General features: G+C 35.0%; 8 protein-coding genes and 1 long non-coding RNA gene across 19 annotated transcripts; 7 read left to right on the top strand and 2 right to left on the bottom strand.

Annotated features, from left to right (window-relative positions):
• Positions 1-100,820: 100,820 nt before the first annotated feature.
• Positions 100,821-165,383, top strand: AQP (aquaporin). 5 transcript variants are annotated; one of them, XM_081736907.1, is made up of 6 exons: positions 100,821-100,942; positions 148,334-148,541; positions 155,351-155,543; positions 157,665-157,749; positions 159,582-159,720; positions 160,618-165,383. In XM_081736907.1, the coding sequence occupies exons 2-6, from the start codon at positions 148,358-148,360 to the stop codon at positions 160,818-160,820; spliced, it is 804 nt and encodes a 267-aa protein (XP_081593033.1). In that variant the 5' UTR covers positions 100,821-100,942; positions 148,334-148,357; the 3' UTR covers positions 160,821-165,383. The 5 variants fall into 5 exon arrangements, with proteins under 5 accessions (XP_081593033.1, XP_081593031.1, XP_081593034.1 ...); XM_081736905.1 differs by lacking the exon at positions 100,821-100,942 and adding an exon at positions 117,425-117,662; XM_081736908.1 differs by lacking the exon at positions 100,821-100,942 and adding an exon at positions 137,142-137,267.
• A 3,754-nt stretch (positions 165,384-169,137) lies between these two features.
• LOC145668758 (aladin-like) lies at positions 169,138-207,571 on the bottom strand. The gene is made up of 11 exons (XM_081736904.1): positions 207,396-207,571; positions 206,159-206,319; positions 202,724-202,848; positions 198,405-198,552; positions 194,235-194,440; positions 188,307-188,466; positions 184,148-184,314; positions 179,464-179,709; positions 177,167-177,295; positions 173,267-173,369; positions 169,138-169,430 (listed from the first exon to the last, which is right to left on the bottom strand). The coding sequence occupies exons 2-11, from the start codon at positions 206,291-206,293 to the stop codon at positions 169,284-169,286; spliced, it is 1,566 nt and encodes a 521-aa protein (XP_081593030.1). The 5' UTR covers positions 206,294-206,319; positions 207,396-207,571; the 3' UTR covers positions 169,138-169,283.
• Positions 207,572-237,098: 29,527 nt separating this feature from the next.
• On the top strand, positions 237,099-250,345 carry LOC145669330 (arylamine N-acetyltransferase 1-like). Its single transcript, XM_081737636.1, has 3 exons — positions 237,099-237,296; positions 247,010-247,417; positions 249,861-250,345. Exons 1-3 carry the CDS (start codon positions 237,156-237,158, stop codon positions 250,221-250,223), a joined length of 912 nt encoding a protein of 303 aa, XP_081593762.1. The 5' UTR covers positions 237,099-237,155; the 3' UTR covers positions 250,224-250,345.
• Positions 250,346-257,772: 7,427 nt separating this feature from the next.
• Positions 257,773-262,813, top strand: LOC145667852 (uncharacterized). The gene is made up of 3 exons (XM_081735283.1): positions 257,773-257,787; positions 259,289-259,696; positions 262,421-262,813. Exons 1-3 carry the CDS (start codon positions 257,773-257,775, stop codon positions 262,667-262,669), a joined length of 672 nt encoding a protein of 223 aa, XP_081591409.1. The 3' UTR covers positions 262,670-262,813.
• Positions 262,814-274,076: 11,263 nt separating this feature from the next.
• On the top strand, positions 274,077-279,177 carry LOC145667851 (uncharacterized). The gene is made up of 3 exons (XM_081735282.1): positions 274,077-274,091; positions 275,592-275,999; positions 278,717-279,177. The coding sequence occupies exons 1-3, from the start codon at positions 274,077-274,079 to the stop codon at positions 279,077-279,079; spliced, it is 786 nt and encodes a 261-aa protein (XP_081591408.1). The 3' UTR covers positions 279,080-279,177.
• A 13,073-nt stretch (positions 279,178-292,250) lies between these two features.
• On the top strand, positions 292,251-324,319 carry LOC145668756 (arylamine N-acetyltransferase, pineal gland isozyme NAT-3-like). Of its 3 annotated transcripts, none has more exons than XM_081736903.1 (4): positions 292,251-292,265; positions 301,371-301,542; positions 308,849-309,247; positions 322,309-324,317. In XM_081736903.1, exons 2-4 carry the CDS (start codon positions 301,402-301,404, stop codon positions 322,654-322,656), a joined length of 888 nt encoding a protein of 295 aa, XP_081593029.1. In that variant the 5' UTR covers positions 292,251-292,265; positions 301,371-301,401; the 3' UTR covers positions 322,657-324,317. The 3 variants fall into 3 exon arrangements, with proteins under 3 accessions (XP_081593029.1, XP_081593028.1, XP_081593027.1); XM_081736902.1 differs by lacking the exon at positions 292,251-292,265 and adding an exon at positions 292,272-292,426 and having other exon boundaries at positions 322,309-324,316; XM_081736901.1 differs by lacking the exon at positions 292,251-292,265 and adding an exon at positions 299,844-300,061 and having other exon boundaries at positions 322,309-324,319.
• Positions 324,320-333,460: 9,141 nt separating this feature from the next.
• LOC145669329 (arylamine N-acetyltransferase, liver isozyme-like) lies at positions 333,461-349,056 on the top strand. The gene is made up of 3 exons (XM_081737635.1): positions 333,461-336,146; positions 343,231-343,629; positions 348,066-349,056. The coding sequence occupies exons 1-3, from the start codon at positions 336,006-336,008 to the stop codon at positions 348,414-348,416; spliced, it is 891 nt and encodes a 296-aa protein (XP_081593761.1). The 5' UTR covers positions 333,461-336,005; the 3' UTR covers positions 348,417-349,056.
• Positions 349,057-352,036: 2,980 nt separating this feature from the next.
• On the bottom strand, positions 352,037-842,063 carry f (espin protein forked). 5 transcript variants are annotated; one of them, XM_081736896.1, is made up of 14 exons: positions 841,578-842,063; positions 623,387-623,542; positions 540,666-540,849; positions 529,056-529,238; positions 491,074-491,181; positions 480,671-481,088; positions 471,893-472,294; positions 458,685-458,811; positions 454,215-454,498; positions 396,792-397,400; positions 389,824-389,904; positions 378,114-378,295; positions 357,791-357,981; positions 352,037-354,500 (listed from the first exon to the last, which is right to left on the bottom strand). In XM_081736896.1, exons 1-14 carry the CDS (start codon positions 841,949-841,951, stop codon positions 354,263-354,265), a joined length of 3,537 nt encoding a protein of 1,178 aa, XP_081593022.1. In that variant the 5' UTR covers positions 841,952-842,063; the 3' UTR covers positions 352,037-354,262. The 5 variants fall into 5 exon arrangements, with proteins under 5 accessions (XP_081593022.1, XP_081593025.1, XP_081593024.1 ...); XM_081736899.1 differs by lacking the exon at positions 841,578-842,063 and adding an exon at positions 781,399-781,846; XM_081736898.1 differs by lacking the exon at positions 841,578-842,063 and adding an exon at positions 724,266-725,646.
• LOC145668755 (uncharacterized) lies at positions 633,006-756,199 on the top strand. Its single transcript, XR_014128090.1, has 3 exons — positions 633,006-636,879; positions 735,096-735,409; positions 756,029-756,199. It is a non-coding gene; the product is annotated as an uncharacterized LOC145668755 (long non-coding RNA).
• Positions 842,064-1,013,131: the final 171,068 nt, after the last annotated feature.

Raw genomic sequence — 1,013,131 nt, 5'->3', positions numbered from 1 at the left:
GTCGTGTTTCATGGCCACGTGTGTTACACCACTGCTTGTAGACACGTTGAATGGGTCCGCCGCGAAACACCAACAAATCAGGCAACTTCCATCACTGTGTGGCCATGGGCACGGCCAAACACGATTGCCCCTTTTTGCCACTCCGTCACGTCCGCGTTCTTCCCCCTTGCCGCACACACACCGCTTCGATCGATTCTGTGTCACTGCACAGTAATGCCCTCTGATCACCTCAAGGCACTGTAGGCACGTTTGGCCATGTGATTCGATCAATACGCCATCTGTACCTGTTTGCCGACGCAGCCTTGCTCTCGCGCGGGGGTGACTAATTTCTTTTGTCCGGGGTGCTTATTTTCCTGGATGTTTATTAAAAACACTGAGATTTTTATAGAACACTGTGTCTGTTTTAGCAGAGATAAGAGACCTATTCTTATAGTTTGTAAGAAGGAGAATCACTCGGCACAATAATACACAACCAGGGGCCCCATTTAGGAGGCAGGAGGGGTTCAATCCCCCCCCCAAGAGTTTGAGGAATACATATATTTTAATCGATTGTCTACTAATATACTACTACAAAATGTGAAAGTCTTATGTGGTACTCTTGTCCCCCCTCAAGCGAAGTCTGAAATCACGCCCCTCTACACAACATTACTAATATTTATTGATTGTCCACCCTATCTCCCTATATATATATATATATATATATATATATATATATATATATATATATATATATATATATATATATATATATATATATATATATATATATATATATATATGTAGAGCTCTTGTATGTTAGGGAATAGTATTGTATTTCCAATTTTGCATGAGAACATTTGTTTATTAATATTCGTAACCATTGTCGACTATGGAAAATTGGAACATTATTATGTTATTTGAGTAAGGAGGTTATGGAATAATGAAGGATGCTTTTTTTTATTTCTTTTAATGAAGCTAAAAACTTGATATCTCACCTGAATCTTTGGTATACAGTATCATTTCCCCTAATTAGATCCTGTTCCTCTAGCAACAGTGTTTCTACTCAAAAAACAGTGCAAAATTGTTTTAAAAAGGGAATTTTATAGAGAAATTCGACAAAAATTCTCTCCGTTACTTCCCTTTTATGTGCAGTATTTGGACAGTCTGTAGTCTGTATACTACCTGCAAGCCTGTTTCATTAGCTTCAAACGAGGTATAATATGTAACATAACCCAACTAATCTCTTTCCAGCCTTAGAAAAAAGTGGATGTAAACAAACCCACCTGACTACCAGTGGGTCGATGACCATGATTGGTTGTTGGTCTCACTGCACTAATATCCTACCGCAATATAATCCCTACTAAAATAATAATTTCAAATGAAAATATCCGAATTTATCCTGTATTTTGTGATAATAAACGCAATATATATATAATATTTAACAACAGATGTAGCTTTATTTCAACCTCACCTGTCGTTGGACATATATATATATATATATATATATATATATATATATATATATATATATATATATATATATATTATATATATATATATATATATATATATATGTGTGTGTGTGTGTGTGTGTGTGTGTGTGTGTGTGTGTGTGGCTGTTTTTACAATCTGCTTAGCACATTTTAAATCAATGAAAATTTTGTCGAGAATCCAACTATACTGTAAGATCATCTTTTAAAAACAGCAGGCATCGTTAAACGTTGTATCTCATCATAGTTCCAATGTGTGAACAATTACATTGTTCGCAGCCTCCACATAAGTAATCAGAAACCATGCGTCGCCGTAAATTTTCACAAGGGAGAACTCTGAAAATTGGAAAGCAACGGAAACAAGAAATAGCCACGGCAGACATTGTACGTACGTAGGATGAGGCAGTCGGTTGTAATTTAGTTTCGCTTCTGCCCTGTAATAGAATCTCGTCGCTCTCGAATGGAGGAAAAGAAACCGAGATCTGAAATTAAATCCTATTCGAGGCTGTGAAACAATCATTGTTCAAATTTAGGGCGTTAGGTTGAAAGATGGATTTTGTGTTGCACTCTGAAATGGCTACTAAGCATATAGCACACACCAATGGACAGCAATTAAATAGTGCGTATAAAGTGATGACGTGATATAAAGGTAGAAAATAATATAATTTTGCATGGTGATTTCCAGTCTGTAGCGAGGATAGTTTTTGATATCTATGTAGTTACATCGTATTAGTAAAGATAGGAAATGCAGGTTAGAAAAAAAAAGTGGATTTAGAAGATTCACAGTGTGAAATTATTTGTCTGCACTGTGCGAATTTAATACTAAAACCGGAAGTGAAGTTTTGTAATTTCCGGTTTAAAAGAGAAATAAGGTCAAAGATGGAATCAGTTCTTCGGACGCTGAATCAATATCAGAAACAGTTTCTCGCTACAAGGAATTGTATCATGAGGGACATGCTAGAAGGTATAGTGACAGGAAAGAGAGGGAAAGGGCGAAGGAGACTACAATTAATGGACAATATCAAAACAGAAAAATCGTACGTGAAAACAAAGAGATTAGCGGGAGAACGTGGAGTATGGCAGCTTCTCAGTTGCGTCAAGGCATCTGCCAGTAATGGCAGACTACCTATAATGATGATGATGATAGTAGAATCAATATTGAAACCGGAAGTGGTGTGAGACTTAACTATTTCCGGTTTCAGGAGAAGAATAAGAGCGAAGACGAAATATTTTCTTGGGGTCGTGAATCCATATTAAAAAGAAATTTGTACAGCCCTGTTATTGTTTACGCTCCATGAAAATCAATTTAGAAACAAGGGTTGGTAATAGATTTCTACCAATTTCGGCTCAAGTGTAGGAATGAAGCCTACAAAAACCTTGATTTTGCTGTACTGAATCCATATGAAAAACCACTTATCGCTATCTATCACCGGTTTTTCTCATTACAGTGCTTAAGGTTGAAACCAAAACCCGCAAATATTTACCACTTTCGGTTTGAATGGAAGAATAAAAGTCAAGATGAAACTCATTGTTGACACGCTGAATCCAAATTAAAAAATAATTTTATCTCTATATCTTATCCTTTCTACTTTACGGAGATCCATACTGAAACCAGAAGTCGTAATCTCCTTTAGCCTAACCGGCATAACCGTGGGACGTAAAACTCAAACTTAGAAGTCATAGTGGATTTCTACCACTTCCAGTTTTAGTAGAGAGATACTGTTGCAGATGGAATCTATTCTTGGGATGCTGAATCGATTAAAAAACACACTTCTCACTATCTATGAGGGCCTATCGTTTTCGCTCTATGGTGATCAACGTTGAAGTCGGAAGTAGATGATTTATACTATTTCCGGTTTGAGTATGGGGTTATAAGAGAAGAGGAAGGTATTCTTGAAACTCTGAACTGCTTCTCTCTATCTCTTACCGTTTTAGCTCTATTACTTGTAGTCAAACAAATAGACAGATAGCCGTACACACACACACACACACACACACACACACACACACACACACACACACACACACACACACACACACACACACACAGTAGTTCTATAACGCTACCCTCAGTTATGGATAGCATATTTTAGAAGTATAAAATTGCGAAACGAGAGCAGAAGAAAAGTGTTTTAACAATTCATTGACCTCGGTGAATATAAAGAAACAAATGCTCTAAACGAAATTTTACCAGAGAACGATTTTGAAGTTTTCAATAAAAGATGTCTTTTTTTTTTTTTTTTTTAATCAGTTGCGTATTACATAGACGCGCACCTTTCGTTTAACGAATCAGAACACTTATCGCCACCTATAGTTTATAACGTAACTCGTTATACATAGGTCCTCAGTCGTAATTATAACTAGATTATATTACGAAAATCACTTAAAACAGTCTAGATTACATTTAGCTTTCCGTGCTTTTATTGTGGCACACAATTATAGAAATAAATACACACCTTTATGATTATGTATACGTCCATTTATATGATGCTTCCTGAATTATATCGTTTTATTGACAAAATCGTTGTTATGACAACCTAAAGAGAAAAACTGATCAACTCATCATATTTACAAGATGTCAATAATAATCTTAGAATCGATTTTTAATTCTATTTCTTTTTCATATTTTCTTCTTCTTCAAACTGGTTAGTGCACATTTTAAAATCACACATTGTCCGGAAATATAAGGAAAGATATTTAAAATATATCGTTATAAGTTCTGTCCGGGTTTCCCGTCAGCTAAGGGTCAGACACTTACAAGGGAAGTTCGGAGAAAGCACTCGCCTGCAGAGAAACTAAGCTGCAGTTTGAAAGACCAATTCATGCTGATTACAACAAACTAATAAAATTCCTGTATCGTTAAGAACTGTTCAAGAGATTCAACTTAGAAGTTGATATGTAAAAAAGAGGATATACTCATTTAAACGCGTTAAATAACATTATTAGCAATGAATATTGACGTACGAATTGAAATCTGTCGGGGGTAACAAAAAAAAAAAAACTGTTTTGCAACAAGGGGGCCGCGGTGGCTCAGTGGTAGAGCGCTCGCCTTTGGCGCTTGGGGTTCTGGGTTCGATCCCAGCCCCCCGCCAAGTGAACCTTGTGGTGGACAAACACTGTGTGCGTGGATTTTCTCGGGGTTCTCCCGTTTCCTCCCACTTTCTTCATTCCACCATTTCATTCATTTCTCATAATCACCGTCTCCTTTAGCCTAACCGGCATAAACGTGGGACGTAAAAGTCAAAGATTTCATTTTGTTTTGCAACAACTAACGGGTTCGTTAGTTAAAATTAGTCATTATACTATTCACAATAATAATAGGTTAGAGATGGAAATTGATCACTGTTTTTCTTCTGTTCTATGAAGAAATGACGCAGGCGAAATACCTCTTTGCACCAGGAACATTTTATATGTAGAATTGCGTTGCATCCGTCAAGGGAACAGTTTGCATAACCAAAGCGATAAGCAAACTCGACAGGTGATCAAAAAGGTATATCATTTGTACTGTAATCTGCCTTGTGGAACACAAACTGAAACAATCCAAAGGTACATTTCGCCAGCCCCCCCCCCCCACCTTGAAATTTTGAAACTAAACCTATGCCAATCGTTTGTACTACGTTTGTACCGGAATTCCACTTTCGGAAGTGGTACAAACGAATTTTTTGCGGCACATTCCGGTACAAACATGGTAAAAACGATTGGAATACGTTTTATTTCGAAACTTTAAGGGTGGGCGTTTCGACAGCCACCCAAATTATAGCTCTTATATCCTTTTTACCAGAATTGGTACAAACGAAAATTTTTGCGGTACATTCCGGTATAAGCGTAGTACAAACGATTAACATACGTTTTATCTCGAAATTTCAAGGTGGGGGGGCTGTGGAAACGGCAGCCTCCCAGTTTAAAAACTCTTATATCTTTGTATGTTTTTTTTTTTTCGAAACTCCAAGGTTGGGGCTGCCTTTTCCACAACCCCCACTTTAAAACTGCTATATATTTTTAACAGAAGTGGTACAAACGAAACCTTTTGAGGGCAAATTTCGGTACAAACGTAGTACAAACGATTGAGATACTTTTCATTTCGAAATTACAAGGTAGGGGCTGCCGTTTCCACAGCCCCCTATTGTACTGAAAGTGGTGCAAACGAAAATTTTTGTGGTACATTCCGGTACAAACGTAGTACAAACGATTGGCATAGGTTTTGTTTCGAAAATCCAAGGTGGGGTGGGGGTGGGGGGCTGGCGAAATGTACCTACAATCCAATGTATCGCGGTGATCGGAATTGATTCATTAGCATGGACACGAACTTTGATTGTTTCTTTGGCACAATACATCATAATGTCCGGATGCAGAAGTTTCATACTATGTACACATCTCCTGGCATAATCTTTGATTGATCGGAATCCAAACACATCAAATGGTTGTACAAATCGTGTGGAATTCTTTGGTATATTCTCAACCATTACGTCTTTGCCGTCCGTCATCCAACTTGCAATGGACAATTTGTCTCTGAATGGACCCCAGTGATCAAGCAGTAGGAAAGTCAAACCATCAAAACTTCATAATAACGGTGGGTTGCTAGGAGGCGCAATCGTGCATTTAATGTTGAATGTCTCTAAAAGCTCTCAACCGTACAAGAATTTTGTTAGCTTCTTGTAATCAGCATGAATTGGTCTTTCAAATGGCATGCTTAGTTTCTCTGAAGACGAGTACTTCTCTTGTTAACCATATAGAAGCCCTCAATGAAGAAAGTGAAAAAGTTCAAAATTTTGAACAAGCACTTATATTTTTGTTTAGAAATGGTAAGAAGGATTATTGTTGTACGTGGAATTTCGGGGGGGGGGGGAGGATTGAGGCTGATAGCCACCTCTCCTAAATACGTCATTGGCTGTACTCTCTCAGCAAAGACGAAAATGTTAATCATGTGAAAACGTCCGATCTCACGACTTTTGAATATTGAAGTATTCTCGTTTCTGGTGCACGTGATCTGGGTTCGTTTCAATGTTAAAATTCATAAGGTTCAAATCTTCATTCTTGAAGTTTTCTACGAGAGAAGAGTCGAAGCTGCCTCGTCGCACTCGAAAAAGTATCATGTAAGTAATATCTTGTCTCAAAAAGTGTATCTGTTTCTGTTGGAGGATCTCTGTCTCGTTGGAGTATCTTATCACATGAGGGACTGGTGACTCAGTGGTAGAGCTCTTACCTCTGATCCGTGGGGTCCTTGGTTCGATCCCTGGTCAAGTAAGTTTGTGGTGGACAGCATCGTGTTTGTGGGTTTTCTCGTTCCCTCCAACATACTTATTCCACCAATTCTTTCAAAATTATTCACTTCCCTTAATCTAGTCCTTTTTTGAGTGACAAAAATAATTGAAACTAATACTTGTAGCTGTATTTTTGAAAGTTTATAGTAAACTTATGATATACCTATCATAGTCTGGGTTCTCATTGACCCCCGCACCCCAGTGTTTATCTTCTAGATCCACCTCTGAATCCGTCTCCCTTGACCTAAAGGGCATCATAATCATGGGACGTTAAAGTTAAAGATTTCAGTTCATTTTCAGTTTCGTATCTCGTCTCGTATCCTGAATAATCTTACTTATTCTACAGTAAGTCCATAAGTTTGATAAGCCTCGTTGCTGAAACGAAACGCTAAGCTGAACTACAAATAAGCAAATATACAACGTATTTGTTCTATACAAGATCAACGTTTAAGACTCACTTTGTATTCTTTATTCAATTTCGAGTTCAAAATATTTTCACCGGATACCATGAAAGATTTTTTAAATATAAAGTAATATTTTAATAAAAAGAAAAAAAAACATGTGCCAAGTTATAATGCTTATTTATAAGTAGAGTGCATCCAGGGAAAAGCACACATACCGGTACATACCATGATACCGTAAATAACGCGATTGAATTCAAACTACATTTACTCAGTCACTGAACTGTTCCGTAAGTGGAATGCTGTTGCACATCATGAGCAAACATAGAAAGAACCAAACTCATCGGGAAATCCTATTGAAAATGTAATAAGCAAGATGTCTGTAACGACATATACCTAGGTAAAAAAGCAGTCTTTAGAACTGGAAAAGAAAAAGAGTGCCTCTTGCACGTCTATTAATACGGTATTATTTACAACGTGGATTGGAAGAGCCCATGTTCTTTTGGGGGGAGGAGGGAGGCAGGGAGTGCTGTACATAAATAATTCTACAATGTTAGTAGTGTTTAATGGTGAAACATTTGCTCAAAGATGAGACATACATCTCACTGAGTAAAACAGAATGATATATTCTACGTTAAAATGTAAAAAGTCATACGTGGTTTTCGAGAAAATTAACGAACACGAATTATTTTGCAAACCTAAAACTTGATTCTGAACGACAATTACGTCAGCTATATTAAAGGTGAGTCTGATACTGAACTATATCTTCGTTAAGCTCTTTATATTATGCTATCAGTAATATGGCAATACATAATATGGTTAATGAGATATAACAAAAATATTATAATTAACTTTTAAACTTTATTTTTGCGTTTAACTAAAATACAGGGTGGCCCAAAAGTAGGTATACAACCCAGCATTGATCAAGTACAAGTTTATGAGTTTATTTGCTTCGGCTATTCCGAGCTTAAGATATATGTAAAACTCATAAAGAACAAATAATAAACTAAGTCTACCTGATGGGTAATAATAAGAAACAATATAAAATGCAGTACGGTACTGTATGCCTACTTTTGGGCCACCCTGTATTGTCCAAAAATAAGATGTAAGTTGATAGATCAAGGGCAAAGGCTCATCTAGAATTTTTTGTTGGGTGGTGTCCAAGCATTGGGGATGCAGTCCAATACTACAAGCCGCTACGTCTATGACTATTGAAGGGGCATTATTCTACACCCGAAAAGACGATAACGAATTGTAAAATACTTTTCTACCTATATTTTCAGAAGAAAAAAAAAAACATTGGTAGAACTAGATTGTTTTGTTTTTATAAGAGAAAGAGTACAGATGAGGTATAAGATCAAATTTTGATCCTATATCAATTATTTCTCTGTTAAACAAGTATAGTTTTATTGAAAAAGTGTACAAATATATGTTTAGATAGGAACTTTTCGGAGAGGGGGGATCCGAACCCGATGGACCACCCTGGTGGGTACGCCTCTGCTTAAGAGTAAATTCTAGTACATAGTTTTTGAGAAAATTGACAATAAAATTCTTTTGATGCTAAAAAAAAAAAAAAAATATTTTGTTCATTGTCAATAATAATATTATTAAGATTCTTAATTATTTACGTATAATAAATAATTGATATATAAATTCTGATATATAAAAGAAAAAGAAAAGAAAAAAGGAAAACAAAAAAAAACGAGTAGAGACACGCACAACCGTAATAGTTAGAATTTATACTCTAACTAAAAAGATGGAAAAGCAGAGGCGGATCTAGCCCCTGGGCCTACGTTTGCTGTACGTTAAGTTCAAAAACGACAGGATTTACAAATATAACATACGATTTTACGTACCCCACATACAATTATTTTTTCTCAGTGTACCTATCATAGCCCGAGTTCTGGCTTCCCCCCCTAGTTTTTACCTTCTACACCCGCCACTGGAAGAATGAAACAAATACGGAAGAAATTCTATAGGTATCATTGTCTTTGCACCTTGTTCCAGGAATCCTTCTGCTCAGAAAAGGAAGGGGCAGGGGCTATAAAGAAAAATAAAAAAGAGAGGATTGGGATAACGCCAACGAAAGCGGAGTAAAAATCATTTCCATCATTTGAGAGAACCTCACGCGAATCATGAACACACTTCGATCAGCGTCCTTTTCGCGAGACGAGAAAGACGACGATCTCTCTCAGTGCACTCTTTTTCTTCATCTTTATACGTAGATATTTACTATGCAACTCTCGACTCCATCTGGAAGACCGCCAAAATAGGAGAAAAGAACGGCCTTCAATGGCGTAAGCGGCAGAATAAGAGAAAAAGCCGCACGTTAAGTCGACGAGTCCAAAAGAATTTCATTACCTCAAACGGTCTCTTACGATCGGAGAGTATTTTAGTTCGTCTGCTAATTCGCAACGTGAGTGACTTGCAAACAACTGAAAAAAAAACTTCATGTACATTCATAAAGAAAAGTAATTGAATCAGTTGTATCACTTTACAGACAAGTTATATATATAGAGCTTGTATTCTACTCTTTCTACCCATACTTATAGAAAGGATTAGTTATATGAATCGTACAAAAAACCAACGAGTGCGAAGGTAACCTAAATCTACTTTTAGGAAATTTATTATTATTATTATTATTATTATTATTATTATTATTATTATTATTATTATTATTATTATTATTATTATTATTATTATTATTATTATTATTATTATTATTTGCAGCAAGTAATTTGTCTGCTCTTAGTGATGCATTTCGAGTCTCCAAATTACGTAGAATACAGTGATATTTTTGATTAATGTAATTTTGTGTTTTCATACATGCTTTAACCCTAGTGTACATAAATGTGTACGTCTCATAATTATGTAAATATTACAACCGCAATCAAAATGGCGATTGCATTTCATTTGTTAAGTCAAAAAGTATAATAGTGCAAAACAAAAATAAAAATCGATGAGTAAAAAAAAAAATCCAGGGTTGAAATTGTTAAGCAGTAGAAGTTGATTGCAAATGGCCGGTTGAAGCCGGTAGTGTTTTTGTTCTGAAATATATTCAGCGATTTTGCTAACCTAATCAGAAATAAGATATGTATGGCAACTGAAGTATAGTTAATAATACTCAGAAAAAAGTATTGAATTAAATTTGTTGTAGACAGTGGCGTATTTAGGGGGGGACTTCCAGGCTTAAGCCCCCCGAAATCTTACTTACTGTAGTAAAGTATATGAAATATCTTGCAGAATTTTCACATTTTCAGGCAAAGCTCCTCCCGAAAGTTAGCAAAGCCCTCCCCGAAACAAAATCGTAAATACGCCACTGGTTGTAGAAGATCTTCAAGTGATTCAACTTGTTTAATCTGCTTGTTGAATAGTAAATCTTGAGCATTAACATAAGCTGAAACCTTATTTTGGTCTAGAGGTTTGGAAGTTTTAAATTTACACTTCAAATTACTTTTACTGACAGAGAAAGTTAAAATTTTGAAAACATGGCAAAGGCAACTAACATGATTGGTGGCTAGTTTCGTTTTAGTCCCTCTCTCCACAGAGTAAAATGAATGTATTTTCGAGAACTGGACAAAAATATCTTACTACATATTGAAATTATTAATATTTTAGCAGAATGAAATAGTCTTAAGGAATAAAAATGTAATTTATTTTCCAATTCATTAACTTAAAATTATAGTATTCATAAAATTCTTCAAACCAGTTTTATTCCGTAGAATCTTACGTGTTATTGAACATATAGTGACAACAAATTGACATTAATGGAACAAGTAGAGTTTAATGGATATTTTTATTTAAAATGATTCTTTGCTGGTATTTACAAAACAAATGATCACAAATATTTATAGCTGATTAGATTCCTATTTTGATTCTGGTACACATGGCTGCTCAGTAATCCACAAAAGAAGATTAAATTGTGTTTTGATAATATTTTAGTTTTATTATAAGTAATGAAATGTGAATTATAGAATACGAATAATACGTAGTTTCTATTTTTGCAGGGGCCAGTATCAGAGTATGTTAGTATTCTAAATTATAAAATGCGTAGAAGGCATGCAATTCTATTTTCATATTTTGGATTCGATATGTATCTTGATATTACATGTATGGGAAATAAAGATTTAGTATTTCAAAAAACTATGTATGTAAACACCTAAACACGAACTTGTAGGAAAAATGTGAAAAATATATTGTTTAAAATTTAAGATTTCGTATAGTGCTGCCAAAATGCCTTGAGCCGTGGCAAAAATGCGAACTAAGGCTCGCACCCTCGACACACCCACTCGTTGAGCCAATAAGAGTTCAGCTGTTGCTAAACGGCAGAGCCTTAGCGAAAGGGAGTGGAATTCCTTCAGATGATAGCAGCGCTTCAAAGAGAAGATTAGGTGTAGGTGTCAAGTCAACGTGATGTAACTATATTTATTGAAAATTGTTTACAGCGATGATTATTAAGGAAATTGTAAATTAACTCAGTCAGCTGTTACGAGATATTCATGATAGATTTTGTCCCATTTTAAAATATTCAAATGCAATTTGCTGTGAATAAAGATTAATCTAATCAATACACAATCTTATTTCAGTAGTCAGCCAAATAATTTCTTTGCATTTTGAAAGTTATTTGGTAAGAATTCGTCAGTGTACGTCCAATTATGAGACATTATGTTTTTTAATTAGCAATAGCAAGAGTTTTCAAGCATTCAAAGATGAGTGTGATATATATATCTTCTAAATTATAATTTTGACAGGTTTCTGCAGTGCCAGATTTACGTATAAGCTATAGTTTAGCTATAGTTTAGGACCGACCAAAATGATGTTTGTCTTTGACCAATGAGCTTGCGATGCACTGTTGCGAAACCACCAGTGAGAAATTCGCTTTCAGTGGACGAATATTGCGACATATTCGTAAGGTGTTCGTCTTACTGAGGACATAGCCTACAGCATGTCTGCCGAATCAGATTCCCACATCTCATCATTGGCAACGTCGCTTTAATCGGATTAGTGAATGTGAATCAATGAGCTCTCGACAAGGTGTTGCCAAACCTCCAGTGAGGAATTTGCTTAGTGGATACATATTGCGACATGTTAAAAAGATTCTCGCCTCAATGAAAACACATAGTATGCCGCCCGAATTAGATTTCCACATCACATTTTTCAAAACATTGAATTAGACTGGATTAGCGCACGTGACTACTCTTCTCAAGGTCAAACATTAATTCGGTTGCCACACACTATAATATTACGCATGGTATCATCAAGAAGGGTGATATTTTCCCTTTCCTACGCAACTGTGAACAAGTAGTCCGGCTCTTTTAAAGGAAGTGTTCTGAAACACAGTTAGTTATAGCTACTGTATTTGGAAAAAATGAAATGAAATTTTTGAGTTTTACGTCCCACGATTATGCCGGTGAGGCTAAAGGAAACGGTGATGATGAGAATGAATGAAGGGGTGGAGTGAAGAAAGTAAAAAGAAATGGAAGAACCCCGAGAAAATCCACGCACACGGTGTTTGTCCACCACAAAGCTAATTTAATGTGAGCTGGGATTAAACCAAGGACTCCACGCACCAGAGGTGGGAGCTCTATCACTGAGCCATCGCGGACTGTTGAAACAGGAACAAAATACAACGTTCTGATTTAACAAGTAAGTCATTTTCGGAAGATTTAGTACACAGTTTGAAATCAGTACACATTTTTAAAAAACGTGGTAGTAACGCTACTAGTATAATAAGGCTGTGTAATAATAAGTTATATATATATATATATATATATATATATATATATATATATATATATATATATATATATATATATATATATATATATATATATCGACGTACCGGCACCTTTGAGGGATAAAAGAATATTTCCTCTTTAAGTCTTAAAAAAGAGGTTGATGAGAAACTTCGAAATACCAAATAGTAAATATATAGTTTTATTGAAAATCAGAGTTTTTTTTATTGTTTTGATTTTTCTTTTTTTTTCTAGAGAAAGAGTTACGAATCTTTCTTTGTTCCTTTTTGATGTCAGTTAATTGTATTAAGGGACTAGAAATATTTGAGCCCTTCTGTCTCTCTCACTTATTGGCTCTCCTAACGCCTCCCTTTTTCATTCCTTGTTCGTACGGTAATATAAACCATAAAAAAAAAACTCTGAACCGACCAGATTTTTTTTTTCCTGAGAAGACTGACAACGAAATAATCCCAGCAAATCTGTCTGTTAGTGAAGTTCGACTAAATTGAAAGCCCGTACAAAAACTTTGTTAAGACTTCACCTTTGTACTTTTGTCCTCAGAGGAGCCTTCGCTCAGTTCATACTTTAATATATCCAATAAATTGTTTTTATTCATTATTATGAAGAGGATTAAGTAAAAACATAACCTAGATTTTTTTTCGCAAAATTTTTCCATTAGTTTAGTAGAGATTTGTAGAACATTTTGGTAGCATGATTGGTATTCTGAAGAACATTATGTGAACAATTAACTGTATGAGTATTCTTATTGAAATTGTAATATTTGTGGAACTCTTGATGCCTTTTGAAAACAAACAATAGTAGCTTACTTTCGCCCGTTTACAAAAAGAGAGAAAAAAAAACAAGAAACAAATCACTAAGACAAAATAATTATCATTACGTTTATTGTATTATAAAATTAAGATATAAGAATCAGACATCTTAAAGCATCTTTATTTATATGTACGTAAGAGTTTTTAGTTTCAAGACTGCAGTGATAATATAATCCTGAAAGGTATGAAACTTTTTAACAATTATGAATTTGAGGTCCAGCGTACCGGCACCTTTATTTTTAAAAATAAAACTCTGTATATATATATATATAGTTGATTTACACTAACCTATACTGTAATAGCACAAAATCTATAAAATTGTGTCACCTTGATCTCGGCCCAGTCCAACTCGAATAACCGTGGGACCACTGTATATACAAGTCGCTTTGTATATACAATACAAATATTTGTTATTGGTTTGGTATCTACCATTCGGTGATTTTGTTTGACGACGTGATATATATATACACACAGTATTGTTAAAAAGAAAAACATACAAACTATACACTTAGATCTCTGATTAATTAATTGATAACAAGATGTAATTGTTTGGTTGATTAAATTGGACACGATTTAACTTCTTGCTAGGATGAATCAGAACAGCTGAATGCGTGGGACTGTACAAACAAAACGCAAACAGTGCAAACAGATGGTCATGGTTCACTATTGTAATTCGATAGAAACAATCTGGATATAAATCATGTATGTAAGAATTTCAATTTTTATTCTTGTTGTTATTTTCACTAAACTTATTTTCTACTGACCTAATATGCAAATTAATTCCTTATACTTCGAAGAAAATTTTCAAATATAGCGTCAATTACTCGCTTCGTTGGATTAAAATAAGGAAAAGTAATAATTGTTCCGTTAATCAGTCACTTTTTACTATGAAGCGCTCTCTGATATCGGTCATTTTCGATCATTTTTATATATCTTCCCCCTAACTCAAGTTGCGGGACTGAATTTGGATTTAAACGGCGTCGGAAGTGTCACTGTTCATCTCAGCGACACCGAAAATTATAAATTCGACATTAATATTGTTCCCCTCCCCATAACTAAGTTGCGCCGTTAAAACTAAATGTTGAAAAACCATTCTAGGCCCGAACCTCATCTATTCGGTGCGAGTAGTCCCGGGTTCAATTCCCGGTGGGGGCACTCGGTCGAAAAAGTGTATAAAGCATTTTCAGGGCAGCCACCTTGAATGAGGTTTTCCTGAGTTTTCCTCATAAAATAGATTGACTAAATTCACTGCTGAACGCAAAGAACTCTCAATGCATAAAAAAATACAGCGATACCTTGGAATGCGAACTTAACCCGTCAGGCAACTCTGTTCGATTCCAAATCGTTCAAGCTACAGGAAAAAATACCGGTAATAGAAAAATCGCTTTAAAATAATAGAAACTGGATGAGTATTCCTGGGTCCCACGAACTCAAATGATTTTAACAGTTAACAGTTACATTTTAAAGTAAAATAAACAAATAATAACAATATTTGAATAAAAATGAACTTTTAAAGGACCATTGTGAATACACTTTACAAAAAATGACACAACACAGGTACAGTTCGCAGCATAGAAAATGTTACAAAAAGTTCTAGTCCAAATTACTACCAAACTCTTGCGTCGTGTGCTTATGCATTCAGAAACACACGTTTCGATAAACTAAGTGTTCCTGTTATTTAATCCAAGTCCAAAGCAGTCTCTATGACAAAATATATTCTTTCCACTCAGACAAAAAAAGAATCCGTGTTTACCAGCTTTATAGCTCTAAAATCGCCTATTTCATTCTTTGTTCTGAAATGCCTTTGTAGAGTCTGAATTAAAAAAAAAAAAGAATTGATCTCGTCTTCAGGGTGAAGTTCGACGTAGAATGCCCTGAAAACGAGAACAATGTTGTCGATTCTCGAAACGTTGGACGATGTAGAATACAGCTGGCAGATTTTCCCAGAACATCTATATTCATCACGACGCCAGGAAATCTTGAATTCTTATCTTAAAGGAATATTTTGGGAATTTGGACTGGGAATCAAACTTCCCCTGTATAAAGGATTACGGGAAATAATATACACCATCAGTGATGTATACACTTCATTCCCAGAAAGAAACTGTGCTATTATTGCTTTTGACTGCAATTTCTTCCATAAATTGGACCATTTTAGGGAGCCATGAGCCATCTTGAGTTTTTGAACACTTTCGGTGTCAAAATCAGAATTTAAGTATCAGCAATGAGATCCTTGACGCTGAAAACATAAGGAACGATGTCTCAGACTCTAATATACAGTACTTTTTTATTTCTCGTCAAATTTGGTCGTCATCTTGGCTTTCATTGTGGTTTGAACTTCTTCAGATGATCGAATTATAATTTAGAGGTTACAAATGGATTTATTGACTTCGAAAATCTAGGGTCACAAGGCAATATTTGTAGCTATTTTCAAGAATAATTTTTTTTCACCATCAATTTTGGCAGCCATCTTGGATTTAGGCCATAAGAAAGGGAAATTCGACTTGGAAATATTCAGATTCATTTTCAACAGGATGTCATTCTCCCTGAAAGTGCACATTGGCCAAGTGTCGCAAGAAATTCCGTTAAAATAGTTTTAGAGAGCGTTTATCTGAAATATTTATCAGAATATCATCCATTTCCAATTTTTCGCCACTATAACTTCTTAACATTGATGTTATAAACAAAAGTTACTGATTTTTTAAACTTAATTCAAGATACTTCATATTGTATGTTGAACATCACAATATCATGATTCTGGTAATTAAGCTATGATCATTTAAAATGGACCTATGTCTCTTGAGGAAGTGATCATTTTGATGATGCCATCATAGGGGTTTATTAGCTCTGATCAAGTGTCTCTCTCTCCCGTGTAACGTGGGTTCCTGTCACCACGGCATGGCGCGTCCTCAGGTTGCGGATCGAGGAGAAGGCCTCTAGATATAGAGGTTAGCTGCGAATATACTGAATAAGCAGTCGCGGACAGCCGACTAGGTGTGGTACTCCAGCTTGGGGGTTTGGGTAGGGCTAACAACCTCATCCTGTAAAAAAAAAGCACTTGTTCAGAAATATTCACAAAAGCCTCGAACAAGGACTGATAACTTGGCACGACCTCAGCAAAAGAAAATGGACATGAGATTTGGAACATGGAATATTAGGAGTCTTTATAGGGCAGGCGCGTTAAAATCCGTAACGAGGGAGTTAGAAAAATACAGGATGGACGTAGTAGGAGTTCAGGAAGTTAGGTGGGAAGGAAATGGATCTGAGAATTCCGGAAATTTTACGTTCTTTTACGGGGAAGGAAATAAAAATCACCAGTTAGGAACAGGGTTTTTCGTTCATAAACGTATATTACCAGCAATTAAACGGGTTGAATTTGTTACTGACAGACTTTCTTTTATTACTCTTAAGGGGCGGTGGTGTGATATTGTTTTGAATGTACATGCCCCAACGGAAGATAAGGATGACGATATAAAAGACAGTTTTTACGAAGAAGTGGAACGGATATTTGACCAACTCCCGCGATACCATATGAAAATTCTATTAGGGGATTTCAATGCGAAGGTAGGACGAGAGGATATTTTCAAACCGATTATAGGGAACGAAAGTCTGCGTAAGGAAAGTAATGACAACGGTGTTAGACTCGTGAACTTTGCAGCATCCAAAAACCTAATCGTGAAGAGTACAAAATTCCCACATCGCGACGTTCATAAATACACTTGGATATCACCAGACGGGAAAACACATAATCAAATTGATCACGTTTTAGTAGATAGAAGAAGGCAATCTAACATAATTGATGTCCGGTCGTTTAGAGGGGCTGATTGTGACACTGACCACTACCTGGTAGCAGCGATAATACGAGAGAGGTTATCGTTGAATTAGGGTAATATTCATTGTCCGATAACGGAGAGATTCAATTTAAAGAAATTAGAAGAGAGCCAGGTAAGAGAGGAATACCAGATTGAAGTTTCGAATAGATTTTCGTCTTTAGAAGATTCGGAGTGCACTAGTGTTGAGGATACCTGGATTGAAATTAGAGATAGCATTAAAATTTCAGCAAAAGAAAAATTGGGACACGCGGAAATACGTAAGAACAAACCATGGTTCGACCAGGAATGCATAAAACTAGCAGAGAAGAGAAAACAGGCAAAATTACGCTGGCTACAAAATCCGAATGAAATGACTACACAAAATTTCGCAGATATCAGGCGGGAACTTCCAAAACTTTTAGAACAAAGAAACGCGATTTCTGAAAGCTAAAATTAAGGAACTTGAAGATAATAGTAAAAATAAAAACATCCGGGACATGTATAAGGGAATCAACGAATTTAAGAAAGGCTATCAACCTCGTGCTTATATATTAAAGAAATCTGACGGTACGGTTCTCACTGACACGGATAGCATCTTAAATAGATGGAAAGATTTCTTTGACGATTTGCTTAACACGCAACCAAAAACTAGTGTTCGTGGAGAAAAGGAGACACACACCGCAGAACCGTATATTCCAGAACCCAACCGAATAGAAGTAGAAACCGCTATAAAGAAATTAAAGAAACACAAATCTCCGGGTGTAGATGAAATTCCGGCTGAGTTAATTTTAGCTGGAGGCAAAAAATTGTGGAACAAGATACACAAACTCATTCTCCTTATCTGGAACAAGGAAGAATTGCCACAAGAGTGGAAAGAATCAATCATTGTTCCAATCCACAAGAAAGGCGACAAAACTGACTGTAATAATTATCGAGGCATTTCTCTTCTGTCAACATCCTATAAAATCCTTTCAAATATTCTGTTAGCAAGACTGACCCCATACGCAGATGAAATTATTGGAGATTATCAGTGCGGATTTAGACGAAATCGATCAACTATCGACCAAATATTTACCATTCGCCAAATACTCGAAAAAAAGTGGGAATACAATACCCCGGTACATCAATTATTTATTGATTTTAGAAAGGCCTACGACTCGGTTAGAAGAGAAACATTATACAACGTTCTTACAGAACTTGGAATACCGAGAAAGCTAATTAGATTAATTAAGATATGTTTAAATGAATCCCAAAGTAAAGTCCGGGTAGGAAAATTTTTGTCCACTAGCTTTCACATCGAAAATGGCCTGAAACAAGGAGATGCGTTGTCGCCATTATTATTTAACTTCGTTTTGGAATACGCTATAAGGAAAATCAAAGATAGCAACCAGGGCTTACAGTTGAACGGTATTCACCAGGTTATGGCATATGCTGATGATGTAAATTTAATAGGAGATGATAGGGGAACAATAGAAAGAAATGCAGAGATCCTATTAAACGCTTGCAGGGACATGGGTTTAGAAGTAAATGCAGAGAAAACTAAATACATGGAAGTGCGTCGGGACCGGAATACAGCAAATTATGGATGCGTTAAAATACTAAATAATACTTTTGATAAAGTGGATACTTTCAAATATCTAGGATCAATATTAACAGAGGAAAATCATATTCAGGGAGAAATTAAATGTCGACTAAAAGCAGGGAATTCGTGTTACTATTCGGTTCAAAATCTCTTGTCGTCGCGAGTTCTGTCGAGGAATTTGAAACTTAAAATATACAAAACGATAATCATGCCTGTAGTTCTGTATGGCTGCGAAACATGGTCACTTACTCTGAGGGAAGAACATAGACTGAAAGTATTTGAGAACAAGATCCTGAGACGAATATTCGGACCCAAGAGGAACGGGAATGGGGAATGGCGGAAGCTTCATAACGAGGAACTACATAATTTATATGGTTTACCCAACATTGTTAGGGTCGTCAAGTCTAGGAGGCTTAGATGGGCGGGTCATGTAGTTAGAATGGAAGAAAGTAGAGACGCTTTCAAAGTCTTGACTGGAAGACCAATCGGAAAACGACCATTAGGAAGACCTAGGCGCAGATGGGAGGACAATATTAAGATGGGTCTCGCAGAGATTGGAATACAGAGTAGAAACTGGATGCAGTTAGCTAAGGATAGAAGTCAGTGGAGAGCTTTTGTGAACGCGGCATTGAACCTCCGGGTTCCATAGGCCATAGAGTTAGTTAGTTAGTTAGATCAAGTGTCTCTCGGTGCGTTTTATTCTTCCATATACAACACACATAACCACTGTCCAAAATGGCATACTGGGGTCCGGATGTAAAACATTTTGGTGATATTTGCATTAACTCCACCAACTAAATAGATTATGTTGGAGTTGCTGCAATAAATTATTGGTAAGATATTCGGTAAGCTATTGTAAAGTTGTGCACTATAATTTTTCTACCCACCCGCTTTTCTTTCTATTTAAACACCAAGTATTTTTTCCCGTGAAAAGCTCTGTTTTTTATTAGCTTCTTTTTTAATTGCAGTAGAATCCAGAGTATCAGGCCTAATGTAGCGGAAGTGCAGGGCTCATAACAAAAAAGCTGGATAGACCGAAGTTCTATGAATTCATTTCTTTATGAACATTAAGCATACCCCAAGAATAATTTACGAATACAGTACTGTACGTACTGTACAGTCATAATCAGGAACAGCGGTAAGAGTACTATATTGAGGTCCGTTACACACTAACGAAACAATGAATAAGAAATAGAACGCTGCTCTTTTCCTGTCACAACTTGTATTTTGCACACGACACGTAGAAGAATCGTAAGAGACACCCGCTTTCAATGCCTTGGCAATGTAACGCCTTGCCTGCTTCATTTAATTACGATAAAAGAAAACTGGACCGGATAGTACCGAGGCCGGATAGTCGCCACCCGGATACTTGGAAGTCTACTGTATTTTTGTACTTTACTGGCGTTTATTTTTAAATAATATTTACACCAATGTTAAGTTAGCAGAGAGAAAACCGTACTTTCGCTACTGCTAACTCTGTTATATGTAACGCAATACCACAATAATGGAACGGGTAGTATAGTGGGATTATAGTTATAGTGTATTGCCTGTCACATGGAGACTATTACCCAAATGATCCATGACATTTCATTCAGATGTGACAGATAGTAAAATAAAAGAGATTGAATAAAATATATAAGAAGAATGCATAATGTAATTAATTAATATTTAGAATAAAAGAAACAATTACATATAAGTCAAATGCACAAATATATTACGGTACTAAAAGAAAGAAGCATACAATAACTACAAAACATGTAAATTGCTAATAAATATTTTTTGACTTGTCATACTATACCATACTTTAGTTATACTTTCTTTTTGAGTTTATACTTAATGTCTTGACGACAGCTACTCAGAGACTTCATGTTGAAGCTCTGAATGGAACGAAGTGAATCCGAAATAGTGGAAGCCGAATGAATGATCGTAGAAATGATCCCAAAAGAATGTATTTTTGGTTTATAAAATCTGTTTTTTTATACTTGTAAATGTTTTTGTTTGTTACAACTAGTTGGCACTATATTTTTGAATTTTAAACCAGTCAAAAAATAGTTTCCTAATAAATATTATTGTTATGTATACAAATATAAAGGTTATTTTTGTTTTTCCGTTCAGTTTTGGAAAATTCGTGTATTTGTCCACCAGAACATCACCAGATATTGTGTTTTTAACTTTTCCTGCAAACAATTGTGAGATCACCGATGCACCTATCGAGGTCAGCTAGGTGTTACGCTATAGCTTGTTATGGGAAAGTTTATTTTCCAGTTTACACAACCTTGGCCTCAGGTTATTCTTATTTTTGGATGCTTTGACTATTTGCACTGAAAAATATTATTTTAATTGTCCATTTTGTTTTATATTAATAAAAAAAACTTTATGCACTAGTAAGTGATAATTCACTTATTATATGACATATGTCACTCATTATACTGTTTGCTCTGTGTCGAGAAGTTTATATTATATTACTTTTTCAACTTTATTTACCTGCAACAAACATAATTCAACAACGCGAAAATTAAATTTTAAAAACTTTGTCTTCACGGAGAGGTTCTACTTATTTATTAGTTCGCAGAACAGTAACTAAGTCTAATGCCACAACCTTAGCAAACAAACAAACAAACGAATAAAAAGTTTTTATTTTATGAAAGTTATTTTTATTTTTCAATTGAAAATCACATTCACACTCACAGACTCTACGAGAACTCAAGCGAATACTGAAGAGATCTTTCCTAAAGCAAACGAAGAGTAAAGCCTATTCCATGTTAACTTTTCACTCAACATCGCACTGGTTATATACAAGTGCTATATAGAAGTGGGTGTATTTCATTAAAGTTACACATTTTCAGGTTGCTGAAAATTGGATGAGTTAAGTCTAACTCTAAAGCACTTTTGCTCAGTATGAAGAACAAATAAAAGAAGATAAAGAGGAAAAAACAGTCAGTGTAGCCATACACTAACATAAGATTATTCCAAACACCGGATTTTTTTGAAGGGTTATATATTTACAGTTTATATTAGTGGTATTTTAATTCTAATCTCATCTCACTAATTATTCTCATCTCTCTCTTCTTCTCTTCTTCTTAGACAACTATCAATAAACGAGGAAACACGTATTTAATTATTTTAAATGAAAGGTAAAAAAAAAAAAAAAAAAGTCATGTCTTGAATCATAAGAGATTCTGGTAAATGCAAATCTTATTGTAATAATTGCAGACACATCTCTTTTACCTTCCCACCCATTTTCATCCCTTCTAGGTCCAATATTAAAAAAAAACTCGGAAACTCCTATCTTTATTACTTTAAATGAAAACTCCATACACTAAACTTCATGTCTCTATTCAAGAATTTGGAGATACGGATATTTTAATATAATAATTGCTACCCCCATTTTCTCCTTTCCTCGTCGAATTTCCAAAAATCTTTCCTTAGTGGTACTTTACGTCAGAAACCTATGCCCTGTCCAAAGTTTGAGTTTCTACCTTAAGGGGTTTGGATTGGGTGTTGTCAATGAGTTAGTCAGGACATGTATGTAGAGATTATATATTGAGAGACACATGGTAAACACAGCAGAATTAAGATGAAAGAAGCAATATAAAGAAAAGAGTAAATGGAATGAGGAAAACCTTAAAAAAAAAAAAACGGACACAATGTTGTTTAGCACAAATTGACAAGCCCTAATATCAGGAAATGATGGAACGAGTAGTAAATTCCCTACCACTGATGTTCCGTACATACTTTGATTATTTGCAACTAAATATTCTTACATTTTTATCTGAGATTCGAAACTACATGAGCACCTACCATCTCTAACCCAGTGTTCAGTGCAAATGATACCTTATTAGCCGCAGATGACCCGAAGTGGACCGGAGTTATAGCAAGTTTATTTACATTACTGCATACAAGATTACCAAACATTTGTGAACTTAGGAAGCTTCTTAAAAATCAAATAATGGTGAAAACATATAAAGTTGGAAACAAAAAAAATCATTATCTCTGTAATAGTTAAACAACTGAGAGGCATCCTGTTAGAAAGAGAATGTTGCATTTATTTTAGAATTGTATAGGAACATGTGTTAATAATGCTTCTGTAGAATAATTTGTCTGTTTGTTATTCCGTTTAGATTACTTACTCAAACACACGCATTCTTTTTTTTTTTAAATAAAAAAGTTTTGCTCTTAAATTCTTGGGGGACGCTTATAATTGCATAGTTGCTGTTTAATTGTTGTATTTTTCTTAGTCTCGTTTTATTCTTGCTGTTTTTAGCTTATTTTCGCAAGCGGATCAGTGTTGAGACCTACCTTAACACCACCCAATCAGCAGAGACAACTTGTAAACTGCTTGCTGTAAGCTTGAATTCCAAGTCGGCCAAGCTTGCATCCAGCTTGATTGGAAAACGTGCAAGCATGCCGCAAGCTGGATTCCAGTAACGAAGTTACATGGGGGCAACCTTGCATTCAGTGTTTCATTCAAGATTGACGCAAGCGTTTAGCAAGTCAAGTCAAGTGAATAGCCAATGAACGGCCATTAATGCTGTGACGCTCTGCGAAGGGTCTAAATTATCGTTTGCAAGTACAACAAAAGGCAGATTGTATGAACGCGTGCGTTTCAAGTGCAAGGGTAGAAAGCCAAAAGCCATGCACGCGCCAACTGGCCGAGAGCTTTCTTGCTAGTAGGGCATTGTCAATTACAAAACAGTCATTTACAATATTTTCTGTCAGAATATCCTAACAATGGAGCATGAAAGCGGGTTGAAAATGTTGACAACATAAAGTTCTAATTTTTCAGTTCTTAACACTGCATTATTTTAAGTTTAAGCTTGTATTTTTTTTTCATAATGGCTAAAGATACTACCTAACTCTCCCTAGAATCATACAGGGGTACTTATACCCGCATTTTAAACGGACTATCAAAATACTGTACACCTTACATTTTTAGGAGAGCACTTATACTCAAGTAAATACGGCTTATGTAAGCGTTTTTAAAATCGGTATCGCTTTACATTTTGCTACAGTACTACACAAAACAATACCTGAGATCCAAATAGAAAATTGAACAGCGAAATGTGGTTTATGTACGATCATAATTTATTGTTCTTTGCTACGTCGGAAACCGGATGTTCTAAATAACATAAATCAATCCACTACGGACCACACACCATATGGTTGCACTGAAATTGCGAAAACATTCACTCTCTTATCTGTTGACACAGACGAAGCCTCAATTAGCAGGCAACAAAATTGGAAATTGCGCAAGAAATGTAGTGTAACTTGCCATCACTACCATAAGCATTTCGATTAATAAAATGTCATCAAACCGCAAGTCGTCTTAAGGAAAAAATACAAAGTAATTTATAACAATATCATTTTCAGTCAATCGCTATTATAGGTGTGCATGGGCTTCGTGGAGAAGGGGACGGGGGAACATGTCCCAGTCAATAATTATTGTATCTTGTTCTAATTGTAACATTACCTGTAAGATTAAAACTGTAAGATAATAGTTATTGGAAGCAAATAGTTGCTGGAAAACTGTAAGGAAGAAAAATTTATATAAAATAAGTAAAAAAATATAAATATTTCTAGAAGTTCCTAATGTTCATACGGTAATTTCTATTTTGCTACAGGTGAAACGGAAACTGCCATGAAAATGACGTCGATAGTGAAAGGAATTTCAAGGACCAGCAGAAGTCAAAACGGGCGAGTTCGTCGTGAGGAAATACACTGAGTTTAGGAATTCACAGATAAACCATGTGAAGGCACCACATATAACATTTTTAAAAGTTGTAAGATTTAAATTCTAAGTATTCAAATCGTAAATGTTAAATGTTCTGTAAATATATAGTTTGCTTTGTAAGTGCTAGAATGCAATGCAAGTATATCTCACAAAGGAATGGCGTTTATACGTTTTATTTCGGTGCAAAATTTCACACAATTTCCTGATCACGTTGTTGGCAATGTTGCGGTGGAAATTTTCGCAATTTCAGGGCTTTCTGCTCCTCGTTAATAAGTCATATATTACAGAGATTATCAACGATCTAATACTTAGAAAAATTTGCACAATGTCGTTGCACTGCACCATATTACTGGAGACTAGCCGGAGGATTGGCGATAAAGACACTAGGTGTATTTTAACATTTGTTTGCATCTGGAAACAAAAAGATCTTTCGAGATGCAAGACCACAACTTACTTTTCTGAAAATATATCACTAGTAAAACCAGCATTTCTACATGTGAACACTTGTTTCAAGTTATGATAGGTAACGCATTCAGATGCAACACATCTAGAATGTTGGATAAACGAACTCGATACGCGTAGTATTTGATCGCAATATGCGTTAGGAAATGAATAGTTATGTTATATGTTGACCCTTTAGAGACAGGAGTGGCATATAAACACACATTCTAACATTCCGTTCAAGACGGTTGTGGCATATAAACACAGTATCTAACCGGAGGCTTGGATGGTTTTAGGGCGTCCATTTATTTCTCTCTTTGAAAGAAGGCTGCTATCATCCCTTAAGAGTTTCATTATTGTGTTTGTGTGTGTATTTTAAATCTTGAAAATGAAGATTCAATTCTTGAACTGCAAACTTTCAGTTTCTTGTTGCTTAACGGGATTACAAATTCAGTACAATAATTGAATCCTTTAGTGGACTTTTTTCTAAGTCCCACGATTACACTCCGAGGCTGTGTCACAAACCCTCCAGGAAGAAAGAAAAACAAAAAAGTAGTTTGTTGTTAAAGCGATAACAAGATAATTTTTTCTGGTAGCAGGTATTGTGCTAATTATCTATATTTGGTAATTAATCATTTAAATAAAATTTGAAACTGAAGATAAATTTATGATAAACTTTTTTAAAATAAATAATATGGGTGGAAGCAGCGAGGGACATAGATTTTCCTACACCTCCTCTACACCCCAACACCCCCTAGATCATGAGAAACATCTCTCAGATTATTTCAGTTAACACCCACCAAACTATCAAAGAGAAACTACTACGTGTGCCAGGTGACACATACTAGAAGTGTATAGTAACTTACGTGAAGTAAAAGATCGTTTATTTTAATCTTAAATTATGGTATGATTGAACTGCAAGCGAACAGTGATGATTAGTGGTTGGATTGCTAGCTGCCTTTTACGAATAAAATCAACTTCTTGTATATTTTGTATTAATCTGTGTTTTATGGACTTATGTGTGCATATGAGGGGAGGTTGAAAATCTAATTCTTTTTCCAGAAGTCGTAAGTGCTAGTTTTTTTTTTTTTTTTTTTTTAATAGTTGCAATCGTTTAAAGTTAACTGTATTAATGTGACTCGAGAAGTAGGTTACGTAAGTAGCAAGCAGATTTTAGATTACATTCATTTAAAATATTAGTTCTTTAATACATTTTAACATTAAATACGTACAAACATTAAGTGTGTATTTGGTAAAAGATGTATAATAGACGCTTAATATACAGAAGTCGGGACACCCCCAGGAAAAATTTACACCCCTGAAATCAAAATCCTGGCGGGATCATTCATCATCCTCAATCATCTTGCTCTACATCAAATCCGAACATACTCTGGAACTATAACAGCAGTTCTCCAAAGGAATAATGTAGATGGGATCCACACGATCTTCTATCTTTTCCACGGTCTTCACTTGACATGTGGGTAAGGTAGCGAAATTTTTATCCCGTGAGAGGATAATTTATACTAGGGATGGCCACAAAGTTCCGGTTCTTGGAGATCCGGTTTTCAGAACCAGTTCTGGAACCGGTTCCGGACCTGGATCCGAAAACCCGGTTCCAGAACCGGATCTTAGGAACCGGTTCCAGATCTGAATCTGAAAACCCGGTTCCAGAACCGGATCTTAGGAACCGGTTCCAGATCTGGATCTGAAAACCCGGTTCCAGAACCGGATCTTAGGAACCGGTTCCAGACCTGGATCCGAAAGCCCCCAAAGACCCGTAAATGAGGCATAAAGATCACCTTCAAAAATAATGCAAAGAGGACCATGCGCTTGTGCCTTCCTCTCCCAGACACGCTTGTGCCCCCAGAAAAAAATTTTGGTCCACCAGTGGGTGTTTAGCCAAATGAGTTGGCCAGTTTGCCTGTTTAGCCAATGAGTTTGCTAGTTACCCAGTTTATTTAGCCAAATGGGACAAGCTGCCGCCGCCTGGGCGCCTGTCTGTCGCTTCCACCATTTCATCTAGCATACTGTTCACAGCTTGCCAGCAGCTCGGGTTTAGCGTAGGGATGGTCACAAAGTTTCGGTACCAGCGGAACCGGTTCCGCGAGGAACCGGTTCTGTTTCAGAACCGGTTCCAGACCTGGATCCGAAGAACCGGTTCTAGACCTGGATCCGAAGAACCGGTTCTAGACCTGGATCCGAAAAACCGGTTCTAGACCTGGATCCGAAAAACCGGTTCCAGACCTGGATCCGAAAAACCGGATCTTCTAGAACCGGATCCGTTCAGACCCGAAAACCGGTTCCACTAGGAACCGGTTCTGGCCATCCCTAATTTATACCACTATACAACTTGCAGCTTCTTTGTAACCTAGAAATCTGTTAACTGTTAATGACTCTTTATGTTCAAATTGAACAAACAGATCTAATTTTGTAATTCAATAGGAGCCTTCTTTTAGCCCTTTTCTTAAAATTTAAAGATACAAAAACATTTAAAGAACCAAAACATGAGGAAGATGGTGACAATGAAAGGATGATAATGGTGCATTCACGAAAGTGACAGGAAACGGAAGAACCCTGAGAAAACCCACACACATGGTGTTTGTCTAGCACAAAACCCACTTGGCGGGGGCTGGGATCGAACCATTGACCCAATGTGCCAGAAGTTGAGTACTCAACCGCTGAATCATCATGGCCACATGCACTCTTTCAAAAGCAGTTACTAGCTTTGGCAATCGGAACAATCTGTAGAAATACAAATTTATAAGTATTTTTAAAGAAGTATCTATTGCCATTATTTTTATTTCTTCTTTCCATCTCGTTATTATACACGTATTGATATACGAAAATTGTTTACAGTCCACATGAAACAGTAAAATAAATAAATATTTTTAACTGGCTGTCGATACTAAAGTTATAAAGTGCTATGCAAATTTACATTTATTTAGCAGTTTGCTATTCATACTTATAAAGAAAAATCATTTTAAAAACTGATATATGCATAAAGAATATGCGGTAATAGGTCAAATGTCATGTTTTCAGGAGAAAAAAAATCTTTGTGTAACCAATCCGAATCCCTTGATATTAGCTATGTTGCCAGTGTGGAAATAACTGAACATTGGTGCTACATCCTTTAGGAAGCTCCTGCCAGCAATTTTGATTACAAAAATGATGAAAAACTGGACATTGCCGTTTTTTAAATTTATGTAAAGCATATTGCAGTGTCATTTACTGACCAGTCATAATATTATGACCACCTGTTACTTTTTGTACGAAATCGTTGGGATTACGTAAGAGGCATGAGGCACTGTAGAATCGTTCGCCACACGGTGACCATATCTCTCTCTATCAGTTAATATGATGATTGTATGTAGAATGGAGAAAGCAGGAAATTTATCAGAATTTGATAGGGGCAGATTGTCATGGCCAGACTGGTCAGAACGGTCATCTCAAAAATAACGTGACTTGTCAGGTGTTTCGAGCTGCTGTGGTTGGTGTTTCCCTAAGGTGGAAAAAGGACGATGAAAAAGCACCAAACCACGAGACATAAGGCAGTCACGCCTCATTAAAGATGTCGGACGTTATAGACTATCGAGGTTGGTACAACAGGATAGGACGCGAACTGTAACACAATTAACAGCAGGCTTTAACAGTGGACAAAGTACGAGTGTGATTGAATACTTAGTTCATACACTATAAGATATGGGCCTCCACAGCTAACGTCATACACGCAGGGGTAAAAGTGAGGGGGAACGCGGGAGGAGGTCATTACCTCACTTCCAAAAAATATCTATGGCGTCCCTCCACTTGCTAAAAAAATACAATGGGCAAAGATAGGCACAGGGGATGGCGTGACGTCATCCGTCCCCCTATCTTTTCAGATCCACTTTTAGCCCTGTCCACACGTGTACCAATGTTAACCGCACGCATAATCGATAATGACTGGAGTGCACAGTGCCCATCGTCATTGGATCGCAGAGCAATGGCACAACGTTGCGTCGACCAATAAAACACAACATTGACTTTATCACACCGATGGTCAGATAAGAATCCGTTGTCTTCCAGGGAACAGCTGCTTGGGACATGGCGGTACTGGTTCCAATATAATTTGGGGATCCTTCATATGGTCATCCATGGATTCAGTAGTGCGTATGGAAGGCCCCTAGCTTATTAGAAGGCCATCACGTACACACCAGCTGGAATGACATCTTTGATCAGAACAACGCACCTTGCCACAAGGCCAACGTTGTACTGTAATGATTTGAATTTCAATTGCTGCAGTGACCCCCAAACTCATCTGACTTTAACCTGATTGAACACCTTTGTGATGTCAATGAACATCAAATCCGAGCTCACTGCCTCACTTCGTGGAATTTACAGGAATTAAGTGACTTGTCTGTATAGATGTGGTGCGTCATGACTCTAGCTACCTACCAAAGTCTCTTTGCTTACATCCCGAAGCTTGTTGCTGCTGTCCTGCGAGCCGAAGGTGGACGTACCAGATATTAGGTAGGTAGCTATCGTCGCCTGAGATTCAATACCGCGTAAGTAACATTTCATTAATTTTACAAGAGAGACAAAAAAACTGTTTAAAAACTAGCTTCAGCCTCATTATATGCGGTATTACTTTAAGGGAATATGTTGTGATATAGGTCTACTACTTAGCCAGATCATACACCATCTTATACTGATTCTAACGGTATTAAAATCTCAAATTCGCAAAAATTGGAGATAGGCGGTGTTGAATCTCAGACGAAGAATATTGTTCTAGCTTGTCAGTGTATATAGAGGGAGCGAATCAGGCGTGAAACCAGACATTTATTTTGTGGGGGTCCAAAGTTTGGGAAAGGGTTTAAATATTGCGAGACACTACTACTATTGAACCAGGTTATTCTACACCCGAAAAGAGAATAAAGAATTTAAGTACTGCATTGAAAACATTAATAGATAGCGGAAAGTTGTTTCCTGCAAAGTGATTAAGCATTCCAAAAATACACTTCATATTCATACTTAACTCTCTCTCTCTTTCTCTGAATTTTGATCCATACAAGGCAAAAACGTTAAGAGACAGTGTGGGAAGTGTATTTTTACGTTCTAAGAATAAATACTATCTTCTTTCTTAATCCTCTATTCAAACTGGAAATGGCAGAAATCAACTACTTGCGATTTTAGCGTTTGTCGCTATAAAGTGAGAACTGTAATAGATAGCGAGAATATCTTTTCTGCTATCAATTAAGCATCCCAAGAATATTCTATTTCCACCTTAATCTACCTATATACTAAAACCGCAAGTAGTAGAAACAGAAAACTTCCGACAGTAGTATTGAAAACTTCCGGTTTCAATAATGATTGAGAAAATGTCACATCGTACAAACCAAACTGTTACACGTGACACTAGTACTTGTTTAAAGTAATACATTCATTCACGGAATTGACTGATATCTGCTTAAATTACATTTTATAAACTTACGCAAACGCGTATCTAGTAATAAAGTTATTCTACGAATAGCATTATAACACTAGGTATGGCATCACTGGCCGAACTCAAGATAAAGAGAAGCAACTTTCAACTCAGGTGACCAACGACGCAGCTAATCTGTTCATGTTCATGGGCCGGGAACAGTTGAGAGAAATTTTCTCCTCACCATGGTTTCATTGGTTGTCTGCAAACACTTTTAACTTACCTCAACAAGCAGTCTATCCACCCTTTGAGAATTCTGGTCTCGCTATTTACAAAAAAAAAAAAAAGAAAAAAAGAAAAAAGAAAAGAAAGAAAAAGAAAAAAGAAAAAAAAGAAAAAATAAACTATCCTAGCCAAAGATAGGAAAAGCAGGAACTTTCGCAATTCTAAGAATATCAGATAAAGTAAGTAATTACTAATATGAGTACTCACTGGCGACTGAAATGACATCTAGTGGTCGTGCCAAAAAGTTTTTTTAGAAAGTGAAGAGGGGAAACATTTGATGAACAAGAAACTTTTCTATTTTCGCTTTATCTTTTCTATCTATCTATCTATCCTTTCTCTTTCCCTTCTCTAGCCCATCGTTTTCACTTAAAAGCAAATTAGTACAGAGAGTCTCCGAGAGTTTTGGTAATGCATTTAAGACATCCACCGAACTTGATCCAATTAACTTAATTAAGTGTATAGCTTGACACAAAAGTCCCACAGGAATGTGATAAAACCGCCTGTGTGTAAACTTAAATTAACTTATCTGTATGAGAACGAGATATCCTATTGGTTCTCGTTTCTGTATAAACTTTTTTTTACAGAATAATTCATCCTTTTTTTTTTTGTCTGGGACCATAACTGTGTTATTATTAGTTGTTATGTTTGACAATATAACCTAACCTCATAACTTACTGTTATTTACAGTTGGTGTTTGCTCGTGTAGAACAACTAATGCTTTGTGTAAACCTTTCATTAAGTAAAAAAAAAAAAAAAAAATCAAAACAGAAGTCTTGATTAATAAACCAACCTAATTGAGTTAAATTAAACTGATTTTATACTTTTAGTTTTTCAGCTTCATCTTATTTAATTGAGTTACTGTGTCAATTTTAAAGGTTTCTTGGTTATGAGTGCTATTCTTTACTAGTGGATAGGTACGTCACGGTTAGGGTTGTCTGTGTCACTGTTAGGGATGCGCACGAGACAAGATTTGAGGCTGTCTCTTCTCGAAAAGGCTCGTTTCGAAAACTGTGTTTCCATTGGAAGAGTTCTGTCTCGTCTCGTCTCGTGCGCATCTCTAGTCACTGTTATGAGTATACATGTCTCTGTTAGGAGTATCAGTGTCACTGTTAAGAGAATGTGTCGCTGTTACGAGTATCTGTGTCACGATTAGGAGTATGTATGTCACTGTTAGAAGTATCTGTGTCACTATTAGGAGTATCTGTGTCACTGTTAGGTGCAATTGAGTCTCTGCTAAGAATATATGTGTCACTATTAGGAGTATCTGTATCACTGTTAGGTGTAATTTTGTCACTGTTAAGAGTATAAGTGTCACTGTTAGGAGTGTCTGTGTCACTGTTAGGAGTATCAGTCTCACTGTTAGGTTAATTGTGTCACTATGAACAGTATATGTGTCACTGTTAGAATATATATGTCACTGTTAGGAGTATGTGTCACTCTTACGAGTATCTGTGTCACTGTTAAGAGTATGTGTCACTGTAACGAGTATCTGTGTCACGATTAGAAGTATCTGTGTCACGATTAAGAGTATATATGTCACTGTTAGGAGTATCTGTGTCACTATTAGGTGTAATTGTGTCACTGCTAAGAATATATGTGTCACTATTAGGAGTATCTGTATCACTGTTAGGTGTAATTGTGTCACTGTTATTAGTATATGTGTCACTGTTAAGAGTATATGTCACTCTTACGACTATCTGTGTCACTATTAACAGCATATGTGTCACTGTTAGAAATATCTGTGTCACTGTTAGGTGTAATTGTGTCACTGTTAGCAGTATATGTGTCACTCTTACGAGTATCTGTGTCACTATTAGGAATATCTGTGTTACTGTTAAAAGTATCTATGTCACTGTTAAAAGTATCTGAGTCACTGTTAGGTGTAATTGTGTCACTGCTAAGAATATATTTGTCACTATTAGGAGTATCTGTATCACTGTTAGGTGTAATTTTGTCACTGTTAAGAGTATAAGTGTTACTGTTAGGAGTGTCTGTGTCACTGTTAGGTTAATTGTATCACTATTAACAGTATATGTGTCACTGTTAGAATATATATGTCACTGTTAGGAGTATGTATCACTCTTACGAGTATCTGTGTCACGATTAGGAATATATATGTCACTATTAGGAGTATCTGTGTCACTGTTAGGTGTAATTGTGTCACTGCTAAGAATATATGTCACTATTAGGAGTATCTGTATAACTGTTAGGTGTAATTGTGTCACTGTTAGGAGTATGTGTGTCACTGTTAAGAGTATGTGTCACTCTTACGACTATCTGTGTCACTGTTAGATTAATTGTGTCATTATTAACAGCATATGTGTCACTGTTAGAAGTATCTATGTCACTGTTAGGTGTAATTGTGTCACTGTTAGAAGTATCTATGTCACTGTTAGAAGTATCTGTGTCACTGTTAGGTGTAATTGTGTCACTGTTAAGAGTTTATATATCACTGTTAGCAGTATCTTTTTCACTGTTAGGAGCAATAAAACACCAATAGATAGTCTGCTTTGTAGTAAATGTGAGTGATAAATGAATCAATATCAATGGTTGTTATTGTGATTTAAGCTAATGAAAAAATATCAAGTTTATAAATTGAAGAAAAGCACAAATTCATGGCTTCCCTAAATAAATAAATAAAGATTTTATTCTAACAGTTGGAAGTTGCCACATAATTTATACGGTTTACCCAACATTGTAAGGGTCATCAAGTCTAGGAGGCTTAGGTGGGTAAATCATGTAGTTAGAATGGAAGAAAATAGAAACGCTTTCGAAGTCTTGACTGGAAGACCAATCGGAAAACGACCATTGGGAAGACGTATGCGCAGATGGGAGGACAATATTAAGATGGATCTCGCAGAGATAGGAATACAAAGAAGAAACTGGATCCAATTGTCTAAGGATAGAAGTCAGTGAAGAGCTTTTGTGAACGCAGCATTGAACCTCCGAGTTCCATAGGCCATAGAGTTAGTTAGTTAGTTTAGTTTAGTTAGTTGGAAGTTATCAAGAATGAGCTTCGTTCTACTTTGCAGCGTCATTTCAAATTTTCCTTTTGAGGGGGGGGGGGGAATGAACCACTGATATATATAACATTACTTTTTCATTAGGATATTACTATAGGGACAATTGCCCCCTGTCCTCTCCAAATGACACCCCTTTTCTTCATTCGTAGTTTTTTCTATTTGTTCATCATTTCTAGGTGGTATTTTCATCTGATTTCGTACCTGCCTATGTTCATCGTTGTCTTTAGTTGGGTCGTCAGTCGGTAAGAGCTTTGTCATTAAATAATTTACTGTATTTTCCCAACCCTTGGTATGTTCTCCATTGTCCATTTTGAGGGTAGAAAGTATTGTTGGCTTGTTTACTTTGTTACTAATTATTTTATATGGTTCGTCCCATATGTCTAGATTTATGTTTTCCCTTAAAAATGCTTTCCAACTTTTTAATTTTGTTTCTTTCAATTTATCTTGATATTTGCTTTTAATTTTTCTATATTTTTCTACATATAAAAATGCTGAAAAACAAGAAAGCCGCACGACCGGATAATATAAAATCAGAAATATACAAGGATGAAGTGCAGAAATGGGCACCATACTTATCAAGACTGTACAACTTGTGTCTAAAACAGAGAAGGGTACCTAAAAACTGGAAGAAAGCCAATTTAGTCATAATCAAAAAGAATGACGACTAAATGAACGACAATCCAAAAGCTTACAGACCAATATGTCTCCTAAATAGAATTGGCAAACTCTTCGAAAGAGTTATCGTAAAAAGATTAAACAAATACAGAAATATAGAAAATGATAGGCTACAACATGGTGTTCGGAAAGGAAGAAGTACGGAGACTGCAATAAGGAGACTTTTGGAATTAATTGAAAAGGGCAAGACGGAGAAATATCAGGTAGTAATATACGTAGATATAAGTGGGGCCTTTGATATAAGTGAAGCCTATGGTGGCCATCACTATTTAAGCAATTTAAAGAAATGGGGGTACCAAAGTCTCTGTATGAATTGATGATAGATTACTGTACCGATAGGAACACAACATACATAGCACCAAATAAAAATATAACTACATATAGTACAAAAGGATGCCCACAAGGATCCATATCTGGCCCTACATTGTGGGATATTGTAATAGATCCATGTTTGAAATGTCTTAATCGACTTGAAGAAACAGAAGGAGTAGTTGGTCATGCTGATGACATAGCGATAGTGTTGTCGGCATCTTCAAGACACAAAGTAGAAAGAAAGGGAAACATAATACTAGAAAAGCTACAAAAATGGTGTTCAACAAATAATTTAACACTTTCCGGAACAAAAACAAAGTATACAATTTTTGGACAGAAAATTCAAAGAGGTCCTATTCTAAAGATATCCAACAAAAAGATAGACAGAGTTAAAGAGTTTAAGTACCTGGGAGTATGGATAGATGAAAAATTAAATTACGGAAAACATATAGAGGAGATTACGAATAAGAGCAAAAAAGTAGCACACAAATTACTAACAATAGCAAGAAGAGACTACCAAATCCCTAAGAGGATATTGCAAACTTACAACAAAACAGTGATCATGCCAGTACTTAGCTATTGTGCCAGTGTGTGGTGCCACAGACTTTTTATGAACATAAAACTAAGACAAACAATAAATCGGGCACAAAGAGGGGTACTTATAAGAACCCTAAATGTAATAAAAACCATGTCAACGGAGGCTCTACAGGTACTGGCTCAGGAAGAACCAATACATTTCCAGGTACTAAGACAGGCCTATAAAATGTGGACGAAAAATAATGAAAATGCAAAAATTTTTGAAATACTAGGACAAATTCCAAATAACGAAGCAGAGTTAGATAAAATTATTGAAAGGAAATGGCAACGGGAATGGGAAAACTCAAGTAAAGAACAGAAACTAAAAGAATACATACCGACGATACAAATAAGGAAAGAGATGCCAAACCTAAATAAGGAGACCATGGAGACACTTTCTGGCCATGGACCATTTAAGTCACATTTATACAGGATCACAATAGAAGAAAATCAGACATGTATCTGCGGAATGGCCCAGACACCCGAACATGTAACATGGACTTGTGCACACTTTATAACTAGAGAAGATATAATAAATATTAGGGACGAACTCAAAAATGAAACATGGGAAAACATCAGACAGGATAAAATAAAGCTACAGAAGTTCCAAGAATTGACAAAACACGTAGTGGGAAACATGTGGAACAGAAGAATTGAAAACAGAAGAAGGAGAGAACGGAACACAAACTAGTTTTAGAGAAAATATAACATACAGAATTCTGCTTACAAATAATAAATGCATTTTATAAAATTCCTGGAATGAAAACCGGAATAGGAAGACGCTACTCTTGTTTTGTGTTTAGTGTTTAGTGTCAGTGCTAGTGTCATATTGTTAATTGTGTGTCCTATATGTGAATGTTTGGTGCGATCTCAAGAAATAAACAAATAATAACATAAAAAGAAGTAATAAAAGACAGGAAAAACTCTGAAGAAATTTGTACAAACCAATATTTGTTTCGCACTGTGTCTCTTGTTGTTATATTGTTATTAATGTATATTCTTTTTAATTTACTTTCAGGTGGCGGTAGAGGAAGCAGCCCAAAATAGTGCAAAAAAAATTGTTTTTAATGAATGACAAATGATAAAAAAAAAGAAAATTTATCTTTTATATATTTGTAATATTCTTTTACAGGTTTGTCCGTTTTTTGTAAAAAGGGAAAATAATAATAATAAAAATGAAATAAAAAAATAAAAAAGGTACATTAAAGGGCATGGTTTAAAGTATTAGATGCCATGCTAGTAAAATATGCCTCACCTCAACCTGCTGAGGAATAATAGCCGAAAAAAAGAGAGGGATACACGAAAATAAAAGTAAAGAGAGAAAATAAAGGCAGAGGCAAAGTTGCGACTGCCCTATAATAAGTCCAAAAGTAATTGGCAACGGCAGGGGAATGTGGAGGCCTTAAAACAAACAAAAAAAAAAAACCTTTTCTTGCTCGTGTACATTGCATCAATAGTTTGGATTAATCTTTTTATGTTGTTCAGTCGTGGACATAACATTATCGCCAGTAGTTCAACAATAGCACTAATCAAAAGTATCTTGTTATGTAAGGTCCAACGTATAATGTTCATATAATTACTAATCAACAAGCGATTCCAAGGTAAATAACCACTAAAATACAAAATATCTTGTATTTTCAGAGTTTATTACTAAGATTGCTGAAAAGGTATCATACAAACATATCCTCCAGATTTTCCATTTGATAACCCCTGTGACATCCATAATCCTGTTTTCGGACCCACAAAAAATTACATTCGGTATAGATTGTCCAGTCAGTGAATGTATTATTAAAGCATTTCCTGTCTATATACAATATATTCTGAAAGTGGGCTTTGTGGTGGGTTTGTGCGTGGATTGTCTCGGAAGCATCTCGTTTCCTCTCACTTTCTTTATTCCACCGTTTCAATCATTTTCATCCTTACAGTCTTCTTTAACATCGGGCCATAATCTTCAGTCGTTTAACTAGAAATTTCATTTTCAACAACTAGGAATAGAAGATAAACAAAGTTGTTTTTCTGTAAATGGTTGATGAAAATACTGTATATATGAAGAATTGGGTAAATAAAGAAGGTTACACAAGAAAGGACTTGATATTATTGGTCACTGAATTTCATACGGATAATAAGATCGACCGGACACACGTCATTCTCATAAGAAGTACGCTTGGAATGTGAGGAGTAGTAACTGAGAAAACAGTTGAAAAAATACATTTCTGTGAGCCGAAGAAAATTTTGGGAGTGTATTATAAATCTGGGTTTTAGGGAGGTAAGTACGATCCTGACTGGATTAGCTTGGCGCAGAATAGTAGGTAAAGTTTTATCCCTGTGTCGATGGATTTCAACTTTCCTCAGTTATGGAATGAGTTAATTGATTATTTTAAACATTCCCACTTTTTACATTGTTCTCTAATTCATTGGAGAATTGAACAAGTAGGAGTACATCACGTGAAGGAAATTGGTTTGTATGGTAACAATTTCTCAACTAATGTTGGAACCGGAAGTGATAGCAGATTTCTACCACTTTCGGTTTTAGTAAAGAGATTGGAGTGAAGAAGAAATATATTCTTGGAACACTTACTTGGTTGTAGGAAACAGCTTTCCGCTGTTTATTACCGTTTTTACTCTATAACGATTAACATTAAAACCGGAAGCAGTTGATTTCTGCCACTTCCAGGTTAAATAGAAAATCAAGAGAGAATATGTATATATTCTTTGAATGTTAAATCGACTCAAAAAAAAAAAAAAAAAACGGTCTTCGCTATTTCTTAGGTCTATTCTTTGTGCTGGATGTAAATCAACATTGAACCACTGGACTTCTATCATTTTTTTTTGTTTTAAGTATGGATATGAAATATATTACTAGGACATTTAATTGATTACAAGAAAACTGCTTCTCGCTATCTATGACCGTTTTTCGCTTTAGAATTACTAAGTTAAAATCGGAAATGAATTATTTCCTACGTTTTCGGTGAATGGATCACCTTCATCAACGAACTCAAATTTTGACTTTTAACCCTCTACATCAGCGTTTCCCAACCGGTGTGCCGTGAATGGGCCGCTGGTGTGCCGCGAGAAATAGAAACAAAATTATTAATTTTATAGCAATCAAATTACAAAACGTAGGGAAAAATGTATATTTGTGTTTCCCATTACTATGAAACTCTACTATGAATCTACAATTTTAAGTTTCATACCGGGTTACTATTCTGTATATTTCGAATGTTGAAAAAAAGTATTTGTTATTGTTATGACCATTATTACTTCTTTATTGTGGCAGACTATTTCGTAACTTGAAAATTTAAAATATCATTCAATCTTTTCGACAAATTACCTAGATTTGTGTTTTAAAAATGAGAGAGATTTGTTTGTTCGTTCGTTATTTAGTGATCTTCCTTCTTAGTAGAAGGTTAGATCCAGTTTTTAAAAAGAAAGCGTATTTTTAAAAACCTGAGTCCAATATTTCATTGCAATTGTTTTCTACTTTTAAATCAGAATGACAAATAAGCATAACGATTTACCACGGAGAAAAAAACAGTGATCGACCTTTCTTCTCTGTGAGAAGGAAATCAATAATCACATAAAAAATACCACTGTGTTTTATATTTACAAATAATAATATCAATAAGTGTGCCGCGAGAATCCAAGTAACACCCGTAGTGTGCCGCAAGTTACAAAAGGTTCGGAAACGCTCTCTACATCCTGGTCAAAATTTATGGTCATCCATTAACAAGTTTTTGAATTTTTTTTAAGGGACACATCCACATACAGGTTAAATATATAAAGAAGTTTTGGTAAACCAAACTCCTTAAAATATGTATTCATAAGCGACCGTAGGGTTTGGGGGGCTTAGGACGAGAGATCCTGCGGGGCCTATGTCAGTTCCAAGGCACTATATCAGGAGTAAAAATGTCGACGGTAGAATATCGCCTATCAAAATATCGTTAAGAAAATATAGGACTAGAATTATTCTCGACTTCAGCGGTGACTGTTTACAAATAGCCCGGACTGACCCGATATGACCCGGAGACGATAAAACATTGTCATTCACATGCGGAATATGTGTGAAGTTGCTAATTTAATCCCAATACATACGATTTCCTCCCCTTTTCGTGCCTTCTCACTAAATTTATAATCTTTTTTTTTTACATGGTGTTTGTGCATCGGTGTGTCAAAGCATTGAACTAAAAGATAACTACGAGATTCATCAAAATGTAGACGCGTGAAAATCATTAAAAGGATAAAGAACATGTCTTTTTAATGAGAGATGGTCAACGTTTAATCGAACAAACCTGTAAAATCATTTATAATATAGAAGTTGCGCAGAAAGTGTGTTTCTTTTTAATCTTTCTTTGTACAGTCTACGTTCAAAAACCACTGTAGTAACTTTCAATATGGAAATACGAATAAACATGACACCATATTTGAAATATTCAGTACATGATATCTTTATTAAGAAATGTCACACAGGGAATTAAACAAGTCAATGTTCGATCTCGAGTAATGAACACCATTAACCAACTATAATATTCTGATGTAACATTGCATAGATACTTCTGCTGATTTCGGATCAATGGGTCTGTTTGGTTTAGCAGACTAGTCCAGGTCACCGGGTCTGATAACCGAGATCGAGACCTGATGACCCGAATAATTTTTCGTGATCCAAGGGGCCCGGTCACAAATGGCACATTCCATCACATAACCAAATTACTATTAGACTATGTTAGACAGGAACCTACAATTTAATGTGAAATGAGAATTACTTGAACCAGAGGCGGATCTAGGCCAGTGGCCAGGAGGACTAGTCCCCCAAACAATTTAGCTACAAAGAGGTTTACTTTCAGTTTTACCTTTAGAAGAAGTGGAAGGAAAAAGGATCACGTATATCTTCTGTGTTTAACGTATTTGACGCATTTAACGATAGTCTGCACCATCCTCTTATAAGTTAGAGGAAGAAAAATAGTAGTTTGACACCAATAGAAGGCGTTTATTTCAAATTGACGTAGAGAAAACCATTTCAAAGAAAGAAAAGAAAGCAACAAGAATGAAGAAACGAAAAACAGGAATAAATAAAAAGGAAAAGTCACGAGAATTCGAACTGGTAGTTGGCGAGAAGGAAAGAAAAGAAGAAGTATAAAACGCTAGAGAAAAGAAATGCAATCGCTGGTTGGTTTGCTGGACGCGTAGATGCCACCCAACATCAACAATTTGGAGCAAAATATCGAGAAAGAAGCGGGAAAGAGGGCCACAGCTTGTGGTCTACAGCAAGGAAATCTTGTGGTGACTTTTTTTTAAGTGTGAGATTTTTCTGTTATGTTCTTTCGTTTTATTATTCGAATTCGACGAGATCGCCTTTCCCTCTTTCTTTTAACATGGAAACTTTCTTTTTTTTTCGTTTGCTCTTTGTATACGGGGAAGCGGGAAAAGACGACGGTGGTCCTTTGAGGTTGAAGCAGAAATCGATTCAGAAACCAATTTCTGGTTGCATTGGTGGCAGTTGGCCAACAGGCCTCCACAAGCTACAACACAAGAAACTGACTTCTCAGAATCACTAACGTCACAAACTCTTTCCTTTGCCAGTAAATATACAAGTTAGCGATAAAGCAGTAACCAAGGATACCTCCCTCTTTATATAAAAGAAAATATTTGATTTTATAAAGTTAAATTCATTTAATTGCATTTAATAACTGTTGCTAGAACACTGAAGCGAAAGTACTCCTTATGTTAGAGGAACTGACCTATTAGAATATGGAGGTTTATAACCAGAAGAGTAGAGATGCAAGAGCTAAAAAAAAAAAAAAAATTGCTTTTTTAAAAAAAATCGAAATTTTACCAAATCTTATAAACTGGAGAAACTGGAGAAACATTAGTGAATCTTTCAGGATGGAGTTTATATTGACGAAAACAGAGAAAGGTGTACCTTGTGTATTAATTGGAGGCCCTTGCATTAATTTAAGTATCGTTTCTTTGGGAACCGTTCAAAACCCCCACAGCCAAAACACCCACACTCAAGAAATGTCAAAACGCCCACACAAACGGTCATAACCCCCACACAAATGGACAATCACCCAAATACACGAACGGTCATAACCCCCACAGCCAAAACCCCCACACTCAAGAAATGTCAAAACGCCCACACGATCGATCATAACCCCCACACAAATGGACAAATCTCCCAAATACACGAACGGTCATAACCCCCACAGCCAAAACCCCCACACTGGTAATCGGTCATAACCTCCAATGGTCATAACTCCCACACAAATGGACAAAACAGCCACACATAGCAACGGTCGCAATCCCCACATAAATGGACAAAACCCCCCACTCAAATGGACAAAACTCCCACATGCTGAAATTGTCACAACTGCCACACAAATGGACAAAACCCCCACACAATTGGACAAATCTCCCACACTCTGAAATGATCCTGGTTGCATGTCTTGCCCTTGTACTTTTTAATAACATTTTTTATTCCACTTAAACTGATGTTGCAACTATTCTTCTTGCACTGTTTTCAAATGACAGAAACATTAAAGTGGGCGTCATAAAGAGCCGCAACAAAGACGTGCAATCACGATCATTTCAGAGTTTGGGGTTTTGTCCGATTGTGTGGGGGTTTTGTCCATTTGTGTGGCAGTTGTGACAATTTCTGCGTGTGGGAGTTTTGACCGATTTTGTGGGCGTTTTGACATTTCTTGAGTGTGGGGGTTTTGACCGTTCGTGCGTTTGGGAGATTTGTCCATTTGTGTGGGAGTTATGACCGATCGTGTGGGCATTTTGACATTTTTTGAGTGTGGGGGTTTTGGTTGTGGGGGTTTTGGCTGTGGGGGTTTTGGCTGTGGGGGTTATGACCGTTCGTGTATTTGGGAGATTTGTCCATTTGTGTGGGAGTTATGACCGATCGTGTGGGCGTTTTGACATTTCTTGAGTGTAGGTGTTTTGGCTGTGGGGGTTTTGACCTAGACCCGTTTCTTTCGTTTAGGAAGAAAGGCTCGAATTAGTGGTAATTTAATGTAGTACATAATTTTTGTGTGTATGTAGGCCTATACCTTGCTAAGTGATGCAAAGCCTACATAAGTATTTTTAGTAGTCAACTTGACCTATAGTTTAGTAAGAAATGTAAGCCTATATTAGTATTTATACTAGTCAACAGGATTTACAGTATACTTTGTTTAAAGATATAAGGCTCAATTAATATTTATGCCATTCACTTGCTTCTATACTTCGTTAAGTAATGTAAGGATATACACCTATAGTATCTGTGACAGTCAGTTGGGCCTATACTTTGTTAAAATATATGTCTAGACCCTATTTCAATATTTATTATAAGTATATCTTACAAAAGAATGGCGTTAATACATTTTATTTTGGTGCAAAATTTCACATAATTTCCTGAATCCTGTTATTGGCAACCTCGGGGGTGGAAATTTGCGCAATTTCAGAACTTTCTGCTCCTAGTTAATAAGTCGTAGATTACAGAGCTTATCAACGATCTAATTCTTAGAAAAAATTGCGCAATGTCGTTGCACAGTAACGTATTGATGGAGAAATCTTCTGAAAATTCTTCCGATAGAACATCTCAAAACAATTTGAAACAATTTGAATTTCTCACATCAGGAAATTACTAAATCCATCCTTTCTTCAAGAATGCAAAGAATTTGTCAAGTCAGTAAGGACAGCAACTTCCACAATAGCGGAGTGGTCGAGTTAAACAATAATAATAATAACTTGAAGCGTTGAAAAATTATCGAAATAAATGTGAAGAACTGAAGAAGGAGGCAAACACAAAAACAAATAGCTGCTCCATTCCACCTGAATTTCTTCATATTTGGCGTCTCTGCAACGAAAGGGCGTGGGTGGATAAGTATAGTGGAATGGCCCCAGATGAATCTTGGGACGACAAGTGGGTTGTATGTAGGTACTCAAGATACATTCATCCCTCACGTTTCAAAACTCAACTCTCATTGGTTCATGAAAAATGGCGCAAAATCGGAAAAGTGGGATTAATTTATTTCTCAAGAATGGCTCGATCGATTTTGTTCAAACTTAGATGTATGTATAGGTGTATCTACAAGGGCTTTGTCTGAAAAAATTAACAGCTCCTCCCGACCATTTCTCCCATCAAAATATTCGATTCAATATTTTGAGCTCCTTTTGACCTACGATGGTCTCCGTGCACAATTATGAAAAAAATTAATTTTAGATGTCGTTTTAACCCTACCATCACATATATTTTTTCCAAAATTGTATCACGGGTACGCCATGGTCAAACCAGCCATACCATACCTTAATGGGGTAATTGCAAAAAGAGCAGTTATTGATGTAGCTTTAGCTACGTAGCTAATGTAGCTACGTGAATGAATGAGAAATCACACCTAAGAAACGCCTTGATGGCCTGTGGCATTCCCATCCCCATTTTGAGCCAAAGTGAAACTGTTGATAGTGATGTTTATTTAATATGAATAAATCAGTCTGAACATGGATATGAGGAATAATAAACACTTCTGACCAGAGTATTATTTATTAAAAACTAAATTACAATGGAACGGTTTCGACAACTTAACGTTGTCTTCATCAGATACTAATTCTGTGTCTGATGAAGACAACGTTAAGTTGTCGAAACCGTTACACTGTAATTTAGTTTTTGTTAACTAAGTGTATATACTCTGGTCAGAAGTGTTTATTATTCCTTTAGTAAGTTCTAGAGTCGTGATGATACATTTGCATGGATATGAAGTTAAAATTGCCATTAGACCCCCTTAAGTATCCCATTTGAGGATGCCAGAAGTTTCAGTGTAAGTGATCATATAAAAAATCAATATTACCTATACCAACAGTGTCAAATCAAAGTGAAAAAAAAACCAGCTGGGAAGAGAATAACCATCAGCAACACCATAATGTAATGCAACCTTTGTTGTAGTGTCTCCCACAGGTCCTGAGAGAGGGGATGAGGATAAGAAGTAGAGTAGTGGAAAACTGAAACATTTGAATGAAAAGTACATTTCAAGGAAAATAAATTACATGTAAGAAGCACCAGTACTTCAACGTGTGAAACAAATAAAGATGAAAGGAACATTGTAGTACGTACTTTAGTCCTTTTCGCTGTTTTCATTTATGACCACACAAATGTTGTTGTGATCAAATATTTTGCTCAATATTTATGCTAGTTTTGGGATCCTCGACAAATATCTTCCATAACTTAGGTAATAACTAATAGGTGGAAGCAAGAGCCAATTGTTCGCAATCCATTTGCATAATCGCAACGATACGTAATGTCACTTTTGTAAGCAACCTTCTGTATTTGGTTTTAGATGAAGCATTTGCATGTCTTGCTTTGCGTATGTCTTGAATGCACTGTCGTTTTCAATATCTTATCGTTATCTTTAACATACTGCTACCTCTTTCTTCCAACATTCCAGCCAAATAACATATTACCTGTTTATATTGGAACTATCAACAAAACAATCTTTTCAAATATTATTTGGTCATTCGAGGAAAATCCTGAAGATCCTGTGAAGAAATAAATGTAAACGGAATTTCTCTTGTTCGCAATTTCTTCTGTTCAATAAAGGCTGCAAAAATGTTTTCGTTTCCTGAAGTTTTGTAGATTTCATGATTGCCGTGATTACGGAGTGGTTTTCTTCTGGTGTCACTCGTATAGAGAATTTATTGTGTAAAGAACTAGCAATTCTATGATACGAGCCGACACTAGCTATCATTTCATTGTTAAATATTTCATCCAACAAACGAACTTTCCTTTCTGCATTCCATGTGTAGCTTCAACTGCCCAACGAATTCTTGTAATAATCGTGGTATCATTGCTTCTGCAGTGGATAATTGTGATTTTTTTTAAAATTTAAATGCAGGCATATTAACTTCGTAACCTTTGTTCTCAATATAAGTTTTACAAGATCTATATTTTAATCCATCCACTACTAATTTACGAATTAGTGCAGTAACTGAAGCTCAAATTACAATGAAGAAAGGAACAAATTAGTAACAAGCTGAAAATTGGTACAGATGTTGGGAATGAAGTTCTAAACAGCATACTAAAAGTCCCCTGAAATCCCAGGTGACCTTCATCGCCATATTGAAAAATGGCGGCCGGAAGTGTGAAATGAACAATACCCAGATAAAAATAGCAATATCTTCGTTATGGTCGAACATAAAGAGATAAACTTAGTGTCGTTTTATAGAATATAGATAACACAATATTTTTAAAAGAGAAACAATTTTTCATAAAGCGCATACTTTTAGAAATATTTAGCTCCAAATTCTAAAATTCTGAAAACTACTGTCAAACTGATTTAAAATGTTATTGAACTTAGGATGTAATTATTAACAAGTTAAAATTTGACATAGATGTTGATAAAGATTATTTAAATGACATACTAAAATCCCACAACTTCTTCGTTCGCCATATTGGAAAATGTACAAATGTCCGAAGTAATTGAAAGATAATATTTTGTTATGTGAAATACAAAATCTGGACCGGGCTAAATATTTGAGAAATTGTAAATGCAGTCGATCCGAAGCCAATTGAGATCAATGGTGGTGCAAGGGGGAAACATTATGACGTGTTAAAGGTTGTCCTCTGACATCTTGGTGACCGCCATCTTGAATCTACTTGTTTATTTTAAATGGCAACATGGTCATGTGACATTAAACAACATTCTCGTTCAAAGAAAAACCCAATGGTAAGGTTATTTTTCCAAAACCTACAACTGTTTTGAAGTCGTGAATATATTTGGGATATGTTATACGTGAAATGCTGTGAAATGTGCTGTTCGAAGTTTCGTATTGAAGGATAAAGATAAAGTAAAAAGCAAGCTTTTTAATATCTCACATTACGTATTCTTTAATAACCAGGAAAAGAGCAAGCTAACATAGATGAGACAATTACAATCACATGACATGTTCAGCATGCCCACATGTACCGTTCTATGCATATCTTTAACCGTGTGACCCTGTGCTTAGCTTCTGCGAAGCATAGTTGATGATATTTGTTCACAGACAGTAATAATTCTCCTTTTCAGGTAGCCAATGTCAATAATTTTACACGGGTAGACAATAGCTTTAAAGTGCCCCCAAAGATAGAAATCCAACAGAGTGAGGTCGGGGGACCTTGCTGGCTACTCAACTGGTCCATGCCAACCTACCCAACAACTGGCAAAGTGTTCATTGAACCATAGATTACATTAAGACTATAATGGCGCGGTGCCCCATCTTGTTGCCAATATTGATGAAATCACCCATCTTCGTTCAAGCGTCTCTGATGCATCTATCCAATTAAGATTTGTATTATCCCAGTACCGGATATTTTGGTTGTTAATCTCAGCTGTTACATAGAAATTTGCCTCATCACTAGAAAGAATGTTATTAGAAAACACTCGGTTACGAGCTATCTGGGCTAACGCCTACTCACAAAGCTCCATTGGTCTATCTAAATCATTCTCTTGCAGTTTTTGTTTCAACTTTAATTTTTAAGGGTGCCACTTTTTCCTTTTTAACATTCTTTGAACACTTTTGACACTAACATTATGTTAACTTGATAGACGTCGCACACTCTCCATAGGACTTTTCACCAATACACCCAACACAGCTGCTGATGTGTCTGGATCAGTTGCATTTCGTGGTTGTCCTGATCAAGGTAAATCATCATTTCCCTTTGCCATGAATTTGCGGATTAGTTTTCGTACAGCACTGTCTATCACCTGCTCGCGACTAGGATGACGCTCTAAAGACGGATGTTATTGCTGAACTGCGTTCTCCAGTCAAAAGAAAGATTTCGATTCTTTCCTCTCGAGTTAGCATCCTGTCCTACCTACAAGAGAAAATGATAAAGAGTCAGTCGGTTCCCGTCTAAACAATGTTCCACACATAACAACATTTAAGTCTAAATAATAACATACTCTAGAATAAATCCATTCACAACTTCAAAACCGTCGCAGATTTTGAAAAAAGCTTTACCGTAGGATTTCTCGGTATTGGGCAAAATGTTCGGTACAGGGCTAATACAAATCTTAATTAGATAGATGGTTCAAAGATGCAAGGTGCAGTAAGGTAATGGTGTGGTGTATAATATAGGGCGAAAAACTTATTGGACCTGTTTTCATTGATGGGACCTATTGGATCTATTTTCATTGATGGAACCTTGGATGATGCTTGAAAACACTTTATGCCACTTTTGTTGGAAGAGGAAAGGTGATTTAATCAATATTGGCAACTACATGGGGCACGCATTATGGTCGTAATGTAACCGATGGCTCAATGAACACTTTCTCGGTTGTTGGATAGGTCTGCATGGACCAGTTGAGTAGCCAGCAAGGTCTCCGAGCTAACTCTGTTGGAGTTCTATCTTTGGGGACACTTTAAAGCTATTGTCTACCAGTGTAAAATTATTGACATTGGCTACCTGAAAAGGAGAATTATTACTGTCTGTGAACAAATATCACAAATTATGCTTCGCAGAAGCTAAGCACAGGGTCACACGGTTAAGAATGTGCTTAGAACGGAACATGTGGGCATGCTGAACATGTCATGTGATTGTAATTGTCTCATCTGTGTTAGCTTGCTCTTTTCCTGGTTATTAAAGAATACGTAATGTGAGATATTAAAAAGCTTGCTTTTTACTTTATCTTTATCCTTCAATTCGAAACTTTGAACAGCACACTTCACAGCATTTCACGTATAACATATCCCAAATATATTCACGACTTTAAAACAGTTGTAGGTTTTGGAAAAATAACCTTACCATTGGGTTTTTCTTTGAACTAGAATGTTGTTTAATGTCACATGACCATGTTGCCATTTAAAATAAACAAGTAGATTCAAGATGGCGGTCACCAAGATGTCAGAGGACAACCTTTAACACGTCATAATGTTTCCCCCTTGCACCACCATTGATCTCAATTGGCTTCGGATCGACTGCATTTACAATTTCTCAAATATTTAGCCCGGTCCAGATTTTGTATTTCACATAACAAAATATTATCTTTCAATTACTTCGGACATTTGTACATTTTCCAATATGGCGAACGAAGAAGTTGTGGGATTTTAGTATGTCATTTAAATAATCTTTATCAACATCTATGTCAAATTTTAACTTGTTAATAATTACATCCTAAGTTCAATAACATCGCGGTGGCTCAGTGGCAGAGCGTTCACCTCCGGTGCTTGGGGTCTCAGGTTCGATCCCAGCTCGCGCCGTGTGGACTTTGTGGTGGACAAACACAGTGCTCGTGGGTTTTCTCGGGGTTATCCCGTTTCCTCCCACTTTCATCATTTCACTCATCATCACCGTCTCCTTTAGCCTAACTGGCATAACCGTGGAACGTAAAACTCAAAGATTTCATTTCATTTTTAATTCTGTAGTAATTTTATATCCTACTCTGTTATACAACCAAAAATGCTGTGCAGTTGGCATGTACAGTATAATATCCAGGAGACTGAGTGATTTAGTTTTGTTTCATGAATCAACTACACAATTCAAGAACAAATTGAATGAGAAAACATAATAAAAAGTAATAATAATAATAATAATAATAATAATAATAATAATAATAATAATAATAATAATAATAATAATAATAATAATAATAATAATGTCTGTTTAAAATCTTACAGGCAATGCTTTTTAAAAATACTCAAAAAATAAGTTTATTATAATGCGATAAATTGAAGAAATGGGACAAAACTATAAAAGCTTTGGGTGCAATTGATTATAATGGATCATAGCGAACTTATAGCACCCAAAGCTTTTGTAGTACGTACAAAACTGTGTTAGTGCCATTAACTCATTTTACTCCATAAAAAAGTGCATTTTTAAAAAAAGAGCATTCTTTTTCTTATTTGACGGTTATTTTTTTAAAATGATTTCTTATACCAGTAAAATGGACAAATTTGAGTACTTTCAGTTACTTATAGAGTTATTAACTTTTGTCTTCTTTGTGTAAATGAAACCTTAGTCAAATTTGCCAATTCGTGTGGAAGTTATTGCGAGAGCAGATGGGGTGATGAAAAAAAAAGAAATATGCACTTATGTTGGCGTTTGCTGAAGAAAAGAACTTATGGCACCATGTAGCGTAGTCACTAACGTTCTCGCTTTTGGTGTGAGCGCTCCTGGGTTCGGTTTCCGGTGCGGACGCTCGATCGAAAAGGTGCAACAGTTTTTTCAGGCCAGTCATCCTGCGTGAGGTTTCTCCTGGTTTTTTCTCATTCACACCAGGCAAATGTCGGAATGGTACCTAGAATAATGTTCTCAGACCGCTTCCTTCCTTCTCCATTTCTTTTTTTTCCTCTCTAATTTGATGAACAGTGTGATCGTGGAGAGACATCATCCCTCATACATATATGTGACGGACTAACATAGCCGTAGATGCCGAAAGCCCAGACATCTAATCCCTAAAAAAAGAACTTAGTCATGTTCCTAAAGTAACAATGAAATAACTGTGCTCCTATCAAACCCAGGTCTACTCTCGCTAGAAATGTTTAACAGTATATTTTTAATGTATATATCTTAAGTGACTTGACATAAAATATTACCCAGGGCAGGAGATCCCATAAAAGTGTGTCCTGATGCAAAATGCGTCATTGAAATTTTAGTAGGGGTAAAAAAAGTTATTTAAATTAGCTAGCCACTAAAAAGTTACTTTAAAAATAAATATTTTATACAAAAAGAACACTTTCAACTAAGATTGCATCACCATGAGGGGAGTGGAAAAAATAAAATAATTTTTTTGAGTTTTACGTCCCACGGTTATGCCGGTTAGGCTAAAAGAGACGGTGATGATGAGAGATGAATGAAATGGTGGAATGAAGAAAATGGGAGGTAACGGGAGAACCCTGAGAAAACCCACGCACACGGTGTTTGTCCACCACAAAGTTCACTTGGCGGGAGCAGGGTTTCAACCCGAGACCCCAAGCCCCAAAGATGAACGCTCTACCACTGAGCCACCGCGGCCCTGAGGGGAGTGGAGTTATTGAATATCAGATATATTGAAAATTTCTAAAAGTGGATTTTATTTTTGTGCGGAGAAACTTAGGGACATGTCATGTCATGGACCTTTGGCAATATGAACATTTCTGATCCACAAACTAGGGGAAAAAATAAGAATGAACGAACATAATTGAAAATAAACGAAATCAAGTCCTTTAACGGTCTCGTGAGAACCAACGAAAGATTTCTCGCAAAAAGGAAAAGAAAGTTATGTCGCTATTTTTTTTTTACTCGAATAATAGTTAAGTTGGTATCCTGAAAGACCGTACGGACGCAATACGTTGAAGCAAGATTTGTGGAGTCCATGTAGAGCCAACGGCGCGGTAAATGTGACAAAGTGAACGTCGTAACACGAGGCTTGACGACGCTTTCAATCTCATCCAATAGGACGCAAGAGTTCGTAAAATTAGTTCCGCCTTCTTTCTGTCACGGTACATTAGGTAGAAACAGGACAATAGATTTTATGGTTTCCCCCTTATATACCTCTTTTTATATACTTACCCTCATTCACGAGGACAACACGTATAGGTGCTGAGGGAATCTTCAGCACAAAGTAAAATAGTGTCATCCATTGAGAATCTCCCATTTTTTCCATTTACTTGCTTCTTTATTTTATTCTTTCGCGTTTTTACAGGTTATTTGCTTCAGGAACTTATGGTTGCGTACTCGATTCTGACTTAAAAAAAAAAAAGTAGCAATTCATCAATCAATCAGGTACTTCATGATAATAAATTTCCTTTTCTTTTATCAGCACTAGTTGTTGGGTTGCTCCCAAGTCTTCTGTTCGCTGTACAATATAGGTTAAAACAGGGATGCAAATAAGGAACATAATTCTACTAGCCCAAGAAAAAAGCTACTATCCTACATCTCACAATAGAAATGATTTACTTACCTTCGGTGTGATATTAAATACTCGCCCGCACCGATGAACCACTCCCCCCGGGCGAGTGCTTATTTGTATCCCTCGGTTAAAATCATGCTTAAGAGGCCTAATCACTGCAAAATTAAAATACCGCTAATTTTACATATTTTATATAATTTTATTGAATACATAATAAAAAACTAAATTATTGTAATTATTTTAATTTTACTAACATCAAGAACGCTTAAACTCTTCTCTGTCTCTTTACTTTCTTATTCGCCTGTTCTACGTGTCTCTTGTTTCGCTTTGCTGGCCTCAGAAAGCTTCCTAACATACATGACTCCTCGAATTGCTACTCGTTCAGCATGATCTGAGATATTTTCCAAGAAACCACAGCTCGCATGCACACTTTTGTTCCCTTACTGTTTGGCAGGTAATACTAAATCTTCTGCTTTCAATGGCTCCAACAGGTCATGTTATGTCACTATCTTGACGTACGGTACAGCATTCTGCCGTAATTTTTTTTATATAAACTTATGGACTGTGAGCTGTCTCTCCTTACTCCTTGCTCGGTTGTTACATAAATTGTTGCACCAATGATTTCTTTTTACTTAAAACCTCCCTGCTCTGCAATCACAGAAGAAAGACCTCTTCTAGCTCTTTACCGGTGGGTAACGTTCCCATAATAGCCGACACGTTTCCACGTTGAATGGCTATGCTAATCAGGAAAGATTTTGCTCGAGTATCTCTTGATTTAATTGTTAGACGGTGGCCGATTTTATTTATAAATTTGAGGCCGTCTTCTTCCCAAGAACCGCTAGACTCAATTGCTATTGCAACAAAGCAATAATTATCGAGTATATTACTATATTTCTTCCTTTTTTTCTTTTACTGTTCGAGCAGCTAAGAGTCCAGCTTGTACTGAGGAATGTTGAAGGTTGGAGAGGGCATAAGTATCTGAACATGTGAAATCCCAAATCAATGCCTTTTCTTTCTTCAATGGTACTAATCTCATACCATCAAGTCTTTTTCCGTCTGAACAGCTACATCTATTCGGTTCGCTCACTGCTAGGAGCCCCGCAGATATTAAAGCTCTTAATAATATATCATTCACACTTGAGCGACGTGGATGTCTGCCGGCGCTGCTTTTACACGACAAACCGTGTAATCCTTTTTTATCTACTAAGGTGTTGCAATTGGGGCAGTGGTGTGGTTCACATATATCTGCTCCCAACCGTAGAGCGACGGGTACTCGGAAGCTGTCATTGGATAGATGTAGGCCCAGAGAAGGTGTTGGTAGAGCTTGAAGTAATTATGTGATATCTTCAAATATATAAAAGATAATCGAAATGTGGAACAAGAGCGCGCTAGACAAGTCACCTAGTACCTTTCCGTTTCCAGCCATTTACAAACGCGAAAATAAATGTCAATTTTCTAAATGTCCGGAAATCTAAAACAGATAAGTGAGTCGTGACAACGGTATCTCATGTAAAATAATAATATTGTCTAGCGAGCTCTTGTTCCACATTTCGATTTTTTTTTTTTTTTTTACCTTTTTGAAGATATCACAATATTACTATAAAATTAGCGGTATTTTAATTTCGCTGTGATGGAGCATCTTGATAAAAAAAATAACTATTTTTAATACATTTGATAATTTATTGGTTTAATTTGCCGACCAACTACTCCAAACTCCATAGTATATTTAGGGGCACGGTGGCTCAGTGGTAGACTGCTTATCTCTGCTGCGTCAGGTCCCTGGTTCCATTCCCGACCAAGTCAGTTTGTGGTGGACAACATCGTGTCAGTGGGTTTTCACGCTGTACTCCCGTATTCTACCGCTTTCTCATTCCACCAATTCTTCAATCATTCACTTATATTAATCATCCGTTTCTCTTAGCCTAAAAGGCATAATCGTGGCACGTTAAACTGAAATATTTAATTTTTCCATAGCATATTTTTATGCAGTTATTCAAGGAGTTCCTTATACACAACAATAATCCCGCAGGTAGTGACATCTATTAGCGTCAAGCAGGCAAGTATTAGCACACGTAGTGATTTCTACTTGCGTGACTCTTTACAATTAGAAATTACCATGACACACTAAAATATTTGCTGTATAATATAAGCATTCTCATCATGCCCCTTATCTTCCTACAACCAACATTATAAATATCTTAAGCCGGGTTATATAATATTCCAGGATAACGAAACGGAGGGACTGACATGTTTGCCTTTTGTAATTAGGATTAGTATTCTAGAGCCAGCCTCACCAACTGAGCACTCAATTGTTGGAGAGCAAGTTGGCACTCTAAGAGCATATTGCGAACATGATGACATGGTCATTTTGCAATTGTGCTCACTGGGGCTCGCGCGAGCTCAGTCTCACTATCTTCATTGAGGATCTTGCTCACTAGTCTCAATCAGGGTTACGATACTTCAAGCAGTGATGAAAATTTTCTGGAAAATTTTCCGATTAATAAAAACATACATCACTTATTCCTACATTGTTGTTTAACCGTAAAATTTATTTGTAATAAATATTGTATGAAAAAGTTTCATGAAGTGAAAATCTAACGATTCTTCATTTCTGCAAAAATGTTTCAAAAACTTCGATGTATTCTTCCATCAAAATTCACCTTTACTTTCACAAAATCATATTTCGTCAGTTTAATGCGCGTAAGACGAAGTTTTCTCATAGCTTTACTACTTTTCTGGATTTACATACTTGCAACGTATATAAATAAGTACAGATAATATAATAGTAACTAACTACTGTAAGTTTTTGACTACCTAAAATTCCAGTTTAAGCAACTCATGAAAACAAATACTAAACATTTCTTGGAAATAAAAATTTATTTATTCATATATTCATTCAGAAGAGAAATTAAAATGTAACTAATAAGTACCGGTAAGCTGACTTGTGTAGTTGTTCTTCCAATAAAATAATAAAAGAAACGTAAAAAGCTGAGCTATTAGTGCTGCGTTCTAAAAGCAACAAGTAATTTCATTTTAGTTTGCAAAATAAAAAAAAAATATTTATTTTTCTTTTCGCTTTCTTATTACATTTTATTATTTTGTAGGATGGGATATTTGTAGCCTAGGAGCTTGATTTATGTTCGTTGCACTTTTCACACACACACACACACACAGAGAGAGAGAGAGAGAGAGAGAGAGGGAGGGAGAAACACTATGTAAATTTTTACTTGCCAACTCCAAATATTAGAAAATTTGCCGGTTCCCAAAATCTAATTGTAAAATTATAATTTATTGCTGTTTAATTTTCCTCTACAGGAATTCAATTTTATAGATCAATGTGCAGTTAAATATAGTGGGAAATTTTCCACCTAACATCACTATACATAATATTCAAAATTGTCTGGTTTATGAAAAGTTTTTCTACTTGTTTCTACATCGTAATGAAAAATTTTCCGATTCATGAAAATTCCTTTCGTTTGTTTCTACGGTGCAATGAAACTTTCCGATCCATAAAAAAAAAAAAAAAAAAAAAAAAAAATTGTTACTTTTGGCTTCAAAATGATGAAAATTCTGAATGAATTCAATCAATTTTATGGTTAATGAGGAATTGTTACTTGATCACTGACATTTGTTTAGAACGGGAAATTTTCCATAAAAATATAATGGAAAATTTTCCAGCTCACATCACTAACTTCAGGCTCGCTATGTTCAATAAAACTCGATGTCAAGTTTATTAATCTCATTGGTCTCGGCTCAGGTTTGCCGTGTTCAACGTAGCTTGCACGCACGAGTAATTGCACTCACTAATCATATCGAGGCTCGAATTTTGGGTTGTGTGATATCCAGATTTGGATATCGATAATCGATATCGAGAAAATATGGAAACTTGATCGATATATCGAAACATTAAATAATGAAATATTGATACATCGATCAGAAAAATTCGATATAATGTTTTGATATTTGAAAATATCGATTAATCGATCGATATATCGAAATATCGCAAGTCTTACTTGAGCTCTCTTGAGTTTGAACATCTCCATGTGACAGCTGAATTCATATACGACTGTGTTAGTATTCTCATCGTTGTTTTAGTGTTCTGTCGAAGATGAGGATTGCTACGACCCAGCATCACTTTTTTTATATACAATTATTTAGACTCATACTGCTGGTTTTTGCATATATTCCCGTTTTGAGAGTCTTAAGCCAGGCATCGAACATAATGCAAATAGCTGTTTCATATGTTCTTTCAGTTCGAAAATATGTAAAACTGTAACATTTGACGATTTGCCCTGAATTTATATTCTAAAATATAAATATCGATTTATCAACGATCTTCCAGATCATATACCCAATAGTGAAAAATTATTGTTCGTTGATGATCTCAAAATACGCCAAGATAAAATCTGTGCATGATTGTCTTGATTTACAACACGTCTCTTACAGAGTATTGCGAACTGGTGTTCAGTAAATAAACTTGGAATAAACATACACAAAATGTAACGTATTATCATTCACCAGAAATAAGAGTACCCTTAAATATGATTATAAACTTAGTAATATTTCTGTAAGTAGAACTAATACAGTTAAAGATCTAGATGTTACATTTGACCCAAAATTAACATTTATTAAACACATCGAAAATGTTACTCATGATGTGTTTAAATTATTAGGATTTTTAATTAGAAGTGGTAAAAACTTCAGAAATATTGCAACACACTTGAAAATGTATTACTCATATGTAAGCACGAAGTTGAATAGGATGTTGTGATTTGGAACCTCTCCAAAAAAAAAAAAAAAAAAAAAAAAAAAGTATCAACAAATTGAAAAAGTACAATCAAAGTTTCTTACGTATTTGATAGACAAAGTAACTTGAATTTATTCCTCAACTTGAAAACCATAATACACTGGTAGATAATTTTAATAGGAATATTTGCTCATTAGGACAAAGGCGTAATATTGCCGATCTCGTATTCCCCCCAAAAATAATTCAAAATAAATTCGATTGTTCAAACTTTATATCTTCATTATGCTTCCATGTTCCCTCAGTTAGAACTAGAAACAATAATGCAGATCTCTTTCATTGCAAAAAATCTAGGACCAACATAATGCTAAAGTCACCAGCCTGGAGAATATGTTCTTTCTATAACAAATTATTTCAAAAGCATGATTTAATTGATACGTGTATATCCTGTAAAGCACTTTAAAAAAAAGTAAAAAAGAATTATGTAATATTTCAGCTCTTTAATTGGGCTTACGCCTGTTGGGTTGATAAATAAATAAATAAATAAATAAAGAGTATTTATCGGCGAATAAACAAGAAATTGATGAAAATAAACCAAGATAAAAGTTAGATATTGCGGTGGGATGATGACAATTCAAAACTTTGAAGGATAAACCATAAAAGAGGAAGAGAAGGCACCGACAAAGTTTGCAAGAAGACAAAGTTAGTTCTTCATCCAGATTCAATATGAACATCACCAATCATGAGTGAAGTAATATGCCTCCGTATTTCCTCCCAGCACACCAAGTGAAAGAATTAAATCCAGGTTTTCTGTACGCAATCTCATTTCGTTTGTCGCATCACAACTACCAAAATGGTTCAAGAAGTTACTTTGCCACTACTTGGAAGAAAGAGTGGGGAGAGAGAAAAATAGGAAGAAAATGAAAAAGAAGAAATGAAATCTAGCGGATTCCAGTGACAAGGGTATTTCCTTGAAAACTTGGCAAATGCTTATCTCTCTTCGTATTTTCTTCTCCAAAAGTTCATGAATTAGCTACGGTTATTTCTCCTGAGACAGAGAAAATGAGTTGTTTCGAAAACTTTGTGTTGCAATAGTTAACATTGTTTGCAAACACTTTCTTTGCGCGGAGGTTGCTTGAAACAAGGAAAGAAAATGCTATATAATTTGATTGGGAAGAATGAGGAAAAAATCGCAGATAATTTTAATTTTTCGGCACAAATTAAGGAACATCACTGCTGATCTGCAGAAAATAAATACCGGAATTTCTCACATAATTCATGCACACTTTTCAACTATTTTGGGCAACTGAAAAGTCGGAATGCGTAAAATATGTGCATTAAAAAAAAATAATAAAGCTCTTGATCTTCGTTTCAAAATGAAAATGAAAAAATGAAATCTTATACGTCCCACGATTATGCCAGCCCGGCTAAAGGAGACGGTAATGATGAGAAAGGAATGGACTGATGGAATGAAGATGTGGGAGGAAACAGCAGAATCCCGAGAAAACCCACGCACACGGTGTTTGTCCACCATAAAGTTTGTCAAACCAGGAACCCACGCACCAGAGCTGAACGCTTTAGTACTGAGTCTCCACTGCCCTATTTTCGTTTGGGTATCCTAGTATACGGATATTAAAAATACAGTCATTGTTCTATTCTAATTTTATTACATAGATATAATCTTCATTTATCAGTAATTAAATTTACAACATAGTGATCGCAAACTTGGTATACCATGCGGCCGCCCAAAGGTAAAAGGAAGTATCAACATTTTCCTTGTTTTGAGAAAAACAGCACAAAAACGGTCATGTTTGATCATTAACATTAGACCTACTGTTAGAAACTTTGTTTTATTTTCTATTACCTTTTTGATAAACATAATAGGACAGACACAAGCTTAAAATAATACATGTAGTACAGAAATACGAAAATGGCGCGAAACGCAGTTACTTCCCTTTACCTTTGGGCGGCCGCATGTATAAAATTGCCCTTCTCTATTAGTAGTCGTTAATTAATAGGGTCATTACATGATTGATTAATAAATTGTTGATTGATGCATCCTTGATGTATCTTTAGTATTGTTGTGAAACGAAACCAGACAAGAAATTAGGTTTCTCGTCTCGACTTGTAACTTTTGTAGAAATTTTAGTCTCGTCTAGATTCTGGAAGAATCTTTTCTCGCCGCAGTCTCGGACTGGAGGGTATAGGGGCCCGGCAAGAGCCTCACTTGGAAGAAGCCACATTATTATTATTATTATTATTATTATTATTATTATTATTATTATTATTATTAGTAGTAGTAGTAGTAGTAGTAGTAGTAGTAGTAGTAGTAGTAGTAGTAGTAGTAGTAGTAGTAGTAGTAGTAGTAATAGGTGGCAACTTCATTTACGCGTGGTAATGGGGCCCCAGGGTAGGGACCTGTTCTCTTGCTTTATGGTGTTGCAATAACTTGTCCACCGACTAACAAAGGACCCTAACAGGATTTTATATAAATCAGTCTCATTTCATCATTCCTGGGGCTCCAATACAGATTTAGTCAATATGATGCTACAGCCTCATTCTTCATATTGTTGAAATATATCCTTACTAGACCACAAACAAAGGGCCCCAAACAGGAATTTACAGTACTGTTAGTTTCATCCCAGTAATGAAATCCCAAGACCATTCAAAACGTGCCACCGAACTCTGGGAACGGAACAAACTACAACGAGTAATTACGAGTATGCTCCAACACAGCAGACATGTTTTGTCTTACTTTCCATATTATTCAGTATTCATTATTGTATATAAGAGAGAGGGGGGCACCGACAAGGATCCCAGCCCTGGCCAGTCAGAGCCTGTTTCCTCGTCTCATTCTGTAAATTTATGTATACTGTACAAAATTTATGGCCTGGCTTTTCCTTTTAATTTCATCTAGATTTTATCAGAATTTTCAGTATCACGAAAGGTTCACAAAGGAATTGACGCAATATTTAAACCATATTAATTATTAAAATGAATTATGTAATGACTTGCGTATCTTCAAACGTTGATAAATAGTCTTTATTGTATTCGTACAGTCACTTTTAGTTTATAGTTTTTATGCTATGAATCATCTTATCACTAAAACAATGTAAGTGGTCTTGAATTAAGTAGTTTTATCGACGAAACTCATGGAATTTCTAGTCTTGTCTCAAACTTTTAACAAGTATTTCTCGTCTCGTCTCGATTTTTTAAAAAAATCGTCTCGTCTCATTTTATAAAAAAGTACTTCTCGTCTTGTCTCAAAATTTTTAAAAGAACTTCTAGTCTCGTTTCGAATTTTTTAAAAGTACCTCTCATCTCATATCAAAATTTTAAAAAGGTACTTCTAGTCTTCTCTTGAATTTTTAAAAATTACTTCTTGTCTCGTCTCAATTTTTTAAAAAGTACTTCTCGTCTCGTCCCATTTAAAAAAATACTTCTCGTCTCGTCTCGAATTAAATAAGCTTCTGAGCTTCTTTGCACTTTCTTATCACACTCCTTTTCTTCCTTTCAAGCTCAGTGGATAAAGAAATATGGGAAGGAGAAGTTGATGAATTGTTCTAGTGGACCAGTAATACATGAATTATGGGAAAAGATGATAGACAAAATAGAAAGAAAGAATTAAAAGAATCAGCATGAGCTGTTGGAGCAGGTGTACTATGGAGAACAGCAGATGAGCAATAGCGAATAGAAAGTGTGACAAATACCTAATTAAGAGTTTCATAACAGGTGCGCAAAAAGAGAAAGTGACTACAGCAATTAAAAATTTAGTTTTTGAGCCAATTAAAAGTTTACGTTTTCTAAAGAGAAAGTGGGCCTGTGTTGCATTCACATTGTATATAAGCTGTCAAAATTGGATATTTCTTTCATAATGTGTCTGAGGAAGGCTATGCTACCTAGCCGAAACTGTAACACAAATACATAATATTAAAATATATATACTGGTTTGGTCAGTTGGAGTTTTATTAGTAATCTTGAATTTTCCAAAGCTACAATGAATAATTTACAAAATAAAAATGTTTATTGAAGTTTAAAATTCTGTGGGGTTCAAATTTTGTGTTACGTATTTTTCTAGGGGCCAAATTTCATACTTTTCTTCGTTGGCGGAAATATTGATACATGCCCTGCAAAGGAAAGTTTCAGTTTACAGCGCTGGATATAGTCCAGTTTACCTGGTACAATTTTAGACCAAACCTTGATATAATTGTTGAATTTCTGAATTTTCCGTACGGAGTCTCTAAGGAAAATGTAATAGGTATTAAAAACTCACAGTTGCTTCATCCAATATGAAGGTCAATCCAACATGAGCTGTCAGCCACACTTGCAGACAATATAACTTGATGTTTTTTTTTTTTTTTAATTCATGTTGCTTTTACGGCAAAAGTATGTCTTAATAACTAGAAGCATCCAAAAGTGTAACAGTTAATATTTTAATGTAATCCATAAGTACATTTACATGAGAATATTACTTTATTACCTTAGAAAACAAGAATGGGAAGGTAGTAAGCGAGAGAAATGAAGTCTGAGGAAGATAGAAAGAATATGTTGAGGACTTATATGAGAGTAGGAATAGGCAATGTGGCCTAGATGCTGAAATAGAAAATTAAATTGGAGAGGATCATAAAGAGTTTATATTCTTCGGGATGAGTTTGAAAAAGCTATACCGAAATTAGGAATGGAAAGTCAACCGGAATAAATAATATACCAATCGAATTCATTAAGAATATAGGAGACAAGATCAAGATTTGTTGCGACTGTGCAATGAAATATATGAAACAGGAGAGTGGCCAAAAAATTTCGTGAAGATGATCATGATACCGATGGCTAAGAAATCAAACCCAAAGGGATATGAGAACTATAGAACTACTTGTCTCATATCTCGTGTAGCAAAAAATTTGTTTCGAATTCTGAACAGAAAATTGTATGGAAGAACTAATGAAAAAGTTGAGAAGGAACAATTCGGGTTCAGTAGAGGTAAGGGCACAAGAGGTGCAATTGGATTATTAAGGTTGATCGGTGAAAGATTTATAGAGAAAGGGAAAGAGGTGTAGGTGGTATTTATTAATCTAGAAAAGATCGCTTGAATTGGGAATTGTTGTTGGAAGTTTTGAAGAAGCTTGGGTTGGGATGGAAAGATCGAAGATTCATAAGAAACTTATACATGAACCAACAATTAAGTGCTAGAATAGTGGAGGAAATAGCAGAAAAGAGTACAATTGGAAGGAGAGTTCTTCAGCGATGCTGTCTCTCGCCAACAATATTTAATACCCATCTAGAAGAGACAATGAAAAAGGGCCTACATAATGAAGAAGTCATTTTAGTAGGAGGTAGAATGATTAGGTGTATACGGTTCGCGAATGATATGGTGCTTGTTACGGAATTTGAAGAGAAAATCAATAAGATAATAGAAAACTTGAGGAAAGGCTGTGAAAAATATGGGATGAAAATAAATGATAGAAAGACATAAGCCATGGTGATTGGAACAAAACGGTCAGTAGCAAATATAGAAGTAGGAGGGGAGAAAGTAGAACAGGTTACTAATTTTCGATATATGTGTAGTATTATTGGTGACGATATGAAGTGTGAACGTGAAATAAAAGCAATGATAGGAATGGCGAAAGAAACCTTTAGGAGGAAAAATATACTATTTTATGGGACCTTGAATAGAGAGTTGAGTAAAAGACACATAATATGCTTTGTGTGGAATATTGTATTGTATGGGTAAAAAATATGGATATTACGCAAGAACGATTAAAAACGGCTGGAAGGTTTCGAAATGTGAGGTGGAGAAGAATGGAGAAAATCAGCTGTGTTGAGGGGAAAACGAGTGAGAGGATGTTAGACACGGTGAAGGGGAAAAGAACAATTTTAGACATTATTAAGAAGAGGAAAAGAGACTGGTTGAGACATTGGCTAAGTAGGAACTGTATCGTGAGGGACGTGCTAGAAGGTATGGTAGCAGGAAAGAGACGAAGAGGGCGAAGGAGACTACAATTAGCGGATGATATAAAAGAAATGTACGAGAAGAGGAAGAGGTTAGCGGAATATCGTCAAGTATGGAAGCTTCTCAGCTGCGACAAGTGATCTGCCAACAATGACATTACCTATGATGACGATGATCCACGTGTCACCGTGAACAATAATTTTCTTGTTTTCTTCTCCCTGAGTTCCATTCTCCATTGTCTTCGATATTGAATACAACTGAATAATATAAACAAAATTTCATGGTTCTGCACTCAATAATTTTGAAGATCTAGTGAAAAAAAAAAAAAACTTCCAATCTCATCTTACAGTTCCATTTTCAAAATCCCGTCTAACATGGAGCCTAGAATCCTAGGAGAACACTTATAAACATTTTCAGGGTTTTACACCTGACAGTTTAGTAGATGCGGTGAACAGCTAAAAATCTTTCAAGCTCCCTTACACCCCCTAGAAGTCGCATTAAAAAAAAAAAAAAAAGGATGTCGTAACTACAGCCTAAGTGAAAGAAGAAAATTTACACAAAATTTCAAGCTTCACGCACATGCTCATTTTTTTTTTTTTTTTGGTATTTTTTTTAAATAAATCGGGAACGATGAACGAACGATGTACATGGTTTATTTTCGATTTCCGAAAATTTTTAAGGTACGTGAAGTGTGCACCACCCATGTCGTTTTTGGTATAAATTGTTTACAAATCGTGAACAAACGAAAATTTTATATGAACAACCGTGAACAAACGATGAAAAAACGATCTGCATAGTTGATTTTGGATTTCCGAAATTTTCCAGGAAGGTCAAGTTGGCACCGCCCGTTTTTTTTTTTTTTTCTATAAACTGTTTACAAATCGTGAACAACAAAAACTTTATGTGAGTAAGCGATCTGCGTGGTTTATTTTCGATTTCCGAAAATGGATTCTGCCAGGTTCACGCACGTGCCCAGTTTTTTTTTTTTTTTTTTTTGTATAATTTGTTTATAAATCGTAAACAAATGAGAATTTTATGTAAACGATCATGAACAAAACGATCCATATGGTTTATTTTCGATTTCCAAAATTTTTTTTTCCAGGTACGTGAAGTTGGTACCGCCCATTTTGCTTTTGGTATAATTTGTTTACAAATCGTGAACAAACGAAGATTTTATGTGAATAATCATGAACAAACGATCTACTTGGTTTATTTTCAATTTTCAAAAATTTGCCAGGTATGTCAAGTAGACATCTCCCATTTTATTTTCCTAAATTGTTTACAAATTGTGAACAAACGAAAATTTTATGTAAACAATCGTGAAAAATGGTCTGCAAGGTTTATTGTCGATTTCCGAAATTGGGTTCTGCCATGTTTACGCACATGGTCTAAGCTGTATAATGTTCATATTCATTTTTTTTCAATTGATGATAAATATTTACATTACATTATTATTATCTGGATATGTTCTGTGTTATACGTATCTACATGAAAAGCCAGTAACAAGGACTACAAATTTGGAACACAGAGCTCATGCTAGACTAAATGGATATTTAAAATCCTTATTCCATGTGTGGTAATGGGACGATTTTTATATTTTATTTCCAGCAAATAAACTCTAAAAAAAATCACATCCTCACGGGGAAAGCATTATTGCATTAATGAAGTAGTAATTACTATATACTAGAAACCAAACTCCTGGCGCAACAGTCCTTATGGAGCCAGGCCTTCCCAGTTGGCTTGTCCTGAGGTCTTTGGGGAGCCGGCTCCTTTTGTCGTTAATGCTGGGTTCCAGGCTGGGATTTGATAGTTTCCTCTTAAGTATAGCTCACCAATTATCCTCACGACGCTGAATGGACGTCGTAATGCAAACACCATCTGATGAGTACAAAGGGTTATTCATGTTCCCTCGGACCAGACCTGGTACTGCCTGACTTGGCTGATGTCACGAGAAGCGCTATCCCAATATGGCTACGGCGATGGTAACAAGTATTATATAAGGTGACCCAAAAGTAGGTATACACTCCTGCATCGATCAAGTATGACGCTCTAGTTTATGGGTTTATTTGCTTCCGCTGTTCCGAGCTTAAGGTATAAGTAAAAAGACATTAAGAACAAATAATAAAGAAGCTAGGTCTACCTGTTTGATAACAATAAGAAATGATATAAAAATCAATGAGGTGATCAGTACGAGACTGTATACCTTCTTTTGGGCCACTCTCTATACACAAATGCATAATTTGATTGTACTCGCAATTGTAATAAAGAGCTATTCAGTGGCGGATATAACCCGGGGCCAGAGGCCTAGGCTCTTCCAGCTTTTTGAATGATAAAAATAATTTAAGATATTATTTGTATATTTTTGGAAGTTTATAGTAAACTCATGATATTCCTATCATAGTCTGAGTTCTGGCTGACCCCCCAGTTTTTACTTTCTAGATCCGCCACTGGAACTATTTCATATGAAACGACATCGGTGTATAAATTGTTTGTTTTGTATGTGTGTGTTAGAATAAAAATAGAAAAAAGACTGTTCTCTATTTCTAATGTGTTTTACTTCTAAACTTTAGGAGTGTATTTACTAACTTTTTCATTAGGTGCAAATTAATGTTTTCTTTCTTCTTAAAAAAGTCAACTAAAATAAACGTATTTGAAATTAGATTAGTGTTTTTTGTTTTTTTTTAAATGGAAAGGATTTCGCTGCGGGGAGGAAGTGGCAACATCTGTTATGGCTTGCATCGTTTACTAAGAAATGTATATACATTATTTATACTGTGATAATTTTCATACAGTAAAGAGGGCTATTTATTCAAATAGAGATTTATATATATGTGTGCTTTTGCTTTAACTTTGTGTGTAATTAATTTTAATTTTTATTCTTTAATTATTACCATACTTTAACATAGGTAAACATTATCTCTTTACAAGTCGTGCCAACAGATTAATTCAAAATATAAATTTCATAATGTTAAATAAAACTACAAAATTATTAAATTCATAAAATTCTTACTTTAAAAAGTACAAAAAATTAAAAAATAACAATGTTAAAAATCAGATAAATAAATTCGAAAAAAAGTATACCAAACATGTATTGTTTGTGTCTCAAACTTTTCAACCAGCTTTAAAATGTATTCTATTTAGAGACTAGAAATAAATAAATAAAAATGTGTGGCGTTTCGTTCTAATTTTCAAGTACAATGAAATGCAGGGAACTAACCTGTGTCTATATAGCAACAAATTCTCCCTCTTTGTTGATACACGTTTACCATCGTCCGTTTTGTGTAGCATGTGGCATAGTCATCTTTTGGGGCTATGTTTCAGATACTGGAAAATAGCACTTCCCAGGAATGATCAACTGTCAACATTACAAGGCGTCCATGAAGAAAATCCTTGAGGTTTGGGAACAGCCAGAAGTCAATCGGGGCTAAATCTCGTGAGTACGGTGGGAGTGGCAGTTCAATACCATGATCAGTCAAGAATGAGGTATGGCAAGGTATGGCGGCGCATTGAATGTATATGTGGAGAAGGAAATCGCCATTTGCCATTTGTGGTCGTTTCTCAGTCAATTTTGGCAAAAATTCTGTATCCAAAAGTGTTCGAAAATACTCGCCTGTAATTTTACGAGCTTTCAGAACAAGGGGGACAATATCTCGTTAAGAATCCCAGAAGATAGCGTACAGTACCTTCACATTGAATGCCATCTGACGATTTGTGTGTGTGTGTGTGTGTGTGTGTGTGTGTGTGTGGGAGAGAGGTGTTTTCACTGCATAGACTGCCTTTCTGTTCCTAATAATAAAGAAATTGGGTCCCTGAAACGTGTCAAGATTGCAACCTTGCCTCTTTTTGGTCATTAAATATTCGTGGAACCCAGTGAAAAGAAATTTTCCTTAGGCTCAGTTCTTTGGTACTTATTCGTTCTACTATTTCCACTGTTAACCTCAGTGTATCACAAATCTCCTGATGGTGACATGCCTATCTTACATCATGTAAATCATCTTTTCCTCCTCTTTTGTTTCCTGGTTGTTGCATACACGACTCATCGTAAGGATTGCCTTTTGCCACACTAACTGTCTTCTTGGTGTTCTTTTTCGCTTCCTTGTAATTCTTCAGATTTTGTTAGTGGTGGTAGCAAATAAAATGAAATCTTTCAGTTTTACGTCCCACGATTACACTCTGTAGGCAATGGAATGTAAGAGAAAACAGGAGAATCTGGAGAAAACCCACGGACATGATTTCGTTTACCTCAAACTCACTTGGCATGGGACCTGATCTTGGACTCCTTGCAAGAGAGGTGAGCGCTCTACCATTGAACCAAGCTTCCTCGTAGCTATATGGATTAACGTATGTACACCAAAGGTGCCCGAACTTATGAAGTGGGCACTCATGATTTCGGAACTCGCGCTTACTCCACCTCACCCTCACGAGGTGAGCGTGACGTCCAAAGGATGTTGTGAGCGTGAGGTCGAGTGAGCGTGAAGTTGAGTGAGCATGATGGCCAAAGGATGTTGTGATCGTGATGTCGAAATGATGATGTGAGCGTGATGTCAAAATGATGAAGTGAGCGTAAGGTGGAGTGAGCGTGATGGCTAAAGGATGCTGTGAGCGTGAGGTCGAAATGATGATATGAGCGTGAGATTGAGTGAGCGTGATGGCCAAAAAATGTGATCGTGGTGTCGAAATGATGATGTGAGCGTGAGGTGAGTGAGCATGATGTCAAAATGATGATGTGAGCGTAAGGTAGAGTGAGCGTGATGGCTAAAGGATGTTGTGAGAGTGATGTCGAAATGATGATATGAGCGTGAGGTTGAGTGACCGTGATGGCCAAAGGATGTTGTGATCGTGATGTCGAAATGATGATGTGAGCGTGAGGTGAGTGAGCGTGATGTCAAAATGATGATGTGAGAATAAGGTAGAGTGAGCATGATGGCTAAAGGATGTTGTGAGCGCGAGGTCGAAATGATGATATGAGCGTGAGGTTGAGTGAGCGTGATGGCCAAAGGATGTAGTGAGCGTGAGGTCGAGTGAACGTGATGTCAAAATGATGATGTGAGCGTGATGCCGTAAGATGTTGTGAGCTTGAGGTTCAGTGAGTGTGATATCGAAAAGGCGTTAAAAGCGTGAGTTCGAGTGAGCGTGATGTCGAAATGCTGTTGTGAGTGTGAGTTTGATTGAGATTAGTCCAAAGTGGGCACCTTTCCTCGGCACACCTGGGTTCAATTCCCAATGTGAGCTCATGAGATTTGGATCCCACGTCAACTTGTAGCTTCACGTCTCATGTAGCCTCGGTGGTGAAAAGGACTCTAAACTGCAATTCAACCAATCTCTTCTCCTAATAGTCCTAAAGTACTTAGTACTGAGGTGGTAGTAGCAGTAGTATAAATTCTTAACTCTGCTTTTCTTCTTAACCTAGATTATAAAAATTATTGTAAACTTAAAATCCTTTGGACATTTGTTCTACGGTTAACAGTAGTTTTAATCGGTGTTTTATTATTTAGTACTGAGAATTCCACAACAATCTAAATTCTTAAATAAGTAAAAAATTGCTGAGCAAACCGCTTCCATATTTAACAATCATATCTTCACATATAATTCTTCTTAACCGAAAGAACAGAAAAAAGGATTTATATTTAACGCCTTCGAATGCGGTGCTAAATACACACTATCTGCGCGGTAATCGCTTTGGATTTACGAGTAGCGTTTGTCGTGTGCAATGCATTGTACACATAATATTTTCTACTTTTGTCGCTCGTCTTTTTTTTCTTTCCTTTTCGAAAAATAAAAAGAAAGAGGATTTTTTATCCTATTATATTGTGTTTAATGTGGTATCACTTTTTTTTTTCTTTCTGTGAGACGTCTTTTGAACGAAAAATATAGCAGGATAAATTCTCACTTTTTTTTTTCTTTCTTTTTAACACGAAGTTCTAGCAGTACTCAGCGCACGAAGCATTGCTGCTTTCGCCATTTTGGTAGCGTATGGGTCGCCAAGTCATCTGTTCTTTAATCAAGAGTCCATTGTGTGTGTGTTGGAGGCACTTGCTTTTTCTTTTCGCTGCAACGACCCCACATGAATCTCTTTTAAAGGCTTATATCTCTTTTGATTCTCTGTTAACATAAATCTTGTACTTATGGCTATACTGTATATTCTCATCACCAAGGATTTTGTTCTATATACACATAGACTATACAGGGTAGGCCAAAGGTCCTTTGTAATAGACACCAATACTAAATATCCATTAAGAGGGTTTAAATAATGTGCTAATCATTTAATGTTATCGATGGAGGGAACGGCTCTCGACCAAATATTTTAACGAGAGAGATTATATTATGAGGTCTTCATTATCCCAGTAATTGATCTTAATAAATTAAACATTAAACAAATACACTGTACGTATGGAACGTACCGAATGGAGTAAACGAAAGTAAGCAACCACGACAACAAAAATACATCTCATAGATGAAGAAAACAGTTAAAAGTGTTACAGTACCACAAAATAATTATCTTTATATACGAGGACTATTCAGAAAGTGTTCCGAGAGTGCCCTAAGATGGCACGAGTGGTCAGAGTAGGACGCGCTTGCGCAAGAATGGAGGAAGAACATGTAGACATAACCTGGCTCGAGCGCATTTGTGTGGAGTCGTTGCTACGGTAAGCATGGCTGCGTGCATACAATTTTCTGCCGAATGCGAGGTTTCTCAGTGATAAGAAGTTGTCGCTGTCAGAGATCCACCGGCAGTATGAACTAGATGTCATGAGTGAAGGTATGGTCAGAAGGGGGTGCAGACAATTCACAGCACAACGCTCAATGTGCACGGCCATCTTAATGGCCGGCTGGTTGGGATATCTTAAGCTATCCTCCCTACACCCCGACCTCGCACTCAGCGACTTTCACAGTTCCTCTACCTGAAGCGATTTCTGGCCAGATAACATTTCGACCGTACAGCTGAGTTGCAAATGATTGTGGCATCCTAGTTGCAGTCCTTGGCGGCAGAATTGTTTGACAAAACCATACAAAAGTTGATGTTACTTTACAACAAATGCTTCAACAAAGATGGTGGATAGGTTGGAAAGTAGGTTATTTACTACTAACTCCACATAAATAAAATTATATTCTTCTGGCGTTCATCTTTAAATAAAGTCCACTAGAAGTTACTTAAATAAAGTCCACTAGAAGTTACTTCTTGGTAGCGCCTCGTATAAATATTTGAGAAAAATGTATTTAACGAAATTTCGAGTGAGCGAAAGAGAGAGTTTACCATCTTTTACTTTCTAATAATTATCTTTATATTTGATTTTGTTTCTTAGAACCCACCAGCTAAGTACGAAAAAAGAAAAAAAAAAGGGAAAGCCATTGCTAACATTCTAAACATTACGTATAGTGAGGGGTTGCAACCGTCCTGTGCCTTCCCAGCTGTGATGTCCCTGTTCTGTGCTGTTTGCTCTTGGCTCCAATGTGCTAAAGTAACGTTTTTAAGAAGTTCAACAATCCTCACCTTAAAAGCCATATTGATGAAATACAAATGATATACGGAGTATGTGAACGAAGAATGATTTAAGATTCAATTAAAGTACTTTATATTATTATTATTATTATTATTATTATTATTATTATTAGTAGTAGTAGTAGTAGTAGTAGTAGTAGTAGTAGTAGTAGTAGTAGTAGTAGTAGCAGTAGAGCTGCAGGGTCTAAGTTATTGGGTCAGTATTATCTTACGTATGTATTCATGGAAATATACAGTGATATGAGTGGGTACCAACGAATTCTTTCATCTTCACGAAATATCGAGAGCTCTATTAACTATAGCATTTCCTTCGTTAGCAATTCAATCTACATTTCGAATGTGCTCTGTGACGTTACATTTTGCTAAGCGAATTATCAGTAAGGCCGACCACACATTGGCTAGAGGTAAAACAGCCAAGCCCACACAAAGAGAGACAAGAGTCCATTGATTCTGTGCCGTAATCACAATGTTGTAAAGGATTTTTATAGCACCTGCTAGAGAGTTCGAGTGAATATTATACACGAGACTTTGTTGCATTGTTTACAGTACTGCATCTCGCCTCGGTTGCCCTGTCCTCTGATCAAGATGCGGCTGAGTTAAGCCCCTTACACAGAGCGAGGAGAAGGTAGCAAACATATTGTGACACTCAAACAAGACATCAACGCCTTTGCAGTTACACTGTTCTTGGATTCATGGCTAATTGAACATTGCCAACCTTGTTTTACTTCATTCCACCTTTCACGTTAACTTCCTTATATTCCTCAGCCTGTTCTCTTCCTCCTGCCTCTGACCATAAAAGCCAGCTTCTACGCCATATATTCATACATTTGGGAGTTGGAAATGACTAGTAAGTCTTTTTTTTTTTTTTTTTTTTTGTCCCACGGAGTACGACAGTCCACACGAAACACTATACATACAGAATCTTTTTCTTATTTTTTTTATACAAAGAAATACGCTTTTTATTTTCCTAAACCCTTCCTTTTCCTAAACCCTAAACCATTCCTATTGTTGCTTTTATTTTATATTTTCACTTCTGTATCTTCACTAATAGTTCTACCTACGAACTGTAACCGCTCACCTGTTATTCTTTATTCCCTTCTTCTTCTATATTTATTAATAAAGAGTGTTTCATTTCAATTAGCATTTCTTTTGTCTTTCTAGCTTTTATTTTCTTCACCAGCTTTTCTAATATGATATTAATTTCATGTTCATCTACTCATATGTTTGTAAATTTTTTATTCTCTCATAGAACCTGAAAGGACTGATATTGGGTTGATTAGACTGAAAAATCGGCTGATGTGTGTCTCTTTCAAGGGGCCAAAGAAATGAAAACCAAAATACAAGTTTATCAAAGCAGACTCTTGCTGAAGCCACATGCGTTTCTCATTGCTCATCCAACGATTGGATTCCATGTCGAAACAAGTCTGATATTTACGTTGTGAAGGAAACCACAATGGAAGGGTCTGCACAATTCTTTGAGCGATGTGTGGGCAGTGTAGGCTCACGTCTCATATATACTCGAATAAAAAGAGCTAAACAAACAGACAGGAACGACCAATAACTACTTTCTGCCGAATGTAATTTGTAGAATTACATTGCTCAAACTCCTAGTATTAGAGAACTAGTGGTAACGCTAGACGGGGTCAAGGGAGGCCCGTATTTAGGTAAGTGCTATTCTGTGCTCGAGCACAGGATGGCAGAATTTAGGGGGCGGCAAAATTTTGGAATTCTTTTTAAGATTCACAAAAAAGTAATATTCAAAACTTTCAACCCGTAAACGCGAGAAAATATGTTAATGTGTTTAATTTCCTCTAATTACAGTAGTTACTAATTGGCTAGCTTATCTGATTATTATTTTTAAGAAGAGTCATCTTTTCCCACCCCACCCCAAGGAGTGAGGATGGACTTGAACATCGTGAAAACTGATAACGTTAAACTTAGCGACCTCGAAATCTATAAATTCAACATTAATATCTGTTGTTTTCGATTATTTTTAAAATCTCACCCTCTCCCTGTGGAGTGGAGTATGATCTTGAAGTTGAATTAAAACTTCACTATTCATCTCAGCGACCCCAAAAACTATGAATTCAACTCTAATATTGGTCGTCTTCGGGGGGCGGCAAATTATTAAGAGCAGAGGGGCGCACGATATATAAATACGGGCCTGGGTCAAGGGGATGAGGTCCCCTCGATGGGTTCTTCTGTTGTATTGTAAAGTATGTTCAGTAACATAAAACTATTATTTTCGATATACAAAAAAATAGCTGCCCCCAAGAAATTGAAGCTTAAGTCGTCACTGTAGGCCAGTGTTCCTCAAGCTTTGGGAGCTTAGCTACCCTTTGACTGAATGTGGTTGTTCTGAGTGCCCCCTGTCATGTTAACCCAGTACACCCGTTCTAATGCAGAACGTAAAACTTGGATGAAACAAATTAAGAATCTACAGAAAAAGACATCAATTCGTAAAATCAGCCTTGAAGAATATAAATTATGATATGTAAGAAAAGAAAAAGTCTAAACTTTTAATAATTTGTAAAATGCATAATGGCTTTCATCCAATAATAAAATAAAAAGCCTAACAGGGCATGAAATCTCAAAGACCTCCTAAATAGTATATTATTTCTCCAATCGTCCCATTTTGTTCCAGCCCTCCCTTAGGGAACGAGAACATCCACATTGAGAACCATCCCAATTACCTCATACGGATTGATCTTAAAATGGCTCACCCTGTATATATGTAAGCCACGATAATATGTCTTCGTGTATACCACTGAAAGAAAGAAAAAGAAACGGTCTTTCCCAAACTGTAAAGCCTATTGACTAGGTAGTGCGGTGAAGTGATGGTATGAGCTGAGCTACAAAGGGGAATTTACGGTAAGTGGACTCCGGAGATATTTTCGCTCTATCTTTCAAATACACCTGGATCCTCCGATCGTTTTTCTTCGCTTCACTAGTCTTCATGGAGATTTTTATACGGTGACGCCTCAGGATTGCCACAAGATGCAAGAAAAACATAATGGTGAGATTTCAAGAATATTGAGAAACTTAAGTATAAGTCTGACATGTTTTTTCCTCCGTCCATGCTTATATCTAGATTCACGAGGTCTAGACACCAATTCTTTCCATATATTTTTTTTCATCATATAATATAATGTAATTTACTCATTTTGATATAGTGTATACATACACATGTATTTGTTCTGAAATGCAATTTTCGTTGGTACCATCACCATAACACACTTGAAATAATATATAATGTTGGTCTGGCTCATGGGTCCTAGAAGTAAGGCAGTAGGAGCAAAAGATAATTAACTGAGTTAAAAATAAAACCCAGCTGCGTAGAAATCATAATATTTCCTAAAGCGTATTCAACAAATACTTTGCATAAATTATTTATTAAATGGTTTATTCCTTTATTTCTCTGTTGCAATGGTGCCTGGGGTCCTTGGTTCGATTCCAGCTCGCGCCAAATGAACTTTGTGGTGGACAGACCCATGTGCGTGGGTTTTCTTGGGGTTCTCCCGTTTCCTCTCACTTTCTTCATTTCTCCATTTCATTCATTTCTCATCACACCATCTCCTTTAGCCTAACCGGCTTAACCGTAAGGCGTAAAACTTAAAAATTTCATTTATTTTTTTTTTTCTGTTAGACATTTATGTGTAACAGAAAACCTACATAAGGTTTTCTGTAGGCTACCTTATAAGAAAACCTACGTAATTTACTTGTAGTTAAGTTGATTTTGTGTTTAACGTCCCGTTCAGTAGCGAGACTATATGAGAGATGGACCTACTGATTAAAGTGAAATCCAAACCATACGGGCTCCTATCGGGAATCGAACCCGGGTCTCTCATGCCAGCCATGAAGGAGCTCTATATTTACTTGGAATCCTCGCCGAAATCTTTCTGTTGATATTTTACACCAAATGTTTCTTATACATCTGATTTTCATGCTTTATAAATATGAAGTTCGCCAACAGCCATTTTGGATTATATGTGACGTCATACACCTACTGCCCATGTGTTCGTTCGGGAGACAAGAAACTCAAGAATTACTTGATAAATTACCACCAAATTTGGTCAGAATGTAGAGGATCTACAGTTAGTTATCAAGTTCGATCATGGAGGCTATATACAAACCGGAAATGGTAGAAATAAACCATTTCGGGTTTTATGTTCCTCACTATGTAGCAACAATGGTAATAGATAGTAAGAAGCTGTTTTCTGCAGTCGATTAAACATCCCAAGATTACGTTTTATCTCCAAACTTAACTCTCTACTGAAACCGGAAGTGATAGAAGTTGACTACAACTTCCGGTTTCAATATGGATCTCCATAGAACAAAAATGTTAGGATATAGCGAGATGCGGTTTTATAAATAGATTTAGCGTTCTAAGATTCAGTATCATTTTCCTTTACTCCTTTATTCAAACTGGAAGTGGTAGAAATCGACCACTTCCGGTTTTAACATTAATCACAATTAGTGTTACCCACGAGATGGGATCTGCAGCTTCAAATTCGAGATGAGACGAGAAACGTGAAAATTTTCGTCTCGTCTCGATTCTAAAAACAAATCATTTTTTAAAATAAAAAATTGCTCTGTATACTAGATATAATACAAAAATGATACTTTGTATTTCGAAGCTCGTCGAATATCCAAAGAACAGAAGAGAAAAATGTAATTGTTTTGCTTGTTGGGTACGTACACTGAGTTTCTTTGTCCTCACTAGTATGATTGGTTATACTATTTAATCTGCCGTTTCTTCAGTTTATATGTCGTTTCTTCAGTTCTGCTTTGCGACTGCAGCGTTACAGTGTAATGCTCCACTTTGTGATCAATTACAAGACTGTATTTATAGTTATTTTCTTTACTGTTTTTATAGTTCTGGCCAAGGATCTTATAAAATAGAGGATCTGCCCTTACAACAAAATTTTGAAGCCATACGTCACAGTATCGCCACCCCTACTCTGCCCACTCCGCCCAATACGATCGCAATGTTTTGAGCCAACAATCATGGCGGAAACAAAAGTAGCCAGTCAGACGATGGCGAAAACGAGTGTAGCCAATCAGACTTGCCGATGCTCTGTTGTTTCTTGGCTTCAATAATTTAATAGGATGAAGATACATATAGGCAGATCCTCTATTTTATAACAACCTTGGTTCTGGGGTTCTAAAATTTCTTATTTATGATGTTCAGTTGTTTATTCATTTAGTAAGTTATTTCATATTGTTACAATTGATTGTATCTTAAAATTTACGCAGGCAGTAGGCAACTTGGATTTTAGTCTGTACCATATATCTACGATGTTATCTGAAAGAAAAAAACGAAAAATTGTACTATATATGAAGACAAGAAATAGTAGTGATCAATAATTCAGAGGTAACTAGAAAAGGATGAAAAAATGGCGTCAAGTGCTCAGAGAGTGGGTAAATGGCTGCCTTAAAAAAGTAAAATCAAGTACAAAAACGAGTGCATTTTATAATAACAGCTTAATTTCTGTGTAACATATTGTCTACAATTTGTGTTATTGGAAAAACATTTCGAATAACTGCATAAACAATTATAGAGTGCAGTTAGTTTGATGAACATTTCTGGAACATTCCAGATTCTCTTCTTGGTAAGATCATTCCTTTATCTCTACATGAAATAGTGTTATACTTAGTGTTTTGACTGTGATAGTTCTTTCATTCTAATTTGTGTGTTGTGTTTTTCATATTTTCTATGGTTTATCATGCTCTTGTTATGCATAACTGGACTAATACAATATGATCAATGAAGTAGAAATTGAATATACAGAATCGAATGTTCTAGACGATCATGATTCCATGATTACATCGCAAACGAATGACCAGGTATAGAACACAAATAGAACTCAACCAAATCAAATAAGTTTTTCTTCCGTAGACGGTATCTAGAATAAAAAAGGATCTACTATTACAACTTTTAAAGATATTAATAATGCCACTTCCATAGGTATAACTAAATATGGATCGCATTATCTTGCACCATATTATGTCTTCGTCAAATCTAATTCGGGAGAATTAGGCAAAAAGCACATTATGGCACTTAGCAGAAAATTATACCTAGCAGACATTTCAGGTATTCAAAGTGTGGACAAAATTGGCCGGAACTTACTGAAAATAAAATTTCGCTCGGGCGAGGAAGCCAATTCATTTTTAGATCATGAAATTCTGTTTCAAAATAACTGGATATCATTTATCCCGAATCATCTCATCTACACAATGGGAGTGATACATGGCATAGAAACAAATATAGAAATGTCGGATTTATTAAATGATATTAAATGTGACTTTACAGTTACGTCAGCTAGACGTATATTCAAAAGAACTTCAACGGGTGAACTACAACCCACCTCCACAGTAATTTTGACATTTGATTCTCAGCAACTCCCTAATGATATTAAATTATATTATATTAAACGCTTGGTTCATACATATATACCGGCTATCAGACAGTGTATCTCAGGTTGCAATAAATTTGGGCATCGTAAGAATAATTGTAGATCAAATAGAATATTATGTGTAAAATGTGGAGATCCGCATCCGTCTATCACATGTAACAACCCTCCTCATTGTATCAATTGTAGTGGAAATCATCCGGCTGATTTTCAAGAATGTCCGGAGAGAATTAGACAAGGTAAACTCATGGAACTAATGGCGAAAGAAAAAAATATATTTTAATGAAGCGAATGCGATTTTTTAAAAAAGAATTCAATCAACATTAACTCAAATTCTAATCAAGATCACGCTATCGTTAACCTTCGATCAACAGAAGGGTATAATTCAAATATGAGTCATACATCATATGCATCTTTGTTCAATATAGAACATATATGCCTCCTTTAGTAACTCCCGCTCTGAAACAAATTTCCTCAGGAACTCATGTCTCAAGGGACCTTCCTAGCTCTCCACCGGAGAAGAGACGCAAGAGTCAAGTGGAATTGTTTTCATGGAACTCTCCTCAATCATCTTCACAATTAGTTAAGGGGAAATATCATAACAAAAATATAAGATTTAACTCAGTCCCTACAACAAAGGATGAGTTTAACAAGACAAAAATATCTTCAAATGATAATGACAATACATATAAAAAAAGCCGATAACTTCCTCCTACATAAAGATAATTCAAACATGTTACGAAGAAAAGTGACTTCTCTGGTACCGGAATGTTCTGGAAACCATAACTTCGCCCTTGAAGATTCGAAGGGAATGAATAAAAAGAATCCTCATAAATTAGAGCATCCGGAAACAGCTCTAATACAATTCTTCGGAAAAGATAAAGAATCTATGACATCAATAATTACTCCACAACCTCAACAAAAGTTAAAAGAAGAAATTAGAAAGATAATTCAATCAGCAATGATATCAAACGAGGGAGTTAGTACACAAACTACATCTGATATTATCTTCAACAACCTATGTTCTTTATTACAGCTATATAAATACCCTGCAATATAAATTACCTAAAGAAATCTCTATTTTCGAAGGTGAAGCATTTGCCATTAGACAGGCGTTAATATACATTTAAAAAAAAAAAACATGAAATCAAAAAATCTGTGATATGTATAGACTCCTTGAGTGTGCTTATGAAGTTTCAATCGACTAATTGGGATAAAACATCAACAACGTCACTCATAAACATTAAACATTTATATCAAAGAATGACTGAAAACAAATATCAAATTAATTTTTCTTTTATAAAAGCACATGTAAACATAGAAGAAAGCAGCAATATTATTGACAATTTGGCTAAGCAGTCATGTATAACAGGAACTCCAACAAACATTAAAATGTCACCCCGGAATATTTATCACAAAGTAAAAGAGTTTCATAATGATGAACTACTTAAATGGTATGACGTGGATAATACCTTACCGGGAAAATTTTATTGGTCTATATCTTCATCGTTAAAAGATCAACGTAAGTTTCACTCAAAATATTGGACTCGACAAGATATTATAATTTACTATCGTCTACGCTTTGGAACAGCATTAATTCCATTAAAATTATTCCAAATTAAGAAAAAACCCACATATCATTGCTGGTGTGATAGAGGCATTGGGACCATGAATCATATTATCTTCGAATGTGAACTCTTTGAATCATTTAGATCTCTATTTCTAAATTAACTTTATATTCATTTAGGAAGTGCTTATTTCTCATATAAATACATTTTAGCAACAAATCAACAAATGCCAATCAAGGCATTAATACAATTCCTTAAAAAAAACGGAATTACATTGTAAAAAAAGAGGTATACCAACTATTATCGATCTCCACAGTTCTTACTGAAGAAATTTTTCAACTCACAACTATATTCTTTACAGCATTTATGGCACAAACTGGTTATTTCCTGGTGCCCTTCTTTCAAAAACTTTTAAGAGTGAAGAAGACAAGACAAGGCAATAATTGAGAATTAGTTAGTTAATTCTAATTTTGTTTATATAAAAAGAAGCAAACAAGTTCTGAAATAGAAATATAGCCTTTAATAAAACCCATATTCTTTATTATTAACAAATTGTGCTAAATCTACCATATAAAATTAATTTAGATTTAACTGAAGTGTTTACAAATCTTGAGATTTCAAGCTATGGCTATAAAATCAAATCGAATGCAATTATAAAAGTCTTGGACCCACAAGGTCTTCATAATGCTTTCTCCTATCAGATTTTCCTGATATCTATTGTATAGCTTCACTTTAACCACCAAAAGTTTACTTAATTCCATAAAGTTTGCTAGGGATTCCATGTCAGAAGGGCCCGGACAAAAGGGCAGGCACAGAAAGGCCCAAGTCAAAACGACCCGCGTCAAAAGGGCACGGTAAAAATTGACCCTCGTCAAAAGGGCCCCGTGACAAAAGAGCCCGAGCCAAAGGGCACTGCGTCAAAAGAGTCCAAGTCAAAAGGGCCCGCGAAAAAAGAACCTTAGTAGAAATGGTCTCACGACCAGAAAGTCTGAAATCAAAACAGGAGTGGAAATCAAAGATGCAAGAAGGAATAGTGTCCCCTTAGTAAGTAGAAGTGTTTGTCAAACAGAAGGAAAAATATCAGTAGCTATTAGAAACAAAAAGGAAACTTGAATGGTGACCTTAATTTTGTTTGGTAACTGTTTGTTCTGCAACAATCACCAAATTTTTACTTAATTCCACCAAGTTTGATAGGGATTCCATGTCAGAAGAGCCCGTACAAAAGGGCGAGGACAAAAAGGCCCGAGTCAAAACGGCTCGGATCAAAAGGACCCCGCGATAAAAGGGCCTCGCGTTCAAAGCGCCCGCGACAAAAAGGCTCAAGTAAAAATGCTCTAACGGCAAGAAAGCCTGAAATCAAAACAGGAGTGGAAATCAAAGATACACAAGGGAATACTGTCCCCTTAGTAAGTAAAAGTGTTTGTCCGACAGAACGACAAATATCAGTGGTTATTAAAAACAAAAAGGAAACTTGAATAGTGATCTTAATTTTGTTTGGTTGTTGTTTGTTCTGCAACAATCGCTATCGCTTAAGACGGTTCTTGATGAAAGTTTGCTTTCATCCTTGTCTCTCTGAATTTGTATTATCGAGACATACTCCAATCAGACTTTATCTATTAATGACTGTTATAAAATTCCACTTCTGCCGTGAATCAAAGTACAAAAACACATATTATATGAATAATATTCTCTTCAAAACGTTTCTTTAATTTTGCTGTAAGAACATATCATCTTTAAATTATTTTTGCCCCTCTAAAAACACGCTGAAGAGAATTTTCAAACTGACACAAAACCAGTGAAATTTTTGCTATTATAATTACCGAATTAAATTCAACTTTGCGAATACTACCCATTTAAGTGTAAAATTATACGTTTCTTTGCTTGATGCACCAAACATCTTCAACTGCCTTTACCCATTTCAAAAATTTGAAACCATGCCATGTTATTGCAACCACGACAAGCATCCAAGAGTATCAAGTGCACTTACAAACAACAGTATCATAATCCACAGCGTTAGTTGTGAATATAAATAAACTAATATGTCTCTTATTTTGGAAGGTAGAAAATTGAGTACAAACGTTTGATAAAACACATACTTCTATTTTGTATTGATATAATCTAAAGTTGCCGTAGTTGTAATGTTTTTAAAATATATACTTCAATTTTAATTAATATGAAACAAAGTACCTCGCAAAGAACTCGTATTAAGCACACAAAAATGAAACAAAAAATACGTTCGATTATACATATATAATAATATTCTCTTTTAAGTTTTTCTATTGATAAATGCAAGTGCTTTGGTCTCAGTTTTTTTTATCTCATCATTCTTAGGAGTTAATACAAACAAAAAGCTGCAGTGAAGGCTTACAAGAAATTAATAATTTGTAAAACAATACTACAAAATAGCCCTTACCGTTGGTCTAGTGAATAGAGCGCACGTGTTTGAATGTGATCTCGGGGTTTGATACCCGTGGAATTCTTGAATTCGAGAGCAATGTGGTGGCTCGTATTATACTTTAAACTGCAAGCTTCGCGTTTTTTATAGCCTCGGTACTGAAAAAAGATGCTAAATTTTAACAAACAAACAAACAAGTTGGCCTTCTACAAAATGAGAATGTGAAGGAAAATAGGTTTTCTTTTATTTAGATAGAAACATAAATCAATTCTAATGAACATGCTACATGATGCCATCTATCTATTAAAATGCTACAACAGCAGTTAAAAGCGCTTTTTTTACATTGCTAGCTAAGACTAGCTACCTCTGAGAGGGTTACGCCCTCTTTTAGGGAAGTGATTTGAAAGGATTGTTGGTTTTTAGGGCGGTGGTTGGTCTAAGTGCTTTATTATTTATTTCATAGCAGTAATGGTCATAAGGAACTTTGCGTTCCTTAACATTAGGTGTAGAGATAAACATAAATACATATATTTAACATAAAACATACATACATAGCTGGTATGAAAGTAGGTGAACAATGATTTACAAAATATTAAATGAGGAACACTAAATATACAATAAACACGATAAGGAGATTAACAGATAAGTGATAGTAATGTAATATTATAGTTATATAATTGATGAGGATGAAGGATGAGATGAGGTGCAATCACAGGACAACACATAGGAAAATGTTAGCGGACGAATGCAGTTATCTTCTTGCCTAGGGGGACTCTAGGCTATAATGAGAGACATGATGAACCCAAGTTAGTATGAGAATATTACTGTGCATGGAATGATGGAAAAATGAGAGGTAAATGAGCATGAGTGACGTAATAGTTCAGAAGCAAGAGTGAGGGATCATCAGGAGGAAGAGTGTAATGGTATAACGTAAACAAAAGAGATAATGGAGTGTGAAGATAACGGGTAGGTGTAGGATGTAGTGCTAAATAGTGCATTGTGTCGAAAAGTAGTGGATGGTGGATTTGAAATCAGCGGCGTATGTATGAGAGTCGAAGGGATTCGAGATGGTACTGCAGGGCGGGAAAAGTAATGCGCTGATATAATTCTCGTGTGGGGCTAGGTAATGTGATGCGATAAGCAATTCGGAAGGCATGGCGTTCGAGAATAAGAAGTTTGTGGTAGAATTTTTCTGATGCGGCAATCCAAGCTGTGAAGCCATAGGTGAGAGTAGGGCGAAGAAAGACTTTGTAGGTGTTCAAGACTGTGTGTGATTTGAGACCCCAGGTGGTTCCTGCGAGACGTTTAAGCAGGTTGAGACGATTGTAAGCTTTTGTTGAAATTGTTTTAAGGTGTTGCATCCAGGTGATGTGTGTCTCAAACGTGATGCCTAAGTATGTGACTGCTTTTGTAGTTTGCAGAGGAACCTGGTCTACGTGGAGAGAGAGGCAACGTCGATTTCTGCGGACTTTGCTTGTTTTCTTTGGTGGAATGAAGATGATAGCCTGCGTTTTTGTAGCATTGATGGTGAGTTTCCAGTGACGGCACCAAAGGCAGAAGTCAGAGATGGCTGTTTGTAAGATCTTATTTATATGCTGGATGGATGTTCCTAGAGCGAGAAAAGCAGTATCATCTGCATACTGGAAAGAATGAATGTTGTCAGGAAGGTGTGGCATGTCAGCAACAAACAGAATGTATAACAAAGGTGAAAGGGCAGAACCCTGTGGAACTCCTGACAGTAAGAAGATAGGATGAGACAAATGTTCGTTAATGGCAACATAGGTGATACGACCTGAGAGGAAGTTGAAGATAAGTCGTATGTATGCTGGAGGAAGTTTATAAATAAGACCGAGATGCCACACTTTATCGAAAGCTTTCTCGAGATCGAATAAGACTAAACATGATGGTTTCACTCTATTATAATGCGTAGTGATAAGGCTTGTGAGACGTAAGAGTTGATCGTTTATGGAGAAACAAGGACGGAAGCCTGCTTGAGTGAGAGGAATAATATTTCTGGTGTTGAGGTAAGTATGAAGCCGTTGAACGAGAATGCGTTCGAGAATTTTGCTAAATGTGCTTGTGAGCTGGATTGGCCTGTAAGAGGAGATCTCATGAGGAGGCTTATGTGGCTTTGGAAACATAAGAGTTTTAGATGTTTTCCAGGGTAGAGGAAAGTAACCTGTACGCAGTACGAAGGTAAAGAGATTAGCAATGAGGATGAGTAATGTAGGTGGACACTCTCTGATCTGGCGAAAGCCAGGCGCTGTGTTTCGTTTATATTTGATAGTATCTGTGACCTCTTCAACAGTGATAGATGAAGTAATAGCTTGGTTTACACTGAGTTCATGCATGGTGTTGGGTTGCAAGAATGCAGAGGTGTCAGCACTGTCTGCAACATGGGGTGTAGTTCCAGGGGGCGGTGGAGTGAAGATGTTCTGCAGATGGTCTGCGAAAGCATTTGCCTTCTCCGTATCTGTTTGAGCAGCAGAATTGCCGATCAGAATTGGGTATGGTGTTTTTGAGAACTTGCCGCACAAAGCGTTAAACTTTTTCCAGAATTTGGTAGGATGACTGGTGGTAGACAGGGTATTGCAGGTTTTAACCCAACAACGAAGTTTATATGCCTGGATGTAGTTGCGCACAGTTCTTTGCAATTGGTGATGATGGAGTAGGGCTTCAGGATTTCTGGTGTGAATGTAATCTCGATAGAGTTGACGAGAGCGTGAGATCATAGTCAGATAATGTGGGGGCAGTCGAGGTTGATATGGGATATTTTTGCTAGTGGGAATGAAGAGAGTGCTAGCTTCCTGTATGGTTTGAGTAAGTGTATCAACTGTGGTGTATAGATCGTCTTCTGTAGTGGGGGATGACAGGTGTTCGGTGCGTTGAGCGAGGTAAGAGCGATAGCTGATCCAGTTGGCTTTATCAAATCGAAAACAGGTACGGGTAGGCAGTTGCGAGCGAGATGTTGCAGAAGAATGGAGGTTTATGGTGAGTTTAACAGGAGCGTGATCACTACCTGTATCAAGTACTGCAATGCTGCTATGGGTTAGGAGATTGCTAGATGTTATAACGATGTCAGGTGTGGTATTTGACTCTGGGCGAGTAGGTTTGGGCAACTGATGAATAGTTCCAGTAGTGTGTGTGGTGATAAAAGCTGCAAAATTGGTACGATCGAGATCGGAGCGACTATGCATATTGAAATCTGCCATGATGATGTAATGGCAATAGGAGTTTGAAATGTGCTGTACAAATTGTAGTGGAAGAGGATGCCCAGGCCGGATGTAGATAGTAGCAACAGTAATGATAATAGATTTGAAATACACAGTGGTAATGATGTATTCGGGTAACGGAGTAAGAGCACAGTAGAACTGGCGATAAGGCAAATGAGGAGAAAATCCAATCGCTACACCCCCATTAGCTCGCTGTGCAGGCAGGAGATTGTCAGCGCGTAGAATTGTATATCCCGGTAGGCGACATGAAGTTGATTTGGTTAAAAATGTTTCATTGAGGAGAAAAACTGTGATATGTTCCTCTAGCAACAGAGTTTCAAACAGTTGTTTGTTCTTTGAAAAGGATCTGATGTTCAAATATAGAAAGTTAAGTGCCATGATGAAAATTTAACTGGTTGGAGTTGTTGGAGATGCATGAAAATGTACTGAAGTCCCAGAATATGTTGCGGTGAAGTAAATGTGAAATGTTGCCTTGGCTGCAAGTGTGATTTGCTGTAAAATGTGTGGACGGATGAAAGGGTGGATATTCTGTAGTGCAAGAGTGAGAAAGGTGAGAAGTTGATTTACGGTAACTGGAGTATCTACTGTAGGCGTAGTGGGGTGAGTAATGGACGTTACACGTAATGGGACAACCAATTCAGGATGTTGCGGCGTTGGTTCCGGTTTCGCTTTACATTTGTAACTATATGTAGGGTGGTTGTCTGGACATGTAGCGCATTTCGTCGGCTGATGCAAATTAGTACATAGGCGTGTAGAATGTGGTCCTGCACAGTAGCCACATTTGAAATCATTCTTACATTCAGCTGTACTATGGGTGTTATATGCCTGACAACGTTCGCAACGTACTGGTAATGGTGCCATTGAACGTGATGGTTCGACTCTATGTTTCCGATTGTATATGTAAGCTCCATGAGCAAGCAGGTCGTCTATTGTCTCCTGATGGGGGGTAAGAATGCGAACCATGAAAGTTGGCCCACGGTCATTGCGGATTCTAAGAACTTTGGAAATGGTGAAACCATCCAGTTTGAGTTCATCGTGAACTTCCTCGTCCGTGTAAGACGGGTCGACTCCGCGGATGACAACGGAAAGTTGGGACGGCCTCCTAGGTGGAGGGGGCTGCTTTCGAGTCGAAGTGTTAAGATGAGTGATTTCGGCTTGTGCCCCGAAGGTATCGATAGGAACTTTGTTCCGGATCGTGTTGTATAGATCAGGATCAGATGTTTTAAGGATGTAGCCGTTTCTGGTGTGCACGATTTCCTTGATGGAAGCACGTGGAAGGTATTTCCTGAGCTGAAGAGCAACAAATTTCTCATTTGAGAACTTGGGATCATAATTACGAAGAAGGATGGAAAATGTTGTTGGAACAGCTGGAAGAGTAGAAGCTGCTGGTGCGTTTCCTGTATCCATGGTGTCGTCATCAGAGTATTCCGTGTGATGCTTTTTCTTTGGAGGAGAGTCTTGGACTCGGGCGGCATAACTACTCTTGGATTGAGGTGACCTGGATCGAACTGAAGCAGAAGATGCAACGGATGTGCCGGAAGTTTGAGAGTCTCTCCGTTGGCGAGAGCCTGAAGTGCTTTGTTGTGATTTTGACGGCCCCTTCCGTGGCCCCACCTTCGTGGGACAAACGGATGGTCCATCAACAACAGAAGGTAAATTTTGATGTCGACCGTTTGTTCGTTTGCCAGGTTTCGTGAAAGAGTCCGCCATAGTGAGATCTATCCAGTGGGCTAATGCCCAGAAAACAAAGATAATACGATAGTGTGAATATGATGATATGTAATGTAATGTAATGATCTGATAGCAAGGTTGGACTACCCGTTTGGATAGTAGTCCAGGTAAGACAGTTCTCCTATTATTGCAGTGACACTGTACACCCTTGGCTGAGATAAGTCTGATGAACAGTGTCCTGAAAAAACGCGGAGAAAAGCCCAGGAAGAGGAGTAGGAAGGTTTTTTCAAAAAATCGTCACCGTTCTAAGTAGTTGGCGCTTCAGAGGCAAACCTCTGGAAAAGTATGTTAAAAGCGCCTGAGCTACAACCTATAACTTTGGCTTTAAAATCTTTCATTTACGGTTATGTGTGATTTCACGTTTAACAGATACAAACATTTTGAGTATTTGTACTTTAAATAGTCTAAATTAGTTAACTATATCTTTTTCATAAAGTTTATGATATAAAATTATTGTTCAAAGCCTTTGTATTTTAATAAGCCTTCTCTAAAATCAATGCATGTGAATTGTGCTTCCATCTTCCGAGTTCTTTTAAACTATGTTTATATGTTTGTGGTCAATCATTTCGACAATGAGATCTCGGAAACCACAGGCTCTAGAAAGATGACGTTTTCACTGATCGATTGGAAATTTTGCGTAGATTGTACAGTTCTAATTGAATATTAAAAAAAGAACATGGCCATTATTTCTTTATTACTTTTTTTAGGGTACACTGGAAGCGTTGAAATTAAAAAGAAACGAACTAAAGTATCATATTCTATGCGTTATGCATTCCAACACCACAATGTTGTATATTGAGATTGTATATGTCTCAGGTGTTTGTTCCATGGCCAAATAATAGTGAAAAAGGAAGGATAATCATTTCTCGAGTCTAAGATAAATCTTTACTTTTTGAGTGTTTTACCCAATGAACACCATATATAACTGACATTATAATTAATTGTATATGAAATGTATTTGCTTATTACATACTGCATGCAAGAAGAAAGAAAACACTGGTCATACATGAATTAGAAACTCCAACCAGAAGTAGGCTCAAATCTTGCAAACGGTGCGAGATATTGAGAAAAATAATCAAAAAAATCTCCCCTTTATGATACCCCTTGCCGACTTTTTTTAAAAATCAAGACTTTTTCACTTGTGTCTGTAAAGGGACATGTATATTCCTTAAGAGATCCGGTGTTTTTGGGCTATTTTTTTAGACTTTCAGTCAAGCAGCTACTGCATCGTTACTATTTATCCTAGGATCATGGTTTATACCTCATTCTCTTCAGAATGGAGCTGTCTTTCAAATGATATCACTTGCATGCTCATACCATATACCAGGAGCGGGAAAAATGATGTCAAAGGGAAAATTTTGGAGGAAAAATTTTTTCTCGCACTTTGGGCCCCCCTGGAGCGACCCTGTGTGAACATAGCCATCTAAAAAAAATCTAATAAATAGTACTTGGTGTACTGAATGTGTGTACCAAATTTCAAGTTTCTATCTTGAATACCAAGGGCGGAAGAAATTTTATCAGGAATTCCCACCATGCCCCAAATTACCGTAAAACACCATGATCTCAGGTAAAAAATTTCCTGAGGCATCCCTAATTACCCTAGGGTCACGTTTTGCCCATCATTCTCTTCAGAATAGAACTGTCTTTCAGGCGGTATGACTCGCGTGTCTCCATCATGTATCTAAGGCGGGAAAATGAGGAAAAACGGGATTTTTTGGGTCTAAATATCCTTTTTTTCAAATTTTAGCCCCCTGGACCCCTCCTGTTTTAACGCAGAGATCTGAAAAAAATCTGGTAAATACTACTTGCTGGGCTGAATGTTTATGCACAATTCCAATTTTCCAGGTGCAAAAGTAAGCCCGCCAAAAAAAATATACCGACAATGTCCCATATTCCCGTATACAGAGGAAAATTTTTAAACATTTCCTGAGACATCCCTAATTATCTGAGGGCCATGTGTCGCACATCATTCTTTTCAGAATAGAACTGCCTTTCAGGCGGTACCATTCACTTGTCTCCATCATGTATCTAAGGCGGGAAAATGAGGAAAAACGGGATTTTTGGGTAAAAATATCCCTTTTTTCAACTTTTTGACCCTCTGGATCCCTCCCTGTTTTAACGCAGAAATCTGAAGAAAATGTCTGGTAAATACTACTCGGTGGACTGCATGTTTATGCAAAGTTTCAATCTTCTACGTGCAAAAATAAGCTCGCCAAAAATACTTTACATAACCCCCCCCCCAAAAAGTATTACACGAAAATATAAATTTTAGACTTATGACATCATCACCTCCTATGTCTCGACACAGGAAGGTGTGAAACCATCCGTAATGTCTTCTGCAATGCCTCTGGGCTTGAAAAACAAAAAAACCGGACGAAAAGCTCAAATAGGATAGTTATAACGCAATGTACCATGAAACACCCCGTATGGTACAAATTGTACCATGGGATCCCTAAAGGGATATATGTTGTGAGGAATGAGAAGGAGATTTATGCTCATATGCGAATGATGCGCCGTGTAGAGAGCGCAGGTTCAGCTAGTTATACAATAAATTTAATTGGAGTGTTTTGTTGTGACAAAAAAGTCTATGTCAAAATATTCTGTATATAATATTTTGTTTTCTGTAAATGGAACAATCCTGATTAAAGGGACGTGTGCTCACTCTAACATTCAGTTAATTAGGTTTTGTTTAGTGTAAATAAGTATGCAATTTTATGGTGTTGTGTCATGTCTTAATCATTGCCCCCTCAGTATTCACTTCTGGCCCCCTAAGAAATCAGGCTGGCTACGGGCCTGTTTCGGGTGCTTTTGGGTCGTCGCATCTTTTCGTGTCACTTGAGGCTGTCTGGGTTTCGGGCTCTGTCCGGATCACTGGGTTTGACTAAGTCCCGGGTTCGTTGGGTTCTGTTCGGTTATATCCGGGTCACTGGGTCTGTTCGGGTTACCCGGTCTGACTGGGTCCACGGGTCAGACTGTTACCAAGTCTTACTGGATCACTGCGTCTGTCCAGGTGTGACTGGGTCTGCGGGTATTTTCGGGTCACCGGGTCTGTCTAGGTATCAGGTTTGACTGGGTCTCCGAGTATTTTCGGGTCACCGGCTCTGACTGGGTCTCCAGGTATGTCCGGGTCTCCGGGTGTGAGAAGCAAGACATAGATACAAATAACCTGGACAAAAGTCGTGACCTAAGTGAGCCAGCGATTTATGACCTGTTCCATCTCTGTTCGGTAGAAGTGGGCAAAATATTTATCACAAAATCTGAAGGAAATAGGGTTGGAAGCTATGTGTGAAATATGTATTATAAAATGTTGTAAAAATGGTAGAAGTCAGTGAAAAAATATTACATAATTATGTCCCAAACAAACACCATCGAAGCTAATATGAATAAAATGTTGTAATACATAGATGTGACAATAACTTCGTATAGGCCATTGACACATTTGGATGAGCTTCAAAAATACTTATTTCACGACGTCCAACTCCATTTCCTGTTTCCCGCTCCTAGAATAGCCTCATCAGCGTCTTTTAAGATTCCACTTTCTTGGCTCTTTTGTCAAACCGTCTTCTGACGGTTCTTAACTCCACACACTAAACTCTCTCACTGGCATCTTCCAACTTAGAAACTTGATTGACGAGACGGCCTGTCCTCTAGCGCGACGCAAATGAATACGTAACAATCTGCATTACTCTCACTCACAAGTGTATAAGGGTAATTGCAGAATCCACGCTTTTGTTCCTAATTAAAACGCAAGGGGGGGTCTCGACATTTGAATTAATTTCCAAGAATGAAACTTCTCTAGTTACTCACTTGGTTATCTAATGTACTTTTGTGTATGTGTATATGTGAGACGCTTTCAGTATTACAGACGTCTACATGTATTTGTGAACTGTGCTTATACAAATTGAGTTTGTTAGGCTAAACTTCCGTCCAATTACTGAAAGTAATGTACGAGGACAGAAACTGTAGTTAACACTTCTATAATGAAACGTTACGACCACTTGGAGACCCAAAGAAAGAAAGAAAGATAAACAATTGCTTCATTTAATTTCTTTTTTTGTTTTTCTACTTCCTCTCTACTTTCTATTGAATTAGCAGCAGAAGCATGGTGAATTCAACTTTGGAAGGTAGTAAGTTTGATTTAGACCACAATTCATTATATTCTTAAGATCTATTATACGTTTATTGGGAGTCATGCTAGTGCCCCTACAGGGGCGTATCCACGGGGTGTCTATCGGGTCCGGACCCCCAAAAAACTTCCTAACTCAACATAAATGTGTACACTTTGTCAATAAAACTACAATTGTTTAACAGAGAAATGATTGATGTAACTTAAAATTTTGATCTTACACTTCATCTGTACTCTTTCTCTTATAAAAACATTGTAGTTCTACTTTTTTGAAAAATGAAAATAATGGTGGAAGTATTATATAATTACTTATCGTCTTTTCGGGTACAGAATAATACCCATTAAATACAATATAGACGTAGTGGCTTGTAGTAATGCCCCCCCCCCCCAAAAAAAAACTTGTCTCCAACAAAAATTCGTGGGTGCGTGCTTGCGAAGGACGATCCTGACCATAAAGCAGTTCTGTGAGTGGACGCTAACATGAACCAGAAAATCCCTGGAAAGTCTATTCTATTTTTAGATTAGGCAAATTTTTATGTCACTGATGGATTGAATAGGCAAAATATCAGGTACTGGACGGATAGCAATTCACATTGGATGTCGGAATGCAAAATGCAAGACGCGGGGAACTCATGGTGTGGTACGGGATTTGCGGTAACAGGATTGTTGGTCCTTTTTCCACCGAGAGAAAACTCAACGCTATGCGTTATCTGGACATGTTGAAAAATGACATGTTCATGTCAATCTTCACCGAAAGTGGGAACTTCCCTGGATTCTTCCAGTAAGACGGAGCACCAGCGCATTACGGCATTGAAGCGTCCCAATGGTTGGACCAGCAGTTTCCTGAGCATTGGATCGGTCCGGTGGAGTATCCATCCAAGTCATCAGATCTCATTCTCATAGGTATTTACTTTCCGGGACACCTGAAATCGATTGCGTACCAGAAGATCCGTAATGGTGACAATATTAAAGGAGAATCACACGAACTTGCAATCAAGTAACATTAAAAAAAAAAAGTCACGTGTTCGCTAAAATTTGACTAGACCCCTATCGTTGTGTTTGGACACTAAACGGACTCATGTGGAACATATTCTTTAACTGCAGTATAATATAATCCCATCTGTACACAGAAAATACACATTTGTCATCGTTTATACCATTTATAGAGACACTTACGAGTCACGTGTAACATTCTGAGAAAATTACTCCTTTGTATTTTCGTCGCATCATTTTAGGAGAAAATTTTAACATCTGTAACTAGAATTTGTCTGAATTCGAAGATGCAGGGCACTTAATAATGTTTAAAAAATCATTTCCGGTAACAAAATCATTTTACCACCTTGTCTAGCTTAAAAAGAAATAGGACCTCCCTCACGATAATAATTTTGATAAGTACTTGTACATTTAATCCGTGCACAATTTCTCTTTCGCGCAGCGTGACATCTATTGGTGATAAAATTTCTACAATCAGGACTGGAAATCACAGTGGCATCTAGTAGCAAAAGTTAAAAATACGAGATCGTGAGAAGCTATACATTGAACTGAATGCAGTATCCAGTAGTCTTGTCTAGGATTGTACACCACAATAGATTTTATTGCCCCCTTAATTGCTTTTATGACAGTGTACATTTGATGTCAATATGGCCGTGTTGGCCTTGGGGAGGTTTTAGGGGGAGGTGGTTTTATTACCCTGTTTGTTAGGTGGTTAGACGGGTTCCTGGAAAAGGTTGAGTGTTAGGAGGGATGGAGTAGTTTCTAGAAAAGAGGTTGAAGGACATGATTTTGATAGGGTTGTTTCTAACAGCTATACTATGATCAAATTAATTATTCTTTTATTTTATAGGAAACTTATTCTTATTTGTATTTTCTAATAAATTACTCGGAGCAAATTGTATTGGATCGCGTGCTGAGCAATCTCCTTATTTATTGGATCTTTTTCATTCTTTCGCTTCATTAGAAGCTCATTCTTATTTGCATTCTCTTAATAAATTAATTGGAGCATCTTATTTTACGGATTGCTTGCTCTGCAAGCTCCTTATTATTATTTTTCCCAAATCGTATGCTAAAGCATACACGTTGTTAAATTTGATTATATTAATTAATTTGACCATTTGCATAGCAACTTGTATTTTTTTGTTCTTTCGTATTATTTATAATAATACTCGTTGTTATAAATTGGAGGGAATAATCTTTATTCATGCGGGACTTCTTAATTTGACGGATTGTATCTTTATTTTCTCGAACACTGTGTGAGCATACTAGAAATTTCGTGTATAGAATATGTATACTGCGGTATGATAGGCATTGCTGGTACATATACAGAGCGTGGTGCTTGTATGTCTTTCGCTGGTGAACTTAAGACACGAACTGAACTTTTCGCGCGCTTTTTGGAAACTCGTTGGGCAAGAGGGAAAGATGGCGTTGTTGGGTAACAGGTACGTGTTAAAACATGAAGACAAATACAAAGGAAAACCGACGACACGTTTAGTATACATCACAGAGTGCCGACAGCGTAATAAAAACAAGTTTGGCGCCAGGGTAGTTGAACACAAGACATTGTCGGCGAAGAATACAAAGAAGATTGAGGTTGTGGCAGGTAAACATGTTGAATCATGCCTCTATGCTAATTGGTGATAAAAAGAAGTTTTGCGCGGCGAATGATGAACACGTGATTACCTTGTGGCTATGAAAATACTTTAAATACGGGCTATAGCGGAAAATATATATAGAGACACCATGCATCTCTTTGAGAAAGAAGAACGCTACGAGGTTAACACTGAAGCAATATCCGATGCTGAAACAGAAATATACGAATCATCGTCAGATGAAGAATATGATTTTGATGCAATAGATTCACCAGTGCTAACAACAGTTTCACCAACGCCACCGTCATCACCAGCAGTATTATCAAGAACATCACGATTTTGGGGTTTAGATTGCTGTTGTAATAGTCAAAAGGTGGACCGTGAATGTATAAAGAAGGCTATTGAAAAATGGGATTTCAACGATACATTAATATGCGATGGATGTAGAGAAGGATCCCCTCATGATTTTGCGCATGATTGTATGAATGTACACCCAGAGTCATTGGAAACCCGTGCATGGAGTATTATTGCAAGTCCTAGTGTTGAAGAAGATGTGTTTTACTTGTATGCAAACACCCATATTATTGGAATATTAACAAGAGAAAAATTCTATGAAACGTATGTGGAATTATTAAGTGATACAGACTATCTTCCGGAATTACTGGACATTTTCATAAGAAAAGACAAACGGAAAGCGAATATTTCAGATTGAAAAAATGTATTCGAATAGAGTTAGTGTTTCATGTGTGTTATGCAGTGATGAAAACATTAATGTGAACTGTGTATTAAAAACTATAAAAGTATACTTACGTAACACCAATCCAATTGAATGCATGGAATGCAAGTTAAATCTTCCTCATGATTGTACTCATCTTCATAATACTGGAACATTTGCAACGAAGTACTTATCTCTTGATAAAACTCTTAGTGAACTTTTTGAAGTTTTTGAACAAGAACATAGTGAAATCTCATTTATATGGTTTATGCGTAAAATTTGTGATCTTTTAAAAAATACAGAATTTGTTGGACAGATTATTCCGTTTTTCATTTATCACACAAATGAAATTTCACCATGTGTAAATCAATATATTATCGATATTCAAGGTTTTAAAATGTCTGATAATGAATTTATCATTCGTGAGTTTTGTTTAACTGCATGCGATGATACAGTAAATTTCCATTGCTTGGTAAAATCACCAATAGATTATAATTTATTATCATTAGGATGTCAAAAACAAATTGATTGGTTAACTTTAAATTTACATGGTTTGAAATGGAATAGCAAAACTGGATATACTGTATCATGCATACGAAACCTTGTATATCAATTATGTTCAAAGAATTCATCCTTTTATTGTAAAGGTTTAGAGAAATCTCTTTGGATTAAAAGAATATTTGCATTAGATAATGTCATTGATTTAGAAACAAAACATTGTCCACCATTAAGTGAATTATGTGCAAACACATTTAATGATTATTGTAATTTTCACACAAATATTGTAAAGAAATCAGGATGTGCATATCGTAATACACAACAGTTGAATTATTGGTGGAAATATGAAAGATCAACAGCATTAACTAATGCATTATCAAGATTGTAATGTTTTTCTTAGGAATTGTAAATAAAATGCAGGGATGTAAGTTTAAAAAAAATTTATTGAAAATTTAAGAAAAAAATTGTATATATGATAAAAAAATAAAAAAAATTGTAAACATTTAATAAGAAAAAATAAAAAAATAAAAAAAAATTATTTCTGTTTTCTTTTTTTTAAAAATTTGTTCACATGTTTATATGAGGGTTGTTGTACACTTCTCGGCGTATCAAGATAACGAAGATGACTTTATTGTAAAAGAATTAGCCATTGTAAATCCTGACGTTCCCTTTTTCCAAAATTGGATTTTTAAACCACCATTTCCTTTAAATAAGTTAGCTGAGCCGATCGTAAGTACAAACAAATATCTAGGTGAGAATGTGTATGGCATTACCTGGCACGAAGGCGATGTAGAATATTCCCATCTTAAGGAAATACTTCAATCATATTGTTCAAATACTACAACAATATACACCTACGGAATAAATAGAAAGTGTTTTCTTCAAGAAATTCTTCAAAGAGAAGTTACAAATTTAGAAGAAATAAACTGTCCAAAGTATACTGCATTAAGTTTTCACGTTCATCGGTGTGCACATAATAAGCATCGTTTCGGACAATATAGGTGCAGTGTTCATGAAGCATTACTGTATAGTGAATATGTAAAAGTGTATGACTATGTCTTACATGTGAATAACAGTGATAGTTACATACCTACTACAATTAAAAATAATAATCTTCATCATGTATAGTGACGAGTTGTTAAAAGTGTTACTAAGTGATAAAGTGACTGGTGCAAGTGTTACTGGAATTTACCCTATTGACAGACTACCTGTAACGGTAGAACCTCCTGCTGCACTTGTGATTAATCTTGATACATCTGATTCTGCTGGTTCCCACTGGGTCGCAGTGTACATCAATAAGAAAAAACATGGGTACTACTTTGACAGTCTTGCTATGGACATTCCCAAAGAAATAAAAAACTTTTTGTCGAAAAATACTAAAATGTACTTTACGAATAATCATCAATATCAACATGATAATTCTGTGTTGTGCGGGTATTTTGTGTTGTTCTTTTTGCATCATATTATCCGCACTCAATCATTTCAAAAGTGTTTAAAAATGTTTAACAAGAAAAATTTGAAAAAGAATGATGATATCGTTTATAAACATGTGAACAAATTTTTAAAAAAAAGAAAACAGAAATAATTTTTTTTTTATTTTTTTATTTTTTCTTATTATATGTTTACAATTTTTTTTATTTTTTTATCATATATACAATTTTTTTTCTTAAATTTTCAATAAATTTTTTTTTAAACTTACATCCCTGCATTTTATTTACAATTCCTAAGAAAAACATTACAATCTTGATAATGCATTAGTTAATGCTGTTGATCTTTCATATTTCCACCAATAATTCAACTGTTGTGTATTACGATATGCACATCCTGATTTCTTTACAATATTTGTGTGAAAATTACAATAATCATTAAATGTGTTTTCACATAATTCACTTAATGGTGGACAATGTTTTGTTTCTAAATCAATGACATTATCTAATGCAAATATTCTTTTAATCCAAAGAGATTTCTCTAAACCTTTACAATAAAAGGATGAATTCTTTGAACATAATTGATATACAAGGTTTCGTATGCATGATACAGTATATCCAGTTTTGCTATTCCATTTCAAACCATGTAAATTTAAAGTTAACCAATCAATTTGTTTTTGACATCCTAATGATAATAAATTATAATCTATTGGTGATTTTACCAAGCAATGGAAATTTACTGTATCATCGCATGCAGTTAAACAAAACTCACGAATGATAAATTCATTATCAGACATTTTAAAACCTTGAATATCGATAATATATTGATTTACACATGGTGAAATTTCATTTGTGTGATAAATGAAAAACGGAATAATCTGTCCAACAAATTCTGTATTTTTTAAAAGATCACAAATTTTACGCATAAACCATATAAATGAGATTTCACTATGTTCTTGTTCAAAAACTTCAAAAAGTTCACTAAGAGTTTTATCAAGAGATAAGTACTTCGTTGCAAATGTTCCAGTATTATGAAGATGAGTACAATCATGAGGAAGATTTAACTTGCATTCCATGCATTCAATTGGATTGGTGTTACGTAAGTATACTTTTATAGTTTTTAATACACAGTTCACATTAATGTTTTCATCACTGCATAACACACATGAAACACTAACTCTATTCGAATACATTTTTTCAATCTGAAATATTCGCTTTCCGTTTGTCTTTTCTTATGAAAATGTCCAGTAATTCCGGAAGATAGTCTGTATCACTTAATAATTCCACATACGTTTCATAGAATTTTTCTCTTGTTAATATTCCAATAATATGGGTGTTTGCATACAAGTAAAACACATCTTCTTCAACACTAGGACTTGCAATAATACTCCATGCACGGGTTTCCAATGACTCTGGGTGTACATTCATACAATCATGCGCAAAATCATGAGGGGATCCTTCTCTACATCCATCGCATATTAATGTATCGTTGAAATCCCATTTTTCAATAGCCTTCTTTATACATTCACGGTCCACCTTTTGACTATTACAACAGCAATCTAAACCCCAAAATCGTGATGTTCTTGATAATACTGCTGGTGATGACGGTGGCGTTGGTGAAACTGTTGTTAGCACTGGTGAATCTATTGCATCAAAATCATATTCTTCATCTGACGATGATTCGTATATTTCTGTTTCAGCATCGGATATTGCTTCAGTGTTAACCTCGTAGCGTTCTTCTTTCTCAAAGAGATGCATGGTGTCTCTATATATATTTTCCGCTATAGCCCGTATTTAAAGTATTTTCATAGCCACAAGGTAATCACGTGTTCATCATTCGCCGCGCAAAACTTCTTTTTATCACCAATTAGCATAGAGGCATGATTCAACATGTTTACCTGCCACAACCTCAATCTTCTTTGTATTCTTCGCCGACAATGTCTTGTGTTCAACTACCCTGGCGCCAAACTTGTTTTTATTACGCTGTCGGCACTCTGTGATGTATACTAAACGTGTCGTCGGTTTTCCTTTGTATTTGTCTTCATGTTTTAACACGTACCTGTTACCCAACAACGCCATCTTTCCCTCTTGCCCAACGAGTTTCCAAAAAGCGCGCGAAAAGTTCAGTTCGTGTCTTAAGTTCACCAGCGAAAGACATACAAGCACCACGCTCTGTATATGTACCAGCAATGCCTATCATACCGCAGTATACATATTCTATACACGAAATTTCTAGTATGCTCACACAGTGTTCGAGAAAATAAAGATACAATCCGTCAAATTAAGAAGTCCCGCATGAATAAAGATTATTCCCTCCAATTTATAACAACGAGTATTATTATAAATAATACGAAAGAACAAAAAAATACAAGTTGCTATGCAAATGGTCAAATTAATTAATATAATCAAATTTAACAACGTGTATGCTTTAGCATACGATTTGGGAAAAATAATAATAAGGAGCTTGCAGAGCAAGCAATCCGTAAAATAAGATGCTCCAATTAATTTATTAAGAGAATGCAAATAAGAATGAGCTTCTAATGAAGCGAAAGAATGAAAAAGATCCAATAAATAAGGAGATTGCTCAGCACGCGATCCAATACAATTTGCTCCGAGTAATTTATTAGAAAATACAAATAAGAATAAGTTTCCTATAAAATAAAAGAATAATTAATTTGATCATAGCATAGCTGTTAGAAACAACCCTATCAAAATCATGTCCTTCAACCTCTTTTCTAGAAACTACTCCATCCCTCCTAACACTCAACCTTTTCCAGGAACCCGTCTAACCACCTAACAAACAGGGTAATAAAACCACCTCCCCCTAAAACCTCCCCAAGGCCAACACGGCCATATTGACATCAAATGTACACTGTCATAAAAGCAATTAAGGGGGCAATAAAATCTATTGTGGTGTACAATCCTAGACAAGACTACTGTATCCAATCAATAGTTTCTTTTAATCTGTTCTACATTTTATTACGATGAAGATTAAGTTTGAAGCTGTATTAAAAAGAAAAGAAAAAAAATATTTCCAGGTAGGACAAGAACAACTTTGAATTAACTGAAATGCAAAAGTTACCAGAGCAAAATATACAGAAATGTAATGAAACTTTGTAGAACACGGGAAACGGAAATGAAAACTTTCTCCCGAAGTTTTGACCTCGTTTTTGGAATCTGCAGAGAAGAGTATGCAGATATTATTATAAAGAGAGGAGAAAATTAGCGTATGAACTTCTTTTCAAAAGAAGTGGAAAGAGAGAGAACGTATGTAATAAAGGGCCTCACATAAGAGAGAAGAAAATCATAAGTGTACCATGTAATAGTTTGAGCCAAGTTAGCAATTACTGCTGCGAACTATCCTGTAAGTTCTTACTGAAGTCATATCCTAAAATACATATGTATATAACGTTACGCATACCATTAAGGATAAATGCTTGGGAAAATGTCAAAACATTCAGACCCTAATACAAATACCGTAGTAAATCCCACCTTGTCTAGCTTTTGCTTGTATATACATATTTAGGAGGGCTATCGGACTCAACCTCTCCCTCCCCGAAATACATTTGTTAGTTTTTTTTTCTGCATTCCACGTACAACAATAATCCTTCTTATCACTTCGAGAATTTTATTGACTTTCCATTTTCTTATGCTCTTTGTTTAGAAATAATACTGGATTTGTCAAATTTCATTCCATGCAAGAACTGCGGTCTTTTTTTTCTTTCTTTCGTCCATTCTACTCTTCTGTTTCTTTTTCTTTATTACTTTCTTTTGTTTCTCCTATCATAGTTTCGATTGTTATTAGTTGTGATTCAAGTCGAGGATCTGATAAGCGAAACTAGTGTTCCACACCAACTACAACTGCAATCAGTATATTTCAGTTTCAACTTGCCTCAACATTTTCTTTCAGGTAAAAACGTACACAGATAAAACTGAATATTTCCACTTTTATCTAAAATGAAATCAGCTAAGATTAAATTAGATTACAGATTTTCGACGTGTGTTTGCAGGAGTGCCATTTCAGATTTGCCTGGGGGGTAAGATGTCCTCCACCGACATATTATTTTCACGTCTTTTCCTTAGTATATTAGTGACATTCGATTAAAATATATTTAATTCTCAAACTCAGGTGGGCAATTGCCCTCCACTGCTTCCCCGTATTGTGCATAGTCCCCCCGAAAGAAGAACCTAAATACGCCACTGTATACATATATATTACTAACAAGGAAACATCTTATATTCATAGCATTGCCCAATCAAACAACGTGCAATCGATAGAGGAGTGAAGAAAAGTGAGAAATCCAAAGTTTTACGGGCCGACACCCAAAAACAGGAGATACAGAGGAAAGAAGGACCTAGAATAATGTGAAGATAGCAATGCAAAAGATACACTGACACAGAAAGAACTTCAAAATGATTAAAGTAGTCAAAATGACATTTACACAACAGTATTGTAAGCAAACATTGTACCCAGAGACATGCTCAATAACATCATATATAATGCAGTGTAACCCTGTACTAACAAAACACGTGAAACTCTAAGTCAATGAACAATCTTGCAACATCTTGGAAAAATCTGAAATGCTGCTACTGCATAATTTGCCCACAAAAGAAAGAAAAAAAATTACTGTACACACAGTTATCTTTTGCAGGAGAAAATAAACCAGACATACAATATCCCCGATTATCGTCTCTAGGACGGGTTGTCTTCATAAAAACTATTCAACGAGTAAATAATAAAGTAAAAACGATAGCTCGGAAAAAGCACGCAAAATATTATGACAAGAATGTGAAAGTACGCACCGTGTTACAGGAAGATAAATTATAATTTTTTTTTTTTTTTAAGAATAGATTAAACTAGACAATTTCTATTTAGTTGGTATTTGTAAACTAGGTGGAAAGTCAGTGAAGAATTATCTAACGAAGGATAGAGAAAGTTATAAATGCAAAAGAAAGTCATATGTGACATTGTGTTGTGGATAAAGATTAAGAAAGTAACATAGTAAAGGAATATGGTTATTCGGGGAAAAAATTGGAGGAACAATTTGAATATCTATTGCTGACAGAAATACATGATGATCTGGAACACATAATTCAACCAACATAAAAGAAGAATTGCTGCAAGTCATGGAGACTGACAGAGAGATAAGAAATAAATCATGTAATGATACAGGAAGAATTTCTGAATAATTTAAGAAATAGAAATTTTTTCCTAGGCCCAATATTTATTTCCTCCGATTACAACCTTTCTGAGGTTGTTCACGACTAGAGAAGACAAAGAGAGAGTATTCTTGTAACGAAATACGAGACGAGACCGAGTTTTTCCCATAGAAACAAATGCATTTCCGACACAAGATACCACTCTTTCATGACTCATTTTTTTTGAGACGAGACAATCTCAATTCATGTCCCGTGGATAGTCCTAATCACCCAACTGAGAAATGTAATTTAGGAGAAAAGATGCTAAAACAAGAAGTTAGATATTGAAGATTTCAAAGCTATTGAAATGAGAGATTCTCTGAAAGAAAAATTAAAAAAGTTCTAAAATAAATCGAGAGGAAATAGAAAATAAAAAAAAAGAAATGAAATCTTTCAGTTTAACGTCCCACGTTTATGCCTGTTACGTTAAGGGGACGGATTTTTAAGGCAAATGAATAAATGATGATGAAAGAATTGGTGGAATGTAAATGTAAGAGGAAACGGAAGTACCTCAAACAAACTCAAGGACACGACGTTGTCAACCACAAACTTACTTGGCTGAGGATAGAACTCGGGATCCCACGCAGAGACAGGGGCGGATCCAGGACGTACTTCTGGGGGGGGGGCAGTCGCTACTTAGAGCTACTTTTTAAGAGCTCCAAACTTTTTATGGATGGGTTTATTTATATATAAAATAAGAAAGTTTCCTCTTCTGGGGGGGCGATTACCCCTGTATCCGCCCCTGCGCAGAGGTAAACGCTCTACCACTGAGCCACCGTTCCCCCTTCCTCCTATAAAAGAGATGCTCAAAGAAATGCTTATTGGTACTTTTCATTTGGAAAGTGAGGAAAGCAAGCGTATTTTTTTAAAAAATTAATGTAAAAAATGCGTTTTGCGGTGGGGGGATATAAGGGAAAAGCTAGCTAGCTAATCTAGGACAAATTATGGAAACATTTCTTTTTTTACTTTATGTATATTCTTGAACTTTGATTTTGAGAATTGAAGCTTTTGTTTTCTTATTGTTTCATTCAAGTCTTAAGTTATATCTTGTGCATAGGTGGATTGGGTTAAGAGGGTGGGGGAAGGCGTTACAGGACAATCGCATTCATCCAAGGGAGAACTAAACTCGAAAAGATTGAGAACCGTTCTTTTAACATATGGTCAAAATAAAATATAATTGAATTAAATAAATCGTCCCCTTCTTTCCCTCCTATACTTCCCACATGAATACCCTGATAACCCCTGACAGACCCAGAGTTGCTCTATTTTCCTGTGACAAAAAAAAAAAAAAGTGATTTTTTTCATTCTGTTTTTTTCTCGTAGATCTGTAATATACGGGTGGGTGGTGGTGCCACATTGTGTCAGGCAGCAAAACTAAAGCTACTGCAGCATTCCTGACTCCATCTAGTGACTGCAAGTGGAAGACAAAATGAAGTCCAGGGAAACATGACAAGACAGAAGGTGGCGAAATGGTTGTGTGTATTCGGTAGGTAAGTAGGATAAGGTTTTTATAGCACGTGGGTCTGTCACCGCTTTTGCGCATGATCTATGATCTCATCTCGAGCACGCATTTCATTCAATAAATAGAATGTTGCTTTTACTCTTGGTTAGGTTAGAATGACCGAGCAAAGCATGAGAATATAGCAAACAGCTCGCACGAAATAGATTCAGCATTTTCGTCTTCCGCACAGACAGTGATAGAGCAATATATTTAAAACGAGTTGGATACTGTGGAAATATACATAAATGAAAACAGAATTTATTGATTTAAAATTTCACTTTTCAACATTCGAAAAGAAAACGAACGTAATTTTACAAAATTCGAAATATTGCTAGTTACTAAAACAACATATCTTCCAATCAATGGCGTACACAAAGTTTGAAGGAGGGGGTTTCAGCTTCGTAGTTCATATCGTTTCAGGACTTCTGTATTGATATCTTTACATGGTACTTTCTTTGTCATAACATATTGTTGAAGGCGGGTGTAAAACTCGGAAACCCCCCTTTGCGTACGCCACTTCTTCCAATTAATAATTACATCAAAAATTTAGCTACAACAAGGGGAATACTACAAATCATTGGGCATTTCTAGTTTATAAAATTTCATAAGTTTACAAACAAATAATAGGCCTACTATGCCTTTAAGTTTTGCTCTATTTTTAGACTTCCAAACTATGTTATGTATAATCAAAGCAAGTCTCATAGAACGGAAGTCCAATCTGTCGACATGAATCAGACCAAATACGGTTAGAATAGTAATTAATGTTTTAAAATGAATTCAATCCCCCAAGAATAGATTCCATTTCATTCTTAACCCAATGTTCAAACCGGAAATTTCTGGTTTCAACATTATTCCCCATAAAGCTAACACGGGGAATAATGTACTATGGTAAAGTTGTATGGTACAGTACAGTTCAAACAATCTTCATCCTCAACCAATAATTCTCGGTATACACCAAGGCACAAGACAGTACACACAAGATAAGAAACTCTCCCCATTGGTCTGGTGGCTACTCATGCGCACCTTTGGTGCACTGGGTCCTAGGTTCAATTTCCGGTGGAAGAGCATAAACGCATTACGGCGGTACGGATTCCATCCCAAATGTAGGCCTATGCTTCATGTATCCTCGGTGCTGAAAAAGGACCCTAAATTTCAACCATTAATAACAAAACAAGAAAGAAATAGTTGTAATTAGCATATTTCCATTTAGGAGCAGCGATGTGGAAAGGATTGGTTTTGTACAGATTTTTTTTTTTTTTTTTAACAAATCGAATCAGTGAAATTGTTTTATTTACCAACGTTAAGCTAAGAACCAAAGATGAAAGTAGCAGAGCCGTGCCGTGGGGGGCGATCGGGGCGACGGCCCCGGGCGCCGAAGTAAGAGGGGCGTAAAATTCGGAAGAAAAAAGGAAAAAGATAGGAAAAATTGATTGGAATATATGTATGGGGGCGCCGTCGTATACTCTCGCCCCGGGCGCTGATTTTTCACGCCACGGCCCTGGAAAGTAGTACCTATAAAATCTACTACTGAGTTCTCTTCTGTAAGAAGATAAAATGACATTTTTTAAAATTCTATTAATTTTCCCTTTCTCATTAATAATAATAATATTTTTTTTTAGAAGATTTAGCTCCTAAATGAACCCTAATGAATGATGTTAATAGGTATGTGACTTACAGAGGGGTAGAATGATATTTGGTCCCTTCTCTAGCTTGCATATGATATCCAGATTTTATATTATGCCAAAGCCTGGTTTCAGCACTTAATTCAATTCCATCATTGATGCAAGGTGGCACGGTGGCTCAGTGGTAGAGCGCTTGTGTCTGGTGCGGGGGGTCCTACTTCGATCCCCGGTCAAGTACTTGTGATAGACAACATCGTGTCCGTCGGTTTCCCACATTCTCATTCCACCAATTCTTCTATCATTTACTTGCCTTAAGGGTCTTCACTACAGCGAAATTAAACTAATGCTAATTTTAAGTTTTTCTGTAATATCTTCAAAACAAATAAAAATATTCGAAAAGCAGAAAATTAGTGAACTAGACAATACGACTTTGCATGTGATACCGTTATCACAATTCACCTATCTGTTTTTAGTATGCTGCTATTTACAGAAACCGCAAAAAAATGCTAAATCTATCTACAGTTGTAAATCGAAACTAGATAGATGAGTTTTGATAACGATATCACATGCAAAATCATATTGTCTAGTTCAAACTACGTTTCTGCTTTTCGAATATTTTTTTATTTGTTTTGAATGTATTACAGAAAAACTCTAAAATTAGCGGTAGTTTAATTTCGCTGTAGTGAAGACTTTTAATTATCGTCTCCCTTATCCTAAAGGACATAGAGTGGGACGTTAAACTGAAAGATTTCATCATTGGTGATTGTTAAATCACTGGACCTCCGAAAAATATATCTCTTAAGTCTTCCCTGGATCTTAAAAGACGGGAACAAAAAACATACGGACCCTTTTCCGATCTTGTGCTAGATCAGTGGTTTCCAACCTGTGGGGCGTGAAGAGCAACCAAAGGAAATGCAAGTCATTAATAGAAATAAACTTCATTCCTAATTACAAATACTCATATTACGAATGTTGTAACAATTAAACCTTAAATTAAATATCGTACGAATACAAAATAATCATTGAATTGTGGTTCCATTAAGAATAAATTTGGTATAAAAATAATAATGTACTACAATGGCATCCAGGAGTTAAGCTGGAAGTACTGTAAGTTCAAATTAGTAAGAATTATTATTATTATTATTATTATTATTATTATTATTATTATTATTATTATTATTATTATTATTATTATTATTATTATTATTATTATTATTATTATTATTATTAAAGAATTGAGAATTCAATGCTGCATCTGAAATCGCAAAAAAAATCAGAAAAACGAGCTGCAAGGAGCGAGTGAAGTATAGGGGGCGCCAGGTAAACAAGGTTGGAAACCACTTTGCTAGATACACGAAACAACATTTGCGCTTCTCTCCTTGATTTTGACAAATGGGAGATCTTCTTAATTAAGACTTTCTCCATTTTTTGTGTATGTGTGCTTCCATGTGGTGCTTATTTACGTTGGATTTATTTATTTTTCAAACGTCTATTTACAGACTGCGAGACTAATTTCTATTGAAATAAATGAAAACAATAACAATGCGAAAAGAAGGTCCTGGGGTCTATATTTAAAGGCATTATCCGGGCATTTGTTTGCTGGAGCTATAGAAACCACAGTTAGGACGGCTGGTTACCGGATATGAAGCCGCACCATCCCGATTCCCAAGCAAGAACGTTAACCATTAGCGTATTTATACTTTTCGTATGCTCTATTTATATACTATGGATGCTGTACTGTACAATCCAAGTCAAGTATTGGTAACGTTAAGAATTGTAGCCAATATTCAAATACACCTTGGGATAAACGAATGAAAATTCCTTATGTATGTACTTTACAACATTGGGGTGAGAAACTAAAATAAATTTATTCATAATGTATAATTTCGTGAAAGAAAATTGACCCAAAGTTATGACTTTCAAATGAGAAAATAAAGAGAACAAGGTCGTACAATAGTATCGGTTTTAATATCAGTTTTGTAATAGAAAAATTCAGTATATATATGACTTTCACCTTATAAATTATAATTTTTCCTAGCTTTACTAAGTTTGCATAAATAAGCAGTGTTTCATCATGTATTATTTATTGATACAAAATCTATTCACGACATTTGAAAAGTCACGCTAGTTACTGTTATGTAATTCTTCATAAGAAGAAAATAATCATAATTTATCATATGAATTCACTAAAAAAAATCTCCTGTATGTGAAGAAAATCACTTAAAGAATCATCTTCATTTGTAGTTGGTAAACGAACATAATTCTAGGAAGCGAAAACAATTTTTGATTGCATCTTTATTTCTGGGCACAAGTGCGACAAAAATAATAAACTTCCCAGTAAACGGAAAATGTTACGTCAAAGTATTTTCCTTTAATTTGGTGAGGAAGAAACAATCTTCCCTTCACTAGTTAGGAAACTAGAAATACTCCAAATAAACAATAGTCAAAAGTACTGTAAGAAACTTGAGTTTCAACCAACATGGCATTTGGATTCAGACTCCGTTTCCAGAATAATAGCAGAGAGATGGAAACAATACTGACTGTGAGCAGAGACTGGTAAAGTGAAAATTTCAAGATTCGAAGATAGTCCTATAACCAAATAGCTGAAATTGTAGGGTAAATGACGCATTAAAAAATATTCACATATCTATTTGTGTTCCTAATATGCAACCACCCTTGAAACTGTCATATATACCTTGAGCCCCAATATATTCACTAACTTCAACCCAACACATTTACTAGTGATCATAGTTCAACTCCCAATAACTAATTGTAATTTCATTATTTAGTGTATTAATCATAATACAAAGCTGTAGCTATTACTCAAGCAGTAATCGAATCTGTCAATGTTAAAGTTATTTTGCAACATTGATATTTGTTTCGCAGTAAAGTTTATTTTCTGCCTTTTGTAGAATACAACATTAAGGATTTGATATTGAATACAATTCTTATTTTCTTTGCTCCTGATTAAATATACTACCGATTTAACTTGATGTATTATCTGATCCACTTGAATAGCCTACATAAATAAATATTGTCATTTATGACGAATTGAGATCCATACCAATTTGCATTAATTTAGTAAATAATTATCCATTTCTTACACAAATTACTTCTTTATATTGATTTAAATATTCGTATAACTTTATTACATTTGCCTATTTATATAAATCTTTTCTGTTAACACGACATGGCTCCCCGACAGACAATCGAAATTAAGAAACGTCTCATCATTTATTATTCATTAATAGAAAATTTTTACATTTGAAGATTCTTATGACATATTGTGTCCGATTGTCTCAATTATATCTCAATAAATATAGAATATTGATTCAATGTATGCATCCATAAAATGGCTATTAATTCACTATTTGCACTTTTTTTTACGCTGGATTAAAATAACTTAAACTAGAAATACAAATTGCTGAACAAAGCAGATTTTATTTTAAAATAATAACTGTATAACAGTTTCGCTAACTAACTGAATATATTTGCTTCATCAGACAGCCACAAGGGATTATCACAAGAGAGAGGGGAAGAGAATGAAAAAAAAAAATGGAAAGAATATGTGACCTGTGTTCTGTGTCTCTGTTCAACTTTCTGTTGTTTTGGTCACTGAAAATCACTAGGAAAGCTTTTTAACTGTGATATTTGTATTTTCACCCTACTCCAAGAGCTCACCCACGGGGGGTCTACCGGGTCCGGACCTCCCAAAATGTCCTAACTCAGTATACATTTGTACGCATAAAACTATACTTTTTTAACAGGGAAGTGATGTATAACATAAAAAATTGATCTTACACTTCATCTGTACTCTTTTTGTTATAAAAACGATCTAGTTGTATATTTTTTTTCTGAAAACATAAGTGAAAATACTTTACACTTACTTATCGTCTTTTCAGGTTCGGAATAATACCCGTTCAATACTACTTAGGGGTAGTGGTGTCTTGTGGTATTGGACCTCCCCCCCCAAAAAAAATAAAGCTTGAACTACTCCCAACAAAAATGTCTAGTGTGTGCCTGCCACTACTCCACATCAGAATTTTCTTAATTTCTTCTGGTGCATTGAGGGCGATTTTCTCTATTCCTTGTTGCAGTGAGTTGGTTTCTTCTGCGTACCCATACCCATTTATGTTATTAATGAAGTATTTTATCTCCGGGGTATTATCAAGAAAATAGCATAAAATACTTTTAGACTATAAAATAGTACCACAGTCTCTATATTTTAATGGAATTAATAATACATACGTTTCACACCTTATTATTTTTTAAACTTGATTCTCTATTGCCATGTGCCAATCATAGTGGTTCGCGAAACAGCGTATCGTCGCTGCGCCTAGGGATGTAAAATACCTGGGTATTTATTTCAGCGGGTAAATACCCAGGGTAAATACCCGGGTATTTACCCAAAATGGGTATTTTAGTGGGTATTTTATGTTTCAATTACCAATAAATGAATTTTATCGTTGTCAGTGAAAAATATGGTCATTTGTATCACCTGCAACAGGAGCATTAAATAACCACTAAACTAATCATTTTTCTAGCAAATAAAGAATGAATTTGATATTTATTAAGTAACACAGTACGGATTTCCTAGCTACTTCCCATTATTTTTCTTTCTACTTCCACTAAATTTCCTTCTATTATCCTTGGCAGAAAATAATTGTCGATCTACCCCGTAAATTCTTACCTTAGTGTGCTCCTGAGGCGTCCAATCAGTTGCACAGTATAGAATTCGATAGTGGACCAAACCAACATGAAAATATAAAATTTATGACAGAACATGACGATGACCAAAGAAAGTGAAGTCAGTTGTCACCAAACTAACTATACACTATTATTAAGTATTCTGTCTGTCAGCAGCTCCTGGTATTAATGACACGAAATTTAAGTTCTTCCTTAGGTTCGCGTTTGATGAAATTGCTTTCTCCATTTTTCTCGATCTCTTGATTTCTGAAGGTAATGACAATTCCTCACTCACAGCGAGCGTCTGAAGTCTAGTGTTATTGACAAGCAAACTTTGGAGGCAGTGTAAATGGCTTCCTCATCTTGTTTTTCCAAGCAACTTTAACGAAATTGTAATCCTTTTTTCCTTTGATATTTGTGTAAATAGTGCTTGCAAGTGATGTCTATGTTTGTATTAACAACATCAGTTACGCTTCCCAGTAATGTCTTTACCGATGGACACCCGAGGATGTCAGAACAAAGCAAATGGAGATGAGCAAGACAACCCAAAGATACTATATTACAATACTTCTGTTTTACTAATATAAAAGCTGCTCTCATGTCTCCTATGATTACTAAAAATTTTTCAGGGTTTTATTGTTTACAGAACATTCATGATCTCTTCAGACAAGTAATTTGCATCTTTTGACAACGCGAAATCAACAAAAAAAGGTCCAGACTTTGAAATGACGAAATAAATGCTAGATTTATTTCTCAAGTTACTCCAACCGTCACACTGTAAATGTAGCTTTGAATTTCTCTAACTTCATTTAAACTTCCCCTTGCATTTCACTGTATTGAGCATCCAAGTAACTTGTAACCAGGCGATACCTTGATGGGGAGCATACGAAGGACGAATTTTCTTTAAAAAATTCAATCCACAAAGAGTGACCAAGAAGTGACACGGGACACTCACTAATGTGATCGCTTTGGCAAGGCTTTCGTTCAACATTTCCTGTAATATACTTCCTGTAAGACTTCGTTACCCTTCTATACGTCGGTATTTGTTTTACGAAACGTCAATATTGAGATTCTATCAAAAATCCTAAATAGTAACATTGATCCTAAGAAGCAATAAAAAGTTAAGGAAAGCCTGTACATTTGATGGAAATTGATGTAATGTTTTTTACTTCAGCATATTTTCATATAATACCTGTAAGTGCGACTACATCAAATATATCGAACTCATTTTCTCCTTTCATGACAAAACTACTCTAAAATGTCCTTTTAAGTTCGAAACTAGTAGACATAGGGCACACTTTTTCATGATTAACTTGAAGTCCATAATATTCAACTCGGAAAGATTTTGATAATTTTGGTTGTCTTTATTCAACTAGTTATAGCCTCTGATATGTAATGCTTTAGATACATGATCCAGCTTTCGTTTATTTTTTATTTATGTGTCGGGTGTCTGACAAGTAAACCTTACGTTTGGGTGAATCGAGTAGCTGACTGAGACACATATGAGAAAGTAGTATTAAATGTGGTCAGTATTTCAGTGAAGTTGTAGGTGCGAAGCTCCAGGGGTTTAGGAGATACAGCTACCAGAACATCACATGGAAGTACAGAATAGTCTTCATACAGTTAGAGGTAAAAGCTCTGTAAGACCTCTTGTATCGACAAAAGGTGAATAACAAATATATGGGTACATATTAGGACTAGGAAGAAGTCATATAGTAAGGGTATACCTGACGGCGGACATCTTGAAATCCGCCATTTTTAATAAAGTTAAGTTTTTAAAATAGGAATAGGGTCATGTGATACATGATTTAAGGCGCAAATTTAACCAGAAGAACAATGGTGACGTTAATTTTTATTTACGCGCAATTGGTAAAAAGTTACAGGGAAATTAAATATTGTTGCAGCATATGTATTAGTCCTTTACCCCACATTGTAAATTTTGTGTTAATGATAATAATTAAATAAAAAGCAGGTGGATAAATATTAGGTCTATGGTAAGAGTTGCCTTGATGGCGGCCATGTTCAAATCCGCCATTTTGAATCAGACAAAAGTTTTAAACAAAACGCATAACAGTGACACCTTATTAATAGCAAATTATACCATAAATCCAATGTTATAACCATTTTTGCTTTATCATTAACCAGCATTTGTTACGCCACCATTGTATTTCTGATTAACTTCTAGCCCAAGTCATCTATTGCATTACTCTATTCCCATTTAATTTTTTGCTGGTTAATGATAAAGCAAAAATGGTTATAGCGTTGGATTTATGGTAAAATTTGCTATTAATAAGGTGTCACTGTTTTGCGTTTCGTTTAAAACTTTTGTCTGATTCAAAATGGCGGATTTGAACATGGCCGCCATCAAGGCAACTCTTACCATAGACCTAATATTTATCTACCTGCTTTTTATTTAATTATTATCATTAACACAAAATTTACAAGGTGGGGTAAAGAACTAATACATATGCTGCAACAATATTTAATTTCCCTGTAACTTTTTACCAATTGCGTGTAAATAAAAATTAATGTCACCATTGTTCTTCTTGTTAAATTTGCGCCTTAAATCATGTATCACATGACCCTATACCTATTTTAAAAACTTAACCTTAATTCAAAATGGCGGATTTCAAGATGTCCGCCGTCAGGTATACCCTTACTATATGACTTCTTCCTAGTCCTAATATGTACCCATATATTTGTTATTCATCTTTTGTCGTTACAAGAGGTCTTACAGAGCTTTTACCTCCAACTGTATGAAGACTATTCTGCAGTTCCATGTAATGTTCTGGTAGCTGTATCTCCTAAACCCCTGGAGCTTCGCACCTACAACTTCACTGAAATACTGACCACATTTAATACTACTTTCTCATATGTGTCTCAGTCAGCAACTCGATTCACCCAAACGTAAGGTTTACTTGTGAGTTGTTTTCTGTGAAACTTTCCTGAGAGTTTTAAAATTTCAAAATTTCACGTTTCAGGAAAATTGTTGGATTGAAGGACTCTCAAAATATCTGTTCTCAAATGAAAATACACAATAACTTGATAGGGTTCTTGAAAATTGATGGCGTTTTGCAGACTTTACATTTAAAACTGGGTCTGTCTCCCAAACATTCAACACAGGGGGTTTATGTACGATTTCTATGTTTGGACAACCTAAGGCTTAAAGTCATACTACGATTTGTTATTTTTTTTTTTTAAGTCTTGGTGTAAAACTAATCCAAGTTTAAAAGCCGTTCGTACCTTGGTGAAGAAAGGGCATAGACGGATAAGTAGACCTATAGTAAAATAGCCCCAGATCAATCTTGAGACGACAAGTGGGTGGTAATGTAGGTACCCCGAGGAGATATTAATCCCTCAAGTTTCAACTCTGATTCTGATTCTCTATCTAATTTGTTCGTGAGCGATGACGTAAAATGTGGTGTGAATTATTTCTCAAGATTGGCTTGTTCAACGTTGATCAAACTTTGATGTACGTGTAGGTATACACGAAGGCTTCGTCTGAAAAATGTAACAACTCACCCCCACCATTTCCCCCTTTCAAAACATTCGACTCAATATTTTGATCTCTTTACCTATGAAGTCCTTCGAGAAAAAATATTTAAAAAAATAGGTTTTAGATATCGCTTTAACCTAGAATAACATATAATGTCCAAAATTGTACCGCTGGTGCGCCATGGTTAAAATTGCCTGCAAACCCGCACCGCACCTGAACGGGGACAATTGGTTATTATTTTGTATATTTATAGTGAATGAATGAGACATCACGCTCGAGAGACCCCAAAATACAGAAAAACGTCACCGGTGCAGTTAACAATTCTTAAAACATCATAATAATTGAACTTTCGTAAAATACCCATTTTTTGGGTAGGTAAATTCAAAAGGGGTAAATACCCGGGTAAATACCCATTTTTTATTTACCTACCCACTGGGTATTTACCCGACCCACATCTCTAGCTGCGCCTCGAAGAACCGCTATGTGTTAAAACCACAACTTTTCAGGAGAAGCAAAAAACATTCCAAAACTTAAAATTTTGTCAAATATACACGGAAACACTTGAAATTATAAGATTGGTTCTGCGTATATTATACACTGGACATTGTTGTAGCTTGCTTCAGCATAGCACATGTCGGCTTATCTCTTGCGCCTTTATAATCACATAGAGGATCAATACTTACATGATGAGAACCTGAAGCCTTTCATTTCAATCTATTATTTTTATTCGTTGTTGTGGCAAAAGAATTGAGTATTCACTGTTCACATTATAAGTGACGCTGCCTGACAGCTTTCAGGTTTATTTGCATGCATATCTCATTTTCGACAAAAATGTCACATAGTGGTTCTTCGAGGCGCAGCGACGATACACTCTGTGAAAATTTTAGGACTACAGCACTGTTGATACGATTTAGTCCCTTCGCCCAACAATAGGTGTCACTACTTTGTCATTATCCTTCTATTCCAACCGGAAGTTGTAGTTCTTTATACTATTTCCGGTTTCAGTATTAATCGCGAAAGAATAAAACGCGTTAATAGACAGCAATAAGCTGTCTCTTGATATGGATTTAGCACTCAACAATAGACCCAGACTCTGCCCTTGTCATTATGCTAAAGTCGAAGATGACTAGAAGCCACTGCAACTTCCGGCTTCAATATTGATCTTCACAGAGCTAAACTGGTAATAAATAATAAGAAACGGTTTCTTTGATATGAACTTTTTCCAAGAGTCCCAAGAATAAGTTCCGCTCCGTGTTCTCTATCTGTATTCTAACTGGAAGTAGTAGAAATTATCATTTCTGGTTTCAATATTAATCGCAATAGAGTAGAAACAGTAATATATACAGGGTGTTTTAAAAGAACGTTTGGGAGGTGATTCCTGATACCAAGATAAGACGAAAAGTATAGACCAACCTGGGTGCACAAATGCTTCCTTTCGAAGTTATAGGCTGCAGAAAACACGAAAAAATAAATTTAAAGGTCCATAGCTAAAAAAATACGAGACCTACCACAGTCGGGTCAAGACTTCACTTGGGAACTAGTATGTGCCCTATCCAAATATCCGTTTCAAATTCCTGCGATATTTCCGCAACAATTTGTATACAGGTGGTTGGTGACTATTTTAAATTATACGCCCGTAGCCAAACTCTCTCTATAAAAATTGATGCGTGAGTACCTTAGGATTCTGAAATATGTACCGGTATTTTGAATAGCACACATATTAGCACATATTAATTCCTAAGTGAAGTCTTGACCTGATTACGGTAGGTCCCATAATATTGGAGCTATAGACCTTTATACTGCATTTTTTCATGTTTCCGACATCCTATAACTCCCAAAGGAAGCATTTTGTGCACCTAGGTTGGTCTATACTTTTTGTCTTATCTTGGTGTCAGAAATCACCTCCGAAACGTTGTCGGTGTTTTGAAACAGCCTGTATATATAACGACAAACAATTTCTTTGATTTGAATTTACCCAAGAATAAGTTCAACTTTGTTTCAGTCTCTCTATTGAAGCCAGAAGTTGTAGAAATAGGTCGCTTCCTGTTTTCATATTAAATTTGGACAGTGCAAAGACAGTAAGAGATAGTGATAAATCTTTTTTTGATGTCGATGCACCATCTCAACTGTATGTTCCCATCTTTGTCCTTTTTCTTCCTATTGAAACCGGAACTGATAAAGCTACCATTTATGGTTAGAATAATATACTCTACTATTGTGCGGATATAGAAAGTTGGCATCTGACAGTTAAAGAGAACAAGTGGTGAGTGGGAGTCGTTGTTGCCAACGGATCTGCAACTATAGAGACAGGAGCGATGGCGACAAACTTAGAACAAGTCACAATTCTATAATTGAATAATCGTAATAGTATGACAGTGGAATTACTAACGTATGATTTCCAAATTACAAAAATTGGAATATTTGATAAAAGGTACAATTTCAACTTGGCAACAGCGCAGTGGGTGACATTGGTTGCCTAGAAACAGCGTGAATGAATATTGCAGTGATTGGCGAACAACTCTCTCCATACTTTTGTTTACAGCTATCTGTCAGACGACAGCTTTCCTTAACCACGCTTTACAAATCTACTGTAGTTTTACAAAGTGAATGAAAATTCATTCTTTCAAATATTTAGGATCAATATTAACAGACGAAAATCATATTCACGAAGAAATTAAATGTCGACTAAAAGCAGGGAATTCGTGTTACTATTCGGTTCAAAATCTCTTGTCGTCGCGAATTCTGTCGAGGAATTTGAAGCTTAAAATATATAAAACGATAATCATGCCTGTTGTTTTGTATGGTTGCGAAACATGGTCGCTTACTCTGAGGGAAGAACATAGACTGAAAGTATTTGAGAACAGGATCCTGAGAAGAATATTCGGACCCAAGAGGAACGAGAATGGGGAATGGCGGAAGCTTCATAACGAGGAACTACATAGTTTATACGGTTTACCCAACATTGTTAGGGTCGTCAAGTCTAGGAGGCTTAGGTGGGCAGGTCATGTAGCTAGAATGGAAGAAAGTAGAAACGCTTTCAAAGTCTTGAATGGTAGACCCATAGGAAAACGACCATTAGGAAGACCTAGGCGCAGATGGGAGGATAATATTAAGATGGATCTCTCAGAGATAGGAATACAAAGTAGAAACTGGATCCAATTAGCTAAGGATAGAAGTCAGTGGAGAGCTTTTGTGAACGCGGCATTGAACCTCCGGGTTCCATAGACCATTGAGTTAGTTAGTTAGTTAGAATGAAAATTCATTTGTATACTTTTTCTTTCTGAAAATATGATATATTACATTTAAAAAAGTTAAAATTAAAACATTTTTATCCAGATTTCTTGTGAATAAAGAGAATCTTATTTCTAGTAGTAGTAGTAAAGTGTTCATTCCTGCCGCAAAGAATTTGTGGTTCGATCCCAGACCATGATGAACAACATCGTGCTCGTATATTTTCTCTTGGCTTTCGTATTTCCTCCCATTTTCTCATGCGACCATCTTTCTTCATTCATTTTCAACTGTTATTAGTCTCCTTTAGCCTGTAGACGTAGACAATAATCGTAGCAGTGTAAACTAACCATTTCATTTATTTTTCAATTTAAAAGTTTTAGTTAAAAAAAAAAAAAAAAAAACTTTTCTTGACCCACAATGAGAATTTACGTGTATTTAGTATACACGTTAGAGTTTCTAGCCCATGAAAGGAACACGTCGAATAAGTGTAGGATACTAGGTCAACAAAGCCTTCTCTTAAGGTATAGTAAGGTAAGGTGCGCGTGCTAGGAGGCTCCAATACTCTAGGGCCCCAATATTAATCTTATACAATCATCAGTGAACAAACTTTGCTTGTGCTTATAAATATCAATAATTTATACTATACAATCTCCGTAAATACGATAGACATACAAATAGTTATCAAAATAGAAGAAACACTTGTAGTTTGCAACCAGAGGCGCAAATCTGTTTTCAGCATTGGGGCGGACAGGTAAGACCGTTCCCATATTTTTTTTCTTCTTACCGATGTTCAAAACATTTATGAAGTTGAAAAACAATGCTGTGGAGGATCAGGGGAGCAGAGTTGTCTTCAACATTGGGAGGCGGGCAGATTTGAGGCTTGTTCTGGGAGACCTCAATTTCATCTCACTTTCCTTTGTGGTAATGGGACACAAATCATTACATTTCTTCCTTTCCCCCAAAAAATTTCAAATCGAGTTATTGGGGGGACAGTGTCCCCAGTTCAAAGGTTGGAGGGGACATGTCCTCCTCATTCCCCCGGGATTTGCTCCAGTGTTTGCAACACGTGAGATGTTTGATGTGATAACACAGAGGATGCGTAAGTAACTGCTGACGGTTGATAGTGCTGTGTTAAGAGTCTGTAGTAGATCAGGCGGGGTAGAATAGAGGCATATGATCAAGCGGGTATATGGTAGTAATGAAAACTGGGGTTCTTTTCGACTTCCACGATTCAAGATAGCTTTCATGGCGGTCATATGCCTTGTTAGGTACAGCCCCACACTTAATCCTCATAGCACAGATTTTATTACAATTCCTGCAGTAATTTCCAATTTATAAGGGTGTTGCTCCACCTGTTCACCGCCATTCTGAACATACTTCGACAAATATTCCATCATACTTATTATTTGAATTCCTTTCAACATGTGAGCAATCCAAATGTGCCGCTACAATGGCTATCCCACTTCGAGGATGATCAGTATCCCAGAATTTCATAGCACACATACCTAAGCTAAGATGAAGTCAATGGGATTGAGATCAGATGATTGTGGCGTCCAGACCAGAGGACCTCTTTCCCAATTCACCGTATTCGTCCAATAAAACTAGATTGCCCCTATTAGATTTAGATAGCATTGAGATGCTAGTGCATCAGCCCATCTCCTCCTAATCCAAGGCATCTAAGCTTCTGAGCCCAGCTATTAGGCTCTAGCTCAATAATGGAGAGCGAGCTGGTACGAGCACGAGTGGTATAAATGGATAGTAGAATTGTTCGTGGGTTGAGACAAGACATATATTTTGTAACGAGGTACGAAAGGAGATAAAGCTCTTCTAATGTAAGCAGATACACTTTCCGAGACGAGTCATCGCTTTTGCGACAACTTTACAATAATAGCCAGATTGAATTCTGGTCTCGGAGGCGACCCGAATGGAAAGTTTACCCGGACTCTGAATTCGAGCGAACCCCAATGATGTTAGTGAGCGAGAACCTCATTGAAGATAGTAGGCACGAGCTCCATTAAGGATAGCAAACCCGAGCCCTTAACAAGTGCGAGTAGTCCGAATAAGAGATGGTGTGAACCTTATTTGCCGGTAGTGAACCTGAACTGAGGACTCACAAACAACCTAGTCGAGTTTTATTTTCATGCTTTTGGTAGAACTTCTACCCCAATTCCCTCACCACCCTTTATGATCGAGGATTTATTACTTCGTAAGTGAACTTAGAAGTATCGATACAATAAGTACCGTATCACTTTAGTATATTCAAGAATAAACCCAAATGAAACCTACATAGCCTTCGTTGCACGTATTAATTATGTCAGAATAAGAACTGCTACACCGTTGCCATACTTTACAGGTACAATGTTACTGTTTCATTATGCTGCTTTTTAGGGGGATGGGGGGCACTTAATTCCGTGAGTGTTCCAAATACCTATTGAGTTTTAAATTTCATCTAATATGTATTCAATTTACGACACTAATTAACAATTTCACAAAGAGCGTACTTACCTTCTTGCAGTGTTTCATTGACATTGTAGGAAGTCAGAGTGTTTTATGTTAGACACGCGTAAAAGTAACAACATGTGAAATGAAACCATAATTACAGTTGGTACATCTAATCCTAACTCTCAACTTACCTCTCCAAACTTACCATTGCTGTACTGGCTCAGTGGCCTCGTCTAGCTATGTTAGCCAATGGTGATTTCAGAAAATTTCCTCGGAGGGGGGATTTCCAATACACGGGGTGTATGAAAATAGTACCGCGGAAGTAAGCTGCTGGCAACTCACGTTGAGCAGGATCGGAGCTAGAGGGCACCTAGAATTTTTTTTGTTGGGAAGGGTCTGAATTTTTTTCTGGGAGGTCCAATAGTCTATGTAGTATCAAACATGTGTTATTCTACACCTGAAAAGACGATAAATAATTGCTGCCACCTATAGTCTCATTAAATCTGATAGAACTAAATTATTTTTATAAGGAAAGGAACAGTACAAATGAGGTGTAAAATCAAATCTTTAGGTTACATCAATCATTTTTCCGTTAAACCCCGTCGGTACGTCCCTGGATCGGAGATATGCTTTGAGCGGAGAATTTTTCAGCAGGATGACCCCCTATGAAATCATTACTAATGTTATAGTAAGTGGACTAGAGCCGCCTACTGGTCAGAACACTCAAGATACAGGAAGGAAATAAAGAAATAGAATTTTTAATATATATGAGAAAAAGCTGCAGTGTTTTAAAATAAATTAGTTGCAAAAATTGTTTTCTGTTGGCAGGTAGAAATTTAGGGAAAAGTCGTAAAAGTGGCAAAGACACTGAACAAAGACAAGTTAATCCAACTGTGTATCAGATTGTGTGTGTGTGTTTATATATATACACACTGTATGTTTGTCTCTTGTGTTTTCTTGCTTACGAGCGTGAGTGTGTGTGTTTTTGTCCTCGCGTCCGTCTGACTCGGCCTGTATGTGCAAGTGTGTGTCGTTTGAGAAGACCCCAGGAGAACACCTATTATTAGACAGTAGTATGTGGTGGAGACTTCTTTTCTCTCCTACAAAGATTTTTAGTTACTCGGACACGAACCCGAAGTGGTGGAGGAATTTTTGATTGTTTTTTTATGTTGTGATATTATTTACATTTTTTGAAAAAACATTCAAACTGTGTGAGTCATAGTTTCAATTATGTAAGTATATAAAAGACATATGCCTTTCTTTTCTGCATGTGTGTGTAGTTTTGTGCTTATATTTCAATGACTTCTACCACACCAAGCAGATGTTTGTTTGTTTTGTAGTATGAATGTCAATGAGATGACAGTCTATATTTACCCAGTTCAACATCCTGCCACGGATAGTAGAGAGGCGTTGTAGTAGTGATTCTTTCTGAATTTATAGCAATATATATATATACCATTGTGGTATAGTAGGGTGGTGGATGAAACGTGTGAGTAATGGATGTCCCCTACAAATATACAGACCATGTGATATGTGAAATACTATACAATTGTTGACATTCACACTCGTGTACGATGTTTTCGCATGTGTGTGTGTGTTTTTTTTTTTAATATGTCAGCGTCTGTTTGTGTGTTTTATTTCTCATTTGACCAGAAAAAGAACTTAATTTGCATGATAAGAGGTATGTACACATCTTCCGTTTATTTTTTGTATCGATGGCATTAACTTGTATTTCCCCTTTTTGTTTTTAATATTCACAATTCATGTTAACATTCACAAATACCGGTACTACTGCACAATTTTCAATCATTATTGGTTGACATTGAATTTGGGTACATTAAATTGAACATTGAAAGCATATCAAATAACTAATTGAAAACTAGGTAGATTTTCCAAGTACCATTTTAAAAAACATTGATTAAGAAGTCGTATACTGATTGGCTGTTCATGCAGAGCGAGTCTTATCAAAAAATCGCCATTATCAAATTGAATGTTGTTTGAGTTGGAAACTGTTATCAGTAACTGACATACAATGTTTATTTTTCATTTAAATACAAGAATAAGGTACAAGAAGAAATTACCATTTCAACTCGAGAATTGTTCTTGTTGCGGAAACTTCACTACATTCCTTCGAAGTGAAAGGGACAATGCCCAGAGAGAGAGAGAGAGATGTTGACTAACTTTACTACCATTTGGATCTGAGTCAAAAGCAGGAGACAATAGAAACTGGCAAGAATGAGGACAAACAAAATAGCAACGATGTCGCGTGTCTGAAACACAAAAATAGTTGCTTCCTTGTTTTGATCATTGCTAACACACGAATATAAAGTGGAAACTAGCAAAATAGATTAAACACGTTAAACATGGTTAGATAATTCGAGCATTTTGCGTATTAAGACTATTATACGTACTTTTTTATTCAAAATATATTTGGAAATAAAATATATCTGAGGGGGAGGGGGCACGGTGACTCAGTGGTTCTTACTTCTGGTGCGTTAGGTCGCCGGTTCGATCTCCAGCCAAATAAGTTTGTGGTGGACAACATCGTGCTCGTGGGTTTTCTAAGGGTACTCCCGTTCTCCTACACTTTTTCATTCCACTAATTCTTTCATCATCATTCACTTGCTTTAATCATCGTCTCCCTTAGCCCAACACGCATAAACGTGGGACGTTAAGCTCAAAGATTTCATTTTAAAATATATGTGAACAAAATACGTAAAGTGATATTTATGATAAACATTACACACTGCCAAAACTATAATCTCAAGCCAATATCCAATGGTGGTGTCTACACGCTGTCCCAAACGCGATTTTACAACTAATTTCTGCCAGTCACAAGAACTCGCTGATTGGTTGATTGCTTGCTTTCTATATTAACACTAGCTGAAACTGCGCTGTCTACATATCATTCTAATTATGTTCACGGATCTCCTTCCCACTTCTCATCATATCTGTAAACGTTCCTTTACATACACAAATGAAGGACGGAAGGACTCACAAAGGAAGTGGATTGGTATAGACGAGCATATAAACGTGATATTTTAATTCTATATAGATGTTATGGGGGGTGAGTCCATATCCTAGTATGCCTCAATTAAGGCTCTACAGCCCTTTGAAGTTGTCAGTATGCAGTAAGTTTAGCCACTCAGATGAAGTACCAGCAACGTCCGTCAACCCGCTATACGTAGCTCTTGCACTGGTTGCCTATCACAAGGATATCAACCTTACCAATGCCTGCACCCTAGCGACAATGTTAATCATAGGCTCAAAATGATCCCTAAAACGTTGAATAGGAAAATAATGGCACGATAAAAAGAAAAATAGTGAGAACTGACAAATGTACGCAAAATTTGGAATCGACCGGTGAAATTCGTTTCTATACCTTATAGTTTCCGAGATCTCATTGTCAACAGAATTTGTCACAAACATAAAATAGCATATGGCATTTTAACAGATTAGTAATTTGACTCTTCAAGCTACGGTTGAATGATGCATTTCTTTCGCTAAGTTTTTGAAGATTGTTTCATTAAGGTTTAAGCCCTTTTCAGCAACAGGGCCATGTTAATTTCAGTTTTGTGCTATATTGTATTGAGTAACGCCCGAAAATATCTTTAAAATAAAATAAATTATCAAAGGATTTTTTCCAGTTTTGTTTGATATCAGTGTACTGCAAAAGAAAAAAAATATACAGTGTAATGAGAAAGGTGGTTACTTGTAGGGAGTCGAAAACCTTGCCACGTTTTGAGCCTTCTCTGATACACTTGTCAACAGAAATGCGTATATACATGCATCCAGTGACGTAGGCAGGATTTCGTCAAGCAGGAAGATTCAACCACTCAATTTCATTTCTCCGAACGGTCCCGGGTTCAATTCCCGGTGGGGACACTCGGTCGAAAAGTGTAAAAGCATTCTCAGGCCAGCCATCCTGAATCAGGTTTTCCTCATTCACACAGGCAAATGACGGGATAGTACGTAACATACAGGTCCCAGGCCACTTTCTTCCTTCCCTTTCCTCGGATAGTGTGATCACCGAGGGACGTCATCCCTCATATGTGACGGGCTAACATGGCCATAAATGTCGAAAGACCAGAGATCTAATCCTAATATCAATTTCATTTCTTTTCAGAACAAGGATAATTCTTACACACACACACACACACACACACACACACATATATATATATATATATATATATATATATATATATATATATATATATATATATATATATAGGGTGGGTGTTGTATATATATACCTGTGCGCCCACCACAAAGCCCATGCTGTGAGGTATGGGTTTTGTGGTGGGCGGGCAAGTTCTACTGGCCACACAGGTCCAGGAAACACGTCATAAAGATATTTGTGTATTATAATGTCGTAATGGGCAGGTGCCTCATCTTGATGAAACCAACATGTTTTTTTTTTTTTTTTTTTTTTTAATTCCGTGTTCTTTCAAGAGTAGAACAAACCAGTTCCGCAACATATCCAGATACCGATGTTTATTCATAACACCGTTAAAGAAGAACAACCCAAACAAGTGTCTGCTGTCCGTGTCTGCTTATATCATCACATGTGGAGGACCAAGAAAACATTTCGTATTCGAGAACTCCGATAGATTGCATATTTATCTGATAAGATTACTTTACCTCGCTTTGTTGTTGTGTAGAGTGCCTCAAGGAAAGCCGTACATGCTTCTTTTCTCCGATCTATGACATTATTGATAATTCTTGAAAAAATAAAGGGTGATATGCACGCATATGCTAGCTTTGGTTCATATGTTTCTGCATTGTCGACCGGGGTATACCCAGTTTCGCAGATTGTTTATGTCAGTTTTATTAACCATTCCTCCAAGGACTTCTGCACGAGACTTCATGTTTTATCTCTAGTGGAAGGTTTGCCAGTTCTTTTCTTATGATTGGCATCACGTGTGGGCAAAAGTTTATGCTGCTATTTCAAAATGATTTGCTTCTTAGGAAGATCCCACCACTGCGTCACAAAGCCAGAACTCACTTCTGCCATAGTTTTCCTTCTTTCATTCCTCTCATGCACCCAACAACTCGCAATAATGCATTATTCGATAGGGTGAGTCTCTATATCAGGCAATGTTGTCTTCATAGAACCTGAAATATAAACATAAAGATACGTTGTTGTGCAGTGCAAGCATTGTTGAATAGTGTAAGATACATATTTTACTCAAAATATCAAATTAAACGTGTGTATTTCACTCCTATGCACTGCTGTTATAATTGATTCCATGTTTTCCGTAGTAAATCCATAACAACTTCTCCAAACTGACCGATTTTATAAAAGACCTGGAAGCGCGAAATAATTCCTTAGAACTTTCACGTTTTTTGATATCATAGAAGAAATTCAGAGACTCATGGTGTTGCTCAAATTGCGTTCGACCAGCTCAGTCACGTATAACTAAAAAAAAAAAAAAATCCTGGTTACAAACCACTGTGTAAAATTTCTAGACAGTTTACCGGTGAAGACACAGATATTAAAGAGCAATTGACCAAAAAAGACTACATTGCTTTTCAGATGCCCTTTTGACATTGGTCGACATAGAGAAAACATTTTCAATGTGTAGTTCATTTTTCAGTGACTGAATCACATGTTACGGAAGCTTCACCCAAGAAAATCTCCAGATCATCTTCCTTATATAATGTAACACCTCGAATAAAGTTAGAATTTCACCAAAACAAATATTTCATTTGATTTTCGTGTATTTGTTTTTGTTTATATTGATGCCTATGTTTTCAAATTATCATGCATATTTTCATGATTATTTTATTGTTTGATTGTGCTTATAAATCCGGGTTCTAATTACGACATTACTGGTTTTCTGTTACTAATTATAGGGTTATCCAAAAAGAGCGCCGGTTTTGGATTGTCTGCCAATTTTTTTTTTCTCGGTCGCCGACATTGTTTTGTATTTTTTCTCTACCTACGACCATTCCGATCATCACCTTAGTCTGAATTTCTAGCAATTCTTCAGTCTGTGTCTAGCCATGGAGCAGTTTACTATAGCGCAATGTGTGCTAACTGTAAAAACTTTTTATCAGAACGGAGAAAGTTATGCAGGAACTGTCAGGCGACTTCGCGCAGTTCTAGGGCGAAATGAAGCACCGAATGAATCAACAGTTCTCAGGCTTATGAAAAAAATTATTGAAATGGGTTCAACAGTGAACATTAAAAGTCCTGGGCGTCGTCGTAGTAGTCGTTCTGAGCAAAACATTGCGATGGTTCGTGATAGTGTGGCTGTTAGTCCAATGAGATCGGTTCCTCGCCATTCCCAAGAATTGGGTATAGGATGTTCTTCAGTACAGAGAATTATCCACTATGATTTCCATTACCTAAAATTGGAATGTGTGATGAACATTTTATGAATTTTGTTAGTGTGTTTTGAAAAAAATTAAGTTCGTAATTTGATGTAACAAAACCGGCGTGCTTTTTGAATAACCCTATATCTACAATATTGCAAGGATCCGTACACGCACACGTACTATAAGCCACATGTTTTTACTATAAACACATGTTTTCACGATTTGTAAACAAATAGTGGCAGACGACAGAAGGAAATTGCAGTTTCAGGAAAAGACGAAGAGGACACGGAGAACCACGAAGAAATCCGATAACCCCTCCACAGGTTCTCCCTTCAAAGGACGGCTATAAAAGAGGACGCTAAGAAATTATTAGTGTATTGTATTGATCATTAACCTACAATACCTACTCCCGAGGCCACCATGGGTTACGGAGTATAAACCTATAATACCTTCTCTCGAGGTCGCTATGGACTACGGACACACCTATTCCGTCTGAGGTTGTTTTGGGCTAAGATAACATCCTATCTACCCGAGGGCAACATCGTATGACGAAGGGAATTATCCTACACTGAATACATTTATTTATAGTATTTATAAACTCAGAGAAAGACATAGAATATTATAATAAAAGGGTGAAGGGTTAAAATTTCTGTGCACGTTATCGACTCTACCTACAGAATATTACAGTATTGTTCTTTTCTCCTTTACTATCTTTCTAATACTTCCTAATTGGCTTAACGTTCGGTCTACCTAATTTTCTCAATTTTTCTCTAAACTCCTATTTCAAATACTTGTTGTTACTCGTCGCGTTTATGTAACTGCTGCTAACTTAAAAAAAAAAAAAGAAAAAAACGAATCGACAATCTGATAACTATAAATATATCCATCATGTGTATTTACTCATATTCAATAGATCTAGTACTTATGTTGTGATTAAAGGTGAAATCATTGGGATTTGAGTTCTGAGGTATTAACCGTAAAATATATACTTTGCTTCCGTGGACAATTAATGCAACTGAAGAGAATCTATCTTCACTAATAACAAAGTTACAAACAGAAGCAGAACACAGAGGACACTAAGTGAAATTTGATATTACACAAGGGTGCATCAACCGATAGACTATATAATCTGTATAATAGGTCTGTGAACTTCTAACAAGGGAGTCTTTGGTGGGGGGCATAGGAAGCAATTGTTCCCATAAGTTGAGGAAATATATATTTGTCCCCATGATTTGGGAGAATATATATATATATATATATATATATATATATATATATATATATATATGGTGTTAACAAGCGATACTGACAAATTGAAGGGGTAGATTCTTCATTTGAAAATAAGAAAAAATCATGTGGACTTGCGGGGGTTAGGGAGAAAAGTGCATAGTGTTAGAGTTAGGGTTGTCCAAAATAACGGAAAAGCTACATTATTTCGAATTCGAGAAACCGTGGAATGGCAGTCTATGCTAGTGTAAAGGAAGCCATATGTACGTCGTCCAACAATGCATATTTCAGCAATGTGCAATAGGTGTGCAAGGAATTTCCTGCAGACTATAATTCCTAAGCATCCTCTCAAGAAAATTCTTGGATATGCTCTGACTTCAAAATGACTCTAAAGTAGGCAAAAGAATAGTCTTGTTAACAGTGAACACAGAATATTTCAGCGGGAAGTCGGAATGTTAGAGACTGCCAGTGTGACTGTTCCTTGTATTCGCAATAGCACGTGCTGCGACGTATTCTGTGGTGAAATATTGCGCATTTCCTCACGTATAAGCGTGAAAATAAAATCTGCTATTGATCCTGGCTTCTAAACCTCTACCACTGCTTATTTACACACACACACACACACATATATATATATATATATACCTATCTATCTATCTATCTATCTATCTATCTATCTATCTATCTATCTATCTATCTATATATATATATATATATATATATATATATATATATATATATATATATATATATATACCTATATATATATACCTATCTATCTTTATATCCGACCATTTCCGATTCGGTGCTGCCACCTGGAGTATAATGTTGGAACTATGGGTTTGCTGCCGGGTGCAGTGTTATGTCTGGCTTTGTGGGTGCGTGTGTGTTATCAAATGGCAACGAAAATCAACCGGTATTGGGAGGGTTTTGTAATGTCCCGTTTCCATGCTAGGTTTTCGTTCGTACGCATTGTGAAACAGTGTCGGAAGAATACTTTAACACTCGGGGTGATGACTATTGTGGCCCGTTACACACAGCAGACTCCTTGCGAAACATTCGCCCACGAAACCCACTAGGAGAAGGGCTGCAAGCAAAGTGACACTCATAGTGCTAAAGGGAATCAGAAAATTCTCCGACGCAACGTGATATAAGCTACAGATTCCACCTCCCACTGTCAACTTTGAACAAAACAATTTGCAATCTTCTCAGGTTGAAGTGTGTGCAAAAGGCCCGTTTACACCACCTGCTACCGCATTACATTGGCGAACGTAAGACGAACTGGAGGAAATTGTATATAAAAAAGGACCTGGCGGGTTCCAAATGGAAGAAAGTTGTCACAATTGATGAATCATATGTCCATCTCACTGCTGGTGGTCACATTCGGGCAATTACATACTGTGACATTGACGCAAAGAGGGGCAGCAACTTTGTTCGTCAATGCAGGGAAAGTTTCTTTCGTGGCTTTGTGGTTGTTACGGGTTTCGGATATGAGATTTAAGTTCCTGATACGCAAGGTGGACCAAACATGAAGGTGAAAGCAAGAATCTATTCTGACATCTACCTATAGGAGAGACATCCCACACTTGCATGGAATGGACTCGAACCAGGTGGTGATCTATATGAACAAGGTTTCGAACAGAATATCACTAAGTTTCTCTTTGTCAGGAAATGGCAGAGGAATTAGGAATTCGTGTCATTCCGTTTGAAGACATTCCTGTGAAAAGTCCAGACGCCAGTCTAATGGATTTTTGCGCATTTGGACTGTTCAAACGACGTCCTTAACATCGCCGTTCGCTCATCCTGGATGGTCTATGGAGAGCGTGCAGGGAGGAGTGAGACAGAATTACCATGCTTGTCCCGCGCCGTGGCTTGTTGCAGTGGAAAATGCGATGCCATGTGATAGTCCATAATGCTGGGGGTCTAATAAAACATTATCGGTGATAGCTGTGTAGTATCTCTTAAAGTGAGTACCCGTCAAAAATGGTCGGATATAAAGCGAACAACCTTCGGTATATATACACAGAGTGTTCATTTATTATCTAGCCAAAATTCACTGGTGAAATCCTCACACTTGGACAATAAAAAAATCCAATATATACGGTGTATATCTTTTTCATTATCAGAAGATTTTCTTCACCCTTATTTTGCTTAGAAGTAAAGGTAAAATGAAACCTTCTACGTCCAGAGGCTTTCCCTGTAAATTGAAGAAAGCAAGTGAACAGTGGTGGACGCAAAGGAGGGAGATGTTTACCAGCTTTTATCCCTCTGTTCTCCAAGAAAATATGAAAACCTATAACTTTACGATATTAAGAAATGAATAGAATCGAGTGGCACTAAAACAATATGAGTTTCGATGCTTGTACCCCTCCTCCTTAACGACATTCTGTGTACACCACTCCAAGTTAGAGTTCCTTCGTGGCTAAGCGGTTAGCGTACGCGCTTTTAGAGTGGGAGACCCACGTTCGATTCCCGGCGGGAGCTGATGTGATTCGGATTCCACGTTAATCAGTAGGTCCACCTCCCATATAGCGTCTCTGCTGAAAGGGACGTTGAACTCAAAATGAACTTAACTCAGCCTCTCCAAGTTACTTATGAAAAGATTTGTGAGAAAAAAAATTAGTAGGAGAAAACAGAAAGCCAAAGAACTATTAGAAAACTCATAGACACGATATCATTCACCACAATTATATTATATGGGATCCATGGGCGCTCGAAGGGTAAGGCAGGGTGGGAGCCGGGACCCCCTCTGGCTCACGAAAATGTATATATAATATAGCAAAGCACGTATATTAAATACCAGATATACCAGACGTAATATAGCAACCATAAAGATGGGCCCCCCTCTAGAAAATTTTCTTCGGGCGTCCCTGATGGGATCGGAGAGATATTTCCCGCCAGAAGTAAGCATTCTACTACTGATCCATCACGCCTATCTTGGCTGTATGTTGTTTCACCTTAACATGAAGTAACTTCTTTCGCATGTAAGAATTTAATATTAATTTTAAGGCCTAACTTATGAGACTGTAATCGTCCTTATTAACATTCATAGAGCTAAATGGGCGGGCTACTGTTAGAAAGCTAACTTATGCAATCAAGTTTAACATATCCGTGTCTCTCGTATTATCTAGAACACTTAGAGACACTATTGTTAATGCAGATGACAAGCAGGACTCTCATATCCTTGTTACGTGAGAGCTATTGAGACCAAGTGCAACGACGGAAGAGATTCCCCTGTGCTGTGCGACACGAGTAATTGATTCTCTCCGGCTTCCAATGTTGGCTGGAGCAATGCCAGTTCGTACTACGGCTCACAAGTGTTTCAAGAGAACAACGAACACACACATTTGCATGTCACCTGCAACTACTATTACTTCTCACACTGGAATTATGATGAGTTTGTGACAGTTATGTAATACAGCACAAAATAGTAGAAATATAAATGGATTATGCGTAGTAGCCTATCTTTTGTGGAGTGTAGTAATAAAAAAGTAAACAGGAAATGCTTTCTGCTAACAGTGCTCAACTTTAAAATAAATCTTATTTAATTGGTTCAAAAGATTCACATAAGAAAATTACGAGAAGTAACGGTTAGTTCTTTAAAGTGTTTAGAATACTAACCAATATTCCTTTATATATTCACCCTGTCTGTCCGTGTGTTCATCCGGGAGTCAAAACGAAAATCTCAAAAACTACTTAATGGATCACCATTAATTTTGGGCAGGATGTAGAAAGTCCAAAGTAAGGAGCAGATCATTGATGGAGCAGATACACGCACTGAATGTGGTAGAAATAATCCATTTCCGATTTTAACTTTGATCAGTATAGAGCAAAAACGGTAATAGATACTGAGAAGTGGTTTCGTGCAACAACCGCTTAAGCGTCCCAAGAATACATTTCATCTCCATCCTTAACTTTCTACTAAAACTAGATATGATGGAAATCCACCACAACTTCCGGTTTCAACATTGATCTACGAAGAACAAAAACGATAATAGATAGCGAAAAGTGTTCTTTTTTCGGAATCAATCTAGAGTTCTAAGAATAGGTACCATACTCTATCTTTTACTCTTTATTGTTAGTTTATTTGTTAATGTCAGTTTCCAAAACCGACCACACTACTACTGACATTAGCACTTTCACTTATTTCGGGAACGACTGTCAAATCAGTTGACGAAGCAGACAAAACACTGCTTAAATTAACACTTCCAGCGTATTTAAGGGAGGCCTCCAGGTTTAAACCCCTTTCCCGAAATTTTATTAACTATTTTAAAGTAAATTAAATATCTTACAGAATTTTCACATTCCTATGAATAAACTGAGCAAAGTCCCTCCCCCTGAAACAAAATCGTATATACGCCACTGGGCAGGCCCGTATCCACGGGGGGCTAGGGGGCCGGTCCCCCCTAAACTTTGGCTGGCCCCCTAAAAGTTTCACGGTAGGCTTGCAAATGAATTATAATATGGTGATTAAGTATAATGTGATTGGGTCGGGTCCCCCTAACTTCTACCGGGCCCACCCCTAAATTTTTGGGCTGGCTACGGGCCTGTCACTGGGTATAACTGTCATATCGCATACCGATGTTTCATGTTTTACTTCCTTACCTATCTGTCTACTTGCTCTCGATGTAGAATTGCCAACCTTCAACATTACACTTTTCTTGTCACCTTCATTTTTCAAAAAAGGAAGAACAATGGCTTTCTTGAAAATGGAATCGATTTTTACTAACTTCTTTTCTGAATCTTCTTTGTTATCTTTTATTTTTCTTTTGTAAGCGTATGAATATCTTTCAAAGAATGTTGCCATGCATACTTTCGGACATCTAATTACTTAAAAAAAAAAAAAAAAAAAAAAAACTTTATAATGTCAGTAATATTAATAATGTTACTTCCAGTGATGCTGGTATCTACTAAATACTTTATTAAAAACTTACAGACCTTAATTCACTTTTTACGATTTGGGGACCTCCTAATGGCTTATTTACAAGGGCGCCGATCCTGGGGAGCCGCCCCCCCCAAACTCATGTGGGCCCCCCTATTGTATTTATGAATATACAATATTAGGCATAATTTGAATGCAATTTGTCTTAAAATTCTTACATATATACCTTCTGCATCTGAATGGGCCCCCTAAATTTACAAGGAAATCGGCGCCCTTGCTTATTTATTCCCTCTGCAGAATCGTTGCTTACCCCTGGACAAAGATAATGTTAGCAAATACCATACAGAGCGTCATGACAAATTCCTTCTTTGAAACACGTAAGATTTGTTTCTTAATTAAAATTAATAAATATTGTAAAATTCTGCTTGTGCAGGAGCAGGTAGAACAAATTACAGTGTCCGGAATCATTTCCCACTCCCGGTTTTTATTATAAAATCCTCTATAAACTGTTTTTTGCTCAAATACTACAATAATGCAAATTCTCTTTCTAACATAAGGTAGAGAGAGACGACCCAAGGTCCAGGCTAGAGCGGGATTTCCACAGAACTCCGAGCAAGCTAGGTGGAATAGATTAGGAATCCCCAATGCTCGGAAGCAAGTAGTGAGGGGGTTAAGAATCACAGAGCTACGAAGCAAGCTAGGTATCTCCTAGAGCTCCAGAGCAAGCTAAAGGAGGGGTGACTAGTCGCAGACTAATGATTTTCTATCGGTTATATAGGTTCTCCAGGTGAGACGGTGGCGCTGCTGTTCCCTCGTCGACATGTGATTAGTGGTGTCACTGTTTTCTCCGTCGTCTGCTGCTGTAGTAATCCATAGTAAAACGCACATGGACATGGTTGGTATTTGATAGAAGTACATGTAGATGTTTGTAAACACAACCACGCAGGGTATTACAATACGAGATATGACAAAAAAAAAAAAAAAAAAAAAAAAAGCGAGACTGGTCCAATAAATCATTGTATTTACAGAAAAGTTCTCCATGACATTATCACCTTCAAAGTAGTCCCCTAAAGCACTCACAGACTTCTGCATTCGGTGCTGGGATTGCTGGTAACAGTTCTGAAACGAGGTTTTTTGTAAGGCCCTTCAGGAGATTCTCAGTTTTTGCCTGAACCTCTTCAATTGAGGTAAAATGGGTTCCCTTTAAACAAGATTTAACTTTGAGAAATAAAAAAGAAGCCGCATGCATCTAAATCAGGTGAATAAGGAGGATTCCACAGCACAGTAATGTTTTTCGGGTCAGAAACTGCTTGACAGATAGAGCCGGGTGGACGGGTGCATTGTCCTGGTGCAATACACATCCATCACTCCACAACTGGGGCCTATTTTTCTATTTTTTCACGAAGTCTTATTAGTACTTCAATGTAGTAGTGTTGATTAACAATCTGACCACTGGGAACCGAATGTTGATTCGCTGTTCGGTTTTTACATTAGACATTTTTCCGGCACAATGCAGTTGCACGTGTTCACTCAATGACACAGTACTCCCAACTGGCGTGATCGGTTATACGGTTAAGTCGAAACTGGCCACATGGATAAAGGAGGTGTGTGGCATGACGTCACCAAAACAGTTGTTGCCAACTCCACTCTTTTTTCAAGCTACACACTTAGTCTCGGTTTTTGTGTGTCACACCTCGTATGTAGAGAATGGTCTGGTTATATTCGAAACTAAAACACACACACATCGCAGTTATATTCGAAAGAGTATCAAAGACACTTTCACCATTGAGAATCGTATCTCGCACTGCGCATTTCGATCAGAGATTAGGAATCTCGTCTTCCCCGTATTCTCGTACGATATGTGCTCTATTGAAGTTAGTACTAAGGCTGTTAAAATTTGAATATTTCATTTTTCGAATAATGAATCCTTTGACTAATCGTTATTCGAATATTCGAACAAAATTCTTAATTCGAATAACTGTTCGAATAATTATTTGGATAACGAACAGTTATTCCAACAATTGTTCGAATACCGAATATTCGTTCGAATATTGGAAACGAATCTTAAGATATTTGAATAACAAAAGAAAAAATATTCAAATAATTATTTTAAGAGTACTAGTTAGTACTTGACCGATATTAACTGGATAGGACTCACGGCCAACATTTGAAAAAAAACAGCGTTTTGATTGTCATTAATTTTAATTATAAAATATACATTATTATTATTATTATTATTATTATTATTATTATTATTATTATTATTATTATTATTATTATTATTATTATTATTATTATTATTATTATTATAACATACAACGTATTTATGTACTCCACTTCCGGTCCCATAGAGAAGGTGAGACAATTAAAAATTTTAGATTAAGGAAAACAGAATCGCAAAACGCTATTTATCTTCAGTTATATACGAGCTGGTTCTAACACAATTGATTGAGGGAACGGTGGCTCAGTGGTAGAGCGTTTACCTGCTCTGGTACGCGGGATCTCTGGTTCGATCCCAGCTCAAACCAAATGGGCCTTGTGATGGACAAACAAAGTGTTCATGGGTTTTCTTGAGGTTTTTCCATTTCCTCCTACTTTAAACATTCCACCATTTAATTCAATCATTTCTCGTCATCACCGTCTCCTTTAGCCTAGTAGGCATAATCGTGGGACGTAAAACTGATATATTTCATTTTTCTAACAGAAATTGGTCTGTTGACCAACTGCCGTACCATTTGTCTACTATGCTGCGCTCTCAACTATGAAAAGTAAATAAACACCCTGTATGATAAATCTACGTCACGTAGTTGGCCAAAATAACATGAAAACTCGTCATAATTCTGTTCAGATTCAACTTTAATCTTTTCATTTATTTTCCTGGATTTATACAAATATCTTGATTGAATGATTCGAAAGGAGTTTAGCGTCCCTTTCTGTACCGATGCCATAATCTACAGTTTAACATGGGGTCCAAACCACATGAGCTCTCACTGGGGATCGAAATCCGAATAGCAAAGATGTACGCTAACCATAGCGAATAGCCACGAGGGAGTTTATTTTGTAAATAACGTAATAACAATGGAGAATAGAAATTTTAAAAATAAACCGATTGACATTTATAAGTGTTATTAAATGATTCAATAGACCTAGACGCCTGCGACTGAACTTAGAATGTGATTTATTACTAAACACTAATTCTGAGATGTTCGACTTGTAAACTAAATATTTATGGGGAATCTTTACCCTTAACTGCATGATTTTGAAATTGAATGAACTAATACATAACCTTATGAGTTGTGAATCAAATATTAACGATTTACTATACGTTTTCATTTTCAAATACATATAATTATCAAAATAATGAAAACACTCATGTACTGCAGTACATAATCTTTGTCATTTAGTAACGTATTGCAGCTGGTTTGTATTAGCCCTGGTTGGATAATGGTGAATAGTACACGAGGTAATGAAGTACGGGTTCATGTGTGCTATTTGGGTCAGACGATGAAGTGTAAAATGAAATATCTCTTTGATTTTCATGGAGCAAACAGGTACGTGGTTAGCTGGGGCAAATTTATCCAAAACTATCAGTGCATTAGATGTATCGAAAGCAATTATGACAAATCCTTTGAGAAGAGGGGTAGTGGACGAAAACCAGAAATTGGTAGGAGATATCGCCGAATTTTGCAAAGAATTGTTAAAAAGAACCATACAGCTAATGGCACAACTGACTGAAAAATTCCCTCAGAATCTGAAAAGATCTGTTACTTCAGCCACAGTTCAAAAGAACTGCATAATCTTAACGTCTGCTCCCGGGTTGCGACCCCGAAATCTCTGACCACTGCCGCCACGTGGGGGCCAGAGAAATTTGATACCAGGAACATAAAATATGAACTGCCGAGCATTGGAAGAGAGTAATATTACGGTCCAATGAGACATCTTTCTCTTTGCTTTCAATAACAGAACGGGTTTATATATGACATGTGCCCAAATGGGTGTATGCTCCGAATCGCCTACTGCATATTATTACACATTGTAGCAGCTCTGTGGTCGTTTGAACTGCAATGTCATGGTATTCCGTCGGTCCAATTTTAGTTCTCAAAGGGCGAATCAATGCCTGTGATTACGTGTCCACTTGGTGATCAGGTGCATCCGATAGTACAGTCTTCGAAGATACACCATACGAGGGGCGTTTAAATTCTAAGATATCTTTTTTTTTTTTTAAGGAACTTGGTTGATCAAAACTCCTTTATATATTTACCCTGTTTTTGTGTTCGTTCAGGACATAAGAACTACTTGACGAATCACCACCAAATTTGGTCAGGATGTAGATAGTACTCAAAATTAGGAATTAAGTTCGTTAATAAAGGCTTAATTCAGAAATCGGAATTGGTAGAAATTAACAATGAATATCTATGTATTCACACTTCGCAGGTGGACAAAATGGATGATCTTACACTATTCATACACAATGAACGTTGTAACTTATAATCGAAAACGCTGCTCACACTAGCAGCGGCTATAAGAACTATTTATGACCGCTAAACGGTGCTGAGTTCTGTATCATAAATTCACAAAGAGTCGTCGCATAATTTAAGATGAACTGCATCTTTCCATCTGCTTACAGTACTTGAAAAAATAGGATACTTTAGAACTTGAACGCACAACTTACACATAATCGACTTGTTGCGACGTGGTTTAAGAAATAGCAAGGTCTGTTCTAGTCTTTTGATTCAACCGACTTAAACAGTATTGGACTTTAATGGTCAGTTTTAAAGCAACGAGTTTGTAGATTTCCCCCATAATCACCGACGTAATTGCGTGCTACACTGTATGAAGAATGGTTCACTATTCCTCTGGAAAGGATTCACGAATTATATGCTATAATTCCGCGGTGAATTCAAGCTATACTGACAGTCAAACGATAGTCCAATGCCATATTAAACAAATAAGTTGCATTTTGATAAGGCATTTTCATTATTTTGATAACTATATGTATATGTATAAATTTCACTTGCACTGTAAAGTAGCTTGCCTCCTCAAATAACTGGAGCTGAGACGTGTAACAGTGCTACATTGAAACGCTGATGACAGACGAATCTTATGTGTAATACATACAGATTTGAGAAAAACCTGCGACAAGGAAAGTATACCGGTACCCAAACTTAGTGGCTAGTCTGCCCTACTGAAGTCATATTGTAATATTGCATGTTTCTGATTTTATGGTGGTATTCAGTAATCGTGTGATCAGAATCCATCAAGGAGATCTGATTGTAGTTCATGAAATTGAAATCGTTTTTACTTTTATATGACATATGAGTAATCCAAGAAAGCCAAAAATGACAGCGAAATAACATGTAACCGTGAAGGCTGAAAAAAAAACTCATGAATAATGTTAAATTTCTAACTCTGGGATAAAAAAAAATTGCTTTTCATTGATATTTGCGAATAGTTATGGGTATCTTTGTTAGGAGAAGCCAAACAACAATTTATTTTGTTATATGGTTTGCTGTGTCTCTACTTTGTATTGGGTAGACCCATAAGTTCTGGCCATTATTATTATTATTATTATTATTATTATTATTATTATTATTATTATTATTATTATTATTATTATTATTATTATTATTATTATTATTATTATTATTATTATTAAAGTTTAGATTTTCACAAAAATAAACAAGAAATGAAGAGAACAAATCAATCCATAATGTATTCTCCGTTGTTATTTACAACTTCTTCACAATGTTCAACAAGCTGTTTTGTGCGCGGCGTCGCCCATTTGTCGGAGCTAAGCCATTCTTTGTGCTGCTTTATATTGATGTACGGGTATCATTTTTCGTCGCCAGTTACAATTCGGTAGAGGAATCGCTGCTTCTGTCTATGAGAGATTGTGTCTCGTTGATTTTTTTTTTTTTTTTTTTTCAAATCATAAGGAATCCATGCGCTTAACTTTTGAATCTTTCCCATCCCGAGTGAAGGTGATGTTCTATGGTCCTGGGGGAGCATTCCATTATCTCTGCCTATTCCCTCGTCGTTTGACATGGATCGTCGTGAATAAGCTGATTTAATCACTGCTCATCGAACTGAATGGAGCGTCCGGTGCAATACATGTTTTTAAGAGCGAAATTTCTTGTCTTTGGATCGCTTAAACCAATTTTGAGCCGTCCGAAAAGACACTGCTTTTCCACATGCACTTGCACAAATCTCTCGAGCAGTTTCTGTGGTTTTGGCACCTCGATTAAACGCAAAAAGCAGAAGTTGTCGAAAATGCTTTTCTTGTCGATTTGGCACTCCATTTTAGTGACCTGAAAAGAAAAAAGTATATCAGCATAAAAAAAGAGACTAAAAGTCAAGATACAGGATTTATGCAAGTTGTCAAAAACAAATACCTCGATGATCATTTGGTACCTTATATAGTCTTCCACAAATCTAATATAAAAGAAATAGAAAGGAAACATATTATAACAATAAGTCGTAAATTATTCCTTGCTGATATTTTCGAGAATTGACACTTTATCTTCTTTATCTAGAAACCTATTTAAAATCAAACTTCGTTCAGAGGCGAGAGCTAACAATTTTATAGGTCATAATATACTTCAGCATGATTCGGAAGGTTTTATCATTTATTATATAGCATGGAGTAGTCAAAGGCATCGATACAGATATTACTATCGATTACATTCTAAACGATATCAAATACGATGTGCGAGTCACATCAGCAAGAATAATATTTAGAAAAGATCTAAATTCGGAACTAAAACTAACAAAAACATTCATCCTTAGCTTCGACTGGCAGTCATTACCCAATGATATTAAAATCTATTATTCCAGTCAAAATGTATATCCCAGCCACTATACAATGGGGTCAATCCATCTGAAGTGATCCAAAAATGGTGAAAGTGGTTGCTTGATCATCTCCGAAAATTATAAAAATTTGAGTATGATGAACCTTGTGTATGAGAAGGTCAATAACACTATGCACGTTGTCGTATGCAGAAGTGTTCCTGAATGGCTTCCATCTTTATTGTCAGTGGAGTGCCAATTTGTACATTTGCAAGCGTGTTCGTAAACTACAATTGCTCAGGACGTACGAATCAGACGAACACCAAACAAAAACAAATGTTTAGAGGAGAGACTGAGGTACACGGAGAATATATATTCTTTCTTCTATATAAGTATGCAGGGTTGCAAACCAATACATGAAATCACACACAAGGTTCGTCAAACTTAAATTTTTATAATTTTCGGAGATGGTCGAGCAACCTGCAAATATGGTCATATGCTTCGGAACTGTAGACTTTAAAAAGATATTATATAGACATTGTGGCAATGTGCATTCTTATAAAAGCTGTCCCAACACTACCAAATGTATTAATTGTAGATTAGAACACCAAGCTGATTTCAAAGATTGTCCAGAACGAGCTAATGGCAATGAAGAAAATAATGGAGTTAATGGCAATTAACAGGCTTTCACTTAATGAAGCCCATAAAATAATCTCTCATAGAAATAACCCCCTCCAATCAATGGAATAGAATAGAATATTTTTATTGTCGTTAACTAGGCAATAGATAACGTCAATTGAAAGTTACATATGTGGTTTACATGGATGTGAAAGAAAACTAGAGTGAGTCTGGGTCGATTTCACTAGAGGACTCATTTCGTTAACATATTAACGGATAATAACAACTTTAATGGTGGCTATTTAGGTATATGCCATACATGTCACACATTAATAAGCTCTATTTTCTGCAATAGAGTGATTATCACAACTGAGTTCGTTAATAGAGTCAATCCGTTAACATATTAACGGATAACGGCGATTTTAACGGTGGCAATCTGTAGCCCATATCCAATACATGTAAGTGATTTTTAAGATGCTGTTTCTTGCGACAGATAATTACAGTAATTGGCTCGACGAAGTTCGTTATTGGAATCAATCCGTTAAAATGTTAACGGATAAGGGATACTTTAACGGTGGTTATCCATAGCCCATTAATGGGCAAGAGCAGTTTTAATGGTCGCTATCAATATGACATACATGTATTTCGCGTTTTTCACTGCTGTTTTTACCAGAGATTATTATTATTATTATTATTATTATTATTATTATTATTATTATTATTATTATTATTATTATTATTATTATTATTATTATTATTATTATTATTATTATGGGACTTGAAATATTTCTATGCAAATATTTTATAACAAAAAAGAGATATTTTAGCTTCATAGCAGATGTGTTGTATTTTTAGTGGCTAATGACCCAGGGAAGAAAGAACGACACGTTCCAACCGTTAGATGGAATGTCATGATAAAGAGTTATAGCTGGAAAAGTTTGGATAGTGAAAACTTAGTGTCTTGTGATATATTGTCTTTGTAATCATTCTGTAGTTCTGTGTGAGTGTTGTATTAGTATCGTAATTTGTTATAATGTAGTGTAGTGAAGTTAATGGAAATATTTCTAGTGAATTCTAGTGAGAATAACGAAATCTATAGTCTACTTTCTCCGTTTTCATAAGTATATGAAAGGTACGCATTTCACCCTGTAACCTTTTGCCTTTGGCTCTAGGAAATCACTATGAGTAGTACTATAATGATGAATTTGTAACTTACTTACTTGCAATATACATGTGATAATAATAACAGACGTGTAACGAGTTATGTAAATTGAGTATTTAATATAGGGCCACCATTTTAGCAGTTGTTAGGAAATATCTCTTGATAAATGCTAAAAACAAAATTCTACTTAAAATAAAAATAAGTATTTACTATTCTTTCGCAACTGCAAATCTGCATCTGCAACCCTATCAACTCTTAATTCAGAAGATATGTTCTACGTCTTTGTACACTTGAGAACCCTATTGCTGTTACTAGTTTTTTTAAAAATTAATTTCTCATAATTGAAAATACACTGAAAAGTTCTCATGAAATAATTTCTAAAATGAAAGGAAATTATCTAGTTAAACATGGAAATAAAATTGAGTAAATTAGGCTAATCTTTATTCACAGCAATATAGACCCTATATACACGTATATGGGCATTTTTAAAGAAAACGAAAAAAATTGCAATGAACTATGACAATTGATCTAGATTAATTTACGATTTTGTTAATAGTTGTCGCTGTAATTGATTTTCAATAATTATGTAATTCTCAAATTTTAAATAAAATAAATTTCACATCTATCTATCTATATATATAAAAGAGAACGTACAAAATCCTTTGTCCGCTCATCACGCTAATACGGCTGAACCAATTTCTTTCATTTTTGGGGGGTTATTAGGATTTGGACCCTAGATGGTTTTTATCATATCACTTTAATTTTCAATTACCAGTGTCTTGAGATAATTGACCATTCAGGTGTCCACAAATCCTTTGTTAGTTCATCATAGGTAAAAATAAACGTATTTATATGCAACCCGCATGACCGTGTCACTCGGCGGGTTAACATAAATGACAGGCGATATACAGCGGAAAATAGCTTGAATCTTCTGTTTAAAATTTTTTAATTGATTTGCTTATTTTTACAGACACTTTTACAATATGCCAGCACCGGGATGACCGCAGCGAAGCGGGGCGGGTTAACATAAATGACAGGCGATATATCACTTGAAAGCGAAAAAGTAAAAATTATCTAAGTAACAAAGTTTATTGCGTTCCGGGGTGACCGCAGCGAAGCGGGGTGAACGCTGCTAGTTTTCATATAAGAATGTGCTTAGGTGTTTACATGCATATTTTATGAAATATTAAATTGTTATTTTAATATTTCAATGTCAATATATATACCAAATCAAAAATAGAGTAATAGCGCACACTTTCTACACATAATATGCATCATTATTTTATTATTAGCCGTACTTAAATAGACATTTCTTGTAGTATTTATATTCTATAATTCACTTTTCACATATATTATCAAACCACAATCTAACCTTCTCTTCTGGGCCATTAAGCATGTATCTGTACCAGAATCAAAATAGGAAAGTAATCAAAACTAAATATTTGTGAATTAGTTTTGTAAACACCAGTAAAGAATAATTCCAAATAAGATAAAAAGTATCCATTAAACTGGATTTGTTCCTTTGATATTCATCTACTATAAATATATATGCAATGCAATAATAAGTAAGTATTATTATAAAGAAATAAAACTGGTTCCAAAATTATTAATAATTTAGATATGTAGTAAAATATTGTGCAATGCTCGGAAATACAGCCATTGTACTCTGTGGAAGGAGGAACTAAAATAAAACCAGCCACATATAATGTTAATTGCTTTTTACATGCTCTTAAAATTCTATACCTGCCTAGTGCAAGTAATTTGAACTGCACTATTAAAACCTCCAAAATGTTATATCTAGTTTCATGTTAATTTCGAAGAATCCATCAACCAAAATAATTTTCTGCTTACGATACTGCCCAAGATTTACTAATCAGCAAGCAAATGAAACGAGTTATGTCTGATTTTTTTCAATTGTTTTATTTAGTGAATTTGCTTCCAATTTCATTTCAATATTTTCTTTTGGACTTCACTAATTTTGCCACAGATGTACAACATACTTCACTTCTGCTAAAAACAGCCAGGGGTGCCCACAAGGGGGGGCTATGACGCAAACTGCGTCATTGAAATATTTGGGGGGGGTTGAAAATCTATATAAATATGTTTGAGGAAGTATAAAAATTAATCGAAAACATTTTTTTTCATGGAAGAACACCTACGGATAGACAATTGAGGGGGGGTGCGTCATGGACATGAGGGGGGTGGGCACCACTGAAAACAGCGAAATTTTAACATGTATACGGGAGCAGATATTCCGTACCACTGACTCCATTTAAAAATTACCATTGATGCAAGGTATATAAAATTACCATTGATGTACTAGTCTAAACCCCAGACGTTCATAAAATCAGGGGTTCACTTAAATCGGGAATGCGGTGTAGGATCCAAACTGCGTAGGAACAAAAAATTCAGTTCAAAATTTGTTTGGATTCTACGCAGCTTTGGTCCTACGCCGTTGCCCTGAAATAACTTAAGTTTTAATAAAGGGCTCAATATATATATATATATATATATATTAGCGCATTATTATCTCTTTAATTTGTTTAACCTGTGCAGCTATCAATTAGGGTTATATTCATGGACTCCGTATGACCAAACTGCGTAGGATCCACACTGCATACGATGAGGGGCGTCACTAAGGGGGGAAAGGGGGAGTCTCCCCTCCCAAAGTTACCGACTTCTGATCGAGTTGGCATTTTCTTAGTTACCCAGTTGTTGTGAATTATCAATTCTTTTACCCAGCCCTCCTGAATAAGTCATAGTCCCCCAAGAAAAACTTCCTGGGTACACCCCTGTATGATTGTTTAATTATATTTGTCAGTTTCGTTTCTATGCAGTTTGGATCCTACGCAGTGTGGATCCTATGCAGTGTGGATTCTATGCAGTTTGGATCCTATGCACTTTTGATCCTATGCAGTTTTGACGCTACACAGTTTTGGTCCTACACAGTTTCGGTCGTATAGTTTTGATCCTACGCCGGTTTATCCCTGTATAACTTTAAAAATATTATTACTTAATATTCTGTGATTATAAAATAATTGTTTTTTATTGTTCGATCACATGACCATACCTGTTTTGGAGCCTACGCCGGTTTCAGTTTCGATCGTACGCAGTTTGGATCGTATGCAGTTTGGACCCTACGCAGTTTGGATGCTACAAAGTGTTGATCCTACGCATGTAACCCGTTAAATCACGACATGACTAACTAGTTGATGTAAACGAAAACTTGAAAATATTAAATAAATAATATTGATATTCGAAATTGGTAGCAAAATGTGTTAATATTATAAAAAAAATAACACTATAGGAAAAAATTATCCTTCAAGTCATAAGTTTTTCAATATTCTGGTACACAATATACGTATATTTATTATAGTACAATGAAAACAGGCTAACATTCAAAGTATGGTCCATCATGTTGGACTGTCTGCAGATACCTTCTGAAACTTTCTTGATTCCATGTCCATACCACTCCTTGTCATTAGAGGCCAGGGACGTACGCGGGGGAGGTCACGGGGGTCCGGACCCCCCCCCCCCCGAAATTTCGACTTCTTTAAAATTTAGCCTAATTTTAGGGGCAATTTTAGGAATTTTAATATAAAATACCTTCATATTTAGTTTGGACCCCCCCCCGAAATAAATTCCTGGGTACGCTACTGTTAGAGGCAAAGAAGTTAGTCACTGCTGCTGTTTTCACCTCCTGCTTATTGGTTAACCATTGTAATTTCAGAAAGTGGGCTATGGACCAAAACAAGTAGTAATTCGAAGGGGCAAGGTTAGAACTATGTGCTCGGTGTGGGATCAGTTTGATGTCATCGAGTTCTTTTTTTTTTTTTTTTTCCTTTTTCGAGCCGAATGTGGTTTTGCGTTATCCTCGTGCAGCAGAGCACACTTTCGGTTCACCAATGCAGTTCCACCATAGACAGAACATGACTTTTATGCTCGAAACAGCCCTGTTTGACGACCGTTTCTGGAAGCTGGATCTTGCTCATCCACCGTTTATACACTCAGATTTTGAAAAAACATCCACTTTTCGTCGAATGTGTTAATCCGTTTCAAGAAATGCACATCACGCGGATTTTGCAGATCGATACATATCCACTCTCCTTTGAGCCCGAGCTGTGATTGACTCATGTAGCACAATGACGCAGCAGATCCTGATGTTTTTCTTCAGTTCGTGAAGGTACCTGGGATATGCTGAGTTGATTTGCTAGTGGATGGATTTTCCTCAATCACGTGCCACATAACCTCAGAACCAGTTAACCCGGGACAGCCGACCCTTGGCTAATCTTCGACATGTTTACAACCTGCACGAAATTTCTGGAACCAACGAGTTGCTATACTGTAGTTCACTTTTAATGTATCAGACATTGTTGAGCACTCATCATCATTGCCACTAAAAACAAACTGTTAAATGGTCTGCTTGCCCCACTACGTCTTGGTCCAGATTGACCTTGCACTTTCGGATCAATCCGGACCGAGGCTGGCATAATTTTATATTCATATTAATATAAAATTATAAGCGTAAATAAATATAAGCAACCGCTAGCCTTGTACTGAATTTATATGAAAGTTAAGGGCAAGATTCTTGCGGAAATTATCGAGTGATGCTATTTGATACTTTATTTCTTCTGCACCAGAAAAAATAACTCACTTGGCAATGAGTTCTGCATCTTAATATAAAAACATGGAATGGAGCAGTAAAATGCAAGATTTCATAATGCTTGGAGTTTCATTCAGCCGTCTTTTATCATCATCGATCATTTTCGTCAATATTTACATGGAAGTTTCTATGATGTAATATGAGTGACACTAATGGTATAGATAGCCAGAACCTAGGTCTGCATATAAAGACATAACATCTTAATTGATGTTATGAAAAATATTATTTATTTTCCTGTGATATAAAGGTAAAACAATGGAACTATTAATGCCAAGTATCCACTGAGGTGTTTAGTGAAGCTTTTTATAACAATTCAAGATATCAAGATGGCGTCTGGTTTGTTAAGTATTGGAGCGTTATGCTCTTTAATTATTTCAATTTTAATTTCGAAAACAATTTTACTTTTAGACATATTTTAGTTTATTACAATCTTTACATTATATACATAATTTTTATATGTTCGGCGCCTCTACCCCCGTTTGTTTTACAAAATAGTGTAAAACAAATATACCTAGAACAGGTCAATTCGTCCATGTTGGAATGGACCATCTTTACATATATAATTTTATCAAACCAGTTAAAACGAAACTAGTGGAGCAGTCAACTGGGCCTTACGGTTGTGACTTTCTTTATAAAATCACCCGTAAGGAGATAAGTGCAGATTTTTTATAACAATTCAACAGCTTAAACATTCACTTTAATACAGGCAATCTCGGACCCATGTTAGTGCCAGTTTGGTTGCAATATGTGCTGTAACTATTTAAATAATTTCAACAATTTAATATAATTAATTTTGATACAATTAAATTTTAATACAGGCTGCTTGGACTTATGTCTGCAGTCATATAGATACACCCCAGGGTATAGCAAACGAAATAAAGATATTTAGTAAATGGTAGGAGTTTCTGCACATGAATGTGTTTTTTATTCATAAAGTATTGATTCAACAAATATAGCCCTATATTTTCGCTTTTTGCGTTTAAAGGTTATATTTACGACAATGTTTAGCAGAAGGGGCCCAGCTATTTTTTCTTTTAAAAAATGGTACAATTTTCGGTAGTTTCTGCTCACATTAGGTGAGTTTAGCTTAGTTAGGTTAGTTTATGTTAGATTATGTTAGTGCAGGGTCCAGCATAATTTTCGAAAAAAATGGTAGAGTTTCGTTTATTTCTATTAGTATTAGGTTAGTTTGAGTAGTTTAGGTTAGGTTAGATTTGGTTAGGTTATGTTAGGTCTTAAATACGTGCATCTTCCATTCCTTCTGTAAATTTTGTATTTTTTTTACGTACTTCTGGATCCTTTCTACTAAACATTTACCATTATTTGTACTATGGTGAAAATTTTACGAGTTTTTGATAATGATGCCAGAATGAAATTACGATTCACCAAATAGTATTTTAGTAATTTTAAAGAAATGAACTATCCACAATGAAAGCAAGACATGTATTTGTAAGAATTGTGTGTGAAATGTTGAATACTTACAGTCAGATTTAGACTCTTGGATATTGGGTATAAGGAAGTTATGTTTAGTAATTTAACTATTGGAGCATATTCTACTTTTTAGAGCAAAATTTACATAAAAATTAAAGGATGCCCATGTGGGGTTTCCCGGTTGCATGGAGTAACAGAACTAATGATTAATATTTTTAATCTATTCTTATTCAGTTGGATAACTCCCTGAAAACATCTTTACAAACAATAATAAATCAAGTTTTAAATGAAAGTCAATGGGCTCAGGCAAGTTTACCAATACGATTCGGTGGTTTAAATATTCGAAGAGCATCCGATTTGAGCCTTCCTGCGTTTCTGTCTTCTTGCTGTGGGGTGTTGTCACTAGTCTCCAACATTTTGAAAATTTCAGTTGACGAAGTGAAAATCCCTCATCTGTCAGAAGCATTGGAATTATGGAAAGGCATCTATAACAATACCATTCCGGAGGTCAAGGAATCACAAAGAAAATGGGATGAAATCCTACTAAACGAGATAGCTGGGAAGGAGGTAATTTCACAAAATAGTTTTGACGTTGCTCGCCTAAAAGCACTTCAGAAAAAAGAGTCTGGCGCCTGGTTAGAAGCTACACCTTCAAAAAACATCGGAACTTTTTTAGACGACAATATTTTCAAAATATGTGTAGCATTACGCTTGGGACTAAATGTTTGCCACCCATTTACATGTGCGTGTCAAGATCGAGTGGACGAGAAAGGTTTACATGCTTTGAGCTGCATTAGAAGTGGTGGTAGAATTACACGACACACGGAATTAAACCAAATAATCAAACGAGCACTCGCCAGCATCGATGTTCCTAGCATCATTGAGCCACAAGGATTGTATCGAAATGATGGTAAAAGACCGGACGGAGTAACTTTAATCCCTTGGAAAATGGGCCAGAGTCTTGTATGGGATGTAACATGTGTTGATACTTTCGCTCCTTCATACATAACACTAACATGTGAGGAAGCAGGAAATGCAGCAGAAGCAGCGGTTAAACGTAAACATACAAAGTACTCCAGACTGAAAGAAGACCATCTTTTTGTTGCCTTTGCTACAGAAACGATGGGAGTTTTTAGCAAAGAAGCCAGTGAATTTTTGAATGAGTTAGGAACAACTTTAATTAAGAAGTCAGGCGACCCAAGAAGCAAACACTATTTAATACAACGAATAAGCCTAGCAATACAGAGAGGAAATGCAGTCAGCATTTTAAAATCCTTCCCATCAGCACAAGAGCTGGATGAAATTTTTTACTTAAAATAAGCAGTATAAACATGGTGATGGACAGCGATTTGCTTTCTAAGTTTATTTAGTAAATCCGTTCTATTTCCCTTTATATTTCTTCGCTGGGATGATATTCTTATTTCAATTTTTTATAACTAATTCCGAAAAGATTTGCCTAGACGGACTTCTTTCTTTTTTAAAAAAAATTATAGTGCTAAACTGTGGTCTCCAGTTCCTGTTCTGTGTTCTGGTAACATTGAATGTGTTTGTCATTGTCGAAAATGGAGTGCTAGGTGTAGAAGTGTGTGATGAAATGGGTTTTTTTACGTTTAAAAATAAATTATTTACTTTAGTAAAAAAAAAAAAAATAAAAAAAATAAAAAAAATCTATTCTTATTATGTTTAATACAACAAGTAAAATCAATTCAATTAATGAAAGCTCAACTTTTTCGTTTCGTAACTTTCGTCATTGAGTGAATGAGAATGCCAATTCGTGTTTGACTTATTTGTTTGCATACTGATTCGTTTTTGAAGAAAGGAAAAAAAAAAACTGTTTCGAGCGTGAAGAGATATCTAGAGAAGACGCATCGCTCATTAAGCAGCAGAGGTTAAAAGGAATGTTCCGATATACAGATCAACAAAACATGCACTTCACAGATTTCAGAGAACTTTCACAGATAGTACTGTACTTATCCTTTTTCTTCAGAGAAGATATTGCTCCATGGAAATATTCGAAACTACTGTAATGCAGTGGCGTCGGTGGATTGTAGTTTCGGGTGTTGCAGTATGAACGATAAGAGACAGAAGATATAAAGTGGACTCATAGACTAATCAGCATACCTTTAGATACAAATGCTATGTGACATGTATTATACATACACATGACATTATACATACAAATGCTATGTGACATGCATTATAGATACAAATGAATGTTATATTAAATAAAATTCTGTTTTTAAAACATTAAAAAAATGCAGAACATTTTATCCGATTAATCACCTTAATTAATTAGTAAGTTCATTCTCCTCTCTTTGATTGGAGCAAATCTGTCTAATACATGCTGGTTGAACTCTGGTATTCTTATTGTCAGGTCTTTTTCTATGGAAAGCATAACCAATGGTGATAACCTTTCTTGGGATATTCAATTCCTTGAAAGTGTCAATTCTTTCTCATGTGGGAAAAAACTTTTCGTCTTTCACTGACGCCTTAGGTACAGTTAATATTAATTTCAGAAGCTTTGTAGATTCACTAAATATTTTTTCTAGATTAATGTGAACGATTCATTCTAGCAAACTTAGTCCCTGACAGTGATCCGAATTCCTCTTCAGCGTTGACTGAAGAGAGTTCGTAGCAGAGATTAGTGTTATAAAAAATGTACATTGAACACACTTTATTCACAGTTTATTCAGGAAAATTTAAAATAATTGAGAAAATGTATCTAGTGCAAACAACATTACTGCCATAAGATATCCTGTAAATTTAAACTGGATTTTTTTCCCGAACACCCTTCTGAATTGCCCTTTGCTTGTTTTGTCTAAACCTTAATTCCAAGTTTTCCCTCAGTTGAAAGCTGGTCAATGTTTTTTGTAAGTTATTTACAGAAGTCATGGTATACAATTCATTCAGAATTTGTAGGTTATTTACAGAATTAAAGCACACACAATAAAATTAAATCTAATAATTAAAAACCAAAACAGCTGATACAAAAGAGGTACTGGTATATGAATTCCGAATGTCACATATTCATACATCAACACACACACATGTGCGTAAAAGAAAAAAACTACATTCCAAATCATCCGGCTTGGTTGTTACGCAATGCACGATGAACACAATATACTTCCACACGAGGCAAAACAATGCTTATCAATATCATGTTCTGGAAAGGAAACCTCGAAACCCGCCAGATGTAGGATCAGAATGTAACAGAAGCCAAAAATCAAAGAGCACCAAAACAAACAGCATTGCTAGTTCTACGCCCAGAAATGTTAGCTGGGAGGGGTCCAAAGTATTTGAGGGAGGTCCAATACGTCTACGTAATATGGAACCTGTCTTATACTGCACCCGAAAACACACTAAGTAATTCTTAATTACTGTCACCTATATTTTTAGAAAAAATGATAGAACGATTATTTTTAAGAAAAGAAAGAGTACATGATGAGGCGTAAAATAAAATATTTAGCCTACATCAATCATTGCTTTGTTAAACAAGTATAGTTCGTTAGAAAAGCTTACAAATGTTAGTCAAGTTTCGAAATTTTTCGGAGGTCCGGACCCGATGGACCCCCTCTTGGTTACGCCCCTGAGCATAGCTAACTAATCCCAAATTCAATGTGGCGTTCCCCATCATACAGTTTTATGTGGAAATTATGAAGAGTATAAAATATACTTATTTTATAAAAGAAATATGTATATACTAAAATACTATCCACAGAGGGGGGAGGACGATTCTACATACTGACTTATTAATATTTGACTCACAAATTACTGTAGAAGAAGCCTTCATTATCAATATACGCTAAGAATTAACTTGTAAATGCGGGTCTACTTTCATTTGTTTTCTTCTCTACTAGATATTTTCTTTCTTATTTTGTAATTCTGCGATCACTTTTTTTAATCGTCATTATATTGATTTGCTTCAGTATGGTCCCGTAATTTAAAAATATGAATGCATAAAAACAAATTTCATTTGTTAATTGCTAGTGAAAGAAAATTCAGAAATTTTACTTAGCACGAAAAACATTCTCGTTCACTGGAAACCGTGCTGTGTTGCAGAAGCACTGCAACGACCAGACCCTTTAACTTCTGAGATAGGGGAAAGGAGACTTAACATTTGCTCCAATTGCCGCGCTGAAGGAATCTGGTCATTGTATGCTCGCTGCAACACAATATAAATTAGAGACTCTGTGACAGATTATTTTTCGCTTTTTAAAACGGATTAACGGAACGGACAGTTACAGAAGTAAAAAATATAAGTGTATATATGCGAGTATTAAAAAAGTATTTTTTCTGTTCTTTACTACTATTGATAATAATATTTTTTCTTGAAATACTTTGGTCGTTGTGCAACGCTGCAACACTAACATTAGCCGCCACTGCTGTAATGTAAACAAAAACGAACAGAGCTACTTTTGTACTTCATTCGGGTGCGACTGTTAGACAAGAGTAAAATATTGTGTGATTGGTGGGTGACCCTTTCAAAAGACGTTTACACAGTAGTTGAGTGGCTGGCCGCGATTCGCTCAATCATTGCTCGAGCTGTGAAAACACAAAATACAACTATATTCGTTAGCACCTTAGCTAAAGTCTCCTTATTTACTTTGACAGCGAATATGGATAATTTTACTCGAGACGTAACAACTTATTTTCAAAACTAACCACTGCCTTACAATGATGGATATTCTCTTCCCTTTGTTAAGTCGATAAGCTATACTTTTGTAGAACAGTTAATATAGCTGATACTAGACTAAATTCTTCTCGATGATATTTCTGAAGTATTTATATATGTATATATATTATTTTTCAGAACCAGTGCTAGAGGCGGGATAGCATGTTTTGGCCCGTGCCGCCTTTGGCAGTGTCTATATCCTATATTCTGTTGACGTCACTACTTGCCTATGCCTCCAGAAAAGTCGCCAATATCATCTCCACACCAGGCTCTCTGCCACATATACTCATCTCAGAAGCGATAGCGTCAGCCGAACTCTGTGGATGTTGTTTCGAACTCATTATAAGTAAGCAACTTTAAGAAAAATCACTTCTATCTTATCCAATTTGTTCCGTATTTGTTTATGTCATTCTTATGCTCGCATTTATTTGTTTAGCATTCTGTAGTATATTTTGCAAGAGTTTTGTTGAACATGTACATGAAATCCTCTTAAGCATCCACATATAATATGGGTATATTTATACATTGATATTACTTTTTCTTTTCAAAACTTTTACATACGTAACGTACTGTTTTAACATAAACTGAGGTATATTTTTAAGAATTCATTTGCACTGTAGGAACAAACTGATACAAAATGTTTTTCCCAATAGGACAGTTCTGATTAAAATAGTATAAAAGAATATCTTTTATACTTTCTCTAAAAATATTATAGTATTATGTATTAGTATTATAAAATTTATCGCATTTCATAGATGTTTATATTTATATGTCAAGTGCCATTTTTACTGCTTTTTTGCTAACTAATTCAATTATTTCTATCTAAAAGTTCGGCAGTGGCAATAAAGAATTACACGATTCACGTAGTTTTGCTTCTGCTTATGATTTTTTTAAAAATATATACTTTATTTATTTTTAAGATTTTAGTAAGGTGTCCCAAAACTATGAAACAATATCATTTGTGATTAGAATTGGTGCAGCAATTTTGTTGTGCTTAATTTACTATTACTTTTATTGCTTAATAAACTTTGTAATCTACTAAATGTTTTATATATTGATTAATTTTATTTTTTTATTGTATGTTCCGTAGCTATAATGTTCCTTGATATGCTAAAGTTTATGGGTCTTGTTTTGCCAAGATTTAATTTTATTACGCATATGGTCACTTAGTGATTGAAATTTTGTATGAAATGATTTTTAAGTTTTCCTGATATTTTAATTTGTATCAATCAGCGAACAGTATAAAAAATAAAGATCATCAGCGAACAGTATTATGACTTATCGAGACAGAAGCCTTAGGAAAAAGTCAAAATAAATCTCTTTCCTCTATATAAACATGTAGTAGCAATTTAAAACAGCGACATCTAAATCCACATTGATACATAAAGAGAACATTATGGTTGCTTAGAAAGCCATTCCTTGTATTTAATATCACATTTTAAAGAATTCTCTAGCATATTGGTGAGATCGAAAGCAGGTGGGTAAAGAACAGTTTTTCTTTCACTTATGATAGATACGAAAAGTAAAAGTTTTCATAAAAACCAATATAACGTATGAAAATGAAGTTCAAGCATTGAACGTTACATCTCTGTAAGATGCATATAAAAAAAATGTAGTAATTCACATAAAGAACTCCGTAAACAAAGCATGCTTGTTGATATTCAGCCAGTTAAGACTTTTTTTTTTTCGAACTTGCAACAATAATTTGAGTATGAAGAGCTTCATGAACCACACTACATGAATGCTTCTTGGATAAGCTTATTAACTATAATCTTCACGAAAATAAGAAGTGAAGTGCCTCACACTGAAATTGTTGTTAAAAGATCGAAAAAAAAAATGTATAAACTGGAAAAATATCAACTATAATTTGTTTGCGGGGTTCTTTACGAGACTTGCTACAATACAAGATACTATGTACGTACATCTTACATAGATCTAACGTTTATGCCTGACCTTCGTATTGTAAAGTTCTGTCTTTTTAGAGTAGAGCTAGAACAGGGTGTTTACAAGTTTTGAGAATCCAAATTTCTTGACCTTTTTTTTTTTTTTTTTTTTTTTTTTTTACTCTTCTTGACGATTTTATAAATTTTCTTGACCAAGTACTACAGTATTTTAGGATATTCTTTTTTAATCCTCTACCAATTTTCGGTTAAGATGAAAGCTAAAGGTATTTTATAGTTTTGATCCTTAGCCACTTGTAATTAATACATATCTAAATTACCTAATTTTATCATCTCAGTGTTACCTCTTAAAGTACACTTTAACTTTCATCCTGGATTGAGTATAGCTTTATTTATTGTTGTCATGATAATTCTTTCTCTGTGAATATACTATTACTAAATGACAGAGATTACAGTGATTTATAACATTCTAATTTGTACAAATAGCCACTACCGTGACAAAAAAAAAAAAAAAAAAAAAATCCAGTCACCACAACACATATGTTAACCTGCACATTTCTACTTGCATAAAACATTTATCTTCACTCATCTCATAAATAGCTTTTTATGTACTGAAAAGTACACGTTACTAAGCAAAAATGTAAGCAGTAAGAAATACTTCTTAACAGAACATCTATGTTAGACTAAACACATTTACATACTCATTTTCTTTTTTAGATTTGTAATTTCTCTGTCCAAAGAATCAATGTCATGTGTTTGCTGCATAAGTCTCTTCTTCTTTATCCACAACGAACTTAATTCTCGTGCAGCCTTTCTCTTATTGTTAGCCACTTCCTTCTTTTTGCTCTTCTTATTCTTTATAGCTTCCTGTCTTCTAGATGATTAATTTCTTACTGGCTAGATCATTGCTTTAGATATCTCAATGTTAGAAATCATTCGTGAAGCTCTAACTGCTCGTTTAGCAACAAGCGACTCTTCTGTCAAGTTTTCTATCGAACACTCTTTATTAACTGAAAAACCTCTTTCCATAGCAGCATTGCTATGAAACAAGGTCAGAATTGGTGAAAAAACTTAGTTGTCAAGACACTATTTACACCTATGAAATTTGGAGAACGTTAGAAAGAAACACATCCAGTTTATCTATCTTCCAATCAAACGATTCACTGCTTCCTTAAAACACGGGAAATCGTAAACTTGAAGGTAGTCTCATTTCACACAATCGGTTATCGATGGAGATAAATGCTTCTTAGACTCAAACTATTCAAAGGGCAAGGGTTACACGAGATACTCGTAATGAGCAATTCGCTATTGCACCTGGTAAAAGACAAGAGCCCCTTTAACAATTCTGCAGGCCAATGGATACTTTCTAACCAATTTCTTGAAAACAGTGGTCAATTTGCGAATGAATCTGGTTGCAATACTGTACAGCAGACTGTAGTTCCCTGTACATGGATGGCAGAAGTGAATTATTACACTGAAATGTGGCAAGAAAAGGCTCCAAGTGAAGTGGAACTGACTGAAGAAACTCAAGCTTTGCAACAAGAAGTTGATCCCGCAGAAATTCTTGTACTCTTTAAAGGGATATAAAACACAAATTCTTGACCTACTGTGCCATTTCTTGACATTCTTGACCTAGTGTTCGATTTCTTGACTTTTCCTTGACTTTCTTGACCTGTAGACATCCTGTAAAAGCAGTACACGGGAATTTTGGTGCATCTCTAATCATCTTTTATTATAAAAATTCTTCTCATAAACAATAGTAATAATAATTACAGTTCAACTAGAAGCTTCTCTTGAATATTTGGTAGTTTACCGATGAGATTGTAGGAGCCCAGAGACTATGCGTCTTAGAGTGACAGGATCCAAGGCACTTTGTGGCCAAGGAGTGTATATAGGTACCTCTCTGAGACCAGGCGTCCTAGAGACTGGTGAGGTGTTTTGCAGAGCCCAGGAACGTCCTAGCAAAAGGAACTCGCAGATTCCTAGAGTGTGGTAAGGATAAAGGAGCTCTGAGACCAGGTGTCCTAGAGTCTAGTGAGGTGTTTTGCAGAGCCCAGGCGTGTCCTAGCAAAAGGAACCTTCAGACTCCTAGAGTGTGGTAAGGATAAAGGAGCTCTGAAACCAGGCGTCCTAGAGACTGGTGAGGTGTTTTGCAGAGCCCAGACGCGTCCTAGCAAAAGGAACTCTTGGAGACCAAGCGTCATAGAGAGTGGAAATGATGATCAGTTGATGGAGATTGATGCCTTTTGTGATGCGTTGGCTCCTTTTATCCAGAAATGTTGCTGACTTCATTCGTCTTCGTTACTTGACAATCGTTGACGATGTCCTCTTCGTAATTGTCGTATGAAGTTTGTTTACAGCCAGTAGACATCTAGTAGTACTTGTAGTTGGGAGCACATGTAGAACCTTGCAATATTGATACGATATAATGGCATTTATGAACACTTTTATTTTTTATGATTATCATAGGCGGAAAAAGACCAATCTTTACCAACTCCTTTTGTCTCTGTAGTTATCAGAACTTGATTTTTCTCCCATCTTGTGTATAGCAATTACTTTTGAGTTGCACCAGGGCCTAAAGTTGAATGGGGTTCACCAGGTTATGGCATATGATAATGATGTAAATTTAATAGAGAATGATGGGAAAACAATAGAAAGAAATGCAGAGGTCTTATTAAACGCTTGCAGGGACATGGGTTTAGAAGTAAATGCAGAGAAAACTAAATACATGGAAGTTTGTCGGGATCATAATACGGCAAATTACGGATGCTTTAAAATATTGAATAATACTTTTGATTAAGTGGATATTTTCAAATATCTAGGATCAATATTAACAGACGAAAATCATACTCACGAAGAAATTAAATATCGACTATATTTATTCAAAATCTCTTGTCGTCGCGAATTCTGTCGAGGAATTTGAAAAAGCTTAAAATATATAAAACGATAATCATGCCTGTTGTTCTGTATGTATGAAAGTATTTGAGAACAAGATCCTGAGACGAATACTCGGACCCAAGAGAACCGAGAATGGGGAATGGCGGAAACTTCATAACGAGGAAGTACATAATTTATACGGTTTACCAAACATTGTTAAGGTCATCAAGTCTAGGAGGCTCAAGTGGGCAGGTCATGTAGCGAGAATGGAAGAAATTAGGAACGCTTTGAAAGTCTTAACTCGAAGACAAACCGAAAAACGACCATTAGGAAGATCTAGGCGCTGATGGGAGGACAATATTAAGATGGATCTCGCAGAAATAGAAACTGGATTCGGTTGGCTAAGGATAGAAGTCAGTGGAGAGCTTTTGTGAACGCGGCATTGAACCTCCGGTTTCCATAGGCCATGAGTTATTTAGTGTGTGTGTCTATCAACGACTGGATAAGATATTCTGTCACATTCTTTATTTGGTTATTTGGACTGGATTTTAGTGTCCCTTTCAGCAACAAGGCTATATATGAGATGTGTACCTATAGCTAAACGCGCAATCCGAACCACACAAGCTCCCGAGAGAATCGAACTAGGATTTCTCGTGCTGAAATGTTTTTACTGAAGGTTTAATTTTTTTACAATAATCTGCCGACTTTTTTGGCTGTGATCGAAATATATATTTTCTTCCAGTAGTAGAAATTGAAGATATTACATTTGTTTTCGTACGACATTTATTGATGTAATTATGAATATGTAAAGATAAATATATTTCTGCTATATTACCAAGTAATGTTTCAGCTCCTTAACTACATATTTTTTTTTTCAATTTTTAATATCTTCCGTTGTACATGTATTTCTTTAGATTTTTTTTTTATTATTGATTGTTTCTAAAAAAAAAAAGAACTTTTATTCATCGTTCTTTGGACATTTGCAATTCTTTTTTAGTTTTATAGCCCGTCTTAATAGTTTTAGTACGCTTTATATTGATTGCTTAGTGTAAAATTATTATTGTTTTTGGTGAATAGTATAGGAGTCCTTTATGATAGTAAGTTTTATTATTTCTTTATGCTCACGAAGAGACCAAATAATTATTAGTTTACTTTTCTTAATCAGTCTTTGCGGAAAAGTTAGATCAAAATAATTAGAGAATGAGTAAACTATATCTTCCACTTTCTTATTCATATTAGTCTATATGTTTCATTAATAAGTGAGCAAAACAATTGACATTCTTATAAGTCACAATACTAACCTGTAAGTAATTCCTGTGAAACAAAAATTATCTTCAAATGATCATCTGTATTTCGAGTACTATCTTGAGTGTTCATCATTGGATGGTTCAAGGCTTAACTCATGCTACATTGATAGTAAATCACATGTTCTGGTGTGGTGTGACATGTGCTCAAAACATAAGAGGATTATTTGAAGATGATTTTAGTCTCATAGGAATACTTGCAGGTTAGTATTGTGTCTTATATTACTATGTGATCTTTATATTCAATTAGCAATTACTGTTCTAGTGACAAAAGTTTTTTTTTCTTTTTTTAAAAATGTATTTTCGTGTTACTTTTATGTAATTTGTTCCATGTATTAATAGGTTTAAAATATAAATAGATTTAACTTTTATGATACATTTCTATAAATATATTTATTCACTGTATTATTAGTACATTATATCTTCATAGTTTGTACTATGTTACCCTTTGTATCAATATAGTCTACTTCAGTATTCACAAGTTATATTTTTATCAACATTTTGGTTTCATTCTTTTTATTTATTTTACATTTGACTTCTATATTTTATCCATTATTTTCGTATTTTCTTTTAACAAGTTTTCTATATTTTTAATTACTTTTGTAACATTTTGAGTTTTTTTTCTCATTTTTCAAACAGATTATACTCATTTAAAGTTGTTATTTTGCGTATATATGGAGATTTTTTTTATTTCTTTTTGTCACATTTGGACAAGGGTTAGTTAGTGAAGAACTTGCTTGGCTGAATAAACACATTTCAGTTCCAGTAACATCACGATCTGAGAGCGAAGCTTGAAATTTGTATGCTTGCAGAAAATGTAAGTCCACCCTTATAATTATTTGATCCGATTCAAACACGTCTTCAGAAGAAAAATAATTATCTCTAGGTGTGCAAATTATTATTTGGTTTAGCAATAGTAGTTTTTCCTCTTCCTATTACTTATACTACACATTGCACTAGAATTTAATCATAATAAGTATGTTATGAATAAAGAAGACCCTGTTTCCTTTCAAACAAAATTTTGCACTTATTTTATTCATCGTAATTTACACAGATATGCTTTTTTTTTTCAGTTGCTGATAATTATGGAGTGTTTATGTACGCCATATTTCTGTTCTCATTAACAATTTGGTGGTCTAGGAACTGGGGCGATGCAACAGCTTGTGCCTATACACATATTGAAGATCTCATCCAAGGCAACACAACCATTGATGTTGTTCTCCTAAAGATATGGGCAGAACTCACAGGAGGAGTTTTAATATTCAAGTAAGCATATTTAAATAGACATACTTTGTAATTAAATATTTTACTTGTTTTCCAATGTTATGCTCAGCCTAGTGATCTATTCTTAGGTCAAGACACTATTTCATCCCAGAGAGGAGTACAACAAGGCGATCCCCTGGACCCAGCACTTTTTGCTATAACCATTCATTCCTTAGTGAAATCAATCAACACTGAATTAAACATTTGGTGTTTGGATGATGGAACTATCGCTGATGAACCTGAAGTAGTTCTTTCAACTCTAGCACAAATAAATGAGAAGGCATCTGCACTTAGCCTATATTTAAATTTTTCAAAGTGTGAAGTTGGTTTTCTTGGGTCAGACGAAGCCAAGTTCGACCTATTGTTTAAAAAATTTGACGAAACTGCCCCAGGAATACGTCTCCTAACTAACCAGGATGCTTGTCCACATGGAAAAGAACTAGATGAGGTATTTCTTCTCTAACACAAAGGACAACACTGAACATTTATACAACTGGACGACATACTATACAAATAAGGTGTAATATCATTGAATGGCGTAGAAAAGCAGACAGTAACACTAGATATGATGCCGTTGATAGGTGGTTTTCTACCCCTTCCTTTGGTTCGACTATCGATATATATTTTCTGTTGACAATTATTTTTTCTTAATTGTTTCGTAAATTTATTTAATGCAATTGTTACAATTTTACTCAAATTATTATATTTTTCTGTTATTCTGTTAGCAATTATTGTTCCATTCCTCATTTATGCCTGTTATTTTAGTTGAATAATTTTGAATTTTAGTGAGAACTGTCATAGTGTATGGCAGCATAAACGTGACGATATGGAATGTGTTTGTTCTTTGAATCATGAACAAATCGAAGTAGAATAAACGCAAGCTTCCTTGAAAGAATGTATAAATTTGGAATAACGATTATGCTAATGATGAATAAATAAATAATAACAAGCACAGAAATGCTGTATCATTGAATGATATAGATTACTGTTAATTTAACTGAAGACTTTAAATACTTATAATAAATTAAAGCTTTGCAACAAGCTGCAGATAAAATTTGTCCTTCTGAGAATTTATCGTCCCTACTAAACGAATTCACTCTGGTCAATTTCGCTACCTTCATGTACTTCAATATTACAGAATAGAAACAAATCTTAAAGGTCTTGATTATTAAATGGTAAATCGAAAGTATTAAATATATTTTTGTTTATGTAATGTACTATAATGTAATGTTTATGTATGTAATTTATGTAATGTTTATGTATATTTTTGTTTATGTAAGTAAAACAAATGAATAACTAAACCAATTATGGTGAATGACTGTCAACAAAAATTTTTGTGAACATATTTGGGGATTACATGAAAATTAAAACTCGAACTTGTCACAAAAATAAACAAATAAATAAAAATACAAGAATTATAGAAAATACATGATAAAAAAATGGATCAAAATATTGCGATCTTGGCCAATAATTTTAGCAATGATAAGAAAGATGCATCAAAATATTGCGATCTTAGATCAGGGACCACAAAATTTTTGAACAGCCCTTAAATCGAGTTTTCGTATTTTCTATGGAATAAGCACATCATTCTGAGTTAAGTGATACTTTGGGTTTGACTACACTACACTACAATTCATTTTTTCATGTTTTCGGCAGTCTATAACTCCGAAAGGAAGCATTTGTGCACCCATTTTGTCTTAGGCGTAAAGAAAATTTTTGATTGAAATGTATTAGATCTTGGACCAGGAGCCATAAAATTTTTGAACGGTCCCTAAATCGAGTTTTCGTATTTTCTACGGAATAAGCACATTATACAGAGTTAAGCGATAGTTTGGGTTTGGCTACACTATATATAGTTCTCCAGATATAAGGCTACAAGAAAATTTTTGATTAAAATATGTTGGATCTTTTGATTCAAAATTAAAATAAATAAAATAAATAATGACTGCCAAGATAAGTGAAAAGAATACGATTTCAAAAATCAGTTTGCACTGAACAAATTGGTATGCTACAAAATTACTAAAATTAATCACCAATAAATGCAAATATGCTCTACGAAACAGCAAATATTACACGGATTTTTATTCGTGCTATTTTTTTTAATGAATTCTTCTCGTTTTACAGGCCTTATATACGAAGACTTTGGTGGATGGAATTGGCTAAAACACATAAAGGGAGAGCATTTGCAAAATGTGGTGCAGATTTGCAAGTAAGTAAAAACATAGCAGGAAAATTGCAAAGGCATGCATTCTTTTTTATGACACGAGAAAGACAATTAGGAACCGCAGAAATATTAAAACATATGCATTAATTACATAGATATTAAAACTGCATGGTTCACAAGCATATATCCAGTCACTTTATTCGTAACTTTCAACGAATCTCTATTCTATAGAGTTGCTCTACAGTCTTATGAACAGGTCTAAGTTCTATAGTTCAAGGAAAATCTAGAGCAGAGCAGAGGAAAATAATGGTCAAGCTGCTTTTCATCCTTCTTTGGAGGTTACTGCAGTCTTGCTACAGAATGGTTGATAGATTCGAAAGAGATAATGGGATATGGAAAGCAAGGAGAAAACAACAACCTATATACAACCTAGAATATATATATATATATCTATATATATAAAAGAGAACGTACAAAATCCTTTGTCCGCTCATCACGCTAATACGGCTGAACCAATTTCTTTCATTTTTGGGGGGTTATTAGGATTTGGACCCTAGATGGTTTTTATCATATCACTTTAATTTTTAATTACCAGTGTCTTGAGATAATTGACCATTCAAGTGTCCATAACGTACAAATCCTTTGTTATTAGTTCATCATAGGTAAAAATAAACGTATTTATATGCAACCCGCATGACCGTGTCACTCGGCGGGTTAACATAAATGACAGGCGATATACAGCGGAAAATAGCTTGAATCTTCTGTTTAAAATTTTTTAATTGATTTGCTTATTTTTACAGACACTTTTACAATATGCCAGCACCGGGATGACCGCAGCGAAGCGGGGCGGGTTAACATAAATGACAGGCGATATAATGTTAAGATTTACTGCAATCTTCTATGGTTTTTATCATATCACTTGAAAGCGAAAAAGTAAAAATTATCTAAGTAACAAAGTTTATTGCGTTCCGGGGTGACCGCAGCGAAGCGGGGTGAACGCTGCTAGTATATATATATATATATATATATATATATATATATATATATATATATATATATCGTTTCAAAACAACACCGACAACGTATGGGAGGAGATTCCTGATCCAAGATAAGACAAAAAGTATAGACCAACCTGGGTGCACAAATGCTTCCTTTCGGAGTTATAGGCTGCCGAAAACATAAAGAAATGAACTTTTAAGGTCTATAGCTCCAAAACTATGAGACCTAAAGTAGTCGGGTCAAGACTTCATTTAGGAACTAGTACGTGCCCTATCCAAATATCCATGTTTCAGAATCCTGCGATACTTCCGAAACATTTTTTATAGAGATAGTTGGTGACTACTTCAAATTATACGCTCGTAACCAAACTCAGTCTATAAAAATTGTTTCGAAAGTATCGCAGGATTCTGAAACATGGATTTTTGGATGGGTCACATACTAATTCCTAAGTGAAGGTTTAACCCGACTACGGTAGATCCCATAGTTTTGGAGCTATGGATATTTAAAGTTCATTTTTTCATGTTTTCGGCAGCCTATAACTCCGAAAGGAAGCATTTGTGCACCCAGGTTGGTCTATACTTTTTGTCTTATCTTGGTGTCAGGAATAACCTCCTAAACGTTGTCGGTGTTGTTTTGAAACACCCTGTATATTAAATCCCTAGAGCCATTGTAATATAATTTTTACTATGCTTTTGACATTGTACAATGATGCAGAAACCAAGAAGCAGCATGGGCAATTGCCCTTCTTTACTATTTGGAGAAAGTGTTGTGTGGCCATTTTCCTTACCTAGAAAGTAAAATCATTATTATATATAATGCGTTGTATATAAAATATGTTTCTATAATTAGATTTTTGAATTTTTCTTCTTGTTTTTTAGGTATATTTTCTGTACGGTGCATTAATTGAATGTGTCGCTACTTGCTTATGCCGCATGTCATCAAAAGCGTTGGGTGATATTCAACCAAGATTTGCCAGTGTGATTGATTCGTTTATCGGAACCTCACTTGTAGTTGCTGGTATGTTCTCTTTTTTTATTTATTTATTTATTTTTTTTTTTACAAATAGTATATTTTAAAAGTATTATTATTATGTAGGACGAAGTTACACGAAACTGTCCATCAGAAATTAAGAAAAAAGCATCAATAATATTAACAGGTGGTTAGTAAATTTATGGAAGAAAAAATAATACTACCACCCAGATGTACGAGGGCAATTAGAAAGAAATGCCGATTGGTTATCAATGACATAAAGTCACAGATACAGAACTTTTATTATACACATTAGAAAAGTACAACATAACATTACTTTTCAACATATTCACCATTCAAATTGAGGCACTTTCATAACGTTTTACAAGATCCCTTCTGAAAAAAAAATCCCCTTAAAAAATCCCCCTGGACATGAAGCCACCCGCTAACAACATTGTGAACCACATTGTCATTGTCGAAGCCGTGCGACGCAAACCAATGTTTCATATGCCTGAAGGTTCAGATATCGTGAACCGACAGACTTCACGGACAGTTTTGTCAATTTACTGCACTTCCCGCTAGTCCTGAGCGAATTATGTACACTTTCCGAATGTCAATTCATATTTGGTCATTGGAAAAATCTATCGTATTATATATATTGTTTGTGTAAATTGCCAATAAATGGTTGGTTTGCAAGAGTCAAATGAATAAAGTACCAAAACAGAAGAGTTGATTGAGTTGCTGTGAATCTCCACCGGCTCAGCAGAAGTTTTTTCATCATTGTTATGTACCTTCAATTTCTTAAAGCCACATTTTAAAAATAGAACAGTTATCTTTATTTGAAGAAGTATGTATTTTAGCAACCTGTCTTCTTACTCTTATCTCAATTGCACGACTTGACACATAAAATTAACTTAAATAAATATAATTTCTTATTCTTTGCAGCATTTAACTATTCCGGGGGATACTTCAATCCAATACTTGCAACATCACTTAAATATGGATGCAAAGGCCACACAGCATTGGAACATATATTTGTTTATTGGGTCGGCGCTACACTAGGAGCTGTAGCGTCAGTTTATCTATATCGTTTACCGAAAGTACAGAAGATAATAGAACGAAGGAAGCCCAGGCCCAAACAAGAGTAAACAACGAAAATAATGTTTGTTGTATGTCTTCCAGTACAGGTGCAGGAAGCGAAATTGTTCAATCAAATTGTGTTAACGTGTTGTTCATAATTTATAAGAGTGAGATTTATATTGTTATATTGTTGAACTGTAAGTTTTAGGAAGGAGTTAACACGCGGTATGTTTTTTAGTATTAAGAACAGTTCAGATGACACTCAATAATAAATAAATTAGTTAAGGTAGAAAATTCAAACATTTTATTTTTATATCTATTTATTGTTGTTGTATAACAGCTCCTGGTGAGCACGCCATAGCAATACAAACCACATATAGTCTACAAACATCGTATTAAGATATAACTAAAATTGCCTTAGTATGTGTTTCGTAACTTTTGTTTGACGAAGACAATAGGCTAGTGCCTTTTAGAGCTATCTATTTTGCGCTTTTATTCAATATAAGCATTTTACAACTATTTCAAATGGTAAATCTTTATTTTTCCTCTCGTTTTAGTACGGTATAGCAAAGTTAATGTATTTTTAACTTCCAACATTTGTAGAAAGAGTAATGTAAAATGTTTACCATGTATATATATATCGGGCGCCTCAACAGTCAGTGTTTACTTTGTGACTTCTTAAGTAACTGCATGAATGATTAAGAAAAGATCCGTACCCTTTGGAAAAGTATTAGGAATCAAACGTTACTTAAGCAGTATTGTTCCGTAATCATAAATATTTGGATGTTTATCGTAATTAATTTGTGCGTCTATTGCAAGTGTAGAAATCAAAGATGAGATATTTATCCCAGTAGCATCACTTCAGCTTTTACCAGGAGTGGAGGGACAAGATGCAGACTTTCATGTACTATGTTAGTATACAATTCATTAAAAAGTATGGACTTCTCAAACTCAGAGGGGAACAACTGTACTAGTCCTGCCCTCCGCAAGTAACGTCCCTGATTTATCCTTACATTCCCTTGATAACTGTATAAATTCAATACTTCTTTTCGTTATTGTTGAAATTTGTATATCTTTTCTGGAGGACGAGGGCTCATTTCGTACATTTGCTTTTGCTTATTGAAAATTTTAAAGAAAATTCTATGTAATGTATTGGATATCAAATGGACTTTCTAACGAGATAAAACCACTCATTTAAAAATTTTAAGGTTAGCATTTCCACCCCGAATTTAAATGAGATAACATTATAGTAGGACGTGTCTCTGATGTATCATAATGCTTTGAAGATAACTTTTCTTCTAGTCATTCTGACAGTTAAACCAAAAGACACAAGACTGAACACTAGCTTGTGAGACACCTGATCTAATTAATGACAATAATTGTACAATTATTTGTGTATATATATATATATATATATATACAAAAAATGTTAAATACGAACTATGCATATTAGCTTTAAGAATCCAGTTTTAATATTGAAAATTATGAGTTAGTTCGTAATACTTGCAATCTAATACGGTTCATCTTGATACTACTTAAAAGTACTTTGAACATCACTAAAATATTCATAAAGTATTATTTTAGCTCTTTGTACTAGGGTTAGAAAGAGATAGTATACTGATGATCAGAAGTATATGGGTGATTAATTTTGTAATTAAATATGCTTGAATAAATTTCAGAATTATCAGATTGTTCACACGAAACTCCGAAAAGAGGAAAAAGAAACAATTATTACACATAAAATTTACATATACACAAAGTAAGAAAAATGTTAATATATACTTCTAGGTACATACATATATAAATTTTAGCTACCCGTTTCTTCGGACACGTGTTCTTATTTCACCTTATAGAGTTAACATTAATATCATTATAAGCAGGTATACTTAGTTCAAACGAAAATACTGATGCATTTCATAGAAACTTTGTGTAAAGATGTAGGAAAGGATATGTCGTATGATGATGAAGTCTGTATTTAACTAAAGCTAGTTATCATACTATAATAACAACTTAGATTTGTGGAATATCAGCAGTAATGAAGGCATACAACGTAATTCAATCAGAAATAATATGTATATACATATATGTAACAAAACTGTAATTCCATTCTTCATTAAGACATAATAAGATCATAATAACTTTCCTATCTAAGAACTTAAACCGTATATGCATCTAATGTTAATCGTTTGTTATTTACTGTTTCTCTAGATTTTGGTCTACCAGTGGATTAGCCAACATTTTCCCTGACTTTCCAGATTTCAAAATAAGCTCTTTCACATGTTTACATTAAACTTCTATATCAATTTTGTTTGCTTGGTATTACTGCAACACAATTTAAAAATTTAATTGGATTTTGTTTTGTTTAATTTTTACATCTTTTGGGACCAATATTGTAAGCTTCTCTCACAACAAGAATATGTTATTTTTCAGGGAAATAGACCACCTGAAAATTTGAATAAATTTAACATTGTTACAGGCAAATTGTAGTGGATTGTTCTAGTTATTTATTTAACAGTCATTTTTTTCCATGTTTCCTCTTAACATAACTCAATGCCGTAGAACAGGATTTTCTTTAAAAGTTATTTGTGGAATGTATATCACTGTAAAACGTGAATTTTCTTTTTCCTAAAGCACCTGAAAGGTTCATTGAAACACTATTAATAGGAAAACTATAAAAGGAATGCATTTTTGATCGTGATTGCACATTTTCCTGAACTTGTGCTTGCTTTTTTAGTAATTTTTGGCCTATCTATCACGTATTACTAGTCAAGATTAAAAGCCTAACCAATAAGACAGCAAAACTATTCAACGTAAAGAAAACATCAAATGTAGTTACTATTATAACAAGCTATACTGACTCGCCTGCGCCTTCTGTAAAAGTATAATTAAATCAAGGTTTACAGGTACATTCCGTAGCAAAAAGCTTGCAACATGAGCACGTAAGTTTATTGCGAAACGACGAAGTCTTTTGCTCCAAAATAAGTGTGCAAGGGAGGACGCCGAGGTTTCTCCTGGCGTGATTCGTGCCACTTAGACATTATGTTGATTCTCTGCGCTGTTAGGTGTAGTTTCACAATAAACTTACATGCTCATGTTGCAGTTTTTTTGCTGCGGACTGTACAATCAAAAGGCATATATTTATTATTATGTTTTGGTATCAGGACAGTTACTTCCTCAGACTGTTCTTCCACAGAAGGTAAGATATCTGAGTTCTTGCTGTTGTGCCGGAACGTAATATGGAATGTATTAAAAAGCATATTTTCTTTTTAATTGCACCTTTAATCTTTGATTCAATTGAACTTGAATTTTAATATTACACATATGTTAAATAATAGACATAACCATTGTTAAACAATTTTGTAGAATCGCTCTTACTTGTAATTTTCTGATATTAACCATTGTAAGACTAAGGTAAAAGGGACTTAACCATGCTTATCTCCTAATCTTCACTTTCGGTAACAAATTTTCACTTTCTTTCAAAGAACTTTTATCTACACATTTTCATTACTAGAAGAAAATTATTCAAAAAAGGAACACAAATTTATTATTTAAATGTGTCCATCATTAATTCAAAAATCTCCTTGATTGCACTTACAAAATAATTGTAAAACTATTTTGACATTTTTTAAATGTCACCGAGCAGTATTTGCTTAAATTTGGTAAATCAAAATATATAGAGATAAGAACTGTTGAATATGATCTTCATTCTAATAATTATTTTATGTTGTGCGATTTTTTAAAAATAAATTTAGTTAGTATTAAGAGCTTTGTTCTTGCCTCACAATTGCTTCACTTAGGCGGATACATATAGTATACTATGTGCATTTTGTTTCTGCATTATCCTATTACTTATTATCAATTGTGATATTTGATGTTTCGTGTAATTTTGTTTTTTTACATTATGAAAGAATCACTGCCAGTAATTTGACGTTCATTTACATGAGTGTAATGTATAACTTGTATTTTATTAGAGGAAAATTTTATTAGAGAAGAAAACCAGTTCAAGGCAGATTATTTCTGCATTATTATTATTATTTTAAAGTTGCAGCATCTGCTGGAGCTTCTTGTATTAGAAAATACCAAAATTCAATTTCGGCTACAGACCAGAGTTTTAGTTTGTTTCAGTTTCAGATACTAGTTTCAAGTCAAATAAATAAATAAATAAAAAGCGAAGGAAACTGACATGCTTAGCACATGGCACTCAACTAAAACCAGTTTTGGTTAAAATTTTATACTTAAAAGACAATATCACCAATAAAATTTGAACGTTTAATTTTGAAATAATAAGCCTTGTAGTTCGTAATAATGAACAAAGCACATCTTTACGTGCTTTGTGGGATTCTTCTTCAGTTATTATGTTTTCACATCATATATTCGTAAAAAATATGAAAAACTAATGTTTCACACACGCACACATAAAGAGATATACAATTTTTAAACTTTTTTTCTCTTTAAAATGTAAACCAACTATTGTTTGAGAAATGCTATGTTGGAATAACACAGCAAGTTGTGTTTACCGTAATATGATTATTTGTAAACATAAACTGTTATTAATTGCTCAACTGTACCTTGTGATATGAGTTACTGGACTGTTCAATTTCTACTACATAAAATAAAGTTTTTGAATCTAGTCCGGCTTCCTTTTCTTTCTACTTCGCTACAAACGAAATCCGAGACTTTCATGAGGATCTAATAACACACACGTTGTTCAACTTCTCCAGTGTTAAATTATCGAGTATATACAGATAGTTATCATAATAATGGAAACACGAATTGCACCACGTAATCTTGGAGTTAATAACATTGAACATTCGTGCATCTGCGACTATCTTGTGTTAATGCTGTTTAGCTCTTATTAGTGGGTAGTACACGAAGTGAAATAGTAGAGATTCTCATGTACAATAGTCCAGATACTCGTAGCAGTGGTGCAAAATGGGAGAGAAAACTTGTGAGTCCGCGGTTAATTGAAGCAAGTGTATCAAGAATATCAGTGAGTTTGGTGTATTGAGAACAACAGTATTCAAGGTGAGACAACATACAGAACTCAGGGCAATACATCATCAGAGAAAAGAAATAGTGGATAGAAACTAAAACTAGGTAAGAGGGATCGCCGAAGATTGAAGAGGGTGGTCATAAAGAACCGTACACTATATTGTCACCCGAATTGGCGTATGGCATCAGCCAATAAGCTTGCAGTGCGCTGTTACTAAATCTTCAGGGAGGAATCTAATCATTTATAATTGATTTTGTTCGTATTTGTAACAAATTATGAATGATTGGATTCATCATCGAAAGTTTGGTAACAGTGCACCGCGAGCTTATTGGCTGACGTCATATGCCAATTCCGGTAACATGGTGTATAATGGGACATCACTAATGGATCCAGAAGGCTCGTTTGGAGGGAGTGGGTTGTTTCCTGGATGATTTAAAATACAGTTTTACATCAAATCAGAATAAGGTAATGCAATATTTTATATATCGACGTACAGGAAGGTAATGTTTTGAAGGAAGAGGGTGGTTGCCCCCGCCGCTCTCCCTGTGGATCCGCCAGTAAACATAACTGACTGTAGAACTCAACCAGGATCTAGAATGATTCTGTTTCTATAATCACAGTCCGATGAGAGCTGCAGAATCTCAACATCCGTGATTGGATTGCGATTTTGAAATCTCTTGTCGATCTAGAAACCACATTTTGCTCAAAGGACGGTACAGATTCTCCACGAAGTGCAATACGAAATCCTTTCCTGACATCTATCCTACTGTTATCACTCACCGCTTGATCACTTCTTGGCAAAGAAGGACTTCCCTAATGATCAGGTGGAGCAATGTACAGCTGAGGACTTGTTCGCATCACAGGCGTCTTTTGTAATTGGTATCCAATCCTTGGCTCAGCGATGGCAAAACCGTGTAGGTTGGAGGCGGAGACAACTTTAACTAACATAATATTGTAGTTTTTGTTTTTAGGCATTTGAAAGTAACACACGTCAGTCGCACATTACAATTACACCTACCTATTATTACACCACAATTATTACATGTTCAATCGCTTCATCCGTGGTTCATGTGGGTCAGACCAAGTTATCAACAGACAACATTGTAGCTAGCAGTTCACAACTAATTGAGTACTTGTATCTCTAGATGACAGTGACAACTTTAGAAGATTCTTTGTGATATGTCTTAACGTTCAGAACACTAAGAAATCCAAGTAGTTTAACAATATTTATCAGTTTCTTCATATAGGAATTAGTATGAGGAAATGTAGCAGTAGCTACAGAATAATATATCGACAGTTCCCAAGTTATGTGAACTCATACTGGCGTAAGAAATTTCTGGCATAAGAAGACTTGTTGAACTGTTATTAATTAGTTATTTTTCACCATCGATGTTGTAAAAATACAAGGTACTATATCCTATTTATAAAGCATATATAATATAACCATCATGTTATGATCTGTTTCATCTCTGCAGAACTTCCTGAATGGTGTTAAGTTGATTTCAAAAGAGGAATGTAAAAAAACTTTTTTTTTTCTTTTCTTTTTAACGAGAAACCACAGAAATTCTATAGCAACGGAATTACGGTGTTGCCACAAAAACTGCAGCAGATCACAGAACAAAATGGTACGTATGTGGTTTCATATTATTATTTTCAAATAAGAATAAATGTATTCTCAATTTTGATCTCCAAAGGCTCAATACTTTTTAGACAACCTGCTATATAATTGTTCTTCTCAATTTGTAAATACTCATACATAAGAACAAAGTCGTAACCATTGCAATTCGGCGTCTATCGAACTCTGATATATCACCGACCTTCCTCATTCTATAAACAAGCATCACACTGATTGATCGAGTGAGAAGCCTCTCACCGTCTGGAGAGCGGTTCTGTTGTGCCTCTTGCGTCAGCCCAACGATTTCTTTTAACCTCCTCAGACCTGAAGGCGAGTTTAGGTAGCTGGAGCTACCGTTGGATATGAATTCATTGCTCAACACTGATGCTGAGAAGCCTCCCTAAGTCCGAATGGCATCTCACCCGGATGTCACTTACTTCTAGCAACCATCTAATAAATGTTGGTAATACTTTGTCTTTCAAAAGAAACAAACAAACATATCTATAATTGACAACTTACCTCGACTTGCACGAGCACGTTTCTCAAGCTGGTGTTCTGCCATCTCGATAACGTGCTGCCACCTACAAATATTTTGTTGAAATTTTTCTTCAAGTTGCCTACGATTCGTTCAAGGTTAGGTGAGATGCCATTCGGGCCTGGGGAGGTTTAGTGTTGAGCAATGAATTAATAGCCAACGGTAACTCCAGCTACCAAAATTCGCCTTCAGGTCTGAGGTGGTTAAAAAGTCGTGAATGGTCATAGTGTTCTGGCTGGTCAGTGCAAATAGTCATAACAATTCGACTACTGAAATGCTTTTTTTTTTTTTTCTTTCTTTTGAAATTTTTTCCAGTATTGATGAATACGAGGGCTGTCCAGAAAGTTCTTGACGTTTTGGCCTACCGTGGCAGTGAACGAGACTAGAGTCGCCATCTTGGTGTCAGAACGTTGCAACGTTCAGTGCGCATCCAGCTGTGACGCCCTTACTGTGCTTTCTGTGACATGTTACAATGTGTGCTGCAATAGAAAATCCCGACTCTTCTAAGATGCGTTCTGTGATTAGGTTTTTGTTAGCAAAAAACCAGAAGCCAATTGAAATCTATCGCCGGGGAACACTTAGCGCGAAGGTGTTGTTTTATTAAGACAATGCATGTCCACACACGGCCAAGCGTACCCGAGAGCTCTTGGATGGTTTTGGATGGGAGATGTTCACCTACCATACAAATACCCGATTTGGCGCTAAACGACTACCACCTCTTCCCAGCGATGAAGACATGGCTCGCTACACAACGCTTTGATACTGACGTCGAACTGCATGTTGGTGTAAGCCAGTGCTTGAAATCGCAGACGGTAATTTCTACCATGACGGTATTGAAAATCTTGTGCCACGCTATGATAAGTGCCTTAATTTGCATGTCGATTATGTGGAAAAATAACAAGAGTGTACCTTTCAAATGTATATAATACAGTTTGGTTTGTTCATTCTGTTACTTTTTTATTTCAAAACGTCTGTTACATTCTGGACAGCCCGTGTATTTATGCATGGTTAAACCACTATTTGCCGCTTTGTCTATACCACTGATAAAACATCAAAAATATTTATGAACATAATGGCTTCTTTATTTCCAATTGACTAAGTCACACAGACACCGAATCAAGTGAACCAACAACATTGCTTCTTGGAAGACTGTACTTTATTGTTGTATAACTGTTCCTGAGATACAACTTATATTAACACTACATCACTGGGTATAAAAATTAGCAACAATAATGCAAATAATTTAGTGAAAGAACTTATTATTTCCATATAACTCATTAAAAATAACAATTTATAGTTTTTTGGAAAATTCCTCAGTTCATTTTAAAAATCGTAGGAAGTTATAAGGGTAATTACATTCGAATGAACACCAATAACAATTAACATTTTTACACACATCTGAAACTTAAACCACGGGTAACACCTCCGATGGAATCTTCAATTGGAAGGGAATAATTTACTGCTGGAGCTATCTGTGGGATTTCCATTGCTTCATAAATGAAAGGGAAATATTGCAAACGACCAGAAGACCACGCCTGAAAAAGACAAGAAAAATAATTGTCATAACTAATAATAATAATAATAATAATAATAATAATAATAATAATAATAATAATAATAATAATGAAAACTATCAACTCAAAAGGTCTTTACTGTAAATTCGGAGGTTTATTTTTCATTTTTATGTATTAGGATCACGCAGGTGGGACTTATAATATTGTATTGTTAGTATGTCCGTTACACTACACAATAACTCTTGAACGGAAGGAATTTTTGAACTTTTTTTTCCCAATATAGTTACAATGATTATTTCGGCCGAGTTCGTTAATTGAATCAATCCATTAATATCTTAATGGGTAATGGTGACTTATGTCCGTCCGTTAGTCCACATGTTAACTCTTGAACAAAAACGATTTTTTTAATTACTTTTTTTTTCAATGCATAGCTAGAACAATTACGAGGGAGGAATCAGAAACTAAAGCCGATATTTCTGGAGTTTCGTTTGTTATAGAGAAAGAGAAATGTACGTTAATTGTAGTACATGGAGTTGGCAACTGCAGGGTTTCAGCCACATGTTACCTATGGTGCTAGTTACGAATGGCGGCTCGTTTGGAAAACTGGTCTCGTGAAGATGTCCGCTCAGTTATTCAAATTCTGTGAGCGAAACATGTAACCGCGGCTGAAATTCACCGGTAGCTGGTAGAAGTTTACGGAGAGAGAGTGATGCCTCATCAGCATGTCGCAAAATGGTGTCGAAAGTTTGCGGCTAGTAAAGAAAACCGCAGCCGACGTAAAGCGCAGTGGCTCACCACCATGCTGTTGAAGCAGAGTTTCGCTAGGACATCATCGACCACCCTCCCTACAGCGCGGGCTTCCCTTCAAGCGACTTTCACCTGTTTCCGCACTTGAAAGAACTCTTTGGAGGCCGTCGCTTCGCTTCAGACGAGGACGTGAAACACTTCATGACAAAATGGCTGAATACGCAAAGACAGGATTTTTACCACGACGGAATCTTCAAACTCATCCCACGATGCGACAAGTGCCTCAACCATTATGGAGACTATGTCGAAAAATAACCTAATGTATGTACTATCTGTTGATTGTATTAGTTGTATGAAATAATATATAGACTTCTCACTGCAGGCTTTTTAACTTTACTTTCTGATTACCCTTCGTATCTCGGGTTAGTTCATTCATGGAGTAATCCGTTAATATCTTAACGGGTAACGGTGACTTTAACGGTGGATATTTATATCTTATTTCGTACTACTGAAACAAAAGTAGTAGAAGTTACCCATCTGGCTGCTAAATGGCAGCAAATATCCTCCAGTGGTTGATATCTACGCTGGAAATTGAAATTTCTAGTGCGTGATCCTATTTACTGTCTACCAGAGTTTATTTACTAGTAGTATGCGCGTCACCGTTAGAAGTACGTGTCACTGTTAAAAGAAGACAAACAATGGATATTGTATCATAATTAAGTGTATTTTGAACGAACTTAAAAAGTTCGTTACTGAATTCTCTATGTCTGTGTGTGTGTGTGTGTGTATGTGTCTGCTATATACGTATTTTTCAATTTAGAGCCTTCCACTCGATAGAGCATCAAATACTATCTGAGAAAATGATGGAATTTTTCACGTTATTTTTACAATTCCCGAGATATTGGCCCAAAAAGTACCGATTTCAGGAGATTTAAGAGCCATATCTCGGGAACCGTAAGCCATAGAGAGATCACATTGGTGTTGAACAATACCTAAGAGGATCGTGAACATTTTGGTAACAAATAGTAACAGGTGGCCACTGGCCAATTGGCCACCGATCCCTAGATATTGGCCAAAAAAGTTCCGATTTCAAGAGATTTAAGTAGCCATATCTCGGAAACCGTAAGTCATGGAGAGATGATATTTTACGAATTTTTCCAATTTTTACAATTTGATCATATGCCTTCGTTAAACAATATACCGTCGAACGTTTTAACAGAACTTCTAAACAAAACATGTGTAAAAAAAAAATTTAGTACTCAAGGAAATTATAAACGGATAAATATATTACAAGGATTTTTAATAAGTACAATAATAAAGTGCATAGAACAATTGATATAAAGCCTGTAAAAGTTAATAAGAAAAATTAATTGTTTATAAGTTCATTTTGGCAATGCTCTTCGAGCATTCTCAACTGCTTACATATACAATATATAAATAGATTAATAATTTGTTTCAGCAGAATAGAATTTACCTTCAAGCATTTGATTTTGTTCAGCTCGATGACATGTATCGATTGATATATCTATTACTTAAACAAACAAACAAAAAAAGCCCAACTTATGTTTGTTCAAGGTATCTACCAAAATTCCAAAATGAGATTTCGTGACCTTTTCTTTTCCAAACCATAAAATTTAGTAACATTCTCAACAGCGAATTTGGGTCCGAATTGGGCCAAATTTTTGTGCATGCGATAGGTGTGTGTTTTGCTTCCGATTTGGTAGCCCCTAAAGCCGAAAATAGACATTTTTGGTGGTGAATTTTGACGTTTTATAGAACAAAATTTTCCAGTTTATACCATATTTCTCCAGATAAAAAAAAAACATCATGACCTAAAAGCTAAATTTCTTAACTTTCATGACCGTTTTCTGATTTCGTGATTTTTTTCATGACTTTCGTGACCGATAGACACACTGTTGTTACACAAACATTAATGCTCAAATCTAAAGATGGTTATTAGCCTGTTAACGGTAGTGTGCTCCATGTTAATCGGAGGTAAAGCTTGTTAAAGCATTGCACTTTTCTAAAGGTAAACGCTAACAACTGTCTTTAGTTTATACATTGAGTACATGTTGCTTAGTTACTAAATTATAATGTGTTTCACACGGAATATATGTTTGTGAATTTTATATAAGAAATTACAACCTAATTTATATTTAATATGATCTTTGTCTTAACAATAAATACCAAAGCATGTTCTTCTTCTTCATCATCATCATCATCATCATCATCACCACCACCACCACCACCACCACCACCACCACCACCACCACCACCATCATCATCATCATCATCATCATCATCATCATCATCATCATCATCATCATCATCATCATCATCATCATCATCATCATCATCATCATCATCATCATCATCATCATCATCATCATCATCATCATCATCATCATCATCATCATCATCATCATCATCATCATCATCATCATCATCATCATCATCATCATCATCATCATCATCATCATCATCATCATCATCATCATCATCATCATCATCATCATCATCATCATCATCATCATCATCATCATCAATGTTCATTTTCAAATAAAGGCAGGGAGCGAAGGAAACAGAGAAGCGATTGTTTACTATTAGGAATTAGCGTCAATCACAGATTCAAATGATTTTGTATTATAGCAGAGCTTTGCAAAAAAAGTCAATCTACTGAAGCTTGCCCTATAGTATCTTTAAGAATATAGAAAAAAAAGTATTCTTTACGTTTCGTGTCCTTAAGGGCTCGGCTGATGAAAACAGTAGTTTTCGAAATACTAGCACTGAAGAATTTCTGAACATTAAAGTAATTACCAAGATATCTTTATACTACGACAGATTTCAAAAAAAATATTTAATTATTCTCATCACCAAATCATATTTGATAATGTATCTGATCAGATACATTTTATTTTGTATCTTTGAAAATAAATATCAACGCACATTGTCAATATTACTAAATATTAATATATTAATATATATTTTTAAATATTACTAATACATGTGCAACAAATATTGAAAAGAAAGAAACAACAGAAAAAAAATTATCGTTAACAAAGCGGAATAATTAGATACCAAACTCTCGTTTCCTATATACACATACTTACTATAGTAAGAAGAGAACCCTCGTTGAAGCATTGTTGTACGCTCAAGCTTGGTTGAAAACTAATTGCATTTGGCACTTCTCCCGGATAGCCTCTCAACAAAGCACTGAAAAAACAAATAAAAAAAAATAACAATATTAATTATGATTTTATTCATCAACAACATTATAGGTAAACATCACTAATGGTGTTCACATGAACACATTCCAAATTGAAGCCACGGGAGACAGTATCTCTAAAAGTCATTCACTCGTAACCACAAACTAGGCCATCTGCCTAATTCGACCTCATCTAGTTTGTGTAACCTGCAATTTCCCTCGAAATGCATTACGACTTTTGCGTTAATCAGTACTAGTAACTTCAAAACAACTGGAAAAATTGAGTAAATGCGGAAAGAACTCGTCTTTAGGATTTCGATTTCTGGGCTTTCGGCATGTATAGTCATTTAGCCCATCACGTATGAGGGATGACGTCCCTTGGCGAGTACACAATCCGGGGAAAGGGAAGGAAGGAAGAGGCCTGGGACCTATAAGTTAGGTACCATCACGTCATTTGCCTGGTGGGAATGAGGAAAACCCAGGAAAATCTCATTCAGGATGGCTGGCCTGATAAAGTTTTTTATGCTTTTACGACCGAATGCTCCCACCGAGAATCAAACCCGAGACCGCTCGCACCGAAGGCAAAAGCGTTAGCGACAAGACTACGCGGGGCCACAGAACTCGTCTTTGGGACAATATGAATTCAAATTTACTTGAGTTCTATTCCAACATTTTATTGCGTATAATTTTGGTGATTATTTACTTTGATATCTTCACCAGAGTACCTAGGATACAAAGTTTTGAGATATTATAGGAAATAACTGAAAAAGAAATGCACAAAAGTTGGTTGCTCATAATGTCACAGTTTGGTAACTCAAACAATTAACGTTATACTGATAAAGCAGCATAAAGGACGCAGGAAGAAACATGGACGCATAGAAATAACGAACTTTCTAGTTCAAGGTTCGGGCAGAACACTTTCGTTTCGCATTAATTTACCTCAAATTTGTTAATGCATCTTTTCTAATTACCCTGTTGAAGATGGAAGAGTAAATGAAGTCATCACTGAAATTATACGTAAATAAAATGAGACGGAATTTTTCAGTTTAAAGTCAAAGGATTTTGTTCTTTAGGCTAAGGGAGACGGATGATTAAAGCAAGTGAATGATGACGGAATAATTGAACTGAGAAGGAAACGGACGTACACCAAGAAAACCCATGGACACGATATACAAACTTACTTGGCCGGGAATCGAACTAAGGACCACAAGCACCAGAGATAAATACTCTACCATTAAGCCACCGTGCCCCCTTAAATACGCAACAAAATAAGATACGTTCAAATCAACTTGAGTTTTTATTGACTTATTAACGTATACGATACATAATCATTTACGTTTCTGAAAGGTACACTCAAAATACGTATACCATTTCGTTGCGAAGTTGTTCATGAAAGAGCAAATGTAAGGAAGAGAAGAGCCATAGATTCCATCGGCCCCTAGAAAAAATTTCTGTGAGGACCCCTAAACTTCAGTAAGAATCTCTTCTAGTCGTCAGTATTGTTGCCAACTCTGTTTATATGAAAATAGCTAAGTAATAATTCAAAAATCACTATATTCCTGTATTATCAATAGACTAGACTTTATTCTTGTCACCAAAGGGTGTTTAGGAAAGTTGCTAAATCCAAAACTTCTAAGTCAAATTTTATTTAATGTAATCTTTAGAAAAATATGATTATTTTGTCGCTGTCGGGAATTTCAAATTTGAAAGAAGAAAAATAATTGAATGAAGAACTTTTCACAAGCCCTCCAAATCCCCCCCCCCCTTTTCCACACACACTTGTCAAGGTTGTCCTTATGGGCGGAATGAGCTAGATAGATACGTTTTCATGTGACTACATGTTTACATGTTTGGGAAGTTGTCCTTTTAAGGATATCTGAAGGAGTATATTACTAAAATAACTACCGTGTTACTTTAACTTTATGGTATCTTCTATCTTCCTGGCCTACACAAAGGTACTGTATTCCACTATATCAAAGTTACATGGTTATGCAACATATTACTAACTCACCTTATTATACGTTAAAATATTCAAATTATTGTAACGTTTCCATGATAGCTTCCACTATTTTCAACTGTTCTCTTCAGGACATCAACTGCTTCTCTTTATCACATCTCTTGGTGTCAGCCATCATTTCTAAAAATTTTACCTGTATGGTTCATTTCTAAGAATTTTTTTCTGTATGGTTCATTTCTAAGAATTAAAATGTATACCCTATACTTATTCTGTATTTTCAGTGTTACACTTCAGCCCACCGTCCGAATAATTATAATCTAGTCTACTACTTTTTACTAAAATCCACTTAAACACTCCATCTTGATATTACTTTTTTTTATTATTATTATTATAGTACGTAAAGAATTAAACATTTCACCTTTTAAATATTGTACATGTTGATTCTACAAAATGGATCTTCTTCGTTTCTATGACAACCAATAACACATATCATCAGATTATCATGTCGACAAGATATCAATAATAATATCAGAAATAAAATTAATTTAATTTCTTTTCATATTTTCTTCTTCTTCTTCTTTTAACTAGCTTGTGCATATTTCAATAGCACCTATTGCCCGTAAATACAAGAAATGATATTTAAAATTACATGTAGAATACACAATATCGTTAAAATTACATGTAGAATACACAATATCGTTATAGAATTTTACCTGTATGGTTCATTTCTAAGAATTTTACCTGTATGGTTCAGTTGCACTAGACAATACAACTGATAATTTTCTAAATGAAACAAAAGATACAAATACGTCAAGCTGTCGACGCCAAGAAATGTGAAGAGAAGTAGTTGATGTTCTGAAGAAAGCATTTGAAGCCGACTGTAGCTACCATCGAAAACATTCTGTAATTTTCTTCTCGACGTATACTAAGGTGAGTTACAGTTAATATTTTTAACCATGCATCAGTTTGTTTCCTAAAGTAATCATACCATAAATAATCGGAAAAATATTATTAGTTTAATAACATCATTCTGCTTCAGACACTGTTAACACTACAATAATTTGTGAAATTGCCTAGTACCCGCTTAAACCACAGTGTTCATACAGAAAGATTTCGTTGAGCATTGCAAGATTAATTGATTAAATCATTCAATCACATCTAAATCCTATTAAAATTTTCCTCTTTAAATGTTTATAAAGTCTCATTTTCAGCAAATCGAAATTCCCGGGCTCTTGGCAGAATTTCCTGACGTTTCCATGATTTCTCGAATTCCCTGGGAAACCCTGGTTTTTCCGGTCTGACGCCAGCCTGTTATCGATGACCTCTAAATTTCAGCATACTCTTAAGAAAGGATTACTGAATTAAATATGTACATACGTATTCAACTTTTAAAATCCATAACGGCGTCACTGAAGCTATTTTGGTGGAAAAGAATTCTCCCTTTCTTCTATTTTTAAGCAAATTGATGATAAACACTTTTTTTTTTTTTTTTTTTAAAAAAAAAGCTTGTTTCCAACCTTCATCGATTAAAAGTTTTATCTAATATTAAATTCTTTTAATCTTTATGGATTTCGACTTTTTTAAATTTAAAGAACAATGTCAAGATGATTTTAAAAAGTGAAAGATAAAAGGTAGCTCATACCATTGTTACATATACCTACACGTACAAGCTCCTAATAGCAGAGCATACATTTGAAAACAAGTGATTTGTGTTTTCTTCACTCTCTCCTTCTTACCTTTATTTCCTCTCATAGTATAGAGCGTTGTTTGTTATTTAGAGTAAAACTATATATAATGACTATTATAATGGTAGTATACTTAATTAAATTGCAGCAACGATTATATTACCATGGTGTAATCCGTAAAGCAGGAACTATCAAAGTCTTAAAAACTGCTACGAATTCACTATCTTGAAAAATAATTGCCAAATAGTAGCCATCTGGACTCCAAGCCATTCCTATCACTCTGCCCCCAACTCTGAAATAAATATTACATACATATTAGTTTTCATGGTTTTCTGTAAAAGAGAGAGAGAGTGAGAGAGAAAGCATGGCACTTTTTCACATCCATTAGATAGAATAGGGAATATTAAAAACAAAATAGCAGAGACTCGTACATGAAGAATACGAATTCAGCGCACTTACTTTTGTCATTCAACTATGATTCGTTAACAGATTAAAATCAATATCTTGACAAAAATAAAATTTAAAAAGCTAATAAGTTAATTTAACTGAATTTGAGTTTAACGTCCTTTTCAGCAAGGGAGCCATATGAAACGTAGACCTACAGCTTAAAGTGGGATCCAAACCACGAGCTCCCGCTGGGAATCGAACCAAGATCTCCCGCGCCAAAAATGCATACACTATTCATATAGCTAAGAGGAAACTCGCTAGTAGATACGAATTTTCATGCCTGTATAATACGCACTTATATGTATATAAGTAAATTACGGTAACATACTATAATTACATGGGCGCATGAATTTTTTCATTCTGCTCTATTCATCTCAGGATCTTTTTTGTACGTTACTTTTATATAGTGGTATGTATTCCTGGTTTTACTCCTTTTTTCTCCTTTCCGTATTAATCCTTTTTACCTTGCCACTGAGGAAGGAACCAGGTGAGAGTTTCGAAACGTCAAAACCTTTAAATTTTTCAAGGGAGGATTCATTGGTAAGTAGCCAATTTTTTGTTAATACGGTAACATACCTTTGCGTATTGCAGTTTCATTAAATAGCAATCATTCAGATGTCTTATTAAATTCCTGACATGTTCATTTGAGCCAACAGTTGGTACCTAGAAGCTTCTAACTGAGTTGCTTGATTTTTTATATATTTATTCTTCTAATTTCTTCACCAGAGGAATTATTAGATTCTAAGAGGCACTAATAAACTTAACTCTTCTCAAGAAAGCTGAAAATTACTAAAAACTTCCAGGAACTATCCAATCATTGATAGAACAGTTGACGAGAAAAATACATAACTAAGTGTTAACTTATAAATAACTTTATTCTTCAAAACCTAGTTTCTATAATGATTCAGTTGCCAATCACTATATCTGTTATTTTCTTAAGTATGAAAAATTGCTCATTTTATATATATATATATATATATATATATATATATATATATATATATATATATACTTTTTAATTTTCTGCTTAACGTTCTACAGTTATGCACTCTTTAGGCTAAACGAGAAAGGCGATTAATGAATAGAACTGAATGATTGTGAAATTAACTTTTTGTACTCTCCTACCGGAAATCCAGGACCACTGCAACCAACTGAAACATTGTTAGCCATTAGGCCAGCGAGGAGAACTGAAAATATTCTTATATATATAAAGAGGAATTAAGTTTATTAATTTGGTAAATAAATTAGAAGAATATATGTAATAAAATTCTGGACAAAAATATCAGAAGATTAGCAAGATATCAAAATGACTGCCATTTAATAAAACTCCAATACACAAAAGTATGTAACTTTGCGTTGCTACGTATGTTTAAATTCTCTTATTATTTTATTATTGGTTTCAGAAATATGAACGAATTCATTAGTTACTGTTACGAAAACTCACCACTTTCTACTAAAACAAACAACAAATACATAAAAATAAAAATAAAAACAGACGAATTACCCTAAGGTTGAAATCTGATGTTGATCTATTGAACACTGTGTCTAAGTCTTTACAGACAGACGACCAGTTTTTCTGTTTTTTAATTCTCTTTCATAATTCAGAGATAACTGAATTTGTCAAGTTATCAAAAGCTCGATTGTTTACTGTTACAAGATCATCTTAAGTTCTAAACTATTCGAACGCTTTCTTGTGTGATCTGTGAGGGAGCACGGTGGTTCAGTAGTAGAATGCTGACTTCTGGTGGGAGGGGTCCCTGGTTCGATCCTTGACCACATGAATTTGTGGTGGACAACACCGGGTCCGTGGATTTCAACAGGATTCCCATTTCCTCCACATTCTCATCCTACCAAATACTTCATAATCATTCTCTCTTATTAACCATCCGTCTCTTTTAGCCTAAACGCCATAACAGCAAGATCTAACACTAGAAATTTGATTTCGTTTGCATTTCGGGAATATAGAAACCAAAGGGAATTAATATGGATAAAAAAAATGTATTATATACAAACCTAGAATTGTCTTCTCCGGGTACATCAATAGTAGTTAGATCTAAGACTGGAGAAGCACATTCTGGAACATTCTTCGAATCAGCAGTCATCCCAGGGAGTGCCATCCTACACACTAACGAGTACACTAAAAGATCCTCGGATGTTGTGAACAAGAGAATTGTTCCACAAGGACTCCAACAAGCTGTATGAACGTGACCAGCTGCCACGGTCCAGCGCTCTGGAGTCCAACTGGAAGTTTCCCACACTCTGAAACGAAATTAAAAAAGATAAATAAATACTACAATAGAGATGAATAGTTTACTTAATAAACTGTAGAACTTAAAGGGGAGGGGGGGGAGTAGATAAAGTAGGTATCGATTAAGAGATTCGATTTAACATGAAAGATTAATTCTTTCTATTAATATCACGAGTAGGATATTTTTTATAGCACAAGTATTCAATGTAAACGACAGACATGTTAATGCAATTGTATCGATGGAAGCTACGTGGGCATATTAAAGTTTCGATTAGTCCACATGAAAATCGATTATTAACAAAACAAACAACAAATTTAATAAGCCCATGAAGCTTCCACCGGCACAGATGTATTAATACACGTATCAAATTTCTTCACGGATATGATTTTGGTCTGTTAATGTTGATCCCAGACATCTGAAAGTGTCAACTTCGTCGAAAGTATTACTTGATATTTTAACGTAGACATAGTTTACAAAATTCCGATCACGTCGAATTACGAACTTCCATGTATTTATTTTTTGTACATTTACCTCTAAACCCATTTCCTTCATGTGTTTAATAAAACCTCTGCCTTTGATATTTCCTCACATCATCATCTATCACACTGATATCACCAGCTTCAGACCCTGGTTGCTAACTAACTACCTCTATGGCCTATGAAACCAGGGGTTAATGCCGCGTTCACAAAAACTTTCTATTGACTTGTCCTTAGCTAACCGGATCCAGTTTCCACTTTGTATTGCGAGATCCATCTTAATATTGTTCTGCCATCTGCGCCTATGTCTTCCTAATGGTCATTTTTATATTGGATTTCCAGTTAAAATTTTTACTATCTTCCTACTTTCTTCCGTGCTGGAAATCCAATCGGAAAATGATCATTAAGGATGGTTTAAAGGGACAAGTTTTGCGGATAGATGTCACTACAGGCTTCGTATCTTTCTCATGTATTTTTTGACTTTCACGAAAATTCACAATTTCTCTTACAGATTTCAACCTGGAGACCCCAAATTTTTAGAGAAGGAACTTCATAACCTATCGAAGGCAAGAATCCATGCCGATTTTTTATTTAGAATTTTCTTCATTCTTGGAACAGTTATATTGTTAAAAGTTTGGATATTCATGTCAACAATCAAGCCATTTCAACAATGAAGAAAATTCTAAATAAAAATTCGGCACGGATTCTTGCCTTCGATATATTATGAAGTTCCTTCTCTAAAAATTTGAAGTTTCTAAACTGAAATTTGTAAGAGAAATTGTGAGTTTTCGTGAAAGGTAAAAAATACATGAGAGAGAGAGACGAAGACTGTAGTGACATCTATCGACAAAACTTGTCCCTTTACACCAACCTTAAGAAGATCTGAGCGTTCTGAGTCTGAGCTTCCTAGACTTGATGTCTCTAATGGTGTATGTAAACGGTTCCTCGTTATGAAGTTTCTGCCATTTTCCATTCCCGTGCCTCTTGAGTCTGAATACTTTCAGTCTGTGTTCGTCCTTCAGAACGTGCGACTATGTTTCGCAACCATACAGCACAACAGGCATGATTATCGTTACATATATATATATATAACGATAATCATGCCTGTTGTGCTGTATTACGATCTCGGCGAAGTTCCATGTATTTATTTTTCTAGGCCCTGACTGCTAACTTTGGCGTATTCCAGAACAAAACTGAATAATAATGGTAACAATGCATCTCCTTGTTTCAGGCCATTCTCGATCTGAAAGTTTGTGCCCAAGTGTTTCCCTTCTCAGACTTTACTCTGGGTTCCATTTAAAACTTTAAAAAGAAAGTACGAATGTTGTATAATGTATCCATCCTAGCCAAGCTGTAGGTCTTTTTGAAATTAATATATGTATCGAGTGTTGTATCCCTATTTCTTTTCGAGTATTGGCGAATGGTAAAACTCTGAACGACAGTTGATCGATTTCGCCTAAACCCGCAACGCACTGTTTTATCTAATAATTTCATCCACGTATAAGAGCAACCTTGCTAACAGAATGGTTGAGAGGTTTCTATAATATTGACAAAAGAGAGTTGCCTCGAAAATTATTAAATCAATTTTGTGGCCTTTCTTGGGAATTAGAACAATGAATGATTCTTTCCACTCTTGTGGTAACTCCTTATTAGCCATTAAAATTAAATATTTCAAAGACCAGTACTGCACCCTCTTAATACATAGCAAAGGTGCACAAACCTCATATCACTCCGCGACTCCTCAACCTCTTTGACCCTGTAAATTACGTTTGATAAGGATAAGGGTTGAATCTTTCGAGGGTTTTTATTTTGAAGCAGAGTATTGTTCTTTTGTGAAGCCTACTTTAGTCAAAATTTTCACCATAACATACATGTTAACGTGAATTTTTCCTATCGACATGATTTTAATAAGTCTTCTCGGGCTATCAGCCAGGTTAAGATATTGACATCCGACGTTTCAAATGCAGACATTGCATTCATCTTCAGGGATTGTCATGAAGAGACCGGAGACGTAAGCACACACACACACGTAGTGATTACTTAGGGCCAGAACTACGAATGGCGGCTTGTGATTTGCTGAAGGATGCTGACTCCTCAGCCAATAAGAAGCCAGCATTTCCCTCAGCCAATCACAAGCCCCCATTCATAGCTCTACTCCTAATTAGTCACTATATACACATGCTCACATCACCGGTCTCTTCATTACAATCCCTGAAGATGAATGCGATGTCTGCATTCGAAACATCGGATGTCAGTATCTTCACCTGGCTGAGAGCCCGAGAAGACTTATTAAAATACATGTTAACATCATTATTCTACTGCATGACGGAGCAAATGATGGTGTAGCACTTTGCATGCCATAACTTAAGTTATATAGTTTTCAACAACAGAAAACTTTATGGTTCCTAATTTAAAACTGTTAATTGCGAGATGATATAATGTGGAAAGAAAATCGAATGAACAAAATTAATGAAACAAACACTCTATGATTAAATAAATTTTAGAAATATCCGAACACTTACAACTGTGTGTCTTCCTTGCATAACTGACTACATTTTGAGTTTATTGCTGTACATCCTTAAGTTTTTAAAGGAATACAAGAACAGAAGAAAATAAGGGGAGGGGGGATAATACACCCTCCATGTAGATAGTTTCTAAACGTCATTTACTCATTTAGTTTTCGACATACTTCTGCGACTTTTTTTTTATGACCATGTTACATATATGTAACGGCCAAAACTTCACATTTGTGCACTGAACCTTGATACTGGTAACATTAATAGAACGTGGGTATCTACCTTTGATGCCTTTTTTGAATCTGGCAATAGTGACGTAACAGGCACCGCGCTTCCTTTGATTCAGTCCACTCCTTTTGCACTTCGCTCTGTTCTTTCATCTCAAGATCTATTCTTTACGCTACATTTATTTATTTAGTGGTATGTACTCCTTATTTTACACCTTTCATCTCTTATCCATTTTAATCCCTTTCACCCTGCCACTGAGAAAAGAACCAGCTGCGAGTTCCGAAACGTCTAAAAAGTGTTTAGGCTTTCCAAGAAAGGATTCTTTGGTAAGTAGCCAATTTTTTGTTACTTCACGTTTGTGCTTCTATTATGGATATGCTTTTACATATAGTATTTTAAATAAAAATCGAAAACACATAAGCCAGAACTTTTTCTCTAATGACCGATTTGAAATGGATTGTCCCATATATAGTAACACACCTTCTACATTCAGAAAAAAGAAAGTACAATACTATCTGCCATGCACCTTTGTCAATTTTTCCCCTATCACATTTTTACTACACCATAACTCACCTAAACTTTAGTTTCGTTAATTCGTATGAATTATTGTACTTTAAATATTCTAATACTGGGTGTTCATTTTCTGTACTCATAATGTTTTCGAAATCTGATTGTTAAATATTTGTTGTTGCTCCTATTTTTCTTTTTTTCCTTTCCTTCTTGGAAGTAAATTGTCCATAAAGTAACTTTTTACATTCAGTCACATGTTTCTCTAAATTTTCACGGCCATGTAGAATGGTTTCAGATGGCCAGATTCCGAACTGCAATCCAGATCAATGAATCAATTCAGGTTTCCTTTTTAATTTTATATTATTCTCTCCTTTCATTCTTTAATAAACTTGACGCAGATTGGGTGTCATCATAGCGTCCCTTCGCGAGCTTCTCCGTGATTGATCATTTCTAACATTACTTTCCTTTTTACTTCTTTCCTTCCTGTCTGATAAACCATTCAGCGAAAGCTTTTTTTTTTTTTAAAGTGTATGAGATTACATTTTCTGGTGAGTAACTAATTTTCATTCCCGTTTCGGAATTCCTTTGTTTCTATAAAGTTGCTCCTGACGAAAAGAAGTATAACTGATATTATGATTAGCATTTTTCGTAATAATAGCTACTTTGTTACTAACTTCAACCACCTTTCAAAAATAAATAAATAAAGCTAAAAGCTTACCTAAAAACAACACCAGAAGTAGCCGCAAGCACTTTGGAACCATTTGGTGACCACGATACAAGAGACACTCCACCGACTTTTTTCAAAGGCACGCTCTCTCTCAGTTCCACATTCCACACGTACATAGTCCGATCAGCAGCCGATGCTGATATCAGCAAATCTCCATGCTGTAATTATTTAGAAATAAATTTACTTTTATTAAATATAAATGACAATAAAAAACAGAACGAAAAAGTGCGTGACTGAACCGAGATTCGAACCTGGGATCTTCGGCGTACCATGTCGATATTTTAACCACTACGCTAGCCAGTCCGCCATACACACTCTTACTCATGAAGTCGATGTCCTTTCATTCAGATCACACGGCTTGTACCACAATCTCCTGTTATGCTTAGACAACACAGTGTCCATATTCAGAACACCTTTGACGGTTGTATTATCATTATATTAACAAAGGAGGAAACAACCGATTTTTAACACATCAAAACTTCTGTAGGTGCGACTCCAATAATACACAATGAAAAAAAACATGTATGATTGGATCGGGACTCGAACAAGAGATCTTCGGCGTACTGTGCCGATGTATTAACCACTACGCAACTCAGTCCGCTCCCAGACCAGCCATACACTCTCTCATTGAGAAACAACCAAGTTAGCCAACTCCGGACTGAAAATAGAACTTACAAGTAGTGAATTTTGGGAAGACACAGTTTTAATTGTAGAATCCACTGCAGAAAAATAAAGAAAATATTTGAATAAGAAATTCACTAAAATCCGCAAAAGCGGAAATTTCCATTCTTTTAAACAAAAATTCAAGCTTTTAATGGAAAACGCTTCATCCCAAAGAAGCCGTTTTATTATTATTATTATTATTATTATTATTATTAATATCTCTAGTCAAAGACACCTCCAAAGCACTGGTCACAATGTTAAGGAAGTTCATATTCTACACAGAAGCCTTCTCCTGCTGAGAGAACGATGTTCGAGTCTTTTCTTATACTCTGTAAGAACAACAATTCGAATTCATCACCATCTACAAGGGTACAAATGGTGACGACTAAGGTGTAGGTTGCAGACCACCATCTTGCAATATTTCCATAACCAAAGCAGCAGGAATGTTTATACGCCGTTTATAAGTACAAGATCAAACTCCTGAACTTTTGGAAGTGATGACAAGTGCTCAACAATGTCTGATACGTGAACTTTTACTGTTTGAATTAGAGATTGGAGATAACGCTGTGGTAGCAATCCAAAACATTGGTCCTGCGAAAGGGAAAGGTGCAGTAAAGCATAGCACAAGGAACTCGTTGGTTCCAGAAATTTAGTGGAGGTTGTAAAAATGTCAAAGGTCAGCAAAAGTACGGCCACCTCTGGTAACAGACTCTGAGGTCATGCAACACATGCCATTGAGGGAATCCATCCACCAGCATATGACGATTGTCACACGAACTCGTCGTGCCCAAATCCACTGTGGTGCGTCACCTTCACGAGCTCGGGAAAACCATCCACATGAGTTGACCCTAGCTTAGGCCCAGAAGAGAGTAGATGTGTGCCGACAACTGCCGCAAAATCTGCACAATGTGCACATACGACGAAAAGTAGATGTCTTTCCGAAATTCAAATGTGCAAAAATAGTGGTTGGGCAAAAGCCAACTTACAGAAGCGGTTGTCAAACAGGGTCATTTTGAGCTGTCATGCTCTGTGTGTGGTAGAACTACGAGGGGGTAATTCACTTACAGATACTACTTTTATATAATTACATGGTTTTGGGGATCAAAATCCGAATTAAAGACATTCAACGAAGACATACAGTACGAAATTTAGGACAAATCAAAGGGCGAAGGGAACCAAGTATTTCAAACAAATTATAAGTAAAAGTTAAAATTACAGAAGTGTTCAGTGTTTCATAAAAGAGTGAAGTGTTTCAATTAGGCTGGAGCATAGATGAGTTCATTTTGATTATGGCAGTAGTGAGGGGTAGTGATTTGTGGAATTAGTGAAAAACAACAAAGTCTGTTTTTCCAATATCGTGCCCTGGCAATTCCTAAACTGTGATACAACATTGGGAATGGTTTTAGAAACGCAGACTTTTGTCTATAGATTGAAAACATAACAAGGAGAGTATGGAAATAAATCTGTAGTAGATTTTACAAATATTGATTTCACCATATTACATCGTCTGCAAATCTTTTTTCCGAAGTTAAATAATTTCTACTAAAGAAAAATAAAACACGGAATAAAACACTAATTACCAATCAGTGGAGACTTGAATATCCTAACATTTTTTAAATGAAGTTGTAGAGTGAAATTAATTTAGTTCAGTTAAGTGATTCGGTTAAATCAATAGAGGTTGAAACATATTGGTGAAAAATAACACCAATGTTTATAAACACTGTGATGGGTTATTGATGTGGGTTTGAAAAACGTTGGTAATTCTGAGTAGTGTAAGTATAAAATTCTCACCATTAATCCTGTACAGTGAAGCAGTTTGAAATCTACTCGAATTAAGAGGTGTCAAACTCCAATCTAGAAAGCCAGAAATAATAACAATGGAGGCCAGTGTATTGATCATACGTCATCTAAATAGAAAGACGTCATCTAAATACGTCATCTAAATAGAAAGACGTCTAATAGGACACTCACGTGCTGCAGGACCAGGAAAATTAATTCTTTTTCAACATTTTCTAGCTTGGTGTTAGCAGTATACAGAAGGTTGAACTGCTTATAACCGATCGATTTGTCAACACTGCTGTCATTTGCGTAGCTGCGCCAGAAACATAATCCCGGCATCGTTATCAATGTGATATCTGCTTGCTGGTGCCAGTGTCGTGTTGGTACTAGTGAAATGTCGCCGAAAAAATTAATATATTTGAGTTTTACGTTCCACGCTTATGCCGGGTAAGCTCAAGGAGACGGTGATGATGAGAAATGAATGAAATACTGGAATAAAGAAAGTGGAAGGAAACGGGAGAACTTCGAGGAAATTCACCCACACGGTATTTGTCACCACAAAGTTCACTTGGCGTGAACTGGGATCGAACCAGGGCCCAATGCATCAGAGGTGAACGCTCTAGCGACCCCTGAAATATTGCCGAAAGTGAATTGTTATTGGAAAGGGGTCTTTACACGCACTATTTTACGCCGAAGAGTAAAATAGTTCAACCATCGAGTGATCTAAAATTATTGTGGATAGACAAATATAAATGGAACATGTGCAGAAACATTCGACAACAAAAGGAGCCCTTTCGAGGTTACTAGCGTAAGTGTTGCCGGAGGCGTTTTCTGGAATTCATCAAGTGGTAGGTCACGAGAATCCACCACCCCCAACGTGACATGAGCCAGAGATTAAATCTAGTGCAGTCCACTGTCAACCAAGAAATTTGTCGCCGTTTAGACCAGCGATGAGTACATATGAGCCGAGTTCCAAACTTCATTCCACACCACATTGTTCAACGTAAGACAAACTAAGCTAACTGCACGAAAGACATTCGGTGGAGTCAATCAGAAATACGGCTACCACACTAGATGAGACATATATATATATCTCACACGTATTAATAACATTCGGCAAGCATATATCGTATTTGATAAGGGACGTAATGAGTTTTACAGCCAGTGTCAAGAAAGTTCCCAACAGAGAATAATGATTGTCGTCGGACACGGTTACAAAAGGAAGCTGGTAATACGTAAGGTGGACAAAATGTGGAAGTAAATGTTGCCTACTTCTAGGAATCCATTAAGACTCCAATCTATTTGAAAGAAATATCTCATATGTACGGATCCACAAAAATCAGTTGTAAATCCAGATGGACAAAGAACTCGGCTATACTGCCAGACCACATCTCCGGTTTTATCATAACTTAAGCGGAAAACGGCAATCCGTCCTATTAAAATGCCTTTTCAAAGGGTAAGTACAAGACTTTTCATAAAGTACAAGTAAATACACTTTGAAACTCGGTCGGATATAATCCGATCAGCCTTCGATTTATTATTATGCGTACGTGTTTATTATTTATACGCCTTTTGGAGAGTTTTCATTCTCTCTTTCTCTCTCACTCTCCATAACACCTGTTCAACTATATATTTAAATTTTTGGAAAACTGAATACAATGTACTATAAAACTGATTTTGCGCATTATTACTATAAATGCACACATACCTGAGGATTCCACGCTACACTGGTAACTGGAGAATGCCCAGACCTTTTCAACATTACAGCAAGATTCGGAGACGGCCTTGTGCTTACAGAGTTAGGATCAATTGTCCACACGAGAACACCTTCTTCACAACCAACAGCGAGTTCCGATGATGAGAAGGGCCTTAAAAATAAAGTTTTTTTTTAATAATTTTTTTTCAAGCTCACAACAGTACACACTAATAAATGTTTAAAAGCGATTTGACACTGTTACAGAAAGAGTGCTGAATGTTTAAAAGATCTAATATGTGTTATGATGAACATAATATGACAATAGTACTTGAAACAATACGCATGGAATATATTTTGTAAGTACAAAATATACATACTTGTTACGTTCCAAAAGTGTGATCAAGAATTATTATCTATCGATACTTTGAAACCGATTTAGATTGCTTTCTCTAATAGAGATAAGCGGTTTAACATACGGTTTTCCGACATTTATTTTATTCCTCAAGAATATATTAAAATAAATAAGTTACAGGTATTCATCTCCATTGATATTACGCAGCAGGTGTCGGTGACGTGGCTCAATAATTTAGCTCCCTTAGGTGGGGAGGAGCGAATGTGATTGATAACAGCCTATACTGTAAGGATTGATCTTGGATGGTAGTCTGTGCACCCGCCAATTGCACCGGATTCAAGCTTCACTCGTGATTCGGAGCCAGGTTAATAGTAACTCCCACCCTTCATAACCTCACTGTTAAATAAGGACGCAAACCACAAACACTAGAACTCAAATTTCATTGATGTTCCCCAAAAGAGTACTCGAATCGATTCCGAAAATATCAACAAAGATTAATTCATCATCTAAATTTTAGAAAAGTAATAAGTAAATATATTTTGCAATGACAATGACATATGCAATGGGACTAAGATAACTCGAAGCTGAACGGAATAGACAAAAATTCAAGTTATCCAGTTTTTCGAGTTATATATATATAACCTCTATAAGTCGAAGTTTTATCCATTCAACCTCTATAACTTGAAGTTGTTAAAGTGCCTCAAATTAAATAAGATGGCCAGTAAAAAATAAAACGCTAGACATGAGTAAAACACAATTACAGTATACATTAGTAACAATGACAGGACTAGCAACAATGACAATTATGTAAAAGCATAGAGCTATAGCTTCGAGTTATTGAGGTGACATCAAGAGAAATTCGGCTTATAGAGGTAATCTCCGACTTGTAGAGGTTCTAAGATACGAAAGGCTACTGAGGTTTTTAATATGATAATGAAACCTTTAAAATTCGATTTATCGAGGTTGTTAGACTTACAGAGGTTATTTTGACATTGAGTGTTCTGGAGAGTTCAAGAAAATCTGAAAAAATTCGAGATATCAAGGAATTCGAGTTATCGAGGTCCAACTGTATCCAAAACTTTTACAAAGTTCCCAGTATATTTTATATTTCTATAATATTGCGTTCTGTAACTTCCCATTTCGTTTTATAGTTTATGATATTTTGAGGAAAGAAATATGGCGTGAAATTTATTTGCATAGGTTCCCAAATATTGTTTATCTTTATTGGCACCCAAATAGTAACATCTCAGAATGATATATTTGATCAATATGGAGTAACTCCTCGACTCACGCAGTACGCGACTTATGTCATTCGCAGTAATGTAATAAATCTCGAAAATTACAACCAAGGTGGATTGATTTAAATCAGTCTGATTTAAATCACGATTTTAATCAAGATTTAAATCACTTGATTTTTTAAATAAAAATCGTTGATTTAAATCAAATTCCGAAATAAATTAATTTAAAGTGAAAATAAGTAAAATCCCGTTTCTGTTCTGTTATTTCGACTATGGAAGATAATAATCATAGTACAATGAGACTCAAATATATGTACAGCACAGTATGAAAGCGAGTATCATGCAGAGGATGATTAGGGAAAATCCCACTTTGAACGGGTAACGGGAGAATCCTGCTTTCTTCTCTTCGTAACATAGGGTTTTTAAATCGTTAACTATTCGAACGGAGAAATCACCATGGACATTTAAGACAAAAATTATTTTGTGTCCACGTCTGTTTGTTTGTTTCTAAATAGGGGCGTATTTAGAGGGGTCCGATCCCCTTCGTAAATAAAAACTTTAGGCGAAATTTATGTACTAAATACATAGAAGTTCCTCGGGATCGTAATACTGCAAATTTTGGATGCGTTAAAATATCGAATAATACTTTTGATAAAGTGGATTCTTTCAAATATCTAGGATTAATATTAACAGACGAAAACGGTATTTACGAAGAAATAAAATGTCGACTAAAAGCAAGGAATTCTTGTTATTATTCAGTTCAAAATCTCTTGTCACGAATTCTTTCCAGGAATTTGAAGATTAAAATATATATGACTGTTGTTCTCAGGGTGTCCACCAAGCAAGCATAATTAAATTCCTTGACTTTCCCTGGCAAAATTATAATTTTCCCTGACTCTGTCATTCTTTTTTTAATTAGTGTAACTCACGAAAAGTAACTTATATTTAAATCATGAAAATGAAATCTTTCAGTTTTACGTCCCACGGTTATGCCGGTTAGGCTAAAGGAGACGGTGATGATGAGAGATGAATGAAATGAAAAAAGTGGGAGGAAACGGGAGAACCCCGAGAAAACTCACGAGCACGGTGTTTGTCCACCACAAAGTCCACACGGCGCGAGCTGGGATCGAACCAGGGACCCCAAGCACCGGAGGAGAACGCTCTACCAGTGAGCCAGCGCGCCCCCAACTTGTATTTATTACCTGTAATTTATGACTATTTTAGTGATTCCTTCATCCCTCACAGCCTGGGAAAGATTTTTCCCTGAAACAATGAAATTCCCTGACTTTCCCTGACCCTGCAAATTCCCTGACTTTGCCTGACTGGTAGATACCCTGGTTCTGTATAGTTGCGAAGCATGGTCGCTTACTATGATGGAAGAACGTAGACTGAAAGTATTTGAGAACAAGATCCTGAGACGAATATTCGGACCCAAGAGGAACGGGAATGGCGGAAACTTCATAACGAGGAACTACATAATAATAAAATAGGAACATTTTCAAATTCTTAACTGGAAGACCAATCGGCAAACGACTATTAGGAAGACCTAGGCGTAGGTGGGAGGACAATATTAAGATGGATCTCGCAGAGATTGGAATACAAAGTAGAAACTGGATCCAGTTGGCTAAGGATAGAAGTCAGTGGAGAGTTTTCGTGAACGGCATTGAACCTCCGGGTTCCATAGGCCGTAGAGTTAATTAGTTAATTTTAGGCGAAATTTATGTACTTGACATGTATTTCGTGCCGCTGGCTATTTCCGATTTCCTAAAAATATACCCCTGCCAAATATCAGTAACTTTCGTGAAAAGAAAAGTTTCGTGTTGATAAACCTTGCTGTACGTTTTTTCCTTAATGCTTAAGAAACATGGTTTGGGATGGAAATAGGTTTACGATTGGGGATTAATTCAAAATTAAACCAAAATACTTTCACTTAAATGGCATAATTGTCATTTAATATTAATTCCTAATGTATTTTCTCCAGTTCGCGACTTGCATTATACGAGGAGAAAGATTTGATTTAAATCAAAAAATCGATTTAAATCAAAAAAATCAACAAAAATGATTTTTATTTAAAAAATCATGATTTTTTCCCACCCTGATTACAACTACTAGTGCATATGAATATATGTGCGGGTTTTACTTCTTTGACATCCATTACAATATGCAACGACACACGTAATACATATTTTTCTATATAAAAGAATATATACGTAAGGAACTCCCCTTACATCCGGTGCTCTTGCATCCCTGTTAAAACTTCATACTTCTATATTTCGGTGTGCGATGGCGCCACGGTCGCGAACACTCCTACCTCAAACTGAAAGAAATCACTGAGACTTAAGGGTAACTTTTATTCTTAGAATAACGAAACACTAAGTATTCAAGAGGCACTAAAATACTGGGGGTGAAAGAAAATATCAGGGATGCAAGATGACAGGAACCTCCCATGTCAGGACTTTCAAAGCACTTGCAAGGATTAGGACACAACATCAACATAATGAAAGTACTACACTCGTACTCGAAAAACATTGAAATTTATTTGAATAGTTTTTCATTGGCACAAGAAATCCTAAACTTAATACAGGCGGGGGTAAATTTGGATCACTGATGGAATTGCATAATTAAGAACTAAAATAAAAGTCTTATTAAGAACAAAATATAATTTTATTCTTTATTCTGTACATATGTAAATAGAGTTTTATTTAAATTGTAAAAGGTCACAAATCACCATCTTCTGGCAACAGCGTTTTCTCTCAACAAGCGCCTGTAGTTACACTGTAATAACTAAAACAAATTTTGTACATACGTGAACAGACAGAACTGGGTTACTCCAAAGCAATACTGCACACCGTGTAACATGCTAGTGAGAAGTGGCAATATCTTCAAAATAAGACAAGTCTTCCTAAGAATACATTTTACACCTTAAAAATAAAGGCCACAGTTACTGGTTAAATATTTTAGTGCTTCTTAAACACTTGGAATATTACGTTATTACAAACTGAAAACCACATTATGTCTCAGTAATTTCTTCCAGCTTGCGGAAGGAGTGTTCGCGACCATGGTCCCTGCGTAGGTCGAAATAAAAACGTACGAAGTTTTAACAGGGATATGAAAGTTTCAGATGCAAGGTAAATTCCTTTTATACGTTAAATATACATTCTAGAACATCTACAAGTTATTAAACCTCGTCTATAGCATGTACAGGGTTTTTATAAAGTCTGGACGGATTTAATTTGCTTATAATTTTCATAAAAATGCTCATAATGAAATCAAATAAAGTGCAAACGGTAGCGGAAGGATTAAATTTTTAGTTGGCAACACTGTTAGATAAGCGGCAACTCTGAGAGAGATACCCCTAAAGTGAACGTTTGGTGCGCTGTGTCCTATGAGCATTTGATTGAACCGTTCTTTTTTTTGAAGAGGAGACCGTGAATGGAGATTCGTACCTGGATATGTTGCAGAAATACCTCATTCCGGAACTGGAGGCACGTGGAATCCAGAACGACATCGTGTTCCAACAGGACGGGGCACCCCCTCACTATGCAATCAAGGTGAGACAGTTCCTTGACGAGATATTCCCTAACCGATGGATTGGGAATGGCGCCCAGTTGGAGGTGTGGCGGTGAATGAACTGAGCTGGTGCAAATTACAGGTAAAAATTTAATCCTTCCGCTACCGTTTGCACTTTATTTGATTTCAATATGAGCATTTTTATGTAAATTATAAGCGAATTAAATCCGTCCATACTTTATGAAAACCCTGTATAATTTTCATATAGTTAATATCTGAGTAAATCTTGCTGCATGATGTTTCATTTATATAATAATAATAAATATTGCAGTTTTTTTTACGAAGTTCCACTTAAGCAATTCATATATTCGAGTTACGGAACACATTACTTACGTAAGTCTGGAGGCTGCTGTACAATCAGTGTTACTTTTTTTCTTTCTTTTTTCAGATGTAGTACGCAGAACAGAAAGATATCTAACTAAGATATCTATATAGTAATTCGGAGTTATTCCTTGTTGTACTGGATATTCCTTTTGAACATAAACGCCAAAATCTTTGTATTTATTCCGAAGTTTTGCGTATTCGAGACAGAAATTTACGGTCGAAGCACATAATGTAAGAATACGTTTAGAAATTAGTATCTACTCAGATAAGCTTTCCTTATTCAGTAACTTCTGAATAAATTATATAATTGGTATGCAATTTCTTTTAAATTTTAAGAAATATAGAATACTCCCTCTTAGTCACAAATATTGACAGAAAAGTTACTGTAATAGGAAATGCACTTTTTAAGTGCGAAAGTACACACAACATAAAGTAAAATAATATTCGTTTTCATACCTCCACGCCATACATGATACGTGTCGTTGTGTTTTTGATTTCAAGATTGGAACAATACCCGCAGATTCACTGTATATGCGTACAGAATCTTCCCATGCTGCAACTGCTATTTTCACACAATGTGGATGCCACGCAATACATCGTATAGGGCTATGAGACCAGTCTCTGGTCTGCGATACAGCTGCTACAAGTTGCTCTCCAGACATCTGAAAATAAATTTAGAAACTAAGGTTAAAGAAAGAAAACAAAATAGAGAGTATATTAAAACAAGGAAATTAGTTTTCTGTCATCAAACGCTATATCATTTCTAACTAGTAAACTATTCATGAATTACTACTACTCCTAAATTATTTGACGAAGTGTTTAGTAAATCTGTATAGTGCAGTCATTTTAGTGTGTGTTATTGCAGAGGGCATGTTTATTTTAGTTTGAAGGTCCCAGCACACAGGCCATTATAGACGGCAGATTGATCGTAGTGTCTGTAGAAGGCATGCTGCTAACAGCTTGAAGATCGTTGAACACGAAGGTAGTTTAGAGTGACCAGATCTACAAAAATAAAAATTAGTAAAAATAAAAATGTAAAAAAATAAATAAGCAGGACATTTATCAAATCGGCAAAATTTGACAATCCACTTAGCGATTTAGGTATAATCATTGTTATGTTGTTCACGCCAGAAAGAAAGAGGTAACTTTCAATTATCTACCAAAATTATAATACGTAACTACAAGCCAAAAACGGGACGCTTAAAAAAAAGGCTGCATCCCGATTTCATTTTTTCAGGACACCAGAGGCTTTCTGAAAAAAGGGACAACCCCATTAAAAATGGGACATCTAGTCACCCGAGGAAGTTGTATGTGTAAATCCATTGAGTGCTCCCCGGCTCAATTTCCGGTGGGGACACTCGGTCAGAAAAATGTAAAATGCTTTTTCAGGCCAGCCATCCTGTGTGAGGTTTCCCTGAGTTTTCCTCCTTTACACCAGGTAAATGCCGGGATGGTACCTAACATATAGGTCCCAGGGTGCTTCCTTTCCTTTCCTCGGATAGTGTGATCGCTGTGACGTCATCCCTTATACGTGACGGACTAACATGGCCATAGATGCCGCAAGCCCAGCTATCTAAATCTTAAGCAGATTCATTGAGTGTGACTCAATCTGTGTGCAATGTCTGGACGATGTCAGTGAACGTCCCTTGTGGATCTGTCTGAATGGCTTAGAGTGGGCTATACAGTGAGGCTGTAGAAGGCAAGCAGATTGTTCCGCAGAACTGCTTTTCGCGTGGTTCAGAACGGGTTAGTGGTCTATTGGGGGTGTACATAATGAGAGGCAGAGAGTTCCTACAGTATATGTGTTCCCTCCCTGTGGTCCTAGAACGCACCATGGCATGTCTGGACAAAACGATCGTTCGCGCCACCCCCACTGATACACAGCGGCCGCCAATGAGTTCCGACCCTGTAGCCCCGCATGTGAGTGTATGCACACAATAATCGATTAATGAAGAAAAATCTATACTTATGCGTTCCTCTCGCGCTATTATTCCTGGTTTCAATTATTTGAAGGGAGAAAATGGAGACGTCGACGGCAAGGCCATTTTTTCCCGTCAAGAGAGAGACTGACGAAATACTACGGGCTGTCAAGAATTATATTTAAAAAAACGGTGCAAGACACAAAATAAAACGATAAAACAAAGTGAACAAAAATAAAGAGAATGAAATAAGCAAAGCATAAAAGAATAAAACAGGTAACTAAAGCAATATAATGAAAAAGCAACAAAACGAAATAAGAAAAACACAACAATGCGTAGCGGAAACACAAAGACTAAAAGAGCTCAGAGAACATTACCCAAGTCAGCACAAGAACAAAATAAAAAACACGAGCAACACTGCGTAAATCATTCCCCCAAATTCGGCAGGCCAATACGTTCTCGAAGATCTGAGTATTCAGGACATTCGACAAGAATGTGCCAAATACTCATAGTGACATTCACTTCCTCATAGCATGGACGGTCAATAGTAGCACGCAATGAATAGGAATGTTTCAGATGAGAGTGTTCGATATGCAAACGCGCCAAGATCACTTCATCACGGGGGCGAGCACACAACGTGTCTACCAAGATCCCAAGATCCTGGTTTCAATTTGCTTGCCAGTAGGAGCGTATTACTGCCGGGGCATTTTCGATGGCAAGGTAAATGAAGTGTACGTAGTGTTATTCAGCGATTAGAACCCTCTCTGTTTCAGACACAGCGACAGCTACACATCCCGCTCGCCTCTAGTTTTCATTTAGGTAGCATGACTAGTGCATCGTACATTCATGGCGTCATCAATTCTGTCTTCCATCTTTATCTGAACACTTTGCGGGAATTCAGCTTTCAATAGGATATCTTGCGTTCCTATACCTCCAGAGCAACCCAATGTGCTCTACTCGGTACTAGGTATATTCATAACAAGGACGAATAGCCTTGTTGCTGACGTCTCCATTAAACCCGAGTAAACCAATCAATCAAACGGTACTAGGTATAGGCCTCTTACCCTATCCTGCTACGTCTCCTGACCTAAGGTATATCATGGACATATAAGACGGCGACTGACCACCAAACTGTTCTGAAAATTACGAAGTGTTCAAGGCAATTTTAGAGGAAATTTTCAAAATTACAAAGTACTTTACGGTAATTTTACTGGAAGTTCTGAAAATAACGTGTTTTACGATAATTTTATAAAAAGTTTTGAAAATTACTGAGTATTTTAAGCTAATTTTAGGGGAAGTTTTGAAAATCACTAAGTATTTTAAGGTCAATCTCATCCCTATAGTACATCCTGAAACTTGGTTAGAAGAGTGAAACTTATTCCAGTTCCCTTAACATTACCCAAAGTCCACATATTTCATTTCACTAGGACGTTTTAAGTGCCAAAAGTGCGGCTCGCACAATATGAACCTGATAGCCATTTTTACCAAGGAAGAAATAGGAATCAAATAATTATGATTTTGAACTTCTAACGTGAAGTAGGCTAAATAGAATAAATAAATAAAGCAATTTGAAGATAATCAAGCAATCAATGCTAAATCATTCAAATGGTTTGATAAGTTTATGTATTTTGGAGTGAACCAATCCAAGATTCTCAGGATTTGAAGCCAACTTTCGCTTATTTATTTATTTATTTATTTATTTATTTATTTATTTTTTATTACTTTCAAAGTATTCCTTAACATGGGTCTTCTTTAACTATTCTGGAAGGCTTTCTTTTTTTGTTTCATTACCAGTACATCGATGGCGAGAGGCATACAGGTCGAAAAGTTCAGGTGAAATACTAATATCTTTAAGGAACAAAACAAATTAATGTAATTATTTAATGTTCTAGTTTTGTGATGTCCCTCATTAAACTAATTCATTCTCCTTTCTAACACTATTATACTACCAGAAGCTTACGCATAGTAATAAAAAAGATCGTCCTTCATTTGACTTTTATTTTAGATAAAATGAACCAAAGGTCTGCATACCATAATATTTCACAAGCTTGTATAGTAAGTGAAGGTCTAGAACTAATGCCAAGTTTGACCCAGATCTAATGAATTCATACGATCGATATATATATATTGTGTCCTTGTAACTGATATTACAGGTAAAAATCAAACGAAGAACGAAAGGTAACTAGAAAAGAATAAACGAGAGGAATATATGAGTTTGTACGATTCGATTCGACTTTGAACTTAGCGTCCCTTTCAGCAAGAAGGCTATATGAGACGGGACCTACAGCTTAACGTGGAATCTAACTACATGAACTCCCGCAAGGTATATGAGTTTGTTGTAAATAACATTATCTCCTTGTGTTTTATCAGCTTGGATGGTTGGAGGTTAGCGTCTCTTCTCAACACCGAGGCTATGACACGCGGATCTAGTTTAAGGTGGAATTCAAACTACCATATAATGCATCAAAATTTCAGGACTTCTACTGAGAATCAAAACCTGGGACCTCGTGGACTAAAGGTGCGCACGCTAGCAACTCGACCAGCGGGTAGGGCGCGTTCTGCTGTTTCCTCTCACTATGTTCACTAACTTTTTTTCACCTCCATTCACTGACATTATCATCCATTCCTTAAATATTTAAAGAGTATATCCAGTAAGTACGACCGTTAAACTACAAATATCGTTTGGCTTCGAGAAGCATATACTTACAGTTAGTTGAGGATAAAGAGAATTCTTAATTCTTGACAAGCAACTTAAAAATTGCAAAGCGCTTTTACTGAAGTAGCGAACCCAAATTGGAGCTCTATTCTCTTCTCTTGAAGCAACTTCTAAAGCTTCCAGTGTACCATTCTCGTACCTTAAATAAATAAATAAAAAAAATACAAGTATTACGCAATTAACACTTCATGAAACTGTATTAAAATTTTATTTTCAATCAATTATACTATCCATATTTACTGAATGAAATATTTACTTGCTTGAGAACACAACAAAGCGGAAGCTTATTCCTTATGCGTGTGTGTTTGATTTAAAACTTCTGTATAATTACAGTATGCATATGACCATGTTTCTCGAGTAAACGTGTTTCCCATGCACAATCGCACTCCACCGATATCGAAATTTAATATACTTACAACTCCCATCAATATCCATTTTATTATCCGCTGGAAAGTACTTGAGTAAATCTTGTGCTATGATAATGCCTTTATTATGGTTTATCTACTTTTTTTTTCGGTCAATGACATCTGCGGATATATTTCAAAATGAAGATAATGTGAAAAAACCTCTTTCATCTCCTCTGTAAATGATCACGTTGCTTTCCGACGTGCTGTGTTGCCAAGTGCGTAATATTTAATGTAAGTTTGGTTGCCACTATTTTGTAGGTTTAGCACCGTTTGTAGCAAAGAGCTGAATTTTCACTTTGCGCTGTTAGGACTTAGAAAAAAAATGAAATTTTTTAGTTTTACGTTTTACGGCTAGGCTAAAGGTGACAATGATGATGACAAATAAATGGATAAAGTGGCAGGAAATGGGAGAACCCCGAGAAAACCCACGAACCAGTGTTTGTCCACCACAAAGCCCACTTGGCGAGAACGGATTTAGAATTATGCTATCCGAGATACTTGCAAATAAAAGGAAAATATAGACAACGAAAAGTATGCAACAATTGACCAATATCCATGTTGCATAACACAATAGTCTAGCTATAAATAACTATTAAGGAACGTCATAGTACCGAAAATTTAGTAAAATTTATTGAAGAGCTCCTATTTACTAGTCTTCAGATAGCCTAGAAGACAAAGACAAGGCTAGACTAATCGTAGCATCATCCATATAAGCAGCAGCTTGGCTTAAAGCTTTCCCTTCGTCCCTCTAGACTAGCGTTTCCCAACCTTTTTCAACTTGCGACATACTACGGGTGTTACTTGCATTCTCGCGGCACACTTATATATATTATTATTATTTGTAAATATTAAACACAGTGTGTGTGTGTGTGGTTTTTTTTTATTTTTTTAATTGATCTCCTTCTCACAGAGAAGAAAGCTCTATCACTGGGTTTTCCCCGTGGTAAATCATTATGCTTATTTTTCATTATAATTTAAAAATAGACAACAATTGCAATGAAACATTGGACTTAGGTTTTTAAAAATAAGCTTTCTTTTTAAAAACTGTATCCAACCTTTTAATTAAGAAGGAAGATCACTAAATAACGAATGAACAAACAAATCTCTTTTACTTTTGAAACACAAATGTAGGTAATTTGTCGAAAGGATTGAATGATATTTTAAATTTTCAAGTTACGAAATAGTCTGCAACAATAAAGAAGCAATAATGGTCATAACAGTGATAACAAATACTTTTTTCAACATTAGAAATGTACAGAACAGTAACCCGGAATGAAACTTAAAATTGTACATTCATAGTAGAGGTTCAAAGTAATGTGAAATACAAATATACATTTTTCCTACATTTTGCAATTAGATTGCTATAAAATTAATAATTTTGTTTCGATTCCTCGCGGCATACCAGCGGCCCATTCACGGCACACCGGTTGGAAAACGCTGCTCTAGGCCTTCAACCCATGTAATGAGGGTTTTCGAATAGCAGTTGCGTTACGGTTGGGAGCAAATATTTGTGAAACTACAATAAAGCAGGCAAGTAAAACTACAGTAAATGAAAAGAGCTCTTTCATGGCTAAGCGGTTAGCATACGCGCCTTTGGTATGGGAGACCGGGGTTCGATTTCGGCGGGAGCTCATGTGGTTCGGATTCCACGTTAATCAGTAGGTCCCGTCTTATATAGCCTCGCTGCTGAAAGGGATGTTAAAATCAATTCAATTCAACTCAACAATAAATGAAAAGACTGCACGGATTCTCTTGTACAGAAAGTACAGGTAAACATAACCAGCACTCAAGTGTCAATGACATTATAATGAAAGCACTCATTTCAGCAGGTATATCGGCAATAAAGGAGTCATATGGATCTAGTAGAACAGATGGGATGATCTTGATGCCTTGAAAGAGAGGCAAATCATTAATTTGGGATTTTACATGCACAAACACTTTCTCCCCTTTCAACCGTCCTTTCTCTTCACTCCAAGCGGGGAATGTACCCAGTCGAATCACATGCAGCAGATAGTACCCAGCGCCTTCCCCATCGCTGGCAACAAACCGTCGATGAACTTCGAGACTACTTAGAAGGCTGCTAAATACCGTGCATAACCAGAGAGACATACTGTGGTGGATTTACAACTCAGTGTAAGCTGGTTTTTTTTTTTTTAACTTTTGCTCATACAACAATAAAACAATGTTGCCCAGTTGTTTGTGTTTTGCTTCTTCCCTACGAGGGTCACCTACATCTAGCCTTCCTTTGGTGACATCACTCGGGTAGTACACCCCACACATTTTCCAACGTCCATCGTTGCTTTTGTGTGTTATACCCCATTCGCGAGAAAAAAATGCCACAACGTATGACTTATCCTTTGTATTTAAGTAATATTATAATATTTATGAAGGTTATTGTGGTCCAAACTCAAAGAAATTTTAGTCAAAATGAAAAATGATTACGAAAACTCATTTTTCAGCTTGAGTTTTAGAATTGTAAAGAATTTGTATATCCTCATGAGGCTTCACAGACTTTCTTTTGTCAGTGTAGTAATTTTTGTAATCGGAAAACTTTCCAATTTCATGGGAGAAATCAAAATAAGAATAGAATACTATACATTTATCTTCTATATTTAAGTATTTGTGACTGGAAAAATGTGGAATGCTTATTTTATTAAGATTCGTTTAGTTACTGCTGATTCCATTAGAACTATCGTATTGCGTAATAAATTGTTGCTCGCTCCACTACGCTGTACGTAATGAACTCTCTACTGCCTCTGATTTGTTTAAATTAAACCTGTACCGCAACAGTAATACAAATATACCTTATCCGTTGCCTTTGCTTTATTATTCTTAAGTGGCGATATAATATACTTAATAAATAATACGGTCACCACGGATACTTCGACCTGCACGTGTCACAGTTTCAACAATCAATTAACATTCAGTTCCAATATAATTGATGATACCAGCTTCTGTACTTTCTAAATAATATCTTTAACCTGTGGGACGGATCTTTATATCCGTTCGCTGTAACTACAATAATTCAAGTATTCCAATTCTGAACCTCTTAAGGATTTCATTTAACATTAGCTATTTTAACAAACAAACAAACAAAAAACTCTTGAACTAACTTAACGTTCCTTTTCTTCCTCTACCCGATATCTACAATATTTGCGCCACACTTATCTCAACTTAAAAGCTTTGGTCTTTTTTTTTTTTTTTTTTTTTTTTTTTTTTTTTTTTTTTTTTTTAATGAGAACAACAAAAACATCAAAGGAAGAACAGGAATGAACTCATTGGTCAAAAATAGTATACCAAAACCTTTTCTACGTTGCTGTTGAAGTTTACTAGTCAAGGCTGGAGTGCCTCACTGTGAAACTGGATGAAGAGACTTTATGCGCTAATATTCAATGCATGTATTTTTATTCATTGTCTTTTATCTATTATTTAAGTATACGATTAAGTTGTTGAGTTGAGTTGAGTTTAACGTCCCGTTCAGCAGCGAGGCTATATGAGACGTGGACCTACTGATTAACGTGGACTCCGAACCACATGAGCTCCCGCCGGGAATCGAACCCGGGTCTCCCACGCCAAAGGCGCGTACGCTAACCGTTTAGCCACGGAGGAGCTCAAGTATACGATTAAATAACAAATAGGAAACAGTGATTAAAAAAATACAACCTACACTTGCCAAATGGAAAAACTCCCTTGTGGCTAAATGGTTAACACTCTTCTGATGTGTAGGAAACCTGGGTTCAATTATCGGTGGAAGCTCAAGTACTTTGAATTCCATGTAAAGCAGTAAAATCTACGTTTTAGATAGCCTCGGTGCTAAAAAGGAACGTTAAACTCTAAATTAAATAAACAAGAAGAACTCTACATCATCAATATTTTCAAAATATTATAACATTAATTACTTACCACGTATTTATGAATTTCTTCAGGAAAGTATCCTCAACAACTAAAAATGGCTGTCTACAGTCATCCCGAGCCACCACTCTGTGAAGTATATCAGTCGTGATGGTAATCCTTGGATAATTTTCAAGCTGATTTAGAAAAAGGAGAAAACAAATACAATAAATATTACATTTTTAATGCCTACCAACAGGACAGAAATCCAAAAGTAAATACGAATTATACCTAAGCATGATTCGCTGTCAGCTACTCTAATACTGACAATGCTCAATAATCACACCCAAACAGATTCTTGGACAGAATATATATCTTTTTTCTCCCAACGGTTCCTTTGCACTACTTCTGCTGTAGTTTTTTCCTTGTACTATCAATAATAAAACACGCGCAATTCGCCAACTTAATAACTCTCAATTTGAAATCTTTAACAGTGACAAAATTTACTCTCTATTAGCTCTGGCAGATTAGAAATTTATCCACAAATTAATCAACAGTCAATTACGCTGTAATGAAAATTTTAAAGACTTTTCGCTCCTTAGTACTGCTCGTACCGTACGTACGCAATAAACACCGCAAGCTTAATTCCCTGGACATCTTAAAACTGGCCTTTGTTAAAAGTTCTGTGGGTTTAATTTCATAAACTTGTTTCTGATTTAGACATTCCTGATAAAGAAAATTTCTTTGTTCGTAGACACCAATGTAAATTTAGAGGTTGATACAACTGATGCAGTGTTAAATTTTATTTTTTTAAAAAAATAAGTACATTCCCCTTCTTAAAACTCATTTAACTTGCTGAATGATCAATCTAAAATGCCTTTTCTAGCTGTGCTCATTCTTTGTAAATAAAATCGACAATATAATTAGCGTTTAACAGAAAAAAAAAAATGTTCAAATATGAGAATACACTAATTGATAGATATTAGGCTGAACAAAAAGATGTGGTTAAATGGAAAAGATGATCCGTAGTTTCCGAGAAAGTTAAGAAAAACGAAATTGTTTAAAAACCTAACAACTAATGCTGTACGAGAATCACGCTATCTATTAAGGTCAGTACAACTGACGGTGAATTATACTTTGAGCAAGTTCTTCATTATGATTCTAACAAAATGACCATGCATAGTATGATTAATGAGATATAGCCCAAAAATTTTAATTAACTCTTCTTCAAACTGTAGTTTCTATTTAATTAAAATAACGTCTAAAATTGATAAATATATATCAGACGATAGAAGACATCAAGCTGAAAAAAATGACATGATTTTTTGAGAAATCAAGAAAAACAAATTTTTATGGTGCTAAAATTATGTCGTTTGTTGCCAATTTTAACTGAGAATTTTTATTACGCTAGAAAATGTTATTTACTTAATTATATAGTGGATATGTTTACAAAATGTACAGTTAAACAGCACATTGTATATGAAGTTATTTCTGTTCTCCTAACGATGACACTCACACATGCGTAAGAACTTCGAATGTGGTACTTGTAATAATAATAATAATAATAATAATAATAATAATAATAATAATAATAATAATAATAATAATAATAATAAAGAAATGAAATCTCTAACTTTTACGTCCCACGATTATGCCAGCCAGGCTAAGGGAGACGGCGATGATGAGAAATGAATGAAATGATGGAATGAAAGAAGTGAGAGGAAATAGGAGAACCCCGAGAAACCCACGCACACGGTGTTTGTGCACCACAAAGCTCACTTGGCGCGAGCTGGCATCGAACCAGGGACCCGATGTACCAGAGGTTGTAAAAAAAAAAAAAAAAAAAACCTCTTACATTGGTCGTACATGAGTAGAATCTTTGGGTGTTCTAAAACTGGCGCTCACGAACCACAAGTCAAAATTAAGTTTATATATATATATATACCTACCTTTTGGGTCCTTGTCTGCAGATGCGAACTGCACAATGTGGCAACGTCGCAGATAAAGAACCTCACAAAAGATCTACCAATCCATCAAATAGTTTCAGCGATTTTTTCCAGATGACAGTTAAAGTCGATTCGATAGACGTTGACAATAGCACCCATTATTATTATTAGCGTAACAATCGCTGTAACTCCTTGATGGATACGAGGAGCAATGCTAATGGTTCTAAATTAATCTACTACATTGTCACATAGTGAAATTTTGATCCCCAATAGCGACTGAAGGAGACCTCGGAGGTATACCATTACAAACCGTTTTCGCTTTATTTTGACCTGAGTAATGGCGCTCTGTTGTCCATGGGCGCCATTTTTAAAACACCCGATGTAAATTTTTAATGTCATCTCTTCTCCAACATTTGAGACTCTTTTTCGCAGCAGATCAGAATGAAGTTCTCCATTTTTACCTATTAGCGATCCATACAAGATATTGTTTAAAAAAAAAAAAAAAAAAAAAAAAAAAAAAAAAAAAAAAACTTGCCAGAACATGTGAAATTATGAAACACTAGTAATATAATAAAAATAATATTCCAATGCAAAAAATAGTAAAAATGATGGTGGTGAATTCAAATGAACACATACACATTTTATGTATTACATGTGAGAGAAATTAATACTCTACCCGTCTGTATCAGGCATTTATGCTATTTTACAAACATACCTTTATATGATTAAGTCAATATTGACGCAAAGTATGTGTCATAAAAAAAAACATACATCTAATACGGACTAATTTGCTATTTTCATATCAAGAAATAGATCGTGAACAGTGCAAGAAATACAAAATTAAGAATGACTTATTTCAAATGTAAAATATATGAAGATTCATGAAAGGCTGAAAAAAAAAATATATGCCTGGATGTGAAGCAAATAATGTATCTTGAATGAATACATAAAGTGTACTTATGGGTACAAGATTTGTTAAACGTGATAAAAATGTCATCAAGTGTAAAGTGTTCGAATATTCATTGTTATTTGATATGAGAATTTATGACATTGCCAATAAGAATCAAACTATATCTTAGACACAAAATCTTACCTTGTATTTCCAGCTGTTGATTGTCTTTAGGACCCACTTTACAGAATTTCAATTCTCTCTTAAACCGTGTTCACGCGGAGATCTGACATAAGCCGGAATCTCTTTATGATTTCATTAGGTATATAATTTCGTAATCTGCAAAAGAAAAACGACCCTAAATATTCCGTAATGAACTCTGTCAATTCTGCTCAACACTTGTAAGTTTTGAGTTCAAACTTTCATGTGTACTTACTTTAGTGTCTATATCTTGGGCTATATATTCATGTTGTACGGAATTATATATTTAATGTAATTACAAACAGATTCCGGCCTATGTCATATCTGCGTGTTAACACGGTTTCAGAGAGAACTGAAATACTATGAAATGAGACAATGTCCTACAGAAAATTAGAAGCTGGGGATACAAAATAAGATTTTGAGTTTTGAACTATGTACCCAAGAGCATATTACTATACCACAGACACTTACTGCATTTGTAAAAACAGAAACATTTGCATCTTCGATTTCCGCTACCTCCATGCGATCGTACTTTTCACAAACATATATGCTTCCCATAGGAGGTGGGGGAGGAAATCCATCAAGTGTCTGAATATTTATACTCATTTTCTCACTGTTTCAGACGCTATCACCTGCAATAAAAGAAGAAAAACAATTAAATCGAAACATCACTGTTTTGAAGATTTTATAACATTGCCAAATTAAAGAAACTATCGGACTAGAAAAATATGTGTAAAGTGGGTCCGGTGTGTATGCAACAAGACACCTACATGGAAACTAAACCTGGACTTATCGCCGAAATGTAATTTTCCGCGACATGGATCATACTCTACATAACTACTGCCCAGTTGGTATTAGCATCGCAGTTATTGTGGAGCACATAGAACAATATTTATTAGAGTACTAAAGTTTTGTACCACGAAGTTAAATGGAAGTAATCGCAGTGAATGTGTCAAGAAATCAACTTACTTAAGACAGCCTAGTGTTTTTAGCAACATACTTGTTTACGCGCGTACTCTCCATCGCTGACGCGTCTGCTCCATATAGACACACTCTTTCGCTACACTTGGTTCCCCTACTGCGCTCCTGCCCTAACTTGGTTAAATATCATTCGTGCTTTTTAGTGGCCACCTAATACAGATTAGTTTTGTTTTTTTTTACTAGTTTTGGTAATAGTTAAGAACAGCTACTTCTCATCTCCCGTGCACGAGGATACATCTTACTGTTGCACTACCTAAACACCCTAAGTACAAGGGCAAGAACTCAGTCTATTACCTACTTTTTAACATCCTAGATAGTCATTGAATAATTTCTGAAAGTATGGCGTTTCTCGTCCTTTCCTAAATGGGAAGTACGGCTCCTTAACTATAACCCTAGTTTTTATGATATACTTCCTAACTTAGCATTTACATGCCACATGGTAAAATCTTCTTAAAGTGAATGTGCACCGAGGAATCTTTTTAAAACATACACAGATACTTTGTAAGGTAGTGACAATAAATTTCCTGATAAATGACAAAATGTTCATGTTTTTATGCCTGAAAATACTGGAGCTACTCTGCGACACAAAAGCCTTGTAAAGTTTACCCACCCAGAGTTTTTGTGACTCTCCTAAACTTCACCTGGACCACAAGAGTGCAATCTCAATTTCGAACATTGCAAATCTTTACACGAAAGATTGTTCATGTTTATGTATCTGTAAACTTACGCTATACTCAACACTTTTCCACTGAAATACTGACGAGTATTATATAAATGATGACTGTTATTTCACTTTACTTAAGAATAAGCAATTTGACAATAACCGTATCGACGAACGAGAAACGACTATTTACAATCATACTACCCGCCGATAAACAAGATTACAACAGTGGACAGTATGGTGTGGTAAAATTAAATCTAGACGGTGACAGTGAAATATTTCCTTTATCTTTTGCTTCTCATCCGGAGATCTCTTTACAACATACACAATGGTATTGCTCACCGGTAAGAGCACGGAGGACGTACGCAAATGAACAGAGAACTCTATGCCTGTCAATCTTTGATCCCTATTAATGCTTCCATTCTTTATCATCCCTTATTTACTCCCCATTTCTTCATTTTACATTTTTAGTGCAGTTTTACTATACGGATCCACAGATTAATTTGCCCATTTTATGTCGAGAACAAAACCCAACAAACCCTGCGGGGCTTCTAACCCGTTCCTACTCCTACTTCCACTCCTCCAACTACTACTACTAATACTATGGATCCATATAGTAAAACTGCAGGCATTTTAATTTACTTACCTTGATTTTCGCTTATGGAAGAAAGTAAAAACGCTTTCAAAGTCTTAACTTGAAGACCAATCGGAAAACGACCATTAGGAAGACCTAGGCGAAGATGGGATAATAATATTATGATGGATCTTGCAGAAATAGGAATACAAAGTAGAAACTGGATCCAGTTGGCTAAGGGTAGAAGTCGGTAGAGAGCTTTTGTGAATGAAGCATTGAACCTTCGAGTTCCATAGACCAGTGTTTCTCAAAGTGTGGGTCGCGACCCATTGGTGGGTCGCGGGCCGTTTCTTTGGTGGGTCGCGGAAAGTTTTTACTTTCAATTGTGAAAATTTTATTTTGAAGAAGAAACATATATTGTAAAGTATCATAAGTCAATTCAGAAAACGAATATTGAAAGCGTTTATTAATGATGTAAAGAGTGAGTGGTTACTCAGAGCCCTGTCATGTTGTACAGTCAGTACAGATGCTGGGTTAGGATGGAAAGAGAATGGATGAGTCAAAATCTGTTATGAGGTAGGGCATGCATTAGCTCTGTGTTACCTTTATATGAAAAAATTAGAAATATTATTTACAAAATTTAATTGGTTTGAAATACCACCATTTCGTAGAATGACAATATCTATTTGAATAAAAGTAGGTAAGCCACAAAGTACTTTTTAATATTTAATGTAGGTCGCGGTAACAACAAGTTTGAGAACCACTGCCATAGACCATAGAGTCAGGTATCAATTCAGCGGTAGCCCGGAAGGAATCTCCTCAAGAAGAAAATTCATTCCCCCCGGGGAAACTCAAAATTACAATCACAGAAGGTAGAAATTGCTTCACCCAATTATTTGCTTTTCTTTCGATGCACGTGCAGACGAAGTCCGATCTCTCAATATACATATAAATGACGCAGACCCATTCTATATAAATATTAAGCATGTAACATATAAGATAAATACCAAATAGTTAATAGAGCCTGTGTTTCTATACGCTATGTGCGAGTTAGAACATGAAATTGTCAACTGTTGATGAAAGTTTTGTATTTTAATAGGTACTATACTCTCGCCCTATACTATATTAGTAGATAGTACTAGCACAGATTGAGATAGGAAAGGAAAGATAGGGAAGATCCTTCGATCACTGCATATGATCTCTGATGTCTGCAGACTTCAGTTCTTGAAAGCTAATAGTTCTTGTATTATTTGAAATAGAGCGAACTAAATCCCATTTTTCGCATCGGAAGTAACAGACATAAGCTAAGTGTGTTTTAAGATTGTTAAAGTAAACACACTTATCTTTAACTAAATTGAAATCAGAGGGTGAGATTCAGAGGAATCAGGGAGGAACGCTTATGCCCCGTGGTTCGAAATTTATATGGATTTTATCAATAAAATAGTAGTATATCAGTGAAAGATAGCTATTGAACGTGACGAAGATCCTACTGAAGATTTCGTGAGCAAAGTTATTGATGTGTATGCAGCGAAGAAGCCAAGGCCAATATGTTTTATTTAGAATGAGAACTTTTTGTTAAACGTTTCTGTGTGTGTTTGTTTTAGGAAAATTAAAATATTTGAGTTATTTTAAATCTTCTTTTACCAAATTTCTACATTAATAACAAATACTAACTACTGTACATAAGAAATAAAAATAACTACTTTAAATAGCAAGTAATGTTTGGTCTAAAAGTATTTTTTCCAGTCTTTATAATTATTTAATGTATTAGGTAAAATTAAACGATTGTTTTTTTAAAATTATAATCTTACATTGAATATTTACCCACAATTAGTCTCAAAATTAGGTAAGATGTGCATGCAAATGGAATTGTTAAATATGCTGCTTTCTTGCAAAAGTACAGAAAAACACCCCCTCCCCCCGAAGAGTTCACATTACCTCCCTTGTGAAAATGTCTGAATTTAACACTGCATAGAGTGAGTGAGTTATTAGCTTGAAGATCTTGCATAAAATACGGGTAGTGTTTTGGTGACCAAATTTAGAAAAAATGAAATATTTCAGCTCAACGTCCCATGATTATGCCCAGAGCCGGATTAAGGGGGGCTGTAGCTCTGGACCTCTAGGTGGACGGGGGCCTCCACTCTGACCAAAATATCTCATCTGGCATGTCTAACAAGGAGAAGGCAGACTTTGGTAAGTGAACTTCGGGGCCATTTTTTGCGAGGAGGTAATGCACATTTAAAGAGTTAATATTACAAACTGGGAGAGCGCAATGGGCACACATAAGGGAGAAAAACCGTCTTCAAAAGTTTTCTACTCGTTATATAATACTGTTCGACGCGCAAGTTTATCAACTGATGGCGTGGCAGACTGAGTAAAGTTTGCAACTCATATGCACAGGATCCCGGGTTCGAATCCCGTTTGAGTCTTTCCTTGTTTTGTTTTTGACCCGAACGAACCCGGGACCCTTTGCACTTGAGTCGCTGATTCTTACGATATATGCGTCGAGTAGAAAACTTTAAGAAGTTTTTCTTCGTCATTTTTGCCCATTGTGCTCTCCCAGTTTGTAATATTAACTCTTTAAATGTGCACTACCACCTCGCAAAAAATAGTTCTGAAGTTCACTTACTAAAGTGTGCCTTCTCCTTGTAAGACTATTTACACAAGATACAATCATCATCATAAGATAAAATATGACCAGAAATATGAAATATATTCAATTAACTTTCCTAATGTGCTTTCACAGAAATGTATTACGTGAAAGCAGGGGCCATATATTTTTTCAACCCCCGGGTCTTCAGATGAGTTAATGGGGCCCTGGTTATGCCTGTTAACCAAAGGGAGATGGATGATTAAGGCAAATGAATGATTATGGAAAATCGGGGGAATGAGAATGTGGGAGAAATGGGAGAACCCGAGAAAACCCACGAACACGATGCTATCCACCACATAGAATATTAAAAAAAGGAAAAGAGACATTAAACTAACTGGTATGATATAAATTTTCAATGTTTTTTTATTAATTTTAATACTTCCAAAGAACAGCGTGCGGAATATAAATATATTTATTTCTTTTATGCATGCAATATTAACTAAATAAAAGGAATTTGAAGCCCTTTAAGCTCTACCCACTAAAAACGACCACACGCTATTTTTCTGTGGAAATGTAAGTGGTGCCCTAATATGTATTGGAAGTCTTAGGGGTTATCTGGGTATAAGCAAATACAGAGGGTTTTTTTTTTTTTTTTTTAGAAGACATATTGTAAAACTGAAAGTACAATAATTTGCTTTCTACAACCTACGTTAAAGCAAAGTCATTTTTGCCACAAAAATTTTAATTGTCACCCGTGACTGAATCGGGTGACAACATATTCTTTTCATTTTTCGATTATAAAAACAGGCTTAGATCATGTTACTATACTTGTTATTGAAGCTTCTTACTGTACGTAATATTTAATTATTCCAGGTACAAAAAGTAAACGTGCTTAATCAAATTATTACGAACTATTTTTTTAAGAAATTAACTTTGCACCACCACAGCCAATATATATTTTCTTCCACTTTAAATTTCTATTTCGTGAAATATAATTTAAATAATAAAGATCACAATTATTCAGTGACGTCACTAGAGGGAGCAAACGGGGCTTGTGTCCTAGGCGCCAGATTGGGAGGGCGAAAAATTGGGCAAATATTTAGGGGAGTGAGCGTTTTGATTTGATTGGTCAGGGAAGCGCTAAGGCGAGTTCTTGCCCCAGGCGACAACTAGCATATTTATGTCGCTGCAATTACTCAGGTTACACTATGCATAAAGTGTACAGGACAAATGTACTATTCACTTTCACCTACCCACATATTTTAAGCTTGAAATATATATGTAAATTTTATATCGTAAATTCTCGCGAAATTAACCTAATTCACAAATCAAAGAAAAATTGATTTGCCCTTAAATGCCTATTTCTACTTTCAAGATATTAAAAAAAATTAAACTAAATTAAATCTTTCAGTTTTATGTTCCAAAGTTTTGCCGTACAAGTTAAAAGAAATGGTGATGACGAGAATGAATGGAACGAGAGAACCTTACCCCGAGAAAACCCACGCATATGGAGTTTGTCCACGACAAAGCACACTTGGCGTGAGCTGGGATCGAACCAGGGACCCCATGTAACAGAGGTGAATGCTCTACCACTGTGCCACCGCGGCCCTCTACACAGACTCGAAATAAACAAGATCGATAATCAAATGTAACTAATAACATGTATTTGAGGTTGTCTTTAAACAAATTCTACTCATAGAAAGCTAGTTCACTTACTTCTTCAAACAATGTGAAATTGGATTAACATACCACGATTATGCTCTTTGGACTAAAGAAGAAGGATAGTTACTGAAAGTGAATAATGATGAAATTAAGTTTTTGTGCTCTCCTATTGAGAATCGGACCGGGAACCAAAGGCACCCGAGTAGCCACTAGACAGAAGAGAAAGCTTAACTCTTCGTCTTTCAGTTCAGTTCATCCCTTTTCATTATGAGAGGTTCTTCGTGTGGGCAGGACATCCAATACACCTGCTTTAGAAATCTTCGTACGTTTTTCTTGTATTTAAGCTCCGCAGTAATTGATATTGCGATGGATCCGTTTTCAAAAATCCTTTTTTCCTAACTATATAGATATTTGTTGTCTGCAGTGTTGTTTACAAATAAGTAAATATTAATACTTATGAGGAAAGAAACATTTACAAAACAGTGCAAGATATAGTATTAATCGTCCTTATATACAAATACAGATAATTGAAGAATGAATATAATGAGGTATATCATAAGAAGATGACATTAAATTCATTGACATCACAATTACATTGGATACAATAGTTGAGTCACACGCACAGCCGAATCCAGAGACGCTTTCACGTGTGATTAGCGTCGTACTAATAGTTTGACCAATGTTAACTTCGATATTTAGGGCTGTATTCATGGATGATACGCTTGAGATCTTGTCTTGAATAAAACGTAATCTTTGATAAAATTTTCGTCTTGAGACAATTTTTATTCATACACATGTTTTGAGAATTTCTTAGCGAAAATGGATCTTGCTCAAGACTGCTATTCCTGTCTTGTAGAAAATATTGAACCATTCCTGCTGTCAACTTTAATGGCAATGAGTTAGCAAGATCGAAAACTTGTCTGAAAGTCTCAAAATCTTTTCTGATCACATCTCAAGAAAAATCTTAAGAAACATTTTTATTACGACAGATCTATTTATACTTCCGATAGAAAAACATTGCTTATAATATCCACGATTTATATCGAAAAAGGCTATCCAACCACAATTTTCCTCAAGGTTGTCGAAACATATTAGGAGAAATCGAGCTAAAACGATGTTACCGTGACATCCCTATGGAAAATCGTGGCTGGCCTTTTTCGATATAAATCATGGATAAAATGAGCAATGTGTTTCTAAATAGAGAAGTTAGTCTTACTCTTAGTACGACACAAACCACATGTTAAAACATCTTTTAATAAGGCTAATAACGATTAAATCTTCTGCCTATCTTTTTTAAAGCCTGCACATTGCCTTGAAATATATAATAAATTTCTAAGTAACTGACATACAGAATTTCTATTACACTAACTATGAGCAAAGCTTTATGCGCTATATTTGACAATTACACTAAATAATGAACAACGCACTATATTGGCTGAACTTCCACGACTATAGTTTCTGTGAGGTATGAATTTTCTGACAAAATTTATATTAGTAGAAGTACTGCCATCCGTTTTCGATTTTTGTAAAAGTAGTATTTTGGCTTCTGTACCAAAAAAAAAAAAAACTCGAATAAAGTGTTATTAAAATCATTTTATTCTCCAGGTAAGCAGGGGAGGTAGCTGGTTTAACCAATACCGTTTTAACAATTTACTTCAGAGTAGAGATGGCCAATTCCAGAATCCGGAAAGTAAAATCAGAAAAATTCCGGAATTTTTCTGAATTCCAGATTTTTCCGAAATCCGGATAGTGAAATTTCCGATAACAGAAAATATTGGCCATCCCTACTTCAGAGTTGAAGTATCACCAAATATGTGTCAACTTTTAACTCAACTTAAATAATACAGAGCTATTGTGTTATATTACCACAGCTATTTTTACTGTATATTAGTCTATGTAATGTAAACTCACTGCTATCCGCCTTCCGCTGTTGTGAAGTTCCGTCTTATTTTCAAGGCTCTGTATAATAATGTGGAAACTTAATTAAAATTATAGTGATACTATGGAGACCACCGTAGCTCAGTAGTAGAATGTTCACCTTTTGCCAAGTAGGTTTTGTGGTGAATAACCATTGTGTACATGGGTTCTCTCAGAGTAGTCCTGTTTCCTCCTACTTTCTTCATTCCATCATTTCTTTCATTCTCATTATCACCACGGCACAATCGCGGGACGTAAAACTTACAGATAATACTACTAATAATAATAGTTACCAACTCCATCAATTAACATAGAACTTGAACATTTTAAAGTACCGAAATCGAGATTGTCTCGACAAAATCGAAACAGGTGGCAACCCCATAAACAAGGTATCCCTTCATAGAACTAACTTCTACAACCTGTAAAAGCAAGCTTTTGTTCATATAATATCTAATGCGATCAAAAGCTTGCACTACTGGAAAATAAAATTGCAACACCACGAAATTGTTTTCCAATCTGAAGCACATTTATTCCACATACTGTACATGGTACGAATATGAGATGATTACAATATTAACTCCTTCTGTACATTGTTTTGTGAACGGCACGTCTATCATCACACTATCACCACCACTTTAGTCAGGGGTGCCCACAAGGGGGGCTATGACGCAAACTGCGTCATTGAAATATTTGGGGGGGTTAAAAATCTATATAAATATGTTTGATGGGAGGGGTAAAATTAATCGAAAAGAAGATTTTTTCATGGAAGAACACCTACGGATAGACAATTGGGGGGGTGCGTCATGGACATAAGGGGGGGTGGGCACCACTGCTTTAGTACCGTGTATACTCCCACGAGGCACGCAATACAGGCACGGATTCTTGCATGCATTCGATCATAGGGATGACGGATACAGTCTTGCGGTACATTCTGCCATGCCTGCTGGATCTGGTCGCGCAAATCAGCAACAGTTGTAGGTAGACGTGGAGCAGTTGTCAGTTGTCGACCCATAATGTCCCATACATGTTCGATAGGATACAAATCTGGGGACCATGCTGGCCAGGGAAGTCGGGACACACATTGCAGAACACGTTCTGTTGCACGGGCAGTATGTGGCCGGGCATTGTCTTGCTAAAAGAGTACAGCACTTTCCTGTCTCAAGAAAGGCAGTAAAACCAGTTCTACCACTTGCTGCACGTAAGAGGTGCTTGTCAATGTCCCATTCACAAAGTCTAAAGTTGAGCGAGAGTTGTAGCTGATCGCGCCCCACACTATAACAACTGGGGTGGGACCACTGCGTCTTGCACGCACGCATTGTGGGAGCAGACGGTCTCCAGGTCGACATCGCACTCGCATTCTACTATTACTTGCATAGAGAGAGAATCGGCTTTCATTGCTGAACACAACGGAACGCCATTCCTTTCTCCAGCTACTCCTTTGCTGACACCAGGCCAACCGTGTACGGTAATGATATGGCATCAGTGGCAGACGGGCAACTGCTGTGTATGTCCGAAGTACCGCCGCTAGTAATCTGTTCCCAATAGTGCGTGTGGAAACTTCAGGGGCCACATTTGCTCGAATGTTGGACGTGGTAGTTGTGCGGTCTGCTAATGCCGCCCTTACAATACGCCGGTATTGGCACACATCTGTGCTACGAGGACGTCCAGAACCTTCTCTGCGGGTGTGGGAATGGGTTGTTATCCATCGCTGCCAACACCGCTGCACCGCAGATGCATCACGGCCAACGTGGTTGCCGATTCGACGAAAGGATCAACCAGCATCTCTAAAGCCCACAATAGACCACGTTCGAACTCACTTATTTGACTGTATGGAACATGATTCCGTCGTCGTGGTATGTTGTCTTGCTTGTGTTTACTGTGTGAGTCACTTTCATACACCTGCTGATCCAAATACTTTTTTTTTTTTTTTGCTACCCTCCTACCTACCTCTTTCCTTTTCCTTCACCCACGGTTGTCAGGTGGAGTATATGACAGTACTCAATAGGCGACACAAACTATCATACCTCTGGTGTTAATGACCTAATAATATTTTGCTCTATACTGATATGCATATACGTACTTTCTTGTGTTTTCATCCTAGGTCTAGCTGTCCAAATACTTTTTTTACCCATTGTATATTCAGCATGTTCTGCAAAATTCCAAATTCAAATATACTAAAGCAACTTAAGACATTATGGAATAGTTTGGTTTAAATGAGATACCTGTGTATTTAATTTGTTTGCTGCTGGCTCCAAATGGATAGCAATATATATATATATATATATATATATATATATAATATATATATATATATATATATATATATATATATATATATATATATATATATATTTCTGTAAGTAATATACCCAGAGTGCTCCAAGGCTACTGCTGGTGAGTTCAAATCAAAAACTGAATTTGCCAACATGCGCCAAGCAAGGGCGCCGATTTCTCTGTAATTATGGTGAGGGGACAATTAGATGTGTATTTGGTTGCAGACAAGGGTCTAAGAACCAGGGGCGGATCCAGGACGGACTTCTGGGCGGGGGGGCGGTGGGTTGTAATACTGGTACTTAGAGCTACTTTTAAGAGCGTCAAACTTGGGGATGGATTTTATTTATATATATATAAAATAAAAAAGTTTCCTCTTCTGGGGGGCGATCGCCCCTATCGCCCCCTTCCTGGATCCGCCCCTGCTAAGAACGCATATTATGAGAATTTTAAGACAACTTGAACTCAAATTATGCCAAATATTGTATATTCACAAAAAATACATATAACCAGTGGCGGCTAATGTTAGTGTTGCAGCGTTGCGCAACGACCAAAGTATTTCAAGAAAAAATATTATCAATAGTAGTAAAGAACAGAAAAAATACTTTTTAATACTCGCATAACACTTTAAATAACATATTTTTTACTTCTGTAACTGTCCGTTCCGTTAATCCGTTTTAAAAAGCGAAAAATAATCCGTCACAGAGTCTCTAATTCATATTGTGTTGCAGCGAGCTGTAACGACCAGATTCCTTCAGCGCGGCAATTGGAGCAAATGTTAAGTCTCCTTTCCCCTATCTCGGAAGTTAAAGGGACTGGTCGTTGCAGTGCTTGTGCAACACAGCACGGTTTCCAGTGAACGAGAAGGTTTTTCGCGCTAAATAAGATTTCTGAATTTTCTTTCACTAGCAACAAACAAATGGAATTTGTTTTTATGCATTCATATTTTTAAATTACAGGGCCATACTGAAGAAAATCAATATAATGACAATTAAAAAAAAAAAGTGATTGCAGAATTACAAAATAAGTAAGAAAATATCTAGTAGAGGAGAAAACAAATGAAAGTAGACCCGCATTTATAAGTTAATTCTTAGCTTATATTGATAATGAAGGCTTCTTCTACAGTAATTTGTGAATCAAATATTAATAAGTCAGTATGTAGAATCGCCCCCCCCCCCTCTGGGGACAGTATTTTAGTATATACATATTTCTTTTATAAAATAAGTGTATTTTAAATCTTGATAACTTTCCATATAAAACTGTTTGATTCGAAACGTCAGATTGAATTTGGGACTAGTTAGCAATGCTCAGGGGCGTAGTCACGAGGGGGATCCACCGGGTCCGGAAATCCCAAAAATTTCGAAACTCAACTAACATTTGTAGACTTTCCTAACGAACTATACTTGTTTAATAGAGAAATGATTGATGTACGCTAAATATTTTATTTTACGCCTCATCATGTACTCTTTCTTTTCTTATAAAAATAATAATTCTATCATTTTTTCTAAAAATATAGGTAACAGTAAGTAAGAATTACTTATCAACTTTTCGGGTGCAATATAAGACAGGTTCCATATTATATAGACGTATTGGACCTCCCTCAAATACATTGGACCCCTCCCAGTTAACATTTCTGGGTGTAAAAATGAAATGAAATCTTTAAGTTTTACGTCCCACGGTTATGCCAGTTAGGCTAAAAAAGACGGTGATGATGAGTAATAAATGAAATGGTGGGATGAAGAAAGTGGGAGAACCCCGAGAAAACCCACGCACACGGTGTTTGTCCACCACAAAGTTCACTTGGCGGGGGCTGGGATCGAATCCGGGACCCCAAGCACCAGAGGTGAACGCTCTACCACTAAACCATCGCGGCCCATTTCTGGGTGTAGAACTGGCAGTGCTATTCGTTTTGATGTTCTTTGATTTTTTGGCTTCTGTTACATGCTGATCCTTCATCTGGCGGGTTTCGAGGTTTCTTTTCCAGTAGGGATGCGCTCGAGTCGAGACATGTCTCGAATCTCGACTCGACTCGACTCGAATTCGAGTCGAGATTCGAGTCGAGACACACTTTATAAAATTCGAGACGAGTCGAGACAAACGTATTTCTCTACTCGATTTATCGAGTCGAGACACGAGTCGAGTCGAGACTGCTCGTGGAAATCTCGACTCGACTCGAATGTCTCGAAAATCTTTCTATAATTTTTGATATTATTTTGAAGAAAGTATTCACTCAGAAACAGCCTTGAAACCAATTGCAGCATTTAGAAATATTACTTTAGAAAATTATAGAACGCATAAACTTAATAGTTAATCTTTCGAGATCAAGATTTAATTTTCAGCTCAATTCAGTTAATTAAAACTAATGTCGTGATAATAATAATAATAATAATAATAATAATAATAATAATCGATTATCTACTTTGTATAAAACTATTATGCGTAGCCTATATGTAGTTTGTATAAAACTATTGCGATAAACTGAACTTCATAAATTCTCTGAATGAACAATTGGCAGTCTATAGTAATTTAGCATAATTATAATTATTGTGTTTTCGTTCCCATGAACGCAATAGGACTACATAACTTCTGGATTATTCGCTTTCCTATTTTGGGGCTTTAATGTGTTGCAGCATATCACGATTTACGAATATTATTATTATTATTATTATTATTATTATTATTATTATTATTATTATTATTATTATTATTATTATTATTATTATTATTATTAGGTATTCTGCCTTTCGGCAGTTCCTGGAACTAATGAGGATTTTTTTATTCAATTTTAGGTTTTGGCCTGGAAATGTTTCTTCCACTTTTGTCGATCTTCAGCTTCCTCTTTTAACTCCCAATATTTTCTCCTATCTTTCAAATCTTGGATCAACTGTGTTCTTCTTCTTCCTATTCCTCGCTTCCTTTTCATCTTTCTTTCTATGGAGGTGTTAAGAAGACAATTTTTATCAAGATGTGTCCAATCCAATTGGCCCTTCTACGAAGAATGGTGGCTAAAAGTTACCTCTTCTCTCCTATTTATTTTAAAACATCTCTGTTTGTTGCTCTCTCTGTCCATTTTATCTTCTCCATCTTCCTCCAACACCACATTTCGAAGCTCTCCAAATATTTCTTCTCTAATTTCCGTAATGTCCATAATATATAATATAACATTTGTTGTACATCACATATTATAATACGAGAGTATTTTACATGGTATATTACAATGAATGGACTACTTCGATGCCAAAAACTAGTAGAGATAGGTATATTCATGTCCAAAATGATTGTCGCATATCTATAACTGTCTTCTTGTAAGAATATAATTTGACAATGATTTTACAAAGTACTTTTAATACTGATACTATGTGTATAATAGGGAAATGTATATTTGTGGTAAATTTCGTAGGAAAAGAATTATAAATACAAAAATTAGAATGACTTAAACAAAATATTGCTAAATGGACAAGAAAATTTTATTTTAGTTACATTGTTTTTATTTACTGCTCTTTTGACATGAAATTTGCCACATACATGTTTTTGCTGACTATACACATACTAACATTGTAAGAAATACCAGGCGAATTCGTTATCAATTTATATTCCTACAACAACATATTCATAGACATGCGACAATAATTTTGGATATGAGTGTACCTTTCACTTCTGTAGATAGGTATTTTTTAAAAGGATTTTTGTAAACACTAAATCATAAAACAATAAACTACGTACAGTTGTTACGGTTTTGGTTCCCAACATAAAAGAAACATGGATTGTCCATGAAATATTGAACTTCAACTTTCACTCCTGGAAAATTTCAATTTTGGAGTTAGGCCACTTGGCATCAAAGCAGTTCACTGTAAGATAAATACACTTCTCATTTTACTCTAGTAACAAAGTTGTTCAGGAGCCTGGGATTTCTATTCTCTAAAATGACAGCTGAACGATTGCTTGATACATAGGAGTAATAGTGTATTAAGTTTTCGAGCTTTGGTGCGTCTCCGTATTTACACACTGTTATAACTTTTAATATGAATTTATTTAGCTTTCTTTTGTTATTGACTTCACACCGACTTCTCCCTTTATCATGGAGGTGTTCATTCGCTAGACATTGATTCTGCGCACTGCTGAAGGAGAAATGGGTTTATAATTTTTCTTTTCCGAAATTCAAGTCTGAAATGTATTTCACTTACTTACTAATCTTTTTGCAACGCTATTTGCTTTTTCTTTCTTTCTTTTCATGACAATTCCAAATAGTTTTGTTTGGTGTTGGGAGTATATTTTATATTCACCTAATAAAATTACGGGTTCATGTTGTAATCAGTTTTAAATTTACAGAAACTATTAAGTTCACAATCAAATCGCACTAATTATTTAATGCATTTCGAAGGCTTTTGTTTTTATGCAGCTCATTAAGGAAAATCTATTTCATAATCGTAACATTTATGTAGTAAGATACTATAAAGGTAAAGTGGACTCGACCTAGCCGCGGGGCCGCTGTGACTCAGTGGCACAGCTTTCACCCTTGGTGTGTGAAGATTCTGATTCGATCCCAGCTGGTGCCAAGTGGGCTTTGTGGCATAGAAACACCGTGTGTGTGGACTTGCTTGTGGTTCTTTAGTTTCCTTCCACTTACTTAATTACACCATTTCATTCATTCTCAACAGCACCGTTTTCTTTAGCTCAAAAGACAGTTTACTTGCCCACTAGTTTTATTATTGTGAACTGAAACTCAAGTGCGCAGTTATCTTGGATACTTCTGTCCCTTTTTACTTTACAACTTGAGGTGGGATGAGGGTCAGGATAGATCTAGTGATATACCGCTAAAAGAAATGCTTCAGTACAGTGTCGGAAGCGGTATGTATTGTTTATGTTACTTACAATATTACTCTCCTATAAAATATAAATTCACCCTTTCTCCCCTTCCCTTATTCGAATACAATGAACCGACTCTTTTTCTGAAGAAAGATGTTAAGAGACAATTGAACTATCTGTGTCTTAAAACTTGCTTTGAAGTGCAGTCTTTTGTATTTATAAGGTTTTGCGAGTATGTTTTCACATCAATATGAAAAGATAGCAAGCCAAATGTTTAACCATGGACTCCTGCTGCGAACTGACCGTGTCTAAACACCTGATCTCACTCTGCTCATTTTCTCTCGCACACATGAAATGGATTTGTTGTTCCCAAAACAAATGGAAAGACAGTTATCTGGTGCTTTTGGGTATTTTCCCCGCACACAGGTATCATTGCTATATTTTAATGATCAGAAGAAATATCAAAACCATCCGATACGCATGATACGAAAGAGCGAACAGAGGGAGACAAATATTATAATAGACCAAGTTTTCCGCGTGGTACCCCGTGGTACCGCGTGGTAACAATACTTCATACTTCTATCATTTGGTGCACATCTCTATGAAGTTGTTTTCCACATAAGTATAGCTTACTTCTTTTCGAAATAGCTCCTTCGTGTCACAGTTGTGTTTAGTTTTGTTTCGTGCTAGGATGAAAGGCAGAAATGCAACATTTGCTTCTCGGTGAACTTTTATATATATATATATATATATATATATATATATATATATATATATATATATATTAAGATGAGCGATAATAAGCGAGGTTTAACAAAGGGTGGCTTTCGGATCTACAATTTAACGTGTAGTTGCAGTCCGTGTTGAGAATCGAACCAAATCTATGTAAGACCTGTTAACATTGAGCTCTTTTGTGGTAAAAGTGAACTTCAGAAACACACAAAAGACTTGAAACATCAAGCTATGTAAAGGAATTGCAAAATGTACTGCATCTTTTCTGTGGCAATGAACATGTGGTGCACAGCAACACAAGAATCGTGTTAAGGTCAATATTTTTTTTCTTTTTGCCGAACTTAATATCCCCTTCCACACCATGACAGAAAATGTAATATTTGTTAAAAGAAAGTGCACCTAATATTTTTAAATTTTGTTTGTGATCTTGTCATGCAGAATTATATATAATGCCTTTCATACACCGAGAATGAATTCAACTGTACGTCATAGCCCCTCTAAAGCGATATTTTTTCAAACTTACTTATTGCTAGATATTGTAAATTTACGGTATCTATCTTAGTGCGTGGGAAATTTTACGTCTAATCGAAAAATTTCATGACTTCGGACAGGAATTCGCAGTTAAGAAATTTGCATCACTGTCTTCTGAAAGGATGTCTAGAAAAAATACTACTGGAAAATAACTGAAAACACAAGATGGATTTGATAGCCAAATTTACGTCATCTTGTTGCGTCATCATTTTTCTTTAAATACTTGTATTTAGTATTCGATTAGAGCTTAGTATACGTTTTAACATCGAGGCTATATGAGACGTGAACTTACAAATTAACGTGGGATCAGAACCATAGGGGTTCCCACCGGAAATCAAACCTGGGTCTCCCGCAACAAAGACGCGTACGCTAACCATATGGACACAAGGGGCTTCAATATTTGGTAATGTGTACATGAAGTTGTGGAATTGCGCTTGTATAATGGTAGTTCTACCTAGGTACTAACATAAATTTTCACAATACTCAGCTTAATAAAGTATCTTTAAAAAGAAAATGTTACTCTTTATGTTTCAGTTCCTGGTTCGACTGAAGAATGATACAAATTCCAATTACCTTTTTTGGGATCCTACTTTGAGCGTATCCATCATAAACTGGGTTTTTGATACGGATATAAACTAAAAACTTACAAATATAAATTTAAGTCACATTCAAATATCTTTAAACTAAATTTGAATGTATACATATGATGTGCCATTTACTAATTCATTTTTATCGTTTGTGTAAGAGTCAAGTTAGTTTTTAAATACAAGTACATGAATACAGTTAGCTCCTCTTAATGAAAATAAGTGGTGGCTGGTCTTTAAAATTAGTGTGGAAAGATAAGTAAAGAATCTGGCATAATTTAGAAAAATCTATCGTAATTCAGGCCCGTGTTTGGCATCATTGATTGTCTCAAGCGTAGGAATTCTGGCTTAAAGGTTTTGCTTCGAGAAAGATGGATTTTCTGTTATATATCATATATATAGTCTCAAGTTGGAGCAGTATTCTCTATGACAAGCTTTAAAGCAGTCAGTTTATCTGTTGAAATAAGTTATTTCTGAGTGTACGACTGGAATTAAGAACTATTTTGAGTCAGTTCGACTTGTTTCTAGTTAAGATTAGGTAAATCAATCCCCAGATAGAGAAATAGATTACTCTTATGTTATTTCTTAGCAGGGAACATCTAACATTTTCACGGGAGACAGTGTCTGTTTATGGATATTGACATTTTCACGTTTATTTAAGATTGCTAGCAATACCTGGTTTCCATAGTAATGGAGCAAGTCGTAGGGATTTTAGAGTAAGAGCCTTATTTGAAACGTGAGCAAGGAGGGTCTTTGTTTACGAGGTTCAAATACTTTTTTTTTTAACCGCAGTCTGACTGCATTCAACTGAGTGCGAACTTAAAGAATACTGGACTCAGTTTTCGGCGCGAGAACTTGACGACTGTTTTTGTAGAAACTTAACCTCAAACGAAGATTCTGCTGAAGGCGCTTCACTTCTCTGGTGAGAGGAATTTTCTTATATTCAACCAATTCAATCCTATAAGTAATAGAATTAGCCTTTTTGATGGAGAGTCTGTTTATAGACCATTCCATGTTTAGGACTACACCTTTCTGATTAATGAAATTGTCTTTAAGATGTTGAGGGAGTATGATGTAAGAAAACACATGTTCTGCTCTCTCATGATTAAAGCACAACTTAGCTGCGTTAAAGAAAATCAGTTTCAAGTTCGGGTTTTATGAAAGCTTAAGTAGGCGACTTCACTCCGGACTGAAAAGTTGGTCTGTTATTTCATGACAGTTAACTTAAAGAAACTCTTCTCAAATCAGAGTACCATTCTTAAGCACCAAAATATCCTGTATGGACTGTAGAAATGCTTTATTTATCAAAGTTTCCCTAAACGCGTGTTGTGTACTGCGCTGTGCTTGTTAATTACCCTACACAAACTTACTGAACCGTTCAAATTTTTACAGGTAAAGAAGTACAATCAAATATCATTGGGCGCCCCCACCTTATTACAGATGTCGGACGTTGTAGGCTGGGCAGACTGGTAAAACAGGAGAGGCAGCGAACTGATGCGGAACAAACATCAGACTTTAATGCTGGGCAAAGTACAAGTGTGTCTGAACACACAGTGCACCGAACACTCCCAACGATGGACCTCCGCAACCGACGACCCATCCATGTGCGAATGTTCACAAAACGACATCGGCAACTACGACTGAAACGAACACGTGACCATTGCCACTGGTCCTTGGCGCAGTGGCAGAGCGTTGCATTGTCTGATGAAACAGGATACCTTCTTCATCATGATGATGGGAGGGTGCGAATCCGTCGTGTTGCAAGGGAATAACTCCTTAACACCTGTACTGCGGGACGGAGACAAGCTGGCGGTGGCTTAATTAAACTCTGGGGAACATTCACGTGAGCATCCATGTGTCTAGTGGAACTTGAGCAAGGCACCATGACGCCAAGGTGTGTCGCACACTGCTTCCAGACTACGTACAGCCCTTAATGACGACAATGTTTCCCAACGGTAATGGAATTTTTTGACAAGATAATGCACCATGTCACAAGGCCAGGAGTGTAATGGAGTGATTCGAGGAGCATAGGTGCGAGTTCCAAGTGATGTGCTGGTCCTCCAACTCGCCGGATCTGAACCCAATCTAACGCATCTGGGATGTGATTGCACGTGACGTTAGAGCGCATCATCCCCTCCCCGGAATTTACGGTAATTAGGTGACCTGTGTGTGCACATTTGGTCCAACTCTCTCCAGCGACCTACCAAGGATCATTGCATGCATGCCAAGACGAGTCGCCGTTGTTATCCGTGCCAAAGGTGGACATACTGACAATTAGGTAGATAGTCATAATGTTCTGGCTGATGAGTGCGTATATTTTAACTCGTGTATTTTGGCTCGACTCGAATTTCGAGACGTCTCGACTCGAATTCGAGTCGAGTCGAGACAGAACATGTCGAGTCGAGACTCGAGTCGAGACGGAAACATATTTTCGAGTCGAGATACGAGTCGAGACAACATTTTCTCGAGACGAGTCGAGACAGGCTTAAATCTCGACTCGTGCGCATCCCTATTTTCCAGAACATATCACATTGGTAAGCATTGTTTCGTCTCATGTGGAAGTATATTGTGTTCATCGTGCATTGCGTAACAACCAAGACGGATGATTTGGAGTGTAGTTTTTCTTTTATGCACATGTGTGTGTGTTGATGTATGAATATGTGACATTCGAAATTCATATACCCAGTGGCGTAGCAGCTGCCCCCGCAACCCCCGCCGTGCGGGGGGGCCCGATGTATAGGGGCCCCGAAGTCTTGCGATGAATAAAGTTTTAAAGAAGTAGAACTTCCACCTTACTTGTGTCGGCTTTACAAGTGGGGCCCCTTCTCTATACTTTGCGGGGGGGCCCGCAAAAGTGTGCTACGCCACTGCCAGTACCTCTTTTGTATCAGCTGTTTTGGTTTTTAATTATTAGGTTTAATTTTAATGTGTGTGCTTTAATTCTGTAATTAACCTACAAATTCTGAATGAATTGTATACCATAACTTCTGTAAATAACTTACAAAAAACATTGACCAGCTTTCAACTGAGGAAAAATTTGCAATTAAGGCTTAGACAAAACAAGCAAAGGGCAATTCAGGAGAGTGTTCAAAAACAAAAAATCCAGTTTAAATTTACAGGATATCTTATGGCAGTAGTGTTGTTTGCACCAGATACATTTCCTCAATTTATTTTAAATTTTCCTGGATAAACTGTGAATAAAGTGTGTTCAATTTACATTTTTTATATAACACTAATCTCTCCTACGAACTCTCTTCAGTGAACGCTGAAGAGGAATTCGGATCACTGTCGGGGACTGAGTTTGCTAGAATGAATCGTTCGCAATAATCTAGAAAAAAATATTTAATGAATATACAAAGCTTCTGAAATTAATATTAACTGTACCTATGGCGTCAGCAAAAGACGAAAAGTTTTTTTCCACACGAGAAAGAATTGACACTTTCAAGGAATTGAATGTCCCACGAAAGGTTATTACCATTGGTTATGCTTTCCATCGAAAAAGACCTGACAATAAGAATACCAGAGTTCAACCAGCATGTACTGGGGAGATTTACTCAAATCAAAGAGAGGAGAATGAACTTACTAATTAATTAAGGTGATTAATCGGATAAAATGTTGTGCATTTTTTATTTTTTTAAAAAAGATTTTTTTAAAATTTAACATGTCAGATAGCATTTGGACCTAAAGTTATGCTGATTAGACAATGAGTCAACTTTGTTTCTTCTGTCTCTTATCGTTTGTACTGCAACACCCGAAACCACAATCCACCGTCCGCCACTGCATATAACAATAAAAATACATATAAAAATATATATTCATTATTGACAGTTGATTGTTAGCTTTTCTCCCTGATTTATTTATTTATTTATTTTTGATTGCTTGAAAGAATTTACACTTTCTTGATGCGGGTGTAGAGTGCAATGGATCAGAAAGTGAGAAAACTGCCAGCAGCAGCGAAAGAGTTATTATGAAATTTAAAATGACTTGTGTTAAAATATTGGACGCTTATTTTCCTTCTTTATATTCTCTTGCACAGTTTCTAAGACTTTTCTTTTTATGTAATTTACTGTGAAGTGCTCACTTCAGAAAATATTTTCCAGTTCGTATATTCATATTTCAACAGAATGAATACACTATTCGGGATTTCAAAATGACTTATTTTTAAAGCACTATTACCGCATTATTGGACATAGGCTTAAAAATTACAATAGGCAATATCATCCATTAACAACAGCCATTAAAATTTTATTTTAAAAAGTTCAATTTTTACGAATATATTGAAAATAAATGGTAAGTTAAGGGGTTAAAAACCCGAACCTTGGTTATTACATTTCTTTTTCGCTGTGATTGTTTTATAAAAGTGGAATAGTCTGGTTTACAGTATTATCACTTTAGAACAGGAAACTATAGAAATGTAATTAATCGTGGATCATACATGTGCATATTCAACCTGAAAAAGAAATGACTTTGATAATATTATTTTGCATGTTGTATAAGCACGAAATGTATTACAAACAATTTGTAAATTGGTATTACAAGAAAAAGAAAAAAGAGAAGGAAAAAAGAAATGCTGGAAAATTGCCAACTTGCTGGAAGGAGTTGGCAACACTTGCAAGAAAGTGAAAATGTAATGAGTACAGCCTGTGTTGCCAACCGTACTGATTTCTTTGTATATCACTGAATTTTCAACTGATCTACTGATGGATTAAAGAAACTATTAAATCGTCTGCAGGGATTCCGCCAGACCCCCCCCTTCCATAAACTTTCTGTAACAACCCTCCAAACTTCTGCTTTCATTCGAGCCTGAACAGGGAATTTTTCACGTATTTCATGTTTTGTGCGAAGAAGTCCAATTTGAATATAGAACTCTCAAACGATTGAAAGAACTTTCTTCAACGGATTTCTTATTGAAACTTTCCTGTAACGAAAATAAATACATTATGTTTACTAATTTGTCAGTTCTGGAAACAAAACTGCTTCTTCCAATCGGTACCACTTCAGTGGAGAGATCATTTTCAACAATGAATAGAATTTTAACTTTCGAATAGTGCCGGCTCACTCCAGAATGCGTTAATGATTTGATGGTGACCTTGGAGAGACCTTGTTTAGCTGATGTTCCAAATGAAAATAAAAGGTTGAGGGTGATTTTGAAAATTTTATAAGTTGTGCATACGAGGAATGTTTGAGAAGTCCTATACGAGTGGCATCGGTGCAGTTGCGGCACGGGTGAATCAAAATAAATGAATTAGCATTTCAAAGAACATTAAGGAACTTGGAACAGTAATTTTCATTTTTTCAAGACTGTGCCGTTGTTCATAAACATGATTGTAGATATATTTCGAATATTTGTTTTTCATTAGGAAGAAAAGAAGTATTTAACTTGACTATTAAACGAACCCGCATAAGGCATGTATAGGTTATAAAGTGAGGTTACAATGTGTGAAAATGTGAAGAAGTCTAATAACGGTTCAGAGGAGAGATTGTCAAACTATGCATAATCATCAAGGCTATTAATACATTCGTGGATATGAGCTCCTTCTTGGCTGAGCGGTTAGCGTACTCGCCTTTAGTGTGGGAGGCGGGTTTGATTCCCGGTGGAAGCTCATGTGGTTCCGATTCCACGTTAATCAGTAGGTCCGTCTCATATAGCCTCGCTGCTGAGAGGGACGTTAAACTCAAAATCAACTCAACTCAACTCATTCGTGGATATACGAGTCAGATTGGTAACTACAAAATTACATTTGAATTGGCTATAAATCTTAACGAATTAAGTTACCCCTACAATATTGCGATAATTGTGCAATATCTGCAATTAACGATAAATGTTCTAGTATATCATGTTTTAGCACTTCAGATATCAGATCGGGTTAATCTAACCAAACCTTAACCACTGACTAATCTCAATCGTGAAGAATGAAGATTTTTCATTTTAGACAGGTCAAATAGAAATCAAAGAATGACAAGAGAAATTATAAATTTAGGAGAATATCCGACTTTTATTTCTCCATGCATAGATTATTCACAAAAAGTACGACGAATTTTAGTTCAATATCAGGCAAATGAATTAGATGGTTAACATTATAACTTACCTTGATTGTAATGGCTATTCACGCAAAATAGAAAAAACAAGAAACGAAAAGGCCAATTCAACATTTTCTACTTTGTTGAAGTTAGGGTTGCAGTGGAAAGGTGTCATTTTTCTTGTTACTGCGGAATTTTAAGGTAATACGAGAAAGATAAAAATAATAATAGCTATAAGTTTTCTGAAAGTCAAGCACCTACACATCCCTTAAATATTTGACCCCCCCCCTCCGATTTTGAATCCTTCGTCTGGTACTGACGCTAGCCCCAAAGTAGAGCAATTACTATTTTCATTTATACTATAATTAGTATGCAATGTTACATAATAGTTATTTGATGGCTCCACTTTATAGAGATGTGGTGGTAAATCCAGGGACATAATTTCAAACAATCCATTAAAGTATATGTATTTCTCAAACTCTTGGGGAGCAATTGCCCCCTCACGCCCCCTAAATGACGCTCCTGGGCAAACCTGTTCTATGCATTTCTAGTACATAAACATATTACTTGGACAGTTGAGTAGTGATGGTTAATTTGGTTCTTTTTGCGGTATCATTCCTTTGAACCCATTCTTTGAGAACCATTCTAAATTGTTACGTAAAATTTGAGCATTTACAGAGTGCAGGAGTCGGTCGGCAGGGTGGTCTTATTCAAACCCTAATGTCTTCTTGCCTCTAGAACAAATGTATTTTGGTACGAGAGTAGAAGCCTCCCTAGACCCTACCGTTAATAAACTTTCCCATATAAGATATAAATATTTTTAAAACAAGGTGTTTATACTTTTACATAGAGTTTAACAAACATATTCTTTAGAGATTTAATTTTGAAGATATGATGAGAAATGTTGAAATATTAGATCCCACAATAATACAGTAATTTAAATCCATTATTTTTCTTGTAAATCTTTTCCAAATATTTGACATCTGAAGAGGGGCACATCCGGGAGTTTTTGTTGCGGGGTGCTTCAAAGTCGAAAGATTGGAGGGGCCAGATCGCGTAGATCTTCCGTGAGTGCATTCCTGGTGCAAAAGAAAAACACACAAGTATATTATTTAAAAAGATTTACGAAGTTTGGGTGAGTTTAGACCTGATCCCATCTCCCTCCTTCGTTGGTGCTCCCGTGCATCTGAATAATTTCAACATATTGACACTGAATGGCGATTGTAACGAAACAGTAACATTTCACTTGATACTAGCACTACACAGAACTTTTGGAATAGTGTTAGAAACAAAAATTACGGGGAACTACGTACTTTTAAAAAAATCTAAAATACTTTCGTACATCAAGTGCAGCGGTAGAGCCAGTGGCAGATCTAGAAGGTAAAAACTGAAGGGGAGGGGGCGCAACCAGAACCCAGACTATGATATATATCATGAGTTTATTATAAACTTCAAAAAATATGTGAATAATAGCTTAAATTATTTTTGTCATTCAAAAACCTGGGGGGCTAGCCCCCCGGCCCGGGCTAGATCCGCCACTAGGTAGAGCGTACATTTTCTGTAATCAGCTTGCTGAAAACAAACACATGTAAAAAATAAGCACTACACACCGAAACTGTTTTCAATTTTAAACTGTAGTGATTTCCAGTTATCTACAAGTTCAAAGAAAAAATGAGCTCCTCCGTGGCTAAGCGGTTAGCATACACAGTGATTTATTTGTGGATTTTGTAGAAGGGGGGAATATTTATACAAGATTGTGTTCCGTATAATAGAACAACTTTAAAGTGGGGTTGGATAACATTACAGTATTTTTAAACCTATCCTGTTTGAAATTATGGTACTAGTTTGATAGGAGACTCCCAAGTTCATCATTTTTTAAACTTTTTTTAAAAACAATTTTATGATAAATACGGATAGGTACGTTAGATAAGATTTGGTTAGATAGATTAGATTGCATGCGTTAGTTACCTTACTACTTTTTGTCCTACTGCTGAGGATAAGTGTAGAGCATCCAAAATGAAAATGAAATGAAATTTTGAGTTTTACGTCCCACGGTTATGCCGGTTAGGCTAAAGGAGACGGTGATAATGAGTAATGAATGAAATACTGGAATAAAGAAAGTGGGAGGAAACGGGAGAATCCCGAGAAAACCCACGCACACGGTGTTTGTCCACCACAAGTAGAGCATCCAGTAAAAGCCCTATAGTTGCATTGCAATTTGCACATCTTGTCATAACAAGTGTCACACTCCTACGTAAAACGGTTTTCCTATGACAAGTAATTCTTTAGTCTGTTCTAATTTGGTCCTTAAAGACCAAATTCCCCGCCCGAACAATAAATACAACAAAAGGTAAGAGTTTACTTTTGGCAGAACAGTGATAGGTGCACATATACTTGCGCCTAATTTTATTAAGTAGAAGGGGAAAGACGCTACTAAATGTCATTCCTTATTATCATAAGTGAGTTTTCGTACCATTTTGCTCCTTGTACTTAATAAAATTAGATTCAGGGGTGTGTGCACCTATCAATGTTCTGCTAAAAGTGAACTTTTGGCCAACAAAAAATACTGGCATTAAAATGAATCCAGAATTGAACAAAGACAGGGTTAAGCTGAAGCATGATTTACGGCATGTTATCTAACACTGTCTTTAGAAATTAACAATACTTTCACATCGTACCTCACTTTAGAATAGTGTAGCAATACGAGGTTCTTTTACATCGGATACCGTCTTTTTACCAGTTAGTTTGTTGGTAGTAGCATGATGTAATGATGTCCATTTCTTATCCAGCTGATTGCATACTTTTCTGCATTGAGCTAGGTAATATCTGGTCCATTAACGTTTATAAAAAGAATAAATTCGAGGGGTTTTACAGATAAATGGTTTCTAGTATCAGTATGCCGGAAGTTTAAGCTGAAAATGCCTCTCTCACACTCTGCAGAAGAAACTGGAAGAACACTGATTTCCATGTTAAGATTTTGTAGATTTGGGCCAATATTAGGTTTCATCTTATGCTCTCGAAATTCCTGCAGAATTTTAGCTGAATCCAGTGGCGACCGGTGGTTTGTGGTTTCGGATGTTGCAGTACGAACGATCGGAGACAGAAGATATAAAGTGAACTCATTGACTAATCAGCATAAATTTAGATGCAAATGCTATGTGACATGTTAAATTAAATAAAAATCTGTTTTAAAAAAATAAATAATGCAGAACATTTAATCCGATTAATCACCTTATTTAATTAGTAAGTTCATTCTTCTTTCTTTGATTGGAACAAATCTGCCTAATACATGCTGGTTGAACTTTAGTATTCTTATTGTCACGTCTTTTTTGATGGAAAGCATAACCAATGGTGATAACCTTTCTTTTGACATTCAATTTCTTGAAAGTGTCAATTCTTTTTGATGTGAAAAATAACTTTTCTTCTTTTACTGACGCCATAGGTACAGTTAATATTAATTGCAGAAGCTTTGTAGATTCACTAAATATTTTTTCTAGATTTTTGTGAACAATTCATTCTAGCAAACTCAGTCCCTGACAGTGATCCGAATTCCTCTTCAGTGTAGACTGAAGAGAGTTCGTAGCAGAGATTAATGTTATTAAAACAATGTACATTGAACACGCTTTATTCACAATTTATCCAGGAAAATTTCAAATAAGTTGTGGAAATGTACCTAGTGCACACAACATTACTGCCATAAGGTGTCCTGTAAACTTAAACCGTTTTTTTTTTTTCGAACACTCTCCTGAATTGCACTTTGCTTGTTTTGTCTAAGCCTTAATTATAAGTTTTTCCTCAGTTGAAAGCTGGGCATTTTTTTTTTTTTTGTAAGTTATTTACAGAAGTCATGATATGCAATTCATTTAGAATTTGTAGGTTATGTACAGAATTAAAGCACACACAATAAAATTAAATCTAATAACGAATAACCAAAACAGCTGATACAAAAGAGATACTAGTATATGAATTGCGAATGCCACATATTCATACATAGGGCTGTAAACTGGCCGGCTTTTCATTGGCCTGGCCAGAAAAATTGCTGTTATTTTGATTAAAGCCGGTGACGGGTACAAACTTCTCACCATCCCCTTTATAACCTTTTTTTTTTTTTTAAATTTGTATCTAGTTCGAAGTATAGATATTGAAAAGTAGCTGTCATTCTGTAAACTCAAAACTGTTACCTTTCACCATGTATCAACGATTAATATATTTTGTTCATCTGTTTAGAAAATTTTAGAGAGATGACAGGGGCTGTATCAGGGAAATTTTGAAATTTACTTTCAAGGAATTTTATACATTTATTAAGAGTGGAAAAGGACTTCTTAAAGCAATTTCCTATAGTTGAAGTAGAGTCTAAATGTTTAAAGAGTGAATTTCATTTTCCAAATCCAAATTTGTCACGTAAAGATTATTATACTTTTGTTCATCTGTTTCGATAATTTTAAAGAAATGGTACTTACTGGTAAATACAATAAACTGATCAATGCCGATTGATCAATTTCAGTTTCGCATTTATAGCACAATGTATCTATTAAGCTTATTAGTGAATGTTCTAAGGACATACAGAATATATGTGTTGATGCACTTTCGTTCACGATAGTACATTTCCTTTCCATGGATAGGTCCGAACAGAGATACTTCACGCTGAGACCTAAATCACAGAGAATTTTGAGGAAGTGTCGTTTTTTTTTATTTTACAGAGTTGGCAACCCTATTCATATATCAACACACACACACACACACACACTTGTGCGTGAAAGAAAAAAATAACTACATTCCAAATCATCCGTCTTGGTTGTTACGCAATGCACGATGAACACAATATACTTCCACATGAGGCAAAACAATGTTTATCAACGTTCTGGAAAGCAACCTTGAAACCCGCCAGATATAGGAATAACATGTTAGCTGGGAGGGGTCCAAAGTATTTGAGGAAGGTCCAATACGTCTACGTAATAACGAACCTGTCTTTTACTGTACCCGAAAAGATAAGTAATTCTTAATTACTGTCACCTATATTTTTAGAAAAAATGATAGAACGATTATTTCTATAAGAAAAGAAAGAGTACATGATGAGGCGTAAAATAAAATACTTAGCTTACATCAATCATTTCTCTGTTAAACAAGTATAGTTCGTTAAGAAAGTCTCCAAATGCTAGTCGAGTTTCGAAATTTTGGGGAGGTCCGGACCCGGTGGACCCCCCTCGTGGCTACGCCTCTGAGCATTGCTAACTAGTCCCAAATTCAATGTGGCGTTCCCCACCATACAGTTCTATCAAGAGTATAAAATATAGCTATTTTATAAAAGAAATATGTATATACTAAAATACTATCCACAGGAGGGGGGGGATTCTGTTGACTTATTAATATTCGGTTCACAAATTACTGTAGAAGAAATTTTCATTATCTATATAAGCTACGAATTAACTTGTAAATGCGGATCTACTTTCATTTGATTTCTGCTCTACTAATATAGACTATATATTTTCTTTTTTATTTTGTAATTCTGCTATCACTTTTATTAATTGTCATTATATTGATTTGCTTCAGTATAAGTACCGTAATATAAAAATATGAATGCATAAATACAAATTCCATTTGTTAATTGCTTGTGAAATAAAATTCAGAAACCTTATTTAGCGCGAAGAATCTTCTCATTCACTGGAAACCGTGTTGTGTTGCAGAAGCACTGCAACGACCAGTCCCTTTAATTTCTGAGATAGGGGAAAGGAGACTTAACATTTTCTCCAATTTCCGCGCTGAAGGAACCTGGTCGTTGCATGCTCGCTGCAACACAATATAAATGAGAGACTCTGTGACGGATTATTTTTCGCTTTTTAAAAGGGATTAACGAAACGGATAGTTAGAGAAGTAAAAAAATATGTAATTTAAAGTATATATGGGAGTATTAGAAAATATTTTTTCTGTTCTTACTACTATTGCTAATAATATTTTTTTCTTGATATACTTTGGTAGTTGCACAACGCTGCAACACTAACATTAGCCGCCACTGGCTGAATCATCAGAGGAAAATTTTAATTCTTTTATTTTTTTATTTTATTTTATTTTTGAGATTTGCATTACTTCTTTGTCGCCGTTTAACATTCTTGCAGACAATTATTCTCGCCAATTGGCTTGTAGCAAAACCTTTTGGAAAGATTCATACTTTCACATATTTTAACTATGGAATCACAAACCTCTCTACCTATTGTTAACTATCTATATATATAAAAGAGAACGCACAAATCCTTTGTGAACTCATCACGCTAATACGGCTGAACCAATTTCTTTCATTTTTGGGGGGTTGTTAGGATTTGGACCCTAGATGGTTTTTATCATATCACTTTAATTTTTAATTACCAGTGTCTTGAGATAATTGACCATTCAAGTGTCCATACGTACAAATCCTTTGTTATTAGTTCATCATAGGTAAAAATAAACGTATTTATATGCAACCCGCATGACCATGTGACTCGGCGGGTTAACATAAATGACAGGCGCTATAATTTTAACATTTACTGCAATTTGAAAGCGAAAAAGTAAAAATTATCTAAGTAACAAAGTTTATTGCGTTCCGGGGTGACCGCAGCGAAGCGGGGTGAACGCTGCTAGTATCTTAAATAAACCTAAAAATATATTGCTACGCACCTGATTAACTACAGTACGGATATACACCATGAGAACAGATTTATGAGATACAGTGGAGGATTCGTCCATCATTAGCGCGAAGGGTTGATCGGAATTCGCAAGATACTGGGTCATTTTTCGTTCATTTCTGTAGCTACAAAATCAATAATATTTGAACACGTAACATTAGAGTAGAGAACTTGCTCGAGGTTCATTCCATTTATTTCTTACTATTTAATAAGATGCACGGTAAACGACAGACGATTTTGGGCAATAATATAGGCAGTTCTAAATATCACAGTTGTCTTTTCAACACGATTTCATTCACAATTAACACAAAAGCCTCTTTCTTACTTTGTGTACCGGAATTACTTGCCTTTTAATCGTCAGAAGCTTTTCCTTTATTAAAATATAGTCTAATTTCAGTTCTTTATGTTCTTCTTAAGGAGCTTCTCAACGAAGAAACTACCAATTCTCAACTGTAGTGACTGCTCACTAATAACTAAAAATTATTATTATTATTATTATTATTATTATTATTATTATTATTATTATTATTATTATTATTATTATGATTATTATTATTATTATTATTATTATTATTATGAAGTATGATAATCAGTGGTATCAGCTGCAAGATTTTTCTTCGGGAAACAATTCTATAAACAAGACCAGCATAGCTCGTAACAATAAACATACTAAAAAAGTAAAGAATTGTTACTAAAATCTGGAGTTGAATTATTGTACTTTAAAATCGATTGTATAGCCTAAGAAAGGTGGAAAATATCTTCCCAGGCTGAGAAGATAGAATTAAATCTAGAGACAGGGAAACCAAAACTTAGAAGGGGGGAAATTCCCAGGCTTCCCTGGCTACAAATAATAAGCATACATGCCTTTGGCATGGAAAACCCGGGTTCGATTCTCGGTGGGAGCTCATGTTCGAATTCCACTTAATCAGTAGGTCCCGTCTCACATAGCCTCGCTGCTGAAAGGAGTGTTAAACTCAAAATCAACTCAAATTAAATCAAATTCAATGAAAAAATAGTAATAGTTGATATGCACGACTGTGTGGAAGAAGAAAGAGGAGAAGAATTGAACAATTTGCAGCAACAAAGAAGAATTAGTGCGAAAGAAATGTGATGGGAATAACAGGTAAATTAGATGACCAATATGCTTAAAACTTTATCCTAAAATCTTAATTATTTACTAATGAAATTGGTATGTGGCTTAGAATAAAATATACAAGTGGGTGCAGTGGATTTAAACATTATCATGGAAACTTCCTATTACATAGCTCAGAGATTACATTAACATGGTTATAGATGAGTTGTTCAATGTTTCACTAATTTTAAAGATAGCTGCTGAAATCTAATAAAATTTTCTGGAGTTTGCTACTGACGTTTTTGACACTTGAGTTGGCAACGTTGCGTACAGCTGATTGTGAGAGCGAATGTTGTTTTCTGTGCTGTCGCGTGATTACTTAATCGCTTGAAAGAACGTGAATTAAAATGACTAAGGAGCTTGATAAAGAAACTGCTCTTAAATTTATATCAACAAAACTGAAAGTAAATCCACAGGGAAGAGACATTGTCAGTCATGAATTTCTGGACGATATCATCAAAGCTTTCCATAGTGAAATCCCCTTTCAGGTAAGTGACTTTATAATTTCGGTAAAAGTATGTTGTTAATGTTTATTCTCGTTTGTTTCGTTCTTGCTTGACATTAGAGGCACAATTTCGTAACTGTTTTTGTCAACGCAGCGCAAAATCTGCGCTTTAGTTTGCGAAGAGAGGTGCAGTTAAAATGGACACTTCCTCTTTTTGTATTGTGTTACGCTCCGCAATTTTTGTAAAAGCTGGTACGGGATGATGCCCTATAAGAACTCAATAATGTCTTGTGTGCTTTAGTTAGAAGAAATGTTAGTATGTGTAAATGAATATCTTAGTACCTAAGCTCATTAGCATGCCGCCTTCTGACCCGATAGCGGGCCGAATATATTATTGCAGGCAAATTGTGGTCCGACAATGACTCGACTTATTAGGTGGCTAATTGTTAATTGTGTTGCTATTATTACTATCAGCTCTTGTGTAGGTTGATAGCCTTGATCCTTATTCTCTGTCTATCGCTTCATTCCAGCTCCCTAATTTCGAGTTTTCCGTACAGCAATGGCGTAGCCAGGGAGTGAGGGATGACCCGACTCAAGGTCCTCCTTAGTGCAGTGATATTAAGAGTGAATTATACTTACAAACAGTATGTTCCATTCGTAATCCCTAAGTTATATATATATATATATATATATATATATATATATAAGGTCCCAGCGTAAACATAAATGAGCTTATAGTTTTACTCCAGAAATATGTGTATGTGTATGTGCGCGTTTGTGTGTATTGTATTTTAATTCTCTGTAATACTTGTCGAATTTAAACCAAATTTAGTGGGTTGCATTGTGTATTGGACACCCTGTATTTGTTAACTTGAAAATCATCCGTTGTCTTTATGTTATTGTAAACCAGGGGTGCAAATAAGCAACCAAATTTTACTAGCTCAAGAAAATAAACTTTATTTTGGTATAACCATTATCTGTGTATCGCTTCAGGTTCAAAAGTTCTACTATCCCAAACTCTGGGTTGCATTGTATATTGGACACAGTGGCGTATTTACGATTTTGTTTCGGGAGGGGCTTTGCTAACTTTCGGGGGGGGGTTGCCTGAAAATATGAATATTCTGCAAGATATTTCATACGACAGTAAGATTTCGGGGGGGCTTAAGCCCGGAAGCCCTCCCCCTAAATTCGCCACTGATTGGACACCCTGTATTATAAATATTTTATACATTCACTAAGGAATTTTAAAAAAATCATCACGCTAATAGTTGTTTCGTATCACTATAAATTTGCGTCATTATTTGAATCACTGATTGGAAAAAGGGAATAAGTGCATCAGACCTAAGTTTTCAATAACGCTAAAAAAACTTCTAAAGGCGTTGTTTGTATTTGTTGCAAAAAGTGTATAATTGATTACTTGTAGCAAAACAACTAACAAACACTAAGACAACAAGAAGAATCTTGTATTGCAGCCCTGGAATTGGTTAGAAAAGCTTAAAAATGGAAAAAATATTCCCTTTTTCCAATCAATTAAAGTTGGGTGCAATTGTAATTGTGTGTAGGGTATGTAATGTGCAGTTTGATAGAAAGCTATGAAAATGTACATGTTGAATGCAATGTTGTGTGTTAATCTTGGATATATGTATTCGAACCATCACGCATATTAGGCTTCTAACACTTTTATTGTCACCGTTTGTTTTTCTGTACAGCACATGTTATTCGTACAGCAAGAAAAGTACTACAATAGACAACTGAACAAAATAGTACCAAAATACGTTCTTACAGTAGAATGAGTTTACATAGGATCCTATCCGTCTGCATCTTCGTCTTCTACAGTTTCTTGGTCAGTGGTTTTCCATGAACAAATCATCCTATAAAACTGTTTGTATTGGTCAGGTATGTATTTGATGATTTGTGAAGAATCGTTGATCTTTTTTCTGATTGATCGAGATATGCCAATCGTATGCCTTTGACGTTGACAGTGGAACGTTTGTGACATTACTTTTGAGTAATCGAAAAATATCAGTTCTTAGTCCATTGATAAACTTATGAGCTTGGTCATAACCTGGAGATTCTGCTTTGTAAACAGTGTCTCTATTTACTTACTTGGAATTTCACTGTTTTGTCCACAATGCTACCTGAAGATTTCTAAAGCGGTTACCACCAATGTTTAAAATCTAAGATTTCTTCATTGTCAACTTCGTAAACCTGAAATGGAGGATCAGTATTTGTTGCATTCGTAATCATGTGGTTATACTGTGCTGGTAAATAAATGCGATTGTGTCGTTTGAGTTCTGGTTTGATTACAGCAAAATTTCGGTCACATGGTAAAAACTGTGACCTCTGACAGGCAAATATTGGTGTATAGTGGGAACCGTTATGATACGGTCAGGCTGAAAAGCATTCATGTCATTGAATGATTGCAGTTTTGACCACCACTTGTATCACTGAAAACATGTAAATCTGTAACTGATTGGAGCAAAAAGTTCTCCATAGATTGTGCAATGCAAAAAGAAGGCGAAGTATCGTAACGAAAGCAGAGGGCTCTGGTGGTTGTCTACTTACACACAGTCTCACAGTTGTGGTCGTGTCCTGTAGTGACTGTAAGAAGGAAATAAGAAACGTAGTTATTCCCTTTTTCTAATCAGCAAGAGATTTTGCCTTCTACATTGGTCACATAGAGTTGCCCAAACATTCCAATTTTCTACTGAACGATGCAACTATCTTAAAGGAACACATCTGCTATCTCAGGTTAAAATCGCAAAAAATTGTACTTATTCCCTTTTTCCAATCAGTGGTTCATTTCGAGACGATACACATAATTATATCTGGTTATCATTTAGTGAGAAAGGTATTTCGCAACCAGTAGCTAAAAAGTTGCAAAAAGGACACAATATATCCCACAATCTATTGCGTTATATTGCCATCTGTTTGTATACAACCTCACTGAGTTGAGGGTCATTTATTCCAGGTCTTGCTCTGTGATATATAATTTTGAATTAGTTGCTTCAATATTTTGATGCGTGTATTATTTGCCATAACATACGAGTCAATTATTTTAAGTGTATCATGTCGTTGATCCCAAAAATCTAAATAAGAGTGTCCATCATCTGCATAAGGGAAGAAGATCAAATGTGACTCTCCTTGAGCATCCTTTCATCACAATATTGATGTATGTCACCGTACTCAAGAATGTCGAAGGATTGTACAGCTTGATCAGCAAAACTTCGTCCAAGACAGAACAAATATTATAGGGTAGAGTGAAAACGGCCGGCCAATTATTCGAATGTAAGTTATCGTTAATGTATCCGTTCAACATATAAAAATTAATATCCATCACAGAAGTTGACACTTCCCGGATCGGATCCAGGAAAGGTAAAACTTCTGAAATTGAAGGAGCCACTCGTACGTCATCATAAAAGTTAACTGGCAGATTCAATTGCTGTGAGGATTGAGTCGTATTGAGCAGTTGTCCGGCGTGTTGTGAAGATGCTGGCTTTTTCTAGATAAAGAGTAGACATCTTGTACTAATTTATGTTTCGGGGTTCCATTTCTCATAGATCAACTAATAGTCTATATTTTCTTCAATTAGTTTAACTCTTTTGTGAGTCGTAGTGCATGTTTCATTTGTATTTTTCTTGGTTTTGAGGGTGCTTGTCTCGATGTTTGTGCCAGAACTCATATCTATCAGTCGGATATCAGGGAGTAAAAATCCTAAATTTTCTTCACATTAGGGACCTCGCCATCCTCGTTTCACGAGCGCCTAGTTGTAGACACAATTTTATTATTTTCCGGCTTGTCTACAAGACTTGATAAGTTAATAATAATAATAATAATAATAATAATAATAATAATAATAATAATAATAATAATAATAATAATAATAATAATAAAGAAGCAAATTCATGTGAGAGAAATACATCGTCAAACGAAACTAAGGAGTCATTTTAGCCATCCTCAACACACACACACACACACACAATGATTGTACGAAATATGTTCTACAGTAGCTTTCGTAAAATAAAATCACTCGATTTTGGCATAATATGGTGAAACTTTTTCTGAGTCCTAATCATCTTTACTGCTTGGATTTGAAATGGGTCAATAATTATGAAGTGTATATCCCCCCCGTACCGCACCCCATCCCTGGTTGAAAACAAAATATTTCCTTGAAAAATTACTTAAAAAATACTCCAATTTTATAAAACATAATGTATGTTTTGATCGAGATTAGAGACTTACTTTATGCCTATACTTTGGAGTATAAATTAAAGACAAGGTCGCTTGATTCTACAATTTATAACAACATTAGTTATTGAAGCGAGTTTAGCGAGCTTCGAACATTTGACACTATCGCCATTTGTGTGTCTGACTTTGTTTTACGATAAATGCTTCTAAACTTTACCTGATTTTAAGGATGTTTTTATTGGACAATATTCTCAAAAAACGTCTCAGGCGATATTGTTCATATTTCATAAATACATATTTTATTAATAACCTGAGAATATGTCATGATTCATTAGTGTTGAAAAATGTACTATAAGTAATTTATTCTTGGGGTAAGTCTTTTATTTCGGAGGATTTTCTTAAAAAACAACTTTCGTTTATATTTCAAAAATAAATATTTCATTAGTATTCCAATAATGTCGCATAAATAGCTTCCATGAGAATATCCGTAAGGAGTATTTACTTTTGAATTTTTTTGACAGTTTTGTAAAATACAACTTCTACAGTTTTTTCTTACATTCAAGTATTTCATTAATAACTCAAACATATGGCATTAGTCATTTCCTTATGGAAAAACCTACAAGGGGTAGTTTGCTTGCGGGGGTTAATTTTCTTTGAGATAAATTTTCCGAAAATGCCTTATAATTTTGTTCATGTTTAACAAGAAAAATGTTTCGTCAATAACTGCAGCACATGATTTAATTTAAGAAAGTGGAGGGAGAAAATTTAGTGTGGTGACGCGTATCTTTTATTTTCCCATTTTTTGAATTTTAACGAATAACTTTAAAGAAGACAATGAAAAATATAAAAAATGTAGAAAGTGAGCCAGATGGTATCTACAAAACCATATTATATAAACTAGTAATCATTTTTAATATCCCCCTGTATAGTGCATAAGTTTGGGTGTTCATCAACGTTATTAACTGGGCACACAAATTTCTAATCTATACAAAGAGCTCTGTAAACGGTTATTAGTTTATTTATAAAATGTTGTAGATACTATCTGGCTCACTTCCTACATTTTTAAAAGTATTCTTCATTGTCTTGAAATTATAATAACTCACTAATATTCAAAAAATAAAATGAAATCTTTGAGTTTTACGTCCCACAGTTATGCCGGTTAGGCTAAAGGAGACGGTGATAATGAATAATGAATGAAATGATGGAATGAATAAAGTGGAAGGAAACGGGAGAACCCGAGAAAACCCACGCACACGGTGTTTGTCCACCACAAAGTCCACTTGGCGGGGGCTGGGATCGAACACGAGACCTCAAGCACCAGAGGTGAATGCTCTACCACTGAGCCACCGCGGGCCCTCACTAAAATTCAAAAATAGTAGGAGTGACCATAACGAGGACGAGGAAGATGTATGATGTTTTAAGAAAAATCCTTACTTCTAATCTTGCTGATGAATTAATTAGTATATATGTTAGGGGTGAACACAGCGAGTAACTAACTCTACGGCCTATGGAACCCGGAGGTTCAATGCTGCGTCCACAAAAGCTCTCCATTAACCTCTATCTTTAGCCAAATGGATTCAGTTTCTACTTTGTATTCCTATCTCTGCGAGATCAAGGGATGCGCACGAGACTAGATTTGAGACTGTCTCGTCTCGAAAATGTGCTGTAAAAGTGATGTCTCGACTCGAAAAACGTATGTTGTTCTATTGGAAGAGCTGTGTCTCGACTCGAATTTTCTCAGGAAAATTCTGTCTCGACTCGACTCGTGCGCCCGAGATTCATCTTAATATTGTCCTTCCATCTGCTCCTAGGTCTTCCTAATGGTCGTTTTCCGATTGGTCTTCCAATTAAGACTTTGAAAGTGTTCCTGCTTTCTTCCATCCTGGCTACATGACCTGCCCATCTGAGCCTCCTAGACTTGATGACCCTAACAATGTTTGGTAAACGGCATAAATTGTTAAGTTCCTCGTTATGAAGTTTCCGCCATTCCCCATTCCCTTTCCTCTTTGGTCCGAATATTCATCTCAGGATTTTATTCTTTCAGTCTACGTTGTTCCCTGAGAGTACGCGACCATGTTTCACAACCATACAAAACAACAGCCATGATTATCGTTTTATATATTTTATGCTTCAAATTCCTCGACAGAAGATTTTGAACTAAGTATTAACACGAATTCCCTGCCTTAACAATAACACAACTTCACGAGTTTATTTCGAATATTTATTACAAAATAAAAGAAAAAAAAGTTTGAAATGTCCATTAATCTGATCTTACATTATTAATGTCGTCTTTCGCAAACGATAGCCTTAACAAATTCTTATTGCATATACAAGGGAAACGTTTTCGAAATGCATGCTTGCTATGCATGGCTTCCGTTCCGTGACCGACGTTTTTATTCTTTCACTAAATATACTAATAATAGTAGTAGTTTAGCTTCAATGCACAATGCCCTATGGCAGAAAAAATAAGAAAAGATTAACAACTTTTCTCCCTGTATTTTTTTTTTTTTTTTTTTTTTTTTTGAGATTGCTATACAATATTTCCTTAATGTTATTTTCTTGATTCGTACCCAGTTTCAGATCTTAGCATTTCTTTGACTACGGAATGACATGTTTGTGAACTCAATGGAGGTGTACGGCTAGGTCTTTGTTTTAGTTATGCTTCCATAGACTAATGCAGTAGGAGCTCTTTGTTTACTTCAAAGGATAACAATTTCGTTGGATTAGGTAAAGGTATTGCAAAATTTCAGCTGCCCGACCTTTTCTTCCTTTTCTTTTTTTCTACTTTTATTTATTTATTTTTAGCGAACATGAAAGAAAAAGTTAATTTTACTAAAACTACTATTCGCAGAACAGCGAAACTTTCCCTTCATTTTCAACAAAAAGGTGGAAATAGAACGAACATTATTATTATTATTATTATTATTATTATTATTATTATTATTATTATTATTATTATTATTATTAGTAGTAGTAGTAGTAGTAGTAGTAGTAGTAGTAGTAGTAGTAGTAGTAGTAGTAGTAGTAGAAGTAAACCACGATCTTTACAAATCAACAAAGTTATATCAGTAAGATAGCTTTAAGTTGAGCGGTAAGTAGGTCTACATCAAAATCCACTGCTGTATTTCTATCTTTCTAGGCCGGAATTCTTTATCTCTTAATTAAAGCAACTTCTCAGTTGATTCTTACAATGCTAAGTTAGCTAAAAACTATCCTGCACCGCAAATCGAAACCGCGAAAGACTATCCAATCGCCAACCATCCGATTCCAGGGGAGTACGGACCTGGTACTACCACTACTACTACTACTTATAATAATAATAATAATGGCTCAGATCCCAAATTTTTTCCAGATTAAACTTTTCAAACGCCTATTTACAAATATTTACAAATATTTAACAAATCACCAATAACCACAAGAGAAAGAAACGTTTGAATATAAATATTTCGTGTGCAAGAGAAAGAGAGTAAGAAACGTTTAAAAGTTTAATCGAATTAGCAAATATAATTTTGTATAGGCTAAAGATGTACAATTTATTCAAGATCAACACATTTTAATTAAAATTGAACCTAGCGAATGGGGTAATGTGTTTAGACATTTTGCGGCCCTAAGGAATTCACAGCCGGAGGATCTTCACCCGCAAGACACCATTCCTTGATAACCTGTCCACTAATAAAATCGTCCAGTATATCTGATAGTTTTACTTGAGTTGATAGTGTATATCTATATATCTATCTATCTATATATATATATATATATATATACTATCTATCTATCTATCTATATATATGTAGATATTAGTAGTAGATAGTATATAAAGGTATCTTTGTTGGTTTATATAGTTCATTTACCCCTATAATAATAGCCTAATATTTCTATGCTCATGCATTGAGTAGTATTGAGTGTGAACTATGAAATCATTTTGTCATAAAATTTAGGTTTATTTTTTTAGAGTAATAATGAAAGATACAAAAACTTATAAAACGTAAAACGATACAATAATAATAATTTATAAAAAGTATTGTTCCGAATGTTTTTATTTTATTATATTATATTATATATTTTTTTTTATTTTGCAACCCCTTTGAAAATGCAGTCATACTCAGTTTACCAAGTTTGCCTAGTCGGAAATTCGACACTTGAATGGGGTGAGCCTAAAGATCATGTGTACTCCCTAAATAAACATCATTTCAGTAAACACCCCAAAACTCTCTACACAGTAAAAAAGTGGTTGTGTCAATTCAACACAATGACTGAAAACTGTGTTAAATTTTGACACAAACCTGGTGCTACTTCAACTCCATCGCACTTTAGACTAAGTGTTAAAATAGCAGTCGTTATATCAACCAGCTGACATGATGAGTCATTTTAGTAACACACCATTGGTGCTGTTTCATATACAGTTACCAAATAACTACTTTTGTACATGGAATAAGCCTATTGTTTAACGTTAATTTGAGCAGCGCAGTGAAGCATGGATTCACATGTTTTAACTTGTGACGAACAGTTTTGTTTTCATTAATTGCGTGAAACAAGAAGCAAAACTGTGTTCTGCTTCTTATTAACTTATCCAGAGATCCTTTGTTGTCAGTAAGATACAATATTATTTCGGTATGCTGATCTTTGTAGAGAGATTTCCACAAGATTCAATATCTCAACTTCCAGCAAATAGAATACTGAATAAATAATAATTTATTTTATTTTATTTTATCAGATTAATGTATCATCATGCAGAAAATTGTATCCTGCGATCTGAATCGTCTTAGCTGTTGCACCAGCCTTTATGTACTTACACAACTTACCTTGGTGCGTAGAACACTACTAGTACTTACACCGCTCTCACGTGACCCTTGTCTTGAGATTGTTGTAGTGAACGTTGAAATAGTTGTAGCACCGCAACTGAGGATTCAGCACTTGTAACCGTACAATGTCGCCCTGATCAGCCTTTCTACAAATCATGCACTGTTCCATGAATCTTGTATTTGTCTCGTAGACGTGTAATTGTTACCGTTGAAGATGGATCAATCCCATACTCACATCTTCACTGTCTCCGAACCGCAGCAACATTCTTAAATTTCCAGTACACTTAATAATCTGCTTCCGACCTTCAAAGCTCCAACATCCGTCTACAACGTTAACGTTACACTCTTGTCACTAACTGGGTTGCTAGATCGATTATTTTCCTAACATCTGTTGAGGAAACATAACATTACTTTTCCCCCCAGAAATTTAACCTTGTAGGTTTGAAAATAAATTTTCTATGACAGTTCAAAGGTGTATATATTTTTGACGCAACCGGTATTAGTGGTTCGAATCTCATTTCAAGTGGTAGGTCCTGTATTCCCTCAGTACTTCTTCCTGACCAAATAGATAACGCGTGTAAGCCCGGATTCGATCCACATTGGAGTAACTGGAATAGTGAATTGGTGGCTTCCGCTCCAGAATGAGAACTACGATATTTTCAGCTGCCTTTTGTAGGCCTATTCACTAACAACCATAAATTAACATGTTTAATTTATTGTTTTTAAGTATGTGACATTCATGAGTTTTTAAAAAAATATTTTTCAGAATATCACTTTAAATTCTGTACCGGTGGAACAACGGCTACCTACTTTGGAAGTCATTCTGGAAGCTGGGTTGTCAGGAAAAGGTGGCGTCTGCATCCACAACAACTATTTCATGCACTTACTTCTGAAAGCTCTTGGGTATGATACGTTCGTAGTGGCTGGCTTATACAGCGACGCAGCCGTACCGGATAACCATGTGATAGCCATGGTGAAGAATTTGGACAAATCTGGGGATCTGCATTTAGTAGATGTCGGGTGCGCTGCTCCAACACTTCGAGCTATTCCAATGGATCAGCTGCCTTATACTTTCCGAGATGCAGGATTGGAAGTCAAGTATATGAAGGATGATGGTGATAATGATCTGTATGTGAGGATGCATCGGAAAGGAGAGCCATTACCAGATCCTAGGGTAAGTAATCCTAATAAGCTGAATCAGATTTATCTTTAACCTTGAAACTACACACTTATTTTTTTTTGGTACACAAACTACATACTGGGTTCAGGTAGACTCTAAACAACTTGACGATTTTACTTAAGACTTTGCAAGTAATTAATAAAACAGTGTGACTTGGATATGTTTTGTAACGTATGAACATAATAAGTTGATAATTCTTTCCAAGAATAGTCATTAGAATTTTTAGCGTAGAGGATCGCAAAATAGGCCTATCAATTGGTCTTCGATTTCAAATAAACCTAACTGTACTTCATAAGGTTTATGGACTGTTTGGATGTTAAGAAGTTCAAAAACTAGAAAAATGGATTAATGCCTTGATTCGCTTTTATATATGGGTACTTTTTTTTTTTTTTTTAAAAAAAAGATTTTTGTAGACATTTAATTATTAAGAGCCTGACATATTAAAAATACAAAATTTACCATTTTTCTTTTGCTTGTTTTTCATAAGTGAAAGAAGATGATGAAGTGCAACTTACCACAATCATAGATAATGTTATTCTACAACGAAGAATATGAACCTGAAGAATTTTCAGTGTTGCCATCCATAGAAATTTCAGTGTTGCTATCCATAGAAATTACAGTGTTGCCAGAATAACGTTTCCCCAAAAATATAAGTTAAGGCAGCGACTAGAGGAACGAACTCAACTGCATTTAATTACATATCATGTTTTTTGGAATCTTGTGAACTACTTCTTAAATAACATTTACATGCTACTTGTTATTATTTAAATTTAATAACTGTACGTTAAAACTATTTTGTTTATTACAAACTAAATACAACTATTATATTATTTTTAGTATGTCTGGCTGCTAAGACCATAAACTGCATACTTATTGATTTGGTTTGCCAACATAACAAAAATATAAATTATTCATGAGGTGTTGAATTTCAAATTTCTCTCCTGCAAAATGTCAGTTTCGGACTTAGGCGTCCAAACGGACCTACTCTTCTTTACATTAGTCAAAGTAGGAATCATGTCGATGGCGGTATGTGCAGAACCTATCAACAGACCGCTTCGGGCCAAGACTTCACTTTGGAACCAGTATGTGCCCTATCCAAATTTCAATGTTTCAGAATCCTGCGGTACTTCTGCAACAAATTTTATAGAGGTAGTTGATGAGTACTTCAAATTATATGACCGTAGCCAAACACCCTGTATAAAAATTGTGTGAGTACCTTAGGATTCTGAAACATGGACTTTTGAATAGCGCACATTTTAGTTCCTAAGTGAAGTCTTGGACCGACTACGGTAGATCGCATAGTTTTGGAGCTATGGACATTTAAAGTTCATTTTTTCATGATTTCGGCAGCCTATAACTCCGAAAGGAAGCATTTGTACAACCAGGTTGGTCTATACTTTTTTTCTTATCTTGCTGTCAGGAATCATCTCACAAACGTTGTCGGAGTTGTTTTGAAACACCCTGTATACCACCTTTCTGGTTGAGCTTAGCAGCTATTTTCCTGGTACACAAGTCTCACATTTAATAATAGTGCTCTTATTGAAGTTTGCAAGATCTGTACTTAGTCATTTGCGCTGTGAATGGCCTGTTGTTGTTTCACTGTAAATTGACTGATGGTGTAACATCCTACAAATAGAACTATTCTCTGGAACTGACCATCCTATCTCGTAGGGAGTACAATATTCCTTTATGGTAATTAGATAAGCGTTAATCGAAAATTATGACTTTTCTTAAAGCATTTCTATCGGTTTTGTTCTCGTATTTCATATAGCAATGCCTTTAATAATTTCCTTAGGGTAATTCAGAAACATTGTAATAGTTCTGTTAGGGTTTGTAAAAGTTCGGACAAAGTGTTAATTAAGAATAATCGGACAAAGTGTTGAGAGATTGAGTGACAAGTGAATAGCGTTGCTATGTTATGTTTATTGTAATGTATGAAGTTGAAGATTGTGAAACTTGAGTGAATGTCAGAATTTGAGCCATAAGTGGCTTATGTGTTTAAAGGGAATAAGAGCCAAAAGTGGCTAAAGTTAAAATGATAATTACGGTGTTAAATGTAGTTGATATTGGAGGTGATAGATTTATGTGATACAAAAAATGAATATGTAGGAGAATATATGTTACAGAACCTTTGGGTTGAGATGTGGTACAGGTAGATATGTGAAGTATTGAATATTAAACGTATTTAGAAAGAGGATAAAGGTTTTTTCATTCAATGGTAGTCGCTTGTTTAAGTAAATCAGTTTATTAAGTAATACTCGGCAGTTGAAGAATTACAACCCAACAAATTCATTAATAAATGAACATTTTTTTGTACAGAGATCTCCATTATTTTCACAAAGCACTATATAATCGATATGCAATATACTCTTGCATTATTATTTCTTTTGTTTGATACGTAGACTATATGTTCTTTCTTTCATCCTTTATGTTGCAGAATCCTTTGGCTGAGGGTGGCTGGAAGAAATTGTTTCTGTTCACACTTACACCGCGAGAGCTGTCTCATTTTGAAGCACCAATGAAGGAAATGTTCTGTGACGATCCAAGTAGTCATTTCCAGTCTCACCTACGTATCTACCGTTGTCCAACGCCTGGAGACCACGCAGTGGCTATCTTTGATAGGCTTCTACTTCGATTCCAAGAAAATGGAAAACCACAGCGGGAAGAAATTCCAGATGATCAATTAGAAGATGTGATCCTTCAACATTTCCCCATGCTTAGCCGCGATGAAGTAATTAAAGCTTTGCCTGTCTTTCGTCGAAGGGCTGACTGGTTAGATCCTATGGAGGAAACTAGATGACTTTCGTTTTGATGCATAAAATAATACAGGGGCTAGATAAAAAGTTATGGCAACACTGCTATAATACGCACCTGACTTTACCGGAAGAAGAACACCTAGGGGTGTCCACAAGGGGGGCTATGACGCAAACTGCGTCATTGAAATATTTGGGGGGGTTAAAAATCGATATAAATATGTTTGAGGGAATGTAAAAATTAATCGAAAAGATTTTTTTTCATGGAAGAACACCTACGGATAGACAATTGAGGGGGGTACGTCATTGACATGAGGGGGGGGCACCACTGGAACACCTGTTGTTATATTTCTTTAACGTAATCATCTTCCACTACATGGATGGATGGTGTCGTGCACCGACAACGCGTCAATCTTTGTCGATGTCCCACAAAACCACCATATGACACGGATGATAGCCTCTCTTGTGTCGTAATACTTCGCGCAAAGTGGTTCCTTCATTTTGGCGCAAAGGTCGTTACGAAATCCCTGAAAATATTGTTGTACGCTTCACCCACGTACCGCTTCAATCTTAATTCACGCATATTGTTCGTGTTACCTAACAATATTATTATGACACTTGTACTTTCTTGCTCTACCTTATGGCACAGCTGCATTTAACTGAATAACACCGGATTGTAACTACTCGCCACACTTCATCGCCTCACATCATCTTATCAGGTGCAAAATTCTTGTAGTGATGAGACACAGCCTACTGACATGAAAACAGTGTTGCCAGTACTTTTTATCCTATAAATATAGAATTTTAAAAAAGCTATGTATTATGGGTAAACGAATTAACAATAAACTTCGTTAATGAATATTAATAAGGCAATACATTTACACGAGTAATTATGTAATTTTGTAACGCTTTGAATGAATTTAGCAAAATCTAACTAACGCATGCTACAAATATGAAAAAAAAATCTTGCATGATTTCGTAATAGACTGTTCTTTTGAGTGTTCTTTCAGAGCCAGCACAAACTTTAGCTAAGGAGGAATACGAAATTTAGAAAGAACAAACACAATCTTTTGGACTATTATTTGACATAATTCACAAAAGGCAAAGAGGCACATTCACATTTGGTTCCTTCACGTAAGCTCTCAAACAGTTCATGTATTTAAGTTCTCAAAGTTGAAATATTGATTTAAAAGTACTTACATGTTTGAAGATATTAAAATAATTATTCTGTAAATAGTTTGATCATTGTTAGATGTTAGTAATGTTTAATTCAAATTACAAGTAGTCTGTGTCTAAAGGAGCATATATGTGTCACAGTTAGAATAAACAACGTTGGATACAGTATGTTAATTAACAGTGTATTTTGTTGCATATACGCTTATGAAATAAATGATTTCGTTCAGCAAAATAAAATCTGTCAATTATTATTAGTGCCACGTTTTAGTTCTCTATAAATATTTGTTTCTATATATTTCTCGAAAATTACGCATAAGAATTGACATTCAAACATGTCATTTAGTTCAGTTCGAATATGATCTATCTACTGATGCATGCCTTACCTTTCGACAATATTTAAATTTTAAATTAAAAAAAAAAATAAATGGAAAAAGTTATTGATAATATTAGGATCTACCTCATTACCTGTACAATGTGCTTTTGTCATTCTAATGTCGTAATGATGAGTTTACTGAAGATATATATTTTTCCTCAGTATCAGTTTCATCTCAATAAACGGCATGGTTCTCGTACGGCATCAATTTTCTGATTTACGATTAAATTCGTTTTTTCATAATTTTCTCGAAAACTACACATGAGGTTTCACTCTCACTCACACATCTCATTTTGTTCAGCTTAATTTGATCTATCAATTGAAGTATATTTCACATCTTTGGACATTTTTTTTCGTTAAACGCTTCTCATATTGTATATTTTGCAAAATATACCTTTGTATATTTGGATCAAAAGATCCAATATATTTCAGGCAAAAATTTTCTTGTAGGCATTATATCTCTAGAACTACATATAGTGTAGCTAAACTCAAACTATCACTTAACTCAGTATGATGTGCTTATTCCGTAGAAAATAGGAAAACTCGATTTAGGGGCCGTTCAAAAAATTTGTGACCCCTGATCCATGATTAATCAATATATTTCAATCAAAAATTTTCTTGTACGCCTTGTATCTGGAGAACTACATATAGTGTAGCCAAACCCAAACTATCATTAACTCAGTATGATGTGCTTATTCCATCAAAATTACCAAAACCCGCTTAGGAGCCGTTCCAAACTTTTATGGCCCCTGATCCAAAAACTAATTATTGGCCAAGATCGCAATTTTTTGATGCATTTTTTGGATCATTCCTAAAATTCTTGTTTACTTATTGAATGGTTATATCATTTTTTTGGCAATAAATTTTATTTAATACGTAAAATACAAGATTTTCCTTTTCTTTACTGGTGACCAGTTTTTAGTGATGTATGTATTTCGATGTCTTAAGAAAATATTTCCCTAAAAGGAAAGGAAATATTTTAGAATTTCTTGTCAAATGAAAATTTTTGTTTTTATGTCCTACGATTGTGCCCGGAGATGGAGTGAGTCGTGGGTCAAGTGGGTCGAGATTTGTGAGTGGGTCAACAGGACGTGACTCACCACCCAGCGTGTCCCACTCGGAACCACCGACTCACCATGACCCACTTTGACCCACTGAGCCACTTTACTCAGTGCATTGTAGACAGCATCATCTGAACACTGGTGAATTTGTCTACGATTTATATTCAAGGCCTTCATTTTTCTTCCTTTTTTATTTGTTTTTATTTACTACCTGAGATGCTGAGATGAGTATTTCTGTTAAAAAAAAAAAACAAAAAAAAACAGGCATTTTGGATATTGATATTCGTAATTGTAATAGTACCAATAGGACTTACTACTTGGCTTTCGCGACAAGTCGGATTTTACACTGTTTTTTTCTTCTTCTTCTTTACGTTAGTCTACTTTACCTTGAATTGAGACTTTCAAGTTTTATGCTATTTTCCACTGAAAAGTATCTGTAATTCAAACAAGGAAATAATTCTAGACTGATATGGCAAAAGTTGATATGTCCTTTAACCGCCATTTGAAACGATTATGCCAACCTACGACTCAAATCAAGATGTGCCGTGACAGACAACATTCAAAGGAAGCAACTGGAGGTATTTCACAAAAATGCATGAAAAAATCTATTTTTTAGAGGACACGAAAATATTGAAACGCGTTTTCTGAGAAAGTACAAAAATGGACATATCAACTTTTGCCATATCAGTCGAGAATTATAGGCCTATATAATGATTAAACTGAAATTCATCGTAATTTGGCCCTTGACAAACACTTTACCAATTTATATCTTAAAGGTCAGATCCATCGGTTTTGTAACAGCGGTTGACCATTGAAATCCAAACTTCGATTAGTGATAATTTTCCAGCATTGTTTTATTACAAGTGTAAACTCTATTTAGTTGAAAGGAGGACATGGATCATGGATCAGAGATGATGACGATGGGTTTTGGTAGGTGATGGGTCAATGTGAGTCATGGGTCACTGTGGATGGTGGATCATGGTTAAGTTTTCATTGGCTCACGCCATCTCTGGTGGTGCCCTTTAGGATAAGGCAGCTAGATGATTAATGAAGGAAAATGATCATAGAATAACTAGTGGAATGAGAAAATGATCATAGAATAACTAGTGGGAAGAAATTTGAGGAAATTCAGGTTCACGACTTTGTCTACTAGAAACTTGCGTGCCTGGAGATCGAACAAGAAGCTCATCACACCAAAGGTGAGCGTTCTACTACTCAGCCATTGTGCCCTCCCCAAATTTTTACATTGATGCAATACAGAATTAAAGAATTATAAGAATTAAATATTTCCCTATTATATTTTAATTTGTATTCTATTATCGTTCTTTTCTATCCGTATAAAATGAAGTTTTGATATCTCCAGCAGTTTTACTGAAAGTACCTTTAGTTAATTTATTTCCAGTTGCAAATTTATATTCAGGGTGTTTCAAAACAATACCGACAACGTTTGGAAGGTGATTCCTGACACCAAGATAAGACGAAAAGTATAGACCAACCTGGGGGGAGGGGTGCACAAATGATTCCTTTAGGAGTTACAGACTGCCGAAAATATGAAAACATGAAATTTAAAGGTACAAAAGTATGGAACCTACCGTAGTCGGGTCAAGACTTCACTTAGGCACTAATAAGTCCACTATCCAAAAATACATGTTTCAGAACCCTGCAGTATTTACGCAACAATTTTTATAGGAGTTTAGCTACAGGCACATAATTTGAAGTACTCACCAATTACTTCAATAAAAATTTGTTGCGGAATTATCGCAGGATTCTGAAAATTGGATATTTGGATAGAGCACGTACTATTCTAAGTGAAGTTTTGACCTGACTAAGGTAGGTCCAATAGTTTTGAAGCTGTGAGCCTTTAAAGTTAACTTTTTCATGTTTTCGGGAGCCTGTAACTCCGAAAAAAAGCATTTGTGCACCGAGGTTGGTCTATACTTCTTGTCTTACCTTGGTGTCAGGAACAGTTGTTCTTCCAGAAAAAAATTTGCGGGGGTGGGGGGGCACTACTGGTTCTATTCTATTTATTTTTATATTATAGACGTATATTTTGGTCTCCATCGGGGGACACTCTCCGAGCTCCGGGAGGCAGTGCCCCCAAAAAACATATATGGAAGAAACATTGGTCAGGAATCGCCTCATAAACGTTGTCGGTGTTGTTTTGAAACACTATATATATATATATATATATATATATATATATATATATATATATATATATATATATATATATATATATATGTATGTATGTATGTATATATATACGTGCTGTCTATGCTTTTAAAAGTACAACATTCATTAAAATCATCTTGGCAGAACTTTAATATCACCTACAAACTTCAAAACAGTCCATTAAATTAATTGGAACTTCGGCTTCTTACACCCCCGTGTCACTTCAACGTCCAACCCTCTAGTTCAAGTGTTTCAGAAAGCAAAAGATAAAGAATTTGAGTTTTTTTTTTTCGGACTCTAAATAGGTGAGTACCTTGTTACTTGTAATAGACTCTATCATCATGTGTTTGCTTATTATTTTCTTGTTTACTGACAAATCTAGCTACTTACGATTCCATTTTATGACAAACTAACTATTTTCTTGTATCTATCTAGAGACTGCACGAAAGCGACTAACGACTTTATTAAGCGACTTTCGAAATGTCTTGTCGACAAAACTCTTTCGCAATTCTTTTAGTACTTTTTTTTTTTTTTTTTTAATGATATTACTTATTGAGCGATTGTCAAGAGATTGGTGAGTGAAACGAGGGGGAATCATTATGAGAATGCCACTGGGCATGATTCGGGGATTCCACTATAGGTTATTACAACTAACGACATAGCCACTTGCCAACAGGAATTCTGTTGCTTGTTACTACGGTCGTTCCAATCTCTTGGCAACCTCTTAGTGCGCCAGGTCAATGGACAGGGCGAGGAAAAAATTATTTGCGGTCGATTACGTTCGTTTTCCTAACAGAAGAATGAACTAGGGCAGTGACGGTTAAAAAAAAAAAAAAAAAAAAAAAAAAAAAGACAAAGAGAAAAGAAAAAGTCTTAGGCAGGACAATATAATTCATTAAGAATAGCGGATTTGACATAATACTTGTAATACTAAGTCCTATTAGTGATAGAAGAATTCATTGTCTGGTTCGAAGTGGACTGTCTCATTCGTTCTCGTTCTCGGACTTCGTTCTCAGAAGTGAAGTTAAATGCTTATGTGTCGGTATATTGCTAATATAACTCTTAAAAAAAAAAACGCATCTGGTCCGCGGGCCATAGTTTTCCCATTAATGAACTAGGGCATTTCGAATAAATTTTTGACTACCGGTATATCTAATTGCACTGTGGACTATGTGTATGTAAAGTGAATAGTACTGTATAATTGAGAAATCGAAGTGACTAAAGTGTGCGATCTGTGCGTTTTTTTTTTTTTTTAATTTCCCCCTTAAAAGTGCCATGCTTGTTCAGCGTGGCTAAACTCCAAGAAGGAGGAGACAATGTTTCTTTGTGAACAATGAAATCATTAGATGTGATTTCTGTTCTTTATTAATTATGTTTACGCATACATGTTTACTTAAAATAAAAGGAAACAGGGAAGAGAAGAAGAAACATCTTTTTATGCTTAAATTCGGTAAATAACTGTTTTAGCGACTTTCGGAGCTGAATTTAGCATAATTTTGTCAATAATAGTTGGCAACAGTGCACTGCGTAGGAAAGGGAAAGTCTCACGTGCTATTATGCATTAAAAAAATAAAAACGTCATGCAGAAGCAATACACATCAAAAAAACACCTCCAGCATTCCACGAAGCCCTCGCGCGACTTTACACTGCCACAATACGTACAGGATACGTCCCACAAGCCTGGAAAACTGCTCACCTAATACTTATCCCCAAGCCTGGCAAAGATGCGAAGAAGTCTGAAAATTACAGGCCAATTTCATTAACAAACACCTTCTCCAAAATAATAGAAAAAATACTAGTTAACAGACTTCATCGCTATCTACAGCAAAGCCACCAACTGTCAAACCAGCAGGCAGGTTTCCGACCAGGGCATTCCACAGTGGACCAACTGGTCAGACTCAAAAACGACATAAATCGTGGGACGTTAAACTTAAAGATTTCATTTTTTTTCAATAAACACATTATTTTTTATATTAAATATTTATTAACATAGAAGTTTACTAAAAAAAAATTTTACTAATTAATGATTCCCCAAAACTCTCTACACAGTAAAAAAGTAGTTGTGTCAATTCAACACAATGACTGCAAGCTGTGTTAAATTTTGACACAAATCTGGTGCTACTTCAACTCCATCGCATTTTAGACTAAGTGTTAAAATAGCAGTCGTTATATCAACCAGCTGACATGATGAGGAGTCATTTTAGTAACACACCATTGGTACTGTTTCATATACAGTTACCAAATAACTACTTTTATAAACAAACTCGAAATATCATTTAGATCAAAAGTACATGGAATAAGCCTATTGTTTAACGTTAATTTGAGCAGCGCAGTGAAGCATGGATTCACATGTTTTAACTTGTGACGAACAGTTTTGTTTTCATTAATTGCGTGAAACAAGAAGCAAAACTGTGTTCTGCTTCTTATTAACTTATCCAGAGATCCTTTACTGTTGTCAGTAAGATACAATATTGTTTCGGTAAGCGGATCTTTGTAGAGAGATTTCCACAAGATTCAATATCTCAACTTCCAGCAAATAGAATACTGAATAAATAATATTTTATTTTATTTTATTTTATCAGATTAATGTGTCATCATGCAGAAAATTGTATCCTGCGATCTGAATCGTCTTCACTTAGCTGTTGCACCAGCCTTTATGTACTTACACAACTTACCTTGGTTAGTATGCGTAGAACACTACTAGTCAGTGTTGCCACAGTCCTAGGTCTGGAGTGGGCTGAAAAATAGTACCAAATTGAAACAAAAAGGGCTGAATTCATTATTTTATACCAGTGTAATACATGGCTCAATAACATGAAGCTAAAAGAGGTAAACATGATTCTCCCCCTCCCCCTCTTCCAAGAGTCCAATCCAAATAGGACGACCCCGAACAACCGTGGAAGTAGATGATTTTTTTTTCGCACGTAGGAAGTATAACAAAGGCCGCAAATTAAAAGCGAAAACAGTTATCATCTTCGGTATGTATTGTAGGGAAACCAAACGCGCCTCTATTTTAAAGTGACCAATAAACTAAAACAGTATTATGGTCATATAAGAAAAAAATAAATAAAACAAGCAATAAATCAATCATCTCCGAGTTGGTGTGTAAACAATACGTTATAATAAAACATTAAAATGTAGATTATTGCACCGTATTCTCGCTTATTTCACGTCCGAAGGAAGATGATAGACTGTAAGAAGAATATAAGGTAAGTAAACTGATATTTTTTTTTTAAAGAAATGCAAAACCGGTCCAGCGTCCTAGTGCCTTCCCTGAAAGACATCACAACAAATTGTTTTATGTCACTGTGGTATCTATGGTGCTGAATTGGGCAGAATTGTACCAACTTTTTCACAAAAGGGGCTGAAAATGCCAGCGTGGTACCAACGGGCCGATGAATGACAAAAAGGGCTGAATTTGGTACAATTGTACCAAGTGTGGCAACAGTGCTACTAGTACTTACACCGCTGTCACGTGACCGTTGCATTGAGATTGTTGTAGTGAACGTTGAAATAGTTGTAGCACCGGTCCAGCGTCCTAGTGCCTTCCCTGAAAGACATCACAACAAATTGTTTTATGTCACTGTGGTATCTATGGTGCTGAATTGGGCAGAATTGTACCAACTTTTTCACAAAAGGGGCTGAAAATGCCAGCGTGGTACCAGAGGATTCAGCACCTGTAACCGTGCAATGTCGCCCTGATCGATCTTTCTACAAATCATGCACTGTTCCATGAATCTTGTATTTGTCTCGTAGGCGTATAATTGTTACCGTTGAAGGTGGATCAATCCCATACTCACATCTTCACTGTCTCCGAACCGCAGCAACATTCTTAAACTTCCAGTACACTTAATAATCTGCTTCCGACCTTCAAAGCTCCAACATCCGTCCACCACGTTAACGTTACACTCTTGCCACTAACTGGGTTGCTAGATCGATTATTTTACTAACATCTGTTGAGGAAACATAACGTTACTTTTCCCCCCAGAAATTTAACCTTGTAGGGTTTTTTTTTTAAATAAATTTTCTATGACAGGTGCATATATTTTTGACGCACCTGGTATTAGTGGTTCGAATCTCATTTCAAGTGGTAGGTCCTGTATTCCCGTAGTACTTCTTCCTGACCAAATAGATAACGCGTGTAAGCCCAGATTCGATCCACATTGGAGTAACTGGAATAGTGATTTGGTGGCCTCCGCTCTAGAATGAGAACTACGATATTTTCAGCTGCCTCTTGTAGGCCTATTCATTAACAACCATAAATTAACATGTTTAATTTATTGTTTTTAAATATGTGACATTCATGAGTTTTTTTAAAAATATTTTTCAGAATATCACTTTAAATTCTGTACCGGTGGAACAACGACTACCTACTTTGGAAGTCATTCTGGAAGCTGGGTTGTCAGGAAAAGGTGGCGTCTGCATCCACAACAACTATTTCATGCACTTACTTCTGAAAGCTCTTGGGTATGATACATTTGTAGTGGCTGGCTTATACAGCGACGCAGCCGTACCAGACAACCATGTGATAGCCATGGTGAAGAATTTGGACAAATCTGGGGATCTGCATTTAGTAGATGTCGGGTGCGCTGCTCCAACACTTCGAGCTATTCCAATGGATCAGCTGCCTTATACTTTCCGAGATGCAGGATTGGAAGTTAAGTATATGAAGGATGATGGTGATAATGATCTGTATGTGAGAATGCATCGGAAAGGAGAGCCATTACCAGATCCTAGGGTAAGTAATCCCAATAAACTGAATCAGATTTACCTTTAACCTTGAAACTACACACTTATTTTTTTGTACACAAACTACATACTGGATTCAGGTAGACTCTGAACAACTTGACGATTTTACTTAAGACTTTGCAAGTAATTAATAAAACAGTGTGACTGGGATATGTCTTGTAACGTATGAATATAATAAGTTGATAATTCTTTCCAAGAATAGTCATTAGAATTTTTAGCGTAGAGGATCGCAAAATAGGCCTATCAATTGGTCATCGATTTCAAATAAACCTAACTGTACTTCATAAGGTTTATGGACTGTTTGGATGTCAAATAACTTAAGTTCAAAAACTAGAAAAATGGATTAACGCCTTCATTCACTTTTATACATGGGTACGTTTTTTTAAAAAAGATTTTTGTAGACATTTAATTATTAAAAACCTGACATACTAAAAATACAAAATTTACCATTTTTCTTTTGCTTGTTTTTCATAAGTGAAAGGAGATGATGAAGTGCAACTTACCACAATCATAGATAATGTTATTCTACAACGGCGAATATGAACCTGAAGAATTTTCAGTGTTGCCATCTATAGAAATTACAGTGTTGGCAGAATAACATTTCCCCCAAAATATAAGTTAAGGCAGCGACTAGAGGAACGAACTCAACTGCATTTGATTATGTATCTTTTGTTATTGTTGCTGTTGTTGGAATCCTGTGAAGTACTTAAATAACACTTACATGCTACTTTTTATTATTTAATTTTAATAACTGTACGTTAAAACTATTTTGTTTATTACAAACTAAATACAACTATTATATTATTTTTAGTATGTCAGCCTGTTAAGACCATAAACTGCATACTTATTGTTTTGGTTTGCAAAATAACAAAAATATGAATTATTTCTGAGGTACTGAATTTCAAATTTCTCTCCTGCAGTTTCAGACTTAGGCGTCCAAACGGACTTACTCTTCTTTACATTAGTCAAATTAGGAATCATGTCGAGGGCGGTATGTGCAGAATCTATCAACAGACCGCTTCTGGCCTGCGGGCTGTAGTTTGTCTATCACTGCCATAAAACGTCTAAGTACCTTTATATCGGAGAAATATTGGTTAATTGACGAGTGCAAATCAGTGGCTGTGCAATGACGTGACATTTACTGAGTTCTTGTAGACATATGTAATTCCCAATCTAGCTTTCGGTCTAAATCCCCATTTTGCCAATGTTTCAAATATATATTTCTTATCAAAAGTATAAAGGAGCTGGCTACCCTGTTCCTACTTTAATAATTCTGTAACACAACCTAAGTATGTTAGAGAAGTTGGATAGAACCTGTCTTCAGGTAGAATACTCAACACTTTCTACATCTCAGCTCATATTATGGCCCCTTTGCTTTAGAAAAGTTTCTCCTTCTCGGAGTTTCAAATGCTTTGCACCAAAATAATAATAATAATAATAATAATAATAATAATAAAAGAATCTGAATTTATAATCGTTGTTCTATTTAGTGTAAATTATACACTAGTCACTAACAAGTAATTGGACACTCACTGGTATCTTCGAAGGTCCCACTATCACTTTGTGAGGTAACTTTTCACAAGTTCAAAAGAGTTGGAGGTTCTATACAGGGTGTTTCAAATCAACACCGACAACGTTTGGGAGGTGATTCCTGATACCAAGATAAGACAAAAAGTATAGACCAACCTGGGTGCACAAATGCTTCCTTTCGGAGTTATAGGCTGCTGAAAACAAAAAAAAAAAAAAAAAAAACTTTAAAGGTCCATAGCTCCAAAACTATGGGACCTACCGTAATCGGGCCAAGACTTCACTTACGAACTAGTATGTGCCCTATACAAATTTCAATGTTTCAGAATCCTGCGGTACTTCTGCAACATTTTTTTTTATAGAAGTAGTTGATGAGTACTTCAAATTATATGACCGTAGCCAAACACCATGTATAAAAATTGTGTGAGTACCTTAGGATTCTGAAACATGTAATTTTGGATAGCGCACATACTAGTTCCTAAGTAAAGTCTTGACCCGACTCCGGTTGATCCCATAGTTTTGGAGCTATGGACATTTAAAGTTCATTTTTTAATGTTTCCGGCAGCCTATAACTCCCAAAGGAAGCATTTGTGCACCCAGGTTTGTCAATACTTTTTTTCTTATCTTGCTGTCAGGAATCATCTCACAAACGTTGTCGGAGTTGTTTTGAAACACCCTGTATACCACCTTTCTGGTTGAGCTTAGCAGCTATTTTCCTGCTACACAAGTCCCACATTTAATAATAGTGCTCTTATTGAAGTTTGCACGATCTGCACTTAGTCATTTGCGCTGTGAATGGCCTGTTGTTGTTTCACTGTAAATTGCATGATGGTGTAACATCCTACAAATTGAACTATGTCTCTGGAAGTGATCATCCTATCTCGTAGGGAGTACAATATTCCTTTATGGTAATTAGTTTTGGTAAGCGATAATCGAAAATTATGACTTTTCTGAAAGCATTTCTATCGGTTTTGTTCTCGTATTTCATATAGCAATATCTTTAATAATTTCCTTAGGATAATTCAGAAAAATTTTAATAGTTCATTAATAATTGAACATTTTTTGTACAGAGATCTCCATTATTTTCACAAAATACTATATAATCGACATGCAATATACTCTTGCATAATTTCTTTTGTTTGATATGTAGACTATATGTTCTTTCTTTCATCCTTTTATGTTGCAGAATCCTTTGGCTGAGGGTGGCTGGAAGAAATTGTTTCTGTTCACACTTACACCGCGAGAGCTGTCTCATTTTGAAGCACCAATGAAGAAATGTTCTGTGACGATCCAAATAGTCATTTCCAGTCTCACCTACGTATCTACCGTTGTCCAACGCCTGGAGACCACGCAGTGGCTATCTTTGATAGGCTTCTACTTCGATTCCAAGAAAATGGAAAACCACAGCGGGAAGAAATTCCAGATGATCAATTAGAAGATGTGATCCTTCAACATTTCCCCATGGTTAGCCGCGATGAAGTAATTAAAGCTTTGCCTGTCTTTCGTCGAAGGGCTGACTGGTTAGATCCTATGGAGGAAACTAGATGACTGGTTTTGATGCAGAAAATAATACAGGGGCTAGATAAAAAGTTATGGCAACACTGCTATAATACGCACCTGACTTTACCGGAAGAAGAACACCTAGGGGTGTCCACAAGGGGGGCTATGACGCAAACTGCGTCATTGAAATATTTGGGGGGGGGTTAAAAATCGATATAAATATGTTTGAGGGAATGTAAAAATTAATCGAAAAGATTTTTTTTTTCATGGAAGAACACCTACGGATAGACAATTGAGGGGGGTTACAACGACTCACCAAAGGTAGTCGTCAACCTGGTTCGGCTAATGATATATATAAATCTTGAGTGGTAGTAATTGTTTACACATAAAAATATCTTCAATAATTATATACACTATTATTCTCACCTTTTCTATCGAAATTACAAGTCGATGATCGATATTAAATGGTTTATTAGTTGATACTCTTTTAACGTATTTTCAGTCAAACTGTCTTGCAAACATACATGTTGATTAGGTATCCATAAACAACTACATAGCAACTAATTATATTATAATGTATGTTTTTTTACATATATTAAAAACATTCTTCTTTTGTTATTTTTAAATTAACATTATATCTGGTATAGTGCTTATGTAGAAGCACTTTCTGCCCAAAAATACAGATAATTATCAATTTATACAAGTATCTCGTTGTATAAAAATGTCGCCCGACGATGGGACTGAATATAAAAGTTACAAGGGAGCTTGGTTTTTATATTTAAGAACCACTGGTCCGTTTACAAGAACAATATTCCATTAATTATGTCCTATACATTTTGATCGACCCTCGTATGTATATATAACATTATTTAGTTTCTTTTACATGAATACATTTATACTAAATCTTTTATTCCATTAATACTTATTTTTGACAATAAAGTTTCAACACAAATTAATATAATGTAAACAATTTTTGTATTTAATCAATCATGAATTAAATTATAATCCTTCACATTAATAAGAAAGAATTAAAATCATTGGAAAATTATCGTTGATTAATGAAAATCAAAGAAAATTAAATTGAATAAAAATAAAAAATTAAACGCAACCTACGTTCGAGCGAACAAAAGGAAGAAAATAAATCTATTTCTACACAAACAGAAGACACCCTTTTATTTTATTTTATTTTATTTTTCATTCAGTTCCTTTATTACTAGAATAGGGATTGATATTTCAAAATCTTGAATGGCTATTGTCACACGAGTAATTCCAGCTACTCTCTTTTTATGTTTACCGGTAAAATCAACTATAATAAGATTCTCAGCCTTTTGTAACTTAGGATTCGAATAATTACTAGTAATTGCTTTCCATAGCGAATATGATAATAAAGAGGCATTTGCTCCTGTGTCAAGTAAAGCTTCTGTGCTTAACCCATTGATTTTGACAGGTATTTTAGCTGTACTGTATGATTTTAAAAATACAAAATTTTCTTCAACATCAAAACCATCATTGACAGTATCATCTTTGGACCAACAACGATTTACTACAGGCATAAATTGGTACTGACATCTATTAACTGTTATTTCCGAATAATTATTTACAGATACGTCATGTAAAAGGTCATTTTCATCATTAACATGAACATGTAAGTTGGAAGATAAATATTCATAAGAATCAATAGCTGACGTGAGTTTGACGTTATCACATAAATTTGAAGATAAATGTTCATGAGAATCTATAGCTGATATGGGTTTAACCCCTACCACATCAGCTGCAATTAGTTTAAATTCATACTCGTGTATGGTTCCAATAAAGTACATTGTACAGCACAATCATGATTATGTCCCGTATTACTGTTCTGTACAGGAATTGCATCAATATCTGGATTTTGATGCGAAGTGCCATCTCTTAACCCCCGATTACGTCTATCCACGTAGTTTACTGTATTCCTGGAATTTCGCCATGTATTTCGTCTATTTTTGAACCTGTTTTGTGTATATGGTCTGACATAAGGATTGCCACGATTAATTAGGTTAGGTGTATTCCCAACATATCTTTGCCTATTTTGCTCGTTCTGATTGCTTGAATTTACTCGGTTTAGATTGTGTTCCGTATCGTTCACACTACGGATATTTAGATTCCGAACAGGTACAAAATGATCTGAATTATTTTTACTTTTACCTATTCCTGCTTGTTGATTCAGAGCATGGTATTGAGTTTCATAACATTGAACAAGCATTAATAAATGGTTAAAACTCATACACTGTGTAGAAAACAGAATCTGTTGTAACTTAAACGGTAGCAAATTTCGAATTGATGCTATGATTCTAGATTCCGATTGCAATGGATTTATGACTTTTAATTCGTTGTATGTATTTACAACAAACTCGACAACAGATTTGTGCAAACGAGGATTGAAATGTTGGTTTCTAATCGTGGCATCTCTATTTGCAAGCAAAAAGTCATTTTCGTAATTTGCGATTAGCGCTGCTTTAAACTCCTCATACGTACTAACGTGATCTCGTACTGCTTTAAACCATAAAGAACATGGTGGGAGTAATAAATGAGGGATTAGTTTCATATATTGTGATCTATCTATACACATTATATTGCACTCGTCCTGAAATTTTTCTAGGAAAGAAGTAGCATTCTCATTACATTTACCACTGAACTTACTCATAACACGTATTTCACTCATCTTTACGCTTAACTTTACCTTCCTTTTATCATTCCGTGTTCTTGTTGAGTGACAATTCCTACCTATGGCGTGATGTGTAGTTGCACCATCTCTTTTCCGCCCATCTGTACTCCTCGGATGAATTTCTTCCAAAATAATGTCCTCATCAGTTACGGGTGAAGGCGAAGTCATCTCTTGTGAACAAGGGAATTCTACACGATCATTATCCATGTTGTTGTGGTATGTGTTGTCCTTGATCTGTAGTGTCCTGATTTTCTCTTGTAAGGTAGCTATCAACTGTGTATTTACACGTATCTGGTTGGAGTTATCCGTGACCTGAATCTTTTGTTGCTGTACAGAAGATTCTATTACTTCCAAATCCCTTTTTACACCACTGACTTCTAGGATTAGATGGTTTTGATTATCCTGGCAATCCTCAGATATTCTTTTTAACTTTTCATCAAACTGCGAAGTGATGTCATTCATTGCCTGGATAATAAATTGTTTCGTCTCATCTGACTTCTGCTCCAATCGTCTGTTGGATTCCTCGGACTTCTGCTCCATCGTCTGCTTTAATTCTTCATATCGTCTGTTGGATTCCTCGGACTTCTGCTCTATCATCTGTTTTAATCCTTCATATTGTCTGTTGGATTCTTGCTTCATGGCTTCCATATCGTCTTTTCGGCTTTGTTCTTGCTGCTGTAAGACTAATAAAATTCGGTCTTCTAATGTCATTCCTGGTGCTGCATTTTGTTCACCGTTATCACTATCACTGGTTTCTTTCTGCATTGTTTCACCGTTCATTTTTCTTGTGATTATTCTACCACTTCTAAGTCTTGTCAAGTTCGTAGTCATTAACCTTATTACAGAAGTAAATTCACCCTTACTTTACTTCGGGATATGAATTTACAAGAGTCCCGGGTGAGGTAAACCAAAATTTTTACAACGACTCACCAAAGGTAGTCGTCAACCTGGTTCGGCTAATGATATATATAAATCTTGAGTGGTAGTAATTGTTTACACATAAAAATATCTTCAATAATTATAAATATATACACTATTATTCTCACCTTTTCTATCGAAATTACAAGTCGATGATCGATATTAAATGGTTTATTAGTTGATACTCTTTTAACGTATTTTCACTCAAACTGTCTTGCAAACATACATGTTGATTAGGTATCCATAAACAACTACATAGCAACTAATTATATTATAATGTATGTTTTTTTTTACATATATTAAAAACATTCTTCCTTTGTTATTTTTAAATTATCATTATATCTGGTATAGTGCTTATGTAGAAGCACTTTCTGCCCAAAAATACAGATAATTATCAATTTATACAAGTATCTCGTTGTAGGGTACGTCATTGACATGAGGGGGGGGGGCACCACTGGAACACCTGTTGTTACATTTCTTTAACGTAATCATCTTCCACTACATGGATGGATGGTGTCGTGCACCGACAACGCGTCAATCTTTATCGATGTCCCACAAAACCACCATATGACACGGATGATAGCCTCTCTTGTGTCGTAATACTTCGCGCAAAGTGTTTCCTTCATTTTGGCGCAAAGGTCGTTACGAAATCCCTGAAAATATTGTTGTACGCTTCACCCACGTACCGCTTCAATCTTAATTCACGCATATTGTTCGTGTTACCTAACAATATTATTATGACACTTGTACTTTCTTGCTCTACCTTATGGCACAGCTGCATTTAACTGAATAACACCGGATTGTAACTACTCGCCACACTTCATCGCCTCACATCATCTTATCAGGTGCAAAATTCTTGTAGTGATGAGACACAGCCTACTGACATGAGAACAGTGTTGCCAGTACTTTTTATCCTATAAATATAGAATTTTAAAAAAGCTATGTATTATGGGTAAACGTAATTAACAATAAACTTCGTTAATGAATATTAATAAGGCAATACATTTACACGAGTAATTATGTAATTTTGTAACGCTTTGAATGAATTTAGCAAAATCTAACTAACGCATGCTACAAAATATGAAAAAAAAATCTTGCATGATTTCGTAATAGACTGTTCTTTTGAGTGTTCTTTCAGAGCCAGCACAAACTTTAGCTAAGGAGGAATACGAAATTTAGAAAGAACAAACACATAATCTTTTGGACTATTATTTGACATAATTCACAAAAGGCAAAGAGGCACATTCACATTTGGTTCCTTCACGTAAGCTCTCAAACAGTTCATGTATTTAAGTTCTCAAAGTTGAAATATTGATTTAAAAGTACTTACATGTTTGAAGATATTAAAATAATTATTCTGTAAATAGTTTGATCATTGTTAGATGTTAGTAATGTTTAATTCAAATTACAAGTAGTCTGTGTCTAAAGGAGCATATATGTGTCACAGTTAGAATAAACAACGTTGGATACAGTATGTTAATTAACAGTGTATTTTGTTGCATATACGCTTATGAAATAAATGATTTCGTTCAGCAAAATAAAATCTGTCAATTATTATTAGTGCCACGTTTTAGTTCTCTATAAATATTTGTTTCTATATATTTCTCGAAAATTACGCATAAGAATTGACATTCAAACATGTCATTTAGTTCAGTTCGAATATGATCTATCTACTGATGCATGCCTTACCTTTCGACAATATTTAAATTTTAAATTAAAAAAAAAATAAATGGAAAAAGTTATTGATAATATTAGGATCTACCTCATTACCTGTACAATGTGCTTTTGTCATTCTAATGTCGTAATGATGAGTTTACTGAAGATATATATTTTTCCTCAGTATCAGTTTCATCTCAATAAACGGCATGGTTCTCGTACGGCATCAATTTTCTGATTTACGATTAAATTCGTTTTTTCATAATTTTCTCGAAAACTACACATGAGGTTTCACTCTCACTCACACATCTCATTTTGTTCAGCTTAATTTGATCTATCAATTGAAGTATATTTCACATCTTTGGACATTTTTTTTCGTTAAACGCTTCTCATATTGTATATTTTGCAAAATATACCTTTGTATATTTGGATCAAAAGATCCAATATATTTCAGGCAAAAATTTTCTTGTAGGCATTATATCTCGAGAACTACATATAGTGTAGCTAAACTCAAACTATCACTTAACTCAGTATGATGTGCTTATTCCGTAGAAAATAGGAAAACTCGATTTAGGGGCCGTTCAAAAAATTTGTGACCCCTGATCCAAGATTAATCAATATATTTCAATCAAAAATTTTCTTGTACGCCTTGTATCTGGAGAACTACATATAGTGTAGCCAAACCCAAACTATCATTAACTCAGTATGATGTGCTTATTCCATCAAAATTACCAAAACCCGCTTAGGAGCCGTTCCAAACTTTTATGGTCCCTGATCCAAAAACTAATTATTGGCCAAGATCGCAATTTTTTGATGCATTTTTTTGGATCATTCCTAAAATTCTTGTTTACTTATTGAATGGTTATATAATTTTTTTGGCAATAAATTTTATTTAATACGTAAAATACAAGATTTTCCTTTTCTTTACTGGTGACCAGTTTTTAGTGATGTATGTATTTCGATGTCTTAAGAAAATATTTCCCTAAAAGGAAAGGAAATATTTTAGAATTTCTTGTCAAATGAAAATTTTTGTTTTTATGTTCTACGATTGTGCCCGGAGATGGAGTGAGTCGTGGGTCAAGTGGGTCGAGATTTGTGAGTGGGTCAACAGGACGTGACTCACTACCCAGCGTGTCCCACTCGGAACCACCGACTCACCATGACCCACTTTGACCCACTGAGCCACTTTACTCAGTGCATTGTAGACAGCATCATCTGAACACTGGTGAATTTGTCTACGATTTATATTCAAGGCCTTCATTTTTCTTCCTTTTTTATTTGTTTTTATTTACTACCTGAGATGCTGAGATGAGCATTTCTGTTAAAAAAAAAAAAAACTTCAGGCATTTTGGATATTGATATTCGTAATTGTAATAGTACCAATAGGACTTACTACTTGGCTTTCGCGACAAGTCGGATTTTACACTGTTTTTTTCTTCTTCTTCTTTACGTTAATCTACTTTACCTTGAATTGAGACTTTCAAGTTTTATGCTATTTTCCACTGAAAAGTATATGTAATTCAAACAAGGAAATAATTCTAGACTGATATGGCAAAAGTTGATATGTCCTTTAACCGCCATTTGAAACGATTATGCCAACCTACGACTCAAATCAAGATGTGCCGTGACAGACAACATTCAAAGGAAGCAGCTGGAGGTATTTCACAAAAATGCATGAAAAAAATCGATTTTTTAGAGGACACGAAAATATTGAAACGCGTTTTCTGAGAAAGTACAAAAATGGACATATCAACTTTTGCCATATCAGTCGAGAATTATAGGCCTATAATATAGAAGGAACTGAAATTCATCGTAATTTGGCCCTTGACAAACACTTTACCAATTTATATCGTAAAGGTCAGATCCATCGGTATTTAACAAGAGCGGTTGACCGTTGAAATTCAAACTTCGATTAGTGATAATTTTCCAGCATTGTTTTATTACAAGTGCAAACTCTATTTAGTTGAAAGGAGGACATGGATCATGGATCAGAGATGATGACGATGGGTTTTGGTAGGTGATGGGTCAATGTGAGTCATGGGTCACTGTGGATGGTGGATCATGGTTAAGTTTTCATTGGCTCACGCCATCTCTGGTGGTGCCCTTTAGGATAAGGCAGCTAGATGATTAATGAAGGAAAATGATCATAGAATAACTAGTGGAATGAGAAAATGATCATAGAATAACTAGTGGGAAGAAATTTGAGGAAATTCAGGTTCACGACTTTGTCTACTAGAAACTTGCGTGCCTGGAGATCGAACAAGAAGCTCATCACACCAAAGGTGAGCGTTCTACTACTCAGCCATTGTGCCCTCCCCAAATTTTTACATTGATGCAATACAGAATTAAAGAATTATAAGAATTAAATATTTCCCTATTATATTTTAATTTGTATTCTATTATCGTTCTTTTCTATCCGTATAAAATGAAGCTTTGATATCTCCAGCAGTTTTACTGAAAGTACCTTTAGTTAATTTATTTCCAGTTGCAAATTTATATTCAGGGTGTTTCAAAACAATACCGACAACGTTTGGAAGGTGATTCCTGACACCAAGATAAGACGAAAAGTATAGACCAACCTGGGGGGAGGGGTGCACAAATGATTCCTTTAGGAGTTACAGACTGCCGAAAATATGAAAACATGAAATTTAAAGGTACAAAAGTGTGGAACCTACCGTAGTCGGGTCAAGACTTCACTTAGGCACTAATAAGTCCACTATCCAAAAATACATGTTTCAGAACCCTGCAGTATTTACGCAACAATTTTTATAGGAGTTTAGCTACAGGCACATAATTTGAAGTACTCACCAATTACTTCAATAAAAATTTGTTGCGGAAGTATCGCAGGATTCTAAAACTTGGATATTTGGATAGAGCACGTACTATTCTAAGTGAAGTTTTGACCTGACTAAGGTAGGTCCAATAGTTTTGAAGCTGTGAGCCTTTAAAGTTAACTTTTTCATGTTTTCGGGAGCCTGTAACTCCGAAAAAAAGCATTTGTGCACCGAGGTTGGTCTATACTTCTTGTCTTACCTTGGTGTCAGGAACAGTTGTTCTTCCAGAAAAAAAATATGCGGGGGTGGGGGGGCACTACTGGTTCTATTCTATTTATTTTTATATTATAGACGTATATTTTGGTCTCAATCGGGGGACACTCTCCGAGCTCTGGGAGGCAGTGCCCCCAAAAAACATATATGGAAGAAACATTGGTCAGGAATCGCCTCCCAAACGTTGTCGGTGTTGTTTTGAAACACTATATATATATATATATATATATATATATATATATATATATATATATATATATATATATATATATATATGTATGTATATATGTACATATATATACGTGCTGTCTATGCTTTTAAAAGTACAACATTCATTAAAATCATCTTGGCAGAACTTTAATATCACCTACAAACTTCAAAAGAGTCCATTAAATTAATTGGAACTTCGGCTTCTTACACCCCCGTGTCACTTCAACATCCAACCCTCTAGTTCAAGTGTTTCAGAGAGCAAAAGATAAAGAATTTGAGTTTTTTTTTTCTGACTCTAAATAGGTGAGTACCTTGTTACTTGTAATAGACCCTATCATCATGTGTTTGCTTATTATTTTCTTGTTTACTGACAAATCTAGCTACTTACGATTCCATTTTATGACAAACTAACTATTTTCTTGTATCTATCTAGAGACTGCACGAAAGCGACTAACGACTTTATTAAGCGACTTTCGAAATGTCTTGTCGACAAAACTCTTTCGCAATTCTTTTAGTACTTTTTTTTTTTTTTTTTTAATGATATTACTTATTGAGCGATTGTCAAGAGATTGGTGAGTGAAACGAGGGGGAATCATTATGAGAATGCCACTGGGCATGATTCGGGGATTCCACTATAGGTTATTACAACTAACGACATAGCCACTTGCCAACAGGAATTCTGTTGCTTGTTACTACGGTCGTTCCAATCTCTTGGCAACCTCTTAGTGCGCCAGGTCAATGGACAGGGCGAGGAAAAAATTATTTGCGGTCGATTACGTTCGTTTTCCTAACAGAAGAATGAACTAGGGCAGTGACGGTTAAAAAAAAAAAAAAAAAAAAAAAGAGGACAAAGAGGAAAGAAAAAGCCTTAGGCAGGACAATATAATTCATTAAGGATAGCGGATTTGACATAATACTTGTAATACTAAGTCCTATTAGTGATAGAAGAAATCATTGTCTGGTTCGAAGTGGACTGTCTCATTCGTTCTCGTTCTCGGACTTCGTTCTCAGAAGTGAAGTTAAATGCTTATGTGTCGGTATATTGCTAATATAACTCTTAAAAAAAAAAAACGCATCTGGTCCGCGGGCCATAGTTTTCCCATTAATGAACTAGGGCATTTCGAATAAATTTTTGACTACCGGTATATCTAATTGCACTGTGGACTATGTGTATGTAAAGTGAATAGTACTGTATAATTGAGAAATCGAAGTGACTAAAGTGTGCGATCTGTGCGTTTTTTTTTTTTTTTAATTTCCCCCTTAAAAGTGCCATGCTTGTTCAGCGTGGCTAAACTCCAAGAAGGAGGAGACAATGTTTCTTTGTGAACAATGAAATCATTAGATGTGATTTCTGTTCTTTATTAATTATGTTTACGCATACATGTTTACTTAAAATAAAAGGAAACAGGGAAGAGAAGAAGAAACATCTTTTTATGCTTAAATTCGGTAAATAACTGTTTTAGCGACTTTCGGAGCTGAATTTAGCATAATTTTGTCAATAATAGTTGGCAACAGTGCACTGCGTAGGAAAGGGAAAGTCTCACGTGCTATTATGCATTAAAAAAATAAAAACGTCATGCAGAAGCAATACACATCAAAAAAACACCTCCAGCATTCCACGAAGCCCTCGCGCGACTTTACACTGCCACAATACGTACAGGATACGTCCCACAAGCCTGGAAAACTGCTCACCTAATACTTATCCCCAAGCCTGGCAAAGATGCGAAGAAGTCTGAAAATTACAGGCCAATTTCATTAACAAACACCTTCTCCAAAATAATAGAAAAAATACTAGTTAACAGACTTCATCGCTATCTACAGCAAAGCCACCAACTGTCAAACCAGCAGGCAGGTTTCCGACCAGGGCATTCCACAGTGGACCAACTGGTCAGACTCAAAAACGACATAAATCGTGGGACGTTAAACTTAAAGATTTCATTTTTTTTCAATAAACACATTATTTTTTATATTAAATATTTATTAACATAGAAGTTTACTAAAAAAAAATTTTACTAATTAATGATTCCCCAAAACTCTCTACACAGTAAAAAAGTAGTTGTGTCAATTCAACACAATGACTGCAAGCTGTGTTAAATTTTGACACAAATCTGGTGCTACTTCAACTCCATCGCATTTTAGACTAAGTGTTAAAATAGCAGTCGTTATATCAACCAGCTGACATGATGAGGAGTCATTTTAGTAACACACCATTGGTACTGTTTCATATACAGTTACCAAATAACTACTTTTATAAACAAACTCGAAATATCATTTAGATCAAAAGTACATGGAATAAGCCTATTGTTTAACGTTAATTTGAGCAGCGCAGTGAAGCATGGATTCACATGTTTTAACTTGTGACGAACAGTTTTGTTTTCATTAATTGCGTGAAACAAGAAGCAAAACTGTGTTCTGCTTCTTATTAACTTATCCAGAGATCCTTTACTGTTGTCAGTAAGATACAATATTGTTTCGGTAAGCGGATCTTTGTAGAGAGATTTCCACAAGATTCAATATCTCAACTTCCAGCAAATAGAATACTGAATAAATAATATTTTATTTTATTTTATTTTATCAGATTAATGTGTCATCATGCAGAAAATTGTATCCTGCGATCTGAATCGTCTTCACTTAGCTGTTGCACCAGCCTTTATGTACTTACACAACTTACCTTGGTTAGTATGCGTAGAACACTACTAGTCAGTGTTGCCACAGTCCTAGGTCTGGAGTGGGCTGAAAAATAGTACCAAATTGAAACAAAAAGGGCTGAATTCATTATTTTATACCAGTGTAATACATGGCTCAATAACATGAAGCTAAAAGAGGTAAACATGATTCTCCCCCTCCCCCTCTTCCAAGAGTCCAATCCAAATAGGACGACCCCGAACAACCGTGGAAGTAGATGATTTTTTTTTCGCACGTAGGAAGTATAACAAAGGCCGCAAATTAAAAGCGAAAACAGTTATCATCTTCGGTATGTATTGTAGGGAAACCAAACGCGCCTCTATTTTAAAGTGACCAATAAACTAAAACAGTATTATGGTCATATAAGAAAAAAATAAATAAAACAAGCAATAAATCAATCATCTCCGAGTTGGTGTGTAAACAATACGTTATAATAAAACATTAAAATGTAGATTATTGCACCGTATTCTCGCTTATTTCACGTCCGAAGGAAGATGATAGACTGTAAGAAGAATATAAGGTAAGTAAACTGATATTTTTTTTTTAAAGAAATGCAAAACCGGTCCAGCGTCCTAGTGCCTTCCCTGAAAGACATCACAACAAATTGTTTTATGTCACTGTGGTATCTATGGTGCTGAATTGGGCAGAATTGTACCAACTTTTTCACAAAAGGGGCTGAAAATGCCAGCGTGGTACCAACGGGCCGATGAATGACAAAAAGGGCTGAATTTGGTACAATTGTACCAAGTGTGGCAACAGTGCTACTAGTACTTACACCGCTGTCACGTGACCGTTGCATTGAGATTGTTGTAGTGAACGTTGAAATAGTTGTAGCACCGGTCCAGCGTCCTAGTGCCTTCCCTGAAAGACATCACAACAAATTGTTTTATGTCACTGTGGTATCTATGGTGCTGAATTGGGCAGAATTGTACCAACTTTTTCACAAAAGGGGCTGAAAATGCCAGCGTGGTACCAGAGGATTCAGCACCTGTAACCGTGCAATGTCGCCCTGATCGATCTTTCTACAAATCATGCACTGTTCCATGAATATTGTATTTGTCTCGTAGGCGTATAATTGTTACCGTTGAAGGTGGATCAATCCCATACTCACATCTTCACTGTCTCCGAACCGCAGCAACATTCTTAAACTTCCAGTACACTTAATAATCTGCTTCCGACCTTCAAAGCTCCAACATCCGTCCACCACGTTAACGTTACACTCTTGCCACTAACTGGGTTGCTAGATCGATTATTTTACTAACATCTGTTGAGGAAACATAACGTTACTTTTCCCCCCAGAAATTTAACCTTGTAGGGTTTTTTTTTAAATAAATTTTCTATGACAGGTGCATATATTTTTGACGCACCTGGTATTAGTGGTTCGAATCTCATTTCAAGTGGTAGGTCCTGTATTCCCGTAGTACTTCTTCCTGACCAAATAGATAACGCGTGTAAGCCCGGATTCGATCCACATTGGAGTAACTGGAATAGTGATTTGGTGGCCTCCGCTCTAGAATGAGAACTACGATATTTTCAGCTGCCTCTTGTAGGCCTATTCATTAACAACCATAAATTAACATGTTTAATTTATTGTTTTTAAATATGTGACATTCATGAGTTTTTTTAAAAATATTTTTCAGAATATCACTTTAAATTCTGTACCGGTGGAACAACGACTACCTACTTTGGAAGTCATTCTGGAAGCTGGGTTGTCAGGAAAAGGTGGCGTCTGCATCCACAACAACTATTTCATGCACTTACTTCTGAAAGCTCTTGGGTATGATACATTTGTAGTGGCTGGCTTATACAGCGACGCAGCCGTACCAGACAACCATGTGATAGCCATGGTGAAGAATTTGGACAAATCTGGGGATCTGCATTTAGTAGATGTCGGGTGCGCTGCTCCAACACTTCGAGCTATTCCAATGGATCAGCTGCCTTATACTTTCCGAGATGCAGGATTGGAAGTTAAGTATATGAAGGATGATGGTGATAATGATCTGTATGTGAGAATGCATCGGAAAGGAGAGCCATTACCAGATCCTAGGGTAAGTAATCCCAATAAACTGAATCAGATTTACCTTTAACCTTGAAACTACACACTTATTTTTTTGTACACAAACTACATACTGGATTCAGGTAGACTCTGAACAACTTGACGATTTTACTTAAGACTTTGCAAGTAATTAATAAAACAGTGTGACTGGGATATGTCTTGTAACGTATGAATATAATAAGTTGATAATTCTTTCCAAGAATAGTCATTAGAATTTTTAGCGTAGAGGATCGCAAAATAGGCCTATCAATTGGTCATCGATTTCAAATAAACCTAACTGTACTTCATAAGGTTTATGGACTGTTTGGATGTCAAATAACTTAAGTTCAAAAACTAGAAAAATGGATTAACGCCTTCATTCACTTTTATACATGGGTACGTTTTTTTAAAAAAGATTTTTGTAGACATTTAATTATTAAAAACCTGACATACTAAAAATACAAAATTTACCATTTTTCTTTTGCTTGTTTTTCATAAGTGAAAGGAGATGATGAAGTGCAACTTACCACAATCATAGATAATGTTATTCTACAACGGCGAATATGAACCTGAAGAATTTTCAGTGTTGCCATCTATAGAAATTACAGTGTTGGCAGAATAACATTTCCCCCAAAATATAAGTTAAGGCAGCGACTAGAGGAACGAACTCAACTGCATTTGATTATGTATCTTTTGTTATTGTTGCTGTTGTTGGAATCCTGTGAAGTACTTAAATAACACTTACATGCTACTTTTTATTATTTAATTTTAATAACTGTACGTTAAAACTATTTTGTTTATTACAAACTAAATACAACTATTATATTATTTTTAGTATGTCAGCCTGTTAAGACCATAAACTGCATACTTATTGTTTTGGTTTGCAAAATAACAAAAATATGAATTATTTCTGAGGTACTGAATTTCAAATTTCTCTCCTGCAGTTTCAGACTTAGGCGTCCAAACGGACTTACTCTTCTTTACATTAGTCAAATTAGGAATCATGTCGAGGGCGGTATGTGCAGAATCTATCAACAGACCGCTTCTGGCCTGCGGGCTGTAGTTTGTCTATCACTGCCATAAAACGTCTAAGTACCTTTATATCGGAGAAATATTGGTTAATTGACGAGTGCAAATCAGTGGCTGTGCAATGACGTGACATTTACTGAGTTCTTGTAGACATATGTAATTCCCAATCTAGCTTTCGGTCTAAATCCCCATTTTGCCAATGTTTCAAATATATATTTCTTATCAAAAGTATAAAGGAGCTGGCTACCCTGTTCCTACTTTAATAATTCTGTAACACAACCTAAGTATGTTAGAGAAGTTGGATAGAACCTGTCTTCAGGTAGAATACTCAACACTTTCTACATCTCAGCTCATATTATGGCCCCTTTGCTTTAGAAAAGTTTCTCCTTCTCGGAGTTTCAAATGCTTTGCACCAAAATAATAATAATAATAATAATAATAATAATAAAAGAATCTGAATTTATAATCGTTGTTCTATTTAGTGTAAATTATACACTAGTCACTAACAAGTAATTGGACACTCACTGGTATCTTCGAAGGTCCCACTATCACTTTGTGAGGTAACTTTTCACAAGTTCAAAAGAGTTGGAGGTTCTATACAGGGTGTTTCAAATCAACACCGACAACGTTTGGGAGGTGATTCCTGATACCAAGATAAGACAAAAAGTATAGACCAACCTGGGTGCACAAATGCTTCCTTTCGGAGTTATAGGCTGCTGAAAAAAAAAAAAAAAAAAAAACTTTAAAGGTCCATAGCTCCAAAACTATGGGACCTACCGTAATCGGGCCAAGACTTCACTTACGAACTAGTATGTGCCCTATACAAATTTCAATGTTTCAGAATCCTGCGGTACTTCTGCAACATTTTTTTTTATAGAAGTAGTTGATGAGTACTTCAAATTATATGACCGTAGCCAAACACCATGTATAAAAATTGTGTGAGTACCTTAGGATTCTGAAACATGTAATTTTGGATAGCGCACATACTAGTTCCTAAGTAAAGTCTTGACCCGACTCCGGTTGATCCCATAGTTTTGGAGCTATGGACATTTAAAGTTCATTTTTTAATGTTTCCGGCAGCCTATAACTCCCAAAGGAAGCATTTGTGCACCCAGGTTTGTCAATACTTTTTTTCTTATCTTGCTGTCAGGAATCATCTCACAAACGTTGTCGGAGTTGTTTTGAAACACCCTGTATACCACCTTTCTGGTTGAGCTTAGCAGCTATTTTCCTGCTACACAAGTCCCACATTTAATAATAGTGCTCTTATTGAAGTTTGCACGATCTGCACTTAGTCATTTGCGCTGTGAATGGCCTGTTGTTGTTTCACTGTAAATTGCATGATGGTGTAACATCCTACAAATTGAACTATGTCTCTGGAAGTGATCATCCTATCTCGTAGGGAGTACAATATTCCTTTATGGTAATTAGTTTTGGTAAGCGATAATCGAAAATTATGACTTTTCTGAAAGCATTTCTATCGGTTTTGTTCTCGTATTTCATATAGCAATATCTTTAATAATTTCCTTAGGATAATTCAGAAAAATTTTAATAGTTCATTAATAATTGAACATTTTTTGTACAGAGATCTCCATTATTTTCACAAAATACTATATAATCGACATGCAATATACTCTTGCATAATTTCTTTTGTTTGATATGTAGACTATATGTTCTTTCTTTCATCCTTTTATGTTGCAGAATCCTTTGGCTGAGGGTGGCTGGAAGAAATTGTTTCTGTTCACACTTACACCGCGAGAGCTGTCTCATTTTGAAGCACCAATGAAGGAAATGTTCTGTGACGATCCAAATAGTCATTTCCAGTCTCACCTACGTATCTACCGTTGTCCAACGCCTGGAGACCACGCAGTGGCTATCTTTGATAGGCTTCTACTTCGATTCCAAGAAAATGGAAAACCACAGCGGGAAGAAATTCCAGATGATCAATTAGAAGATGTGATCCTTCAACATTTCCCCATGGTTAGCCGCGATGAAGTAATTAAAGCTTTGCCTGTCTTTCGTCGAAGGGCTGACTGGTTAGATCCTATGGAGGAAACTAGATGACTGGTTTTGATGCAGAAAATAATACAGGGGCTAGATAAAAAGTTATGGCAACACTGCTATAATACGCACCTGACTTTACCGGAAGAAGAACACCTAGGGGTGTCCACAAGGGGGGCTATGACGCAAACTGCGTCATTGAAATATTTGGGGGGGGTTAAAAATCGATATAAATATGTTTGAGGGAATGTAAAAATTAATCGAAAAGATTTTTTTTTTTCATGGAAGAACACCTACGGATAGACAATTGAGGGGGGTTACAACGACTCACCAAAGGTAGTCGTCAACCTGGTTCGGCTAATGATATATATAAATCTTGAGTGGTAGTAATTGTTTACACATAAAAATATCTTCAATAATTATATACACTATTATTGTCACCTTTTCTATCGAAATTACAAGTCGATGATCGATATTAAATGGTTTATTAGTTGATACTCTTTTAACGTATTTTCAGTCAAACTGTCTTGCAAACATACATGTTGATTAGGTATCCATAAACAACTACATAGCAACTAATTATATTATAATGTATGTTTTTTTACATATATTAAAAACATTCTTCTTTTGTTATTTTTAAATTAACATTATATCTGGTATAGTGCTTATGTAGAAGCACTTTCTGCCCAAAAATACAGATAATTATCAATTTATACAAGTATCTCGTTGTATAAAAATGTCGCCCGACGATGGGACTGAATATAAAAGTTACAAGGGAGCTTGGTTTTTATATTTAAGAACCACTGGTCCGTTTACAAGAACAATATTCCATTAATTATGTCCTATACATTTTGATCGACCCTCGTATGTATATATAACATTATTTAGTTTCTTTTACATGAATACATTTATACTAAATCTTTTATTCCATTAATACTTATTTTTGACAATAAAGTTTCAACACAAATTAATATAATGTAAACAATTTTTGTATTTAATCAATCATGAATTAAATTATAATCCTTCACATTAATAAGAAAGAATTAAAATCATTGGAAAATTATCGTTGATTAATGAAAATCAAAGAAAATTAAATTGAATAAAAATAAAAAATTAAACGCAACCTACGTTCGAGCGAACAAAAGGAAGAAAATAAATCTATTTCTACACAAACAGAAGACACCCTTTTATTTTATTTTATTTTATTTTTCATTCAGTTCCTTTATTACTAGAATAGGGATTGATATTTCAAAATCTTGAATGGCTATTGTCACACGAGTAATTCCAGCTACTCTCTTTTTATGTTTACCGGTAAAATCAACTATAATAAGATTCTCAGCCTTTTGTAACTTAGGATTCGAATAATTACTAGTAATTGCTTTCCATAGCGAATATGATAATAAAGAGGCATTTGCTCCTGTGTCAAGTAAAGCTTCTGTGCTTAACCCATTGATTTTGACAGGTATTTTAGCTGTACTGTATGATTTTAAAAATACAAAATTTTCTTCAACATCAAAACCATCATTGACAGTATCATCTTTGGACCAACAACGATTTACTACAGGCATAAATTGGTACTGACATCTATTAACTGTTATTTCCGAATAATTATTTACAGATACGTCATGTAAAAGGTCATTTTCATCATTAACATGAACATGTAAGTTGGAAGATAAATATTCATAAGAATCAATAGCTGACGTGAGTTTGACGTTATCACATAAATTTGAAGATAAATGTTCATGAGAATCTATAGCTGATATGGGTTTAACCCCTACCACATCAGCTGCAATTAGTTTAAATTCATACTCGTGTATGGTTCCAATAAAGTACATTGTACAGCACAATCATGATTATGTCCCGTATTACTGTTCTGTACAGGAATTGCATCAATATCTGGATTTTGATGCGAAGTGCCATCTCTTAACCCCCGATTACGTCTATCCACGTAGTTTACTGTATTCCTGGAATTTCGCCATGTATTTCGTCTATTTTTGAACCTGTTTTGTGTATATGGTCTGACATAAGGATTGCCACGATTAATTAGGTTAGGTGTATTCCCAACATATCTTTGCCTATTTTGCTCGTTCTGATTGCTTGAATTTACTCGGTTTAGATTGTGTTCCGTATCGTTCACACTACGGATATTTAGATTCCGAACAGGTACAAAATGATCTGAATTATTTTTACTTTTACCTATTCCTGCTTGTTGATTCAGAGCATGGTATTGAGTTTCATAACATTGAACAAGCATTAATAAATGGTTAAAACTCATACACTGTGTAGAAAACAGAATCTGTTGTAACTTAAACGGTAGCAAATTTCGAATTGATGCTATGATTCTAGATTCCGATTGCAATGGATTTATGACTTTTAATTCGTTGTATGTATTTACAACAAACTCGACAACAGATTTGTGCAAACGAGGATTGAAATGTTGGTTTCTAATCGTGGCATCTCTATTTGCAAGCAAAAAGTCATTTTCGTAATTTGCGATTAGCGCTGCTTTAAACTCCTCATACGTACTAACGTGATCTCGTACTGCTTTAAACCATAAAGAACATGGTGGGAGTAATAAATGAGGGATTAGTTTCATATATTGTGATCTATCTATACACATTATATTGCACTCGTCCTGAAATTTTTCTAGGAAAGAAGTAGCATTCTCATTACATTTACCACTGAACTTACTCATAACACGTATTTCACTCATCTTTACGCTTAACTTTACCTTCCTTTTATCATTCCGTGTTCTTGTTGAGTGACAATTCCTACCTATGGCGTGATGTGTAGTTGCACCATCTCTTTTCCGCCCATCTGTACTCCTCGGATGAATTTCTTCCAAAATAATGTCCTCATCAGTTACGGGTGAAGGCGAAGTCATCTCTTGTGAACAAGGGAATTCTACACGATCATTATCCATGTTGTTGTGGTATGTGTTGTCCTTGATCTGTAGTGTCCTGATTTTCTCTTGTAAGGTAGCTATCAACTGTGTATTTACACGTATCTGGTTGGAGTTATCCGTGACCTGAATCTTTTGTTGCTGTACAGAAGATTCTATTACTTCCAAATCCCTTTTTACACCACTGACTTCTAGGATTAGATGGTTTTGATTATCCTGGCAATCCTCAGATATTCTTTTTAACTTTTCATCAAACTGCGAAGTGATGTCATTCATTGCCTGGATAATAAATTGTTTCGTCTCATCTGACTTCTGCTCCAATCGTCTGTTGGATTCCTCGGACTTCTGCTCCATCGTCTGCTTTAATTCTTCATATCGTCTGTTGGATTCCTCGGACTTCTGCTCTATCATCTGTTTTAATCCTTCATATTGTCTGTTGGATTCTTGCTTCATGGCTTCCATATCGTCTTTTCGGCTTTGTTCTTGCTGCTGTAAGACTAATAAAATTCGGTCTTCTAATGTCATTCCTGGTGCTGCATTTTGTTCACCGTTATCACTATCACTGGTTTCTTTCTGCATTGTTTCACCGTTCATTTTTCTTGTGATTATTCTACCACTTCTAAGTCTTGTCAAGTTCGTAGTCATTAACCTTATTACAGAAGTAAATTCACCCTTACTTTACTTCGGGATATGAATTTACAAGAGTCCCGGGTGAGGTAAACCAAAATTTTTACAACGACTCACCAAAGGTAGTCGTCAACCTGGTTCGGCTAATGATATATATAAATCTTGAGTGGTAGTAATTGTTTACACATAAAAATATCTTCAATAATTATAAATATATACACTATTATTCTCACCTTTTCTATCGAAATTACAAGTCGATGATCGATATTAAATGGTTTATTAGTTGATACTCTTTTAACGTATTTTCACTCAAACTGTCTTGCAAACATACATGTTGATTAGGTATCCATAAACAACTACATAGCAACTAATTATATTATAATGTATGTTTTTTTTACATATATTAAAAACATTCTTCCTTTGTTATTTTTAAATTATCATTATATCTGGTATAGTGCTTATGTAGAAGCACTTTCTGCCCAAAAATACAGATAATTATCAATTTATACAAGTATCTCGTTGTAGGGTACGTCATTGACATGAGGGGGGGGGGCACCACTGGAACACCTGTTGTTACATTTCTTTAACGTAATCATCTTCCACTACATGGATGGATGGTGTCGTGCACCGACAACGCGTCAATCTTTATCGATGTCCCACAAAACCACCATATGACACGGATGATAGCCTCTCTTGTGTCGTAATACTTCGCGCAAAGTGTTTCCTTCATTTTGGCGCAAAGGTCGTTACGAAATCCCTGAAAATATTGTTGTACGCTTCACCCACGTACCGCTTCAATCTTAATTCACGCATATTGTTCGTGTTACCTAACAATATTATTATGACACTTGTACTTTCTTGCTCTACCTTATGGCACAGCTGCATTTAACTGAATAACACCGGATTGTAACTACTCGCCACACTTCATCGCCTCACATCATCTTATCAGGTGCAAAATTCTTGTAGTGATGAGACACAGCCTACTGACATGAGAACAGTGTTGCCAGTACTTTTTATCCTATAAATATAGAATTTTAAAAAAGCTATGTATTATGGGTAAACGTAATTAACAATAAACTTCGTTAATGAATATTAATAAGGCAATACATTTACACGAGTAATTATGTAATTTTGTAACGCTTTGAATGAATTTAGCAAAATCTAACTAACGCATGCTACAAAATATGAAAAAAAAATCTTGCATGATTTCGTAATAGACTGTTCTTTTGAGTGTTCTTTCAGAGCCAGCACAAACTTTAGCTAAGGAGGAATACGAAATTTAGAAAGAACAAACACATAATCTTTTGGACTATTATTTGACATAATTCACAAAAGGCAAAGAGGCACATTCACATTTGGTTCCTTCACGTAAGCTCTCAAACAGTTCATGTATTTAAGTTCTCAAAGTTGAAATATTGATTTAAAAGTACTTACATGTTTGAAGATATTAAAATAATTATTCTGTAAATAGTTTGATCATTGTTAGATGTTAGTAATGTTTAATTCAAATTACAAGTAGTCTGTGTCTAAAGGAGCATATATGTGTCACAGTTAGAATAAACAACGTTGGATACAGTATGTTAATTAACAGTGTATTTTGTTGCATATACGCTTATGAAATAAATGATTTCGTTCAGCAAAATAAAATCTGTCAATTATTATTAGTGCCACGTTTTAGTTCTCTATAAATATTTGTTTCTATATATTTCTCGAAAATTACGCATAAGAATTGACATTCAAACATGTCATTTAGTTCAGTTCGAATATGATCTATCTACTGATGCATGCCTTACCTTTCGACAATATTTAAATTTTAAATTAAAAAAAAATAAATGGAAAAAGTTATTGATAATATTAGGATCTACCTCATTACCTGTACAATGTGCTTTTGTCATTCTAATGTCGTAATGATGAGTTTACTGAAGATATATATTTTTCCTCAGTATCAGTTTCATCTCAATAAACGGCATGGTTCTCGTACGGCATCAATTTTCTGATTTACGATTAAATTCGTTTTTTCATAATTTTCTCGAAAACTACACATGAGGTTTCACTCTCACTCACACATCTCATTTTGTTCAGCTTAATTTGATCTATCAATTGAAGTATATTTCACATGTTTGGACATTTTTTTTCGTTAAACGCTTCTCATATTGTATATTTTGCAAAATATACCTTTGTATATTTGGATCAAAAGATCCAATATATTTCAGGCAAAAATTTTCTTGTAGGCATTATATCTCGAGAACTACATATAGTGTAGCTAAACTCAAACTATCACTTAACTCAGTATGATGTGCTTATTCCGTAGAAAATAGGAAAACTCGATTTAGGGGCCGTTCAAAAAATTTGTGACCCCTGATCCAAGATTAATCAATATATTTCAATCAAAAATTTTCTTGTACGCCTTGTATCTGGAGAACTACATATAGTGTAGCCAAACCCAAACTATCATTAACTCAGTATGATGTGCTTATTCCATCAAAATTACCAAAACCCGCTTAGGAGCCGTTCCAAACTTTTATGGTCCCTGATCCAAAAACTAATTATTGGCCAAGATCGCAATTTTTTGATGCATTTTTTTGGATCATTCCTAAAATTCTTGTTTACTTATTGAATGGTTATATAATTTTTTTGGCAATAAATTTTATTTAATACGTAAAATACAAGATTTTCCTTTTCTTTACTGGTGACCAGTTTTTAGTGATGTATGTATTTCGATGTCTTAAGAAAATATTTCCCTAAAAGGAAAGGAAATATTTTAGAATTTCTTGTCAAATGAAAATTTTTGTTTTTATGTTCTACGATTGTGCCCGGAGATGGAGTGAGTCGTGGGTCAAGTGGGTCGAGATTTGTGAGTGGGTCAACAGGACGTGACTCACTACCCAGCGTGTCCCACTCGGAACCACCGACTCACCATGACCCACTTTGACCCACTGAGCCACTTTACTCAGTGCATTGTAGACAGCATCATCTGAACACTGGTGAATTTGTCTACGATTTATATTCAAGGCCTTCATTTTTCTTCCTTTTTTATTTGTTTTTATTTACTACCTGAGATGCTGAGATGAGCATTTCTGTTAAAAAAAAAAAACTTCAGGCATTTTGGATATTGATATTCGTAATTGTAATAGTACCAATAGGACTTACTACTTGGCTTTCGCGACAAGTCGGATTTTACACTGTTTTTTTCTTCTTCTTCTTTACGTTAATCTACTTTACCTTGAATTGAGACTTTCAAGTTTTATGCTATTTTCCACTGAAAAGTATCTGTAATTCAAACAAGGAAATAATTCTAGACTGATATGGCAAAAGTTGATATGTCCTTTAACCGCCATTTGAAACGATTATGCCAACCTACGACTCAAATCAAGATGTGCCGTGACAGACAACATTCAAAGGAAGCAGCTGGAGGTATTTCACAAAAATGCATGAAAAAAATCGATTTTTTAGAGGACACGAAAATATTGAAACGCGTTTTCTGAGAAAGTACAAAAATGGACATATCAACTTTTGCCATATCAGTCGAGAATTATAGGCCTATAATATAGAAGGAACTGAAATTCATCGTAATTTGGCCCTTGACAAACACTTTACCAATTTATATCGTAAAGGTCAGATCCATCGGTATTTAACAAGAGCGGTTGACCGTTGAAATTCAAACTTCGATTAGTGATAATTTTCCAGCATTGTTTTATTACAAGTGCAAACTCTATTTAGTTGAAAGGAGGACATGGATCATGGATCAGAGATGATGACGATGGGTTTTGGTAGGTGATGGGTCAATGTGAGTCATGGGTCACTGTGGATGGTGGATCATGGTTAAGTTTTCATTGGCTCACGCCATCTCTGGTGGTGCCCTTTAGGATAAGGCAGCTAGATGATTAATGAAGGAAAATGATCATAGAATAACTAGTGGAATGAGAAAATGATCATAGAATAACCAGTGGGAAGAAATTTGAGGAAATTCAGGTTCACGACTTTGTCTACTAGAAACTTGCGTGCCTGGAGATCGAACAAGAAGCTCATCACACCAAAGGTGAGCGTTCTACTACTCAGCCATTGTGCCCTCCCCAAATTTTTACATTGATGCAATACAGAATTAAAGAATTATAAGAATTAAATATTTCCCTATTATATTTTAATTTGTATTCTATTATCGTTCTTTTCTATCCGTATAAAATGAAGCTTTGATATCTCCAGCAGTTTTACTGAAAGTACCTTTAGTTAATTTATTTCCAGTTGCAAATTTATATTCAGGGTGTTTCAAAACAATACCGACAACGTTTGGAAGGTGATTCCTGACACCAAGATAAGACGAAAAGTATAGACCAACCTGGGGGGAGGGGTGCACAAATGATTCCTTTAGGAGTTACAGACTGCCGAAAATATGAAAACATGAAATTTAAAGGTACAAAAGTGTGGAACCTACCGTAGTCGGGTCAAGACTTCACTTAGGCACTAATAAGTCCACTATCCAAAAATACATGTTTCAGAACCCTGCAGTATTTACGCAACAATTTTTATAGGAGTTTAGCTACAGGCACATAATTTGAAGTACTCACCAATTACTTCAATAAAAATTTGTTGCGGAAGTATCGCAGGATTCTAAAACTTGGATATTTGGATAGAGCACGTACTATTCTAAGTGAAGTTTTGACCTGACTAAGGTAGGTCCAATAGTTTTGAAGCTGTGAGCCTTTAAAGTTAACTTTTTCATGTTTTCGGGAGCCTGTAACTCCGAAAAAAAGCATTTGTGCACCGAGGTTGGTCTATACTTCTTGTCTTACCTTGGTGTCAGGAACAGTTGTTCTTCCAGAAAAAAAATATGCGGGGGTGGGGGGGCACTACTGGTTCTATTCTATTTATTTTTATATTATAGACGTATATTTTGGTCTCAATCGGGGGACACTCTCCGAGCTCTGGGAGGCAGTGCCCCCAAAAAACATATATGGAAGAAACATTGGTCAGGAATCGCCTCCCAAACGTTGTCGGTGTTGTTTTGAAACACTATATATATATATATATATATATATATATATATATATATATTATATATATATATATATATATATATATATATGTATGTATATATGTACATATATATACGTGCTGTCTATGCTTTTAAAAGTACAACATTCATTAAAATCATCTTGGCAGAACTTTAATATCACCTACAAACTTCAAAAGAGTCCATTAAATTAATTGGAACTTCGGCTTCTTACACCCCCGTGTCACTTCAACATCCAACCCTCTAGTTCAAGTGTTTCAGAGAGCAAAAGATAAAGAATTTGAGTTTTTTTTTTCTGACTCTAAATAGGTGAGTACCTTGTTACTTGTAATAGACCCTATCATCATGTGTTTGCTTATTATTTTCTTGTTTACTGACAAATCTAGCTACTTACGATTCCATTTTATGACAAACTAACTATTTTCTTGTATCTATCTAGAGACTGCACGAAAGCGACTAACGACTTTATTAAGCGACTTTCGAAATGTCTTGTCGACAAAACTCTTTCGCAATTCTTTTAGTACTTTTTTTTTTATATATATTACTTATTGAGCGATTGTCAAGAGATTGGTGAGTGAAACGAGGGGGAATCATTATGAGAATGCCACTGGGCATGATTCGGGGATTCCACTATAGGTTATTACAACTAACGACATAGCCACTTGCCAACAGGAATTCTGTTGCTTGTTACTACGGTCGTTCCAATCTCTTGGCAACCTCTTAGTGCGCCAGGTCAATGGACAGGGCGAGGAAAAAATTATTTGCGGTCGATTACGTTCGTTTTCCTAACAGAAGAATGAACTAGGGCAGTGACGGTTAAAAAAAAAAAAAAAAAAAAAAAGAGGACAAAGAGGAAAGAAAAAGTCTTAGGCAGGACAATATAATTCATTAAGGATAGCGGATTTGACATAATACTTGTAATACTAAGTCCTATTAGTGATAGAAGAATTCATTGTCTGGTTCGAAGTGGACTGTCTCATTCGTTCTCGTTCTCGGACTTCGTTCTCAGAAGTGAAGTTAAATGCTTATGTGTCGGTATATTGCTAATATAACTCTTAAAAAAAAAAAAAACGCATCTGGTCCGCGGGCCATAGTTTTCCCATTAATGAACTAGGGCATTTCGAATAAATTTTTGACTACCGGTATATCTAATTGCACTGTGGACTATGTGTATGTAAAGTGAATAGTACTGTATAATTGAGAAATCGAAGTGACTAAAGTGTGCGATCTGTGCGTTTTTTTTTTTTTTAATTTCCCCCTTAAAAGTGCCATGCTTGTTCAGCGTGGCTAAACTCCAAGAAGGAGGAGACAATGTTTCTTTGTGAACAATGAAATCATTAGATGTGATTTCTGTTCTTTATTAATTATGTTTACGCATACATGTTTACTTAAAATAAAAGGAAACAGGGAAGAGAAGAAGAAACATCGTTTTTATGCTTAAATTCGGTAAATACTTGTTTTAGCGACTTTCGGAGCTGAATTTAGCATAATTTTGTCAATAATAGTTGGCAACAGTGCACTGCGTAGGAAAGGGAAAGTCTCACGTGCTATTATGCATTAAAAAAATAAAAACGTCATGCAGAAGCAATACACATCAAAAAAACACCTCCAGCATTCCACGAAGCCCTCGCGCGACTTTACACTGCCACAATACGTACAGGATACGTCCCACAAGCCTGGAAAACTGCTCACCTAATACTTATCCCCAAGCCTGGCAAAGATGCGAAGAAGTCTGAAAATTACAGGCCAATTTCATTAACAAACACCTTCTCCAAAATAATAGAAAAAATACTAGTTAACAGACTTCATCGCTATCTACAGCAAAGCCACCAACTGTCAAACCAGCAGGCAGGTTTCCGACCAGGGCATTCCACAGTGGACCAACTGGTCAGACTCAAAAACGACATAAATGAAGCCACTCTGAGCAAGAAAAGGGGAGGGGCCATCTTCATGGACCTAAGCTCTGCCTTCGACACCGTATGGCACGACGGTCTGCTGGTTAAACTGACAGATCTCGATATACCCACCACTACAGTTCGCTGGATCCACAACTTTCTACGGGGCAGAAGCACGCGTGTGCTGGTGGATGGGGAACTGTCACAGGATATAAAACTTGAAAAAGGGGTCCCCCAGGGCTCTACAATTGCCCCCCTCCTGTACATACTATATGTCAACGACACCCCCTGAGAAAAAATTCCAAATGCAAAATGGCCCTGTATGCAGACGACACGGCGTACTGGACCACAGCGGCCAACACAACCCATATACTAAAAAGATTTGAAAAAGAAATCCAAAACTTCAGTAACTGGTGCCAGAAATGGAGGCTAACAATCAACCCTAAAAAGACACAGATTCTCCTATGCTACCCAAACAGAAGAGGAACTAGAAGAGATCTGGATAAAACCATCATGCTGGGCAGAACGCACATTTTCCCCTCCAAAACTGCAAAATACCTAGGAATTACCTTTGACAGACTACTCAATCTATACGGGCACATAAAGAACACAAAACGAAGGGCCAAAATAGCTGCATTAAAAACCAGAGATAAGCTAAAAACTGCACCCTTGACCACAAAAAACAAATTGCACATATACAAGACAATCATCCGTTCTATTCTTCTGTATGGGCACCAAGTATACAGCAGGAGAAACGTAGAAGACCTGGCCAAGACTGAAAGATACTGGTTACGAATCACACTTAACCTCTTCCAATCACCCAAAGAAGAACTATATCGGCAAGCGGGGATAAATCCACTATCTCAGGAAATTTCAAGACTAAACTACAGATATGCTGGCAAAATCAGAAACTCCCCCATTTTCACAGAAAACTATACACAAAACTATCTCCAGAATAGAGACAGTAATAGCCTAATTTCCTGCCTACTCCACGCGGGTCGATAGGTAGCACTAACACAAACACACAAACATTAAGAAGAACACAACATCTAAAACATATCCCTTCACAATGAAGAATTCTAAAGCAACTCCCCACACTACAGAACAAATATACACCTTGTTTCCCACACAGAAGAACTAAACACCACACTCACAAACAAGCAACATAACAACACACACACACACACACAGTTTATGCCTTTTTTTATATCAAAGTAGGAGGAAAGGAAAATCTAAATATATATATATATATATATATATATATATATATATATATATATATATATATATATATATATATATATATATATATATATATATATATATAAATTTATAGAGTGACACAGACGAAACACAATGCACTATCACGAGAAATCACTTTACAGCCTAAACGACTGACACACAATGACGTAATACACGAACACTCAGGACAAACCCTACACTAGGATAGAGTAGCAACTGTGCTAAAAAATCCTCCCTTCCTTTTGAAGGGGAACCTTCGGTTCAATGATGATGATGATGAAATAGGTGTACTGTATAACGCCTCCCACCAGTGTTCGTAGTTTGAGGGAGATTTTCCTAATGTTGAGAAATTTCGTAGGTAAATTTAGCAAAAGGAAAAAAGGGAATTTTCCGGTAAAACGTAAAAATCCAGGAAAATTCTCACGCTGACTGATTGACCAATATAAAAGTTTATTTTTTTCCTTTGTTCTTTAGAAATTAAGCAATACAATAGCAATAGTTTATGTATGTGTGCGTGTTCAATGTATAATTTCCACCCATTGTTGGCTGGGTGTATTAGCGTTTATTTTTTTTAAGAAGGAAAAAGTAAAATAAGTGTCTAAGTTTTACGTCCCACCGAAATTCATGTAGGCTAAAGGAGACGGTGACGATGAGAAATGAATGAAATGAAGAAAGTGGGAAGAAACGCGAGGACTCCGAAACACACGGTGTTTGTCCACCACAAAGTCCATTTGGCGCGGACTGGGATCGAACCATGGCCGCATGCATCAGAAGTGAACAATCTACCACTGAGTCACCGCGGCCACTAAAAGTAAAGAAAAGCAAATGAATAAAACAAATGTGTTTGGCATTTCCTTGGCTAAATTACTTTTATCACATAACTTCTGTCATAGGAATTAGACACTCAACAAACTAGGGCAGGGGTTTTCAAACTTTTTGCAGTTGAGGCTCCCCTCAACCACCAAAATCTTAATGCACCTCGTCTGTCAAACATAAAATGTGTCATAACATAAATATATGTATCTCTAAAAGAAAGACTATCACTATAATATACTATGTTTCATTTATTAATCACTAATGGAAATACCTCATTAACACATGATCTACATTGTACACATTGACTACACCTTTTAATGTTATTAGCCGGTGTTAGTAATTATTAATTGTCATAAAGGTGAAAATTGTGAAAATTAAAGGTGATAAGTCATAAAGGTGAAAATTGAAAAATACGAGCAGAGATGGAATTTGAATAATAAAAACTGGCATATTTAAATATTCAGCAAAGTGAATGGGATAGTCCACTATGTATTATTAAAGAAGAAGGATGCAGACTTTAGTATGCGTGTTATGCATTATAAATATGTTCTTTTGTAGGATCTTTTTTTTTATCCTCCCGCCTCCCCACAGAAGCGCGCCGCACAGTTTGAAAACCCAACTAGGGAAAGTTTGATACGAAAAGGGAAAATTTTGTGTCAGTAGGGGGAAAGTTTCGTAAGGAAACCACAGATGAACATGAACCTCTCTTTTCATTACGAACCATTTTGTTATTTATGATTGAATTACTAAATTATAGTAAGTTGTTGTATGATAGTCGAAAGTGCAAAAGGTTCCGGATATCAATTTGTTCTACAATAGTTGCTGCCATTGCAATTTATTCAATATTTTCATTCAAGGCCTAAGACCTTCAGTTGGTTTCGACAGAAAATAGAAAGCAGAAACATTTTATATGCCAAGTATAATTTCAAATAATGCTTCTTTCCATTCTTTGACAACCATTAGAAGTGTGTGACTACATTGTAGACAGTAAAGCGATAATATTTTTTTTAAAATCTCCTTTCTGCGTGCAGATTATTAATATAGGAACAGGTTTAAATACTCCATGAATTCATTGTAATTTTCTTAATGCATATTCATTAATTACGTACTTACATACTTTTGATAATCATAAAAATGATTATTCGTATGATAAAAACGTACTAGCGTATGTTAGATACTAGAAACAAGCTTTGCATATAAAGAGTGCAGATTTACAACAGCTCTAATGTTAAGACGGCAAATTTTTACTTTGACTCCAACTGTGACTTCAACCGATTCATGTGATCCGGTTCCCGGAGCAGTTTAGGAATCATTCCTAAACTGCTCCCGGAACCGGATCACATGAATCGATTACAATTACTAACACAGTGAAAGTAATGTACGATGTTAAGAATTATACTATAAGTACAAGGGCCACAATGTTACTATACGATGTTAAGAATTATACTATAAGTACAAGGGCCACAATGTTACTATACGATGTTAAGAATTATACTATAAGTACAAGAGCCACAATGTTACTATACGAAGTTAAGAATTATACTATAAGTACAAGGGCCACAATGTTACTAAACATCAATTCAGGTGAAGCGGTGACTATGAATTTTGAGATCTAAATGGGGGGCTACCGCCCCCCAACCCCCCCGCTCAAGTACCATAAAAACATCCAAAATAATAATAAATAATCACACCACTACTATAAAGCTAAGATAAGAAGGGAAAAATTTAAAAAAAAAAAACACTCGTCTCTAATCATAAATCAGTGCATGACAAAGAAAAAAAAATTACATCTCAACAAGACAATAGGACAAGCAGCAGCAAACCAAATACTTTGCGTAATACTCAAATGCAAAACAAATCAAGAATAAAAATAATATGAATTAAAAAAAGAAAACACTCACCATTTCGCCATAGGAGAAATCTCATGAATAATGAACTCATAACTGCTGATTCCACACACGAAAAAATAAGATACCAAGAACTCATGCACAATACTCAACATTACTGAAAAATGTTCCTTTCCGCACACACGTCGTTTTATTAAACCGAGCACACTTGCTATTATTACAAACAAGAAACCAATAAACGTCCACTTTTAGAATACGTCGAAAATATCTTCAGTTTAGACCACAACTATGATAGGTTTTCTCTAACTCAATTCAACCAATTCAATTACGCGCTCCCGCATGCCACAAACAGCTGCACACACATACATGCACACAGAACATGTGACTACTAACCAACTACCATATGACTACACAAACACCTAGTGGGAAAAATATGAACTAAGACGTCACACCAAAAGCACGAACAGTTCTAACAAGTGACTCACGCACAAACAGTTCCAGGAAGTAACTGAACCTATAAGAACCGATTAAAGTCACAGTTGGAGTCAAAGTAAAGACTTACCGTTAAGACATTTAGCAGGGTTAACTTCCGCAGATGGCGGCCTCGAATTACAAAATTGATGGGAAAATTGTGTATGAGGAAAACAAAAATCAGACGAAATGTCAGCATGAGAATAAGAAAAAATGAAGGATGGCGTTTAGAATCTACCATAACTCTTTTCATGGTTTCAGAACTACCTTTTTTTTTTTTGATAAAGGTAGAAAAGAACGGACCTATGGGGCTTATAACCCCTTTGCTCGCTGAACTATATTTTGTGTAGTAACACTGGAGATCTTATGTGCAAGATTGGGGGAGAAACTAAAAGATAACCTAAAGTAGATCGTCGTCATTGAAGAAAGAACAAGTAGTAATACGGCGTTGAAAAGAGAGTCAAAGTGGGTCATTCTTATCCGGGGCAGCTATCTGCGCCAGTTGAGCCATTTAGCATATCCTAGTACCATTTACGGATAAACGACAATCCATACAGGATTACTTTTGGCGCACCACTAAAAAGAATTGTTGAAAAGACGAATGTCCTCCTTATTGTACCTTAAATGGTTTCCATTAATCCACATGAAAATTTCTCACTTGGCATATATAAAATTAAAGGAGACCACCTGAAGTAATTGTTGAAAAATTACATTTCTTTTACGATTTGCGTATAAATACGGCTTTCGGAGCTGTAGCATAAAAATTACAATGCAGAAAAAAAATCAACCGCTGCAAAGTGGCCATTATAAATTAGATTGCTATCTGAGTAATGGCAGAGTGAAGTTGTGGGTTCGCGCAGGGGTGCATCCGAAGGTAGCAGGCGCGTCAGCGATGGTGGGTATGCGTGCAAGCTAGGATCGTGGAATGAAATGGGTTTAGGACAGGGTTGGCTGGTTTAAACCAGCTGGTTTTTTCAAAAAAAAAACAACTGGTTTAAACCAAAAAACGAAAAATGTTCGTAAAAGTGTAAGTGTTCGTAAAATCTTGATGAACACACATTTGTGGGTTATCACGTTTCACTCCCGTATATTATTCGTATTATATTCAGACCAAAATTCCCCATTTATTACTCAAAAAGATTATACTACAAAAGCAACTTTTTTTAAAATATAATTTTATAAATGTTTGTTTTGTGATTTTTTTTGTAGTTATTATTGTTATTGCAATCAAAGAAAAATTCTAAATTCATTCATTCATTCATTCATTGTTTATTCATCCATGTCGTACATTATTGGTCAGAGACCAGTACATAGGACTTGTCAAATAATAATAAGACATTTCAATATAATTGATTTACATTATTTTACAAACTATCACCCAAGTATTCATTAATATGATAATACATTTTGTTACACAAAAAATTAAATAGTTCATTTTTGAAATTTCGTATGTTTTTGATATTCTTCAAATAACTTGGGAGCTTATTAAACAACTTAGCGGACATAGGAAGAACACTTCTTTTGGTGCACGCATAGTTTTGGTATGCTGTGAATATGTTATTCTTTTGTCGTGTGTTGTATGAATGTACATCGTCAACATGAAGAAAACTACTTTCATTTCTCTTTACATATATGATACTTTTGTATATGTACAGACAAGGCACAGTTAAAATTTTATTTGACTGAAAGACCCTTTTGCATGAGGACCTTGGTGATAGATTAAAAATAGATCTTATTGCCTTTTTCTGTAGACGAAAAGTAGTAACACTGGAATAGGAGGCTCCCCAGAAAATTATTCCGTAATTTAACAATGATTGAAACTTACCATAGTACAATAACAGCAAAGTTTCTTTTGACACTGAACCACGTAGTCTATAAATGACAAAACAGATACGACTTAATTTGCTGTTTAGCTCAGTAATATGTGCATCCCATGTAAGCCTATTGCTTATTGTTACACCTAAAAATTTAGTGGATTTTGAATAGTCTACATTAGTTGAATTTATCACAATGGGTGGTACTGTTCGAGGTGTACATGAGTAATGAAAATTTAGTGCTTTTGTTTTCTTTGCATTTATCAGCAGTTGATTCTGAGATGTCCATTTTATCAAACGCTCCACAGTTTGTTTTAATTTACTTTCTAGTTCAACTGTATTGTCCGCTGTTACTATGACATTTACATCGTCAGCATATAGTACAATATGTTGGGGATACATATATTGAACAAGATCATTTATGTAAAATAAAAAAAGAATTGGCCCAAGAATTGAGCCTTGAGGAACACCAGCAGAGATAGTAGCAGTTGTGGATGAAAATGTGACTTGTTTATTGTTAATTATTTTTTGTATTTTTACTACTTGTTTTCTGTTTGTCAGGTACGAGCGAAACCATTCATGTACTACACCCCTAATACCATATTTCTGGAGTTTTGCCAGTAGAAGAGAATGTTGAACACTGTCGAATGCCTTGGAGAAATCAACAAATAAACCTACTGCATATTTTCCCTTATCAAGTACTGTAGAAACCTCTTTAATAAAGTTAAACAACGCTGTATCAATTGATTTGTTTTTTTGGAAACCATGTTGAGAAGACGAGATTAGGTTATGGCAGGATATAAAATTTCTCAAGCGCGATAACATTAGTGATTCAAAAATCTTCGAGAAAACAGACAAAATAGAAACAGGCCTATAGTTTTGAACATCATAAGTATTTCCTTTTTTGTGCAAAGGTATAACTTTTGCAGTCTTCAATCTGTCGGGGAAAACGCCTGATTCAAATGATACATTTACAAGAAAGCATAGTTGTTTCACTATTAAATGCGCACTCTTTTTTATAATTAGGGATGGGACTTCATCTATACCTGCAGAACGGGTACTAGAAAGCCTTTTGATACAGTCCAACAATTCTTCTTCAGTTACCGGAGTTACATACATACTATGTTTGTTGCATGGAATATTTGACTCTACAGCGAGATCCAACTTTCCAGGTGGTAAATTCGTATTAAGAAAATACTGATTAAAGACTTCAGTAATGGCAACAGGATCAGCAAAAGAATTATTTCCATAATTAACTTGTGATATTTCACGCATTGGAACAGTCTTTGATGAATTGTTTATTACGTTCCACGCACCTTTCATTTTGTTTTTATATCCGTGTATTATAGTGTCATTGTGGATTCTTTTGGCTGTTCGAATAACATTCTGATATATTCTTTTGTATGTTTTTATATGGGAAATAACTTTAGCTGGTAAATTAACACAGGTTTTCTTAAGTTTATGATAATATATAAGCTTTTGCTTTGAAACTTTTATTCCTTGCGTGACCCACTTTTTCATGTTATTAAGATCTTTCCGTAACTGTAATGGAAATGCTATGTTAAAATTATGTAAGAAAACATCAACAAAATAATTGAATTTGTCATTACCACTAGGTAAGTCGTACAAGGGATTCCAAGATTCACGAGATAATAGAAAACAAAAATAATTTATATTTTCCGTTGAAAATAATCTGGTTGTTCTCGTTATCGGTTTCGGACTTCCCTTCACTATTCTCTCGGTAGGTATTCTACAATAAATGGCTTCATGATCAGAAAATCCAAGTTCAGTAACTTCAAACAAACATTTAAGATTATTTTTTGGAATAATAATTTGGTCGATAGCTGTCTTTCCTTGACGAGTAGGTACGTTAATAATAGTTTGTAGTTCATATAAATTTAACATATCTTGAAACTTAGATTTATCAGTTGAATTCTTTAACCAATCTATGTTTATATCCCCACAGATAACTACACTACTAAATTTTCTACGTAAGTTCGCTAGAAGTTTCTCAAAATTTTTAAAGAAAATTCCTAAATCACCAGAAGGGGTCCTATAGATACACACAATACAAATATTTAACTCTTGAAGTTTTGATGCGACTACCTCACAATGCATTTCGACGCAAAAATTCCGAACGTCAATCTCAGTTGCATGTATATAAGAGCGAGCAAAAATTGCGACACCACCTCGACTTTTTATTGTACGAGAGTAGTGAGTAATAATATTAAAACCGTTGTTTGTTTCAACGTTTACTATTGATAAAATACATCGAAATGCCGTACTTGTGTGTGTGTGGGGGGGGGGTCATACAGACCCCACGAGAGGCATTTAGTGAAATGAGAAGTATCTTTGGTATATATTTATGTATAAATGAGTCTGAGCCAAAGTGGACTCAAATAATTCGTATCTTTATACACTTTTCTTACTGATATGCAAATTAAGTCGTTGTATTTCTTTAATTTGGACCAATAAAATTCGTTGTTAACTAACTTGAACTAAATTAGTTCTTCTGTACTCCGTAGTACTTTGAAATTGTCCATATGTAATTCTGTATAATGGTTTCACTTGTGCCACTGTTTATCTTTTTGTCCTTCTGAAATGACTCTTGACAGTTATATTAAGAAGCATGTAAAGATCAGTACAACGTATTTTTATCAGGATTCCTTCGTGAGTGAGTCGGCAGACGTATCGCATTTGTGGCCAATTAGTCCTGGTTCCGAGTTCAAATGGAGGACAATTTCTCTCGAATGTAACTCGAGAAGCAGTTTTTATTCCGCTTTAAGCTTATGTGACCCCTTCCAGCATAACCCAATAACACCAAGGCTGTTGCATAATAACACCAAGGCGAAACAAACTTATTTCTGTCCATATATGATATGAATATATAGAGCAAATTATTTAAACCAAATAAACCTGGTGTAAACCAAAAAAACCGTTTTTTTGTTTTTCTAAATAAAAACCATGGTTTTTCCAACCCTGGTTTAGGAAATGGTATGAGTTTCAATAGCATTTATCATGGTTTCATACTAGTAACGCATCGCTTGTAAATATAAAATAAATGTTCTGTACATTGTGCAGAAATATGCCGATAATGTTAAATAGCAATTAATACCCATCTTTCATATTCACTCACTTATTTTATCCGTCGTAAAACATTTTAATGATTTTATACTACTAAACCTACACTTGTAAACCTAAATAAAAAAAAAAAAAAAAAAAAAAACAGTTGCGTTACTTTGTATTTAATTATTCTATCAGGCTTTGTTTCCATTTTGTACTAAAACACAACAACACACTGAGCAAGCTATGTGATAATATGTAAAAATAATATTTTTTTATGTATTCTGTCGCCTGCAAACATGTTTTTTCATGCAAAGTATTGAATTTTACCTACAAATCTTCCAAAATGTGGAGCGCCATAACTACACCTGTACCTGACAATCAGTACCTTCAGCAATTGTTGTTTTTATAGGTGGTGGTGCAGGCATACTTTAAGAGGACATAATTGTTTTAGCTATAATTACAGTGTTCTCGTGGCAGAAGTAGGTGGAAACTGTCTAAATATTTGGTATCCATCTGAAATACACTCCTGTGTAATGTGCTAGGTGGTCATTACAATCGAGAATTGCATCTTTCGATTCAGGTCAGTACGAAGGCAGAAAGCCTACGCGGGGCATGTCCTGTAGCCAGAGCAGGTGTGTTAGCGATTGTGTGTGTGTGTGTGTGTGTGCAACATAAACTGTTACCTACTTCAAACACGCGCGCCAACGTATACTAAGTGGTCACTAGAAGCAAAAATTGAATCTGTTCCGGTTCAGGGTAGAGTGAAGGTTTTTGGGGGGATACGCGTGGAAGTACGTTTGTAGGGTTCAGGCACATTCCTGTGTTACTACACTGCTGTTTTTTGCATGTTCATTGATATCTTGAATGTTGGGAGCATGCTTATACAAAACACGTCCAGATAGTAAGTTTCCCTAAGGTGGTAAATACATAGAAGACACAGTGACCTTAAAACGTTTACTGCTACAGGTACAGAGCAGATGACACTACTTTTTGAAGCTTTTGAATATAAGACTATAACTTTTGAATATAGGATTTGTTGTTTAAATCGTTGACTGTGTTTTGTGGTGATAATGTTCATGATCTGCTAGTTGCTTACCGCGAATTTAAAAGTAGTTTAATCAAGTTCTCAACAGTGAGGATAAGGAAGTTGACATTGTATCATTGTTAAACAGTTTAAAAGTTAACCACGTGTCTTTTGCTGTCAGCTCGTTAGTTCAGTATGGTTGCCAGTCTCGAGTGTTGGTGCCGAGAGTTTCTTTTTCAATTATAATATGATTGTTGCTGACGGGAGAACAAACTTAAAAGAAGAATTGGTAAACGTCTTGCTGCATGTTATCCTTTAACTAAAGATGAGGTTAGAGAAAGTGTTTAATTTTTTTTTTTTTTTTTTTTGCATTAATTTCTATATTTCAGTGAATACATTAGCTAGAGTGTGCACGTAATCAAGGTATATCCTTATTTTTGTATTAGGTACACCTTACTACCAAAAATGTACCGTTTCAAAGTGCCATAATTTTTAAAAACAAACTTGTGCTACATTTGAAAAAATAGATGCGAAAATTGTGATAAGTAATGCTAGAGAAAGTTAAATTATTGCAAAAAAAAAAAAAAAAAAAAAAAAAACCTCTAGAAATCCAGTATTGAAATCGAGAGACATATTATCGTTGGTTTAATCAAATTATGTACCGGTATTTTAAAATTTGCTATTTTGAGTTAACACCGGTACCTTATATAATTTTACTACATTACCCGATCACTCCGCCTTCTAATCAACTTGACACCTCAGAAACGAGACTTCAGTCTCTATGATTCTTAAAGCTATCGGTAAAATCAGATCAAGTATCAGTGTTAACGTGCGGAACGCAAATTTCAAGATACGTCTTTGGTTATTCCAAATACGTTATAACAGAGATGGAAACTAAGTACCTATTGCTCACCATGTGTATGAAAAAAATAAATAATAACCTAATTTTACTACTTTGAGCTTCAAAAAATGCATTATCTAGTAGCTTTCAACTTGACAAAAGTATATTTACTTTCTGAGAAACTACAGTTTGCAAAAAACGAAAAAAATTTCTTCATGTTCTTTCAATGAACGTTGAGCGAGAATTTCATGTAGTTTCACCAGTAGAAAAGAAACATTCAATGATTTTGTTTGTTTGAATTGCAGAAATTCCAAGGAACGCATTCTTTCTGAACTCTGCAAAATCATTAATGTCGATCTAATAGGCAGAAGTAATTATGCAATCACATACTAATACTTTTTAGTATAACAACATAAATCATTTTCCTTTTTCAAAGGAAAACGTACGTATTTAAACATCCTTCTATCGTTTTTCTTTATCTTCGGGATGAGTTTTATCTTGCACTTAGACATTATCTTTTGTATTGTATTATTTCGCAACCTGTCGCCAATCTTAATTTCAATTTCAGATAAAAATATTTTCGGTAGTTTATTTTCTGAATATAAAGTTCAAGACTTGATTCACAGAACTGAGTAAGCTAACAAAATGAAGTAAAGAAAATGCAACTACTTGAAATCATATAAATAAGGAAGAAATGTATATTTTATTATTAAATCTCATTTTATATCACTAACAGTCAGTGCATCATATATATATATATCTGTTTTTCTGCTTGAAACAAACAATCCGCTTTTAAAGGACCAAAAAAGGCTGTCTTGGCCTGAAAGAAATGGCTACAGATCTTGATCGAGAAACAGCTGTGGAATTTATTATAAAGAAGCTCAAGCTAAATCCCGAAGGAAGGAAGATTGTCAGTCATGAATTTCTGCATGAAATAATCAACGCATTCCAGAGTAAGATTCCCTTTCAGGTAATTATAGTTCTCTGTATTTTATTCTCATTAAGTGAATATTATTCAATGTTCAATATGTAGAATTCTAAATAATTCGTGCAAATACTTTAACTTTTTGTATATTTATTAGGTTCTTATAATGTCTAACAAGTGATGTAAGGATAAGGGTCTCAGGAGCAAACACAAATATCTGGTCCTTGAAGAACTGAGTGGCATAGTAGTTAGTTCGGGACCCGGGATCGTACTCCAATCCAGCCGTACAGTTCCACTTTTTAAAAATTCTCTCAATCTCAACGAAAGCCTATTCAGATTGCTTCTGCTAATTGATTTGATTTGATTTTGAGTAGCATCCCTTTCAGCAGCGAGGGTATATGAGGCATGGACCTACAACTTAAGTGGGATCCGAACCATTTGAGCTCCCATCGGGAATCGAATCCAGGTCTCCCACGCTAAGGTGCATACTCAAACTGCTTAGCCATGAGGGAGCTCGTAATTAAAACTTATGAATAGACAACAAAATTTAGTAAAAAATCAAAAAAATGCATTTAGCAATCTTTTTTGTAAATTATACAAGGGTTGGATTTTTACCAATAGCAAAACTGCTATACATATACTCGGGAACAAAGCAATCCATTATAATTCATACGAGCGGTAGATTAGATGCCGACCCTCCCTCAAAGCACATTAATTCGCTTGCCCTCCCCTCCATGCGCGTGCAGCGCCAGCAGTTTTGAGTGAGTGTTCGTGGACTACAGTCACGCTGCGTTAGTGCTCGCGGAATACAATCATGTTTACAAAGGAAGATCGGAGGAGCTGGTTGAAAATTGAATGCGCTAGAGGTAGGAATGCAAAACACTGCTACGAAGTTGCGGTGCAAGTGCATTACTATACCGTACAGCAGCAAAGTGGGTTAAAGCCTTTAATGGCGGACGACAAAATGTCACAGACATGCCTCGCTCCGACCATCCCCCTGTAAGTGAAGAATATGTGCAGAACGTGAACGCGTTAGTGCTAGTGGATCGGAACACTACGATTCGTCAGTTGGCCAACGATACAGGACTAACGCATTCGACTGTGCTGAAAATTCTGAAGAAGAACTTGAACAACACAAGTGGCTGCGATATGATGCCACTCGAACACACTTGGAGCGCTATCAACGTGAAGGTGAGGCCTTCTTATGGCGGATCATTGCTGTTGATGAGACCTGGGCCAGAGCTTATGAACCACAGCTGAAACGGCAATCAAACGAGTGGCGTCATCCTTGGTCACCGAGGGAAAAAAAAAGTTCGGAATACCCCAACCAATGTGAAAGCTATTCTCATCATTGCATACGACTGGGATGGTGTAATCATAAACCATACTGCCTCAAGGTCACACCGTTAGTGCAGAGTACTACTGCATTTTTTTGCAAAATAATCTGCGAGCAGCTGTAAGACGAAAAAGACACCATTTCCTGACGAACCTACCCATCATTCTTCATGACAATGCAAGGGCACATTCAGCAGATGCGGTCACTGATTTGTTACATCGTTGGGGCTAGCTACATACAATGAAATAGCAGCTCACTCAAAACAAACCACTCTCATTCAATACTCTGTAGTAGTCATTGATGGCATGGCAGAGGTACAATGTATGCAAAAGGATTCAAGGTAAAGACGTGTTGAGACCTTTCAATTGAGTTCATCAAGAAGATATATTGGTATCTAACAAAATACGATGAAACTCACTTGGTGTGTCACACGTACGTCGAACATTCACTGAAAAACTCAATGAGAAAGAAAATGGCTAGTCAAACATCGCCTGTTCAATATAAAATCACGGACTCCACAGATATAAAGAAAGTAATCTTGAGACCTTTGCTGTCTCATTACAGGACTAAGGATGAGTTTACAGCTTACCTCGCTCATAAAGTATTGTTGCACGCACAGAAAATAAAGCAAAATTTAGTTGTTAGTTAGAGGAACGAGGCAAAGTCTCCGGTTAAAATTATGTTACACAACTTGCAAGTAGTCACGAGGAAGATAATACAAAAAATTATTTTATATTGTTTACATAAAGTATTGTTGCACGCACAGAAAATAAAGCAAAATTTAGTTGTTAGTTGGAGGAACGAGGCAAAGTCTCCGGTTAAAATTATGTTACACAACTTGCAAGTAGTCACGAGGAAGATAATACAAAAAATTATTTTATATTGTTTACATAAAGTATTGTTGCACGCACAGAAAATAAAGCAAAATTTAGTTGTTAGTTGGAGGAACGAGGCAAAGTCTCCGGTTAAAATTATGTTACACAACTTGCAAGTAGTCACGAGGAAGATAATACAAAAAATTATTTTATATTGTTTACATAAAGTATTGTTGCACGCACAGAAAATAAAGCAAAATTTAGTTGTTAGTTGGAGGAACGAGGCAAAGTCTCCGGTTAAAATTATGTTACACAACTTGCAAGTAGTCACGAGAAAGATAATACAAAAAATTATTTTATATTGTTTACATAAAGTATTGTTGCACGCACAGAAAATAAAGCAAAATTTAGTTGTTAGTTGGAGGAACGAGGCAAAGTCTCCGGTTAAAATTATGTTACACAACTTGCAAGTAGCTACGAGGAAGATAATACAAAAAATTATTTTATATTGTTTATATGTATCGGCCCGTACTTCCACCCTCCACATTTATTCAACAGATATAGACGTGTTTGTTCTGTTATTGTGGTGGTTACAATTGCTCCCACCAGACAATATGTTTGTGACCAGAACTGAAGCTAATAGGAGGTCAATAGAACTTTACTCTTGTCTAAATCCCAAGCAAGTTAAGGCATTATTAGGATTTCATTCTCTGTCTAAGTGTGACACAATGGCTTCCTTCAAGAAGAGACAAAAACTAATTTTCTGGAATGTTTTTGAATCTTCTAAAGAAAATGTTGTATTAAGTATTTGATAAAGTTGCCTGAAGATGAAAACTTGATAGAAAGGTTCATTTGTCTCGTATATTTACAAGGTAAACAATTTTCAGATATTTGTAAGCTCCGGTAGTGGTTGTTTACCAAAAAAGACGTTCGAATTGAAAATTTGCCGCCAACAAAGCCAGTTTTATAACAACGTATCTTCAGAACTGATGGAGTGGCAATAGGCTACTCTTACACACCCAGATCTGCGTGACCATCTACGTTTTGGTAGGAAATGACTATTTTTCTATCATGAGTCATGTACCATGCGCTCCAGAAGCTATTTTAAAATTGGTACGTTGCCGTTGTGTCAAAGGACGGTGCGCTCTCCACTGTGTCAATTGCAGATGCCATGCTCAATCACTTAGATGTACAGAACTGTGCAAATGTGGAGCAGAGAAAGAGCATTGTGATAATGACGATCAAATGCAACTGTCGGACTCAGATGATGACTCATAAGTCGAATCTCTGTTATTAGTTTCCTTTCTAATTAGTTGTGTAATAACAAAAAGGGTTTGTTTGTGTATTTGAAGTATTTTACTATTTGTTTTGCTTTTACAACCCATCATATTTACTAATTTTCATTTCTGTTTTATTATTATGCGTATCTTTTTTTAACGGTTATAAGGAAGTGGTCCACTACAATACGAAAATAAATTACCCTATAATCGGAAACTTTTGTTTAATTTAACGTATTTATGGCATAATGATTTGTTGGACAGTTTATACCTCACACCATTTTCATTGTCGATATTTGATTGCATATCTTTCAAAATACTCAGTTTTACCTCAATTTTTCCGACGTTTTATTAAATTTGTAAACAATTAAAATTACCTATTTGACAAATATCTGTGCAATATGGATAAATAATAGCCATGGAAAATAATGAGACACTTACTAAAAGCTATTCGCTAGTTTAGTCGGTGTGCTCATTGAAATTCGGAAAAGCGATTTAATTTTACACCAGTTTTGATAGTTTTCTTAATTTTTAAAGCAGTGAAACTATTTATTTGGCAAATATCTATGCAAAGGACAGATGCAGTAGCGAGAAGAAATAAAATGAACCACCTCCCATAAAAATCGGTTGAGAACTCTAGCCTGTATGGCGCTGAAAAGACATCGATATCGGCGTTAGCGGCCATCTTAAAATTATGACGTCATACACCAGCTCGGCCATACTTTGAGACAAAACATCCGGTAGTACACCATTCTATAGCTCATTACCTATCCATCGCTTCATTCAAAATTTCACGGAATTACATATGCCCCACAACTATAAATGAGTCTTCAAATAACGGACAATCACAACACTACGAGTTTACCTAGGTAATTCTTAATTTGTTGGTTCTGCTTTTCCTGTGACTACACTAGAACAGATTGTGCTGTCAATCATATATATATATACGGATGGATAGATAGATAAATAGATATTTCAACTAACACAACAACACATTGAGCAAGTTTATTATGATAATAATATAAAACCCAATAACAAAACACGTAATAGTTTCAATACACTAACTGTGTCTTCATCAGACTTTCCACTCCTTCTCAAAGTATGAAGATGCAGTGTATTGAAACTTACATGTTTTGTGATTGTGTCTTAGGCCACGGTTGCTTAATGGTAGAGCGTTCACCTCTGGTGCATGGGGTCCTTGATTCGATCCCATTTCGGGCCAAGTGAGCTTTGTGGTGAACAAACACCGTGTGCATGGGTTTTCTCGGGGTCTCATCATCACCGTCTCCGTTAGCCTAGCCGGCATAACCGTGGGACGTAAAACTTAAAGATTTCATTTTATTTCAGGTGATTGTGTTTTATATTATTATCAAATAGCCTTGTTCGGTGTGTTGTTGTGTTTCGTTATTATTTATTTATTTACTTATTTATTTGAAGTATTACTTAACATTACTTGGAATTCTTTTAATATCAAGAAACTTAGATTATAGAAAAGTAGTAGAGAAGCGACCTACATAGTTTTTACAATGATTGTATTTTAAAAATAAAGAAAAGTCGTATTCGTTAAATACGATAGTTGTAAAGTACACTCATGTCCAAAATTATTGTCGCATGTCTATAAATATGTTGTTATAAGAATATAATTGATAACGAATTCGCCCGGTATTTTTTACAATGTTAGTATGTGTATAATCGACAAAGACATGTATGTGGCAAATTGCATGTCAAAAGAGCAGTAAATAAGAACAATAAAACGAAAATAAAACTTTCTTGTCCATTTAGCAACAGTTTGTTCTACTCATTCTAATTTTCGTATTTATAATTCTTTTCCTATAAAATTTACCACAAATATACATTTCCCGATTATACACGTAGTATCAGTATTAAAAGTACCCTGCAAAATAAATTATATTTATATTCTTACAAGAAGACAGTTATAGATATGCGACAATCATTTTGGACATGAGTGTACATATCTGGCAAAGCTGCCAGTACACCAACGACACGATTATCAGGTTATTTATTTATTTATTGGTTAATAGTATACACACTACTCAAATTCTAAAAATGAAATAGATTACAAGAAGTTGGAATTATATCATGTTGAAGTCATTCACATCGATTTTACTAATGAAGTTAGATCTAATTCCCGTAAATACCTAGCGTTTGGCTGTCTCTTCAGAAGCATTGGTCAAAGTGAAGAGAGGGTAAAAAATAGAAACATGTATGAGTTAAAAATCAACAAACTTACTAACTAGGCAAAAACAGTCATTAGAATTTGTCTAACTTCTTTTCCCCGGTGAATTTGTTCGATAATAACTCAAGATGTTTCTGTTTTTCTCTTCTTTGTATTAGCTGTGATGAAGGCTCACAGAGAGTGTGGAAATATAGGCATTTCAAATTTTCACTAAGCAAGCAAAATCGGTTTGAAGTGTGTTAGTGAGTCAGTCATGGAACGAAAGTGTTAAAGAGAAACATTAATAATATACCTAGGTATACATTTTGTGTAGAAAATAAAATGAAGTATTTTAGTTTTACGCCCCATAGTTATACTGTGTAGGCTAAAGGAAATGGTGCTAATGAAAATGAATCAAGTAGTGGAATGAAAAAAACGGATAGAAACCGGAAAATCTTGACAAAACCCACGCACACGGTATATTTCATGTAGGATGTGTTTCTTTATTATCAGAATATTGTGCTAACTTTTAGTTATTATTGCTGTCAGATTCATTGAATTCCTCGTTTGCTTCAGTGTTATTTTACAAAACAATACGGGTTCTGCCTGCTGTTTTAGTGGCTAGCGCGCGCATCTTTTGGGTTCACGGGGTCTCAGGTTCAGTTTCCAGTGAAAGAGCATGCTGTTCCATTACGGTGATTCGTTTTCCACCATAAACTGTAGGAAACCATATTTCACGTATCCTCTGTGGTAGGAATGACGGTGAGCTTCAATCCAAGCAACAGAACAGTACGCATCTTCTTTCAAAACTTTTTTAATAACTGATTCTAACGTTTCAGAGTCACAGTGTGGCACTGGCATTACAGGATTTCCGACGAGTCCCTGGTTCGATCCCAGGACGTACGAGTTTGTGGTAGACGACATTTTTAAGGGATTCTTCGAAGTTCTTCTGTTTCATTCCACTAATTTCTTTCAATTAATCGTTCACTATCTATTAATCGTCCGTCTCCTTTGACCTAAAGAGCATAATTGTGGAACGTTAAGGTAAAAAAAATGATTATATTCGCCAGAAATGTCTTATTTCTTATTTGACATAAGTAAATAAATAATAATAAACAATGAATGAAGTTCATCTAATATATTGATATTTGAAATTAAACACACCATTTCTTTTAAAATATGTAAATAAAATAAGCCGGACTTCTCCTATTTGTAAAATATGTAAGCATCCATAACACTATATATGACTGGCATAGTTTAACCAGGTGGAGCATTGTGTCGAAATATATACTTTTCTTTAAAAGTATATACTTTATATACTTTTTGTAATTTGAAATAATGAGATGCAAGTCTATGGTTGTTTCCCTGTGTATCATTTCACTTCTGTGGAATGTTTTTTATGGAAATTGCATTTTTTTTATCTTTAGAATAGAAATAGCACTCTTTTCTTTGTATGTAACTTGTGTATTTACATCCCACCATCATAATCAAACTAACTTCATTTCGACTTGAAGTGATTCCAATTGAATTATTGACATCCAGGTTTTCAATCATTTACTTTATTCCCATATAAAGAAGATCAAATCTTACGTTTGTTTCACTTTCCCTTTAATCAAATTTTAGTTAAGGGACATTTTTTTATTAACGGTTTATGATAATTGTGTGTAACATGCTATGATTTGTAAGTATTGGAAACTGAAACTATCTCATTATAATTGGTTTGTGTGTTTGCTTGATTTTTTTACAGAGCATCAATCTGAAAATTGTGAAAGAAACAGAGAGAATACCAACTTTACAAGCCATTCTTGAAATTGGATTATCCGGAAAAGGCGGTGTTTGTATCCACAACAACTATTTTATGTATTTACTGCTTAAATCTCTCGGCTATAATGTTTTCGTAGTGTCTGGCTATTATGGTGATGATGAGAAAGAAAGCCATGTGATGGTGATTGTGGAAAACCTAAAGTGTGTTGGGGACCTTGATTTAATCGATGTTGGTTGTGGCTTTCCAACACTGAGGACTGTTCCTTTGCATACGCTTCCTTATGTGTTTCGAGATGCAGGCCTCGAGGTGAAGTTCGCCAAGGAAGGGGATATGTATTTCAGATTGCATAGGAAGGGAGATCCTCTACCAGATCCATCAAATGTAAGTTTTTGAGTAAGTCTCCGTAACAAAATTAGTAGTAATATCTTTGTACATAATGGCGTTAAGGTCGAAATGTCCAATGAACACATTGTGATTTACATGAAAATATATATTTATGTATGGATCCAGCATGATGCATTTTCGTTATTATTTTCAGCACTACTCATTGCTAGTGGATTGGAAACCCACTCCATTAAAAAATAATGAATAATTTAAAGGCAATGAAGAACATGAAAGACTTAGAAAGTGTGCCAGTTAGTATCTGCAAAATGCTATTGCTTAAGCTAATAATTATGACCAAGACTTTCGTATAGAGTATAAATTTGGGTCCCCAACAATTCAGGGCTGAAGAAGCAAAACCTGCTAAATCCATTTTTCAATTTTGTCAGGAGACGAAACAAAAGTAACTCCCGTATATTTCAGAATTGTTGAACAATTTTTTTGTTTAGTGCTCACTACTTAATGCAGATGAGTGAAATCTACCACTAAAGAAAAACAATTGTTCAAAAATTGAATATTCGCTGTAGAAAACAATGTAAGTGCCAAAAACAGTGTGTCTACTGATACTGGAGATACTGGAAATACTTGAATTATACTGGAATTTAATTTTGATACTGGAAATATACTGGAATTTCGATCCACATACTGGAAAAATTATGAAGCTGGTAATTTGTAAACAATATATATATATATATATATATATTTTTTTTTTTTTTGTAATTGTTTTAGTAGTTTTAGAAACAATTTTGTGTCCATTGAGATGATAAATTTTTCCAAAGCAAAAGTTGTATCTATTTTGTGAAAAATGTTTTAAAAAATCATTGTATTTCAAAAGATCAAGGCGAACTAAATTTATTAAAAATAAAATATTCTTTTGATGGTAAAACAATTACAAACTTGAAATCATCAAGAGTGTGATTATTCCTAAAGAACTTTATAAAATCATTGTATTATGTACTGGAATTTTTGTGATAGTTATACAGAATACACTGGAAATATACTAGAATTTCGAGAATGAAACTCAGTAGACACCCTGAAAAACAATAGTTACTGTAACAGTAGACAAAAGATTGTAAATTGTGCCAAGGCGTCACAAAATAGAAAATACTATTGCTTAAAAATACAATCTAGCATATAACGAAGTAAAGCTATGTATAAAAATCTAACTGAAGCATAAACATATTAAAAAATAAGATAAGTGAAACAATTTCAATGTGTCACTTACATTGTTTTCTACAGCGAGTTTTCAATTCTGAAATATAAGGAAGTCACTTTTGTTTCGTCTTCTGACAAAATTGAAAAAATGGATTTATCAGGTTTTGCTTCTACACCCCTGAATTATGATACCGTGAATTGTGCACCTATGGTCCATAAGAAAAGATTTCGGAACAATTATTAGTTTAATTAATGTCGTTTTCTAGAATGTATTGAGCTTTTGGAGGTCAAAATTGAGAATACATTTCTTGTCATTTGAAATTAACATTCTGAAACTACATATACAGCGTTTTATTCGATGACCTTCTGCTGTTTTTCCGGCAACATCATAATCCTGTCGCCATAGGATTTTCGTGGTTTCTGATCATGACACGCGGTCTTCACATGCCTCTTTTGAAACTAACTTAACGCCGTTAAAAAAGTTCTGTAGAGATCAAAACAAAGATAGTCTGACTGTGCCAGGTCTGGGCTATATGGTGGATGCATTAAAATCTCTCAATTTCTGACGGGTCGTTAAAATTTATACGTTATGACGTTGTCAGCGTGGCATACGACATCATTTTTGGTGAGCAATTCCGGCTGTTTCTTTTGAATTGCTAAGTGGACTGACGCTAACGGTCGATAGTACAGCTTTGAGTCGATTGTTCTGCCCGGCGGCAGCAGATTGTGATAAGCAACGCCCTTCCAATTCCACTAAACCCACAGCATAAACTTCTGTGTGGAGCTTCTCCGTGCTTCGACCAACGTATGTTTCGCACATTACAGTCATAGGTTATCTACTTTTCATCGGTGATCGAACCAGAAATGGCTTTCTAACTGATTCAGAAATGGCTCTGCTTCGTTACATTTCAGTACAGATTCGCAGATAGAAATTCGATTGAGTAAATGTTCTTGTGTCAGATCATGTAGCACCCAAACGTCTATTTGTTTATGTCATTGGCAATGTCATGACTCTTACATGCCGATCTTGCTTGACTTTTGCCAGAATACGTGTAATTCATTTTTGCTGTAATTGGTCGCACATTGCGAGCTGCATCTTAGACATGGTAATTTCCAGAAAGAAAGCGACTGAACTATCTTTTGTCTGTTGTTTTTGATAAGGTATCTTGCCTATAAATAGCACAAATTTTTCCATGAGCCTTCGCAGAATTTGCACTTCCATCGAAATAATGTAAAATGTAGCGCAGTTTAGCGGAATGTTGATTCATCTTCAGGCGCAATACCGCACGTTTCATTATAAGATTCCAATACTTTCCGTACGTTTACTTGCTTCAACTGTCAGCTGCCAAGTGACGTTAGACCTGATATACCCTTAGATTTGGGACATTAACCCATCTCGATTGCAAAGGCTTAATGTTTTTTAGACTACCTGATAGCATTTTGTAGAAACTACCTGGTTCACTTATACATTTTTAATATTCTTTATTGTCCAAGTTATTGACTAATATAAATAAATTGTGTATGAGCTGCTTAGCGAAGAGCTTTATCCCTTCCCGATTTATATGTTACTTGTTTATTTTTTAAAGTGGAAGATCCTGAATGCACAATATACAGAAATGTTAGTTTGTGTTGATTTAAGATATATGAGTGTAGATAGGTAAACTTTGTCTCGAATTCCAGAATAAATACATGGTTAATCTCAAATAGGTAGAAATAGTAACAAATAGAAAGATATGTTAGATTAAACATCTTCGACATCAAATAGAGCATAGCAATGATCCCACCAACGACACTTATAATGAAAAATCTTCCTTTAAAGCTTAAAATCTTTCTTATATAATGAATCTTCTTTTAAAACTCAAAATCTTCCCCTAATAATGAATAATCTTTAAAACAAAATCTTCCCCTAATAATTAATAATCTGCCTTTAAAACAAAATCTTGCCTTATTAATGAATAATCTTCCTTTAAAGCACAAAATCTTCCCCTAATAATGAATAATCTTCTTTAAAACACAAAATCGTCCCCTTATAATGAATAATCTTCCTTAAAACACAAAATCGTCTCCTTATAATGAATAATCTTCCTTTAAAACACAAAATCTTCCCCTAATAATGAATAATCTTCCTTTAAAGCTCGAAATCTTTCCTAATAATTAATGATCTTCCTCTAATTTCCATTCATTTTTAAGTCATTATCCTTACAATATTTCGACACTCTCTGAAAGTATAGTTTAGTAACTATAAACTTCCTTTATTTATTCTCTTAAATTGTATATGTACATCGTTCCGCTGATACTTCCTTCAGCATACAGTTTAATAACCCCCTGGGCTCCAAGCACACACTACTACATAAATACTATAGAGCCCAAATAACGTGTACTGCACAACCTGTATTGTACATAAAGCAAACAACCGAATAACGTTAAGCAAACAATCCCATGTCAATTCCAAGTTTAGTACCTAAAACCAAAATAATTTTCGCCTACGATTACAATATCAATCAACTATATTTCCAGGCTCAACATCAAGTTATGGTGGTTATGTATTGACGTCAGTCTATTAAACATTGTAAGCAATACGAACTGGATTTTTGGGAATATCTAAGAAAGGAAATTAAACAGACAACGGAATACCTTAATCAGGCAAAGTAGCGTATCTCCATGGAAATAAACGTGAAACATTTGTCAGTGCATATTTCCTTTATCTATCGCCCAAAGGTATAGGTTTTGGAACCATATAATTTTGTGATAACACTGGAGTTAACAAAATTATATGATTCACAATTCATTATACAGGGTGTCTATTGGTCATGAAAGTCATGAAAAAGTCATATATTTTGCTTAGTGGTCATGAAAGCCATGAAAAAGTCCTTTATTTACCCAACTGGTCATGAAAATCTGAAATCTCAGAGTATATTTTTATACTTCATACTTTTATATCTCATACTGCATGTACTGAAACAGTTGTATCAGGTCAGTAATTGTGAGAATTTCCCCCACCAGTTAGTGCTGGCTAACTGGTACTTTAATGTCTTCCTAGCTGCTCCCCATTTCATCTTCTAGTCTCTGTAATATAGTAACAACTTTTTACTGTCCAACTTTCTGATCTGCTATTTCTTTACTTCTAAGAAATGTAAATTGTATATTTTTGGGCCTTTAGACTTATGCAAATAATATTATTCGTTTGAGTTTGCAGATTTTAAATTTGATGATCTATTTTTTTAAAAACGAATTTCTTTTATAATTTGTTTTGTCTTTGGGCAGTTTTCTGAGTGCTTAATTTCAGACAAATTTCTGCTAGATGGATAATTATACTCAGAATTAAAACTTCAAATACAGCATAGAGTGATTCACTGGTAAGAGCCGGCCCGTATTTAGGTAAGTGCTATTCTGTGCTCGAGCACAAGGCGGCGAAATTTTAGATTCTTTAAGATTCACACTAAGTGATATTTAACACTAGCAACCCGCATAGTTCCGATGCACCACTGATGGTAGGGGTTTATTATTACTAATGGTAAATTTTTATCGCCATGGTCATAAAAATTTGAACAAAAAGGTCATGAAAATCATGAAAAAGTCATGAATTTACTTTTTGGTATTCCAGTAGACACCCTGTTATATAATTCTAAAACGGATACCAATGTCTTTCATAATAAGCAGTAGTTCTTTCGGAAATACATGGGAAATTGGAGAATTAACCTAATTTCCCGTACCTCTATAGATGCGAATTCATGAAACTTCGAAAAATGGAAAAAATCAACTGAACCGGGAATGGAATCTGAGTCTACAGCTTATCGTGCTGGTGCGTTAAGCACTAAGTTGTCCAGTCAATTTTCTGTTCAACCACATATAGTGATGTGAGGTGGAAATTTTTTCGGAAAATTTTCCGTTCTAAAAAATGTCAGTAATCAAATAACAATTTCTCAGCAATTATAAAATTGGTTGAATTCATGTAAGAAAATGTTATTTGTGAAAGATTGTTTAAAAAATCTGAAAATTTTCATGGCTGAGACAATTTTCAGTAGTATGTAGGAACAAATTAAACAATTTTTCATGAATCGAAATATTTTGTGTCTTGTATGAAAAATTGAAGAACGTTTTATGAGTCGGAAAATTTTCATCATTTTGAAGCAAAAAGTAAAACAACTTTTTGCGAATCGGAAAGTTTTATTGCTCTGTAGAAACAAGTTAAAGGAATTTTCATAGATCGGAATTTTTTTTTATCACGATGTAGAAACAAGTGGAAAAAACTTTTCATAAGCCGGACAATTTTGGATATTATGTATAGTGATGTTTGGTGGAAAATTTTCCATTATATTTAACTGCACATTCAGCTACAAAATTGAATTTCTGTAGAGGAAAGTTAGTCAGCAACAAATTATAATTTTCCAATTAGCTTTCGGGAAACGGAAAATTTTCTAATATTTCAAGTTGGGAAGTAAAATTTTACACAGTGTTTCTCTCTCTTCATCTGCGAGCTCCTTCGTTGCTAAACGTTTAGCATACGTGCCTTTGGCATGGAAGACCTGGTTTCGATTCCCAGCGGGAGCTATGTTCGGATTTCACGTTAATCAGTTGGTCCCGTCTTATATAGTCTCGCTGCTGAAATGGACGTTAAACTCAAAATCAACTCAATTCAACTCCCTTCTCTCTCTCTTTCTGTGTGTGTATACAAAGTGCAGAGAACATACATTGAGTTCGTAGAGTACAAATATCCCATTCTATTATTTAAAATTTCAATTTATTAAAAATCATGAATATTTTCCGATTCATAAAAACATACTCCACGTATTCCTACATCGTTGTTTAGCCGTAAAATTTATTGGTAATAAATATTGTCTTAAAAAGTTTCATGAAGTGAAAATCTAACGATTCTTCATTTCAAGAATGTTTCAAAAACTTAAATTCGTTCTTCTCTCAGAATTCACCTTTGATCTTACAATATTAGATTTCGTCAGTTTAATACGCATAAGACTGTTTTCTCATAGCTTTACTACTTTTCTAGATTTACATATTGCAACATTTATAAATAAGTAGATATAATAATATAAAGTGCCTACTGTAAATTTTTGACTACCCAAAATTCGAGTTTAAGTAACTCATGAAAGCAAATACTGACCATTTTCTGGAAATAAACATTTATTTATTCATATATGCATTCAGAAGAGAAAGTGAAATATAACTAATAAGGAAGCTGATTTGTGTAGTTGTTCTTCCAATAAAATAATAAAAGAAACATAAAAAGCAGCACTTTTAGCGCTGCGTTCTAAAAGCAAGTAATTTCATTTTAATTTACAAAATAAAAAACATATTTCTTCATATATATATATATATATATATATATATATATATATATATATATATATATATATGTACTTGTTCTATCGAATCGTCATTATTTCTAATACATTTTTATACATAATAATGGTAGTTTTACAATGCAAATATCTGCTCTAAGATGTTGATTATACAAAATTCCAGTATGAGTTACGAGTGTTAAACACAATAAAATCATTTTCTGAAGATTATAAAGATTATTTTCTGTTAATGTAATTCTGTCAAAAATAATCTTCATAAGGAACTTTTATGTAATTATTTTATTACATAGGCAGGCCTACATGTGAAAAAGTAGTGGAATTTTCTGTTTTTGAAATTGATAAATTCACAAAGGTTTCTTTTCAATTTTTTGTTACATTTTAAATATTGGAATGGGATATTTGTTTTCTACGAACTCCATACATGTTCCCTGTACTTTACACACACACACACACACACACAGAGAGAGAGAGAGAGAGAGAGAGAGAGAAACACTATATTTTTACTTCCCAACTTGAAATATTAGAAAATATTACTCTTCAAAATTTCTGGTTTCCGAAAGCTAATTGGAAAATGATAATTTGTTGCTGTCTAACTTTCCTTTACAGGAATTGAATTTTATAGCTGAATGTGCTGTTAAATATAGTGGAAAATTTTCCACCAAACATCACTATACATAATATCCAAAATTGTCCGGCTTATGAAAAGTTTTTTCACTTGTTTCTACATCGTGATGAAAATGTTCCGATTCATGAAAATTCCTGTCATTTGTTTCTACAGAGCAATAAAACTTTCCGATTCACAAAAAAGTTGTTTTACTTTTTGCTTCAAAATGATGAAAATTTTCCGACTCATAAAACGTTCTTCAATTTTTCATACAAGACACAAAATATTTCGATTCATGAAAAATTGTTTAACTTGTTCCTACATAGTACTGAAAATTGTCTCAGCCATGAAAATTTTCAGATTCTTTAAACGATCTTTCAATTTTTAACGTTTCTATACATGAATTCAATCAATTTTATGAATACTGAGGAATTATTACGTGATCACTGATATTTGTTAAGAACGGAAAATTTTCCGGAAAAATATAGAAGAAAATTTTCCACCTCACATTACAGCTAAACAACGATGTAGGAATAAGTGGAATATGTTTTTATGAATCGGAAAATTTTCATCACTGACCACATATATGCTTCACTCATGAGGTCGGTGCTGAGACGATATATGGAGTGTACCACAATTCCTGTTACGATGAAGTTTAAGAAATTTGCTCGCAATCTTGCATTCTTTTTTCGCTTTATTTATTTATTTATCTATTTATTTACTTTTTATATTTTTTTCGAAGTGGAATCTCCCAATGATGTGGTAGTCTAAACAAAACCACATATTAAGTGTATATATATTAATCTGTGTTTAATTTCAAGGATACTTTTTGTGTGTCTTAAGTACACTGACGGAAATGGAAATCCCAGCACCAAGAAGAAGTTATGCTAGGTAAATGAAACTTACACAGAATATTCACCTACATGTTTTATTCCAGTGATACCACTTACAAGGTCACAACTCCCAGGACGCGCGTGTATTGCCATATAAATGTGGAATCAGTGGAGCATTAGATACGTGCCACGCTGGTGAGAAACAGTAGTGTCATTATGCCAGTCTACGATAACGCGTGCCAAGAGTGTACTGAATGCCTGGAAGACGACAACGAACCGTTTGTCGGCGGTTAACGCAGTTCGAACAGGGCGCGTGGTAGGGCTGCAAGAGGGTGGATTTTCATTTCATGACATCGCAGCAAGAATCGGTTGAGATGTCTCCACGGTATACAACTGTTGGTAGCAATGGTCTCGGGAAGGCACTACTACCGCAAGGCGGGTTGCGGGCCTTCTCGGGCCACCAAAGAAAGAGAGGATCGGCGTATTCGCAGGACGGCCGTGGCTGATCGGAGGGCGTCTGCAGCTGAAATTCGAGTTGCAGTGTCAGTACAAGAACTGTGGTGAATCGTCTACTGGAGTGTCGGCTCCACTCTAGACGCCTTGTGGAGTGTTTGCTGTTTACTCCTACCCACCGTCAAAACCATCTACGGTAGTGTCGCGAGAGAGCCCATTGGAGGGCAGAATGGAACTCTGTGGTATTCACGGACGAGAGCCGTTTCTGCCTCGGTACCAGTGGTGGACATACACGAGTCAGGAGGTGGCCTGATGAACGTTTGTTGCCAAGCTGCATTAGTCGTCGTCATACCGGTCCGACCCTGGGCATTATGGTATGGGGAGGGATTTTATATGACCACAGGACCCCACTAGTATTCCTAACACCATGACAGCGCACGTCTACATCACAATGGTGATTGAACCTTTTGATCTCTCGTTCATGAACGATATGGATGGTGGCCTGTTTCAACAAGTGTGCCGGTGCTGTGTCATCAGTTATAGCTCAGAATATGAAATAAATAAATGCAATCAAATGGGGATGGAACTGATGCACAACACGGTACTTAACTGTAAAATTGTGGTTGAATTTAAATAAAATTCAAATGTTTTTAATTTAGAAAATGACTAGTTGGGGAAAAGGTGAGAGAAAGAGAAAGGTTGTAATTAAAGAATAGGAATGAGCACTAGCCTGACATATCCGACGAAGCTGGTGTCGTCCTGGTCATCTGGAATGAATATCTGGAGAAGTCTGGATTAGCTGGTGACAGTCAACATCTGGATCTTAATCCTGTTGAACTGCAAGGGGCGTCGATAAGCGTTTTACGATAATGTCCTTCTACATCTTCATTCTACTACTCTGTTGACAAACTTAAAGGTGTCTGCGGCGATGAACCGTCAGAATGGTACTCTTTGTCTTGTGGAGTCGGTGGTCCTCCAATGGTGGGATCCACTTCTCTCCGATGATCCTGCACCTGTCCCAATCGTGTGTTGAATACCCCCTGTTGTTCTGTTCCTCGTGGTTTTGATCAATTCAAGAATGATGACCTAATCGGGAAGTATCAGGCTGTGCTCGAAGGTATGCGGAAAGGAAAGAAGGAAGCTAGTCGAAGTTTATTTAACAAATATGCATTTACAACAGGTGTCTGAGAATGTACACTTCTAGTCAAAGTTTTCTTTCATAAGTTTTCAAAAGTTCATGCTTCTTTATATCAAATACACAGTCACTTCATTTCCAATAGACAGATACTTCACACAAGATAACGTTCGTCCCCATACCACAGCTACACTCTACGTGCTCTTCAAGATGCCAACGTGTTACCTTGGCCGGCAAGATCTCCAGATTTGTTTCCAATAGAACATGTGTTTGACATGATTGGATGACGCCTCCGGACCCATCCTCAACCAGCAACGACCATCGCCGATCTGACCTTACAGGTGCAGCAGGTGTGGAACGCAATCCCACAAGATAACATCCGACACTTCTACGATCGATTGCCTGCTCGTGTGGACGCCTGCATTCAACGAGGCGGTGACTATACTGGATACTAAAGAGGAATATCATCCACTTCCGTCCGGGGATGCACCTGGATGCATTCTGTAAGATCTGTACTTCAAACTTGAATCAATGTCGTAACACATGTACATAATTATTCTGTGTAAGTTTCATTCACCTAGCATAAATCCTTCTTGGAGTTGGGATTTTCATTTCGGTCAGTGTATTGTATATGCCATGTGCGATGTTAAATGTGTCTATTTGACTAGAAAATAATATGAGAATAAATATTAATTACATGTGTTTCCTGTTTTACATCTACTTTTAAATGAAAAAAATGTGGTGACTTTACCGTGATTTTCCAACTACAAAAAGATGGTTCGTGTTTAATCACGATAGATATGTATTCGTTCTCCTCGCTCCTCTTGCGGTAGACATCCCAATTATTTATATATCCTCAGAGAGAGTTTGGAACTCACTTTTATTTTTAATGTAATAAAAGAATAAAATGGCATGTTAAATTTTGCGTTCCTTAGAATACAGACAAAATACCAATGCTAAAGAATACAGGCTGAATATAAATAATTCGTGGAAGTAAACAGGAAAAAAACTGAAAATCTATGGAGACGTTGCGTGATAATCACAAAGCACACCAAATGCGGTTAGAGTTTGAATGCACACATCTGCATTCGCAACAAACGAACCAAATATTTCCGGTGTAAAAATTTAATTAAGAAACAGTGCGGATTGATAAAGCCATTTTTGTTCTATGAAGCAGTCAATCAATACTTTGTAGTTTTATAATTAAAATTTTTGTGTTAATAGTGCAAGTTTATTATTTCTGCGTCAAAGTACGTCGAAAAAAGTAAATACAGTACAGTGAAACCTGTCTATGTTGGCCACCATCGGTTCCATCGAAAAGTGGCCAACTTAGACAGGTGGCCAACTTACAGAAAATAAATGATATTTGTGTATTTTTAGAATAGGATTTCTAGTATTACTTGATTCTAAAATTTTAATAAGCAGTGGCACGACAGCTACTTATAAATAATGTATATAGAGTAATCATAAAAATATAAGTACTAGAAAATATTACTATAGTATGCGAGAGCGCCGATTTCTCTGTAAATTTGGGGGGGGGGGCATTCAGATGCAAAAGGAATATATATATGAAGATTTTAAGACAAATTGCACTCAAATTATACCAAATATTGTATACTCATAAATAAAATAGGGGCCACATGAGCTTTGGGGGGCCCGGGCCCTCTCGGTCCCCCCAGGATCGACGCTCTTGATAGCATGTTTATTATATATGCATACCTTTCTCTTCCTGAAAACTAGTCTGGTACATTAGATTATTCGGATTGAAAACACAATAACACAAACAACCATGAAATAGAAGTGTATGTACGCAGTTTATTGAAATTGATATTATAGCACACTGAGTTATTCAGATTGAAAACAAGAAAAGCTGTTATAAATTGAGAAATACATATGCAATTTATATGACTTATTTTCAGTTGTTACTGAATGGTGGTTCATTCTAGACATATTTGCTTTATTCTTTTTGGCAGATATGCACATTCTAATATTGTAGTTAACTACCTCTTGTTAATGACATAGAAGTGTTTCCTTTGGAGCAAAAGATGTTTTGAGAAAATCTTGAGGGAATTCATATCTCAAGACCTCCGCTACCTTTTGACATGCAGTCAGGTGCCAATAAATGACAATTGAGCTTTAACCTTGAGAATTTTCCGGAATTACTAAAGCTTCCCACTGATGAAAGGAGCCGATATAGCTAATGGTTTTACCAAAACAGACGGGGTAAACAAATACGTTCAACCATTTCTTGAATTCCTGTACGTGCTTTTTTTATTCACATCTTCCTTCACCACCCTTTTATGAGGGTAGTGTTCTGGCCATTGACCTCCAAGAACAAATCGTGCGAATCTATGCTTCTTTGAGTCCAGTCACAAATACAGAACATCTGCCTCTCATATGGGAATTCGAAAGAGTTAAGAAAAATAACAAAACTGTATTTTTCGTGGCCAAGATACTCAGGTAAATTTATCATTATCATCATAGGGTAAACATTGCTTCAGTGTGGCCAACTTCCAAGTTAGACAGATGGCCAACTTATAGAGTAGTAAGTAACGAATGTCTTACGGGAAAATGCAGGTTCAAGACGAACTAGGCCAAGATAAGCAGGTGGCCAACTTAGAGAGGTGGCCAAGTTGACAGGTTTCACTGTATATAAATCGGAATAAAATATCACTAATTCCATGTTATACCATATTGCTGACCGACGCTGATTAACATCAATATGCTCATGCATAGTATATTCATACTAGTGATAAGATACTTATAGTTTTATAATATATAATTGTAATCCGAGTATATAAAAAATTCTCAGAAATCAAGATATTAAATCAAATCTACTGAAGCATCTTCGCTCCTAATATTCGATATTTTTTTCGTATGCTCGAAATGACTGTCAAAATGACCTTTTAAAAAATGTCGTAACTTCCCTATAAATTTATACATATCCTATAGATACGATATGTAAAATATTTTTATGTTAATTAGTACTGGACTTTGTTCGAAGGTGTAGAAACACCAGCTAAGATACACGAAAGCCCCCTCCCCAAAAAAAGCAGGGTTTTTATTATTAACACAAATATTCTAATTATACGACGATAAATTACATATTGTGTATTTATTAACAAGATAACAAAGGGCTGTCTCTTTTTCTTATCAATATCATAGGCAAAAATTGAACTTTATCAACATTCATGCATTCATTTGAATTTTACTGCTGACAAAAAAAAGTAAAATAAAAAATAAAGAAAAAATAAATAAATAAAAAGTAAAAGGTTGTCCTCAATTATTTGCGAGTTATAGTTACAAAATAACGAGCTAATAAATTTACCTGTTATGTACAAACTTCTTTCGTTATATGGTTTAATTATTTCTTTTCATGAAAATAGTATAAATGATGGTAAAACCTGCTCCGTATTCCGTAAAACCTGCTTACGCTCAGATATCTGATTCGAATTTTATTTAACAATCTGAAGTTCTTACATTTAATAACAGTATAGGATCATTCATGATTAGTATTTGATTTATTTACCTTGTACATTGATGTTATTACTTTTCTCTTTCAGAATTCTCCTTTAAAGGATGGTTGGAAACAAATTTTCCGATTTACGTTGACGCCACGAGATCTTAATTATTTTCAAGATCCAATGATGGAAGTGTTGCGTGATTCAAAAAATAGCATATTATGGAATCTTCATTTGTACCGTTGTCCAGCTCCAGATTATGCAGTCGGCATGAAGGACAGAGTATTATTTTATTTTCGTCAGAATGATGAACCTGAAAAACAAGAAATTCCAGACGAACAAATGTCAGAAGTAATCCTTAAATACTTCCCAATGCTAGACGAAAAGGAAGTAGAAAACGCTTTGGTAGTGTTTCGTAGACGGTCAGATTGGCTCGATCCAAAAACATGAACTTCGTGACAATAACAAGAAAATCAGAATAAGCAAATTGTTACCTGAACTTTTCTTGGTAGTAGAGTCGTGTTTTTGAGTGAGTACTTGCAGCAGTGCTAAGAACGCCAGCTTTTATTTATTTATTTATTTATTTATTTAATAGAACGCAAAAGCTTACACCCGATTATAGTTCTTTTAGGATCATAAAGTACATAATACAGAAAGAGAAGTATATTCAGTGGTGGATTAAGCTTCCCGGTGCCCTTAGGCACAAACTTAAGGAGCCCTTCTCAAAAGAAAAGAAAAAAAAAAGTAATATTTGCAGCATTATCACAACATAATCCGAAAATTTGTGTACACATCGAAATAAAAGTTGAAAGAAAAATCAATAATGAAAATTATAGTGCAAATAACTCACTTTGAGTTCAGTTTAGGCGTTATTTCTATAATGATGTCATAATTACATTGACAAAAAAATTTAACCACTTAACAGTCATAACTGAAGTTGTTTCCATCTCACTTTGGTTGCTGCAACTCATATATAAGTTCTTCGAAGTTAATGTGTCCATCAGTCAGATTGTCTTTTCGACGTGAAGAGTAGATAACTCATTCAGTCTTTTATAACAGATGGTTGAACGGAGATATGACTTCAACCGAAGGTAAATGTTCAACTGAGCATTTCGTTGCAGCAATAGCGATGTACGAAAATTTTCTTAGCGCAGTGTTCACAATTCCACAATTTGAAACATAGATTACAGTTTTTCTTTCCATAGAAATGTTCAATATTTCTGCTGGCAAACCATTGATTCCTCTGGCCTTCAGAAACCGCGAAAAATGTACACATTCATCTGAGAAAGTTGATTTCATATAGATATCAGATTTCATATGCAGCCTGAAGATAAACTTCTCGTTCAGCAGTAATACCAGAACCGAACTTTGTAGAAATATACTGAAAACCTTGAAGTTCTCACACGTTAATGGATTGCTTTTCTTTTAATAAATTCAGTATGTAATTTATAAAGAATAGGGAAAACATCCCAAATTTAATTTGTTTCCTTCCTGTTAGAAAAACCTCATTCACTCGTATTTCATCAGCTTGAATGCTACGTTTTCTAAGTCTTTTATAACTGCATTCATAATCCAAATAAATTTCCTTCATAGATTTCTGCTCATAGGAGTCGAACATGTTAATAAAGTTCACAAGTGATTCAAATAAATCATGCACTATTATTAAATCTGGTAACATTTTAGAATTTCTGCAATATGTCCTCCAAATAGTGATTAACTAAAGTTTTCTCTAGCCTGTTCAATTTATTGAAGGCTACGTTTTTGAACTAATGGTTTCTCAAAAGAACACATGAGTGAGACCTTTCATCACGCTATCCCAGTTTTCATATACAATGTTCACGCTCCTCTTCTCTTACTGACCAGCATGTCTGTGATAAAGATCCTACTATTTTGCTTCCTAGATTCATGAAAAAAAGAAAGGAAGTTCAAGCCTTTTGTAAATATTTTGAAGCGTAGTGAAAATGCGCCTCACGAAATAAAATACGGAACACGCTTCCCGACAACTATATGCTGCACTACTTCCAACCAAATTCAATGAGCTGTGAAGCGCTCACACTACAGTTTAGAACTTACTTAATTTGAGCTTGTAAACTTGAGTATTCCCAGACATATTGCTAGTATCGTCATAAGACAGACGTCCACACTTAGTAAGGTCAGCAGATCTCTTGTCAAATTTATTACTGTTTCAGCTTGCCGTTACTTGTCAATTTCTTTACGACAGGAAAAAAAAAAAAAAACTCCATAGTACGTAAGTTCCATCTGAACATGTGACTAAACATAGTTTTCGTAAGTCCAACGGGTTTCTGACTTAGAAATTTTGTGAGTAAGATTTGAAGACAAGACCTTTCAATAAAACTATGAAAATATGATAATAAAGAGCAGCGTTGCAAACAAAGAATATTTTCGAGAAGAAAATTCCGTCACATTAATTAAAAAAAAAAAAAAAAATCCGGATGTGATCACTGATATTCTGAAAAAAAAAAAAAAAATTAGAGCTTAGAGCGGGTGAAATTACGCCTAACAACGCAAGGAATCAACATAACGTCTAAGTGACACGAATCACATCAGGAGAAACCTAGGTGTCCTCCCCTGCAAACTTATTTTGGAGCAAAAGACTTCGTCGTTTCACAATAAACTTACAGGCTCATGTTTCAGGTCTTTTGCTGCGGACTGTACAATACTTGTTCATTCAAAATAGTCGCTGTCTACAGCCACACTTTTATTATCACTCAGCCAAGATTGGATTCCGTAACGAAAGAAGTCTGGAATGCTAAAAATCCTTCAACCACATATCATCAAGGAAGTCATTCCCTGACAAGAACTGATTGAGATACCGTAAGAGGTAGTTGTCAGTGAGCGAGATGACAAGAGAACAATGGTTGATAAAGGGTTTCATACTGCAGCTCATGGAGAGTGTGCTCCATTCTTTGAGCGATATGTAAGCGTTCGTTGTCGTGCAGTCTCTGCTTTTTGGACGTGTACTGAGTTTGTGACATTAGACGCGTTACCTTAGTCCATCCCTGTGTTGTGCTACTAAAGCATGTTTTCAATCAGACGTCAAAGCAGACATTTTATTCGTACCAACCTAATATTTAAACTTGAAACAACATTAATATCTAGAAAATGTTTGCTATTTTCAGTTTAAATTAGAACTATTATTGCAAATAATTGATACTAGTAAGTAAACTAATTTTCTCTCAAATACTGCCTTGATGACCTACTGTATTTCACTCAAAACTGAATTAATCACGAAATATATAACCGAATTTCATGCCAAATGTATGTTTTTAGTAAATACAATTCTACTTTCTAAATATGAAAACATGGTCTGTTGACCGTTGCTGGATGCTTGGGGACAAGTTTGCGATGTATTTCTTGGAGTTCAGTACCATAAACAATCCGTAGGAATGATTTCGCTTTGACCGAAAAGGACATGATGGATCACCAATAATATAAACCACAATATCTTTTGCGAGTTTTGGAAACAGCCTTGGATGTTGTTCACGATCCAATTACTCTCCTAACAGTTCATGAGTATCGTAGTAGATCCATTTAAAAAAAAAAAAAAAAAAATTAAAAGTGACAATCTGTTGCAGGAAACCTTCTTGAGTATTTCACACACCTCCATATGGCAATCCTTGTTGTCTGGTATTGTGAGGTGCAGGTAGCTATAGAAGAACACTAAGCATACCAAAAGACACCAACACAATAATGATGAATAATAATAAGGTGGAGTGGCTAGGGATATTCAATATTAAGGTAAATCTAAAACAAATGCAAATTAAAAGGAATTAGCATAATAAAATCCCCTTTTTGGAGATAATGGTGATCTTCTGTGGAAGCCGCCACTGCCACTCTTGATAGTCGGTAGAGCATAAATAAATGAATAAAACAAACAAAATATAAATCTCAGGGTATTCTCTGACGACAGTTATGGTCTAGAAGCTACTTATAGAGAGTTTCAGAATCAACAAAGGTTAAAAAAAATCTCAAAATTGAAAACAACCAGGTAGCAGCCTGTTAATTACTCTCTATACTCATAACTGTCCTTTTTAGTTCTTTGGGCGTACTTCTCCCTGGGCCCCATTCAGGAAGATGGTCAGATGTACACAAGACAAGGAGAAATGTTTCCTTGACTCACTCCTGAAATAAAACATAGGGTTAGCATTCAGGTACTCACCGTACAGGAAAACAGACACCCTTGGAATACTTTTGGTAGATGAAGGTTTATTCTTTCTTATGAGGACCATTGATGAATGAAGATAACACTCAACACTTCCATGTTACTATACACTTATTATTATGAATTTACTTCTTATTATGGTGCACCACTCACTAAGCGAATATACACAAAACTTTTCACACTGAACAAACAAACAAACAAAAAAAAAAAAAAAAAAAAAAAGAAAAACAGAAATTTTGAAACTAGAGGTCTGTCTGATCTCTCCAACGATCTGCTAAGCAGATACACTAAAACAACATTCACTCCTCATATTTGTAGGTTCACAGTCTCTCAGAGAGGAGGACTAAACAAAACAATACAAGATTTATAGGTAAAATTTCATGAATATAAATATATATATATACGATGCAGTGTCCTGACGATTTCACTGTCCCTCTTGTTCACTTATGGTAGTTTATTTTACAGAAAGGTTTGACACACTGTCCATGATGGAGATTTAGAAATGGTACCTTCCACATTCCCATTCCACTAACATTGAAATGTTCGTGACGAGACGTACAACTGAATGGTCACTATGTAAATGGTACTGACTCAAGAACAGTCAGCTTGTAGCAATATTAAATGATTGCTAGTATCCTTGTTCTAAAGTCCAAGGATGGCACTGCCGAATAGCGTGACAGGCCGGTTATTTATCAAATAGAGATTTGACAATAAATTCCCTATTCCATACTAGGAAGTAACGAATAGTGCTACTGCACTGTTAATAAAGTACGTAAGCAGAAGATTTGCTACTTAGCCATGCTGGCCTCGATATAGTTAAATTAACCATAGTTCACACTATTGGAAACGCTTGATTTTTGGTGATACAAACAAACATGATGTGAATTCCAATCTTGGAGAATAGCACTGTTCTGTCGCACTAGTAGTAATTCAACAAATAAAATTTATATTTACAAGCACTGTCCACTACTAAGAATTTCTGGCTGATACATGTCGGTACATGTATATAGTTCACACCACTTCAACTCTCAATACTTGAGAAGTTTGAAACTACACACACGATAGTTCGAAGTATACTCTTCCGTGTCCATGAAACAACTTCCCCTGCTCAGCACATGAACAAGGTTATTAAACTCCACAATTCTAAGAAACTAGTGGACTCGCTCTTCTTAGAATTTTCCCACAAAGGGTTTGATCCCTCAGGCGAATTATCGTGGGTGGTCTCCTACATACAGCACCACAGAAACTAGCTTCTGCCTGACACCTAACAGACATCTCTTGGTAGGTGCTGCCCTCACGCATGAGAGCGGTCACTTTGAAAGCTTCTGCACCAAACAGAAGTCCATAACAATAACATATAAACATTAGCTATTTTCACTGAAATCAAACACTTTGCATAATATATACACATGATTAAATATACAAACATAAAGTAAATTATATACAGAATACAATGGTAATAATATATACAGCTGTCATCTCTCAGAGTATTTGAAGGAAGTCTCTTTTCCTATGGCTTCCCTCAAAACTGTCTGCTACCAACCCCGGTAGCCATTACCACAAGAGAGAGAGAGAAGAAACATTTTAGGTTATGGTTAATTTTGAAAATATACAAGATCTAAATGTCTTGAACGCTGGGAAACACGTTGACAAATATAGTCATGAATTTTAAACGGTCTTTCCAAGAACTAGTGAGCGTAATACGTTAATATTAATATTTTACACATAAAATGAGTCAAAATAAAATACATGTTTTCAAAAATGCAATGCATCCTGGGAGAAAATCTTAGATTCGCTCGCTGACGAGGTAACGAACTTGGGAGAAGCAAAGCCAAGCACTTGCTACGTGTGAGATTCTTTTAAAAGGTGTGAAAATCCCACCTTTAGAAATTCAGAATCTACTATGTTGACACTAAAATTTTTACGACTTTTTCAACAAAGCCTGGTGAGTGTCTGAAAGCAATGTCTCCACCTCAGCATTGCTCTACAAGAGGAAGTTAACAGTATACTTTCTATACTTAATGCGTCATCTTCTCTTGCTCATTCAGGGATTTCTTCCCTCGTGAGTTGTCATAGACCTAACATGCAGTTTCAAGGCGGCCTAGTGTCGCCAAGAGAAAAAAAAATCTCCGTCCAACGTAGCTCTGTAGCCCCAAAGTTCAAACTTCTATACTTGAATCTATAGTATATGATATGATTTCTCCTTTAATTGAACATATGTGGAACAGTATGATAACGATATAACTTCATTAATGCATGTAATATATACAATATAATGTCCCAGTAATGAGATGCACGCAAGAAATAAATGATTCATTAACCTATAAAGGAAATAAAATACACACACAAATACAATATACATGAATATTGTATTAATACTCTCGTATTACGCTCGGTGTTTACCCAACTAATACTCATAATAATAAGATAATTTTTAACATGAACGCTAATTAATAAGCAATAAATTTAACCACAAATTACCATGTATTTAAATAATGATATGTAAATGTGCCCTCATCTGCATTTTGATATGCAGATGAAGGAGAAGGCACTGGCCTTCTACAGTATGAACTCATACGGCGCCAAGAGTCTAACTACCCACCTTCAATAGTATGGTGCATGCCTAACTCGTCTGAAATTCCAGGATCATTTTTCAATGTTGTGTCACCGATACGAAATTTCACAAATCAACAGCGGATGATGTATTCATTACCATGTTGAGCCCAAATGCATTCCTGATGTTTTTCGTGGCTAAATGTCCAAAAAATCCAAGTTTGAACTCGTAAAAGAAAATCATTCACATTTGTATTTTCTTCGTGTGTCATACTACCCTATTCAACAACATACTGTTCCCTGACTGATTGGGTATTCCAGGCTTGCTTTCTGAATATACGTATACGTAGCTTGTGATATTGTGCTCGTGACCTTGCTCCATGCATTGGTTGTGTTACAAGGAGTAGTTTTCTACCAGACGTGAATTCGAACTTTCGTCGCACCAACCCAATATGGAGTTTCAAGTAAGTTGTACTGTATCTAAGTTAAGTTATACTGTATCTAATATCTCTCAGGACTGGATTAACCACTAAGCAAAATAAGTAACGTGCTTAGGACGTCAAGGGAAGGGGCATGACACAGATTTTCCATAGACGAATTTATCATAGGTCATGGGCAAAATGGTACAGCTGATCCTAGATTCACAAAAGGGGTCCTGTATTAAATGAAATATATATATATATATATATATATATATATAATAAGAGCATTTATTTATTTATTTATTTATTTGCCTGTTTTGCATACAAATGAGAGTATTCTCGAGTACGCATACAGTTGTCAAAATTACAAAATAATTATATATATGCTATACAAAAAAACTTACAAATAGAGTAATATATACATAATTATGTTTTTTATAAGCTTACACATTCTTAACATAATTAACAAAACTAATTTATAAATTGTCCTCAAAAAACTCATTTACCGAGTAGTAACACTCATTTACTAAGAACTTGTGAAGATCAGATTTAAACATAGAATATGATTCGTTTTGCTTTAGAAAGTCAGGTAACTTATTGAAAATTTTTGTACAGTTAATATATACGCTTTTTTGATAAAACGAGAAATTTTGGGGGATAACATGCAAATTATTAACGAACCGAATATTGTATTTATGGACGCTAGTGTTTTTTCAAAATAAGTGTTTGTTACTTAGGTAAACAAGATAATTTTATATAGATACACACAAGTTAATGGTAATGTTTCTTGTCCTCGAAAGATGGGCTTACAAGAAGGTTTTGGTGACAATCCAAACACAATCCTTAGTGCTTTCTTTTGCAAGCGAAACGTGCTAATACATTCAGTTGAATAACCCCAAAAAATAATGCCGTAACTTATTAAATAATGGAATTTTGCATAGTACACTGAAACTAAAACCTGTGTTGTGACATTACCTCTTATTCTACGGAGGGCGAAACAAATACTACTTAATTGCTTCTTGAGTTGAGAAATATGCTCATTCCGAGTTAGTTTCGAACTAATGGTGACACCAAGAAATTTAGTTAAAATAGAAAAGTCGACTTTTTTGTCATTTACCATTACATAAGGAATAAATTTATTTTGAAGAGGATAATAAAAATTTAGCAAGGAAGTTCTTAGAGTGCAGATTTCTGCCAGGAGTCATGCTTTAGAAGGAAACAAAATTTGTTAACATAAATAAAAACAAAAACATTTTGTATATAGTCTGTGAAATTTGTGTACTTCCTGTAATGTAGAACTTCAATGAAAAAAAATCCACCTAGAACATAACCTACTTGGCGTAAGTGAAAATAATAATGATAGAGGTTAATGATGTACATTAATCTTGGGAATAAAATAAAAGTAAAATGTTGTAACTGCCTCACTGTCCACGGAGGTTCACGTTATCGTTCTTGTCTAATTTTGTTTATGTCGGCTGTCCTGTTAAATCAGCTACTGAGAATGAGCCTGCACAGGGGCGCTAGCCGCTCACTCAGAGTCTAACATGCCATAGGCAAAAGTTAAAAAAAAAAAAAAAAAAAAAAAAAAAAAAAAAACTAGTAAGTTGAAAATGGCCAAATTGTGAATGACGCTTCTTTTGACTGTGCTTATATTTTTTATGGTTTATTTATCTCATGGTGATGGAGTGGTGGTAGTAGCTGAGTTTGTATTTCAATTCGCGTCTGCCAATTTGCTTGGTACTGGTGATGTCACGGTGTTCATTTTAGTATGTAGTGTAGTTGGTAGTGAGTACAGCAAGTGATTTTTTACTTACGTGGAGGTGACAGTAACTAAGTTTGTTATTATGTGATACAAGACTGCCTGTATCCATGCAGCGTACTCCTACATGGGGTCAAGCCTATTTCTGTATCTTACAGATTCTAAGAACTAAGATTAAGATGGTTACTTCTACATCTACTGTTGTTATAGTGGGAAGACAGTGTTCATAGAAAATGGTGAGGAAATACCAGAAAATCCCAAAGTACAACTCTATTTGCATTGCCAAAAGCCATGAAACAAGTCATGGAGGCGATTAGAGGAAGCATCTTCAAGAAGAAGGCAGCGGAAACGTTCGAAGTGCCACAGGCAACACTCGTTCGGCAGATACTTAGGCAAAATAAAAGATCGATGAGACATCCAACTGTGTAGATGGAGAAGAGGAATATCCTCTCGATAAGGCTATATCAGCTCCAATGAAGAAGAAGAAATGAAGACACATACTTGATTAGTGGTGAAAAGAAGGCAGATATTCTGGCTGTATCCCAAAGAAACAGTTTCCTTTACTGCTTAACAAACTCTGGACTGCAATGAGTGATATTGTGGACAAAAGTTTAGTTTCAGGATTTCGGGATACTGACCTGATAAACTGAATCCTAATGAGATCTTACAACGAATTCCGAATGGAGTCGACGCCGCTACTGATACAATTAGACGTCAGTTTTGTGGAGGTGTTGAAGGAACACCGAGGATGTGGAGAAAACCAGAAACGAAAGCAAGGAAAGAAGATACAACTAGGGACAGGGCATGTGCACCACATATTGCTGAGGCAGATTTGCAACCTCTTATGTCTGCAGAGGATTCTTCATCAGCGACCAAACGGTAGTGCAGTATTACATCCACAAATCAACGTGCTCCCGCTAGCCACAATCAGGCACTGACTGCCAGTCCTACTGGTACCCAACTACAACGACGGTCAAGACCAAAGCCAACATCAACTTGCGGTATTTGCTGTGTAAACAAGATGGATTGCAGGGACACAACTGACTGGATTAGGTGTTTAACATGCAGCTGTTGTATTTACGCTTCTTGTAATGGTGAAAGTACATTTGTCCTCGCTGCGACGTTTCACAGGATGAGAATGATTACCAAGTGGTGATGATAGTACCACGCACGGTCTTTATACCCCAGTAACCATACGGGACATTTGTTTCTGTCCTGTTTCTTTATATTTATATTTATTGTGGCCTCTATTGTACATTCATTCTCAAGCTGCACATTAACTGTAAAACAAATGTGTAATTTTTTTGCACGAAACTGTCTTTTGTTTTTTGCACCGAATCTGGGGTTCTTACACACCAGCATCACTCTCTACACGTTCTTCGTAGATATAAACGTGGTGTTCAAGTAGCACTATCACTGTGGTTACTTCGATACTTCTGATATACGTTTTTGGTGCCGTTTGGGTGAGTGAAATCCACTTTTCTTACCGCTCCTCAAGGTCCTCAAGGTATCATCACAACCTCAAGGTCCAGTCGATAACTCAACATCATCTTTATTTGCTATAACGTAATATCACCCAACTATTCAAACTTACATGTCTTAAAGGAGTCCAAGTAGTCAGTATTACGGTACAGTATATTTATAAAAAGATAAAATTTTATACATTACTGGATTAAATGTTCAGATTTAAGAATGAAAAATGACCTCCGACAAATGTCTACCACTACTTGCTCTACAGGATTTCACTCTCTCGATTAAATTTATAATTACTTTTGCACATACTTCTTCACTGATGTATCTAACATCTTCAAATTTCCTCATGAGTTCTCGTACTGTTTGGGGTTGGTTTCCGTAGTCTTTTGAGACTTCAGAACCCCCAACAGGAAGTAAAACCACATGACTCATTTGGCTAGTTCTGGTCATCATTTCCAAAGAGGACGTGACCCGAGAACTGCGTGAGAAATCAGTGCCAGATACTAAGAATTCTTTGCAGATTATGAATATCACATACCTTCCCTTTTCCCGAACGTCATAAAATTTGCCTTTTTTTTTTTGGTGGAAAATCTGGCAACCCTTCTCAAAAGTCGAAGAGTTGAAACACATTATGTAGAATCTCCATATTTCTTTCCCCTCTACCATTTTCTATATGAAGTGTATTTTTGCTATGTTATTTCAACATATCAGTCACCTTGGGCTCAGTACATCTGTTGTATCCCTATGTGCGTTGTGAGTGCCTTTCATATTCACAAAATAAAGGATATTTTTCACGAAATTATTGAAATTTGTTACATCTATTTACCTTTTTCATTATCTATGTAGCGTATGCGTTACTACTACAATTTTATCGAAGAGCACGGTGACTCAGTGGTAGAGCACTTACCTCTGGTGCATGGGGTCACTGGTTTGATCCCCGGCGAGTAAGTTTGTAGTGGACAACATCGTGTCCGTGGGTTTTCTCGGGGTACTTCCGTTTCCTCCCACAATCTCATTCTATTAATTCTTCCGTCATAATTCACTTGCCTTAATCGTCGTCTCCCTTCATCTCAGGGGCATAATCGTGTTACGTTAAACTGAAATAATCAATATATGTACCACTGCCCTCTTCATGACGTCTTCTTGATATCTGTACTGCTACCCTTTTTGTCTTTCTCTCAATATCTGTGCCATGCTCTTTTCATGGAGTCCCCTCAATGTGAGGGAGGATCAAAAACTAAGGTTACAAGGCCGATATTTCTGGAGTTTCGTCTATTAAGAGGAATGAGGAGTGTACGGTAATTTTACTACATGAAGTTGGCAACTGTGCAGTTTCAGCCACCCGCCATCTTCGACGTTAGTTGTAGGTAAACAGAAATGGCAACTCGTTTGAGAAACTGTTCTCGCGAACGAGTCCGCACAATTATTCGATTTTTGTGAGGGAGCATGTAACCGTGGCTGAAATTCATCGCCAGCTAGTAGAGATTTACAGCCAGGACTTCTTAGCGAGGATGTCATCTTCCTTCACGACAACGAGCGCCCGCATAAAACCCAGAAGACCACCACGCTGTTGAAGCAATTTCGCTGGGACATTATCGACCAGCCTCCCTACAGCTCTGATCTCGCTGCGACTTTCACCTGTTCCTGTACTTAAAGGAGCACCTAGGAGGCCATCGCTTTGCTTTAGACGAGGAGGTGAAAGACTTCGTGACAACTTGGATGAACACACAAGGAGAGGATTTTTACCAGGAGGAAATCTTCAAACGAATCCCACGTTGCGACAAGTGACCGATATGAAGACTTTGTCGAAAAATAAGCTAATATATGTACTATCTATTGGCTGTATTGATTACATGAAATAATATATACGTTTCACTTCATTCTTTGTAACCTTATTTTCTGATCACTTCTCGTATTTTTAAAGTGCCTGTAAACTTCGCTGACGTGAAATTATAGCTGTGTTACCGGGACGCCTCGATTGTCATGTGTAATCAAACATTAAACTAAAACCAGGAGTAAAAGTGGATCTGAAAAGGTAGCGGGACGCATGACGTTACGCCGTTCCCCGTGCGTATCTTTGCAGATTTTTTTTTTTTTTTTTTAAAGAGGAGACGCCACGTATATTTTCTGGAAGCAGGGTGACGGCGTACCCTCGCGTTTCTCTCACTTTTACCCCTGACTAAAACAACATTTTTGTTTGAAATATCTTTATATCGTATACTATAGTCAAAATCCTAGACATGAGATGCTTGCAGCAACAAACGTTTATGAAGGATATAATACTTCCATCCGCATGCAACCAAGCGGTATGGCATCTTCCCAGTATATGTATGACCACTCATTTTATAGCGTCTTAATATCGCACCACTACCTTTTTCATGTCATTCTTTTAATATCTGTACTACAACCCTTTTTTATGGTTTCCTCCCAATATCTGTGCTACTGCTCTTTTCATGAAGTCCTAGTATACTATTGTCATTTTCAGGGATTCCGTCCATCCCCTACACAATAAAGGGAAATACAAAGTAAAGAGAAAAAAGTTCCAGAAAACTGTACACAAGAGTTAATACAGTACATTAGATAAGCTTTCAATCCTCAGCTTGTAGTGATAACATTTTGTACCTATGACTTCCCTCGAGAGCCGCCACTGATCAACAAATAAATTAATTGATCTTTGAAGTCTGATGATCTCTCTCTGCCACAAGAGGGACATTGCTTTTTATTTGATATGTAGGGGGGGGGGATTTCTAACTATTAGAAATTTTCATATTCACATTGTCTTTCTAGAGGTATGGAAACAAGTCATCTTGTAACGAGAAATATATTATTTTTTTTAAAAAAAAAAGTTCTTTTATTGTATATGACTCATATATAAACGAAAGAAATTACTTGGCCCTATCAAATTTTCACTATGCACCAACGTGTACGGTTTCGAGAAAGAAAAGTAAATAACCAAATTGATATATAAGTTGATATATATATAAATGATAATTGTAACCTTGAAATTTACTAGTTTGTTTATCTTATCCCTCCGTGATAAATTTATCTTCCTTGATGCGAGTAGATGGAGTTTAATGTCTACTAGAGATAAAACACACAGTTTCTATAGTTTATTTTTTGTGATTCAAAGTTCAGGATGAACACAATTTAAAATTTAGACAAGCGTGTGCAAATTAATAAAACAAAATTAAAAGATTGTTGTTGGTAAACATATATTAAACGACAGAGTGAAAACGTTTTGTGCACTATTATTGAATATTCACGTTTTATCACTTTCCCCAGAGTGGATTTGAAAAAGAAAAAATTAAGTTATGTAATAGAGGTATCTTTTTCTGCCTCAACACGAAGTGAAAGTCTGCTATTGCAATTGGCAAAAATCCTTCAATGAATTGCATTGTAAGTGAAGGAAATGGCTACAGATCTTGATCGAGAAACAGCTCTGGAATTTCTTGTGAAGAAACTCGAGTTAAATCCCGAAGGAAGGAAGATTGTGAGTCATGGTTTTCTGCATGATATGATCAAGGCGTTCCAAAAAGTGATTTCCTTTCAGGTAATTTAAAGTTAATTTTCTATAATATATTTTAGTGATAGGTAAATATAAATGCTTTCTGTCAACAGCTTTTGAAACTATTTTAATCTGTTGTTAGCAGTGACGCTCTCAGATTTTTTTTTAGACAGGTTTCGAGAGAGGTAAAAACTTAATTTCACATCTCTCAGCAAGAATTTTTCTTAGGGGCTTTTGCAAAATCCCTACTTCAACTTCGATTTTTCTTTTTAAGAGTGCTTATAGGTGATTTCTCAACGTATGTTACTTTAAAACTCAGAAACTTAAAACATAACGTAAATAACATAAATTGAACAAAGTATATTGCACAAATGTATAATATTAAAAATTGTTTTTTTCTTCTTTGGTAGTTCATTAAAAATACACATCGCACACCCGGTGGAAGTGTGTTACAACTAAAAAAAAAAAAAGTTCTCATCGCTGAAAAGAAAGTAGAGAAGAGAATCATAAACGTAACTAAACAAATTAACCCCTAGATGGCAGAAATAGCAGTATTCCAGGGAGCGATTTTGGTATAATAAGAAACTTTAAAAGTCATGTTCTCACAAATGTTGTAATTTTGATTTGTAACAGTCTTCCACCGGGTGTGTGACATATTTAAAAGACTTAATATGGAACATCTGAGTATTACAACGAGTGTTCGTATTAATTCAGAGTAATTTTCCCTGTTAGTCCAGTCGAATTAGACAAAAAAAAGCTAAACCCAGAAAAAATCATAAGCTGAAATTTTGTACGTACCTTTGGGATGGTGTATATAACAACATACTAAAGGTCCTGAAATATCCAGTGACGGGTTTGGCCGCCATATTGGAAAATGGACGCCAAAGTGTGTTTTTCAAGATAATAACTGATTCTCACTTAAATAGCTATAACTCACGTTGCATTTGCGCTATTGATGTTATTTTTACTTCATTCGTGCAACAAAGGACTACGCTTACACATTAGGTATTACATATACCAGTTTACTTCACATGCGGAAAGTACCGGAGGGATTTCCTTTTAAAAATCACCAAAATTTCTCTTCTTCCAATTAGTTTTCTTATATGTTCCTTTTAGGGTTAATAGCTATAACTCACGTTGTATTTGCACTATTGATGTTATTTTTACTTCATTCGAATAACAAAGGACTACGCTTACACACCAGGTATTACACTTACTAGTTTACTTCACATGCGGGAAGTAACAGAGGCATTTTCTTTTAAAAATCCCCAAAATTTTCCTTCCAATTAGTTTTCTTATATGTTCTTTTTAGGGTTAATAGCTATAACTCACGTTGTATTTGCACTATTGATGTTATTTTTACTTCATTCGAATAACAAAGGACTACGCTTACACACCAGGTATTACACTTACTAGTTTACTTCACATGCGGGAAGTAACAGAGGCATTTTCTTTTAAAAATCCCCAAAATTTTCCTTCCAATTAGTTTTCTTATATATATAAAACTTTTAGTTCATTCGAATAACAAAATTACTACGCTTACAGACACTTACCAGTCTACTACACACATTGGGGATATAACAGATGTTTTTTTTTTTTAAATCACCGAACTTTCCCTTCTTTCCATTACTTTTTCTTAATCAGTTGGTAGTCTCGTCCTCTGAGAGTAGGAATTAAACTTACTTTATATACACTATAATACACATAATATAACATCCAAGTTTCATTGAAATCATAGTGCTAGAATCGGAATAACAAATAAAACTTTATTAAGTACTACTCCTTGGTTACCTATAGAACAAATAAGGCATTCTGTTAAGTTACGTTCCCCAACTGTTGTTTACTTCTTCAACGCTAGTTGTCAAATCTCAAGAGAAGTTGCTTGCGAATCTGAAGAATAAATCTAGATTTATTGAAACACTTTCTAAGCATCTCACGGCTCTTGCACCAGTGTTCTTCAAGCCTCTGGGAATGCAGATACCCAGATTGTGCGTTCAGCAATAAAACTCTCTTTCAAACAGCCACATCCAGTATCAATTATTGGGGGGAGATATTGATCTGCTTGTACTTTGCGAGGAAATATAAAAATAACCAAGAAAGTTCTGTCGCTTTTTGTGGATGTCTCTGTTCCATTGGCTCTCACAACGTGAGTTGAATGCAAGTGAAGATAAGGTGAAGATCAGTTGTTGGTATGGGTATATCCAACATACTACCTGGTTGTGGCAGTTCAGTTACACCTTGAATTTGCATAAGGACAGGGTGAACATCGGACCTCCACAGAACATCATAAAGGCGTGTATGCTGTACAAGTTCAAAGTTGGGTCAAACGTCGCTGCAACGGGGTGGAAGATATGCCAGGCCTTTGGTGAGGGCGTCCTGACTACGCGGCAGTGCAGCGGTGGTTTAACAAGTTTAAGGACGGTGACGGAACACTTGAAGCCGCACCACGTGCCGGAGGACCAACACATGTACAAAATGATGATCTTCAGGCAAAAATTGAGGCGAACAGTGCCAGACATGTGAGAAGCTGGAACTACAATTCAGTGTGAGTGGAGAAACCATTCGGCAGCTCTGCCATCAACTTGGGATGCACTATAAGTTGAGTCGATGGGTCCCACATGATTTGACTCCGGGCCAGAAAGCAACGAGAGCTGACACCTGTGTTTCTTTGCTGTCTCGTTTGAGGAAAGAACCACTTCTGAACAGGGTGTTGACATGTGATGAGAAGTGGGTCCTGTACGAGGCTCCACGGCGCTGTCATCATTGGTTAGCATTCCATGACCCGTGTTTCAAAACAGCCGAAACCAGCACTGCACCAGAAGAAGGTCCTCCTGTGTTTTTGGTGACCTGCTCGCGGCATCGTGCATTGGAACTGCTGCCAGCTGGTCAGAGCATCAATGGAACTGTGTACTGTCAGCAGTTGAGCCATGTTCAAGAAAAACTCAAAACTCTGGAGCCAGCACTTCTGAATCGCAAAGGGGTCCTCCTGTTACAGGAAAACGCTAAGCCCCACGTGGCTAGGATGACATAGGACACCATTCTACGCCTTGGATGGGAAACACTATTGCATACCCCATACTCCTCAGACATTGCACTGTCCGATTATCACCTGTTCAATTCCTTGGACAATCTCCTTAGGGGATGTCAATTCAAATCCTTGGTAAAGGTGCAAAATGCCCTTGATTTCTTCGCTTCACGACCCAGCAAGTTCTAACGCGATGGAATCCATGGCCTTCCAGAACGTTGGCAGAAGGTCATCGATGCTGATGGGGACTATTTCTTATCTTTCAGGTACGTCTTAGGTGACATGTCAATGTTCGAAGGTGGTGGGTGGAAAAGCGATAGAACTTTCTTTGTTACTTTTATAGATGTTACATTCATTAAATCTGGTAGGGAGAAAGTCCCTTCTAAAGTCTTCAGTTCAAGAAAATTACAAGAAAATCTTGGAAACATGAAGGCACATTTAAGACTTTTATGTTCTGTCACAGGTGCGATACATCAGCTCCTTACAGCCAAGAAAAGTAAAAAGCATACCATTTGCTGAAGAAACACAAAGACTTACAAAAACAAGTCGACATTTTCAACGATGCGAATGCGATCCCTGAATCCGTCACTGCTCCTGGTGATTTGTTTCTTCTTACTTTGTACGGTGCTGAAAGGTCAGTGATTACCTTAGATCAGCTGCGTTATCGAGTATTCATGTAAGTTATTTCGAAATATCCCGTCACAAGTGAAATTCAGTTGGAAGCTTTGCCACCTACTACTGCAGCAGCCCATCAGTACTTATTTCGGGTTTACCATCAGGTACAACTCTGGAAGGGTAACAAGTTATCCCCTACTTCCCGGGGATTGCAGAGGATTGGAACGTATTTCGAACCAATCTTGACAGTAAAAGCTCCAGTTCTGGACTCTCTATTTTAACTTATATATTGTGGCTGCAAGATGGGATGTAAACGGGTGTTTAAGTGCAGAAAAATAGGACTGATATGTACCTCATTGTGTGTACATTGTATTGGCAATGGATGCAACAATTCCTATTATGATTAAATCAATCCCGATGGAAATACAAACGTGGACACTATTGACACGTAATAATCGTTACTGAAAATCTAGACTGTATTTAGAAACACTGTGTACTGAAAAAGGCACTCTATTCTTAACGAATTCTACAATAGATTGACTTTCGTTTCGAATGCATGTAAACATTGTAAAAGCCTCTTTAATTGGAACTATTGTAGACTGTGCACGTTATCAGAGTTTTTATCTCTTATTAGTGTTACTATTGACAAATTAGAGAGAATGTGGTGACTCGTAGATGATTTGCCTAAGATTAGGGGTAAACTGGCCTTCGATAGAACCCTGCTACACCAGTTGTATAAATATTTGTTACTTCTTTTCTATCATTATTATGCTATTGAAACTTGGGGGCTATATTTTGCGTATTATGTTATATTTAATGTAAGTTTAATTGCTACTCTCAGAGGATGAGATTGTCAACTGATTAAGAGAAAGTAATCGGAAGAAGGGAAAGTTTGGGAATTTTAAAAAAATCCCTCCGTTATTTCTTCCATGTGTAGTAGACTGGTAAGTGTCTGTAAGCGTAGTCCTTTCTTATTCAAATAAAGTAAAAATAACATCAATAGTGCAAAGACAACGTGAGTTATAGCTATTAAAGTAAGAACCAGTTATTACCTTTAAAATTATGGTTGGGCGGCCATTTTACAATATGGCGGCCAAACCCATCACCAGATTTTTCAGGACTTTTAGTATGTTGTTATATACACCTTCCGAAAGATATGTGCAAAATTTCAGCTCGTTATGGTTTTCTCCGGGTTAATGTATATACATATTGAGTGAACTATGTTATATATGCATTCCATACAAAATTGAAACATCTATCGCTTTCATGTGACTTTCAAATACGAAATTTAATTTTTTTTCTTCTGCTGACACCAGGGATCTTAGATGCCCAAATCTACTATTATATCATATATCATAAGTTAGTATTTATCTTCAAAGCATTCAAAGGGACACGGTGACTCAGTGGTAGAACGCTGATTTCTTGTCCTAGGGATTCCTTGCTCGATCCAGGCCTTTTGTTGAGATTTTATTTTTATTTATTTATTTATTGTAATCTTTTTTTTTTTTTGAAAACTCATCTTCTTTCTTCTTTTATTTACTTTGTCCATCCCCGCTTATGCGGGGCCGATATTTTTGGTGATTTGCTAGACCATTTCCTATTCTAAATAATTCTCTATTAATCGCTTTTCTTCCATAATCACGCAATATATTTATCTTAGTTTCGGTCTTCCATTTTTGTTTTCTACTTCGATCATTGCCACTCTCTTGCCGGCATAATCATAATTTATTCTCATAACAAAACCATTCCACTGTAAGCTCCTTTCTTGTACTGTTTTTTTCGACATCTCATTCACTTGAACGCTGCCCCATTCTTTCATTATATATTGTCGCATCATTTAGAAAACTAGTATAACTTTTTATTATTATATCTCATTAATAAATAGTTTAACTACATCCCTACAAAATGGCACAATTAAAACTTAACTAATCACTGAGGAAAGGAAACCGATTTATTATTATAAAATTAATATTTTGTTACAGTTTCGCCAACTAAGAACTTGGCTTCATCAGAAATTGTGAAGCCAAGTAGTTAAGTTGGCGAAACTGTCACAAGATATTAGTTTTATAATAACATATTGGTTTGTTTTGCTCAATGATTAGTTTTTTTTTTTATTTTCAATTACAGTATGCAATAAGCTGATATAATGGAGAATATTAAAATTGGCATAATTCATCTCTCTTGAAAAAAAATCTAGAAAGACGATTTCTTTTAGAATAGTATCTATATATTTTCTTTTTTGGTAAAACGACTACAATGATGTAGTTCGTATTTCATAAATTTACATTCAGAGTTAATAAATAGTTTCCAATGAAGATAAAGTTTGTTTCGTCAAATTGTCTTAGAAACGGGTCTAGTGGTTCTGTTCTTACGTATTTTATTAATAATTCTATAACATGTCGTGGTTCATTTTTCTAACAAAACATCAGAAACGTTTTCCGAAATAAGAAAAACACACATGAACTCATACAATCAAAGTCGTTTTAACCCTTTTAACTACTACCTTCCTTTCAGACTTGCTGTAGCAAGTGGGGAAATTGCGGAATTGTAATATTTGACTAGTTCTATGTAGGTATAGGTTGAGTTGTGATAGTATGAAATGTTTAAAACAGGAATGCAAATAACCACTCGCCCACTTGCCCCGGGCGAGTGGTTTATCGGTGCGGGCGAGTATTTAATATCATTGCGAAGGTAAGTAAATGATTTCTATTGTGTGATGAGGGCTAGTACCTTTTCTTCTTGGGCTAGTCAAATTCTGTTTTTTCCCTGGTTTAAAATGATGTAGCTAGTCAGGATAGAAAGTTACAAAAGGTTTTACGTTATTATTTATTATTATTATTATTTATTAATATTATTATTATTATTATTATTATTATTATTATTATTATTATTATTATTATTATTATTATTATTATTATTATTATTATTATTATTATTATTATTATTATTACAATGATCATAACTAGAAATGTGAATTGATTATTGATGTAGTTACGAGAACTTTACATGCCGATACGTAGCTGAGAGAAAGTTATTAATCTTATATTGTGATATTTATGATTAATGATATGTGTTGGTGGAATCATAAAAGTGTTATAAGTATTTTGAGATGGCTTGAATTTATTACGTAATAGATGCAATTAGGGTTAACTTGTTGGCAGTCAATCAATTATTAGGAAAAAATGGTTTTATTGAAGAAAAGAATTGTTACGAATTTGAATAGGTTAACACATTGGCACGTATAAAGTCTCTTCTAAAGCGTTGAATTACAATTTTTCATAGACAGCACTCTGATATATAGTACAATGTCGTTATCCAAATTTGCTTTCAACGGCAAATTGAAGGGCACGAAGAATGAATTACTGGGAATGTTGTAGTAATATTTATGTTTCATATGTTCGTTATACGAATAAATAGTACAAATTAATCTGCTTACGCGTATAATTAATTTTGCTGTAATACATTCATTATTACGCTTTATTTTCACAGAATATCAGTCTAAATGCGGTTAGTGAGCCAGAGAGAGCACCAACTTTAAAAGCTATTCTGGAAGCTGGGTTATCCGGAAAAGGTGGTGTTTGTATCCACAACAATTACTTTATGTTCCTTCTCCTCAAATCTCTTGGATATGATGCTTTTGTAGTAGCAGGCTGTTATGGAGATGAAGTGCGTGAAAGTCACGCCATTGTGATAGTGAAAAATCTCAACGCTGCTGGAGATGTTGATTTAGTGGATGTTGGCTGTGGCTATCCAACATTGAGGTCTGTTCCTTTGCACAATCTTCCTTACGAGTTTCGAGATGCAGGCCTTGAAATAAAATATGTCCAAGAGGATGACGTTTACATAAGAATGCATAGGAAGGGAGAACCTCTACCAGATACCAAAAGAGTAAGTTCACATTTATTATGATAAATATAATACTTTGATAAATAGGGTAATCATCGTTAAAACTTCCAATAAAGATGTTCTTAATATAAAATTGCAATGTATAGCTCATCATCATTATTATCATCACCATCCTAGGCATTCCTGTCACTATTGGTAAATCATATTTCTTCACTGAGAAACTTTCATCTATAACGGTTCTCAGCTAGCCTCTTCGTCTTCATGTAGGAATTAACTGTTTTAATACCATCCATCACTTATAATCTTTTCGCTCATTCCTTTTTTACCTTCAACCGAATTTTCTTTTATGTCCCCCACGATGTAGTTCTTTCTTAACTCGTGTCCCAATCAGTTTCTCTAAATTTCTTAAGTTAGACCTATAATGGCAACCAAGAAAGTTCTGTCGCTTTTTCATCCACCACCTTAGAACATCGATATGTCACCTAAGACACATCTGGTAGATTAAAGAATAGTGCCCATCAGCATTGACGACCTTCCGCCAACGTTCTGGAAGGCCATGGATACCATCGCGGTACAACTGGGTGGGCCGTGAAGCGAAGAAGATATCAAGTTCATTTTGCACCTCTAGTAGGGATTTGAACTGGCGTCCTCTAAGGTGATTGTCCAAGGAATGGAGCAGGTGACAATCGGACGTGCAATGTTCGGGGAGTATGGCGTATGCAATAGTGTTTCTCATCCAAGCCTAGGATGGTGTCCCGTACCATCCTAGCCACGTGGGGCTTAGCGTTTTCCTATAACAGGAGGACCCCTTTGCGATTCAGAAGTGCTGGCTCCAGAGTTTTGAGTTTTTCTTGAACACGGCTCAACTGCTGACAGTATACAGTTGCATTGATGCTTTGACCAGCTGAAAGCAGTTCCCTATGCATGATGCCATGAGAAGTCTACCAAACACACAGAACCTTCTTCTGGTGCAGTGCTGATTTCAGCTGTTTTGGAACCTGTTCATGGAATGATAACCAATGATAATGGCGCCGTGGAGCTTCGTATAGAACCCACTTCTCATCACATGTTAACACCCTGTCCAGAAATGACTCGTTCCTCAGACGAGACAGCAAAGAAACACACGTGTCTGCTCGCATTGCCTTCTGGCCCGAAGTCAAATCATGTGAGACCCATCGACAGGGCCGGATTTAGCATTTTGGCGCCCCTAGGCCCAATATTTTTTTCCGCCCCCTAGTCTGGTTGAAGTTACTTTCCTAAAAACCCTTATTAAAAAATTATATCAAGCCTATATGTTAATTGCTTAAACACCACTCCACGATGCAATTTTATCATTGCAAGTTTTTTGAGGAATTTTCTTGGTTCTGGGCTTAACAAAATACCGTTAATGTATTAACAAAAGATTGGTGAATAACTTTGGTTTTAATTTAGCCATTTGGGCAAATAAATTTAAAAAAAAACTCTGTAATACATTATAAAATAGTTTTAATCTCAGAAACACAGCTTACATGAAGTATTTTGATAACGTGACACACAAACTGTGTTTTAAAGTAAAACTAGATATTTTGTATGTACAAAAAATAAATTGTACTAGTATAAAAAATGACATTTTTGAGATCAATGTTGTAACGAAGTTTATGAATAATGTTGAAAAATAGTTTAACTTTACCAACAATTATTTGTTCCAATCAACTTCAAAATCAGAGTGCTTTATTAGCCTGATTTTTTAAAATCAATTCAAAAAATATGTTAAGTTATGGCTATTTATTTTTATTTCTAGATATTTTTTAATTTTTTCTCTCGGCCGTGCGCCCCCTGGGAGCTTGCGCCCATAGGCCCGGGCCTACCGGGCCTATTGGGAAATCCGGCCCTGCCCATCGACCCAACTTGTAGTGCTTCTCAAGTTGATGGAAATGCTGGCGAATGGTTTCTACACTCTCACTGAATTGCAGTTACTCACATGTCTGGCTACTGTTCGCCTCAATTGTTGCCTCAAGATCTTCATTTTGTACATGTGTTGGTCTTCCGGGACGTTGTGCATATTCGAGTGTTTCGCCACCGCCCTTAAACTTGTTAAACCACCACCGCACTGTCCGTGTAGTTACGACACCCTCACCAAAGGCCGGGCATATCTTCCGCCCCGCTGCAGCGGCATTTGATCCCAGTTTGAACTCGTACAGCATACACACGCCCTTATGACACTTTGTGGAGGTCCGATGTTCACTCTGTCCTAACGCAAGTTCAAGTGTAACTGAACTGCCACAACCAGGTAGTATGTTGGATATACTCACGCCAACAACTGACCTTCGCCTTATCTCCATTCGCATTTAACTCACGGTGGGACAGCCAATAGAACACAGACCTCCACAAAAAGCGACAGAACTTTCTTGGTTCTTTAGGCCTATAAAATGTTTTCTCCCCTTCTATAGTGTTTTCAACATTTCTTCTTCCATTTTTCATTCAACCTAGCTCATTTTCTACATTCTCCTTCACATCAACATTCCTGCCGGGGCTGTTAGCGTAATCAACTCTCTTGGAGGCGAGGTGTGGCGGGGAAGACGTATACTGCGAAGGTTGATCTTGCATGCTAGTCTGTGCACCCACCAAGTGTACCCAATTCAAGCCTCGCTCGTCCTCGGTGTTGGACAAGGACGCAAAACAAAAACTCCACTCGAACTCCACACCCATTTTTTGAAAGCTTTCATTCTTTTTTCGTCGTTTCTGCGTAGTGTTCATGTTCTAATCACATTGTATAGTTGAATGATGACAGAAAATCTACTCACAAAACGCTAATTCGCTACATATGGTTTCTCTTGAGTTGTAACGTCTCACTCGGGTACTCAGATAGTGAGCTGTTCGCCATTCAGCTTCTACGGTTTAAACAAACAAATTTGCAAATTTCATTGGAAGCTCACGTCAGTACGATGGAAAGGAAAACGACAGTTGCATACGTTACATGAGATGGTTTTATCTCAAAATAAATCTTTACTTCTTCTCTCAGAAACATTTTGAAAGTAAATGTATGAATTTGTAATGTAAAATTATAATTAGAAAATCGTTTTGTTAAGTTGGTGCAAATGAAGTGACCACTCCCCAAAGTTCGTGATTTACAAAGGCCGAAAAAGGAAAGAAAAAAATTAAATGGACTCCTGGTTAATACAAAGCTTACGTGGCCGAGGATCGAACCATGGACTTCACGCACCAGAAGTAAGCGCTCCACCACTCACCCACCGTGGTCCCCCGATAATCGTAATAGTAATACAAAAACACTAGCCGTCTGCAACCACATACTAGTCTTTTGCCAAGCCTAGTCTTGACGAAAGAAGTCTGGAGTCTGTGATGCTAAGAAGTTCTCAACTGTACATTGAACAGCTCATCATCAGAGAAAGTCTCCCCCTCAAGAAGTGATCAAGATAGTTGTTATTGGAAGAGATGTCTAGAGAGTATGATAGACGATTCTGCATATTGCAACTTATGGAAAAGCGGCATTTGCGACTGTATTGTTGTGTAACATGAGGACACCATGTCTTTTGAACAATACTGGATGATTGGGGACGAAGTTGCAGTGTATTTCATGAAGTTCAGCAATGTAACGATCCGCAGTGATGGTTTCACCTCGATGGAGAAAGACATGATGGATCAATTCCACCATAGATCACCATACCAGCAACATTTTGTAGGGGTTTCGGAAACCGTACTTGATTTTGATCAAGAGCCAACCACTGTCCTGACAGTTTATGCTTACCATAGCAGATCCATTTTTCGTCAGTTTCCCGGTTATTCCTTACTCAGAGTACTGTGCACGTGGTACCAATGAGTCCAACTTGTCACCTTACCGAATGCAAAAGCCGTCAAACGGCAGTGGTATGGTGTATGTCTAACCCGTCTCCAATGGCACGAACCCTTTTCCGAGGGTCTGCTTCAACAGTGTTTCTGAGCTCATCCGCAAATAATGGTAGGTCTCCATGAGCCTCATTCCACAATGCTGTATCAACGAAACAAAATTTGACAAACCAATGGTAAATGGTGTGTTCATTCGCTATTCTGTTGCGGCTTGCTGTGCAGAATGTCCTGACTTTGAATTCGGTAAAGATTAAATTTGCACTTGTGTGTTCACCAAAGTGCAATTTCATATGACCCTGTTCAAAAACGCAATATATCTTGACTGTCTGGGTTCCCCAGCCTGTTTTCTGGACATGTATTGAGTTTTTGATGTTAGACGCGTGCACTTAGTTCATCTCTGTGTGTTGCGTTGCTGAGGTGAGTCCCACCAGATGTCAAAACAGACGTTTCATTCGCACTAACCTAATAATTCCTTAAATTTGTGTTGCAAGCTTTGCTTGCTATTTTCCGATTCTTTAGAAATTGTTGTGAGTATTTCTAACACTTATTAAGGTAAAAGTAATTGTCATTTCCGTGCTTGATGAATATTTAAATTAAAATTTATAGGTCGTATTAACTTCATTTCTCACTTTCAGAATCCTGTTGTAGATGATGGTTGGAGGAAAGTTTTTCGATTTACTTTGAAACCTCGAGACCTTAACCACTTTCAGGCACCAATGAAGGAATTGTTTCGTGATGGAGAAGATAACAGCTTTCTGTCACATCTTCGTCTCTATCGCAGTCCAGCTCCATATCATGCAGTCGCCATGTTTGATAGATTGTTGCTTTATTTTCGCCAGGATAGTGAAACAGAGAAACATGAAATTTCAGACGAAAAAATGACTGAAGAAATCCTTAAGCATTTCCCATCGCTCGACAAGAAGGAAGTAGAAGACGCTTTGGTAGTTTTTCGGAGGCGGTCAGATTGGTTGGAATCAAAAATATAAAATAAACAAAGATCTTACTGAACATTAACTAGTTTTAGTGAAGTCAAATCAGCCCCACATACCATTTTATTTTACAAGTAGTGTGTGTGTGTGTCATTGTTAGAAATGTGTTACTCTTAGTAGTATATGTGTCACTATTAAAAGTATTAGAAGAAGACAAATACAATAGTTAAAATCTGTTGTTTAACAGTGTATTTTTTAAATATACATTATATAAATAAATAAACATTTTTTTCGGCAGGATAAAAACTATAAAGTATTACTAGCAAAAACAACATCATTTTTAGCGCTACAAAAATTAGTTTTCCTCGGTTTTTTCTAAAAGTACGCGTAAGGATTTTTACGTTTAAGTATGTCGTTTTGTTAAGCTGAATGTAATCAATGATTCATACTATAAGCAGGGGTTAAAGTGAGGGGAACGCGGGGGTACGCCATTCCCCACTTCCACAAAACATCTGTGGCGTCCTTCCACTTCCAAAAAATTACAATGGGCAAAGTTAGGCACAGGGGACGGCATGACGTCATGCGTCCCCCTACCTTTTCAGATCCACTTTTACCCCTGATGTAAGTCTTATCTTTGCGCAGTATTATAATTAAACAAAGATAAAAAAGTTAATTAGATCTACATATTAATCATACTATGCACTATCATCTCGATAGTATTGTATTGAAAAGCTCCAAAGGGACAGGCCGCATTTAATATTTATATGCCTCCCTGGGCAATTAAAAGAAATGTTGAACCTCAATATCATTACTTATACTGGTGAAGAAAACTGAAGACAGTTAAATGAATAATCAATAAGTATATTTTACGTGGAAGTGGATACAATAAAATAATATTTAACTTTAAGTTTCAGTTATTAAAATTGTAATTGATTTGATTTTTTTAAAAAATGAACCGAGATTTGCTGCTCCGGTCCATGCTTAAATACGGCTTTGAATGGAGAATAATAATTCAGTATTAGTTTCGTCCTTATAGCTGGGGGTGATTATCGTACATCAATTTTTGAATTTATAAAAATACAAGATTTTCTCGAAAACTACGCATGAGAATTTACATATTTTGTTCAGCTCAATGAGAGCTATCGATTGGTAAATGCCTGCTCTTTGCGCTTTTTTACGTTATATATTCTAATATTGTACAATTTTACACATACTCAGCTGTATGATCCTGCAAAACTAGTCTGGGAATCATACTACTGCAAAATACATTGAATATGATAGAAAAATAACAAGATCCCGTTAAAGTAATAAGGTGAAAGAATTAAGATTAATATTAAAGTAAAAGCGTTTTCAAATATGTACACTCATGTCTAAAATTATTGTCGCATGGTCTATAAACATGTTGTTGTAGGAATATAATTTGATAACGAATTCGAACGATTAGGAATTTTATATAATGTTAGTATGTGTACAGTCGGCAAAGACATATATGTAGCAAATTTCATATCAAAAGAGCAGTAAATAAGAACAAAAGGAAAAAAAAAACTTTCTTGTCCATTTACCAACATTTTGTTTTACTCATTCTAATTTTGGTATTTATAATTCTTTTCCTATGAAATTCCATACATATACATTTCCCGATTATACACATAGTATCAGTATTAAAAGTACCCCGCAAAATCATTACCAAATTATATTCTTACAAGAAGACAGTTATAGATATGCGACAATCATTTTGGATATGGGTGTATCTATCGGGAAAAGAAAAGTGTGTCATCCGACAGAAAAGGTCAAATCTTGCAGGAAATTTATAGTGTCAAAGAGGACTTGATATCCAATTTGAGACAGAAACAAGAAAACATAGGAAAATGTATTCAGTACTGGATGTAGATTAATGGATATATACTGTATATAAATATTTATTCGTTGGCTAAAATGCTTTATCTGTATGTTGTCGATCTAGTGATGCATACTATACTTTGTTGTTTCGGCTGTGGCACAGTGAGTGTGGTGTGTGGAGGAAAGGGTGATTTGTTCAATAGACATCATTAAGTGCTTAGTTTGAACTTAGGCTTGAACGAAACAGACTCAAGTATCCTTAACACACAGCATATAGTATTTCTGTATACCATTAAAATACTATTATGGGAATTGGGCTTCAGAGCCACTAAAACCCTTTTAATTACAAAGTAATCCACATTTACACTATTGTGTAGTAATATCTTTCGTTGTAGTTGACGTATATAATAACAATAATAATAATAATAATAATAATAATAATAATAATAATAATAATAATAATAATAATAATAATAATAATAATAATAATAATAATAATAATAATAATAATATATGTAGTGATATTTTTAATTGTACTATAATTTGGACCACTTGGCTGCTGTTTTCGCCTCTTGGATGCTGATTTTATGGGATGAAATCTATGGATAAAATCAGCATCTAAGAGGGAAGCACAAGACGAAGATGGCAGACAAGTTGTCGAAATTACAGTGCACTGAAAAATTTCACTGCACATATTGGTAAGTGTACATTTGTAAATAGTTCATTTATTGAATGATTCTCTTAATGAAAACCTTAACGTATTTTAACTTTTCCTTCTTGATTATGTCTTATCATCTTTATGACTTTTAACTGAAACTCTCTTGTTTAATTTTTACATATCAGAATTAAAAATAAATAAATAAAATAAAATAAAATAAAAAAGCGGATGGAAGACATCTAGCCATACCAATATATATATATATATTTGCTCAAACTTGACTCCACACATTGTTTTGCACTAAATTTCTTTTTCATAATTATATAAATAACTTTACCAATAATACTGTATGTACGTAAATGATGGCTAATTTATAAATCGATGGACAACCATAAAATAAGAACCATACCTATGGGCTATTTCCAGTTTCCTTTTCCCTCCTGAGACAAAGTTCTGCTGAACCTGCAATAAGTCACAGTTTTCTGAATCTTTCGCTATTGTGGGTATCCTGTTTCTTGTTGCATGTGTCTAGGCCGATTAAGCCCTAGCTACGAACATTTGGAACTTACTACACGAATTCTACACTTTTTTCCTCTAAAAATCGGCCTTGTACTGACGACCTCACCTTGTAGAGTGGACTTGATAACCAAAAGGATAAATAAAAGATTTTCATAATTAAAGGTCAAGTCTTAGTACAGGTATAGTATAATTGTAACTATTCCTGTTAGTTGTTTAAAAAAATCATACACTTTTTCATTTGGTCATCATTGTTTATATTAACCTTTTATCATTGGTGTTGTTTAAGTGTTGTGCCCAAAGCGTATTCTAGTCCATTTAACTAATATAACTAGAATAAGTCACTAAGCCAGCGGAATAGGTGCAATGAAGCTATCTTCTTTTACTCAATGGTCCAGAAGTTTTATTTAAAAAAATAAAAATAAAAAAGATGGAAATACAAGAATTAAGATTCTGGATAAATTTCTAATCTAGGTAAATTTCGTAGGTAAATTTAACAAAAAGGAAAAGGGATTTTTTTCGATAAAACGAGAAAATTCAGGGGAATTCTCACTCTAACTGATCGACCAACATAAATGCTTATATTTTTATTTGTGACAGAAATAAACCAATAAAATAACAATAGTATGTGTGTGCCTGTTCGAAGTAGCATAACATACACTCATTGTTTTTTTTTTTTTTTTTTGGTAAAATCAAACGCGATTCGCACTTCCTTAATAGAGCTAAATTAATTTTATCACATAACTTCTGTCGTAGGAATTGGACACTCAACAAACTAGGGAAAATTTAATAAGCACAGGGAAAATTTTATTTTGGTCGAGGGAAATTTTCTTAAGGCAACCTACGAACACTGGGTGAATTAGAATATTTATTTTTTGAATCTACTGTACATGAAAATATTACGTAAGATGTTAGGTAACAGATTCTTATGTATTATTTGATTTTTGCTAACAATAACTCAAATAATCGTAATAGTAAAATGAAATCTTTTAACGTCACGCCTTTTTAGGTTAAGGGAGACGGATGATTAAGGCAAGTGAATGATGATTAAATAATTGGTGGAATGAGAATGTGGAAGAAACCCGAGAAAATCCACAGACACTATGTTTTCAACCATAAACTTACTTGGCCAGAGATAAAGCCATGGACTCTACACACCACAGATAAGCGCTTTACCACTGAGTCACTATGCTCCCTGATAATCGTAATGTAACGCTACTATTTATAATAATGGAAAAGGTAATTTAAAAAAAAAACAAATTCAATAATTTCGTGAAAAATATCCTTTATTTTGTGAATATGAAAGGCACTCAGTCAACGCACATAGGGGTACAACAGATGTACTGAGCCCAAGGTGACTGATATGTTGAAATAACAAAGCAAAAATGCACTTTATCTATATATACTTTTTTTCTTTCTCATTACAAGCAAATTAAGAGCCGTTTATGAAACATTTGAAACAGCTCTTCTATGCTCACTCATTTTGAATGAGTTTCTGATTAGTTCCCCCAGAGTATTTTTTAAAAAGAAATACTGGGTTTTGTTTTTTTTTATTCTCGTTAACAACATAATAATAAATTAAAACTTTGTTGGCAATAAAAGATATTTCATTGTTGAGGCTTTGATGTACATAAAAAAAAATAATCCAATGTCCGCTTTTGTTGGGAAGTCACCTTGAACCATACAAGGACATTTTCTAGCCTCATATGTTATTTACAAAAATAAACAGAAATGTGATTAGTTATATATATTATCTTGCATACTGCTATTCATACTGACTTTTATACAAAATATATATATAAATTTCTTTCACACAAACATTACATGCACACAATAACACAGAAAAAGCACTATCTTGCATACATTCATATTCACGTATTCACACATTTATTAATTTTTATGGAAAAATATAGTATATGTATATATATATATATGTATATAAATGTATTCCCCAATACTATATTAACTGATCATGTTTGAAATATTCAATTAGAATATGTTTTTTTTTTTAAAAAAAAACTTTCCATTAAACCGAAATGTCTCTTATTTCCTTGCTAATGTTTTGTATTTTATAAACACGTGACTGTTTGTGCATTATTTTTCTTTTTTAAAAAAGCTTGCTAATGCAGCACAGGCTAGTTATTTAAACATACAAACACACATTGATTGGAATGTATACTAAAGTAATTACACACATAATTGGATTAAGCTAAATGATATGTTGAATACTTAAAGTTAAAAAAAAAAGTTAGTTAGTTTAGTGTTGAAATTAAAAATTCAAGGAAAATCAGTATTAGGGTGTACTGTTACATTAATTATAAAAGACTAAGTTTAGCCTTCAGGAATTAAGTTTTCCTGTTGTAATTACAGAGAAAAAATAAGTCCAAATTTGGGTCTAATTACTTTACAACATACCTTTTGTTTATACTTCTCTATGAGCTCTTAATAAAAAGGTAAAATTAAAAAAAAAAGTTTCACAGTTTACACAATATTTACATATAACTCAAAAAAATAACAACTATATACAAACACATTTTAACAAATAGAAACAGAAACGAAAAAAAATCATAACAGAAGAGAAACAATACTATATAGTAGCACAAATCACATTAAAAGAAAAAATATAGAAAGAAATAAAGAATGAATATTGCATATTCATAAGAAAGCATATTCTGTTGCTATTTTTCTTCTATTTTTAACTGTGATATGTACAAACTTCTTTTTAGTTGCAAAATAGATTACTGAAAAAAAAAATCGATCTGTATTATTAAACTGAAAGTTTAGGAATTATTTATTTTCTTTATATAAAATAATGTCTGTATTTTTCTTTTTGCAATACTTGTTTTTGTAGGTATGTGATAGGTGCTACAGAAGAAACACAATTTTATTTCTATTCTAGTAAACTTAGTTTACTATTTGTTTTCCTAAGCTGCGCTCTCCATGGAATAATTTGAATGCTCTCCTCATCCGGACTTGTTCTTGAATCCTGACACCTATCTTCAGGTCGGCTGTTCTCCTTGTTATTCTCTTCAACTAAACCGGGTTCCTTCCCGTCTTCTCGGATTCCACCGGCTTCTGAATCTGATTTCTTTTTCTCCTCAACGACGCGAGGCGTGTAGAGTATACATCTGAAATTTTTAGCAATAAGAAATTAAGTAAATTATTGATAATGAATACACTTCACTTTAAAAAAAAGACTGAACGTAAGTTTTGAGAAAAACTTACTAAACACAAAAGTTTATATTGACAATCTTGTGTTACGGTTTCAGCAATGTATGATTGTCTTCATCCGAAACATTATCTCTGGTCAGTTTTTATTTTCCTTAAGTTTGGTCGTTTTGTAAATTAGCTGATTTAATTTATTATGTCACTACCTTAAATTAGGTTTTAAAAAAATCTGACGAACACAAAACAGCTTATATTTGATTTCTTTTTTACGTAAGTTAATGATGTAAAAATAATTAAATGATTCAATTAAAAAAATCAAAAGCTGGCCAAAGAAAAATAACAATAGTAACTCTCGCACTACCAACAGGGACAAGGTGGTACTTTATGCCCATCAGTATATTTTCTGTAATTACTCTTCTAATTGTTTCTTTAAAATTGTAAATAAAATAAAATAAATTGCTCAACATAGCGGATATCTTACGTGGTGCAAATTGAACGTTAGTGTGTTTCATAAATTTGCTATATTAAGTCGGTGGTCACAAAGGAGATGTGACTAACATGGCAACATAATAAGTAGTTGTTTCCTGTCTTTTCTGAATTTGGCGGTTATTCTTATCCCATGTACTGTTCACTTCAGACACTAGATTATTTTGTGTGTGAGAGAGTTCCATGTTAGTGAGTCTCATAAATTTGCTATTTTAAGTTGGTGGGCACAAAGTACCCCCCCCCCCCTGTTAGTAAGAGATGTGACTGACATTTAGAAGTGTCACTACTAGATGTCAGCATACTAAATAGCTATTAATCTTATCCCATGCACTGTTCACTTCAGTCACTGTCAATTTTTGTGAGAGTTTCTAATTTTGTTTCTTTTGCGAGATATATTTAATCTTAACAGGTGGGTACAAAATGACCTCCCCCTTGGTAGTCCACGTTACAAAAGAAATACCTAGGTAGTGCAAGGGTTAATACCCCAATACCCTTATGTTACAGTTTCAACAAGTTTCATTGCCTTCATCAGATATACTATCTCAGAAACTGTAAAACAAACTTATTCACATAGTTTTTTTTCTTTTGGTCAGATTTGGATTTTTTCTAATCTAAATTAATGATAAAATTACAAAAAAGACCAAACTTTAGTACAAAAATAATCCAAGCAAGTTCAAAAACTTTCATTAATAACTTTGTGTTACATTTTCAGCAATGTATCACCAGGCACATTATCTTAGAACCTATATGAAAAATATTCTTTATTTTGTGAATATGAAAGACATTTAATTAATGCACATTGGGGTAAAACACAAAGTGACTGATATGTTGAAATATAGCAAAAATACACTTTATATAGTATATATATATAAACGGAGGAGGAGAACAGTCAGTGTGCCGTCAAATCAGTACTCAAATATCCATAGATAAATTGATATGGACTATTAGCGGTAGCTGGAACCTCTAAGCAAGTGAATTAATAAGGAAGACCTTTTCCCTTGTTATCAAGTGGATACCTGTACTTCTATCCATATTTTACCTTATTTTCTGCTTTTATGGATTTGTACGTAGAACAGTAAACTACGCGTTTATATGCTAAAGTTGAGAAAACTGAATTAATTACACTGAACTATTATTGTATTAGCACATGCATATATATAGCCAGTATAACTGGATAGATTTTGCTGAATACATCTATAACTTATACGGAATTTTATGTGAAAATTCAAGGTCTTTAAAATTATGCAAGCACGCTTTATTTGACATACGCTTTTTTAAACAATATTAAGCTGCAAATAAAAAAACTCAAGTTCTTGGCAGCCTATTGATTAATAATTGTGAATAATTGAGCTCTACAAAGACATATTGTCAACACAAACTAAACTAAAATAAAAGAAAATAAAATACAAGGTAATATACTTAAGCCCAAAATTTCGTTCATGATTATATTTAAATCTATATTATAAAATTAAAAATGTAGTTTGATTCTATATTACAAGAATGTATCTTCAAATAGGCTTTAATCTAAATTTAGAGATACAATTTGATTACAAAATTATACTGTAGGAATAAAGATAGACAACTATTTACTAGCAATATTCTGAGCATCACATTTTGTGTGAATTCATTCATTTCGGCATGATTTATACCACTAAGAGATCATTTAAAATTAAATCAACAAAATTTTATAAGAAACTTTAGATTTCGTTTTATCTGTTATTGAAGATACTCAATCTAGCATATAGATTTAATCTAGCATATAATAAAAATAATTGATTTATTAACTGAATTCATATTTAAAGCATTTAACACGATAGTCATCTTGAAATACTTCTGTATCTGTTAATTACTATTGTATATGCTAGAAATATCTCCAATCACATGTACTGACAAAAGTTTCATATTTTTTTTTCTATAAATTTATAAAGACACTAGGTAATAAAGAGAATATTTTGTGATCCCAAACATTATCTGAAACTGTAAACAATGGTCTTGTCTCTTCATACTTCTACATCGTTCTTCTGTTTACTTTATATTTCTACATAATTGAAAAATGAAAATGAAATGAAATCTTTGAATTTTACGTCCCACGATTATGCCGGTTAAGCTAAAGGAGACGGTGATGATGAGTAATGAATGAAAATGGTGGAATGAAGAAAGTGGGAGGAAACGGGAGAATCCCGAGAAAACCCACGCACACGGTGTTTGCCCACCACAAAGTTCACTTAGCGGGGGCTGGGATCGAATCTGGGACTCCAAGCACCAGTGGTGAACGCTCTACTACTGAGCCACCGCGGTTCTTTCTACATAATTATCCACACAACATATGCAACTTGATGCACAGTCACTTAAAGCATTCGTTTTTATTTATTCGTTGTCAATGCTCAACGATACTAAATACAGACGAATACTTCAAAATTCACATTTTGAAAATCGTAAGAAACACTTGACGTCTGTGTCAACGGAATAATTGGCTTCTTTAAGCCAACGTAATATTGCAGTAGTATCTACTTTATCTATAGTAGAATACACGTGTATTATCTACCGAATATTCTGCATTCGACTATGTTTTTATTATTAATTTTAATTTCAAATTCAGCCAGCATTCAAATCTTCGTAACGCGCCTTTGAACATCTTAGGAATAAATATTCGAAGAAACTGAATAAGTATCTAAACATGTGTATAATGAAATGTAATGGTGACGGTTTGTGAAGTCAAATAGCAATTTAAAAAAAAAAAAATTAAAGTTTTGAGTTTGCTTACTTTTTGCTTTCCTCTTCTTTCTTAGCAAGGAGTTGTCTCTTCCAGGCAGGTATAGATTCGAGCCTCTTTTGTTCAACTTCTCTCAACATAGCCTCTTCTGCTTCTTTCCTCGCCTTTTCAGCCAGTTTCTTTGCCAACATCTGTCGCTTCCAGATTGGGATAGGGTTGCCTGTTGCATCCTTATCAGGAATCTATGACAAAACAATAACATAGAAGAAGAGGATGAGAAATGGCATTTTTTAAAATATTAAAATGATCACACATACAACAAGAATTAGGGTTTGGCATCTCATCTTTCAATTATTTGGACAATACAAATTAATTAAATGAAAGAAGAAAATGGTGGATGGAATTAACAATGATTGGCAAGCTGCATGTACTTCTAACTCCTCTGTCGTATAGTTCTTTTAAAATTTGAGTCTGATATTCTAAGGAATAGTCATCAGTTCCCATAAGGTATATAGAATATCAACAGTAGTGATTAACTGTTTGAATGAATCTTTCTTGGTGACACAACGTGGAAAAATCGCGGCCAAGGATGTTACAATATTGATAATTAGTGATGCTGTGCATTGAGGAAATTTTTGTTTTAATTGAAAATTTGCAGCGCCTTACTCCTCCCACACACAAGTAGGGGAGATATGTATGTTTTGCCCCACTTTGCCCCCTCCACCCCCCTAACTGCCCCCAAACATTTATGAAGCCGCCATTGACCATTACACTTTAACACAGAAGGATACCCCCAAGTGAGATTGAATATGCTTTTATGACATTTAAATCATAAAAACTTATAACTAAAACTACACTACATATAATTACATCTACTCCTCTTTTATCTTATAATGCCCCCAAGCTAGCGTATTTACACCATCTCGCGCTATATATCTTTTATCGTCCGAGGAATCTAGTGCCAGCTTATGAACGGTTATGCTATATATATCGTGCTTATAACTTCTAATGAGGTTTATATCCTTATACGTTTTAACATTTTTAAATAAGCTTTCTTTATAATCATCAAACTGCAACTCCTTGGCAACTACGCATTTAGTTACTCCTTTAGCTTTTTTCTTTTCTTTATTTTCTACTCTATAAGCATACATCTTTGATCTCAATCCAATAAACTCCGTCATTATCTTACCTTTATTCTCATCTTTCATCTTACCTATTACTTTTTTGTTTATTAGTGGTAGTCCATATATGTTATTTTCCTTGTATTCACTCGTGTCAAACTGGTCAATTATTTCTGCTATATCTTTGTAAAAGTCTTCAGTCTCAATCTCATATATAAAGCTATCAGTGTCCATATAACATAAATCTATATTGTTTCCATATTTCGGCTTCATCGTGTTATAGTGAAAATCATACATTAATAGCTTCGATAGTTCTAATACACTCATGCCAACATATATTGGCTTATTAAACGTTAATCGCTCTTTTTTCATATGTATAGCACACAAATTCTCACTAAATATTGTTCTGTAATCAAAGTTAGGTTTAGCAATTAATGCTTCTACCCTCTTAGGATCACATTCTAATTGTATGGGCTGTCTTTTTCGAATATTTTCCATTGTTTTCCCGAATACTGAGTTATTCATGAGCTTATAAAAATCTTTTTCGAACTCATTTTTAGCTTGTGTTCTCATCTCTGTATTTAAATCAATGTATTTCTTTAGCCAGTTTGATTGTTTAAACTCTAATACCCTATGCACTTTCTTCAATCTCATTCCAAGTGACATATAAAGTTTTAAGTTTCTATAGTGAATTACATATCTTTCCTTATTGTAAAGCGTTGTTAATAATTTCGATTGTTTTGAGCCGGGTGGACACATGTTCTCTGGAGCTAATGGTAAATCAGAATGCTTGTTATGTAAATGCTTTGGATATTCTAAATCTACTTCTAATATGTAACCAGTTTCTGAGTCATCCGGAATGTTCTTTATATCTATGTAAGGTTTAACCCACTTAAAGTCTTTATAAGGCATGTATTGACTCATAGCCCATCCATATAAGTTGTTTGCGTCTAGATATGCTAGGTATGTTGAACACTCATCTTTATTATAATCTTGCATATATTTGTTGTTAGTTTTTACATATCTTTTACTGCATTGTGAGATTCCTCCTCGTATACCCTTTTCTAACATTAGTATTTTATCATAATCAGTCAACATTTCCAAGTTAATTTTAGTCATCTTTAACATTGCATCCCACGATAGGCCTGGTGCTGTATAATACCAAGCAGGATCTAATCCATATGCCTTTAAACACACATCTCTAAAGTTTTCAAATATATCTGTTAATTGAAGGACATCTGTTTTGTTATAATGTTCAGTTAAGTCCTCCAATAACTCTAGATTGAATTCTTTACAAACTCGCACATGAAGCTTATGACGTTCAGGACTCATTTTTTCTCCTGTTAATCTGTTTGTAAATTTGTCTGGAGATAATGGAACAGGTTCTTTCAATTTTTCAAATGAATCAACATAATCAAATGGATAATCACCTTTAGTATTAACTAGATCAAGCTTATCAATCGGGAAAAACTTTAATGTTTCTCGAAATTGTTCTGGCTTTAAATTCTTTGTTAGCTCTGCTAAACTCTTTGACATAAATCTAAATGAATCAACAAATCTTAAATTTATTCCATCTTTTTCTGGTCCTGCTTTTACATATTTTTCATATGTTATGTACCTTTCCTCATTATTAGCGATCAGTTTAATTTTCTGTGTATCATAAGCTAACTCCTTAATAAACAAATGCGTATCATAGCCAGTTAAGTTGTGAAGAAATACAGGAACAAAGTTGGGATTTTTATAGTTTAAATTGCAATAACTGTGAGCTGCACCTCTAAACTTTCCAGTTAAATGATCATGATCTCTTACCTTTGCTTTATTTTTATTTATCTTATACAAACATTTTCTTAACTCATGCTTCCATTCTTCTACTTTTTCACTCATATCATCTTTATCCTTGTAGAACTGTATTTTCTTCTTCAGTATATTTATTTTTTTCTCAACAGCTGGTGGTAAGTCATTCAAGTTTTTCTCACATATATGACAAGTATCCGAACTGTTATAAACTTCTATTTCCTTCTCACTAAGCGGGGCCATATTAACTACTCTGTTATATATTTTCATAATTTCTATTGCTTCTTTTTGTAACATTTCAATAAATACTTTCGCAGCATCTGGACCTATATAACTAACAGGGGCTTTGTAGTCCCCATTTGAATACTTGACATAGTAACAAAAACTCATTGGCTTATGCTTTTGATATTTTACTGTTTTACTACAATTATGCTCTATTTTTAACTTACATAAGATACATTCAAAGTCAGCAATTATCGTAAATGGAACTCTTAATGATCGATTATAGTTTTGAAACTTTATTTGATTGTCATATGGTTTAGGAAGTTCTATTCTAACAGCCTCATGCTCTTTACAATACAGCTCATGGTTTTGCAACTGCTTCTCATTTCGAAAGTGTCTTGTTAAACATCTATCACAAAAGTATAACTTCTCAGTATGTTTTGTCACTTGACTTCTTATTAATCGTGATAAGTCTTTTATCCAACAAAAATGACTGTTCTTTTCATCTTTTACATATAATAAATTGATATGAGTTTCCTGCTTATTTTTTGTGATTTGAAGTGGATATACATTATATTTCTTGTCATAACCGTAAACATTGATGGAGATATTACTTCTTCTTTCAAATTTTGGAATATCTTTTAACTGTACAGGAAACTCAATACCATCACAATATTTCTTTTGTAGTTCATTAACAAGTTGTTTATAATGAGAGGGTCTTTGAGGATTTTTTGAAACGGTTCTATCAATAGGTTTTAAATAACTTGCAATAGAATATAAGAAACATTTATTATCTTTATTTTGAATATTTATTACTGCTTTCTTATCTTTAATCTGCTTTGGAAGTTCAATATAGGAAGAAGCTCTTAATGGTACATACTTATTTAATCTGATTTCTAGGTGTTTAATTTGATGTAACGTCCATCCTGATCCTCGGCCTTGAAATTCTTCCATTTCTCTACGAAGTTTTTGTTTGGCATGATGTATATATTCACTTAAGTCAGTTGATTCTAATATTCTCTCGTTTGATGTTTTGAAATTGTGCTCTTGTATTTCTTTATCTTTAATATAGTCACAAATGAAAACAAGGTTAACTTTAACAGGGTGAAATTTTAATTCCTCTTTGATTTTGTTAATAGCAACTCTTCCACTTGTATCCAAAAATTTTATTGGGTCTTTATATCCTCCTGTGTTTTCGACTTTAATGGTTTGTAAACGCTTCTTGAGTGCTGTTTCTTCTAATTCAACTTTGATGGGTATACGTGCTGGCTTCAGTTCTTCAATTACTTCTTGTTTAAAGGGGAATATATCTCTAATCTGCCTTCTGCTTTGTTCATCATCATGTTGTTTAAGAAGGTCTATCAGTTCTGCTTTTCTTAATCGGGAATATCTTCTGATTCCCCTCTCTTTACATTGGCGCCTTAACTCTACTACGGTAAATTTACTATAATTATTCATCCTATTTATTATATAGAAAATCTTTATACTCTTCAATTTTTATCTTCACCGGGTTATTTCAGTTCATTTTCATTTGTCCTAGTACAACGCTTAACATTGTACACCCCTGCTATTGTCTACATATTACGCGTTGTATTAGAACACGGCTTTTATGGGATTAACCCATCAAAGTCACATATACACATTTAAAACTGAATCATTTTTGTAAACTTACTCATCATCATCAGCATCATCATAATCATCACTACCATATTTATATTCATCATCACTACTCAAATCAGATGTTTTTTGTTGCATTACTAATAACTCTTTCTCCTTTAACAGTATTTGCTTCTCTAGTAGTGTTGCTAAGAGTTTAAGATCATGATGAATTAGTTCAAGTCTATCATGTAATAAATCAAAATGCGCTTCCATATTTGTTATATAGAAAACCAGCAAAAATGAATCAATTTAAAAAATCTAAGAGTAAAAACAAACATGACTAGTGCTAAGGAAATATTGTCTTACAAACCTGTATTTGATTGTGTATGTAAATATTTAGATATTGGTGGTTATAATGACAAAGACAAAATAAATTTTAGCATCTCAATAGGTATGTTAGATCATTTGTTCAAGAAGGCCACTAAAGAAAACAACTCATTTCTTACACAAAACATTCTCTATGCGAACGTTATGAACTTGTCTGATGAAATATTAGATTCACTGACTGATGAACAATGGCTATCTATAGGCTATGATGGTTATGACGAGGAATACAACTATGATCACATTACAGAAGACTTCATACGCAAATATCAGGAGAAAGTTAATTTGATTGAAATATGTTTATGGAAAAATTTGTCGGAAGAGTTTATAAGAGAATTAGCTGATAAAGTTGATTGGGAGATTATTTCAGGAAGCCAAGACTTATCAGAAGACTTTATAAGAGAATTTGCAGATAGAGTTGATTGGAAAGAAGTATCGTATCACCAAAAGCTATCTGAAGAATTTATTAATGAGTTTATAGATAAAGTTGATTTTGATGCTATATCTTACAAAAACGAACTCTCTGAAGTTTTTATACGAGAACACGCAGATAGAGTTAATTGGTGGTACATATCTGGAACTAAACAATTATCAGAAAACCTTATAAGAGATTACGCTGACAAAGTAGATTGGGAAATGATTTCAATGTCTCAAAATTTAACAGAAGAATTTATTGCAGAGTTCGAAGGTAGAGTTCATTGGCGTAACATTTCAACTTATCAAGACCTATCTATAGACTTTATATATTCGTTTAGACATTACGTAGATTGGAGAGCTATAATAAGAAAATATCATAATAATCCCAATTTAGGTGATATGTTGAATGTAGCATTCGCTGTTGCAGCAGAGGGTTAATGCATAACTAATTATCTTTTTATGGCTATTATACCATAAAAGTTGTATGTTTGAAAGGGGTCCAGTGCTGGTAGACCCCCAGTTGTAACCAAATCTTCTTCTGGTAGGGATGTTCAAAAACTCATTACCTTTACCTTTACAAATCTCTTATACTCAAAAACAAATCCACAACAAACTCATCGTCGTATTCTCCTTCAATATCCACGTGACAACCATACGAAACAACACAGCTGTATTTTTCTTTCACTTTGTTTAGGAGGTTGACTGAGTTTGGATCTTTGGTTTCTGATAACACTGACATTCTTGGGTACTTTTCTTTAAGACACTGAAGTCTTGCATTGATGTTTCGCTGCTGAATCCTTCCAACCCAATATTTGTATGACTCGTAACGCCTAACCTGATCGTGTTTGTCTGTGTCGTACTTGTCTACTATGTCTTGAAGCTGACCAGCTGTGAGGTTCTTTTTAATAATAACTAGCTTGTGTACTTTCCCTGGATCTTCTGTATGTTCAGCTGCGATTGATTTAAGGTGTTGATTTTCAGTTTCTAATTTCTCATTGTTTATACATAACTGATTCATTTGTTGTTCTATCTCTTGCACTTTTGCTCCCAGCTGCTCCTGTTTATCCTTGTATTGTTTAAAGTCTTTCGTGTAATAGTCGATAACGATTTGATTGCATTTAAGGTAAAACTCAGGAGAAACCCATCGAGATATATCTAAAATCAACTCTTTACATACATATGTTCCTCTTATTTCGTTCCATGTTTCACCTTTACCTCCTGTTACTTTTCTAATAATTTCATCCCCACGAATTCGTTGCAATGATTTTATATAAGAAATTAACTCTTTAGATTGTTTATTTTCTAACCATTTATAAAATTTCTTTCCTCCATCTTGACACAACTTGGTAGCATTAAAGTATCCTGTACTCTTATCTATAATCAACTTGAAATCACCAAACAGACCATACCAGTAATCATCTTTAATCTGCTCGTAACAAATATCGTTTAAACTAAGAGAACTATCCATAGTACTCATATTTATTAGATAGAAAATCTTTATTTTTAACTTCATTTTCATTACCACCTAGTTTTACTGTGTAAGATGAGTTTCTGAAGTTCCTAGCTTCGGAGGAACTTATTTCCCCATGTGCAAAATCCCACACAGCGAAACCAAACGAAGCAAGCAGATGGTACTAAATTTCAGAACATTTTTAGCCCCCTCTGTATTCGGAGGTCCAAAATGTTCTTAAGGGTGAGCAATACCGACCCTGGAAATATGCTATGAGGGGTATCGTTTCGTTATCCCCTTATCTCGATCAAACTATCCTTTTATGGCATAATAACCATAAAAGACAAACATCTATATTTACACTACAACATTACTCTTATCTATCCAACTATTATGCGAATCATCAAACCCTAGCCATTTGACATATACTTTGTCACCTTTCTTTCTCAACACCTTTTCTACCAAGTATTCATCTTTGTGTTTCGTCTTTAATAGTTCTGGTTCGTAAAATCTACCTTGCACATCCTCTTCTTCCAAATCTTTAATTCTATATGTAGGCGGATTAGATGGAATAACTTCACTAATAACAAATACTTCTGTTGACCAATTAGGTGTATATCCCTTCTCAAATAGCCCTTTCAACTTACTTATACGAACATGATCACCTAACTTGTATTTAGGCTTAACACGCTTATATTCTTTTTGATACACTTTCTCCAATATTGTTCTCTCATTCTTCTTGTTAACTTCTATAGGTTTTAAACCAATTGTTCTATGAATTTGATGATTATACTCTTTAACTAGTGTTGGTAATATCTCTACCCATTTGTAGTTCCCTTGTGTTGTGAACCTTTTCCACATGTTCTGCTTAAGCGTTCTATTGAATCTTTCAACCACAGAAGCTTTCTTACCACTATAGGTTGAGTAGTGATTAATCTTATTTTCCTCCATTAACTTCTTAAACTCTTTATTGTAAAACTCTTTACCTTGATCTGTTTGTAAGTTACTAGGCTTTCTCGTTCTTAATATGGATTCGAATGCTTCTGTAACATTCTTCCCACTCTTATCTTTAACAGGAACAGCAAACGCATATTTCGAGAACACATCTATAATCGTTAGCAAATACTTATAACCTTTATTGATTTTGGAAACGCCTTTTAATACTCCGCTATCCATTTCTACAAGATCAGCCTGCCAAAGATCATCGATACCTTTTATAACTACGCTTAATCTGTCAAAGTTTTTTCTAGATGGTTTGTGAATTTCTTCTACAATGTCTTCTCTAACACCTTTACCTTCTTCTAGTCAATCAGGCTTCCTAACGAATTGAGTTTTAGTAACACCACACACAGAACAAATACCTTTCTTTAGATATCTTCCATTCTTTGTTTGTTCAATTCTAATGGTATCTTTCTTCGTATCTGTCGATTTCTTACACTTAACACAATACATCCTATTTATTATATAGAAAATCAATAACTACCGTTGTTTAATATTATGCTTTCAACATTCTCACCATCATCATCACTATCTTCGTCTTCTCTTTCTACATGCATAAGAAGCAATAGCAATTTACCATGTTTCAGATCAGAACCTTTAGATGGCCTAACTGCTAATAGATCATTTGTATTAAAGTGCAATGGAAAAGTTTCAACTAGAGAATCATTTAAATATAGATCTATGTAATACGTATTGTAGGATGACTCTATATGCATTAACCTACCTTTATAAAGAAATTTGTATGTGATAGAGAGATTATGTATTAAAAAGAACGGAGTTTCAACATTTTCCGATATCAATCGACTATGAAGCTCTATAACATAACCCCGTTTGATGAAGTTAAGCTCTTCTTTCAACATAGCAATATCTTTTCTCACAACTGCATTATCTAACTCTGGTGTCATTTTAACATTACCAAAGATATCCATATTTATTATATAGCAAACGTCTTTAGGAAAGCTCTCTCTCTATGTACATTACAACAAACAATAATTGTCCTTCTTCCATAGCAGAATTTTTATTTGGTTTAATCGTAATTATATCGTTCTTCTTAAAGTCAAAAGGTATCTCTTTAACCAAAGTATCGCCCAAATATATATCTAGAAAGTATTTATCCAAACTTAAGTCCATGTGCATTATTTTCCCATTATAGAGAAATTTGTAACCGTTAGAGAGATTAAATATTCTAAAGATTGGCTCCTTAACGTTTTTAGCTCTTAACCGATATAATAGAGGCATGGTTTCTTTCTGCATAACCAGTTTAGTAGTATCCATCCTGATCTTTTGAAAATCTTCTTTCTTTATGTATGTGTCTTGTAACGTTTCTAATGTATCTTCAAATCGTTTTCTATCGTTCTGTAATTGGGCTTCTATTGATCTAAGTTGACTTACGCTAACAATATCATTTAAATTCTCCAACAATTTTAATTTTTCTTCGCTAATATCAACATCACCTTTTCTATCTTTAACATTACCAAATATATCCATGCTCATTTATTATATAGAAAATGCCCATCCTAATTTTTCAAAACATTTCTTTAACATCTCTATTTGTCTAGGTGAGCGTTTAAAATCAATATCAACATGAACATTGTGCTTTTTCAACAGATGGTGCAATACACATTTCAGGTTAATAAACAATGCTCTTTCCGGATACAGCTCCCTAAAGACCTCGTGTAAGTTTTCGAAATCGTCTATAAGTGCTTCCTCCATATGTTGTAATTTTAATGGTTTTTGATCGGTAAGGTGATAGTGTATTAAATAGACATCATCATAATATTTTGTGTATTTGTTTTCCTTTAGTACTTCTAGAACATCTTTTGTTGATATTAAATCCCTTGGTATATCTCTAAGTTTATCATTTAACACCTTGAGCACCTCTTCGGGAATAATTCTATCCTGTAAAGCTTGCAAACGAGATAACTGTAACTTAAATCTTTTTGTAGTATCGTACCATGGTTTTCTCGCACAAGCAGCTCTCATTCCTTCATTAGTATCGTAAACCCAACCACTCTCTACAGAACAATCATCACAAATGTAACTACTCATACCTTTTGTTAATGACTTACTACCACAATTACTGCACTCTAATGGTCTAGAGCTATAATTCGACAACAAGTCCTTTAACGTAATTATTGAACGTAACTTTTCCAACTCTTCTTCCGTGTACAAAAATTTTGGTATTAGCATTTTCCATAGATGAATAACATTATATACGTTGTTTTTATCTTTTAAGTCTATCTCACTAACTTGCTCAAAATACTGATAAAAATTATAACTAACTAGTGGATCTAGTTCATCCTCATGCTTCTCAAAATAATCTAAAAATCTATTGTGTATAGCTTCCATATTTATCTTAAAGCAAAACTTTTATGGATACAAACCATAAAAGCACTTATTCATTTTTAATCATATACATAACGTCGCTAAAAGAATACCCTTGATTTAGAAGATCTAAAACCTTAACACAAAGATGACCACATATAACTGAGTTAAAGTCTTGTATTCGTTCGTCATTGTAAAAGAAGTTTTCGGTACCAAGATATTGTACTAGTTGTTTAGGAGGAACACCACCATAAGAATCGAACACGTACTTTATGTTGTTATCTTTCCAATAGCATATCCAGTGAGTACCAATGTTTTCTGATTTATCAAGGTTAACTACACCACACTCATGTACATAAGGTTTTTGCGGAAGTTCATCACTCATAAATACACCTCTAAATCGTTTTATCTTTAATTCTTTAGCCAACCTCTCTATATCGAAGTTGGTCAATGGTTTTAGTTTTTTGACTTCTTTGGTTTACCTGCTCCCTGCTTTTCTTCCATAGCCATATTGTGTCTTTTTTGTTCTTCAAGTTCTTGTTTATTCTTCTTAGCATCCAGTACAGTTTTAGTAATCGCTGCTGCACCACCTGCTAATGAGCCAACTGCTCCTAAAGCTGCTAGAATGGCTGGAATTGTAAAGATAAAACCGCCAATATGCTCTTTCTTAATCTTTTTCATTTGTGCAGTAGTTAAAGTTAAATCCATTCCTTTACCTTCTTTAATTTTCTTAGCTTTATCGTTAAGTTGTTTCTTTGTTAATACATGATCAATATTTAAATCCTTTAGTTCGTTATAAGGAACACTAAACATACAACCTTTAATAGAACACATCTTCCTATTTATCTAAGAGAAAATCTTGGTTTGTAAAAGTACAGTTGTTGTAGCTCCACCAAAATCAATTAAGGAATCATTCTCATCTGTTATCCTTATCTCAAAATTGTCAACCTTGTCTTTGGATATAGGGAAAAATAATGGATAAGTAGGCTCGTAAATAATACTATGTTTGAACTCAGCATCTGTTTTGAATGATGCTATAATTCCTGTTTCTCTATGTGTGTATTCTGTATCTTTAACAAACATGCCATCTGCTATATTACAGTGAACATTTATAGTATCAAACGGATGAAACTTTGGCAACTTACTTCCAATATGTGTTTTGTTCTTTTCTAAAACTTCAAAAACATTAAACCCGAGGACAGTGCCTATACTCCCAATTGTAACATCATTACTATCAGTTTCAATTTTGACTCTATTTCTTAAATGATCTTCTGATAATGTTATGTTGATGGATTGAGATTTTAAATATTCATTAAGACTGTTTAAGCTGTATTGCCCTTCTGGTATAAAAACTTGTCTATCACCATATGAGAAACTATTTTTTTCTGTTGTTATGTTTGGAGTTAGATATGTACTGTAAAACCCAACTAGTCCTATACTTAAATAGTTGCTCTTGTTGTCTAATTCGTAATGGAGTTTCTTCTTTAAAACAGAAGTATCACTCGTTAGCTTAAATACCTTAGCCATTTATTATATAATAAATGAATGAGTTTGATTTACCTAGAGATATTCCAAGAGAGAAAGTAATCAAGTTAATAGAAGATGTCATTCGAAAGTTAGAATGCAGTTTAAAGAAGAAAAAGAGAAAACTACGAATTGTTAAATATGCATACTACACTTTGATCACGTTGTCGGTTATTCTTTCTGCAACAACTGGGTTTATTAATATTTTTATACCTGTAACAATTTACTCAATATTAACAACATCTCTTGCAACTGGAAGTGCTATAATAACAGGTTTGTCTTCGAAGTTAAACATAAGCAAAAGAAAAGACGAATATAAAACCATTGTCACTTGTATTAACTCATTTAAAGAACAGTTAGAGATGATAATAACATTGAATGGTGAAATGGATGGTGAATATATAAAAGATACGTTGCTTAAGATTAGAGAACAACTTAAAGATATAAGATCATAAGATTTGCCCCGCTGTATTCGGAGGTCCAAAATGTTCTTAAAGGGTGAGCAAAACGCTCACCCTACAGTTCATCCTCAAACTGTTTGAAAGGGGGCCAGTGCTGGTGGCCCCCTGATTTTCTCTATAATAAATGAGTAAGAAAACTATTAATTGGGATGTAAAAGAGATGATAAAAGAAACAACAGCTAAGAAAAGAAATGGAGAGCTTATACCTGATGATGTTCGTTGTCTTATCGTGGGTCCGTCGGCGTCTGGTAAAACGTTTTTGCTATTTAACTTCTTATTACAGCCAGGTTGGTTAAACAATAATTACTTCTACATATATTCTAAAAGCATGAATCAGCCAAAGTATGAGCAGTTAAAAGATCGATTTGAAAAGGCAGAACTAAAGTTTAAGAAGCAAATAGCAACGTTCTTAAGCGGTAATGATTCTATTGTACCTATTGATGAATGTGAAAAATACTCTGTTGTTGTGTTTGACGATTACATTTTGGAGAATCAAGATACTGTTAGAAATTACTTTACAAGAGGTAGGCATAGTCATTTAGACTGTTTCTATCTTGCACAAACATATTCAAAAGTACCTAAACAGCTTATAAGAGATAACGTCAACTTCCTATGCATATTCAGACAAGATGATACTAATCTTAAACATGTGTATAATGAGTTTGTTGGGGGAGATATGTCTTATGATAAATTTAAAGAGATATGTTCAAAATGTTGGCAAGAAGATTATGGTTTCATAGTAATTGATATGACAAGGAAGGTAAACAATGGTAAGTATAGGAACAAGATAAAACACTTCTTAAACGTTTGATGTTTATTGACGTTTTACGTTTTAACGTTTGACGTTCTTTGACGTTTATTGACGTTCTTTGACGTTCATTGACGTTTGTTCGTTTGCTATACAATAAATGGATGAGAAAGAAATTGATAAGAATATTAAGCTGAAGGAGTTCTTGATAAAGGGCTTCAAATCTTGGAAGAAAGAAAGAGCAGGTATATACGATAAATTTAAGACACAAGAACAGCCTGTAATTGATGCTATTCAAAACTTGGGAAGTGAGATCAAAGAAGTAGCAGAACAAAATAAAAATCTAATAACTGAACTTGTTCCAGTTGTACATAAGACGGCTTCAATAGATCCTAGTCTACTAGAAACACCTAAAAAGATACCTTATGATAGTTCTCCAAGCAGTAGTGATACACCTATAACGGGAGAAATAAAACAAATGAGAAAACAAATTAAAGACAAAGTGGAAGGAGTAGAACCTTTAACAACAGCACAGTCATTTGGTAAGATTGCAACGAAATATTATAGTAAAAGAAATGATACTGTGTTTGGAATAAGAACTGTAGAAGAAGATGGAAAAATAATAAATAAGATAGGAAATTTGGAAGTTAAAGTGAATGGTGATGATTTGATAATTAATGGTAAAACTTACAAAGGAACAGAAGGTCTATGGGAATTGTTAACGACGAATACTAGTAAAACCATTGAAGATTATGATGATGATGATTTTGAACAGTACAAGGAAATAATTATAGAATCAGATGCAGCCTTCCAAAAATATAATCGAGATAAAAAGGTAGCATCTAGTAGAGGTTCAAAGTACATTAATATTATCAAGCCTATTTGGGATAATTATATTAAACCAACTTTACCCCCAACTCCTAAAAAGAACACGACGCCTAAAAGGAGTGGTGAAGGAATTAAACAATATACAGAGATACCTAAAGAATATGTATGGATGGATGATGTGAGAAAGTTAATTGATCGGTTAATAGTTATAGATGGAGAAGAAAGGGCTGGTAATCATAACTTTTACAATGAGAAAGTAGGTATAGTGAGTATGATTAATAATAAGCTTTCACAGTTTATTCCTAATGATCCAAAAGGTATAGGTTATTTGATTAAGATCTTAAATACGTTACCACCACGATTCTGGAATGATGAGAAGCTTGGAAAAGGACTAATGAATAAGATCTTAAACATGAAGGGGATACCAGAGTTACATATACCTGGCTTCAGATTTTGTGGGCCTTTTACGAAGCTTCAAGAAAGGTTAGAAAGAGGTGATGAAGGTATTAACCCATTAGATGAGGCTTGTAAAGAACACGATATATACTACAGAGACAATAAAGATACAGAGTCGAGACATATTGCAGATAAAGAACTGGAAACTAAAGCATGGAAAAGAGCATTTAGTAGTGATGCGCCAATTGGTGAACGATTAGCTGCTTTTGGGGTTGGTACTGCTATGAATGCTAAGGTTAAGTTGGGATGGGGATTATAAGTTTTTAATTGTTATTATGTATGATTCTTTTATGGGATATACCCATCAAAGCGCTGTTTTAAGATTTTCTTTATAATAAATGGATAGTGTTGAAAGCTACGAGTTACAGAGTTTTAAAGCTAACACAAGAACATTTAATAATTTGAATGAAGCTAACAAAGATATTGAGTTCGATTTTAACGTGGGGGATGGTTTCATACATCCACACAAAGCAGATTGTCATATGACTTTTGAGGTTGTTGGTGCATCAGTTGGAGGAACATTTGGTGCAAACGATACTATAAAACTTGTAGATAACTTCTTCCCATTCTTCTTTTCTCAAATTGAGGTTAGAAAGCATGGTGTTGTTATAGATAAAATCGAACTACCTGGAATTACATCTACAGCTGTCGGAACATTAAAGATTTCCAAGCCTGAAGTTGAATATTTAAAACAAGCAGGATTTGAAACAGATGATAAACTTGGTCTAAGAAAGGACTTTAGCGTTTTGTATCCATTAAGATTAATTCCAGGCTTCTTAAGTGATTATAAAGAGGTTATGTGGAAAGGTGGATTGAGAATAACATTTACAAAAGCTAACAACAATAACGATGTTTTGTACAAATGGACTGGATCAGGAGCAGCTCCCCATGATGGAAAAATAACAATAAAAAGTATGGAGATAAGAATGCCTATTGTTGAATACGAGTCTAATTACGAAAACAAGTTAAAGCTGAATATTCTTAAAGAACCAAAAATCATTCCATACTTATCAATGTGTTCAGAAGACTGTTGTAGGTTCTTTCTTAGAGTTTGATGTTACAACTCAATTTAATTCTAGACAATTTGATATGCCTGATTTCGTAGTTGTAATGTTCCAAACTGATAGAAGTGGCAAACAAACGGCAGATGCAAGTAAGTTTGATCATTGTAAGGTAAAGAATATCTATCTTAAGAATGGAAGGAATGAGGTATTTCCAAAAGAATCAAGAAACTTAGATATTGCTAACAAGGACTATTTCAAGATGTACGAAGATTATACTGCGTTTAAGAGAATAACATGTGGCAACACCGAAATGTACTATGGCCCTAAAGAGTTTATAGATAACAGGCCAATGTATGTGATTAATTGTAGTAAGAGGAAGAATGTATCAGTAAACGAGAGAACAAACATAAAAATTGTTGTAGACTTTGCAGAAGCCGTGACTGCTAATACTATATGTTATGCGATTTTAATTGGACGAAAGAACTTCACATATGATCCTAAGAATGAGAAAGTAGTAGAAGAGTTTTAGTTAGTTAGCAAAATATCAAAAACAATTCAAGGATCTAAGAGCCAGTGATACTGGCCCTTTATCAGTTGGTCACCCTCAAACTGTTTTCATCAGCGATTGTTTTATGGAAGTTTATCCATCAAACGAAATTGATGAAAATGATTAAATATTTTTTGGTGAAGATAAAAATTAGAGAAAGATCGTTGATTTTCTATATAATAAATACGATGGCAAAACACGTTGATTTTTTAAACAACCTTGGAAGTCTTGAACAAAAAAAGGTTATTGGATTAAGAGAATTAGAATTAAATACGGAATATAAGATTGTGAAAATGGAAAAGATTAAAACTAAGTTTGGGAAGAGCATTTTAGTTGAATGTGAAGAGTTTAAGATATTTCTTCCACCTAGATTTACAAAACACTTAACAGATAAAATGATTGATGAGATCGTTAAAGATGGAATAAAAATCAAATACACTGGTCTAAAAGAAAACTATCCAACTGTTGAGTTCTGTATGTAAATCCAAAAATGAATGAAAATGAACAAAAATATGTTGTCAGAACCAAAAAATGGAGTGTTTAGAAATGGATCCTCAAAAAAAGTTCATTCTTACTAATAACTTTAATGTAATTGTGAAAAATGTGCAAACCGAAGTTCAAGTGGTTTTTGACATTAACGGCTGTCTATTCAGTTTGAATTACGATCAGTGGACAGAGTTTAAGAAGTCATTGTTTCCTATTGAGAACGAGGTTAACAGAAGATTCCATTATCAATATCCGAACTTGTAATTTTAATTATGTTCTAAGTGTTTTATGGTGATAAAGCCATAAAACTAAGACCTTTGGATATACACAATGCATAAGGAGAAGCAGTACTTTTGAATGTCATTCGAATTTTAAAGATACATGTATAAATAAGAGATTTATTTGAGTTTTTCTAATTATATCCTTAGAGTTATGCAACTTATAAGACATTCGATAGATAGGAAATTTATCTGTCTATTGACTGCCGTTTGAATTTTGAAAATCGGTTAATAAACAACGGAGATATAACAAATTCGGAATAGTATCCTTAGAGGTATGCAACCCACAATACAGTCAGAAGATGGCAAATTTATTTCTCTGTCGAGTATCGTTTGAATTTCAAAAATCGGTTAATATTCTGTGAAGTTACAGAGAATTTTAGAAAAAATCAAAATTTCGGGAATTTTTTACGGGTTTATTTTTGAGTTTTCGGAAAAATGTTATTCTTTAAAAAAGTCTTAGAATTTTATGTAGATTATGCTAGTATTTTTTATTTTTCAAATTTATGAATTTTATTTTTTGCAGTGTATACCAACTCATAATTTTTTATCAGAAATTTGCCAACTTTTTTATTTGATGAGTTAGCACATTATAACTATGGGGACGTAAGACTACCCTATTAAAAATATTTTGGGTAAACACTATAATATTGGGCAAGTGAGTTGGCAACACTGACATTTTTTTCTTTTTTGAACATTGATGTTTGCTAGCTAGGTGGACATTCTAAGAAGTTACTCAGCTACTCAGTAGATAGCGCTGTATATCATGTAGTTTATCACTTTGCTAATAGATGGCGTTGCTTGTAGAAGTATTTGTTCATATATAAGGACTAATTTTCACTTGATTTCTTGAGCGTAGTGTTAGCCGAGCTCGCTCGCTTGCAGTCTGGCCAGCTGTAAGTAGTTATCGGCGTGGACGTCGCAGGTTCGAGTCGCCTCCAAGCCAGAAGAAGGATTTTCACTCTCTCATCTATAAGCAGCAAATCAGATTGAGTTGACGTGAATGGAGACTAGCGCTAGTCGGGAAAAGAAAACGAAGGCACAACAGAAGCAGCAGCAGAAGCAGCAGCAGAAAGAGAAACGGAGGCACAACAGAAGCAGCAGCAGCAGAAGCAGCAGCAGAAAGAGAAACAAACAGAAAAAGGAGCCTGAGAGGCAGCCAAAAGCAAACCAAACAAACAAATAAGAGAAAGGCGTAAGTCCTCTCAGGTCCACCTGTGCACAGGTTTTGCTGCTTTTTACTTTGAAAATTTATTTATGATTTTTAAATGTCATAAAAGCCTATGCGACATACTAAACTTTATCTTCTTATAATTCAGCTATTTCTGAACCGATTTCGATCAAACAAAAACTATTTTGTCAATCAAAGACGACGCTATAAGTTATAAGTTTTAGATGTAAGTTTTTATGATTTTAAATGTCATAAAAGCATATTCGATCTCACTTGGGGGTATCCTTCTGTGTTAAAGTGTAATGGTCAATGGCGGCTTCATAAATGTTTGGGGGCAGTTAGGGGGGTGGAGGGGGCAAAGTGGGGCAAAACATACATATCTCCCCTACTCACACATCAATTTCAATCCCAATTAAAAAGAGTCATTCTTGCTTCCTCTGCTGGTCTAGTGGCTAACGGGGACGCGCCTTTAGTCCGAGTAGTTCCAAGTTCGATTCCCGGAGCGATAGCGTTGAATACATAACGGTGGTTCGGATTCCACTTTGCATTGTAGGTTCACGTCTTATACAGCACCAGTGCTGAATACATATGCTAAACTTAGTTTTAATCTTGAAAATAAGATTTTTCAACAGAAGATCTGAAATATAATTTTCAAATCGAAGGGGGCGGGGGAACGGCAATGAAAAAACAGGTTTTCCTTTACAAGCAAAAATTGCTGATTAGTTTGTTATTTTTTAATTTATAAATAAGATCATTTCATTTGTAATTGAAATCTCATTCTTTTCAGGAAGTAATTACAGTATAGGTTAACATAAAAGAAGACATGTAAACAACTACTTGACTTGTAACATGTTATTTATGCAAAAGATAGCAGCGATGTTTTGCATTCTAAAACCCATTTCCTTTATAGAATCAATGACATAAAGAAATCGTATTGACTTCCTTCCAAATACAAAGAAAAGAAAAACAAGAACAATATATTTGAAGCACGTAATCAGGTAATGTATATCAAAACAAAAATAAGTTGGAAAAACTGTCTCTAACTTCTCGTTTTGTCTTGCGTGTTCATTTCCGTAGAATTTATCTATTCTGGAAAGAAAGTTAAGCAAGTTTTTTTTTTTTTCGCACATAAATCGAGGTAAAAGAAAGCGTGACACTCCAAAAGCATGCAGTGTCGGATATGGATGAGATTCCATCTGAATTTACAATTAGCTACACCTTGATGCCTTCATTAGTACTCGAACAACGGCACCTAAAGAGAAATAATATTTTTACTTTTTTTAAAAAAAAATTTCTACGGTAAATTCTTTCGATATCTCGCCGGCAAAAACAATAATGTAGTCTTTATTTAGCAGATAAAAGGACTATTCAACATTTTTCCTAACAAATACTCTTTAGTTCTTTACAAAGAGAAACAAAATGAAATAAAATGAAATCTTAAGTTTTACGTCCCACAGTTATGTCGGTTAGGCTAAAGGAGACGGTGATGATGAGTGAAATGGTGGAATGAAGAGTGGAAGGAAACGGGAGAACCCCGAGAAAATCCACGAGCTCGGTGTTTGTCCACCACAAAATCCACACGGCGCGAGCTGGGATCGAACCAGGGACCCCAAGCACCGGAGGTAAAGGCTCTACCACTGAGCCACCGCGCCCCCTATAAAGAGAAACAGTTCGTAGCATTAACAACGTTTTTTTTTTTTTTTTTTTTTTTTTTTACTTGAGGCTCGTGTATTTTTAATGGATGCAAGTCAGTGTTCGAAGTGGAGAAAAGACAAAGGCGGTATGCTTTATTACGATTTTGACTCGCCATACCGGCTATCTAAATGTTGAAATATAGTGAGGGTATGTTGCCTAAAAGATTGCATAATGACTGAAAACCATTGGAGAGCTTCTCTGTAGTTACAAGGGGAGGGGGGGCGTGGAGAGACTTTGATCCCCTGCCAACAGCTTGGTGAAAAAATAAAAATATGCTCTTGTTTTGCATTATAAAGAATGTTCAAGAACCGAGTTTTATATTAATAATTTCCTGCGGAGAAATACCTGGACCCCCACTCGACTGAGGGGTATTCCAAACCCTTATAAGATCCGCCCCCACAATAGACAAACCCTAAATCCACCCATTTTCGAAACACGACATTTATATGCATTAAGGCAAAAAGACACACACACAGATAAGAAAGAAACAATTCAATATTTCACATCAAAATATAAACTAGATGAACTACTTTGAAGATAGAGTGGTGGCGATTACTCCCTCTGAGCTTGAGAAACATAATTATGCTTTTTAATAAATTGTGTACTAGTACACTAATAAGAAACATGAAACTTAACGTCGGTGGGTAATCTTGTATCCCCACAAAATCTGGAATTAGCTACTGCTCCGCTCTTCCTTAAAATATGCATTTTAAATCAAAGCAACATGATAAAAACTTAACTTAGACCATGGTCCACTCACGTATGAAAAATCATTAATATCGGTGTAGTGGTTTAGGAGGTGTTTGTGGACAAACATTTTTACATTTATATATATAGTGGTAATGATAATACAACAATCACTCACCTTTTCTACGAAATTATCAACAGTGAATTGCTTAGAAAATTCAACAAACATTTCTTTCTCCTGTTTTTCTTCTACTTTTGCTCTCTCTACTTTCAGCTTCTTGATTCCTGTGATGTCCTTCGACATTTTCAGTTCTGCTATCAAGTCCTCTTTCTGGCTGGTAAATGCCTGTTGGTCTACGCCTGCAATGGGAAACACAAAACGAAATGAGAGAACTTACGGAAATGACACAGATCAATAATAATAATAATAATAATAATAATAATAATAATAATAATAATAATAATAATAATAATAATAATAATAATAATAATAATAATAATAATAATAATAACGGGCACTGTAGAAGTGTAGTGTGTCGTAATCTGTAAGACGTCTACCTACCACCCCGGCTTCCGATTCCGAGAAGGGGCCTCTACCCGCGAGAGACCCGGGTTCGAATCCCGGTGGGTGCTCATATAGTTCGAATCTCACGTTAAGCTGTAGGCCCATGTCTCATATAATAGCCCGGTGCTGAACGGGATGGTGAACTTTAAATCATTTTTATCAACCAACAGAGACGCAATTTATTTTTCCCTACTCCCCCCCCCCCAAAAAAAAAATGCGGTTCAGAAGTACATTTATCCTCTGTCAAATAAGTACCTGGGAACATCTAGGAAAAGGGGCAAGTAAATCCGGTAGGAACATATGGTGCTAATCACATCACTTTTCCTTACGTGCTGAGGTCACATAAGTGTAAAGCCTCGCCTTCACATTGCTTATGAAGAAGAACGGCCCGTCCCGAATGGGTACTGTGCCTTTATCGTATTTTTTTTAAAGAGAGACTAACAAAAAACGGTGGGCCAACAAATACCCTTTCATGGCTACCGCGCATTTTTCTGTATGCATGGTTCTGGGATTGATTCTCGGTGGAGTACCTGCTTCGGATACAAATCCGGGTAGTGGTTCAATCCCACTTTAAACAGTAAGTTCCGTCTAATACAGTTTCGGAGAGCTGAAAGCAGACATTGAACCAGTAGCACCGGGTTCTGAAAATCATTGCGAGTGCTGTAATTCATAGTCTACAACCTGGGGATCGGGGCTATGAAATGTTCCCAGACTTAGCGACGTCCGGGATCATCTCTCGGACCCTTTTGAAAGCGCAGTTTTAGGTATTTTAAAGTGAAAGCATCTTCTTTTCTCTATAATAGAAAATATTTTTAAATGAGAGTATGATGGCGTAACCAGGGAAGTTTAGGGTTCTATCGCTTTATTTCAGTTCTCATCACGCCATGCTGAACCCTTATCGTCGGATTCACAGATTATAAAGGAAGAGAAAAGCAAATGAAGTTAGTTAAAGGAACAACATTTAAGCTCATGTTTTTGTATAATGATAATACAATGCACCAATTTGAAACAAAATATTTCTTTAGTTACAAAAAAATATTCGCACTCATAAAGAAAGTGTTACCGTCGAATAGTCTACCTTCAATGAAAATGTTTGCCTCTGGGCCTCTATCATTTAAAAAAAAATACGGCGCAATTTATTTTTATTTTTGTGGAAGTGTGATTCTAAACACTTCCACAAAAATTCTGAGGGCGCTCGAGCACCGGAGCACCCGCGGAGTCGGCGTCCATACATTGAACTCAAATAAATAAACCAAGAGGATAAACTACCCTCGTACTATTTCGTCAAGTATAGGATGTTTATTATTATTATTATTATTATTATTATTATTATTATTATTATTATTATTATTATTATTATTATTATTATTATTATTATTATTATTATTATTATTATTTTAAATTTCAGTATCTGCGTTAACTGTAGCAAAGTAACTTTTAGTTTAGTTTCCTGTGATTAAAAAAAAAAAATACTTGAAAACACAACACAACAAAATAAAATAAACATTGTAGATTGCTGATTTAAGCTTGCAGATCCTATGAAATTTACATCCTTCCACGTTGGTGTCAAAGATGGAAAAAGTTAAGAACCACTGTATCACAGAATAAAGAGACAATGTTAAATGCAGAAAAAGAACATTATACATAAATGAGCGGAATGATTTGGTAAAACCCATGTAGAATGATACTTGCACATAATAAAACTCTGACCAGGATTCGTACTCAATAATCCTTATCGTCAGAAATTAGCTCTCTGTCGTACTCTTTGTTTCTTTCCCCTTTCACACGTGAGAATCCTCCAAACTGAAGGTTGCTGACGAAACATCAATGGAACAAAACCTAATTTACATGAACTTTCCGAAACTATTAACTTAATTATCTCTAATCCAATATAGTTCAAAATTAATTTGAGTAAGTTTATATTGATCCTTGCATAATAAATTGTGCATTTTTTTTTTGCGGTACATGTACAGTTAAAATGAACCCATGCATTACAATAACTACATCGCTGCTTTCAGAGTTCATATTTTATATTCTTTCGTGTAGTATATGTGTTAATGAGTTTTAAAACTAAGTTGTTCCGTTCCTTCGTGAAACAAACTTTTGAGAGTACAAGAAAGAAAGAAAGAAAGAAAGAAAGAGTGAGAGAGAATGAAACAAGTTTTTTGTGTTGCAGAACGTAACACTGCATACAATTTCCACTGTTTTGTGAACCAGGGTACGAGAGTAACGCGGCTTCGTTTTTTGTTCAACGACCTGCACCTTCCATTGTTTCCAAAACAAAACATGAATCAGTGATCAACTTTCTTATTGCATGAGCTGTTTTAATTATATAAGTTATAACAACACCAAGTGTAGGTAGCAATTAAAATCCATTATGAATGAATATATATTTGTTTTTTTTTTTAGGACTACTTGTCGCGGAAAATGTTTATTTTGTGAGTAGTCGGGGAAATTCTCAGACAGAAAAGGCTAATTGAGATAGTGCAATACATATATATATAATGATGATCTTTACAACAAGGATAAGAATGGCGAAATTTGCATAATTATTGAAACATTCAATACAAACGCACAATATACACAATGTAAAATTGCTAATAAAAAAAAAACTAAAATTAGTCTCTGAACAATATTAATGTTAGAGTAAAATAGACAATTATTATGCAAACTACTACTCTTTCAACTTCAGTGATTTTCTTATTATAGAGCAGCCGACTGGGAAACTCTGAATGGAATCAAACATGTATCCATGGAAAATACTACAAATGTGCATATTTAGTCTTATTATTGAGAGTCTATTTTCTTCAATATGAAAACATTAGGGAAAAAAAAACTTTTACCTATAACACTTTCTTGCTTTATAAAGTAGTCGGTGTCAGTCAGCGCAAGATAAGAATTTGCTTGGTTGGACTGAGCTTTAGTGTCTCTTTCAGCAGCAAGACCATATGAGACGTGGACCTACATCTTAACATGGGGTCCGAACCACGCTTGTATACTTTTTAATGCGTTAAAGCTGTATTGACAAATAGTTCAACCCATTTCGTATTAAAACCTATGAGTTGAATATTACAACGATGAGTCATAAGTCTTGCAATATTCTGGTACACAAATGCATTTATTATAGTACAATGAACTCCCTCGTGGCTAAGCCGTTAGCGTACACGTCTTTGGCATGGGAGATTCGGGCTCAATTCCTGGCAAAGACGCAAAGAAGTCAGTCAGTGCTGTTTCTACCTCCTGCTGGTTGGTGAAGCGCCATAGTTTCAGAAAATGCGCCATGACTGAAATATATATAGCCAAGATATACGTATTTCGTGGAACAATGTTATCTTTTACAAGCTAAACCTTAATGTAGTAACATATTTTACGCGTTAAAAAAAAATATGTAGGAGCATTGGCAGAACTAAGCATACAATGAATTTTTACCACCGTCTTCAACTAACGTCATGCCCAAAATTACTGGTGATGGTTTTAATTTTGTAAACTGAACTGAAGATACTGTTTTTCTTGCCTCCCAGTTTGAATTTACGCAATCCGTAAAAATACTTATGTTTGAGTTGATAAAGTGGTTAGGCAACCAAAATAGCATCTTGGGTATGCAGGGTTGCATAACTTGCCAGAAACTAATTAGGATAGTCAACTCCGGACTGAACAAGTCAAGGCACTTTTTAAAATGTATAATCCATTATAGAAAAAAAATGTGTTGTTCAGACACATAACAAGTAAAACGCAAGTAAAAATTTTCCCCAAAAAAGCTGTTAGTTTTGCATCTCTACAAGGCCAACTTCATTTGCTAAGCTTACTTTGGAGCCTACTTTTTAATAATCTTACAATTAACACTTTCGTTATTACGTACCGGTACTATATATTATCTAAAACTACCCAAATGGCGCTTTCTTGCCTGGAGCATTAGATGGTGAAAAAGAAATCTACAGTATGTGAAAGTGCGGCATCTACCATATAAAGTTGTCTAACGTGACAACTGACGGCGAAGAAGTTGGCTATTAGTGTTGTACAACAGTACAGCATCCACCTTACGAGGTCAGAAATTATAATCATAATACGCATAATTAATAGATACCTACTTTCATAATTTAACACTAATTAGCAAGACGAAAATGAAAAGCTTTCTCCAAACGTACTACATCATTAGGGCGTGTTAAATACCCTTGGCCTTGTTCTCAACGGTTCATCAGTGTTGTTGTAAGTTTAGACACAGAAAACTTTGTTATTAGGTGCTAAATAGGTATGGTTAAAATATATGTATTAATAAAATAGATTCGCCTCTTGTTTTAATTTTATTTCGATGGGAACAATTGTTATAAGATTGAAAAACCTTGTTTTGCAAGTATATAATATTTGGAGAAAGGAAGTAACAATTTGACTTCTTGTTTGTAAGATATTGATATCAAATCCAGAGGCGTAAATAAGGGCCCCGAAGACCCCGCATTGCGAGGAAGCCTAAGCCATAAGGGGGCCCTCAACTCGTGAAGTGGGATGTAGAGAAGGGGCCCCACTCCACGCTGTCTGCAGGTTGGCCCCCAAGCCTTTAGTTACGCCACTGATCAAATGTGTACGATAATCATCTGTTTCAGTGACGATAAGTGCGCGAGTAAGACCAAAGGTTTAAAATTAGGCTTTACAGAACATCTTATCCCGACAAAGCTAGGATTGTTACAAATTAGAGTAGCGATAAACGTGTTCCCCTCCAACGACAAACTAAAATTGTCGAGAAGAATACTTGATTGACAATATTATTAAATTTCTTCGTTGTGATCCTATTCCTGGCTTCATACCCATCATGATCTTAAAAGGGACGTTTGCTGGAAGCGCCCGTACATACGAATGATTTTGTCTGTCAGCAGGATTTAGTCTACTTTTAAGTGAAATCAAACAGTCTATAACGATCCTGATAATATAGGAAATTCTTTCAGTCTCAGAATAAAGGTTGGTGTAAAGAGACAAGTTTTGCCGATAGATGTCACTACAGTCTTCGTATCTCTCTCATGTATTTTTTTACCTTTCACGAAAATTCACGATTTCCCTTACAAATTTCAACCTAGAGACTTCAAATTTTTAGAGAAGGAAGTTCATAAGCCTATCGAAGGCAACAATTTTTTATTTAGAATTTTCTTCATTGTTGCAATAGCTTGATTGTTGAAATGAATATTCAAAGCTTTAACAATATAACTGTTTCAAGAATGAAGAAAATTCTAAATAAAAAATCGGCACGGATTGTTGCCTTCGATAGGTTATGAAGTTCCTTCTCTAAAAATTTTGAAGTCTCTAGACTGAAACTTGTAAGCGAAATCGTGAATTTTCGTTTAAGGTAAAAACTACATAGGAGAGATACGAAGACTGTAGTGACATCTATCGGCAAAGCTTGTCCATTTACACCCACCTTAATTTTGTGATGTAACAGACCAGCAAGAATAATATTTTGTACACGGACGCGGATGAGAACTTTCTTGGTGAGATGAAAGAATAATACTTGTCATATTTGAGCAGAGATGAAACCTGGTTCAAGCTGTTTCTTTCTTTCTTTAGCAGGAAGGAGTGGGCTGCACAACTTCGAAATAAAGCAAAAAATTGTTTATCCTTCTACGAGACGAGATTTTTGGATGAGGGTCAATTTTAAGCAACTTGCACTTAGTTGTGGTAGTATATGCTCTATGTGTAAATAGGACTACAGAGAAAAAACACATACACATGTTATATATATATAATATAGGAAGAATTGCACACTAATGTAACTATTTTTAAACTGATATTATTTTATAAAATGCATCAATTTTTATTGTCAGCACAGCACGTAATACTGTGGTTATAATTAAGCAACACACTAGTTTTTAAAAAATCACTGTAACTTGAAAAAAACACCAAGAACAAAAATTTAAAATGTCAGGTGTATTGTGCATACAAAACTATTAGATAAACGAAGAAACATTTTGTGGTCTTGTCTTATTGACCAGAAATCTGTTCATAAAAGCAATTTATGATGTCACCGACCACACTAACTTTCAAAAATGTTCATATTGCTTTTTGTTGTTACAGTGCTCGAAAACTGTTCTTCTAGGCCAGGCTCCAGTTCTCAAAACTAGATGTTGAAGTAAATCAAATTTTGATATATAGACCTTCACATGGTTTGGTATTAAATGAGCTAGGCACCAGACTCGTATTTCTAAAGTCACAATGACGACCTGGCACCGGGGATTTTTCGAGCCCTGGAACGTATGTGTGTCTATCTGTCATCAGATTTTCGAATGGGAAGAAGTTACCTACAGCAACCAAATTTTGCACACAGATACCTAGGTTTTCATTAGATCTAATCGTGTACGAAGCCACTTATTTAATTTTCGATTCTAGGAGGGGGATTGAGTTCTGGAAGTTCAAGAAGTATAGAGTATTTCAGATTTGAGAAGTCCCCTTCAAGTTAGACAACTCGAACTACTCTGCCATGATGCAGGTTGCTTATTGTTGTTCCGTTCGTGCAAACAACGGACACGTTTGCTATTAATAATATAAAAGTCTTGTTGGTGAGGTTGGTGGAGACCCTTAACAACCGTTACTTACGTTATTAAGCTGGTCAATACCAAATGTACAAATCTACGGAAACATAAAAAATGCTGAACAATGTGGTTCACGAACTCTTTTATTATTTCGAGCTCCATCTTGGCCTAGCGGTTAGCGTACACGTCTTTTGCGTGGGAGACAAGGTTTGATTCCCAGCTGGAGCTCATGTGATTCGAATCCCACGTTAAGTCGTAGGTCAACGTTTCATATAGCCTCACTGCTGAAAGGGACGTTAGAATGAAATTCGAAATTCTCTTATTATTATTCTACATTTTTTTTCACAATAATATCACAAAAGTTTTTTTTTTGTTCATTACTGTTGTCTACTGTATTGTCAACTAATGCGTTCATAATTTAAAATCAACGCATTTCATATGACATAACGCAAAACAACAAATCACTTTTTTTTTCAAATTCGGTGAACATTTCCTTGATCGATGTATTCGAAATTGTTATTTATTAATGGAAAATATATGTAATTACTATATCGTATTTGATTTTGTTGTTTCTTAAAAAAAAGATACGAGGACGTAAATTAATATTGCACGAATATAAATAATGGCAAAAATAAAGACGTATTGAATTTTTACAAAAAAAAGGTAATAAACACGGTATGCCAGTTAAAATGTAATTAAAATTTCAGATCATTTCTATTGGATAAACTCATGGGTTCTATGGCCTGTATTGCTCGCACTGTAGAGGAGGCACACATTTTAAATTAAGTACCGTGGTAATTACAAACCGAAGTTAAATTTGAGCTTTTAACATTTAAAACAGAAAGAACGATGACGTGGTTTAATAGCAAAAATATAGAAACTCTTATCTTATATATTTATATATATAGAAACTCCTTTATATATTTACTCCGTGGAGTCCGTGCCCATGTAGTCCATGCGGAATGGACAAACTCTTGAGAATTACTTGATGGATCTCCATAAATTTTGGCCAGAATGTACAGAGTTAAAAGTTGATAGAAGTGATCTAATTCAGTTGATCTCAAGATATTGACATTCGAAAATCGGTTTCCCATGTATTGCTACGGGAGTAATTATGAACATCATCCTTAATTCATAGACCACTCCAGCGCCGTAACTTAGATTTTTTCGGGGGGAGGCAAGCATTAACGTGTATTTGGGCCTCTTAGAAAAGTTGTTTTTCTAATTCTTGTGCCCCCCTCTTTCCATCTTTCTCTTACTTTTTATGGGTCCCTCGGAGCCTGTGTGCCCTCCCGCATGTGAGGTCTGTAGGATCGTTAGTTTCGCCCCCGGGCCCCTCCCATACATGACAAATTAATTAAGGCGACGATATTGACAAATCTCAAAGCCATAAGAATAAATATTATTTCTAGGACCCTTAATAGTAGACATTTTTTTTTTACTGAAATTGAGCCACGACTCAATTTTGTTTTATTTACCTTTTGTGTGCTGTTTTGTTTATGTAATGTAGTGAACCTGTTTGATGCTTCATTTATAATTTCATGTTCGTATCGTATATGGAATAAGCAAATTTTGTCTTTAAGTGGATACCCTCCAACGGCAGGAAGCTTCCCTGGAATGGCAGTTGCCCCTCCCCCCACAAGTTACGACCCTGGACTACCCACAGTACTGTTGAGATTAACGCGTATTATAATTCTCAGGATGCTGAAGTGAAACTTAATGAGTTTCTGCTCGACAAATCTAAAGGCTTAAACATCTTCTACTTTCAACTATTCATTCATCTTTTAAGATATACTTCATTAAGCACCTCTACTACAAAACTTATTCCATTAATAAAATTTGCAAAATAGTAAACAAAATAACTTCTAAAATGTAATGTATTAAATATTGTGAATTATTTATAATTCAGGATGTCAAATGTGTAAGCATGAGTACATAAAAGTTGATGGTCCATACTCCCTTCAAAAAATCTAACTTTCACAAGCATAGATGTCAGCAAAGAGAGCCGAACGCAAATTGAATAATTCTGTCCTCCAATTAAAAATATAGAGAATGTTACAGCAGTAGTATTTTTGCAAAAAGACCCATATTTTGCTGAGAATAAACAGCATAAGAAAACAACTCACTTTCGTATAAGTTTTCTACTATTTGAGTACTGTATCATGAGTTTTATCTTACAGTTTTTTTTTCGTAAAAGTATAATTATAAATAAATTTATGTTCAATTAGCCATATCGAAAGTGTGAAGTTTCTTAAATTTTTAAGACATCTACTACAAAAATCTCCAGACTCTCTTTAAACCATATTAATGTGTTGCAAAAATAATTGAAGACTTAATTCGTCATTAGCAAAATGGTTCCATCATTACGTGGATAATTAAGCTAATTACCAACTTCAACATCCTACATAGAAAACTCATTTCTTGCGCTTTTGCCGCCTTTTAGTTGGATATTGTTTGTTATGATTTATCTAGTTCCCACAGAATATGTTTGTTTACAGGCGTACGCGAAGAGAATGTTCGGGGGTTTAACCCTTAATTGAGCAAGATATGAAAATAAGCATTTGCTATATTAATATACAGGGTGTCCCAGGAGGAAGGAGCAATACTTCGTAAAATGGTAGTATGGATGATTCTAAGCAAAAACGTCCATATAAACATGGGTCCAAATCTTAACAGTTTAAGAACTACAGGTTGTGAACTATTTTTGACATTATGTTGCACATTGCTCATCCTGTGGTTACTCTACAGAGGTAAGCCATAGCGTATTTGAAAGGTTATGAAATGGCCTTTCCAACGATATGCAACATGTGGCCGTAGTGGAAGAAAAGTTATTGAGGGAAATTTGGGAAAGTGAAGGTTATTTAAAGAAATTGGTTGGCAACATTGATTCTCAAATATCCTTCTATAACTTCTCTTCCAAAGATGTCATTACCATATATTGCATACGTCGGATAGGCCATTTCATCATCTTTCAAATACGCTATGTCTCATCTTTGTAGAATGACTACAAGGTGAACAATATGTAATAAAATGTCAAAAAAAAAAAAAAAAAAAAACTGTAATAAAAATTGGAATATTTTTTTTACTTGCAACATCTTCATAAACACGTAACTTTGCCAAGAAGAAATAATGATCTACTAGGGACTTTTCTTTTCTTCTTTTTTTTTTTTTTTTAAAAAAAAACTAAAAATTGTAAGTTTTGGATCTTTTATGCCTGTATGGCACATTTATGTAATCATTTATCAATGAACTGTGAAAAACGAAGTTTAACTTTTTAAGAATTAGGCTTTACGTTTTACGTCAAAATTATATATATATATATATATATATATATATATATATATATATATATATATATATATATATATATGCAGTGTATATCATTTAATTTTTCCTACAATTAAGTTAAACATTTAAAATTTATCTTAAAATTTACAATATTTTTTGTTCTTGGAGACACTTTCTCTGTAATATTTTTTTAAAACCTATAGTGCAGTACAAAAGAAACATTTTTAAAGTACTGGCCAGTACTAAGAAGTCAGAAAATATGAATAAGAACGGGTTTTGGCTTTTAACGGCATGAGTGGGGCAAGAAGTAATTCTAGAACTTTCAACCATTTTGTAATTGAGTACCTGAACCCTCTCTTGATGAAATTCTGCGTACACTACTGTATGTGTTCAAAATAAATTTTGGTCTGAAATTGAGTAAAAAAAAAAATGTTGCCAAGACACTGTTAGCATATAATATATCTAATTACCCAGATAACAGTCATTTGATGTTTGAGTGGTAATTTTAGCTCCTTTTGAAGAAAGAAAAAGAAAAGTGTTCAGCACCTATCTCATCGAAAGATCAAGTATAATCATTATACTTATATTGCCATTATTGGCAGGTCATTTGTGAGGACTGAGAAGCTTCCATGCTCCACGGTCTTCACCTAACCGCTTCGTCTTCACGTACGACTTTTCTATTTTGATATCGTCCATTAATTGTAGACTACTTCGCTCCACCCTCTCTTTCCTGACACCGGAAGTGACAATTTCTTCTTAGCCAATGTCCCAACCAATTTCTCTTCTGAATAATATCTAAAAATATTCTTTTCTCCCCCACTATTTCTAACACTCTCTCATTTGTTTACCGCTCGACTAAACTAATTCTCTCTATTTTTCCCCACACCCACATTTCAAAAGCTTCCAGTCGTTTTTAATCATTTTTGTGTGATTTCCATGTTTCTGCTCCATAAACTACAAAACTCCACATGAATCATTTTATGAGTCTTTTTCTCAACTCTTTATTCAAGATCCTGCAAAACAGACTTTTCTTCCTCCTAAAGATTTCTTTCACCATCCCTAACCTTACTTTTATTTCGCAATCTAATTTATTAATTAAGAAACATAAGCACAGTATATAAAAAAACTACAGACAGTTGTAACCGTTTACCTTTAAAAGAGTGCAATATTTTTACTGTCAATTCACATGCAGGATACTAGCATTAGCAAGCCGACCATGATTAGATTTGAACATTAATATTTGTGAAACAGAACATAGTTCGGCAAACTAAAAAAAGAAAAAAAAAGTTAAATGTAACCAATTAAGGCTTTTAATTAAGCACGATTGTAACCTGTGGCGTACAGCGAGACAAAGAGTTAGGGGGATCAATTAGTTTAATATTACTTAAAAATGAAATTTTGCTTATTAAAACCCTTAACGAGTTTCCGTTACCATTTGGCTACACATTTTTTTGATCTTGCCTATTGCGTTTGAAAGAGTATTATTTTCAGATATTGTTTGTTTTGGTTATTTGTGTACATACTTTCAGCGATGCTCAGGTCCGGATCTTGAATCCTGCGAACTACGCGTTCGCAGGAGGCGCCAGGTGAAGAGGGCGCCAAACCTGAAAAGGAATTTTGTGTTTTATGAATATTTATTAGAGAAAATGTTAAGATGAAAAATTTCCTAAATAGCTTCAAATAAATATTGTACAGACTGAGATACAGATAAAATACATCAAAAGGACAATAAAATTGAACCTTTGCATTAGTGGCATTAGGAATAAAGATTTCTGGGCTGTCAGCATCTAAGGCCATTTAGCCCGTCACGTACATGAGGGATGACGCCCTCGGCGAGCACACGATCCCCTTTAAAATTAAAATGAATGTGTACATTAATTGACGCCAATGTCTTACTCACAAGTTGAGGAAAATTTTCCGCGGCGCAGGGAGATTTAGGAAGAACTTTTTAAAGAGGAGGGAAAAAGTGAGATTTTAAGAAAATGAGATAAAATATAGGGAAATGTAGCTTTTAAATAGATATTAAGTACTACGGCAGTACGACTAAAGACGGCGGCATTCTTTCCACAATCCTACCATATGCACAACATACAAATGTAACACCCTTCATTACTCTCCCAACAACCCTTCCGCAACCTTGCTAGATTGCCAAATATGCCTTTGAAATGGAAATGGATCAACAAACAAAAGGAAATCACCTGTTTGCCAAATATGCCTTTGAAATGGAAATGGATCAACAAACAAAAGGAAATCAACTGTTTGCCAAATATGCCTTTGAAATGGAAATGGATCAACAAACAAAAGGAAATCAACTGTTTGCCAAATATGCCTTTGAAATGGAAATGGATCAACAAACAAAAGGAAATCAACTGCACGTGTTGCTTATGGATTTGGTGGCATTATTACAGTAGAAAGAAATGTCTTCAAGGGTGCTCCGCCTTTCATAAACAGTGTCCTCGCAATAATGCTTCGATTCAAAGACCATAGTTTACGGTTGAGAATCATCAGCGCAAATGAAATACACATTATCAAAATTCAAGCGACTAGACTTTTGTTGTCCAATGTCCATTGGTCCAGGGAGGACGGCGAATACTAAGAAAAGACGGGAGGTAAAAATAGAACTTTTGATCATTTCTGATTAAATTTTAACTTAAGTAGGCGGCTATTTGAAGCGTTCGCAAAGCGTTTTTATTGCTCGTGCGTACGCTTGGAATAGGCTGACCATGTATTTAAATGTGAATGGCTAATGACAATGCGCTGCAAACGTGAAAGCAATAAAAAAAGCAGAGAAAACGTCAGCTCGAGCGTATTTGGTGCGTTTCAAAACAATAGACCACCTGCTATTTAAAAGATGTCTAAAGGAAAGACTACCAAGAAACAGCTGCTTGGAAGATGCTTTGTGCAGAGTATTGGAACTCTGCTATTATAGACCTGGATCTGGCAAAAAAAAAAAAAAAAAGCCTAAAAACCGTGAGTAGCTCGCAGTATGATTTATAACTGGCGAAAGTAAAATTATGAAGTAGCCACCTTGGTCGCGTTTGCTGATGGGGTAACGCATCAAAAATGCGAGCTTCTTCGTGGCTAAGTGGTTAGCGTACGCGCCTCTGGCGTAGGAGACCCGGGTTCGATTCCCGGCGGGAGCTCATGTGGTTCGGATTCCACGTTAATCAGTAGGTCCACGTCTCATATAGCCTCGCTGCTGAAAGGGACGCTAAACTAAAATCAACTCAACTCAACGCATCAAAAATGCATTCTCGAATAGCCATACGCTAAGTTCCCAATAGCACTGGCTCACAATCGCTGCCGACTGTTTAATGATCACTTTGTCTATTAGTCCATTTGTCATTCGTCAACATCTTATTGCTATCTTAAGTCGTTTTCTTTATTTATAATGATGTGTGTTTTCTCCATTCAATAACACTTTGTTTTTCATGTAATAATAATGGCCGACGATAAAAAAGAGTGGACTATTTTATCGGAATACAAAGCTATGAAACTTGAAATATAAGAGGTAAGCGAAGGCTCTAATAAAGTGCCTTCAGCTTCCGGACAAAATTTCGAAACTGATAATCATGCAAATGTTGAGGTGGGGGAGTTGTCAATACCAGTTACTGTTAACGAAGCATATGCAACTCGACAAATTTTTGTAACTGTAAGTTTATTTTACTTGATTACAGAAATGTAATTGTTAAAGTAAAATGGAATAGGTACGGTCTCTTCAATTACGGGTCTGAGTTAAATTTAATGTATTTCAAAATTTGTTTGAATATAATTAGTTTTCACACAGTATATGCATATAGCTAGGCTATAACTTGAAAAGGTAACTGTAATTGATTATAATCAAAAGGTCATTAGGATTATGAGTAACACTTCTCCCCCCCCCCCCCCCGAACTCACAGCAGCGTATACATATCCTCGTTGCATTATAACAGTGTAACAATCAGTAGCACTTCATTATCTGGTATTAAATTCAGACGGAGCGATATTTTTAAACATTTGGTAATAGTCCTAATGCAAAGTATGGTTTTGATAATTAGTTACTTGTTTTCAGGGATGCACCGACGGAGATGATCCTAGAGAGTGGATCCCCTAGAACTTTTAATTTGAAAGAAAATTAGCACAATTTCAGGGGGGCAAATACACAAAATTATTTGCATTTTGTAGGGTACTCTGAAAACTCTTCGTACCCAAAAGAGAAATCTTGAGTTCGCCACTACTTCTGTTTACATTTGTTCCTCATTGCCTGAATTCGAATGTCTATGTTGAAATGAGATATGAAAGAACTCAATATCGTTTTTTAGGCTTAAGGGATCCTGAAAAGAATTTTTATGGGGGCGAATTAAGAATGTTTTGCGAGGGAATCTGATTTTGAAATTCCGCCTCTGGATCGAAGACACTATATCGATTAAAGCACACTATTTTGTCATTTGTTGTAATTTAAACAAGTTCAGCTAAACTTAATAAAGGATTATTTTAGGTTAACTATATTTCAAGAACGATTAAATGGACCAGCTTTGATGACCATTGAAAATGACATACCGGTACTCAATGAAATAAATACGGATGTAATAATAAGAGATTTTGCCAAATTGGAAGCCAGAAAAGTGTCTTTAAAACAGGAACTTTTCAGTGACAAAGAAAACATGAAATTAAGCTAATTACTATACTATGTCGTATCACTCGAAAATACTACGTAAATATGCTTTCGATGAAGCATAAGAACATATCTCTTTGTCAAAACCAAACCTGTGTTAATGTTAAACTTGAAGCTCATGAGTTTTATTCCGTTTCGACTTTTATGTTTCAATTCTGCTCGTCAAAATACATCTTGTGTATATATATCTTACGTTAGTTGTGTCTTGTGATTATTTAATAAAACAAATGCTATTAATTATTACAATTGAAACTTTCTCCAGTATTTATTCACAGTCAATTAGTTATAATTTCGCAAATTTTTCGTTAACCCATTTGCGACCAACTTTTTGTTCGTGCAGAAAAATTGTTTCAAGTGACATATTCGTACACTTTAGTCAAACGGCACTTGCACTACTGAACTCCCACAAAGGATGATTGACAGTTGTCAGACCACTTGTCTCGAAAAGCCCAACCGCGCCAGCACAAATAACTCACTTTGATATATTGTTCCAAAACCATGTTCCAATAATGGAACAGCGGTTTAATATTCATATGGAGATTACAGGTACTGAAGAAATTTACAATTGTAATAATCATTTGAACAATTTTTGTCCATTACAACTTTCTACTCTTTTATTATCATTTAGACGGGGGCGCTGAAATATTGTTTGCATACATTTAAGAAATGTCTAGAACCATGACGGCCCTGGCGATGGTAGGGCAGCTATTGCCCCCTGGTGACAGCACTGGTGAATTTTACGCGGGAAGCAGCCTGTGGATATGTTGTTTTGCAAGCAGTGGCGGAAGCAGACAGAAAAAGTAGTGAACCGTTAAGGGTTAAATAATATTAAAATTTTTAATCAAAACTTTATTTAATAGTTTTCACGAAGTAAAGGACATTTAAACAGACGAAGAAATCGTTAAAATTAAAACCGCTAGAATTTCAATTATTTGAAAGAAAAAATTATTCTGAACATAAATCAATGGATTAAAAAGAAACTAAAGATGGCGCAGGTATTAAACACCGTTAACCAACTGACATACATGGTGTAATTACAAAATAACATTGTGGGATAGACTATTTAAAAAGAATACTCACAGAACAATAAGAAAATTTAAATTAATACATATAATGAAAATTTCATTATGGAAACCTATCTTCATGGACTGAACTGTAATGAACTTGGTTTATCTCTTTCAGTATTATTGGCATTACTCATTGGAATTTCCCCGAAACAACTTTGTGCTTATTCGTTGCCAACTGCTTAATGCATGTATATATATATATATATATATATATATATATATAAAGAGAGAGAGAGAAGATCTGCCGTTCGTGTCATTCCAGGTTCAATTCCCTGTGTGTGTGTGGGGGGGGGGAGGGTACTTAGCTTTGAATATAATCCTGAGTAATGGACGGTACATCCTGTTTCATATAGCCTCGGTGATGAAGAAGAATGCTATATTACTAACATTTTTTTTTTTTGTATTACCTGCAATTATCACTGTAATACGGGTTAAAGACTTAGAAAGGATTACGTCCAACGTTTTAAGATAAAGGAGATGGTGATCAATTAAAGTTAATGATTATGAAATTACTGGTGGAATGAGAATATGGGAGGAGACAGAAGAACTGCCGTGAAAATCTACAGACAAAATGTCGGATAAACTCGAGTGGCTGGGGTTCGAAACAGGCACCCTCGGTTGTACCACTGAGTAGCAGAGTAATATTAATGTTCATTTATAAATATACTGTTGTTAAGAATTAAGTGCAACATAACGTAGATTATTAGGATTGAAATGAACTTTTAACGACTACGTATATTAACAAGAACTGCACTGTTGTTCGGAAATGATTGTTTTTGTTTTTGTTGAAGCATAGCGTCTCTATTCAGTATCAAGGATATTGGACCTGCAGTTTAAGGTGGAATCCGAACAACCGTAATGCATTCAAATTTTAATGTTCTTCCACTGAGAATCGAAACTGGTAAACATTTCATGCCGCGAATATGGGGAGAATAACTGTGAATCAATTATAGAGAGCTTATCTTCGGTACAAAGGACAAATTCGATTCCAGGGACACGCTTTGTTGTGCAAGAAAGTGCATTATTTCTGTCGTATCACTTTATCAACAGGATATAAATGCATGAAGTTAAACTATATACTTGTATTTGATTCTTTCGTGGATACGATCATAATCCTAAGTTTTCAACGTGGATATCCAAGAGACAGTTAGAATTAAATAGTTTATATATTCATTTATGTTACGATATGTATCAGTACACTTTTAATTTGGAGATGACTTCGTTTCTCAGCACTGAGACTATATAAGACTTGAACCTATAGCGTAACAATGGATACGATTTATACATACGTACTCAAATCGAGATCCAACTTAGATCTCACGCTCTAAAGGCTAGAACACTATCACTTAGACAGAAGAGAACTCAGCACTTCAATTGTACGTATGCTCCCTTGATATAGTGACCGACTCATCGCGAAATGATCATTATGTTCTTACGAAACTTTTGAAACAGTAGATTCCAATTAACCAGATGACTAGGATGCACATTTTCTGTATGTGTGATCATAAGTTTCATCCTCCGTATTTTTTTAAAAAAAGAAAGAAAGAAAAAGAAGTGCACTCATGTCCAAAATTATTGTCGCATGTCTATAAATATGTTGTTGTAGGAATATAATTTGATAACGAATTCGCCCGGTATTTCTTATAATGTTAGTATGTGTATAATCGGCAAAGACATGTATGTGGAAAATATCATGTCAAAAAAGCAGTAAATAAGAACAATAAAGCGAAAATAAAACTTTCTTGTCCATTTAGCAACATTTTGTTTTACTCATTCTAATTTTCGTATTTATAATTATTTTCCTATGAAATTTACCACAAATATACATTTCCCGATTATACACATAGTATCAGTATTAAAAGTAGCTTGCAAAATCATTATCAAATTAAATTTTTACAAGAAGACAGTTATAGATATGCGACAATCATTTTGGACATGAGTGTACATATCGTAAGTAAAACTATAGTCTCCGTTTAATATAAAATGTCCATTTTAATACAACATATAAGAGAAAAAAAACTTTTATAGAATATTCCAACATGCAAATATTTTCGGTTCAGAAGCTTGCAGGTAAAATATACATCGTTATCATCCACTAAATGTAATGGTTAATTATAATATTACAATACTTTCTGGTTTGAAGAATGATACACTAATTGGGAGAAAAACTATGCTTTAGTACTAGCAATAATTTGTCATAGAAGTTCCCGCTTCTACAAGTTAACCAGTTTTGCACTTTAGAAGAGGGCAGCCCTATGCAGATTTTGGGAAGCTTTACAATGTATAGGAATCCTTTGAATACTGGCATGTAATTTTAATTTCTTCCACATTCAATGCACTCGTATAATGTTAATCACTTCTGCATTATTTGAACATGTAATGAATAGGTGAATAAGCTTGGATTTCGCTTATTCTTTTTCAGTATTCAAACACGGAATTTATTGATATTTATGTTCACTTAGCACAAGTTCTTGAATAAATCCAGTGTATTCTCACGAACCGAGCTGCTACATGAATAGTCAAAATTCCTCCCACCGACATTTCTTTAAAAGGCCATGCGATCTTATCTGTAGACGAAACTAAATATTTTCTTTGATCATCGTATTATAATTTACTAGATACATTTGAGAAGATATGGCCCTTAGAAAGAAAAATCGGCAGGCAAGATTTTTTTTGAAGCAAGGCCGCACAAAATTCACAAAGGCATAAAGCACGTTATAATATATATACAACAACATGCTGTGAAATATGGAAAAGAATAATTGCTTACCTGGCGACATGATGGGCTTCGTCAACGATAATGACTTGGTGAGTTTATCCGTTCTTCTTAACTGTACACTGTGTAGGTCTTGAATGCTGATAGCTGCTAGCGGTTGTCCTGTGGGAGGGTTTGCAAGGGAAGGTGCTGGTGCCAGTGGTAGATGAGGTGCAAGGTCCTTTCCACTGTCCTGTTCAGGTATGGCTGGCAAAGGTGGAGGTGGAGGACCCGGAGAAGATGCGCTCGTTGCGCCACTGTCCACTCCGCTGTCCGGCGAGATGGAATGACCGTTTACCAGATCTGAATCCACTCGGTTTCCATCTACACTGCTGACACTGCTCGTAGTGCTGGATATAGTTCCAAACTTATTCCCACCGTGAGCGCTGCACTTGCTCAAGCTCCTCAGGTACTCGGAGGGCTTAATGAGAGCATCGGAGTCACCGGGGGTCGATGGGAATTTGGGAGGAATAAACGGGAGCACCATTTGCTTGTTGACAAGGTGGGGGTGCCGGTCCTCGGAGGCGCCGGTGTCCCCATCTACAGATGACCTGCAGTACTGTTGTTGCTGCGCATCCACAGCAAGCGATGTGGGACGACTCGGGCACAGCTTTTTGCCGTAACCTACGGAACAAAAGACACAATTATAACTGACTAGACGCACTCACACGGGGAAGAAAGCGGTTAGGTTTTCCAACTCACTTGCAAGCTATACACATACACACAAAGATGGAATAATACAACGAGAGAGAGGGGGAGGAGAAGGAGTAAAAGGGGTGAGACTCGTACTGAGTGAGCTCGTTACGCCAAGAAGAAACAACAGAAAGAAGTAAAGCTGTATCGCGGGCTACTTCCTAACTAGGTCACAATCGGACAAGGTCAAGCTCACTTCCATGCACAGACTGCCACTTGGAATTTCCATTTTTTTTCCTTTCCCCTATCTTTGCTGCCAAAAGCCTCTCCTTACAAGCACAATACGTACTGGAAATTATAAAAAAGAGAGAAAGAGAGAGAAAAAAAGCAAAAGCTCACTGCGATACGGTCTTTTCGTCACAAGATTGTGCAGCTGCCAAAGATATTTACACGCTAATCCACACGTGCTCTAAATCCCTGCTGGAACATACCTATACACTACATGTAATTTAGAAAGTTTTCAGCTGGAGAATTTTTCTGCTTGTAGTTTTATTAACTATTTGGTTTATCTACAGGCGATATTAGGATAAATAACTTAGAATGAGAGGGAAAATACGTATTTTTTCTTGATTTAGATTTTTTTTTTAAATAAATGCATCCAATTAGGCCTACTGAATCCCTTAACTAAAAGTAAAATTAATAACAAGTAAGTACTTATCTAGACTGTCGTTCACATAGACCTATACGAATTTAAGAAATAAACATTGACTTATATACAGTTAATTTAACGCCTGATACTATACAACCAGATATTCATAATTGTCTCTCGGGTTGCATAACATCTTGGTCACATGCAAACCATCTTGACAGGCAGCATATACTAAATATGAATATACTTTGCATAATTTTATTGTATGTCATTACTTATGATGTAATCGTAGCATCTAAAAACCTATACAGTTGTACACACTTAGAGCATTACAACACCACCAAATTTCATTATGATATACCATATACACATATAGGCAGAAAAAATATATACTCATGCCATAGATGCGTTCTCTTATTTTGAAACGTGGCCCCGCGTAGCGTAGTCGCTAACCGTCCCGGGTTCGATTCCCGGGATACTGAACAAGGTTTTCCTCATTCACACTAGGCAAATGCCGGGATGGTACCTTTCTTCCTCTCCAACTTCTCGGCCAGTGTGATCGACGAAAGACGTCATCCCTCATAATTGATAAGTTAACCCGGCCATAGATGCCGAAAGAAAAAAAAATCTAATCCTTAATCTAACTCTGAAACAAATTTATTAATTTGAGTCTCGTGGTTTGTAATTTACTGACACTTACGATCTTTATCTGGAAAATGCTAAATTTTGCTTCTCTAGGACATTATAATGGAGGGAATCATAATTAAATATTCGAAATGATAGTTTAGATAAGAATGGAGGAAATTTGCCTGATAGGAACTAAATGGAGAGACAGTCAGTACTGTGAATAATATAATTTTAAAAATTATAACAATAATATATATAGGTAAGGTAAAATAAAGTAATGGAGTTAAAACAATAAAAGCATTGGCTGTTCTAAATGGTTCGCTACACTTCATTACAATCAATCGTGCCCAACGGTTTTATACCCTTTGTCCTTTATCTTACCAACAAATTATTTTCTCTTTTTCCTGTGCACTTTATAAAACATTGCTTAGATATTATTTTTAAAAAAGAATATTTTTATATTTTACTATTTGTTATGTTTTCACATTCTTAAAGCCATTCGGAGTTTCACAATGTGGAACAAAACTACTTAGGAAGATATCCTGGATATTATACTGTACATCCCAACTGTAGAGCAATCCTGGTTGCATAACAAAACAGGATACATATTAGAGATTAGTAAAACAATAAGCTACCACGAAAATTATGTGAACATATTGCATTGTTATCGATCAGACTTACGTATCTATTCAAAATTTCACGACTCTAGTTAGTATAGGATTGCGTGATAATGAAGTTGCAAGATTTGAGTTTTTTTTTTTAAATAACGAACTAATAAAAAGAATTGTAATCAAAAAGATGATTAAATAAACTACTTAAGACTTTATTTGAGAATAAATTTTATGGTCGGAAAGATAAGAGAAGTATGGCAGAAGGTAAAAGAGAAAGAGGATTGTGACTAATGTACGGAGAATAAAAACAAGTATAATTCTTAACTTCAAAACGAAGATATTAGCGGAAAATCACATTATGAGAAATTTTCTTAAATTGTGCACATGGATATAATGCTGATGAGGATGTTCCAAATTTATTAACAAAACAAAATGTATGAAAATATGATAAATTCTTTAGTTCAATAAGAACACACGATATGGCTACATGCAAAAGTAAATGAGCATGAAATAAATATCATAGTAAAGGGAAAAAACTCGGAAAACTTCTGGGACACGATATAGAAAGGAAACCCTCACTGGAACACCATCACATGACATAGAAACGAGACAGTGATCTTCCGCACCAAAAGTGAGCTCTGTATCAGTGAGCTTAGAATCTCCCAATATATATTTACAGTATAAGTATGCTGGCAAGCATGGAGGCTCAGAGGTAGAGAACTTGTCTCTGGGTCCCTGATTTCGATCCCAGGCTACATGAGTTTGTGTTTTCTCGAAGTTCTTCTGTTTCCTCCCACATTCCAGCAAATCCTTCATATTCATTTTCATTAATTATCCGTCTCTTTTAACTTAAAAAAGCTTAAACGTGAAACGTTAAATTTAAAATTGCATTTTTTCTTTTTTTTTTAAATAGGTATACTTTTTTCCTACGTGACTACTGTGATGTCCATATATGTAATGTGGGACATATTTTTACTGATTTATGCTTCGACTTAAAAGGACATTATCAATCTTGATAATCGATGAAGACTTTTGATGTCACTGTACAAAGTCACAACGCCTTCTATCGGAGGAATATTATGAGAATTGACGTGTGCGTGTAAATTCTGTATATAATAAAGATATAATTAGACTATTCATGTATTCTCAATATCTATAATCCTAATATTTAACGTCTCACTCTACCCTTTTTCACTACACAATATTGGCCCGAAAATATACGGCACTTTTAAAATTAAAGAGAAAATATTAGATAATGGAAAATATATTGGTTTTATTTTAACACGTACCCTATATATACATACATGGTATTAAGAAGAGAACTTAACGCTCTACAATACTTCAGTATGATGTGATACGGTGGGATGCACACGAAAAAGTGTGAAAAGCGAAGGTTCAAAATTAGAATTGGTAAATAATCAGGATATAATATGATGGAATGTAGTAAAGAAACATTTTTTAGATCATGAAATTAAGCCCTTCCTTAACATTTTCATAGTTGAAATTTGGACAAGAATATTCTAATCAACACGATAATTTCTTCATTCAAAAAAAGAGAAATAAATTGACCATTTTAGCCCTGCTTTATTTGTTTAGTGGCCTCACACAACTGCATTATGGTGAATGGGATAGAAACTTCTTTGGACATAATGTTCAAGATAAAACTGTATATTAAACAAACTTTTATCAAGCAGAATAGCAGAGGTAACATTTACAGCAATATATCTAAATTAGGATCAAAGGCCATCTTAGTGTACCACTCCATTGCTTTTTTCTTTTATTCTCAACAGATATAAAAAGTCATGTGAAACACGAGTTTAATTATTTTAAATCAAAAGTCTGAATAGTTTCCTAAATGGCGTGTCTTTAATCTTAAGGGATTTCGAGATTATAATATTTGCAAACCCATTGCCCTCCCTTTCAGTATCGAATATCCGAGAATCTTTCTTTGGTGGTACCTTACGTCACAAATTCTGTATATTGTCCAACATTCCAAGTTTCTAGCTTAAGCAGTTTGGCCTGAACGTTGATCAGTCAGTCACGATCTTTTTGATATATAGAGATATACAGTGCATTTTAACCGTGCTTATGGTGAGATGTATTATTTCCGTAACTACAAACTATTTCTATCTTTGAGTCTTCTATTCCACAAACTAATTCTTGTAACTATATAAAAAAAAAGTTTATGATGTGCTTTGGGACATCAGCTGGAAACGTGCTTATTAGAATCATATCTTAGATAATGATCTAAATATTCTATTTGCACCAGAATATAAATTATTTAATTGTAGAGACTACAAATAAATTAATCGTACTGTTATTTTTATATATATAAAGTCCTATTTATGAAAGTGCTAATTGGCATCTGTCATGATATGTTCTCTAATATGTTAAAGAAAAGAAAAATATAATTGGTCATAGTTCACTAATTTTCAGTCTAACTAACCATCATAAATATAAAGAAATATTAATAATACGCAATTAAGAAATTAGGCTGTTTCAGCACATAAGATCTAACTATATTAGTTACCTGCAAAAGGTATAAATAATATTTTAAAATGATTTACATGGACATTTATGTTATTTGATCGTATTTTACATAGGATAAGGACCGCGGTGGCTCAGTGGTAGAGTGTTCACGTCTGGTGCATGGGATCCTTGGTTCGATCCCAGCTCACGCCAAGTAAGCTTTGTGGTGAACAATCACCGTGTACGTGGGTCTTTTCGGGGTTCTCCCGTTTCCTCCCACTTTCTTCATTCCACCATTTCATTCACTTCTCTTAATCACCGTCTCTTTAGCCTAACAGGAATAACAGTGGGACGTAAAACTTAGTAATTTTATTTCAATTCATTTACATGGGATAAAATGATAATATATGAATGTGTGCACATTCTTCCAACTGATCAAAACTTGAATATATATATATATATATATATATATATATATATATATATATATATATATATATATATATATCCAACGTAAGGTTCGACGTGTCTAAGGAATATTAATCATTGATGAAATTACTTTAACAATACTAAATATGATAGATGTGCTTACCTAAAGTAAAACTAAACAAAGCTAAGAACCAAGAAATCGTGTGTCGGAGCTGCTTACTGAGACATGACTGTGGTTACTGATTGTAACGAACTGTGATTGACAAAAGTCACACATACGATAATATAGTTAAATAGATACCAGGCGATGTATTGAGTCAGTTCATTCAGAACGTTATCGAATTTGCGTCTAGATTCTTATCAATCTGAAACCTAAGAGTACATTCATGGAATAATATGACTATTACTGTATTTATTAAAATTTTGATAATGTCAACAATTTGAAATGATTACTCTTAAGAAAATGAATATATTGGATATCAATTTACGTCATAACTCATTCTTTTTTCCTGGTTAATATAAAAGAACAAAAACATTTCATAGTTCATATATTCCTTTTGAATTTCTGTTTGGTCAATAACCATATATACAATATGCGACACTATATTAAGTACAATAAAATCCGAAGCAACATACAATTAGAAGAACTACAATGTGTGTAAAATATGACAATGAAAAGATATTTAATCTTATAAACTCCGATACACAAAAAATACACCCATAGGTTTGCTGCTATAGTGTAAAACTTTACAATAAAAAAATCTTACAATATGGTTAATTGTTATTAAAGGTCTGTACTAACATCTGAATTTTAAAGAAGTAAGTCAGATAGTATCGTCAAAAACGTTATTGAATACACTAAAAAAACTGATCCCAGGTCCTTTCTTATAAGTCAGAAGTATTGGGGCGCAGTTCGTATGACTTTGTGACTGTCGGGCACCCGTATTTCGTACTGTCACAAGGTTTTGATTTTTTGATTTTTCTGGCCACACGGACGAACGAAATTCCATGACGGATTTTTAACTAGATTGACAGGAATTGATTTTGGTTACTTGTTAACAGATGTTTGTTTACTCAATTATGAAAAATCAGAGGACGAACGTTGTATAAAGTAATACTATTATATTGCTTTCACTGACTATCTACCATTACTCACAAAAGTAGATAATAAGTCAGGTTTGGAAAATATGTTACATAACTGGTGAAGTTGTCATAAATGAAAACATGTTACCTTAAAATAATCGGTAGACCTGTGTCAATTCACACCTAAAAGAGCAATTCTCTTGTTTCATTTCTAGTCTCTCTATCCATTTGTAGGACAATACAAATGAGGATGAAACAAATAGAGCTTTTCCGGGTCTATATGCTTAGCGTACTCTCCGGTGTGGGATACCCGGGTTCGATTCCTAGCGGAAGAACATGTAGATCGGATCCCACGTAAAGCTATAGGTCCACGTCTCACATAGCCTCAATGCTGAAAGGGACACTAAACTACAACGAACGTAAGTTAAACAATTGTTTATAGAAACATACATATAGTAATCGTATATAATATGTGTTCTCGCTTTCAAATTAAGGACAGCCAATAAAAAAAATGCATGTAATTCTATTTTAGTTCTTCGCTTATTGAAATAACTAATCTAACTTATTTGCTAACGTAATTTACTTCTTTAATCTAACCTACTAGTTTTAAATCTTGAATTACAAATATTCTACAGACGTATATGTTTAATTACAAAAAAAAAAAAAAAAAAAAAAGCAAACAAATTTAGCTTAAATATACACAAAATCAGTCGGCTTTTTTTTTTTCATTTTTAAATGACATACTGGATACTGAATTTAGTTTTACATTAGGAAAAAAGTGTAAGGTTGGAAGCATTGTAAGAGATAGGAAAATGAGGCTAGAATATAGGTATTATGTGACAGACATGCAACAATAAGAAAAAAGAAAGAAAAAGAAAAATACAGAAAAAGGAAGGAAAACAGGAAAAAGAAAATAGACAAATGTTCATCACGCCTATGAACAAGCACTTACCAAATATAATGATGATAATAACATACAAAAGAAGAACGAAATAGGCATCATCCAGTGTTACTATCTCACAGATAAGAAGTGACTGGAGACACAAGTTACACATAATCCAATGACGAAAACTGATATGAGAATACTATAGATATGAAAGAAGAATTGTATTTTTTAAAAATCTAACTATCAATACAACTCATTACCGATTGAAAAAAGACAATGTTTGTAAAAAAAAAGTAACATTTAAGAATATCACGCAATTGATTCTATCAAATATAAGTTGAATCAGTGCATGTTACAAAGTTAATGCGGGACGTATCCTTGCTATTACTACCTATATTACAAAAACTAGAAAGGGTTCCCGCAAGGAAATTTCGCCACAAGCACATGCTTGACGTTAAGAACTACCATATATTAGCTACACACCGAAGCAAATAAAGAAGTTTCTACACGCAGTTTTGGAGTTAATCATTATGAAAACATAATAGTTTTGTTTAGTAAGCGCACAAAACACACACACATCCAATAACACCTCACAAAAAAGAGAATAGTTAATATATTTCTCACAGCACAAAAGTACGATTGAAACTGGTACGATGAAACACTTCAGCACACTGTAAGTGATACCAGGTAGTACAACGGTAACATTATTGTTTTTATCGGTCGATGCACGCTATCACGGAATGTTTCAATTAAACGCTGAAGTGGGCTGCTCAAGTGAAACAATATTGCAGTGAATGGTCTACAAAATATTTTTGTGTGTACGGTAAACGATACCACGCAAGGATTTCCGCTTGCGTTGAGCCGCTATAATGGCATTAACAAATTAAGATCTCTAACTAGGAACAAAAACACACAGCAAATATGTTAATTGTATGATCAACCATAGGCATTAAGATTTTCTCTTTTGCATAAGGTATTCTTTAAATTTCTAAGAAAAAGTCAATGAACAACATATTGAATTATTGTATTTACTCGGAAGCATTTATCCGCAAAAGTATTCTAATATAAATATGTAGAGCCTTTCAACAGTGGCACTTACACGCGCTAGGTTTTAGGTATAGTGTTTTTGTAATGTAATCTTCGAGATCTCTAAGGCTGTAATTATTCACAAAGAACTGAATGGCAAAATGTGACTAGTAACTACAAAGAAATATTGCTAAGATTATTGAGGGATAAATAATTTTGGCTGAAATGAATTAAATTGAAAAGAAATAAACTTTTTCATTTGTGTTTTTACATAGAGAAAATCAAGTATCGTAAATGAAATACTACTTTCAGTTTTACGTTCCATGAAAATGCATTGTGGGCTGAAGGATGATTAATGAAGGTGAGTGATTAAGGACGATTTGGTGGAATAAAAATGAGCTACCAAATGGGAGAACTCCGAAAAAAAGCCATACACATGATGTCTTTTACCAAGGGCGCCCATGTTGTGATTTGCAAGGGGGGCAAATATAAGCGAGGTTTCAAATATAGTTTCAAATTTTGCTATAACTAATGTAAAACTTCTATTGGGCTTTCGATATTCCCAAGTACGATTTCCTCTTGGGGGGGGGGGGAATGCGAGCGCCCCACCTTGTCTCTTACAAACCCACATGTACGTTCTCGAATCAGTGAATTTCAATAATCATAGAAGACTTGAAACAATGATAAAATTATAGTAAAGCATACAAGTAATGAGTTAAGCTGAAATTAACAGATATGAAAACTTAGAACTTGATCGAAATTGAGGGGATATTCCAAAGATGAAACTATTAAGTTCTTCTGACGGTTCGATTTCAAATTTCAATATCTTTATAAGATATTCTGTCCTGCTGTACCCATGTACATAAAAAATAAAGCTGCATGCCAAAAAATTATCTATAGAGAGAGATTATTTTCAAAAATTACTCTTGGTTGTACATTATTATTTCTTTCCAAGTTAAACTTCAAATAAACATTTTCTTATCTTATAAATATTCAGAAAACCACATATTATCATGTTTTTATTTAAAATTCTACGTCATTTCTCAAATGTTTCTGAGATAAAGCTGTCATCATTGTAAAAAGTTTTCACAACAAAGTCATAGAGTGCGAAAAATTTAGTCAGAAGGAGAATAGTCAAGTAACACAATTTAGGATATGCCTAATATCTAGGCATGAACTTACTAAACATTTAAAAGTAACTAGTGAAAAACTAATATCTATAGTTATTTAAAGAAGTTTTCCGAAAAATTCTAATTTTAAACATGTTTCTTTTAATGATTGAAAACTAATTCAATATGTCTTAATGATAAAATCTGATTTATGAATGAAACATTTTACATGCAATAATCTACAGAAAAGATGAGATTAGATTAAATGTGTGGTATCGCATACAAGGAAAATGCAATTAACTGTCTTTTTAATATAACACTTTAGACTTTTTTCCTGCTACATAATATGATCATATGGATTAGCATTGATGACTAATGATTTTGGTAGTTTGGAATGTGACATGTACAGTTAGTTATTTATGAGAGAAAGAATCAGTTCAAATTAATTCGTATAATGTAAGGAGATGTATTTTTACGTATTAAAATCAAGACAGTGGAACCTGCTGACTTAATGCCTATAGTAGAGGTAATACGGTTAAATAAGTAACAAAAAAATCTAATTACGTCACTGATAAGATAGAATAAATGAACACTCTTTATAACACTGTTATTTTTAATGTTTGTATTTGCTAAAAAAGAATACGATACGTAAAATGTTTATTTGTAACAAATCAAAACATGTTATTGCTCTGATTTAGAACATAAACGAGTCAAAGGAAAGAAATATCCAGACAAAATCGGAAGGTTTGATATATTTTCATGTAATACCACACAATACACAAATATTTTCATAACTTTCTTGGTTGTATGGTTAGCGTACTCGTGTTCGGCGAGAAGACCAGAGTTTGATTCCCAGTGGGAATTTATGTAGTTCGGATTTCACGTTAAGCTGTAAGTCCACGTCTTATACAGCCTCGGTGCTGAAAGGGACGCTAAACTTTAGTCCAACCAACGAATGATTTCAAGATAAATATTTATTACAAGAGATTCTATCATACATTTATAGACTTCCAAATATCAATAGAATAACGAATATATTTCATACATTGTTTCAACGAATAAAAAGAGCTCTTTTGTGGCTAGCTTTTTGCTTTTTGCGCTGAATATCGTGGTTCGATTCCAGTGGAAAGACATGTATATCTCATTATAAATTGAAGTGCAGATTTACGTCTCATAACTGAAAAGAACGAAATTAAATCTTTAATTCACGGTGATTTATGCATGATTACAAACGAATCGATGAAATTAGAATGTAAGAGAAAAGAGAGAACCTCGAGAGAACCTGCGAACACGATATTGTCCACCGCCAACTTACATGGTTTGGGATCGAATTATGTGGTTTTTGCACCAGAGATGAACATACAACTACTGAGTCACCTTATCCCCTCAAATAACTTAAAACCATGTTGCAAAGGGACATCAATATATTATAAAACAAGCAAGCAAATATTTCTCAAATATTTTTTATCCGAAATTATAGCTATTGATACTAACGTAACACACATTATCACGAGACACAAATCATGTAATACGTACACGATGTATGTGTTACATTTATCATTAATTGCTTTCATTACGAGAAGCAATAATGTTGGAAATACTTGGTAAATTCTGCAAGAAATTAACACAGATGGCTGAATTTTGTATCACGCTAAAAGGTGATAAAATATTGACGTCATTCGCAAGTTGATTTTTATCACAAAACTCATTATTTCGAATTTGCTTTGTGCTTATTGCATTCTGGGAAATCATATTCTACTGCGTGATGACATCCACCAAATAGCGTGACCATAACGAAATGTTAACTCTTTATGCTATACTGCTCGTATCATATATACGATACGTATAATCATAATTGTTTACATATTATCTTCAAATCCTGTTCAACGTTTCTTAAAACTTTCATACAAATCGGAACAAAGAGATTGGGATAGGGACTTTGATTTTTTATTACGTAAATTACAGGATATTGAATGCACATAATCAAAAGAAACACGTATATAATATTCCATAATAAAGAAACATTACAACGCTATTATCATGATGATAATACTTTGAAAAAATGTATTCTGGATAGAATAAGAGCTATTGAAGTAAACAGTAATATTTTCTGTCATCCATATATAACAATTCTTCTTGTGATCTTTTGGCGGAAGGTATCACGGTAGTTACTTTGGCAACATTACTTTATTTGAAATACATATTAAGTAGTCATATCTTTTACTAATAACGGCGCGTTTCTTTGTGAACGGAAATGAGGAGGAAGGTTTAGAATGTTCACTGGACACATTTACAAAAAATGAGATATTTTAACGTTAGTTTAATACAAATCACTTGACAGTGCTATTCAAAAATACGATATAATTTGACAACAGTACATTTTCCTAACGAATTGTAACGCAGAAACGTACTATGTACAATCATATTCAAAGAAAGAAAAATCTCAAGGTTTTCATTTTTCTTGACCATATGCACAAGTCTTTCACGGCATATGTCGTGTAATAAATCGAATTACTGACGTACCGTAACAACCTACCTAACTCCTACAGGTAATACCGTAACAACATTTAAGAGTTTACCTGGTATCATTTGAATATTACAATTCTATATTCAAAAAGACATGGTGACTCAATGATATAATGCTCACGCTTGATTCGAAGAGACCTTAGTTTTATCATAGATTATGTATGCATGCGATCTGTGACTCTTTTCATAAGTTTTTCTGCTTCTTTTCACAAATCTTCATTTCACAAGCTCTTTCATCACAACCATCATCTTTTTCCCATACTTTTCTTTTAAACTTCTAGCTGAACATTAAACTAAATAGACCAGTTCATTATAGATAATACTTTAATATTTGTACATTTATCATTTGAATTGTCCTTTGTATAGACCCGCAAATGGAAATCCTCGTTAAGTTGTAACTAAAGTTTTAAAACTAGAACACACTCAAAGTGCAATCTGTACCCCTCTCTCCAAATGAATTTTGAACTCCTAAGAGAAAATCTGCCTACAGAGATTAATGTATCTACTTATGAAAAGACTTAAGAACTATGGTAAAAGGTCGATCTTTAATTATAGCGTGTACATACTTTCAGGCTAGCTTCTGAATACTGTGCGCAGTGTAATTATTAGCAACGGTTTATGCACTTTTATCATTACAGACGTAGTTAATCATCTGTCAAAGACCGTGGGGAGAAATCATTAACATCAATCACACAAGCAATACCATAACTGACAAAACACATAAAAACATGTTGGATGTACGGCATTATTATTATCATTATCGTAACATTTGTTTATCCGATAATAATAATTCTTGTGCAAAATTTAAAAAAAATGGAATGGATTAGAGCTAAAAACGTATTATTTTGTATTGCGAAGTAAATTAATCCTTCTAAATATTTAATACATAAACATTTCTAAACGTTTCACCTATCTCTTAAGAATATAATTACGTGTAAATACTGGTAACAAATCATCTAACCTACATCTAAACCAATAAGAATAAATTTAATCTAAACACTACTGGCATTCCTATCAATACATCATCTGAAACCGTTATACTTAACGCATGCATGTAAATTCTTATACGTGTGATTACATCTCATCAAAATTATAAAACACTGATATCTTTTTTTATTTCAGAGAATTGTGCATAATAAATGTTATTTAAAAGTTACTATATATCTTTGGATCGAAAAACCTGAATTGTTGGGAAGGTCTTAGGATACAACCATTTACATCTAAATAACAGTTAGATTATTTGATACTGTACGTAAAGTTTTTACTTTTTTAAAAAAGCCAATTAATCAGTTCAAGCATCAATCACTTTTCTTTTAAAGCTTTAGAGAATAATCTTGAAAACAATAAATAATATCAAATACTGAAAAAAGTGAACTAGATAGTATCTGAAGGTATTAATAAATGCTTCCTGATCTTTCCTTGTAGACTAGAAATTAGGATACACACTTCACGACGTCATAATTCTTGAACATTCAAATTTCTACAAAGCATGAACAGTTAGGAAAACATCTATTAGTTCATTTAATAACATGTTGTAAATATTAAATGACTTACTTTTCAAGATGTTTATATTGTTTTCTTTCACTGATTGATTTACTTCCAATAAAAATAAATAAATCTTGTGGGAAGGGAAGTAAAGGTGGTTCCCGTTTCCTTCTTCCCCCAAGCTATTGTTAAAATTATTTAAAAAATATTACAATGCTAAAATGTAGTTACAATCTTGTTTTTAAGAAAATAAAATATTAAAAATATGATTTCTTTTATTTAAAAAATTAACCAAAGAAAATAGAAGTACTAAAAAGTAAAAAAAATGTTTTTAAGAAAATAACTTTAAAGAAAATACATTTACACATGAACATAAAGAAAAGTTTAGGAAGCACTTTCATAAACAATCATTTGATAAATTCTTTAAATCTGACTTAATACATATTATAATATAATGTAAATATTAAATATGACATAATGTTTTATTATTGATATAAATGAAGGTATACTTACATTTAATAATACACGAGAATTGAATAATTTATAATTTGATTGCACATAAGAGCGCTCCCCATACTTTTTCTTTTCAGTCATCCATAAATAGAAAAATTTTTCAAAAGTAATTTTCTTGAAAACTATCATTTTTATTATTATTACTTTTAAGTATGATTTGTTTCTTTTGATTTTTTAATTTCTTTACACAAAGCATATTTTTTTAATGTGTTATTCCAAGAAAAGCATTTTTTATTTTTTTTACTTTATTTTCTATTTTTAATCATAAGTGAATACATTTTCTAACGTAGAATTTTGTTTGTTTCCTTCCCTACATGTTTGTCGAAAATCATTGCATAATGTCGGGAATTGAGTTAAAATATGGTTGCGAGACTTAAGGACACGGTTGACCATTGTAAGTTAATGAAAGGCCGCAGTTCTTTTATTCTAAAGTTGTATTTTACAGATATGCATAACTTCCGATATCAAAATTTCCATATGTAATCATCCTATAAAGAGAAATTTAATATTAAGGTTGATATCTAAATAAATAAGTAATATGTAACGTGTAAAATCAAATAAAACTTCTAGTTTTAGACCCATGGGTATGCCATGTAGCCTAAAAGACAGGGATGATTGATAAAAATGAACAACTATTAAATAATTGGTGGAACGATAATGTAGGAGAATCTCAGATGAATAAATATAATTCTAATAAGAGCAGTACGATATTAATAATGATATGCAGTCACAACGCAAAATAAAAGCGAAGACAGGAATGGCAAAAGAAGCCTTTAAGAGGAAGAAAAATCTATTTTGTGGGACTTTGAATAAAGAGTTGATAAAAGGACTCATAAAATCCTTTGTGTGGAGTATTCTACTGTATGGGACAGAAACATGGACATTTCGCAAAAAAAGATGAAAAACTACTGGAAGCTTTGGACATGTGGATGTGGAGAAGAATGGAGAGAATTAGCTGGGTCGAGTGGAAAACGAATGAGAGGGTGTTAGAAATGGTGGAGGAGGAAAAACAATTTTAGGTATATTATTAAGAGGAGGAAGAGAAATTAGTTAGACATTGGCCTAAGGAGGAACTCTATCATGAAGGGAGTGCTAGACGGTATGATGGCAGGAAAGAGAGGGAGGGGGCAAAGGAGACTACAATTGATGGACGATATTAAAACAGAAAAATCGTATGTGAAGACGAAACCGTGGAATACCACGGAAGACCGTGGAATAGGGAAGATTCTTAGTTGTGTCAAGTGACCTACCAATAAAGGGAGAATACCTATGATGACAATAATAACGGGCACGCTATCAAGAACTCATATCCATCTACCTATACGGAACAACATAGGCACATGTGAACTGATATGATCATCAATATATTAGTATCTAGGTAATTCTGTGAGCAGACTCACCTCATGAACAAATAAAACAAAGAAATAGAACTTATAGACACTTCTTCAATATTAAATCCATTTTTGATTCCAAAATAGATTCGAATCAAAATCAATATATTCTTTCAGATGAACTAAACAAATAATCACTGAAACTTAAAAGTACAAATTTATAAAAAAATACATAATCCCAAATCTGAACAGAGACGAATTTCTATGAACCTCACTGAGCCGAGCCATAAAAATGCATGCAGTAAAAGAATATGCAATGAACAAAATGAAACGAAAGTTCTAGCGTTATTCCCATGGGCATGCCCTGTTAGTTAGAGATGGATGATTAACGGAAAGTGAACAACTATGAAATAATGGGTGGAATGAAAATGTAGGAGGAAATGGGAGAACCCCAAGAAAACTTACAGACATAATGTTGTTCACCACATACCCACAGGATTGGGATCGAACCAGAGATTCCTTGCACCAGGAATGAGCATTCTACCACTGAGGTATCGTACGATGTATAGTTCGCACACATCACATGCTTTACTAATTATAACGTTGCATTCATTTTTAAGCCTTTACTCAATGCTATTAATGCAAAATGGAAGCAAAACAGGATAACGTAATCATAAACAAATTTTCTCTTGTCAAATGAGGAAAATATGAATTCATAAGTAAAAAAGATAGTGGTGAAAAAAATACTACGAAAATTTTGTTTTTGAAAAGTGAAAATTCGACATGGAAAGCATTCTCTAACGTCACCTTGCCAACACTCAATCGACAAAAGCTTTGATCTGATCAATCAAGTATCTGAAGTGCACACTGATAAAAACTCTGTTAACGCATTTAAACACTTCATGAATAAAATTTACAAAGAAACAGCTAAGAAACGATTACTAATCTATTAGATAAAGACATTCCGTAGATCTTTCTTCAAGTTAACGGTGGTTCATCATGTTTACCGGTCTGAGTTATCTCAAACGGAAAGAAAGATCGGCGTGGTTGGTTGCACTTGAAGGAGTCTTGTGAAAAGGCAAAGCCCAAACACAAACACTGTACTATTTTCATTTCTCAGTCTTTTCTTACGTGGGAAGCCAGTATAACAGTGAATAGAACCAGCAGTAAAGAAATTAACCAGCACACATCACCTGTCGTTGGAGGTGAAATTCCTCGTCATTTTGTTGGTCATCGTTTCATCTATTCTGCTTCCCCTCTTCTCACTCCAAAAACTTGGTTTTCTTTATTCTCTTTTCAGTCTTGTTGATGCTGTCACTCGCTTGATGAAGATGGTGAAAGTACAATAAATAACTTCCCAAAGGTCATTATATATATATTTTTGCCAGCCATACTTCTCACGATCTTTTTTAAGCGTAAAATGTAGCAGCATACTTATAACACTGTGCTCCCACAGTCACCACATCAACAACTACTACCGGTAGACTTTATTGCCATTCCAGGAAGAATATCTTGATGCAAAGGAGATATAACTGACAATCTTGTAGGTGTTTAGGAGTTTGGTAAAGATTGTCACAAGTATCTCCTTTACATCAAATGAGATATCAGTGACAATCTTGTAAGTGTTTAGTGACTTGGTAAAAATGGTCACTGCTATCTTTTTTATATCAAAGAAAATACCAGTGACTATCTTGTAGGTACAATATTTAGTGGTTGGTAAAAATTTGTCACTAATATCTCTTTTACATCAAAGGAGATACCAGTGACAATCTTGTAAGTGTTTAGGAGTTTGGTAAAAAAAATCGCTACTATTATCTCCTATATATCAAACAAAATACAGTGACTATCTTGTAGGTATCATGTGTTTTGGTAAAATTTGTCAATAGTATCTCTTTTACATCGAAAGAAATACCAGTGTCAATCTTGTAAGAGTTTAAGTATCTTTTTTGCTGGAAAGGAGATACCTGTGACATCTTGTAGGTATTAAGTGGCTTGGTAAAACTTGTCACTAGTATCTCTTTTACATCAAAAGAGATACCACTAAAAATATTGTAGGTATTTAGGGATTTGGAAAAGATTGTCGCTAGTATCTCATTTATAGTGACAATCTTGTAGGTGTTTAGGAGTTTGGAAAAGATTGCCAGTAGTACCTTTTTTGATGTACAGAAAGCACCAGTGAGAATCTTGTAAAACATTTAGAAAAAAGGAAAAAAATGTTTCCTTTGATCTAAATGTTTGTTTCTCGACACTAATCTCTCTCAACAGCAAACCTGGCTTGTGGAATGATCTTGTAATTGACCTCATCTGAACAAGACACTGTGGCAAGGAAAGTATTCTGTGCGAGGTGAACTTAGAAGGTGTATCTGTTGCTGTTCACCCGACAACTGCAAGAGTTCCGATATTGTTCGAAGTCTACGTGAATACTAGAAAACCCGAAACCCATAAATTGCATGAGTATTGAATAAGAACATACGGCAAAAACTAATCAGTCTAGGCTTTGGTTGTTTTTATGTTTTCAAAATGCCAGTACATAAATGTTTATCTCAAATGATGGTAAATAATACTAACAATTCTATGTGAAATTATTTACTATATTTACTTGATTTGCTATTATTATTTTTTTATATATGAATTTAAACTCTTTGATTTTACGGGCTACGGCTGGTAAGATGGCTTTTGTAGTTGGATGTTATGTGGTAATCGGATTTTTTTCACTGTTCTACAATGTCTGTCTAATGTTTGCAGAGTAAAGAAGGAAGCAAAATTGATGTTGAAGAAATATTATGACGTTCATTTTTGCGAATGAAAAAGAAAAATCAGATAACGATTCAGAATTTTGTTTTGGATCATTTATACAACTGTACGAAAGTGTTTATCTAGGACCACATAAATTACATGATAAAACATTCACAGTTGCAAATTACGCTTATCGTTCAAATTTCTTTCCCAGCGTTTTCAACGGGTGGTATAAAGTACAAGGTATACTGCACTCTAAATAGATTTTGTTGTAGTATTCCCATTTCTTCCAATTTTGCAATTTTATCACTTCTTTCATCACTGTCGTATTTAGATTTATCGTCCATTTTCTTTAATCTAAAGTTTTTTTTGTACATTACCGTCGTTTATGTTTTCAGAAACAGAGCTATATAAGACATGGGTCTATAGCTAAATGCAAAGCTAGAGCCACACTAACACCTACCGGAAATGGAACACGAATATCTCATATCAAGATGAGACTCTGACGATTTCATCACGAGAAAGTCTCTTTAGTCCAAAGAATATAACCACTGAAATATTAAAGTTTTATTTTTTTGGTTTGATTTTTATTATCATTTTCCATACATATTTTTTTCGTGCAAAATTTAACTTTAAACCAGTCGCCAGTTGGACAGTGTCCATTGGTTACTATTTGGTACCAAAATATTCCCCTTCCTGTTAGGTATTGATCAACATCAATATCATCTCTCTATAACTTACGGTTCCCGAGATATGGCTCCTTAAATCTCCGGAAACCGGCCATTTTTGGCCAATATCTTAGGAATGGTAAGAATGACGCGAAAAATTCCAACACTTTCTTAGATAGTTTTTGATGCTCTGTCGAATAGAGGGCTCAAAATTGAAAAAAAAAAAATCGGAAATAACAGACAGACACACAGTCATAGAGAATTCAATTACAAACTTTTTAAGTTAATAAAATGTGATTGTATTTTTAAAAAAATTGTTATGTAAGTACACAATTACATAAAGAGTCTGTGTCAATAATTGCATACAGTGATTACCTACTAATCACACCACTACTACGATTATACATATCTCAAATATTGATCTGGCAATTCTTACGAAAGATTAAAACAGATTCTTGAGTAAAACCAAACGGAATTTACTCTAGAACAACGTTTAGAAAACTGAAGACGTAAATAATACAATCAATATTGTTTTACTGATAAAAAAAAGAAAGAAAAATATTTTAATATGTAATCATCGTGATTAATAGAAATTGGATTATGTTTACACAGTGCTCGGACTATTTCCTAACATGACTATTATTATTAATTCAGATTCATTGCAAAAGCATTTGTGCAGTTGCCTTTTTTTTCTTTCTTTTCTTCTAATTATACACGGCTGTCTCTACTCCATCTTGTCGTTACAATTTAGTGGAAGACGTGACCGGTGAGATTAAAAAGAAGAAATATACATACATGCATTGTCCTTTTTTAATGACGTTCTGCATCAAAAAGCAGATGGTGCAAGCAACTTCACAACTGTTAATTACTTTTTACCCACTTAATTCCAATTTTAGGTTTCCGCCATGGATTTCTACACACACGAAATCAGCTTGGAATACAATATATGTTGACAAGAGAAAGGATTCTTGTAATCTTTAATAAGGTGAATAACTTTGTGGTATTTGACTAAAATTATCTGTTCTCCCCTTCATAAATTATTATCTTAAATATTGCTTACAAATCTATTTTGTTTACTTTTATGACACACACACACACACACACACACACACACATATATATATATATATATATATATATATATATATATATATATATATATATATATATATATATATACTAGCAGCGTTCACCCCGCTTCGCTGCGGTCACCCCGGAACGCAATAAACTTTGTTACTTAGATAATTTTTACTTTTTCGCTTTCAAGTGATATGATAAAAACCATAGAAGATTGCACTAATGTTAACATTATATCGCCTGTCATTTATGTTAACCCGCCCCGCTTCGCTGCGGTCATCCCGGAACGCAATAAACTTTGTTACTTAGATAATTTTTACTTTTTCGCTTTCAAGTGATTTATAGCGCCTGTCAGTTATGTTAACCCGCCGAGTCACAGGGTCATGCGGGTTGCATATAAATACGTTTATTTTTATACCTATGATGAACTAATAACAAAGGATTTGTACGTATGGACACCTGAATGGTCAATTATCTCAAGACACTGGTAATTGAAAATTAAAGTGATATGATAAAAACCATCTAGGGTCCACATCCTAACAACCCCCCAAAAATGAAAGAAATCGCTTCAGCCGTATTAGCGTGATGAGCGGACAAAGGATTTTTTGTACGTATTGACACCTGATTGGTCAATTATCTCAAGACACTGGTAATTGAAAATTAAAGTGATATGATAAAAACCATCTAGGGTCCAAATCCTAACAACCCCCCAAAAATGAAAGAAATCGGTTCAGCCGTATTAGCGTGATGAGCGGACAAAGGATTTTGTGCGTTCTCTTTTATATATATAGATATATATGAGCGTAAAATCAACAAAAACGCAAATAAATAGTTTTATATTGAAACATAAAACTGCACTAATGGTCATATTTTTAGAATGACTTATCACGAAGTTACTAGGATACCAGAAAATTTCCGATATATTCATAATCTAATAGTTATATCCTGCTTTTTTGAAGTCAAATTCAAGAACGGTTTACATAATTCGTTAACTAAATTTATGTCTGCATTCTAGGAGAAAAGTCTAGCTTGTAATTGTAATATATTGAGCACGAAACTAGAATTAACTAGAAGCATAGCCTACCATGAAATTATCAAAGTTTAATCCATATGGAGTAAGATTTAAAAAGAAAATGATGCAGTAACAATATAAAATAATATTTCTCAAGAGCCCTCGTTCTGCTAATTTCGAAGATCAATGAAATAAGCAGTAGTTTTTTGTTTTTTTTAAATGTAGCTCTGTATATATGTTTTTAAATCTTGAGTTTAATGCTCGATCTTTATGACAAGGATTGCAACCAGAGGGGCTAGGGGGGCCTGGCCCCCCTAAATATTTCGTGGTCCCTTCAGACCTCAATACAAAAAGATACAAAAATCACAGTTTAGGAATTTGTAAGAGAATGTTTAATGACTTCCCCCCTCCTAACATATTCATACCCCCCCCAAAAAAAAACACTGTGGCTGGTTTCGAACCTGCTTATGACCTGTACGCAGGACACGAAGAGTAAAACATAATAAAGGAAAGTAATAATAATAAATAAATAATAATGGAAAGTAAGAAAAATAGAAATTTCATGTAGAGATATGAACTCAAATATCATGGTTTAGCTGAATATTTTCATTTAGAAAAAAGAATCTTAAAAGGCCTAATTATTGCGAAATTAAAATACCGCTAATTTTACAGACATTATGTGATATCTTCAAATAGATAAAAAGATAATCAAGATGTGGAACAAGAGTGCGCTAGACAATATTATTTTGCATGAGCTACCGTTATCACGAGTCATCTAGTAGCATTCCGTTTGCAGTCATTTAGAAATGCAAAAATAAATGCTGATTATCTAAATGGCTGGAAATCGAAAAGCAGATAAGTGAGTCCTGATAACGGTATCTCATGTAAAATAATATTGTCTAGAGAGGTCTTGTTCCACTTTTCGATTATCTTTATCTATTTGAAGAAATCACATAATTACTGTAAAATTAGAGGTATTTTAATTTCGCCGTGATGGGGCCTCTTAAGTCTTGCAATATTCCCACAATCCAAATGGCAAATTGCGCGTATATGCCATGATCGACCGTATGTATAAGGTCAAATTGGGCCGAGAGGTAGTGTGACAAGCGGACTATTTAACATGGAGGCCGCCACTCCATCGGAATCTTCAGTTAGGTTTTAGTAGCAGTGGCAATAAGTGCTTATGAACGCCTGATATGTGAATTATTACAGTATGAGTTCGAACTCCGGCATAACGCTGCAGTAACAACCTAAAACATTTGACATGTGAAAGAAATACAGCTCCCCAGTACAACAACTCGTTGGTTGCAGAAATTTCGTACAGGTTATAATAATGTTGAAGATCAACCAAAGTCCCAGGGTAACACATTCTGAGGTTATATGACACGTCATTGAGGAAATTCCATCCTCCAGCACACGACAATTGTCAAACCAATTCACCATGTGTCAGTCAGCTGTAGTGCGTCACCTTCACGAACTCGGGAAAATCATCAGGAGTTGTTGCCTTGTGCCACATAAGTTGACTATAGCTCAGGTCCAGACGAGAGTGAATGTGTACCGACAACTGCTGCAAAATGCGGGATGTGCATTCCCTGAAACGGATTGTCACATACGACGAAAAGTGTGTGTTTCTCCGAAACCTGAATGTGCAAGAACAGTAGTAGGGCAAGGGTTGTCCAGAACCGATCGTCTAAAAGAGTCGTTTCGAGCATGAAATCATCCTCTGTATGTGGAGGAACTACGAGGACACTTTGAGTTCATTTCTAACAGTCGTAACATTTAACGTAGACCTATATTCCGAACAGTTGGAGCAGAGGATGCTGCACTACGCCAAAACTACCCTGCACTGATGTACCAAAAGGGTTCCTTGCTGTATCAGAATAACGCAAAACCACACTCGGGTCGAGTTGAGTTGAGTTGATTTTAGTTTAGCGTCCCGTTCAGCAGCGAGGCTATATGAGACGTGGACCTACTGATTAACGTGGAATCCGAACCACATGAGCTCCCGCCGGGAATCGAACCCGGACCTCCCCGGGTCGAAAAATCCAACAAAAAAATCAGGAACTTGGTGGCATCAAACGAACCTACTCCACGCCCGGCATCAAACGAACTTACTGACCTTCCCCTACGGATTACTACCTGTTTCGGTCCTTGGTGCACTTCCTGAAATCACGGTGCTTCACCAACCAGCAGGAGGTGGAAACAACAGTGACTGACTTCTTTGTCTCTGAGGACAAAACGTAGTACTGACGTGGACTTAAGGAACTGGCAAGGAGACTGCAGATAATCCTACACGAGGGTGCAAAATTGAAATCATAAAGGATGGAATCTCAAATTTATGTGGGCTTCGAACCACAACGGAATTTGAATCAGTGCGATTGGTGGGTGTATTGGCAATCATTCATCATTTCACACAGGCTAGGTCACTCCAGACTAGGTCCGCACTACACCAGCTAATCACCTCCAAGAGAGCTGGGTAAGACAATCACATTCAAGTTCAATCTTTTACATGTTGTTCCAACACGAAGACCATATTTAGAATTGAAGTTCCAGCTTTAGCTTCACAGACGATATTCAATGAAGATATTCAGAGTTAAAAATCATATAATAGCTATCTACTACAGAAAGTAGACTTTAAAAGAAAATCGCTTTTGCTCAAAAGTTATAGTATGGAGTAAGGACGAACTAACTAGCAGTACAATCTTGTAACTTCCAGCTATTGTATTCGCAATAACTACAGTCACAACGAAGAAGAAACTTTAGTTCAACAACTACTATATTATGTAAGACACTAAAAGTGTACTAAACTCCAACACAAAATAATATAGAAAAATTCAAGAAAATATTTTTAAAAAATACATAAATAACTGTATACTATAAATTTAAAACTTTTAAGAAACTTGCCTTTTTGTTTGCAAAAAGCTATTTTTCATTCAAGGGTTATCGTATGAAGTAACGGACGGACGAACTAACACTACAGTTTTGTAAGCTTCACTATCGTAATCATAATAACTACAATCAAAATAAAGAAGAAATTTCAGTTGAACAACCACTATACTCCGTAAGACACTAAAAATGTACTAAAATCCCAACACAAAATAATATAGAAGAAGTCCAGAAAACATTTTTGGATCAAAAGATTCAACATATTTAAAAAAAAAAAAAAATCTTGTACGCCTTATATCTGGAGAATTACATATAGTGTAGCCAGACGCAAACTATCACTTAACTCAGTAAAATGTACTTATTCCGTTGAAACTACAAAAACTCGATTTAGGCTCCGATCAAAAATTTTGTGGCTCCTGATCCAAGATCCAATATATTTCAATCAAAAATTTTCTTGTACGCTTTGTATCTGGAAAACTACATATAGTGTAGCCAGACTCAAGCTATCACTTAACTCAGTATGATGTACTTATTCCGTAGAAAATACGAAAACTCGATTTAGGGGCCGTTCAAAAATTTTGTAGCCCCTGATCCAAAAACTAATTATTGGCTAAGACTGCAATCCTTTGATGCATTTTTTTGATCATTTCTAAAATTCTTGGGAGCTCCATCGTGGCTAAACGGTTAGCGTACGCGCCTTTGGCGTGGGAAATCCGGGTTTGATTCCCGGCGGAAGCTCATGTGGTTCGGTTTCCACGTTAATCAATAGGTCCACGTCTCATATAGCCTCGCTGCTGAACGGGACGTTAAACTCAAAATGAACTCAACTCTAAAATTCTTGGCCACGATTGCAATTCTTTGATCCATTTTTTGGATCATTCCTAAAATTCTTGTTAAAAATACATAAATAACTGTATACTACGAATTTAGAACTTTAAGAAGGTTGTTTTTTTCTTCTTCTTCTTGCAAAAGGTTATTTTCATTCAAGGGTTATCGTATGAAGTAACGGACGGACGAATTAACACTACAATCTTGTAAGTTCCACTATCGTAAACCTAATAACTACAATCACAACGAAGAAGGAACTTCAGTTGAAGAACTACTATATTCTGTAAGACACTAAAAATGTACTAAACTCCAACACACAATAATACAGAAAAATTCAAGAAAATATTTTTTAAAAAAAGTACATAAATAACTGTATACTATGAATCTAGAACTTTTAGAAAACTTGCCTTTTTGTTTGCAAAAAGCTTTTTCTTTTAACTTTACGTTTTTGTCAGGAAAACTAAATTACAGGACCAAACTTTTACACTCCGAACACTAATTAGCGCTCACGACACTACCACAGGACTAACACCACTAAAATAAAACAGTAATCGGACAAAAAAATTGTTTAACTCTCACAGAAGAAGCAGACGTTATAATGATATCATAAACATATTCCTATAGTGAAAAGAAAAGAATTACTTTTTAATTTAGATTAGGCTGGACGACTTTTAACACTGTTTTTCTCCGTCTTTCACTCTCTTTTTTTTAGGTCATAATGAGTACCTCGTAAGTTACGGTAGATAAATCACCACACCACTACGAAGAATAAAAAAAGAATACAAACATATAAGTAGTACCGTAGACCTATATAAACGTTTCACGAATTCATGATATTCAAAAAAATTCCATTGAACACCAGTGTAACAGATAGTCGCTTATCTGATTTGCATGTGAAAGCACATTAGAGAAGTTAAGATTCCTGTTTTATTTCTCCCTGTGATTTATACTTTTGCATGGTTGGTTCTGGCATCACTGCCAACGGTATCCATTACGATGTTACGTGAGCTACACAAATTATTATTATTATTAAGAATAGAACCGTTAATAAATATGGGTAATGGATGACTTCGCAGTCACTATTCAAGTACAATTATGCTTTAAATCAAACGCATATGGAAAAATTTCTCATTTTCTCTCCTATAGTAGTACTATTAATTCCTATTGCACAAGAATCATTACTGTATCGTTAATAACCTCTTTCAGTGTAATTTAATTATAAACAAAAGAGATGGAACTTTTGTTTCTTTTTTTATTCTTTTATGTCATAAACTTTTAAGAATGCTACAATAAATATGAAGTTGAAAGTATTGTATAGAATACTTTATGAATGAACGTAAGTTTAGTAAGTGAAATGTGTCCAAATGTATTCATTGCGCGTTATATCACTTTTTTTGAAGATAATTTTATACAAATTTCCGGAGGCAACGAACTAAAGAACAATAATCATAATTTGGTTTATAATTCACTCGTATATATGTGTGTAAGCTTTTTTTTTTTTTTTTAATCGAGTGGTTACGGAAAAAAAATGAAATGAAATCTTTGAGTTTTACGTCCCACGGTTATGCCGGTTAGGCTAAAAGAGACGGTGATGATGAGTGATGAATGAAATGGTGGAATGAAGAAAGTGGGAGGAAACGGGAGAACCCCGAGAAAACCCACGCACACGGTATTTGTACACCACAAAGTTCACTTGGTGGGGGCTGGGATCGAACCCGGGACCCCAAGCACCAGAGGTGAACACTCTACCACTGAGGCACCGCGGCCCCAGTGGTTATGGAAGTTAAGAAAGTTTATAATGGTTGAGTTTGGGTTTTTGCATTTTGTTCCGAATTCAGTGCAGTTGGTGAGTGCACAGAAAACCATGCAAGAACATACTATAGACCCATATAAATAATCTCTCTCTCACTTTTAGCCCTCGCACTATCTAGGTATCTTTTGGTGACGCGGACTACGATTTTGTACTCACATGTTAAGATTATATATATATATATATATATATATATATATATATATATATATATATATATATATATATATATATATATATATATATATATATATATATATATATATATCAATTAAAGAAAAAAAATTAGAAACTCTCACAAAAATCTAGAGTGGCTGAAGTTCAGAATACACGGGATAAGAGTAACAGCTGTTTTTTTAATACTCCCATCTAGGAGTGACACTTCTAAATGTCAGTCACATTTCCTATCAAAGGGGGGTACTTTGTGCCCACCAACTAAAAACAGCAAATTTATGAGACACACTAGCGTTCGATTTGCACCACCGTAAGCTATATGCTTTAGCTAAACATGTTGAGCAATAAAACATGTTTTTACAATTTAAAAGAGGCGATTAGAAGAGTAATTACAAAAAGATACTGTGGTGGGCACAAAGTACTCCCCGTTGGTAGTGCGAGGATGATCACTCCGCCGCCGGCCGCCGGTAATGATTAAAAATCGAAATCCATAACTAAATATTCAAGTGTTCTAACATGCGAGTTTGAATATGGACTGGAATTTAGTTCCTTTTCAGCATAGATGCTACATGAGACGTGGACCAACAATTTAAAATGAAAACCGAATCACCATAATGCATTCAAATTTCAATGCTCTTCCACTAGGAATCGAACCCGGGATTCCATCCTCTAGCCACTAGAAGACTGAGTAGGCCTTGTGAATTTTGGATGCCTATCCTTTCGTTTGCACATGCAGACGCTTAGCTATAGCTGACCCACAAAATCAAATTTTACGGCAAGGATGGTCAACCTTGATGATGCTAGAAGAGGAAGGGAAGCGGTTGCCCCCGAATATATTGAGTTGTAATGTAAATCAGGTAATGTAAAACTACTGTTTTCAGTATACATAAGAATAGCTGAAGCAACCCCAGAAAATGTCTTTGTCTCTCCTTTTACTCCCTTAAGAAATACAAGCTGGCCGTCACTGTAGTCAACCTACGACACGTGTCCTACTAGCAGCACGTAGACACTTCCTAAGTAACACGCACGAAGTCTCTAATAGTAAGTTATTACTAAACAGAACTAGCTGCGCATAATAACAGATATATTTTTGGTCTAGGAATTAATTCGTGCGGGTGAACAAGAGATGGCGCAACGAACGGAGCGTCCCACAGTTCCGTGTATCCACACATGTGTTGCAAACCCCTGTCATCGTGTATCGTTCGTAGTATAGGGCAGTGGATTAAAGCGTCAACAACACCAGTTTGTAGTTAAGTGAACATGGCGCAATTTGTGCCTGATAAAGTGTTTTTGCGGGGTGTCCTGCTGCATTACTTTAACATGCAGAAAAGTGCGACTGAAAGTCATCGTATTTTGGTGGAAGTGTATGGTGACCATGCTCTAGCTGAGCGAACGTGTCAGAAGTGGTTTGCACGGTTTAGAAGTGGTGATTTCGGCTTGGCAGACCAAGAGCGAGCTGGAAAGCCAAAAATATTTCAAGACGAAGAATTGACAGCATTGCTCGAGCAGGATTCGTGTCAAACGCAGGAACAACTTGCAGCAGCATTAGGCGTTGATCAAACAAGTCTCCAAACACTTGAAAGCCATGGGAATGATTCAAAAGATGTCACATTGGGTTCCACATGAATTGAAAGACAGAGACGTTGAAAGACGAAAAACCATTTGCGAATTGCTGCTTCAACGACAGAGCAGAAAGGGGTTTCTGCATCGAATTATTACGGGTGATGAGAAGTGGATCCATTACGAGAACCCTAAACGAAAAAAGGCCTGGGTGAAACCAGGTGAACCAGGTCCATCACAACCAAAACGAGATATTCACTGTGCAAAGGTTATGCTGTGCATATGGTGGGATATGAAAGGTGTGGTGTACTATGAGCTGCTGCAACCGGGTGAAACTATGAATGGAGAACGTTATCGACGACAATTAATGCGTTTGAAGCAAGCTCTGGCCAGAACACGACCAGAATGGGAGAACAGACATGATAAACTTATTGTTCAACATGATAACGCTCGCCCACATGTCGCAAAACCGGTCAAAACCTATTTAGAAAATGTCGGATGGGAAGTTTTACCCCACCCGCCATATTCACCAGACGTTGCTCCTTCGGACTACTACTTGTTCGATTGCATGAACAACGATTTGATTGGACAGCGGTTTACTTCTTCAGAAGATATCGAAACATGGGTCTCTGACTGGATCGCTTCCAAGGATGAGGACTTCTTTCGCCACGGAATCCGTACATTGCCTGACAGATGGGCGAAAGTGGTGGCTAGCGATGGACAATATTTTTCTTAAGGTATTTATGTATTTTGTGTTTGTACTACAGCTTCAATGTGTGCGTACCAACCGCACGAATTAATTCCTAGACCAAATATATTCAGATTTACACGACGTTTCGAACAAGAGAGAAACAATGTTGAGAGTACTTTATTTTGGATTGTATAATAATAGTAATAAATGGTGCTTTCGTAAATGCTTTTAGGCAACTTTACAAGTTTTGTTAATTATCCAAGCATCTTTAAAAAAACATATCTAGTACGAATGACTAAAGAAAAAGTAACATAGATTAATTGCATATGATTTCCAGCAGATTTTATGAATGAATTGCCAACAAACAGTATACGGAATATCAACGAAAAGATGATCAAGGTAAGTATACGAGAAAATTTATGAATCATACACTTCTTCATGTGGAAGATGTGTTATGTTACTGGATGATGTCTTAGTTTGGAGGAGAGATACAGTAGAATGTTATTCAGAAGCGATAATGGTATTGAACAAAAATCAAAGAACTTTATACACCTACATGTACACAAAGGTGTCTAAATCTTTGACATCAGTTACAATTACGAAATCATTAAACGCCAATACCTATTTGCGTTCAGTGTTAGTAAATTAAATTGTTCAAGTTTTTACTTTGACGAGATTTTTGCATTTCTCCTAATATATTTTTACTTAATACATTTAGAAAGTTCTCAAGTCGTTATTGATTTATTTTAGCGTAAATGACCGTTAAAAACGTCAGTGTGTGTGTGTGTGTGTGTTGTATAATTATTTAATACACATCGATAATTTATTTGCACATTCAAAAAACTATATAAAAAAGTGCGCGTTCTAAAATTATCTTATATTCACCTATTATTGCCAACAGCATTATCATATATATAGCATTAAGGCTTAAATTATCGTGTATCACGATAAATTATTGTATGGTTTACAGGCCTGTAACTGGGTATATACCATACAACTTCGTGTTTTTGGTGGCTAGAAAATAAGGCTTACATTGAACTATTAATAATTCAAAGTTTTCATATATTTAGCTAATTGGAAAAGTTCAGACTGAATTACTGTTCATTATTCTCACAAAGTGCTGTTTATAAAATAAACGATATATTTGAATAAAATTAATATAAGTTTTAATGGAAGTTAATTTTCTTAAGGCTTACGAAAGACATTAAAGTATCTGTTTCTTTAGTATTTAAAAAAGTATAGTCAAAATATTTTCTGGTTTGTTCCAGTAGTATTTCTCTCTTTTTATCCCATCTCAGTCATTGTTAAAATTTTTCAATCTGTGTTGCACATAAATAACTACACACGAATAACGCATTTGTAATGCTGATGAGTCAAAATAACAATTTTTTTCCTTTGTGTTTAGGACGTTGATTGTCCTGTGACAACTTTAGATTCTGTGCAGCAAAAGTTACCGATCCTGAGGCCCGTATGCAGGGGGGTCTAGTGGGACCGGCCCCCCTAAATTTTTGCTGCTTCCCCTAAAATTTTCACGGTAGGCTTGCAAATGAACTATAATATTGTTGGATCGCCCCCCCCCCCTAACTTCAGATAGGCCCCCTACATTTTTGAGATGGCTACCGGCCTGCCGATCCTCGTTCGTGGTAGTTATTTTAATACAGAAGAATTATATGTCAATATATTCTGTATAAAAGTTTGACTTCAGAAATTTTCACTACAATTTTTCTCAATTCCGTTTTTTTAGAATAAACACTCATATAACAATTTATCATTTTTAATTTTATTACACCTTATCAATGCACAACAGTTTTTCCTATTGCCTATCAAGGCCACGCCAAGATATATTGAGAACCAGAAACTGAAAATTCTAAACGCCCGTAAAAAAAAAAAAAAAAAAAAAAAAAAGTTTTAGTCTGCTTCTAGTTAGTTTCTTTTAAAGGTATATCTTCCGAAATTATTTTATAGGTGGAACTTTGTTGTCTAGTGATTGTTTATGTCAGAAACTGTTCGATTTTATTTACGTGATATGTTGAACACAATAGGTATGCATTTATTGAGTGTTAAGCAGTACACATATATTGCTGCTATTCATAAATTTCTCTTCTAGAAATATATGCTAAACTGAAATGCCTTTTCTTCGCACGGGGGAAACAGATTCATAGAAAATATTTGAACCACCTTCCCCATTTCGGATATGCATTTCAATGAGATCGTAACAACAAAAAACAGTAACATGATCTATTTTTTGGTAAAAATTTTGAACCCTCTACTTCTTTAGGATTCTCATTTAATCAAAGTGACATGGTAAAAACCTAGCTCAGGGTAGGTACTGTACTATTTTTTTTTTTTTTTTAAACGTATGAGTCAGCCGTTACAAACAGAGAAGGTCGCTTTCAACAACCAGTTCAATGACCACGAAAACGATGAACTCGACAATAATCTCGGACTCTGTGACATTTCATTTTTTACCCTTTCTAATTCTGCATGACGATGGGGGCCCAACTTTAACTTAAATGCCATCAGGAGTACCACTATTCATCTCGGGGATACTGAAAAGTATTGAGTCAACACAAATATGGATCGTTTTGATTATTTTACATGTCATCGCTCCCCACCCCTAGGAATGTCTTATCCTCACAGAATGTAAGTCATATGTGTACCAAGTTTGGTTGAAATTCCTGAAGACTTCTAGAACTATGCTCGAACATCCATCCATATATATATATACAGTGTCGGATCCAGGATATGATCAAGGGAGGGGCTAAGCCATAGTTTGCAGCTTTATCCAGTGTAAAGCAGGATTGAAGTCCATTTTATCCAGTGTATACCTGAGCGTCAAGGGGGGGCTATAGCCCTCTATAGCCCCCATTGAATCCGTGCCTGTATGCAAGACAGAGAGAGGGAAAGATTCATTTATACATACTGGTGTGCAAAATTTAAGGACGAAAGTAACTTTCGCATGCGTAAATTCCCAAGGTGAAACTTGAACATATGTAGGGATACAATAGTAGGACACTACAGTATGATCCGGAAAACAAAAAGGATAAGAAGTGGTTAGAAGAACACAAAATGGTACTTTTGTACAGAGGTAACAACTCACACTGAAGGTAGTGCGGCTCATGATGGCTCCACTGACATTACAGAAAGTATGAAATGATCCTTAGAAGAATGATCACCACGAACATCGATGCATCTTTTGCAATGTGCTCTGATGCTGCTCACGAGGTTGGTGATGTGTTATTGAAGTATGGAACTCCATTACTTCACCTGCGCTGTTGACAACTCCTGGACGGTCCTTACTGCACCTGGACGTGCTGCATGACATTTCCCCATAGCATTGTAGATGTACTGGATGGGACTTTAGTCGGGGAAAGGGACAGACTAGTCCATTTGCCGAATATCCTCTCGTGTTAAGAGCTCTGTACCTATGCTGTTCAATGCGGTCGCGCATTACTATCCATAATGATGAAGTCGGGACCGACTGCACTCAGAAAAGACGGACGTAGGGAAGAAGTAGTGTTACAATAAGTTAGTCTGTGAGTACCACGAAACTTTGGAGGTTCGTATGCCAATGCAACATAAACACCTGGACCATCAAAACGAAAATGTTCGGCAATGTTTCTGGGTTTATTGGGTGTTCTCAACTCTCACCATATGAGTGTACATCTAGAATTACTATTCACACTGAATCTGCTCTCATCTGAGAAGAGGATATGACCCCAATCCTCCTTGGTCCAGTCATGATGATCTTGTCATAACCACAAATGGTGACGCCGATGTCTACGGAATGCTATATAATGGCTTTTGGCAAAGAGACTACCCCAATGCAAGTCTCTGTGGAGTGTGAGATTGTATGCCTTGTAGTCCTCTTAAATGTTTGTAATTGCACCGCTGTTTGACATCGGTTCTTTCTTGGCTGTTACACAATGTAGGGATTGTCCGCTGCTGTAGTTGACCATGGTCGAGCACAATCTCTCCTTGGCACAGCATATTATGTGGTTCGAAACGCTCCCCATGTCCCCCTGCCAATATTTGCATAGCAAAAAATTTCAGCATTTTTTTGTTTATTTGTTTAAAAGCTACAAGGGTGTATCAAGATAAATGCAAGGAAAGAAAAAAGAAAAAAAAACGAACTCTTCTTGTTTCAAGAGATTCTGAAGCTAAGCTACATTTCTTTATTGATACTGTTGAGACTTCCAATTCTTGATAATACTAATCTAGTATTTTACAAATATTAAGCTTTGAAAGTAGTAAGACAGCAGCAAATAATTTCCACTAATCCAGTTTACAAAACCAACTGATAGTTTTAGTAAGCGAGAGAGAGAGAGAAAAAAGAATTCACACCTTTATTTATTATACATGTTAATTAGATAGAAGCTAAACATTTGGCGCAGTTAAACAAGCTCACTTTGCATTAAGTAAATTTCTATTTAAATGATAATAAATTGTATTTTCGCCATAAACATCATAATATTTTCTTAATGATTTACTTTTTCCACTAAACAGGAATTTTATTTTTTCCCATTAAACAGAAAGTTATGAAGACTGAAAAATAATAATAATTTCATATCTTTTTTATTTAAATAAGTTTTATTTACTTTCATTATTGTAAATATGAGACAGACCTGAGTGAATTATTTACTTACTAATGTAAAAGACTAGTATACTTTCACAGCACATGCATAAATAAACAAGTTCTAATACACGTGATGGCTAATAAACGTCTGAGAAACTAAATACTGTAACTGAATAATGAGATTTATTTTTTTATAAAAGCATATTATCAGTCTATACATAGCAAACTGAATCCCCCTTGGATATAAATACATTCGTTAAGAGGATCCATCAGGGTGAAATTAAAATACAGTTAATTTTTCAGTAATTATGTGATATCTTCAAATAGATAAAAGATAATCGAAAAGTGGAACAAGAGCTCGCTAGACAATATTATTTTACATGAGATACCATTATCACGACTCACATCTATTTTCGATTTCCAGTCCGGCATTTATTTTCGCGTTTATAAATGGCTGCAAACGGAAAGCTACTAGGGGACTTGTGATAACGGTACCTCATGCAAAATAATATTGTCTAGCGAGCTCTTGTTCCACATTTCGATTATCTTTTATCTATTTGAAGATATCACATAATTACTGTAAAATTAACGGTATTTTAATTTCGCAGTGATTAGGACTCTTAAAATGCAATGTTAAACACAAATAGCTAATAGAGTTGTCAGCTTTTTGTATTTTAGGTCTTTATATTGCACCAAGGTTATGAAAGACATAACCTACCGGTATTATTAACATGGGCTCTGACACGACCGAAGCTTACATTCGGCGCAGTTGTTGGGTGCACAGACCATGATGTAGGATCAATTCCCATAGGGCATTTCTTACCACATTATCTGTATCTCGCCTACAAAAGAGATGGATTTAACGACCACGTCACTTGACCCTATTAGGTGGCTAATACAAAATATACGCAGTATAAAATAACTCCAATAACTTGCATTTTTCGTACTACTCTGTAGCTTCATATACGTACAGTGCGCTAACGGGAACAGTTTCAGGATACATGAACTGTTTCGGGATCTTCTATAATAGTATGTTGTGTCTTTTAAAAGCACGGCGTTACATGCGAGTAAGGAACTAATGCAAAATTACAAGATCATATTTTCACTTGAACAAATCTTAGGCATATTGGATTTAATTGACTTGAAATTCAGCATCTCCATGTTGAAGCCCCGAGGGTTCCTATATAAGACGTGGACCTATAGTTAGGGTGGAATCCCAATCATCGTACTATATTCAATGCTTTCTCACCGGGAATCGTATAGGGAACCACGTAATGGGCCCCCGAAGGAGGCAGGGTGTGGCCTTAGGATTTTTTAAATATAAATAAAAAAATACCAAACGTAATATAGAACCAGGGACATGAGCCCCCTATAATTTTTTTTCGGGCGCCCATGGACCACCTGTACCAAACGTTAGCCACTAGATCAGTAGGAAGGGTTACAGAGATGGAAGAAGGTAAAATAATTTGGCTTTCTTTGAATTTAAAACTTGGGATGTTAAAATTTTTACACCAAATTCACAAGCAACTCCACAGAGAATATGCAATTTATACGTACAGTATAAGTATACTATCTCCATGTATGATTCAACCAAGTTTCATCAAGACTTTGATTTGTTGATTCTCGTGCGTCGAAGATAGTATATCCAAATATTAGCTAACTTGATGCAGTTTATCTAACAATACGAATCACAACAGTGCAAACAGAAATACTTTCTACAAACTCTCTCATGCAAACAGTAAAATAAGTCCACTATATACTGTATATCCATTTATAACGCCACTATTTGGTAATGACTGTTCAATCTTATAGGTGCAATATATTGTATAGTAGTCTAAATGTAGTTGATTTAGTACTTAATTTCCACTCATAAATTCAGACTGTTTGCAGAAACAACACATCATCCCCCCCCCCCCCAAGAAAATGACGCAATGAAATTGAGTTTACTAACTGTGCAAAATAACATATTTGTTTATTTATTACTTTGCTTATTTAACTAGTAGTTTCAAATCGGCAAAATGCCTGCACAGTTTAGGACCAAAATGAAATTAAAAGCATATGTTTACTTTTAAAAATAAAAACACGTCTTCTAAACCAAGTTTAAAATGAAAAATTTAAATCCATAAACATGAAGCAAAATGGCTCCAATAATAACACGAAGTCGTTGCATACATGCAATGCGATTGCGCAGGTAGCGGCATCTATTAACGTGAAATTTATTATTATGATTAGCGTGACGCGCAGAATAAGGACTGACATGGACATTTGCTGCATATTATTAGAATTACACTAGATCTATACACGAATATGAGAAGTTTCAGGCCTACACGAAATGTGAACTCTTTTTTTACTTCAATTTTTGAATTTGAGGATTTATGTACCCCAAGTTCCAAAACACTGAAACCACCTATGATTATCAAATTACGACTTCCTTCTTTCTTTCTATTTAGCATTCTTTTTAAAGAAACAATTTAATAAAACCGTTCCATGGTAAAACTTTATCAAAAGGAAATTAAAGGATCATTAAAAAGTAATTAATTACGTAAACATATATTGCATAGAAAGTTCTTCAATGATCAGGCAATAACCTCTTGAAATTATGCAAATATATATAGATTAACAACACGAGGAGGGGAAAGTTGAAAAGAGAGGAAAGGAACCGACAATCTACTTGAGCAAACAAGAGAGAAAGTTAGGCATCTCTTGATAGTAATCAGTGATACGCACATCTGCTACTCACATACATGAGAACTAACCAATTAACATTACCAGAATTTCAATTAACAAAAACAAAAAAGTGATCAAAGAAAGAAATAGGGGTTTTCCGCCATGTAAAATAGACGCCACATTGTAATACCATATCACAATATATATATATATATATATATATATATATATATATATATATATATATAAGTAATAATCTTTTTAGTAATTCATATGAAAAAAAGTACAATTGAAAAGGAAGATAAAAAGTAAGAGAATTACTTTTGAGAAAATTAAATAATTTGACTCCATGGAACTAAGAAGACGCATACACTGTAACACTCTCTCCTTAATGCGTTCATTGTCGGACGTAAATTTCCGGAACGAAGTTCAGCTGAAATGGTGTTGCTCTCTTCCCTTTAACATGCGTTGCACAATTCAAATGAATGATTGTCCTGTCTCTTTAGACACTGGCAGTTGAATACTTATGCATGTTGTTCACGGTGATTATTACTTTGTCGATTTATATTTAGTTACTTTTTTTTTCATTCAATGGGTAATTAACAAACAAACTTTCTTCCTCGTGGAAGGAATCTTTAAATGCAACAGAGAATATAGTGAAAAGGTAATCAGTGCACAGAGAAACCCATACAAGTCTGACGCAAACAGCGCAAACGTGAGTTTGTAGATGTAAATTTGTATTCAGCAATTACGATGGATCATAGGTTGTTTTCTAAGTAGGTGAAGCTAGGTAACGTTAGCATTTCTGGGATATTTTGTACCAAGCTGTTGGGAGTGTAACACTCTAATGCTACAGCTTGTGAAAACTAATTTTACTGCATGTGGCATAGAGATAACCATTTCGCAGTTTGGGCTTACTCAGGTTTAGGCTCGCTACCCACAATAAGGCTCGCGCTAGCTTGATCTACCACTCACTTTCTTCATTGGAGATAGCCATCGTCCTAGAAATGCTCAATAGGGCTCGCAGTTTCTTTTCCTTGTTCTCACTAATTTCATTGAAGTTCTCGCTCAGTGATGGTGTCAGGGGGGGGGGCATATCTATTCAATCGTGCTCAATGTAGATTATCAATCGCTCGCGCTCGCTCGTACTGCAGGGCCTTGCTCGCTATTCACTAATAGCGTTCGTGCTCACACGAGCTTGCTCCCAACGTTGACTCCGAGAGCCATGCTCAGGAGTTTGGACATTTTTCCAAGATTAGCGGATGCATCTTCTGCACGTTAAGTTTTTTATTCCCATGCTCCTTAACACCTATCTGTCTTCCTCGGTACTATCTTGTTCACTTGTCGTCCTTTCTTCCACTTTTTTCTACTAATACCTTAATACTTTTCTCTTTTCAATATTCTACTCTTTGTTGTGCACAGTAACATGCGGATAAGTTAAGTTACTTGCACAGAACGTTGGTTCCCTTTTGCCTGTTTTTTCCGACTTTAAATATTCTTTTCAAATATCCAAAAAGACTCATCCTTTATTTCCCGATCTTTCAACTTTTCAGAATCTCAACTTCTTCTGCCCCTCCGGTGGGTGGGTTATTTGGATAATAATTGTTCGATTGTTTTATTTATTTATTTATTTATTAGTTTAACGTTCCACGATTATGCTCCGACGCTAAGGCAAAAAGTGATGATGCTAACGAACAAAATGTTGGAATGAAGAAAATAAGTAGAAACGGGAACATTGACAATGAATATCGGATTATTCAAAAAAAAAAAAAAAAAATTACAAACAATATTCGAATAAATTTAACAGTACAAGAACTTTCTAAATTATATCTAGATACTGGATCAACACCAAAAAGTACTCCGAAACTCAACCCAGAATCACGTACAGAAAATGAACGCGCGCTCAGATTACCAAGAACTCTTTTGCGGTAAAATCTGAATTTATTCACATATAACCTACAGATAGTTTTTTTTTTTTTTTGAATGATTGAACAAGTTTCAGATGCTTTACCACAATGTCCCCCGTCCCCCATTTACTATTGAATGCAAACCACGAAATATATTATTATTATTATTATTATTATTATTATTATTATTATTATTATTATTATTATTATTATTATTATTATTATTATTATTATTATTATTATTATTAAATTCTTCATGATTTTTAAATTCTAAAATTTCGCGACACACCTTAGCGGACACATCAGTTTGTCGCGATACATCGGTTGAGAGCCACTGTTCTAGACATTACAGCCACAACGGGCGATCAACGGAAAAGTAAACGATCATACTAATCAAAGTGATATATTCTAAGAATTAATTATGCCCACTAAACTGACAGTTAACTACTTTCATCAGTATTCTTATCAAACGAAAAATTAAACTCTTAAAATCATTAAACCTTCTGGAATTCACAATTAATATACCTGTTGTTTAGCTTGAAATACTATGTAGCCAATTAGGAAGAAGAAGGAGGATCCGTTCGCTTGTTAGCCTAACGATGTAAACAGCACGAAGGCATATTTTTGCCTATAATGTGATTTATTGTTCCTGCATAACACTGCTTAGGTGAGGGAAAAAAAAAAAAAAACAGTTGCACGTATTGAAAAGAACTGGACCCGAACAATAAGGTTTTTCTTTTAATTGCTTTCTCCACTTGCTAAAATAACCGTCCCATTTAACGCCCCATTGGAATGTACGTTGGTGTTTGTGGCACGAGTGAATGCTAATGAATGTGAAAGGATTTTTATTTCCAAAGAAGGACAACTTAAATTTTGATCGAAGGTCAGAAACATTAGTGACAGACATTTTTTTTTTATCTGCTGGGGACACTTTGTTAGTTACAACCGAGCGAAAGCGCTTAAATTTTGAGTTAAACTATTAAATTTGCTACTATAAGAAGTTTCTTTTTCAGCAGTTACGGCTAGTTTATGTAAAATATGGATATACAGTTTACAATTGAATCTGAGCCACGTGTAAATCATTAAGCAATAAAACATTATTATCTGCAATGTTATAATAGCTCGCCAACAGTAGCTCAGTTACTAGTGGTCAAGTGTTCTCCTTTGTTGCGAAAGGTCTTTGATTTGATCCTGCCAAATGGGCTCTGTGCTGGACAAACACCGTGTTCGTGGGTTTTTTCCGGGTTGTCCCGTTTACTCCCACTTTATTCATTCCATCATTACATTAATTTCTCATAATCACCGTCGCCTTTAGCCTTGCGAAGATCACAGGGATTTTTTACCCCCTGGAAATCTGTACTTCCCTTGTCGGTTTCTGGCAACTTCAAAGGAAAAGTCAGAAGTCACATTAAAAATGCATATTATTGAATGTGATCTCTCAGTTGCTAATTAATAAGAGCTGAAACCCATCCTATGGACACAGAAAATGAAAGACCCTTTTCTACTGTTTGGCAATTAAAAAAAAAAAAAAGAGGAACTATTGTGTAGAAAGCGAAATAAAATGTAATATACCTGAATATCGAACCAGCGTAACTTCATTTCTGAATGTTTGGTAACTCTCTACCTTTGAAGCAATCCCAATTGTAAAATCCTGACGACTTAGAAGTTTTGCAGAGCCATCTCTTACAAATATCTAATCCTAAAATTTCTTCGTCTATTGATCGGACAATGTCTTCATTCTATTCAAGTGTGAACAGTGGAAATCATCGTATACGTCAGCTCAGTTGAGTTAGGCGAATCTCCTAGATCATTAAAATTGTTAGTATTCATAACATCAGGTTCAAAAATGATTTCGATATACCATTACATGTTCCGACATGTTATTAGTTCATCTTAATCCGCTTTCTAATTACAAGGACAGCATCTAATGTAACTTAGACAATAGTTCCAGACGTTTAGATTACGTACAAATTGTCCTTTATTTTGAATGAATGTCTCATTCGTTGATAACTGGAATCTCCTATCCACCCTCCGCTCTCCTGGAGGATCTGATAAAAGCCCAAAGTTTAAAATTTGGTTCAAGGTATGTTGGATGGTATGACCTCTACGCAAGTGAACATATGTAGTGACGGGCGACTAGAAGAAGAGGCATGCAAAAATAACTTTTTCGACATGCAGAGAGTATGCAACGTGTACGGTATTTTCGTTGAAATCTCGAATTCGATATTTATCTTTTTCATAATAACCATATGTTTTTCTCACAGTGACGTCACTGAGGGGTCATGGTATTTAAAATGGTGGGTGAAGAGGAGGAAATAGAGGATGCAGGTTCCAAATTCAAAGACCGTTTCTTGGTAGTTCTTTTCGTTGCCTGCATGCAAGGAATCTATATAATATAAAACTGAAAGTGCGTATGCTTGTAACTTAACTCTTGAACCACCCGACCGATCTCGATCAAATTTCAACATAGCTGAAGTTCGGGCCTGGGATCGTTTTTATCATTTCACTTTGAAGGTGCAACTTGGGGGGGAAGGGATATATATATATATATATATATATATATATATATATATATATATATATATATATAAATGGTTGAAAATGATTGATATTAGTGTCGAATCCATAGTTTTTGGGCTTGCTGAGATGAATAGTGACATCTTAGATACCGTTTAAATCCAAATTCAGACCTGCAACTTAAGGAAGGAGAAAATATAGAAATATATAAAAATGATCGAAAATGACCGCTATTAGTGTCGAATCCATAGTTTCGAGGTCGCTGAGATGAACAGTGACACTTCCGATGCCGTTTAAATCCAAATTCATCCCCGTAACGGGGGATGGTGACATGTAAAAATAATTGAAAATGACCGATAGGCCTATTAGTGTCGAATTCATAGTGTTTGCAGTCCCTAAGTTGATTGGTGACAATTTTAGTGCATTTTATGTTCAAAATGAAAAATATTCTCCCCGTGCGAAGAAGGGTATTCTCCTAGTTACATATTTAAAAGAAAGCATCGGGACAATCTGACGAATAAGAAAATAAGTGTTTTTCCTTATATAGTCATTATTTAAAAAATCCAATTTCACGCTAGATAAATAAGGTAGTTTCTAGAGGAACAGTAAATTAAGAATCGTTACCGCTTACGTTAATTATATTTTTATTTTACCAAAATTTTCCACAAAATAATATAGCTTGATATAACATGAAAGCGAAAACATTACATAGTGCATAAAGAAAGTTGTATCACACCCACTGTTACGCCCGATTCACGCGGTGAAAGTAACGAAAGTACAAAAAAATCAATATGAAATGAGACTAATTAAAAGAAAAAACGAAATGTAAATAAAAATAGTGACTGACGACAAATATATATATATATATCAACAAATGTTTACATGACAAACATATCTCTTCCTCTCATTCTACCTCACCTAGCTATACACAAAAGCATACACATTATCTATATAGTATGTGTATCTTCACAGATCACTTTTCAGTCGAGTCATGCAAAATGACACTACTTGAATGGAAAGAAGCTTTCTATCGTTTATTTGCGATCTTGAACTCACATTTTAACATTGACATGTTCATTTAGTTTATAACTGTCATCTCTAACTGTCCGATGTATGACGTAGAAGACCATTTTTACAATTAGAGAAGTAGAAAAGAGAAACATAATTAGGAAAAGAGAGAAGGAAACAAAGATAGGAGAATGAAATAAACGACTGTTGGCAGTGTACGTGTTGTGCATTTACGACTATCTGTACATCTAACGACTACGCTATCAATTCTTCTTTGTCTGTCGCTCCTTTATCTCTCCTTGTGTTTTCTGACGAGGAGTATAAAATTGTGATGTTACAGAATATTTATTCGTTACTTAAGCCAAATGCAGGGTATCCTGACAGGAAGTGGCAATGCTTTCGGAAATGGTAATATAGGTGATTCTAAGCAAAGAAGTTCATATGAACATGGGTCCGATTTTGAATGATAACAGATATAAAAAGAAATAAAAATTGCCGCCACCTAGATTAATGTACTTTATGTATTGGAAGTAAATAATTTATTAAAATAGGTAGGAGCTATGTAATATCTAGTACATAAACCATCACGTTCCCTGACAATTACTGAATAGTAGTTTCTAGATTCTAACCTGTTAAAATGATTGTCAATTAGGAATGTTTCATAATGAGTTCGTAAGTTTCTCAACAGGTGGCAGCACACGCGACAATAACTTAGCGAAGCGTTACATTTACACTGTTTTAAGAGTGTGTACCTGGAACAACAGCACATTTGTGAGTTGCTGTTATCTGGGTTGTTTCCGAAGAATTTCATACACAATTACCGTAAAATACCCTACATACACGAATGAGGAGTATCCCAACATGGAGTTTGTGTTTCCGGGTTTTGTAATGGAAGTGCTCACGCAGCTGTTGAAGAATAGGATTCTGTTTCCATTATATAGGATACCAAATAAGGCAGTATTTACTAATACGTTTCTTGTATTGAGAGAACGTGGAACAGCTCCCAGTGCTAAAGTGACTTCCAAACATGAAACCAGACGATCTGTTGAAAAACAGGAAATAATTGCTCTGGTGCAACTAAGTCCTACCACAAGTACAAGATGAATGGCAACATGTCTGGACATTCCACGCACACCTATTTGGCGGACACTACATGCAGACAACTTATATAGATTTCACCACCAACCAGTGTGGCGCTTATATCTTGCTGATTAAGCTTTCTGTCTTATTTTTTCATTGGTTTCTATACCACGCAGTACAAGTGCCATACATTTAATTCATTGATGACTCGGCCTTCACTCATACCGGTGTGAATAATAACCGTAATAGACAGACTTGGCCCGAAAAAACCCTAACGCAACCTTTGTCACAGGATACCGAAACATATTTTGTTTTGTTCAATTGTTAGTTATTCCAACAATTATTCAAACATTGGTTAGTTATTTTAGTAATACTTCAAATATTTGTTAGTTATTCTAGTAATTATCCAATCAATTCTTAGTTATTATTCAAACAATTGTTAGTTATTAAAGTAATTATTAGTTAGTTATTGTTAGTTATTATTCAGATTATTAGTTATTCGAGTAATTATTTGAACAATTATTTATTATTCTATAACAATTCTTTATTTTTATAAACATGTGGTGCCGCATGGTTGGCGATATTCTTCTTGGATCTTTTATCCTTCATGGATGCATGAATGCACATTGGTACCTTCTTCAGTTACAAAATGATTTGACGAACCAGTTAGACAATGTTCCTTTTCACACAACATGGAAACTCATCTTACAATATGAGGAGCACCGGTTCACGCCAGTTGGTTGATCACTGAACATCTGAATGCTACTTATCTTAATCGATGGATTGGTCGTGGCAATCTGGTTACTTGGCCAACTCGTCCTCCTGACTTCACCATTCTTGATTTCTGTTCATGGGGCAGGTAGAACAGACGGTTTACTAGGAAAGGTTGAATACAAGGAATGAACTGCAAGTTTGCATTTTAAACGCTGTTCAATTATCTAACCCGCGAACATAATCAGGAGCTTCATAGTGCAAATGTTCTCTGAAGCGGTCAGAAGTCAATTTGATGTTGGAAATGGTAGTTTTGAGAATCTGCTATATGGATTTTCCGCACTTTACAATTGTTCATGCTAGTATTGACCAGCACGTGTTAACATTGTATTTTTCACCATTAATTACTTACCTAATTACTTTATTGTTATGTACTAATTACTGTACATCACAAAAAAAATGCAATAACAATTAGCACCAGTGTGTCCCTTCTAGTACTTACTTACACAAATACTCTTACGTTACTAATTTTGTTTATGTTTCTCTACTTTATTTTAATATCTGTTCATATCGCAGTTATCGTTCAAGATCGGATTCATGTTTATATGAACATTTTTATTAGGTCCATCCATACTACAAATTCTAGTCTTGCTATTTCCTCCTGGGGTTCCCTGCATAGTATCCGATTATAGTTCTCGTATAATTTAATATTCTCTTCTGTCGGTGTAAAATGATACTGTTGTCTATTTTACACTATCTGTCAGTGGTGAAATGTCAATGAAGACAAAGTGAACATTACTGCTACAAAAGTCCTACGAATATTGTTATTAAACTAAATATTTAAACAGTATTCGTTGTTATTTAAGTCATATTTAAATGATTATTCGAACAATGTTAGTTACTCGAGTAATTATTTAAACAACTGTTAGTTATTCAAGTAATTATCCGAAGAACTGTTAGTTATTCGAGTAATTTTTCAAAGAATTTTTAATTATTCCAGTAATTTTCAAATAATCGTTGGTTTTCAAGTAATTATTCAAACAAATTGTTAGTTATTAGAGCAATCATTCAAGCAATTGTTAATTATTCAAGTAATTCTTAATTATTAGAGTAATTATTCAAATAATTGTTAGTTATACTGATAATTACTTAAAACAATTGTTAGTTATTCTAGTAATTATTATTTTAATTTAATTCTTAGTTATTCAAGTAATTATTGAAACAAATTGGTAGTTATTCCAGTAACTATTCTAACAATTTTGAGTTATTCGAGTAACTTTTCGAAGAATTGTTAGTTATTACAGTAATTGTAAAATCATTTCTCAGTTATTGCAATAATTATTCAAATAATTGTTAGTTATTCGAATAATTATTCAATTATTAGTTATTCCAACAATTATTCAAACATTGGTTAGTTATTTTAGTAATACTTCAAATATTTGTTAGTTATTCTAGTAATTATCCAATTAATTCTTAGTTATTATTCAAACAATTGTTAGTTATTAAAGTAATTATTCAAACGAATTATTAGTTATTCGAGTAATTATTTGAACAATTATTTATTATTCTATAACCATTCTTTATTTCATATTTTTCTAAATATAGTTAGCTATTTACGTAGTTATTAAAAATTCAGACAAGTGTTCATTATTCTATAATTATTATTTATTTGCGTAATCATCAGAACAATTATTTGTTATTACGTAATTAGAACAATTATTTATTACATAATAATTCGTTATTTTATATTTTATAACAATTATTCGCTATTCGTATAGTTAATAGAACAATTATACATTGTTTAGTATTTCAAACTCTATCAAAGATCAATTTTTTCTCTAAGAACTCTCATATCCAATCGAAACATTTCTCTATCGAAGTGTCGCTTCTCGCTCTCATTCATGATCTTATCCAACTTAAATTCTACTTAAAGTTACGTATATTCCTTTCAATCTTATTTTCTTGTGAACTATCTCGCTTACAACGTCATCATAGTTAATATCACATCCTCTTTATAAACGGTGTCCCATAAGGGTCGGCGTTATCACCACTTATTTATCATTTCTTTGTTGACAATTTTCTGCGACTACTAACAAATGTTCATCTGTTTTAGTATGTTGATAGTATAGATCTTTTCCTCGCTATTACAAATCTATACAATGGATCACTCCAAGAAGCAATCAATTCATACACTACCTGCTTTAAGTGGAATACCACAATCAACAAACCGAAAATCACGCCATAGTTTTCACATCTAAATGCAAACGTTCCAAAGCGCGCAGAAATCCCTCACTTCTATCAAATCAACGTAGTATAATCGTCGTTATCTCTCTAAAAGTTGACAACCACCTGAACCTTAAAACTGCACATTGTTCTTTTCAATATCTATAGAGCGTTTCTTAGACCAGTATTAACATATAATGTTCCTGCCTAATTTCCATTCTAGTTTTTTTTTATTTATTGTTTTTTACAAAAATAAACTTCAAAGAATATTAAGTATAGCTTTTTAAATTACACTTCACAGTGTACATAACCCTATAAGCTTCCTATATTATGTTATATCCTTTCTTATTATGAAGCATCATCTCGAGGCCCTGAGAACAAAATTCGTTAATACATATATACATCATCATAGGCTCTATCTGACACCTTGTGTTATCTTATTCTCTTTCTGGTTTGTCCACACTACTAATATTTTCCTTTACATATTCTATTCAAACTACTTTATTATATGCTACACCTTGATTTTAATTTTTAAAACAAATCGTTTGGATACCTCATATATTTCCAACAGTTATTTTCGACAGTTACTTCCTTCTTAAATAAGGTATAGCTCTTTAATAGGCTCCTAGTTTTTCGCTCTGGTCTAGTGGCTATCATGTATGTCTTACGTGCACGTGGCCCCTGATAATATTTCTGATGGGAGAGCATTAAAATAATTTGAACGTATTACGGTGGTTCGAATTTAACCTTTAAACCGCACTTCCACGTCTCATATAACCTCGGTGCTCAAAAGGGGCGCTAAACATGAGTAAACAAACAAATAAATAAACAAACAAACAAACAAATGGTTCCTACTTTTCGGGTTAACAAATAAAAGAACTCCGTTGACATAATTTCATAAATACTACTGTATATTTCATACAGTAACTTTATAGTTCTTCCAAATAATAAGTTTAATCATATCGCTATCTGCATATAATACAGTTTTCTATTTCTATCTGCTCAATAACTTACATTATCCTAATATGTTTATCAAAAATCTTATACGCATTACTTACCTTAAGACCAAATCCTTTCTAATCTGTTACACTTACAATTACTTAACAACATATTAAAACAGAAAACAAATTGATTCAAAATGTGCGTGTAGTTATTTGTCTATATTCAAAACAAGTGAATTTTTCTAATGTTCAGATGGTATATGTGCTGGTCTTACTCATTTAATATTGAAATATTGTTTCCATTAGTATGGGTATCCAGAAAGTAGAGTCTGTTTTTGAAAATGCGAGTAAGTACATACTAATTTCTATTTCTTAGCCATAATCGCAGTTGGATTTTGTAAAAAGAGAAAACATTGTCTCCGTTGATTTAATTGCTACAATAACTTCAGGGTTGTACGGAAGAAAGTTTTGGTGAATAAACATGAACAGAAAATGAGAACAATTGTTCATAATACTCTAAGGTTTATGTTTGCTATTTTCTTTCTTTTGTGGGTTTAATTGACTTTATCATGCCGTAATGAAACTTAATATTATTGTATAGTGAATTTGAGCATAAAATAAAAGATTATTAATTAATTACGAATTTTGGTTCCTGGTACTTTTATAACGCACTAAGAAACGATTTCATGGGCACCTGTACTCCAGGAGTTAGTACAGGTGATAAGTGACCTAGGTATATATCAAAATTTTACAATAAAATGTTTCCAAATTGTTTCTGGATTATGCTTCAAAACACACAGGAAATACATTGAGTCCACGTAATGAGTACTAAAATCGCATATCTTTCGAAAATAAAATGAAAGTATATGTACACACTGAAATAATTTCAAGAAATTTACTAACATTCTAGGATTTTCACAGACACATTTCTGGATACCCATAATAATATATCTAGATATTTTTTTCATTTGTTACTACGGTTACGACAGGCCATTTTACACAATGTCGAGTTTTAACAATCAAAATTAAATCAATTGATGTCAACAAATACAAATTTCTAATAAGACTAAACTGGAAACTTCTATAGATTCCTATTGTGCAGATGTATACTTATGAAAAACACACTTAGAATTTCTTCCTATAAAAGTGGACATTAAAAATACTTCAAGTTGCTCTGCTTTCAATATATCATGGGCACCCACCTGTACGACAATTCGTTAAAAAATAAGCTAAAGTAATTCATAATACACCATACATACTATACATACTATAATGATTCATAGTATTATATTTATACTAAACGGTCAATAATGATAACTTATTTACTTATTTCATAAGGAGAAAGAATCGTGTGTACATTATACGAGTATGTATCTTGCCTATGATTACTGTTATAATTTAAGATAAAAATGAATCAAGATCTAAATATACGAGGGAACTTAAGGATGTATTATTGAAAAGACGTATTCTTCAAAATGTTGATCAAGCTATTACAACTGAAACATGTAACTAAGCGCAAGAGACAAGAGAACTTAGATAATCTCGTCTCGAAAATATGTGGTGAAAGTGATGCCTAGAAAAATCTATCTGTTTCTATTGGATGCCTCTAAAATGCCTCGTCTCGAATCTCCTCATGAAAATTCTTTTTATTCCTGTCTCATGTACAGTTCTAGAGACATGATTAAAAGTAGGTTTCAGCCCATTTACCTAACTCTTAGTGATATTCCTAAGTCAGTAAATATTACTGTGAAATATTGAAAATAAATTAATTTTGTTCCTAAGATTTTATATAAGTAGCCCATGTCTTATGTTTGATTCTACGTAGCGAACCACCACACATGAAAGAAATAAGCAGTAAATATTTGATGATATTTGTTCAAATATTATCTAAAATTAAATATTTCGTCCTAATTGAAACACCTATTCCTAGATTTAGAAGCAACGAGAGAGAAAAACAAGGCAGGGAAAGAGATTACTGCTTTAACACAAGATATCGTTAATTCTGCTTTCTTTGAAGGGTGAAATAGACATTCATCAGTCTTTGTTTCCTTCTATCTTTGACGATTCTCTCATTGTTTCTCGTTTTCCCACTTAATTCACCCCATTGCACCAATACGTTCTTTGGAAACTGCTCGTCTTTATTTGTATACTTCTTTACTTAAGACAGTTAATAGGATCAATAAGTTACTAAGTCATGATTATGATATCCTGTTTATTTTTCCTGTGATTAAGAAGATGTATAAATGTGGGGGGGAGGGGGGACACTTTGAGAAATAGGATTACGGATATCACGTGTAGTTTGTAATAAGAAAGTAAATTATGAATTCATTTCACAATTATTCATATTCTCACGTACTACAATGCAACGATTCATCATACACGGCAACGATAACGTTTATGTATATTTAGTTTCAGAGCAACTAGGACAATAGTCCGGTACCTTATGATAACAGATCTTGTAGTCAGACTTGTTTAAACTTGTTTTATCTATGCTGTTAAAGATATAATAAGTGAGGGAGCCATAAGTGATTGAACTGTATTTTTAATTTCTGCAAAATGAATGATAAGTATTAAAGAAATACAAAGTTTAAAAAGTAACAAAAATAGTTTAATTTATTGAAATTACTATCGTGATAAGTTTTGGTGATTAATAAACTAATTTTAATCGAACTGAGACCGCAATATTTAATTATATATGTATGTTACAACACTAACTTCTGATATTAAAGAAAAACAAACCAAATTCTTCGCAAGAGCATAACAAATATGCAACTAATTCAACAAAACTGTTCTACTTTAATGTGAAACAATGTACAGTAAATGTTTCTTGGAATTTATGTTTAGTTTTCTTTGCGATTAATATTCGGTTGCAATCTTTTAATAACATAAGGCACTACTAAGGAATATTTTCTGAGTAAAATCTAGTGAATTGTGCCCGCATTTGCAATTGTTTGTAGAAAGCGAAGTGTTGAATACTCCAAAGATTCTCTTTTTTCTACGAGTTAGGGTTAATCAATGAATATAGTATAAAATGCTTGTCCTCACCACAGGAATACTCAAGGATAACACTGAAAATCCTGGTCATATTCTTTATTTACGCTTCTCTATAACGCATTTAAGTCCTCACCTCACGATCCTCTGACAAGAAAGGCACACGTACATTTAGATACTACCATCCTTTTCCGTTTATTTCAGCTGTTATTTTTTTCCTTTCATTTTGATGAAGAATCAAATTACAAAAATATGCAGGAAAAATTGCTCTTGACAAGGAAATTAAATTAAGATAGCTCAGAAAACATTTTTCTTATATCAGAGGCATGGGTTCAAGCAACGACCATCCAGAGTACTTAAATCCTAGATATTCACGTTAGAGGTAATTAAATCCTTAAATCCTCTATTTTATATCATCCTTAGAGGATCTGCCCATGCGTATCTTCATCATATGAACTCTATGAAGCCAAAAAACAACCGAGCATCATCTGAGTCGGAACGTCTGATTGGCGATTCTCGTTTCTGCCATGATTGTTGGCTCGAAACATTGCGATCTTAGTGGCGCGGATTGGGCAGAGTAGATGTGGCGAAGCAATTTCATTTTGACAATTCTCAAATTATCCCACAAAGTTTAAATGTACCAATGTCTTGGACACCTAATCCCATCATAGGTCAATAACAGATCACGTGACCATACTCATATTTGACAATGATTTACCCAAAGAAAGAGATACTACCCAATTCTAAGAACAATTATTAATTTAACAATAAGAAACGTAGCGTTAATTTCAATCACAATATTATGATAGTGCAAAATTTTGAAAGCCAATCTATGTTGCAGGCTAATAGTAATTGAAATCAAGCTAATACTAATCGTAATAGAGTTAGTTATGTACCTGTTCTCAACATCAATATCAGAGAAGAAGGTTAAGTTACAACAAATTCTGACCACTATGGTGCAGAGAAAACATAATAAGGATACAACTGTCTCTGATCCTACATTATTCAATGTTTGCTAACTGCACAGAGAACTCATGTCAAAGAATATTTCTTACAAACAAGTATGCGCTATTTTGGACAACACTTTCTACCTACATCATTAATTATACCCAGCCACTGGCGTATTTAAGGGGTAGTTTCCTGGGTCAAGCCTCCCCGAAATTTTATTTTATATATGAAAGTAAAATATCTTCAAGAATTTTTACATTTTCAGGAATAAAGTTAGCAAATCCCCCCCCTTCACTCCCCACGAAACAAAATCGTAAATAGGCCACTGTCCCCAGCAATAAGTAATACCTACGATATACATTATACAAAGAATGGGATCAAATGTACAGGTTTCACTGCATTTCATCGTATCACATTGTTTGACTTTCAAGAAGCAGTAGATTGCTCCTGTGGTATATATACGTATATACAAAGAGTGAATCATCCACAAATCGATGCTATTATATTCGTACACTACAAGATATTGATTGTTAGGCGTGAAAAAGAAACGTTTTGTCGCATTTTTTTTTCGATCCTGCATAGAGAAAGGAAATAACATGAAGTAAAAAATTTTTGAAAAATCAGAAATAGGTCCTATCATTGTTCAGTGTATAAGTCACTTCGTCGAGTAATCGGAATCTTTGTCATCACATATTGTTGTTGCCTAACGAATAGAACAAATAGTAACACTATGATGAAATGTCCAGAGAATATGGGAGATGCACTAACGGAAGTACCTGAGGAAGTTTTGACTGATAACATTGAAAAACTGCTTCTTCACCCCGTCATATGACAGTGTGTAACGAAAATATTCGTTCGTTATATATAAAGTGAAATGAATATAATATAGTTATCATATTCTACGTTTATTCTGAAAGAATACCGAAATGCTGTGTAACTTTCAATTCTCTTTAAACTTAAATTTAAAAAGTAAAAGGTTGTAGGATATAAAGAGAAACAATTAAATAAAAAGTCTAGCAAAGGAGCTTGGTGAAAAATTAGCATTACAAATTTAATTTGTTTTAGTTTTATCTACACTGTAACAATTCCGCGTCCTGTAAAAGCGTGAATAATTTCAACTTCGTCATACAGTTGAGTGTTTGCCTTTTAGATGGCTGTTTGACTTATAGTTTGGCGATTAGTCTGGCTACGAATAATTATTTGCTGTATTCTTGAGTTATTGTGTTTTATGGCTGTCTGTTACATTATAGTTGAATGTTTGCCTTATGGCTTGTTGTTTGATGTATAGTTATACAAAGTACTTAACACGGATTAGACGGCTAAGCACTAAACCATGTGTTTATATACAGGGTGGTTGGTACTCCACCGACAAACTTTGGGAGACGATTTGTTATACGAAATGAAAGAAAAAAGTTCTAATAAACATGAGCCGAAAAATGCCTCCTTTCAGAGTTATGATCCATTGAAAATTCGAAAAATCATTTTTCAAAACTCCCTAACTTAGAAACTATAGGACCTATCCCAAGCGGTTTAAGGAATTACACAGGAACTAGTATGTTCTCTATCTAAATATCCATGTTTTACCATCTTCCGTTATCGGTAAAAGGAACTGTGAAAAGGAAGTTGAAGTATAGAGATACTCCTTTAAGTACTAATGGTGTGTTCGTTTCGCTGGTACCGGTGAATACTGAAACATGGATATTTAGGTGGAGCGTATACCAGTTCCTGAGTAATTCCTTAAACCGCTTGGGATAGGCCCTATAGTTTCTAAGCCAGGATGTTTTGAAACGCGATATTTCGAATTTTCGGTAGTTCATAACTCTGAAAGGAGACGTTTTTCGACCCATGTTTATTAGAACTCTTTTCTTGCATTTCGTATAAGGAACCACATCCAAAAGTTTTTCGGTGGAGTTACCTACCACCCTGTATATATATGATAGCTTATTTTGGGAAAGTGTCTAGTTGACATCGGAATCACCGAACAAAATTGTAGTCTTGGTACACCAAACGTCCAAAAATGAACATATTGCGAAACCTGCTCTATTATGCTTCTTCGTTTGTTTATTTCCCCAATAAAATATTTGTGATAGTTGTTAAAGTAGAAAACTTTCCAGACAAGGATCATAGAGAAAAGGTAGATTCAGAGTGACTAATACTAGAGCTACCTACAAAAAAGGTGTACTCTATTTCAATTTTTTTCTTTTGGTAGTATCTATACCAGGGCTGGACTAAGGAGGTACAGGGCCCATTTGAGAGCAATGCAGCAGGACCCCACGTTTACAACCTACTTATACACACACATTATGTATATATAGAATAGAATATTTATCTTGATTCGTTCATGTAACTTTCAAACTAATACATAAAAAACACTAAAATTTGTACCATGCAAATTTCAACGGTGGAACATTGCTTGACATACTCTACGATATCGTCAAGTTAACAGTAAATCGTTGGTTACCAACCCAAAATAGAGTTGTATTTTCTCCAAATGGCAAAATGTCAGGTTATTACACATTTCAAGTCTGCATCTTAAGCAAAAACGTATAATATCACATTTATTACTCAGTGTTGCAAACTAAGAACGCTGCAGTATTACAAACATCCAAATTTTGAAGTTCTCCACACCATTCTACTTACAGATTTCTATTAAGTCCTGATTTTCCTTTAAGCTTCCGAGCTTTCGACTCTCCCCTGGAGTCTTGGTCACGTTGGTTAAAAACAGGAAGAAACAAGAATAGAAACATCAAGGAATAAAAATGGAACGGACTTATCAAGGGAAGAACTGTGTTGTGCTGAAACACTTTGTCAAGTACGGCAGCGATTAACGAATGAAGATAATACAAACTTATTCGTTCTCCTTATTCTTCATCCACTGATCGCTGCCGTACTTGAAAACGTGTTTCCGCACAACACAGCTCTTCTCTTGGTAAGTCCGTTACATTTTTATTCCTTAATGGTTCTGTTCTTTTTCATCCTGTTTTTAAGCTCCGTGACCAAGACTCCAGGGGAGAGTCGAAAGCTTGGAAGCTTAAAGGAAAATCAGGAGTTACAGATATATTTAAGTAGAATGATAGTTAGAATTCCTGAGCGTGGTTTTGCATTCCCTACACCAGTAATAACGCAACTCGGATGAACGGGACATTGCACATCCACAGTATTTTAGTGTTCAATATGATCGCGATATGGCGGATTTTGATTGAATAAGAACAGGGTTACAAGGGATTAAAATTTTGACATTTTTCGAAAGGCCTTATTTCGAAAAACTGCTTAAATAAGTACTTCATCCAATCGCATAGATAGTTTTCAATAGATGTATAGATCATAATACTGTTTACAGCAATTTGATATCTGAAACCATTTGTAGAAATGGTGAACACTGGTTAAAATTATGTAATCGTAACAACTTGTAATTACACTTACCAAAAGTGTTGTTGTAATGTTATAGAAACAAAGTAAACCAACAATTATCTTTAAAAGTTCCCACAAATATGTCATTTTAAGCAATACAGCAATCGTTACCATTTTCTTCATATCTCCGAAGATATCAATTGCTGTAAACGGTATTATGATCTGTATTTCTATTGAAAACCATCTACATCTAAAAGTTAAATGCCGTACAAGATTCTATGCTACTTGTACGGCATATGTCATATGACGACCGTGGTATTGTACTTTGGATGTGCATTGGGCCTCATCCGCATCACTTGTTACTAGTGTCACAGGAGCCTCCAAATTAGGGTTTCATTGATGCAGCGTCCTTAGTTTGCAATACTGAACAACAAATATGGTATAAGTTTTGTTCAACATGTAGATTTGAAATATGTAATAATCTTACGTAGTGACATTTGAAAAACTATAACTTTATATTGCATTGCTAACAATCTTAATCTACTCGTAGTTGTATTGCGGAGTGTGTTAAACAATGTTTCCTGTTAATATTTGTATGGTATAAATTTCAGACTTTGTATCTATTAGTTTAAAAGTTATGAGGAATATCAAGATAAAAGGTACAACATTGTGTATATAGATAGCATTCAAAGTGTATGCTTAAAAATACATAGCAGTTAATAAACCAAATAGTTGCACTTTAGATTTTAATAGAAAATTGTAAACATGTAAATCTACAAGTAGCTAACAATATTTGTGCATCACTTCTGAAAAGTATCGTCTCAATACATTTCTTTCAATACTGTGAAATTGTTTATTTAAATATATATATATATGTTCAAAAAAATGAAAATTTTAGTTGCCTCTTTTGAGCTTCTGAAAATCACTTAACACTCATAAAATATAAATGAGTTATTTTATTATTCCTTTTTATTTTGAGAAAGTTATAACTCCTGCTAATTTAGATTCAATGTACAAAATTACCAAACTGTTCAAACGTTCTTGCTTAATTGATGATCTCAAGTAAGTTTTGATCAGACTTAAAAAAAGGATAAAAATTTCCTTTCTTCAGATGCCACAGTGACTGGGATTGTTAGGAAAACCGTATATTGCAATGTGCTTTTGAGTGTGTTTGACAAGCCGATAATAGATTATACTCTAGCGCAGGGCCTGATTGAAAGCAATCGCTCCAATCGACTTAAGTCTGGCTCTGATCTATACTTTTTGTGTATCCCAATGTTTGATTATATACCGGTATATTGGGCATCTTAAGAAAGGGTATCCCAGTCACTGTGGCATCTTAAGGAAGCATTTTTTTCCCCTTTTTATAATCTGATCAAAACTTAGTTGATCAGATATATATCCTGCATGAGACAAGGGGATGACTATGTATGCTCACACACCTATTGGAATTCTGCATTGGAACCTGCAAATTACATTTTTAATAAAGGAAATTCTTTTTCGGCTCTATGACCTATTATCATTTTTATTTTAATAGTTTATATGTACTATTATTTTAATATTATCCTGTCTTTTTGCTTTGGCCAAAACTGTTAAACACGTCTAAAGTGGAGAAACAAAATCTCAACCTTTACGTCGAGTATTCTTCAATATAAATTTTAGGTAATCGTGGTATTAAAATAATAATAATGATAATAATAATTTTACAGTTCATTTTATTTTAGTAAACTATTCTCCCTTAATTTTTCACGCCTCTCAAGGGGAGTCTAAAAGTTTTGGAAGCACTGGTCTATTGAATCTGTTAAAAAATTACAACACGAGATACCGTGGCTCATCTATAATTATCGAAACGGGAGCACTCATTTAAAAAAAAAAAAAAAAAAAAAAAATTGAAGGCATCTCCTATATCTATTGTTCAGCTGTGATTTTACATCTTTTGAAATACAGAGATTCAGTTTTTGACGCAATTAAATTTTTTACTGATTGTCCAGCTCTATTATTCATGACCACTTTGGAAAGAAGATAATCAGAAATATTCAGGTTATTGTTTGATAATTATTTCACGCTCTTATTATTTTCCATGGATATGAATGATTTTCAAAAGTCGTTTATCCCGTTAGGAAACTTCTTTGAATAACGAATATATCTAGCTGCACTGACCCTAGCGCAAGATTTTGAACTTTTCTCAGTTTTGATTCTCTTTCATGTTCCAACTTGATTTTGTTATAATTTTTCAGTTCAATGTCTTTATTCTATTCTCTACCCACACATTACCTTTCAATTCACTATTTAACTGTAATTCTTATTAATTTTAATTATAATTTATTAATTATCTTTCCAATTAATCGAAATTTCGATATTTGGCATTGCAGCTGATTTGTTACAGCTTTATGACATGACTATAGTATACCATTTCTTATGGTCAGTAAAAGTAGATGCTATTAGATTTCAAAATAACAGCTGGCAGAGTAGATTGAAATACTAGTTATTGGACAGAAATTGCCAAAAAGTTGGTACGCAAGTTGGCAACAATAATTTGGCCACCCACATCTTTTTGGAAAGTTCTGCAGTCTTATTTACAGTCGGAACTAAATCAAAAAAACGTTGATTTTCTTTTGTCAATTGAGATCCTTATTCAGATCCCGGAATTAAATCAAACAAACGTGGATTTTCATGGCCAACTGAGATCCTTATTTAGATCATGAAACTAAATCAAACAAACGTGGATTTTTTTTTTTTTTTTTTTTTTTTTTTTTTTTTTTTACTTTGGTCAACTGAGATCCTTATTCAGCTCCCAGAACAAAATCAAACAAACGTGGATTTTCTTTGACCAATTGAGATCCTTATTCAGATTCCGGAACTAAATCAAACAAACGTGGATTTTCGTTGGCCAATTGAGATCCTTATTCAGATCATGGAACTAAATCAAACAAACGTGGATTTTTTTTTTTGGGTCAACTGAGATCATTATTCAGATCCCAGAACAAAATCAAACAAACGTGGATTTTCTTTGACCAATTGAGATCCTTATTCAGACTCCGGAACTAAATCAAACAAACCTGGATTTTCTTTGGCTAATGGAGATATTTATTTAGATCCAAAGTATTGGAAATTTTCTATGTACGATTGTCATAATCTCACCTTTTATAACAGGGTGAGTAACCAATGACTTTTGAACAATATTGTACGATGCAGATCAAATGAGGAGAACATTCGATAAATATACACCTAACTCTATCAGAAATATCTGGTTTAGTGGATTGAAAAAATACAGAATTATAATTGAGAACAAATTCATTACTAGCAGAACCAATGATGTATATAAAAGGTTAATAAAATAGAAAGATGAGTACCAATAACTTGAATAGGGAAAGATGTTTTAAGAATAGTGATATGTAGGTTGTTTTAGATATCAATCGTTGTTTTTCTTAATTTAAAGTTGAAATAACGCTCTAAGTGTCGTACAATTCAATTTAAAACTAAAATATTAGAATGGATGTATACATCAGTTCAATTCTGAGCTTAAAACTAGCTACTTTTGAGACATTCAAAAGTAGATTGTAAACAGAAAACCAAAAGTGTTATGTTTTACACTTTATTTCTGAGAAAACTATATTTATCATGCATAATAGGTGTAAACATGACGTTAAAACCGAGAAATTTAAGATGTTATGAGTTGTCAAAATGAATAGTTCTTACCTGAGACACTGGAAATGGACCTCTGGTGTCCAAGTTGTTTCTTCTGCAGCAGTTCAGAAGGTTTGAGAGTAGGTTCCTCCACTGCTTGTGATATATTGTCATTGTTTCTGTCGCCATCAGTATCTTCCGCCGTGCGTGATGAGATATCAGTTAGTTCTTTGTCTTGTGGTGCAGAGGATGGGGAAGGACTTGGAGTGCTTCGAGAATCATCATCTTCAGGTGGGGGAGGGGGTGGAGGGGGAGGCGATGTTTCACAAGGTTGTGATACCGCTCGCTTCAAGGCTCTGCAATTAAAAATAAAACACATTTACATAGAGTTAACGTTCTCAAAACATGCACTAATCATAATCATAGCTGAAGATATTGAATGACTAATTGAATATTCCCATTGTCTTTGAACTTGAAAATGAACTTGATAAATGAACATATATTAATGAAAGGAGGAAACAACCGATTTAAACTTATTTTTACACACCACAATCCTCTGTAGGATTGTCCAAGCGTAATAGTTAGTGTGTAGTACAAGTCATGTAGTCTGAATGGAGAGCATTGACTGCAGGAGTAAGTGAGTATTTGGCTGTTCTGGGAAGTGAACTGGGTGGCGTAGTGGTTAACGCATCGTCACGGTATGCCGGAGACCTCGGGTTTAAGTCCCGGTCCAGTCAAATCACTTTTCCATTCTTTGTAAGTTATTGATAAATGAACGTTTAGTAATTCGTATGGATCCAAACCCAGTGTGGTCCTCGAAAATTTTACGCATGGTATTGGTATTACACATATAAACACTAGAAGTAATGACATCCTGAATTTTGTCAGGGTTCATATTGAAATTATGGTATTTATTTCCCTGACTTTCCTGAAATTTCCATGACTAAGTAAAAAAAAAAAAAAAAAAAAAAAAAAAAATACCGTGACCCGCGACACAGCAAACACTAATTTATGATTGAGTTCATAAATAAAAATTTCTTAATCGACCTCCACCATCCCCTAGCTGTCCAACATTTGCCTTTTCATTTTTTTAAATACAGTATAAGATTACTTCCTTACCGTAAATATTTATATTGTAACTCAAACATACAATATAATATTAGTAAGTATTTGGAATACAGAAAACCCTAGTACCAACTATTAATTATATAATAACGATAATTTTAATATTCTTGCACTTTGAATATACTTATAAACAAGTAAATATATATCATAATTTGACCTAACTCTTTGATTATTTACACTCAACAAACTATCATTTTTTCCTGTTACATTTGAATTTTTTATTTAAGTTTTGAATTTTTAATTTAATGTTTTCTTTTTCTGTCAAAGATTGAAGTTTTAACACCTTTCGGCGCTCCTCAAGTTTCTTTAATTCTAAGGATAAATTTTCTTTTTTCAACCCTTTTCTTATCATCTTCTTGAATCCGTTTTGATTCCTTCATGTGTTGTTTAAATCTTTTGTGGACAGCTAAAAAAAATCCTTAACTCTTCTGTGATATATAAAGGGTTTCCTCACTTTCGTCACATTTTAAAGCATTTCCCTAACATTCACTGACTCGTTTTAATTTCCCTGACCTTCCCTGACTTTTAAGGTTAGTGTTAACTCTGTTTATAATTTCATTCTATAAATATTCCATCTCTATATCGGTCATCTTTATTTGCTACACAGATTCGTTTCATGAAGTCGTTAACATGACAAATTCTGCATCGCTTAGTACATTCCTCTTTGGAAAACGAACGCTTCTTGCAGTAATATTAATTATGCTTTTGTTTTCTTGCATCATACTTGGAAAAGAAAAATGTGAACAATATATGTTAATTTTTTCACTAGTATCATGACGTGTAACGTTGTTGGTTGGAGAAGAAATGTAGATGTTCAGAACATCCTCCTTAGTATCCCCCAGATATACGACCAGTTTTGTGAAGTAAAAGTTCTTTGAGTCATCCATAAAACAATGTCCTAACGAACACAGTTACGAATAGGCGATCTTCCAAAAGGAAAAAAAAAAAAACTGCTCAAATACATGTATCGATATCACATTTAATGTAACTACAAATCCCAACAAAATTTTCCAAGAGATTGGTCTGTGATTCAGTCAGCTGTTAATGTAAAGTCTCAAAAAAATATTTCTAACGGGTGTTCCATCGGAAGTAATCCCGATAACGTTAATTTGTTGTTGTAAATACGAGTATTTTCACGGATTTAATTTACATTTCTGGGAATTTGTGAATCAATTAGTTGATTAGAAACTTACACTCTTTACGTATTATTATTATTATTAACAAACTGGGTCCACAGAACGACATTCGGTGCAAGATCAAGTGGTACCAGAGGTTTTAGTAGCCACTTTCAGGAACATTCAATGTCGTTTAGTTGTGTTGGACGCTCAGACAGGACATTTCGAGCACCTATGACAACTCCATTTAATTTCACTTCTTATACATACAATATTTTATGTAAATGTTTTGTTTAATTTTCTCTAGTATCCTTGTAAACAAACATTTTCAAGTGGGACATCCTGCATAATAATTTATGTGTTTAATCTACTCGTATGTCGTCCTCCATTCTGCAGTTCTCTCATTTCCTCTCTTCAATTAATAGGTAAAGTTCCTTTTTTATCATTACTTTGGAATCTTTCTTATAATCTTGAGAATATTAACTTACACGATTGAGTTCTTGGCATACCTTCTAACACCTCTTTAAAATCGATGCTTAAGTTTCTTTCCCATGCTCTTTGAAATTTGACAATACATTTGTTATAAAATGCGGTGACGAAGGTTTCATCCTCTAGACCTATCTCTCGTTACCTATCTCCTTTACGTGTGAAATATAATCAGAGATAGACTTACAACTTTGTATCGACCTGCTTAGATAATGTCTAATATGATTCTCTTCCAGCTTGTTCAATTCTCTAATGCGATGTTATGAAATCTCTGTTTAATAACACACAACTAAATGTTATCTATATGGATCTTTCAAAGACCTTTGATCAAATTGACAGCAATTTTCTTCTCTTAAATTATATTATAGACTTTGTACTCATGGCAATTTTGATTTTCTCCACTGTGAGATTAATTCACTGATTTCAAACAACAAAGTATTCTCTTTGGAAGCTATTCGAATTTTCTCCCTGCACTTTCTGGTGTTCCCCAATGCAATGTCTTAGAAGAGAAATACCAAAATCTTTCTATTTTTAGGCAATTTTAAATTATTTCTTAAAACAGTCACTACAGATTGTCGCGGAACTTAAAAGATCATGTTTTTGATAAGATTTTTTAGAGATAGTAAATATGGAACACAAATATAAATGAATGGGTCGATCATGACAAATATTCGCTATTATTTGTTTTCAACGCATTCCTAATAACGAAAACTGATCACTTACAATCAACCCTCCTACACACAGAAGGATAGATCTATCAAAAAATAAATTTGTACATTCATCGACACCATAAAACAATATACGTACATAATAAATAAAGATCACATAATCTTTTCTCACCTTTTTCAACTAAAATTACATATTGGTTATATACCTAAATATTATTACCATATTTACTTCAATATAAGCATTCTCCCTTATAAAAGAAAAAGTGTCGGTTTTGGGAATTCATTTATTATACGAGTACAAGCACCCAGTGTATAAGATAAGATTACCACCTCTCCCGAAGTAAGCAGGATATTCAGAATTTTAAGAAAATTTTCAGCGTCTCGAATTACGCCTAACATGGACGTATCTAGGGAGACGCAAAATTATGCAAAACACTTACAGAATATGCGATAGAAATTCTTAGTAGCATTTGTAAAATGTCAACCCACGATGTGTGTCTATGACTATCGAGATATCGATATTGTTCTATAGCTAAAATCTTTTGTGTTAGCAGCAACCCGCTAACAATATTATTCTTTGACTGGTTCACTGGTTTACAACTTTTAGTCAATTAACCGCCAATAAGCTGACGCCACGAGTTTTCTATTTGGTATAATTTTGGTTTAAATTTTCATAATAATATTTATTCATGATTGTGTACACTTCTTGCTATTATTTTTCATCAACTGTAACATGTACAAATTTTGGTATGAAGAACTGGGGATCTGTACATGCTTAATATGCGTGTCCAGCTTTAGGCTCATCAAAATGTAGCAACCATAGTATAAAGATCATTACAGAAAATTCACGAACCTACCAAACCAACGATTCATCATTGGCTGTAAAGCGAAGTGATATATTAGAAGCATCTTTCCAGATAGACTTGCTGGATGTACCTGTGTTCATTCTAAAAATATATATACACTGCGCCTTAACTTACACGCATAGTTATGGAATAAGATAACACTGAACAATCCGCAATGGAACTTGAGTCAAAATTTTTAAATCATTGATATTGTGTGTTTTTACAATAATCAATCATAAAGCTTATTTTATCCTATGTCAGTGAATAAAAAAAAGGCGTCAACAAGTAAACGTGATAAATTACCTGTCCTTTTTCTTTTCTTGATTGACCGGCAACGAGTGCCGGAAGGCCACCTTCGTCTTCTCACTCTCCTCTTGACTTGGGGTAGGGGCTGGGGGAGTGGAGGGAGGGGCACTACAACCTCCAAATTCTACAAAGATAAAAACAAAATAATAATAATAATAATAATAATAATAATAATAATAATAATAATAATAATAATAATAATAATAATAATAATTAAAGTAAACTGATTTGAATATTATATAGTACAAAAAATACTATCATAAACGCAGTGGTACAAAATGAGGAGGAATAAACAATAGCGTTGCCTACAAGATGAGGCGACTGAATTTTTATGACGAGATACAAGACGAGACAGAGATACATGACCAACTGAAATAAGTACACTTTCCGAAACAAGACACCATCATCTTTGGTAGGCAACCTTATTGAATAATTCCCAATAAATTGTGAAAACAACGGAAAAAAGTTGAAATATTTGATATCACTGTAAGAAATGGTGGTTATAGTGTTTTTTAAATTTTTTTTAAATGAAAGAATGCATATACTATTTAACAAATTAATTCCATTTATTCCTACTACTAACATAATATGTCGACGAAGATTTGGCTACAATTTTCTTCATAAAATACATTAAATTTACTTAGAACAAATAGCAACATTGAAAACTTTGGCATTCAATTAACTTAAAAGAACCATATGGTCTCCGAATGTAAAAAAAAAATACTACAGAAAACTTAAAATGAGACAATGAAATAACATACGAACAAAGGAATAGGAGAAAATGCTGTTAAGTTTGCAGAATCAATACAGATATTCCCTATTGTGATTCCAATATACATTTTTTTACATGTATTTTTACTCTGTTGAAACAGGTCCGGTCTACAATTACATATTGGTATCACAATGGGATAGGGATATATTTATATCCCTAATATAAATAAATATATATAAATATAATAAATAAATAAATAAATAAATAAATAAATAAATAAATCCCTAAAATACACTACAATACACTTTTAAGACGATTGTTAATAGTCATTTATGAATGAATATATGAGTGTTCGTAACTTCTCGTCTGTGTGCTAGTTTTTAACACTGTCTAACTGCTTCCATTTTCCATGCAGATACGAAACTGTGATTGAACATGAAAGCAATGTTGAAAAACAAATTTAAACAGACATTGAACAAACAGGTCGCGTAATATAGACAAAATTTGAAGACCACCGTAGGTACTTATGACTCGACAGATCAGAGAAGTCAGGACTGTCATAATATGCACTAGAAAAAAATCACTGTATGACTTTTGGAAACGCAAGAATGACAGAAAAGTTAACTAAGGCAGGACTTCATTGTTGCTAAGATATAAAATCCCACTTTCTCCCGAGCTTAAACAGGAAAGATGGACCAAAATTCACCTGTAATATTTATGACTAAGACCGGACTGTCTCTCCAACAGGAGTACTAACGAGCCCCAGTAAGCTTTTTGTTAGCCTTTCTTCTTCTTCTTCTTCTTTTTCGTTTTTTATAAGTTTTGATTTTACGTCCAACCACAGTATCACGCTAGTTTTGAAAGTGGACGCTGTTGGGAATTCGGAAACGTTAGCAAGAAAAACTAAACCATTTACAAAACCCGAGTGAGTTCTTCATCCTTATCTCTGTGAGTACTACAGCCGGCTGTTGAGGGAAATCAAATCAGTAAAAATTAACAGTTTATTGCTATGAGCTAAGGGAATGAAACAAAATGTGATGATTCTTGTATACAGCTTGTAGCGATAGAATATGTACTAATTTCTTTAGCTTGTAGCAATAAAATGTGTAGTAATTTCCATAGCTTGTAGCGATAAAATGTGTATTAATTTCCATAGCTTGTAGCAATAAAACGTTAATTTTTACTGATGCAACATTTCCTCAAGAGTAGCCACTGATTTCTACGTTATTTAAATTATATATGTTTGTGTTTTAATGTAGTGTTTATTAAATTCAGAGCTACAATCGTTAAACCCAAAAATACTAGACTAACTTATTTGAGATGCTTGAAAACATTAAATTGTACACTATCTTTATTCAATTTTGTGCACCACCATTATATTGAGTTTAATGGAGACTAGGCTATCAGGAAGAATTAAACTGAAATCAACTAAATACACATAATCTAGAAGAACATATGTCATGATAACGGGTACGTTTTAACGCCCTTGGGGCAGACCCGTAGCCAGCCTGATTTCTTAAGGGGGGGGGGGCAGAAGTGAAGACTGAGGGGGCAGTGACAAACACATAAAGACAAGATATATATATATATATATATATATATATATATATATAAAATTGTATATATATTTATTATTTACAGAATCTGTATTTTATTTTTGAATTGAATTATCGAAACCGTAATTTTGTGTTTCATTTTTGTGTGCTTAGTATAAGCTCTTTGCGAGGTACTTTCTTTTATATTAATAATTAAAATTGAAGTATTTACTTTTCAAACATTAGAACCAGGGGCGTCATTTAGGGGGGCAGGGAGGGGCATTTGCCCCCCCTGAGTTTGAGATTTATATAGATTTTATCAATAGAGTGGTAGTAAATGTGTGAAAAACGCGAAATTTTACTTATATCGAAGGGTTTTGCCCCCCCCCCCAAGTAAAATCTGAAATGATGCTCCTGATTAGAACAAAATTATATTACAGCAATTCTAGATTATATCAATCTAAAATAGAAGTATATGTTATCTTCAACGTTTGTACTCAATTTTGTACCTTCCGAAATAAGCAAGACACTACAGTTTATTAATATTCACAAATAACGTTGTGGACCTTGTATCCTAGGGTACTGCCCCCTCTAGCCCCTTCCTGGCTATGGGCCTTCCTTGGGGACACGGTGGTTCGTGGTAGTTGGTGAGAACAGTCAAGTGGTATCGGAAGTTCGGTTTCAGATCACGAGATACAAACTACCACAGGTTCGAGTCCCATTGAAGACCACAGGCGTTTTTAACTGACGTCGAAGATTCTGTGGTCTTGTCCCTGTCGTGTTGGGTTAGGTAGAATATTGAACAAAGTTTACTGAAAAACACTTTAAACTGAAAACCATATTCATGGAACGTTCAATTAGATTTTATTTTGTAAATTTCTTTAACACCCTTGTGCTTTTAGTCCTATGCAATTAATTGCTCGATATTCAGCACTGGCTAGATCAGAATTACTTTTTTTTGTCTGAAAATTTAAAATCTCTTAACAACAAAGAACATTCAAATGAGCTTGTTTATCTAAGAGAAAAAGAATAGATTTTCATTACAATGGAAGATTAAATCGTGAGAAATGGAAAAATAAAAAAAAAGCAATGAGAAAATCATTGTGAAACCGAAAAGTAAACACAAAGAATAAGATGAAGATAAATAAAGTGAAAGTAATATCTGATAAACAGGAAAAAATATAAAGATGAAATGATAAAAGTCGGCTGAAATATAAAGTGTAAATGAACTATAGTAGAAAGTAACGTGAAAACTTGTATAATTCTCAATCAAAACGTTGTGGACCTTGTATTCTTATTTAGTTGTATTCTTGTTTAGTAACTGTAAATTAAAAAAAAAAAAAAAAAAAAAAAAAATAAGTTGGGCTCTATGGTTATTACACTGGTTCTTTCTCAATTCCATTCAGTTTCATTTTATTTTTTATTTTTATTATTATTATTATATTTTTGCCATTGTGCGTTATAAGTTTACTAGGACTCGCAATTTTAATTCTCAATTATTGAATCATTTAATATTCAGAGTCATCAGTTTTGATTGGAGTTCCATATCATATATTTCTGTTTATAGTGTCATACATATTGTGATGACATTTTAAATTACTTTCCACTTAATATATTTGTTCGTACAACATGCATTCGTGATAAGCTTTAATTTTTTAAAAAAAAAATCTTTCTTGTTCAAGTTAATGCTTCAATTTTTTTTAAAAAAAATTGTCTCTGATTTGGGCACTTTAATAATAAATATTTCTGTGTTTGTAAACTTCGAAAGCCTTTTAAAATTTTGCATGTAATTTATGTCTTAGTTGTTTTTATTCATAGTATATTTTCTACTAGTAGCCAAATTCAAAGGGTCCTACTCTCAAATTAGCTTTTCTCTCGGCTGTTTGCATTAGTAACTGCTAATTAAAAAAAAAAAAAATTCAACGAAGTCCATAGTTCAAATATGCACTTAATCCCAAACTTATTTATAGGAAATTTCTGTATGAAGTGTGTTTGAACTTAATCTATTCCATCTTTTTTCTTTTCAACTTGCCCGTTAAAAAGTTCTAACACTGGTAATAGTTAGATAATATGACAAATAATCTTTATCGATCAACAGTAGCGACTATGTGGAGAAACTTCGCTCTGAACGATCTTGCAGTGGCTTCGCAAGTAGTCATAATGTAGATGCTACCACCTTTACCGCCATTGCGGTGAGGTAAGAACTACGTGTGCGTGTGTAGTTGACAGCAACACGGGACGTGTTTGTACGATTGTATAGTAGATAAAGGAGTCTCAGCCTTTAAGAACGAGTGTTCGCCCTTACTGTGTATTATTTTTTGAATAAAGGATTAGTGTAAAGGTGTATATAATTTTATTACTGATAAAGGTAAGTCTGGCCAGACATATGTATTTAACTACATATATACGTATTATGTGTTATATATTTATAATTTCATAGTGGTTATTGCTTACTTATTTGTATGTGTATATATGCTTAAACTGTGTATTTCTTGCTTGGATTTCTTTCAGCTTTATTTAACGAACTCAACATTCAAGTTTTTTCTATATAGTTTTTTCTTATAGTGATTGATGAAATTTTCCAGAGACTTGCGACTGTTGCTCGCATTCAAAAGACTTTTTTTGGCGTATTTTTAAGCGAAAATAAAATTAAGTAAACTAAAAGAGAAGGGTCGTCGACCATATAAAAGGAAGCCTTTCGGAGCATAGGGGGCTGGATGACTATGGCTGTTAGAGCCGTTCTACATTGTTGAAGGTCCTGCCTCGCTTTTTTTTAAAAAACTTTCCTATCTTGTAGGGAATGGTCTGAATGATGACCGATGACAGAGAATAAATTATTTCTCTAGAGCCTGAGTGGTGGCATTAGAATTTCTGCTTTTATAAGGAAATAAGTAAGGGACTGGCCTAAGTGATGGCTAGAGCAAGGAATGAGTGATTTCCTTGGGTCTGAGTGATGACCAAATTTTGATAACATTTAGCTAGCCAGGTAGCTTATCGGGATAAGTGATTCCCATTATCTTCTAGTTAGGAGAAGTAGGTTATATATTTTTTTTAACCTCAGTGGCAGAAAACACTTTAAGGTTTGTTATAGATTTTTTTCTAGGCCAGAAAAGCCTAAGTGATGGTCTTCTTTTTAGAGAAAAAAGAATCAGTCTTTGGACTAAGTGATGTCCATTGACAACAGAGTCTCTTACATTTGTAGACGGAAAGTTGTAGTCAGGCTTCCCTGATAGCGGTAGGCGTCAGACAAAACTGTGAGGGTGTGACGGATCGGTGGAGTTTGACTAAGTAAATTTGTAGGAGTCTGTTGGTCTGAGTGATTATCATCTGACTTAAGGGATAGGGTTCTGAAGTGAAAGAGTTCCGGAATCTTTATTATTATTATTATTATTATTTTACCTTAAGGAATTTCGTCGAATCACTTCAATTTATGTTCCTGAATAAATACTTATTTACCCTGATAAGACTAATTTTCATTTGAGAATAAGACAACCCATAATATTTGATGGTAATTTTAATTATTTGTTTGTGATTTATTGTGATTGGATACCCTTGGAGAGCTGAAACAGTCTGGAAGAAGTGAACCACAACAAGACTAAATCTGTAAAGCTGTTAAAATGTAGTAGCTAATACAATTTGTTGCACAAGGATTGAGTTAACCTCTACGGTCTCCTAGTGCTCATTTGAGTACATTCATTTTAATACTACGTAAATATATGTTGTTTCATTTCAATCGCATCCTTACACGTTTTGCTACTCAAGTACTTATTCGAAGACATATTTAGTGCACTCTGGGTCTATTAGATGGCAGTATTGAGCACACGGTGTGAGATTCAGAAGAATGGTGCAGTAGGGGAGGAGAGGATTGAAGGTCCTGACAAAAAAAAAAAAAAAAAAAAAAACGTGAGTATATTCTTTTATTTACCTTCGGCATGGTTCAAAAAATTATTTTCTTGTAATTTAATATCAACTTCTTGATATAAAGGTATTATTTGTAGCAGAGACGTTCTATACATTTCAGAACTGAGTAAAAACTACCATGTACTCAAATGAGTACTTTGGTACTTACGTATACATATTATTCCCCTGTACTCATTTGAGTACTTTTCATATTGCTAGATATTTTTTATCTCTCAAAAGCTATTTTAAGTTTTGTTTTGTTTTAGTTGCATTTAGAAATAAATATGCATTATATGTTGTATTAAGATGATGTGTTAAAAGCAGCTGAGATATAAATAATGTAATAAAATAGGTTTGTATTGTAATATTCTCTTTATAAAGTTTTACATCTATTTATGCTACGGGCATAAGCCGTAATTGAGGTTACCGACCATAACGTTGATTTTATCCTTTCTCTGTTTATGCTTTTAATTTGTTTTCCGATTAGGTAGTGTTAATAAAAGTTTTAACTGCTGGAGTATCATGAGAGGTGATCGCTACTATAATTTCTAAATATTTCTATATTAAATTGCGCTCTTTCTTTGTTTTAATTTTACCAGTTTCTCTTTGCTTGCGACTAAATTCAAGTAACTTTCTTTTATGGAGTAATGTTCAGCAGTAGCTACTTAAATTCTAAGGAATTGTTCTTAATTTATTTCAGGATCTTATAGAAGAAAAGTACTACATAATCCTGATCACATTCTACAAATTTGGGTACTGTCCTAGTGACATTTCAATATCAGACGACAATAAGGCCAGTAATAGTGACTTCACATTGAATGAAACCAGCACCAATACTATATCAGAGTATGATGCTCAGCACACTAAGATGGACTCATATTCCATTTCTTGTTTTCCAAATGAAGCACCAAAAAGAGACATGATATGGGAACACAACATGTATGAATTAGATAAATGTGATAGTTAAGGACAATAAGAGTGTTCTCGTTAAAGTTATTCTCGTGATGTAAAATGTATGATTGTTCTAATGAAACATTGACGGTACATGATTATAATAGCAGCTTATCTCATAAGGTACTTAAGGTAAATATACAATTAATACATTTTTCTTTGTTTCTTATTTTGTTAGGATACATCACAACAATATAGCCTACTTTGTTCTAACTTTGTTGTAAACACTACATCAATATTTTTGTCATTAACATTCGATTTTTCATTTAACATTTGCAAAAAGTCGTTTATGGTATGGAGTGAATTCAACCAAATTCTCAGGAGTAATTATACTCATACTGAATGGAACTTGAATGACGTTAAAAAGAAAGAATCCTGCTTGAAAACGAAAGAAAATAAATTTCTATTGAGAACTAGCTGCTAATATTTGCCTCATTACTAGCAAAAACATCCTTTATTTATTTTTATATTTAGAATAAATACATGTAGTACGCCCCAAAAGTACTCAAATGAGCACATGCCCTCCCTGTGCCCCTGTGGCACTTTTTAATGAGAAATTTCTTTTAATACACCGAAATACATATATTTAACTAGAAAATACTCAGAAATAATTTTTTGGTGCAGTAAAAAAAATCAAGTCTGTAGAGGTTAATGCGCATTCTATCACTTTAGTGCTGTGAAATCAATTTAACTTTGTGTTAAAATGTCGACAGTCAGACCAATATACCTTCTCAAGAACTCCGAATAATGATTCACGTCTGTCACATGAAGGCTTTTGCTAGTCCATAACACAGTGATTTAGTTGGACTGGAATACACTGGAACGCCGTTCCAACCAAATATTTGCCTTAGATATTCTTTAGTCAAGTAACAAATTGACTCGTAAGCTGTGAGTATTACAGCCAGTTTGGTATATATATATATATATATATATATATATATATATATATATATATATATTCAAATAAATCACTGCCATAATATCTCCGTGTCCCGATTTATGTCTTCGAAATTTTCCGATTTCTTCAATTGACGCGTAATACCATGGATTACGCCACATTTGCTTTGCTGTAAATTAAAGTTAGCTATGTCTGAACCACTGACGGAAATGCGATAGTTAGTTTGAGTGATTTGCGTTTAAATAAAATAGGGAGAACCTTCCTTACCTTTGCTACTAGTGGCGTACGCAGAAATTCGATGGTTCAAGCTCCCAAGTTCATATAATTGCCGGTGTTTGTATACATATCTTAATGTGAAAAACGTTTACTGTTGTATAATATCTTGCTCAAAGGTGGGGGATTAAAAACGCGAAATCCTCCCTTGCTTACGCCACTGTCTGCTACGCCTGCAAGGTGAATCAATAAAATTGATGCACAGAGTTTACATTAATATGCATTCCGCCATATTGGTTCACTGAAGTTAATTTAACGTCGTGTTGAAACAGTACTAGTATTTTCCATGCAGGCATACGAATATGGTTTCTCATGAGTACCGAATGTGTTTCACTTTTGGACATGCGCGCCCCGACTGCGTGGGTGCTCCGGGGTTTTAGCACCCACACAAATTATCTTGTGGATGCACCATATCCATAAGATTTTTAGTTTGATAAAAACAAAATAAAATATTTCTCATTTGCCATTATCAAAAAAATAATAAGCAATTAAAGCATTGAGATAGAAGTTAAAATTTTTAACCCCTAAAACATAATTGCTTGTTTCAAATGTGTCTGTGTAAAGGCAACCAAGCAATACACTCTCCCCTTCCTTGCCTGTGTCTGGCCTAGTCAAAGGCAATCTCCACAATAAAAAAAAAAAAAATGGAACTATATTGTGATTAGAATCGAGCACAGCCCTTTATGACAGTGTTCATAAAATATTTTAACTAAAATGAAATCAATCAAAACATATCGAGACTTCCCTGAGAACATATAACACGTCCTATCATTTATATGCGCCCACATAAATTTTGGAAAGTCGGCACCATTGCTTTTGGCATATGACGACAGATATTGTTGGTGAATTCTATGTCTTCATATATGTCCACACGACTACTTGTCAGATGACAAAGTGAATCATATTTGGAGCTCATAAGAAGCCATGTGTCTTTGTCTACAAGGAAAGCATTCTCAGTTTTAACTCAGAATTAAATTAATTTTAGGACACAAAGATGTCGCCTTGAAGATTAGAATAATCTGCATGTATTTGGAATTTTGGCACTTTAAAAACTAAAGTGGACTGACGAAAGGAGTGTAGAGATTTAATTATATACGCACTATGAGCTCGCAAGCAGGCCAGGACAGCAACCCTTGAGTGGTTGAGGGAAGATGCTATGGTTGCAAGAGATAATATGTTTTTAAAATACTCTTTTCTCTTTTTCGAAGGAAAGAGATGGGGTGTAATAGATTTGTTTTTTTTTTTTTTTTAAATCTAGTTACCTTATCAACAATTCCTAGACAAGAAATACCTATTCGCACAGCGCAATGCCGATTTCATGTATTTGATAGGAGTGTCGCACAGATGGCACTAGTATGAAATCAAGTATAAAGTATTTGATGAGTAATGGTTAATAACAAGCAAGCATTTTAGTGGGTATGAACTGAAACATATTTCCACTTTCTTCTTTTGAATTTAATTAATTGATTCTCTCTTTTTTGCCTGATCCGTTATTTTATTCCTTCATATCATAAATTAGTCTTTTGGATGCAAAAAATTACAATGTCACACATTACGATGAAGTAGGAAATATCAGCATACAATTAACTCTGCCGTTCAACTATCTTTTTTGTATTTTGTTTCTGAATTTCTTACTTTGTTTGCACTGAATTCTATGTTGCATCTCTTTCTCATTGTAACTTACGCTGAAAATGTCTAGATCCAAGGCTCTTCAATCCTCCCATGCAGCACTACATTCTTAGAACATTTTAATAATATCCCAGGAACTTTTTAACGTTCTTAAATATCAACAGAACCAGTGGCGTAACTAAGGGCTTGGAGGCCTCTCCGTAGACAGCATGGACAGGGGCCCCTTCTCCACGTCCCACTTCACGATTTGGGGGCCCCAAGATGGCTTGGGCCGCCGCAATGCAGGGTCTTCGAGGCCCTTATTTACGCCCCTGAACAGAACACTTCTTACACACCCATAATGTATAATGAGTTGTTTGGTTTCACTGTGGCTTTCACCAATAAGAATATGGACGATTTTGTATTCTGATTTCAAACTAAATTCAAACTACAGGTTTATGCTGTAAAGTATCACTATTCTGCAGTTGTATTACTGACATGTGTATGACATTTATAATATTAAATATTTGACTTCCGTACTTTGCTGTGTAATTAGATATTATTTCTTTGGTTTCTTTGTACCTGAATATAGAGGTTCTCAACCACTTTTGATTGAAGATACACTTTACTGAAAGCCATGACATCGTAACAAACTTAAGTTAAGTTAGAATTGAGCATTGCTGGTGTCGTTGCAGGTGAAGACTGATATAGCCTGGCTTGAAACTGATTTCAGCTTATCGTTCAATCCTTTATGGAAAACATTATTAGCATTACGAGATTTAAATCATTAAAAAGCTCCAGGTGTAGATGAGATATCAGTAGAAATCATACGAACAGCGGGACAGGAAGTTTAGGACAGATTGTATAAATTAATCAACAACATTTATGAAGAAAAGGGCAGGTGTCTCCAGACTTCCAGAAGAGCAAGACAGTTGCAATACCAAAGTAAGTAAGTAAAGTGAGTAAAACGAGATTCACAGAACAATAACCTTGCTGATGCATGCTTCAAAAATCTAGATAAAAATAATCTACAGAAGATCGGTATCCAACAAAGAAGAAGTACTATACATATACCACATTGACTTGAACCCTAATCTTCCGTTGCAAGCGCTGCTATCGGCTGAAGGAACTCCACTCACTTTCTCTCGCTTAACAACAGCTGAACCCTTATTGTCTCAACACGAGGGTGTGTGAGGGTGTGAGCTATAATTCGCATTTTTGCCTCGGCTCAAGACATTTTGGCAGCACAATAGAAGATGACCAGATATACTCTGTACAAAGAAGAGAAGGCAATAATTGAGAAAGAAGGAGAGAGAAGAAAAATAGCAATTCAGAAAAAGGTTAGACAAGGATGCTCATTGTCTCAAATTTTGTTTTTAATCTTTACATCGAAAACAAAAAAAAAAAAAAGAAATTAAGGACATTTACAGCATAGGAATAACTGTTCATGAGCAAAAATTGCATGCACTTAGATTTGAGGACGATATCGTAATGTTTGTGGGCAGTGAGAAAAAAAAAAAAAAAACAGGTCTAAACGGTATGCAATAGATAGTTAGCAGCAAATTTAACACGAAAATCAACAAGATGAAAACAAAAGTTATAAGATGTGCTAGGAAAGAAACAAGAAAAATTAATATTAGAATAGGAGACCACATGGTTGAAGAGGTAGAGGAATTCTGTTACTTAGGGAGTAAAATAATAAGCAATAACAGGTGCAAACAAGATGTAAACTCCAGAACGTTCAGGCGAAGAAGGCATTTGAAGGAAAACAGAACCTTGAGTGAGGGAGAGGTTCAGTGCAAAATATATCTACATCTGCACTGTCCAAAAGATCAGTGCACTGTTCAAAAGATGTTACATTATTTTGTGAAACCTTTTGGCGTCTGAATGCTCAGTACACATTTTTAGTGATGTTTGTGCGTATATTTCCCCAGCGCCTGGATCAGCCATACGATTTGTTATTCAATTCGTTATCGGTAGCTGAAGTGAAAACACGTCATGTGATTTTCTCTTCTAATTTTATGCTTGCTTTTGTGTTGATATATACAGAGGTAAAAGTGGATCTGAAAAGGTAAGGGGACGGTAGGTAGCGGATGACGTCACGGCGTCCCCCTGCATATCTTTGCCCACTGTACTTTTTTAGGAACTAGGGGTAGGCCGTACATATTTTTCGGAGGTGGGAGGATGGCGTTCCCCCTCATTTTTACCCCTGGATATATATATAGATAGATTTTGCTTTCTGCGTAGCAATTTGCGAAACAAATTTGATTTGCATAAGAATTTAAAAATTTTGTATCGTATTTTTTGCGGTAATGGATGTTATTTATTTCTTTATGTTATTAAGTTGTAAAAAGAAACAATTTTTGCATGTAACAGAAACGCACGATAATGTAAAACAAAATACACGAAAAGTAATTACTTTTGTTTGGTACTATGTCATTCTACAGATGAGCTAAAATATCTAGTTTTCCATGTGTCCAGGGAACTTTTTATTAAGTGTATATTCGTAATATCGTCAAGGAACGGAGGAACTGGCAGTGAACCGCCTACGAAAAAAATCAATTTTTACCTTACTTTCATACGAGTGTTACTATCTTAATTCATGTTCTAGCCAAATTATGCCCGGATCTAGTTTGGTTTTCCATTTTTTTTTTTTAAATTTGACAACCGAACATTACTTTTGTTTCGATGTTTCAGTCAAAATCAACGAGGACGTACTATTTCTCGGCCAAGCTATGAAACAACTATGCCGAAGTGGCCGTTATGATCTCCTTATTCCAGAGCTTGAAACAAGACAAGAGCAGAAAAGGAAATACCCTAAAATACCATATTTTCGCTAGTTATCTACATAATTGTGAAAAGTAAGCTGAGGTTATGCATTTCGGAAGCATATTGAGGCACTTTATTTCTATGTATCATAATACGTCGAAGTCCACATTGTCTCTTTGTCGTCAATTCTACAATCACTCTCTAGTAATGTGGTGCCTAGTCTATAGTGCATTTGTAAGTATTATTGGGAGCCAAGGAGGAATTTAAAGGAAAACGTAGTGTTTCTGAGAGAAGATTTATCATAACTATGTGAGATCAAAAGAGAACCTTTCTGTCATGCAGGAAAAAACACATTAGGCTGTTTTCTTGTAAAAACAGCTCACTTCTGTTAAAAAAAATCTCATTTTGATGCCATTTTTCGTCTGGATCGCAATTCTATAATTTTGTGTGGTAAATTGTGTGATACTTCTTTTAAAAATGCGTCTTATACAAAAAGGAATCTTATACATTGGGAAATTTATACTATGAATTCTTAAAAGTAATCTGTTATAGAGCTTACCTGGAGGAGGGGGAATAGTTTGATGTGTGAACTGATTGTTGTTCGTGTTCTCTTCAATGGTAACGTCAGCTGAGGCCGATTCGTTGTGAAGAGACGTTTGTTGTGGAGGTGCGATTTTGGCTGAGGGTTTTGGTGACGGTTCCGCCTTCCTTGCAACGATATCAACACAAGTGGTACTCGACGAATGGACATGCTTACTACTAACTGACTGAGTTTCTTTCGAATCTTCCTTGCTCTTGGTGGAGGAAGCTTTGGCAGAATCTGCATCAGAGGTCTTCTTGCCCATGGCGTCTCTCATTTGGTAGATATCTTCGTATTCATTTTCAGCAGAAGGTTCACTCAAGTCCGAAGAACTCATGTTCTCGTCGGAGGCTCCAGAACTACTATGAACGTCCACTTTGACTGAAAGAAAATAAAAAATAGTTTATACTTTAAATTTCATGCAACCTTTAGACGCAATCAAATATTTTTTTCTGAAATAGATGTTTTAAAAATGTATATCGTGGTATTTTACCATATATAGTTTTGCACTACGTTATGGGGGTTCCATGGATGCTAGGTGTGGAGAGGATGAACCTGAATATCAATAATTTCGCCTAACTCGAAAGGACTTGTTGAGCAACGCAGATGTTCTTCAGACAGACACAGTTTGAACACAGAGTTTGTATGAGTCTTTTTACGGTAAGATATTTCAGAGGTAAAAATATTATGTCGATTCATTCAACAGAATTTCCAGGTGGGACTACTATAAGTAATTTAAAGAACAAAGTGAACACAGAGATTCGGGTAGGAATATTGAATGTTAGACATTTTTACGAAGAGGGAAGAATTCAGTCATTAAGAGGAGAACTAGAAAATCATTGTTGATATAGAAGAGATTCAGGAGGTAATAGATTGGTGTGAATGAAATGCCCGCCACAGGTGCGTCACTTCCAAAGGCCAGAAAGTGAAAACTACAATATTTGGTTAATAAGAGTAGTTGTCGTCTGCAACCACTCTTATTGCAGACTTTGTCCATCCCTCAGCTAACATCTACAGTCGAAGATGCAACGAAGTCCTCAACCGCACGTTTCACCGGCCAATCATCAGGGAAGTTCTTTCCTCTTAAAAAGTGATGGAGATGCCGAAAGAGGTGGAGGGAGAGACACCAGCAGAAAACAAAGGGTGAGGAAGGGTTGCATACTGTAATTCATAGAGTTTGCATTGTCCTTGAACAACATGTGGGCACTAATTGTCAAGCAACATGAAGACACTATGTCCGTTGACCAATGGTGGATGCTTACGGATTATATTTCACGGAGTTCAGACTATAACGGTCCGCAATATAACGTCCGGTCGACGGAGAAAGACATGATGGATCACTCCCAACATAACAACAACAATACCTCTTGCGGCTAGAGGGGTGGTTTGGAACACTTCTGGACATTGGTCACGACTCAACATTGTCCTGACCATTTAGATTGTCGTAGGAGATCCATATTTAATCACAAGTGAAACCCGATACAGGAGATCTTCTACATTATTTCATACACTGAGAAAACTGGATTCTACAAATGCCAATTCTTGTTGGCCGATGTCAACTCATGTGTGCAGCCATAAGTCAAGTATTTCACCTCACCAGAATAAAAAGTCGACGAACTAGAGTAGTGTGGTGCATTCATAACTAGTCTACAATACCACGAACATTTTTCCGAGAGTCTACTTTACGGCGTTCCTGAGAAGCTCGTTCGAATGTGGTGTTGGTCGGTGCCCATGGAGCTCATTTTACGATGTTGTGTCACTGGGACAAAATTTGGCAAACCAACGGCGAATGGTGTGTTTATTCGTCATTCCTGATCCAAATGTAGAGTTACTGTTTCTGCTACCGTTGTTGAGAATGTGCAGAATTGTGTGTGTTCTCCATGGTACACTTTCATACGGCCCTGTTGAATAACGCACTACCTTCTGACTGTCTGGGTTTCCCAAGCTATTTAATGGGTGTATAGTGAGTTTGCGACGTTAATCTATCCCTGTGTTGAGTTGCAGAGGCGAGTTTCCCACCAGCCGTCAGAGCAGACCCTTCATTCGCAGCAACTTAATAGATAGATCGGGAAAGAGATTTTCGATAAGACTGTTTTCTATGTCGCTCACGGCTTATGGCGGGATAATTTAATAGGGACGGTGTTTTACCAATAATCCGGAAAATCAAGTAAATTATCGTACAGCTTGAAAAGGACAATGGTACGATATGATAATAAGATATGTGCACCTCGTAAAGAACAATTTTTACGAAAAACAGGACATATTTTTGACCTAATGCCGAAGTACAGCTTAAAAGAGGCTATAGACAATTTCAATGTGAAAATACAGGAAGAACAAATGTCCAAATTGAGATTCGCTACTGGAAGTTACTTGAGGTAAGGCACGCACCCAAAAATATGACAACAAACAGCGAAATTTGCGCTCGTTGAACACAAAAATGTTCAAGAGTTTACGTAGACTTCTCCAGACGATGGTAAAAGAAACCAAATTGGTCACGTGTTGATAGATCAGAGGAGACGTGCTAATATCATAATAATTGGCCACTCGTCTATAGGACTAGGTTGTAAGTTGGATCCATAATATCGCGATTGCGAACACATAAAATCTTCTATAAAGATACATAAAAAAGATTAGAAACATGAGCGAGGTAAAAAAGGGAGGAAATTTTTACGTTGGAAGATTTATGATTCGAAATGCCAAAAGGAGTTATAAACTAATCAACTTAACGTCAATAATCAATTTGAAGTTTTGCTGGCCACAGCTCAAGACAAAAACGAAATTTAAAAACAAAGTCTAAGTTAAGACTCAGACTAGACTAGATACATCTGGGCAATGTAATAATCATTCAAATGTTAGAGGGTGACATGTACTCCTCCTGGAGATATGTAAAATTGGCTGTTAAGTGCTATACTTGCGGAGCATGTTATACTGATTATAATTCATTTTGCAATTTTCAATTATACTTCTACCAGTACGCGAAATGAGTGTACTACAATGACTAACATATACTTACTTTAATATTGTTGCATCAGTATGATTATTCCGTTACAATATGGAAGGTTACATAATGTCGGGGGTTCAACGAATTATTATTAGCCTCTACAAATGCACGATTTGAAAAGGCTATTAATTCAGCTATAGAGAAGCTAAAGATTGCCAGACATTTGCCATTATGTTTGTATAGACTAAAATTCCTTTTCGAGAATTTTTGAACTTGGGGTAGACTCTTACCCGAGATTCAATGGGAATTTTTGCAACATCTATCCATCCAATAGTATTCACAATTCTAATGTGCACTGGCTATGGAATTTTCGACCAACTTTACATGAGTACATCTCAAATATATGTTCAAGCCTGTCTTCAATATTTTTCATGTTAATTACTTTCCATCAGACGTTTTATTCTCTGAGTGTAGTCTTCCGGATAGCATTCAGAAGCTCCTACTTCTAAGAAATTAGCTATAAAGTATCAAGTTTAAGGTAAAACTCGAAGTAATGGATTTAGTTTAAATTGTATATGTGAAAACAAAATCGGATATTACCTTTCCCTACCTAACATCTTATACTGTACTATCGGCACTCCCATGATTACTAGACATATGATATAGTTTTACAGCTTAAGTTTACAAATACGAAACATAGAGAAATTAGCTCAATGAGCAATAGTAAATAAGTTTAATCTAGAAAGTTTACTTTTACTGTAAGATATCTAAAGAAATACCTTGCGATATATCATAAATTTAACATTTAGAAATATAATATTTTATCTGTTTTTGAGCAAAATCTATATAAATTCTATAAGCGTTGACCACATTAAGAGTTTCTGTACCTATGAGTCAAACAATAGACTTTAGTAAAATATAGAATATAGACTTTTTACTTGCACAGAAAAATGGAATAAAAATAATTAATTTAAGATCCAGATGTTGTATGAAAGTAGCGAAGAACATCGCAAGAGTTAAGGAAAATGAGAGGGTGAGAAAACGAAACATACTCCAAGATTATATACACAGTAAAATTACATAATCTGAGAGTGAACCAGGGACTCTGTTGATAGAGGTGAGCATTCTACCATTAGACCACTATGGCTCTCTTCAGTAACACAGTTGACTAGATAAAACCAAGAAATAGACTCCGAAATACGTATAACGTACATAAAGAAATACATTAATATGTTTTTTCGTGCTTTTATTAAAAACCACATGACATGCAATTAAAAATAAAGGAAACCACCGAAAGATCTTCAGTAGCACAGATGAAACCGTACATAAAGAGCAGAAATTACTTGGTTCTTTGATTTCGTGGACTGCAATTTGAAGACAACTAGATTCCCTGTTTGGTCAAAAATCATCGACATTATATAGTTAATGTTAAATTATGAGATGCATAAATACTTTTTCTCTAATTGTAAATCCTGTCAAACATCGTCTACCGTTTCTTTATAGGAATTCTGTGAGTCAACAATTTAAGGAAGAGATTTGCACTACTACTAACCAGACATGATTAGATGAATGCGTTTACTGGCTTATCATGTTACATCTGACACACGAGTAATTTTTTTAATAGAAATATTAGTAAGCTTATTTGATTGTTATTATACTACTCACAAGCTTGTAAATATAATAAACGCTGTTAAGCAATAAGTATATAGAAGAATAAAAACTTACATATTTTACTACAAGATAGATGGACATTACATTTGGGATTGATATCGCTGCAAGATGAAGTTTCATGGAAACATTTTGTTTCTATCGTTCACTGCTGTCAACAATACAAGCCTTATATATATTGTTATTGTTACATATATAAATTTCCCCGAAGTATTTACACTATTTTTCTGGACGGGTTCGATTCCCGGCGGGAGCTCATGTGGTTCGGATTCCACGTTAATCAGTAGGTCCACGTCTCATATAGCCTCGCTGCTGAAAGGGACGCTAAACTAAAATCAACTCAACTCAACTATTTTTCTGGAATATTACACAAAGTAATTTTCATATCTTGTGACTATTGATGTTAACTGTTCAAGGTGCATGTAAAGTTAGTTAACCAGAAAAGCTTGCAGAATTTTTTTCCAAAAAAGCACAAAGATCAATACACAAGCGAAGCCACAAATACGCACATCTTTCACATAAAAACAATAATTATTCACACTTGTATAGCCTAACTTCATTAACTCCAGCAAATATACTAAATACTATCTAGTGTATGAGTAAGAAAATCTAATATGTTTTGATTTGTATTACGAAGAACCGAACCTCTTTTGAAAATCCAAGCCTCCGGATGACCGTAATTACAGCATTATTGTCGGGACACCTCGCTGTCCTCTGTAATCAAACATCAAACTGAAAGAACACTTCTGACTGAAGTTTCTTCGTTTCAAGATTTCTTACGTTTTAAATAAAATCACATGTGGTTATAATATGACATGTCTCTTGGAACAGACATTATAAATGATATAATACATCCCTATCTCCTATCAGTTGATATGACACCCTCCTAATATCTGTACAACCAAAAACACCCACAGGATTTTTCCAAGAGGAGCAAAAGACCGACACGAAAGCAAACTTGCGAATATACATACCTTAATTCACATAAGGACGGATTTTCATGCAAGAGTCCGTTGCATTCTTTGCTTGCGATTTGGCTGAATAGCCAATTGAGATTTGAGAAAGTTGTTGTAAGTACGGTTCTACGTGTAACACCACTTTCTGTTAGCTACACATAGAAATCGCAAGCAACGAACGTAACGGACGTTTGCATGAAAATCCGCTCTAATTCTTAATGTAAAACGGTTATTATTGACACACATTGCATAATTTTATTAACTACAGTGAATATATCAACTGCTGTAATGGATGAATAACCAAATCCAATAAGTTTTGGCACGTATTTTGAAGAATCGAACTCCCTTCGAAAATCCAGGGGAGAACATTTGCTTCATTTGCCGAATAGTTGCGGGTAACCATGTGTATGACCGTTATTTCCATGGTGTCCTCTCAATATCTATACCATTTTCCTCTTTATGGAACCAGTCCACCCTTGTATGTAATTAGATATTGTTTACGTATCCACATCCAATGAGAAAAGTAGTGTGTTATCTCAGAAAAAATACACAAGGTATATACTTAAAGGAAATAAAAACTCATAATTTTGCTTAGTATCTTCGAATGAACTGATCATTACGGTACGAGACGTCTACGTGGTTCCGGGAATTTATCTAGAATTTCTCAATCCGCAGAAGGGTTGCTACTGTAGTTTGCAATACAGTTTCCTATTATTATCAAAATAATATTTAACCAAGGTAAATTAAAATTCTTAGCATTTCAAGGACACCGGGCACCGGATGAATAGAGCTTCACCAATGTAAAGATCTCGGTACAGGTAAACCATTGTGCGATCTGATGATAAATTGATACGTAAAAGTACAAAAATAAATATGGTAGCTATACATGCCTATTATGTATCCGTAAACAATAGCTATTCTAGAAACAGATATAGGTCTTTTGAACATGTTTGTTAAAACAGTTGGGCATTAGAATTAATTATTATTAATGTAAACATTGTATTAAAATTCCAATGATATCAAGGTATAGACAATATTAAATTTTAAGATTACGTTACGAACCTCATTACTTTGCGAATTTTCAGATATTTCTAAATATATGTTGAAATGGGAATGGAGAATGGTGGAAGCTTCATAACGAGGAACTGCATAATTTATTCCATCTACTAAACATTGTTAGGATCATCAAATCTAGGAGACTGAGATGGGCAAGTCATGTAGCCAGAATGGAAGAAACTAGGAACGCTTTCAAAGTTTTAACTGGAAGTCCAAGCTGAAAACGACCTTCGGACTTAGGAAGACCTAATTGCAAATGGAAGAACAATATTAAGATGGATCTTGCAGAAATTTGAATAAAAAATAGAAATTGGATCGTGTTGGCTAAGAACAAGACAGTAGAAAACTTTTGTGAACGCGGCATTGAACGTCCTCGTTCCATAGGCCATACAGATAGTTAGTTCTATACATTTCAGATGACTTGTATTACTACTCTGATGTAAATAAATTATTCAAGTGTATGAAGCAATGTTATTAATTTTGAAAATTAATTGATGATGAAACAAATTTCTCAAAAGTAACTTCGGGATAATTTTGTACCCATTGTGTATTCATAAACTGTTAAAGAGATCAGCACGACTCACATTATTTTCGTTTTAGCGTAAGTATCTATTAAATGCATAGCACTCATACATCTCAAAGGACAATCTTAAAAACTATCTACGTCAATCAAATTGACATTTATTTTTCGGTACATTACACATTGCGGTCTACAGTAACAGATTCTAGAGTACTTGGCTGAGTTTACTATGATTTTTTGAAAGTAATTAATAAAATATGTGAGACTGGAATATGTCTTAATGTAGATAGATTATTTTTTTCGACAGTATTATTTTTTTTCTGGAACAGTCGTGTGAATTTCTAATATAGTGAATCATGAAATAGGCCAACTAATGGTGCTCGATCCTAGATAAATCCAATTGTAGTGCAGAAGATACACCGTTATGCGATATGTTAAGAAGACACGATGTTCACAACATTATAGCACATATTTAAAAAGATTTAACACATACAAAAACTATGAATAATGCTCTTGGGAAGCGGAGACTGGAAGCTGAATTTACATCAATTCTCGTTGATCAGTCTGGTAAAATTGAGGATCACTCCTCACTTCTTTTGAATTTTAGTGAATTACAATTAAGACAATTAAGAATATCAAAAATGTAGATAATATATTAGGTAGTATCGCTAGTAAATACACTAATAACAGCTTCCAAAACTTTTCTTCTTGACCAAAAATTTAGGTGTGAAGCTTTTGACGTCATAACTATTGGCCACCTAAATTTATACGCTATACGAAAGGTCTTGAAAACAATTATTAGTTTATATCATAGTACTATCTACAGGGTGGCCAGAAAGTCCCTTTACATCCGAACTAAATGCGTGTAACAATGTAAGATATTAAGATATTTAAGATTTGAACCTCCCATCCTGATCATTGATATAGCAACAGTGCTCCTTACGTGAATTAATACGTGATTGCCGCTTAACTGTCATGTGACTACCCGCGGAGGGAGGAAAATAAATTCATTGCATTCACCCGTTTATTGTCTCTTCTCTCCATGTTCAGTGAACAACAATGGTAGATAGTAGTAACTTCACTTTGGAGGAGCATTTAGTGGCAAGTATGTGGGTCCATGAACGGAATTACAACAACAAAAATATGCCGCAGGTAATGGATAGGTTTCGTAAACGTTTCGGTAAGCACCGAACAAGTCGTCAGACTTTCATCATCTGGGAGAAGAAAGCTTTTCGCGTGGGAAGTATTTTGGATGTTTCTCATTCTGGTTGTTCATCAACTCGAAAGGGAAACGTGTGCAGAAGTTAGTGCGTTAATGATGCGTTCACCCTCAAAGTCGACCCAGAAGCGTTCTCCAGAACTTGGAATTGCAAGAAGTACAATGCAGCTCCACATGAAAATGGACTGCAGGTGTAAAGGGACTTCCTAGACACCCTGTACATTTTTTTTAAAAAAGTTTTCATTGTCTTTAATTATTCACAAAATTCAAAAAACGAGCTTAGGAAGAGCCTTAATTCACAATATAAATTTAAAATATGGTCAAGGTTCTACATACCCCAGAGTGTTTGGTTACAGAATTAACATCGTACTATTAACTAATATTACATGTTGCTTACCTGTAACACCGTGAACGGTCGGTGCCGTTGTAGAGCTCTCCCTGCTAGTTTCGTTGGTTCTAGGTTTCTTCTCGCTGATTTCAATATACACACTTTCTGCACTGCCGTGGCTTCGTCGCTCGAATAGATCCTTCACCCTGTTATAGATAAGATCTCGTGGATTGTGCAAATAGAAAGGTTCACTGCTAGTTGAGCTGCCTGAGCTACGAGGAGGTGAGTAGGAAGATTCTGATGAGACACGAGTTCGAGTCCTTGTTGAGCGCATGCTAGACCTATTGTCGTCACTTTGAGTCATTGGATTGATGTAAAGACCGTCGTGGTGGTCCTGTGGAGCGGAGATGGAACTTCGTAGCGACGGCGGATGCAGGTAGAACGGTTCTCGATCCTCTTCACTATTTATACAATTGGCATAAGAACACTGCAAGAGAAAATCATGTTTACAAAATCAAACATGCAGATTAATTTTTATATTAAGGTATCAATAAATCTTTATAATACAATCCAGTTGAAAAGCGTACACCACATAAAACTAAATGATGCACTATATAGATACATTTCAAAGTTGAAAAATTAAAATACATTCAGTTATGTTTTGTTTCTAACTATAAGTGTGCTAATAGTTACAACTGAACATACAATTTTGAGATTTGTGGTGAAGAATTTCTTTTTAAAGTGTCTCATAGTTCCAAATTTCTTTTCTTAAATGGGAAACAGAACAAAATAAAACTTCAAAACACTCTGTTTCAAATAGCACTAAACACTATAAAATTGGATATGTCACTATGAGACACAACTTTTTAAAATGCACACAACTTAATGCGTTCAACTCTGGGGGCCAGTTCAGTAGCATTATAACTAAAGAAAGAGTGAATTGACTTGAATAGTGCTGTAACAGGCACGTGGTTAACGAATTGTCAAAATATCAAATTTAACTAATTTTGTTCACTACCTTTTATCTTTAACATCTATTACTAACTACTACCTTATAAACTCACACTACTTGTTATGAGGAATAGGACAAAGAACCCCGCACAATCCACATGGACACTAGATTTTGGTAGAATTGCTTGGAACCGTGATATGCTGTAGATATTGTGATCCTGAGAAAAAGTCCAAATGGGCGCAACCACCAATCACTGACTGTTTGGCCACTACAGGGCCACTTTTTTGAAGAAAAAAAAAAACAGCAGAAGGTAACAGTATTCTGGATTTCGGTGGAATTGTATGAAACCGTGAAAATGCTTATATCTTCTCACCCTACCCCACAACCCGGTAAAGGGAAGTGTGAGTAGAAGCTAAAACCATTTAAGCATAGGTGACATCCCAATTATTGTACAGGACAAAAGAAAGCTTCGGAAGTCCTAGAGAAGATGACCGGCCTGAGCCGAACCTCCCAAATGCGAAGAAAAGCTCTACCAACTGACCTAAAGTTGCTCGATAGCTACAAATTAACACCTTTTCTCAGGATCACGACATCTACAATATATCATGGTTTCATTGATTTTCACCAAAGTCCAGAACATGGTTATACTCGTTTTTTTTTTAATGGCCTTGTAGTGAGTGAACGGTCAGTGATTGGTGGTTGTGCCCATTGAGACTTTTTCTCAGGAATCACAATGTCTGTAACACATCACGGTTTCAATAATTTCCACGTAAAAGTAAAATATTATTATCTTCGGCTGTTTTCAAAAACGTGGCCATGTATTGGCCAAATGGTCAATGATTGATGGTTGTGCCCATTGAGACTTTCTCTCAGAATAGCAACATCTATAAAATATCATGGTTTCAAGCAATTCTACCGAAATCCAGAATACTGTTGCCTTCTGCTGTGTTCAAAAAAAAGTGGCCTTATACTGGTCAAACAGTCAGTGATTGGTGGTTGTGCCCATTGAAACCTTTTCTCAGGATCACAATAACTACAACATATCACGGTTTCGAGCAATTTCACCTAAATCCAATTTCCATAAGGATTGTGCGAAGTCCTTTATAATATTGAAATTTCGTAGCTACTTTGAAGTCGAACAGTACCAGAAGTATTGCTTTTAAAATTTTTGTTGTGTTACTTTTCTAAGTTCAACCAATTATTGAATCAGTAGCAGCGACACGTCAGGTTTGAAGATCTGTTTGTATGCCGAAGCAGGGGACATTTAAGCGACATTATGTTCAATACATAATGTCATTGATAGCTTTTCACAATAATAATGATAATAATAATAATAATAATAATAATAATAATAATAATAATAATAATAATAATAATAATAATAATAATAATAATAATAATAATAATAATAATAATAATTCATTATCACTGGTAGTTTTCATTCTATCTCATTTTAAAATTCTGACATTCTTACTTTTAAATCATCTATAAGATTCCTATAGAGCACCCAAATATAGAAAAAACATACACTATATAATAAAAAATATTACGGGAGAGAGGGCGTAACCATTTACAGGAACCAGAGAGAAACCAGAGAGAAACCAGGACCTGCTACACATTATTATCTACAAAGAATGTGTTCCTATTTCAGAGTTTAGTAGCTAAGTTGAACATCTTGAGGACGAATGCCGATAGGCGAGATATGAATAGGACTCTCAGAATTTGAGACTAAAAAACCGAAACTCCCTATGAAAATGTACAATATAGTCATAGTTATGCACTTGTGTGTTTTGTTTTAAACTGAAATATCAGAATTATATAATAAGTTAACACCCACCAAAAGTGACTAATAAAACTGGTATTTTTAAAATATCATACAAGTGATATTAACTTACGTTTTGGGGGAACATTTGGAGTTTTGAACAATTTTGAATATGTACATTTGTGATGTCTGGGAGCATTAAATAGTGATCAGCTCTACATGTCTCCCAGAACTTACAAATATTATTATTATTATTATTATTATTATTATTATTATTATTATTATTATTATTATTATTATTATTATTATTATTATTATTATTATTATTATTATTATTACATTACTTTGTTGTGTAACATTCCTTTCGAACAACGAGAATATTTGATACGCGTACTTACAACATGAGGCGTTATGACCTTTTAAATATTAGTATTACTTTAGCGAATAACAAAAATATAATAAACAATACGGAAATATTAGGAAGTATTCAATTTACTCTCTTCAGAGATGCATTCAATAAACTAATAGACGGTGCAAGATTTCTTCAGAAGCAAATCTGTAGACAAAATTTATGACCAGTGGCGTATTTACGATTTTATTTCGGGGGGGCTTTGCTAACTTTCGGGGAGGGCTTTGCCTGAAAATATGAAAATTCTGCAAGATATTTCATATACTTTACTATAGTAAGTAAGATTTCGGGAGGGGGCTTAAGCCCGGAAGCCCCCCTCTAAATACGCCACTGTTTATGACGTTTATGAATTATTGTTAAATACTTCAATAGTTTTATTACTTTATAAGCATTACACTGTCTCGTTCTGTTGGTTGGTAATGAGTCATTTTAAAAAAAGTGGGGACCTGGCGAAGAGCCCTTGCACACTGAAAGTCATGTTACTTGTGTATGTTACTCACGGACTGTGTTTGGTCAAGATCTACACATATACATAATTCTCACTGTGGACTGGATTTTTGCTCCCTGAATTATATATGCTTAACATTTGCTATAAGTAATATTTGTATTATGTAAATTATGTAGGAAATTTCTGTATGGTTTTTTGGACAGCTAATCGAACCTACGGACGCAAATGAAAGAAAAAATCTATATTGAAATATGTAACTTTCAAAATGTAATATATATCTAGCTCCTTTGACGATCAAGCCAAGAATAAAAATATGTAGCCCAGCCTTATGAACAGGTCTATCTTTTTCTTTCTTTAATTTCTCAGTCAATGTGATAATAGGGGTCATAACCACTTGTTTACTCTTAAGAACAATATATTCATAGAGTATTTGTGTTATTAATGTCTTTATATACTCTAGCCTGTCTTTGAGGGCCGCGGTGGCTCAGTGGTAGAGCGTTCCCCTCTGGTGCTTGGGGTCCCGGGTTCGATCCCAGCCCCCGCCAAGTGAACTTTGTGATGGACAAACACCGTGTGCTTGGGTTTTCCCGCAGTTCTTCCGTTTCCTCCCACTTTCTTCATTCCACCATTTCATTCACTACTCATCATCACCGTCTCCTTTAGCCCAACCGGCATAACCGTGGGACGTAAAACTTAAAGATCTCTCTTTATGTAACTTTGTCATTTATTGGGATAAGTTGAGTAGAATTACCTTCTTCAACACACTAAACAAATCTAAAGTATACTCTTATTCACTTTAATGCCGCATTACGAATTTGTCTTCGCATACAAGATGGTTTCACCTAAGCTTCTTAGACACATAACTTATAGGTTATGTTTTTTATTGGACATTTGTGTACGAAACCGTCACGGTTAAAAACAACATAAAATTCAATTGATGACGTACAGCTTCAACAAGCTACCCGTAACGGTTGATGCTTCATAAACGAAGTAATGACACTTATAAAACAAGACCTGCATATCATCATACTACGTATCTTTTCACCACTCTTCAGTATATCAAACAGCGATGAATCATGCACCAGATGACACCGGCTCCTTTTTTCTATTTTTCTGTATCGTAACGGTATAGCGATGCGCCATAGCACAGATGTCCATCTGAACATTTTTGTATTGTGAACTTTTCAATCGCCCACACACATTTGGAATTCTGTCAGTAACTTATTTCCCGATGTTCACCACCCTGAAGTTTCTCATACATACTATTACGAATAATAAGTATACAATAGGATTTTTGTAACCGATGATCGAAAAAGTAAAAATTTTCATCCAATTGTCTTCCTATTGTAGTTAAGGAACTAACTTTCCAGGTCTAAATTTTCCTGTTCCAGGGGGAAAAAACTTTAAAAAGTAATGAAAATTCATATTAAATATAGACACTAAATCGCCATGTTCATCTGATCCATAAGTTCTAAGATGGGAGACACGCATCCCTCAAAAAATATATAAAAGGTGAAGTATAGATAAGACTGAGAACCCTTGGGAATGAGGCTTTGGGTAGACTGGGAAGAATTAAAAAGCAGGATTTTATGAAGATTGGTAAGAAAACCTAATTTAATTGGATTTTCAAAGGTTAGGTTGAACCATATCTTCCACGTACCGAGTGAGCTCTCTTGTGAAGACCTAAATGACACCCTACAAATTTGTTAACACAGACATCATATTATAATATAGGCTACTGGCATTAATTAATAGTACCGCTTACATGTTCTAGTGTAACAAGGATTTTTCTGTTTCGCCTACAGCCTTATCCTGGCGTGAATTTATATCACTATCTTTATCTCAATTTACATGTGGACAAAACAAGAAATCCTGTTTGGCCTTTTTATGTTCCATCTAATCTTGTGAGGTCAAAAAGTAAAGAGCGCAGGTACTCAATGCCCATGATATAAACAAAATAGTCTATTAATATGAGAGAGAATACCCTGTTAAATACCAGAAGTTGCCTCTTTATAACAGTTGGAAGTAAATAAGATTTTTTTAAAAAAACGTACAATTGACATTTGACGTTATTCCCTAACACAGCATCTGTAACATATTTAGTAAATTATGCTGAACCACTGACAAATATTCTACCATCAATAGGAGTGATGTGTATTTGAATTACGGTAAATCATGATTGAATCCAATATCAGTTATGATGCTCGAGTTACCTGGACGTATAATTTAACAATAATTTCGTTTCACATACTTGCGACCAATTTGTTCTAACTTAACCGAAAAGTCTTCCAGTGTAACAACAACAGACTTTGTCTCCCTAGTTGTATCTTTCTTATAAGAGAAAATGAAATGAAATCTTTGAGTTTTACGTCCCGGGGTTATTCCGGTTAGGCCAAAGGAGACGGTGATAATGAGTAATGAATGAAATGGTGGAATAAATAAAGTGAGAGGAAACGGAGAATCCCGAGAAAACCCACGTACACGGTATTTGTCCACCACAAAGTTCATTTTGCGGGGGCTGGGATCGAACCCGGGACCCCAAGCACTAGAGGTGAACGTTCTACCACTGAGCCACCGCGGCCCCCTTTCTTGTAAGATCTATCCCCAAGTTAGAAATCAGAACCTTGAAATGGCTGACAAAAACTTATTGAAAACTTTAGCTGTAGCGTACATAAAACATAACAAAAGTGTAGCATCATGGTTTCCATGACATTTGGAGAGCTTGCCAGGGAGCAATTCTCATGAAACACAGCAAGTTCATCATGACAAAGCATCGGCTTACATAACATTATTTGTCTAACGGGTTTTGTTAAGTAAAACAGGAGCAGTTGTTTAGTACAATCTTCAATGTGGTAATATTCTTTCCTAAACGCTGAAAACCGAATTTCAACTGAAATTGTTGAAACGGATCAATAACTAGAGGGGCTCACTAAATTGGTCAGTGTTTAAATAAGGTAGACCGAAAAAGTTCCATTTTTTTCATGTCGTAATATCGTGGAAAAGTTGCGAATCGGGAAGACTAAAAAGGAGTGAAAAAAGAGGGAAATAAAATCGGTTTATATCTTCCAGACGTGCATGTGCTCTAAAGTTTGTCGAAATTTGAAAAAGAAAAAATCACATTTCTACGATAATATTTTCATCTTACTAATGATCTAAAATAATTTGTTTTTAAACATTTAAACTTGTATTCAATAAGGAAGTAAACAAAACATGTAAGTTATTAGGATTTTTTCCCCTTGAACTATGATTTACCATTATTTGTAAATTATTTTCAAAAATTTCATTAACTTTGAAGGCAATGCGCGACTTGAAGATGTTAATGCATTTAAATAATATTTAAACATTGTTTTCTGTAGTTCTAATACATAAGAATTTGAGCTATTACATTCGGGAAAAGGCTAATTTAACAATGTTAAAAATTATGGTAAAAATATGATTTTTTTTTCAAATTTCGGCAAACTTTAGAAAGCATGCGCAACCGGAACATATTAATATAAACGAATTTTATTATTTTTTTATTACCTCCTTTTAGTTTTCCAAATTCGCAACTTTTCCGCGGTATTATGACTTAAAAAAAATGATTTTTTTTTCCCGCACACCCTAATGTTAAAACCACGTAAAAGACAAGTCCAAAACTTGAAAAATATCATACGGGATTACAGTGTGTTCAAGTTTCCACTGCTTATTGTCTTAGGGAAGTGAACTAAGTAATGTAATGTATCTACAAAGAAAAAAAATCAAACTATGTTAGGTTTATTAAAAGCCAAATCCCAGTCCTCAGGCTCAGCTTTAGGCCCATTCCTCTTCAATGTTGTAATGGCAGTTATAACTCAAGATGTGAGAGATGAAGCTCCCTTATGTATGATATTTGCCGATGATATACTATGGAACACAAACAGAAAAGTTCAAAGTTGGAGGAAATCTTTCGAAGATACACCGTAGAATCTAAAAATTAGAGAAACAAAACCGCAAGAAGTAAGTAAGTAAAAATTAGAGAAGAAAGCTACGAGAAGAAAGATTGAACGAAGTGAAAATTTTTAAATATTTAGGCTCCTTGTTGTTAAGAATGGCGATTTAGTCGTGAAAATAACATAGAATACAAGGAGGATAATGATATTGGGAGAAAGTATGTGGCGTCCTGTGTGATCGCAGAATCGCAGAATCCAAGGATGTTATAAATAGAGGATCTGCCCTTACAACAAAATCTTGAAGCCATACGTCACAGTTTCGCCACCTCCTACTCTGTCCACTTCGCCCAATAAGATCGCAATATTTTGAACCAACAATCATGGCGGAAACGAAAGTAGCCAATCAGACGATAGCGGGAACGAAAGTAGCCAATCAGACGTGCCGATGCTCGGTTGTTTTTTGGCTTCATTGATTTAATAGGATGAAGGTACATAAGGGCAGATCCTCTATTTTATAACATCCTTGGCAGAATCACAGTAAATAATAAAGGGATGATTTACAAAACAGTGGTTAGGCAAGCAATGATTTATAGAGCAGAAATATGATCAATAAAGAAAACACACTAAAAAAACTTAATTTTACCAAAATGGGAACGCTACGATGGATTTGTTGAATAACAAGACGAGACAGAGTGACGAATGAGGAAGTGAGGGGAACAAATCAATGTTGTAGAGATATTTAAGGAGATTCAAGAAAGAAGACTACAGTGGTACGGCCATCTAATGAGAAGCAGAAACGACTATATGATCAGAAGAGTGACGTCAATGGAAGTAGATGGGAAGATCGGTAGAGGAAGACCAAGAAGGAAGTGAATAGATATGGTTAAGAATGACCTTAGAGAGAAAGATCTAACAGGATAAGAATTCTGGGACAAGCTTTTATGGAGGAGACACATAAGAAACGTCAACTCCATATAAGTGGGGGAAGACGGAGGGAAAGAAGAAAAGAATGATAGATCAATAACACATTGTAAAGGAATAGTGAACTATTTGCTAGATATTCCAACATTACTTTGTGTGTTTATTATAGTCCTTTATTCTGTTCTTAATATCATTGTTATGATTCACTAAATTTCATTGAATTCAAACGGACAAATCACATGGAATGTCTGCAGTTTTGGAACCAAGCATATTGATTGACTGACTGATTGGTATTTAACATCCGTTTTCATACCGAGACTATATGAGACGCGACCTCTTTAAAGTAGGATAAGAACCACTATTCCGTTTGTATCCGAAGCATGTTCCCCAACTAGGAAATAAGCCCTGAACTATGCGCACAGAAATTACTGAAGTTAGCCAATTGACTACGACGAAGTACTAACAAAGTAAATTATAACGGGCGTAGACTAGTAATGAGGTCCCGGGTTAGAAACCGAAGATCGGATCTTCTGACTAAGGGTTTTTCGTCTGTCCTATCGGACGAATGTCGGAAAGGTTCTTTCTAGCGTCTTCCATTGTTATTTTTGTTTTGTTCGTTGGTTGGTTGGGTAGAGTTTAACGTCCCTTTTCATCACCAAGGATAAATGAAACGGAACCAAGCAACTTACTGTTTAAAGTGGTATCCTAACTCCCCAGGAAAAGAACTTGGCACCATGCGCACAGAAAGTAGCCCATTATCGACTCAGCCGCGAAGGGACATTTATTGTTTCAGTGTTAATTTGTCATGCAAGGTGTATCTAGTGGTTGTTTTTAAATAAATAAATAAATAAACTACTCTTAAATTCCACAGTTCCCTTTCTAAACACCCTTCTAGGTTAATCTTTGACAGACCAAACGATATCAATATATCAGTAAAGACGGAGAAACTATTGATAGATTTTATGAAATTTTAAGGAGAGTGAACACAAAGACGTAATAGAAACCGCCCTTTTGGTGGACATTGTTTCATCTATTTATTAATAAAGTTTCAGAAAATGTAAAACTGTTTTATTCTGGAAACAATAAATAAAAGTGAATCAAGTGAAGAAAATCTGAAAAGAGTCATCTACAGTTTTATTTAAAGGTACTAAATCAGCATTTGCATGATGAAACTGAGGGAAAACTTTTGAAGATTTCAGCCATAAAATTCTAACCCAGGACCTCCCACTGCAAAGCGAAAATCTAACTAATTACCAGTGCTCGCTGCGTTAACATAAGAGTAGTTCAAGCTTTTCACTACAATCTACTACAATTTTGCTGCCAGAGACCCGAATTCAATTCTCAGTGGGAATTCATTTCGTCTAGATTTCACGTAAAGCAGTAGTTCCACGTTTTGTAAACCTTCGGTGCTGATACAGAAGGTTGAATTCCAAATTGTCCGTCGATCCAGTAAATTTCTGAATTTTTACTACATGAAGCAATGACAATTAAAATTAATGGACATCATAAAAGTTAGCAAGGTAGTTTTGACAAATGTTATAAACTTTAATCATATTTATTTCTGGATATAGTTTTAGTATCCAAGAAAATGTGGGACACTGAAATTTGTGTACTAAACTAAAACTTTTCAAAAGAACAAACAGTTCAGTTTAAAGTATTATATGGTTACTTTCTAAAATTATTATTTTAAAATATTATTAATAAGTTGTTTACAGGAACTAACAAAGAGCGGGGAGAGTAAGACATTCCTGACGAACTATTTCGATGTTGGGAGTACTTTATTTGGTTATACAAAATTTTAAGCTATTATTAATAAGTTGTTTACAGGAACTAACAAAGAGCGGGGAGAGTAAGACATTCCTGACGAACTATTTCGATGTTGGGAGTACTTTATTTGGTTATACAAAATTTTAAGCTATTTTCATAGATTACCTTTTGAATTCTTCCACTATGAACATTATATTATGGATTTATGTTAGCATTCAACAAATAATTCTGATTCTAGATAAATTAAATTTATTTTCCGTCTTACAGAAAGTAACAAATTAAACAATAATACCGGGAATCCATACCTTTGTTTCGCCTTTCCTGCAAGTGCAAGTATGCAACTTTCCATTCGCCATCTTTGATTCTTCTTGATAATCTGGAGTTGTGCCATGCTGTACTAGAACGTTCAAACACTGCAATGAGAAAAGAAAAGGAGCAAAAATGAAATAATTATTTATGTCCATGTTTTGTAACAGAAACAGACTTCTTTAAATCACTTTCGTTTTTAATGAATGAATTGTCAAGCCTGTGATATTACCCAGTATAGCGCAGATGGGCAATTAATCTCTACGATGCACTTTAAAATGTCCTGAGCCCCTGAGACATATGCTTTCTAGCTAGGGATGCGCACGAGACAAGATTTGTGGCTGTCTCGTCTCGAAAATGTGCTGTAAAAGTGATGTCTCGACTCGAAAAATGTATATTTCTCTATTGAAAGACCCGTGTCTCGACTCGAATTTTGTCAGGAAAATCCTGTCTCGATTTGTCTCGTGCGCATCCCTATTTCTAGCTAAACGCCTGTAATAAGAGATGCGCATCAGGCCTGCAACCAGAGGGGGTTAGGGGCCTGGCCCCCCTAAACTTTTCATGGCTTCTCCAGACCTTAACACAAAATGCTATTATTGATACAAAAAACACAATTTAGCAATTTGTAAGATAATTTTTAATGACTTGCCCCCTCTAACATATTCATGGTCCCCCCAAACCTCTGTGGTTGGTTGCGGGCCTGGTAATTAATTGATAATTACACCTAACCAAGCCAAGGATGCATGTTCCGTATCTATTTTTATGTTAGTTTCGAGGTTGTAACTATTAAAATGTTATCTAGAAAATGAAATGAAATCTTTGAGTTTTACGTCCCACGGTTATGCCGGTTAGGCTAAAGGAGACAGTGATGATGAGTAATGAATGAAATGGTGGAATGAAGAAAGTGGGAGGAAACGGGAGAACCCCGAGAAAACCCACGCACACGGTGTTTGTCCACCACAAAGTTCACTTGGCGGGAGCTGGGATGGAACCCGGGACCCCATGCACCAGAAATGTTATCTAGAGGAAGAGAAATTAATAGCATTGATAATTTTATAAACTTTCATCAATCAAAGTGTAACTGAAAGGCATAAAGATACGCTACGCACCATTTTTCGCTACAAAAATAGTTAATATGAAGCATGATGTGCCGATACTCGTAGAGGCTGACGTACACACTCAACGATCTTGTCCTTGGTGCGAGAGGTCTTGGGTTCGATTCCTGGTGAGGACACTTGGTCGAAAGAAGTGTAAAAACTTTTTCAGGCTACCCATTCTAAATGAGGTTTTCCTCATTTACACTACGCAAATGCTGGGATGGTACCTAAATACAGGTCCCCGAACGCTTCCTTCCCTTTCCTCAGATAGTGTGATAGCCGAGGGACATCATCCCTCGTACGTGACGGGCTAACATGGCCATACATGCTGAAAGCCCAGAAATCTAATGCCTAATCCTAATCCTAATCCTAATGCATACTCAACACACATTTTATTCTATCTTGTGACAAGCCTATTTATGTAACCGAACGGGCGTAGATCTAGTGCTTAGCATCTTTACTTCGAAAGCGAGATATGCCGAGTTCAGGCTCAGTGGTCGATCACTCTCAGAGATTCTTCCAGGGGTTCTCTCATATCTGCCATTATATCTTGGGAGTGACATCATATCTTGGATAGGGGTGCTAGCATGGGTGCCCGAAGAGGAAGGCAGGGTGGGGTCTGGGACCCCCTATGGCTCACGAAAATGTATTAAATTTTTTAAGATTTTCTTAAGCCAAGATTTTCTTAATACAAATAAAAAAATAGCAAACGTAATATAGCAACCAGAGAGATGAGCCTCTCCCTAGAAAATTTTCTTCGGGCGCCCATGGATGCTGGAGAAAGAGCCGCATGGTACTATCCTCCGTCATCTTGAAGCCCGCCATTTTGGATTCAGGTTCAAAACTTCTTTAATAGGAAGGCGAATTTTTTCCCTCCTTCATATATATTCAAGAAGGAAAGACTTGGAAAGAAGGATTGAACCCTTATATTCCCATCTTGTGTACTTCCCTGATAACTAGCAGTAAATAGTAATTTTTCTCTACGCATACACACAGGAAGGAAACAATACATCAGCTTGTACGTATAACGGTGCTAGTAGAAACACATACATGCAACATTTTTCTCACGTTAAATGCCAAACAGCGAATACAAGCGATAAATATATTTCCTGTACTCGATGGTAGAAGAGAGACAATACACATTCCGTACTGTGTATAGTGTATGTGGCCTCAAAATATGGTTGGTGCACTTAGCAAGAAGAATTGCACAGCACACTGGTTTTGAAGGGAATGTTTGTTTGTATAGTTTAATTAGAAGGCCAAGGAGGGAATCATTACATATGAAATATATGTGACATTTTCTAAACAAGGGAAATCTTTGTTTATTTATTAAGGTCACAGACGTTGTGTATGCGTAATGATCTGAACAACATTGAGAAAAAAGGGCTTCCCTTCCCATAGCACTTTCACAGGCTGTTTGTATAGTTTAGAGGCTGAATTCTATCACACACAGAGAGAGCTGGGACAACATATACAGAATAATTAGTGTTGCCGATGAGACGAGACATTTCGAGAGTCAAGACGAGAAGTATACCTTTTTAAATTGGAGACGAGACGAGACGAGACGAGACGAGACGAGACGAGAAAGTTCTCGAGTCTCGTGGGCTCCACTAGTTCACCCAAGTCTTATATCTCAAATACATTTCTAGTGTAACTTGATTCATAGTTTAGAATTTATAAATTGATAAAGCGATCGTACGAACACAAAGAAGAGCATTTAGCAATGTTTTAAATACGCAAGTCATTACACAATATACTTATTCCAATAATAAAGTGTGATTTAAGTGTTGTTATATCACACATTTTTCGTGGACCTCTCGTGACGCGGAAGGATTCTAATCATCTCTAGATGAAATTAAGACAAAAATCGGGGGGATAATTAACTTACAAAACGAGACAAGAAAAACTGTTTGAGAATCGATATAAGACAACATTTTTACAAAATTTAGAGCTACACTAAGAAGAATATACTCAGTTCGTAGGCACAGGCACGAAGACGTTCGAAAGACACAGTATACAAAAACGTTGACATCCTTCTCAATTTCGGACCAGTCAAATATACAAAATTTGAAGTTTATTACAACAATACTTAAATTGACATTATCTTGTTAAAATATTTGAAGATACAATCAATGGGTTATTTAGTGATAATAATAATCTCTCTGGAGTACCAAGTTCGAAACGCCATTGCCAACCAAAAGACATTTAGTTAAGTCGGCACATCGACTTCCGTTCGTATTATTTCTGGTTTTTCAGACTTAATTTCGTTACATCCTAATTGAAATACCTGGTCAAATTTCCTGAAGCAGTCTGAACGATTTTATATGAAACATAGTCGGTTCAATTCAGAATATAATTCAACATAGATCAATAACAGTTTGAACTATGAACTGTTTTTTTTTTTTTTTTTGTATTTATTACCTACTAGCTGTATTACCAGTTCTTCGCATGAGGAGAATATGTTTATGAAAAGGGTTTGAACCTCTTTTCCTTCTTATGATATGGATGGAGGATAAATCTGCACTTAAATGGCACCGATATGGCACTATTCATCTCAGCGAGAGCAGGTTAGATCTGGTGAGGTTGGCCTTATTCCGTACTTTAATGCAGTATCTCAATGCATTCATAATTGGGGTAGTTGACAATATAATCCACTGAAGACAAGACGATATTAAGAGTCGGACCTGCATCTACATTTACTAAGATTCATTACATTATTGTTCAACTATTAGACACTAATATAGAACGCTTTCGATTATTTTTACATACCAATCCCTTCCCATCCCCACTATTTCTCCTCACGCATGCCGATAGGGAATAAACTAGAACTTAAATGGCATTGGGGTGGTTACTATTCCTCTCAGCGACCCCGAAAATTATGACTTGGACACTACAGTTGGTCGTTTTCGATTATTTTTTTCTTGTTACTCCCTTCCTCATGTGCTAAAAATAATCAACAACATATTATTTAATTGCAACTTAAAATTGATTTTGTTTCAATTTAATTGCAACTTAAAACTGATTTTTTAAAATTTAATTGCAACTTAAAAACTAATTTTGTTTCGGTTTAATTGCAACTTAAAATTGATTTTGTTTCAATTTAATTGCAACTTAAAACTGATTTCTTTCAATTTAATTGCAACTTAAAACTGATTTTGTTTCAATTTAATTGCAATTTAAAACTAATTTTACTTCAATTTAATTACAACTTAAAACTGATTTCATTTCAATTTAACTGCAACTTACAACTGTGCTAAAAATAATTTGGTGCAGCGGTCTAGGAGAACCGTCAAACCTCGCTACATTCAGTTTTATTTTTATAGATGCGTATAACGAAGCGATCTTACCTTTACTACCTACAGAAGGCTAAGGCCGCCTAAACAACTTTCACTATAGTTAGGTGATGTATATAGTGCACTATTCGGCATTATTTCTGATTTCTACGATCAGAGTTTGCTATTTTTTTAAAAATTGAAATTACTCTTCAAGATAATAAAAACCACAGTATAAAAGCTATATAACTGCTACTGGAAATTTAACCGGCGATGAAGCATATCAAAGATGCATGCACAGTGGTAACGCAAAAGTTTTATGGCTCAATTAAGAAAGAACATTCTTTTTTCACTTCAACAAATAAAGAACACAACTGACAAACATGCGAGAGGGACAGAGGATTACTTGTAGAGCGTTCACCTCTTACTACGTAAAGTATGAGAAATTTTGATCCACGCGATGTGATTAACAACATGTTCTGGAGTTTTTTTTTTTTTTTTTTTGAGGTTCTTTACAAATTATTTCATCAACATTACGTGTATTTCTATTATCGTTCCGTCAACCACCACATTTAAAGTTATTGTGACAAAGTAATTGCAACTTAAAAACTGATTTTGTTTCAATTTAATTGCCACTTAAAAACTTATTTTGTTTCGATTTAATTGCAACTTAAAACTGATTTTGTTTCAATTTAATTGCAACTTAAAACTGATTTTATTTCAATTTGATTGCAACTTAAAACTAATTTTACTTCAATTTAATTGCAACTTGAAATTGATTTTATTTCAATTTAACTGCAACTTACAACTGATTTTTGTTTCAATTTAATTGCAACTTAAAACTGATTTTGTTTCAATTTAATCATAAGGTATTTCAAAATAGGACAAAGCTTCTAACTAAATTAAATTTGAACATTGATATCTATTATAGTCTACAGTAATATTGTAACGAGTTAATTGCAACTTAAACTGTATTGTTTCCATTTAACTACTTGAAATTGGATAGTAATTATGCTTAACATGAACGTGCGTTGCTATTTATTATTAACACAAGGGTTATAGCCATATTTACATTTAAGCATTAATATTTGTGTAACTGAAAGTTAGTTGGTGGGCAAAATGTTAACAATTAGAACTTTTAATTAAACACGAATTTAACCTATGATGTACAGCAAAGCTGAAGACTTGGGTAGAACAACTAAAAAAGTAAAATGAAAAAATGAAATGAAATCTTTGAGTTTTATGTCCCACCGTTAGGCTAAAGGAGACGGTGATGATGAGTTATGAATGAAATGGTGGAAAGAACCCCGAGGAAACCCACGCACACGGTGTTTGTCCACCACAAAGTTCGCTTGGCGGGGGCTGGGATCGAACCCGAGACCCCAAGCACCAGAGGAGAACGCTCTACCACTGAGCCACTGCGTTCCCACGAAAGTAAAATGACACGAAACAATGTGTCTGACGAAGGTAACAGATAAATTGCTAAAATTACACACACACACACACACACACACACACACACACATATATATATATATATATATATATATATATATATATATATATATATATATATATATATATATATATATATATATATATATATATATATAGATGGAGAGAGAGAGAGAGAGAGAGAGCACAAGTTATTAATAAATTTGTAATTAGTGTTTGGAGGTCAGGTTTCGTTAATTAATCTCAGGTAAAAGTAGATCCAAATTTAACATTAGTATTGTAAAATATCATATTTGTTCAAAAATATTTTTAAAAAAAATCTATATTTCAATTATGGAAACTTAGGGTAAGACTTAAAATTAACAACTTTACAAAAAAAATGACTTTTACGTTATTTCGCCATACTATATTGTATGCTATTAAAAATTATGTTGATTTCTTAGTTTGCAGTCCTGGGTCATTAAAACTTGCCACTCCCTGAATATCAATAAATTCCGGTGTAGAAAATTTGATATAGTAAAGTGAATAATCAATGTTTAAGTGTAAAAGGAAAAAAGAATTTAAAAAAATATAATATAGAATAAATAAAATAATATATTAAACATGCCAATACTAATGTACTGTACGTATAGTAATACATAAATAATAATGGAAAATAAGATATTCTAGGGCAATATCTGGTCCAAGAAAATTTGCCGCCCCAGGTCATGGCTCATGTTGGACCATGACCAAATACGACTCTGGTCCTATTTGTGCATGGTCCAACATGAGCTATATATATATAAACTGAGATCCTGTGGAACGCAGTTGGTTTTCAAGTACAAGTTCTGAATAGGCAAAATGATACACACTATAATAATTGCTCTTTCTTTCTTTCTTTTTTTTTTACACGAGTTGAATTGACTGTTTCCCTTTTCTTCCTTGAATTTTAACAATGTTGATAATTGCGCCATCTTTTTAATTATTATTATCATTTTAGTTCATTTATTTACTTGGGAGTTTTTTTTTTTTTTTACAGTTTCTTGTAAAATAAACTTTAATTTTTTAAGGTTTGATTTTACCGATAGCTTCTTCAAATCTAATTACATTTTTCATAATATTTAATAATAAAATTTAGTTTTAATTAAAGTTGTAATGTACCATTACAGTTGAAAGTAATGGCAATTTTTTTTTACGCACCCTGTACCTAGTAATTTTTTTTATTCAATTTCGGTTTAGTTACACAATTTATTTACTCTCTTTACTTCGAATTAAATATAATGAATCGAAAGGTTTCATTAGTAACCATATTCCCACTGAATAATATATTTTATTTATATTTTGATTAAGTGTAAATCCCATTTTCGGATATATAAGTCGAATAGTTACAAGGTTTACCATTCTGACGTCATACCGAAACATAGTTCTGTCATTGGATATAAATTTTCTTAATTTCAGACCAATGTAGAATTTAGTCAGGTACCTAATCTTTCCCTCACCCCCTCTCACTAGTCCATAGTCAGTTTCAGATCCGGTTATATCTGGATTTGCCAAATTTCTATTTGCTTTGTAATTTCCGCGGCTAAAGTTTTCGTTCTGATTGGAGGAATTCTCCTACCTCTGGCTTTTTCGGCGCAATGTTATCAGAATAATCGAAGACACGTCACGAAGCACTATCTGTGGAAGTGATCACCATATTTTGACTTCATTAGGACTGAAATTCAAACGAACTTAAGGTAATATCCAGTTAATTTCATTGATAAACGTCGTGTGATCATTTAGGAGCCAGAAACACATATTTTTGTTCAGAGAACTGTAAAATCAGGGGAAAATATCTGACTTCCGGATTTCTGTTTTCTAGGAAGCCATGTTTGCTGCCCAACTAGAATAGACAAAGTGAAATAGTGACTTTACTTTCTTTTTCTTTCAAACCATATATTCAGTTAGGGATTAGGGAAATTACGACCTGTTTAGTGCATGTTGTTCGTGTATTAGGTAGATGTGATTTTTTTTTTTTTACAGTAAGTGCATGTACGTAGTAGGTTTGATAGTTGTAATGTAAATAATCATAATGGCAGCTTAAGTTAGCTTAAAAGGGCTCCTATCCCCTTTTCCAAATTGAACCAGTTCTAGCGGGGGAATGGGTTAGTTATTATTTGTTTTAGGGCCTTTTCCCCTTTCAGGGGAAGGGTCCCTCAATAAACCTCGTTAAGGTGCCCCCAGGGCATCAATCTTTGGCAATAATTATGTAAACAATTGGTCAGGTCAATTGGACCTAGGGTTACCTTTCTCATTTTGCCCCCCTTTAAGTTTAATAGAGCCGACTGTATATACCAACAAGGGAGTATTTTTCGTCAACATGCATGTAATTAAATGGTGCATGTTTGGTTTAGTTAGTTGTCTTTATGTATAGTACTAACAGTGGTGTATGTAGTTAGTAGTTTGTGTGAGTGTGTGAATTTTCGGTTAGGACAGTGTATAAATATGCGTTAATTTAGTACCATTTGTCTAACTCGAAGTATACTAAACCGGAGTAAATATTAAATTTCTGATTAATGAGTACAAGTATATATTTCAGTACACGGTAAATTATGCCTCCACCACAGCGCCATAGTGTCCGTTTTCGGTAGTCAATTGTTTGTTGACATTACGACATCGCATGATTTAGTGATCTAGATTGTTTGATTTTGGCCATTTATTCTCAAATTACTTCCCGTGGACATGGTTTTCGGTTCAGATGAGTATACCTTCATATAAGATAGCATGAGATCTTCCTGTACTGAAAATTTCAGCTTGCTAGGTCCAGTAGTAATTGAAATATCTACTGAAATAAAGAATACCTATTTTCTTAATAGAAGTAAAGCCCATATGCTGTTACTGTTTGTTTCAAAATGCAGTATTAAATTCTCTTTTCCCGTGGCTGTAGAAAAATTCCATTGTTGCTTTAGTTTTATCAGCAAATTGGAAATAGATTAATCGTTGACAATTTAACTTTCAGTGAATACACGTATGATTTTTTTTTTAAACTGCGAAGTAAATACAATTTGGGTGCTTCGAAACAAAGAGTACGTGGTTCGATGAATGTTATCGTGTAGTAGTTTGAGCGTGATAGATTGTGATAATTATATATTTATTAGTGTGTAATATAAATATGTGTATGGCCTGCGTGTAAAATGTATGAAATAGGGTGTCTATAAAATATTACTTCGCGCGAAAATTAGTAGATAATGAATGAATGTAATGATATATTAATAATATGATATAAAATATGAATGAGATGATGACACCTATATTTAAATGGATAGGCCTAGTGTATGTTATGTAGTGAAAATATGAATATGTTTACAAAAAAAAAATCTCTCGCGTTTTGACTTCTACACCAGTACATTCATCCAACCGAGTTTGCTACTTGGATAGTAAATTGTAGTTGGGAATTGTGTGTTACTTCGCATTTAAGTACCTCATAATAACAGCCCCGGATCTTAAGCCTTTCAATAGATAGGGTAGCATCATGTGGGAATTACTTCTAAAGGTTGACAGAAATGATAATTAAGAAAACCAACTGCTATATCCTGTGATCATCGAAAAGTACAGGTTTCGGTCATTTGTACCTTTAACATTCATTGCCTCTCCGAGATTTTTTTTTCGTTGCTTACCTTATTTATTTATTGTGCAGTGTTCATATAACTCAGTTCGGACTATCCGATTAAATCAACTGCTACTAAATTAATATTCATGTCATTAGCGTACCCGGATGTCGACCCCTAGTCCCTTTAAGTATTTTCATTTCTTTTCTTAGTTTAATTAGACGAGGGAAATTAACGACATCCCAGACTGTGGCGTGTCTGCGCAGGGTAGCTATCGGTGATGGTTTGGCATAGAAATCACCGATCCAAAATTCAGTTTATTTAATTTTTTTTTATTTCGGCAAATCATTAGTTAGGGATATCTTAGATAATACTTCTATTCTAGTTTCATTACTGTCCTCGAACCTTCTTAGTTTTTCTAAGGGGTCGAATATTTTTTTTTACTTAGAGATTTCAAAATTGGGGACGCAGTTACCTGGTCCCTTTTCCCCCTCCTTTTATCCTGCTGGTCTGGGCCGGATACGGGGATCGGATTTCAATCTTACAAGCAAATTCTTGTGGGATTGGGATCTGATGGACACAGAACTTGCATCCTTGGCAGCAGGGCGCCCCTTGAGTCTACGTATTTGAGTAGACCACCCTTTTGACATGTTAAGAATATTTTGGCTATGGATTTTGTTGAGAGCGAAATTCGACTTCTATCTTTGTAGCGTTAGTTATTTCCCACTTAAGTCTTTGGCGCCCCTATTCTTCGTCTTCCTTCTTTTCTATCTCTCTCTCTGTCTTCATTACTTCGAGATTTTTTTTTCAAATTTTTCAACCTCCTCCCCCCGGTTTCTGAAACTCATGAAAACGTACAATATTCATATCACTTATTTCGATCGTATGTACTAACTGAGACATCGAGGGATGCAATTCGTGGAGGTATTGCAGCACAACTCAGGACCATTTTCGCGATATTTAATCCACCACGGGAGAAATTGACGAGAAGGTACACTGTGCTTTCAGATTCCTAGAAACATTTGTTATTCATTGATCGTACAAATTATACCCATTGACGACTGATTTCTGGTTTTCTTTCTATTGATTGGTCATATAGTATGTATGTATTAGTAGTTTGGGCCCACTAGTTTCGAATAACATTGATTTTTTTCCCTGTATATACATCTATGTATATGTACTTACATAGTTTGAAAAGTTACGTGCCTGCTCTATTTGTTGTATTTCCACCTCTTATGTCAACTTATTAAATAACACCAACTATTTCTTTATACGCGGATCTTTAGTGAATTGAGAATGATTATTGATTATCGGGTTTACATATAAATTACAATGTTGCAACCTTATGAGGGAAAAAAGTGAATTTTTATAGTCAGGGTTTTTGTTTATTTTGAGCCAAGCAAGCGTGAATACTTGTTGAATATAAACGGTTATGTAGAATTTAAATGTCGACGAAATACTAAGATGGATATTAAAGTGAAATTTATTATATTGAGTAATATGAATATATATATATATATATATATATATATATATATATATATATGCGAGTATGTATGTAAAGGGCTCGGTATTTACCCTGGTTGTTTTAGGTTGCCATAGATTTTTGACACCCGACATTTACCAACTATTTGTGATATACAGTATTACCGCGTAAATTGTAATAAATGACATTTTGTTGAGTTGTTATTGATGTTTGTAACTATTAAAGTTGAATATCATGTTAAATACTGCATGTAAATAAAACAAGTAGCAGGTCGTAAGAAAAGTAAAAAAATAACCCTAATCCTTATCCAAATTTATTTTGCGAGATCATAGTGAAATTAGTAAGCTACGAAACAGTGCGCCCCTCCAACGAATCCTTCTATCAGTAAACTATGAAACAAATCCTTCCCCTACGATCGGAAACCTAACTATTCAGTGACTAGAATCTTTTGACTACACGATCTATACTAGAAAAAAAAAATAGTGATCTTAAATTCAACGAACTGAAATTAGGTTAATAATTTAGTAATGTGAATACAGGAATATGGAAATATGTTCCCAATGTCTGTGACTGGATTCGATAATTTTTCTTTAATCTTGATAAACTTTGAAATTTTATATCAAGTGCGTCAAGTGACGAAATGAGAAATATAAATATATATGTGATATGAAGCAACTATTTGTCTATAGTTAAAACAAAAACGATTAAATACTCTCATGGACACAAATCACAGTACGTAAAGAGAGTTGAAAAAGGAGTTATTAGTAGTAGTAGTCCCCGGCGTATGGCCGAATGACTCATCCTCACTCTCTTTTATGACCGGGGTCAAAGGTTAATGACCTTGGCCCGGGGTCAATGACCGAGGGGTACCTAGGACCACCCCCTCTAAATTTTGGCAAGGGTACCTTGGCCCACCCCTTAAATTTTGGCAGGGGTACATAGGACCACCCCCCTTAAATTTTGGAAATTGCCAAATTTAAAAATTGGGTGTGGTAGCCTAGGACCATAGTATGTACCTCTATCAGTATTGGGTGTCTATGTCGTACCCTTTCATGGGTAAAAAATTGCCAAAAATTTAAATTTCGGGGGTTTTTGACCTAATTTATCCCCTTTGATGAGGTGTTATTACCTTATATAGTTATATGGGCGTATACAGGGTTCATTCCCTTTCATAAGACATGGGTATATTAATGCACCCCTTGAAAAATTTGACAGGGGTACCTTGGCCCACCCCTTAAATTTTGGAAATTGGCCAATTTCAACATTTGGTATTATAGTACCGGACCCTAATATGTATCATGATAAATTTGGGTGGTCCACCTCGTTCCCTTCTAGGGGTACACAATTGCCAAAATATAAACGTAAGCAATACGTTGTACCACGTGTTTGGTTTCGACCTAAGTTATCCCTTTGATGAGGTGTTATTACCCTATATGGTTATATGGGCGTATACAGGAGTCCATTACCTTTCATAAGACATGGGAATATTAATGCAACCCTTTAAAAATTTGGGAGGGGTACCTTGGCCCACCCCTTCATTTTTAGAAATTGCCCAATTTAAACATTTGGTATTATAGTATAGGACGCTAATATGGATCACTATAAATTTGGGTGGTCCACCTCGTTCCCTTTTAGGGGTACAAAATTGCCAAAATATAAACGTAAGCAATACGTTATACCACGTGTTTTGTTTCGACCTAAGTTATCCTTTTGATGAGGTGTTATTACCCTATATGGTTATATGGGCTTATACAGGGGTCCATTACCTTTCATAAGACATGGGTATATTAATGCACCCCTTTAAAAATTTGGGAGGGGTACCTTGGCCCACCCCTTCATTTTTAGAAATTGCCCAATTTAAACATTTGGTATTATAGTATAGGACGCTAATATGGATCACTATAAATTTGGGTGGTCCACCTCGTTCCCTTTTAGGGGTACAAAATTGCCAAATTTTAGTACAACCACGTGTTTGGTTTTTAACCTAATTTATCTCCTTGGATGAGGTCCTATTACCTTATATGGTTATATTGTAATGTATAGGTGTTCATTCCCTATCATAAGACATAGGTACATTGGTGCACCCCTTTAAATTTTTAGGAGGGGGTACCCTGGCCCACCCCCTTCAATTTCAGAAATTCTCCAATTTAAGCATTTGGTATTATAGTACAGGACCTCATTATGTATCATGATAAATTTGGATGGTCCATCTCGTTCCCTTTCATGGGTACGAATTTGCCAAATTTAGGTACAACCACGTGTTTGGTTTTTGATTTAATTTATTCCCTTGGATGAGGTCCTATTACCTTATATGGTTATATGGTCATGTATAGGGGTCCATTTCCTATCATAAGACATAGGTACATTTTTGCACGCCTTTAAATTTTTGGGAGAGGTACTTTCGCCCACCCCTTTAATTTTGGAAATTGTTCAATTTAAACATTTGGTATTACAGTATAGGACCCTAATATGGATCACTATAAATTTGGGTGGTCCACCTCGTTCCCTTTTTAGGGGTACAAAATTGCCAAAATATAAACGTAAGCAATACGTTGTACCACGTGTTTGGTTTTCGACCTAATTTATCTCCTTGGATGAGGTCCTATTACCTTATATGGTTATATTGTAATGTATAGGTGTTCATTTCCTATCATAAGACATAGGTACATTGGTGCATCCCTTTCAATTTTAGGAGAGGTACGTACCTTGGCCCGCCCCTTAAATTTTGGAATTTTTTTGATTTAAGCATTCGGTATTATAGTACAAGACCTTAATATGTATCATGATAAATTTGGATGGTCCACATCGTCCACTTTCATGGGTACGAAATTGCCAAAATATAAACGTAAGCAATACGTTGTACCACGTGTTTGACATTTTGAGCCAATTTATCTCTTGGATGAGGTCCTATTACCTTATATGTTTATATGGTTATGTATAGGGGTCTATTCCCTATCATAAGACATAGGTACATTTGTGCACCCCTTTAAAATTTGTTAGGGGTACCTTGGCCCATCCCTTAAATTTTAGAAATTGCTCATTTTATATATTTGGTATTATAGTACTGGACCCTAACATGTATTATGATAAATTTGGGTGGTTTACCTCGTTTCTCTTTTATGGGTACATGTTATATGGGTATGTACAGAGGTTTATTACCTTTATATGTTTATGTTCCCTTTTAAATTTGGGGAATTATCAAATAACAAAATTTGGTAAACCTTTTTCTAGGACCCATTGTAGATGTTGGTGTTCCTCTTATGGCCAAATATTCAAAATTTAAAGGTTATTGACCGGCTTTATTATTGAATAAGTACAGGATTTATTACTTTTTTCATAACACACAGGTGTATTTGTGCACCAATCTTAAATTTTGGGAGGGGTACATTTCTTATTGCCATATCAATAATTGGTAATTGGATAGTATCTCATTCATTGGGTAAATCATTGTGAATACGTAATCAGTTATTGATCTATGATGGAATTAGGAGTCCAGGACATTGGAACATTGAAACTTTGTAGGATAATTTGAGAATTGCGTCATTGGTTTTGATTATTCCCGCCAAATATAAACGTAAGCAAGACGTTGTACCACGTGATTGTCCTTGATGAGGTAGTGTACAGGGATTCATTTCCTTTGTTGTGGTACTTCTTAAGTTTGAGTACACACACACTTCTAGAAAACAGTTGGTTCTACACAGGTAAACAATTGACGGACATTATTGACATTATTGATATGATTAACTCTAAGACTTAGGTATATCAAGAGAAGTATTCTTTAAATTTGGGAATGGTGATAAACAGAATTTTAACATAAGGTGCGAAATTTGAAACAATACATTGAACTTTAGTCACAGCTCATAGTCTAAGATCATTGGTGGTGATTGATTTGAAATCTGATAGCTAACCTTATTGAATCTTATGACTCATAGTCTTAAGGCAATACATGCTACAACACTGGCAAAGTTATTGTTAATGCAATTTGATTGGTTGATCACTATCTTTCCTGCAATCTGATTGGCTGATCACTATCTTTCATGCAATCTGATTGGTTGCTGATTTTCAAATCTTTGCTGTATTCAGTTTTAAGTTTTGTTTAACATTTAAAAATCTTGGTTTCGTTCAACATTTTGCACTCACTGATAAATATGATCAAAACCGTTTATTTGTTAATCGAATAGTTAAAAACCGGATAAAGTTTGACGGTTAACCGTGAAACGTAAAATTTTTTAGTTTGAAATTTTTTTACTTGAAATTTTTTGTTTGAAAATTTTTTCGTTTCCAAATTTTTTTTGTTGCAAAATTTTGTTTGAGATTTTTTCGTTTGAAATTTTTGTTTGAAAATTTTTTCGTTTGAAAATTTTTGTTCGAAAATTTTGTTTAAAATTTTTTGTTTAAAATTTTTCGTTTCCAAATTTTTTGTTTGAAATTTTTGTTTCAAAATTTTGTTTGAAATTTTTTTTCGCTTCAAAATTTTGTTTGAATTTTTTTCGTTTGAAATTTTTTGTTTGAATTTTTTTTCGTTTCAAAATTTTGTTTGAAAATTTTTGTTCTCGAAATTTTTGTTTCAAAGTTTGAGTTGACATTTTTAAAAGTTTGTGCACTTATTAGTAAAGAACCGGAACTGTTTAGAACAAAAACCTTTGACAACATTGTGGTGCAATAGTACACTCAGAACCTGGGGTTGTACTTGAAATGAAAAAACACAATTCATTGAAATGGATCATTTTATTACACTCCACATACATCCATACCAGATAGTGGTTCTGGATATTGTCGATACAATGTATTTTGAACTTCTTGCACTAGTTTGTCTTTAGCATATAATTTTAATTCCAGTTGAAGTCTTTTAAGGTCTAATGCAATATCAATTGGTGGAAACTCAATGTCCATTTGATCACAAATAAACTGTTTATCAATACAGGTATGCACCCACGAACGATGTTGACAACCATCACAATATCTAGATACATGTTGTACAATATGCATAACACATTTTTCAAAATAGTACTTTTTCAGGAATATACTTGTTTTGTTGCACACTTCCACTGCATGTTTCACACACTGAAATACGCTGATGAATTTGTTCCATTCAGTTTGTGTTAGATACACCATGTTGCGAGGGACATGAAATGTACTCTTTTTACGTAACAACACCATCTTCTCTTCGAGGACTGTACGCAGCACCACTTCATGATTTGAGCCTAATGATTTGACTATGGTCACATTTAGCTCATCATGAAAATAATCGTTCATTTGGTCGATTCGTGAACATAATATTTGCCATTCTTCACAGGTCAGTTGTACACCAAATTGTTCTGCTTTGCCCAATCGAATCACAGGTTCAAATGTTCTAGCACTGATACCAATCATCACATGTTTTGTTTGAAATATATTTATTGGATAATAGCTTGCAAAGATGAACTCTTTATCGTTAGAAGTACACATCTTTCCTCCTGAAAAGCACTTGCTCAAATGATTTCGTGGGATGACACTGTATTGGTTGATTTATAGTTATTGCTGACGTCATTGGAAAGGAATGTGCTGACGTTTGAATTCATGATTTCATCACAGTTGCTGACGTCATGCCGACCAAATTCATACAACTACAGCTGACGTCATTGGAAAGAAATGTGCTGATTCATGATTTCATCACAATGGCTGACGAATCTGGCTGTGTACTAAATTCAAGTTGATGACTTCGACCCAAGAATCCTTTGTAACATAAAGATACAGATCCAGTATTTAAGAAACGCAGCAGTTCTTCTTGTTTTGATGGTTCCATGGGTAAATATCTTGCTGGTAAAATTATATTCTTATCATTTTCAAGCTTCACTACGATTCTTAATCCAAACTTTGTAGGGATCATTTGGCTAGCTAAGATTCTATAAGGTACATTCTGTTGTAAATCAGTAATCTTGGTAAATGATTTCATCACATCACGTGTGTTTAGAAACTGCAGACAAGTAGCCATGATGACGTTATCATGAATACTAACTCGAACGATACTTATATATGATGCAAAACTGATGACGTTGCATTATCATGTTCTGACGTGTACTATTGCACCACAACGTTGCCAGATGTTTTTGTTCTAAACAGTTCCGGCTAGTGCATACCTGTATTGATAAACAGTTTATTTGTGATCAAATGGACATTGAGTTTCCATCAATTGATATTGCAATAGATCTTAAAAGCCTTCAACTGGAATTAAAATTATACGCTAAAGACAAACTAGTGGAAGAAGTTCAAAATACATTGTATCGACAATATCCAGAACCACTATCTGGTATGGATGTATGTGGAGTGTAATAAAATGATCCATTTCAATGATTTGTTTTTTTCATTTCAAGTACAACCCCAGGTTCTGAGTGTACTATTGCACCACAATGTTGTCAAAGGTTTTTGTTCTAAACAGTTCCGGTTCTTTACTAATAAGTGCACAAACTTTTAAAAATGTCAACTCAAACTTTGAAACAAAAATTTCGAGAACAAAAATTTTCAAACAAAATTTTGAAACGAAAAAAAATTCAAACAAAAAATTTCAAACGAAAAAAATTCAAACAAAATTTTGAAGCGAAAAAAAATTTCAAACAAAATTTTGAAACAAAAATTTCAAACAAAAAATTTGGAAACGAAAAATTTTAAACAAAAAATTTTAAACAAAATTTTCGAACAAAAATTTTCAAACGAAAAAATTTTCAAACAAAAATTTCAAACGAAAAAATCTCAAACAAAATTTTGCAACAAAAAAAATTTGGAAACGAAAAAATTTTCAAACAAAAAATTTCAAGTAAAAAAATTTCAAACTAAAAAATTTTACGTTTCACGGTTAACCGTCAAACTTTATCCGGTTTTTAACTATTCGATTAACAAATAAACGGTTTTGATCATATTTATCAGTGAGTGCAAAATGTTGAACGAAACCAAGATTTTTAAATGTTAAACAAAACTTAAAACTGAATACAGCAAAGATTTGAAAATCAGCAACCAATCAGATTGCATGAAAGATAGTGATCAGCCAATCAGATTGCAGGAAAGATAGTGATCAACCAATCAAATTGCATTAACAATAACTTTGCCAGTGTTGTAGCATGTATTGCCTTAAGACTATGAGTCATAAGATTCAATAAGGTTAGCTATCAGATTTCAAATCAATCACCACCAATGATCTTAGACTATGAGCTGTGACTAAAGTTCAATGTATTGTTTCAAATTTCGCACCTTATGTTAAAATTCTGTTTATCACCATTCCCAAATTTAAAGAATACTTCTCTTGATATACCTAAGTCTTAGAGTTAATCATATCAATAATGTCAATAATGTCCGTCAATTGTTTACCTGTGTAGAACCAACTGTTTTCTAGAAGTGTGTGTGTACTCAAACTTAAGAAGTACCACAACAAAGGAAATGAATCCCTGTACACTACCTCATCAAGGACAATCACGTGGTACAACGTCTTGCTTACGTTTATATTTGGCGGGAGAATACAGCAAAGATTTGAAAATCAGCAACCAATCAGATTGCATGAAAGATAGTGATCAGCCAATCAGATTGCAGGAAAGATAGTGATCAACCAATCAAATTGCATTAACAATAACTTTGCCAGTGTTGTAGCATGTATTGCCTTAAGACTATGAGTCATAAGATTCAATAAGGTTAGCTATCAGATTTCAAATCAATCACCACCAATGATCTTAGACTATGAGCTGTGACTAAAGTTCAATGTATTGTTTCAAATTTCGCACCTTATGTTAAAATTCTGTTTATCACCATTCCCAAATTTAAAGAATACTTCTCTTGATATACCTAAGTCTTAGAGTTAATCATATCAATAATGTCAATAATGTCCGTCAATTGTTTACCTGTGTAGAACCAACTGTTTTCTAGAAGTGTGTGTGTACTCAAACTTAAGAAGTACCACAACAAAGGAAATGAATCCCTGTACACTACCTCATCAAGGACAATCACGTGGTACAACGTCTTGCTTACGTTTATATTTGGCGGGAATAATCAAAACCAATGACGCAATTCTCAAATTATCCTACAAAGTTTCAATGTTCCAATGTCCTGGACTCCTAATTCCATCATAGATCAATAACTGATTACGTATTCACAATGATTTACCCAATGAATGAGATACTATCCAATTACCAATTATTGATATGGCAATAAGAAATGTACCCCTCCCAAAATTTAAGATTGGTGCACAAATACACCTGTGTGTTATGAAAAAAGTAATAAATCCTGTACTTATTCAATAATAAAGCCGGTCAATAACCTTTAAATTTTGAATATTTGGCCATAAGAGGAACACCAACATCTACAATGGGTCCTAGAAAAAGGTTTACCAAATTTTGTTATTTGATAATTCCCCAAATTTAAAAGGGAACATAAACATATAAAGGTAATAAACCTCTGTACATACCCATATAACATGTACCCATAAAAGAGAAACGAGGTAAACCACCCAAATTTATCATAATACATGTTAGGGTCCAGTACTATAATACCAAATATATAAAATGAGCAATTTCTAAAATTTAAGGGATGGGCCAAGGTACCCCTAACAAATTTTAAAGGGGTGCACAAATGTACCTATGTCTTATGATAGGGAATAGACCCCTATACATAACCATATAAACATATAAGGTAATAGGACCTCATCCAAGAGATAAATTGGCTCAAAATGTCAAACACGTGGTACAACGTATTGCTTACGTTTATATTTTGGCAATTTCGTACCCATGAAAGTGGACGATGTGGACCATCCAAATTTATCATGATACATATTAAGGTCTTGTACTATAATACCGAATGCTTAAATCAAAAAAATTCCAAAATTTAAGGGGCGGGCCAAGGTACGTACCTCTCCTAAAATTGAAAGGGATGCACCAATGTACCTATGTCTTATGATAGGAAATGAACACCTATACATTACAATATAACCATATAAGGTAATAGGACCTCATCCAAGGAGATAAATTAGGTCGAAAACCAAACACGTGGTACAACGTATTGCTTACGTTTATATTTTGGCAATTTTGTACCCCTAAAAAGGGAACGAGGTGGACCACCCAAATTTATAGTGATCCATATTAGGGTCCTATACTGTAATACCAAATGTTTAAATTGAACAATTTCCAAAATTAAAGGGGTGGGCGAAAGTACCTCTCCCAAAAATTTAAAGGCGTGCAAAAATGTACCTATGTCTTATGATAGGAAATGGACCCCTATACATGACCATATAACCATATAAGGTAATAGGACCTCATCCAAGGGAATAAATTAAATCAAAAACCAAACACGTGGTTGTACCTAAATTTGGCAAATTCGTACCCATGAAAGGGAACGAGATGGACCATCCAAATTTATCATGATACATAATGAGGTCCTGTACTATAATACCAAATGCTTAAATTGGAGAATTTCTGAAATTGAAGGGGGTGGGCCAGGGTACCCCCTCCTAAAAATTTAAAGGGGTGCACCAATGTACCTATGTCTTATGATAGGGAATGAACACCTATACATTACAATATAACCATATAAGGTAATAGGACCTCATCCAAGGAGATAAATTAGGTTAAAAACCAAACACGTGGTTGTACTAAAATTTGGCAATTTTGTACCCCTAAAAGGGAACGAGGTGGACCACCCAAATTTATAGTGATCCATATTAGCGTCCTATACTATAATACCAAATGTTTAAATTGGGCAATTTCTAAAAATGAAGGGGTGGGCCAAGGTACCCCTCCCAAATTTTTAAAGGGGTGCATTAATATACCCATGTCTTATGAAAGGTAATGGACCCCTGTATAAGCCCATATAACCATATAGGGTAATAACACCTCATCAAAAGGATAACTTAGGTCGAAACAAAACACGTGGTATAACGTATTGCTTACGTTTATATTTTGGCAATTTTGTACCCCTAAAAGGGAACGAGGTGGACCACCCAAATTTATAGTGATCCATATTAGCGTCCTATACTATAATACCAAATGTTTAAATTGGGCAATTTCTAAAAATGAAGGGGTGGGCCAAGGTACCCCTCCCAAATTTTTAAAGGGTTGCATTAATATTCCCATGTCTTATGAAAGGTAATGGACTCCTGTATACGCCCATATAACCATATAGGGTAATAACACCTCATCAAAGGGATAACTTAGGTCGAAACCAAACACGTGGTACAACGTATTGCTTACGTTTATATTTTGGCAATTGTGTACCCCTAGAAGGGAACGAGGTGGACCACCCAAATTTATCATGATACATATTAGGGTCCGGTACTATAATACCAAATGTTGAAATTGGCCAATTTCCAAAATTTAAGGGGTGGGCCAAGGTACCCCTGTCAAATTTTTCAAGGGGTGCATTAATATACCCATGTCTTATGAAAGGGAATGAACCCTGTATACGCCCATATAACTATATAAGGTAATAACACCTCATCAAAGGGGATAAATTAGGTCAAAAACCCCCGAAATTTAAATTTTTGGCAATTTTTTACCCATGAAAGGGTACGACATAGACACCCAATACTGATAGAGGTACATACTATGGTCCTAGGCTACCACACCCAATTTTTAAATTTGGCAATTTCCAAAATTTAAGGGGGGTGGTCCTATGTACCCCTGCCAAAATTTAAGGGGTGGGCCAAGGTACCCTTGCCAAAATTTAGAGGGGGTGGTCCTAGGTACCCCTCGGTCATTGACCCCGGGCCAAGGTCATTAACCTTTGACCCCGGTCATAAAAGAGAGTGAGGATGAGTCATTCGGCCATACGCCGGGGACTACTACTACGGCTCCTTTTTTCAAAGTAATATTAAATTTCATATTTAATTAAATAATTTAATTACTATAATGCAAATAGGGATATTAACCTACTACTGTATCTAAGAAGACTTGAAGAATAGATCTATAATCATGAAAATCTCAGTTAATTCCAAAGCAAACAGAAATATAATTAGTAATATAAAACTATAGTATAGGCTAATACTAATAGTTTTATATATATTGATATAAAACTATTAGTATTAGCCTATATAGAAAAGGATAGCCGTAGGCATTCAATACGGTACCGTTAAAGGTGTGGCTTATATTCGGTATTGTCTTTTTTTTGTTGTTGTTTGTTTTCCCCTTAAAGTTTTTAAATGTGCGGCGCATATTCGGGTGATTATGGTAAATAATCAATTTATATTGGGCTCAGGCTGTACGACACTTTTGTTGATATATGTTAATATTTTAACAGCATGTAAGCAGAACCCACTCATGACTAAGCAGTTAGCTTAGGCTTCTTTGGCGTGGGACAGCCGAGTTCGATCCCCGGAGGAAGCTCATGTGGTTCGGATTCCACGTTAAATTGCAGGTCCACGCCTCATATAGCCTCGCTGCTAAAACAGACGCTAAACTCAAATCAAAGCATGTAGGGACTTTTAAAATGTACAATACTAATATTTTTTCAACTACTCAGAAAAACGTAGATATGCTTCGAAATAATAGATTGTTTCTTTAACATATCTGGGAGGGAAGATCACCGTAGCTCAGTGACAGAGCATCCATCTCTAATGCGAGCGGTCCCTAGCATGATCTCAGGTCTTGTGGGTTTTCTAGAGGTTCTTCAATGTCCTCCTACATTAGCATTCCACCAATTTTTCATAGTCATGTTTTGATTAGCAGACACTTATGCAGGAATTTATTTCAGAAGGGGTCCAAAGCTTTTTTCAAAGAGGGCCCAAATTCAATATGATGTTAAATTATATTAAAATTTGTAAAATTACCCCTAAAATTACGTTGAATTTACAGAAAAGTCAGGATTTTGGGACGGGAAGATCCAGACCCCAACGATCCACCTTCCGCATACGCCCCTGTTCATTAATAATCAATTTCCTTTATAAAGAGCAAAACTATTACACGTTAAATTAAAGTTTTCTTTAAGTTAAATTTCTGAAACATACTAGCTGAACCTGAGCTATTTACACAGCGGACATTTCTAATATGAGCGTGAATCTCCTTCCCACTTCTCACTATATCTGTGCAAGTCCCTTTATGAACACAAGTAAAGGACAGGAAGACTCTCACAGGGAGTGAATTGCTATAGACAAACATATAAATGAAGTATTTTAATATATAGGATGTTGGGTGGAGTTTGTGGCAAACTTGGATAAGTGATAGATGGTACCAAATGCATTTTTTTTTTCTTATAATGCTACCCGAGTACGCCTCATTGTGGGTGCACAAGTTTTCGAAGTTGCCAGCTTGCAATAGGTTTTGTCCTTCAGATTAAAGCAAAGCGCCTGAAATGTCCATCAACCCTGCTATACGTAGCTCCTCTACTGGTTGCCTTTCACAAGGGTATCAACCTAGACGTAATATTAAACTAATAGAACCTAAACGACGCCCAAAATGTGAAATAGAAAAATAAAGAAACGCTTTTTGAAAATTTGAATGAGAACTGGCAAATCTACACAAAATTTGGAGTCGACCAGCGAAAACGGTACTTGTGGTTTTCGTGATCTCATTGTCGAAAGGACTAGCCACAAACATATAAAGTTTTCTAGTATTTTAATATTTAGACAATTACCTATTCTTAACAGTAAATTATAAGAGAAAGATGGACTAATCTAACCTTTGTAGTTTTGATGTTCTTCTTCTTCATAATACACTCCAAAAACAAATCCCGTCTTGATTCATCATCTTGCATTGACTGTAGATAGCGGAAGAGCAAGAAATTGGGATAAACCCCAAGAGACTGTACTACCGTTTCTTCCTGCACCATACTGGACAACTCATTGCCCCTACTACAGCAGCACCCAACAAGGTTTTTCCAAGAGAAATTTATCCTTCAAGCCGAAAATATTATCCAAAGGGACCACAATAACACTATTTGGATGTGTATACAAACACTCGAGCACAACAAGAACAGAACATTAACTTTATATCACAAAACTTAAGCATTTCGTGTCACTTCCACACAAAAACACCATTTTATTTGTAAATCCATACAAATGGTTGTTGTTTGCTTTTTTCCTTCTGAAGTCACTCTTTAAACCACGTTTTCTGCCTGCTCTGCACTGCATTCAACGAAAACAATTCTTTGAGTGGTAATGTCTTTCGTGTGCTGAGCTCTTCGAGTTCTTCCAAGGTGACATTTCTCTGCATCTGACATGACACAATTGTTTTCCACAGAGAGTGACGTCGTGTAACTTCTTTTCCAAGTCCCGCAATATTTTTCTCCCCCCCTCCCTCCTTCGCTCTTTTGCCTTTTTTTTCTGCTCTTCTTCTCTTCCATCATCATCAGCATCATCATCATCATCCGATTATCAAGACCGTGAGTTGTTGTCGCGTGTGCGTTTTCAGTCTGTTTACTACATAAAAAAAAATAAGTTTTAACAAAAGGAATGAAGAAAAATGAACAGGAATAAGGAATGAAATATATATAAAGTAAATGAAATCAGCGACCTGAAACATCAAATAGGATGTTTACGTCCCAGTAAGTAGACAGATGAATAAAGTGGTTGCGCTTCCAACACATCGTAAGTATGTAACACTACAATTAGAACAGAGTAATTTTATCACAAGACGCTATACGTAATACGAATGTAGTGAACAATAACGAAAAATTGAACATTTTTAATTTCAGCTTTGCGATCAGCGAATTTAGCTAAGTCAGTGTAGTTATTGTGTGTAGTAGTTAGCTGAATTGTGTAGTGTGTGCAATGCGAGAACGTTGGGGGACAAAAGTTTGAAAGGGTTATACTTTTGCATTTGCTGATGAAAATTTGTGAACGAAAATTTAAAACAGACTTTCAAAATGGTATTCTCGAGTAGACGGCTGACTAACACGACTGTCTGGGTCACAGATAATTCTGAGTTCGATTCTTATTTAGGAATACAGAGTTTTGAATGTTAATAGGATTCTGAGGTAAAGCAGTGAACTACGCAGATCTAGAAAAACCAAGAAGCTGCGTTGAAAATCAATATATTTTTCACGTATCATATATTGTTCGTAGCTACATTTATAAATATATTTTTTTTTCCTTAGGTTAACAATCCCTCGATTGGTTTGACGCAATTTTCGTTCTTCCCTATCCACAGTCAAACTATTCATTTTCTTGTTATCTTTCTTTCTTGCATCTTGTATTATTTGATCCGTATATTTCAATCGCAGTTTTCCTCTGAGTATTTGTCCTTCTACCATTCTCTCCATAGCTAATAATGTGATACATTCATATCTCATAATGTGTCCATTCTTTCTAGCTCTTCTATTCGTAATATTTTTCAATGCACTGCTTTCTCTTCTATCAATTATAACACTCTTTCATTCGACACTGCACTCACTCATCAAATATTCAACATAGAACCACATTTCGAGGATTTCCATTCTTCGTTTTTCTTCTTCTGGACATTAGCGTTATTTCAAATTTTGCTAGGAAGGGGAGGGAGGGCAAGGTTGTCCACTGACGTAAGTTAAGTATTTTATTAGTATTTTAGTATACACTTTATTAAAAAAGCATGCCTCACAAACTAAAAGGGAGCAATTGCCCCTTCTGTTTTCTCCAAATGAAGACCCTGCTTCACGAGTTTATGGCTCATACCATGATACAACGCCACACTTTATACAAGGTAATCAAAAAAAAGTTCTTGTAGTTTTTGACGCCCCATTAATCATGCGCTCACAGAGAGGAAAAACGAAGTGACGCACATTGGCATATGCCTGCCAAGCGATCGAAGCTAGTCTGACCATTGACCTTCAGTAATACAGGCATGTTGCGCACGTACATAAATCATAACTCGTCCAGAGTCGACGAAGACAATATTGAAAAAGTTTACAGCAACATTATGTTCAAACAGAATACGGTAGGAAACTAAATGGGAGAGTACAAAACGCATTTAAAAACCAACTTACGTATGAAAGGAACATTAGACAGTCTGTATTTGGTTACCTGTTTCTTTTCCCGTGGAACTTATATATATATTTGACGTCTTTGATTTTTCTTTCTAAAAATCTCAACCAAAAGAGACCAACATTAATATGCCACCATGATATGTACTTCCAACATTCTTTGAAAAAGTCACCCATCTTTTTTCAGATCATTATGAAACCTCTCACACATTCGTTGTCTCAGTGTTCTACTCAAATTGCATGATCTAGTCTATTTACCATACGTAGTATGGGCCATTAATTAAGCTAAGCAATAGCAAATATCAAGTTTCTTATTTTTTTCGCTGTACATCAATATTTAGCCACTACCAAGACATTACTGGATGGAGGTCCCCTCCAATGTCTTTCACAGATTTCTTTTAGTTGCTCTTCCCATTCACGGACCTTCTGCAAAATGTCTGATATTCATCTGTTCATCTTACATTTGGTCGTCTTCAAGGCATGGACGAAGTAAAATGGTATGCGGTGGTATGCCATACTGTCTCTGGTTTTTCAGTGACCAAGACATACCGTCACTGAGGAATAGATCCTAATTTTTCTTTATTAAATCTACTTTTATTCACAGTAATAACTTTGCACGTAAAACGATTTTATTTCTTATGCAGAAGTAATTTCTAAGTTGACAACACCGACATTGTTTTTACCCTTTTCCTACCTTCTGTTTTTAAAATGAGGTGTCTTCAAAGAAGTTCATCTACTTTATATTTTGTTGTGCCATATTGAATTGTTTCTTTCTTATGTATGTGTGTGTCTTCTCGCCTTAATGCATATAAATGTCGTGTTTTGAGCATGGGCAGATTTAGGAGATCTGCTGAGAGGGGTGTATCTTCCGGGGTTTGGAATAACCATCAGTCGAGTGGAGGGTCGAGGAGTTTTCCCGCAGCAAATTATTAATGTAAAAACTCGGTTTTTGAGCATTTTCGTGTATAATTTTCTATAATAGAACATGAGGGGGTATTTTTTTAAAGAAAGTTGTGTGAAATCAAACTCTCTCCATGTCCTCTCCCCCCGTAACTACAGAAAAGCTCTCCAATGACCTTCAGCCATTATGTATATAGGAATGCAATCTTTTAGGCAACAAATCCTCACTGTATTTCAACATTTAGAAAGCCAGTATGTCAAGTTAAGATCGCAAACATACCGCCTCTGCTTTTTTTCCACTTCAAACACTGCTTTAAGGTCATTTTTTTATCTTTGGAAATTCAATGCAAAATTGTTGTCCACCTTCCCATTTGTTCTTCCAGCTATGTGACCCTTCTACTCCCACTTCTTCTTCTTCTTCTTCTTCTTCTTCTTCTTCTTCTTCTTCTTCTTCTTCTTCTTCTTTTTCTTCTTTTTCTTCTTCTTCCTATCCTTAATCATATCTCCTATACTTGCTTCAGATTTTATCCCTTCCATAAATAATTATTCCTTGCATACATCTTTCCATTACCCTTATAGTAACTTCTCATCTTTGCGTTGTTTGTACAGTCAAGGTCCACGTTTGATATCCATGCAGGAGAACTTTTAGGATGCACTGATTTATACTCTATTTTTAAAATGCATTGACTATTTTACTAAGAAAATAAAGCTACATTTTCCATGGGATTTTCAAATCTTCCAGTGATTTGCTTAGTGTTTTTTTTTTTTTTCATTTATTTAGTTCCTGAAAATTGTCTAATTTCATATATCCGTCTTAAATATAATCTTCATCTCAATCTATTTATTTTATCACGCAATTTTTAAATTTATTGCTTCTAGTTTCAACAAAGACATATTGGCAGAAACGAATTTACTCACGGGACACTGACTTCACATGCCTTATGTTTTTTTATTTGATAACTGTCGACAGATGAACGGATGGAGGGAAGTTTTATAAGATTTTCTATTCTTGTGTTTAGCTCACTTTGAAAAGTCCAATTGATAATTAATTACCTTTACTCGAAAAATCTACATCCGCTTTCTGACAGAAAAGCAAGCATCAGCACTAAATAGAGTGGAGTTTGAGTTTAACATCCCGTTCAGCAGTGAGGCTATATGAGACGTAGACCTATTGATTAACGTGGAATCCGAACCATATGAGCTCCCGCCGGGAATCGAACCCGGGTCTCACATGCCAAAGTTTAAATTATTTGAATTAATCATTCAGATGATATACATTTCAGAATATCCTATGTACAGTGGCTTATTTAGGGGGGGCTTCCGGGCTTAAGCCCCCCTGAAATCTTATTTACTATAGTAAAGTATACGAAATCTCTTGCAGAATTTTCACATTTTCAGGCAAAGCCCCCCCGAAACATAATCGTAAATACGCCACTGCCTATATATAATGTGTATCTTGCACCATCATTTCTTATACACTGAAAAAAAAACGTACATTTGGGTCTTGAATTTCAACACTGTTTATTTTTCCATATACATGTGCAAGTACACTGACGGTAATAGTGTTACATCTCTTGACCTACTTTATTATATATATAAACAATTTTCCCATAAATAATGTTCCAATTTCTCTTGCTGGTAAATGCAATTACGAGAGAATCTTTATGTATCTTAGCAAGCAAATGGTCTTTGTAAAAAAAAAAAAAAAAAAAAAAAGTTCTTTGTTTCAAGTAATGATGCTAAGGAGGTGTATGTATCGTTCCTCTTAAAACAATGTGGGTTGAGATGGCTATTATCTCCCACTCAGTGTTAACAGGTTCATTAGGTTGACGAATTGTGAACGTGTGAAAATTCTGTCAACATAATTAAGAGCAAAATGCTGTTCGTGAAATGATACGGGGAAGAACAAATGCATCACTTAGCTAAACAGAAATTAAGAAAGAAAAATAAATCCGTGAAGAAATTGGTCTCGAAGATTCTTTTCTCTTTAAAAAAAAAAGTGTTGCCATCTTTTGAAAAAGGTATAAAATACAGACGTCTAAAATAGACAAGATATTGCTCGAATAGGAAATCAGCTTGTACACAAGATTCTACAAGTTGAAGAATGTTGAGCGAAAACAGAAAACTTTTGGCAGGCACAGAAAATTTGTTCGAAAATCAAAATTCTACCGGGATTGGGTCATATAGATTAAAACAATCAATTGATTGGTTAAATTGAGTTTAACGTCTCTCCTTAGCAGCAAGGTTATATGTGACATAGGCCTTAATGTGGAATCCGAGATAGACGAACAATGGCGCCGATATCTGTATAAGTTTTCGGGGAGCCCACTCAGGTTTGTCAGATAACATCAAACAAGATATCAAAAAAACATTTTAATATAAAGAAGTAGGCCCAAACAAACTTTAGAGGGTCCTTCGTTGGCCCCCAGGATCGGGCCCGTCCACATGAGATCCTTTCTGTTGGTCTAGTGGCTAGCGCGCGCGTCTTTGATGCACGGGGTCTCCGATTCCCGATGGGAGAGCATTGAGCGTATTATGATGGTTTAGATTGGACCTCAAACTGTAGACCCATATCTCATTTAGCCTCGGTATCGAAAAACTTTTATAAATAAACCGTGCTACATGAGCTTGCGCTAAGAATCGAACTCAGGTTTACTCACTGAAAGTGTGATCGCTAACCATTTAGCTATGAAGAAACTGTGGATGATAGCTATCAAGACGAAGTATGGAAAGAAGCTGTCCAATTAGGTCTTTTTTGCTTCACGGCAACGCCCCACCTCATTCTCCACAGGACACAGTAACACATGCTGCTTCTTTGGGCTATCAAATTTTGTCTCATCCCCATATTCTCCTGATATGGTACCCAGTGACTTTATCTTCTTTTCACAAATGAAGAAACCATTGCGTGGCAGGCATTTCCGGAATGACGACGAGGCTATTTTCGAAGTGGAACGTTTCTTCAACAGGCAAAATGAAGACTTCTACAATCAAGGTCTCCCTCCATCAAGTCATCGAGCGTTGGGAAAAATGCGTCGCATTGGCGGGTGAATATGTAAAGAAGGACTAACGCCATTATTAAGTTTCATAGTCGCAGCTTGATTTTTTTTTCGAGGTGCTGATTAGAACTTTATGACTAACCTTCATACACTTTAATAAAACCTTGTGCTACTTCTTGGTTTTATCTAGAGCAACTGGAGTAAAATAGAAAATGACGCCAAGATATCAAAAATCGGTCGTGTCAAAGGAAGGACGGTTAATGATCCTCCGGTGAACTAGTTGCAAGTAAAAAAAAAAAATGTAATAATTTGTGGAATGGGGAAATAGAACCCCTCCCCCAAAACACGGACATGATAGAACCATGCATGAGCTAGAGTTGAACCGAAAAAATCTTTAAACTTCCACAATTATGCCCTTTAAGCTAAGGGAGACGATGATGATAATGATGATGATGATGATGATGGGAGAATTGGTGGAATGAAAAAGTGGGAGGAAACAGGAGGGGAAAAACCCACGAGTACGATATTGTTCGCCACAAACTTACTTGAGCGGGGATCGAATCAGGGACCCCACGCACCAGAGATAAGCGCTCTACCACTGAGCCACCGTGCTTCTCTAGAGTCGAACCGAGACTATTCTAATCGGAATTGAACAATCTACAATACCACTGAACTACCAACCTCACTCACATTACTTTTAACATCTTCGAGTAGCGTTTCTACAATAGGAATAAACTAAAAAAAGAAATCTATTACCGACGTATCTTTTCAATACTATTAAACACTGAGCTACATATAATTACTTCCTTCTGCACGCTTTCTTCTACAAATACATTTTAATTAAAACAACCAGTGCTGTCTGTAGTGGTATTTTCTGGTTCACTGTTCATGACTCAATATCTGTACCGTCACTAACTTACTACATTTCAAAAGCGATCTTCGCAGCAAATTTTCACGGTCACCATGTGACAGTAAAGGATGAGGCATTCATGTTCACGAACCAACAGCAATTACTCAATGTTTTTTTTTTTTTTTTTTTTAAGTACACGCCATGATTCTCTGTTTGACTCTCAAATCGTTGCAATTTTTCTTTCAATCTAGCATACATAATTCCCCTACTTTAATATTTAACATGGTAATTATACAGGGTGGTAGGTAACTCCACCGACAAACTTTGGGAGGCGATTCCTTATACGAAATGAAAGAAAAAAGTTCTAATAAACATGGGCCCAAAAATGCCTCCTTTCAGAGTTATGATCCATTGAAAATTCGAAAAATCATTTTTCAAAACTCCCTAACTTAGAAACTATAGGATCTATCCCAAGCGGTTTAAGGAATTACACAGGAACTGGTATACGCTCTAAAATATCGATGTTTCAGAATTCACCGGTACCAGCGAAACGAACACACCACTAGTACTTAAAGGAATATTCCTATATTTCAACTTCTTTTTTACAGTTCATTTCACCTATAACGGAGGATGGTAAAACATGGATATTTAGATAGAGAACATACCAGTTCCTGTGTAATTCCTTAAACGTCTTGGGAGGTCCTATAGTTTCTAAGTTAGGGAGTTTTGAAAAATGATTTTTCGAATTTTCAATTGATCATAACTCCGAAAGGAGGCATTTTTTGGCCCATGTTTATTAGAACTTTTTTCTTTCATTTTGTATAAGGAATCGCCTCCCAAAGTTTGCTGGTGGAGTTACCTACCACCCTGTATAATGCTGGAGGATAATACTTTGTTTAGGGCAACTTCGAACACGACAATTTTGGAATATTGAACGTGTGCTAGGTACCGCGATCGGGGTTTGAATCTGATGCAGTGGCAAGTGCACAGACAATCAAGCAAGAACAACCCTTGGTGTAGGTAGTGAAAAAAGAAATAACATTTTTCATTTTAACGTCCCACGATTATGCCATTTAGGCTAAGGGAGACGGATGACTACGGCAAATGAATGGTGATGGAAAAAATTGTTTAAGGAAACGGAAGTACCCGAGAAAAACCCACGGATACAATGTTGTCCATCACAAACATATTTGGCACGGTATCGAATTACGGATCCCACACAACAGAGGGAAGCACTCTACCACTGGTCCACCGTGTCACCCCGGTAAGGGTAGTCGCCATAATAGAGATCACAGGTCTACATTATCGGCCCTGGCATCAAATTTTTGGATTTGGATTGCAATACATAAATTGTAGCAGAAGATTCTCTTCAAATTTCGAAAAATAGTTCATTATATCAAAAGAGACACTGACCAAAGCTTAAAACTTTACTTTATTTTAAATTATAATTTGTAACTGTTTCGGATATCTAGCATATCCTTCTTCAGACACGATCGAAATTAATGAAAATACAGACATATATATAAATGTTGTTATAACAGAGTTTAAATTCTTTAACCGTCATATATATATTCATTGTTATAAAAAAATTTTAAATTCTTTTAACAGTCATATATAGTGTCATTGTTGTACTTTTTTATTTTTATTTATTTATTTATTTTTCTTATTTACCGAGGCCTTCAGCACATCCTATAAGTCTTCGTGTTCACTTTCCATTCAATCACTTCCTTTATTTTTGGTTCTTATAAGGGCCTTTTATTTTTATTATTTTTTTATTTTTATTTATTTATTTATTTTTTTTCTCTATGTTATTCAAACTTCCTTGCCATGATTCATTAATTGGTAATCCCCCTGTCCAGTTCATCAGTTTATCTCTTCCTACCTTCTTTATCCAATCCGCTTCTTTCCACTTCCTTATTATCATTCTTTTCTCCATCTCCAATACTTCCGTCTTATCCCAATTAATTTAATAAAGAATTTAAAATATTTTTATAACAATGAATATATATATGACGGTTAAAGAATTTAAACTCTGTTATAACAACATTTATATATATGTCTGTATTTTCATTAATTTCGATCGTGTCTGAAGAAGGATATGCTAGATATCCGAAACAGTTACAAATTATAATTTAAAATAAAGTAAAGTTTTAAGCTTTGGTCAGTGTCTCTTTTGTTAAAACAATTAATCCAAAGCCATGAATAGTCTTATTATATCAAATAAGGGGGAAACGATGTAAGAAAAGAGTCCGAGTTATAAGCTGCAAAAAGTGCGAAAATCCCAGTTTTTATAGCTCTCTGGCTTGACAAGATGAAGGCATACCCAAGTTCATCGAGAAATTAGACAGTTAAGTTCTAGCACAATACACTATACTTTAAAAATATATTTTAGAAGCAAAGATTGGGTATCAGGTTTCTAGCAATTAGGTACTCAACTGACTATTCTAATATCCATTTTGGAGGTAGTCTCGGTATGATTCAACTCGGAAATATAGATAGCACTTCTCTGATCTAATAGCTAGCGCACGCGTTTGTACATGGTCCCGGGTTAGATTCCCGGCGGGAAAGCATTTAATCCATTACGGTGGTTTGAATTCCAACTTAAACGAAACGAAACAAAAACAAACATATATATGTTATGGTAAAAGTTGACTAGTTCATAATATAATTCCTCTAATATGTTAGTTACACTCCGTATTTTCCAAATTAGGACGCTTCAAAAGTGATGTTTAACATTTATAGCAGCTTATAGTTCGAAACAACTAAAGCCCGCTATCAACTAATGTGCATTTTTGTTTCATCACATAATTTAAAGAATTACATTCGGGAATTTGGTGTTGATTGTTCCTACTCCATATGTATGTTCAATTTAATGTGCTTAAGTTTTCACGTTGGAAAAGACTGCTCCCGGAGGTTGGAAAGAGGATGAAGTGAATTCCCTTGTGTATGGTCCTGTTCCTTTAATGAATATTGAAGGTAAACAATAGATCGGCACCGAAGCTATATGAAAAGCGTACGCGTCTTTGCAGTAAGAGACATGGGTTCGATTCTCGTTGAGAGCTCATGTGGTTTGAATCCCATTTGAAGCTATGGGTTCATAGCTCATGTAGTCTCAGTGCTGAATGGGACGCTAATTTCAAATCGACCAACAAAAGTAAAAGAAAAACTATTTGTAATATCTATTTGTTGCTTATTGTAGACTTTAGTGCTTGCACTCATCTATCATATATATATATATATATATATATATATATATATATATATATATATATATATATATGAATATATGTAATTTAGTAGGTTTGAATATATATCTGTATTTTGCATTTGAAAATTAGTTCTATGGCTTGGTAGAGTTATAGAAATTTCTCCCGTAAAAATTTTTATGTATAGACAGTATTAAAATAAAAATAGATAGAGAACTGAAAATAGACAAATTATTGAATAATTATTTCAAATTTTGTTACAATCTAAACATTTTTAATTCTTCTTGAATAATGTTTCATCATTTTCGTATTTTATGAAGATTATATTTTGCTAATAATAATATTTTTTTAAAAAAAGTCGACAACCGGAAACTCACTCTCTTTCTCTCCACTTCCACATTTGAAAAAAAAAAAAAAACGAAATGTAACACCTCCCTTCATTTAACATGGGTTATCTTTACCATCAGCATATTTGTTGGCCTTAGGATAATGGTAGGCATATTTAGTTTTAAAAAATACCTTTGCCTAACTTAATTAAATGAAATGTTGTTGACTAACCAACAATTTATCGATCTCGCACTCCAAATCGTAATTTCATGTCTTTCGTAAGAAGTTACGTTGTCAAATGCTCGGTAAAGCAGCTGTTAGAACGTAGGCCAACGTTGGCAATTGAGTTGGTTGCCAAACACTCGGCAAAGCGGCTATTAGAACGAAGGGCAAACGTTGGCAATTGAATTGGTTGGCAAATGCTCGGCAAAGCGGCTATTAGAACGTAGGGCCAACGTTGGTAATGGAGTTGATTGATAAATGCTCGGCAAACGGTTATTAGAACATAGGACCAACGTTGGCAATTGAGTTGGTTGGCAAATGCTCGGCAAGGTAGCCAATTATAACGTAGGACCAACATTGGCTAGCCTACAATTTCCCACTGTTGGGTCTACTGTCTGTACTCCTAAAGGTTAATATATGAAAATAAACAGAACCTGAACATATGGCACTTGAACAAATTATAGATTCATAGAACAGTATTGGATTCTCAATATTGATCGTAGGGAAAGATGATCCAGTTTGATTCTTAACTCTGCTTAATTTAGAACTCTTACCTCAACAGCAAAATACGACGAGTGACTGACTTGAATTTCTGTGAAATATCTCATTTTAGCTCTCCTACATATGGAATCAGAAGTTTGTGATGTTAAGAGTATCCACTCTAGATACTTTTTCAACGCACTACAAACCCACAGCATCTCGAATTTTCACAAACATCACACTTTCCATTCTTCTTGTTAACTCGGACACTTGATAGATATGACTCACTCGAAGCACCACCAACACTGATTGTTACGGGAAATGATAACGTTGATACAATATGATAATTTTGTTATTTTTGCATTACTCAGTTTTTTATTTTCCTTTTTAAGAATTTAAACAAAAGTTCCGTTAAGTTATGTAGAGTATTGTAACTGTTTGCTCCGTCTTTGGGTTAAACTATTTCAATGTTAATTTTGTGAAGGAATGATTTTCCGTTTCGTTTCTTCTCGGTGGGTTTCTGATTACGTTCATATTTCCTTTTTATGATCAAATGTCGTGTCTTCTTTACGATTATTTTAAATGTTATATTTTTACTTAGAAGTTCACGGACTGCAATAGAGTTTATCCTTATCACTGGACTTTTTCTTTATTTTCCTCTTTTTTCTTTTTTTTTTAATACTTATCCTTTATATACATATGTAAATATTGGCAGCATAAATGGATAGTATTCAGCGAAATCGTGTGTGCAGTGCATCATTAACATTTTAGGAATAGGCTGGGAAGAAGCAACTAAAATTGTAAGCAGAGCAGAATTTAAGTTTGATGAGGCCCTAAGCTATTGAAGGTAATGGAACCCTTTGTATGTCCAGTTGTTCAACCAGTCCATTAGGGATGCTCACGAGACAAGATTTGTGGCTGTCTCGTCTCGAAAATGTGCTGTAAAAGTCATGTCTCGACCCGAAAAATGTATATTTCTCTATTGGAACAGCCGTGTCTCGACTCGAATTTTTTCAAGAAAATCTGGTCTCGACTCGTCTCGTGCACATCCCTACAGTCCATGCAGAAGTAAGGGCCTATATACAGAAATGAGCAAACGAGGGATATTTTAGCAGAAGGGGGCTCCATTACTTACATCATAGGAGACCACACAACCACGGGCGTCTCTGGCGGGGGAGGAGGTGGAAACGTCCCTCCAATATTTTGAAGTACACAATATTCAATATTTTATTCTAATTTAATTTATTTACTAACGATAGAATAACATATGCATAATAATAATTATATTTATTTGGGCTGTGAAACGATTATAACGAGTTCTTGATGCCTTAGGGGGTCCGTAAAGGAAAGCAGAAAGGCAACAAATGGAATCAAAAATAATAAACAGGTTGGACTAGATAATACCATTTAAATCATTTTCTTTTATGCCTCCCCCCCCTCCAAATTTTACATGTCAGAGAGTCAGTGCACATAACACAAATTACTGTTGTTGTATGTAGGTTTTATTTTATTTCTTCTTTAAAAACTCTTTTTTTTCAGTTTTTTCCTTTAATTTTTGAGGCCTCCAAAAGAGTGGGGCCCTAAGCTATAATTTGTTTAGCTTATACGTAAATCCGGCGATGATTTTAGTTTTTTTTTTTTAAAAAAAAGAGCAAATTTATTCACGAAAATACGATTTTATGAAAGGGGGGATATCCTGAGTAGAGAGAGGGGAGGAGTATTGAAAATCAGAAACACAGTATAAGTTTAAAGGCAGGTACTATCTTTGAAGGAGTCATGCTTCGGGAGAATTTACGGAAAGAATGTCATTAACCAGAGGGGGAGATGTGAACCTCTATCTCTAATGATACCAATTCATTAACAGCGTTAAGTAACAACGCCATCTTTAAATTTGTAGCTCATTAGGGAATTATGGGAAATGAGGGGATTATTTTTTTTATTTTGTTTGGAATGAACTGACAATTTAATGAGTCCTCCTCTAGTCTAGTTATATATCCCTTGATTTTTTTTCAAAATGAATTTACGTTACGTAAATTTAATACCATTTAAATTAATTTGATTGTTAAAAATTTAAACAATATGTAAACAAAATTGAATTTTCACTGAGAAAGGGACATTTAAACAGATATGAAGAAATCAGGAAAAACAACCAACAGGTTATAAAAAGAAAGATAGTACAGGCATTCGACACCATTAAAGTTAGCCAATATGTTCTGAAAGAGAACGTACTTATAACCACATACTTTAAAGCATAAATATTATTGTACAACGAACATTAATAAGTTCAGTGACGGCTTTTAAGGGAATCACATCGGTAAAAATGAACATTTTATCGGTATAAGTTAACGGGAAAAAACTTACAATATGTACTAATTCTTCTATACACCTGTAGCGATAAAATGTGTACTAATTTCCTGAGCTTGTAAAGATAAAATTTTAAGTTTCACCAATGTGACTTCCTTGAAGAGCCGCCAATGACTATGTTACAAACTAACTAACTCTATGGCCTATGGAACCCGAAGGTTGAATGCCGCGTTCACTAAAGTTCTCCACTGATTTCTATCCTTAGCCAACTGGATCCAGTTTCTACTTTGTATTCCTATTTCTGCGAGATACATCTTAATGTTGTCCTCCCATCTGCGCCTAGGCTTTCCTAGAGGTCGTTTCCCGATTGGTCTTCCAGTTAAGACTTTGAAAGCGTTCCTACTTTCTTCCATCCTGGCTACATGACTTGCCCACCTAAGCCTCCTAGATTTGATGACCCTAACAATGTTAGGTAAACGGCATAAATTATGTAGTTCCTCGTTATGAAGTTTCCGCCATTCCCCATTCCTGTTCCTCTTGGGTCCGAATATTCGTCTTAGGATCATGTTTTCAAATAATTTCAGTCTACGTTCTTTTCTCAGAGTAAGCGACCATGTTTCCCAACCATATAGAGAACAATCGGCATGATTACCGTTTTTTACCTAGGTATTTTAAGCTTCAAATTCCTCGACAGAATTCGCGATGACAAGAGATTTTGAATTGAATAATAACATGAATTTCCTTCTTTAATGACTATGTTACTACATTATTATCACTATACTTTAGGTGCTATTAGCAGTATCACATCCTAAGAAAGTGTACTGTGTCATTAAGGAATCAACTTGGCGCGAAAGCATGGATTTATTCACAGAAACGTATTTGCTTGCGAACTGAAAAAAAAAAAAAAGTATCTTACCTCCATCTGCTCATTTTCGGCTGCATCGTTAATCGGGCTTTTACCAAATTTATCGAGTACTATTTTCGCTCCATGTTTCAGTAACCATCGTACCGTATCCGTGTGACCTCGGCTGGCTGCAAAATGCAGTGGCGTCGCCCCATCACCGTCACGCAGGTTGGGGTCCACTCCCTGCTCCTGAACCTAAGAGGAAAGACAGGAAATGGGATACAGTTAAAACATTCTCAGCACTTAACGTTATATATATGTATATACACTCATACATTATATTCAAATATGTAAGTTGTCTGCAATATACCATGCCACACCCATTCAGAATCACGAACTAAGAATACGGAGGAATCTTGTATACTTCTCCGGTACATAAATTACTGTATTTTAAGTACAATTGACAAAGACAAATTAAGATATTTGCACTTGAACACAGTATATATTGTATCATCTTCAAACGTTTAAAGATCTACAAATGTTCCTGGCACATTTTCAAATTGTAACGTCTGGTTTAAATACACAAACTATTACTTTTGAACTTATTTATGTCGTCTAGCTTTAAGATAATGATTACAAAATGATTAATGGTTAATGATTACGAAAGAAATTGATTGAATGAGAATGCAGGAAGAAACGGGAGAAAACTCATGAAAAAATTATGTCTTCCACAAACTTGCATGACCTGGGATCGAATCAGCGATCTCCTCGCTTCAGAAGTGAGCGCGCTAACACCTAGCCACTTCACTACCCACTCTTCAATTGTAGTTAATATCGTCATATCACAAGCCAATACTCGAGTCGACTTATGCAGTATTTCCACGAGGGACGATCGAAAAATGGGTTTCAAAGCCTATTATGGCTTATGTGTGAGACAGCTGGAAGATCAACACTAGTTCTCGATGTAATCACAGTTTTTGTTCAACCGCTTATCACAAAGAAGGTTACAAAGCATATTATGCCTTATGTGTAAGACATAGGTGGAAGATCAACACCTGGTCATAGAGGAAACTCAACAATAGTTCTCGATGTAATCACAGTTTTTGTTCAACTGCTTATCACAACGGCAGATAATGCTTTCTATACCATTTGCATAGAAATCTGCGTCAAGTTCTCGTAGCCACCGTGAGCCAGCGGTTTTGATATAATCACATGCCTGATAGGGTGGACCTCCATTTTTTGCTTTAGAATAGGGGAAAATGTGAAAGTCATAATAGGGCTGTAGAAGAGGTGCTTTAGTCGTTCCAAGCGCAACTGTCAGTGGTGGAAGTATTGGGTCTACCGCTGTGTTCAGGGTTGTCATTAGCAATATTGGTCCGTCTTTCTTTAAAGTCACGACACCACTTACATGTTGCTTTGAAATTTTGCCCTCCCCATACACGCCTACAATTTATCTATGAATGTCAGCAGGTGTAATGCTTTTGGCTCACAGGAACGCACCACTGACCTCACTTCCATCCTGACAAATTTTCTAGACAAAACATCATTTTTAATGTCCGCTTCTCGGGTATACATGATCAGAATCTGAAGTCTTCAAATCTACACCAAGACAGAGATGTTATTAATCTGCAAATATGCAGATCTGCAGAAATCTGCAGATATGGTGGGTGGGTGGGCCATATTAGGGACCCGGGCTATAATCGGTACAAGTACCATACATTTTCGTTAAGTTACGCTGAATAACAAAGTTTTATGCCTTGTAATCTTTTTTCGATCATTCCTCGTACGTGCTACTTACTTAGTTACTGCTTTCATTTGCACATTTTCAACAGTTTTCATTGGTAAACCTACTGCCAATGTGCAAATATATACATTTTTGGGCTGTCGGCATTTAGGATCGTTTTAGCTCGTCACATAGAAGCGATGATGTCCCTTGGTGATCACACTATCCGGGGAAATGGGGAAGGAAGAATGCAACTTGGGAGCTTTATGTTAGGTACCATTCCGGCATTTAGCTGCTGTGAATGAGGAAAATCCAGGGAAAAAACCTCACTCAGGATGGCCGGCCTGAAAAGGCTTTTACACCTTTTCTACCGTACGTCTTCCCAGCCAAACTATAATAAAAAAAAAGTAGAATAAAAGAAGGTTGATACATCTAAATCAAAATTGTCTCGGTTAGTATAGTTAAAAAATGGATTCTTCCGCCGATATATCATACCGTGTGAAAACAGTTTGTCCTAATTCGAATCACATTAATCACATGAGAAAACATCTGTTTTAAGGGGAAAAAATGGTTTTCTATGCTACATGCATGTATGTGTTCTAGGTATGTATACTGTATGTGAAATTAAAAACGAAATGGCTTCATGCCCTTGTAATGAAACGATGCATTAATGCATTGTAACTGCTTGCAGAAAGAATCTAAACAATTAAAAAAGAAGAAAAAAAGAACTGCATAAAACGAAATAAAAAGAGTTCAGTGCATGTGAATAAAACGAAAGCAACCGTGTGGAAATCGTTTACCGTCAGACTATGCAGACTAGAAAATAAACGTTTTTACACCAATTTAAATGTGTTCTTTTATTAACGAACGTTTAAATATAGTGCGTTATAAAGTTTAGTTTTACTAGTCTTAAGAAAAACAAAACAAATAAATTCCATTATATCATTTCTTTAAGTTGAAGTCTATGTACAGTAAACTCAGATTATGCGAGACAACTGGGACTAGAGGTCTGCACGGGCTCGGGCTTACAAAGAACATATCCCTTCGGGCTCGGGTCGTAAATTTTTAAATATACAACCATATTTCTCGGGCCTTTTAGGGCCCAACTTTATAAATATACTGCACAACGATATTTATCGGACTGTTATTTCTGGATAACTTTTAAAGCACAACTGCAAAATTAAACCTCTAATTGCTGTAAATAAAAATACAATTTTGCGTTAATTATTAAGTTGCTGTGATTCGGGCTTATTTCGGGTTCATTTGATTATCACGCAAGCTTGGGTCAGACTCGGGGGTAAAGGCTAAAACATATTTTGGATTCGGGTCGGGTCTCATATTATAAATTCAGGGGGCTGAGCCGGGCAGGGGCTAAAAAAAATCCGGCCTATGCAGACCTCTAACTGGGACCGATCCTACCTCGGATACGCAAAAACTCGGAAATACGGAGATCAACTGTTATTAGATGCAGTAGTACGTACTGTAAGTGACAAAACATTTTTTTATACAGAAATTGTTTATTATAATATACTAAAATTTATAAAAAAAATTAAACTATATTCTATATATATATACAGTACCGTAAAAACTTATTTTTGGAAAAATTCAGTGATTGTTTTCTGGGACATCTTATGGCCTCTGTTCGATGCTGCGATGTTATAGTGCAGTGGTTCTCAACCTTTTTCGACTGGCAGCACATTTTAGTGAACGTCCAGAACATGATATTTTTATAATAATAATAATAATAATAATAATAATAATAATAATAATAATAATAATAATAATAATAATAATAATAATAATAATAATAAATATTATATATATATTTCAATATTATTATTATTGAAACTAATTAGTTTTGTTATGACTCTATATAGCACTGAGCATTATTGCTATCGGTGTAGGTGTTGACTGGTATAGTCTGTCTCAATTTTATCTAATTATTAGAGCAACCCATATTATGCTTTATTTTTTGTTTAATTATGCTTTATTTTTTCCCAATTATGCTTTATTATGCTTTATTGTTAATTTCAATCATTGTTTTACGTTAATCGTGTATAATGAATAATATTTACTATACATTAAATATTCTAAATATCTTGATCTATTTATTAATATTTTATGCAACCAGTTTCTTTCATATTTAATGAACTTTCTACTTAATGCACTGTAAAGAGATATGCTTTACTCGAGTCAGTTTTTTTCTTTTTATGACTTGTGTGCGCCTTAGAGCTGCATATATACAGAAAGGGGAAATAAAAGATGCAACCAAAAGGTACAGAAAGTGCTCATGTTCAAGAGATACACAACAATATAGTGTAAAGTTCATGCGTACTAATTATTCATTGTTGGCGGAAAGTTTTCTTCTTCTTTTTGCTTTTTTCTTTTCTCCACATCAAAGGATTACACAGAAGAGTTTACAGAAATTAAAATAAGCTTGTCATTGTTGCATTGTTATGTCTTCAATGACTTTGAATTGTAAATATTGGTTTTAAAAAATATTAATACAGTATGTTAAACTTGATTTTAAACAGAATTTTCCGAGAATTGTGCTATATATTTTAAATTAGGCTTATGCTTTATTATCTAAAATTATGCTTTTAAAATTAGTTTCTTCTGGACCCTTAGACAACCACAACCATGTTCAAGGTACCAACCATACGTGAAAATTGCTGTTATGATTTTTATGCTTTTGGGTTGCCCTACTAATTATTATTAAATTCTTTATGTCTTTTACATTTCGCGACACACCTTAGGGGACTGCGTGACACACCAGTGTATCGCAACACATCGGTTGAGAACTATTGTTATAGTGATACATTATAACAGACGTCTGTACCCGAAGATTAGAGACTTGGCGGTTCGCAACAGTCAGTAGGCATACCATGTGTTACAACAACTGTAATCGGATTTTTGTTGACTGCCTCTTTTAATCCAAAGGCTCGGTTAACCGGAACTCGGATAATCCGGAGTCTACTGTACTTCGTTTTATGTTCTAACAATTGAATATTAAACGGATATGGAAATACCAGTCTATATCCTTTCGGTGAAGACAATGGGGCAATCTTAGGAAGACTTCGACAAAAGGTGATCAAAACAACCAGGACTCAATAAGTACATTAACATAATTCCATTATTAATCATTTTCCTATTTGCGAAAATTTAATATATGACACATTAGTATGACCCTGTTTTACACACTTCTGCAATAACACACGATAACACGCACGATTATTACAGTTTGCTCGAACAAAAATAAACAACATGTATAGTAGTGTGGCATTGTATCTACATCACGTTAAGTAGTTGATTTTTGGAAAATTAACTTCTTAACAAGACACATTTTACCAAGTCTAGGTTTACGTACAGTAGATTGATCCGTCTATATGTGTCCGATTTTGACGTCTCACCTACCTTAGGAAAAACCACCGGATCACCATCGGTTGCCCTTGACGTGAGTACTATGTGTCTTGGCAATAACCCTGCACCGTATTTTCCATTGTAAGAGGCTCTGTTGAAGTACAGAACGAGGAATCTTGAGCCATTCCTCCTAGCAGGCTTTCCAAAGGCCACGGACAATGGTGACACGACGAGACACAAATGCTCTTTTTATTAGGCCAAACCAGCAAAACTCATTGGAGCTGGCATCAGACGACTTTACTGGTATGTCCTGGGAAGTAATAGCCTGGATGCCTATGTCTGTCGCCTTTTGTTGTAGAAATCTCTGTGTAGAACGGTAGGTATGTGATGAGGCCCTATCCATACGCACACGGACTTGGTTTATTGTATTTCTATGCAAATAGGAGAAATTTTCTATGTCAATTAGTGTGAGAATGTGTTGCTGATAAAAAGTGAAGCTACTTCTGCAGTATTTTAGGTTTTTGCCGAATCGTTAACTTCCCCTCATAGCAGTATACCCGAGGCAACCAGAAATTCCTTCAATAAAGTTGCTCTACCTTGACGGATGATGGGTTTTTGCTTCTCGTGGGATATACGTTACGGCTCGAATTTTGCCACAATACAAAATTCCCACTATCCTCCGCATAGATAGAGTTCATAGAGATGCCTACGGTCTCTCCGATGGACCACACTAATGTCATCTTCACGACTTTTAACCCCTTCGGGATCCTATGGTACAATTTGTACCATATGCACTTTTCATGGTACATTGCGTTATTTCTCTTCTATTTGAGCTTTTTCGTCCGTTTTTTTTTTTTTTTTTTGTTTTCCAAGTCCAGAGGCCTTGCAGAAGACATTACGTATGGTTTCAGACGGTCCTGCGTCCAGACATAGGAGGTGATGACGTCATAAGTCAAAAATTTTTCTCATTTTCTAAGCGTATGTTCAATATTTTTTGACGGGCTTATTTTTCTACGTAGAAGATTGAAATTTTGCACAAACATTCAGTCCACGGAGTAGTATGTACCAGATTTTTTGTTCCGATGTCAGTGCTAAAACAGGGGGGGAACCAGAGGGGCAATGGGGTAAAAATAGGGATTTTTTAACCCAAAAAATCCCGTTTTTCGTCATTTTCCCGCCTTACATACATGATAGGACCACATGAGTCATACCGTCTGAAAGGCAGTTCCATTCTGAAGAGAACGACGGTCGAATTATTATCCTAGGGTAATTAGGGATGTCTCAGGGAATTTTTAAAAAATATACTTCTATATAGGGTAATATGGGCATTGTCGGTGTATATATTTTTTGGCGGGCTTATTTTTGAACGTAGAAGATTGAAATTTTGCACAGACATTCAGTCCACGGACTAGTATTTACCAGATTTTTTGTTCCGATGTCAGTGCTAAAACAGGGGGGAACCAGAGGGGCATAGAGGTAAAAATAGGGATTTTTTCCAAAAATCCCGTTTTTCGTCATTTTCCCGCCTTACATACATGATAGGACCACGTGAGTCATACCGTCTGAAAGGCAGTTCCATTCTGAAGGGAACGACGGTCGTATTATTATTCTAGGGTAATTAGGGCCGTCTCAGTGAATTTTTATCCAAATATACTTCTGTATAGGGTAAAAGTGGGGCATGGTAGGGAAATTTTTTCTGGTGGGTCTATTTTTTCACATAGAAGATTGAAATTTTGCACAAACATTCAGTCCACCGAGTAGTATTTACCAGAAGTTTTTTTTCCGATTTCTGCGTAAAAACAGGGGGGTCCAGAGGGGCAAAAGTTGAAAAAAGGGAAAATTTGCCCCCCAAAATCCCTTTTATCAGGAATTTCCCGCCTTAGATACATGATGGAGACATGTGAATGGTACCGCCTGAAAGACAGTTCTATTCTGAAGAGAATGATTGGCGGATTATAGTCCTAGGGTAATTAGGGATGTCTCAGGAATTTTTTTCCCTGAGATCATAGTGTTTTATGGTACTTTGGGGCATTGTGGGGATTTTTGATAAAAATTCTCCCGCCCTTACTATTCAAGATAGAAACTTGAAATTTGGCACACACATTCAGTATACCAAGTACTATTTATCAGATTTTTTTTGATGGCTACGATCACACAGGGGGGGTCCAGGGGGGGGGGGGCAAAGTTCGAGAAAAAAATTCCCTCCGAAATTTTTACTTTGACATTGTTTCCCGCTTCTGGTATATGGTATGAGCATGCAAGTGGTACCATTCGAAAGCCAGCTTTATTCTGAAGAGAATGAGGTATGAACCATGTTCCTAGGATAAATAGTGACGATACAGTAGCTGCTTGACTGAAAGTCTAAAAAATAGCCCAAAAAGCCAGGATCCGGAAAGGGTTAAACCATCCGGAACTTTAATTTGCCACGTAGGTTGAGGTTCATAGTTGACAGTCCCATGTACAATCCTGCTGCCATCAAACGTTATGTAGATGGGTTTTCCTAAAGGACCATTCGGCGCAACAGCTGAGCTACAGGTGAAGTCACCGCAGTACATAGTCGCTTTCTACTCCCCTTATTGGGTGAACGAAGTGCTGAAGCGTTGAGGTGTTTATGTCGATTAATTATTTTTCTTCATGGTCGTTGACCCCAGTGCAAATCCATTTTCCCTGCGCTGTTTTTAAATTTGTCACGGAAAACTTAGCGTGGAAAAGTGATACGATGTAGCCTTTCCCAAAATGGTTCACCTTTGAAGCCATGATGCACACACACACAGCATACACGCGAAGTTGGCGCAATACTAGAGACCTCTGGTTTTTGTTTGAATCATTCGGATTGGTCGATTCTGTAAGTAGGGGTGAATGTTTAAAATCGGACACATACTGTATATACGGAATCAACCTTCTGTATAGTATCTCATTTTAAGTTAAACAAAGTATACTTTGATGCATGAATATCTGAAAAAGAAAAATATTTAAGTCTTTAGATTTGTCGACTTGAAAGTTATTTAGTTTTCATTTTAGCATTGTATTTCAAGTCCAGATTAGTATTTTGTATCCTGAGCACTATACTAACACGTTAACCTGAAAAGCACTGCGGGCGGTATATCAAGTAAGGATGATATCCATAATTACTACCATTGAATACATGGGGAACCATTTTTTTACTGTCTTGGAATCAATTGGATAGATCACCTCTATCTTAACGAACTCCGTTCCTAACTTTTGACCTGGCAGGCCCGTATCCAGGGGGGCCTAGGGGGTCCGGCCCCCCCTAAATTTTTGCTGGCCCCCTAAATTTTTTACGGTAGGCTTGCAAATGAACTATAATATAGTGATAACTATAATATGGTTGGGTTGGGCCCCCTAACTTCTACCGGCCCCCTACATTTTTGGGCTGGCTACCGGCCTGCATCCTGGCTAAAATTGACAGTTATCTAACTAGTAATTCTTGAGGTTTTTGTCTCTGTAATGGACATACAGACAGACAAAGTAAATATATAAAGGAATTTTTGGTAAACCAAGACTAAAAAAGAATAGCCTGCGTTAATTTCGCTTACAAAAGATAATAAAAAGCTATAATTAGGCCCAATCAACTGCGAAAAAGTATTCTAACACATGACAGGGGTGGTTCCAAGGGGAAATGAAAGGAGAACCGTCCCCTCTAAAGATTTTTTTCTTTAATTGCAGCAGTAGCTCATTAGGAAAGAGTTTTTTTTTTTTTTTTGGTCGATTCAGTCAGTGTATCACAAGCCTGGTCTGGCACAGCCTAACTAAAACTGTGTGAACTGCAAATATTTTAGGTCCTAGTTCCTTGGGTCGGTCGCGATAAACCTAAAAGGAGTGAGTATAATGGTTCGTACTTTCTCGGAAAACTGTAGAAACGAGGGTGAGATGACTCACTTTTTGAACTAAAATCTACCTAGGGATAGGGACAGTTTGCGCAGCAAGAAACATAAGGTATGTTGTGTGTGTGTGTGTTTTCAGCACTTCTTACGAAAGATCTGACCAAATCTGGGACTTTTTGTTTGAAAATGAAATCTTTTAAGTTTCACGTCCCACGCTTATGCCGGTCAGGCTAAAGGAGACGATGGTGATGAGAAATGAATGAAATGATGCAATGAAGAAAACGGGAGGAAACGAAAGAACCCAAATTAAACCCACGCACACGGTGTTTGTCTACCACAAAGCTTACTTGGAGAGAGCTTGGATCGAACCAAGGACCCCATGCACCAGAAATGAGCGTTCTACCACTGAGTCACCGCGGCCCCGACTTTTTGGTTAAGTGAATGCTTGATTTGTATAGTCTGCAGCGAGAATAGTATACATATAGCGAGACTTACTATATAAAAACTTCAATCGAAAATACAACAAGAAACATATATACTTAGAATGTTGCACCACTTTATTCGTTCATTTATTTTTATTACTTTCAAAGCACTTTGTTTTACTAAAACTCCTTTAAGTACTTATTGTATCTGTCTACCCCGAAGACCAAAATTCTCAAGAACTATTTAATGCATCGCCATCAATGTTGGCCAGAGTGTCACATAGGGCCAAAAATTTGGAAACAAATTCGTTGATGGAGGATGATTCATCTACCGAAAGTGGTGGAAATCAACCATTTTCGATTTTAACAATGATCCGCTATAGAGCGAAAACGGTAATAGATAGCGAGAAGCGGTTTCTTGCAATCGATTAAGCGTCTCAAGAATACGTTTTATCTCCACCTTTACGTCCCTACTAAAACCGGAAGTGACAAATCCATTACAACTTCCGGTTTCAATATTGATCTATATAGAGCAAAAACGTTTTAAAAAAACTAGTTTTTGCAAGCAAATAAACGTCCTAAGAATATATTCCAACTATTCCAATCTCTCTACTAAAACCGGAATTGGTAGAAATCTTTTTAAACTTCCGATTTCAATATTAATTTAGAAAATACTGCGCCATACAAACCAAATTCCTTTACGTGGTGTACAGTACAAGTGATCCTGCTGCTTGTTTAATGCAAAAGTTGTATTCCATATATCAACTCTACACTCGTTGTCCATGAGGCAATTCACTCTTCACGACTGACCTTTCTGCATTAGCTAGCGACACAGGTCTATGCATACGAGCATATCACTAGTAATTAATTTTTCATTGGTTAATAGTCGGATTTTTTTGTTAAAGAATGCTGAATATGTGTTAATACCTGTAGTGCTGTTTTATGTCCTTACATTAAAGGATATATTGCTAGTACACTAAAACCCTTGATGTAAACCCTCGATGAGCTTAACCAGACTAGCCGATGACTTCCAATTGGAGGACATGTGATCAGCATATCCTGAGGTACATGATTGTTGTTGCTGATTTGCTTTAATCGGAGTCCTCTATTTCTTTTATCCCGTAGCTTCTCAATTATCCTCACGACGCCAATGAAATAAACAATATAGCAAGCATTCTTGCAGATAAAATGTAAATTTGGATTTCTTAGCAAGAAATTCCTGAAGTCTTTTAAAATTGGCGGATGTTCTGTAACTCGGACACATCTGCACCATTGTTTAGTTCGGATTATCGATTAATTGACTGTATTAAAAGTCAACAAATAGTATAAAGAGATAACGTTAACATTATTAAATTAAACTCTACATTAAAATTAACAACTATAACATTTTTTTGTGTCCTGGGAATTCGAATCGGAAGATTATTTACCTGGAATGATTTCAGCAACCGATTTCTGTTACTTTCAGCTGCCACACACTAAATGAAAAACATCGGGTTCTCAAAGATTTTTTAACGGTACTTAAATTAGTTGCTTTCTTCAACGAAAGCATAAAAATCAGCAAATGTGTTTTTACAATATTGGTGATCACCTACACATACTAACTCACATCTTGGCGATACCAACATATTTGTACTTAAATAAAAACGATTTAAGGCACCACTATTTACACATAGTTCTTAGAATTTAAACTATTTCACTTCATTTCTCGCAACTTTAGGTTGCTTTCTTCTTCTTCTCTAACCCACAGAAAAATTGTTTCTACTTATAACTTATGTACCAATCTGAAAAATTGTGTGACCTACCCCATTTAAGTCACAGTTTTTGAATGAAGCTGTTTATAGCTATATCCCAAATCTTGCCGAGGTTGCCTTCATCTAAATGTAACGTTGGATGTTTTGTTCTACTGTAAATGACTCGAACACGTTCCTAGAGTTTGTTGAGCTTTTTTTAAAAAAATGTGCCAGACTGAGTTAAAGTACTTTTCTATCTTGTTTATGGTGTGTGAAAACTTTTCACCGAATAGAAAGAAACCTGTTGTTAAGAACTCTGCATATTGGAATTTGTTACAGTGACAATTTAAGTATGAATGAACTCATTGAAATGAAGTGTGGATATAAGATCTCCACTCATATTTCTTCAACTGCAAACCTAACAAGGTAAACATTTGCTTCAGGACCAACCAAAAACGACGGCCAATTTGAGAGGTAATGATGCATGATTCTATACATTGAGTGTTTGAATGCTAGAATGACAACTATGACATTCATGAATGTTCCATAACGCTTTTGACCCAAAATATTTAGTACTGTCCGTTACAAGAAGAGACACTTACCATCCACTTCAGACAATTGAGGCAACCCATTTGGGCTGCGGCGTGAAGAGGAGCCATTCCATCTTTCGCACGGATGTAAAGGGATCCCCCTGCCTCTGTTACCAAGTACTTCAGAACGTCCAGATGGCCCTCCTGTGCTGCTAAGTACACGGGAGTGACGTCATTGTCCATCTGAGTATTGGCACTGCAAATAAAAGAAAAATATATATATATGAAAAATTTAGGTTTGCAACAAGAACAATGATATATATTCAAATCCTACTTAATGGATTTCTTCCATCGTTTAGAGATTATCTATCAAATTTACGTATATTGTCTCTGTTACATTGACAAATATTATTAAAGCCTTTCTCCCAGGGGTATAATGGCCCGCCGAGACACAGGGCAAATGAATCTATTTAGTACCACAAACGAAAGGAATAAAAGAAATTCAATGATATACCATTAGTAAAAATTTCCCATGCTTAGATACATTTTTAATTGTGCTTTTTATACAAATTTAAGAATGCTGAATTTATTGGAAAAATTGTTAAACATATCCGTTCATGGGATGCGTCGAAAAGTTTTCTGAAATTTAGGATATAAATATATAAATCCCTCAACTTTGAGGTAATTTTTTATCGTGATTATATGAACGGGTATCTTTGAAAATAATTCAATTGGATCTAGGATCCTGAAATTAGATAAAAGCGCAATTAGAATTGTATCGAAGTAAAATGAAAATGAAATGAAATCTTCGAGTTTTACGTCCCACGGTTATGCCGGCTAGGCTAAAGGAGACGATGATGATGAGAAATGAATGGAATGGTGAAATGAAGAATGTGGGAGGAAACGGAAGAACCCCGAGAAAACCCACGCACACCGCGTTTGTCCACCACAAAGTTCACGTGACGCGAGCCGGGATCGAACCACGGACCCCATGCACCAGAGATGAACGCTCTACACTGAGCCACCGCGGCCCCTATTGTATCGAAGTGTGAGGACTTTTACTATTAGCAAAAGCGGTACCTCAAATATCCCAACTTTGAGGTCAATCTTCTCCGTTCCCATGGATGAATATGTATACTAGTAGCATGTACGTTACCCCTTTGCCTGAAGTATTTACAATAATTTTCTGAAATAATACACAAAATACAGTTCTTGTATCTTGTGATTTTTTATTGATAATAACTATTCAAGGCTCGTCTAAGGTTGACTAACCTGAAGTTATTAGCTGTATTGCCAGGGGACCGCGGCTATCTTCTGACATCAAACTAAAACGGAATTTGGTTTGAAGTATCTTTTACATGTTATAGTTAAAATAATATGTGGTTATAGATATAAGATGAGATGTCTATAGCAACAACCTCTATCAATGGCATAATGTTCCTTCTCCGTCAACTTGGTAGGGCGTCCTTCCTATATATGTACCAACGACCTTTTTATAGCTCCCTCCCAATATCTATAACACATCCCCCTTTTTAAAATGGAATCCCAATCAAGCCTTCAGCTTCCTCCTCTCTTATTTTTGATCCAAAACCTTTAAATGAAGAAAAAGAAAAGCTTAGCATCTTTGACCAATACATAGCTTGGGACTATCCTACTCAGCCAATGATCCTACTGAACTTCCTAATGTCTATTGAGAAAGTATAACATAATCAAGCTGACACGTTACCTTCTGGAAACGAAAGTCCGTTGAGAAAATTGTATTAGGGATTTTTAAATATCCACATTATTAGAATCAAAACTAAAAGAGTTACAATTTTTTAACGGGTAATGCTTCAATTCACTCATACAGATGCTTCAAAATCTTAGTTTCGTGCTCTTTGTATATTACATGACACAAGCCATGCAACATACAAAAATTAATGCTTTGTTACGATGTCTTACGTTTGATTACCCGAGTGAAATCTCAATTTAAATTATTTAATTAATTTTACATATATATCCTTATGATTTCAGACATGGAAAATACGGTAATGATTTTGCAATATATTTGATTTAGTATTTACGTGGCAGGAACACCAGACATCTGGCATAATGAATTCTTTGGAATAATGAGTTCTTTCTTTTCAGTTCAGCAATTTTTAGATTTATTTTACGCGACTTTCTACTCTTCCCTACACTGAGCATGATTTTTCACTTTCATGTAGTGCTTCTTCCTTATATCTTGAATTATTTGGTCTGTATATTTCAATAACAGCTTTCCTCTGAGCAGCTAATAACGTGATTCATCCATGTCTCATAATATGTCCAATTATCCTATCTTGTCTTTTCGAAATATTCTTCGCCATACTGCTTTTTCACCCTCTTATCATTTCCAATACTCTTTCATCTGATACCTTATCCACCTAATTTTCAATATCCTTTCTATATAGCTCCACAGTTCAAAAGTTTCCGTTCTCTCTTCTTTAAGAATCCATGCTTCACTTCCATTCAAAGGTATAATCTATACCTATGCTTTCATCACCTTTCCTTCAGTTCTATATCCATGTTCACAGTTAGAAGCTTCTGTTTACCTTCGGATGGTTTCTTTGCCTGAGCTATTCTGGATTTTACATCTTGTTTACACCTATTATCGCTTGTTATATTTTACTTCCTAAATAGCAGTGTTCCTGCACCTCTTCCAACAGATGATCTATTTTGATCTTTATTTTGTGTTATTTCTTTTATATGTCCATCCAGAAAAAAAAAATCAATAAACCATACGATTATGAGAATAACAAGAAGACAATTGTCGTAACGAATCCAAAATAATTAAATGAATACCCATTTTTATTTTACTTTATAAAATTCAAATTTAGCACATGTATTTGCCAATAGGAGCAGAAGCTCGAAGTAAGGAGTTCGAACTCATACTTGTTGGCAGAGACGAACGCAGGGGGTGGGCCCTGGAGGTCCAGACCCCCTCCGAAATCCGAACTTTTTTGTAAATTTAGTCTAATTTTAGGGGCAATTTTACAATTTTTAATATAATTTAGCCTGAAATTGTGTTCGGACCCCTCCCCCCCGAAAAGCTTTGGTCCCCTCCCGAAATAAATTCCTGCGTACGTCCCTGCTTGTTGGGGATAACAAATAATTAGTAGGACGGAAAACATTCTGAATTTGGAAGAAACTACGTTTAGCTTATAATCTAAATGGTTATTGGGATTCTTACAAAATCAATCGATATTGTGTGATTTATAGAATTTGGTCTCATTATTTACATAAGTAAAGATTATAAAAGTTTTAAGATCCTAGAATAATAATCAGAGATTTATAATAAATATTTTACTATAGTTGATGTTATTGTAGATTGTGCTAATAAACAAGGTATTTATTTTCAAGATGCGTATGTGGATGTATCTTATAAAGTTTAGTCTAAGCTAGTGTCTGCTATCTACTATGGCTTATTTAGTATATAGGTATCACTCACTGAACTTGGCTCAGCTACCTGATAAAGTGGTTTATATAATTACACGATTGAGCAATTATTTTTATGTGATTGATCTTTAGAATTCAAGGCCTACAATTCAATGTGGTGGCTCTTGAAGAAAGTCGCACCTCAAAAAAATCGCTACAAGCTAAAGGAAGAAAGCTTTATACAGCTTCTAAAAGTTGCATATAAGAATGAGTACACCAGTAATTCTCCTCAAAAGCCGCCACTGATCAATATTCAACCACCCTCGATGATTGAGCGTAAAACTTATTGAGGTCTACGAATAAGAAGACATTTATGTAAATTAAGTACGTCTCTTCTGAAGTCCCAGAACTGATTCGTCGGTATACAAATGTGAGTTTGGAATGAATATCGTTTCTCACTGCAGAGAAATATACATAAATTGGATGATTTGTTTCCATTTAGCGTTTCTTTAGCAAACCTACAGTTTAAGGTGGAGTCCGAACCACTGTAAATGCGTTGTTCCAATTCTGAAAGGTTCTCACAGTGGGAATCGAACCAAGGACTCCATGCACAAGAGGCGCACGCGTGCTAGCTTCTAAACCAACTGTCAGGGCTAAAGAAATATAAGCACACCGTACACTGAGAAAAAAAATGTATGTGGCGTACGTAAATACGTAGGTTACATGTTTAAATCTTATAGTTTTTGGACTTAACGTACAGCAAACATATAACTGATAAAGTATATTTTATACGTATTTTCCGTGTACAGTAAGTGCCAGTGCCGTGCCGTGGAAAATCAGCGCCCGGGGCGAGAGTATACGATGGCGCCCCATACATATATTCCAAGTAATTTTTCCTTTCTTTTGCCCCTTTTTCTCCCGATTTTTTCGCCCCCCTTACTTCGGCGCCCGGAGCCGTCGCCCCGCTCGCTCCCCTTCCCACGGCACGGCCCTGGTAAGTGCTCAGAATAAACGGATTTTCCGTACGAACGAAAGAACTGTATATGAGCGATCAGGATCTTGTACACAGATGGACGTATGTAGCATATAGCAGACGTATGTAACATACGTATACATACGTAATATACGGAAGACTGTTAAGTATCAGGCATCCTGCAACGGCACGATATAACATCTAAGCGGGAAAAACGGCAGTAGGTATGTAGCATATGGATAACGTATGCTCCATGTAGATTTCTGTAGTAAACACAAGGGTTCCGTATATTTGTATAATATACCGCTATTCGGATTTTTCTCAGTATACATGTATTTCAAAGGTATAGAAAGCAAGACATTTGGAATCAATTCAGCTTAGTAGGTCATTTAACGAGAAAAGAAAAAAATTGGGATTGTTCCAGGAAAATGTGACGAATGGGAACTCTTAATTAAGGATTAACCTAGAGAAGAGTGGATCACTAAGTTCATACCTCTGATCATAACAGTACATATTCTCTCTTATCCACCCTTCAAAAAAAGAATTGAAAAGCATTCCTGCCACAGTTCAATTGAGCATTTTTGTTAACAGTTATATAAAATAAGAACAAAGAAAAAAGAATAAAATAAAAATATTTTTTTAAAAAAAGCGTAACAAATTGACAACAAGAAACAATAAAATACGGAATGAGGCACAACATTGAAGAGCCAGACGTGCTTTATGGTTGTTGCAGAATGACAGTGTCCACGCTTATGATTCTAATTATTATTATTATTATTTTTTCTAATCGAAGCACGTAAGGAGAACTTCCTGCTAGCAAGTGTTGAAAATTGTTAAGTGAGGTTGAGTGGTACAAATAATTGAAGGTATGAAAGAACGTTGGGCACAGAACATTGACCTGCACTACCAATATACTTGCGTTGTATGTATATAGTATATACATATGTGTGTGCTATGTTTAAACTGCGTGAAAATATAACAGTGTCATTATCACACGCAAGAATATATTGACGAGTTATATTTGTCGAACACTCAATAGCCAATCTGATGTTTAAGTGTTTGAAATAACTAGACGAAATTTGTTTTGTCACTGTGAAACCGTTCCTGTGCTTCTGAGATACATGTACTGTTTATTTATCATTTATTTTTTTAAAAAATAATAACCTTACATCAAATAATTATTGAATAAACAGAAATGAGTACTCATTTATTTTATATTTTGATAAGCGACTTATAGTTTATATAATGTCACGATCTTTTCCCCCTCTTATCTCTGTACTCATTACATGAAGGAGAAAACTTTGAATCATATGCATTATTGTCTGGTTAGTTTACCTTAATTTTGTACTGTTACTGATTATATTTTTTGTTTTCCAGTGTCCCACTTCAGTTTGCTCTTAGTACTTTGCGTGGATCATGTGAATCATCCGACAACAAAATGAACATTTAATTCAACAGAATATTTGTGTCACGGTGACACAAGAAGTCGATCTTGGAGTTTCGTTACGGACAATATTTACAGTAGGCGCTCTTTAATTCTACAGTAGGCGAATTCTATAGTTTGGCATATTCTGCAATCCGGTATTCTATGAGTTCAGCATATTCTGTAATCCGGCACCAATTTGGCCGTAAATATCATTATAGTGTATTATTTTCTTCTTTTGAATTGTGATTTTTTTTTAAATATTAATACAATAATATTAAATTTAAATAAATATTCAATGTTTCAATTTAATTCTATACTCCTTTCAATTATAAATAAAAAAGATAATATTTTGAACCCCGCAGCAGGCCCGTATCCACGGGGGGCTAGGGTGGGCCGGCCCAATAAATTTTTACTGTTTCCCTAACATTTTCACGGTAGGCTTGTAAATGAAATATAATATGGTTGGGTCGAGCCCCCTAACTTCTACCGCCCCCCCTACATTTTTGGCTCGCTACTGGCCTGCCCCGCAGTTATTAGAGTGACGAAAAACTTTCTACAATAGGATATTTGTAATACTAAACGAGTCGGGGGAAAAAAGCTTTCTGAAAAGAGAGACGAGACGAGACGAGAAAACCTTATTTCCAGTCTCGTCGCGTCTCGTATGCAGCATTAGAGATCACCAAATTAAGAAGGTTAGCACATCATGAACAGAGCATTCTGATAATGACTAAACCAAGTATTAACTAAATAGGGTGGCATTCCTTTGAAAGCATTTGGAAAAGTCCTCAGTGGCGATACTACAATATATCTTCCTATCGTTTAGCAATAACGTCGTATTTTCTCCAATATTAATATTTTTGTTATTTGTTTCACTTACTTTGCGAATAATAACAAATGAGTTTAGTTTCACATTGTGAAACTACGGTAAGAGTTTTGTTTCAGATTGTAAAACTAGGGTATGAGTTTCGTTTCACATTTTGAAACTACGGCATGAGTTTCGTTTCACACTGTGAAACTACGATATGAGTTTTGATTCACATTGTTAAATTACGGTATGAGTTTCGTTTCACATTGTGAAACTACGATATGAGTTTCGTTTCACATTGTTAAATTACGATATGAGTTTCATTTCATATTGTGAAACTACGATATGAGTTTTGTTTCACATTGTAAAACTACGGTAGACTTTGGAGCTATGGGGATTCAATACGGAAACCAGAAGTGATAGGTCTATCACTTCCGGCTGCAATAAGAGAATAAGGTCGAAGATGGAACCTGCTACAAGGGTAAGGAATCCACATCGAAAACCATTTCTTGCTAGTTGTTAGAGTTTTTGCTCCATAGGAAATTGATATTGAAACGGGAAATGGTATATTTCTATCATTTCAGGTTGCGATAAAGGGATAAGAGGAGGAGATAGACACTGAATCCATCTCTCTTACTGTTTTTGCTCTGGTACTTGACAGACAGCCACAGACGTTCCATATTTTCCAAACTTTCGCATTGGACAGTTCAGTTTACAGTTGTCAGCAGAAGAAAACCGCAACAACAGCTTTTATTGGATTTTTTTGAGAGCTTTATCCGAATCAACGCGTCACTGGAGTCAAAGTTATTCGTTCCACTCAAAATAGCATATCATACGAGAGCTGTAGTTTACGTATAGTCATGTTCAAAATGTCTTGGTCACCCATCTTGCGTTAAAAGGCCATATTCTAGCAATGGTATCTAGGTAATTAAAATATTTTGGATCTTAAATTGTAAGTATCTTAATTGGGCAAATAAAATAAACATTTGTCTGATATGATTCCAGAGGTGGGTTAGAGCACAGGAATTTTCAAAGATAGGTGGGAGGACAGATTGAAGACTATACAGAACAATGGAATGAAAACAATGTGTTACGAACAGCTTTCTCAAATACTTGATAAAAACTAATTACTTGCAGTTTAAAGCATATATATCATGTGTATCACCTGATATATATGTTTTATAACAATGTGTCAGATTTCGTTTTATGATTTTGTTTGCTACAAAGGAACAGGAATTGATTACATCAAAGTAGGCGCGCACCCAGGAATGTTTGTTGAGAGGGATCCAACCTTTTTTTTTTTGGGGGGGGGGTCCTATAATACAAGCCACTTTGTCTATGTAGTATTGAACGGTATTATTCTGCGCCCGAAAAGACAATAAGTAAATGTAAAATACTTTCACCTATATTTTCAGAAAAAAATGATAGAACTAGATTTTTTTTTATAAGAGAAAGAGTATAGATGAAGTGAGAGATCAAATTTTCATGCTGCAGCAATCATTTCCCTATTAAGAGGCCTCATCCCGGCGAAATTAAAATTCCGCTAATTTTACAGTAATTATGTGATATCTTCAAATAGATAAAAGATAATCTAAATGTGGAACAAGAGCGCCCTAGACAATATTATTTTGCGTGAGGTACCGTTATCACAAGTCACCTAGTGGCTTTCCGTTTTCAGCCGTTTAGAAACACGAAAATAAATGCCGATTTTCAAAATGGCTCGAAATCGAATGCAGATAAGTGAGTCGTGATAACGGTATCTCGTGTAAAATAATATTGTCTAGGGCGCTCTTGTTCCACTTTTCGATTATCGTTTATCTATTTGAAGATATCACATAATTACTGTAAAATTAGCGGAATTTTAATTTCCCTAGGATGAGGCATCTTAAGCAAGTATAGTTTTATTGGGAAAGTATACGAAGTATGTTGAGTTAGGAAGTTATGGGAGGCTCCAGACCCGGTGCCCTTTCCCTTGGGTGTACCCTTGTTGAAGAGCTTGAAATTTAGTATTTTTGTTGACGCTAATACAGGACCAAACAAGAACATTCATCTAGAATAACTGAGGGTTGTTTGTCTTTTCTAAGTTGCTATCTAAAATTTCATTTAGCATATTTTATACATTAAGTTTCTCTGTTTTCCACGTTCATTTTAATCGTCCCAGGTTGGTAAAAGTGGCGGTGTAAGAAGGCAAAACGGGGTTTTCCGCTTCGGAAGTTGAGGTGCCGGAACCCTCAGAAAGGCAGCGTCCCATGTCGGCCGTTAAACAAGCAAATAGTTATTCGGTCAACCACGAGAACCAACACGCAATTACACGGAACTCTTCAGAGAAGCCGAGTAGGCAGGAAATTCTTACAAACCATCATCACATGTATTACAAATTATCTGGATCAATAATTACTATTAGTACTCAACCGGCTGTGGATTGAAAACAATGTGTTACGAATAGCTTTCTCAATATTTGATTTTTTTAAAAAAGAAAAAAAAACTAATTTATTTGTAGTTTAAACATGTATATCATATGATATACATGAATTATAACAACGTGTTAGATTTTATTTGCTGTAAATTCACAGGAATTGATTACTTCAAAGAGCTTGTAATCAGCTTGATCTCATTTTCGAGACGAGACGAGATAAATGACAATTTTCGTCTCATTTTCGAGACGAGAGCAGAAACTTCACGAATCTCGTTCACCCAAGTCTTAGATTTCAAACACTACTTTAGTGTTACATGATTCATATATAAAAACTATAAATTCATAAAGTCATTGTATGAACACAATGAAGAGTATTTATCATCAATTGAAGATACAGAAGTTATTGCAAATAAGGTTTTATTGCTGTTATATCACACCCTCCCGGAACCTCTCGTAGCGTGAAGGGATTTTATAGTAACTTCTAGGTGAAATTAAAAATTAAAAAATCAAGACATAAATTTTATTTCATAAACTTACAAAAGAAAACGGGAAAAACTTTGAAACGATACTAGAAAGAATGCTTCAAGAATCGAGACGAGACTTCTACTAAATTTCCGAGACGAGTCTAAGAAATATTCTTTTTTCGTCTCGTCTCGTAGGTATCACTATTTTGGTTTGATATAAGTAACTTTAGACAACCGCGGGAGTAAGACATTTCAACTTCAGTAACTTCAGTAAGACAACTTCAGTAAGACATTTCCTACCAACTGGTAGTTGTCATAATTTTTTTTTCTTTTACGCTCTACCCTTGTTCCAGTGGGGGTCTAAGATTCATCCACTCTCTTTGAAAAGTGTACCTGATGCAAACTGGGAAAGTAAAAGAGAGCGAATCACGCGAATCCATGAGTGCCGAAGTTAGGATAGTATGAAGCCCTTGGACTTTCAGGGCCTATTTCGAGAAGAGGGCTACATTTATCTTAACTTGAATTAGCAACTGCATTTACTGGTTAGGGGACGCGGTGGCTCAGTGGTAGAGCGTTTACTTCTGGTGCTTGGGGTCCCGGGTTCGATCCCAGCCCCCGCCAAGTGAACTTTGTGGTGGACAAACACCGTGTGCGTGGGTTTTCTCGGGGTTCTCCCGTTTCCTCCCACTTTCTTCATTCCACCATTTCATTCATTACTCATCATCACCGTCTCCTTTAGCCTAACCGGCATAACTGTGGGACGTAAAACTCAAAGATTTCATTTCATTTTTGCATTTACTGGTTATGTGTCAGCGATCATGGCGTCACTTGACGGTTGCTATAGTGTTTCAGAGCTACCCCGTGACTAAGCGGTAGGTGTAAGCGCTTTCGGCGTGGGGGACCCAGGTTCAATTCCCGGCAGAAGTTTATGTGATTTCGGATCTCACGTTAAGCTGTAGATTCACGTCTCATATAGCCTCGCTGCTGAAAAGACTCTAAACTTAAAATCAAATACTTATATTTAGTAATATACTTATATTTACTTAAATACTTATATTACTCTAATTTAATATGATATCACAACATTTATTGTAGAGAAAAAAAAGCTACATCTGTATCTTCCTTATGATTGATCTGATGGATTAGTGTTCAACGTTCCTTCTCAGAGCAGTTTATATGAGACAAGATTTGTTACATGAAGTCGAACACCCGAATTACAACTCTGGTTTTTGTCTGAAGCTGATTGCTCCAACCAGGAATCGAACCCATAACCACACACTTGAAATATTTGGCCATGAGGAGGGATCGCACGAATCATGTGCACAGTCTGTAAAATTAGTCTGAAAACAACAACTAGAATGAAAACAAATCCAAGTACTATTCAGTAGAAGATTTATTTTTCACTAACGCTTCCACCATGCCTCAAACCTTGTCCATTGCTAAAGTTAATAGCATACCAAGTATAGTAATTTTGATTTTACAATCTCCCTAATTTATAGCTTATGAAGCGTAATAAAAGGCCTAAATGATTTTTTATTTCAGTGTTGTGTGGTGAGTTCATCGATTCCCATTGGCTCTATATTTGGATGTCTAGACTAGGGATGGGCACGAGACAAGATTTGAGACTGTCTCGTCTCGAAAATGTGCTGTAAAAGTGATGTCTCGACTCGAAAAATATTTATTTTTCTATTGGAAGAGCTGTGTGTCGACTCGAAAAATATATATTTTTCTATTGGAAGAGCTGTGTGTCGACTCGAATTTTATCAGAAAAATTCTGTCTCGACTCGTCTCGTGCGCATCCTTAGTCTAGACCAGAGCTCCGTATTTGCTAATTTAAGTTACTTCTCAGGAGTTACAATACTTCACAATGGTATTTCCAACAACGGACGTTATATGAATCCGCAACAAATCGAATATGAGACCCATGGACACCAAAAAGATACATGTATTAAGCATTTTGCTACATAAGACAGTCTCAATTTGATCATTGCCTGTAAACATGTGGTGTAAATTAGAGTGAAAACCTTGCCAAAGGAAAGAAAAAAATACTTTTCTAGCATAAAACTTGGCATTAAGGATTTGAATACGAAAATCAATTATAAAGAATTTCAGTAAATTACATAGAGCTACTGTCAAAGCTTGCTAGTGTAAATTATTGTAAAATTACTATCCAGCATATATTTGATTTTGATTTTAACGTCCGTTTCATCACCGAGGCTATATCATACGTGGTTCTACAGCTTAATGTGGGGTCCGAACCACATGAGCTCTCACCGGGAATCTAACTCGGGTCTCCCATGCCAAAGAAGCGTACGCTAACCGCTTAACCACGAAGGAGCTCAATATCCAGCATATCATGACGAATAACGTTCATATTAAAATAGCAATGCGTATAATAATAATAATAATAATAATAATAATAATAATAATAATAATAATAATAATAATAATAATAATAATAATAATAATAATAATAATAATAATAATGGAGGAATGACTTAGTAATAGAACGCTCCCTTCTGTTGCGAGGGCCACACGAGTTGTGGTGTATAATATCATTCCTGTAAGTTTTCTAAGGGTTTTCTTGTTTTCTCTCCCATTCTCATTCCACCAATTATTTCATAGCCCATTTACTTTCAATAATCTCCCGTTCTCTTTTTAGAATAAAGGACACATCTGAGGGACGTAAAGCAAAGAAAATGCATTTCATGTCATTTAAAATAAAGATTAAATTAATTGTAGCCTATGATTTACCACGTCCTATGATTGTGTTTTAACAACCAAATCTTGACAGCATATTTGTTAAACATTCAATGTAAAATTATCTTAAAATCTACACTTTTAAACAGATTTTTTAAAAAAAGAATCTATTTACAGAGAGTGATAAAGACTTCCGCTTCTCTAAGCAAACAGGCTACAAAATGATGTTGAACGCTGAAGCAGTTAGCTTGCTTTCAGGATCATCAATCGAGAAACGGTCTCTTCATTCATTGTAAGCGATGCGTGGAGAAAAAGTGAAGTTACAAAATAGAGAATAGAAAAGTGACTGAGAACAAACTAAAAAGAAAAAAAAAATGTCTTTGTCCATCTTGACTCTCCAGGAAGACAGTAGACAGAACACAGATGAGAGGCCAAGTGTGTAAGGCGACCTCAAGCTATATCATGGACCAGTTCACACCTAACGATTTAAAAATATATACGGTTCCGTTTCTGTTCCGTACTTCCCTGAAACACTGTATTTCATATAACAGAATATTAGTGTTACATATGTATTTAAAAATACTGTAATCAGCTTAGACCCACTTCTACGAAAAGAGTTAGTTTCACAACCTTGAGGGTGATTGTTGGATTATATACAGTATTGGAAGTAAGGTATTCCAAAATGAAATGAAATGAAATCTTTAAGTTTTACTTCCCACGGTTATGCCGTCTAGAATAAAGGAGACGGTAATGATGAGAAATGAATGAAGTGGTGGAATGAAGAAAGTGGGAGAAAACGGGAGAACCCCGAGAAAATCCACATGCAAGATCCACAATCGGTAGATCCACAATCCACAATCGGTAGATGCAAATATGATTTGTGGCTATGAGTTCGGTTTTAAAGTATTCCTACATAGAAAAAAAATACTAGCAATCAATCTTGCAAACTTCAGAAGGGGATTCAAAGTTCTTTTAGAACTCTGACAGGGGGGAAATCAAATGTTATTATGGATTTCAGACTAGAGGCAAGAACCAGTAGAGGCCAGGGCTTAATAGTATATCATCTAATATTTTTGGAAGTGGGAAACTTGAATGATAATTATGCAGAAAATTATAACGATTTTGATTTTTTTGAGAAATTATGGACCGATGTCCTTTTTGTTTCAACAGACATTTTAAAATCGATAATTTTAAGTAAAAATCCAAAATTCTGACCGATGAAAAATTTTCGCCTTGCCTTTTTTTTTTTTTTTTACCGTTTTTTGCTCTGTAGTGATCAATGTTACAACCGAAAGTGGTTGATTTCTACCACTTCCGGTGCAGGTATCACCTCTGTCAGCGAACTCGATTTCTAATTTTTGACCCTCTACATGCTTCCAAAAATTGACGGTGATCATTGAAGTAGTTTTTGAGATTTTTTTTTTTATTTCCCGGACGAACACACACACGTGGACACAGTGATCATTTCAGAATAGTTTCTCGGGAGCGGGGGAATTTCAATACACAGTGGGTGAAAAGTTGTATTAAGAGAATTCTGGGAATTCAAATTGAGCACGATAGGATAGTTCGTAATTCCGAGGAGGAAATTTCTGCCCGGGAGCACTCCCTGAATTAATCAAGGGAGCGTGCTGGCTCAGTGGCAGAGCGTTTACTTCTCTTGTGTGAGGTCCCTGATTCGTTCCTCGGCCAAGTATGTTTTGCAGTGAACAACATTGTATCCGTGGGTTTTCTCACGGTACTCCCGTTTCCTTCCACTTTCTTATCCCACCAATTATTCCATTATCATTCACTTGCTTTAGCCATTGTCTACTTTAGCCTAAGGGATCATAATAAGATAATATGAATATATATACAACATAAATGCAATGTATAAAAGAGTTTTGGTAACTCAAACTCTTTAATTAAAAACAAAGATCTAGGTTTGTTGGAAATTACGTGCTGAATCTAATGAGCTTCAAGATTGTTTCATTAACAAGCAACCTTCGAAAATCAAATAAAGTTTACAGACGTTACATGAAAACAACCATCTGTTACTAATTTGCATAAAAAATGCAAATGATGATAAATTATGTTACATGCTGGAACAAACGAACGTAAAAAAGAAAAATGAATTGTCTGTTATTTCTTTTTGAAGAGTTTCTTTTTTTTTCAATGATACATACATAAATTCCAGTAGCTGAGAATAATATTACCTTAACAAGACAGCACAATATACATATCAACGTCATTTTACAAGAGAATTAGAGAATGATTCAATGGAATTATGAATGAAAAAAGAGACAGACATTCACAGTTCTTTTTTAAAAATTCTTTTTTAGTCTGGGGTCTACAAATTACCATGGCATATGTAGCAGATGTATACATTGTATGATACGTATCGTGAGATTGCTAAGCAAAAACATCAAGCATATACAGTAGGTCTACTTTTTTGTGTGTTGTAAAGTTGACATTTATACATACGTACACTAAACAATAGCAGTTCTTAAGTTGTTATTCACATTGTTTGCAAGTACACTAATATGATGTCCTGTACTGTCTTTTGCACCTAGGTAATATGTATTCAAAGGAAATATATACAGGGTATATCAAAATTTAAGGCAATAGAACAACTTTGTTATGGATAAACATACGAAAAAATAGACTGAAGGAAAAGCGTTCGAAATAGATGATTTTTCAATCTAACATGGTGGGATTTTTCCAATCGCATCAGCGTTTGGGTTTTGCACTGGTTATGTGTCCTATATTAAAAGAAAAAGTAACGTTTTCAGAGCAGCAGGCTATTCAAACAACGCGACCTTTCGTACCTGCGAACCTCTACGAGTCTATCTCTATAACTTGAATTTCTCTTGATGTAATCTCGATAACCCGAAGCTATAACTCTAAACTTTTACGTAATTGTCATTGTTGCTAGTCCTGTTATTGTTGCTAATGTGTATTATAATTGTACTTTACTCATGTCTAGACATGGAAGCCCCATCTCCAAAACAATACCTGTACAGTATTTTACTTTAACTAGTAATCTTAATTAATTTAAGGAACTTTCACAACTTCGAGTTATAGAGGTTGAATGAATAAAACTTCGAGTTATAGAGATTACATGGTCAGTTTTCACGAGGAACGCGGAACCTCGGTATTTCGAATTTTCATTGTGGCTTTCATGATAATTCAAAATTTGATTACTCAATAAACTCTTAAAAAAACGATTTTTTAATCTATTCCCTTCGACTTCGAGTTATCGAGGTCCCACTGTATTATTTTTTTTAAAAAATCAAGCAAATGTGTCGCGAACGTTTAGTTAATTGTGTCGTCAGACAAAAAAGGTTGAGAACCACTTGTTTTTAATGTCCTATGACTATATCCTTTAGGCTAAAGGAGATGGATGACTAATGGAAGTGAATGATAGTGAAATTTTTTTTTAAAAAATGTGCTCTCCTGTCGATAATTGAACCCGGAACCACGTTCACCAAAGGCACAAAGTATTTCTGTATTCCATATACTCACTAACTCTAAATTATGTTATAGCGAGAACTGGCACATTGGAAACAACACGATGACTCTTCACATTGTTACTGAACTATACAAAAGCAATAGTTGTGCAAATTGTAAGGCTCTATGGACTCGTGACTAAATAACAACCACACTTTTGATTTATTACACGGTCTTTATTATCTAGTTCTGTTTGTTTATCTTCCTTTTTTCTGGTTCTGCTCCGTTATATGATACACTTTTTTTTTAAAGTAAAATTTCTTTCTCTGTTGCGAAATGATTAATTGCTTGTTGTGAGTAAGGGTAAACCACTATTCTCCACATACTAATCATTAGCCCTGATGAGCAAGAGCACATCACGTCTTCCGAGCTTCTTTCCTCAAACCATGATATTATCTCTATAATTGCGTACAAGTATAGAGTATCTCCACTGTAGATTAAAACTTCATCTTAACAGACAAGACATTAGTAATTTTCCTGTCGTTTTTTTCCTTCGATTCGTTACTCAAATACGAGTGCAAGTAATCTTCAGTTGCTCTTCTTCTTTTTCTTTTCAACGAATTGCATATGTACAAACATTTTGTCTTCAACAATACGCAAGTAATGAGGTATGCTGATGATGTAAATATAATAGAGGATGATAGGAAAACAATAGAAAAAAAATGCAGAGATTTTACTAAATGCTTGCAGAGACATAGCACTCAAACAGTTAATTTGATTGAGCTCTGCATTCGAAATGTTGATTTGATTGAGCTCTACATTCAAACCGTTGATTTGATTAAGCTCTGGATTCGAGATGTTGATTTGATTGAATATTGTATTTCAAATGTTGATTTGATTGAGTTCTGTATTTAAAATGTTGATTTGATTGCGAAAAATTAATTTGATTAAATCTTTGTATTCAAAATGTTGATTTGATGGAACTCCTCGAAATATTTATAATTCAGTCTTTGAAAAGCTATTGACTTCACCGAATGCACACAGTGACAGCAAATTCAACTCGGAAACATTACCTTCTAAATGCAGTAATAATATACTTTTAAATATAACACAGATTTTAATCGTATCGTGTGTAGTATATGTTAATATAATTTAATCTCATGGTCTATAAACAACTGTTTTCCTGATTTGCACGGAGTATCGCAAGGTAACATCAAAGTATATGCACCGCACGCATTTGTGTGATAAATCTCTAAAACAACGATTTTTATCTTTCTACATAAGTATGTTCTAAGTTATTTATCAATTTTAAGCAGTACAATTTTTGCCTACTCCTTTCACTTCATGATTTTTGTTATCTGTTTTCCTTCCCTGTCGCAGCAGAAATTACGATTTCATTTATTATGTGAAATATTACTTCCTTGTTTTTGTATGAAAATCTCTGATGATGTTGATAGAAAATATAATATGTGAAAGCATCTGTTTATGGCTGATCTAGTGTTAAAAAAAAAACTTTGAAGTATTTATTAATAAATGTTTTGATTAACGTAAAAAGTGTTTAGATAAAAATAAATAAATTTATGCTTGAATAAATTAAATAAGTTAGAAAGTCGATAGTCTACTCACATCTCTCCTTATTATTTTTATTTGTCTAATTCGTACGTACATTAGTTTGTAAATACAAATTTTCATTATTAGTTTTTGTATATGTATATGTTTAACGTGTGTGAAGTATATATACGTATGCTATAAAATGCACGTATTATGTTTATTTATTATGTACATTGTTAAAAAAATCATTATTATGATTTTGTTTACAATTGCATCATTAATGAGTAAAACAAAAGCATTTTATTTATTCTAATTAACGTTTTGTACAAATGCACATTTAATATGATCTACAAAATGATTAATAAATTAAATCAAAGCTACACGCTTGAAAAAGAAGAAAGATTGACATTACGCAAAAATGATGAAAAGACGACTGGAAGTTTTCGAAATGTGTGTGTGGAGAAGAATGGAAAGAATTAGCTGGGTCGAGTGGAAAACTAATAAGAGGGTGTTAGAAATGGTGGGGGAGGAAGGAACAATTTTAGATATTATTAAGAACATGAAGAGAAGCTGGTTGAGACATTGGGCAAGAAGGAACTGTATCATGAGTGACGTGGTAAACGGTATGATGGCAGGAAAGAGAGGAAGAGGGCGAAGAAGACTACAATTAATGGACGATATCGAAACAGAGAAATCGGATGTGAAGACGAAGAAGTTAGCGGAAGACCATGGAGCTTGGAAAGCTTCTCAGTTGTAGCAAGTGACCTGCCAACAACAGTGGCAAAATACCTATGGTGATGATGATCGTGCTTAAATATGAAACAAAATCATGAACTTTCTGTGACGGAACAGTGTTAAAAATATCTTGTGGAAGAATTCAGCCAAACGATTTATGTAGCCATGTAAACTCTTTAATGCTTCGACGATAAGTTTTAGACTCATGATTACCAATTGCTGTATTTGAGCTAACCTAACGGCTCAGGAAATTCACAGAAACATGACAAAAATACCACACTGACTTCCACTTCTTGCCCTACCCAAAGGTTTGATTTTTATAGACATCGATCTTAAACACCCCGTGAGTGCTTCTCAAACAAGTGACGTATCCATGCTACGCTATTCGGTTGTCACTCACTTTCCTATATATAAAATCCTATATTGAAATTATTCTAAGCTCTTTAGAGCAAGAAATATTACCCTTAGTTAACAAAGAACGAATAAACTTATCCTTCCAACAAGTAGGACTAGGCACTGGTAACCGCTTGACCTTATATTAATAACACAGGTTAGTTCTCTTCAAACGTAATCAAGTGGTCAGAGCTTTCTTCAGCGCATTAGTTTCTATCCCTGCAGCAGTTTACTATAGAAATATTTTCTTCGTACAACAGGTTTCTGTTTCTGTCCTACGGTTTTCAGAGCACAAAAAGAAATTATTCATTCTTATCATTAATCATTAAACACTCTTTAGAAAATCAACTCTGATAGCTCCAGATCTTATTTTTAAAGACATCACAAGATCCTAAGCAAGTAATAACTGAATATATACTAACTTATAGATTTTTAGTCAAAAATGCATAAAATTTTTTTTTAGTTTCTTACTGTAAATTTTGAATGGAAACTACTTTCAAACTTTCAATGATAAAATTGTTGCAATAGAGGCCCCATCATGGCCAAATTAAAATACCAGTAATTTTACAATAATTATGTGATATCTTCAAATAGATCATAGATAATCCAAAAGTGGAACAAGAGCTCGCTAGACAATATTATTTTTTCAGAAGATACCGTTATCACGATTCACTTATCTGCTTTTGATTTCCAACCATTTAGAAAATAGGCACTTATTTTCGCGTTTCTAAATGGCTGCAAACGGAAATCTACTAGGTGACTCGCGATAACGGTACCTCATGCAAAACATATTATCTAGCGCGCTATAATATTATAATAAAATTATAATATTTTCTAATTATATATTATAATATATAATAATATTATTATAATATTATCTAGCAAAATATTTCCATATTTCGATTATCTTTTATCTATTTGAAGATAACGCATAATGACTGCACAATTAGCGGTATTTTAATTTCTCAGTGTTTAGGCCTCTTAAGTGTGTTAGACAAAGTCACCACAAGCCATGAAGTTACGCTCAATTTTATAATAAGCTCTTTTCAGCAAAATTGACAGTAATTAATTCTAAAACTTGCATCCTATCGTAATGTCTGAAATGTAATAAAATGAAACAATATTGTGGATCTTTATAAATCGGCGGCGGGTTCCACAATATTGTAGAGTTAGAATCGAATGGCGTATTCTAATAACTAACAAATTGAAACTCAAGCCCATGTTGATGTAAAATGTTCGCGTATTTCACACTCGAGTATCCATTAAGTTATCATTGAAAAACCTAGTTTCTGAATATAAAAAAAGTATATTATCTATAGTTATTACATTCATACCCAAAAAAGATTTAAAATATGCCTAAAAACACTGGGTTTCTAGACCAAATTAGTAAATAAACATCTGTGTCTTAAAATGATAATGTATTATGTAATATTATATTCAAGGAAAACATTTTATGCCACAAAAATATCATAGGTAAAAAATTCTTTGTTCTTACTTCTAAAAATCGTAAAGGGTAATCTCCTTCATAGGAAAGATAAACAGTTACTTGATTTATCGACAGAAACTGTTATATTTCAATGTCTCAAGAGATATAGGGCCTTATATTGTGTCGCATAACTTTCAATGTGAAGAATGTAATTTCCACTTAGTTATATATTTGCATATCTCTTCAAGATTCGTTTCAATGTATATTTTCATTATTTTGTTCGGACTAACTGCTAAGCAAAACTAAAATATAATTAACTTTTGGAGGGCAGTGCATCAAATTATGAACAGCAGTGCAATGTGTAGTTGATTTAGACTAGATTTTAACGTTAAAGAAGTGGTACCACAAAGAAGCATTATATCTACATAGAAAATACATAAAACATAGCATACTGGTTTCAAACTCCGGAAATTACTGTCAACTTGAAGCAAACATCGTAAATAACGCTGTGTTAAATGGTGTTATGAAACAATATTACGTATATTTTAAACAGGAAACATATCCAATGCAATAAATGAGTGAAATATATATATAGTAAATATTTTGCAAAAGCTAAATTTATTCTGAACACGGATAGGAATTTAAAGTTTCTGGACAGGATAAAATAACTCTCACTGCATTTATGGATAAGAGGACGGTCATAAGGCTGCAATTGTTATTCAATGAGGTAGACAGATAGTCTTGGAGTGCAAGTGAATATAGGACACTAGATCCTTTAACAAATTGCTTTCTCATATCCTGCGAAGAGTAGAGCACTGGGTGACTTAGCCGTAGCATTTTAAAACGTATCTTGTCTTACAAGATACTTCATCTCTTTAAGTAAATATGAATAATATTTCATGTGGAACGCCAGAGGTACTTACTTAAATTACTTCTGAAAGTATCTTCATACACGCTGTATCATTGTCCCAACATAACTACTGTAGTCTAAAAGTTACAGATCCATGTTTTCATATTGGGATGAGGTAATGAATGACAGGGTATTAGAAATTATGTCTTATGTATAGTCTTCTTAAAATGATTGCATGTTTCTGATTTCACTTATGTGTCTAATATCATTTGAAAGAAGACTCCAAAAATATTCTCATTGAACTCGGAGTATTTTATAGTTTTCAATCGATTATTGGTGTTTAAGGTTTTACTCCTGCGAATTGTAGTGTCATATGAAGGTAGTTAAACTGCAACTATCACACATTAGCTCAAATGTTATGTTGTCTTCATCTCATTGTACTTTGTAAGTGCTAGGCCAGCGTTTGTAAATTCCCAGCATTTTGCAATACATGTGTCATTTTTTAAGTGTTGAATCATGATTATGTCTTGTAACAGTAGTTTTCCTTATTGTAATTGCTAATGTCTTATTAAGGTACGCACCGAGAAATTTTTGTTGAGATGGGTTCAATACTACAAGACACTACATATATCTGGTGTCGAACCGGTGTTATTCTGCGGCCAAAAGAATAATAAGTAGTTGTTAAGTTTTAAAAATAGAATTAGATTGTTTTTTATATAGGAAAAGAAAGAGTACAGATATAACTAAGATCAAATTTTAAAGTTAAAATATCATCTTCCCGTTAAACAAATATAGTTTTGTTAAGAAAGTGTACAAATGTTTAGGGGAGTGTGTCGAGTTAGGAAGTTTAGGGGAGGTCTGAACCCGGTAGATCCCCTGCGTTGGTACGTCCCTGGTCTCATCTTTCTGTATTTTATTCCTATATTTCTTGAAAATTATGATTATGCTTTGATTACTTCCTTAATATACTGTAAATATAGGTATGTGGCGACTCAACGGTATAGAGCTCAACCTAGTGCGAGGTATCATTGCTTTAATCCCGATCATTTGAGTTTGTGATTGGACAATGTTGTGTTTTCTCTGCGTTTTACCCATTTTCTTTTACTCCCTTCATTCCACAAATTCTAACAGATCGTTTATCTGCTTTATTATTCACCTCTTTTAAATAAATTCTCTAGTTTTATGTCACATGGTTATGCCCTGTAGTCTAAAAGAGGCAAATAACTATTAAAAATAAATGGTTATGAAATAATTGTTGGGTGATAATATGGGAAGAAATGGAAGAACATCAAGAAAATTAACGGGATTGTCGATCACAAACTCACATGGGCTGGAATCGAATAAGGGATCCCTTGCACCTGAGACGCGTGTGCCATCACTGAACCAGCGTGCTTTTTGCCCCTTTTCCCGTTTCGTTCGGGCTAAAAGTGCATAACTACAGAAACTAAAACTAAAAATTTCATCTCATTTAAATATATATATATATATAATAATAAAGTTCGCGAACCAGTTCTTCTTAAAGATGGCTCCTTCAGCCGATTTGAGGAACCTTCCTGACCCAGATTTAGAATAACTCTGCAAAATTTCAGAAGTAAGGAGCATCATTCAGAACAGTTAGGTTCCGCAAGAGTTTTCCTTGGCCTATAAGTGATTAACTACTATTGTTTCACCGCACCAGTATATCAACAAGTTAAAAAAGAAAAAGAAAAGAAAAGAAGCCCAGCAAAAGAAAGAAAATATTAACATTGGCAATAAACTTGCAAAGGAGATGGAATGAGACTGCCCTACATTACATATATATATATATATTTTTTTTTTCCAGCGCATAGGAACAGTTAACCGCTGGAGGTGCCATAAAAAAAGTTCTCACTTGGACAATTCACTATGATGGAAAACTTTTCAGAGCACTTAAAAGGGGAGAAGCGTGACGAAGACCATTTATGGTGAGTGAAGTGGTGAGTTGCTAATTGTTTTAGATTTCTCCATCAAATCATCATCGACTGCTAATACTGCTAAATTCTTTTGGATTTTCCCGCAGTTTAGATATTTACGGAAATCCTTCAATATGTTCAAGAAACTTATTGCGTACGTGATAAACGGAGCACATCATCATAAATATAACCATACGTGTGTACTTTAATGGTTTTTGAAATGTTTTTTAAAACTTGAAAGCTGCAGAACTTTCTAGCGTACCAAAAACCAGAGCATCACGTTTTGAAGTGGTCATCTCCCCGATCATGGTGCAAAAGATTATTGAGACATAGGTTGTTGAAAATAACTTGACTGACATCTTTGATAAAGTAATTTTATACTGGAGAAACAATATTCCATGTCTCAAATGGATGTATATAGTGTTTAGAGTATAATTATCTTGATTTTGATCGAAGCATTATACTGTAGTTTCGATTAGAAAATGTTGTACATGGGAATGTATACTATACATATAATTACACCAAAGTCAGGTGATTTTTTCCTTCTTTTTAGATCGTAATAAACAGGCACCACGGAATGTAATTTTGAGAGAATGGGGGTTAAACATGTTTACCTCTTCTTATCTCATACTGCAATATTCTAGCTTATTTATATATAACAAAACCTAAAGGATGGGTTACAAACTTAACTGAATATAATGGAACTTATAACACATGATCGAATAATGGACGAATGATAGGAACACGTATAGCTCCACATATCCAGAGCCCTCTATGGGGTGTAAAGACAACTTTAACTTTTAATCGCCTATTGACACAAGCTGCGTCAAGGCTTTGAATCTCAATATCTCAGCCCCTAATTAAGCTAGGAGGATAATTGTGGTATCAATGCATTTCTGAAGAACGAAGCTTTCCGCCGATATGCATTTTATATATGTGGGGCTCCACGGCGGAGGAGGAGGGTAAAGTTTGTGTTTTGTTTTTTTGCATCAGATTTTTTTTTTACATCCGATTTAGATCAACTTGGCATGGCAGAACTTTGACCTGCTTTTGTAGCAGGTGAATGAAATATTATGATGTGCAGGACTCTAGTTCTCGATCTTTAAGCCATCAAAATTGGAATCTGGATATTAATCAAACATTCGAAAGAGTATCTCTAATTACTATCTCTAACAAAAATATATGGAGGAAACCTCTTATCGAACATTAATTTGAGGACTCACTCGGGGAAGTAATGCTCCTGGAAGTAAGAGCTAAATACATGATTCTGATTGGTTGGCGTTATCCGTTTCTTGGGCATGTAGCTTACATATAGCAGAAATCAAACGCTTGCTGCTGTTGGCTCTCGTAGTCGAGTGTACTAGCACAACATGCTAGTAATGGAATTCTATTTTGGCGTGGGTTCAATACCCGCCCAAGGAATTTTTTTTTTCAGTTCCGGGCAGCTACAAACATACCACATTTCATCACTGTAGTGCTAATGGAAGTGGCTAATAATCATGTTGGTTTAGAAGGTGCCTAATTTAAAGAACATGTAGAAGATTTTTCAGCTCCCTATAAAACCCCACTAAAAATGGAATTTTTTATATTTGGTGATTTACTTTGATAACGCCGGGGGGAAATTATAAAGTATCTACCAAATTTCAATTTAAATTACGTTTTATACCTAAAAAAAACAGAATTAATTAAAATATAGGATTTTAGCAGCTTTTGAAAGTTTTCCTGTTGGTTTCTCTCCTTAGGCTAAAAGAATTAGAAATTTCAACTTTTCACATCAGCCGGAAGTACCCGTGATTTTATGTCAGTTCATATAGCTTTCCATATTATTGTTTTGCTAAAATAATCAATAAAGAACTTTGTTTTTCTGAACTTACTAGTTCAACTAGTAAACTACATTTGTAGAAGTATTGCACTTAGGGTTTGTATTTTTAGTTTAACGGCATTACCCAACATGTACAATACAGTTTCTATAACAAAGAAACAAAACATTAAACAAGTTCTAACCACCTCGATATAGAAGATGCCAAATCATAAACATGATCTGTCAAATACGCTATAATCCAATAACCACAGAAGGACTTATATACCGTACTTGAAAGAAAGATTTGCGTGTATTTGTTTTAGTTTTAGTTAACTGTATACTGACATGTGCGGAGAGCACAGCGAGCTGATTTTTACATACGAGTGCTTTGAATGCTTGTTTCGTTTGTCTTTTGTTTCTTCTGAAGTGACCCACTGCACGCTCTGGTTCCCTCCACTAAGCAACTTATCCTACTGCATAATGCTTATCGCATTGGTCAAGTACAACGTCTTTAATTGTACTACAAGAAGGAAGGGAAGACCATCAACACCAGCGGAAGTTTAAATGAAGGCACTTCTTCATTAATCTTTGCTCTAGACCACTTCAAATTGGAACTTGCAGTGCAGCTTACATTAGTATGCTATTTACCTATACAATACTCCTGGTTTATAGTCAACAGATTTGCAATTTGTATCACAGAAGCCTGACTGGTGCAATTGATGACATAAGATGTTAAAATCTCCCACTTGATTTTTAAGAACTATTTAATTATTAATTTCCTTTTATAGTGAACTGTTACTTTTGGATATTTACCGTACCTCGTGGTTATAGAATCGTGAAGATAACTGTTTTTGATGACGTTTCAATAGTTTTGACACAAGTTTTACCACGAAATCATTAATATGAACTGCATCATACCAACGCTCTCACCTATGGTTTAGTGACTAGTTCGCGAGCCTTTGATGCACGAGGTCTTGGGTTCGGTTCCCGGTGGATGAGATCCAACTTCAATTTGCAGATCTCGTTCTTTATAGAGACTAAATGAATTAATTCTATACAAAGTTTAGGTTATCTGTTTTAAAAAGTTGAATTTCAAAATTATCATAAAATTCCAAAATAATTTTATAAATTCTTCTTTGTTCTTTTACTTGTAAGAAATTAAAATCAACTTCATAATAAAAGACTCATAAAATGCGTCATGTGGAGTGTTGTACTGTATGGGGTGGAAACGTGGACATTACGTAAATGTGACGAAAATCGACTGGAAGCCTTCGAAATGTGGGTGTGGAGAAGAATGGAAAGAATTAGTTGGGTCGAGCGGAAAACGAATGAGAGAGTGTTAGAAATGGTGAGTGAGAAAATAACACTTTTAGATATTATTAGGGAGAGGAAGAGAAACTAGTTGGGACATTGCCTAAGAAGAAATTGTATCATGAGGGACGTCCTAGAAGGTATGGTGGCGGGAAAGAGAGGGAGGGGACGAAGGAGACTACAATTGATGGATAATATTAAAACGGAAAGATCATACGCGAAGACGAAGAGGTTAGCGGAGGACCGTGGAGCATGGAAGCTTCTCAGCTGCGGCAAGTGACCTGCCAATAAAGGCTGAATACCTATGATGATGATGATCATAATATGAAGTTAGGACGTGCTAGATGGGTGATACATGGTCAGCACATCAATTCCATAACTATTGGTACGAATGTGTTCCGAAGCTTGTCACTCCTTCGCATCAAAAGCTTCTGCACTAACGAATGATGTTAAGTTACCATCAAAAGCCTGTGTTCCCAAACTATAACTTCAATTCGAAATCATTCACAAAATTGCACATACAAGACCGAAATCTTTAAGGTACATGGAAGCATTTAAAAAAAAAAAAAGTAATGATGGGTTTATAAAATGAAGATCTTTAATACTTGTCCCGAAATATCTGATGTACAGTTACATGAAAACATCTAGAATTGTAATATATGTTCTTATTATCAACAACAGTTATTTTTAATTGCAATTAACGGAGATTAAAATCAAGACATTTTACACTATAACTTGGTAACTATTGACATGATCGATATAATTAGGAAATAGTCATTTTCACATTTAAAAAATGTTATTTGAAAATTCGAAAGGTAGTTAAAAACAAAAGTTACGTGTACTTACTACGGAGGTCATAATACTCCAAATACTTAAAAAAAGAACCCAATAAATTTGTAAATGATGGTATGCAATTTTAACACTATATTATATAGCATACGACAAAAATGACAAGGCAACAGCAAGTTCAGTTATTTAATTTTAAGACCGTAAGTGCTGTATCCTTTTTCGTATATTACTTTTGAAGGAAGAAAATAATATTCCACGAAGAGTTTACCAGGGAAAGATTAAAGGTAAACCATAGAAACGTTAACTTTCAATATGATTGTCTATTGTAAGGATTGAAGTTATATACGGCGTGATCTTCAATGAAACACGTTATTTTCGTCGAGAATCGCATGTCCCCTGATATATATATAATTAAAAAATGAATCTTCAAGTTTTATGTCCTACGGTTATGCCGGCTAGCCTAAGGGAGACGGTGATGATGAGAAATGAAGGAAATTGTGGAATGAAGAAAGTGGGAGGAAACGAGAGAACCCAGAGAAAACCCACGTACACGATGTTTGCCTATCACAAAGTTCACTTGACGCGAGCTGGGATCGAACCATGGACTCCATGCACTAAATGTGAACGCTCTACCACTGAGCCATCGCGGCCCTATATCTAGTTCAATAACCCTGACTTGGAATTTAACTCCTTTTTCAATATCAAGGTTCTATGAAACATGGACCTTCAACTTAATAAATGAGCTCCTACTCGGGATCGAGCCTAGATCTCCCGAGTTGAAGACACATATAATACCATGAAAAATCTCTTGTGTTGACTTGATGTTCATGAAGATACTAAAAATATATTTACGTCGTATATTGTTCAATTCATGTTTTTCTTTTTTTTTCTGTGAAGTTGATTCCTTTCATGCAGATTACTAATACAAGAAATAAACAATTCGTTCTGGAAAGTGATTGAACAACTAAAATTCCCCTGAAGAAAGGGCGGAGATTCATTTATTTACTAGAGTAGTCTGATCGACATATCCTGACGGTCAACATTAAAAAATTAATTATACATAGTACGAATTTGCTTACTCTCAAACTAAACAAGAAGACAGCGTTGTTGAAAGTCTTTATTCTACCCATACAATGTCTCGATTTCTTTGCTTAAGGCATTAAAAAAATCATACACAGTACAAATCTGTGTGTCACGAAAGTCACATAAAAATCATATGTACGATAAAATAAAATAAAAATACTTGTTTGTACAAAATGCAACGTGCATTTTTCTGAAATTATTTACCTGCTAAGTGAAAGTCATTGGATCGTAAAATTATGTATGCACTCGTAATTATTTAAAGTGTCTTTAATTTTACTTAAATTAACAATTTAATGGTTATTAATAGCCAAGTTGCTAACATGTACGCTTTAGGTGTATATGCAGCCTCTTGTTTGATTCTGATGGAAGTGTTAATTTTGGATATAAACCCGAGTAATGTTCTAATCGTAATTGAAACAATCGGCTTTGAATTGTCTGACTACACAATTCAATCAAAGACCGTAAGTTTAACTCGAAATAATCAATTCATCAGTAAACAATCTTTGTTAAATTCAATCAAAAAACAATCTTTGTTAAATTTCAAATAATAAACAAATAATATTTGTTGAAATTCAAATAACCAATTCGCCAGTAAACAATCTTTGTTAAATTCAATAAAAAATAATCTTTATTAAATTCCAAATAATAAATAAATAATCCTTGTTGAAATTCAAATAATTCATTAGTAAAAATCTTTGTTAAACTCAATCAAAAATAATCTTTGTTAAATTCCAAATAATAAATAACCTTTGTTGAAATTCAAATAACCAATTCATCAGTAAACAATCTTTGTTAAATTCAATCAGAAACAATCTTTGTTAAATTCCAAATAAATAAATAAATAATATTTCTAGCACTTTAAATAGCCAATCAATAAATATTAAAACGTTTGTCAATCAATCAGTATACAATCTTTGCCAAATTCAAAATCTATACTAATATATTTATATATAAACGTGGAGATGTGTCATCAAGTTTCATATTGAAATGAGTCACCTAGAACCACCAAATTTTAAAGACAGACAGATCCTCACAAATCCTAATCACGTATGAGGCAGATTTTTATTTCCATTTTTCAATTTGAGGAAGGATTGGAGACTCATATATTCTGGAGGTTCAAAAAGTGTAGAATATCTCAGAAACCTCTAAAGTTAGACAACCGAAACTACTCTACTATGTTGCAGATTACATACTGTTCAGTTCATGGGGAAAACGGGCATTTCTGTTAGTAATAATTAAAAAAAAGTTTTGCTAAATTTGAAATTATCCATCCATCAGTAACCAACCCCTTCTCAACTTCAATCAGCCAATCAATTAATAAACAACCTTTGTCAAACTTCATTAATCAATCAATAAATGATCATTGTGTTCTAATAAACATAAATTCAAAACAATGCACTGACGACAAACGAAATCGATATATATGAGCGTGTTTACAAATAGATATTAGTAAGACATGTCCAGAAATACGCAGATAATCAAAACAAAGTAACTTAAACCTGTTTTGGTGGGTCCATGAAAGTTGATAACGTGCTGCACAAAACTTATATGCCATTTTCCTCTTACAGTATAAACGAATCCTTTTGTAGTCACAGAACACAATGCGTTTGTTTGTTTGTTATCAGCTTTTCGCATAGGAAGGATTCACCTAATGCTATTATATTATCAGTACAGATCTTTATCAGATCTAATCGCGTACGAAGCCGTTTATTTTTATTTTCTTCTAAAGAGAAATTACAGGGGTCAAAATGTATGAATAAAAGAAGAGAATGAATACACGGTACGAAGAATATTAGTGTCAAATTCATAATTTTCGGAGTCGCTTAGATGAATAATAACATTCCCGACACGTTTAGCCCCATCGTCACAAGGGGTAGGGTGAAAAATAACATGCACAAAACAATTGATATTACTATAGAATCCATAGCTTTCGAGATCGCTAAACTGATTAGTGACAGTCCTGGTGATATTTGTGCCCAAGTTGAGGCAAAAATGTATATATTAGCTGGTCCAGAAATTAACTAGAATAATGCTGGAGGCGTTGCACTTCGTTATTTATTTATTTCACTCATATTGACAGGGGCAACGCCGAAGGCACTGCACTTCGTCATTTATTTATTTCATTCACATTGACAGGGGCAGCACCGGAGGTGTTGCCGTTCGTTATTCAGATTTTCCACTCATATCGACAAGGGCAACGCTGAAAGGATTGCTCTTCCTTATTTATTTACTTGACTCATTTCCTTACCCATTTTCTTCGATTTTGGCTTGGGAAGATCAAAATGTATGTATAAAAAGAGAGGATAAATACCCGGTACGACAGATATTAGTGTGAAATCCATAGTTTTCCGGGTCACTGAGATGAATATTAGGTTATAATCAAAACGAGATTAGATAACACGAGAGAATACGTATTCTTTGAATATATGCGTGGCTGTAATAGACTATGATCAAAACAAGATTCGATAATACGAGAGAATATTCCTTTAATACTCTTGGCTGGAACAAACTATCTAGGTATAACGAAACAAGATTAGATAACACGAGAGAATATTCCTTGAATAGATTTGACTGCAATAGATCATAACAAAACAATATTAGATAACAGGAGAGAATGTTCCCTGTATAAATTTAGTTACAATATATTATAGTTAAAACAAGGTTAGATAACATGAAAAAATATTCCTTGAATATATTCGGTTCCAATAGATTATAATTAGAAACAAGATTAGATAATAGGAGAAAATATTTCTTGAATATATTTGGCTACAATGTATTGTAATCAAAACAAGATTAGAGAGCACGAGAGAAGATTCCTTGGATATATTTGTCTGCTATTGACTATAACCAAAACAACATTAGAAAACACCTGAGAATATTCCTTGAGTATATTTAACTGCAACAGACTATAACAGAAACAATATTAGATAACGCGAGAGAATGTTCCTTCTATAAATTTAGTTACCATATATTATAATCAAAAGAAAATTAGATAACACCATAAATTATTCCTTGAATATATTTAGCTACAATATATTGTAATCAGAACAAGATTAGATACACGAGAGGAAATATTCCTTGAATATGTTTGTCTGAAACAGATTATAATTAAAACAGAATTAGACGATACGAAAGAATGTTTCTTGAATACATTTGACTCCAATAGATTATATAAAAACAAGATTATGTAACACGGGAATATGCCTTGAATATATTTAGCTGCAACAGACTATACCAAAAACCAGATTAGGTAAGATTAGAAAATATTCCTTGAATATATTTAGCAGACATATTGAAACCAAAACAAGATTAGATAACACGAGAGAATATTTCTTGAATATCTTTGTCTGCAACTGACTATAACCAAAACAACATTAGAAAACACAAGAGAATGTTCCCTGCATAAATTTAGTTAACATTATTATAATCAAAACAAGATTAGATAACACTAGAGAATATTTCTTGAATATATTTGACTGCAACATACTATAACGAAAACAATACTAGATAACACGAGAGAATGTTCCTTGTATAAATTTAGTTACAATATATTATAATCAAAACAAGATTAGATAACACCATAAATTATTCCTTGAATACATTTAGCTACAATATATTGTAACTTGAACAAGATTAGATATCACGAGAGAAGCTTCCCTGGATATCAAACAGGTTACAATCAAAACAGAGAATACGAGAAACTATTCCTTGAATATATTTAGCTACAATATATTGTAATCAAAACAAGATTAGATAAACACGAGAGAATATTTCTTGAACATATTTGTCTGCAACTGACTATAACCAAAACAATATTAGAAAACACGAGAGAATGTTTCCTGCATAAATTTAGTTATTATTATTTTAATCAAAACAAGATTAGATAACACGAGAATATGCCTTGATTATATTTGACTGCAACAGACTATAATAAAATAAAGATTAGATATCACAAGAGAAGATTCCTTGAATATATTTGTCTGCAACAGATTGTAATCAAAACAGAATTAAATAACACGAGAGAATGTGTCTGGAATATATTTCGCTGCCAATGATTATAATCAGTTAATTTTCTCTTTTTCAATATTGTTGTTGACATTGTTACCGGTAGGAGTGAAACTATTATTTTAACTTCATGAGTCAAGTTGCATTGACAATTACATAGCACACAATGACAAAACGAGAAATCTACTACATTTGTTGTAACTTTTCCACTCCAGCGCTTTGATGAATGGATTTTGCAACTGGTTTCTCAAAGGTGTCAAGTATTTGACAGCTACTTGTTAAAAAGAATGTATTATTTCCCCTGGTTGTTATTACATTTCCTGTATCAAATGTCTTCACGGCTGTTTTTCCTTTATATATACATATGACGTAAAAGTTATATGATGCTTTCTGCATTACGTATTATATTCGATTTGTCACAGTTCATGTCACACGCCAGATTCAACAGTTGTTTCATATGACTATTTGCTTTAAGACGTTAGTCCTGTCTTCACAATTAAGGTTAATAAATCTTAGGCATTTGTATTTATGGTACCGACAACGGCAAAATGCACCTGATCTATATTTCTTTAACAATAACTTTTGAAGTAAATAAACTAATTAGAATAGAATGAATGGAATTTCTTGTTTAATGTTCCATGTTTATGCGATATAGGCTAAAAGTGTGGCCCCGCATAGTGTAGTCGCTAACGTTCTCGCCTTTGGTGCGAGCGGTCCCGAGTTCGATTCCCGGTGGGGACTTTCGGTCGAAAAAGTGTAACAGTTTTTTCAGGCCAGCCATCTTGGTTGAGTTTTTTCATAGGTTTCTCTCATTCACACCATGCAAACACCAGGATGGTATCTAACATAACGGTCCCAGGCTACTTCCTTCTTTCCCTTTCATTGGAAGTGTGCTCGCCGAGGGACGTCATCCCTCACATACATGACGGGCTAAATGGCCATATGGAATGGCATACATAAGTCATTTTACATGCACTGGCAAACTTGGTATATAAACTTTTGACAAATTTAAGTTGCTTTGGGATAAACCTGCTATACACTAGCCTATAGTTTAAAATTGTGTTTAATTAAAAACTCTCATTGCTTGTATTTAACCACTATTCAATATATTTTTATTTTTAAAGATCCCTCACTAGGGTTGCCAACTTTTGAACATGGAAATACCGGACACCCTCTTCGAGTACGTATACTCTTTAAGATTGTGATTTCATCGCTCGACAAAAATATGAACAACCTGTAAGTGGTTACTTCACATAAAATTGAGCGATTCGGAGTTCGAATTTAATAACTTTAGTTACTTTTGAAGCAATTATTAAAACTTACTTATTCCAGTTTCGGTTGAGTCAGCACATATAATTTCTGTAGTCTACCAACAATAATACATCGTATTTAAAACAGAAAAAAGCAAATATAATTATTTCATGCGCAAACTATACTTGAAAAATATGTCTTACCAGCTTCGCTGGAGCTGGCAATGTCTCATAATGCCAAAGCCTACATACTTTTATTGGATCTGGATGCATTATTTAATTGGAAGATGTACACTGAGAAAAGCCCGTTCTCCGGACAGCGGTATATTGTACAAATATACGGTATCCTCTTGCTTACTACAGAAATCAGTACGGAGCATACGTTATCCGTATGCTGCATAGGCACTGCCTTTATATGTTACATCATACCGTTGCAGGATGTCTGACATGTAACAGTTTTCCGTACATCACATGCATATATTTATGTTACGTTCCTCAGTTATATGTTATATACGTCCATTTGTATGTAAGATTTTCACCGCCTATATTGTTTCATACGGAAATTACGTATAGATGGAATACTTATACTTAAAGAATTATAAAACATGAGTTTTCAGTTATATGTTCGCTATACGTTAAGCCCAAAAACTAAAGGAATTACGCATGTAACCTACCTTAAAAGTACGCCACCTACAATTTTCTTCTCAGTGTAGCTGAGGATGAAGCATAGTGGTAGCCACTGGCGCAAATCCCGGGGGGACGAGGGGGACATGTCCCCTCCAATCTTGGAACTGGGGTGGATTGTCCCTCAAAAAAAATCCGATTTGAAATGTGCATTTTGGGGAGAAATATGGTGATTTGTGTCCGATTGCCACAAGGGAAAGTGCGATTAAATTGATGTCCCCCAGGTTAAGCTTCAAATCTGCTCGCCTCCCAATGTTGAAGACAACTCTGCTCCTCTGATCTTCCACAGTATTATTTTTCAACATCATAAATATTTTGAACATAGCTTAAAAAATATATGCGAAAGGTCCTACCCGTCTCCCCACTCACCCTCCCAATGTTGAAGAAAGATTTGCGCTGCTGGTAATAGCTGCGCTCTTGAAAATGAAGTTCTGTCGACCTTTAGCAGTTTTGATAAGTTCAGTAAATTTTCCAGCCTTCAACTTTTCAGCAAATTCCTCGCACGACAGGTCGATATCAAAGCGAATTTATGCTTTAACCCAAGGTGACCAGACGTCCCGTTTTAGCCGGGACAGTCCCTTTTTTCAGCCGTTGTCCTATTTTTGTTCTGATCCTCAAACGGGACGCCTAAATGTCCCGTTTTTAAGAAAAAATGACCCAGTTATCCCGTAATTACTATTCAAAATACAGTATAAATGGTCAATACAAATTCTATACTCTTCCGTACCAACACTCATTGGGAAGGTTCAGTCATGTCTGGAACTTCTGAATGTTCAAGTGGAAATTGAGTGAGAGTTCTGAGTGTTCAAGTAGTTAATTACTTGTCTATTATGTAAATTGAAAACACTGCTGAGTCCCAAAATGGAATCTTGAAGTCAGATATTTACCCCCACCCACCCACCGTCGCCGATTCGTATGTGTCCCGTTTTTGCATGTAAAAATTATGGTCACCTTGCTTTAACCTTGTTCATTGACAAACGATTTCTTTTGTCACTCCAAAGATTCTTCATAACACTGAACACACGTTCGACATAGAAGTTACTTAGAGGTAACTAGTACGAGAAAAAAAATACTGGACATTTAACGTCCGGTTTTGAAGTCGTACGGGACACCGGACAAGGATGTCAAAAACCGAACTATCCGGTAAAATTCCGAACGGTTCACAACCCTATTCCTCACCAAATGCACTTCGTATACAAGCGATAGCCTAGGTAGAAATACATATTAGCGTCAGGCAGTAAAGCTATGGAGCAAGCAGCGACATTTATTAAGGCGACTGTTTATTATTAGGATTTGCGTGACGCATATACAAGAAAGTTTGCCGTTCACTATTAAAGTGTGTCCTGATTATTTTAGCGAAATGATTAGTAAACGAGGATTTCTTTTCTTTAAATTTAATCAAATCCCTCAGTCTATGTGGAAAAGAAGAACTGGGATGAACCCTTAATATCGATGTTATTTCTAGCTCGTAATGTCAATAATGTGAAATCTTTTTGCGATAAATGTGGAAATGCACTGAAAAATAGCTCAACATCTGTTTGATACCATCTGCATGTAAGAATCTTCATGGTGGGTAGAACATTTCAATAAAGATACTCATTTCCAGTAGCATTTATCAATTATGAACAGGAGAAGATGAGAAGTCGGTGGAGATTAATTTCAGATAACAATTACATAAACCTACTTCCCACTCACAACTAACAACAAAAAAATCAGTATAATAACTCTCTTCCAAGGATACTTTCCCATACATGTCACGATTCTACTCAGCAATTTAAAAAAAAAATGTGATGGTAGTTTTACATTATGTTTAACAGTTTAGTAAATCTCTTGTGTTGAAAAATTAATCTGCAGAGAAATGCTCAATTGTTCGTAATATTTTGAAATAATTTACATTGCCTTCTCTTGTGGATATTAATGGATACATGATATTGTTCTCTTGGAGTTCTCGTTGAAATACTGTAAATGATTGCAACGAATGGTTATCATCGTCAAAAATAATCTTAAAGGGAGCCATCAGGAGAACATGCTTCATATTTTTAATAGATGCTAAAAAAAAAAAAAAAAAAAGATACTTTCGCATGCCGTGAGAAAGGTCCTTAATAATGTATCAGATATTGCTTAAAAATGTATCCTTAAATAAGTACGAAACACCCTAGATAGACTTGTCTAGGAATCCCATAAGTACAAGTACTTGTGAATTCAGTGGTTTCTGATAGTTTGGATTTTACTAGCAATATTTGGTTTAATTTAATGTTGAAATATCAGTACGTAGATACATTAATAATGTACAATTTATACAGTCTCTACATTTGAAGTAATTATATTATTGGAATAATATAAGTTACAATTTCGGGATATTGAATGTAATAATAATTCAGGATGCCACAATTTCTAAGACGAACAGTTCATCAAGTACATTCTTTACATAACCGATAACACTACAGTAACGATGTGGCAGACAAGAATGTAGAGCACGAAACACCTTACATGCAATACGTAACACAGAACACGTTGCTATATGAATCCTAGGGGATTTTGTCTTTGTTTAAGCAAGGACTAACAGCATTTTGCTTTTCTAAGTCACTGCTATACACAGACAATATATAACTAGTGATATGTGACAATGTAAAACATCAGTTATATAAACGTCGTAATGTACGATGAAATTATCATATATTGTGTCTAAATTATAGAATCTTTACACGGTATAAAAGAATAGTATACATTCCGCGACCATGAGTTTTTACTCTAATGCGGTTTTTATTATTAATACTACACAGTAGGACTTATAATATTGTACTGTCGTTACTTCATACGATAACTCTTGATTTAAAGTTGTTTTTCTCGCAACAAACAGCTAGTGCGATTTCCTTAGCTGAGATTGTTAATGGAATCAATACATTAATACCTTCACAGGTAATGGTAGCTATCCATACCGTGTTTAAAATCTATAATATTCCTACATTCTATGCAACCTGCACAGTAGCAAAGAAATGTGGGTTGTCTATAATAAAAGGAAATAAAGCTTTTCTAACTGAAATTATCTCGGCCAAGTTTATTAATGGAGTCAATCCATTAATATTTTCATGGGTAAGGATGACTTTAACGGTGGCTACCCATATTCCACATATGGATAATGTAAGTTTTGCGTGGTCCTCTTTACTCTCTTTACCAGAGTTCATTACTATTTTACAAAGAGGTAGTAGGTTTACCGATTTTAAACTTTATGAAAACCCAATTTTTATTATTACTAATGTTTATTAGTCTTCATTTTTTCTGACGAACACTTTCAGTTTAAACCCACTGTAAATAGGTTTCGAACAACGTGGTTTTGCGTAACGCGGAATCAACAGCGTTAGAGCAAAGTATCCCTGTGAGACAAAAGAATAAGAACAAGGATATACAGAAGTTCCTACATTGCTAGACAAATAGGAAGGACAGTGTTTACGTGAAGTGTTGCCTTAAGCACACAATACTCTGCCGCTTCCTTACATCCAGAAGGTAAAATACTTTTCTTTTAAAATGGTTCTCGCTTGGAGCTATTATCGAAGTCTGCTCCACTGAACCCTTGGGACTTAAGTTATAATTTATTCTTGTAATTTAGATGTGGAGTTGATCTGCATACTCATAATGGCAATTTATCTAACTGATCTTGCTTGTCACACAAGGAGTTAATCGTCATCGAATTCACTCAATGACACAATGAAAATTGAAATAAGGTTTCCTCATCTCGTGTCGTAACTTTTATAGAGGCTTCGTCTCGTCTCGATTCGCGAAGAATTCTTTCTTGTCTCGTCTCATTTTGTTAATTTATGTACAAAATTTATGCTCTCAATTTTCTAAATTTCATCTAGAAGTGATCAGAATCCTCTCGCATCACAAGAGGTCCACAAGAGATATGATATAACAACATTTAGATCATATTTATTATTGGAGTATATGGTGTAATGCGTTGCGTATTTTTAAACGTTGATAAATAGTATTCATTGTGTTTGTACAATCATTTTATCGATTCATAGCTTTTATATTATGAATCATGTAACACAAACTGTGCTTGAAATCTAAGATTTCAGTGAACAAGTGCTGCTGACTTCATTCGTGAGATTTCCCGTCTCGTGGACAATAATAATGAAGACATTCAAGAACTCAATGCTGAAAAACACAAAAGCCTGTTACTGAATCCTATTCCTCGCCTATCTAATCTAAGCAAGAGTGCCATTGCCTATCGCCATAAGATCAACCTTTATATAACTCTGCCACTCTCCGCCTGGCCAATCAAAAGATCTCTTTCCCAAAGACTTCCCAACTGAAACCTTACATATCAGATTGTCATAAAACCTATACAAAAAAATATACATTCTCAATTCTTTTTATGAACAATAACTTCCAAGGTTCGATTCACAGTGGGGGATATTCGGTCGAAAAAGTGTAAAAGGTTTTTCAGGCCAGCCATTCCTAAGTGAGATTTTCCTGGGTTTCCTCACTCACTGCAGGCAAATACAGTGATGGTACCTAATATATAGGTCTCAGGCTGCGTCCTTCCTTCCCCAATCCTTTCTTCCATCCCTTTCCTCGGATAGTGTGATCGCCGAGCCGCCATGTTAATTGATGGGAAAAAAAAGAACTAAATCATTAAAATAGTTTTCGAGCTTAAAAATTCGATATTTCTTAAACTACAATCTAAGTTTCTATATCCTGTAGAATCAACTTTTAAACACACTTTGTTCAAATTTCTGTTCATTTTTATAGATAAGAACATAAGCTAAAATTTTGCACAAAATTCTAATTTTCGGCAAAGACAGTTACGTGTAAAATTACGAGATATGAGAAAATTACTTAAATGGTAAAAATACTTTAGGAGTTTGGAATTACGATATTTGTTAAACTAGAAACTAATCTTTCTTAAAATAAATAATTTGGAAAGAAAATGGGAAACAAAACCCCTAAAGTGTCAAGTAAAAAAATATATATATAAATAAATAAAAATTTAAGTTTTAAAATATACTTCATTTTGTTAGATAATAAGGTTAGCTAAGGTTGTAGTTCATAAAATGTAAAATATGCTGTTTTACTGGAAGAAGATTTAAAATCATTAGAATAACTTTAGGGTTTGAAATTTCGCTGTTTTATTAAAACTGTAAATTAACCTTATTTGAATATATATATTGTAGAAAGAATGAAGACGCAGTACTCATGGAGAGATATGTTAAAAGATTACGTTTCCCTTTAGTCGAAAGAGTGTTAACAAAATGTGAATTTCCAGTTTAAGATTTCCAATATGCATCGATATTTTAAATTCAATTTCTGTTTTTGTCACTACATGACTATTCCCGCTCCCCAGATTCATATGCAGCAATTAATAAGCAGGAGTGCCACGTGTACATTACATGAAAGAGTTTAGTTTGATGGCGGGGGCGCGGTGGCTCAGTGGTAGAGCGTTAACCTCCGGTGCTTGGGGTCCCTGGTTCGGTCCCAGCTCGCGCCGTGTGGACTTTGTGGTGGACAAACACCGTGTTCGTGGGTTTTCTCGGGGTTCTCCCGTTTCCTCCACTTTCATCATTTCACTCATCTCTCATCATCACCGTCTCCTTTAGCCTAACCGATATATGAGTGGGACGTAAAACTTAAAGATTTCATTTCATTTTAGTTTAGTTTGATGGCTTGATATTTTATCAATTAATATTGAAAGCGAAAGTTGTAGTAGATTTCTATTACTTCCGGTTTAAGCAAAGATATTAGAGTAGAGATAGAATGTTTTCTTGGGACGCTTAATTGACTGTAGAAAACAGCTTCTCGCTATCTATTACTGTGTTTGCTCTATAGTATTCAATCGTAAAATCTTTAGGTGGTTATTTCAACCACTTCCTGTTTGGATATCATCTCCATCAACGAGCTAGATTCTAACCTTTTACCTTCCGAACTCTATATGGTGGCTAAAATTCATGGAAATTCATCAAGCAGATTTTGAGATTATTTTGTGTCACGGATAGACGGACATTTTGCCTCCCGGATGGACGGGCATTTTTCCCAAACGGACACTTTTTGTACCTCGGACGGATGGACATTTTCGTCTCCCAGATGGACGGACAATTTTATATCCCGGATGGACGGACATTTTTCTCCCGAACGGACGAACATTTTTGTCTCCCAGAGGGACGGACATTTTTGTCTGCCGGACGTACGCATCCACGGACAGACAGAGTAAATATGTAAAGGAGTGTTTGTTTATAAACCAAACTCCTTGAAGATCAAAGAAGATATAACTTGTAGCTTCTCTTGTTCTCACTGGTATTTACCAAACCCCTTTCCATTCGGTTGTGACTTGGTTTGATTGTAAGGAAATTTCTTATCATAGTTGACGTGGAATCTATTTTACAGTAAGTAGATTAACATTGTTTTTCAATGCTATATTCACTAAGCAATTAAGTTGATGCAATCTAAGTCAACCAAAAAGAAAGTTACAAAATGCAACTGAAGCTTAAAATTGTTTTCTAATGTGACCATTATTCAAGTCAATAACTTTTAATGGGAGAATACTAACATCGAATTATTACTTAACTCAGTCACTAATACGATATTCGTGGCTATTTAAAAAGAAGAAAGAAAGAAGAAATCTTTAGTAATGAATTCAATACTAAAATAGCTTTGTATTCTGCTTTGAATTGTAATTTTTATGCGCAATTACATCTCTCTCTCTACAAAGAGAAGTTTGAATAGCAATAATTATAGCATACATGTAAATTATTTTATATAATCAAACTTGCTAAAGAACACTTCTTTATTATAGACTTACTTTTTAATGGAATAAATAAACTTTAGTAGAAATGCAGTGAAGAAGAAAGGCTTCATATACTCACTAATTCATATGCATGTCATTGAGTGTGATAACTATACTTTTATATAAAATTGTATTTCTTTGTATGTGTCATTAGGTTTTCACATAGAAAGAAAATACTTAGATGCACCAGATTTGGTATACAAATAGACATTAAATCTAATTCTGTACGAAGCTCTTTTCAGATTTTTGGCTCAGAGGGGTCGGATTTGGGGTGTGCGTGTGAAAATATTTGCGAGAATTGTATGATGTTACTAGGGGTTTACTAAGAACGCCTTGCATGTATGCAACCCCATTACATCGTGGTTGTGCGGGCTTACATAACAGCAGATTACTGGGAGGAAACACTTTCCCCCCCGCTTTTAATCGATGTTCTGAATTAATTGTCGGCAATGATAAGGGAATCTTACTCTTCTTATCCAGGTTTTGAATTACGGGTCCTTACAGCTAGTAGATAATAAATGCCAGAAAACTGAGTGGTGAGCGGATCATGAACATAGGGAACAGGTATTCGAACTAGATTGGTTTGCACCATCAAGATACGACTGAATAACAAAGTGTTGATTCGGAAATAATGGACTTCGGGTTCTTAATAGGCACTTGTACAAAAAATGAATAAGAATTTATCAACATTTAACCAATATAAAATAACATAATATGTATTTTGACTTTTTGTTCCAAACAACAGCATTTTTGAGTTACTTTCCTATTCCTACAATTAATAATCAAGAACAGCGGCAGCGTAGGTAGGTCGGTAATGCATCTTCTTGCCAATTGGGTGGCCCGGGTTCGATTTCCGCCGGAACGGGAAAGTTTTCTCGTTTTAACTTTGCTCTATTGAGCTCTGAAGTTCATCCACCCTCTTTAAAATGGATACCTCGAGGCAACCTAGGGAAGTAAAGGAGACCGAGTGTGGAGCTAACTAGTTCATCCCATGAGTGCCGAAGTTAAGAAATTATGGAACCTTTTCTCCGCACACAGCCCTTGGTTCTTCATGGCTTATCCCGAAAGGGAAGCGACTTTTGCTTACAATTAGCAATTGTATATTCCAATGTTATACATGTACTACATATTCTTTGAGCCCATATGCGGTGAGGTACCTTTAGTGTGAATGCTCCAGGGTTCGATTCTCAAGGCAGGTACAGGGATTATTGTGTTAGCTAAGCATCCTGGTTTAAATAGCGTTGGTTATAGCGTTAGTTAATAAAAACTAGAGCAAACTTGAGACTGAAAATCCAAAATAATGAAGCTGGACACACGTCATACATCATGCATTTATGGCATTTAATGTACGAGAAATTTTCGTTCAGTTCTTTCCAAAATTTCAGGAATACGCTCTGTACAAAAAAAAAAAAAAAAAAAAGTTTGGAAACAACTACGCATGTTCCTCAAATATGTTGAGCTGAATTAGACAAAAGGTTGTGTCAGTACTACACCCATAGGAACGACAGTTCTATATATATTTTAAAGGAATCAAGACTACTTTTTGCATTTGCTCGTACTAGTTTTTACCAGTAACCAATCCAGTGACTACTAGTATAAAAACGAAGTTTCATAACAGTACGGATGTTCAAAAATTTATTCTCAAACATTATGGGTACATTTCAGAGAAAATGGGTGTAAGAACAAAGGAATATTTCTTTAAAAATAGGGTAAATCTTATTTTGAGATATTCTCTTTACATTTCCCGGAAAGAAACATAAAAAATTCTGGAACAGCCAATTTGAATAGGACTAAAACTACCGTAAACCAAAAGAAGTTTTTTTTCTTTAATCTTCAAATATGCAATACATACAAAACGTTTAGTGACACGTTAGCATGTGTAGTTAAAAATTATATAGAACAATTAGATCATGTCATACGAAACATTAAAGTGTTAATCCATTATTTGACCTGTTTTTCATTCTGAGAATATGAAGATTACAATTTGAGTTAAATTTTGAGAACTCATTTTCGGAGACACAGAAAGATTTTCAGATAATAGTTATCGAAACTTCTTTTTAAGTAAAAAAAAAAAATCTCAAGTATAAGTGCAATACAAGACATGTTTGGATAGTTTAATAGTGTATCGATAACGTATTGGTGGGTAGAATTCAAGTTTAACGTCACTTTCAGCACTATATGATACGTGGACATACAGCTTATCATGGAGTCCGAACCACAAGAGGTCCCACCAGTAAGCGAACCCAGATTTCAAGCAATGAAAACTTGTATGCTAACTATATAGCCACGTTGGTATCATTTTGGGATTATTGTATCGCTGCAAATTAACGTGTCCCATACTCATGGAGCAAGCAATATTTGGTTGAATGAATGTTTGAGTTGTATTTTTTTTTAAATCATGGAAACAAGTATAACCACTTTTGTGAAACGGAACAAATACACCATTTCTAGGTGTCACTAAGTGATTTAGCTGTCTTAACTTTAGAACAACCAATTTAGAGACAAATTTGGTAAAACTTAGCCCACCCTTCATCAAATAAAATTTGGTCTCTCAGATAGCAACTGCGGTTTGTGATAAAAAAAAAAAGTATCACTTGGAAGTTACAAAGTAGGTATATTAAGTTGAATGAATTAGTTTGAATAATTTAATGTTGATTTCAATGAATGAATTTTTACTGAGCTAACACTTTCAAACGAACATTATATTCACGTTACGAGCACCAGCAAATTAATGAATACATATATATATCTGCATACATTACTACGGCAAAATGATTTTATCACCTTCATACATGAGACAAAAACAAAAAACATTTACACTTACCTAAATTTGGGTTCCCTACAACTGCTTTTAACACTATTACGATGAATCACTTTTGCCATATTTAATAAATTAAAAAAATAAATAAATTTGTTTGTACGTTAAAAATATTTTTTATATATAAATATAACTAAACTGTCACATGATTCACTAAACACAAATCTAAATCAACACTGTCGCGTTCATAATCACGTTTATCTTCCGTGACACAAACTAATACAACAACATATTTGCGACGATGGTGACCATACTTTGTGAAAGGCGGCTGAAGAATCATGCTGTTTTGTTACAAGCGCCAAATACAAATACTGATCAATAGTACGTTTTCCATTGATTACGTATTCCATTGATCATATGTTTAGTATGAATCGATAACTATCATCATCACACATTCACTCACTCCCGTTCACAATATGTGTATTTCCAACAAATGCACACACGCACCACCACATGATTTGTTTTCCGCAACAAGCCCGATTAACGTACAAAACGCCGCCGACTTTCTTCTCGAACACACATTATCGTATTATAATACTTTACTGGGGCAACCACCTTCCCAACTGCTGTTACACTGCTAAAGAAAACGATATGACGTCACAGCTGCCAGTGACCAATGGTAAAAGCCGAAGCACAGTTTGAGGCAACTTCCTGAAGCTCTCACATAGTCAGCAGCAGTCTTGCTCCAATGAGCAATTATTTATTTTTCCGAAGAAAATTAAAAAGAAAAAAAAGAGATGCCGGCTGATAATGGACATGTAACATAAATGCGTGTATTAATTAAAATAGCAATGTTTATGTGAAGCAACTGAAAGTTACTGTCTTATACGTTCATAAAAATCACTCATTTAATTTGACAAACAGCAAAAGATTATTACACTGTGTATGGAAGAATCAATGCCTGTATGCAATGTTTTGCGTGAACATTTTTTTTTTTTTGTTTTGTGTGTAAGTGGGACGATTTCTTATGACTATTGATATTCTACAATGACGGCACGGAAGTACTGTACATGTGAAGTGAAGTGGGGAGACGGGGAAGAAGAAGAAATGGACATTTGGAGAATGTGCAAAACGGAACTCATATAGGTTAATGGATCAAATTTCCCCCATTTTCTCTTCTTTTGATCTGAGACAACTTAAAATATCTGTCATCAAATTTTATACTTAACGAAGAAAGTTTTCTTTTCTTTGTATGTGTATATATATATATTTATTAATATAGATGTGTGTAAAACTAACAGCAGGGTGTACAGCAGTTATTTTTCATCTTGATTGGTTATTACTGATAGTGCAGTAACTTTCTAAACAGGAAATTAAATTAATAACATTAATAACAATTCTCTGGTTGCTAGGCTGACAGCAGAATATTGAATAAATTTACATGGAAATGTAGTAACTACATTGAAACATTACTGGATCATTCTCAATTGGAAAATTTATTTTGTGGAAATGTCAAGCAGTTGTAACTTGTGAAATGAAATGAAATTTTTAAGTTTTACGTTCCACGGTTATGCCTTCCAGGCTAAAGGAGACGGCGATGCTGAGAAATGATTGAAATAGTGAAATGAAGAAAGTGGGAGGAAATGGGAGAATCCCGAAGAAAACACGCACAGGTGTTTGTCCACCACAAAACTCACTTGGCGTGAGCTGGGATCGAACCAAGGATCCCATGCACCAGAGATTATTTTGGTTTTTATGAAGAGTCAAAACTAGAAACATTAATTTCACATACTCTACATACGACTTCCGAAAGTTTGTACAAATATATACATAAACCCGATGATAATACAATATAACAATTTTCGTTGTATCTTATCGTATTACTGTAAAGAAAACAATTAAGTTATTATTTGTTCTCCACTAACAACGTATCCTATTATTATGCAACAAAAACATCTTATAACTAAAACTAATAATCGTAATTAAAAAAATAGAAATGAACTGAAATGACTTTTAATTTAATGTCCTTTACGCAAAGGGAGACGGATGATTAAGGAAGTAACCGATGATGGGAGATTCGGTGGAATGAGAATGTGGGAGGGAATGAGAGTACCCAGATGTTGCATTACAACTTGAATGTCGGGATAGAATGAGAGGCACCTAAGAGGTGCGGAATAATAATACAAAATTTATAGCAATAAAGCACGTGTTATATGGGGACATTTTAACCACTAGTTTTAGGCGACTAGGACCATGAGCAAAATTATACAGGGTAACGAATATGAATTTAGCATTAAAATAATTTGAAAATAACCAATGCATTTTTCATTGAGAATTGGTAGCAATAAGGGCGTTAAGGAATAGATCGTAGAGCAAAGGAATAGCAACTAATTTTGAACAGTTTTACTCTAATTTGACGTAGTTTTAATCTCCTCCTTCTTACTCATAGGTGATCTTTAGGCGCTGTCCTCGAAGTTTCAGTGACTTGCAGGTTGAGATGTTTTTATGATATTTATGACGAAGACTTGTTTGACAAACAACTATGGCATTGAATGCCGGACCAAAATATAGAGAGACTCCGGTGTGTTTTGCGTCGTGGTTGAGATTTAAAGACTAAGATCGTGCTCTTTCAATCGCTTTTGACCTGACTGTTTCTTTTACGTCAGAATGAGATGGTGGTTACACTACCAGATTTTTTGAGCGTGGTTGATTAACAAAAACTGACATTGACCAAGTTTATGTTTTTAGATGTTGTTGACTTAACACAAAGTTCTCAAACTTTTTTTTGAGCTTGCTAAGTTGTTAGGTAAATACACAAAAAAAAAACTTACCTGAGTTAAAGTACTTACTTTTATATTTATTACTTTTTTGTTGTAACATTGTGTTATGGGTAAACAAATAAAATGGACGTTTTGTAGTAGCCTAACTATAAAGAGCCAATGAGGATACACCAATTAATTTAACAAAGAAAAGAGGGCGCGGTGGCTCAGTGGTAGAGCGTTTACCTCTGGTGCTTGGGGCCCCTGGTTCGATCTCAGCTCGCGCCGTGTAGACTTTGCGGTGGACAAACACCGTGCTCGTCGGTTTTCTCGGGGTTCTCCCGTTTCCTCCCACTTTATTTATTCCACCATTCCACCATTTCACTCATCTCTCATCATCGCCGTCTCCTTTAGCCTAACCGGCATAATCGTGGAACGTAAAACTTAAAGATTTCATTATCATTTTTAACAAAGCAAAATTAAAAGCGTTGCGTGTAAAACTGTTAAAAAGTGAAAGTTTTAAAGGTTGCTACCAATGTTTATTACAAATTACAAGTATAAAAACTTTTTGCAATAATAGCAAAGCAATAGTAAATTTATTTTTTTAATGTAGAGTTAGCTAGTAACGTAGAACATAATATTGGAGTTAATATCATCAGGCAGTAAACTCTTAAAGGCTGCTTGGCTTCCATTAATAACTGGTTAAATTTTCAAATAAAATAAAAAATGTCCTAACTTGTTTTACTTCATATCTCGTAACACAGATAAAACTCACGGACATGATATAGTCCACTATAAATTTACTTGGTCGGGAATCGAACCAGGGACCCCGCACACCAAAGGTAGTCATTCTACCACTGAGTCAGTGTGCCCTCTAACAAAATATAGAAACAATGCTTATATAAAATGCACAAAGAAGCAGAAAATATTTATTGTTGGGGTAAAATAAAGAAATAGGGCTTACACTAAAAGCATTGGACGCGATTGATTATATGTATCTAATGGATAGCAATGAATCACTTAGAGCGCCCAATGCTTTAATATTAATAATATTGTTCCTGTTTCTTTATTTCACATTACCAAAAAATAAAAATTTTCTCATTTTGTGTATTTTACAAAAAAAAAGTTCTTTTTATATTATTATTTCCTTCTTCTTTAGTAGCATTTCAAACAAAAAGAGTGCTTAATGAATTTCGTGTATGTTTGTAGCAAACGATATGCACGCAAATCTTGATATTTACATACAAAATCATTGCTATTTTAGAACCTACGTGGAAAAAAAAAGTAAATATCGGGCATTAAGTAACAAGGTTGTAACATTCTCATACAAGTTATTATTTTCTAGATGCAGCACGTCTTAGGAATATTAATTATGTGAATTTAGTAACGAAAGCATGAGATTCTGGAATGACCAGTATTAAATCATAGTGTTGTATGATAAAAACGAGTTCTGTATACAGGCTGTAATAACATAATTATCATGTATTCACATGCACTAACTGACCTATCAAGATACAATGGGATAGTTCACTTGAGAATCGAACTACTTTTTTAAAAAATGCAATTGATTTTGTGAATATTAATATGGGCATGCCGTGATGTAATGTACTGTTAGTGAATATTTGAAAAACCCCTTAGAGAAAAACTAAGTATGGAAAATCTTACAAGCAATCATTACGTAACAAATTCAATTACTTAAAGTGTTGTTTCTGTCAAGTAAAAGTCAAAACTTTTAATTAAGTTTATTAAAGTAATAATTAAGTTTTGTACTGTTTTCATGTGTATCATTTTTGAATTTAATGTTTGTTTAAAACTAAAATGGTAGATTTTCTCGTACCGTCTTGTCTCAAGGGGAACACTCATTTCGTGAGAACAAAATTTTGAGATATACGTATATATATGATGTCGATATACAGGATGACCCAAAAGTAGGTATACACCCCTGCAATGATCTAGTATAACATTCTAGTTTATAGGTTTATTTGCTTCGGCTCTTCCGAGCTTAAGATGCAAGTAAAAACAAAAACACATTAAGAACAAATAATAAAGAAACTAAGTATACCTGATGGATGACCATAAGAAATTATGTAAAATGCAATGAGCTACTGTATACCTACTTTTGGGCCACCCTGTATAATTTAATTAGATCCCTAAGAAGAGATTGCTAAAAATCACATTATAAAAATTCGAATTCATTTCAAACAGAACTGAAACATACATCCTCGTATTAATGAACGGGCATAGAAATAAGGATCACACAGGAAGGGGTGGATCTAGCCCAAGGCAAGCGGCCTGGGCCACTCTCCAGTTTTTTTTTTTTTTTTTTTTGATAAAGAAAAATAATTAAAACCATTATTTATATATATTTTTGAAAGTAAGCGTTGCCTTTTATACTTTATTGAACAATCTTTGAAACATTAAACATATATTGGTGGCTCAGTGGTAGAGCGTTCACCTCCGGCGCTTGGGGTCCCTGGTTCGATCCCAGCTAGCGCCGTGTGGACTTTGTGGTGGACAAACACCGTGTTCATCGGTTTTCTCGGGGTTCTCCCGTTTCCTCCCACTTTCTTCATTCCACCATTTCATTCATTTCTCATCTTCACCGTTTCCTTTAGCCTAACCGACATAAGCGTGGGACATTAAACTTAAAGATTTCATTTCATTTTTTTCATTTAAATATATATTTTCAGTTGCAGTTTGCAATGTGTAAAATAATACTTGAGGTTCACAATGTCAATGTCCAAACAAGTCATAATATCCATTGGGTGAGAGTTAAGTCGGAAAATTCTCAGGTTCCATAAAAAAAATTGTAAACACATAATATACTTAACATAGTCTGGGTTCTGGCTACGCCGCCCCAGTTTTCATTTTCTAGATCCGCCACTGCGCATAGGTGCCCAATTCAACACCTTTAATGAATGAAATAAAACAGCTGCATCACGAACAAACAAGAATGCAACTGATACTAGAAACGAATGCATCGATATTTTGAAAAGTATGATGAATATAGTAATTTATCTTTTATGTTTCGTACAAAGTGAATTTAGTTCATATTTTGTTACTTTCGTTGGCAATTAATATGCAAAAGAAAACCGAAACTATAAATACATTATGAATAATTCAAACTAGTAGCGTACAGTCGTTCTTCCAGAAAAAGTGTTCCTGGGGGGGGGGGGCACACGTAGTATTCCGGGGGCCACTGCTGGTACTATTTTATTTATTATTATATTATGGACATATTATTTTGGTCTCGTCCGGGAGGGCATTTTCAGAGCTTCGGGGGGGGGGGGCAGTGCCCCCCAAAGTCATATATGGAAAAAACATTGGTAGCGTAGCAAAAATTTTATCAAGGAGTGGTGTTCCAACTACAAAGATCAGATCATTTTACGTGTTTGTAAGCATGTTAATATGGGAAATGCTTATTTTTGCGTTTCTTGCTCAATGGAAAGGGTCCAAGCCTGGAAACCCCTTTGTGTACGCCACTGCTTCAAATCATAAATACTCAAACTTTAATCAATATCTATAACTTCTGTTTCCGGATATTTCTACAATAAAATGTCTCCAAACAAAATTAAAGCAAACAATCATTGTTTACACTAAAACCAGTTTGATTTTCTGTCCATGTCGCTTCAAATTAGCTGATGCTATATAACAATGGAAAATATTTTCATCCTCAAAAAGAGTTCCTTTCGGTTGATTGCTCTGAAATTAGAGGTTTTGTTTTCCTTTCCTTTTCCGGCAATAAAAACCACATTCGATAATTACGGTCAAATATTTAAAGCTTTTAACAAAATAGCTGATGGCAAGGAAGCTTCCCCCGGAGATAACTTTCCAATATCTCAAAGTGGACTTATATTTTAAAATGACAATTTAAAATGAAACAACCCTAAGCCCTGCTTCAAAACGATCTGTACTAGGACTAAGTTATACCAAAATACATTTTCGTATGAAAAACAGAAGGAAACGGTACGATATGCTGCCTGTCAAGTGTCAATATGTGGGAAACACACTGTCAGCATCTTCTGGAAATGTAATGGGTGACATCAGCACAGTGATGAGACATGGAGTAGAACAGCGTCTTATTGAAATACCTACTGTATGTATCAAGAGACATAAGTAGAGTGTTTACAATAAGATATTTATATCTTTAATTTCATTAGAAATTTCCAACTCAAAATATAAATAGTATGAACATATGCAGAGCATATACTGAAAACTCGCTCTAATTATGTAAATATTTTTTTTAAATGTAATCTTTATGTGATAATGACAATAAAAATGTTATTCTATGCGACAATGATAATCAACTAATTGTGTTGTTTATGGGATAACAGAAATTGATTTCATAAAAAATTTTGATAATAAAAATAGATATAACTTGTAATAAGAAATGGTTTTATATAAACGCATTATAATTTTATATGCGATTTTATTTTAATAATAATAATAATAATAATAATAATAATAATAATAATAATAATAATAATAATAATAATAATAATAATAATAATAATAATACATCAGAGAATGTCAACATATAGAAATGTGCTCAAAATAAATTCCATACAAAGTCATAAACAGCTATAAAAACGATTATATTGTAAATGAGCGCCGCGCTCACCTGTCGACCGCTCGCGTCACAAATCAAGAATCGACCGTTCCCAGGTTAAAATAAAATTGCTGTGCAGTACCTAAAGATACATGAAGTGACAGTAGATGAACGATCAACTACTACAAGCTTTGAAAGTAAAATAAATTACTAATTTATGTAAACACTTAGACTATACACGAATATAAGGTACTCTTATTTGTACTTCATAAAACAGAATTTTGTATTTTTCGTTGCATAAGAATGTTCAGAGAGGTATTGTTGAAAACTTCTATAATAAAAGAAGTTGAAAAAGTTGTTGAATCACCTTTCTTAATCAAGTATGATGCAACATATTCGACCTTTTACGATTCCTTCTCCAGTACAGCTGAAGATAAGGAAATCGTATCGTACGTAGTCTTTACATCAAAAAGGACAATTTTTGTGAAACTGTAATTTTCTGGGAACTTTCGGATTTAATTTACATTGTTTTACATTTAGATAAGTTTTCAGAAGTAATTTATTATTCTTATTCACATTCTTCCACTGAATATTTTCACTATGGAATTTGGACATCCCCTCCAAAGGCCTTGGACCTTTCCTGAAATAAATTTCTGTAGAAAAAATATACATGCCTGCTTGTCAAAGTTACGTTTAAACATTAAACGCAATTAATCATACTTACATAATCATACTTGTACAAGGTGATATAAATGAGGACAATTTAAGATATATGGTATTTGATAGACCTGTTGAATGGTGCTGCAGTAACGGGTCTCGGGTCCTTAATGCATAACTGTGATCCCGTATTCTTTAACCTATATATTTCTAATTAACGTTTTATGGTACCGAAAACACATTACAAGCCATGAAGCGTCAACAGACCATATCTATCCACGTCTTCTCTTTAATTACGAAAGGGCGTGAGTGAACAATTGATATTCCAGTATTATAACCGAGAAGTCTCAGGTTCAATTCCAAGGCTGGCTATACAGATTCACGTTTTACCAATGTCTTCAGTTGTACTACGCAAATGACGAGAAGATTATACGAGGCTATGACTGATTTTCCTTTAAAAGTTTCTTTGCTTCTTCCATCGCTAATGTCTCCACTGAAAATCCTTATAGTCGTGCATGAAAAATTGTTAATTGATAATTAATAATTATTCATCATTTCTTGAGATAATTCTTTTCTTTTTCAAGTACATACCAGTGATGTGTTTTAGAATAAAATTTTAATACAGACAGAAAGAATGACATGAAGAAGGTTGGATTATCGTTACGGATTTTCTTCTAGGCATATTTATTGCTGCCTATTCGCCTATGAGTTAGCCTATTAGAGGTTTCCACGGGCTCGGGCCGAGCCCTCGAGCCGGACTCGGGCCTTCAAAGCATATATCACTTCGGGCTCGAGCCGGACTCGGCTCGTAAATTTTTAAATATACAACTATACTTCTGGGGCCTTTTCGGGCCTAACTTTGTAAATGCACTGTACAACGATATTTATTGGACGTTTGGACTGTTCTTTCTGAAGGACTTTTAAAGCACAACTGCAAAATTAAACTTCTAATTGCTGTAAATAAGAATACAATTCATGCTTAAATTATAAAGTTTCTGTAATTCGGGCTTATTTCGGCCTCATTTGATTATCATACGAGCTCGGGAAGGGCTTGGGCCTAAATGCTAGAGCATATTTCGGACTCGGGTCGGGCCTTACATTATAAATTCACGGGCCGGGCCGGGACGGGCCCGGGCTAAAAATTCCGGCCCGTGCACACCTTTATAGCCTATTGTATTGAAACTAAAAAAAGGATCAGACGAATAATTTTATATAAGAAAATAGCGTCCCAGTGGAGCTCCGTCAATTTTTTTTTACTTGTCCCGAAAACGAGACGAAAAATGAATGACACTGTTTTAGTGTTACAGGATTCATAGTGAAAAACTATAAAGTGATAAAGTTATTGTACGAACACAATAAAGAGCATTTATCAAGGTTTAAAGATACACACACCATTACACAATATACTTCAATAATAAATATGGTTTAAATGTTGTTATATCACATATTTCTTGGATCTTTCGCGGCACAGAATTATTCTAATTAACTTCTAGATGAAGTTAGTAAAAAATGAGACCACAAAGTTTGTACATACATTTACAGAACGGGGCGAGATTTTTTTTAAAGGCGAAACGAGGAAAGCTTTCCGAGTTTGTAGACAAGATAAGAGAGAGAATTCTTGGACAATCGAGACGAGACGAGATTTTTTACAAAAGTGTACGAGACGAGACGAGAAAACCTTATTTCCCGTCTCATCTAATCTCGTGGGCAGCACAAGCCCAGACGGAGAATTTTCTACAAGAACAGCGTGATAAAGCAGGTGAAGAAACGAGCTTACAGAAGCGGGCACAGATTTCATATAAACACCAGCCCAAGCTGACTCTAAATAGCACTGCTTTCGGGTAATTTTTGTTTGAATGTCTAACTTCAATATCATATATAGCCTGACCATAATGATTTGAAACCTATGATGTAAAAAACATTCTTATGTAGTACAAAGTTTTGAAGGGGACCAAATTACTGCGCTTGGAATATAATATTAAAATACAAAATGTGTATAGTTCGTTTCTTCAATCGAAGTGCAGTTTCGTATATAAAGAATTCCGCCTTCTACATGTGGTGGCTAGTTCCATAAATAAGTCATCGTCTGAGAGATCTTGCGGAAAACACTCCCAATAACTAAATGACTAACCAGAACTCTTATTTCGAACGATTGACAGTCGCTTGTCAACTCCACGTGGAGTCTTCGTTGCCACAGTTCCCAATACTGTTCTTTAAGTTAGTACTCGATTCCCTGTTGCCAAAGAATAGCTTCCTTGTTCTTACATTGACTGAGATCTGTTTCATATTAGCCATAGTATTGGGTAGAAAGAACAGACACAGTGCGTGTTAAGAGGCCTTATCACTGAGAAATTAAAATACCGCTAATTTTACAGTAATTCCGTGATATCTTCAAATAGATAAAAGATAATCGAAATGTGGAACAAGAGCGCCCTAGACAATATTATTTTGCATGAGGTACCGCTATCACGAGTCACCTGGTAGCTTTCCGTTTGCAGCCATTTAGAAACGCGAAAATAAATACCGGGTTTCTAAATGGCTGGAAATTGAAAGTAGATAAGTGAATGGTGATAACGGTATCTCATGTAAAATAATATTGTCTAGGGAGGTCTTGTACCATTTTTTGATTACCGGTATCTTTTATCTATTTGAAGATATCACGGAATTACTGTAAAATTAGCGGTATTTTAATTTAGCCGTGATGGGGCCTCTTAAGACGTTGTAACCCTGCGAATGTGGTCAAAAGAGGGAGGGAGGGATGTTGTTGTAAAAATCAGCATGGGAGCTTCAAGGAAATTTGCTGAACTGCGCTCCTATTGAGTGAATACACTATACATTTTAAGAGACAAGCTCATGGTTGAACTAATCAGTTAGTCTTTTTTTTTAAAAAAAAAAAAAGAAACGACACAGTATTGACTTTTGCACGTTGCACACAAACAGTGCACGTGCGAACAATAAGAAATCACTGGACAGTAAGTATCTTCCGTCACGAAATGGGAGGGAGGGGAAGAGACAAAGAAGAAAACATGCTCAGAATTAGAGATGACCATGTAACTTCGGGATATGTGGAACAAAATTCCCGTATAAACAGACACAACAAGTGAATTATTGAAGAGGAAAAGACGAATCGAAGTCATCTTCCGTTCCAACAAAGAAAATCTTTTATATATTTCATATGAGTAAAAAAGAGTGTAGTGATAAGAATCTTTAAGTCGACTAGGCACTGCTTCAACGCACACGATGTCCCCATGACACACTGACAAACATTTTACCTTCTGGCTGGCTGAGTTATCTTGGCAGGAATATACCATTCATACACACACACACATGTCTCCTTGCATGACAACACATATGGAATGACACTGATCAACAAGTTATACCTACCCACCCACTTCTCACACGTTGAGGAGTGAAGAACACTAAGTGGTTAAATGAATTACCCTTATCAGTTTACTCCCACGAGCAAAAAAGAATAGCGTTAATTCTAAATATATATAATATATACGTATCTAATGCAATATATCACATACAATACTACCATAATGCATCATGTAAAAATGTATATCATGACTTAGTTATCGATGATTAAACGAAAAAAAGTTAAATAAACTTTAAGTTATTCTTAATTATAATATGTTGCAAATTTCCTCTTATAGTAGAAATAAATAGGAAATTCATTTAAAATTCCGTATAGAAATTTATTTGTTTTCTAAAAAAAACAAACGTTTTTACATTTATATTCCACTGAAGCGATTAGCGAGTTTTATTTACGATCTTTAGAAGTCCTTACATATACTTTTCAGTTTATAAACGCCTTGTCTTTGAGTATTCTGACCAAAAAGACGATCCTAGCCCATTTTCATAATCTACAGTCTTGTTCAAAAATAATAGGGTCAACCAACTTTCAATGCAAAGACCTGCACTCTCATCTATTTACGATTACGTGTTTCTTGCCACGGTATTGTTCTTTGCTGATTTATCGTATATCACAACCGTAAAGATTTACTCAAAGTCGACCCATAAGTTAAGGGTTGCCACATGACTATATTATAACAATCAAATCCATTATACGTATTTATAAACGGAATACATGCAAATGATACCAAACATGTTATTCCAAGTACTCCGCTATCGGCTGTTAACGCCACAGTTAAATTTATTAAAGTTCAAGCTCTTAAGATAATCATTTGTATTATTAAAAACCAACCAAATGCGTTTCAAAATTGACATTACGTACACATTGAGTGTATTTGAATCTTTAATCAAAGCTGAATCTAGACATATCATCAGGACCACCTATAAGAGGGATGGTAATCTCGACAAATGTCGAGGACCTGGACTTTTGGGAGAGGATGTGATAAAAAATATATATATATATTTTCTTTTAAATTTTTATAACTTTTCTAGAGATTAAATTAAACAAAATTAGATTTAAATATATGGATTTAACAATCTTTTAAACGCATTCGGTACCAAGAATACAGTTTAGTCCATTGATAATATAAGAGTTTAGTGACCTTTGTAATAAAATCAGATGAACATGAATGTTCTTTAGCCAATTGAGATCTTTATCTATATCAGGTATGTGGCAATTGGAGCAGGGGGTAGGCCAATCACAGAGGACTTACTGGTGTTGAGGGCCATATGACGAGACAATATAGATAGAACATTTTCATAACAATCGAATGGCCATATTTAATAGAGAAACTCGTTCGTCATATACTAACATCACAGGTACACAAAAACTGTTATAACCGTAATCAAAATATTTATTTGCTAAAGAAAAACAAAAAATCTATTTATTTATCATTTTATGGGGGATTTGATTCTTCATGTTCTGAACTTTGCGGATGTTATTTTCCAAGGAAACATCAGTTATGCAGGAAATATATACAATTTAGTTTAAGATTAGGTAAGAAGTATATTTTCAATTAGGAGTCAGGCAAGTCGGATTAAAGGGTTCAGTGGGCCGGGACGGGCCCAGAGGCCGGCTGTTGCACATGACTGATCTATATTAATACAAATTAATGTGACGATGTTTGACGACTAACTCATTCTAGACCGTTGCATCTACATTGATAAGTTGTGGTACAAGAGTGGACCATTGCTTAACTTAGGTTTTTACCATATTTTCGAGAAGATGGAAGTAGGGCTGAGGGTTGAAAATTAAAAATAATTGAAAACAACTGATATTAGTGTCCAATTTATAGTTTTCGGAGACGCTGAGATGAAGAGTGACACTCTCGATGTCACTTAAGTCCAAATACTGTACATCTCTAATGCGTTCTCTAACGAGGTAAATGTATTCAAATCTTTTTCGTAAACCTATTCTCCCCGTGCGAAGAACAGGCATTTCAGCTAGTTTCAAACTAAATTATTGAAACTTCGTTCGTGCACTTGTGATAATATAACCTTTTAAAGAGTTGGGTGAGCATTAAAAAAAAAAAATAAATAAATAAAACTGTACCTTTGCGTGTACAGTACAGCATGGATTAGGGTGCTCAGTTCCTTTCGGATTCAAAGCAATGATGGACGCTTGGGGGAGGGGGGGTTTCCAGGTTTTAACCCTCCTGAGCAAGATATGTAAAAATAAACATGTACCACATTAACATTTATCACAATTAATGCGAGCAGTTTCAGTGAGGACAGTTGATTGAAACAGTGTAAAAAGCTTTATCAAATCACTTGTCCGCAGTGAGGTTTTGCTGGGTTTTACCTCATACACACCAGAATCGTACCTCACATGATGGTCCCAGGTCGCTTCCTTCCTTCCCCATTAATTTTTTCCTCCTCAATTCTCCGGGCAGTGTGTGATCGCCGACGGATATCATTCCTCATACGCATCTAAGGCTAAGTTAACTTAGCCTTAGATGCTGAAAACTCAGAAATCTAATTTCTAATCCTAATCCTTGAATTTAGGTTTTAGAATGACATTTTTGTGAAAAACGAATGTCGTAACATGTGGCTACGAGGGACATTCATAAAGTAATGCCTTCAAGCCCACTACTTGGACAAAAGTACTGCAAATATTTTGAACTGTTTATCATTAATGTACTGATGTTTAAACTATAGAATGTCATTTGTTTTACCTTCCTATCTCTTCTCGTTCCAGGTTAATGGAGCAACCCATGGCATCCAGCGGTGACGTCCAGTTGAAACAGTGGGCAGTCATTGAATTTCTGACTGCGAAAGGTTGAGAGCCCAGCAACATTTATCGACATATGATTGCAGTTTACAGGAGTGCTTTGTTGATGTCAGCACTCTCAATCGATGGTGTACCGCCACACATCTTCTCCTCCGCCAAAAAATTCAAAGTTGCCTCATCTGCTGGAAAAGTGTTGACTGTCTTCTGGGGTTGAGGTGGTGTCGTGCATACTGAATTTCTCCGAAACGGTCAGTCAACGAACTTAGGTCGCCTCGTTGACATCCTAAGCGACTGCGGTTCATGTTGCAATGCACTCCCAAATATAAACAAGCAATTTTGCATCACGACAATGCTTGTCCGCACACAAGCCACAAAAACTCAGGAAGCACTGCAGCGCCTGAGGTTCACATACATTCTGCCTCATCCTGTCTATAAGCCGGATCTTGTGCCCTGCGACTTTTGGCTGTTCTCCCAAATTTAAAGATCATCTTAAGGGCCAACGCTACAGTTGTGACACGGAGGTGGCAATGGTGTCGCCAGCACCACCTCTATCATTCGCCGACTACATTAAAAACCCAGTTTCGCGTTGGCGCAAGTGTATTGCCCGTAATGGGGACTTATGTTGGAAAATGATGCTATCATTTGCAGCTGACATTGTAAGCTTCCCACTGATACATGTATAGGTACTATTGTCAAAACACATATAAAGGTATCCCCTTGGAAACACTACTTTCTGAAACACTCTCTTATAATTAGAGCCGTAGCAAGGCAAAATGGTGTCTTTAGCAACAACTCATTTTTTCTCCAGATTATGCTCTTATCTTTTTCAGAGCATACGCCTGTCTCTAAATTCTGCCATTTTTTCCTTTTTACCTCGTCGAGATACAATAATATATAATGATAGTGACCTCTATACAATCAGGGTTCGATTCTCGGTGGGGGCTAGATTTATGTTTTCTTTTCACTCTTGGGCCGCTGTGGCTCAGTGGTAGAGCGTTCATCTCTGGTGCTTGGGGTCCCGGGTTCGATCCCAGCCCACGCCAAGTGAACTTTGTGTTGGACAAACACCGTGTGCGTGGGTTTCCTCGGGGTTCTCCCGTTTCCTCCTACTTTTTTCATTCCACCATTTCATTCATTACTCATCATCACCGTCTACTTTAGCCTAACCGGCATAACCGTAGGACATAAAACTCAGAGATTTAATTTCGTTTCACTCTTGTTCAAATGATCCCGAGCATGGTGCGAGCACATGGCCTGTGGGGAACAGCATCATTTCAGTTTTGACTTCGGAAAGGTGGGAGGGATTCGTAAAAAAAAAAAAAAAAAAAAAAAAAAGTGCAGTTTCATTGAACATGAGATACCGCTTACCGACTAAACCTAACTAACGGTTCCACTGCACGATAACCTTGTCCAATTTCAAAAGATGCTACGAAAGATTACAATTGCTCTTGAAAAAAAAAAATCTTTTTAAAAATCAAGTGACGTAGCTTTTCTTTAAAAAAGAAAACCTATACCATCTGCTTCTACTAAGCAAACAAGGAGAAAAACACACATAAGAACTACAAAGCATTACAATGTGTGCGATTTAACAAGAAACGCTTTGCATATGTTAATAATAAGAGTATTTGTTCAAGTACCGCATTGAATTGTTCCATTTTTAAGAAATAAATACCTTTTTTGACTTTGAAAAATACAAGAATAGAACTTTTTAAACAAATATTATAATAAAAAAATCAACTGTTATTTAATTCTGTGACTTTCTGGCACAAAATAATACCGTTACCTTACTTTTTGCTATTTCTTTTTTTTTTCTAATATGACTTGTTTTAATAATTACTCTGTTTTTAATAATTAGAAAACGTGACTTTGAACTTCTAACAAGTGAGTTACTGTAACGTATTTTGTTGGTCATTAGTACGAAGCAAAATGTTATCTTAACTCATTTGCATTTTACGTCGATTGTAAATCTTGGACATTTGCAAACGTCTACGTGAGCATATTTTTCTTTTTTCCCTTTTTCTCATTTTTCATATAAATTGTGCAGCAAAAGTATTTTTACAATGCTGGGAGACGTATTCCACCAACAAAAACAAGCCATATGCAAGTAAACATAACTTCCTTAAGGATAGTTTTGAGAGCCCGGAGGGTCTGGTGTGATGAATCCTTCTGTGCACCTTGTCCTCTGAGAGCATCCCAGGCATGTTCGATGAGATTAAGATCTGGGGAATATAGTGGCCAATTCATATGATTGATGTCCAGGGGGGGACGAGCGAGGCGACGAACCGAAGTAGGGGGGTGTAAAATTCGGGAGCGAAAAGAAAAGAAAAAAGACAGGAAAAATTACTTGGAATATTACTAGTATGTACTTAAATCCTCTTCCTGCTTTAGGAAGTGGACCTATAATGTTACTCATGATAGGAAAATCCATGTGAACACACATAAAAGGGAAGGGAAAAAGTAATAAAACTGCTCAAAATCAAGGAAAAGCAGGGTTTATTTTTGGAAATTTTATTACGTTTTGTGACAACCATAGTGGTGCTTCGCGGCTGGTCTGTTGACCTCAGTCATATGTACGGGGCCCCGTCGTATACACTCGTCCCGAGTGCTGATTTTCCACGGCACGGTTAATGTTCTCAGATCTGAGGGATATATTGGCCAATCTTGAATGATTGATGTCCTCATTCTTGAATATATATTTAAGCCGGGGAGTTGTGTGTGGGTAGACATTGTCATGCATGCAAACAAAGGATCCACCACACTACGGAGAAGACAAACACATAACTTCCAGGATATCAGTAGAATACCGTTATGCTTAATTGAACGATCAATAGTTAAGAGGGCCAGGAACCAAGGGTTAGACTCTGCCTGGCCACAATCATACAGGCATGTGATAACCTGAATACCCTGTACTCCAAAGGAGATGTGAGTTTGACTCATAATGCTCGGGTACCAATATTGTTTATATTGGTAGGCCTCTGCTCGGTACGGAGTCCCCTCAGTCCCCTCAATCAGTTGATATAACTGGAAGACAATAAGCCCAGTCTAGAGCCTGGTAATTTGGACACTAGAGCAGTCAAACTTAATGGGTTCAACCCATTTCATTCCATCTAAGGAGAGTTAAATCCAGGCACGACCAGTTTGTCTAATTCATTCTATTTGTAAAGCGCAAGCAAAGGGTTTGAGCAATTATCGAAAGTTCTGGCAATCGTAAATAGTATTACTTATAAGACAGATCCGAAAGGAAAGGTAGTTACCTATCTCAAAACGGGTAAACCGGAGTACTGTAGCTACTCATGTTATCTATTTAGTAATAGAAAAAAAAATGAAATCCTTAAATTTTACGTCTTACGGTTATGATGACCAGGCTTAAGGAGACGGTGATGATGAAAAATAAAGGAAATGATGGAATGAAGAAAGTGGGAAAAAACAGAAGAACCCCGAGAAAACCCACGCACACGGTGTTAGTCCACCACAAAGTTTACTTGGCGCGAGTTGGGATCAAACCAAGGAATCCATGCACCAAAGGTGAACGCTCTACCACCTGTTTAGTAATAGATCCTTAGTCGAAAATGTGAAATGATTTTTAATTATTTATTTATTTTTCATTGTCTGAAAAAAAAAGTAACAGAGAATAGACGTAGTGTGCAGCCTTCTCTAAACGTGATTCATGTCCAAGGAACAGGAATCGAACTAAGGAAATCAGTAAGCTTAATCATTCAACTGTACAAGGCCAAGCATGAATGAGTAACAGTTATCCGATTATTCGATATGATGAACTGCTGATAAATTTACTGATGCAACACACAGAAAACTGCATTCCATTTGTTAAAATTAAAAAAAAAAAAAAAAAAAAAAAACCTTAGCAAGCTGCTTTTAGACTTCTCTGTTTGATCGATCGCTGCTGAAAAATCGAACCGCAAATGTAATTGAAGGGTTGATTAACCATCTACACAAGCCTCTTCCCACAAGATTATACTACAACTACAATTGAGCTGCATTGCAGATTAATCTTCCGTTCTTCGTGTATATTTCCACTCGCAAAAGCCATTAACTGTCCACGCTTGGCTGCTTGTGGAAGAACAAAGAAAAAAATGTTTCTTCAGATTATAGCCATGTAAAAGCGTAGTTATCTATGCTTTCAAACAAATTATTTCGAAAAGAAAACCAAAAGAAATAAAGCCTACAAATACATCAAACTGATTCACATGTTCCACTACGTGCATGGGACAGCGTTTTTCCATTCACCTCAGGAAATTGTTCATAGATTGCCGCTGTAATTACGTTAGGCATACGTGTTGTATTTTTGTTTTAAGTGTCGACCCTTTTGGTTTCCGGACGGAAGTCTACAGTTTCGGTTTCATCTCTAAAAGCAAATGTGTTCAGGAGAAAGGTGTAGCTTGTACTCTGATTTTAGAAACATCACAATTATATTAGATTTACATAAAACGAAGTGAAATCTCGACGTAAACATTACGTGGTTAGGTTCTATTGGCTAAAGCAAATTTCGTGTAAAAAAAAAAATGTAAGTGAATACTGTTGGAAGACTTGCTAAAATGAAAATAATGGGAAGAAGGAAGGAAACTCCGAGATAACCCACGGACAAGATGTTAGCGAATATACGTATATATCTAGATCAATCGATATCTAACTGCAGAGCGGTCAACCACCCAATGCAAAATAACGGATTTTTTGTTGTTGTTGATTGAGTGATTTGTATGTACATCCCTTGTCAGCAGTAAGATTATGTAGGACAAATGTATAAACTGTATAAAGTGGGTTCTTAACAACTGAAGTGCACTCTATCCTCTCCGATGTGTTCGAAATGGTTCAATCTGATTTTCTCAGATGAACCACAAAACATTTATGAATTGTGAGACGTATGGGAGTCATGAAGTTAAGGTATGAATTTTCTGACAACACTTATATGAGCAGAAGTCCTGTCATCTAAAGGAAGTGCAGGATATTGCGCATAGGAACAACAGTTGGCAGGACTTCTACTGCGTATTGGAACAACAGATGGCAGGACTTCTAGTCTCGTACATGACAGAAAATTCATACGCTCACAAAACTATTCACGTGAAAGACTATAGTAAATATAATATGTTGTTCGTCACTTTGTAAAAGTGTCAAAGATACTGTGTAAAACTTTTCTCTAACCAAATAATAAAATCAAATACAAATTCTCAGTATCAGTTACTAGATATTTCTGATACATATGGGGATGGCCTTGGTGTTGACATTACCAGTGGTAAACATATTTAGTATTAGCACTTCATTTTGGCTGTGTACTTTCTAAAGGGAATTTCGTCAGTCCTTTAAACTGATTTTGAACCTAGCTGTCAATAATTGTTTTTACAATTGCTCTTATCCATGATCAATCCTAAGATAGTGATAAGAATCTGAAAATATAAAGTACGCTATAGGAGCACGATATTAACTTGTGTACTGAAAAAACGACACAGTTTCGTAATCTTTTCATTCATAGGCTGCGGCTGTAGGCAGAAAAACTATCTAAAATGGCGAGAAGAAGCACTAGCTCGAGAGCGCCGAGATTAGTAACTTGTTTCACAGATTTGCTTCAACGCAACCTTATGGAAATGGGAAAATACATATATATATACATACCTACAGCAATTTCTGAACTTGCATGACTACAAATGAACTATATCATCCATGAAATTCAACTGAAGCATAAGACCATAAAGTTTATACTTGATCAACATTGACAGAAAATACTGTACTGTAATAATAATAATAATAATAATAATAATAATAATAATAATAATAATAATAATAATAATAATAATAATAATAATAATAATAATAATAATAATACTAGCGTCTGCCTGGCGTCACATACAGTATATACACGCGAACAAGATGCAACGCTCTTTGTTGATTATTGAAGCGATTCTAATGGAACTTGATAGTTAACACACGGAACTTACAGGACATTCAACCCGCACCCAACAACCGTTAGAAAGGATTTAAAAGAAATAGTCGCGTTGCATCCGACCTTGGCGTGTTATATGTGCTAAGAAGGCCTTGGTCAACTCAACGCTGTAAACCAACCTTGCCCCTGGCTCTCTGTATATTATACTCTACTAATAACAATGATAACGTAACTTGTGATGTAATAGTTCTGCTGTGAGTACGTGGAAGAGTGGGAACTGAGACTATACTTTGGATTGTAAGCACGTCTGCTGAAGTGTAACGTTTCCTGTTGTCTTAAGCTTTACTTGAAAATTGTGTTAATATTTATCCTATTATTCATAGTGTATGAAATGATTTCAAACTGAAAGACTACTGGGAAGTAAGAATAACATTTAATACTAAGATGTAACAGAAATATTAGAACGTTAAAAACAAAGAATAAGTTAGTTGTTTGTAAAATTTTATGGCATTCCATTATTTTAACTTTTCTCTTTCAGAATACTGAAAGAAATGGACGAGTTAAAATCACAGTGGTGTAAGTCATTTTTTCATCGTTTTGCAGAAAACGTTACTCTAATAAATTCGAGAATAAGACAACTGTTTCATTTATCATCTACCCTGTCATGTGTTGGTCTGAACGAAGTTCTGCTTTACGTTTTCTGTTATCAAAATTGACTTATTTAGACTTGGTTTCTGGTCTGTTTTATTTTATTTTATTTTATTTTATTTTATTTATTTATTTTAAAAGTGACTTACACCACTACAACTTTAACCTGTTCAATTAAAACGAAAAAAAAAATACAACATCACGTACTAATCCTTACAAAATTGAATAAAACAGTAATAGATTTCCAGACCAGTGGTGATTTCATATTCGCCCCCAGGACTTTCAAAATAGAGAGGGGAGATGAAATCTAGTATTATGAATATGTTGATAACCCACACTGAGATAGGATTCCGACAAGAAGAGAGGAATTTTGTGACTCCGTGAAGAATTTTTCCTCCAGACCACCCACTGGAAAAGCATCACTGTTGCTGACGGAGCACAAAAAAGAAAAAATATACCTATAGTGAGTGTAGAGCAGTGACGTATTTAAGGGAGGCTTCCGGGCTTAAGACCACCCGAAATTTTATTTACTATATTAAAATGAATGAAATATCTTACAGAATTTTCACATTTCCAGGAATAAAGTTAGCAAAGCCCCTCCCCCCTCCCGAAACAAAATTGTAAATACGCCACTGGTGTAGAGACTCGAATATTGTCGATAGATGGCAGCACATTAGCACATTTTCCTTACTTTTGCAATGCATTTCATTTCCTTCCATCTCTTAATACTTTTCATTACTTTCCCATGTGTTTATGATTTATCATTTTATTCTTAAATTTCTAAGAAATGTTCTGACACTTATGACTGGAATCGAAAAGATTTATTTTTAAAAAATCCTTGTATTAAAACAGAATCGACTGGTTAACCTTGAAATTTGTGATATAGTTTACTGTGATATATTACTCGTACTGAACCTGGCATCTAATTTGATATCTACTTACTCTTCGTAAATACTACCTTAAATTCATGTCGCAAATGCTACTGTTCAGACCAGTGACAATCAATTATTTCTACACATTTATTAGGAACTCCTCTTATACAGTTCAGTATTCAACTGTACTACTCAATCCGCCACTGCAAGCCGAACTTCTTCTATACTTCAAATAGAAAATAACAAAATATATACCACAACACGGAATCCATACATAAAAACAATGCCAGTAACCAAATTATTAATGTGTTTAATAAACAACTAATTTATTGTCGTTATGAACGTGTATTATTTTGTCACTTTTTTTAAGTGAGGTACCAGCTAATTTTCATTGTCTTTCATGCCATCTACATGGACAAGAGCACCTTCAAATTCGATAAATATAAATATATCTACTTACATTACTTTAAATTGTTTTGGAAGGGAGAAACAGTAGGAAATTCTGAAAGTATAGTCTAGAACGAAAAAGTGTTAACTCGACCGTGAATGGCTTGACAAACATCCTTAAGTTCGAATATATTATACGGGACATCCGTAAAACTTGTCCTGTAGGCGGACAAACAATATTTTTGTGCAGTACTAGTTTTTACTGTCAGTGTCAAAGAATAAAGGCAAACGGTCCTGTAAGTCCACGTTTTCTGGACCGGCAAATATTGGAAACGACGTAAGTATTTCTCTCCAGCCTTCTACCCTCCAGATATTCTCAGGTAGCCATTTACAGAACACGTGAGCCGCTTCGGACAGAGAAGAAATAATCCTTTCCCCACTGGAAATGAACTCGGGCTGTCAGGTTAGTAGACATTACCTAGGTACAGTAACTACTAAAGCCTGTGACAAACATCTTGGCATTTCAGCTAAACGAATAAAACGCAATCTCTGACGCGACGTTGCCGAGTGCTAAGGGGAGTGGCTATGGATAAGCAGACAAACTACAGCGCGATCAGGTGGCAGGGGATAGACGTGGATGTGTACAAAATAAACGTGGCAATACCGCTGGCCTTTCATTTGCTAACAGCATTTAAAGGGGACTTGGAGCGCCGCCTTCAAATGTCAAGATGTTTGCCACGCCGTTTAAATATCACTGAAATGCCCTCAATATGAACAGCAAAGCTGAATGCTCTTGAAAATGTATGTATAAAGATGTCCAAACCGTTAAGGTAAAAAAAAAAAAAAAAAAAAGTAAAGAATTGCTTGACAAACATCCTTAAGTTCGAATATATTATACGGGATATCCGTAAAACTTGTCCTGTAGTCGGACAAATAATATTTTTGTGCATAAGTTGTCTGTACTAGTTTTTACTGTCAGATTTCCCTTCCCTCTTGCGGCTGTTTTGCATTGATACGTGGAGAGTCTAGTGCAAGTAACACGTGTTTATAATAACTGCTCGGATTTAGAATCCCGATAAATGTCAAGTATACTCCGTCTTACCTTTTCTCCAAGCACAAGTTTTGCACCACCCGCCATACACCTCAGACCTTGTGCCGAGTGACTTTCACTTAGTTCTTCACTTGAAACAACTTGCTGGAGAAACAAAATTGAAATGTGGTTCTGGTACCAGGCGCTAGAATTCTATGACTGTGGATACAGAAGTTAATACTCCGACTTTAGAAGTGTTTGGAGAACGGCGGCAATTACATTGAAAAATAACCCTTGTATCACTAAAAAAAAAGTTCTAGACATTTATCACTAATTGTTCTAACTTTACTTTCTGGACCAGCCTCGCATTAAAACAATGATGATCCAATATTTAGTAATTCAAACCAATAGGGGGCGGGGTGGCTCAGTGGTAGAGCGTTCACCTCTGGTGTTTGGGGTCCCGGGTTCGATCCCAGCCCCCGCCAAGTGAACCTTGTGGTGGACAAACACCGTGTGCGTGGGTTTTCTCGGGGTTCTCCCGTTTCCTCCCACATTCTTCATTTCATTCATTTCTCATTATCACCGTCTCCTTTAGCCTAACTGATATAACCCTGGGACGTAAAACTCAAAGATTTCATTTCATTTCAACCCAATAGGCCTAGAAGAAATTTTGTATTCATGTTTTCTCAACCATTGAAAAAGTATTTCAAAACTAACATTTAATGTAATACCTTGATGTTCTGGAGGTAACCGATATATATTTTACCGTTTTAATTAAAATTTGTGAATAGATAAAGGCAAAGCGAATGCTAATTTTTTTTAAAAAAAAAAAAAAAAGCACGAAACACTTATTTTTCATCTTTTTCTTCTTTTTTTCACTTGTATATTCCTACTGTTTATTGCAAATACAAAACCACATCACAGTTGACAGTGAAGGAAAAGTTGGATCAGAAAGACGGTCACGAAACGCTGCAGGGAAAGGTATTAAAAATTTAAAAAAAAAAAAAAAATTCCGACAACCGCAGCGTGCGAATGTCGAGTTGCAACCACTTTCTCTGAAACATTTTTGTATAAGAAAAAGAGAGAGAGACGAAACAAATAAATATCAGCAAGTGGCATTTAGAACACTAGGTTTATGGTAAAAGGAGAAAGATTGAATTAAAAAAAAAGAAAAAAGAAAAGAAAAGAAGAAAGAAACACATAAACGCACCCATTTCGTTCATTTCTAAATTCATTATTGCATTTTAAAGTTAATTTCCCGTAGCTTTACGAGATGTGTTGGTTTGTATGCTAGAAACATTAACAGAGAATTTCAAGCAAGTCTGCTTTCAAAGAAAGCGATGGCCTATAAATTTATTGATATCGTCAACTTGTTTGTTGTATGTGGTTATCTAGTATATCCGTGGTTTAAACGAACTAAGAAACTTAGGAAAAGGCATGAATAAATTGTTCAGATGACTCGGATATTCGAGAATACAGTACAATAGCCTTTAATGCATTGGTTCCTTATTCGAGTGCGTATTGTAACTTAGTCTTCATTCAGGAAAAAGAGTAATATATCTATTTTGGGTTTGTTGTTAGAGTTTTGGGCAAACATTAATTTACTAATTATTTATAGCGGATTTATTAAGAGTCTTCATCCCGACGAAATTAAAATACAGCTAATTTTACAGTAATTATATGATATCTTCAAGTAGATAAAAGATAATTGAAATATGGAACAAGAGCGCCCTAGACAATATTATTTTGCGTGAGGCACCGTTATCACAAGTCACCTAGTGGCTTTCCGTTTTCAGCTGTTTAGAAACGAGAAAATAAATGCCGATTTTCAAAATGGCTCGAAATCGAAAGCAGATAAGTGAGTCGTGATAACGGTTTCTCATGTAAAATAATATTGTCTAGGGCGCTCTTGTTCCACATTTCGATTATCTTTTATCTATTTGAAGATATCACATAATTACTGTAAAATTAGCGGTATTTTAATTTCGCCTGGATGAAGACTCTTAAGCTTCGTACAGTTTTAGGATTAGGATTAGGAATTTCCAGGCCTTTCAGCATCTATTTTCATGTTAGTTCGTCACTTATATGAGGGTTAACTTCCCTCAGCGATCACACTGCCCGGGAAATTGGAAAGGAAGAAAGGAATGGGGAAGGAAGGAAAAGGCTGGGACTATTATGTTAGGTACCATCCCGACATTTGCTTTTGTGAATAAGGAAAACCCAGGAAAAATCTCACTCAGGATGGCTGGCATGAAAATATTGTTACACCTTTTCGACCGAGTGGCACCAAAAAATCGAACCCAGGTCCGCTCGCACCAAAGGCGAGAACATTAGCGACTACGCTACGTGGGCCACTCCATACAATTTTGTTATTTGAATTGAAGAAAAGACAATAAACTATAACTCTGTAGTCTCGCTGGTCTATGACTAGCGGGCGTAGCTTCATTGGAGGAGGTCCCAGGTTCAACTCTTGGTGGGAGCATCGAATGCGTTACAGTGGTTTAGGGCTAACTTTTTTTTAAAACTGAACGTATCGTCCTAAACAGCCTTATTGCTGACAGAGGACGTAAATATAATTAATTAAATAAAACTCCATAGTTGTTGTAGCTGTAGGCCTATGTATTCACTTACTACTTGAAACGTTCATTAAGTTTTAAATGGTATGTGAAGATGGTTATGGGATCACCTTGCTTATTCTCGATGGTACTAACCAGTAGATAGTAGCGCAAAGGATCACGCAAAGTACGTGGAAAGTGGATTATTAACTAAATTATTTCTATTTTTAATCTTTTGTTTGACTACTTCCGTGAATAAGGAGGATCTACTCCTTTGAAACGGGAAGTCTCTATTTGTTAGTTTGAGGGAAACGGTGGCTCAATGCTAGAGAGCTTACCTCTGGTGCGTGTCCAGGCCCGTATCCAGGGGGGTCTAGGGGGCCGCCCCCCCTAAATTTTCGCTGCTCCCCCTAAAATTTTCAGGGTAGGCTTGCAAATGCATTATAATATGGTGATGAACTATAAATTGTTGGATCGGCCCCCCCTAACTTCAGCCGGGCCCCCCTACATTTTTGGGCTGGCTACCGGCCTGTGCGTGTCGTCTTTTATTCAATCTCCAGCCAAGTAAACTTGTGGTGAACAATATTGGGTCCGTAGGTTTTCTCGGAGTTCTCCTGCTTCCTCCCACTTTGTCATTTCACCAATTCTTCCATTATCATTCACTTCCCTTAATCATCCGTGTCCCTTAGCCTAAAGGACATAATCATCTCTGGGACATTAAACAGAAATCTTTCGTTTCATTTTCATTTTTTCAATTGGTTAATTTGCATTTATGTCCTTTCTTGTCAACAGCGAGGCTAAATAGGGCAAGACTACAATTTAAAGTGGGATCTAAACCACTGTTACTGAGTTGCATGCTCACCCACCGAGAATCAACCCGGCAAATGCATTAGCCACTAGATCACCGGGTAGAGCTCAAAAAAATCTCAAATTTCGTAAGATTTAGATGCTATTTTGGAAAGGAAGTTCGGTGCGATTTCAGGGTCATGACAACGAGTTTCATGGACCAAAAACAAAAGAATGTCTTTCATCTCTTTCAGGTACGTTTTCGTAGTAGGTCCGCTACTAAGCGATGAACGGGAAATTAAGCAAGTTTTTACAAATGATTACACTATCGAATGATTCATCTTAACATCCTGAGTTACTCTTTGGAAGCAAAACATGCGAAACAATTTGCATTAAAATAATAATAATAATAATAATAATAATAATAATAATAATAATAATAATAATAATAATAATAATAAATCCCAGTACCTTTTGCTCGCAACTATTTGCTGAGTCATAAGAATTACTAACAAGACTTAAAATCACAATTTCTTATTTTTAATGTCAATATATATATTCTTTCTTTTTTTCAAAGTGGTTATGCAATGAAAATTATCTACTTGTTATTTTTTTAACTGATGACATTACTTGAACTTTCTCTTCAAATTAAACGTTTGATTATTGTAAAGCTAAATTGCACGATTATCCTGGAGAATGCTAAACAATCATTATGTTTGAATAGCCTCTATTGTGATGGTTTTTATTGTTGCTCAGCACATTGTTTGGTTCATATGAATATATTCTTGAAATGAATGAGGAGAGTCAAATGGAATTCGAGGTTCTATGGCGTCGGGATCGAACAGGATTTCTCAAGTTCCAGTTTTGAACATTTTATGTCGTTTAATCCTAAAGTGTTCTTCTTTAGTTTATTTTACTTGGTTTCAATCTTTTGCAGTGCATGGACATCCTTGCCATCACAGTTTTTTTTTATTTTATAACAATTTCGATTAGCATGGGCGAATTCGGGTTTCCACCCGCGCCATTTTGGTTATGATGTATCATGACCACGTTTTTTTTTCAGTGCAAAGTATTTCAATGTTTAATACAATTTACTCATCTTCTATCATTTTTTTAGTGTAATAGAGGACATGCCTACTACGGCTGCCTCGTGCTATTTATAAACCCATATACGGGTTCATGATTAGACCAAAAAATGGACGAGAGGCATTGGTGGATAAATGAAGAAACGCTCCCTTTTCTAGTGTGCGAAGTCTCATATTCGATTCTGTGTCGTGTGACTGTGATAAAAAAAATCATCTCCGCTGTGAAGCCATCTCTCCTGTCATTTGATTCAGTAATTGGACCAATTTTTGACAGCAGAGCGTAAGCTAAGCTCATATTTAATCATGGTATTGGTTTGAGTTTAGTAACTTCCAAAGCAGAGAAACAACTTATCAAGAAATTTTGCATATACTGGTATCGTCATGTGCCTGAACAACTAAGGTAAATGGGACTTTAGAACAACTTATTTCGAACAACATTAATGATTTTACTTAGCGATTTCATGAAATTGGATCAATCTACCTTAGAAACTTTCTGATTTTCATGAGTTTGGTAAATATACTCTATAGCAATTTTTATGAAATGCAGTGCATCTGTTGAAGGGATTTTCGATTTTAGTGAAATAAGTCAATCTACCCTGTGAATTTTTCATGAAACGGGGTAAATTATAGTTTATGATTAATGAAAACGACGCTAAGGACTTTCATGAAACAGACCAAATATATTCAAGAGAATTTCGTAAACGGGTTAATCTAACCTAACAATTTTCATGAGTACCTAAATCTACTGTAGTGATTTTCGATTTTCATGAGTTAGATAAATTTCTATAACGATTTTCATGAAATGGAGTACGTCTATAGTTTTTGATGCTTGAAAGCGATTTAATTAAGTCCACCTAGAAGAAACGAATTTACGAAAAAAATAGCTTTTCTTTCAGCATGAAAAGGTTGGTTTCTAGTTGAGCTTAACGTCCCTTTCAGATAGATTTCTAGTACCTAGATATATGTTCAGAAATATACATTATGAAACAGAGAGGAAAGGGTTACAGAAATCCGTGGAAAAGCTCATGAAATTTGTTCGACGAGTTTTGAATATCTACTTAATAAATTTGTTTAGAACACATGTACTGTCAAAGAAAAATATATCGAAAAATAACTCCATTTTTAAAATTAGTTTTAAGAAGGAGCGCATGCATTAATTAAAATGTATTTTGTACGTTAGAAAGATAGAATTTACATCCTTATAGTATTCTATTGTACTTTCTAAATGTAAAGCACGATATTACGAGATGGTATTAGAAGGAGGTATTAGTATTCGAAAGTTAGATAGGGTCCCAAAAAACTGATATGTCTAGTTCTTGTACAGCAATTATAATTGTGAACTGTATATTTTTTTTAAACGCCAGTTGTGCTAACACTATCCAAAATGAGTACATACATGTTCCTCTTTTGTCAGTTACTTCGGAACGATTCACCCACTTTAATTCAGTTTTTCTTCCGTGTAAAGAGAATATAATGCATTCCAATTTACCATGTTTCGTTTTGCTGATGCAGTACATCACAGTTAAACAAAAAAGAAACAATAATAATACCTGGATGTGGTTATCGCATGTGTCTTCGATGCAGGTTGTTTCGGGTTCCATTCCCGGTAAAGTCACACAATTTTCAATGTTCACTCAGCATCATAGGGTAACTGAAGAGCGACTTGAATTAAAAGGTAGCGAAATTATGGTCTAACAAGACAGAAATAGCAGTAAGGAAGCCGATATCCTGACACACTCATCACCCGCTAGAATTTGTCTACTCGCCTAGAGCTGCTCGTATACGAATATAGTAACCAACGTGTCTGGGTAGAGTATTGTTCAGAGTAATTGCAGGAACCTGGCTGCCAGTGAGACAAAGAGTCGAGACTGTCTCGTCTTGAAAAGCGATGTCTCGTCTCGGGTAAATATATCTGGCTTTCTATTGAAATCCTATATTGTCCAATCCCTTGTTTTGGTTTCACGTCGTTTTCCCCTTCCCTTTCCTTCTTCAAAATTATGAAATAAATAAACCAAAAAGAGAAATTATTTGCAATGATGATACTTCGCCGGTTTTGAATGCTCAAGGCACCGGCTGACAGTAACGCGGCTGAGCGAATGAATAATAAATAAATAAATATATAAATAAATAAGTAAAATAAATCCTGGCCCCGGAGAAGGCGTTACCTTCTGTGGCCCGCCCAGTTTTGACTGGGAATGAAATTGCAGTTAAAAAAAAAAGTAAAATAAAGAAGAATAGCTATTGAAAGAGCTCTTGTCTCGTGGGCAACTCTAGCCAGGAATAATAATAAAACTAAATTCATCTTCTGGTAATCATAGGAAAACTTAACTGCTATCAATGGAGAAGATTGAATTTATCTTCTGCCAATCATGGGAAAACTATAATTTATCTTCTACCAATCATGGGAAACTTGAATTTTATATTTTTCCAAACATGGAAAAAATTGAATTTATCTTCTGTCAATCATAGGAAAAATTTAAATTTATTTTACTGCCAATTGTGGGAAAACTTGAACTTATCTTCTGTTGATCATGGGAAAACTTGAACTTATCTTCTGATAACTATGGGAAAACTTGAATTTATCTTCTGACAATGATGGGTATTAAACTCTATAATATAACACGAGATGAAGAATTGAACGCTCATGAAACTAAATGAAATTAAATTAAATATGAGACGTAAATAAACTTTTCCAACAATAAGAATCGTCTAATTTTTTTTTTTTTAAATATGAAACGTGTTACACACGTCGTATGCTATATAAATATCTAAATTTCTTTCTTTCTTATTAACGAACGCCTAAACAGAGATGATAATTATTTCCGTATGTGTCTAAGTTTCTTAGAAATTACGGTTCCTTCAGTGACATGCTGCGCTTAATGAACGCCATACAACACAAGCAAGTCACGATCTTTCAGTTGCTAATTACAGTTTTCTCCGACAGGTGGCGAACGTGTCTAAAAGCGTAGCACGCTTTAATCGCGCCATCAACCCATAATCATATTGTCATCAAGTGAAACAGGAGCAACTATATTATGTTTTAATAAAATAAAGAACTGGATATAATAATAACATATTTTGGTAAATGTTTAGCAGACGGGGTCCAGAAGTACGTAAAAAATGCAAAATTTAGGGAGAAATGGAAGATGCAAGTACTTAGACCCAAGGGCGCCGATTTCTCTGTAACTTTGGGGGGGGGGGGGAATTCATAAAAAAATACATATAACAGTAAAAAACACATAAAAATACATACTCATAAAAATACATAGGGGCCCACACAAGCTTTGGGGTGTCCCGGCCCCCCGGTCTCCCCAGGATCGGTGCCCTTGCTTGGACCTAACATAAAATAACCTTATCTAACTTAAACTAACCTAATATTAATAGAAGTAAGCAAAATTCTATCATTTCTTTGAAAATTATGCCGGACCCGTACGCTAGACTAATATAATCTAACAAAAAGTAACCTAACCTAACCAAAACTATCCTATTCCTAACCTAACCTAATGTGAACAGAAACTACCAAAATTGTAACATTTTTTTAAAGAAAAAAATAGCTGGATTCCTTCTGTTAAACATTCTCCCATATTTTATTCAAAACGTACGAAAAAAGTAAAGCTCAGTACAAGTAATATTAGTGATGATTATATGACTACCACGAGATACCCTTTTATATATTTTACTCACTTTGATTACCCATGTCAGCTAGTTACTAACTTTTTTTATTGTAGCTGCAGTAAAAAGTGGGCTTAATCCTTCAAGTCACGAGCCCAACTATTCATTTGCCATTTACATGTATACACTATGGGTGAGTTCGGAGCATGTACTCGCCAAATACAGGGCCATAAAACGTCTGGCATTGTTTTGTCATCTATGAAATTTAATGTATACTTTAACTAGAAGATTTAAAATTCTTACTAGCAGGGCATTGTTCAAATACCGCCAGTAATGTCGGGTATATAGAATTAGATAATGGGGTCACGGATGGACACTCATAGTAGTGTCGCCGTGTAGTAGTCGAGAGATATGAGACACGTTAGGCTGACGATTACGAAGCGAAACCTAGTAGGGATTCGAGTCCCTCTGAAATACATGGGTGTTTTCAACGGTCCTCGATATTTCTGGTCAATGTCTCTATAAATTAGAAATAGGAATTAGATTTTGGAGGTTTCGGCAACTATGGCCATGTTAGCTCGTCAAGAGTGAGGGATGACGTTCCTCGGCGATCACACTGGCCGGGAAATTGCAGAGGAAGAAGAGAATGGGGTAAGAAGAAAGCGTCTTGGGACCATTATGGTACAGTTTAACGTTTCACCGTCAACCTTTTAAGGGTAAGGGACAGGGCCGTAACTTGTAGGGGACGGGGGGCAATTGCTCCCTTTCCAGGTAAGCTCCTCGCCGTTTAAGGGGGCACACTTTAAGGCAAAATTTTCTTATTCCGTGTACGATACGAACATGAAATTATAAATGAAGCATCAAACAGGTTCACTACAAAATAACACACTAAAGGTAAATAAAACAAAAATAAGCCGTAGGTCCATTTCAGTAAAAAAAAAAAAAAAAAGTGTCTACTATTAGGAGCCCTAGAAATAATAGTTTTATTCGTATGGCTTTGAGATTTGTCAATATTGTCCCCTTAATTAATTTGTCATGTATGGAAAGAGCCTAGGGGGCGTGTAGGAGGGCCCATAAAGAGTAAGAGAAAGATGGAAAAGAAGGGGCCTATTTTTGAATTTTGCGGAAGGCCCAAAACAACTTTTCCTAGGGGCTCAAATATTAATGTTTGAACCCCAAGAAAAATCAAACTTACGGCGCTGGTAAGGGAGATGAATGATTAAGGTAATGATGATGAAAGGATTAGTGGAATAAGAATGTGTGAGGAAATGGAAGTTCCCCGAGAAAACCTACGAACAAGATGTTGTTCACCAGAAACTTACTGGGCCGGGGATCGAACCAGGGGCCCACGCACCAGAGGTAAGCGTTCTACCACTTTTTCTTTTAAAACAAAAGATCAACCAATCATACCTCAGTTTCCTGATCAACCCGAGTATCCTCGTATACAAGGCCTCTTTTAACCTTTACCATAGTCGACAGGGACACGACATATCCAGGACAGTTAAAATTCCGACCTTGCTCTTCAGAAGGATTCGAACCCCCAGTAGATTGCGTCTCATGATCCGAAGCCGAACGCCCGAGACCACTTGGTTATTGCCACCGGCACCACTGAGCCACGGTGCCTCCTATTGTAGGTGTGTACTATCTAGGCAATTGCTTGCTGTGAATGAAGGGAAAACATCAGTGTGGATAGCTGTCCTGAAAAGGGAGTTACACTTTTCCGACCAAGTGCGCTCACCGGAAATCGAACCTGGGATCGCTCGCCCCCAAACGTGAGAGTATTAACGAATGGAACGTGGAGTCACCTGTGTCCGTGTCGAATCTGGTTGTCATGAAAAATGTCAGAAAAATGAAACAAAGCATCTTAAAAGGCAGCAGAACGCTCACCTCTGGTACAGTCCGCAGCAAAAAACCTGCAACATGAGCATGTAAGTTTATTGTGAAACTATGTCTAGCAGCGCAGGGAATCAACATAACGTCTAGGTGGCATGAATCACGCCAGGAGAAACCTCGGCGTCCTTCCCTGCACACTTATTTTCGAACAAAAGACTTCCTCGTTTCACAATAAACTTACATGCTCATGTTGCACTTTTTTTTTTTTTTGCTGCGGACTGTACAAGGGATCCATGGCTCAATCGCAGGCCATGAGGGTATGTGGTGAACAATATCATGTGCGCAGATTTTCTCAACATTTTCCTGTTTCCTCCGATATTTTCATTCCACCTATCCTTTCATAATCACTTTCATTAATCATCCGTCTCTTACAGCCTGCAGGGCATAAGCATGGAACGTAGTGTATTTCTTTTAATTTTATAGCACAAGTGAACACTTGTGATACAATTTTGAAAAATAAAGGTACCGCACCCATATCCAAATAACATGTGTGTCTCGGTTAGATATGCTACTGATAATTAAAAATTTATAATGTTGTGTGTTATAATTAAAAATTATCTGCTTTACGAGTAACAACTATTCGTGATAATTGTTGATTGTATTGAATTATCAAAAATTACAAACAAAATTAATTAAACGGAATCTTTGGTGAAAATCGATGAGGTATTCTGTTAATTAAAAAAAAATGTTCGGAAGAAATAGGTGAAAAGTTATAAATTTGCTCCAAATAGGCTAACATAAAAACACGTAATAAGCAATGTTATAGACTAGAAACGTGGCGTAATGATCTAGTAGTTAAAATGGAACTAATACAAAGTCAATTTTTAAGTAGGTCGCATATAAACAAAAAGATGTTAGTTACTATGCCGTATAAACAAGAACACTTCCTTTTAGTTCAAATTAGTCCTCTCCGCTGGTCTAGTGGCTAATGTGTTCGCCTTTGGTACCAGCTTCGAATCTCAGTGGAAGATCACTTTCATTAACAAACGTGGGACGTTGAATTAAAATCTAATTTATTTATTTATTCATTTTAAGTTTAAATTATGATTAAATAAAATACCTTACACTTATGCAACCCAAAACACATGCGATACTGTTAGGTTGCTCTACTCATTAGGATAGGTTGTTTAAGAGGTAGAAGGATTTAGGATTTAGTATTTAGATTTCTGGGCTGTCGGAATTTAAGGCCATTTAGCCCGTCATGTTTGAGGGATGACATCCCTCGGCAAGCACACTACTCGGGGAAAGGGAAGGAAGAAAGGATGGGGGAAGGAAGGAAGCGACCTGGGACCTCCGGCATTTGCCTGGTGTGAGTGAGGAAAACCCAGGAAAACCTTATTCAAGGTGACTGGCCTGAAAAAGCTTGTAATGTGATAAATTGATCAAGCGATATGCTTTTGTGTAAAATAGACGATGCTTTAATAACTATATCACGGGCTAGAACAGCGTTTCCCAACCTTTTTCAACTTGCGGCACACTACAGGTGTAACTTGAATTCTCGCGGCACACCCATATTATATATATATAATTACCGTGGTATTTTAATGTGATTACTAATTTCCTTCTTACAGAGAAGAAAGTTCGATCACTGATTTTCCCCCGTGCTAAATCATTATACTTATTTTTCATTCTAATTTTAAAATAGAAAACAATAGCAATGAAATATAGGACTCGGGTTTTTAAAAATCCACTTTCTCTTTCGAAAACTGTATCTAACCTCTAACTAAAAGGGAAGATCACTAAATAACGAACAAATAAACAAATCTCCTATACTTTTAAAACACAAATGTAGGTAATTTGTATGCATGCTTGCTTTGTTGAATTTATTGAATGATATGTTAAAATTTCAAGTTACGAAATAGTCTGCAACAATAAAGAAGTAATAATGGTCATGACAATGATAAATACGTTTTTCAACATTAAAAATGTACAGAAAAGTAACACAGTATGAAATTTAAAATTGTAGATTTATAGTAGAGGTTCATAGTAATGTGAAATATAAATATACATTTCCCCTGTCTTGCAATTTGGTTCGTATAGAATTAATAATTTGTTTCGATTTTCTCGCGGCACACCAGCGGCCCATTCGCGGCACACCAGTGTGCCGCGGCACACCGGTTGGGAAACGCTGGGCTAGAATCAGTGCTTTCTAATACGTATTCATACTGGGAACATGTATTCATATTTTTGTGGTAAAATTATTTTAAATTTTACCTTCAAACTGCTTGTTCCTCTGGCAACACATATCGCTTGATCCATTTATCACATTGCATCTTTCATTTTCTGACATGTTATTTCATAACAGCAGATTGTAAGTTTAAAAACGTTGTTTGAGCAATTTCATACGTTCACCGTGTAGTATTAACAGGAAATGATGATTGCATTGCTACCTTTGTATTTGGTAAACATAGTGCAGGAAGTATTGCGCATTCATTAGAAATTTCTCAATGGAAACTGTAAATATTCATCCATGCTTTTTCTTGTTATAGTCACGTCATTTAATGTTGTTATTTTATAACGTAATATTTTTTTGAGTTTTGAAACTATAATCAAAAATGTTATGAAATATCTATCTTCGTGAAACTGAAACATACACTTTTTTCATTTATTTCATCGTCACTACAAATGACTACTGAAGATGTCTCTGTGTGCACTTGAAGTAGTTACCCAAGCGCGCAACAGATGGCAGTCAACTACAATATTGAGAAATGTTCCGCTTCGTTTCGTACATTCATTCACCGTATCGGTACTCTTTACTCAGTCACCGCTCATTCTATTCTCACCTGCCTCCAATTTCAATATTCATACACCATATCAAAACGTGATATTAACGCTAAATGATGTAAGCACAACCTTTAACATAGAAGTAAAGGTTGTTTGTTTGTTTGCTTGTGTGTGCTTGCTTGTTTATTTCAGATTCGAAAAATTATTTCTTTTGATCTTGGTATTGATGAGTATATTAGCCAGTTAAAGCATTTTATTATTTTCTGTGCCTTCATAATTAGTGTTCGAAGTGGGAAAAAAAGCGGAGGAAATATGTTTTATTACGATTTTGACTTGACGGCTATCTAAATGTTGTAATACAATGATGGTATGTCGCGTAAAAGATTGCATTTCTATTTACATAATGACTCCAAACCATGGAAGAATTTTTCGTAGTTACGAGTGGGGCATGGAAAGGCTTTGGCCCTGCCCCCATATTTCTGCGAATAATAAAAAGAAATCCTCTTATGTTGTAGTATAGAGAATTATACACGAAAATGCTCTAAAACCGATTTTTATACTACTCTCCTGTCTGGTATCTCTCTCTCACAGGATGACGCACTTTCTAGTGGGTCACAAACAGAACTCAATTAAGCATTCTACTCCTAGAAGTTAGACAATCCTGTGAAACGTACCTGCACAAATGGTTGTATATGTTAGGCCTAGATGCCACATCTCCAAAGACTACTGTGACAGAAGATGTTTTTGGCGATTATTCCTCCTTAGTTCATCTAATTTCAGATTTTACTTTTATAAACTTTGCCAGCAATAGTTTTGACGTCTTGCAAAATTTGGTCAAAATTCCTCAAGTGATTTGAGTGAAGAACCGTCATGAATAGGTTGCATTTCTCGGGTAAAATAAGAACTCCGTTTAAAAATATATTCATTGTGTTTGGGGTGGGGGTTACGAAACCTGCTTTCCCTACCATTCCTTCTGAAATCGTCTACAAATCAGTTTCAACACTACATAATTCCATGTTTACTAGTTTCAACTATTTTTTCCATGGAATTCCTTCTAATAAGATACTTTGTGTCATGATCCTTTACCTTTGTGGATTTCCTTGCAGTCTGATCACTTTATAAAATTCCTTTTCATTTTCTTTTTCCTCTGTTATACTGTATTTTGTCAATAGTCTGAGAAAAAAGAGAAGACGAACTTCAAGAAGTAAAATTGTTTTTTTATTAGCAAACATGCTGAGGTTTTAAGTAAGTTTACAATGATTTTTTGACATCAAACCGATGTATTATTACAAAGATGTGTAACAGGTGGAATACGTTTAGTAGTATTAAAATAAGAAATGATTGATAAATATTATTAATAGAAGTTAGTTTAATACAATAAATATCAAATAATTTATGAATTCAAAAACATATTTTTCATTTTCCTACGGTTTTTACAAACTTACAAAGAATTATATCCCTTCTATATGCGAGGATTCTTTTTCACAAAAATTACAATGATGACTGCAAAAAGATCATTTAATCATTATCAAATTACGTCGATGTGTACCAAGGAGAATACGAGCTCTGTAACTTTGTTCTAATTGATCCAAACATTTGGAATTAATTTACACGAGAAATTGTATAGTGGAAGGAATGGGAAGTGTATACTTAAGCTCTACCGTATTGGAGTGACAAGTACTTAATTAGCTTTATTGGTTACAGTTGAATTTCTTGAAATCGATACCCGTTAGTTTAACACTAAAAGTTCAGTAAGAATACGGGAAATGTCACGTGTGTATGAGGCATTGAAGACTCTTGTAGTAGCACAATTAGTTACGACTCTGTTCCGCTATTGTCAGTTTTCGATATAAAAGGTTTTTGTTGACAATTACTGATGTTGTTATGTGCTACGTAGATCGGTTTGAGATTTCTGTATATTCACCGTTCATCGACAATGATGTTCAATATTCTGTATCCAAACTTTTTTTTTTTTTTTCATGCAAATATCAAAAATGTTAATAAAGTCATTCAAATACTTGGATAAAATGTTTAACTGTACAAAATAAATTTCGGTATAAATATCTCAAATGACAGGTGAAAATCGTCATTATCACCATATTCTTGCAAGTTTCTTACAGCTATTTTTGTGCACTACGCTCCTTCCTTAATTTGTTAGTATTAACGTAAGAGTTGCCTTCTTTAATACAGTGAAACCTCCCTTAACGGACACCTCTCAATGACAGACACCTCTATAATACGGACAGATTTTTTTGTCCCGGCAAAAATATATGTTCTCTTACGGAACAAGACCCTCCCTTTTACGGACACTCTCAGATACGGACGCGGACAGGCCTTTTTTCCCCAAACGTTTCAATAACCTCTTCATAACGGACAGGTTCTGTGATATATTACAGTAGACAGAGTAGTCTTTTCCCTACAAGTGTATCTATCATGAGTCTAGATTGGTGAACCATCAAACAAAACAGCTTCAAGCTGAAGTCGAAATTCTTTTTTCCTGCACGCAATAAACTGCTTTCTAGTGGAAATCATAGAAAAACTTTAATAAGCAGTATTACTCATGCAGGGTCAGTCGTATGGCCAAGAATTCTACGCGAAAGATCTTCCTTTCCCTAACAAATTTAATCCTTTTTCCTCTGGACCTTGCATCTTTCCCGACAATTTCATATTTTTTTTCCGAGAAAATGATAGTTGGTGAGTTTGTTCTCCACATTTTCAGTATTTAATAATAATATTGCATGCTCTTATTAAGCTATTTTTGCTTTTAGTATAGGAGAAATGTGAATTAATGGATGTTTCTTACAGGGTGATAACATGTACTTAAAAAAATTACCATATACGCATTATCTTTTGCAGTATACGAATATATTAACACATCCCCCAGCAATAATATTACTTAACAGAAATGAATTTCTCCTTCATCCCTCTCAGTAATTCAAATATGTACTAAATAGAGTATTTTCATATTGAATTTTATGTATTTACGCTCATACATAATGTATTTACTATATATTACTGAATACAATTACCGTTGTGAGAAATTAAATTTCTGTAACCTCCCTGTAACGGACACCTCTCATTAACGGACAAAAATTCATGTCCCATTGATGTCCGTTATTGAAAGGTTTCGCTGTATTATTCATTATAGTCCTCTTCCCTTTCCTATTTCACCTTTTGCCATACTTTCTATTATTTCCTAACAAGATAATTTCTTCTGAATCCCCTAACCAGTTTCTTTTGATCTTCTTATAACTATTTCCAGTATTGTTCCTCTTTGCCATCTTTCGCTAATACTTGCTCATTGGATTTTCCTTCTACTCATGCAATTTACTCTATTTTCCAAATCCATATTTTAAACGCTTCCAGTCGTTGTCTATCTGTCTTTCGTACTGTCCACCTTTCTGCCATGTGTAGTTTAATAGTTGTTCCAAACGAAACATTTGAAGAAAAACTAAAATAAAGTTACCGGAACAACAATACGTCCCATATACAGTGAACAATCTCTTTGCTTAATCCTTAGGCTAAGAACATGTTGAGGAACTTCGCCGTTTCGCCATTCACTTCGCTATTCACCTTGCAGAGTTCGCCCCAAATGTTCATATTTCTTTTCACTCTAACAAGCAGGTTTTCAATAATCTGGTAGCACACTTGATATTGTGAAGTTCATGTTATATTTTGCCTGATATGTGAGATTGATATTGTGAAGTTTGTTATGTTTTGCCTGACATGTGAGATTGACATTATGAGTTTTTTTTTTTTTTTTTTTTTTTTGCCTGAGATTGACATTGTGAAGTATATGCTATATTTTGTCTGAGATAAATTTGGTGGAAAGACGCCGTTTCAACTTCCGTACATATTACTCATCTGTAAGTGGATCCAGTCCCTAGTTTAACTTTATTTTTATTCTAAAATATTGGATACTGAATGAGCCAATCAGAGACTAGGAGTGGCAAAGTGACTGGTGGAAAATCAAAGACATTTGAATATTGTAAATGTGCGATGATTGTGGTGAGACGTTTTACTATGTATATACCATGTACTTACATATGCTGGAACTAATTAGAATCATGCAAAATTAATTAAAAAATAAATGGAAAGATGAAATGCAATATGTTTTCACGCTTATCTGTTTTAGAACTTTTGCAATTTTTTCACACCTTCTCTCACTAATAACAGACCTGCACGACTGAAAAGTTTCAAGAACCACTATACTAGAAGAGGAGGAAAATGACAGTATAATGACTTACCTAAGCTCGGAAGACGATTCGACGAGCAGTTTGACGCAGTCGAGGCACCCTCTAGCGGCTGCATAATGGAGCGCGAGAGCGCCATTGTTGCTGCGTTCCAAAGCAGGCATTTCGGCTTCCCACAGGAGCCAACGCAGGACGTTCAATCGCCCGTACCTACAAGAAATACAAGAAAAACACATAATTAACTAAAAATAATTACAGTGTTCAATTGCACATAAAATTCTCTTAATCTATCAGCAAGATTATTCCTTGTTCCTTGCTTGAGAGTAACATAAGGAATCACATTTTCCTAAGGCTATCACATTTTCCGTATGTAAAATCAGGACAATTTTTCATTTTCCGAAACCAATAATCTGTGTTTGAAATAAGACTCGAAGTGTACACTCACAACGTGAAACCAATTGAACATGAATTTCAAATATTAATATACCATTATACTCGCTGAAAGAAACGATTTTTTCATGGTTTGTTTACATAAAACCAATAAAAAAATCACTGAAATGAAATAAAATATTTTGCACAAACGTGAGAAAATGTACCAAAGAGCATGTTTTTATACATTTCTAATGTGTTAACCGTATGATTTAATAAAACCATAATCCAGGATGTATTTTTTATTATAGCCTACCACAAATTTTAGTCGAATCAATAAGTTAATGGAAGCCAGTGGCGACTCTTAAGGGACGTCGCATATCGGTATTTATACATTACGTAAGTTTCCTTCCCTTCGCTTGTTGCGCAAATATTTTAATTTTTACTGATTGTAGCGAAGCGAGCGTCAACTAGCATATCTCGATTCTTCCCCAACTCATGTAAATTGATTGGTTATGCACGTATCACATTTGCCCACTCAACCAATCCTGACCAATTTTCGTCTGGCGATAGTCACTACCAATCGGAAGGACAGAAAGACAAATGTTGGTCACACGCGCAATCGCTCGTACCAACGAGAAATAATCACCCAAAACACTTCATTCTGTATAGTTAAGTTGAAACTGAAAATGGTGCTAAATCACGTGAAACTAATGGAATATACTTTTGAAAACATAGAAAATAGGAGGAAATTGTGCGATCTCTTCTTTGCTCGAGGCTAACTACGGTAGATAATTATAAAGTAGTATCACTTGCACACGTTTCACATGACTATAGCCTACCAAACACAGTATTCAAAATTTGTAACTAACAGACGGTAAAGGTTTCTTTTCCCCGTCTGCGGATTTCTTTTTCTCGAATAATATTGTATCAAGTCAACTAGCATAATTTTGTTCATTTATTTCCATGAACTGAGCTCATATGAGGAAATCGCGACTTAGCTCCAAGTTATTTTCTTCTTGAAAGCCTACTTTGTCTAAGATTTGTCAAGATTTGTAGTGGAGATTCTCACAAATTGACCATTCAATAAACTTAAAAGACACTGTTCGTAAAAGGTCAAAGCAATATATTATGCTACTAATACACATTTTTTTCAGAATTGAGATTTGTGAATGTTGGGTTGTAAAGAAGTTTCTAATAGAACAGAAAGTGCTTAACTTTGTGTATACAGAATGTTATAATTGTTTATCTGATGTTACTTTGTTTAATAAATTTGCTGGCTAAAAGCAGGAAATGACGTCAAATCCTGTGCTTACAGTCCATTTGATGCAACTTGTTCTTCCTGACAGTTCCTTTCCTCTGTTTTTTTTTCCTTCCTACACGTGGTCATAACAATCAAGCAAGAAGAACTATTTCTATGGCAACAGCGCATTCAGCCAGTTACAGTGGCTCATTTCTCTCGCTCTGCAATGGTAAACATTCCACCCTTTCCACACGTTGCCAATTTGAATATAAACAAATGCACGTTGTTTTAGTCGAATGTCAACTTGAGTAGTGGACGTTATTCAGAGCATTATCTTTAGTTCTCTTTTGTGTCATTTAATTTAATAAAACTGAGATTTACTTGCAGTGAATAATTTCGTATTTCAATACCCGACGCGAAAACTGACAACACAGCATTGAGCTCCACGTGCGCGCAGCCAGCTGTCAGAAAGGACAATATCAATATGCTTGTGAATAAGCACGAGTTCAACATTACGATTAGAGAAATATAATATTAGGTTGGTGTAATATTCTGTTTAATAGTAATTGCAGTAAAAAAAAAAAACATTAGAAGTGGAAACCATGGTGTTTAGAGGGGTCATAGTGGTTTAGTGGTAGAACGCTCTCCTCTGGACAACACCGTGTACGTGGGTTTTCTCGGAATTCTTCCGTTTCCCCTCACATTCTCATTAAATCAATCATTACACAATTAATAATCATCCAACCGCTTTAGTCTTAAGAGCATTAATCATGGGGCGTAAAACAAGAGATTTCATTTTATATTGTGTTAATAGCCATGTCTCGAGGCCAGGTTTTGTTAGTTGGCAGACAACCAGTATTACACTGTTCAAATTAATTATTCAAAAGTTATAGAAATAGCAACCAAATGAACAAAATATGATACAGTGATAGCAGTGAATGAATCTACTAATACTAGAAAACGGACTTTAATGAAGATAAAGAAAAAAACCGGAATTAACCAATTGTTAAAGCACAAAATAGCTGAAGAGGCGCTTTCGGATTGAGTACTATGTGATCAACACATCGACTCCAACTGGCGTTAATTCTGGCTTTTTAGATCAGAATTTGATATCCCTTAAGTCAACTAGCTTCTCAGTAGTCTCACGGAGATGCTGAAGCAACACCGGGAATTAATATGCCATCTTCCCACTAAAATCGAATTTGAGACCAAACGCACAAGAGAAACCATAAGCTATATGGGAATAGTTGATATTTATAAATAGCACGGACAATATTTTAAATTCTTATATAAATAACATCCAAATTCTTGTAGACATTTAAGACAAAAATAGTTTCTTTTCTTACAAAGACAATCTTTAAAAAGCTTGAAATCAATACTATTATCAATGCTTTTGACTTCATCTTTTGACATTATATACTTCTAATCCATCTACATCAATACCATCCACACCCAGAGATTTTAATAATGCTATGACACTACTCAGATTGTAACATTCCCACCACTCCCTCTTCCCGAAACACCTCGTTATTTCCGCACATTTTTTTCATCGCTATCCATTGCAACATGTGATAAATTACTCTTTTATATATATTGCTTTGCAAGTAACAAAAATGGCCTTGTGCGACGGACATATTACACAACTTCCACAAAAAATAAATAAAAATAAAAAATAAAGTAAAAAAAATAAACGCCAAAATAGATTAGTATCTCTTCTATAAACTTTCAACTCACACTTGATGGCTCATTCATGTTACCCTGATGTTCAAGTGGCAGTAAGTAGATAATATATTAATAAATTGAAAAGAATTTCAACCAAATCGTTTATTAAAGAATGCAATGGCTATATGAATGGGTAATGATCTTTTACTCACTCAGCAAATCTTTCACAGTAATGACGAAAATAAATAAATAAATAATAGCATCATCATGTACTAGGAAATACAGTAGTCATTGAAGATTTAATTTATAAAAACATGTTATTTTGAAGATAATGTTTGTTGCACCAATTCAAGTCTCTAATACTAACAACAAAAATACTCTGCAATTCATGATGGATTTATATTCGTATTCATGTGCATGCTATGGTTTCCTATATATTTATATTCGCTTTAGGAAAGAAATTGTAAGTTGGAGTAAAATTAAAACAATATTAAAAGCAACACTGCAGTTAGTTTATAATGAATCATCAATTTTTTGCGTAGAAAACTATACGAAGCGACCTACACTGAGAAAAATCCGTTCTCCGCACAGCGGCATATTGAAAAAATGAAATGAAATCTTTGAGTTTTACGTCCCACGGTTATGCCGGTTACGCTAAAGGAGACGGTGATGATGAGTAATGAATGAAATGGTGGAATGAAGAAAGTGGGAGGAAACGGGAGAACCCCGAGAAAACCCACGAGCATGGTGTTTGTCCACCACAAAGTTCACTTGGCGGGGGCTGGGATCGAACCCGGGACCCCAAGCACCAGAGGTGAACGCTCTACCACTGAGCCACTGAGCCTCGTCCGAAACATGATTCCATTGCAAACACTCCCACTGAGAGCGTACACACAATAAATATGCGTGTTGTCCAGTTATACAGGATGTTTCAAAACAACACCGACAACGTTTGGTTGGTGATTCCTGACACCAAGATAAGACAAAAAGTATAGACCAATCTGGGTGCACAAATGCTTCCCTTCAGAGTTATAGGCTGCCGAAAACATGAAAAAAAATGAACTTTAAAGGTCCATAGCCCCAAAACTATAGGACCTACCGTAGTCGGGTCAAGACTTCAATTAGGAACTAACATGTGCTCTATTGGAAAATACATGTTTCAGAATCCTAAGGTACTCACACAACAATTTTTATAGAGGGAGTTTGGCTACGGGCCTTTAATTTGAAGTACTCGCCAACCACCTCTATAGGAATTGTTGGGGAAGTATCGCAAGATTCTGAAACTTGGATATTTGGATAGAGCACATACTAGTTTCTAAGTGAAGTCTTGACCCGACTACGGTAAGTCCCATAGTTTTGGAACTATAGACCTTTAAAGTTCATTGTTTCATGTTTTCGGCAGCCTATAACTCCGAAAGCAAGCATTTGTGCACCCACATTGGTTTATATTTTTTGTTTTATTTCGGTGTCAGGAATCACCTCCCAAACGTTGTCGGTGTTGTTTTGAAACACCCTGTATAGAAAGGAGCCTATACAATACAATTCCTCAAGTATAAACCCGAGTACTGGTTGGGATCCCACTTTAATAATAGACCTTGCTTCAAGATAATGTCATGGAGTATGGTTAACATATTATTTCTAGTCTTTGGTAGATTCTTGTTGAAGTACATGTGACCCGAATCCCTATATACTTCATGTGAGGAGATCCAGATAGTAAGGACGAACTCAATCAAACTTACGTGTAATCTGAACGCCAGGAAACTATTTAATGTGTTCCAGTAATAATACTAAATTTCTCTGTAGCAATATCATGTATAGTTTGTGGAAGTCGTTCCTCTTTTTGCTTAGAAAATACAGCTTCAAAATAAGTGGGCGATTATTTTGACTATTCAGAACGCAATTAAAAAAAAAAAAAACTTTGTTGAGTTCCCCCATACTACTCGGAACGCCTCATATAGCCTACAAGTACTGAATGGAACACTAAACTTGAAAAGAAAAAGTACCTCATCCTTTCATCGAATAAAGTACAAATCAATCAATTTAAATTTGGCAACACTGCCTGAACAAATGTTCCAGCACCATTTATTGATAAAATATTAATACTATGACAGAAATTGTACATTCAGAACTAAATTCTTTAGGAATGGGCCAAAATTGTAAGTTTGGAATGACACAACACATTGGGAAAGAAGATTCAGTGCATAGCCTGTGGAGGGGCGAAGGAAGAAGTCACGCATATTTAATATTAAAAACAAAATAAAAAAACGACTGAAGAACAGAAGACAAGACACGTTGTAGCTCCAACACAAGTTACAGAAGCTTCAGGCAGGAAGTATTTCCTCCTCTCCTTCGCGCTGCCAAGCTGCGTGCTGGAGAAATCTGGGTTTGACACATTAGCCTACAAAAAGTGTTTCACATGAAGCTCCCTGGAATGTTTCAACCATTTTTTTTAAATCTATATTATTCTGTTTCTTTCTTTTTTTCTCTTTTTAACAAGTTACAGCGAATTACAAAGCTTAACAATAACAACAAATAAAAATCACACAGTCATGAAAGTATCGTATATTTTCCACTAAACATTTCTTATTTTGTTGGTGGAATCAAAAGCGAAATTGTGTTCAGAACGCAGACACAACTTAAAAGATCTTACTTTCACTGGGTGACAAAATACTATCAGTGACTGTGCCTATCAGTTATTAATTTATTAGTGTCAGAAGAAATTGTGAAGTCATTTTTTGTACTGAAAAGAATTAATAAAGTAACATATGTAGAAAAAGGAAACTGGCCAGCATGATACTATTTAACCCTTTTACGCGCCATTTTTCCGATTAGACTGATTTTTTTTTTAATTGAGTGGTTTCGTGTAAGCAACACGGAAATTCTTTTTTTTTAAATAATGCAATAAATATGGGGTTTATGGGATATTTTATGGTGTTTGCATATAGGGTCTAAACAAACTTGCGCGTTGACATCTATAAAGTCCACTAAAGCCAGATAGAACCAATAAAACGCGACAAATGTCAACGTACTTGCACTTTTGCACTTATTACACTTCTCTCTATCACAGAAAAAGTCAACAGTTCAAAACCTGTCCACCTAAATGAGCAAAGAAAGCTCATAAATGACAATATGACGTAACTCCGCGTGCAACAAGTAAGACAGAGTCCAACGCCTAGCGGGAAATTCAGAACTTCATTAGTGAAAGGGCATCTTAGCTGATACGCAAATCTGCTTTTCTATGTCCGAACTAGAAACCAGGCCCGTATCCACGGGGGGCTAGGGCCCCCCTAAATTTTCAGTCGCCCCCCTAAAATGTTTATGGTAGGCTTGCAAATGAACTATAAAATGGTTGGGTCGGGCTCCCATTATCTTCTACCGGCCCCCCCCCCCACATTTTTGGGCTGGCTACGGGCCTAGAAACTACATGGTGCAATACACTTTCAAAGTAAACTTCGTTTATATGCAAAGCTGCACGCTAAAGGGTTAAGAATAGTCATGGTGGTAGTAGTGAAAACGTCTTGCAGAAACTCCATCTAGAATAACAAGAGCACTGAATTCAAATCTTGGAACTCCCGTTTGTCAAGCAAGAACTTAAGTTATTCATCCGCACTTGCCTTGTACGGTTACGTGTATAAGTGTTTGTTACAAACTTGGCTTATAGTTAACTTTTGAACTTTGTGCATTTTAAAATGAATTGTTTATTTAAATTTAATAAGTAAACTTTGGGAGGAGGAAATTTGAAAGTAGCACACTTGAAATTTGTAACTCAACTTGTGCGTTATTAATATTGAAAGATTAATAGGGATTTAGAATTAAATTAATTTCTTCTGGTATTTTTTTAAAAAAGAAACGTACTGTCATTACTTTCCAGTTATATTGGGCTTAGATTACTGAAAAACTGTTTCGGCTTCCTTTGAATGTAACAGTTTATGAAAATAACTATTGTCACTGCTTCTAACATAGTAAAAAACAACGTAAAATATTATTTTTTAAACTGATGTTACATTTTTAAATTGTATTCTTTTTTGTTTTCTTTTGAATTTTTCCTGCTAACTTTTTGAATTTAAAAACTTACTTTAATATTTTTAAGTTTATTTTTGTGTATTTGAGATATACTTACCAATTAAAATGAGTACATTTATGAGAAATTTTTAGAGTGTGGAGAGGGTATACTGGGAACAAATATAATAAAATTACTAAAGATTAGTACATGTACATATGGACCGAACAGTATCTAACCCAGTATAGTACAGTGAGTTCTCTAACTTGAGAGGCTTCTGAGATACTCTATACATTTTTGAACTTCTAGAACATGTGATCCCTCCCTCTCAGTCGAAAATAGAAAAAAAACATCTTTGTACGCGATTAGATATGACTCTAGTGACTCCTTTATATGCAAAAATCACACACAAACAGACTGAAACACACGCAAACACAGCAAACAGACTCAAACACACTTTTTTTTATATATTACTAGCCGTAACGAAAGGTCGTTGCCGGGTCTTAATTAAGAACCTGGATAAAAGAAGATAAAGTGCATTGGTAAGTATTGATCCTTTGCTGTTATGTAAGCCCGCGTATCCAAAATGTAAAGTGGGTTGCATAAGAACAAGACATTGTCTATAAACAGCAAGAAATGTGTACCGGTATATATTTTCATCCCTTTCCCTGAATTGAAAATCGAAAAAAAAAAAAAAACCGGCTTCGTATGATCTTAGAACTAGCGAACATCTATAAATCTATGTACAAAATTTCATGTCTCTAGGTGACACCTACCTATGTGAAAATCTGATGACAGGCAAACAGACAAACAAATTATTTTATTATTATTAAAAATAATTATTAGCAAATGATTCTTTTTCATAACATTAATAAATACATTAATCTATGTGACAATTACTATGTGTTTTCTTTCTTTAATAAATTATTATGTTGAGTAAAATATAACGTTTTGTAACTGTTCTTAGTATTGTGAATATGCTACATGTTATTTATGGTTAACATAGAATGAGACGTACGTCAGAAGTATTGTAGTTATAGCAATAACTAACTTCGTCTTCTTTTGTAAACATTTAGACATTGATAATTTTTAGACCAATATTTTTGAACATTTTGTTTATGGTGAAATGAAAGAATATACTTTTGGGAAAGTGATTTTAATGCATGAAATCTTATGTTTATTTATGTTTGTTGAAATTTTTTAAGTACTGAATTATGAATAGGCATTGGCAAATATGAAACTAGTAAATACCTTAGATTTATGATGGAAAATATAGATGTTCGGAGAATACAAGTTTCATAGATTAATTATATAGGTTTGAATTGATGGAGTTGATTTTGAGCTTAAGATCCCTCTCAGCAGCGAATATGTGACGTGAATCTATTGATTAACATGGAATCGGAACCACATGAGCACCCACTGTTCCAGGGACTCAGGAATGGAACCCAGGTCACCCACGTCAAAGACACGTGTTCTAACCGCTTAGCCACGAAGGAGCTCTTAATTAGGTTTGTTTTAGCTCATGTATGATGTTTTTATTGTGTGTATTTAACGTAATTTTTTTGACTATAAAAAACCAAGTTGTTTTTGTTTTTTGACTCGTGCTGAGGTTACGCACTTACTGTACTTGTGGTGAAATAGTAAGTATGTGTACCTATGAATATACCTTTTTAAAAGAAAAAATCATATTTATCAATGCACGAACTTACATGATAATTTGATACATGATACATGACTTGGTACACACGAGTGACAAAACTAATTTAAGCTATTATTTATATATTTTTGAAAGTTTCATGATATACCTATGTCTGTGTCCTCGCTGCCCCCCAGTGTTTGCCTTCTAGATCCTCCACTGATGATTTGTGTAAGATAGATGACTTTAGTACTTGAAAACAAATTTAAAGACAGAATTACATAGCAGTGTTTTTTACAGACAAAGAATTTATAAGTTAATTATAGTTTTGTTTTGAAATATTTAAAGTTTTTTATTGTTTTATTTTATTTTATTTATTTGTTTGTAAATGATTTTGAAGAGTAATACCTAGATAAATTAAAAGTATTCTTATGAACAAAAGTTTAATAATAGAATTAAACACAGTTTGTGGCAGAATCTGAGATTTAGAATCTAATGGAACCAATGTCTATAGATTTCTAATTCTATAATTTAGTGCTCGTATTATAATAATAACACAGCCTCACAATAAATAATGACAACCTAGCCACTCAGTGCCTATTTGGGGATGCAATAATGAGTGCTACTAGGCGCCTTCCACTCACCATCTAAAATGAGCGGGTAACTTATAACTTAACTTGCGAGAGGTTTATTTGGGGATTTAAACAAATAAATATACTTCCACTTCATTTAACATAGAACACTGTATTTCTATAATCTGATGAATGAATTGTGAGATTTCTGAATAGTTGCTATAACGGATATTCGGAGTTATTTGCCAGTAAGATATAGTACGACCAAGCATTGAGCTTTGAATTCTGACTCGGAGTCACACATACCTGGTTCAATCTGTTGTAGTCCCACGTCGATCTGGTGTTGAACTCTGCACCTTAAGCTGTCACTCCTTGTTGTTGGACGATGAAAACTGGCATTGAGGAATGGGCCTCTCAATGTAAATCTCCCTCGAAGTTCTGCGTCGTTATAATCTGTCGAAGTACAACGTACTGTCTTCTCCTATCATCTGGTGGCTAATTAAATGTAACTTGGTTCTCCAGACTCGAACCCAAGTATCTTCCAAATCGAAGACCAATCTTGGAACTCTTAGAACTGACTCTCAAGAACTGATCTGAACTCCTAGGACTGATCCAATCTCCATGAACTGATCTCCATCAACTGATCCCAAAACCTTCTCGTCCTGTGGTTTTGTTTGGCTGGGTCCAACTACCATCGTCTGCTGTTTCGTCTGCTGTTGCACGTGTGACCCCGTTTTCACATGGAGAGACAAATTCCTTCCATGTGTCAAAACTCAAAACTGCAACCCTCGACACGTTCTGATTTTCCGATCCTAAGCAATTCTCCGTACATCCGTAATCTCATGAAATTCATACCATCCCACAAATTCACGTTTTTGTACAATTTCCAGAATCTGGCTAATGTGAGGAAAGACACATTTTCAACATTTCCTTCCTACATTGCCAGACACGATACGATGACATTTTTATACAACATTGTTTACAATGAATTGCTGACACAACTGTTAGCGAGATTGTGCAGCTTGCATTAACTTTACACATTCAACATTAAATTCCCATAACCTTTCTTAATAATTTCAAGACATAAACATAACAATAAATTTGAAATATACAAATAATTATTCTCGAAAATCGAGTTCCTCTACATGTCCCCCCTTAAAAAATTGGTTGCTCCGCAAACCAAATTCGACGTCGTAAGAGGGCGATTTTCTATAAACACCCTGTACATGATATATATACTGACACCATATTAAAGATAAATATCGACTTAAAATGAAATAAAATATGTATTATTATTCAACATGATTATATAAATATTGATTAATCTTCCTTCACCTAACATTTATTTAAAAATTATATATATATTCGAATTTTAATCTTTGTATTACTTTTTTAACATTATAAAATACGACATTTCAAAATGTCATGTCACAAAGTATATCCTCGCGACATCTAACGAGTTTTTGCTAAACTACTTGCACAGCACATTTCGTCAAGAGTGAATGTGCATACACATTTGCAAGTACTCTTGAGTTATCTCCTCTTAGAAACAACGCTTTTACAGTATCAAGTAACCAAAAATTTCCATTACTCTGAATGTTCATACTTGCCAACCAATGAAATTATTGGCCGTATCAGTAATGTTTTAACTCCGTCTCTTTCCACCTTTCCGTGGATGGAACTGTAAAATAAAACTTGTCACAAAGTTATTAAAACATATGCAATTAACATATTCACATCTGCACTATATAGCTTGAAAATATTAATGTTTTATTTTCATAAAAAATTTTATTCACTGATTTTTAATCTGAACAGAAAGAAAATCCTGCAGCAGTGCATTGGAAATCCTGATTCTTCAAGCAACTTAGTAACTGCAAGCTCAACAGTTTTTCAATCAAGCTTTGTCAAGGTTAATTCAACTTCCTGCGTTCTATTCACGTGTCATCGTCAACTGGATAACATCAAGTTCCAATCTTGCGTCGCAATTATTACACTAATAGTTTTAAAACACATTATTTTATATAACAACAATATCACACGGAAAAAAGAATTCACTTTTCGTCTGTTTCGGGCACTCAGTTTTCCCGTGATTTTCGGAATCTTCGTTGAAAACGTCGGTTTTCGTGAATTTACAGTGTCCCATTGATGTATTAGTGTCTTTCTCATCTTCTGTGGTGATGTGGTGTAATTGTGTGTGTTTCCGTTCAGTTTCAGTGCTCTTACAAAAATCTACTATACCTTCTGGCAAATTCTTAAAAATAGTGATTTCAGTGCTTTGTGGAATAGTTTTTAGTGTAGATTTGTTCTTATTAAAAATAGTGGCATAAATTGGTGATGCATGAGCAACTGCGTAAGTCTCAGACTCATTTCTATCATTTATCTCTACATCTATGTTTGATCTTACACTATTTTTACTATTTCTTACACTATTTCCGTATTTTCTCTCTATCCTATTTAATTTTAACAAAATATAACATGTTATAATTACTATTATTACTAATACACTTCCTAAAACTAACGCTGATATTAATAATAATATTGTATTGATGTCCATTTCCTTCTCTTTCGGATATTATCTGAAATAGACGAGAAATAGATAAAGTCGGGATAGGCCTACTTAAAATTCGTAGAAAAGTACATTTATTATAGTTAATTAAATTATTAAAATATCTATCTTGTGTCTGCATTCACTTATAGCGTTCTAAAATCGCGTATTTTCCGAAGCAGTCTTATTTTGTTCTCTCTGTGTCTAGCACCCCTTGTTACTTTCCTAGTAATCTTTGTGCTTGACGATTAAAACTCTAGCTATGTGTGAAGTCTATCAAACCATAACTTGGAGACTATATTTCACACCTAAAACTCGTGTTTTTACTCTTTTTCTATCATAAATGTAGCATTAAATTATACTCGTTATTTCTGTCTATATTTAAGCTTTTACCACTTATTTCGTACGTCTATATGTAGTTTAAACCTTACTTTAATCATTTCCGTAGTTAAATATGAATAATTTTATTAAATAATAATTTTTCTTGAATTTCTAAAAGTATATTATATGACTTTACGCTTGAACTAGGATTAAAATTGAAGCAGCGAGGCGCTTCACGGGGCTTGAACGAACGCAATCCTGTTCGTGTCCGCTCGGGTTCACTTCGGAAACGTTCGAGTTTACCATGTGCTCGGGGCCTGGAGTGGAGATTAGCATAGCCTCGCGCGGAGATAATCTCTCGCACAGGTCTCATTCCTCATTCTTTCCTCCAGCTGTTCAGAGCATTGTTGTTCTGACGCAAACCCATACAAGATACCATGTGAGCCTTGCTCATATCGTTTACCAATTACATTGCACACTAAAATTAATGCTTTTAATGATTGTTTTCAATCAATATTGATTGATTATTACTAATTATAATAAAATACATTAATTTCTTTTATTTTCTTTTCTAAAATTTACAAAAACTTTCAGACTTTAAAAATAATAAATAAATACGTTATTACTACATACACTAAACATTCTTTAACTCTATTTGTGAATTATTTCTAGCTTTTTCTATGCTTATTTTCATCTTTTAACCTTTTAATTCACTATTTTCATACAATATAAAATTCATTATTCACTACTTTATAAAACTATTTGTAATATTTATACATATATACTATCTATTATTACTATAATAGTAACCTATTACTATTTTATCTATTTTTATCTATTTTTAACTATTCTTTAGTGTTGTTATTACTAATATTATTACCTTCTACATTTATTTTCCTTATCCCTTCTTGAATGTTTACATGTTTTCAGACTTTATCTATCAATGATTGATGTCACTATCCTAGATTCATCTAGGTAACCTATTTCTCATCTATTTCTATCCTTATTTCACACTTTCTTTCATTTTGTTCACACTTTATACGGAAATGGGACATCGTTTGGTATACCGTATTACAATACAACCTATCCGGTTTGGGTAGTATGACTATTATGGACTATTATAGACTACTATAGACTTTATTTACATAACCTTATACCTTCATATGGTGATGGTGTTTACACTTGGTGATGGCTGTTTGGTGAGTATGGAATGCATGATCTGAATACACTTTAACATATTTCTATGTTTGTTTACATTCGATATCTTAGTTCTTTTTTTTTTTTTCAAATTTCCCAAAATTACCAATAATTAATTCCAATGTTTATGAATTGGTTTACAACCTTCTCTAAACTTTTTCTCATAGTAGTTCATGAAATACAAACAAATCTTATACAATATGATCTTAAATGATATTATTATTATTATTATTGTTGTTGTTATTATTATTATTATTATGATTATTATGGTTCACTATTTTCCAGTTTATATTTCCTTATCGATTTATACAGTCTGCAATACAACGTTATCAATGCTATGATTGAAATAATTAATACGATGATAATTCCTGCTATCACATACATTATGTAATTCGTCCTAATTATTAGTAGTGGTACAGTGGTATCCACTTTCAGTTTTAACAAATTTTCAGCTAGAATGTTGAGTTCCTCATGATGTATACTAAAATTTAGTTGCTTTAGCGTCCAATTTCCTATCAAACTTAAATGCTTATTGTTTACACTTATTACTTTTCTAGTTGGAATCGCCAATTCTCCAAAAATTAGGTTATCAAATGAATCATATTCAATAAAATATGAGCAATTGTTCCCATAATCCACCTTCGTTGATGTCACTTCATGATGTTTACCTAGCTTAGTAATATATCCTTTTTCCAATGACGAGTATAATACTCCAGCATGAGTGTATCTGTACACTACCTTGCCTAGGTATTTCTCTGTTTGTTGTTCGCAACCACTTAACGACCCATTGAACACAATGTTATTCAAGCATTTAGCAGTATCATCCAATGTTATCTGCTCGCAAAAATACAAGAAACTCTTGAACTCACATTTCGATCGATCTAGTGTGTGATATATTCCATTTGCTAAGTATACCACTTCCGGTAACTTGTAGTATGTTCTAAAGTTGTTAGTTAGATAACCCATAGAAATTACATTAAACATTTTCGAAACTGTATTTTCGTAAACAATTGGCGTTTTCAGTAATAAGTCGATGTTGTTTTCATTATAGTCATATTTCATTAAATATATCGACGATACTCGATAAAACATTCCTATATCAGAACGATAAATTGAATACTTCAAAATATCATGACTATTTATAAATTTATTTACATCTAAGTTTGACAAAATATGATAAGATAATTGGTTGCTAAGTATATCGTTGAATATTTTAGTTACTCTTTCTCTAGCTAAATGAGAAAATAGATTAGTCAAAATTTTCCTCTGAGCTTGCTGCAAGTAACAATACATTTCTTGCAGTTTACTCCTTACATTTTGAAGAACATGATGTACCTTAACTACCACACCATGCATTATTGAAATTTCTTCGTTATGCGAAATTTTTAATTTATGAATTTCCTCAGCCAATACATTTTCGTGTTCGGACAATTTTTGAATTGAGTTCGACAACTGTTGTGTATGTATTAGATTATAGGTTGACAACCCTATAGACCCAAATCCTAATAGCATAGACCAAATCGAACGTTTAGTCCTTGCTGACTCTATACATTTAGAACTACCATTTACGAATACAAACTGACATGGTATTGAGTTTATCATATTTAGCCTAAATTGTTTTTCCCTTTCGGCGTATTCTTCCTGAATGTCATATGATTCACTACACACATTGTGCATCGGCACAGCTTCGTGAAAATTAACATGTAATCGAATGGTCGTATATACCATGTTTGATGCATGAACAGCCAATGAATCTTGTGTTAGGGCTACCCCTACATCCTTCATAGTTACTTGATGATGATCTTCAGACTTCGCAATATGAACCATAATTATCAATTTCATATAGATCACCCACATTGTTATTTCCATATTCTAATGTTTCCTTTTCAGTCTTGAATAAAATTCTGGAATTAGTAAAACCTAATATTAATTTCCTGTTACTGTTTATTTATTTATTTGTATTTTTAGTCTACTATCAACAATGTATTTCATTCCTATGTATTTTATTTTTATTTTGTTTTCCAGGTATCACCTGATTTTAATCAATAATTTTAATTTTACATTCCATACATTTATTTTTATTTACAATTCTAGTAACTATAATTCAAAAAGTGTCTATCGATTCGGGAAATTTCCTGATGGAGATTAGCATTTCCTCCAATCTCGGGATTAGGGTTTGGTTGAGAAAGTGCCCCCTTTCTGACACTTCATCGGTAGACCCAATTTGTACCATAGTTACATTAGACCCTATGTTAATCTTAAAAAAACTGTTTTTTTTTTTTTCAAAAATCAAAATTTTATTCATCACCATCTAATGTTTGACCTGTCTCACCATACCTTTCACCATTTTTACTTTCTACGAATAATTTTAAACGTCTTAAGTCTATAGTATCACTCTTCGTTTCACCATTTTTCGTTTCATACTGTACCTTGTATGAATTGTTGTTTATCTTGTCCAATATTACCCCTTTAGTATTATAACGGTTACCAAAACATGCGGGCAAACCTGCTCTCGGCATTTCCCTTATTAATACCTTCTGACCAATTTCAAAACTCGGTTGATCAAACTTTTTCTCTATTTGTTTCTTCTGAGTTCTGAATCTTCTCTGCAAATTTTTGTACGCTAGCTGGCGTGCCTCTTTTATGCTCTGAAGTCTCACCTCATTGTCGACGTATTCGCAAGGAATGTCTAAGTCCTGCTCAAGAAACGTTCTTGGTTCGACTCCATGCAAAAGATAGTATGGTGAAAAACCAGTACCATCATGCACTTGCGTATTCATAGTAAATATCAAACTTGGCAAGATCTCGTCCCAGTTTGAAAAATCCTTATCAATATAATGCTTCATTACCTGTTGTAATGAGCCTATGGCCCTCTCTGCACTCCCTATAGAATAATGGGCGCTTGTATTCGCAAAATGCAATTGCATTCCAAATTTCTCTGCCATTTCTTCCACTATTCGGCTGCGATGGGATGATAGCCTGTCAAGATGAAGTTGAGATGGAACCCCATGTTTCGTAATCAGATCTTCGAAAATTACCTGCGCAACGATCTCTGCCGTTACTGCGGGTACCGCTCTAGCGATCACAAATCTAGTTGCATTATCAACAAACACTAGAATGTACTTATTTCTATTGTTACGAGACAATTTAAAAGGTCCGACCTCATCCATCACAACTGATTGAAATGGAGCATAAGAGGGGTACGTCTGAGCGTGAAATGGTACTCTTCCTGTCTTCCTTTTCTGTATCTGGCAGCTTATGCATTCTCCTATCTTCTCCATGAAGAATTTCTTCATGTTTGGAAAGTATATTACTTTTAAAGCACGCTTATAGCATTTCGTGTACGAATAATGTCCGCCACCGTATACTGAACAATGGAGATTCTTAAATACTTGTTCTCTTAACGCATACGGAATACATAATAGTAATTTTGTACCACCTGCCATTCTTTGTGTTCTATACAGTCTATCGTCCTTTATTGTATACCATCGGGCCTGCTTCTCAGCTTTTACATCGGCATCCTCTGGGTGTTCTATTGCATGCATGATTGGTCCGAAAAATGCGTCTTTTCTCTGTAATTCGCCAACGTTAATATCCTTATCAAAAGTCAAATTAACTTGGAGATCTTCCGCATTCACCTTCAACGTCTCTAACTCAACATCTTCTTCCGTCGGTTCGATGTCTGTGTTCCTGGACAAAATATCGCTAGGATTCTTTTCTCCAGGACAATGCACCGGTGTATACTTATATTGGGCTAAGTCCAAACTCCATCTTACCAATTTCGGAGCTAATTTAGGTGACGTTTGCAAATACTTCAATGCCTTACAATCGGTGTACAGCTCAAATTCTTTATTGAACAAGTAATAATTAAATGCTCTTAAAGAACTTATTACTGCCAATATCTCTAATTCCACTATGAGCCTGGTCTTCTCTTGTGGTCGTAACACGCGACTGTAATAAGCTACTGGTGTCCATTCACCATTAGTTTGTTTTTGCATTAATACTCCGCCGATCGAACTAGTCGATGCATCTGTGTACACTCTTGTGTCTAGATCTTCCCTAAATGGAGCTAGCAATGGTGCATTCATTAGTGCTGCTTTTAATTGATCGAACGCCTGCTGGTAAGATTCGTTCCATTCGAACTTATGGCCTTTCTTCAAAATAGGTTGAAACGCTAATGTGATTTTGGCATAATCTTTACAGAATTTTCTAACATAATTAGTTAAACCAAGAAAAGATTTTAACTGCTTCACATTATTCGGAGCCTTACATGCTTTTATTGCCTGGATTATCTTCGGGCTAACCTCGTATCCCGCATCGCTGACAATATGTCCCAGAGCCATAATTTTCCTTTCTATGAATTGACATTTTTCCACAGATAGTTTGAGTCCGTAATGTCTCAATCTCTTGAAAACTGATTGAAGTACATCCACCATTTTCTCTTGATTATCTGTATATAAAAATACGTCATCCATATAATAGGAAACTGACTCAGGATTTACATTTGCCAAGGTCATTGCCATTATCTTTGTGTATATGGCGGGTGACTGTAAGTAACCCATAGGAAGAACACGATACTGATAAGCTCCTACGCCCGGTATATTGAATGAAGTACACTCCCGTGACTCCTCAGAAATCGGTACTTGGTGGTAGGCCGATTTTACGTCCAAAATACAAAAATATTTGTGTCCTCCCATACACGTTAAAATTTGGTGAATCGGAGGCAACGCAATGCTATGCAATTTAACATGTTTATTTAAAAACCGACAGTCCAAAACTGCACGAATACCTCCTGACGGCTTTTGTATAAACAGCATTGGAGAGTTGTAAGCACTTGAACTCTCTTCAATTATTCCTTGTCTCAACAAAATGTTAATTTGCTCCTTTACCTTATCTTTTAACGCTATGGGAATCGGATATTGGTGACGCCTAAATGGTACCTTTGTTTCTAACTCAATGTGATGCTCAAAATGTTTTACTTGGCCTAATTCGTCATCCTGCCACGCAAAAACATCCGCAAAATCATAGCACAAACTCTCAATTCTATTCCTAATTTCCGATTTCGTTTCATTCCCAAATTTCAATCTAGATTTATCAAAATTTCTACGAGATCTTAAAATACTATCAATATCTTCAGTTGATAATCCTTCACTCTTCAATTGCTCTTCATCCACACATTCTTCAGCTTTTCCTAATGTTATATTCGGTTTCAATAAAATTGCTCTATTAGATGGATTTATAATCTCGATCTTGTTATTTTCCTCCGATAAAAGTGCACGGGGAACCAACACATTGTATTGGGCTTCTACCTTCCTATCTGGTTCCAACAAATATTCCCTGTTATTCCAGGAACTAACCAAATTTACTTCCACCGTAGTCTTAGACCTAGGTAACAACCGTACCTTATGACCTAAAACCCATCTTGGTCGAATACAATGCTTTATTCCTAACGCCGCATTATCAGACACAGTCACAGATTCCAGTTCTTCCCTTTTCCTTAATTTTGGCTTTCCAAATCTCTGCAATGTCAATTTATTCTGACCGTAATTTATTTGGCAATTTTGACTCTGTAGAAAATCATTCCCGATCAAAACTTGATACGGAAAATCTTTTACTACGCGAAACTCCAAATGAAATGTCTGTCCGGCCATTCTAAATCTAATTACAGCGATCTTATTCACTACTAACACATTCTGTGTTATTCCACGAATCCTTGTCGGTCTAGGGATTACCTTCGCACTTGGAGGGACTAGTTTTTCGTTCACAATGGATATCTGCGATCCTGTATCAATTAAAGCTTTATGACATCTACCATCTACCTCTATCGGAACATAGAGCATATTATTGTCAGTTAACGTAGAGGCTACTATTTCTCTAACTTTTAATTTACTCCCTGTAAATGTGCCTCTGTCATTTACAGTTTGACCTAGTTTAAATTATTTGACGTTGTAGCCTGATAATAAGTCGTACCATTTATCTGGTTCGGTACTACCGGAACATACTGCACGGGATTATTTATTTGGCTATGATTTTGGCACCATGTTGGCCTATTCGCACCATTCGCACAACAACTGTTTCCTCTTTGTTGCCAGTAACCTGTCTTTCTTCCTCCTCTGTTATTTCGCCAATTACTACGAAATCCTCTACCATTATTATAACCGTTAGAACCTCTATTCCTAGTATAATTATTATTACCATTCCTATTCCAATTCCTATTTCCATTATTCTTGTAAAAATTTCGTCCTCCATTCCGAAAACTTTTATTTCCTCTAAAATTATTACTATTGTTCCTGTATTGCTTCGAATCACTACAATTTTTATCTTCTTTACTATTTCGGTCTTGAAAATTCGCAGCTAATGTCAACTGTAAATTCTCTATTTTCTTTTCTAACTCACTCAATTGAGTAATACTTGTTGGCTCTTGCTTAACTTTCACGTCTTCCTTATGTTTAATCTCTTTCCTTAACAATAACTTATCAATTTCTACATCGCTATCCTCCTCTTCTACTTGCTCTCTCATCTTCTTTAAAAGATCTTTAACGGTAACCTTTCCGTTTTCCCGTTTAACGCGCTTCTCTACTTTGCACTTATTCTTCTCTACTTTTTGAAGATCCTCTACAAATTTATCAATCGTTGCATATGAATTTGTACCTACACGTTCCATAAAATACGGTTGAAGACCACCTAAAATTATTCCTATTTTCTTCTTATCATTCATGTTGGCGTCTAGTCTTTCGCACAAAACAAGCATATCATACACGTAGTTTATTATAGGCTCATCCTCGAGATGTAACCTTTCCCTTATACGATCTTCTATGTCTAACGTTACATTAGTACGTGTGAACTCTTCGATTATGCTTTTCTGTAGATCCTTATAACTAGTTTCACTAACATTCCTTCTCTTTAAAAATACCTTTATCCACTGTCTACCATTTCCCTTGAAAACACTAGGTAATAGCTCTTTTCGCTTTTCTTCACTTACGCCTGCCATTTGACACGCGTCGTCAAATTCATCGAAAAAACCTATTATATCGCTATCTGCTTTCAAGTCAAACTTTGGAAGTTTGTTAACATCGGAATAAAATGTTACACCAGTCGCCATTTTATCCTCTTTTGTACTATTCGATTGATTATTACCAACTACACTACTTTCAAATGGAAAGATTGACGTAAAATCCTCCGTATACGATTTAGTTATAGGACTAGAAGGAAAATTCTCGACGGGTCCTACTTTCAAATTCGGTTTCGCACTTTCTTGCTTTCTCTTACTTGAACTTGCAATATTAAACAAACTACCGACCTGTACTCCTTTTGCCGCTTTTTGTGCTCTAGTACGAATACTTTCGTTACTCATTTACTTAAAACTTATTTAACCTAATTTATTCTTATAATACGTATATTCGAGCTACTTAATCAACTTATCGGGAGAATCGGATTACTATTTTCTTATTGCAAAAACCTTAAATTAACTATATCAATAAACACATTAAACCTTAACCTAAATCGAGAAAATACGAAATACTACTTTAAAATTACACTTCATCGTAGAGAGGGTGGGAAGGGTGGGCTTTAGTTACGTAATAAAATATCATCTAAGTTCTAAATCAAATGGGATGATTCTAATTATATCTGGGAGGGATGGGAGGGTTTAATTTACTTAAATCTCTTACGCCTGGACTCGAACCCAAACCATTCTAATTACTCCTTGGATCGTTACACTTGCAAAAGCAAACCAGCATCTACAACCATGACAACCTAGCCACTCAGTGCCTATTTGGGGATGCAATAATGAGTGCTACTAGGCGCCTTCCACTCACCATCTAAAATGAGCGGGTAACTTATAACTTAACTTGCGAGAGGTTTATTTGGGGATTTAAACAAATAAATATACTTCCACTTCATTTAACATAGAACACTGTATTTCTATAATCTGATGAATGAATTGTGAGATTTCTGAATAGTTGCTATAACGGATATTCGGAGTTATTTGCCAGTAAGATATAGTACGACCAAGCATTGAGCTTTGAATTCTGACTCGGAGTCACACATACCTGGTTCAATCTGTTGTAGTCCCACGTCGATCTGGTGTTGAACTCTGCACCTTAAGCTGTCACTCCTTGTTGTTGGACGATGAAAACTGGCATTGAGGAATGGGCCTCTCAATGTAAATCTCCCTCGAAGTTCTGCGTCGTTATAATCTGTCGAAGTACAACGTACTGTCTTCTCCTATCATCTGGTGGCTAATTAAATGTAACTTGGTTCTCCAGACTCGAACCCAAGTATCTTCCAAATCGAAGACCAATCTTGGAACTCTTAGAACTGACTCTCAAGAACTGATCTGAACTCCTAGGACTGATCCAATCTCCATGAACTGATCTCCATCAACTGATCCCAAAACCTTCTCGTCCTGTGGTTTTGTTTGGCTGGGTCCAACTACCATCGTCTGCTGTTTCGTCTGCTGTTGCACGTGTGACCCCGTTTTCACATGGAGAGACAAATTCCTTCCATGTGTCAAAACTCAAAACTGCAACCCTCGACACGTTCTGATTTTCCGATCCTAAGCAATTCTCCGTACATCCGTAATCTCATGAAATTCATACCATCCCACAAATTCACGTTTTTGTACAATTTCCAGAATCTGGCTAATGTGAGGAAAGACACATTTTCAACATTTCCTTCCTACATTGCCAGACACGATACGATGACATTTTTATACAACATTGTTTACAATGAATTGCTGACACAACTGTTAGCGAGATTGTGCAGCTTGCATTAACTTTACACATTCAACATTAAATTCCCATAACCTTTCTTAATAATTTCAAGACATAAACATAACAATAAATTTGAAATATACAAATAATTATTCTCGAAAATCGAGTTCCTCTACAATAAATAAATAAATAAAAGTTCTGTTCAGCGGACCCCAGAGTATGGATTCGATGTATTTTATTATACAGAATCCAAATTGCAAAACCCAGGACGATTGACAATGTCAATTGTTTGTTCTGTAAAAAAAATAAAAAAATTAAAAAAAATTAAAAAAAACCTTGAGCGATTTTAGATAGTGAGGACACACGTTTTCGCCTATAAAACAAAATTGACACAGTCAATTGAAATTGAAAATTGGCTTTCGAAATTTGGATTCTGTGTAACAAAATACATCGAATCTATACCCTGAGAACCACTGAACAGAACTTTCGTTTTCTTGCATAGTTGTATTCCCTATCCAAAATCGTTAAAGAGCTTTTCGCCCATAAAAAAGGAATTGACACGTCAATCGTCCTGGGGTTTTGCAATTTGGATTCTGTGTAACAAAATACTTGAAATCCATACCCTGGGGTCCGCTGAACAGAACTTTTATTTATTTATTTATTTATTATAAGTTTTATTATTTATACCCTGGGGTCCGCTGAACAGAACTTTTATTTATTTATTTATTTATTTATTTATTTATTTATTATAAGTTTTATTATTTATACCCGGGGTCCGCTGAACAGAACTTTTATTTATTTATTTATTTATTTATTATAAGTTTTATTATTTATACCCGGGGTCCGCTGAACAGAACTTTTATTTATTTATTTATTTATTATAAGTTTTATTATTTATACCCTGGGGTCCACTGAACAGAACTTTTATTTGTCTGTATATGTGTGTTTGTGGCTGTGTAAATTATAGCAAAGTGTTAATTAGGACATCAGTGGAAACTGCAATTTAATCTATTCACTTCAAATAGGCAACTGTTGTTTTTTTCTTATGGTTTTAATTCACGGTTGTAAAAATGTTGTGGTTATGAGGATGGACAATAAAAATGTTTTCTTTCTTTCTTCTGAAATTATACATGAACTATAATTTTCAGCATCAGGTCATTGTTTAGAACAAAAAAAAAAAACTAATTTATTAGGGCGTGACTTAACATGCTTCTAAGCATATGTGCATGTGAGTGTGTATGCACTACCATTAAGTAAGTATACGTATGTGAGCATGTGTTCATGCAATATTACATAGTATATACTAAGGAAAATTTATTTGTAAGACAAGAAATAATGTCAATGCTGAATAATAATAATAATAATAATAATAATAATAATAATAATAATAATAATAATAATAATAATAATAATAATAATAATATAAAGTAGTAATGGTGGCCACAATAAAAGCGATCGAAGTGTCTTTTTCTCTTTCTTAACAGTCTTCCATAATCTGGATTAATTTTTTCTCGTTCTTCACTTGATCTTTTAAAAAGAAGAATAGCATATATTGTACACGATGCACAGAACTCATTAGATCTTGATCAAACTTGGCATGGAAATACACCTTGCCTTCCCTAATAAGAATGTGAATATTCCTAGACATGCTTTTGGTTCCCAAGTCAAGGATAATCAAAATTGGGGTTTAGATAGTGAAATTTTTGCCAAAAAAATTCAATAATTGCTTTTTAGGACATAAACAATTCGGGGAAAATACATAGAACAAACCTCTTAAACTTTTGATTTGAGTTGAAAGTTAACATATCGAACGTTTAATTTGCGGTTGAATGTTAACCTGTTGAACGTCAATTTGAGATTGAACGTTAACCAGTCAAACGTTTAACTTGAGGTTGAATGTTAACCTGTCAAACGTCAATTTGAGGTTGAACATTAACCAGTAAAACGTCGAATTTGAAGTTGAATGTTAACCTGTGGAACGTCAATTTAAGATTGAGCGTTAACCACTCAAACATTTAGTTTGAGGTTGAATTTTAACATGTTGAAAGTCGGTTTGAAGTTGAACTCTACCAGTCAAACGTTTAATATTAGGTTAAATGCTAATCTGTCGAACGTCAACATGAAGTAGAACGTTAACTAGTCAAACGTTTAATTTGAGGTTGAATGCTGCTTGTCGAACGTCAGTTTGAGGTTGGACGTTAACCAGTCAAACGTCAATTTGAAGCAGAATGTTAACCTGTCGAACGTTAACTTGAGGTTGAACCAACGGCCCCAACTTTTCAAAATTTATGTGAGTGCATATCAATGGTGGGACGTGTTAGCCTATATGTTTCCAGAGAAGTCTCGATATTTGATAAACTTAATTTTAGTTAAAATTTTTTATGAACACTGTCATAAAGGGTTGTGCTGTGATAAAGTTAAATATACCGGTACTATAAGGATAAGATGGAGCTGCCCTATCTCAGTCGGTAACACGGCTGACATAAACGTAAGAGAAACGGATTCAAACTCGGGTCCAAACTGAAAATCTTGTGGGTGCACCGCAGCCACAAAATTACTTGTGCGGGTGCCGGAGCCCCGGGGCACCCAAGTAATCGGCGCGCATGGGTTGAACGTTAACCTATCGAATGATAAGTAAATGTAGAGTTGTACTACATTTCATCAATAATTGCATTACATGTCATCACTAAATATTAATTATGTTTCACTTTTATTTAACTCACTTCACTTTTGTTTTAAAAGTTAAGTGTTTTTAATATTAAACATGTGTTTTCACGTTTCATAACAATAGACATGTGAATTGCCTACCATAATAAATCAATTTATTCGTTATATCAGTATGTTCATATTTAACAGTTTTGGCTGAGTTAAAATCCTGATTCTTGACTTATTTCAACCCGAAGTAGTACTACCGATTTTTTTTAAGTCTTCGAGGAAATTATACGGCATGTTTCATCTAAAGTGGACATTATTTCACAAAAGTATTCGTTGGATATAAATCTGAATTGGGTTTCTGATTCTACTTTATAAAGTAGGTTTCTTCTCATTTAGCCTCTGCACTGAAAAGAAACGATAATAAGTGGATCGATCAAGGATTTGGTGTACCAATATGCGTCATTTGATACATTTCCATAAATAAAAGAAGCATCTTCGTTGAGTTCTATGCCTATATCCTAAGAATCAGTGTTCGAAGTGGAAGAAAAGCAGAGGCGGCATGCTTCATTACAATTTTGACTCGACATACCGGCTATCTAAATGTTGAAATACAGTGAGGGTATGTTGTCTGGAAGATTGCACTTCTGTTTACATAATGAATAAAAACCATGGGAGAGCTATTCTATAGTTACGGGGAAAGGGAACACGGAGAGGCCCCAACTTTCTGAGAAAAATAAATGAATATCCCCTCATCTTATGGAGAATTATATACAAAAAATGCTCAAAAGCCGAGTTTTTATATGAACAATTTTTAAACAACTTCTCGTGGTACAATTCCCGGACCCTAACTCGTCTGAAGGGCATCCCAGACCTCCGGAAGGTCAGCCCCCTCCACAGCAGACAAGCTTTAAATCAGATCATACTCAAATTTTCAGATTTGAATGTATCCAAAGTTCCCTTCGCATTTGTACATATGAAACAACCAAATTTACCATTATTTTATGTCAGTCACAAATATTCTTTAAATTTGTCCTCGTATTGTGCTTTAGTACGATAATCAAGAAATGCAGCGAAATTCATATAATGAGGACTAACTTCCTGATAATTCTTGGGGAAGCATGTAAGAGAATTGATTTTTTATTTACTAAAAACTTCCATTAACTAGTAACATCAGATTCAATTGGAAGCAATCACCTCAAAAATCTAAATATTAGGGATATATTAACAGATCATCGTACACGTATTCATAGTTATTCAATTATTAAAAAGACGCAAAAATAATTTTTTAACAAAAACAACAGATTTTTGATGCATAAACTACATTTTTCTTCTTAAGGTTGGTTTAAAGGGACAAGTTTTGCCGCTAGATGTTACTATAGTCTTTGTATCTCATGTATTTTTTAAGTTTCACGAAAATTCACGATTTCTCTTACAAATTTTAATTTACAGACTTCAAATCTTTAGAGATGGAACTTCATGACCTATTCAAGGCAACAACCCGTGTCGATTTTCTATTTAGAATTTTCTTCATTGTTGAAATGGCTTGATTGTTGAAATCGATATCCAAACTTTAAACAATCGAACTGTTTCAACAAAGAAAAAAATTCATAATAAAAAATGGACACGGATTGTTGCCTTCGATAGGTTATGAACTTCTTTCTCTAAAAGTATGAAGTCCCTCCCTAGGTTGAAATTTGTAAGAGAAAAAAATAAATTTTCGTGAAAGTTAAAAAAATACATGAGAGCGATTCGAAGACTGTAGTGACATCTATCGGCAAAACTTCTCTGTGGCTCAGTGATAGAGCGCGATGGCTCAGTAATAGAGTGTTCACCTCCGATACTTGGGGTCCCTGGTTCGATTCCAGCTCGGGCCGTGTGGACTTTGTGGTGGACGAACACCATGCTCGTGGGTTTTCTCGGGATTCTCCCGTTTCCTCCCACTTTCTTCATTTCACCATTCATTCATTTCTCATCATGACCGTCTCCCTTAGCCTAACCGGCATAAGCGTGGGACATAAAACTGAGAAATTTCCCGTTTGAACAGTCATAGTCCTTCTGAGCTGTAGCGTTAAGGGAAGATTGTATCGTTATGTCCTATAAGGTAATGAAAACTAGTTATTTCACTATGATCGCCAATTTTCTTGGGGCCTAAGAATAGAATAATGCACAATAGGGTGGAACGAAAAAAACAAGTTTTGATTTTTAATTTGTAATAGCACGGAAAAGTTGCCTTTTGGTGTAGATAAGATAAAAATGAAATATGAAAAATATTGAAGCACGTCTTGAGGTGCCGCAAGAACGATAAATTTTCATAAAAATTGCAATTTTTGCTACATTTAACTTTTTTCTAAAAAGAGGTTGTCATATATTTTTTATATTTCAAATACTGTCAAATAAGCAACTTTATGTCAAAAAGACACACATATATATATTTTATCTTTTTGGATTAAGTCTTGAGGTGCCGCAAGACCAATAAAATTTTGTAAAAACATACTTTAGGAGCTAAATTTAGTGACATTTTGCCAATAGGAGTTGGCAACAGTGTTTCCGTATGGTGACATACCCAGATTAGGTGTCAGTAGCTTTGCCGAGTTCAGTTAAGTCGGCGTCTATTGTGTAACAGAACAACGTAATATTTGTTAGTTTGTGTCCTACTTTATTGTTGTGAGTTAAAATGGCTCAGTCTAAACAAGTGAATACAAGACAAATGTCGGAATGTCCTATTTTTTGAAGATTTAGTAATTTGTGTGAAGTTGTACGCCTACTTACGATGATGTAATGAAGTGCTACTGTTTTATTAGACATAACTTCAAAGTTGCGTCAGGGAAGTATCCTACTGTAAGTGAAATATGTGAGATTTTAGTTCCTAAAATAGAACAAATATGGCCAAAAGCTTCTATTCCCACTGTTTCTAACCTTAGAATTTCACAATTGATAAAAGTTAGTCGTGCTAAATATAGGAATTTATTAAGGTCTAAAAGTAGAAAAGGGTCAGATAGGTTTGACTCGAACCTCTCAAAATTTAGAGAAGCTAAACGTTTATTTGATATTGCTGCCTGCAAGTGTCAAAACTTTGATACTTGTAGTTGTATAGAAGAAATAAAAGCACGCGTTTTAGAACAAGACTTTCAAAAAGATCAACGCTCTACCAGGAAAATGGTTATGAGTAACGTTGATAGAGCTATCGCAAGCGCTTTGAAGAAGAAAGAAGCAAGAAAAAGTAAAGAAATACAGAAAACAGTTAAGTTTAATCAAGAACGGACACAAAGTAGTAGTGTAACAGAAACGGTTACTGACGACATTGACAGCACTGAAGACCAAATAGACCTGACTTTTGAAGAGCAGCTACCAGGCCATTTTAAGCTGAAAAAAGATAAAAAGATAAGCACTCAAATGCGTATGAAATTGCCACCTGTAGTTATAGCTTCCTTTTGTGACCGTACCGGAATATCAGATAGAGCTGCTGCAGCTATAACTAGTGCTGCTTTACAGGACTTGGGTTTAATTACAGGTGAAGACATAACCAAAGTAATAGACAGGATAGAAATTAGAGGAGCAAGATAAAAAGAATCAAAGAAATGTCATTAATTGTAGTCTTTATCAAATAATTGAAAATGAGGATTGTTTTTTGATTAAAGAAAAGACAAATCAATTGTTCAAGAAAAGAAAGGAACTAAGTTATACAAAAACCTATTTCAGAAGAGCACGCTTCACTAACAGAGAAACCAAACTCAAAGTTTTTAGGTCACGTAACACCTAAATCTGGCACTGGAAAGGACATAGACGACAGTATACTGGAGTTTTTTGAGGATAGAGAACACAACGAACAACTTTTGAACTGTACCGTTATTGGGTGTGATGGAACCGTTGTAAATACTGAACATAATTATGATGTGATTTCTTCGATGGAAAATAAAATAGGAACACCTTTATAATGGTTTGTTTGTTCCACGGAAATTAGCTGCATTTGCGACATCTTTTCTATCACTTAGATGGTAAAACGTAGGAACCCAATAAATTTAAAGGCGAAATAGGTCAGCAGCTGCAAAACTGTACTAATCTTGCTGTGGTTACTTTCTTGCCAATTAAAAATAACCTTCCTCTTTTGGAGAACATAAATGATTTCAAGTACGGATCGTAAGTATTTGTTGGATATGTGCATCACTGTATCAAGTGAACATTGTTCGCTAGATTTATCTTTAAGAAACCCTGGAAAACTTGTTCACTCCAGGTGGCTTACATTAACAAACCGTATACTTAGATTGTATGTGGCAACTGATAACCTTAAGACTCTAGTTGAGTACATTGTAAAGATATGCACCTATATGGTTTAACATTAAGTTGAAACCTTCCTGTACTTATAGTTCCAAACATCTATTTAAGCTTATCTCATATTCACGCTATCTCTCTGATGATTTCAAGAACGTTCTAGATCCAGTTATTCAAAGAAATGGGTACTTTGCTGCTGCAGAAAATCTCCTTTTGTCCATGCTATGTGATGAGTGCAAAAATGTAAGAGAACTCGGTTTACGACGTGTTTTAAAGTCAAGAACAGAAAATAGAGGCGGATTCAGTAAGTTTAAAGTTCCACAGATAATCTTTGACGCAAAGGTTTTATCGACATGATATCATGGACTGAAAATGATGTAACTGAACCCCCCCCCCCCTTGGTAAAACATGTTCCCAGTGCTTCTCTCAAAGACTTTAAACGGAAGACATCTGAAGCTCAACCAAATAGTCAAGTGAACCTGCTTACCGACTTTCCCCGGCTTCCTTATTACACGCAAGCAGTGAAAAGAGTTGTGAAACTGGTGACCGAATCGGCTCAAAATGTCTGTGGTTCATTCGCAAGCGAAGGATATATAAGACCGAAAATTGGCTCACGTGAGAACATGCCAAAATTTGATTTTTTAAAAAAAGTTTAATGTGTCAATGAAGTAGAAACAAACATTTTGCAGCTGTAACATTTGTAATCATTGTGGGTATTTTAAACGATAAAAAATGAACTTTCATTATCTTTAAAAGTGTTTTATGATATTTTTTTACGTGTATTCTAATAAAAAATATATGTAATTGATTCCACGAGCTTTTATTTCAACTTCATTTACTACTATTTGTTACAGCAAAAATAGTTCCCAAAAATTTCAAAATCAGCAAAAATACAAACCTTTTCACAATAATGTTTTTAAATTATATTTTGTAATTAATATTTTTTTTCAATTTTAATACTTATATATGAATTTACAACTATCTTTTGTAGCATTGTATGTACGAGAAAACCATAAAAAATAATTTGCTAAAGTTTATAATTTTTCAATTTTTAATTTCTTTTTACAAACTTCAAGCTCTTTGCGGCACCTCAAGATGTTGCAGTATAACAACCAAATTTTTTCTTCTTCTTTTGGAACCTAAAAGGCAACTTTTCCACACTATTACAAAACTTTAAAAAATAAAAAATAAAAAAAGGCCATTTTCGTTCCACCCTAATGCACAATGCATCGGCTTGAATCTTTGATCTTTACAAAAGAAGGTTATACGAATCCAAGTCTAAATTCACACATACAATCCTCGACTTTTCCTACAAAACAATGAAGGATTAGCACTGAATGAATCAACGGTAAAGGTATTTTAGAACCAATTAAAATTTCAACACGAAAACAAAACACCTTGTTTGGAGGTCTCAAAGTAAGTACAGTTTCTCATGGAATTGTCGGCTGGGCTTAAGTGACAAATGGATGAAATAACAAAGACCAAACAATGTCAGGAGAAAGCTAGAGACTTAGAAGCAAATTAAACGTGGTTTCGTCTTTAAGCGGACATCTTTGATGAAGTGCCGCAGTAGACATCAAAACAAACATCTACAGTACAAAGACAATAAGCGTTCCAGAGTCATTGATGAACGAATCGTTCCAGAGTCATTGATATTACTTCTGTACATATAACAAAATTATTCATTATTATTGGCAATTGAAGGGGAAAAAGTCGAAAGGGGATAATGGATAGACCTCATTGAGCTGATCAAAATGATAAACCACTGCGCTTGTGCCTTCAAAATCCGCTATGTGCAGTTTTTGCTCAAATTCCTATTTGTACAGATATAGGAACAGTTGGGTGTAGTTCTTATACCTAACAAGACTCTATGTGATATTGTTTATTTAAAGGAATAAAAGTACGTCATAAAACAAAACCTGCAATTTGATATTATGACGGTCAAACTGCGCCTATGAATTTCCGCTAAATGTTCTCAAAGACACAGCTGAATATATGTTAAAATGGTGTAAGAATAATGCAAGTCTAGTAGCTGTACATTTTTGATTCTATCCTGGCGCTTAACAATGAATTCATTTCTTTATCTCTCTATAAAATTTTGAATTTTACACATAGCGGTTTTTGAAGACGAAACAACGTAAGTCTAAATCCTCATTTTTATGAAAAAAACTTTTTTTTTTCGTTTTTTGTTAACAGAACTTTCATTATGACATTAGCAAGATGACAATACATAGCAGAAATGGGCAAACTGTAGAGCAGCTGCCCATGACATGATTTCTATCTGACGAATGAAAATAAGAATAAAAGTGCTCTACATATTAGAAACAGAGTAACAGATGAGCATTTAACTTCATTGCTGAGAATCAGTGCATCCCAGTGTTAAGGTGCATCTCGAATCAGATAATGAGATACTTTAATCATTAATAGGGCTTAGTATTACAAGAATTTTTAATAAATTATATTGGCCCGCCTAAACTTTATTCCTGTTCCGTTTTCCCCATTATTGATTTGATATATAGTATGGTTAATGAAATATAGCCCAAAATTATGATCTACTCTTGAACTTCATTTTTTTTTTGTTTAGCTATAACATTGTCCAACTATAGTCTAGTGGTTAGAGCGTTGGACTCACGTTCACGTGGTCCCGGGTTCGATTCTTAGCCGGTACTTCCTTATTTTCGGCGTTCACACAGTGTCGTGAGATAAAATGGGGAGTCTCCTGAATAAAAAAACCTGACGAGCATTAGATTTAGAAACCTCCTGATACGCCTGTTAGAGACAGGACAACACACAGTGCAGATGGCGCTGAAGTGGCTTACGCCTACATAGGGCGGTTACGCCAATCGGTTTGGTTTGGTTTATAATATTGTCAAAAAAAATAAGACATATATCAATCAATAGATGCCATCGAAATAAATAAAATGACATACTTGAAAGAGAATTATTATGCGTAGTTTTCGAGAAAAATCTAGAGAAATGAATTCTCTATGGCGTTAAAAAGAATGTCATCCTTTACTCCATGGCGCAAAATTTCAAAGTCAGTGGCAATCACCAATCCAAAAATGATGGTCGCCAGTATTTCTCACGTACAAGTTACGAGAGCTTCCCCCACCCACGGAGACAAACTATTTCGATTGAGGGTGGGAAAGGAGGGGCGAATTACAACGTTGTGAAGACTTCACATTTTGCGTTTTCTCTCTCTCAGTAACAATTTTTTTCGTGCGGAACAGAAACTGTGATGCCCTGTGAGTTTAGGCAGAAACCATTCCTATTAAACATTGGTCGCCAGGTCTAAATTTCTAGTCGCTAATGGCGACCTGGCGACCGGAAATTTTGCGCCCTGCTTTACTCCTTTGTTAATCTTTTTTGTTCTGCTGGCGTTATTTATTTATTTATGTACTATCTGTTAATAAAGATTGTATTGTTGTTATTCTTGTTTGATTTCTCCTAATAGTAACGTGCATACTACTTGTAAGCAAGGGTAAAAGTGGATCTAAAAGGGTAGGGGAACGTATGACGTCACACCGTCCACCCCGCACCTATGTTTGCCCAGTGTAATTATGTTAGGAAGTGTGGGGACGCCATATATATTTTTTTTGGAAGTGGGGGCACGACGTCCCCATGCAACCCCCTCACTTTCACCCCTGCTTGTAAGAGATGCAGTATTTTCAGAAATGCCATCAATCAACAACTGCATACTTAGTCTATGATTACGGGGGTGCTATTTGAAGCCAGGTAAAACTGCGATTACCACCTTCAGATGTTTGCATATTTTCTTATCTGATTTTTTTTCTCAGATTAGAAAATACAAAAAGAAATATTTTTAAAATTGTTATCCACTTAACATATGATTACTATTGAATCCTACTATACTACATGGTTTGCCAAAAGTCACGAAGGGGTTACAACTATTAATAACTTTTTATTTATCATTAATTTCCATTGATATTTCACAGACTTAAAGCCAAAGATGGGAGATTGTTTACACTATGTGTGTAATATAATTTCAGATATGTGTACGTCATTATGGGCCTCACGGATACGGGACCTGTGTAGCACATGATTCATGACAAGGGTCAAAACCTTTGGTCCGAGTGCTTTTATTTCTGCACGGATATTGTCCTTGAGCTATTTTATTGTTCGTGTTTTGTGAATGACACATTTCTGAACCAAGCATATTTAATATGGTCATTCTCGGGCAATCAGCCAGGTGAATTCTACGTTGTCCTTACGGGGGCCTCGTATGTGTTCCGTCTCGTTATTTTTCGTCATTACCACCCCGTGCCAGGAGAGGGTTATTTGCGCGCCTGCTGCCTTCCTTGGATGTAATAGCGGTTTCTCAGGCTCCCTCTCCGGAATTGAACCCAGATTCCCCACTACCGGTAACAACCATGCTAAACGCAGAACCTACCATCTAAGGCCATCCAGTTGATAAGGCAGCCAGCCATTTGAAAGGTGCATCGCTGGTATAGAGACTGTGTGATCAGCCCAATGTTATTCAGTCACCAAGGTTTCGGACGGACGAATTGACCGATTGGTATGCCTTATATAACGAAATTGGTTAACAGATGTGGCCCAAAATTTAAAAAAAAAAAGAAAAGAAAAGAAAGAAGCTTTTCGGGAAAGCTTCTAAGAATTATTTTCCCATATCTATGGATTTGTGACATGGTGTATGGTGCAATTCTGAAGCCTGGTTCCTCCAAAACACAATGACATATGAACCGTGAATCTAAAGGAGTTGAGGAAGGGGCAAGTAGTTTCCTGAGATGAAAGTATAATTTCCATTGAATAAATGATTTTTAAAAGAAATTGGATTAAATTTATTTAGTAAGAGTTTAATTTTTTAAAAAGAATTAAAGTATTTCATAAGAATTTAGTTTACTTGAAAAGAATCAAACAATTTGACAGTAATTAACTCATTTGGTAAGAGTTTATCTATTTTTTTAAAGCAGTAAACTTGTTTGATATATAAAAAAAAATACACTTAGTTGATAAGAATTAAACTGCTACCATTTTCGTGCAATAACTTTTCAGCAGAATTCAAATGGCACAATACTTAATAATCTAAATTCTATCTACATACATAACACTTTTTGACCTAACTTTAGTTCTTTATTGTACTCTTTCTTGTGTATAATCTTGTCAAAACTAATAATTATGATGTACCTAATCTTAATCTTATTCTTTAATTATCTTCTTGTTCTAATTATCTTAAATATCTAAAACATAACTCTTAACTCTTTTTTTTCAGTATCTTGTCTTCCCCACCATTATCGGTGATAATTAGGTGCACCAGACATGATATTCATGTGTGCTAAAAGTGTGTTAAAATTGAATTGTGTATGTAAGAATTTGGATTACTTATTTGGTAAATAGTAAAAATATTGCAAATGGCGGACACCGCCATTTGTATTTATTGGCAGACCATCATGTTATGTTGCCTGAGAAAGATAATGCAATTATGTCAAGATATGTAATAGATGTCAAAATCGAGAACGTACAAATGTCAAAACCAGGAAAGGAGTTCCAGCGATAGAAAATGAAATTTTTGAGTTTTACGTCCCACGATTATACCGTCTAGGCTAAAGGAGACGGTGATGATGAGAAATGAATGAAAATGTTGGAATGAAGAAAGTGCGAGGAAATGGGAGAACCTGGAGAAAACCCACGCACACGGTGTTTGTCTACCATAAAGTTCACTTGGTGGTAGAAGAGGAACAGTTACACAAATGGTCGGGGTAGAAAATTGGGAAAAAGTGAGATGAAATAGTGTAACATTTTTGGATGTGTGCATGTGTTGGTGCTAATAAATGAAAAGATGTATATAAAATGTATAGTATGAAATTTGCATTTTATCCCCTTCCGCTTTACAGCACCACACTAAGAGGTGTTATCACTTCCACAGTCACCGCCGAACTCCTTTCAGTATCTGGATATTATTCTATCTATCTTGATTTGTGATCTTCAACTTATTTCATAGACTTGTTTCCTTATCAACTGCAAACGGCTGGCATGTGCAACATTTCGTGGCACTTTCTATCCATCTAAAATCCCAATATAAATTCATTTGATAAGTTCGATAAATTGAAATTTGCATTTAAAACTGGTTGCTTATTGATGTTAGAAACAGAAAACAAAGACCAATCTATGTAGGAAATGGTAGGGGAAAAAAGGTCTGACTGAGGTCATTCTGTACCAGCCTTTTCATCTTAACTTCTTGGAAAGAGATCTTTTCTTTTTCTTTTGTAAACTTTGCGTAGAGCTGCTCCTGCAAAGCTCTTTTCGATTATTATGATTATTTTTTAAAAACATTAATTGCTTTTTTCCAACAAAAGGTACCTCTCTGTGAAAGGGGTGAGTGGGATAAAGGTCTTTTCTGAATAAATGGGGGGTTTCTCATTATGTGCATTTTCTTTCTGGCACGAGTTTCCACAAGACTCTCTACAATTTCATGGTATCTTATCTGTCTCCTTTCTATGCTTTGACCGTCATTTTTGTTTCTTGAAATTAGGATATTCTTAAGCCACACGCTTAGATTATACATAGATATTCATGAATTCTATCTTTTTTATTTCCTATTCCGGCCATTCTTATAATATATGCGATCACTCTTTCCACTTAACTTTGCGTAAACAGTAAAGTACGTGGGCAGTAGAAAAAAATTTCTCTTTTTCTGCTTATATCGTAGAGCTACAATGATAACTATCATGTAACTTTGTAGCACACAATGTTGGACTTTCTTTTCACGGCATGCTGCCGACACAAGTAATAAAACAACACTATTACTGTAGCTATGCGGAAGAAATAATAGTAATAATAACAATAACAATAATAAAAAAAGAATAATATAAAAATAACAAGGTATTCAGTACATGATGCATGATGGACTTTTCATGCTACGCAATGGTAAGCAATACAAAGTGCAGAAAAGGGATATAAAAATATAAAGTTCTTGAACATTCTGATGATAGAAATTTAATTACTATCAGGAACCTTGACTTTTTCCATAAATATTGAGGAAAACATAAGTATTGACTCAATGATTGCATAGTGTTATGCATAAATTAAATAAAAAGTAATGTCTGAAATGCAAATTAAAGATAAAAACGTCCATGGCCTATTCTTTTTTCTTTCTTTAATGCATTGCAAATGCACTACTGTATGATTTCTGTCTTGTAATATGTATAAACCATGAATACTGGAGTAGTTAGGGCTTTTCCGTACAATTGTAACTTCCATTTCACATGTATATTGCATAACTTAACGGTAAAGGAGAGTAAAGTTAAGACGCCATTTTTACTTAATTCATATAGATAGATAGATACAAAAAAAAAAAACTTTTCTGTATTTAAGGTGGAAAAATAAATTGTACGGAATGTTTCAAAAGTTCAACGCAAGTATTGCAAATTAAACATAACGAAAGTGTGTGTACAGTCAGAGACAAAAGTTATTTTCGTTTTGGTAAAATTTATTTTTGGAATAACGATGGTATAGCTGGAACGTACAGAGAATTACATTCTTTTGAATTTACTGAAAACTGTACTCAAATTTTCTTACATTATTTAGGAAACTAATTGCGTAACATGGAAAGAACCTTTCGTCGCTGAATACAGAAATCTTATTGAATGAAGATTAGAAATACTAGTATGAATCAAACGTAATCATATGTAAATCAAAGTTTATTATTATTATTATTATTATTATTATTATTATTATTATTATTATTAAGTAGACTCCAGAGAATATGTATACCTCCACTCCTACTGTTATTTCCTCAATAACTTCTGAAAACATAGTATCTAATTCGGGACTAGTTATCTATGTTATAGAAAGAGTATTAATTCACTGTACGTTACAGAAAAAAACTATTCTTATATTTAACTGTTCTTTTGCAGGAAATTTTAATGCAACGTGTATATATAAGACAGCTATGAGGTTTTGCTGGCGATTCACAATCTGATATTTTTAGGCTTTTATAAAAAATTTTGCTGCGGAATGTTAGAATGAAATCTAATACTAAGGAAAAAATGTTTGTGTTGAAATACGCAACTCTTTTACTGAATACACTGAAGAAAAAAACGTATGTGGTATACGTAAAAACGTACATTACATGTGTAAATCCTGTACTTTTTGGACTTAACGTACAGCAAACGTATAATTAAAAAAGTATATTTTATATGTAGTTTCCGTACAAGTGTTCTGAAGAAACATACTTTCCGTACGAACGAAAGAACTGTATATAGACGGTCAGGATCTCACATACAGATGGGTGTATGTAACATACAGCTGATGTATGTAACATACGTATATGTATGTAATATACGGAAGACTGTTAGATGTCATACATCCTGCAACGACAGGTGTAATATCTAAACGGAAAAAGTATGTAATATATCGATAACGTATGCTCCGTACTGATTTCCGTAGTAAACATAAGGATTCTGTATATTTGTACAATATACCGCTGTCCGAATAACGGATTTTTCTCAGTGTATATAACATAAAGCCTTCCTGTACAAAAGACGTATAGGAAACCGACTCTTTACCCACGTTATTGGCAATTTATTTCTTATTTTACACAAATTAATAATTTCACCGGAGTAAATTAAAATTAACTCAATGCGTTAATTATTACAAATCAAAACGAAAGATAGTTATATTTAATTGACGATTATGTTCCATATTCTACTCAGATTCAATTCTCTATACAAATTTTAACGCTTATTGTACTACGAAATATTTAACACGAGCCTATTTAAAATGCATCTGTTTAAAATAAAAGAGTACTATCAATAACAAATATTCAGTACTCTTATAATAAAGTTTGTTTTAAAAATATTTTAAAAGGTTTCGAGAGAAAATTGGAGAAAATTTTTATACTTTAGGCTCCCTAGAGATTTATCACGTAATCAAATACTAGAATAGAATTTAGTAATATATATAACTCGTCAGATTAAGCACTTACAGATGTGACGAATTGAACATGTTTCATTATATTTTCAAAAAGAACTTAAATCTCTCTAACGAGAGCCCTTCGTAACCGTGTGGCCTGATTTCGATACTCATAGGAAAATAAGTATCCAGCCTTGAATCTAAAACAAAGTAATGGGACGGTTCGGATCCCTCATTAAGCAATTGAGGTTCTGATCTGATACAGTTTCGGTGCGGAGCTGAGAAGCTATATTAAATTTAAACCAATCAATCAATTAATTCTGACGCCACTTTATGAGGGCTATCGCCTACCAAGTGTCACGCATTCAATTGGGAAATGTGTAGTGAGAGTACAAACTCACGTCTCACCACCGCTACCTCCTTTCAATTCACGTAGTTTTCTTATCGCTTGACCGAATACTTTGTAGCCTGATCTGCAATCGAACCCGGGACACATGCACTACTCATACAGCTTCGATACTGTGTAAACAGAGGCATTACAATAAAATTTCCCTTTATCTATGCTTATCCTATCTTAAGTATCAAGGTAATAGGTTTATTTCTACATCACAATGTATCCTACCTTAAGTGTCAATGTAATATTTCTACTTCACAATGTATCTTATCCTATCTTAAGTGTCAATGTAATATTTCTATTACACAATATATCATATCCGCGGTGGCTCAATGGTAGAGCGTTCACCTCTGGTGCATGGGGTCCCGGGTTCAAACCTGCTTCCACCAAGTGAACTTTGTGGTGGACAAACACCGTGTGCGTGGGTTTTCTCGGGGTTCTCCCGTTTCCTCCCACTTTCTTCATTCCACCATTTCATTCATTACTCACCCCTAGCCGGCATAACCGTGGGACGTAAAACTCAAAGATTTCATTTCATTTCATTTCAATATATCATATCCTACCTTAAGTGTATTATTCCCGCTTACGTGACACGAAGCAACGATGAATCAAGGTTTCGAATATTTCTTTTCCCAATAGATAATTTCAACAAATTGTCAAATCGCATATTTGTGTTTCGAGGATATTTTGGCTAAGATTATACATATTTTTAGTGTAACTCCGAATCAATAGTTCATCGGTATATAGCCAATGTTTCTGAAAGAATCGGGAACGAAAAAAAGAAATCAAGAAATATACTAGCGAAGGATGCGAGCAAATCCGTTCTGTAAATGCTTTTAATGTGAATTTAAAGGCAAACATGTTCGATTTTGAGAATGTCAAGAATATTAAAGTATGCTTTATGTGTGTACAGTAAAATTACGAGATGTTCTGCTTGTTTTATTCTTAAGTTCTGTAAGCCATAATTTTGGAAGAGTTAAGCAATTTTTATCTATATTGGTCTGTAAGTCATTTATCTGTTTCCTGACATTTTCTGTTAGCTACACTGTTCAAGCTTACAATTCAAGTGTTGAGGACAAGTCTAATCGATTTCTTCCTCATTTCCTAACATTGAGGATTAGTCTCATCGATTTCTTCCTCATTTCCTAACATTACATCTATAAAATGAGGAAATAAATATACATGTTTTTTTTTTTAAAAAAAGGACATTCATTAAAATAAACTTTTCTCTCTTCAAAGAAACAATGACAAATTAACAGAATAGATTGATAAGAATTGCGTAAAAGAAATTCATGAATGGGAAACATATGCAGGGCGAAACTAATTAGTTGATCAAGCAATTGAAGGAAAAATGACACAAACTTCGCTTTTCAAAAAAAAAAAAAAAAAAAAAAAAAAAACTTTCTACTTTTTCTAGACGCAATATGAATTTTTTAGCTAATTAAATTAAACACACGTGACTAGCTATATGAATTTTTCTAACGCACACCATTAATATGTTGACACACAATAATTGTTAACAATATATTGCTTCAAATGATTATTTTGTTTAGCAATTAGGAAAAGTTTCCTTCGATCATATTGAGACTGTCACGAAGAGATTTTTAATAGCCCTTCTTTTTTTATATACATTTAAATCATTGCAATTATTATGAAAGCAAATCAAATTATTATTCGTTTTCCATAAGAAATCTTTGTTCTATTCAAGGAATTAGTTACGTGTCGTATAGTATGTTAATACTACCATAAAACTATAAAAATAATACTCTTTCGCAATTCGATCCTATGTGACGTCATAATTTGATATTTCATTCTCAGTAAACTAGACAAATGTACGTAAGGAGCAAATAAAAATAAAATAAGTATGATGAAGGCAGTGGTGCCAGGCAAAAAAAAAAAAAAAAATAATAATAATAATATCTGAATCGACAATTTTGCAAGTATATCACTTGTGGATAATTTACTATTCATGTACTGACAACACTTCTCTACTCCTTTCTCCCGCCTTGCTTCATCTCCCTGGTTCTACCGATTTCTCTCTATCACTACACCGAGCATAAAACATGCTACGACATAATACATCGGCCAGTCAGAAATGATACTAGGATGGCCTAGGAGTGGCCAACCATTTTAGGATTGAGAGCTGTATGTCAATTCAGAAATCACTGGCGGTTTATTTATCTGGTTCCGACCCCGCTATAGGGAATCAAAAAACAATAACAACGATCGACACAGACTGTATAACACACATTATCACGGGCTACTTGTCACAAATGGTTGATCTCAATCGATACTTTTTTTTTTTTTTGCTGACAGCCTATGAAGGTAACGATCGACACAGACTGTATGACACACAATACCACGGGCTACTGTCACAAAGGGCAGACCACGATCGAGATGTTGGCTACCCCTGACTAGCCTATGAAGATAACGATCGACACAAACTGTATGACAGACACTACCACGGGGTACCTGTCACAAATGGTAGACCCACGATCGACACGTCGGCCACCCTTGACATAGCCAATGAAGATAAAGATCGACACAGACTGTATGACACACACTACTACGGGCTATCTGTCACAAATAGTAGACCACGATCGACATGTTGGCCACCCCTCGCATAGCCTATGGAGATAAGCGAACACCGTATATCTTTTGCGTAAAATAAGAGTTTCATGGAAGTATGTCAAAGAAACAATCTCTACTTTATCTAGTATACAATTTCAACCGAATAAAGGAGCAGTTATACTAATATTTTATGAGGTCGCAATGGCTTAGTGGTAGGGCGTTCACGTCCGGTGCATGGGACCCTTGGTTCGATCCAAGCTCGTGCCAAGTGAATCTTGTGGTGAACAAACATCGTGTGCGTGGTTTTCTCGGGGTTCTCCCATTTTCTTCATTCCACAATTTCATTAATTTCTTATCATCACTGTCTACTTTAGCTTAGCCGGCATAACTGTAGGACGTAAAACTTAAAGATTTTATTTCATTTTTGAAATTAAAGCTATATTGAGCGTTAATCTGAGAGGAACATGATTATTTGAGCTCCACAGCAATCTTTTACGTTCTTCCACGAAATTCTTTTTGATTTAACAACATCCCAGTAACACTCTCCTGGTCCTTTCCTGTTTTGAGTTTCTCTGTAGTCGATTATTTTGTGTACTTGTTCATTTTTTAATTGAAGAAAATTAATTGATGCATGCGTCCCCTTATTGTTTGAATACTTACAAGGAATGGACATGAACGTGTCATCTGGACATCCGAATCAAATCTAATCCATTCGATAAACATAACAAAGATATGTTCATGTACAAAAAATTAGATACCATTGACAACTAGTAAGTCCCTGGGACCCATTAATCCTGTTAGTATTTTTAAAAAAAATCGTAGACTCGCAGTAAAATAGCTATTGCACCAATACTGTTCATTGGTAAGTCATGGTTTATAGTTCATTCTCTTCAGCATGCAACATGCTTTCCAGAGGTGCTATGGAAGTATTGGGGCCCGTAACGTACTTGAACATGGAAAATTGGATAAATGTCGGGAAAGTTCCCTCCAGAAATCCTTCCCATCAACTTTGGACCCCTCTGGAGTGGCCTCGGATAAAAAATACACAATTCAGATGTATCTCGAAAAATACTATAAGGGGATAAGAAATGACTGCACCAAGTTTTGTATTGATAGACGGAATAGATATGAGGGAAAAGCTTTCCCCCTCATACATGTTCTGTCATCAATAGAAAACTTAGTAGATCGAGTTTTCATATTTTTCTACGGAGTGAGCACATCATACTGAGTTAAATAATAGTTTGGGTTTGGTTACACTATATGTAGTTCTCCAGTTATAAGGCCTACAAAAACATTTCTGATTGAAATATATTGGATCTTTTAATCCAAAAATATGTTTCAGCTTACTTTTGAATAATTGATATTTAGGTAAAGAAAGCTTTGTAACAGTGCAGGAAATCAATATTGAGATTTTAAAATTGATTTATATGTTTAATCTTAAATCTTCACAATACAAAACCTTTTTTCTCTCTCTTTTCCTATCAACTTACTTTCTTCGTATGCTTTCAATTTTTCATCTGTTATTCCCCCTCCCTCTAATTCCACTTTCTCGTTTAAAATCTTCTTGTACAGATTTTTTTTTTTTGGTTTAATTGAAAGTAATCAACACATATCATTGTATCCTTGCTTCGTACCCTTGAATTTATTGTTGATTGTTAGGAAGGGCGGTAAAAATCTATGGATTTAGAAGTGCGTTAACTACATGCCTCAGGCTGTGTGAGATCCTCCTGGAGAAGTATGAATAGCCGTCTTGGAAATTGAAAAAATCTTTGAGTTTTACGTTCCACGATTATGCCGGCTAGGCTAAAGGAGACGGTGATGATGAGAAATGAATGAAATGGAGGAATGAAGAAAGTGAGAAGAAACGGGAAAACCCCGAGAAAACCCACGCACACGGGTGTTTGTCCACCACAAATCTGGGAAATTGAGATCAGACAAAGTGGTGACATGGTGGTTCATTGCTAGAACATTCACCTTTGGGGGATAAAGACATGAGTGAAGGTGTAGATCTTTAACAGTCCTACACTGAGAAAAATCCGTTATCCGGACAGCGGTATGTTGTACAAATATATGGAATCCTTACGTTTAGTACGGAAATCTGTATGGAGCATACGTTATCCATATACTACATAATTACTGCCTTTTTCTCACTTAGATATTACATCATGTTGCTGCAGGATGTCTGACATCGAACAAACTTCCGTATATTACATATGTATACGTATATTATATACGTCAGCTATATATTTCATACATCCATCTGTATGTGAGATTCTGACCGCCCATGGACAGTTCTTTCTTTCATCATGAGTGACGTCATTGAACAAAGAACAACTGTCGTTTTCTTGCGGGTCGGTTTATGCATATCGTGTCACGGCGTGGGAGGTCGTAACACCCTTCATTCTATATCTTCTACTTTATACTTTTAATACTTTACTACGTAACACGATCTTATTAATTTATTATACGCTTCATATATTTACTAACTATCCAACGATATTTGTTGCCTCGGGCATTAAATTGGTGAAGAAGAAGAAGAAGAAGAAGAAGAAGAGTCATTTACTGAACTAGGTTTGTTTACAGCTAAAAAGAACAAAGGAAGGAAACAAAAGCCTGAGTAAGTACAATAGTTAACTATAACATTAATTAAATATTCCTTTAATTACCGATTACTTTAGTATAACTCTCTTTAAGCTTAATAAATCACTAACATGTTAACGTGACTTCTGGTTGCAACTCTTCCTATTTTAACCCGTTAGTTAAGAAGAAAGAATGGGCGAATCTGAATTTTGAGAATTCTTTGAACATTGGCGCTTATAAACTTTTTCTACATTTCAAGGTGCACAAAGTAAATGTTGTGTTTATTTATTTCTTTTTAGACGGTCCCTTCCTCGGAGGAGAATTACTATAACATAGAGTAAATCTCATAACTTCATAACATGTTTGCTTAGAAACCGTTTTCAGCGCGAATATCGTCTTCGTGTAGTCTAAAAGACTGTTAGCCATTTTTGCTAGAATATTTTCACATAAAGCTTTTTGTTTAACGTCCTGCGATTATCCACCAAGGTGATGATGAGATAGGTGATAATGGTTGCAAAAAGAAAGTGGGGTGGAACGGAAGAATCTTAAGAGTAATCACGCACACAGTGTTTGCCCACCAAAAGCTCACTTGACAGTAGCTGGAATCGACCCATGGACCCAAGGCGTCAGAGGTGAGAACTCTACCGGGTCCAAGATTTGTTTCGTGAAACACTGTGAAGGGAGGGAATCAATTTGTAAAAATAGTCGAGTAGCACAGAGAGTTAAGGCACCAAATGTGATGGGGCGGAAATTATTATCAGTCAACTTTACTTAGTTTTACTATGCATGCAAATTTACTAGCTTATCTGACGTACTTGTAAGCGCGTAACATTCCAGTTTTTGACGTTTCAAATCTGAAAATATTATGTTGATAGGTTTTCGTGATAAATACTTTCAATATAGAAAAGTAATTCACGTGAAATATATTTACGACGTTAGACGGTCTGTTACTTACAACTCATGGTTTATAAAAGGTATAAATAATACAATGTATATATGTACTGTATGCTGTACACTTATAATATGAAAAAAAGTTTGCAATTTTATTAATAGAGGCCATGATGGATTAGTGGTAAGGCCTTTACCTCTGGCACATGGGGTCCTTGGTTCGATCCCAACTCGCGCCAAGTGAGCTTTGTGGTGGACAAATGTCGTGTGCATGTTTTTTCTCGGGGTTCTCCCGTTTCCACCCACTTTCTTCATTCCACCATTTCACTCATCTCTCATCATCACTGTCTCCTTTAGCCTAGCCAGCATAAACGTGGGATGTAAAACTTAGAGATTTCATTTCATTTCATTTTCGAAGTAGTGACTTCGACTTTATTCAGCGGGGGTGGGGGCGGTGGCTCAGTGGTAGAGTGTTCACCTCCGGTGCTTGGGGACCCTGGTTCGATCTCAGCTCGCGTCGAGTGGACTTTGTGGTGGACAAACACCGTGCTCTTGGTTTCTCTCGGGGGTTCTCCCGTTTCCTCCCACTTTCTTCATTCCACCATTTCACTCATTTCTCATTATTGCCGTCTCCTTTAGCCTAACCGGCATATTCCTGGGGCGTTAAACTTAAAGATTTCATTTCATTTCATTTTATTCAGCGGAAAGTCAAAGTTTGGTTTGGAAAAAATCATCGAAATTTATTTTATTTCTTCGGAAAATTCGATTACGTCATTTACGTGTTTTAGTTCTTCTAATGTCCTTTTAACACGCAACCACCGAGTTATGTCACTGCTTGTGAAGTATTGCTTAAATTGGAGCTTTTGTACGGGGCAACTGTAGTTGCTTCCTCTAAAACAGTCGCCGCCACCGTTAGCTTTAGAACAACTGTCTCGAGCAACTCTTCGTACCCGGCAGTCGTGAAGAAGCATTGTGTTAAATGGAAGGATTCGTACGGGGACACGGCAGTTGACGCCACCGTACAAGCTTCCAATGTACCTTTTTTAAAAAAAAAAAAAAAAATCTTAGTTGGAGTACTGATCACAGGCGAAAAAAGCGGAATTGTTTATCACTTTATTTTACGTCACATACTGGAGTTCTCCGATGTCTTAAAACAACTATAGACTATTCCTATATTCTATATATATTACAATGCAGTATCATCCCTGTGATGAACGCATAAGATACCAGGATTACATTGTTGCCTTCTTTATATTTATACCATCTTCCAAATTACGTTTATAATACTGATCTTTCTGTAATACAACGTGCCCATGGAAGCTAACTAGTCGTCTATTACGTTTTGTTTTATGTATATGAAGCATACATATTAATCATCCGATTTGCAGCCACCTCTAAAGCATTTCTGGATGTATGTTATTATTATTATTGAGTTGAGTTGATTTTGAGTTTAACGTCCCTTTAAGCAGCGAGGCTATATGAGACGGGACCTACTGATTAACGTGGAATTCGAACCACATGAACTCCTGCCAAGAATCGAATCCGGGTCTCTCATGCCAAAGGCGCGTACGCTAACCGCTTAACCACGAAGAAACTCATTATTATTATTATTATTATTATTATTATTATTATTATTATTATTATTATTATTATTATTATTATTATTATTCAACCACTAAAGAAAGAAGCAAAGGAGGAAAATATGTTGTTGACCAAACCAAACATACATCGATGGGATTCAGGAGCGTCATTTCAGATTTTGCTTGGGGGGGGGGTAAGACCTCTTGATATAAGTAAAATTTTGCGTTTTCTTACTGATTTAATACTATTCTATTGATAAAATCTATATAAATCTCAATCTCAGGGGCGCAATTGCCCCTCCCTGCCCTCTCTAAATGACACCCCTGATGGGATTCCTCATGGCCAAGTAGTTAGAACTTCGCTGCCTATGCAGAACAGGTTTGATTCTCGATGGTAGGTACTGTGGTTTGAGAAATGAAATGAATTGAAATGAAATCTTTCAGTTTAACGTCCCATACTTATGTCCGCTAGGGTAAGGGAGACGATGATCAAAGTAAGTGAATGATGATGGAAGAATTGATGGAATGAGAATGTTGGAGGGAAAGGAGTACCCCGAGAAAATCCACGCACACGATGTTGCCCACCCCAAACTTACTTGGTCGAGGATCGAACAAGGGACCTCACGCCACAGAGATAAGGATCTACCACTGAGCCACCGTGCTCTCTAATGTGGTTTGAATGAAAGCTACGGATCTACGTCTAATATAGCCTAGTAGCCTCGGTGCTGTATCTTTGAAAATGAAATGAAATCTTTAAGTTTAACGTCCCACGGTTATGCCGGTTAGGCTAAAGGAGACGGTGATAATGAGAAATGAGTGAAATGGTGGAATGAAGAAAGTGGGAGGAAACGGGAGAACCCCGAGAAAACCCACGAGCACGGTGTTTGTCCACCACAAAGTCCACACGGCGCGAGCTGGGATCGAACCAGGGACCCCAAGCACCGGAGGTGAACGCTCTACCAATGAGACACCGCGCCGCCTGCTGTATCTTTCCATGTATATCTTGTGTACTAACAACCCAGTCCCACAACAGAAAAAATACGTGGGTATTGAAAGGTTTAAAAAACAACAGAGAAAACAAGTAATATATCAGTGTCTGCTATCAGTTGCTTAACGTAAAAAGCATTTTTTTTTTATTTCCATTGCCCAATAGTAAAATTGCCCGTAGGGGTTACTAACTGGTGGATCCTTTTCATTGGTAGCATTAGCGGGCGGGTTGTCATTATTTTTGTAATACCCAGAATTCAGTAGCATAGAAGCGACTTAGCTTCGTCTTGGCTTGACATTTGATGTGCAAAATTAGTATAAGAAGGAGAGTGGAAGCATTTTTGATCGTGGTCACTCACCTAGGATTTCAAGTAAGTTGGTTTTCCTGCACTAGAAGATCTACTACTTTACATTTCAATTAGTTTTGTTTTACTTTCACCTCAGTGCTGCGAGATTCCGTAAGCTCGTTTGTTTTTTATTTACGTAAATGTATGAAGGTATGTTTATAGAAGTAGCAGTTTGTGTAGACTACGTTAATCTTTCTTTTCTTTTCTTTTTTTTTTTTTTAAAGTTTAATGTCCCACGATTATGCACTGGGGCTGAGGGAGACTGATTATGAAATGAATGATTATGTTGGAATAACGAAAGTGGGAGGAAACGAGAGAACTCTGTGGAAAAAAGGGCCATGGTGTTTGTTCATCACAAAGCACTTGGGAACAGTGTAGACCTATTTATTCCGTTAAGCCCCAATAGCTCTTCAACTTTGACAGTAATTACGGGGAAGGTTCTAGAATGCTGGTGCGCATATATAAGTAAAGAGAGTTGGTACCCAGGATGGTTACTTTCTTCATCAAAGCTCAATATTCAATTCACATAGTAATGCCAAGTGAGCGATAGCGAGTCAAGATTACTTAGTAGTCAGGGTGATTATTTTACTACGATTGAGTGGTTCTATTAAAAAGGAAAAAAAAAAAAAAACTGGCATAATTACGTATAAATATATTTTGGTTAGGTTTGCTTAATTTTCGTTCACTGGTAAGAGTGCACTTTGAGCAGAACAAGTGATTTTGGGTATCTTTTAGTTTCTCCCCCAATCCTGCAAATATAAGATCTCCAGTGTTACTTACTAAGGGAAATATAACTGAGCGAGTGACAGCAAGCGAACGGGGTTAGACACCCCGCAGGGCTCGGTTTAGTATTGGTTCCTATGAATGTTCTGTTTAAAGTGCATTTTTACCGGTTCACTTACATAGTAGGTCTGGACCGACGGAGTTTATGGTACTTAACCTTGGAACAAGGATTGAACAGGGAGTAATTCCTCACGTCAGAAGTGACCACACTACCACTGAGCCACCGTGGTCCGAGCTCTCATTTCATAACTTAAATATCATACAATATTGACTGTTGGATTAAGTCATTTGAAATCTTGGAGCATTTTGAAATTACTCAAAGGTGTATATAGGTTGCATAAAATATTTTTTCTTTACGTAAGCAATCGAAAAAAATGTCCTATGTTGGTTGAGGAACGTATCTTCACATAGAGTAGTATAACACGGTCATGTCCGTAGCTAGGATGTAGGCCAGGAGAGAGGGCTTGAGAACCCTTTTTGACCATCTTCAGGCCTTCTTGAAACTTTCAGCTTATTGGTATGTATATATGAAAGTAAAATGAGCTCAAATTAGCTTCCACAAAAAATTAACTCATTCCCTTGCCTTAGTAGTTTGAAATATTAGAAATTAGTAATATAATTTTGAATAGTTAGTGATATGCGATGGTTCTAGCTTATGACGAACTGGTTCCTTGAAATCTCTGGTTAGTTCATATTTGGTCTAGAAAACATAATTTTCAAAATTAAAACATGTTTTCATTGTTTTGGATACATAAATTTGGAATTTAGGTATACATTCCTCCCCTCCCATCTGCGTTAACTTGATATGGAGAGTTGGCGTGTTTGCTATTTGTATTTGTCTTGGCACTTGATTTGGTTACTAAACCATAGTTGAAAGCCATGGGTATGCACGCAAGCCGCCACGAGAGTCTGCAACGGACGTTAAAGCAAATGCCTGACATGGGTTCGAATGCCAGGCAGTTTAATTTCACCTTTCACAGTGAGACTATTGTAGGATTGGACTGGGTTCATATTCTGTGCTTGGTAAAAACGTAAAACAACTGAATTTTAACTTGGACAGATGCTATAGATGTTATGAGACAGAGCATGTTATATATCGATAAGTAATAGTAAAGATATAATGTGGTTACTAACAGCAACGTGAAGACCACATAGTAGTTGGTAACTGTATTTTCATTGTTTTACGAGTGGTGGTTCACGGTATGATAACCAGATTTGATCAATCAAGTACTTGTATTACATTTTATTACGTTACAAGCAGTGGCGGATCTAGCCCGGGTCCGGGGGCGCTAGGCCCCCCAGTTTTTTGAGTGACAGATATAATTTAAGGTATTATTAATATTTCTTTCAAAGTGTATAGTAAACTCATGATATACCTACCATAGTCTGGGTTCTGCCCCCCCCCCCAGTTTTTACCTTCTATAGAGCGTCCCACTCTTAGATTGCAGTACAGAGTAAATGGAGCGCACTGTTGCCACATTTCTTCCGCCGTATGACTTTAAAAAGGATTTATGTTTTCTTTCAAAGAAAGAACAAGAAAGAAAGAGTGATGAGTCTGTAAATAAATCCTTCTTAAATTCATATATTTTCAACTCTTTTGTCATTCCAATCGCGCAAATTCATTTAGAACGGCGAATTGGAGGGTACGAAATAACAGTCTAGCAATTGTGTTAGAAGTTTTTTTTTTTTTTTTTAATGATGGTTTATAAATCGTTGCGATAAAATTTTGATGGAAGCAATACGAAATCGAGAGAACATATAAAATGAATAGAAAACATATGATTAAAATAAATGGCAGGCTAAACAGTTCTAAACAGAAATTTCCTCCACCGATTGTGCGGAAAACTAAGGAATAGCAATGAGTAAGATACTGATACTGAAGTTGGATAAGAGTGAAAACTGGAGTAGGCTGATAGTGATAAGTGACGAGAAAATGTGACGTACGAGAACGCTCATTCGTCTGTGTACGCAAAATATCCGCTAATCCAATTCCGTTTGTCAAACAAGTTACATAATAAAGTATATTGTGAAGGCGGCTTCTCCCCACTTCCGATGTTTAAGACTGTATCATGAAGGACGTGCTAGAGTGTATGGTGGCAGGAAAAAGAGGGAGGGGACGAAAATAGACTACAATTACTGGACGATATCAAAATAGAAAAATCATGCGTGAAGACGAAGAAGTTAACCGAAGACCGTGGATCATGGAAGCTTCTGAGTTGCAGCAAGTGGTCTGCCAATAAAATATGATGATGATGATGATGACATATGCAATGGTGAATAGGAACTGAACCTCCTAGTTTCTATACTCACTTCTGACACCTCAGACACACAATATCAGTCTGGAAACAGAAGAAGAATGAAAATAAACCCCATTATATCCTTTCTAAACAAACGCGCAAGTTGTGACTTTAAATCAGGTATAGTGACAGCCAACAAGATACAAATCATTGGGCGAGGAAACAAAACCAAACAGAATTATCAAACCCTGCTTCCTAAAGAAGCATGGAGGGGGGGGGAAGAATAAAGAGGCCTTTCATTCTGCTTTGTGAGCTCATAAAGTTATTTATTATGAACGCTTTTGTCATTTTCATCTGTGTATTCAAAATACATAGTAAATAAGAATTCAGAGAAGTGGAATTGCAAACGAAACCAACTTTTATTATCAAAATTGTCAGCATCTGAAACAGCATTAAGGACTACATGCGAACCATAATGAATCAATTACAAAACTAATTACTTTTTATCACCAGGAATGAGGAGATTTATTATTAATAGATATTTGTCATATTATATATATATATATATATATATATATATATATATATATATATATATATATATATATATATGTGTGTGTGTGTGTGTGTACGTGCTTGCGTGCGTGCAACTCAAGGAAAACAAGCAAAGTAAGTAGTGGAACGTAAGATTGAATGGAGTTGACGCAATGTTTATCGTAGGTGAGGTCCAGGATCGATTTTGCACATATGCTTCCGTTAAGCAGTAGATTCGTGCTCGCATAGCATCAACAGTAAACACTCATCGGCATAGCACAATACTCTACATCAGTAACTTTAAAACAAACATTATAAGGAAAATAACATTGGCAAGATTTGTCACTGCCTTTCTTCTGGTCAGATGCGCGCGCTTTGGAAAGTTGACTCTTAACACTAAAAGTCATAAAACCTAAATAAAGAAAGATATCGACCTGCAGTTTGTTTTAAAAATAACTTTAATCCTTTCTCAATATTTTTCTCGCTTTGCACCCCAATCTAACCTGAAAAATAAAAAAGTTTCTCACTAGCCAACTTTTTAGATATTGCATTGCAATAGTATACGCACTTTCTCTTACATTTTATTTTTTATTTTAAAATTCAAAAAGTTTTTTTGAATGCAAACTTTTCCAACATTGGCGCCAAATATGGTGTTAATAGCTGTATAAGTTTCAATGTTGTATCTCTTAGAGTTCCGAACTTATGACGTGATATATTTAACGCGACGTTAGAATTTGCCATTAGCAAGATTTCACTCTTTCAATGTATTTCAATACTTGAAAATTCTTCTCGATGTGAGAAAAACAGATTATTTGATAGAGAATACAATGTTCTACAATAATTTATTCATACCTAGTAAAAGAAACTATTTCTAAAATTCAGGCTAAGTTTGGCAACAATGGGCATAAGGAAAAGCATTGCCATTTACTCCTGTACTGCAATCTAAGGATGGGACGCTCTATAGATCAGACTCTGGTTACAAGCGGGACGTAAAACTGAAAGATGTTTTACTTTGTTTCCATGCGTTTTCTTTATAGCTGTGCCCAACCTGGGCTAATGCGCCTGCCTGCATTCCCTAATGTCACGAAGATAATTGGGTCTACTTCTTTAGTTGGTATAGTTTAAGGGCACCGTCATAAAAATCGTTCCGTGATATTGGTGTGTCCCAGTGGCGTATTTACGATTTTGTTCGGGAGGGGCTTTGTTAACTTTCGGGGGGGGGGGGCTTTGCCTGGAAATGTGAAAATTCTGCAAGATATTTCATTTACTTTACTAAGTAAGATTTCGGGGAGGGCTTAAGCCCGGAAGCCACCCCCCTAAATACGCCACTGGTGTGCACAGTTCACGATTTCAGATAAACTGCGTTAAATAGCATACTATATACCCTGTTGGCATTTAGAATAAGATTCCTTCTCAATTCTTTACACTAATTTGATTTCTACTATACATTAAATATATTGTTACTTTGTATTTTAGTAGTCTTCCCCACTGGTCTAGTGATTTCCGTGTGGCCTTGCTAAACGTGGCCCCTCGTCCGATTCTCGGTGGGAGAGTGGAAACAAATTACTTCCATAAACGCGTTCACTTCTATTAATTGTCAGTCTCTTTTGGCCTAAGGTCGTAGCTGTGCGACATGAAAAAAGAAAAATAATTTTTAATTCCCTAGTTTTGGTTTTGTGTAGGTCTACTTGCTGGAGTTGAGACCTTCAACGGAACAGTAAGTTATAGAATTTATAACTAGTTTAATCAGTCAGAAATTATTCCGGTTCCTTGAGATTCATTCGGTTATTAGTTTTTCTTCATAGTATTGTTTCACTATTTCTAGAAGGAATTAGGTATTAACAAAGCAACTAATACGCAAAAACTCGCTATGCTAGGCTTTGATTCACTTGAATTATTTCTCCTATTCCGTTTGTGTTTTGATCCCCAGTTGCGCACATTCTAGTGTTTTGTTTTGAGGCCAGGCCCGTAAGTAGAGGGGGAGGCTAGTGGGCAACTGCCCCCTAAACTTTTCATGGCCCCTCCAGACCTCAATACAGAAAACACAATTTAGATATTTGTAAGAGAAGTTTTGATGACTTGCCCCCCTAATATATTCATGGTCCCTCTAAACATATGTGGCTGGTTTCGGGCCTGCTTGAGACTACGTTTACCCTGTTGTATCCAGGTGGGAAGTGCAGTAACTCGAAGGGTTCAAATGAAGCTTCTTACGAGAGGGTGACTTTTCTAGATATACAATCAAAGCTATTTATATCTCAGTGATGCAATACGAGGGTTGCACTGAAAGTTTCGGGAAAATGATAGAACGCAAGAACATGAAAGTGCATTTTTTTTATTGCTTTTGAAAGTACTCCCCATGAATAGCAGTGCATTTTCATGCGATAGAACCAAATCTTGAAACAGGTATGCCACTCCGAGGTTGGTATCTGTGAAACCTGCAGTTTGTATGTCTCGATGGCTTCTTCTGGAGGTGCAAAAGCGCTTCCCACGCAACATGTTCTTTATTGTTGGGAACAAAAAGAAATCACTGGGAACTAAATCAGGGAAATAAGCCGGATGTCATGACTTCGCTTTCCTGGTCCAGAAAATCATTTGTGGCAGCTGCTGTGTGCGAGCTCGTATAGTCGTGTGCAGAATGATACGACGGTTGAACTGTTTGCTCACATTCAGTACTTCTGATAGACATATGGTTGTGTACCATTCTGCATTGACTGTTCTGCAATTCTCCAATGGTACAGTTGCAATATGACCTGATTTACCAAAAACTTATGCAATCGTTTGTTTGGAGGCACAGTGTGCATGAACAACTTTGATTGGTTTAGGTTCTCGCGGAACACCCACACAGCAGATTGTCGCTTTGTTTCCGGTTCGTACGTATATATCCAAGTTTCATTACCTGCTCCAATGTTAAACACCGAATTAGATGATCCAGACTTGAACAGTTTCGTTATAACTTTGCACCACTTTACACGGGCGTCTTTTGTGCGCGACTTAAATTGTGTGGGATCCAACGAGTGCAAAGTTTTTTTACACGTAAATAATAGTGCAATATTATTTGTATTTGGCTCATTACAATGCCTAAGATTTCCTGAATTTCGCGATAAGTCACATGCCAATCAGTGTTCATAATTTCACGAACAGCAGCAACGTTTTTGGGCACAATGACTGTCGATGGACTACCTGCACAATCTCCATCAGTCAGGCTGAGCTGACCACACGTGAATTCCTGAAACCACCTGTAAATTGTCTGAGATGGGGCTTCATCAGGAAAAGTAACAGTTATCTGATGAACACATTGTTGTTGTGTTAACCCTTGCCAAATATCGTAATAAATCATAATACGAAAATGCTCTCTCATCAGGTCAATTTTTGTTCACGATCACCTCACTTCAAACTAGTGCCCTGCAACGACAAAGATTGAGAGTTATAGAGTTATATACGGTTTATCTTTAGAGTGAACACTATTAAATTACTTGGAGAGGGGAAATCTTCCTCATCCTCCCGTTCATTCGAATCTTCTGGAAGCTCATGTGGTGCGTATTCCACGTTAAAGATCTAGAACCAAGTCTCAGATAGCCTCGGACCTGAATTGGATGCTAAACTTCGAACCAACCACGCTTGTGTAATGACTTGTGGTTTATTAATTGCGAAAGATTGGTAATGTAATGTAATTATAATGTACAATATATGTATTTTCTCTGTTAAATCATGGGTCGCGCTGGCTCAGTGGTAGAGCGCTCACCTCTGGTGCTTGGGGTCCCGGGTTCGATCCCAGCCCCGCCAAGTGAACTTTGTGGTGGACAAACACCGTGTGCGTGGGTTTTCTCGGGGTTCTCCCATTTCCTCCCACTTACTTCATTCCACCATTTAATTCATTGCTAATCATCAGCGTCTCCCTTAGCCTAACCGGCATAACTGTGGGACGTAAAACTCAAAGGTTTCATTTCATTTTTTCTTAATCTCTTGCACCGACCGACCGATCTCGATCAAATTTCCAACGTAGATGCGGTTCTGGCCTGGGAGTGTTTTTAGCTATTTACTTTGACAGTAGAACTTAGGGGAGGGGGAGGAGGGGGACAGAAAAAATAAATGACTTAATTTACTTTGAAGTGTAAAAGTGCGAGCGTTTTCTTCTCTCTCTCTCTCTCTCTCTCTCTCTCTCTCTCTCTCTCTCTCTCTCTCTCTCTCTCACTCCTCCAGTCTCCTCTCACTTTTAGGGCCGCGGTGGCTCAGTGGTAGAGCGTTCACCTCTGGTGCTTGGGGTCCCGGATTCGATCCTAGCCCCGCCAAGTGAACCTTGTGGTGGACAAACACCGTGTGCGTGGGTTTTCTCGGGGTTCTCCCATTTCCTCCCACTTACTTCATTCCACCATTTCATTCATTTCTCATAATCACCGTCTCCTTTAGCCTAACCGGCATAACCGTGGGACGTAAAACTCAAAGATTTCATTTCATTTTTTCCTCTCACTTTGATTTCATGATTTCGCACTCTGATGAAAAGTATTAAATACCGCCAGGAAAAGTACTAATATATAACCTCTCTTTTAGGCGCCCCTCCAACCACGCGCCCGGGACACGTGCTTTGCTTGCTCGCCCATAGCTGCGGCTCTGTGAGCTACATAAGTAACATACAATGCTTACGTAATACTTTGGGTAATAAGTACTATTAAGAAAGGAAGAATTGCATTTTTTTAACTTTGGGAAAGAAGCTACTATGGGATTAAAGATAAGGTAGGAAAGGCTACACATTCCAGTCTATGCTTTCACCCAGCAGACATATTGTTTGGAACCAAAAAAAAATGTGACTTTTGGAATCTTGTACTTAGGTTCACAGCGGAAGCGACGAAATAACTTGAATCATCCATTGTAGCTCTCCCCGCAACCAGTTTCTAAAATGTTGGCAATAAGTTTGCGAAACGAGAGGTGACGACTCCAATTTTGGGTGAAAAGTCGCTATAAGAAATAATCGAGAAATTCATTGTCTATAAGCATTGTAAAAGTTGTAGATGTAAACTAAACAATATGTTCTACTCACTGGCGCAAATCCCGGGGGGGGGGGATGACGGATACATGTCCCCTCCAATCTTGGAACTGAGGGGGACTTCTCCCAAATAATCCGATTTGAAATGTGTTTTTTGGGAGAAATTTGATGATTTTTGTCCGATTGCTACAAAGGAACGTGAGATAAAATAGATGTCCCCCAGAATAAGCCTCAAATCTGCAGCCTCCTAACGCTAAAGACAACTCTGATCCTCCACAACATTGTTTTTCAACTTCATAAGTATTTTGGACATCGCCAAAAAAAGTATGGTAACGGTCTTACCCTCTCCCCCCCCCCCCCCAATGTTGAAGACAGATTTGCGCCGCTGGTTCTATTCACATCTTTGTAAACAGAGCGCAACCAATCCTTCAATTCAGGGATCATTTCAGGTTGTTTCGAGTACTTTTGTTCATGTTGTGGTCAAAATAGTTCCGAAATAATTAACACTACAGTACTTACGTTAAGCAATTTTTTGTAAAAGAAAACGTGCAGAATAATTAAAAGACCCCAGAGGACAAATATAACAAACACCTTCTTCGCCTTTATTCACGCATCTATAGCTAATCTTGTTGCTATCGGTAATGATGTATTACGTGTCTCTCAACGGAAACTCTGCGAACTAAAGGACATCAAGTTTGTAGTTATTCTTCGTTAGAGGGCAAGGGTAACATAACAATGCAGGATTGTGGAGTAGTGAGTACGCTGTACAGGGCCGGCGCTAGCAGTTTTGCCGCCCTGGGCGGTACTTTCAAATGCCGCCCCTTTAATCCACAAACCTTATTTTGACAGAAGACATTCAGATATTAAGAAAAAGTAAGATACCATATTTAAAAACATGTATGAAAAGGAAAAGTAAACAAAAAATTGAACTGCCTCTCTCGAATGCTTTAATATTTAAACGACTCCATACATGACACAATATTCAGTATGCTCGATTTTGCTGTACGTGATATACAGCAGGGCATACAGTTTTTTTTTTTAATGTATGCTTTAGTTCGACTAAGAATTTTAATTTTTAAGCTTATTTTATATCAAAAGGTGTTTCCAATAGAGTATGGAGCAAAAAGATAATATAGTGAGTCAAATATTACGGCAAAAGTAAGTAATTAGCTTAAGACTTATAATGTACTAAAACACAATAGAAATACACAATTTAACATAGTTTAATTGAAAAAACTCTTCTTGTTTTGGTATGAGCAAATTCCTTTATCACATTCGCGTAATCCAATGTTTCAGCCAATTGATGTTCCATTGATATCATCACTAGAGCACTTAAACGTGTTTGAGATATGGAAGAATGTAGATAGTTTTTAATAAGCTTAGAGTAAGTTTCGAAAAATTTCTTTCTCAACTTGCCACGGTTACTGGTAAGATAAACCAAATCATAACTGCAACACTGACATAGGGAGCAAAGTCATATTTCTTGATTAATTTTAGTCTCTTTTGATGAACTTTTAGGCTTAATTATAGCGGTTAATAGTTTCAGTTCGTCTTTCAAATCACGGGTTAATATCTTTCGATTCTTCGCGTATTAAAATGCAGGCACTTTTCAGACAAAAGTTCAGGTGGCATATCGTTCAGATTATTTATATCGTAAAGAAAATCGAAATACTCGCTGTGATGTTTAAATTGCCCAAACCTTTCTCTTAAATCTAACACAATCACGTCTAGAAGTTTGTAATAAAAATCGATCTTGTATCTTGTTTGTGGATCTTCAATAGCTTCATCTTCTGCCTTCTATTGAAACTGTCTCTTCTTTCGACTTCGAGCTTGCACTGTATTGCCTATCCATGGATCATCCATATCTAATGCTGATGCCAACTCCATCGCATCAATTAAGCAAGGTTGAAACTTTGCATCATTTCTGCTCCTCTGAAAGTTCTCAGATTTGTTTTAAAGAAACCCTACTGGATCAAACACACTTTTGTTTACTATGTTTATGTGGAGTGAAAAGTCATACCACATAACGAGTGAGTAAAGAAAGTAAAGCCACGCAGGTGGTTTGCTATACACAGAACATCATGGGCGATCATTCTATTATATTGTCGTTACTTATTTGAAGTAAGGTATCATAAGCCTCTATTTGATATCTAAGTGAAGTCAGAGCATCAACTCGACTCTCCCATCTTGTGGTGCTGAATGGTTTTAAAGTGAGGCTGCTAATAGGTTCCTTTAGTATGGCCCAACGTTGAACTGACGCAGAAAAGAAGTCAGAAACTTTTTTTTAACTATACAAAAAAAAAAAAAAAAAAAAAAAAAAAATGAAACGGTGGACTTGAGATGTTGTGGCTACATCGTTAACGATAAAGTTTAGTAAAGAAACATGTAAATCTTGAGAATTTATTTTTTCTTTTCATATTGGAACTATTGTCATATCTTTGGCCCTTCATATCTTCGATAGAAGTTCATTTCTTTTAGCCGTTTAATTATTACTTCTGTCAGTTCTAGCTAGACCAGTGATGTCTTTTACTGGTACGAAACCAAGAAAGTGTTCGCAAATTTTTGTAAGCCATTCTCCATTATTGTATGTGATTTGTACAAAACGAACGATCCTTTGTACCAGAAATATCTGGTGTACAGTCTAGCACTATAGTATAATATGTTGCAGCTCTCAACAAAAACAGTATTTTACTTTCAATTTACTCACTAAGAATAGGAATTTAAAAAATTTTGGACATCTTTTCCTCAGTAATGGTCGCATTTATTTTGCCCTCCCATGGTTCTTTTAATGTGTTCGGCCATGATTTGTATTGCTTAAATATAAAAACAATTATATATATATTTATATATATTGTTGATAAGACATGATAATGAACAATTTGTAAATTGGTTAAAAACTCGCTGCTAAAACCTAAATGTCTCTAGGTGCTGTAGGCTAGAACCGCCTGTCTCAAGTGGGAGTGTACCTTTTGCGTACTTGGAGTGGAGCGTTAGAATATTGCTGAATAGAAAAAAATATATAAGACACTTGACAATCTTACCCGCTCTAGCTAAAAATCTTATCTACGCTGCTGCAAGGGAAATCTTGAACGAGATACCTGTGGCTAGTAGTTTGATAATTGAAAATGAGGGGGAATGCTTTGAATTTCCTGAATCTGAGTGAAGTAAGTTTAAATTACATTCTCAGGGAACACAATTTTATTTTTCCATGTGGGCCTATTACGAAGCATTATATTTTAATAATATTCTTTTCTTTTTCAAATTTTGCCGCCCACTAGACGTGCCGCCCTGGGCGGTGGCACGGCTCGATCCCCCCTCGCGCCGGCCCTGACGCTGTATTTCCAAACTCTTCATCACTTGCGCTGATTAAAACAAACAAACAGAAAAAACTGTTTTGAACTAATAATGCTTCTCTACAGATGAACATTTTGTTTGCAGCAAAAAGTCGCTAAATGTGTAAGTAGGTAAATCGTCATTTAAAAATCACCCAAAAAAGTCTCCAATCGGAATTTTTTTTGTCGCTATCGTAGGGCGACCATACGTCCCGTTTTGACCGAGACAGTCCCGTTTTAGGGGCGTGTCGCGGCCATTCCGTCAGTAGATGGAAAAAAGTAGTATTCGTCCCGTTTTATGTAAATGAAAGAAGTAAATAACAAACCCAATACCTTTACTCCTTTTAAAAGTATAAATAATAACAAAGCGGCAAAAATTGAACTGAAATTCCCTATATTAAACATACTCTATAGTTCGCAGTACTGCTCGAAAGGCAGCAGAGGTTTTAGCAGTTGGTTGTGTGTTGAACAAATTTCAACGTGTCTTTCCTTTTTGATAAGTACCCGCTCTGTAACAAAGAGAGAGAGGAGGAAATCTGATATCAAGGCACTGATAAGAACAAAGGTAGATCTAAAAGTCTAGGGTTGCAAGAACCTGTCCCGTTTTTAACTGAAAATTTTATGGTCAACCTACGCTATCGTTGAGGTCGAATTCCCCTTATTTAGCGACTTTACCCAAAATTGGCAACATTGACCCCCACCGAACAACACCCCGTTATCTTTAGCCTAGCCAGTATAATAGTGGGACGTAAAACTTAAAGATTTCATTTCGAACAACACTCCCAGAAACCTATTGTTATACCATTCCCAAAACACCCTTTTGTACAGTTCTCCCTATTCGAAAAAAATTGTAAATAGCAGTGTTCATAGATAAATATGGAACTCAATTTTCCTGAATTTTCCAGGTTTTCCAGGTATTAATTTTGCAATTTCCAGGTCTAGTGAAAGAAACTAATAGTACGAGAACACATAAATTTTAAGAATACTATATTTATATATTTGAGAATGGCCACCCTTCTCCCCAATGAACGATTGCAATTAAATATTGAGTCACAAGAAAATAAATAATTAAAATAAATAAAATTTAAGTTGAAAAATATTAAGTTGAGAAGCCTACTAAGGGAATTATATAATACTTTTGTTCCATACTTGAATACATTCAAAATATACAAAAAATATTGGCTTGGGGAAGAAAAAAGGGCCCGCGAGATTTTTACTGATTCTTGTAGTACTCGACGACAGAAATAGATTACTGAAAGAATTTTCAAAATCGGCACAGGCAAACATGAAGAAAATCGCATTTTCAGGTACCGGTTCAAAATGGGAAGAAAAAAGGACCGCGAGATTTTAACTGATTCTTGTAGTACTCGACGAGAGAAATCGATTAGTGAAGGAATGTTCAAAATCGGCGCAGGCAAGCATGAAGAAAATCGCATTTTCATGTACCGGTTCAAAATGGGGAAGAAAAAAGGGCCCGCGAGATTTTAACTGATTCTTGAAGTACTCGACGACAGAAATAGATTACTGAAAGAATTTTCAAAATCGGCACAGGCAAACATGAAGAAAATCGCATTTTCAGGTACCGGTTCAAAATGAGAAGAAAAAAGGACCGCGAGATTTTAACTGATTCTTGTAGTACTCGACGAGAGAAATCGATTAGTGAAGGAATGTTCAAAATCGGCGCAGGCAAGCATGAAGAAAATCGCATTTTCAGGTACCGGTTCAAAATGGGAAGAAAAAAGGGCCCGCGAGATTTTAACTGATTCTTGTAGTACTCGACGAGAGAAATCGATTAGTGAAGGGATGTTCAAAATCGGCGCAGGCAAGCATGAAGAAAATCGCATTTTCATGTACCGGTTCAAAATGGGGAAGAAAAAAGGGCCCGCGAGATTTTAACTGATTCTTGTAGTACTCGACGGGAGAAATCGATTAGTGAAGGAATTTTCAAAATCGGCGCAGGCAAACATGGAGTAAATGGCATTTTCATGTACCGGTTCAAAATGGGGAAGGAACAAGGTCCCGCGAGTTTGAACCGCTACGATGTATGTTCACGAATGTGCCCGTCTTCTCAAATTTAGTTAATTACTGTGACACTGAAACATGTGACACAGAGTCACATTGTGGATGACTCTGCAATCGGCAACCACTGCACATATACTCCTCCTGCCCCACAGTTTGATTATTTCGATCCATTCCTCACGTGCTAACGGCATGGTTCAACATCTGCAAGAAAGAGGTAAATGTAACGTTCAATTGGCAATAGCTTTTCACCAAATTAAGCTGCATGAAATCTGATTGCATATTTGACATACTGAGAAAATTCTAGCCCGTGGCCATATGTATCACATATCCCACCAGTTCATAAAAATTTTGAACACAAAATTACGGTCGTCCGTGTGACGTACTCCCAAAAGGCCTAATGTGTATCACCCACCTCACATTCAATGAAACCACATCCGTGTAGAATTTAGAAAGGAACTTCTTATGAGGTATACAGGATGTCTCAAACGTTCCCTGACATAGGTTCCCTGACGACAAAATGTAAGAGGAAAAACATCTCGAAATATGACGTTTTCAATCTAAAGTGAACACTTTTTTAAAAAATCAGACAAGATGAATGTGCTGTATACTCTTTATGCACCCAATTTTAAATGAAAATGCAACGTTGTCATTTACCTGGACCCACGACATAAGTGAATGAAGTTACTGTTTGAAACGGGGGCTGGCCATCGACATGTTAGCGTAAAAGACAGTAACTTCTCTCACTTCTGTTGTGGATCCAGGTAAATGGCAACGTTGCATTTTCATTTCACATTGGGCGCATAGAGAGTGTACAGCGCAAACGGGCCATCCGATTTTAAAAATTCCTTCACTTTAGATTGAAAACATCATAATTGGATATGCTTTTCCCTCCTACATTCTGTTGTAACTCTGATAATAACAGTTACCCTATGTCAGGGGACTTTTGAGACACCCTGTATACCTTATTTAATGTATGTTTGATGTCACTATAACTGTAGTATAATTTAGTTTGTTTAAATTTACAATTTAATACAAGTAGATTCGGATTTACATGCGTAGGATTTTGTATGCATCTAACTAATGAATTCTTTTATATTTATGCTTAACTTAGGTGACTTGGCTTTGGACTGCAACTGATTATTGTAACCCATTATTGCTTGAGAAGAAACAAGATATCCGAATCTTCATTTGGAGAAATCAAAGTCTATTGGAAAGCTGGGGATTACAATCATTAATTTCTACATTTCAAGGTGCGTAGTAAATTATATATTGTGTTTATTGTTAAATTACTATTATTGGGTTTAGAATCAATGAAGCACTTCATGATATTTTATGGGGATCAAGATGGGTGCCGGATAGATAAGTATTTGAGCGTCAGGCTCTTATTTCTTTTCAATTTAATATTTAATCAATGATTATTTTTCTCCCTCATTATTCCACCAAATCGTATTCCAAGATCATATATCCATTTTTGTTCGATATATCCATATTTTTTAACATTATCTCTTTCATATTTCTATATTTTCGATTTTTGATATTGTTTATATTTCGATATTGCTGTATTTTTCGATATTTCTTTGGTGGACTTTGTGGTGGACAAACACCTTGCTCGTGGGTTTTCTCGGGGTTCTCCCGTTTCCTCCCACTTTCTTCATTCCACCATTTCACTCATTTCTCATTATCACCGTCTCCTTATCCTAACCGGCATAACCGTGGGACGTTAAACTTAGATTTCATTTTTTATTAATCTCAGCATTTTATAGTGTATTCTTAAGCTTAAGGTGATGTATAATTAAATTTTGAATTCAGTTAACTTATTTTGTTTCTCAGATTGTTTTTAAAATGTATGTACAAACGTTGATGTTCATTCTCGAGAGTTTAAAGTGACGTATAGTTATTAAACATAGTATTTAATATTGTACTCAACGTGGAAGTGATATACAGTTAACTTTTGAATTTAGTTAACATTTTTCTTTCTGAAATTGCTTTAAAAAGTATGTAAAAACGTTTTTATTTTCTTTCTTGAGTGCTAAAAGTGATGCAAAGTTATTAAGCTTACTACGTTATATTGTATTCTCAACCCTAAACTGATACACAGTGCGTTTTTGAATAAATTGTCAAGTTATTTGAGTGATGAACACTGGTAGAAAATCCTGACTACTACTGGAACATTGTGATTTTAAGGTGACGACTACTGGTGCAAGGATTTTAAAATATTGTTTTTCCTTCAAGGGCTACTCCTTTTTGAATTCTGACTACATGGTCACTATAGGAAGGATCAGTGAGTCTTTCCAACTATGGTACAGCTCCGACAGATTCACGATGCTCAGAGAAGAGACAAAATAGTATGTTTTCAAACTTAAAGTGAGAACCACTGGCGTTTTTACCTTGCTATGCAAAAGTGAGTAAGTACTCCAATGGGGTTCCAATGCGGTACCTAATTTCTGCATTTTAGATATATGGAAATATATCTAAAATGTAAAGAACTGATTTTTTTTTGGGGGGGGAATAAACTATAGGTATGTGGGGCTTGCATACTTGACGCTACAATTCGGAAATTGAATTAAAATATGACTAACGGCTATCAAGATGTTGTCAAATAAAGGGAGGACCAACACAGTTAAGGGGTTTTCGTGTTAGATGCTAAAATTTCCGAAATCGGTCATGGAAAGTTAATAAACACCAGTAGCAATTTCATCTTAAAGTAATTAGATATCTTCATGGGGTGTTAGAACATCATGGAGTCTACCAAAATTAAATTTTAAAAGCTTTTGAAAATATAATCTGACATTTGTAAACAGTATTTGAAATATGTATTTACCCAAAACTTCCAGCTAGTACATCTAACATCTGGAGAAACACTGTGAAATAAAAGCTTGAAATTTCGGAAACAATTATTGGTCGCAACAAAATTAAATAAGATGGTACTTCTATGGGTTAAATCAGTACCTCAGTACAATTTCGATCGAAAGATTAGTTCAGTCCTAGGTTTTCTTCAGGCAATTCCAAGGGTTCATCGAGCTGTGCAAAAGAATGAAAATTCGCTGTCAATATCTAAGATAGTAACTAAGATATAAGGAATTATATATTTTATGACGTAAAAATAGATATCTTTATGGATTTGTACTTTTGGGTCTTTCCTATAAGAAAAAAATTCAGAAAACTACTGTATATACCTTAATAGACAATTCAGTGGGCGGGGACACAGTAGCTTAGTGGTAGGGTATTTAACTAATCTTTTTTTTTGCAGAAACTATTGGAGTATTCACTTAACCCATAGAAATACGATCATACTTAACTCCCTATTTAATTTTAAAATTAAATAAAAGGAAATATTTCAGTGTAGCGACCCACGATTATGCATTTTAGTCTCAGGGAGATTATGATTAAAGCAAGTGAATGTTGTTGACAGAATTGATGGAATGCAAAGGTGGGAGGAAAGAGAGTACCCCGAGAAAACCCACGAATACGATGTCCACTACAAACTGACTTGGCCGTGGATCGAACCAAGAACCCAATACACCAGAGGTAAGCACTCTACCACTAAGCCACTGTGCCCCGCCCATTTAATTGTCTATTAAGGTATATACGGTTGTTTTCTGAAATTTCTTCTTCTTACAGCAAATACTCAAAAGTACAAATCCATGTGGGTCTCTATTTTTACGACGTCATAAAATACATAATTCCTTATATCTCGCTTACTATATTAGATATTGACAAAAAATGTTCACTTTATTTCAGAGCCCGATGAACGCTTGGAATTGTCCAAAGAAAATTTAGAGCTGAATTAATCTTTCGATCGAAATTGTACTGACGAGTCTGAGGTACTCACTTAACCCGTATAAGTACCATCTTATTTAACTTTTGTTAGGATTAATAATTGTTTTCTGAAATTTCAAGATGGTGTATGGTGTCTCTCTAGCTGCTAGATGTACTAGCTGGAAGTTTTAGGTAAATACATATTTCTAATACGGTACTCTTTACAAATGTCAAAATATATTTTCCAAAACTTTTAAAATTTAATCTTGGTAGACCCCATGATGTTCTTAAACTCCATGGAAATACCTAATTATTTTAAGATGAAATTGATACTGATTGATGCTTATTAACTTTCCATGACCGGTTTCGGAAATTTTACCACCTAACACGAAAACCCCATAACTGTATGGATCCTCTCTTTATTTGACAATATCTTGATAGTCATATTTTAATTAATTTTCTAAATTGTACTGTCTAATATGCAAGCTCCACGTACCTATGGTGTCGCTTTTTATTTCATCATATTTCGGTAACTGTTAGGCGTACCGACTTGCGGTTTCGGTAAACACACACCTCTAACGTTATTTAAAACGTTATTAAGACATATTTTAGAATATTTAGAAATGAGTTCTGCGAATATCATGACACCCGAAAACCCCCATCAGGGCGTGTGTGTAGTGTATTTAATTGAAACTACTTTTGAGGTTGTTGTAAGCCCTCGTAATTACGTTTCCAAAACTGCACCACCTAGTACGCAAACCCCACACTTCTATGGTGTCGCTCTTTATTTTCCCATATCTCAATATCCCTAAGGCTTACCGAGTTGAGGTTTTCGGTAAACAAATGTCAGTTCCCTACATTTTAGAGACATAAATTTCCACATATCTAAAAAATACAGACATTAGATACCCCATGGTACCTCGAACACCATTGGGGTACCCACTTACTTTTGAATAGTAATACATTTTGAGTTGTTGTTCAGCATCAATAAACACTTCATAGTTTTTCTACGTGCAACCCAAAAGTCCATACCTGACCGAACAGATTTTGTCCATTTAATCTCAAAAATGTTAAGATACTTTGTATTGTTAAGTACAACCAAGTTAAGCACACTGAATTTAATATTTTAAATATTTTCTGATTTTTGTTTCAGGTATTTCGTGCATCAAAACAAAACCAGGATTCTGCTTGGAAGACAGTGAAAAGAAGCAGTGTAGGTTGTGGCTAAAAGTACGTTCTTTCTGAAGACAGACCCAATTGTATTTACATTCTTTTGTACGAATATATAACCCTAATAAAAATACTGTACTACAAATTATTATTTCTTTCTTCCATAAATTAGAATAAAATATTATCTCTGTTTAAAGAAAATGTTAGTGTTAAGTCATTTCAACTCTTTTTCTCTGTAATAAGAATATTATCCCTCGCAATATTTTTTTATCTTTGTGCTATTACGATTGGATGAAGTAAAATTCTATACGAAGCACTATTATTTCAGACATGCATTAAGAACTAATGTATTGTTCTGTATGTAAGGCAATGTGTATACTGAACATGTCTAGCGAAGTTGTTTTAATATAGAATCTATAACTCAGCTTTTCAGTAGTCAACTTTATTGGGAATCCGAAGAAAGAAGTATATATATATTAAAAAAAACGTTGGACTTACCAACGTATGTGTTCGAATTCTGGACTAATCCAAATTATCCAGAGAAATCATTATATATTTCTTTGTTGATATTTCAGATGTGTCCTTTATCCAAGTCATATGAAACGGAGACTTCATACATCGCTATACTTTGTATGAACTATGTTCCGTATTTACTTAATCACTTTGTAACTTTCTCTAGGGTTGACAAGGCCGCAGGTGTCAATCGAACAGTTTAGTGTTTCACTCATGTCACCTTGTGACTAAGGTACGTCCTGTCGGTATATATATGGTACTGGGTTCAATTAGCGATAAAATACATTTTTAGCATTAAACAAATGTAAAAATCTACACGAAATGAGATACCATGATCTCTGACTTACGGATAACACCAAGCAACTAATGGTACTGAGTGTGATTGAGTTTACTATCTGGCTAAAATCAGTGTTCCTTTAGCTATACTTCTTTTCGTGCTCTGAATTGCAAAGATTGAAATAACCGTTTTAAATTATTGCATATATATCTTCTGAGTAATTCTGAGAATCATTGCTCTTTCTTTAAGCAATGTATGAGACTGTTAAACTGCTCGTTGCTTAAAATGTTGCACTAAGAAGGATGCATCCCGGAAAGTCCAAATTTGCAGAATGTCTAGAGCAGGGAAGGATAAATCTGTTTAGTCGATGGCTGCACAACGTTGTCACAGCGAATACAGCGGACGGTTAAGAATATTCTGCACTTACTATTAGGTATCTGCCTGGGAACTTTGGTGCAGCTACCCAGTCTCCTTCTTGGTGTCGCATTTTTAATGGCGAGTACTGAGTAGGAATCATCTTGTGAGCGAACACGTTTTCGGCTGTCAGCATACTTTTAATTATTGCGATATTAAAAAAAAAACAAAAAAACATACCTGTTAATTAAAATGTACAGAGAAGTTATTTCTGGAAAATTCTATTCAGGCCTCTTGTGGTAACAACTGCACTTTAGAAGAAGATACTATTAAGGAAAAGAATGAGGTAAAATAATCTTTATATCGTACAAGCAATGGATGATAACAGCTTAATAAATGATTGTACGTAAATCTTGTTTGAGTTTGAATATAGAATTGTATATGGCTGTGCATTTTGCATTATTATTGAAGTGCTGCAACTAACTAACTGCAAACCATATGATAAATTCTTACAGTAATATATCACATATTGATTTACTCTGTATGAAAACGAAAATAGTTTAACATATGGTTAACCTTCTTTGTGCCCATAATTTTAAAATTAACGCTTGTGTCACTTTTCAACACTTGGCTTTGCAGTAGCTTTCCAACGAATTAGCAGGAAGCCCAAACTTACAGGACACCCTGCAGGTAAATACATTTCTTTTGACAGTTTCACTGCTCCAAACTAAGATTTGAAAAGTGTAGTATTGTTAATTTTATTATTATTGGCACAAAGGAGATCAACCATATTTTAAACTATTTTTGTTTCCATACAGAGAAAAACACTATGCGACAACATTACAGTAAGAATGTATCATGCATTTTGCAGTATGTTGTAGCACTTCAATAATGGTGCACTATACGTACAATCTAGATCCTGAATATGTCCAATCCATATATTACAACAAGGCAATACGTATGCGATACAGGTAAAATCCGTATATTTCATATGGACAATCTATAAGCTACATACATCCAATCCATACATTACATATGGCCAACCTGTACGGGACATACGTATAATCTATATGCTGCATGCAGACAGTCTGTAAGCTACATATGTGCACTCTGTATGGTGCATACGGATATTCTGTATGCTGTATCGGGACAAGCTGTGTGCGACATAAGGAAAATCTGTATAATACATACGTACATTACGTATACTGTATCTAGTCGTACGTACGGGGCACAAGTACAATATAGATGCTGTCTTGGGGTTGAACGCAAGAAACATACGTATAATCTATATACTGCATACGTCCAATCCGTATATTACAAAAAGGCAATACGTATGCGACATACGTAAAATCCGTATACTTCAGACAAACAACCTATAAGCTACATACACCCAATCCATACATTACATATGGCCAACCTGTACGCGACGTACGTATCATCTATATGCTGCATGCAGACAGTCTGTAAGCTACATATGTGCACTCTGTATGGTGCATACGGATATTCTGTATGCTGTATCTGGACAAGCTGTGTGCGACATAAGGAAAATCTGTATAATACATACGTACATGACGCATACTGTATCTAGTCGTACGTACGGGGCACAAGTACAATATAGATGCTGTCTCGGGGTTGAACGCAAGAAACATACGTACATAGCGTATAATACATATTACTTGAAATTATGCTCTGTCCTGAGAGTCAGCGTGTGTCATCATTATTAACTAATATGCTGTATATGGTCCTGACGTCACAAAGCTAGATATCACCTCCGTATATACTTGTTACTGCAGATGACGTCACACGAATGACGTCATTGCACTTATGCAGACAGTGCGTATAATACATGCTTTCTCAGCTATACGTTTGCTGCAGGATGTTATTTACGGTTGTACGTTAAGTCCAGAAACTACAGGAATTACGAATGTAACCTACGTTTTTAAGTATGCCACCTACATTTTTTTTTCTCCGTGTAATTAATAATATGAAACTAAAATGAAAATATCAGAATTTCAGAATTTAACGAGTAAAATTATTAATACAATGTACTGCTGATCAAAGTCTCAGCAAAACATGCACATAAGTTTATACAAATTTAAAATTTACTAATATAAAATATCTATATATTAAAATTCTAGAAAAGTATTTAGGTTTGTGCACGTTTATATGTTTGTGGCCAATCCTTTCGACAGTGAGTTTTCGAGAGCCATAAGCTGAAGAAAGATGCTGTTTTCACTGCCGGATTGCAAAAATTTGTGTAGATTGTCCAGTTCTAATTGAATATTTAAAAAACATGAATATTTATTTCTTTATTACTTTTTTAGTGGTACACTGGAAGTGTTGAAATTAAAAAAAAAATAAAGCATCATAACACATATTTGTATACTGGGGTTGTACATCTCTTAGGATTTTGTTTCATGGCCAAATAATAATGAAAACCGAAGGATAACCACTTCTTCAGTCTAAATTGAATATTTATTGTTTGAATCTTTTGTCCAATTAATACTATATATCACTGACATTGTATTAATTAATTATATGTGTAATGTATTTGCTTCTTACATACTGCATGCAAGAAGAAAGAAAACACTGATCATACATAAATTAGAAACTCCAACCGGAAGAAGGCTAAATTTTTGCCAACGGTGCGAGATATTGAAAAAATCCCTTTATGGTACCCCTTGCCGAGTTTTATCAAGACGTCTTTCACTTGTGTCTATAAAGGGGCATGTACTGATGTTGTGAGGAATGACAGGGAGATTCATACTCATATGTGAATGATGCGCTGTGTACAGAGCGCAGGGTTCAGCTAGTATTCGTTATATATATATATATATACATGTTATCTTGAAAACTTCCAAATTTAAAGTGAGAAAAGAAATACCCTCTCAGCCCTCCCCGCTACTTTAGTAACTAGTGCGCGGGTTTCAAGGTTCGATTTCCGGTCAGACAGTCTTGAACTTTGAACGGATTTCGGCATTCGGATTCTATCTTAAACATAGATCTAAGTCTCTCATGGCTTTGGTGCTAAAAAGAAACGTTAAACTGCAACTAATCAATTAATCATTAATCGCCGTTTTGTCTGACGGCTGGACGACGACACTGGTCTCTAAGTCAATATCCTTACCAATGCCAACAATTACTGATACCATTTATGGACAGAAGGTAGCGTACTTTTATATTATATATGATCCATATGCACGTATATGACTGTGAACTAAGACGTCACACTGGAGAGAGCAACCAATTATAAAGGTACATAAATATCAACCAGTCTTGTCAGATACTTCAGTTGATATTGGTACTTACACCTTATCACTCACAAGATTTAATAACGCTAATTAATTGGATATCCAAAGTAAACACTAGTCCGATGGCGAATCAAATGTCTTGAAACACATACAAGTACACGAGACATCACAATAACAAATCACTTTTACACACACATTGATTGAGAGAAACACAATCACACAACTACAGAATATACATATCTTCAATTGCCGACACACAGGAGTAAATAAACGTGAACAACTTTGCACTGACACACAAGGTTTGTGAACTGTGCGCGGAGTAAAAAAAAAAAAAAAAGAAAAAAAGGAAAAAAACTATATCGCTAGGTGTGATAATGATACCACAGAGCCACCTGACGGATTTTTTATGAACTAGCTTGTGCGTAAGTGCTGCGAAGCATTGAGACCCGGAACCACATAGTTTATGTTTGTGAGCAAGCATGACAAGATCAGTGATCTATGTGGGACAGCGTGGACATTATTTTATTTGTAGCACAAACAAGAAAGTATTATCATTATTATTTATTTGTGTAATTTGTTGCAATTTTATGCAACGACGCATTTTCAGCAACAATCTATCATTTAAGACATGCAAGTCTATTGGAGCATGCATGTCAAAGATTTTTTCAAAAAATACTATTTATTCTAGTTATTTTTCCAACCTCATTGAATCTAGACGAATAAGAGCTTATATTACAAATATCTTTATATTCTAATGTCATGTCACTTTATAGGAGTATCTGGATCGATTCCAGGGCAAGTGAGGGACTGCGGTGGCTCAGTGGTAGAGAATTTACCTCGGATGCATGGGGTCCTTAGTTCGATCTCAGCTCGTGCTAAGTAAGCATTGTGTTGGACGAACACCGTGTGCGTGGGTTTTCTCAGGGTTCTCTCGTTTCCTCCCACTTTCTTCATTAAACCTTTTCATTCATTTCTTATCATCACCGTCTCCTCTTAAGGGTCTTCCCTACAGCGAAATTAAACTACCGCTAATTTTAGAGTTTTTCTGTAATATCTTCAAAACAAATAAAAAATATTCGAAAAGCAGAAACGTAGTGAACTAGACAATACGATTTTGCATGTAATACCTTTGCCACAATTCACCTATCTGCTTTTGGTATGCCGCTATTTACAGAACCCGCAAAAAATGGTAAATCTATCTACAGTTCCAAATCGAAAGCAGATAGATTAGTTGTGATAACGGTATCACATGCAAAATCGTATTGTCTAGTTCACTGCGTTTCTGCTTTCCAAATATTTTTATTTGTTTTAAAGATATTACAGAAAAACTCTAAAACTAGCGGTAGTTTAATTTCGCTGTAGTGAAGAACCTTAAAAACTTCTAGGGCAAGTGAGTTTTTGGTGGACAACCAACCGTCCGTGGATTTTCTCGTAGCCCTACTGTTTCTACCTAACATAAAATCTCAAGAACCGTCAAATGGATCACCGTCAATTTTGGCCAGGATGTACAAAGTCAAAAGTTAGGGACCTAGTACGTTGATCAAGTTATACAACAACCGGAAGTGATAAAAATCAACCATTTCCGGTTTTAACGTTGATCACCGTAGAACCAAAACGGTAATAGCGAGAAGCGGTTTTCAACAATCGATTAAGGATTCCAAGAATACATTCCATCCGCATCCTTTAACTGTCTGCTACAACCGGAAGTAACAGAAATACAGTACAACTTCCGGTTTCAATATTAATCTACAAAGAGCAAAAACGACAAAAAATCAATTTACCGTTCTAAGAGTAGTTTCCATCTTGTCTCTTAACCCTATATTCTAACCAGAATTGGCAGAAAGCAACCACTCCTCGTTTAACGTTGATTGATACAGAGCAAAAATCGGTATTATATAAAGCCTGTGACAAACATCTTGGCATTTCAGCTAAACGAATAAAATGCAAGCTCTGACGCGATGTTGCCAAGTGGTAAAGGGGTGTCGCTATGGCTAAGCAGACAACTACAGCGCGATCAGGTGAAAAGGGAATAGACATGGATGTATGCAAAATAAACGTGGCAATATTGCTGGCCTTTCATTTGCTAGCAGCATTTAAAGGGAACTTGGAGCGCCGCCTTCAAATGCCAAGATGTTTGTCACGCCGTTTAGTAAGAAGGTGTTTTCTGCAATCAATTAAGGGAGGCATGATAGCTCAGTGGTAGAGCGCGTATCTCTGTTGCATGAAGTCTCTGGTTTGATCCCCGGCAAAATCGTGTCTATGGGTTTTCTCAGGATACTCTCCGTTTCCTCCCACATTCTCATTCCACCGATTCTTCCATTATCATTCATTTACCTTAATCATCCGTCTCCCTTAGCCTAAAGGTCGTAATCATAGGACTTCATTTTATTTCAATCAATTAAGTGTCCCAAGAAAATATACTATCTGCACTCTAATTCTCTGTACCTAAAATGTGAAGTGGTAAAAATCTACAAGCACGTGGCATTTTCACTTGCTTTTTATCCTGGATGACACATCGCACAAAATTATCCTCTTTATTCGGTTTAAGAAAACGAAATTATTTGTGAAGGAAGATACCAGTTGTATACGGATAGCTCACTGTTAATTATTTCGCTGGAAAATACAGATACTAAACACATAGGGCGGTATACAGAGAGGATTCGTTAATCGAAGGTTAGTCACAGACTAGTTAGTAAGAATACTAACTCTTTACTAAGGAAGGTGCACTTTTTGGTATTCAGAATCAAATGTGAGTACAACTAAAATGATGATTTGCGTATGATTAACTTATATAACCCTAATGCATCGGGTAAGAAAAGTAAATTTGGCAACTACGGAAAAGTAGATCAGCGCATGCGTAGTCTGTAAAAATGAAAATATGAAATACGAAATGTTGTGTCTCACGCTAAACCGTGGGTAAAGGATTAGCCTTTGCTCTAGATTATTTAGTCACATGTGATTAACTTCGTCAAATACAACGTCAATCCGCTATGAATACAATTTTCATAACCATCCGTTAGTCAACCCCGTAGTATGGCGTTAATCAGACTTAAAAAAGATTCTGAATAAGGCCCATAGAGATTTAAGAAACTTCATACTAACAGTCGTGTCGATGTCCATTGGAATTATATTAACAATTGATAACGATAAGAGCAACAATGCGAAAGCATTTAGCTAAGATCTACCCTTCAAGGCGTCAGTTCAGGGTTCGTCGGGTGAAACTGAGGAAAATCTTCTTTCTGGAACCTCAGTTCCAAAACGGTTCTTCTAGAGGGGCCGCAGTAGCTCAGTGGTAAAGCGTTCACCACTGGTGCATGGGGTCCCGGGTTCAAACCCTGTTCCTGCCAAGTGAACTTTGTGGTGGACAAACACCCTGTGCGTGGGTTTCCTCGGGATTCTCCCGTTTCCTCCCACTTAATCATTCATTTCTTATCATCACCGTTTCCTTTAGCCTAGCCGGCATAATCATGGGACATAAAACTCAAAATTTCATTTCATTTCACGGCTCTTGTACATTTACAGAAAATCCCAGAAAACCGAGGATAACTGAAGGATCGATGCGTTTTGTAGAACTGGATATATTTGAGGATGTTCAGGTTTTTCACATGACCACACTAAAGCATTCCCAGTTCAACGAAACATACAGATAATATATATATATTTAAAATGTTTTCTGGGATTTTCTGTAAGTGGACAAGAGATATTTTGGAACTCGGCGACTTATATATATAATATGAAGTAGAACATTAAAACATATTAAAAAGAATATATTGAGTTCAGAAGATTATTGACTAGTTAAAAATAATTGAAGAAAACTTTCGCTCGATTCTACATAAACTCAACACCATTGTATGATAATTTCTAAACAACTCTTTTAATTATAATCAATCACTGTTAGTTTCAGCATAAATCATACGCCTCTTGATACGATTGATTGTACTTTAACAGTGATATTCAGTCAACCTGCTTTCTGCCAGTGTTTCCTAGTATGTTTACTACAAAATAAAGAGAAAAAAAACATTCAATGTTCTCTCAGGCAGAAACCATTGGACATCATTATGTTGGTGTTGTGAGATGTGTCATAGAAAACATTATTATAACGGATTCTTAGGATTGAGCTGTGTGATATCAAACGCTTCAATTAATTTTAAGAAAAATGTTATACAAGTACCAGTTATACCAAGGATATCGGTCAATACTCTTAAAATTTCAAACTGGTGTAAAGATTTAAAGTTGCGTACAGACAACTGAATAAAAAAGTTAATTAAATATAAGTATATATATATATATATATATATATATATATATATATATATATATATGTTTGTAATACAGGGTGGCCCAAAAGTAGGTATACACCCCTGCATTGATCAAGTAGAACACTCTAGCTTATGGGTTTATTTGCTTCGGCTGTTCCGAGCTTAAGGTATAAGTAAAAAAGGCTTTAAGGACAAATAATAAAGAAACTCATGGATAACAATAAGAAATGATACAAAATACAGTGAGCTGATAAGTACGAATCTGTATGTACGTACAAACTAAAATCAAACTCTAATAACAGTTTATTAAATATAAGTATATGCCACTAACAACAATGTAGTTTTGTAGTCATACTACACAATAAGACATTGCAAAAATAACGAAATTGGCAGGTAATTTTTGCAATTCACCAACAATATTTATATGGTTGTTCCATCCCCACTAGATCATGGGGTATTGCAAAAATTTTTTTAAAAAATAGCTAATTTTTGCAATACGTTTTGATATGTTTGTAATACAGTTTTCTGAACAATTTCCATATTTAATGTTGTCCACAATACAAGAAATTAGGTGTTGTCGCCTCGTCTCGATTCTCAAAGAACTATTTCTTCTCCTGTCTCGATTCTCAAAAACTTTTCTCATACCGTATTCTAAATTTATGTAGAAAATTTATTCAGTGATTTTTTTAAAAATAATTTTACCTAGGAGTTATCATAATCCATTCTAGTCACGGGAGGTCCACGGAGGGTGTTGTATCCAAAATAGCATGCTGGGCTTTTAATAGCCTAACTTAAATTTTCAATGCCAAGTTTGTAGGCTTGCACAAGTTCACATTTACATGGCTGCAGACCTCACCAAGGCTACAGCGAGGTTATGCCGGCTAGGCTAAAGGAGATGGAGATGATGAGAAATGAACACAGTGGGATGAAATGGGAGAACTCCAAGGAAACCCACGCACACGGTGTTTGTCGACCACAAGGCTCACTTGGCGCGAGCTAGATCGAACCTTGGACTCCCTTCACCAGAGGTGAATGCTCTATTATTGAGCCACAGCGGCCCCCTCTTGCACATTTAACAATTTTAACCAAAACTCAGTACCGCTATAAATCGCTAAATTATGTGGAGTGGTTTTCTTTTTAACTTCATTTCTTTATTTTTCTCCCTTCTTTCTTTTCTTTTTCCTTTTTGTTAGCTTGATAATTCAAATTGGGATTAAATAAGCAGAAGGATTATCTTTTCAATCCAATTAAGCATTTCACTCATATTGGGAGAAGAAGGCATGATTTAATTTTAGTATATTCCAGATTTTAGATAGAGATTATATATTAAAATACGACTAATCTTTCGCACGAGACCAAAATTTCGGGCTGACTCGTCTCGGAAAGGCGTCGTGAAAGTACTCCCTCGTCTCGATTTGATTTGATTTGATTTGATTTGCAGTTTCGCGTTCGTTTCAGCAGCAAGGCTATATGAAACGTGGATCTACATCTTAACGAGGAATCCGAAACATATGAGCTTCCGCTGGGAACCGAACTCGGGTCTCTCACGCCAAAGGTGCGTATGCTAACCCCTCAGATACGAGGGAGCTCTTTCTCTCTCTCTCGTTTCGAAATGTACATCAATTTATATTGAAAAAGCTGTATCTCGCTACGTTTGTTAAGTCTTCGGTCGTGGGCAACACTAAATAGATTCTCTCAAAAAGTTTTATTTCTTTTCTACAAAGAAAGTATTTTAATTTTGTTTTAAAGAAGTTACAATACTTATATTTATTTCTATGGCTAATACATTACGTATGAGTCCTATGTGCTTGTCATGCGTAGTCAATGTTGTAAAAGCTTCCGAAAATTATTATTATATTTAAGACAACAATATTTACTGTAACATTAATATATGTTTGCACAATAATAATAATAATAATATTTCATATGTGTGTTGCTTGTACTGAGAGAGTTAAAAGAAAAAAGAACATTCTTTCAGTCCACGTGAATTTATTGCTTTAGAAAAAGAGAAAAAATGTCCATAGCGTGTACACAAAAGCTTGAATTATATACGTACATATGGTTTTAAATGAAAATGGTAGAAATTATGTACTATTGTGTGTATGTGCGTATTTTCTATTTATCATCACGCAGGATATATGTTTCCAAGAGAAGGAACAACATATTTGTAAAAAAAGACTTTCTACACTTACAGCAAAAGCTGTATCTTTCGGTAAACATTTGGTTCAAAAACATCTTTCTCTTCTTGCATGAAAATATACTCATATCTACGAGAGAGAGAGAGACATGGAAGAAAAGGTAAACGTGCCTTTTTTACTTTTTGCACATAATAATGATAACCAGAAAAGCGTTTATCCACTTTCATCTTTCTTTCACTCCACTTTCCATTTCGTTCAGGGATGTAGACATAATTAGTTGCAAAAGTTCTGTTTCGTGCATGTAATGGCCAACTCACATGAAGATTGCTTATCTTAGTGTTAACACAGTTCAGGAAAATTGTATGCACTTTTTTTGATGATACGTAGGATTTTAACCTTATCCGTCGTTTTCTTAATGGAAAAATCACTATAAATAGTAATAATAATAAAAAAAAGAGTAAAAGGGCTTGTTTGAAACAGATGCGCATAAGTTCTGTCAGAGCTGTAGCCAAGATGAAAGCATTTGAACACGTTCCCATACCTTCTAATCGGTTAGGTGTTAGAAACGCACGTGCTTCTTAAGTTCAATGTTCCTAAATTCAATCATGATTTTAGTCTTTAAATATATTGGGTTCTTTGTTCTTTAGGTTTCAAGAGAGAGGGAACACATGAAATGAGAATGACATCTTCGAGTTTTACGTCCCACGATTTTGTCGGCTAGATTAAAGGAGACGGTGATGATGAGAAATGGAGAAAATGATGGAATTAAGAAAATGGGAACAAACGGGAGAACCCAGAGGAAACCCACGCATGTGGTGTTTGTACACCACAAAGTTCACTTGGCAAGAGATGGGATCGAATCAGGGACAATATGTACCAGAGGTGAACGCTCTACCACAGAGCCACAGCGGCCCTCAAAATGAGAAAGAAATGTAAATATAAACTGTTTAATTCTTTTGTTGACGCAAAGTGAAAAAGGGTGAAAAAAATTGTGTGCGCTAGGGGTGCGATAATCCTTTGTATGCTAGAAGTTCATACACCAGGACCACGCGATTGGTTATATAGATGAAATAGTCGATTGGCAACCTTAAAAGAACGGTAATATTTAAAACGGAATATGAAAGTTTGCAACAATTGTAGCTTCGGTTGAAGAATGACTGACAAGTGTGAGCACCAAGTTGGAACCAGTGATTGAATGAGTCACTAACGTCGTGATTCGAAAAGCCTAGAAGTCGTCAGACCCGTGATCCACCAAGCTGTCACCCGGTATAACCATATACAGCTGTGATCCGGTGTAGCCATAACGAAATTCGTCAGACTCGTGACCCGGTGTGACCGCGAGTTTCCTAACGTAATTCAAACAAACTTGATTCTCTTTGTTCCTTCTCCCTTCCCGTTTATACTAGATCTATCATTTTCTTTCTTCTGCAACTTATGTACGGAAACCAGTGGTCATTTTAGAATTTATTTATTTTTACGGATTGTTAACTTATGACTTAATTGTATGCTCATCTTCGGCATAGGAAAATGAGGTTGGGTTCCTCACAGGAGTACACGTCACGCAAAGACGTAAGTTTCGCATCTCAATGAGGTCGGTTCTGCAAGATGATATACTTCGAACAACTAGATTAAATATATAGTTTTTACAATAACGTAACATTAGGATCGAACACTTGAATATTTGAGATCGAGTGATGTACATTGTGAACCCATATTTAAAATGTTTGCGATAATGCTGTTTAGCTATTATGATTTCGGATGCTTCTACGTATGTATGGGTCAGTCCGTGTTGGTCAAAAACAGTGATCCAAGTGACCCGTGCCATAATTGGTTTGAACGTTACAATGGCGACACCATTCTTAACTGCTCCAAAGAGGAGCAATCTGCCATGAACGCGACGCAGTTTAGAAACATCTTGTTCAATTGGTGCATTGTTTGCAGTGACAAGTATGTATCATTATATTACACTGTTCATTCTTCCATGAATTTCAATGTTTTTCATCCTTTCCGACTCAAAAAGTAAACAATAGAATATCTTGTTTCCCTTGAATAAGGAACACCGTGGCTCAGTGGCAAAGCACTTATCTCTGGTGCATGGGGTTCCTGATTCGATCGCAGGTCAAGTAAGTTTGTAGTGGACAACATTGCGTTCGTAGGTTTTCTCGGGGGTACTCACATTTCCATCTACATTCTCATTTCACGAAGTCTTCCATCATCATTCAGTTGCCTTAACCATACGTCTTCTTTAGCCTAAAGGGCATAATTGTGAAACGCAAAACTGAAATACTCATTTTTCTTTTTTAGTGCATGCTACCATTGATTACGCCATTTTTTACACTACTGTTCTGTAACACTTCTACTTGATGCCGTCATCTATCGACCAATATTAAAACTAAGCCTACTGATGGAAAGTTTTAGGACAATCACATGTTGTGTCAAAATTTTACTTCACATTTCAGATAACATTTGACCCTCCCTTGTTCTTCTCTGTTTTGTTAAACACATTTTATGTCCAGTCTTAAAACTGACTCAGATGCAGCTTCAGTTTACTTCGTTTTATATTGAAATGTTTTGTAGGTAGAGTCAATAATGGACGAGGAATCTAGCCCTTCACCTATTTATTATAAAAATACAAAATGTGTTTACAAAGTTTTTATAGACAGAATCTCTTTTTTGACCAAAGTTGAAGGATATATCGTTTTGTACGGGAAACCTTCGTTCAAAGCAGCCACTGAGGTGTCTTATAGTGACTCCAGGTTATGGTCCTAGGTAACCTCAGCTCATAGCAGCCGTGTGAGGTATGGTTGTCGTATCAGAGCAGCCTCCAGGAATGTTAGGATAGGAATAGCCCCTTAGTCCAAAGCGACCTCCAGAGCTGTAGGGGTTGGCGATCAGTGGTCAACTGATGCTTCCTTCCTCGGTGGTTCCTCTTTTATAGACCCTCTTCGGGTGGTTCGTCTTCTTTCGGTTCCCTTCGTCTTCTTCCTGTTCGGTGTATCGTCTGCTTGTTTGTAAACGTTAGCACGTGTCGCTCATAAACATGTGCTCATGTTGTGATGTGGGGATCCTTACAATATCATCATCCTTGCGTTACATCATACATATTTGCATAGAAGATATAAAAAAATAAATAAAGTAAAATCTTTAGTTCGAATGCCTAAAGAAGTCTCTCCATTCTAACTTTTTCTCATTTCTCGTTTAAAAAAAATCAATAACAACTAAAACGACTCAGTTTACGAATGCCCGATCACAAATCTCTCTCGTTTAAGGAACAAATCAATACAAACTTGGATTGGATTGATTTTTGATTTTTTTAACATTTCTGTTCAGCAATAAGATTACATCATATTGAGAGGGGACCCACTATTTAAAGTGAGATCATGCGAAACGTAATTCGGAATTTTATTCGAGGCAAGTGCTTCAAACGGGGAGCGAACCAGGAAACCCTCGTACCAAAGGTGAGCGAAGTACAATGCTTAAATGAATTAATTGCTGTCTTTAAGCAAGGTTGCCCACTCCCCAAGGATTTGGTCACAAGAGCTTCCGAATATATCATTATTCTTCCAAATTTACGATTTCCCCCCTAATGTACCATTCTAGTCCTCAAATTTACTATTCGCCTCAAATTTATCTTTATTTCACAATTTACCATTCTGCTACCCCAAATGTACCTTTTATCTCCAAAAATTTGCCATTTTTCACTTCGATTGTTCCATTTTCAATGAAAAATTATAATCTCCCAAATATTCTCATCAGCGCAACCTGTGTCCTAAAACCCACATGTGGGCACCCAACTTCATACATAAATACAAAGATGACATTTCTCTGATTCTGATCTTCAGTTCCGCCACTTGCAATACGTCCATGACAAACATTTTTATTATCCCAACTCCCTAAACGTTGAATGACTTACTTTGTGTAATAATGCCTACATCTTGCTGGGCATTCCTGCCTTTTAATAATACTACTTGAGCGCATGAAGGGGGCTAAACACATTTGTATCGTAAAAAACATACGAGTGTACTTGTGCCCGTAGTCATACAAAATCTTGAACTCGTTCGTGGCTATACGGTTAATGCACTCGTCGGCGCTGCCGTAGATCTACATCTCACACAGCCTCGTTGATGAACGTGACGCTGAACACCAAATCAATCAGTCAATCAATTGTAGCAAATCTTAAGTACAGGCTTGCCATTTCGATAAAAATAAAGTAAGAACATTTGCTAGAACTAAAATTTAACGGAGAAAAGTGAAAATTAAGTTTAGGGGACCAGTGGCAGATCTAGTAGACGAAAACTGGGGTGGTGGTAGAGAGAACCCAGATTATGAGTTTAGTATAGACTTTCAAAAATATATAAATAATAGCTCTAATTATTTTTGTCCCTCAAGAAATTAGCGGGGCCTAGACTCCAGGTTAGATCCGCCACTGTAGGGGACCAAAATTTCCGGTTAGTTTACCTTTAGATTAGAATTTTTAACATTTGGATTAATTTTTGACAAATATATAATGCTTAGAGAATATTTTAGAGAGTTCAGGCTGCAGATAATATCTGAATGACTTGAAATAAAACACAGTGTTATAGAAAGAAATTTTACGTGAAAATAAGATGAAAACTACGTATACGCAACGGACAAATAACGGTGTTTTTTTAAAAAATAATAAATAAATACAAATAACTGTTAGTATGTATATTTTTAAAAGCTATAAACATATATTTATTCACATTTTTTGTTTTTACTGTGTGTATGTGTATATGTGAAGAGGTAATGAATATGCGAAAAATTGTTTTTGTGTGCGTAAAACAAGGTTGAGTGACGTTGTCTGTCGTGTGAATTGAGGTTATTTCTTGGGAAGTCTTTTCAGCGAGATTAGGGAAAAAATGTAGGCTGCAATGAAATAAAGAATTATATATATATGTGTAAGGAAAAAGGAGTATAACATTCTTGTTATTGCCAATTCTTTTATGGATAAAAAAAAATATATGATGAAGTGGAAAAGAAATATTTGTCGGAAGAAGGCTTTTCTGGATCAGGAGGTATCGCTCTTCTTCTCCAATCCCTCCCCCCTCCCACCGCTGAAAGGAAGATTTACCCCTCTTTTTTAACTTTGCTTTCCTATTCTTCCTCTCCTTCGTCCCCCCCCTTTTCCAGCCACCCACGACTACATTCCTGGATGAATGTTTCTCGTCGTCTGTGCATACACAAGTTGTAGTTTACCCACGCTACAACAATTTAGCACCTTTTTAAGTTCTTTTAGTCTGCTAATGAAAAAAAAATCGTTAAAATTACATATAGTTGATTTCTTCTTAGGGGGAAACAAAATTGATTATAACGGTTTCGTCATATTCAATAGACTGAAAAATAAAACCGTAGCTAATTTAGTCTAGTGAGACGTCCTCGTCCGTAAATTTAGTCTAGTGAGATGTCATATCTTCTCCTTGCCATAACAGTCACCATTCCCTTTTTTTTTTTTTTTTTTTTTTTTTTTTAATAGAACACACTCTAAGAAGACAATTACCACAAATCTTGTGGTGTCTTAATTTCTGGCTTCTAAGCATTATACAGAGATAGATTATTTAACTAGTTTAACGCAGAATTGGAATCATAGCAGCACTAAAGCCTGTGACAAACATCTTGGCATTTCAGCTAAACGAATTAAACACAAGCTCTGGCGCGACGTTGCCGAGTGTTAAAGGGGTATGGCTATGGGTAAGCAGACAAACTACAGCGCGATCAAGTGGCAGGGGATAGACGTGGTTGTGTACAAAATAAATGTGGCAATACCGCGCGCCTCTCATTTGCTAGCAGCATTTAAAGGGAACTTGGAGCGCCGAATTCAAATGCCAAGATGTTTGTCATGCCGTTTAATCCGGATTGCCTCTAATAGGATTAGGATTAGGAATTAGATTTCTGAGCTTTCGGAATCAATGACAATGTTAACCCGTCATGTATGAGAGATGACGTCCCTCAGCGATCACATTATCCGAGGAAAGGGAAGGAAGGAAGCGGTCTGGGACCTATATGTTAGATAACATCACGGCATTTTCCTGATGTGAATAAGGAAAACCTCATTCAGGATGGCTGGCCTCTAAAAACTTTTACACTTTTACCACCGAGTTTCCTCACCGGAATTCGAACCCAGGACCGTTCGGTCTCTCACACCAAACGGGATATTAAGCAAGGTGTACCTGGTTTTACAATACTGGTGTTGATGCACTATAAAGGAAGTACAGGAACTGCAAGGTATCTAGTGTTAAGTATTTCTGTGTAACTGCAAGATATAAGTATTTCTAGTCTCGTTTCCTAAATTTTGTAGAACTCGACTCGCGTCTCGATTCTTGAAGGTTCCTCTTATAGTTTCGACTCGATTCTCAAAAAAAAGTTTTACTTCTCTAGTCTCGAAAATTTATCGTCTTGTTTAGTAAATATATACATAAAAAATTTATACTATGCTCTGATTTTTTTTACTTTGATTTCATCTAAAAGTTATCAGAATCATTTCGCGTCACGAGAAGTCCACGAAGGATTGTGACATAATCGCGATTAACTCATATTTATTATTGAAGTATATTGTATGATGGCTTCCGTATCTTTAAACGTTGGTTATGCCCTTCATTGTGTTCGTACAAACACTTTAGCAATTTATAATTTTGACACTATCAATCATAGAATACTAAAACAGTGTTCAAGATGTACAATTTTGGTATACAAGTGTTATTGACGACACTCGAGAAATTTCTCGTCTCGTCTCGTCTCGTCCCGTCTCGAAAACAAGAAACTTTTCCTGTTATGGGCACACTAACATTATCACTTCTCACATAAATATTTTAATTCACAACTGGAGGCATGGTGGCTCAGTGATAGAGCACACGCTTTCTAATACGAAGGAAACTTGGTTCGATCTCAAGCCATATAAATTAGTGGTGGACAACATCATGCTCGCATGACACACGGTGGCTCAATGGTAGAGCGCTTAGCTCTAGTGCGTGGGGTCCTAGGTTCGATCCATGGCCAAGTAAGTTTCTGGTGGACAACATCGTGTCCTTAGGTTCTCCAATTTCCTCCCACGTTCTCATTCCATCATCATTCACTTGCCTTAATCATCCGTCTCTCTTAACGTAAAGGACATAACAGTAGGACGTTAAACTGAGAGATTTCATTTCATTTCAACGTCATGCTTGTGTGTTTTCTCGAAGTTCTCCTGTTTCCTGCCAAATTATTATTCCATCAATTTCTTCGTACTCATTCAGTTCCATTAATCATCCGACTCCTTTAGTTGAAAAGACATATGCGTGGGACGTTAAACTAGAGCTTTATTTAATTCTACTTCAGAGCTTAATAAACTCAAACTGGTTAATTTTTGAGATTCTTAATATACTTTTTTAATAAACATTTCTTCGTGATTACAAGCTTCAGAAATAACTAGTTTCAAAGCAACTAACGCTCTATAATTCAATTCTTCCACATTAAATACAGTAGAAGGTAAGGATTAGCGCACTAAACTTTTAACCTTACTGTTCTTAAATTAAATCATGCCAGGCTGCAGTTAAAACATTTATTTATGAAATATGAACAAATTTCTCTAATACGTGTTATGGAAGGGAAAAAATGACCTTCAAAAGTAAATTAATCATATGGATTTTTTTTCCAAAGAAATTACTTAGCTCATATTCTAGAGTTGTTAACAAAACATTTATGTACGAATCTTAAACAATCTCCTGAGTTGCTTTTAAGAAAATAGTCCAAACAGAATTTAGTTCGAAGTGTAAACCAGCCTACTAGATTTTTCCAGAAAAGCTACTTGCACCATTTTATAAGAGTTGTCAACTACACACTGATTTGTGAAATACAAAGAAAATTGTTGGAGTCGTGATATAGCAAATTTTATTGTTCAATCTCCAGAAAATAACCCTTGTTTTTTTTATTTATTTTTTTTTACGATAGGAAGAACCCAGGCCGGTAGCCAGCCCAAAATTATAGGGGAGGGGGAGGATGAAGTTAGGGGAACCCGATCCAACCATATCATAGCTCATCAACATAATATAGTTCATTTGCAATAATACGGTGAAAATTTTAGAGAGGCGGTCCCCTAGACCCGCCATGGATACGGGCCTGGAAGAACCCCCTTCCTGGAGCATTTTGTAGAAACTTCTAAGTCTAAAATTTAGTCCGCACATCTTGAACGCTATGGCTTCCAGACAAGTGTACAACATCGGGACAAATAGACGGACACCCCCCCCCCAAAAAAAAAAAAAAAACATTTTAGGCATGTAGGAACCATGAAACATGAAAATCCATTGAAATCTCGAATTCGATATTGTTTCGCGATCACAGAATTTTCTTATCTCCTGTCTCGCTCGAAACTAATAAAAAGAAACAACAAGTAATTCTTGAATGATTAACATCACTTGTTTAAGTGTTCGAAACAAATAGGTAAACAATCAAGACACAAAGTGGGAGGGAGGAGGAGAACTGTTAACATAAAGGAAATACAACTGTTTACCTATCATTTGTGATATTAATTAGAAAGAAATATAATAATTACACTTCGTTGGCCAGTACAAGATGCTTCATTACACTCCGGACATTGATAATTACGAAGAACAACAGCACAGAATTGGTGAGTAAATGTGTCAGAAACTTGATACATAAAACAAGTGTAATAACTATATAATTACTGAAAGTACAAACAATTGACAAACAGGATAGATTGAAGCTAATAACTTTCACAATTAATTTAGTTTTACATGATTTCTAGTCAATTAATACAGATTAGTGTTGGCACAATTATGGTTTATAACGATTCGATTTGCGAAAATATTTTGAAGATTTGTCTAGCAACTGTCAAGGAAAAACACAAGTTTCGTGTATAATTTTTAGACTTAATTGAAGTTGAGCCTATGCCAAAGGAATAGCAATACGCCGGTAATACAGAAGTGTCGAGCAGAACTGCAGTATTTCAAAATGATTTGAATGATTTTTACTCTTTAATTATTATTTTATTAATTCTGCAAATTCCTTAAATTTTACACATAAGTACTACATATAATTGTATATAGTTTCAGTGGTAAAAATTGTAATACAGTAACTTCCAGATGCTCAATGTGAGCCTCCTTTGTTACCCTACATACACGGATCTAATTCCTCCAAGACCCGTTTCAGCATGTTTTCATCAACAGTTTGCATTGCAGAAGTAATGTGCTCTTCCAGTTCATGGACATCTTGGAGTGTTACGCATACGCACTATGCGCCACACAGTTATTTTGAGACATTTGAAATTCTCGACTAACTCTCGTAGTAGACTTCTGAGAGTTGCGTAGAAGCCAAGCTCGAACTTGCTTGCTAGACTTGATGTTTACCGTCCCTTTCAGGAGCGCAAGACATGAACATAACAGCTTAACGTGGGATCCAAACCAAATGAGCTCCCACAGAAAATCGAACCCTTTCAACACATGTCTCAGACGTGAGAGGCCAATCAGATGATTTTCTCTCGCAAATGCATTCTGTTGTCTTCAATTATTATTGATACCGCTTGTGAATGAAATCCCTCGGTGGTAGTTCTTTACGAAATTTTGAACGAAATTTACGTCGAACACTCACAAGAGATTGTCCAATGTGAACTAGTAGGACGTACAATGTTTTATATTTACTACAGCCAGTAATCTCGTAGCTTGAAACTCTGCTACCCTGGCTGAAGAACTTTGAACTACTACAACCATGCCAAATAAAATACGAGGATATGGCCAAAAGTGTTTCGACACAATTTTAATTTTCCATACTATTTTAACTATCATGGAACGATTTCTTATCGTCCAAATCATTTTGAAACACGCTGTATTATACATATACTATAATCTAATGTTAGGAACACATCTGCCATATAGAAGACTTCATAAGGATTCTCGTTTAACACGCTAACTGCTGTATGAGTTGAATACAATTCATGCTAATTCTAAGCCCACCGCCTCGTGAGCCAAATATAACTCACACATATTTTTACATTGAGAGCCGCGTTTTGCGCAGATGACTCGCACTTCTATGCTATAACATTTATGTAAATAATAAGTGGATACCTGGGCCAAATCATGCGCTTGAATAACTAAACTATTTAAAAAGAAATGAAGTAGGAAGGTCATTTTGTTCTCGAAGTTCTTAATTTCGTAATAAAACGAAAAACGAAAAGCTCCCCTCCCCCAGGATTTCATTTCTAGGGTGGCAATCAATGTGTTAAGATGTATCAGGAGAAAGAAAATATTTTCCTTCCGTCCAAAGTAGTGCTATTAGAATTATTTGTATATTTGTTCCAATATTCGAACAATTATTCGTTATTCGCAGAATTGTTCGTTATCTGAATAATTATTCATCATTCTAATATTTTTCGAACAATAATTTGAATAATGAATTTTGTTTGAATATTCAATAACGAATTTTGTTCGAATATTTAAATAACGAATATGGTTCGAATATTCGAACAACGAATTTTGTTCGAATATTTAAATAACGAAACTTGTTCGAATATTCAAATAACGACTTTTGTTCGAATATTCGAACAATTATTTTTGTTCGAATATTTGAATAACGAATTTGGTTCGAATATTCAAATAAAGAAACTTGATCGAATATTCAAATAACGAATTTTGTTCGAATATTTGAATAACGAATTTTGTTCGAATATTCTAATAACGAATATTCAAATATTTCAAAGAATAACGAATATTCAAATAATTAATTACTGAATTTTAAGAGCACTAGTCCAGAGCTTTGAATGAAGAGTCCAAAGTTGACCCTTCTCAGTAAAAGTGCACAGACCATCATACAAAATCAAACTCCTTCATCTGAGTAGTGGAGATATTAACCCTCGCACTACCAACTTTGTGTCCACCACAGTAATTGTAATTACTGTAATTGCTCTTCTTTTTTTGTATATAATTAGTCTTCCAATTGTTTCTTTAAAATTGTAAAAAAAAAAAATGTTATTGATCAACATGTTTAACTAAAGCGGATACCTTACAATGGTGCAAATTGAACGTTAGTGTGTCTAATAAATATGCAATTTTAAGTTGGTTGGTAAGATATGTGACTGATATTTAGAAGTGTCACTCCTAGATGGCAGTATAATAAATAGTTGTTAGTTTTATATCATGTACTGTTCACTTCAGTCACTATAGATTTTTTTGAGAGTTTATAATCTGTTTCTTTTGCGAGATATATTTAATCGTAACAGGTGGTACAAAATGTCCACCCTTTACAAAAATAAAATAAAATAAAAATACCTAGGCAGTACGAGGGTTAAGGGCCAGAACCAATGAGTAAGCTAAAAAAAAAATGGTACTGGTATTATTTTGACGTTAGGACATATCAGTACACAGCAAATAATGAGATGTTGAAACAACACAAAATGACTATCACTTTAGTGTGTTACTTGTGTGTCAATTCAACACCAAGCACATCGCCTTCAGAGCATATAAATACCTCGCTACTGGCTGTGAGTATTTGCATTGGTTTTTATTGTTTGGTATGAGCAAAACTTTGCGAGATATATTTCGCATTTGTGGCAAGTAACTAATCACATTCTATGCTTTCTGTAATCGGTTACAATAATATTGTTGTAAACTTGTGAATAATCTGAAAACAGTTACACAGATATCAGTGCTTTCATCTATTTTCTTTATTTGTTATTTTTGTGTCTTAGCACATATGAACAGAAGATGGCAGAACTGTTGCCTATGTAGCTGTTGTCAGACCATTCACAGGTTTACAACAATATTATTGAGACCTATTACAGAAAACATAGAACATTATTCGTTACTTGGCAGAAGTGCCAAATATATTTCGCAAAGCCTTGCTCATATTAAGCGATAAATACCAATGCAAATTCTCTCAGGTAGTAACGAGTTATTTCTGATATGTTCGGAAGGCGATGTGCTTAGTGCTGAATTAACACATAAGTAACACGCTAAAGTGGTAGTCATTTTGTGTTGTTTCAACACCTCATTTTTTTACAGTGTATGAAAATTGGGAGAGAGGCGTTGTGGGCCATGGGAGGATAGGTACTCTTGCTGTAATATAGATAGGAAAAGATTATATACGTACAAAGTACTTGAACTACCAAACAATTTCATGCAACAATCACTTTGCAACGTGGGTGAGTGAATGATTTTTAAACTTTCCAAAGCTAAACATTCTTATTCCGTTTTTCTTCCCTCAGGAGAAGGAGGTAGGCGTTGTCAACAGGCCTGTCTCATGGGAGAATTTCCAGAACGGTAACATGCAATCACGATGCAAGTTTTTTTTCTCTTTTATTTTTTTCAATTCCTTTTTACCTGTCTGTCATCAGCTAATGAAGAATAACATCCTCTTTAGAGCTGTTTTTTGCTTTCCCATTTTGCTAATAATTTTCTTTCTTTCCTTTTCTTCTTTTTCTTTCTTTCTTCCTCCTCTCTTCTCCGCTACTACTACACTTGTTGACACAGTAAAGTAATGATGGCTCCATTATTGACTTTCTTCATTATTACTTTTTATTTGTAATAAAAAAAAGTGATTTCATATAATATTATTTGGTGCATTTCTATAGTATTATTACAACTTGATATGCAGTGTGTATATATATTATTTGTGCAGCAATTTGCAGCATATATGTCCTCAATTTAACAGGATGCAACTAAGGGTCACTTTCAAGTTTAACAAACAGTAAAAGAGGAACGACTTTGTTCTTTATAAGCGTTGTTTCTAAACAAAATCAGGACATAAACTGAAATCTATTAAAAAATAATAATATCCAAACTATTGAAACTAAGATTATTTTTATCGATGGAAGGAGAAAAATATTGTCAACCTGAAATAGTATATACAGGGTGCGGCTAAAGTTGGCGTTTCATATCCAAATGATACATTCCAGACAAGTTTAATACGGATTTCCTCTGTTTTGACAGTATGGCTGCTACATTTAATACTTCCAAATACGTAAAAGTTGCGTTATAGCACATGATAGGTGAAATCTCTTGATGACAGAATTTGTTATACTTGATTTCAGATGGACTATACGCTGATTTTTTTTTAAGAGTACATGCTGGTCTTCAGGTGTACCCAAAAATTAAAACTAAAAAGATCATAGACATCTTCGCTCAAATTATTTCTAACATACTCAGTGGTGTGCATATGGAGGTTATATTGGATACATTTCCTTCCTTGAACATATATATATATTCAGAAATATATTTTTTCTTATGTTAGATCTGTCAAATTTTATTTTCCTACAATGTTCACTAAACTGAAATTTTGGAATTCTTTGTTTTTTCATAATGAAATTACCGCAAGTGTCCATGCCTAGTGATAGATACAATGTTAGATAGGTTCGTTTGTTTTACTTAAACTAATAGGATGCAAAGTTATTGACTAAATAGAAATCCTGATTAGTACGAAAAACGATAACCATGCCTGTTGTGCTACATGGTTACTCTGAGGTTATAGTCGCTTACTCTGAGCGAAGAATGCAGACTGAAAGTATTCGAGAATAAAATGCTCAGACGAATATTCGGACCCAGAAGAACGGAAATGGGGAATTCGGAAACTTTATAACGAGGAACTGCATAGTTTATACAATTTACTAAGCACCGTTAGGGTCATCAAGTCTAGGAGGCTCAGGTGGGTGAGTCATGTAGCCAGGATGGAAGAAAGTAGGAACACTTTCAAAATTTTAACTCGAAATCCAATCGGAAAACGACCATTAAGAAGACCTAGGAGCAGATGGGAGGACAATATTAAGATGGGTCTCTCAGAAATAGGAATACAAAGTAGAAATTGGATCCAATTGGCTAAGGATAGAAGTCAATGGAGAGCTTTTATGAAGGTGGCATTGAACTTCCGAGTTCCATAGGCCGTAGAGTTAGTTAGTTATGCATAAAACCATTATAGAATTTTGTTTAGTTTGAAATCTCGAATTAATCCCTAACATATAACAGAACCAAGTAGTAATAACTTCACATTGTCAAAAATTTTCAATTATCCATAAACTTTTCCATAAATTACGAAAATTAAAAATTTTAGTTATTCCTACCGGTAACTTTACATACAAAAACATTAAAAAGTATAAACTGTGTATTAAAAAATGAAAAAGATATCTCACTCTTCACTTCAACTAGTATAATGCCGTTCCCTTCCTTGCCTACTGGTCAAGTAAATTTGTGGTGGACAGCATCGTGTCCGTGGGTTTTCTCTAGTACTCCCATTTCCTCCCACTTCTCATTCTACCAATTTCTCCATCATTGTTCATTTGTCTTCATCATCGTCTCCCTTAACCTAAAAGGCATAATCGAAGGACATTAATTGAAAGATTTCATATCATTTTTTCCTTGCCTATATCGAATCTATCCATTGTTGCCTATATCTAATCTATCCATTGTTGCCTATCTAATCTATCCTTTGATCATGTTCTTACAAGCTTTTCGTACTTGAGAACATGGCATACGGTTCAAACACGCATTGGTCATATGAAAGATATAATTTCAATATCGTTCATCACATTTAAATAAGATCTTTGTTTCTTTTTGTAAATACTTTTTAAAAAAACTGTCTGCAACCGGTTAAATTGGAAGCAATTTAGTTTATTATTAATTAGGATAACTGTATAAACAAAGATATAATAAGTTCCATAGCAGTGGCGTAGCATTCATAAACGCTATAGCACGCCGCTTTCCCTGAATAAATAGAATAATGCATTAAGAATAGAGATGCGCACGAGACAAGATTTGAAGCTGTCTCGTCTCGACAATGTGTTGTAGAAGTGATGTCTCGACTCGAAAAATATATATTTCTCTATTGGAAGAGCTATGTCTCGATTCGAATTTTGTCAGGAAAATTCTGTCTCGACTCGTCTCGTGCGCATCCCTAATTAAGAACAACCGTTTTTCATAAGTAGAAAACCATGCAGTATACTGAGCTTTACAATTTGTTCTCAATGCGTGTGAACAAATTCAAGTCTGTTAAACATTGTTGGCTAAGTAAGTTATGCTTCTTCTTGTCCGAAATTTAATGTTGTCTACGAGACTAGATTTAGGACTGTCTCGTCTCGAAAAGGTGAGGGGAAAGTAACTTTTCTCGTTTCGGAAAATATATTTGTTTCTATATTGGAAGAGCTCTGTCTCCCGTATTTCGTCACGGAAATTCTGTCTCGTCTAGTTTCATCTCGTGAGCAATATTATTGAAATTACTCTACGTATCTAAATAACTCCAATATATAGTACTACGGTACTATTACTAGTAGTAGTAATACAAAATATTTTTATTATTATGATAAGTAGTAGTATTGGCATTTATTATTGTTTTTGATTATGATCTTGCCGGGGTGTAGGCACGGACGAGGAGGGGCAAATGGGGGCCCGTTCTACCAAAATGAAGTTCATCTGTTATGTCTATTAATCTTGTTTAATACTTAAGAATATGACAAATAAAAAGGATATGAAGAATATTTATAACAGAATCTGCATGATTGAAAAAGAAAACTGTCATGATGTTTCTCATTTATCTAACTGAAAGTATACAGTTGCGAAAATATTGTGCTCTTCTATTACATAACAATGTCTGCATTTGAACTTTTTTTATTAGATTTTTTTAAAAAAATCTATTTATACTTATATAAACGTAGCCAAACAGCCTACAGCCTTGTGAATAGTTATTTCATATATTGCCTATAATATGTGATTCTAACTTCACGCACTGTCAAGACTCATACTTCAAGTAATAATAATAATAATAATAATAATAATAATAATAATAATAATAATAATAATAATAATAATAATAATAATAATAATAATAATAATAATAATAATAATAATGTAGGACGTGAGCTTCCTCGTGGCTAAGCGGTTAGCGTACGCGCCTTTGGCGTGGGAGACCCGGGTTCGATTCCCGGCGGGAACTCATGTGGTTCAGATTCCACGTTAATCAGTACGTCCCGTCTCATATAGCCTCGCTGCTGAAAGAGATGTTAAACTCAAAATCAACTCAACTGAATGTAGTACGTATGTGTTTAAAGGTGAGTTATTAATAGATTCATATTGTTAAAGAAGATTTACGATGTGCCATTAGTTTATATTAAAAAAAAAAAGTCGGACACCTTAAAATTAGTCATGCCTCTTACAATAACTTACTGGCCATAGTGTTGTGTTGGTGTAATAGTGACATAGAAAGCAAAAACAAAACAAAAACAAAAATACTTGTTTAAATATTTTTGAAACAAAGAAATAAGTTATAGTGCTGCGTATGATCCTTCCGACAAATTCACTATGCAAATTAGAAACATCTTTTCTTTCATTTATTTATGCGAAAGTAGAAAATGCAACCTCTAATAATTATAGGTTGTTTAAACTCAAACTCTTAAGTGAAATAAACTATATCCTGTTTATACAAGAAAAAAAAAAGCAGAGAAAATACTCCATACTTTTCTCATCGCGTGGTGTTCTGACAATATCTTTATTTTTCTTGTAAAACTTTAACGATGACTAATAACATGTTTTTATCTTTAGTTTTTATTTTTTTACAGCGTTGTTTTTATTTTAATAAGATTTTCCCATAAAATAATATTGTCAAACGAATTGTGTATATTAGGGTATAAGTTAGTTCTATGATAACGGACTTCAATGAGCAAATGTTTTCTTTCTTCGAAAGCATCAATAAATTAGCATTAGTGTTGTGCGAAAATGTCTATCATATAATGGTACAAAAAGCCTGGTAGTTAGTTGATTGTTATATATTCTAGATGCCGAGTAGGGAGGTGCAGAGGGATTTTAGAAATTGGCCGCCACGATCACCTAATCTCAACCATATAGAATGTACGTAATGCGAATTAAAAATGAGTGCTTCCTATTGCTCGTCATTCATTTTATTCACAGTCTGTCATTGAAAATGGTGTAGGCTCACCGCAGAGTACCTTATTACTATATGCATGGTATTACGGTATTTTAGTTATGTGCATAGGAATTCCTGGCAATTTCCATTGTTGTTAATTTTAATTGTGTTGCTGGATTAAAGTTATTGCTTCTATCGTTACCGTGACAACAAGAGTTGGTGAGTTATCAACGATTCTGTGATAATGTTACAAGCATATCGCTGATTTGTTGTTACGAATGCAAATATAAAATGATTATGTACAGTTATTACACGCAGGAATTTCTGTTACTTTGTACTGTTGGTGCCTTTGATCTCGTTGTGGTCTTGAAATCAATTGTCTCTATCGCTACCATGACAATGAGAATGCGTGAGTTATGAATGATTTTGTGACATGTAATAGGCAAACAGATGATTTGTTGTTACGAATGCAAATTATTACATAATCTTGTAGAGCTATTATATACAGGAATGTCTGGTACTTTACATTATTATTAGCTTAATGAAAAACCATGTTGTTTTTCTCCCGCATTTTCGGCGTTTTATACGTCTGAAAGGAGACGTTTCTAGACCTATGCTTATTAGATTTTTCTTTCATTTGATGTAAGATTGACTTCCTGAATTTACGACATTGTGCTCTATAATACGCTGTATATAAAATCTATGGAATTATACGTATATGTAAACAAACAATCGTTAAAGACCCGAAAGATATTGTTGTCAAGCTGTCCGATGTTTATTTTGGAACAAATATGATGGCTACAGATAATCTATGTATTCTTAGATGTGCTTATAAGGAAGAAATAATGTCCGTATTCTTAAACCTAATATATTTCTAAGATCAAAGATGTATGCATATAGAGCGGAGGTGCCTGTAACTCGATAGAACAAAAAACAAACAATTAAATGAAAAAATATTAATGATTGAGTACTGAAAATTATTTTTAAACGTGTATTAGACCTATAGATGTTACATTTAATTTGTCATTTGAAACTACTATACAAGGAGAATTAGATACAATTTTGATGAGCAAGTATGATCATGTCTAGAAGACCTAATACACGATTGCCAGACTTAAACTAAAAATTTCAATTTCACTTCATTTGCAATTCAATATTGCGATTCATTATTATTCATGTACGTAGAATACATACTTGTAATATATATCAATTAACAACATTGAGACGTGTCTAGATCTAGTTTGCATTACCTTTCAATTTCTGTTTAGCCAAGCCAATTGAAATTGCAAACCGGTAACTCTATAACACGTGACGCTCATCTTAATTTTACACGCCACACGCATATATGCGCTGGAAGTGTACAAGGTCTGTAATTGTCGCAACATCATGTCGCCTTTTGTTATACGGGCAGGAAATTGTCACTCGCTGTAAAACTGATGTGTCCAGAATACAAAAGAACTCTAAGGTCACATCACATGTATATGTATATATGGTCATCACACGTTCACAGAGAAACATGCACGTCGAAAGTAGCTAAGCTACAATGATTGTATTTGTGACTATATCTTCATTAAGAAGTAAATGTTTATAATTGTTGGTTCTCTTCGTATGTAAGTGTCAACCAAACGAAACAGATGATAAACAATATCCATATTATGAATTTCTGTAGCTGGAATATCACTGTAATTTCGGTACTATATTACATAGTTAGTTCCTTTTGTAGAGTAAATAAAAGCTAATTTTCAAGTCTTTTAAGTTTTACACCACAAATTAGGAAATTTCCTTATTGCAGAAAAAATTGCACTTCTTTGATTTTTTTAAAAGCAAAGTTTTATTATATATACACAATCCATTTATAACACAGCTAATCAACTACTACTCAGTTACTTTGTTACTCATGTCGTCTCGATTCTTAAATTGAAACGAGAATAGAGACGAGGAGTCCATTTTCAAATTTGAGACGAGATTAAAAACATGATAATTCTCGTCTCAATTTTCGAGACGAGACGAGAAATTGCATAAGCTTCGTAGTTAACATAAGTTCACCCAAATCTTCGATCTCAAACACTGCTTTAGTGTTAAGTGATTCGTAGTATATAAACTATAAATTGACAGGTGATTGTACAAACATACTGAAGAATACTTATCAGCGTTTAAAGAAACGGATGTCATTAGGTATGGTTTAAATATTGTTATATGACACCCTTCATCGTCCTCCCGTAACGAGGAAAGATTCTGACAACTTATGTATGAAATTAATAAGTAAGAAGACAGGGAATAAATTTTCTGTTAAAAATGAAAGTAAGAGGTTCTGAGAAGTGAAGAGAAGAAAAAGAAGCTTTAGAATGAGTATTTCCAAAAAAATTCTCAACGGAGAAAGCCCGAGGGAAACTTGCAAAAATTTACACACGAATCAGGGACTGGTTCGGTCTGTGACGATGATAGAGATAGAAGATGCCATAAAAAAAGATGATAAATCCTCAGGCCCGTATAATATACATATCGAAGAATAGAAAAATTTAGATAAAGGAGAAGTGGGGTGGCTTATTCGACATTTTAATAAGGGCTTATTCGACATTTTTTTCGACGTTGAACCTGCGCTCTCTACACAGTGCATCATTCATATATGAGTATGAATCTCTTTGTCATTCCTCACAACATCTGTACATGTCCTTTTACAGACACAAGTGAAAGATGTCTTGATAAAAATCGGCAAGGGACACCATAAAGAGGAAATTTTTTTCAATATCTCGCACCGTTTGTAAGATTTGAGTCTACTTCCGGTTGGAGTTTCTAATTCACGTATGAGCAGTGTTTTCTTTCTTCTTGTATACAGTGTGTATACACACACAATTAATTATAATGTCAGTGATATATGGTATTATTGGGCAAAACACTCCAAACAATAAAGATTCATCTTAGACTGTAGAAATGCCTATCCATCTCTTTTCATTGTCATTTGGCCAAAAAACAAACGCCTGAGAAATATACAAGGCTGAATATTTACGTTGTCTTTCAGGACAAATGAAATCGACAATACAAGAATACGACTGGGCAAAGAAGAGGTGGTAGTGTTGAGGAATTTAAGTACTTGAGATCAATACTACAGGAAAATTCAGGGATAGAAAAAGATATAAACAGTAGAATTTGCAGTGGATGGACAAAATGAAGAGAAGCTGCAGGAATATTGTGAGACCGTAGGGTACCAATATGCCTTAAAGGAAAAGTTTACGAATCAGTAGTGAGATTTACCGTATTGTGCGGAGAGGAGATGAAGATCCTGCGGTGGATGTGTGGAGGGATGCAGACGGACAGAATTAAGAATGAAGTTATACGGGGAACAGTAAAGATGTGAACAGTAGTAGAAAAACTGCAAGAAAGTAGACTGAGATGGTTTGGGTGTGTAAGAAGATCGAGTAGGTGCTACAGAACTGAATGGGAAACGACCCCGAGGCCAGCCAAAGAAGAAGTGGGAAGATTGTATTAAGAATGATATAGTGCAGTGCGGTGTCACATGGGATATGATATAAGGAAGAAACAAGTGGAGGACAGCGATCGGGAAAGATGGCCCCAGCTAACTGGAGAAAAGACTTAGAAGAAGAATAAGTGCAGTTTTGAAGTCGGTTATTTCCCTTTTAAAAAGTTTTTATTTTCTGCTTATTAGTGCGTTTTTGAACTTAGTTATTTTTTCAAAGTTTTTAATGCTTCCATTTTTTTCGCTATCCCAGTAGTTTAGTTAGATACTTAAACTAAAGGTAGGAAACACGAATCATGCGTATTAGTTAATTATCAAAATTATTGAAATATTTTTTATTATAGGTAAGAAGTTTCTTTTGAATAATTCATTACATCAGTGAAAACCGCATCAAAATATCACGTAATCTAAAAGTAGTTGGTCTTTTGAGCATAAGATGACGTTATTATTCCAAATCGCAGGATGTATCAGTTGCAGTGAGCCCGATCTGAAGTGTTTGCGGGCGCGGTGGTTCAGTGGTAGAGCGTTCACCTCCGGTGCTTGGGGCCCCTGGTTTGATCCCTGCTAGTGCCGTGTGGACTTTGTGGTAGACAAACACCGTGCTCGATGGTTTTTTCGGGGTTCTCCCGTTTCCTCCAACTTTTTCATTCCACCATTTTCATTCATTTCTCATAATCACAGTCTACTTTAGCCTCACCGGCATAACCGTGGGACGTAAAACTCAAAGATTTCATTTCATATCATTTTCCGATCTGAAGTGACTTTACAGCTGACAGTTGAGGATAGTTGTGCAAAAAGTGTTGGAATTCTTATGATCAAACGTAAGGTGGACTGTGAAGATGAGTCTACTTTTCGCAAAACTGAACTAAATTTTACAATTTTATTGCGAGAAAGGCTCAAATGCTGCGCAGGCCTGTAAAGAAATTGGTATGTTATCGATGTGGCCAAGATATCGAAAGCAACAGCAAAAAGATGGTTCAGTCGCCTTCGTTCTGGAAATTTCGATGTCCGAGATGTTCCCTTCCAGTGGATGACTAATTACGGGAAAAGTATATGATAGTCTCTCAAATGTTGAGCGGGACCGGCATTTAAATAGTCATGACATCCCCCACGATCTAATAACAACCATCATCAAACAGTGTTAAATCATTTGGGGATTTGGGAAGAACTGTCTAAGTGTAAACCCCTGGCTACATGCAACCCACATTACTATGTTGAGTTTCTGGTTGCAGCATATTTCAGGACAAGTTTTCTCAGACGCAAAAATTATTTGATTTTTTGAATATTTCATTATTAATTTTGTAGTGTATTTCATACATAGAAATCTTTTGTTGGGAATAATTCGTTTGGTTAGTAAAATCGAATCGAAATATGACCAATGGTTTTCGACTTACTAATCGCGTACGACCCTACAAACATACATGTAGGTTAAAATGAGAACCTCTCTTTTGATCGCTTAAAAGATCAACTTGTATAAAGACCACATAACTATGAAAAATTACCGGAGAAAAGCGGTACTCCAGCCTCGGTTTATCCATTGTTATTTGTTGATGTAGGAAATTTTATTTTTTACCCTAACACAATCTTTAAAAGCAACTGATTTCCAGAGATATATTTGTTTCTTTTAGCTGATTAAATTGTGTGGGAGTTTCCTTTTAAATTAACAAGGATTTCAATGAAGTAATTTTGTTAAATTATCCTTCAAACCAAGTTAAATATGTCATGCTTTATACAAATTAATTCCTATTGGGTGCACATTTAAAGAAATTTCTTACATTAAATTTCATTTATAAATAGGGATTACAATCTCTTTAAGGGCTTGAGGGCAAATTTACTACTCCTCTCCTACAATTTATCATTTTTCCCAAATTTGTATTTTTCTTCCTTCTCAAATGTAAGGTACCTTTCTTCCCCCAAATTTATTATTCTGCTTCCTACACGTACTTTTCTCCCTAATCCCCCAAAATTTGCCATTCTCCAGTTTAAATATACCATTTTCATTGAAATATTATGCCTCCCCAAATATTTTCATGGGAGAAACTTTCTCCATAAAGTCCATCAGTGGGACTCTTCTTTCTAGAGATTCAAATCATACATAATAGAATTTAACTTTAACAAAGTAGGGGGTGTTCAAAAGATAAGAAGAATAAACCATTAAAATAATCGTTGATTTGAAAGAAAGTAGAAGAATACTTCCCAGTAAGCAGTAATTAGAGAAACAAAGATGGTGAAAGTATTCTACAGTCTTAAGCGCTCAGACGGTGGGAAGTGAGAAAAAAAAAACATGTTGAGGACATTTGGTGAATTATCTTTCTAATAAATTTGCTTAGCTGAGGCTAGAAATATGCAAGAAGTTTGATTTGGTTGATTTGTTGATATCTGGCGTGTCTTTCAGCAGCCAGACTATAAGAGATGTAGACCTACAGCTTAACGTGAGATCCGAGCCACGTGAGCTCTCAGCGGGAATCGAACCCTGGACTCTCGCGTGTAAGACGTGTAAGCTAAACATATGGCCACAAGGGAGCTCTTGAATCACAGATAGATTAGGAATAACGCAGCATCAAGCCTTCTTCAGAAACTTTTGTCAGAGGAGAGGGGATAAAAATGTGAGGGGACTGTACTGGGGGACGATTTGCAAAGGAACATACTTTGAACAAGAGTGACATGTATTTGTAATTTCTCTTAGGTTGGGGGGCGGTGGCTCAATGGTAGAGCGTTCACCTCTGGTGCACGGGGTTCTTGGTTCGATTCCAGCTCACGCCATGTGAGCTTTGTGCTGGATAAACACAATGTGTTGGGGTTCCTCGGGGTTCTCCCGTTTCCTCCCACTTTCTTCATTTCTCCTCATCACCGTCTCTTTTAGCCTAGCTGGCATAATCGTGAGACGTAAAACTTAAAGATTTCTTTTTTATCTTAGGTTGGAAAATGAGGTGAAGCAAAGTCCCCTGGAAGTATACCTGGAAGAAATGCCGCACAGAACGCTACCGATAAATCAAGAAACCTGAAGAGCATTTGGAGTTTATTACATTAAAACTCGGTTTTAAAAAATACGAAGCATATTTAAACAAATATCCAGATATGGCAAATTAATGTTTACATCTCCATCAATAGCTCTTCCCATAGCAGTTCTACAAGGAGGACCTTTAACTTTCACTGCACTTATAAAATATACTAAATAATAATCCAAAATAAATGTACCTATGCACTTGAAATCATTCCCATGAATATAGTGCTTGGTGTAGGTCTGATTCTTTCCGAATCACAAAACCAGTGATGATTTGAGGTGATGCCCAGGTGGGAAGAAAATTCCCTCCCGGAGCCATATCTCCGTTCATATTCAACGCACGTTACCAGTATATTAATAATACTATTTTTTTTATTCCATGTGTATTGAAAGATTCCCCTGTGAAAAATCTAAAATCAACATTGCATTGGGGTATTTATATCGATGTACTTACAGATATCGGAATTTATATAATGTTGTTTCTTTTAAACTGAGACAATAACGGCATAATCAGAAAACCTAGGTCTAACAACTATCGCATTTTCTCTATTTGTATAATAAGAGTAACTCTTACCTGAGATTTTGAACTTTTAATGAATTTTCCTTCATTAGAAAATCCTTTTCATATGGCTCTTCATGTATTGGGTCTACTTTCTTTGACTTTCTCTTATCGCCCTTTCTAGAAGACTGGCCTTTAGGCTTCCACGTGCCTCTCTCGATGTAAACTTTTTCAGTTACTCCTTGTAAGCATCCGCGTAGTAATTTTATCATTGTCACCTCAGGTGATACAAAATCCATTGCATTACACATACGCGAAGTTCTTTACTTTCATGTAATATTTTCATAGTATATTTTTTCTTGCAACGTTACTTATAATTTCCATATTCAAAATCACCATAGAATAAAGATAACGCACTTTGTTTCTACACGAAAAGCTAACTTGTCAATAATTTTGACAATCATTTTGTGCAAATAATAATCTGTGATTAAATATTCCAAGTTCTGTTACACGATTGCGCTAGATTCCATGCAGGGACATATTTCAAGAATATTTATCCTAATTCAAATATCAAATCTTAAATTAAAGCCGCAATATAAATATTATAAGAAATGTATTAAATTAGTATTTTAAATGTGATTTTTAGAATTTTCGTTATGTTTCCGAATCGTACTTTTAACCCACGAGAAAAAGACTAGATAAATGCGACATCTCTATGTAATCCGCGACAATTCTGCTGAATAAGTAAATTACTTTTAGTAGTAGTGAGTAATATTATATAAATATAGATTCAGTTCTTATATGTTACACACTTTGCAAGTTCAAACACACCTGCAAATTCTCCGTATTTTGTCAAGAATTTATGACAAATTACAGAAGGTATTACTATTTCTTTAGTTGCTCTTATACTGTTATGTTTGTTTCTATTGGGAACCAACGCTTGCCAACAAATAATATACCAGTTCCATTATAGATCTTCCCGGCAAGAATTTCACAATATAATTTGTCAACACTGCTGTTATTAAATTTGAACACTTGCTACAGTTACTCGGGAGTAAACATGTCGGCGCAGCAGTATGGAGATTTCTGCTATTATTAGGATATTATCTCTTTGGCTCCTATTACAACCACTTCTGGATACAAGAATACTTCCACATTTAACACTTAACGCTGGGTACCAATAGGAGAAAATCCAACCAACAAATGCTTAAGTATAACACAGAACACTACACATCAGAACGAATTTCCGTTGAAAGAAACCAAACACTGAGCACTTCGAAAAGACAAAGTTTTTATCACTTCCTTTCATCCGGCAAAACGAACACGAAAACCACACACTGTACTGCTAAGATCCAATTTATGACAAATAGATTCTTCTGTACTAACCGGCTCTCACGTGTACAATTACGTACACTATGGCACCCGCAATGACAGCAACAGGACATTCACTATCATTTGAAATAAAGAGAGAGAGAGAGAAAAAAAAACCGTTCACAGTGACTGGAGACGGTAACAACAGGATGGCGGATGAATCAACCCCTCTGTAAGCACCTGGCCTTTTTCCTGTTAATATTTATCTTCCTTCCCTCTCCGCAGCCCTTTTTTGTGTTTTACGTTCAATAACGCGAGGATATCACGTGATTTCCGTTTTTGGCATACACACACATACATACATTTGTGATTGACAGCCGAAGACTACAAAAAAACTAACTAAATTCCATCTGTCAGTCTGTCAGGGCAAAGCACTAATATAGAAATTCATGCTTCCTTTAGTTGATACTTAGGACCTTCCCTGCGAATTTTCCCCAAGTTTTTTTTTATTGTGCCATATCGCTACGTCTTCATCTGGCTAAACAGGCATATTGTGCTTTCTGTAGTGGGATGTTATTTTTTTTAATGTCCTTCTCTACAGGAAATATGCTATGATTTACAGTTTTTTTTATATATATATTTTGTTTTTGTCAGCAATGTTACAATACTTCTGTGGTTTCAAGGACAGAAATTACAATGCGACCAAATCCTCTTTTTTTTTCCACTCTAGTCTCAGTGTAGATAAAATAGTGTACAAACCGCTGTTTTATGGCGAAAGACATTCCTAGCATTTTCCGGGAATTGTCGGAATTAACAACTGTGATGAAAATACGCATTTTTTTAAAAAAATAGATCAATGTGGAATATGTGCTATTTTGTCTGTGCATGTATTATTATTTTGGCTAATTTCGTTCTTAAGCATCTGAATTCTAGGAGTTCTTAGAAAAGGTTTCATTCAATGATGACATGAAAACAATTTAAAAATAAGGAATAATATTAAATCTAGAAACAAGAATGGAATTCCCTCTTAGCTATACATTTTTTCTTTTTTTTTAAAAAAAAAACAATTACTAAGCAATCACATAATTTTGAATAAAAGATATCACATAAAATAGAGTATTAAAAATCATAGGTGCTTTTTTTTTCGGAAAATATCGATCTTTTATATGTTAATCAGCACAATTCATCAGCAAACTCAACCGTGACCGACTTGAAAAATAAACTACAATTGGTATACTCGTTTATTTATATTTACTTATTTGTCCATATTTCTAGGCAAGACCAACATACATCTTTGGCATGAAGCCCGTCTCGGCATGAGAGATGACGACCCTCGACGAGTACTCTATCCCAGTTGTTCTCAACCGATATGTCGCGACACACTGGTGTGTCACGCAGTCCCCTAAGGTGTTTTGGGAAATTTTAAAATTTAAAAATTATGAAGAATTAATAATAATTAGTTAAAATCGAGGCAGACTATACCAGTCATCTAAAGCGGTAGCAATAATGCTCAGTGCTATATAGAGTCATTATAAAAACTAATTGGGCTTCACTATTATAAAGATATTATTATTATTATTATTATTAATAATAATAATAATAATAATATCAAACAAGTGTGTCGCAATCATAGACGTTTAGTAAAGTGTGTCGTGAGTCAAAAAGGTTGAGAACCGCTGCACTATCCGGTGAATGGGGAGGGAAGGAAACGAACTGGGACCTGTATGTAAGGTAACATCCCGGAATTTATCTGATGTGAACGAGGAAAATTCAGGAAAAACCTCACTCAGAAATCTGGCTGGCCCTTTTGATCTCGGAAATCGAACCTAGTACCGTTACACACCAAAGACAAGAGCATAAAGAACTACGCTACGCCGGCTCACACCGGTATGATATGTATAGACTTCCCTTAAGTATAGTTTAATATAATGGAGCTTACTCTTAAACTTTTAGCCCTATAGCTGATATGATATTTGGAATGTACACCTGTTATGCAATACCGACTCATATAATTCCAATTGGAGCTCACATGTCAGTCAATCTCATTTCTCGCTTATCGATTACAAAGCTGCGTCCTCATTCGATATACATTCGACCCAACACCATTGAATAAGGAAGGAACTCAAGTTAACTACAAATCCCGGTACAGCGACCTCCATAATAGACATTTACAGTCAGCTAATGATCACGACCTTGATGACGATGACATTAAACCATGAACAACTCCCATTACACGTAGTTTGAAAGAAAAAAGAAGAAGAAAAACTTTGCACCAGTTATTGATAATACAACATAATGATATATCAAAGAAGCTCCTCTCCTTATGCTGCAAACCTTGGCTAATCTCTCTATAGATTTTTTTTAAATTCGAACCCGACACTATCCCACATCCTGGAAGGTTTCAAGTTCTCACATAGTTCCAAAATGGCAAAACTAAAGATGGTTTGACTAGTAGGCTAAGAACTAGACTAGACTAGACTAAGAAATAGACAAAGTAGACAAAGCCAATGTGTTATCTCTCCTTCAAACATGATCATCTTTCACGTAGCTTCGATATTGAAAGGAGACTTTAACCCTTTTAGAATTTCCACTTTTTGAGGTAAATTTTAGACTTTCACTCAAACAGCTACTTCTTCTTTACTATTTATCGTAGGATCACGGTTTATACACAGAGAAAAATCCTTTCTAAGGACAGCGGTATATTGTACAAATAGACAGTATCCTCTTGTTTACTATAGAAATCAGTACGGAGCATACGTTATCCGTATGCTACATAGGCACTGCCCTTATATGTTACATCATGCCGTTGCAGGATGTCTAACATCTAACAGTTTTCCGTATATCACATACATATACTTATGTTACGTTCCTCAGTTATATGTTATATACGTCCATTTGTATGTGAGATCCTGACCGCCTATATTGTTTCATACGGAAAGTACGTATAGATGGAACACTTATACAGAAAGTATTATAAAACATGCGTTTTCAGTTATACGTCTGCTGTACGTTAAGTCCAAAAACTACAGGGATTACGCATGTAACCTATCTTTTTAAGTACGCCACCTACAATTTTTTCTCAGTGTACCTCGTTTTTTTTTTCAGGACAGACCATAATCTCCAACGGTACCGGTCGCTTGTCTGTACTATACACCAGAAATGGGAATTTGGAGAAAAGCGGGAGACTTCGAAAAAAAATTCAAAATGTTTGCACCCCTCTGAACCGGGCCTGGGTTCACGTAGGAATCTGAGTGTGTTCTTTTAAAATAAGTTGTTATGTACATAATAAGTGTGTAAAACTTCAATAATTTTGTATCTTGAAAACTGAGGTCGGGTGAAATTTTTGGAAGTCTGAAGGTGACCCTTTTTTCATATATATATATAAGATAGATCATATATACTTCAAAAATATACTGCGTCATTACTATTTGACCTAGAGTCATGGTTCAAACTCCATTTTCTTTAGAATAACAAACCCTTTCCAACAGTATCACACTCACCTGTCCGTATCATACACCTGAACTGGAAAATTCAGGGAAAAACTCGGACTTTTTAGAAAATCCTACAAAAACACTTTGCCCCTCTGGCCCAAGCCTGGGTGTACGTTCTTTCTTTTTAAAAAAAAAAACGTTGTTATGTAAATAATACGCGTGCAAAATTTCTATCTTGTATCTTGAAAACAAAGGGCGGAAAAAATTGATGAAAGTCTTAATTTAGGCCATATATATATTATAAACATTTACTGCGTCATTACTATTTGGCCTAGAAGCATGGCCCAACATTTTCTTCAGTATAACGAGCCCTTTCAAACGATACCACTTACATGTCCGTATCATTCACCTGAACCGAAAAAATCGGGAAAAACCGGAAATTTTTCTGAAAAAATCACCTCCACGGGACACTTGCGGTCCTCGGGCCCGGCTCTGGTTTCACGTAGGGATCTAAAAAAATTTGAGAAATACCCAAAGGTACACACAATTTGTATGCAAAATTTCACTCTGATATCTTGAAAACTAAAAGCGTGAAAAAGTTTTGAAATTTTCCTTAAGAAAAAATAAAGAAGTCAAGCCCCTTCGTCCCCGCGTGGGGCCGCCAAGTTGACCATCCGGTTCCAAAATACATCTGGGATGTTCTTTTGGTTCATCCTTGACTTGACCAATAAAAAAATCGGTTTAAATACCTGTTATAGAACCTAGAACCTAAGCGGTCAAAGACAAAGTACGCCATGGTAACAAAAGCTACCAAAAATCCTAAAAGGGTTAAACACCACAGGAACAAAGCTGTGTTTTCTCCATTCTAATATTGCTTTCCTTAACGGTACAAATACATATTAATTATTATATTTATTTAGCTTATTTGCTCAGCAGGATAAAGGAAGTATTTCCATGTAACCGCCGTCCGCCTACACGCCGGCTTTATGTGCGTGTGATCTCGGTTCAATTTCTGCTGGGGCAAATATTTTTTGGATCTTGGCTCAGCATTGCTAGGCAATTGGGAAAATACTTGCACTTCTGTACCTCGATCTTTAAAAAAGAAAAGAAAACAAAACAAAAATTAAAAATAAATTAATAAATGACGCTTATAAGCTAACCACACATTACCAAATTCAGGGTTACTTCATGTTTTACAGAATCCTGTTTCGCAGAATGCCTTATTAGTGTTCAACGTTGCCAAGTTTACCCATTCCTGTTTTGCAGAATCGCATGAACAGTTTTGGTAGCACCCCAATATTAGAAATAGTTGGCAAAAGGAACAAAACACCAACACAAAATACCAAAACACCACTCAAAAAATATATTCGTATACAATAGAACTCTCTCAAATCGAAATTTAGAATGCTATAAACGATGTAATGTTGAACTATGCATACTTATGTTAGCCTACAAAGAGCTCTAGACGTCAAGACGGTTTCTGGGCAGATGAAAAGTGTGAATGTGTGGTCAGCACATCAGCAGTCATCACTACTGTATCTGGCTTTCTAGAGCAACTTTGCTATCTCTTAATTTAAGTAGCTCACATCATAGTGTCAATTATGCTAGGAAACTCAAATTCATATTTTTGTTAAATATGACACTCAACAAATTAGTTTATTATAAATGCAGTAAAAAACTTTAATTTAAAGCTCTATGATTATTCTCTATAGGCTAAAAGAGTCGGATGAGTAATAAAGGTTAACGATCATGAGAGAGTTGGTGCAATAAGAGAATCTCACGAACACGATGTTGTCAGCTACAAATTCATGTGTCCTGGGATCGAACCAGGGTCTCATTGCACCAGAGTGAGTTCTCTACCACTGAGCCATCATCATCGTATTATAGTGGCAAATTTTGATATAGCGAAAGACAAATAAAACTTTAGAATCAAAAATACATTCAATTACCGTTAGAACATTACGAAAGTAACCCATTCATTATTCTCGCCGCTGATATAACCTTCGTGCAAGACAGTGAGTTATAACATTCTATCGGAAGTCTCCATCACCTCAGATTGCCTTATCTAATTGCGAACAAGGCCTCCTCCCCCATTGTCCAGGAAGAATTATGGGCTGATAATAAGAATCAATATGAGGCAAGACAAATTAACAGAAGGATGAACTGGTTCCACTTGAAAGAAGTCCTCTAACGTGATGTGCAAGGTATTAAATCATATTTCCTCCTTTCTGTTTGAATTACTCGTAAGCATTCATTCCTTTATTTTTCCTTTGCTTCAATGTTCTTCGCGAAAATTTATTCTCTGTCAGAGGAGAAAGGTGCAACAAACATTTCTTTTTTATTATTGTAGTCGTGGACTAATCAAATGCAATATTGAAAGTGAAAATTTCTTCTTAGAACTACCTTATAAAATTATGTATATTTCAATTTTTCCGGATAAGTTTCGGATGTGGCATATATAATCAAACTAGCAGAATGTCCGTTCTTTGCACGGGGAGAATACGTTTCATTTTGGACATAAAGGGCACCAAAACTGTCACCAATCAACTTAGAGACCACAAAAACTATGATTTCGATTCTAATATCGATCATTTTCAATTATTTTTACACGTCACAATCCCTCCTTAGGAGTACTAATTGGAGCTGAATTTGGATTTAAAGGCATCGAAAGTGTCGCTGTTCATCTCAACGAACCGAAGAACTATGGATCCGACACTAATATCGGTCATTTTCGATTATTTATATATATATATATATATATATATATATATATATATATATATATATATATATATATATATATATATATATATATATATATATATATATATATATATATATATATATATACCCTCCCCTTCCCTAAGATGCGCCGTCAAAGTGAAATTATAAAAATTCCCATCCCAGGACCGAACCTCATCTATGTTGAAAATTTGATCGAGATTGGTCAGGTGGTTCAAGAGTTATTAAATCACAAACATAGTGTTTTTCAGTTTTACATATATAGATTATTATCAACAGGAACTGGGAAACAAATACTTTCTTTAAAAAAACGAATACCAGAGCTCATACTTAAGCGCATTTGAATTTCTACAAATGCGTTTAAGCATCTGGTAGAACACTCGCCTCTTGTGTTAGATGTTTTTGATTCAATTCCAAACCGTGCAAGTTTGTGATCGGCATCGTATTTGGATTTTTTTTTCTTTCGCGATTTTCCCTCAGAACTTCCATTCCACTGTTTCTCCTTACCTAGAAAAGGATATTGGAGCCAGAACTCCTCTCTCAAATTTTTTTCAAGCCTAGATGGAACAAGTTTAGATGGAATTTTAAGTTATCTGGAAGTTTCTCTTACAGGAATTCTCTTTTCGTCACCTATACTAACACTGATAAAGTAAAATTCTAATTTAGTGTAAGAAGTTTTAATATTGACATGATAAAACTCAAGTACAGATATAATAAACTTTAATCCTGGAATGATAATATTCTAATATCGGTACTGAAATAATATTGTTATGATAAAAACTCTGGCATTGATATAATAAAGCTCTAATAATTTCTGGTATAATAGAAACTCATAACACTAGCGTAATAAAACTCTAACTGGTATGACAACATTCTAATACTGGTATGATAAAATTCTAACACTGGTCTGATAAAACTATAATATTGATATGATAAAGAACTAGTGTAATAAAACTCTAACTGGTATGACAACATTCTAATACTGGTATGATAAAACTCTAACACTGGTCTGATAAAACTATAATACTGATATGATAAAAACTCTGGCTCTGATATGATAAAACTTTAATACTGGTATAATAGAAACCCTTAACATTAGTGTAATAAAACTCAAACACTGATATGGCAAAACTGTACCATTGGTATCGTAAGACTAATACTGGTTTGATAAAATTCTGATGCTGGTCTGATAACACTATAATACTGATATGATAAAGCTCTAACGGTGATATGATAAATCTTTAACGTAGAAACTTTTTGTTTAGATAAAATTATTAAAAATAAATTAAAATCTATCCTTATAGAACACAAAAATATATCCATATTTAATAAATAGAGTTCCATTTATGTTCATTAATACGCATTACATTCAAAATATCGTGAAACTCATTTCTGTTAACTTGTCTCTGCTAAGAATCTGCATACACGAAACAAGAACAATGAATGATGACGCAACATTTTGTGCATCACTTTTTGTGTGTGTGATGCGGTTTGTGTCCGATACATGAAATGCTACTTTGTAACAGTATACTACTTTTGTTAAGATGAGAAGTAAGAAACTAGTAGACACGATCCAGACATAAAAGATCCACGAATTGTAACGCCGACAGATGGCGTGTGAATAATCATATGTGAGAAAAAAAGATTTAAAAGGAACAATAACAGTATTGTTAAACGTGATATATGTATATATGTATAATGCGAAAAAATATAGGTATATATGGCAAGAGATTCCCAAATATTTTTCAACCTTAATTAGAGTACTTAATACATTTTGTATTTGTTATTAAAGGATGAAAATATAACGTTTGTTAAGTAAGAAAGAATCACTTGAGTGTAACAAATACCAGCTATGATTATCTGCAGTTACCTGAGAAATAGCAAGTTTACATTTTAAACTTCTTTCATTAAAGAAAAAAAAGACGAAATTAATAAGAGCAATTTTAACTATATAATTATATACAAAAGTATATTTTATTATTATTTATAATAAAGTGAAATGCTCTTCGCTATGTGTTACAAAATAAGATTAATCATAATAATTATCATCATAGGTATTCTGACATTATTGAAAGACTACTTGTTGCAAACTGAGAAACTACTATGCAACTAACCTCTTCGTCTTCAAGTAGGACTTTTCTGCTTTAATACCGTTCATCAATTGTAGCCCCTTTTGCATCTCCCTCTTTATCTTGCCACTGTACTTTCTAGCACATCTCTCATGATACCGTTCCTTCTTAGCCAATGTCCAAATTAGCTATTTTTTCCTATTTTCAATTATATTTATAATTGTTCTTTCCCTCTCTACTATTTCTAACAATTTCGCGTTCGACCTAGCTCATTCTCTCCATTTTTCTCCACAATCACATTTCGAAAATACAACAATCTTTTTTTCATTGTTTTTATGTAATGTATGTATTTCCGCTTCATTGAGTACAATACTTCACAAGAAACACTTTTTTTTGCAACTCTTTATTCAAGGGCCCACAAAATAGACTTTTCTTTGAAAAAGAAAAAAAAAAGTTATATGATCTTTAGTTCGGGAGACTAAATTCATTATGGTTAAAGACAGCCCGTTTTCCAGGTAAATCGGACTTTACACATACTCATCTTGTTTCACGTTTTAGGCTATTGGTCAATCTGTGGAATCTAAGCCTGAAGTTCCCCTATAACCGTCCTGAAGTTCCATAGAAGCTACTGCTGAAAGTATCACTGACTTCTGTCCAATAGCTTTTTAGCTTAATAAAGTCAAGTATTAATTGAATCGGTAATTGCAGAAAAGGACCTAAGACCATTTGGCGTAGATTGAAATATTAAAGAAAACCAGGACTGCAGACTTTTTTTCCCACTGAAACTATAGTTTAATATTGCGTTTACACTATTGTAACACCTTCTACACTTGTCTTTCCAATACATAATTCTGTATACCCTTAGGGAAATGGAAAAGTTCTAGACCAAATTTCATACAAATGTGACTTAGGTCCTTTTTACAATGATCGATTCAATTGAATTTTTCATCATAACACACACGATTTGGTCTAGGTTTGATATTTTTTTTTTTTGCACACATCCGTTGTGGAACAAAAAGACAAAAGCGCGTTGAAAAGATGTCATTTGTTTTATCTTACGACGTTGTATTACTAATATGTAAATGAATTAAGGAATATAATAAATTAGTTCATAAGTGTATAAGATTAAATGTCAGTAGAAAATATGGATTCCTCTCTTCTATAATCGATTTTGTTTCATGTTTTAGGAATTAATTGATCAATTTGAATAAAGCTTTCTTTAAAATTATAGTTCGCAATATAGAGCTAAAATCTGTACTAATATAAAAAAAAATAAAATAAATTGAAGGAATAATCATAATACATTACAATAATATCATTTATATGTAACATACAATTTATTTTTGTTATAGGTGGGGGACCCGGGTTCGATTCCCAGCGGGAGCTCATGTGGTTTGGATTCCACGTTAATCAGTAGGTCCACGTCTCCTATAGCCTCGCTGCTGAAAGGGACGCTAAACTAAAAATCAACTCAATCAATCAAACTTCTCAGAAATAGATTTTAAAAAAGCAGATGTTTTTCATATACCGTCATGGAACACAAGAAAATAACAAAATGCATGGGAAAGGTTGAAACTGTCATACTTATTTCCTGTCTTCAGCATGAATGATGGTCCAATATATTCACAAGAGAAAAAGGACAAACAAGAGAGTGTATGATTAACAGGTAAGTGGTATTCGTTCACAATCTCTTTGCACGCAATAGTGAAAGTGTCATCGTAATAAATGTGTACGTATATGCACAGTGACATTTTCACTAGCATATTATAATGTCAATATTTAATTATTCAATTTGCATACACTCTGTGTCCTGTCCTGTTTCATGCATTTCCATAAGAAAATAAAAAAACAGAAAAGAAAGATATTTTCACTTCTTCCGACTTCTGCTGTACTGACATGCATTTTGTCTTTATGTTTATTGTTACTTCCAGGAATCAAACCATAAAGTAAAAGTGAAGACGTGTAAGTAAGTATACAATTACTTCATAGTACTAAAAGAAAAGATACTTTTTTCTCTCTCTCTCTCTCTCTTCTTCATAGTTATGTTTGTTTTGTCACACTTTTCATTGAATACAATACAGAGTTCTTTCTTTATAATAACTGCTGCCACCCCACCTTTTAAAATCTTTTATTTCATTCATACAATATTCAGAGCACAATATTGAAAACAGTAATTCTATGATTTTATACACATCAATGTAATCATATACTTACATTCGATAGTGGATTCTTTCACAAGTGTGAGATCCTTCGAGCCTAAGTGATTAGTGTATGCGCTTTTGGCGTGGGAGACCCAGGTTCGACTCCTGGCGGATCTCATGAGGTTTGGATTTCACGATAATCAGTAGGTCCCGTCTCATATAGCCTCGCTGTTGAAAGGGACGTTAAACTCAAAATAAACTCAACACTTTCACAAGTGTAGGTCTTTCTTTAGTTTTTATTTTCAATTAACTGCAAATGAATCATACAATAGTCACTCTCATAACATTTCCAACCGGCGAGCTTTGAAAATAGTTTAAAATGTACAGTATCCACACTCATCATAACATTTCCAGTAGGCAGTTTAGAATGTATAGTATCCACGCTTGTAGTGTTTCCAATCAGTTAAGCTTTGCAAATAGTTTAAATAAAAAGTGGTAAGAACTACGATCACATACTACAAGCGTCTAATCACCAGCAGCTAATGTTTAATTCCTGCCTAATTTCATCTCTTACATGCCAATTTTTAGAGATGAGCAAAAACAGTGCTGATGAAATTTTAAACAACTCACTGAATAGGAAAGCATTTCTTTGAAAGGGGTTCGAAACGTTTTGAGCAAGGCACCACTAGAAATACTAGACAAAGATATCCTCTTATAAGTTCTTTTGCCAATAGCTTCGATCATATGTGACCAATATTAGTACAGATTTTGGACCCATATTGCGAAGTATAATTTTAAAGGAAACTTCATTCAAATCGGACAATTAATTCCGAAAGTATGAAGTGAAATTAATTGTAGGAGAGACGAATCCATATTTGCTACTGAACGTATAATTTCATACACTTATGAACTAATTTATTCTATTCGCCAATTCGTTAACATATTAGTAATAAGTCGTATAATAAAAAAAAATGACTTGGCTAAGGAATAAAAAAGGCTACATTCGACGATGATGAATTAAATATACTGAGAAAGAACGTATGTGGCGTACGTAAAAACGTAGATTACATGCTTAAATCCTGTAGTTCTTGCACTTAACGTACGACTGTAGGTCCTGCAGCGAACGTGTAACTGAAAACGTATGCTTTATTATACTTTCCGTATAAGCATTCCGTCTATAGACCCCACGTACTTTCCATATGAAAAAAAAGAAATCTACCTAGTACATATAAGTGGACAGGATCTCACATACAGATGGACGTATATAACATATAGCTGACGTAATTAACATACTTATACGCATGTAATATACGGAAGACTGTTAGATGTCAGACATCCTGCATCGGCACGATGTAACATCTGGCAGTACGTACGTAGCATATGGATAACGTATGCTCCGTACAGATCTCCGTAGTAAACTTATGAATTCCGTATACTTGTACAATATACCGCTGTCCGGATAACCGATTTTTCTCAGTGTGGAATGAGGGAACTAAGAGGAAACAGAACACCGAAAAAGCCACCGCACACGGTGTTTATCCATCACAAAGACCCAGTGACCCCATCTTACTATTGAGCCATCAAGACTCCTAATGGCAGTTTGAGCTTTTGCGTTTGTTGTCGTTATTCAATATTGAAGTCCGAAGGACGAAACTTACTATTAACGCGAGTACCGAATTACAATCGGATCTTGGCCCGCCTGCTGGTTTAGTGCCTAGCGCGCGCACCTTTGGTACTCGGAGTTAGGGTTTCGATTCCAGTAGGGAGAGCCTTATAATTTAAACGCGTTAAGGTATTTCAGATTCCACTTTAAACTGTAGGTCCATATCTTATACAGCTTCGGCGCTAAAAAAGGACGCTGAACTCCAACCTACTCACCGGGTCTTGAGTCCGGTGCAATTGGCTGGAGCACAGATCATCCTGCAAGATCAGCCCTTGTTAGCCATTCCCCACTACACTAAATTGCCTCCATGATAGCTAGACTACAGGGTCACGATCCGACAGGGTAATAGGGGCCGCGGTGGCTCAGTGGTAGAGCGTTCACCTCTGGTGCTTGGGGTCCCGGGTTCGATCCCAGCCCCCGCCAAGTGAACTTTGTGGTGGACAAACACCGTGTGCGTGGGTTTTCTCGGGGTTCTCCCGTTTCCTCCCACTTTCTTCATTCCACCATTTCATTCATCACTCATCATCACCGTCTCCTTTAGCCTAACCGGCATAACCGTGGGACGTAAAACTGAAAGATTTCATTTCATTTTTTCCGACAGGGTAATAATTGCAAAATAGGTAGACCTTGTAGATAAAACTGCACAGGATGTTAAGCATTAGAAATAGTTACTTTATTTATTATTAGATACACTTCCTTGTTGCCTCTTGGTTTTGTCTAGATTAATCAGGTCACTGCAGTAAAAACTAAAAGAAAAAAAATTTGTTTACATAGCAAAGTAGAAACATATTACTCAACTAATTCCTCAAATATTTCCATGTATTGTTATCCTTTACATTATTAATATTGTTTTATGTAGATTATCTAAAAAGTATTTGTAAAAATATTGTATTCTTATACTTCATGTATCATATTTATAATTTATATTGTACTAAAATATTAAGAAAATGTTGCTATTGAAAACAGTTGTGTTTAAAATTTTATGTAAATAATGCTAAGTAAATGCAATATATTTTTTAACATATCCAAATTCATGTGCATTGAATCACAGTACTACTACATAGGCTTAACAAAAAAAAAAAAAAGATGAGTGATAAATGAAAGCAATGATGAAAGAATGCTGGATGATATTAAACTCGAAGTAAACAAGAAAAAATCCCGGAAATGCGGATCAACAATATGCCGTATACTAATAGCCTACATGAATTGCAATCGAACTTCATTACAATAGTAATTGACATACGAACTCCAAGTATAACTATCTGTATGATCACTCGTAAATGATGATGAGACAGGTTGAATAATTCTATATTGTTTGGTGGAATTCGATGTTGACATAAACTTAGTCAACACTTGAGCTACAGCCTGCGCACGTAACGAGTTCCCTCAAATTCAATACTTAAATAATAATAATAATAATAATAATAATAATAATAATAATAATAATAATAATAATAATAATAATAATAATAATAATAATAATAATAATAATAATAATAATAATAATTTGCTTGTTTGTATACCTTGAAGAAAAAATTTTTAAAAATGAGGACTGAAATTTAGAACATACGTGAGGCCTCTGAAACATTACTAACAATGAAAATAATGAATTGAAGACTTGTATGTAAATTTTTCTGGAAATCTTCTACTACTATTTGAAAATCAAAATACGACTGTATTTGTCAAACTATCGCATGTCCTTAAATGTTTTATTTAATAAGTTTGTTAGTAGATATAGTAGAGAATAATCTGTACCACGGTGTACTGAAAGGTCAGGAGTTCGATCTCAGGACAGTAGAAGTGTTGAAAGTATAATAGCTATAGATTTTCTACTCCATACCATTTTATTCAGTAGAACTATTAATTTGATTGCGTACCTACTTTGTTGGGTTGATAAGGTCTCTACAACCAAAGCTAAAAGTAAAATATTACCTGGTATTACAAATTAAAATGTGTGATGATAAATCGTCACTTCAAATTTTTTGATGCACTGATGTCCATCCCCTTAATTATTAGGCTTATTTTTATGTAGAATTATCAAAAAACAAACATATTTTCTAAGAATTGTTATATGAACAAAATCAAAGTTATTCTAAAATGATAAATTGTATAAAAGTCGATATAATTATAAATGTCTGTGTTGAATACTCTAAGTAGGTCTTGTACTATGTTTAAAACTCTAAATAAAAATAAAAAGATAACTTTGAGGAAACAATCTAAAGCATATGCTAAAATTATAGCAGTGCCTTTTGAGCTGAAGAAAGCGAATTATATCCGTAGCTCAAAGAAAGTGAATGATATCCGTAGATCAAAGTGAATGACAAGGAGAATAATTGCCGGACAATGGAGAAATCAAAGTAAACGGCAATATATTTTTTTTTAAGTGCAAAGGAAATGGATCTACTTACTAATGATAATTTGTTTTGTTATACAACTTCGCTATATATTTCCAACTCTTATGAGCATATTTAAAAAGAGCAATTAAAACTCTAAAGTTCACATAGTACTTTTGGAGAAATGAGAACGATTCGAAATGTATTACAAATTACGATTATTTATACCGGTACCAAAAGTAAGAGGAAATCAAAGTAATCAAAAAGTATATATTTTTGGCACTGAGGAGGTTAAATCAAAATATTTCATTATTTTGAGTTTGGCATATTTACAGATAAATACGTATAGTCAAGCAAACTGGTCGAAGCTAAATTTTCTCTTATATTTTAACAAGGTCAAGTTCACATTCACTTTTCGGCAAATAAATCATCTTGTAATTATTATACATGATACATGACGTACATAGACAAATAAACTTCGCAGTGTGCATGAGAATGAGTGTTCCTTATGACCTCTGTGTATATATATAATGTATAAGTCGGTGTCTTTCTTTTTTTAATTTTTTCCTTAAATGTTTCACCATGTTTCACTTCTCACCTCTTTGTTACGACCGGACTTCTATGGTTATTCTCCAAATATGTGAAGCACGAAATAATATCATATGTGCATAGAGAAAGTATTTAAAAAAAAACTTGTACCAAATGAAAGCCAAATGGAGCGAACAAGAAAGAAAATTATAATTTAGGAAAAACCTATTAAGAAGAAGAAGAAGAAGAAAATAAAAGTTGAAAGAGACATAACCACAAAAGTTGAAAGAGACAGAACTCTTTGGGAGAGACATTGGTGAAAAATTGTTCTCTGAAATCAGTGTCCAGTTCTCTCTCTCTCTTTCCAGACGACGGGACGATTTGAAGAGGAGCAGTCACCTACATATTCAATTCATGACCTTCTTGAGAATTATGATGGCTGAATTAAGCCTTTCACTATTCGACATCAAAGTTTTTTTTTCTTGTTTCATCTACATACTTCTTCTTCTTCTATATAGGAAGGAGGATAGTGATCTTCAGTGACCCAGAAACTCCGAGTTAGATTTTTCTTTCTCTCTATGAAGATAGATATTAAAGAATCGTTTAATATTAAGTAAGATTAAAAAATTGCACTGATTTCTTTATTCTTATAGCTGCGCCATTATCTTTTTCCCAATTGCAAATAATAAAATTGTGTCTTCTTTCTTTATTGTTTTTTTAATGGTTACTCTTTGAAGTATTAACTTCTTACTTGGTCATAAAAATAAGGTTAGTAGACTTGTGTCTTTGGAAAAAAAAAAAAAAGAAATAAAAGCCGTGTTTCCACTTTCTATCTAATTTCTTCTTTTATAATGTCACAAAAGGATAGAGTGATCGGTATATATGGTTGTCTGTGACCATTCTCTCGAAATTGTTCCTTGTCACCCTCTTATTATTACTACAGTATATTAATACAACTACATATACAAAATATGTTCTTAATTATGTAGGTCTTGAAAAGTTTTGTCTTTTATATAAGATATCTTCCTAACTAACTCTACGGCGTATGGAACCCGAATGTTAAATACCGCATTTACAAAAGATTTCCATTGATTTCTGTCCTTAGCGAATTGGATTCAGTTTCTACTCTGTATTTCTAGTTCTGCAAGATCCATCTCAATATTATCCTTCTATCTGCACCTAGGTCTTTTTCTGATTGGGTTTTCAGTTATAAATTTGAAATCATCCCTACTTTCTTCCACTCTGGTTACATGACCTTCCCACCTAATATCGTAGATTTAATGTCCCTAACAATGTTAGGTAAATGATTTAAAAAAATATCCAATTTCTCGTTATGAAGTTCCCGCCATTTCCCATTTCCGTTTCTCTTGAGTCCGAATATGCGCCTCAAGATTTTATTTTCAAATACTCTCAGTCTTCGTTCTTTCCTCAAAGTAAGCAACCATATTTCGCAACTATACAGCACAAGCATAATTATCGTTTTCTATATTTTAAGCTTTAAATTCTTCAATAGGATTCGCTAACTGAAAAGAGTTTGGACCACGGTCGTACCCACGGAATTGTTCAACGGATCCGGGTCCCACCAAAACTTTCTAACTCAACAATACAACTATACTTGCTTAACAGAGAAATGAATGGCGTAGCATGAAATTTTGATCTTACACTTCATCTGTACTCTTTCTCTTATAAAATCATTCTAGTTCTATTATTTTTTTCTGAAAATATAGGTGGAAGTATTTTACAGTTACTTATTGTATTTTCAGGTGCAGAATAATACCCGTTTAATACTACATAGACGTAGTACACTTTGACAAAACGTTTTTATTATTTCCGTCTACTGTTCCTCACTTAGTAACATCGTTCCTTCTCAAACATCTTGGTCGTACTCATGAAAAACTGAACCAGTAATGTACATTAGCGGATCCAGAAGCGTCGTTTGGAGGGGGGTGACTATTGTAGGCATGAACTACAAAGTTTAACATCAAATCAGAGTAAAGTAGTGCACTATTTTATACTATATCGGCTTATAAAAAGATAGTTTTTAGAGGGGAACGGTCTCCACCCACTCCTTCCCTTGGATCCACCAGTGGTTATGTAGCACTCACTTTAATTATATCAAGTCAAAATAGAATTAAAATATATATTTCGAGGTGTCCAAAAATTAAAAATAAATGTTTGTATAAAATAGGACCTCCCATTAATGAAGAATTACAGAAAAAAGGTATTTAGATTTCAAGTTGTTAAAAGTATCGGAATAGTTCCTGATGTGGCCTGAGATAGAACTCCCTGAGCATCCAGTATACAATAGTATTATAGACTAATCTACGTTACATCTACTAAGTAAAACACGGAATGATATCTTTTTATATTCAGACAGTAACCACAGAGCTTCACAGTGTGCAATTTTTTCTTCTTTCTTTCTTAAGGAATACGATCATTTAGTATCCATATCGTCTACAAATTCACATTACCTTCTTTTTTTCAAGTATTGAATCCGAGAAAGCTCGTAATAACTACAAAGATTATGATTCCAGTATTGCCTTAAGTTCATACCCTCCGTCTAGTAAGTTTCCCTATTGCAGAAAATTGGGGCGCTTAGTACACAAAGATTTCAAGTTCACTTTTGGTCATTTTGGTCATCTCTATCTGAAACTCCTTTCACTTGTTAAAAGATTCACATTCAGGTATTATATATAACTTTTATAATGTATAAAACAGTATTCACTTTTCCATGTAATAAATGAGTGTACAAACTTCATGCTTTTTTTTTTTTTTTTTTGTAATAACTTTGGTAATTTGACTTGAATCCTTTTGATAGTGTTGCTCCCCACTGTATTCTAGCTGCACCTCTTGGTGTCAGATAGGAGACTGTGCAGCTAGCGACAACTATTAGCCTGACTAAAATATTAGAAAATTAGCGTGATTGACAAACTAAGACGTCTTACAGTATGAATAAGGATTAAAGGATTAAAAATACACCGGCTCAATATTTTTGCCTAAACGTTTATGCAACCCGTGACTCTTAAATGTTTTGAAATTTGCGTATTAGCATTACTCAAACCGATTTTTTATTTTATCCATTATGTATTGGATAACAAAAAGTCATGACTCTAGGGAAGAAAAAAAAAGAAAATATGGTAAAAAAAATGTATAGTCAAGGTTTCAATGGAGCTTCGATCGTCTGAAGGTAATCAGAAATGAACAAAAGACGATAACAGAATCTGATGTGTTGTAGCAACCTCAAACGAAGCTCAAATCTTTCAAACGGTGGTTCTTAGAATCGAAGTTTAACAGAAATCAATTGAATGACTTAAGAAACGGAAATCAAACCAACATTGTGAAAGGAGAAAGGATCGCCTGCTGTTTGTAATTATTGCTGTTCTACTTCCAGCATATGTACACTTACAATTGAAGCTTTACAAATGCATTCTACAGGTGACGCTGCCTTCTTTAATCGTATTATTGCTAATATCAATATCTACTGATTGTAACAAATATATATGTGTGGAAGTGTTGCCAACTCCACACTCGTAATAATTCCGAACAGTCTTTTATTCTGTGCGCGGGACGATATGTTGTTTTATTCACGTATCACGTAAACTTTTTAATAATCTTCCAATAATTATTTAAAAGTCAAGTAACGACCGGAATCCAATCTACGATTTTAACTCAAAATTCTGCGGTTACTCTGGGTAGGATAAAGGGGGGCCATTAATAATTGAAAGTGAATGATGGTATGGGAAGAAACGAGAAAGCCAGAAGAAAACTCAAAGACAAGACTTCAATTATTACGAACTCATATGACATGAGATCGAAATAAAAAATCTTGTAGACAAAATTTTGAAGGATTATTTTCCACTATAAGAAGGGTAAGCATAATTTTGCAATGTAAGAATAGTAAGGATGGTATTTCACTATCTTTTTTATTAAAACCGGAAGTAATAGGCGTATTATTTCCGGTTTTAATATTGAATCAGTTTGTAGTGTGAGTGTCTAGTATTATTTCACAATGTGAAACGATACTTCTTACGTAAAAGTGTAAATAGAGGTGACACTTAGTTCGTTTACGACTATTTTCTACTTTCTATCTGCTTCACTTTAAATTTTTTAACATTTTGTATTGCTTTTGATATATGCACTAAAATTTAAAAAGTTATACAGAACTTACGAAAGATTTAGAGCATGACACATTGCAAATTACTGCAATTATGCCTCTTTGCAGTTAATTGGAGTTTAGCTTTTAAGTTCTACTTGCCTTGTACTGTAAACTTTTTATGTCACTTTTTCATGAAATGGTCACTAAATGACATAGCAACTTGGATCTTCATAAATTCATCAAATTAAAAGCAAAATAATTGGTTAATTAGTTGATTGGAGTTTTGACCAAAACTACATGTGAACATGACTTATGTTTTAAAAGTAAGATCCGCGTCACTGAAATCCTGAAATCCTGAAACAAGGAGATGCGTTGTCGCCATTATTATTCAACTTTGTCCTGGAGTATGCTATAAGGAAAATCAAAGATAGCAACCAGGGCCTAGAGTTGAATGGTGTTTACTAGGTTATGGCGTACGCTGATGATGTAAATTTAATAGGAGATGATAGGGGAACAATAGAAAGAAATGCAGAGGTCATTAAACGCTTGCAGTTACATGGTTTAGAAGTAAATGCAGAAAAAAACTAAATACATGAAAGTTCGTCTGGATTGTAATACGGCAAATATCTAGGATCAATATTAACAGACGAAACCATATTCACGAAGAAATTAAATGTCGACTAAAATCAGGAAATTTGTGTTATTATTCAGTTCAAAATCTCTTGTTACGAATTCTGTCGAGGAATTTGAAGCTAAAGATATATTAAATGAGAATAATGCCTGTTGTTCTGTATGGTTGTGTGACATGGTCGCTTACTCTGAGGGAAGAACGTAGACTGAAAGTATTTGAGAACAAGATTCTGAGATGAATATTCGGATCCAAGAGGAATGGGAATGGGGGATGGTGGAAACTTCATAACAAAGAACTACATAATTTATACGGTTTACCAAACATTGTTAGGGTCATCAAATTAGGAGGAGGTCGGAAGGTGGGAAGGTCGTGTAGCCAGAATGGAAGAAAATAGGAACGCTTTCAAAGTCTTAACTGGAAGGCCAATCGGAAAACGCCCATTAGGAAGACCTAGTCGCAGATAGGAGGATAACATAAAGATGGATCTCGCTTACATATGAATATAAAGAAGAAACTGGATCCAGTTGGCTAAGGATAGAAGTCAGTGGAGAGATTTAGTGAACGCAGCATTGAACCTTCGGGTTCCATAGGCCATATTATTATTATTATTATTATTATTATTATTATTATTATTATTATTATTATTATTATTATTATTATTATTATTATTATTATTATTATTATATAATTAAACTAAAGTTCAATTGATCACAAAGTGCAAGATTTATCGAATTACTTTTTTGTATGGTATTTGTATGGTTTGTCAAAAAAAAAAAAAAAAAAAACGCAGAAACTGATGTAACACTTGTAGCGAAAGTATGTCACCATAGATCATGCTTCACTCAGTGTAAGATTATCCATTGCCTAAACTATTATCCCACCAGTAGAGTTACAGTTGGTTGAACAGAATTATACATTCCACTTCTTATTTTTTAAAAAATAAAATAAAATAAAAATGAAAGAAAAGAAAAGAATAAAGAAAAAGTTTTGTAGAACAAAATCTCTCTCTGTACATAATTTTAATAAGAAAATATAAAAATTATAAAGAAAATAACACTCTTTTATGTAGTTATTTAACACAGTAAACCATCTATATGTCTGTATGTGTGTATGCTCATTACTAATGCATTTTTTATTCATTAATTTACGAAACATCAATTGCAAAATGGTTGGAATAGTGGTGGTGTGTTTACTTTATATTTCAGAAGACCTCCGGAATCCATTACTTTGATGACGAATAAGGCTCATATCATATTTATATGATCCATGATATTAGAAAAAAGAAAACACTTTCATTCATATTCGTGATGCCAGTTTTAGGGTCAATCACAACTGATTGGCGATAATGCTAGCAGTTATGATACCTTCAATTAAAGTATGGCTTTCCGTACCAGATGGAAAACTATCTTATTTTAAACCAAATGGTTCTAATAGGACACTTGGATAGGTTTTGCCTACTAGACAAAAAGTTGAGGATGTCTCGTCTCGAAAAAATATCGTAAAAGTATTGTCTCGTCTCCGAAAGTACTTGTCTTGTCTCGGGGCAACCCTAATCTCGACGTTAGTTAAAACTAATAGAACTTATCTTAGGCGTTATTTTTAGCTGTTATTCTTCTGTAAAGTTGTTACCAATATATTATTAAACTCATGCGATACAGAGATAAGCCCCTCCCCCCTCAAGATTAACAACGTGAATTTCTTAAACAAGTCCCACTTAAAAAAAACAATGTTCATTTTTAAATTTCCTCTATGCTCCTGCCCTAAACTAATCCCCCCATGTCATCTACGTGTAAGTTCTTAATTAAAATACACTCTTCATAATAAATAACAGTATCACCTGTACGCCACGGAAAGAAGTTTGGTTTCTATACCGTCATATTTTCTCAATACTGAAACCGCAAGTGGTAGTATAATTCTACAACTTCCGGTTTTAGTAGAAACACTAGAATGGAGACGGAATATATTCTTGGGACGCTTAAATTATAACAGAAATCTGATTCTTGCTATCTTTTATCAATTTTACTGTAGACACTATAGCGACCCACATTAAGACCGGAAGTAGTTGGTTTCTGTCACTTTCGATTTGAATATAGGGTTAAGAAAAAAGGTGGTACTTATCTTAGAACGGTAAATCCATTCCAGAACAACCGATTCTCGCTATCTCTTATAAAGATCAATATTAAAACCGGAAGTTGTAGTGTATTTTTATCACTTCCGGTTTCAGTAGACACTTAAGGATGAATAGATTGCAAGAAACCGTTTCTCGCTACTACTGTTTGTGCTCTATAGTGATCAGCATTACAACCGGAAATGGTTGATTTCTACTACTTCCGTTGGATGAATCACATTTTTTAACGAACTCCATTCCTAATTTTTGACCCGCTCGATCTTGGCCAACATTGATTGATTCATCAAAGTAATTCTTCAGTTTTTTGTCTTCCGGACATACAGACACATGAACAGGTAAAGTGAATATATAAATGAATCTTGGTAAACCAAGGTCTTTTTATAAATGTTTAATTACTTAATGGACACTTCCCGTCAGAAGCCTTCCTTGTAGGTATCTCTGATGCGGGACACTAGTTTATTGGAATAAACAAGAAATACTTCAAAACCATCCATGCTTGATACGAAGACTTTGAAGATTAGTATTTTGTTGAAAATGTATTACGTTAGCTAAGATCATAGTTCTCTAGTTTACTAGATATTAATCCTTGATTACAACTAAGTCATTTAGTATTCAATTCTTCGTCTCATATTTCCTTTGTCACAAAGAAGCAAAACAATTAAACACAGAAAAGTACAGTGAATCAAATATAACTGGATTAGTTCTGGCAACCAATAGAATATTGAGAACGAAAACTTTCTGTTTCTTGTGTATAGGCCTATATGTAGACACCAAATAATGCATAATCTCGCTTTGCCTTTAGCATACTCGATACGAAAGACACTATCTAAAACGATTTTCCTTGTCAGTACAGGATAGCCACTGTAATAACAAGGTTAGTCTCATCTTATCTAGGTGTTCTGCTAAGCCAATCATCTACTTCACGTTATCTACATGAGGCTAATATGCCAGTAGAGCAATGTAAAGTGGTCACTTATATCCTCCTACGGGGAAAAAAGTATATGCGAAACCGAACGTTTTGTTGCTAAAGTGAACTAAACTGAGAATTAGAATGGTCGACACACGATACTATATTACACACGAATTAAGAAATGAAATGAAACCTTTCAGTTTTACGTCCCACGATTATGCCCGTTAGACTAATAGAGAAGGGTGATTAAGACAATGAATGATGATGAAAGAATTCGTGAAATGAGAATGTGGGAGGAAACGGGAATACCCCGAAAAAAAACACGGACACGATGTTATCCACCACAACCTTACTTGGTCGGAAATCGAACCAGGGACCTCACACACCAGAGGTAATCGCTCTACCACTAAGCTACCGTGCCTCTTTACACATAAGCATACTACGTACATATTAGAATTAAGGGTACCAGGTGTATGTTAGAATTAAGGATACCACGTATACATTAGAATTAAGGATATCACATATGCCTTAGAATTAAGGATACCACATATACATTAGAATTAATGGTGCATGTATACATTAGATTTAAGGATATCGCGTATATATTAGAATTATGAATACTACATATATTGAATATTAGAGTTGAAGATACCACGTATATATTAGATTAAAGGATACTACGTATATATTAGAATTAAGGGTACCACATATACATTACATTTAATGAACTTCAAGTATTGTACTGTCAAAAAACCAAAACTTTAGCAGATACTTTTTTAAGTGGGAAAACTAACGTAAAGAAGTTGCTGATATGTATACAGAATCATGCTTTACATAGAATGATTTTCAGCATGCAACACTGAAAATACTTAATGCAACTTGAGTCAGCCAGCAGGTATCGTCCGACATTTGTTATCCACAGCGCAAAAAAAAAAACCCAAGGGAGATTAAAAAAGAAAGACATTCATGTTTGCTCTACATCAAGAAGAACAAGTGTGTTCTTTGCAAAACAGTTACGTGCCGTATAATAGGCTTTGACGCGGAGCAGTGGCTATTGTGTGCATATGCTCCGTCACGGATATTTAGCGATCTGGCAACTATTCATGGTGTGTTGTATGTATATAGATAGTAGTGGAAAAGCGTTTTTCTTTCTTATTATTACAATGTTGACTCATTGCAGACGATGTGATAAATGTGCCAATGCAGCAAAGCAACTCAAACAACAAACAACATATGAAAGTATCCAGGTGAAATTCAGTCTCATTTGGAAGGTCACGATCTGCACATGTGACGGCACGTTTTCGTGTTGCATTCACATATATTGTATACTTGTATAATGGAAAATGATGATTGCAAGAAAATAAAAAGGAAAGAGACAATTGCTTATTTAGGACACAAATTAATACAAGTTGCAGTCGTCTATAGAAATAGATGTAGTTATGTATTATTAAGGCCACTGTTCTCTACAGATGCGACCTTGAGTATTTCCTATCTTCTGTCAAGTTCATTGCCAACAAATGTTTACTTGTACTAACTCCTCTGATTTCTAGAGATCTAAACCGAATGGTGAACGTTACGTGACCAAAAGTGAAACTCGTCAGAGACCATTTTGGTCTGCGTGCATCAGAAGTATCCTCAACATATTACCATAAATATAAAACAATTTTAAAAGATCAAAATGGTGGAATGGGTACATTGTAATCTTTAGAACATTAAATTGTGTTTCACCCGTGTTGTGGCTGTCACATAATAAAATCGACGCGCATCGGAGTTAATTTAAAACCATGTTGATCTGTCCGATGAAAAGTATTCTAGCATTTTAACGTTGAGTTAAATTGGTTGCCAGATCCCAAAATGGTGGGAAGTGCACTAATCGAATTTCTATGCATCATATTTTCACTTTGGTTAACATTGGATATATAGGCTATGTATAGACAAGGATTTTTGGTTTCACTTTCGTCAACACAATAGAGAGACAGACAACAGTATCTGGTTTCAGTTTCATTAACATGGAAAGATAGGCAAGAGCCTCTAGTTTCATGGTTAACATTGCAGAAATAGGGAATGAAATTGGCGTTATTTTGGTTAACTTTGCAGACATACGCTAGGATTTTTCGTTTCACTCCGGTTAACATTGGAGAAATGGGCAAGGACCTATGATTTCATTTTAATTGATATTGCAGAGATAGGCAACGGTATCTAGTTTCACTATGATTAACATTGCAGAGACAGACAAGGGCATTTAGCTTCGCTTTGGTAAATTTTGTAGAGACAAACGACGGTTTCTGGCTTTACATTGGTTAACATTCCAAATAGATAGGGTTATTTGACTTTACTTGGGTTAACTTTGCAGGTATATTCTAGGAGTTTTCGCTTCACTCTGGTTAACACTAAAGAGATAGGCAAGAATCTATTGCTTCACTTCGGTTGATATTGTAGAGATAATCTACAGTATCTGGTCTCACTGTGATTAACATTGCAGAGACAGACAAAGGCATTTGGCTCCTCTTTGGTAAATTTTCAGAGATAGGCAACCAGATAAATAACGGTTTCTGGCTTCACATTGGTTAACATTGCAGATAGGGAAGTATATTTGGCTTTACTGTGGTTAACTTTCCAGGCATATTCTAGGAGTTTTCGCTTCACTCTGGTTAACACTGCAGAGATGAGCAAGAATCTATTGCTTCACTTCAGTTGATATTGTAGAGATAGTCTACAGTATCTGGTTTCACTGTAATTAACATTGCAGAGTTAAATCAGGGATTTGGCTTCCCTTTGGTTAACTTCACAGAGACAAGTAACGGTCTCTGGCTTCACACTGATTAACAGTCTAGATAGGAAGAGGTATTTGGCTTTACTTTGGTTAACTTTATAGCTACATTCTAGAGGTTTTCGCTTCACTATGATTAACATTGCGAAGATGGACAAGGACCGACTGCTTCAATTCAGTTGATATTGTACAGTTAGATAACGGTATCTAATTTCACTATGATTAACATTACAGGGATAGAAAGGGCATTATTAAATATATTGCATAGCCGACTCTATCTCCATAGTCTTTTTATTACTAGAAACCGGATATCTAAACGGAATTTGCCAGGCTGATCAACTCCCCGGCGTGGAATTTAAAAATGCATAGAAAGAAAAAATTGTGGAGAACATGTTTTATTCTCATACTTGATATACCGTAGTTCCTGAATTACTTAAATTTATTACCTGGGAGCAAGAGACTGTAATACAAAATCTATGATTTTATTGAACTCAAATATTTATATATTTAGTTCGGTTGGTATCAAAACAAAATCGTGAGGAGCTTTAATATATATAGTTGTGCCCTATCCAAATATCCATGTTCCAGAATTTTACCGTACTTCCGCAACATTTTTTACAGAGGTAATTAGTGAGTACTTCAAATTATATGCCCGTAGCCAAACTCCCTCTTTAAATATTGTTGCGTGATTACCTTAGAATTCTGAAACATGTATTTTTGGATAGCGTACATATTAGTTCCTGTGTGAAGTCTTGACCTAACTACGGTAGGTACCCTAGTTTTCGAGCTATGGACCTTTAAAGTTCATTTTTTCATGTTTTTGCCGGCCTATAACTCCGAATGGAAGCATTTGTGCACCTAGGTTGGCCTATACATTTTGTCTTATCTTGTTGTCAGAAATCACCTCCCAAATGTTGGGTAGGTGTTATTTTGAAACACTCTGTATAACTATTAACGGTTTGATTAGGTTCCATCTTCCAATTTTGCAGTCGTACATTGCGACTTAAACTTTTCTATGATTTTTCCTCAGCTTCATCACAAAATTCCGGAATAGCACCTTTAAATATAGGTTCTGATCGACTTCCATTTCCAATGTTACTCCTGTTATTATACTTGTTGACTGTTTAAGACTCTGATTTAAAGTGATCCCGTATATGATGTATCTAAAGTTTGTCAAATAAATAATACACTTATATGTTTCTCTTAGATACATTCCAGTGTGAGTCCAACTATTTTATGCAAATCATCATGTCACTAGAATCACAACAAATAGATCAACACTGTGAAACACAAAAAGGCGCACCATACATTTACAAGGTACCCTACTTGGAATTTTGGGCTTAATGAGCCTTAGAAGTCTTTACGTCAAAGCAATTACCATTATTACGAAAATTCAGGTTTTACTTACAGAGCCAGCACGCAGTGTATTTATGTTTATACTCGCCACTTACCTAAAAAGAAAAAGAAAAACACAAAATAATTGTATTGAGATATGAACTTTATAAACAAATACAAAAAAAGTAAAATTATCTCAAGAAACTAAAGATTCTAACAAAAAATATATTTTAGAATGTATCAAAAATGTTCCCTAATAGGATATTATATATATTTGCATATCTAGAGTCCATCAAGAATCTCTCAGATTGCTGAGGAATAGTAATAATAATAATTGGTGCGTGGTCAAATTTCGTGCGTGATGTTAAAAAAAAATACCTAATTCTGAACTAGAAACAATTTCAAGTCAGTGGGGCAAATAACTTTGCTGTTGGCATCCTCATTAAAACTTTAACGAATCAATCGATTTCCATTTAATTACCGACGAACACTTCTTGTTCTATAACCTAATAAACGTGTCTCTTCACCGTAAAAAATATCTTTACTAGACATGTATTAACTTAAACAAATCCATATTACCAACGAACTTTAAAAAAGTTCGTTACTGATTTATTTATGTCTGCCTGTCTGTCTGTCCGTCTGTCTGTCATTTGCAATTTTTTTCAATTTTGAACCCTGCATTAGATAGAACATCAAAAACTACCTGAGAAAGTGATTAAATTTTTCGCGTCACTCTTACCGTTCCCGAGATATTGGCCAAAAAATGGCCGATTTCCAGAGATTTAAGAAGCCATATCTTGGGAACCGTAAGTCATAGTGAGAAGATACTGGTGTTGATCAATACCTAAGAGGATGGTAAATATTTTGGTACCAAACAGTAACCGGTGGCTACTAGATCAACTGTCTACTGGCCAACTGGCCACCGTTCCCCTTATATTGGCCAAAAAAGTTTGAATTTGGGAAGATTTAAGGAGCCATATCTCGGGAACTGTAAGCCATAGAGAGATGATATTTTGCGAGAAACAGAAGGTACGGATAAAAAGATTTGCTTTAACATCTAGGAACAATCACAGTTATCCTTCTCGCTCCATCTCTCCATTGTTTTTAAGTTTGTTCTGGCAATGTTCTTGGAGATTCTCAACTGGTTTTCTTTTTTTAACTTCAATTGAGGTTTTATATCTTCAGGTACAGATCTTGGTCCCAGTTATCTGTATCATTAAGTTTCGTTAAAAATAATTGATTTATGAAATAGCAATTTTAATATACAAGTTGATGAATATGATAAATGATCAAGAAAGATTTTAACATTTCACCAGCCAGAAAGTTAGTATTCCAATTTTTTATGTGGCGATCACGAATCCTTTCTTGAATTCGAAGTTAAAATGTGGAAGAATTATATTTATCTGGATTTTGGCTACTTTTTTAAAGAATCACTGTGACTTCTATAATTAGTATGTTTTGCAAACTTGTTATATATGTTTTTTACTAGTGTTCCATCCGTGGTCTATTAGATTTCGCGTCTAGTCTTCTGAAGCGCCATAAAACTGTAGCCGTTTCAGTCGTCAGAGTTGTTAAAACAGAAAATTATTCACGAAAGATAAAACACAATTCTTAATGCCAATAAAAAGTTCCAGAAAGTGATGTTGACAATAACAATAACTAAAATTTATTTAAGCTTACGTCCTACGATTATATGCCCTTTAGACTAAAGAAGATGATGAAAGCTGAATGATAATCTTTTATTAGTATTAACAATTATGTTAGATGAATAGTTTGATTAGTTTCAACGGAGCAAATACGAAATGCAAGTGACAAGCAAATGAAATGAATGGCGTACAAACGTCGGAGCAATTAACGTAAAATCAAAACATAGATCAGTCACCAAAAAATGCCTCAATTGATAGATATGGGACTTTTTTTTTTTTCAAGATCAACAGACTTCACTCATATAAACATCACGAAATTCGAGAAATTGAAATTAGATCTTACAATAGTAACTCGTTGTTTTCACGGAAGATACTGCTTAGGAGTTAATCAGCTTCAACCCGAAAATTAATACCATTTTCAGGATAATCTTTACAAGAAATCAATATACTATATAGTTTCTAATGTAACATCTACAAATAAGTAATTTGTAGGGTAATTACATGGAGAACTATATATTAGTAAAAAGCTTGTGGGACACAGTAAACAGAAACGCATCCCAGAAAAGCAACGTTTTATATATGGCGTTATTTAGTGCCTTATTGTTTCCAGTTTAAAATACTCTTGTCAACTGTTTCTGGAAAAATGTTAAATAAGCAATTCATTAAGTAATAATATGTTCAGATGGTGCGTCGAGTGCCTAACCTAACACAAACGATTTCTGGTTAAGTGTTAAAAAGAGTCTGCAACCAGATGGCTAGTATAACAAAATATCTTGTTTGAATTAAAAGCAGCAGTGTGGTTCGGACCCCCTTTTAAATTGAAAGCCTACGTCTTATAGAGTTTCAATGCTATAAACGAATGATAAAAATGTCAAATAACAAACAGTGATTAAGAAAAACCACAGAGAGTATCAGTTCAATTAACAGCAAAGAAACGAAGACACATCTCTTAATACAAATACCCGTAATACGAAGTCCATTATACAAAACTTGGCCCAGTAATTCTCTCTCACCCTGGTTCACTAGCTGGTAAAAATCATGAAGCTGCAAATTTCATTCAAGATTCCGATTTAAATATAACAGCTGACTTTATTATGAGATAAATCGACATATGTTGAGCCCTATGACATACATATGATTTGTTGGCATTAGGATATGAACTACTTCCCTTTCAATCTTTCTTATTATTACCGCCCTTCACTCGCTCATTATCTACCGTAGTTTTTCCTCTTAGACGTATTTCATTGCGCTTGCCAATTCAGGTCTAATAACTTCTCTCCTTTCACATCGAGATAAATCTTCAAACTGTCATCTGAGTAGCATCAGGGAGTAAATTAAATTAGTTCTACCATTCATACAAATCTGTTTTTAGAGCTAATGTTGGAATCAATCAATGAAACACATGTTTTATATTAATACCATTCTTCAAACCTTGTTTAGGTCATTTCTTTTCAAACGACCTAGATCGGTGAAAGAAAAAAAAAGGCATACTGTGGTTCGAAATTAAGATTGTTCTTGGTTTCAAGTTTAGACGCTAAATAAATTATCTTTTATTATAATTTTTACTTAAACGGATTTAATTAGCTTGTTAGAGAGATGGGAAAGACATACGAATTAAGATTTTGTTCACATAGTCTGTACTGCAAATTAGTTACTCCTTCTGTGAATTAGAACAAGAAGTATACAAATCTTGTATATGTTTAAGTGAAACTAGATTGATTAACTCCGATGTAACGGTTCAATTCTGCATACAATATTATACGAGGAGCAGTCAAAATGTTCCCAGAATGTTGTTCTAGTTTTTGGCATTTGTGATGCAAACACAATGATTCTGGTATAGTGCAGTTCTTAGGTTGCCTAATTATGAATTTGACAAGTATTAACACGTCATAACAGGCAGTGTACGAGTAACGTAGCTGAAAGAAGTAAGGTCTGTGGTTATCAGTTGGTGTAATTTCACAACTCGAGCAACGCGCAAACAAATCAAGTTCATGTGCAAATTGGGGTAAACTTGCATCAGGGACTTCGATAGCCTTAAAAGCAGTTTAGCACCATCAGATGTTTGGCTTTTCCCAAAGCTAAAAATGGTCCTTTTCCGTTTCAGCAACTCAGAAGAGATCAAAGCCAACGCGACGCCTGAACTTTGGAAGATACCAAAAGAGGTCTTTTGTCTGTGTTTCCACCAATCGCAGAAGCGGTGGAACAAATGTGAGCGTATTTCGAAGGCGCCAACTTTGAAAGCAATTAAGTAAATGTGTACATATTTGATGGTAATAAAGAGCTTCAACAGAATTCATGGAACTTTTTTCTTTAATTGCCCCTCGTAAACATTTTATAATATATATTTACAGTTGCGTTAGGTATTTTATTGAAAGCATTTCTATGTTTCTTATGATAGTTTTATGTATATTTTCTTGCTTTTACGTAAATGTATATATATTACTGTAGTAAAAGAAAAAGTGTTCTATGAATAGCAGTTTAAGATCGTACGTGTATCTGTCTTATACAAAATTAAATACTGCATACGTAAAACCAAAGTTCCTCTGAAGTGAAATGAGTGTCCATGTTAATAATAAAAAAATAAATTTTAAAAAAGTATGGAATTTTACGAAGAAAGTTACATCTTTTCTACGGTAAATAATCTTAATTTTCTTTTTTTCTTCTTCCTTACATGAAGTTATTCACGAAAGAATTTACACATTTAACCCATACAGGAAGGTTAAGTATGGGAAAATTGAAAAAAAAAATACAATGTGACAGGTAGCCATTATTACAGCTTCTGACACAACAAAATACTTTCTGATAATGTCTTCCTCATTTCAGTTTAAGAAGTGTTTGTTTTACTCATTTCATTTTGTTATATTTATGTAAATAAAAAAAACGCACATCATGAGATCTTAAATGTGCACTTTCTTTAATATGTCTTCTTTTCGTGTGTGTATCTTCCTAGTTGTGTAGATGGGTACCCAACAGGAACTTTCCCATCCTTTCCTAAAAGCAAATTAACAAAAGAAACTAAAGAAAAAAAAACACATTTAAAGGTTTGGACGTTACTTTCACTTATTACTATAGAAGTAACGAAGTAATCTTTATTCTAAATAGAGTAGCAGTACATTAAAGGCATAACTTGTTTAACGCATGAAAAAAAATTAAGCATAATCATATTTTTATTATTAATGATTTGAAATTGCCAATTTATTTTTCTTCTTTCTTGGGAATAAAAACATTTTTAAAAAATAGTCATGAGGAAGATATCAAAGAAGATGTACGTATATATAGATATAAATAATAACATGCGTTGGTGTGTGAAGTTCCCTCTGCCTCAGGTTGTGAACCTTGATGTCTTTTTAAGCCCTTCTTGCAAGGAGAAAGCTTCTTCAACGGTTTTAAAAAGAAAAATGTAGGGCGTAGTCAAGAGAACGTTTGTTGGAAGCTATCCCAAGAAAACTTCCACACACACAGCAAGAAACAACTATATAAAACATTTATATATATATATATACACACACAGTGTAAGCACTTTCCTTTTTTCTATAGCCTCGGGACCACGACTCTGCCATTTCTCACGTTAAGCATCGAAAAGGACGGAGAAGCAATTCATTATTATATGTATGTATGTATCAATTTCGCGAAAGTATATTGTTGTTAATAAGTCAATGCTCCAGGTTCTCCCTTTTTCTTAAACCCTTTATTTTTTTTATTCTTGAGAAGATTGACAAGTCGCAGATGAGACGATGATGATAATAGTGACGATGACTTTAGTTCCCGGCAATATTTCTTTTAAATGATGTGAATGTTCTTTCAAAGAAAAAAAAGTCATGTAATAATGATGTCAGTAGTATAAAATTTGTTACATGGTCCTCTTTCACCAATGAGTTATCAAATATAAATAATATTAGTAAAAAAAAAAGCCCGTTATCGGATGTTTTAGGTTCTTGATTTAAGAGTGTGAAATCTTTTTGTTTTTTCTTTCTTTCTTTGAATGAAGGTATAATTTATTTTAAATACCACTTCTAAATAATTTATTAATTTTGTATTGCTATTGTAGTATTTGTGGTCTGTAGAAACAAATCTCTTTCGTATATCATGATTATTATATTATCGTTAACACAACCTACTTAAACTTTCGCAAGGGATAAACTCGAAGCCAGTTAAACGCCACAAAATGACACCAAAGCCATATCTGTAAGTTAAATAAATAAATAAATAAATATGAGTTTTCAAAGTTGTAAAGTTCATTTTGATACATCCTGTATATCCAGTGATAGATCTCTTTGAACTAAACGAAATAACATTGCGAAAGTAAATCCACGTACATAGTTTTGAAGAAAACGGATAAAACAAATTTTGTGCTGTTAAAAGTGTATCATCTGTGGCATAACTATAACAGGTTCAATAACAGATGATGATTTTAATACTACCTAACTTTTAAAATAATTACAGTTTGTTGCTTTTCTTTGAGATTCGTACACTAAAAACTAGGAATGATTTTTTTTTTTCGTTTCAGATTTGAAGAGATTGAAGAGATAGAGAGATTCAATAAAATATAAAAAGTTGAATTTTACTTTGAAATCCAACGATCAAATAATGCGATTCTAAACGACTAACGCAGATATTTTAATGTTAAAAAAACGCACTCTAAGAGATGGCTATATGCAATCTGATTACGTTTTCGTTTTCGACAACAGGGGGTTTGTTACTGACATGCTCCGAAGAGGGAGACTACGTCCTTCCAATACACGAGAGAATAAGACCAATAATCTGCGAGGATGAATACGGAAGGTACTTGAAAAATGTTATGTTTAAAAAGTAATGAAAAAATGCCATTGATTATAGGAAACATATATTGGCTTCTCAAATCACAGACATCCTGTATAATCCACACATATGTTACTGAATTACTATCAATCACTCATGGATTGATCGCAATTTCAAACTTGCGATCGTATTGTGTATCGAAGGACACTTAAGAGTCTTCATTAAGAGTCGAAATTAAAATACCGCTAATTTTACAGTAATTATGTGAGATCTTCAAATAGATTAAAGATAATTGAAATATGAAACAAGAGCGCCCTAGACAATATTATTTTGCGTGAGGTACCGTTATCACAAGTCACCTAGTGGCTTTCCGTTTTCAGCTGTTTAGAAACACGAAAATAAATGCCGATTTTCAAAATGGCTCGAAATCGAAAGCAGATAAGTGAATCGTGATAACGGTTTCACATGTAAAATAATATTGTCTAGGGCGCTCTTGTTCCACATTTCGATTATCTTTTATCTATTTGGAGATATCACATAATTACTGTAAAATTAGCGGCATTTTAATTTCGCCGGGATGAAGACTATGAACTTCTACGATCGGATTCGATTTATGGCATTGCATGTTCAGAATTTCCGCCCATCCGTGTCGTCTCTGTCTTCTTTATCTTGAGATAATAGAAGAACGGTTATCAGTAATTACCTTTAAAAGATCGTTGACAGAAGTCTATTTGTATTGAACTGAATACTTCTTGGTTTACAATGTAATATTAGTGCGTTGCTCTCACGTTCCATTTATTTTCTTTCTTTCTTTGTAAATTTAAATTGTTATGAAGTTTGGTGGTCAACTAATTTACATACAAAATGTGTGTGTGTGTGTGTTTTTTTTTTGTACAAAAAATGCACGCTATCACTAGAAGCACGTAGCTTATGAAAAAAGAACCAGGATGGTGAAATTCTCTTTTGTGTGAAATATCTCTTATTTCTAAGAAAAAAAATTAAAAGAATATATGATAGATACTATCGTATAACTATAGGATCTATAAATGCGTGGAAAACGTCTGTTTTTGTTTCTTGATCCAGGGATTTGACCATAGGAGCGTTCATTCATGGATATACTACAAAGTAATGTGCATTAGTGTAAATCAATATCCTATGGATCGCTTGGATGCTAGTCCAAAATTGAAATTTTTCAGGAGAGAAATTTTAAGTGGAACACATTGTAAAAAAATCGTATTTCTCTTATTTTGGAAACCAAAACCACAATTATGCAGCTTACGGTCTAATAATTGACCATTTACAAATTTAAAACGTGTACCCATGTATAGAGGCAAATGATGGCATTAGTTCATTTTTTTTCATTTTGTATCCAAGAGACCCATATGTTACTTTGATATACTATAGGTATTCCCATTTCCTTTGTACTATCGTTTAGACTACTAGTTATACATATGCTAATTACACATTCAAAGAAATCCTTACCTTACACATGAAGACGAAGTGGACATCCATAAGACAGCAACGCAACTATAACCTAACCAAATAATTTTTATATAGTGTGTGAAATTGGAAAAAGATTTGAATTTTGAGTTTAGCATCCCTTTCAGCAGTGAGGCTATATGAAACGTGGACCTACTGCTTAACATGGAATCCGAACCACATGAGCTCTCGCCCAGAATCGAACCCGGGTCTCCCACTGAAATTGGAATTATTGGAAACTAAAGCATAGTTATTCTTCACTATTTTTCAATTTTTAGCAAATTTTTGAAATGTAAAGAGCAGAAAATAGCTAATGTTTCCATCACTACTTTATCAGTAAATAGTGTTAATACTGATTTCAATTCTAGCAATGACTTTTTATGTCTAATAATGACAGTAATCGAAGTGTTCCGAACACTTTTGAACATATAACTACCTAATGTTACTATTGAACTATTCAATATTAAGACATCAAATAGATTGAGATAGGAATAATTATTTTGCGCTTGCTTCTATTTTTCTTTGAATAGTCCACAAAAAGTTAAAAACGCGGGGAAATTATCTGACCTTAATCCTTAAGACTCGCACACCGGAACTAGGCGCATTAGCGAAGAGAGGTTTTGGATTAACAAATTTTCCAGTTATCTGAAATTATTGCCGTAATTAAAAATATTATCTTTGAAACATATCGTGTGCTCTAATGGGTGTATCAAAAGTTCGTTTGGATTCTGCACTGGTCCCAGTTCACCAGGCTGTTCGGACGAAACGTGAGGGCACGAAAAAAAATGACAGGGAAACTTACGCATTATTATATGAGGAAGACCGTTTTCCAACAATGCTGTATTGTTAATATGGCGAGGGCCCAATGGAACAGCCTGCAGAATTGGCAACACTGCATTTTCATTTAACAGAGGTCACCTTTCCAGTGTGGAATTGAAATAGTTGGTGTAATTTGAAAAACACCACCATTTGAGATTGAAAAACCACCTATTTTCAAGTGGCTTTTTTCTTGTATCTTTTCTTACAATGGAGTTGGCTTATGGTTTTGAACTTTTGATACACCCGGTATATTATGCCAAATTATGTACTGAGGACAACAACCTTTTGGTTCAATACAAATGCCTAAGACGGAAATTATAAAAGACCAACGATTTGTAATTTGATAATTATAATCAGTGAAGTCCATTTATGTTTCTGAAGTTAATTATGTAACCCACATTATAACTGATTAAAAACTGTAAGATTTCCATTTCTTTGAATTTTTTGAAAGATATTTCCAGTTTTTACTGTACATAATAATATTACAAGTAGCAGTGGCGTATTTACGATTTTGTTTCGGGAGGGGCTTTGCTAACTTTCGGGGGGGGCTTGCTTGAAAATGTGAAAATTCTGCAAGATATTTCATATACTTTACTATAGTAAGTAAGATTTCGGGGGGGCTTGAGCCCGGAAGCCCCCCCTAAATACGCCACTGACAAGTAGTATGTGCATCAACGTTAGGAGATACACACACACACACACACAAAAGAAAAAAGATCAATGCACATACACCATAAATAAGTGCATTGTTTGTGTAATAGTTCAGTATGCTTTATTCAATATACAGTATTTTGTTCAACTAAGTGCTACTGGGGCCATGCGCGCCGACTACGTGGGTGTTCAGGGACTCCAACACCCACAAGATTTTTAGTTTGGACCCGAGTTTGAACCCGTTTCTCTTACGTTTATGTCAGCCGTGTTACCGACTGAGCTAGGTCAGCCCCAACTTATCCTTATATTACCGGTATATTTTACTTTATCACAGCACAGCCCTTTATGACAGTGTTCATAAAAGATTTTAACTACAAGAAAATCAATTTTAAAATTATGGAGACTCTCCTGAAAACATATAACACGCCCCGCCATTGATATGCACCCACATAAATTTTGGAAAGTCGACGCCGTTGACTGGGGCAGCTCCCGATCCAAACTTTTGATTTTGATCAGTTAAATTTATTGAAATATAGTATTGTAAGCTTTTTAAAACCATTATAGTGATTCTATACAAATTAGGGGCTATTTAAATGGCGATTTTCGATTTAACCGACTATTTCATTATCCGACCAGGGTCCAGCTCCATGGTGGTCGGTTAGCAGGCAGTCTACTGGACTTTAAAAACTGAAAATGTGATATATGGTCTTCGTGTAACGACGTTTTGTTCGAATTATCCAAAACTTCGGTTTAACGAGATTCGGATTAGTATGATTCTTCTGTATCTAATTTTATAACAAATCCATTTTTCCATAAATAATTTCTGGTAATTATCACTGTTAACACTGAGAAAATGAATAAATATGTGTTGATAGTTTTATCTATCACAAATCATAATATACATTGTTTATATAAATTAGTTCATAGCAAAAGCGTGCAATAAATTCCATGCTATTTAACACTCTTTAAACACAGCTTTTTCCTTTTTCTTGTTTATCAACACGATATATTTGTCACTATTTACGCATTTGTCAGATTACGCATAAAATACGAATACTTAACGCTTGATGAAGTATATTACTTTCAGCAACACTAAATTAAATAAATATATAAGAGAGTGAATTTATGTGGAATATTTTTGATTTCTTAACTACGTAATTGTTATAAATAATTACAACGAAAAGTATTATAATAACCTATAGGTAGAAGTTTTTCCCTAGCAGTAGTCTAAAAATATAATTATTTATTTTATTATTATAGACGCTTTCCCTGATAGTTATTCGCTTTTTATTTATTTATTTTTATCAAAGTAAACGAAGGTTTTGTATTTTAAATTTTGAACTCGTTAAGTATTCATTCATTATTATTGGTACATGCTCTGCTGCAAGATAGAAGCTGAAGCCACGGTGGCTCAGTGGTAGAGCGCTCACTTCTGTTGTGTGGGGGTTTCTGGTTTGATCTCAGAACGCGCTATGTGGACATTGTGGTGGATAAGCATTGTGCTCCTGAGTTTTCTCGGGGGTCTGCATTTCACCATTATCAAGCATCATCATCAACTCCGTTTCCTTAGCCTCGATGCATAATCTGGGTCGTTAAACTTAAAAAAAAAGAAAAGAAAGAAAGAAAGAAAGAAAGAAAAGAAAAGAAAAAGAAAAAAAGAAGAAGAAGGAGCTTTCATTCACTAAGACCTTCTGTTTAGGGCCAGAATCAATTAACGGAGGGCCACTCGAGAAAAGGGTCAAATTTTCAAAAACCAACAGTGCCAATTTAGAACTTTTCTGACCAAATCTACTTGTATTCATCGATCATCCGTCTCCTTTATTCTAAAGGGCGTAAAGTGGAACGTAAAATAATTTGATCTAATTGCTGACATGGTAAACAGCCATAGACTATAGACTTAACGTTCAGTGTTAGCAAGAAAAATGTCATTTATGCTAGTCCATGGAGGAACCCGTGAAGAGGGATCCCACCTGGTCCGAACCCTTCATAAACTTCCTAACTCAACACACATTTGTCCACTTTCTCAACAAAATTATACTTATTGAACAGGGATATGATTGATGTAGCACGAAAAATTGTTTTTACACTTCAACTATACTCTTTCTCTTATAAAACAATCTAATTTTATCACACTGAGAAAAAAATGTAGGTGACGTACTTAAAAAGGTAGCTTACATGCGTAATTCCTGTAGTTTTTAGACTTAACGTATAGCAGACTTATAACTGAAAACGCATGTTTTATAATACTTTCTGTATAAGTGTTCCATCTATACGTACTTTCCATATGAAACTATGTAGGGGGTCAGGATCTCACATACAAATGGACGTATATAACATATAGCTGAGGAATGTAACATAAGTATATGCATGTGATATACGGAAAACTGTTAGATGTCAGACATCCTGCAACGGCATGATGTAACATCTAAGGGCAGTGTCTATGTAGCATACGGATAATGTATGCTCCGTACTGATTTCTATAGTAAGCAAGAGGATACCGTATATTTGTACAATATACCGCTGTCCGGAGAACGGATTTTTCTCTGTGCATTTGTTCTGAAAATATAGTTGGAAGTATTTTACAATTTCATATTATTTTTTCGGGTCCAGAATAATACCCGTTCAATACTACATAGACGTAGTTACATGTAGTATTGGAACTCCTCATGGCTTGTGCCCCTCAAAAAAAAAAAAAAAAAAAAAAAGTGGGTGCGCGCCTGTGCTAAACCAACCTGACAAGCTTCTTCCTTCAAACCCACTATGTGACTAGTAGCTTCCCCCTAAAAATGATTAAAATATCGCTTGTCTCTGCTAACAAGTAACTTATTTGACTAACTGAGATAGTTAAGTTGGCGTTTCATAATTTTATATATCCTTCCTGACAAGTTTTCGATAAGTTTAATGTGTCGAATACTGTCATGGTATTTTTCATTGGATACGCGAGTTCTGATAAAGTACTTTCGACCGTCAACTTCACACCTCTTCTATCCATAACGTTTCCAATGTTAAATTGCCTTCCGGACCTATGTTTAAAAAAAAAGTAAATAATATAATACTCCATATTCAGTCTATAACTCTGAAATCGCTATTCTACTAATTTAGCATTTATTAATATAGTTCTATCTTCACCTTTAAAGGCAAGTTAAACTGGAAAGGAACTTTTAGAAGTGCAAATAGTCTAAATATACCGTAAATGTATCATCCGAGCATTTACTTGGTGGAGCAGAGAAAAGAAACTGAAAAAAAAAATCAGGCAGAATGGCTGGGCTACGAGATTTGAGCCCAGAACTTCCCAACTTTAAAGTGAGAAATCAATTTATTCATGTCTCTCCTTGATCTGGTAGTTATCATGATTTATGTAACAAATAGGATAATTCTACTCAACCAAAAACGTAACAACATGAAAACATTCATAAGAAGCAAAAAGTACGTATACTCAATGAAAAATTCTAAATTTTATTTTTATTTTCTCTTTTTTTTATATTTTTTTCATTCAACGAAGTCCGAACTTGTGGTTTCACGGTAAGTGTCATGGCGGAGAAAACACGTCTTGCACGACTGGCAATATTTTTAACTGTTTTTAGATCATTTTAGGTCAATGGTCATTTATGGCAATTTCTTTTGGAAACGAATTGTGAAATTTTCACACTGAAACAAGCCTTGTTTTATTATGTCTTCACACTATACAAGTTTTTTCCCTAAATATAATAATGTTTTACACATAGTTAAAAATGATCAAAATAATCCAATCTAAGTTAAACTGAACTGTCTGCCGTTAAAAGTTACAGGAGGCTGTAGCCGGGCATACTTTTTGCAGCTGGGTGAAATGAAATCAGCATACTGACTTCATTACCAAGTCTATCATTGACTCATGATGGTATGTGAACACCAAAATTATATAACCTCTACCCATCGGCGCAAATCTGTCTTCAACATTGGGGCGGAAGGGTAAGACTGTTCCCATAGTCTTTTTTTATGCGATGTTCAAAGTGGAGGATCAGGGGAACAGAGTTGTCTTCAACCACCGACGTCGTTAGCTTTTTAAATCTGGGGGGGGGGGTCGGATGAATCAAAATCAAAATCCTCTTTCCGACAAAACTTATATATACAAAGTTGTCTTAGTTTAAGTACATTTGAGTAAAATCTTGGGGGCACGCGTCCCCCGACCCTCCCGCTAACGATGCCTGTGCTTCAACATTGGTAGACGGGCAGATTTGAAGCTTAATCTGGGGGAGGGAGATGAGACTCATATATATTATGGTAGATGAATCTGATTTCTGAGGTGAACTTGTATATTATGCACCAAGAGACATAAATTTCATCTCACTTTTCTTTGTAGCTGTCGGACACAAATCATCACATTTCTCCCCAAAGAACACATTTCAAATCGGGTTATTGCGGGGACAGTCCCCCGTTCCAAGATTGGAGAAACATGTCTGCCTCATCCCCCCGAGATGCGCGCCAGTGCCTTTATCAGAAGTCAAACCTGAGACCAATAATCACAAACTAGAAAGTTTTCCTGTTGCCGGAAACATTGATTTTAACACATCTTTGTTACAAGTAAACATTGTTGCTTACGAGTCGAGACAAGACGACAATTATCTCATAAATTTTGTAAAACGTCTCGTCTCGATTCTTGAAGAATTCTTTCTCGACTTTCGAAAAAAAATTTTTTTTATAGTCTCGTCCCGTTTTGCAAATTTATATACTTGGTTTTTTATAAGTACTCTTGGTAGAATTTTACACTTAGTAATAGGAAACTCAAATACGACATAGGGATAACTGTTCAATAATTAGCATTAATTAAATAAGATACATATTACTCAGGTTTCTTAATCAATGTTCATACCCAAACGACCATAAAGTTCTTTCACAGCACAGAATTGCTAGTAACAACGCAAAATTTTGGAGTGTATATGACATGCAAGGATATTGACTATACTTCTGTCTCTTACAGCAACAAGTAGTTATGTTGTCCACAAGATTCGTGAAATTCTCATCTCAAAAACGAGTCGAGATTTGTCATATTTCTTCTTTCGTCTCGAAATATGTGCCTCTAGTCTCGTTTTAGAGACGAGAAAAGTCTCGTCTCGTAGACAATACTAACAGTATTTGAAACATAGCTATATAATCAACCGTCTCATAATTGCCATTCTCATGGTTAAATTTAACCTTTAATACATTTGTTTCAAATATTTTTGTTACAAACATCGACTATAGATTTTTTAATGCGAAAATTTGACTATATCGCAACTCTAACTTCGATGACTTACAACTACTCGGAAAATACATGTCTGTACGGCAAAATATTTCATACGTGTACTAAGCAAAACAACTTCTATCACTATACTACGTTTGATGGAGTTCGTATGAGTTCGAAAATGTGTAATATATAGATATAATGCACTTGATATTGATTTTTTAAAAAGAAAAAAAATAGATGAAGGGTGAAAATAGTAGTTTAACTAAATAGAGTTGCAATTTGTGTTTGAACGTCAAAGCAGGAGAAAAAGTGAATTAATGCAACTTACTAACGTATAATATTTATTTTTAAAAATCTAGAAAAACAAGCGAAACGTACTACTATCGAAGGAGCGAATTATACGTATATTGAATATACTGTACATATTTCATAGTATCGTTCATAATTGACAACCTCTCGTTACCATGGTAACGATAGAAACAATACTTTAAAAGATCGCAACGAAGTTAAAGTTACGAACAATAAAAAGTGCCAGAAATATCTCTGTATAATACTCTACATAATAATACAATAACAACAGCTAATCCGCAATGTGCCTATAACATCACAAATTCGTTGATAAGTGATCAATTCTCGTTGCCATGGTAACGATAGCAACAATACATATAAAGGCCATAACAACAATACATATAAAGGCTACAACCAATTCAAAATTAGCAAAATAGAATGTGCCAGAAATGTCTCTGTACAATATTCCACTTAATAATATGATAATTTGTATTTGCAACAGCTAACTAGTAGTGTGCCTACAACATGCCACAGAAAATTGGTGATTGACCAATTCTCGTTGCCATGGTAACGAAAGCAACAATACACTTACAGGCTGCAACACAAAGTTAGTAACAATGGAGATAGTCAGAAATTCCTATACATATAATACTAGAATACCATGCAGCGGTAAGTCTAACACATTTCTTCTACTCCGAATTTCGTATTACAGATAGACATGAATGACGAGCAATGGAAGGTTCTCATTTTTTTAAAAAATCCCTCCTTAAAAATGGCAATTATTACCACGTGTAATACTAGAAATCTAAGTAATACTAAATACTAGTAGTAGTAGGTACGTATATTATTATTTCGATATACAACAACACTAACCTGAACCAGAGTAAGCTCAAACACGCAAATTTGAGCCACATCGAAGATATATCCCTCCCTCCTTCTACGAGCACACATTGACTTCAATACGACAAACTCATCAGTAGAAAATCAATCAATTTCCAATTGTATACAACACACCAATTCCAAACCATCTTGATTGCCACACACACACGATGGAAAAACTAGTAAAAACGAATTGATGTGATACCTATGTACAAATCGCATGCACACAACTGTAAAGTGTCGAAGATGATGAAGGTAATAACGATGACATCGACCTTGAAATCTATTATACAAAGTAGAGCGTTGAACTGTGTATAAGCTTTATAGTCTTTCAAATAATATGTCTACCATTATAAAAAGAAAAGAAATAATCCTGAAACTGCATACGCTTTTCTTTATGGCAGCATTTCTTCAAATAATATATAATATGTGAATGTTCTCTTATTAAGGCCAGTGAATGGATTATGAGTTCAACATAAATTACTTTTTTTTTTCTACTCTGAATATGTTATCTATACACTTACAAGTACGTATACTTTCTGTTTAATATTCCAAAACAGTAGGAAAAAGTTTTTTTTCTCTTTAATTAATTTGTACTAAACGAAATATATCACGTAATAACCATTTAACGAAATGTGTACGAGATATTGTATCAGCACGGAAAGGAAGGATAAACAAAATTATTTACATGACTGTCAATAAAAATAAGGAAAAGTTAATTATTATGACGGCCATTAACACATAAAATACGTATTTAAGTAAAAGTTGCCATTTCTTTTCTGTTGGAGACAGAAATTAAATTGATAGAAGATGGAATCTGTCTTCACTACATGTTTACTGAATGTTTTAATAGAAAACTACTGCAATACTGGAATTTTACGTCAATGATACACACAAACTTTACAAAAATTAATGAGAGTTGTTTAAAACATATATTAGTAATAAGCTCTCTGATAATTACGGCATAGACAGAGCTATGGCTGCTGCAGCGCTTTTAGCTCGGTAGTATCTTATTGATACATCGACATCTATCGCCGTCATATCTCGATTTCTACACCAGAGATTGCTATCTCTTAATTTTAGTTATTCCAAAATTATTTCTTGATGCTAGATCATCACCGAACATTTTGTGTACTCAATGGTACTCGAGCCACGGACACTAATGATTAGACAATATCACTATTTCGAATTAATGTCTTAAGAAAAAACAAGAAGCCAGTGAAAATTCGCTGACTACTTATGTTAATTATTTTGTTTGTTAGCGGTATTGGGTACTACGTATGCCAAATTTACTTTATGTAGTCCAGTGATTTATATGGAGAAGTATTTTTCTGTTTTCTTCTCTGGCTTTGTCAAAATGAAATCACGTTAAATACAAATATAATACTACTTAAACTAAATTAGATTTTTAAATATAATAGATTAGATCTAAGAACATTTTTAAAAAAGAGTTGAAGAATAAAAATCAGTAAAATCAAACTATTAAAATTTCACTTTGTTTCAAAGAAAACAGAAAAATAGTTCCCCATTTAAACCAATGGGCTAACAATACAGGGTGTTTCAAAATGAATGTCGGAGGTTTAAGGCTATGTAATATTTATTACATTTAACATATAATTATAAATAGTACATTAAATGAAAGAGCAATTCAGTTTTAGTTGGAAGTGTTCAATGTAAGCACTATTCGTCACACTGTACACATCGATAGGAGAGTTCTTTCCAAACCTTGATCAGTGTCTTTCGAGTAATTGTTGCAACAATTGCTTCAAACCTCTTTCTTAAATTCCTCAATCTCCTTAAAATTCTCCATACAGACGTCACTGGAATTGTTAATTCACGACTAGCCTGCAGGATTGATTTATTGGAGCTAGACGTGAAAGACTCTCACACTCGTTCAACATGTTCTTCAATCACTCCTGGTCGTCCCATATTCTTCCCTTTGCACAGACAGCTTGCTTTCAAACTGATGATACCATCTATGGATATTATTATAACTTGGTGGATTGCAATTGAATTTAACACTGAAAGCATGTTGTCTTGTAACTACAGATTCAGTTTTTGCAAAATGTAAAACAGAAAAAGCTTCCTGCTAAGTAGTCGCTATCTTTGCTACTAGCACTTTCTAACGGCAGATAGAGGAAACACTGCATGCGCATGGGTGTTTTTTAAAAATGTTTAAGTTGCTCTTTCATTTGATGTATTACTTATAATTGTAAGTTAATTGTAATAAATACTACAAAATCTTAAATCCTTGATATTGAATTTGAAACACCTTGTACTATTAGGAAAGAGGTATTCAACACACCGTCAAATTGAAGGTAATGTAATAAGAAATCACCCAAGTTAAAACTCTTTCTAGTTTGCTAAATTCTTCGTAATCTGTATCGGATATAACTACAGAACTTGTTTATTATTCATTTACATACTTAGTTAGTTTCTTGTTCCGGGAGATGTCCTATAGCGTAAAGAAGATGAAGATTTTATTGGGAGCAAAATCGGGAATCGAGCATGCAAATAGCAAATAGGAATATTGAAGACCTTAGTCATACTAACTATGTAGTGAAAAGTTTATACACTAAAGTTCGTAAATCATTTACAATTCAGTTTTTCTTTTCTGGCTCTACTTAGAGGAGTAATTAGATGAATAAGTTTATACTTAAAATTTGTTAGAACATAAAACGGTACTTAGTGTTTTATTTAAATGAAACGTGATGGACGAAATGGGAATTGAAACTATACTATATACTGAAAAAAAATCTCATTTACTATAGACAACGACGATAGAGATGGCGCCAGTTACATTTTGTGTTAATCATACATAGACGGCGAAAACGTACCAACTATATAACAATTTTTTTTATCCTGATTGTTTTAGCGAGTCTTTCCTGATCTTACAAAACCTATTTACTGTATAATCTCATCTTAAATTAGCATCGTTCTGTTTTTCTTAAAAAAAGAAAACACTTAAAAAGCAATTTAATAATTGCTACCTAATGAAGGTGACAAAGTGATCCTAATTATAAGAAAAAGGAACTATTATATTTTTAACGGAAAACAAAGTAGAGTAGTGATATCCCATATAATAATATAACGTATCTTTGACTTTAGACCTACTAACATTAAATATAGATATAATACTTTAGAATGCCTTAAAAATAAAAAATAATGATAATATTCATAGTACACAACTCAAGTATTTTAATTTATCTACTAACACGACCAATGGAAGGGCTGGGTTTCTCAGACCCACCGATATGGGAAATTTGATATTTTTTTCTTAATTTTTAATTTGCAACAACAAGAGGATCTGTACCTTTTAGATAATGTCTGTACAGAGTAGCAATGCATGTATATTCCTTCTAAGTTATCAAAGTACGGAATCATATACTAAGTGAAGTGAAAATGATATATATATATATATATATATATATATATATATATATATATATATATATATATATATATATAACAAGGAAGTTTATGCAAATAGGTGGTCCGTTTAGCTGCAGTAGTAAGGTAGATGATTGTCTTCTGACTTGTTCATCCATTGAATATTACTGGTAGGAATATTAAATGGAAAATTGATTTACTTTCTAACTTCTAATGAAGATGCTTATACAGAAGAATACGGACGCCTTTTTATAACCACATGAAAATGTCAAATTTCACGGTAAAACTTCTTTCTCATTTGAGAAAAATGTAACTTTTATACTTGAAAAAAAAAAGTAAGTTTATTGTTATCGTAACTTGAATAAAAATAAAGAAATTACGTTTCACATTTATGATTAATTGATAAAGTATGAAATGGGTCTCGTAGACCCAGCCTGTCCTTTTGTGTAACTTTTTCTAGCCGATCCACTATAGGGTTAATACATTTACGTGTTTCATGTAAAAACGTTTCATTCTTTTTGATAGAATTCTGTACAATTCAATGTAGACTACCATGGGAGTAAATATTTATTTATTTTTGTTTACATCTTTTGTTAACTGTGAACCGATACATAGATCAAGATCATTAGTTTAAAGTGAGATCTGAACCTCATATCCTCGTATTTCTGAATACAGTAATAGTTTAAAAATAACCATGGTGTACTCATTGCGTCTAAAATTTACACTTGATTTAATGCTGAAACAGTATCTATGCTTTATTTCATTCGGCATGCTTAGGGACATATCCAACATTCTTTCTACATTATTTCTCGTTTTTCCAGTTGTGTTGTTAAGAAGATTCCTGCTTCTCTGATAGCATAGCCAGTCTTTATATATATATTGCTTGTAGGCTTTCCTTCATAACCCATCAGTTGTCCTAAATACTACCGCTTATCATATCCCAAAAGTTGGACACAATCTTATAATACTTTTTTCTTATTGGCCTGAAAGATATTTGCAATTTATGAAATACTAGTACAAATCGTTCTAATATATACTACTTTCCTTTTGTGCGGGGAGAGGGTAGTAGGATTTAACTTAACGACGTAAGTAACCGGAAAATTCATCACCGCAGAAACAAAGCGTATTTTCTATATAGCAGAGATATCCAAACTCAATAGTTCGGATTGAATCGGCCTCCAGCTCAATAACCGAATGCAAGTTTGAGCACAAGCAGTATAAGTGATAGGATTGCCAAATCTGAAAAATAAAATTACCAGCACCCACTCTTAAACTTCAAAACAGATGAAGAATGATTGAGGAGCTCCTCAAGCGAACATAACAGTATATATAACATTTCCTTACTTTCGTGTAAACTGAAAAAAAAAAGTTGACCATTCCCATGCAATGCAATGCAATGTCACGTACCAAACAAGATTCCCCTGCCTTCTGTAGGCACATTTGCGAAATACAACTAGCTACATACTCTTCTGTGGTACGATCATAACCTATTCAACCTAATAACTCAATTTTTACGGAAAGTAGCGCTTACACTGTGTTCGCCCGAGCCGCTCCATTATATTTTAAACCTTGAAATATATAGTTGAGCTTGTCAAAAATATCAGTGAGTTCTCAACCCTAGAACCCGAGCGACTTTGAGCCACATTGAGAACGATAAACACTGAAATAAGTGAGCGCGAGGTCGAGTTAGAACACGCTTCATTGAGAATAGCAAGCCTGATCTCGAGTCTGAGCTAGCGTCAGTCTCATTGAGATTAGTGAGCGTGAGTCTCTTTGAGCCTTGATTAGAAAACGCACCATAAATTCCGTCCTGTACCAAGTCAAATCCCGGTCGCCAACCCCAAAATCCACTTGGTATAAGCTGGGATCAAACCAGAGCCACTCACTAGAAGTGAACGTTCTACCACTGAGCCACCGCAGCATATACTGCAAGGAATCAGGGATTTCAGAGATATTAGATACTTCACTCTTACCACCTTGTAAAAGAACTTTGCTCTTTTGAATGTAACTTGACATCATTTTGTGACCGTTCGTACCATTTACTTATACAACCTTGACCTTTCCATACATCACAGAGGACCGTATAAATGGTTTCATTCGCATCCGGATATATACGACGTTGTTAAAGTTCCAACTGAAAGAGTTTCTCTCTCTGTCCCTTAGATTATCTTCGTCAGGTGATTCTGCTCCACGTATGACATCGTTTGTGAATTACCAGGATGTCTTCTTTTCCCGCTTGACGTCCAAAGGTGTTAAGGTCATAAAGAAAGGAAAATAACCTTTTTTTTCTTAAAGTAGTAAAAGTGGAAACTTAGATTAGAGGAGCGTTAAGACTACTGAGCTTAACAGCACGAAGTTCGTATAATCATTACGATCAAGTACTTTCTATTTCTTTTTACATTTTGCACGATATTTGAAACTTTGAAATTCAAACATTGCAAATTTTATTCCGAAGGTTAGATTTGATAGCCCTAATAGTTATCGTTACTGCCTCTGATAATAATGGCTCTGGTTCGATTCCTGATGGAAGTACATATGATTCAGATCCCATGTTAAACAAAACTGAAAACTCAGTTTTACGTCCTACGTTTAAAAGGCTTTAATCATTGCGAAATTAAAATACAGCTAATTTTACAGTAATTACATAATATCTTCAAATAGAAAAAAGATAATCGAAATGTGGAACAAGAGTATGCTAGACAATTGTTATTTTGCATGAGGTGCCGTTATCACGAGTCACCTAGTAGCTTTCTGATTGCAGTCATTTATAAACGCGAAAATAAATGCCGATTTTCTAAATGGATGGAAATCGAAAGTAGATAAGTGAGTCGTGATAATGGTATCTCATGTAAAAAAAAATATTGTCTAGCGAGCTCTTGTTCCACTTTTCGATTATATTTTATCTATTTCAAGATATCACATAATTACTGTAAAATTAGCGGTATTTTAATTTCACCGTGATAGGGCCTCTTAAGTCATGTAGCCTAAACGAAACTGATAAATAATGAAACTGAATGATTCGTGGAAATGAGAATGCAGAAGGAAAGGGAGAACTCGAGAAAATTCGATGATGTTCACCACAAGTTCGCATAACCTAGGATCTAAACAGGAGTCCCTTGCACGAGGTAAGCGCATTAAACCACTGAGTCTCCGTGTCCTCTTATATTAAACTACAGGTCCACTTTCCGTATAGCATCAGTCCCGAAAAGGTACATTCATTTTCAAAGATTGATTTTACTTGAGATATAACCAGTGCACAGTTGAATTCTTAACGAATTACTTATTTTTCGAACATAATTATGTATATTTGATGCTCGAAATATTTTTTTATCAATACATTTGTGAAATTAAATGCAATAAAATCTTTAGTTTAACGATCCACACATGTGTTCTGTAAGTTAAATGAGACAATATGTAAATACAAATTATTAATAACAAAAGAACCAGTGCGAAGAAGGTAATGTAAAAATACGAGAGAAAGCTGAGACTACGAGCGTCAAAATGTCCAACACAAACTGGTATGTCCTAGGATCAAACTAGGGACCCTTCCCACCTGAATCCACCAGTGAGCGATTGTGCACTGTAGTGAATTCTAATGATCAACATTATTATTATTATTATTATTATTATTATTATTATTATTATTATTATTATTATTATTATTATTATTTATGGACAGCCAAAATATTAATGAAAGTAAAAAGAAACTATGATAATAGGTCACTTATTCTAGATCAGAAAACAAAGTGGATGTTCTACTTCAAAGTCTTTGAGGGAATAAATATGTATATTTACGAATGAAACTTAATTGTACGAATATACATATTTTGCATGTTATATTGTAACTTTTAGCATCGACTTCTTATTTTTTATCAACCTAATTTAATGTGAATCAGATTTGTGAAATCTATTTTTCTTTGTTAGATTGAAACCGTTTGAAACGTGAACATAAAAGTATTTTGTTTTCACATAATTATTGAAATTACAACAAGGAGTTAGCGAACATCCTCTAATTGTCTTGTTTACAGTTCAATTAATATTCATGTTAGGCAATATACATCCTGTCTCTTGGTTTCTTCAGCTAAAGTTCTTCAGGTGTGTATTTATGTATCCTCCCAGAGCATAGACTTTGAGCTTCATATTTTTCCCTTTAAAGACAGGTAACCAGGTTCACGCTCAAATGATCAGTTCTGTAGCTCTTGATAATAACCAGTCAACAGTAAATGAAGGTTTGTTTGTAGCTATTATAAAAAACAAAATTCGTGAGATGTACAATTTAAAGTTGATTTGGCATTCCTTTTTGCACATCCATTTATCCACTGACAAAGGAGATTAGTAATTATATGTTTACCAATTAAATGATTTAGTATATTGTACTAATTAGGCATGAGTAATGATTTGATTTCTTTTATGTGAGAGTTCTAGATTTTAATTCTACAACAGGAATTCTGACCATTTTCCATTACTTTCTTTATATTCACCATTAAAATCTATTCAATGTGTGATAGTCTGCTTGACTTTCTTCAGAAAAGAAAAGATAAAAGTTTTCCACAGCATAAAATAACTCAAATCAATAATGTTAATTGCATGATGTGAAATGAAATATTTAAGTTTAATGTCCCACGATTATGCTGGCTAGGCTAAAGGAGACGGTGATGATGAGAAATGAATGAAGAAGAAAGTGGGAGGAAATGGGAGAACCGTGAGAAAACCCACGCACACGGTGTTTGTCCATCACAAAGCTCACTTGGCGCGAGCGGAGATCGAACCAGGTTCCCCATGCACCAGAGGTGAACGCTCTACCAGTGATCCACTGCGGCCCCATGTTAATTGCATGTTTGCTAATATCCATGTAAGTAAACTTTAAATTATCACTAATTGACACACTATTCTTGAGCACGCAACTGATTTTGATTCGGTACCAGACATACATTCATTAGTGCTTCTGTTTGTCTTGGAAATTTTCTAGTAGAATTAGTGGGATTACTTTCCTATACTTATGCTTTATAGGCTAAAGAGTTCGAAACAAGTTATCTTCTTTTTGATCGCATGATTTTACATACAACATTCACTGTTTTTGAAAATGTTAATGTTGAAATTGTTACATACTGGACTACAGTGTATGAAGTGAATAATAAGAATAGAATAAACCAAGAACGATCACGATTCATTTGTGACGAATTCCCTTTCTTCTTGTCTCAAATCGTTTCCCAATTCCAATTCTTGAGACTTCCAGTTTCCAGCTTTCTACACTGAAAAAAATTTTTGTAATTAAATTGCCAAACATCAATGTAAAATCATTTACCCTTCGTTTTGTATGTTGATATACATTTCCTTAGATTAAATTACAAAATTTGCTGGTTTTTTTTTTTTTTTTTTTTACAAATTTATAGTAAATTTATAAGAAAATGTGATATTTTTATTGAAAAAATGTAATTTTACACCATTTCATATTAGTAATTTTACTTTATAGGTGTAAATTGACTTACATAGAGGAGTGGCAAACAGATTGTCACCGTTTTTTGTAAATTTACCTATGAAAGCTTTTACAGTGTAGTTGTCCGTATTATAATGTATCTATTACTGCTACTACTACTACTACTACTACCGTTCTACTAAATTCCTGGTGGTGACACTCGGTCGAAAAGTGTAAAAGCATTTTTAAAGCTAGTCGTCCTGAGTAAAATTTTTCTCATTCACGCCAGGCAAACACCAGGATGGTTCCTAACATACATTTACCAGGCCTCTTCCTTCCCCTTTCTTTCTTCTTTTTCCTCGGATAGTGTGCTCGCTGAGGGGCGTCATCCCTCCCATGTGACGGGCTAACATGGCCATAAATGTCGAAAGCCCAGAAATCTAATCCCTAATTCCTAACAACAACAACAACTACTACTACTACTACTAACATATTATTAATAATAATACAATATTACTAGCGATTATCATAAAAGAATATCCCAAGATAATACATATAGATCTTATTAACCTGAACAATATGATATGCATGTGTGTAGAAAGTTATGCGTAGCTTTCCACGAGATGAAGAAAACTTTTAAAAAAAATGTTCCTGTACAAGAAACATGCTACTTATTGAGATGAAACTGATTTGAAATATATATATACTTTCATTAAGCACATTATAATATAAGCAAAACAACATTACATAATATGGTAAATGAGATAATGCCATGTCAATGATTGATCCTACTTGTCAATATTAATCGAATGACAAATATTTTGTATCAGTGATAGCCTAAATTGATTATTAACTGTTAAAATTTAACTTCAGTTTAACTGAAATATTATTACTAAATAGTATATATTATTACATTATTTAATAATACTATAACATTAGTATTACTATTATAGTATACTATAATATAATATTAGTATAGTATAGTATTAGTACTATACTAACTAAAATACTATACTACAGACCTGTATCTCAACAGGTAATATTGAGTTAAACAAGATTACATGCTTGAAGGTAAATTTTTATGTGTAGTTTTTGAGACTATGAAAAAAAACTAACTTTTGTGGGGCTAAAAAGTGTGTTATTTGTTTGCCAATAATAACTGAAAGTTTTAATTTTGTTGCAAGAAATTATTTATTTGTTGTAAATGCAGTGACACACAATAGTGATGACCATTTCTTTTCGAAAAATACTATGTTGAGAAATGAATTTTTCGAAAACGAAAAACGCAAAATTTTTCGAAAAACGAAATCCGAAAAAAATTCGGAAAATGAATACAAAATTTTTCTCGGAAAACGAAAACGATTTTTTTTTCGGAAAACGAAAACATTTTCGAAAAAATAATAAATAAAAACGAAAAATCGAGAAACGAATTTTCCGAAAATCAGAAAACGGATTTTTCGGAAAAGGTCCTCCCTCGTGCACAGTTAACTATCAGATTGTTGTAATAATAAGTATTCTGCCATCATTGGCAGGTCACTTCGAGTGTCCTATAGATCTTCTGTGCGCTACAACGTCCGCACTAGCTACTGAATTGGCAACTCATGAAATCTCCAGTTCGAATTAATATTAATGTATACTTTGGGGCGGCGAAATGGATTTCCACTGAAAATAAAGTGGAATTCGCACTCAACTTTCCTCAAACATTTAGTGCGTACATACTATACTAAAAAATTCCCTTGCAATGCGTACTTTCACTCATAATAATACATAATGACATTTTATTACTTTATTTCTAGACTAAATCCCAGCCATAGTTCCTGATGACATTTTTTTAATAATAACAACAATTAACAATAAAGGATGGGAAAGAAATGCGAAAGGAAATTGAGCAAGTTCTTATTAAGGTATTATTCCAGTATTTGTCTGGTATAGCTAAGGAAAAGTTCAGGAAATGCTTGCTAAGAATTCAAATTGAGGACCTCTCAATTATGACCGAAGCAGATATTTCAAAAGCTGCATAAAATCCCCATACAGACAAAAGATATCTAATTTGTAGTTATATTGCTATTATCGTCATTTGTAGTGGATTTGCTGAGCTCAGTGCAAAAAAAAAAAAAAAAAAAAAAAAACGAAATGTTTATTTCTGTTTGTTACATCAATTTTTTCTTCAATCGTACACATCTGCTAATATAAATAAATAAATAAATTTTAAAACTCTGTCTTATTTTTGGCTTCCTTATGAGTAGTACATCTTTCCCTAATTTCTAAACTTAGTTTTCTCCCATGCTTAAGACAAAGTACATGCTTTAAGTGTGCATATTGGTAAGTTTAAAACCCTGCTGGTTGAAAACTGACTCCAACTTCACTTTAGGATTTTTTTTTAAATAACAGATTTTATCCTTCATAACCTCATTGTGCATAAAGACGCAGACACAATAATAAAAATTGCATATCTTTTAATTAATGCCTTAGTTTAATTTGCTCTTCTTCTAATTCAAATTTTTATTGTATTATTAGCCCACATCATATAAACGTTTTTATGAGCACATTTCTTTATTAATTTAATTATAATTAGCATTGGTTGGTTTTGCACTTGCATTTCAAAAATTTAATTTTTATACTTAATGAATCAAGGGTTATTAAGTAATTTGAAATGCTCGGATAAACATGTAAAATTTTACCGTCTTCTAATGTATGTAAACATATGTATTTTTGAAATATAAAACAGATTTTATCTCTTCCCTTCAAAAAAGGCAAGGTTCATAAGGTCGTGCCTTCTCTCAAGGAAGTGATTTTTAGATAATCAGATTGTATGAGGATTATTGAATGAGCATTTCATTTATTAAAGCCATAGAAGTGTAAATATGTTGGTTTAGAGTCACATATAATATCAAAAACCATTTCAAAAGTTATTATTTTTTTTGTTACAATACAAATTGTTTTAAATATCTTAATTAACATTACTTGATAACTGAAATGAAATTAAATTTCTTGTTTATGTCCCACGTTCATGTCATTTTGGGCTAAAAGAAACTTATGACTAATAAAAATGAATTATTATACACAATGGTGGAATGATCATGTGGGAAGAGATAAAAGAACGCAGAGAAAACCCATAGACAGTATGTTGTCGATAACTGGATTACATAGGCTGACAACGAACCAGAGACCTCTTGCACCAGAGATGAGCGCTGTATCATTGGACGCCTCCTTCACAACATAGTTAAAATAATATATATTTTTAAATATTGTAGAACAAATTCACGGTCAAAGTGTCCAACCTACTATAATGTTCTCTGGGAAAGCAGAGATTATTATTATTATTATTATTATTTTTTTTTTTTTTAAATCTTACATTTGACATTCTATACGTAGTATTGTTATAGGCGATACATATTGCAGTCTACGCTATCGTAATATCTCCAAGTTGGAGGTGAGAAGGCAGAAATTGCACTAAATCTGGTATTTTAATTATATAATAATTATTTTTTAGAAATAGTGATCAGCCCGTAACACAGTCAGTGCAAAACAAAGTATAAGTAAACTGAGTTAACACGAACATATTTAAAACGATGGGTAATGTTATTGATACATATATATTTATTGGAATCGAAACTTTTGTAGAATAGTCACAATACCTTGAGATGTCGTTACGATTCGTTTCCAATTCATTAGTGTAATTAATATGAGAATTGTTTGTATACAATTAATATTTGTTGCAACAAACACAGCCATCAAAGACAAAATTATCAAAATCCATTCTCAAAAGACCTTTTCTATCTATCACTCGAGGCAGCTCATCCACAATCTTCCTGTAGAAGCACTGATTTGGATTTTATTAATATATAGGTTAGAACTTTGATAAATGTTTTTAAAAAAATTAATGAGAAACATTTATAGTGATTATGTATAAAGTAGGACAATACATGTAGCGATTTGCAGTGTAGGATGGATACACAAAGACGACAATCTTTTTAAATTGTCATTTGGTTGAGTTTCATTTTCTTACTTATGATGTGTAAATTGCAATAAACTGAATAATATTTTTATTTACTAATTTGCGGTTGCAGGGAATTTTGTTTCCAATAAGACTATTTCCTTCAAATTCACTTTCAGTTTCTACCTACCAAATTCGAAGTTTAATATGTTGATTATTCGCATACGATAATTTCCACATTTTTACAAACAATTTCAATATATATATAGCATGGACGTCCGAAGAGGGGTGCAGGGTGGAACCCGGCCCACCTGGCTCACGAAAATGTAAACGCAATATAGCAAACTACGTATATTTAATATCAGAAATACCAGACGTAATATGAATAGCAACCATGGAGATGCTCCCCTCTAGAAAATTTTCTTCGGGCGCCCCTGATATAAATATATATTTTGTCCAATAATTTTCTTGCAAGAAGTTTCATAAATACATTGTTTGCTCTTGAATCAAGACTTGGTCTCTAAGAACTTGAAAATGTAAACACCATTAATTGTTTGTCATCCAGTGTCATGTATGATAGACTGAATAATCTGACATCTTAGTTGAAACTAGGTCTTTTTAATAATAATAATAATAAAAAGAATAGGTACTTACCTGCCGTATATTTCAAAAACACCTCCCCAACTGAACGAGAATTGGATGAAAAATCTTGGAAAATACCAAATAACTTTTCGAAGAAATGTCTATTGCACAAGAAAAAAAAAATAATTAACTACACACACATACACGATGTACTAACAGTGACATCAATTGAACGAATTAATGCTTACAATTATCATTCTTAATTTATTATATTTCCTTCCTTCTTTATCGCGAACTAATCACTTCGTAAAAATATAAACAAATGGTTATCTATGGATATATATAAAATGCACCGCACACACGCACACGACGATGATGTTGATGAGTAAGTGTCGCGAACGTGTTTTTGAGAAAAGACAAAACAACACCACCACTTCAATAACGGAACTGCTCCTCCCGCATGGCTGAAGAAGCGCTGAAGACTCTGGCCTAGTCTCATGCAGTCGCTGGAATGTTCCGAGTGGTTTGCCATTGACATTCAATGTAGGTCAGGAAGTGTGCCAGTGCGCTGCCTCAAGGCCTTTCTACCTTGACCACTCCCACCAAAGAGGAATGCCTTCTTCTCTCCTTCACAATGAATGCATAATCAATGCCCGACATCAACAAAAATACATATTCTTCTTCTTCTTCTATCAAAAATGATTTCTGCCGTCTTCTCACTGATATGCTTTCTATAATACAAATGGGATCGCTTGATAGATATAACTTAAAATATAATGTATGTTTGTACACAAGCATCGGTTTTTCGATAGAGATATTTTTGTGGTTGCATGTATGCACACTTGATGGCCTCAAAGAAGAAAGTGTTTGAGTATCCATAAAAGGGATTTTGTTCTACTTTTGTCGGCTCAGAAGAGAAGCAAGAAAAGCAAGTGAAAATTAGGGTTTTCGAGTTGTTTACGGATCCTTGTGTACGATGCTGATGCTCTTGTGTTTGCCAGACCAAGAGTTTCGGTTGTTATGTCTCAGCTGGTTTGGTTTAACTAACGAATTTCGCCTTAAGAATCATTGAAAGCGAATTTAATTAACGTTACTTGTTTGTTCATTATAGATGATCTCAGCGTGGTATTCAGTCAGAATCTCGTGTAGTTATTACTTGACAACACAAAATCTAGCAGGGGCATGCTGGAAAAGTGGTTGAGTCCAAGGGTCTATGACTCGATCCCAGGTCGTATGAATTTGTGGTAGATAACAATGTGTTTATGGGCTTTTCTCGAAGTCTTTCCGCTTCTTTCTACCTTATCATTCCACCATTGTACCATAACCAATTTTCTCCGTTTGCCTAAAGTGCTTAAGCGTCAGATGTTAAAGGTTTCATTTTACAAAATGGGGGGACAAGGTGGCTCAGTGGTACAGCGCTTACCTCTAGTGCATGAAGTCCTTGATTCGATCTCCGGCCAATAAGTTTGTTGTCCCGTGGATTTTCTTGGGTATTCCAGTTTTCTCTCACATTATCACTCCACTCCTAATTCTTCCATCATCATTCACTTGCCTTAATCACCCGTCTCACTTAACCTACAGGGCATAACGTGTATCGTTACACTGAGAGATTTTTCATTTTACAAAATCTAGCAAGAAATATATTTCTGATATTTTTTTTTCTCATCTACTTGGTAATGATTCAATACATCTTGCTGTATTGTATGTAGTTATATGTCAACTAGTTGGCAAAACGTCATAGAGCAAAAATATTACTCAAATGAAAAGAACTATTGAGGACTATGATTTTAAAAGCATAGGATGTTCTTTTTCTTTTAATGCATCTAATGAGTAAAACTGAAATAAATCGAATTCTACAGATCTGGTCGAAATTAAATTTATAAAGGTTTTAATTAAATATCATGGTTCTACAGTATACTCTATTAGTGGAAGGAGACAGCTGACTAAGTAATTGTAAAAGAAACTGGAAGAAAACGGTAGTACCCTGCGTAAACTCAAGATCACAACGTTTGTCCGCAATACATTCGGATTGAATATGACTTAGGATCGAACTATAGGACTAAAAGTCAAATCCTAGACGTTGTATCTGTCACTCATTAATTATGTATATACATTAAACGTTTCACTATTGAAAAACTGTCGTTGGAGCACTTTTTGACTACCACAAAATTCCATGTTATTCAAGTGTTTGTATTAAAAAAAAAAAGTCTCCTTGTTAGTGAAATCGATAATTAAAATTCTTGTTTCATGTATAAGCTTGGTATGATTAGAAAGAATAAGGGAGGATTGTAAACGTTGAATAATATTATTATTTCAATCATCTTTATGTCGAGAATTCTTTATTTATTCCATTTCATGACAGTCATTATCGAACCACTCTCTCCCTTACATCCAAACAACTTTTCTCGAAGATTACCGGTACCATTCCCATCAATTAATTTTCTCATCAAACTCAGCACCTAACTAAATTGTTTCTCGCAACAGGAAACGAATGATCCGCATCTTTCATGGGAGTGATTAAGTTCGGTTTCAATAAGTGTTTTTTATAATTCGAATAATTGATTTGTTATTCGAATAATGTTCCAATATTCGTATAATGTTTCAAAGAACATTTGGTTATTTGAATAAAAGCAGAAAAAATAATCAAATAATTTTGAAGAATAATTTCAACCTACGAGTTCAACTTAGGTCCAACCGTTTAATCCCGAGGAAATTGATCGTTTTAGAATATTAGTTATCAACAGGAGAGATATACCACATTAATGAGCCATGGCTGTCTTAGGAATTACAAACCTGATGATACCCAAGGCTAGTTGCATCGTCAATCAACATTCGCTACTAAAATCACGGAAGGTAATTTAACTTCTGTTTACTAGTGTTAGATGATAGTTTACTATACACACATTTTCTTCGAAGATCAAGGTCTGCTCTTAACATTATTCAACGGAAGAATAGGTCGGCTTTCCGATCTCCTCCTAGTGATAATGTCTTTGTACCGGTGGCAAGATTCGATCCATTGACAATTGATAATAAGAAAAAAAGATTTATTTTCTAATTTACTATACTATCTTAAGTCTTCATCCCGGCGAAATTAAAATACCGCTAATTTTACACTAATTATGTGATATCTCCAAATAGATAAAAGATAATTGAAATATGGAACAAGAACGCCTTAGACAATATTATTTTGCGTGAGGTACCCTTATCACAAGTCACCTTGTGGCTTTCCGTTTTCAGCTGTTTAGAAACGCGAAAATAAATGCCGATTTTCAAAATGGCTCGAAATCGAAAGCAGATAAGTGAGTCGTGATAACGGTTTCTCATGTAAAATAATATTGGCTAGGGCGCACTTGTTCCACATTTCGATTATCTTTTATCTATTTGAAGAGATTACATAATTACTGTAAAATTAGCGGTATTTTAATTTCGCCGTGGTACCTTGAAGAAAGAGTTGAGAAAACGACTCATAAAATGCTTCGTGCGGAGTATTGTACTGCATGGGTCAGAAACATGGACATTACACAAAAATGATGAAAAACGACTGGGAGCTTTCGAAATGTGGATGTGGAAAATAATGGAGAGAATTAGTTGGTTCGAGCAGAAAACGAATGAGGAAGCGTTAGAAATGGTGGGGGAGAAAATAACAATTTTAGATATTATTACGGAGAGAAAGAGAGACTGGTTGGGGCATTGGGTAAGAATGAGCTGTATTATGAGGGACGTTTTAGAGGGTATGGTGGCAGGAAAGAGAGGGAGGGGGCGAAAAAGACTGTAATCAATGGACGATATCAAAACCGAGAAATCGTACGTGAAGACGAACAGGTTAGCAGAAGACCGTGGAACATAGAAGCTTCTCAGTTACAGCAAGTGACCTGCCAATAATGGCAGAATACCTAATGATGATCTTAATTGATGCATTTAATATTGTAGAAGTTTCTTTACAATATTTTGACTCAGGAAAATTCCAAGCTTCACCTATCAGCATCAAGAGTCACGGAAGATAATGTAACTTCTGTTTACAACTATTAGATGATGCGAAAACAAAGACCTTTCACAAAAGAAGTAATTGTCCAAAGCAAATACAAGACTCTTATAACATAATTATATTTACTTCCGGAGATAATAGTAGTAGTAACTGAATCAAGTAAGCAAACAATTTCCAGTAAGAAAATGACCTACTGCTGCTAGTAAACATTTCTAATCTCTAACAAACGTTAACACATCCAGTACGCGTGTGTATATTTTACAACAACGACAATCTTCTGATGACGTTTTCTTCTTCTTTTTCTACCTCGATTGGTTTGCTTCGGGTAATCAACTTCATGTTGCTTCACAAGACAATAGAAAAGCGTTTGTTGAAAGGCGAAGTGAAATTTTCTGTCAACATCGTGTGGAAAATATCGTTTGTTAAGTTCTTTGTTGTTTGATGGTCATGGTTAACGCCTTCAACACTACCAATGGTATTTATCTCAATTTCCGGTTGAAGCATTTTTTGTACCACATTCCTTTCAAAGTCGCAGCAGTAATATTTCTGCATTAAAAACACACACACAAATATCGTAAACTTTCTAACACTTTTTTTCTCTTCCTGAACACTAGACCATTGATTCATAAACATTTTTCATAGGTGGAAGATGAATGTTGTAAAAGCTGTTAACGACAAGAAATGCACACGACCTTAACAAAATGTTTGTATGTAGTATTCAAGTATAAAGGAAATAAGATCCAACTGATCATAATAACACGTGTTGAAAGCGTTAACACATTCTCATAGTAAAATTTAAAAAGAAAAAAAAAATGATTTGGTATTTGGATAATTTTATTAATAGAAATATTAATATCAAAAATTATATTAAAATGTCCGCTATTTTTTAATATTTTAATTTTGATATTTTCTTGATCTATATTCATCATATAAAAACAGAAAGATCATACGTGAAGACGAAGAGGTTAGCACAGGACCGTCGAGCACGGAAGCTTCTCAGCTGCGGCAAGTGACCTGCCAGTAAGGGCAGAATACTGATGATGATATTAAAATTCAAATATTGTATAGGGCACTTGAAAATAACCACTTATTCTCTCTTTAACTATCTAATCTAATATAAATAAAACAAAGAGTGTTTGTCTGTGTGTCTGCCTGTGTGCGGCCTTGGAAACAAACGAGTGGACCGAGAGTTACTAAATTTCGGTCACGGGTATCTTGGTCCAGACCCCAGACCAAGACGAAGCGTTTTTATTTAAATTTGAACCAGGGGATCTCAGAGGGACATTTACCGGGACATGTAAAAGTAGTAGAAAATGACCGATATTAGTGTCGAATTCATAGTTTTCACGGTCGCTGAGATTAATGGTGAAACTCCGATCGTATTAACTTCCAAATTCACTCCATTCGGCTGCGGACCGGGGGTCACTGGGAAGGGGATACCTAGACATGTAAAAATAATCCAAAATAACCGATATTACTGTCAAATCTATAGTTCTCGCGGTCGCTCAGATCAATGGTGATATTCCATTAGCGATGACTTTCAAATTTAGCTACCCTTGCATGTGGACGGGGATTCATCTGCAGGAGGGAGTTACCGAGACATGTAAAAATAATCCAAAATGACCGATATGGCAAATCCATAGTTTTCGCGGTCGCTGAGATGAATGGTGATGTACCCACAGACGTTGACTTCCAAATACAACTCCCATACGAAGAATGGGCATTTCAGCTAGTTTACAATAAAAAGAGGGAACAAATGATTGCCAAACATGTTGTTATTCCACCGATGCTCAATTTCACCTGAATAATGTGATTGATATTAAAATACCAACCAATTGTAATATCATCTAATCATTGTTTATTTTACTAATATTCTAACTCCGTGTTATATAATGATGTAATTTAACGATATTTCATTGACAGAATACTTGTCAGTGAATCGTCGAAATTTTACTAGAAAACTTTTTACCCCAGGCTACTAAGCCATTTTTTGATAATTCTATATAATACGTAAAACGTACTACAAATCTCATCTGAACTCACATTGGGAATTCCCTTTCCAATAAACTTGATGAGCATGTTGAAAAATTATATAAAATCGTTGAAAAATTATATTTCTGAAAAAAGTACGTATAACTTGTATTATCATGCTCGATTTCCGGTTGGAACTTTGAGGATATTTAACTCAAAACCAACAATATTGCAAACCTCCCTTACAGTCTACATACACCTAGTCGACATGGAAGTGGATATCTACCCTGCATAGTATCATGTTAATCAATAGACTCATGTGAATATCGGTATGGTTTCCGTTGAGTTAACAAAGAATTGTGTTTTATTTAGGTCAAGGGAACTGATTAAGCTATTCTATTTGTTCCGAAGCTTTTGTCAAGCAAACATGCCTAAGATATCCAATTTTACTGGCAAGCATGCATACTCGAATGTAAAACTATGCAGGCCCGGACTGACCCAGGTGGCTGGGCGGCAATCGCCGCCCAGACAGGGAGCAAATCAAAAGGGGGCCAAATGAAAATTTAAATAGAGAGGTCACATAAATTTGGAATAAAATTACGTAAATCGTAACGAAAATTCATTACACTAACTTCTGGTAGCAATATTAAGATTTTACTATTTATAATTTCTTTCCTGATCTTTTATCACGTAGCAGTCATAGTAGACAATCCCATTACGACTACTCTATGGGTCTATTTATGAGGGATGACGTACTTCGGTGATCACACTGCCCGGGTAATTAGAGACAAGGTCGGATCCAGGATTTTCTGAGAGGGTGCACCAATAACTACCACTACATTTGAATTAAAATTTGATTTTTCTTAATGACTTTAGGCATCTATGGTGAATAAGGAATATTGTTTTGCTTGGTGAATCCTTTTGCTTCAACCTTCAGAAATTCGACTTAAACTATTGTTTTTGCAAAGCCCTGCTTACTTTTAAGCTCCAAACGGAAACATGACGGCAAAAAGTTTTGGAAAGTATTGCTACGTAGTTTCACTGTTAGCTTCTCATTTTAGATAGTGTATACTTAAAAAGTAAGGGGGTGCACGTGCTCCCCTAAATCCGCCCCTGATTAGAGAGGAAGAAAGGAATGAACCAAGTGCGAAGTGGTTTGTAGTAGTACGAAAAAAGGAAGGAAGCAGCCTGGGACCACACTGAGAAAAAAAAATTGTAGGTGGCGTACTTAAAAAGATAGGTTACATGCGTAATTCCTGTAGTTTTTGGACTTAACGTACAGTAGACGTATAACTGAAAACGCGTGTTTTATAATACTTTCTGTATAAGTGTTCCATCTATACGTACCTTCTGTATGAAACAATGTAGGCGATCAGGATTTCACATACAAATGGAAGTATATACATATAGCTGACGAAGGCAACATAAGTATATGCATGTGGTATACGGAAAACTGTTAGATGTCAGACATTCTCTGTGCATTATGTTATGTACCTTCCCGGCATTTGCCTGGTGTGAATGAGGGGAAAAAACTCTAGATGGCTGGCCTGAAGAAAAACTGTTACAACTTTTTGGCTGAGTGTCTCCACCGAGAGCATGCATCGTATTAAATTAGAGTCTACCTTAACATGGCCTTTGACGATATAGTACATACAAACCTGTCAAATCATTAATATTGAATAAATAAAGCAACGCACTGGTATCCAATGTAGCTGATTGATTGGATTTTGACGTCTATTTTCAGCACTGAGGCTATGAAGATGAAACCTACCTCTACCCTTATAGGTTTTGTCCCGTACACGACATCAAACCCGGACCCACTATCAGCCTCTAAGGATCTTAGTGATAACTTTATAGGATACATATATTAGTCAGGAGTGAAAACTTATGTGGTTCGGATCAAACTTAAAACTGCAGGTCCGCATCTCATATAGCCTCTGTACTGAACGGGACGGTAACCTCCAAATCAACCAACTAACATATAAGTCACGTTATTTATTTGCAGTGTACTTGTACAATTGTGTCATTACAGTGTTGAAATTGTATGTGTGACACGAGAGCAATCACCTTGGTCGTCAACAAGATTCAAGATAATGTAGTTTCTAGAATCAACAACACACATGGTCACATTACCTCCTTTAAAAAGTGGTAAGATCAAGCTTCTGATGACCCCTGCATCAAGTGCCCTCAAGGCAGAACACAGGTACTGCATAAGAATTAAGCGTTTACCTCAGCTTTGATATACTAGTAGAATGAGTGGATAAATACAGGGAAAAAATGAGAGCAATATTTTAGGACATAAATATAAAAGTATTTTTCTGAATATGCAATACCTATAGAAGAAAGAATACCTGCGTTTTAATGTGAATTTCAAATGTTTCCTCCTCTACGAGACGTGATTTGCCTCTGCTAGCTTTGGTCCACATAACTCGTTGCTGCTTCCAAGGTAATAAAAGGTTTCAATGGTATGTAGGCTTACAATCTAAAACAACAAAAAAAGTGAATCGAGTAAATGTGGTTCCCCCAAGAGAGATGATGGTAATACTATTCTTCTTTTCTTTTCTGTTTTTTTTTTTTAAATATTTTCTTCCTATCTTTCTTTCTTTCTTTCTTCATTTGTTTTAAAGAATACATGTTTATGCGGCACAATTAACTAGCCGCAAGCTCCAAAACTTAAACCAAAATTATGTTATGAGTGGAACACTTTCCTTAACATTAAAATGTGGCTTCTTCATCAGCGATAAAGCCTTTTCTATAGTATACGGAGACATGCCAGCAACCAGAGGGGGGATAGGGGAGCCTGGTCCCCCCTAAACCTTTCGTGGCCCCTCCAGACCTCTATACAAAATGCACAATTTATACAGTCGTAAGAGAATTTTTAATGACTTAGCTACCCTAACATATTCATGTCCTCCCCCCCCCAAACCTCTGTGGCTGGTTTCGTGCCTGTACGGATATATTTGTTTTTATGTTGTCACCCATTTCTTCTAGTTCGTAAAAATATACCGAGCATAATAACGGAAAGTTGAAAGAAGACTTACCTTACACCGAACAAACTATTTATAATAGACACATAAAAAAATAAATTACTTCTTCGACCACATTTACAACATGATGCTGCACCACTCTACGTTAAAATATGGGAAAATTTTCCATTCATTTTTGAGAATTTGCTTGTATGGTTTTTTGATCCCGATCTCGAGTCTCGACACAAAATTTGACCCCGATTAGGTGAGTTACGCATATGAGGTTTTGTTTTGAAATACATGACACAAAGTTTGATCCGATATGATCAGTTCCTTGTATGGGTTTTTGTTTTGCAATATATGACACAAAATTTGATCTGGATTGGATCAATTCCTTGTATGGGTTTTTGTTTTGGAATACATGTCACAAAGTTTGATCCCAAATGGATCAATTCCTTGTATAGGTTTTTGTTTTGGAATACATGTCACAAAAATTGATCCCGATTGGATGAGTTCTGTGTATAGGTTTTTGTTTTGGAATAGATGATGTAATGTTTGATCCTGATTGGATGAAGTCCATGTATGAGTTTTTGTTTTGGAATATATAACACAAAGTTTGATTCCGATCAGATTAGTTCCGTGTATGATGTTTTGTTTTGAAATACATGACACAAAGTTGATTCGATTAGAGGAGTTTCGTGTACAGGTTTCTGTTTTAGAACCCATGACACAAAGTTGATCTCGATTGGATGAATTTCGTATATGGGTTTTTGTTCTGGAATACATGACACGAAGTTTTAATCCCGACCGGATGAATTCTGTGCACAGATTTGCTTTGAAAAATAAGACACAAAATTCGACGGCCAATAACTCAAGAACTGTAAGCCTCCACAAGATATTACAAATATTATAATATATTATAATACTTCAAAAACTATCATGGGAAATTTGAAATCTATCGAATCATTTAATATATTTGGGTTTTCGCGTATGAAAATCTAACACAAAATTTGATAGCCGATAACTCGAGAACACCTGCACAACATAACATTCCACACGATTTCACACTAGAAGATCAACCGCTATACCATGTTGGATCTTGACCGGATAAATTTGGTGTATGGGTGTTTGCTTTCGATAATATGATACAAAATTTGCTCGCCCACAGCTTGAGAACCATATGGGTTGTGTCACTTTTGATTTGAATAGAGGACTAATAGAGAAGATGTCTGGTTTCCGTTTTCTTGCTATATATTCCAATGGTTGGTGTTTACATGAATAACAATACTCTTAGTTTTCTTTATAAATTATTTACGTCTTAGGTATCAAAGAATTAAAACTTGCTTGTCCTTCAGCCACCGACATACGAAAGATGCTACTTTAAAATGCAGATCTTCCATTGACAACCAATGTGCAAGATTGGGGTCAGTAAACGCAAATCACAAAATCACTTCACTTTTTATACAAGTTTCTAGGTTTTATTGTCTGCACGTTCTTCATGGCCACAATGGAGTCTTATCTGTGTCTTGATCCATACACCATCATCGTTCTGCTGGGTAAATTACCTACTTCACGTTTCTCATCTGTCATCTTATTTAACAGCCACGTCAGAAGATGGGGGAGACCGCGCTTTCCTTCTCTTAAAAACACTATAATCACTTTCAAATCACCTACTTTATCACGAGTTCCTCTCGTAACTACTATATCCTATCATTAAAGATCAGGTTACGAACATATCATCATGGATATCTTCAATCATATATAGAACTTGGTTATCAGTTGGAACTTCTTCCGAAATCAATAGCAAGTTACAGAAGTGGGTCAGAAGGTTATCCAACTCAAGACAAGTAGACCGCACCTCATGTGTCTCTTCTTCCTACGGGCATCTTTTTCGGTGGATGCTCTACGACTGATGAGATGGTCATGAAGAGAGAAAAGGTGTTGTATGTGTTAGAAAGTCTAAATGAATCAACGCATGCTGACCTTAACTCTTGTGCACCTGTTTCAGGGAGAGTATATTGTAGGCGCTGGAGTTAACTAGAGAAACATGTACGAAAGAGAAATACATAGTAGATATGTGTGTCTGAAATTTCTCTTTCTTAATCTAATGTGATATGTAGATGTTTTACAATTTCGCTCTTTGTATCTGTTACACTCAGAGAAAACTACGGTATAATATTAACCACACTAAAATTAGTTATTCAGTACTGGGTCAATTTATTCAAAATGGTGGAGAACTGCGTTTAACGAGAGTTGAATTGAGTTGATTTTGAGTTTAACATCCCGTTCAGCAGCCTGTCTGTATGAGACGTGGACCTACTGATTAACGTGGTTTCCGGACAACATGAGCTCCCGCCGGGAATTACGTTTGATAAGGGGGGAAAATGCCAAGAGACTAGACGTATACAAATCAATAGAACCCATAAAACTAAAAAAGTGTAAGAAATGAGTAAATGGAAAATCTTCATGCGTACTTTTTGAGGAAAGCAAGGTTTCTTGTAATTATAAAAATTGATACATTATCTTTTATTTTTGATATAGTTACCTAGAATTTGAATTGAGAATAGCCCAAATCACGGGTAATTTAATGAATAAGTAATAAATTCTATACTTTTTTTTATATAGTTACCTAGAATTTCAATTAAGGATAGCCCACATAACGGGTAATTTAATTAATAAGTGAATAATTCTATATTCTTATTTTTGATGTAGTTACCTAGAATTTGAAGTAAAGATGGTTTAAATCACAGGTAATTAAATTCATATGTAATAAATTCTATATTTTTGATGTAGTTATTTATAATTTGAATAAGAGTAGCTTAAATTTGTGGATATACGCTTGAATGGAAAAGCATCGTTAGTGATAAGGGGAATAAAAAAAGTTGAATACTACTGTTGTGGCGTAACGGAATTATAAATTATTCGACTAAACAATATTCATAATAAAGTAACTCATTTTGACAGCAACATTTTTGAAGGTACCGCTAACTTTTAAAATATAGTAAACTATCTGAAAAGAAAACGGCTACATGAAAGTATGATCAAGAAATCCTTTATATTTTCCACGTGGAACTAAGAACAAATTATATGTTTTAAAAAAATTCATTAGTCACTTTATTCATTAATTATTATGGTCACTTGAGGACAAAGGAAGGTAACCATGTGTATCAGAATAACCAGTTAAACGACGGCAACCACATAATTTGAATGCAGCAACCACGTTTTAAGACAACGCTGCCGCATATGTGAAACACAATCTTCGCAACTCATCTAATGTATCCAACCTTATGTCATGTTACGTGTCGCTAGGGATCATTTGGTACTCAAGAACCATAGTTCCTCGGTCGGTAACTACATCCCGTGAAGAATTACGGCCATTTGCAAAGGAACAAGTCATCTTTACAAGAAAAAGAAAATAAAAAAAAAAGCAAGTAAGAAAAATTTCAAGCATCACTCAGGTATGCTACGCATTACTTTTGTTTTTATATTTATAAGTTATTTCTGTTCCGTTTGGAGGTTACTGGTAGTTCAGTTACGCGCGTTTCTTCACATACCCTATTTCTCAACAGTTTCTTTTATATAAATATGTTTGTTTTTAGTACCATAAGACAAAATAATAATTATATATAAAACATGTGTCCATCTTTCGAAAACTGACACGTATCATAAAAGAATATCTTATTTGCTATTTGGCAACAAATTTATTACATTTTTTAAAACAAGAAATAAATGTAATTTGGTAAGCACACAAACATTTTTTTTTTGTTGGTAAAGAAACATATTGTTTATAACAATATTTTAAAAAAATCGATGCCACATGAATAGTTCTGAATCCATGTAGTTAAATTATGTGCATTTCAGAAATTTAATGAAGCATTTCTACAGTTTACTTCTTTGAAAATTAGACAAAACAAAATGTTATTACAACGTGAGAAATGTTTACTAACCAAAACTTCTGCATAATTTTATCCTGTTTATCCGCGTGTCCGTCCGTTCACATGGTGGATACGGATTAGGATTAGGAATTAGATTTCTGGACTTTCTGCAACTATGACCATGATAGAACATCACGTATGAGGATAATGTTCCTTGGTGATCAGGCTATTCGAGGAAAGGGAAGGCAGAAAGGATTGGGGAAGGAAGAAAGTTGCCTAAGACTTGTATGTTAGGTACTAGGCCTTAGGTCAGCCGTGTGCAACAGCCGGCCTTAACCCTAACCCTGTCTTATGGCCCGCTGGTCAGTTATTGAAAACAATAATTATTATAATTTTCCTTTTTCACAAAACCTGTTAAGAGTGAACTGAAAATTTTCTACCGATCACACAGTGCGAAACGTGGTAACGCCCTGAAGACAAGCACTTGGCAAGCGTAGGTAATTGGGGGAAATTTCCCTCGGTATAAGGATTGCTAGATGTACCGAGAAAATTCTAAATACATTATTCTGCTCCTCTTTAGTGAGTAAATACAGTATTTTGGGTACCAGTATAACAGTTGTTTTGTGTTATTGTGATGTAAATTACGATGAACATGTTCCATCATTTAATACTATACTATTCAATTGTATACTATACTATACTATTTAATACTATAAAAATGATATACCTACAGTGAGGCCCGAGACGCCATTTAATGCTCTGTGATTGGCCCGCCCACTGTTCCAATTTGCACACCCCTGCCTTAGATGGACGACCAAGAGTCGAAATTTTCGAGAGTTCGATCTTTAATCGTTTCTCTGTCGGATTAGATTATGCAGAATTTAGAATTAAGATGAATTAGGAGACAATTAAGTTGGAAATGGCTTCGGTAAATGTGAACTTCTATTTTGATTATTTTATTTTTTGTTACGGATTTATTTTACAAAAAAAAGTCCTATATATATTTACACTGTGTCCGCGTGTCTGTCCGAAAAACACAAAATCTCAAGAAGTATTTTACGAATCACCATCAATTTTGGCCAGGACATACAAGATCGAAAGTTAAGAATCGATTTGTTGATGGTGATCCATCAAGATTAATCCTAAGATATGGATAATCAAAAAAACGGTTCTCTACGTATTCTTATGGGAGTAATTATGGATATTATTCTTACTTGATATACTACCTGCAATTCAGATTATCGTATTAGTATATTGCTCAGGATTCAAAATATTAATCAATCCGTGGGACACAACGGTAAAACTAACTTAATTACATTCTACTCGATAAATGGAAAAAGTAAGGGGAAATATAAAAATCGAACTTCAACTATTACAGTAGTATTCTGTACGAATCCAAACTTCTTTGCGTGGTGTACAATGTGATATTGCTAAGCACATAAAGAGTGGTTAGCATTCTTGCTTCACAATCGGCAGATTTTCGATTTTAGATCCGGTAGCCTACTATCTTAATTGAAGTTTCACCAGTGTCTTTCCTCGTTTCATGAAACGAATGCATGGACAATACCTTTAAATAAAGGATGGTCAACCTTCTTCCAGTTTCTTTCCGATTATATCGTTCCTGTTGCGTAGTGTTGCTGAGGAGACAAGATTTGGGGATTGTCTCCTCTCAAAATGATGTACTGAAAGTGTTTTCTCATATCGAAAATCAGACCTATATTTGTTTCTATTCGAAGAACTCTGTCTCATCTCGTATTTTGTAAGGAAAAAATATGCTTTGTCTCGTTCCATATGCAACACTACTGTTGCTGTCGCTAATTGTTAAAGAGTTCAGTCTAAATTTGCGTTGTGGACTAAATGTGCAAGATTGTTAAATCAAGCTACAATCTGAAACATATGCAGTAGCGGGTCTTGAGGGAAGACACGCTACTTATTATTATTTTTTTTTTTTATCGTTACAAACTAAGCGAAGAAAACTTACCTAGTGTAATGCATACAAGTAAGGTAAAGTTTTCCCCTCAGTTATATCGATAAAATTTTAGTTTTCTCGTGTGTGACTTCCCTCAAGACCCGCCTCTGTACATGAGTAGGATTTAGTTTTGTATTTTACGTACCTTATGAAAGAATGAAGTTAAAACATGAAAATGAAATGAAATCTTTAAGTTTTCCGTCCCACGATTATGCCGGCTAGGATAAAAGAGACAGTGATGATGAAAAATGAAGGAAAGAGTGGTATGAATAAAAGTGGGAGGAAACGGGAGAACTCCGAGAAAACCCACGCACACGATGTTTGTCCACCACAATGTTCACTTGATATTGAATCATAAGAAAGTGCTTCTTTCTAGACCAATGTATTTTGCATTAATTGATTTCAAGAGCTTGAATAATACTTATCAGTATACTTTAAGAGCCTGACTTACTAAAAATAATACAGAATTTACCATTTTTCTTTTGCTTGTTTTTCATAAGTGAAAAGGGATAATATAATGCATTTTACCACAATCATATAATAATGTTAATCTACAACAGAAGATATGAACTTAACAATTTTCAGTGTTGCCATCCATACAAATTACAGTGTTCCTAGAATAACATTTTCCCCTAAATCTAAGTTAAGGCAGCGAATTGAGGAACGTACTCAACTGCATTTGATTATGTTGTCTTGCAATCAAATAATATTTGCATTTAGTTTGTAATAAACAAAATAGTTTTAACAAAATGGTTTTTAATTTATTTAAGAAGTAGTTCACAGAATACTAAAACAACATGATACGTAATGAATTGCAGTTCAGTTCGTTCCTCTAGTCGTTACTTTAACTAAGATTTTGAGGGAAATGTTATTCCGGTAACACTGTAATTTCTATGTATGGCAACACTGGAAATTCTTCAGGTTCATATTTCCTGTTGTAGAATAACATTATCTATGATTGTGGTAAGTTACGTTTCATTACATCTTTCACTTACGAAAAACAAGCAAAGGAAGAATGGTAAATTTTGTATTATTTTTAGTATGTCAGGCTCTTAATACACACACACTTCCAAGAATTACACAGTGTATTGGAAGTTTCTGTGTTCAAAAAGGTAACACTATATTGAAATGTTTTATATAATAGATTTTTAAAAAAACGGGCCTCTTCGAACGTAAAAACATGTCTGTATATACCTCTGCACGTTGTACAGCGTAGATCTTTCTTAGGATATATACGAGGATCATTCAATAAGTAAAGAGACAAAGTCAATATTTTTAACACTAATCAATATTTTTTTTTTGTTTCAGGGGTGTTAGCTGGCAACCTTGGGATATGCTCTGATCTGCTGTTTCGTAATTTTATGTCAACATAACTTCAAAAATATCAATTCATCATGGCAAGTCCTCTAGAAGATTGCACCTTAGAAGAACAGCGCTCAGTCATTAGGTTTTTAGTCGCAGAAAGTGTAAAACCAAGTGAAATTTTTTTCTCGAATGTTGAGACAGTACGGTAACAGTTGTAGGAACCGTGCGAATGTGTACAAGTGGGTTGATCGGTTTAAAAGTGGCCGAACAAGTGTAGGTGATGAACCCCGATGTGGACGTCCAGTGGAAGTTTCTGGTTCTTCGTTGGAATCGAGGACTGACGGACTTATTCGTGATAACAGAAGAATTACTGTTGAAATGATAGCTGAGGAAATTCAAGTAAGTGTTGGAACTGTTCACAATGTCATTAGGAAAATTTTAAAGTACAGAAAAACGTGTGCCAGATGGGTTCCCAGACAATGAGGAAGTTAAAGCAGAGGTGCAAAGGTGGCTTCGGGGTAAATCTAAAGATTTCTTCGCCAAGGGAATTAGGAAGCTGCAAGAAAGATGGGACAAATGCATAACTGTAAAGGGTGATTATATTGAAAAATAGCCTTAGTGTTGAAAGATTCAAATAAATCTTTATTGAGCTATAGCAATTTGTCTCTTTACTTACTGAATGCCCCTCGTATAAAGATGGAATTTGGTTTACAGATCATACATTAATTACAAAGAAGCATGCATTCATAGTGCACAGTAACTTGATGGACATCCTGTACAATGTTTCAAAATTCTACGTACGTTGGTAATGATCATTTCAGAAAGGACACATGTGTTCTTATATTACAGCACGGGCGTCTCTGGCGGGGGGACAGAGGGGACGCGTCCTCCCAAATATTGTGAGTGTGAGATGAATGGATCAATGCTGAAAGTATTTAGATCTATATGGAAGAAGTAAAAACATAGGCAGAACAAATTAAAGTTATAACTGTTCTTAAACATTAGGTTAATGTGATTAGTATGTCCGCCTGACTTGAGTCACCTTCAAAGAAGGATTTTTCTAAAAGTTACGCTTCTTGGTTAGCAGGCCCGTATCCAGCCCAAAAATGTAGGGGGGGTAGAAGTTATGGGGGCCGACCTAACCATATTATAGTTCATTTGCAAGCCTACCATGAACATTTTAGGGAGCCAGTGAAAATTTAGGGGAGCCGGCCCCACTAGCCCCCCGTTGATACGGGCCTGTTGGTTAGTCAAAGTAGTCTCGGCTGCAGACAAACAGTTTCTTCATTGCTTAATCAGCAACAATTGGTTTCCATGACGAAGGGAGACTGGAGAAGGGAAGGAAAGGATGTATAGAAAGTTTATCTGTGAATTAAGAAGGGAGATCTTCAACGATAGGGAAATATACAATAGAAGCGAAGTGACGAGAGGAATTTAAAAGGATAGAGAAATTTGAATATTACATATGAGAGTGAATTTTATGCAAATACTGTAGAAGGGCAGCAAGGGGCAACTACTATGACAATATAGAAACTAAAGATGGAAATGAGTGATGAGCAAATTGAGCTTTAGCAAGATAAAAAGAATAGATTGAGGAGCCGGATGACAGCAAGAATAAATTGTACTTTTTGGACATTAAAACGGAAAAAGAAGTAAACGAGAATGGTTCATTGAACAAGTTCAAAAACCATACAGCGAATTTAAGAACAAAAAGATAGATATTATACCTTTTGAGTTTATTAAGAATACAGAAAAAGAATGAAAATAAAAAATACGAAATTCGCAATCAAACGAAGTGTCATTGTAAAACTTCTTTCAGAGAGTTAAGATGTTGTTAGGTAAAAAATCGAAATATATGAGGATTATAAAACTACACTGCTGCAAATGCGTTTAAGAACACAGAGCAGCAATTCACTGATAGGAAATCAAGATGAAGAAATTACCTAAGAACCATTTTATATATAAACTTATTTTTTTCGGCAAGTAATCTACCAGTGACGGAAAAAAATTATGATGAATTGTGTTGCTAAAGGTATAGAAAGTGCAGATGCAATTAGTAAAATAGATTCCAGTTTACTCATAATTTTGACGTAACTTTAGTTGGGGTCTACTAGCATTCTAGTCGTCCCCGTCTCCCCCAATTTTAACATACCATAGACGCCCATGCATTACAGCACAATTTGTACTTTAACTTTGAATATGCTTTAACAACAGACACAATACTAGACGTACTACTATAAAGTTTTATTTAACAAAGGGAAGACAACACGCAAATATTTTTTTTTTCAAGAGAGACTCAAACGTGACAAATAACTTTAAGAAAATGTCAAATAAAATATCTGAGGCGTGTTGAACAATTGTAACTGGTTTACTGGATCTACCTAGGTAAATGCACAAGTCCATAAAGGAAAGAAACTGCACAGCGAGCTATAAAAACAAACAACAATAAAATAATATAAGCAGAAAAAGCAAAAAAAGAAAGAAAAGAAAAGGGCAAAGCATGTGCACGGACCTAATATAAAAGTAACAAGTTGCATCGTTGCTGTTGAAAGTAGATGAGTGCTAGATGCTTTATTTTTATTTATTTTTTTTAATACGCCGATGTGGGACAGCCGAAACACTCGTCCGCCATGGTCAGTTCGCGGAAAACAAGTGAACGTCCGTTGCCAGAAGCCTCTGTTCTAATTATTCTTTTTGAACAGAAATATCATACGAAACACAACTTTTTTTCTTACTATTATTTTCTGATACTAACAAGCACACGCGAGTGTAATAATAAGTGTGTCATATAGAGTGAAAACAATAATAAAAATTCTTTTCTTAACGGTAGTAAATCACCCAGAATTACACACTTAAACATCTGTCACTTGTTGTATTTGTGAGAGAACTTGTTGCACCCGGGAACACGCTGCTTACAACATAAGACTCTTGAATTTAGCTAGTGTTTTGCCCACTCCAACCCTCGCAATACCTAAAGCCTGTGACAAATATCTTGGCATTTCAGCTAAGCGAATAAAACACAAGCGCGACGTTGCCAAGTGGTAAAGGGGTGTGGATATGACTAAGCAGACAAACTACAATGCAATCAGTTGGCAGTGGATAAACAGGGATGTGTACCAAATAAACGTGGCAATATCGCTGGCCTCTCATTTGCTAGCAGCATTTAAAGGAAACTTGGAGCGTCGCCTTCAAATGCCAAGATGTTTGTCACACCGTTTAGTTATTTTTTGTAACACGGACTACCAAGCGGGGGGGGGGGTCATTTTATACCCAAGTGTTAAGATTAAATATATCTCGCAAAAGAAATAAATTAGACTCTCAAAAAAAAAAAAAATCTGCAGTGACTGAAGTGAACAGTATGCGGAATGAAACTAACAGATTGTACTGCCATCTAGGAGTCAATCACATCTCATACCAACGGGGCGGAGGGTACTTTGTACCCACCAACTTAAAATATGAGGCACACTAATGTGAAACTCTCAAGTAACTGAAGTATACAGTACACGGGATAAGACTAAACCGCCAAATTCAGAAAGGCGGGATACAGCTATTTATTATACTGCCATCTAGGAATGATACTTCTAAATGTCAGTCACATCTCTTGTCAACAGAGGGAGGGGGAGGAGTATTTTGTGTCCACCAACTTGCAATAGCAAATTTATGAGACACACTATCGTTCAATTTGCACTTTCGTAAGATATACGCTTTAGCTAAACATGTTGAGCAATAATATACTTTTTACAGTTTTAAAGAAACGATAAGAAAGAGTAATTACAACAAAGATACTGTAGTGGAGACAAAGTACCCCTTCCCCAGACAAAGTAACCCTGCGAGGGTTAAGAATAATCTACACATTTAGCACTCTGAAGTTAGAACATTTTTTCGTAAAATCAGTATACGTTAATATAATAATAATAATAATAATAATAATAATAATAATAATAATAATAATAATAATAATAATAATAATAATAATAATAATAATAATAATAATAATAACAGAAAATCACTACATGGATGATTCCCGAAATAAGTTAACTAAGAAAATGTAGAGAGACACAGTATTCCAGTGGATGAAAATGGAAGACTTCTATCCAGAGACAGAAGACTCTTCATGTAAGGAATATAAGAGAAGGGCCATATTCCGTACCAGTCTTCGCAAAATTCTGCGCACAGCAACACAACATTAAAAAAAAAAAAAAAAAAAAGATTGAAAATATCATTATAACTGCTATGCCGATTATCGCAACTAAACAATTCGGCATAACACAAATGGATACGGAATGATAGAAAACTACTTACTTACAGACTTAGAAAGAAGTGGATTTATACATATGCTCGTTACTTACCTGGAAAGAAAAAGAACATAAATAAAATTATTTTTCTGATATTTATCTTCAAAAAAAAAAAAAAGTCAAAATTACGACCAAAAGTTATTATTAGATTGGTGTTCACGTATTTAAGTCTTCTCTTATAAAAATAAACTTAACTCTTGGCTTAACGACCTGTAGGAGGCAAGGACCTACCTGGTGGCTTGTGGCTCTCTTGTTTTTAGGGTGATGTGTGGTCAACACATTGATTTCCCTGGCTCTTAATACTGGCTGTCTACACCGGAGTTCGCTGCTTACTTATTTCACGTAAATCCCCAGTTGTCCTGATGACGCTGCGTGAACGCCGCGCTGCCATCACTAACTTCCACTTTCATCTCTGCTCTGACCAGACCCTACACTACTTGGCTTCACTGATCTCACGAAAAACGGTATTCTAATGTAGCTAGGGCGTTGGTAAAATCCTCTTAGACTACTTACTATACATATATATCGGGAGTTCAAGAAATCGTGCCCACGGACTACAGAGCACTGTTCCACAAGTCAAAATAAAGCGAAAAAAAATATATCTAATTGTATACCTTACGAGCACTCGTCTAGAGACACGAGTTGCACTATTGGCAACGTCGCAGATAAAGAACCACAGAGAAGAACTACCAATCCATCAAATAGTTACATCGATTCTTTCCCGATAGAAGTTGAAATCGATATAGGCCTACGTTGACAATAGCACAACTTATTAGCCTAACCATCAATGCAACTGCTTGGTGGATTTGTAGACCAATGCTAATCTGAGACGTTGCCACACAGTGAAATTTTGATTCCCTATCGCAGCTGAAGAAGGCCATGGAGGGTATGCCATTATACTATTCTCGCTTTATTTTGATCTGAAGAATAATGCTCTGTTGTTCGTGGGTACCATTTTTAGAACACTCGAAATATCTACAACATTTGCATGAGTAGAACTTACAATAACCTAATATGCCACAGTTTTCCATATAAACAAATATTTCCATCAAGAATTTTTCAGACTGCTGGGATAATAATAATTCGTGGATGGTCGAAGTTCGAGTATGATATATTGATAAAATACTTGATTCCTCATTTGGAAACAATTTCAAAATCAATAACAGAGGAATGAATGCTTCTTGTTCTATAAATTAATAAACGTGTCTCACCACAAAAAAAAAAAAAAAAAAAAAAAAAGACATTTACTTTTACCAGACATATATGTACTTAAACAAATGCATTTCTCTTTGATGCACGTGGTCTCGGGTTCAATTCCCGGTAAGAGAGAAAACACAATTTCACAATTATTCACTTTCAATAAACAACCCTCTCCTTTAGACTAAAGGGCATAACTGTGGGACGTTAAATAAAAAAAAAAAGTCATTTTCATTTACAAATCCATTTATTTTCTTAAGCTGAATAAAGGTTTTTAATTTTTGCCAGTCACCTATATCATTGAGTATTTTTTTAAAATAAGTAATTGTTTTCTAATGTAGTGATTTTAATGTAAAAATTGATGAAAATGTTAGATGATGACGAATGATGGCAGATGAATCTAGGTCCTGGCGAAAACTCATTTTCGTTTAACATTATTACAGTGTTAAGAAAACACATTCTTTTTCAAGACGGTATTCAAATCCATTCTTCCTAACATAGGCGCCGATCCTGGTGGCTTCAGAGTCCCGGACTCCCTTAAAATTTGTTTGAGCTCTCCAGAGTTTAGATATATTTGCTTCAACTTTTGCTTAGATATACGACAATGAAACATGCATGCGTACTTGAAGGCCTCCCCGAACTTATGCAGAAATCAGCGTTGCTGCTTCGCTATCCTACTGGTGGTATTTAAACAATATTGTATCTTGCAAGTAAGACTTCTGAAGTTTGTACTTAGAGGCCCCATAATGGTGAAATTAAGATACCTCTAACTTTACAGTAATTATGTGATATCTTCAAATAGATAAAACATAATCGAAAAGTGAAACAAGAGCTCGCTAGACAGTATTATTTTGCATGAGATACCGTTATCACGACTCACTTATCTGTTTTCGATTTCCAGCCATTTAGAAAATCGGCATTTGTTTTCGCGTTTATAAATGGCTGCAAATGGAAAGCTACTAGGTGACTCGTGATAACGGTACCTCATGCAAAATAATATTATCTTGTTCCATATTATCCTTTATCTATTTGAAGATATCATATACTTACTGTAAAATTACCGGTATTTTAATTTCGCAGTGATTAAGCCTCTCAAAGTATTAAAAAAACTCCACATATGGGAGATTAATGTCAATTTTTTAATACTTTGTATTTAGCGAGTGTGTGCTCGGGACCCCGCCCACAGATAGCCATTTACAGAACTAAATGGTGAGTATGTATGCATTCTCTGATGATGATGGGTTAAAACATATTGCTAATATGTAAACATCTTGCTTATGCTGCTTTTATTTATTTATTTATTTATTTATTTATTTTTGATATTGCTGTAAAATCTCATAGAAGAAGACCGGCTATTAATATTGAAGAAAGTGAAGAAATGCAAAATACTTCACGTGACATTAGGGTCATAGCTGCGAGAAGACATTAAAAGGCACGTGCCATCTTAACTTTCTCTTGGAAAATGACCGAACTTCTTAGAAACTACAGTAGCATTTTGATGATCCTTTTTTTTTTAAATTACAAATAGTGTCTCCCCAAAATTAATGATCACGCTCTGAGCCCAAATACAACGTTAATAGATAGTTTTCTATCTTTCCACTTTGAGGATGCAACTTAGGGGAGAGGGTGGATATACAAAAATGATCGAAAAATGACCGATATTAGTGTCGAATTCATAGTTTTTGGGGTCGCTGAGATGGACAGTGATACCTCCGATGCCGTTTAAATCTAAATTCAACCCTTTATGTCCAAAATGAAATTTATTCTCCTCGTGCGAAGAACGGGTATTTTGCTAGTATTTTATAAACATTATTCCTTTTCTTTTTGCTAGTTTCTTTATTTGTTGTTTTCAGTTTCCTAAAGTAAGACAGAACTGAATATGTTTAACATGGCGAAATTAGTTTTGTTTCAGCTAGCTATGATTTCTGTTTTCTTTTTTAAAGGTAGGTCAAATAATTGTCAATGTATACGTTCTGCTTAACGAAACAATCAATTTGAAATCGTTAACGATCCCAATCCCTCAGTGCCAGTGTCAACATTATTTATTTGCATTTTCTCTTTCCTAAGTTTAAAAAATAAGTCAAATATCTATAATTAACACATGAAAATATACAGAAAAAAGTATTAATAAATAGTTGTCTCCGTTTTTTACACATTCTCTCTTTGGCCAGAGGCTGGTGACACAAACTTACAATGTCATCCAACTTTTTCTCGTTGTAAAGTGCATCTGGCTGACAACAACCGGATCCCAACGCTTGTTGGTTCTTCCTTCTTTTCCTAACAAGAATGTTGACAATTAGCAGGTGTCGTGTTTTTGCAAGTGTCGTTTTTGTCACAGTTTCATGCGGTTTGTTAGTGATTATATGTATGTATGTATGAAAATACAAACGTGTGTGTGTGTGTGTCACTAATGTTTAGAGGGTAGAAAGACAAATAGGACTAATTAATAGGAAGGAAGAGCTTAAAAAGTGCAATTATTCAAACATCTTCTGTAGCTAAATGTTTTCTTTTTATGTATCTCGAGCTTTTACCAAGGCAGTGTGTCAAGAAACAAGAAGAAAATACATTTTCTCCAAAACTCATTAAGAATTATCAATGTCATAACATTTGTAGAATTTTCAACATCACGACACATCATCAATAGATTAATTATTTGAAGTTTAACATACTTTTTCAGGCCCGACGCTGTATGAGACGGGACGTATTTTTTTTTTAAAGTGCTACCTTAATTATTACTCTGAATTTACATACATGCCACTACATCGACGTTGTTTGTTACGTCATCATGGAGAAAACAACTGAAGTGTTGGGTATGAATTTTTGAACATTTTTCTTAAGCTAGGACTTCATCACTTAAGGTTGGTTTAAAGAGACAAGTTTTGCCGATAGATGGCACTACAGTCTTCGTATCTCTCCCATATATTTTGTACCTTTCACGAAAATTCACGATTTCTCTTACATATTTCAACCTAGAGACTTCAGACTTTTAGAAAAGGAACTTCATAATCTATCGAAGGCAATAATCTGTGTCGATTTTTTAATTTAGAATTTTGTTCATCGTTGAAATTGCTTAATTGTTGAAATGGTTATCTAAATCTTTAACAATGGAACTGTTTCAACAATAAAGAAAATTCTAAATAAAAAATCGGCACAGATTGTTCCCTTTGATAGGTTATGAAGTTCTTTCTCTAAAAATTTGAACTCTCTAGGTTAAAATTTGTAAAAGAAATTGTAAATTTTCGTGAAAGGTAAAAAATACATGGGAGAGATACGAAGATTGTAGTGACATCTATCGGCAAAACTTGTCCCTTTACACTAACCTTAAGAACTAAAACTCATGTCACTGGTAAGAAGTGATCATGTTTGATTGAGTTTCATATTGCGTCCTTCGTGCTAATTTGAAAATGCTGAATCCAGTTTAAATACTTTTGAACATATTTGTTCATAGGATCACGAGAAAAATGTTCTCGAAGTTGGGATCAGTGGCGGATGTAGTCCCCAGTTTCCGAGTGACGAAAATAATTGAAGCTGAAGCTATTATTTATAAATTTTTAAAAGTTTATAGTAAACTTATGATATATCCGTCATAGTCTGGATTCTGGCTGCACCCCAATTTTTATCTTCTAAATCCGCCACTGGTTGGGATATAAATAAATAGGGCTACTAAATATCCCAACTTTGCTTAATTACTCTTAGAACTCAATGGTTATAATATATGTTTAAATGTAGTTCAATTGCATCGAGCATTTACAAATTAGTATAAAAAGCCTAATTCAAAATTTACCTTAACGTGGGCACTTTTTACCCGTGGCATTAGCGATAGTTCTTTGATTAAAATACGAATCCTAATGAAAATGAGGCTAAGCGGTTAGCGTACGCGCCTTTGGCGTGGAAGACCCTCAGTGGCGGATCTAAGGGGAGGGGCTATAGCTCCCTCTTGACGCTCAGGTATACACAGGATAAAATGGGCTTCAATCCTGCTTTACACTGGATAAAACGGCAAAATATGGTTTCGCTTCTCCCTTGATCATATCCCGGATCCGCCCCTGGAGACCCTGATTCGATTCCCAGTGGATCTCATGTGATTCTGATTTCACGTTAATCAGTAGGTTCCCCTGGAAGGGACGTTAAATTCAAACACAACTCAACTCAAGCTAATGAAGAAAGATGGAGCTTAAAATATAGAGTATTTCACTAGCCCTTCAAGTTAGAAAGATGAAATTCAGTATAGAAACTTCTCATCAAAAATGACTGGGCACTGTTTCAGCATTTTAAAAAATTTCGCTTCTAAGGCTGAGAGGAAGAAATTCTGTATTAAAATTTCCTGTTTTATTAGAGGATACATAGATAAATAACTTTAAATTTATTATTCAAAAGTTAGCAATTGATTGAGGTCGTGTTTTTATAATTTCAGTTTGGTTGAAATACGTATCTTTAACTCTGGAGCCCCTCAAATTAGGGAGATAAAAGTCGGCATATAAACTTATCAAAAATAAATGTCCAGATGTATATTTTTTTTAAAATTCCGCTTCTAAATTACAAAGGAGGGCATTTTCAATAATATTCCACTTTCCGATTTTGTATTCATAAAATACCCAATGTGAGGAATCAGTTGAACAGTTTGAAATTAAGGTTTGAACATTTATCGAGCTACGGTTTATCGCTTAACGTTGATTTAAATAACGTTATCTTAAAGATGGAAAGGGAGTTTAAAATTACTTTAAAATAGTTTCCATAAACCGCATTTTTCCCGTGCGAAGAACTGGCATTTCAGTTACTTACTATATGGTCCATGGGAATTTTATACTATATAATATCTTCAGTTCAAAGTATTAATATTAAACAATAACAGTTAAAGGAGTAAAATTAAAAGAAAAGAAGAAAAGAGAGGTTAAAAAGTATATTGATAAATGGAAAGAAAAACAGAAAACGTAAAAAAATAATATGTGTTATATATAAAATCTATTTTTAAATATTTTGTTTTATTTAATTCCTATGTAAAAAGGGTGATTATATATATAAGCTTCAATGTATGGTGTTCTATAATTGCCTTAATGATTATAAGTCCAAACACTTGTCCTGTGGCAGAACGATGTTGTAGCCCTGTTACTGGGGCAAAAATGTCCTGCCAGTAGAACCAAAGTGTTGTGTGTTGGGATTATAATATTTTCTTGTTATTATATTTTGTTATATTATATTATTATTACTTTCTCAAATTACGTATTGTACGTATTAGTTACAATATGTAATGCAAACAATAAAGTTAATAAATATTAAGAAACATAACATTACGTTTTCAAAATACAATATTACGAATGCCTTTACAAACGGCATACATTACATTCAAATAAAAATAAATTATACTAGACAGTGTATTCGACATACACATTTAATTACTATATTTATTTATAAAGTAAATATGAGATAATAAAATAAACTCAATCATGTGTTCTAGAACAGACCTGGCTTTACAGCTAACAACGAAGGAACAGTGAGCTCCCTTGTGGTTAAGCAGTTAGCTTACGCGCCTTTGGCGTGGGAGACCCGGGTTCGATTCCCGGCGGGAGATCATGTGGTTCGGATTCCACGTTAATCAGTAGGTCCACGTCTCATATAGCCTCGCTGCTGAAAAGGGACGCTAAACTAAAATCAACTCAACTGAACGAAGGAACAGTGGCATTAAATTGAACCGATCACGTTTTCGATAAAGTTTAATTACATTGTGCTGACAGTATGAGAGACCATTCAATAGGATTAGGATTAGGAATTAGATTTCTGGGCTATCGGCATCTATTACTATATTAGCCTGTCACACATATGAGGGATGACGTCACTCGGCGATCACACTGCCCAGGGAATAGGAGAGGAAGAAAGAAAACGGCCTGGGTTTATTATGTTAGGTACAGTTCCGGCATTTGCCTGGTGTGAATGAGGAAAACCCAAGAAAAACCTCACTCAGGATGGCTGGTCTGAAAAAGCTGTTACACCTTTTCGACCGAGCGTTTTCACCCGGGAATCGAACACGGGGAACATTTATCTTCATAGGTTTCGTACGTACTGTACTCAGCATTCTTTAGAAATTATGATAACTTTCCGGAAAATTATATCATATTAAAAAAAAACTGAGAATTGTCAGTTTTACGGGATTGTTAATATACTTTTAGGATTAAAACCAACGTTAATCTCCAAATGTTGTTTTACGAGAATGTTAATATACTTTTAGGATTAAAGCCAACGTTAATCTGCAAATGTTGTTTTACGGGAATGTTAATATACTTTTAGGATTAAAGCCAACGTTAATATCCAAATGTTGTTTTACGGGAATGTTAATATACTTTTAGGATTAAAGCCAACGTTAATCTCCAAATGTTGTTTTACGGGAATGTTAATATACTTTTAGGATTAAAGCCAACGTTAATATCCAAATGTTGTTTTACGGGAATGTTAATATACTTTTAGGATTAAAGCCAACGTTAATCTGCAAATGTTGTTTTACGGGAATGTTAATATACTTTTAGGATTAAAGCCAACGTTAATATCCAAATGTTGTTTTACGGGAATGTTAATATACTTTTAGGATTAAAGCCAACGTTAATCTGCAAATGTTGTTTTACGGGAATGTTAATATACTTTTAGGATTAAAGCCAACGTTAATCTGCAAATGTTGTTTTACGGGAATGTTAATATACTTTTAGGATTAAAGCCAACGTTAATATCCAAATGTTGTTTTACGGGAATGTTAATATACTTTTAGGATTAAAGCCAACGTTAATCTCCAAATGTTGTTTTACGGGAATGTTAATATACTTTTAGGATTAAAGCCAACGTTAATCTGCAAATGTTGTTTTACGGGAATGTTAATATACTTTTAGGATTAAAGCCAACGTTAATCTCCAAATGTTGTTTTACGGGAATGTTAATATACTTTTAGGATTAAAGCCAACGTTAATCTGCAAATGTTGTTTTACGGGAATGTTAATATACTTTTAGGATTAAAGCCAACGTTAATATCCAAATGTTGTTTTACGGGAATGTTAATATACTTTTAGGATTAAAGCCAACGTTAATCTCCAAATGTTGTTTTACGGGAATGTTATTATACTTTTACGATTAAAGCCAACGTTAATCTCCAAATGTTGTTTTACGGGAATGTTAATATACTTTTAGGATTAAAGCCAACGTTAATCTCCAAATGTTGTTTTACGGGAATGTTAATATACTATTAGGATTAAAGCCAACGTTAATCTCCAAATGTTGTTTTACGGGAATGTTAATATACTTTTAGGATTAAAGCCAACGTTAATCTCCAAATGTTGTTTTACGGGAATGTTAATATACTTTTAGGATTAAAGCCAACGTTAATCTCCAAATGTTGTTTTACGGGAATGTTAATATACTATTAGGATTAAAGCCAACGTTAATCTCCAAATGTTGTTTTACGGGAATGTTAATATACTTTTAGGATTAAAGCCAACGTTAATCTCCAAATGTTGTTTAACGGGAATGTTAATATACTTTTAGGATTAAAGCCAACGTTAACATCCAAATGTTGTTTTACGGGAATGTTAATATACTTTTAGGATTAAAGCCAATGTTAATCTCAAAATGTTGTTTTAATTCACCCCAAAAAAGGTTAATTTTAGAATATTTCTTGTAGATTAGGGATATGCTCCTCCCATTGAACTACGTTTACTACTAAAGATTCATTTTGTGTTTCGTCTTTATTTAAAATGTAAACGTAAATCCTATTTATTTTGTTCTTCAAAATGTTCGTATAATTCTGTTGATAATATCAGGGATAGTGATGATTTCAGAAGATGACTCGAGAGAGGGGACCGGAATCCCCCCATGACTTGTGAAATTTCCCTCAGAGCGAGAAGATGTCTGAAATCACCATTGATCAGGCCAAAATGGACCGAAGGAGCCGTGGCTCTAGTGTCGGATCTAGAAGGTAAAAACTGGGGAGGGCGTAATCAGAACCCAGTCACACCATGAGTTTGCTATAAACTTTCAAAAATATATAAATAATAGCTTAAATTATTACTGTCAGTTAAAAAAAAAACTGCAGGGACCTAGGCCTCCGGCCCCGGGCTAGAGTCACCACTGCTTAGCTCATAATATTTGTGCTTCATGTCCGAATTTAAAGAATCCGGAAAGAAGAAAAGATTCTGCGAGGGATATCAAAGTCGATTTTACCGCAACTGGAAATATCTATATTAATAATTTCTTTTTGACAGATGAAAATGCAAACTACATAATGCTTAGTAGTTGACGCTTTTCTTTACGAAGTCAACATCCTCTTGTGAAGGAGGAATGACTGAAAACTTTCTTAAAGCGCTCTTGCAAGGTAATTTGACAGACGCTGACATCTGTTGGTGGATTTACAAACGACTTGTGTAAAGCCTGTAGGAGTATGTGCGGTGCAAATTCATTTTTTGACAATCAGAGCATAAAGAGACAGTTGATGCATTTGAACGCACACAAGTAACTTATTGTTATGATTACCTAGGTATTACAATTAAATTTACATACGTAATAATGTATTTGCTCTTCCGTGTCACAATTTGTTACCTCTCAGTATACGTAAGTGACAACATCAGCTCCTGAATATATTCTTCATTTTTCGAATCTTTTCAACTGTAAAGACCGACTGTACAAGAGTTTCCTCATGACATTCTAGCCTTTGATACTAGTGACGTGGGATCTACTCCAGATGAGTATACCTCTAAACATTAACCTACAATTTAAGACCCTGCAGGAGACTATTGTTTTGAAATACTAATGATGGAAGTAGTTTGGACGTATTGAGTAATTTGAACTAAATACCCCTTTTAAAGTCATACACATTCCGTTACATATATTTCTACAACTTTCTAGACCAATCTTCTTTGATTAATTTGTATAATTCGCAATTATGTTAAATTTCAGCTCTGCTTATAATAGTCAGTCGATCTTGCTGGTGCAGGTGGACTTGGTTTGCTTCCTATGCAGACACTCAATTTTTAGTTGTTCCTTACGAGCTAATTTAATTATAAAGTATCGAACCCTGGTCTAGAAAGTCATAACCAACGTAGTAGTGATTAGAGCCGACATTCTCACCATAAATGATCCAACCAAAAGGTCTTTACCTAACAAATGAGCTTAAGTGTGCAACACCGGCATGCTCAGATTGGTTTTAAATTTCAGTCTCAATATTATTCTATAAGAATACAAAATTGCAGTCTTAACATGGAATCCAAATCATATTACTTCTAACCGAAATCGAGCTATGACATCGTCTCCTGAATATAAGTTTTTTTTTTTTTTTTAAAGTGTTAAGACACGTGGTAATTTCAAAGTAACTGCATGGCTTGTATGTGTTAGAAGGGTGAGTGTTCGATATTTCAAAATCATAGCACTATCATCACAGTACAGTCTGTACCTAACAGCTATATCACTCGAAGTGAACGAAGAAATTTCGATGATCTACAGTTTTTTTCCACTTCTTTGATTTCACGAACCTCCTAGCCACTAGGCCTAGATATGCTTCGGCCTCTTCCACTATTTGCCTCTAATCTAATAATACAGTACGGTCTACCTCTAGTCTATACTACTGTATAAAACAGTAAAAAGTGACTCGCTCGTTAACACTCAGTTCATGCTACTACAGGTAGAAATGTGAAATTTGGACAGAAAACTCACTTCGTCACAAAAGTAAGGGACAATAAAGATATATATATATATATATATATATATATATATATATATATATATATCCTAAAGGTAGTAAAGAGGAGGTTTATTTTTTTCCCTAAGAATACAGTATCTAACGAATCCATGATGTTAGGAAGATGAAACTCGTCATATAAAATTCCCATTAAAATTAACTGAACACATGTTTCAGCATTTTCAGAGCTTTTACGTTTAAAGGTAGAAAGAAATCAATTTTTATATCAAAATTTCCAACTATTTATTCAGAAGCCCAATGTAAAGATTTTAAGTAAATTGGAAAAATTGAAGTTCGATATTGAAACCCTTAACGGAATACGTGTTTCGGCGTTTTTGAGATTTCCGCTCCTATTGAAGGCTTCTAGATCTGCCACTGACAAGACAATTGTTTGCAGATGCATAAGCAAATGAATGATCAGAAAGTAAACAATGTATGGTGTGCCAGTTTATGTTTATTCTTTGCAGCTCAAGGACATGAGTTCGTATCCCTGCTTCGGTCTTTCGGCATTTAGAATTTCGAAGCTCAAATCAAAAATTTATTGTGCATTATTTTCTAAATTATTTATTTTAAACCTTCGAACTATTTGATTTTGTGTTATACACCATATTCGCTAACTTTGCTGTGTTTGCGCGTATCATGATGTTATGCAAACTTTGTTTAAAGAGAATATTTATTTAACGAATTCTAGGAGTGTTCATGTTTAGCGTCAGTAGTTTCATATAGTGCCCTGCAGATTCTTTCCAAATTTTTATTTCGATTATTAATATTTTGTTTCTTTGGGGTTTAGTTCGTGCTGAACGGTAGGCTTTGCCTCATTCAGACTTCGAGCCTAGGAAGCCGTGTGTCAGTAAATATGTAATGCGATCTTATTTATTTATTTGTTTATTTCGGTGACCTATCCAAAATTTTATTTCCATTCTCTTATTTCTTATTATTTTTTAATTAATATGATATATTTTTCTAAAATTCTCTATACACCTTTGCTTCAATCTTAGAAAATGGGATATGAATAGACACCGTTAAAGTCATCGTTACCCTTGGAGATGTAAGCGGATTGTTTCCATTACCAAAGCCGGCCGAGATAATTGTAGTAAAAAAAGTTTCATTTCCTTTTATTATAGACAACCCACATTTGCTTGCTACTGTGCAGGTTGCATAGAAGCTAGGAATGTTATAGATTTTAAACAGGATATGAATAACCACAGTTAAAATAATCGTTATTTTTGAAGAAGATGATGGATTGCCCCCATTAATGAACTCACCCGAAATAATTGCAGCAGGAAAAAAATTATCTCCTTATATCATAGACAACCCACATTTGCTTGCTACTGTGCAGGTTGCATAGAAGCTAGGAATGTTATAGATTTTAAACAGGATATGAATAACCACAGTTAAAATAATCGTTATTTTTGAAGAAGATGATGGATTGCCCCCATTAATGAACTCACCCGAAATAATTGCAGCAGGAAAAGCTTTATCTACTTGTATTATAAACAACCCACATTTCTTTGCTACTGTGCAGGTTGCATAGAAGCTAGGAATGTTATAGATTTTAAACAGGATATGAATAACCACAGTTAAAGTCGCTGTTTCCCGTGAAGATGTTAACGGATTGTCTCTATCATGAAACTCGGCCTAGATAATTTATTGAAAAAAAAATCAAAGATTCGCTTTCGTTCAAGAGTTATTGCGTGGAGTCAAAGACTTACGGATGTATTAATATTACAACCTTGTAAAACACACTAACATGATTCTAATAAAATATAGCATTCATACGTTAAAAGAGAAGGAGAGGAAATGTATGAAAACCCAATTTAAAAAAAACTTCGGCTCCTGTTTGTTACTTTATCATTATGCTTGGCACGCTTAAGTCCGAATGTCTGTTATTATAACAGTGTATCATGCATGAGATATAATTATTACGCTTCACTACGCTCCGGAATATAAAATAATTAAAGCAATAAAGGTGCTAATGAAATTTATATAAGAAGAATATTAATAAAAAAACTGTCCAGAAGTACTCTTCCGATCTAAATTTTCTAATCTGTTAAGTTTACTGAAACATCACCAAAGTAACACCACTAACAACATAGATTCCCTGTTGACCTACTATTTCTTGAAGGTTATTCTTATTTCCGATTTATCTTGGCATGCATGCACATATGTACATCCCCCACATAAGGGAGCAGCAAGAAAGGATCTTCAAGCAATTAATCAGAAAAAAATAATTTTAAATGTTAGAGCAGCATTTTGCCTGAGGAGAATACTTACAAGCGTTTCGAACGAATGATTCTTTTCTTTTTAATGATCAACTTGTAGCCAATTATCGTTTCCTGCGAAAAAGTTGACCAGTTACAGATTTGTTCCTCCATGTTATTTATGAACACTGATGAATGGTATTTATGATGAGTGTGATGTATCCTGTAATTCTGTAAGGTGAATTTATGGTGTCGTGTTTGCGTTCTATTGAAAACTAAAAGTTAATTAGTCAGATATGGGAAGAAAGTGCAATAAAATTGCGTTATCATTTCATTACCGACTTTATCACTATTAATATAAAAATTACTAAACTTGCAATGTGTTAGTCTAATATTTAATTTATTATTATTATTATTATTATTATTATTAAAGAGGTCCCAACTCGCGCTAAGTGAGCTTTGTGGTGGAGAAACACCGCGTGCATGGGTTTTCTCGCGGTGCTCCCGTTTCCTCCCACTTTCTTCAATCCACATCCACCATTTTTATTCATTTCTCATCATCACCGTCTCTTTTAGCCTAGTTGGCACACACGTGGGACCTAAAACTAAAAGATTTCATTTATATAAAAGTACACGCATGTCCAAAATTATTGTCGCATATCTATAACTGTCTTCTTGTAAGAATATAATTTGATAATGATTTTGCAGGGTACTTTTAATACTTACACTATGTGTATAATCGGAAAATGTATATTTGTGGTAAATTTGATAGGAAAATGATTACAAATACGAAAATTACAAGGAGTAAAATAAAATGTTGCTAAATGGACAAGAAAATTTTATTTTTGTTTTATTGTTCTTATTTACTGCTCTTTTGACTTGAAATTTTCCACATACATGTCTTATCCGATTATACACATACTAACATTATAAGAAATACGGGGCGAATTCGTTATCAAATTATATTGCTAGAACAGCATATTTATAGACATGCGACAATAATTTTGGACATGAGTGTACATACCAACACAATAAGGAGAATAAATATGGTTTACTTGCAACGTTTACAGTATGTGTCTAAGCTTTAATTCATAAGAAACTAACTAAATTTGTTACATGAATGTACCCCGAGACTTACATTGATAAAGAGTACAAACGTAGTGACTTCATATTGTAAGTTTATTGAGACTGCACCTTAAAAGTGCAAATTTAGAAATATTCTTATCATAAATTTACTGTGATAATCTTTTATGTACGAATTTTATTTACAGTCCCTTATATAATAAGTTTATTTAGACACGATCCTGTAAGCACAAATTTAGTTAAGTCTTATATGAATAGTTAAGTCTACTGAGACAGCACTTTTAGTACAAATTTTATAATACAAATTGATATGAATTTACGAAGTCAGAGCTTTTTCGATATAGTAGTATATAGTACAGAATATTTAGTATATAGTATATACTATATATTATTTATACTACAGATAATATATATATACTATATATTATATAGTATATACTATATAATATATAATATGTAGTATATATCAGGTTATACTAATGTGAATAGTGTGTGAAATAGGTTATTGATATTGGAGCAGTAAAATGAGTCCCAACAGGACACAGAGATATGAAGGGGCAATACAGTAAAGCCACGATTATACGTGAGTGGATGATTCGTGGTGCGGATGATCCGCGAGTGCCACGAAAAAAAATTAATCTTGCTGCAGTCGCACTCAATTATTTTTCGTAAGTACTCGCCGCAGACTGACACTCCGCATGCAAATAAGTACTGTATGTTCTAAAACATACAAATACATTTCATTGTAAAAATCAATATTTCCAACAATACTGCAGTCATTTAGACGAAGGCTAACTGCTTTTGCTGTACTGTACATATTTTAAAAATTTTATTATTTTTTTTTTCGTGTTTGCACGTCATTTTTTTGCTTTTTTTTCAGATTATCGGCGGTGTCCTTGCCACCCAATTCAGTGGATAAGCAGGACTTTACTGTTATCCAAAAATAAGACCATAATGACAATCCCCTTTTAAAGTGCATACAAATATGATTATCAGACCACAGCATTAAACAACAGATTTATTAAATCAATCAAATTAAACAAACTATAAGAGTCTGAGATAGCCGCTCCTTACATTTCGTAATAGGTTTGAGAATAGAATTGAAAATATCTTACATTGAATAAATGTACAATATAAGACATTTGCAAATGTATACATGACTTCTTTATACATAGTTAGTACAACATCGTCATCCAAATTCCCTTCCGACCACAAACTGAACGATATGAGGATATGCTTGCAGGTAACTACTACCTAGGTATGGACATTGTGAAATACTTAAGCCAGGCGCCAGTAAAACAGAGGAAATGATATTATGGTATGTGTATTGTTGTAGTTGTGAGTATAAAATTTAGAAGCCAAAAATTAGTAGTTTACAACTTTCATTGCGGAATATAACTACCAGATTAAAATAACATAAAAAGACAAAGACCAGTGGAATATTCTCAATATCTATTTCTAGTGTTTGTGAGGATACAAGAAGCATCCTCGGTAGGGATGCTTCAGTTAGCTTCTCTAGGGGCGGGGATCAAAATGTGATTGAGGGTAAAAATCTTCCTCATCCTTTCCAGTAATTCGTACCCTGAATCCAACTACAGACTTGTTCAAATTATTAGGCTCACGCTCGAAAAATGCAAAATTGATGTAGGAGTATTAAGTTCAGAGTTCTAGAACATTTGATTTAATGGTTAAACCACCAATATAGGATCCTTCATTTGTTTACTGTACAGTTGAAGTGGAGATATCACCGTTGAACAGCAGGGTATTAGTGAGGGGGGAAATTCTGAAATGGTGTTTTAGTTGTGGGTAGCTATTGTGGTTCCTATCAAGAAGTTACAGTCTGAAGTGTTGTGTTTGCTGTCGTAAGAAGTTAACGACATTCAAAGCGTTCAACAGTTCGAATGAGCCAGTTTAAAATGATCGTGACGTGTTTCGTGTATCAATATTTTATTATGTGTAGTCCTGTAATTGCAGCATAATGGGAAAAGCAAAAGACCTTTCTCCGCGTAAAATGGAAGTTAACAAAATACTTCTGGTGGAAATAAGATATACACGGCAATACATTGCTAGTAGAGTTGGAATCGAACAAAATAATCTGTGAGTAGAATCTGTTGAAATGAACAAGAGCCAAAATAGGATTGGGAAGTGTGGGCGAAAACCAAAGCTATCGCTAAGAGGTATCAGAAAACTAAAAAGATTAGCTCTGGGAAACAGAAGTGCAAATTATAGACTTAAGCATAAAACTGGCTGAGTATGGCGCAGACGTTTGGCCTGAAAGTGTTCAAAGGATTCTTTGTGCCGAGGGAATAAAAGCACACGGTCAAGAAAGAAAACAAAACTTGCAATCTATTCCAATCATGGCAAAGAAACGCCTCGAATAGGCACGAGGCTTAGAACATTGGACTGCTGAGGATTGGAGAATAGTGTGTTTCAGTGATGAATCATAGTTCTTTGTGTCTGATGAATGTTCACAATATGTGCGACGTTGACCTGGGAGGAATTCAAGTTTGAATGTCTTTAATAAACCGTGAAGCATCCTACTTCAGTCATGGTCTGGGGTGTGATCTCTATCTTCGAGGCCGGAAGACTGTATATAGTAGAGAGAACAATGAAGCACGACCAGGGCCGGCCTTAAACCGATTGGACCAATTGCTCCCAATCGGGCCCCGTGCCTAAGGGGAACCAGCGCTATTGCCGTCTAATCTACTCTCCAGTGCAGTTTTAACAGCATATTGGGTCCCAGAGCAAACAAGTGTGTTGTGGTCTTCACGACTAAATTTAGCTCTTAATACATATAACTGATACATGGCATTCTGCTCGCGGGGCCCCCAACCAAGTGGCTATGGAACCATTAAGATTGCTCTGCTACTCTCGGTTGTCAAGAACACAACAACATACTGCAATACAGGTACATTCATGGACTCCACAAGGGAGGATATGGTCTCTCCCTAACAAGTAAATGAAGAGTTTGTATTAAGTTTCCGGGCATAAGCAAATATTTTCTGAATTTAATGTTGCAGTAGTTTCTTTCTTTATTTTTTTAACGTTTACAATTTCTGTTGTAAAAATAGATATTATGTTCAGGGAGTGTTCTGCACACCCCCAACACCCGTAACACTTCCCCAAATTTCCTCACACGCACCCCTAGGCGTGAAAATATTGTTTTCTTTGAGTTTGTTTAAAAATGTATGTCATTAGTCTAGGTGCACACCCTCTTTTATTTTGAACATCCCAAACATCGTGTGCGTGGGTCTCCACAGGCTCCCCCGTTTCCTCCCACTTTCTTCATTCCACCATTTCATTCATTTCTCATCATCGCCGTCTCCTTTAGCCTAGCCGGCATAACTGTGGGACGTAAAACTTAAAGATTTATTTTGAACATTCCACTAAGTAAAAGTTCCTGGCGTTCTTACTGATTATGTTATGTGATACTACCATGCATACCGATATGGTATCAATTAAATCTGTCTCAGTACGACTTCTTTGGATGTCCTTTCTTTTATTATAGCTATGTTAAAAATATGAAACCAGAGGATAAACTTTGCCCTCTCCTGCGAGAAATCCCGTGGATGTATATTTTTTTTTAATGTCATGAAAACCGAAAATATGCTAACTGAATAGGTGGCTGCTTATGAAGGTTTGTCTTCTAACTCGAATAATCCAATGGAAAATATTTCGTCTATCTTCCGTCGGTTCCTTAAGGTTTGTGATCGTCTCATCATCATTTTATTTTGTCTGAACGATTTCAAGTTGATTATATCTTTTATAAGAAGCTACCTACGATATTCTCACTAGCGTAGGTTCTCCTGACTTGAATTCTTTTCAAAAAGATACAGCTGTTAAGAAATCTTTGAATCAACGAATTCATATCAATGTGCACTTCATTATGTCTTACAAATATAAACTTACTAGCAGCGTTCACCCCGCTTCGCTGCGGTCACCCCGGAACGCAATAAACTTTGTTACTTAGATAATTTTTACTTTTTCGCTTTCAAATTGCAGTAAATGTTAAAATTATAGCGCCTGTCATTTATGTTAACCCGCCGAGTCACATGGTCATGCGGGTTGCATATAAATACGTTTATTTTTACCTATGATGAACTAATAACAAAGGATTTGTACGTATGGACACTTGAATGGTCAATTATCTCAAGACACTGGTAATTAAAAATTAAAGTGATATGATAAAAACCATCTAGGGTCCAAATCCTAATAACCCCCCAAAAATGAAAGAAATTGGTTCAGCCGTATTAGCGTGATGAGTTCACAAAGGATTTGTGCGTTCTCTTTTATATATATAGATAGATAGATAGAAACATAGACTTTACCATTGTATTTCTCGTAAAATTCTAGCCCAATTTTATATAGCACATGAACACTTCCTATTTAAAAGTCGAGCGAGATACAAGATGAGCGACTTCAAGATGGCGGCCATGATAAGCATACCCTCAAATAGATATCTACTTCCTCCCGAAGTTTGTTAATGGGTTTGTTTTTCATACCTTTACCCGTTTTACAAATAAAGTGAAATTTTCAAACTTGAAACACATTGTTATGGCTTATTCTGATCAATCAGGCTTTTGGCCACTGCGGCTGTCTTTATGAACGGAATCGCTTTAAATTTTACTTACACTCGTGTCGTGATATTCCACACTTCTCTGCCAAGTTTGGTCAAGAAACTAGATTTCGACATCGATAGGTTTACTTGTAAGAGAAGAAAACTATGAAATACTGGTACAGAGTCTTCTTGAAATGTTGCGAGGCACATGGGTGAAATATATACTTTAAAATTCATTCAGTGTCTGCATTTCCATTTGAGTGATTTCTGTGGAAAATTAACTGCTATAAGCAATGAACAGGGTGAACGTTTTCCCCAGAACATTTTGCAGAGGGAAAACGTTATAAAGGGAAATGGGTATAATCACTAGATCAGCAGAGAGAGAGAGAGCAATATATATATATATATAGAGAGAGAGAGATAGATAGATAGATAGATAGATAGATAGATAGAGAGAGAGAGAGAGAGAGAGAGATAGGTATAGTTATATTGGTTCTACACACCTTGGTGCAAGTTAGTTGTAAACCTGGGGCCCCGCAAAATGTTCCAAATCAGACCCCGCACTACCTAAGATCGGCCCTGAGCAGGACCAATACCTACAAGTTCTTCAAGAAGAATTGCTTTCCCAGACTGCATTCTGGTTTGATGACGTATAATTCATCTTTATGCATGATGGCGTCCAATGCCACCAGGCCAAAGCTTTGACAAAATTCTTTGAGGACAACGAAATTAATGTTCTTCCGTGGCCATGCACTAGTCCTGATATGAAATCGATTGAAAACTTTTGGAGCTTCATGAAAAAAAAAAAAGCTAGAGAAGAAGCACATTAGAACCAAACTTCAATTGATCAAGGAGATCAACAATTTGTGGTATCACGATGCTGAATTGAAGGCAAAATGTGCTAAACTCGTACATAGGATGCCATAAAGGATAAAAGATTTAATAAAGAATAAGGGATTTCATAAGAAATATTAATCTTTGTGTGAGATAATTTTCTTGAAAGTATTCCATTTCATTTTTTGTTTCCAATTTGGATGTACACAATTTATACTAATTATATTTGAATGTTACGTTTGCTTTTGTTTTATTGATATTGAAAAGCATATACCATACCCACTAGAAATTAGGACAGAGTTACAAAGTAGTAATTTGGACTAAGTTCGAACGTATTTTCTCACGTAATATTGTAAGAACAGTAAAATATTCAGAAACTGAATGTTGAGTATAATAATTTGAACACGTCTATGTATAAAACTCTTACATTGCTGTAAGCAAATGTATACGTAGTATTTTAATCACTTCCTATGTACCAGTAAGATTTGGGGAAGTTCTGTTCAAACTAGTGGTGGGCACAAAAACCGGTTTTTGGGTTTTCGGTTTTTAGAAACCCAAACCGAACCGGTTTTGGAGAAAACCGAAATGTCGGTTTTCGGTTTTTATAGAAACCGGTTTTCGGTTTTTATAAAAACCGGTTTTGCCCATCCCTAGTTCAAACCATCTCAAAAGGAATTCTGTTGTCCTTCTGATTCACATACATGAAGCACACTTCTTAATTCAGATATCATGGGTTCAGTTCTAAGTGGGACAGCTTATAATACAATATTCCATTAATCTTTATGTTACCGTGCTGTTAGATTGTGATAATTTAATTGCATGTTAGCATTGTTCGGTAGATCACGAACAGGAGATACGCTGCAATCGTAGCACTTTAATGCCACACCTACATATGAAATCACTCTGACATATTCAAGCCGTCAGAGGCCGGAAGAGCAACACCCGCTACAAAGATGACAATGAACTCTTTTGAATCCTTCCAAGAGGAGAGCTACTTGGAAACTATCTTACGTGTGTGACATTTGAAAAATTTTGCGTGTGACCCCATTCACGTACATAGTTGGACAACACAGATAATCCTTTACTTCCAGCAGTCTATGTTTCTGTTATATCCTCTAAAATATAATTTTATTCGCAAACATATTTTTTTGTAGTTATTTATCTTCTTTCTAACTTGTTCGTTTTTTCTCCACTTTTTGCGAGGGTTCGTATGGTTTTCCCTTGCACGAAGATGGTCTCTATTTGGATCAAAAGATCCAATATATCTGGTGAACTACTTATATTGTAGCCAAACCCAATGTAGCCAAACCCAAACTATCACTTAACTCAGTATGATGACCTTGCTTTAGGGGCCGTTCAAAAATTTTGTGGCTCCCTGATAATTTTTCAATCAAAAATCTTCTTGTACACCTTTCATCTGGAGAACTATATATAGTGTAACCAAACTCAAATTATCACTTAACTCACAAGGGACATCACCCAATTGTCCGGCTCCGATTTCAATGAAATTTTTCTAGCTGATAGAGGACATATATATGTATTATTTGTGATGACAGAAATTTTTGCCATGGTGCATGTTTTCTATTTTTTTTAAAATAATTTTTAAGAGTTGTGATGTGGTTATTAGAGATTACTACAGAAGTCCCGTACTAACCTTTGTAAAAGGAGCGTTAATCAAAGAACAACCATGTAGATACATGTAAGGCCTAGGGGAAAGTTGTGTGGTAGGTATGACCTTGACGGCAGCCATCTTGAAATCCGCCATTTTGAATTAACGTCAAGTTTTTTAAATAGGAATAGGGTAACATGATACATAATTTCGGGCTAGAATTTAATCAGAAAGATAATGGTGAAGCTAGTTTTGAGATACACCCATTTGGGGAATAGTTACAGGCATTTAATTGTTCACTTACTACGTGCAAAAGTCCCTTACCTCCGCTTCTAACGCGAGCATTAATGATAATAAGTGGATAAAAGCTTCGGTAATATATGTTATGCCTAGAGAGAAGTGATACGGTAAGGATATCCTTGATTCATACTCTTTCAGGATATCTCGCTTACCTCGCCACCATGTATTGGAAGTAGTACAAATTTCATAAGAAAGAGTAATGAAAAGCTTCCTGTAGCTTTTTTTTTTAAATTTTAACGCTGATCCTTCTTTCTCTCATTTCATTTTGTTTCATCCTTCCTTAATTTTTCATTTCTGGTCTCGAAGGGGACGGGGGGCCCGGACCCCCGCCTTGGTTACGTGCCTGATCACCGACGGTCTAGTGGTCTTTAGTACACATGGTCGCAAGTTCCATTACTACTGGTAGAGCAGTGAATACATTATAGTACATTAGATTCCACATTAAACTGTAGGTTCACGTTTCCCATAGTCTAGGTGCTAAAAAAAAGTTATACTAAAGTTCAACAAAACAAAAAAAGAAAATCTGTAAGTGGGTATGATGATTACCTATGGTGCAAAGCTTCAATTTATGACCGTAGAAATTTATTGTGGACAACTTCCGTGTCCAAGTGTCTCCTTGGGAGTCTCCTGTTTTCCCTATCTTCATTCAATTGTATAATTTCTATAATCATTCACTAGTATTTCTTTTAGCCTACAGGGCACAACCATGAGACGTGTAGATAACCGTTTTCATGGTGCGCCGCAACGGAATCTACTTTCGCGCTGGAAGTTTAAATATTTAAATTATTTACTAGCTATCAAAAATACAGGTGGGATTTTTATAACTGTGATGCAGGGCTTTAAATTAAAGTGTTCAAAAAAAATTGAAAAACGCTGAATTAAGTATATTCACTTGTTCTATCTTTCATTGTCAACTCCTGTAGTCGATTGCTTTTCAACTGCTTTTTCAATTCATATTTTCCTTTTTACCATTTCGTCTCATCTCATATGATTTTTAGAGAGTTTAATTTTCCTTAGTTTCTTATCATTGTTACAATTTGCGATTGAGATTCGACAAAAGTTATAAAACCTGCACGTTGAATTCCAAACGAAGTGTTGTCAATGCTTCCGCAGCAAATGCATCCAAATCTTGACACGGATTTAAACTTGATTTCGATGGGTATACGGACAAAGGTGATATGCCCACGCCGTAATTTTTGCAGGTGACAACATTCAATGCATCTCACAAATCAGAGGTTCATGCAAAACTTTGTTTTTATTAATGGAATATTTACTGGAGGTTCTTTTGTTTTAATGTAATGTGCACCAATTGCAAAAATACTTCGGGCATTATCCACATCAGCCAAAACCTGACTTTTGAAGCAAAATGGACATATCACCTTTGTGCAGATACCCATCGATTTTATTGATAACAAGGAAACAAAAGATTATTTTTATTTCATATTTTTTGCATAGTTTTTTTTTTAGATGATGGCATAATCTAATTAGTCTATATAAACTCAGATTCATTTTGTTTACTTCAAACTTTGGAAGTCTTTTCAGAAATTTTTTGTGGGATTATAACAAACTTTTCCCAAAATTTGATAAAAAGTAATGTAAAGTTATTAAACTTATTAGATGATGATTTAATCAATTCAAAGACTCATATTCCATTGTTTGCTTCTAAGTTTTAGAAAACTATTCAGTAAGTTCTTATGGGATTTTCACAAATTTGATAAAAAAAAAATATAAATAAATAACAAGGTAAAAATATGGATTCATGTTTCTCAAATGATGTCTGCATTGTAGTTTCGCATTCAAACTGAAAACTTAAAATTTTGGAAATTTCTTCAGTGAATTCTAATGGGATTTTAAACTTTCTTGCCAGATTTGGAGAAAGCATGATATTAGTTTATCAGATGATGACATAGCTTAATCAATCTATAGGCTCATATTCACATTGTTTACTTCAAATTTTGAAAATATTTTCAGTAAATTCTTACAGATTTTTAACAAATTTTCTTAAGCAATTTCGACAAAAATTATAAAATTATTAACAAATGTATATCAAATAATGGCAAAATCAATCTATTGACTCATCTTCACAATATTTACTTCAAATTTTGGAAATCTTTTCAACAAATTCTTATCTGATTTTTAACCAAATTTCTTCAAAATTTGCATTGATGGTTGGTTTGGAGTTTAGAGTTTCGTTCAGCACCAAGACTATAAAATACGTGAACCTACAATTTAACGTGAGCTCTGAACGACATGAGCTCTCACTGGGAATCGAACCTTAGTCTCCAACTCTCTTTCAAAATTTAGAGAAATATGTATGGATTAATTATGTCATCATTTGATAGATACATGAATTATAAATACATGACTATGTTATTTCCTGACAGATACGTGAATCAATAAAACAGATAGTTGAACTTCATATTGAAAACTATCCTTATTTCTGTTTCAGTTACTTCGAAGGTATTTCCGTCTTTCATGTGGTGTTTAATTATGTATTGCTTCTTCACACATCTGATTCAGTAAAGTACTTTATGTAAATGGAACATCAATTGAAAAGCATTTTCTTAGTTTCTCAACATCAATCTATTACAGAAAAATATCTACATGTGCGTAATTACATTCTTACAGGTAAAGCATTCACCCTACACATGTGTACAAATTATCAACTGGTTTTACCAATGTGATTGAGACCATCTCACATTACATAGTAGACAGAACACATATTATAAGTAAAGTAGGTGTTATTTGTTTATCCATATTCATAGAGAGAGACATGGTTGCTTGTAAGTAGGCATGTAGGTTTAACGGTAATCAAGAACGTTCAAAGTCAATATTTGGTGAGAAATTGTGTAATTCGAACACTAAAGCAGAAGCAGATGTGTACAGTAAAGTTTCATTTGAGTAATTGCAATTATGGTAACACTACTAAGTAAGACAATTAAGGGTCGTGTAACAAATTTCATCATTCAATAAACAACAAGCGAGTCACGATTTTCTCATTGGCTGGTGTGTGTGTGTGTGTGTGTTTGGAGAGAAGTCACATTGACCTAATGAAGATGCCATACTGTGGTAACCATTATTTAAAAAAGAGAGATAAGTGCATTATTTGTTAGCAAGATGGAAGCTCCTGTGTTACACATTATAAGATTTTTTTCTTTCTTCAGTTACATGTGCAATTAAGTTCCTGCACTTGAAGTAGACACTTATTCAATGCCTGCTTCATAATCGCCTGAAAGAAATCAATCACCAAACAAGAAATTATCTTTCTGTTGTATTGTCTTCTACTGGGATATAGAGCAATGATAAGGAAATATATATATATATATATATATATATATATATATATATATATATATATATATATATATATATATATATATATATATATATATATATTAACAACCTTGTTTGCATTGTGCCTTTAATTTGGGGATGATTTGCATTATGATGCAAGAAAGTTGATTTTGTTCATTATTTGAAATGGACAGGTTTGAACCAATTTTAATATAATAATTACATAATAATTATTGGATTAGTTAAATGAATTGATGTATTTAGATTAATTAATAATGTGTAACGTGTGATGTTTAAGAAATGGATATGACATAACATTTTTAGATTTTAGTATTTCAAACTTTGGAGAATTTAGACATAGGCAACAATATAGCTGATGACCACATACCTGGACTTTATTGTTATGCCATGACCAAAATTTTTAGACAGTTTATTTTTGTTAATTTACATATTATGTTATATCCGAAATTGTGTTTTTTATTAACAAGCTAAATTTACAAAATATTTTACTTAATTCTAAGCTTACACGGTCTTTTCTTAACTTTTTTTTTTTTTTACAACATATTGCAAACTTGTGTCTGGACGGTGTTACATAAACAATCTTGTGATCTCTATGTGCAATGAAAACTATGCGCAATAGTTTACTACATGTTACTGTTTACATTTTCCTTATTCTTTCTGAAATCCAAAACTTGATTTTATTTTAATCCAATTTTAAACCAAATTATACTTAAATAATTAATAATAATTGATAATAATAATATTTAATAATTGAGTGCATCCACAAGATATATATATATATATGAGAAATACCTCTTTAAAGCAAAATGAATAAATTCTTATTTGGTTATCCTCTATGCGGTAATAGCACACATTTTTTGAACTTGTTACTTTATTACTACATAATTTTCTCTCAATAGTAACAGGTGCGTCATTTGGGCATGCAGGGGAGGCAATTGTTCATATGAGCTTCACACACACATACACACACACACACACACACACACACACACATATATATATATATATATATATATATATATATATATATATATATATATATATATATATATATATATATATATAATGAAGCTTCTGATAGCAAGTATAGAATTAATTTTTAATATTTGTTTTTCAAGAACATTTTTAAATTAATAAATAAATGCCATAGGATATAACTTCACAAGGGAACAGTGTTTGTCATAGTGAAAACTTATTACAAATGTAGTGAGTGTATGAATTTCTACCCGTACACAAAACAGATGACTATCATGCGCTATTCGGCGCTACGTGGCTACTAACCATAAAGCCAACAGATGAAAACCATGTAATGTTCAGTGTTACAAACTTACTACAACAGAAATAGTGGGCATTTTAAAAGTTGTTTTCTTTATGAGACATCCTTTACCTGTTAATGCTCAAAGTCTATAGCAAAAAATGAAATGAAATCTTTGAGTTTTACGTCCCACGTTATGCGGGTTAGGCTAAAGGAGACGGTGATGATGAGAAATGAATGAAATGGTGGAATGAAGAAAGTGGGAAGAAACGGGAGAACCCGAGGAAATCCACGCACACAGTGTTTGTCCACTACAACGTTCACTTGGCGCGAGCTGGGATCGAACCAGGGACCCCATGCACCAGAAGTGAACGCTCTACCATTGAGCCACCACGGCCCTAAAGTCTATAGCAGTAAGTTAGGGAGCAAATTAAGTGTTTAATCAATTTTTTTTGATACTAGTATGAAAAAGGCACAAAATAGACAAAACAATTTTACAGTCTAACGTTGGAAAGTACTGCATCTGTCATGGAAGTTGTCTTATGCAATAACTGTTAAATTACTCATGCATTTGTGGTACGTTAAACTGAAACAATACTACGCGCATTATTATACAACAGCGACAAGTTATAAGTTTGCTTGTTAAGTAATAAAAACAAATTGAATTCTGAAGCTTATGAGGCAAAGTGTAATGAACGTAAAACGTTTTATTTCTTTCTTCATACAACTTAGTAGATTTGTGTAGATTGCTGTATATTCATTGTTTAATTTAATTTTTTTCTAACACACAGATGAGGAAATTTCGAAACAACGTTTCTGATTCTAAGGAAGTCAATTACTGTTAAATGCATTTAGGATTATTACCTCGTTAACACTCAACGCGAAATGAAGTTCATTTTTAGCATCTTTCGTAATGAAAAAAAAAAAAAGAAGAAGAAAAGTGAGAAAGATAAGGGAATTAAACATTGTTAAGACCTCAGTGAATAGGATTCTGTAACTTCCGGATGCTCTGCATCTTGTGTTTATACTTCGTATCGTTTGCGTCACTATAGGTCGGGATTATGCAAATCCATTTAATTGTTTTCCTTCCACAACATGGCGATAGAATTCTTTCAGCACTGGCAGTTATGTTTGTAACAATATTATTTTCAAAAGAGTATATCTTTCTACTATCAAATGGGTATCACTGAGTTGGATTCTATCTACTTATTTGTTTATATAGGATCCTCTAAAAATAAAATAACGAACCATTCAGGAGTATCATTTGAAAGTTTGCTTATTATTATAATTATTAAGTATTGTGCCTTTTGGCAGATCCTGGAACTAGTTTTTTTTTTCTTAATTTTCAGTTTGGGCCTGGACATGTTTCTTCCATGTTTCTTGAATTTCAGCTTCCTCTTTTAACTTCAAATATTTTCTTCTATTTTTCAAATCATCGATTACTTGTGTCCTTCTTCTTTTTCCTCTTCCCAGCTATGGCGGTATGAAGAAGATGTGTCCAACCCAATTGGCCTTTCTACGAAGGTTGGTGGCTAAAAGCGTCATCTTCTCTCTTATCCATTTTAAAACATCTTCGTTTGTTGCTTTCTCTGTCCACTCTATCTGCTCCATCTTCCTTCAACACCACATTTAGAATCTCTCTAAATATTTCTTCCGTATTAGCAAGACTGACCTCATACGCAGATGAAATTATTGGAGAGTATCAGTGCGGATTCAGACGAAATCGATCAACTATCGACCAAATATTTACCATTCGTCAAATATTCGAAAAAAAGTGGGAATACAATACCCCGGTACATCAACTATTTATTGATTTTAGAAAGGCTTACGACTCGATTAGGAGAGAAACATTATACAACGTTCTTACAGAACTTGGAATACCGAGAAAGCTAATTAGATTAATTAAGGTATGTTTAAATGAATCCCAAAGTAAAGTCCGGGTAGGAAAATTTTCCACGAGCTTTCACGTCGAAAATGGCCTGAAACAAGGAGATGCGTTGTCGCCATTATTATTTAACTTCGTTCTGGAATACGCTATAAGGAAAATCAAAGATAGCAACCAGGGCCTACAATTGAACGGTATTCACCAGGTTATGGCATATGCTGATGATGTAAATTTAATAGGCGATGATAGGAGAACAACAGAAAGAAATGCAGAGATCTTATTAAACGCTTGCAGGGACATGGGTTTAGAAGTAAATGCAGAGAAAACTAAATACATGGAAGTGCGTCGGGACCGGAATACAGCAAATTATGGACGCGTTAAAATATTAAATAATACTTTTGATAAAGTGGATAGTTTCAAATATCTAGGATCAATATTAATAGATGAAAATCATATTCACGGAAAAATTAAATGTCGGTTAAAAGCAGGGAATTCGTGTTACTATTCGGTTCAAAATCTCTTGTCGTCGCGAATTCTGTCGAGGAATTTGAAGCTAAAATATATAAAACGATAATCATGCCTGTTGTTCTGTATGGCTGCGAAACATGGTCACTTACTCTGAGGGAAGAACATAGACTGAAAGTATTTGAGAACAAGATCCTGAGACGAATATTCGGACCCAAGAGGAACGGGAATGGGGAATGGCGGAAACTTCATAACGAGGAACTACATAATTTATATGGTTCACTCAACATTGTTAGGGTCGTCAAGTCTAGGAGGCTTAGGTGGGCGGGTCATGTAGCTAGAATGGAAGAAAGTAGAAACGCTTTCAAAGTTCTTACTGGAAGACCAATCGGAAAACGACCATTAGGAAGACCTAGGCGCAGATGGGAGGACAATATTAAGATGGATCTCGCAGAGATTGGAATACAAAGTAGAAACTGGATGCAGTTAGCTAAGGATAGAAGTCAGTGGAGAGCTTTTGTGAATGCGGCATTGAACCTCCGGGTTTCATAGGCCATAGAGTTAGTTAATGTCCAAGTCTCTGAACCATAAAATCCAATACTCCATATATAGCACTTAATCAATTTCTTCCTTAGTCCAATAATAAAGCTACTAATTTGGAGTGATCTTTTCTTGTTGAATGTTTCTTTGACTATGGCAATTCTTGACCTGATCTCTTTGGTACAGCAAGCGTCTCTCGTCAAAATACTTCTCAGATATTTGAAATTATCTACCTCTTTAAGTTCTTTTTGTTCTACTCTGACCCGTAAGGGCGCATTTTCACGGGATATTCTCATGACTCGATTTTTCGATGTTTATTTCCCTTCCATATAGTTTCACAGTTTCAACTATTTTGTCAATCATTTCTTGTAGTCCTTCTTCGGTTCTAGCTATAATAATCGTATCATCTGCATACCTGATCTTGTTAATGATCTGCCCTCCAATCTTGAAATATCCAATTCCTGTTAATGCTTCCTTCATTAAACATTCACTGTAAATGTTGGGGGGAAGCAAACTGCCCAATGTAACTAGATTTTTACTTTTTCATTGTTATATTATCCTACTGACTAAAACGTATAAATCTTACATTCAGGGGAGTCGGGGGCAACTTGCGCCCCTGGATCGATCACTAAATAGCATTCTAAAACATAGGATCCCATCCTCTCTTTTTCAACAGTGCATGTTGTCACTCAGGCTTAAAGGTAACTCAAATTAATTGAGGTAAAGTGCACACTTCTTGCACGAAGGGTTCGTGGCTCGATTTCTGGCCGTATAGCTTGTGATAAACAACATTCTGTCCGCTTGCTTTCTTGAGATTCTCCAGTTCCCTCTAATTTTTCCATTCCATACACTCTACCATCATTTTGCACTATAATTTATCGTTTATTTTCTTTTGTCATTGTTGGATTGAAGTTCAGCATTCTTTTCAACATAGTGGCTATATGAGACATGGATCTAGAGATTCGAAGTACACGAAATCCCATCGGGAATCGAACCCAGGTTTCAAAGTCACGTACTGGTGCACATAGCACGAGGAAGCTCTTGAATAATTATCGTGTGTGGTCCTAAGTCCGATTTCCAATCCGGCGTCATGATGCAGTTAAAAAATGAAAAATGAAATTTTTAAATTTTACGTTCCACATTTATGACGGCTAGGCTAAAGGAGATGGTGATGATGAGAAATGAAGGCAAATGGTAGAATGAAGAAACTGAGAGGAAACGGGAGAACCCCGATAAAATCTACGCACACGGTGTTTGCTTACCACAATGTTCACTTGGTGCGAACTGGGGTCGAACCAAGGACCCCATGCACCAGAGGTGAACGTTCTGCCACTGAGCCACCGCGATGATACATTTAAGTTCTGTATAAATTAAGAAACGGCAAACATTAGTCTACAAAGTGGGCTTATTTTCAATCTACACATAATTAGAGAATTGAATTTCTATAGACTTCTAGAACAAATTTCATTCGAGCTGACCAGAAAAAAGCCAACTAATCACAATTATGGAAGAAATTTATTACTCGAAAAAAAAAAACTGTGTCTTCTATTTATCATTGAGATGTAATCCACATTCGTATGTTTAATTACCTAAAGAGAAGTTTCTTTTTTCAACTGAATATTTGCCGACACGGTAAGAAATGTCAATTTAATGAAATCATTAAATATTTTAACGGTACTGCAATGTACTCAGTTATATCAAGCAAGCCGATCCGATTTTAAGCATCTATAAGTTATATATAAAAAAATTATGAAGAAATAAATAATTGGGTTAAATTTCCCGAATTCCTTTGACACTACTCTTCAAGATGATTTATAACTTGTCGTGCATAATCAGATGTCCTTTCATATATAGACTACACAAGTAACACATATTACTTTACTTATATAGAAAGAAAAGACACACATAAAAAAAAAAAGTATCCAGATTTATATATAGACTATTCGTTTCAATGAACACTGTAATTAGCAGTGCTTCTTAATGCTTCGTTTCTACACTTGTATCCTTGAGTCGTATTTTTAGTGTTCTTTTATCCAGTAGTTCTTTCTATTAGTATACAGTAATCGCAAAGGAAAGCTTTGTACTTAAGAGTAATGAAAGTACAGAAGATCGCTTCATCCTTATGATAATGAATTTTACTCGCAGGCCCTAGGTTTCAAAAACCTTTTCCACCCGATCATGTTCAATATCGGCCCTATCGATGAACAATTGCACGACATTGGACCTTTCATTGAGTGAGACTTCTATTCAGTACAGCTCACAGATGACGAGAAGAACCCTAAAACAGGGGAAGCGGGGAAAGGTCAACGACACGGACAAGTCCATTTTCGGTTTTTGAGGTGTGGTCTATACTTAGATGTCGTCTGCTACTCCGGGTAAAGTTATATGTGTGCTATTCCGTGGTGTCATTTGAAACCCCCGTGCGAAAAGTAGGCGAGCCTATACCTACGTCACACTACATCTGCTAGGGTTCTTCTCGTCACTTGTGAGCTGTACAACCTAATCCAGTTTAGCTCACTCGTCCCTGTACTTTCCCGAGTCCCTCAATTGTTATGATTCGACGTTTTATGAAGTTTCATTTTCGAGTATCGAAGGTACAAAAGTCTATGGGCGATACATTGTGACGAAATTCAAAACGATACGGAGCTCTTTCGAATAGTTACCAATATGTTTTGAGAGACGAGAAACATTTTCACTACACCTTTTCGTACAAGACAGCCCCCACTTGGTCTCGTGGACTCGTGGTCTCGTGGACAACACTAATTATTGTCACTTCATTAGCATTGAAGAGCTCCTATTTCCATGACACGTATTCTGTTCAGTTTATTTTAATGTTTGTGTTTTCGCATTGTATTGTACTGTACCCGCGATAAATCGTATATTATAGTATACTTCAATAATCTACCTAGTATTGACTGCTGAATAAGTTAATGAATTAGTTCGCTTATTTTTATTACTCCAATAATTCTTTCGCAATCTCCTCTATAAATGCAGTGTAATTCACTGGTTTCAGCTTCTGGATACGCGCTATAAAACAAACTTGTAAGCTCTTTTCTGTAACTTTCAATCGGAAATGCCTCTAGAAATAAAACAGCCACTACTGGCCTAGTTTTCTTGTCTTTTCTCGTTTTTAAATAATGACTTACTGTATATTGTTTCAACAAAACTGCACACTATAGAAAAGTGTAAACTTTGTTAGCTTCTGTTCTATCAAAACAAAATCCTAAAAGAAAGAAGGAACTGCATTTGGTTAAACATTGCTACTTAATGAAGAGGATATTGCGTCATAAACAAGGAGGTGATAACTCTGATATAACTTTTGATTCCTCCTCTTTCCCTTAGCCACCTTCTCAGCAAAGTGTACGTCTGCACAAACTCATTCAACCTCACCGCCTCCTTGACTTTATTTTTTAAATCCAACTTGTTACCTTTTTAATCACGATTCAACGGACGGATTTTCTGGTGCATGTCAATTGATCCAGAATTACGAGCAAACCAACTCCGATGAACCAGCAGTTAATGGAAGGTTGTAATGTAATGAAAGAGGAAGAGAAACCAAAAATGCTTCTTTAGCTTTGTTAACTAATTACAACACGTAATAACAAAGTAGGGCAGCACAAGACAAAGATAGCCATGAATTATGTACACATTACAAGCTCAACAAATTGCGCCACCAAATTAAACAAGAAAAAAAAACATAATATAAAAAGACAATGGTGTCTTTTAAAACTATCTTTTAACGGAAACCGTGTAATATGATGCATTCTCCACTAGTTATTAGTTGCTGAGAGGATATGGTTTAGTTGATGAAAGAGTTTGTTACAGGATACAACCTAACCTATATTTTTTCAATATGAATTATTTCCATTATAGGAAACAAGGTAAGGTCATTTTAAATGTTTCCTTCCCATAAAGGAGCACCCTTGTGCTATCTGGATAGCGTACGCGCATTTTGGCATGGAATACCCAAGTCCGATTCCCTGCTGAAGCTCTTGTGGTTAAGCTCCCACACGTTAAGCTGTAGTTCCACGTCTCATATAGCCTCGTTGCTGAACAGAACGCTAAACTCAAATCAATAAATCCTTCCCGTAAATTATACACTCAAAAATATAAATGTAAATGATCGCTAACTTGTCTGAACTAAAAATACTCATTTCTCATAAATATACACCATTACCGTTGACTTAATTTTTGTACTAGCTTTAGTAAAACTTTAACGGGGGCCGCGGTGGCTCAGTGGTAGAGCGTTCACCTCTGGTGCTTGGGGTCTCGGGTTCAAGCCCTGCTCCCGCCAAGTGAACTTTGTGGTGGACAAACACCGTGTGCGTGGGTTTTCTCGGGGTTCTCCCGTTTCCTCCCACTTTCTTCATTCCACCATTTCATTCATCCCTCATCTTCACCGTCTCCTTTAGCCTAACCGGCATAACCGTGGGACGTAAAACTCAAAAATTTCATTTCATTTTTTAAAACTTTAACGACAATAAAAATTATTTTCATAATAATACATCCAATAATCTTGGAAAATCTTTTGATTTCCTTAATTATTGATAAGAAGTAAACAATTGATAGGGAATCAATCTTTAAAAGAGTTGGTAAGATGATACTTAACACGTTTTTAAAAACATGATGCCATCCACGAAGGGTATATTCAGCGTAGGTTCCCTAAATTTCATTAAAGCCTACTGAAATTTAAAATCGTATTTCGGCAATAAGTTATGGTTTAAAAATGGATTGTTATCTGAGACAAATAACAAAGTAAATTTGTATATAGGTAAGGAAGAAATGAAGGATGAGTTAAGTAAATACAATGGGGTCACAGCCTGGAGAATGTGCGTGGGTTAAAAAGATTTAAGATATCCGCCTCAGTGTTCCCAGAGATACATTTTCTTCTCCAAATTTTGGAAGAATCCCTAGTTGACAACACTGTTTGATAATAAGAAGATTGTCAAAACTTCTTGATAATAACTGGACGATTAGTGGTTAAATACTATGTCTTGATGCGAGATAGACAACCAGCTCTTAAATTCGTTTTTATAAAACTGAAGTACCAGTGCTTTAATACGTCTTGGGAAGACGTGGACACCAGGAAGGTACGGTCAGCTCTTAAATGCGCTTTATAAATGTGAATAACTAGTACTTAAACACGTCTTAATAAAACTGGAAACCTAGAGCTTAAATATGACTTGATAAGGGGAGAACAAGCAGCACTTAAATGCGCTTTTATAAAAGTTAACTACCAGTACTTAAATAATTTTTGGTAAAGTAGAAAACCAGAACTTAAATGTACCTTAATAAAATACAGACAACCAGTTCTTAAATGCGTTTATACATAAGTGAACTATCGTACTTAAATGCGTCTTGGTAAAGTGGAAAACCAGAGCTTAAATGTGCTTTATTAAGATATGGACAATCAGTTCTTTAATGCATTTATATAAAAGTGAACTATCGTACTTAAATACGTCTTGGTAAAGTGGAAAACCAGAGCTTAAATGTGCTTTATTAAGATATGGACAATCAGTTCTTTAATGCATTTATATAAAAGTGAACTATCGTACTTAAATACGTCTTGGTAAAGTGGAAAACCAGAGCTTAAATGTGCTTTATTAAGATATGGACAATCAGTTCATTAATGCATTTATATAAAAGTGAACTATCGTACTTAAATACGTCTTGATAAATATTCTTGATAAAGTGGAAAACCAGAGCTTAAATACGTATTGATAAGATGTGGACAACCAGTTCTTAAGTGCGTTTATATAAAAATGAACTACCATACTAAAATAAGTCTTGATAAGACATTAATAACTAGTGCCTAAATGCGTCTTGATAAGAAATAAACAAATAAATGCTTAATATTTCCTGATAATAAGTGGAACATTTAAGAGTTTAAATAACCATAATAAACAACCATCATTTTGATAAATATTGACCAATCAGGACTTAATACGTCTTGAAAAGGAAGAGAGAAAGCAGTATCTAAACTTGTATCCAATAATAAAATAAAATAAAATAAAATATATTAATTTTGTGGGACACGGCATAGGTTTTCAGACCTTCTGATAGGTCAAGCTTTCTTTTATGTTATTTGTTCACAATATTCGTATTAAAACGTTTGTACATTGCAGTTTATGATGTGTAATTGACTACCAATCTTTTTAAAGTATCTAAATGAGTATTTATGGGTCATATTGCATTAAATCAGCTTTTAGAACGGTTTCCAGATATACATCTACAATAATATTTCTAGTGAATAACCTACCATGTTGTTGGACAAGCAAACATGCCTTTTTTTATACAGAATAAAAAGAAAATCCCTAACATGAGGTGTTTTGACATGAAACTATGCGCTTAACGATTTCATGATAGGATGAATTGGTGTTTTTTTTCCTTGTCATTATGTCATCTTCCGCTTTCATAATCTGCATTATCTATATATAGGTCATTTAAGTGCACAAAATGCAGTTCTCTTTTCGGCTGTTAACTGTCTTGGTTAGCCAGTTGGTGGAACGATCAGATTTGTCACTGGAGACAGGAGTAGGACACACATGTAAAACGCATGAAAACAGAACATTCAGCAAATTTATTAAAAACAATATAATGAACTTAACTGAATGTATGTCTTTAAGACACCTGAGGGTCATCGCTGCAGATACAAAAGTTTGCCATCCTGTATGAATTCTCTCCTGATGGTCATAATTTATATTATGTTTTTTAGCCTTCTTCTTTGGTCACCCAATCCAAAGGTGTCTTTTTCCCGTTGTCTTCCAGGCCATATTCCCCATTCGAACGACACAGTATATCTCAGACACTTCAATATTACATATTATTTGGTTGATATTCAGTAACCTGTAGCTATTGCGAAGTTCCATAGTTCAGTATTGGCTAACTTTTCATTGGAGTTACAGTATTTTACTGTATGTTGGCCTAAGGATGGATTTGTATATTTTAGAAATGCCTTTGTCTCTTTGGAGTGTTTATAAAGTGATGTAGTTTCAATAATGTAGAGGTTAGGACAATATAGGGAGAATTGGATGGACATTGGGTTTAAGTATGCCTATCTACATTTAAATAATACGAAGGAAAGTTTAGAAGTTCCCGGAATGCTGTTCTAGTTCTGACATTTATGATGCAATCACAATGAACCTTGTACAATACAGTTCTTAGGTTGCCTAATTATGAATTTTACAGTATATGTTACAGTATTTTACTGTATGTTGGCCGAAGGATGGATTTGTATATTTTAGAAATGCCTTTGTCTCTTTGGAGTGTTTATAAAGTGATGTAGTTTCAATAATGTAGAGGTTAGGACAATATAGGGAGAATAGGATGGACATTGGGTTTAAGTATGCCTATCTGCATTTAAATAATACGAAGGAAAGTTTAGAAGTTCCCGGAATGCTGTTCTAGTTCTGACATTTATGATGCAATCACAATGAACCTTGTACAATACAGTTCTTAGGTTGCCTAATTATGAATTTGACAAGTATTAACACGTCATAATAGGCAGTGTACGAGTAATAAAGCTGAATGAAGGAGAGCATGTGGTAATCAGTTGGAGCAACGCGGAGACATCAAATTAATGATCAAATTGGAGAAATCTTCTTCAGAGACTTTGATAAGCCTTAACATCAGTTTACCACAACCGGATTTTTTTGGCTCTTAGACCGAAGCTAGAAATAGTTACCGGTTTCGTCTCCGTGGAAAAGAACAAAAGTAATGCGAAGAGATCAAAAAAGAACTTCCGTCGGTGTTTCCAGCAATGGCAGGAGTAGTGGAGCAAGTATGTGTATTCCGAAGGTGACTACTTGGAAGGCGATTAAGTATATATGTACTTGCATTGTGTCAATTAAGAGTTACAACAAAATTCCGTTAACTTTTTTGATTGCCACTCATAATCTATATGGAGAAGTGGGAATCACGAAGCTCTGCAGTGAGCGCGATCATTACTTACACTATACTTATAAATATGTGAAGATTATTAGATGTACAGAAAGTATACAATACTAAACTTTGTGGTGCTGCATACTATAGTAATTTTATTTTTTTTTTTTATTTATTTAACTATCACCAGATACAGCTCAGAGGCCATTTTATACTGAATATCTAACAACAACAACAATAACAACAATGGAAAGGATTTGGGAATATATCGTCCAGGGCCTGTTCAGTAGATACCATCCCGGCATTTGCCTGGTAAGGACTGAGGGAAACCGTGGAAAACCCCAGTCAGGATGCTCGATAGCGGGAATCGAACCCATGACCTCCCGAATGCGAAGCCAACGCTCTACCGCTTGAGCTGCTTCGCTCGGCTTTTATTTAATTCTTTGTTGAAAAAATGGATGAAAAAATTGACATAATGCGGAAATCTACAATATTATATGTATTGGCGATAGTTCTTTGTGGCAGACTGACTAACGTGGGTGGACCTAAATTCACTGTAAAATATTCATTCAGTGTTTGAACATGATTTGGACATCTTTTAGAAACGAGTTAATCTAAAAATGTCCTGAACTGTTCTACCACTGAACAAAAAATAGCTATGATGCCTCCTAACAGTGGTTAATAGGAGTTGGCCTATGAGTGTACAAAATGTACCTGCACTTCTGATTGGCCAATGAATATACGGCCATAGAAACTACTTTTAAACCGTGTTAGACACTTTACACATTTATAAGTCGTTTCTTCCCGTATACTCATGGACACACCAAACGTTCGTGTACATTTTGAACACTCATAGCCCAGTTCCTATCAAGCATTGTAACGATGCATTCTAGACATTTTTGTTCACTGATAAAGCACTTCAGGACATTTTTTAACATGTTAAAGAATAATGACGAAAAGTAATTTCTAAAATATTTCCAAATACTAGTTTATTTTGTACAGTATTGATATTCAGTTAGGGTGATAGCTTTGGATACAAAATCGAGTAGTTCAAGTCTCCTCGGTGCTGCCCATAGATAGGTTGAGGTATTCATTATAAGTTTAGCCAGAACGTATCTTCAGAAACGGAAGAGACTTATTTACAGAAATATCTCCAGAATATAGTATTCCTATTATTAATAGTATTTTCAGTCTCGTTTGGTATCTACAGATGAATTGTTATAAAAAGCTTACTGACATAGATGCCACAACGCAAATGTCTATTCATAGCCAATGTATTTGAAAAAAAAATACACATAGAAAGAACAACTAGGATCAGTATGCAGTATATGTGCATATTTAGCTTATGTTATTTCTAAAATGCTTCTTTTATAATTCTGGATATTTTTGAACTTTAAATATATGTAAATCTTGATTATTTTTACAATTTCATTGTGTTTTGCATATTCTAGACTAGACAATGATGAGATTTTAAAAAAGATGTTTTGTTGGTTAATCTTGAATTAGATAGAGCAGCGCTGAATTGGTATTAGGTCCATTAATTGTGGCAATCATGCCTTTCTAGCTAACAAATATTAAACATAACAATCTTGATAACTCCATAACAGCCACTTGGGTAATCAAATTTGACAACTATCGAGCAAAATCTGAAGTAAAAAGTATGTGCGTGTACTTTACACTACATGTTTACTTTTGAATAATGTCATGAGAGTACATCAGTTTGTCTATGGATTTCGGAAAATTTCAGTGATTTACGTTCTTTCTATGCCTAAAACATTTTGGGTAAATTTGTTCATTCCATACGAAGCTATTGACATGAGAATCATTACTTATACATTTGTGCTGATGATTATACAAGGTAACTTCAGAATCTGCTTTCTTGTTTCAGTATTTATCTGGCAACACTACTCGTGCTTCCTTGTAACCATACCATGTAATATACAGATACACATTATAAAGTTTAAAGCAGACTTTTGCTTGCATTAGTTTTCCAACAGACAATTTTGTAAAACAAATGATATGAAAGAAAAACATCGAAAGGATTCAATACAATCTTGATAACTCCATAAATTTTTCGAGGGAAAGAAAATACGTAAGGTTAATTGAAATTATAAACACTTCTTAAATATATGTTTAATATTTTATAAATGTAGGTAATTTAGAGTTTTTAAAAAATGCATTTCTTTTGCAAAATAAATTAATTTTCAGAAGTTCAGTAACACGGGAATATCAACTTCCTTAGTTCTAGAAAACTGTCTCACTACTTAAAGGAAAAATTTATAGAAAATAGGAATAGATTACATCACGCATTACAATCTATTGCTAAATTGCAAATTGTTTTAAAACTAAAATTTTGATTTGAGATCGACTCTTTTCTCAGATGAAAATTATTATAACAATACCAGAGAAAGAAATCTATGTTTGTATGTTCAATGTTTCGTTTTATTGACTTCAAGTGTAGGAAAATTAAATAACGAAATTGGTAACTTAATGTCCACGTTTATGGGCTGTAGCTTACAGAATGAGGATGATAGAGAAATATGAGTAACTGATGATGGAAGAATTGGCAAAACGAAAGAGAAAAGGAGGAAACCGGAAAAATCCCGAGAAAACTTTTGTGGTCCACAGATTTTATGAACCAAAATTTTCAAAATTTTGGATAGAAGCTACAACTCTTCATATTATATGTTGAACCACCTACCTCTACTATTAAGTCATCGTGCAATGCTTATATCAATCAATTTGGGTATCTCAATATTTGAAACATGTAGATTATTTATATCAAGACAATGTTAGGATGTGATTGCTGAGAAAAATACCTAGAATAAGCTGAGTTTATCGTCACAATAAGGAAATCATAATATCTCTTGCTGTCTTTCAAAGTCTATTGTCTTTTCTACCTTCAAATAGGAATTTTACAAATATTGGAACTGAATGTATCATGTATAGGCCCTATAGTAAAATCTGTGCACATATTCAGATAAATCTATAGCCGTAAAGAAGAACGAAACAGGACAGAAAAAGCAGCAAGTTCAATGAAAGAAATAGCAACCTACCTCGCAGCAAGGTGCAAAGCGGTACAACCCTCAACATCTTTATCATCAATGGTGCAATCAGTGTTGGACAATAACCACTTGGCCACTTTGACTCTTCCTAACACAACAGCGTCGTGTAATGGAGTAGCACCTACAAACGTCCTTGGCGCGTGTCGAATATTACACTCAAGCACCAAATACTGAAGAACCCGGAGGTGACCCCTCCGAGCAGCATAGTGGACACAGGTTGCACCTTTAGAATCTCTAACGTCCGGAAGAACTTGTCCACAGTAATGAAGAGTTTTCAAGAGTGTCAAGTCACCGGTTTTACAGGCAATTAACAAATCTTGTTCTGTCGGAGATAAATGCGCCCAGCTGCGCCTTCTTCGCTCCATACATCCCTGTCTTCATATTGCTTTACCACACTTTTCGTTTTATTTAATAAGTATCGCCAAAAATAAATGTACTCGCACTAAATACTCCTCTACTAGCAATGTTTTATTCAGAAAGACTGAAAAAACTTTCTATCTGCAAACCACGATATGGTTAAAAAAAAAGAAGACCTTTGGATGGATCAGATGTCCATCTGGGATATTACAACAATACTACATCAAAACACATAGGGGTGGTAACACCGGATTTGCGCTCTTTCGTCCATGATCACGTCATCCCCACTGAAGCTTGAAGGTCTCTGATCGGATAGAGTACAGTAGTCGAAAATAAACACACACAAAAAAGGATAATGTCACAGAATCACAACATTGTTACGACACATATGAACAGGACACATACACACACGAACACAGACACAAGTAAAAAATAAAAAAAAATGTGAAATGAGAAAAAGGTCAATAAAAAACGTTTGTCACCAAATTTCACTGTCGAACCAAACAACCAAGAAGATTATCTCTGTTGATATTTTCGGCAACTTCTTTTACTACGAAAATTTACAAGAAGAACCGTTCGATTTTTCTTTCTTTCTTTCTTTTTTTTAACTGTGCACAAAACAGTATGTCACTACATAAGCGGAACGATAAAGAGTAACTAACTAACAAACTAGCGTCTCTTCTGGATGGATGCGAGGCGTGTGTTGTAGTAATGTTTTGTAAGTAGGAGATATACGTTGTACACAGCGGCGGCTACTGGCCTGGTTCCTTTCCTGTGTTTGTTCTTCAGGAGTGTTAATGGAGTTCCAACACTAGACGAAGAGCGGTCACTATACCAAAGAACCAGAACTGACGGCTAACCAACACACACACACACACACATGCACACTCACATAACATAGTCATTACAGTGTGAAGTTAAGTGTAACGAAAGCGCAACAACACAGACACGTTTCATCAAGAAAAGAACCAAAGAAAAAAAAAACGCATAGTGATTATCAATTAGTGTTTCCAACTGATATTATAAAGAGGGGGAAAAATGTACGGTGTGCTTCAAAGGAATCTTCATACTTGCTAGTTTCTGCCAATAAAAAAAATGCTTGCCACATAAAAATGACTCATATTTTAATCATTTCATAGCTTTTTTCTAGACACTACAGGATGATTTGGAACTTCATAACTAACGATGGTATTACGTAATGAATCAAGGAACATACCAATATGTTCCCTACGAAATTATGCCTCTAGTAAATTCCGTAAGAAGTCTTTGAGGTTAATTTTTCACTTGAGTTTTGGCGACTTATACAAGGAATAACATCATTTTCTAGTATATTGAGAGTGATTTAGTTATATATATATATATATATATATATATATATATATATATATATATATATATATATATATATATATATATATATATATATATACATAGATAGATAGATAGATAGATAGATAGATAGATATAATATAAAATTAAAACTACAAGCAGTAGTAATATTCTGATCTTTAAAATCCGGCATATTTCCTTTTCGATTTTGAGTTTAACGTTCCTTTCAGCAGCAAGGCTATATGAGACGGGACTTACTGACTAACATGCAATCTGGACCACATGAGCTCCCGCCAGGAATCGAACCCGGGTCTCCCATGCCAAAGGCGCATACTAACCGCTTAGCCTTTTTCGATTTTGGTACATAATGAAAAAAATAAACAATTTTTTGAACTAAAATCGGTCTTAATAGAAGTGAATAAAATGCTAGGAAATTTTGACATTGAAAGAATGTATCTTTAAATCCTTCAGTCGGGCCGCAGTGGCTCAGTGGTAGAGCGTTCACCTCTGGTGCTTGGGGTCCCGGGTTCGATCCCAGCCCCCGCCAAGTAAACTTTGTGGTGGACAAACACCGTGTGCGTAGGTTTCCTCGGGGTTCTCCCGTTTCCTCCCACTTTCTTCATTCCACCATTTCATTCATTACTCATCATCACCGTCTCCTTTAGCCTAACCGGCATAACCGTGGAACGTAAAACTCAAAAATTTCATTTCATTTCATTTTTAAATCCTTCACGCTCTGATCAGTTCTAAATCGTAATACAAGTTCGAACTTCTCTTTAGCTGAATCAAAAAGTAGTAGTTCTAAACCTGAGGCAAACATGATACCAACAACACAGTATAAATACACAATTCAATTTTTAAAAAAACATAAACTGATAAATATAGACAATAAATAAATTTTATCTACTTTTAAAGCTATAATATACAGACAAAATGCTAACTCTTCGCATGGGAAGAGCACGTTTCATTTTGGACATAAAGGGCACCAAAACTGTCACCAACCATCTTAGGGACCCTCAAAAACTATGAATTCGACACTAATATCGGCTATTTTCAATTATTTTTACATGTCACCATCCCCCCTTAGGAGTACTAATGGGGTTGAATTTGAATCTAAACGGTATCGGAAGTGTCGCTGTTCATCTCAGCAATCCTGAAAACTCTAGATTCGATACTACTATCAGTTATTTTTGATCATTTTATAAATATACCTTCTGCCCTAAGTTGCACTATCGAAGTGTAATTATTAAAAAAAAATCCCGGCCCAAACCTTATCTATGTTGAAAATTTGATCAAGATAAGTCGGGTGGTTCAAGAGTTATTAAGTCAGACGCATAGTTACTTTCATTCTTATATACATAGGCATAATCATATTTACTAGGGAAAACGTTTATCACAATCCTTTCCTCGTAAAGTACAGACATTACCATGTGAATAAGCACATCTTGATTCAAAAGGTCTTGTATGTTATAGAATTCAAACACTGCTCATCTTTCTATTCCGAAGAGTTGTGGTGGGACAGTTCGCCTTTTCGCCTCGTCAATAATTTGCTAAAGTTTATTTGGCGTTAGTGCATCTAATTCTTTAAACCTAGGTTATAGAATTAATAATAAACTCTGGTAAAGACAGTAGAGAATCATGTATTTTTATGTATGGGATATGAATACCCACCGTTAAAGTAATCGTAACCCGTTATACGTTAACGGATTGACCCTATTAACGAATTCGGAGGAGATAATCGCTCAAAAATTTGCTTACTTGTTTGGGATAGAGGCTATAGATAGCCACTGTTAAAGTCGCCGTTATCCGTTAACATATTAGCAATTATCTCGGCGGAGTTTGCTAGTTTAGCCTATCCGTTAACATATTAACGGATTGTCTCAACTAGTAAACTCAGCAGATATAATTGCTCTAGCTATCTATTACCAAAAACAGAATTAAAAAATTTGTTTAGGTCTATTTGTATGGGATATGGACTATATATTACCACCGTTAAAGTCATTGTTAACCGTTATGATCATAAAGGATTGATTTCATTAACGAACTCAGTCGAGGTAATTACTCTGGCTATCTATTAGGAAAAAGAAATAGAATTAAAAACTTTGCATCCGTTCAAGAGCCATCGTGCATGGTAATGGATGGACGTGCGAACAATACAATGTTATAAGTCTCACTGGGTGATCCTAATAAGTATCGAGAAGTTTAGACAGCAAGTTTTTTTTTTTTTTTTTTTTAACGGATGCAAGATATTTTAAAAGAGAGATTTTTATTTCGCATTCTTTTGAAGCATACTAACGACAAAAATATATATAATTATATGAAGAAAATAAAGCACCTATCAATTTTATTCTGGAGGACACTGAATTGGTTTGGAGACGTAGCTCCCCGAATGGCTCCTGTCAATTTTGTTCCATAGAAATTATGGTAAAACATAGAAGCTTTAAAATCAACATGTGTTGTCTAAGCTAAGTAGGATTAGGATTAGAAATTACATTTATGGGATTTCGGCATCTATGGCCAAGTTAGGCTGTCACGCATGAGGAATGACATCACTGGGCGATCACACTGCTCGAGAAATTGGGGAGGAAGGAAGGATTGAAGAACGTATGATGCGACCTGGGACCTATGTGTTAGGTACCCCCCCCCCCCGGCATTTGCCTGCTGTGAATGAGGAAAATCCAGTCAAACCTCACTCAGGATCGCTGGTCTGGATATGCTTTTACATTTTTTCGACTAAGTGTCCCCACTGGGAATTGAACCCGGGAACACTCGCACTAAAGGGGAGAGCATTAATGACTACCCTGAAATAAAGGAAGATCTAGATATAATGACTGTAAGAAAGCTTCATCTACGTATTATTAGTAGGTAAGCCTACATAGATATTATGATAAAAAGACCTTGTGTCCATCTTAAACACAAACTAAACACACTTTCTTGCAAGGCTGTCTAAAATCTTTATTATAAATTAACTAGAAATGTTACAGTTTCAGTTGGATTAGTAGTCTGAAGAAGGAAGTGATATACTTCCGAAACTATAACATTTCTAGTTAATTTATAATAAAGATTTTAGACAGCCTTGCAAGAAAGTGTGTTTAGTTTGTAAGTAAGCCTAGTATTAAAGGGCTTATTTCATAACACGCCTATTCTTAGGTCAAATACAAATTCCATATAAGCAACTGTTAAAACTTTACAGCACTGTTAAAACTATACAGCAAACTCGTATAAGTATTACATAAAGTCTAAGAAACTATCCACTTCTCGTACTAGATTCCATCGTTCTAAATCATATCGAACACAAAATATTTCTTTTCCTTCTAGTACTGTCATTAGCTGGCTCATACTTTACGTAACACAAAATTGATGTCAAATTTGAACTCCTAACAATCCCTGAAGAGAGCACAGTTAGAATAAAGAGCCAACTAGTATTCATTTTATTGCAATATAAACACCTCTCCCAGTTAAATATAAATATTAAAAAAAAGATAATCCAAGTAAACAGCTAATATATATCGGATAATAAAATTAAAAATAATAAACTAGAAACGTGAGGTAAAACAATGAGAATAATACTTACGTTAGATGTCACCAAGATAATTTATTCTTAATAAACGAGAAAGTTTGGTTTCTCATGTTAAAACTACGGAAGACTTATGAATAACAGAGATCCAATATTAAAACTGGAATGAATAGATAGATCGACCAGTAAAATAGTTTAAATACAGCGATAAGGGCTCTGCTGGAAGGGAAGTTTTAATCTGAAGCTGCTAACATAGTTGGATTTTTAGATCAGATCTGATGAATTTGACAGAATCCTAGGATATTGGTCAGCACATCCTATGAACAATAAAGAATAAAACAGAAACAACAGGATTTCAACATAGGATAAGGACAGTAGCACATAATTTTTTTCTTGCTGTGAGTAAGAAAGTCTATTTTTGGTTTAACAGACTTCTGCTAAAGAAAGAATTGAATCTTTTCTAGCGACGTGATTCTAGTAAGTTTTCTCGGACTATCAGCCAGATAAATATATTGACTTCCGATTTTTCTAATGCAGACATTGCATTCATATTCAAGAATTGTGATTGTGAAAAATGAATGCAATGTCTGCATTCAAAAATCTGAAGCCAATATTATTTACCTGGCTGATAGCCGGAGAAAACTTACTAGAGACTTCTGTTAACTTCTAACTTGATTTTAATTGGAATTTTAATGTCTTTTATGCCGGGGCTATATGAGACGCGATTTCCTGTTGAAAATGAGATTTGAATCACTAGTAGAGTTTGTATTGCAGGAGACGAGTCGAGACAGAATTCTGAAGACGAGACAGAGCCGTACCAGTAGAAACATTTCGAGAAGAGACACCTGGAAATGACACGATATCATTTCGAGACGAGACAACCTTAAATCCGGTCTCAAATATAATCCTAATACAAGGCAGTATCCTACTAGGAATTGAATCTGGGACTACTCTCATAAGACATAAGCACGTTAGGCACTGTGCAACAAAAGGGTAAGCTAATATTTTTTAGCTATCTAATGTAGATGCCCGAAATAAAACCCTGGGAAACCTCAGCCAGATTTACAAAACAAACACATTAATCTACATTGATCGTTTATCAAACATTAAATAGAACACAACATTATAATTTTAATTTTAGTGACATGAAAAACAAGCTAGCACCATTGTATTTCAGTGTCCTCAAACACATAATCCGTAACAACACCTGGATCTAAGCAGAAAATTGTGTCTAATTAGCGAGTGGCAAAAACGCAGCAGGTGTCCTCAGAAGCACGTTCGCTCCCAACTTCGCGCAACCATAAACATTATTAGTGGATCAGCACGTGACAAGCACGGTGCAAAGCAGCTTCTTTTCGGTTCTTGATTGGCTGAATTTATATATTAATTAAAATTTAATGTCTTCTGCAACGCGCTACAGTAACGGTAAGGAACAGTAATGTTTCATAGCGATTATACACTTGTTAATATTAAAAAACGAAGTACTTTAAACTCAAGAGCAGATCCTTCAAGCGATATGGACATACTTCTAACAAGATGTGACCTGAATCTTCGTAAATCCTGGTATTTATTTGTATTACTCATTTGTGATAATTAGCATACTAAGGGAAAGTGCACATATCGAAGAACAACGAGGAACTAACCCATTAGCACTTTCTCATGTATAATTAAAGTGTGGCCATAATTTAAAGCCAAATACATTGTGTTAAAGCTAATATGTCTACATTTACACATTATACATTAGTCTATATCAATTTGTTTTGAAAAAGAATAAAAAGGAGAGAAAATTTTTACTTCTCATGGTAAAGCTTCTACAGGGTGCCCAATATACAATGCAACCCGGAATTTGGGATAGTAGAACTTTTGAATCTGAAGCCATACACAAATAATGGCTATACCAAAATGAAGCCTTGTTCATGTATATATTTTTAAACTAGGGAGCAGTGATTGAAGTACACTAGGAACCATACAGTGTTACCATATGCAACCGGAGGTGTAAATGATGATGATGATGCTTATTATTATTATTATTATTATTATTATTATTATTATTATTATTATTATTATTATTATTATTATTATTATTATTATTATTATTATTATTATTTTGCAAAACATGTAAATGGACTCATAACTCATACGTATGAATGTTCTGTCGTTAATTTTCAGTTTGTTTAGTTAGAGTAGCTTGGAAACTATGGAGCAGAAATGCTTTTTTTCATTTCCATCGATAACTAATCGGATGAGGCCTCTGTAAGGGGGAACTAGGGAAATCGTAGTTTACATAAATTAACACTCTGAATTGGCAACATTGCTGACGTTTCAGTGCATCAAAAGGTGTATTAAGGATCTGTCTACAGTATGCAATTCCTGAAAACAATGAAAAAGAAAATTTGAAATTATCATGATAAAGCATTTACTTACATGCACCCGGCAACAGTGCTATTCATATCTATGGGGCAATTTAAAGCAAGAGGTATACAAGAACATATTCTTGAACTATACAAGACCTGAAAACGAATATTAGCTATGCTATTGAGAATATTAACATTTCTGCTATTCGTAAAGTTGCTGCTAACATGGTGAAACGTGTAAACTAGTAGCTATTTGAATCAAAACAGGGAGCATTTTCAGCATCTGGTAGAGCTGATAACTCATTTTGTGATATAGCAGTGTTGCAGGTGCGTGTAAGTAAAAGCTTTATTATGATAATTTCAAAGTTTCTTTTTCATTATTTTCAGGAATTGCATAATGTAGACAGATTCTTAACACAATTTTTGATGCACTGAAACATCAACAGTGTTGCCAATTCAGAGTGTTAATTTGTGAGAACTACGATTTCCCTAGTTCCCCCTTACAGAGGCCTCATCCGATTAGTTATCGGTGGAAATGAAAAACAATTTTTTTTTCTGATCCATAGTTTCCAAGCTACTCCATCTAAACAAACTGAAAATTATCGACAGAACATCCATACATATGAGTTATGAGTCCATTTACATGTTTTGCCAAAAAAAAAAAAAAAAAAAAACTTCGGTTACATCTGGCAACACTGTGTAGTTCCTAGTGTACTTCAATCACTGCTTCCTAGTTTAAAAACATATGAAAAAAGCTTCATTTTGATATAACCATTATTTGTGTATGGCTTCAGGTTCAAAAGTTCTACTATCCCAAACTAAGGGTTGCATCAGGGTGCGAATTGGCGGGGGGGATGCCAGGGATTTCCCCCCTGACAAAAATCTTTCCCACCCTGGAGAAGGAAAATTTTATCCCTGGCAGGGATAACTTTTTCCCCCTCTGGAGTATTTTTAAGTGGACATAAAGATAAGTAGGTCTACTTTGCGTAGCTAACCTAAATATTACTTGAGTGAAAATTTATGAAAATCTCACATCTCAACTGTTTTGTATTTGTTAGAATATATATATATATATGGGGGAGGACTGCTTGCGCATATGGGTGAAATTCATCCCCCCCTGGGAAAGTTTTTCAATTCGCACACTGGGTTGCATTGTATATTGGACACCCTGTAGAAGAAAGTTCAATAGTTAATAATAGCTATGCACCAACGATCTCCTAACAAGAAAAATAGAAGTGAAATAATGGTAGTCTGATTCTCGTTGTAAACAAGTTATAGTTTTACAAAAAGCATTATATTTCAATCAGCTCTTATTTAACTGATGTGAAGTGAACATGTTGACAACTATCTCCGTTATTTCTGGCCAGAGTTCGCTATACATCTCAGTTCAAATAGGGTGGATCCTCAGATTTCCAAAATTGCTGTGTCCTCAAATGACACTAAATGCATCGAAGATATGCACACTAACCTTTAGAACAGGTATGTGCGGGTTGGAACAGGAAGTGAGTCAACCACAGTGGACTTACTGGCATCGAGGGCCGTACGAGACAATGTAAAACATTTTCACAAGAATTGCAGTCACATTAAGTTTATAAAATCGTTCGTCGTACACTAATATCACAGGAAAATAAAAGACTGTTATAACGGTAACCAAAATATTTACTTATTAAAGAAAAGCAGAAAAATCGATTTATTTACCATTTTAGTGGAACACTTGACCAGTCTGCCAATGTTTGGTGGTACCCTCAACACCTGGATGTTCCAACGCGGATGATATTTTCAAGGTGGACATCAGTTATCCAAGAAACACTTTCAGCGCAATTTAAGAGATTACGTAAGATATTCATTTTCAATAACGAGTCAGGCGGGCCGGATTAAAGGGTTCAGTTGGCCTGGGACGTCCCGAGAGCCGGCTATTGCTCATGGAGAGCGGACAAAATCCAAGCTCAATTCTGGCAAAGTGGACAAAACCCAAGCAACAGTATCATGTGCGTAGCTGTGATACGTTTATTTCTACTTTGTCTATGAATAGAGTAGAATTAAGTGTACCCATTTTTAAGACTGGGATGCTTTGCTGTTATTTGTTATCTCTGATTAATCTATGCGAGTATGCTTTTTTAGTCAAAATATTTCTGATCACTCTAGATTGGATCCACCTGGGCATGTCCTAGTAGTAACTAGAATGTTTTATGAGTAATTAAAGCTCATCTGCACTCTTACACGTTTTATTGGATTTTCAGTTCTCTAAAAGTAAATGAAATGTTATTTCAATAAATTGAAGAATTACATATAAAACTTTAGAATGTATGTCAATTGAAGAAAGAAACAAACATACAGTTTAATTAGGGTGTTCACAGGCACATACCAAAGCTACGCATATAATACTGTTGCTTGGATTTTGTCCTCCTTGCCAGAATGTAGCTTGGATTTTGTCCACTTGGATTTTGTCCTCTAGGATTTTGTCCACTTCGATTTTGTCCACTTCGATTTTGTCCTCTAGGATTTTGTCCGCTTAGATTTTGTCCACTTGGATTTTGTCCTCTTGGATTTTGTTCTCTTGCATTTTCTCCGCTTGGATTTTGTCCTACACTCGTTGCTCATGGTTCTAGAGCTTTACCCACAAAAATGTGAAATAACAACAGTGTAGCCCTGGACATGAATGAAAAAAAAAGTCCTATCTGGGTCCGAGCCCTTCCATACCGGAAATTTGCTTGAAGGGGAACGGGGAGCACTGCTGTACTCACAACTAGAAAAACAAAATACTCCGTGGGTGTATATCTGTTAGTAATTGAAAATTTTACATTTATTTTTTCAAAATGGAAGTCTAAGTTGACACAGTTTGTAAAGTTTTGCGACATTGAAATTAATTGCCATTTGCATTCTTGCTTGCATTACTGAGGAAATTTCCAACGAAATCTTTGACTAAGAATATGTTATAAGTCAACGTTAATCTGATGTAATATAGCTATACATGTCATAAATATCCAAAGTATTGACTTGCAATCTAAAGTAGGTTTATCTAGCCCAGATCTTTAAAACTTGGGTGTCGTTGATATCATAAAAAAAAAGTACCGTGATTTCTTTTTTTTTTTCTTTCTTTTTTTTGTTACAAATTCAGAATATATAACGAATGAGGAACTTATACTACATTTTCTTCTTTTCGTTCAGCGTATTAACTGCATGATCGAGATATGGATTTCTACAAAGATAAAGATCGAGATATGGTTTTGTGCGAGTAATATTCAATGATGTCATTAGATGTCTCTGTTCGTAATGATGTATACTAGCATTATTTGCACTGTCTACTGGTTTGTGTTTTAACACTTCGAATCTTGACATCATATCGAACAAAAACACGGAAGTATCCTTCTTCATACAAAAGTTTGCTGGCTATTCAAAGGGCGAATACTTGGTTGTGGATATGAACTCACGGATGCAATGTTGCAATTATTTGAGTATGAAAAGAAAATCGAATTTCCTACGTTATAAACAAAATCATCAGTAAACAAACCTAGCTTGACTTTCTAATATATTTGAAATACTTATAAAGAAAAATACTAATCTACAAGGTAAGAGTTCAAATTTCCTTATTGCTAGACAAAATTGTAGTTTTAAGAGCTAAAATCGATGTATGGATAAGAGAAACAAAGAAAGCCATCCGTCAAATGTTTCCATTGACTTCTAAACTGCAATTAGTAGCAAAATACAAAAATTGGTTTATGACAACGGCAATTGAAATAGGGTTACCATATGTCAGTATTTATGCGGACACATCCGCAGTTTGAAAGTACAAATTTCCGTCCGCATACACTTTCCGAAATTCGGCAGGCACGGTGGCTCAATGGTAGAGCGATTATCTCTGGTGTGTGGGGTCCCTGGTTCGATTCCCCGGCCAAGTAAGTGTGTGTGGTGGACAATATCGTGTCCGTGAGTTTTCTCGATGTACTCCCGTTTTCTCCCACTTTCTCATTCCACTAATTCTTTCATCAGCATTCATTTGCCTTAGTCATCGTCCCCCTTAGCATTTTATACGCTCAAAGTATTCAATTGCGTACATTTTACATTCCGATATGTTTTGTTTTTTGTATTCAAAGAAAGAATTGCTTTTTTATAAAATAAAAAAAAGAGCAGATTTACTGAAAAAAAATATGAAGAGGCAAAGTTATCATGATGCTGCGACAGTACTCTTTTCTCAAAACTATTTTTTTCATACATTTCAATATATTTTCATAGTGTTTTAAGTACAACCTTGAAAGTAAAAGATAAAGCTTAGTATTCTCGTGTCGAAATTTAGTAACTGTGAGTAGTATTATGCATTCTTTCTTCCTCACTTTCCATAAATAGACTTCGTCTCAAATCGAAGTTTCGCACAAAATTCGAACGTCTCGTATTGGCATTTTAAGAAAGCACTTCCGCACTTTTTTCTCCTACTATAGGCCAAACATTTAAAAACGCTTAACCACTTGCTTAATTACTTCAAATGAAAAGTTCAAACACCAAATTTCATGTTTCTAATATTAAGGAATTCCGAGATATGGCCATCTTATTTTTAAAAAATTGTGACCATTTTCTTCCCTTCTAGGTCAAATATTAAAAAAAAAAGTGCTGAAACATGTGGCTTGTTATGGTAAATAATAGTCAAATATCAATTTGTGTGTCTCTAATTTATTAAGGTCCAAACGGGTTTATTCAGTGCTGATAAAAGTTTAATTATCTAAGGATCCACCTTGAATCCTCTAACCAGTCTCGAAGTGGGGAGTATTGGAGCACCGGCAGGAACCTCACTTGAAGGGCCCCATCTTCCCTTTCCCTGTAGCATGTTGGAGCTTCACAAAGGATACTGTTTCGTCTCCTTATTTTTTATGCAGTGGTGTGGTGGTGGTAGGGCTTTTGTTCATAAAACTGTGAGCTTCATTTACGTGTGTAATGGGGCCCCAGGGTGGGGACCTGTTCTGTTCCTTTATGGCGTTGCTAATAACTTGTCGAGGGTCCCAGCAGGACTTTATAAAGATCGTCTCACTTCTGCATTCATGGAGCCCCGATACACATTTAAAGAATATGATGTCGGGGCCCCATTCTTCATATTGTTGAAATATATTCTTATTAGGCCACAAACAAAAGGCCCCAAGCAGGGTTTTATAATTCCAATAATGGGATCCCAAGACTACATTCAATGCTAGGAGCCACCAAACTCTGGGAACAGAACAAACTACCACAAGTAACTATGCTCCAATAAAGCAGACATGTTTTATCTTACTTTCCATGTTTTCCTTCCCACACTTTTTATCTTCTTTTCTGGATAAAATATGCAAAAACGCTGAGAAAGGACATTGCCAGCCGCGTTTTGACATTTAAGAGTACAGAAGGCCAAGATTAAAAGAGCGTCTGGATAGATACCTTGCAATACTAAACATAAATCAAAATGCTTGGATAAGAAATCCTTTCGCACCTTCCAACACTTGTGAACTTCAGTCTATCGAAGAGGAGGAAGATCTTACGGAAGAACCACACTTTGAAACTTAAGTACCAACAATCAGCGGCGCAAATGTGTTCTCAACATTGGGGAGACAGGTGAGTTGTCTTACATTTCTGAGCTTTCGGCATTTATGACCATGTTAGCCCGTTACTTATGGGAGATTATGTCCCTTGCCGAGCACACTATCTGAGAAAAGGGAAGGAAGAAAGGATTGGAGAAGGAAGGAAGCGGTCTGGAACATATATGTTAGGTACCATCCGGTATTTGCCTGGTGTGAATGAGGAAACTCATAAAAACTTCAATTAGGGTGGCTGGCCTAGAAAACGCTTTTAAACTTTCTCGACCGAGTGTCCCACCAAAAATCGAACCCGGGACGCTCGCACTAAAGACGACGAATTTTCAGCTACAAACTAAGAGAGTCATTCTACATTACAAACTCCCTCCCTGCTCGTCTAGTGGCAAACGATCGTACCTTCGGTGTACGTTATCTCGGGTTCGATTTCCGATAGGAGAGTATTAAATCTATTACGGTAGTTCATGTCTCACACAGCCTCAGCACTTAAAAGGGACGCTAAAGTTGAACAAACAAAAATCACTCTACACTGCAAATATTAAAAACTAACGGTAGAAATTAGGAAGGTATGTGGTACTGAAAAATACCATCCCGACATTCAATTAATGTTTTTAATTTAACATCCTGATCATGTATCGAGACAGTGTTAATGAGAATGATTGAAATCGTGGAATGAAGAAAGTAGGAGGAAACGGAAGAGGAAACCTGGAGGAAACCCACGCACATAGTGTTTGTCCACAAAGCCCATTTTGCACGAGCTGGCATTGAAACAGAGACTCCACGCATCAAAGAAGAGTGTTTTGCCACTGAACCCCGCGGCTCATCAATTAACGGTACTTAAAGAATATTAGACAGGACTTTGGCCGCGGTATTCGAACCAAATGCCCAATTTTAGCAGATAAAAAAAAAATACAATGTTAAGTCCACTTCTGCCCACGCCCTTAACGGAATGATTGTATCCGTACAGCAATCCACAAAGGCCTACTTTTTGTCACTTTCCGCTCATTCAATTGTGAAGTTTTTGAATTGAGATAAATTACGCTCATAAACGAACATAAAGGGTGCATACCTCAAGGCATGTGAGCAGAAGAGGAAGATGACCATTGAAAAAAAAAAGAAAACACATAAAATAGAAAGAAAAATAACAAAATGTAATAAAAGAAAAAGAGAGAACTTCACATGAATTAATGGAGCATGCTATTTGCCTGAATCAACAGGTAGTGGTGACCGAATTTTACTTGCTTTAATTGGAGGAAGTAACTAATTTATAGCAGTGGATTCTCAGCTCATTCTGTCTTCCCATCCGCGCCAAAACGAACTTGATCGATCTTTTCAAGAAGACTGTGATGGAACTTCCATAATAAATTTCTCCAACTGTTAAAACATCACTTTTTTTTTAATTCTTCATTCACTTCATTTTCGAAAGTCAATGATTGCTGGTGACAGTGAAAGGTGTGCACGATTTATCATGAATAAAACGTTTCCTGGAAATTTTCATGAAATGATTTAGAAAAGGACGAAAAGCGGAGAAATCATTCAATCAATTTATTTATAAAGAGACTAACAAAAAACGTGGGAAAACCACGGACCAATTTCTGTAAAAGAAATCGAATCTGCATGCGATGCTAGGTCTACTTGAAGCAGTTTGCTGGCTGCACGCTCTTGGTAAAGATGTAAATTACAAAATTGAAATGTAAATATTCTTGTCATATTTGGCAAATTATAGACTTTTTTTTAAAAAAAAATCCTTTCTCTATTTATTTATTTTATTTATTTATTTATTTATTGGTAAATATAATTAAAGTTTACACTCTAAAAATGATAATAGCGTTTAGCTCCAGACGCGCACCCAGAAATTTATATTGGGAGGGGCCCAAGTTTTGGCGAAGGGGTCCAATACTATAAGCCATAACGTCTATGTAGTATTGAATGGCTATTATTCTACACCCGAAAAGACGATAAGTAATTGTAAAATACTTCCGTCTATATTTTCAGAAAAAAAATATAAAACTAGATTGTTTTGTAAAAGAAAGAGTGCAGATGAAATGAAAGATCAAATATTCATGCTACATCAATCATTTTCTTTGAAAACAAATATAGTTTTATTGAGAAACTGTACAAATGTATATTGAGTTAGGAAGTTTTGGGTGGGTCCGAACCCGGTGACCCCCCTCCTGGTTGCGCTCCTGCTCTAAACGTACTCATTTAAATGTATGTATTTATGTCCTCTGCCAGCAGCGAGGCTACATAAGACGAGACATACAATTTCGGATGAAATCTGACCGCAATGTAGTGCACTTGATATTCTTCCATCAAGAATCGAACCCGAAACCCCTTGCACTAAAGGCAAGCGTGGTAGCCATAGTTTTTGTGACTGATCACACTTCCCACTAATTTAGTGACTAGCAAGTGCGTTTTTGTGCTCGGGTCTCGGATTTGATTCCCAATGAGAGAGCATTAAAGACATTACATTCATTTGGATTCCATCTTAAGCTTTTATGTAGATGTCTCACATAGCTTCGGTCTGAAAAGGCGATGCTAAACTTAAAACAAACAAATAACATACGTTTTATTTTTGCAGCACTCCAGAAACTATAACTCATTGATGTTGGAGCACGGCACGAAAGTTCAGATCTGAATTCAGCAGTCAGATCAGAGAGTTTTGTTGGCATCTGGCATTTGGCAAGCAGTGTAAAAGGCCAAAGCCCCTATCGCCAAAGTAAAATATTTGGTTACCAATGGCGATCTGACGGCTGGAAATTTCGGGCCCTCTGATGAGGTATCACAAAAACTTTATAGTTTTGTTATTTTCATAATTCTTCAGAATCTAGAATGGCTCCACAGCCACATGAATATCGATGAGATATTGCAAAAATTACACTTTATTATTTTAAGAATGCCTAAAATTTAGTATGACTCGGATAACCTGAGTATTATGGGTATTATGGGTATTATATATACACACACACACACACACTCAAAATAGAAATGGGTTTTCAGCTGAAGTCTTCCATCGTTTTCATTTAAAGGATGCTGTCCCAGTCTTAGCCTGATGGAATTGAGGAATAACTCTGAAAAACTTACATTTGATTGATTTGATTTTTAGTTTAGTGTCCCATTCAGCAGCGAGTCTATATGAGACGTGGACCTACAGCTTAACGTGGAGTCCGAACCATATGAGCTCCCGCCTTGAATCGAACCTGGATCTCACACGCTTAAGTCACATATGTTAACCGCTTACCCACAAGGGAGTTCTATGAAAAATTGAGTAACGATAAAAGGCCAATGTAATTCATACCTGGAACCACTGGGTCCGGTCCCGCCTTCCAAACTTCCTAACTCAACATACATTGTACACTTCTTAATAAAACTATACCTGTTTAACAGGGAAATGATTGATGTAGCATGATCATTTGATCTTATATTTCATCTGTACTCTTTCTCTTACAAAATCAATCTACTTCTATCATTTTTCTGAAAATATAGATGGAAGTATTTTACAATTACTTATCATCTTTTCGGGTACGTTAACCACGCCAGGAAACTGCAATATGCGTCCGCAAACGTGTGGTTACTAAAAGAACTCGAAAGAATATTACACAACAAAAATATACATTAAGTTCTAATCAAGGGCGCCGATTTCTCTGTAAATTTAGGGGGGGGGGCATCCAGATGCAGAAGACATATATGAGTATTTTAAGACAAATCGCATTCGAATTACACCAAATATTGTATATTCACAAATACAATCCGAGAGACCCACATGACTTTGGGGAGGTCCGGGCCCCTTGGCCACCCAGGATCGGCGCCCTTGGTTCTAATGTAAGGAAAGATTAGTGTTTTTTTATGTTCTCGAAAGAGAATTCTAAAAATTTACCCAATGCAAGCTCGAGTAAACTACATGTGGGAAAAGAGCACCTTTTTATATTTTAGAAAGGGCACTTTAAAAAAATCAAAAATAAGGGATTGAATTATCTTAAAAGGATTATGGACCCCTGGCTAAACCAGTATTCTGAGATCCTTCGACCAATATGCAATATATGTAATTCTGATTGTGGGACTCCGGGAAGTGACCATCGGGTTCGGCATCTTGATTGAATTGCATCAGTTTAAACGTTGATTTTAATGCAATAATAATAGGTTTTGGAAGTGAAAGATAGTGTAGATGAATTCAGAAAGAGTCCGGAGTAGTTGCTCTTAGCAGAAAATTAAATATAATCCTGTAAATATAAGTTCTGGGTTTATCTTAATAGTGTTGCTTATGAGACGAGATAATAAGCACCTCGTCCCGATTCTCGAAAAATATTTTCTTGTCTCGAATCGATTGTCACTACGTCTATGTAATATTGAATCGGTATTATTCTGCACCTGAAAAGATGATAAGTAATTGTAAAATACTTCCATCCAGGACCAGATCCAGGATTGTCTGAGGGAAGGGGGGGTGTGCACCAGTTACTACCAAAATAACCAATCACACTGAAACTCTGCAAATTGACATGTGCCAATGTTCTTTATTCCTGACAACACTGATACATAGAACTGAGAAAAGTATTTTAAAGAGGGTCGCATGTGTTATGCAGGAAAAAAAAATTTCTCTCTTCCTGCCTTCTGTTTTCTTTCCTACTTGACAAATGTTATATTGTTTTGCTTCGTGAATCCTTTTCCTTCAATCAGTGGCGGATCCAGGGCGGCGATCGGGGCGGACGTCCCCCCCTCAGAAGAGGAAACTTCCTGATTTTATATATAAATAAAACAGAGTTTGGAGCTCTTAGAAGTAGCTCTAAGTAGCAGTATTACAACCCACCCCCCTCTAGAAGTACGTCCTGGATCCGTCCCTGCCTTCAACCTTTGGAAAATCGACTTAAACTATTGCTTTCGCAAAGCTCTGCTTTCTTTTAAGCCACAAACGAAAAAATGATGGCAGAAAGTTTCGGAAAGTTTTGGTATTTTCACTACGAAGGGGGGGTGCATGTGCACCTTTGCACCCCCTCTAAATCAGGCCCTGCTTCCACCTATATTTTCAGAAAAAAATGATAGAACTAGATTGTTTTTATAAGAGACAGAGTACAGTACAGATAGTGTAAGATCAAATTTTCATACTACATCAATTATTTCCCTGTTAAACAAGTACAGTTTTATTGACAAAGTTTACAAATGTATGATGAGTTAGGAAGTTTTCGGGAGTCCTAACCAAGTAGACTACCCTCCCCTCCATTAGTACTCTCCTGATGTGAACTAACATTTAAACCATATTCTTTTATTGTATTTATAGTATACTGTGTAATGACTTTAACGAAGTAACACAACACTGTATTGATACCTACTTACAACAATTAATCTAGAATTAAACATTTCTAGCTCCTGTCTATCTCATTTCACTATATGAAAGTTAATTACGATGTATTTAGCTATAATTCTAATTGCTCCTGTGATCAACTTATTTTTGTCGGGCTGTTCTTCCCCAGATAATTTCATATCCATCCGAACGAAAAGTACCTAAGTTTGTTGTTGCTTTAAACTTATGCTTTAATTATAACGATTCCATTTAATACATAGTACTTTCACGTACTGTGTCCAACGATAAAAACACAAATAATATAGATTGAAAGCAAGCATCTCCCTATAGAGCACTGAGGCTGTATGAAAAGGGAACATAAGTGCTTCACTTTTGTCGTCAGTCTGTGAACACAGTAGGTACGTTCGCTTCTAAATTTAAAAATCACCGTAAAAACTAACATCTCTCCAGTATATAATTTGGTAGTTGTTGCGTTAAATGAAATTAAATGAATGAAATATCCTTATGCTCTTTAACGTCCCATGTTTATACTAAGGATAGGCAAAACCGGTTTTTATAAAAACCGGAAACCGGTTTCTAGAAAAACCGAAACCCGAAAAACCGACATTTCCGTTTTCTCCAAAACTGGTTCGGTTTTTCACCGAAACCTGTTTTGGTTTTCTCCAAAAACCAGTTCGGTTTTCACCGAAACTGGTTTCAGTGAAAACCTTTGGAAAAAACATGAAACTATTTCTGTGGAAACGGATTCTGTTTCCGGAGAACAACGAAACACTATTCTGGTCAGAAATAGAACAAATTTAGGAAAAAACCGGAACCCATTTTGAAGAAAATCGAAACCGTATCCGGTGGAAAACCGAACCGGTTTAGGAGAAAACCGAAACCGGTTTGGAGAAAACCGAAACCGTTTTTTTGAAAATTTTCAAAAACCGTTTTCGTTTTCTCTAAAATCCAGTTTTATGCCCACCACTAGTTTATACCCTTTTAGGCTAAGGGAGACGTCAAGTGAATGATGATGGAAGAATCGGCGGAATGAGAAAGTGGGAGGAAACGGGAGTACTCTGAGAAAACTCACAGACACGATGTTGTCCACCACAAACTTACTTAGCCGAGGATCGAACGAAGGACCCCACACACCATAGGTAAGCAATCTACCACTGAGTCACCATGACCCCAAATTGTTGCATTATGTTTTTGGGATGTTTTAAACCATCCTGATGTAGTTTATTCATCCCAAATCCTTGCTGTATTTATCATTCTTGTCCAACAAGACGCAGGAATTATATTCACAATTGAAAGAAATACATTTAAGGAAGCTCGGTGGCTCAGTAGCTGAGTACGCTCACATCTGGTGCAAGAAGTCCCTTAGTTGATCCTAGATCATGTGAATTTATACCGTACAACATCATGTTCATATGATTTCTCGGAGTTTTCCCGTTTCCTCACACATTCTCATTCCATCAATTCATTCACTTTAGTCACCCGTCGCTTTTAGCCTGCATGGCATAACTGTGGGACGTGAAACGAAATTTCATTTCATTTCAAGTATGTTTAAAATATTGTTACTCAGTACAATAGACAAAATTAACTACCATGACGGAACGTTAAAGTGGGATCTGGGTTGCATGAGCTCCTAACAATTAACTTAGACGGACAACACCTACCAAAAGTATTAATGCTAACCAAACAGCAGTGGCGGATCTAGAACGTAAAAACTGGGGGGAGAACCAGAATCCCAGACTATAATAGGTATATTATGAGTTTACTATAAACTTTAAAAAATATGTGAATAATAGCTTAAATTATTCTTTTAACTCAAAAGACTGACGGGGGGGGGGGGGGGGGGGCTAGGTCCCGGGCTAGATTCGTCATTGCCACACACCCAGGGAAGGATTTATGGGGGTGAAAAGGTGCACGCGCACCCCCCTCCTTGTTGTAAATATACACTATCGAAAATGAGAAGCTAGCAGTGAAAATAGCAACACATTCCGAAACTTTCTGCCATCATGTTGTTCCCGTTTGGAGCTTAAAAGAAAGCAGAGCTTTGCAAAAGCAATAATTTAAGTTGATTTTCTGAGGGTTGAAGGATAAGGATTCACCAAGTAAAATAGTATAACATTTGTCAAGTAAGGAAGAAAACAGAAAGAAGGAGGATAGATGGACATTTTTGTCCTTCATTCCACTTGCTACCTCCTCCGTTCTATTCATCAGTGTTGTCAGGGGTAAAGAATATTGTCACATGTCACGTTGAAGAGTTTTAGTATGATTGGTTATTTTGGTAGCTATTGGTGCACCCCCCTCAGACAATCCTGGATCCGGCCCTGCACACAGCCACAAAGGAGCCCTCAAAAGCAATCCCTTCTACCCATTACCAAAAAGGTCAATAAACTTCCATCAGTATATGATGTACAGTACAAATTACTAAATGAGCAATTTAGATTATAAATTATTGCCCACAAGATTATTACTCATGTTAATACTTTCTACACTCCGCCCTCGGTCTTTTAAGAGCCTTCTTATTTGGTATTCTCAATCACTAGGATAATTTACTCCAAGATAAGTAATAAAACTCATTTACATTTACAAAGCGTCCGCGACTCGCTGAATGAACAAGATGGCTTAATACTATAACTGTAATAAATTCACTCAAGGAAAAAGAAATATAATATATATTTGTTTTTTGTAATAAGTAGACCATAACAATGACCATGTTTACTTTTGTTTAGTAAGTTTCATGCCTATGTTCCGTTATTTTGTAGTTGAATGTGTATGTTCCACAGAAGAGAATTATAAGTTAAGGAATTAATTTTTGGGGCTGTTGGTATCTAAGGCCATTTTAGCCCGCCACGTATATGAGGAATAACGTCTCTCGGCGAGCAAACTATCCGATGAAAGGAACGGAAGAAAACATTGGGGAAGGAAGGAAACGGCCTGGGATCTATATCTTAGGTACCATCCCGACATTTGCCTGGCGTGAATTAGGAAAACCCAGGAAAGCCTCACTCAGGATGACTAGCCTGAAAGAGCTTTTACACTTTTTCGACCGAGTGTTCCCACGGGGAATCGAACCAGGGTCCGCTATTCTAAGTTTGTTCATGTTTCAATTTCGCTAATATTTTCTTCATATTGACGAGGAAGAATGATAAATATGGTTGAGATTTCCGAAAAGAAAATTATGATACGAAACTCAGAATCATAAATATAAAATTCCATATAAGGAGTTGCACAGCACGGAAATTTTTAAGTTTATGAAATGTAACTGTTAATTATACCATCACTTCCTAGTTTTTTCAGCCCATTGATTTATACAGAGCGGCACTATTATTTTGTCTGAAATAAACAGGGAGTCTTTAATACAGGGCAAGTCAAAATGATGGACCCGATTTCAGAAATGTATTCTGTGAAATCTAATAATCATACAGTATGTTATTGTTTAGTTTCCACGTGGTGTTTCAACTTTCTACCGCTAGGAGTCAGCAGCGAGCATGAAATGAATTGCTGATATTGAATCTATGCTACAAAAGGATTTGCACGAGATAGCTTATCTGCTTGATATGTGCTGTGTTACGGAAGGTGCTCACATGGAGCAGTTGTGATATGTTTGAAGAAAACTTTGAAAGGTTACCTTTCTTAGCACATGTCTCACAATAACATATGTTTATTTGGTTTCACAGAATACATTTTCTGAAACCGCGTCATCATTTTAACTTACCCCGTAGTTTGATGCCTTCTTCAAAGCTGTTTATACAGGGTCCCTTATTTTGTCACATATAATATTACTATAAACCTAAATCGAATTTAATTTCAGTAATATTAAACTTCACTCAAATTCATTTTGACAAACCAAAGGATATTAAAATTACGTTTGAAGAAGTCAGTAAAATTAAACCATTAAAATTTCATTTCAAAAAGAAAGTGTTTAGTTGATTTTAAGTTTAACGACCCTTTCAGCAGCGAGACAATATGAGACGGGACCTACTGAGTACTGATTAAGGTGGAATCCAAGCCCCACATGAGCTCCCGCAAGGATTCGAACCCGGGGTCTCTCACGCCAAAGGCGCGTACGCTAACCGCTTAACCACGAAGTTTATTTTTAAAAAAGAAAGAAAAAGAATAATACAAATCCGTATAAATACAGACTTTTTTCAATATATATATATATATATATATGGTGCAGATACTAAACAGTCTTTAAGAAAAAGAAAACTTTTCTTCTGATGGAATAGCGGAAATAACTAGGTAATCTTCAGGTAAAATATTGCCTATCAAGATTTTAAGACAAAGAATAATATACATTAGGAAGTCCTAAAAAGTCATATTGGTCTGCCAACGTAAAAATTATTTACAGCAGTTTAAAATTGAATTAAATTAATTACATGGGTGGCACGGTGGTTCAGTAGTAGAGCGCTTGCCTCTGGTGTGTGGGGTCAATGGTTTGATCCCGGACATCGTGTCTGTAAGTTTGCTCGGGGTACTCCAGTTTCCTTCTGCATTATCATTCCACCAAGTCTTACATCATCATTTACTTGCCTTAACCTTCCGTCTCTCGCTTAGTCTAAAGAGTATAATCGTGGACCATTTAACTGAAAGATGGCGGAACTGTTCATAAATTAATTTCAAACGATCAAAATGGCGGAAACTTCAAAACAATATGTGTGTTATGTGCACCAAACGTTATTTGGTTCCATTATACAGACAAGCAGAGGCCTCTCTATATACTACGTCACGGTAAGGTTCGAGTGTGTCACTGTAAGGGCTATGTACGTCACTGTTGTTAGACAAGAAAACAAACAATATTCTACTTAACAGTGTACATTTTCACATATAGTAAATCAGGGGCGGATCCAGGACGGATCTCTGAGGGGGCGGTGGGTCGTAATACTGCTACTTAGAGCTACTTTTAAGAGCTCTGGGATGGGTTTTATATATATATATATATATATATATATATATATATATATATATATATATATATATAATAAGAAAGTTTACTCTTCTGGGGGAGGGGGCAATTGCCCCGATCGCCTTCCCCTGGATCCGCCCCTGTAGTAAATAAATTAAATATATTCTAGCATAGACAAAAACTGTCAATTGCATCAGACTGGCAACGAACATACTTTTTTTTAATGCCATAAGAAATAGTTTATCTCGATTTTTCTCGAAAATTACGTATGAGAATTCACCTTCAAGCATGCCATTTTCTTCAGCTCAATATGATCTATAGATTGATATGTCTTATCTTTGGACAATAGTATACTCTAAAATAAAACTATAAAACTTAAAGTTTGTTTTTAAGTTAGGTAATAACTCATTCGCCATACTGTATACTATTATTTTGCTACTTCAAAAGATTTAGTATTGTTTCATCTTAACAGATGGTGTAGTTATCGTATGTATCACTGTTCAGCTCAATGAGAACTATTAGTTGGTTTACATATTATTTTCAGACAATATTATACTTATTAAATGCTGTTACTGTAGCATTCGTATCCTTGCTTTTATTTCATATACGCACTTAACGTCTTCACTAGTACTTAGGCATTGCAAGCTAGATATCCTTCCACCTTCTCGCCTACTATACTCGAGATTTATGTCCATTTGGTCTATTCCGCTTTGTCTACTAGCATAACTACCAATTTATCTTTTTATGTCCGTCTTATCTTATCTGTAGAAGGAACGGGTATTCCCACTTCGCCTATGCTCAATCGTTGAAGAACATTTACTGTCTGAAGGAATTATCTTACAAACATTCATTAAGACGATTCCTTTCTCAATGTATATAATTATTCTGTCATGATTGGCTACGTTCACCTCTGGTGCATGGGGTCCCTGGTTCGATCCCAAATCGCGTCAAGTGAACTTTGTTGTGGACAAACACCGTGTGTTGGGGTTTCCTCGGGGTTCTCGAGTTTACTTCCAATTTTCTTCATTCTACCATTTCATTCATTTCTCATCATTACCTCCCGGGTTCAATTCCGGGTCGAAAAAGTGTAAAAAAAAATTTCAGGCTAGCCATCCTTAATGTTTTTCCTCATTAACACCAGGCAAATGCCGGGGTGGTACCTAACATATAGGTCCCAGGCCGATTCCTTCCTTCCCTTTCCCCGGACAGTGTGCTCGCCAAGGGACGTCATCCCTCAAAACGTGACGGGCTAACTGGCTATAGATGTCGACAGCCCAGAAATCTAAATCCTAAATCCTTCTCATCATCACCACCCGGCATAACCATGAGACGTAAAACTCAAAAATTTCATTTTATTTCATTTCATGTCTGGTTACGATTCCTATGATTCCAGCCAATCATGTGCCACTAGCAATTTCGGAAGTGCGCCACTTCATAAAGTTCTCGTTAATTAGCAATTAAGTGTTCAAAACGTTAAGTCTATTTTCAGATAAACTGTTTGCTAGAAAAATAGTCATTTAAGAAAAGATTCAATAAAAACTCAATTTCCAATGTAAACAAAAGCAGGAGTAAGTAGAGAAAGTAATATTAAGTAGATTTATATGGGTGCATGCAAGAACCTGATATGTGACATTTTTGTGAAAAGTAAGTTATCGCCATCTATGAAGGCTCCAAAAGTCATTCGACTTTCTGAGAAAAATGCAGAATTGTGGGAAGTTTGCAAGTCTAGCAAAAATTAGCGCGCATATGGTATCAGAAATTGGAATTAACGATTCTAGCGTGCAAGAACCTGATATGTTCTTGCCGTATTATACCCTTCCTGCTGTTGATGCAAATGGCATTGTAGTAGCCGCAGCGACAATGGGAGATGAAACAGCAAGAACTAAACAATTATCGGAAGTGAAAGAAGATTGTACAGGTAACTGATGTTCTGTTTAATAATTCTTTTAAATAATATTTTGTAACATGACTCACGACCAAGTCGTTTCCCGAAGAGACAAAAGAGCACATTCCTAATTTCATAGGCAGTATTCCCCCAAATACGAAAAGACATTATGCGCGCCCACACAACCCTAATCGATATTATCTTTCCCCTGAATTACGGTAAATGAGAAAAAGCTCCAGTATGTACGTCCAGTATGCAATAGAAAGCCATTCCGCCAGCAATATTCCGAACTTTCAGGGAGATTTTCGTGAAAGATTTTAAACTTCATTTTCGACATCCCAAACTGGATACATTAAAACGTGTGATAAACTTGCTATAGACATCAATAGTACAAAGGATGCAGATATACAAAAAACAAGTGAGCAAGAAAAGGAACTTCACATACGAAATGCTGAAGCCGCTCAAACCCAGATGAAAGACGATTTTCGTGTTGCAAGAGAGACTTCACAACGTATGGACAATAGCTTTGATATGTAGCAGGTACTGCCTAAACCACATATATCCACAAAGGTTGTTTTCTATTGTTGGCAACTTTGGACATATAATCTAGGAGTGCATGACGTATATGGAGTATCTATGCATGTCTGGCACGAAGGTGTAGCCAGCCGAGGTTCGCAAGGAGGTCCGGTTATTGTGGCGGCCAGAACAAAAACAAAAATAACACACTCTGGTACCACTTAGTGCACGACCAGGAGTTTTTGATGAGGTACAACACATTTTTCCGTTACTTGGTCATACTTTCCTATATTGTGACAGGGATTTTGGAATTATTAAAAAAGAAGAAATGAAAAGGTCTACAACAGCAGTATACACTCCACATCAGTGGTCCTACATTGTTAGAACATCAAAAAGCGTCAAACCTTTCCAAGTACCAGAAATGATGAGAAATATCTTCTTTTCCTTGCTCTTGTTGTTTCATCGTTAGACTTCCGCAAAGAATGCGTTCAAGGTGAATCAGTTTATATACAGAAAGCTTCCAAAATTAGACTTACTAAAGAGAAATCTGGTATTGTCCATATCGCGTACTCCTACTCTGATATAACTAATTAGCAAACCAAGCGTGGCCAGCGCACAACTCTCAAGGAACTGCCTGCTTTGTACTTCGGACGAAAACTTGTCTGCTACGTAAGTATTTGCGAAAGCTTCTAATTTATATTCCACCAGACTACTACGAAGGTATTCAGAGTGTTACTCTATCGCCGAAGAAATTACGGTTTTCTGCAGGTCAACATTCCGAAAGAGATCTAGACATAGAAAGCGAAATAGAAACGATAAATGAGGAAGAAAGTGGTGACAATTAAGAGTAGTATCATTATCATGTAACGTTTCAGGTTCATGCGCGCTAAGAACAGTCTGTCGAAGGTGCCATTTTTCTTTCCAACAATTGTGTACGTAATGTTTACTCATATAACCAGACAGTGATTTGTGGGTAGTTTGTTATGATCATTTACTAAATACTAAAACTGCACTGTATCGATCAAAGCAATAAAAGTAGGTATTATATCCCGAAAACTTTACAGCTCTTTATTTCAGAATGCTTTAAATGTAACATATCAGATCATGCATGCACCCACAGATTAGTGTTGTGATTAATTGATAAGGATTTTTGTCCTTTGTTAACAAAAGATTTTGATTCTACGTCAATATGTGCAATTACGTTCAATATACTGTAGTATAGTACAGAATGGTATGTTAGAATAAGAATTAGCGTGCATTTATCTATTGCGCAACAGTTAGTAGCATAATTGAGTATCAAGAGGCAATAATATCGCACTCAAGTATGCAGATGGTATGAATATATAAATATACATAATTATATATAATTATATGTGTAATTAAAATTCGACCTGAATAATTTGACATTGAAAAATGCAAACTGAAAAATGTACAACTATTAGCAAACGATTTGTAGTATATATTATCAAACAAGTCTGAGCACAGCACTAACGAAATAATAGAACTGGGATCTTTCATTTTCAATGTCTTACATTCCCATCATAAATGAGCAGGCCGCAAGATACTGGAATCAGTTGAGTATTGTTCATCACTACAAGAACGTGTTCTTGCTAATATGAAAAGCTAAACAAGGAATGTGTTTATTATTTATACAATGAAACCGCAGTTTAGTCATAAAATTATGTGATTACTGATTTAATGCACTTACGTTTCGTTAATTTGTTACTGTCATTGGAAAAACTGTTGCCGACAATGTGTCTGTGAAATGTTACATAGATGAATATTTAAAATAAACGTGGAAAACGTTCCTCAGAGTTAGCACCAACAAAACAAATGTCATGTTTTATAAAAATCCGATATTTTTAAGGTTAGACAATGGTGTATTGTATGGTTGAACGATTTATAGCTATACAATTTGTCCATCCTCTTGCTCCTGATTGATTTCAACTCTAAACAATTTGGATGATTGGGAAGCTTCAAAGAAAATATACGGTATATCGCTTCAAAATCTACTTTTTTTCCACTAAAGTCATTGGAAAATTCTGTAATTATAACATTATGTGTAGGTGAAAACACACAAGCTGAAGAATATTGAATTTATCTTCTCATTCTTTAGCGATTTCTGGAGCCGCGGTGGCTCAGTGGTACAGCGTTCACCTCTGGTGCATGGGGTCCTAGGTTCGATCCCACCTCGCGCCAGGTGAAGTATGTGGTCCTACTACTTTCTTCATTCTAACATTTTATTCATTTCTCATCATCGCCGTCTCCTTTAGCCTAGCCGGCATACCGTAGTACCGATTTCCACCCACAAATAATAGGCTTATTTCCTTAACCTGAAAAAGTCATAAATTATCGTAGAACCTACAGAACCTACAGCTACATACAGTAAGCACATGGTCATTTGTATGGTAGAAGCTCACTTATGCTTGTTCAATAATTTTATATGTTCTAAAGAGAAATATTGAAAAAGCAATATTGAAGAACAAAATATGGTATATACTGTCGGTTAGTCGAATGATTAGCGTGTGGACTTTCGTGCATGTAGTCCATACCAAATTCAATTCACAACAGAACAGAGAATTTTGAGGGCTAAAAAGCGAGATTATTTTTATTCGGTCTAAAGACGTACGAAAATTATAACACGCTGAAAAAACCGTCAGCAAATATACAAGGAGTAAGTGATGTATATTCTATATAGCTATAACGACTTAAATATTAACTTCTGTTAATTTATCGAGGACAACTATAATAGTCCTCAAGTTTTAGCACAAAATATGCTGTTCAAAACACTTATTTCAACAGTTATAATGTTAGGAATAGAAAATGTGAAGTTTTAATTTTAAGTAATTTAAATAAATAAATGTAAAGTAAATAAATGTAATACATTATTATCATTTAAAGTAGTGAACATTTCAGTGTAAAATAAACGTAAAAAATCAAACATTTAGGCTTATTATTAATACTATTATTGAAAAGTTCTGCAAACGCAATGGAGAGATAATTCGGACGTATTGGACCACTAATGTACGTATGTCCCTGCTAAGGAAGCATAGTAAATAAGAGGCGTTCTTCACCAAAATTTTATAATTTATCTGAATCAGACCGCCCATCTTCCAGAGAACCAGACCGTCCAAGTTCCAGAGAAGGCCGAAGAGCTGATACAATCAGAGCCAATCATGCTGTTGTTCCTTTTGTTTACATTGGGCAATAATTCTTCTTAATGAACTTTTGTAAGAAAATTCCCTCAGACACTAAATATACCTCTCGTCAAATGAGCGTAGGTGAAACGGAAATAGGCATAACAAGAATACCGCTTTTTCTACATCTAAGATGATATAAAGATAATAGGTTAATGTAAAAATCGGTAGTTAGGTCAGTAGGAGAAGCGGGAAGAGGCAAAACGGCAAGACACCACACATGATACAGACCGCTTCACTCCAATTACTATTGCTTTGTTTTTTTTTTTTTTTTTTGTTAATTTCTTTATTACTTAAATAACGCCTAGTAATTTACTAGAATAACATTCGCCAATTCCAGAATAACACTAAAACAATATCCATCAAATCTACAATATCACTAAAGTCATACTATGATTGCCACCCGTTCCAAATTAGGCGAAATATCTCGAATTTTAAGAATTTCGGCGTCCCGACCTTACACGTTTAAGAGGGACCTATTGCATGACGGAATGCCAAAATATCAAATACACTTTACAAAATATGCGACGGAAATTCTTACTGACATTTCAAATTTCGGACCCAATATGTATATCTATGACTATCGTGACATGGATATGGTTCTATCGCAAATATTTCTCGTTTCAAGGGTGCCAACTCTGAAAAATAAAATTATCGGCAGTTGCTCATACTCCTCAAAACAGACGAAGAATAATGAGGCTGACAAAAAAAAAAAAATATCGATCAGTTGGTAACCCTAGGTAGCAGTGAAATCACCACCAATATGTTATTCTTTGTTTGTACTGCTTCAATGGTTCATAACTGCTTTTCAACCGAGCACAAATAAGCTAACGTTACGACTTTCCTCTTTGCATTAAATTTGAGCAAATTGTAATTTGAAGTAAACTTGGAAGCCTTATTGATTTCCCTTCCTGTTCTGAAACAAAGGTTCGCTTTATGTGCATAAGAGGCAAATGCTATTCCGTTCTGAGGTGTTTTCTGTTTGATGTGTCTAGGCCAGTGCTCTTCAACTTGTTGGCGACACCCTATCACTACATACAGTTTTACACAAGACCCATCATTTTTTTTAAAAAAAACATATCGAACACTTTAGTGTAATTCCATGAAAACATTTTTAGGTATTCCTCTTCACAGTTTCACTTTCGTGTTCTTTCAACATTGAAAATAGGTACATTTGCTGCTATTATTGAATGATACTCGCACAAAATTTTATTTCGCGGCCACCTTAGATGCTACCACGCGACACCTACGTTGAAAAACCCGGTCTAGACCAATTAGGATCTGCACTGCAAGCATTTCAAAGTAACTATAAGAAATCAGTATTGTTCTAAAATCGGTTCTGCACCAATGGCCTTACCTTGTGGAGTGAGTTTTCGGAAACCAAAAGGTTAAAGAAAATATTTGTCCCGATTCACGTATATGACGATGGTCAGACACACTCTTCCTATTAGATATGGAGTTAAAATGAAATGAAATGAAATCTTTCAGTCTAACGTCCCACGATTATGCCATTGAGGCTAAGGGAGACGATAGTTAATGCAAATGACTGATGATATCAAAGAATTGGTGGAATGAGAATGCGGGAGGATATGGGAGTACCATGACAAAACCCAGGGACACGATCCTGTCCACTACAAACTTACATGGCCTGGAATCGAACCAGAACCCCACACACCAGAGGTAAGCGCTCTATCACTGAGTCACCGTGCCCCCCTCCAACTACGAAATGAAGATTTATATTCTTAACCCGTATCATTTTGTTCATATCACTTAGATCTATCGATCAGTGTATGCTTCATCTTTTGATCGTTTGTCCCATTTATATGCTACTAATTTTGTAGAATATTGAAATATCAAAATACACATTTCGTTTTAATATAGTTATATTCTAATAACTTCTTGTAAGCAAAAGATTGTGATAAACAAAACGAATTGACTTACCAGCAGCCACTATGCGTTGATATCGAGACCACAGTTGTTGTAAACATAGACTTACATGATTTGAACGCACTGTGCACTGAATAACGAATACTTCGAATGACCATCTCCGCCCGTGAACACTAACTTACTGTTTATCTTGTTAACCACAGCCAGAGAACAGTACTTTAGCACCTCATTTTACATTATAATAAGCATTCTTTTGCATATTACAATGTAAATAAGACCCAAGCGGATTATCAGGGCACATCTGATAATAATAAAACCAAGCATAATTATTGTGTCAGTTATCTTGTGTGTGTGTGTGTTTATATTTGCTTTAAGTAATAAAGTAAGATGCCGAAAAGACTTATTTTTAGTCAGAAAGAAAAACAATTGTCTTTGTTTACATAATCCAATTGAACAAAATACTACGAAGCTTCTGTTTCAGTGCATTTAAAATTAATTTCGGAAGACTGAAGATATGTAATATGGACATTTAGATGAGTTGCACGGATGAAGGATTATTTTTGATGCTTGGAACACGATTCGTAATAATTAATTAATGAGATCTAATAACTAATTCATCTCTATAAACAAGCAAAACCCAATGAATTACTTATATTCTGATTTCATCATTGAGTCTAACTTGAAATTCTGGAAGGAGGACAGTGTGGCTCAGTGATAGAAAGAGAGATGCGTAACTGTTGAAGTGGAGATGAATGAAATTTAGGATAAGAGACGGAATAAAGGAGCAGCCAAACACAGGGTAGAAATGGGGCCACTTGCTCTGATTAGGTACGATTTTGAGTGATCAACTGAGCTCAGGCTCAATAATTAACAATGAAACCGGGCAGTGCAGAGCGTTGGCGATACAAAATGATTTCCACGGGAGGGAGTTTGAATAAACAGGAGTGACAGTAGTACTGCGAAAATACCAATAACTCAGAGATCACGATTAGAGAGATGTCCCTGGAGAAATTTCGTAGCTTCGGGAGGCTTTTCTTCTACCCAGATCATTCATAAAATCTCACTAATCCTGAGCCCATATCAGATTAGTAAGCGTGAACCCCATTGAAGCTAATGAGCGCGAGCCCCAATGAGGTAAGTCTGAGCCTAATTGAAGGAAATGACTCAAAGAAAGCAGGGAACTCAATGTAAAATGGACATCTTTAGTTTGTACCGATAGGAGCGAAAGAGTTAAAGCAAACTTTCTCAAAATGTGTTTATATTTTTATTCATTAAGTTCTAATGTTAACTCCGTAAGCTAAGCTAATGGAGACTGGATTTCTAGAGATTGTCTGCTATCACGTAAGCCACGCTATACTGCCACGAAAACCTTTAATGAACAATGTAAGCATTTCTTTCTTTTTATTTAAATCGACCAATTGCTAGAGAAGTAAAATTGATACTCTTCCGTCTTTCCATATATAGGTTAACTTACACAAATGCTCATAAAGTATAAGAATATTTAGTGAAATTACAATAAAATGTGTGTTAGTCTTGAAATGCTAGCGTAGGACTGATTAAAAAGAAAAGGTTTTATAATTGTTTTTATCATTACCCGACAAATCTTACATCTTCCTCATGATTCTTATAGGCCAAGGCTTCTAGTGGAAATATTTATAAAACAAAAACTATGCAATCTCAAGTTGTTCGAATCTCGGGGAGAAAATAAAGGAAAAAAAAAAAAAGAAATTTCTGATAGACACCATTGGGAAGAGGGGGTGACTAAACTTATGCACTAATTGGTTGATTCATCCGTGGGTTAAATTGGAATTTAGCGTCCCTTTCAGCACAGAGGCTATATGGGACGTGGTCTTACAATTTAGTGTGAAATCGAAACCACATGAGTTAACACCAGAAATCGAATCCTGGTCTTCCTGCGTTTGTCACTGCTGTATACCTTCAAGGAGTAAGATATATTTTCTTTAAAGACCCATCAGAAAGCGCAGGAGCTGGAAAGAGCAATAGGAAACAGAATAATATTAACATTGGTTAGGGAACCGAAGGAGCAGAGGCGTAGGTTATGTGCAGTCATTGCTTATTAAAATATCTTGCGAGAAATGTATCGTTACTTGCTGACATTATTACTTAAAAGATCGCTGACAATCGCTTAGAAAAAGAAGCAATAAATGCATCAATATGGGAGATGAAATTTTGCCTATACCTGGATTTGTTTAAGTATTTCTTTCTACTGTGTTTGTCTGTAGCTTCAATTCATAAGCCTTTATAATTAGATGCCCAACATATTTGGCAATCACGCAGAAAACAACACCGAAGATTCTACACTTGTGTTAATTTAACACACAGGTTGTGTGTCATTTCAACTACCGGCATTTGACACACAACTCCAAATGGAGAGTGAGTTGTTCTAACCACTTGTTTGTGTTATATTTTAACACAATCGTGATAACCAGGGCCCGGATCTTGTTGACAAATCAACTTTTTTCTGTTACGCATAGGACAAGGCAAGTTCAAATAAAAACGTTATCCATCAACTCTAGGTTCTAAAAATATAGTTTTTTAGGGTCAACTTTTGGTCACTTTTTGCTGTTCTGAAATTTCAGGTCATTTTTTAATATTTTAAGGTAACTTTTAAGTCACTTATGGTCTTTTTATTCTTTTTCTTCTACATAAGGAAATCTTTAAATGAACACTGTTTACGGATGTGGAAAAGACAAAGTTGAATAATCTCTTTTCTTACCTCCTGACTATTGGGGTGGAAAAACTGCATTCTTAACAAGCTAATGAAAACTAAACTGTAGCTGGTTAACGAAAGGTGGGGGGTGGTAGGTGGTCGAACAAATAGTTGTGGGTTGTTGATCACAAAGAATGTGATCACGTGAATAACTAAAAATGCATTAGAAGGTTTTTATCTATTATTTTCATGTAGTCTAAACTTGCTAAGTTTTATTGTTTAAGAGTGCTTCCTAGTTTCAACTCGGGAGTGAATTGGCGCTTTCAATACTTACAATGCTGTACAATGGACTGATCAATAGGAATAAATGATGAATGAACTGCAACTAAGTAAAACAATACTTTTTGAGTATGAGTGAGAAATGTTAATTAAAAATCCAATAGATATTAAAAAATGTCAATGTTTAATGAAATAAAAGTTTGAGAAAACGTAAGTTTTAAGGTCAGTTTTTGTGATTTTTAGGGTGATTTTACAGGAATTTTAGTGTCATTTTATAGGTCACTTTTTAAAATTTTTTAGGTCAACAAGATCCGGGCCCTGGTGATAACACATAGGCATGTCGTTGAAATAACAAAACGATTTTTTACAGTGCACCCACTTAAAAATATATACTTGAATCAGCCACTGTACATACTTACAAGGGACATCACCTAATTGTCCGGCTCCGATTTCAATGATTTTTTTTCTGATAGAGGACATGTATGCATTATTTGTGATAACAGAAATTTTTGCCATGGTGCATTTCTATTTTTTTTATTTTTTACAATTTTTTAGAGTTGTGATGTGGTTATTAGAGATTACTGTAGATGTCCCTTACTACCCTTTGTAAACGGAGTGTTAATGAAAGAACAACCATGTAGATACATATAAGGCCTAAGGGGAAGTCATATGGTAGGCATGATCTTGACGGCAGCCATCTTGAAATCCACCATTTTGAATTAAGGTCAAGTTTTTTTAAATGGGAATAGGGTAATATGGTACATAATTTGGAGTTAGAATTTAATCAGGAAGACAATGGTGAAGTTAGTTTTAAGACGCCCATTCGGGGAAAAGTTACAGGCATATTAATTGTTTATACTTACTATGTGCGTAGGTCCCTTACCTCTGGGTCTAACACGCGTATTAATAATAATAAGTGCATAAAAGCTTCGATAATACATATTATGCCTAGAGGCAAGTGGCACAGTAAGGATAACTTTGACGGCAGCCATCTTGAAATACGCCATTTTGAATTAAAGTGAAATTTTGAATAATGAAAACCATAGCATGTGACACCTCATTTTAATAGTAATTTTTTTCCAAAAAGCCAGTGGTATGCTTATTTTTGTTCTATAGTTAACCAGTATGAATTTAGGACTGCTTGTAATGTGCACCAAACGTCCATTATTCGATCTTTCAAATTGGCAACACTCCTAATTTTTACCGCATATTTTAAGATTCCAACTTAAACTTTGCAATTGTTGCCATGGTTCATGTTTTCTAAATTTATTCTCTAATAGAAAACATGCACTATGGCAAAAATTTCCGTCATCACAAATAATGCATACATGTCCTCTATCAGAAAAACAAAATTCATTGAAATCGGAGCCGGACAATTGAGTAATGTCCCTTGTTAGATCAACTGAAACCACTATAAAATATTCTTTACAAGGTTCTTAAATTACCATAATATCAAATTTGAGGAGAGCCGAATACTTTTGTAATTATCTGACATAAACATTAAGAAAAAAATCTAAACATGGTAAGTAATAAATAAATTAATTCTGTAACTTGGATCTAAAAGGGCCAATGTCACTTTTTGGTAAAAATGAGATGTTCATCTATAAATAGATATTTTCTTGTGCAAGAAAGACAAATGTTAATATAAATGGTATATATATTCCAAACTATTTCGTGTTGACATTTGCTCTTCTTGCACAAGAAAACATCCATTTATAGACGTTAAAATTGAAGAACATTTCATTTTTGCCGAAAAGTTACATTTGGCTCTTTTAGATCCAAGTCACAGAATTAACCCTAAGTCAGGGTTCATCCGTATTAAATGGAATATTTTCCTTTCACTTGTATATGACCAAGATACAACTTACAACTTGTAATCATCTATTATCAGATTACATCCCAATAGGGACCATGCACAGAGAAAACACATGCAATAGCCAATTGGCTACGAAGGATACACCGCCATCTTTGAAATTAATTCAACATGGCATTAAAAGCAGGACCGACCCTAGGCAATTAGGCTCCCCGTGCAATGGCATAATTTGCCGGCGCCTTTCTCCGGAAAGAACAAATCTTAAAAGACTCGATTTGTGAAAAAGGCTACAACATCATAAGTAATGAAGGGGGCAGAAAGTCCACTCGCACTCAGAAAGGCCTAAACACTACAAATACAATCTCGTTGTGTCTATTTTTTCATTAAATAATAATCTATTATGTTAGTGAAAGATAAAGCAAACACACATGCAAAGAAAAAATGGTAATCTTTGTTTTTTCTTTTATAAAATTAAATATCGGGCTTCAATCTCAATATACCAGTTTCAATTCCAGTGCAACTAGCTCTTTTATCTTTATTTCTTGATTTTCTTTTACCTCTGTTAAAAAGATTTAAAAAAAAAAAACTTGTTACCCCTTGATAATGAACTTGTTTGTGACAAAGACAAGACTAGTTTTCATATCAAAACTGTCATAACTACCTAAATGAAACAGGTGTTCGCTACTGTTCAAGAATTGAGTTCTTGTACTTGACAAGTAATTCATGCTGCGATTTGTTTGATCATTTGCTTTAGCACTGTCCACGTAATTTTAAACTAATGCGACCTAAACATAATTTATGAACGAAGTATTCAACGGTGCGAGCGATCCGGGTTCGATTCCCGGTGGGGGCATTCGGTCGGACAAGTGTTAAACGCTTTTTCAGGCCAGCCACCCTGAATAAGGTTTTCCTGGGTTTTCCTCATTCACACCAGGCAAATGCTGGGGTGGTACCTAACATATAGGTCCCAGGCCGCTTCCTTCCTTTCCAATCCGTTCTTCCTTCCTTTTCCCCGGATAGTGTGCTCGCCGAGGGACGTCATCTCTCAAACGTGACGGACTAAATGGCCTTAGATGCCGAGAGCCCAGAAATCTAAATCCTAAATCCCTGTAGTATTCAAACAGAAAGTCAGCTTAATAGATTTAATTACCATCATTTCTGTTTATTTAAATAGAAGAAAAAAATATTTTAAATAACATAGTTATGACAGATTTTTCCACCCCTCAAAACTTCCTGCCCGGTGCAAATGCCCGTGTGCACATATGATAGAGCCGGCCCTGCTATAAAAAAAAAAAAAAAAAAAAAAAAAAAGCACACACAAATTTTGATACACACCGACCAATGACTTCTAGAGAATTCCGAATGGTCTCAGCCTTTATCACGAGACGCCCTCCAACCGGTTTGTCAATTGCCATCGATTTAATCGGGCACAAATACAAAATACATAGAAGGTTACATTATCATTTTATCCTTTTTATTTGAAGCACGGTAAGAAATCAAAATTACTAACGTAAAGTTAAAAAATCATATACAAAATATATAGCTCTATATAAGGCACCAAAGGAGAAATTGAACGATGTTCAAAAAGAGTTCATTTCGTTTGTTTTATTCACTTATTGTTAGGTACGCTACAGGCATTTCAGCAAAATACTGCAGTGTGCTAACTTATTACGTGCATTCACATAATTAATAATTTTTGTTTTTTGGATCCCTTTGGTGTAGGTATATATCAACAGTCGAATTAAATTCTACAGTGTTGTTGAAGGAAGCGCAAATTCTCCATGTTGAAGATTCTGGCTTTTTTTTCTTACTATAGAAAAGAGTTCTTGTTTCTTGTCGACGCGGTACGTTAAATTTAATTGTATTAAGAAGATTTAGACTATCAATTTTGTCGTTAAATAATTTATGAATAAATAAAATGTCATTGACTGTTCTGTGGGCTTCTAATGATGGCATTTTATAGTAAGCTAATAAGTATTCAAATTTCAGACACAGATGGGTTTGTCTATGTGTGAGAAGTCTGAGAAATTATTTTGCATTTGTTCAAGCTGCTGACAATTTTTATGAATGTACGGATTTTATACCGTTGATGTATTTTCCAAGATTGTCCTGACATGTATACAATATAATAAATAAATAAATAAATAGATATAATATAATATTTTCCACAAACGAATTGTTCTCAAATCCTTTAATATTGTGTTAAACAAACCCTAGCTTTATATTCTTCTTTTTTTCTATTCCATCTACGGGGTAATCAAAGTATAGTTGACTGTCAAAAGCAATTCCAAGATCTTGCATAGCTTTCGTTTTAAGAATAGTATTTACATCTCTGGGGTAGAAATGGTTTGTCTTCGTTTTATGGCTGGTGCAGGTTATTAATTTACATTTTTAGGTGTTAATAAAAAGCTTCTTTACTTGACACCAGTCTTGTGCTTAATTTAAATCTTCCTGGAGTCTGTAAGTGAAGCTATCTCTTTATATAGCTTGAGATCATATGCATAAAGTAGCTTCTGACAGTTAATTACGTCTGGAATATTATTGGTAAACAGATTAAATAATAGAGGACCAAGATTGGATCCTTGAGGAATTCCAGAAGTCACACGACATAACTATTTGAAATGTATTCTTTGTATACACCTGATTGCGGTTACTTATATATGACAGAAAAAAAAAACTTGACAGCAGCTATAGAAAACGGAATGTTTTTATATTGCGAATTAAAATACTGTAATGAACAGTCTCAAACACTTTGTCAAAATCAATATAAATAACAATCATTTGATTTCCTTCATTGGGTATATTTCCTATAAATTCATGAAGTAAGATATCGTTCCACACATGTTATATAAGAGGTTGATTTCAGATTAATAAACCTAATAAAACCTAAAATCATAAGTTAACGTAGGATCTGAACCACATGCACAGTTTTACTGTAATTCGAGCTAGTCTCTTGCGCCAAACGAGAAAATACTAATCTTTACGAGTAATAGGGATCTGAGTGTACATTAAAAAATGATTGATTTATTTGTGTACTGATTAGTATACCTTTTCAGCACTGACACTGTTATATGAGGTCTTACATCTTACAACGTGATCCAAAATGCACGTAGCTTACTTCCATTGCGAATGAAAAATGGAATGAAATATTTCAGTTTAACGTTTCAAGGTTATGCCCGTTAGACTAAGGAAGACGATGATTAAGGCAAGTGAATGCGATTGTGGGGCGAAACGGGAGTACTTCGAGAAAATCAACGACACGATGTTGTCCACCACAAACTTACTTGGCCCGGGATCGAACCAGGGACCCAACGCACCGAGGTAATCGCTCTACCACTGAGCCACCTTTTTTTTAAAAAAAAATAAAAGATCAACCGATCATACCTAAGTTTCTTGAGCAACCCGAGTTTCCTCGTATACAACGCCTCTTTGACCTTTACTAAATTCGACAGGGACACGAACACATACATATCCAGGACACTTAAAATTCCAAAGGCTCTCTCATCGGGAATCGAATCCGGGACCCCGTACACCAAAGGCACACGTGCTAGTCACTAGACCAGCGGGGAGGGCATCTTGCCCCCTCCACTGCGAATGAACCACGATCCGCCTATCAAAGTAAAAACGATAAGAATGTAGGAAAAAAAGGAAGCTATCATTGTCAATATGCAATAAGTAATATGAATATTGTCGTAATTAGAGTCTGTGCTTATAAACAACAATTACTCTTCACACCTCTATTTCTTCTACCATAAACAGCACTAGTTTCTATAATTAAATAGTTTAATATACAAATGACTATAGTATTATACATAATATGTTACGTAAACCATACTATACCTTGTGAAGCGTGAATGAAATAAAGCCACATCCATAGGCAAGTTAGGATTACGCGATGAATATGCATTCCTAGATTGCATCACTGTGACGTCACACTGCACAACTCCGTCCAACCAGACGCGACTAGATTTTCGGCGCGCATATAAAAAATTAGTCATTGATAATCACACAAAAATAAACGTTTCGAAATTAAAAAAAAAATACAAAATCTGTAGAGAAAAAATATCCCACAGTAAGAAAAGATCCTGTTTAGTTAAGTTGATTAGTATATAAAACCAAGCAAACAGTTCAGAAACAGTCTACACTACACTACAACATATGATGGGAGACCAACACACAAGGTATTTGGCCACGGACGAAGGAGTATCAGCGGCCATGCAAGGCAATAAAAAAAACCATGTTCAGGTACGCGGCTAGTGTTGCCAAACATTGCAAAAGTGATTACCAGATGTTTAAAATACGTACACGCACTTGTGATACCAAGAATTTTAATTACGTTTATATTATTATTAACTGGAACAAAATGTTAAATAAGATCCGTTAACTCTGAAAAGAAAATCAGAGAACGGGAAAATATTATTCTCTTTTGCAATTATCTATGTATATATCATATATATATATTATTGTACCGTAATGCATTTAATATTTTTTCTTTTGTTTCTGCAGGCACAGAAAGGTACTAATCACTTCACTCTGTTTATTAGAATACGAACGCTTGCATCTAAAATATGGATCTAAATGATTGCAACATGCAACTTCTACCGTCATTAAATAATTTACTAGTACATTAATATGATTGGTTTTTCCCGCGGTTATTTCCCCCTTTTCTATTTTGAATATCAATGAATGCATTTATCAACTTCAACTAGCCGTAGAGAGCGTAATAATTTTAGGTTCTACAAATTAGATTAATATCTTAGGAAGGGTGTCTAAAGTACTCATAGGCAGATGTGCAGTCTCACTACCATAGATAGTATTGCAGAATACCTGTTCTTTGCACGGGGAGAATATGTTTCATTTTGGACATAAAGAGGTTAATTTGGATTTAAACGGCATCGGAAGTATCACTGTTTGTCTCAGCGGGCCCGACAACTATGTATTTGACACTAATATCGGTCATTTTTCATCATTTTTTAAAAAAATATCTATCCCCTCCCTTTCTCCTAAGTTGCACCGTAAAGGTGAAATGATAAAAACCATCCCAGGTTCGAACCTCATCTATGTTGAAAATTTGATGGAGATTGGTAGAGTAGCAGGCTCTTATCCACGGGGGGCTAGGGGGCCTGGCCCCCCTAAACTTTGGCTGGCCCCCTAAACTTTGGCGGCTCCCCTTAAAGTTTCACGGTAGGCTTGCAAATGAACTATAATATGGTGATGAAGTATAATATGATTGGGTCGGGCCCCCCTAACTTCTACCGGCCCCCCTAAATTTTTGGTCTGGCTACGGGCCTCTCGAGTAGTTCAAGAGGTACGAAATCACAAACATATGGACTTTCATTTATAACTATATAGAAACGCTTATTAAATATTTTACAGTCTAATCGTGACGATTGCATTGATATGATTTTATTGCCCTTATGGTAATTGCGTAAGAGCAGCTTTCTAATATTGCTCATAAATTTCAACATTTTCTTCCCTTTCCTGTTTGTACTTTCTCATACATTTCCAACGAAGCTGTTTGTAGAAGAGAAGGTAGGACAGGTAACTACTTTTCGTTCCTAGCAGTGGATGCTTTTTAGAGAAGTCTCATTGGTAAAAATTATAATTTTATAGCTTCAAGCTACGGAAAGAAAATTTACCTAATACCCTAGACCTAAGAATTCGGCAATTTCGTAAGTTTTCTTACCTTTGTGGTAAATTTTTAATTTGTATCCATATAACCTCTTTCAAGAGCCGCCACTGGTGCATAACCATCATTATTGATGAAGATGATCAAAGATGCTTTTAGAAAAAAGAAAAGATTATTTGAGGATCTTTGAATAAAGAGTTACGGAAAAGTGGGACATTGTATTCTACGTACAACGTAGAAGCATAGACACTATACAAAAGCAATGGAAAACCAAAGAAAGATTTTGAAGTGTGAATCCGAAGAGGAAAGATTGGTTACTTATTTTATTGTAATGTAAGGCCCATTTTCACCTCCGAAGCTACCACCATTGAGATGGGAAATACTATTTGAAGTAAAGCCGCAGTATAATGTGGCATCGAAACTTTTGTGTCCTCACTTGATGTTCGTAATCTTTGGTAACTAAATCGCGGAGAGGAACAATAAATAAAAGTATTTTGTTAAAAACCTCAGTCGATAAATCACAGAAAGGAATACAAATTAAGGTTCTCGAAAACATCGCTCGTAAAAATCACAGACAGTAAAACTGACTTAAAATTTTGGTTATTACTAAGTCAGAGAGGTGTACATGGGCTTATTATTTTGAATACTTTAGGTAAGTAACGAGAGAAATAGAGGTCAACTCCTCGAAAACTTTGGTTGCTACATCGCAGAATAGGACACAAGTTAAAGGTTTTCAAAAATGTTGATCGTTAAACCCCAGAGGGGAACAGATGTTAACAGTTACGAAAACTTTAGTTCCTACATAGCACAGAGGAGCACAGACCAAAGGTTTTCGCGAACATTTTTGTTAGTAAACTGCAGAAAGGAATACAAGCTAACTTTCTTGTAATCATTACTAATTAAACGCCAGAGAGGAACACAAGTTAACATTTTCGAAAACTTTAGTAATTGAATCAAAGACAGGAACATAACTTCTTCAAAAAATTTGGTCCTTAAATCGCAGAGAGAAACAAAGCTAACAATTTTCGACAACTTTGCTCAGTCGATCGCAGAGAGAACATGTAGGTTTATGTTTTTCGGAAACTGATCATTCAATCACGCAAAAGACCACAGCCTGAAGTTTTTTTTAAAAAAAACTGATAATTCAGTCGCAAAAAGAAATTTAGGTCTAACTTTTCTTTTCTTTTCTTTTTTTTTTTTTTTTTAATTAATCGCTCAATCTCGGAGAGGAGCACATGCCAAAGTTTTGTGGGTACGTTGATCATTTGATCATTCAATCACAGAAAGAAACACAGGGTGAAGTTTTTTTTAAAAAAAAAACTTTTATTATTCAATCTTAGGAACACAGGCTAAAGTTCTTTAGAAACTTTGAACATTAAAGAGCAAAGAATGAAACAGGCTAGAGTTTATGAAAACTCTGCTCTCTAATTGCAGGCTAATTTTTTAAAAAGTGTTGGTTGCTGTATTACACAAAAAGTATAAATTAAAGGTTGTTGAAAACTAAATTTTAAGAAATCTATTACATAGTAGTAAAATAACAAATTTATATCGGTAGTGAGTGAGTGTATATCGGTATATACAATGTGATACTTCACTCAGTATAATGAGAAAAAAATGAATAACAACCACTAAGACGAGTGACTCATATCGATCACATAATCGCTTAGTGTAGACATAGTTCTAACGGGATGCCTTTCGGGAAAAAGACCTCCGGGCACACCAAGAAGAAGAAGAAGAAGAAGAAGTGACCATACCATAAACACTTATCTTAGACATACATAAGTATAATACTGTTTGGATTAAATTTGGCCAGGAAATAATTTGAAGATAGTATTTGTTTCTAAGACAATGAATGTTCAATGATCTGAAACCGTTCAGCCACGGACGTCTCTGGCGGGGGGACGAGGAGGACACGTCCCCCCCAATATTTTGAAGTACAAAATATTCAATATTTTATTCTAATTTAATTATTTACTAACGATAGAATAACATAAATAATCATTTTTTTATTTGGAATATAATATTCAGGCTGTGAAACGATTATAACAGAGTTCTTGATATACCTCAGGGGATCCGTGAAGGTAAGCAAAAGGGTAAAAATGGAATCGAAGATAATAAACGGGTTGGTCTAGGAAGTACCATTTAAATCAATTTATTTGATGCTCCCCCCTCCCCAAATTTTACATGCCAGAGACGCCAGTGCGTTCAGCTAACTAGGCAATCTATCTTACGTTTATTAATTAAGGAGTTTATTAAGGAGTTTGGTCTACCATCCACCCGGGAGACAAAAGAATTCAAGAACTATTTGATGAGTCACCATGAATTTTGGCCAGGGTATACAGGGTCAAACGTTAGGAATTGAGTTCGTTAATGGAGGTAATATTCAAACCGGAAGTAGTTGAAATCAACCATTTCCATTTTTTTAAACCTTGGTCACTATAGAGTGAAAACGGTAATACATAGTGTGAAACGGTTTCCTGCGATCGGTTAAGCATTTCAGGAATATATTTTATTTCAATCTTTAACTCTTTACTAAAACCGGAAGTGAAAGAAATTCACTAAAACTTCCGGTTTCAATATTGATCTACATAGAGCAAAAAACGGTAAGAGAATAGGAGAAGTGGTTTCTTTAGAATCGATTTATACTTCTAAGAATAGGTACCATCTTCTCTCGTAACCCTCTATTCAAACCGGAAGTGGCAGAAAAGCAGTTCGGTTTTAAGATTGATTGCTGGAGAGTAAAACCGGAAATATATAGTGAGAAGTAGATTTATGTTATCAATTAAGCATTCCAAGAATATATCTCATCTCCACTCTGCTCTCTCTAGAAATTCATTACCACTGAATTGAAAACATAATATGCTATATAAACCAAAGTACCTCTTGTGGCATACATGTGACACTACTACCTGTTTGTAACATGATCTTTTCAAAAAAATAAATATAAGGAGAGATTAAATGAAGCCCGTTTGACATTCCAAGTAGAAATAGTTGATGATATAGGATTGTGTATTGTAGTGCTATGTACTGGCATGTATACTTGTGGCATTAGTGTAGTAATTGTGAAACGTACCATGTCTTTGCAAAAATAATAATTGAATCATAGCATCCATTATTCCAATTCAGTCAAAGTCGGATCAGCGACTAGTCATCCATGTACACACTTTGTATAATTTCGAGGGTCCTGAATTATTGTTTGTGTTTTTTCCATAACTCATTTTCAGTTCCGTGACTATCACTCGAATATTCACGTGTCTATTGTAACGAACACACTCATTCACCGCAATACAGTTGTGATCTGTGGCAATAACATGCACCCGGCCGAGACGAGGAAGATCTCTTGAAGTTGTTTGACTTATGCGAAACATTCGTGCCCAATCCACGACGATCATCTTCGATATACATGCATCTCCATAGGTTTCCTTCATCCGACATAGCACATCAATCGGTTGATGCCCCTTTGCGCTCAGAAACTGAGTGACTGAAGCTGATTCCACTTAGACAGATTTTGGATAGAGAATGTCTTAGTTTAAGTATTATTCCTGCAAGGACAGGAAACGTTTCACAATGATTACTCTAATACCAAGAGTATAAATACCACTACACACCACTACAACAATACAATCCTATGCCATCAACTATTTTTGGAGACGAAATAGCAGAAAAACGTTTTGGCTAAGAATACTAAACATTGGGTACTTAACTTTACGTGGGAAAATTAAAATATCGCTGTTCGAGTGTTTTTTTAATGTATATCAATGTTGATGTAAACTGCAATATAGGGTTCTAAATAATTACGTATTTGTGAGCGGTTTAAACCTTTATTGTAAGCAAATTATTATGCAATATATTGGTTATTAACTGTGGATCATATTAGTTTCAAAATAAAATAGGTATTAAAGGATTTCAGTTACATATTAGTCTTAGGCCTATATTAATGGAAACGCTACTCATATAATGTCTTATTGAGATCGAATTAACACAACATCAACCCCTTATACTTCAAATCATTCTATTCACATTTGCGTTCCCGTGTGACGTTACTAAGGTTACGAGGCCAACTCTAACCTTTCCGAAAGATTACTTCAAGAATAATATTGACTACTAGGTATACAGACCTGTAGACAAAATATAGGGACTTAAAAAGCACATTTCTCCTTCTCCCACTATAAACAAATTCGGTAACTTGAAAACGAAAATGTTCGAATAATACTGAGTATTTGAAATGAAATGAAATCTTTCAGTTTAACCAGGGCGAAAAATTTCAAAGTCAGTGGCAATTGTCAATCCAAAAATGTTGATCGCCAGTATTTCTCACGTACAAATTACGAGAGGTCCCCACACCCACGGAGACAAACCATTTCGATTGAGGGTGAGAAAGGAGGGGCGAATTACAACGTTGTGAAGACTTCATATTCTGCGTTTTCTCTCTCTCAGTGACAATTATTTTCGTGCGGAACAGAAACTGCGATGCCCTGTGAGTTTAGGCAGAAACCATTCCTACTAAACACTAGTCGCCAGCTCTAAATTTCTAGTCGTCAATGGCGACCTGGCGACCATAAATTTTGCGCCCTGGTTTAACGTTCCATAATTATGCCCTTTAGGCTACGGGAGAAAATTAGAGATGGGCACGAGACAAGATTTGAGGCTGTCTCGTCTCGAAAATGTGCTGTAAAAGTGATATCTCGACTCGAAAAATGTATTCTTCTCTATTGGAATAGTTGTGTCTCGACTCGAATTTTGTCAGGAAAATTCTGTCTCGACTCGTCTCGTGCGCATCCCTAGAGAAGATGATGAAGGCAAGTGAATGATGATGGAGGAATTAATGAAATGACAAAATGAGAGGAAACGGGAGTGCATAGAGAAAACTTACGCGTATGATGTTGTCCACCATAAACTTACTTGTCCAGGGATAGGAACCCCACGCACCAGAGGTAACCACTCTACCACTGAGCTACCATGTTCACCAGACAATAAATGTGAAATATAATGTAGATATTATTTTTAATTCAGTGATTACTTTCATTCCTATTTTTCCCATTTTTTAAAAAGAATTTCAAACTTTTGTTTGTTTTTTTAAATATTATTATTTAACAATAATTTATTAGTGTGAAAAGAATTAGGTTTAAAAATCTAGGAATTATTACATCTTCACTTAAGCTGTTATGTATAATGAGTAAAATTTTCAAATATATATATATATATATATATATATATATTCCCTCCTATACAAAGTGATAATTATTGATTTGATTTTGAAATTTACGTAAGAAAATAAATAGCGTTTGTTCTAAACACGTTCCCCTACAAGTTTTCCATCCGCACTTGGAATCGCGCCGAAAATAACAAGAACAGGTTTACATAATAACTCATTTTCAATGACATTTTTATTGACAAGAAAATTATTGAGGAAAACAATTTTTGAAATGTATGTACAAAAATGGCTTCTTCTATGTGTATATGAGACCACTTATTATTAGATTCACATTTGTGAGCTCTATAAGACTGTAATGTTAGTACTACCAGCCCAGATTTTCCTGCACAAACAAACCCCGAGATATGCATACAAATATGCACGAAAAATATAAAAATATGCACTAAAATATGCATTAAATAACTTAACATATGCACTAGAATACAGACGAAGAGAATAAAATTTCAATTTCTCGCAAAAATATCTGACTTTAATGACCTCTGCTGTAATGCACTATGAACATCTTTCTTAGGTTTTCTTCCGTAAACCCTGTCGTTTTGTATATCGAAAAGTTCCTTTCTACATCAGCAGAAGTCACTGATGCATATGAAAAACACCAAATGTCTTCCTGTGTTAGGCCCTTTTCCAATCAATTCCATGTTTTCACCATAAAGTACATTTGCAATGTCACAGATTACTTTGTACTCGGGATTTTTGCCTAATGCTTGGCAAAATTTATCTGATTCAGTGTTACCAGCAATCGAAAGTGAATTTACCTAGGATTTGAGCAACAAACTTAGCGCTTTTTTTTTTTTTTTAATCTACATCTGCGTTTACAAAGTGATTCATTTCACTTTAACCTACTTTCTTGTGATATACCCTGAAATATGCTAGTATGCAGCAATAAAATTCGGAAATATGCAGTATCCTGTAAAGTTTGTGAAATATGCATGCAGGTCGAAATTCACGCAAAATATGCAATTATATGCGTTATCATATGTGTCTCAAACGATTCCTTACAGGTAGATAAAAAAAATACTTTCCATACGTTTCTGCACGTTACTATAAACATGCATTTTGCATATAAATCTGGGCTGTAATGATGATAGAAGAATCGGTGTAGTAAGAATGTGGAAGAAAACGGGAGTACCCTAAGAAAATCCATGGACATAATGTTGTCTATTACAAACTTACTCGGTCGGACATCCCACGCACCAGAGATAAGCGCTCTGCCCGTGCACTCCTCGTATCTCCGCATTGATAACTCCGCGAATTTTGGAATTTGCTTTATGCAATATATAGCTAGAGCGACTTTCTCGGCCGTGTACATTAAAGAAGTTAATCCGTTAATATGTTCACGGGTAACGTCTAGTTTGACAGTGGCTCTCTATATTCTGTTCAGTCTAGATGTTTATGCAATCCGCACAACTTTTAAGAGTCACGGCTTGCCTAAATACTTAGGGGGGGAATATTTGGATATAGACTGGAATAATGATGTCGTCATTTCCTTCCCGTTACCATGGTGATCACCATGTTTCTTTCTATACAAACGCGTGAAGCTAATGGAGCTAAAGAGCTTATTTCTAAAAGCTCTACATCCCTAAGTAATAAGGTAGAAATCGAATAGTTAATGTAAGCACAATTATCATGTAATCCACCATAAGAAGCAATTATACACAATATAAACTCCCTAACGTGTAGATTGACATCTGTCGGCACAGAAAAAGCTGTAAAAATATATGATTTTTTAAAAAGAAGAAAAAAAAGTCTTTTAAAATAGTGTTAATTCTATTGGGGCATTTACACCTCTAATGTATACTGTTTATAATGGAAGTGCACAATATTATTTCTAAGTATACATTACAAAAGAAAGAAAAGGCTAGTAGCCTTTAGAAATATTCAATCCAGACCATCAGTGGATATAGGTAACATCTTTTCTTACATTTTCTATCAACTTTTTTTTTTCAAAGCATTTAGAAAACGTACAATAATTTCACATCCAATTATGAATGGTTCAGTATATATTTTAAACAACTGTTAAACAATAATCCTCTGCAAATTTGCAATAGTATATCATACTCATATTACTGAATCAAAAATTTTCCAGAATTATTTGATGTTAATATCTGATTATGAACAGGGTGAGTACACTTTAAGGTTTAATTTAACCTGAAAATATAGAAATTCTCAAAATATACATCAGAGGGAAAATTTCACAAGACATGTAAACTCGCTAATTTCAGTTTCAATGCTTGTCATGCACGTAACATTAACATATTTCTTTTCTAATTACCTTTTCTACCTTTTTTTTCAGTTTCAATCATTAGAAATATTTAAAAAGAAACATAAGTATTTGTTCCACTCTAATGTTTGCAGTTCCGATATATTTCTTCAGTTTTCGTTTTGCACATAGGTTCTTTAGATATTTAGGCTACTTGTTGTTTAGAGAATAAAATGGCGATCACCATGCCAACGAGAAGGATGTGACGCCACACTATTTCAGTCTATTAAACACAAGTCCATTTATTTATAAATGGACGTATCGTGTGATCGATCTTTAATGTATTTAGGAAAATTTATTATCATTTATTCCGCATAGCCGAAACGTTAAGGGGCCTGGAATTGGATTCGACTCCCGGTAGAGTTCACAATTTTTTGTGTTAACCCAATATCATGAACCAATTGTCCAACTGGTTCCAATCTAAAAGTCACAAGTAGGGACTGCTGTGGGACTCGCACTAAATACTTCCAACAAAAGTCGTCTTCGTGGGCAGTAACGTCAGAGATTTCAGTTTATTTTGATACTACACTACCACAGTATAATATAGAAAATAGTATTTGAGGATTTTAAGGTAGCAACACTGACAGCATTTGTAATGAACTGACCATTCCTGTATTAGCTACCCCCGCTAATTGTCTCTCTGTGAAGTTTACTGTTGAGTGAAACGGACTGTTGAGTGGGAGATCATTGGAATGACACAGATGTTACGCTTCAGTTCCAACTGGAGAATCGTCTTCGGGTCTTCATGGTTGGTAGACTTAACGAGAGATCGACAACTATATGATCCAACTGCATGTATGTGGCTTATTTGGATATGTACTAATGTAAAGTATAATAATTCTTTACTCAAGTTTCAGAATGGGCGTAGGTTAATGGGTAATGTTCTTGATTCGACACTGAGAAGTTCCGAATTCAAACAAGCTGGCTGCCTCCCGAAGCAGATATCAGGACTCATTCGTGTGACCTAAGGTTCACTACCTTAATTCAAAATTTCCGGGGAATTCTTGAATAACATGCTTTCTGGTGGGAACAGCGTGTAAAGACGCGTTTCGGCGTTCTTGATCGGTAGTGTCGATTGTATTATGGATGAAATACCCGTATTTGATATGGTGACGCACGCTTAGGTTAAAGCAACCATTATCTGCCAAACTACGAAGTAATTGTAGTTCTCAACTTCTTAAAATACCGATGTTTTACTGTAACACGATTGACACTACCCATCCAAGAACACCGAAAACACCAGTCTTACCATGGTGTTCCCACCAGAAAGCACATTATCCAAGAATTGCCCGTAAATCTGGAACTATTTTTCTCAGAGTATCCTCAATAATAAAGCTCGTATCTCCATATTGTTCACGCTACCTAAAGCTCGAACTTTCTTGAGCTCTGACTCGTGACGTTTGACGAGGCTCGCGTTCGCTAAGACTTCGGGCTCGTTGTCCTCAATAGGACTCGCACCAGAGATGTCCAAACTCGGAACCAATCTTTTCGGTTAATCTAACTCTAGCTTAGAAATTGAGCTCGAAGAAGTGTGAATGTGAGCTCTGCAAGTTGATAGCAAGCTAGAGCCCGAGTGAGGAGTGTTAGAGTGAATAGGGAGCGATCTCTTACCCCAATATGATTAGTGAACTCAAACACGAGCCAGTGCAAAAATCTTTGAAGGTAACAAACTTCAGACTTTAGTTATCTCGAGCCCTGTGAGGTTAATGAGCGCGATATTGGGCTAACATGAGCCTTATTGAGAAATAGCGAAGCTAAGTTCGATGGAATGAACATCTGATTGACATTACTGGGCACGAGCCTCATTAAGGTTCGTGAGTGTGAGCCCGCGACAACTTCTTTGAGCACCACTCGGAAAATATTATTTCCAATGTTTCTAAGTCACTAGTAACCACAGAGAGCATCGCTAGTACCACAGTCATACAGAAAAGGAAGTTTACACCCATGGAAGTTTGAATAGTTAGAAACAAAACGTGTTAAGTTTCTAAATATAAACTAAATGTTTGTTCGATTTTCTCTTACAGTTACTTTCGATGTCGAATTCAGTCGACCAATTTGAAGTGTAAAATACATAGTGTTGTAAATAGAAAAAAAACGGTTCGTATTTTTTCCAGAAATGTACGTTTTTTTAGAAAAAAAACATTGCCTCTCGTTTTTTTTCTAAATTTCGTTTTTTTTCAAGTAGTCATTTGTAATGCATCTTACGTCTATTTAAGTATGAAATATTTTTATGTAGGTGTAATCACCGTAAAATGCAATATAAATTAAACGCTAGATACTGATACGCTACAAATATTTTACAATTTACATGAATACCATACCTATTAACAATTCGGGTTTCAGCAGTTTTCATCAATATCAACTAAGAAATAAAAGTAGAAATGAATTTTTCTTTTTCTTTTTTTTCTTTTTCTTTTTTTTTTTTTTTTTTTTTTTTTTTGTGAAAGCAGGCTTTAATAAGTACGAAAATAATGTCACAAACAGTATAAAATTCCAATAACTTGTCTAAAGGTAAAAACTAATACTAATTTGCCTAATAATATTTTTCTAAACATCATATATAAATAACTAGCAGCGTTCACCCCGCTTCGCTGGGGTCACCCTGGAACGCAATAAACCTTGTTAATGAGATAATTTTTACTTTTTCGCTTTCAAGTGATATGATAAAAACCATAGTAGATTGCAGTAAATGTTAACATTATATCGCCTGTCATTTATGTTAACCCGCCGAGTGACACGGTCATGCGGGTTGCATATAAATACGTTTATTTTTACCTATGATGAACTAACAAAGGATTTGTACGTTATGGACACTTGAATGGTCAATTATCTCAAGACACTGGTAATTGAAAATTAAAGTGATATGATAAAAACCATCTAGGGTCCAAATCCTAATAACCCCCCAAAAATGAAAGAAATTGGTTCAGCCGTATTAGCGTGATGAGGGAACAAAGGATTTGTGCGTTCTCTTTTATATATAAGACTAGCAGCGTTCACCCCGCTTCGCTGCGGTCACCCCGGAACGCAATAAACTTTGTTACTTAGATAATTTTTACTTTTTCGCTTTCAAGTGATATGATAAAAACCATAGAAGATTGCAGTAAATGTTAACATTATATCGCCTGTCATTTATGTTAACCCGCCCCGCTTCGCTGCGGTCACCCCGGAACGCAATAAACTTTGTTACTTAGATAATTTTTACTTTTTCGCTTTCAAGTGATATGATAAAAACCATAGTAGATTGCACTAATGTTAACATTATATCGCCTGTCATTTATGTTAACCCGCCGAGTGACACGGTCATGCGGGTTGCATATAAATACGTTTATTTTTACCTATGATGAACTAACAAAGGATTTGTACGTTATGGACACTTGAATGGTCAATTATCTCAAGACACTGGTAATTAAAAATTAAAGTGATATGATAAAAACCATCTAGGGTCCAAATCCTAATAACCCCCCAAAAATGAAAGAAATTGGTTCAGCCGTATTAGCGTGATGAGGGAACAAAGGATTTGTACGTTCTCTTTTATATATAAGATTTGTCGACTAGATACATATGATATGCAGATCCGGCTCTACCATATATGCAGTGGCGTATTTACGATTTTGTTTCGGGAGGGGCATTGCTAACTTTCGGGGGGGCTTTGCCTGAAAATGTGAAAATCCTGCAAGATATTTCATATATTTTACTACAGTACGTAAGATTTCGGGGGGGCTTAAGCCCGGAAGCTCCCCCTAAATATGCCACTGCATGTATGCAACACGTGCATTTGCGTGGAACGGCAAGCTTGGATGGTCCGGCAAAATCTGTCTCAAGTATATTATTTAAATTAAATATTTCTTGTTGGAAACAGACTTCATGATGATGGTAGTTACATTTACTAAGCTGACCTTCTATTTGAATACTACATTCATAAATTATGTTTAGGTTGTATTAGTTTAAGGCCACATGGACAATGCTAAAGCAAATGGTCGAATAAATCCGAGCACAAATTGCTTGATTGTTGTCAAATGCAAGAATTCAATTCTCGAATAGTAGTGAATATCTGTTCCATTTAGTAAGTTATCACAGTTCTGATATGAAACTAATCTTGTTTTTGTCAGAAACGAGTTCCTTATCATTGAAGATAGAAACAAGTTTTTTTAAAAAATGTTAGAAGATGTAGAAGAAAAAATCAAGAAATAAAGATAAAAGAGCTAGTTGCACTGGAATTGCAAACTGATACATTGAGATTGAAGCTCGATAGTGAATTCTATAAAAAGGATTACCATCTTTCCTCTGCAGGTGTGTTTGCTTTATCTTTCACTAACATAATAGATTAATATTTAAAGAAAAAAAACAGACACAACGGAATTGCATTTTTAGTAAGTATTTAAGCCTTTCTGAGTGCGACTGCACTTACCCTCGCCTTTGTTGTTCATGCTGGAGTAGCATACCTAAAATCATGACTTTTAAGATTTGTTCTTTCTGGAGAAAGGGGAGGCGGCAAATTATGCAATTGCACGAGGTGACAAATTGACTAGGACCGCCCCTGATGATATGTATATAAAAGACATGAATATAGGATGGCTCAATTTGAAGTAATGCAGGGTGTTTCAAAATTAATATTAGGGTTTTGAAACTTTATAGTATCTATTACAATTAACTTACAATTATAAATATTATATCAAATGAAAGAGCAACTCAAACAGTTTTGTACGCACGCATGTACATGCATTGTTTCTTCTGTCTGCCGTTAGAAAGAGCAAGTAGCGAAGATGGAGACTAGAGAGCAGAAAGCTTTTTGTGTTTTAATAAAAACTGAATCTGTACAGCGCAACCGTCTGTGTGAAGAATATTAAGGAGACGCTTTCAACTACGTCTTTATCGTTTGCAGTTGCTACAGGTCTAAAGCCTACAGACTACGGTTTACGTCCCAATTTCGCAAGTGAAATATTCCTGTAACAATGAAGATTTTCTGGATCGTGTCGTCTTCAGTGATAAATCGACATTTCACCTAAGAGCTAATATGAACACTCATAATGTTAGCATCTGGCCGTCAGCAAATCCTCAGGAGATGGTACAGTTGAAACGAAGCTCCCCTAAATTGAATGTGTTTTGTGCCATATGGCGGAAAGTTTATGGGCCTTTCTCGCCTATCGACTAGATGTGTGCCGTGCGACGAATGAATCTCACATTGAACACTTGTAGCAAAGACTGTTTGAGGTGCTCTTTTACTTGATGCATTGCTTATAATTGTACGTAAAATGTATTAAGTACTACGAAGAGTTTAAACCCCAAAATTTATTTTGAAACACCCTGCATTTCTCACCAACAATGTTGGAACTAAGATGTAAAAAGGAGAGAAAATTTTCCTTATAAAGTTATTGTTTACAGCGATATTATTATTAGTCGAGACTATAACTACAACAACAACACGAGTTAGTAGTAAAAAAAAAATGTAATCAAATGTATACTCGGTGACCCAGGTGGCCAAAGTGGCACACACAGGTGTGTCACTTGTTTAATCCGCTCCTGTGTGGACACTAATTAAGATATCAGGATATTATTCTTGCAAAACATGGTTGGACTATAGTTTATAATATTAATTTCTTTTTCTTCTGGTGTCGAATTTCCTTCTCAAATTTCACCCCAGTCCAAAATTCGAGAATTTTCTAATTTCGAATTTCCTTTACTTTTTTCCCTGTAGCTTCCTTCGTTGTAGAAAGACATCCTTAAAACTTGCCAGGTAGATACCTCGGATAGATACTTAACTGTTGACATCAATTGGACGGGCCTGCGCGCAGTGTTACCAATTAGGGAAATTAAAATTCTCCAATATTTGTGCAAAAAATTAGACATTTTTGTTTATAAATCCGCACCTATACGTCTGAGTGCAAATCAACTTACGCCAGTCGAACACTTGTCCTTACTTAACAAACGAAAGTACAGATCGTTACAAGGGGGTAATTAGGGGGCGCACGTAAAATTCGTATTTAGGTTCTAACCCTTGATTTTTCTACTTTTTCCTTACTTTTCTGTTTACCGTAATATATTTTTGGTAATTAGAAGCTTTGTTCCTTAAATATCGCCATAATACTTGTAGGATATATTAGTGGTGTACCAAAGTTTAATTTAAGATAGTTTGCGTCTGTCTGGTAGCAGTGTTACAAGCTACAGAAAATTTTAATTCCAGATTTTAGGGGGAAATTTTGGAAAAATTATATGTTTTGTCTATATTATTTCCCACTTGTTGGCTATATCGGAACAAACGTACCAGTATCTAGAAGTCTCGTCTTTGCTCTACACAACGCACTATAGAAAGTTTCAATAGGATAATTAGGGGAAGTACAGTTGAGGTTTACAGTGGACCTTATTCTCCAATTGGAAAGATAACTGTGATTTTTTTAAAGGTAGAATGAGATATTTTTATTGACATGCTTACTTTATTAGATATCGTCACAATACTTGTAGGATATATTAGATGGATACCAAAGCTTATTTTAAGATAGTTTGTGTGTGTCTGATAGTTGTGTTGCCAGCTACAGAAAATTTTAATTCCAGATTTTAGGGGCAAATTTTGGGAAAAAATTCCCTTTTTTATTTCTATTATTTCCTTCTTGTTGGCTACACTCGAACAAATGTACAGTGTCTAACAGCCTCATCTTTAGTCTAGACAGTGCACCATAAGAAGTTTCACTAGAATAATTACGGGAAGTACAGTTGAAGTTTATAATACACCGTGTTCTGGAAATGGTAAGACAATGGTGAATTTCTGAGGTGGAATGAGATTTTTTTTAATTTCATGCTTACTTTGTTATATATCGCAATGATACTTGTAGGATATATTCTTGGAGTACTACGGTTTATTTTCAGATAGATTTCGTCTGTCTGATGGCAGCGTTTCCAGCCAAAACAATTAATTCTCGCTATTAGGTGAAAAATTCAGAAAATTTCCCTTTTCCCCTCTATTATTACCCTCTTACTGGCTACATTGAAACAAACGTACCACTACCTGAAAGCTTCCTCTTTGCCCTACAGAACGCACCATAAAAAGTTTCAATAGGATAATTAGAGAAGCTGTAGCCCCGGCATATTTGATTGTTGCTTCTGAGGCGTAAAAAGTGTCAAAATTTCATGTGTATGACAGAATTTTTTCTTTCCCTCTTTGAATGGAAGCCAGCGACTTCAGGATTTCACTGTACCTTGTCAACACACCAAAGATTTGTTTGAGTGACTTGAACCCATATAACAGCAGTGGTGCTAGATACAAAAAATTTTGAAATTCGGTTAGGGAACTTTTTGTAAATTTTCATTCCTACATTTCCCTCAATAATTTCCCACCTGTTGGCAACACTGCAATGCAACGTACACCAAAAAATAGCCACATCCATTTTCTAAACAACAAGTCCTTAACCATATCAATCGAATGAATAGTTTTTGAGCAATAAGTCACTAACTGGAAATGTAGGAAAACGCCAAAAATGACCTGGAGCCGAAAGGAATAATCACACAATTTTGCTCATATAGGTACAAAGAAACAAACGATTTGTAAATTACGAGAGCTTCGACTCAAGTTCTGTTGATTATTTCAATAATCTGCAACATAAATCAATAAATAATAGTTGCCAGAAAAAAACAGACATTTGAAAAAAAACATGAAAAAGAACGATGTTTTTTATTGAAAAAAAACTTCACAGAAAAAAAACCGTTTTTTTACAACACTAAAAATACATAAAACGACAGTCATGCCTGTTGTTCAGTATGGTTGTGAAACACGGTCGCCTACTCTGAGGGAAGAACGGAGACTGAAAGTATTTGAGAACAAGATCCTGAGACGAATATTCAAACCCAAGAGGAACAGGAATGGGGAATGACGGAAACTTCATAACGAGGAACTACATACCGTTTACGAAAAATTGTTAGGGTCATCAAATCTAAGAGACTCAGAAGGACAGGTCATGTAGTCAGAATGGAAGAAAGTAGGAACGCTTTCAAAGCTTTAACTCGAAGTCCAATCGGAAAACGACCATTAGGAAGACCTGGGCGCAGATGAGAGGACAATACTAAGACGGTTCTCGCAAAAATAGGAATACAAAGTAGAAGTTGGATTCAGTTGACTAAGGATAAAATCAATGGAGAGCTTTTGTGAATGCTGCATTGAACCTCCGGGTTCCATAGCCTATAGAGTTAATTAGTTAGTTAGTTACTTTTTAAATATTTCCCTCTCTTAGCCGTGCAGAGTTTATCTAGCCCTATGTATTTTCTTCGGTCCCTGAGCCAATGTCCCCATCTGAAATAAAACATTCGATCACACACAATAAGGACGCATGGCATAATACTATAAAAAAAATACAACGACGGAAATATGGAGGATGCAGAGCTTACAAAGGGGCATGCCAACAAGTAGTATGTCTTAGAGTATTTATTTTCTACCAATGTTTTTCCCACCATACTTTCGAAGCTTTCCTCTTCCTCTCCTTCTCAGAACGTAGTCAACTGACTCCTCTGGAGAGCTAAGATAACTTAGATTGCGACTGTATGCAGTACTGGTAGGACATGTTCTTTAGCACGTAATTTCACTGTTCTAGTAGAGCCTCTTTACATTTTGATTTCCCCTCACTGGACAAAATTTTCTGGAAGAAAGCCTGTTTTCAGTTAATCGATATATGTGACATAGAGCAGGGCTTTCCAATCGAGGCAGGGTTTTGAACAATCAGTAAGGATCAAAATGTAAAGAGGCGAGTCCGTGAGTGTTCAGCAGTTTTGACAGTGTGCAAATAGTGCCAACGATTTTCGCCACCAAAGTCTTTGTTTACGTCTGTCACCACTGCTTGTGCAACGTCAGGAGTGCCTCTGCCTGCTTCGCGTTTTTTTCTTGTTGGGGTTGTTGAAAGAAAAAAAGCATGACATCACATATAGAAGAATTTAAGGTGGTTGTCTTAGAGCAATCACTTTCAGCTGGATGCTCCGTTACGTCACAGTTTGTTGCTCGGATTCTCAGTAAATCACACAGAGGGAGCAAGGAGAAGACAACAAACTCATTGTTGATAGAAGACAATAGTGACAGGCAAACAAGGCAAAGTGGATGGTTTTGCAGATACGCTATTCGTGGATTTATGACTATTTGTATACTGCCAACAGGTTTTTTTACGTATTACTTTCAATCAACCTCATTTACTTCCCACTTTTGCACAACCTCTTCTCTTTCTCGTATCTCTGACCATAAAAGCTTGCTCCTACGTCACACAATAGGAAATTGCAAATATCTGTCTTAAGAGGAACTTAATAACCTACTTTCCTTTTAAAACATCCCAAATTGGAAAGGTACATTTACTCCTAACAATCTTCCAAAATGATGGAAAAGGATACTGACTAAAGTTTAACATACAAATTTTTTCATAGTCACTTATTTTATGTAAAAAATAAATAAATAAATAAACAATCAAATAAATATGATGTCATTCATAGGATTGACTGACAATATACACTTAGCGAAACGTTTTTGTTAATGTCTTATTCTGCGGTGATCTTTGCTTAATTCACTGGGCGTAGGATAATACGAGAGTTATTGCTAAAAGAGAAGATGCCGCAGAATTGTACAAATACTTTCAAAGTGAAAGTTTTGCCAAGTATATTTCAGATTGAATAGGAACATGAGGAGTCATCATCATCGAAAGATGATTAACTATTTTTCGACTTTATCTTTATATATATATATATATATATATATATATATATATATATATATATATATATATATATATATTATTCAACAAAATGATCTAGCGAATTATATTCAATTATCTTCGGTATACTTCAAGGACAATGGAACTTAGCAGAAAAGATTGTTATGAATGAAGTAGAAATAGGAATAAGAACCTTGTATAAATAAAAAAAAGTAACATAAGCAGTTTCTTTTTTTTTTTTTTAAAAAAAAACTTCTAGAAAGAAGATATTGTCAAATACTTACGTAGACTTTTTACTTGTCACAAGTCTTATGAAGAAATGATAGTAATTAGCATGAATCATCATATAATCATAATTATTATCTAACAAATGTCAAGATTATGGAGTGAAACTTTGAATCACCGACTGTCGTTCATTGCAGAATGAAGTAATAGGATATAACGTAAAATTACTCTCTTCCTTTCCAAATCATAAAAAAATAAAATAAAATAAATACCGGTGGGATTTAAAAGTTCCCGAACTCTGAATTCAATTTATTCAAATTTACTGTATTTGGAGAATCTAGCGGTGCACAAGAATCAGTACATACAGTTTACATAAAATACTACACATTTCAATTAGGATCCAGAGGTCTGAAGCGGTAATAATTCAAAATGAGTCACTGACGACTTTTCTCCCCCTCCCCCAACGTATCCACAAATATGACAATCTAGCAACAGAATTAAACAAGAAATGAATTAAATTTATCAACTTAGCAAAAAGAACTAAATTAACTATGTATTGCTTGAGATATCTTCACCTAACTTTTCAGAATATGCTTTGAGAATTGAAAATACCTTACATTATACGTGTAATGATACAATGTAAAACGTTTGCTAATCCCTACATTGCTTGAAATAATCTTCCAGAATATGCTTGAGTGTAGGATTGGAAGTACTTTGCATTGTACAAGTATGATACAATGTAAGATGTCTGCAAACCTCTACAGTATCTTGCTGTAAGAAGTTAGTATAACGTCATCATTCATCTAAATTCACCTGTAACAACGAACTGAGGGATGTGAGAATAATAACAACTCCAACTGTAGATACAACAAAATAATTAAATTAAACGACGGTGGAAAAAAGGGAAAACAATATGCACATTTTAGTAGCTGTTAGTATAAAATTAGAAGGAGCCAAAAGAGAATACTTTCATCTTTTCTGAATTCATTTTGAAATTTAAACTACATGAAGGAGCAAATACCAGTGGAATTTGAGAATATGCAGTGCTCAAACTTATCATTAAATATGGTAGGTGGCGGGGGAGGAGAAGGGGGGGGGTAAAACAAGCATCATCGCCAGGGATGGTTCAGTTTGTTTCTTCTAGGGAGATCAAAATATGAATGAGAGGGAAAATTCTTCTCATCACCTCGGTAATTCGCATCGTGCATTGCTTTATAAAATAATGAAAATGGCCTCGTTTAACTTAAAATCACATCTGACCTGGCAAATTGTGCATGGGAACGTTTTCAGTATGTTAGCTGGAATGACCTTTAAGCTCATGATTATTTTGTACCACAAATCTTAGAGAAATCTTTTAGATAATCGCATAAATAAAAATATGTGGACTCACGTCAGGGCGCCACATAATTTTCGATATCAGTCAATTTTTGAAAGAATTTGCACAGCATCTTCATACTCATGATTGATGTATGTCTCTTTCACCCCGCTCTATTCGAATCAACAGCACAATTCATCTTCCACAAACATAACCATGAAATTAATGACAATGTCAACACACATATGTTAATTTACAGGTGATAAAAAAGGCTCTACAGTTCGCTACGAAGAATTTGAGTTAAGAGGCAAATTTCTTGCAGAAATGGTTCACTAGCACATACATTGTTGCTTTCGCTAGTATTTCTATACGAAAGAACAGCTACTGAACGATATCGTAGCAACTTTCATACGATTTTGTTGCAAAATAGGCACCTATAAAGCAAATCTCTGTTCTTACGTAAGACTAAAAAAGCATATTGGTTTCATCTATCCTTGACATTTTGTCAACTCTAGCGCATGCGTTATGATTTAACGCTAGTGACTATTGGAAGCAAACGCTTTCCAACGTCTCTCACAAATATCGCAAGCAACAATACTTGTAAATAAATAATTTTACGTATCAGTGTGTTTGGAGTAATTGTTGCAACAACTGTTTCAATCAACGTTTTTTAAACTCCTCAATCTCCATAAAATTTTCCACACAGACGTCACTGGAATTGCTAATTCACGACTAGCCTTCCGGATTGATTTCTTGGGGCTCTATGAGTGAAAGACCCTCTCAGTCGTTCAACACGTCCTTCAGTTACTCTTGGTCGTCCCGTACTCGGCCCTCTGTACAGACAGCTGAGCTGTTGTTTTCTGATGATACCATCTACGGATGTTATTATCACTTAGTAGATTGTAATTGAACCTAATATGGAGAGCACGTTACACTGTAACTACAGATTCAGTCTTTGTAAAGTGTGGAACACAAAAAGCTTTCTGCTCACTAGTTGCCATCTTTGCTACTAGCTTTCTAACGGCAGACAGAGGAAACAGCGCATGCGCATGTGTGCGTACACAACTGTTTGAGCTGCTCTTTCATTTATGTATTATTCATAATTGTAAGTTAATTGTAATAAATATTACAAATATTTAAATCCTCGACATTCATTTTGAAACACCCTGTACTATTGTCTACGTTGTTTTAGTTGGAATACGTGCTAAAGTGAGTTAACTGTTACTTCCAGAATATTATTATCATACTACGAAAAAAACGCGTAAAAATAAAAGATATATTAATAAATAGACCTAATTAGACAGAATAAAATGATATAGGTGTATAAATCTTCATGCGTAGTTTACGAGAAAATCAATTTCTTTTGTAAACCTAAAACTTGATGATGTACGATAACCACGAAACCTATTAAGAGGAAATTCGTACAGAAGAATACCCTCATCAGGCATTTCATTATGATACTAGCAATATGGCATAGACAGTATGGTTAACCCTGCAATACACAGAGGAAACTTGAGACCATTGATCGTGTTGGCATTTCTTTTTACTCATGTGGGGATTTACTAGTACAGTGAAACCTCTTAATAACGGACACCAATGGGACATGAATTTTTGTCCATTACTAAGAGGTGTCCGTTACAGAGAGGTTACAGAAATTTAATTTCTCACAACAGTAATTGTAGGCAGTAAATACATTATGTATGAGCTTAAATACGCAAAATTTAATATGAAAATACTCTATTTAGTATGTAGACCCTAGTTGAATTACTGAGAGAGATGAAGGAGAAATTCATTTCTGTTAAATATTATTATTGATGGGGAATGTGTTAATATATTCGTATACCGCAGAAGATAATGCGTGTATGGTAAGTTTCTTAAGTACATGTCATCACTATGTAAGCGTTTTTTATTTACAGTATTTCGGTTGAGGAAGAAACGTGTATGAGTGTGTTTGTGTACTGGCATAGTATCTTCGTTGGGGGAATGGATGAAAAGGAAGTTATTGATAGCGCATATGTTTATTGACCCAGACTTGTTCCAGTATCATAAGTAAAAGAAAAAATGTTGTTTTTCCAAAAAAGTAAGATAAGAAACTTTGCTCGTTGAAAATGTTATTGTAAAACAAACTATGTTTGTTTTGTTATTTCTAAAATTGTCGGGAAAATGCAAGGCCCAGAGGAAAAGGAAGATCTTTCGCATAGAATTCTTGGCCATACGACTGACCCTGCATGAGTGTTATTGCATATTGAAGGTTTTCTAGGATTTCCACCAGAAAGCAGTTAATCGCGGGCGGAAAAAGAAGAATTTCAAGTTCAGCTTGAAGCTGTTCTGTTTGATAGTTAACCAGGTCTAGGATAGTTAACCAGGATATGTTCACTTGTGGGCAAAATACTTTTCTGGCTACTGTAATATACCGCAGAACCGAGAATAATTCCTGTCCGTTATGAAGAGGTTATTGAACGTTTGGGGAATAAAAAGACTGTCCGCGTCTGTATCTGAGAGTGCCCGTAAAAGGGAGGGTTTTGTTCCAGAAGAGAGCATATATTTCGGCCGGGACAAAAAAAATCTGTCCGTATTATAGAGGTGTCCGTTATTGAGAGGTGGTGTTATAGGTTTCACTGTATATTGATGCCCAGTTTAATTACAATTTTATTGCCTCTTGAATTGCATTATCCTTAAAAGTGTACTTTTTAACGGAATAAATCATTACTCAAAAATTATATAAAGTAGATATTGGACCAGGGACCAATCATACTACAGATGAGTACTTTACCACTGAGCTACTACGTCTCCCTCCAGGGTACAAAAAATGTCTTATCAACATAATATAGCTATTATTTCATATGTACTCGACTCAAGGACACTTCAAGCTGCAATAATTATTTTTGTACTCATAGAACAATTGATATTTTGCATCTATAAACATAAATAATGACAACTACACTAGTAGACAGTACTCATACGAAAAAATGAAAATCAAGGGTAACAAATTTAATAATTCTTAATACAAACACGCTAGCATTTATTTTAAAACATATATACAAATAATCTAATGATAAAATATAATTGTATTACTTTGTTTGTAAGAAATTAAATTGTGTATTTTTTTGTTTTAACACTGTATAGTAGCTAGCACCTTATGTATTTTTTATTATTTCGTTCCGTTTGACAAGGCTAGTGGCACAAACGAAACTTTTTTTTTTTTTAGGTTCCTCGAAAAAGCATCCATTCATTCACGCATCCGACCACAAAATCCCTAGAAAAAGGACAGACACTCTCTATCATTAAGTAACACACATGAAACTAACATTCCAACAAGTATAATACAAACGATCCTTCACTTTCTAACTCAATAAAACTTTTTTTATTACTTGTGGATGTACATTTATCTACGTATCTATACAATTTAGATGGTACCCGTGTTCCAGTAAATTAGTTTGTTGTTGAAATTAATTATTGCTGGAGAGTATTCACGCCCAGGGTCGGATCCAGGATTTTCTGAGGGGGTGCACCAATAACTACTAGTACATTTCATTTCAATTAGAATTTTTAACACGCCTTTAGGCATCTGTGGTGTGAATAAGGAGATGCCCTAAAACAGGCCCGTATCTAGGGGAGTCTGGGGCCCCCCTAAATTTTCGCTGCCCTCCCCCCTAAAATTTTCACAGTAGGCTTCCAAACGAACTATAATATGGTGATGAACTATAATATGGTTGGGTCGGCCCCTCCTAACTTCGGCCGGGACCCCCTACATTTTTGGACTGGCTACCGGCCTGCCTAAAAATGCTAAGTGTCTGTTCTCGGTGAATCCTCTTCTTTCAACTTTTAGAAAATTGATTTAAACTATCGATTTTGCAAAACTTCCCTTTGTTTTAAGCCCAAACGGAAATATGACAGCAGAAAATTTTCGGAAAGTGTTGCCATTTTCACTGGTATCTTCTCACTTTAGGTAGTGTAATTTACAACGAAGGGGGTGCACATGTACCTTTGCACCCCTCTAAATCCGACCCTGCTTGCGCTTGTTTGTAAACTTATATATAAAACAAAATGAATTAATTTTTTTAGATGGGTGTAAATCAAGCTTTTGACCGATATTTATTTATTTATTTATTGTATTTTTCTGTAATATTATTATAGCTGTATCGTTTGCTATTAAAAAGACGTTTTACTCATCTGCAGCTCAGTCATAGTTGAAGGTTCATTATATATAAGGTAGGTGCAGGTAAATACGCCATGTTAAGGGTTTTGGATTTTTTTATGGCCTTAATTTTCATGAAACACAAAGAATAAGACACGTGCATTGCAGAGTAGCCTTATCCGCGTGTAGAAAAAAAATGTGGCAATGTTGCCACTCACTTCTGTTTTGTACCCAATGTAAAAGAAAAAAAGTGTTACAAAGTGGCGTATTTACCAACACATGCAGGTAATTATGCCAAGTCTAGAATACTACTAGAAACCTTTAATAAATGTTGCAACTGCTTACATCGTCTGTATTATACGAACTCAAATATTACTACACAACATGGCTGAAGCAAAAAATAGAATAACCAAAGTGCAAGCTGAAGATAAAAATATAAAATGTTAAAACGATAATCTCCAAAGTTGAAATAAAGTTCCAAACTGAGAAGTTTTAGTCCATAAGAAGAATCAAACAGTGTCACTGTACTGTAACTTAAAAAACTACACCGATATTACTTGGAACATGTGAGACAAATGAAAACATCTTCGTCTTCTGCAGTCAGTCCTGCACAAGCCCTGGCGTATTTCGCTGCACCATGCTTGGTATTGATTTAGTAGCCATGGAATCACAAATACTGAAATTACTCTTACAAAACAAAGTGTTCCTAGACGGACACGAAATAAAGCGTACATTGCTGTAAACAATTGGCAGTGTTCTGAGTTAGCACGGTACTAATAACGGAATTGAAATAATAACGTCTTTTCACGGAACATTCCCGCAGCATACAACACTGAGCGGCGTGGCGGTCTCAGCGCTGTCTCCCGGAGTATTCGTCAAATCGGGCTTGTTCAAGATCATGACACATATTAGAGGCCCATTTTAGCAGATTTCGTCGGAAACGTTCCAGCTGCAGTTACTTTATATTTGTTGTTGAACGGGCGAATGTCACAGATTTACACCTGATGAATTTTCGAATATGTAATGGGCCAACATGGTCATAGATGTCGAAAACCCAGAAATCTAATTCCTAATCCTAATCCTAATCCTAGGACAAGTTTCAAAAAAAAAAGTGTTATATTAATTTAAATAAAATGTCCAAATTTCATATATTTAATGTTATGGAGTTTTGAGATATGACTATGTTATTATAATGTGAACATCTTATAATAATTGTAATTCAAACTCATTTTTTCCCTGCTCACCCCATTTTCTTCTCTTCTAAATGAAATATGAAAAAAAACGTCCAACCATCGTTTTATCGTTTTAAACGAGAAGTCCAAATACAAAATTCCATGTCTCTAACGTTAAGAGATTCCGAGATATGGGCATCTGATAATAATTGTAATCTCCACTCCATTTCTTTCTCACCCTTTCTAGGTCAAATATTTAAAAATGCTGAAACATGGGTCTAATTATTTTTAATGTGAAGTTCAAATACCAAATTTAATGCTTCTGACTTTCAGAGCCTCGGAAATATGGCGTTTAATATATTATTTGCCACCTTTATTTCTCCCTTTCCTTGTCGAAAACCAAGAATTCATTCTTAGTGGTACCTTACGTCACATATCTTGTGCACTGTTCAAATTTCAAATTTCTAGCTTAAGTAGTTTGGCCTGAGCAGTGGCGTATTTACGATTTTGTTTCGGGAGGGGCTTTGCTTAGTTTCGGGGGGGACTTTGCCTGAAAATGTGAAAATTCTGCAAGATATTTAATATATTTCACTATAGTAAGTAAGATTTCGGGGGGGCTTAAGCCCGGAAGCCCCCCCTAAATACGCCACTGGGCCTGAGTATTGATCAGTCAGTCACTCACACACTTAGGACTAGGGATGGCCACAAAGTTCCGGTTCCAACGGAACCGGTTCCGCGAAGAACCGGTTCTCGGAGATCCGGTTCCGGACCTGGATCCGAAAACCCGGTTACAGAACCGGATCTTAGGAACCGGTTCCAGACCTGGATCCGAAAACCCGGTTCCAGAACCGGATCTTAAGAACCGGTTCCAGATCTGGATCTGAAAACCCGGTTCCAGAACCGGATCTTAGGAACCGGTTCCAGATCTGGATCTGAAAATCCGGTTTCAGAACCGGATCTTAGGAACCGGTTCCAGACCTGGTTCTGAAAGCCCCCAAAGACCCGTAAAGGAAGCACAAAGTTCACCTTCAAAAATAATGCAAAGAGGACCATGCACTTGTGCCTTTCCCGCCCAGACCCGCTTGTGCCCCCAGAAAAAAAATTTGGTCCACCAGTGGGTGTTTAGCCAAATGAGTTGGTCAGTTTGCCTGTTTAGCCAATGAGTTTGCCAGTTACCCACTTTATTTAGCCAAATGAGACAAGCTCCCGCCGCCTGGCGCCTGCCTGTCGCTTCCACCATTTCATCTAGCATACTGTTCACAGCTTGCCAGCAGCTCGCGTTTAGCGTAGGGATGGTAACAAAGTTTCGGTTCCAGCGGAACCGGTTCCGCGAGGAACCGGTTCTGTTTTCAGAACCGGTTCCAGACCTGGATCCGAAGAACCGGTTCCAGACCTGGATCCGAAGAACCGGTTCTAGATCTGGATCCGAAGAACCGGTTCCAGGCCTGGATCCGAAAAACCGGTTCCGGAACCGGATCTTCAAGAACCGGATCCGTTCAGACCCGAAAACCGGTTCTATCAGGAACCGGTTCTGGCCATCTCTACTTAGGACCTCTTCTTTTATATAGAGACTTGATCAAATAAACTATTAAGTGATATTTCAATGTGATAACACCAAATATCACCATACGACTTTAAATCTTTAATTGGTTACTCTTGTAGACTCTTAATTATATTAGATAGTCATCTTGACCCATCTAACTTCCTCTACTTTCAAGCAGTGACGTAACCAAAGGCTTGGTAGCCCACTTCCCCGCAGACAGTGTGTAGTAGGGCCCCTTTTTTACGTCCCACTTTCCGATTTGAGGGCCCCTGATGGCTTGGGGCTCTGCAATAAGGGGCCTGCGGTGCCCTTATTTACGCCCCTGCTTCCAATGAACACTCTCTAGTATGCCCTCCCTTGTACCTACCATTCTTTTAGGCCTAGGCCTTGTCTTAATAGCCTTCTGAATAGTACACAGTGTCATACAAACGGATTTACATTGTTTAAACGTTAATAACAAAGAAGGTATTAAAGATAACCTGATAAAATTGTTGTTAATTGGCGTCCTCATGACTAATGTACGTAGTTATTCATTTGTTTTTGTTATTTTTCCCATTATTTTTTCTTTTTTCTTTTATTTTCAGTTCAGTTGCCAGTAGCGACAAGTAATTGACAAGATGGCGGAGAACCTTACCTTTGAGAGAAACGAAAGTGGTTTTTAACGTGTTTCTGGAAGTGTGAGAAGGATGAAAGAAATGCAGAGACGATGGCTGGCAAAATTTGCTACTGCGCCACCTTCACGTGTGACAATTAGGAAATTATACTATCTTCATTATGTCCGACTCGACGTGCTTGGACCCCTAGAATGCCAATATATACTTGATTCGTTGCTTGGATTGGAGTTTTAGCATCGAGGCTATATGAAAAAACATGGGTCTTCAGCTTAATGGGGATTCCAACTCAAGGAACTCCACCGGGAATCGAATGTGGGTCCCTTACGTCAAAGGCGAGTACGCTAATCATATAGACAAAAGTTATCTATATTTTTTCTAAATTTACATTATTTATGATATGAAGTCCGACCGTAAAATAAAAGCAAGTATAGAAATGGCAAAAGAAATCTTTTGAAGAAAGAAAAGTATTTTGTGGGACCTTTAATAAAAAGTTGAGAAAAAGACTCATAAAAAACTTCGTGTGAAGTATTGTATTGTATGTGTCAGAAACATGGACATTACGCAAAAATGATGAAAAACGACTGAAAGCTTTCGAAATATGGGTGTAGAGAAGAGTGGAGAGAATAGCTAGATCGAGAGGAAAATGAATGAGAGGGTGTTAGAAATGGTGGAGGAGAAAACAACAATTTTAGGTATTAATTAAGAAGAAGAAGAGAAACTGGTTGGGGCATTGGCTACGAAGGAGCAGTGTCAAGAGTACGTACTAGACGGTATGGTGGCAGGAAAGAGAGGGAGCGGGCGAAGGAGACAATTTAGTGGACGATATCAAAAGACAAAAACTGTACGTGAAGAGGAAGAAGTTAACGGAAGACCGTGGAGCATAGAAGCTTCTCAGTTGCTGCAAATGATCTACCAATAATGACAGAATACCTATGATGATGGTGATGATGATTACATTATCTACCATTAAAAAAAAAACTTTTTTTCTTCGTCTTCGGATTCCTTGATTTTCTAACTATAACTTTTTTCGGCCAAATCATTTCATTTTCTACATTAACACTTCTACAGAATACTTACGTTTCAGCCTTCCGTTCGACTTTATTGACCTTACAAATGGAGTACAAGTTGTTGTGAGGAACTGTGAAGCGCTTCGTAAAATTGCTGGACAAGTAATGCAAATTCTTTGTGCGAGTTCACCGACTTCCGAGTTTGACGGTAAATATAATGCGCACTTCCTATTGACAATTTACTAAATAAAAAAGTGACTTTCTAGAGCGTATGTAAAATATAACTTAACTTTCTTTGTGCATTACTGGTGTGTGTGTTATTTCCACTACTTTCGCCTTTTGTTTACATAATTTGTCACGTAAGGAAAAAATAATTGGCCTTTTTCTAAGTCATTGGTTTTTATCGTCAGTTACATTTTACAAGCTCAACACACAAGGGATCAAAAAATATGAGTCCACCTGGCCATATTGTGAGCATACTCGCTCTCGGCGCGGTAGATTCGGATTGATTACCGGTGGGAGCTCATGCGGTTCGAATCTTACGTTAAACTATAGGTCCACCTCTCTTATAGCCTTAGTACTGAAAGGGACGTTAAAATCTAAGCACCCTAAAATATGGATCCTATTTTTTTCTTCCAACAGTACTAGCTATAATAATCTGTGAATTTCAAATATACAGGGTGAGCATAAAGTCTTGAACTGATAACAAAAATTTATTACAGAAGAACCGTTTGACATAATAAGTAAATACTGGTCATTTACATAGGTTAGTGTTACAAGTTTTTTTTTTTTAAGACCACTTACGTTAGACCACTTCAACGTGTGTCCCCTTGGTAGCTCGGAGAATGTCTAAGCGGTATTCCAGTTCCCGCCAGGTGTTTTGTAACATGTCTTCTGTCACAGTACTCACAACTGCTTGTATCCTAACCTTCAGTTCCTCGACGTCAGCAACAGGTGTGACAGACTGTCCTTGATACAGCCCCATAAAAAAAAAAAAAGTCCAGTGAAGTAATGTCTGTGGCGGGGAGAGCGTGATACCACAGCACGCATTGCGCTTTCTCCTGCTTCGATGCCATTTCGTCAACTAACCCGCGCGCGCCAAGTAAGTACTGCATCACTCTTGAGGAGCATCTATTGGTCTTAAAAAAAAAAAAAAAAAAAAACTTGTAATGCTAACCTATGTAACGGACCAGAATTTACATTATTCTGTCCAACGGTTATTCCGTAATAAATTTTTATAATCGGGGCAGGACTTTATGTTCACCCTGTATTTCCTTTAAAAAAACATAACACGAACTATATAAAAATATGACCCTATCCAAACTTCTTTTTCTTTCTCAAGCCCTTTATGCAAATGGAATACACAAAGTGAATGTTCTTTACGATGGAAACGTGCTTCAAGATACATACTATACCTTGTTTTTTTCTTTCTTTTTTTACTAGATGCACTCTCATGTATGATAATTCATTTGGTGGGAATTGTTGGGTTTTAATTCCCGATTGGTGTTACGTTCAATGTTGATTCAGATTTGTTAAAGAATTCCACAGCTAATTAAGAGGTAGTGGATTCTGGTCTAGAGAACCAGGAGTAATAGTAGTAGAAGCAAATTTGCCTTCCATATTAATAAGCTAAAACCATTTGCAAGACGTAACTCTTCGTGGGTTATAATAAAGGCAAATTTAGTTTTGTTTCTTAAATAATCAAAGGTAGCTACAGTATGGTTTTCATCTCCAAACTTTTCGAGCTTCCTTTAGGCTATACACTTAGCGTACACGCCTTCGACGTGGATGACTTGGGTTCGATTCCCGGTGCGTAGATGAATTTTACGTTAAGTTGTAGGTTCATGTCTCACATAAACTCGGTGCTGAAACAACTCTAAACTCCAATGCAACTAGGGAAACATGGTGGTTCAATGGTAGAGCGCTTACCTCTGGTGTGTGGGGTCTCTTGTTCGATACCCGGCCAAGTACATATGGTGGACAACATCTTGTCTGTGAGTTTTCTTCTCGGGATACTCCAGTTTCCTTTCACCTTCTCATTCCACCGATTTTCCCATCATCATTCATTTGCCTTAATCATCCGTATATCTTAGCTTAAAAAGAATAATTGTGGGTCGTTAAACTGAGATTTTTCCAATAAAACTAAACAACCAATTCTCTAAACTTTTGCTACTAATATTGAAAAATGCAATGCTCTGGCATTTCTTTCCACGGAAATATAAACATGTCTAAACTGCCAACTTGTTACACACATATATTGGTTTCCACGTGACAATAATCAACATATTTTATAAACTTGGTTTTTAGTATTGGCATTAATACAAACCACGCTATCCGACTTATGTATAAATCGTCTCTTTTCTTTCATATATCCCCACTAGAGTGCAGCAGTCAATGAGTTTGTTTGTGCTGCTATCTCCCGGCCATAAGCTTAAACTTCAACAGAAACAATTGTCAGCATCTTTAGTTTTGTCCCTTACTGTAAAAGAGAGAGATATTATGAATGCAAGTGGAAGTAAAACTAATGTAACAAAGATAGTGACAAGAAATGGGAAAATCTCGAGAAAACCCATGCCACAGATACGATATACTGCACCGGAAACTGCGCATAAGCTGGGATAGAAATACATGCGATAGAGATAAATATAGTTATCCACGAAAATGGACAAGACAGAATCTTTGTGTCGAGACAGAGCTAGGGTCGTAGCTCCTTAGCCCCCCACCCTGAAAGTTGAACTCAAGTTAGCCTCCCAGAAAATATGATCTCTTGACCCTTGTTTTAGTGTCCTGCTTACGGACCTAAACAGAACTTGCAATAGAAACACTTTTTGAGACGAAGCATTATTTTTACGAGACGAGACAACCTCTAAGGTTGTACCGTAAGCAACCCTAGAGACAGCTAATCAGCCGTGATAATAGATCTTCATTAATTTGTCCTCCTCGGTACTGGCTAGCGCGTGTACTTTTAGTTCATAATGTTCCGTGTTCAAATCATGGTGGTAGGGCATCAAACGCACTATGGTGCTTCTGTTCTTATTTTAAACTGTAGGTCTCGTCCTACACAATATAACCCCGCTGCTGGCAAAAAATGTAAATAGATGCTACGAGAAACAAAGACGGAACAGTGATCTTCCAATTGAAAAAAAAAAAAAAAACACTTTCCAAGGCGAGGGATCATTTTCACAACACTTTCCGAAACGAGAAGTCAAATTTTTTGTCTCTAAAACGTGGTTTCTCAACCTGTGGTACATAAGACTTTGTTGGCGGTTATTGACTTATGATAGTACTTTACTTAAAAGAAATTTCCCACTGGAGGTTTGGCAATAGCGCGTCGTGACCTCATTCGTTCATGCCAAAAGTCAACTCGACTGTCCCATAGCATAGAAAATACCTTTAGTTAACTATACAGTATAATCTGTTAACTTGTCCATGTTTCTAACTTAGTTTCATTTTTTATGGAACCTGCAGTTTCCCGTAAAATGTATAATCCTCGTATATCTCTTGTTACTAATTAAACTACTTTATAGCATAATTTGACTAGCGCTGTAACTTAGAATATGGCTGCATTGGTAAAAATGGTAAAAAGAAGCAAAAAATGTTTTTTTTTGTGTGTGTGTGTGTGTGAATTTAATGTTTCAAAAATAGATTCAATCTCGGCTCTTTAATTATCCTGTTAAAACCGGAAAGGAATAAATTTACCATTCCCGGTACTTTTTAAAAGAAGTATTCCTAGAAGAAATGCCATTTCCGAACTGATTCTTCCACTGAAACCGGAAGTAGTAGAAATTTACTACAACTTCCGGTTTTAGCATTGATCCTCATAGATCACAAGGGGTAATAAACAGCGAGAAAAATGCATTTAATATGAATTCGGTGGCCTAAGAATAGGCGAAATTTCTGCTTTAAGCGCTCTATTGAAACCGGAAGTTTCAAAACTGTTACTTCCGGTTTTAATATTGGATTTGTTATAGAGCAAAAATAGTAGGAGATAACGAGAAACTGATTTTTGATATGTATTCAATGTGCCAAAGGTAGGTTGTAGGTTAGGTTACATCTTCTCCCTCACTCATAACCGGTATTGATAAATCTATAACATCTTGCTTTGACTACTGGATCCATATAGTTTGCAAATCTACTGTAGTTTGTCAATGTAATACGAAACTCACTTGTTCTTTTTAATTATTGTTACTGTTAAAGTGGATCACCCCCCCGAAGTCAGTACGTATTTTAGCCCATTCTCTTAACTACTGCGCAATGAAACGCTACATATTATAAATATTGTACTATAAGATAGAGTTATGTTTCAGCTACAACACAAGACACTGATTCATTTGGTTGTGTCTCCTAATAGCATAAAAGGTAACAAATAATACCAAATATTTGATTCGTTTTACAATAAGCACACAAGATGGCACTTGCTGTTAGATCTTACTAGAAGTGCTCAATTTTATGAAATGATTATTGGAATGTGTAAATTGCTTTAAAGTAGCGATCTTATTACCAAATAGGTAAATTGTTTGACCGTTTTTCGTGCTATATTTCACATTTTATTTAAATATTAATTTACATTTAAGGAAATAGATTTTGAGAAGAAACTTGCGCAAAACGCCATACTGCGTTCTTGCCAAATTTGTACGTTTAATTCCTGGATTCTAGAGTTGCAGTTCAAGAAGTGAAACTCAGTTGTGAATTGCGGTGAGGGTCAAAAACTAATTTCTCCAGTAAGTATCCAAGCAGAATTCCATGATTACTTCCTTTATTATCTAGCACTAGTAAACACTTGACACTACCTGGCAACGCTGCACTATTCAAGCAGTGTTTAGCATAGCACCGAGAACACATAGTGATCCACCTTAAGGTGATCCCGATAACGGCAAGGGGCGTGTAGTGCATATTACCGCTGTTACCGGCGGTAACGGTAAAAAATATGTTTTTCATTGTTTTCATATGTCTAAATTTCATCATCAACATGGGAAGATGTTTACATATTTTCCTTTTCTTTTTTCTTTTTCTTTTTTTCTTTTTTCTTTTTTAGTTCGGACGGCCTATGCCGCATTAACACTGCCAGCGCCAAATAGAAACATAATATTGTTGATACCGTAGATTTCAGTGGTAACGCGAACCCCGATAGCGGTCATTCACTCCAGAAGCACCTTTCAGCGTGCCAGCCAGAAGCATCCTGCGCGCTCGCATTTGGATGTTCGGAATGGCCCTAATGTTACCGTTCGGCTGAGTGGAACAGGAAAAAATAGGAACGTTCCCTGTCAAAACAAGGAGAATCTAGAATATCATCAGCATGTTTATTCTACTCGCTCTCCTCTCGCTATAGAGGATCGAGCTGTCAGTGTGATTTAACTATACTGTTTCGTTTGCTTCCTAATCCAAGTATGGAAACCTGACTGTAATTTTCGTATTCTTCAAGTTATTTCATTGTCTTAACAGTATACAATTTCATAGTAATGATAATTAGAGATAAGTAAATATGTTTCCCGGCGCTCCTAATTCGAATACTTATTATTATTATTTAGGATTTATGCTAATTAAGTTGAAAATATTTTGTTTTTAATTTAGTATAGAATATATTCGATTCAGCAAATTTCCAGCTCTAGCCTCTAGCCTAGTAGTTGAATTTGAACTTTGATGCAGTTGGATGTGTTGCAAAAGAACTGTGCAATCGTTTTCATCATACGGTAGTTTGACTGTCTTTTTTCTTTTTTTTTTTGGGGGGGGGGGGCTGACTACTTTTCAATACGGAAAACTTGTTGCTAAAACATACGATGGAGCTTCGGTTATGATTGATGAGGTAGGAAGCATCAGCTCTTGTTAAACAAAGATATACAGAAGTCAATTTTTTTCATTGCCATCCCAATAGGCTTAATTTAGTGTTAGAAAAGTCCGTTGACTGTACCCTAATTTTTGCTGACCCCTAAAATTTTCACGGTAGGCTTGCAAATGAACTATAATATGGTGATGAACTATAATAAGGTTGGATCGCCCCCCCCCCAACTTCAGCCGGCCCCCCTACACTCTTGGGCTGGCTACGGCCTGTGTAGTCAACAAAAGTATCCCAACAGCCTCAAACACAAGGTGGAACTATAGAAGTAGAATAAATGATGTGCTGTATAGCTTGAAAGATGGACTGTTAGGACTCTTTGAATCCATGATGAAAATATCGACGAATGAGATTCTCAAACCAGAGTTCGTGCAGCAAAATTCTACCAAACCCTTCAAAGTTTTGACTTCAATTTTTTACTTGAACTGTTTTATGTTATAGGATCAAGATAAGAAATCTTGTTCAATATCTTACAGAAGGAAATTCATGATGTAAGTTTTTGCAGAAAAGAAACAGATAACTTTGAAGAATGTCTAAGATCATTGAGAGACGGTTTTGATTATATTTAGTAAAAAACGGAAGAACCTGAAGAGCCACACTTGTCAAAAAGATCAAGGTAAATGAAGTGGGATTTGACTCCCTCCCTAAAAAATCGTTGCCAATGCCTATAGTCTGAAATTATTGATGTGCTAAAAGAAAAAAAAATGTACTAGATTTTCTGATATTGAAAAACTACAGATACTTGTAATATCAACAACCGGTAACAATCGTGAAAGTGTCACGCCACGCCACTGGTTCATTCTCTATGCACGGCTTACATGTATAAATACAGATATTACAGATATTATCCAATCTGCAGATACCCTATCTTATAACCTGTATATTCAGAATGCGACTATCAAGAATGATACGTGAGCATTTACTGCATTTATTTCACACCAGACAAAGAAAGAAACAAGTAATTTGAAAATTTCTTTTTACTCAAAAAGCATGCTACAGACCAATGAGGGTAAAAATAAATATAATGAGGGAAAACAAAAAATAAATACACAAAGATTTATTAAACAAACATAAAGAAAAAGTTAATAACTGTGCCATCTGTTGAGAAACCTGTGAACTGAAGTTTAATATATATCATACAGGCTGAAAGTTCTGCCATCTATGAACAGTAACTAAAATGAGGTGTTGAACGAGTGAAGATTCCAAAGGTATATCCAAGCAAGTACGTAATTTCAAAAGTTAAACAGTATTAGCACAAAGCAAGTTAAGGTTTCATAATGTTATTTAGGATGCGAATTACCGGAGGGAGAAGGGGGATTTTCCACCTTAATCACATTTTGATCCCCCCTCCGCCCCCCAAAAAACTAATTGAAGAATCCAAATAATATTTAATGATAAAAAGTTTGAGTATACTATAAAATTCCACGTTTTTTTAAATCCGTTCCTGAAATTTTAATCTGATAGTTATTTACTGAAATGAAAGATGTAAACTGTTTACTTTTGGCTTTTAATTGTATACTCACAGCTTTAATAATATAACATTTACATTTTTACCCCTCTCCTTTTGCCGAAGTACACTTTAACTGCTGTATTTTATTATTGTCACTTGCAATCCTATCTTCGTACTCAGGAGCATAATCACACGGTGGGTCCACCGAGTCCTGACTCTCAACACTTTGTAACTTTATGTACATTTATACACTTTCTTAATCAGTGGCGTGTTTAAGGGGATGGGCTTCCGGGCTTAAGCACCCCGAAATGTTTTCTACTATACTAAAGTATCTTGCAGAATTTTCACATTTCCAGGAATAAAGTTAGCAAAGTCCCCCCGAAACAAAATCGTAAATACGTCACTGTTCTTAATCAAACTATACTTGTTTATCAGAGAAGAAGTTGATGTAGCTTACAGATTTGATCTTACACTTCATCTTTACTCTTTTCGGTTATTAGAAACATCGTTTTTTAGTACTTATTTAACAATCACTTATTGTCTTTTCGGATGCAGAATAATACCGTTTCAATGCTACATAATAGTGTCTTGTATTATTAGACCCACTCCCCAAATTTTGGAACCCTCCCAACAAAAATTTCTCCTCCCCTCGCCCTGAAATAAACATATCAAGGAATTTGTATTGATCTTTCAATTGGGGAGCACGGCTAAATTAGGTCTGCCCCAGATATGTTATATTGTAATATGGGTTAAGTAATATAAAATTATTGGTATACAAAAAAAATATCTTCCCCCTTAAATGTCTCTGCCCTTCTGCTCGCCCCCACCCAAGAAATTAAAGCTGGTACCTTCACTGACTGGTACTCATTAACAATGAAAGGTACTTGGGAAGGAAGTCAACGGAATACTATTTTTAAAGGTACCAATCTATCATTCACCAAATACAGGGTGGCTCGAAAGATCCCTGCATTGATCTAGTATATCATTCTAGTTTATGGGTTTATTTGCTTCGCTGTTCCGAGCTTAAGGTATAAGTAAAAAGACATTAAGAACAAATAATAAAGAAACTAAGTCTACCTGATGGATAACAATAGAGATAACAAGAAATTATATAAAATGCAATTAGCTGATCAGCATGGTTCTGTATATCTACTTTTGGGCCACCCTGTAGATTATGTAAACTCCCTCAAAAAGTCGAAATTAGAATGATCAGAACAGGATTTGATCCCAGTGCATTTCGATGGAAGTATGCTAACCATTTGTCTATGGCACTCTTATATTAAGAAGTGATTAACAATACATAGCAATATGTAAAATACACCTTCAAGTAAGTTATCCGTGTATTTTATCACTTTTACTTTAACCAGTATTTTCTTTTTAGATGCCAACAATGTTAATCTTTTTTTCTCTTTTTGAAGAAAAAAAAAACTAATCTAATTATGAACAAGCTACATGCAGTAACTGAAAACAGTATACAACAATTCTTATATGTAATACTAGCAGCGTTCACCCCGCTTCGCTGCGGTCACCCCGGAACGCAATAAACTTTGTTACTTAGATAATTTTTACTTTTTCGCTTTCAAGTGATATGATAAAAACCATAGAAGATTGCACTAATGTTAACATTATATCGCCTGTCATTTATGTTAACCCGCCCCGCTTCGCTGCGGTCACCCCAACCCGCCCCGCTTCGCTGCGGTCATCCCGGAACGCAATAAACTTTGTTACTTAGATAATTTTTACTTTTTCGCTTTCAAGTGATTTATAGCGCCTGTCAGTTATGTTAACCCGCCGAGTCACAGGGTCATGCGGGTTGCATATAAATACGTTTATTTTTATACCTATGATGAACTAATAACAAAGGATTTGTACGTATGGACACCTGAATGGTCAATTATCTCAAGACACTGGTAATTGAAAATTAAAGTGATATGATAAAAATCATCTAGGGTCCACATCCTAACAACCCCCCAAAAATGAAAGAAATCGGTTCAGCCGTATTAGCGTGATGAGCGGACAAAGGATTTTTTGTACGTATTGACACCTGATTGGTCAATTATCTCAAGACACTGGTAATTGAAAATTAAAGTGATATGATAAAAACCATCTAGGGTCCAAATCCTAACAACCCCCCAAAAATGAAAGAAATCGGTTCAGCCGTATTAGCGTGATGAGCGGACAAAGGATTTTGTGCGTTCTCTTTTATATATATAGATAGATAATGTTATAACGTCGAAACGTTATTCTGTACTGTTTTCGTTAAGCGTGTGCATCTTGTTCACAAACATGTTCACTACGTTAAAATAGTAGTACGACAAAAATTTTACAGTTTATCTTCGCCAATATTTTGCCACCCCTCTGCTCAATCTTCACATTCCCTAGTGATTGCGTTTCCCAGGTTGGAATCCACTGCTTTAGACATTGAAGCTATATTTTTAAAAAAATCACTTCTGGATATCTATTACCGTTCTGGTTTGAATGGTTGAAAATCAGACTTACACAGAGAAAAAACGTAGGTAGAGTACGTAAAAACATAGGTTACATGCGTAAATCCTGTAGTTTTGGATTTAACGTACACCTATATGTAACACCTTGCAGCAAACGTATAACTGAAAACAGTTTTATACGTACGTTTTGTATATGTGTTCCATCTATACGTACTTTCTGTATGAAAGAAAGAATATTATATAGGCGGTCAGGATCTCACATACAGATGGACGTATATAATATATAGCTGACATATGTAACATACATATACGTATGTAATATTCGGAAGACTGTTAGACATCTTGCAACGGCATGCTGTAAAATGTAAGCAGGAAAAAGGCAGTACGTACGTATGTAGTATATGGATAAAGTATGTTCCGTACAGATTTCCGTAGTAAGGATACGGAATCCGTATATTTGTACAATGTATACCGCTCTGCGGATAATGGATATTTTTCAGTGTTTTGTTGAGACGGTAAATCCGTATCATTAAGCTCTCGATATCTCTTACTATTTGTGTTACATGAAGAACCGATTCTGTATCTATTAGATTCTGTATCCTCCGGTTGAGTAGAGAGACACGGATGGAGATAGAACGTAAACCTGAGACGTTGAATCCATCTCTTTAAAAATTTAAAAACAAAACAAAACAAAAAAAACTTATCAATATAAAATACCACTATGTTCTTTGGTGATCTACGTTGAACACGTAAATGGTTAATTCTTACCACTTCCGCTTTGAGGAGAGGGTTAAGGGAGGAGGTTGAACCTATTCTTGGGACAATCAATTCACTTGAAAAATCCGTTTCTCACTATCTCGTACCGTTCTTACTTTGATATTCGGCGGGGGAACGGTGACTCAGTTGTAGAGCTCTTACCTCTGGTTCGTGAGGTTTCTGTTTCTATCTCCGGCCAAGTAAGTTTGTAGTGGACAACATTGTGTAGTAGCTTTCTTCGGTTGCTTCAGTTTCCTCCCACATTCTCATTCCACCATTTTTTCCGTCATAATTCACTTCCCGTAATCATCCGTGTTCCTTAGCCTTAAGGGCATAAGCATTGAATGTTAAACTGGAATATTTCATTTCATTTTATATTCGGCGACAGACAGGGGATAGGACAGATATAGAGATTTTATATGACTTCCGATACTTATGTATGGCATAAGTTGAAAGTCTAAAAAAGTCTAGGGAGACTGGACGAACTTTACTTGACCCTTGACCTGTGTATAGTATCTACGTACATATAAAACCAGGAGTGCTAATCCTCCTAAATTCACTATCTCTCCTCCAATTTTACCATTCTCCTCCCAAATTTACCTTTCTACTCCCAAAGTGCCATTTAACCCCCAAATGTTCCATTCTTCTTTCCAAAAGGACAATTTAATCCCCAAATGTTCCATTCTTCCTCCCAAAAGTATCATTTAATCCCCAAATGTTCCATTCTTCTTCCAAAAAGTACCATTTAATCCCCAAATGTTCCATTCTTCTTCCGAAAAGTATCATTTAACCACCAAATTTTCCATTCTTCCTCTCAAAAGTATCATTTAACCCGAAAATTGTCCATTCTTTTTCCAAAAGTATCATTTAACCCCCAAATTTTCCATTCTTCCTCCCAAAAGTACCATTTAACCCCCAAATTTGCCATTCCTCCTTCCAAAAGTATCATTTAACCAGAAAATTTTCCATTCTTTCTCCCAAAAGTACCATTTAACCCCCAAATTTTCCATTCTTCCTCACAAAAGTACCATTTAACCCCCAAATTTTCCATTCTATTCCAAACATTTACAATTCTCTCTATAAATTCATCATTTTCCAGTTTGATTTTACAATTTTCAATCAAAAAATAGACCCTCCAAATGTTCTCTAAAGCGTAATCTGAGCCCCGAAACCCGGCACTTCCTGTATAAAAACTTAGACCCATAAACGCATTTGAAAACAGCTTAAAAGATTAAAGAGATGATTCTTAGTTTTGCACATATTAGAAATAAATAGTACATTGAACTTATTTTAAACTGCATACAATCAGTGAGAATTGCATTCTCTACTAGATACATATTTAAAAACTTTACTTTGCTACATTATGATAAAGTAGTATTATAAACTATTATTTTAATTGCTGTGTCACTGATATCTGTAACGTTGGTTTCTATGTATATAAAAGGAACAAAGAAAAAAAAAAAGAAAGCTAAGAATAAAAAAGAAGTGTTCCTGTTACAAGCTTGCTTTATCTAACTATTGTTTGATAATTAAGATTATTAAAATCTTTTCCTCATAATGGAGTGAAAACCTCGGATTATTTCTTACGTAGAATAAACGAAAAAATAGAAGGATGTATTTAATTTAATAAGACAGTTCTGAAGTAGGTCATACCGTAGTGCAAAATACGATAACATAAATGAAAGTGGATATTTACATTTAAAGAAACAAATTCACGATATGTTTTTTTTAATAAACAAAATAAGCATACAGTGCAACAAAAATGTGAAGCAAACAAATAAACATAAGTTTCCAGCGAATATATTTATTTTAAAGATAATGTCAGTATGATAAAATGAAATGAATTACGTATTTTCAATGGCAGAATAAACAATCGTAAAAACAATCGTGTTTTTCCTGATTAGCATTTGCTTTTTTTTATTTATTTGTTATTATTCATATTGCATTGTCTGACAAATGGTAAATAACACCTTGAAATGTTTTCTTTTTTAAAAAAATTAAAGGAATGATATTTTCAATGTGTTACGTAAATGTAAACGCTTGGAGAACAAAAGAAAAAAAATAGCAGGCTTAACGAAGGAGTTCAGTGGCCGAATTGAAAATAGATTACTACCGCTATCCTTGTATGCAAAGACATGTCTTATGTATATTTCAATATATGTACTAGAGCAGTGGTTCTCAACTGATGTGTCGCGACATACTGGTGTGTCACGCAGTCTCCTAAGGTATGTCGTGAAATTTTAGATAATTTAAAAATCATGAAGAATTTAATAATAATTAGTTAAAGTCGAGACAGATTGTACCCGTCAACATCTTCAGCGGTAGCAATAATACTCAGTGCTATATAAAGTCATTATAAAAACTAATTGGTTTCACTATTATAATAGATTTAATATTTTTATTTATAATAAAAACATCAAACAAGTTTTGACGTTCAGTAAAGTGTACTGACAGTCAAAAAATAGATTGAGAACCAATGTACTAGAGCATATTTTTTTAAAAGTTTTTTTTATACCTGGCATGATTTTTGGCATCATAATTTACTACCGGTATACCATACCATCCCAATTTGATCACTGTAGGAGTTGACCGATCTTTTCAAGCATCCAAACTCTATGAAACGTAGATTTACAGCTTAATATGTAGTCCGAATTACATGAATTAATACTGAGAATCGAGCAAGGGTCTTCCGCTCGAAAGATACAAATGTTAACAATATATGAAACGTCATTTTCGGTAACATATATACGAGGGGCAGAAAAAAAATTCCCTGAATTTCGTTGTAACAATTCATTACCATAATATAGGTACACATTCACTGAATCGCCTTCAAAATAGACTCCTTGAGAACCCACACATTTGTTCCACCGCTCTTGTCATTGCTGGAAACAACGCTGAAAGTCGTGTTTTGGTTATGTTCCGAAGTTCAGCCGCCATCTTAGTTTAGATGTCTTCTACACTGTAAAAAATGAGGTGTTGAAACAACACAAAACGACTACCACTTTTGCGTGTTACTTGTGTGTTAATTCAGCACCAAGCACATCGCCTTCCGGGCATATCAGAAATAACTCTTTACTATCTGGGAGAACTTTCATTGGTATTTATCCTTTAATGTAAGCAAGGTTTTGCGAAGTATATTTGGCACTTATGCCAAGTAACGAATAATGTTCTATGTTTTCCGTATTCGGTCACAATAATATCGTTGTAAACCTGCGAATCATCTGACAAGAGTTACATAGACAACAGTTCTGTCATCTTCTGTTCATGTGTGCTAAGACAAAAGAATAACAGATAAAGAAAATAGATAGAAGCACTGCTCTCTGTGTAACTGTTGTCAGATGATTTAAAGGTTTAAAACAATATTATTGTGACTGATTACAAAAAACATAGAATGTGTTTAGTTATTTGCCACAAATGTGAAATATATTTCGCAAAGCTTTGCTCGTACCAGCCAATAAAAAAACAATACAAATACTCACAGCCAGTAACAAGATATTTTTGATATGCTCTAAGCCGACGTGCTTGATGTTGAATTGACACACAAGTAACACGCTAAAGTGGTAGTCATTTTCTGTTGTTTCAACACCTCATTTTTTGCTGTGTATGGTGGCAAGACGGCTCGCAGAAACGAACATTCCTCTACGAGCCCCATTTGATTTAGTACCAGCGGATATCTGGCTCTTTTTCAAGATCAAAAAGGGCCTCAAAGATAACCGTTTTGCCACCATAGAAGACATCCAAACCAATGCAACGGCTGAACTTCGGAACATAACCAAAACACGACTCTCAGCATTGTTTCCAGCAATGACAGGAGCCGTGGAACAAATGTGTGGGTTCTCAAGGAGTCTATTTTGAAGTCGATTCAGCGAATGTGTACCTGTATTGTGGTAATAAATAGTTACAACGAAATTCCTGGAACTTTCTGACTGCTTCTAGTATAAGGGTCTGTATATTAAAGAACAACAGTGGCTTTAGTGTGCAGAGCTCAGCCCTCATGGCAGGGGGTATCAGGTTCGATTATAAGCCATGAGAGTTTGAGTTGGACTTCTATTCTTCATTTTTATTCATAATTTGTATCGCTTAGAACAGTATATAGATATATTTTAAACTAACGACTTCTTCGAAGTTTCTTTTGCTTTTACTTTTTTTTACTTTAATTTAGTTTTAGAGCCACAATTATATTCCAAGGCTAAAGGATACTGTGATGATGATAATGAACGAAATGTTGGAATGAAGAAAGTAGGAGAAAGGTAGGAGAAAGCGGAAGAACATGAAAAAAAAAACACACACATGAACTTTGTCCACCACAAAGCCTACTTGACGCAAATAAGGATCGAACTAAGTACCGGAAGGAATGCTTTATCATTAAGCCACATCATTTTAGTTTCGTTTTAAAAACAAGCATGCATATATATATATATATATATATATATATATATATATATATATATACAATATACATTAATATTGACAATATATATATAGTCAATATACATTTTATTACACAATTCAACTACTTATTTAGTTTTACTCACAAATAGTACAGTCCTGTTTGAATCACAATAATTTTCGTTAACTGTAATCTATCTATATTATAAAATTGAAAGTGACTATGTTTGTAGTTCTTAATCTCTTGAACTACTTGGCCGATCTCGATCAAATTTTCAACATATATTAGGTTCGTGCCTGGAATGAGTTTTATCTATTCATGTTGACGGTAGAGCTTAGGGGAGGGGGAGGGGGAGGACATCTAAAAATGATCGAAAATGACCCAAGTTAGTGTCGACTTCATAGTTTTCGGGATCGTTAAGATGAACAGTGACACTTCTGATTCCATTTAAATCCAAATTCAGCCTCCATTGCTCTTTAGTTCGGAAATGAAACGTATTCTCTCCGTGTGAAGAACAGTTATTCTGCTAGTACATTATAAAATCAGAAACAAAACCTATGTTTATTCAAAAAAGTATTTATTCTAATTCTTGTTTCTTTAATTTGTAAATATATGTATAACTAGCTATGCACAAAATTATGCTTATTATTTTGAGTTAACTCCTCGGAAAGTTCTGTTTAGTTACTTCTCACAATTATGTCAGATAGGTTATTGCAAACTGGGATATCACCAATCCCTTTGTAGCTAAGTAGCTAACATGTGTGTTTGCTGTGTCGAATGGTCCCAATTCAATTTCCTATGGCTCGCGCCGTGTGGACTTTGTGGTGGACAAACACCATGTTCGTGGTTTTTCTAGGGGTTCTCCCGTTTCCTCCCACTTTCTTCATTCCACCATTTCACTCATCTCTCATCATTACCATCTCCTTTGGTCTAACCGGCATATCCGTGGGACGTAAAAGTTAAAGATTTCATTTCATTTTTTTTTTCAATTTCCTATGTAGTAGTATGCCTCTGATATAAACCCGGTATTGGTTAGGAACTTACTAATGTTTAGATTGTATCTCATATAGCTTCAGCTCTGCAAAGGAGCCTTAAACTTCATCCAATTAGTTTATCATTGAGATATGATAAGAAGAATTAAGAATATTATAAACTGTATTAATTAGTCGTGAAATTACTAAGTATATCTGGCAAATGCGTTGTCAGAGTAGCATTATTATACTGTAGTGAAGAGCTATAAAGTGTATACATTTGATGTAAGAATAATAATTTTGTTATGAAATAATGTCCAATCGTTGAATATTTAACATGAACTACACTACTCCATTTTCCATGAGTGACTTTTAACAGATATACTATATAAATAAACAAAAGACACTCACTACACCAAAGAAACCAGTTCAAGAATTGCCATACCGAAAGAAGCAATCAACAAGATCAAGGCTTAGTATTGGACTTAGGAAGAAGTTGGTCAAGTTCTATATATGAATCATTGGTCGTATTGTTCAGAGCCTTGGACATTAAGGAAGTTAGAGAAGAAATATTTAGAGAGCTTCGACATGTGATGTTGGAGGAAAATGGAGAAGATAAAATGGACAGAGAGAGCAAACAAACAAAGATGTTTTAAAACGGATAGGAGAGACGAGGGCACTTCTAGTCAGCGTTCTTCGTAGGAAGGCCAATTGGATTGTATATATTTAGCGATGAAATTGCCTTCTTCATACCGCCATAGAAGGAGAGATGGAAGGAAAGCCAGGAATAGGAAGAAGAAGAACACAACTGATCGATGATTTAAAAAAAATAGAAGAAAATATTGGGAATTAAAAGAGGAAGCTGAAGATCAAAAAACGTGGAAGAAACTTTTCGAGGAAACCCCTAAATCTAAATTTTTTAAAAACAAGTCATTAGTCCCAGGACCTACCGAAAACACAGTACTTAATAATAATAATAATAATAATAATAATAATAATAATAATAATAATAATAATAATAATAATATAAAAACTTGGCAATATTTCATTGTAATAATCATCATCATCATAGGTATTCTGCCTTTATTGGCAGGTTACTTGCCGCAGCTGAGAAGTTTCCATGCTCCACGGTCCTCCGCTAACCTTTTAGTCTTCGCGTATGATCTTTCTGTTTTAATATCATCCATTAATTGTAGTCTCCTTCGCCCCCTCCCTCTCTTTCCCGCCAGCATACCCTCTAGGACGTCCCTCATGATACGATCTCTTCTTAGACAATGTCCCAACCAGTTTCTCTTCCTCTTCCTAATAATATCTAAAAGTGTTCTTTTCTCACCCACCATTTCTAACACTCTCTCATTCGTTTTCAGCTCTACGCAACTAATTCTTTCCGTTCTTCTCCACACCCATATTTCGAAGGCTTCCAGTCGATTTTCGTCACCTTTACGTAATGTCCACGTTTCCGCCCCATACAGTACAACACTCTACACGAAGCATTTTATGAGTCTTTTTCTCAACTCTTTATTCAAGGTCCCACAAAACAGACTTTTCTTCCTCCTAAAGGCTTCTTTCGCCATTCCTATCCTTGCTTTTATTTCGCGTTCGCACTTCATGTCATTACTAAGAACACTACCCAGGTATCAAAAACTATTCACTTGTTCTATTTTCTCCCCTCCTACTTTTATATTTGACACAGACCCCTTCGTTCCAATCACCATGGCTTTCGTCTTTCTAACATTTATTTTCATCCCATATTCTTCAAAGCCCTTTCTCATTTTTTCTAACATTTTATTGATTTTCTTTTCAGATTCTGCAAGGAGCGCCATATCGTCTGCAAATCTTATGCATCTAATCATTATACCTCCTACCGAAATGCCATCATCATCATGTAAACTCTTTTTCACTATCTCTTCTATATAGACATTAAATAGTGTAATAAAGTAATATAAACTTTTACGATGAAGATATATTAATTCCATTATTCGTATGCTTTCACAACATAATTTTTGCTTCAAGATGTACCGCACGTACATAAATGCAGACGTGTTTTCAACGTTAGTATTACATATATATAATTTTTTTTCATCCACTTAAAAGCAAGCATGGATGTCAAGAGTCGTGTGGCTGTTAAGCAGGCATGACCAAGTCTTTTACTTCTGCTACTTTTTACACTTGAAGAGACATGTTTAAAATTGAAGAAAAAATTTGTTAACGTACAAACATTTTTACCAACAACCACAAACGTCCTAAACCACAAAATGAGCGATTAGTATCTTTAAAAAAGAAAAGTAAAAAAAAAAAAGAAAAAGAAAAAAACAGAAGTAATTTACTTTCAAATAAATTATTTCCAACTAGATTGGCATGTATTCTCATTTTGAAATTTATCTTTTCATAGTTCGGAATAACGATATTCTTCCTCAGTATGATGGCTAAGCCACAATTGAACCTCACTTCTTTTTAATTTTCGTAAAACCTGGATAAATGAACGTTTATAAAGTTCTCGTTCACAATTGAGAAATCCTGAGTTCGAATCCTGGTGTAGGTCATATTGTCATAGTCTTCTCTATTTTTTATTTAATCTCACCACGTGAATGGTATCTTTGAATGTAATCTAGACTAAACTTTCCCTCAAAAATTTCTTCTCATGTTATTATTATTATTATTATTATTATTATTATTATTATTATTATTATTATTATTGTTGTTTATTGGTTAGTTTTCTTATGATACCCAAATGTCTCTCTGTTTATGTGGGATGGATCAATAATAAGGACATTTTGAACCCCAGGCTACAAATGTAACTTAACTGAAACGAAGTGAGATACCAGTGAACAATAGAATAAAAAATCTCAGAACCATAAATTCTAGAGACTCTAGAATATTGTATACTAAAAAGACGGTTGTACAGATTTTTATAAAGGAGTCTATGAAAAACTGCTGTCTATCCTTGCGCCTGTCTGGTAGACGCAAAACCTTAAAATTACCTGATGGATTGCCATCAATTTTTACCAGCATGTAGTGGGTCAAAATTCAGGAATCGAGCTCGTTGTTACAGGTGATATTCGAACCGGAAGTGGTAGAAATCAACCATTTCCGGTTTATACGTTAATCTATGGAATAAAAGCAGTAGCTGATAGCGGGAAGTGGTTTCCTGAAAACGTTTCAAGAATACATTCGATATGCATCCTTAACCCTCCACTAAAATCGGAAACAATAGAAATGCATTACAACTTCTGGGTTTTAATATTACTCTGTATATAGAGAGAGCAAAATCGATCAGAGATAGCTCAAAACTTTTCTTTAAAATTGATTTAGCTTTCTAAGAAGAGGGCCCATCTTCTCCCTTAACCCTTATCATCTGTTCTCAAATAGGTAGTGGCAGGAATAAACTATTTCCAGTTTTAACGCTAATCGCTATAATACTGAGAAGCCGCTCTCTAAGTAATAAAGCATACCGAAAATATATTCCATCTCTACTCTAATACTCTACTAAATGTGGGAGTGATAGAGTCTGCTACAATTTCCGATTTCAATATTAATTGATAAAATATCACACAATACAAAACGCACTCCATCACGTGGTGTGCGCGTGACACTGCTCCCTTGTTTAAAATAATAGTCTCATCACAGTGCTATTGGCGTATTAAGAGTAATTTAGTATTTTTTTTTTTAAAAAAAAGGGAAGGAAGCGTACGTTGTGTTTATTGACGTAGAAAAGGCATATCATCAGGTGAAATGGGAATTTCAATAGTAGTTCTAAAGAAGGTTTGGTTGGAATGGAACGATCGAAGACTCATTATGAAATTAGATGTGAACCAACAAGTAAGTGTTACAATAAAGTAGTACATGTAAACCATGACCCTCACACTTACTCTCAATCGACTTCCTCACTACCCTTACTAGCCCTCATCCTTTTGTACCTAAATAAGAGTGAGGGTGAGGGCGTCCCTCATGAGGACAAAATGAGCGAGGATACCCATTCCTGCTCCGTATACATGCTTACTTGTCAATACATTTCACAACAAATCGATCAATTGTGTTCCACTGTCGATGTAATTGCAGAAAATATTCTTTTTCGTCAAATAGAACTATTCAACACTATCTATACGATCTAAAGTTAGCAGTAAGAGGATGTGCAGGGGAAGGTAATAAACTTTAGCTGATGTATCCACAATATTTCTTTACACGTTGGTATCACAGATGAAAAACCTTTTGTCGAAACAAATTTAAGGGGAGTCAATATAGTTACATTTTTCTTCTTAGTCTGTGTATTTCATAGAATGAAGGCATACAGTATATGAACTGTTCATTGTTATAGATACACTTAAAGTAATTTTGCCATTTGTTCCACTACTTTTCCTTTATCATTTCAAAATTTCTAAAATCTCCTTATTCTCAAACTACTACATTTTGTAGCAGAAAGATTATATGAAAAGAAACTTCCGTCAAATTTTAGTCTTACTCAATACTTGTTTGTTAGACTTGCATTGCTCAATCTTATAGTATATTCTTTTGTTTTTTATTTATGAAAACGAAAAGAAACATAAGAATTTTTTTTTTTGTTTTTATCGAAGTCGTACTTTTGCCGTTTCTAAATAACTGTTAATTAAATGAATATTATTGTAATACACAATAAAAATCTGTTTACAACAGAGTTGATATGTTCCAAACCTTCAAATGCGAGTTATTATATCTCCACAAAAGAAGAGTTTATACATATCTACTCTACGGTATGAAGTATTACTGAGATAACTGTTTTTAACAGTGTTGCCAAAAAGTTGACGGGAAAAGTCGCTAAATGGAAGGTGAAATGACTCCAATTTGGGGTGAAAAGTCGCTAAAACTTTTTCGTGATAGAATCACTTTTTAGTACAACATATATATTTTATTTTTGATCTATTTTACTCCAATGAAATCAAAAATGTTTAGAAGAAACTCATGAAAATTAAAAGTTCACAAAGAAAAATCTTACTATTACTTAACCGTTTACTTGAGCTTTTAGAGATAATTAGCAATATTGAATTACACCTATTTGTGCTTGTTAACGGAAGCTTTGCAAATTACATTACATTGAAGGTTAAAATTGTTCTCCGTTAGAAGGCAAGCCATAGTCTATCAGAAAACAAATTCTGGAGGTCTAACACGCAATATAGGCTGTATATTTGCGAACTCATTGACACTTGGGCTGATTCAAGTAAGTAAGAAAACAAACATATAAAAACTGTTTCCAACTAATAGTGCTTGATTTGTTCACAGCACAAAAGTCGCTAGATTTGTAAATAATTCAACAATATTGTCTTTTAAAAATCACCCAAAAAGGTCGCTAATCGGAAATATTTTTTTACCGCTATACTGAAAGTAGAATCCCCTAGATTTAGTGACTTTCCCCCCAAATTGGAAACACTGGTTTTCAAAACAGGCATACCATAATCCAACTCTGTAAAATGAAAGGTAGACGAGCAGTTGCACCGCCAAGTATTTTAAACGTCAGACCGACATTATGTTGAGAGTATTCTTTTCGGTTTTACATGTAATGTATGATATTATTATTACTATTAAGTTAACTGTGAGAAACTGTTAAGCTACACTTGTATACAGAAACAAAAACAGGGTACAAATGAAAATTTATTAGTGAAAAATATTTCCTTAACGTCTTGTATAGGTGAAAGAGACACCGTAGTTTAGTAAATTATTCATTGTAGGTTTGGAAAATTCAAGATTACTAATAAAACTCCAACTCATCAAAGCAGTATATATATACATTTTAAAATTATATATTTCTGTTACAATTTCGGCTATGTAGCATAGCCTTCCTCAGACACATTATCCTCAGACATCACACAGATAATGTGTCTGAGGAAGGCTACGTTACACAGCCGAAACTGTAACACAAATATATAATTTTAAAATATATATACTGCTTTGGCCAGTTGGAGTTTTATTCGTAGTTTAGTGATTAGAGCTTTGGACACATGTCCGCGTAGTCCCGAGTTCGATTCCCGACTCGTACTTCCCAATTTTCGGCGTCCACCCAGCGTCGTGAAGCAAGCTGGGGAGTCACGTGAATAAAAGATGTGACGGCCATTAGGTCTAGAAATCTCTTGATACCTTTGTTAGAGACTGGGCGACGCAGAGGGGCGTTCGTCGCTAGGCTGAAAGTAGTTCAGCCGGTCATTCATAGATGGCGTTGGAGCGGCTCAGGCCCACTAAAAGGGCTGTTACGCCAAATGTGTGTGTTTTTTTGTATAGGTGCTAGATAATAAAAGTGTCCCAATATGCATAGTAAATAAAATCGGACAAATGTTAATTTCATAAAAGCTCGCATTCTTTTATTTAATTGAAAAGAACGCTACAAATTCGCAGAGTTTGACATTGCAGACTTCGTATACAAATCTAATTAACTAATATTATGTTGACGTTTCCATGTTTCAATTGTTGCGTTATATAAAAAACACTTCGGGTAACAGATTCGTTTAAGGATTTTTAGTTCAAAAATGTTTTAGAATTGGAGTAAATTTTACAGTCATAATACGGTAACAAATTTATCCTCCAATGCTAGATTACCTGAAATTCAATACAAAAATGTGGGTTGCATATCTCAAAGGTGCTACATTTCTCAAAGATATTACATTAATCTTTCAATACTCGGAAAGCATAGGAACAATAATAAAAGCCATTAACGAATTCCTTTTGTTTAACATTTTGTAATGCCAAGGTCAGTAGCGCCGCCAGGAATGTAAAATTGGGCAGACTATCTGCGTTCTTACGTGCTTCTAAAAAAAATTGGAAGAGGTCTCCTCGTCGTTAATGATTCCATTTATTATTATATCGACGATGTTTCTACCCATAGCCTTCCATGGTCTGAGATAGAACCAGAAAGACCTCGTACTAGAAGTGAGCGGTTTACCACTCAGCCATCATGTCTTCTCAATAACTAGTAGCACATAGAGAAGAGGAGCTACCGGCTCTGTACAAACACATTGTCCGCTTTTTTTTAAAGCTAAGTTATTTGAAGGGGAAACATACGTACAAAATTCTCAATATTGTTAATCTATTAATAATTCTTTTAAATGTCTTCCAAGTTTCATTAAATGAAATATGCAAGTTAACGTTCTACGTTTATGGGCTACGTAGATGGATGATTAATGAAAGGGAGAGATTATAAACCAATATTCATTAAATTAAATGAAACGGAATTTCACGTTTAATGTTTCCACGATTATGTACTGAGGCTAAGGGCAGACGGCGATGACGATAATAACTGAAATGGTAGAATGAAAAAGTGGGAGGAAACGGGAAAACTCCGAGAAATCCAACGCACCCGGTGTTAGCCTATCACCAAGAGCACTTTCTACGAGCTAGGATCAAACCAGAGACCCCACGAACCAGAGGTAAGCGCTCCACCAATGAGCTACCATGGCCACCAAAATTTCATTAAAGCTCAAAGATGTGACAAAGGATGGGTCACAAGGCACTGCCAATTCACACTACTATTTTATCTCAAAAGGAAAGAGGAAAAGAAAGAAAAGAAGAAAATTATTTACTTTTTGTTTATATTATTATTTTGAAGACTTAATATTTAATATCATTTTGTAAATTTAGCAAGTAATTTTGCAGAATTCCGTTGTTTGAAGTGGATCTAACAGACAGAGCTTCAAATATTATATGAAAGTACTTGATACTTTGAGGTTTATTACAAAATTGGAAAAGATATGTGTAGAGATGTTTACAAACAATTATGCTCTTTAGCGAAAGTATTCAATATGCACGTGTTTGCCCTTTTTAGAACTTCTTTCAAACAATTAAATGACACTATGTTGATATATCCTCAAACTCACCGAAACAAACAACTTTGAGGAACTGACATCATAATAATAATAATAATAATAATAATAATAATAATAATAATAATAATAATAATAATAATAATAATAATAATAATAATAATAATAATAATAATAATAATAATAATAATTGGAGAAAATATATAATTTTTTAACCCAGAGACATAGCCAAGGAGTATCAAAAGGTTTTATACACTCAAAAATTTAGGAGAAATGGAAAAGTTGGGACTTCAGAGCAAATAGGAAAATTTTGTATTATTATCGTTATTACAAAAACTATATTCGTAACTTTTTAATGTATGAAATGTATATATTACATAAAAGAGAGATTTTAACTTTTAAAATCAAACACATAAAATAGTACAGATTTTTAAAGAAGCCGGCATGAACCGCACACAGAAGCTCCTGGTATGCAAAGCTGTAGAACACAGCCTCTGTTACCGAACTGAGCCGGGTCCTGGCCGAGCTCAGTCACCATACAAGCGATCTTGTATAAAGCGATCTTTAATCCATATTTCTTAGACAATGGACTACTTCTCCACAAAATTTCGTTCAGATCTGGTCAGAAGTTGTTAAGAAATACGTAAAGTACCACATACTTAGGTTAGTACCACATACGAGCCGAACCGAGACAGCCCTGCCTCTCATTAAGCTTGTCAACCAGATATAGCGACTTAGCCATCATATTTCGTTCAGCTTTGGCCAGAGATAACCTAAGATATTAGCTGGTTTTGAATGTGTTTTCCTTCCGTTCTCTCTCTCTCTCTCTTTTTTTTTTTTTTTTTTTTTTTTAAAGTACTGAATCTGTAGTGTCGTCAAGAAATGGAGGATTGGAATTACGTTGTTCAGAAAGCGAACCTTCATTTTTATTGGAAAAACTCCCTAACTTAATTCCAGACAAGTGTTAAATCTTCTATCTTATATTGTAGCCAAATCATACCTGAATCCAGTTCATTCTTCCATTTGTTTGAAAGTTGTAAACCGAACACTAATCTTCTTTTGCCATTTCAATGAAAAACAAAAATGACGCACCAAAAGAATATTCCTGGGTCAATACTATGGAAATAACGATGTAGATGTGTCAATTATAAATAACATATCACAGCGTCAAACAATAAAAAGACAGAAAAGGAGAAGGTACTGCTAAAGTTATTTGTTTTCTCTAGTTACCTAATTTCCAAAAAATAAGCTTAGGTCTTGCATTTTGACAGACTATTGAAAGGCTTTTATTTTCTGTGTATAAAATGTCGAAGTGCACATTTTCTCCTTGTCGTCAATTCTATAGCCAATCTCAAGTAATATAGTCTTTAATCCATAGTACATTGGTATGTATTAGTGAGAAGCAAAGAGGAACCTAAAGGAAAACGTCAAGGGAGAATTACAACAACTATAGGTGAGGTCAAAAGAGAATCTTTCTTTCACGAAGGAACGACTATGTTACGCTTCTTATTTTTATTTTTTTTTTCAGCAAAAATAGCTCACATTGATAATAAATTATGATTATAAATTCATCACAATTTGCGATACACTTTTTCATATGCATCGTAATTCTGTAATTTTGTGTAGCAAACTGCGATGCGATACCATTTAATGAAAATGCTTATTTATACATTTCATAAAACTGGAGCTAAATTATAAGTTCTCGTATGTTTACACCAGGAACTTAAAAAGTTCAAAATCTTCGATTAATTCATGCACTAAAAAATAATATCTATCAGTAGCGTTATTTTTATTTCTCTCGCAGAGTAAGAAAAAAATACTATCTATAGAAAATTATAAAGGTTAAAAAAGAAATTTCTTTCGCTTTTTCAACCACCACCTTCGAACATCTATATGTCGCCTAAGAAATACCTGAAACGTCAAAAAATAGTCCCCATCAGCATCGACGACCTTCTGCCAACGTCTTGGAAGGCCATGGATTACATAGCGGTAGAATTTGGTGGGCAGTGAAGCGAAGAAGGTATCAAGTACATTTTGCACCTCTACTAGGGATTTGAACTGGCGTCGTATAAGGTGATTCTCCAAGGAATCGAACAGGTGATAATCGGACGCTGCCATGTCCGGGGAGTTTGGTGGATGCAATAGTGTTTCCCATCCAAAGCGTAGAATGGAGTCCCGGGTCATCTAGCCACGTGAGGCTTAGCGTTGTCCTGTAACAGGCGTACTCCTTTCCGATTCAGAAGTGCTGGCTCCAGAGTTTTGAGTTTTTCAAGAACACGGCTCAACTTCTGACAATACACAGTTGCATTGATGTTCTGAGCAGTTGGTAGCAGTTCCCGATGCGCGATGCAGTGAGCAGTCTACCAAACACAAAGGAGAACCTTCTTCTGGTGCAATGCTGGTTTCGGCTACTTTGGAACCGGTTCATGGGATGCTAACCAATGATGACGGCGCCGTGGAGCTTCGTACAGGACCCACTTCTCATCACATGTCAACACTCTGTCCAGAAATGACACCCTCCTCAGACGAGACAGCAAAGAAACACAGGTGTCTGCTCGCATTGCTTTCTGGCCCGGAGTCAAATCATGTGGGACCCATCAACCCAACTTATGATGCTCCCCAAGTTAATGGAGGTGCTGCCGAATGATTTCTCCACTCACACTGAACTCTAGTCTCGGTTCCTCACATGTCTGGCCACTGTTCGCTTCAACTGCTGCCTGAAGATCTTCATTTTGTACATATGTTGGTCTTCTGGCACGTGGTGCGTCTTCGAGTGTTCCGTCACCGTCATTAAACTTGTTAAACCACCACTGCAGAGTCGACGTAGTCACGACATCCTCATCAAAGGCCTGGTATATATTCTGCTACGCTGCAGCGGCGTTTGACCCCAGTTTGAACTCATACAGGCCCTTACACACCCTTATGAGGCTCTGTGGAGGCCCCATGCTCATTCTGTCCTTACGCAAGTTCTCGGTGTAACTGGACTGCCGAAACCAGGTAGTATGTTGGATATACCCACAACAACAACTGACCTTCGCCTTATCTCCATTCGCATTCAACTCACGGTGTGAGGGCCAATTTCACACAGACCTCCTCAAAAAACGACAGAATTTTCCTAATTACTTTTATAAATAACAATTTTCACATTAACTTTTAAAAGTGAAAATAAAACCTTACAATAAAAATTCTGGCTCTAGCTTTAAGTTGTTAATCATATGCTCTTAATAATAATAATAATAATAATAATAATAATAATAATAATAATAATAATAATAATAATAATAATAATAATAATAATAATATGGAAATTCAAAATATTCTGCTTACTCTACTGATAGAAATCGTCATATTACTCAAAGCATACTCTAATAGTATTTGGATATCGTAGCATGAGAAAATAACACAGGAAACAATAATTCCTTGTGCTCATTAGTCATACGATTTCTTGTAGAAAAAGAAACAGCTCAATTTACTTTCGCAAATCAGGATATTTGCTTGAACTGGCCGAATAAAAATAAAATATATATATAATATACAACTATAAAAGAATGCGTTTCTTTGTTTGTTTTCCTGTAAATTATAATGATTATAACGGATGCAAAAGACTTTGCGGCTTTTCTTTTTCAATTCATGCCAGGCACCGTAATTTTTTCATACATTGCTATTCCTGTTTCCCCCTACAATAAACTGAAAGAAAAGAAATTAAAGCGGAATCAGTAATGTTTAGTCACTGAAACATCGTTTGTATGAATTAATTAATTAACACAGGATACCCGTAGCATGTGAAATAGAATCGTTGGCGGTATTTCATACGATAGATTATCTGTCACTTCATTTATGGAAGGACAAAAGGGGGTAGGAATATTTCGTCTCAATAAGGACTAGTTTAGCGTTTAGTTTTAGACTTTCAAACTATAACCTTACATAAGTAAGGCATAGGGGGCACGGTGGCAGACCCGGGTTCGACTCCCGGTGAGCGTTCATGTGGTTCGGATTCCACGTTAATCAGTAGTTCCTTGTCTGATATAGCCTCGCTGCTGAAAGGAACGTTCGATTCAAAATTAACTGAATCAACTCAACTCAATTGTTCAGCGCTGACCTCTGGTGCATGGGATCCCTAGTTCGACCCCTACTCGCAACAAGCGGGCTTTGTGGTGAACAAATACCGTGTGCGTGAGTTGTCTCATTATTCTCCCGTTTCCTCTTTTTTTATTGATCCCACCATTTCATTTATTCTTGCTATTTAGTGTCATCTTTAGCTTACATGGTAAAATCGCGGGACTTAAAATTTAAAAATTTCATTTCATAAGTACGGCATAAGTCTTATAGAACGATTAAGTCTGTCCGTTCATCTGTATTCCTCTGTTTCTATCAACAAGTAGCCAAAAAGGCAGGAATAGATAGCAATTTTTCAGGAATTTGGTTTATCATACTCTTTCACACCGTATATTTAATCTGTGCGGGAACAAAGAAATGTCAAGAACTTCTTAATGTATCACCATCAATTTTGGCCAAAATGTATAAGCTTAAGCTTAATTGACCGGCGGTCGAACCAGGGACCCTACGGACCAGAGACAAGCAGAAATTAACCACTTGCGGTTTTAACTGACCGCTATAAAGTAAAAACGGCAATAGATAGCGAGAAGCTATTTTCTGCAAGAAATTAAACGTCCCAAGAAAATATTGCATCTCCACCCTAATCTTTCTACTAAAAACAGGAATTCATTAGAAATCTACCACCACTTTCAATATTAAATCACGCCACACAGACCAAACTCCTTAACGTGGTATACACACAAAACTACTACTTGTTTGATGTAGATTCAATATCTCACTAATGGATACTCTTTTCGACCTTATCCCTCTATTATTGAAACTGGATATGGTATATGTATTACTTCCGGTTTCAATAATATATTCCCACTATTCTGATGTCTATAGTAGTTTTATAGTGTGAAACGGAACTCAGTTGTTGAGTTCATTATTCAATCGTATCATCGTACTATGCTATGGATGATAAGGAAGAAAAAAGGGAAGAGTATTTGCGTTTCAACATATTCTTATTGCATCAAAATAATCATAATTTCTTTTTAGTAATGATACAATCCATTACTGACAAATATCCTGTCATAAAATCATTGTTAAATTACATAGAGCATGATGATTGATATTTAGAAAATAGTATATAATAAGAAAAATTATTGATCGTGTACTTTAAGATCAACTGTATTTTGGATTTTTAAGTTGGATAGTGCTACCTCTTTACCAGCATGCTTGCTAATACCTCATTATAAATTTAACTTTAAAAAAAATGGAATGTTGCGGAATGATTAGGTCTATAATAAGTCACACTGTTTATTTATGGATTTGGATTTGTTGTTTTATACGTGGAACTATAACTTGGATGACACTTTGTACAGGACAAAATAATCAATCAATCATCCTTCTGCTAGATGATACATCTTTCTGCTGCAACAATCCGAGTGATGCAGACTGTGTGCATGTTGTTAATTCATTAGTTTGCTAATTGTTGTAGTATATTAACTTCACATCGATGTGTATTGTTGTTATAAGGAATTCTTTTCATTATAATACTACAACAATAACGTGTGTTGTAAGTGTTGAAGAGTGTCGAAACGATGGAAACGTTTGAAGTGTTGGTCCATTGCGCAAAGAAGAACCATTCCTTGGAGAAGTAAAATTTGAACAGCGTGATATGTTATAACACTGCATCACACAATATAGAATCTGTGTTACCATATATATATATATATATATATATATATATATATATATATATATATATATATATATATATATATATATATCCTAGACTAAAACAGAAACAAATCTACGAATTGAAATAGGCATATATCAAGTAAGTATCATTTAGATTAAGAACACATACCAGGTAAGCACATTTTTTTTCTTGCCTGGTTCAAAATTATTACAGTCAGCATATTATTGTCGCCGATAGATACATATGTATTATATATATGTTAGTACTTGTTATGAAATCTGTGTAGAAGAATTTCGAAATAGCCATTAAATTTTAATTACACTTAAAATTTAGAATCATTTGCTTAAAATTTTGTAATATTATTAACCTCATTGTAGATATGGTGATAGACGTTGAGGAAGAGAAAGTCTCTCCCGAATCTGCCTTTATTTAGCAATGCATTATTAAATTTCGTACTCTTTTATTAACAAAATTACTTAAATTTCTATTCTACCTGTTTTTAGCTGTACGAATATTTACTTTGGCATACGATTATACAGCTTTATTGAATATATAATTATATTATCAAACTAATTATATCTCATATTTAAATTATAACACCATTTTATATTATTTATCTTTTCGATTCGAAAACTTTATATATTTTAAAAGTTTGTATCTTCAGATGCGTAACAAAATTCTTATTGCCAATTTACACATCGTGCAATGCGCTATGGTGCAAGTCTAGAATAGCAGCGCATTAAAACTTTAAACTATAGATTGCCATTTTATATAGCTTCGGTACTCATAAGCGATATGTTATTTCCTAACAACAACAAAAAACAAACAAACAAACAAACAAGTAACATCAGTACTGTGAAGTTTAATACTTTTTGTATAGTTAACAAGATGATTTTATTAGGATCACGTTAATTGTGAGGTAGAAAACTGTAATGCTATTACGTTCGTTACTCTACTCCATAATTCTTAAACAAAAGTAAATATTTGAATTTCATTTTTTTTTGCAATAGACAGCTAGAACCATTATCTCAGTCGAGTTCTTTAAGGTACTCATTCGTTAATATCTTCACTGGTAACGATGATTTTCACGGTAGCTGTCCATATTCTGTTTAAAATCTATAATATACCTAGCTCCTATGCAACCTGCACAATAGCAAAGAAATGTGGGTTGTCTATAACAAAAATAGATAAAACATTTCTTACTGCAATTATCTCGTCCGAGTTCTTTAATGAAGTCAATCTGTTAACATATTCCCGGTTAACAGTGACTTCAATGATGGTTATCCATATCCTGTTTTACATCTATAACATTCCTAGCTTCTTTGCAACTTGCACAGTAGCAAAGAAATGTGGTTTGCCTATAATAAAAGGAGATAAAACTTTTCTTATTGTAATTATCTCAATTGAGTTCGCTAATGAAGTCAATCCGTTAACATCTTCCCAGGTGACGGTGGCTATTCATATCCTGTTTAAAATCTATAACATTTCCTAGCTTCTATGCAACATGCACACTAACAAAGAAATGTGGGTTGCCTATATTAAAGGAGATAAAGCTTTTCTTACTGCAATTATCTCAACTGAGTTTGTTAACGGTATTAATCCCTTACTGTATTCAAGAGTAACGGTAACTTCACCGATGGCTATCCATATGTCATATCCAATACTGGAAATACATATTGATTACGTTAAAAGATAAAATAGTTTCAAGGTTAACCGATCTTTTGATTATGTCCCTAAAAAATTAGTGATCTTTTTAAAAAAAAACTTACATACTTGGGGTATGAGAGGGTATATAATACTGACTACTTCCACTACTAACATAGATTCTGGGATATAAGAGAGTATATAACTTTGACCACTTCGACTACCAACATAAATTGTGAGATATGAGAGGATATATAATACCGACCACTTCGACTACCAACATAGAATTTTGGGATATGAGAGGATATATAACACCGACCACTTCGACTACCAACAAAGATTTTGGGATATGAGAGGATATATAACACCGACCACTTCGACTACCAACAAAGATTTTGGGATATGAGAGGATATATAACACCGACCACTTCGACTACCAACAAAGATTTTGGGATATGAGAGGATATATAACACCGACCACTTCGACTACCAACATAGATTTTGGGATATGAGAGGATATATAACACCGACCACTTCGACTACCAACATAGATTTTGGGATATGAGAGGATATATAATACCGACCACTTCGACTACCAACATAGATTTTGGGATATGAGAGGATATATAACACCGACCACTTCGATTACCAACAAAGATTTTGGGATATGAGAGGATATATAATACCGACTACTTCGACTACCAATATAGATTCTGGGATATGAGAGGATAAAATAATATTGACCACTTCGACTACCAACAAAGATTCTGGGATATGAGAGGATATATAATACCGATCACTTCGACTACCAATAAAGATTATGAGATATGATAAGATATATATATAGCACCGACCACCTCGACTACCAACATAAATTGTGAGATATGAGACTTTATATAATACCGACCACTTCGACTACCAACATAGATTCTAGCATGAGAGGATATATAACACCGACCACTTCGACTACCAACAAAGATTTTGGAATATGAGAGGATATATAATACCGACTACTTCGACTACCAATATAGATTCTGGGATATGAGAGGATAAATAATACTGACCACTTCGACTACCAACGAAGATTCTGGGATATGAGAGGATATATAATACCGACTTCTTCGACTACCAACATAGATTCTAGGGTATGAGAGAGTATATAATACTGACCGCTTCAACTACCAACATGATGCGTTCATTAATGAAAGTTTTGCATAATTCTCTTTAGTATCTTTACCAGAGTTTGTTGTGAATTCAGTTCAGTCAAGAAAGCGATATCCTCTGTGAAGCAATAGGAAGTCAGAGTGTTTTATATCGGAGAAATTAAAATTTTCTGTATAATGAAGCCAATCACAGTTCAGTTACAGGCGTGCTGCCAGAAAATTTTGTTGGGAGCGGTCCGAGTTTAGGAGGTGGTGTCAAATACTACAACCCACTATGTATATGTAGTATTAAACGGGAATAAGACGATAAGTAATTGTAAAATACTTCCCCATATATTTTCAGACAAAAATAATAGAACTAGATCGTTGTTGTAATAGAAATAGTACAGATAAAGTGTAAGGTCAAATTTTCATGCTACATCAATCATTTCCCTGTTAAACAAGTATAGTTTTATTGAAAAAGTGTACGAATGAAAGTGGAGTTAGAAATTTTTTGGGGGAGTCCGGATCCGGCTGTACTCCCACCCGTTCGTGCATACCTATTCAATTGTAAACATAAGGGCAGAACGCTATAATAATCATGAAGATTTCTGCCAAGTCCACCTTGAACAGAGTTCAGGACTCCAGAAATCCAAAAGGGAAAGGACAGTGCAAGCAGTAATTCTTTCAGGAAAAATGTTCCAGGGGGCACACTTGGTATTCTGGGGGGGGGGGCACTGCTGATAATATTGTTATTATATTATAGACGTATTATTTTGGTCTCCTCTGGGGGCACTCTCAGAGCTCCGGGGGGGGGGGGCAGTGCCCAAAAAACATGTCTGGAAGAAACCTGAGTGCGAGTATTTTTGGAAGGAAAATGTGATCAAACAGAAAACGTCCGACGAAGTGATCTGACACGAATGATCTGATCGGAGTCGAGAAGCAAACATATGAAACTGTTGAATTGCTACTAATCTGTACATAATAACATTTGTCAGGAAAACGTAAAATTAAAATAATGTAGACATAACCTTAGCAACACATAATAGGTGGTTGTGTTACGCATTCACGAATAAACCGTACAAGTGACAACATCACACAGAGAGGCTCCTATTACTTCAATAAAGTAGGGAGACGAAAATTGTTTGAAAACCTGAGAGCTGCAAGTCCAAGCAAGTGTTACGCTTCAGAACCAATCGAGTCAGTAATTCAGATTAAAGTAACTCAGATACATAAAATGAATGGGCTAGCGATTTCATTTGATTGGAAGTTTAGCGTCCCTTTCAGCAGCGAGACTATATGAGACGTGGACCTACAGTTTTACGTGGAATTCGAACCACACGCGCTCCCGCTAGCAATCGAACCCGGGTCTCCCACGCGAGAAGGCACGTACGCTAACCGCTTAGCCACTAGGGAGCTCGAATGGGTTAGTTGTTATTATTCTTCTTAGTTATCGGAAGATCCACTTCTAATCCGGTGACTCGCTGTCCTGATAAAGGCTTCCCGAAGATTTTTTAATACCTCAATTCTACCAGATGAATGTCGAGATGGTACTCATACAACGTAAAAGTTCAAGCCGATTTCCTTTTCCTTCTTTCCGCATTGTTTATGATTCCAACGTAAATTGGCCTCGTGGGTTATATCTAGTCCTAGTACTTAGTTAAATAAAAATAAATAAATAAACAAAAGAATATTTCGTAAAAACATAGTTTGCAAATGCACTTTTCGTACTTCTGTCATTTTATATTCATATAAGCATCTCCTAATTCATGTATTAAGTTCAAAAGTTGCATTTTATACTTGAAGTGTTTCGACACATTTCAGGTTCTGATGGTAGCATGATCAACCAAGGTGTCATTTACAACAAAAGAAAAAACACTTTTTAATAAAAGTACTAATGGATTTTACAGAGAACTGAGTTGCGAAAACATTTTATGCATAACTGTTTCTCTGTTAAATTTACTTGATCATTTTTTGTGATTAGTATGCTCCATGACACACTACAAATACAAGTCTTCCTTCCCTAGACCATACATATCTATACTTTTTTTTTCTCGTCTCGATGCATTTAGTATATTTATACTGCACATGGGTCAGCAAAACATTACGAACGTTTAGAGAAATATTCAATATTTGGAACATATTTAGTATAAATTCTTTTGTAAAAATATTTTGTACTTTTGCTAGCAATCCTTTTCACTTCTTATCAGTGCTACCAACTTTTAAGATTTCATTAACAAGGAGGAATCGATGGTTCAGTGGCGAAGCGCTCACCTCTGATGCGAGGGGTCTTGGTTCGTTCACAGTATATGTAGGTTTGTAGTGGACAACGTCGTACCTGTGAGTTTTCTCGAGATTCTCCCGTTTCTTCTCACATTACCTTCCTACTAATTTATTTTATAAATGTTCAGTTTCTTTAATCATCCGCAGAGAGCACTTACGGGGAGGGCTACATCTGATCCAGACCCCCCTTCCCAAATCACCTAACTCAACAAACATTCTTTTACATTTCCTCAATAAAACTATCTTGTTTAACAGGGAAATGATTGACGTAGCATGAAAATTTGATTTTACAATTTATATGTACTCTTTCTCATAAAAAAAATCTAATACTATCATTGTTTTTCCTGAAAATATAGGCGGAAGTATTTTACAATTACATATTGTCTTTTCGGTTTCAAAATAATACCCGTGAATACTATATAGATGTAGTAGCTTATAGTATTGAACCTCTCTCAACAAAAAAAATTCTGAGTGCGTGCTTAATCATCTGTCTAATTTGGCCTACAGAACATAATCGTGGGACGTCAAATTAAATTTTTTCTTTTAATTTCTTTTCATTTACGTCATCATCAGTACTAAATTTACCGTATATGAAAGGTAATCTCATTCGGCAGTTGAGAAAAAAATAATAATTTTATTGGTAGATGTTGCATTATATAAATACAACAATGAATATTTCAACAAAAGAAACACTGACCAAAGCTTAAAACTCACTGTATTTTAAATTATAATATGTAACTGTTTCGGATATCTAACATATCCTTCTTCAGCTATTCGATAGTGTCTGAAGAAGCATATGTTAGATATTCTAAACCGTTACATATTATAATTTAAAATAACAGTGGATTTTAAGCTTTGGTCAGTGTTTCTTTTGTTGAAATAATCAATCCAAAGCCATGGATAGTCTTGCTAACAACGAATATATTGGAATATCAATTTTTATAATCCTTTTACTAGTAATCTATCAAAGCGAAAGGTTATTGGAACCAAATAGAAAAAGAATTGATTTAACACCAGGATTGTAAACGCTCACTTATAAACTGAGATTAGCTAAGCTCAAACTCAGAGTGTAAAAAGTGAATTAACTAACGCTCAAATTCAAGTTTATTTAAAAGAAAAGGAATGTGCTCAACTTACACTCAATTTTTAGTTGAGTTACGCTTATCTTAACTCTCAATATCAGATAAATTACAAATAAAACTGTCTGATGATTTAAGATCAAAAATATTTAGTATAGTGCACATTGAGAACAGTCCAGCATACATGGAAATTTTAAAAATATATTACTTTACAAAGAAAGAAAAATGTCTGACAAAGTCATTAATACAAGTGGCAAAACGGTAACTATAGTAATAAGATTGAAATAACATAGATGATATAAACATAAACACCATATATGGCTCCATAAGATAAGGGCTTCATAAACTATATGCACTCCGACACCTAATACTAATATGTACTTCTCTAAAGTATTGTTTGTCTGTCTCTGTTGTTTCGAGCAGACCTTCCCCTGCACATTCAGTACTCTCACATCATGCCACTCGCTTACTTTACTCTGCTCAGTCCCTAAACCGCCTTGTGTGTTACGAAACAAATACGTCTTGGTAGTAGTTTTTCTCAGAAGTTTTACGAAAACACCTATTATAATTTAATTTGACGTAAGTGGAAGCGAAATAGTTTATTTCGTCTCTGAATTTATACCAAATTTACTTTTGATGTCACATTTATCATTCTGACCCCTACATGTAGTCTTCTTCTTCCCTTTAAAACTTACTCCATTTTGATCGTATCAGCTTCAATGAAAAAGAACAATCTTCTCTCCCCCTAATATTGCATGGGCGCAACCTGTGCTCTAAAACCACACTGTGGGCATCCTTACTCCGTCTTAACACAGGACATGGGAACAAGGTAGGATATTGCACAAACGAACTATGTCAAAACTACATAGAATTAGTTTTGATCACGAGACTAGATTTAGGAATATCTCGTCTCGGTAAGCCGACTTAAAGGTGCTGTATTGTCTCGAAAAGGTGCTGTATTGTATATAGGCTTATGTTTCCATTACAAGTACATATGTCTGTCTCGTCACAAAAAATTATATCCGCTTTCGTCTCATGGACAATACTGCATACAACATAGAACATGAATTCAGAGAAAAATAATAGTAAAAATTGTTAAACTTTGCAGGTACTTACTTGTCCTCTCCAGCAAGTTGTAACTCGTTGAGAATATTCTGATGTGTCGTCTTCTTATCTTCATTAACCACTTCAACATCCTTTGTGGGCTTTTCGTCATCGAACTCTGGTTCAGAATGACTACTGTCCGCAGCCGGTAATGTCGTAGTCTCTGTTTCACCAAAACTTTTCGGACCAAAATTATCCGTTCCGACAACCAGAGTCGACTCTTTGCTATTATGTAAGATATAGGTACCGTAGTTAATCTCCATGTAATGTCCTGCTTTGTAAACGTTTCTAAAATCTTCTTTGGGTCTTTTACAACACATGTAACGTTTTCTTGGTTTCTTCATATAGCTGGCTTCAACGTGAAGCCGAAGAAGCTCTAATAAACACATTTTTTTTTTTACAAAAAAAATATTCGCGTAGCACTTCACCAATACGCACCTCCACAACTGAATAAAAACAAAATCACACTAAACGCGCGCCATTAACAAAAACAAACGAACAGAACTGTTATCAACCATAATATAAAAGTATAAACTTACGCACATTGGCACTATATTTGTCGAAACACTGAAAAAAAAGCAGCGGAACACAGTTGCCAGAATAAAAAAAAATTCTCAGCGATCACAAAAAAGTATGTTGTAAAAAGAAAATTACTCCACAACCACAAGACAAAACAGCACTAAGCGTTGCTGTAGACACTACACAACACTTCCGTGTACATTGTTAAGAAGCCGATCGCAGACTGCCATGGCACCTGGTTGCTCAGCTGAAAGGGAAAGGAGAAGAGAAAATTAGATTATTACATGTTAATGGCTCTTTTCCCTATTACGTTACGTTAACGTTAGTTGGGCAAAAGTGGTAAACAAATGGAAGTTAGCATATACAGCAACAGAACAGTGTAAAAGCTATGCTTGGTTGCACCTTTGGAAGCTATCATTAAAAATAATCAAAAATACAGTAGCATAACATACCATTCTGTTTATAAAGAGTGGAATCCGAGTAAACTCATACATATAACATACATTTTTTTCTTTGTTATATTTTATCGATTTCTTTCAATTTGTTATTAGTACAGTCGCCTACAAGGAAAATAAAAATTTTCGTTTTTCTTTCGTGCGGGTTTCTAAAAAGAAAAAAAAAACATCGAGATCGCTCTCACAAACAATCAATTTATAAATTCTTCAATTCTCATGTAAATCAAGTGCAAGAGATCAAGTATGAGCCTGACAAACCTTACATATTATTATTTTTTTTAAAAGTTTCAATAAACCATTGCATTCCCTAAAACAACTGAAATATTCATGTATTTTTTAAATGTATGTCAAGATAGCACGCAGGTGAAATATTGAAGACCAGAACCACTTTCTACTAAAAATTCTTAAGCATATACGAGAGGATGCATAGTATTTTAAGTGTGACCAAAGTTTATTTTTTCAAGCAAATAACTGTGTGGTTTTACACTAAAATACTATACATAACCTTACCTTCTGTCTCAATACTTCTATTGCTAATTCAAGTATTAATATATATCCAGAAAGTAAAAATAGGTTTCTAGTATTTTTAAATCACAGGTTTGCACAAAAATACTACTATTATTACTACTACTACTACCAGAACAACAACAACAACAACTATTACTACTACTACTACTACTACTACTACTACTACTACTACTACTAATAATAATAATAATAATAATAATAATAATAATAATAATAATAATCATAATCATAATCATAATCAACATCATTATCATAACTAACTCTATAGCCTATGGAACCCGGAGGTTCAATGCGCGTTTACAAAAGCTCTCCACTGACTTCTATTCTTAGCCAACTGAATCCTGTTTCTACTTTGTATTCCTATTTCTGCGAGATCCATCTTAATATTGTCTTCCCATCTGCGCCTAGAACATCCTAATGGCCATTTTTCAAGTGGATTTCCAGTTAAAACTTTTAAAACGTTTCTACTTTCTTCTAGTCTGGCTACATGACCTGCCCACCTGAGCCTCCTGAACATGATCCAAACCATGTTTGGTAAACAGTATATGCAGTTCCTCGTTGTGAAGTTTCAGGCATTCCTCATTCCCGTTCTTCTTGCGTACGAATATTCGTTTCAGAATTTTATTCTCAAATACTACTACTACTACTATCACTACTACTACTACTACTACTACTACTAATAATAATAATAATAATGAAAAGAAAGCTGTTTATAAAAGTGATTGTCTTCAAATTCTATCAAACTTTTGTTGTGAGTAAGAGATAAACAAATAATAATAATAATAATAATAATAATAATAATAATAATAATAATAATAATAATAATAATAATAATAATTTCATTAACGACAGATTACTATTTGCAATCTCGGCTACATCATTTTATTTCTTTATTTGGATCTTTTCAGTAGACTAGACCATATGAAATGTCGATCTATCATCCCACATAGCAGAGAGACGTCCTAAAGACGTCAGTTTCCTGGAAATTGGGGTGTCCAGAGACGTCTAAACTTTGCCAGTGGACGTGCAAGTGAATACCTTTATGGAACTACAAATGTCCTCTTGTCTCGGGTACAGAACATCTTGTACTCATAGATTTCTGGACTCGTTTGGGATATAATTATGTAAAACATCCAAATAGTATCCCGTAAGAGGAAAATTCCATTGAAATCCGTGGCAAATCTCGCGAATATTCGCAACGCTTTAAAAGTTTCTGCTGCGAACCTGAATGTCCCGGGACAGGTATGGCATTTATGGGATGCCCAAAGAATATGTGCTATGTGAAATATAGCTATAGTAGTGAACTGATAATTTATGAGACAGCGCGACAGTAAGAACTAGAGAAATCTCACTGACAAGACACGCAAATAGTTCAAATTAGAATCACGTGCTTATGATGCAAGAACTATTAGTAACGCACCCCTGTGACAATTCATAGTTAATTTAGTATGAGTTAGATTCTTGATTTGGAGTTTCATGTCCTTTGAAGTTACAAGAAATGTGGATTAACAGTATAAAATGTAAAACCTAAAGTACATAAGCTCCAACCTGGAATCGAACCCGTATCTTCCACACCAAACGAGAAAATGTATTATATCACTTGATTATGTTTGTTTGTTGAAATTAAACGTCCGCTTTTTCTAGCATTGAGGCTATATGAGACAGATCTAAAGCTTAATATGGAAATCATACAATTGTAAGGCGTTCAATGTTCTCCCACCGGGAATCGAACCCAAGGTCACGTGCACCAAAGACTCACGAGCTGGTATTGTTGCCCACGAAACAAAACGAAACAGATATACGATATACGAAATGATACAGAACTTTATCAATGGAAACTAGCTGAACCTGTGCTATTTTCACATCGCACAGTTCTAATATGAGGTGAATCTCCTTCCCACTTCTCATTATGTTTATGCAAGTCTCTTTACGAACACAAGTAAAGGACAGGAGGACTCTCAAAGGGGGTTAATTGCTATAGATAAACATATGTGTAGTATTTTAATATATAGAATGTTGAGGTGAGTTTCTGGCAAATCTGGAAAAGTGATAGATGATACCAAATGCAAATATGTTTTTCTTATAATTCCATATCCGAGTACGCCTCACTGTGGGTCCAAAAGTCTTCGGGTTACCAGCTTGCAATAGGTTTTGTCATTCAGATTAAAGCAAAGCGCCTGAAATGTCCATCAACCCGCTATACGTAGCTCCTCTCTACTGGTTGCCTTTGACAAGGGTATCAACCTTAACGTCTTAGTGGCAGTATCAAAGTAATAGTGTCAAAACGACGCCTAAAATGTGCAATAGAAAAATAAAGACAAGTTTTTTTTTCTTGTTTTGAAATTTGAATGAGAACTGGCAAATGTCCACAAAATTTGGAATCGATCAGCTAAAACAACACGTTTCAAACACCTGTGGTTTTCGAAATGTCATTGTCGAAAGGATTGACCACAAACATATAAAATTTTCTTGACCACTAAATATAAACCTAGCATTTTAATATATAGATAAATACAATTTTCGAGTCGAGAAAACTTTCACTACACTCTTCGAGACGGAACAGTCGAAAATTTAGTCTCGTGGACACCACTACGCCCTAACCAGGGATGGCTATTGTTTGTTTAACAAACAATATAGTACATCTTAAGATTTGCTTTAAATATATACGTTATGCTATATATTCATGACAATATAATAATGTAACGGATAAAACAACTTTTAACACATACACTTGAAGTTATATACGGGTATATAAGTGTATAGAGCATGAGAATCAACATTATCAGCATAATTAGGAAATGAAGTTAGTGTTACGCTAATACAATAATAATACTCTTAAGCCACGCATTATACCTTCGTACGTGCATATCATAATTAGGACAACTTTGTAGATATAACTTACTGTATGCATTGTAAAATTTCAGGTAAGATTATCAGCCAGATAAACCGAAATATCACGCCAAACTTGACTACTTTGTAATGAATCCTACATATCGATATATTAATAAGCATTACGAAATCAGCACACCATCATAATAGACAAAATAAATAAACGGTTCAACTGCACCAATTTATCACACAATTATAATTTTGTTTTAATTTTTCCTTTAATAATTAATTACAATTTATGTTCTAGGTAAATGAATTCTTAATATGTTATTAAATAGTCATTAATAACATATTGCTTTATGAATATGCATAAAATCGTTAAACTGGTTTCGAAATAAGAACAATTCTTTATTATTCGTTCATTGCTGAATTACCTTCGTTTCAGGTAGGGATGCTTACGAAAGGCTGTCTCGTCTCATCTCGATATCGTGTTGTAAAAGGGATGTTTCGTCTCGAAAAGCGTGCGTGTTTCTAATTTCATTCACGTATAAAGAGCATCGATGCCGTCAAATGACAGCATTCTGTATGTCTAATTCGTCTGCAATAGCACAAACACTTCTGAGAGTGTACGTACTTCCACGGTGTTCCTGAGAAGCACATCCGATATGATGTTGATTTTGGCCAATGGGGGTCATTTTCAATGTTGTGTCGCCATTTTTGAGCGTTATTTTTTATTTTATTTTATTTTATTTATTTATTTATTTATTTATTTTTTGTGGCTTGCTGTGCATGATGTCCCAGTTTGAATTCGTAAAACAAAATCGGTCCCGCTGTTGCAATTTGATAAGGGAGGAAATAGAACAGGTGACTAGTTTTCGATATCTGGATAGTATTATTAGTGATGATGTGAAGTGTGAACGTGAAATAAAAGCAAGAATAGGAATGGCGAAAGAAGCCCTTAGGCGGAAGAAAAGCCTATTTATGGAACCTTGAATAAAGAGTTGAGAAAAAGATTCATAAAATGTTTTGTCTGGAGTATTGTACTGTTTAGAACAGAAACATAGACATTATGCAAAAATGATGAAAAACGTCTGTAAGCATTCGAAATGTGAGTGTGGGGAAGAATGGAGAGAATTAGCTAAGTCGAGCGGAAAATGAATGAGAGGGTGTTAGAAATAGCGGAGGAGGAAAGAATAATTTTAGATATTATTAAAAAAGAGGAGAAAAACTGCTTGGGGCATTGGCTAAGAAGGGACTAAATCATGAGGGACATGCTAGAGAGTGTAGTGACCTGCTGATCCAAGAAGCAAAAGAAAATGGGAGAGGAAGCACATTATTGGCTATGAAGTAAAATAGTACCCAAAGGAAAATCGCGATTAAAATATATAGGCTAAATAATCGAAGGTTTAGGGAAGAAAATTTTGGAAAATAAATGAAAATTATGGCTTAGGATAGGGTAGAAAGCTGCGTCAAACGAATCAAGATATGCTGATGCAAGGAGAAATTGAAAATGTCCTGTGAATCGTAGGATTATACAATTCTAAACGTCTACCTTGTGGTACATTGTCCTTATACTAGAGACTAATGACATTACAATAATACATAGTGAAACCATACTTAAACGACGTGACAAACATCTTGGCATTTGAAAGCGGCGCTCCATGTTCCCTTTAAATGCTGATAGCAACTGAGAGTCCAGCGATGTTGCTACGTTTATTTTGTACATATCCACGTCTATCCCTTGCCAGCTGATCGCGCTATAGTTTGTCTGCTTAGCCATAGCCACTTCCTTTACCACTTGGCAACGCCGCGCCAGAGCTTGCTTTTTATTCGTTTAGCTGAAATGCCAAGATGTTTGTCACAGGCTTTAGTTTCGACAAAAGTGTCTGGAGGTACAAATGTCATAATTTAAACAATATGATTTGTACTTAGATCGTATAAATACTATTAACCAATAGTATTTTATTAATTTTTCAAGTTTTATTTTACTATACAAGTATTATTAACTAATTTGTAAACATGAACATAAAATATAACTTAACGTCCCATGATTATGTACTTTAGGGTCAATGAGGACAGTAATGAAAGTGAATGATTATGAAAGAAATGGTGAAATGAAAATGTGAGAGGAAGTAGGAAAATCTCGAGAAAATCACGAAAATGATGTTATCTACCATCACAAACTCATATAGTTTGGGACCAAACTAGGGACCTCTCACATCAAAGGTGAACGCTCTACCACCAAGTCAACGTAATTCTCAGTGTTCACATGATAATAGTTTTCATCCGAGATATATATATTGTAAGGATCTCCAACTTTCAGTGCGAACACATATTATATCTATAAAACACGTACTATTGTTTATAGCCATCAATACAAGCAAGCGATACATGCGAAGTAAACAGAAAGACACGAAGCCAGCACGATGGAACCCGAGGGGGGAACGAGCCACCCAGAAATCACCTATAAAAAAAGCTCAGGAGACTACTGATTGCATATCGGATTCCAAATTATCAGTTGACCACTGACCGCATAACCTACATCTGCTCCTGAGGTCGCCCTGGACGAAAGAGTATTACCTTGTCTAAATCTCTGGAGGCTGCCATGTGCTAAGGGAATTCCTACAAAAAAAAAAAAAAAAAAAAAAGCGTGACAAACACCTTGGCATTTGATAGCGGCGCTCTAAGTTCCCTTTACATGCTGTTAGCAAATGAGAGGGCTGCGGTATTGCCATGTTTATTTTGTACACATTCACCCCCTGCCCCTGATCGCACTGTAGTTCGTCTACTTAGCCACGCGTCAGAGTTTGCGTTTTATTCGTTTAGCTGAAATGCCAAGATATTTGTCACAGTCTTTACAACCGGAATCTTTGGAGGCTACCATGAGCTAAAGAAGTTACCAATATCATATCCTAATTCGCTACAAACACCCTGGAGGCTGCTATGTGCTAAGGGGTTTCCGTGCAAAAGTATTTCTTTACTTCACCTTTTACTTCTGATAAGAAAAGACTCTGATATATTCTCTTTGTACTTTCAAAGAAGTTTTGTAATATTTTTTTTATAAAATATGATTGGTGAAGTGTTAAATCCCTGACTGTTATTGACTCTACCAAAAGACATTACTATAAATATATATGAGTTCAGAAAAATTACTTTTATTTGTTGCTGTAATAGAAAGTATTTCTCGTATTGATATCTGATAAATGCTTCATGAAAATGAAAAGTTAATGCTGATACAACGAGTGATAAGCATTCTCTACATTTCACTTACGCTTCTTACCGCTTCATTAAAGGTGAGACATTCTGATTTCTGAAGCACAGTTCGATCGTTTTCTTATCGAATCACTCTCACATATGGCATTTCTAATATTTTTACAGCAACAGCACGTTTTTGCTTAATGAACAAGGCATATCAAAATAGAGTTCTTTTATTATGTACAACTCTTACATGTTCGTTTGATGAATTTCTTTTGCTTTAAACAAAAATTATTAAAAGAAATTTACGATGACTTTAATGGAATTACGGTTAAAGAATTATAACTATATTAAGAGAAAGAAAACGAAAGTAACTCAAAGAACCATGCCGAAGTTTTACCAAGATATATGTACAGTATAATTTACTCATCATAATATACAAGGTGTCTCAAAAGTCCCCTGACATAAGGTAACTCTATTATTATCAGAGTTACAACAAAATATAAGAGGGGCAATCGTCTCAAAATATGATGTTTTCAATCTAAAGTGACGGATTAAACTAACTAACTAACTCTATGGCCTATGGAACTCGGAGGTTCAATGCCGCGTTCACAAAAGCTCTCCACTGACTTCTATCCTTAGCTAACTGCATCCAGTTTCTACTTTGTATTCCAATCTTTGCGAGATCTATCTTAATATTGTCCTCCCATCTGCGCCTAGGTCTTCCTAATGGTCGTTTTCAGATGGGCCTTCCAGTCAAGACTTTGAAAGCGTTTCTACTTTCTTCCATCTTAGCTACATGACTCGCCCACCTAAGTCTCCTAGACTTGATAACCCTAACAATGTTGGGTAAACCATATAAATTATGTAGTTCCTCGTTATGAAGTTTCCGCCATTCTCCATTCCCGTTCCTCTTGGGTCCGAATATTCGTCTCAGGATCTTGTTCTCAAATACTTTCAGTCTATGTTCTTCCTTCAGAGTAAGTGACCATGTTTCGCAACCATACAGAACAACAGGCATGATTATCATTTTGTACGACAAGAGATTTTGAACCGAATACTAACACGAATTCCCTGCTTTTAGTCGACATTTAATTTCTCCGTGAATATGATTTTCAGTGACGTTTTTTTTTTTTTTTAAATCAGACGAGCCGTTCGGACTGTACACTCTTCATGCGTCCAATGTTAAATGAAAATGCAACGTTACCATTTACCTGGACTCATAATATAAGTGAAAGTTACAGACTTTTGCGCTAACATGTCGATGGCCAGCCCCCATTTCAAACAGAAACTTCATTCGCTTATGTTGTGGGGCCAGGTAAATGGCAGCGTTGCATTTTCATTTAACATTGGGCGCATAAAGAGAGTACAGTCCAAACGACTGGTCCGATTTAAAAAAAAAATCAGTTACATTAGATTGAACACATTATATTTGGAGACGGTTTTTCCTTTTACATTTTGTTGTAACTCTGATAATAACAGAGTTATCTAATGTCAGGGGACTTTTGAGACACCCTGTATATCTAATAACCTTGTATGTGCCAGAGGCGCCATCTATTTCCATTATACATTCTCTTCAAAATATTCCTTACATAATATCCCCTTAATTATAGCTACTTGTAAATTTTTGTGATTGCCTCTGTCAAATAAGGAATTGATGGTTTTTTTTTTAAATCTCAATCAAAAATTCTCTCAGCAATGACAGCATTTATGGCTTGTCTTATCTCATAACAAAGGAAAATGTTAGAATTATTTCCCACTGCTATAAGGAGAAACGTATTAAACTAAATGTTCATTTTGAGCTCCTTCGTTAGCTGAATGTTCGTTTTCAGCGGTTGACTATATGGTAAGCGTACGCGTCTTTGGTGTGGTAGACTCGAGTTCGATTTCAGGCAGGAGTTCATGTGGTTCGGGTCTCATGTTAAGCTGTATGCCCACTTCTAATATAGCATCGATCTGAAAGGGACGCAAAACTCCAAATTAAATAACATAAATGTATTTTTGAAAGTTAAAAAATTATGGTTGACAAAATTACATTTACTGAAAACATTATTATTATTATTATTATTATTATTATTATTATTATTATTATTATTATTATTATTATTATTAGTAGTAGTAGTAGTAGTAGTAGTAGTAGTAGTAGTAGTAGTAGTAATCTAGTTTTTAGTCCTGGTTGTATGAAAGTATACCACAAGGATCTACTCTAGGACCTCATCTTTTTCCTCATTGTTTATAAAATTCTATTATAGATATACTGATGACTATTTTAGATATATTTATTTAGAATAGTGAATATTTATATAAGATAAAATGTTTACCAATCCACTGATGATGACTTCGGTAGTCTAATTTAAAATAAGAAAGAGACAGAGGCTAAAAAAAAAATGTGAAATGTAATCTTTCTGTTTAACATCCCATGATTATGCCTTTTAGAATAAGGGAGACGGATAATCAAAGCAAGCGTTTAATAATGGAAGAATTGGAGGAATGAGAATGTGGGAGGAAACGGGAGTACCCCGAGAAAACCCACGGACACAATGTTGTCCACCACAAACATACTTGGCCGGGTATCGAATCATGGACCCAGGCACCAGAGATAACCGCTCTACCATTGAGCCACCGTGCCATCCCTAATGGTAGCTCAGTAGTGAAGTGCTCACGTCTGATGCGAGAGGCCATTGTTTTGATTTCAGGTTATATAAGTTTGTGGTGAACAACATCGTGTCTGTGAGTTTTCTCAGGTTTTCACCACCGTTTCTTCCAACATTCTCATTCCACCAATAATTTCATTCGTTTTTAAGAATTAATCGTCTCCTTTAGCCTAAAGTTACATCCATGGGGCGTTAATTTAAAGATACCATTCTCATTCCTAAATTGAACATGAGTCTTGTTTAAATTAAATATTTTTATACCATTTCTTAAATGGTTTTATTTATTTGTTTATTTATTGAAATTTCACGTTTCTTTCCAGCACCGATGCTATGTGAGTTGTAGACCTACAGTTGAAAGTAAAATCTGCATCATTATACTGTAATGAGTTCAGTACTCTCTTGCAAGAATGGAAACCCGAAACTTGGTGCACCAAGGCTCGCGTTAGTTACAAAACTTGCGAGCAGAGCATTTCTTAGCAGGTAATTGGTTTAAACCAGTAATTTGAAGCTTAAAATATATAAAACGATAATCATGCCTGTTGTACTGTATGATTGCGAAACATGATCCCTTATTCTGAGGGGGGAACAGAAACTGAAAGTATTTAAGAAGAAGATTCTGAGACGAATATACGGACACAAGAGGAACGGAAATGGGGAATGGCAAAAACTTCATAACGAGGAACTTATAATTTAAACCGTTTATGAAACATTGTAAGGGTCATCAAATCTAGGAGGTTTAGGTAGGCAGATGATGTGGCCAGAATGGAAGGAAATAGGAATGCTTTCAAAGTTTTAACTGGAAGTCCAATCGGAAAACGACCATTAGAAAGACCTAGTCGCAGATGGGAGGACAATATTAAGATGGATCTCACAGAGAATGGAATACAAAGTAGAAAGTGGATCCAGCAGGCTACGGATAGGAGTCAGTGTAGAGCTATTGTGAACGCGGCATTGAAACCCCTGGTTCCATAGGTGATAGAGTTAGTTAGTTAATTTGTTTAAACGTTTTTGAGTAGTGTTTCTTTCTCGGGATTGCCCACAAAAATTATCAGACCCAGCTATGAGCTCCCTTGTATTTACAGTGAGGAAAGCAAGCCAAACTTTCTTCTGTATCAACTGAGTCTGAGCTTCTAGAGTCCACAAATGCGTTCATGTACACAATGAAAATTATAATTTACTACTTAGTCAAAACTACAGTACTTCTAACTGGTGATAATTGATAATCCAGGTTTTCTTGGATCGAAGCAATGATTAGCGACCTGAACTCCATTCTTTCCCCAAACAGTACATTATGGCTCTTCCAATTCTTCTAAACTGTTCGATTGATCTCAGCCATTCATTTTTCATGTCTATTAGTGTTGTTAGTGGTGATCAGATTTTTTTAAAAAAATATGTGTAGTAGCATCCAGTAGTAATATTATCTCGAGTAAGGAACACCGTAAATCGCACTACCTCTCACAGAACCAAATTGAATGAAGTAACTTCAACCTATGCAACCATTTTCGCATTATAAGTTTATTAGTGTTGCGTAACTTCATATCTAATTTGGATTTGGAATATCTAATAAGTTGAATAAGCATATCGATATACAGGGTGTCCCGAGAGAAAATCGCGTTGCTTTGGGAATGTCATTCTAAACAAACAAACAAACAAAGTTCCATGATGAATTGGTGGTAAACCGGTTACTTCTACTGCAAGGGATCCCATTTTCAATCCCACGTTAGGGGAATTTTGGTGGGAGAATATCGTGTCTGTATTTTTTTTTTCACGGAATATCCTCATTTTCTCGCACATGATCATTAAGCTAATACTTTCTAACTCATTAAATGTCATAAATATCTGCCACTTTAGCCCACAGCGTAATATACCTGTTATGACTTGATAAGTAGCTAACGTTTAATTGATTTCGAGCTTTACATCCCTTTCATACTGGCGCTATATAAGACGCAGTCTTACAGTTTAGCCTAGAAAGCAAAATATATGAACTCGCATGAATCGTACACACATCTCCCATACCAAAGGCTCTTATGCTACTGATCTATGCTTTCGAGAAATATTTTAAGTAGTTGGGAAACGCGTGCTTCGAAATCCACGTAAATAGAGACCATTCTTTGTAACCGTACTGTTGTATAAGGTAAACATCAAACAGACAAAAGAAATCAGATGTATGTATTTCATAATAGTTACAAATTGATAAGTGTTTTCATAAACTGTTACAATATTAATTTCGTTAAAAGAAATTATCGATGTTCTAATTGAGTATGTAAATTGACTTTTCGTTGTTTGAACTATAATAAACCTAAAAGGGAAACCACAAGTTAATGTAGAATAATTTCGTTCAAGTTAGAAGTTTAACAGAGTGAAAGCGACTAGCAAATCAAAGTGTGTATTTGACGTCTGTAAATTGACAAGCGAATCGGGGTTTTCCGGGCGACAAATCAATAGGATGGGGAAAATTAATTATGAAATAAATCTCACTTTATTAGTCAAAGCCAATGAACTTTGATATATAGTATTGTGTAACTTCCCTCAAAGGAATTATTAGTTCTTCACTTTTACTTCCTGAAGTTGTCACGAATATTCGGTTTCATCTAATATTGCAACAGCGACAAAAAAGTTCGGGCAAGCTCTAATATGCAACCTCAATTAGTGAAAATACAACATTAAAGTAAATTTAATTGTTTCTTTGTTAAATTTTATAGCTGAACAAATCAGATCATCACAGTAGACTTCTATTTTCTTTTTATGAGTGAGAAATATTTCCTGTAAGTACCGATAAAGTTCATGAGTTTATGTGCCTACGCTATCTTTATTTGTTTATATAGCTATTTTTTTTAGTTCATTGGTTTATGTAAGGAATTATCAGTTTTCTTTCAAATTAACTGGAACTTTAATTATGTGATTTTACTTATTTTTTCTTCAAATCTAGTTAAGAGGCCTAATCACTGCGAAATTAAAATACCGCTAATTTTACAGTAATTATGTGATATCTTCAAATAGATAAAAGATAATGGAAATGTGGAACAAGAGCGCCCTAGACAATATTATTTTGCATGAGGTACCGTTATCACGAGTCACCTAAGTAGCTTTCAGTTTGCAACCATTTAGGAACGCGAAAATAAATGCCGATTTTTTAAATGGCTGGAAATCGAAAGCAGATAAGTGAGTGGTGATAACGATATCTCATGTAAAATAATATTGTCTAGGGCGCTCATGTTCCACTTTTAATTATATTTTGTTTATTTGAAGATATCACATAATTACTGTAAAATAAGGGGTATTTTAATTTCGTCGTGATGGAGCCTCTTAAATGTCTCTTGCGATTTCAAAATGAATTTTCTTTAAATATAATTTAATATAAGGAAAATCAAAGAAAGCAACCAGGGCCTAGAGTTGAACGGTATTCACCAGGTTATGGCATATGCTGATGATGTAAATTTAATAGGGGATGATAGGAGAACAAGAGAAAGAAATGTAGAGATATTATTAAACGCTTGCAGGGACATGGGTTTAGAAGTAAATGCAGAGAAAACTAAATACATGGAAGTGCGTCGGGACCGGAATACAGCAAATTATGGATGCGTTAAAATATTAAATAATACTTTTGATAAAGTGGATAGTTTCAAATATCTAGGATCAATATTAACAGACGAAAATCATATTCACGGAGAAATTAAATGTCGACTAAAAGCAGGGAATTCGTGTTACTATTCGGTTCAAAATCTCTTGTCGTCGCGAATTCTGTCGAGGAATTTGAAGCTTAAAATATACAAAACGATAATCATGCCTGTTGTTCTGTATGGCTGCGAAACATGGTCACTTACTCTGAGGGAAGAACATAGACTGAAAGTATCTGAGAACAAGATCCTGAGACGAATATTCGGACCTAAGAGGAACGGGAATGGGGAATTTCGGAAACTTCATAACGAGGAACTACATAATTTATATGATTTACCCAACATTGTTAGGGTCGTCAAGTCCAGGAGGCTTAGGTGGGCAGGTCATGTAGCTAGAATGGAAGAAAGTAGAAACGCTTTCAAAGTCTTGACTGGAAGACCCATCGGAAAAGGGCCATTAGGAAGACCTAGGCGCAGATGGGAGGATAATATTAAGATGGATCTCGCAGAGATTGGAATACAAAGTAGAAACTGGATGCAGTTAGCTAAGGATAGAAGTCAGTGGAGAGCTTTTGTGAACGCGACATTGAACCTCCGAGTTCCACAGGCCATAGAGTTAGTTAGTTATTACTAATCTATTTTAAATACTAGTCTTCAGCTAGCTGGGAGCTACGCCCTCAGAACCCTGCATTTCCTCGCTATACAGCCTCGCACATCTGATATCTCTAACATGTGTCTAATCTTAAGGGATTTCGAGATATGGTAATCATATTATAACCAAGGCAACTCCAACCCTTTTATTCTCCCCCTCTAAGAGAAACATCAAAAATCGCTGAAACATATTTGTAATTGACATGTTTCTTCTCTTAAGAGATTTCGAGATATGGTCATCTCACTTTAACAATTGCAAACAATTCCTTTTTTTCTACCCTTCTGAAAGACCCCAAAACAAGATCTTTAAAGTCTAAATAGTAATTTTCATGACTCTAATCTTAATTAATTTCGAGTTATGCAGATAATATTTTAACAATTGCAACTTCGACACTTTTTTCCCTTGTAAAGAAAATATTTTAAAACTTTGAAACACATCTTTTATTATTTTAAGTACAAAATCTAAGTCCCAAATTGTATGTTTCTAACCTTAACGAATTTCGAGATACGTCAATCCAATTATAACAATTGTGGGCCCACCACTTTTTCATCGCGATTCCTTTTCTTCCCTTCTACTATAGCACGGCCAACAAGAGATGGTCTCTGACGTTTCTTACCACATGCGGTGGGACATTGCAGCCCCTACTTTGATACCAGTGTTACCAAGCACAACCACTCTGTCTTATATCATTAATTAAATTGCCACTATAGTTGCACCGAAAAAAAACCTTGACACGCGAGTAGTGGCAATGTCACTGCGAGCTGTCAGAGACGTTCTCTTACTGGACGCACTATAGTAAGTCAAATATATATATATATATTAAAAAAAAACTTTGAAACATGTGTCTAGTTATTTTAAATGAGAAGTCTATATACCAAATTTAATGTCTCTAACCTACATTTCAAAATAATAATTGCAGTCTCTCTTTCCCTCAGTCAGTCAGGACTTGCTTTATACATATATATATATATATATATATATATATATATATATATATATATATATATATATATATATATATATATATATATATATATATGTGTGTGTGTGTGTGTGTGTGTGTGTGTGTGGAAAATAATATTATGTATAACAAATTTTAATTTTCACCAAGTAAGGGACGTTTAAATAAGTTTGAAAAAAGACATCGGTAAAACAAGACCATTAAAATTACACTTTAGCGCAGAAGAGAACAGTAAAATGATTCCCTTTATAAATACATGAATTAGAAAAGAGTAAAAACAAGACCGCACAAGTATTCAGCACTGGTAAGCTATTGGAAACTGGAAACAGTGCCGACCAGCGTTGCCAGACTCACAGCTCGGAATTATTCCAAAACCTGATCGAAATTATGCTAGATTCGGTCAAATTATGCTAGATCCTCATAATTACTAATTCAGGAGTTTTAAAAGAAAAAAAAAACGAAGTTGAGATACGATAACGTAATTTAAAATACGCAGAGCGCAAGAATGCGTGGATACAACTCAATACTTCACGCACCAAAGCTTTAACTCAACTAAACTAGTGCAGTCGTTGCCAGACTCAATGGCGTATATATCGTATAAATGAATGCAAAGTGTTTAGAAATTTTGAAAGAAAATTACCTCGCAGCATAAGCGGAGTTGGGAATTGTCTGCTGGGGGGCAGATTTTTGGTCGGTCTCGGAGCTTTCATTTCAGGAATAAAGATGATCATGAAGTCGGAAATAAAGATGGTGAAGTTGTCAAAAAGTTGGCGAGAGAATGGCCCCCTTGCCCCGCAGTTAGAGGATTAGAAAACTCTGGGTGGAGCCACAAAAAAAAAAAAAAAAAAAGCCCAAATCCGTTTCTATATTATTTCGGAAAATAAGACTGCCTTTATGGTTTACCGACTGTATGAATCAATGGGAGAGGATACATTTCTGCCGTTCTTTTTCTTCTCACGACCAAATTCTTTCTCATCTCCAGGTTTTGCGGCTTTTTGATAAACTTGCTGACATTATGCTAGATTTGAGCAGGATGCTAAAAGCAAGATGCTAGATGCTAAAAACATGCAAATTATGCTAGATCTAGCATCATTATGCTAGATCTGGCAACGCTGGTGCCGACGCCAGAGATGGCAAGGGCAGTGTTTGTAGTTTGACGAAATTTTCTCTAAACTAGGGAAATTTAGCAAAAAGGGAAAAAGGGAATTTGTCAATAAAACGTGAAAATCCAGGGAAATTCTCGCAATGACTGCAGTGAAGGATCTAGAAAGTAAACACTGGGGGGATCAGTCAGATCCCAGACTATGTTAGAATATCATGAGTTTACTATAAACTTTTAAAAAAAATATATGTAAATAATAGTTTAAATCATTTTGTTACTCTGGGAAACTAGGCCCCAGGCTAGATACGCCACTGGATGACTGATTAACAAATATAAACGCTTAATTTTTATTTGTTCTTTAGAAAAAAAAGAATACAATATAATAGCAGTAGTGTGTGTGTGTGTGTGTGTGTGTGTGTGTGTGTGTGTGTGTGTGTGTGTGTGTGTGTGTGTGTGTGTGTGTGTGTCTGTCTGTCTGTTCAAAGTAGCATAATTTGCACTCAATTTGATCGGGTGTATTTGTGTGTATATTTTTTGTAAAGAAAAAAAGAACTGAAGGAAAATGTTAAAAAAATAGATTGGAAAAGCAAATAAATAAACAAATGTGGTTGACACTTCTTTTACTGTAGCTAAATTAATCTTATCACATAACTTCTGTCATAATAGTTGGTCATGTAAGGAACAAGGCAAAATTTGATAAGAAAAGGGAAAATTTTGTGCCAGGTAAGGGAAATTTTCTTAAAGAATCCTACGAACACTGGACAAGGGGACCAGAGCGGCTCCCTGGAAGTTACATTTCCCCTCCCCCAGACATGTTGTATTGTAATGTTGATGGAGGATATCCTTTTCGATACATAGAAAAAAAATGTAGCTACTCCCCCAAAAAATATTTCCACCCCTCCATTTCCTCTCTCTTTCCCAAGAAATTAATACTAGCATCTAGTAGCTTCATTTGCTACTAGAAATAGACCTAATCTGTATTGCTACTCAGAGAGTCAATATTGGCTACTAAAAACTTAATCTACAAAGAATCAAATAGAAAAACTAATGTCATATTTGTAAGATTTTCCAATGGTCCAATTTCAGCCGCCCTTTCTTAAGATTAATTTGGGAACACCAACAAAGTAAAAGATCATATAAATGTGGCACCAGAAATATACTTTCTTGATCATAGGGCGTTAACCTCAAGTCGTCTCGAACTTTAACTGATGAGTTTGATATCTATAATTTGATTAATAATAACAATTAGTAATAATTTAATTTTATTGGAGAAAGAACAGAAGCAAATAATCTTCTATTTGATATCTGATGCATCGAATTCGATAAAAAAAAAAAAAAAAAAAAAAGATTCCTGATAAATAATTGGTAACAATCGAAGTAACGTGATTTCTATACGGTTGAATTATTTGGAGAAGCTATTGTATTGAAGTTCATTTTTTCAGTTATAAATAAAAGCAATCAATGTTTTTCTTATCAGAAGCCATATTTCTTTAGCATATTTTTGTTTCTGGTCCTTTGATTGGTTACTCATTCGTTGCGATTGGCGCTTCCTTATCATAGATCAAAAAGATTCCAAGTTTGCCGATAGTATGTAGATATTGTTTGAAAACAAACAGCAAGTGAAAGGATTCTTAAGCAAGTAAATCTTCAACAGATCTGTTGTACCGTGCTACACTATTATTGCCATGTATATCTTCTAGACATATTATTATTATTAGAGCTTAATATATTAATCGGTCGTACAAGTCAATCATTAGGTCTTTCTGTTAAGGTTCATAAAATATTAAAGATGATCGATCACTCACGTCAGTCATGATTATTATATGAAATCAACTACATGTTATTGCAATAACAGACACGAATAAGTTTCGCAATAGCAAAAAAAAAAAAAAAAAACATTCTTTTTATAAGAATTGAGCAAATATTTACAATAACCACAAACTCTATTTTGTTATAGTGATCGCGATGAGTCGTGAAGCTTCATCTAGAGCTACCAATTTCACTACCCAATAGGACGCTAGGATGTGTCCCAGTCGTCAACCCCCGCCCATGACATTTTGCCAATGTCGTCTCTCGCTCTACAAGAAGAACATCTCCTGATGCTGCAGTGTTGTCGAATTGCCGCTAAGCTTCGTTTTATTGTTATTATTGTTGTTTTATACTTTTGTTATTATTATTCTTACCGTTTAATTAGAATTTTCTTACCGTTATTGTTATTATTATTATTACCGTTTAATTAGAGTTTTCTTACCGTTATTATTCTTACCGTTATTATTCTTACCGTTATTGTTATTATTATTCTTACCGTTTAATTAGAGTTTTCTTACCGTTATTATTCTTACCGTTATTGTTATTATTATTCATAACCGGTTAATTAGAGTTTTCTCACCGTTATTATTCTTACCGTTATTGTTACTATTATTTTTACTGTTATTATTATTCTTACCGTTTAATTAGAGTTTTCTTACCGACTTTTATTATTATTATTACCGTTTAATTATTATTCTTACCGTTTAATAGCATTAGCAACATTTTTGACGCACTTCTGTTGTTCCATGTTTTGTCAAGTATGCGTTCGTAAGGCAGCTTCACGAATTGTACCGAATTCTTCCGATGTATCATACGTGAGGCAAAAGCAGTTCTATGATTGGTGTAGAGCTCAGGCTTCACGAGTCGTCGCGATCACTATAGTTAATGTTATCAAGTTTATTACATGTTAAGATGTGCGTAAACAGTATGTGTCACTGTTAGACAAAATCAAACAACAATGTGATAGTTAACATTGTATTATGCTACATATTACACAATAAATAAATAAATAAATATTTCTTTCTGCAAAATATAAACTGTCAAATATTATTAGAAACTAGCACTACAAAAGTTTGTTCCTCTTCGATTTTCTTGAAAACTACGCATGATAATGTTATTTTGTACGCAGGTTATTTTGTAAACTCGAACACATTCGAACACGAACACTACAGTATTTAATATGTTTACTGCAATTAATAAAATTACGTAACATGCGTAAATAACTGTGGTTTTAAACACTGCCGCAAATCCCGGGGGATGAGGGGGACATTTCCCTCCAATCTTGAAACTGGGGGGCGGGGCGACTGTCCCTCGCAATAATCCGATTTGAAATGTGTGTTTTTGGGGAGAAATGTGGTGACTTGTGTCCGACTCCACAAAGGAAAGTGAAATGAGATTGGTTTCCGCCCCAGAATAAGCTTGAAATCTGCTCGCCTCCTAATGTTGAAGACAACTCTGTTCCTCTGATCCTCCATAGCATTGTTTTTCAACTTCATAAATATTTTGGACATCGCTTATGTATATGGGAACGGTCTTACCAGTCCCCTCCAATGTTGAAGACAGATTTGCGCCGCTGGTTTTAAAATGAATTATTGTATGCATTAAGGTGTGTGTGCGTGTGCGTATTCGCGACTTTGCTCTCGTGTCTCTCTTTTGGCCTCCTTTCTTTTCCCTCGGAAAAATTCCTACGTGGATTTCAGCATATCATCTGTTAAGATGGGACTCACATTAAAATATGCACTAAAATCGCCCCTGCCCCCAAAAAAGAAAGTAAGCTGGCGTCATCACTAAATCCTAAAATTGACGCAAATAATCGGAACAGTAATTAGCATATTACTATCCTTGTAGAAGACCGATAAAAGTTTATACAGAATCAGATACAAAACCTTCAGGAATTTTGTAAATTAACATATTTCGAGGCATGGGAAACAGTTAACTTTGACAATTTTGTGCGAAACCTATTAGGAACTGGATGCTGGGCATCAACTTTCATTTTCTAGCATATTTTTTTTAAAGCGTTTGAGAGAATTGGAGTAATTAACAATCAAATTGAATTCATTAGAATACATCTGCACATGAATTGAAGAAACGTGTGAACAGTTTGTCAGTAATTATCATGAATTTGCACTTATCACTTGCATTGGCATTAATAATACATTTGTAACGGAATTCACACATGAAATATAACTGTTATATAGTACTTTAATAATAAGAGTGCATACCTAATTTTAGTCTTAGAGTATGCTAGTCTGGTCATTGCTCTTAGAATTTCTGATGATTGCCTCTCTACATAGTTTTCCACGCTACTATAGGGAAAATCTATTACTCGTACCAACGTCTTAAATATCTTGGTATTTCTTTTTTTTTTTTTAACTATTTAATTTAATATATTAACATTTGAGCAGTGGCGTATTTAGGATTTTGTTTCGGGGGGAGGCTATGCATAATACGGGGAAGCAGGGGACAATTGCCCACCTGAATTTGATATGCATAAATTGAAGTTTGCATGGCAAGAATTGCAGAGTGGTGAATCTTATGTGATATTATACACTCAAAAATTTAGCAATGAATCTAACCTTTTATTCTTATTCGTAGAAGAAAAAGGAAACATCCTCTTGACCTACCTAATTTCCCGGGCTACTTATTCTCCCCCTCTTGATTTTCCTTAATTCAAACATTTACCTTTCTTTATAACTAAACGATATAAATATTCCTTTGCTATAATAACTAAATTCCCGTTATATTGATGTCCGTGCAAGTTGTCTGGAACGCCAGTTTCACTTATCTGCTCCTCCCAGTTTTGGTATTTGGTGACTATGGCCAAGTTGAATCACAACTAACAACGGTTGAAAGTATGATAAGAGAAACGAAAGAAAGTAACAAGTAAGAAAAAGAAACAGAAGAGTAGAATAATAATAAAAAAAGAATGCACTTCTTACATGGAATGAAATTTGGAAATACAGCTGAACAAAGAGCATAAGAAAATGGAAAGTCAATGAAATTCTTAGAAATAATAAGAAGGATTATTGTTGTACGTGGAACGGGAAATACTAATAACTTAGTCGTTTCGCACTAAGTTAGTGTAATAATACAGAAGTATTTTACAGGGCATTAATTTGAAAGTAGCCTCTATTCAACACGGGTAGACGATGTTAGTTTGAAATTAGTAATCGGAATTGTTTCGAATTCAAAAAGCCAAAATTTCATAGAGGGCTAGTTAATTAACTAGACTGGTTCTCAAAATAAATAAATAAATAAATAAATGAGGTGAGTGTTAACGTAACTATTTCTGATCTGTTCAAATAATCATTTTGGTTGCAGTACTTTTCCTCAATAGCTGGTACAATTCTTACCAACTCTGGTACATACACTATAAAATATAATAATTCATATTTGTTTCCCTAAAACTTCAGATCGCTGGACGCTATTGATTAAAATCGTGCTTAGTTAAAGAGTTCTACCAATTGTTTAGGTTTAACCTTTTTTTTTTTTTTTTTTAAGTTTACCCACCAACTAACTTGCGTTTACACAAATACTAATGCTCAAATTTAAATATGATTAATGGTAGTAGACCTCACGTGAATTGGTGGTAAAGCTTGTTAAACATGGCACTATCCTAAAGGTAAATGTTAACAACTGTCTATAGTTTATATACTGCTTAGTTAATAAATTACATTGTTCTTGATATGAAATAAATACTTTTTAACTTTATAGAAGTATTTAGACCTACGACCTTACTTACATCCAATATACGGTAGCTTTTATATTAACAATAAACAGCAAAATACATTCATGTTTAGCCTATTCACTATCCATTTTGAAATAATTAGCACTGCGTAGCCCACGTAGCGGAACGACGCGTGTTTACTATTAGGAATCAGTATTACTCAGAAACTGAGACATTTCCCCTTTTATGTAATAAGGATACATACATACTAGAAATATTTTCTACATGCACCAGAGTTATAATAACGTCCCACAGTTATTTCCTTAGGTTAACGTAGACTATTGATTATTAAATACAAATTATTACGGAAGGATTGGTGGATTGAGAATGGTGGGAGTAAATAGAAGAATTACGAGAAAACTCACAAACATGGTGTTGTCCACCACAAACTCACATGATCTGAGATTGAACCACAGATTCCTGTCACTAAAGATAAGTGTTCAACTTTTCTTTAGATTTAGTATTATCAGTAATATTTGATGAGGTTATAAATAGCTGTAATGTAAAAGACAAAATAAATAAATACACACGAAGCGAATGTCATAAAACATTTGATGATGAAGGATATGGAGGCAATAAAAAAAAATACAGATGACATGAAACATAATCTGAGTAACTCTGTACCACCATTTTTAACTCTTATCAAATGGCCATCTGAAGTTAAACGAGGACGATGATCCTCGATGTGGTTGATCAAAACATGCTTCTACAATATACGTTATTGAAACTGCATGATATACTTGTGTTATAAGGCACTTTAGAAGTTATACTGACAAAATCTCGTGGACTATTGCGGAAGAATCGGACCCTCGTCAGAAGAATATCTCGCCACAATAAATACAAGGAAATTTTATCTATTTTTTATAATTTATTTTAGTTAGATTATTTGGTGAGCGTAAACTGGGAAGATCATTTTTTTAAAAATCAGGTTTTAACATTAATCTATGAACGGAAGTAACTTCTAAACTATCTTTCTTTCTCTTCTTTGTAAATTTAATAAAATTGCTTACTATCTTCTATGTCAGATCCCTTATTTATAATTATTATTATGTTCCAAGCATACGTTGTCTTAATGTAATTATGTGTAATTTTTAATACAACGATATATTAAACATTATACACTAAAGAAATTGTTATGGCGAGATTTTGTACCGCTAAGAGATTTTGGTCAAATGAGATTCTAGCATGCGAGGTTTCGACCGAGAAGATTTGTACCCAAACCATCACTAGAAACCAGAGGACTTTAGCGGTTTAGCAACAGAGAGAAGATTTCCGAGAGATCATGCATTGATTCAACAAACCTCGTGACCACTGCGTTCATTGGCTACAGGAGGTAGCGGGAAAATCACATGCTATGGCGGGAAAATGTGTCACAGAGTGCGTCGACTGCACCTGTTGGAATTACGTAAGCACACTCACCACCACTCTTATTAAAGCTTATTGAAGAGAAACGTTATGATAAGTCAGCCATTTATCCATTCATGAACTATAGTAATAGGCGGTATAAGTTAGTAAAAATAGCCTAAAACTTCTCAGAAGACGCATCGATATGACTTATCACCATACATTTCTCTATGTCACCACGTAAAATCATTTAGCACATATGTCCTTGAATTTGAAAGTCGCTGAACATGGCTGAATGATGTGCTTTCACTTAAAAGAAAACGCCAAGTGACAATTCCAGATGTTTCAGAGCGTTCTTTTCGGAAGCGTAAAATACAAAAGAATGTCGTGATCACTTAGACAAGTAAGTGTCACGGAATTATCACTGTTCATGACATCGCAGGCCAAGTACAAGGCCATGTAATGTCGTTCAAAGAACAAGGGTTCTCTGTTGCGTCTTGATACATATAGAATTGCAATAATCAAAGGAAGAACTTCCTATTACATTTAAATTAATGCAGATAAAAGTAAAAACTGGAACTGTTCTGAATGCAGTTCTTCCTTAGTTTATCTTTTTTCCCTTTAACTATTAACTAATGTGAATAAATTTCTTGGTATTTAAACTTAAGTTATGTTTTTAAATACATTAACCCACTTCCCTTATTCTATGTGACTGCACTTGTGCGTCTCTATACTTCTCATCCTCATCTTCTCGGAAATGATTCTTTTTAATTATAATTTTACAACAAATAATTATTAACTACATCTTTTTTTCTTTCTTTTCACATTAGTAGTATTCAGTGACATCCGCAAAGTTTAGCATTTCCGTAAGTTGGCCATAAAAAAAAAAAAGTGTTTCGGCCCAAAATTTTTCTACTTCATTTCGAAAACTGAGCGGGGAGTTCTTTCATAGATTAAGGAAGTTAAATAAATAATAAAAAAAAAAAAAACAGACGGGCAAATTGGTAAATGTAGAAACGCACAGAAATGTGAAAGTTCACAATAGGCAATATTACTAATAGACAACGAAATGTTATCACCAGATTAGAACCCGAACTCCCCTAGCATTCTACTATATACAGGTTAAAATATACTGTTATCATACTAATAAGAAAAAGTACTTTCTGCTCCGCTCACTTTTACTAGAGCCTTTCTATTTCAACTGTGCCCTCGGAAAATATGTGAAACATAGTTCGACCCCACTCTCGCTGTCCTCTTACGGAGGAAACCATCCCTTTGCTTTGGTGAAAGAAGTGAATGATCTCGGCTGTATTGCCAACTTGTCATTCAGTCGTTTGGTCTTGGCGAGTGAAGATCGCAGGCTACTTAGAATAGAGAACAACACAGTACACATCGAAATCTGTCAATCTGGCAACCTTGTACACATTCAACTATTGAAAGATCTCGTCCAAAGCAATTTATCCCTCCTCTTTCGAGAGAGGAACAGGAAAACGTACATCGACCGCAGCACTAGCAGAGGCACGCTTGAAATAGAAAGACTCTAATTAAATACAATAAAAAAATAACAAGTAGCACTGTCAGATACAGGGTGTATCAAAAGTCCCCTGACATAGGGTAACTCTGTTATTACCAGAGTTACAACAAAATGTAAGAGGAAATATGATGTTTTTAATCTAAAGTGAAGGAATTTCTTAAATCGGACGAACCGTTTGGGCTGTACACTCTTTATGCGCCCAATGTTAAATGAAAATGCAACGTTGCCATTTACCTGGATCCACAACATAAGTGAATGAAGTTACTGTCTTTTACACTAACGTGTCGATGACCAGTCCCCATTTCAACAAACAACTTCATTCACTTATGTTGTGGATCCAGGTAAATGGCAACGTTGCATTTTCATTTAACATTGGGCGCATAAAGAGTGTACAGCCCAAACGGCTGGTCCGATTTAAAAAAAAAAATCCTTCACTTTAGATTGAAAACATCAAAACTTTTTTTCTCTTACATTTTGTTGTAACTCTGATAATAACAGAATTATCATATGTCAGGAGACTTTTGAGACACCCCTGACATACAAGATGTAAGGAGTTAGATTTGTATGACGTGATATTTTTCACAATGAACGTTGAATCCGGAAGTGGTAATGGATGATTAAAGATGGTGATGAAATGCGTCATTTCCGGTTTTACTAGAAAGCTAAAGATGGAGATGAAACGCATTCTTGAGACCTTAACAAATTGCAGGAAACCGCTTCTCTCTATCTATTGAACAGTTTTTACTCTACAATGATCAACGTAAAAGCGAAAATAATTGATTTCTATAACTTCCGGTAGACAGATCACTCTCTAACAGTGATCTCGATTCCTGACTTTTGACTCTCTTTACCCTGGCCAACAATTGCTGGTGATCATCAAGTAGTTCTTGAGATGTTTTGTCTCATACGTGAACAAACATTAGTTAAAATACTATTAATATTATTATTGCGTATTCTGGCATTTTGCAGATCCTGGGACTAATGAGATTTTATCTATTTTTTTTTTTCAATTTTAGATTTGGGCCTGGAAATGTTTCCGCCATGTTTCCCGATCTTCAGCCTCCTTTTTAACTCTCAATATTTCCTTCTATTTTTCAAATCATCGATCAACTGTGTTCTTCTTCTTCTTCCTCCTCCTGGCTTTCCTTCCATCTTTCCTTCTATAGTGTTACGAAGAGGACACTTCCTTCCCAAGATGTGTCCAATCCAGTTGGTCTTCATACGAAGGTTGCTGGCTAAAAGCGTCCTCTTCTCTCCTATCCGTTTTAAAATACCTTCGTTTGTTACTCTCTGTCTATTTTATTTTCTACATCTTCCTCCAATACCATATTTCGAAGCTTTCTAAAAATTTCTTCTTTAACGTCCGTAATGTTCAAATCTCTGAACCATACAGTCTAATGCTCCATATATAGCACTTGACCAATTTTTTCTTTAGTCCAGGCCCGTATCCATGGGGGAGGGGGGAGGGTGGGCCGGGACCCCTAAATTTTCACTGTCCCCCTAAAATTTTCACGGTAGGCTTGCAAATGAACTATAATATGGTGATGAACTATAATATGGTTGGGTGAGGCGCCCCCTAACTTCTACCGGGCCCCCTACATTTTTGGGCTGGCTACCGGCCTGCCTTAATCTAATATTAAGCCTGCTAGTTAAGAGTGATCTTTTCTTGCTGAATGCTTCTTTGGCCATGACTATTCTTGGCCTGATCTCTTGGTTGCAGCAAGAGTCTCTCGTCAAAAATATACTTCCCAGATACTTGAAATGGCTTGGAGATGTGGAAGGAAAATGAGGTTACGAAGTAAATATAAGCCTATAAAGAAGTTTTAACTAATTTAAGCTCCTTAAAAGTTATTTTTTTAATAACAATTACATTGATTATACGGAGCAGCAGCTAGTGCAGAATCTACAAACCAATAAACAAATATTTTATGACCTTTTATTACATCATGATCATGTAGGCACTCACTTGCTACTAAGTCTAAAGCATCTATGCACCGCAGTCCCCCAGGTAACCTCTTTGCCTTTGATGTAATCATTTTCTGTTCTTAGGTAATACTTTCCGTCAACTGTAGGCTCTTTTGTCCCCTCGCTCTTTTTCCTTCCACCGTATTTCTTTCTCAATGTCTATGTTTTTTTCTTTTTAATAACAATTAAGAATGCCCCTTTTATTTCCTACTATTTCTAGAACTTTATTTTCTGCTCGACTCACCTAATATTATCTATTCTTCTCTGCGTCCACAATTCGAATGCCTTCTGTCGTTTATCGTCGCTTTTACATAGTGTTCTTGTTTCAGCCATATATTATTCAATATACTCCACATGAAAATATTTTATCAGTCTTTTTCCGAACTTTTCATTCAAATATCCATGAAATAGAGCTCTTCCTAAATGATTCTTTAGCCATTCCTGTCGTTGATTGTAGTTGACGTTCACACATTATTTCTTCAATAATAACATTACACCGAAACCAGCCAATCACAATTGAAGACTGATGTTGGTTGGACGTCGCCATTGACCAATCAAATTTCGCCTTTTTCCTGCCAGCATCTATATAATAAAAGCATACGGTCCAGGAAGAACAGAGAGCTGAATCCTTTTGAAGAAGAACGTAGAATTGCAATCATCAACCCTGATGATAAATTTTTGCAAGATAACGTCACCACGGGAGATATCCTTCGGGATAGATTAGGAGAGAAATGTATCATCTTAGGAGGCATAACTCAAAACAAGAAACATCTCATCCTTAGATTTCAAGAAACGCCCACTAAAGATGCTTTCCTCCAGAATTTTCAAGAACGAGACTTTGGACCTGGTGCCAAGATAATCATCTTGAGATCACAAGAAGAAGAAGATAAAATACATTATCTGTCGTCTAATACGAAACGAGAAACAAGCAATGATGACTCACCACCGGACTCTGCCAGTACATCTCCCAATACAGCAGTTATATTTGTTTCACATGAAGAGTACACACAAACTAGACCTTCACCAAATTTTACCACACCAAGAAGAACATCGACATCACTCACAAAGATCGAACACACCAGCACCACAAAAGAAGAACACTGAAACAGCACAACTAGTATCACGAACACCCACAAAGAAGAATACTTATCTAAATCGGTCAACACACACACAACAGTCTACAACGAAGAACTCTGACACTCATCACACAATCAAGACTAACACACAAAGAAAAACATCAATCGTACCACATACACATGCGTCATAAAAGGTGTGGACACGCAGCTCTCATTATCACGCATCAAGACTGAATTCATTAAACAAGCAGTTGACTTTGTTAGCATCACTCGCATCCAAAGCAAGAATGGTCCTGTACCTCTAGTTCGTCTTTTTTCTACAAATCGTGTGTAGATCAATCATCTCATCAAGAGTGGAATCCAGCTATTCCAGACTCACTTCAAGGTTGAAGAATCCAAGGCCACAGCAAGACCACAAACATGTTATCAGTACGATCATCCAACCCATTTTTGTGTCAATCAGAAGATTTGCTACAGGTGTGGTGAGAGTCATGAAGAAGAGTGTGACAGGCCCATCCATCCAAAGTTTTGTGCAACGTGCAAGATTATTGACCATAGAACTGGCCATAGCAGTTGCCCAAGAAAACCCACTCAAACAGCCTACAAACGGTTTCCTAACATCATAACTGCCAAACCACAATCAACCCATAGTGACACCGGCTCTTATAAGGATCAGTTCTAGTTGGTGGCGCCTCCAATAGCAACACAACAAGAAGATACAAACCAGCGAATCAGAGAAGACCCTGCTCCTGACACTCAACCAATCCCCACCATTCTTAAGGAAGCAATTAAAATTGCCACACATAAGATTATGAAATGAACATATTCTATCTTAACGATGACCACTGCTACAGACCAGCGATCAGTATTGATGAAGGCCATTCTACGTGCTTCAAGACAACTTCTCAATGAAGAAATTAACATCTTAACGTCTACGCATGGCGACATACATATTACTCATCCACAATAATCCACTATACATAAAAACCAAACAAGAACCCATCATCCCACATAAATCATAATTCATATCCACAAACAGAAAACCCACTTGTTTTTGAACTCAATGCCAGAGTTTCGGACTGGCAATCTCCACGGATCTAGAAATATCCAAACAAGTGAAGAACACACTTTCACCAACAATATACATTCAGAACCACAGTTTAGGCCAATACCTAGAAGATGACGTAATTTCTAATTGTCCAACACACAATATGCATATTTTTATTTAACTCTGGGTAAAGTAGCTGATGCTAGAAACCACTCCCCCCACCTGCGTGTGAGAGTGGAATCAGACTTAAATTGAATTGAATTGAATTGGTCTGTCATACTTCACCCTGAAGAAGAGAATATTGTCGGTTCACGAAAGGTTGGACGATGAAGAATTCACCTGGTTGATTCCCCAAGAACAATTATATTCAACTAGTTCTTTGTTTGATGAAATTTAGCGACGCTCTTTTCAGCATGCAGGCTGTATGAGAGATGAATCTGCAGTTTAACGTAGAATTCTTACCAACGTAATGCTTTCAAATTTTAAAGTTCTCCTTTCGGATTTTTAATCCAGACCAACTTGCACCAAAGCCACTAGCCCTCGGTGAGCCGCCGAAACCAGTCACCTTTACTCACGCCGTGTTTACACATATGACACATGGTTCCAACCCAGGAAGCCATACAAAAAATTCGAGATTGAAGTACGGAAAAGTGTCTGTTCACGAAAAAGAAGTTTAAAGGAGATCTATTCTGAGAAAAAAGATGACACTACAGAGCGACCAAGGTTTCTTTTTTATTATTATTATTTAGCATCCTTGAATCATACTACCGTGTTTTGTTATTTTTTAAAGTATTTTGTGTTGTTTTTGCTTACACATATAACTGAATACGAAACTGAATAACGAGAGGAAAGGGAGAAAGTAAATTTTTCTTGGCCAAGCAGCGTAAAATACTTGAATACTGGCTTGCCTGTATTACATCTACTTCTATATTTGATATCGATCACTTCGTTCCAATTCATTCACCTTGCACTTGTCTTTCTACTGTTTATTTTTTATTCCATATTATTCTCAATTTTTCCTCAAGTTTTGTGTTGTTTTGAATTTTCTGTTCAGATTCAAGAACAAGCGTTGTATCATCTAGAAAATGTATGGACCTCTACAATTAGTCCTTCTATGTTTTTTTTTAATTTTTTTTTATAAAAGCACAAGTTTGTTAGGTGCCTGTGATTGGTGAGTCACCATTGGAAAACTAACCTCATGTGTCTTTGTTGTTTTATATCAACAAATGAAATTTTTGTAATACAGATATAAATTACATTCCTGTTTCTCTTTTCTCAAGAATTCGAACAGATAGTTCGACTTGGTATAGTAGCAAAGTCGAAATGCAAATTTGTATTATAACCAATGAATGTTGAGAAACATTGCTTTGGAGCAAAGGTTGTTACTGATTACTTACAAAGACAACTACTAGTGTAGAATGTATGCCACGTGAAGAAGTTTGGGTTATATTGCATGATTTTTTAAAAATTATATTGAAACCGGAAGTGGTGGTAGTAGATTTCTGTCATTTCCGGTTTTAGCAAGGAGATTACAGTGGCAATGATAGAGCGGATCACGAATTTTGTGCCCCGTGACCCGAAAGGCACAGAAGCAGTCATACTCATGACGCAGAAGACTTGATGGCTCGGACAGACCAGGTATCATCCTGGGACAATGAAGCATCGTCATACACGTCGGAAATATGTATGAGTGTCCTAAAGTAATTCTAACAAATACGCTTCCCCCTATCCATCTTTATTCTCTCAATAAATCTATCTTTTTTCTTTCTCATTTGTTGTTTGCGTCTGCATGTGTCAAATCACTGCACTGAAATATAACTCATAGTATAAATGCGTGAGAATCACAGAAAATATAAGCCATACATGTTTTCCTTATGAGGGATCGTCAAAGTTAAATCGAGATAAACTTGTAAAACTTGTCATTCATAATATAAAAGATGCCACTGTGTACAAACACTGTGTTGCTAAATCTTTTTCTATAGTCTATGTTTAAGAAATTTCTGTATAATTTTTCAGTATGGGAAGACGAGTTAACATGAAATTATATTTGAAATATTTAAGACATGGAACTTCGAATTAAAAGTGTCATACAGAAGTACGTGGATTCAAGAATGAATAAATGCAGACTATAAAATTAACTATAAAATTCTGCAGTAAACGTTGGAGAGTCGATACTTCGGTTGCTTCTAGGTCGCCGGATGTGTCCGGTCACCAGGACAGACTGGGCCTGAAAAGCGAGACCCAAACCCGTATGACACCAGACGAAAGTCGAAACCCAAGTGACTCGGTTACCCATGACCCATCACTATATACAGTGGATAAGGAATGTTTTCTTGGGATGCTTAATTGGTTGTAGAAAACAGCTTCCCGCTGTCTATTAGCCATTTATACTTTATAGTGATCAATGTTAAAACCGGAAGTGGTTGATTTCTCTACTTGCGGTTTGAATAGAGGATTAAGGGTTAAAATGTTCCGTATTCTTAGAACACTAAATCGATTTTAAAAAAAAAACGCTACTCGCCATCTGTTGTCATTTTTTATCTATGTATATAAATATTAAAATAATATTTCTATCCAGAAGTAATAGTGGATTTCTATCACCTCTGGCTTTAGTAGAAAGCCAAGAATGGAAATAAAATGTGTTCTTGGGATGTCTAATCGATTGCAAAAAAAAAAAAAAAAAAATCTTGCTATGTTTTACCTTTTTAGCTTTATAGTAGGGGTGCACCCGCATTCGCCCCAAAATCATCCTAACTCAACATACTACATTTCTACACTTTCTCAAATAAAACTAGACTTATTTAACAGGGAAATGATTGATGTAGCATAGAAATTTGATCTTATACTTCATCTGTACTCTTTTCCTTATAAAAACAATTTATTTTTATCATTTTTTTTGTTCTAAAAATATAGGTTGAAGTCTTTTACAATTACTTCTCGTCTTTTCGGGTGCAGAATATTATCCGTTCAATACTACATAGACGTATTGGCTTATAGTATTGGACCCACCCCTACAAAACTTGGACCCCTTCCAAAAAAAAAAAATCTGGATGCGCGCCTGCTCTATAGTGAACAACGTTAAAACTGTAAATGATTGATATCTACCTTTTTCGGTTTGAATATCAACTTCAACAATGTCGATTTACAACATTCGACTATTTGGATACTTGCTAAAATGGATGATTTTTTTTTTTTTTTTTTTTTTTTAAGATTTTTTGTCTCCCGGACAGACCGTCACGCGGACAGATAGGGTAAATTTGCAGTGAGGAGTCATAATACAAAAGGCTGAAATTTCATAGCATGCAAATATCGACAGGGGACAATGTTTGACATACCACGTTTGACGTACAATACAACCAAATTAACAGTGTTGTCAAATGGTAATACGCCACGTTGTTACATATTTTGAATCTAAATATTAAGGGAAAACTTATAATACAACATTTGTCCTGCAATGTTGCAAAGTAAGGACGTTATAGTACCACAAACATACGAAAAACAACCAAATTTTGGAAGCTTCTACAACGTTATAATGCAAGTGATGCGGATGGAGGCAATGCACATCCAAAGTACTTTAGTGTTGAATAAAACAGCCAATGTATGACGTGTTTCGAACAAATAAAAACGAAGTTACAAGAAGTGTAAAACTGAACTTTTTTCAAAGGACTTTATTTCTAAAAAATGTTGAGATAAGTATTACATCCAATTAAGTAGATGGTTCTCAATACAAATAAGGATCATAATGCTGTTTATAGCAATTTGGTTCTTCAAACCATTCCGGATATACCGTATCAAAAATAGTAAAACATTGCTTGCTATACTATTTAAAATGCGTATTTGTGGAAACTTCTTAAAACAGTTGTTAATTTACACAGCTTCAATAACATTGGTATTTGTTTGGTATTTGTGATTACAACAAGTTGTCGGAATTACACATATTAAGCACCGATGCAAACTTTGTTCCTACTCAATCCAAATCCGTCATACTATGAAATTATCTTATAACATAAGACACTAAGGTACGTTGGATGTAATTATCCCGTGCGTCTAACTTACGTTACTCCTGTAAAGGCCTTCAAAATTTGGACTCTATACTCTAGTGTCGTTAGCGTCATTACTTTGCAAGCCCTTAAACCCTCACACAACCAAAGGTGCCTGAACTCATGAGGTCGAAGCTCATGAGTTTGGAACTCATGCTCACTTGACTTTACCCTCACAACCTGAGCGTGAGGTTGAGTGAGTGCAAGTTCCAAATCATGTTGTGATCATGAGATCGAGTGAGCGTGATGTCGAAGGGATATTGTGAGCGTGAGGTCGAGTGAGCGTGATGTCCAAATGATGCTGTGAGTGTGAGGTCGAGTGAGTGTGATGCTGAAAGGAACCCTTGGACCTTTATAGCCTGTACCAAATGAGGGGCGACCTTTATTTATTTATTTTGTTTCTTTTAGAAACAAATTCTAATTGCTTTCTAATAATAAAATCTGAATATCTCACATCATTTTATATTTTATGTTCCAAATACTTCTAGTATGTATAGAACCAAGTTCAAAAAACACAAATAAACTTGTCAGCAGGCTCGTGGGAAAATATTCTTTGATCTTCTGCTTATACAGAATAGATAGATGTTTCTAGCAAGGGGAGACCTAGCTTTGAGACAACTTTGCAATCAATTCTTCCCTGCTATCCAAAAACGATTGTAATAACCTGTTTTGTTAAAAATAATCGCCACTTATTTTTTTTTAAAGAAAAAACCTATATTTTGACCATAGATGCAACTAAATTAAACTGATACGAATTTTTTGAGGGGGGATCGATTACAGTGTTTACTTTAACGTAAAGCATTATTATTATTTTACTGGAATGGTTGCGAGGGTTCCTAATACGTTCAAGTACTAAAATTTCCTTTCTTGGTGTCCAAGTTCTTAAATGTATATATTGAATATACATTATGTTTATGCAGCATCCAGTGCTTCAAAATTCGAATAATACATTATTCGAAAATTCGAATCAAGGATCCTTCGAATTTTCGTTATTCGAGTATTTATAATTTGGAAAACGAGTAATTATTCAAACAATTACTATACCGTTGGCACGTTCAGTGTACAAAAGAATCAAGTGCACTTTTTGGTAATTTTGAGAATATTTCATCTTTAAGATCTCTATCTGAAGCAACTTTCAGAGCTTATAAGCTTCCTGTCCATGTGTCGTAAATATCCCTTATAATGTTAGAAAAAAACAGTACTAACTTTACCATGTACTTAAGAGCATCGTATAAATTTTATGTCTCTTTTGATCAAGACTTTATTAATTGGGCAAGATTCCCTTGTGCTCCAATTATTCAAAGAATATTCCGATAACGAATAACTATTCAAATTATTATACAGGTAACGAATCACTGTTCAAACAATTATTCAGAAAACGAACAATAATTCAAGCAATTATTCAGATAACTGATCATTATTCAAAAAGTATTTTGATAACGAATAACTATTCAAATAATTATTCTGATAACGAATAACTATTCAAACAATTATTCTAATAACAAATAATTATTTAAACAATTATTCGAATAAGGAATAACTATTCAAACAATTATTCAGATAATTAGCCATTGTTCAAAAAATATTCCGATAAAGATTAACTATTCAAACAATTATTCCGAAAACAAATAATTATTCAAACAATTATTGAGATTACGAATAACTATTCAAATAATTATTCGTATAACGAATAACTATTCAAACAATTATTCCTATAACGAATAACTATTCAAACAATTATTCACATAATGAATAATTATTCAAATACTTATTAGTATAAATAATCATTATTCAAAAAATATTCCGATAAAGAATAGCTATTCAAATAATTATCCGGATAACAAGTAAATATTTAAACAATTATTCGGATAACCAGTAACTATTTGAACAATTATCCTGATAACGAATAATTTGAATATTGAAAATGAGTGTTCAGGTATTCGAATAACCGAATGATAGTAGAAAAAAAACTTTTCCCATAAATAGTCACTTGCGTTTGTCAACCGTTTCTGTTAGCCAAACGAGCATAACGTAGGGCGTTAACCTAACAGTTTAATTTTGTTTACATATTATATTTTCATTTTTAAAAATAACGAAACTTGTTTGTTGTTTTTTCTATTGTCTTCAAAAGGAAAAAAAGGCCTAGTTAAAATATAATATAACTTAAATTTTGACCTCCTTCTGCTAATGACACTATTTGTACGCCAAAATGAAAGAAAGGTGGAAAAAAAGGAAAGTGAAAAAGAAACATTAATGCAAAATTTTCGCGTGCAAAAGTTTTTAAAGCAGAATGTGGACGAAGATCTGTGGAGCAGAAAGCCATTAAGTCAAGAGGACTTCCTGTTGATGTCAATGTACAAGGGCTAAACGTAGCAAAGGTTGGCACTACAAGGTAAATGTCACTTAACTTAAAAAGTACACACACAGAGAGAAATAAAAGTCAGTTTTGTTATTCTAGGAAACAGGTGAATAAGATTATAATAATTATTATTACGAAATGTATTAAACAAACACAGATTACTTAAATGGACGTTTACACATTAAACAATGAAACATTTCGTCTTAAATGCATCATCCTTTCATTTTACTGAATTGTTTGATTTCCGGGGTTGTAATTCTCACATTTTTGTGTGTGTAACGAGTCAAAATTTCATATTTAAATACGTAGCAACATAAATGTTTCGAATCTGATACGCGCTATTAAAGTTAGTTTTGCTTCTATTTCACTTCAAAGCGTTCCTATTGACATAGTGAAACGACAAATGTCAAAAATTTAACTTCTAACGTCGTATTTATAATACTCGCAGAACTTAACTTTATTTCTTTACACAATACTAAGCAAACTAAACACTTTTGTTTAGAAATGTCTGAGGTAATACTGGAGTAGCTTTTTTATTTATTATTTCATAATTCGATGAGTGTGAACAATGAATTTGGTCCAAAATCCAGGAGACAGTGAAAGAGCTGCTATGAAAAATAAATTAATCATTTTCTTATGAAACAATATTATACAAATACGAGTAAAATGTTGAAATGAATTTTCTTGTATCTAATTCTTTTTTATTATTTTGGATTGAGAAGAAAGACTATCTCTTTTATTTGTGTTAATAATGTTGTTTAATATATTCATAAATCATTAGTACAACAAGGTGACATAGTGATTAGGTAGCTACGACCAACCTGGTGGGTCGTTGGGTTCAACCTTCGGTGGGAGTATAAAGTTTTTCTTTTACGTTTACCCTGCTCCTTTAAAATAGATATCTTGAACAATTTGGAGTTAAAGAGCCTGGGGTGTGGAGCTTGATTACATCACTTCCATCAGTGGCGGGTCTAACCAGGAGCCGGGTGGTCTAGGCCTCCACAGTTTCTTGAGTGTCAAAAATGATTTAAGCTATTATTAATGTATTTTTTAAAGTTGATAGTAAACTCATGATATACCTGGGTTCTGGCTGGCCCCCTCCCCAGATTTTACCTTCTAGAACGGCCATTGCTTCCATAAGTACGAAAGAATGGAAGCTTTAATTCCGTCTAAGCTCTTCAGCCACTAATGGCTTGACTTGTCTAAATATAGGGGGGAAGACTATAGTTTACTTATAATTCACTGGTTAATTTATTATTATTATTATTATTATTATTATTATTATTATTATTATTATTATTATTATTATTATTATTATTATTATTATTATTATTATTATTATTAATCATGATGTATTTAGCATGTTGTTTATTTCTATGATTTTGTGGATAAACTGTTTATTTTATAATTAAGATGCAATGTATGTATTTTGTATTTTGTATCATTCTTGGTGCACTAGTGTCTGTCAAACTGTTGTTGCCAATAAACTGCTTTAAGAATTATTATTAAGTATTCTGTGTTTTGACAGATCTTAGGACTAATGAGTTTATTTATTTTTATTTTTGGTGGCTCAGTGGTACAGCATTCACCTCTGGTGCATGGGGTCCCTGGTTCGATCCCATCTAGGGGAAAGTGAACTTTGTGGTGGACAAACACCGTGTGCGTGTGTTTTCTCGGGATTCTCCCTTTTCTCCCACTTTCTTCATTTCTCCGTTTCATTCATTTCTCATCATCACCGTCTCCTTTAGCCTAGACGGCATAATCGTGGGACGTGAAACTGAAAGATCTCATTTAATTTCATTTCGAGTGATAAGACACTTTACTGAACTCTCACGACTTATATGTTTGCTTTTTTCTGTATTAATAATGTAATAAATTATAGTAGCGTAAGAGTATACGTTTCTATAGCGTTGCGTGACTATGTAGTACTGAGGATTGTTGCTGCCGCTTTACGTGTTAGCTGATAACGGCCTCAAAATTATCTCACAATTGACTTTTTGCATACTGCACCCAAGAGATCAGGTCAAGAATTGCCATAGCCAAAAAAGCATTCAACAAGAAAAGGTCACTGTTAACTAGGAGGCTTAATACTGGACTAAGGAAAAAGTTCGTCAACTGCTATATATGGAGTATTGGACTGTATGGTTCAGAGACTTGGACATTACGCAAGTTAGAGAAGAAATAGTTAGAGTGTTTCGAAATGTGGTGTTGGAGGAAGATGGAGAAGATAAAATGGACAGAGAGAGTAACAAACGAAGATTTTTAAAACGAATAAGAGAGAAGAGAACATTTTTATCCAGCATCCTAAGTAGGGAGCCCAATTAAATTGGACACATTTTGGAGGAAGAAGAAACATGGAAAATGGTCCTTAAGTATAGTTCTTATTTCCACAGAGAGACATAAATTGGCCCTCAGCCTGAAAAGGCGGAGGTTGCACTAGACTTTCGGGTAATCAATCCAAATATCTGATTCTTTAGTTTTATAGAAGATGTTGATGACGTTTTAAAACTTAACATTGATCTCCTTTCAAAAGTGAAGATTTCTCGTTTTGGACGTTGCAAACCTGAATGACAGAGGAAACGTACTCTTTTCTTTTTATATATAAGACGACAGAATTTCTTATTTATTTGTGAATGAAAAGACGCGTTTGTAGCGTGTACGGTACTAATGTGTGATCCCATACTCAATTATTTACGGTATAAAGTTCAGAGAAATTCTTTTGGAAACAAACGAGAAAACAAAAGGATTTTTTTTAAAGAAAAAAAGGACGAAGGAAGATCATTTAGTTGAGTGAATTTGTTTTATATTTAAAACTAAAGAAAGTCTCAATAGAAGATGAAGAATAAAAATTACTTTTCGGAGCGTAACACACACATACACACCCATAACAACAAGTACAAGTGGACTTTGACTCTCTGGCCGGTGAGGTCGGTCATTGCACCTGAATAAAACATCAAGACAAAACGGAAAAAGGAAAGAAAACGGACAACAAAACAATATAAAACAAATCCCCCTCCTTGTTACCTGTTATCTTTATCTTTTCTTTCGTTAACTCTACTTGCAAGCTTGACCGATATTCGCTTTTGTTTGATTTCTACTCCACCTTCATTTGCAAAATTAATCATAAAAGGAAAAATAGAACAATGACCATATACATGTAGTTTGTTGTAATGCGTTGTGGATAATAATAATGATTGTGGATGATTATAATAAAATTACAGAAAACAAAAAGTTGCGTAGAGCGAGCAAAGGTTTTGTGGACTAACTTTGCGCGTTTGTTTTCCATTTTTAACGGTTTTACTCCCTACTTCCAAATTTTGCATAGTAAGAGTAACCGCCAGTAGCGGATACTAGCCCGGGGCCCCCAGTTTTTTGTGACAAAAAATCTTCTTTCTCTTCTCAACTATAGTTGGAGGGCACCATGGAATTTTTAAAGCTTTTCTCTCCCTTGGAAGAGATGTTATATTCTTTGATAAGGTCTCTTTTTCGTAACTGCTTCTAGAAATTCTATCTCTGGTCTTCCTCTTCCTGGTTTTCCTTCTGCCTTTCCCTCTATAAGCACGGTGATCCAATCAGAGTGCCGAATAAGATAGCCAAGCATGCTGTTTCTTCTTTTTCCTATTATCTTCATGATCTGTCGTCCTTCTTTAAGCTTCCTTTAGTACGTCTTCGTTCCTTTTCCTTTCAGTCCATGATATGCGCAGCATTCTACGCCAACACCACATTTCAGATGCTTCCAAATGGGATATTTAAGCTTTTGTCAATGTCCACGTCTCTGATTCATAAAGCTCTACACTCCATCAGGGTCTTAATATCAGGGTCGAGGTGACAAAAATAATTGAAGCTATGAAGCTATTATTTATAAATTTTTGAAAGTTTATAGCAAATTCATGATATACCTATCATAGTCTGGGAGTGTCTGGCTGCCTTCAAATTTTCACCTTCTAGATCCGTCACTAGTAGCTACCCATGGATCTAGAAGGTGAAACTAGATTTTCTGGTAAATAAATTGGTGATCGGTAATACCTTTGAGGATTGATTACCGGAAAACTGCGCCTTAGACAACATTGCGACGATTATTTTTATTGTAGTGCCCACGTTTGTTTTCATGTTTTGCTGCGTGTAAGGCTGTAAATTGTAGCAAACAAGCTCTACCTCATGTTTTTTTTTTCGTTAGTCCAAATAAAAGCAAGATTTGCGCATATCAAACAATGTAGTTACAGTTAATCAGCGTAGTATATTGGTTCGTAGCTGTAATATTGCTTAGCTAAATTATGAATTTGATTGCAGACAAATCCAGTCAGGCTATGATATTAAAATAATACATATACACACTAGAGTTTCTGCAGAATTTATTCCAAGGCGCTAGAGAAAACCACAATTTATATTTCCTGTCTCATTTCGTCTTTAAGATTTTCTAATTTCCCTCTCTGTAATATGGTGCATACGTTCCATGTCCCTATCCTAAACCTCTTTGCTCTTGCATATCTTCCTTTTCCTATCTATCTTCCCCACATTATTACTTTCTTGTCCAATATTCCTTCCCAAGCCATCCCTCTCCCAAAGATCCGAATGGGGGGGATATTTTACCTCCGGAACTATAGTTTGACCCGCGAAAGACCATTGTACATATGTTCTCTTTCTGCTGTTAGCAAACTAGGGAAGAAAAAGAGAGTGATAGTTTCCCATTGTCTTCCACCTCAGTATCACAACCGTTAAAGTCATTCTGATCACGCTGTATGAAGACGAAGAGGTTAGCGGAAGACCGTGGAGCATGGAAGCTTCTCAGTTGCGGCAAGTGAGCTGCCAATTAACGACAGAATACCTATGATGATGATGATGATGATGATATTTCCTGTCGTTACAGCCCTATCCATGCGGCCGTATTGTTCATATATAAGTGTCATGACGCAAAATTCATTATTGACCTGTCACGCGGACGAGAAAATATAGACATAATATTTAAGAAGAATATTTAAAAATAAACGTTAAGAACACTATCTAGTTCCTGATAGCTTTGCTTTGGTAAGTAATTCAAATTAGAAATAACACAAAACTTCAATGTACAGTGTTTTTTTTTTAATTAAAATATCTGTGTGTAACAGTTTCACTAACTAACTAAACATTTGGCTTCATCAGACACAGGTTTAGTTAGTTGGCGAAACTGCTATGCAATGATATTGTAATAAAAACATTGAACTAACTTTGTGGCCTATCAAAGTTTAAAGATAGGGTTTACATACGTTAGAAGATTATGATTTTAAACTGATTTAAAACTTATACCAAAACAATTATCTCAATGAAAACCTACCGAAGTGTAAAACTATGATTTAAAACCATGATGCATGCAACTTTAAAACTCATTTATACCAGAATAAACGTTTAAATTAAAACCCATAAAAGTTCGAACTATAATTTATGCAAAAACAAAAGTTTTAATTAGAGTCTACCAAACGTTAAAATTATAATTTATGAAAGTTTAGAAATATGATTTATAAAAACATAAGCGTTTTAATAAAAAAAACTATCAAAGTTTTAAAATATGATTTGTACAATTTTAGAACAATAAGAAAAAGGAAAAATTAAAAAGGTACAAAATTATGAACCAGATAAATTTCCGATTTGCTAATTATGCTTCTCTAAGTTGATTGACTTTTATTTTGTAACCTGTAATGAATTTCAGCAACTAAAAGTATCTGCAATCTAAAACAATCTATGTTCCTTACGAGACTTACTTACTTATATAATATATTAAATAGTTTATTCACAAATTAACGCATAAAAATGACATAAAATATTTTAATGTGACTCTAATATGAAATTGTTTATATTACTCGAGAAGCTTCTTATTGGCATAGCAAGAAAATACAATTTATACATCTAAACTTGTATAACGCCGATATTTTTCAATTGAAATTTACAATCTATGTAATCTAATATTTCATCATCTTTCATTTAAATACACTATTTTTTTATTTTTTATTTTTGCTGTTTATTACAATCTCATAATTTTAATTCTTAAATTACATCATAGGTAAGCGATTTCATATTAGAGTCACATTAAAATATTTTATGTTACTTTTATGCGTAAATTTCTGAATAAAGCTGTTTAAGTTGAATATTATTATGAAGGCAAGTCCCATCAACCAAACAAAAATACAAAATAAAATCTAACAATCATCTTCATTTGTATGATATTATTACGCTCAGATAGCATTGAAGCTGAAGTAAAGCCTCACTCCCTAAAAAAAAAAAAAAAAAAAAAAAAAAAAAGACGTTTACCCATTTTCCTAAATTTCTGCCATATTAATTTTAGGATCCGGAAAAGAGAACATGTCGGACTAAAAAAGGAGAACATCTGGTAACCCTAGACAAACTCAGATATTAAGCATTTCGTATCTTCTTTCTCAACACGAAAGAACGAGTGCAACACTGAATTTATTACGTGTCATCTGTGTAACATTGTTACCAACAATGCATTTTTACATCATATCAATGATGCAATGTTACGACAATTCATTTGTTACATGCCGCCTTCTTTTGCTTTATTATTATACAGTAGGAGCTTCCCTGCACTTTATTGTTTCTGTATATACAGAGATGTACACTCATGTCCAAAATGATCGTCGCATATCTATAAACATGTTGTTGTAGGAATATAATTTGATAACGAATTCACCCGGTATTTCTTATAATGTTAGTATGTGTAAAATCGGCAAAGACATGTATGTGGCAAATTTCATGTCAAAAGGGCAGTAAATAAGAACAATAAAACGAAAACAAAACTTTCTTCTCCGTTTAGCAACATTTTGTTTTACTCATTCTAATTTTCGTATTTATAATTCTTTCCCTATGAAAGTTACCACAAATATAGATTTCCATATTATACACATAGTATCAGTATTAAAAGTACCCTGCAAAATCATTATCAAATTATATTCTTACAAGAAGACAGTTATAGATATGCGACAATCATTTTGGACATGAGTGTACATTAGGATAGAAATAAAACTATTCATGCCTTTAGGCTGAAATAGAACAAGAAATGTTATATTTATGGTACTTGCGACACCTCAAAGCAAACTCCGATTATCTTAAAATTTTTAGTCTTTTTCAATTTCAAAAGGCAACTTTTCCACATTATTAGAAACAAAACAAAACATTCGAGTTTTTTTTTCAGCCCAAATTTACGTACATATCGCAATTAAGGTTACCATATGAAAGACTTTTAGGAAAGAGAAATTTTATTTTATTATTTCACAAATAATTGATACAACGAAACTTTTAAATGATCAATTACAGAACTATTAAGAGTTTATTCGTGAAAAAGGATAATACAATAAAGTTATATTAGTGCAGTGAACCTCCAATTGCATAAAATTGTAATAAAGTATTTGTTCCTTCAACAATCAGTGACAATTCACGAATGCTGTAACACAAGGTGTCCCACATAAAAGTGGTACGCCTAACGTACCGGTTAATCATCTCTAGTTAAAATGTTTGTGGGATGACAACACTGTCTCGAAAGTTGTCTACACTGTATTTTATCGGAAAGTTGTATGCAGTGTTCCAAGAAGATGAAGCAACCGCCCACACATCCAACCAAAGTATGGCCCACGGTCCCCGGACTTAACATAGTGTGATTTTTATGACTGCCTACTTCTCGTTCTGCCTAATCTTTGGAAACAGGGAATTTTATGCGGGGAGGGATCTCTTAGGGAAATGCAGCACCGAAATGCTTGACTCCTAGCTCTTTTTATGCAGATTGTAAATCATGTATATAATGGCTGTAATAACGAAGGCGGAGACAAAATCCAAGCGGTTAAAATCCAAGGAAAATTCTGACAAGATGAAAAAATACAATGAACAGAATCATAGGAGTATATATTGGATGTAGCAGTGCACACCTTGTATGATTATTTTTCCCTTCAACTGTCATATATTCTAAAATGTTATCTGTAATTTTTCAATTTGCTGAGATAACTTTTTTTTTAAAAAATAATGAAAACCCAATAAAACCAATATAATAAAAGGGTAGATTGGCTTTAATTACTTTCACACACACCCATATGAAAAGTTCTGGATACTTCTATTTATTATACATATACGAGTATTACATTTGAAATACGTTCAACATATTACTGTACAACCATTCATTTTCATTACGAAAAGTAACTGTGATGTTATTTGATTTTTTTTTTTTTTTTTTTTTTGAAGACTTTCATCCTTACGCTAGGTAGTATATAGAGTTTTCTGAGTGTTGTATAAATATTTACTTATTTTAATTCTGAAATATTGATCAACAGTTTTTTAGTAAAGATCAAAATGTGAAATATATAGCTACTAACTAAAACAGTGTTAGGTGTTTTATTGGGTTTTCAGTATTTAAAAAAAAAATGTTATTTCACTAAAGTGAAGAATTACACAATATTCATTTTTTTACAATATAAGTACGACATATTGCGTGTAGTACAGAATCATGTATAGAGGACAAAGCACCTGATCATGTATAGAGGTGATGCTGGAAAAAGAGCTGTGATGTAGAAGACAAAGGCTCTTTTTAGAAAAAGAAAACAGGCCGAATTATGCATGTTTGTTTAATATATGGCCAAACATATCTTGAGGATGTGAACTGTAGCATCTTTTACGTACTGCGAGCCTTTAGATGGTGGAGATGAACTACTGGAAAACTGAATAAAATTTTGTTGTGAAATGACTTGATATTAGACCGAAATCAGTTTATATTATGTTCGTTTCAGTTACAATGTCAAACGACTTTCTTGTAATTGAGTCAATTAATTTTCCATTTCTCTGTAAGTATTAAAAAATCACATTTTTACTAAAGTAGACGTGAATAACACTGCAAATAACCGAACTGAACCTAGTCATTTTTCCGAGAAGAACAAGTAGAATAACATCTAAAATATATGATGAAACTTGAATAAATAGTTATTCTTCTTACATAATCTATTAGAATTACTAAAGAAGAAATCCCTAGAAAAGATCCCTCACTGCACAGAATTCTCCATCTTGGTAGATTAGGCAGAACGGAATTCCCGTTCTGCCTGAAGATCATTGAAAATATTTTCTACAAAGTGCTGGAGGGCCTTTAGGCACCTATCAGACTGCAGCACAGAATCAGAAAAGCATTCATTTTATCTACCTCACATTTCAGAAGTGTGTGACAAGAACTCCAATACAGGATTGACGTCTGCGTGGGTGCTTGTATCGAACATTTATAAGGTATAAGAATCTTGAACAAGAGATTCTGCAACTTTCTATGTGAATAAATTTGCTGTGTTTGACAAGTTTTTCTTTTTTTCAATATTAATGTTCGAAACACCGGAAACAATTATGAATAACCTTGTAAGTAAATAACCTCGAATAATAAAATAACAATTAGACGAACACATTTTTCTGACATTGTTTACCTAGATATATATACAAAAAAGATATGCAAATTATGTTTTCATATATACTCGCTGCGGTATCAATAGCAACTGTAACAGTTTTTGCACGGAATACAAAGGTTTACCCCCCAAAAGTTTTCTCATTTATTACTGTAATACTATGCTTGAAATGAAATTAAATGAAATCTTTAAGTTTTACGTCCCACGGTTATGCCGATTAGGCTAAAGGAGACGGTGATGATGAGAGATGAGTGAAATGGTGGAATGAAGAAAGTGTGAGGAAACGGGAGAACCCCGAGAAAACCCACGAGCACGGTGTTTGTCCACCATAAAGTCTACACGGCGCGAGCTGGGATCGAACCAGGGACCCCAAGCACCGGAGGTGAACGCTCTACCACTGAGCCACTGCGCCCCACAATACTATGCTTGTGTCTGAGTATTCCTCCCGAAGGCAAATTCCAACCGGCTCACCCTAAAGTAGCTAGGTGGAGCCTCAAGAGTTGTAAAACTGGAGTAGAATGGTCAGTTTTTATACAATTTGGTTTATCAACCCAAATTCTTCACATATTTACCCTGGGTCAAGAACTATTTAATGGATCGCCATCAATTTTGGCCAGAATGCAGATGAGGATCAAAGGTTAGGAGTCGCGTTTGTTGATGGATATTCAAACCGGATATGTCATATTCAAACCGGAAGTGGTAGAAATCAACCATTTCCTTCTTAACGTTCATTACTATACAGCAGGGATGCAAATGCAACAAAATTTTAGTCGCCCAAGAAAAAAGCTACTAGCCCACTCCTCAGTCTTTACAGTTTGAAATAAATAATAGTAACTCGCCCGCACGGATGAACTACTAGCCCCGGGCGAGTGGTTATTTGCATCCCTGCTATAGAGTAAAAAGAGGTAATAGATAGCAAGAACAAATATCCTGCAATCGATTAAGTGTCTCTCAAGAATAGATTCTATTTCCGTAACTCTCTACCACAACTGGAAGCGATAGAAATTCACCATAACTTTTGGTTTCAATATTAATTTACACTACAACGATAATGTTTATGTATATTTAGTTTTTGGGCAACAAGGACATTAGGCCGGTACCTTATGATAACAAATGTTGTGGCCAGACTTGTTTAAACTTGTTTTCTTTATGCTGTTAAAAATATAATAAGTGAGGAAGCCATAGTTAATGGAAATGTATTTCTAATTTCTGCAAAATGAATGTTAATTTATTAAGGAAATACAATGTTTAAAAGGAACAAAATAGTTTAATTTATTGAAATAATTATCGTAGTAAATTTTGGTGGTTCGTTTAAATTGGGACCGCAATATTTAATTGTATGTTGCAACATAAAGCAAAAACTATAAGAAATAGCGAAAATCGGTTATTCAGGAATCAATTTAGCATTCTAAGATAGGTACCATCCTCTTTCTTAACCCTTATTTCAAACCGGAAGTGACAAAAATCAGCTATTTCCGGTTTTAACGCTGATCGTTAAATAGAGTAAGCGAGAGGCGAAAGGTAATTCATATAGCGAGAAGCGTTTTTCTGCAATCAATTCGGCATCCCAAGAATAGACAATCCATCTCCACTCTAACTTTTCTACTAAAGCCAGAAGTGGTAGCAATCTATTATAACTTCCGGTTTCAAAATCAAGAAACAAACTTCATCACGTGGCGTACAAGTGACACTGCTACTTATTTTTCTTCTATGATTCAAAAACATTTATGAGAAACTAACGAACAAACTCTATGGCCTATGGAACCCGGAGGTTCAATTCCGCGTTTACTAAAGTTCTCCACTGACTTCTACCCTTAGCCAATTGGATCCAGTTTCTACTTTGTATTCCTATCTCTGCGAGATCCATCTTAATATTGTCCTCCCATCTGCGTCTAGGTCTTCCTAATGGTCGTTTTCCGAGAAACTAGGAATTAAAAAAGCTGGAGCAGAGGAATAGGTGAAGAAATTGAATTAGAGATATGACGTACACTGCGTAGTTAATGTCTTCATTACACAGGTGATCACTTACACATGCCAATTAATATCAATCTATATAAGGTACTATGATTTCTTAGGCCAAGGAACCAGATCCGTCACAGAAGAACACCATGCACAATATTCAAATTTATTCACCTTAATGTTGCAAATATAAATTCGTTTTAAATCACACTGAGGATGGCTGTAATTCTGATCTTTAGCACACACTCTTTAATAAGATATGTTACATTTCATTTTTTGAAAAAGGGAGGTGTATACAAGCAATAAATTTCTCTTGATAAACTCGCTGAAAAGAAATTCTTTAGTTGAAAGTAGATTGAATGATAAAAAAATTTGCGTTCACTTAAATAATAATTCACAGTGATAAACATTGAATTAGTGCATTTTCTCCCCATTAACTCAATGCAATGCGAATTTAAAAAACAAATGTTCTAAGTTTGTCACATCACCTAATAGGAAAATTTAAGAATCCGTAGTTTTTTTTTTCGACAGATACTTAACTATTAATACTTTATTAACTACTAGCTGAAATACCCATTCTTCGTATGGGAGCTGTGTTTGGAAGTCAACGCCTGTGCGAGTATCACCATTCATCTCAGCGACCGCGAAAACTATAGATTTGACATCCAGTACGTATACTCTTAAGTATGTTTAAGTATGTTTAGAAACCATTTAATGGCAAATAAAAAAGGCCAAAAATGACAAGAGTTTCATAAAATAAGCTATATTTAAGGCTATAAGCATTTCGTATATTTATATAGCTAAATGCCTCTCCAAATATGCTAGATTTAACCAAAAATATGCCAAATTGGCATCACTGCCACCTTGCAAACGGTAACATCATTGCGACGGAACAATACATTCGTTTGGGATTGGAATTGCGATATGGTTGTGATCATCCGTTTGTCAACTCCGGTTCATAGAATCCAGCTTCAACTAAATCTACTTTCTAATGAATTAAAAAATAATCTGAATAGAACAGAGAATAGGATTAGTAGGCGGAACCATTAACGGACATTTAACGTCCGGTTTTGAGGTTGTAACGGACACCGGACAAGCAGGTCAAAAACCGAACTGTGCGGTAAAATATCGGATGGCTGTCAACCCTAGTTGTAGACTCTCCGCTGAGTATCCTAGTATTATGTGCATGCTATCCTATGTACATTGTTATACATAGGAATTTCGGTCAATTTTCATTATTGCTAACTTTGATTGTGTTGCCGCCTTTAAATGTATTGTTGTTATCGTTACCGTGGCAACGACAGTAAGACAGTTATCAACAATTCTGTGATGTGTTGTAGGTTAAACGCTGATTATCTGTTGAGAATGCTAATTATAGTATTATTATGTGGATTACTTTCCATTGTTGCTTACATTGACTCTGTTGCGACCTTTAAATGTATTGTTTCTATTGCTACCATCGCAAAGATAGTTAACGATTCTGTTAATGATACCTAATTCAAAATACAATTGAGGGGGTGAGCGCAACAGTGGTCTAATCCACATTTTTTTTTAAAAATGGAGAAAAATCAAATTCAAGTTAAACACATGTGCGTTTTGTGCAATATACCAAAAGAAACCACAAGTGGTTGAATGTGTCATACATTGTACATATATATATTGTACAAAAAGCCACATGTGTTTAAGTTTAACTTGACTTTTCTCCAGTTTTAAAAATGTGGGTTAGACCATTGTTGCGCTCAACCCCTCAATTCGTTTCCTTTATAGTGGCACGTTCTGCTTATTTTACTTAATTTTGTTTTGTAGAACTAACCGTACGACAGGACAGGGACTAAATTATTTAGCTAGTAACATGATTCTGTAATCCAGCTTTCGTGGAGGTTAAATGGTACGTTGGGGAACAGTCTCTATTATCTATGAGGGTTGATCTTGCATAATTGTATATGCATACGCCAAGTGCACAAAATTCAAGCCCCAGTCGTAGTTTTGAGTTTACAATAGACCTTCATAACCTTCGTATTGCATAAGGGGCCTAATCACTGCAAAATTAAAATACCGCTAATTTTACAATAATTATGTGACATCTTCAAATAGATAAAAGATAATCGACAAATGGAACAAGAGCTCGTTAGACAATATTATTTTGCATGAGGTACCTTTATCACGATCACCTAGTAGCTTTCTGTTTGCAGCCATTTATATACGCGAAAATAAAGGACGATTTTCTAAATGGCTGGAAATCGAAAGCAGATATATGAGTCATGATAACGGTATCTCATGTAAAATAATATCGTCTAGCGAGCTCTTGTTCCACTTTTCGATTATCTTTTGTTTATTTGAAGATATCACATAATTACTGTAATTTCTGTAAAATGAACAATATTTTAATTTCGCCGTGATGGGGCGTCTTAAGGAAGCTACTTAATTATCCAGAGAGCTTCCTCATGCTTATACGGCTAGCGTACGCACCTTTCGCTGCATTAGATGTGGTGCGATTCCCGGTTGGAGCCCATGTATTTTGAACCGCACGTTTAAACTCTCGGTCCACCTTCTCATACAGCCTTGTTGCTGAAAAGGGACGTTAAACTCCAACTCAACCAACTAACTTAAATATCCAGAAGATGTAAGAACAGCCATGCCCAGAAAGGAACTCGAGCTCATAATGATCGTTAACCTGATTCCACTGACGCGTTTTGTTACTCCCACCGGCTACCACTGAACCACTTTGCTTTAGCCCATAGAGTATAACAATGGAATATATACCATGAGAGATATAAATTTAATAACTTTGAAGCGAGATATCCAAATTCTAGTCAACAAAGTTGACTGATTAACATTGAACAAAATTTATTTATATGTCACTTACAGGTCGTCTAATGGCGTTTCAAATATTAAGAAGTTAGTTTAATCTTCGTAATTGTAATTTTATCCGGTAATGGTATAAGCCTTCAATAGTGAACAAATACGAATAATGAGTATTGTTTCTCTCTATTTACCTTCTCGCTTTTTTTTTTTTTTTTTACTAAGCAACTTACCAGGGATCCTGAAACAAGTACTACATAAGTACGATTATGTTGTTAATTCTGTTAAGTGACTGCTGAGGTTATTTAAAATTGAAATTTCGAGTGTGCAAATAACCCCGAATAGTTATCGAAAGCTCTGACATTTTGATGTTTTACTCATATCAGTCATAAGCGACCTTCAGGAATCCAAGTTAATAGTTTTGATATAATCGCATCACTTTTGATTAGGGATGCACGCGAGACGAGACGAGACGAGAAATGGAAAAGTCTCGTCTCGTCCCGCAGCCTCAAATGTTGGTCTCGTCTCGCGTCTCGTCTCGTCTCGCAAATTTGAAGTCTCGTCTCGCGTCTCGCATAAAATTTTGAGTCTCGTCTCGTGTCTCGCGCGAGACTTTCTCGCATGGTCTCGCAATCTCGCATATATTCTGGTCAAAATTTTACAATGTGTTATTCTATGGCTGTTAATGAATGATGATGTGATATTCTGTCCGAAGGTAGGTATTTGACCTAAAAGTCCCTTGGCAAGCTGAATCCTTGGTGGTTTGCCATTGCTTTCCATGGGATGAATGTTCATAACATCCTAAGGAGACGGAACCTAAAGTTCAACATGGTATCCGAACTTGTGTCCCCTCCGCTCCAAATTAAAAGAAAAGTTGTGCTGGAATTTGATTCCTGGACCATTAATTTTCGTCAAATTAACCCTTTCCGGTACCCGACTTTTTGGGCTATTTTATAGACTTTCATTCAAGCAGCATCGTCACTATTTATCCTAGGATCATAGTTCATACCTCATTCTCTTCAGAATGAAGCTGGCTTTTAAATGGTACCACTTGCATGCTCATACCATATACCAGGAGCGGGAAAAATGATGTCAAAGGGAAAATTACGGAGGGAATTTTTTTTCTCGCACTTTGGGCCCCTTTGGAGCGGCCCTGTGTGAACTACCCATCTAAAAAAAATCTGATAAATAGTACTTGGCATACTAAATGTGTGTGCCAAATTTCAAGTTTCTATCTTGAATAGTAAAGGCGGAAGAAATTTTATCAGGAATTCCCACCATGCCCCAAATTACCGTAAAACACCATGATCTCAGGTAAAAAATTTCCTGAGACATCCCTAATTACCCTAGGGTCATGTGTCGCCCATCATTCTCTTCAGCTTAAAACTGCCTTTCAGGCGATATGACTCACATGTCTCCATCATGTATCTAAGGCGGGAAAATCCCAAAAAAGGGATTTTTTGGGTCTAAATATCCTTTTTATAAACTTTTAGCCCCTCTGGACCCCCATGTTTTAACGCAGAGATCTGAAAAAATCTGATAAATACTACTAGGTGGGCTGGATGTTTATGCACAATTCCAATTTTCCAGATGCAAAAATAAGTCGACCAAAAAAATATATATACCGACAATGTCCCATATTCCCGTATACAGAGGGAAATTTTTAAACATTCCCTGAGACATCCCTAATTACCCTAGGATCATGGTTTGCACATCATTCTCTTCAGAATAGAACTGCCTTTCAGGCGGCCATTCACTTGTCTCCATCATGTATCTAAGGCGGGAAAATGAGGAAAAACGGGATTTTTGGGTAAAAATATCCCTTTTTTCAACTTTTTGACCCTCTGGATCTCCCCCCTTGTTTTAACGCAGAAATCTGAAAAAAATCTGGTAAATACTACTCGGTGGACTGAATGTTTGTGCAAAATTTCAATCTTCTACGTGTAAAAATAAGCCTGCCAAAAAATAATGAACATAGACCGGCCCCGCAATATTAAAAGAAAATATATATTTTAGAATTATGACGTCATCACCTCATATGTCTCGACGCAGGAAGGTGTGAAACCATACGTAAGGTCTTCTACAATGCCTCTGGACTTGAAACAAAAAACGGACGAAAAAGCTCAAATAGGAGAGTTATAACGCAATGTAACTTGAAACACCCCGTATGGTACAGATTGTACCATGGGATCCCCAAAGGGTTAATAGCACAATTTACAGCAAAACCAGCATAAATTGTTGCTGGATCCAACATTGTTTTCCAGCTTAGAGGTCTCCAGCAATATTTGGCTCTTCTAAATTATCGTCGCCACTATCAACACTTACACGTTTTGGTCGTTTCCTTGAAGGGTGATTTTCCATTATAAAGATGTTTTCATACCACCAAAAGAGCTTGTAGACAACAAAAGAACTCCTCACAACACAATACGACCCAATTCTTTTGGTTCGTTCGCGCTTGTAGCAATGTTGCATTATCGCATTTTATCAACTTTCGCTTTCAACTTATATAGTGTTGCCAGATCTAAAAAATCAAATTACTGACAGATATAGGGCCATTCCTACCATCTCGCATCAAACCTATAGGGTATAGGGCCATCCTACCAAACCAGTGTTTGAATTAAACTTCCGGACTAGAGGGGGATGTTTTTGATAAATATATAGAAAGAAAATACTTACTCCATGTAAAAATATCATGTTATTTCTGCGAGCCGGATCCGGGATAAACTTTGACGAGAGGGGACTTCCCCGCCATCCCCCAACATAAATCGCTAATAGTGATGTGAAAAAGACAGAAACAACAGAAATATCACATTTTGCAGCAATAGGGAGTCTTATTCGATTTTCAGACCAAGAAACAGAAGTTCATGTATTCGTGCGCGCCCGCGTGTATGTGTTTGTGTCGCAAAATAAAGTCCTAAATCCATGTTGTTGTAATAAATTTCCAATTTACAAAGCTTTTCTTTTTTAATGATGTTTAGAAACTAAAGAAGGCTATAATTCTGAAAATCAACCTTGAATAATAATAAATCTCATAAAATGTCTATTGCCCCAATCACTTTTTTGTTCCTGGAGGCATTAACGCTCAATTTAGAATATTCAATAAATGTAAAATCACTAAATATATAATTACATGTAATTCATAAATGTTGCGAGACTGCGAGAAGTCTCGCGAGACTTCTCGTGCGAGACTTAACTGAGTCTCGTCTCGCGTCTCGTCTCGCATGGTTTAGTCTCGTCTCGCATAAAATTTTCAGTCTCGTCTCGCGTGCATCCCTACTTTTGATCAATTTTGTTGATGTTAACAGAGCACTTTTCATAAATGTTTTTCGCATTTAACTTTGTAAACTAAACTACAATTCACGAGAAGTGTTGATATGAAGTAGTCTAGCAAAAACTGTTTTCAAACTTTTATACAGTATGAAGTCTAATATATCTGGTTTGATTAGCATTTCTTAAAGAGCTTAATGAGTGTTTAACTAATAAATCTAACATATTTCAAAGACGCGTTAAGCTGAATTTGGTAACAGATTCCTAAAAGCTCTCCCCGGTATTCTCGGTGGCTATAGTATGCATCTTTTGTTAATGTAGTTCCGGGTTCAAAATGCGATGCGAAAACATTAAAATTTGAACATATTACATTTACTGTTTCTTCTACTAACATTCCTGAGGCTTTAACCTCACCGAAAATTGCCAACTGCTCCACCCCCTGCAACCTAAGATAAATTAAATTGAGATAATATGTATGTCACTCTTGTCCAAGAAACGTCTTTTTAGCAAATAGTAGTGGCCCTGCGTAGTGTAGTCACTTAACGGTGTAGTCTTTTGGTGCGAGCGGTCTCGGGTTCGATTCCCGGTGGGGACACTCGGTTGAAAAAGTGTTAAAGCTTTTTCAGGCAGGCCAGCCATCCTGAATGAGGTTTTGCTGAGTTTTCTTCAATTATGTCAGGCAAATGCCGGGATGGTACCTAACATATAGGTTTCAGGCCGCTTCCTTTCTTCCACAACCATTTCTTCCTTCCTTTTCCTCGGATAGTGTGATCACCAAGGAATGACATCCTTCCTACGTGATGGGAAATCTAATTCTAATTCCCGGAAATCTAATTCCTAAGTCTAATTCTTTAAGAAATAATGAAGCATGCTGACACTTGACATTCAGATTTTCTTACGGACAAAATTTTCTGAAAAAAAAAGTGTGAATACGATGCTTTTATAAGCTAACCGAAGGCTAGCACCCTGTTAGAGGGTTACGCCCTCTTTTATGGGATACGATGGTTCGAATTCCACTTTTAACTGTAGATCCACGTCTCATACAACCTTGGTTGTCAAAAAACGCTAAATTCGACAAATAAACAAACAGATCATTGCTGTGATGGACAGTTTATTAATGAATTGAGGCGTCTAATATCAAAATCTGCCACATCCATTCCGCTTAGTTTCGAGTAATATCGCAAAACTTGCAGTGAAACTCCATATACACACGTACAAAGTCCCATATTTGAACTAGTTAAAACTAGTTCAAATATGGGACTTTGTACGTGTGTATATGGAGTTTCACTTGAACAAAAGCTTTTGCGATTACATTCCTAGATAAACATACACAAGCGGAATGGATAGTGGCAGATTTTGATATTAGACGCCTCAATTATTAAATAACATTTACAGCACGTTAACTGTAATGATAGTTTGCCGAATAGACCATGTTTTTTTTTTTTTTTTTTTTTTTTTGCTGCCCACAAAATAATACTGCTCATACAATAATATTAATGATACATAAGAAGAAATAAAAATTAATATTAGTATATATGGTGAAAATGAAACTTAGAAAAACATTTTCTCACCTGAGAAACATTCACAAATTTCTCTTTTTGCCGCCGGTGTCACAAAGTAACGTTCAAAATAACGTTTAAAACAATCAGCTAAATTTGTAATGTTGCACAGTTCATTGTTTTCAATCGTAAAAATTGTGTGTTACTTTTTTTTTTCGGATTCACTATCACCTTCATCGCATATTAAATTTCCATCTGTACGACAACTAAACACCCACCACATTGCACTGCAAAAGCATGCTTTGACAGCGGAACGGAAGAGTTTACTGTCTTGTGAGGAATATACTCTCGAAACGTAGTTTATAGTAACGGCCGCTTGGAGCGCTGCTTCCTGAAAGTGATGTCACACACGGCTAATTTTTTAAAGGCAAATAAAATAAAAACAGGGTAAAGAATGAGAGAAAAAATAATACCATGATTAAATAAAATTGAATTTAACAGTTTTTACTAATATTATTCTTCTTTTCAGAAATTCGTTTACTGAGATTTTTTTTTTCTTTTTAACAAAAAAGTTTTTGAAAAAAAAATTCATGTGTTATACTCATGTGAGTGATATTTGAATAGAGTACACCCTCCGCAAAGTTTCGTTCTTTTTGCTCTACATCCATCAACAACAAAGTCCAGAAGAAAAAGAAAACAAAATGGCATCTCTTAAAAGTACTCATGCATCTTAATGGTATCAGTGAAACAGGATTCTCTTTTACAACACAAAACAATAGCTTATCTTAACTTTCTATCGGAAACATCTTGAATAGGAAATAATTCAGTTTGTGATTGGTTGTTTCTGTTAACGCTAATCTCTTTTATTTAATCTTATTAAAAACAAACACAGTACCCAGTCCATGAAGTAGTTTCTACTTGAGATAGCGCGTTCACTTTCAGTAACTATTCCCACAATAATCAAGAGTGTTATTTCATTTGTTTAAAGACAGTATGGCAGGTTGTATTAGATTCAGCATGGCCGTTGTAACGTTATATGAAAATAAATCCAGTAGCCAGGCAGTACCGGCTCTACAATATGTGCAACACGTGCATTTGCATGGCGCGCGAAGTTTCCAGGGGCGTCAAGATCTGTCTTAATTATATATTATTTAAAATAAATATCGTTTGTTGGAAACGGACTTCATGATGATGGTAGTTAAATTTACTAAGCTGACCCTCTATGAATGTATTACATTCATAAATTATATATATAGCCGCATTAGTTGAAGTCCACATAGACAGTGCTAAAGCAGATGGTCAAACAAATCCCAACCTGGAGCGTACGCAGGGGTGGATCCTGGGGGTCCGGACCCCCCCCCACGAAATCCCGACCTTTTTGAAAATGTAGTCTACTTTTAGGGGCAATTTTAGAAATGTTCATATAATTTAGCCTCAAATTGTATTTGGAGCTCCCCGAAGCGCTTTAGACCCCTCCCGAAATAAATTCCGGCGTACGCCCCTGATCCCAGCATGAATTGCTTGATTGTTGTCAAATACAAGAATTCAATTCTCGAACAGTAGCGAACACCTGTTCCATTTAGTTAGTTATCACAGTTTTGAATGTAAACTAGTCTAGTCTTTATTACAAACAAATTCCTTATCATTGAAAGCGGAAACAAGTTCTTTTTAAAAATTTTGTAACAGGTGTAAAAGGAAATCAAGAAATAAATATTGCACTGGAATCTTTATTTCTTGATTTGGAATCGCAAACTGGATTTGGATTTGGAATCGCAAACTGATATATATATATATATATATATATATATTTTTTTTTTTTTGAGGTTAAAGCACGATTTTGAATTCTATAAAAAAAGATTACCATCTTTATTCTACAGGTGTGTTTGCTTTATCTTTCACTAACATAATAGATTATTATTAAAGAAAAAAAATCACAACGAGATTGTATTTGTAGTGTTTAGACCTTTCTGAATGCGAGTGCTCTTTCCCTTCCCTTCGATGTTCATGATGGGGTAGCATACTTAACAATCGTGGCTTTTAAGATTTGTTCGTTCTGCAGAAAGAGGAAGGAGGGCAAATGATGTCATTGCACGGGCTAGCAAATTCCTTAGGGCTGGCTCTGTAACCAGGGACATTTTGGTCATGAGCAGGCCTGTAACCTGAATATTAAGGCAGCAGAGAGGGAAGATAATTTCGTGAGTAGTTAACTTGAGTTCACCTTACATTCTTAATTTCTTAGTACACGAATGATGTTCTTCCTTAATGAGTCACATACAAAGCATTGGAAAATGAATTAAACAATTAGAATGTGCTTGTTTAATGTACATAATTTTAACAACTTCTGAAAGTTCAAAATTGATTTAAAAATGAATACGTAATTTTATTAAGTGAATATAAACAAAATTCTATGCAGTGAATATAAATAGAATTCTCTCCAGTGAATATAAACAGAATTCTAACAAATGAATATAAACAGAATTCTATCAAGTAAATATATACAGAACTCTATCCAGTGAATGTAAATAGAATTCTCTCCAGCGAATATAAACAGAATTCTAACAAATGAATATAAACAGAATTCTATCAAGTAAATATAAACAGAACTCTATCCAGTGAATGTAAATAGAATTCTCTCCAGCAAATATAAACAGAATTCTATCAAATGAATATAAACAGAATTCTATCAAGTAAATATAAACAGAACTCTATCCAGTGAATGTAAATAGAATTCTCTCCAGCGAATATAAACAGAATTCTATCAAATGAATATAAACAGAATTCTATCAAGTAAATATATACAGAACTCTATCCAGTGAATGTAAATAGAATTCTCTCCAGCGAATATAAACAGAATTCTATCAAATGAATATAAACAGAATTCTATCAAGTAAATATAAACAGAACTCTATCCAGTGAATGCAAATAGAATTCTCTCCAGCGAATATAAACAGAATTCTATCAAATGAATATAAACAGAATTCTATCAAGTAAATATATACAAAACTCTATCCAGTGAATGTAAATAGAATTCTCTCCAGCGAATATAAACAGAATTCTATCAAATGAATATAAACAGAATTCTATCAAGTAAATATAAACAGAACTCTATCCAGTGAATGTAAATAGAATTCTCTCCAGCGAATATAAACAGAATTCTATCAAATGAATATAAACAGAATTCTATCAAGTAAATATAAACAGAACTCTATCCAGTGAAAGTAAATAGAATTCCCTCCAGTGAATATAAACAGAATTCTATCAAATGAATATAAACAGAATTCTATCAAGTAAATATATACAGAACTCTATCCAGTGAATGCAAATAGAATTCTCTCCAGCGAATATAAACAGAATTCTATCAAATGAATATAAACAGAATTCTATCAAGTAAATATAAACAGAACTCTATCCAGTGAATGTAAATAGAATTCTCTCCAGCGAATATAAACAGAATTCTATCAAATGAATATAAACAGAATTCTATCAAGTAAATATAAACAGAACTCTATCCAGTGAATGTAAATAGAATTCTCTCCAGCGAATATAAACAGAATTCTATCAAATGAATATAAACAGAATTCTATCAAGTAAATATAAACAGAACTCTATCCAGTGAATGTAAATAGAATTCTCTCCAGCGAATATAAACAGAATTCTATCAAATGAATATAAACAGAATTCTATCAAGTAAATATAAACAGAACTCTATCCAGTGAATGTAAATAGAATTCTCTCCAGCGAATATAAACAGAATTCTATCAAATGAATATAAACAGAATTCTATCAAGTAAATATATACAGAACTCTATCCAGTGAATATAAACAGAGTTCTATCTAGTGAATAAAAACAGAATTCTATCAAGTAAATATAAACAGAATTCTATCAAGTGAAATGAAATCTTTCAGTTTTACGTCCCAGGTTATGTCGGTTAAGCTAAAGGAGACGGTGATTATGAGAAATGAGTGAAATTGTGAAATGAAGAAAGTGGGAGGAAACGGGACAACCCCGAGAAAACCCACGAGCACGGTGTTTGTCCACCACAAAGTCCACACGGCACGAGCTGGGATCGAACCAGGACCCCAAGCACCGGAGGTGAACACTCTATCACTGAGCCACCGCGCCCCCTTGTATCAAGTGAATATAAACAGAATTTTATCAAGTAAATATAAACAGAACTTTATCAAGTGAATATAAACAGAATTCTATCAAGTGAGTATAAACAAAAAATGATATTTTTTTTTTTTCAGTTTAACACTCCACGATTATACCCTTTAGGTTAAAGGAGATGAATGACTAATGAGTGTGAATGATGGTGAAATTAACTTTTGTGCTCTCCTACCGAAAATCAAATTCCGAATCAAGTGCCCTAAAGGCACACGCGCTAGCCACTAGACCAGCAGGGAGGGCAAGTAAATACAAACACAAATCTATCAAGGAAATATTTTTCATATTCTGGGTTCTTGCTCGTTAGAGTCGTCTTGAGTTTGAATATATTTCTGGAATTACCCCTACCATAAATTTATCCCTTAATCGAACGACTATGACTATTACATAGGTTTTGCCCCTTTCCTACTCCTTCGGTATGCAATTTCCGAAATGTGTGTTTCTAACAAGTCCTATAAAAAATGCACCCCTGATGTGAAATGAAAGTTGCCAATATGGTACATAAAAGTTGCCAATGTGAGAAAATGTACAATAAAATTGTGACAAGATTACCAGAGTATATATTCATTTTATATTTTATAATAGTTGAAATGTGAATTCTTAGATTTTAATAAACGTTGTTGCTATTATTGAGCTCTCTGAGTTCATTGAATGATGATAGTTAACCATTCTCAGATTTCAATAGATGCTGGTGAAAGTTTTGTTAAACTCAGTACTTGAAAGGCTGTGAGAAATATCAAGCAATCGATCTGTATGAAATATTTAAATATTTTAAAGATATTTCGATAGCTGATACTTTTGATACCCGATATTTCGATATTTTTGAATATTTTAAATTTTTTAGATATTTTGGTATTCGACGTTTTTTTCTACATTTCGACATCTTAGAATTTCATATTTTTTCACATTTCGATATTTTATAATTCTAAATATTTCCACATTTCGATAGTGTTGTATTACATATTTTTCCACATTTCGATATTTTGGTATATGGCATTTTTCCACATTTTGATGTTTTAATATTCGATATTCTTCTACATTTCGATATTTTGGTATTCGTTGCTTTTAGACATTTCGATATTTTTGATAGTTGGACGTTTTTCAGTATTACGAACATTTCAAGTTTTGATAATTTTATCAATATCGATTTTCGATATCCAATTTCCAATATATTTTTATGGCAACCGTAGGTACAAGCGCAGATCCAGGATTTGATCAAGGAAGTGAACGGAATATACATTACATGTGTTACATTGCCCTATCCAATATAAATTTGGAACTCAAGAGGGAGCTATATATATATATATATATATATATATATATATATATATATATATATAATATATATATATATATATATATATATATATATATATATATATATTTGTGTGTGTGTTTTCCGAGTTTAGCTATACTCTATTCAACGATATAACCACGTTTTACTAGCCAATGGTTTGCCACATCAGGATTACAACCGTCGATAGTGTCAATTGAAATATCACAGATTATTGCAAAAATACGGTGATCACTAGTGCCGCAAACCCTTAGAGTTCTGATATAGCTAAATTTGATTTCTATTTGTTTGCTTCTCTCAAAAACAACCTTTGTTAACAGCATTTTCAGAACGTGGGAAACATTAAATCAAGGTGAATAGATGGGTCAAAATAGAACTTTCAATTTTCTTCAAAGAGCGGATTGCAACATTGGATTGAATGGTACCAGAAATGTATCGATAGCGAAGGACAATATTTTGAATAGTCTTAATAATCTTCACATAAAATTTCCAACTTTTTCACACAAAATTTTTATAGCAGAGTAGGTATTACTTTCACGATGACATTCGTAATTTTAATATCAATAAAACTATTCTTATATTAAACGTGTCCGTTATGTTATGTCCCGTTTGTAATTTAACACCGATTGTGTGGCAGTATATTTGTCATTGTCTCGATGTAGTTTCAATAAATATCTTACAGGTAAATCTTTATTTAATTTGAAATTACATCAGATAACTTAAGTTTGCAGCCATAAATATTTATATTGATCATTCGTGTTCGACGGAGTACCAAACAGTTTGTGATAATGTCACCACAAATATTTATAGCTGGTTACACAATGACTGTTTATATTTCCGCTTTGATAAACAAAGCTTGAGCTAAATTGCATCTTTAATATGTCAGAATGCGTTACATAATCATTTAGCAAGTATGGGTTAACTGAGCAGTTTGTTTATTTGAAATTTATCGTTTTCTCTTTCTTTATCTGCCATTTCAATGGGAGTAAGTGATTTCGGTGCTCTTGCTCTTTTTCGCGACGTATGTGTCTGCTTCTGTGTTATTTTAAATTTTATACTGAAAGTTGTAATAATAAAAAACAATCTTAAAAATGAATGTTCGTGTGCTGTTGTTTGTCTCCCCTGCTTAATACGAAACCTTACCACTGAAGATTTTGAAATAGATTCTGAATTATAGTTAGTCCCTTTCTTAAACCGGACGGACGGACCCAGCCAGAGATGGTTTGGATCAATGAAATCTTGGCCCACAATCCACTAGACCCACACCCACCATGACCCACTCTAATCCATCACCCACCATGACCCACTCTGATGCACCACTCATCAAAACCCATCGTTATCAACTCTGACTCATGATCCACGCCCTCCTCCTCACTGACTAAAGAGGTTATATCTGTAATAAAACAAGGCTGTGAAATTATCACTTGGACTTCTATGATCAATCGCTCAAGCACCGCTCTGTTACAAAACCGGTGGATCTAAGCTTTACGATATAAAATGGTAAATGGGGGCGCGGTGGCTCAGTGGTAGAGCGTTCACCTCCGGTGCTTGGGGTCCTTGGTTCGATCTCAGCTCGCGCCGTGTGGTCTTGTGGTGGACAAACACTGTGCTCGTGGGTTTTCTCGGGTTCTCCCGTTTCCTCCTACTTTCTTTATTCCACCATTTCACTCATCTCTCATCATCACCGTCTCCTTTAGCCTAACCGGCATAATCATGGGACGTAAACTTAAAGATTTCATTTTTCATTTCATAAAATGGTAAAGTATTTGTCATTTGCCATATTATGATGAATTTCAATTTAATTATCATTTATAATTATTTCCCTGTTGAATTACAGATACTTTTCACTGGAAAATAGGATGAAATTTGAAAGTCTCAAATCAAGGTAAAACAGGCCACGTTAAAAAAAAAAAAAAAAGTGTAAAATTCAACTGTGTCTCAAAAGCCGGGTCCATTGCTACTATTACAATTACAAATATCAATATCCAAAAATGGCAGAAGTTTTTTTTTTCACAGACCTTTTCATCTCAGGTAAGTAAATAGAAACAAAAGAAAGAGGAAGACAAATGGAAGCCTTGAACGTAAATCGTAATACAAATTCACCAGTGTTCAGAAGATACTGTCTGCAATGCACTGAGGAGAGGGGGCCGTAGTGGATAGATGGATCATAGTGGGTCACTGTGAGTGGTGCGTCGTTGTGAGTCACGTTCTGTTGACCTACGACCCACTGACCCACTTACAAATCTTGGTCTACTTGATCCACGACCCACTCCATCTCGGGACTCAGATATTTAGTTTTTCGAGTATATCCTAAAGAGAAAACAGGTTCCAAATTGTATGTCAATAATAACAATAATATCTCGGGAGCCTCTCAAGTTTGGGAGACGAAACTTAGTATATGAACTCGTCATTAAAATAATCGGATATGTGTCTCAGAGTTTTCGAAAAATTCTGCTTCTAAAGGGCATATATCCTGTCACTTTATTACTTAATAAATTCTTTCGTCACCATCTACATGCACATCTCATCTGTTTCTTTTGTAACTCCTCATTGATGGAAAATCCAGAGATGGTTAGACCTATGACTTACAAGATCCGGTATGATCCAGACAAACTCATGACTCAGTAAGACCCGGAAAAACCCAGTGTTACCCGAATACTACGAAGAATACTATGAGCCTCCTAGTATAATTCTAACAAATATGAGTGTCATCACTTTCTTTCTCTCTTCTCACCAAGTTTATAATTCTCTTTTTTTTTCGATTCCTGTGTGCGTTTCTGTTTCAAAGCATTACACAGAACTATGAAGTCTATAAGGGTATGAACGAATTAGAATCAAAGGGAAGAAGAGTTACAGAAATTCTCGAAACCTACAATCAGCCTTTTTTATCACAAAAGATCTTGAATAAATCTAACATCATATGTACACTCATGTCCAAAATTATTGTCGCATATCTATAACTGACTTCTTGTAAGAATATAATTTGATAATGATTTTGCAGGGTGCTTTTAATACTGATACTATGTGCATAATATGGAAATCTATATTTGTTGTAAATTTTATAGTAAAGAATTATAAATACGAAAATTAGAATAGTAGAACAAATGTTACTAAATTCTCAAGAGAGTTTTATTTTCGTTTTGTTGTTCTTATTTACTGTTCTTTTGACATTAAATTTGCCACATACATGTCTTTGTCGATTATACATATACTAACATTATAAGAAATACCGGGTGAATTCGTATCAAATTATATTCCTAAAACACAATAATTTTGGACATGAGTGTACAAAAGTGTTAGGAGGATCATAAAAATTTAACTGAATGACCCTGTAAATCTTACCATATAGAACAGAAAGAGATGCTGTTGAAGTCAGACATCGTTTTGAAAGTGAAATGAAATCTTTCCGTTTAACGTCCAACGATTATGCCCTTAAGGTTAGAGGAGACGGATGATCAAAACAATTGAATAATAGTTTCAGAATTAGTAGAAAGAGATTGGGGAGGAAACTGGAGTAGGGGTCCCCCCCACGCACCAAAGGTAAGGACTGTCCCATTGGGTCAACAGTTGGTCTCCCAGAACATTGATTTGTTAAATCTTTTGATATAATCTGTGTTCAAAAAGTAGGCCTATTCTATTATTTTTCAATATGAGAAAACGAATAAAATGAAATTATATTTAACATGGTATCTGGGTTCAGAAATGCCTGAACCCGGAAATCAAACACATGAAAGGGCCGCGGTAGCTCAATGGTAGAGCGTTCACCTCTGGTGCATGGAGTCCTTGGTTCGATATCAGATCGCGCCGAGTGAACTTTGTGGTGGACAAACACCATGTGCGTTTCTCCGGGTTCTCCCCGTTTCCTCCCACTTTATTCATTCCACCATTGCATTCAGTTCTCACCATCACTGTCTCTTTAGCCCAGCCGGAATAAGTGTGGGACATCATTTCAAACATATGAAGATCTGAAGTTGGACACTGGATAACATTAATCCACAAATTTCTGTAGTAAATCTGTAGACCTAACATTTTTCCTGATTTTTGGGTCATTGGGCCTGTCTAGGTCTGAGAATCAGGGCCCAGGAAGAGGTGATCTGGATAAAAACCTCTGCCCAAAGTTACTTAAGTGACCCAGTGACCAGTGACTCGTGCTATCATTGAAATTCTGTGGAAAACATGAACGTTTAAAGCAAAACTAAACACCAACTTAATATTTAGCTGCTATATTTTACGACTAACGTCCCTTTTCAGCACTAACTCTGTGAATGTGATAACGTTCAATTTAGAGTGAAATTCAAAGCATACATTTCATAAAATTTTTGCGAAATAGATGAAAAACTTGAATTAAAAAGAAAAAGGAACTAACCGTAAGTTAATACACCATGACTATCAAAATGTGCAAGATCTTTCTAGCTCTCACTATTTAGTTGCTCAGAGTCAATAACCAAGTCAAACACCTCACGGATTGACTGTAGGTGTACCTTACTTCCTCTTAATGACTCACTCCTTCTCTTCAAATCCCTGTAAAAAATAAATTTATTATTATTATTATTATTATTATTATTATTATTATTATTATTATTATTATTATTATTATTATTATTATTATTATTATAACTGTGTGATGGTTAAAGCCGTTTTTATTAAAACCTTTTACAGTCTTAGTCCATATGTTGTCTGATTATTCAGATGTCGCTTGTGTGCCATATAAAACCGTAATATTAGTACGTCCGGCGGCCGTTACTACACACAATAATTTTGGCTGAAATCGAATTTTTGAACTTTTTTGTTTGCAATAGACAAGCTGGAACGAGTATTCCTGCACGAGTTCGTTGATAAAGTCTTCTTGATAAAGACTTCTACATCTTCATGGGAATTGATAGCTTTACCGGTGACTATCCATAACACATTTCCCATATGTACTGAAGTTAGAATTATCGTTAAAAGGTAAAAAGGTTAAAATATTTTTTGCAGTTAAAATGTTTTGATGTAAACAGTGCTCTAATTCCTTTACTTGTGGTCTAGACCAATTGTAGTTTTAAAACGCATCGGCAAATGCAGCCCAACTTACACGTAACTATGCTCGGCACTGACAGCAGTTGGTAACACTGAGTCTGGTATTTATGCAAGTAAATTGTGAGTAGATGACGAAGAAACATTTCTCCATTCTGAGATGAATCTCTTTGGTTCAGAACGAGTTTTCCAATGAACACCATATAGTAATATCAAATATTGCTATGTAACGTATTATTTCATTATACATTGTATATTCAAAGAAATAAAAACACTGACCATGCATGAATCAGAAAATGCTTGAAAGTAGGTGAAAATATCAAATCTAGAACAACTGCTGGAATAAGTTTCTAAATCATTGTTTCCATTTACAGAACTTCTCCAATTATCCTTATTCCAACATATATTTTTTATGGAGAAGAGTATGGAAATTGTATGGAGTTTGTATGGAAATTGAAAGTGAAACATTTGAAACAGTTTGAACCTAGCCGGGATTTGAAACCGTGTCCACCGGATAGAAGTTCAATGCGCTTACTACTTACCTACCGAGTCACTACAGTTTACACTCAAGCTATTAGCTAGTTAAAATCGTTGCATATAAGACTATACACAAGATACTAGTAATCGTATAAGAAAACGTCCCGTATAAGAAGACTATCATATAAGAAGCATTTTCTGAGTCTCACAATGACTTACTCTAGATTTTTCTTCTGTAACTCAAAAACAAGTTATATAGACCTTCGTTAATGAGGAAAATATCACGAAACGTTCTTCAAGTTGAGTATACCCCATGGCTTTCAACGATGGGCCCGATTTACATTACTATTCTTTGTCACTGTAACTTCTAATTTCCAAAGAAGAAAAGACGGCAGACATTATTTTTGCATTCTATGAATTGTATCAACACCTGTAGAAATAGAAAGTTCTATTTGTATCTTCCGTAAATACTAGGTTATTTTGTTATTTTTGTATGAGAAATTTGTGCAGATTACTGACGATTATGAGATGAAGCCCTTTTTTTGTTCAAATCCCTCTTAAGAGAACGTCGGGATTTAAACTGTGCTCGAAATTTCTGTCCCTGTTGTGTTTGGAATAAGTCGAAAGAACTTGAGGTGCCACTGGCGAAAAATACGACGGTTAGAGCGAATTAAAAAAAAAAAATATTGACAAACCATGAAACTCGTATGGCAGAGGCCCTAGTTCGTATCCGATCGTAGCAATTATTTTTTCTTAATTGGAAAGTATTGTTTACGTAATTGGTATTGTAATTATGTTATTACTTTATTATTATTATTATTATTATTATTATTATTATTATTATTATTATTATTATTATTATTGGAAAGTCGAGACTTGGAAACATTTTAAATATTATGAAGTTTTTGATTATTCAATTCCAAGTCTTTTGATTGATATGGAACGTATCTGAAATGGTAAATTGCTTAAAACAATATTTCTAGCAGTAGTAGTAGTAGAAGAAGTGGAAACATAAGCAATTGCTGTGGAACAATAACCTTTGGTTTTACTCAGTCGTGTTTTTGACCCTTACTAACGATATGCTTACGTATTCACCAATTGTTGGCTATACACGTTACGTTCCTAGACAGTGCGAATCAAGGTTGATACGACTGACGTCATCTTGTAGTCTTGTTTCGTAGGCCACTTTTTCTATTGCGAATACACTGAAGAAAGTCGTCTCAACACTAAGACCGAGAGAAATTGAATATTTCCATGTTATCTTACATGAGAAATATCAACAG

The sequence above is a fragment of the Thermobia domestica genome, chromosome 13, assembly GCF_964235325.1.
Source record: "Thermobia domestica chromosome 13, izTheDome1.hap1.1, whole genome shotgun sequence".
Classification (NCBI taxonomy): Eukaryota; Metazoa; Arthropoda; class Insecta; order Zygentoma; family Lepismatidae; genus Thermobia; species Thermobia domestica.
This window is presented reverse-complemented; position numbering and strand designations above follow the sequence as displayed.

Excerpts from the sequence above, each read along its gene's own strand:
- AQP (XM_081736907.1), top strand. The coding sequence starts at position 148,358 with ATGTTTTGGCCCGTGCCGCCTTTGGCAGTGTCTATATCCTATATTCTG. Across the intron at positions 155,544-157,664 it reads GGAGGAGTTTTAATATTCAA|GCCTTATATACGAAGACTTT; the intron begins GTAAGCATATTT and ends CTCGTTTTACAG. Across the intron at positions 157,750-159,581 it reads AATGTGGTGCAGATTTGCAA|GTATATTTTCTGTACGGTGC; the intron begins GTAAGTAAAAAC and ends CTTGTTTTTTAG.
- LOC145668758 (XM_081736904.1), bottom strand. The coding sequence starts at position 206,293 with ATGAGTATAAATATTCAGACACTTGATGGATTTCCTCCCCCACCTCCT. Across the intron at positions 184,315-188,306 it reads GTGTAGCGTGGAATCCTCAG|CATGGAGATTTGCTGATATC; the intron begins GTATGTGTGCAT and ends AAATAATTACAG. Across the intron at positions 177,296-179,463 it reads CCCGGAGAAGACAATTCTAG|AGTTGGGGGCAGAGTGATAG; the intron begins GTTTGTATATAA and ends TATTTATTTCAG.
- LOC145669330 (XM_081737636.1), top strand. The coding sequence starts at position 237,156 with ATGACTAAGGAGCTTGATAAAGAAACTGCTCTTAAATTTATATCAACA. Across the intron at positions 237,297-247,009 it reads ATAGTGAAATCCCCTTTCAG|AATATCACTTTAAATTCTGT; the intron begins GTAAGTGACTTT and ends AATATTTTTCAG. Across the intron at positions 247,418-249,860 it reads AGCCATTACCAGATCCTAGG|AATCCTTTGGCTGAGGGTGG; the intron begins GTAAGTAATCCT and ends TTTATGTTGCAG.
- LOC145667852 (XM_081735283.1), top strand. Across the intron at positions 259,697-262,420 it reads AGCCATTACCAGATCCTAGG|AATCCTTTGGCTGAGGGTGG; the intron begins GTAAGTAATCCC and ends TTTATGTTGCAG.
- LOC145667851 (XM_081735282.1), top strand. Across the intron at positions 276,000-278,716 it reads AGCCATTACCAGATCCTAGG|AATCCTTTGGCTGAGGGTGG; the intron begins GTAAGTAATCCC and ends TTTATGTTGCAG.
- LOC145668756 (XM_081736901.1), top strand. Across the intron at positions 301,543-308,848 it reads AGAGTAAGATTCCCTTTCAG|AGCATCAATCTGAAAATTGT; the intron begins GTAATTATAGTT and ends ATTTTTTTACAG. Across the intron at positions 309,248-322,308 it reads CTCTACCAGATCCATCAAAT|AATTCTCCTTTAAAGGATGG; the intron begins GTAAGTTTTTGA and ends TTTCTCTTTCAG.
- LOC145669329 (XM_081737635.1), top strand. The coding sequence starts at position 336,006 with ATGGCTACAGATCTTGATCGAGAAACAGCTCTGGAATTTCTTGTGAAG. Across the intron at positions 336,147-343,230 it reads AAAAAGTGATTTCCTTTCAG|AATATCAGTCTAAATGCGGT; the intron begins GTAATTTAAAGT and ends TTATTTTCACAG. Across the intron at positions 343,630-348,065 it reads CTCTACCAGATACCAAAAGA|AATCCTGTTGTAGATGATGG; the intron begins GTAAGTTCACAT and ends TCTCACTTTCAG.
- f (XM_081736896.1), bottom strand. The coding sequence starts at position 841,951 with ATGGAGCGAAGAAGGCGCAGCTGGGCGCATTTATCTCCGACAGAACAA. Across the intron at positions 529,239-540,665 it reads TCAATTGTCTGAAGTGGATG|GTTCAGGAGCAGGGAGTGGA; the intron begins GTAAGTGTCTCT and ends CTTTCCTCTTAG. Across the intron at positions 357,982-378,113 it reads TTGATAATTTCGTAGAAAAG|ATTCCTGATAAGGATGCAAC; the intron begins GTGAGTGATTGT and ends GTTTTGTCATAG.